Source organism: Pseudorca crassidens, chromosome 1, assembly GCF_039906515.1.
Source record: "Pseudorca crassidens isolate mPseCra1 chromosome 1, mPseCra1.hap1, whole genome shotgun sequence".
NCBI lineage: Eukaryota > Metazoa > Chordata > Mammalia > Artiodactyla > Delphinidae > Pseudorca > Pseudorca crassidens.
In genome coordinates this window covers 190,208,226-191,277,322 of record NC_090296.1, presented here as the reverse complement: position 1 = coordinate 191,277,322, position 1,069,097 = coordinate 190,208,226, and the positions used below count along the sequence as shown (strand labels likewise).

Sequence of the window (1,069,097 nt, the reverse complement as noted above, 5' to 3'; positions counted from 1 at the left end):
GCTCTGGGTATCCAGTGTTGCACCTTCCTGTTCTATGATGGAGGATGGGCATGGGGACCCAGGGGGAGCCCAGGGAGGGAGCGGTGAAGTGGAGGGGCGGCCAGCCCAGGAATGGAGAGGAGACCCCTTGTTTCCTGAGTCCACCCTCTCCTCTCACAAGGAGTCATTTATTGAGCGTCTGCTGTATGCTAGCCGGCATGAAGGCTGAACGTGAGTAGGGTACAGTCCCCATTCTGAAGCTTATGCCCCTTCGAGGCCCTTCGAGTAAACAAGTGTCCCCAACATGAGAGGAACCTCCCATATGTTGACCTTGACAGACGTGGATACAGAAAATGTTGTAGGAGCCGCAGAAGAGCAATTTATGGTTTTCTAAGAGAGTATGAGGGAAGGTCAAATCCAGGTGTCACAAGAAAGTACCACGGTCTTGTCTGTGTCACCATAGAGACACACCTGTAGGCTCACACACACGTTTCTGTAGGAGCAAAACGCAGTGATCCAAAGCCATTGGCCAATTCCCGGGCCTCCGTGCTTCCTTTCCCCAGCTTGAAACTAACCGTTGGACTCATTCTTACTGGCTGACAGCACGAACCAGGAGGTATTTGGAGATCTCTGCCTTCAGTAGAAGGTGTGAGCATGCATGTGCGTGTGTATGTGAGAGATGAAATGCACATTGGATGTCGCTTTGGCATTTTGGGGAAACTCGAGTGGGCAGCAGAGTGCGGTTAGGAGCCCAGGTTCTTGTTCAAATCTCAGCCCCACCACTTTTCTAGCTTTGCAGTCCTGGGAAAACAAGTTCTCTGGCCTCAGTTTCCTCCTCTGAAAAATGGGCATAATGAACATATCTGCCTCACTGAGTTGTTGCATGAGTTACAGGAGTCGACACATGTGAAGCCCGTAATAAACATTAGCGGCTGTTATGGTTGCTGCCCTGTTCTTTGTGTCTGTTGTCTCCAGCTTGTATTTATGAGCCCGTGCGGGCTCTGTCAGCAGAGGCCTGTGTGGGCCGGAATGGCTTCAGGACCGTGCTGCTCACAGAACGAACGCCCAGTGCCCGGGCAATCCTGGTACGAGACCCTCTGCCTCATGCTGTGACTTAAAGCCACAACACCTACCTCTCCCGAATTCCTCTTCCAAAAGCCTATAGCATTAATCTTTAAAATCCTGACCACAGTTTACCTCCATGAAAGTTCCAACGTGCCGTCACCTGGGGAGAGAGAACAGTTACCCTCTGCTGCCTGGCACAGACACCTTGATGCACCCCCAAGCACTGGGAACAGCCAGGACGGTCCCTTTGGGCTGGGGAAGAAAGGAGACAGGCCGGGCCTGAGCAGGGGGGCTTGCGGAAGCTGAGCAGGAACCCCGAGGATCTGGGAGAAGGAGGGCGGTCGTGATGGATGGCGCTGGGGCAAAGGCGTACAGGGCTTGGGGGTTTGTGTTTGGGGCATATTGCTGGTGCATAATAGGTGCTCAATAAATATTTGCCATTGAAAGATGGGGCCTGGAAAGAGGCAGCGTGGGCACTGGCAGGCGTGGGCTGTCTCCAGGGTGCCCAGGGCTGGCCCAGCTCAGCAGACATCGGGGGGCCAGGAAGGGAGGCGCGTGGGAGGGGTTGCCGGCCCATTCGAAGGCCCAGGGACTCCTCTGTCCCTGCTACCCCTTCTCACCACGGAAGGACCCTGATTCAGAGGCTTCTAGGAAGCAAGGCTTCCCTGCGGAGCATCTTCAGTGATGAGGCAAGGCAGCCACGAGAAACCTCTTTGCAAGAGGAAGGTTGGTGACCTCAGGTTTCTGGATTTGATCCTTTCTGCTAGGCTGTTTTAATCTGCAGAATTAAGTGGTCATGAGGCTTAAATAAAATAATAAAAATCAGGCCCTAGCTTAGGGCGCAGTCTCTATAGATACCCTTCCCGGAGGGGGCCGGTTGCCATTGTTACTGCCCTCAAAGTGGTGCGAGATGCTGCCATCTAGTGTGCATCAGGAGGAGAACTTTAAAATTTTAATTAGAATTGGAATTAATTAATGAATCTACTATTATTTTTATTATTATTTCCTCTGTAGGCCTTAGAATTCTTTTTCAGAATATTCATCTTCTGTTCTTGATCTTAGGTGAACTAATGTAAATCAAACACGTCCATTTGTTATGCTGGCCTCCTGCACACAGAGTAAACAGTCCTCTCTTCTGGTCCCAGAGCTGCCTCTCCCTGTGGGGCAGTGGACGAGTCCCTGAGCCTCCGGATGTGCTGTGTTTCTTATCCATAAAATGGGCTAACTGGACTTTTCCCGTCCACAACTGAGTGTGAGAAGCCCAATTTCACCCGTTCATTCATTCATCCGGCCAATCCGGGGTGGAGTCTGCTGAGTACCAGCCCGGGACCCCCCTTGAGTAAGGAGGGTGCAGGGCTGCCCTCCGGGAGCCGGTGTTCCAGGGAGGAAATAGATTCACACACAAAATGAACAAACCATGGAACCATTTCTCACGCAGACTCTCTTCCTCCATTCTTTGCTTCCAATCTTTTTCCTTTCCTAATACTAAAATTCTTTCCTGACACACAACTCTGAACATCACCGCCTTGCTCAGAAACTGTCTCCCTTGTCAATATAATAGAGTCCCGTTTCTCTCTCCTGGAAGTCTCTCCATCCTGGCCGCTCCATCGGGCTACTTCCAGTGTTTTGAACCCATAGCAGGTGAATTTTGCCAGGTGTCAGGTGTTCTGCTAAGTGCTTTATCTGTTAATCTTCACCACAACCCAAGAGCTACGTCCTATCATCACCCTCTGCTTATCTGTGGGGAAACTGAGGCGGAGAGAAGCCAAGGAACTCATCTGAGGCTACACAGCTAGTAAACAGAGGTCCCTGGAGCTCAGACCCAGGTTCCCGTGATGGCAAAGCCTGTGCCCTTAGCCTCTGTGTCACGCTGCCACCTAGCTTCCTGCTTCTGCAACTCTGCTCTCCCCACATCCGGTGTACTGGCCATCTGGTGAAATCTCACCAGTTACTCGTGGTTCAGCTCAAAAATCCTGACCACCAGGCTGCCCCTCACATCCATGGCCCTGCTTGGCTCCCCCCAGCCCTAGAAGGGTCCCTACCTGGGTCAGGCTCTGTCACGCACGATGGAGCTTGTACTCGTTTGCCTCGACACATTACAAGGATCTCATCAACGTCTGCGGCGGCCTGAACTAAACACAGTTTTGCTGAATTGCAGTAAATGAACAGCACGGGAGAAAGTGCCCCGTACACTGTAAAACACCAGAGAAACGGAAGTCAGCAGAGGCTTTTAACATTTCTTTATAAAATGTAAACCGATATGGAATATGAAATGTTCATTTGTGCCTGAGCGTGTCTTGGTTTTGAGTTTAGGCCACTTTCTATTACAATTCAGGATTGCTTCTGCCATTTGAACCGGGGGTCACTACACCGGAAAGTGTTTGCGTTACTGAGAAAGAGACTTGAAACTATCCCTGCGCAGACCTTGCACGAAGGCAAGCTTGACCCTCCTGACAGAACTTTAAGTAGCTTCAGTGCAGTGGCTCCAATTAGGGGAAAATCTCACCAGGTAATGGATGGGACCCTGGCCTAGGATCGGGCACTTGGTTCTGTCTGGGCCTCTGCCCCTCACTGGCTGTACCTTATTAAACTTCTCAGTGCAAAAAGGGAGCTCCCCAAATAATTTCTGAGGTCTCTTCCAATCCTAGGGTTCTTAGATCTTCGCTCTGAAGCCGCATTTCTTGGAGTCACTTAATTGATTTTGGAAAAGCAGTTTCCTTGCCTATAAATTGGAGCTGGCCTAAATTATCGGAAAATTGTGGACATTGCAGAGAAATATGTATGGAAATTGCCCTTGCAATTAAAAATCTAATAAATGGAGGGAAGAAGAAATGAGCACAGCGTGTTGTCAGAGGTAAGTTTAAAAGGACGGCTCCCTGTGGCGGCCAATTTTCTCTTTTTAGAAGATGAGTTAAGTACATGAAACCTGGAATATCTTTTTCTTTGGAGTGACAAGCTGAGATTTACATAGTCTGTGACATTAGAAACTACGTCCCTGTTCTGTAAGTAAGATTGTCTTCCCCTTTCTCTGGTTGTCACGTTCTCTCATTTCTGGGCGGATCTGTCTGATCTTCCTGAATAATAGTTCCAGACTCAAAAACTAGCAAGCTTAACACCTTTTGTGGCTGCTACTGAAAATTGCTTTATATGAAATAATTTGGAATCAGGGAGAAAAATATAACATTAAAAAAACCAAAATTTTCTTAAATAATATAATATGCTTAATTAAATAGTGATCAAAGAAATCTTAAAAGTCCAGGCATAGATAGCCTCAAAGGCAAGTTTTATCAGATAGTTAAATTTTTAACTAAATCAATTTTACACAAACTATTCCTGAGCACAGCAAAAAAGCAAACGCTCTCCAACTCAATTTATGAGGTTTCCAAAATCTTGGTAATGAAAAAAGGACAAGTAGGAAACAGGAAAATTACTGGCCAATAACACTTACGATCATCGATGCAAAAATTCTATACAACATATTGGCAAACTAAATCCAGCAACATATTAAAAGGATAATACATCATAACCAATTTTGTTTATTCCAGGAATGCAAGGCTAGTTTGACTACAAACATTAATTAAAGTAATTTTCTAAATTATCATATAAAGGGAGAAAAATCATAGCCAAGGAAAAAGGGTCAGTCTAGGAAGCTTAGCCCTACCAGATATCAAGGCATAGTATAATACTCTAATAATTAAGATTGTGTGGTATAGATGTAGAAATAAAAAATTAAACAATGGAACAGAATGTGGTCCAAAAACCAGATCTACACAGATATTATCATTGGGTATACAACACAGGTGACATTGCAAATCTGTGAGGGGAGAACTGACATTTTAATAAATGTAACTGAAATGATGATTTATCCAGATGGGGAAAAAATGGATTCTACATCACACCATACAAAAAAATTAATTCCAGGTGGATTAAAGGACCTAAATATGAAAGCAAAGGTATAAAGCATTTATAAAAGAATATTTTGAGGACTTTGGAATAATGAAACATTTCTTAAGACAAAAATTGTAAGAAAGATATTAGCAAAATAATAATTGACAAAGGACTCACATCCAGAATATATAGAGAAAACTTATCAGTTAATAAGACAAAGAACCCAATAGAAAATTGGGTTATAAGATGTCGACAAATATTGCACAAAAGAAGGAATACTCAATGGCCAAAAAAAGTGTGAAGGATGGTCAGCCTCATTAGTAATTATAGAAATGCAAATTAAAGCCAAAAATTTAAAATTTTTAAACAACTGACAATTTCATGTGTTGGAAAGAATGTGGAACAATTAGAACTACTGGGCGTGGGAATAAATATTGCTGCCGCACTTCGGGAAACACCTGTATGGACATTGCATTAGTTTTCTAATGCTGTGTAACAAAAATCACTACAAATGTAGCAGCTTAAAATATCACACACTTATTAGTACACAGTTGTATAGGCCAGAAGTCAGATGGGCTTGACTGGGTTCCCTGCTTAACTCTCACAAGGCCAAAGTCAAGGTGTCAATATATATATTCTTTTTCAGATTCTTTTCCCTTACAGGTTATTACAAAGTATTGAGTACAGTCACCTGTGCTATGCGGTAGGTCCTTGTTGGTTATCCATTTTATATATGCTAGTGTGTGTATGTTAATCCCATACTCCTCATTTATCCCTCCCCCCTCCCACTTTACCCTTTGGTAACCGTAAGTTTGTTTTCTATGTCTGTGGGTCTATTTCTGTTTTGTAAATAAGTTCATTTGTATCTTTGTTTTAGATTCCATGTATAAGTGATATCATATGGTACTTATCTTTGGTTTACTTCGCTTAGTATGATAATCTCTAGGTCCATCTGTGTTGCTGCAAATGGCAAGATTTCATTCTTTTTTATAGCTCAATAATATTCCACTGTGTGTATATATACCATGTCTTCTTTACCCATTCATCTTGTAATGGACATTTAGGTTGCTTCCATGTCTTGGCTATTGTAAATAGTGCTGCTATGTACATTGGGGTGCGTGTATCTTTTCGAATTAACCTGGATCACGGTTGCATGAGTATTTGCTTTATAATTATTTACAACACAGACATGTTTTATATACTCTTATATAGTATGAAATATCTCACAATCCATTTTTTCAATGGCAACATTTTAATTAAACCTTATGATTGGTGTTGTAAAAAAGCCCTGGTCATCTAGGAAGTGGACACCAGCATGTCTGGGAAGAAGCAGGAAACCAGGGGCTTTCACAATATGAAGGTCTTGAAAGAAAGGATCTCTAATTTCATCTCCGAGCAGCCTCCCGCTGCCCTGCAATAATATCTTGCCTATCAACCAGCCCTTCCCGTGGGTTCTAGCAACTGCCAATATGCATTGGAGTGAATACAACTTGACTGTTCGGAGGGACAAAGGTGAGATAATTAGGGTGCGTTCACATGGCAGCAAAGGAGTTTAGATGAGATTTGCTTTACCTGTTGGTTGTTTAAATCAATAGCACTGGCCACCATTGTAATAAAGCTGTCAAATGTGTATTGGCCTTACCGTGTTTGTCAGTGCAAACCCCAGACCCTGAGGCCTCATCTTCATCTCCTTTTCCTGGCCCCTTATCGGCAAGCTGAGGGAGTACAGCATCTGTTTGTAGGAAATTTCATTTGGAATTCTCTTTAAAAACCAGATCCCTATAAAAACGGAACAAAGGGAGGTCTTAAGGGGAGGAGAGCTCATGCGTAATAAATTGTCCTTCACCTTTGCTTTGTAATTTCTTTTGGCCCTAAGCTCTATTTTCACGTCTGCTTTAAATGATGCAGAGGTGTCTGCCGACGAGGGCTATGGGGGCACTGGAGCGCGAGGCCCTTGAAAAAGCTGGACTCTCCCCTGTTCTTGGAGGAAGAGGCACTTTGGGATGCTCCTACTAGAAATTTGGAAGGAGGGCCTTCAGTGTACAGCTTGGGGAGGCAAAATCCACGCAGCAGTGTCTTAATTCAAGCAGTTTCTTCTACTGATATAAAGGGTTTTACCATTATTTGAACAGGATGGATGTGTTTCTTTGAAAAGAGCACCATGTAAGGGAAGGAATAAATACTGAGTAAGTAAAATTTGAATTCATTCTAACGACGACTTTATCAGCTCTTTCCCTCCAGACACTGGCCATGCCCCGTGTTACTCTGTAGCCCCAGTGCCTGGTGTGGTGCCTGGAGCTGCTGGTGGGCACTCACTGACTCACAGTGAATGAATGAATGAATGAGGTGAACGTTGGGTCCAGCATCCAGGCTTTGATTAGTACTCTTCCCTGACCACACTTTCAGGATCCCTGTATCAAGAGACTTTCCCCCTAGCTTGTTATTCTCTGAATTTTGAATGGAAAAGCAGTCACAGTTTTCTACTGCACCAATCACTAAAGTCATCAGTAACCTGAGGCTGAGCTTCTGGTATTAAGATCTTAAAGACTCAAGACTCTGTTTGTATTTCATTTCATATCTGAAATGAAAAGTTGTGCTAATTCGTGTAGAATAGCACATCACATATCTTTTCCCGTAAAATGAGGTTATCAAACGAAATGTAAACATAACGGAGGAGCTTAGACGGCCTATCAAGGTAATTTAAAGAGATATCCTGTACTATTAGGCTGCAAAGCCTTGGATCCCTTCCTTGATGGTTGTCAAAGCCAATTCCTATGTCCTGAGAATAAAAGAAAAGAAGCATCTGTCCATGGAGGTCACTCATCATGTTTCCCAGCCATAAATTTCTGTGATACAGAACCATAAGAGTAGGAATTTAAGCCAATGTGTAGTTAGTGAGAAACAGTTTTTCTTTTTGTTAGGCTGTATATGAAGCTGAGGGATTCTGAAACTGGTCTGCCTGCACTGCAGGCACACAGGTCTGGAGGTCAAGCACAGATGCCCTCCTTAGAAGCACAGAACAAGGGCCTGCTCAGGGTTGTCGCTCTTCTCGGGTTGCCCGAGAAGCTCCCTGGCCCCTCAAACATCAAAGTGCCCAGGAACCTGTGCTCCCCCTCCCATCAGACCAGGAGCCAAGAGCATCAGTGAGTAAACTTCCTAGAGTGTATAGGAGATGGTCTCTGCTTCCTCCCTCCCTCCCTCCCTTCCCTTCTTTCTTTCTTCCCTCCCTTCTTTCTTCCTTCCTTCCCTTCTTTCTTCCTTCCTTCCTTTTCTTTCTTTCCTTCCTTCCTTCCTTTCTTTCCCTTTCTTTGGTTCTTCCTTCCTTCCCTTTCTTTCCTTCCTTCCTTTCTTTCCCTTTCTTTGGTTCTTCCTTCCTTCCCTTTCTTTCCTTCCTTCCTTTCTTTCTCTTTCTTTCCTTCCTTCCTTTCTCTCTCTCTCTTTCTTTCTCTTTCTTTCTTTCTCTCTCTCTCTCTCTCTCTCTTTCCTTCTCATGCTCTTCTTTTGATTTATAACAAGAGCATTGTGGCTGAATTTTCACACTTGATTCTACAAGCATTTGATTAAAACCCCACCACAGTCTAGAACATCAACACTCATCTTCTGGATGACATGTGCCAGTCAACTGTTCCCCTTTTTAGCATAAAAGAGGCTTCTAGCCCCCAGAGGGGCAGGAACACACAGAGTGAACACGACCATGAAAGTGCGTTCCAAGCTCGAGTGAAAGGCTCTGGAGTGTCGGCTGGGGGAATTCATGGTTTTCTAGGTAAGCAGACATAGCGTCAAATCCTGCTTCATTTACACATTTCCTCAGCAAATATTTGAATGCGTCCTGTTGGCCAGGTTCTCTTCTAGGCATCCACGGTATATCAGTAGACAGACAAATTCCCCATTTTCACACAGCTTGCAGACTCGCAGAGGGTGCATGTAAACAGACAATGCAACTAAATTACCATATTTTGTTGATTTGGGGAAGTACAGAGTTGCACATCAGCTGCTCTGAAGTTGGGAGGCCTTCCTTCTACCATCACGGGCATCTTACAGTTGCTGTTGGCCAGTAAGCTGCCTCTAAGCATTTGTCCTCGCCCCGTGAATGGGCAAACCTGACCACAGCTGTGTAATAGAGGTGGAGCCGGAGCGCAGTTGCTCTCGCGAGACCCAGAGTGCGGCGGTCGGAGGTCCCGCCCCGCCAAAGGCCCGCCTGGCGGCCGTGGTCCTCGTGGCGGAGAGCACGGGGAGAGGAGGGTTCGCAGCCTTCTCCCCGGGGCCCTCCAGGCCCTCCCGCCTCGGGCCAGCGGGTGAGCTGGGGCACCCGGGGACAGGCTGGGGGCTGTCCCGCAGAGCCCCAGAGCCCTCGCCACGGCCGCCCCCAGGCCTTGAAGCAGCAGCGAGCCTCTCCCCCAGCCCCACCTCTGCGACCTGATGGCGGCGGCGGCGGCCTCCACGGGTCGTGGTCCACGGAGGCCTCAGCAGCTGGAGTATATGGACACTGCCAGTAAGGTAACAGCTTCAACCAGCTTCAGTCTCTCCATTCACGTTTCAGAAATTGGTCCAGCTTAGATCAGTTGTCTACCCCTAGGGGGTGGCCAGGCGTCAGGGTTAAGTTGCAGGGACGTTACACGTCATGACCTCAGGTTCACCTCTGTGTTTGGGGCTCTTCTCAAAGAAGGACAATTGTCGTGAGCTGGGGATTAACCTGATTGGTATTTGCTACAACACGTATTTCTATGGCTCCTATACAAAGGATTCTCTCCAGTTTAAATGAAAAGCTTGAGGGCCAGCCGGCTCCCCCCTCAGCGATAATGGCTGCGCAGGGTCTGGGGCCCTGGCCCTGAGGGTGCCGCCAGCTGAGAGCTGCCTCTTCAGCCGGCCTGGGCACTGGAGGGAAGACCTAGACAGGGTGCTGGACGAGCGCTCCGGGGCAGGGTCCCCGGCCCGACCTGAGACCCTCTCCTCTTAGCCAGGACCTGGACCTCGGAGGGGGAAAGTTGAGCCGTGGGGCCTTGCCCTTTCTTGTGAGAACGGAGAATAACATTTGTTTTGGTGGAGGTTTACAGGAACATCGTGACCTGACCGTGACCTGACCTCAAGAACAAAGGCTCTGAAACCAAGAAGTTAGCAACAACTCACCACACCCTTCCCTCACCTTTCCTATAAAAGGGCTTTGCTGAAAGCTTTCGGGGAGTTGGGGGTTTTTAACGCATGAGCCACTTGTCTCCTTGCATGGCCCTGCATTAAACCTTGCTCTGCTCCAAACTCTTGACAGTTTGGTATTGTTTGGCCTCCCCGTGCGTGGGGCATATGGACTAGTGTTTGATAACAGCTGTTCGTAATATTGTTGCTACTTCAATCTGGTCATGCACATTGTTGGTACTCTATGCATAGGATTTTATTTGCTACTTAAAATGTCTTTAGAAAGATTCTATGGTGATTCGGCATTGAAACAAAAAGTTATGTACACAAAAAGTCACGGGAACCAAGAAGCAAATATTCATTCTTGGAAGAATGACCGCAATTCCGTATTTTCTTATAAACAACCAGCAGTGTTTTGACACCTTAAGAAAGGAAGATACCTCGAAGTAGATGTAGCCATATCAAGTTTTATTAGCGAGCTGTACTTGCAGATGGATTGCCTATCACATGCCAAGGGTTTTGACCAGAGGCTGAAGACACCGCTTAAAACTTTTGAATTACACAAAGAAACCTGAGCAGTGTGGCCTAAAATTAAGGCCTGGACTTGGCTGGCACGTCTTCTCATTTAGTGACACACTGCCTAACGGTGTGTCTTAAAATTCTTGCTGCCTTCGATGAAATGTGATGCTTTGAGTGTAAGAAGTGTTGTGCAGGAGAATAACACAGGAAGGTGCCATTGTAAATGGCATGGATTCGGAAGTGCTTGCTGAGAAGGTGACATTGGAGCCAAGACCTGGAGGAGGTCAAGGAAAAGCCATGCTTCCTTTCAGGGGAAGAGTGTTTGGAGAAGAATGACTAAAAAAATAAAGACTTAAGGGCATACTCCAGCCAAATACAAAATAACTTAAAGCTCTCGCTGGGGGATGTACGTTCCAGGAAGACAGAGACTGTGAGCTTGTGGCTGTTCGATCTCCCTGCAGGTCAATATTTGTGGATTAAGTGAATGAACTCAGAAAAGGGAAAGGAACGCTATAGTGAGTGATGAAACATTAGCACTTGAAGTTACATTTAAATAATTGCTGTTAATGTAGTCATGAGGTTTAATACTGTTATGGTCTGAATGTTTGTGTTCCTCTCAAATTCATATGATGGAATCCTAACCCCCAAGGTGATGGTATTAGGAGGTGGGGTCTTTGGGGGTGATTAGGTCATGAGGGTGGAGCCCTCATGAATGGGATTAGTGTGCTTATAAAAGAGACCCCACAGAGCTCCCTAGCTTCTTCTGCCATGTGAGGATAAAAGAAGTCCGTGACCCAGAAGAGGGCCTTCATCTGCTCATGCTGGCTCCCTGATCTTGGACTTTCAGCTTCCAGAACTGTGAGAAATAAATTTCTGTTGTTTATCTCTCTTGCCACCCAGTCTGTGGCATCTTGTTACAGCAGACCCAACAGACTAAGACAAACACATTTTTAAAGGATTTAAAAAACTAAACAGTGTATGTCCCTAGAGAACTGCAAATTAAAACAACAGCTAGATACCATTATACACCATTAGAATGGCAAAAATGCCAGATACTGAGGATCCCACGTGCTGATGATCACGTGGAGCAGAAGAAACTCTCGTCCGTCGCTGGTGGGAATGCAAAACGGTGCGGCCGCTTTGGAAGTTCAGCAGCTTCTTACAAAACTAAACATCATCTTACCATGCAATCTAGCAGTTGCACTCCTTGGCATGTATCCAAATGAATTGAAATTTTATGTCCACACATCCTCAGGAAAACCTGCACATGGATGTTTATGGCAGCTTTATTTACAATTGCCAAAACTTGGAGGTAACCAAGATGCCCTTCAGTAGGTGAATGGAGAATAAACTGTGGTACATCCAGACAATGGAATATTATTTAGCACTAAAAGAAAGAATGACATGGAGGAAGCTTAGATGCATATTACTAAGTGAAGGAAGCCAATATGAAAAAAGCTACATACTGTATAATTCTAACTGTGTGACATCCTGGAAAAGACAAAACTATGGAGACAGGAAAGGATCAGTGGCTGCAGGGATTGGGGAAGAGGGGGATGAATAGCGGGAGCCCAGAGGATTTTTAAGGCAGTGAGACTGTGCTGTGTGACGTTACAATGGTGATACATGTCATTATATGTTTGTGAAAACCCACAGAATGTACAATACCAACACCAAGAGTGAACCTTAATGTAAACTGTGATTTGGGATGATAATGATGTGTCAGGTTCATTGACTGTATCAAATGTACTGCTCTGGTGCGGGGTTTTATAGTGGGAGAGGCTGTGTGTGCATGGAGGTGGGAGCAAAGGATATATGGGAACTCTACTTTCTGCTCAAAAGTACGGAAAGTGAACCTAAAAGTGCTCTAAAAAAATAAAGTCTATTAGAAGTAAAAAAAGCGCTCACGATAATATTTATAATCTTGGAACTAAAATTCAACGTTATTTCAACAAAGCTTAAGGGCAAGGGGTCGTTAAGAAGAGGGCATACAGGAAGTTGTCAACATATCATCTTGTTTGACTTGGAGGAGAGGGAGGTTAAAATACTATTTAATTATTGATGTTGCTAGAAAATGTGGTTCAATTGAGTTAGCTAAAAATGGAAGCAAAACTCTGGTAGACTAGAAATAGAATGTAGAGCTTCAAAGAGTGTAGAAAAGGACAAAGAAAATTTAATGAACCTAGTATATGATAGGAAAGGAAAAGAAAAAACATTGAGATAATATAAATAGAAAATATAAATGGAATGGGCAAGCATAATATCTTCACCTACCAGGTGAAGCACAAACCCCCCTGCTAAGGGACAGGCTGATGCTGGGTGTGGGCAGGGGGGAGAAGGGGACGACAGGGGACTTCCCTTAGGGCTCCCTCCAGCGAGGTGGGTGCTGGCAGGGGATGCTCCGGTGGCAAGCCTCCTTCTCCTAAGGGAGCTTGCGGGCAGTAGAGAAGGGAGTTTGCAAATCCTGGTTCATCCCATCCCAGCCACCCATCTACTTGTGAGATCTTCTGGGTGTTTCTACTGGTGGGAATCGGGCAGGAGCTAACCCAGAAAGCAAAGCCATTATCAGTGACCTCTCTCTCTTCTTGAAGCTGGGGCACACGCCGGTTACCCTGATCCACATTCTCTTGCTCTCTGGTCCCCGCCATCGACATGAGGAGACAGTCAGGCACATCCTCCCGTGACCTGGTGAGTAGTCCCCGCTGTGTGAGGCTGAGGGAGCGGACCAGCCCCCATGCAGTTATGGTGGTTTTTGTCTTTATCCCTTGTTATGCATCCCTTTGGGACATTCTTGTCTAAGGCAGCTCGGAGCTCGAGAATTTTTACCAGACTCTGCGGGGGGAGTGCAGCCATGTCTCCCTTTGCAGGTGCTGAGTCACAGGCCAATCAGCCCTGATCCATTTAGCTGTCCATCCTGCCCCATCTGCATCACACTGTCCACAGAGTTTCCATCTTCTCACTTTGCTATTTCCCAGCACTCTTTTCTTGGCTAATTTTTTTGTGCTTTGGTTAGTTCCGTGGAGGTTTGAGAGGCAGGGGATGTAAATGACAATCTGAAGATGCAAGTTGCAATTCCAAAAGGATACCTTGTTATAATAAGCTTAGCTCTGCTTACTTTGAGGGTGAGACACTCATGTGGGTGTACCGAGTCAGTCACAATATGTTTGCTAAGAAACAAAGCCCGTCCTTATGAGCACAGCAAGCATATTTCCCCCAGGGCCTTTGTATTCTCCCCGCTGCTGTGCTGGCCCTTCCTCCAGTTGCTCATGTAGTTTATCCATCTTCACTCAGTTTTCTGCTCTGATGTCCCCTCCTCAAGGTACCTTCACCCTCTCTTCTTCTCCTTTTTTTTTTTTTTTTTTTTTTTTTTGCGGTACGCTGACCTCTCACTGTTGTGGCCTCTCCCGTTGCGGAGCACAGACTCCGGACGCGCAGGCTCAGAGGCCATGGCCCACGGGCCCAGCCGCTCCGCGGCACGTGGGATCCCCCCGGACCAGGGCACGAACCCGCGTCCCCTGCATCGGCAGGCGGACTCCCAACCACTGTGCCACCAGGGAAGTCCTACCCTCTCTTCTTTTTAAAAATTTTTTTTTATTTTTACATCTTTATTGGAGTATAATTGCTTTACAATGGTGTGTTAGTTTCTGCTTTATAACAAAGTGAATCAGTTATACATATACATATATCCCCATATCTCCTCCCTCCTGCATCTCCCTGCCTCCCACCCTCCCCACCCTCTCTTCTTTCCTTGCTTTTTTTTTTTTTTTAGCACGTATCACTCCTTGATATTGTATTATGTATTTATAGAACAGTGGCACACAGGAACATCTGTCCATATTTGTGAACGTGAGGATGTGTGACAGTGGAGAAGGGTGGCTAGTCCAGCTGGGGTAGCTGAACCACGGTCCTCGCGGTTTTTCTGTAATGTCAGATTCACAATACAACTAACTTTATAGTTTCAGGGTTTTTTTTGCTCCTAGATAAAAAAATATATATATATATATCTTGCATTTAATTGCATGGTAATATATTGACATTCTGGTTAACAAATCCGCCTCTGTGATATTGAGGTACGGAGCCTGGAGATGTAACCATGTCAGAGGTCTAAACCTGCTGCCTGTCGTCTTGGCGGCTGGGGTGTCCCTCTGAGTATAACCTTTGGCTTGAGAGCACGTAACTCGGATCTGCCAGGCTGGACAATCCTTCAGAAATAATAAGGCAGTTCAGCAGTTCCCAGTGGCTGTGTCTGGTTGCTTCTGTCCTCAGCTGACATCGTTTTATTGATACCAGCAATCACTCCCCACCTTTCTATTATTTTGTAGTGTGATTAATGGTAAGCTGGTTGAAAGGAGCTTTACAACAGTAAACAATGATTTAAGTCGTGCTTTGATCACCTCCAGCTGCCTGTTCAAGTAGAGACTAATTGTTCAAGGTGGAAACTCATTGCTAGATGTAGAACTTAAGTACCAAGAGGGGTTAGAGTGGGTCAGAAGGTTCTGAGGAGGACTGAGTTTACCTCACACTGAGGGCTGACCTTCCGAAACAACGTTTGGGCAAAGACAAGGGTTAGTCATCTCGTTAGCAAAGTTCAGGTGCTACTGGTACTAAATGTCCTCCAGGAGAGACACATGAGCCAGGAAAAATAAAAGTTACCAGGAAGGAAGGAGGGAACAGAGGAGGCAGAGACGAGGGGGAAAAACAAAATTGTTTTTGTTGGGAAGCAATAGAATATCATGGTGGTAGAATTTGCTCTCTGATGTCGGTTTAAGGTCTTCTATCCGAAACAGTTATTAATAGGGCAAGAAATCGGTTCTCACTTTTCCACTGAATTCTGGAGATCATAATACAGAAGTCAACGGAAGTGCTTTGATGTTGCCAAAATTGCTTTGGACACCATAAGCTCTGGAAGCAGCATTTCAGGGCACGGATGTTATCCAGTTGTAAAGTGAAGCTGGTGACAGATGGAATGAACATCCTGATTGCTGCTCCCAGAATTCCTCCTTTTTAAATTAGTAATTCAGGGCCTTGAGTTACTGTCAGGAAGCCAGAATCTGCCCTTGCCCCCAGAACGACTCTCAGGGTGTTTGACTGACCTCATGACACCCAAGGGAGCAGAATGTGGATGTGGATTCAGACTGGCTCAAAGGGAACGTTTTGGTGAAAGCTCTGTTACAGGAAGATCCCTTCTCTCTTTGGAACATTCCATAATTCCCTCTTGGTTTACTGCCCCCTGTGGCATCAAACCCAGATGTGATGTTAAGTGATGGGATATATCAGGTGGGATGAGAAGAATCCCCAATACAAGTTTTGCCTCCAGTTCAGCCTTAAAGGTGCCTTATGTTCTGGTTCATGCTCATCATATTCAGACAGGTAACATTCTGCCATTATCCCAGGAAACTTTTCAGACTTCACTTAACGTGTTGGCAAAAGAGATATCCCTTGAATCCTACCCCCCGGGTGCAGGGGCAATATCTCAGGCAAATAACACAACTGCGTAAATTCTAACAAGAGAGTAGGTCATCAGCAAGGGGGCTTGATTCATGGTAAAAACATGAAGAAGGCATAGCGTTAAAAATATGGGCTTGGGAATCTGAAAAATCCAAGATCCCCGAATTGGTATTGAATGAACTTCGGCTAATTACCTAGCTTCTGGGAGCCTCAGTTTCTCCATCTGTGAGATGGGGAGCCTCTCTCATATGGCTTCTTAGTACCTGGCCACACATATTCTAAATGCACAGTGAACAATTGCCGTTGCACAATTACTACTGTTATCATTAATTCTAGAGGAAAACGGGAAGAAATTTCAGCCAAGACAAAACTAACTCCAGATCTTCTCTGGCCAGTCGAATTCCCCAAAATCAATTCCAGGACATGGAAGCAACCTACATGTCCATGGACAGATGAATGGATAAAGAAGACGTGGCACATGTATACAATGGAATATTACTCAGCCATAAAAAGGAATGAAACAGTTATTTGTAGTGAGGTGGATGGACCTAGAGTCTGTCATACAGAGTGAAGTAAGTCAGAAAGAGAAAAACAAATACCGTATGCTAACACATATGTATGGAATCTAAAAAAAAAAAAAAAAAGTCCTGATGAACCTAGTTGCAGGGCAGGAATAAAGAGGTAGACATAGAGAATGGACTTCATGACATGGGGTGGGAGGGCAAAGCTGGGGTGAAGTGAGAGTAGCATCGACATATATACACTACAGAATGTAAAATAGTTGGCTGGTGGGAAGCAGCCGCATAGCACAGGGAGATCAGCTCAGTGCTGTGTGACCACCTAGAGGGCTGGGTTAGGGAGGGTGGGAGGGAGGCTCAAGAGGGAGGGGATATGGGGACACATGTATGCATATGGCTGATTCACTCTGTTGTACAACAGAAACTAACACGGTATTGTGAAGCAATTATACTCCAGTAAAGATCTATTAAAAAAAAAAGAATCCCTCAAGAGTGTGTAATTGCCATCAATACCACCTGGACTGTGGTGCCCGTCCAGTCCATCTTCTGTGTAACCTCCAGTTACTATTTAAAAAGTGAACATCTTAACGTGTTACTTCCTGCCCCCTCCTCCAGAATCCTGAGAAAAGGCCTCTATAATCTCCTCATTGAGGCCCCTGAGGGCAGCCTGCCTTGGTCCCCCCATAATTCCATGGGGGGGATTATGAATTATGATTATGTATCGGACTCTCCTTGGATTCTGATCAGATGGACCCATTTGTAGTAGTGCTTGCAGATGCTAGGCTTCCCTCTTCCTCCTCTTGTCAGTTTGGGCGCCGCTACTCATCCTTAAGACTCAACCCGAATCGGTCTCCTCTGTGAATCCTGGGCATAAATCCAGCTGGTCACCCCCTCCATTGTGCTGGACCCTGGGCATAGGTAGCTCTCTGGTTGCGCGTATGCCATGGGGTAGTGGGTGGTTGTTTACCTGCCTCCTTCCCCTACTGGACTGTGAGTTTCTGAGGGGTTCAGACCTTGTCTTGGTGGCCTCTGTGCAGGACCCAGGGCCTGATAGTGGAAGGTGCTCAGCCAGTTAGTTAAATGAATCGATGAATGACAGTCGATCTCATTGATTGTCATAGGATACAATCCTTCCCATCATGCCCTGTAGGAAACCTAACTTCAGCAAGACCTGGGCATGCCCCCTGCTTTCCAGCCCCAGATCCTTGGGCCTGTCATATTCCTAGGTCTGGAGTATGTCCCCTCCCTGTCGAACTCCTATCCTTCTTTGAAGTCCTACCTAGAAGTTCTCCATTTTCAAATATTGTTCAGTCCCAGTTATAGTGTGTCTGCTTCCCTTGATTATCTTTAAGTCCCTGAGCACGGGGACTGTATCTTTCATCTTTGTAGTTTGGTGCCTAGTCACGTGCCTGGAACATGGGATTTATTCCATAAATGTTGTGTATATAAATGGAAGATACACACTTAATATCCTCACTGTCACTCGGGACTTATTTACTACTGGTATTTTAGTTACCTTTTCATATTATAGAATTCTTTTTTTTTAATTGGAGTATAATTGCTTTACAATGGTGTGTTAGTTTCAGCTTCACAACAAAATGAATCAGTTATATATATACATATGTTCCCATATCTCTTCCTGTTTGCATCTCCCTCCCTCCCACCCTCCCTATCCCACCCCTCCAGGCAGTCACAAAGCACCGAGCTGATCTCCCTGTGCTATGCGGCTGCGTCCCACTAGCTATCTACGTTACGTTTGGTAGTGTATATGTGTCCATGCCTCTCTCTCGCTTTGTCACAGTTTACCCTTACCCCTCCCCATATCCTCAAGTCCATTCTCTAGTAAGTCTGTGTCTTTATTCCTGTTTTACCCCTAGGTTCTTCATGACATTTTCTTTTCTTAAATTCCATATATGTTAGCATACGGTATTTGTCTCTTTCTTTCTGACTTACTTCACTCTGTATGACAGACTCTAGGTCTATCCACCTCATTACAAATAGCTCAATTTCGTTTCTTTTTATGGCTGAGTAATATTCCATTGTATATATGTGCCACATCTTCTTTATCCATTCTTCCGATGATGGACACTTAGGTTGTTTCCATCTCTGGGCTATTGTAAATAGAGCTGCAATTAACATTTTGGTACATGATTCTTTTTGAATTATGGTTTTCTCAGGGTATATGCCCAGTAGTGGGATTGCTGGGTCATATTGTAGTTCTATTTGTAGTTTTTTAAGGAACCTCCATACTGTTCTCCACAGTGGCTGTATCAATTCACATTCCCACCAACAGTGTAAGAGGGTTCCCTTTTCTCCACACCCTCTCCAGCATTTATTGTTTCTAGATTTTTTGATGATGGCCATTCTGACTGGTGTGAGATGATATCTCATTGTAGTTTTGATTTGCATTTCTCTAGTGATTAGTGATGTTGAGCATTCTTTCATGTGTTTGTTGGCAGTCTGTATATCTTCTTTGGAGAAATGTCTATTTAGGTCTTCTGCCCACTTTTGGATTGGGTTGTTTGTTTTTTTGTTATTAAGCTGCATGAGCTGCTTATAAATTTTGGAGATTAATTCTTTGTCAGTTACTTCATTTGCAAATATTTTCTCCCATTTGAGGGCTGTCTTTTGGTCTTGTTTATGGTTTCCTTTGCTGTGCAAAAGCTTTGAAGTTTCATTAGGTCCCATTTGTTTATTTTTGTTTTTATTTCCATTTCTCTAGGAGGTGGGTCAAAAAAGACCTTGCTGTGATTTATGTCATAGAGTGTCCTGCCTATGTTTTCCTCTAAGAGTTTGATAGTTTCTGGCCTTACATTTAGGTCTTTAATCCATTTTGAGCTTATTTTTGTGTATGGTGTTAGGGAGTGATCTAATCTCATACTTTTACATGTACCTGTCCAGTTTTCCCAGCACCACTTATTCAAGAGGCTGTCCTTTCTCCACTGTACATTCCTGCCTCCTTTATCAAAGATAAGGTGACCATATGTGCGTGGGTTTATCTCTGGGCTTTCTACCCTGTTCCATTGATCTATATTTCTGTTTTTGTGCCAGTACCATACTGTCTTGATTACTGTAGCTTTGTAGTATAGTCTGAAGTCAGGAAGCCTGATTCCTCCAGCTCCGTTTTTCGTTCTCAAGATTGCTTTGGCTATTCGGGGTCTTTTGTGTTTCCATACAAATTGTGAAATTTTTTGTTCTACTTCTGTGAAAACTGCCAGTGGTAGTTTGATAGGAATTGCATTGAATCTGTAGATTGCTTTGGGTAGTAGAGTCATTTTCACAATGTTGATTCTTCCAATCCGAGAACATGGTATATCTCTCCATCTATTTGTATCATCTTTAATTTCTTTCATCAGTGTCTTATAATTTTCTGCATATAGGTCTTTTGTCTCCTTAGGTAGGTTTATTCCTAGATATTTTATTCTTTTTGTTGCAGTGGTAAATGGGAGTGTTTTCTTGATGTCACTTTCAGATTTTTCATCCTTAGTGTATAGGAATGCCAGAGATTTCTGTGCATTAATTTTGTATCCTGCTACTTTACCAAATTCATTGATGACCTCTAGTAGTTTTCTGGTAGCATCTTTAGGGTTCTCTATGTATAGGATCATGTCATCTGCAAATAGTGACAGCTTTACTTCTTCTTTTCCGATTTGGATTCCTTTTATTTCCTTTTCTTCTCTGATTGCTGTGGCTAAAACTTCCAAAACTATGTTGAATAAGAGTGGTGAGAGTGGGCAACCTTGTCTTATTCCTGATCTTAGTGGAAATGCTTTCAGTTTTTCACCATTGAGGACAATGTTGGCTGTGGGTTTGTCATATATGGCCTTTATCATGTTGAGGAAAGTTCCCTCTATGCCTACTTTCTGGAGGGTTTTTATCATAAATGGGTGTTGAATTTTGTCAAAAGCTTTCTCTGCATCTATTGAGATGATCATATGGTTTTTCTCCTTCAATTTGTTAATATGATGTATCACGTTGATTGATTTGCATATATTGAAGAATCCTTGCATTCCTGGAATAAACCCCACTTGATCATGGTGTATGATCCGTTTAATGTGCTGTTGGATTCTGTTTGCTAGTATTTTGTTGAGGAGTTTTGCGTCTATGTTCATCAGTGATATTGGCCTGTAGTTTTCTTTCTTTGTGACATCCTTGTCTGGTTTTGGTATCAGGGTGATGGTGGCCTCGTAGAATGAGTTGGGGAGTGTTCCTCCCTCTGCTATATTTTGGAAGAGTTTGAGAAGGATAGGTGCTAGCTCTTCTCTAAATGTTTGATGGAATTTGCCTGTGAAGCCATCTGGTCCTGGGCTTTTGTTTGTTCGAAGATTTTTAATCACAGTTTCAATTCCAGTGCTTGTGATTGGTCTGTTCATATTTTCTATTTCTTCCTGATTCAGTCTTGGCAGGTTGTGCCTTTCTAAGAATTTGTCCATTTCTTCCAGGTTGTCCATTTTATTGGCATAGAGTTGCTTGTAGTAATCTCTCATGATCTTTGGTATTTCTGCAGTGTCAGTTGTTACTTCTCCTTTTTCATTTCTAATTCTATTGATTTGAGTCTTCTCCCTTTTTTTCTTGCTGAGTCTGGCTAATGGTTTATCAATTTTGTTTATCTTCTCAAAGAACCAGCTTTTAGTTTTATTGATCTTTGCTGTTGTTTCCTTCATTTCTTTTTCATTTATTTCTGATCTGATTTTTATGATTTCTTTTCTTCTGCTAACATTGGGGGTTTTTTTGTTCTTCTTTCTCCAGTTGCTTTAGGTGCAAGGTTAGGTTGTTTATTCGAGATGTTTCCTGTTTCTTAAGGTAGGATTATATTGCTATAAACTTCCCTCTTAGAACTGCTTTTGCTGCATCCCATAGATTTTGGGTCATCGTGTCTCCATTGTCATTTGTTTCTAGGTATTTTTTGATTTCCTCTTTGATTTCTTCAGTGATCGCTTCGTTATTAAGTAGTGTGTTGTTTAGCCTCCATGTGTTTGTATTTTTTACAGATCTTTTCCTGTAATTGATATCTAGTCTCATAGCGTTGTGGTCAGAAAAGATACTTGATACAATTTCAATTTTCTTAAATTTACCAAGGCTTGATTTGTGACCCAAGATATGATCTATCCTGGAGAATGTTCCATGAGCACTAGAGAAAAATGTGTATTCTGTTGTTTTTGGATGGAATGTCCTATAAATATCAATTAAGTCCATCTTGTTTAATGTATCATTTAAAGCTTGGGTTTCCTTATTTATTTTCATTTTGGATGATCTGTCCATTGGTGAAAGTGGGGTGTTAAAGTCCCCTACTATGAATGTGTTACTGTCGATTTCCCCTTTTATGGCTGTTAGTATTTGCCTTATGTATTGAGGTGCTCCTGTGTTGGGTGCATAAATATTTACAATTGTTATATTTTCTTCTTGGATCGATCCCTTGATCATTATGTAGTGTCCTTCTTTGTCTCTTGTAATAGTCTTTATTTTAGAGTCTATTTTGTCTGATATGAGAATTGCTACTCCAGCTTTCTTTTGGTTTCCATTTGCATGAAATATCTTTTTCCATCCCCTTACTTTCAGTCTGTATGTGTCTCTAGGTCTGAAGTGGGTCTCTTGTAGAGAGCAAACATATGCATCTTGTTTTTGTATCCATTCAGCCAATCTGTGTCTTTTGGTGGGAGCATTTAGTCCATTTACGTTTAAGGTAATTATCGATACGTATGTTCCTATTCCCATTTTCTTAATTGTTTTGGGTTCGTTATTGTAGGTCTTTATCTTCTCTTGTGTTTCTTGCCTAGAGAAGTTCCTTTAGCAGTTGTTGTAGAGCTGGTTTGGTGGTGCTGAACTCTCTCAGCTTTTGCTTGTCTGTAAAGGTTTTAATTTCTCCATCAAATCTGAATGAGATCCTTGCTGGGTAGAGTAATCTTGGTTGCAGGTTTTTCTCCTTCATCACTTTCAGTATGTCCTGCCACTCCCTTCTGGCTTGCAGAGTTTCTGCTGAGAGATCAGCTGTTAACCTTATGGGGATTCCCTTGTGTGTTATTTGTTGTTTTTCCCTTGCTGCTTTTAATATGCTTTCTTTGTATTTAATTTTTGATAGTTTGATTAATATGTGTCTTGGCGTATTTCTCCTTGGATTTTTCCTGTCTGGGACTCTCTGTGCTTCCTGGACTTGATTAACTATTTCCTTTCCCATATTAGGGAAGTTTTCAACTATAATCTCTTCAAATATTTTCTCAGTCCCTTTCTTTTTCTCTTCTTCTTCTGGAACCCCTATAATTCGAATGTTGGTGCGTTTAATGTTGTCCCACAGGTCTCTGAGACTGTCCTCAGTTCTTTTCATTCTTTTTTCTTTATTCTGCTCTGCATTAGTTATTTCCACTATTTTATCTTCCAGGTCACTTATCCGTTCTTCTGCCTCAGTTATTCTGCTATTGATCCCATCTAGAGTATTTTTCATTTCATTTGTTATATTGTTCATCATTGTTTGTTTCATCTTTAGTTCTTTTAGGTGCTTGTTAAATGTTTCTTGCATTTTGTCTATTTTATTTCCAAGATTTTGGATCATCTTTACTATCATTATTCTGAATTCTTTTTCAGGTAGACTGCCTATTTCTTCTTCATTTGTTAGGTCTGGTGGGTTTTTATCTTGCTCCTTCATCTGCCGTGTGTTTTTCTGTCTTCTCATTTTGCTTATCTTACTGTGTTTGGGGTCTCCTTTTCGCAGGCTGCAGGTTTGTAATTCCTGTTGTTTTTGGTGTCTGTCCCCAGTAGCTAAGGTTGGTTCAGTGGGTTGTGTAGGCTTCCTGGTGGAGGGGACTAGTGGCTGTGTTCTGGTGGATGAGGCTGGATCTTGTCTTTCTGGTGGGCAGGTCTACGTCTGGTGGTGTGTTTTGGGGTGTCTGTTGACTTATTATGATTTTAGGCAGCCTCTCTGCTAATGAGTGGGGTTGTGTTCCTGTCTTGCTAGTTGTTTGGCATAGGATGTCCAGCACTGTAGCTTGCTGGTCGTTGAGTGAAGCTGGGTGCTGGTGTTGAGATGGAGATCTCTGGGAGATTTTCGCCGTTGGGTATTATGTGCAGCTGGGAGGTCTCTTGTGGACCAGTGTCCTGAAGTTGGCTCTCCCACCTCAAAGGCACAGCACTAACTCCTGGCTGCAGCACCAAGAGCCTTTCATCCACGTGGCATAGTGAGGAGAATGTAAAAGCATCTGATTCTAGGAGGCTGCATGATGCTGGAGACGCTGCCTGGGACACCACCCGTGGCGGAGATGGAGGAAGGGGGAGCTGGGAATGTTTTTAATCTAGAATTCTTGAAATTACTTTTAGTACCTATCCCAGGCCTGAAGATTTAATGGGCCCCTAATAAATATTTTTCGGTTACTTAGGGCTTTCCTTAATATTGTATGTTACAGCTTATATTTTGCCATTCTCTTAAAGTTATCCTCGAGGTGAAAGACAAATACTTTAAACATTCAAATCGCGGTTTTCGCAGAAACAGTATTGTAATAACCGTAGATAAATACATAGGTGAATGGATCATGTTGCTGTGTGGTAGAAAAGTAGCCCAACACTAGAGGTCCCTCTCTCCATAGGCGCTACTGGCTCTGCCCAGTATCCTTGCCAGCCTCAGTGGCTTCTTACTTGGAACAAAAAGTGAGGAGCAAAGGAAATTTGAACCAGTGAATTCTTTGTGGCATCACGAATTAGATCTTATATATCAGTCCTGCATTGCTGAGGTGCTGGGAGAGCCACAAGAAAAATGCTATTTCCTCCCCCCAAATCCTAGCCCCAGTTTAATTTTATTCTATTTATATCTGGCTCTTGAATTAGCCATGTGCCTTTATTCAAATCTTTCTATCTCAACCCCATCTGGGAAGCAATCTGGGTTCGGTTGCTAGTTTTTCACTGAAATAACACTGTGAAATATAAGCAAGGACCGGGGTCCCCCTGTCCCTCATAGGGGCGTGTCAAATAACAAAACTTAAAAGGTGTAGTGGGCAGTTTCATGGCCTTTATTTGAGGGAAACAGTCCATGGATTGGGGGAGTACAGTGCCTCCCAAGCAGTGGAGCCCTCTTCCCAAGGGGTTTTATAGAGGGTTAGAAGAGGCAAATGAAAACAGGGCATGCTTGCTAGGAGGCCAAGGAGTTCCTTTTAAGGCCAGCAGGTCCTGTTTTCTAGGGTAAGGGGAGCTCGCCAAAGCTGAGTTGGGATGATTGTGATTGGTGTGTGTTAGGTTTACTCAACAGGTGCTTCTGTAAGTGCAGGCTGACTTGGGTTTAGATTTGTGATGTGGGCCAAACCTCTGGGGTGGCCTCCATTTACTGAGTCCCAATATACGAATTAGCCTTGTCAGTTACCCCCTTTTGTACAACTGAGAGTATCGATCAGCATTTAAGGTATCGGACTTCCCTGGTGGCGCAGTGGTTGAGAGTCCGCCTGCCGATGCAGGGGACACGGGTTCGTGCCCCGGTCCGGGAAGATCCCACATGTCACGGAGCGGCTGAGCCCGTGAGCCATGGCCGCTGAGCCTGCGCGTCTGGAGCCTGTGCTCCGCAACGGGAGAGGCCGCAACGGTGAGAGGCCCGCGTACCACACACACACAAAAATAAATAAATAAAATTTAAGGTATTAGAGAAACAGAAACAGACTCAACAACATAGCGAACAGACTGGTGGTTGCCCAGGGGGAGGGGTCTGGGGGAGCGATGGAGTGGGAGTTTGGGGTGAGCAGATGTAAGCTAGTATATATTGGATGGATAAACAACGAGGTCCTACTGTATAGCACAGGGAACTGTATTCAGTATCCTATGATAAACCATAAAGGAAAAGAATATATAAAAAAAGGAATATATATGTATAATGGAGTCAGTTTACTGTACAGCAGAAATGAACACAAAGTTGTAAATCAAGTCTACTTCAATAAAAAAAACTTAAGGTTTCAGCACCACTCCAAGTCTCTGCTTCTTGTTGATGTTGGAATCACTTGGGTCTCTAGCTGGGCTCATAGGTTAGGGTGTGGAGGTCTTGGTTCCTTAGTTGGCTGTCTTCAGTGCCACAATAGAAGAGAAATTCACAAATTCACCCAAGCAAACATAAAGAGAAAAAAGGGGATACAAAGCAGAAGTCTCACGGAATATTTTATCTCTCATCTTTGTTTGAAAAATGGAAGGAAGGAAATTTTAAGGAGCTATAATGAAATGGGTTAACCTACAAAGTAGGAAACAAACAAAAAATAAGCAGTATTTCGACTGCAACCCACTCAGACCAGCAGGGCCAGAAAGGCTTTGTTGCTGCTACAAGACAGCCAGTACCTGAATATACAAACCCTTTAAACTTTGTTATTAAGGTATAATAGACGTATAACGTTGTATTACTTTAATGTGTACAGCATAATGATTCAAGATCTGTATATATTGTGAAACTCTTTTCAAACTAGTGTTTTCATTTTCTTCAGATAAGTACTCAGAAGTGGAATTACTGGATCATATGGTAGTCTTATTTTTTGAGTAACTTCTATCCTATTTTCCAAAGTGGTTGCACTAATTTACATTCCCACCAATATTGCACAAAAGTTCCTTTTTCTCCACATTCCTGCGGCACTTGTTATTTCTTGTCTTTTGGATAATAGCCATTCTAACCGGTGTGAAGTGATTACTCATTGTGGTTTTGATTTGAGTTTCCCTGATGGTTAATGGTGTTGAGCACCTGTTCATGTACCTGTTGGCCATTTGTATGCCTTCTTTGAAAAATGTCTATTCAGATCCTCTGCCTATTTTTAACTCAGATTGTTTGGGGTTTTTTTGCTATTGCATTGTATGAGTTCTTTATATATTTTGGATATTAACCCCTTATCAGATCTGTGACTTGCAAATATTTTCTCTCATCCAGTAGGTTGGGAACCCTTACTTTCATATGCACTTCTTGAACGAACCATTTTGTCTAATTGCAATGTCCCCCATAATGGCCATTGTAATTCTAGGTTGTATGAGTAAGATTTTGCCATTTTTGTGGATATCTACGAAAATGCTTCCGGGACCACAGTTCTTAGACACGCAATGAGCAGCTGTGCGGACAGGCGATGTGCTCACTTCTTTGAAACTTGAGGCTCTTGTTTCTCTAGCTAAGCCTTGGGTCTCTTGGAGCCAAATCAATACCCAGGAGGGATGTGCTGCCAGGTCGGGATTTTATGGTGTTTTAAAGTGTACCTTGTTGCAGGGAAGTTTCCTTGAGATTGGCAGGTGACCTAGTGTCAATCTCCCCTGTTCAATGATCAACTTGTCCGAACACGGCCAGGGCTTTTAGAGCTTTTACGTGCTCAACTCGCGCCCGCTGATTTTTTGGATTTGGCTTCCAAGACTCCCATTAGCAATAGCTCTATAATTCCTTTCATGAGAAGATGTCTGTGTTATGCCTGATGCCCTAATGGCCTTTAATAGCCTGACTTGTGCCTACTTAGATCTCGATATGCTGTTGGTCAGAAAAGTTCGAATTTCTCGGCTTAATTTATTTCCCCAAGTCCCCCAGTGGTTTATGCTGTACCTTGAGGCTGTGTGAGTTCCCCAGTGGCTGCATCTTGCTTTCCCAGCTTGAGGAGTATCCATTTTTTTCCCTTGTTGATATAATCCTCCCTAATTCGACCAGACTCACTGGTCCTGGCTGGCTGTGCACAGTTCCTGGGACCTGTCAGGACCTTCTAGAGGTATTGACTTTGTAGGTGAGGTCGGTCATACACCCGGATGCTGTAGCCCACTAAGTCTCACCTGGAAAAGACTACAGTCTCTCACACCTCAATTTTCCCAACTCGAAGAGCTCAGAATGCAAAATAAACAGAGCTCCATCCGAGAGAGGCTTAGCGGAGATCACAGCAAGCAGCCTACGAGCTGGAGAAGCAGGAAGGCTCGGCGGGTACTTCCCCTTCATCTAGGAGCCACCCCAGGATCTTCAGCAGCTGTCTTCGGGACACATCTTGTCACCCAAACTGTCAAATGACAAAACCAAAACAGTTTAGTAGTGAGTTTGATGTCCTTTATTCAAGGGAAGACAATCCCTGGATTGGGGAGTACAGGGCCTTCGGAGCAGTGGAGCCCTCCTCCCGAGGGATTTTGGGCAGAAACCACTTTTATAGTGTGTTAGAAGGGGCAACATGGAAACAGGGGGTGCTTGGCTAGCCTATTGTAGGTCCTGTTTCCTACAGTAAGGGGAGCTCGCTAAAGCTGAGCCGGAACATTGTGATTGGTGTGTGTTAACGTTTCCTCGACAGGTGTTTCCATAAGTGCAGGCTGACTTGGGTTTAGATTTGTGATGTGGGCCGGCCCACTGGTGTGGCCTCCAGTTTGTGGGTCCCCGGATAGGAATTAACTTTCTCAGGCATGGTGGGTGTGGGAATAAACTCAAGGGTTACCAGGGTCTTGTAGCTCCGGCTGTGCCTTACCTGGGTCAGGGCTCCTTTCAGCCGTGAAGCACCTTCATAATTCACATGCAGCCAGCAGGTGCCAGAGAGGAGAACCTCGGTAGGTATGCTCTTTCCCCCAAGGGTCAATTACTCATAAGAAAAGAAATCAACTGAGGAGCGTGCTTTTGAGATGAGAAACACATTTTAACTTATGTTAGAAAATACAGACTAGAAAGATGACTTTCAAGGAAATAAGGTAATAAAGGTTCAGCTCTGGGCCATGGTGCTGAAGGAGTAGTGAAGAAGCCTGGCCTCCTTGTTGCTAAAGCAAATGTAACTTTTTCAGAACTGATCTGTTACGAACTCCCAACGGCAACATTGCAGGTTGCAGGAAAGGCTGACCCCTTCTCTGTCTGGTCCACAAGGGGCCTCCAACTCTGTCCCCTGTGGGCACTGGCCCCTGGACATTTTATGTCCCAGGGATGCACAGTAGGCGGCATGGGCCACCCTATAGAGCATAAAAATGGGGAAGAGGCTGGTGATGGGCCTAGAAGGGGGCTCTGGGCAACTTGACGGTGGCATTCTGGGGTCCAGAAGTGGGGCCATGAGCCCTGGTTATTGAGGGAGGAGAACCCCTCGGCTCTGTGAACGCCTCAGTCTGTGTCAGGGGCTCAGCTCAGGGCCCAGGGCAGCGACACTGGTTGCCCAGATATGAGTGGTACTGGGTGATCTCAAGGTCGCCGTCCTTCGTTCCTTGGTCTTCTGGTTCCATGTTCGATGCTCCCTGATCTAGAGCCTTTCCAACTCAGGACCAGGGAGTATCCCATGAGTAATGTAACCAAAAATTGCTTTTCCTACATCCAGTGGCTCAGTCCTTGAGGATTTTTGCCAAATCCAGTGGCTTTGGACTTGGCAAAAAAATGTCTGCAGCAAAGGAAATTTGAACCAGCAAATGTTTGGTCAAGGCAGGCTTTCTTCTGATAGTGTTGGGACCTGTTTGGAAGCTGTAAAAAAAGTTATACAAGTTATCAGCGCAATTCTGCATACATCACTGGTGCCGTGACTTGCTGCAAAGTGATTTTTGCCTAGTTTCTAAATGGATTACACCAAGAGATGAGATCAGCACATCTGGGGCCTGTGCTGAGAGTCTCCAAGGGGGTTTTGGAACCATAACGCCAAACTCCATTTGCTGGGTGTGTGAAGAGCCAAAGATCAAAGAGTTGGGGTGGGATGCTATGGATATTTCTGATGCCTCGGTTTCAAAAGCCCACATCAGATTATAGACATGTTCCTTTGCCACCCTGGAGCTCTGCTTGGGGTTTTGGCAGAGCCTCTTAGCTGGCTGTGACCCGGCCACAAATGGGGACGAAGTTAATGGGTTTCACATGTTATCGGCAACTCTGGGCCCACCTACAGTAGTGAAATAACTCAGGAGATGCCTTTGCTGACTCCTGACTGCTTTTATTTTTCCCACAGAGAGACACAACTCAGAGGCCTCTGAGATTTCCAAATCAATGAGCAGAACACCTGTGACTTGCTAATGGCTTGAAACGTTGGGGGAGAAAAGCTCAAAACCTGACAGTGGCATTCTGGTTAATTTAGGGAGAGGCCACCTTGGACCCAGGATGAGCTGAATTTTCCCAGCTTCTTGTCCCTTGTTTGGTTATGAACACGTACAATCTCCTATGAGGTGCACAGATTCCAAAATGGAATCCAGTTAGCCTTTAGCCTTCCCCTTTCCAGCTGGGAGGCCGGAAAGCACATTGGTTTCACCTAATTCTACAGTTGTCATGATGCTTATAGATGGTAGCACATTGAGGACCTCATCTTCATTGTGTTTTTATAGGCTGGCAGTTAACGTCTCCATTTTCCTGCAGCCTGGAAGGCTGGAATCTCAAGGCAGGGTTCTCCCTCACAGCTTCCCTTGCTTCTGAGCTGCATTGTGTGTTTGTTCTGCAGGTGCCCGGAAAATCCCCCCAATTCTCCCCTCAGTGGGATCACAGCCACACAATAATTAAGCTTCAGTAAGAAGAATGTTGCAAAACAGTGCCATCACTTTTCTATATGAGATGCATTTCTTTGGAAGGTGTAGAGCCTCTATTGCCAGTAATTTAAAAATACGTATTTCTGGGAGATTGGGGGTATTCTGGTTATCAATTGCCATGTAGTAAATTACCCCCAAATTTAGTGGCTTTAAACAGTGATGTCCATTTATCGTCATTTTATTGGTTTGCTAGGGCTGCTCTAACAAAGTACCACAGACTGGAGGCTTAATCAACAGAAATTTATTGTCTCCCAGTTCTGGAGGCTGGAAGTTCAAGGTCAAGGTGTGAGCAGGGTTGGTTTTTTTCTGAGGCCTCTCCTTGGCATGTATTGATAGATGCTGTCTTCTCCCTGTGTCTTCACATGGTCTTCCCTCTGTGTGTGTCTCTGTCCTCATTTCCTCTTCTTATAAGGATACCAGCCAGATTGGATTAGGGCCCATCCTAATGACCTCATTTTAACTTAATTACCCCTTTAAAAGCCTCTTCTCTAAATACAGTCATATTCTGAGGAAGTGAGGCTTTGAGGGGACACAATTGAGCCTGTAACAGTCACAAATCTACAATTTGTAGAGGTCAGCAGAGATGACTCATCTCTGCTCCACATCTGGGACCTCAGCAGGGATGATAAAGCGGCTGGGAGCTGGAGAAACTGGTTCCCTGCCCCCTCCTCCGACATCTCTCCCTCTCTCTCCATTGTCTCTCTCCCCATGTGCCCTCTCGAGCATTGGCCGCTTCAGAGTAGCCTGACTTCTTACATACCTGCTGAGTCAGAGATCTCAGAAACTTAGGCAGAAGAAGCCACAAGGCCTTTTACAGCCCATCCTCAGAAGTCATCGCTGTCAATCCTTCTTCACTCAGTGGGCCCCCCAAGGCCACCCCCAATTCAACATGGGAATAGTTGAACCAATGTGTCAGTATCGGGAGGTTAGTAGCATTGGGGCCCCACCTTGGAGGCTGGGTACCGCAGGTGAGAACATGGGCCTGACACGCAGAGCTGGAAGGAGGATGCATTTGTATGTGGTGCTTTCTAATTACAAGACGTTCTGCGATACAGAATCGTAAGGTCGTGGTGGTTCCTCTCTCATGTGTCTCCTCCTCCATCTCTCTTCCTCCGGGAATGCTCTCCTCACCATCAGGATTTCCTGGCTCTGAGAGAAGGGTCACAATGAGGAGCATGCACTGCTACAGACTGAATGTTTGTGTCCCTCCCCAGTTCCTATGTAGAAACCTAACCCCCAAGGTGATGGTGTTGGGAGGTGGGGCCTTTGGGAGGTGATTAGGTCATGAGGGTGGAGCCCCCATGAATGGGATTAGTGCCCTTATGTGAGGACAGTGAGAAGATAGCTATGAACCTGGAAGAGGGCCCTCACCAAACACTGAATCTGCTGGCACCTTGATCTTGCACATCCAGTCTCCAGAACTGTGAGAAATAACTTTCTGTTGTTTATAAACCACTCAGTCTATAGTATTCTGTTATAGCATCTGGAACAGACTAACACATGCGCCAGTGTCCTTAAAGCAACATCGACACCAAGGTGACCAGGACAGGGGAATAGAGAATTTAGAGCAGTGGTACCAGAGTGTGGGATCCTGCCAGTATTTGTTACTAGTCCTGGATGAGCTAAGAGATTGAGTTCAAAAACTTCCTGCAATTGTACAGAGTCATTTAAGTCTATTGAATCTAATATTTTAAAATGTGGGTTTGTTTTTATATGAATTTGGTTTATTTCATTTTTCAGTAATTTATTTTATTGCCTTGTCGCATCAGCCTGCAATGGGCAGCAGTTAGAAACTATGGGTCCGTCACAGGCGAGAGCTTGGGAAGCACTGATTTAGGAATCTAAGAGTTCACATCCTAGAAGCAGAGAGGAGAATGGCGGTTACAGGGGCTGTGGGGGAAGGAGAAGTGGGGAGGTGTGGGTGGAAGGGTATGAAGTCTTGCTTATAAGCATGTTCCAGGATGAGTAAGTCCTGGGGCTTCTCTGGCGGTCCAGTGGTTAAGAGTCCGAGCTCTCAACGTAGGGGGCATGGGTTCGATCCCTGGTTGGGGAACTAAGCCTGGGAGTCCCCATCTTTCTCATGGCCTCTTGCTGTGTTGATTGTACCCTTTCTTCTCCAGGCTCTACCGTCCAGTTCTCCACTGCCTACTGGCCTTTCCCAGCCTCACCCTGATGATTCTCAGCGCAGCCTGTGAGTCTCACTCCTGTGACTGGCTCTGGGTGCCCTGATTTCTTGGTGCTGCTCTATCTCCTTCAGTCAGTTCTGCCAGCATCTCGAGAACAACTGTCTCAAGCCAGGCACAGTGCTGGGGACCAGGGATGCATGGATGGTTTCTGTCTTTGGGACGCTCAGGGTCCAAGACCCATAAACAGAGTCTCAAGATTAGTAAAATGCTTTGGAGGACAGGAAGGGAATGGGGGGAAGTTCCAGATCTACGGGGATCTATGTGTGGGGTTAGCCTGGCAAAGACATAGGGAAGGACTTGCTGGCACAAGGCAGAGCTCTCACTGAGGCGACGGGGTGGTGGATACACAGGAGGTCATAGCAGTTGGGGTTCTGGGGTGAGAGGTGCAGGTGTGAGGTTCTGAGACTCAAGGGGGCCAAGAGGGGCCTGGGGAGCAGCGAGGGCTGTCCCAGGACTCGGGAGCCAAGGAAGGGCTTTCAGAAGGGATAGAGGCTGTTAGTTTTGCTTTTTTTATACCTATTGCTCTGGGGGTTGAATCGAGGGATTTGAAGGGGTGGCTTTGGAGCAGGGAAATCTGTCGGGAGATTCTTGGGAAAGTCCAGATGAGCATGAATCTCAACTAGGGCAGTGGTCATAGCAATGGGGAGAAGGGAATTATTGTTGTTATTATTTTTTTAGCATCTTTATTGGAGTATAATTGCTTCACAATGTTATGTCAGTGTCTGCTGTTTCACAAAGTGAATCAGCTATATGTATACATATATCTCCACATCCCCTCCCTCTTGTGTCTCCCTCCCACCCTCCCTATCCCACCCCTCTAGGTGGTCACAAAACACCGAGCTGATCTCCCTGTGCTATGCGGCTGCTTCCCAATAGCTAGCTATTTTACGTTTGGTAGTGTATATATGTCCATGCCACTCTCTCACTTCCTCCCAGCCCACCCTTCCCCCTCCCCATGTCCTCAAGTCCAGTCTCTACGTCTGCGTCTTTATTCCTGTCCTACCCCTAGGTTCTTCAGAACCATTTTTTCTTTTCTTTTTTTTTTTAAAATTCCATATATACGTGTTAGCATACGGTATTTGTTTTTCTCTTTTTGACTTACTTCACTCTGTATGACAAACTCTAGGTCCATCCACCTCACTACAGATAACTCAATTTCATTTCTTTTTATGGCTGAGTAATATTCCTTTGTATATACGTGCCACATCTGTCGATGGACACTTAGGTTGCTTCCATGTCCTGGCTATTGTAAATAGTTCTGCAATGAACATTGTGGTACATGACTCTTTTAATTATGGTATTCTCAGGGTGTATGCCCAGTAGTGGGATTGCTGGGTCATATAGTAGTTCTAATTTTTGTTTTTTAAGGAACCTCCATACTGTGCTCCATAGTGGCTGTATCAATTTACATTCCTACCAACAGTACAAGAGGGTTCCCTTTTCTCGACACACTCTCCAGCATTTATTATTTGTAGATTTTTTGATGATGGCCATTCTGACTAGTGTGAGGTGATACCTCATTGTAGTTTTTTTTTTATATAAATTTATTTATTTTTGGCTGTGTTGGGTCTTCGTTGCTGCACACAGGCTTTCTCTAGTTGCAGCAAGTGGGGGCTACTCTTCGTTGCGGTGCACGGGCTTCTCATTGTGGTGGTTCCTCTTGTGGAGCACGGGCTCTAGGTGCGCGGGCTCAGTAGTTGTGGCTCGCAGACTGTAGAGCACAGGCTCAGTAGTTGTGGCGCATGGGCTTAGTTGCTCCGCAGCATGTGGGATCTTCCTGGACCAGGGATCAAACCGTGTTCCCTGCATTGGCAGGCAGATTCTTAACCACTGTGCCACCAGGGAAGTCCCCACATTGTAGTTTTTATTTGCATTTCTCTAATGATTAGTGATGTTGAGCATCCTTGCATGTGTTTGTTGGCAATCTGTACATCTTCTTTGGAGAAATGTCTGTTTAGATCTTCTGCCCATTCTTGGATTGGGTTGTTTGTTTTTTTGATATTGAGCTGCATGAGCTGCTTGTATGTTTTAGAGATTAATCCTTTGTCTGTTGCTTCAGAATGTTTTCTCCCATTCTGAGGGTTGTCTTTTCGTCTTGTTTATGGTTTCCTTTGCTGTGCAAAAGCTTTTAAGCTCCATTAGGTCCCATTTGTTTATTTTTGGTTTTATTTCCATTTCTCTAGGAGGTGGGTCAAAAAGGATCTTGCTGTGATGTATGTCATAGAGTGTTCTGCCTGTGTTTTCCTTTAAGAGTTTGATCGTGTCTGGCCTTACATTTAGGTCTTTAATCCATTTTGAGTTTATTTTTGTGTATGATGTTAGGGAGTGTTCTAATTTCATTCTTTTACATGTTGCTGTCCAGTTTTCCCAGCACAACTTATTGAAAGGATGCTCAACATCACTAATCATTAGAGAAATGCAAATCAAAACTACAATGAGATATCATCTCACACCAGTCAGAATGGCCATCATCAGAAAATCTGCAAACAATTAATTCTGGAGAGGGTGTGGAGAAAAGGAAACCCTCTTGCACTGCTGGTGGGAATGTAAATTGATACAGCCACTATGGCGAACAGTATGGAGGTTTCTCAAAAAACTAAAAACAGAACTACCATACGACCCAGCTATCCCACTACTGGGCATATACCCTGAGAAAACCATGATTCAAAAAGAATCTTGTACCACAATGTTCATTGCAGCACTATTTACAATAGCCAGGACATGGAAGCAACCTAAGTGTCCAATGACAGATGAATGGATAAAGATGTGGCACGTATATACAATGGAATATTACTCAGCCATAAGAAGAAACGAAACTGAGTTATTTGTAGTGAGGTGGATGGAGGGGAAGGGTAAGCTGGGACAAAGTGAGAGAGTGGAATGGACATATATACGCCACCAAATGTAAAATAGATAGCTAGTGGGAAGCAGCTGCATAGCACAGGGAGATCAGCTCGGTGCTTTGTGACTACGTAGAGGGGTGGGATAAGGAGGGTGGGAGGGAGACGCAAGAGGGAGGGGATGTGGGGATATATGTATACATATAGCTGATTCACTTTGTTATATAGCAGAAACACAACATTGTAAAGCAATTATACTCCAATAAAGATGTTTAAAAAAAAAAAAAGAAGTTGCACTCCTAAAGTCTTAGGTACTAAGGAGATTGAGGGCAATTACAGCATCTGTTGAGCTCCAGTTTTTCATAGCCAAGCACTGGGTCATGTGTAGCCATGAACTCCATGGGAGATAAGCACAGATTATGAGCCTGGTGATCAGACCTGGCTTCCCCATTAGTTGCTGTGTGATCTAGAACAAATTACTTAACCTCTCTGGTCATTCTTCCCTTTAAAGTAGAATTAGTGCAGCTCCTGAGGCCATGTGAATTGGGGTATCACATCTGAATTGGGGGAATCGCTATCTAAATTGGAATATTTTTGTTCTTTATCCCTTCAGTCGGGGGAACAAGTCTGGGGCAGAGCTGCTTTCCTTAATATTCGTTCCCTGTTACTGTCTGGAGCCCTGCACTTTCTTGTTTTGAAAACAGACACCTCTTATAATAACATGCGAAGCATTTTTGTCTTTAAATATTTTGCCTTCACGTTTCCTCTGAATGACATGAGGGATCTCTATGGTTTTGGTTCTTCATCTGATCTGTATGTAAAGAAGAGTCCCCCAAACCAAATGTCTGTCTGAATGTGTTAAGATGCAGGAGCCCTCAAAGAGGAAATAGAATCTTCTATGACCAATGTTTTCGAGTTAAGAGTTAAGGTTCTAGAAGAAGCTCATGTATCTCCAGTTTTCCCTGGTTGTGTTCTCCCTGGTCTTGTACATAGGTTATGGGACTGTGTTGGGGTCAGTCTTAAAACCATGAGGGCATTATGAAATGAGAGTGGGGTTTGCTTTACATGGACAAGTCTTGATCGGAATGTCCCTATGAACATAAATATCCACAGTGTGGTTTCCATGATGTCCAGCTGTCATTACATCAACAGAATTTTCCCTGGAACATTTGAGGCCAGATTGGTTTCAATCTTTAAATTACCCCAGGTCCCCAAAAGTCTCCAGTTATAGAGGTAAGAGTCCTGATGCTTTAACAATGACCATTTGGCAAGCTTTTCAGGGGGATTAAGTGAAGCTTATTACATTTCTGTAAAGGGCTTGGTAGCTGGTAAGTGATAAACAAAAGTTCCCTTTATGGGCTTATGATAATTTATGGTTTTAAAGTAATTTCTTTAAAAAATAAAAAATTTAAAGTAGTCATTCCGCTTCCCTAGCAAGTTCAGAGGGTTTATTTCAGGTTTAGGCACAGTATGTAACTCTATATAAAAGATGAATCAATGAACTACGGTTTAGCAGGGGGTCAGGCCGACACAGTCACCCCAAAGGTATTTGAAAACTGACTTATGAAAAATCCTTAACATGATTACAGTATTTTTTTAGTTGGATGGAGAACAAGTCACAAGAAAGTGTGTAAAATGTTTCCCGGAGAAGCAATAAAATCCATAGGGAAGGGTGTCAAGAGGCTTTTCTTTGTCCTGCCAATGAACAAGAATAAACACTAGGGTCTTCCCTGAATCCAAAGAATAGCTTTTGGAAAATAAAGATTTATTATCTGGGTATAAATGGTGATGAATCACTTGGCGATACGTGCTTTCTGGCACAACGTGTCAAAAGTAACGAGCCGTAGTCTGTTCCAGAGTTCATCTGGCTGTAAGCGTTCTTGATAAAATATGGAATAGAGTGGAACACAATTTGTCTGAGTCTCTGCACAACTCTCTCCCAATTACTGTGCTTCTGTCCCTGTCACCAGTGAAAATAAATGGGCTGATAATTACAGCCCCAGATACATTCTCATCGCTTGCACTTCCCTGGGCCTTGCCAGGCGGTGTGTCTAATGGGGTCACATTATGAGTTATAACTCACATTTTATTGTCTCCTACCGATGTCCCCTTGGCCCTCTGCTCCCCACTGACCTCCATCTCAGTGTGAAGTTCTTGCCATGCGTCTCAGGAGCTCCCTGGGGGACACCTCACTTGCCCTTAAATAAATCTGCTCCTTGGGGTACTGTTTCTGACGTGGGCATGCAGCATCCTCCTGGGCACATTTGATGTCCCACTGTTTTTGCTGGACTTTATGGACTTTTTTCACTGATACCATCACCTATTTCTCTGAACACCACCCCTAGTTCACAGGGGCCAAAGTTTCTGGGTGCCAAAGCTCTGTGATGGTCTATGCAAGAGGGGGAGAAACCAAGAGCTCTTCCTTTGTTACTCTGTTGCGTGTGTTGTGCATGTGTGTGTGCAATCTGTAATGCTTACACCAGGGAGCTTTACAAAATGAAACAGCCTATCTAATTTTACTGGCAGCCTTCTCTCTCCCCAAGACCCACCTAAGAACCTTGTGTGCTTCCATCCCTGCTCTCCGTGCCTGGTTCCTTCTCCCCGCCAGAATGAATTCTCTCCCAGGAGATGCCCACCTCCCCGTGCAAATAATGAGTCTGTCCCACCAGTTATCCAGACAAGTTCAACAAACATAAGTCCCAGCTGAAGCTCCAGCTGGGACCTGAGTTACATTTTCTTTGAGTGAAATATTTGTAGTCCTTATGCAAAGGTTTTCATGGTTACCCATGAGCCCCCTTCTTGGAAGGTGGAGAAATGATATTGGCTGTCTGGAAACTGGGGCACTGGGGCACTTCTCCTGGCTGGCTCCCAGGCCGTGTTAATGATTTGTGTGAGACCTTGACCTTGGCTGTGTTGCTTGATCTGTCCAATAGTCAGCTGAACCCACCAATGCTGTTCTGTCTCCAGCTGGCTGTGTTACAAGTGCTGTCTGTGTCCTAGGAAAGCCGCTGGGAAAGACCACAGATATAATGTCCCTGCAGGCAGTTCTGGGGAAATGTGAGGACGGAATGCCTCCTTGACATATTCTGATTTATATTGCTCTTTAACTGAAGTACAATTGATTTACAATGTTGTGTTAATTACTGCTGTACAGCAAAGCGATTCAGTTATACCTACATATACATACATTCTTTTTTTAAATATGGTTTCCCATTATGGTTTATCATAGGATATTTTATGTAGTTCTCTGTGCTATACAGTAGGACCTTGTTGTTTATCCATTACAAATGTAATAGTTTACATCTGCTAACCCCAAACTCCCACTCCATCCCTCCCCCACCCTCCTCCCCCTTGGCAACCACAAGTCTGTTCTCTATGTCCATGATTCTGTTTCAGTTTCATAGATAGTTTCATTTGTGTCATGTTTAGATTCTACAAATAAGTGATATTTGGTATTTGTCTTTCTCTTTCTGACTTACTTCACTTAGTATGATAATCTCTAGTTGCATCCATGTTGCTGCAATACATTGCTTTTTAATCAATATTTTTAACATATCTAACTTCAGGAAGTAGTCTTTCTAAAAAATATATGGGTAGGGAAGTTGATTAAAAAAAGTACAGGAAGTTAAAAGACTCCCATGCCAGACGAGCCATGCCAAAGTATCTTTCTTACAATCTTCAGTGATCCTTCCTGGAAATGAACTTGAAGCAGAGATTGAAAATGCAGAAGACATTAGCACCTGGGCAGACCGATGCCTGTTTCCCTCTCAGGTCTGGGCAGCGTTCCGGGGTGTCAGCACGCACTCACTGTCTCCATCCAGGATGACGTCGTGTCATACCATTGGTTTTCACGAGCCATGAAGGACACGAGCCCAGGTCACAGATGGCTGGTCCCAGCGAGTCATGCTTCCACTTCCAAGATCTTGCTCCGTGAGGATGATTGATGGGTGCTCAGGGAAGTCTGCACTTCACCTTTCCAGAGGTTACCATGGAACTGGCTAAACCAAGCCTAGATAAAAAAAAAATCACATGAACCATGTTATAATAGCAATAACAGGGATTTCAGAAAAGAAGTACCCAGAATCCCAATATGCCAATAAGTAACTATCATATATTTTTTTCTGGGTTTACTTATAGTACAAGAGGTAAAATAGTATAAGGAAAAGGATGTTTGAGACTTTGAGTGAATGAACGCACTAAATTGACTAGTTAAACAGTAACTAGAGCTACTTTGGTTGAAAAGCTATAGTTGATATTGGATACCCCTATTTATTCAAAATAATTTAAAAAAAGGAATGAGAGAAGTCTATATTATTTTCACATACCCTTAGTTCCCTTTTGCCTAAGAGGAAGAGATATCTTAACTCCTTTTATTTTTAAAGGAAAAGAATCAGTTTATTGCTTAAGAACTCAAAAAAAAAAAAAAAAAAAAGCAATATACACTTACAGTAAAAATCCGCAAAAATAAGAAAGTAAGAATCACTTGCAATTCCACCCCCAGGGATGAAAGTTATATTCTGTTTGTTTGTTTATTTTAAAATTTTTTTATTTTTTGCTTTTTTTTATTGAAGTGTAGTTGATTTACAATGTCATGTTAGTTTCAGGTGTACAGCACAGTGATTCAGTTATAGATATACATATATTCTTTTGCAGATTCTTTTCCATTACAGGTTATTAAAAAATATTGAGTATAGTTCCCTGTGCTCTACAGTAGGTCCTTGTTGGTTTCTTTTTATCTTTTTATAGTGTCTTCTCTGTGCCCGTGTACTCTAAAAACTAAATTTGATCATGCTCTACTGACAATATTTATTTCTGCTCTCTTCACTTGATATTACTTCCATAGCATTTCCTCAGTGCCATTAAATATTATTTGAGGGCATCATTTTATTATTATTTTTATCATTATTGTGTTTTTATTGAGGATTAATTGATGTACAATATTATGTAAGTTTCAAGTGTACAGCATAGTGGGTCACAATTTTTAAATTGTGTTTAAAGTTTTAAACGTTTATAGTTATTATAAAACATTGGCTATATTTCCCTGTGTTGTACAATATATCCTTGTGGCTTATTTATTTTATACATAGTAGTTTGTACCTCTTAATCTGCTACCCTTCTCTTGCCCCTCCTCCCTCCCCCCTTCCCTCTCCCCACTGGTAACCACTAGTGTGTTCTCTATCTCCGTGAGTTTGTTTCTTTTTTGTTACAGAGGGCTTCATTTTAGATGGCTGTAGAACAGTTCATCACAGATAAAGATTCTCTTATAGCTGAACATTTGATTCCAGTGTTTAGCACCAATGTCACTGCAATGAACAAGTTCGTACATTGATCTTTGCTTGAGTTTCAGATAAATTCCTTAGGGAAGATGCTTAGAAGACATCCTGCTGTGAGCTTGAAAGCTGACATTCTTTGTGGTTTTTAAACTTTTACAATTCTTTTTATTGTCATTTTGGTGGTTATCTTAAGTTTTACCACATAATCCTTGACTTTTCAAAGCCTAGTTAATTGTTGGTACTTTTAGCTCTTTTTGAATAAAACAAGGTCCTTATAACACTTTCCTAAATTCATATGCCATCCTTGTTGTATACAAAACATATTTTTTTGCTTTTAAATTGTCAAAGCATTCATATTTACTCACATATTTACCCTTTTCAGTGCACAATGATTCTTCCTACGACTATGACTTTATGTGGGATAATTTTTCTGCTGTCTGAAGAACTCCCTTAAGTATTTCTTGCAGGGTAAGTCTGCTGGTGATAAATTCTCTGCTTTTGTTTGCTTGAAAATACCTTTATCTCAGCTTAATTCTTTTTTTTTTGCGGTATGCGGGCCTCTCACCGTTGTGGCCTCTCCCGTTGCGGAGCGCAGCCTCCGGACGCGCAGGCTCAGCGGCCATGGCTCACGGGCCCAGCCGCTCCGCGGCACATGGGATCTTCCCGGACCGGGGCACGAACCCGCGTCCCCGGCATTGGCAGGCGGACTCTCAACCACTGCGCCACCAGGGAAGCCCTCAGCTTAATTCTCGATGGATACTGTCACTGGATATAGTTGGCAGTTACTTCATTCCCTTGTTTCCTGTCTTCCATTTTCTTCTATCAGTCAGTCTGAAAACAATTGCTCCTTTAAAGATAAGTTGTCTGTTTTGGGGCAGATTTTAAGATTTAAATTTGTCTTTCTTTTTTTTTAAGTATTAGTTTTACTAATATGTGTCCAGGTGAGGATTTCTTCTTGCGAATCCTGTTTGGAATTTGTAGGGCTTGACTTTATGGCTTGATATCTTTTATTCATTTTGGGCAGTATTTAATCAAAGATTTCTTCTCTCCATTTTCTTTCCAGTCTCATTCTGTGGCTCCAGTTACACTGTGTCAGACCGTCACCCAGCACCCTTTATGTTTTCTACCTTCTTTTCTACATTTTCTATCCTACTTCTTCTGTGGTTCATTCTGGATCTTTTATTCTTAGCTATATTTTATTCATCAAGTCTTCCTTTACCTATCTAATCTGCTGTTAAACCCATACTTCAAGTTATTTATTTCATTTTTTATATTTTTTCAGTTCTAGAATTTTAATTTGTTCCTTTTCTCATTTCAAATAGTTTCACCCTCTTTGCTGAAATTCTCAATCTTGTTGTTTATCTCCCTGAAAATTTTTATCATAAAGTCCGTGTCTGATAAATACAATATCTAGAATCCTGTAGGTCTGTTTCTCTCCTATTTCTGCTCAGTTTCATTCATGTGACCTTATATACTTCATGTACAAGGTTATTTTTGATTTTGAATTTACAGAATTACTTGTAGAAATGATATTAGACCAAGAAAAAATTTATTTTATTGAAGTCTAATTGATTTACCATGTCGTGTTAATTTCTACTGTACAGCAAAGTGATTCAGTTATACATATATATATATAAATATATACATTCTTTTTCATATTCTTTTCCATTATGGTTTATCACAGGATATTGAATATATTTCCCTATGTAGGACCTTGTTGTTTATCCATTCTATGTAATAGTCTGCATCTGCTAATCCCAAACTCCCAATCCATCCCTTCCCCACCCTCCCTCCACTTTGGCAGCCACAAGTCTGTTCTCTATGCCTGTGAGTTTCTGTTTCATAGATAAGTTCATTTGTGTCATATTTTAGGTTCCATATATAAGTGATATCATATGGTATTTGTCTTTCTCTGACTTACTTCACTTAGTATGATAATCTCTTGTTGCATCCATGGTGCTGCAAATGGTGTTACTCCATTGTTTTTTATGGCTGAGTAATATTCCATTTTATATATGTACCATATCTTCTTTATCCATTCATCTGTTGATGGAATATCTAGGTTGTTCCCATGTCTTGGCTATTGTGAATAGTGCTGCAATGAACATAGGGGTGCATGTATCTTTTTGAATTATAGTTTTCTCCGGATATATGCCCAGGAGTGGGATTGCAGGATCATATGGTAGTTGTATTTTTAGTGTTTTTGGGAACCTCCATACTGCTCTCCATAGTGGCTGCACCAATTTACATTCAAGCCAACAGTGTAGGAGGGTTCCCTTTTCTCCACACCCTCTCCAGCATTTGTTATTTGTAGAATTTTTAATGATGGCCTTTTTTTTTTTTTGCGGTACGCGGGCCTCTCACTGCTGTGGCCTCTCCCGTTGTGGAGCACAGGCTCCGGACGTGCAGGCTCAGCGGCCATGGCTCACGGGCCTAGCCGCTCCGCGGCATGTGGGATCTTCCCGGACCGGGGCACGAACCCGCATCCCCTGCATCGGCAGGCGGACTCTCAACCACTGCGCCACCAGGGAAGCCCTCATTGTAGTTTTGATTTGCATTCAAGAATGATTTTCTTTTCCTTTGCCAGTAGCTTGGGTGGCACTAACCATTTGAGATTTCCTTGATACAGTTTGAGGGACTGAGGTCATTCAGAGGTGCAGGAGGACCTGTATACCTCCTGATCACCCCTCTCCTAGGACACAGCTCTGTAAAGTCTTAATCTAAAGAAAGGGCGGGCATTCTCTGGAACTTTTTCCTGGTCGGAGTCTGGACCATAAACCTTTTTCTTGGTCAAAAGCAGCATTCGGTCTCTCAGCTGTGGCCGTAGAAGTTGCCAGGCACTTCTAGGGGAAAGCAGTCCTCAGTACCAGCTCATCTCTCCTCGCCCAGCTCTTGACCCAGTAACTCTTCTCTATCTTGTTAGCTGTCTTTTCTCCCATCATGGCCAGGGGAAGAGCTGGGAGTGCCTGCTGCAGATGGGTCCTTCTACCTCCTCTTGAGTCCAGGAGCGGCACCTGGGGAGGACGCCACAGACAAGCCAAAGGCACCGTCATTACTCCAGCACCAAGACACGAAATCCATTGCATTGTCTGCTGGAAATAATTTATCAGCTTATACCTTGAATTTCAAGGGTTTTTTTCTGCCTTAAGATGAAACCTAGTGAGATACCATGCTTGATGGCGCTGTTTTGGTGCTTCTGCGTCTGTCAGCTCTGCTTTAAGTCGTGTGCGAAATTTCTCGTAGGGCTCAGTCCTTTTCCAGCCTCACATTTATTTAGGAAAGAATACCAGGTAACAGCCCTGGCTAACAAAAAGCAGAAAGTGTGAGGCCAAAACCACAGCTCCCATTCTGAAAGCCAGTCATCACCCCAGCTGATCTCAGTTCTGATGTGTTTCAACTCCTCAAAATACCACTGCTTTATTTTCCTTCATGCCCATCAGGCAAGCCTGACCTTCAGATGGTCAGGAAACAGCATGCTCTCAGGGAAGGAAGGATGTGAGCGCAGGTCTGCTTGTGGCTTTTCATCTCTGAGGGCAGCTCAGCACACTCCTCAGAAAACCACGCTGGTGAGATCTCAGCCAGGGCTTCACAAAGTTTACAAGTGTTACGGCCCTAGAGACCAGGACTGCCCGCGATTCTGGGGAGGGTGCAGTGTGACTTCTTGTCTCACTTGTGCTTGATGAAATATCAGGTTGTCAATGCGAATGAAAAGAAGAGAAGCAGGTCTTTGCCCTTAAGGCCTTCCGTTGATTGGATGAAGCCTGCCATATCATGGAGAATAATTTGCTGATTCTTATCTGTTCCTTCTTTGGCAATATGGAGTTAGGATGGAGTTTTTCTTTAGTTGCATAGTTTGTGAAAGCTGCATTTTGATATCACAAATTCATTTTTCACTTCGGGCCAACTCTTTACACCCACAAAGCCAGCAATTTTCTTTTAACATTTTGGATATTGGAATAGGAAGGAAATATATTCTGGAGGCAGTTCTCTTTCATCATCAGGCTATGCAGACCGAATAAATGTGGCCCCAAAGGCAGCAGATCATAATCATGCCAAGGAAATAATCCATTCTATTAAAAAGACCTGGGCCATAAATAAACCAACACGGCTCCTGTTGCCTTACAGGTTCGTTTTCAATCTGAGACTCACAAATGTGGATGGAAACTCAGGCCGTGGTGAGTGCTCACGATCGTTTGATGAGGGATTTTTATTAAGTCTTCTAAATTTTAAATAGTGATCTGTGAGGGGAATACAATGATGATACTCTGAGCTAGTTCCCATGGATATGATCATTCTGGCATATGGGGACGTTTTCTGGTGATGTTTTTCTTCTGCATGTCTCATTAATTTTCTTTCTTTCATTTTCCTTTTTTTTTTTTAAATGAAGCTTATTTTAGTTTAAATGACGTGCTCCCTTGGAAAGAGCATGTGCAAATTATCTTTTGTTGGAAATGAAAGGGCACATTATGAATGCTTTTCCTCTGTAGGGTTTCGAAGAATGCATTTGTGCTTCTGGACAGAGAAATAATTAGCTCTGAACTAACTACACAGTGAAGATTTAAATGTAATTTTCATGGCAGGGGTCCGTCAGGTACCTTACCTTCCCGACCCAGGTGAGGCAGGGCTGCCTGGCTTCCTTCTCTCTCGAGGTGCCATGTATTGCCATGGAACACACATAGAATTCTAAGAAGGTGTCCAATTTGGGGTCACGGTGGCAGTTATCAAATGGACAGTGACCTTATTATTTGATTCTTCCACTCATTTGGGATCCAGTTTTGGAACTAACGACCATAAATACCCTCATGTACCATATCTTAGGAGGACTGGTGACATTAGATGCCTCTGTATTGCATTCAGCATTCATTCAACAAACATTTGTCTCGTGCCCACCTTGTGCCCCTCGTGGTGCAAGGGCTGAAGGTGCAATGCTTAAAGGAAGGTTTTCTTAAACATCTGTGGATTTAAAAGCTTGGGGTGTATTTTTTGAATGGCTCTATTAGACTGAGCCTTGTCAAAACAGTCCTGGGAGTCCAGATGGCAGAGAGGTCCCTGTGTTAGTCAGCTTGGGCTGCTACGACAAAATCCATACACTGCGGGGCTTAAACAATGGACACTTACCATTTATTTCTCACGGTTCTGGAGGCTGGAAGTCCAAGATCACATGCCAGCAGATTTGGTTCTCGGCGAGGGCTCGATTCTCAGCTTGTAGACGGTTGCCATCTTGCTGTGAGCTCATGTCGCCTCTTCTTTGTGTGTGAGGAGACAGAGAGAGAAATCTCTTTTGCCTCTTCTTCAGATAAGGGCACTCGTCCCGTCATGGGGGCCCCACCCTCATGACCTCATCTAAACCTGTTTTCTCCCGAAGGCCTTGTTTCCATAACACCATCATGTTGTGGGTTAAAGCTTCAACATATGAATTTGAGGGGACACAAGCATTCAGTCCATAACAGTCCCCGTTGGAGAGGGAATCAACCCAGGAGATGCCTCTCAAACAGAGATGTGTTCCATCCCTGCCTGAGCTGGAAGGAAACTCAGGAACAGAGGGAGAATCGCTCTGTGGGGAAACACCTTCCTCTCTCTATCCCTCAGACCCTGCCCACCCTGCCCTGGGCATGCCTGCCAACAACTTCAATCCAAAGATGGGGAGATTATTCTGGGCCATATTCCCAGGCCGAGGCCAGCTGATGGCTAAGTGTTCTCTCCCCGTGTTTAATTGGGTGTATTGGGCCACTCTGTACTCTGAGGTCACACACGTCAGCTACTCACTAACTTCCCCACACTTCTGCTTCATGCCAGCTCATCCCAGCTCGTCTTTGTGGGTAAATCCTTTCACTTCTCTTTCTCCTTCAGCTCTGTTTCCAAAAGGAGAGAGTTATTCTGTTACGTTAGGACGAAGAAGCCCTTGCAGAAACGTGCAGCTCTCCGACCCTGCAGCAGGAACTGCTGGTCCTCGCGGGTCTGGAGCCCACCCTCCAGTGCTGTCCCTCCTGGTGCCCGTCTCCTGGCTGTAGTCTGGCAGCTTCTCCCTCGAGTCTCCCTGAGTCCTGAATGCGGCCGTGGCCACGTGACTGGTGCCCTTCAGAAAAGCAATGGAATCTGTGCTCTCTTGCTCCTTTCCCAGGAGGCTTCCAAAGAGCATTTCAATATGAATGGGAACCGTCAGACCAAGTAGTTCCAGATGTTCGCCTGCATCAGGGTGCACTCCGATTTAAAAGCCCTGTGCGCACGATTTCATTCCCTTCTGCTTACCTCTCTAGTCCTCATTGGCAAAGAGAGACTCGGTGGCTGGAGGGCTTCCCGGGATGCCTGGCGTTCCAGGGTCCAGCCCTCATCACTGTTCCTTGTCTCTCCCAGCGCGGCCCAGGCAGAGGCCGTGGCATTTCTTTCTTTCTTTCTTTTTCTTTTTCTTTTTTTTTTACTAAACATGTGCTATATAATCCCTTTTTTGTAGGGGAAAAAACAAGGCATAAATTCACATGAATAGAAAAAAAATCTGAAAGGATATATACACAAAGAAGTAGAGCTGTTTTGGGGAGACGATGAAATCATGTCTACTTATGTAAGCTTCATGCACCTTTGCATTTTTAAAAAAATTTTATTTTATTTTTTTATACAGCAGGTTCTTATTAGTTATCCATTTTATACATATTAGTGTATACATGTCAATCCCAATCTCCCAATTCACCACACCAGCACCCCCCTGCCGCTTTCTCCCCTTGGTGTCCGTATGTTTGTTCTCTACATCTGTGTCTCAATTTCTGCCTTGCAAACCAGTTCATCTGTACCATTTTTCTAGGTTCCACATATGTGCGTTAATATACATTTGTTTTTCTCTTTCTGACTTACTTCACTCTGTATGACAGTCTCTAGATTCATCCACGTCTCTACAAATGACCCAATTTCGTTCCTTTTTATGGCTGAGTAATATTCCATTGTAGATATGTACCACATCTTCTTTATCCATTCGTCTGTTGATGGGCATTTAGGTTGCTTCCATGACCTGGCTATTGTAAATAGTGCTGCAATGAACATTGGGGTGCATGTGTCTTTTTGAATTATGGTTTTCTTAGGGTATATGCCCAGGAGTGGGATTGATGGGTCATATGGTAATTCTATTTTTAGTGTTTTAAGGAACCTCCATACTGTTCTCCACAGTGGCTGTATTAATTTCCATTCCCACCAGCAGTGCAAGAGGGTTCCCTTTTCTCCACACCCTCTCCGGCAGGCCGTGGCATTTCTTACATGATGGATTTCCAAAGCACATGCCTTGTCCAAGGTCATCAGTAGAGGCTGTGGCAGAGCCTGGTCAGGGGAGCTCAGTGCCTTGATTTTAATTTCACTTCTTTTCACTTCATGACACAGAAAGTTGCTCTGGATAGCAGGAGCCACACTGGGCTGATGACCAGAGGTCTGCCTGCCTGTCCTAGCTCAGTTGCCACTAACCCACTGTGGGTCTGGGGCAGCTTCTCTGGGCCTGTGTTCCCTTTAGAACTGTGATGGTCAGCGGGGCATTGGTGTTCCCTTCCCTGCCTCCCAAGACCCTGCCCTTTTCCCACTGGCTGCAGAACCCTCTAGAAAACTGCTCCCAATGACTGGATTTGCTTACAGAGCCAGATCCTGTTTGTCCTGCCTCTCCTCATATAAGACAAGGGATAAAATATATCACTGGCTTTCCAACAATTTTTATAGCAGGATTCTTCCTTCAGATGATATCATACATGTATAAACACAGAGACACATTCACACACAGACACACAGAGACACACACAAAACACACGCACACACAAGTGCACATACACTACGCAAGCATGGATAGACACTCATGCCTGCATGCACACACATACACAGAAATGCATATACACACATACGTACATAAACATGCACACACAGGTATACGTAAATCTAATGACATGTTGTATATAAAATTATTCTGAAAACGTAAAGGGATAGCTATGGAAGCTATTCCCGGTTATTATGATCCCTTCCTGATTCCCCAGATAAGTGAAGCAGAAACAAGGGAAGTGAAATTAGGAGTTTGGGAGTAACATACACACTACTATCTATGAAATAGATGACCAACAAGGACTTACTGTGTAGCACAGGCAACTCAATATTTTGTAATAATCTATTAGGGAAAAGGATCTGAAGAATATATGTATATAGAACTGAATCACTGTGCTGTGCACCTGAAACTGACACAATGTAAATCGACTATACTTCAATTTAAAGAAAATAAGTAAACAGGTGTGTTTATCATGTGTGTTTGTGTGTTTGCATATGTGTGTGTACGTTTGTTGTGTTTGTATGCACTGTGTGTGTTTATACATGTATGTTTGTTGTGTGTTATATGTCTGTCTTGTGTATATGTTTGCATATGTGTCTGTATTGGAGGTGGGGTGTCGTAAATTGAGCAGGGAAGGCAACCAGCACGAGTAGGGAATTTAAAGGCAGAAGAGAGAGGTGAACTTCCCCAGTGAGGCAGCTTCTGAGGCTGGAACCGACTTAAAAGACGTCAAAATCCTTTCCTATCTCAGGGTTTGAACCGCCGCCCAGATGGTGCCTTCAGCCTGATCCAAACCAGACAGGTGCCCTCCTGCTTCTCATCCTCCCTCTGCTCTCCCCACCACTCCTCTCTCTGCGGCATCCTCTCTCCTGCCCAGGTCACGACTGCATTTCTTTGTCAGTAGTGGTGGCTTTAAAGCCAGCTCCTGCCACGCGTCCCTGCCCCCGTGCCCAGCCTCGCTGTCCTATTTCACTTGTAGGGAAGGGGGAGCTTCGTTCATCCCAGCAGCCCGCTGCGGGTCATGGGCCAGCAGCACCAGACGCCCTTCTTTCTGTGGCTCTGGAGCCACCACTCAAAACTCACGACGTGGGAGCAAGCGGTCGGCCACAGGGCAGTGCAAGAAAATGAGCACATCCAGCATCCTCAGAGGAAAGCATCCAGAAGTGGGAGGACACCTGCTTCCGCCCCACCGCACGAAAGGACACAGAGGGCGTGGTGCTCTGATGTCCCTTCCTTCATTTTAACGGGAGGATTGGCTCTGAGAGGGGCTAGGGCTCAGGTGTCAATTCGGGGAGTGGGTCAGCACCACTGCTTCTTCAGCACTCACTCATTCGCTCGTTTGTTTATTGGTGGTGGATGGTCACTGAGAGCCTGCCATGCGCCAGGCACTGTTCTAGGTGGTCAGAACCCCCGGACTCTCCCCTGACTCAGCCTCTGGCCTTGGAGAAAGTGACTGCGTGTTTGGGACCCACAAAACACCGTACCATTTGGGGTCCAGACTGATATAGGAGAGCCCCCGCTTACCTCTCCCCCTCCCTCTCAGCTGCCTTCAGGGTCAGGAGAAGTGTCTGGGTTGCCAGGGCTTCAGGGGTGGTGCCCAGTACCCCCTTGTCAGGGACGGGGCTGGACTGACTGTCCCCAGATCCTCGGTTCCTGCCAGAATCATTCAACTTCCGTTTTATTTGTTAACAATTTGCAAGACTTTGTTGTGCAAAGAGTTTTACGTTTTGTTTTTAAGATCGAAAACCCATTATTCTGCTTACCTTCAGATTTGGAAGGAGGCTTGCAGTTTTCTAACCCTGAGGCAAAGTCTAATCATGGCAACTCACCTTGTTTCTTGTTTTAAATTTTACTTACTTATTTTCTTTAAATTGAAGTGTAGTCGATTTACAATGTGTTAGTTTCAGGTGCACAGCACAGTGATTCAGTTTTATATATATATATTCTTCAGATCCTTTTCCCTAATAGATTATTACAAAATATTGAGTTGCCTGTGCTACACAGTAAGTCCTTGTTGGTTATCTATTTCATAGATAGTAGTGTGTATGTTACTCCCAAACTCCTAATTTCACTTCCCTTGTTTCTGCCTCACTTATCTGGGGAATCAGGAAGGGATCATAATAACCGGGAATAGCTTCCATAGCTATCCCTTTATGTTTTCAAAATAATTTTATATACAACATGTCATTAGATTTACATTTCCTCTCTCTCACGGTTGTAGTCACAATGGACAAAACAAGGATTGCATTTTCTGGAAGAAAGAAGGAAGGGTGCAGAGCACCTCTAAATGATTGGCTTCTCTGTAATGACAGGTCGGCTGCAAAGACATATTTTTTCTATAGCACAATCACATTATTTTAAAAAGTCTGTATGGATTTGGGTCTTCAACGTATGAATAATTAAACAGGATGATCAAATAAATATTACAGCAATCTCCCTGTCCCTTCTTCCTTTCCACATGGGCACTTGAGTGGTCCATGCTGTTGACATGGCTGACACATCTGTTTACCACTGAGAAATAAACTGCTTTTCTAACCCAAAGGGACAACCAAACAGTGTCCACTCTTACAAAAAGATGTAAAATGTATACTTTGATTAAAAGAAATTGTTAACCAGGGGATATAGTGGGCTTTTCTACTGACTGCAACCAGTAGCCCTCAAGCAAAGGTTGAGACCATGAGAAATTAAAAGTGGTCCACAGAAAATTTAGCCCCAAGCCTCACAGCACTTTGTAACACAATGTTCTGAAGGTATGTTCTGTACAGAAGCGAAACTTTTTTGATGAATCTGAGTTCCGTGGAGATTTATTTCCTCCATTTTAAAGAATATATTTGCTTGCTAATTTAAAAATTATTATGATGTTCAGATATAAGAAAAGATTGATATCATGTGTCTGTGGTTAAGGTATGAAGGATAAGTGATGAGCACATACTCATCCTCCAGTGTAAGAAACTACAAGGATTTTATGATCGTATTCCTCGCCTTTAGCCCCCAGGGATAAATGCTATTCGATTTTTGTGCTCATCCTTCCCTCGCTTTTTATTATAGTTTTACTACGTAAGTATAAATCTTTAGACTAGATGGCTTCGTTTTTGTGTTTTTGACCATTAATGAATAGTATCCTGCTGTTTTTCTTCTTCTGTGACTAACTTTTTGGTGTTCCGTGTTTCACAGATGCATTCTTAGAAAAATCTATTAGGATATGTGACTATATTGGTTAATTTTTAAAATCTTTTCTAAAATTGAAGTATAGTTGATTTACAACTTTGTGTTAATTTCTGCTGTACAGCGAAGTGACTCAGTTATACATACATATACATTCATTTTATATTCTGTTCCATTATGATTTATCATAGGATATTGGATATAGTTCCCTGGGCTATACAGTAGCACCTTGTTGTTCATCCATTCTGTACATAATAGTTTGCATCTGCTAATCCCCAACTCCCAATCCATCCCTCCCCTCCCCCTCCCCTTGGCAACCACAAGTCTGTTCTCTGTGTCTGTGAATCTGTTTCTGTTTTGTAGATAAGTTCATTTGTATCAGATTTCAGATTCCAAATATAAGTGATATCATATGGTATTTGTCTCTCTCTTTCTGACTTACTTCACATAGTATGATAATCTCTAGGTGCATCCATGTTGCTGCAAATGGCACAATTTCATTCTTTTTTATGGCTGAGTAGTGTTTCATTGTGGTATATATACCACATCATCTCTAGATTATTTATATCATCTAATCAATATAAATATTATGTAAATAGTTGCCAGTGCCCAGCAAATTCAAACTTCGCTTTTTGGAACTTTCTGGAATTTTAATTTTTCAAATATTTTTGATCTGCAGTTTGTTGAATCCACAGATGTAGAACCCATGGATACAGAGGGCCAAATTTATTCAGTCTTCCCATCTATGAAATAGCATATCTCTTCATTACTTGGATTTTCTTTAATTTTTCTCAACAGAGTTTTTCAGTTTTCAGTGTATTTCACTTCCCAACTGTTTGTTGTATATATAGAGAAATGGAATGGATTTTTGTTGTTGATCTTGTATTTTGCAACCTTATAAATTCCCTTATGAGTTCTAGTAGGTTTTTGGTGTATTCTTTAGAAGTAGATCATGCATTTGTGAAAAAAATCAGTTTTCTTTCTTTTTTCCCAACTCAGTCCCTTTTTTCCTTGCCTTATTATACTGGCTAGGCACAATATTGAATAGAAGTGGTGAGGATGGACATTCTTGCTTTATTCCTAAATGAACGTATTCCTTCTTTCATAACTGTGTATGATGCTAGCTGCGGATTTTTAGTAGATGCAAGGCATTTTCTTCTAGTCACAATTGGCAGAAAGTTTCTTTTTAATCATGAATAGGTGTTGAATTTTGTCCAGTGCTTGTTCTGCGTTACTTTGAGGTGATCATATGGCTTTTCCTTTTAAACTCGTTACGTTGATTACCAGTCTTGAATTCCTGGAATGTATCTCACCTGTTCATGATGTATTATCCTTGTATACTGATGGATTTTGTTTGCTAAAATTTTGTTAAGGATTCTTGCAACTATGTTGTGTTAGTTTCCTGTTCCAGCTGTAACAAGTCACCATACATTTCATGGCTTAAAACACAAATGTATCTTCTTACAGTTCTGGAGGTCAGAAGTCCAAAAGCCATTTCACTGGGGTAAAGTCAGTGTGTTGGCGGGGCTGGTTCCTTTCGGAGCCTCTGAAGGGAGAACCCACTTCCTTGATTTTTTTCAGCTTCTTGTGGTCCCTTCCTCCATCTTCAAAGCATCACTCTGATCTCTGCTTCTGTCATCACATCGCCATGTTCTCTAATTCTGACTTCTCCTGCCTGCATCCCTCTTATAAGGACAATTGTGACTGCATCGGGCCAACTGGATAATCTGGGATAATCTCTCATCTCAAGATCCTTCATTTAATCACATCTGCAAAATCCTTTTTCCCATGTGAGGTAACATTCAAGGTTCTGGGGGTTAGGACATGGACATATTTGGTAGGGGGACGTTATTCTGCCTACCACATATATTCATGAGAGTATCTAGTTATATTTGGGAGGAAAGTTTTATATAATTTTGGGATCATGGTAATGCTGACCTCGTAAATTAGTTGAGAAGTGCTCTCTCTTCTTCTGTTTTCTGTTAAGTGTGTGGGTTGATCTGGTATAATTTCTTCTTTTAGCACTTAGTAGAATTTATCTACTAAGTAGAATTAGTAGAATTCTACTAATTATCTACTTAGTAGAATTTATCTACTATCTACTAAGTACATGGGAAGCCGTGTACTCCTCAGCAAATTCTTTCCCAAATCTCTTCTAAGTCAGGCCCTCTTGTTAAACTTTCTGAAACACCCTATACCTTTTCCTTGGAGCACTCAGCACAATTTATAATGATACATGTATCTGTGTGATTACTTGGTTCACGTCTGTCTCTCTACCAGGGTATAAGCAGGGCAGACGCCTGTCTCTTTCACTGCTGAGTTCCCAGAATCTACCACTGAACTTGGCACATGCTAGTTACTCAATACATAGTTTTTGAATGCATGAATGAATGATTGAATGCATTCCTGTTCCACGAGACTTCACTGTAGTCTTATATTCCCTCTCCCTGCTTTTCTTTAAAAAATAAGGATGCTTACTTTTATTTATTTATTTTAATAGTTGTCAATGACCTTTTCCACTTTATTGAGGTATAATTGACAAAATTGTAAGCATTTTTGGATTAAGCTAGCTCATGCTGGTTTCTCTTTCTAGTAACTGAAACTGTCTTAGAAATGGTCAGGTGAAGGCTAGCGCTTTGTGGAAGAGTGAGGCTGATTTCCAGGTTAAGTCTAGGTAATGAGAAAGCTCCAGGAGCCTGAGGATGGTGGAAAAATACAGTGGTAGGAAGAAGCCAAGTGTTAGGGGCTGGAGGTTTGGGTCCCCCAGAATCCATAGGTCAGAGCCCTAACCTCCAGATGTGACGGTATTTGGAGGTGGCACCTTTGGGAGGTGATTAGGGTGAGATGAAGTCATGAGGGTGGGACCCCCTGATGGGTTAGCATTGAGGAAAGGCCACGTGAGGATGTGGTAGCTGCCCACAAGCCCGCGAAGGAGCCCTCACCAAGAACTGAATCTGCTAGTACCTTGATCTTGGATTTCCCAGCCTCCAGCTGTGAGAAATAAAGGTCTGTTTTTAAGCCACACAGGCTGTGGTCTTTGTTATGGTTGCCCAGGGCTGACAAAGACAGCAAGTCATATGCTGTCTACTCCGTTTACTCCACTCAAGCCTGCCCAGTCTAGTGTCCACCCTGCAGCTGCTCTGCTGGGCATGCAGATGACAGGGCCAATGAAAGGATGCCTCCAGCATGAAGGAGTGGACCTGCAGCAAGCAGTCTGCAGCTTGACTTCCTTTAGACAGTCCCACCTCTTCACCTTTGCTTCTGTAGGTCCCTGCATGCTGCACTCCCTCACCCTAACTTTTCTCCTTCCTTCCCAAAGACACAGGTACGTACATACACAGACCCACAAGTGAAAACACCCACACATCTCCAACCTCGCAAACACACCTTCAAACACAATAAATCGCATGGTCATGAAGAAAGTCTCTTTCATTTATATCACCTAAATTTATTCAAATATGAAGAAAGAAGAATCTTTTACTTAGAAATAAGAAGAAATAAGAACTTTTACTTCCAACTTAATGTTTCCTTTGTGGAAATTCGTAGATATCCCAGAAATGGCTCTAACCGCGTCTGACTTAGAGGGATTCATAGGATGACTTCAGTCTAAGTAGAATGTGTCCACGGTGCCTGCAGCCAGACTTGCCTGATTGATCGCTGTTGCTCTGAGATCAGTCATCAACTACCAAATCTTGAAAATTTGCATGGAATCAAAAAATCTCTGGAGAAGAAAGTCGAAGAAAATAAATGTGTCCTTGGATGGCCTTTGCTCACTCAATCGGACAAGTGTAGATTATGTCATTTGAAATACTTTCCAGTCTGCTAGGAAGTGTTCCCACATGGAGCCTGTGAAGGGAATTAAGCCTTCGTATTTTTAGACAACGCTCTGCTGTGTTTGAAATGCCATAGATTTGAAATGAAAGGTTATGACGTCATCTGATCCACTGTGCCACGACAGGCTTCTTTCTTTCAAGTCCATCATTCAGCCTGCAGTGTTTGGATCTTTTACTGCCTGCAATTGCTTACACATAGCAAATTTGTACAATGCCAGGGTCAAGTTCAATTCATCTTTACATCTGTAGTACCCAGCTTGCTAAAGATGCCTTGGGATGCTTTATCCACCTTTGCTGAATGGAATTAAGCTGATATTTCAGGTAAAGCCAAGTCTTCGGCATATTGGATGCTTTTTAGAGTGCTTATCGAATTAACATTTTTTATCTGCAGTATATGAAGCACTGGTTTCTTATTTTTTCATACTTTTTTGATATGCACATAGAAACAGATTCATCCATCTTCACAAATAAGATAAAACACTAAAATCTTTTTTTAATTTAAAAAATTGTTTTATTTTTATTTTTGGCTGCGTTGGGTCTTTGTTGTGGCATGTAGGCTCTTCGTTGTGGCACATGGGCTTCTCTCTAGTTGTGGCGTGCGGGTTTTCTCCCTCTAGTTGTGGCGAGTGGGCTCCAGAGTGCGTGGGCTCAGTAGTCACGGCGCGTGGGCTTAGTTGCCCCACGGCATGTGGGATCTTAGTTCCCCGACCAGTGATTGAACCCGCGTCCCCTGCATTGCAAGGCGGATTCTTTACCACTGGACCACCAGGGAAGTCCATAAAAATTTTTTTAAAGAAGAAGTAAACTATTATAAAATTCTACCAGCAAAAAAAATAAAACACATGATACAATGGAATGCTTAATAACAGACCTTGTGCTGATTCACTAAAAAAATAGAATCAACTCTATTTTAAAAATGAGAGAGAACTGTGTGCCTTTATGGACTCTGTAAAACGGACTCTGTCTTGTCTCGTTTTTCTAAAAGCAAGTCTTAATAGACACCATAGGCAAACAAACAAAAAAGACTAATGAGAAACTGAAAACTACTGAACTTATAAAATGCTCTTTGTAATATAATATGAACAAATCTTACACAAGAATTAGAAAAGATATAATGGGCTCCTCATAAAAGGAAAGATTGAAATAACCAAGGGATTTTAATTTTGTGCCTCACATGCTCAGAATTTTATCCACAGGGGAAAAAAAGATATTTCTTTCGAAAATAAATACATAAACGTGTGCCCCATACAGAGTATTTTTTAAAGAAATGCTATGGGCAACGCCTGCGTTTAGGTACTATGATTCTTGAAGCCTAATCTTTAACAGGCTTGTGGAAAGAGGACTTCTGTGCCCAAGTCGTTACTTAGCATATTTATTCCTCTCTGGAAACTGTGAAAGAAGAGGTGGAAATCTTTATTAGGCCACACTGAATAAGGCAGATGGTAAAATTACAGATTGCAAAAGCACATAGGAAATCTCCTGGAGCTATTCCACATTCCTCTAAAATCTTCCTTGGTGTAAGAAGACATACAGATGGCCACCAGGCACATGAAAAGATGCTCAACATTGCTAATTATTAGAGAAATGCAAATCAAAACTACAGTGAGGTACCACCTCATACCAGTCAGAACGGCCATCATTAAAAAGTCGACATATAACAAATGCTGGAGAGGCTGGGGAGAAACAGGAAGCCCTCCTACAGGGTTGGTGGGAACGTAAGTTGGTGCAGGCACTATGGAAAACAGTATGGAGGTTCCTCAGAAAACTGAAAATAGAACTACCATATGATCCAGCAATCCCACTGCTGGGCATATATCCAGACAAAACTAAAATTCTAAACAATACTTGCACCCCTGTGATCATAGCAGCACTATTCACAATAGCCAAGACATGGAAACAACCAAATGTCCATCGACAGATGAATGGATAAAGAAGATGTGGTACATATATATGCAATGCCATAAAAAAATGAAATAATGCCACTTGCAGCAACATGGATGCAACTAGAGATTATCATACTAAGTGAAGTGAGTCAAAGAGAGAAAGACAAATACCATATGGTATAACTTATATGTGGAATCTAAAGCATGACACAAATGAACTTATCTATGCAACAGAAACAGAACTACAGACATAGAGAACAGACTTATGGTTGCCAAGGGGGAGGGGGCTGAGGGAGGGATGGAGTGGGAGGTTGGGGTGAGCAGATGTAAGCTTTTATGTACATTAATAGAATGGGTAAACATACTGTATAGCACAGAGAACTATATTCAATATCCTATGATAAACCATAATGGAAAAGAATATAAAAAAAGTATATATATATGTAAAACTTTGCTCTACAGCAGTAACTAACACAACATTGTAAATCAACTATACTTCAATTAGACTAAATTAAATAAATAAATAAATAAATAAATCCTTGGTATAACAACACCTTCCTTGGTGGTGGTATAAAATGGTGCCATTAGTTTCAGAGAGAATTCTGTTCTCTGCATCAACAGCTGCATCAGAGCCCCTGGAGGACACAGCACAGAGGCCGCAAGAACCATTGCCTCACCCCTCTCCTGCAATCTCTGAACTCTTCTTTGTTCTTTGAAACTTTGCTGGTTCAGTCTAAAGTCAGCCTTTTCACTCTTGCTGTGATGCCATTTGAAATTTTTGTTGATCTCTGATCCTGTCCTTGGTTTTAGTTAACAGTGCTTGGGAAATCCCGATCGTTAAATCATTATCTCATTTCCTAACTAATCTGAGTTCACACTGATTATTCTGCCATCATCTTGTTTTTCTTTACAATAAGAAATGTGAAGGGAGGAAATGCCCCAGGGCATTGCCACGCAGGGCTGGCTTTATGGGCCATACTCTCTCGATGCTTTTTTTAATGCCATTTTTGCCATCTTGACACTCTTAATACTTCCTGGGCAAGGGGCCGCATCCTCATTTTGCACTGAGCTCTTCAAATTATAGAGCTGGTCCTGTGGCCACTGCTCTGGTCTGTTTCTCAGACAAGCAGAAAGCTGGAATTGGATGAAGTTGTGCAAAATACTAAAGAAGACTGCCTCGATGTGGCTGAGGACACAGTGTGGGTTTTTGCTGTGCTTGTTCATATTTGTTGAACGTAGCATCTCTGGGGAATCCAGATTCTTCCTGGAAAATGGTAGTGGGGGTCTCTCTAGCTGCAGGCTATTATTCCTTAAGCTGTCCCTGAAGCCTAGTATGCGTTCCTGGCAGCCTGAGAGGAAAAAATAAAAAGAGAGATGCAAATGAAAACAGGGCAGTGTAGGAGGCAGCCTGGTGGTGTTCATGTTGCCACACTTTTCCCAAACATTTGGCTACCCCAGAGCACAGGATGTAGCCAAGTATTTTAACCTACTTTGTGTTAAATTCTGATCTATCCAAGTAAATGCAATCCATATGTTTCTGAATCATTTTTGTCTGACTCACCAAAATATTCTTAAAGGCCTTTTGAGGTCTAGAAAAATGTCAGAAGCTCATAGAAGTTTTCTAGGCTTCTTTTTGCTAAAATTAAAAATAGAAGTTTGAGGACTGTTCCAAATATTTGAAAACAAGAAGGTGTAGAATGCAGGTTGGAACTCAAAATGTGGCCAAGTGTTTGCAGTTAACCAGGGTATCTGACTTCATGCTCCACTGCTGTCTTCTCCAGCACAAACTCTTGTCATTTTCTGCACAAACACGGCAGCTCTTTGGAGCCCTCACTGACTTGTGCTTTGGGTAAACCAAGATGAACCAGAGACTTAGGAAACAAACTTATGGTTACCAAAGGGGAAAGGTGGTGGGGGGAGGGATAAATTGGGAGTTTGGGATTGACATATACACACTACTATATTTAAAATAGATAACCAACAAGGACCTCCTGTATAGCGCAGGGAACTCTACTCAATATTCTGTAATAACCTAAATGGGAAAAGAATTTTAAAAAGAGTAGATATATGTATACGTACAACCGATTCACTTTGTAGTACACCTGAAACTAACACAGCATTGCATTTCAACTATCTTCCAATATAAAATAAAAATTAGAAAAGATGAACCAAGTCCCCTCCTTCAAGACTGCCTTCTGTCACAAAGCCTAGTCCTCAGTGGTGCACCTAAACAGAGAGAATGGTTTACAGTCTCTGATATAAGATGACAGGCAGTAATCGTTCCATTCCTGCCCCTGGAGTTTTGGTGACCGTGGGTGGGTCTTCATCCTGCTAGTACCGTGATTCCTGGGATCAGGCTTAAAGGGCCCTCTGTGCCACCCAGACTACCGTTTGCTCTTTGCTTCTCACTGTGGTTCCCATGGTGTACCTACCTGACCCACAGGGGACTTTTATTTACCAAAGGTAGAGTCAAACTCTATGCTATTTAAACAAGGTCCTACTGTATAGCACAGGGGACTATATTCAATACCCTGTAATAAACCGTAATGGAAAAGAATATGAAAAAGAATATATATATATATATATATATACACATAGTATATATGTATATGTATACATATATATGTATGTATAACTGAACCGCTTTGCTGTACAGCAGAAATTAACACAACATTGTAAAGCAGCTATACGTCAATAAAATAAATTAAAAAAAAGAAAACCCTCTGTGCTGTTTAACTCAGGTGCCATAGATAGCATGACATTGCCCAGCTATTGTAACATAGTAATGATAGTTTGATAATTTTCCTTTGAAACCATGGTGTGGGTGCAACACATCCAAGAATAAGTTTACAGATATGTTTCACACGTGTTTATATCCCCTCATACTTCTTAGCAGAGTCTCTTGCCGCTGAAAAAAATCTCTCAGTATGTATTTCTGGTATGAATATAAGACTTGAGTGAATACAGTAAGTGGAAGCACAGATAGATTTTTTAGTGATGATTTCTAAGTGTACACCAGAAAAATTTTCAATACTCTTTTCCAGTCCTCAACACTATTGCAAAATTTTCTGATAAACAGAAATAGATCAAGTAATCGAGGAGTATCTAAAATCATATTTTAAAATTTCCTCCGGAAAGGAAGCTCCAGGAAAACAGGGATATTTGTCTGTTTTGATTACTGATGTGTTCCAGGAGTTCAGAATAGTGCCTGGCATATGTGGGTTCTCAAGAAAAGTTTGTTGAATGACTATTAGGAATGAATGGTGGACATTTCTAGAAGCCATGGCTCCTCACTAAAAATGAAGGGTATGATTTGCCACCTACCTTAATCCCCTCTTGCCCTCATCCCAATTAAAAAAAGATATCCTCAAAAAAGAAAAAATCTCCCTCTGTTGCAGACCACTATAAGTAGGTCAAGTGAGGTCTCCAGACCTGCATATAGTAGTTTTGGAAAACATTACAGTTAATAATGAAACATAATTACTTGAATTCTTAATTATTTATAGGAAAATACAGTCAAGAAGGGATTGAGGCTTTGGGAATGTATTTTATTTTCCAACAGAGCCCAAATTATTTTTTACTGATACATTTCCATTCTTGTCTGAAACGGTTTATTTTATATTTTATACAGAGACATTTGCCGTGGTGTCTGAAGCAACACACGTACATTGTCATGTAATTGATATGGCCGTGGGGATAAGAGTTCTTTCACAATCTTTTGACTGGATCTCCATTATTAGCCTTTTCATTTTTTTCCCCCCAAAAAGGAAGTTTTAAAATTCAGAACAGAATCACAGGAGTGTCAAGAGCTCAACTGGATTTCCCCCCTACATTCTTACTGGTTTTATTAAAATAAATTTCACATCATCTAAGTGTGACCTTTGTCCCTAAAATATGATCATGGGGGGTTGCATTTCAGGAGACAGAGCAACAGAGACCCAGAATTTAGGGCAGGGAACGGAAAGATGTTGTTTAATGGGGACAGGGGGACATTTGAGAAGATGGCAAAAGTCCTGGAGAGGGAGAGTGATGGCTGCCCAGCAATGTGAATGGACCTCATGCTGCTAAGCGTACATGACCTGTACACCGAAAAATCATTAAAATGGGAAACTTTATGTTATGGGTATTTTACCATGGTTAAGGAAAAAAGGAGCGAAAAACAAGGAACAGAGAGGATGATTTAACTTCAGTTAGAGGGAGAGCTCCCTGACTTTTTCACCTCTCTGGGCCAGATAATTCTCTTGTTTTCTCCGTTCTGCTTTCCTAGATTCTCCACACAAGCCTCCCTTGTAAGCCTCCTCTGCAAGGCTGTCTTCTCATTTTTGTGACCAAACTGAAAACATAGGGAGGGCAGGGCCTGGGTCTGTCTTGTTCACTATTGTGCCTCTAGAGAACAGTGCCAAGCAGGACCGAGAACATAGCCGACACTCAGGAAACAAGGCTTGAAGGAAGGAATGCGGGAGGGCCCTTCCTTCCTCGTGCTGCCAGAAACCACCAGGTAGGGGCAGCACTGTGGTAATGAACACCACCTTGACGTGTGTGGAGGTGGGGCTGAGGGCCTTTCCCCGGGGGCAGGTCCAGCCTGGGACATACAACGATGGAATGATTTGGTGGAATGATGTCTGTTTTCCATGTTGTCAACCTCCAAGAATTAAAATGCTACCCTAAACATCATTAACCTTCTTTAATTACTTGCTATGTATTTATTATATATTTACCTGTCTGAATTATTCTTTAATCCATCATTCATTCAATAACTATTTATTAAGTGCTTACCATTCTCAATCCCTCTTGTAGGCACTGAGTGAAAAGACAGAACGGAAGTCCTGGCCCTCATGGAGTGTACGTTCTAGCGAGGGGACAGACAAATACATGAGTGAACAAATAGGATCGTAAATGGTAATAAAAGCTGTGGAGAAGAACGGATGAGAGAGGAGGACAAGCAGTGATGATTTCATGAAGGTCAGTTTCGAGGTTTTGTCTTGCTCTTTCGTTTGGGACACATTCCCCTGTTTCTTCACTTTCCTTGACCCTCTGTGTTGGCTTCTTTGCATTAAACGAGGCACCTCCCTGGTCTGGAAGGAGTGGCCTTGCGGAGGAGATGAACCTTATTGTTCAGAGCTGCCCTGGCTCTTGGTCGTGTCTCAGAACTTCGTGCTTGTCCAGGCGGCCTATGTTATTCTCAGTGGTTCCCAGTGGTTAAGGGTGTGGCAAGACCTGTCCAGGGAGGATCTGAGTCAGAACCCAGATTCAGGCTGATCGAAGCCACACCCTCAGGCAGCAGCTTTTAAAGTACGCAAATATATACAGTCTGGAGGGACCACGGGTGTAAGCCCCAGTGGCCCCCAGAGCCAGGTGATCTGGAGGTGTCCAGTGGGCGGCAGCCACAAAAATCGGGGCCCCAGAGGAAAGTACAAGTTGCTTTCCAGGAGGAGGTGGTGAGCTGCCGTGAAGCAGGGGGACAGTGCAAGGATGGTGCCTGCAGGGAGCTCCTCAGCAGGCCCCTCAGGCAGATGCTTGAAGATAAGTAAATCAGCCTGTTTCACAGCAATTCTGGGCACCTCTCAGCTGGACCCTGGAGCAGGTGAGTCAGTGCGTGTTACGCTTTAAGAACCATTTCTCAGTTTGCTGTAGCTTGGTGGGTCTTGCGGAGAGGAGCCCCACTGGCTTTCAATGATAGGTGTTTTGGGAGCTTATCTTTCAGATGCAGGTCTTAGGAGTTGGGGTGCCTGGTATGGGGTTCAAACCCTTTGCTCCTCAGGGAGAAGCTCAGGGTTTTGAGTTCCCTCCCAGTTGTGGGTCTGCACCAGGTGTGGGGTTTAGGGTACAGTTGTATCTCAGCCCCTCCTACCTGCATCCAAGTGGGTTTTTGGTCTCGTTTGCCTGAGGTGTAGGAGTCACTCAGCTAGTCTGGGGGTTTTTCAGAGGAAATTGTTGGTAGGGAGCTGTGGATTCCGTGCGTCTGTGGGAGGATGTGCATTCAGGATCCTCCTACGTGACCAACTTGATCGAGACCCAGACCGTGATCAGTGCACAGCCGAGGTCACTGTTTTCAATCAGCTGGTCAGCCTCACTGAGAAGCCAGTGTCTTCACACAGCCTTGAAGATGATCCTTGATAATCACCCCTGTGATTACCTGGGAGAAGAACACCCTAGGAAGTAGAGGGAAGAACAAAGGCACAAATCTTGATTTTAAAATATGTTTTTATCTGAACCACTGTTTTTAAGGACTTCATGCTACAAAGCAGTACTTGCTTTTATTTGTCCAGGGACTATATAGCATCTTCTAACTAGACCCTAGCACAGTGAGTGATCAAAATATTAGCTTTCAACTATGCTCTTAGCTTTGATATTACAGGATGTGATATAAAAGTGTGTTCACCCTCATTTTTGTCTTTCTGAGGTCATGAACTTTCATAACATCTTCTCCTAGCCCTCGTCTTCAGGCTGAGGTCCAGTTTTCTTCTGAGTGTCTGTCATGTGCCCTTCATCAAAGGCCAACCCTACTATGTGCCTGTTGATTTTTGTTGTCATTACCCACTTTCAGGATTTTGTGCAGGACTAGGAGCGTAATATCTTATGCTTCTTATTCAGTCCTCACAGTGATGGCGCCAACAGCATCATGTTTGCTTTCTGAGATACTGCGTATCATTGAGTTGAATGCTTCGGGAAGAAATACAAATAATTCTGCTCTTCTTATTTATTAGCCACTGTCTTCATCAGGAATTGTCTCATTGCAATGAATGGAAACCAATTTAGCAATGTCTACATCAGTGGTTCAACCATGGGCAACATTCTCCTCCACCCTGGGGGCATTTGGAAATAGTGGAGGGTGTTTTTAGTTGTCACAGTGACCGGAGAGGTGCTCTGTCATTCAGTACCCAGGGGCCAGGGATGCTAAACATCCTGCAGTCTGAAGGATAGTCTTGAACAATAAAGAATTGTTCCATTAAAAATGTTATTAGAGTTCTGTTGAGAAACCCCAATCTGTGAAAGAGTCTGGGGTTTGCCAGAACCCAAGTAAAACTGGGCCTCCCTCTGTCCAGTCTCAGAACAGGGTCTCATGTTAGTCTCTTTCCTCAGAAAGCCTAGGAAAGTAAAACCTTTACAAAAACAACTTGAAGAGTTGCAGAGGAGAATTCCATTTGAACTAACAGCAAAACTTTGTAAAATCATTCCCAGTATCTCATTCAGTATCCCACCTGCCTTCAATCTTATTTTATTCTCTCAACATATCTACAACTTCTCCCCAAAGCAGTTTGTCCTTGAGTGTTTGTCCTCTCCTGTCCTCTACCTTGAGCAGCTCTGTTCTTTCCTAATACCAACTGAGTCTAGTTTTTCTAGCTAATTCAATTCTGTACCAGCTGTATGTACTAGTTGTATGAATGTGTGTGTGTGTGTAACCATGAGGCTGCAAATTCTTCTATTCATCACTTTTACAATGACAGATCTAAGGATGGGATTGGCTGTGACCACAGGTATTCTTTTAAAACCCAATGGCCAGAAGCTGTGTATCACAGGAACTAGGAAGCTGCAAGGTGTCAGTTGTTTCTGTACCACTCTTCCTGGATCCACCCATATCTTCTTCCCTCTGCATTTTCCTATATTCCCTACTTGGCTAACCTGCTTTCTTACTCACCTCCTAGTTTCTGCTCTCCATCACTGCAGTAGATCAGATGTGTTCCCACAAAATTCATATGTTGAAAACCTAACCCCCCAGTGTGATGGGATTAGGAGGTGAGGCTTTTGAGAGGTGATTAGGTCATGAGGGTGGAGCCCTCATGAATAGGATTAGTACCCTTATAAAAGTGGCTGGAGAAAGTTCCCTTGTCCCTTCTGCCATGTGAGGACACAGCAAGAAGACAGCCATCTGTGAACCAGGAGGTGGGCCCTCCCAGACACCAAATCTGCCAGCACCTTGATCTTGGATTTCCCAGCCTTCAGAACTGTGAGAAATGACCCAGTTTATAAACCACCCAGTCTATGATATTCTGTTATAGCAGTTCAAATGGCCAAAGATGATAAATTTGCCCAGTATCTGGCTTTTGCCTGCCATGTGGATCTAACTATACATGAACCTTCAGCTCCAACACCATCTGCCTGATTCAGAGTCTGTTTCTCAGTTCCAGATTTCTGCCTGGGAGGAGTGACAGCCCAGTTGAGAGCAGGTTCTGCCTCCCCCAATCCCTGCATTTGTAGTGGATAGTTGTCCCTTCTGAGCTGTGGGTGAGGCAGATTCCTTAAGAAGGGACTGTTGATGGGGAATAAATAATGAATATCTTTGGTACAGCAACACAAGTCCATGTAGTTCATGGTGACACTTAATCAATATCAGGAAATTCCAGCTTTAGGTTAAGATGATATCTTGAGTTCATTATTCCTCTAAAGGAACTACACTAATCCTGCTAGCAGATTAGTGCAGAGAAGCCTACCCCAATATGCTGCATTCATTTCTGGACCTTTGTGATCATAGAGCAAGTTCAAAGCTGAGATGCAGTCTAGTTTTTCCTAGTTTTCACCCAGCTTGGTCAAAATATTAATGCTTAACTTAATGTCAAGGGTTGTCTTATCATAAACTCTAAGAAAATTTTGGGGATGGTGCAGACTCGTAAAATGAAGATGAGCCAACTTTACTTTGTGGTGGTGCCTTAACTCTGGGGTATTGGCGATATTAGTTTTATTAGCATCAAAGCCATTAATTAATATTTATTGAGAGCAAATGAGGTATACTCGGGCTTCCCTGGTGGCACAGTGGTTGAGAGTCCGCCTGCCAATGCAGGGGACACGGGTTTGTGCCCCGGTCCGGGAGGATCCCACATGCCGCGGAGTGGCTGGGCCCGTGAGCCATGGCTGCTGAGCCTGCGCATCCAGAGCCCGTGCTCCGCAATGGGAGAGGCCACAGCAGTGAGAGGCCCGCGTACCGCAAAAAAAAAACCAAAACAAAACAAAAACAGGTATACTCAATATGGCACGATGTAAAAAACAAAGTTCTTTGCTTCTAATATTTGTTGAATGTTCATCATATGAGACAATAGTCACTTCCATCGTTGAATTGGGAAATGAAAGCAAAACCATTTTTATGTAGATGAAAAGTTAAAGAAAAAAATCTATTTCTGTAGTTATTCTCTTAAATCAAGTTGGAGACTTCAGAAGTGCTGCTCATAAAATAAAACTTATATTTCATTGAAATATAGAAAGATGGAATTGACAGTGACCTTGGACCTAATCATAGTGTCTTGTTTTTAGAGAGGAAGTTGAAGCCTAACGAAGGGGCTGAGTGACCAGTTCAAAGGTCACATGGCTAACGGGGTCTCTTTCCCTAAGAGCACACTCCCTTGGTGACTCTGGTGTGAGGTGGTTAGATGCTCTTTAGGTAGAGTAGAAAGTTGCGTGGAAAGAGGACCCAACAATATTGCAAACTGGGGAGATTGCTTCCACATTATTTTTGGTGCTTCCTCCATTAGATGTCTTAAGAGTCCAAAAAACACTGGGCTAATGAGCAACTTTATATTTTAAAAATCGTATTCTAGTTTGTCTAAATGGGTTTGAAAATTTATGTACTTAAGTTCTTTTAGGTTTTTATTTTGAACCTTCAATTTCTGTTTTTTTTTTTCCCAGAAACATAAAACAAAGTCAAGCAGTTATCTAGGAATTATAAATTATTTAAGCAGGAGCTAGTGTGAAATAGGAGGAATATGTAAATACGAATCAAATCACAGACAAACAGGCTCAGGAATAAAGAATCCCCCAAAAACAAAGGTAGAGAAAGGGCCTTCTGAGTGGAGAACAAAACAGATTTTCTATAGATCAGAAACTTCATTCTATAGTCATCTATCTTTTTTAAAAAATTGAGGCTATCATAGATACAGTAAAGTGTAACACTGATCTTAAGTGTTCATCTGGATAAATTTGTAATATATAAAAATATTTTTATGTATATGTACATATTACACATATTTTACATATATGTACATATTTACACATATATGTATATATTTTACATACACACATATCTCCATGTAACCACCACCGAGATCAATACCCCCAACATCCCACGAGATATGCCTTTCCAGTATATACTTCATCCCTGCAAAGGTAACTGCTGTCTGACTGCCAACGTCATTGAAGCATTAAATTTCTTATCTAAAACGAATTAAAGTTTTAAACCAGCAATGTTCCATAATTTATTTGCTGTTCATTAATTTTAATAAATATTTAATGACCACTCTATAATGAGTTTGCACAGGCACTGGAGTCTCAGTGATGAGTCAAAACCATTTCTCAGTATTATAGGTGGTGCTAGGATCAGTCTTACTCTATTTTGAAAGTCTTTTTCTCCTTAATTTTGTTCTAATGGTGTATCTTTATGGAATGTATTACATATACGAACTTGTATTATCCTTTGTAGATTTAATATTGGGTTTGAACCTTTAATACACTTTATTGGGAAGTGGAACAGGTTTGCCTTTGAACACAGAACGACTATGTCAACATCAGGATGCAACTGTTTCTTACATAACCTATTGGGAACTCTGGCTGTCAGGACCAAGCAGCCGTAGCCGTAGCGCCGTTATCAACAAGGGGCAGTACATCCTAGTGAAGGCAAAGTGCCCAGATGGGATAAAGCATGTGATCTTGTTGTGGGTTCTGCCCTGAGTCACTGTGGTGAAGAAGGAGAGGGACCAGGCTGATGGTAGGAAGAGGTAGATGGAACGTCCCAGGGGAACACTGCATGGACAGCACTTGGCTGTATGTGGAAATAAATCTCCACACGTCATTTTATTTTTTGAAATATATTAGTTTTACTGTAAGGACAAAATGGGCAGGTGAATCTTGACTGTTACATCAGAAGTGTACCTGCAGTCCCCATATTAAATGATGACTGGATTCTTACTGAGTGCATTTCTCCAGAAAGGAAGACACTCCAAATGTAACTATTTTTTTTAATATTCTTGTTAATTTATTATTAACAGAGAAGTACATTGGATTGATCATGTTCCTTTTTTTTTATTCTTAGGTGGTTTTTATTTTTATTTTTTTAACATCTTTATTGGAGTGTAATTGCCTTACAATGGTGTGTTAGTTTCTGCTGTATAACAAAGTGAATCAGCTCTACATATACATATATCCCCATATCTCCTCCCACCCTCCCTATCCCACCCCTCTAGGTGGTCACAAAGCACCGAGCTGATCTCCCTGTGCTATGCGGCTGCTTCCCACTAGCTATCTATTTACATTTGGTAGTGTATATATGTCCATGCCACTCTCTCATTTTGTTCCAGCTTACACTTCCCCCTCCCCGTGTCCTCAAGTCCATTCTCTATGTCTGCGTCTTTATTCCTGTCCTGCCCCTAGGTTCTTCAGAACCTTTTTTTTTTTTTTAGATTCCATATATATGTGTTAGCATATGGTATTTTTTTTTCTCTTTCTGACTTACTTCACTCTGTGTGACAGACGCTAGGTCCATCCACCTCACTACAAATAACTCAATTTCGTTTCATTTTATGGCTGAGTAATATTCCATGGTATATATGTGCCACATCTTCTTTATCCATTCATCTGTCATTGGACACTTAGGTTGCTTCCATGTCCTGGCTATTGTAAATAGAGCTGCAATGAACATTGTGGTACATGACTCTTTTTGAATTATGGTTTTCTCGGGGTATATGCCCAGTAGTGGGATTGCTGGGTCGTATGGTAGTTCTATTTGTAGTTTTTTAAGGAACCTCCATAGTGTTCTCCATAGTGGCTGTACCAATTTCCATTCCCACCAACAGTGCAAGAGGGTTCCCTTTTCTCCACACCCTCTCCAGCATTTATTGTTTGTAGATTTTTTGATGATGGCCATTCCTACCGGTGTGAGGTGATACCTCATGGTGGTTTTGATTTGCATTTCTCTAATGATTAGTGATGTTGAGCATCCTTTCATGTGTTTGTTGGCAATCTGTATATCTTCTTTACTCCAAAGGTAACTATTAATTACAGGTACTATTCTGGGCAGGTGTTCCTGGATATCTCAGCCCTATCATAGACAGTCAGCTCTGTTAGCACTGAATTTAGATGTTTTTAGAAAGTAGAAAAACACATTTTCAGTTTTTTGTTATATGAAAAGAAAAAGAGATGTCTACTTCCATTCTTTCTGAAGAAAACAATGAGCACAGCTGAAGACAAACTCATTTGTCTCCATGGTAAATGGCTTCTGGAAAGTGGGAGTTGATGCATAAAGCTGTACGGGATCTCCGAAAGTGATCAACAGACTTGCCATTTATCATTTACCAAAAAGACTTGGGAAGGAAATAGTGGAGGAATTCACAGACTAATGTTCCAAGGAGCTGTTGAGAGTTTGCTGTGTCTCTTTTTTTTCTTGGAGCGAATGGGAGGCTGCCCAGATGAACGTTTATTCCAGACAGTTAATAGAGGGAGTCATGATTGACCTGTTTTCATGTTATCCTTTCTTGGTTTGACATAGAAAATCTCCTGGAATTGGGCTAATTTACAAATGAAGGGGTTTATTTTCCCTTTGGTTTGTGGACATAATTGTCCCCATTAACTTTAATGGGACTTCTGGGGCCCTTTCTGAAGGGAGAAGGATGGCTTAGCGTGCAGAGCTGGTTCTCGGCTATTAAGTCCACAGGGAAGAAGTGCAGGGTGCATTTCCACACCCGAAGTCTCCACTGTGAAGAAAACAGAAGCTGTTTGAAAGCATTCACATTTTGCTCTATCGATGCCTTAAAAAGAAATAAAATGAAAGCCCGATGTGCACAAGAACAATTTATGTGGCCATTGGAAAGATTAAGGATCATCTTAAAAACACCACGCACATTTCGTCGTGAGTAATGGGGATGCATGTAGCCATAAATGCGCACCAACGATGGGGAGCCCAGCTTCTGCATCTTGTAGCCAATGTAAGGCCATATCCAAAAGGTCAGGTTGACCGATAAAAACTTCCATAAAACTCAGAGAGTGGCAATCTAATCTGCTGAGAAGTGAATATGAGATATTATCAGGGAAGTAGTTCACAGTGAGGGTCTCTGTTTTTCTCTTTTGAAGAATATACATCAAAAGTGCTCTATGCATCTGGACAAGATAATGGAGTTTCATTTAATTATGAAATTGGCTTTATTAATGATGTAGGCATCACGTGACATTGTGTACTATGTGAAAATGACAAAGGGCTCAGGGAGAAGAGAACTCTCCTTGGCTTTTAATTCATTTCTGCAAATGTTAATCGTCTTGTTCATTGCCAGGCCAGGTTAGACACTCAATAGCTTTTGTTTAACGAAACAATGAGTGATTGGGTGCTTACGACGTGCAGTGCACTATCCTAATCAGGACAGTCAAGTGTGATCCTTGCTTTCAAGAAAACACAGTCTAATAGATACACATATACAACTAGAGTGTCCTTTTTCCATCTCTACTGTTTTAAATCCAAATACAAAGCATATTATCCTAAGTGCAGTATTTTAAAGAAGAATTGATTAGATATAATGGGAGAATGCAGAAGGGAGTGATGAATTCTGTCTGAAGGTGATCTGGGGAGTCTTCCCAGAGGAAATACCAATTGACTTAAGACATCTTGTGATAGGGAGGAAAAGGAAAACATGAGCAGAGGATCAGAGACGAGAAGATGCACATCCTTTTCAGAATATAGCAAATAGTCTAAGCTTTGTGGGCACAGCTAATTGGGTCTGTGTGGGGGAACAAGGGTAGGTAGAGGCAGGTGGAGGATGGTAGAGGCATAAGTTCCAATCAAATTGCAAAGGATCTTGAATATCACATGAAGGACTATGGCTGTTTTTCTCTTTTTTAAATGATGGAATAATTGATATTTTTTAAAGGAAATAAGGTGATGTCAGGATTTAATCTGAGTTTTAGAAGGATGACTCTAACATCAGTGTAGAGAACATGTTGAGAGGGGAAAAACAAGACTGTAGACAATAATGTTCATTATAGTGGCAATTATAATAACTTTGGTGATGATGAGGATGATTTGAACAAGAGTAGGATTATTGGCAACAGGGATGGGAAAGTATTCTGCCCAACTATTCATCCACCCTTATACCCATCCATCCATCCATCCATCCATCCATCCATCCATCCATCCATCCATCCATCCATCCATCCACCTACCTATCTATCCATCCATCCACCTATCCATCCATTCATCCATCCATCCATCCATCCATGCATGCATGCATCCATCCATCCATTTGCTCGATCAACAGGTATTTATGAAGTGCTATAGCCAATACCAATGCTTCCTAAACAGCCATTTTCTCTCCTTCATTTTCCCAGCCAAACTTGCTTTCTTTCTGATATTGGGTGACCATGTACTTTTAGAGAGGCTGAGCTTTTTCTCAGTTCCAGGCAGTTGATCTCAATGAGTCTAAATGATTCATTCATTCATTCAGTGTTTATTGGGTACCTTTTAGGGTACACGCACCGTTTTCAGAACTGGGGCTACAGGAGTGAGATGGATAATTATGATTCCTACCTCCAGTTAAGATGCTCGCACTCTGTCGTTGGAGATATTTACCTTGACTAGATAGACTGCATCAGAATTCACTTGTTATGTTCATCCATACCTTAAGCTTTTCTCCTGAGTGCATATTTGCAGTTAGGCAGGACCGTAGTGACCATTTCTGGCCAATGCGCTGTGGATGGAACTTCACTTCTGGACAAGTGTTTTCCTCTTCAGTTATTCTGAATGAATAGACCCCATGCTCTTGTTGGTACAGGTATAAGAATCACTGTTAGCTGGGATCTCTGAGTCTGCATGGAAGACAAGTGTCCTGGAGGGTCACCATTACCTGAGCAGATTTTGCTTGAAAGAGCAATAAGCCTTTGTTTACAAATAATTAAGATTTGGGGAGTTGATTGTTACTGTAACATAACCTAGCCTAATCTGACTAATAGGGTGATTAATGCTGGCATTCAGGTGTGAGCTGAGTGCCATAGGAGCCCCAGGAAGGGAGTAACTCACTGTCTGAGGGAGTCAAAAGGAGAACTTTGGAGGTGATAACTTAATCTGGATCAGGAAAAATGACCAGGAGTTAGCTAGGCAGATAGGCAAGTGAGAGACTCCCATGTAGTGGAAACATCCTGGGCAACGGCTTGGGGACTTGAAATAGATGTTGGGAGAACCATGCATGGATTTCTTTAGCTGCATGTAGAGTGCGTGGCTGGGAGAATGGCCTCTGTCAGCCCAGGAGTTCAGTTCATTACCACCCAGCGCCTTCCCAGCAGCTGAGTATAGATGGTGGAAGACAGCAAGAGTCCCGAGTAAAAGGAGCTAATCAAATGTCAGAGCTTAATCATGAAAATTAGGAGTAGAATTAAGGCTTTCCTTTCCACTTCAGATTTTCAGCCTTTGCTGTCACTGAATACCATTAAATGAAGTGATACAACCTATTAGGGTCTTTCAGACAGTTCTCTCTGGACTCATGGAGATCTCTTTAGGGAGATTAAACTTTGGAACCAATGGTGTAAATAGGAATTATCCAGGCAGAATTAACAAGAGTAGGTGGATGCCATTTGAGTTGTATATATTTATAGTCTATAAAAGGAAACCTAAAAATACCCTTAGAACAGTGATATGTTCTGTGGCAGATTTAGTTCTATAGAAAGGGACAATTACACCATTCACCAAGCATAATTATTTTTAAAATGTCTTCTCTAGGCCTCACAAACTTTATAATAAAGAAGTACATGCTGTCATGCAAATTGTTAGATGTCTCAAGGAAATGAATTGGCTAGAAAGTACTCTTTAGTCACTTTGCAAAACTAAGGAGAACTTTGCTCTTCCATCTTTTATTTTTCATGGTATTGATTAATTTATTTTTGAGTTGACCACAAGCTAGATGTAATCTAAAAAGTAATATACAAATGCAACAAATTGGGTTATCCCTCTTTTTTTTTCCTCATAAAAAACAAACCATCAAACATGGGAACTAATAAGTGATTTCCCAACACTCAAGATTACAAACTTTTGTACTTGAAAGCAGGAATGTGCTGGTAGTTTTTATATTTCTCCCAGAGCCTAGTGCAAGCCAGTAAAATAAGTTAATTTATTTAATCCCAACAAATATTCACCAGTGCCTCCTCTGAGCCGTGCAGTGTTCTAAGTGCTGGGGGTACATACAATGGTCAATAAACTGGACAGAAATGGTGCCTTAAGAAACTTGCAATTGAGTGGGGGGAAAGAGATGAAACATAAATGTAAATAATGTGGCTATAAAAATGTAAATAATGTCAGATGGTGGTGAGGGCTATGGAAAACCATACATCAGGGAAGGGGTAGGGTTTACTGGGGGTTGTTTGCTGTTATATGCAGAGCGGTTGGGGAGGCTTCACCTTGATAAGGTGACATTTGTACAGAGACTTGAAGAAAATGAGCTAAAGACCATGTGGATGTCTGGGGAAAGAGACACTCAGGCAGAAGGAGCAGTTGTGCAGAGACCTTGAGATGGCATGTGCTTGGCATGTTGTAGCAACAGCGAGGAGGCCAGGGGGATGGGAGTGGAGTGAGCAAGTGGCAGAATAATGGGATATAAGATCAGAGCGGTCTTGGGATCAGATCCTATAGGGCTTGTAAGTCTCTCTAGGAACTTTGGTTTTTATGCTGAGTGTTAAGGGGAGCCACTGAAGGCTTCAAGAGGGGTGTGTGCTCTGGCTCTTATGGGCTGAAATGTGTCCCCCTGAAATTCACAAGTTGAAGTCCAAACCCCCAGTACCTCAGAATGTGACTCTATTTGGAGATGGGGCCTTTAAGACCAAATTTAGGTAAAATTGGGTCATATGGGTGGACCCTAATCTAATAGGACCGGTGCCCTTATAACAGGAGGGGATTAGGACACAGACATGCGCAGAGGGAAAACGATGTGAAGACACAGGAAGAAGACAGCCACCCACAGGCCAAGGAGAGAAGCTTCAGGAGGAGCCAACCCTGCCCACACCTTGATCTTGGAGTTCTGGCCTCCAAAACTGTGAAGAAATAAATATCTGTGTTTAAGCCCCCCAGACACTTGTACTTTGTTATGGCAGCCCGAGCAGACTAAGGCACTGACCTTCCTTTTCAAACAAAGTCATTCTAACCTCTGCGTGAGTGCAGAATGTAATGGGCAGGGCAAAAGCTGGAAGAACAGGTAGATGCTATTTTGATTATCAGGTGAGATTTGCTGGTGCTTGGTTCTGAGAGGTAGAAGTGGAAGAGGTATGAGGTGGTTAGATTTGGGATCTATTTTGAAGGTAGAACAGATGGAATTTGCTCTTGGCTGAGGTACTGGATGTGAGACCAAGAGAGGACACAGGATGGTCTCTAAGGTTTGGGGTGTGAGCAATTAGGAAAACGACATTACTGTTTTCTGAGATGGGAAGGACAGGGCGAGGAGTGGGTTGCGAGGGCAGTGTGGGAATCAGGACTAAGGTCTGGTTGCGTGACTCTGACATGCCTGTTAGAGACCCAGTAAATGCATTGCCAGTGCCAGGTGATAGGAAATAGAGTTTCAAGAGCCTTTGTCTACCGAGTACCCAGTAGGCAACTGTACAGTGCCCATTGGATAAGTGAATGGATGAAACTGAAGATGAGGATTCTAGCTTTGCTCTTTTTTGGTCTTTGGAAAAGCACTTTATCTCCCTCTTTGCATCTGAAAACAATTTAAATCCTACTGCAAAATTATCTTGCTTCAAGCTATATTTTTACAAATTATGATGTGATGGCAGCTCAGGGGTTCATGTTGTAAAAATATGTTGCATTACTGTTTTGAGGGAATTTTCCAAATGTAGTAAAATAGGACACATAATTTGAATAACAAAACATTGGATGTCCTATCATTTCTGGAACATGGTCCTTCTCTCCCACTAAGCTTTTAGTTCATCTTGTCCCCTTGGGTCTGTCCACATCAGAGCCTCCAAGGGAAGTACCCTTCAAGTGTTACCCTGTGCTGACAAGGCTAACGGTGGCCACTTACATGACTCTGCCCATAACATTGTGAAAATTTGCTTCAAAATAATGCATAGTGTCCTCTAAAGGAGTTAGAACAGGCTAGAGAAATTTCAAAATTCTACCCAGCTGACACACTGTGACACAAATATTTTATGGATGAATTTTTTTCCAGCTGTGATTTTTTTCCCTTGAAACTATTTGAATACCATTTAAAACTTACAGAAAACTTTCAAGAATAGTGCAGGAAACTCCTGAATACCCTTTACCCAGAATCACCAATTATTTACCTTTTATCCTCCTCTCTTTCTTTGTACACACATACACACATTTTTTTTCTGAATTATATGAAAGTTGGAGACATCATCCCCTTTTAAATACTTTGTCATGCATTTCCTTAAAATATAAATATTCTGTTATAAAATCATACTATCATGATCAAAATCAAGACATTTACCGTTAATAAAATGCTGTTATTAAGTCTACAGTCTGTATTTAGTTTTTTCATAGATGACAATAATGTCCTTTCTAGCCATTTCTTATCATTTTTTTTAAATTGAAGTATAATTGACTTACAGTGTTGTATTAGTTTTAGGCATGCAGCAAAGTGATTCAGTTATACATACATATATATTTATTTTTTTCAGATTCTTTTCCCTTATAGGTTATTACAAAATACTGAGTATAGTTCCCTGTGCTATACAGTAGGTCCCTGTTGGTTATCTATTTTATGTATATAATGGGTATATGTTAACACCAAACTCCTAATTTATCTCTCCCCCCTTCCCCCTTTGGTAACCATAAGTTTGTTTTCTGTGTCTGTGGGTTTTCTGATCATTTTTAATCTGATGATCCAAGATCACAGATTACCTTTGTTCTAGCTTGTTTTCCTTTAATCTAGTTTCTCAGCCTGCCTTTATGTTCTTGATCTTGACATTTTTGAAAAGTAGAGGCCATTTATTTTGTAGAATGGCTTTCTATTTGACTTGTCTGCTATTTCCTCGTAACTAGATTCGGGTTCTGCATTTGGCAGGAATAACATGGAAGTACTGTGTCCTTCTTGGTGCATTGTATCAGGAGGCAGAGGTCTGTTTGTTTTAATTTTGGTGATGGTGACTTTGCTCACTTGGTAAGCATAGCATTTCCCAGGTGTCTTCCTTGTAAAGGTACTATTGCGCCCTTTGTAGTGTCTAAGAGATTTGTAGGGAGATACCGTGAGACATGTAAATATCCTGCTTCTCATTAAGCTTTCCCCTGCTGGTTTTAGTATCCCTCCATGAGTTTCTGTCTCTAGGTTGAATGACTTTTATTGGTTGTCTTTGATGAGTTTCTGTCTCCTGATTGATTAAAGTGTATGACATCTCTTGAACTCAACATTTGCAGGATTATTTCTTCCTAGATCTGTGTGTAGAGCTCAATGAATCATAACTGAAGTACATGTGTAATCACAGCCTTCATTACTTATAAAGTCCATGATTAATTAAAATATCTGACAAGGTGTCATAAAATGAATGGACCCCCTGGGAAGCCAAAGGGGTCTGTTGCAAGCCTTATTTAAAATTTGAAGACCATCTTACAGCGTTGACAGTTCTGTATATGTAGAATGTGTATGACCTACATACACTTCTGGATGGTATAAAAGAAGTTATTGAAAGAAGTTATAAAATCCATTCCTGATATGGGTTTGCTTTGTTTTCTTTGCTCTTTTCCACTCAATAGTAGAATGAGCAATATTCCATTTAAGTTTTAGTAAATTGAAGTGCTGCATAGCTAAATGTAAAAATGCCACTTTCTAAGCAATTTTAAGAAACTTTATTTCTTATGACAACACAGAAATTACATAAATGCTGTCACCGCCCACATGCATATATGATGCCCTTTTCCTCCTCTTCCCGTTACATAAGTTTTATATTATAGGGAGCACACATTGCACTTTTTTTCCTCCTTGGTTTTTTTCCTAAATAACAACTATGCCATACCATGAAAACCAAATTGAGGCGCAAATTATTTATGTGTTTAAATGATAATTCCGGCAAAACAGTGAAGATTATTGACCCAAGTATATTGGATCAATTCACAAACAATCTCTTATAAGTAATAAAATTACTTTGTAAATATTCAACAAAATGAAAAAAAAAACTCAGTTCTTAGTTCTCCTGTGTGTCTCCCTGGCTTCCAGGTTACCACGTTTTATCAGGCGGCTGTAACATTTCATGTTAATTCTGCCCTAGCATGGGGCCAAGTGATTGGAGCTCTCCTGGCCTTGGCCATCTAGGATCTGTTCACCAAGGGCTGGCCCTACCCCCAGCCTCTGTCCAGCCCACCTAGGCGCCCACACAGACTCGGGCTTGCGTGAGAGGTCTGAGGAAAGGAAAGAACAGAGCAGGGACTCACCTACCTGGGTGGTGAGTACAGAGCCACGGAATGCTCTCACCGTGCTGTCTGCCCGGGCTTTTTGCAGGACCACAGGCTGAGTGAGGCAGAACCGGGTTTTTGTTTGCATGCTGTCGCGGGGTTTGTAAGCCAGTGTCGAGCGTCACTTCCAGCGAGGAACGTCAGAGACTGAGAATTTTTAATGTGCTCTTCTATTGCAAGACTGAACTCACAGTCTGTTAGCAGACAGCAAGAGACAAGTTATTAGACTCTGATCTTTGTTGTATGCATTTAAAATGGGAACTCCTGGGTTACAGTTGGATTATAGTGGAAAGGATGGGGGATGCAGAAACAGACCAGAGTAGGGGAGCGTTTCATTATGAGGACGGCCCAGAGTTAAATCCTTTCGTAGGATGTGAGATCCAGTAAATGTTCAAGGGGAGTGCAGACACACAGACCTTCAGACCTTGTTCTCGGGCTGGGATTATCATTTTAAGGAACCTGTAGCTTCCTTAATGCGGACTGAATGTCATGGTACCACAAACGGCTTCCTTCCCGGTGTGTTCTGAGCTTACCGCGCTTTAATGTGTAGGAGCAGCAAATCCAGCACCACATGAGTGAAATAATTCTTTTATAATATTTGGCCAAAGGCCGGGATGTTGAATAGTCCATACGATGTATATGCTCTCTTGACGTATGTGTTTATCTACTTGGTAACATGTACAGCAGTGTTCTTAAAGCATTCAAATATTCACTGCTCTTTAGAGGAACGAAGAGTTGAGTCACGCAATAATTTCTTTATGCAAAATCAAGCAAAGCTCTGTAGATTCAAAGTGAGATCCTTGCCCTCTTTGGGAGATCGCTCACGGAGCCAGCAGTGTCTGGCTGCCTGTGTCGGTTGCCTCCACCGATACTGTTCCCCTTCAATGCCTGTTTATTGAACTAGTGGGCTAATAGGTCACCGTTTTGTTAAGTGGAAGGGTTTATGGGCAGCTGGATGGTCAATAACATTGACCATTCATAAATCAAATGATTAAGTCAAAGGAAGCCACACAAGGTAAGCTGACAGTCGCATAGAAAGTAACTTCCCACAGACACTTAACTGTACCATTTATTTTGCTAGACTCCAGGCTATTCTGGGATTAGTTTGGAGTGGTAGCTTTGGATTTTGGAATGTGGAGTAATACACATCACAGCTGTAACTGGGCATTTGTGTTGGTTCTGCCACTAGAGTGACATGGGGCTGTCACATTTAGTGAGCTGGTCATTCCCCAAGGGTACTCCACAGGGTACTTCTGAAGTTGCCAGGACTCAGACAGGAAAACCGAAACCACTACCGTACACCTTACGTTCCTACAGAGTTTTAGAAGTTTTAAAGAAGAGTTCTTAGACTTCCCTGGTGGCGCAGTGGTTAAGAACCCAAGACACAGGTTCGAGCCCTGGTCTCAGAAGATCCCACATGCCGTGGAGCAACTAAGCCCACGAGCCACAACTGCTGAGCCCATCTGCCGCAACTACTGAGCCCATCTGCTGCAACTACTGAAGCCTGTGCATCTAGAGCCCGTGCTCCGCAACAGGAGAAGCCACCACCCACGTGGAGAAGCCCATGCACCACAACGAAGAGTAGCCTCTGCTCACTGCCACTAGAGAAAGCCCACGTGCAGCGATGAAGGCCTATTGCAACCAAAAATAAATAAATAAATTTATTAAAAAAAAAAAAAAGAAGAGTTCTCTGCTGGCCGTATCTGCTGGGGAGGGCAGGAATGTTCTCACAGTCTTTTCTCACCTTCTCTCCATGGCAAGACCAAGGGCAAGGAAGCAAAAAAACCATTACTGAACAGAGGGAATCGTTGCTGTCAGTGGGGCTTGGAGAACACAGGCCTTTAATTGTAGCAAAAGGAACATCACTCCATACGCTCTTGATAAAAACTGATTGTGTCTCAGAATTCCCCGGTAAAGGATGTCTGAGGGAGACTCAGAAGCCAGTAGCAGTTCACCTGCCAATAGATTTAACAATGAAGTTATTAATTCACATCAAATAACATATAGTTTAGAATAGAACATCGCTGAAAACAATCACAAACATCTATCTTCCCCCAAATTTAGATAGCATATAAGCTATCATAAAATTATCTACAATTTTCTTACTATGGTCCAGTAAAATTTAAAAATCGAAACAAACAAGAATATTTTTTTTAATTGTCCATAATCCCATGACTCAGAAAAAAATCATTGGTTGTTGTTCTTTATGGTTTTATTTCCAAGGACATCTGTGTTTCTCTGACGCAGGCTAGCAACCGTGTGAGCCGTGTGATTCTGCTTTGGCTAATTTCTCTTGCTAGTAAGGAGCTATCCAGATTTCTAGTTACTTCCAGTGATCTGCCTGCTGAGGGCGGCTCAATGGAAGGTGGGAGGATGGTACCATTTTTGGCCAAATGGTAGGAAAGAAAATGAGAATAATAAAGGTATTGGTACTTAAAGATGATCCCTTTCAGCCAGAGATAAACTGCTGCCTATAATATGACACAACAAACCTAGGACAAAGCTAGAACACAACCAGGGCCCGAGACTTTATATCCTTCATTGTTTGTTCTTCATCCTCTTGGCCGACACCGGGAATTCTGGCAATGGCGGACGTGTTCTTCAACTTGGCTCAGTCTCTGTCTTCATCTCAACTCAAAGCAGTAACTTTCTTGCTTCCTATCCTGGTCCTCAGAGGAATGGATTTTCTGCATGGGAGCATTTCCACTTAAGTCTTTGGTGGTTTTTTTTTTTTTTTTTTTTTTTTTGCGGTACGCGGGTCTCTCACTGTTAAGGCCTCTCCCGTTGCAGAGCACAGGCTCCGGACGCGCAGGCCCAGCGGCCATGGCTCACGGGCCCAGCCGCTCCGCGGCATGTGGGATCCTCCCGGACCGGGGCACGAACCCGCGTCCCCTGCATCGGCAGGCGGACTCCCAACCACTGCGCCACCAGGGAAGCCCGAGTCTTTGGTGTTTTAAGCAGAGTTTTAGTTGAAAATGTAGTCTGTGTTTGTATTTTGGCATTTAGTGTTCAATTCAGCTTAATTCTCATAATAACAAATGAGCGGCAGAGGGGTCATTTGAGAGGACAAGACTAAAGGGGCAGGTAGAAAAGAGACCATCACCCACTGGAGGTCAGGTGGCCATAGACAGGGTGAAGGGCAAGCAGGTGAGAGGCATTCATAGGGATGGTGTGAGGGTAGAAGTCAAGGACATGCAGAAATAAGAGGGATCAAGAAGCTCAGTGAAAGGGTCTGGGCTCAAGAGAATCCGGGTCCAGACATTTCTTCCATCTAATTTTGTAATTTAAAAATCGTGGTAGGGGGCTTCACTGGTGGCGCAGTGGTTGAGAGTCCGCCTGCCGCTGCAGGGGACGCGGGTTCGTGCCCCGGTCCGGGAGGATCCCACATGCCGCGGAGCGGCTGGGCCCGTGAGCCATGGCCGCTGAGTCTGTGCATCCGGAGCCTGTGCTTCGCAACGGGAGAGACCACAACAGTGAGAGGCCTGCGTACCGCAAAAAAAAAAAAAATTCATGGTAGGGTGTGGGAATGCCCTGGCGGTCCAGTGGTTAGGACTCAGTGCTTTCACTGCTGGGGACCCAGGTTCAACCCCTGGTCCGGGAACTGAGATCTTAAAAGCCTCATGGTGCGGCCAAAACCAACAACAACAACAACAACAACAACAACAACAACAAATAGCGATACGGTATTGATTTTTATTGAAATGTAACTTCTTCTTTTTTGAGGCTATTGAAACACACCTAGGACTGACCGTTGTCATCATTTCCCCGGTCAATTAACCTTTATAATGAACAAATCTAAACTTCGTATGATATTTGTAGTCTTCAAGCTTGTTCCTTGAGGTGTAAGTATATTTAATAATATTCTAATTTTATAATAATCCACAGAAATAGGCTGACACTTTAGAATTCAGCATGACTGTGTCAAGAGTGGAAAATATGTTTTCGGTTAAGTTAAGAAGAAAAAGGAGTTCATGGTCAAATGAGTGTTCAAATATAAATAAGAGTTAGAATGAAGAAAAACTCCAGAGAGGGGTATAAAATGTACTGTGTTGGCAGTGGTGCTAATTATGACTTTGACGGCCAGGAAAAATATTATAGTGTTTCCCATGCCATCCAGAGGCTAATATCACAATTTATGGAGCATATAAAATGTTGTATTTAAACTCCTGGGAAGTTTTAAAGCTGTATATACCAAGATAATACTTGAGAAAACAAAGAATCTTGTGTTTTAATTCTACGAGACACTATAAAAGTTGTTAATGTGAAAGAGTTCACGGCTCCTGTCGGTCCCCTTTGCCTCAGCTTCTCCTCCAACCCCGCTTCTTCTGAAGTAAAAAAGGACAAAAGCCACATGCACAGATTCTGGGAAGAGACAATTTCCCAGAGGTGGAGGGAGTTAGGTGATGTGGATGGAGCATCAACAGGTGTGGGAGGCAAAGACAGGACCAGAAATGGGTGGTTTGGGGGATGAGGTTAGAGGGCAGAAGAGTGAGCGAGCCCTGGGGGTGGAGGAGGCAGAGAAGTCTAAAGGAGAGAAGAGCCAAGCAAGAGCTGCAGGGGTTTTTCTGACCTTCCTTAAATGTCTGAGAGAGAAATGAGGATGTTAATTCCCATCTGGGCCATTCTTCTTTGACTGGGACCCTGATCCACCATGGTGTAGTGAGGGTCAGGGCCATATAAGGACTGTTAGATCCGAGGGACAGGAGACCAGCGCCACCCTAACTAGGCCCACGTTGGAGGACAGAAGCCCGCTGGTTCCAATGTATGTTGTCTTATTTAACCCTCATAACAACAGGCATTCCTGGGCCTTTTGAACTGGTGAGGGAAACTGTTCATTTCAGTCACAGGGTTCTTCTTCTTCTTCTTTTAAACGCTTTGGAAACTCTCTCAACGGGAAATGTTCTCTCCAAGCCCAGAATTGTTAATCTGTTTGCAGGCTGACTTTGTGCCTTATTCCAAGAAGAGAACATTGACAGTAAATTCAGTGTCCCCTTAAATTACCCCTTTATTTAAACCTTTAAATGTGTTTCATTTGTTATCGTTGTTTGTTGTTCTTTTTAAGCCAGGATGCTTACCCATCCTTACACCATCTATATTTGGGCATCCATGAGACAAAGAGCTGAAATCAATGCTGGCTATGGCTTTCTCAATTAGTTCACGGGTTCCAAGGGTCCCTATGTGCCCTAAGCATTGTACGCTAACTCGATAATAATGACTTACACACATATGTAATGTTCACCGACTTTACTGTAAGAAATAAGATACAAACTTGTTTATAAACATTATTAAATTTGTAGTAGCTTTTGCTTCATTCAATGTGTATTAAGAGTATAGTGATTGTCATGACCTTGTTTTGAAAAGCACAAAGGGATTCTAATGTTGAAAAAAGATGGAAGTCAGTGGGGCAGAAAATGTGATTCAGAATAGCACCTAGCTCTCCAGACCCTCCATCACTTTATTTGGTTCCTGACAGAACTTGTTCCCCTTACGGGAACCAGCAAGAAGACCATGGAATCAAATGACTTGGGTATGAATTCCAGCCCTGTTCCTCCATTCCTAGCTATGTAACCCTGGCCAAGTTCCATGGCTTCTGCTTGCCTCAATTTTCTCATCTGTACTATGGGGACAATAATAGGGCTACTTACAGTGTTTACCATAAAGACTAGAATACAATTAATATCCAACAAATAATGGCTATTGTTTTTAAAAGTTAACAGTAACTGCAACTTTTCTTTAAGAGGCCAAGGCTGTGCAATTTCAGTTTGATTGGACAGAACCCCTGTTTATGGTGAGTGTGCTTTGCCTGACCTCTGTAATGGGGAATTCCATATGTAGAAAAGCCTGCCTTCCCACGAAGGATAAGATGATAAAATGATCCCCAGGAAATGAGGCTGATGAAAATGTTCAGTTTTGCTAAAAATAGAATTACCATATGTTCCAGCAGTCCCACTCCTGGGAATATACCTGGACAAAACTATAATTCAAAAAGATACATGCACCCCTATGTTCATAGCAGCACTGTTCACAATAGCCAAGACATGGAAACAACCTAAATGTCCATCAATAGATGAATGGATAAAGAAGATGTGATACATATAGACAATGCAATACTCCTCAGCCATAAAAAAGAACAAATAATGCCATTTGCAGCAACATGGATGCAACTAGAGGTTATCATACTAAGTGAAGTAAGTCAGAAAAAGACAAATATCATATAATATCAATTATATGTGGAATCTAAAATATGGCACAGATGAACTTATCTATGAAACAGAAACAGAACTACAGACATAGAGAACAGACTTGTGGTTGCCAAGGGGGAGGGGGGAGGGGGAGGGATGGATGGACTGGGAGTTTGGGGTTGGTAGATGCAAACTATTACATTTGTAATGGATAAGAAACAAGGTCCTAATGTATAGCACAGAGAACTATATTCAGTATCTTGTGATAAACCATAATAGAAAAGGATATCAACAAAGAATATATATATGTGTATAACTGAGTCACTGCTGTGCAGCAGAAATTAACACAACACTGTAAATCAACTATGCTTCAATTAAAACAAAAGAAAATGTTTAGTTTTGTTCAGAATGAACAAACTCGGCACGTGTTTAGTAGTTCCTTTTATTTAGATTAAAGGGAAAATAAAGAAGCCGAAGGCTTCCAGGTAAACCTGCCTGACAGCCTGGGACCACTGACCAAGGGTGTCTGCCGAGCATCCAGGCTCCCCCTGGGCTGCCTGCCTGCGTGCTTCGACCTTGACGGCAGCTTCTGGAAGACAACCTGGCAGCCTTACAGTCCATTAAGACAGCAGATGCAAGCACACTCGGAAGCCAACTGCTGAAATCAGGTTAATGTCAGCCCCGTTCTGTGGCTGCCCGCTCACAGCCAATGCCAACTCAACCCAGAACTCTCAAGGTTAGGTCATAGTAAAGCTCCTGCTAATGGACATTTCTCAGTAGGATCTGTGCTAAATAAATGCAGAACTGGGCGGCTGTACGGCTTCTGTTTGGAATAGAAGTTGCCAGCGTATCATTAGGAGATGGGAGTGTGGTCGCGCATAGAAAATAGGAGACAAATGCACAGAAGCAGAGTCGTGTGAACACAAAAGTATCTGAGACTGGATCTGTGTTCATTTCCTAGAAGATGAAATTGTTTCAGTGGACTTAATTGGGTTATGTGGTTGAAATTTTTATGAAACAGTAAGGTTTACTTGTATCTTGCCATTGCGACAGTAGTGTGGGTCCGTGGGGAGAAACAGGAAGGGAGAGTTGAGTAGTTCAAGGATCATTTGTCTTTATCTTTTTTCTCTGCACTCTCTTTTGCTTACTTCCTTACTCAAGTTTGTACTTACACTGAGAAAATCTGCTGTGAGGTTTTCCTCTTGTGATTCAGAGTCAAAATGATTTGAACTTAAATTTTGGGAAGAGGAAAGAATTTGAAGGCCGCCATCTTTATGGTAACAGTACCATTGCCCCTGAGGGGAAATGCCTTTCTGTTAGTCTGAAAGGAAAAATGATGTGCTTTTTCTCCCTCACCATTGCCTTTCTGGTGATTGTGTTCCTCTGATGGGCTGATCCTCTGTTCACCCTCTGCTGTTTTCCTTGGTGGTGCCCCTACTTCTCTCTTTTCTTTGCCCCAGCACCCAGTTCAGTGTAGCCCCACAACGGCCGTGTGCGCCTGCTCTAGACTGGGCACATAGCTAAGCATTGGGGTAAATGAGATAAATAACTCTGATCCTTGCCCATGAAGGGTCCATAGTTCTAGTGGTATAGGAGTTGCCTGCCCCTGGCAGGAAAAGGCACAGCAAAATGAGTGGGGGGAATCCCAAGCAAATGCTCTTTTCTCTGCAGTTCTTGCCTAGAACGTGCCCTAGGTTCATTTGGGTGCACGGCTGGGAATGAAGGTGAATAGAAGCTGGCTTAACTGGGCATTTCCGGAGGGATGGTTTAAGTAGCAGTGCTGCCGATAGTTAAGTGCATGGGCATTGGAATTAGACAGGGCTGGCTTGGAATTCTGGCTTTGCCATGAACCACTGTGTGACCTTGAAAAGTGTACTAACCTCTCTGAACATCAACTTCTGTATATGCCAGAATGGGATAATAATGAGTTCACAGGGCTGTTGAACGACATATTATAAGAAGTGCAAAGTGGGTAGCACACAGCAGGGGCTTAATAAGTGGTAACTGCTATTATTTTCTAGTTGTTTATGTTTGTGGATGAGTTCGGGAATGTCTCTGTGAAGGGTAGGACTGCAGTATTGGGAGGATAGGATAGCCAGAGCAGGCGACACGTGAGCTGTGAGTGCCTGGGAGTCAAGGTGGGTCTGAGGAGGTGGGGGCAGGGCCGACCTCTTAGCTTTGGCAGCAGTTGGGTTTCCTCCGGTGGAAAGGAAATGGCCGCTTCAGCCAGCCAGGTAGCCACGCTCCTACTGTCAGGGAGCCTTTTAAACGGAGCCTTGCGAGTGTGTGCCGTGCAGCCTACGGTAGTAAGATTCATGCTTCTTCGCTGGGAATCTTCCACCAGACAGCATTTTAAATCTCCTATTTGGTGCACAGAACTGAGGTTCAGGACATATGTATTTCCAAGTGTCATTTTTAATTTAATGCATGATTGAACATATTACCACTGGCACAGCTAAATAGTTAAACTAGAATCCATCAATTTGTCCTGCACCGTTGACACGCAAGGTAATGCTATGGTTAAATTAAATTTAAATATAAGGAGAGGCAGCTTGGCTTCCTGGCAGCCCTGGGGCCTGCTTTGTCAGTGAGGCCTGGCTGCAGGAGGAGAAGGACATTTTAAAATACGAGGTGCATCGCTCCCCTCCCCTCCGTATGGCTTGGGGAATGTGCTGATTCTCTTGTGTTTCTGGTTATTCTCCCTGACTGAGTGACAGAGCAGACCAGGTGTCCGGATTCTGGCAGGAAGGCACTGTGCAAATGTAAAAGCAAATCACTGTTAATGGGAAAAACCTGGTTTGCCAATCATAACATTTCAGAACGAGAACAGATTCAGGAGACCCCAGAATGTCAGAGTTGGGGAGACCGGCCAGAACTTCCATCTAGCTCAGAGGGGCCGGGAAGCCTCCCAGGGACATCTGAGTTGAGAACCGATCCCTCCAACTCAAAGCAAATGTTCTCTTCTCTGCATTTTACTTCTCTCTATGCGAAGACGTGGCCAAGCGTGCCCCGCTGCTCCTTTCTGTGAGAGCCTGGGCAAGTGCGCGAACCATTTGGAGCTCCATTTGCTTGTCTGTAAAATGGGCATAAAATCACTAGCTGTCTCATAGACACATATAGATTGGAGTATAGTTGATTTACAGTTACTTTTATTATTGACTCGACATTTTCTCTGAACTGTTTCTCTAGCAGTGGGGATGCTCAGGCCCCCGAGTGTGTCCTCTGTAGCCTGGTCCTCTCGTGTCCCCTTGTGGAAGGACCTGAGATGCCCTGTGCATCAGTCTCCTGGGGCTGCTGTAAGGAGCTACTGAAAGGTTGGTGGGTTAAAACCATAGACATTATTCTCACATAGCTCTGGAGGCCGGAAGTCCAAAGTCAAGGGCTCGGCCGGGCCGGGCTCCCTCTGAAGGCTTTGGGGGAGGACCCTTCCTCACCGTTTCCAGCTTCAGGAGGTTCCCAGAAATCCTTGGCGCATGCCTGCAGCACTCCAGTCTCTGCCTGTGTCTTCACATGGCCGCCTTCTCTTCTCCATGTGTCTGTCATCTTATAAGGACATGCATCGTTGGACTTAGGACCTACCTGGGTAACCCAGGATCTCATTTCATCCCTGATCTCATTGTGAGATCCTTACCTTATCTGCAAATAGGGCCATGTTCACATTCACAGTTGCAGAACATGGCCATACATTTTGGGGGGCCACCACTCACCTCATCTAGCTATTGTTGGGGTGAGGCCTGGGTATTAAAGGAATTAGGAGGAATTAAACTAGAAGGAATTAAACCCATAGACTTGGCTTTGGTTGAACGTTGTACTAACCCACCATGGTCTCTAGTACTTAGAGAGTTGGAAATGGTAGAAGGAGAGAAATCTGACTGGAAAGACATCATTCAACTGATCAAAATGAAACATGAATTTTGACTGTAAATAAGGTGGGCCCTCATTCATTCATTCATTCAGTTCATTCATTCATTCAACAAATATGGATTGAGCACCTACTCTGCCCCTGGCACTACTGTGTGCTACATACCAGAGAAAGAACGAAGAAAAAGACACTGTTTCTATCCTTATGGAGCCAATAGTGTGGGGAGGAACAGACAGGGAAAAATTTTTAAATTATAAAACAATATAGTGAATCCAAAGCTTGAGCATTCTCAAAGTATTTTGAGTGCAGGGAGGAAGCCTGCAGCCCCGTGTGGAGTGTGGTACAGGAAAGAGAGGGGCTGAGTGGTGTGTCAATTCAGGTTTACTGAGGGAGGTGACAGTCACTCAAATCTGACACAAAGTATGTCCATGGTGGAGAGGGTAGGAAGAGGGCAGAGGCTTAGCAGGCACAGGGAACTGACTGCATGAGCAAGGGCACTGGGGCGTGTCAACCAATGTAAAGACCTGAAGCTAATACAGGCTTCTTATGTCGCAGAGAGGGAGGTGGGCGTGCTTGATGAGTCTATAGCTGTAGGCAGATGATGGAGAGCCTCTCTGTGCTAAGTATAGAGCACAGCTCTTGTCCTGCAGGGTATCCTTGAGAGGTCTTCAGAATTATAAGCATTGTAGAGTCAGATTTGCTCTGTGGAGGATGCTCTCGGCTATGTAGACGAGATTTGAGGGAGAGGGAAGGAATGGGGACAGGAGACCATTTAAGGAGGAGTTTGCAGAAACTCACTCAAGACATGATAAAAGCCTGAATTTAGTTACTGAATACTGTGAGAGTACAGGAGAGAGAAAAATTGCCCTCCAGAACCCCAGATTGGATGACTGGGAGAACAGCGATGGTACCAAATGAGTGAGGGGCATAGGGAAGCAGATTTTGAAGAGGAGAGCCTGATTTCTGCTGTGGGTGTCCACATGTAGGACATCCAGGTAGAGGAACCGGGTGGAGACACCAGTTTGGGGCTTGGGGAGAGGGCTAAGCTGGTGATAGGGATTTGAGAGTTATCAGCATCCGTATCAGCTTCCTAGAGCTGCTCAACAAAGGACCACAAACCACCAAGAGGTCACAAACCACAGTGACTTAAAACCACTGAAATTTGTTCTCTCACAGTTCTGGAGGCAGAAGCCCCCAATCAAGGAATCAGCTAGGTTGGTTCCTACCGGAAGTTCCAGGGAGAAGCTGGTCCCTGCTTCTGTGATAGCTTCTGGCGGTTGCTGGCAATCCTTGGCATCCCTCGGCTTGTAGACTCATCCCTCCGACCTCTGCCTCCATCTTTACATGGACTTCTCCCTTCTGCCTGTCTCTGTGCTTCGTCTTCTTTTATAAGGACACCAGTCATATTGGATTTAGGGGCCACCCTACTCACTATGACCTTATCTTTACTAATTAAATCTGCAAAGATGCTATGTTCAAATAAGCTCACATTCTGAGGTTCCAGGAAGGATGTGAATTTGGGGGCACACTGTTCAACCCAGTGAAGCATCTATGTGGTATTTAAAACAAGGGAGTAGATGAGGTCATTCAAAGACACAGGTAGAAAGTTGAGGACAAAACACATACTTTTGAGGGCAATGTGGACAGAGGAACCCGAGGATGAGAGAAAGAGAGCTGGAGGACAGAACTGGGAGAGGATGCATGACAGGGGCCAAATGGAAAGTATCAAGAGGACGATGGGAGTAGATGTTTATTAGTGGACAGGGCTGTCATCTGGAATTGACACTAAGGGGAAAGGAAACTGGCCAAGAGTAAAAGACCCATGGCCAAAGCTGAGGACCCTTTCCAGGTGTAGACCATGACTCTGCAGACGCGCTGTTCAACCTTCCCTATCGTGGGCTTTCCCCATTTGAGTTCAGGAGCCGAGAAGGGGCTGAGACCAGGGATGCAAGGATGAGGGTTTGGTGGGTAAATGGGCAAGAGGGACTGGGTGTAAAAGAATTAAGTCAAAGAGAGGAGAGGAGCTCAGGTAATCGGCCATGGAGCTGGGGGGAAGAAGACCAGGAGGCTCTGATTGGTGGGGAGAGAAAGGTAGCGATTGATCAGATGACGAAGTGCAGCAAATAGTGCCTGAATATGGGGTGTCAAACAGTGATTAACAAGGACTTACATTTTCTCATTTCAAACGAGATAACTTCACATTTCATGAATTCTCCGTCAGCTTCACTTTGGTGAAAGGGAAGCACGTAAGCTGGGTGAAGGTGTTAGGGTGAAGGGATGCAGCTAAATGGAAGCTTAGCAGCATAAGGAAGCTGTGTGAGTCCCCAAGGATTACTGATGGCTGGGGAAGCTTCTCCTGGGACGGAGCTGATGTATCCAGAGTCACACAGGTGATCAGTGGCAGAGCAGGGTCTCCGTTAATATCAATCATCCTGACTCACACGGACCATCCATTCCCAAACTTGATGACTGTTTCTTCTCAGTACACCTGCCACCATCCCTCCTTTTCCACCACTTCCACCTTAGCTCGCAGCCACATCACCTGGGCTAGACTTCACTGGGAAAGGTGTAGGTGTTGTTCACACTTCAATCCCCTCTCTCCCCGATCGTGTTTCATAAGTCATAGAATGATGGCGTTTCCAGAGAAGAATAATGAGACTTTCAACGGGTTAGAATGTTTCTATAGATACTATACCTTTCCCCTGTTACAGTGTGCTTCATTACTGATTTTCTTTCACTCGTTTGCCTGGTGCCAGGAAGTATAAACAGAGCAGCTTCTCATTACATACCTTACAGAGAGAAGGGAAGTGTCACAGAGAAAGGAACCTAGAAACCACTCTGATCACACTCTTGTGGACCAGATCCCCTGCTTCTTCTCTCCAGCTGTACTTGTCGTACACGTTTCAGCCCCCACTCCTGTCCTGTATCCTTTGTGAATTCTTCCTTCACTATTTCAGGCCTCCATCAGCTTTTTTTTTTTCTTCTGACTTCTTTTGGCTTTTGTTAACTGTACTGTTCATGAGGCATATTTTATAGAATCCTTTGCATTAGTTATTTTTTTGTATTTCTTTTCCTCCCGGCTAGATTGAAGAACTCTTGCGGGAGCCAACTTGGCATGGCGGTCATCTTCAAGAAAGAGTAAGAAAACCTGAGTACACACCTAGTTTCATAAGTTACTGACTCTGTGATTTTGTTGTTTACTCAGTGGTTGTGAGATGTACCCTGGTCTCTCCCAGCTTCATCACGAGCCTCCTGAGATCAGGTGAGGTAGCCCACGAGAACGTGCTGCTCCGGTAACGTGCCTGCACATGCTAGGGGCTCAGTGCGTAACTAACGCTTTATTCAGAAAGCCCCCTTGAATCATCGCAAAATAAGTGACATCCAGGGGTGAGGGGCCGCTTCTGTTTCCTACGTGGCTCAGAACACAGTGGCTGCTTAAGTGCAGTTGTGGCCAGAATATATCCACAGAGATGGTCTGCTTAAAAATTTTAAAAGGAAATTGTGTGTTTCCTTACTGATTTTTTTTTTGCCCGTTTCTTGCGTGCTGCCAGGTGCTACACACAGAGCAACCTCTATTTACATACCTCATCTAGAGAAGGGAAGTTTCAGTTACGTGTTTTTTGTTGTTGTTGTTATACATTCTTTTTAAAATATTCTTTTCTATTATGGTTTATCCCAGGAGACTGGATATAGTTTCCTGTGCTCTACAGTAGGACCTTGTTGTTTATCCATTCTAAATGTAATAGTTTGTATTTACCAACCCCAAATTCCCAGTCAGTTATGTGTTTTCATAAAAATGAACCAGAAGTTTAACAGGGTCCCTGTAGGATGTTTCAAGTCCAAGTTCCTTCTGGACTGTCCCGCAGGAGGGTCCAGTATTGGGGTTGTGTAGGAAATGCTGCTTCATTCCCTAGTTTCTGCATTGTTTGGATTTGCATCTTTCGTTGCTTTTGAAGCCCAGACTTAATGGGTAGGGGAGAAAGAAAGGTAAGGTCCATCTACATCAGTGACATCAGACACAGCTGGATGGCCAGCCCTGCCAGGTCCACTCAGCCTGCTGCCTGCACGGTCAGAGCAGGGGAGGTAGCTGGCCAGCCGCTGGTGAGACCTTATCAGCTGTGCAGCTGTGGGCCCTGGCACGTCCCTGCTTGGGCTTGGTGGTGGCCTGCCAGCGGCTGACCCGCTTGTGATTAGGCTGGAATGCCCAGCAGATGGGGCAGGTTTAAGCCACGCTGCTCTGGTCAGGAGCAGCCGTTTTTATCACTGTCCTGTTGAAGGAGATCGAGGTGCTCAGGTGATTCCTTAATTCCTTTGGCCCCTGGCCTTTAAAACGACGATCAGATTTTACGAGCTCTTGGACACTTTTCTTTTTATAGTCCCAATTTCCCCAAGCCTATGCCATTGATGCCAGCAGTTCTGGGACAGATCGTGCTGTGATTAGAATCCAAGGTACTTTTGAAGCTGACCTTCATTCCCTGTTGTTCTTAGATGATGCCAGAACTTGGAGCGTTCTGCATCTTAAAGGGAATTTCGAAGCTGAGATAAATACTAAAATTGTGAGTTGGGGTGCTGGGGGAAAGGGGTGCTGGACAAGTCAACAAGAAGGTAGAAGAGTATAGGGGTCTCCTGAAATGTCATGTCAAGGTCACCAGGATATCCATTCATGGCCACCAAGTCAATGAGTCCTGGAATTGGAGACCATCAGAGAATCATTCTTTTGACTTAAACCTGTCCTTTTATTGAAGAGCAAGTTCTCCTGGGAGGGGTGGCCAATTCATCTGTTTGCAGACCTGTCCACTTAAATGTACATGTGTTTATCAGATCATTTGCTGAGATTAGATTTTGTTGGAAGGGTGCAGGATGGAGAGGGAGGACAATGGAAATCTGAGTGGGGTGAGGAATCAGGAGGGGGGCCACAGGTAAGAGAGGGTAGAGGGAGTGAGGCTACCTTCCTGTATTTTCCTAGGCTTGGCACCATTGAGGAAGAGAGTGATGGAATATCAGGGTGTCTTGGATGACAGTGACAGTGAGAAAGAAGGCATGGTTAGAATTCTGCTCTCCTAGAGGGAGACGGGGCAATCCAGCCGATAGCTTAAAATACAGCAGAGTGTTACTTAGGGTCCAGGGGCTTTGTCTTATATATAATTTTTTTCTGAGTGTAAAACACAGCCTGATACTTTTTAATAGATTCTCCCTCTCTTTACTTCCCCTGACCCCCACCCAACACAGCATTTCATAGACCACTGCTGGAAGCTTAGTCCCCTTCCTTGGCTCTCTTGATGTCATATTGGAAGTAGGACAAGGGCTTTCCCACAAGGTCATGCTACGAGGGCTGATTAGTGGAAAATACGTTACATTTATATTTAAAATAACAGGTATGGACTGTTCTATAGCCCTTGGGTTGTAAATATTATCATGTCTCTTTTATTTCCCCAAATTAAATTAAAACTAGCCTGTGAGAATAAAATATGGTAAACCTAAAATTACATTTTTGCAGTCTTGGTTAAAACTGAAAGAAATAAGGTTATGGTGGTTTTGATGGGGTCAAACCTTGAAGTAGAATAAACTTTGCTGATAAAACTAGTTCAAGAATTCCAAACGCAGGGCTGAACAATTCTGTAACTCAGCAAGATGAGAAAGATTAAGTTAGGCAGGCTTGTACTTGGTGGTTCATAAAATACAATGGACCAATGACCCTCAGCCCAAGGAAGGAACCTCATCTTTTAAATTTCTACATGCTCTGACTCTTGTAGATACAAAGGTGATTCTTCCTAACTTTTGATTAATGAAGGCCATAGAATCCTTTGGATGAGATCTGGCCTCTCCTTTAGAGATTATTTTTGGATAATTATCACCCAAGATTGGAACCTATAATCATTGGTCTCTGTTAACTTCAATGTTTGTTTAAAAGTAGTTATTAAAACTGTATATTCCCTTAAACTTATCAACCATGTTATGGGAAACTGAATTTACTCCCTAATAACTAAATTTCTGTCTCTGATTTTACTGGCCATAATAATATAAACTAGGTAAGTTTCTCTGTTCAGAAAAATATTTCAGAATCCAGAATTTCTTCCTTTAGAGTCAGCATTACAAGTAAAACAAGATTTTGTTTATGTCCAAACCCATAAATTCTCGTTATTTCATAGCTCACCCTCCTCCCCAAGATAGGGAGAAGTCTAGTCTTTCTTGGGATCTATCCTCTAAGAAATAGGACAATAGAACCCCGGAGAGTTACAAGGGCTAAAGTGAGGCCTTTCAAACCCTGTTCTTAAGCCTGCATGAGAGTCCTGTACTTCCAGGATGCACTCAGCCATCAGAGCCCTAGACACTGATACCTGGTTCTACGTCTGCCATTGAGCAGACGTGGGGGACTGAGAAAATTCAAATACTCCCTCTTAAATCAGACACCAGAGCCTCACTGAACTCAATGAGATTAATGTGTGTGGATGGGTCAGTTGTCCATCTGCATCCAACTAGGACTCTGATTTTACCTAAATTCAAGTAGAAAGTCAAGGTTATATAATGAATATAGGGCACTCATTACAATCACCTAACATGTTCAGGGCAACCATGTTCCAGACTTTTAGCATCAAAATAGCCTGTAAATAGTGTGTATGTGTGTTGGGGTGAAGTGAGTGAAGGTTCCTTCCAGGATTCGTGTGTCCTTAGAGCTCAATGCCATTTACACACTGCACTGCACATTCTGAATTCTTGAATAATACCCAGTAGGCTTCTTAAACCCACAAGTGATCATTGTTAGAAGTGATACCTTCATTCTCCCAAGGTATCCAGTTCAGCAAACCAATTATATCAAGACAATTTTTGCTTATTTTGAGCTGCTGAACTCTACTAAACTGGAGAAATATGCATTTGACAACCATTGAAGTTGAGTTTTTGGGCTCATTACCTTCACCTGAGGCTTCTCGTTGGACTTTTTCAAGGTCATTGACCCCATCCAGTCCAACCAAGTTCTGCTTACATTTTTGGGACCTCATGGTATATGACCAGGGGTGTGTATCATATCTCTTTACACTAAACGCTCCCCTATTTGAAAGAATCTCATAACCTCTCCTCTGTCATGAAATGCTGTTGATTAATTGATTCTATTCATTTATTCATTCAGTTCTTTTATTTAATAAATAATGCCTGCACTATTCTTGACCATTAGTCCAGAGTTAGGCGACATATACTTTTTCAGCTCTAGGGATAAAACAGCAAGAAAAATGGGCATGTTTTCAACTGTCACAGACAGAGCTCACAGTCTAGCAGGAAAGACAGACATTAAGCATATAATGACGACTAATTAAATGTATGATTATAGGTAGGTGAAATGCTGTAAAGGAGAATTGGGCCATGGGAACATTTAACAGGGAGACCTAAAGGTCGGGGAAGTCAGGGAAGGTTTCTTTGAGGAAGTTGAAGCTGAAATAGGATGGAAGCATTTATATATCAGTGTGTATGTAGCATGGACGCTATTTTTACTGGGTTTTAAGATGTGCCTGGTACCCTGAGTCCCTGTTACTGTGCTCTAGTGGCTGAGTTGGCCGTAAAGCTGTTTCACTTGTCTCTGCATTTCTGGAGGCAGTGATTCAATGGGCCATGCATGAAACTATGAGGCCTGTGCCCAGGTCAGGGGCTAGAAGTAACCCTAAAGGTTTCCTTCAACGTTGAGTCATGGCCGTTATGAGTATCCCTGAGTATTCTGAGTTTCAGGATAGTCAGTGAATTAATTAAGAGCCTTCTTTTCTAGCCTAGTACTAATGATTAGGGTAATTCGGGTTTCTACTCCACTATCAGTCCAAAGGGGAAGATCGAGTGTTTGTCTCATCAACGATGGCTTCTAGTCAATGGCTCCCTCTTCCCAGCCCAGCCAAGGATTCTTGGGGTCTCCTCCATCTACTTCTGAGTGGCTCTGAGAATCCTATCCTGGCTGTCCCAGAATGATCATTTCGTTTTGCTCACTCTGTGGTTTCTTAACTGTGCCAATACCTTTGCTAGAGTGCCGGGTGGGGCCTCTGACTCTTTGGACATTAACCTGGATCTAGGTTCTCTTGTTTTGTTGAAACAAGGTGGCCGTGTGCTTTGGGTTACTGAGAGCATCCAAACTTGTCATCTGCTTTTCCTTGAGTCAAGGTTAGGGTTCAGGTTTGCCACCATCAACACACTGCTTCTCCAGAAATTGTACAAGGCCCCTGAAAGAAAAAGAGAGAATTAAGAGGCAATATAAATGATCACACCCAGCGCGGCCTTCCTGTGGTCCCCTTTCCCACTCCAGCTGCCCCAACACACTTTTTTTTTTAACTTTTTATTTTATATTGGCGTATAGTTGATTAACAATGTTGTGTTAGTTTCAGGTGTACAGCAAAGGGATTCAGTTATACATATACATGTATCTATTCTTTTTCAAATTCTTTTCCCATTCAGGTTGTTACATAATATTGAGCAGAGTTCCGTGTGCTCTACAGTAGGTCCTTGTTGGTTATCTCTTTTAAATATAGCAGTGTGTACATATCAATCCCAAACTCCCTAACTGTCCCTTCCCCCCAACCCTTCCCCCCTGGTAATCATAAGCTCATTCTCTAAGTCTGCCCTAACATACTCCTTGGGTGGCAGTGTGGACCCTTTAGCTTTGAGAAAGAGGTTTTGACCCAAATGAAAGGACCTCATGTCTCTGAACTCAGTGCAGGTAATTTGAGGGAGGGTGAGTCCGATCTATGACACACAAGTTTAAAATTTCCAAAGCTGTGTGTGGGAGCGGCTGTTATAAATCCTGTTATCTGTTGATGGGATCTGAGCCTGTAACACCCACATGCTGCTTTGAAATTTTCCTCCATCTGTTCATCTCTGCAAAGCTTATTTATTTATTTAGGACAAGAGAAGTGGCCTAGTAATGTCCCCAGCTGAACAATTGGGATGGTTGCTGTGAGGAGAAAAGAGATAAACTGTTCGCCGGGGGCTTCCTGATATGTGTCTTCTTAGGCCCCCTCCTCTGGTGTCTTCAGGTGAGAAGGTTCTGGTAGACGTGGACTAGATTCACAGTTGATTAGTGGTAGGAGTCACCATGCGCGACTGGTCTGTCCTCAGCATGGGGACTCCTACAGACTAACAGTGGGGTGTCAACAGGGGCCACTGGCAAGCGAGGTAAGTGGCCTTCAGATCACAATACTGCGTAGACTGAAAAGTGATGGGCAGGGGCTCTCCACTGGGCTGTGGCAAGTAAGATCAAATAAACACTTAGAGACTCAGCTGTGACTTCACCCAACTTAGACCTACTTCAGGGAGGAGTTTCATCCTTAATTCGCCCTTGGGAAATTTCCCCATAATTTTTTTTTTTTAATTCAACTTCTGGAGTTTTCCTCTTATCTCCTTTTTTGGTTATGAGTCAAGTACATCCCGAGGCTTCCTTTCCCAGAAGCACTTCCCTCTCCTTTGATGCCAGGTGCGGTTTTGGTCCTGATTCCCATTCAGGCTTTTTGACCCATGTCTGCTGTGGATAAAATGAGGCCAGAGCTCTCCGAGCCCTGACCCTTTCCCTCTCCTCTCCGCCACGCTTGGCCACAATTCTACAGACCTGGCTTTCTTTCCAGAAGAAGTTGGAGCACTAAGTCTTGCGGTTATTTCACAATCATAAAGCACTTCTTGGCTGTTTATTTCCTCTAGCAGATATTTACTGAGTGTCCAATATGAACCAAGCACCTGGGGATACAGAACTGAGAATATAGCCAGGGCTTTTGTTCCCAAGGAGCTTACAGCTGAGCGGAAGAGACCTATATTAAACAGGAAAGTATACCCACGCTCTGTGATTTCCATTGTGGAAAGTGTTGTGAAGACGCGTGAAGGGAAAGTTATCAGAACTAGGGGCCGAATGAGATGAGGGCTTCCCAGAGAAAGCGACTTTTCTGGCTCCAAAGTTGTTACTTCTCCATTTGCGTTATGTTTAGATTCCACTTCTGTTCAGGGCCTGATTGAGATAAAACAACGCTTGTCGCTGTTAAAAATGAATTTGCTTGGGTATTTTTCTCTATCCCTGTTCCCTGTGGTGCTTGATTACTGAGACCATGAAACTACAAAACATCCAAAAATAGATTATTTTTTAACATCATTTTTACAGAGTCTGAGCAACTCATTTGGAAAGTGCTAGATTTGTAGCCCTGCACATAGTCTTTTCTATGATGGGGATGAAGCCCCTGGGAAGGGAGTGGAATAGGTAGAAAGGTAGGAAAGACTTTGCTGACAGTTAAGACTCCAAGCAGCCAGCAGAGGTACCTTTCTCTGCTGTCCCTTTAGGTAATTCCAGCTGCCCTATGGGGGGAGGGGGGAGGGGCTGATGGATCGATAAAAGAGAATGTGTGATAGTAACTGGCTAGGGGATATGCCACGAAAATCTCTGAGATCGGCTCCTTGGAAACCCCAGGCCTAGATGACTGTTTTCCCAAGACTTCATGAAAAGTCCTGGATAGGAGATGAGGTCCCCGTTTTGACCACTTGGGATGAGCCCAAGAAGCTGAATTTCCATCGAGTTCCCAGGTGATGCCGATTTTACTGAACCTACCAACTAACTCCATAATCACTCCCCTGGTTTCTCTTCCTGGTCCCTCTCTGCTTCCCTCAAATGCCTCATTTCTCCTACGGACACTGATGTTCACCCACACTTCTCACACTGTTTCTCCTTTCTGTAATTCTTCCAACCCTGACACCAGCTCAGCGCACACTTTGGTCATTTTCAAAATGAGTGAAACAAAGAAAAGATATTCTTTTTGCTTTGCCACTAACACAGATATTACATCTGTGGCTTAGGGGAGCACACAGGGCCACCCCGTGTCTAGAAAACATACCCTTTCTTCTGTGTCTTCCATTGTCTCTGTTAAGAGTGCTTCAGCCTTAGAGTTTTTCATTGCTGCATCTGCTTTCTTTCTTACTAATAGTTTCAAGCTAAAGCAAACTGGTTACAAAACAAAATTGCATGTCTCCGTGGGCACACATTTATAATGAAGTTTCATTACAGAGAATTCCACTTTAGGGAACCATTTTTGGATTTATTTGACAATGAATTTGGAGAACTCAGAAGAGGATTTAGAAGCAATGATTTATGCATTGTAGTTTGGTTACATAGCTGGATTACAGTACTGATGATGTCACACAATGCTCTGTGTTAATTTTTACATTACTGGTAACCACATTAAAGAAAGTAAAAAAGAAATGGATAAAGTTAATTTTAATAGTATATTTAACTTTATCTAAAATGTTATCATTTCTACATGTAATCAATATAGAATTACTGATATTTACATTTTTTTGTACTAAGTCTTTGAAATCCAGTGTGCCTTTCATATTGATAGCACATTTCAATCGGGACCAGTCACATTTCAAGCACTCCGTTGTCATGTGTGGTTAGTGGTTTCTGAATCAGTGGAGGGATAGTACTGTTCTCCATTTCCTCTTGGGCTGCCTGGGTTTATATACAGTCAGCCCGCTGTATCCCAGGGTTTCGCCTCAGCAGATTCAACCAAGCGAGGATCAAATCTGCAGACGTGAAACCCGCAGGTGCGGAGTGCAAACTGTACACACCATTTTATATGAGACTTGAGCATGCATTGAGTTTGGTATCCATGGGGGTCCTGGAGCCAATCCCCTGCAGATACCAGGGGATGACTGTAATGCCATTTAAAAATTAGAAGTCTTTCACTATTGTTTAGCCCAAATCCCTATTTTATAGGTAAGAGATTTGAGTCCACTTGAGGTAAATTGACCTGCCGAGGGTTCGTGGCGAGCTGAGGACTGTGGGCTCTGAGCTCGCACCCCCTTCCTCCCTGGTCCTGGCTCTTTGCAGATCCTACTCCAGCCCCGGGGCGTGGTGACTCATGACACTTGTCTAGACAGGAACACGCCAGACTTTGCAAATGGTGTATCCTGCTCTCTGCCTCTGGCTTGGGATAGGATCAGTGTCATATCTTTCTCTTGACAGAGTCACTTGCTCATTCAATTTACTTGACTGCGCGCTATATTCTAGAGACTAGGAATGCAGACACACCCTGGAGAAACTCCTTCTGTGGGGGACCGAGGCTGTTACAGCATCAGTTGCAGCATTAGAAGACCCTGTGTTAAAGGGCTCGACATAACTGTGTGGAAGTTTCAGAAAGCTCTGAGACCATCAAGGAGAGGATGGATGAAGACACGTTCTGTAAAATCATGAGTGTGGAGGACAGTCTAACAGAATGGACAGATGCCACTGATACCTAGGCCGAAATTTAGACCTTTGCTCATTCATGCAGGATGTGTTTATTAAGCTTGTATTAGGCACTGGGAAATATAGAGACAACCTAGACACATGGTTTGCAAATCAGAGAAGGTTACTATCTCGTGGGAGAGACATACCAAAATCAATATGTTAAAATGAATAAGTTACAAACTATGAAAAGGGGATAAGAAAAAGCATGGTGACACAGTGAATGAGGGAATGGGGGAAAGCTTTTTGACATTGGTGGGAGGGAGAACACCCCGATCTGAGATTTTTTTTTTTTTGCGGTACGCAGGCCTCTCACTGTTGCGGCCTCTCCCGTTGCGGAGCACAGGCTCCGGACGCGCAGGCTCAGCGGCCATGGCTCACGGGCCCAGCCGCTCCGTGGCACGTGGGATCTTCCCGGACTGGGGCACGAACCCGTGTCCCCTGCATCGGCAGGCAGACTCTCAACCACTGCGACACCAGGGAAGCCCCCCGATCTTAGATTTGTGTTAGAGTGAGACTAGTGTTTTATAAGCATAATTGGGACACCCCAAAATATATAATGGCTCAAAGACAAGTTTTTTTCTCACTCACATGAAATCCAAAATGAATATTCCTCATCAGCAGGTGGCTCTTTTCCAGGCAGTGATTCAGGGAGCCTGGCCCCTTCCATGCTGTGGCTCCTCAGTATTCAATATGTAAATTTCACAGTCACCATGCTCTTCTGCATCATGGTTTTTTCAGCAGAGGGTAGCAAGCCTGTGAGTGATGCATGTTATTTTTGTTCACCATCACTTGACATATATGACTGCAAGGGAGGCTGGGAAGTAAGGTACAGCTGTGTTCCCAGGAGGAAGGGGAAACAGGTTGGTGACCATCTAGCTAGTTTCCGCCATAGATTCAAAGGATTTATCCCTGCAGAGAAAAGAGGGAAGAATATTCTTGACAGAGGAAAAGATACACACAAGTCTCTGAGGCAAGAAAGAGCTTGGCACATTTGAGGAACTGAAATAAGAATAGGGTGGCTGAAGCATGGTGAGTGGGGCTGGAGCAAATTGAGAGAGTGGTGAAGAAATGGGTAGGGGTCTGATTAGGAGAGGGGTTTGGGGTTTGAATTATTTTTGTTGTGGTCAAATACACATAACGTCAGATTTACCATTTTAACCATTTGTAAGTATATAGTTCAGTGGCATTCAGTACATTCACATTGTTCTGCAACCATCACCACTCACCATTTCCAGAACTTTTTCATCATCCCCAACTGATACTCTGTACCCAGTTCCCCCTCCCCCCAGCCTTTGGCAAACACTAGTTTACTCTCTGTCTCTATGAATTTGACTACTTTAGGCACCGTGTGTAAAGAGCAGTCATACAGTATTTGTCCTTTTGTGTCTGGCTTATTGTACCTAGCCTAATGTCTTCAGGGTTCATCCATGTTGTAGCACATATCAGAATTTCATTCTTTTTTTTAAAGACTAAATAATATTCCATGGCACGCATATAGCATATTTTTTTAAAATAGATCTTTATTGGAGTATAATTGCTTCCCAATACTGGGTTAGTTTCTGTTGCACAACAAAGCGAAACAGCCATATGCATACACATGTCCCCATATCCCCTCCCTCTTGAGCCTCCCTCCCACCCTCCCTATCCCACCCCTCTAGGTCATCGCAAAGGACCGAGCTGATCTCCCGGTGCTATGCGGCTGCTTCCCACTAGCTATCTGTTTTACATTTGGTAGTGGATATATGTCTGTGCCACTCTCTCACTTCACCCCAGCTTACCTTTCACCCTGCCCATGTCCTCAAGTCCATTTTCTATGTCTGCATCTTTATTCCTGCCCTGCAACTAGGTTCATTGGTACCTGTTTTTTTTTAGATTCCATATGTATGTGTTAGCATATGGTATTTGTTTTTCTCTTTCTTTCTTCACTCTGTATGACAGACTCTAGGTCCATCCACCTCACGACAAATAACTCAATTTCATTTCCTTTTATGGCTGAGTAATAGTCCTTTGTATATATGTGCCACTTCTTCTTTATCTATTCATCTGTCGATGGACATTTAGGTTGATTCCATGTCCTGACTATTGTAAATAGTGCTGCAGTGAACATTGTGGTACATGAATCTTTTTGAATTATGATTTTCTCAGGGTATATGCCCAGTGGTGGGATTGCTGGGTCATATGGTAGTTCTATTTTTAGTTTTTTAAGGAACCTCCATACTGTTTTCCATAGTGGTTGTATCAACTTACATTCCCATCAACAGTGCAGGAGGGTTCCCTTTTCACCACATCCTCTCCAGCATTTATTGTTTCTAACTTTTTTGGTTATGGCCATTCTGACTGGCATGAGGTGATATCCCATCGTAGTTTTGATTTGCATTTCTCTAATAATTAGTGATGTTGAGCATGTTTTCATGTGCTTCTTGACCATTTGTATGTCTTCCTTGCTGAAATGTCTATTTAGGTCTTCTGCCCATTTTTGAACTGGATTGTTTGTTTTTTTGATATTGAGCTCCATGAGCTTTTTGTATATTTGAGATTAATGCTTTGTCTGTTGTTTCATTTGCAAATATTTTCTCCCATTCTGAGGGTTGTCTTTTTGTCTTGTTTATGGTTTCCTTTGCTGTGCAAAAGCTTTTAAGTTTAATTAAGTCCCATTTGTTTTATTTTTGTTTTTATTTCCATTTCTCTAGGAGGTGGGTCAAAAAAGATCTTGCTGTGGTTTATGTCAAAGAGTGTTCTTCCTATGTTTTCCTCTAAGAGTTTTATAGTGTCTGGTCTTACATTTAAGTCTTTAATCCATTTGGAGTTTATTTTGTGTATGGTGTTAGGTAGTGTTCTAATTTCATTCTTTTACATGTAGCTGTCCAGTTTTTCCCAGCACATTTTGTTTATCCATTCATTTTCCATCAATGGACTTTTGGTTTGTTTCCACCTTTCAGCTATTGTGAATGATGCTGCTTTGAACCCTGGTGTACAGATATCTGTTTGAGTCCCTGCTTTCAGTTCTTTAGGGTACATACCAAGAAGAAGAATTGCCAGTTAATATGGTAAATCTATATTTAACTTTGAGGAACCGCCATAGTGTTTTCTGTCATGGCTGCACCATTTTACATTCCCAGCAGCAATGTATAAAGGGTCCATTTTCTCTACATTCTCCCCAACACATAATTTTTTTAAAATAATAACCACAGTAATGGGTGTGAAGTGGTGTCTCACTATGGTTTTGATTTGCATCCCCCTAACGATTAGTGATATTGAGCCTCTTTTCATGTGCTTATTGGCCATTTGTAAATCTTCTTTGGAGAAATGTCTATTTAAATTCTATGCCCATTTTTAAATTGGGTTGTTTGGTTTTTGTCGTTGTTGTTGATGGGGTTAGGATTTTATTCACAGTGCTGAGGAAAGGCATCGTGGCACTCAAGCAGGGAGTGACATTTTAGGAAGAACCTGTGCCTTTTTCTGAGGGATTGTGTGATATTCTCCAGCAACTCTGCTTGCTGAGTCCAGAAGCATTGTGGGTGGATACAGATGACATCACTAACCACAAGAGTCTTTGTTCACTATGAGCTAAAAATGTAGTGTAATATTATTTAGGGCAGAAGGCTTGGGTTCTGTTTTTCCTTCCACAAACTTCAGCAATGTCCTGTATGTCTATGCTGCTCCCGTAGTGTCCCATATTTTCCATAAACTGGGGCTGAGGTGTGGGGGGCAGGCACAGACAGCTCTGAGCCTGTGAAAGGTGATTCACTCTCCAAGGCCTGTTTAGTCCTGCAGGTTTTTTTTTTAATTCAAGTATAGTTGATTTACAATGTTTCAGATATACAGCAAAGTGATTCAGTTACATATATATATATATATATGTTATATATATAAACACATATATGTTATATATATAACATATATTTATATGTTTTATAGAAAACATACACGTTGTATATGTTATATATAAAACACACGTTATATGTAAAACGTGTTATATATTAAACATATGTGTTATATATAACACATGCTACATATAACATATATGCCATATATGTTATACATATAAAACATAGACGCCATATATACTCTTTTTCAGATTATTTTCCATTATAGATTATTACAAGATATTGAATATAGTTCCCTGCACTATAGTATAGGTCCTTGTTTATCTGTTTTATATATAGTAGTGTGCATGTGTTAATCCCAAACTCCTAATTTATCCCTTCCCCTAGTTCTTAACTAAAGGGAAACCCAGTTAGTTCAGGCCCTGATCTTGGGTGCTGCGATTATGGCAGAGACACCTGTTCCTCGGGGAGCTGGTGACGTTGCTAATTCACCTCACACCAGCCCAACGGGAACAGCAGAATCTGAGTAAGAGATCAGTGATGGGGAAGTGATAGGGTTTCTGCCGTCCTGGGAACCAGTTCCCCTCACCCCTGAGGTTTCTGGTTTTATACAGCCCAATACATTCACGTCAGAGCTCGATATTAGACTTAACAGAGCACTTGACAGTTTTACCAGCTTTTCATACTTTGTTCTTCCCGTATGTTCTTGTTTACTCACTAAGGCAGTGGTCCTCAAACTTGAGTGCATTAGAATCACCTGGAGGGCCTGTTCAGCTACAGAATGCCGGGCCCAATCTCCCCAGCCTTCTGACTCAGTAGGTCTGGGGTAGCTCAAGAATGTGCTTTCCCCACAAGTTCCCAGAGCTTGCTTGCTGCCGCCGATCTGAGCCCCCTCTTTGAGAGCCTCACGTGAACACACTCAGCCTGGCTTTGTGGGGTTGTAGAGCAGCCGATTTGGAGTCTTCAAATTGCTGTGATTGCAGCTGCTGTTTACCACGGCCTGGAGATAGGCTGCTGCCTCCTCTGGGGAGGTTTCCTTCTGCCCTACAGTATGCAGGGTGTGTGTGTGTGTGTGTGTGTGTGTATGCGCGCGCGCGCGCGTGCGTGTGTGTGTGTGTGTGTGTGTGTGTGTGTGAACACAGACATCCCAGCCCATGGGATTCTTCGAAGTCCACTGTTTTTCTGTGCAGACACTGTAAGTAGAAAGCCCCAGGCCCTGATACGGCTGGGAGAAAATCACTCACTCTTTTTCTGCTGTTTGTTTCACGTGATGAAAAGGAATACTGCTATTGTGTCTATTGCTCAGGAGCACATGAACATTTATTAACACCCATGAAAACGTTCGATCTCATTCAGACAATTCATTAAAAAAGTATTAATCGAACATCCAATTTATGATACGTTTGTTCTACATGCTGGAGATACAGCAGTGAACACAACAAAATAAGTACCCGATCAAGTGGCAGGGATACAAAATAAACAAATAGAAAGGTAAGTAGGTTGTACGTCCAATGGCAGTAGCTGCTGTGGGTAAACAGGGTAGAGTGTGGAAGACAGGGTGAGGCGGGAATGGAAGCATTTGCCCTTTATGTGTGTGTGCATGCGTGTGCGCATACGTGCACACGCATGCACACAGTGGTCAGGAGGCGTCTCTGAGAAGGTGGCATTTGGGCATAGATGTTGAGGAAGTGAGGGAGTGAGCCACATGGAAATCCGGAAGAAAAGTGTGCTAAGCAGAGGGAACAGCATGTGCAAAGACCCTGAGGCGAGAGCACCCTTGGCATTTCAGGGAACAGCCAAGAAGCTAGGGTGGCTGGTGCAGAACCACGTAAAAGAGGAGAGGGTAAGAGGAAAAGTCAGAGAGAGAGCCAGGACCAGCTTGCATAGGACCTTGTAAACTACTCTAAAGATTCGGTGAATTGGGCGCATCATCATCGGAGGGTTTTGAGCAGAGGAAGGGTACGGTGGGATTTACATGTTAAAAGGCTCTTCCTGGCCGTCAGTGGAACGTGCACTGTAGGGGAGTTATGGGCAGGGGCAGCGGAAAGACCAGTTAGGATGCAGATTCAATAACCAACACAAGTCTTTTTTTTTTTAACACCTTTATTGGAGTATAATTGCTTTACAAGGTTGTGTTAGTTTCTGCTTTATAACAAAGTGAATCAGCTGTGCATATACATATATCCCCATATCCCCTCCCTCTTGCATCTCCCTCCCACCCTCCCTACCCCACCCCACCCCACCCCACCCCTCTAGGCAGTCACAAAGCACCGAGCTGATCTCCCTGTGCTATGCAGCTGTTTCCCACTAGCTATCTATTTTACGTTTGGTAGTGTATATATGTCCATGCCACTCTCTCACTTCGTCCCAGCTTCCCCTTCCCCCTCCCCGTGTCCTCAGGTCCATTCTCTATGTCTAAGTCTTTATTCCTGTAACCAGGACAAGTCTTAATGGTTGAGGGGATCAGGTTGCAGAGGTGAAGGTGATGACGAGTGGTGGGGTTTTGAAGGAAGAGCCAACAGGATTTACTCATTTAGTTGGGAGGTGGGAGAGGGAGGATCCAGGATGACTCCAGGTTCTTTGGCAACTGGAATAACAGTTGCCAGTAATTAACTGAGCCGGGGAAATCTGCACGAGAAGCACGCCTGTGGCCTATCTAGCTGAGCACCCAGGAGAAAAGGAAAATGGAACAATGAAAGGAAAACAATATAAAATATAAAGGGAAATCACCCAGATCCTACCGCCTCAGCAGAGCTGGTGTTTTTATTTTTTTGTGATTCTTTCCATTTCCTATTCCTGTTCATTCCTAGTTTGCACATAGGGGTGGTTAACATTATTTAGCAGTTAATATATGACAGTCACTGTAATAAGCCTTTCTCATGCATTATCACATCAGATCCTCCCAACAGCCCAGAATAAAGATCACAAAAACTTAGACTGGTTGAGTAACACGCAGCTAGTAAGCAGAACTTACTGGAACTAGAATCTCACCCAGGACTGTTTGACTTCAAAAATCCAAGTTATTCCCTACTGTGCTGCATTTCTTTATTATGTACATATATGTAAAACCCAGAGAACCCTAAGTCTTACGTCTTTTGGAGCCATCCTTTCCTTTCTCTGGTACTGATGGAATTCCTCACCTTCCACAAGAGTCTTTTCAGGGATCACTTTCCTTGGAATGTCTGAAATAAAGCGGAGATCTCCAGGGATAAACGTGTAATCTGCTGTGAGGCTTATTGACTTGTTACAACAGAGGAGAGCATTCCGGGGGAAACAGGGTGTCTCATCACACAAAGGAGGTGATGAGGTTATCACAGGACTGGGGGAGATGATGGGATTTAGCTCAAATTCAAATAAATCAATGTGATGGGTTTGAAGCAAAGTAGAGCTGTGTGTAAAGGAATTAACATCAGCCTGGGCCAAGGGGCGGACTCAAGTTTCCTTGGAAATGACAGGGTTAAGAGAAACGTGGGCGGTTGTATCCAAAGCCCCTTATTTGAGGCTCTGCACCTGGGTGGGAAATCCGGGCTTCTTCGTCTGCGTCCAAGATGGCTGGGATCTCCCAGGTAGGAGAGAGGGGTTCCATTCTTATGGAAATGATTTCGAACAGGAAAGTTTCTGGAAGCTTATAATTTTAGAGAATAAGGTTTCTAATGGCTATGTCTTTTTGCTCATTAACAAAAGTGGTTTTTCCCAGATTCTCAGAAGGGAGCTGGCTTTGCCGCTCCTTGCCCTTGTTCCTGGGGCTCCTGTATTTTCTTGCCAACCAGGATCGCCCTGCTGTGGTCCTGTGTCTCTCCATCCCATAAGTTCCACTCTCATTGGCTGCTGATGCGTGTCTGTGTGTTAGGGGTCATGGTGTGGGATTACGGGACCATGAAATGACGCTGCCAGATTGCACTACCACGATGACTGTCTTAGAAATCGTTTCCTGCCTCAAGGAAACTGTCCACTGGCAAGTCTCGCCTACTACCCTTTTCTTAGGCTTCTCTGCTCTCCGTGGGTTTCTGCGTCTCCGAGCTTTCCTCTTCTCTCCTGTTCTGAGGCTTCCACTGTTCTGCTCAACACAGTATCCCCAAATACGCCGCGCTCTCTTATGCAAAGCAGTTCTACCCTGTCTTTCCCTTTTCCTTCCAAATCCTGGCCTGGTGGCTGATGGTGGAAAACTTTAGCCAAACAACTTTCAAAGGTAAAGCGACTCCCCAGGATGGTGGCACCAGAGCCCAGCTGCAGGGGCTCAAGAGAGCCCAGGAGATGCAAGGAAGGGAGGCTCCCGGGGGCTCATCCACATAGAAAGTTCATGCCATGAAGATGCAAACGCAGGTGCAGCCTGGTTTATTTAAAATGCAGGGGCTTTTCTCCGCGTTGCAGTAACATTACGTTAACGAGATTCACCTGCTTTAGAATCGGTGTGCCCAGAACGAGGGGCCGGTGTCCTGTACCTTGAAGACAGACTTAGGAGAAGCGAACTGGAAGGAGATGGCTTGAGCAACGGTGTTACCCACGGTGGGCAGGAGCCGGGACCTCTCTCGGGCACATGCTTTAGGTAATTGAAGAGCTCCAGCTGGGCAGCAGAGCAAGGAAACCAGTTCTGAGTCATTTCGCAGAGCAGCGGCTTATTTCCTGGATACAATGTTGATTGCTTACTGCCAGGCACCACGCAAGGCTTATAGGTGGAAGGTGAATCGCATGTAGACTTGTCCTCAAGGAGCATAACCCAGTAGGAGACACGGAGAGAAAATAAACGATTTAAATAAAACGCACAACGAAAGCAATGGGAAAAGAACTTCAGTAACATGATACCCAGGAATAACTAGACATCAGAAAAGGAAGGGAGCTTAGTCTGGATTAAACAGTCGGTACAATTAGGAGATGAAGTTTGGGCTGAGGCTTTATGGATAAAAAGGGGGCAGTGTGGGAGGGAACAGAAAGTGCGAATGGCCCATGTGCCTGGGGTGGGAGATTCAAGTGGGCAATTGGCTGGCAACCAGGCTGGATAAATGGGCAGGAGCTGCTGGTGGAAGTGTTTGCGTGGCTGAAGAGCCGGCAATTGTGGGGAAGCCATTAAGACTCCCTGAGCTGCCCTCCTTGAAGACGGGATGTCTCTGGTCCCCCTTTCATATGCACGGTACTTCACTCAATGCATGTAAACAGAGGTGAGTGAGGGCATCCCATTTGCCCTTTAGGAAGGACATCCGGATGCATGCAGATGAAATACCAGAGGCAGGGAGGCCAGTTATGAGGGTTTGGATGTGATGTGGACAGTCCATCCCCTGGGAGAGCCTGAACTGAGGCAGCTGTGGGAGGATTAGAGGGGAGCAGAAAATCACATCCCAAGGAAGCCTGGAGGGTGGCTGGGAGCGACCACTAGAGAATCTTGTGAGGTAACCAGGGTCTCACTGAGGACAAGAGCCGAGTGGAGGAAGAGACCTAAGCTCTGTAAAGTTTGGGAGCAAATGCCACGACCCTAGGGAGCCCCTGGAAGACACTCACCACTACCCAGGTCACAGCTGGTTCAGGCACACGGGAGAGACCATTTTAGGGTTGCTTTCTGTTTTTTGGGGGCTTGTGTCTATGACTTGGTAGGTGGACTGGGTGGGTTATTTCACCCTCATTTCACATTTCTACTTCACCTGCAAAGTGGCTCTGCCCCTCAGGGTGTGACTGATGCTCTCCCTTATGCTGCCTGGGGCCGTGAGGGGTGTTCAGTGGTATGTAATTAATAACTGCTAACAGCTCTATTATAATGTACGTTCAAGAGTAAGCTGTCGCATTTATCTTCACCACATGAGTAAGAAGCATCAGTTGATGAGCTATTAGAGGAATTTGCTGGAAGAAGTGCCCATGATATAGTGTGAGGATGAAGAACAAAGGAAGACCTGGCTTCTTTTAAGGTGACATCGCTGATCCAACAAGTATTAACTGAGGACCTACTATGTGCCAGGAACTGTACTAGGCACCGGGGATAGAGCCTAGTAAATGAAGGAAGCAAGACCCCTTCTGATAGAGCTGAGCTTGGTGGGGGAGGCAGGCAATTAACAAGTAACAGACAAGGTAATCAGATGGTGGTTCAGTGCAATGAAGAGAGGGAATTCCTGTGACTGAACTCAGTCAGGTTGGGGTGCTCGTGGCTCAAGAATCCGATACTGAGAGACAAGAGTTGGGTAAAAGGAAAGGAAAGATAGCTTTATTGAGGAACCGGCAATGCTGGGGAGAAGGCAGACTCATGTCCCAAAGAACCAACTCCCCCTTGTGGACCCGGGAGCAAGAGCTTTTAAAGGGGAGTTTCAAGGGTATGTGGGGAGGGGCGTCCGTGCAGAGCAGCGCAGGCCGCCGTGACCGTCGTCTTGATACTGGCCATCGGTGGTCTCACCAGCGTCATCTTGATCATTTTAAGTAGAGTTAGTCTTCAGTTCCGGGGTCGGTTTGTTCCCATTTCCCTGAGGGCAGTTCTTGGAACTGTGGCAGCCTTTGTCTCAGCTGCAGTCTGCTCATCGTGTAGTGAGCTTCTTGCACCTGGTCAGCATTTCAGGATCTACAAAATAGCTCGAAGGATATGGCTCAGAATATTATCCGCAGCCCTTGAGGAGGAACTACAGGTCCTTGACTTTGTTTAACGGCTAAACTATTATCGTTTTGTCTTGTTGGACGGTTTTCCTTTGCATTTTCTCATTTCTCTGCTTAAATTCGTTCTTTGGCTGAAGTTTTCCTTCAGACAAGAGGCAGGGGGAGGACGTGGTTGGGAAGCGGGGTCTGTCCTGAGAAAGTCCCGTAGGGCCCTGCTCCGTTACGTTAACATGGCAACATGATGGAGTGTGTAAGACAGGTTGGTCAGGGCAGGCGAGGCTGAGGCCGGAGGGTGAGCTGCAGTCAGCTGGTGGAGAACAAGTGGTAGCCAGACGGGGGACACTGGAAATCCAGAGAGCCTGGGTGGAGGATGGGCTTGTGCTGGAGCAGAGCAGAAGGGGAGGATAAACTGGGGGTGGGGGCCGTGAGCAGGGGGGCTGCAGATCCCAGAGCCCTTAATGTGGTCACGAATGTTCACTTTGTTCTCAGAGCAGCTGGAGGCTGCAGAAGGGGTTAAGTGGAGGAGAGACTGGTTTGCACTGCGGGAATGTCGCCCCACCACTGGAGGGAGGAGGAAGTGGAGAAGGGTAGGGGTGAAAGCAGGCAGCCCAGCTGGGAAGCCGCAGCGGCTTTCAGTAGCTGTAAACACGGGGAGCATAGGGCGAGGCTGGGAGATATTCTTGAGGCAAAGTTGATGGGCTTGGCGTGTGATCCAGTCTGTGGTTTGAGGGAAAGAGGGATCCAGAAACACCTCTGCAGTTGGACTCGAGCTCTTTGGGTGGAGAATGGGCATCATTTACTACCATAAAGCATCCAGGTAAGGCCAATATGCCATGCTGCACACCTGGGGTCTGAGATACCCCTTGGCCATCCAGATGGAGACATCTAGAAGGCAGAGCTGAGCTCTGAGTCCATTGCCCAGAAGCCAGGCGTGGGATGGAGATTTGAGAGTCACCCATCTATAGATGGTTTCATCCAGACTGTAAGACAGGATAAGCCCACGTGTAGAGGCTGGGAGAGGAGGTTCCAGCCAAGGAAATGGCGGAGGAGCAGCAGGTCGGGTAGAAGGGAAATCTGGGGCAGACAGCACCCAAACAGGTGAGAAGGAGAGACTTCCGGAAGGAGGCACATCAAATGCTGCTGACCCGACAAGTCTGCGGAACTGAGAGCAGTGGATGAACAACCCGGGGCAGCTGGTGACCTTGACTTAGTAACACACTTGAGCCATGGCACCAGTGTTTTAAGATAGCAGGAGATGGCTGAACTGAAAACTTTTATTACATCTCAACTTAATAAGGGCCCTCCAGTCTCCCTGGGCCCCAGATCAGGTTGATACAAACAGTTAAGTAACAGTGATCATGGTAAGAGCTGAGGATGGCTAGTTGTTTGTATTGTCAGGAAACAGCCGCAGGCTTTTATCCTCAAATCCATCCTTTCTTTAAACAAGTGTCAGAGCAGAAACAGCAAAATCTGACTTCAGAATGGGTTCCAGAGACTCACTGCCACATGTTCCTCCAAAAAAAAACAGTCCAGGGGACTTCTCTGGTGGTGCAGTGGTTAAGAATCCACCTGCCAGTGCAGGGGACATGGGTTCGAGCCCTGGTCTGGGAAGATCCCCCATGCTGTGGAGCAACTAAGCCCGTACACCACAACTACTGAGCCTGCGCTCTAGAGCCTGCAAACCACAACTACTGAAGCCCACACGCCTAGAACCTGTGCTCTGCAACAGGAGAAGCCACCGCAGTGAGAAGCCCGTGCACCACAACTGAGAGTATCCCCCGCTCGTTGCAACTAGAGGAAGCCCGCATGCAGCAACGAAGACCCAACGCAGCCAAAAACAAACCAGTCCAGATCTGACTCAGAGCTCACGTAACTGCCTTCTTGCAGTGGCCTCTTTCCATGTTCCTGACTGCCTTGGCGTACAGGCTGCTTTGGCCTTGATGAGACATAGAAGTTTTGAGAAGAAACGAGAGCACAGAAGGTGTGACCTCCCCGGGTCTCAGGGCCACCATGGGAGGAAGAAGGACTGGAGCGGAGGGCTTTGGACCCCCAGCCTTGCGTTCTTCCTACTCTAGCCGGGGACCCTGAAAACTGCTTGTTGGTACTTCCTTTACCCACGTCATCTTAGGGGCTTCCCAGTCATGTTAACAGCCGTTGTCATCTTCTCCCCTTTCCTACAACCTACAAGCCCCGAAGAGAAAATGTACCTAGGGCTAGAGAGAGAGTTTATTACCTTATGGCCTTCTACTTTCTAGAAAGACCATGCAGGGATCAGCCTCAAAGACGCAAAATAAAAACAGTTATCTATATGTGTGTGTGCGTGGACTCTCTCTCTCTACATATATATATATGTAAAATATATACACACACATATCTTTGTGTGTATATAAATATATATGTAAATATATTTTATATAAAATTTTAAAATATATTTCATTATATATATCTTTTTTTTATCTTGTGATAAAATTAAAGTATCAGCCATTAGGTCCCTATAGGAATGAAATATTTGAATGTGACTGTCCTTTGGCCTTGATGTCCAATACAAACTCACTAGAACAGGATGGCTTTGGTGGAAGAGGAACAGTGTCCTCTGCTCTTTGTTCAGGAAGGTCACAGCCCTCGAGCGGTGGTGGCCAGGTGCTCAGGTCACTCTTGGCCGACGCGCCTCAGGATGCCCAGTCCGAGGGATCCGAGCCCATCTCCGGCGCGTGGTTCATCTCCATAACTACTACACGTCACGGGGCCCCATGCTGGCTGTGCTGGCCTGGCGGAGACCGCTGAGAATGCTTTCATGCTGTCACTCCCTGAGGCTGGCTGGGAGCAGATGATGTAGGTGGGCCCTGGACATCAGGGGACGCTCTCTGCCCAAAATGAGCCCCCTCACCGTGGCATGAAACACCCTTTCTGTTAAAGACCAGCAAATCAATTCCTTAATGTGTTTATATTGAAGTATAGTTGCCTTACACTATTAGTTCCAGGTGTACAGAATAGTGATTCAATATTTTTGTAGATTATACTCCATTTAAAGTTATTATATTAGCTGTAATGCCTGAATTATACACTATCCTTGTAGCTTATTTATTTTATACATAGTAGTTAGTACCTCTTAATCCCCCACCCCTATCTTGCCCCTCCTCTCTTCCCTCTCCCCGCTGGTAACCACTAGTTTGTTCTCTATATCTGTGAGTCTGTTTCTGTTTTGTTATATTCATTCATTTGTTTGATTCTGTATATGTGATCACATATTACAGTATTTGTCTTTCTCCATCAGACTTATTTCACTAAGCATAATACCCTCCAGGTCCATCCATGTTGTTGCAAATCTGTATCCTTTTTTATGGCTGAGTAGTATTCCATTGTGTGTGTGTGTGTGTGTGTGTGTGTGTGTATCATCTTCTTTATCCATTCATCATTGATGGACCCTTAGGTTGCTTCCATATCTTGGCTATTGTAAATAATGCTCCTATGGACACTGGGGTGCATGTATCTTTTTGAATTACCATTTTTGTTTTTTTCTTTTTTTATGTATACCCAGGAGTGGAGTTGCCAGATCCATTTTAAGTTTTCTGAGGAATGTCCATACTGTTGTCTATAGTTGCTGCAGTAATTTCCATTCCCACTGACAGTGCAGGAGGGTTCCCTTTTCTCCACACCCTCTCCAGCACTTGTTGTTTGTGGTCTTTTTGATGATGGCCATTCTGACCGGTGTGAGGTGATATCTCATCACGGTCATTTCTAAAAGTGCTGGGCAGGGAGGGGGCAGTTTCTAGACAATCTTCTTTTCTTCTGTGCCCAGGGAGATGAGGTCACTTAGGGGGAATGCATCTCCTCTTTCCTGTGTTTATTCACCTGACAAATATTTGAGGGAGTACTGTGTGTCAGGCACTGTTTAGATGTGGGGATATAATGGTAAACAAAACAGATTGAAGCCCTCAGTCTCACAGAGCTTATATTCTAGCATGGGGCAGGGGGAAATAATGAAGAAATAAATGAGTAGAATGAATTGTGTATGTAGTTGGTGGTAAGTACTTTGAAGGAGGATAAAGCAGAGCGTGGCAAGGTATTCCAGAGGGAGGGGGATTAATGATGCCCTTTTAAGTAGGATGGTCAGGAAAGGCCACCAGGAAGGAGGGAGGTTATGCAGCTATGGGGGCTGGGAGGTATTCCAGGTAGAAGGAACAGCAAGGGCAGAAGTCGGGAGGTAGGATTCTGACGGTGATCGAGGAGCAGCAAGGAGGCCCAGCGGCTGGAGTGGAGGAGGTGGGGAGAGTGGAGGGGAAGTGGTTAGAGGCTGGAGGGCAGCAGCTCACGCACAGCCCTCTGCTCTGAAAGCAGTGGGCACCATTGCAGGCTTTTAAGCTGAGGAGCTGCATGGTCACGCTTACAGCAAAAGTATCACTCTGGCCACCGCGTTCAGGATAGATGGAAGCGTAAACCGTAGGTCAGCTGGGAGGCTCTGGCCACAGCCCAGGTGGGAGATGACAGTGGGGACCCTTCAAAGGGAGGTCTGTACCAGGGGTGGTTCAGGGACCCTGAAGACAAGAGCTACTTTCTCCATAACTTGGTCTGTTGTGGAGTCTGCCCCAAATCCCCCTGGCAGACACACGTGACTCCAGAATCACTGATAAGCCCACTGGAGGGGCGTCCACTCGCCCTGCTGTCCCAGGCCCCAGGGTTTGGACCGTGTGTCCCCACTGTCACGCGTGTCCTGGCCCAGCCGCAAATTGTGCTGGGGCGCGGGGCACCTCATCACCCCCTGCGCAAGCAGGACGGTTGAAGGCTCGTTGGTGGCGGGGCTGAAGGCACCGACACTCCTCACGTCTTCCTCGTCCTCTACGCCTGTTCAGGTCTGGTCTCTGTGACCTTGGACATGCTGCTAAGTGTATAATCTCCCTGAAGACCAGCTTTTGTTGGGGGGCGGGGCATGTTTGAGCTCTGACTTCTGTGTTTATTCAGACAGGAGGCAGGAACCCTGAGTTCTTGGAAGGGCATCTGTTAGACGGATGCAGATGGATATGGCCACGGCCTGGCCCTGGCACGTTTGCTATCCAGAAAGGCAGCTCCTGCCTCTCCCTACCCGTGGACAGGAAACCACAGATGGCCGGGCAGTTTGATGTGCTGCGATGTTTTCAAAGCTCCCAGAGTGGCGTGTGCGGCCACACTGCTTGCTTCCAGGAGAGTGCCTCCAGTGCAGGGCATTTGTCATTTGTCTACAGCTCCATCAAAAGCTTTGTAGTAGCACAAACCCCCGACAGAAATGGCCTTTCTCTAAATGCCAAGAAAATCACTGGGTTCAGATGCACTGTGTCTGTAAAAAGAGCTAAGCCAGAGTGATTTTTCACACCTAGTGCTTCCCCTGGTTCACTGTGAACGTGACAAAACATTCCAGTGTTACTGAGATCATTTGCCCTATTTTCATGGTCTATTTCCTTAGAAAAGATGATTCTTCGTTCCTCTTTTAAAATTTTTATTATTAGTTATTTTGAAAAGATGATTTTGTTTTTCAATGTGCAAAAGATACCCTTCTTCAGACTTGGCTTTTTTAGGTTTTAAGTTTAGGAATGCCATGCCATAATAGGTACAAAATGACAAATACATTGGCCTCTTCATGCGGAATTCCCACTTTTGGAATTTGTAAGTTCACTGCCCTGTATATGAAATAACATCTCAGCATTGTTTGTAAGCACAAAGAGAAAACTCGTTAAAAAAACAATGCCACACCTTCACGGTGGGACCCTATGCCATATAAAGAGGGACCAGGATGTGCTCTTTTTATCAACATGGTAAGGTTTCTAGATATGTGATTCAGTGGACGAGAGAAAGAAGCCAAACAGCATTAACTTCTGCATAAGAAATGGAGGAAAGTAACATATATTTATATTTGCTTACATATCATAAAGAAACACTGGAAAGGAAAAGAAATTGATGGAAATTATTCCTTCAGGGCAAGAGGAATGAAGTGGATGAAGAAGTGATGCAGGAGCCTTCAGTGTATTTTTCTTTTTTTTTTTTGGCCTCGCCATGCGGCATGTGGGATCTTAGTTTCCCGACCAGGGATTGAACATGTGCTTCCTGCAGTGGGAGCGTGGAGTCTTAACCACTGGACCGCCAGGGAAGTCCCCTCAGTGTATTTCTTTATTAGAGTCACTCAAATGTTTTTTCCCTGCAATTTTTTTTTTTCAATAAAGACAGACACACCCGACTACGTCCAGGCCCCAGTGCCTCGTCGCTTGACTTCTGACAGTGGTGCAGGGAAGTGCAAAGAGTTTTGATAATCATGTAATTTTTGAACACCAGCCAGTGAAAGGCAGGGGTTGAGAGGGGGCTCCAGGGGGAGGGACTAAGACCCAGGACCTGCCTGGAGGTACTTGCAGCCTAGTGGAGGGGGCAGGTGAGTAAACAGCTGGTGATAACACATTGCACTGAGAGCCAGGTGAGAGGAAAGGACAGGATGCAGTGGTGCTGGGAGGGGAAGGAGAGGGTCATAGAGCTCCCACAGGGGATGGAGCTGGAAAGAGAAACAGAGAGGCTCAGCCCAGCAGAGAGAAGAGGACTGAGTATGGAGGTTTGGTGTGCTTGGGAAATGCAGGTAGTTCAACACAGCTGAAATGGAGGGGGTGTGTGTTGACAGGGGATTGATGGGAGGTCAAAGGCAGGAGAGAAGTGACCTAATCTTAAAGGTCCTTATTTGTCATCCTATGAGAGATGGTGCTTGTTGTACTACCAACACCCTTCCTCCCTTTATCCAATCTGCCATTTGTGGTTGGCATGTGAGCTCTTGGAATTGAGACTACATTACCCAGCCTCCTTTGCGAATGGGTATGGCCGTGTGACTAAGTCCTGGCCAATGGGATATAAATGGAAGTGATATGTGCAACTTCCAGGAAGTGCCTTTCAAGGGAAGGAGTGTGCCTTTTTTCCTTTTCCCCTTCCTCCTGGAATGCAGATGTGATGCCTAGAGCTGGAGCAGCCATTTTGGCCCCAATGGAAGACACTTGTAGAGATGAGTAGAGCACTGAGACTTAAGTACCTACATTTATATAAGAGAGAAATAAACTTGTGGCCTAGTTTAAGCCACTATAAAAGTTTTCTTTTACTTGTAGCTAAATCCAATACTAATTAACCTGGGTTTTAAATTTCTACTACATGTATTCCTCAGTAGTTTAGGATTATGTTTCCAATGTATCCCACTTCCCTTTAATAGCTTTATCTCAAGCTAGGAACCCTGAGTTCAGCCTGCGAATATTTTTGGTCTGCACAATGTCTTTGAGTGAACATCTCTTTATTCTTTCTACCCGTTCAGCGTGTGTTTTTTGAATCATTGAAAACCCACGTCCTTCTAGCTTGCTGTCGCCTGTTTAAGTTAAGTCAGTGTTGCAGAGTGGCTGAAAGGGTGGGCTGTGACACCGAATTGCTGGCATTCAAATCCTGCCTCTGTCACCTACCAGCTGTGTGACTTCAGATAAATTACTTGTTCTCAATAAATCCCAGTTTCCTCCTCTTTAGAATGAGGAAACAGATAATCCTTCCTTCATAGCCTTAAGAGGATCAACTGATAAAATGCAGGAGGAGCAACTAGCACAGGGCCCGGTGCTTCTAACTGCCCGATATATACTACCTGCTAGTACGTTTAGGGTCTCCCATTCTTGAGAATCTTCAAGCACATTTCACACAGTCTCATCAACATACCCAAAACTCCCAAAAGTTATATGAGTAAATTAGATTCACCCCTTCTATTTATAGGTACAAAGAGGTGAAATTGTCTTTTCTGCAGAGCATGGACAAAGTAGAATCCAGATCTACTCATGTTCACAGATTAAAGTTAATACGCTTGAAAAGAGTTCTGTTAGTTCAGAGATTTATAAAGGAAAGAGTCTGGCATTATTTCCTTGTCCATTTTAATCTAAATGCTAACATGTAGGCATCCTAGTGCTTGCCTCTTCCCTCTTGCATTTATGTTCCCATCTTCCTCTTTCCATCTGGCTCCCCTGGATGACAGAAGCCTCACAGGAGGGGAGGGACGTCCTTTCCCCCCAGTCATCACCACCAGACACTGAGCTCCCATTCTGTGCCTCTTCTTACCTGCCACCCCCAAAACTTGTGCAATAAATGGGAAAAATTACTCCTTCGGGCATCTGCTCTCATATGCAGGAAGAATGAGGTGAGTATAAAGTATTCAATGTGGAATTACAGGGCTGCTCCTATGGGGATGTATCTCACAGCTGACAGGCAGGGCACAAGATGGCCCTCGAATTTGCATGTTGGATTTTGCATATATTGCCTGTGAATTTAGGAAGACTCTCTGATGCAGGCTGTGTTCTGCAGAGAGACTGCCTGGATTCAAATTGTGGCTCGGCCACTTTCTACCTGTGTAGATTTGGGCAAGTTCCCTAACCTCATCTGCAAGTGCGGACAGCAACCCAGCCCTGCCATAGGAGATGCAGAGATAGGAGAGTACCATACATGGAGCTCGCATGACGTAGCACCTGGCCCCGCGGAACACATGACGAGTGTCTGCTGGGTTGATGAAATGATGTTTCTCAAGGAGGGTTAAAGTTTCCTCCTCCCTGAGAACTTGTCTCTCATTTGACTCTTAGCTGTAACTCACTGGGTTTCTTTATAGGCAAAAGTCTTTCTTCTCAACTAGATTATAGGCTCTCTAGCTTCTTTCTCTTTCTTTTCAGGAATCCTTTGCCAAGTCTAGCGTGCACCTGTATCAGCTTTTGCTGCGTAACAAACTACCTTAAAACTTACTGACTTGAAATAATAATCATTTATGTAGCTCATCATTTTGTAGGTTGGCAACTTGGGCTGGGCTTAGCTGGACAGTTCTGGTCTCATCTGGGCTCACTCATGTGTCTGTGGTCAGCTGGAGGGCCAGTTAGGGGCGGGCTGGTCTGTCACAGGCCCACCTTGGATGGCTGGGTGCTGGGGCCTCTTTCCGCATTGCCTCTGATGCTCTAGCAAGGTAGCTTGAGTGTGTTAACAGCTTGGCTCCAGGGCCCAAGAGCACCATAGAGACATAAGCATTCTACAAGACCTTCCTACTGTCCTAGTAGCGAAGTCCAGCGATCCATGTTTCAAAATCCCAGGGGGTACCACTTCATTTTTTTGTTATGAATGCACTCTGTTAATTGTGCAGTGCACGGCCTATGCAACCATGTGTGCCAGTGCTGAGACCCCAAGCAGAATCTCTCTCTGGTGGATGGGAAGGGTTTCCAGCTCTACTGGGGTGCTAGGGCACTGTGTGGTCCAGAGGGAGGGGGAGAGGGGGCACAGCTGTATATTCTTCCATGTTTTTGGAGGGGGTTCACCTCGGCCTCACCTTCGTTTGTAAATGAAGCAGCTTGCACCAGAGTCCCTCAAGTAAGTTTTCTTCCAGCTCTAACTTACGTAGAGGTTCACAAAATACAGTGTTAATGATACCAGTTAACACCATTCTAGCTGAGGGGAAGGAATGGCAAGGGAACTAGCATTTATCTAAAGTCTCTTAAGTGCCAGGCACTTTATATATATGTTGTCTCGTGTAATTCTCACACCAGTGATGAGGATGGTTAGCCCCGTTTCTGTAGAAGCAGAAACTGGAATTCAGAGAGGATAAGTAACTTGCCCGAGGTCACACAATGATACACAGTGGGGCTGGCATTTGAACTCTGGTCGGCCTGGCCCCAAAGCCCTTTACCCTCTGCTGTGCTACAGCAGAACCTGGGAGAATAGCAGACAACTTGTCTGTAACACTCGCCCCCAGTGTTCCACTGACGGTCACCTGTTGCCGGCATCAGACCTGGCAGGGGAATAGGGGCCTTGGCAGGTGACAGGGCGCTCCGAATGGCATCATGAGTGAGGAGATAGAGCAGCTGATCCCCTAGGCCGGAGGGCAGGTCATTGGCTGACTGCCGACTTTGGGGAAAATCAACTGTTTACCGGAGATAATCAAACAAGGAATCTTCCAGCATCAAGGTACATGAGTTTTGGCAGGGAAAGATTTGATGACTTAATGGTGAGCATCGGAAGCTAAGTTGAAAGCGGCAGATCGCTCCATCTATACCTAAGATGGTAGGCTGAGCTATTAAACTGGAGTGCCCGCGAGCCTGGAGGCAGTGTTATTTAAGTTGGATGGGATAGAGGCTGCTCGGTCCCAGAGGGCGGCTTCTTTTGCTCTTTAGGGTCTGGGATGTGCTCGGCCTCTTCGGGGCAGCGGCCTGGCTGCAGGTGTGGCACCTCTCGAAGGCTCAGTTGACTGGAAGCAGCTGTCAGCGCTGCTGGACGTGTCTTGTGGCTTCAGAAGGGGACGTGGGAGAAGCTCACAGCTGAGCGTCCCAGTCCCTCATCTGCCTCTGGGCTCTCTGCAGCCAACGCCTTACCGGAATTGAGGACGAGAGCTTGGCTAATTTGCAGATAACTGTGCGTTTCGACCACGGCTGCCGACGCACCCATCTGGGCTTGGTGCCGGGCTGTGAAGGTGAATTAACGTCTCCTTCTCCTGGCCTCACCTGTGGTTACAGGCGGAGGGCAAGCAGGCAACTTCAGTGTGACACGCTGAGTGATCGGAGAGCGCGACATGGGCAGCCATGGATGGGGGCATGGGGGTCCAAATGTGTATTGGCCTGGCAGGTGTCCTGAGGAAGCTCCCGTCCCAGGTCGGACAGGGGGAGGTGATGCTGATGGAGCCCTGGATGCCAGTGGGTGGCTACCTCCTCAGGGGCCATAGAGGCCCCTAGCAGGATGCCATCGTTGTCGTCAGGCTGGTCATCTCCCTTGCCACTGTCCAGCCCCACTCCAGCTGAGGAGGCCGTGTGGGGAGAGGGACCTCAGGAGGGTCAGGCGGGGCTACTTGGTGGTCATACAACAGTACCTCTTTACCAACTGGACAGTCTGGGTGGGCTGTGCGTTCATCTTTTCACCGCGTTGCAGCTGGACCTGTGTGTACAGGGTCCATGTCACACAGGAAGAGCACCTAGGGCATGGGGAAAGGCTTCCTGGAAGAGGAACATGAAAGGAAAAGGCGAGATGAGGACTCCAGGAAGAGCGAGTGGTTTATAGAGCCACACAGTTGGGCGGGGCTTGAATTAATGGCAGAAGTAGAATGAGGTGACAGGGCTGAAGACACGAGGGGGGAATCTTGAGTGCCCTTCTCGGCAGCTTAGAATACTTTCTGTTGGTGACGACATGTTGTTTAAGGGATTTAAGGGGCCATTAGTAATGATGATAATAGCTATTTAATGAGTACTTACTATGTGCTATATTTATAGAATATGCTAAGTGCTTTACAGACTTAATTCTGGAATTCCTAACCTTAAGAGTTAGGAATTACTGTCCTCCATTTTACAAAAGAGGAAACCAACGTATAAGTTGACTTTGCACAGCTTGCACACCCAGTGCCACTTGCAACATGGATGGCGAATTGAACGTGGACAAGATTGTAAGCCCTTTTCCACTGAGCCTTGTACGTGGCATATAGTGGGAACCCACAAGGAATTCATTAAATAAAGAAATGATCGGAGGCGGGGTGGGGCTGGGGAGTGAGGAGACTACCGTGCTCGTGCATGGGCGGGAAGGCGTCCTGAGCTAGAAGATGGTCTCATGCGTCTGGAATGGTTTGAAAGGAATGGAAGAGGTAAATGTCTCACGCGTAACTGAGTGGTTTGTGAGAGACCTGTTCTGGGCACAGCCAGGGTCGAGTGGGACAGCCAGGGGAGAAATGTCTGTTGGGTGTGTGTGTCCAAAGCTCGTGGGGAGGTTGAGGCAGCAGATATAGACTTGGGGTCCGAAGATACAAAGTTAAAACTCTGTGAGTGTCCACGGAAGGCCAGGAAGATGGGAGGGGAACCAGGGGAGAGGGTGAGAAGGAGCCTGGGGACTGGGGGGACAGACCATGGGTGTGAGAGGCCACCCTTTGTTGCCATGGAAAGGATAGGGATTCCCATGTGTTGTGCTACCCGCGTGCGAGACCCACACTGGCCCTGCTGTGGCCTCTGCAGGCTCTGCTAGGCTCTTGGTGGCCCCAGGGGAAAGGTACTGGGTGTTGAAGGAGAAGCAGGAAAGTAGAAAGGATGCAGAACTGTTTTTAAGCATCTCATTTGGAAGCCACGTGTGGGTGACTCTGATGTATACGGCAGTTCCCGAGGGTCTCTGTAGTGTGGTGTTACTACCATGTCTCAGATCTTTTACAGTTTAGCACGCTAAGATTTAAGTGTAAATATTTAAGTGTAATTGTAGCCTTTGTGTGTGTGGGGGCGTGGATCTTAAAATGTAACAGTAGTGTATTTGTCATGTTCTCTTAACATTACGGGAGGTGCTAGCAATCTCCCTTCCACAAGGGTGCTCTCTAAATCGCATCCTACTTGGCTGCTTTCTCTTGACTTCATATTTGCACCTGATGATACAGAAAAAGAGCAGGGGCTGAAAACACCTAATGTGCCTTGTGGTTAAGACTTGGGTTCAAAGCCTGCCTGTCACTTTCTATCATTGTGACCCTGGGCAAATTGTTTAACCTCTCTACCCTATCTCCTCATCTACACGACGGATGGGTATAATAATAGCAATAGCTGGCGTGGCTAAGCAGAAGGCATTTCACACGAATTTCCTAGTGAGTCTTTGCAACAACCCAGGAATGTTTATTATGTTTTTGGATTGAAAAACAGAGTCATTTGGGTGATGGAAATGTTATTATTTTAAATAAATTAATAAGTGGCTATTTAAAAAATCTCAGTTTTAAGTTCTCTTATGGAAAATATAAATAGATAAAATCCACATAAATGAAAACTCCCTGGGGCCCTCAATCAATCAATCAATTAATTAATTAATTATGGCTGCATTGGGTCTTCGTTGCTGTGAGTGGACTTTCTCTAGTTGTGGCGAGCGGGGACTACTCTTTGTTGCAGGGCATGGGCTTCTCATTGCAGTGGCTTCTCTTGTTGCGGAGCACGGGCTCTAGGCATGCAGGCTTCAGTGTTTGTGGCGCGCAGGCTTCAGTAGTTGTGGCGCGTGGGCTCAGTAGTTGTGGCGCACGGGCTTAGTTGCTCTGCAGCATGTGGGATCTTCCCGGACCAGAACTCGAATCCATGTCCCCTGCATTGGCAGGCGGATTTTTAACAACTGCGCCACCAGGGAAGCCCCGCTATTCTACCTGTTAAGAAGGCAGACGTCCCCTAGCGTCTAGTACAGGACGTGCGCATAACCAATGAGGCTCTGGTCCCTAGCCACCCTGTAATCCCAAATGCCTGTACCATCCTCAGTTCAGTTCCTCCTAGCACCCAGGTCTTCATAGTCCTCGATCTAAAAGGTGCTTTCCTCACTATCCTTCTCTCCCGAGGTTCTCAAGGCATATTTGCTCTTACGTGGATGGACCCTGACACCCACCACTCTCAACATCTCACCAGGACCTCCCTCCCCCAGCGATTTAGGGATAGCCCGCACCTCTTGGGTCAAGCCCTAGCCTCTGATTTATCCACCCTGTCACTTCCGGGCAGCACTCTTATTCAATAGGCTGATGACCTCCTCCCGGCAGCCCGGACCACAAAGCCTCCCTTCCCCAAACCATAGCCCCCGTCACTGACTTGGCTCTACGAGGCTACTGAGTCTCTCCTTCCAAAGCACAGATTAATCAGGTCACAGCCAAATGTCTAGGATTTGTCTTGTCCCCAGGACAGTGAACAATCACTACTCAGCACAAAGAGCTTATAGCCGTTCTCCTTCCGCCCCATAACAAAAAGGAATTAAGGGCCTTGCTGGGCCTCACTGGTTCCTTTTGCATCTGGATCCCCACTATGACCTTACAGCAAAACCTCTGTATGTGGCCCTCTGAGGACCCAAAGACGAGCCCCTGGAATGGAACTCCTCTCTCCAGTCAGCCTTTGCCTCACTCCTGACAGCCCTCACCTCTGCCCCTGCCCTGGCCCTCCCAAACTTAGATAAGCCCCTCTTACTGTACACCCATGAATGAAGAGGGATCGCCCTGGGGGTCTTGAGACAAAAATACCACCCAGCTTTCACCTCTCAAATTACCCAACAGGTGTCTCAAGCTTTCGATGTTAAATACAAACTACATACAGCCTGACATCCGCAATTGCAGGTAAAATGGAAAAGGCTCACTCTTCTCTCAAAAAGACAACTCACCACATTTGCCTTTGAACCCAGTCAGAGCTGGCTAGAGCTCCTTCCCTATGCCCTTTTCCGACTCCAGGCTGCTCTGATGGCCCCTCATACCTCAGTCCCTTTGAACTCATATACTCTTCTTATTCCCTTTTCTACCGTGAAACCTCCTCCTCTGGGCTCTTACCTCCAAGCCTTAGAACTAACTTGCAACCTTTTACGGACCCATACTAATAGGTACCTACCCCAGCTTCAGGACTTGCCCATCTACAATCCTACAACCTGGGGAATGTGTCCTATTAAAGGACCTCACCTAACAGAACCAATAGTGTGTATCTGTATCTCTCTCTCCCCCCTGTTCCCGCCCCATAGATAGATAGGTAGAGAGAGAGATGTATGGATATACAGATATAGATATGTAGGAGGAGATTTCTTATAGGAATTGTCTCATATGATTATGAAGGTTGAGAGTTTCCATGATCTGCCATCTGTAAGCTGGAGATCCAGGAAAGCCAGTGGCATAATTCAGTGCGAGTCTGAAAGCCTGAGAACCAGGAGCTCTGATGTCCGAGGGCAGGAGAAGATAGATGTCCCACCTCAAGAAAAGAAAGGGAGAGAGAGAGAGAGAGAGAATCAATGAATTTGCCCTTCCTTCACCTTTTTGTTCTATTCACACACTCAGTAGATTGGATGAAGCCCACTCAGGCATGCTGGGGAGGGTGGTCTTTCCTCAGTCCGCCAATTCAAATGCTCATTTCTTCTAAAAACATCCTTACAGACACACCCAGAAATAATGTTTTGCCAGCTATCTGCCTTTGCTTTTTCTGGCCTTTTGTATTTTCTTATGAATTTTAGGATCAGTTTGTCAATTTCTTAAAAAAAAAATTCTGACATTTTGATTGGGATTGCATTAAACTCATATATTAGGAGAACATTTAATTATAATATCACATCCTGCAGTCCTTGTACATAGCATATCCCTTGATTCATTTGCTTTTTCTTTATTTTCTCTATGTAGTGTGTTTTTAGTTTGCATTATAGAGTTCTTGTATACCATAGTGGTTATTGAAGCTCTGAGATGTTTCAAAGGCAACAAAAGGATAAATTGAGAAGGCTAGACACATTCTATTGAGTGAAAGTTGAAATATTTTTCAATTAACTCAGCAACCACCAAACTACACAGCCATCACCACAGCAAGAATCTGGAATGAACTTCAGTCCTCCTTTCCAAAGGAAAAAGAAGACTGCTGTGGTTGAATTGTGTCTCCCTCCCCCCTCCCCCAAAAGATATCTTGAAGTCCAAGCCCCCTTTGCTTGGATGCAGGAGAGTCTGAGAAATACAGTTTTTGACATTTGAGTCTCAGGAATGGGTGTTGAGTGAGCCAGCTCGCAGCACTGAACACGAGGTGGAAGGGTGTTTCTTTACTGCTTGGCTTGTGTCAGGAAGAGAAAGTCCTCCAGGTCAGTTTAGAGGGTCTTCCCGTCTCTGAACTTCTCCATAGTGTCTTCTTTTGGCATACTGTTCAGTTCTACCTATGTCTCACTCCTTGACCCCTAGTCATCTTGGGTTTTGAGATTTAACTCTTTCCTTCATGAAGGTAACATTAGCACCGGTTTCAAAAGCTCTGACAAGTCACAGCATCTATTTCCCAGTCCATAGGAAAAACTACCAGACAGTTGGTTAGTCTGCCTTTCTAACACGTTTGAGGCAGAAGGTGATTCTCGAAACCTCTAAGCCCCTCCTCCCTTTGCTATCACTTTTGTTCTCACAGTTCTATTCCTGGGACAGGCTGCAGTTCTGTCCAACGACAGCACCGCATGGCATCCTGCCTCTTAGTCTACCTCTGATCGGCAGCGCAGCCTTCTCTCCCCTGGTGCAGCTGACTGTCGGGCGCTTTTGAAATAGGATCAACAACACATGCTGCTAACTGGCACCAGTGCGCACTCACACATATGTAATGTGTGTGGTCTAGCCACTCTCTTCCACTATGGCAACCGGGGCAGAAGCCTTCCGAGATTGCCCTGGCACAACCCACAGCAGCCAATGGCGTGTGGATGGGCTCTGGCAACGGCACCTGTGTGATCTGGTGAGGAAGAGTGTGACGTTGCCATGGTGCCCAGACCCAGGCGCCATCTTGTCCCTTCTTCAAGTGTGAGAATGACAGTTGAGCTGATTGCACTTGTATTGCTTGGGTGGGAGGTAAAGAGCGGGGCTTTTCATGGGCTCCCGTGACGGTTGGCTCCACATTCTCCTGAAAAGCAGGCTGCACTGAAAGCTGCCCTCTGGTCTTTCCTGAGCTCTTTGACAGACATAAACTTGCTGCTGCAGCTGCTCAGATCATTTTTAATCTTGGGCAAAGGAGAGGCTGGCTCTTGTACTTGACAACAGGATGTGATTGGTTGAGTCGGGCTGGCTCTCGCTTCCTTGATTCCTCGACTTGAATTCATTTTTACTATGTGTATCAGGCAGGGTCCAGGCAGGAAACAGATGGACTCCTCTAACTGGTGAGTTAATTAAAGCGATTTTTATAAAGTGGAGGCGAGTGGTATAGGGGTCCCAACAAGGAATTGTTAAGCATCTTTTGGTGAGATGAAGGGGCCAGAGGAGGGAGCAGTGCTGCGAGCTCTGGGGAGAGGGATTGTAAGGTGAGGCTGCCTGGCTGGAGCTGTGACCTTCAGTTCAGAGAAGCAACCACCCCGTGGCACCCAGCAGGGAGGGGCTGGGGGAAAACACCCTAACCTCAAATTCTTCCTGCCCCCCAACCTCTTCCCCTCATTGAGCCAACCCAGCCAGAAACCGCAGGGCAAGGGGCTCACATACAGCCTACATAGGTCAGCCTCCTGGGGTTCAATGAAGGGTACAAAGTGGAAGTGGAAAAATAAGTAGAAAATCACCAACAGCTACGCTGGAACGTACTAGAATGAATTCCCCCCCCCACTACGCTTGGGCACAAGAAATGTCTCATTGCTTTATTTTTCTAAACTGAGATAAAAATGGCTCAAGATGCCGTTATTGTCATAGATCACAAGTGAATATGATCACTAGGAAGCACCCCTGTATGACACTGGGTGAGGAAATACCCTGGCTCTTATGTGGCTGTGGGAGAAATTAGAAGGGGCTTTTCCTTAGCTCCAGGGGCCCCTTTCTGTAGCAGACACCTGTGTTTTTGCCGGTTTGTTCCTTTGTTTCAGCAAACAGCCTCTCGTGTTCATTTGGGAAATCACTCCCCCTTAGTTGTGTGCACACTACCTGGGGGGATTGTGAGCGAAGTGCCCTGCCCTTCCTTGGCCAAGGGGGCAAGGCAGCCACCCCACCAAGCCAGTCACCCTCGATTTTGAATTGAGTGTGATTTTGAAAGTTTGAATTGAAGCTGAGTACTTGATACCTGGACAGAAAATAGTTGAAACCAAATTACCCCAACAGTGGAACCCCGAGGAGAGTGGACATCACTGGTTACCTTGATACCCTGAACTTCCCTGATTTCTGTCCTTTTGGAGACCTTGGTTTTCAGTTTTCTCTTTGGTTCTGTGAGACGCCCTTTTTAATCACTGCCATTGCTTTTTTTGCTTACAACCACAGCATCCTTATAGCTACACAATTGTTGCCATGGCAATGCCTGCTACATTGGTACCTTTGCTGCCCTGGTCCCTGATCTCCCAGCTGCACTGGGAGAGCTGCAGAGAGCTCTTTGCTAAGGTCTTCTCCCAACCACAGGCTTGGCCAGAAGGGACCCTTGTCACAGCTTGTAAAGCTGCAGGCTTGGTGTCCAGCCTGTCATTCTGTCTCCAAGGAGCTGCCTGGGGACAGAGGGCATGTCCCTACCACTTGTACAAAGAACTGTCCCTGCACGTCCTGTTCGCCTCGTTCATTCCTGAGGAGTCAAGACTGGGTTGGGCCAGTTCCCTCTCTTCCAGTCCTCAGCACTCTCCTCTTTTGGACAAGTGACCTCTCTTATCTTGGTAGCCCACAATTTTAAAAATAAAATCTAACTCCTCCCAGGCAAGATAAGTTTTGATTTCTAGAGTTCAGAGGCCTTGGACTATCTTCTTAAATGGTGGAGGGCTGGGAAAATACATTATTTTGTTGTGAGAAAACTTCAGTACAAAACCAAAACAAAACAATACAAAAAAAAAGTTCACTTCTCAAATAGCTTATCCTGTAATATTACTTTCTATATCTTTTGACAGAATGAATCTAAGCCTACAATGTGAGTATCTGGGGGATCTTCTCTCTTTCTCTCTCCTCAAATATAATTGTCATGAGTATAATTTACTACTAAACTATAAGGGATTTCTGTGTTTGCAAGTAAATTATATTTATCCATAATTGAATATATGCCATTATATATAAACAGTATCTCTTCTGAAACTGCTGGAAAAATGAATGAAATAATACCTACAATAAATGAATCCCTACTGATTCACTGGCACTGATCTTTAATGATCTTAGTCAACATAATTAAGACTAAAACTCACTGTTTGGCCCTGACTTCCCTCACTGTATCCCTTTGTCATCACTCACTCATGCATCAAGGCTCATCACTCTTCCCTCCACAACCCTTCCTGTAAGCCTCTGTCTTTGGTGGGTAATCTCCCTCTGGTAAACCTTTTGTCCTTCCATGTCTAAGTCATATCTCACCACCTGTAAGAAAATTTCCAAAATTGATTGGAATTTTGCCTTTATATAATATGAACATATAATATAAATTCAAATACATGTTCACTCTCTTATGCTTGTATGTATTTATATCTATCTCTCTACCCATCCGTCCATCATCTCTGTGCTTATATAAGCAGAGATTTTGTTCGTGTATTAAAACTTAATTATGGGGCTTCCCTGGTGGCGCAGTGGTTGAGAGTCTGCCTGCCGATGCAGAGGATGCGGGTTCGTGCCCCAGTCTGGGAGGATCCCACATGCCACGGAGCAGCTGGGCCTGTGAGCCATGGCCTCTGAGCCTGCGCATCCAGAGCCTGTGCTCCGCAATGGGAGAGGCCACAACAGTGAGAGACCCGCGTACCGCAAAAAACAAAAACAAAAATAAAAAAAAAGCAAAAAAACTTAATTATGAACAAGAACCCATTTATATATAAAGTAGAAGAAGCAAATGGGGGAAAAACTCTTCTTTGGCTTGAATATGTCAATTTGCATTTATTGAGGTTCAGACAAATAGAAATAATTTTCTCTAATTTGCTTCTTGAAGAAAATGAATTTAAACCATCTATAATAACTTAATGGTAACAGATTAGGACTCTGTACTGACATGGGAGTCATGAGAGTACAAAAGGGCACAATGCTAAAGGTAATAAAGTAGGGGCGGAGTCAAGATGGCGGTGTGGGAAGACGCAGAGTTAGCGTCTCCCAACAGCTAGGGTGCCTGCCGGCTGCTGGTGGGGGACTCTGACCCCCAGGGAGAGGAGAGGAACCCCAGAGTGAACCAGTAGGATATAGGGGGACTGAGGGGGGAGGAGAAGTGGAGGCCAGACAAGATTGGTGCCCCTGAGGCTGGGGAGACCAGGAGAGGCAGGTGGGAGGGACACTCCGGGAAGAGCAGGAGAGGAGTGGAGGGCGATCCCCTGGCCCACGTGGGCCAGGGAGCCTGCTGAGCTCCCAAGCCAGTTCCCCCGCCCTCCAAACCCCCTTCTAGGCCGCATGGGTCCTTGAGGGCATAGGAGGGAGGCTGGGGAGATCAGGAGAGGCAGGCAGGGGGCCCTGCGGGAGGAGCAGGAGAGGAACAGAGGGCGTTTGCCTCGCCCACTCGAGCCCAGGAAGCCTGCTGGGCTCCCAGGTGAGGTCCCCTGCCCTCTGAGACCAGGGATGGGGGGCACGTCTGGGCCCATTCTGTACCTTGAGCCTAAGCCCCATCCCCCAGAGGCCCCAGGGCCTTTTCCAGCCCTGTGGGTCCTGAGGATTGGCCCCACCCACTGCCCAAACCTCACCCTTGCTTAGGTCCCACCCTCCACAGCCAAGGCCTTCCTTTTTTTTTCTTTCTTTTCCCTCCTCCTCTTACTATTGTGGTACTGATGTACCTTCCAGTTGTTGATTCATCTACATTTTTATCTTTACATTCTTTCTAACATATCTGTTAGTTTCCTAGTCTAATTTTATTTTTTACTTCGTTTTCTTTTATTTTCTTTGCCACCCCACGCGGCTTGCGGGATCTTGATTCGTGAGCCCGGGGTCAGGCGGAGGCTCCTGTGGTGGGAGCTCCAAGTCTGAACCACTGGACTAACAGAGAACCTCAGACCCCAGGGAATATTCATGGAAGTGAGGTCTCACAGAGTTCCTCATCTCAGCACCAAGACCAAGCTCTACCCAATAGCCTACAAACTGCAGTGTTAGAAACCTCAGGCTAAACAACCAGTAAAACAGGAACTCAATCCCACTTATTAAAAAAAAAAATGAGATGTCAGAAAAATAAGTCACAGGGGAAGGAGCAAGGTAAAAACCTACAAGACCAAATAAATGAAGAGGAAGTAGGCAGTCTACCTGAAAAATAATTCAGAGTAATGATAGTAAAGATGATCCAGAATCTTGGAAATAGAATGGAAGTGCGGATTGAGAAAATACAAGAAATTTTTAACAAAGATCTGGAGGAACTAAAGAACACACAAACAGAGATGAACAGCACAATAACTGAAATGAAAAATACACTAGAAGGAATCAATAACAGAATAATGGAGGCAGAAGAACGAATAGGTGAGCTGGAAGACAGAATGGTGGAAATAACTGCCAAGGAGCAGAATAAAGAAAAAAGAATGAAAAGAATTGAGGACAATCTCAGAGACCTCTGGGACAACACTAAGCACACCAACATTCGAATTATAGGGGTTCCAGAAGAAGAAGAGAAAAAGAAAGGGTCTGAGAAAATATTTGAACAGATTATAGTTGAAAACTTCCCTAACAGGGAAAGGAAATAGTCACCCAAGTCCAGGAAGCACAGGGAGTCCCATACAGGATAAACCCTAGGAGAAACACATCAAGACACATATTAATCAAACTAACAAAAATTAAATTCAAAGAAAAAATATTAAAAGCAGCAATGGAAAAACAAAAAATAACATACAAAGGAATCCCCATGAGGTTATCAGCTGATTTTTCAGCAGAAACTCTGCAGCCAGAAGGCAGTGGCAGGATATACTTAAAGTGATGAAAGGGGAAAAACCTGCAACCAAGGTTACTCTACCCAGCAAGGATCTCATTCAGATTTGATGGAGAACTCAAAAGCTTTTCAGACAAACAAAAGCTAAGAGAATTCAGCACCAAACCAGCTCTACAACAAATGCTAAAGAAACTTCTCTAAGCGGGAAACACAGGAGAAGAAAAAGACCCACAAAAACAAACCCAAAACAATTAAGAAAATGGTAATAGGAACATACATAACAATAATAACCTTGAATGTAAATGGATTAAATGCCCCAACCAAAAGACACACACTGGCTGAATGGATACAAAAACAAGACCCAAATATATGCTGTCTACAAGAGACCCACTTCAGATCTAGAGACATATATGGACTGAAAGTGAAGGGATGGAAAAAGATATTCCATGCAAATGGAAATCAAAAGAAAGCTGGAGTACCAATACTCATATCAGATAAAATACACTTTAAAGTAAAGACTGTTACAAGAGAAAAGGAGGGACATACATAATGATCAAAGGATCAATCCAAGAAGAAGATATAACAATTATAAATGTTTATGCACACAACACAGGAGCACCTCAATACATAAGGCAAATGCTAACCACCATGAAAGGAGAAATCAACAGTAACACGATAATAGTAGGGGACTTTAACACCCCACTTACACCATGGACAGATCATCCAAACAGAAAATAAATAAGGAAACACAAGCTTTAAATGACACAATATATCAGATAGATCTAATTGATATTTATAGCCTATTCCACCCAAAAGTGGCTGAATATACCTTCTTCTCAAGTGTACATGGAACATTCTCCAGGATAGATCACATCTTGGATCACAAATCAAGCCTCGGAAACTTTAAGAAAACTGAAATCATATCAAGCATCTTTTCTGACTACAGTACTGTGAGATTGGAAATCAATTACAGGAAAAAAACTGTAAGAACCACAAATACATGGAGGCTAAACAGTGTGTTACTAAATAACCAAGAGATCACTCAAGAAATCAAAGAAGAAATTTAAAAATACATAGAAACAAATGACAGTGAAAACGCAAAGACCCAAAACCTATGAGACGCAGCAAAAGCAGTTCTATGAGGGAAGTTTATAGCAATTCAATCTCACCTCAAGAAACAAGAAACATCTCAAATAATCTAACCCTACACTTAAAACAACTAGAGAAAGAAGAACAAAGAAAACCCAAAGTTTTATCCAGTAGAAGGATAGAAATCATAAAGATCAGGGCAGAAATAAATAGAAATGAAGAAAACAGTAGCAAAGATCAATAAAACTAAAAGCTGGTTCTTTGAGAAGATAAACAAAATTGATAAACCCTTAGCCAGACTCATCAATAAAAAAAGGCAGAGGATGCAAATCAATAAAATTAGAAATGAAAAACAAGAAATCACAACTGACACTGCAGAAATACAAAGGATTATAAGAGACTACAAACAACTGTATGCCAATAAAATGGACAACCATGAAGAAATGGATAAATTCTTGGAAAGGCACAATTTTTCAAGACTGAACCAGGAAGAATTAGAAAATTTAAACAGACCTATCACAAATAATGAAATTGAAACTGTAATTAAAAATCTTCCAACAGAAGTCCAGGACCAGATGGCTTCACAGGTGAATTCTATCAAACATTTAGAGAACAGCTAACACTGATCATTCTCAAACTCTTCCAAAAAATTGCAGTGGGAGAAACACTTCCATATTCATTCTACGAAGCCACCATCACCGTGATAGCAAAACCAGAAAAAGATATCACAAGAAAAGAAAATTATAGACTAATATCACTGATGAGCATAGATGCAAAAATCCTGAACAAAATACTAGCAAACAGAATCCAACGGCACGTTAAAAGGATCATACACCATGATCAAGTGGGATTTATCCCAGGGATGCAAGGATTCTTCAAGATATGCAAATCAGTCAATGTGATACACCACGTGAACAAATTAAGGAATAAAAACCATATGATCATCTCAATAGGTGCAGAAAAAGCCTTTGACAAAATTCAACACCCATTTGTGATAAAAACTCTCCAGAAAATGGGTATAGAGGGAACCTACCTCAACATAATAAAGGCCATATATGACAAAGCCACTACAAGCATCATACTCAATGGTGAAAAACTGAAAGCATTTCCACTAGGATCAGGAACAAGACAAGTATATCCACTCTCACCACTCTTATTCAGCATAGTTTGGGAAGTCCTAGCCACAGCAGTCAGAGAAGAAAAAGAAATAAAAAGAATACCAATTGGAAAAGAAGAAGTAAAACTGTCACTATTTGCCGATGACATGATACTATATATAGAAAATCCTGAAGATGCCACCAGAAAGCTACTAGAACTAATCAGTGAATTTGGTAAGGTTGCAGGATACAAAGTTAATGCACAGAAATCTCTTGCTTTCCTATACACGAACAATGAAAAATCAGAAAGAGAAATTAAGGAAACACTCCCATTTACCATTGCAACAAAAAGAATAAAATGTCTAGGAATAAACCTGCCTAAGGAGGCAAAAGACTTGTACTCAGAGAAGTATACAACACTGATGAAAGAAATCAAAGATGACATAAACAGATGGAGAAATATACCATGTTATTGGATTAGAAGAATCAATATTGTGACAATGACTATACTACCCAAAGCAATCTACAGGTTCACTGCAATCCCTATCAAACTAACAGTGGCAGTCTTCACAGAATTAGAACAAAAAATCTTACAATTCATACGGAAACACAAAAGACCCTGAATAGCCAAAGCAATCTGGAGAAAGAAAAGCGGAGTTGGAGGAATTAGGCTCCCTGACTTCAAACTATACCAAAAAGCTACAGTAATCAAGACAATATGGTACTGGCACAAAAACAGAAATATAGATCAATGGTACAGGATAGAATGCCCAGAGGTAAACCCACGCACATATGGGCAGCTAATTTATGACAGAGGAGGCAAGAACATACAATGGAGAAGAGAGAGCCTCTTCAATAAGTGGTGCTGGGGAAACTGAACAGCTACATATAAAAGAATGAAATTAGAACACTCCCTAACACCATACACAAAAGTAAACTCCAAATGGATTAAAGACTTAAATGTAAGACCAGACACTATAAAACTTTTAGAGGAAAAACACTCTTTGACATAAACCACAGCAAGATCTTTTTTGACCCACCTCCTAGAGAAATGGAAATAAGAGCAAAAATAAACAAATGGGACTTAATTAAACTTAAAAGCTTTTGCACAGCAAAGGAAACCATAAACAAGACAAAAAGACAGCCCTCAGAATGGGAGAAAATATTTGCAAATGAAACAACGGACAAAGGATTAATCTGCAAAGTATACAAAAAGCTCATGGTACTCAATATCAAAAAAACAAACAATCCAGTTAAAAAATGGGCAGAAGACCTAAACAGACATTTCACCAAGGAAGACATACAGATGGCCAACAGGCACATGAAAAGATGCTCAACATCACTAATGATTAGAGAAATGCAAATCAAAACTATGATGAGGTATCACCTCATACCAGTCAGAATGGCCATCATCAAAAAAGCTAGAAACAATAAATGCTGGAAAGGGTGTGATGAAAACGGAACCCTCCTACACTGTTGGTGGGAATGTAAATTGATACAACCGCTATGGAAAACAGTATGGAGGTTCCTTAAAAAACTAAAAATAAATAAAAAATAAAAATAAAAATAAACTACCATATGACCCAGCAGTCCCACTCCTGGGATATACCCTGAGAAAACCATAAATCAAAAAGAGACATACACCACAATGTTCATTGCATCACTATTTACAATAGCCAGGCCATGGAAACAACCTAAATGCCCATTGACAGACAGATGGATACAAAAGATGTGGTATGTAGATACAATGGAATACTACTCAGCCATGAAAAGAAACGAGATTGAGTTATTTGTAGTGAGGTGGTTGGACTTAGAGTCTGTCATGCAGACTGAAGTAAGTCAGAAAGAGAAAAACAAATACCATATGCTAATGCATATATATGGAATCAAAAAAAAAAAAGAGGTACTGATGAACCTAGTTTCAGGGCAGGAACAAAGAGGTAGACATAGAGAATGGACTTGATGACATGGGTTGGGAGGGCAAAGCTGGGGCGAAGTGAGAGTAGCATCGACATATATACACTACCGAATGTAAAATAGTTGGCTGGTGGGAAGCAGCAGCATATCACAGGGAGATAAGCTCAGTGCTTTGCAATGACCTAGAAGGGTGGGATAGCGAAGTTTGGAGGGAGACTCAAGAGGGAGGGGTTATGGGGACGTGTGTATGCATATGGCTGATTCACTTTGTTGTGCAACAGAAACTAACACGGTATTGTGAAGCAATTATACTCCAATAAAGATCTCTTACAAAAATAATGGTAGACAAAGTTGATCTACAAGGGCTTATTGTCTAAAAAAGTTAACTATCTAAAAATAAACAATTAGTAATAATTTTGGTAGTCTGGAAGATGAAAATTTTTATGAATTACTGAAAATTCAAGTTACTGTTGGGAGAAGACAAAGAATACTGCACTGTGATTTACGATTATGAATCATAAAATGTCAAATTTCAGTGTAAAAGAGAAAATTCTTTATTGTTTATATTTTATGTGCCAGGGAGCAAAGAGTGATTTCAGTTCCTTGGTGGTTTACGTCCCTCAAGTACCCTTCAAAGAATGCTTACAAGTTTACGCATGTCTGCAGAAGCTGATGAGTCCCACAAGAAAAGACTTCTAGGTACAAAAAGTTTTTCTTTACTATACTCAGGTGTCACACAGATTGGAATTCTATTAGAGACAATTCGTTTGTATGATATGTTGGCCATATTTTCATGATTTAAATAAATTTTGCAAACTTTTATTGAGCATCACCATCTTCAGGGACCTGCAGAAGAACATAAAGGGGCTGAAGACTTGGTTCTGCCAAAGGATATATAGGTTGGTGGGCTCCCTAGGCATGATATGTGGTAAAACAGGAAATGTGCTCCAAGAGGATATAAACACAGTGGTGAAGGAGGGAGCTTGAGGGAGGAGTGAGGGGTTCCCATGGAAAGAGGTGTTCAGGGGTCCTGAAGCTGATGGTCCTTAAGCCTGCGTGGGGACTTGGAGAACAATGGAGTCCCAGGACCAGAGAGTCACTAGAGCACTGGGGACACAGACTCAAGCAGACTTTGCTTAGGATTGGCTCTGTCTACAAAATCACTAATGGAATTCGAACTCGCTAGGAACACATCCCCTGACATTTGAAAGCTGGCCTTCCAGGTGGATTTCTATGGACTCTCACTATGTATTTTGAGCCTCTGAGTCCAGAAGTAGAGGTGTCAGCAGGCAGTCTGACTTGTTGAGTTGGAGTTTGCTCTAATGCCTCCATCTTGTTCCAGGTCCCCGCTCCTTCCTTTTAGAACCTTTTTGAATTCTGTCTGAGTGCACTCTTGCTGCCCCGCCTCTTAGTCTTGTCCCCATTTTATTCAATAAGATGTCAATGCACTGACTACCTAAGGACCCGGGAAAGTTAACAGCATCCCAGATTGATTTCATTTCATCTCATTGGTCCCAACCGCTTTACAGATACTCCAATGACTTTTACCTCCTGCCCACTATATATGCCCCTAGAATTTCCCTGTCTCTATAGGAATCCATGCCAACAAAAAGGGGTGAATCAGAAAGGAAACATCAATTATATTACATTTCTGATAAGCTCATTGCCCAAAGTCTACCAGGCCATCACTTGTTCTGGTCCTTCGGGCTGTAGACCTTCAGGCCAGTGTTTCTTTTTATACTTGTGTTAAGGAGTTAGGTTTGGATAGGAAGGAGTCTGAAGTACAGCACTGGTTGTGCAGCAGCAAAAAGGATGCTGCCTGAGTTTCCACACTACCGGCCAAGATTGATGACTCAGCAGTACTGATGCCTGCCTTCCATTCAAGGTCGTAACAAGGGATTTGTCCTGGGCAGAGAGCCAGTACACCACCTGACTGGCAGATGCCTTTGCCCAGAGCTCTTAGGTTCTCTTCCCACGCAGAGGGGCCCTAGTGCTCCTGGGAAGAAGCAGTCCTGTGACCCAGTATGTAAATGAACTCCTCGCAATGGATTTTGGGGACTTGGCAGTGCTGCCCTTTTGCAGGTTCTAAAAGAAGGGCTAATCTTCCTTACAAAACTCTTTTAGAAATTGTGCCAGCCTGGGAATGGCACTATAGGGCCCTAATGAGCAGATAACTGGGACATCAGGAGACCTGCCTGGTCACTTTGATGTAAAATGAGAGAGGTGGATAGATGTTACGTATAATTAGTCTTTGTCTTAATCACATTCCAGCCACATAATCAAAACCTAGTCCCAGCAGCAGCTACAGATGAAATGGACAAAACTTTAGTAATTAAGGTAGACTTCCCAAACGTTTATATATATATTCTCTCATTCTGTGTGAACGCGTGGTGCATAGGAGCATTAATATTTAACATAACTGCATGGTTGAGACCATTTCACAATATGTGGCTGGAGGAGTCTGAAATTACCCTCTACTTATTGACTTTTTGGGCATTTGGTATTAATTATTTTATGTTGAACATTCTAGGCATTTTTTTTCAGGGACTAATTAGGTTGTATTTCTGTTTCCATTTGGGAAACCTCAGAAGGGGAGGGAGGCTTACCTCTGTACATTGTGTAATTAATTCTTTTTTAGCTCTTATTCTAGCAAAAGTAAGGAATGAACATATCTCTATGGCTTTCTCATTCTAGCCTGAACTGTCTTTTGTTCTTGTGTTGGGCCCAGCTCAGGGGCTCCTAGGTCCCTCCTGTTAGCAACGAAGAGAAAGAATGAGGTGCTGGCTGCCAGCATCTGGTTTCATTCTAAAGTAGAAACAATATTTAAATTACATGTTAATGCTGGCCCTGCCCATATGCAGCCCTGGGAGAAATCATTACTAAGACAGGAATTAATGTGATGAAAGAACAAGTGATAAACATGGAAATAAAGTAGTTAATGTCAGCTATTTCATAAGATAGTGTAATAATATTTAGCAGAGACATTGCATTTTCTCTCCTACATTATTTATATTTTTAGGTTAATTTCCTTCTGGTTTCTATATTACATGACTTGTATAATTTTGTTTTTAAAAATACTCTGGAATGGAAAACTTTCCTACATTGCATATGGTGAATTTAACTACTTTATCCTTTAATATCTTTAGTATTCTTAAGTAGACTTCTTCCTGAGAAGGTGATTAGAAATACTTAGTACATTCCTATGAAATGCTAATATTGTTCTCTTTTTTACATTAGTAAATATTTGAAGTATAAAACCATTTTTAAAAATAGCGTGTTAGTGGTGGATTTGCTCATGGTCATAGAAGCTGCACCTTTGGAAATAATTCCTGAGATTCATTCCCAAACCCCCTTGCTCTCTCTCTCGTATTAAAACACAACGCTAGGGAGTGTTTGGTCTCCAGTCTCCTGTGAGGGAAAAGTTGGAAGTCAACCCTGAAAGGTACATCATGCAGGGGTTTGTCTACTCAACTTCACAGCAATGCTGAATTTATAAACCCCAAATTTTCTTTGCTCCCAGCTCTTTGCTTGACTTTTCCATCTTGACAGTAGCTCAGGGTGAGGAGTAAAGAATGATGACTTTCAAGTTGTGAGTTGTACGTCTTCAACTTGTTGACCTGATAGGGCCCAATCCTGTTAGTTCCTATGGGATGACAATGAATTGATCATTTATTGTCCAGTTGCAGGAATTTTTCCTTCTGCCTGATGCTCTGATTTCAGTTGTACAGTTAGGGCTGAAACTCTCTGATCTTTGTGGTCGTTGCTTGGCTGGCTGACGCCTGTGTTCTAGGGTGATCTTTGGTTTGACACAACTGGATAGCACAGTTTGCTGTTTGTAGAAGTATGCATTCCTTTAAACAAATATAGTGCACAAAAATCAAGATTTGAAGAATCCACTGGTAGTATACTTTACAAAGAGATTATTAGTTTTGAAAAAATTTTTATCATAGCACTCAACTTTTACAAAGTGGGATCTATCCATATCTGTTCTTTATCTAACATTCCATTTGTCAATTAGAAGCAGTGTTGCTACCTTATTTGTTTGGATTTTTGTAAAGATAGGCTACTTTCACAAATATAAGCATCAGGGAATATTAAGACAATCATCTAGCTAATTCAAGCCAAAATTACTTTGACATCATCATAAAATTATAGGAAGAGTATACCTGAATCCATATTATCACTTATCTTGAATTTTCACATATAGCTTTGGAACTTTTTTCCATCATCAATTATGAAAATAAATCACATAATAATTAATATTTTTGGCCAAGTTTCAGCCATGTTCACAGTTCTATTTTTTTAAATAAACTTAAAAAAATTTTAGACCAGAGTTATATTTGTAGAAAAATTGAGAAGATAGCACAGAGAATTCTCTTTTATAGTCCACACACAGTTTATTCTATTATTAATGTCTTATAATGTATATGTATGGTACATTTGCCAAAATTAATGAATCAATATTGATATATAATTATCATATCAATAATAAGATAAAGTCCATACGTCATTCAGATTTTCTTAGTTTTTACCAAATGTCCCTTTTCTGTTTTAGGCTCCCGTCCAGGATAGCACATTTTACTTAGTTGCCATGTCTCCTTAGGGTCCCCTTGGCTCTGACAGATTTTTTAGACTTTTCTTATTTTTGATGACTTGAACATTTTTAAGGCACACTGGTTCAGTATCTTGTAAATGTCCCTCAATTAGGGTTTGTTTGGTGCTTTTCTCATGGGTAGACTGGAGTTAGGGGTTCTGGGGAGAAAGATGTAAGTAGAAATAATCTACCACTCTCATCACAGCGTGTCAAGGGTACATACTGTCAGCATAGCTCATCACTGTTGACATTGACCTTGATCACCTGGCTGAGGTGTAGTGTTTGTCAGGTAGAACACTCTTTTAATAGGCAGATTCCCACTGCATATTTAAGAGATGATGAAGAAATTTCTTCATGTGCCACCTGTTAGGACATAGCTTTTAACTGGAAGAAATTACACCCATAATGTTAATTTTGGGCAGTGAGAGATTGCATGGATATGGAATGAATCAAAACTACCTATAATTGACCAAACAGTTAGATTTCTGATAAAGTTAAAATTTCATTTGATGATTAAATATTTGCAAGTATGAATAAAACACAAAATTGCTTTTAAGTATTCTGAATCCTCTGCTGTAGTAAACACCAGACTTTTTACTATCAAAAGACAAAGGTTAATTGTAATTTATTCATTAAAATGTTTGAATACTTCTCTGTGCTGGTATCACAGATAGATATGTTAGAATTAAAACCTATCTTTTACTTCTTCTTACCTGTGGGCCTTTTATTTGTAGGAAACAGTAAAGATTAGGGAAACAGCTAGACGTTGGTGAATGAGTTAGGTCATTAAGGAGATTAAAAGAAATTACAACTCGTGGGCTATGTAATATGACTATGAAACATTGTCTGCATAAAAGTAGTTGTTGATAACTGGAACTCTCGTCAACTAACCCAGACACAGTCATTAATCAATATTATATACACAAACAAAGAAGACATATTCACAGGGGTCAATTTGAAATATGTCAGTGAAGCATTTTCACTTCATCTTGCTTAGTTTCTTGCTGGCCAAATCATTAGAATTTCCTCTTTTTTGCTGTCTAGTGGATCAGCTATTGGTCTGTATCCATGAGAAGGCAAAATGCCCAGTTGAGCAATATTTCCAGTACTTTTAGGAATATCCCTGGAGATTAATTTTATTTGACCATTTAAGGGAGACATGTTTAGTGAAATACATTAACACTCTGTAGGATGACACAGTATATAAAATTACACCTGCCTGGTGAGATGTTTAATAAAATTGAGCACCAGTTCTCAAACCTATGAAAAGAAGGAACAAAATATTGTTCTTTAACATGATAAGAAGTTCTACTTAATATCATAGGTAAAAATCATGCTGAATTTACATATATTCAGAGTTATTCACCCTCAACCTGCTACAAAACAATTTCATCCACTACAGTACAATTCAATACAATTATGTACTGAGCACCTACTTTCTAATGCTCAGGATACAGTAAAGAGCAAAACAGGCTTGCTCTCTACAGCTTACATTTTAGTTTAGGGGTGTATGGGAGGGAGATAGGTAGGGAGATGAGAAATAAATACATGTTTGCAATGTCACATGGTGAAAAGTGCAGTGGAAAAAAATAAAGCAGGGAAGGCTTAGGAAGCCCAGGGGAAGAGGATGTAATTTAAAACAGGGGAGTCAGGAGAGACATCACTGAGAATCTAGCACTTGAGCAAACTCCTGGAGGAGGTAACAGGAAGAGCTATCCCCATACCCGGGGAAGAACTTTCCAGGCATCCCCAGTAGCAGGTGCAAAGGCTCTGAGGCAGGAACATATCTGATATGTTCAAGCAATAGTGGAGTCTCCGTAGCTGGAAAGAGTTCCTCATTAAGTTGCAGAGAGAGAGGAGGTAGATCATTTGGGGCTTTGCAGGGAACTTTCAGCACTTTGGAAGATTTTTGAGCAGAAATATGACAATACCTGACCTAAGTGCGCAGAAATTATTCTAGCTTCTCTTTTGGATTGTGCTAAGGAGGCCATTGCAATAATGCCCGTGAGAGAGCCGGGTTGCTGATGCGGAGGAGTGGAAATGGTAGGAAGGAGTGGGATTCTGAGGGGTTTTGAAGGTAGAGTCAGCAAGTTTTGCTGACAGTTAAAGGTGGATGTGAGTTTCTTCTCAGCATTGGCAGTAGGCAGGATGGAGTGGCTCTCACAGTGACTATTTTATAGAGGTTTCTATTTTCTTGTCCACATAATAACGTGCAAAAAAGAAATGAGCTTTAAAAGGAAGTCCAGGGCTTCCCTGGTGGTGCAGTGGTTGAGAGTCCGCCTGCCGATGCAGGGGACACGGGTTCGTGCCCCAGTCCGGGAGGATCCCACGTGCCGTGGAGCGGCTGGGCCCATGAGCTATGGCCGCTGAGCCTGCGCGTCTGGAGCCTGTGCTCCACAACAGGAGAGGCCACAGCAGTGAGAGGCCCGTGTACCGCAAAAAAATAAAAAATAATAAAAAAAATTTAAAAATTTAAAAAAGGAAGTCCATTAGAAAACTATGATTATATACCTACAAGAGCTAAAGTAATCAAGCAAAGCTATTAGAGATAATAGAACAGTGGAGAAAAACTGCTGGTCAAAAGATAGGATCACACGAATAAGTCCTATACTCAAATGCCTTTATTATAATAAGAAAAGGCTTCCAATTTATGATAGCCACAAAATTGGATTATATTACACTTGTATGACGGTATATAACACATATCAAAAAATCTACAAAATTTTCATGGTGAAAAGAAGGACTGAATACATAGAGAAATATGTCCTTTTTCTGGATAAGAAGATCGAATGGAAGCGACAATTATTTTCTGTTTAATTTGTAGTTTTAAGACAACTTCAGTTGAAATACCAGTGATGTCACTGGTGTTTTGTTAAAGAATTCAAAATAATTGGTTCTGTAGTCCACTTGGAAAGACAGACAAAAATATGAAAGTGTTAATGAAGAACTAATAATTGTGGAATAGACTGTTTAAAAAACAACTGAGCCAGTGTAGCCCTGGATTAGAAGGAAAAATATAGACCGTTGAAATAAAATAGGGCTTGCATAAATATTTTTTAGTATGTATGAAAAGATAATCTATGGCAAGTGAGTATAATAGAATTATACAGAGCATAATTATTTTATACATGCTTCTAGAATAATTTGATTTCAATGCGGCAAAAAGCAAATTCACCTGAAAGAATTAAAATAGGAAATTAAGTCATATGCAAAGAGTTTATTTAAGCAAAGACAGAAACCATTTTAGATGATTAGAGAAGTTATGAAGAAAAAATGGGCAAAGGTTTTAAAATAAAATTCAAACATCCGTACAATTAAAATAAAACAAAGATAAAATAGCAGCAAAATAAAGAAAATATTTTTAAGTTCTTGCAGGAAGTCCAGGTGTCACATGGGCAGTGTTGTTAAATGTTCTTTAGGGCTTCTGATGTCTTACAAATATATTTATGCAGCAGATAGAAATTCAATAGATAAAATATATAAAGAGCTTATAAAATCTCTAAGACTACCACCAAATCTCCCACAGACAAGCATATATGTCTACATCTATTTACAAATATTGTGTAAGCAAATAAGTCACACAAAAGAAAAACTTCTTAACCTCATTTATAAGAAGGTAAATAGAAATTAAACTAGTTCCAGAGTAAATTACACACCTATTAAATAAGTCAACATCAGAGGAAGTGCTGATGAATCCTGAAGGTGCTGCGTGCAGTAGAGATGACACTATAAATTGATTCAGTTCTTCAACAGGGCAATATTTTAGGCACCTTTTGTATGAAAATAATCTGAAGGAAAACAAATGTTATCTGTACAAAGGTGAATTATAGTGGTATTACCTGGGATAGTTACAGCAATAACTAGAAACCAAATAACTGTTCAGCACTTGAGAATAGTGAAGTAACCTGTAGTTTAATAATCCGATGCAAGGCTGTTTATTATGAGCTTAAGGTGGGGAATTAGAAAAATAATTATCAGATAAGGATTATAGGGAGAAATAGCAAAAGACAAAATTTTGATCATGATCCACATATCACAGAATGTTTACCTGTGGTTAAAGGTGAGAGATGTTATCAAGAAAGGTAGTTGAGACTAGATGAAAGAACTTGGGATGTAATTTGTGTAACGTTTTAAAAAATCAGCATTAAAGAATTAACGTGAACATCTACATATAGCAATGCATTAATGGGAGGTATTTGGGTGTTACAAGAAATGTATTGATTTGCCCATTTCCTATGCTTTGTCTTCCTTAAGCAGTATTGCTCATTGCATTTTGGAACTGGGGTGGCAAAAACACCAAGACTGTCGGCACCTTCATTCTGTGGACCCTTGGGGAGGGGAGTCCTGGAGTAGGTGGGGCTGGGGGAGTTGACCCAGGCCTCTGTGCTGCATGGAAGACACATGACCTAGGGTTGGGGACAGAGTTGGAGTCTCTTGTGGAACTGGAATGCTGGGCAGAGGACAAAGGCAGAGCCAGCCACGTGGATCCAGCCAGCCCAGCAAGGATGTGGCAGATGAAGGCTGTGCGTACATCTTGGCACAGTATCGGATGCCACTGGGCTCCTTGCTCTGGTTGAGAGCTAAGAAGGACTGTGTTTGCTGGTGAGAGGCATTTGTAACCCCCCTGGATGGCCCAGGGAGGCCAGAGGTGGGGCTACCATCCGCAGTTGTGCTTCAGAGGAGCAGGTAGAGACCTGGTGTTTGAGCCTGGATCTGGGCTACAGCAGGACAGGGTAGGTTCTGGGCCGGGGTCTCTGAAAAACATTACAGAGAGTGTCCAAGAGAAGCATGCCCTCATGTAGGCCTTGTAGTGGGTGGTCATCCACTCTGGAACCCTGTGCATTCATGTTAGGCAACAGCTCTGAGTGAGGGGCCTGGCATGGGGGGGCGGGGTGGGGAGAGAGGACGTGTGAACCATCCAGGGACCAGCGTCTCCCAGGGCATTTTATCCTGGTGAAGCAGAAACATGAGGACTGTCTACTGAGATCAAGACCATGGAGTGAAGGTGCTTCAAGCTCTCCTTGGCAGATTAAAATATCTGTTTCCACTCTTCCTTCACATTTTCTCGACATTTCTGTGCATTTCCACCTTTCTCTTCATCTCATGGGAAGACGCAGCCCTCTTTCCGGTGAAAAGTAACCCCTCTGTCTGGGATCCATTCTCCCTTGATTCCTTTGGCATTTATAGCACCCTTTGTCTTTTCGTCTTGCTGGCTTCTTTTTATGTGCCTTAAGACACAGCCGGGGCTCTTCTGCTTTCCATAGCCACAAACAAACAGCATTGTCTTCTCTTGATCCTACTAGCTCCTCAATCTGTGCCTTCCTTCTTATTTAGGTATTAAATGATTTCTAAAAACATCATTATTTTACGTATTGAAAATATAACGTAAGGACAATTCGAAAAGTTTTAAACAGGAAAAAAACCAATCATACCATTCTAACAACTAACTTAATTCTGGGGGTAATTATCATATCATCACATTCCTTAAAAAACAACTTTATTGAGGTAAAATTAACATGCAGTAACCTCCTGCAGATATTTGAAGTACACAGTTTGAAAAGTTCTGACACATTTCTACATCCATGAAGCCACCACCCTAATGAAGATAATGACATACTCATCACCCCCCAAAGTTCCTCCTGCCCCATGGTAATCCCTCCCTCCTGCCTACCCCTTGTTAGGCATCCACTCCTTCCCACCCCATCCCTATTCCCCAGGCAACTAGTGATCTGCTTTCTGTCACTATACATTAAATTTTCCGATCCATGAGGCCAGTATATCTCTCCATTTATTGTCTTTAATTACTTTCAGCAATGTTTTATAGTTTTCAGTGTAAAGACATTTCACATCTTTGTCAGATTTATCCCTAAGTATGTCATGTTGTCTGATGCAATTATAAATTCTATTTTTAATTTAAATTTCCTATTGTTCATAGTTGGTGTTAGAAATACAATTGATTTTTGAATATATCTTGTACCCTTCAACTTTGCTAAACTAGCTTATTAATTCTAGTAGGTTTAGTGTGTGTGTGTGTGTGTGTGTGTGTGTGTGTGTAAATTCCATAGGATTTTCTACATGAGAGATCAAGTTGTTTGTGACTAAAGATCATTTTATTTTTTCTTTTCCAAATGGAAGATGTTTTCCTTCCTTTTCTGATCTTATTGCGCTGTCTGGTATCTCTAGTTTGATGTTGAAGAGAAGTCCAGAGAGTAGACAACCCTGCCCTGTTTTTGATCTTAGGGGGAAAGCATTTGGTCATTCTCACTAAATATGATAATAGCTGTAATTTGTTGTAGATGCTTTATGTCAGGTTGAGAAAGTTCCCTTCTATTCCTGAATTTTTAAAAAAATCAGGAATAGATTTTGAATTTTGTCAATTGCTTTTTTATACATCTGTTGAGCTGATTTTATGGTTTTTCTTTTTTAGTTTTTTATTATGATGAATTATACTGGTTGTTTTCAGAATGTTAAATCAACTTTGTATTCTTGGGATAAGCCTTGGCTGGTCATAATGTACTATCTTTTTAATATATTGTTAAGTTCTATTTTCTATAATTTTGTTTAGTTTGCATCCTTGTTCATGAGGGATAATTAATTTTTAGTTTTCCTTTCTTATATTGTCTTTGTCTGATTTTGATATCAAGGTAATGCAGGCCTTATAAAATGAGTTCAGAAATATTTCCTCCTCTTCCATGTTCTCAAAGAATTTATGTAGAATTGTTTCTTCCTTAAATATTTGCTATAATCAGTGAAGCCATCTGGGCCTGAATTTTTTTTGGGGGGGGGTGGGTAGTTTTACTTCTTTCTTTCCAATCTGTTTGCCTTTCATTTACTTTGTATTTCAGAAAAAGTCTATATTTTGCTTTTGTTTTTTTAAGTTACTTTTGTTGGATTAAAGAATCATTGAATGATGGTTTTTCCTTTAAATTTTTTAAAGGATGTTGCTCCACTGTCTTCTCGCTTATGTTATCAGTATTTCTGATAAGAAATCTAATGTTACCTTTACATTTGTTCTTCTGTGTGTAATATATGATTGTTTCCCTCTGGTAGCTTTCAAAATAGTTTCCTTATCACTGATATTGTGCAATTGGATTATGATGTGCCTTGGTGTAGTTTTCTTCTTGCTTCTTATGCTTAGGGTTTGTTCAGCATGTAATATGGGGAAGTTCTGGCTGTTATTTCTTCAAATATATTTTCTGTGTCTCCCTTTCTTCAGGGATACAAATTACACGCACATTAGGCTGCTTGAAGGTACCCCACAACGCACAGATACTCATTCTGTTTTGTTTAAAAATTTTTTTAAATTTCTGCCTTTCAATTAGAATAGTTTTTAATCTCTGAAAGTGCAAATTGGTTCTTTTTTATACCTTCCATGTCTCTACTTAACTTTTTGATCATATTTAATAAAATTATAATAACTCTTTTCATGTTCTTTTCTGCTAACTCTAACACCTGTGTTAGTTCTGGATGATTTTGATTGATTTGCCTGTTATTAAATGGTCCTATTTTACTGCTTCTTTCCATACCTGGTAACTTTTATTAGATGCCAGACATGGTAAATTTTACCTTTTTGGGTGCTGAATATTTTTGTATTTCTATAAATGCTCTTTAGCTTTGTTTTGGAACACAGTTAACTTACTTGGAAGTAGTTTGCTGCTTTCATGTCTTGCTGTTCCGATTTGCTAGGCAGCCTCAGGGGAGTGATCAATCTATGGCCAATTATTCGTCACTACTGAGGCAAGAACTTTCTGAGTGTCCTACCTAATGCACCATGAATTATGAGGCTTTCCTGGCTGGATGTGTGAACAGGTACTATTCCTGGCCCTGTGTGAGCACTGGTCACCAATCTTTCTAATCCTTTTAGGTGGTTCCTTCCCCAGTTTCTGATAGTTTCCTCTCAGTGGTCAGTGTTCAACTGAATACTCAAAGGGACCCTTCTATAGATCTCTGAACTTCTCTCTCTCTGTACCTTTCTCATCTCCGGTACTCTGCCCTGTGAACTCTATCCATCCTGGTGTCCCCTGACTCTCAGCTTCGTCTCCTAAATTTGGGGAATCTGCTTGATGCCACTTGGGATCCCCTCTCTGTTCTGTGGCCTGGAAACACTCTTAATTCAATAATTTGGGACAATTAGAAGGTGTATTGTAGATCATTGTCCTTTGTTGTCCTGCGCCCAGTATCTTGAAAAGTATTGGTTCATATAGATTGTCCGTTTTTTTGTTTGTTGTAGGTGGGACGGTAAACTTGTTGCCTGTTACTCCATCTTGGCTGAAAGCAGAAGTTCATTCATATCCTCTTAAAATACAACTATTTACATGGTTCAGTTAGACTATATGTATTATTTTATGGTCATATAAACATTATATCTCAGACAGACAGTTTTCCTATTTCTAAATAGTTTTCATAATTGCCCTTTTAGTAGCTGCAAAATATTCCACCATGTGCCAAATTTATTTGAGAGCATTTTATACATGAAAGAATGATTGATTCCAAAAAAGAATCTCAGATGGCTTACTGACAAAGAAAAGCCTACTAAATAAGAGTAATACATTATGAATTAAAAGGAAAAACAAGGCTGAGAAAAACCAAGGGAGTGATAATGTCAACTATGATAATATCTGCTCTAATTGAAAGTAAAATGAGGCTTTGCATATTCTGGCAGCCAAATGTGCCAACTGTGATTAGTCCCATTATTTTCATTATCCGAATGTAAAGGAGTCGTAAGAGGAGCTAACACTTACTGAATGCCTACTATGTGCTGCTTAACCTAAGGTATAATAATATTTGATTTGATTTTCACCTCAGTCTCCTGCTACCCACTGGGGTCACAGAGCAAATGACAGGATAGCTTTCTGATTTCCAAGAGTAAAATGGCACAGCAGGGATTCTGAGGCTAAAGCCATGGGTCACACAGGCTGACTCAGGAGGCACAGACATTCTCCTTGTACTAAATTCCAAGAGAAATTTCTCACATGGGGCAATTTTTACAGGCAGCAGTGAGTGACCCAAACATCAGAGTCTACCCAGCAGTTTCATACTAAATACAGAAGAGGTTGTTATTGGCTATTTTTTTCGCAACAGCTTTTCATTGGTGTGACATTGAACTGTCCTTCAACTGAGGAGCTTTTAGGAGGAGCTACACGGAAAGGAATTATGTAGCTTTCGTGGTATGTAACATTAGCCAAGGATGGGACTTAGTTACTTAGAGGACAGGATTACTGTTCTCCACACGTCCTAGTTCTGTGATCTTGATTGCTCTTGGATAAGGTTTTGAAAAGACCTAGATAGCTCATATCTCACTATTTGTTTGTTTGTCTGTTTGTTTGTTAAGTGTCTGTTTTACACTAATTGACTCCTCTTCCTTACAGATTGCCCCACAATCCTTCCACTTTGATTTCTAGGTCTATAGCGCTACTAAGAGCTCTGGGCATCTTTGTTGAGGGACCATTGTCACTGGACTTCTGGGATTCTCTCCCTCCTCCTCTGTCAGACTGCTAGTTTTCCTCACAAACTCCCCACATTCTCCCCAACCCTTCCCGGGTGTTGTCTTTGGCCCTTTCTTCTTGTATTTAACATGTCAGCATCTTCCATTGGTGCCCAGTTGAATATTATTGAGCACCTACTGCTCTGAGCTTGATGGTCAGAGCTATAGGATTTCACAGAGAGGAATGGTACCTAGTTCTGACATCTGGTTATCCTAGTAGGATATCCTCCTAGTAGGAGGATAATAAAAGAAAGTGAATGACTGTCATAAAAAACAGTATCTTAAAAGTTGTACAGACAAAGCAAATTTGAATGCCCAAATGGAAAAATTAGGAAATATTGCATGGAGGATATAACTTTTGACATTGAAAGTTTTGTAAACACACACACTTCCACCACACTCAGTTTATGTACCTCCCAGCCTTGCTTGGTCCAGCCATGGCCTCCGGGATTTAGCTGTGTGCTCAGTGGGGAGCCCAGCTGCTGTCACTGTCCCTTCCCTCCTTCTAGCACTGCCGGCCATCCCAGCCTCCTTCAGGGTGTGGGCCAGGCTGTGGGCCAGCTTCCATCACATGCACTGAGGAAGGACCTTCAGCAGTTCCAGTGCCCGTGTCCCATCTGACTGATCCACAAAGGCTGAGGGTGTCCCTCTGTTTCTGGGCTCAGATGCCATGCCCTTCTGTTCACAGCTACCTGGAGGAGCTGGTCGGGTAACTCTGAAATGTAAGGGAGCTCATGACCTGTGGAGTCCCTTTGGCCAACCAGAGTCAGCTGATGGGCAGGAGCAGGCAGGTGACCCCCCCCCCCCACTTCCTCTCTTTGATGTCCTATCCCAGGGAATAAAGTTCCTTGCCTGTCTGGACACCCTTCCTCACCACCGAGCATCTATACTGTGACCAGCTGCGTAGGTACCACCTGGTACCCACTCTCATCCCCTCCCATCTCCTTCACTCTTGCTGCTCTGAGATGACACCTCCCAATGATGTCTTCATGTGTGCGATCTGCTGCAGGCTCTGTTCTCTAGATTCTTTCTTCTGGGGCAAAGATTCAGGGTGAGGCTTTGCAAACAAAGTACAGAGAGAGGAAGGCAGGTGTGCCAAGGTCCAGCATTGGTAGCTGACATGGAATCTCTCACCTCAGTGTGTTTTAGGCTTCTCGACATCCGGAGCTTCTTGGGCTGGGCCCTGTTCGGGGTACACCCTCCCTCTGCCCACATCCTCCAGTTGCAACAGCACCGATATTCACTTTTTCATTATGCTTTCTGTATTTTCCAAATACTTAGTCCATGTGGAATCATAAACGAGGAGTCATAAAAAAGAGGTTCTGTTTATTCCTTAAATTCCAGCTCAAAAACGAAGACATTCTTAAAGCTGAAAGTAAACTCTCTCTGCTCTGTGCTGCCTGAACGGTTTTTAGGTCACGTTATAGCATTTATCACATAATGTCTTGTACCATAAATGATTCTTGGGTATCATCACATCTGCCAGATAAAAAGCGCCTTGAGGGGAGAGATTATGACTGAGTTTTGCACCTTCTACAAAGCCTATCATAGAACACAGCACACAGTAGGCACTCAGCAAAGATCAGTTGAATACACTTAGCAACCTATCCGCGAGGTTAAGATAACCCTGTAGATACGTTCCTTAAATCATTACTATTATTATGGTTAATTTTGAATTTTTTCATGAAACCCACCAGCAAATCTAGAATGTTCTGACAGCTTGGTGCAAAGCCACACTCACGTGACTCAGATCATGCTGTGAATTTCCAAGCACCTGACAGTGGGGAGTGATTCTCAGAAGTTCCTGAGGTCAAGGGCATTAAAGTCCAATCCAACAACATGGAAGGGAGTTTTGACCCATTGGGCCACCATAGGATAAACAATGAGAGAAGAAACTTTTCATTCACTCAATATTTTTGAGCACTTACTTTATGCCAAGCACTGTGATGATCAAATAAATTGCTTTTAAAAGTATAAATTATATAGGGGTAACAGCTATACCCATCCGTAGGAACTTTTAAAAGTTATTAATTTCTTACCCCCAGTTTTTATTTAGAAAATTGTTTTCCATGTTCCTATACTTCATACTGTGTAGTTAATTCTGAGGAGTTTATGGAGTCATTACAGCAGGTGAGTAAAGGGAGAAATCAGAAAAGGACATGAGAAACTGTTACCAGAAGTATTAGTAATTGCTATTTTTAGTTGAAAAAGTGGACTCCATAATAAGATATAAGCTTGGCAGTGCTCATAAAAAAAGATGCTTTAATTTTCTTAAATCTTTGACTCTGGGAAGCCTTTGGAGCCACTCGTTATATAACAAGACTGGGCAGACTTCCTTTTTTTTTTTCCTTTGACATCTTCCCAGGAAAATGCTGCATGATATGATTTTCAAAGCTAATTTCCTTTTTTGCTTGTCTTAAGCAGTGTCCCTTGCTACAAATTAGCCTCCCATGCCTCCCTAAGCTAGAGAGTCTCCTTCAAAATTCCTAACAGGCAGCCTGGTGGAGAGATGGGAGGGAAGGGAAGGGAGGGAGCAGGGCGGGAGGGAGGGAGGGAGAGAGAGGTAGAGGGTGTCTGTCTGCCGTGTACATGTGGTGCAGGCAGGGAGATCAGAATGCTCACAGAACAGGCAGTGTAATTACATGGTCCTTGGAAGTATGTTAGCCCCACGGGGAACTCGGCTTGCCCTTTTACTTAGGGAGGAAAAGTAGATTTGGGGATGGTGGAAGGGGTCAGTTCATAACTGAGTTCCTGCTCGGTAATGATGAGGGCATCTGCGGATCTCCAGTGACTGCCTGATGCTCGTGGCCAGGCTCCACTCTCTTGCTCCCAGATACTTGATTTTGCAAGAGGAACACACCTTTCTGCAGGAAAGAAGATACTGACCAGATTGCGAGCGGTAGGTTGATATCCAGCGTGTTTATGCAGCAGAATTGCTGAGAGAGGCAGAGAACGCGGGGCGTGGGTGGGGTGTTATTCGGGCTGATTGATTTATCTCCAATAGGAAATGATTTGTTTTAATTGTCAGTTAAAAGAAGAGTTGCTGCCTAGGCTAAGGTATCAGTTAAGCATCCTGTGTTCTAAGCTTTTATGTTTGTGTTTCGTGGGGCTTCTGTGCTTGTACAGCTTAAGGAAGCTAGGCAGGGCTCACCTTTAAATAACCTGCAGCTTCCTCTTTTTCCTTTTTTATTTCTCTCTCCCTAAGCACCATTCCCACCCCTTCTTGCCAACATCCCCCTGACCTCCCCTGCCAGCCCCTGTGAGATGCGGCCGCTCCGCATCCCGAGCCCTTTGCACCCTGAGTCTGGATTTCTGGCCGTTTTGCTGCAGGTTCCTGTGGACGCTCTGCAGTCACCCAGGGCCCAGGCGGACTGACTGTGCAGGAGGCTTGTGCGTGGGAATCGGAGACCATGGCAGTGCAGCTGGTGCCAGACTCCGCGCTCAGCCTGCTGATGGTGAGTGCTTGCGAGGTGGAGCCCACACCCCGCACACCGTGGTCTGCTGCTGCTGCTGCTTCAGTGGCTGCAGGCGCGTTCAGACTCGCTCTGCTTTATCCCACATGCTCTTCTGAGATGATTTCTGGGGTAAGAGTCTCAGCCATGACAAAGCATTCCCAGGGAAAAGAAGCGTTAGATTCGCCGTTTTAGAAACTTGTTGCTTAATGCTATTTTGAGAGATGTGCTGGCAAACAGGTGCTGAGAGCCCCTGGAAATAGATTCCCACCAACGCCTCCCCCCGGCTCTCTGCATCCTTCCCCCCTGCCCCACCCGCGCCTCTTTGTATCTCAATCGGGGTAATCATGTTTGTTTACATCTTCTGTGGCAACTGTGGAATTTTTTTGCCCGCAGGGTGATGGAATAGGCTCTTCTTTCTGGGTACCCGTGTGTCTGCTTAGATTTCCCCGCAGAAGCAGCCCAGGGGGTTGGCTGTGGCCTTTTGTGGCACTTGGGCTGCAGAGCTGGAGAACGCTTATCTCCCAACCACCATTGCTGGGGAGACCCTGGCAGGCCTCGTGTGGATCACTGACCTACTTTGAGCTGCTCTGTGGTTTCCCTCATGTTAAGAAGGCCTCCTCTCTTAGTATATTTAAGCAGACAAGGTCAGTGGCATCACCTTGTTTGAACCCAGTCGACCTTTTGCTTGACCCTAGGTTCAGGGTTTGCTTTTGCTGTCCTGTTGCTACACCCTCATCCCCACCGAGTAGCCCACATGCCCTCAGAGATGCTGGCGGAGGCAGCTTGTTGTGTGAATGGGTGTCACAGTGACCCAGGAGATCTTACACACAAATCATAAGTACTCCTGCTGTGTCTGTTGACCTCTGTTTTCCCACTAAGAAGGGGAGATGCTGCTTTTTGAGACCTCGGGAGTTTATTAAGTTCGCTGGGAAGAGAAGCCAGCTGGGATCCTGTCTCCTGCATGGTGAGCCAGGTCAAGCTAAGAGACAGATACCTTGGTTCTGTGTTACCCCGGGTGTGGTTTCGGCCACAGAGGTATTTGAAATGATTGAGATCTCACAGGTCTCTGCTGACTTCCGATGTCACTGGGAGAGAAGGATGGGAAAGAATGAAATTTGTTTTCTGGGGAAATTACCCTTTATACATCTTCCGTCCCTCATGAATTCGTTGTCTGGTAATGCTTTAGCCTCCATTGTCTGCCTGTGGCCACATAAGTGGATGGTAGGAGTATTGGTGACTGTAGCAGGCACGGAAGTGGCAATAACTGTGAGGACCAGGGGACTCCCAGGAAACTGGGAGTCTGGGTTATGTGTGAAAAAAAATAGAGATGTGTACACTCACATGCAGGTATGCACGTGTGTATTATCTAATACTGTTTAATAATACAGAAATAAATCCTGCGTTACGCTAAGGCAGAGAAGAAACATGTTCTTGAAAAATGGCCTGCTTGCCTCCAGGTTTCTGCTCTGAATTCTCCCCCGTGCTTCTGAGCACTTGGACTTGTGTCTGTTTTACTGGGATCCCTAAGGCTACATCCTCGGTGCCCAAGCAGCTCAACATCCTGGTCCAGCTGCTCCGGCCACATACACACCCAGGTTCTACTGTTCCTGGGGCTCCCAAGTATTATGGTTGCCACCCTGGAGGTCTCTGCAGCCCAGACTTTATCCTCTGTTTGTCAGCAGCCTCTGCCCTCAGATCTCTCCCCAGCGCTCACCTCCTGCCCGGATTAAAGGATTGTGTGCACGTCTTGCTCGGAAGCAGGGGGAAATAGCTCTTGACACTGTGATGGACCATTAGATTAGAGAACCCTGGAGCATTGTGTGTAATTGGGGTCAATGCCTGTTTTCTGGTTCACATGTGGTTTGCGGGAATTTTCTGCTACGGACTTCATTGCTTTTTTCATTTTTAAAGGGTGAAACTTAAAGTAATTGCGTCCCTGACCAACTACATGATGAGTCTCAAAATTTATAAGCAAGTCCAGGAGGAAAGAAAGGAGGAAAAGAGGCCATTTAACAGAGTTGCTTTGGCTGTGAGTTCAGGAAGGAAGCTGTAAATCTCATTATTTATTAGCTAATCAATCAGCCAATCAGTTCTCAGTATTTATGGAGCGCTCACTGACTGAGGGAAGCAGCATGGTGTAAGACCAAGAGCGCGAGCCCGAAAAAATACCCAGTTTGGAGGAAGGTCAGTATCAGGGTGCCTGACTGCAATTCTGGTTCTGTGCCATGGAGTCATTGGGCTGCAGGGAAGGCCAGGCAGGGGGATACAGCCATGTCCCTTGCTTTTGAATAAGGAGACAGCCAGAGGTTATATTCAGTGTAGACTCTAAATGGTTCAGGGCAGAAGATGTTTACTTGGTTGTGGAAATGGCAGCAGAGTCCAGAGTTGGAGAGCCCTGTGTTCTGTTCCTAGCTCTGCCACTCACTGGGGGATCCTGGGTATGTCACATCCTCTGTTCCTTAGCCATTTGCTAACTGAGGGGGTCATACTCATCACTAGAGTCCTCTTCAGCTCTGTTAAGCATGATTTGAGACCTCTAGGGATGATATCTAGAACAGAGCTCCTAAGGCTGTATTCGGCATTGTGTCTTATTTGCATCCTTAGCACATGAACGGTGGTGCTTTTGGAAATGTGTTTCCATCCATGAGGCTTTTATGCCAAGGCAAGTATGTTTCATCGTATTTGCTGGAATGGGTGATCATTAGGGTTCATTCCCACTCTGCTATCAAGAGTCCTACCCCACAGGAGCTTCATTTGTACTATTGAACAAGAGCAGGTGACTTTTGAGAAATACCTAAGGTGCCTTTGCAGCCTGGTGCTGGTTTGGGGCATCTGGGAGGGGTCCTGGGTTGTGAGCATGCTCTGACTCTTTATGGTGGGGGGATTTCACTGATGCTTTCAGTGGGGAGCTGCCATGGGGGCTCTGAGCATCCATGTAACATGGAGCCCCTCAAACAACCAAAGAAGTGTGGTCTCGGAGAGGATGAGTGCCGGTGGTGGAGACAGCCTCCCATGGTGTGGAAAAGCCCATCTTTGCAGAAGCCTTGGGAAGCAAGAAAAGATAATGCTGTGTTCACCACACTGTTGGGAGCCTTCAGCCTGACGTGACTAATGGTAGAGCAGGGAGCTCTTGGCTGTCTGTCATTTTCTGAAGTCATGTGAGTTTGGAGGACACTGCAAGGACTGGAAAGTACTAGAGCCAGGGATTCGTTGATTATTTCTTAGTGACAGGATAGAGGTTCGTAACCAAGGGCATACCGAGGTGGTATTATGACATTTTGCCTCTTAGATTCTGAAAGCTCAGACGCTGATTAAAATGGTTTTAAATGTCAGTTAGCTGGCTAGGTAACAATGCACATTATGCTTATCTACAAACAAAATTTCTTTATATACATTATCTCACTTAATCCCTTCAACAATCCTATTTTTAAGACAAAAAAATTGATAATCAGAATTAGGGAAACTGTCAGTGGTCACACATCAGAATTTGATGGTGCAAAGTCTCAAAAATGGGGTCCTCAGACTCTCAAGCCTCTGATACTATATCACAGCTTGAGAACTTGGCTACTAGGATCTTCTAACGCTTTGGATCAGGCCCTCAGGGGGGGCCTTACCTCAGAGCCCTTCTGCATTTTCCATGTTTCTAGGTGGGTAACCCTGTCTTCTTGGTTATCGTTATTCTTTTCCATGCAGAAATGTAAAATCAAAAATTGATACCACAAGTATGGCTCAAGACACGTGGTTTGACTCTAGCCAGATGAAGTATCTTTATATCCATAAGAGACTTGCCATGTTTTCAAGGTCCCATTCTTTGGACTCTGTTTCTAGGAAATTGCCAAGAGTCATGTTTTACAATAGGAAAATTAATATGTAAATACGCTAACTCATAAGTCAGAGAAATTAGTAGGTGGTTATTCACAGTGAATGAAGGGTGTGAATTAGACTATCCTGAAAGTTCTTTCCATTCCAAGAAAAATTGGTTCCATATTTCTGGGATTTTCTCTAATAGAGTCACTCCTTGATCTGTTTTGAATAGATTCCAGTTGATAACCTGCTGTCCTGTAACTTTATCTCTCTCATTTCATTTCATTTCATTATAGATTCTTCTATCATCAGCCACTTTCCTCATTTGGACACTTTCCTTTTTAATTATCCAACAAATATTTGCTGAGTATCTACTCTGTACAAGAAGAATATAAGGGGGTCACTGGCTTTAGTGGACTTACAGTCTAATTGGAGAAACAAGATAGAGACACATGGAGACTATGTTAGGAATTCACAGGACAGCTTCAGAGAATCACAGAAGAACTGTAATAATACAGTGCATACCATCACCAGGCGAGCCCTGGGGTGTGCTGAGTTCAGAAGTCCTGGTGTGCACTGATTGTTAGAATGGAGGAACTGGCAAAGCTAGGCAATATGTTGAGGAATGGATGTGTTAAGAGAGCAGATTTGAGGTGAGGAGAGTGATTGAATTACAACAAAGTCTAGATTGTGTTTGCGAGATGGAAAAGTCATCTGGTTTAGATAGAGTGGCTGTAGGTAACACAGGGTTACATGGTCAGAAGGGCAGGCTGGGGTGTGACCAAGGTTCTCGTTCTATTACTATAACCCAATTTTCATCTAAATTCGACAAGTGACAGATCTCTATTCAGAATTTCTGATAAGACCACAGATTTTTCTCCAGATCCCCATTGGCAAAGGGCATAGAATAAAATTCAGTTCTGTCTTGAGGAATCTTGCTCTTGAGTTAAGAATAATAATCCTTATGTTTTTTCAAAGTGCTTTTGCATCTGTTGTCTTTCCAGATGTCCACTGCAAGCCGAGTGGGACAGGCACTCTTTCTTTTATATAATGAAGCTGAGACTCAGAGAAGTTAAATGACTTGCCCAAGGTGAAATTGAGATATTACCCAGGTTTCCATGATGGCTAACTCATAAGTTTGAAAATGTGATATTGACAACCTTTATGGAAATTCAGAGAATATTGCAGAGTGTAGCCATCTAAAATACTGTACATGGTGTGGGACCATCTAAACATGGGGCTTGGGACAGGGACCCTGGATGTTCTGGTCTACAGGGGTGACTGGTTCTTAATATCATTTATCTTTCTGGTTTAGTTAAAGTAGAATAATTATTCAGAAGTCTCTGGGAAATCTCATGTCATTGTTACAACAAAGGCAGTAGCTAAAATCCTTCTTACACGCAATTATCTAGTTTCTAAGGTGCAATTTTCTATGGGTAAATCTGAAATCTTGATATCAACAGTTTTTGTCATTAGTGTTTAATGTATAAATTTATCCGTCTCAGAGGGTGAAATTTGAAATCAATGACAGTCACATCACCTCTCTTAGATCATTTTTTTTTGCTAAATATATTTTTATTTCATTTTATGTCAAATCTGTCTCTCTGATTGAGGCAGAGACCTACTCAAACTAGCATTAATGAAGAGAGAAAGGTATTGACCGATGTAATTGGGAAGTCCAAGAAATGACACAGCTTCAGAAAAAGCTGGATTGAGGACTTTGAGTGACTGCACCAAGACCCTGTTTCTCTGCCTCTCCCTGTGTCTTGATTCTAGTTTGCTCTCTGTCAACTTCAGGCTCTGACAGATTCTTCCCCCAGCAGCTCTGGGGTTACTTGTCCTTAGAGTTAGTGAACCCACATAAATGAGCAAGACTTTGCTTACAAGTTCCTTTCTTACCATCTGTTTGGCCCTGTTGGATAATAGCCTTGTCCCAGGCAAATCACTGGGTCCAGGGGTGGGTTCTTTGACTAAGCCGGTTGGCTTTTGTTTCTGGACTTGAGGTGAGGAAGGAGGTGGGTCAATTGGCTGATAACTCCATCTGAATCACATGGAATGGGAAGGGCAGGTTCCAAAAGGAAAAGGACCTCCAGAAGAGGGGAAGGGATATAGCAAGGCGAAAACAATAGAGGTCCCTTACGGTGGTCATTGCACCTAGTTCACCATTATGGGGCTCCTACAGAACTAGTCAGGAAGGTAAAGCATCAGTGAACCCTAAACCATAGGTTCAGTTTCCCTCAAAATAAAGATAAATGGGAAAGCCCAATTGTCTAAATAGTTTATGTTAGGTTGAACTAGTCCTCCCATCTCTAAAGTGGGATAATAATAGCTACTACATAAGATTTGGAATAATTCAATGAGATGTGCCTGTAAAGTACTTAGCACTCTTCCTGGACCAAAGCCAATTCATAGTAAGTACAGTCGTACCTCGGTACCCCTGGGAGGTTGGTTCCAGGACCCCCATGGATACCAAAGTCCTCAAGTTCCTCATATAAAATGGCATAGTATTTTAATATAACCTACACACATCCTCCCATACACTTTAAATCATCCCTGGATTACTTGTAATACCTAATACAATGTACATGCTACGTAAAGAGTTGTTATACTGTACCATTTAGGGAATAATGACAAGAATAAAGTCTGTACAGGTTCAGTACAGGCACAACCATCATAGGCCTAACTACTTATACATGTCAGCAACAATGTAATATTATTAGGGACTGCTTTCATTTAATGACCTGAAAGAGAAATACATAGAATAAAACACAGAATATTTAAAATACAAGTACAAATAGAAAATATAATTATAACTAGAAAAATATAAATTTAAATAGAAAATATAAATTTATTCTCTCTCTCCCTCTCTCTCTCTCACACACATACACACACACACACGCGCGCACACACACACACACACACACACACAAAAAAAACCCTGGTTTTTCTCTCTTGGTGACCCTCATGTGATGATGGTGATGGTTGCTGTATGACGCCTACAGTGTGGATGTGATGAGGTGACAGGGCATGTGGGCTCTAGGTAAGTGGTGAGACATCAGGCTAACTTGAACCTTCTCACAGGACGTCAGAAGGATCATCTGTCAATATGTAGGAAGAACTGGGTTCCGACTGTAGAAACTGATGCTTTGGAGGAGGTCAGTGATGTAGCATCAGGATCTGTGGAGGTTGAGGGCTCAGGATCTTCAAGTGTCGAAGGTTGAGGCTTCTAGGTCGCAGATGCTTTAGTTAGAAGCATTGTTACAGGAAGCTGGTTCTTCTTTTTCTTTGAATCAGCAAACACATCTTGTGGTGGTTGTAGGCATTTTGTTATCCCTCTGGTGGCACACAAGCCTCCTTCCATGGAAGGATCGTGCTCAAGAATCATAACCTTTAACATTTGTGCATGTTGAAAGCCTGCTTCAAGATTTTCAAGTGTCCAAATTGATGGCTCTGCCTCCTATAATTTTCTGCATCACCATCATCTTCATTATCATCTGCAGAGAATTTCAGCGTTGGTAAGGGTTTCTCTATGCTTTTCTACACGTTCTTCAACATCATCCTCAATCATGTCAGAGAGTTCTTTCCCACCAATTTCCCTTGCAGCATTCAAGGTGTTCCTGACTTTTTTATCAAGAGCAGGGACGCTCCTGAAATCACTGACTACCTCAGTCCATAAAGGCTTCTAACGTGCATTGAGCGTCTCCACTTGATGGCATCCACAGCCTCTGTAATTGTGAGGTGCTGCCGCCGATCCATGATGCTGCTGTCAGGTTGGCATCAAGGGCAGCACAAATCCTCCTGAAGGTGAGGGGGTGTAAGTCACCTTTGTGCGCTCGATGATGCCTTGATCACGGGGCTGCAGCAGTGATGTAGTGTAGGAGATGGGAACGTCACTTCCACATCCTTGGCGGCAAAGTAGAGAGATTGGAGGTGGCTGGGAGCATTGTCAGTTACAAGGAGGACCGTGAATGGCAGCTCCTTCTTTCCAAGGTATTTCTTCACTTCAGGAATGAAGCGCTGGTGGAATCATTCCAAGAACAAGATGGCCATTACCCAAGCCTTCTTGTTGTGGTGCCAGAACAAGGGCAGGAAGTTTTCATTTTTGTTCTTAAGAGCCTGGGGATTGTTTGTTCATTTGCTCATGTGACCTGCTGTGTCATCACACGGCACCAGAGTAAGAAGATCTTTCCAGGCTTGGAGCCCCAGGGCTTGCTTGGCACTGGCACTCAGGGATGTAGATATGACTGGGCATCTTCCTCCAGAACAAGCCCGCATCATCACAGCTGAAGGCTTGCTCTGGAAGGTAGCCTTTCTTCTGTGAGTTTCTTGAGCTCTTCTGGGAGCTCTGATGCTGCCTCGGAATCAGGCGATGTGGATTCTCCCGTGATCTTTAAGTTCTTGAGGCTGTAGCACTATACATAGCTATATGTATATAGCTATCTCTCACTGAGTCTAAACTTCTTCCTCTTCTCGACCCTCTCACAGTAGTGCTCATACAAGCTAAGTGCATTTTCACACATAATTTTGCCATCAACAGGGATAGGCTTCTGTGACATGTCCTCTAGCCACACACTTAATGCATTCTCAGTTTTGTAAGCACTTTGTCACTAACCAGAGAGACCCCGTTTGTTGTTGGAGGAGCACAAACTCTTCCATGAACTTCAGATTCTTCCTGGTTTATTGCTTGAATGTTGGATTTGAACTCACTGACTCTGGCCCTTTGGCAAGTGACACGACACTTTTCAAAAGATCTATGATTTTAACTTTCCTATCAAGAAATAGCCCTTCATGCTCTCTCTTAGCCTTTGAGGGATGGCTTTGACCACTTAATTGCTTTGTAGGAGCCATCTTTTCACAGAAAGAAAGGGTGCACACGGCACAAGCAATGAACAGATAAGACAGGAGGTTAAACATGGTTCACCCAGCAGTGCTGTGGAGTGACTGAGGACCTGAGAAGCTGGAGGCTACAGCAGGGCGTGCCTACACATCACTTCATATGCGCGGATTCAGCAGAGTGCTCAGCACACAGCTAATTTAAGCTCCACTTTTTGGAACTTTCTGGAATTCTTTTTCCGAGTATTTTTGATGTGTGGTTGGTTGAATTTGCAGATGCAGAATCCATGGATGTGGAGGGCCAACTGCATTAACAGTTGCTTGCTTTCTCTTAAAATGATATGAAACGACCATCCATCTGAACTCATCTCATTGGGTTTCCTGTATGAACCAGAGTCAACCTAAAAGAAAACGTTGCCCAGTTCTCTCTTTCTGCAGCCCAGTCTCTGGACGATCAGTGACCACTTTTGGACAGTCAGCCAATGGTTTTAGAAAAACAGATGCTCCGAGAGTCAGGTGAACCATTCCAGTCGTGAGCACATTTAAATTTGCATTCCTGTCTTGAATAGCTAACAAAATTTCCTTACCCTCTGAGGGGAGATGACTAAAATATGGGCTGCAATATGTTCTCTCTGGCACATGCAAAATGCACGCCATCCAGGCCTGGTACACTTGACTAGACAGCTATTAGTGCATCTCTGCTAAAAATTAACCGTGTGGCTGCTTTGCAAAGTTTAATAGCGGCGTGGAGAGCGTATACTCCTGGTGCAGGTAGCAGTTTCTCATTGACTTCTCTGCCAAAATAGGAAATTGGGCCATATGATATGTAGTCTGGTCGTAATCAAAGGTCCTGGAAACATGCTGCACTAAGACCATGTGGTACATACTGAGTGAGACACAATTCCAATGTCAAGGTAACATTAACCTGCATCTCAGTGATGAGTGCTCTCTATAACCTTGGCTATTGAAATCTTAGTCTCACCATCTGGACCTGGAGACCTAATTTTCCTGAGCAGTAGATGCACTTCCTGTCCCCAACAACGTCACGCACACCCGTGATTTTAACTTTCGTCTTACATTCTCCACTCTCTGATTATGTCTGTGGCTCAGGCTTGCCCCAAGCTCCTGATGATGACCAATCTAAATGCTTATCGATTTATCCTCCTGCTTATCCCACACGTACCTCAGACTCAGCACACCCCAAAGAGGTCTTAACGTTCTCCTCATTAGTCTGCATGTCTTAGCGTCATTGGTGAAAACATCATTTTCCCTGTCATCCCAGAATTCACCTTCAACTATTTCTTCTCCCTCATCCGCCTTGACCAGTTATCACCGGGTCCTGGTGCTTCTGCTTCCTCCTCTTCTCCCTCATCTGGCCCCTCCTCCCCGACCCCTGCCATCATTCAAGTCTATAATCTCACGCACCTGGGCTACATGAAGAGCCACCTGCCTGGTCTTCTTCCTTCTATGTGGTCTTCTGTACATTTTCCAGAGTGATAGTTATAAAAGGAAGGTCTACTTTCTAGACCTAAGATCCTCTGGTTACACCTGATTACACATGGAATAAGGCTCAAGCTTTTTAATATAACATATATCGCTTCTAGCTCTGGCCTCTGCCCGCCTGCCTGGCCTCATGTCCCACTGTTCCCTCCACCAGCCCTCAAAATTCCTATTCTAGCGCTTGTACGATTCCTACCCCTCACCCCTCACAAATGCCGTGACGGCTCAAGCCCATGCACTATTGGATGTGCTCTTTCCACTATCTGGATTATCATTCTTTAAGTTCCTCCTTTATTTCATTCATTCATGTATATTTCATGCATATATTTTTGTCTGTCTCACTTATTGGTAACACTGCTTTATGATATTTGACTTTTATATCTACTTTCCTTAATAAAATGTGAGCACATCAAAAATAGAGAGTATGTGCCGTCCATTCATTCAGCAGATATTTACTGAGTGTCTACTATCTTCTGGACACTGTTTTAATGTAAAGGATGCAACAGGGAACAAGCTGGATGAGGCTTCTGCTGTGCTTGAGCTCACGTTCTCTGGGGCAGAGATTGAATATTAGTAGAAATATCCAAGAGTCATAAGTGCCCTGTCAGGAATTTAAGACAATAGTGGGGACACAGTCCTCTAGCTTTAGCGCGGGGGACCAAGGAGGCCTCCTCTGAGGAGGTGGCATTTAGGCTGAAGGGTGATTGGTAAGAAGGAGACCTATGGCCTGGGCTTTCTAACCAGGGAAAACGCTGTAGGACCGGAAGGAGTTTAGCAAGCCTCAGCTCCTGGCACTGCACTCAGTAGATTGGGTAGATTGAGGTCTGGCTTGAGCATTTCCAAGCTTTTGCACTGGACCAGGCTCTGGGAGGAATTTGAGGTAAGTCCAGCACATGGCCCTTACCCAGAGCTTCAATCTCATGAGAGAAATAGAATTGCAGACAATGTCGAGGTACCACTGCATGAAAGGAAATGGCCCTGCATTAATGGGTGTGGTACCAACAATGTGCAGGAAGGAGTTCAGAGGAGTGGTGGTGGTTGTGCGGGCAGGGGGGATGGGAGGGAGGCTTAGAGACCTAGCTAAGACAGTCTGCAGGATAAAAGGACATCAACCCATTTCAAAGGGTGCATTTCCCCCAGTTTTATTGAGATATAATTGATACATAACACTGTGTAAGTTTAAACTGTACAACATGTTGATTTGATACAGTTATATATTGAAAAATGATTACCACCATAGCATTTGCTAACACCTCCATCATGTCATATAATTACCAACTCTTTTTTTTTAATTTTGTGGTGAGAATATCTAAAATCTACTCCCTAGCTGCTTTCAAGTGTGTAATACCTTATTAACTATATTCACCATGCTGTACATTAGATCCCTGGAATTGATTTATCTCCTAACCGGAAGTTTGTACCCTTCAACCAACATCTCCCCTTTTCCCTCACTCCCCAGCCCCTGGTAACGACCATTCTACTCTCTGTTTCTGTGAGTTTTGCTCTTTTAGATTCCATATATCAGTGAGGTAACACAGTATGTCTTTCTCTGTCTGGCTTATCTCACTTGGCACAATGCCTTCAAGGTCCATCCATGTTGTTGCAAGTGGCAGGCTTTCCTTCTTTTTTATGACTAACTAATATTCCACTGTATATATATTCCACATCTTCTTTCTCCATTCATCTGTTGATGGGCACTTAGGTTGTTTCCATGTCTTGGCTATTGTAAATAGTGCTGCTGTGAACATGGGGGTGCAGATATCTCTATGATATCCTGGTTTCATTTCCTTTGGATAAATACCCAGGAGTGGGATTGGGGTGTGTTTATTTTTGATGGGAGAGGGAAGAGAGGAAGTGTTTTCCCAGCCAAAGGAACAAAGTGATAAGGGAGATTCAGGAGGAAATGATTATGAACAGCTGAGCGTAGAGAGGGGACGAGGGCAGAGGCGGGGCTGTGAAGGAGGGATTGGTCGGGAGCGTATGGGGCTAAATGAAGGGCAGGATCTGGAGGAGGAAAGCTGGCGGAGCAAGCCGCGACCAGATGAAGGAGGAGGCTGCAGATGCTTCTGTGAGCACCTGGAGGGGAGCCAGGGGCACTGAAGGGGAGCTTGTCTTGAGTGAGGACTGACTTAGTGGGTGTGGCGGTGGAGGTGGCATGCAGGCTGCACTGGGGGGACGGAAGGGAGAACACCAGGTCAGAGTCACTTGCACACTTTCGGGTGGGAGGTGAAGAGGCAGCGTAGTGGTGGCTGTGAGCGAGGATCAAAGTGGATGAATTCAAGGAGCGTTCTGAAGGCAGAAGCGTCAGAAGGATATGACGGATTGACAACAGGGGACCGTGCACAGGGAGGAATCAGTCAGGACTGCAGCAAGTTGGCTATTGGAGCTGCAGAGAGTGGTGACAGACAGGAACAACTTCAGGGTGGGAAATACAATTTGAAGGAGAATGGGCTGCCATTCACATAGGATCCTGAGTGGAAGGGGCTGAGGCAATAACAGGATTTCCTAGAAGAGATGTTTGATGGGCAGTTGAGATGCTGGTCCCTTTAGGTCCATGATTAGATTTGGAGAGCCAGAACCGGAAGTTAGTCCAGAAACTCAGGAATCCTGAAGAAAGATCATAGGGAGAAAAGAACAGGAGGCCAAGCCTGCGAAAGGGGAATTCCAACAGCTGTGGTTAGAAAGAGTTCACAGTAGCTTGGTACACAAGGCCACATTTGGACCAGATCAATGTCACCTTGACTGTGGAATTAATTTTCCTTACGTTAAATGCACCGCATGGCCTCGCTGGAGCAGCCGCGGAGCTCTTTTGCTAGACGTTGGTTACAGATTGCTGTAGTGCACGGCTGAGCTAGGAGTGTACATAAGGAAACTATTACTGAGCTTCACAAAGCAGCTGGAGTTATCTATCCTGTGTGTGTGTGTGTGCGTTCCAGGTAGTACTACTGCATAGCAGCTGTCCCACACTTCGTGACTTAACACAACTGTTTTATTGTGCTCACTAATTCTGTGGGTCAGGAGTTCCAGCAGGTGACAGTGGGAATGGGTGTCTCTGCTCTACAGTGTCTGGAGCCTCAGCTGGGTAGGGTCAAAATCTGGGCTCACTGGACAGCCGGACACTGGCATCTCCTGGAGGTGTCTCCACTCACATGCCGAGGTGGTGGTGTGCTGTCAGCTGGACCACAGCTGGTTCTGTTGACCACAGTGCTTCTCCAGGGCCTCTCCCTATGGCTTGGGCTTTCTCACAGCATGGCTGCCTCAAGGTATTACACTGCTTCCGTGATGGCTTAGGGCCCCAAACCGAGTATCTGCGCTAACAAGGCAGAGCTGTATGACCTTTGGTGACCCGGCCTCAGCAGTCACGCAGACTTGCTTCTGGTCTCCAACAAGTCACTGAGGCTGGACTCAAAGGGAGAGGATTAGCCCTCACCTCTCGATGCAAACACGTCAACATATTTGAAGATGTGTTTAAAACCACCACAGTATGTATTCATTCTTTGTAACCTAATTTCATGGTCCTTGAGGGTCTTTTACTTGTTGAATTACTCACAACTTGTCTATGGGACTTTGCTCAGTGGAAGCATTCCATAAATATTCATTGATGGAATGGTAGGTTGATATCTGAAGAAGCCAATTTTTATTTATTTTTTCCATATTAGCAAAGAGTTGCATTAGAGTTTTCAGGTTTTCATCCAAACTCCAAATATCATGTGTTTAGTGCTTCTATGTTATACCTTCAGAGAATGTCCAGAGAATGTATGAGTCATGAAGAATGGCGTGACCTGCCAGATCTGTGACCTCTAAGGTTCCCGGGTTTAGTTCCCCCTGATGATTGGGAGCTAATAAAGCAATAGTGTTGCTTCCTTTACATGCTTGGTATTTGGACTCCTGATTTGTTTCATGTCTTTATTGCCCATGTGTCAGGGTAAAAGATGGGACATAGCTTGGTGTTAGGACTGAAATGCTTTTTTTTTCCCTCTTGAGGTACGTGAGCAAAATTGAGCTGTAATGAACACGGCTGAACACGGAGGTCATTTCCCAGGGATTAATGACAGGGAGGATGTGTTCATGGCCTGAGGCTTAGTCTTCGGTCATTAACCTAGCTGCTCATTAATATTGTCGAGGAATGCTTTATGTTGGGCCATTACAACCACTACCATATGCTGCTACAATCGGGGACATGAACATTACCCATGTCAACAACTATTTGTTTCCTCTCCATTCCCCACGATTACTGAGCCAGGCAGCCCTTTAATACACACTCCGAAGGCATGAAGCGCCAAGGGCAGGAAAAGTGGAAACTTCCCTTCCCTCCTCTTCCCTTCTCCCTCCTCCCTTACCCTTCTTCCCTTCTCTTTTCTTTAAAAAAAAACATAGGGGGTAGCACTCAGACATACATTGTGGTAAAGCACTAGGATATGGGAATAGATTTATTAATCTGGTCCCTGCTCTCAAGAAGTTTAGCATTTCCATTGGAAAGGTCAAAAAACAAAGAATTTCAACACAGCGAGTTAACGTTATGCCAAAGAAATCGTCAACATCTGTAGAACACAGGAGCATAGAGCAGCAACCTCCAAAGGGCGCTGATGTTTCAGGTGAGTTTTGAAGGATCAGGGTTGGGAGGTGGGGAGTTCCAGGTGTAGGGAAGAGTAGACACAGATGCAAGTGAAAAAGTTGTATGTTTCAGCAACCATGTGACATTTGGGTATGGGAAAAGCAAGAGGGAATGGCAGAGGTGAGGCCAAAATCCTGGCTAGGGGCACACACAGACTGTTTTCTGAACAAGTGGTAAGGAGTTTGAACTTGAAGCTTACTAACGTCAAGTCATTAATGATTTTAAGCAGGGGATGATGTGCCCAGAGCTGAGATGCAGAGCTATCACTCAGGAAGTAGTACGGAGAATGGATAGAAAGGAGGAGTGACCTGAGGGGAGGGAGGCAAGAAGACACGGAGATCATTCTGTTGACAAGTTAGCTGGACTAATGCCGGGCCAGTGGGGATGGAGGAGAGGAATGGACTCGTGAGCCACTGCCGTGGGAGACAGAGGTGGGTGGTTCGTCATGACTCCTGTTAATAAATAAACTAAATGCCTGCTCCAAGTAGCTTGAAAACGGAAACTTCCTGAGTTCATATATCAAGTCCAAAGGCAAAGCCATTGCCAGGCTCTGGTCCCACCCACTCGCACCCACTTTGATCTCTTAGCTCTGCTCTGGTCTGTGGGCTCTGCCTACAGTCTGGCTTCCCTCACATGGTCACAAGGTGGCTGCCGGCAGCACCTGTTCAAGCCCAGGTGGAGGGAGGAAACATCTCTCCTCAAAATAGGAACGATAAATTCTTCCTTTCTTTTTGAGAGTGTCTGCTCGGACCATCCGCCCTCCCCAGGGGAACGTCAAGCACCAATTGCCTTAAGCCTGGGATTCTGAACCGGCCACTAGCCCAGAGGCACGGAGTCACCCTGCTCGGCTCGGATGTATCAGTATTTACTGCTGCAGCTGGGAATGGGGTCAGTTTCCCCTGTCTCACATAAAAGGGAGGGAAGAAGGTAGGTGTGGTTGCTGCAGAGACAACCAACAGTATCTGTGACTGGAGCACAGAAAAGGACACTGAAACCACCAGGGAAAAAGCTGGAAGAAGAGGGAGGTCGGTATGTGGACTGTAAGTTTTTTGAGAGCAGGACCTATGTCTCATTCACTTTTGATTCTTTAGCTCTTAGCTCAGTGCCTGGCACATAGTAAGTGCTCAGTAAACATTTTTTGAGTGAGTAAAGGCATCTAGGGAGAGGCAGTACCTGAGCTTGAAGATACAGACCATGAAATGAAATAGACTAAGGGTTTCAAGCAAAGTGAAACAGAATTGGGGAAAGTAAAGAATCTTACAGTTGCATGATACCTTTCAGAGAAGTCAAGGAGTTCAGAATCACTGGCACAAATGTCCAAGGCAGGGAGAGGCCAAGGGTGAGGCTCGAGAGGTAAGGAAGGACCATACTCTGCTGAGGAGCTTGGGTAATGACTTATAGAGAATGGAAGACACTTGAAAACTTTTAGGCAAGAGAATGAAATCATCCCATCTGCATTTGTATAGATCACTCTGCTAAGGGAGTGTGGCAAACTGCTGTAGGACCACGAGAAAGACGTGATGAGGTGAAATCAGCAGTTGATTAGCTCTTGCTTGGATATGCTAGGCAGAGGGAAGAGTCAAGGACGACCTCAGGTCTTTATGTTGGGTGAGGGGGCAGGTGGAGATCACAGGGAGAAACCGATTTTAAAGGACTCATGATACCTTCTTTTTGGACAGGTTCATTTCAGGAGCCAGTGAAACATTCTAGGGGAGGTGTTTAGCTCTGGTCAGATGTTATGCGTGTGAAGTTGGGGAAGAGTTCTGGTTAAGACATGTATATTCAGAGTCATCAGTATTCAGGGGATGGTTAGAACAACACAGACCACCCGTGGGGGTATAGACTGGGTGGAGCTGTGAGCCCTGGGTGAGGCACTGAAAGGGTAGCGAGTGGAAGGAAAGCCCATAAAAGAGGCAAAGAAAGAAAGTCAGGGAGGTGGAAGGAGGTCCAAGAGCATATACTGTCTTGGATGACCAGAGACTGGAGGGTTCCAAAAAAGACCGAGGTGTGATGATCAAGATTGTAAAGTGCAGCAGAGACTAAGGAAAATAAACACTGAAACATTGGATTTGCCAATCACGATGGCAGTGGTGACCTTATGGTGAGATGCTTCATGTATGTGGTAAAATCAGAAGCCAGTTGACAAATGAATGAAGAGGAAATAGGAGGTGGGGAGAAGAGATGGTAGCCTGAGGAGTGGGAGGAAACAAGGGAGGTGTTTCAGAGACGGGGAATCACAAGCACTGTTATAGACTCAAGGAGAGAGGCTCAGAGAGACTGCAAGGTTAAAAGTGTAAGGGCTTTGGGGGGAATGTTGGCAATGCTTGCCCTCACAGTTCCAAGATGGCTGCAGCTCCAACCATCACGTCCCTCACTCCTGTGTCCAAAAGCAAAAATAAGAGGGAAAAAAGAGAGCTCTCCCTGTGTCTCTTAATTTCTATCAAGGAGGAAAATCTCTCCCCAAATCTCCCCTTATTTTCCTTGGTCAGAACAGAGTCATTTATGTGACATGTTGCAGATTGGTTCACTCGGCCCCCTCTCATAGCCCTTCCCCTGAATGCCCTCTTAAACTATTGGCTGGGGATCTGAAACATGCATTTCCCAGCCTCCCTTGCAGCTGGGGTTCTGCAAGTGATCTGGCTTCCACCAAGCTAGCTCTCTGGCACCAGACTTGGAGAAGCGAAGTGAACGAGTAGAACTGGCTGTTGCAGATTTTCTTGCAAGCAAGATGGCAGAGTGTTAGGTTCTTTGGGACCAGCCGTTGTGGAGGTGCTGGTGTCCAGTCTCTGATGTCAGAAGTGGTGGCTGAGTGACACTCTGGGGTCTGGAGGTATGCTTTGGCACTACTCTTGGCTTGGTGGTGAATGACCTTGATCATCTGGTTTTCCCATATATTCTTTTTTTTTTGCAGTATGCGGGCCTCTCACTGTTGTGGTCTCTCCTGTTGAGGAGCACAGGCTCCGGACGCGCAGGCTCAGCGGCCATGGCTCATGGGCCTAGCCGCTCCGTGGCATGTTGGATCCTCCCGGACCGGGGCACGAACACGCGTCCCCTGTATCGGCAGGCAGACTCTCAACCACTGCGCCACCAGGGAAGCCCCCATATATTCTTAAACTACCTAATACCCTGTAATAATTTCCTGTCTGCTTACACTAATTAGAGTGGACTTTGTTGTCTGCAACAAAGAACCTTGAACAGCACGCAAGACTGCTCCAGCTGTAAGGGAGGCTGGGAAAGAGAATCACTGACTTTTCTAGGCTCTTCCAGTAGAGATGAAGGTTCAGGGTAATGGCTGTTTTGTAGGGAACCAAAAGGATCTGCCATAGATAAGCATGGACCTAGATAGGTCTGCAAATAGAACAGACTAGGTGAGTGTTTATTTGGTAAATGATGTTTTTAGGGGACCATCAAAATATTTAAAGTATAACCATCATTCTGTGACAGTGGCTTATGTGAAAGGGCTATTAGTACAAAAGCTAAACCTATTTCATCTCTGTTGTCATTGCTGACAACAGCCTTTGAAACACTATTCAGGCCACCATCCAAATTTGAGGGATGACAGTTACAAAATAGAATCTAGGGATGGGAAGGGAGGAGGGAAGAAAGATTGTCTTTTTAATAAATATTATAATTTTAATTATGATTATGTAGACAAGCAGACAATATGATTTTTGAAACTCTTGGTAGATATTTAGCCATTTGAATCTTAGATCCAAATCCTTTTGACTACTAATACCATTTTTTGCAAATTAAAGTTTTTGGCTAGTTTTTAAAAATACAAATACCTTTACATGATATATGTAGCTGTTGTATATATATATTTTTTACCCTCTGGAAAAAAATACATATAACCTCCCATCCTAGTTCCTTAATCCTTTAGATTATTGTGTATCCTTCCAGAAATTGTCTATACATATGCAACATCTTTCCTTGTCAGTCCCTATAGCGCTACCTCATTCTTTTTAAAGAATATATATTGGTAATATTATATTGTGTAAATGACTCATAATTTATTTAAACAGTCCATTACTGATGGACATTAGGCTATTTTCAATATTCTATAATTACAAACAACCCTACAGTGAAGATTCACGTGCATCCATCTTTGCAGATGGCTTGAATATGCTGCAGGACAAATTCCTAGATGTGGAATGCTGAATCAAGGGTATATCATTCAAAATATTTACGGATGTGGTCATATTGCTGTCTTCAAAAAGGCACCGTGCAAATTTGTGTTTTAAAATTACACGTTCAAAGCTCTAGGTTTATAAGAACCCATTCCTGGGACTTCCCTGGTGGCACAGTGGTTAAGAATCCGCCTGCCAGTGCAGGGGACATGGGTTTGATCCCTGGTCTGGGAAGATCCCACATGCCGTGGAGCATGAAAGCCCATGCGCCGCAACTACTGAGCCTATGCTCTAGAGCCCACAAGCCACAACTGCTGAGACTGCATGCCACAACTACTGAAGCCCATTTGCCCTAGAGCCCTCATGCCACAACTGCTGAGTCCACACACCACAACTGCTGAAGCCTGCATGCTCTAGGGCCCACGTTCCACAACTACTGAGCCTGCATGCTGCAACTACTGAAGCCTGTGTGCCTAGAGCCTGTGCTCTGCAGCAAGAGAAGCCACCACAGTGAGAAGCCCGCGCACCGCAACGAAGAGAGCTCCTGCTCGCCACAACTAGAGAAAGCCCTTGCGAAGCCCCCCAAAAAAAAAAAAAAAAAAAGAATCCATTCCTATCTGTTGGTACAGAATAGAGGGACTACAGGAAAAGTGGGCTATTCTCCAAAGGGTATTTAGAATCTTACTGTATAAACAATTACTGCATTAAATGTCTATAAAATTCAAGTGGCAAATGAGCAGTGAATATCAATTACACATCTGTTCCATCTCAAAGGCGAATGGCCTTTTAATTTTATATCCCAAGTATTATACTCAAATTTCATCTCTTCCTCAGATTGCTCCTCTCTCTTCTTTTTTCACTGAGAAAATGGTTTATTGCATTTTTCACGTATTAAATTAATTTTAACAGAAAGCACAATGGAGCTTTCCTACACATTTTAGTAAGCACATATCTTGGATTGGGATTTAATCCATTAACATATATAGGGTCCCAGTAATTAAACACTGAGGAGTGCCATTCAAGAAAAGTTATAAGGTCCCTACCTTCAGTGATCTTACAGTCTGGGTTGAGAAATCGACATATAAAATGTAAATGATTAAAGGCCAAATACAAAGTAGTATCTAAGTGCTATAATGTGTAATTTAACTATTCATACTTAGCAATGCAAAGAAGGAAGAGGTTGCTTTGCGTGGGGGCCATTAGGGATTCTATGAGACAGATGGGTGTTGGTTTGGTTTTGAGGGGTTGGAGGGGAAATGGAAAAGCTCTCCCCAAAGAAATGGGGAGCAGGGTGTGGTTGCCATGAGCCAGTGGAACTGAATGAGGTCTGGGTTTGGGTGGATGAAGTGGGATGTCGTAACAAAAGGCCATGCTTATTGGTAGGAATATATAGGAAATAATAGAAACTGAGTGTGATCCACTGGAAGGAGCCTTTGGGAGAAAGTTGTGTAGTGTGTGCAGAATGGTCCCCGAGAAACAAAGTGGCTGGTGGTCTGGGCCCTCACACTCAGCCACTTGAATCTGAAGTGGACCCTTCTTAGTGTCCCACATATAAATGCCATCCTTCTTTGTTCCAGCACTTGGTGAATTTATCTAAATTTGTCCAACAGCCTTTAGAGAATGAGAGAGCTGTTTTCCAGGACCTGATGTTCAAGAAAAGATTAAAGACAGGGACCAGTGGTGGGAGGAGAAGATGGAAGCTGGGCAGTGTTCCAGGCATTCAGCTAAAAAGGGGCTGAGCTGGTGGTGCACGGGTGGGAGATGGGCAGTGCGGGTGGAACTCAGAGGAAGAGCAAAGCCAGAAGCCACTGGCCTTGGTGCCACATGCAGGTAAGGGGCGAGTCTGTTCAATAGCCCAGTAAGTATCTACTGCTGGTCTACTGTGTTGAAACCCCATGCTAGATGCTAGAGGGCAGTAAAAGCTGACCAAGAGAGCTCGAAGGAGCTATACATTGTGTGCATAGAGAAAGAAACAGGCCAAATAAGGTGAGAATGCAGGAGAGGTATCAACAAAACGCTGCAGAGATTCAAGGAAGAAAAGATCCCAGGTGGCTAGGGGTCAGGGGGACATCCGAGGTGGCGGCCCTTGAGGACACATTGGAATTCAGCTTGTAAAGTTGAAGAGGGTCTGGGAGAGCAGGTGCCCAGAAGAAATGAGCAAGAACAAAGGAAAGCACGCGAAACAGTGGTGCACCCTGCCACTGATGCACTGGAAGAGTAACCAGTCGTTCTGGGGGGTTACACAGATGGAGGATGGGGGCGCAGGCAAGGGAGGGCTAGGGAATCAGGCCAGAAAGGGATCTTCTTTCAAGCTCTGAATTTGAGGCTGAGGAGTTTCTTTTGAATTAGGTAATGAGGATCCACTACAGATTTGTGAGCAGGGACGGGTGGGGATGTGTTCACGGGGAGGGGCCATGGTGGCGAGCGGATGAATTGGGAATGGTCACAGGAGTTCTGGAGGACATGGGTAGCCTGAGTGGTGAAAGTGGTATCCCCCCAGTTGGACAGGGAGTCAGGAACAAGGACCAGAGTGGTTGGAGTCTGAAATGCCCACTCAGCCAATCCCTAGTGACAGTAGACCTTGGGCCACCTTGGAGGTTCTCAGAACTTTAGATAACCCAAGAACCACCTTGGAAGTTTGTTCCAAATTCAAGTTCCAGAGCCACAACCTCCAAGACTAATTCTCTACTTCTGGCATGGCTCCATGAATGAGTGGTTTGTAAAAAGCACTCCAGATGATTCTGTTTCAGGTGGCCCGAGAAGCACACGTTGAGAACTTCTCTGCTCCCTAAATGTTTATCTGTGAACTGACTGTGGTTTCAGTGCAGGCTTGCATAAAGCATTTTCCCCACCAAGGAAGAAGGGGATGGAAGGAAAGGAAAATGTCAAAGAGGAAATACCACTGAATCCTTGAATAGCTCTTCAGGTACATTAAAAAAGTTGGCATCTGCTCATTGAATTTTCACAGTTCTTCCCAATATTAGCTGACTTATAGATGATGTCTTATAAGATGATTAATCAAAGGGTGATTTGATAGCTTGCGTTTTCAGTTTCTGTGAAAATGATTTGTCTGGTTCCTTCAATCCCAACCTGATTTTGTCAGTACCGTGTAATTATGGGGTGGTGGTTTTTTGCCTGTCTCTGCGGGGAAGACACCAGCCTATCAAGGTGGTATTTCATAACAATGGCAGCGATGGTCATGAACATGCTTCCCATCAGTGCTTGAACCTTTTTAAAGAGCGTGCTTATCTTTCAACCTGAAAACAGACTTAAAAGAGGCACAGTAACTACTCAGAGATGAAAGATATTTGCAGGGAGAGAAAAACCTTTGAATTTATAAAAGAGGTAGCTATTTCATACGAAAGCCGAGCTATATTTCTCCCTCAATCTGCTCCTGCATAATTTTATCCGACTTTTCTAATTATGGTAACAGAACAAGAAAAATCCAGACTGCTGTTCACATTCTCACTACTTTCCTCAAGGGAAAAAAAAAAAAATTGGTAGTCAGTATCTATGCCAAAGAAAGGGAAACAAAGACAGCGTGTAAATTTTCTTTGTGTGAGTTATCCTTGGCATGTTTCTCCCTCTTCTCTTCCCAAAGTCATTTAAAAGAGTGTCACTTAAGACCAATTAAAAGGATTTGGATGAGAAACTTAGAGTTTACAGTTGGTACCAATCAATAGTACAGTTTGTCCATCAGTAGACTCTGAAATGCTCTTCAAAAATGACTACATTTAACTGTGGCTAAATGATTAGAAAGTGAAATTTCATTGAGCAAGGTCTCCTTTGTTTGAAAGACTGAGCTTCAGAGCACTGAAAATCAGTTTCTTTTTGTTTGTTTTTTTGTGTCAAAGGCTTTCGATTGGGTAAGGAGAAACTGATGTATCTTAGATACTTTCCAACACAAAGGTTTTGCCACTGACTCTTCAATACATGCCTTGTGATGAATCCTGTGGAGAAAGGAAGTGAGAAACTGGGAATCAGGACCCCAGTAAAGACTAGGAACCAGGACTAGAGTCGGTTCTAAGATGAAGGCAAATATGTCTTTCTCACCCAGAGAGTATGTTTAAACTTAAAGCTCTGTTAAGACTAATTCCTTTTCTTCTCTGGAGTTTGGGAAGGCAAATAAATGTTGCTAAACAAAAATTGTCCATGGAATCTTCCCCCTGTTTTCTCCTCGTTTCTGAAAGAACCTCAGTGGAGTTGATGATCCCTGTCACAAAAGATGTCTCTCTGGGCAGGGAATACTTTTGTTTCTTCCCTTTTGGTTTTCTTCTGCAGTTACCTGAACAGCGTAGCTGGTGAGAGAGGTGTTTTCTCACCCTCAACAGGAGGGACAGTGGGTAGGTTAGTAGTTCTGGCTCTGGAAGATGTGGAATTAAAAGGAGAAGAAACAGGTTTAGCCTTTGCATTTCAAGATAATCTTTTAAAAGCATTGTGTAAATGTCACTACTGGCAACCTCAAACCAGACCAAGTAGAACGTGTCATGTGATCATGTTCTTTTTCTTTTCATGACTCATTTTTGGGGAGAGTGATTTATCAGTTGGGGACATTCTCCTTGATTAGTATTGATATATGTATTAGTCAGTATATTGGGCTGTCATAACAAAGTACCACAGACTGGGTGGCTTAAACAACAGACATGTATTTCTCACAGTTCTGGAGGCCAGGCATTCAGGATCAAGGTGCTGTCCAGTTGGATTTCTGGTGTAAGCTCTCTTCTGAGCTTGTGGATGGTGTTACCAAACCAAACTTGGGTCTGCTCGCCCACATGCAGTAAAGCCAGTCTACTGACACCGGGTTATGGTGAAGGAAGGTACAGCGTTTATTGCAGGGCACCAAGCAAGGAGAACAAACAGGCAGCTCGTGCTCCAAAGATCCGAACTCCCCGATGGCTTTCAGAGAAGGGGTTTTAAAGGCAGCGTGAGGGAGGGCTGTAGGGTGCGGGATCAGCTCATGCACAGTTCTCAGATTGGTTGGCATCAAGGTGAAGTTTCAAGTAGTCTAGGGTCTGTGTTCTTGCAGTCAGCAGTTTTCATCTGGTGGAGGTCTGCTTCCTGTAAAAACAACTTAGGAATGTGTGTCAGGCCTTTATCTCTATCTTTCAGGGAAATGGGAGTTCGGTGATTCTGTGCTGTGGCAGAATTATAGTCTAAACTGTTACCAGTTCTCCAGCCCAACAGCTATTCTTTGTTTCTACATCTTCACATCCCTAATCATTAACTCTTGAGTCAGCCTTTTGAGACTCAAGGGAGGCCTGGGAGACTAAAGCAAAAGCCTTTTACTTCAAAGGACAGGTACACAGGGCCTTGTATACGGCTTCATTGGCAGCCTTCTCACTGGGCCCTCCCACGCCAAAGGGAGCAAGAGAGTTCTTAGTGTCTCCTCCTCTTATAAGTACACCAATCCCCTCGGATTAGGGCCCTGCCATTATGACCCCATTTCACCTCGATTACTTCCATAAAGGCCCTATTTCCAAATATTGTCACATCGGGGGTTAAGGCTTCAACATATAAAATTTGGAGGAACACAAGCATTCAGTCCATTAAAACTGGTTGACATAGCTTCATGCAAAGCCTAGCCCTTTCTGGGGTGTTGCTTTTCCCTTCTAATTGTCTCGGATTCATCCTTGGCTTTAAGTTAATAGCTTTATTAATGTGTGTTTTGTTTCTAGTGGCAAACACAAACGCAAATGTGTTATCAAAGAGAAGTATCGGAAGTCAGAAACTGAGAATCAAAGAGAATTGATAAACAGTATTCATGGCTGATAAGTGTGACTAGATCCCTAAGATAGCAGAAGTATTTGACTTTTATCAACACTGCTGCTTTTCAGCTCTTGCATTTCCCTGGCTCCTATACTAATCACGGGAGTAGAGTCTTTTTGGAGGCTAAAAACAAATTTTTATAGGCTCTTGATTTTGCTAAATGTGATCAGATATTGTCCCTGGTCCCCCCGTCCCCCTCCTCACCATGCCCCCCACCAAAGTTTCAGATGTATAAAGTCATAGCTTTTGAATGATGGACAAGCCATTTTACCCTTTTCAAGAGCTGGAGAAATTTAAAATAAAAATTTTAACCACTGCACCTGAAACAGGACGCTTCACTGAATATTTACTAAGCGGTTACATCTGCATTCCTTCTTCTTATTTTTTGTAGCATATGCATCTCCCTCAGAGGGGCATTATGGACCTACATCAAAATATCAGAACGGACTCCCTTAATTCTTTTCCATGGAGAAAATGAGCAGATGTCTGGTGGGGAGTCTCTGTACCTCTCTATCCACATCCTGAAATTCAGAATTGCTTGGGTATTACTGCTGCCTGCTGTTATGACATCCATAACCTTGAAATGGAACATTGGATCTTTCTAATGGCATCTCAGTTTGTTCAGCTGTTCACTACATTCTCAGTATTAACTAGCTACTATTTTGGCTGCAACTTAGAGCAGTCTCCTGGCCTCTCTTGGGTAAACGTTTGCTTTCCCACCAGGATGGTACTGATGACCTCTCAGTGTTGGGAGAGGATATTTCTCAACTCCTTCCCCTCATTTCCGTTTTGAACTTGGCTCATTTTAATTTTCACTCTCCTACTTGAAACGTGTATATAATTCCCTTCAGGAAAAAAAATTATGTTTTTCATACAACAGTTGCTTTCTGTGATCTCACTCTCGGTATAATGGTTATGAACCAGATATTTGTGAAGGCGCAGCTAACCACCAAGGGGAACCAATAGAGAAAACATCTGGTACACAAGATTGCCACGATTATGAGCTGTATTATCTTATTACTAGCATTAAACTCTATGAAGATGTTTCCTTGGATTGACATGTTTGTGGGTTCTAATACATGTTATACTGTGCTGGAGACTCAAGTATTTTTAATGGGAAAAGGTACAAACCATATTACTTAAAATGCTTTTTTTCAGCAATTTCCCATGTGCAGTATGCTATTTTGAAGTATTTTATAATTTGAGGTGAGTTTATAGGACATATGACTCTCCTTGAGGCACATGCATATCTGGGGAAAATGTGAATAATAGAACCTGGCAGAAAGGTTAAAGACAAAACACAGAGTCTCTTGAGCATTTTCACAGACGTAAAAATCTTTCCCTAACTTTTATCACACCAACCAAGAACAGGTATATGCTCTTAACAAGTGTTGGTGGCTGAAAGAAGGATAATATCATCCGTATTGATCTGGGTTCCCCTGAGGCCAGGATTTGAGCACAGGTTGTTTATTTAGGATGTGATCCAAGGAAATGCTTGTAGGGAAGTAGGGATGTGGGTCAGGGAAAGAAAGGAAACCAGAATAGGAGGCATCATCAAACTAGTTTCCGCTGTGGGCATGAGTCACTCAATCCGGAAACTCTTGGAGAAGTGGAGAGATGCCTCAGACTTACCCCGGCACAGGGGAGAGGCAGCGGGGGTGTTTATCCACCAGCCCTCCATCTGCCACTTGCTGCAGACTGCTCTGGGGCCATTCATTCTCCATCACTCCTGATTTGGCACTTCCCATATGCTCTGAGATGAAAGAGGATTCTCCCACTGCCAGGCAAAAAGTCCTCAGGCAGAGTTTTTAAGCAGTGATTGAGGAAGGGATCTGAGGGGGCATGGGGAGTGCCCACCATAGTGTCAGTGGACAGAACAGCCACTCTGGCTTAGCTGGAATCGACATGATTCAAGCAGTCTTCCATCTAACTGTAAACTAAGACTGCCACCCATGAGTAGTAAATAATGAGATGCTATCTATAAATGCTGAGAGTGAGAGGATCTATTTTTATTAAACCTATTGCTCTCAACATCACTGATCAATAGGGAAATGCAAATCCAAACCACAATGAGATATGGCCTCATATACATTAAGGTGGCTACTATCAAGAAAGAAAGAAAGAAACCGGGAAAATAACAAGCATTGGTGAGAATGTGGAGGAATTGGAACCTTTGTGCACTGTTGATGGGAGTGCAAAATGCTGCAGCTGCTGTGGAAAATAGTATGGCAGCTCCTCAAAAAATTGAAAATAGAATTACCATATGATCCGGCAATTCTGTTTCTAAACATATACCCAGAAGAATTGAAAGCAAGGTCTCAAGGAGTTATTCGTTCACCTATGTTCATAGCAGCTTATCTGTAATAGCCAAAAGGTGGAAGCAACTCGTGTCCATTGACAGAATAATGGATAAACAATGTGGTATATCTGTAGAATGGAATATTATTCCACTTTAAAAATGAAGCACATTCAGACACACGCTACAACATGGATGAAACTTGGAGACGTTACGCTAAAGGAAATAAGCCAGTCACAAAGGGGCAGATGTTGTATGATTCTACATATAGAATCATGTGTAGAATGATTATGTGTATCGAGAGTAGTTAAGTTGCACAGAGAAAGTAGAATGATGGGGGTCAGAGGTCGGGGAGAGGGAATGAGGAAAGAAAAAAAAATCTGCTCCTGCAACTTTGTTCTTCTACTTCTTTTTACTTTTAAGTCTTAGATCCCTTCCTTCTGGCTGCAGATGCTGCCTGTGTCAGCCCTTGTCTCCACTCCCCAGCTCAGCACAGCTGAGTTCACTGACTGCCCACGTGTGCAACCTCAGACCTGCCCGAGAGTCCTGACCATCTGGAGAAGAGCTCGATGGATTTCAGTGCTTTCTCCTTCTGTCCAGTGGGTCCTGGATAGATGCACACTTCCCAGCCCAAGGACCTAGTAGCCAAGTTGCAGTTACCAAGCACCCACTTGGGGCTCTTCTCCAAATAATGTGTGTGCTGCCAGGCCCTAGTGTCCACAGTCCACCAACGAGCAGCATTAGCGTCACCAGGGGACTTGTTAGAAATGCAGAATCTGGGGTCTCACCCTGACCTACGGAATCACAATCTGCATTTTGACAAGAAGCCCCAGTATCCTTTGCACATTAATATTGGAGAAGCAGTTGGATAAACTCCAGAGCAACGTTTCTCACCCTGGATGTACATTAAAATCATGGATATGATTATGGATAAGCTTTTTAAAAATTGCCAATACTCTGAAATTCTAATTGCGTTGCCTTGGGATAGAGCGTAATAATTGTTCAGTCATTTACTGAACAATTATTATGTGCCAAGCACTGTTCTAAGAAGTTCATATGTGTTAACTAATTTAAGCCTCACAAAACCCCTGTAAGGCAGGCCCTATTATTATCACCATTATGCATTGAAAGCACAGAGAAGGTCAGTAACTTGCTCAAGGTCACACAGCTGGTCCATGGCAGAGTTGGAATCTGGAGTCTGACTCCAAAGCTCACGTGCTTCACCATTCTGCTATTTTTGAATAAAGTTCTTAATGCAAAGTGAGAAGGCCTCCGTGAATACAGGAGGGCAGGGCAGATCGAACTTACATTGTGTCAGTTCAAGGCAGAATGCAATCCATGCAGGGCAGATTGCACTGTGAAGCTCACTCGCTGAATTCAGCTTGACTCTGCATAACATACGAGTTTGATTTTTTAACACTTACAAGTTGCCCCTTACCCCCACCCGCAGGCCAGCCAGTTCAGCCTCTGGTGGTCAGAATTTATCATTGCCCTAGAACTGGCTTCAGGCAAGTTGGAAGAAAGAAGAATTCTGGAGAAAACCAACATGTAAAGAGCGGACTAAAGGGGATGAAAAAGGCAGGAAGGGACTTTGGAAGAAAGACCATCTGACGCACTATGTAAAAATCAAAGCTTTCCCACTTCAGTGAGGTCTGTTCCATAGCCACCTGGACTTGCAGGCCACAGTTTCTCAGTTCTTTTTCCCACATCCATTTGGAAAACTCCCCTGGGAATTATTCTCCTCTCTCAAGCCTTTTCTAACTGGCTTCCTTGGGTCAGTTGATGCCCTGCAGTCATGACTCGCTGAGTTCCTTCAACCTGTACCCAGTCATTCAGGGTCTACCTGTTTCTTCTCCAGGCAATCTCCCTTTGCCTTTTTAAAAGCACAGGCTCAATTCCCCGTTCTTGAATCTCATTACCAATTTTACTCTCTGTAGATCTTTTCTGATTCATTATAAATTTAGCATTTCTAAAGCCTACCATGACATTGGAAAACATGTTTTCTTATAGGAAAATAAGAACTACACATAGTGTGTGGTTGTATTCATAGGTCTTGAAAGAAGATAATGTAAAAAAACCCAAAAAACCAAAAACCCCAGCAGCATTCACTAGGCACTGAGTGTTTTTTTGTAACAGCCAATATTCAGTCAATTGAGTAAAAGAGTGAGGCTTGGGGATTTATACAAAAAACGATTTTGCTATTAAGAGCAAATTGGCCCAGTGCTGAAAGTAAAATGTCCTGCCCTCTGCCCAGGAGACTTTTCCTCTTTTAGCACCTGAGATGGGAACAGTTCCCACAGGAGACCATTCCATTCCACCAATTCCAAGTTTGAGGGGTTCCCCAAACCACCTTTAGTTTCGATAATTCTCTAGAAGGACTCACAGAACTCACTGAAAGCTGTTATATTTACAGTTATGGCTTATTACAGTGAAAGGATTCAGATTAAAACCAGCCAAGGGAAGAAGCACTAAGGGCAGAGTCCAGGAAAGTTATTAGATGTGGAGCTTCCATTGTCCTTTTTTTTCCAGCTTTAATGAGATATAATAGATATATAACATTGTGTAAGTTCAAAGTGTACAGTGTGTTGCTTTGATACATGTATATAAGTTGCAAATTATTACCAACATAGCATTAGTTAACACTTCCATCCTGTCACATAATTACACTTTGTATGTGTGTGGTGGTAAATTCAACATCTGCACTCTCAGTAACATTCAAGTATATAATACAATATTATTAGCTATAGTCACCATGCTGAACATTAGATCTCCAGAACTTGTTAATCTTATAACTGGAAACTTATACCCTTTGATCAGTATCTCCCCATTTCCACCCACCTCCCAAACCCTTGTAACCACCAATCTACTCTCTGTTTCTATGAGTTCAGCTCTTTTATGATTTCACGTATAAGTGATACCGTATAGTATTTGTCTTTCTCTGTCTGACTTATTTCACATAGCATAGTGCCCTCGAGATTCTTCCAAGTTGTCACAAATGGTAGGATTTCCTTCTTTCTCATGGCCGAATAATATTCCATTGTATGTATACATATACCACATCTTTTTTATCCATTCATCCATTGATGGATTGATGGACACTTAGGTTGCCTCCACTGTCTTGGCCATTGTGAATAATGCTGCAGTGAACATGGAGATGCAGATATCTCTATGGGAACCTGATTTCACTTCCTTTGGATATGTACTCAGAAGTGGGATTGTTGGATAATATTCCATTGTGCTTTCTGTGGAGTTGGGGCGCACGTTACTTTCCTGGTATAGACGTTTGGCAACCTGCGCGGAGTACTGCCAACCAGGAAAGCTCACCCAAGCCTTTGGTGTCCAGAATTTTCACTGAGGTTCAATCGTATACCTCCCACATGGCTGACATTCAGTCTCCAAGCCTTCCAGAGGTAGAATTAATGCAATGTGGTCCAAAGCCCCCATCATAAATCATACTGTTAGACTGTCCAGTGACCAAAGCCCCCAGGCAAACTAAGACACTCCTATCAAGCATCATGTTCTGAGGGCCCAGAGATCACCTCCCAGTATCTGAGGCAAAGGTGAGACCTCTTTGGGTAAAAATTCTTCAGTACACAGCCCCCTCACCTCCTCCCTAAGGCCTCAGTCTTACTGCCCTTTCTTTAGGGAAGCTTTTCTTTTACCTCAGGGCTGTCCTTTTGTGGCCTCATACACACCACATTCTTTTCCTTCATAATATTTCACCCCATCTTACATCAGTGATTTCAGTAAGTATCACATGAATCTCTGTTTCCCTTATTGGATTATGCATCTTGTGACGGCATTGAGCCTGCCTCGGTCACCCACACAGGCCCAGATTTTAGCACAGTGCTGGACTCATAAAATTACCTAAGAAACAAATAAGTAGAGATCAGGGCCTGGAATTTAAAAAAAAAAATACTTGGAGACAGGCTAACCACTTATGTGATCTTGGACAGGTGAATGAAAGACAATGTTTATATAGCGCTTGACTCAGGGACTGGCACGGTGGTACTTGGGTTAATCCTCCACGTCTCCAAGCCTGTTGTCTTTTGTGTAATTGAGAATTGACTCTGGGGTAGAATTCAGCAGTTCAGTGTCACAAATGAGAGACTTGGGGATGATCCAAATGCTGGAGAGACATGGAAGGACCTTGAATTTTGTGCTTTGCTAAAGAAATGCATCCCACTTGGAAAGAGGGAAACCAGAGCTTTTATACATTCACCAACCTTGTCAAGTAGATCTTTCTGGATTACATCACACAGGGTGGGTATCTAGCTAGGTTACTTTTTGAATTCTGGGGCACAGTTTGTTCCTTGGGAGATCCTTCTAGAACCTTCCCTCTGTGCTTCCACTTTCTTGCCTTCCTCTCGGCCATGCTTCCTTGTGCTGTCCTGAGCAGAAAGTCCACCCATTCTGTGGTGGCTTTGCTTTCTTTCTCCTCCGCACCCACAGCCTCCTCCCGCCTTGGCCTCAGCTTAGCCAAACCACACATACTGAATTCTTCCAGTCTTTCCTGACAGATCAGTCCTTCTCATACCTTAATTATACACGTGACTCTCCTCCGAATTCCCTTCAGGCTATTGGCTCTTTTCTGGCCGTTGACGTGTCTTGTCTAAAGCAGCTCGTGCCGTTCTCGGGAGGTGGACATTGGTGCTTATGGCCAGGACCCCGCAAGGACAGATGAGGGGGTGACCTGCAGGAGTGGAGGTTAGGGCGACTCTCACCTTAAATTCTGGCTCTCACACTTAATAGCTGTGTGACACGAGGCAATACTCAACCTCTTCAGCCACCTCGCTTGAAAAATGGGGTGAAAATAATACTTATATTGACTGGATTCTTATAAATACCAAGTGAAGTTCTGGGCCATAACAAGAACTTCTTCATAGGGGCCTTTATTATTATTGGCAGCCGTCAGCTTGCCCTCCCTCCTCCCCACGGCTCACTACCCATTAGCTTCTCCACTGGCCAGCCATATGCCTACAAATCAGTGTAGTCCTTCAGGGTAAGGTTCTGCTGCTAAAAGGTCATGGTTAGAATGCACCTGGAGGAAGGCATAAGCAGAGAAGAGGAGGCGATTCCTTTCCATGGAAACTTTGGCGGGAAGTTGTCTATCAGAACAGAATGGATTACAGGTTCCTTAGCTTAGGAGTTTTGTCACCTTGTGTCTGGACTACAGAAATCGCTTCTGGACAGATGTCCTTGTTTCTACAAGGCTGAACAAATGTCTGGTGTCCCAAGACTATCCCAGTTTAAGCACTGAAAGTCCTACCACCCCGGAGACTGGGCAAATGGGAACAGTAGGTCATCCTACAGAGAATATGCCCCTTTTCCCCAATACCTTAGATAATTCCCTCCTAAAACTGATCTCGGCACACCCCCTTATCATCCAAACACCCCAGGCTTCCCCTTGTTCAGTCGGGCAGTTGTAGCCTTTCCCAGTATGGTCCCAGCTTGCTTCCCAGCCTCATGCGAATGTCCTCACGCCCACAAATAACACAAATACAGCCAATCAGAGAATAGTTGATCCCCAGTTTATGAGTGGTTCCAATAATGTCCTTAAACCTGGTGTACTTCCCCAATTTATGTTCCTTGTCTGATTCATGTAGGCATTTGAGCTTGGCAGTTATGATATAGCGCAGGGGTTAGCCTTCCTTCTCTTAACCCACCTGCTCCTATCCTCTACTACCTGAAGGTAAGAAAACACAGATGGCAAACAAACAAAATCAGGAAATCAAAGCATGAAATAAAATGAGAACTTTAGTAAAAAAAAAAAAAAAAAAAAATAGAAACCATAAAAATGGACCAAACAGAAATATTGTGTCCCACAGAGCCTAAAATATTTAGGTCTTTGTGGGACATAAGTTTACTGTTGCAGCAACTCTATTCTGTCTTGGTGGCGTGACAGCAGTCTTAGCTAATACGTGAATGAGTGACTGTGCCTGTGTTTTAATAAAACTTTATTTATAAAAGCAGGCATTGGGTTGGGCTTGGCCCTTGGTGCCTACTAGCTCCTGATGCAGTTTCTCTCTCTCGCATTTGAGAGATGAGGAAACCAGAGAGATAACATCCGTTACTAGTTTGTAGCAGAATTGACATTAAGATCTCAGCGTTTTAGATCTCAAGAGCCCAACACAAATACTTCTACTTCGTGTCATCATTCATCCACTACTGGTCAGCCTCCCTCCTGGGCTGTAATCCTGCCCTGCTGGACGCAGTGATATGATTGGAGCTGTAGGAATAAGGGTGGAAGGTACAGGTGGTGGAGCTTGTTCAAGCCTATGGTAAGGTGATCCTTCTCCCCTGGTGGTCTATAACAGCTTGACATGCATGCACCTTAGGAGTGGTGTATCCTTCACTACATTCTTCACTCTTGCTCTGAGTATGATTTCTTAAAATGGAAGTCTGAATGATTTGCATAGTCTTCTTTATGTCCTCTTTTCTAAGGAAGAAAATTTAGAAAAATAGCATCTGAAAAGAGCCTGTGGAGAGCTGGGGTTCTCTGGATCTGGCGGAACTGTAGCTGGTGGAGTTAAGGGGGAGATGACAACTAGGTTTCCTCTTGTGGGATATTTCTGTTCAGTTGTTCCAGGATGCCTGCAGCTCTGTGATAAGAAGAACTATGGAGTATTCAGGCTCAGAGAGAGAGAGAGAGACAGAGAGCTCTGTGGTTGACCAATTACGTCTGCCCGTGGCGCAGAAATAAGGAAGGGGTACGTATTTCCACCATTACTTTTAGGATAGGCAGATAATTGGGAAGACAAAGTTGCATTAGCCTTCTTCTCCCTTGCTATTCCTCTCTGGGACAGTCATGAAGACAAAGCTGTTTGGCATTAGGCATTTGGTCTCTCTTCTTCTCATGTGGTCTCCACATTAGCATTTTATGTTAATGAGCAGCTAGAGCTACTAACCCATTTGGCTGGTATGTCTGCGATCCTCTGAATGTTACAGGTGAGGTAGGGAGATGGATCTTGCTGATACCTGAGGGCAGCTGGAGGTTGATAGCAAATGCTTGGGGAGCAGAAAAGTGGCTTCTGGATGGCCTAAGCCTGACAAGGCAAGGGCAGGAAGGCCTTTCTGAGAAGATGGCAGACAGGATGCGGGGAAGCAGAGAGTTCCTGTCGCAGGTCAAAGGACATGCTGCACCCACATCTTGGAGCAGGAGACTAAGTAAGATCGGTTCTTTCTCTTGAGCACCAGCCCCTAGTTTTCAGTCTGCGTGTTCCTGCCTGTGAGTAGCCTTGTCAGGTCAGGCCAGAATTTTATTGCTTTGGCCGAAGGTCTTCACAGGAAATATCCTCACCCAGCAAGTGTTTATGACTTTGTGTACATCACCGGGTCCTTGGCTTCATTTTTCTTCTGGTGGGAGCAGGCTGTGAGTTATGACTACAGTAGTTGCCCTGTCATGCCAGGTGACTCACTTTTGCATTTTATCTTATAGCCATAAAGACACTTCTTGTTAAGTAATTAAAAAGATAGAAACAGTCATTGGGAAGAAATTTTCTTAGCGAAGTGCTTAGGCAAAGAGAACTGTATCATGCCTCACCATTTCCAAAAGGATTGTTTTTTCATTATGTTTATTTCAGACAGGTTTAGGCTGCTGCATCCTATTTTTTGAAACTATTTTTGAGATAATAGAGCTTTTTAAAAGCTTATGCTATTGGATTTATGTAATTTTAGTATTTGCAGAAGGTTTTGACATTAAGCAGTAAATTTTATTCTTTAAAATGCGTATTAAACTAAAATTTCTGTATTTCCTGCCCACCCCCCTCTCCCAGACTTCTTGTAAGGGAAGGCTGTCCATCCATAGCCCCTGACGCAGCCTTATTTTATATGCTGTACCCCCTCCCCATCTCCTGTCACCCAGGCACATTGGACAAGGGGTAGCCCAGAATTTAGACAGTGCCTTTGACATATGACCCTGATGGGCCTCCCACAAAATGTGATCTGGGTGCAGCAGATTCCTTCGTCTGGAACTGGGAAGAATGGAGAGACTGAGGCAGCAGAAACTGACCTAGAAAGTTCAAGAAATATATGGGGTCAGAGAAGCTACAATGGGCTTATTCTTTGTACCTCGAAAAGCAAGACAGAAATGAAGTTAGTCTTTATTTTCCTCTTGATGTATGGTTTCTGAATCACTTGACTTTTTAGCAAATTAGAGCTTCCCAGTGAATTAGATCTTTGGTGGAAGTTAGTGTTTTGGCAGCTGTGGTAAATCCTAGAGTAGACGAGGGCATCTAGTCTAGGGAGATGTGGCCTAAAGCCATCTCAATGGGCTCAGCCCTTCAGGTGACCTGGAAGGGTCACATCATGTTGATGTGGGGCTCTCATCATCTCTTCCGCTCCATGTAAACTTGTCCCAAAGCCCAAGTTTATAGAGGCCGACCCTCCTCGGAATCACTACTTTAAGGAGGGAGAGAATTAATCTCATTATAGGCAGACCTTGGAGATACTAGTGTTTGGTTCCGAACCACCGCAATAAAGTGAATATCGCAATAAAACAAGTCTCAGGAATTTTGTTTGTTTCCCAGTACATGTAAAAGTTATGTTTACACTGTACTGTAGTCTATTAAGTGTGCACTAGCATTAAGTCTAAAACAAAGTATGTACCTTAATTTAAAAATACGTTATTGCTAGAAAATGCTCACCATCATCTGAGCCTTCAGGGAGTAGTAACAGTAACATCAAAGATCTCTGATTACAGATCACCCTAACAGGTATAATCATAATGAAAAAGTTTGAAATATTACGAGAATTATCAAAATGTGACTCAGAGACGCGAAGTGAGCAAATGGTGCCTGTAGACTTGCTTGATGCAGGGTTGCCGCAAATGTACACAATTTGTAAAAATTGCAGTACCTGCAAAGCGCAGTAAAGCAAAGTGCAACAAAACAAGGTCTGCCAGTACTAAAAATGCTTTGTCTTTGTCTGACTCTAGTTTCCCCATTTGCAAAAAGTGGAGACCCCGGTTTACCCCATCCCCATGCTGCTAGGGTAGATAGAGAATTAATGTGAGACCCTGAAGTAGATGTGCTGAGTGATGCAGAGGGCAGATGCTATGCAAATGAGGGACAGAATAATAGCCGAGCTCAGCACACCTGAGCCCATCGTAACCTTTGTGTGGCCTTCTTGGAAATAAGATGGGAGCTGATATTTAATCAAGCCTGTGTTTTTTAGAAGAGTGTGGTGGGGAATCGTGCCAAGCAGATTGAGGCTTCGGTGACCTTTCTTTGCCATTACAAATAGTGTCAGTAGGTTAACGCGATGCAGGATGTGCTCACTGTGGTAGAGAAAAAACCTTTATGCCTTTATTAGGCTTTTTTTGGAAAGATACTAAAGGCCTCCATTTCACTGGTTTGTCCATTTGAATCTGCCTGAATTTGGGGCCAGGTTTCACTATGGTTGAAGGGACCGCAGTCATCATGCCTCTACCAAGGGTCACTGAGCTGCGGATTGCGGTACTTGGCGGGAATACTGCATTTACTGCAGAGCCACAGGCAAGGCCTTATTATTTTATCTGGAGGACACCTAATACTTGTACTTGTCCCTTTTTTATTAGTCCACGCCATTTGAACTTCTGGTCCTCAAGGTCCTGACTTTCAGCATCACGGATGGGTTAAAGCAAAGATTGCCTGTTTTTAAATTAAAATATAGGAGATAGGTCATACATACGCAAGAATATATAAAAATGTATGTCCATTCTAAAGAAGCAGAATGAAATACACATCAGTGTATAATTCAGTCTGAATGGGTAACAGAATACCAACAGCACTTAGAAGTCCTGGGTCCCCTCCCTTCTGCACCCTCTCCCACCCCATGTGGAGGTACCAACCTGCATTTGACGTTAATTGTTCCATTGCTTTTCTCGGTGGTTGCACTGTGTCACTATCCCCAAACAATACATTTATTTTTGCCTGTTTTTGAATGTTATAGAGATGAAGTTATCCTGTATGTATTCTTCTCTGGATTTCTTCTTTAACTTGACAGCATCTTTGAGATTCCTTCACGCGGATATAATGTTTAATTATGAATATGCCATCATTTATTTATTCATTAGACTGTTGATGAGCATCTGGATTGTTTCTAGATTTTTGCTAGGATGGCAGTGCTGCGTGAACATTCTTTTTTTTTTTTTTTTTGGTGGTACGCGGGCCTCTCACTGTTGTGGCCTCTCCCGTTGCGGAGCACAGGCTCCGGACGCGCAGGCTCAGCGGCCATGGCTCAGGGGCCCAGCCGCTCCGCGGCATGTGGGATCCTCCCGGACCGGGGCACGAACCCGCGTCCCCCGCATCGGCAGGCGGACTCTCAACCACTGCGCCACCAGGGAAGCCCTGCGTGAACATTCTTGAATGTGTTTCCTGGTGCACACGCTCGAGAGTTTCTCAAGGGTTTATACCAAAGAATGGAATTGCTGGGGCTTAGAGTAAACACAACATGTGTAATGCAAAATGTTTTCAATAAAGTTGCACTAATTTAACCTCTGACCTCTAATGCCATGGGCAAGCATTACCTGGCCTATCTACATCTTCATGAAAACTTATCATTGCCAACCTGATACTGTGAAATGATAATCTAACTCTAAGCATGAAATGATTTTTGTTATTGCCCCAGTTTGTGAAATAGGGCACTTTTGTTCCCTGGACATTTGAGTTTCCTCTTCTATAAAATTCCTGTTCTTTCACACATTTTTCTATCAACTGTTTGTCTTTTTCTTATTAATTTTTAGCAGTTTGTTATAAGTTCATAATGCTTATCCTTTGTCAGTTGTAAGTGTTGTAATATCTACATTTGGTGGCTTATATTCTCACTCTTCTTAAGATAATAGCTTTTCGTGAGCAGAAATTCTTGACTCTAATGTAGTCAAACTTATGAATCTTTTCTCTGTGGATTACACATTTGTGTGTTTAAGAAATTCTACCTGGAGGTCATAAAGATACCTTTACTTCTTCTAAAGTTTTATCATTTTCCCTGTGGAGTTTAATAAAATCTACTGGGACTTACGTTTGTGTAGGTAAGAAGGAAGATATGCAATCGAATTTTTTTCACTGAATTGTCTGTCCTTTTCCCACTCGTCTCCAGTGCTCTTCCGTGATAAGTAAAATCTCCATATGTACATGGGCATTTCTGCCCATGGGCATATTTCTGAGCATTCTGTTCTGTTCAGTTGGCCTGTTTCTCACACCCTGTGCCAACATCAGGAAGTACTGTTTGAGTGTAGAAGATCACAATCCAGTTTTTTCACTTTATTTCTCTTCCCAACTTGCTGTGAATAAATCTCACGCTCCTGAAGTGTCAGTTGTCTACAATGGAGTCCAAACCCAGTTTCACTGCGAGTAATAGACACCTTCTATTGAGTCCCTCGGCGCCAGGCATTGTGCTGGGCATTTTGCGTCTATCTCACACATTGTAGAACCCAAGACACTGTGAGGTAGCTATCATTATTTCCATTTGACAGACGAGGAAACTGAGTTTAAAAGCAATGGAGTAGCTTGCCCAGGATCCTACAAGATGGAAACACGCAAGGCCATCCTCCTTCAATGCCACAGTGCTGCTTCCTTCCGATAACTCAGGTATTTTTAATACATGGTGATGGCTTACTTGGACTGAGCAAAGTTTAAATTCCCAGCATGAAATTGCATATTCCCTCTTGTATGATAAATGGCAGTTTAATTGGAGCAAATCGATCCCCCCTTCTCCCATCCCCTCAACTCTAGGCAAACTACACTGGTGCATCCCAAGAGGCCTGGAGGCTTACTTTAAAGTAAGATTTTGCAATTTCTCTTTGGGAGGAATGAAGCATCCTCCTGCTTCGCTCTAGGGAAATTGGACCATGAGCTTTGTGATGAATGCCCCGCTCTTAGCCACCTCTTTAAATATTTTAGCCATAGTCACATCTCTTGAAAAAAATAATGGTGAGGATGAAGAGGCTCCTGAGGGGGTGGTTGGCATACGTCTTTCTTCTCAGGGCTGGTGTCTTTTCATCCCCATGTTTTTCCCTTGGAGAAAATCGCAGAAAACTGCAATTTATCATACAAGAGGGAATATGCATACAAGAGGGAATATGCAATTTCATGCTGGGAATTTAAACTTTGCTCAGTCCACGTAAGCCATCACCACGTATTAAAAATACCTGAATTATCGGAAGGAAGCAGCACTGTGGCATTGAAGGAGGATGGTCTTGCGTGTTTCATCTAGAGCATCAGTTTCCTTTGAAAATGGAGGATAAACACCCTGCTTCTCCACAGGAGTCCAGGGACGATTCTGTAGTTAGTTTGTAAGGCACTTTGAGGTTCTTGGATAAGAGTTGTTTTGTCATTTCTGACATTAAGGAATTATTGTCTTAACATCCTCTTTTTCTGAAACCTGGTATTTACCGTTTATTTTCCATTTGCCTGTTTTTTTGCAAAAGAGACCTCAAGAGCTGGCTGAGAGGAAAGCCTTAAGAAGGTTGAGAATACTTCTTTAATTGGGGGGGGCGGTGATGTGTAACAAGAAAGGAATATGGGCACTGGTGAAGAGGCACCTTGTTTCTTCACTGGTAAAAGGACAAATGTCTTTATGATAGGAACTGTCTTATTTATAAGAGTTGTCGGTATCTACCAGTACTGTTGAGCCTTAGAGGGTGTTTGGTGAGGTATCCTGCCCCCTCTGACTGATATCTCACTCCCTGGATCCTAAGGGTCTTCTGATCCTTTGTAATCTCTTTTACAATGTTTATATGTCTGAGAGAAAGATACTGAAGGTGTTACTACTGGTATCTTAATCAATTTATTCAGTTGCTTTAAAAACGTATTCAGTAAGTATGAAAACCAACACTAAGGTCAGGGGATATAAAAAGAAAGGAAATAGAGCCTTCTCCCTGTAGGACCTTGCAGGCTGGGGCAGTATACATAAGAAAGCTTTGTGTGTAACACACACACACACACACACACACACACACACACACACACACACACACACTTTCTATAGAAGCTCAGAAGTGGGGCATCCTGATTCTGATGCCTGCCCTGCAGCAGGAGTGACCTGATGGCCATCTGAGAGCATGAATGTGTCATAGACGGGGCATATCAGAGAATAAGATGGTGACAGGAAGAGAAATTGGGACACTGGTAGGTGAAGCTAGAAGATAAACTTTGCCTGCTTTGCAATTTTATTAAAGATTGACCCTAACAGTACGGAATCCCAAAAGCAGCTTGAAACACACTCTTTGTGAGAACGGAAATGTGCTGTTTCTGTTGCTTCCCGTGCGGGCAACTACATTCCTGTCCCAGAAAGTCCTTGGCGAACGTCCCCATGTGGACGTGGTCTCCTCCCACCCCCTCCCAGCCTCCAAACCAATCTGATTTTTTGAAGGGTTACTTGTTTAGGTTTCATTTGTACAGAGCAGATCGAGGGCTCTCCGTCCTCCCCATGCTGGGGAAGGACGGTGCCTTCCCTTTGCAACAATGAAAGTGGCTTCTGCCTTCGAGGCAGGCATGCACCTGGCCTTGTGCTGGGAAACACAGCTGCTTGACTGCGGGGGGTTATTAGAGACTCAGCCTCACTGGGGAACTGGGAGGTATGTTTCTCTTCTCGTAGCTCTTTCCCCATCATAACAATTTCAGTTTTACTGGCACATTTTTCCTCAAGCCATTACTTAAGAGAGCAGCATGAATATGAATAATGGAATTTGAGCAGAAAACTTCCAACGGCAAGAGGCTGAGCCGCCAAGGCTCGTTCAGCCTGGAGACTTGACCACATGGCTAAAGAGCACAGGGGTCTGGGCCCGCCCATGCTTTCATTTAAGAGACGGGAGCTAGTTGAGCGAGAATAGACTCCAAAGCTATCATATCCTGTCTTTCTCTTTTTGACTGTGTTTCTAAAAGAACGAAGAAATATCTAGCGAGGATCTGCAATTCCTTTTCTCAGGCAGCCAAGTACAAATCCATTTGCTCAGTCCAAGAGGAACTGGGGCTTAGCTGAGAATGCCAAAGCTGTGCAAAGCAAAATAGGAAGGGCAATTTCTGATTTTAAATTAGCACCATCATGCATGAGGAGAATTCTAATGGTCCACATGTTGTGTTCCACGGCTGTGATATTTTAGGAACTTTAAAGTTCTCGCACAGATCCGCCGTTTTGCGTTCTTGAATAAATATGTAGGAAACTAGTATTTCCCAACCCAGGCTGTTCAGACCAGAACATCATCACCACCATTTGATTAGTTTACTGGCGCTTGAGGCCAGTGGAGCTTCTGATCTATTGACTGCCAGTCAGCTGGCACTGATCCATGATCTTAAACCTTGAGACGAGAGAGTCATTACTTTTGAGGGGAAGCTGGTGTTGGGCTCACGAGAAGAGCCAGGGAGCAGGTAGTTATTGTGCGTATTCAGTGCCATGTCCTATGGTGGGTGCTTCACAGGTAGTACTTTCTATAATCCTCGCAACAGCCTCGAGATGTATTATGATCCCATTTTACAGGTGGTCAGATAAGTTGAGTAACTTGCTTACGTCTCACAGAAAGCGTGTCTGTGAGGGGACAGACCAGAGTCACTCTGAAGCTGCCCTCTTTCCACTACACCAAGGCAGTGATGGGAACAGCAGTGTCGGCTAGGATTCTACATCCCATGCGCTACAGGGGTGGGTGCTGTCTAACGTGGAATTTTGTAAAACTCCATTTGAGTTAAAGGGAGAATCAATCTCGAAGCCTCCGATGTTCCCTTCAGTTGAACCTCAGAATTCAGACTAGTGTTTTCCACCCGTGTCTTTTCTCATGTCTAGGATATTGGTAGCTGCAGGAGTCTACAGGTTGTAGCCCCAGTGGGACATTGAACCCTACAATGGGCTTTGTGAAGACAGGAATTGGGCCCAGACCCAAGAACGTAAATATGGAAATTAGGCACGTGAGCTGGGGGAGTCCTGCTGGAGGGATTCGCTTTGGGGGTCCATAGTATGCTTTGCTCATCACCCCAAATCTGATCCTTCACTGTAGCCTTACTGGGAAGTGGCATCGCTCATTGTAATGTAAGAAGTCAAATGAACGTTAGACTTTGCAATACTTAAACATATTAAACCCTGCTTTATAGTACCTCAACTATTCAGATTATTAGGAATTTTAAGTCAGCACATTCAAAGTATTCATTAAGTAAACAATTACTGTGTACCTTCCATATCTCAAGCCCCATGTTGGACCTGGGTATCAAATATTTCCTAAGGGCAGTCCTCACTCTTGAGTACCATCTAGGGGAGCTCCATAGTAGTGCAGAGGAGAACGCAGCTCCCTTCTGCTGTGGATGTAAGAGAAGGCTCCCCAGAGGAAGATACTTTTGAGGAGGGCCTTGAAGGATGAATAGGAGTTTTCTAGGAAGAGAAGGCAGGAATGAGGACTGGAGATATATTACCACCACACAAACATCTAGAATAAGTACTGCAGAAGTGCGTATAGCACAGCACAAGTTTTGCCGTCACTACACATATTTTATTGCCAATGTGTTTAGCTCTGCAACAGTATTTTATAATTGTTTTTTTTTGTTGCTGTATATTTCGGTTGCCACCATCACTATCTAAAAGTGTGATTTGGCATACGTACATTAAGTTCAAGTAAGTAGAATTTATTCAGTGGTGATATGACAATTTGGAGCACCTTAGGAAGGTATACAATATTAGCAACCCGATATTTTTTGAGTACCTACTTTACGTCAACCTCTGTGGTACTGGTTACCCATGTAACCTCATTTAACTTTTACAACAATCGTATGAGTTGAGTATTTTTGTTCATATTTAACAGTTGAGATAACAAAGACTCAGAGAAGTATAATAGTATATTTGGACCGTTTAGGTTTAGATAACAACTCCTTACTTACTAGTTTTTGTTTGACCATGAACCACTTACTTAACCCCTCCAACCAGGCAAACTTGGCCCAGTATAGGTGCTCAGTGAAGTATAACTATTTTTAGTTATTTTTCCAGAGGTTAAGAAACTTGCCCAGAATTAATCACTATTCTATCTGATTCCAACACATGTACTTGCGTGTTTTAAAATTAGAGCTCAGATTCCATGACCTACAAGGATTATTCACGAGATAAGCAAAGTTGTCGAAACAACATGTATTACAAATAAATAGTTGAAGGTGAACACTACACACAATGAAAGGAATTCTTGTAATTATGAGACAGTGGGTAAATGGATGTGAACCCAAGAGAAAATAAATATTCAAGAGTTTTGAATGCCAATACATGGGCCAAATCTGAAATCTAAAAATCTTCCATTCTTGAATTTATTTCTTAGTCTATCTGGTTGGTTAAGGGTTTTATTATTTTTCAGTCTTTTCATCTTTACCATGGATATCGAAATATATAGGGTAAAGCAATGATATAAGTCTGTAATTAGGTGTGTTAAATATTTTATATCCAGCCTTATTTCTTTTCAGTTATCAACTTTTCGACCATTACCGATTCGAACTCTGCTGCTTTAACAATTGCAAATTTTGGCAGTGGTCATTCTGATTTAAAGCCGTTCGAACCCTGAAATCTTGCTAAATTAAAGTCAGCTCCTGCTAGGAATCCGAATCTGAAGATGGGAGATTTAGCTGAGAATCACGATTGGAGGAGAGCTTGTGAATGACGTTTAGCAAGTACTGCTCTCTGCAGACGCTGCTGTTTGATAATCCCTTCCTGTTTGTGAGTTGGAGCTTCATGCTCTTGCCTGGAGCTCACAAGAGACAGTAATGTCCTTGGAGGACACAACTCTAAGTGTACAGCGGCAGTGCTATCTGGACTTTGGCTTTCACAATCCTTTCTGGAGGGATGCATTTTGGTGTTAGGGCAAACCTCAAGCAACTGCTTTTTCTGGTTGTAGCTTAGGTGTAAGCAATGTTTCCTGACCCAACGGTCCAAGGAAGGGAAGGGAAGGAGGACCCCTTCCAGCCTGTCTGATAAGATCTCTCTGAGAGCAGGAGAGAGAAGGGAGGAGGTTGTGTGTATAAATTTTTGCTTGGAGGACCCTGATTTCAAATTCTCACCACAGCTAAATGATTGATAATTGATGAGCAAACTTGTACGTATCTCTTTCCAGATGGGTTCTCATCAAAGCTCTATCTTTCCAGTTACAAAGTTCATATATGACCTGGAGTCTGAGCTCTGTTGATTCTCAGTTCCTTTATATAGTTTATTTCTGCTTTTTTTTCTTTCCTGGAAGCTTCCTGCACTTTTAGCTCCATTGAACTCCATTTAGCATTGGGAGTAACTAAAGAGCATCTCTTTGGAAGCCTGTGACAGAACTGTGTTAGAATGCATTCGTTTCCCCGTCTCTCCTACCTTTGTTTAATCTGCTGAGCTGTTGCTGCCTCCTCACAGCTAAAGCAAAGGTGATTACTCATTTTATTAGAGTGTTTGCCTGGAGACTTCTGAGCCTTCTGGAAGGAGAGATGAATCACAGTTGCTAGTTTATCTTGTCTGTAAGCAAGAGAGTTGACTTAGCAAGCTATGAGCTTCTTGGGATCACGGTTTAGAGCAAGCCCCTACCTTTAAAAAGGGCACTTGCCAGCCCCTCATAAATGCCTTCACACATATTTAATTTATTGACTAGCTTGTTCCTACATGTCTCTGTATGAGTCTACTATGTCTGGGTTAAAATCAAGTCAGAAGAGGTTATCATGGCTCAGAACAGGCATGGTTAAGAGTAGATTAAAATGGAGAGTTCGCATTTAATGGGTACAGAGTTTCCACTGGGGAAGATGAGAAAGTTCTGGGGATGGATGGTGGCGATGGTTGTATGACATTGTGAATGTCCTTAATGCCACTGAGATGTAGACTTAGAAGTGATTTAAATGGAAAATTTCATGTTATGTATATTTTACCATAGACTGGGTGATATTCAAACAACAGAAATTCATGGTCTCACAGTCCTGGAGGCTAGAAGCCTAAGATCAAGCAGAGGTGGTTTCTTCTGAAGCCTCTCTCCTTTGCTTGTAGGTGGCCGTCTTCCCCAGGCATCTTCACATGGGCATCCCTCTGTGTGTGTCTATGTTCTAATCTCCTCTTCTTAAAAGGTCACCAGTTGTATTGGAATAGGGCCCATCCTGGTGACCTCATCTTAACTTACCTACCTCTTTAAAGGCCGTGTCTCCAAATACCATCACATTCTGAAGTCCTGGGAGTGAGGACTTCCACATATGAATTTGAGGGAACACAATTCAGCCCGTAAGAAAAATAAAATTTTAGAAAGTAGTTTGGACTTGGTTATCAGCAGGAGTTCAAAACTTGCAATTTCTAACTCAGTAGATCTCAAATGAGGCGTGAGAATGGCCTGCAAGTTCTCCACAATTCACACACCTTCCAGAGTCTTAATATATGGGCCTAGATCTTTTGAAACACCTCCCTGGGAGCACAGTCTGGCAGGAAAGGAGGAGAGAATGGATCCACTTACTTTCACAGCTAAATCTAGAGCTGTTGGAAAAGGATTCTTTTTTTTAATTTAAAAATTGATTTGGGTAAATTTAGATGATATTATTTATACATCCAAGTCACTTACATGGTGGGCTTGACCGTGGTAGGTCTGAGACGTAAGCAGTCTCATAATGTGCATGGCCCAGGTCAGGCTGGAATAAAGCCAACCCATCAGGAGGGGGAGTCGTCATGATGCTTTTCCACCAGGTTGGGCTACAGGGAGCGTAGACAGCTCCCTCCCTTCCCCCTCTGCTTTGTCCCAGCACCACATTGCACTCCCCAATCCCAGGCAGTGTTGTCCTTAAAAAATAAATGACCAGTTATGTCCCCAGAGGGTCAGATTCTACTGAAGATAGGTAAAGAGCTGTCAGGAGCCCGGGGTGGTCTGCTCACTCTACCACCAATTAACATGGTGAACATGGGCTCCAGTTTCCTCATCTGTAAAGTGTGGGACACACACTGGATGGCAAGAATGTGTCGTGGTTCCTCACGTGGGCTTGAGTCAGGCAGACCTGGGTTGGAAGATTGTGTCGTCTTGAACAAGTGACTTCATTTTTGACCCTCAGTTTCTTCAAAATGGGGGAGATAATGGCACTCTGTTTCTTGTAGGTCGTGAGGATCAAGGAGATAATGCACATAAACTCTAGCATCTAGTAAACTCCCACATCTTATCATCATCACCACCATTACCATCTACCATTCCAAACTCAGAACAGCCTGGTTCTGTGATTCTAAATCACAGTGAAGGAGATTCAATTTGACTAGATGAGTAACTGTCTCTTTCTTTTTTTGGAATTGAAGTATAGTTGATATACAGTATCATGTTAGTTTCAGGTGTACAGCACAGTGATTCAGTCATATATATGGGATTGGCCAGAAAGTTCATTCGGGAACTTCAGATTCTCTTCCCCCAAAGGCCATCAGAAAATGTTGAGTATAGTTCCCTGTGCTATATAGTAGATCCTTGTTGGTTGTTTATTTTATATATAGCAGTATGTATATGTTAATCCCAACCTCCTAATTTATCCTATCCCTTACCCCTGTTTCCCCTTTGGTAACCATACGTTTGTTCTCTATGTCTGTGAGTCTCTTTCTGTTTTGGAAATAAGTTCATTTGTGTCCTTTCTTTCCTTTCCTTTCCTTTCCTTTCCCTTCCTTCCTTCCTTCCTTCCTTCCTTCCTTCCTTCCTTCCTTCCTTCCTTCCTTCCTCCCTCCCTCCCTCCCTCCCTCCCTCCCTCCCTCCCTCCCTCCTTTCTTTCTTTCTTTCTTTCTTTCTTTCTTTCTTTCTTTCTTTCTTTCTTTCTTTCTTTCTTTCCCTCCCTCTCTTCCTTCCTCCCTTCCTTCCTTCCTTCTTTCCTTCCTCTCTTCCTTCCTCCCTTCCTTCCTTCCTTCCTTCCTCCCTCCCTCCCTCCCTTCCTTCCTTCCTTCCTTCCTTCCTTTCTCTCTTTCCTTTCTCTCTTTCTTTCTTTTCATATAAGCAATATCATAAGATACTTATCCTTATCTGGCTTACTTCATTTTGTATGATAATCTCTAGGTCCCTCCATGTTGCTTCAGATGGCATTATTTCATTCTTTTTATGGCTGAGTAGTATTCCATTGTATATATATACCATATCTTCTTTATCCGTTCATCTGTCGATGGACATTTAGGTTGCTTCCATGTCTTGGCTATTGTAAATAATGCTGCTATGAACATTGGGGTGCCTGTATCTTTTCGAATTGTGATTTTTTTCTGGGTATGTGCCCAGGACTGAGATTGCAGGATCATAAGGTAACTCTGTTTTTAGTTTTTTAAGGAACTTCCATACTGTGTCCCATAGTGGCTGCACCAATTTACATTCTCACCAACAGTGTAGGAGGGTTCCCTTTTCTCCACACCCTCTCCAGCATTTATTGTTTGTAGACTTTTTGATGATGGCCATTCTGGCTGGTGTGAGGTGATACCTCATTGCAGTTTTGATTTGCATTTCTCTAATAATTAGCGATGTTGAGCATCTTTTCATGTGCTTTTTGGCCATCCATATGTCTTCTTTGGAGAAAAGTCTATTTAGATCTTCTGCCCAGTTTTTGATTGGGTTGCTTGTTTTTTGATGTTGAGCTGTATGAGCTGTTTATATATTTTGAAAGAAGTGTGAAGAACGTTATGAGCAGTCAATTCAGATTCTTGACCTGAGTTTATAAAAGCTGAAAAACCCCACTTCCTCAAGGAAATAGTTTACTTTGATAGTGGCTTTGGGTTTATGCTTTCTAAACACCCACAGATCAATGCCAGACAATCAATGGCCCAGGCCAGGTGCTCAGCACACCCTGAAATGGCTCGGACCCTGCGAGATGCCCATGTCTCCCCCACCTGATGCACCAAGTAAACCAAAGTACAGAGACGAAGGGGAGAGTTCCACCAGCACAGCTGAGGTTAACGAGAGAAAAGAAATCCATGCATTTCATCCTGAGAACACAGAATTAAATGCAAAATAGCAGAAAATAAAGATTGCCCCCCGCTGTCCTTGCTACAGGTCTCCTTTGTAACATTTGTCAGACAGGATGAAATTGATGGCTTTACTGGGCCAGGTGCAGAGCTCCGCGGTCGAGCTGCAGACTACACAGTCACGTGGTCACCTGGAAAACACATGACCCCCATCAAACTCCAGGCCTGGGGCCAGGCGGGATTCTTTCCCCCATCTCATATGTGAAACATCTCAAAGTATGCCGCTTTTTTGTGCCTTCATTTACGTTCCTAAGAAAATGGAGTCTGGCCCTACTTACTTATTTCAACGAAAGCTTATAAGGATAAACATGTTCAAAGCTGTTTAGCAGCTAAGATGCAGACTTGTATGAATGTGGGGAGATGGTTGAATTTTCACGTTGAATATGGTGACCTTAGATAAATGTTTTCCAGCTGACCCTTGAATAAAGTGGGTTTAAACTGCACTGGGTTCACTTTTACGTGGGTAGTTTTCAGTAGTAAATGTTGTAGAACTACACGATTCGCAGATGGTTCAATCCACAGATGTGGAGGAATCATGGACATGGAGGGCTGACTGTATATGTGGATTAACCCCCTGCACTGTTCTGGGGTCAACTGTATTGGAAAAAAAATTACTAATTGATTTAAAGCCATATTCCGAGCCTTAGTCTCATAGCCCACTGGGGAAGATGGAGACCCCCTGGGTGTTGGGGACAGTAGAGTGGGGAAGAAATTAAACCTTGATTTGGAAATGATTTGTGAGTTAGAGGAATGGGGTAAACTGGAGAGGAAATCTAGAAATAAGTTAATGTAGCCCTCACTGGTTAAGTCCCTACAAACAGAGTTTCAAGCAAGGACCACTTTTCATCTTTATCCCTTAGACTGAACATCCTGAAACTAGGAACCCAACAGAGTTGATTTCCTTTCAGGGGATCCAAAATTTCAAATTCTTAGAGCATCCTAACTGATTTGAAATTTAGGGCTCCAGGCTGTCAAAGAGGTCCCTTCAGTTAGAACACCAGAAAAAGTGATTGACAGGACCCAGGGTCCTGTTGCTGGGAGCTGAGTTGGCGGGCAGGTCAGATGTCGGCTGAGGGACCTGGGCTGGGGGAATTGGGTGCCATTCAAAACCTATCACGTCATGATGTGTTCCCTTGGTGTTGAACTTAACTGCAATGTTCGTGGTTCAGAGCTCCGGCCATTGGGAGGAAATGACCTTGAGAAGTCAGCGAATGCCAGGGCTCCCCTAGCCCTAGGTCCTGTTGGGCTGGAGCCCCTTCCCTGGCAGGCGAAGAGCTTATGGATCAACAGAGAGCATCCTCAGTAGGCAGCTTGACACAGGGGGAGGAGGGGCTGGAAAGGGAGACCGAGTGGAAAGTATAGTAAAAACGTGTAGAAAGGACTCCTTGCCTCCTTGTTTGCTGAGAGGATTCTCTCCATCTCTAAACCGGATTTCTCCATCCTTCCTCATGCTCAGACGTAGATTCAGACCTTCCTCCCTAATGACTGTGAGGGCTTCTCCTGAGAACCTCATCTGGCTGGGGATGGCGGGACACTGGGCCTTTGACACCACCCACAAATGTGAGAAACGTGGGCTGGGAAGCATGGAGGAGGCAGACACACCGCTGATCACATTGGAATGAAAGGCAAGGCTTAAAACCACAGAGAAACACAAAATAAATGGAAAGCAAAGAAAACCCTCTGGCTTGGGTGGCTCTGGTGAGGTGAGGATTCTAGCATTTTCCTCCTGCCTGTGGGGGCGGGGGGGCTGTGATAAGGGGCCAGCTTTCCTCACACAATTTCCAATTTCCCTGGGCAGGAATGGAAGCCAAAGGTAGCGGGCCAAAGTGGCAAGTTGGACCTTGAAAATGGGGACACGGAGTTCCTGAGCTGAGAGGCCAGAAGCCGGGGCCTTCCAATAAGGGATTCTGGAGGGAGCTCTCTCCATGAATGGGTTTCCCAAGAGGTGGGGAGGAAAGCAAAAGAAGGTTGTGAGGTTTGCTCCAAGTGGCTTTTTGTGGGGGTCTTAGGAAGCCTCCTTAGGGGAAGTATTCAAGTTGAGCCACGTTGGGCCAGATTGTGAAGCTGGGTGATTTTGAACTTGCACTCTGCTCTCGGAAGCACACAGAGCACTCAGAGGGCAGTGTTTTAGGCAGCGTTTCACGGTCATGACACTGAGGCATGAATTTTAGAGCCAGAAAGGTCCTTACAGATTAACATAAAATACTGTTTTCTGCTGGGAAAAAAAAATTCCTTAGAGGTCATTTGACTTGGTCAATGTCAAACACTGGCAGACCAAGGCCAGATTCTCAGTCTCCTGATGCACTCTGATGTTTTGTGTTTTTAAAGACCAGGGATGGACTCCTGATGGAAAAGGCTTCAGTTTTTACCTAAATACAGAGATGTTTGCATTTAACCACCTTTATCATCTCATGGCAGTCTGGTTGTATATAAGACAAGGCAAAACTTCAAAACACACAGAAACAGCTTAAGTATTATCTGAAAGTGTAAATTGGCTTGATTCTCTGCTCTTGGACATTTTTCTTTGTGTTTCCTTTCTATATTCCCCTTCTTTGGGTTGCCTGACATCTTTGAATAGGTTCAGCATGTTCAAACGGCCACTAACCAGGTGGCTGATGATGGAAATACCACTTGTGTTTGAATATTTTGGCTAAAAAGAAAGGCAGTATTGCTGTACACACTTCCTGATATTTTGTCTGTCTATGCCATAAGACATTGTACATTTTTAATACTCACCTTATAAAGCTTAGGTGGGTTTTATTTTCTTTAATCTTATTGGGAGAGGTTGAGACTTTGGCAATCACCATTAAGTGTCATTCAGTTAGTCTCAGTGCTATGAACATAAGTCTGGGAGGTCAGTGATGCATGCAAGGTTTTCTTGACAGTCTCCATGTGCCCAGGATGGGACAGAGAGCCTGACACCCAGGAAATCAGACCATCCCCTCATGGAGACAAGGTGGAACTGCCTGGCACTGGCCAGAAGCTGGAGTCAGAAGTGGATTTTGAAGGGTTGACCAGAGCAGGAAGTGTCCTACCAGTGACTGTGGGAAACAGGAAAACCAAGACTAAAGCTTAAGGGAGAGAAGGATGTCAACTTGGAAACTGAAATTCCAGTGCCAAGACCAAAGGTGAGGGGTAGGAACCCGTTTGGGATTCAGCTGCCAAACTGAATCTTGATATCCAGAGATTTTAATCAAAGGACCCAAAGTCCCATCCGCATTCATCCAGAGGACATGGAGTCCTACTTCAAATAAGAATCCTGGAGTCAACTCGGACCACCCAGAGCCCCAGGCTGAAGGTCTGTAGAGATTAGGTCCCACCAAGACTCTTGCCACATCTGTGTCTAGTGTTTGGATCTGGAAGATCTATGAAAAGGTTACAATTCACTTCTACCTTGACTCTAAGCCCTATTTTATTTATTTTTATTTTTTGGCCACACCTCATGGCTTGAGGGACCTTATTTCCCCGACCAGGGATTGAACCCAGGCCAAGGCAGTGAAAGTGCCGGGTCCTAACCACTGGACTGCCATGGAACTCCCTAAGCTCTGTTTTAATTTGAAAAGGTGAACAGGGAAGATTGCTAATTTCATTCACTCAAAAAAAAAAAAATTGCCATCTCTGTGAGCTGATAGGTTTAATATCACTTATATCAACATTTCATTTGCAAAACAAGTTTTCTTGAATATTGTTGTGAGCCAGTGTTATGACTAAGAAATGACAATTGAGTACTTGAACACAGATCAGGTGAATAACAGGGAATCTTATTTTTTAAATTTATTTATTTATTTTTGGCTGCATTGGGTCTTCATTGCTGCACGCAGGCTTTCTCTAGTTGTGGCGAGCGGGGCTACTCCTCGTTGTGGTGTAAGGGCTTCTCACCGAGGTGGCTTCTCTTGTTGCGGAGCATGGGCTCTAGGTGCGCAGGCTTCAGTAGTTGTGGCACACGGGCTAAGTAGCTGTGTCTTGTGGGCTCTAGAGCACAGGATCACTGGATGTGGTGCACGGGCTTAGTTGCTCTGCAGCATATGGGATCTTCCCAGACCAGGACTCGAACCTGTGTCCCCCACACTGACAGATGCTTAAGAACTGCACCACCAGGGAAGTCGCTATAGCAGGGAATCCTTAACTGGCATTTCTCCATCTGGCTGTGTAACTTCAAATCACCATAGCTCGCTATGGTGGCAAAATTGGTTACTTCCTTGCCCCCAGGAGAGGTGTGTTTTAAAAAAAAATAATAGGATTAGGAAACTTGCACAAGCCTCTTAGATACCCTCACCCACCAGAGGGCAGACAGCAGAAACAAGAAGAACTACAATCCTGCAGCCTGTGGAACAAAAACCACATTCACAGAAAGATAGACAAGATGAAAAGGCAGAGGGCTATGTAACACAGAAGGAACAAGATAAAACCCCAGAAAAAAAAACTAAATGAAGTGGAGATAGGCAACCTTCTAGAAAAAGAATTCAGAATAATGATAGTGAAGATGATCCAGAACCTCAGAAAAAGAGTGGAGGCAAAGATCGAGAAGATGCAAGAGATGTTTAACAAATATCTAGAAGAATTAAAGAAAAAACAAAGAGATGAACAACACAATAACTGAAATGAAAAATACACTAGAAGGAATGAATAACAGAATAACTGAGTCAGAAGAGTGGATAAGTGACCTGGAAGACAGAATGGTGGAATTCACTGGTACGGAACAGAATAAAGAAAAAAGAATGAAAAGAAATGAAGACAGCCTAAGAGACCTCTGGGACAATATTAAATGCAACAACATTCGCATTATAGGGGTCCTAGAAGGAGAAGAGAGAGAGAAAGGACCCGAGAAAATATTTGAAGAGATTATAGTCGAAAACTTCCTTAACATGGGAAAGGAAGTAGCCACCCAAATCCAGGAAGCACAGAGAGTCCCATACAGGATAAACTCAAGGAGAAACACGCTGAGACACATAGTAATCAAATTGGCAAAAATTAAAGACAAAGTAAAATTATTGAAAGCAGCAAGGGAAAAATGACAAATAACATACAAGGGAACTCCCATAAAGTTAACAGCTGATTTCTCAGCAGAAACTCTACAACCAGAAGGGAGTGGCATGATATACTTAAAGTGATGAAAGGGAAGAACCTACAACCAAGATTACTCAACCCAGCAAGGATCTCAGTCAGATTCAATGGAGAAATCAAAACCTTTACAGAAAAGCAAAAGCTAAGAGAATTCAGCACCACCAAACCAGCTTTAAAACAAGTGCTAAAGGAACTTCTCTAAGTGGGAAACACAAGAGAAGAAAAGGGCCTACAGGAACAAACCCAAAACAATTAAGAAAATGGTAATAGGAACATACATATCGATAATTACCTTAAACGTGAATGTATTAAATGCTCCAACCAAAAGACACAGTCTTGCTGAATGCATACAAAAACAAGACCCATATATATGCTGCCTACAAGAGACCCACTTCAGACCTAGGGACACATTCAGACTGAAAGTGAGGGGATGGAAAAAGATATTCCATGCAAATGGAAATCAAAAGAAAGCTGGAGTAGCAATACTCATATCAGATAAAGTAGACTTTAAAATAAAGAATGTTACAAGAGACAAGGAAGGACACTACATAATGATCAAGGGATCGATCCAAGAAGAAGATACAACAATCATAAATATATATGCACCCAACATAGGAGCACCTCAGTACATAAGGCAACTGCTAACAGCTATAAAAGAGGAAATCGACAGTAACACAAAAATAGTGGGAGACTTTAACACCTCACTTACACCAATGGACAGATCATCCAAACAGAAAATTAATAAGTAAACACAAGCTTTAAAAGTGCACAATAGACCAGGTAGATTTAATTGATATTTATAGGACATTGCATCCAAAAACAGCAGATTACACTTTCTTTTCAAGTGCACACAGAACATTCTCCAGGATAGATCACATCGTGGGTCACAAATCAAACCAGTAAATTTAAGAAAATTGAAATCAGATCAAGCATCTTTTCTGACCACAACGCTATGAGATTAGAAATCAATTACAGGGAAAAAACGTAAAAAACACAAACACATGGGGGCTAAACAATACGTTACTAAATAACCAAGAGATCACTGAAGAAATCAAAGAGGAAGTCAAAAAATACCTAGAGACACATGACAATGAAAACACGACGATCCAAAACCTATGCGATGCAACAAAAGCAGATCTAAGAGGGAAGTTTATAGCAATACAAGCCTACCTCAAGAAACAAGAAAAATCGCAAATAAACAATCTAACCTTACATCTAAAGGAACTAGAGGAAGAAGAACAAACAAAACCCAAAGTTAGCAGAAGGAAAGAAATCATAAAGATCAGAGCAGAAATAAATGAAATAGAAACAAAGAAAACAGCAGAGATCAATAAAACTAAAAGCTGGTTCTTTGAGAAGATAAACCAAATTGATAAAACATTAGCCAGACTCATCAAGAAAAAGAGGGAGAAGACTCAAATCAATAAAATTAGAAATGAAAAAGGAGAAGTTACAACAGACATTGCAGAAATACAAAGCATCCTAAGAGACTACTACAAGCAACTCTATGCCAATAAAATGGACAACCTGGAAGAAATGGACAAATTCTTAGAAAGGTATAACCTTCTAAGAGTGAACCAGGAAGATATAGAAAATATGAACAGACCAATCACAATTAGTGAAATTGAAACTGTGATTAAAAATCTTCCAACAAACAAAAGTCCAGGACCAGATGGCTCCACAGGTGAATTCTATCAAACATTTAGAGAAGAGCTAACACCCGTCCTTCTCAAACTCTTCCAAAAACTTGCAGAGGAAAGAACACTCCCAAACTCATTCTATGAGGCCACCATCACCCTGATACCAAAACCAGACAAAGTTACTACAAAAAAAGAAAATAACCAACCAATATCACTGATGAATACAGATGCAAAAATCCTCAACAAAATACTAGCAAACAGAATCCAACAACGCATTAAAAGGATCATACACCATGATCAAGTGGGATTTATCTCAGGGATGCAAGGATTCTTCAATACGCAAATCAATCAGTGTGATACACCATATTAACAACTTGAAGAATAAAAACCATATGATCATCTCAATACATGCAGAAAAAGCTTTTGAGAAATTCAACACCCATTTATGATAAAAACTCTCCAGAAAGTGGGCATAGAGGGAACGTACCTCAACATAATAAAGGCCATATATGACAAACCCACAGCAAACATCATTCTCAGTGGTGAAAAACTGAAAGCATTTCCTCTAAGATCAGGAACAAGACAAGGGTTCCACTCTCGCCACTATTATTCAACATAGTTTTGGAAGTCCTAGCCACGGCAATCAGAGAAGAAAAAGAAATAAAAGGAATACAAATTGGAAAAGAAGAAGTAAAACTCTCACTGTTTTCAGATGACACAATACTATACATAGAGAATCCTAAAGACGCCACCAGAAAATGACTAGAGCTAATCAACGAATTTGGTGAAGTTTCAGGATACAAAATTAATGCACAGAAATCTCTTGCATTCCTATACACTAATGATGAAAAATCTGAAAGAGAAATTAAGGAAACACTCCCATTTACCACTGCAACAAAAAGAGTAAAATACCTAGGAATAAACGTACCTAGGGAGACAAAAGACCTGTATGCAGAAAACTATAAGACCCTTAGAAAGAAATTAAAGATGATGTCAACAGATGGAGAGATATACCTACCATGTTCTTGGATTGGAAGAATCAATATTGTGAAAATGACTATACTACCGAAATCAATCTAAAGATTCAATGCAATCCCTATCAAATTACCAATGGCATTTTTTACAGAACTAGAACAAAAAAATCTTAAAATTTGTATGGAGACACAAAAGACCCCGAATAGCCAAGGAAGTCTTGAGGGAAAAAAATGGAGCTGGAGGAATCACAGTCCCTGACTTCAGACTATACTACAAAGCTACAGCAATCAAGACAATATGGTACTGGCACAAAAACAGAAATATATATCAATGGAACAGGATGGAAAGCCCAGAGATAAACCCACGCACCTATGGTCAACTAATCTATGACAAAGGAGGCAAGGATATACAATGGAGAAAAGACAGTCTCTTCAATTAGTGGTGTTGGAAAAACTGGACAGCTAGCTACATGTAAAAGAATAAAATTAGAACACTCCCTAACACCATACACAAAAATAAACTCAAAATGGATTAGAGACCTAAATGTAAGACCAGACACTATAAAACTCTTAGAGGAAAACATAGGAGAAACACTCTTTTGACCTAAATCACAACAAGAGCTTTTTTGATCCACCTCCTAGAGTAATGGAAATAAAAACAAAACTAAAAAAATGGTACCTAATGAAACTTAAAAGCTTTGGCAAAGCAAAGGAGACTACAAGCAAGGTGAAAAGACAACACTCAGAATGCGAGAAAATGTTTGCAAATGAATCAACGGACAAAGGATTAATCTCCAAAATATATAAACAGCTCATGCAGCTCAATATTAAAAGAACAACCCAATCCAAAAATGGGCAGAAGACCTAAATAGACACTTCTCCAGAGAAGACATGCAGATGGCCAAGAAGCACATGAAAAGCTGCTCAACATCACTAATTATTAGAGAAATGCAAATCGAAACTACCATGAGGTATCACCTCACACCAGTTAGAATGGGCATCATCAGAAAATCTACAAACAACAAATGCTGGAGAGGGTGTGGAGAAAAGGGAACCCTCTTGCACTGTTGGTGGGAATGTAAATTGATACAGCCACTATGGAGAACAGTATGGAGGTTCCTTAAAAAACAAAAAAGAGAATTACCATATGACCCAGCAATCCCACTACTGGGCATATACCCAGAGAAAACCATAATTCAAAAAGACATATGCACCCCAATGTTCATTGCAGAACTATTCACAATAGCCAGGTCATGGAAGCAACCTAAATGCCCATCGACAGATGAAAGGATAAAGAAGATGCAGTACATATATACAATGGAATATTACTCAGCCATAAAAAGGAACGAAATTGGGTCATTTGTAGAGACGTGGATGAATCTAGTGACTCTTACAGCGTGAAGTAAGTCAGAAAGAGAAAAACAGATACTGCATATTAACGCATATTTGTGGAACATACAAAAATGGTACAAATGAACCGGTTTGCAGGGCAGAAATTGAGACACAGATGTAGAGAACAAACATATGGACACCAAGGGCGGAAAGCAGCAGCTGGTGGAGGTGGTGGTGTGATGAATTGGGAGATTGGGATTGACATGTATACACTGATGTGTATTAAATGGATGACTAATAAGAACCTGCTGTATAAAGGAATAAATAAAAAAGAAACCTGGGACAAAAAGAAAAATAATAGGAAGGTGTTTCAGTGCCTGAGATGACTAGTTGAGTAAAATATTTGCCAGTTAAATTAATTAATATATTAACTTCAAACATAACTGAGAAGTTGGCATTCAAGCCACTTTTTTTTTTTATAAAGTTTTTTTTTTCCCCCCTGCGGTACACGGGCCTCTCACTGCTGTGGCCTCTCCCGCTGCAGAGCACAGGCTCTGGACGTGCAGGCCCAGCGGCCACGGCTCACGGGCCTCGCCGCTCTGCGGCATGTGGGATCCTCCCAGACTGGGGCATGAACCCGTGTCCCCTGCATCAGCAGGTGGACTCTCAACCACTGTACCACCAGGGAAACCCTCAAGCCGCTTTTGAAGGTGTAAGCTTTGAGTGAGTCCACATTGTCAACCATCCCAAAGCTAAATCCTTCATGGAAAGACAAATGAGGTGGCTTCTAAGTGTCAGTCCCTGAGATTGCCATGACGTTAATGGAACTTAGTTGTTTTAGGAAACCTTGAGAGACTGTCTTAGAGAAAATGAACCTGCCCTCAGAAAATTCCAGAGCTGCAACATGGCAGAACAGCAGTGGAGGTGTTAGGAAGAAGGTGCCTTGGATAGCTTAGCTGCAGATCACTTTTATTTCTACTTCCATCCATTCATCTTTCACGATATGAAGGCAAAGGAAGTCAGTGAAAGGAATGAAGGTGATGGAGTGGCAAAGACAGTTAGCCCTGAGCAAAGGTCCCATGTGCTCCCCTCAATTTTCCAGCATCCTTTGAAAGCAAGGTCGGATCATGTGACTATTTCTGGCCAATGGCCTGGGAGAGGAAGTGATACTTGTCCCTTTTCAGCTGAGGCACTTAAGAGTAGGTACACCTTCTCCATCTCTTTACTTCTGCCTACAGCAACTTGGCTGTAGGAAACCATGCTTTTCTGATGGCGTAGCAACAGGGTCGGGGAAGGTTACCTGAACTGCATAGGGCTTTGCATGAGAAAAACAAAAATCAAAAAATATTATTTTATCAGATTTTTTTAGACATCAAGAGTTGTTAGGGTCAGTCTCTAGAGTTATCTGAGACGTTGTGTCCCGGGCTTAAGTCCTCAGATTTGTCCATGGAATAAAACATAACTCTCAAGTAAAAAAATGAAAATCAGGATTTGTTTGTTCCTGTACGATAGCCTGTCCTAACCTGATCAGTATGATAGGTTTCTTTATGATTTTTATGACAAGTGATTGGGTAAAGTAACAAACAAAATAATACATTATTAATTAATTAATGTAAAAGTTAATTATAAATGTACTTATTAAGCTAATTATTAAGTAACAGCCATAAGAGTTCCACTGAAAAGATTATAGAAATGCCATGATATTGGTCAATTCCAGGCCACAGTGGGTTAATTTTACCCCTGCTAACCACTTATAAAGTACGTTTTAAGAAATGTAGATTAAGTCACAGAACATCAAGAAAATGCCTCTCTCACGAGTTCCCTGGTGGCCTAGTGGTTAGGATTCTGGGCTTTCACTGCCATGGCCTGTATTCAATCCCTGGTCGGGGAACTGAGATCTTGCAAGCCCCGCAGTGAGGAAGGAAAGAAGGAAGGGAGGGAGGGAGGGAGGAAATGCCTCACTGTCTTCTTAGTTAGGTTAAATTTTTTTTTTACCAGGTGCTGATTATTTAAATAAAAAACGATTTAATGCAAAGATATCCCGAACCCAATATTGTAAGATGTTCTTAAGAGTAAACAAGAAGGTTGTAACTGAGCACAGCTATATTCTTTTTTTTTTACATCTTTATTGGAGTATAATTGCTTTACTATGGTGTGTTAGTTTCTGCTTTATAACAAAGTGAATCAGCTATACATATACATATATCCCCATATCTCCTCCCTCTCATGTCTCCCTCCCACCCTCCCTATGCCACCCCTCTAGGTGGTCACAAAGCACCGAGCTGATCTCCCTGTGCTATGCGGCTGCTTCCCACTAGCTATCTATTTTACATTTGGTAGTATACATAAGGCCATGCCACTCTCTCACTTTGTCCCAGCTTACCCTTCCCCCTCCCTGCATCCTCAAGTCCATTCTCTAGGTCTGCATCTTTATTCCTGTCCTGCCCTTAGGTTTTTCAGAACCATTTTTGTTTTTTTAGATTCCATATATATGTGTTAGCATAAAGTATTTGTTTTTCTCTTTCTGACTTACTTCACTCTGTATGACAGACTCTAGGTCCATCCACCTCACTACAAATAACTCAGTTTAGTTTCTTTTTATGGTGGAGTAATATTCCATTGTATGTATGTATCACATCTTCTTTATCCATTCATCTGTCGATGGACACTTAGGTTGCTTCCATGTCCTGGCTATTGTAAATAGAGCTGCAATGAACATTGTGGTACATGACTCTTTTTTTTTTAATAAATTTATTTTATTTATTTATTATTTTTGGCTGCATTGGGTCTTTGTTGCTGTGCCTGGGCCTTCTCTAGTTGTGGCGAGCAAGGGCTACTCTTCATTGCAGTGTGCGGGCTCCTCACTGCAGTGGCTTCTCTTGTTGTGGAGCATGGGCTCTAGGCACGTGGGCTTCCGTACTTGTGGCACGCAGGCTTCAGTAGGTGTGGCTCTTGGGCTCTAGAGCGCAGGCTCAGTAGTTGCAGTGCATGGCCTTAGTTGCTCTGCAGCATGTGGGATCTTCCTGGACCAGGGCTCGAACCCATGTCCCCTGCATTGGCAGGCAGATTCTTAACCACTGTGTCACCAGGGAAGCCCTACATGACTCTTTTTGAATTATGGTTTTCTCAGGGTATATGCCCAGTAGTGGGATTGCTGGGTCATATGGTAGCTCTATTTTTAGTTTTTTAAGGAAGCTCTATACTCTCCTCCATAGTGACTGTATCAATTTACATTCCCACCAACAGTGTAAGAGGGTTCCCTTTTATCCACACCCTCTCCAGCATTTAATGTTTGTAGATTTTTTGGTGATGGCCATTCTGACTGGTGTGGTGATACCTCATTGTAGCTTTGATTTGCATTTCTCTAATGATTAGTGATGTTGAACATTCATTCATGTGTTTGTTGGCAATCTGTATATCTTCTTTGGAGAAATGTCTATTTAGGTTTTCTGCCCATTTTTGGATTGGGCTGTTTGTTTTTTTGATATTGAGTTGCACGAGCTGCTTGTAAATTTTGGAGGTTAATTCTTTGTCAGTTGCTTCATTTGCAAATATTTTCTCCCATTCTGAGAGTTGTCATTTTGTCTGTTTATGGTTTCCTTTGCTGTGCAAAAGCTTTGAAGTTTCATTAGGTCCCATTTGTTTATTTTTGTTTTTATTTCCATTTCTCTAGGAGGTGGGTCAAAAAGGATCTTGCTGTGATTTATGTTGTAGAGTGTTCTGCCTATGTTTTCCTCTAAGAGTTTGATAGCGTCTGGCCTTACATTTAGGTCTTTAATCCATTTTGAGTTTATCTTTGTGTGTGGTTTTAGGGAGTGTTTTCATTTCATTCTTTTACATGTAGCTGTCCAGTTTTCCCAGCACCACTTATTGAAGAGGCTGTCTTTTCTCCATTGTATATTCTTGCCTCCTTCATCAAAGATAAGGTGACCATATGTGCATGGGTTTGTCTCTGGGCTTTCTATCCTGTTCCATTGATCTGTATTTCTGTTTCTGTGCCAGTACCATACTTTCTTCATTACTGTAGCTTTATAGTATAGTCTGAAGTCTGGGACCTTGATTCCTCCAGCTCCCTTTTTCTTTCTCAAGATTGCTTTGGCTATTTGGGGCTTTTGTGTTTCCACACAAATTGTGAAGTTTTTTGTTCTAGTTCTGTGGAAAATGCCATTGGTAGTTTGATGGGATTGCATTGAATTTGTAGATTGCTTTGGGTAGTATAGTCATTTTCACAATGTTGATTCTTCCAATCCAGAACAGGGTCTATGTCTCCATCTCTTTGTATCATCTTTGATTTCTTTCATCAGTGTCTTATAGTGTTCTGCATATGGGTCTTTTGTCTCCTTAGGTACGTTTATTCCTAGGTATTTTACTCTTTTTGTTGCAGTGGTAAATGGGAGTGTTTCCTTAATTTCACTTTCAGATTTTTCATCATTAGTATATAGAAATGCCAGAGATTTCTGTGCATTAATTTTGTATCCTGCTACTTTACCAAATTCATTGATTAGCTCCAGTAGTTTTCTGGTAGCATCTTTAGGATTCTCTATGTATAGTATCATGTCATCTGCAAACAGTGACAGCTTTACTTCTTGTTTTCTGATTTGGATTCCTTTTATTTCTTTTTCTTCTCTGATTGCTGTGGCTAAAAATTCCAAAACTATGTTGAATAATAGTGGTGAGAGTGGGCAACCTTGTCTTGTTTCTGATCTTAGTGGAAGTGGTTTCAGTTTTTCACCATTGAGAACAATGTTGGCTGGAGCACAGCTGCATTCTGACGGTTTTCATAATGGCATGTGCCAGAAGGAACTTTGAGAGTTTGCTCTATAAATGAGCCAAAATACTAATGGGTTCTCTAGTGTCATTATGCTGCAGGCAAAATTGCTTCTGCAGGGGGTGGGAGGGATTTCCCTTTAAAGGGGATGAATGGGTAAAGGATTCTTCAGATCATGGACCATTTTAGTAGCCAGGTTAATAGTTCCCAAAAGATGTCCTCATCTTAATCCCCAGAACCTGTTAATATGTTACCTTACATGACAAAAGGGATTTAGCAAATGTGATAAAGTTAATGACCTTGAGATAGGGAGACTATCCTGGCTTGTCCAGGTGGACCCAGTCTAATCACATGCGTCTGTAGAAGCAGAGAACTTTTCCCAGCTGGGGTCAGAAAGAGAGATGTGACAACGGGAGCAAGTCAGAGAGATGCTTCTTTGCTGGCTTTGAAGATGCAAGAAGGACCACGAGCCAAGGAATGTGGGCAGCCTCAAGAAAGTGGTAAAGGCAAGGAGACAGATTCTCCCCTAGAGACTTCAGAAAGGAATGCGTCCCTGCTGACACCTTGATTTTAGCTCGGTGAGACTCATGTCATTAAATATAAGATAATACATTTGGGTTGTTTCAGCTGCTACATTTGGAGTAGTTTGTCACAGCATCAATAGCAGACAACCACGGCAGATTCTAAGGCCACTTGTAAAAGCTATGATGTAGTTGCCATTTCAAGCCTCTTCTTTGTTGGGCTTATGAACAGTGTGGTATTTAGTGAGAGTACCCACCTGGCCCGCACTCTTTTCAGTCACCACCCCTTCCCATGGCCTTGCCCAACCAGTGCATCCACAGAGCTGTTGTAGTATGACTTTATGGTTCAGGATGGTTTCTCTCTAAACACAGAGAGAAATCGAAATGTATCTCAGGTTTCCCCTCTCTTACTCCCAATTACTTTACCCAAACCTCAAGTAGTTGTGACACTGGCTGCCTGTCCTTGGCTTTTATCCCAAGGGATATGCTTAGTGGACAACTGTTACCCAATGGTTGCTTCCAGTGTGAGACTATTTTTTTTTTTAATGCCATTGCTAGTTGATTCGGAGCATTTTTAAATTGAGGATGAGCACAAAATATGTAGGAACTCTGAACAGTTAGCCTTGGCTCTCTGGATGGTTTGACGTGGCAGGGAATGCTGACTTGCTTTTGTTGGCTGTTGGCTTAGCTTGGACAAAGCATTGTCTCTGACTGTCTCACGCATGCACATGAATTGCAGATGAAGAGCCACCAAGCTTTGTATTTCCACAGGGATATCATGTCGATTTCATAATGCATCAGATATTTCAGACCTTCAGTGGCTTTCTCCAAATACTAGTTAATCTGCACTAGTTTGTTGGAGCCCTTGGCAGGTAGGTAGCACATGAAGAACTATAGCAATTTATTTGCTATATTTTTTTATGAAGATGAATGAAAAAGTAAATGAATTGAGGGAGTCTTACAGAATATTGCATTTGCAGTGTTTAGGCCTATTTTCAGAAAATAAATAGACCTAGGGCTGAAGGATTATGGATGAAGAGGGTCCAAGGTGTTCATTGATTAGATGAAGACATCTATACAGAGAATTCATGTTCAATTTTCTGTCGTGTGTATTATCGTGGGCAGTACAAGTGACCTATAGCATTGGAAGAAAGTGCCTTTTGGTACATAATGTATTTGTTGAAAAGTTATCACTTGTTTCGTGTCTACAGCTATGCCATGATTTGACAGTTGTGTTTCATACTTGAAACAAATACACACACACACACACACACACCCCTACACACAGGTTATCCCACTAATAAATGGCTAAATCTGAGCTAGACACTTGAAATATGTGTCCTCTATTTTAAATTAGATTGCATTTTAATGTTTGTAAATCAGTTATTTAGAATCTAGGATGCATCATTTCCTATAAAATAATCCTACAGTGATGAGGTATATGGGGCCTAGGTCACAAACATCTATTTATGTCATAATAAAGCTAAGTGGTGTTTGCCAGGATGCACAACTAGTAGATCGAAGAGCCAGGACTCAAATCTGAATTCAGAAAATGTGTTCATCTGCTTCTATTAACTTATGCTAACATGTACATGATTTATAAACATTTAACCTAGAGTACTTAGAGTTTTAAAAGAGGTTATTTGTTCACTTAAATGAATTCTTAATTGGCTGAATTGCAGACACTGAAAGAAAATGAACAGTCATCTATTCAGGAAATAAAAATGTATATTTTGGCCAGGGAGGCCATATCAAGTGGCTTATGAGTAAGAGGAGGGCCTTGAAATTTGACAAAGCCATAATGTCTATTGCTTGACATTGGGCAAGTTACGTAACGGGCCTCTTGTTTCCTCATCTTTAAAATGGGTCAATAGCACCCACTTCCCATACTGTAATGAGATGATATATGAAGATACAACTTTAAGCTATGTGTGTTTTCCCTGGTTTCTCCTCTTCCTTCTTTTAAACCTCCAGACATGTGTTCACAAGAAGTACAGTACACACAGACCTAATTTGTCTGAAAGAAACATGTGATATATAAAATAATAATTTAAAAAATCCCAAGGTCTTGATCTCTTACCTTTTCTAACCTTTCTTTCTTTTCTTCAGCCATAGACTTGATTTGTAGAACTGGAGCCAATTATGTTTTCTCTATGTGCTTTTGTTCTGCATCTATCTGCCTGCCTCAGGCCTTGCGTCTCTCAAATAAAACATGTTTTGTCAATACACAGTGCTAGCAACACTGAAACTTAAATGCTGCTTAGGAATTCTGAAGAAAAAAATAGCTTTGTTCTTGACTATTTCCATGACACAGTGTGGGAATTCATTATATTTAATGGTAGCTCAATGATCTAAACTGTGTGTGGACTACAGCATGAACATTTATACCCATCTCTTCACCCTAAAATTCTTAGTGTCCTCCAGAGAGTAGTAAAAGGATATAATTTATAATGGTATAATTAACTTTTTTTTTTTTTTTTGCGGTACACGGGCCTCTCACTGCTGTGGCCCCTCCTGTTGCGGAGCACAGGCTCTGGACACGCAGGTTCAGTGGCCATGGCTCACGGGCCCAGCTGCTCCGCGGCATGTGGGATCCTCCTGGACCGGGTCATGGACCCGTGTCCCCTGAGTTGGCAGGTGGACTCTCAACCACTGTGCCACCAGGGAAGCCCTATAATTAACTTTTGACTATATTTGCAATTACATTTCTTGGAGTCTCTTCATAAGAAAGAAAATAAAGGGAGTTAAACTAATGTATACTCTCAAGTATGAAAATATATTTGTTCTCGTTCCTCATTTTTTCTCTATTTATGAATGTATTATCTTTATGTCATTAATGTCTGGGGGAACATTTTTCAAACAGCTTTTTCTGCTTTCTGCTTTATTGAGTGTTTGTGTGAAACAATCCTGCATAGCCTTACGCACACACACCCCACCCTGGGAGTTTCAAGCATCAAATGAAGCAGAAATGGGCTCATTTAATTCATTGGTTCAATGGCATTTTACCAGAAAATATTATTAATAATCTTAAGGCACCTCCCCAAAGTTATTCAAATTTGGAGAGAAACTCCTTGAGGGATAAGGGATAAGCAGTAGTTTTCAACCGGGGGCTATCTTATACCCCCAAGACCCACCCACTAGGAGACATTTGACAACGTCTGGAGAGATTTTTGTCTGTCACAGCTAGGGAGAATGGGTTACTGGCATCTAGTCCGTAGAGACCAGGGGTCTGCCAAATGTCCTGCAGTGTACAGGAGAGCCTCCAAGTACATAGAATTAACCAGCCCCAAATGTCAATAGTACCAAGCTTGAGAAACCTGCTCATGGCTTGCAGCCAATTCAGCTCACTGGTCACCATGACTCAGCAGTTTTTATGTTGTCTATCTTAAGTTTATCTTCTTTGTTTCCAAGTCTGAAGACTTGTGCTGGGGCAAGAGGGGATTTGGGGGCAAGATGCTGAGCTACTCTACATACTTCTTTATTTTCAAAGTACATCACAACCTCCTCTCCAAGTCTTCTTCCAGCAAATGGCTGCTCTTATCCCATTTCACATCCAGATCATTCTTTCTCAATTAGTACATGTTATAAGGTCCATTTTTCATCATGTTCACCTTTTTTTTTAGACTGAATAAATCCTGTTGAAATAATAGGGAGAGACAGACATGGCACACTTTGACAGTCCATTGTTGTAGTGGTTTTGGGGGCAAGTAGAGATGATGTCTTTGCTTCCACATGAGTTGGGGGGGCGGTGATGGGGCAGCACCAGGTGGGATTTATGATGAACGGTTGCTTCTTTCTCCTTGGTTGCTCTGGCAACCAGCAGCACACACATGTGAAGTCACAGTCCCAACCTATCTGGAGGGCACTGATTTGGGATTTTAATATGCAGATATGAAATATCTCTACTTCCTAGAATTCCATTGCTACATCCCATCACGTAGAACAATTCCTAAATCCTTGTCGTGTACCTAACGGGCCATTCCATTTTAATCCTGGTAGGATTATTAGAAATCACTATAGAAATAATCAGTTTTGATTTTCTACCCTCGGAATACATTGAATCTTTAAAAAATTATATTCTGTTGTTTCTAGCTGTATAATTTTATGTATCAATATATGAGTCCTTGTTCTAAAGTTTATATGATTTACTTAAAATTTTTTCATCTAAGTTGATGGGAATGTAAATTGATACAGCCACTGTGGAGAACAGTATGGAGGTTCCCTGAAAAACTAAAACTAGAACTACCATACGACCCAGCAATCCCACTACTGGGCATATACCCTGAAAAAACCATAATTCAAAAAAGAGTCATGTACCACAATGTTCATTGCAGCTCTATTTACAATAGCCAGGACATGGAAGCAACCTACGTGTCCATCGACAGATGAATTGATAAAGAAGATGTGGCACATATATACAATGGAATATTACTCCGCCATAAAAAGAAACTAAACTGAGTTATTTGTAGTGAGGTGGGTGGACCTAGAGTCTGTCATACAGAGTGAACTCAGAAAGAGAAAAACAAATACCGTATGCTAACACATATATATGGAATCTAAAAAAAAAAAAAAAAGTTTCTGAAAAACCTAAGGGCAGGACAGGAATAAGATGAAGATGTAGAGAATGGACTTGAGGACATGGGGAGGGGGAAGGGTAAGCTGGGACAAAGTGAGACAGTGGCATGGGCATACATACACTACCAAATGTAAAATAGCTAGTGGGAAGCAGCAGCATAGCACAGGGAGATCAGCTCGGTGCTTTGTGTCCACCTAGAGGGGTGGGAGGGAGACGCAAGAGGGAGGGGATATGAGGATATATGTATATGTATAGCTGATTCACTTTGTTATAAAGCAGAAACTAACACACCATTGTAAAGCGATTATACTCCAATAAAGATGTTAAAAAAAATAAAGAAGTAATGGGTTTTCCTGAATATTGTATACATCCAAAAACATCTGCCAAATCCCTATGGAAACTTTTAGGTTAAAAAGAAAAATTGCTGTGGTCTTACAGATATAACCAAGGAGAAAATACCATCTTTTCATTTTAATCAAGCATAACCTTAAACTAAGGGCATTGAATGAGAGATTTTTTAAAAGGACAATAACATTAACATATTTTGTTATAATTGTGTAACACTTTAAAATTTAGAAATCATAATAGTTTACATTTATTTGGGGAATATTATAGATCAGGCATGCAAAGTATTTTGTATGGATTATTTCATTTTATCCTCACCACCATCCCATGAAACACTGCCACTCTTACTCTTCTTCAGAAATGAAGAAACCAAGGACCTGGAGATGTTTGTGTCTCGTCAAAGTAATAAGTGGTTGAGCCACGATTGGAACCCAGACCCATGGGATCAGATGGTGGGTTCTTATCCACATGCTTTCACGGGCACCATCATGCTGATTAGAAAGGGGACAGCATCAGGAACAGCCACTCCAACTCCCACAAAATATGTAGGTTGACTGCCTTCATTCATTCATCTCTCTGTTTTCTCCTTGACATATATCCATCCCATCTCTGCTACCCGTAAACTTGGCATCCATGCTTGATGCCACAGGGCAGTGATGGCTATGTAAGTTGGCACCTTTGATCCCTGGACCTTTAAGTCTAACCCTGCACCCTTCTGATTCCCTCTAGTGCTGTCTCATTATTGCTCCCAGATTAGCCAGAGACATGATATGATGGTTTAGACCCACAGTGCCCCTCCAGCTGTCTATGCTCAGCATCTCATAGCAGTGAGCCAGCTGGAGGTGGGCTGTGAGCTTGATGTTTCTTTAGGGCTTGAGCTTAACTCCATAACTTAATTTTCTTTGATCGGAAAATTAATATTTTAAATTACCAGGTAATTTTCTTAACTTCTATCTCCTGAACCTTTGACAAGAGTGAACACCCTAGAAAATCACACATGGTTCACCAGCGGTTTCCTGCTGCCGGACACAAGGAATCATGCCTCCTACAGATGTCTGCTGTGGTTTGGGAAACAAGGGGAGGGGTATCTCTTTGCTCCAACTGTTAGCACAAGGGGCTGTGGGAAAAGTTCAGAACCAGTAATGGACAAAAGGGTCTTTTCTTTTCCAATACTTGGGATAATGTTTAGGGATTACAATATTAAGTGATTAGTTCATTCCTATGTCAATGAAATCTAGAGGAAGCAAAAGTTGAGGGCAGGGAAAATATGGAACAATGGGTTATTTTAATTAAATATTCCATAGGAATTCCCTGTATTCAGGCTAAGTAATATTACAACAAAGGGGGCATCCACATTATTTTTTTTTAAACTAAGTTAGCACTGAGCACAGGGCATGGTATAGCATTTGAAATATGGAAGACATTCAATAAATATCTGTTGATTAAATTAATAATTCATTGTTGACTATGAATCGGTCATCAGCAAGAGTCTGGCAATACCTCAGCTATGAAACAGTAACTTTGAGGGTAATGATAATAAATTCCTTACTTTAAAAGGGAATTAGTCGGCCATTACGTGACACAGAGATCCAGCCCGTATATTTTCTACCATCTTTCGGGATGATCTTGGAGAGTCAGCCGTGAGCAGTGGCTTGAAGTGAGGTCTTAGTTCCCAGCCCAGGAATTGAACCTGGGTAGCTTGGATGAAAACCAGGAATCCGAGCCGCTAGTCTACCAGGGGCTAGAGACTAGAAGCAAAACGCCCCTGGCCCTTGCCCCCACTGAAAAATGCATTTCTCAAGGAGACAAAAACTGTAAAAACAGGTACAAAGTTCATTATTAGAGACACAGCTCCATAAGTGGGAGAGCACACCAAGAAGCAGTTTGTTAAGACCGAAGCAAGGCAGAGATGCACACCTGGAGAAAAAGGTGTGGCATCCTCCCTGTTGCGGAGGAGCTCAATAATGAGGCAGTTAAGTCATTTTTATGGGGCAGTTCTTCTGGGTCTTTGTTTACCTTTGGCCAATTATCTGGTTTCTTTTTCCACACGTGACCTGCCCTAGGACCCTCCCCAATATGCGTGCGCAACTTTTTTCCAAGATGGATTCCAGCCCAGAGGCCTATAGGGTGGCCTTAACATCACATACTATGGGGTGGTGCCCCCTCCTTTTTGACCCCCAAGGAGACTTTCTGCGCATGTGCAATGTCTCCCTTTACCCAAGGATGGGAGATAGGTGACCTCTTGATCTTCTCCTCAAACAGGGTTTAGCCCCTCTCTGTCCCTGCCATTACTGTTATGTTCAAGCGTACACAGGAGGCAAAGTCCAGCTGTTTACCCTGTTCCTGTGGTTATTTCCATCTCGAAGTGCAAAGAGGAGGCTGGTTGTAATAAATATCCAGCCTAGAGCCCACCTGCCTCCTTCCTCAGGAAATGTAAACAGGAGGCTAGTGGTAAATGCCTAGCCTAGAGCCCATCTATCTCCTGCTTCAGGGATACTTGTATCAGTGGAAGGTGGGATAAAAGAAAAGACAGGAAAATGCATCTCAGAGACTTGTGCTGTTTTTTTAACATCTTTATTGGAGTATAATTGCTTTACAATGGTGTGGTAGTTTCTGCTTCATAACAAAGTGAATCAGCTATACACATACATGTATCCCCATATCCCTCTTGCGTCTCCCTCCCACTTGTGCTTTCCTTTATGGAGAGAGAAGGGCTGCAGTGTGCCTAGAGACTCCAGGAAGTAGCTTCATCTCTGCTCAGTTACTCCATCTCTGAACTGGGCATAATCATAATTACCAGCTTCATGGGAGGGCTGTGTGGATTAATGAGCTCATCTCATGAAGTGCTGGGCAGGTGGAAAGGTCTTGAGCGGTGCTATGATTGCGCTTATTAGTTTTCGTAGACACTCCGGGAGAGAATCTTTAGCAAGGGGATGTGCAGTTAACGCTGCAGCTCTTTATGGGGAGTGTGGGGATGCTTGTGCAGGGAAGAAGAGCCTGCTGCTGCTCTGCCCAGTCTCTTCCCTTGGGTACCGCTGACTGCTTATGCCCCAGCTCCATTCTACGCCCACGTGCCTTCTCTGGATCGCCTCTCCTGGCAACTGAACTGTCTGCTGGAATGTCTTAATTAGGTTTGGGACTTGCTTATTGTCTTAGTCCATTCAGACTGCTATAAAAAAATGCCAGAGGCTGGGTGGCTTATAAACAGCAGACATTTATTTCTCACGGTCTGGAGGCTGGGAAGTCCAAGATCAAGGTGCCGGCAGATTTGTGGTCTGATGAAAGCCTGTTTCCTGGTTCACAGATGTCTGTCTTCTCGTTGAGTCCTCACAAGGCAGAAATGACCAGGAAGCTCTCTGGGGTCTCTTTTCTAAGGGCACTAATCCCATTCATGAAGGCTTCACCCTCATGACCTAATCACTTCCCAAAGGCCCCACCTCCTACTGCCATCATATTGTAGGTTAAGTTTCAACCCATGAATTTTGTGGGGATGTGAACCTTCAGTCTACAGCTCTGATCAAGGGCAGGCATGAGTCACAATGGAAATTAAGTGCCTTATAGCTCTTTTGATGATGCCAAGAGCTCCTTGAACATTGTCCCTGCTCTGCCCACACCTCAACCCCAGAGTGCTAAGGAGTTTAGGGGGCCTTGTCTGGGATCTAAAGACCCCACCACTGACGTTGCCACCTCTGTGACAGTCCCTACAGCATCTTCCTGGGGCAGCGGCCCATGGCATATGATACACTGACAGATTCAGGAAACTCAGTCACCTGTGGGCAGGGGTGACTTTCCTGTGAAGGAGATTTACAGGGAACAACCTGGATATTTTGAGATTCCAAAGCACATGGGATGGATCCACTATTAATATTTGTTTAAAAAAAGAAAGTTTATGAAACCAAGGGAAAAAATGGAACATTTTGGCAGTTCTTATTAGCAAGCTTGTTCAGCAGCTTTACGAGTGATTTATGTGGCCAGCCCTCACCTCCTCCTGAATTAGCTGAAGGCAAGGCCATGGGCTCAGTTTCTGAGCCAGGGCCTCAGCTCTATCAAAAAGAGCTTCGCTCGGATGGAGCTGGTGAGGAAGGCCCCGTGCTGGGCTATCAGGCTGTCGTGCCAGCTCCTGAGAGGGGGTATCAGTGTCCTGCTTCCTTGAATTAAGTCGGTTCAAACTTTATGGCTCTGTCTCCTTAAACACTGCCATCAGAAAATAGCACACGAGTCCCCTCCAGGCCATTTGTCCTGAAAGGCAATTTCTGAGCGAGGATCGGGCAGGGATCCAGGCCAAGGGGATGCTGTACCGGTTTATTTACCCCCTTTGCCAGCCCTGACTGACAGAACGAGAACAGCGTGGACTGGATTTGCTGGCTTTGCCCTCCGGGTTCCCTGAGGAATTAGAGAGCTATTCAGCGTGCTGAGTCGTTCAATTCACTTGTAAAAGAAAATGTTCTTGAGGAGGGGATGCCCTTCACCAGGGTGCTTAACACACCTGAGGTCTGAGGCCCCAGGACAACCACCCTGGGGTTTGTGATGTGCTTTCTGTCTCCCCGCACCCGCCCCCCCCCCCCCCGCCCCCGCCCCGGCACTGGAGCATTATCATTTGTCTCTCACTCCCTCAGGGATGGGAAAGAGGCTCATTCTAAATGCCTTCTGCTGCTCACCACCCAGAAACCTTTTGTGTGTTTGTGAATCACCAGCTGTGACAAGGGTCTGAGTCTGCAGGACGAGGCGAGGGCAAGTCAGCCCTCGGAGGAAAGACACTCAGCCCTTGCCCCTTTCTGCCTGCTCCACCGTCACCATGCCAACAGCACTGTGTACACTTGCATTCCAGGGCCTTCCGGATGAGCCTCATTACACAAAATATCATCACGAATATGTACATATAATCATTACCAAGAATTTGCACGGGGCCAGGCGCTGACACGCATGACAACCGCATGCTGTATTTTAAGCGGGTATTTTAAGCCCATTTTATAGAACCAGGATTCAAAGGAGGTGATAACTTGCCCTAGTTGGTGTTAGGGACCAAGAGAGGAGATAAGCAGTCTACGTAGGTGATGGGAAGCAATGTCGCAGCCCAGTTTTCGTGTAGATATTTGCAGAAAAGCACAGACTGATATATGACATCTGTTTGCATTTTGTGGATTTGCCACAAGAAGATGGGTTTTCCCCAAGGCTCTTTCTACCTGTGAATCAAAGATTATTCTTCAAGTTTTGGAAGTGTAAGGTGGAAGGAGTATGTTGAGGAATGAAAAAAGAGGTGGAGAGACAGAGAAGTCAAGATCGGGGGACGGGGGAGATGAAGGGTGTGTGTGTGTATGTGTGTGACACTGTGAATAGCTGCCTCCCACCAGCCCCTGGTTGGTTAACAACCTCCCTTGGAACCAGTGCCTAGGGTGGAGTCTCTCAGTTACTTTGCTTTGGACACAAGTGGATTCAAAAGAACTTTGTAATTTTTTTAAATAAATTTATTATTTTTGGCTGCGTTGGGTCTTCGTTGCTGGGCACGGGCTTTCTCTAGTTGCGGGGAGCGGTGGCTACTCTTCATTGCGGTGCGCGGGCTTCTCATTGCGGTGGCTTCTCTTGTTGCGGAGCACGGGCTCTAGGCACGTGGGCTCAGTAGTTGTGAATTGTGGGCTCAGTAGTTGTGGCTCATGGGCTCTAGAGCGCAGGCTCAGTAGTTGTGGCTCACGGGCTTACTTGCTCCGCGGCACGTGGGATCTTCCCGGACCAGGGCTCGAACCCGTGTCCCTTGCATTGGCAGGCAGATTCTTAACCTCTACGCCACCAGGGAAGCCCAAGAACTTAGTAATTTTAAAAGATCTTTATTAACTACATTAATGTCGAAAAAATATCCTTCCTAGCTCTCTCCTTCAGGCTATAGAAGAAGGGACTAAGGTACAGAGAAGTTAAACGATTTACCCAAGGCCACCAAATAACCATTGTCAGAGCTGGGACGAGAGCCAGGTCTTCTCGCACGGTGCCTGAAGCCTCCCTCCCTGGGGCCGACATGCACCAGGTTGAAATAGCGCAGGGCGGCGCTGCCACGGCATCCGCCTTGGAAGGGAAAGCGTTTGGAAAAGGCAGCTGTTGGAAAGCAGCTTCTCTGACAGCTGTTTCAATGGTGGAAGAAGCAGCTTTGATTTGGGTCCTTTCAAGGGAAGAGCTGGGCATTAGGGCTGTTGGTGAGGAGGTCACCTTTCAGTTCATGACCACCTGGATGGCGAGATAACAGGGACATAGTGACAACCAGTTTTGCAACAGAATCCATTCTGGGCACCAACTCTGATGTTCAGAAAAAGAAATCGCTGGAAAAAGATTTGTTCTAAAGTGACTGCAGAACGTCAGGCATTTTGTGATGCCTTGGGGATGTCTGCTCTCTTTGAGCCTTTTGTTTCTTTTTATTTTCCTTCTTCTTCTAAAAGCGGAGCTACTGCATGGAGAATAATACTTAAAAAGAAATACCCCCTCCCCATCCCTGTGATGTAGGACTCCTTGGTGGCAGAGCTAATGACGACTTGGAAGTGAGGCCACATGGGTTTGAATCCTATAGTTAACCTTTACTCACCTTCTTCACCTCACTTTCCTCATCTGTAAAATGGGGATTAGAACAGTACCTACCCCATAGGATTGTTCATAAAGATCGAATAGGCCAACATTCATAAAACATTCAAAACTACCTGGCATGTGACATTAAGTCTGTATATACATTTGTTAAATAAATAAAAACAATTAACTACCAGCCAAGCAGAATACAGAAGTGGTGTTACGGGTCAACTGCGGGTGAGGGCTTCATTCAGTTATGGCTCAGCCCCAGGTTCACTTAGATACATGGAATGTGGTCCATGTGTTGGCAAATGCCACAGCCATGAAGGTAAATTCACTCTTTTGCCATCTTGGATGAGTGATCCAAACAGCACGGCACTCATCAGCCTTGGATCACTAAGTACAGGTCCCTTCTTTATTTTTTAATTTAATTTTTATTTTTATTTATTTATTTGTTTTTGGCTATGTTGGGTCTTTGTTGCCGCTCGCGGGTTTTCTCTAGTTGCGGCGAGTGGGGGCTACTCTTGGTTGCGGTGTGCGGGCTTCTCATTGCAGTGGCTTCTCTTGTTGCAGAGCACAGGCTCTAGACGCGCGGGCTTCAGTACTTGTGGCTCGAGGGCTCTAGAGCGCAGGCTCAGTAGTTGTGATGCACGGGCTTAGTTTGCTCCAAGGCATGCAGGATCTCCCCAGACCAGGGCTCGAACCCGTGTCCCCTGCACTGGCACGCGGGTTCTTAACCACTGTGCTACCAGGGAAAACCTAGGTTCCTTCTTTTTGATACTCACAGTACGAAGGCATGAGTTCTCACTATATTCATAGCTAGAATCAGCCCCCCTCAATCACACTGCCCAGTTGTTCCTGGGGTCCCCCGAAGAGGTGCCCCACGTGCTCTCATTTTACACGTGGTCCCCTGTCAGTGCCCCCTCCTCCCACATGCCCAAGACTGTTGACCCCAGAGCTGCTTGGAGCAGCCTCATCCCTGCCCCTGCCCTTCATGGGGAGGCAATGTCCACGTCAAGATAAGTCAGTCCACATGACGCAAATCAGGCCTGACATGCGGTAAGTGCTCAGTAAATGCACACTGTTATTACTAAGACTGTTTTCTCTGGATGCCTCCTGGACCTCTAGTTCCCCAAGTGCTGTAGCCTGGTTAGTTGCCCTGCAGATGTAGGGAGACTGGATGCTTCCTGCTCAGAAACATTTTATTTTCTGGGTGCTGCTGTGCCTACCATTTTATAACATTTTTCTTAAGTATTCCGGTCAGTTTCTGGCCCATGCTCCTCGCGTGAATCCCATGAAGGCTCTCCTGAAAGTCTTTTGTAGCTCTCCCTTTTCTAATCGTGTGGGCTCACACTCAACCCAAGAGGTCAGATCGTAAGAACAACCAACATTTATTGAACTGTTGCTACATGCCAGGCACTCTTTTATGCGCCAGGTAATGGTGATATCGTTTAATCCTCTCAATAACCCTGTCAGGTTGGAATTATTAGGAATCATTTTATACATGTTGAAGCTGAAGCCCAGAGAGCATACCTTGCCCAGGGTTACCCAGCTAAGAAATGGCAGAGTGAGATTTCAAACCAGTGATCTCTTTCTGGATCCCAGCTCCTAACCAGTTCACCACAGTGATGGAGAACAGAGCTCGTTACCCTAATCATACTCTGACCCTCCTTTATTTCCAACCTTGCCCAGTGGTACCAAAATCCCTTCTTTACTCCTCGGTTGCAATAGGAATCTTTCCCCATATCTCAAACTGATGTAAACGTTTCCTGGGATGCACTGGGGTGGAGGAGTTTCCTAAACCTTTGAAGCATCAGCTACACATCAAAGCTGTCTGTTAATAAGGGCTGCTCTCCTGAAGCACAAATAACTGATTCATATGGCAGTGGTCTTAACCCCAGAACCCAGAATGGGCTTATTCATTATCCTTAAAGACTCTGTCCATTGTCCCATATGTGTCACTATGCTCATTTAATAACGCAGTTGTAATGCTTACTGTGTAACTACTATGTATCTAATAGAAACGCTTGCTAAAGTTCTCTTCTCCTCTTTTCGATATCTGTTCTTTCATTTATTGGTTTCTGCGGCTGCCCAAGTAGATGAGAGCAGTCAGGCTAGCTTCATTAAAATGTGGTCCAGAGAATTCTTCACATTTAGTTTCTTCATTCATTTATTCATTCATCAAATATGTATTTAGCCCACCACATGTAAAGAATTCATAAACAAGTGTAAAAGCAAATGTAAGGGGGATAATATTCCCGATATTAAGCCAGTATGATTTGATGCCCCCTTAAATCGTGAATCCATGCAGCCTCTACCTGCAAGACTGACTCATGAGGCATATTGCCCTGAGGAAGGAAAGATTGGACACTTTCTGGAACAAAGAGACCAGGGACCATGTTGATGGTGCAAGACCAGACTCCAGCCTCTCAGTCTCATGTGTTCACTGCCCAGATAACCATCTTGTATTAAAATTCCCTCCAAGGGGTTAGGCATAAAGCTTTTAGAGATCATCTACTTCAACACACTCCTTTTCCCAGTGAGAAAACTGACTTAGAGAAGTGAGTGACGTACTCAGAGAAGTTAGTGGCAGAGCCAAAATTGACCCTAATGCTCTTCTTGGAATCTAGCAATCCTGAACTTTATAGCACCGTATCTTCTTTGTTACTGGGGGAAATATCTAGGTTTTCACCCATATTCATGTTTTATTTTTAATTCATTTTTATGGTCAGGGAAAGAGTTTGTCCTGACAAAATCCATGTTTCATCTTTGCTGACAGAGTTTCTCTTAAGAACAAAGGCGGAGGTTGTGAGCCTGGCTGTGAACGTGTCATCTGGTCTGCCCCTTGTCATCTGGTAGCTAGCGGTGGCCAATTTGAAATGGTTAAGATCAGCATGTGCCTTGAATGGTGATCATTCTGGCTTCAGTTCTAATCTTCACAGTGATTTGGCACTGTCATTAAGATGTCAGGCCATGAAAGAAAACACTCTTTACTTGTGATTGAATGAGTATTTGGGACAACTGGTAACCCTCTGATTGGATCAGTATGTGAACCTTGAGCCCCAGAGGACTTTTCATGTTTTCTCTGTGTTGTTGCAGCTGTTTGGGGCTTGACCCATTGACACAGTCACTGTTTGGTTTCCATATCTTCAGACTGGACAGTTTCCCTCTGCTAGATGGTTTGGACTGTGGGGACTAAAACTTCTTTATTGGTTTACTTGAGGATAAACAGATCCCCATCTAAAACTCGGATTACTGTGAAAGTAACTGAGAATCCACATGGTATAGAAGGAAGAGAGGGCAATGGATGGAAGTTGGATCATGGCGGGCTGGAGTCCAGGTCTTTCCATGACCTGATGAGCCTCTACGACATGTCACTTCATGCATTGCACTTTGTTCCCCTTTCTTCATGATGTCAGTGATATCCTGCCCTGTGAGTCTGGGTTAGCTGCCAACCAGATGAGGCATGGATTGTTTTTCTCCATCTCTGGACCTTATCAATGGCTTAGAGATCCTTAGAGATTTTTTTTTTCTTGAGAATCTAGTATTAATTTCCTCTAAGTATTGTTAGGAAGAGGTAGAGGCATATATGAGAGAATAAGCTGGAACCATGTGTGATTGGGAGATGCTAATGAGACATTGTGGTATGCATCCAGTGAGCCCTCCGGAAGCTGATTTCATGGTGACAGTGTCATGCTACCCCTCCCCCACTGTGGAAAACCCGTAGTCAATAGGTAGGAGACCTACAAGATACATCCAACTCTTTGTGCTTGTACATTTGCCAAATGAAGCTAATTCAAAGATTTTCCTTTTTAAGAATAGTTTCTCGGATGAAAGAATTTATGGTCACTATTAAAAATGTGAAAAGAGGAAATTATAGAGGAGAAAATTAAGATGACTTCATATTGCAACATCTAGAGATATGAAGATTTTAATATTGGCAAATGGCTTCTCTGAAACGTTTTCCAGTTGCGTTACCGTTGCTGGAATGTGAATGCCCATTTCACTGCATCGAAGCCACATTCATTATTAAAATTGAAAAGAAATGCCACTTTTATCAATGAGAACTGGGAGGCAAAGCATTGTTTTAAATAATATTTTTGTTAATATAATTATTGAAAAATATATATTTTTAGTTGTGAATTTTTTTTTGACTATTTTTAAAATTTGTTTATGCATTCTTATTGAATTTTAAGGCCATATTGTATGTTTGGTACATTAACCATGACACGTCATTGTTATAAATATTTCCCCATACATTTTTTATGATTCCATTCTTTTTGTTACAGGGTTATTGAGGTATGATTAATGTATAATACCTGCACATATTTAAAGTGTACATTTTTCGATACTTTTTTTTTCGGTACGCGGGCCTCTCACTGTTGTGGCCTCTCCCATTGCGGAGCACAGGCTCCGGACGCGCAGGCTCAGCGGCCATGGCTCACGGGCCCAGCCGCTCTGCGGCATGTGGGATCCTCCTGGACCGGGGCACGAACCCACGTCCCCTGCATTGGCAGGCGGACTCTCAACCACTGCGCCACCAGGGAAGCCCTATCGCCATTCTTATAGCTTCTTTGGTGAAGTGTCTGTTAAAATCATTTGTCCATTTCTTATTTATCTTATTATTGAATTTTGAGAGTCAACGTATGTTTTAGATAAAACCCCTTTGTCATATATATGCCTTGAAAATATTTTCTCCCAGTATGTGACTTGCCTTCTATTTTGTAACATGTTTTTTAAGAGTATAAGTTTCAAGGCTTCCCTGGTGGCGCAGTGGTTGAGAGTCCGCCTGCCGATGCAGGGGACACGGGTTCGTGCCCCGGTCCGGGAAGATCCCACATGCTGCGGAGCGACTGGGCCCGTGGGCCATGGTTGCTGAGCCTGTGCGTCCGGAGCCTGTGCTCTGCAACGGGAGAGGCCACAACAGCGAGAGGCCCGCGCACCGCAAAAAAAAAAAAAAAAAAAAAAAAAAAATATAAGTGTTAAATTTTGATGAAGTCAAATTTATTGATTTCTTTTTTTTTAAATTAATTAATTTATTTTTTCTGTGTTGGGTCTTCGTTTCTGTACGAGGGCTTTCTCTAGTTGTGGCAAGCAGGGGCCACTCTTCATCACGGTGCACTGGCCTCTCACTATCGTGGCCTCTCTTGTTGCGGAGCACAGGCTCCAGACGCACAGGCTCAGTAGTTGTGGCTCACGGGCCTAGTTGCTCCGCGGCATGTGGGATCCTCCCAGACCAGGGCTCGAACCCGTGTCCCCTGCATTACCAGGCAGATTCTCAACCACTGCGCCACCAGGGAAGCCCTGATTTCTTTTTTTTTTAAATAGTCTTTGCTTTTTGTATCCTATTTTTAGAAATCTTTTCCAAACCCAAGATCACTAAGATTTTCCCCTATGTTTTATTCTAAATGTATTGTAGAAAGTGATCCAGTTTTAGTCAACTTTTGTATCTAGTGTGAAGTAAGGATCAAGGTTTATTTATTTTTCCATATGGCTATTCAAGATTTCCAGCGCCATTTGTTGAAAGGATTTCCTTTTCCCACTGAATTTTTTATTAGTGTCCTAGGGCTGACATAAATTACTACAAATGGGGTGGCTTAAAATCCAGAAATTAATTTTCTTCTAGTTCTGGAAGATAGAAGTTCAAAATCAGGTGTTGGTAGAACCACACTCTCTCTAGAGAGTCTAAGGGTGAATCCTTCCTTGCCTCTTCCCAGCTTCTGGTGGTTGTTGGCAATCCTTAGCACTCCTAGGCTTACAGCCACTCCAACTACTGCTTCTGTCTTCACATGACAATCTTTCCTCTATATGTGTGTCTCTGCTTTCTCTTCCTATAAGGACACCAGTCATACTGGGTGTAAGGACCACCCTACTCCATATGAACTCAACCAATTACATCTGCAAAGACCCTATTCCCGATTAAGTTCACGTTCTGAGGTTCTGGGTGGACATGAATTTAACCCAGTATAAATTACTTGGGCACCTTTGCTGGAAATCAATTAACCATATATGTGACTTATACTCTTTGATTTGGGTCATTGCTTTTATGCTTCGAAAGTCATTTCTCATCCTGAGATCAGTTTAAATATTAACCTCTGTTTTATTCCAATTTCTTAAATGATTTAACTTTTAAAAATTTGAAGTAAATTTTGGAGTATGGTTACACTGTAAGGTTATTTTTTTCTCCAAAATAACCAATTTCTTTTTTCCTGCCTAGTGCCTAGTATTTATTTAATGTTTTAAATTCTAAAGATATATACATGATACTTTATATAAATGTCTGTATATGATTACATATACTTTTTTAAAAGAGCCGTTTTCCATTTGTGGGATAATTCATCTCTTGCCCTTTTGCTGCTTCCTTTAAGTTCTTATAAGCGTATACATTAAGACCAATTTAATGACCATTTTGTTCTATTACTGTTTTTGAGATTTGTACCAGTACTACACTCTAATAATCACTGTAACGTTATAATTGGCTTTAACAGTTATCAGGGAAAAGCTATTACTTTCATTTTGTTTTCCTGCTTATTTGTCAGAATGAACTTTAAAATAACTTGGTCAAAATTGTTTAAATCCATTGTAATTTCTACTCAACTAGCATTGTACCAATGCATAATTTTGTGGAAGACTGCCACATTTTCAATTTTAGTCACACCATAGAGGTATCTGTTTATGCCCTCTTTTATGTAAGTTTTTTATATCTTTCATTAAAGCTTTATAGTTTTCATCACATGGGTTTCTATTACACATTTCTTATTAGCATCATTCCTAGATTTTTCTACTTATTGCTTTCTGTCATAAACAGAGTCTTTCTTTTCCCTATTATATCTTTTAACCAGTTTCGGCTAGTGTATAGGAATGTAAATGTCTTGGTATATTTATATTTTATCTGGTCACTTAAACTACCTTTATTAATTCTATCATTTTCAAAATTGCTCTTCTCTCCTTCTGGCAGCCAAACTGTAAACTGCTTACTTATTTATTTTGTGTCCCTTTCATGATTGTTTTCTGGTGTCCGGACTCATCACCTTCTCAGATCTGCAGTTTAGGGCAGGTTTGTGTCTTCAGCTCATAACCAAATTCCCAGCGTCCGGTGGGTGCTGTTCTGCTCGTCTGATTATCTCTTGCCTTCACTGCTTTGTTTTCTGAAATTCTCAACATTGTGGGGCATTAAAATGTACAATTCCCAGTGAGCAGTGCCACCAGGGCTCTTCTTTGGTCCCGTCTACGTTTCCTTTTGGAGGTCATACTTTGGCACAGTGTCCCCTGCCATTTCCTATCCTGGGTCATAGCCTGCTTGTTTCCTGAGAACTGCTCTGTCCGGTCGGGTGGAGGAACTGGTGTGGGTCGTAGCGTGTTGGAATTCTTTGCCAAACTGTTGTTGAAATGTTAGGATAGTTTTCTTAAATTCTTAGAAGAGATGCTTACTATTTATCTTGAATGCGTCATGCTGTCATGCTCTGTAGAAATGATTAATAATGACACCAACTCAGTTACTTAGTCTTCAGTGGAACTAACCTTGATCAGAGCAAGGATGAAGGCAACATAAAATTCTTAGCTTGAGCAAAATCTTTGCTCTAATAAAAGAAAAGATACTCATGTCTTTTAGAGATGAATATATCTACTCCTGGTTCTTGAATGTTGTCAAAGCAATCTATTTGATTCAGAACTATTTAGATTTATATTTGGCTTTAATACAAATTATGGAGAGTAAAAGATTATAACCTATTGAATAAAGTAAGAATCCATGAGTCTACACTGATATAAATAGATAAATAAATAAATAAATAAAGGAAAGCTCTTCCTTAAAGTAGAATGTCAACTAATAAATGCAAAATAAATTATGGAATTAGGAAAACACCATTTTCCAACTAGCGTAGTGATAATTGGTTTTAGCGTAGTGGGTCAAAGTTTGAGGAATAAAAGGGTATTTACATAGTCTCCAAGTATATCCCCACAAGCTACTTTTTGTTGCAAAGAGAAAATAGTAACATTACAGTGTAGATACATGGCAGACACCACCTGAACAAATGATCAAAGGAAACATTGCCAGAAATGGCACGAATGGACCGCCTGTGCAACCTGACACCATGCTCTGAGAACTTCCCATTACTTCCAGAGTATTCCTGCATAAAGGCATAACTGGGATCTGATTATGAGGAAGCATTGGACAAACCCAAAGTGAGGAATACTCTCCAAAATAACTAGCTTGTATTCTTCAAAAATATCAATATCGTAAAGTACAATGACAAATAAAAGAGCCAAGAATTGTTGTGGATTAGAGACATGACATCTGAATGCAGCATGTGATGCTGGATTTTCTTTTGCTGTAAAGGGCATTATTGGGACAAATGACAAAAAAAAACTCAATAGTATTTGTAGGTTAGATGCTAATGCATCAAAGTTCATTTCTTGATTTTGATGATTTTCTGTGGTTATGTGAGAAGAGCAAGTAGAAAAATGTTAACATCTGACAAATCTAGAAGAAGAGTGTCTGGTCATTCTTCTTTCTCTCCTTGAAATTTTTTTGTAAATCTGAAGTTTTGTCAAAATGAAATATAAGCAAATACAGATTTTAAGTTAAAAACACAAAGTATGATAGTGATGTCTCATTTTGTACTATGTTTTAATTGTCATAATAACAAGCACTTACATAACACTCTTTGGCACATATTTTATATATATATATATATATATATATATATATATATATATACACTCATTTAGTCTTTTTCCTGTGAGCCAGGTGGTGGTGTTATTCCCATTTTCAGACCCGGAAATTAAGGGACAGTGGGGTTAAATAATTTGCCTGTATTCATATGCTAGTAAAGGGAGGACATAGGATATGAACTCCCAGGAATCTGGATCCAGAATCCATGTAAGGGCCGAATGAATCACGTAGACTTCTTATTTCAACACTCATTAATACCTAGAACCCCTTTTTGGAAATTTCTTTTTGGAGTCTGTAATAGTTATCTGCTTCTGTACAGTGCGTTACCCCCAAACTTAGTGGCTTGAAATAATAGACACTTAATATCTCACAGTTTCTGATGGTTAGGAGTCTGGGTGCAGCTCAGCTGGGTGTCTCGTCCAGGATCTCTCAAAAGGTTGCAGTGAAGCTGTTGGCTGGGGATGTGCTCTCATCTGAAGGCTTGCCTGGTGGATTTGCTTCCAAGCTCACTCATTTGGTTGTCAGGAGCCCTGGGTCCTGTACCACATGGCCCTCGCACGAAGCTGCCTTGTGACAAGGCAGCTGGATTCCCCCAGGGCGAGCAAAGAGAAAGAGAGAGAGAATGCCTGAGACAGAAGCCACAGTCTTCTTGTAGTTGGATCTCAGAAGTGACATCCCATGCTATATTCTATTCATTAGAAACCAGTCAAGAAGATCATCTCACTCAGAAAGAGAGGGGATTTCACATTTCACTAGGGAGTAAATGCCAGGAGGTGGGGATCACTGGGGGCTGTCTTAGGGGGGCCACTTACCACAGAGTTTATGTATCAGTTGTGTACACGTTTTCGTATTTATTCTCGTTGGGTAGAATGATCTCTTGAAAGAGGCCAGTTTTTGAATGTAGCTAGAAACCACATGGCAGGGGAATGGAATAGTAACTTACTAAGAGATAACCTTGCTTGTCCTGGCAGTGAGTACAATTTGGCTTCCTATTACCTTTTTCAATCCTGTACCATTAGCCCTCTGGGTACTGGAAATTCCTCCCAGTACCGGCAAGTAACCGGCTGTGACTTTGGGGCCTCCCCCAGAGACTGTCCATTCCCTTTCTGCTCATTGCATCCGTGTCTTCATCGGCCTGGCTATGCTGGATTAGTGGACTCCCTGAGGGTAGAGAATGTGTCATTTTTGCCAAATCTGTTACTTCCCACCTAGCACAAACCCTGGGCCAGGAACTGGGTTAAAAGAGCACTAGCTTCTTCCCTAGGAGAGCTTGACTGATTTTTGGCCGTAGCAGAGCGTCTGACATATGCCATGTGCTTTGCACACTTGGTTGGTTCTGTAAGACAGGCTATTATACCTGTGCAGTTGTAATGGGGAGACCAAACCGATTTTGAACTCGATAACTTCCCAGGATTACAGCCTTAATCTTTTCCCCTTAATTGGAAAATCCTTTTGCAGGGCAGCACCTCTGTGAAAGTAATCCAGGCAACAGTTTGTAAAACAAGACATCATTTCCACCCAGTTCTGTCTCCTGCCATTCCACGTGGCCTGTTTCCTCTTTCTTGACCCCCAAATTCTCACTGTTGGAGTTATGTTTTGGGGATAGGCATGACTGTTTGGAAGGGGGAAACAAAAATAAAAATGAGAAAATAACCACCTCATTTAATTCCATCTCCCAATATTAACTAAGTTAACCTGTTGTGCTTCCTCCTAGTCTTTATATATATAGGCTTTTATTTAAAAAAATAATAAGGTAGAGAATTCCCTGGCGGTCCAGTGATTAGGAGTCCACGCTTTCACTGCCGAGGGCCTGGGTTCAGTCCCTGGTTGGGGAACTAAGATCCCACAAGCTGCGAGGCCAAATAATAATAATAGTAGAGCTAGAAGCATATTACCCCACCTCTCATTTTTCCCACTTACTATTTCGTGAATGTTAAATACGGCTGCTTACCATTCCAATGTGAGTATATAGTTAGTTTAGCACGTCTCTCATTGTGGATGCTTAGTTTGTTTCCAAGTTTTTGCCCTTAAAATAATGCTATCATGAATATCCTTGGGCTGAATAATCATGTACATTTCTAATGGGTTCCTTCTGATAAATTCCTGTTAGTGATATTATTGGGTCAGAGGAAGGAATGAGAATTACCTTGGATTCTGAGAGCATCAGGGAAGCTCTAGAAAGGGAATTGGCTGCAGAAAGTGGACATGAGGTCAAGGGCCACACGGGGGGAGCACGGGCAGTGGTGTTGGCAGTTCAGCACTTGGCCCTGCTGAACGGCAGTCAAACACTAGCTTTTAGCAAAGTTGCTTCAACTTCTGAACCTCAGTTTTGATCGGTAAAAGGGGGTGAACGATCTCACGTAAATCAGAACATAGGTCCAAAGACTTTTGCCAAAATCATCCCTTAGGAAAGAAGGCATGTCTGAAAATTCAGACCCTTGTAAAGTGTCTCAAATTTTGGGATGCTGTCTCACTGACTTTAACTGGGAAAAAAAAAGGATTGTTTAAAGAAAATACATTGGCCTGAAATAACTTCAATCAGTGCTTGTTTGGTATATGCTGACAGAGGTTTTTTGACAGAATCAGTCAACAGAAGGGAGGCAAATGACTTGAACACAGATTTAGCAATTATTTCTGGGAATCCGACCTCATGAGTTGCGAATATCGGATGCCATTGTAAACAGACCTTCTGAAGATTCCCTTCAAAGGTAACAGTGGTTACACTGTGGTGCTCGCAAATATACACCTATAGTTTCAATACATAGAACCGCTGTCCTGATGTTGTATTAGTGGGTATTCGTGGCTTGGGATAAACTTGCCAGTGACAGCGTGCTGTATCTCAAACAACTGAGATGGAAATGAAGATGACGTGTCCTGGAAAAAATGAATTGACTCAAAAACTGACTCTGGAGATAATGAACATGCAATGAATAAAATTATGTAATGATATGTCAGACTGGAAAAAGGCAATATTTCTCCATTAATATATAATTTAAATAGTATGTGGTTATAAATATGTATGTGCAACCAAATTAATAAATTAAATTTTGTAAGTCGTATTTACTTTAGCTACGGCCCTAAGAGTTTATATAATTGACTGGATAAAAAATTGGTGTTAGGGAAAAAAAAATTGGTGTTAGGGCTTCCCTGGTGGCTCAGTGGTTCAGAATCCGCCTGCCAATGCAGGGGCCCCAGGTTCAAGCCCTGGTCCGGGAAGATCCCACATGCCGCGGAGCAACTAAGCCCGTGTGCCGCAACTACTGAGCCTGTGCTCTAGAGCCCGTGAGCCACAACTACTGAGCCTGCGCTCTAGAGCCCTCATGCCACAACTACTGAGCCCACGTGTCTAGAGCCTGTGCTCCACAAGAGAAGCCACCGCAATGAGAAGCCCACGCACCGCAAGAAAGAGTAGCCCCCGCTCGCCACAACTAGGGAAAGCCTACGTGCAGCAACGAAGACCCAACACAGCCAAAAATAAATAAATTAATTAATTTAAAAAAATTGGTGTTGGAAGGATCTTCTCACTGAGTAAGATGGGTCTCCTTATATTTGGGGAGACGTATTAGTTATCAAACTCCTGATGTTGTGTGAGAATAAAAATGTGATGCTTATCAGATGCTCAGCCCTCTGCCTGGTGCACAGCAAATGCTCCACTCGCTCTGGCTCTCGTCACGGGGCGTCAGATGGCAGATGCTGACTCTGGATGAGCACCCATGGGGGCTGGGGGAGGCAGGAGGGCTCTAGGACAGAGGAACATAAGGCAAACTTACTTATTCTATCACGTGGCTTAGGAAGGGATTTGACCATGTACGGTAGCTTGTTTCCAAAAGCAATTTTTTTTAAGTCTTAGAAATAATGTTTTGGGTGGGGCCCCAGCTGAGCTTTCTGGCTCTTGTATGACGCGTGGAAGCACTTTACAAATTACAACCAAGCTATTTCATATCCTCACAACACATAGAAGCGTGGAGTGGCGGCTGGGCTTTAGTTCCCGGTTGAGACTTCATGGTGCCGTGCAGGTCCCATGCTCCGTGCAGCTCTCCATCCCCTGTCCTTCCCTTCATTTGAACCTCCATCAGTGAGGCTCGTTCCCAAGCCACTTGCAAGGAAGAGGATAGATGTGTCTTCATACCAGCTTCCTCTGCCAGCCTGTGACATATGGATGCTTGGGCCGCTCTTCCGAACACTGGCTAGAGAGAGAGACAGACAGAGAGAGGTACAGAGAGAGAGAGAGGGAGACGGACAGAGAGTGAGAGAAACAGAGATAGACAAAGAGAGAGATAGAGAGAGAGAAAGAGAGACAGAGACAGAGAGACAGAGATAGAGAAAACAGAAAGATAAAGAGACAGAGACACAGAGAGAGAGACAAAGAGACAGAGAGAGAAACAGAGAGAGAGGCAGAGAGGGCTGCCTGCATGGTAAGCTAGCTAGTTAGCAGAAAAAGGAAGTGGGAATAATTTTAGCATGATCGTGTTCTTCCTGACATGTGCTCCAGCTGCGTTTTCATTTGTCGTGTTTTGGGGACTGTGTAATGTCTCTACCCCAGGGCCTGAGGCCTGAACCTGTGCCTCCAGGAGCAAGCGCTCAGCAGTGGGACCACTGGGGAGATAACTGACCATCTTTCTGAGGCTGTCTCTGGCCACATAGGTAGCAAACCCAACTTCCCCTGGGAAGAAGGCAGGGTTCCTCTGGAGATGCCATCCGGTCTCCCACTAGTCTCTTGGGGTCACTGGGCCCCCTGTGTGGCCAGCAGTGTATACATATGGATGCCAGAGGAGACCCGCTGTTTTTATCCCACCCCACCTTGTGCTGGTTTACACACTGAAAGAGCTGCTCACATAGCTGCGGAGAACTGCCATCATCCTTTGATCATTTGGAAAAGCCTCCTTTGAAGAAAAATGGTCTAGGGCTTCACGCACCCGTAAAGGCTACGCAGTCCATGCAGCTTTGCCTGTGGGCCTACGGCCTCCTCCCTTTCCATGTCCCTGGACTGGTCACCCTCACCCCCTTCTGCTGCTGGACACATGAGCTTTCCTTTCCCACAAATCTTTAGTCTTTCACTGTCTCCACGTGTTCTCCCTTCTCTGTTTCCCTTGAAGAGAGTCCTTACCTCCCTCTCTTCCTTTTTGGCACCATACCTTCCTTTGGCAATGGTGCTAAACATTTCTGCCTAGTGGACCTGGTGTTTTGTCAAAATAACGTAGTTTCTCACAGCTCATTCTATCAGTGGGATAAAGGCTGTGTGTGTGTGTGTGTGTGTGTGTGTGTGTGTGTTTTCTTAGTTGTTTTTGAACCAGCACTCCTTAGGCCTGTGTATTTGAAAAGTACTTTCCTGATAAGAGTAACATCAGGTCTTGTGTTTGGCTGTGATATGTTTCTTCTTGATAAATTGACTTTGACTTCATTTCTCTGTAATCCTCCTAAATCAAAGACCTAGATTTTTAATCAGACCTGAGAAAACTTTGGTGGTTCAACCAGAAACCACGTACTGGCCAACTGGAAGGTTCCTCCTGAGCCTGGGACCACGTCGGTGTTTAGGGGGTAGAGAGTGGGTCTGGGGGAGTCCCTTGCAGGGGTAGGTCAGCAGCCCTTGAAGCCTTCCTTTGGGTCAGTTCCAGGATGATTACAGCAAAGGCCTATGAGAGTTGGGGTTCTCAGTGGACGACGTGCTGCTATGTCCTCATGGCAAAGCAGCTTTAATTGTCCAGCATCAGTAGCTAATGAAGGTTTTCAGAGTTGCCCTGGCAGTTGGCAACCAGGAGAGGCTAGAGCTGCCATAACAGAGAACCACAGACTAAGAGGCTTACACAACAGAAGTTTTTTTTGTGGTTCTGGAGGCTGGAAGTCCAAGATCAAGGTGTCAGCAGGGTTGGTTTCTTCTGAGGCCTCTCTCCTTGGCTTGTAGACGGCCGCCTTCTCCCAGTGTTTTCACGTGGTCTTCCCTCTGCATGTGTCTGGGTCCAGATTTCCTCATCTTGTAAGGACACCAGTCATATAGGACTGCTGCTCCCCCTAACGACCTTATTTAACTTAATTACCTCTGTAAAGACCCAGTCTCCAAATAGAGCCACATTCTGAGGTTATGGTTTCAACATAGGCATTTAAGGGGGATGCAGATAGGCCCCAAGTAGCTTCTGGAGAGCACTTTGCTCTCCTCTGATGCTGTATATGTACTGTATATGTTCCTCTCTAACTTACTCCCTGGGTGTTTTATAAGTAGGAGCTCATTTTCTCCACACGTGCATCCCTTGGGTAGGTATTAATTTCTTCACCATCTCACGAGGAAACAGTAAAGGGAGGACGACCTGCCGATACCTCAGGGCTGGTCATCGGCCCGTGGACCAGAGGCTGGACTCCAGCACCACACTCCCCTCCCTGTAGTGGTCACCCCAGTTCCTCAGCCCACACCCCTCCCCCAGCACCACTCATCGTGACCTCAGAGCCTGAGAAAGGCTCCTCAGGACACCAGGTGAACTCTGCCATGCTGTGTCTGTGAGCAGACTCGTCGGAAGAGTGAACATCAGGGTTTTGTCACCTCATTGTACAGCTTGGGCTGCAGGATGTTGAGCCTTTTGTGGGAGATTCTATATTCAAGGGATCCAAGGGCACCGAAGGGCTCTGCTTTCCAAAGAAGACTGTTCTCCCAGAACGGTGGTGCTTATTTAGAGGCAAATCAAGTGAGGCAAAGAAACCATTGCTTTATCTTGAGGATAAACAGCATAGCCCTTTAGAGGTGACAGGTAATAACTCATAGTGGTCTTTAATGGTCAAACTAGACATGAATGTTAAAGGGAATATTATATTACAGTGGAAAGCGAACAGATCCTGGGGTTTTAGCTGTAAGGACTACCTTACTGGGTATGATGTTTTGGCCTCAACTGCTTCATCTGGAAAATGGGTATATAATATCTCCTTACGGGGTCACAGATTACAGGCACACCTTGTTTTATTGCACGTTGCTTTACTGCGCTAAACAGGTACTGCGTTTTTTACAAATTGAAGGTTTGTGGCAACCTCACATTGAGCACATCTATCGGCGCCGTTTTTCCAATAGTGTCTGCTCGCTCCGTGTCTCTATGTCACGTTTATGGTAATTCTCACAATATTTCAGATATTTTCATTCTGATGATATTTGTCATGGTGATCTGTGATCATTGACCTTTGATGTTACTACTACAACTTGCTGAAGACTCAGATGATGCTTAGCATTTTTTAGGCACAGAGTATTTTTCAATTAAAGGATGTACTTTTTTTAAAAACATAATGTTATTGCACACTTAGTAGACTACACTCTAGTGTAAACATAGCTTTTCTGTTTGCTGGGAAAACAAAAAACTCATGTGATGTGCTTCATTGCACTATTTACTTGACCGAGGTGGTCTGGAACTGAACCTGCAATATCTCTAAGGTCTACTTGTATATATGTAAGGTACCCAGTTCAGTATCTCAGTTGTGTTTTTCATTTTGTTGCAAAAAATAGGCAAGGCTAAATAAACTGCAGTAAAAATTCACCCGCAATCTTAGTGGTATATCACTACCAATATTTATGTCTAGTATAGTGTGTCTACGCCTGACCCTTCACTCTGATAGAAAAGCCACCATCTCAAGCACTGCCAGCCACCAGCCATCTCTGGAGAATCTCGTACCAGCAATTAAATGCTTCAGTTTGGGAGTGACCCCTGTTGCTGCTCAGAGCTCGTTAGCTGGACCCGGTCTCGTGGCTCCACCTAAGCGCTAGGGGGCCCTGTGTGCAAACCTTCCAGCACCTGCCAGGAGGAGCAGGTGAATAGCAGTAAGGACACTTCCTCTACAGAGTAGGTGTTGAGTGCGTGGTACCAACATTCTTATGATGGGTCCTGCCTTTACTGAAAACCATTGCTCCATTTGCTCTCTTTCCAGCAAGACTTAATGAATCCTGATTAAATAGTGGACTAGTAGATTTAGCTGCACGTCCTCTTACCCCCTCACCCTTGGGGAAAGTAGTCTGTGAATATCCCGAAGTCAATTGTTATTCTCTGAGCTGTCGCAGTAGAGCTGTGTAGTTCACTTATAAAAAGAAGGCATTTTGACCATACGCTGAAAAGATTTTATGAGTGTGTGAGTGACAGTGTGTGTTTGTGTGTCTCGGGCAGAGAATGAGACTCAGAGGGAGTCATTTTTATTTGACTCGCACAGCTGAGGGCCACGCTGCTTTTTAGCACTGACCTGGCTGTGGCTACATTGCAGCCCAGTACTGACTTCTCCCCTGTACTTTCTGAAAAACTGTAGTAAAATGTACATGATATAAAATTTACCATTTTAACCAGTTTTAAGTATTTAGTGGCATGCATACATTCACATTATCGTGCATGTATTGTGCATCCCCACCAGAACTTTTTTCATCTTCTCAAATGGAAACTCCACACCCACCAAACAATAACTCTCCATTCCCCCTCCATCTCCTGACAACCACTGTTCTACCTTCTGTCTCTGAATTTGACTACTCTCGCATAAATGGAATCACACAGTGTTTGTCCCTTTGTAACTGGCTTATTTCACTTAGTCACAGTGCCTTCAAGTTTCATCCGTATTATATCATGTGTCCAGATTTCCTTCCTTTTTAAGGCTGAATAATATTCCATTATATGTATAGACCACATGTGGTTTATCCATTCATCTGCCAGTAGACACTTGGGTTGCTTCCACTTTTTGACTATTGTAAATAATGCTGCTGTGAACATGTGTGTGCAAACATCTGTTTGAGGCCCTGCTTTCAATTTTGGGGGGGGATCTATACCCAGAAGTGGAAGTACTGGATTTTATGGTAATTCTATTTTTAATTTTTTGAGGAACCGCCATATTGTTTTCCATAGTGATTGCACCAATTTCCATTGCCACCATCAGAGTACCTTTTACTCTTTACTCCCTGGTTGGCGTCCCCTTGGAGAACTTGGGAGTATTAGTTGCTTGTTTCACATTCTGGTACAAAGGACAGGGTCCCTCCTGCATCCCATCTATCATGACTTCATCTGGCATTTATTGCCTCCTTATCCTTGTTTTACTTCGTAATTCTGCTCAGAGGTCGTGTACTAGAGGCGTAGGTTATACTTTCAATCCTGACAAAGAACATGTGAACGGGGAAGTTATCCTTTGTATGTTTCATTGGACTTTTGTCATTTTTTATTACCATTACTATACCTGCTATACCTGTGGGCTATCTGTCACTGAATTTCTCCAATATTCTTAGTAACAATGTGTAAGAAATACCCACAAAGTCTCATATAGAAATGCAGCCTCTTAGAGATTTGTGGGGATAAAGTTAATTTGAGGAGTGCATTTGATGTTTAGTTAGCATCTGACTTTTAGGTGTGCTAGGCATAATCTGGCTACATGCTACCGTATCAAAATACAAAACAAAACAAAACTTGGGGAATCTAGCTAAACCTGTGGATGTTATCCTTCTCCATCCCCTCTCTCTATGACTCTGGATCGTAATAAATATCCCATCAGTAGCATCTGTCCTCATTTTCTCAATATAATCTACACTCTTTTACTTTGAAATGATGACTTTCCCCATATCTACTTAGGTCCCCAAGCCTGAAAGGATTTTAATTTCCCAGGCTTGAGAGCTTAGCCTGTGAGGAGAGGTACAAATAAATGCTTTGGGGAGCCATATAGAGAAAACAGCCCCAAGTTCTCTGCTACTCACTCCTGCAGCCTGGCTGTTCTCCATCAGCTTTGTCTGAGCAAACAGCACTCCCCTCCCACCTGGGTGCTTAGCTTTCCAAGAAAAGCAGGTTGGCGGTGATACTAGCTTAGGAAAACAGAAGATATCCGAGCTGTGGCCTGGTTCTTCCTACATGGCCAGGAAATCCCTACCAGCATGCTCCTGGAGTCCTCGGGAAGCCATCTTCCTTTACTTCCAGGCAGAGATGCACATGCAGAGGACAGTTCTGTTATTTTATCTTATTTTATTTTTGTCATCTCCGTTCCTGACACCACCTATGTATAATTCTCAATTGACTTTTTTTTTTTAACAAGGAAAAAGCAATTCCCTCCAATACTTTATAGGAGGGGATTAGAGTCACTGTGACATTCCAGGCTGGCTAATAACTAATTTGAATGTAAATTATACAGACTCTGAACACAAGTTTGTGAACTCACAGGTGTCCTTCAAACCATTGTATTTCCATATTCTGCTCTTTATGGAAGACTTTTTTTTTTTTAAACAAGAGTTAAAAATAAACTCATAATTGAAATCTATTTTATGCTAAATAGGAATCTCAATTACTGTTGAATAATCAGCCTCACCTGATGGTCTGAGGTTATCCTCAAAATGCTGACAATAGCAAAAAGGTTCTAGTAGCTGTTTCAAATAACAGGTTCAGAAGGTTTCAGCTGAGTCACTATTGGGTAGTTTAATATAAAGAGCCCAGGTCAGAGCCAAGCTTGTTTAGTATACATTCTTTTTTTCTCTAAATGGGGACTGACGGGCTGTTTTCTAAATATGGTGACATGAAATGACATTTTACGCTAGCTAGCTATTTTATTATAGGCTATTTTTCACACAGGCTATTTTATAGGACTGTTTTATTATATACCTTGAAAGCACTGCATTTTGGTAGAAGATATTCTCTTCTCATTAAACGAGCAGAAACCTGTGTAGACTGAATTAATAGCCAACAGAACTGGGGTGACTTGCTTCTTCATTTGCAAAATGCTGAGCCATTAAGAGGATCAATCAGTAGGGGGTGGTGTAATCCACAAACACAGACATTTTCCCCGTGGTTCCGTTCATGCATCTGAATGCAAAATTTTTCAGGATTGTTTTTTTTTTGAAGTGCATTAAGGAAAAAGGCATCCCAGCAGGGGCTTAATAAAGGACTTTGTTTCTCCTTTTTCCAAACTTTTTATATTCATACCAGGCTTTCTAGTTTGGAAACCATTTTGAAGTCAACGTTGTGAATATTAAACAGGGAAGGGAATGAGGCCAAGCTGTTACCTCATAAAAATCAGATACTAACCCTTCCCCACTCCCTGGGTGGAAAGTGGGATATGCTCAGAATGACCGTTTTGATCTTGTTAAGTGGGCAAATGTAGTAATAACGATTAAATCTCATGCAAGCACAAGGCAGGTTATAACTGCAGTGGATTTGTGAGGGGGTCCTAATCTCCAGAGCACAAACTTGAACCTCCATCTGGAGACCAAGGTGGTCCTGTTGAACTGAATTAAACTAAACATTGCTGGTGTTGCCCCTAACAACAGTTGCTAGGCGACCTTTGCCAGCATGTGGAGGGGTGGGAATCACTGCACGTCTCGGCACTGTTTATCATCATACACCAGCGGTCTTGTTTTGGGAAGGGCCTGACACATATATTGAGTGGGCCACGTGATAGAAATGTCACACACACACTGGGAAAGGGAGGCATTTGGGAACGGTCTGAGAAATCAGAAATAGTTGTCATGCAGCCGGTATGGCATCCCTGCCTGTGTGATCTCTGACTAAAACTTCCAACATGGGCTTCAGTTGATTGACAGCGTTGAATTCAGTGTGTGACCATCCTACTCTGTTGGGGAGGCTGGGAAGAGAAGGGAAGATGGAACAAGTAAAGATGAAGATGTCATTGCTCCATCAGTATTGGGATGGCAACTCTGGTACCAATCTACGTGGTACCCTGTGTTACAATATAGACCAAGTGAGCACACGTTGAAAGCATTCTCTCAATCAGTACATGATTTGATTTACAGATCGCCAAATATCTCATGATGATATTCACTTCCTGAGGAGCGAAGGGTCCTAATACAGAAGTCTATTTACTCTTTTAAAGGGGTTACATCTATTGCCACAGAAAATGTCGCCACCATTCATTGAACAGATTAGCTCAACACAAGCAGAGCCTAAGTGACTGTTTCCAAAAATCACACTGCTCTTTGGGCTGAGCAAAGGCTTGGAGGGGCGTCTTTTCTTTTTTATTCTCCTATTCTCTTTCCACGTGGCCAACCTGTGCAGTCTCAGCAGCTGGGCTGAGGTGCCTGTGGTTTGAGTAGTTAGATTGTAAATCGGTAGAAACCTATCTGACCCCGCCCTGCCTTTACAGGTTCTAAAGGAGCAATTCTCTACAAGACTTTCTTTTAAAAACCAATTAAAAAGCTATTTTTAATTAGAGCAAATGAAAGCAGTTCATAAATTTATTAATCCCTGGAGCATCATACAAACTAAACGACATCCCTACTTCAGAGATTTCAACTCTTAAATGATCCAGCTCTGTTACCACAAAGGCAGCGAGCGTCTCCAGGACATTTTTCTATGAATGTGCCAGATAATTAAAATGACAGTAGCTCCAGGGTGAAATGTCATACCTGCCTTCCCATGTTCTCAATATTAGAATTGCATTTAGAAGACACTTTTATAGGTCACCAGGCAGGAAGGGTAGAAATAAATAAATGGAAAAAAAAGTGCATCTTGGTCAAAAAAGAAGGGGGGGCTGAAATAGATATTTAAAAGGTCCTTTGGAGAAGTGATGGATCAGAGGACACTATTATTTCCCTAAGGAAGAAATAAAGTGGGTGATGATCTGATTTCTGGAAAGTCACGACTCAGGACTCTGGCTCTGAGATCAGGTCTGGATTCATTTACTGTCACCAACACTTGCTGATGACCCACATCGGGCAAGTTATTTTATCTGGATAAGCTCCTGATTCTCCTATGAATTTCAGTTAGTAAATACATCTTACGTACACGCAATATATAACTACAAGATTTGATGACACATAATATGTCAGGCGCTTAGGATTGTGCCTGGCACGTGGTAAGCTTGCAACAGATGTTAGGGTGGTGGTTGCCTTATTTTCGCCGTAGATCGCTGAGAAAGTTGTTCTTAGACAGGATTCCTAGAGGGAGCAGTGAGTGTTATTTGAACGTGGGTAGCGGCACTTGCAGGTTGGAAGCGTCCTGTCAGTAGCATGGACCTATGGCGGAATCCTGGAATGACATGAGTAGAGTAGGAACAGATGCTACCGAAAGCAGGTGAGGATCAAGGTGACACCTGCCCACCTCTAGAAGATGTCAGAGGGCCGTCCTTGGCTGATAACGTTAAGCAGCCTCACCGTGGTGGGCACTCACAGACCCAGAGTAAATAACGGGTTCCCAGAGGGACCTTAAGTGGTCAACATAATGAATAGCATTTGTGTTGAACTTCACAGTTGCTCACATTATCCTATTTGACCCTAGCAGCAGCCAAGTGACGTAAATAGGGCTGGGATTCTTTCCTTCCTCTCTGCCTCTGTCTGTTTCTCAATAGAAGAGACAGTGATGGTCAAAATCTGTGACTTGCCCTGATTAAATGAATCAGCCTAAGAAACAGAAGACACAGGGACCTAGCACGTGTGTTCTGCCCCCAAACCCCACACACTAGAGCCTTGGCTTACTGTGACAGTGCTTGGTGTGCCCATGTCATATCACCGTGTCCCATTAGGCTTCAGTGCAGCTGAGGGGACAGCACTTACATGTGGTCAGGGACCCACCCGGACCACAGAGCCTTGGTTTCTGTCTATCTCCCCTTCCAGGATTTTCCCAGAAGACTCCAGATCCTGAAGTAGGAAAGTTTAATGCCCTTGGAGACAATCCTCAACCAATGGCGGGGTTAGGGGGGTGGGATGGAGTTGGCGGATAAATGCGCCAGCTTCTGGTCCCTCAGAGGACAGTTTGGGGGGACATTCTGCAAGGCTTCTTAGGGATTCCCAGTGAAACTGGGCCCCCTCCCCCTTGTCCTGGCAGTAATCAGCTCAATAATGAGCCTTTTCTGACTTCCCTTCCTTGGTCTCACTTTGCTGCCCTCTCACTGCTAATGCTCGGGATTTCCTCTCCCATAAACTATGCACATCCTGCATTCAGGGAAACCCAAAGGAAGGCAACAAACCCTTAACAAGGAAGCTCTAAAAGTGACATAAAGCTGTTCTAATCAGGAAGGACAAAGGCCATATTTAATATTCCAGTTTAATAATTCAAAGGTACTCATTTGGTAAATGTTGGAAATTTAAAAAAATATTCCACTTGGATTCAGAATTCAACAGGGCAAAAGAAAAACTTTTCCCCATGTGTTGTTTTTTTTTTAAAAATTTATTTATTTAAATTTGCAGTTGCGCTGGGTCTTCGTTGCTGCACACGGACTTTCTCTAGCTGCGGTGAGCGGGGGCTACTCTTTGTGGTGGTGCACTGGCTTCTCATTGCGGTGGCTTCTCTTGTTGAGGAGCACGGGCCCTAGGCACGCGGCTTCAGTAGTTGCAGTGTTGTTAAATGGGTTTGTCTTCTGTGGAGCCCAGTGGACTGTGTCCTTGTGGTTTGCTGTCCCTTAACCAAGGTGCTGCCCAGATGCACAGAGCTGGAGCACAGCTGAGGGCCTTTGCTGCCTGCATGCAGTCTGGTTCCCTTTGCTGGATTCACGCAGAAATGTAGAGGGTCCTCTGTCCGCCCGCCTTGGAAATCCCGCCACAGAGCTCTGTGTGGGAGGCCAGCCAGGGCCAGTGGTGGATCGAGGAGAGCTGAGCGCTCCGATCCGGTCACCTCCCCCCACTTGGGCTCCTGATCGTCACTCGTGGGATGCGCGTGGGATGTAGGGCAGAGCTCTGGGTGTGAGTTCACGCGCTCACTCCTGCCTCCTATAAAAGTCACTTGCTGCTCTCTCTGGCCTGTGGCTCCTCATTTGGAGAGAAAGAAAAGGGAGCAAAGCTAATGAAGTTGTGTGTATGTAACTTATGGAGTTGTTGTAGGCACAGAGGTGGAGATACACGTGAAAGCGCTTAGAATACCAAAGGGAACAAAGCAAGTGTTAGCTCTTGATTTTTAGGAGGTGAGAAGGGGACAGGAGAGAGAGAAGAGAAAAGGTAACAAGGACCGTGCTTAGTAAGTTCCATCCCCTCGGGCTCCTCCCTCTGCCTGACCACGCCTCCCCTTCCCCTGCAGCCCCCTCTTTGCCTGGCTCACTCCTCTCTGCCTTCCGGTCTCAGCTTAAAGGTCACTTCCTCCAGGAAGCCCGCTCTGACTGCCCCTCCACTAAGTCTCTGACAGGTGCTTCTGTGCCCTTGTGTCAACCTGAACTTGACCAGTCAGAGCCCTTCCTTCATTGCCTGTGGTTTGTCTGCATCCCCTACAGCCCCATGATGACAGCGCCTCAACACTGGAGCATATCAGTACCTTACCCAGCAGGCCCAAAATGGGGGATAAAGGACTAATATGAGCACAGATGTGTTCTCTTAATCACTCCATGGCTGAGATTTTGGCGACCCAATATTCTTGGTCTGAATCATCTTAACCTTGTTACTAATCAATTACTGTAGTTACTAAAATACCAGAAAGGACAAACCATTGGGTGGGATATTTTTCAGTAGAACAAATCATTGACTTATGTGTAGACATTAGAGTTGCTTTATTCAAGTTCAGAATTAGGAGTTCCAGCTTTTCCTGAAGGTGAAGGAAGCCCTGAATGCTGCACTTTGGAGATCTGATCTACGTAAACACTGTCTACTGAAAACTTGTCGATATACAAAGTAAACACCATCAACCACTCACCTTATCAATATACTACGTCGTAAACTTTAAAAAATAGGTTCCCACTCCACCTGATTTCATTTAGTGGGAAGAATATTTTTATTTACTGAGTGCTGAAGGCACAGTAAGCATGTGAAAATGAAAGATAGACATATCATTTATATATATATATATATGCACCCAAATTCCTTGGGAAATTTCAGCACATTGTACATAAGATGCATCTTTTTAAAACTTAAAATTTAAATGTCAGAAATATTACTGCTCTGTACTTAGTGCCTAAATCTTTTTACACACATTTTACAGATTTTCTTTATAGCAAATCATGCTCAGTGAAGTTACAGTTTAGTAGTCAATCTCTGTAGTGATTTAACACACGTATGTTTTCTTGTGACTTTCATGTTTGTAGCTCATCTTAACCTAATAACTATGAAACTACTACTAATGGTGCAATGATAGCTATTGATCTTTCCTGCCCAATTAAGTAACAAAGAATAGAAAGGCGTGATGAGAGTTTGATGCAGTTGATGTCAAATTATGATCAGTTCATATCACGAAAGGCTGTAAGGGCTCCAAGGGCTAAACGGGGCATAGTGCAGCCCCTATGTTCACTGCAGCACATTCACAATGGCCAGGATGCAGAGACAGCCTAAGTGCCCATTGATAGATGAATGGATAAAGAGAGTGTGGTATATTCGTACGGTGGAATATCACTGACACTTAAAGAAAGAAGGAAATTCTGCAATATGCAGTAACATGGACTTCAAGGACATTACTGAGGGAAATAAACCAGTCACAGAAAGACAGTATTGCATGATTCCACTTACATGGGGTATTGAAAATAGTCAAATTCGTAGAATCTAATAGTGGAATGGTAGTTGCCAGGTGTCAGAGGGTGGAGAAATGGGGAGCTACTAATTACTAGCATAGTTTCAGTCAAGTAAGATGAATAAGCTCCAGAGATCAGCTGTGTAATATGGTGCCTGTGGTCTACAATAACATACACTTAAACATGTGATGAGGGAGGGTAGGTCTCATGTTAAGTGTTCTTACCCCTATAAAAGAAAATTTAAAAACACAGAAAACATAACAAAACAAAACCACCTTATGGTGGGCTCCCAGTACAAGTATTTTGATAGTGCTTGGGATTTGTAATTTGCTGTGGTCATTCTTCATTTTTCTTACCAAGGCAGAGGAGTAGGTTTAGAAGAATGAGGGAGGTGTCCAATCAAGGTCTCTGTATTGATTTAAGATACCTGTTAGACATGGCAACGGTGACTAGACACCGAGCTGGAGCCCAGCACTTGCAGGAAGTCTAGGATGGAGAAATAAATGTGGGCAACATCCAATTGCCCATGCCATTCAGAGCATGAGCTGGGTGCAGTCATCTAAGGAGTGTAGCTAGTGAAAGAAGGAGGCTCAGCCAGACACTGCAGAGTTCAGCAGTTAGCCAGGTTCTCCTGGGGCATTCTGCCCACCTCGACAGTTCTGCTCAGCGGGAGAACCCCAGGGAAGAAAGAGCCCAGCTGTCCCCAGGCACAGTAACCTCAGTGCTGAGAGGGTAGTTGCCAAGCACCAGCCAGACACAGTACTTATGCTGCTATAAGAGCCTGTATTCCAGAGCTCCCCCCAGGACCAGCATTGATGGTACTCCCTCAATTCCCCCACCTCCCGCATTTGCTCCTGGAAATAGAGGTCTTGGAAACACTCCACACCTACCTTGCTTCTGTTTCATCTCTATCAATATACCCTGGCCACCACAGGAGTCAGGGGCAGGGGAATTTCTCTTCTCTGCCTTCACCCCAAACCCCTCTACTGCCTAGTTGCTTTGCTTCCACTTGGAATCCCCGGGTTCCGGCCTAGTACTGGAAGTCAGACGACCAGCTTGTTCCTGGTCCTCCCTTTTATAGCATGGACCACATTTTTATGTCTTCGGGTTATGGAATTTTGCTTCTACATCCTGCAGAGACAGCAAATGAGCCAGCTAGGTGTCGGCCCTTCTCTTACCACCATCTTCTTTGGAGAAGTCATTTTTCCTGTTTGAATAAGAATAAATCATTGACATATAAATAAATCAATCTCTTGTGGGCACTGTATGCACAGTATCTCTAATTCTCACAGTGATTCCTGAAGTATAGGCTTTATTATCTGTTCTTCACAGATGAGTAGACTGAGACCCCAAACCCCTAAGTCATTTGACCAAGGTCACACAAGACGAAGGCGGATTTCCCTTGAAGCCTTGTTAAATATCACCTGTTCTTAATGTTTGCCTCTTGGGTTGTTCATTCGTTTATTTATTGGTTGGCCACCATCTGAACTCCCTGCCTGTTTAAGGGCGTCTCGCACCCGATATGTAGGACAGGGTCCCACTGCCCAGGATGGAATCCAAGCAGTTGGCTCTCTGAGCCTGGTTCTCTGACTGTGCAGAGACAATGCACCAGTGCAGGGGCAGTTACAGAGTGTTAGAGGGATTCCCAGTTTTAGTGGCAGCATCAAACACCCAGTGGTATGGGGCCAGCAGTCCCAACCGACTGACAGTGGGGGACCTCGGCTATCTCCTCTGCTACCTAGACCCCTGGCTCTTCTTCATTCTCTCACTCTAGTTCTCTAGTCTCCCTCTCAGTTCAAGTGTGCTTCTCTTCATCCTTCCAGTGATGCCTCTTCTGCTTGAATCAGCAGAACTGCTTTCTTGGATTACAACCAAGAGCTGTCATCCAATGCTGCTGAGGAATCCAGACCATATTCTACGAATGGGGTATTTTACCCGACAAAAGATGCCCCCCTAAAGAGCTATAAACAGGACAAGGCTGAAGAATGGAATGGGACCAAGGGAAAGGGTTTTACTTTGCTCTTCTTTACCATCGGATTGAAGGCAAGTGTGGCAAAAAGAGCATCCCTTTTAGGAAATCCTAAAGAACGTGAAAGAAAGACTCAGAGACTCTATGGGGAACAGTCACGGCTGAGACTTGATGGAGTTCTTTCTGTTTCGCCCTCTTCCTGGACCAGTGAATTCTTGTTACGGGGTTTGTTGAGACTCAGATACACTCTCTTTTGCCCTGGGTTGTTACATCCTTCACTGTCAAAGGCTGAACTTTCTGTCTGATTCTTAGCAGAGTCCTAGGTGAATATAATTCAGTATGAGGGTTAGGATCTGCGCCTATTCTATACAGTCCTTACAAGGTCATCCTAATTATTTCCTTTGCCTGGTAGACGGCACAACCAGCAAATAGTCCCGAGCACAGAAGTGACCCTTCTGCACTCTGGGATTCTCTCTTCATTTCTGTGAGCTCTACAACAACACAGCAGTCTTGGGCTGGCTGGAGAGTTGTTGGAAAGAAGCTCCCCTATAGGACACATGGCAGTGGCTGATTCTGTAATACATGTGTTAACAGGCATAACAAACATCCCATAAAAAAAGCCCATTGAAGCAGCAAAGGGACGGTTGTCATCACTAGTCTGGAAGATGTATTATAGTGTGGCACAGGAAGTAACTCTGAAGTAGAGCACTTCTAGCAATGCACTGTGGGTATGGGTATGTGTGGGAAGATGGCATTGCTGCCAAAAGGCTGCTGAGGCTGCCCAGAAAGCCCTCCCATCGAAGACATCACTGTGGTGAGCAGGTGACTACAGGTGGACTAACTGCTAACTGGAAGAGAGCTATACCTTCCACTTCTGCATGTGTCTATACAGGAGCAAATAAGAAAAGTAACAAGAGCTGCAAAAGTACAATTGATAAAGATAAATGCTTTAAAGCCCGAGCGTGGGGCAAGTTTAGAGCAACGCTCCATGAATCCTTCATGAGTCACAGAAGTGATTGATCTAACGTAGAGCCCCAAAGGGCTGTTAGTAGATGTGGGACCGTGAAGGTTGCAGAATTTGATCAGAAATGAGAAGATCTGAAAGCCTAGCATAGAGACATTTCCCCAGCTGTTCATGGCTAAAAGTTTCCGCCATCTTAATAAGGAAGAATTGGTCTTTGGCATCAAGCTCACACTATAATTATTGACTTCTGTTTCCAGAACAAGACCAGGTCCCTTTTGATTGTGGTCCATAGCCCACATTCATAACCCAGAGCCACATAAGACCTGCTCTGGCATTGAACACGTCTTCAGAACGCCTGAACCCAGCCCCGTGGGACACCATTCTGGGGCAAGAAGTCTGAACATCCCTGTGTAAGATGGGCTGGTTGCTGCCTATGAGAAATACCCTCATGGCCAATTCACATCAACCCTGGGGTCCCTCTGAGGTGGTCCAGAGGACCAGTGATAAGAACTTTATGTGCGCACAAAGGGAAAACAGATCAGTGGGAGAGGCTGCTTCAGAACTTAAGGACTTCTCACCAGGGACTGATGTAAACCAATGGTAACACAGGGTTGGAGTAGTTGATTCAACCAGTGCTGATTTTTTCCCATTCCCTGAAGTCCTAGTGAATAAGTAATCAAAATGCTAGACGCTTATCTTCAGAGATGCTGTGTCAAGGGTTGAGGCAAAAAGGATGCCTTTCATTTATGTGCTCGCCTGGTCCACAGCTCTGTAAGAGTGCCTAGTCTTCTGGGCTTAGTCTCGGGAGGGAAGACAGTAGCTTTCTGTGCTTGGGATTTCTTTCCTCCCCCTTCGTCTTGGCGCAAGAGCAAAGAAGACATGTTTGAATTCTCAACAGTGGCAAGACACTGCCCATTTAGAACCTTCTCCCCATGGCACATTGACTTCTTATTTCAGACTCGCTTTCAGAAAGCACTTTCCAGCTGCTGAATGTTGAATTAGAACCTGAAACGGATTCTGATCCTGACTTCAGTTCTCCGCACTGCGAAAGGCAATCAACTGCGTGGCTCTGTGGCTTAATTGTGGCTGCTTCTGCCTCTCCTGGCTCCCTGTGCGGAGTCCGTTCTTTTGTAAGGAAGCAAAGCAAGCAGGTTTCTTTCGGCTCGCCTGTCTTTATTCTTTTTTAGTCTGTTTCTATTCTTGTGAATTTGCAAAGCTCTTACATTCTACACTGAACTGAATAGGGTCACAGAAATGCCCAGAATGGTTGTGTTTTGTGGTGGGGTGGGGGGATGGGACACCATGAAATCAGATGGTTTTGAGGACATATTTTTATGCCTCGGTGGAGGCTGAAGAACTAATAATATCAATAATGACCATTTAATGAGTACTTACGCTCATCGTCCCAATTACCTTTATGTACATTACCTTTAATTCACAGTGCTCCTGTGAGGTAGGTATTATCCCCATTTTACAGATAAGGAAACTGAGTTTCAGAGGGGTTAAGAAAATGGCAGAGGGTCACATAGCTATTATGTGTCAGAACTGGGTTGGAATATAGATCGGTCTGATTTTCATAAAGTCTGAATTTTTTTTTTCTACTCTCCCACTCTGTCCAACTAAAAATTACCGTGCAGGCTTAGGAGTGCCAGGGATCACTCTTACGAGTAGCAATAAGCAGCCACAACAAAAACAAACAACAGTAATAACAGCTAGTGTTCACTGAGCACCTACCGGACGCCGGGTTTGTCTGCATCATCTTCGTAACCCTCACAATAACGTTGTGACTTAGATGCCATCTTTCTTCCTATTTTGCCAACAAGGCAGCTGAGACCTAGGGTGGCTAAAGAACTTGCTCAGGCTCCCACAACTTGGACATGATAGGGCAGAGCTTTATACCCAGGTCTGCAGTATCCAGACTCCAAGCTCTTAACCATTTCTCAGTGACAGTGAACAAAAGTGTCCGTAAGTCTGGTATCAAGTAGGTGGAAGGAGAGGGTCCCACATTTCTCATCTCTGGAATGAGAAACTGTCATGAGCCTTCTTTAGATTGCAAAGGAGAAGTACACGCCTTTGCTTGTGTTTCATTCAGGGATGTGTGCACAGTGCTGTCATTAGAAAGATGGGCGGTGATTGTATTTACAAGAAGCTCTCTGAGCAGTTGAGACTTAAAAGTTCTCTGACCGTTAGATTAGCCCGTCTCTGTAGACAGGGGTGGAATGAAGCAAATTGGATTTTTCACCAATTCCCAAAGGGCATGAACTCAACTTTTATAGTTCATAGGACAATTCAAGTTTTGATCTGAGGCCAAGTGACCCCATGTAGAGAGGACAGGCTGGCTAGATGGTATGAACGTTCAGCTCTGTTTCAATGTGGGAGCTCTGGGGAGTCTGAATTTTAGTTTTATGTTTTGTATAGAACTTGTTGACATTAAAATGCTTGGTTTTTGAAATAAAAATACGTGTGTGTTTGTGTATTTGTGATATACTATGACAGCCTTGTGTAATTGGCCTTAAGAGAAAAACAGGATCTCCAAATACATTTTACAAGCTTCAAAGTGTCTGTGGTTGCCATTTTCCCATACCTAATTTTAGTCTTAAAAAATGGCACTTAAAGCAGTGCAATATATTGAGTAGCACAAGTTTAAATGATGGTGTAGACATGCACAAAAGCCCCTGCAACATGTCTACTCATGTCACCAAGTTGGCTTTAAATTAATTTTGTGTCTATGCTTATGCAATGGGTCTTCACTTTTTAAAAAAAAATATATATATATATATATTTATTTATTTGGTTGCGCCGGGTCTTAGTTGCAGCAGGTGGGCTCCTTAGTTGTGGCTCCAGGGCTCCTCCTTAGTTGGCATGTGAACTCTTAGTTGCGGCATGCATGTGGGATCTAGTTCCCTGACCAGGGATCGAACCCGGGCCCCCTGCATTGGGAGCACAGAGTCTTATCCACTGCGCCACCAGGGAAGTTCCCGAGTCTTTACCTTATTACCTCTATGAAAACCTCTTTTTCTGAATATGATTTTAAATTTCGAACTATGTTAGGCAAACGATGACAAAAGAATCTTATCCTGGATATGATTCCATTCCACCCTCCCATCATTAAAAATGTCCACTTTTATCACAAAAACACTTCTCTAGTGTTGGTGATGGAGAAGGGGAACAGGGTAAGGAAAATATACATGAACAGTTAATCCCAGCAGTGCCTATATCGAGCTGTAGGGTGTATTCTTGTGCTTGTATTACACGGTGGTTCAGCTGATACTGTGGGAATACTTAACATTTGAAACTAAATCACAAGGCAGTCTTGGGCAGTCTGATGCAAGAGCTCTAGAAAATGGACTTTCACATCCCACTTTATGCCTTTGAACTGTGAGGGCTTGATCATAATTTTTCTCAATGTAAGAAATTAATTGGATGTATTTCTCAGTGACTATAAAAAACCCAAACAGAAATCAGTGATTTGTATTGATCCAGACCCTAATTTGCTTTAACTCAGTTACTCCAGATATATGAATCCTCTGTCAGCTCTATCACATATTGACTCAAATTTATTGTTTGTTTCCTTTATGTCAAAAGTCTGCATCTTACAAACTTCAGCTATTATCACCCTCTTGTTTCCAAACCCCACTCTCTCAAACAAACCTCATTCTGTATTTTTGGACCATAGCTATTTACTTTCTCCTAAGAAAGGAGAGTTAGGAAAATACCATTTTCATCTACAAAATGAGACATTTGTAAACTGGTGTATGGGTAGCTGACTGCATAATTAATCATCCAGATCTGTGCACTTGTGAGAGTGAATGGGAATGCTGTTAAAATTATGCCTGAACAATAATTTGATGATCCCAATCAGAGGGAGACATGGTCACTGACAATTTGTGAAAGTGTTATCAGTGTGTACTCTCTGTGAGTATACAAATAGGATTTGAATTTTGCAACTAAAACTATAGTAGATCTTCCAACATCGTTACCTACTTTGAATCTAGATTGATTAACATTTGATTTTGTTAAGATTTCTGGTCAGAAAGCTTTGTTAGAAAAATTAGTTATGAAGTTATTATTTTCAAAAAATATCTAACGATGCTCTTTAACACCTGGGACGAGCCAGGAACGACTGCTGGCTGCTAGGGATGCGGTTGAGTGCCAAGTAGATACAGTCCAACCCGTTGTGAAGCTCACAATTCCAGTGGAGAAGGTAGATGACCAAGTGGACCATTTCAGTATTTTATGATGAGTAAAGAAGGGATGCCATGAAAATACAAAACGATGACACTTCTCACAGCCTGGGTGCAAGTGATACCCAAGCTGGGCACTGAAGGATGTGTAGAAGTTGCAAGGGTGAAGAGCTTAGCAACAGTGTTCCAGGCTGAGGGAAGAGCATGTTCAATGACAGAGGCAGGTAGGCGGGTAGAAGTAGTGATGGGAATTGTAGCATGTCTATTCCGATTGTTCTGTTTTCTCAGAGAAATGTGAAGGAAAGTCATCATCTGAAAATGAAGACTGAAAAATACTGTAAGCATTGTTGGCAAAAAAAACACACCAAAAAAACCTAAAGTCTGACATACCAAAAAATGGAGTTGTCAACCATGTGAAACAACAGAAACTTGCATACACTACTGGGCATGAAAATGAGTAGACCCATTTGGAAAAGAGCATGACAATATTCAGTAAAAGCAAAGATGTTCATATGCTGTGACCCAGCAATGCCATTCCTAGTTATTTATCCTATAGAAATGTGTGCACAGGCGATCGTGGCCCCTGTACAAGAATAATTACGGCATGACTGCTCTTATGGTAGGGAGTAAAGTTATAAAAAAAAAACAATAGCCAATCATCAACATAATGGTTACTATTAGGAGGAAGGAAGGGGGCTGTGATCATGAATGAACATATACTAAAAGGTTCTGAAGTACTAACAGTGTCCTATTTCTTAATCTGGATGATTTGCTAAACTGTAAATATATGGTTTTTTTGCACTTTTATAAACTGTTCAATTCCAACATTAAAAAGTATTTTTAATCCCTTAAAAAAAAGAAAAAAAGAGACGGAGAACGTGGTCCCTTCAGAAAAGTGGAAGTAGGTCACCTTTGCTGGATGTGCAGCCCTGGGTGGGTTGTGGTCGAGCACTGTGGCTCAGTATGCGGACCCACATCCTGAAAGGTCTTCAGGGCTGCGATGAGGACTTCTGATTTCATTTCGAGGGGAAGGGGGCCCCAGTGAAGTGCTTTAAAGGCAATAGCAAGTGAGTCCTCTGGGTCGAGGTGTGAAGAGTAGATGAAGGGTCTGGGGTGGGGGGTCACAGGAAGGAAATAACAGAGGCCTAGAAAGGGCAGTCACTGTGATAAAGAGACCCTCGGGGTGGAGTCAGTGGACTGGACAAGGGCTTTGATGTGTGGGCTGAGGGAGACCAGGGAATTAAGGATGTTCTCACGGGTTAAACTGTGCTCCTCCCAAATTTATATGTTGAAAACCTAACCCCTAGTGTCCTTCTGAAAAAGGCACATTGGGACACAGACATAGACGGTGAAAAGACCATGGGAAGACACACAGGGAAAAGACAGTTATTCTAAAAGCCAAGGAGAGAGGCCTCCCTCTCTACGATGTTCCTTGCTTCCATAGATGATCCAGTCCATAGGAGCAAAGACGTGGTTTGTCTTTTTGTTTTTGAAGTATAGTTAATTTACAATGTTGTGTTAGTTTCTGGTGTACTGGTTACAGCAAAGTGATTCAGTTCATACATAATATATATTCTTTTCCATTATAGTTTAGTACAAGTGGTTTGTCTTTGACATATGAATATCCTCCCTCAGATTAAACACTTGTCTTGCTGCCGTAAGAACCGGTCACTTTCTTTGAAATAATTCTGTGTCTCGCCGCTTTCACCCATTACGTGCTGATTTTAAAGTTTCGTTTCTCTCATTTCCACATTCTTGGCTATGGGGGCTGGAGATCAGGATTGGGGATGAGGTCTCACTATAGTTCTCATGCCAATTTCTTTTATTTAAAAAAAATTTATTTATTTATGGCTGCGTTTTTGGTCTTCGTTGCTGTGCGTGGGCTTTCTCTAGTTGCGGCGAGCAGGGGCTACTCTTCCTTGCGGTGCGCGGGTTTCTCATCACGGTGGCTTCTCTTGTTGCAGAGCACGGGCTCTAGGCACGTGGGCTCAGTAGTTTTGGTCCGCGAGCTCTAGAGCACAGGCTCAGTAGTTGTGGCTCACGGGCTTAGTTGCTCTGCAGCATGTGGGATCTTCCCAGACCAGGGCTTGAACCCACGTCCCCTGCATTGGCAGGCGGATTCTTAACCACTGTGCCACCAGGGAAGTCCTCCAATTCCTTAAATAGGTATAAATATAATATTTTTAAAGCAATGATTTTAGTAATGGTTATTTCAGGCTCAGTGTTTCGCAGCAAAGTTTTTAAGATGTTCATTTGTAAAATACTGTTAACTTACTCTCACCTGGTGTATACTCAACCTTTCACTCATCCCACTATTTCTCACATGAATGCCAGGTCTCTGGAGTCAGGTGACTCTCTTACCCTGGAGACTCTTGCTTTTAGAACTTTTTATAATTCAGATGACATGGGATCATAATGGAAAAAGCAGGGCACATGTATTTCAGGTTTGCTGGTTCATTCCTTTGAGACTCTAGGACAGTTTCCTTTTCCGTTTACTCTGTGAGGCATGGTTTCCTGTGGGGCTGCTCTCCATCAGTGACAAGTTGGGCTTACAAGTAAAGTTGATAAAACTTCCAGCCTCTCTCCCTGTAGCTGCAGGCCAGCGGAGTTAAGTTAATCAGGTCTCTTCCCCCTTAACATGCCTGTCATCAAAAGTCATATGCTCTCGGGAGATAAATACGAGTCTCTTTTAAGCTTCCTCTTTCATCTTTTGCTGCTTCTGGATAGTGACGGGGGCGGGCCCTTGAATGGCTGAAGCCGGCAGTTGGGATTTTATCCACGTAGGCTTGCTTGCAAGTTGCTGGTATGTTGAAGTTCTTTGCAGGAAAAATATTTCAAAATGTGGTCAAGGTGCCACCTTCACAGTCAAGAACGCTTCCCTTAAAATATGTCAACTAGCATTTTAACTGACTAAACCCCAGATCTTTCCTCCTGGTCTAAGGAGCAGAAGTGAGGGAAGAAAAAACAAGTAAACACAGCTCCGCTCTCAAAGGGCCTCTATCTGCTGGGGAGACCGCACGTACACAAGTGACAGTCACACAGTGGCAGGTGTCCCAAAGGAGCCACACAACGTTGCAGAAGGATAAGAATAGGCAGCTCTGCAGGTGTGTGCCCCGCCGTGAGAAATAAAGACCTTGATTCATAAGACACTCCTCAGAAACGGAGCTATTTTTATGGAGTTGGCTTTCTGCACACTTTTGGGGGGGGCAGGAATTTGAAAGGGAGGGGCTTGTTTTTCCCATCAGAGGGAGCAGGGCAGCCCTGTCCTGGGAGTGAAATGTGCAGGACCTCTTCCCCAAGCAGAGCAATGCACTGTAAATGTCACCTCGGCACAAAGCCCCCAGGGCAAAGCTCCTTGCTGCAAACGACCAGCTTTAGAGAGAAGTTCCCGAAAATCTTTTCAGCTAGCCTGGCTCTTGTCAACACTTCTCCAAGAACCCCTAAGAAAATAATCGGAGCCACCGAAACCGGAGTCTGACACCTTCCAGAGAGCAGCTCTTCCCAGAGAGAAGCATGGATGTGTCCCCCAGCCTAGGTTTGGGGAAGGAAGGAGGAGGGAGTGTGTCTCCCTGGTATGGATGGAGAAAGGGTGGTGCAAGGGTGAGGGTGTCATGCTGGCCTTGCTGAGCAGGTGTGCCTGATCCCCCAAGAAATGTGGACCATAGAGATCTTCCTCTCAGGGGAAGTGAAAATCACTAGACCAGTGGCTCTCACTAGTTTATTAATTCCAGGGCCCCATGGCGATCACCACTAGCGGGAAGCATCACCTGAAAGCAGCAAGAAAACAATAAATACTATTTCTCTCCTCAAGATGCGTTCACTCCAGTGATCTCCTGGACTTGCCTATTCAAGGCTGTGGTCCAATTCTACAGCGAGTGGGGGAGGGGTGGGAGTAGCACAGGTTGGATGGAAAGGGGTCCCACGTGATGAGAATCATATTTTGAATGTCATTTTAAGAAGTAGCTTCCAATTTCTAAGTATCTGTTCCTACTGCTGGTTTAGAATATCCAGTTACAGATGGCTCAGTTTCTGTGTCTCTATCTCTGTCTCTCTTCAAAGCAGATACTCATATCTTCTGCTCTCAAAGGATGGTTCTGATTATTCAACAACTGGATAACCTCATGTACCTCTTTTATTCATGCTCCATGATGGGCACAAGCTGGGCTAGGTATTTTGCAGACCAGGGAGCACCAAGCAAACCTATGTTCTCTAAATAATGAGAACTTTTGCTAAGTGAGGATTCCTAAGGTCTGCTGATAAGTATTCTGCACTGCCAGTAAAGAACCCAAACACACAGGAGTTTCAGATGACTTCACAGCTGATTTATATGCACTAAGAATAATTTGCATCATGTAATTTTCCTTGCCAGATTGATTCTCATTTGAATATCGAAAGATATATCATTTAAAAATAATTTCATACTTCACTGCTGAACTAAAATTGAGACATTGGACACATACGGCATGTGTGTGTGCTTGTGGGCAAGAGAACAATCACCTTCTCTCTTAGGAAGGCAGGGACAGCAAAACCCACAAGAAGTAATGAACCAGCTTTCAGAGAAGCAACCGTCGTTTTTTAAGCCTGTTCTCTAGAAAAGTATACCAGGCCCTAACTACTCAATAGTCAGCCGCGTCCCACCAGTAACACGGGGGAGTTTAGAAACAAAATCATTGGCATGAAAACTCTGCCAGTTGAGAAATACAGATTCAGGGAGAGTGCTGCGTTAATCTTCAAGGTAACGATCTGAGAGCTGCAGCACACTGATTTGGGTTTGAAGAAAGGAAGGTACTGTGATCCACCTCCCCAGATCACGCCATCCAGGGCTGGCCCCGGCACACTGGGGTCAGAGAGCCCATCCTTGGTACCTGCCCCACACAGCACCTTCTCTGGGGCATCTCACCACATCCCCAGGCCTCCTTTTCCATGTTGCTCCAGACTCTGATATGAGGCCTCCACTGTCGCCAAAACTCCCTGCTTGGCGTCCCTCCTGAAAGCCCTCCACCCCTGTAGATGCAGCAGTTTGCCCCAACCTGCGTAGGGCAGGCCCTCAGTCAAGTTCTGGCATTAGTACTCACCTAGTCAAGAGGGTTTAAGGCCCCTCGGGTCAGTAGGGCAGCACCCACGGCACTGGACCAGCCCTGCCTCTGCTCTGCCCACCCAGGATCCTTGATCAGCGCCTTGCTTCCCTTTGCCTAAATCTTGCCACCAGTGGCTGCATGATCCCCTTTATTCTTCAGGACTTCTTTCCTCAGTCAGCGTGGTAGGATTCCTGCCCCGTATACCTGCCTCGATGAGCTGCGCCCCGCCCCAGAGGTGCAGACCCTCTCCACCCCCGCCAGGCAGCTCCTCCAACCCCTCTGCCTGCTTCCTGAGTGCCAAGGCTGCCAAGCAGCCCACTCAGAACCTCTGTCATCCGGCTGGTCCAACGCGGGAGGACCTTGTGTTCTGACACTCCCTTCTTCACTGATTTCAGTCACTTGATTTATTTATTTATTTTAAACATCTTTTTTGGAGTATTATTGCTTTACAATGGTGTGTCCGTTTCTGCTTTATAACAAAGTGAGTCAGCTATACATATACATATATCCCCATATCCCCTCCCTCTTGCGTCTCCCTCCCACCCTCCCTATCCCACCCCTCTAGGTGGTCACAAAGCACCGAGCCGATCTCCCTGTGCTATGCGGCTGCTTCCCACTAGCTATCTGTTTTACATTTGGTAGTGTCTGTATGCCCTTAAAAGTGACTTACTGCAGAATCAGAATGCTTTCAGGCAGTTCAAGTGAATTTTCTCTAACTGGTGAGGTTTCAGAGAGCACAGCAGTGATGAGAGGACTTTCAGGCCATATAGCTCACACATACCAAACAAATTCAATGATTGGCTGAAAGGCTGGAGGTAGGGATGGGCTCTGATGACCCCCCTTTGGCGCGTGGGGTGGGGTGTGGCACAGGGCACTGTGATTGTCGATTTCCAGGAAGGATTTCTAATTGCCCTGTCCAGTTAACAGAGGTGAAAGGATTCATGTTTATTTTTGAATGGCATGACAAATTAGTAACATTATAAATAATACAAGTAAAGTTACAATTGCTTTCTGGGATGAGGTGGTATAAACGGGGCGTTTGAGGCTTGATTTGATGGAGTTAATTCACATTGACCTGGTGTTGGGGGGTGTCTTTGGAGGAAGATGATAAGTTGCAGTTGGTCAATGTTGGCCAGTTTGGGCCCCTGAAGGACAAGAGTAAACCAGTGTTAATCACTAGAACCTAAGTTCTGACAGCAGAGGAAAATGCAGATCCTGGACATTCAGGGCCAGTGGACAGCGTGGCTTAAAAACCAGCCTCTTGCTGCAGATAGTATCTGTGATGAGATTCATAATAAATCATGTAAAATTCATCCTAGGAATCTCCACTTTCCTTTCTTGTCTTGAAATAAAGGGAAAATACTTTTATCCCTCTTGACGGCTGGTACTTCCGAGCTTCAGGAAACACTCATGTGATTCATCTTAAAAACCCAGGCCCTGACCCAGACCCGATTCCCTCCTCCCCAGAGTCAGGTTTTGTTCCTGGACTGAGTCTGGACCGTGGACATCCACAAGCACCGGCCTGCCTTCCCTCAGCCCCTCAGAAGCTCTCAGGACCCCTGTCTGAAGGTATTCCATCCAGCTTAGTTGTCTCTGTTTGCTCCTCCATTCTTGAAAAACAAAGCAATAAACATAGGTATTGGAGACAGGATCGCACGGGACAACACAACTCAGTCAAGAGAGCAAGAGTTTGTAACCTGAGACTTGATGGACTCCCAGGTCCATCACTGCCTCATTCTGTCATCTCAGAAAGATGTTTTTCTGAGCCACAGTTTCCTCATTGGATAGAAACAGTAATATCCCACTAAAAATAAGAATAGTAATATCCATGTTGCAAATTCATGGTGGGGTTAGCATATGCTGACGTGCAGTAGGTGCTCGGTAAATATTTGCGGAATGTGGTGGATTAGCCAGTTTCGCACACGTCGGTCCTGATGTAGGTTCCAGGACATCCGGGTCCTCGTCAAAAGCATCTCACAGAGATGACAGGGGCTGTTCTTGAAGAATCCAGAGACTCAAGGTGCCCACGGTCACAAAGAGAACTCACACCAGTGCTCAGACAATGCAAAGTAGGAACACTGGCTTTTGAGATTGTCCTCACTATTCTGTTCCAAGTTCTTTTTGTCACACAGACTGAGCCCTGCTTATCTGACTTACTCTTGCTTATTCTTTGGCTTCCTCTCACCTCCTATTTTCCTGGCCCTTCCCTTTCCTCCTCTTCTTTCTTTCATGAGCAACTCCATAGCTAAGATCCATCTTGGTCCAGCCTTATGACCTACCACAATTTAGGTGAATTGCATGAGATGGCATGAGAGTACATACAAAAGAGCTTTGTAAACTCTCAAATGTTATACAAATGTAAAGGGCGATGATGGTGGTGGTGGAAGTGGTGCTTTGTCATTTTGACTGAAGCCCAGCGGTTTAACCCTAGGGGTGGTAACTCAGAAGTTTTGGGTTCTGATTTGGGTCAGTTAACGAGCATTTAGACAACTATGCCTACTTGGTGAAAGAAGATCTGTATGTCTGATCTTTAGGAAAATCTTCAACTTTATTTCACGCCAATTTAAACCAACTAAGTTGTCATGGAATTGGGGAAATGATTGGATATGGATTGCAAAAGAAAAGGAGAGAGTAGAGATAAATGATGACAATTTTGGAGAAGACCCTGCTAGCCTAAAAAGCACCTTTGTGAGAATTTCCATAGGTGGTCCTTCTTGGAAGGACCTACATGGATAGAGCCTTCTTGGAGGGCTCTAGATGGATAGAGCCCTGTCCCAGGAGCGGGGGCCCAGACCGTAGAGAGCTGGATGTGACCAGGTGCTCCCGTGCAGGCCACCACCTGTCAACCCTGCTGGGTGGTCCAGAGTGGGAACCATGGGTCCGCTAAGGACCAATGCTTAGGATTATTCCCTTTGACATCTTTTACGTTGTCTACAGGGTAGGGTGCATATTCATTTTGAAAACTTATTCTGTATAGTAAAATGTTTAAACAAAAAGATGAGTGCATCAGGTGTAATGACAGAAAAGTGAGGAAGTGAAGGTAACACTTAGGAAACCCTGTGGACAGATTTTGGGGAAGAGTTCCTAGCACGTTCCTGTGTCCTTGGCAGACAATTATGTTTCAGGCACAGAGTCGACACTCAGGAAATGGATGTGAAATAACTAAAGAAAGGGTAGGAACATGGGAAAAGGGGGAACATGTAGAAGGAGGTTCTGGATACACAGAGTTTAGGGAATTGGTCCTTTTCTGTGGGATCTGTCATTTCACCAAGGAGGAAGGCTTGCTGGTGATTTGGTAGTTGGTACAAGACTGATAATTTACAGACTCTTTAAAGAACTTGAAATATCCTTTTCCCACGACCAAAGGTATTTTTGAAAAGCCAGAAGTCTGTTTTCCTTTCGAGCAAAACCAGGTCGTATCCCTACTTGGGATGTGGGGTGGGTGTGATTCCTGTCATTTTACCTCGAGAAGATAAAGAAACCAAGAAGGAGCCTGAAAATGTTGGGGTGTTTATGAAGAGAGGGGAGAAAATCAAATGGAGTTTGATGATGTTCGAAGTCGATTTCATCGTGAATGGTAACAATGGGGTAAATACTTGTTCAGCAAATCTCAGAATTCTGGAGGGAACTCGGAATAACCACAGTTTATGCGAAGCTGGTGGGTTTCCTAAGCCTAAACACAGAGTTCGTGTCCCAAAGCAGCAGAATGTGGCCTTAGATACCACTGTCAGAAGAAGGTTGAACTTCTTTTCCCAATGGGTAATGCAATGTTAGCAAAAAGAGTTTTAAAAAGAAGAAAATGAAATGACCTGCTCAGGATGGTAAAGGCCTTCAAGCTAAGGGTGCAAGGCAGCCAGGAGGCATGGAAAGTAGCCACTGAGACTCCCATGACTAAATTCTTAAATAGTGGGAAACGGTGAATTTCACAGTAGGCTTTCCTTGTTCTTTGGCAAAACTTGGTGAATTTACCGACCGATTGGTTAATACAGACTTTCACTCATGTGTTTGTACTATTCTTTCAAGCTTTCCACCAAGCTCTTTAAATAGAACCTCTAAGAAAAGCTTTCAACATGAGTGGGACAAACAGCTGGACACCTTGACCTAGTATTCTATAGGGAACTGTGTTATTACACTCGGTTTTATTAAATTTGCTTTTCTTCCCACTTACTAATGCTCTTTTCCTCTAAAAGAGGGGAAAAAAAGTCTGAAGTCACACCTGTTACTTTCAGTTTTTGAAGTTAAAAAACTTACAGTAAAAAAGAAAGCCATGCTTTCATGCTTTGGCTAAGATAAAGCATTCAGTAGTCTTATTAATGATATTCTGGTGTTATATTAACTTTTCAACCATACCTTGCAATTCAAGTAGCAGACGGCAAAAACAAAAAACAAAAACAAATTGCACATACTATTACATTTTTTATGAGTAAGAAATATTGGTCCCTTTCAAATCTGAGTAGTTCATATTGATGGCTTTAATTATTTGAGGGGCTGGCTTGTGTTTCACTTAAGTATGCAGATGGAATTTAAAATAACTTTTGAACCCCTGGAATGTATTTATTTTCCCTGGCTTTTCCATTAAAGTCAAGACAAAGGCTTCTGGAGCTGATGGCATCTACCTTCTTCCTGCTTCGCTGGCTGCTATTGTGTCATTTCAACAGTCCAACTGTTGGCATTTGAAAATTCTCACATTCTTTTATCTGAAATCTAATCTAATGAAGTGACCTGGTTCATCATTGCTTGCTCTAATTCAGCCACAATAATAAACTGCAAAAAATTGGGATAATGTGCTTTTTATTATATACCTATTAGCTTTACTGGTGTGATTCTGCCTTGCAAATTATGATATTTGAGTATAACTTAGCAAGGGGCTGTTACTTCGATGATTTGTTTACATTTACGCACAATACAAAGAAGACTTTTAAAAATCACAGCTGGTTTCCTTCCTTTCTGTTTTCCCCAGAATGCTTCACTTGGTTGTGTCCATGATGACAGTGGAGTTCTAGACACAGGGGAAATATGTCAGATACAAGGTTATCTGTGGACAGTGGGACTCTGAACATCAAAAGTCATTGTTTCAATTGAGAATCTAGAGAGACCCTGCCTACAAGAAACTCACAAATTTTAGAGAAATATGATAGAAATAGATATGTGTGGAAATAATGATGCTGTATAAGATAATGTATATTAAGTACTAAGTTACAAAAATTTTGAGCTCGAAAGAGGCAGGTTAATAGAGCTTTTGAGCTGGCAGGACATTTAGACTCGTCTAGTTCCACTCCTTTATTTTCCAGAGATAAAACTGAGGTCCGGGAAAGTCAAATGATTTGTCTAGGGTCACTCCAGTGTACACTCGGCAGAAGCACAGCTAGAGCAACGTCTGCCAGCTCCCAGCCCAAAACTTTGGGTCCCATCACTGTCTCCCCTCATCTCCACAAGGACAACTAAGGAAGCCTTCATAGCACACATGGGATTGGAGTTGGGCTTTGAAGATCTAAGTTCAGAGCCTCTAGGTAGAGTTGTGCAGGTTGGACTCTGCACAACTCTGTATGTGCCCCCATAGATGCTAATGGCCACCTCCCGGAGGGGAAGACAGTCTAAAAAAGGACAGGATTTATACAGGCAGAGAAGACGAAAATTCTTCTAGCATCTCTCCCTTGGCAACTGTAACACACTGTGTCCTTCATTCAAATGGCATCAAGACAGCTACAGTCTTCAAATGTTGAAATGCCACCTCTGGTTCTTCTGTTCCTTGGGTGTTTCTGGTTGAGTCGACCACCTGAGCCCAGGGCAACGCTGAGAGATGATCTGGTCATATCAACAGGACCTCCCTTTAGGACTGGTCCTTGGAAGTGCTAAAAGCTTGGCTAGGGCCTGAACACTGGCTCCACTGCTTACTGTCTGAGTGGGTAAGTTACTTAACCTCTCTCACTTCAAAGATAATGATAGCACCTACCTCATAGGGTTGTTGTGAAAATTAAGTGAGATCATGCTTATAAAACAATTACCAGGGCATCTGGTCTATAGTCCCTTCCAGCTGCTTAGTCCATTACATGTCTTAGTCCATTCCAGCTGCTGTAACAAAAAATACCATGGACTGGGTGGCTTAAATAACAAACATTTGCTTTTCACAGTTTGGAGGCTGGGAAGTCCTAGATCAAGGTGTCAGTAGACTCAATGTCTGGTTCATAGATGACTGTTGTCTCCCTGGATCCTGACATGCTGAAGGGAGAATGGAGCTCTGAGGGGATCCCTTTATAAGGGCACTAATCCCATCATGAAGGCCCCACCCTTATGACTTAATCACCTCCCAAAAGCACCACCTCCAAGTACCATCACATGGGGGATTAGGTTTCAACATATGAACTTGGGGGGAACACAAACATTCAGTCCACAGCAGTAAGTGTGAAATAACTATTCACTACTTGAACCACGAGCGTTCTGATCCATATCACTTATATGCAGATCTAAACAATAATACAAACGAATGTGTATAGCAAAATAGGAACAGGCTTATAGATACAGAAAACAAACTAGTGGTTATCAGGCGGGGGGACAAGTTAGGGGTATGGGATTAAGAAGTACAAATTACTATGTATAAAATAGATAAGCAACAAGGATATATTGTACAGCACAGGGAATTAAAGCTGTTCTCTTCTAATAACTTTTAATGGAGTATAATCTGTAAAAATACTGAATCACTGTGCTGTACACCTGAAACTAATATAATATTGTAAATCAACTATACTTCGATACCAAAAAAAAAAAAAGACAATTACAGCCTTCAAATGTTGAAATACCTTCTTGAAAAACAGCTCACCATGGTGCCGACGTGAGCCATCCATCACAAAATCACAAAGAGTCGTTCTCCTGCTCTTCTCCTCTGCTTTCAAGGCATCTCCTCTGCTTTTAAGGTTATAGATCATTTCTTTGCCTGGTGTTCTGTGTCCACAGGAGAAGAGCTGGCTGAGCTTGTGGCTGGCTTCACCGGGACTAAATGATTTTCGGTATCAGGAGTGCAGATCTTCCATTAAGGAGGAAATAAGATCACTGGACGCTAGGAGCTCAGGGCAGACATCTGATCCAGCCCCGTCTTCTCTGATAAGGTGGCAGGGGTGGGGGTGGGGACAATTAGGTGAAGCTGGAGGGACAGCTGGGGCTGTTCCGCCTCTCACTAGAAGCAGGCGATCTTTGGAGGCAAAGGGTAATGATGTGCCGTCTCTTATTCTCCCAAAGACTGTCTTCCCAGGGCGGCTGATACAAAGGCCTCAGTGCCTCTGAATGCTGGTGTGGACGCTGCTGAGCAGCCTTGTTAGTGGGGGGTCCCACAGGGAAGGCATCAGAGGGGGTTACAGCAGAGAGGGCCACCCCTTTCTCCTACTAGGAGAGGACGCCAACTTGGAGCTGTCCTGGGGCACTTCTTCAGCCCAAACAATGACTCATTGTCTCAAAGCATCAAAGAGGGGATGTCTGTTCATACCCTAGGTATCCTTTCGGAGCTTGAATCTGCTTCGTCGTATCACGCGGGTTCCCACTAAAGAGAGATGAAGAAAATCCAGCAGCCTGTTTCCCCGTGCTAAGGCATCTCTGAGACAGTCAGGGCTTTCAAGCACTTTATATTGAAATACCTCTTATGGCAGCCCGTCTACAACTCCCATTAGGAAATTGGATTATAATGTGTTGTAATGTATGACAGTTTTCCAAGTCACTTAATTTGACTCATTCTTGTGATTCTCACTTAAATGTTAGATCCCAGCTTCCAATACTTGGTGGTCTCAGGAATGTCAAAATGCATTCTATCCCAGGCTGGCCCACACCAGACACTCCTTTGTCCTTTGCTCTCTTGGGGACAGCGGGTAAAGCTTCGGGGGACCCAAGATAAGTAAAATACAGTTTTTGCCCCCTGAAGATCTTAGCATGGCAGAGGCGGGGAGGGAAATTGAAGAGAAATAGTAAGTGGCCCTTTACAAACAATATGTACAATTTGGTCTGATTCCTACCACAGCGCTGTAGAAATATCTAGGAACCTCACTTTCCTTGTCTGTGAAATGGAGACGGATCTCTTAAACATTTCAGTTCCCCTCCCTGGCTTTTCAGCATCATAAATAATACCGTGATGAACATCCCTGGGCAGAGACCTTTGTGGCACTATCCAGTTTTCTAAGCCAGCTCTCCAGAAGTAGAGGTGTGTTAATTAGGTCAAAGGTTTTGAATGACTTTAAAGCCATTGATTGGGCTGGATGAAATTGCTTCCCAGAAATCTTGTATTATTTTGCGTTTCAATCAGTGGAACATGAGCCTGTTGATCTCATCTCCAGTGTTTTATGTAATTTTTCAAAAATATATTTTGTTTCTCTTTTTAAAGGTTGACCTTTGAACTAGCTTTTCAATATGGAACATTTGGGTCTACAAATAGGAGACAGAGAAAAGAAATTAAGATTAAAAGGAGCAACAGAGCATAAAGTAGATGAATATATGTATTAAAATTCAAAGCACAGGCCTCTAGTGTGGAAAAGACAGCGGCAATAGTTTTTTAAAAATACTGTAAGTAGTGGGTCCGTCTTTTCATCTTTTTGTTCCAATTTAAGTGCTGGCTGGTAGTCAGCGTGTGGTTGGGATGGGCGGAAGAAATGAGAGCTCTTGTGTCGAGAAGGTTCTGAAAACCTCATGTGCCCCTGTGGTCATGTGAGAGTCTGTTAGGTTATTCTGAATATTTAGCTTTGAAAATAACCAACCAATTATTATCTATTAGCAGCGGCTGGACCTGATGCCTATCAAATGGGGAGGCCGACTGGGTCCCTGACTCGAGGCCTGGCCCCTGGGTGGGTCAGCCAAGAGCCAGCTTTTATCTGTCTGAACCCACTCGCTGCAGAATCTACCATAAATCTCAGGAAGAAATAAGAGCCTCAAGAAGTGACAAGTTCTGGGGACAGTCATTGTTCTTGTTTAGTAAGTGTACAGAAAGTCCTAACAATCTAGACCAGACCAGACCCTTCCGTCCCCCAGGGAAACAGGCTGGAGGCCTGGCTGCCCCCAAATAGTCTCTGTTTGTCCTTATGCTGTTTATCCTTGGCATGATCTTTGCTGTATTTCAACATTTCAAAGAGCGGAAGTGTGACCCCCTCCAACTGCTAGGCGCTAGTTGGTGCTTGTGCCCTTTCCAGGGTGAAAGGCCTGCGTGCGTATCATCTGGGAAGGTCAGGCAGGGCTGAGGAAGTTCATGGACTTGAGTGAAGTATCCCCAGCATCCTATACTTACAGTGATGAGAAGGGTGATTGGAATCGGCTCACACGATAAGGAGGCTGAGAAGTTCTCATGTCGAAAACTTGGCCTGTTTGCACCAGTGCTGAATCGAATCTCACAGACAGAGTTTGGGGTGAAGTAGAAAAGACTAGTTTTATTGCTTTGCCAGGCAAAGGGGGACACAGCAGGCTTGTGCCTTCAAAAACTGTGTGTCCCAACCGCATTTATAGCAGTGGTTCAAGGGCGGATTGCTGATAAGGATCAGGGTGTATGCTGGGACTGTAGTCCTTTAACCTGGCCTCAGGTGGTCTTCTGGGGAGCTTCTGTGATTCTCGAGGTTGTCAGACTGTGACCTCTCTGGAATAAACAATGCTTCATCAAGTAGTTAACATCTTCCATTTGTTGGGGCTGTTTTAGCTCTGCCTGAAGGGTTCAAAGATATTGTCATGTGTATCCCTTGAGGCGGAGCCAAGACCCTGCCCCAAGGCTGCACTATTGTTTCTTGACGGCTCCTCCCTTGTCTCTGCATCCCCTCCCTTCCCTGATTAGCAACTGTTTGAACCTGCTCCTTGGAACTTGGAAAAGGTCTTGGAAGCTGAAGCCTATTTCCTACAAACAAGAAACTGGGGACAGAAAGGCTTCTGTGCCCAGGAGCCCCCACAGGGTCCTGCCCGGTGTCAGTCCCACCATCTGGCATCCACAAGCTGGGGAACCAGGAAAGGCAGTAGTATGATGCAGTCTGAGTCCAAAGGCCTGAGAACCAGTTGAGCCTATGGCGTAAATCCCAGGCCAAGGGCAGGAGAAGATGAGATCTGTCCCAGCTCAGGATTAAAGGGGTGAATTCCTCCTTCCTCCACTTGTGCTCTGTTGAGGCCCTCGATGGGCTGGATGGCGCCCACTCACTTGGGGGCGGGTCATCCACTTTACTGAGTCTCCATTCAACCGTTAATCTCATTGGGAAACACCCTCACAGACACACCTGGAACTAATCTGGGCATCCCGTGATCCAGCTGACGCACAAAATCGACAATGACCTTGGGAGGCTGCTTTAAAGATTAGGACATCTTCTGAGTCCCAAATAAAGCAGAGGCCTCATAGCCTACAAGAATGAACAGTTTCTAAACCTGAGTCACCTAGGCCCCGGGGAGTTCCTGGCATCTGAGTCCACATTAGTAGTAATATCAGGAACTCAACCAAGCAACAGGGAAGGTAGGTTCTCAGAGTGTCAGAAAGCTTACAGCAATATAAACCAGCTGCGTAGTGGAAGCTGAGTTCTGTAATCCTTCCATTGCCTGGAGAACTTTCTGCAGAGATGGAAAGGTCCTATGTCTACACTGGCCAATATGGCAACCACTAGCCATGTGTGGTTGGGTACTTGAAATGTGGCCCGTGCAACTGAGCAATTGAATGTGTAATGGTATTTTATTATAATTCATTTTAAAGTAAATGGTCCCCTGTGGCTGTTGGCTGCTACATTGGCTAGCACAGAGGTTTCAAACCATAAAAAAGCTTTTTAGGTTTATGGCTAACAATGTGGAAAGCCCAAATCCTGGTTTAGGTAAACTTTTGATTTATACAAAGAAGTAAAGTGTTACTGTTATCGAAAGTGGAGTCTGGCTGCTCGCAGCTCTAAAGCCAATAAAGAAGCGAGGTTGGTGGAAAGGAAAGTTTGCTTTATTTCGGAGGCCAGCAACCAGGGGTGGGGAGGGCAGACTCCTGTCAAAGTGAACCAGGAGGGAAGGGGGCAGGACACAACCTCTGAAAGAATGACATAGCCCAAGGACATGACATAAACTGATTAGAGCCAAATGGGTCCAAGATGGCAGACAAGTCGAATTCCACTAAACCTTGAGCCTCAGTATATGCTCACTGTAACACAACAGCAAGCTAAATGACACACCCGCAGGTACCATGACAGTTCCAAGGCCAACCAAAAGGATCAAAAAGTGGACAATGGCCCAGTTCCTGGAAATCCCCACCCCTTCCCAGAATAGCTGGAATACTCCTCTCACTCATTAGCCTATGAAATTACCCACCCCAATAAAAACTAACAACCCCATACCCTGGTGCTTTTCTCATCTTCTGATATGGCCCACACTCTGTCTGTGGAGTGTGTTTCTCTCTAAATAAATGCACTTCTTACCTATCACTTTGTCTCTCACCAAATTCTTTCTGCAATGGGACATCAAGAACCTGAACTTCATTAAGTCCTGAAACCAGGTGTGTGATCACAGTTGGAAGACCATGGGTTTTGACCGAGTTCGAGTCCCCGCACGTGGGTTCAGGTCCCAATCTGAGGTGCACAGTTTCACAAAGGCCAACTCCCCCACTGACGTTCAGTGGGCAAAAGCTTTTATAGGCGGAGAGAGAGGGCTACATGCAGAAACAGCACAGTCAGCTCTGACCGTCATCTTGGAATTGGTCATGGGGTGGTCTAATCAGCATCATCTTGATTGCTTTAAGTACAGCATCATCTTGATTGCTTTAAGTACAGTTAGTCTTCAGTTCCAGGGTCATTTTTTTCCCACTTCCTTGAGGCCAGCTCTCAGAATTGTGGCAACTTATGTCATGGCTACAGTCTGCTCATCATGTAGTTAACTTCTTCCACCTGGTGAGGGTTTCAGTATCTATAAGACAGCTCACAGGGGATATGGCTCAGAATATTATCTATAGCCCTTGAGGAGGAACTAAAGGTCCTTGACTTTGCTAACTGACCAAACTGTTATTATTTTGCCCTGTTTGACTGCTTTTCTTTGCTTCTGCATTTTCTCACTTCTCTGATTAAACTTATTCTATGGCTAAAGTTTTTCTACAGACGAGAGGCAGGCAGAGGACATGGCGGGGAAGGACCATAGGGTCCTGCTCTGTTTCATTACCATTTAATCAATAAAGAAAAATGAGGCAGCAGAACTTGCGTAAAGAGCAGCTGAGGCAGAGGAATGTACTGGAGCTTGGAGAGAATGGTAATGAATTTTTTGAAATGCAACCAAGTTGGGTTTGCTTGCCAGGTGTGCTTTGCTGGGGGCATTTATTCCTTTTCTTTCCTTTCTGGTTGCAGAGTTATTTTCGTGGTTCGGTGTTTTGTGTTCAGTAGGCTTGGTTTTTCACACAGCTGGGGGATCTCGGCGTGAAAGCTCTCTGCCTAATCTTCCCGATTTCTCCCTGCTCAGTCCCGCTGCACAGATGGGAGTGTGATGCTTTCATATTTCTCCAAAGGCACTGATCAAGTATGACAGTTTCTATGATGTGCCCACTTAGAAAAATAAACAAAATGCAACTTTATTCCATAAAGTATAAGCTTTGTGGAATAAAGAGTCTTGGTGAAAGGAATGTCATAGACCCAAGTGTTGCCATGTCGTTCTTGTTCCTTGGTGGAGTGGGTCCTAGTCGACTCATTTTACAGTTGTGAGAAAAAGAATTGACGTTGACTCTGGCAATCCACCTCGACTTGAGATAGCTCAGTCTGTTGTGAGTTTCCACTCTCACGTAAAGCCTCATTATACTAATGAATAATTATTTATGGATGGATATAGTGATATCTTTCAGTAAGTTTCCCTTTCTTCTTTTCAGCCATTTTTCAATGCCAAAGGCACCTGGTGAAATAAGAAAATTGATTATCCAAAGAAAAAACTAGCTTTCCCATCGCTTACAAAAGGCCTCGTCTCTCCACTTTGTTTTTAATGGTAATTTATTTATTTTTTGAGGTATAATTGACATAAACCTTATATGAGTTTCAGGTATACAACATAATAATTTGATACTTGTGTCTACTCTTAATGATCGCCATAATAAGTCTAGCTAACATCCATCCATCGTTGTTACAAAAATTTTTTTCCTTGTGATGAGGACTTTTAAGATCTACTTTCTTAGCAACTTTCAAATATATAATACAGCCTTATTAACTGTAGTCACCATGCTGCACGTTACATCCCATGACATTTATTTTAATACTGAGTTTCCAACTTTTGACCCCCTTTACCCATTTCATCCACCCCCCGACCCCTGACCCCAGCAGCCACCAATGTGTTCTCTGTATCTATGAGCTCCTTTGTTTGTTTGGTAGTTTTTTGAGATCATATAGTATCCGTCTGACTTACTTCACTTAGCATAATGCCCTCAAGGCCCATCCATGTTGTGTGATTTCCTTCCTTTTTCGTGTCTGAGTAATATTGCATTGTATGTATAGACCACATCTTCTTTATCCATTCACCTATTGACGGACACTTAAGTTGCTCTCGTATCTTTCCCATTTCCTGCAAAAGAATTTGTCAATCTATGTCTACTCTCAATACATGCAGAAATGGAAAAAAAGGGGAAATTGCAAAGATTTCTAATGATGATGGCACAGAGCCAGATGACAAGATGCAAACAAGACAGGTGAGGCCCATGTGTCCATGGAAAGTATTTACTGATTCAGAAACCAAATGATCAGGACTGTAGGGAACTAAGAGTAAATGTAGTTGAGTTACTATCTGTTCTATACGTTTGATATTTTCTAGAATATAGTATTAGGTCAACTATTTATTGGATTCCCCCTCTCATGAGTGTGACGTTGCAAAAACATTTTCTGTTAACTATAGGAAGATGACCTGTGTAATAATTAGACTCAGCCCATCTCTACCCAATTTTGAGATGGAAAATGAGAAAATAGTATCAGTTGTCAACTTCTTCTACATGATATCAAATATTCAAGTAACTGAGTATTTAATTTATTTTAAAAATGTATAGGTGCTACAATAAACATTTAAATTAAAGAAGTGAAGAAAATGAAGCAAAAGGAAAATAAGAAAGACAGCCAGTAGATGCTGAGTGTGCCACCACATCTCTGTGTTCCGTGGAGCATGGGTACCAATCTGGTTCTAAATAACCTAGCAGCCCCTGCTTCCACTTGTGTCACCATCTCAGCTCTTATGTTTGGGAACATACTTTGAAAACCTAGCAATTCCAGGACACTGTTCAGGTACATTTCCTAATAGGATGCACTTTGCTGGATGAAAGTGAGGGTTGAGAAGCCACCAAAATTGGCCTGGTCTGTCCTATAGACTCCTGACTCCCCAAAGAGCCCAGTGTCAGAAATAGCGGGATACAGGTGGAGCTGGCGTGACACACGGTTGGGAATGAAGAAGTAGGACTTTTCTGTCTCTTCGGAATGGCTTGGGGATATTTGTTTCTCAAGCTTGCATCTGCAGTGTTCTCATTTTCTAGGGTTAATAAGCTGTAGACACTTAGGCATTAGCGTGAAGTTGGCATTTTAACATGAAGTGTACATGTATGTTTGTGTGTATCACAAATAACTTCAAAGCAATATTATGGTCTAAGACAGTTGTAGTAGTAGTAGTAGTAATAATAAAGTGTAAACCGTGCCATAACTAGGGTGACTTATATATCCTATTTGACCTGAATAGTTTCAGTTTATGTCTTTTGCTCCAACATTATTAGAGTCTCCTTCACTCTTAAAAGTTATCATAACACAATAGCCATAATACCATAAATGGGGCCCCAATATGTTGGTTCTACCAAATACGAAGTTCCTTATTGGTGAGGTTAATGAATTAAACAGTTGAGCTTCTGGGTTGGACTTTTTGGTCGCAGCCTTGTTGTGGCGCCACCTGGTGGCAGCTTTCTGAGCTAACTTAAATATCCATAGGGACAATTCTGGGTATTGTGACTGGGTGAGACTTGGAGGACAGTAGCAGCAATTCTAGGATTCTCCCAATTAGTTGGTTTCCAGTTCATGGCGATTGGGCTGGCCAACTGCTAGGAACTCATCCGTTCATCCTAGACAGGGTTGCCTGCCTTCTCCTGCCTGGCCTAGGCTTCCCTTTGACAGCATCCTTCCCCATGACAAAAGCTTTGCCCACCCCATGTAGAGAACTAGGACTGGACACAGACGTGGGGGGCAAATCACTTTATATACGAATCACTTTATATTTGATTTCGAGTTATCACATTTAGCATTGGTAATCACAATAATAGTTAACATTTATTGAGAGATGTTTGTGGGCCATCAGTTTACATTGAGAAAGGCATTTCTAATCAGACACCAAATAAACATAAGCCTAAGTACCCTGTAGACTCTGCTGTGATGCACACCCTCCAGTGAACCCCACTGAAGTCATGTCTCTCCATATCTGTGAAGTATGTAGAAATATTATTTAACTTTGTGCTTGACTGTTTGTTCTTGTATAGAAGTAGAGCCTTCTGATTTTAAATTGAATTTTAGCCTTTGATTTGAAGCTTTCATGTTCTTCATGTGCCCCAAAGCCATTTGATAATAGGGATATCTTAATGTTTTACAACGTCTCTGAACTCTTACAGGTTGAGCTACTGTGTCTCTGGCTGAAGGTCAGCCTAGTTAAAGACGCTGGGATTCATCCTTGTAGGGTAGGTCAACTCTGAGTAGCTCACAGTTGAATTGATCTTAATTTCTGGTCTCACTCAGCCCCAGACACCCCTGGTACACCCCTGGTTTCTACTAATGAGATTCCTGCCATGTTCCCCTGTGACCGCACACATGCAGGGGTGTGTATGTGTGTTTGTGTGCATGTGCATGTGTGCGTTTGCAGTTATACTGGAAAGGTTTTTTTTAAAATTTAATTTTATTTATTTTCTATACACCACATTATTATTATCTATTTATACATATTAGTGTATACATGTCAATCCCAATCTCCCAATTCATTCCCCCTGCCACTTTCCCCCTTTGGTGTCCATACATTTGTTCTCTATATCTGTGTCTCTATTTCTGCCTTGCAAACTGGTTCGTCTGCACTATTTTTCTAGATTCCACATATATGCATTAATATACGATATTTGTTCTTCTCTTTCTTACTTACCTCATGCTGTATGACAGTCTCTAGATTCATCCACGTCTCTACAAATGACCCAGTTTTGTTCCTATTTATGGCTGAGTAATATTCCATTGTATCTACATACCACATCCTCTTTATCCATTCGTCTGTCAGTGGGCATTTAGGTTGCTTCCATGACCTGGCTATTGTAAATAGTGCTGCAATGAACATTGGGGTGCATTTGTCTTTTTGACTTACAGTTTTCTCTGGGTGTATGCCCAGCAGTGCGACTGCTGGGTCATATGGTAATTCTATTTTTAGTTGTTTAAGGAACCTCCATACTGTTCTCCATAGTGGCTATATCAATTTACATTCCCACCAGCAGTGCAAGAGGGTTCCCTTTTCTCCACACCCTCTCCAGCATTTGTTGTTTGTAGATTTTCTGATGATGCCCATACTAACCGGTGTGAGGTGATACCTCATTGTAGTTTTCACTTGCATTTCTCTAATAATTAATGATTTTGAGCAGCTTTTCATATGCCTCTTGGCCATCTGTATGTATTCTTGGAGAGATGTCCATTTAGGTCTTCTGCCCATTTTTGGATTGGGTTGTTTGTTTTTTTAATATTGAGCTGCATGAGCTGTTTATATATTTTGGAGATTAATCCTTTGTCTGTTGATTAGTTTGCAAATATTTTCTCCCATTCTGAGGTTTGTCTTTTCGTTTTGTTTATAGTTTCCTTAGCTGTGCAAAAGCTTTTAAGTTTCATTAGGTCCCATTTGTTTATTTATTTTTTATTTCCATTACTCTAGGAGGTGGGTCAAAAAAGATCTTGCTGTGATTTATGTCAAAGAGTGTTCTTCCTATGTTTTCCTCTAAGAGTTTTATAGTTTCCAGTCTATAACATTTAGGTCTCTAATACATTTTGAATTTATTTTTGTGTATGATGTTAGGGAGTGTTCTAATTTCATTCTTTTACATGTAGCTGTCCAGTTTTCCCAGCACCACTTATTGAAGATACTGTCTTTTCTCCACTGTATATCCTTGCCTCCTTTGTCATAGATTAGTTGACCATAGGTGCGTGGGTTTATCTCTGGGCTTTCTATCCTGTTCCATTGATCTATATTTCTGTTTTTGTGCCAGTACCATACTGTCTTGATTAATGTAGCTTTGCAGTATAGTCTGAAGTCAGAGAATCTGATCCCTCCAGCTCTGTTTTGTTCCCTCAAAGACTGCTTTGGCTATTCGGGGTCTTTTGTGTCTCCATACAAATTTTAAGATTTTTTGTACAAGTTCTGTAAAAGATGCCACTGGTAATCTGATAGGGATTGCATTGTATCTGTAGATTGCTTTGAGTAGTATAGTCATCTTCACAATATTGATTCTTCCAATCCAGGAACATGGTATATCTCTCCATCTGTTTGTGTGATCTTTGATTTCTTTCAACAGTGTCTTACAGCTTTCTGAGTACAGGTTTTTACCTCCTTAGGTAGATTTATTCCTAGGTATTTTATTCTTTTTCTTGCAGTGATGAGTGGGATTAATTTCTCTTTCTGATCTTTCATTGTTAGTGTATAGGAATGCAAGAGATTTCTGTGCATTAATTTTGTATCCTGCAACTTTACCAAATTCATTGATTAGCTCTAGTAGTTTTCTGGTGGCATCTTTAGGATTCTCTATGTATAGTATCATGTCATCTGCAAACAGTGAAAGTTTTATTCTTCTTTTCTGATTTGGATTCCTTTTATTTCTTTTTCTTCTCTGATCGCCATGGCTAGGACTTCCAAAACTATGTTGAATAATAGTGGTGAGAGTGGACATTCTAGTCTTGTTCCTGATCTTAGAGGAAATGCTTTCAGTTGTTCACCATTGAGAACAATGTTTGCTGTGGGTCTGTCATATATAGCCTTTATTATGTTGAGGTATGTTCCCTCTATGCCCACTTTCTGGAGAGTTTTTATCATAAATGGGTGTTGAATTTTGCGAAAGCTTTTTCTGCATCTATTGAGATGATCATATGGTTTTTATTCTTCAATTTGTTAATATGGTGTCTCACATAGATTGATTTGCATATATTGAAGAATCCTTGCATCCCTGGGATAAATCCCATTTGACCATGGTGTATGATCCTTTTAATGTGTTGTTGAATTCTGTGTGCTAGTATTTTGGTGAGGATTTTTGCATCTGTATTCATCAGTGGTATTGGTCTGCAATTTTCTTTTTTTGTAGTATCTCTGTCTGGTTTTGGTATCAGGGCGATGTTGGTCTCATAGAATGAGTTTGGGGGTGTTCCTTCCTCTGCAATTTTTTGGAAGAGTTTGAGAAGGATGGGTGTTAGCTCTTCTCAAAATGTTTGATAGAATTCACCTGTGAAGCCATCTGGTCCTGGACTTTTGTTTGTTGGAAGATTTTTAATCACAGTTTCAATTTCACTAATTGTGATTGGTCTGTTCATATTTTCTATATCTTCCTGGTTCACTCTTGGAAGGTTATACCTTTCTAAGAGTTTGTCCATTTCTTCTAGGTTGTCCATTTTATTGACATACAGTTGCTTGTAGTAGTCTCTTAGGATGCTTTGTATTTCTGTGGTGTCCATTGTAACCTCTTTTTCATTTCTAATTTTATTGATTTGAGTCCTCTCCCTCTTTTTCTGGATGAGTCTGGCTAAAGGTTTATCAATTTTTTTTTATCTTCTCAAAGAACCAGCTTTTAGTTTTATTGATCTCTGCTGTTTTCTTTGTTTCTATTTCATTTGTTTCTGCTCTGATCTTTATGATTTCTTTCCTTCTGCTAACTTTGGGTTTTGTTTGTTCTTCTTTCTGTACTTCCTTTAGGTGTAAGGTTAGATTGTTTATTTGATTTTTATTGTTTCTTGAGGTAGCATTGTATTGCTATAAACTTCCCTCTTAGAATTAGGTTTTGGGCCATCGTGTTTTCATTTTCATTTTTCTCTAGGTATTTTTTGATTTCCTCTTTGATTTCTTCAGTGATCTCTTGGTTATTTAGTAATGTATTGTTTAGCCTCCAATGTGTTTGTGATTTTTTTACATTTTTTTCCCTGTAATTGATTTCTAATCTCATAGCATTGTGGTTGGAAAAGCTGCTTGATCTGATTTCAATTTTCTTAAATTTACTGAGGCTTGATTTGTGAACCAAGATATGTTCTATGCTGGAGACTATTCCATGTGCACTTGAGAAGAAAGTGTAATCTGCTGTTTTTGGATGGAATGTCCTATAAATATCAATTAAATCTATCTGGTCTATTGTGTCATTTAAAACTTGTGTTTCCTTATTAATTTTCTGTTTGGATGATCTGTCCATTGGTGTAAGTGAGGTGTTAAAGTCCCCCACTATTATTGTGTTACTGTCAATTTCCTCTTCTCTAGCTGTTAGCAGTTGCCTTATGTATTGAGGTGCTCCTATGTTGGGTGCATATATATTTATAATTGTTGTATCTTCTTTTTGGATTGATCCCTTGATCATTATGTAGTGTCCTTCCTTGTCTCTTGTAACATTCTTTATTTTAAAGTGTATCTTATCTGATATGAACATTGCTACTCCAGCTTTCTTTTGATTTCCATTTGCATGGAATATCTTTTCCATCCCCTCACTTTCAGTCTGTATGTGTCCCTAGGTCTAAAGTGTGTCTCTTGTAGATAGCATATATATGGGTCTTGTTTTTGTATCCATTCAGCGAGCCTGTGTCTTTTGGTTGGAGCATTTAATCCATTCACGTTTAAGGTAATTATCGACGTGTATGTTCCTATTACCATTTTCTTAATTGTTACGTGTTTGTTTTGTAGTTCCTTTTCTTCTCTTGTGTTTCCCACTTAGAGAAGTTTCTTTAGCATTTGTTGTAGAGCTGGTTTGGTGGTGCTGAATTCTCTTAGCTTTTGCTTGTCTGTAAAGTTTTTGATTTCTCCATCGAATCTGAATGAGATCCTTGCCAGGTAGAGTAATCTTGGTTGTAGGTTCTTCCCTTTCATCACTTTAAATATATTGTACCACTACCTTCTGGCTTGTAGAGTTTCTGCTGAGAAATCAGCTGTTAACCTTAATGGGAGTTCCCTTGAATGTTGTTTGTCATTTTCCCCTTGTTGCTTTCAGTCATTTTTCTTTGTCTTTAATTTTTGGCAGTTTGATTATTGTGTGTCTCGGCATGTTTCTCCTTGGGTTTATCCTGCCTGGGATGCTCTGTGCTTCCTGGACTTGGGTAGCTATTTCCTTTGCCACATTAGGGAAGTTTTTGACTATAATCTCTTCAAATATTTTCTCACATCCTTTCTCTCTCTCTTCTCCTTCTGGGACCCCTATAGCGCGAATGTTGTTGCATTTAATATTGTCCCAGAGGTCTCTTAGGCTGTCTTCATTTCTTTTCATTCTTTTTTGCTTTATTCTGTTCTATGGCAGTGAATTCCACTATTGTGTCTTCCAGGTCACTTATCCGTTCTTCTGTCTCAGTTATTCTGCTATTGATTCCTTCTAGTGTAGTTTTCATTTCAGTTATTGTATTGTTCATCTCTGTTTGTGTGTTCTTTAATTCTTCTAGGTCTTTGTTAAACATTTCTTGCATCTTCTTGATCTTTGCCTCCATTCTTTTTCCAAGGTTCTGGATCATCTTCACTATCATCATTCTGAATTCTTTTTCTGGAAGGTTGCCTATCTCCACTCCATTTAGTTGTTTTTCTGGGGTTTTATCTTTTTCCTTCATCTGGTACATAGCCCTCTGCCTTTTCATTTTGTCTCTCTGTGAATGTGGTTCTCATTCCACAGGCTGCAGCATTGTAGTTCTTGCTCCTGCTCTCTGCCCTCTGGTGGATGAGGCTATCTAAGAGGCTTGTGCAGGTTTCCTGATGGGAGGGACTGGTGGTGGGTAGAGCTGGGTGTTGCTCTGGTGGGCAGAGCCCCGTAAAACTTTAATGTGCTTGTCTGTTGATGGGTGGGGCTGGGTTCCCTCCCTGTTGGTTGTTTGGCCTGAGGCGACCCGGCACTGGAGCCTACCTGGCTCTTTGGTGGGGCAAATGGTGGACTCTGGGGGGCTCACGCCAAGGAGTACTTCCCAGAACTTCTGCTGCCAGTGTCCTTGTCCCCATGGTGAGCCACAGCCACCCCCCGCCTCTGCAGGAGATCCTTCAACACTAGCAGGTAGGTCTGGTTCAGTCTCTTATGGGGTCACTGCGCCTTCCCCTGGGTCCTGATGTGTACACTACTTTGTGTGTGCCCTCCAAGAGTGGAGTCTCTCTTTCCTCCAGTCCTGTTGAAGTCCTGCAAGCAAGTCCCGCTAGCCTTCAAAGTCTGATTCTCTAAGAATTCCTTCTCCCATTGTCGGACCCCCAGGTTGAGAAGCCTGACGTGGGGCTCAGAACCTTCACTCCAGTGGGTGGACTTCTGTGGTATGTGTTCTCCAGTTTGTGAGTCACCCACCCAGCAGTTATGGGATTTGATTTTATTGTGATTGCACCCCTCCTACCATTTCATTGTGGCTTCTCCTTTGTCTTTGGATGTGGGGTATCTTTTTTGGTGAGTTCCAGTGTCTTCCTGTCGATGATTGTCCAGCAGTTAGTTGTATACTGGAAAGGTTTTAAGATGGGAGGCAGAATATGTTTTTGCAGTTCCTAGCCATTGTAACTGATTTGCCTTCCCTGAGAAAAGTCTTTGTTGCATCTCTATTTCTATTGATCTTTCACAACAAGCTAGTAAAGAGACATGATCGCTGGTTTCTGAATATATCGCATGAAATATTTCAGTGTTGTGAAGTGGTAAAGAACAACTTGACTCAGATTCTTAGTTCGTGTATGGTCGGTGTGGGCACAGGAAAGTATGGTGGTGTGTACAGTAGCCTTCTTCCTCTGTGAACCTCTCCTGGGCTGTACGTATGCTGAAGATTTTAATGGACCTAATCCAACTTGCAGCTATTAATTTCCTAATGGCTTATACCCTCAGAAAAGGAGCTGGTTTCACTCTGGTCTTTTCTAAGTGTTACCACCTCCTTGCCTGGCAGTCATGTAAGGAGTTGAATGGACCCAGCTTGACTCTTCCTGTAGCAGGGACACCTGGAGATCTCTCCTCCAGAAGAGTCAGAGTTGATGCTCAAAGCTGAGCAAGTTTATTTATTATCTGAGGTGAGAATGGAGTAAATGGGGAACCTTAGGGAAATGATTTTTACAGGTAGTTTTCAGCCTGTAACTGCAGCCCTGTGTGTCTCTGCTATTTCCTGATGGCACCTGAGTTTTAATGCAGAGAAACACAGGGGAGACATTTTACTTTGTGAGAAAGATTTACTCTCTCACACAGATATGCTTCTCTCCTAGGTATGTTTTCTTTTAAAGTTTTGCTGAAATCCTGAGCCAGATTTTAGAGGTTCGGTTTCTAGTTCTTGTTCCGTTTCTAACTTACTGGATTACGATAGGCAGTATCCTGAACGCCTCTGGGCATTTCCATTCAAACAAAAATAAAAATTAGGACATCTAGACGCCATAAAAAGGATTGTCAGGGGAATACGGTAAATTATTTTTGACACTGTAGAAGAAAGAAATAACATATACTACTCCTAAAAATTCTTATTGTTCTATTTAAACCTGCCCTGAGAATAAGAATTGCTCTTTAATTTTTAAGGAAGGAAGGGAAAATAAGCAGAGAGACAATTACTTAATGCTTTGACCAGCCTGAAGTGAAAAAGGGGACATTCCTCTCCAAAACCAGGATGCGGTTCATAATTTTCATCTAATGGTCTCTGTGAAATCAGATGAGGCATTTTTTTAAAGGACATTTGAAATATAAATATGAATAACATTTTTTCAGAGCAAACGGAAGCTTTTAAATTTTAAGTAGATAAGGAGGGGGATCATGAAATGTGAGATTTCATAAATTTCATCGTCTTAGCATTTCAGAAATTAAAAGTTCTCAAAGGTAAGAATGCTCCTTGTTTTTTTTTAACCACGAACCTCCTCAATGCCTAGCCCAGTGGTGTGAAGAAAGGCCGTGGTGTGTGTGGTTGATGAGTGAATATAGGAATGTATATGTGGATGAACTAATGAAGAAACAGGTGACTATTCTGGCATCTCCTTGGTGGTTTGTTTCTGCCGGTTTTAGTTATAGAATGTTCATTGTAGGAAACTTGGAAAATGGAGATAAATACAAAAATGAAAATAATAATCACAGGGGTCCCATTATAAAGATTTGGGCATATTTCCTTCTGTGTTTCATGCATGCAGACTGCACATTGATGGGTTTATATATAATTATATATTCATTTTTATAACTCGACATCATAATATATAGTTGTGATTAACTATGTCTCCAATTAGTATTCTATTGTGAATATTTTCACAAATAAAATGTGGTTAAAAATATGATTGGATGTACCTTGAGAGAATTAAATTGTCTTGCAGATTGGAGATATAAGTTTTACTATGAAATAATTCTGTAATGAGTTCCGTATGTATAAACAGTTATGCCATCTTAAGACGACTTCCTTAGGATAATTTCTGGATATAGAGGGAAGGTCATTCTTCAAGCTCTTGATGTGCTTTGCTGTGTGTTTTTTAACATTTTCTATTTCTCCTTTTGCCTAGTCATGCCCTCTGCCTACAGGTGCCTGTTTTATTGGGGAAGGTGAAGCTTGTCTCTCCCGTAAGGAAGTGCACACACCCAGTCCCCTGCTGGGGGATAGGTGAGGGCAGAGAGCAGCTTTAGACATCTAAATGCAATCTTATGGGGCTCTCAGTCTTTTCCAGCTTAAATCCAGATGTTGGTGCAGCTGCTGTGGAAAACAATTTGATGTTTCCTTAAATAGTTAAATACAGAATTATCATATGGCCCAGCAATTCTACTCCCAGGTACAGACCCCAAAGAATTGAAAGCGGGGACTCAAACAAATTACATGCACACCCACATTCAGAGCAGCATTATTCCCAACAGCCAGAAGGTGGAAACAACTCAATTACCCATCAACTGCTGATTGCATAAACAAGTCACCTGATGGATATTATTCAGTCATAAAAAGGAATAAGGTCCTGACCCAGGCTACAACACAGATGAACCTCAGCCAGAACAGGTGAATCTGTAGAGACAGATCACAGTTCGGTCGTTGCCAGGGGCTGGGGAGAGGGAGGAATCGGCAGCAGCCGCTTAATGGGTACCCCTTTCCTTTTGGGGTGATGAAAATATTCACCATATTTTTGAGGTTATGAAAATATTCCCCTTTTCCTTCTGGGGTGATAAAAATATTTACCTATTCCTTTTGAGGTGATGAAAATATTTTGAAACTAAGTAGTGGTAGTGGTTGTACAACATTGTGAATGTACTAAATGCCACTGAATTGTTCACTTTAAAAGGGTTAATTTTATGTTGTGTGAATTTCACCTCAATTTAAAAAAAAAAAGAAAATCCTTATATTCATGTGAGACTCAAACTCTATCATAGGTCCAAGGTGCAGCCTACAGCATATAGGACATACCTAGGTGAACGTGAGTCAGTCTAGCAGCAGACTGTGAGGTTTGGGGATGTGGCAGGGATGGACATGGTGTGAGGATGGCTGAGTGAGTGAAATGGGAGTGATGGTTCCTTTGTGGATAATGGGAGAGGGTCATCTCATATAAGTATCTATACATGCATATGTAATTTTTAGTTTATTGCTAATGTGCTATGCTTGGGATAACTGATTAGCAACAAGGTCTCTTTTTATTCCTCCTCTTTATTCTTTTTATTCCTCTTTTAAACCTCTGTTTATTCCATGGTATTTGGTTTTTTCCTGTGAATCTTTTTGGCCTTTGTAAAGACTTTAATTGTTGCTAAAGAGGCAAACTAGAAGCATAGAGATCTAAGTGGCAATTTCCGACAAGCAGTTCCCCCGTGTAATAGTGTCTCAGCAAAGACCACTCGGTTCCGGCTTCGTCTTCTCTTATTCTTGCCCTGCGTAGAGCTGCCCTTTGAGGTTATCCGCTCTTGCCTTTCCCTGTACTGTCTCCGCCCTGTGTCTCCAGATTCCGCCTGTTTTGAAAAATCCAAACCACATCTCCCAAGTGCGGTGACTTCTTTCCCTGCCCCCCACCCTCATTCTCCTCTTTAACTGCCTCTCCACTCTCTGCATTCTTACAGGACTCTGGTCTCTACTGTATCATCTTGCTGGCTTCACAGACCATCTTTTATTAATTATGAATGATTTCTGGTCTCTTCTCTACCCCCCAAATTTGTAAGTTCCTTGAAGATTCATCTGGATCTGGTTCTGTATTCATTCCTATGGTTTTTCATTCACTGGGCAACTTTTTTTTATTGCACACTTGGTGTGTGATAAGACACTGTAGGAATAAAAAGCAAGGCAGTATGACGTTTTCACCTTACGGATGTTTCATTTCTAATTGATGAGACAAGGTCTTCAGACCTGAAACAGTTAAGTACAAGTGTCACCAAAGGCTCTCCCATTGCCTCCACAGCACAATTCTCATTGCAAGGCACATCCCTGGGTGCAGTGTTCCTGGTGGACTGATGATTAATTAAGAGGCAACCTAACAGGAAAAAGCAAAGTAGAGTAAAGGTAGAGTTCATTGGCGTACAGACAATCAAAATGTGTTTAAAAGTCATCTGAAGTAAGAGAGTGTTCTTCACCAGATCATGATTACCAGAAATCTCATTCAAACATGAAACAAAATTAGCCATGGTTGGCCCAGAGTGGAATTTCTGAACAGGGTATTTAACTTGACCTAGATATTGACAAGGATAACAGTGCAGTCCTTGATGTTGAAGTCAGCAAACACAGGCTGTTATTCTTTATTTTTTTGTGGCATGACTCTCTGTGCAAATATATTTGGTGCACATTGCTGTGTACACAGCCCTGACACTGCAGCCCACTGTGGGTGATTAGAGATGTAATAGCAAATAAATACATCATCCTCTGGTAGATTCTGGTGACCTCTGGAAGAAAACGTTGACTCAAGAGTGCTTAAAAACTTCTTCAAGGAATTCATTATTTTTTATTTTTATTTATTTATTTTTTTAAATTTATTTATTCATTTATTTATTTTTGGCTGTGTTGGGTCTTCGTTTCTGTGCGAGGGCTTTCTCTAGTTGTGGCAAGCAGGGGCCACTCTTCATCGCGGTGCGCGGGCCTCTCACTGTCGCGGCCTCTCTTGCTGCGGAGCACAGGCTCCAGACGCACAGAGCTCAGTATTTGTGGCTCACGGGCCCAGTTGCTCTGTGGCACGTGGGATCTTCCCAGACCAGGGCTCGAACCCGTGTCCCCTGCATTGGCAGGCAGACTCTCAACCACTGCGCCACCAGGGAAGCCCAATTCATTATTTTTTAAATTCAGTTATGTAGAGGCAGAGATGTCAGTTCCTGGAAATTCACAGACAAATAAAAGTCACACATTGGTAGTGCCTTACCCACCTGTGTGCTTGAGTTTACTGTCTGACACTGTGGAGAGAACAAGAAGGCACTTTTCTGGAGAGGTTTAGAGAGGGGAAGAAAATAAATAAGTCCAAGAGATCCTGAAACTCTCTTAAGGAAAGAGGTTCAAAGGAGAAATCATTTACATAAACCAGAAGGTTTGAAGAGGCTGATCTGGATGAAGAAGAAGAATGTGGAGGAGACCTTGTCGCACAACCGTGTCCTCAACACTTTTCTTTGAACAGCACTTGTGTTTCCTATGTATTCAGATTTTCCCGTTTTTTTCTTTTACACCAACTAAGTTATTAGAGTTGTTATTTTTAACAGCTGATCAGTCTCTTTCAACATCTTTCAAATAAGTTCAACAACGTGTGTGTGTGTGTGTGAGTGTGTGTGTGTGTGTGTGTGTGTGTGTGTGTGTGTTTATTTCCAGAACGGTGGTGCGTAGTGTTAAACGAAATCCTTTTAGCAATTCTCATGGAGAAAAAAAGTGGAAATGACATACCTATTATTCCAGATCCCAAAGAAAGATTTTCATACAAAGCCTGGAAATGTAAGTTGGGATCACCTTGGATGATAAGGTGATGGTAACTTCAGAGATAAAGAATCACCAGGGAAGCAGTTATGCACCTTTGACCAGGACTCAGAACTGTTGATTATTAGCAACTAAGGCTTGAAGTGTGATCAGTTAAGACCAGTGGGAATTGAGGCCTGGATGATGTTTCAACTAGGGATATGAAACATATAACTAAGGATATCCTGGTGAAGAGGAGATCCACAGCCAGTGAGAAAATAATTTTAATTATAGAATAAAGAGAAAATAGGAAGCAGGAATGAAGCGACATCTAGGAAATAAGTATATAAAGAGCTGCAATCGTGCATGAGATAAAGCGTTTACCAGGAGGAAAAAAAAAAACAAAAACCCAGCCAGTTGAATTGAAAACTCCCATCTAAATATGAAAGCAGGGAATATATTCTGAAGCTGGAAATATTCATCAGTGTGTTAAATGTCACACGTTCTAAAAATATGAGATAGATTTCAACAGCCCTATAGTTAAAGACTGATGATTGGAATTTTGCTTTTATGATGCCACCGCAATTCAGATGGTTCTTAGGTCTCCATAGCAACAGCCTGATGCTACTTTTTGTTCTTCTGAGTAGTCACATGATGCCTGATGCGCTGCATGGGAAACAGAAAAGCAGTTGATTGTATTTCCTAATTAGTGACACAGAACCATCATGAAGGACCTTTATTAGGTTTGGGTCCAGGCCTTGTAAACTCGAGCCATCCCGTGACAATCTTTCTAATAAGAGCTGGTACTTAAACTGGGTGTCAACCTTTGCTTTGATGAACCACAGCTCTATATCAACAACATTGTAGTTTTATGAATTGTGTGTCCATCTAGATAAAATTCCCTTAAGCAGATGACCCCTTCCACTTGTGATGCCCAATTTTCTTACAAGTTGCCACCAATATATGAGCTATATGAGTGGTGGTCATTAGCCATGAAAAGTCTCCCATTTTCACTCTAGGATGAGCAACAGAGTAGCCTCCTAGGACAGAGTCATACTGGTGTGTCATGAAACAGTGGACACTATAATGGTCTGTACCTCAGTTTTCCTATCTGTGAAAGGGGGGTGATGATCAAAGCCTTTTTCTTACAGAGTGATGTCTGCAAAACATTTAGACAAGTTTTGTCAAACGTTGTTTCAGAAAGTGATGTAATTGTCAAGAGAACCCCAACTGCCCAAGGTTTCAACTGCTTGAGAGGTGTCAGGGTGCTACCTGGCTTAAGCTAGCGTCAGAACACCGTGAAGCTTGCAAGCATAAGGAAGACAGATAGAAATCTCTCCCGAGCTCTCCTTAAATTTATAAGGGATTTCTTACTGAGGCCGACGTACATTCCCAACACTTTCACCATCATTCTCATTAATGAGTATCTGGCTGAGTTAAGATCCGTCTAAACTCACCTTGACATTGGCTGTTTTTCAGTGGGAGTCGGAAGTTTATGGGCTCCAGTCCTAAGCAGTGACACCAACATTTGGTATCCTGCCCAGATCAGTTCACTCCTTTATGTCATTCTTCCTTTGTATGAGAAGACATTTATGCAAGAACAAAGACTGTTACCTTGTGTACAGGAGGTAACCAATAAATACTTGTTCTCCTTCCTCTTCTTATTCCTTTCTCCATCTAAAATTCTTACATTTCTGGAATTTTGCTATGGCGGGGGAAGAGGTGAGCCAGTGATGTAAGTGTGTCTGGAGCTAAGGATAACTTGTAGTGATGCTACAGCAGCAGCAGCAGTGCAAGGTATTAAGGTCTTATTCTCTATAGGACACTATAGTCTCGAGATAGAAATACAAAGAGCTATGAGAGTGTTAAAATGCAGTTGAAGGTTAAAAGATAACAACCACAAAGGTAGCCTAAGCTAAATGTCAAATAGGCAGTATAGCTAAGGGGGGAGCTGGTTTGCTGAGGGAAAACTCCCTGAAGGAAGAGGAGTGGCTGTGGACTTTGAAGAGGGCTAGTATTTACTGAGTGCTGATCAAGTAAAGGGCCCTTTGCCTGCTTTATCTCATTGATTAAGGGGGAGATTCTTGATAAGGGGATAGCAGTGGGAAAGTGGGAATGATTGAATAATGCATTTCGCAGGAGGGGAGGTAAACAGGAAAGAGGATGGTAGGTGACCCTAAAAGCCAAGTTAAGGAGTCTGAACTACGCTGTCATGTAATGGGGAGCTGTGGTACATTTTTTAGTGGAGAATATGCTGTGTACCCAACTGTACGATTTAAGAAACGCACACTGGTGAAGTCAACCAGGAGGCCACTGGAACAGCCCAGGCATTAGGTCTTGGGACCTGGGCATAGGAGGAGAGGTAGAGAGCAAGGAGGAGTATAAGGCTGACTGGAAGAGTTACTACCATCAGTGACAGCATTTGGAGGTCTGGGGAGGGAGCTCATTTGGGAGAAAGAAGGTTGGAGTTGAGTTTTGGATGTATTAAATTTGAGGGGACTCCAAGTAGGTGGAGATATCTTTCCTGTAAGATATTAGAGATGGGGAATTTGCACTGTGGGGTCTGCTGGGATGCACCCCCTCACCTTCCTCATGGGGAACTGGGAAGGCCACAGCCTCACAGCCCATAAGCCTAATGGACCATCGTATCCTCTCTTTTTAGCGAGTAGCAGGGATTGGCCACCATTAGAAACTACCTTCTGCCTGGGCATCCTGTAATTCTGCCTAATTAATGGGGGCAGAATGGTACCCAGCTTTTATTTTCTGGCCAGTGCCCTAGGGGAATGTGAACCATCTATTTCTGTTAGTTCCGTCTCTCTTTGTGTTATCTTTCTTTGTATTGCTTTCTTTTCTCCTAGCAAATTATGGACTCAAATAAAAACCAAATTCTCTGAGTCTATTTCTAACACCCCAGGACATGTCATTCAGCAGCTGTTCATTGGGTCCCTCCTCTGTGACAGACCTGTGTCCTCCCTATCAATTCTTCCCACAAGACCTGGCTGTCCGTTTCCCTCTGTACATTGGAGGATCAGTGGAGAAATGCCTTGGATACAGGTCAAAGCAAATGTCCATGCAGAGTTTCCAAGTCATTCCACCAGCATTCCACCAGCAGGGCATATATAGAAGACAGTGTGTTGGAGAAGAAAGAACATTGAGTTAGGAGGGCTGAGGACTCAACGTAATCTTAGGAAATTCACCGAGCTCCCTGGGACTCAGTTTACCTGTCTGTGAAGTGAGTGGATAGACTAGTTGATATAAAATTCAACTCTAATATACTGAGCTTTTATATCATGGAGTAAGGCTTATTCTGCCTTTGAGAAGTAGCATCACTATATTTCTAGACTAGAGGCTGTTTCTTATTATAAATTATTCTTGAAAGGTACAACTTTGCCCAGGGCCACCTTGAGCAGTCAAAAACCACAGTCTCTCCTGCTGAATCCCCTGGTCAGAAATCTGGAGCTCAGTCCAACAGCTGCAGCCTCAGAGGCTGAAAAACCCTCTCCTCTCTCGGGAGGGTATGAATATAATTAAGAGGGAAGAAGATGCACTGTCTATACCTGTGGATCACATGTGGGTGACATTGAATATCAGAGCAGCAGAGTCCCCAGACCATCATGTTTCCTTTGCTCAGCTATGTGGATCCCAGCTCATACCCTTACCTACTGCACTGCTCCACTGACCATGCGCTCTGTGCAGCTGGTCCTCTGGACCTGCTCCTGTCTTTACGTTTGACCCATAATGATTCTGCTCTGACTGCACTCTTGCCTGCTGTTATGTATTTGTTTTCTTTTCTTATTTGGAGCCATTGCTAAGCCTATCTCTGCCCCACTGCTGTTACCATTCTCTCCCACTCTTTACAGAACCTGGCCACTGCTGCTTCTGCTGGGTCCAGCCCAGCTCAGCCCCACACCTTCTAGGTCTAGTGTGGATTATTCTTCCCTGTGGCTTTGGCTGGTACCAGCCTTCTCTACTGCTGCCGCCGTCAGGTCCCTCTAGAACTGCCGAAGATGCCCATCCCTGAGGCTGCTACCGCTGCCACTGCTCTCCTGTAGCTGCTAGAGATTCTCCACCTTGGCCACCAGCTCCTGAGGCTGCTGCCACTCATACCCAGGTTCAGTTCTGGTTCCTGCTCTGCCACCACCATGGCCACCCTATCACCTCTTCCGCTGAGAACATCACCTGTAGATACTACAACGTCGGTGCCATGGCTGCTCTGACCAGCCCCACCTCCAGTGCTAACTGCTGTCTCTACAGCTTTGTAACCATGGGTACAGTCCCTTTTCATGCATTGTGTCTGTTTTCTTTTTCCTACTATAATATGTCGTTGTGATTCTAGTGGTCTAGTTCTCTTGTTTTTTGGACTTAGCCTAAGTCCCCAAGAAGATCAGGAAAGTGGCACCACGTGGCAAGACTTACCAGGGCTTTGGAGTCTGCCTCTGCTGCTGTGTTCTGACCTTCAGTACCTCTCCTTCCTCTTAGGGCGGTACCTCTGACCCCAAGAATACCCTACAGCTGTTGAAGTTAAGTCACAGATATCTCTCCTGGGGATGTTTTGGACTAAATGAAAATAATGAAAAGAATCCATCTCTAAATCCTTCTCCTAAGGTCTCCCAGAAAGCAAGAGCCTTATGCAGATGGTGTCTCTGGGCTTCTTGAAACAGACATGCAGATTAGACCCCGCAGTGGCTTCGGGCTATGCCATATTAGATACATAATAGGAAAAGTGGGGTGGAAGGTTATTTCTGAGCTACACGTCTGGGAAAAATTTGTCTAGACACAGACTCTGGCAAAGAAAGATCAAGATGTGCGATGGCCTTGGGTTGGTTTAACAGAGAAAAGGTAAGCGATATCAAGGCCTAGCGACCCAGATTCAAAGCGTTCCTTTCTCCTGGGCATTGTTTTCTTTCATTCCAAGCTCTCTGGTTGTGTAAGTGTCTAAACATATTCAGACATGAAAGGGAGACACCCTAAACTACGTTAGTGGTCATGTTTGTTTATGCACCATTGTTCCCGCAGAGTTGCATCTTGGCGATCCCCGCCTAAGGATACGGTAAGGAAATCCAGCGTTTCCATAAAAAAAAAAAAAAAAGAAAAAGAAAAAAGAAATACCACTTAATTCCCCAAACTTCTCTCTTTTCATTTCTGACACATAGCCCCTGTGCCATACATCTGGGCTCCATTGAAACAAAGCTTCAGGAGGTTTATTTCATAGAGAGGTGAGAAAGGAGTTATGTCTTGCCCAGCCTGGGCATGTGCGTCTGCAAATAGTCAGGCTGCCCCTCGGGAGATGGGCATGATGCCTTGCATAGGGAACTTTAATCTTCGTTGAGCAAATAAATTCACGTAAATTGGAAAGAAAATACCATTTATTTAGGAAGGTTTGGGAACACTTGAGAACTAGTAATTTTCCCATTTAATAGAATAGAAAGTTGGCTAAGAGAAGCAAGGTAAATACCAAGATTATTCAACAAGTTAGATATAGAACATGAGTTCAGGTATAAGAACTTTGATGATCTGGTTTTAAAAGGTCCAGTCCCTTTCCCCAGACCATGACCAGGTGGTCATTCCATGATCATAGCAAAGTTTTAAAACAATACCTATTTTTTATAGCTGTGTTCCATATCATAACTTCTCTCAATGCTTATGATTAATTACCATTATGTTTAAAGGCAGTACTCTTCACATTCAGAGTTTGGTTTCTCGGGGTCAGGCTGAGGTTCTGAATCAGAAAAATCACGTTTTATTAGAATTGAGGTAGAAATACTCCTCTTGTCTGATTAAAATGCCAATGGCTTTGTGACCTCAGGCACTAGTGCCTCTTTTTCTGTTTATGAAAGAAAGTCACTAGTTTTGCTTTTAAAGCACATAGTTAGATCTCAAGGTTCAGATACAGCTTGTGAACCAGAGTTTCCAGGTTTCCAGGTTTTGGGATAAAAGATGCCCATCAATATCTATCATTAATTCCATGAGTTTGACACAGTAAGAAATTGAATTAAGCAATTATTTTCCTTTGTGCCTCAGGTCAAAACTGGCCAAAAGAATTTAAGTTGCAGGATTGATTTGAAAAACTCCTCAGAGCTATGAAAATAATGCACATTGAGGCACATTTGGTGTTTGAAAGGTCACGTTCTCAGCATAATTCCATTATTAGGTAATCTCACTACTGGTAATTAAAGAGACCATCAAGTAGTGTGCAGGTATGCACACTTCAACTTGTGTTAAATAACTTAAAAGAATCAGCACTCAGGAAATAAAAGAATTTCCTGCAGAATGTGAAGTAAATTAATATGCAAATTTTCAAGAAAACACTGATGGTATAAAGTGAATTATGCCTATTATTTCATTTGTGCGTGGTGTCTAGATTTTTTCAAATACTGTGAGGTGTAAATTAAGTTTTAAATTAGGGAAAATCATATAACCTGGAGATCACTTGTCAGCACTCTGTACACCTTGGTGTTCTTACCTTTATCCTCAAGCATCATGTTATTTTCTGCCTCTGTATTTCATTTTCATGTGTTATTCTTTCTGCCCGAAATCCTCTCTTCAGTTTGACCCTTCTCTGTGCCCATCCCACCATCTTGACAACTGTAAGCCCCACATAGTGGCCTTGAAGCCACGAAAATAGCCCCCTCTGTGAAGCCTCCATCCACAGTGCCATGTGAATCAGTACTTGTCCCGCCTTTGGTTCCACTTTAATTGTCCAACCCCGTTCTGCTAGTTCTCCCTCAGTATAATCATCTCCAATCCCTGGAATTCTTCAAGAGCCATGACCAGTCTTCATTACTTTGGTAACCTCAGAGCAGAGCCTCTGGCTGGGCTTAGCATACAGTAGGTTCTTCCTATCAACAGAATGTTTGTGTCTCCCAAAATTCATATGTTGAAACCTAATCGCCAACATGATGGTATTAGGAGATGGGGCCTCTGGGAGGTGACTAGGTCATGAGGGTGGAGCCCCCATGAATGGTGTTAGTGCCCTTAGAAAAGGGACTCCACAGAGCTGCCTTGTCCCTTCCTCCATGTGAGGACACAGCGAAAAGACAACAGTCTGTGAACTGTGAAGTGGGCCCTCACCAGACAGTGAACCTGGTGGCACTTTGATCTTGGCCTCCTCAGCTTCCAGAACTGTAAGAAGTAAATTTCTATTGTTTATATGCCACCCTGTCTATGGTATTTCTATTATAGCAGGCTGAATGCACTAAGACATTTCTTAACACATACATGTGGCTTGAAAGAACCATGCAGCATCTCGGTGTGCAGCTTAGATGAGCTCAGTCATTCATGAGGTGCTTTTAGGATGAGGATGGGGGCTCTCTTTCATACCCCCAGAATGTGTGGTGGGCACATTAGAGAAAAAAGTTCTTGTTCTGTTTACACAGCTCGAGGGTTCAAAAGTCTCCAAAGCAGAAACTGCTAGGATTCCCGTCTCTGCACATCACCGTCATTTTTGTCCCATCCATGTCCAGGTTTTGATTTTTGAAAGTGATTTGTCTAAGGCCTGACCTTCCTGAACATTTTGAGAGAAAGATCAAGAAAAAGTGTTTCCTCTACATAATATCCTTCAGCACAATGACTTATTTGGAGCATTGAAATAAGGACCCCAACAGAAACAGGAGGCCTTAAAAATGCTAACAGATGCCTTCTTTGCAGGAGGAGAGTGGGGAGGGGTAAAGGAACATCCAACTGCTTCCCCCTCCTCGGGGATCAGAAGGAAAGCAAGTACCAGCAGCTTCCTCGGTGCCTTGCGCGCAGAACCCCCTTCAGCTTCTCCCTATCTGTGCCCCCAGAGGCCTCCTAAGCCAGCACAGGAGTAATGTTCTGAGGCCACAGCGGCTGTTGGTTTCCTCCCTCTTGACAAAAGCACTTAAACCAACAACCTTAAGGAAAAGAAAGAGAAATGTAAATACCTCTTTTTTTTTTTTTGCGGTACGCGGGCCTCGCACTGTTGTGGCCTCTCCCGTTGCGGAGCACAGGCTCCGGATGCGCAGGCTCAGCGGCCATGGCTCACGGGCCCAGCTGCTCCGCGGCATGTGGGATCTTCCCGGACCGGGGAACGAACCCGCGTCCCCTGCATCGGCAGGCAGACTCTCAACCACTGCGCCACCAGGGAAGCCCTGTAAATACGTCTTTTCAAACACCTTGCAAAGTAATGTCATTCTGTTCTTTTTCCTTTTGTAAAACAGACGGGATAGGTAGAAACCCATTTCCAGTTTAAGTTTGCCTGAGGATGAACAAAAGCGGTTTTCTTTTTCCCACCGTGTGGCACTTTTTCAGAAAGACAAGAACTGCTGAAGGAAGATGTCTCCCAGGGCTAGATTCCAATTAACTGCTGTACTGATTGCTGGTAACTTTTGGCAATTGCTGTTCTTTAGAAAGTGGGACAGAGCATCTGAAAGATCGTAAAGATGAGACGACTGATCAACCAAGACTTACAGCCTAACACCCACCTTCCCACAGGCCTCTGCAATTTTAGAATGAAAATAGTAAAGGAGAAAAGCATTGAGAATGAAATGCTGTCAGTCTTGTGCTTGATACTCAGTAACACAAGCTCACTAGTGTGTGTCTTGAAGCTCAGATACTGATCCAGAGGTCTGGAAAATACTTGAATGACCATCACGTCCATCGCTCTACATGACTTGTTTTCGGAACTGTGTAGAGTAGGAACATTTGAAGTTGGAAATCCTGTGTCTAGTTCTGGTTCTACTGTTTAGAAACTGTGATCTTGGATAAGTTATTGTATCCGTTAGCTGCCTAACAAACACACTGCCTGGGATCAGCAGACTAGACGGGGTATGCCCTTCCCATGGACATTGTCAATCTTCTATTTGTACCACGTTTGTTAACATCCCACCAGCCCAAAGCAGTCACATAGCCACAGCCAGAGGAAGTGAGAGAGCATGGCAAAATCTGAGTGGCGGACGGCATGGATAACAACATGCATGAATAATTAAGTCTAAATGATGCAATCTACCATGATACTTAATTCTCCATTCTCTCATCTGCTAAATGGGGATAATAATGTACCATTGAAGACAAAATGAGATGGCACTTAAAAGTACTCAGCTCAAAGCCAGGACAAAACTTATAGTCGGTAAATGTTACTTTCTTCCTATTAGCCCCTCCAACTTTTCGAAATGGAAATTAATACCTACCACACCACGCAGGATTATCGTAAGGTTCTAAAAAGGTGATGCGTGTGAAAGCGCTTGGGAAGAACGTCAATCAGTATATAATTTTTGTATTGTGATAACTTACAGAATGTTTCTCCTTACCGGATACAAACATAAATTCAAGCATTTGGATGTTAATTCACAATTTTCATTGAGCCGTTTGGTTCAGCATGTAGCAAGTGGAACTTTTCTCTGTGATATGTTTTGATATTTACATTATAAAGCAAAGTAAATACGTGTGGCCCAAGATCAAGGGCAGAGGCAGCGGAAAGTAGATGTGGGAGGGAAATTTATGGCATGAGTTAAAGTAAGTCCCAGAGTGTTGCCCGAGAGATCTGGAACCCATCCGAGAATAAGGTCTTTTCTATGCTTTATCGCCCGAAAGCCTAAGTCTTAATGAGGAGGTTTCCCAATAAGAAGTAAGGAGTGATGGGTCACAGAGGGAAAACCCTAATGGTTGTCAGGTCACAGTCCTCTTATCTTAATAAGTCGAAACTGTTTATGAAGCTGGGCAATACCGTCCTCAGATAATGAGCCTTAAATGTGCAACTGGCTGTGGTCCCCAGAGACTACAAGGGGCCTAAAGAAATTAACCTTGAAAATGGAGAAATGTGGGGAAGAAAGGGTCGGCATATTAATGCAAGAGAGATGGGAAATCCGAGCCATGACCGAGACCTGTCTAATGGCCTTTGTGACATTTCCAAGTGCTCCTGGCCTAGAGAGGTTTATTATGAAGTTCTTGCTTCTTTTTTTTTAAGGTCAAAATGGGGAAGAAGGATGACCAAAAGGAGAAAGGTATTTGCTAAGAGAGGTTCCTTGGTGCAGGCATGTTCCCTCCAAGGTCAGAAGCCCCTACCACGCAGTGGAAATTCCGTGAGGCAGACTTGAGCCAAGACTCCCTTTCCCTGTGATGCAAACTTAATTGATACTTTACTGGTTTCTGTATATTTGATATCCATTGACTTTTTCTTCCAAGGCTGCGTTGATCCCAGATGCTAACTCCTGCCCTTTTTGAAGCGGAAGGGTCTCTTTGAGACCATGAAATTGTAAGCGGAGAGTGCCTCGACCTAAGGAAATCTAGGGGGAGAAATGTGAATGATGGTTCCCACTTTTGCATATTTTGGCCACACTCACCATCCTTAAGGGCGTCAGGAGAACTAACGAGCTGGTCGTTATTGTCAACTGACGTGGCACATCTGTTGCCCAGGTTAGAATATTTCCTAAAAGCTCCCCCACCACTACCCGCCCCTTCCCATCCCCCGAATAAATCTAACAAAGTTAGATATAAGAGATGGATTGGTCAGTCCTTAAAGGACTTGGAAATGACAGGCAGTAAATGGGCTGGTATGGTCCATCTCACAAGTAACTCGCTTTCTTTAATAAACACCAGACTTGCGCTTGGTGAGTATCTTACACGGTAACTGGCTTGAGGTGGATGGCCAGTGAATATTGTTTTCATGAACAAATAAGTGAATGAGGTACTAAAGTTCACACAGTAGCCTAAAATCGTACGGTTTCAAATGCCTAATTTGCAGTCAGTAGCTAATAAAGAACGGACCGTGAACTCATTTTATATGTCTTATGTTGGTGGAGGAGATGGGAAGGAAACAGTGTTCCTACTAACGGTGGCCTCATTGAGCTAAATGGAGATCCATCGTGTAGGCACATTACTTAACCAAAGCGTCTGCAAAATTGCAATAAGCATAGGACCTACCTCACAGGGTAGCTGAGGGCGTAGTGTGAGCTAATGCATGAAAGTCGCTCGGTCCAGAACCTAGTACAAGACAAGTGGTTGAGAGCCATCATCATTTGCATCTTTACCATCACCGTCAGCATCACCTCAGGATCCTAATTTGGTCCAGGTCCTACCAGTGTTCAAAGGTTTAGGTTAGTCAGGGACCTCGCAGCCTGATCTCGGGTGGCCTCGGTCTGCAGCGGTGGCTTGAAGCGGGTTTTGGTTCCCGGCCAGAGATTGAGGTCGGGTCGTGGTGGTGACAGCGCCAAATCCTAGCCACTAGACCAGTGGTCAGTGACAAGGCCCTGGCCCTACGGCTTTGCGGAAAAAGAATTCCCGCAAAGACGGAAAGTAGTGAAACAAGTGAAGTATTCATTAGGAGAGAAAAGGGTACAGTATGTGTGGGCAGGCACATGGGTGGGCTCAGAGAGAGAGTCGCGCCCTCGTGGTAGTTTGAATCACTTAATAGGGGGCATTTCTTCCGGGTTTCCTTTGGCCAATCATTTTGATTTGCTTGGTTCAAAGTTTGTATTTGGTATATCCAGGATCTTCCCATGAGTGTACACGCATCTCTTAGCCAAGGTGGATTCTACCTAAGAGGCCTATGGGTGGACTTAGCCACTTAGCATCACTCCCCTTTTGACCTCCAAGGAGCCTTTCTGCACATGTGTAGTCGGGGAATATGAGAATGAGGAATATGTGGTCTCTTACCTTCTATCTGGGCAGAGCTCAGCCTCCTCTCTCAATTGTCCTGTTATTCTCGTCTCGGAGTATCGGTCCACAGGACACACACTCCAGCCGTTTGCCCCAGGGGTCCATCTGTATCCTGCCTCAAGGCTACTGTGAACATGGTGAGCAACCCCAGACTCCAGGAGCTGGAGGTCTGGAGTGTGAATGACCAGAAATGTTACACTTTCCTCCTTTGCTGTGATGATACAGGAGATTCCAAATTCCTTCCTCAAGCTTCTTCCTCTGGCTCAGGAAGGCTGTTCTGGTTCCAAAAACTATGCTTGGAGTTGGTCAGAAACCAACTAGCCTCAAACACATAATCAGTCTAATTTTTTTCTAACCTGACACAGTCCTGCTCTGTTCTACCACCTTAGCCCTTTGGGAGATTTAGGGTCAAAGAGATTAACAAGAAGCAGGAGGTTATCAGTTGTGCCAAAGACAAAAAAAGGTCAAGGAGAAAGCTTGAGAAAAGGGATTCCAATAGGTCCTCTTGGTGAGAGGGGCTCCACGACTAGGAAGGGGCCAAGACCAGGACAGAATCCTTCAGAAAAGCGTTGTGGGAAGTAAAAGGTACACGATGGATGTCCCTTGTCCAGGTGGTTGAGGAATCAAACAGGATGAAAACTAAATGGAATGAGTGACGTGTCAAAAATGAGTGGAAGTGCTTCCCTGGTGGCGCAGTGGTTGGGAGTCCACCTGCCGATGCAGGGGACACGGGTTCGTGCCCCGGTCCGGGAGGATCCCACGTGCCGCGGAGCGGCTGGGCCCGTGAGCCATGGCCGCTGAGCCTGCGCGTCCGGAGCCTGTGCTCCACAACAGTGAGAGGCCCGCGTACTGCAAAAAAAAAAAAAAATGAGTGGAAGAGCAAATCTGTTTTAATGTCCAGGGCTAGGAAGTAGGGCAGATGAACATTGCTATCTTGAAAAAAACAAGAGTGATTTTCTCCCTCACTCCCCTGCAAAAAAATAAAGCCCTTGATGGGATAAAGGAAGGGTTTGGGGAAGAGGGAATATAATTAAAGATGGAAGTGGAAGAATGGCATTCTTGTGGAACAAATCAGTTTTTAGTTGCCTCAGAAAGTGAATAATGGGTATCCTGCTAGCAGGAGGGTCTCAAAGAGAGTGGAGTCGTAGTGGAAGGGGAATCTCATGGTAAGGTTTACAATCTTACAGAGAAACACAAGAACATGGGTAGAGGTTGATGTAAAAACTGAGGTGACAAGGACTTTCTCTACACTGTTCTCCACTGTATCACCTGAAACTAGAACAGACCCCAGCCCGTAGTAGGTATATTACAACTCTTTGTTGAATAACTGAATAAATAAAAGATTAAGAGACTCCCAGAACTGGTATACTGAATACGAAAAAGTCATGGTTAAGCTAATAACTAGAGAAACAAGGTCCAGAGTCCCCCAGAAATGGCAAAGATCAAAGCAGAGTGTTGCACTCAGTATGCTGGGGTTGTTGAAGTTTTGTCAGGATGCTAAGACTCCGGCCAAAGGATGGACGTACCTGGTTGAATGAGAATGAGGTTGCAGTTGTGCACCTGAGATGTAGTAGGGAAAGGTGAAGAGGAGAAGACTGGGGATCAGCTAAGGAGAGGAATCAGGAGGTGATAGAGTTGGCGTAGATCCTGGGGTTCTTTAGAATGCAGGTGTATGAACTGGAGGAGAAAACATGGGTTCACCAAGGATGAAGAACACAAATGAAGGAAGAGGCTGGGTGAGACGACCAACCTCTGACACCATCTGGAGGTCAGCATGCAGGTCGCCCCATCTTGGCGATGTATCAAGAGTCAGGCATAAAAGCAGCAGATAGACAAGTTCCATCCAAGGGACAGGGGGCATGAGCCTTAAATATCGTTGATGAGGTCACATACAGTCTGTGTGTGTCACGTGTGTATATGATGTCGAGATTTCGAATTATTTCCACAAAGAGAATTTCTCAAGCATGAAAAAGTTGCAGAAAACCTCATCTTTTTCAATTTCATTGTGCCCTGACCCAAATCTTGGCAATATTTTTTCACTGTCTACTTTTTACAAGGGACCAACAAGGCTGAATGAAACACTCAATCCCGGTTTATGTGGAGTCCTGGACCACACACACACACACACACACACACACACACACACAATATTTCATGCTCAGCTGTTCAGGAACCGAGTCCATAAATCTGCTTTTGAAACTTTTCCTAAGAAGAGGCTTTGCCTGTATGCTTGTACACATCTGGTCAAACAGCGAGAAAACCCAGTTAACTATCCAGATGTTATGTCAACACTGGGCTGAAAAATGGGAACCTGGAAATATCCAAATGGTGAGATTTCTTTTTCGGCTTTCTGCACACCAGCCAGAAAGCCAGCTGAGTAATGGTGGCACCTGGATGCAAGGCTGTCAGGGTCTGTTCCTTAAAAGAGGAATGAATGAATGAATAGCTCCAGCAGTGCCTTGGGCTGTCAGCTCTAGAGAGAGCGGCCGTGGAGCCGGGGGTTGCCCGGGCACAGCTCAGCCCCCCTTGCCTCCTGTCCTGGGTGAGCTGCCCCTGTGCTTTGGTGCAGATCACTTTTCCTGGCTCAAATGCAGTACCTCAGACAGGAATCGTTTGTCAAGTGAGGCTGGTACACAGAGAGCTGTAGGCAGATTATGGAAAGAGAGAGGGAGGAGAGAGAGGGAGGGGAGAGAGAGTGCGGGAGAGAGAGAAAGAGCGAGGGAAGAGGGTGAGGAGAGGGGCAGGCTTCTTCAGGAACAGTGCTTTCCCCCAGGCACTGGGAATTCAAGTTAGACAGGGTGGCAGTTCCCTGCCACCACCGGGAAAAGGGGAGTGACCAGCAAACTCCTGGCATGGCTCTTTTCGTGTGGGATGCTTAAGGGCTGCGAGCAGAGAGAGTAACTTGGGGGCAAGGGAAGCTGGCATGAGGATTCCGCCAAAATGGAAGGGCTCCTGTCTCCGATGAGGACGAAGGTAAGGAGGCTGGATCTCAATTCCTTTTGATTGCGCTTGGAGGCACAGAAAAGGCCGCTGAGGTGCCCGAAGCCTCGGTGAATGGGAGGCTCGCAGAGCTTTTGTCTTGTTTCAGAACTAGGCTGGCGAATGCAACTGGATCTCTCAAAGAATAGGCTCGCCTCAAAGGCAGCCTGATCAGTGGGAAGGGGAAAGCAGGGGGGAGAAAACCATCTGTCAGTGTGGACAATGGATGCGAATCTTAGTAAATGAGTTCTCTCGGTGACTAGACAGCCATATTTTAGCAGGATTTCCAGTCACTCTTCCTTGGAGGCTGTGCAGCCCTCAGAGCTGTTCATTGCAGGAAGTACCGATTTCTATATTGCTGTTTAGCAGGAGAAGTAACACGTTTTAAAGGAGAGAGTGCCCAGCTCCCACTCGAAATATCCTCTTTCCTCCCCCTCTTCTCTAGAGCAAGAGGGCAAGGGAATTCTCAGTGGAAAGTAGGTTAATGCATTCTGGAAGCCAGCGTGTTCTCAGAGAACTGCCAGCCTCGCGGAGAAGAGTCCAGTGCACTGGACTAGCCTGCCGCCTAGAACTCGGTCCTGTAACATTTAGAGACGCCCGTGGGAGACAGCTCACCGGTCTCCCGGAGGGTCTGGGAACTTGTTCTCCCGGCTGGAGTTTTTCACTTGAAAAAGGGAATGCCCTGAAGATGGGGCATTAAAAGCTCAGGTGATGATGAGTCGATTTGATATCTAGTGTATCCACGTATAACTCTAAATAGGTGTGCCAAAAGTTCTAAATCGTGCTGGAAATACTACCTTTCCAAAAAATTAGAGGGAAGTTGGCTCCAAAACCACACAGCAGAGTTGAAGCCGAAAGATTAACGCTTTGATTTACCTCATCTCTTTGATGCTCCATTTAGTGATTCCAACACAAATGGACTCTTTTGTCATTGAACATTTTTTTTTCCCCTGCTAGTTAATGAGCATGACCACAATGCTTTAAGAGGATGTTAGAACTAGAATCTTAAGCATGAAAGCCTCCCATCCTTCCGGAGAATTCCCCATTTCCCCGTCGTGTTCCCCCGTCATTTGACAGTCATTCATTAGAAGGATTGCCCCAAATGAGTTGGTTACCAAAGTTTCTAATCACAGCCTCAGCTGATCTCCTGCAAGATCCCCTCTGTGACCCGTTTGCTCTCTTGGAGCACATAGCTGACATCGTTCTGGTTGCAGGCAGCGTACCTCAGTCCAGGGTGCTGTGGAAACATCGTTTCCCGTGTTGTCCAGCACTGCAAAGAGAATGGCATTGGATTCCTGTGTCTCTTTACTGACTGGGTGGGGTGTGACTGCTTCAGAGGATGGCATGCAAATCTGTTCGTTTGGCCAGCTTTTGAAATTGCTGCCCCTGACCCTCTACCGTGGTCCTGTGCACGGTCAGGCTCCCATCGGAGCTATGAATCTGCACTCAAAACCTTAATGCGAGTACAACTCTCATAGACTTGGAGGGGAGTTCCCAATGCAGATGAGTCAGAGCCTCAACACTGCGTCAGTCACACTGGGGGCTGATGAAAATGGGAGAAATGGATGTCAGTGGGTCAGACTACTCGTATATTATGTTTATCAGTTTAATTCACATCATGGCTTGTTCCTTAACCATTATATCACACAACGAATATTGAAACTGCTGGGTGGCGGTGGGCGGGGGTGGGGGGGGAGACTCCCGCTGGAGTTCAAACGTAGAGTCTCTACATAGCAAACCGACTGTTACTCCAACCCACTAATTTTTAGGTTTCATGAGATTTGTGTGTGTGGATGAAATTGCTCCTTGAATTCTTTTTAAGGCTCTTTCTTTCTGACTCTGGAAATCGACAGGTCCATATTGGAGATACAAATTACATTTGAATTTGGTAACTTCCAGTATCATCATGACTTAGGGGACAAGACTTCACTGTGTAGAAGTCAAAGGGATATCCCTTTGATGGGTCTCAGCTTTGGTTCCTTAATTGCCCTGTCTGTGTTGTTGAAATTACCCAGCGATTTTTAAAGGTATATCCAAAGACTTAGATCAGCGGCAGTGCGTTGATCTTAAATTTTGATCCACGTTGTGTCTCATTAAACCTATTCTGGAATATTTTCCCCCTTTCATAAGGATTTAGCTGGAAGTTTCAGATTATCACGATGGGTTGCACTGAGCAAGCCTCCTAGCGCTAAATTTTGATGTGTTATGGTTACTTAATAACTTACTGACAGTTTAAAGCAAGTGTTGAGGTAAATTGGACATCAGGCACTAATTTCATTATGCCGTGTAATAGACTTAACCAGTCTAAATCATGGGTGCTTAATGCATTTTTATCTTGGGATTTGCATAATTGGCACATAAATATGCATGAGATGAACTGGAAGTGGCAAAAGGAGGTGGGCGAAATGTTCACGAGTGTTCAAATTAAGGCATTTGCAAGGAGGGCACCTGAGCACGAGTGCCTCCTGGGTGGTGGCCACACTTGACATACCTGGAAACAGACAGGGTGGCAGCTGGCCTCCCCACGTCACAGTCAGTGTGTCGTCAGTGATGCGGGCACTTAAGGGCAGCTTTTGGCTTGTGGCTGGATTCACTTGAGTGCACTACTTATTCTTCCTCTTATATATAATGCAATCTCAGAGCGTCTCCAGGCTGATGGATATCCTTGTGACTGGCCTCCTGGCGGGCCACGACACAGGCCTCAGAATTCCAACCATAACAAATGATGTTTGCAGAGGCTGGGGGAAGAAAAAGAAAGAGGGGCACCGATTGAGTCATTTCTCCTAGAAGGGTCAAGGGAAGAATTTTATAATTAATCTTCTTTCTGCACTTTTTAAAAGTGTCCTTTTTAATTTGATTTTTAATCTCCCAGTTTTCATAATTCTCGTTAATCCTCTGTGCACTGCCTCCAGTGAATGAAGCTGGCAGAAAAATTCCTCTCACTTTCAGCTTCTTGTGATTCCGGCTTGCCAGTGCCTGCTACAAAATTCGCAAGAGGAGAGGAGAGAGGAAGAGAAAGGGGAGGGAAGGGGAGAGGAAGGAGGGAAAGGAAGATGGCTTGGTTAAAGGTCCATCTTTTGGTTTTTCCTTTCCGTTTTACTGAAATGTAACTGACATACCGCGACGCTGTATACATTTAAGGTGTGGAGCGTAATGACTTGACATATGTATGTATTTCAAAATGATCATCACAATAAGTTTATTTAACATCCAGCCCCTCATATAGTTAGCAAAAAATGTTTTTCTTTGTGATGAAAACTTTTAGGATTTACACTCTTAGCAACTTTCAAATATAACATCCTGCAGTGTTCACTGTTCTCACCATGCTGTACGTTACATCCCTAGTACTTAGTGATCTTATGACCAGAAGTTTGTACCTTTTGACCACCTTCCTGCAATCCCCCCTCCCCCATTCCCCACCTCTGGTGACCACAAATATGATCTCTTTTTCTGTGAGTTTTTTTTTTTAATTCCACATATGAGGGAGATCATACAACATTCATCTTTCTCTGTCCGACTTATCACACTTAGCATGATGCCCTCAGGTTCCATCCATGTTGTCACAAACGGCAGGATTTCCTTCTTTTTTATGGCTGGTTAGTATTTCATTTTCTGTGCGTATATATATAAAACAATTTCTTCATCCATTTACCCACTGGTAGACAGTTTGGTTGCTTCCATGTCTTGGCCCTTGTAAATAAGGCTGCAATGAACAAGGGGTGCAGATATCTTTTTGAGTTAGTGATTTCATTTCCTTTGGGTAAATACCCAGAAGTGGAATTTCTGGATTATATGGTAGTTCTAGTTTTCATTTATTGAGACATGGGAGGTCCATCTTTTATATCCAGCATCACAGATATGTTTTATCAAGCACTTGCACGGTAAATGGATTGAAATGAACTTCTCTACAAAGGATGGAGTGTTAACTTTTAAAAAGTTTAGTTTGACAGCTTGGTAACCCTTCTGTGTGCTAACTTGGGTTTTTAGAATACCGTGATAACTCTTGCCTTTATTATCTCCTCTCCATTTATAATTAGCTAACTCCCCAGAGAAGGTGCTATTTATGTCTGATTCCCTAATTTCTGCCTCAAAGATATTGTGTCATTTACTGCACTTCAGTTACTTTTTTTGAAGGAGCGACTTCTGATCTGTGGCATGAGGTAGATATCTAAGGGCAGTCATTCTGAAAGGATGAGGGCATTTATGAAAGGGATACTGAGGAGAAATGTAAGCTGAGCTGATAAAGTGTAAGCAACTGAAATGAACACAAGAATTGTGCCTGGCTCTTGTGCACCCAGGGTAAGTACCCCACGCAGCAGCTGCTGTTAGTTCAAGGACAGTCCTTCTCCACCACACTGCACTTTTGGAAGCACATTAGATACAGATGTAAGATGTGAACATCCTAAAATTACAGGCAATACAGAGAGCAAAAGAAAGACTCAAACGAGTACAAAGGCTCTCTGGCTCTTTAGACCAATTATCATAGAGTATAGGAAACCCTTAAAGTCACTTAGAATTGTGCTAAGGCCGCTTGAGGCTTTGCCAGGACTCCATGGAGGAGAGTGTCTGAAATGACTCCACCTGCTTGATGCAGAGATTCTGATAAAATATTGCAATCTCCCGGTTAAAGAACTCTCTGAACTGGAAGTCAGTACAGACTAAAGAATGGTGTAGTCTGAGTTGGGAAGACTAAGGGGGGACTTGACGATCACTTTCAAACACATTAAATACATACAAGATTATTCACCAGCTGGTGACAGGCTATACTTTATCTTAATGGAGACTTGAATAAGAGGAAAACTACTGGAGCTGAAACATGGCAGCTGTAGATTAAATTCAAGGCAATGTTTCTTGACATCAAAATGTTTTCCTGAGAAAGGTTTATACAGTTTCTAATCTAGAGGCTTCTAAGACAGGTAAGGATGATCCTACCTGTGAAGCCAGGAGGAGACTTTGAGACACGCCCTGTTTTTATGATGCTGTGAATATTCACCGTAAAGCCAATAAAACCAGAAATAGGCTTGTGTATGAGGCGTGCGTCAGATTCCTTTACAAAGAGCTACTGTAGTGCAGTTATTGAATCCCTCAACTCAGTTGGATGCGAGCAAGAAACAACTTTATTCTTTTTTCAAACAACCTCTTTCAAGGAATCTGTGAATTGTGGAGAGGAAGTTGGGGACCATAGGACAATTCTTCTGGTTAATGAGAGGAGACGCACGAGTCACCATAGCCTCTCCTCGTCAGACTGCGGACTGCTTTGAGCTCCTGTAAAACTTGTGGTTCAAACTCTAGCTCTGCCACTGACGAGCGTGTAATTTCCTGAGCCTAGTTTTCTCATGCATAAAATGCATACAGTGATGGGACGAGTACCGTAGATTGTTGTGAGAAGTAAATAAGATAACTGCTTTAGGGTCTTGGCATGCCATCATAAATGTTAGCTATTACTAGTATCAGTGTGTGAACAAATATTTAAATGAATATATACAGAAATGCAAGTCATGTGACAAGGGTTTGGAATGAATGGTCATCGTCATGAGTACAAGTAGGAAAGGCAGACCATCAATCTTCGAGCTAAAACACAGAAGGAAAGCCCCTCCCACCGGCAAGACACCTGTCAAGTCAGGGCCTTGCCTGTCGAGGTGCAGCTCCAAGAGCTCAGCATAAAGCAGGTGACTTTGGAGCGTAAATCAGCTCTCATTACTGTCAGGCCTTTCACGCAAAATAATTATGATAGGGAGATGGTTTAGAAGAAAAGACTGTAGATGCAGCTTAAGCGGAAAGGTTTCCTCTCCAGGACCTCGAGAAAATCCCTTTTCTGCCCCAGGTTTTGGTTTTGTCATCTCTTCACTGACACCTTCATAAAAGGACAGGCTATCTTTAGATCTTGTAAAGTTGAACGTGCATTATCGTATGTGATCTTTACTGCAGTGGTTACAAGCCCCCTGGGAGGAGAGAGCTGGGAATGGGCAGAGGGGTGCATCTGCTGGGTCTCCCCAGACAGAACAGCTCTCCTGTTTCCCAACAGTGTGGGCTTGGTGCCTGGAGACCAGACCTGGGCAAATGCAGGACCCGAGGCTTGTTCCACCTTCCATGCCCCAGAAGGTAGGCCAGGAACAGACCGCGAAACAGCCTGGCTACTGTTGGGCTTTCAAAACCATGGTTGGTCCTTTTTCATCGTGTACCAACAAAGTTCTTGTTGGCCCAGGAGATTTTATGAAGTCACAGAGGAGGCCACCTGGATGGCCCTGTGGAATGAGAAAAGGCCTGGGCCACTGGCTTCATCAGATGAGATAACAGGGCCCCAGGTGGCCACTCCCAGGGGCTGGTAAGCCAAGCTCCACTTGTATTGAATACTTGGGAAAAAGAAGACAGATGAGGGCCCTCAAGCTCCTGACCTCATGCCATATAATTAAACTGGAATATGAGTGTGGTGGGTAAATGTTAACATGATTGAGGGAAGGGAGGGTGTAAGATGAGGATTTTTAAGCATTTCTGATAACAAAAAAAAAATAGGGAGTTGATTTATTTGTGGTAATTCTGTTAATTTTCTGGTCAGATCTGTTTGGTACATTGTCAGCAGGAGAAGGGTTCTCTTCACAGCAAAGCTGCTGAGCAGGAGAAAGGAACCTGGCAGTTCTTCTGTCTCATTTACCTGCCCATCCAGCAAGGATTGAATACGTGCTTGGATCGAGTGTCAGGGAGTAAACTCATTTCCTTCTGTCAGAAGGGGACGGGTTAAAGGGCCACAAGCCAGACAAAGCAACCCAACCCCTTTCCTTGGAAACCATCTGAGCACACACTCTAGAAGCTGGAAGCAGGAGCAAATGCTCTTTCCAAAGGGCACATTCCTTTTCACCAAGTGCGATGCTTTTTAATACGAGTGGATGATAGCAGTTGGATAAATTAACTCCACGTTGGTATTCAAAGGGAATTTCGTTAATGGTAATAACTGAGTGTCTTCAAAGGGATAAAGATGCCTCAGGGAGGATCCTACCGAATCCTGGAAGGTTTCCTTTGTCTTAGGTGAAGAGCGTGAACTCCAACGTGTTTTCTAAACGGGGAAGCTGAAACGTAGTCATTTCCCTTAAGATTTCCAAGTCAGACACTGTATTTAGCGCTGGAGAAACCAGTTTAGAAAACACAAGGTAGGATACTATGAAATTTGATAAAGACCAAAGTCCTTACTTAAACAATTTGTTTTGAGAACTAGAATAGCCCTAAGTTCATACATGAACTTTCTATTATTCTTCTGTCTCTACAGATGTTTGGTGGGAAATTCATAGTGTGTGTGTGTGTGTGTGTGTGTGTGTGTGTGTGTTGTTGTCATTCACTTTCAAAATTGATGCTTCTGAAAATGATTCCAATGCCAGTGTACGTGGTAGAAATGGAGTAGGATTTAGATATCTTCCTAAAGGCTATAAAACAACTTCTAATTTATTTTACAGGTTAAGTAAATCATGGCTAGCTCTTGGGTAGGGCTCTTGGGCATGTCTATCATGGATAGATTGGAAGGATATTAACATTTACTCTCAGTTACTTTGTTTTCAATATTAGGGATGAAAGCATAGTACGTGCCTATGTTATGCTGTAGTATACGACAAGGAGTGAAGGGTATGCAAGTTCTCTAACTTGGTGCTGGCCAATAGAAATATAATTTGAGCTACAGGTGTAATTTTAAAGTTTCTAGTAGACATATTAAAAAACACACACACACACAGCTATAAGTAATTTTAATGATGTCTTTTATTTAGCAAAATATATCTAATATATTATCCTCTCCCCATGTAATCAGTATCAACATTGTGAGTGAGATATTTTACATTCTTTTTCGTACTGTCTTCAAAATCTGGTGTGCATTTAATGCTTACAGTATGTCTTGACCCAGACTGGCCACACTTCAAGGGCTCAATAGGCACACGTGGTTGGTGGCCACTGTGCTAGGTTCTATGGCATCTCTAACTGATTTATTGGTACAGCTACAGCTGGGATTGGTCTATACTGGTAAATTGCAGTTGCTATTCTAACAGGTTATTTTGACAATGTCGGCCCTCCCCAGTGCTGCTTTGTCATTGGGATTTTGACACAGCCCGGGAGCTCTGGTACAAACATATTTGGTGGGATGAATGCCCAGAGTGCTTTGACCTCTCCAGTGAAGGCTAATGGCCACACACAAAGAATGAATGAGCTCAGTGCCCTCATTGTGCAAGAGGGACGGGGGTCAGGTCAGAGGGGACATGTGGACACCAGGGAACAGAGCAGTTCTAAATGGTTCACGGGGTTGTTTTCCACACTTTCCTCCCAGTCAATTTAACATTAATCTTGAGTTTCTCTCTCTCTCTTTTTTTTTTTTTTTTGCCATTCCAAGTGTTGTTTCAGGTCTTTGCCTTTGGTTTAATCGCATTCCTGTAAGGATTTTCTGTAGCTGGTTACTGCAGACACCAAGGCACTCTGTGTAGAGGTAGTGTCAGCTGGGGGGACAATTTCCTCCACCATGTCCCCAAACAACGGAATCCAGGTTCTTGGCCTTGCTGATGCTGACTGTGTGGGGCCTCCAGAATCCCTACCCCCAGCCCCCAACTCCCTCTCAGGGTTCATGGCTACACATCCAAATAGTTGTTTGTTTCTGTTGTTGTTGTTTTCATCACCCGCTGGATATCCTGGAGACATTTTTAACAATATAAAAGCATAACCTCATCATTACCCCTCAAGCTTCTCCTCCTTCTGTGTCCCCATCTCACTAAGTGGAAGCCCCCTCTGTCCAGGCTCAAGCGGAAGACCTGGTCTTTATACCCTCTCCTTCCCCGCTGACTCTTCTCATCCCATCCGTTTCCACGTCGTGGTGTCTCATCTCTGCACTCTATCTTGTGTCTTTTCTTTCCTCTTTATCCACGTGGTCACAGTTGTAGTGCGAGTGGCCATCTTTTGACTGAATTCTTGCTAGAGTCTCCTCGCTGGGCTTCTGGCCTCCAAGACTCACTCCTTCTTCTCCGTCAATTTATTCCTGATAGAGCCACTGTTCTTAAACACAAACCCAATTTTGTCATTTTTCTTCTCAAAATTCTTCTCTAGCTGCTCCCATCGCCTACAAAGAAAATTATCCCCCCTAGTGTGACATTCAGGTAATTGTTACCGACCAAGGTCCTTGGCCTCCTTAATCAATAGAAATTGATAAGAGGCCAGACAAGAAATTCAGGCAAGGCTTTATTGGGCCTCTGCTGCAGCAGGGGGGAGTGAGAACCAGTAGCAGGTTCCCTTGGTCGCTTGGTCGCTTGCTCGCTCCCTGAGGGGGGTGGCGAGCTTGTTCCTTACATGGGGTGAAGGTAGGGGTGTGCCCAGGAGTCGGGCCACAGGGGTGGCTTAGGTCGTTTTCCCACCCCTTTGGTGGTGTTGAGTGCAGAGGGGGCGTGCGCACTACCCTGCTTTTGCTCCCAGCTCTTCAGAAGTAGCAGTTGGGTTTTTGGTCTTTTTGTATCTTGTTGTCCATAATTTGCCCCAACTGTGGGTGCATGCAGTTATTTTTAGTCCCTTATGGTTCCTTTGTACTTTGTTGCTCAAGGAGACGTTTGTCCAGGTGCAAGCACTGAAACAAAACGTCCCGGGTCTCAGGTCTCAGCATGTCTCACAATCAGGCCCCTCCCTACCTGTTCCGTGTCTTCTGTTGCCACTGCCCCCTGGGATGTTCTACTGTAGCATTACTGACGCTTCACCCAAATCCATCGTTTCCCTGTCCTCTGTGCCTTTGCACACGTTGAGTCTCGTGCCTAGATTCAGCTCTCCTCCTTGTCTGCCTAAAAATTCTGTAGGTCTCCCCCAAATAACTCAAGTGTCCCTTCTTCCATGAATCCTTCCCTGAACCGAGGTCAGAGTTAGGTCTCCTTTTCCCACGTCTCCACTGTTGCACCCATACACCACCCCACCCCTGCCCCGTACACATCACACTAAGGTGTTCAACAGCTCACTGTGGAAAAAGGCAAAACCGCCGTCTAAGGGTTAAGCTCTCAGGCTTGTCCCACATGGGTAGTAAGTTTGGCCAGATGCAGGATTAGCATTTCATTCATTCGGTATCTACCTCATGTCCTGTGCGTGCTGTTCCTTGGATGGCTCACATTCACCTACAGATGTGTGGGTGCCCGATGCAAAAGCCAGGGTGTCTCCACCGCAGCAGGAATAACGGGGCTCAGCTGCAGCAGGAGCTGTGTCAGTGCTGGTGTTGGCCACGCTCCAGTACAATGGCGCCAACGATGCCATCTGCTGAGTTCCACCCACTGTGATTAGCACATGATTAGGTGTTTTCATTCCCATTTTAAATCTGAGGAAACTGAGGCTTGAGAAAGTCAAGTAACTTTCCCAAGACCCCACAACCATGACGGGGATAGAGCCAGGATCTGACCCCTTAGTTGGCCTCAGATCCCACATTCCTTCCACCATACCACATCTGTGATGTGGTTGGTGGTGTTATGAATATGATATACGGGTGATCTAGTTCCTCAGAAAGAAGAGTAAAGGATGAGCCAGATTACAGTAGGTCCTGGGCTCCACTTGGGCACAGAGACAGACCAGGAGCCATGGAGAAGACTTAAAGGCTCTCCATGTAAGGTCGGTTCCTACAGCATCAGAGCAAACACTGTGGATGCTGTCTTATTAGGTCGATCTGATACACGGGACCTCCTTCGAGGAGAACAGGGGTGTTGCTTTGCCACTTGGTTTTAGAGTCAGTTCACTGCAGCTTTCAGAGCTGAACCCCAGGGCTCCCAAGGGGTGGTGAGTTTTGTCCGTGAAAATACACACGTTCCTTTGTTCTGCTCCCAGGAGCTTCACCTCTACTAAACAAATGAACCAACCACAGCAACACAACCAGCTGCTTTGGCATGAGTGCATTTGCTCTAAGAAAACATGTATCCAGATTGCTGTAAACGACCTTTTGCCTTACAGGCTAATGTTTTCACGGGGTGAGTCTTGATGGACTAATGAGCCTCTTTGATGGACCCAGTGAGATCATCGGGCAAGGCTTGTGCTCAGGTGTACAAGCTGTGGTCCAGGAACATCTAGGAGTCTATGAAAGCTTCAAAGGTTTCCATTGAAGTATTTTCCAAGCAGAGTTGAGTTTTATGTAAGATGACAGATTTGCTAAAATGCCTTATTTATCATGACTTATTTCAGGTATACAAAAACACATAAAGAGTGTAGACCTATATAACTACATGTGCGTCACCCAGATTAAGAAATAGAACATTGCTAACAGGGCATCATCCCTCTCTTTACCTTCCCAGACGTGACGTCCATTTTATAACTTTATTTATATTTTTACTACCAATGTTTATAATAGAAGGTCAGTGATACTGTATGTGTATTTTAGTGCTTTCCAGAAATTGTGCCTAAGTAAATGAACCTTCTGTGACTTGTTCTCTCCACTCAACAGTTTGTGTGTGCACGTCACCAACATGGATGTGTACAGCTGTAGGTCAGTCATTTTCCCTCCTGAAGGGATTGCTAGAGAACAGCAGTGCATGAACCTACCACAAGTCCTATATCCATTTTCTTTCTTTTTTTTAGTCATTGCAAACAATATTGCCCTGTCCATCCTTATATATGTCTCCTTGAACTCATAGGGGAAAGTTTCCCCAGTGTCTACACCGGGAGGAGAATATCTGGGCTGGGAGGTATGAACATCCTAACATTTACTAAACTGCTCTGCAAAGACAGTGACCATCAAAACACATTTTGTTTCCCTGTATTACACCTCTCTCTTCACTGTGTTCTTTGTTAGGCATATCTGTGTACAATTAAGGATGACGCCAAGAATAGAAACAGCATAAATGTTTCTGTCTATATACACAACATTTATTATACTTGTTGCATTATGTCTTGAGGATGAAAGTAAGAGATATTTTATTACTTCCCTCCAAAACCTCCATCTGCTGTCATTCTACTCTAACATGTACATTCTCTCCTTTTTACAAAATTTTATTTATTTATTTTTTAAATTGAAGTATAGGTGATTTACAGTGTCATGTTTGTGTCAGCTGTACAGCACAGTGATTCGGTTATACATATATAAAAATATATTCTTTTCCCTTATAGGTTATTACAAAATATTGAGTATAGTTCCCTATGCTATACAGTAGGTCCTTGTTGGTCATCTATTTTATGTATAGTAGTGTGTATATGTTAATCACATCCTCCTAATTTATCCCTCCCCCTCCTCTTTTCCCTTTGGTAACTATAAGGTTTTTTTCTATGTCTGTGGATCTATTTCTATTTTGTAAGTAAGTTCATTTATATCTTTTTCTTTTTAGATTCCACATATAAGTGATATCATATGGTATTTGTCTTTCTCTGTCTGACTTACTTCACTTAGTGTGATAATCTCTAGGTCCATCCGTGTTGCTGCAAATGGCATTATCTCATTCTTTTTTATGGCTGAGTAATATTCCATTGTATATATGTATCACATCTTCTTTGTCCATTCATCTATTGATGGACATTTAAGTTGCTTCCAACTCGCATGTACTTTCAATGTCATCATCCCAATATCCCAGTGCCCTCCCTACTGTGCATTGCATTATATATATGGCATTAATATATGTCACTAATGTATGTATATGTGTATTTATGGCATTAACCAGTATGCCCTGATCTGGGGTGACTTGATTTTACTGGGGTTTTTTATATGTGCTCCTTTGCTCTGTCCTTTACATAAGAGGGCACATATAGAAAAAGAAATTTTCTTTACACAAAATTCGTAAAACTATAATGAAACCTGCTAGACTGGTACTAAAGCCAAGCCCACCTCCTTTAAGGCTGTCCAAGGAGGGTGAATCTCCACATGGAAAGAGATGGCAGCTAATCCTCCAAGCTTTTCTTCCTTTTTCTGGAGGCCCAGCTTTCCAGAGGAATTGCTCAGTATTTATTGCCACGACTACTAGGCTGGCCTCAGAGAGACCATTGCCAGTTCTTCTTCTCAGGGGGCCTCTGAGCATTTTTATTTTACATTTCAACCCAATAATCTTCAAAACACAAATAGTAGGAGAGGACTGTGAACTATCTGATGACTGCCTCATCTGATGACTGCCCCAAGCACAGGCCCACGATTGTACCATCCACCATATTTCTTTCAGGCTAATGAGGAAAGAGCAGAGATTTACTTAGTAACAAATGACGTGGTTCTGCCACATGCAGGGCCAAGGGCATCACCCTGTATCATTAAAGGTTTTGCAGAGGTTTGAGCAGGAAAAGAATGAGAGGAGAATTGACTTCTCAGACCACACGTGGTAATCTCGGCACGCCACACTCGAAAGAACCCACCGTGTGTGGGTCAAACGTATTCATGCTGAGAGCCGCAATTTCGTTTCAGCCAAAAAATATCATCAGTTTAAATCAACGACGTTAATTTGAATTTTATTGATTTTACACATATATGTGTGTATTTAATTTATAAATTTGACCTTATAGTTATGTAAGAACTCTAAGCATAAAGAGATATCTTTTTTTAATGGTTGCACACATTTAAGTAAGTAAAATTATTTAAAAAAGAAGTGAAGTCGGCCCCGGAAGTCTGGGAGTAGGTTGTCCTTGAAAGGGGTTCACACATTTCTGAAGAGAAATCCAACCTCTTGGTATAGCTGAGACCCAGATGGAACATTTCCCCATGACTCTGTCGTCTCTGTTGGGAGGAGTTAAGTCACTCGTTTGCAGTCCTTGGGAGGCTCCTGTTTGTCCCCTTCTTTGGCGGAGGCCTTCCTTCTTCATCACCTGCGGTTCCTGCAAAGCTGCCGGAGGCTCTCAGAATCCATGTCCTGGAGCTTGAGGTCAAGAGAGAGACAGAACCTCCCTGCCCAACCTCTCTGGGACCACTTCCTGTCTGTTACTTCCTGTTTCAGTTGGGTCCAGCCAAGTGTTTCAAACCCAGATCATTTAGGACAGGGAATTGCTTACCCAGCTGTTGGAAGAGGTGAGAAGCTGAGCAGGGGATGGTGAAGGGACAGCAGGAAGCCACTGTCTCCCCCACAAGGCTGTAGGGACATGGAGGAAGCGAGGTCACCTGAGTGCACCACGCTGAGCCAGCTGTCAGGAGTTAGGGTCCCAGCGGAGGCTGCCTGGGAGGAGCCAGGTTCATGGAGGGAGAGACACAGCCAAGGAGAGGCAGCCCTAGAAGCTCAGAGAGAAAGGCCTCTCCCTCCAGTCTTCCCTCACCACTTCCCATTGACAAAGCCAACAGCCAGTGAGCCTGGGAATGCACTTCCCTGTGACCCAGTGCAAGGGAAGAGGGAAACAGGCATACGAAGGCATGGCTGTTGAGTTGTATTTTTTGTACGACGACCTCTTCTTCTCTCAGATAACTGACACTGGGAATGACCCTTTATGAGTGACACCCCCTTTGACACATTGGTATGGCCTCACTCCATGTTGGGAACGGTAAATAGGATTCCTATTTTGTACCATTGTCGTTGGTTGCTGTGGCTGCCTGGGTCCCCGTGTTGATGCTCCTGTGACTCTATCTGAGCATGTGCAGTTGGGAAAAGAGTGAGTGATTGATTAATCATGCCTGTCATGAGTGCAGAAGGTGAGTTTCAGCACTCATGTTTGGTATATACCATCTCTACCTTCTGGCTTTATCCAAAAAGTCATTTAGGAGACAACAGATAAAACTTAGCATCTATATGTAACATATTTGAATCTTAGCCTGTCTACAAGGCGTAGGTGCACAAGAGTGTCCATTGCTTTATTTTCTCAAATTGAATTAATTTGAATCTGAGTTTTCACCCCTCTAGATGGGCAGGGATTACTCTCATCACTCTTGTTACGTGGTGTGTGGAAAATGGAAGAAGACCTCTTTCCTCCAGTCCATCACGCTCACCACTGACTGCTCACTATCCAGCCTCCATGACGCAAGTTGGGTAGCTCTCTGCTTCCCTGCCTTGCGTGGGACCCAGGCGTCTTTGCCAAGGTCTGGAACCCTAGTGCCCAGGGTCCAGCATTCCCAGGAGCCCCTTGCTGCCATCTCCCCCTTGGATCTTGCCTTCTTCCTGGGGCTCCACCAGAGAGTGGGGTAAAGATCTCCACTCTCACAGAACATGGAACCACCTGACCTCTATCTGCATCGCAGGCTGGGGGAGTCTCTCTTCTCTACATTCTTAAGTCCGAGATGCTCAACAAAGGGCGTCCAGAAGGAAGACATTTGTCCCCAGGTATCCCCTTTCGTCAGTGCAACCAAGATGCCGGCCAGATATTTTTATTTCCATTTCACTGGCTGAGTTGCTCTCTTTAGACGTCTCTGATGGGAACACATGGATATATCTGGTTTGGCTACATATCTATTTATTTTTTGGCAAATTCTGGTGTATTAAGAGAAGGCATGAATGCATTACATTGTCTTCTCTTTGTGTTGCCCAGAGCCCCATTCTCTCTCTCTTCTCTCCCTGGGAATCTTGGCAACAGCTTTTCAACGAGCTGGGTTTTAGGAAACTAGAAACTGGGGTAGAACGTGTCCTGCAAGCAACTTCTTCCTTTGGGCTGGGGTGGAAACTTTCCTGAAGTGAGAGGCACAGGAGTCTGCTGCCTTTCTAAAACAAAGGAAAGAAAAATATAAGGAGAAAAGAAATTAATTAAACATCTCCAAAAGTAACCTACAGCATTTCTAAGAAGCATACCCTGGAGGTGGGAGGGAGGGAGGGAGGGAGAAAGGGTTACAGGGAGGATGGGCTGCTCTCCTTGTAGAAGATTTTCTTCCTCTAATCAGACATTCATCCTCCTACAAAGGGCAGAAACCCTCCCAGGCACAGGGGATGTGCCAGCAAATAAACTACCGGAACCACCTCAAGGGGCTTCTGACTGGGAGGTCAAGGTGTTTCAATAACCTTGGTCTTCACCTCTGACCAGCGCGTGAAATCCCTAGGCTATCACTAAGGTGTGATTATAAACTGAGATTGCTTTAGAAAAACCCTGTAGTTGGCAATTACAAGGTCTTTCTGTGAATGAGTATGAAATCGGTGGAGTAATTTATAGAGTAATTTTTAAAAGTACTGATGTATTTGCACCTTGTTTCTTTAGCTAAAGCTTCCTGGGAGAGGAGCTGGGGAGGAAAATGGAGATGTGTAGTTTGGGGTTCCTGGCTGTGAGCGTGTCTCCTAGGAAACCACGTGTGATGGAGTGCGGTAGGGTCTCCAAAACGGGAGAGGAGGAGTGAGAAATATGAAGGCGAATATGCACAGGGAAAGGAAAAAATAAATCATTGGCTGAGCCCCACAGTCTTTAATTCATAAAGAAAATACTCTATTTTTAGTGAAACCTTTTGGAACTGCTGATAAGGTCGAGGTGGGTATAGGGTGGGAGAAGTCAAAACGGGTCTATTGGTTGGACTAGAATGCAATCTAATCTCATTAATATGCAAAAAATTAAGCAATGTACAAGTGAAATAACGGCATCATCTCTACTTTGGCGTCCCAGCATAAATAAAAATAACAATCTAATTATCCTCTGAGAATGAAGCTGATACTACTTACTCCCTGCCAGCAAGTCATAGGCGTTGGTTTCTTTTGACCAGTGGAGGCCAGGTATGAAATTTATGAAATGCCCATGCTCCTTCATCTCCTTCCTTTTATGACCAAAGCATCAACCTAGATCCTAAGTGAAAGAGCGCTGGCTAGGATGGGGATGCCACGTGGGGACAAGAAGCGTATGAGTTAACCCCCTGTCCTCCAGCCTCCCTGAGGATGGGAAGTGGAGCTGGCTACACGTTTAAGGTGATGGGGGGATATTTAAAAGGCATTTACTTCAAACCCACTGGATATTTCTATGCCTCTAATATCGATATAATTAATACTGAAGTACAGTATTAAGCACATTATGGCAGGAATCCATTGCATGATGAATGTTGTCATTTCTTTTTCTTCCCCCATGCTGTGCGTTACATACCTCGGGCTTATTTATTTTATGACTGGGAGTTTGTGCATTTGCACCCCCTTCACCCAATCTACCTGCTGCCCCATCGCCACCTCTGGCAACTACCGATCCGTTCTCTGTATCTCTGAGTTTAGTTTTTGTTTGTTTGTTTGTTTTTATTTTGTTTTGTTAGATTCCACATATAAGTGAGATATATGGTATTTGTCTTTCTCTATCCGACTTATTTCACTTAGCATAAATGCCCTCGAGGTCCATCCATGTTGTCACAAATGGCAAGATTTCTTTCTTTTTTTATGGCTGAATCATATTCCGTTGTATGTGTGTATACATACATACATACACACACACATGCACACACACACATTTTCTTTATCCATTCATCCACTGATGGACATACAGGTTGTTTCCGTATTTTAGCAATGTTTCCAAATCTTAAGGTGATGGGAATATTTAAAAGACATTTACATCAAATTCACTAGATATGTCTATGCCTCTAATACTATTAATATTGAAATATTAAGCATATTATGGGAAGCAGTTGCCTGATGAGTACTGTAATTTATTTTTCAATTGAAATTCTTCTATGACACGTGTTTTCTGTGAAAGCAATGGACCCGGAAAGAGTACAGCTTCACTGTAAACAGTACAGCTCAGTAAGTTTTAAGAACTTGGCATTGAGTTGATCATGATGTTTGTGGGTTCTTAGAATCACCCGTATCAATGTTCTGTCATTTCTGTGCTTTGGTGTGAGAATTAGGTTTATTTTCAGTGATGTGTATACACGTATTATACCTCGTTTATAATTACTAGTGTGTGGACGTTTGCATATATCTGGGTCTGTATGTTGGAGGTAAAATCTCAGTATAAACCTTTAATCATCTAAGAAATACATTAACACGATGAGGTCTTGCCCCAGATTTTAACGTTAAACATTCCTGGTTCTGCAGCTCCTCAAAGAAACAGGGGGAAAGGTTTTTTTCATTGTTTCTTTTAAAAGAGGAAGGGGTTTCCTCTGGATTTTAGAACACTTTGAGAACGTCTTTGCTCATTCATTGTTTGCAAAGGAGAGTTCCTGGTTGAGGACATGGTCAACTCATGGCCATGAGTTCTGGTCAAGTGTGTTGAAAAATGGATGAAAAGAATAAAACAGTCATGATATGTAAAATTCCTGGAGCTCATTAACCTGGAAATGGAAAAAGGGCAGTTAAAACATTTTATTTCCTTTCCATATCTGTCTACATCTCATGGACTCCAGAATGGTAAATAGGGCATGTTCACTCTTCAAGTGCGTGGTAGGACTGAGTCTTCCCCAAGACCTCGGTAACACTGTAGCATAGCGGGGTACTTATTAGCAGAGGGTGTACCTCTTAAGGGAATGAGGACGGCCAACATTACTGAGAGTGTTCTTAAGAAATTAATGGAATTAAATGATCCTCAAACACCTTGAGATAGGAAGAATTTCAACCATTTACTCCTTTACAGATAAGGAAACTGAGGCACAGAAACATTAAGTAATTGTTCCAAGATCACATAGTAAGTGAAGGAGCCAGGATTTGAACCCAGGCAGTGTGGGTCCAGAGCCTACATCCTTAGCAAATCTCTATGGCACCTCTGGTCTGGAGTTGTGGCTTGGCCCCAGCATCTAGAGCCAATTGGCTCCCATTAGGAACATAATGGACACCCATCAGGTCTGGCTCTGGACCTTCTCACCCCCACCTGTCCTTCAGACTCTCACCTGATTTGGCTCATAAGCCATGCATTAGCTGCAGGTTGGCATGAGGAAAGGAACATTTGTATCTTTTCCAAAAGCTACTGTGTCCTAGGGCTCCGAAATCTGTAAAATCCAGCCCATCTCTCAGTGAGCTGCCTGTCTGGCATTTTGTTTATTTATTTATAATTTACACTTAGTGTCTAAAAAGGAGTTGAAGCAGCATAATAAATATATATTCATGTGCTTATTAAATGAAAATAGAAAATTGCAAACCTAAAGAGGAAATGAAGCAAATAGATGATGATATTTACTATAATTAAGCATTGCTGTCATTTGCCCCGACTGATCACATATAAAACCGCACATTTATTTTCAATCCATCAATCAACTCATTTGTACTGGGAACCTGCCTCGTGCCCAGCAAGTGGGTGCTCTCGGTGAGACAGAGATGTTGAAGACGTGGCTAGATACTGACACTGAACCTCAGGGAAAGTCTGGCACACGTGCACCAAGAGATGAGAATGAGATCACATCTCATGCCGTGCCATGGTGTGTCAGAAATGGTGTCAGGAGGGGCTCTGCGAAGTGAAAAACCAGCCAGGTGTGGGAGAGTTCATCCCTAGATTTTCAGGATTCCAGCAGGTTTCAGTTACCTCATCATATACTGATAATGGCCATGATAAGAGTCAATAGCTGGAAGATGAGTAGGGAGCTGCTCAAAATGGTAAACACCTCTTTGCTATCTACTGCGTTGTGTCCCGTTGTGTTGAATTGTATCACATTGTACTACTATTGGACCCACAGATCTTCAGAGGTAATGCCTGGCCTGCTTACCTCCTACACTATGTAGGAATCATTTCCTTCCTGTATCATTTCTGTCCCATGATCATCCAACTGCCACATCCGACATAGTGGAGGAATGATGACAAAGAGAAGCGCTAACGTTTATCGAGCACTTTCCGTGAGCCAGCTTTTAAGCGTTCCCCACGTAGAACTCACTGAATCCTTACACTAGCTTTATGAGGTAGGGCCTGTTACCAGCCCCTTTACAGAGAGGAGGACGTTGAGATGCAGACGTGTTTAGTCATTTGCTTAAGGCCACAGGGCCGGCAGACAGCAGAGCTCTTAACCACTAAGCCTTCTGAGCTGATGATTTCATTTCCAGATTGTATTGTTAGGAAAATGTTCTAAGGTTTATCTGAAATCTACCTTCGCCTGCCGAGATCCAGTGATCCTATTTTATCCTATCAGAGTATAGAATAAGCTGGTTCCTCTTCCAAAGGAAAATGTTCCCAAACCGTTGTCAGGGAGCCTGCTCCATACTTCTAAGGAAGGCAAACACGCCTCCAGTTTTTTTAGGAGTTTTTTGTTTTTGGATCAGTTTCTGTCTCTCAGGCAACGTAGTGAGAGATTGAGAGCCTGTCTTCTGGGCCCAGGCAATGTAAGTTCAAGTCCCCATCCTGCCAGCCATTAGCTTTGTGACCCTAGACATGATGCTTAACCTCTCAGTGACTCAATTTCCTCAGCTAGTAATAGTAACTATAATTTTTGAAGATATAATTACTAAACTAATAATAAAATCAGCGAAAAAGCCTTGTCATAATGTTTAAATTGTTTGTGTGTATAACACAGGGCCTAGCACAGGGCAGGTAGGTCTTATGATTGCTGGAACCCGCCTCCTGAACCTGGGGAAAAACGTCTTAAGAGCAGCCCTCAGAACTGGACACAGATAGGATGAGACGCTGAGCGTCTCAATGACCTGGGTGTGGAACTCATTTTTTAAATCGGTGAGCGTTGGTTAATTGTATATATTATCTCGATATGGGGAAGAGAAGGAGTGTGATCTGGGGGAGGTTTAGTAAGTGACTCTTCCAAAGTCACTCGGTAAATCAGTGGCAGAATTAGGATTACAAGTCCAGTTTCCTGTGGCTTTCTTGCTCACTTAGCAGTTTCCCTCTGTGGCTGTCGCCCACCTTATGTGTGCTGTTTATGCTGCTTCCACTTGTCCTTGTGTGTGTGTGTTTGCTTTGTCTTTCTGTTTCAGTGTAAGTTTACTTCTGTTCACGGTAACACTATTCTCCAGGTCACCCCAGAAATGAACCTTGAAGTGACCTTGGATTCCTTTCTCTTCTTTGCCACCTACATCTCATCAACCACCGACAATCTCTCCAGGCCTCAGTAAAACGAAGGAGCAACATTAGATGGTTTCAAAACATCTTTCAGTTCTAAGAGTTTGTCTTGCTAAAGCTGGACAGTAGTTAAAGCAGTAAAAACAGATTTTCACCAGAACTACTGCAATAGAGGAAAAGAGACCTAGGGGAAATGGAATAGGGCCACATTCTGAATACAGCATGGACAAGTGGGGATTTATAGCCAAGGAGCAGAGGGATCCGTGGATAGAAAATTACTAAGAGGAGACTTCAGGGGTAAGGGATGATTCTGGCTAAAACAACTTGATAGGATTCTTGCTGAAGGAAGGCCTGGGTGATCAGACATCGCCTGAGGGATCTGAACAGATATTGACATGATCAGATGTCAAGCGTGGGTATTCTAAACCAACTTGACAGGATTCTTGCTACAGTTGGGTGATGCAGGCCCCACAAGGACACAAGGACGGACACTGAATGTCAAGGCCTGGAGGATTTAGAGGAGCCTGACTAGTGAAGGGGAGAGTCTGTCTCGGTTTCCACGTCTTTGCCTCAACCCCATGATTGCCATCTCCAGAATTTCTCTTAAACCCACATCCTTCTCTGCAGTGTCCCATTCATCAGGCTTCATCACCCAACCCCAGAACCAAGCAGGGTATGAAACAGGTTAGGGTTTTCTCATTCCAAAGCTACTCCCCGCTCGACCCAAGGCTTGAGAGGTTGTCCCCTGTCTTTCAGGCTCAGAGGTGGCCATTTCGTCTATCAGAATAAATTCCCATATGGCACCCTGGCATGATAATACCCTTGTGAGTAACGCGAATTGTGCTGAGACAATTACCAAACATGATAAAGCCGCCGACAGCAGATAGAAAAATGCTGTAAAGACACATTTACTGCCAGTGGGATGGTTTAGAGCACAAACCCATCAGAGTTTTGTGCTTTTCAATTTGGGCAATGTAAATTGTGTGTGATGCCGACGAAAAATAATTATTTCTACTATTTGAAAGTTTCACCTAACACACCAGAGATTAAAAAGTAAAAAGGAGGACTTCCCTGGTGGCGCAGTGGTTAAGAACCCGCCCACCAATGCAGGGGACATGGGTTCAAGCCCTGGTCCGGGAAAATCCCACATGCTGCGGAGCAACTAAGCCTGTGTGCCACAACTACTGAGCCTGCACTCTAGAGCCCGCGAGCCACAACTACTGAGCCCACGCGCCACAAATACTGAAGCTCATGTGCCTAGAGCCCGTGCTCCGCAACAAGAGAAGCCACCGCAGTGAGAAGCCCGCACACTGCAACGAAGAGTAGCCCCCGGTCGCTGCAACTAGAGAAAGCCCGTGCGCAGCAACAAAGACCCAATGCAACCAAAAATAAAAAATAATAAATAAAAAAAATTTTTTTAAGTAAAAAGGAGGAAGAGAAATAAGAAAGAATTCTGTTGAGTTATTAGACTCTTGTTTTCCCTCCTCCCCTCTCCCCAACCCTGAGAACCAGTTCCCAGGGGAGTTTCTGTCCTTGTTCTCTGAAGGCGCTAGTGACCGTGTGACCGAGTGCTGTCACTCCCAGGAGTAATGCTGATTTGCATTTACACAACCTAAAGTGAAATGAATGAACTTCCAGGGAAGAAATTTTGAATATCAGCCAGCCGGTGGGGAGGAATTGGGGACCCTCAAATCCTCCCCAGTAGCTTATAGGCGTCTGCGCTTCCACTACCATGTTACCCACACTTCCACATCTTTTCAGTGTTCACGCTTTACTCCACCTCTTCCACACTCTCACCCTTTGTCCTCACTTAGTGAAAAGGGTACAGACACTCTACCTTGTGTTCCATTTTTATTGCACTAACAGCATGTACTTTGGCAGCCAGAAATGGCAGGAAGATCCAAGCTCAGATGTCTAGGAGGCTCAGGCTTTAATTCCACCCGTTAAAATACTCTCTGGCTTTAAGCACTTCTCCGTACCCTGTTCTCATTTCCTCTCATCTGGAAGGGAGGGTGTTGGGTTATATTATTGCTCAGAGGCTCTTCCAGGTTGGAAAGCCCCGACGCTAGTCATGATTACCAGTGCTGGTTTTGGAGAGCTTGTTGGACGCGGACTCTTCCAATCCACGTCCTAGAGCCTGGTTTCCAGTTAAGGGTGCACATCTCAGTGTTACTGCTTCTCTTAATTCTCTTAGGGTGTGGGATGGGTTTTTGACAGTATTTGTACTGGAAGAAGCAATCAACATGAGATTACAGCTTCTGAAGGGTCAGCATTTTACTAGGTCGTATCTTCTACTTAAATTGCTTGACAGTTTCCCTTAATATCAGAGAGTACCCTTTACTTAGAAAACCCACACTCAACAGTTTAGAGGAGGTCACCAGATCATGTGTATAAATGTTGCCCTCGTCTTGAATGACCATTATGGCATGACAGAGAGGAAGCATACTGAAGGGATTAATGGTGAGAAAGCTGGAACTTTCTGACAAAAACATCTTTCCTGTTAGTAGCACCTTTGTTTAAAAAACTCCTTTTCCATTCCTTATAATATCTATTATTGATCTTAATAAAAGACAGTCACCCAACTGTGTTTTTATCATAAAACTTCCTTTGTGACGGCTGAGCCATCAGAGCAAATGTGCATTCTGTGATGTTTAAAGGGAAATGAGCTCTTTCAGTCAACCAACCTTTGCTGAATATTCCATCACTGTGCCAGGCATCAGAGGATCCAAAGACACAAGAAGCTGGTAATGCTGGGAAATCACACACACACACACACACACACACTCAAACCCCAAACTCGAAACCAGAAAGGCCGCGTGGCGAGAAGTACTGGAGGGAAGAAAGTGGAAGCAACCAACCTGGATGTGAAAGTATCGAGGGAGGAAGCATTTCATCTTGTCTGGGGGTGGGGAGTGGGGAGGCCTGGGGTGATCCTCAAGGGAGGTGTTACAGGAATGGTAACCTCTAAGGTGAACTTTAAGGAGAAGTAGGATTTCAGTAGGTGGAGGGGCTGGAGATGGAGTTGTCGAGGAAGGCGTTATGGGCAAGAGGAACGGCTCCCGTATTAGTCAGGGTTCTCCAGGGAAATAAAACCAATAGGATGTGTGTGTACGTGTGCACATACACACACACACACACACACACACACACTCTCTTTATATATATGTAAAGAGATGTATTATGAGGAATTGGCTCATGTGATTATGGAAGACAAGTCCCAAGATCTGTAGGGTGTGCCAGTGAGCTCTAGACTGGAGAGCCATACAGCTCCAGTCCAAAGACCGGCAGGCGTGAGACTCAGAGAGAGCCAGTGTTTCAGTTGTAGTCTGAAGGCAGGAAGAAAGCTGATGTCCCAATTTGAAGGCAGTCAACCAGGAATAATTCCCTCTTACTCGGGGCAGGGTCAGCCCTTTGTTCTATCCAGGCCTTCAACTGATTGGACGAGGCCTGGCCGCATGGGGAGGGCAATCTGCTTTACTCGGTGTACCCATTTAAATGTTAATCTCATCCAAAAACACTCTCACAGTCACACCCAGAATAACGTTTGACCAAATATCTGGGTACCCTGTGGACCAGTAGTCAAGGTGACACTTAAAATTAATGGTCACAACCTGGGCAAAGGCAGAGCAGAGGGTAGATGCTCTGTGTGTTTCAGGATGAGTCCCCGACATGAGAATGGGCAGGAGGTGATGAGCGATGAGGCTGAATAGGTTGTACAAGGTCCCATGGTGAAGAGGCTTAGGTGCCCTGCTCTCTGGACCTCTTTTACTTACTTGTAAAATGTGATAAAAACGCTTCCCTCACAGTTGCTGTGAGATTTAAGTGCAATTCCTGCAGCGGCTTCTGCGGTGGCTGGCATATTCTGGGAGCTCAAAAACGCTCATACCTTCCCTTGCATCTTCTGAGTGGGGACTTGTCACGTCTCCTTGTCTACCTATTCCTGGGTACAGGCTCCTGATAAAATATCAGATCGTCACTGTCTAAGCTCAGAAAACGTGTCCAATCTTCATCTCCTCGAAATCTTCCCTCTCTCTGGAGTGTCTTCTTACCAGTGCCTGTCTCTGCCCACCAAGGCTAGCACCTTTGAACAGATGCCCTTTGGGACAGACTGCCACATCCTCCCTTTGTGGCTGAGTCTCTTCTGTCCTTGGGGGTGTGCTGGCCAGTCACTTGCCGTTTTGTGTTTCAGTATTTTAACAAGTAGAGGTTGTATTAGGTGAATATCATGGATGCTCTTAAATAGGTTAAAATTACTAGGCCTCCAACTTTCTACTGGTGCTCCCTTGTCCCAGCAGCATTAGGAAGGTAATAAAGCAGGTTGGATTTACTTATTTTGCTATCACTGTCATCAAGCATTTACTGCATTACCAGAACTAGATCATTATCTTAGGGAGAAAGATGAGCCACTTACAAGGCTGTAGAGAGTCTTTTGCACGAGACACTGTTGGCTTCAGCTGCTTTGTTCTGCCCACCATGTTGTGAAATCCTGGAGAACAAAGGAACATCTTGGGTACCTTGGTGTTGCCAACACTGAACACTGGGCTAGGCATGTAGAAAGTTTGTGAATGAATAAACAAGCCTATTCTTTGTGTTTTTTTTTTTTTTTGGTTAATCATTTCATTTCACTAAGATGATAAACACAGGAAAAGATAATTTAGGAGAGAAGAAGTGGATTCGTTTGGGGATGTGTTGAGATTGACAGGTGTCTATGTGTAATCTTAACTGCTGATCTTGTCCAGACTATTATTTCTTACCCATAATCTTACTGTACCTTCACCACATCAATTTCCTCCAGATCTTTTCTTCATACAGAAGTCAGCCTGATGTTTATAAAAGCAATTCCAAATATATTCCTCTGCTTGATACTTGATAGCTTTTTTATTGAAGTCTAGTTGATTTACAATGTTCTGTTGATTTTTGCTGTACCGCAAAGTGATTCAGTTACACATATGTATACTTTCTTTTTTTAAAATATTATTTTCCATTATGGCTTATCATAGGGTACTGGATATAGTTCTCTGTGCTATACGGGAGGACCTTGTTGTTTATCCATTCTATATATAATAGTTTGCATCTGTTAATCCCAAACTCCCAATCCATCCCTCCCCCAACCCCCTTCCCCTTGTCAATCGCAAGTCTGTTCTCTATGTCCATGAGTCTGTTTCTTAAACAAGCTTATTCTTGATCCCTTTAGCATCCAGAGCTAGTTGAAAACTCAGTGACCCACTTTCCCTTCCTATTCAGTGAGTATGTTGGTCACATTTTGGTCTCTCGGCTTACCTGCCGGGGTGCTGAAGTGCTCTTTCTGCCTAACAATAACTCATATTGGGAAGAGGCTTCTCACACCTGCTGACTGGCTGGGTGAGTGCAGAACAACTCTGTTCAAAAATTTTGGTGTGCCCAGCCCCGAAATGCTCCCCAGGGCAAAAGGACTTGGGGCTTAAATAATCCCATAAGAGAAGGAAAAGAGGCAGGAATGAAGTAGGTTCAGATAGGGTGAAAACAAAATTAGAGAACAGAGAAAGGAGGGCAGCAGAACACTCTTTCATATTCAGAGGTGGAGAAAATATATAAGCAGTCGTCAGCTAACGAGAAGAGAGATGATCAGGGGTAGGCGAGGAAGCTGGGGCGGGGGACGGGGAGAGCTGGGGACCACATCTTGGAGCTGTTTCTATGCAGTGAGAGTAGGTTTTCCTGGGCTACGTGGCACGAATTCTTATCATGTCTCCCTACTCATCTCCACTCAACTTCAATCACTTCACTCGTATTAGGCAAACAACTTCTTAACGTCAAAATCAGTGTGTGCTGATGGCTCTGGAGGTGCAGGGGAAAATTCAAAGGGTGGGAGTTTCAGTGGGAGAGGAAGAAAGAGAGAAAGATGCCAAACCAACTCAAAGGTTCCGTTCAGTCAAACCCAACACCTTTTTGTCACTTGTCGTTGCTTCAAAACACACACGTTCCCAGGTAGAATTAAAAGCCCGGCTCAGATAGCCGGATGTGCGTGCAGATAGACTGCAAATCTGGTTTCACAGTCACGGTGCCTCTTTCCATTGGGGAAGGGGCATTATTCCTATAGAGGAAGATGATTTTTCATGAATTCAGGGTCAAGTTATACTCGTTCCCTTCCAGTGGAAGAAAAACAAAGCAGAAGTCGTGAGACCCTCCTTATAGGAGTCACCTAAGGAAAATTCCTCCGTGTGTGCTGGCTTTCAGGAGGTCAGAATAGCAAGACCCTTGGAGGCTTCACCTGGTGAATAGCATGGCTCTCGTTGAGTTGGAATCCTCGGCAAGTGCTGAATCAAGGTGGGAATGACATCACGGGGATGTCACCTTTAGGGAGGGGGATAAGATAGGTGCACGCACGGGAACGTCACTGCAATTTGACATTGCTTCCTGGCAGTGCTCTTACACGTCTGCAGAATGCATGAAACTAATTATGAACACTTAAAACCTGTGCTTCCTAGAGATTAGTTAACAAGATGATAAGAAAACTTTGAGCAACCTGGCTAGAAAGGGCAGTGAAAGGCCCAGGGCTGCCCTTGATGAAGATGGGAAGCCAAGTTAGGGAGGACTCAATGCTCTCAATGGGTTGAGCATTGAGAATTCACCTCTTGACCGTGCGCCTCTGAGCACTTGAAAAAGTGAATCAGAAAGCTGAATCCTCAGTTCAGTACTGCTCTTGTACTGAGCACTTGCCTTCTTATTTAAACTTTTTTTCTATGGAAATAGAAGGGCAGGTTACCTGTGCAGCCTCTAGTCCTAAAACAAAATAGTGCCTCAAAAACTCTTTGATTTCCCGTCTATGGCACTGTCAAGGGCATTGTATTCTGAGCCTTGATGAGAGGGTTTGTGACCGTGTGTTTCTAAACTTAGTCGAGTCCTCAGTAATCCTTCTCTTTGTTAAAATCTCCCTTGTCAGCAGCCAGACGGGTAGTGAATATTTTCCCCCGTTACCTTAGTCTCCATCACTCTCTCCACCTCGTTCATCTTTCCACCTCTCTGATTGTCCTTCCATTCATCCATCCACCACCCATCTATGTGTGCTTTCCAAAGCTCATTGAAATCAAAAAAGAGTTCAAGACATCTTGCAGAAGACATGCTTTCTAGCAGAAAAGTAACAAAGAGAAATACAAAGGAAAAATGGTCACAGGAAACCGAAGACTGTTAGTCTTCATTTACTGGAAGTCTTGTAGAAATTATCAAATGGTAAATTACCACCGTGGCTCTAAATTTGCTAGTGGTCACAGCAAGTAGAAGAAATCAGCCTGTCCCAAGACTCACAGGTCGTATCAGATGCTAAAGAGAAACAGGTCCTTCAAACCTCACCTCGTCTTCCCCTCTCTCTGCCCATCACCACGTGCTCCTAACAGACTATTTTCCCATCTGAATTTACCTTGTATGGGACTAACTTTTAATACTAGAGGTGGAGAAAGAGGGAGGCCCTTTGTCCACTAAATGATGGGCTTTTTTCAGAGAATACAGCATCACAAGATATGGGCGGTAAGTAAGCATGATTTAAAGCCAACTCCATTCTCCAAGCAGGGAAGAAAGGTCCTAGCCGAGCAGGGGAGGAAAGGATTGTGGGCCCACCTCTCTGCATGGGATGCAGCACACAGGAGGGAGCGAATGTTTGGGAGTGGATCCCCAGAAGAGCTGTGTCCTTACTCCTCCAGCAGGAGAAGGACCAGGACATCTGCCAGCTGGGCCTCGGCAGCCACTGGATGGGGTCCTGCTGGCTCAGGCGGTCCCCCAGCCATGGCTACCACACTCTCCCTACATGGTCCATGGTCCTGTTGCCTGTTGGGATGGCCAAGCGTCTAGAGACCATGCTGCCCGGGCAGGAGGGACCCACAAATGCTTTGAAAATATATGGCCAAACGCCCGCCTCACTTTTACATTCTCCAACATTGCTTTAGCACCTAAAATCAAACTCAGTTATTCACTCAATCTTCACATGCCATCTTTATCATTAAAGCCTAGAGGCTTTCACAAAGTGCGGTTTGCTTGGCCCCAAATAGCCATGTCCCTAAGACCCCTTAGCAAGGTATGATCCTTTCCTGCTAATTTGACATCCATCGATTCTATCATAGACTGGATTGAAATCACTTGTTCCTTCCACAGCCAAACTTTTGAACCAAATCTTTGAAAGTTTGGTCAGAATTCACTTACTCAGATTTCGCTGAGATTTTCCCTCCTTCTTATTCTGATCTTGCTGATGAGGACACAGCAAGATAAAATAGGACTAGCTGTTCGTAAATTAAATAATCGGGACTGCTGCCGTGTCTTTAGAATTCTAATGGTACAAGAAAATACAGTTGCTGTCAAGGACCTACTGTAGAGCACAGGGAACTATATTCAATATCTTGCTCTAACCTATAGATGGATTATTCTATTGATATTCTTGCTGTAACCTATAGATGGATTCTTATTCTATGGATAAGAATCTGAAAAAGAATATTTTATATATATATATATATATATATATATAACTGAATCACTTTGCTGTACACCTAAAACACTGTAAATCAACTATACTTCAATTTTAAAAAAAGAGAAAAAAGAAAATACAGTTGTTGAATCTATTGAAAACCATGATAGGGGCTCAACCCCTGTTCAGCAGGTCACAGTGAGGCCAGACCACACCTGTGTCAGAGTAAGACTCGTTTCCCTCCACCCATGATGTGACTCACAGAGGCAGGACTGGGCTGGTGACACATGTCTCTGGTGGTTTCCCATGATGGCCATGGTGTGTCCTGGTCCTGCCATGTGCAAAGAAAACTCCAACATCAAATGGAAGGTTTTAAATGAGAGGAAGGGGGGATGGTGGAAAATACTCAAGACCCAGCTGTCCTACTCAACTCGGGCTGTTATCACACATTATCATAGACCCAGTGGCTTCAACAAGAAACATTTATTTCTCACAGTTCTGGAGGCTGGGAGGTCCAAGATCGAGGTGCGGGCAGGTTCAGTCCCCTTATGGGTTTGCACATGGTTGCTTTCTTACTATGTCCTCACGTGGCCTTTCCTTGGTGTGTGCATGCAGGGAAGAAGAGACAGAGACAGACAGAGATCTTTTGTGTCTCTTCCTCTTTTTATAAGGATGTTATTCCCATCATGGGGACCCCTCATGACCTAATCTAACCCTAACCATTTCCCAGAGGCCCCATCTCCAAATCCCATCACATTGGGGATGAGGGCTTCAACACAGGAATTTGAGGAGGACGCAGACATTCAGTCCATAGCACCAGCTGTCCCTGTCTTCATCCTCCTTTCGCGTTCCAGAAGGTTCCGCGAACCCCCCAAACTCCCAGGTGCCTATGGGGTAGCTCGTAGGAAGCAGGGTTCAGTGTGGCTGGTGACAGTCAAAGACATTAGGAGGTGAAAGCTTCCTGCCGTCTGCTCCTGCAAGCCCTTGACAACCTCCCCATCCTCAGCACACATGCTCTCCTCTCCTTTTCCTTCAATATTTCTCCGTCTGGTTGGTTGGCAACTTAGAAAGGCAAGCGTGACTCCCTGGGAACTCCCGCCTGATCATGTATGTGTACGTCTTCTGCCCCATTGGTCAGGGATAAGACATTGGAGATTGCCTGTATGCCTGCAGGTCAGAGGGTGACTGCCAGCAGAGCAGGGGCTTGGGATGGGAGTACAGAGGTGGGGTGTTTTGATCAAGAGTGAAGAGGTAATTATCGTGGTCACAGCAACAGGACAGAGGTCCATGATTTCAGCAGCCCAGCTCCCAGCCCTGACAGCGTGGTGCAGTCCTTGCAGGAAAGGAAGAACGGGGCTCCCTGGGTCGGCAACGTGCAGAAAATGATCCCATCCATCTAGGGGCACTGTGTCTTGTGTGTCTGTCTCTCCTGAGCCAAGATCTTAAAATGTATTTTCGTCTATGCCCAGATTTCTTGTGATGTCCTGGCAAGTGGGTCAGAAGCTTCAGATGAAAGCCTCAGGCATTTGATACAGGAGCCGAAGGAGCCACACAGCTGAGCCACAGACACTTAACGAAGTCACTCTGTTTTGTTCGTGGGTTGGATCTTTGTCTTTTCCAACAATCTCCAGGATAGTCACACTTAACTGGATTTCACCATCAAGCCTGAGTATTGAAGCAGGTGTCCCAGGACAGACACCCAGATAGAAGAGGCAGCAGGGTGGCAGGAGAGCAGTAGCTCGGATGAACTAACTAAGCATCTAGAAGCTTCCCTTTCCTTCTCCCGCCTCCCGCCTCCTATCCACTGTCGGGGTCCCTCAGCGCTTCCACATCACCTTACCCTCCCCTCTCTCTGGTGGTTTTGCCAGTCCTGGTGTTTCGTGTATGGCATAATTAGAGGAGAGATTTGTGAACTCTGCAATTCATTGTTTCCTTTGTTCTAGCAAAAGTATAATTTGGGGATTTGTGTGGTTCAACTCCGTACTACAAACGCTGCAGTTCGGTGCTCGTGGTGTAACAGGCCAATTATAGGGGAGCTGTGGAGAAAGTATGCGAGAATTTAACACTGTCTGGTGCAGCTAACCTTTTCCGAAAGAAAAACAGACTCGTACCTCTCCAGGTAACAGACATACAAACCAAAGATGCTAGGTTCCACCTGGGCACGTTAACCTCAGACCGAAGCTTGAGCTCCAATCTGGGATCTAGCTGGGATGTCCTGCTGGACAGTTTAGGAGATGCGGAGGCTAATCTCAGGCTAAATAAATTTCGAAGCCTCCTGGGAGCCTGGTGTTAGGAGTTTTGAGATCAGTATATAAAGCTTTATTTCCTATGTCAGTAAATGTACACACGTCTACAGATGGATGCGTGCAGGTATGTTGCAATGCTAATGCCTAAGTGGTGTAGCTTATATACAAATGTTTAGGTGTGTGATCATCACATTGTTTTTCAAACGTGAATGAGAAACTACAGTATGAGTCCTGTGTTAGGTGTCACTTAGCAGTGTTATCAAACATTGCAATAAACCCTAAGGCGAAAACGTAAGAACATTGACAGTGGCAAGTGAAACAGACAAAGGTTTCCAGTTTGGTGGAGGACAAAGGTCTCTGAATATAGTAGAGACAAGAATGGGAGACATGTGGGCGTGGGGGGTGGGGCAGAAGGAAGTGTCGTAACAGCAAAGGGAGGCGTGCTCCCTCCATCTGTGACTGTTGCCTGGGGCTCGGGAAAGGAAATCTTGGGTGGGGAGGAAGCATGGTGGGTTCACAAGGCAAGGAAACAGCCTGAGTCCAACGGTAGGACCACAGCCCATGGAGGCTGGCAAGGAGGACAACCCCGGGGAACCAGGAGAACAGAGGGGGCATGCTGCAACATGGAAGGAGCTGGAAGGATCGTCTACCCAAAGCTTCAGCTAAGTGCCCGCAAGATAGAAAATCTGGCAGTGTGTGGGCAAAGAGGATTGACAACTTCAAAGGTCAACCACTGACTTCTTGTTGCTTCATGTTAGTTAAAACTGTTAAGGGCTTCCCTGGTGGCACAGTGGTTGAGAGTCCGCCTGCCGATGCAGGGGAGACGGGTTCGTGCCCCGGTCCGGGAAGATCCCACATGCCGCGGAGCGGCTGGGCCCATGAGCCATGGCCACTGAGCCTGCGCGTCCAGAGCCTGTGCTCTGCAACGGGAGAGGCCACAGCAGTGACAGGCCCGCGTACTGCAAAAAACAAAACAAACAAAAGAAAACCCTGTTAATATCACCCAACAGTAAGACTTCCTGTCTCGTATTTCAGATATTTCCCAGCAACCCTGAAAGATGAGGGAAAAGGAGCCGGTCAGCTCAGCAGTGGCACACAGGACGAATTACCTAGGGCAATGCATGCGTGGCCCCACTGGCAGATGGCGTAGAAGGGACCCTTCCTCCCAGGTTGGTGGTCTGCGGGTGGATGCCTCTGTTTCCAGGGGCTGGCCTCCTGCCCAGCAGGTGGGCTGCCTGGGAACTCTCTTTCCTAGCAGGGAGCTACCTAAAGTCAGTGCTAATTCCACTGTGGTATTGACCCTCTCTGCAATCTCGAGCTGGTTTTTAAATTGCTGATTCCAAATTGCTTCTACTGTTCACATATATCTAGGAGTAATAATGGTATTTTTATAAATTATGGGTGATTTTTAATCAGTTAGCAACCCTGAGACTCTTAGAGGAACTGTTTTTGTTTGGTCTTTTCCTGATTTAAGTCAAATGATCAAAGGGAAAAATGTCTCTGTGCTTTGGTTCCTTGAATTATTAACTAGATAGACTGTAATAAGATGCTTCACTCCCATTCACAGTGGTGGAAAAGAGAGAAAGGTTAAAGGCTATTGGGGTGAGGCTGCTATCAATGGAAAGGTCCATGCATATAAGGAAAAGCAGGGGTTTGAAGAGGAGGTAGGGGCAGGAAGCATGTTATTTGGGTGATAACGCCCGTACTGTGGATATTCAAACTTGCAAAGGAAGCTTATTTTCTCAGCTAGAAAATAAGCAGTGTACCTTCCATTCACGTACCGGGCACTTTGGGTGATGATGATGACAACGATGGTGATGGTGATGACGGTGATAATGATGGTGATGGTGATGGTGATGATGGTAGCAATTGATATGCATATACAGGCAGACCTCACTTTATTGTGCTTCGCTTTATTGCATTTTTTTTTTTTTTTACAAATCAAAGGTTTGAGGCAACCCTGCATCGAGCAAGTCTGTCGGCGCCATTTTTCTAAGAGCATTTGTTCACTTTGTGTCTCTGTGTCTTGGTAATTCTCGCAATATTTCAAACTTTTTCATTATTATTGTATCTGTTGATCTGTGATCTTTGATGTCACTACTACAACTCACTGAAGGCTCAGATGATGGTTAACATTTTTTAGCAAGAAAGGGTTTTTTAACTAAGGTACATACATTGTTTCTTTAGACATGACGCTATTGCACAGTAGAGTGTAGACATAACTTTTATATGCACTGGGAAGCCAAAAAGTTGTGTGACTCGCTTTATTGCAGTGATCTGGAACCAAACCTGCAATATCGGAGTCAGCATGCCTGTGGTGCTTTACAGTCTACAAAGTTATCACAGGCTTTTTCTCATCACACAGCTAGGACACCCATCTGCGTAATGTATGGGACACTGAGTCAGGAGGCAGAAAACCTTAGACCCTAGATTTGCTCAGCTACCATATTCAAAGCCAGGTACCAACCAGCACAGTTATTTTATTTTTACAGGGAAAACATACCAAAATTTGCATGAGATTTGAGTGCCTAGGATTCTTGGAATATAATGATTGTGCAAATGGTGTTTGCCCTCAATAGTGTCACATTCGAGTAGAGGGAAGAATCACATGTGCCTATCACTCTCCAAGAAGCAAAAGATAAGAAGTGATAGAAAAAGTGGTCCAGCATTTAAAAGTGAGCTCAGAGGAAGTGAGATGGCCGGGGGTCATTGAAGAAGGCTTTCTGGAGATGGAATTTGAATTGGTGTTTGGAGGATGGGTTGGATTTCAGTAGGAGGTGGACCAAAGTTATTTTGGGGAGAGAAAATGTCTTGAGCGATGACATAGAAGAGATAAATGTGAACATGTCGAGGGAGTAATGAGTGATCCACTTGGGATACAGCAGAGGACACAGGAAAGAGGGTTCTGAGTTAAAAGACTGAAAAGGTAGGTAACTGGTCCAATTGTGAAGGGTCTTAGAGGCAGAGACGGATACTGTCATCATCTCATTACACAGGTGAGGAAATTGTGGCACAGAGAGGACGGGATCTTGGTGGTCTCGCTCCAGAAGCCGTCCTCTTAGATAGCGCATGACAGGGCTTCTAGTCGGGATGCTCTAAAACCCGCTGCATCTTCAGCTTCCCCGGAGTGTGGTGAGGCCTCCCCTCTGCCTCACAGGGCAGTGGGATCAACGTCACTTATTGTACTTTGGGCTGCAAGCAACAGACCCCAACTCAAACCAATCAAAGGGAAATGGATGACCTCACAGAGCACACGTCCCGAGGTCAGGCAAGAGCCATTGCTGGTCAATGCAGCAGCTGAGCAGGGACATCCAGAACATGCTGGTCCCCGCCCCTCTGGCTCCAGCCTGTGGGTCAGCTTCCACCAATGGCTGAGCTCTCTCCACCCCCTGCCTACTTACCTCCCGAGTCTCGGCTCAATTGCCGCCTCTCCAGGGCAGGCTCTCTGACTCCCTCACGCCGTCCCTTCACTTCCAGGGCTCCTGCAGTGCACGTGGGTCTCCTCCTCAAAGCAGGGCTGCACTTGCTCTTGTTATGTGACCCTGTCATTAGTGGCAGCCCTTCCTGTTAGACTCCAAGCTCGGTGAGGGAAGGGACTCTGTGCATGTTTTGTTCACTCTCGGGTTCCTAGTGCCTGCCACTCAAATACTTGTCAAGTGAATAAATGATAGCTCTGCCTGGGACCTGGGAACCCAAGGACTACAATAAATATGTAATATGGCAAATTACTAATTTTGATTTATTCTTCCATAATGCCTTTCCCCTGAGGCAAATTACTATTGCTTTCTTCCCCAAGAAGCACTTTCCTTTTTCTCCTTCCTATGAAACCCACTTCTATTTTGATAGCACACAGTGCCCTATTCCAGGAGGAGATTCTGCTGATTCTGCCACCCTGGGGTATTTCTCTGGCAACTGCTATAGGCCCAGGAGTGACCCATGTCCTAAGCTGCCCAGACTGAAGGAAAGGACATATTTTTGGAGGTAAACGAGGCTGCCTGTTGGCTCAGCTGATGCTGGTGGTCATTTTGTGGCCAAGGTAGTGCTAGTGGAGTTGGAAAAAAAATGGAGAGAAATTTAGTAGGTAAAAATGAACAGGATTTGGTGAAATTTGGGGACATAAGGAGTGAGGGAGAAGGTGGTCTTAAAGACCCCTCATTTTCTGGCTTGGACCACTGGGTGATAAATAAGGGTTCCAGTCACTGGCTTGGACCACTAGGTGGATGAATGGAGATTCCAATCACTGGGAGAGAAAATACTGGATAAAAAAAGACTCATCCAGGCCAGATTTTCGTGCACTGCTCCGTAATCGGGTCCATAAATTAAAGTAAGTCCTAATTCATCTCCTCCTCTGGTTTGCTTCCGTTGTACCGTGTCTGGCCCCCTGTTGACCTATTTATTACAGTTCTCCTTGTATCAGACTTATTTACTAATGTTTGCATTTCTTCCTTGGACCAGCCTGAGAGCTTCGAGATAACAGGAGACGTGCATTCCCTCGTGTGTGTGTGTGTGTGTGTGTGTGTGTGTGTGTGTGTGTGTGTGTGTGTGTGAGAGAGACGCGTTCCCCACAGCAGATGATTGCTTTGTCCACAGTCAGTGGTAGATAAGTATTTGCTTGATAGAGCTGGGCCGTAGCTTTGCGAGGGTCAGACAGCCACGCTTTGGTGGACGAGCTGCATTCTAACCTTGGAGCTGACAGAACGCCCGCCTCATCATCTCCCCTCACTCCTGACTGTGCCTTTAGCTGTTGCGTTTTTGAAGAGTTCATCCTGCAAGCTTCTCCGAAGTGCACATGGACCTTTGCCAGCCTCGGGCTGTTGGCAGGGTGGCCATGTTTTTGAACGTCCTGGAAGGAAGCTCGCCGCCCTTTTGTCTTTGGAAGGTAGAGGTACAGGCCCCTCCCTGTTCTTATGAGTAAGTTTGCAATTATTTTGGCAGATCTAAAATAATATTTCAAAGGCAGTGGAGAAGCATCTGGGGGACATTACTTATAATTGCTTAATATTATTATCACATTTGCTTACAAGAAAAGAGCGGCAACCTGCCATCCATCAAGGGAGGGCATATTCACAGGCGCGGATCACGGTGCTTGCTTTGGAATGTCATGGCAACCGTCCCACAGTCCGGACTCGATGACTTCCTGCTGCATTCTCGGTCGTAGCTGAGTTGCTTCATTAACTTTACTTTCTTTAACCTCATTTGTAAAAGGAAGCTGGAAAACAGCCCTACACGGGGCTTCGTGATCCTCTGCTCTGAAAAACTGATGTTACAAAACGAAGTAGAATCTCTCCTTTCTACCTTCTCCGAACACAGTCTGTAATTGTACTCAGAGGCTCATGGGTCCTGCTGTAGCCACCAAGGAGGGACTCACCCAGAGGGGAAAGGAAATTACACACTATCCAAACCTGTCTTTTTACAGGTGAGAAGAATGGTATCAGGAAAGGTGCACTCCCAGCAGTGGATAGAGTCCTGTGTGGTGGTCAGGCACCCTTGGGTTAAAGTCCCGGCTCCATCACTTACTACCTAGTTAGTTCCTTACCTCTGCCAGAGCCTCATTTTTCTCCTCTGTGAAATGGGGGATTGTAACACCTGCCTGGGAGCACCTATTGTGAGAATCCCAGATCAAGCAACCATCATGCTACCTGGCACAGAGCAAGGGTTTGGTACCTGGGTACTGAAATTATTCTGTCTATAGTCACAAAAGGAGGTGGCGGGAAAGCTGGAACTCAGCTTCTCATGTCTCCTGAGTCTGGCCTGATTCGACCACACCACTCTGCTTGAGTCAGGAGGCCTTGGAGTCGGGGCGCTGACAGTATCTGCTCATCAAGAGTTTCCCTTATTTCGAACCCAGAGACTAGTGCTGTCCAGTTGCAGGGGATCCCGGTGTGGGTGGGTAAGCTTTTGGTCGAATGCTTGCCCTAAGCCCCGCTCTCTATAGCATCATACAGAACCCTCTGCATTCTCCTAGGGGACGTGGGGAGAATACGTGGCTGTACAGGGAGTTGCCAGTAACATGGCCAGTCCCAGTCTGAAAGACTCGGGGGCTGCCTACACAAAGAAGACGACCAGTCCACTCAGATCCAAGTGACCACTGGGCACAGAGGTGAGGACAGCAAGCTACTCAAAGGAGTCACAACGATGGTGGATGTTCACACTTCAACATCGACTCCAAGACAGCATAGTAGCCTCTCTCCTAGGACTGGAGCCAAGCACATCAGAGGTCTTGAAGGTTCTGAGAGGGAAATGGGATTTCTAGGAGACAGAAGGCTTTTCTGTTGAAGAAAGGCTGTATGTGGAGTGTGATTAAGAAAATAGGCCCAGGGTCCCTTCACAGCCAGAAGGAAAGATGGGGGATCCCGGTGGGGTGGCCCTAGACCTAGAGAGGAGCCTGACCCTTCCGGTTTTCTTATGCAGGGAGAGGATAGGGGGCCCTCCAGTCCTGTGCGTTTTGCCTTTGTTTTCACAAAGTTATCCTTCCAGTTGGTAAGAGAAATGGAACTGGAGACAGTTGCTAGAAGGTTAGGCCGGAGACCCAAAGATGCTGGCAAGAAGGAAAACTTCCGGAGCAGAGGTGGAATGGGGGGGCACCCCGGTAACACGCTGGTGTGAAGCTGCCGGCTCTCAGCCTATGGGGAACGTGACCACAGAGTCGATCCAGCTGATTGCCCACCTCGGCGTGGCGGGGCCATGAGAGCTTTGATCTGCCTGAGGTCAGGTTTGTGAGTAATTTCAGCAGCAGGTACCTTTTGGGCCATGCAATGCTCTATGTTCACTTTCCCATTTAATCCTCACTACATCCCTATGAAGCAAGTACTTTGATTCCCCTTTAACAGATGGAGACAACGAGGCTTAGAGAGGTTAAGTAATTTGCCTGGGGACAGCGTTGGTAGGTAGATGAGCGGGATTAGAACCCAGCTTTCTCGCCCTCCGATGCACACACTCGCAGGCTTTAATCGTGTAGCAGTAGAGCCGTTCTGTGCCAGGCACACGCTTTCTCTGTGTTAACGTAACGCTGACATCCACCTTGTAAGGTCAGTACTGCGGCTAACCTCGTCTCCATTTAACTGATGGGGAAACTGAGGCACCAGGAGGCTAAGTGATTAGCTCCAGGTTGCACAGCTAGCGGGTGGCAGGGCCGGGGGAAGAGCCAGCTGGAACGGGTCCCACATGCTCTCCGTTAGCTGTGAAGCTAGTGGCTCTCGATGTCTGGTCCCCGGAACCGCGGCACAGACATCACTCAGAACTTGTTAGAAATGCAGATTCTCAGGCCTCACCCCAGAATCAAGGCCCCCAGCCATCTGGCCCTGCCCACTCACACCTGCAGCTGGTTTCGCTCCAGTTCACAGGTGATGGTCGCTTAAATTCTTGCTCCTCCAAGCGTGGTCTGTGAACAAGTCATGTTCACATCAGCTGCGGGGGCTAGTTAGCACTGCAGGGCTCCACCCAGTTCTCCTGAATCAGAAGCTGCGTTTTAACAAGATCCCCAGGTGATTTATATGCAAGGTAAAGGTTGAGAGGCACTGACCTATAACAGATGAGGTCACGCCCGCAAGACCACCCTCTGATCTTGCTGCTTTGGAGACAAGGAAGAGAGGGGAGCTGGAGGGACAGCAGCCAGGAGACGTGGTCCTTGCCTAGGATACTTGTGTGCTGTTAAGGTAGCAGTAGCTGCTGTAGCAAGTAGATGAAGTTTCCGTGAATTTACAATAAGTATTTCTCATTTGTGTAGAATCTAATCAGAGGGGAGGGCTCTGCTCCCAGTAAACTGGAAGTGAAGCCCATGACTTCCGCTAGAACTCCGTGGCTACCTCTAAGCGTAAGGGAAGGTGGAAGACGTGGTCAGGCTGTGTGCTCAGGAAGAAGCTTTAGTGAATAGCCAGCAGTCCCCACCCTAGTTCAAAGGGAACTTTTAGCTCTCAACTGTTCATTTATTCATTCAGTGAATGAATAAATGCATGAATGGTACTGAATAATGAATACAATTCATGTATGCACCATTCACTCATTTATTGATTCAACAAACATGTGTTAATGTCTGGTATATGGAGGGACCTAGAGTAACAGGGGAATGGAACCGTTCCTTCTTGCCGAGAACTCAGCATCCAAAGGGGAAGATGAGCAGCCCAGTGACTGGAGACCGTGGACATGAGTAAGCAGGAGTGCTCTGGGAACCCAGAGACTATGGGCACAGGCAGGGATATCAGGGAAGGCTTCCTGGAGGAAGTGACACTGAACTGAGTTTAGACATATGGAAAGATAAACAAGGCAAAGAGTGAAGTCTGAAGACCCAAGACTGCAGTGCAAGCAGCCTGTGCGGAGTCGTGGAGGAGCTCAAGTTTGGGAAACTGAGATGTTGGTCGGCTGGATGATGGTTTCGGGGAAGGATGAGGGATCTAGGGGAAGACAATTCAGAAGGGCTGAGTGGCCTTTCTCCTGGAAGGTGGGAAAAGGTGTACCTGCGATCTGGCCCGGGCTGGCAGGAAAAGATGCCAAAGGTTCTGACCACACACTTGCATGTCACTCTCATGCCTAGTCACCTGGAAAACACACACACACACACAAATGAGCTTCCTCCCTAAAATGCCCCTTTATAACTCTGCAAGAATGGAGGTACAAACTGCTTTAAATTACCGCATATTTTATAGTCCTGGCACAGCTGTCACCTCTCTCACCCTGGGGAACTCATTACTGAAGGAGGGACATGCAGATTTCACCTGTTCCCTTGGTCTTGGGTAGTCCTGGGTTTTCAGAACAGCCAGAAACCATATCTCCACCAAACTGTCAGCCCCAAATATGTCCTTCAGCAGGTCTGTGGGACAGGATACAAAGCTCTGTCTGTCATAATTAGGGAATGATTAATAACTCAATCAGAACAAAGAGCAGCCCACAGGATGTTACCCCCTCTCACTTGTTGGACTCTAGACCCCCATTAATCACGGGACGTGCCGAATGCAGAAGAGACAGGTTGATTTGAAGCTTAGCGTTGGGGTAGCCTCACCATCGCTCCCTGATCTTCTTGAAAAACGCTGCCAGTACATCACAGCGAACATCACCGTCAGCCTCTCTTCCTCGGTTCCCAGCCTCTATATCTGATGAACTGCTTGGGCAGAGAAACGTCATTTCTGCACATCGAGGATGCTTGCTCCATCCTACCTTCTCCCACCGGGGGTCCTCGGAGCTGCTCCACAGCAAATGCACAGGCGAGGAAGCTCCCTGAGGTTCAGTTGCACCCCAGCGACCCCGAGCTCTGCTCTCGCCGCCATGCTGTCTCCCACAGAACGCAGGCTCCTCACCCCTGGCCTTCTCTTCCTCTCCTCAGGATGCTCCTGAGAGATTCTTCTCTTGCAGCTCTTGGTTCACAGAAGCCTGTAGCCCCAGTGTCTGCAGGGGTGAGAATGAGTCATCCTCCACGTCTGTCGCCCCTCTGAACTTGGGCACTCGCCTGGTTTGCCCTGGCGGCTGGCAGGCGACAACCCCTGCATCCCTCAGCCCTGCTCCTGGCCACCTTCCTGGGCTGCACACTCAGGTGGAAACCAATTCCTTCTCCAACAAAAGACTGCTGGGTCAACTGGGAACCTTTGTCCCTCGCTGTAGAAACACATCTGGCTGATTATGAAGGAAGGAAATTGGTTAAAAGGGAGACCACTCAGGAGGTTACAGAATTTCCACGAGAGCCAGAGAATTGCTGGGATTCGGGGTGAGATGGCTCACCCAGGGGCTCCCCTGAGGACACCATCACCTCCACGCCATGCCCGGATGCTGCAGCTCGCACCCCTGGACACCAGACACCCTCACTAGGATGGCTGCTGCCACCGCTGGCCTGAGGCCACATGCCCTCCCACGGCTGCTGCCATTGGAGATGCCTCTTGCTGCCCAGGACTCCTTGACACCAGCCTGTGACTCCAAGTGTAAGGCCAATGCATACGCCCAGGTCCCATGCCCACACCCTACCTCCAGGGAGGCTGGGAGAACGAGTAAGCGCCAAACATTTTCAGCTTCCTTGGCAGGAAATCGTCTCTAGGCCACCAAGTCTCATCCGGTGGGCATGCCCCAAACAGGAAGGAGGTTCACTGTTGGCTGCTTCTGGGTCGTGCCCCTGTGGGACGAAGTGAGGGTTAAATACATCAACGCTGGGTGGCTCGTAATATTATTTATAACAGGTGGTTAACACTTTCAGACACTGATTTGTGGGTTCACTCTCCATCCTTCCTGCCACTTCCCCAGAGTCTTTGCTTGTAAACATCTGCTGTCTGTCTCCCCACCTAATAAGGGCTTGTCACCTCTGACATGCTGAGTCTTCAGGGGAGGAAGGCCATGGGAGTTTTGCTTCTGTTTGGCTAGTGATAGAGGCCGTTTCAATTAAATTTCTATCTGTAATGTCCCTACCTTTTCAGTTTGAGGCCAAAAATGGACTCTGTCGCTCTCAAGATCTCCAATTGCTGTGTCTTTAACATTGGCCACGTAGACTACATTTACGGCCAAAAATTTCAGGGATGCTTGTGAAAATTCAGATTCCAAGGCCCCGGCTCCAGAGATTATGGGGCCTTGGGTGTTTGATAAAACTGGCCCAGAGGTTTGAAGTTTACATTCTTTGGCAATTTCACAGTGTCTCTGGACATCAGCATTTCCCAGGTGCTGTAGTCACTGCTTGAATATTTAGGGCATCCAACCTCACCCCAGGCTCTCAACAGGCTCACACACCTGTAGCCAAGGAAATACATCGCAGCCATCCTAGGCTTCCAGGTTGTGCTGCATGTGCTCCCATGAGTCACCAGGATGCTCTGGGAGTGAGTCAAGGTCTCCGCTCCATCAGTAGATGCCCAGGCGGTGCTATTCACATTGAGACGGGAGCCAGCTCCCTCCACCCTCCCTCTCCCAGGGACCCGGCCTCCCTTGCTTGGTGTTAACTTCAGTAGATCACGCTGGCCTCTTCATGGAGCCTCCTTTCCCGGCCCCACTGGGTGAAAGAAAAGAGTGTTCATTGCCTGCTGCCTAGGGGCACAGGGATCAGTGAAGTAGGCTGCTGAATTCTCAGAGTCTCAGAGACCCAAAGCCACTGTGACCCCCTTGGCAATACAGTAATTCCCCATCAGCTTCTAGAAAATAGGACTCCTGCTTCCTTAGAGCTAGAGGGCAGTGGCTCCAATGATAAGGAGGCCAGCTGACTGTCACTTTCACAATGAATGAAGGCTCATCTTTATAGTTAGGGCTACCTCCTTAGCTTAGTAAGGGACTCTCGTTCATTCATTCATTCATTCATTTACTCATTCAGCAAATATGACTTGAGTGACTGCTACCCGTGAGGCCGTGTTCACGCCCTGCCTTGTGATGAACTCAGGCCTTCTCCTGGGTCAGTGGAAAGGAGCTGGTGTGAATCTGGGCCTTGCAAGAAGCAGACACCAGGTCAAGGTTACACATGCAAAGATTTTATTAGGGGAAATGCCTACATGAAAGGCAATGGGGAAGAGCTGGGAAAAGCTGGGTGAGCCCTCAGAAGGCAATGCAAGTCTGACCTGGAGTGAAGGGGAGAGGGAGTGCTATGATCTGAAGGTTTGTGTCCCCTCCAGATTCATAGGTTGAAATCCTTACCCCCAAGGACAATGGTACTAGGAGGTGGGGCCTTTGGAGGTGCTTAAGTCATGAGGGTGGGGCCCTTCTGGATGGGGTTAGTGCCCTTGTAAGAAAGGCTCCAGAGAGATCCCTCACTACCTTCTGCCATGTGAAGACATAGCAAAATATCTGTGACCCAGAAAAGGGCCCTCAACCAGCCATGCCAGCACGCTGATCTTGGACTTTCAGCCTCCAAAACCATGAGACATAAATTTCTGTTGATTATAAGCCACCCAGTCTGCGGTGTTTCTTATAGCAGCCCAAACAGACTAAGACAGGTGGAGCAGTTTGGGTGAAAGCGTCCCAAACCACTGTGCTTGTACCACTGGGGAGTACTTGAGCCTAAACTGGCCAACAGATGAGTCCAGTGTCTCCCAGGAATGGGCCGCCTTAGCGTCTCTACTGCACTTGGTCGTAGGTGGGGAGCAGCCCTTGGGTGGCGATGCCTCAGGGCCAAAACAGAGATGGATTTCAGCACACAGCAGAGGGCTCTGGATCAGTTATGCTCTCTGCTCTAGGAGGTCTGCCAGGCGCATTCCCGTGGTGGCCACAGAGCCATGCTTTTCACCAAAACCAGAAAGGAAGCGTGAGTGAATTTTGGCATGAAGTCAGACCTATGGTAAGAGGAAGTTGCATCCATCTTCCCAACATGCTTAGGCTTGCTTGGATGATAACCATTTCCTATCTTCTAAAGACAAGGAGTAATTTATGGCGGGTGACTATAGATTTTGCCAGGTGCTGGTCTGAGTTCTCTCTTATTTATGGGAGAAGGGGGGATGGGCAAATGTTATGAGATGGCCCTTGTTTACTTCTTGTTTAAAACCTGCTGTAAATGGGGGTTTTGCATGGTAAGGAAGCTGAGTTCAAGGATTAGCCCCCCCAGGGCTCCTTTCTGCTTCAAGATCCTGCAATCAGAAGCCCTCTTTCACCCCTTCTGCCACTTTGTACATCAGGGCTTCTTTATTTGCAATGTCAGGGCTCAGTAAATCCCAGGATAAGCAGGTATTGCAGTAATTCTCAATATCCTCTTTCAGCTGAGCTAGAAAACACAAGAGGCCTAACACTTAAGTCTGTTCAACCCACCACTTCCAACGGGTTCAATTTAATCCTAACAGGGGAAGAAACATGCAAAAACCACCCACCAGTGTGCATTCTTCACCTGAATCCGAGGTGAAAAATCAAGCTGTCATGGCAGCTTTTGGGTTTTCCCGACAGATGCTACACACGTTTCCAGAGTGAAACATGTTCCTGTTTTCCTGTGTCAGCTCTGGTTCCTAATAGGACAGAGCAATGAGGCAGGGCATGAAATTTTCATAACCAAGCCCTCCATTTACATGCAGGAAAGCTGAGATAGCCTGGGGAGGAAAACAACTATCATGCTGAGATCTGAAGTGTTTCTGAATATTGGTGCTGTTTTCCCCGGTGCTTTGAAATTGATAAGCATGGATGACATTTACAAAATATTTCTTCATCTTTCACTCAAAGATATTTATTAAGTATCTATTATGGGCAAGGGTTTTTTTTTGTTTTGTTTTGTTTTGTTTTGTTTTTAGAGATACAGCCAGAGATACTAATAGAGAAGGAGGTGGGGTTCAGGGGAGTTAAATGGAGTTTTCCATCCATTTCTATGCATGAGGTAGAGGAGAGTATAATCATATAAGCAATACCTTAGTCTGTGGTAGAAAGACTGTAAGACTAGGAATCGTCTGTCTAGGTGAAAGAGTAATTATCTATGATTTTTCTTATGTAATCTGTGATTCCATGAGAACTATGGGATAAGCTACAATTAGCCCAAGCACTGATGGGTTGGGACCTTTGCATATGTAATGATCAAGGAATAACCAGATATGCCTGGACCTCCATGCACTGGGCTATGCCGTGGCCGCTCACACATGTGGTTACTGTACACCTGCAATGCACCTGGTAAGAACTGAGGTGCTCTAAGTATAAACGACACACTGGATCTCCACGATGGGGCTGCTCTATAGTGTAAGCTTCTCGGGGACGAGTTCTCCTACTGTACCCTTAGAACACAGCCCAATCCCTGGAATGTACAAAGTGGTCTAAGATGTTTTCCAGGTAGGTGAGAGCGTAAGTTCAGCACTTCAGCACTGTTGGTGGTAGGAAGGTGACTGTTTATTGTCTCACCCTGCACCCACTCCTAGTAGTCCATTCACTTTCCTTCCAGTTCTTTCGTACCTTCTGATCAGTCCATTTGGAACTTGCTCGAAGGCATCCAGATGGCCATCACAGGTCCTGAAGCATACCTCCTTGTGCTAATCCTGGCAGCTTAAATGGGGGTTTTGCAAGCTCAGTTAACTACCAGTGGATCTGTGGGGTTCAGAAACTCTCTGAAGGGGGCTTAACTGTCCATACTCAGATTTCCCTTCATGCTTTTTACCTCTTACATTTTTCCAAACATTTTAGTTGATCCAAAAGAAGTGTGTGGCCATCCTTCCTGTTACCTGATGGTTCCGTGGCCACCATCCCTTCCTGGAACCATTCCTCTGACTGCTCTTTCATCATCAGGTTTCCATTGGTCCTTTCTTTGTGCTCTTTGTGGGTCTGCCCCTCGTAAACTACAGGCTATAAATGCTTGAGAACTAAAGAAGCAAGAATGGGCTTTTTAGAATTGTGTCTACAAATAAGAAAAAATCTGTTTCAAGTGAGGGCTTGAAGAGCCATCCTGTAAATGACATTGACTTTGGAACACAGACTTGCGCTATTTCTGTTGGCTGTTCCGAGGACTTCTGCTCATCACTGGTCCTGGGCAACATTTCAGGTGAGGGGTGTTATTAGGGAAGTAAGCTCTGAAAAGTGAAGTTAGGTTGTATCTAGGATGTTGCTGTGTTTGGAAGGTTAGAAGCCAGTGGAGTGAGGTTAAGACAGTGTTTGGCCGAAGCATTCAGATCTACCCAACCACACTTCCAGATGACTATTTCTAAGAAAACATATGCACAGAGAACCAAGAACGGTGAAGGTATATCTCCCTGCTAGCTGGGCTGTGGTCTCCTGCACCACGGTGGAGCTCCAAATGCCCTCAGAGGACTGTCTTACTCAAGCCAGGCTACTGTGAGCGGAGAAGAACCAAAGCAGCCTTTTTTTTTTTTTTTTTTCCAATTGAAGTATAGTTAATTTACAATGTTGTGTTAGTTTCAGGTGAACAGCAAAGTGATTCAGTTGTATATATATATATGTATTCTTTTTCAGTTTCTTTTCCATTATAGGCTGTTACAAGATATTGAGTATAGTTCCCTGTGCTATGCAGTAGGTCCTTGTTTCTTATCTATTTTATATATAGTAGTTTGTTAATTGGGATCTGTTAATCCCAAGCTCCTAATTTATCCCTCCCCCCACTTTCACCTATGGTAACCATAAGTTTTTTCTCCATGTCTGTGAGTCTATTTCTGTTTCGTAAACAAGTTCATTTGTATCATAGTTTAGATTCCACATATAAGCGATGTCATATGATATTTGTCTTTTTCTGACTTACTTCACTTAGTATGATAATCTCTAGGTCCATCCTTTTTGTTGCAGATGGCATTATTTCATTCTTCTATGATGGCTGAGTAGTATTCCACTGTATGTATGTACCATATCTTCTTTATCCATTCGTCTGTTGTTGCACATTTATGCTGCAAAGCCGTCTTAAATGATGCTCTCTCAGAGCCCAACCTGTGTCTCAGAAGGTAGGACCCAGTGGGTGGCAGGCCAGAGCTTGCCCACAGAGAGGAGAACCCAAGGAAAAGAATGAGGGAGAATGGGGAACAGATCTCCCCAAGTCTGGGAGAGCTTGCCCAAGCCACCCTCCCTAAATCTTTTTGGAGCACAGAGAAGGCAAGGGGCAGGGGTGACCTTTCAGAGAAGCCTCGGGGGTGGAGGGGGAGACTAAATTCCAAAGCAAGCCATACCCAAGCATGTTAAGCCTTTGAAAGAGCCGCTGAGACGTAGCCCAGTCCATGCACTGGAGTCTGGCCAGCACACATCAGCTCTCAGTGTCCTTGGAGACAGGATGGGTTGGGGTAGTGTGAGTTGTAGAAGAACAGACCTTCTTGACCCTTGACCCTGGAGGTCAAGAGGTCTGATTTCCAGACTATCCAAGTAGGAAACGTAGTGTTTGCTCCATAATAGAAACCTGAAGAAGGAGAAAAACATATGCATACATATGTACACATATACGCACATTTCTAATTAGAGCTTCACTAGTTAGTCTTTGATGCGGATAATTGAAGAGACGAACAACAAATGATTTCTGAAAATGGGTTTGTTATTTATAGTTGCCTTTTTTTTCAGAGGAACGTTTTATCCAATAACGGTGATGACAAATGAAATGAAAATCCATTATCTCACAGCATTCTTTGAGCTGGTTTTCCCTTAAAGAATGCAGAGTGTAGAGTCACTAAAGAAGCTTTTAAGGATGCGTCTGTACGAGACACACCAGCTCCTGTCCCCTGCCCGCACCAAGTCGTTCAAGCTGGCCTCTTGTGTGTATTTCCCAATTAGCACACACTTAAACAGCCACTATTTAATAGCCTTTTTGTATGTCTCCTTAATTATAATAATTATATCCATTGAGTGAGGATGGAGATGGAAGCATAGAATGGCATGTCCTTTTGAATTTGGAAGAAATAAAGTTTAATCATTACCTTCTCATAATCCTGACCTAAAGCGTGCAGATGGGGAGGTCCCAGGGGAGCTATTGTGAGCTCTTCAGAGCCTCCTTCTTTTGAAATCAATTGAGAGAAAATGCAGAGCTGGCCACATCCAGACCCTGGCAAAGCATTCTTCACAGCTCTGTCTTCCTCTCTCTTCTCTGCACTGATCCATCGCACTAACCCATTCAAGAGGGCTCCCCCTCCACAAGCTAATCACCTCCCAGAAGCCCTACTTGGGAGTGAGGATTTAGTATATGATTTTAGGGGGAAGCAAACGTTCAGACTGTAGCGTATACTATTCATTTTTCACATGTGTTTATCTCATCTCTCAAGGAGATTTCAGGTTTCTCAGTACAGGATCATGCCTTATTCTTTTCAGTACCTGACATAATGCTTTGCCTGAGCTAGGTATGGCCAATACATGTTTCTTCTATGGATGAACCAATTAATGAATGGATTGATTTTATTAAAATTCAGTCTTAATGATGTCTATACTCTGATCTTTCCCACAGTAGCGATCTTTTCCCAACCGTAGCATTTCAAGCTTAGAAATCCCTCCAGGCAAGAGACAGCAATGCTGCCTATGCAACCCTTTCTTGAAGGGAGGGCTGCGGAGGGGAGAGTGATCCGTGAACTCGACATCTGTGCACTTTACAACCATCCAACAAAACCATGAGCTTGATCACAGCTTCTGGTATTAACCCAGCATTGTTTTTTTTTAGATGTTGGGGGTGGGAGTTTATTAATTTATTTATTTTTGCCGTGTTGTGTCTTCGTTTCTGTGCGAGGGCTTTCTCTAGTTGTGGCAAGTGGGGGCCACTCTTCATCGCGGTGCGCGGGCCTCTCACTATCGCGGCCTCTCTTGCTGTGGAGCACAGGCTCCAGACGCGCAGGCTCAGTAGTTGTGGCTCACGGGCCTGGTTGCTCCGCGGCATGTGGGATCCTCCCAGACCAGGGCCCGAACCCGTGTCCCCTGCAGCAGGCAGATTCTCAACCCCTGCGCCACCAGGGAAGCCCCAACCCAGCATTCTTGATGGATCCAAGCCTCAGGGAAACCCAAGGCATAAAGCCCTGTGGTTTTACAAAGCAGGAGTAAGTAAGAGTTCAGACATGGCCTGTGCACTTGAAGGACATTACACTGAGTGAAATAAGCCAGTCACAAAAGGACAATTACTGTATGTTCCACTTCTGTGAGTACCTGGAATAGTCACATGCATAGAGACAGAAAGCGGAGTAGTGGTTGCCAGGGGCTGAGGGAGGGGCACGGGGAGTTGTTTAATGGCTACAGAGTTTCCGTTTTGCGAGATGACAAGCGTTCTGGAGATGGTTTGCACAACAGTGTGAATGGACTTCCCGCCACTGAACTGTACATTTTTAAATGGTTAAGGTGGCACATTTTATGTTGGGTGTATTTTATCACAATTTTTTTAAATTTAAATGACCACTAAAAAGAAAATGATAACTGCTCATGAGAGAATTCTTACAAGTGTGTTTGGCAGATTAAAATCATTTCAACAATGGCAAAACAAATTCTTACTGATTTTCAGCATAACAAAAGGATTCACAGCTATTTCTCAAAATGAGGGAGAAGCCTGACTGAGGGTAGTTCAGGTGGCTAGATGGCCCCTTCCCTGGAAGGTCTTCCAGTCTTGTCTTTTTTAAAAAATAGATACACGTCTCAGTTCTCTAGAATGTGCATTTCTGCATCATCTTCTTGAATCATAAAAAAGAAGAAAGCCTTACAGATCACTTTACAATTTATAAAACTGTTCATATTCCTGTTTTCAAAGATGAGAATGGCACAGGTGTCTTCAGCACCGCATTTCCATGTTTGATCATGAGCGAGAGGGTGTTTTCTTTCTTTCAAATGAATTCTTTCCATTCTTTTTACAAACCAATGTCTTTTTATTTGGTCTTCTAAATTAAACTGAAAGATCTTAGCAGTCTTTTCATGCAATCCCTCTTATACTTACATAGTTGAAAGCAGTGTTTGTGTGTGCATAACTTTTTTTTTTAACCATATCCACTTTTGATAAGATTTTCAGTACTTTGGGGGTGAAACATTTAGGAATAGAGGAGAGACCATTTGTAACATGTAGAAATAGTGAAGACTTTTAGACACCTACATGGAGCAGTTCATGACCATTGTTGACGAATTTTGCTACAAGTTTTTCCGGCAGCTTAGACACAAAGGTAAACACATCCGATTATGTGTTTTGTTTTCTACCAGTAGAATATGTTCAAAATTAAGTGGACTTGAATACCGTAATGGGACACCTCCTTTTACTTTCTTTAGAAAAAGTATATATAATTCTGTTTACTTTTCCTTCTAACACTAATTTTCCATTTTTTTGGTCAAGTTCTCTCTTTGTAGTTCTTTCCATTTCTCTGTAACTTCCATAACACAGTGAACCAAACTGGACCTTATGCTCTACTGGAGAGCTGACTGGATGAGAATAAATGAATGAGTCTTTCTCAGCCTGTGCAGGGTATAATATCTCACTCATTGCTACAGCCTCCAGGGCTTTTTCTGAGATGCTTTGACTAAGCCAACATTTTCCCAGCACATGTGTCGATCATGAATGCCTACTCTTCTGGAGGCTGTGAAACTTGAAGTACCTTGCACTTGGTGGGAATGTAAATTGGTGCAGCCACTATGGAAAAGTATGGGGATTCCTCCAAAAGTTAAAAATAGAACTACCATACAATCCAGCAATCCCACTCCTGGGTATATAGCCTAAGAAGATGAAATCACTATCTCGAATAGATATCTGCACTCCCATTTTCATTGCAGCATTAATCACAGTAGCCATGACATGAAACAACCTAAGTGTCCATCAACGGTTGGATGGATGGACAATTATATATATACATAAATATAATGGGGGCTTCCCTGGTGGCGCAGTGGTTGAGAGTCCACCTGCCAATGCAGGGAACGCGGGTTCGTGCCCCGGTCGGGGAAGATCCCACATGCCACGGAGCGGCTGGGCCCGTGAGCCATGGCCGCTGAGCCTGTGTGTCCGGAGCCTGTGCTCCACAACGGGAGAGGCCACAACGGTGAGAGGCCCGCGTACCGCAAAAAAAAAAATATATATATATATATATATATATATATATATATAAAATGGAATATTATTCAGGCATGAGAAAGAAGGAGATTCTTCTGTTTTCAACAACAAGAATGGACCTTCAGGGTATTTTGCTAAGTAAAATAAGTCAGAGAAAGACAAATACTGTGTGATCTCACTTCTATGTGGACTCTAAGAAGGTCAAACTCATAGAAACAGAGTAGATTGGTGGTTGCCAGGTACGAGGGGTGGGAGAAATGGGGAGATGTTGGTCGAAGGATACAAACTTCCAGTTATAAGATGAATAAGTACTAGGGATCTAATATACAGCGTGGTGAGTATAGTTAACAATACTGTATTATACATTTGAACGTTGCTATGAGAATAGAATTCAATGTTCTCTCCATAACAACTACAAAATGGTAATTATACAAGGTCAAGGGTTATGCACTAACTTTAGTGGAGTAAACATTTCACAATGCATGTGCATATCAAATCATCACACTGTACACCTTAAACATACACAGTGCTGTAGGTCAATTATATCTCAACAAAGCTGAAGAACAAACTTTCTAAGGCCCAAAGAAAAGAGGAAACCATGAAAACACATTTAGCTCTTAATACAACCCATTGCTTACAGGTCAGGCTCCGTGCCAGGGACGCAGTTGTAGGTAAGTGGGACATTCAAGCTGAGATTGTAAGGATGGCGGGGGCTTTGGGGAGGAGTCCACCAGAGTGACAGGAGGGCACCCCGTGCCCAGAAGTCCTGCCTGTGATGGGGAAGAGTTTGGTGTAACTGAAGTTGGTCCATGAAACACTGAGAGTCCTGGATCTTTCCTCCTCAGATGTCATCTAAGGACACAGTTCTCGCCCTGCCCCACAGCACATGCAAGTAGGAACCTTTCAGATGTTTCTGTTTGGGGGCTTCCCTGGTGGCGCAGTGGTTGAGAGTCCGCCTGCCGATGCAGGGGACGCGGGTTCGTGCCCCGGTCCGGGAAGATCCCACATGCCGCGGAGCGGCTGGGCCCGTGAGCCATGGCCGCTGAGCCTGCGCATCCGGAGCCTGTGCTCCGCAACGGGAGAGGCCACAACAGTGAGAGGCCCGCGTACCGCAAAAAAAACAAAAACTAAAACAAAGGTTGCTGTTTGGAGAGGATTATGTGAGGTACTTTTGGTTTTCCCTTACAGGAGAGGAGCAGACAGTAGGAGCCGTAGGATTGAGCTGAAGCACATGAAATTGCCGGCTTCGCGGGTCAGCAGTGGTTGACCACAGGCAGTGTTACACGTTCCAGCCTCATCACTCTGAGGCTTGGGACTGGCCCATGGAGACAAGAGTGGGCAGGAAATGTCTCTCGGCTTTATGCCTCCCTCACCTTTCTGCAGAGGCCAGGGTGTTGTTACAGCACAGACTTGGTGTCAGGGGGCGGGGGAGGGAGGGAGGGAGGGAGGGAGGGAAGAAGATAGATAGATAGATAGATACATAGATACATAGATAGATGGATGGATGGGTGGATCTGGGTGACCTTCCGACTAACCATTTCAATAAAAATTCTGGCAGTGGGCAAAGTAAGGCACCCCCTTGCAGAGCTCTGCCTTCATTTAGCAATTATGTACTAACTGGAACCTGATATTTGAAAGACGCTAATTATATCAATTAGGTTTACATTCAGCTGTTTATAATTTTAGAAACTAAGGCTTACCAGGGTTACTAACAGTGGCCTAAACAGGATGGATATTTATTGCTCTCTCATGAACAAAACCATCCCCAGGTAGTCAATCCAGGATGGGTGTGGAGGCTCTGTGGTCAGCAGGGACCCAGGCTTCTTGAGTTTTTGTGCTCCATCGTCCTTAATATATCACCTCATGCCCCCAAATGGCTGCTTAAGAGAAAAACACCACATCTGTATTCCAGACTGCAGTGAGGCAGAAGGGGGAGAGGCTCTGTCCTCCTGGTTAAGGAGACTGCTATTAACGTCCCCCTAGGCAAAGCATAGTCACAGAACACATCTGCCTGAGAACGCACTTGTATACCCTTTTAGGTGGGCTCATTGCTGATCTGATTAAAACGCATGTTTTGTTACGTGGAGCAGAGGATAGAAAAGCATGTCAGGGTTGACACCGCAGGCTCTGTTACTTTTTTTTTTTTTTTTTTTTTTTTTTTTGCGGTACGCGGCCCTCTTACTGTCGTGGCCTCTCCCGTTGCGGAGCACAGCCTCGGGACACACAGGCTCAGCGGCCATGGCTCATGGGCCCAGCCGCTCCGCGGCATGTGGGATCTTCCCGGACCGGGGCACAAACCGTGTCCCCTGCATCGGCAGGCGGTCTCTCAACCACTGCGCCACCAGGGAAGCCCCCGACTATTTTTTAAACACTCCTGATTTTTTATAGCCTGGGTTTAGAATTTCAGAGAAAAAAAAGCTTCAGGAAGTAGCTGTGACAAGTTGCCCTGCGTGAAACCTCCCGTGCATATAATCACTGCACCAGATATAATTTGGGAGCTAATTTCATATTTCCTGGATATCATATTGGAAAATTGAGCTGTCAGATCTATTTAAGGGCTACATGCCAAATGAGAACACCCAAGTCCTGCTCTTTTCAAGCATACATTTCTGCAAGACCTTTTTTTTCTCTCCTCAAGACAACAATAACATTGTACTAGGAGCCAAATCCATCTAATTAAGGAATTTTGAAGTTCAGATATTTGCTGCATATAAAATGTAGAAAACTTACAGGAGACAATATATAGCTGAGGGAAATCTCTGAAGTATCTTTTCCCATGTAAAGTCCCTTACGTTTCAAAGCTTTTAAAATTGTGGATTGTAATACAGAGGGCTGATGTCTTATGCATTATGTGAGGTTCAGTTGGGTCTTGATAATCCATGGTCAGGTTGCCCTGCCACACCTGTGTCATCACAAGCTTGGTGAATAAGAGATAAGCAGGGCATTATTCAGTCTGTCTCTTGAGAGAGGTTAAGCTACATGCTGTGAATGTATACTGCTGAAGCCTTCCTGCTGGTGTGGGACTGTAGGGACTGTCAGTTATCAAAGAATCTTCTGGTCACTGGACAACCCCATCTGCATTCTCTTCCCGTAGCTTCTTCTGAACTCTTTTGCATCTTGTGTTTTTTCAGAATATGCTTAACTGGGAGGGAATCTGCATCTTCTATGCCCTAAAAGTGCGGTAGTCCACAGGTTGGCCTGAAATCCACTGAAAGCTGCTTCATTTTCTCACTTGGTTTCTAGAAATGGTTGAGAGATGATGGTCCTTAAACATCTGGTGGGAGATATGCTCAAAATTAGATGCGACGACCTTGACAGGAAATGCAGAAATGAAGGGGGTGGGGGAGGAAGAGAAGGAAGAGAGTGTAGTTCTGGAATTTGCTCCGTGAGTGCTTTGTGGGCATTATTCACGAAGAGAGACGTGTTGTGTTGTGTTGTGTTGTGTTAGCATGGAGGCCAGGCTCAACGCTGGAAGGCAGAAGTTCTCAAGCACAAAGATGGCGGCCACACAGACCAGATCCAAATACGAGTAGGACGTGAAGCGGGTAGAATGGATATTGGTTTCCTCTTCGTCTCCTTGTGTTTGCTCTTCACCTGACGTTCCTTTCTACTTTGATTCCCAGCGTCAGTTTTCTCCTCTCTTCTCTTGCCTCAAAAGAGTCTGTTACAACTAATTTACACCTAAATTGTTATAAAGTATAATGAATTCCATTGGAATTTCAGCCAATGATGAGTAGCTGAGAAAGGATCTTTTGAGCAGCAGATCACAAAGGTCTTTTTTACCTATTCGTAAGCCTATCTGTATGGCAGGTAACTTTTCCTTTTATCATAGATTTGTCTTTTTTCATTGATTTTATTTATTTACTTTTAAGTGAAGTAGAGTTAATGTACAATGTTGTGTTAGTTTCAGGTATATAGCAAAGTGATTCTGTTTATATATATATATGTGTGTATGTGTGTATATATATATATATATATATATATATTCTTTTTCAGATTCTTTTCCCTTATAGGTTATTAGAAAATATTGAATATAGGTCCCTGTGCTATACAGTAGGTCCTTGTTGGTTATCTATTTCATATATCGACAAGTAACTCTTGTCAGAAAACAGCCTGGGAAGTGTCTTAGCAAAGTCAACTCTCTATAGATTGCAAGTCAGTTCCACTAGTTTCATTGCCCCCAGTGTAGTACAGGAAGTTCTAGGTGATCCTGTAATCTTCATGAGATATAGAATTGACAAAAGGATTACAAAATCACGGGTGAGAAGCTATCTAATTTCACTGAGCTATCACCTAGCCCAGCGGTTTATCAAACTTTTTGGTCTTAAGTGAAATATTTTTAAGTAGAAACAGTATGGGATTCTTAACACGTAAAACGTTGAATGGATAAAGCAGAGCTGTTTTGGGGTAAACCTGGATGGGCATCAGGAAAGAAGGATGGGTGAGGGGGAGAGAAAGCCAGAGGCTCTTGCAGGGACCTCTGGGGTTTGGAGCCTAGAGTCTAAACATCATGGCAGCATCTAACCCACACGTCGCAAAGATGCAGAAACCTGAGTTCTGAGATGCCAAAAGACTTGCTCACAGAGTTACACAGCCAGGAGGGGCCGAGTTAAACCAGACCCAACACTCTAAACTTCTAGTTCAGAGGTTTCCCATAACAGTGAGCAAATGACTGATTTTCCCTTCGATGTTTATTTTTTCCGATTATTTGAAAACCTAGAAAGTGTAGGGAGTGTAAGGGAAAAAATGAAATCCACCTGAAATCCCATCAGTCAAAAAAATGTACATGCTATATTTCCAGTATAATCTTAACTTCAACAATCTTAGACAGATTTGACTTTTCTCAGGTTGATTCAAATGTGTGGTTGATTCTGAGACCCAGTGAATATGGAGAATCAAACGTCCCAGGCCCTAGATCATAACTGTGTATGGAAAGATGGAGCTGTTTCATTTATTCAGATTTTTAGGAAGGAGACATCTATGGTGGAATAGTCTTTTTGAAATTGTTCTTCCTAGGGACTTCCCTGGCGGTCCAGTGGTTAAGACTTCTCCTTCCAATGCAGGGGCTGCAGGTTTGATCCCTGGTCAGGGAGCTAAGATCCCACATGCCTGGGGCCAAAAAACCAAAACATAAAACAGAAGCAATATTGTAACAAATTCAATAAAGACTTTTAAAATGGTCCACATCAAAAAAAAAGAAAAGAAAAGAAAAGAAATTGTCCTAAAACCTCCCTAACTAGTTATCCCAGCACCCAAACCTAACCTATCCTTGCCGAGAATGATAGACTAATTTAAAAATATTTGCATAAGGGCATTTTTCTAGGCGTTGTTCCCAAGTGTCTGAGTGTATCAAGCTCTGGCTGCAGCTGAATGTTTCAAATGAATTCTTTGAAGCTCCAGCACAGATGCTACTTCAAAGAAGAAAGCGATAGGAAAGGAAATGCTTCTTTTACCACATGCGTTAAGTGATTTTAAATTCATAGGTTCAGGTGAATCACAATGAGAGTGGAAATGAAGATGACATAAATCGTAGGGCATCCCACATGGAGCAACTGGCTTTGCTGGGCTGATTGTAAAACAAGGACGGGCTGAGCCAGAAAAATGCGGCACATTTGGGGTAAAAACCAGAGATCTGCGCTGCACCTGAGAGTTTGCGTAAATGTCAGGAACAGGGAATTGAGGGGAGAGTCGGTCAGTGGAAGGGGGGGAGCGGGGGAGGCTGCTTACCCGAATGCCAGGTTGCCTTGGTTCAAATCAGGCTCTGTCACTTGAAACTGATTTAATCTTTCTGACCATTGACATCCCCATCTATAAAGAGGGGAACTAAAAGTGGTACCAATCTTTTAAGATTTAATAAGCCACTATACATACATCATGTAAAGCGGAGTCTGATATATCATGTTCAATGAATATTAGCTATTTTGATTATAATTATGCAACTTTCTGATTTGTACCCTCTTTCACCGCCCATCTCTCTTCTAACTCTGCCCTGGAAATTTAGACTAGAGTGACTATTTTCCTGGATGCGTCTGGAAGACCAAAAGAAAGATGAACCATAGTTATGGGTTTGGCGCTTAAGCCAAAAGTCAGGCCTGAATGTGACAGTGACGGAGTATGCAGGTCAGTTCCGTAGAGTGAGCCCTGTATGCCTGGGTACCCCCAGGGTGCCCTGTATGCAGAGTTGCCTACATTTCTGTGAAGTCAACTCCCTATCTCTAGGGGGATTTGGGAATCACAGAATCTCCAAATTGCTGAGACACAGATGGAAGAGAGGGCACAGAATTTCCTGAGGCAGATAAAATTAGCTTCCATTTACTGAATGCTGTGTGCTGGGCACTATGCTAAGCGGAATGTATCTCTTCTTCCCTTTGATGCTCTCAGCGCTGCACGTTTTCAGATGAACAGATAAGGGTTGGCAAAGTCACACAACCAGCCCAAGGTCACACAGCTGGTAGGTGGCAGAGCTGGGATTCCAGCTGAAGTCCAGTCAACCCCAAAGCTCAGATTCATGCCCACTGTGCCATACTGCCCGCCAGAAGGCAAGGCAGACTGGGGCCGTAGCATGAACAAAAGTCTTGGTCCTTTCAACACTGAACAGTGGGGTTCGCGTGACTGTGAGGCATATAAAAAGGACGTGAGGCTGGATCATGGGCCCTTAAGTGCCATATTCAGAAGTATTTTCTTTACCAGTCAAGTGAAAGGAGTCACTGAGAGCTTTGGATATTGGAGAGAATCATCTGACTTGCACTTTAAGAACATGAACGCTATTGGCAACTTATGGGGATGGATTTGTTGGAGAAGAGACAGGAGTCAGGGTGGCCAGTTTGAAGACTGTGACAACAGTCCACTGAGAGCTTCCTAGGCTAGGAAAATGGGAATAGAAAAGAAATTGTATATATATATTTAAATAAAGATCTAAGACATCATCTAACCATAAGTGTAACAATTAAGGATGCTGACTCTGGAACCCAGTAGTCCAAAGTCTGAATCTCAGTTCTGTCACATATTAATTGTTTAACCTTAGACAGTCAACTTCCTCCTTTGTAAGACAGAGAAAATGTTTGTCTTACTTAGTTACAGCTGCTATAACAAAATACCATAGACTGGGGCGGGGCATGTAAACATCAGACATTTATTTCTCACAGTTCTGGAGGCTGGAAGTTCAAGATCAAGGTGCAATTATGACTGGGTTCCGGTGAGAGCCCTCTTCTGGGTTACAGACTGCCAGCTTCTCGTTGTAACCTCACATGGCAGAAAGAGGGCATGAGAACTCTCTGGGGTCCCTTTTATAAGGGCCCTAATCCCATTCATGAGGGCTCCACCCTCATGACCTAATCTCCTCCCAAATGTCCTCCCTCCTACTACCATCACACTGGGGATTAGGATTTCAACATATGAATTTTCTGAGTACACACAAGCTTTCAATCCACTGCAGTGATGTTATTTGAAAGGGTATTGTGAAAATTAGGATCTCAAAAGATGAATCACTTAAAAACAATTATAATACAGTTGCCTAGCACATGGTTAGTGCTCAAAAAATAATAGCTACTTTATTATCATTATCATAATTATTAATATTCCTTACTGCCTTAGTCCTTCCTATCAACCAGAGAACAAAAGTCTGCAGAGAAACAGAATTAATGAATTTTTAAAATTTCATTATGATCTCATTTAAACAATTTAAATTTTTCGAAAATTATATTTCTCATGTTTCCTTCGGACCAGTAGGGTTGAGAATCTGTGGTGTGTAGCATGGTGTCTTCCACAAATAGACATTTGTTGTTGTTGTTCTTTAGTGAATGAAGAAAATGCAGTCCATCTAAACAAGCCGTCTTGTTAACGCCCGCCATCGGATGGGTGGGGAATTATGCGTTGCCGTCGTGTTTCTTTTTCATTGCCTTTTTGCCTCAGACCCCCCTGGGTCCCCAACTCCTGGACAGCAGAGTCCAGGTTGGCCTGACTCTTTTCATGGCCAAGCAGAGTGAACCCCAGGCAAAATTAGTTGCTTAAAATTTGCTTTGTCTCTGTGAATTATCTGTTGTAAATTAGGAGGGAAATATCTAATAACTAAAAACGTACATATTTTCAAAGTTGGGTTAAGGAGTCATTTTTTTGCAGAGTTGCCTACATTTCTGTGAAGTCAACTCCCCATCTCTAGGGGGATTTGGGAATCACAGAATCTCCAAATTGTTGCCAGGGAAAGTACTAATTAAGAATGCTTGGCACTATTTTTTTCCCCAAGAACAGGATGGTGAGGGTTATTTTTACAACCTCTCTCAGTTGGGCACAGCTAATCCAAATTCATAGCATACTGGAGTGTTCTAGTTTTTCATTTTTACTCCTCAAATCTTCATGTTGTTCTACTGGTTTTATTGACCCTTGGAGAGCGAGTCCCCTGTCAGTCTCACATTGGTTCCCTTTGGACTTGCCCTGGGGTGGGGACACCAACCTCTGGATGAAGCACAGTGTAATTAAACTCTGGAGAAGCTGGACGTTGTTTGGAAAGCGTGTTAGCTGTGCTTACATATATGCCACATCATCGTATGTGGGCTAACACCTTTACATGTGGTCTTTGTTTCGTTCCTTCGTATTGCATAAGGATTTGATCCACCACGTAAGATAGGAACAATGATTCTGGAGCAATGGATCCAGTGAACAGCACTGGCGCACTGGCTGCACAGTGCTAAAGCTGAGATGACGTTTAGAAGTACATACGTAAAATGATTCAAGCCGAGTGATCCCCTGCGATATGCTTAGACTCTTTATGCATTGCTCTATTAATAGCTCAGGTCCCCAAGGATAGAGCAAGCATTTGAATTCAATTGACAACTGTAAATTACAATACAAATAGCATCAAATCAGTGAATGACCCAGTGCTAAAATACCGATAATAATATCACCATTTTTGCAACGTGGCAAATCTGTTCTGAGTGTGAAAGTGATGGCTAGCAGGAAACACACACAGTTACAGAGTCTTTTAACATGGAACTAGTTACTCTGGAGGATACCTGGGGGAGAGATGTCATGAGTTGAATGGTCCATGGCCTCTTGAGTGAAAAAAACAAATCTTAGAGTTTCATTTTGGTCTCATTTAATTATTAAAATCAGTGGATTCTTTTTCTTTAGTTTCTGAGCCAAACGGCCTCACCATTTCCTTAATGATCAGAGTCATTAAAACTCACCCTTCAGAGACAATGTACAATAAGAGACTGGATGTCGTCAGTTTCTTAGTGTTCACGTAGCATATACACACGCACACGCATGCACTCGCACACCTATACTACCATGTACGTGTGTGCGCATGCGTGCATACACACACACACTCCAATGGCAATAGCCACTGCACATCTTATTTGCACACGTATCTTTACCTGAACCTGAGCAATCCACTTCTCCAGCGTGTTCTCAGAACCTGGGCAGGCCTGAGAATCTGGGCAGGGCTGAGGGCTCTCATGATCCCAGTAGAGAGAGAGGTAAGGTGGATTCTGAAGCAGATGGAGAAGATCGAGCCACACAGCAGCGCTCACAGAGACAGTACCCCGCGGCCACCTCCCTCCTGCAGTTCTGTGTGTGGAGTGATGGAGGAGCAACGTGCTTTCGGTGCCCGGTGACCCTGGAAGTGAGCAGCAGAGTTACCCTGGCCTGCTCTGGATTTGGGAGGTTGCAGCCTTTAAATTCACGCTGCAGGGAGATTGGCAAAGGCAGCCGGGGCTTAGGAAAGCTGCACAGTATTGCATTTCCGTTGCGATTACATTTCCCTCACTTCTGTGATCGTCCCGTTACCGTAGTTTTCATGCCTCCGATGCACAGACTCTGGAGCTTCGGCACCAGCTGCTTCATTCTAAACACCTTTTTTCTCTACCGAGCGCTTAACATCTGTATATTGGGCCATGCGACATGTGGCCCTGCCTTTGGGGTCAACCAAGGGGCGGGCAAAGGAACAGACTGATTCTGTCCAGCCGGGCTGTCCTGATCAGCAGCCCCATGCTGTCACGAAGTGCTGACCTCAACCTGCTCTTCCCAGAAGGCTCCACCGGACAGCGGCTTCGTCTGTGTGCTCTGCTCCAGTGGCTTGAATTTCATTATCTCCTCCGTGGCCCTTTTGGCAAGAGCTTCTACCTTCCCGCTCTGAGCACCTGCTATTTGCCTTTTTTTTTTTTTGTCTATAAGTTGAGCTTTATTTTGAGTTCACATGATCCCCAAGGCAGCTTTTTTTTTCTTTCTTTTTTTTTTTTTCTGTGGTACGCGGGCATCTCACTGTTGTGGCCTCTCCCACTTCGGAGCACAGGCTCCGGACGCGCAGGCTCAGCGGCCATGGCTCACGGGCCCAGCCGCTCCGCGGCATGTGGGATCTTCCCGGACTGGGGCACGAACCCGTGTCCCCTGCATCGGCAGGCGGACTCTCAACCACTGCGCCACCTGGGAAGCCCAACTTTTTTTTTTTTTTTTAACATCTATATTGGAGTATAATTGCTTTACAATGGTATGTTAGTTTCTGCTGTACAACAAAGTGAATCAGTTATACATATATCCCCATATCTCTTCCCTCTTGGCGTCTCCCTTCCTCCCACCCTCCCTATCCCACCTCTCTAGGTGGTCTGTTTGCCTTTTAAAAAGCATTTCCTTTCCAGCTCTGGTTTCTTTTCCAAGTAAATTCACTAGGTGGCAGCGAACAGTGAGGGAAAGAAGGCTGCTTTTGAAAGGGTTTCCAGGGTAAGTGCGGCTGAACAGTCTAGGATATCTATGAGCCGTGGGCTCCGACATCAATTACAAATAGAGACCAGCCTGCACTTTTAAGGGAACACCTCGTATTTTACTAAGTGATGAAATGCAAGATTCATTGTCAGACCTCCTCTTAGCGCTCTGCTAATTTCTGTTCAGGCTGTATTCTTAATATTGTTGAAACTGACAGCATTTATTCATCACCTATAAACGTATTACCTTTCCAGAAATCAGTGATTACAAGCAGGTCCTCCTCATGCAGTCAAAACTTCCGTGTGTGTGTGTGTGTGAAGGTGTGCGTGCTTGCTTTAAAGGGCAGGAGAGTCTCACGATTCCTTGGAAGATTTAGGTGGTGCTGTCCTTTGATTAATTTCTCTACGCTAAGCATCACCTCCCTTGTACCCTATTAGATTTAGGCTCACAGTTTTCGCAGCAGCTGAAGCCTGGAATCTTATATTGCCTCTGCCTTGGGAAGACTCTAAAACTTCAAGTTTATGAAAGGACACTAAAATCTTAGTGCCTATGCTCTCAATTAGTTTATTGATATGCTGCCTGGTTTTTAAACCTAAATGCACTGTGTTAAGAGGGGAAGAAAACAGTTATAAATCAACCAGAAAGGCAGTTTCCATAAACTACTTAGTCTTGCCTGTGGCCAGAGAGGTTGACCTCACTGGGATCAGGAGTGCAGACACTGTCGTGTCACAGCCTTTGCACCCCCTGGTCTTTACCCACGGCCCTACCCTGGCCCTGGCCTGGGGAACTTAACAGAAGTGAGGCGGGAAGCTCTGTTTCTAGCCAAACATTCTTGGGCCAACAGCATCATTGCAAGCAGCCGTGTTGCTGCTGTAACCCTGATCTCAGAGTCCAGCTTTCATGACTAGGCTTCTCCCAACTTTTAGATCCTTCTCTCCATCCAGGTCTCTGCCCTGGTCTTGGTAACCAGTCCACTCCCTCTATTCCTGCCTTGCTCTTGCCAGACACCTTCCGAGACTTTTACATCTGAGCCTGGTCTCAGGACCCCACTGTCTGATGCAGACCGTCCCCCCCATCCAGTGTCTCTGATCGCTGGATATTGCTAATTTCTGGGTCCCTGAGAGTGTCCTCCACGGAGCTGTTTGGATGCCACGTGATTCCCCTTGGACCCCCTCCCACGAGATCACCATGAAAAACTCCAGCTTTGCTGTTGCCTGCACTTGATGAACTCTAGGGAGGGTTACTATGTGCAGGGCTCCGAGCTGGGTACTGGAGATACAGTGGAAATCAGACATGGTCCCTGTCATCAGAGAGCTTACACCCACCTCCAGATCTGCGTTCTGCCTCGGCACCTTTGCCCAAAGCCAGTGGCCGGGTCTGTTCCTGTGCTAGGCCACGGTCGATCCCAGTGTGGTCGATCCCGGTGTCCCCGGTCCTATTGCTGCAAAGTGGGGTACGGCTGGCTGTGCCTGAGGCCATCAAAGTCCTGCTCAGCCTCAGGTAAAACTCCTTCGGTCACTGTCCTCCAGCACGTTGGGGCTGTGGTTAATCAGCGTGCAGGGAACCGGAGAGCTGAGTAGTCACCTAATCACTGTCTTCCTGGGTCAGGCGTCCGCACCAGCAAGTGCAGCACAGAGCAGACATGAGGAACCTTCCTGGCTTGGGGTGTGAAGCCCTGGACCACTCACATTCTGCCTGATTAACTCGCTGTAAGAGAGATGAATGTGTCAGGAGTGTAAGATCACCCCGGCCTTGGGTTTAACCGCACAGGTCATCAGGAGATCCCGAGGGGGCACTGGGCTGAAAATAAGCCATCCCTTGCTAAGGCGACAGAGTTGACTGAGGTCAAGTTTCGATATGTAGTGGGCAGTTGTATGACAGTATGACGGTGGACCTTCTAGAAAAGCTGTGCTTGGGATACTTTGTTAATTATCTTCTAAGTGAGTAGCGTGAGTTGTTAATAACACCGGCAATTCCAGCTGGGGACTTAAAGATACACATAATAAATCTTAGTGATGTACTAGCTGGATACGCATAGTAAATCTTAGTGATGTACTAGCTGGAAAGCAAATAAGTAAAGCCAAGCTCCTCTCTGGTGCACCCATTGGAATGAGGCAAGCATGATAGAAAGATACACTCACAGGGAAACTAAGATTGGAAAAATCAGTTCAGTCAGTTCTTAGAAAAAAGAAATCATTACGCACATGGTGCAGTTTTGCCATGCAGCTCTTTTCTCTTGCAGTTATGGGAGTGTTTTGTTTTGGTTTGTTTTGAATGCTGTGTGGAGCTGCCTTGTCTACCGTGTACATACACATATATATACACACACACACCACCTGACTACTTTTTAACGCATTTTTAAAATATTAGATGACTTCCTTAAGAAGTTAAGTATACAAGGAAGTCCCTTTTAGGAGTCTGAACATTCTTTCTTGCAGCCTCGTGTATGCCTTACAGTGCTAAGAGGTTTGGTGTCATTTCGTGGTTTGCTGGTCTACACTGTCAGGATTCAAGGGCGGTGACTTCAGTGTTGGTTTGGGTGCTTAATCTGGGTGCTTCTCTTTAACGAGAACTGAAGCTCAAGAATTTATACCAGTGACAAAAAGATGTATTGCAAAGTCCTGAACCCATGATAACAAAGTACCCCTGATGCAGTTCATAAAGTTAGAGGGACTTCCCTGGTGGTCCAGTTAAGACTCCACGCTTCCAATGCAGGGGGAACAGGTTCGATCCCCGGTCAGGGAACTAAGATCCCATATGCCGTGTGGTGTAGCCAAAAAAAAAATTTTTTTAAGTTAGAAATAGAGAAAGAATTACAAATAGTACCCAGGCCCCGTTGCAGTCTGGTTCCCTCCTCCTTGGCCCACTGATAAAGGCTTTAGCACAGAGGGGCCGGCTGGGGCGATGCATGCTGACTTGAGCCCGCACGCTGGTCTGCTTGGCCCGATTCTGCATATCCTGCCCCTGCCTCGTGCGCGTCCCTGCAAGGCGGCCCCTTCCTGATGTGATGACCGCTATCATGCAGATTGTAGAGTGTCTTTGGGCTCTCTCACTGGAGCTCCCCAGCGTGCAGTGCAAAATGTCCCACTCGCGCTTGTAGTACTCTCGCTACTTCCCTTCCTGTTTCCAGTTCCCATCTGTCAGATCTGGGCAGCGCAGAGCTATGAGAGGATTAACTCTTGTGCACTCTGTGAATGTACCAAATATTCTCTCCTGTGTGGTGAGGAATGCACAGCTCTCCAGGATTTCAGAGAAGAGTAAGAATATCTTCTAAACCGAACGCTACCTTGCAGTCCCGACTCCTGTTACTCAGAAAGCTTTTCCTTTACAGTTATTTCTAGGTCCCTGCTATAAATATCCTCCCAGCAGCCATCTGCCCCTGAGGCAGAGTTTTACAGTTTTATGCTGGCTGTTTGGGTTACACAGTCACAGGACCGCCAGCCATTCTAGAGCCATTTCAACTATTCCTCTCTCTCTCTCTCCTAGAGAATATCGTCCCTGCTCTGTTAGGAGAGGGCAAGATTTATTTTTGTTGCCTGAAAAATCCGTGCAGTTTATACAAAGCAATCAGCAGGCGGTCAGCTCATGTGGTTTAATCCATGAACCCACGAAGAGGAGGGAGGAAATGAAACAAGGTCTGGAAATTACCTCGACATCTGGGCTGTGAGCTTCTGCTCTGTGGTGCTAGGCCAGGCCCCTCCAATCAGTCCAAACCGTGGGTGAGGGCACCTCTCAACGGGGCAGGGAGAGGTTTTCCCACAAGAAAAATTTCCAGTAAAACTAGAGCTTTCTTTTTTTTTTAAAAGCTTGAGAGGGTATCCTGTTTTACAATTCACAACAAATAGGTGTTTTGAGGCCAAGACCCTAAAGAGATACACCACCGCAAAAGCAGCCACTGAAAGGGGCATGTTTGGAAACTTCCTGAAAACATAGAATGGGTTGGCCCTGTTCCCAGTGGGCTGTGTGAAAGGTGGGGGAACGGGTCTTTGTTTTCCCTGTAACAGGTGACAGTTCAGAGTTGGACCAGCCCATATCCTCTCTGGGAACCGTGCTGATACGTGCACGCAGGGGCTGCTTGGCCGGGTCCCTGGAGGGAAAGAATGGATCATGGGTGGGAAGTAAGCCAAGGGCAGCCACACCATTCACTGTGCTCTCCCCGTGGAAACAACTTCCAGGGACCCCTCGCCAGGGGCTGGTGGGAACATAGGTAAAGTCAGGAGTAGACTTTGTGACTGGTAAAATCAGCTGGGAAAGTAAATGGACTCCAAGCGCTGGGGACATTCCAGGAAAGAGGCTTTGAAGTGGCGGTGACCAGAAGTTGGCTGAAAAAGCCCCACTGGCTCCCTCATAAATGAGGACTCATCTTACAGGCCTTTCCCGACACCTCCAACCGCTGCCCCCCAACCCTTGCTTCTCCTCATCCCAGACAAGCCGGCAGTTGCTGGGTCATGGTGGTGGCAGAGCTAGGGATCTCCTGGAGTCAGACAGAAGAACAAGAATGGGTCTGCTCCATGTTTCTTTATGCTGTGGTGGTCACCCATAATTCTAAGAAAACATATAGTGTATAAATAAAATCTCCAGGAGACATACACACGACTCATCGTCAGGGTAGGTTTTCTCGGCAACATTAAACTCTACTCTGGTCAAGGAGGGCCACAAACTTTGCCCCAAAAATGACCCTGAAAAAAATGGTAAATCCATGAAATCAATGTTGGAAACGGCCTTTGAGCTGAGATGAGGGAGTTTATGATAAAATACTTTCTAATCAAACTTGATTCTCCCACATTCTATCGATGGGAAATAGACCTGTCTCACTCACAGAAGGTAAGATGTAAAGCATGACAAAGTACATTATGGAGAATTTCTTAGCATAAGTACTTTCCAACCCTTGTTTAGAATCCATGAACATGGATGCAACTCTTTTATGTTGGCAGACTTGGTGTTCATCTTAGTGAATTTGAGCCACTGTCAGAAGCTGAATTATCCAAGGTTAATCAAGTGTTCAGTCTACTAAGCAGAAAAGCAGGCTGGTGCATTTGGAAGGTTTCTTGTCCGAATGGTGGAAACCAAACTGAGACTTTCGTTTAGACTTAGTTACATAGTAATTAAATTTAATCAGTATATCCCATTCCCCAGCCTACCTAATTAGTTTTACTTCTTTGGCGATACATAGAAATGCATGTCATTTCCATTTATTTTACACTCACAACTGACTACAGAAATATATATCTAAGGTGGAAGCACGTGCCTTTATATATATGCTGGAGGGTTCTTGAAAGATCGAGGCACAAAAGGCTTACTGCCAATCCCATTAAAGCTGAAGGCAGAGGATTTTGCATAAGAAGAGAAAAAGTGGTTGCAGTGCTCCTCAAAGTGATGCACTGCATGCCTGCTGCCGTCCAAAAGGTGCTGATACTCAGAGCTGTGACATGAATGCACGATTCCTGCCGCTGAGATGAGCAGGTAATGCGCTGCCCTCCAAGGTCATGAGTCACATTTGGGACCAGGCGATGGTCCATCCCCCAAATCGTGACTACACCCATTTCACAGAGAGGAGGTTTCAGCAGAACAGTGAGCACGTATGAATAGCTAGGACGATTGCAGCAGCCCACAGGCCTCCTCTCTGAGCTCCACAGGCTGAGCTCTCGCTGGCATGTCGCGGTACCCAACGTATGAGGCAGGCAGCCTCTTTGCTCGGCATCCCCAAGGGCACTGAGTTGAAAGGCAAGCTCTCTGGATATGAGATTCTGAGACCTGTTTAATCTCTCTGTGGCAGAAAGAATTTTTGTTAAGGGGGAATGTTCCCTGCAAACTGTCAGAGCCTCACCCAGGCGTTGTCAAGCCACAGTACCAAGACTGGTGATTGGAGAAAATAAGAATGCCTGAAAGCTACCCTTAGGTTAGTACTTACTGGAACCCACACGAGGGGCTGTGTCCTTTATAGACACCGTCTCGTGTAAACCCACAACCCTGGGGGGGTGGAGATTCACATCAACATTTACAGATGAGAAAACTGAGGCTTAGAGGGAATAACCCCCCAGCAAATAGGAGTTAGGATTGAGCCACTTCTTGCCGCTTCCAGTATCCAGGCGCTGGCCTGTAATGGCACAGGGCAGCCTACCTCGCAAGGCTTTCAGAGCACGGGAGGAAAGCTTCTTGATTTACAAACAGAAGGAAGAGTGATTCCCTTAATAAAAATTAGGAGAATTTATTCTGGCATTTAGCAAGGAGGTGTTTCGAAATGGACCTAAGATTCTGTTTTTATTCAGGTATGGTAAGGCCAACAGAGCAGGAGATAATTGCCATGGAAAAGAAATTGTTACTCAGAGTTCCCAAGGGGAGGGGGCATGGCGTGCCACGCAGGGTCACATGGGGAAGCACCAGGGTCGTCGGGAGGCAGAAGGAGCAAGGGAAAGGCATGCGTAAAAGCCTTTATTGTGGTTTTCCAGGGGAAAGAATGGGCGAGGATAGGTGAGCAGCTGGGCAGGCTTACAACTGAATACTTTGATTCACGTTGGCAGACTCTGGGATAGAGACGTGGTCTCTAGCTGTCCTGTATCTGGGCCTGGGGTGAGTTAGGGCAGGGGGATACCGTCCCCTGCAGGAGACTGACAAAAGGAGGTAGGTCGGGGTATGGACCCGGAATTGGTTGGTTTGCATACCAAGGTGTGTTGGCAGGCAAAGTGTTTGCTGCCTCTAGGAATTACAGGAGCCCCACCCCTTACCCCATTCATGGTTTTGCTTTCCATGGTTTCAGTTGCCTACAGTCAACCTTGGTCCAAAAATATTAAATGGAAAATTCCAGGGATACATAATTTGTAAGTTTTAAGTTTCGAGCCATTCTGAGTAGCGTGATGAAATCCTGTGCTGTCCTGCCCAGGACGTGAGTCGCCGTTTCGTCCAGTCATACCCCGTAGTCACTTGGTAACCATCTCAGTTATCAGATCGACTGTCCCGTTATCACAGTGCTCGTGCTCAAGTCACCCGTATTTTACTTAATAACAGCCCTAAGGCACAAGAGGAGTGATGCTGGCCATTTAGATATGCCAGAAAGGAGCTGCAGAGAGGCTTCCTTTAAGTGGAAAGGTAAAAGTTCTCGACTTCATAAGGACAGGGGAAAATTGTACGCGGAGGTTGCTGGGATCTAAGGTAAGAACAAATGTCCTATCCGTGAAGTTGTGAAGAAGGAAAAAGAAGTTCATGCTAGTTTTGCTGCTGTTCTTCAAACTACGAAAGCTACAGCCACCGTGGGTGGTGTGTGCTTAGTTAAGATGGAAAAGGCGTTAAATTTGTACAATAAGATATTTTGAGAGAGGTTGAGAGAAACAGACCACATTCACATAAATTTTATTACAGTATCTTGTTATAATTATCCTGTTTTATTATTAGTTATTACTGTTGATCTCTTACTGTGTCTGATTTATAAGTTAAACTTTATCATAAGTGTGTATGTATAGGAAAAAACATAGTATATATAGGTTCAGTACTAACTGCAGTTTGCAGCATCCACTGGGGGCCTTGGAACGTATCCCCTGCAGATGGGGGTGGGGGGTAGGACAGCAATTAATCCTGGGAGAAGCGTCTGTCCTCCAGTCCACAAGGCTCCAAGATTTCGAAGCATCATAAAATATAGAAAATAAAAACTATGATTAGTTCAAGAGAGCACCTAAAAAACCCTCTGTGCATGTGCCTTTTTGACTTTTCCCCATGGCAACATGAGCAGCAGTCATGGCTACAAACATTTTATGGGACAGTGTTGCTGTTTTCAGAGCACACTGCCTATGGACTGACTGCTTACAAGTCTAAGAGGACTGAAACATGGGCTTGTTTGCTATTTTTCTCTGGGTGTAACTTCTCATAAATGAGTCTTTATTAGCTCGGGCGCTTGACTCATGGAAATATTTCTTTAGAAATATGATCATCTGCTTCTTTAACAACCAAAGTTTTCATTCCCTGGAGTTTCAGTGGGACAAAGGTGGGGACGAGGTGCCTAACAAAAGTATGGATGTCGTTATAAGCTTTGTAGGATGCTCATACCAAGTTTTGCTGTTTTATTTATGTCTTTTGCCATTAGCTGCCTTCTTTGCTACCCAAAATGAAGGAACTGTGGCTAAGAGAGGAATCTACTCTAAAATCTACTCTAAATGTCTCCTTATCCATTGGTGGGCACTAGAAGGGTGGTTAGAGACACTGTCCAATTCCTCTGTCAATTCACAGCTTAGCTCTGCCCTTAGGTGTGTCCCCAGACTGAAGCCATGCCTGATAGGGTCACCTTTGCCAGCCTTCCCTCCACCTGGAAGCACCTGAGGATCCAGTTCCTTTTACGCTCAGACAAAACTGAGTGGAGACAATAACAGTGCATTACACTCCACCCTCCCTCTTCACCCTTCCATCTGCAGAGGCTGATGGCTAAGAGCAGAGGCTCTGCAGCACGACACGTGGGTTTCTCTTCTGGCTCCGTACCTGACCAACTTAGTGACCAGGGCTGGTCACCGAACCTCTCTGTGCTTCAGGGTTTTGCCCCCTAATCTCTAGAATGCAGTGATGATAATAGAAGCTATATCACAGCATTGGTGAGAGGATGAAATGTCTGTTACAGGGACAGAGGAAGGGCTCGTAAATGTCAGCTGTTATTAATGATCTTTGGAACAGCATTTGTCCAAGTGGGGCCTGTGGTCCATCTGCACCAAAATAACCTATGCTGCTGTGGCCAAGTGTCCTACAGAATCCAAGTCTCTAGGGGAGGTTCCAGGATTCGGTTCCCCAGCCCGTTCTTAGACATACACAGCCCACTAACGTGTGAGAACCACACCTTAAAACTGAAGGCTGAAAGTGGTTGGGATAGAGGCTTTTCAGGCAGGCAGATCTGACTTCAAATTTCGCCTCACCTCTTAGAGGCGTCTGTGTGACGCAGAACAAGGTACGTCGCCTCACCTCTTAGATGGGTCTGTGTGACGCGGAACAAGGTACGTCGCCTCACCTCTTAGATGCGTCTGTGTGACGCGGAACAAGGTACGTCGCCTCACCTCTTAGATGGGTCTGTGTGACGCGGAACAAGGTACTTCGCCTCACCTCTTAGATGGGTCTGTGTGACGCGGAACAAGGTACGTCGCCTCACCTCTTAGATGGGTCTGTGTGACGCAGAACAAGGTACGTCGCCTCACCTCTTAGATGCGTCTGTGTGACGCGGAACAAGGTACGTCGCCTCACCTCTTAGATGCGTCTGTGTGACGCGGAACAAGGTACGTCGCCTCACCTCTTAGGTGCGTCTGTGTGACGCGGCACAAGGCACTTCGCCTCACCTCTTAGATGGGTCTGTGTGATGCAGAACAAGGTACTTCGCCTCACCTCTTAGATGCGTCTGTGTGACGCTGAACAAGGTACGTCGCCTCACCTCTTAGATGCGTCTGTGTGACGCAGAACAAGGTACTTCGCCTCACCTCTTAGATGCGTCTGTGTGACGCAGAACAAGGACTGGATTTCTAGTCTCCGGCAGCCGCTGTTTCAATGCATTGAGATATTAACATCTGTTTTGTTCAACAAATATTTATTAGTGGTGCTATGTATATGACACGTGCTTGGTGCGGGGGATATAAGAGTGAACATTCTTGAAAAATCTATTTGTTTAGATCATTGTCAGACCTTTGCAGGGCACTATAGATAATTCCCAATCAAGCCCACCCAATTTAATGATTATTTATCATGGTCATTGGTAGGTCTGAAAATGCCATGGAAGAGATGATCTGCAGAGTCAGCTATGGGCTACAAAGCCATTCCCTTTACATGTTGACAGTGTCCATGAAGACCAATCACGAATCAGACGCACCTGAGTTTCAGATGCCTCCTCTTCACCTGGCCCCACCTCACCACAGCTTGGTTGCAGGGAAATGCCAGAGCAGTGGGTCATTGGTTGTACCACTCAGCCCAAGAGATAGCATTACATGGAGGAAGGAGTAAAAGGACTTAAAATAACTAAGTCAGGGCTTCCCTGGTGGCGCAGTGGTTAAGAGTCCTTCTGCCGATGCGGGGGACACGGGTTCGTGCCCCGGTCCGGGAAGATCCCACATGCCGCGGAGCGGCTGGGCCCGTGAGCCATGGCCGCTGAGCCTGCACGTCCGGAGCCTGTGCTCCGCAACGGGAGAGGCCGCAACAGTGAGAGGCCCGCGTACCGCAAAATAAATAAATAAATAAATAAATAAATAAAATAACTAAGCCAGTTCTGTCACCAAGTAGCTGGTGACCTTGGACACAGTACCACAAACTCCATGAACTGCAGAACCCTCTCCTGCAGAACAAGGATGCTGGACTCGAAGCACTCTACAGTTTCCTCCAACTTTATCAGCCCATGGGAGATCTATTCCAAATGCAATTAGGAGTTCTAGGCTCTCCTTGGGTAAGCAGTTTTCGGGACCCCCATACCCAGCCCTGTCTCCCACCCTGCACATCTGTGGGGCTTCCAGCCACTCTTGGCAAGGGAAGGTTGGGTCCTGTGCGAAGCCTCTTGCATTGGTTGGCAACACAGGTGGCGCCTCCTTTGCAGAATCCAAGCCTGGAATATTAACGAAAACATCCTAGGTGGTGTCTGTGTTTTTAACAATGAGTGGGAAATCTTTGAAGAGTATGGTTTGAATTAAGGCAGATAAACCTTAGTAAAGACTACATGTTGAATGGTCTAGGGCAGTGCAAGAGCATGACTAGAGCCAGATGACCAGATTGGAGGGCTGAATTTTCACAGGAGGAATCCGCTGTGTCACCTCCTGCAAGTTCCCCGTCCACTCTGAGCCCAAGGAGAGTGACACTTGCCTCCTAAGAGTGCTGTGGGCATCAGAAACAATAATGCATGTCTAGTGCTTGGCATAGATCCTTACGTCGTCGAAGACACTCGGTATGTGACGCTTATCATCGTCGTCATCACCATCATCATTATATTATTATTACAACATGATCGCACTTTCACATTTTCCAGGACATAAAGCTTGCTGCTGAACTTGCACTTACTTTATCCTCCATCACCCCTACAGGGTATGCACGGCTGGTACTATTTTAGATGACAAGTCACCCGCTGGGTCAGCCATGATTCCCACCCAGTTCTTCTTCAGAGAGTCTCAGTTGAAGGTGGTTTTCCTGTCTCCTCTTCCATCTGAGCGATCCAGCGAGGTGCTTACAAGACCCCCAGTGCAGGCACCCGGACCCTGGCAGAGGCAGCCGGGCACACTGGCCTTCATCCGGTCACCTAACGTAAACCGACACATGTCTCTCCACCTAGTTTTTGTTTCGTTTTGGGCCCTTTCATCTTCACATGTGCAGGAGGAAGCTGATACCAGAAATATCACTTCAGCACAGACCAGAAATCGACTGCTGTGGTTTTACAAGTCATGGGGAGTTTATTAAAAACTAAATTGATAGCTAGAAAGGACTCTGACTAGAAGAAGCCCATAAACTTAATGGTACTTATTAATTTATGGGCTATTATTCCAAAATGAGTCATCTCTCTGGAAAAGCATCGAGAGCTGTGATTTGGTTAGGACGATGCTTGCCATCTCCCCTTACAGAGGTGACGACTACTCACCAACATCTGAGCTGGGCTAGACGCCCAGCTTCACCCTCCCCACTTCAGGCCGCGTGCCCTTCTCTCTGACTTGACGCATTTGTATATCTCGTTGAGATCAGTGTCTTAGTCCGATGACACGAGCCTGGCGGGTGATGGGGAGGCAGTAGATGAGCCTTAGTGAGACCCCGACTGGGTGCTGGTCTCCAGGATTCTTCTCCCAGCTCAGCCTCTTTCTGGCATGCCGGGGCTCCTCTCAGGCTGCAGTTTCCTCATCTGCAAAGTGAGGGGCTAGCATCCCTAGCTTCCATTGTCCCTTTCCTAATTGCCAGCCGTGCTCAGCATCCAAAGGCCTCTGGCCCAGCAAAGTCCTGGGAAACTATCCCCAGCCCAGGAGGGGCTCGCCGTCTCATCTTAGCCTGGGCACTCACATGGCACAAAGAAAGAGAGGCCCCAGCAAAGAACATGCCCTGCTTGTCAATTCACTGATCCCCATGAATCCAGTGACTGAGAGTCCAAGGTGCTGGAGGGCTTACATCGTGGGTGGGGTCTCCCTTCCTAGACTAATGCGTGCACAGGACCCAGTTCCCATGTCCGCGCTGGGAAAATATGGAGGAAAGGATAGAATATCATCACAGCCTTCAGCTGGTGGGTAAGAAGCAACGTGGGGAAGCAGCAGCGGAAGTGGATGTTTGGAAGTCCGTCTCTATAGGACGCTCCAGGCGGAGTGGGGGAGGAGTAATCAAGCGACCCGACACTAGAATCACACAGCCTTGCTGAGCGCCAAAGGTGTTCGAGGCACTAAAGGACACATAGGATCATCTACACGGCCTGTTACTCTCTGGCCAGTGATCTGTTGTCTAAAACACTGTAGGTTTCACCTATTTCATTGAACACCATTGCTCTATAGACTTGATTATCTCAAAATTAGTGCTAGATGTCGAAGAAAGATGGAATCAGAAACCATCATTTTCATTAATGGAAATATTAGGAAACACTTTTATTGTTTTTATCTCATTTACTTTGTTTACGTGTTTTTTTTTTCTTTCTTTTTTTCTTTTTTTTTTTTTGCTGTATGCGGGCCTCTCATTGTTGTGGCCTGTCCCGTTGCAGAGCACAGGCTCCGGACCTGCAGGCTCAGCGGCCATGGCTCACAGGCTTAGTTGCCCCGCGGCATGTGGGATCTTCCTGGACCGGGGCACGAACCCGTGTCCCCTGCATCGGCAGGCGGACTCTCAACCACTGTGCCACCAGGGCAGCCCTGTTTACATTTTTGAGATATATAAATATACCTAACATGTATTGCCACTTACTCAATGCTGGCCCCTGTTTTAAGTGCTTTCTGTGGCATCACATGTTTAATCTTCACGTTGACCTCGTAAGGCATTTGCTGTTATTATCCCCAGTATTTAGACAGGGGAAGGGAAGCTGGGGTTTACATATGCAGGTGGCAAGTGGAAGCGTTGGAATTTGACTACTTGCAGGATCTACTATTAACCTCTCTGCTACTCTGGGTCCTTTCCCTCTGTGCTGCTGCACTTGACTGCTGGGGTCAGGGAGAAGGAAAAGGAGGGACCCTGGACCCTCTAAGATGACCAAACCTGGGTTGTCCCAGTCTCTAAGGGAAATCCTTCAAGACCTGGGGTTATTACTGTTTCCCTCTTCTAGTGAGGAATTCTTAGGACTCATCCAGAACATGGAGCCTTAAAGCAAATGGCCAGTTGGAAGGGGCTGCATAGGATGCACCCATTCCCACAGAGAGGGATGACAGCCCAGGACAGCAGGAGGTTGAGTGGTGCAACCGGAAATGTAGGTTTGGAGCCAGAAGACCTGGGCTTGAACTTCACTGTCTTTGGGGAACTCTCATAACTTCTCTGAGCATCAGTTCCTTTGTCCATCATCTAGAGGTCATAACCCCTACCATGCCCAAACCCAGAGAGTTGTTGTGAAGGTCACATGGAAAACAGATGTCAGACACTATAAAGTGCAACATGTCTCAGAGACTGCCTCACACACAGTAGGTGCTCAGTGCATGACTGAGGCAGCTTTATTCCGTGTGCCCGTGTATCTTGTAGACGGGGAGAAAGGTGGCTTTCCTCATGTGCCGCTCAAAGTGAATCTGTTGCCCCAGACATAGTCTGGCCCCGACTAAATGAAAGATGCGTGTAAGATTTTTTTTTTTTTTTTTCTTTGCAGTACGCGGGCCTCTCACTGTTGTGGCCTCTCCCGTTGCGGAGCACAGGCTCCGGGCGCGCAGGCTCAGCGGCCATGGCTCACGGGCCCAGCCGCTCCGCGGCATGTGGGATCTTCCCGGACCGGGGCACGAACCCGTGTCCCCTGCATCTGCAGGTGGACTCTCAACCACTGCGCCACCAGGGAAGCCCCGCGTGTAAGATTTGACACACAGTAGGAAGCCTTCCTGAGCGTCAGGGTTTTAAAGCCTGGAGTGCATCCTCACAGGAGTATCAAGGTCCTTCTTACCCCTGTTAGGTTTGGTTTCAGGGTAATCTTGCCGGGAGACACAGACAAACCAGAGACACCCTACAGGTCCTTCCTTCCCTTTGGACTCTAAAGGAACGGACCTGAGAATATTACAACCAGGGCTGTTGTTCCTTTAGCGTCCAGCGAAGTAGACTATAGAAGATGAACCTCTGGCTTGTATTTATTACATTTGTGTTTATTATGATTATTCATTCTTGGGAATGGTCCTTTGCAATGGGATGCTGTCTGCCTCAGAAATCTAATGACAAGGGTCATTAATCCCTGAAGCCAGGGTGATCGTCAGGTGGACTGAGGCTGAAATGATTCACCATCATGTAATGTTTTGCACAACTGGGTTCATTTTATAAGACCCTTTCTCATCTTCTTCTTTCCCTACCACATGCCCTACTCACATGTGGGTGAGGGCGCCGGCACGTGCACACGCCACGTAGCACACACACCACCTAGCCACAGGCAACAGGAATGTTCGAGATGGACGTGGAGCCTATGAAAATGGGTCTACTCCTGAGTGTCCCAGGGGACGCCATCTCTGATTTAATTACGTAACCCTCTTAGCATTAGACATAAAACCTCAGTCCAAACAGGTCTGCTTCATCTTGTGTTTGCTTCTAAAAAAATGAATGCATTTATTAAACCTTAAGAGATGGTTGCTCCAAATGCATCACTCCCGACAAGCTTCCATGTTGTAAAGGGCATCTCAGAATTGACAAGAGTGACCTCCTGAGACAAGGGCAGCAAAAAGGCTTCCCACTCGGTTGGAAATGGATACAGAAATTGACATTTTGCCAGTACTAATGACAGTGACTGCAAATGCTTAGGGCCCACTTACGAAGCATCCTCCTGTGCATTATCCCCTTTGAGCCTCGTAACAGCCCTGAGAGATCATGGAGGAGGCATTGTCATTCCTCTTCTTACTCTCACTCGAGGATGAGAAAGCCAAAGCCCTGAGGTTCCATGGGCATCTGGCAGCGAGGAAGGGCCGGCATTCCCGGTGACTGGGTCCAAATCTTCCATCCCAGTGAGAACAGCTTTTGGTGCAAAAGCAATTTGGGGCCCAGAGGACAGTTCTTATAGCGTCTATTTCTTGTCTCGTACATGGTCCTCAGTCCCAAGCAGCATTTTTAGTCCCTTGCGATACCTACCCAGGTACCGTGGCAGAACCTGGGATCCCTGGAGTCTCCTCGCTTCTCTAAGTGTTTGAGCGACACTGAGCTGGCCCTGAGGGAAACTGCTAGAAAGTACTCCTAGACCCAGGCCCTCTGTTAAGAGGATCGAAGTGCAAAACTCCAAGAGCTGTCTTCTCCACAAGCCTCTGGACTCTGCCCTCTCCTTCATGTTCACGCACTGCATCTCGTATACATCCTCTCTCAGCGCCTGTATCTCTTCCTCTGTTGCTCTCCCCTCTGTCTCTCCTGCTTGCTGCTCCTTGAGGACAAGAATGACACTTCATTCAGCCTCATATGCTACGGCAAGTTGTCCCATTCGGGGAATATGTGTGGAATGAACATATGAAGACGTTAATTAAATAATTCATGACTAGGAAGAAATCCAGACAAGTGTAGGAAAAGGCAAATTAGTGGATTGTATCTATCTTGTTCCTTCCCCACCCCCAAATGAATAGTAATAGATTTAATAACTATACACACTTTAGCTTCTTAAGGTGATGGTTTTAGCCCAGGCCTAGAAATGACAAAGTAGACCCAAGCACACTCTGTTCTCTTGCTGTGCTCACAAACTCCCCAGTCCTCGTGAGCACACAGATAACCCGAGAGACACCAGTAGGAATTCACAGACAGGCCCTCGTGACACAGCTGCGGGCTGCTGGGTGCGACCCATGCTGGGTGGATGAATAGGTAAAGGGCTGCATGGGGGGCTGGCCTCATAGCACTGAGGCTGGTTTTTCAGAGGCTCGGGAGTGGCAGACAGACCCAAGACTGGGTAGCCATCCAGCTAAAGTCAATTCTTCCGGCAAATATTTGTACCTTCCTGTGATTAAAGGTAGGCGGTATATTACAAGCTCATTTTTAGGTAAAGTATACTTTGCCACTGTTGGTTTCGAGAAGCAACATGGTCTACCAGAAGGAGCAATGGAGCTGGATGCAGGTAGATGGGAGTTCCAGTTCTGTCTCTGTTCTTAGTGCCTGAGAAAGCTACATCAACGCTTCAGACCTTGATTCCTTGACGTGGAAAATAGAATGAATGGTAGGTAATGCATAGTGTTGTTCTGATGATTGAATATGATAAGGGAGGGAATGTATTTACTATGTACCTGGATTGACTAGTTTCCAAGGAGTTATTTCCTCCTTGCCCTGCCTCTCCTTTTCCCATTATAGTAAAGTAATCAGATGAACAGGATTTCACCAGGACATAAAGTGCTTACTGGAGAGAGAAAAAAAAAATTTTTTTTAAGAGATGTAGGTCATTGATTATTTGTATGCAAATGTGAGTATAATTTAAAATAAGCCAGATCTAATCATTGCTGACGATCTTGCAGAGCCTTTCCCTCACAGTGCTCTACAGGCCAGAAGTTGGCTTGAGCTAGTGTAGCTTTTTTCTTTAATTATTTTTATTATTTTTTAAAATAAATTTATTTATTTTATTTTTGGCTGTGTTGGGTCTTCGCTGCTGCGCGCGGGCTTTCTCTAGTTGCAGCGAGCGGGGGCTACTCTTCATTGCAGTGTGCGGGCTTCTCATTGTGGTGGGTTTTCATTGTGGAGCATTGGCTCTAGGCGCGCGGGCTTCAGTAGTTGCGGCACGCGGGTTCAGTAGTTGTGGCTCACGGGCTTAGCTGCTCCACGGCATGTGGAATCTTCCTGGACCAGGGATCAAACCCACGTCCCCTGCATTGGCAGGCGGATTCTCAACCACTGTGCCACCAGGGAAGCCCCCTTTTTTCTTTAATTATTAAGGGCATCTTTCTTTGACTATACTCTATGGAATATGTAGACTGTCAGCTAGTCCTGGGTAATCCCCATGTCTGTAGTGTTTGCTGTGTTATAAGCTTCTGAAGGACGTAGATTAAACCATCTAAGAGTAAGTCCCCTGAAGTCAAGACCTGAAGGCTCTTTTTCAAATGGGAGTTATGCCTCCTGTTACCCAGTCGCGCATGCTTTGCAGGTGTTTACCTGTGTTATCATCTTTAAAACCCGTCTTACCCCTGTGTGAGTCTCTTTCTCTCCTCCAGTGGAGTCCCCTCCATTCCAGCTGTGCATAACCATAAGCAGGCAGATGGACCGCAGGTCAGTCCAACTCCGTCCTGGATGAGACATTTCCTCTTCTATGTGTTCATGAGGTATGAACTCTAAATGCATTCCTCCCCAGGGGCGTTGTACCTGGACACAGAAATGCTTTCGCACAGCAGTTCATAGCATTCACAGTAGCTGTGATTGTCTTCTCAACTGCTGACTTTGATCACTGGTGCTTTTCTCAACTGTGTGTATCCGTTTCAGACATGAAACAGCTGATAATGCATCTTGTTGAAGACCCAGGTCTTGAAATCAATATTTACACTGCCTGACTCTCATCCTTAGCTTCTGGACAAGTGGAAGAGTGGAGAACAGAGCCCAGGTTGAGGGGCAGTTGACGCACCCTTGAGATGTTCATCCTCCCTCCCCCTTCCACTGCTTCCGATTTTGCTCTGTGCACTTCTGAGACCCCATTCCATAACCTGCACCCTTACAATTCACCTTGACTACCCTTCTGATTGCCACCTAAGTACTTTGTTGGTGCCATGGTACCACCTACACAAAAGGAGATTTTGGTGACTCAGTTCATGCAGGGCAACTTCCAATCTTCCAATACCTGAGTTATCAGGAATTTCAACCCGACCACTTGGGTGACAGATGACTGCCCATGAAAAGGGCAGACTCTTTCCCCTGAACTGCCCCTCGCTCCATCCCCTCCCCCTATAGCAGTCCTTGGGCAAGCTAAGACACCCCCAACCTCATCAGCCATCCTCTGAGATCTTTCCCACCATGGATCCCAGCCAGGTAGTATCTGACCACAGATCCCAGTCATGTTTTGGTTTTGGAGGGTATATTCAAGGTCCTATGTGTTTAGTTTCAACCACACAACCAACCATCCAAAGATGATGGGCAAGTTAAGTGAGTCACCTGGGAACTTGAGGAATGTTAACATTTCTTGCAGACAGCCCAATGGATCTAGTTCTTCATGACCTAAAACACCTCCTTTCATACAAAGATGCTTCCAAGTTTCCCATCCCATCAATCTCCTCGCAACCCTTCCCTCAGCTCCACCAACATCCCAGCATGCAGGTCACCCTCACTCCCCACCTACTAAAGGAATTGTAAGAAGTCCATCAATCAGCAAGATCCCCAGAGACAGCATGTAAATAGAAGACACTGCCTGGCACTAACATCTGAGCCAAGAGACAGGGACCCCCTGTTTTGCCTGGAAAGCTGGTATGGGTGCAGGTAAGACTTACTCTATCTAGAGTAAGTCTTGTCCTTGATCCTTTTCTCTTTTTCTAATACTAAGTTATTTTTCTTTCATCCTTTTTTTTGGCCCTTTCTCTCTCTTTCCCTTCGTATAAATTATAAATGCATATATATTTTTTTCTAGCAATCAGTATCCCTAACTATAATTTCCCAAGACTTGCATTGAAGAAACCAACCACATAACTGGGAAGCGTGTGGGGTTAAGGGAAAGTAGAAAGTTATTTTCCAGAAGCATTTTTATTACTTTTATGACTCAAATATCTCCATCTCACCTCATTTTCCTTTAAGGCTAACTATGTAGCAAACTGAGATGCACAGATAGGGATCTCCGGGGGGAATGTGTACAGACAAAAGGCTTGTTAGCATAGTTTCCTCTCTTCTAAAAAAAAAAAATCCTCCCCTTTCCCAAAATAACTGATAAATGATCCTTGGTGGTAGTGGTTTGTGGTGCTGCTTCTATGTAGTCAGACGCCTACTGGGCATCTCGCTGAAAATTAGAGCTTCGCAGCTGTGGACAGCAAATGTGGATGCCCGCTCATTGGGTAACACCACTGAGGTTCGGCGAGCACTAGGCTTTAGAAAACCAGTTGAAGCCAGCTCACAGAATTTAAAATATTTTAGATTTTGCAATTGCCAAAGAACGCTTACAACTTTGAAGAGTGAGGGTTATGTGAACCCTACATTGGGCCCCAAAGTTGCATAGCCACAGTTGTTATTTTTGGCTTATTCTTCCTCGTGTCTCCTTCACTTGGCACTTTGAGGACATTATCCTGGGGAAGTAAAAACTTGTGACTTCCCAAGACCCTACTTGTGCCTGAACTCAGCCCCAGCATCTCCTTGACGCCACATTGCTTTGCCTCTTCTTAACCACTTGGTCATCGAACTCTCACTGTGCAGCTGACCTCAGCTAGAGATCCAGAAGCAGTCCCGTTAAACACTCGTCATGGAAGATGAACGGTCAATTGACTTGAACCTTCCCAAGAGAATTTTTATTTTAAAGAGGACATTGTTAGCATGAATCAATGTCGAATAGGTGGAATTTCAGGTAGAAACGTCAACATTTATTGAAGGTTTGTTAAACATTGGTCACAGATCTTTGGGCTTTATGGCAAAACCACAAAATTAAGAGAAGCAGCCTTGTGATACTACAGGGAAAGAAATACTTTCCCAGCGCCTCTTTCTTTCACTCTCCCTCTACCCCCGCTGCCAGCTCCCACGCATCCAAGTGTCCACCGCACTGTCACCATCACCCCGTGTCCCCATCGAGTCAGTGTCCTTCATTCAGTGATTGCCTTGGAGAAGATGCCCGGTAAGCACATATCTTTCTGCACATGTGTCTGGTCATCTTCTCTGCCCCATTACCACCCATATCTTAAGCCACCAAGAGCACCCAAGTCCTATCTACTCACCTCCTAAGAACAGAGTTTAGGGACAATAATAATTCAGAAGTTGAGTTTTCTTCCTATACTGTCTCCTTCTCTTGCGCTCCTAGTTTAAAAATGTTTTCCAATCCAAAGTAGGTCTTTTATTCTCCTAAATTAATTCTTTACATAAAGTATTTTCAGATGTTAAGAAAATTTCAGGATCATTTCCAAAGAAGTTTTTTTCTTTACATTTTTAAACGTAATTCATTGCAAACCAAAGGTTTCTCCTGTGTTTTGGGAACGGAGGCATGATGTATGAAGGGTAAGCTTAACTTTAAGCTGAAAAATCAGGATTTACGCAGTGGCCATTGTTGACATGAACTCCGTTTAAAAGTCATCTGCATTAAGTAGACTTCATCCCCAGCTAGGTCAAGATGCCAGCCTGATTTAATTTTGAATCTCTTGGAGAACTGGTTGCCTTTCTGAATGTGGCATGGAATTTGGGGGGACGGGGATTATATCAGCCTTGGATTTATGTTTGCTCTTGACAGGCTTCTGAGAAAGTGTGATCTAAACGCCCTCACAGGTGGAATGGCCATAAGGAGCAACAGAAAGGCAACTCAAGAAAATGAGGAGGGTACCAGTAGTCAGGGATCTGGGCTCTTTCCCTGGTGGGGGGTGTTTGCCTTGGCACATCAGTGACCTCAGTTTATGACTTTTCCCTAGAGAATAATTACTTTTATTTCCCTAGAGAATAATTACTTTTCCCTAGAGAATAAAGGTTCACCAGTATGGATCTTATCTTGCAACTTTTCGATTCTCTTTGATTCGATTCATCAATCTTGATCTGAAATCCTTGCATCTCCTTTTAAGAAACTAAGGAAACTACCTTTGGCAATGACTCTGTCAACTCAGTGATCTTGAAACATAACCTCCTCCGGGACCCTGCTGACCAGTGGTGCTCTGAGCTGCCATGTTTGCAGAAACCATGTCTGCATCCGTTTGCTGTTGCATCCCCAGCACCTAGCACTGTCTAGTACACAGCAGACATTCAATAGATAGTTGTCGAATGAATGAATGAACCAAGATAGAGCATTAAAACATGGGTAACAGTCCAAAGGAGCTCCAGAGCCCTGAGACAGGTGAGTGGTCTGGTGCTTCTGAAGCCCCCAGATGGACAGCGTTGCATTATCAGGTCCATTCTTGCTGAGATGGAAGACTAACTTCTCCTGTTTCTGCCTCTTTTCAGTGCTTTACTCTCCTCGACCGTTTTACTTTCATCCAATTCTTCTCCAGTGGGCTGCCCTGTTATACTGCTAATAAAGTGTTGGTAGAAGAAGGATACTGGGGGAACAAACAAGTAAAATAAAAGAGTAAGGGTGAGGAATGTAGTGTGTAGTTGTCTTTTTTTGGAAGTATAGTTGATTTACTGTGCAGTAGTTGTCCTTTATGACTCTCACTTCTTTGAACTGTAACTCCATTACAAGATGAAGGATCTTATCTTCCAAATTTCCAGGATGACTGCTTGGGGAGGAGGTGGGGGAAAGAGGGTAGAGTAGATGCTGGATGGCACCCCACAGGGGTCTCCCCAGGAAAGAGCACGGGATGGGGTGTAGCACTGTGCTCAGAAGGATACAGGGAGGGAGGTGGTTGGCAGTGTGAGGACAGAAGGAAAGAAGCGGAGCAAGAATTTCATTAAGTTCTGGTCACTGTGAGATTTGAGGGGAGGGAAGGTAAATGCACTGTGTTGCTCCGTGTGAGCCATCCCTGCAAGATCACCCCCAGTGAAGACCTTTTGTTCTTCAAGGCTGATGGCTGTTGATTTGTGTTAGACCAGCCCTAGAGGCCGCCCAATGCTCCTTGATTCATATTACTCTCAAAATAGCCAAAGACAGACAGCAAATGTTTGAAAGGAACATTAAGGGCCAGGAGAATCTTCTATAAAAGCTGTAGTTCCCAAATATTTGGTTTCATGAGCCACGAAAATATTAAAAATCTCTTTGAACCTAAGCTTAACATTTTGCCTTGGGAATCCACTGGGGCAGAGAGCTGTGGGGACCACCCTACATTAACACCATCATAATAGTAAGTGAAACACCAAAACATTGGAAAATATACACTTTTTTTTTCAATTTTTTTTAACATCTTTATTGGAGTATAATTGCTTTACAATGGTGTATTAGTTTCTGCTGTATAACAAAGTGAGTCAGCTATACATATACATATATCCCCATATCTCCTCCCTCTTGCGTCTCCCTCCCGCCCTCCCTATCCCACCCCTCTAGATGGTCACAGTACACTTTTAAAATAAAGTACAGTCTTTAAAGTTGAATCCATCTGGCTTTATGGAAACTCCCTTACAATTTTTCTTATTTTTCACACTTCGTCATGGACCAATACAAAATTCTTCATGAGTCCCCAGACCAGTGTTTATGCACAGCTGTCCTGGAGGCTCCAGGGCAAACAGGCTGGACTCAGATGAAACTCATGAACCCTCTCCCAAGAAAATATGCAGATACACACAAGCTTTTGCAAAGAACTTCAGGAAGTTCATCTCTAAGATAAGCACTTGTGCTGCAGAGAACCGTTATATGGATAGAGATCAGTCATTTAAATTCATCATACCATGGCCAGTCGTCTTTGCAATCTTATCTTAATTTTATAGCTGTGCATACCAAGGCATGGCAGTTCAGTAACTTACAGTCTATCACCATGTGAATTAGTGGCCGACGGAGGAATACAATTCACATGATCTAAGGTTCAACATGGACTTAGCCAAACTACTTAACACTCCGAGAATATAACGTAGAGGGCAAATGATATTTCCCCAACAATACTGAAAAGTAAATCAGCAAATCCACTTTCTCCCTACCCTGGAGGCAGGAGTGGGGATTGGGAATGGGGGAAGGTGGGGGTGATTGGAAACAGAACAACACTACAGAAAGAACAAAAGCGATGCCCTTGGACATGAGAAAATAAAATAACCGCAAATCATTCAGGATATTTTTAAGAGAAAGAGAAAACTGGTTAGATAAGACAGCTTCCTTCATCTCACTTAGCCTAGGGGGGAAAAAAAACAGGAAGCAATTCCAATTAACCCTAATAAAGCTAACATCCTAATATGTGGGTAGTTCAGCTGCTACCCAGCAGTGTATGATAATAGATGTGTGAGAACTTCAAACTCACACATACGTAAGTGATATCATACAAACATAATGAACAAAATACAGTAATAGAGACATTTACTAGATTATAATTAATCAAAGCTTTATTGAGCTTGAATTTTTCTGTACCGCATTTGAATGATAAAATCACAGGGAAACAAATAAGTAGTGGGGATCTGGTCTATATTATCCATTCTTGATCACAGCCAGTTCAGCCTCCCAGATGTTTCCTTCAGGCATGTGGTATAATTACCTCTTAGTGGAGTCATCAGGGAAATGGCATCCTGTTTCTTTCATTGACATCAGCCGAGCCCGGGGGCCTGGGGCTGCAAAAGGCTGACTTTATAACATTCCCCACAATTCCTGCTAAGGCGACAGTGACTTCATACCTGACTCCGCTCGGGCATACTTAGGCTGCGAAAGATGATCCTAGAAAGCACATGGCTTCATTTATTGAAATGAACTTCTAGTGGTAGGATGTCAGATGGAGTAACGCTGGATGGAAGAGATATTTGGAGTGGAAAGAAACTTGCCCAGCGCAAGTCTTGCTCTGCTCATTCTTCTATTTGATCCCTAGAATCAGCCCTGCTCCTGCGGCTGCTATTCCTGCCCATGAGATGACTCCATTTGCATATATATACAGATGGGTGTGTGTGCATGCCACCCACTCCTCCCCACTTCACGTTTCCACTGCTTTTGTTTCCTGGAAGTCACAGGATTCTTATCCCAGTATGACTATGTTAGCAGGGAGAATTAGGGGCTAGGACTCTGATCACCTCTAAACCATACCATGGAGAAGAGGGTACTGTGACATTCTTCATGCTTTATTCAGTCCCCGGGTCTGTGAGCCAGGAGGTGAGGCATCCAAAAAAGAAGGGACCCACTGTGTTCCTCTTCTTTCGTGGGGGCGGGGCTTCTTTGTTTCATCAAGTTAAGCAATGTTAGGCCACTGTTGATTTAACTTTAGTTCCAACAGCTTTTCCAATAGAAATTTCTCCCGGATTCTGTGATTTGATGTTTTAATGTTGGATACTGGAGTGAGTTCTTAGCATCTTCTGTGACTTAGGTATTTCAGTGGGAATTTGGAGAGGTTGCATTAAGGCCTCCCCTCATAGGCTACTGCAAACAAGAACTAGAAAAACAGAGTTGGACTGAATGAGACTAGTCTCCCATTCTCCATCTGTCTCCTCCTATTACTGGCAGAATAAAATATCAGAGATGGGTGTGAACAAAGATCCCATAAGCCACCAACAGGGATTTATAATACTCTACCATTCAAATTAGAAAGCCCTGGGAAAATGCTTAAAAATGACAAGTCATTCGATAAGTGCTTGGTAACATTATTATAGTATATTATTATCACTACAGTTTTGCACGCTAAAATTGCCTCTGTTGTTGTTTGAATGACCAGTCACTTCCTCAGTGTTCAAAATAAGCGTAGTATTCTGATCGCTGAAATTCACCAGGAGCTCCACGGTAACGGGCACCAGCAAAGTGCCCTTAAAATTTCATGCAGAAGAAATCATAATTTCCCGAGAATAAGCATTTATTGTTTTCCAAAAGCTGAAGGGAAGCCTTCCCCACTGGTGGCCATGGCAATGCAGGGTGGAGGAATTAGCGACTTGGATGGTCACTTTCACATGGCGCCCTTTTACAACAAGGAATATTTCTGAGGCTGCTGGAAGTGGTCATAACGACGTGTTATTTAAAAGCACTATGGAAGGAAAAGTGAAACTGTGAACACATGCATTCTTTCTGTGAGGCTGCAGTTAGGGAAAACACAAATATAAAAATAGACTATTTTTAGGACCTCAATATCTCCGGCTCTATGAATGCTTCTGAGTCATATGTTATGAGGACACACTTGGCTACTGTTGGGCTGCAGCTCCCATCCAGCTGGGGGGCAGGATTAAGCGGCATTCCATTGTTGGGCGCTTTCCAGAGAAATTGCTAGTGCGCTCCTGATTGCAAAATCTTTACTCATGGTATTGACCTAAGTAGCAGGAAGAATATGACTCAATTTTTCAAATCCCTGGTAGATGTACGGCTGCTCTTAAGATTTTGAACCATTCAGTTGGCCTCAGAAGTCTCAGGGAAGCTGTAAAATGTCTATTTTCAGATCCTTAAGGTTTAGTGCACTTAAAACTCATGGGGCAATTTTTTAATGAGATGTATATAGCAAGTAGACTTAATTCTCATGTTTTGACTCTCATGTTACTGAGGCAGATAGGAAATTGTAAGGAGTTCGGAATGCATCAGGAGGAGAGCGCATATCAGATGGGCATTAGCTAAATCCACGTGCACGATTGTGTGGTTTAAAGCCATGATGCCCCATCCATCCTAGTTTGATTGGATAATGGCCAGATAGTTATTAAGAAATAACTGCATGCCCAGCAATGGTTTGAACCTTGTGGGGTTTCAACAGAACAATAACAAGTTTATCACTAAATTAAGGACATGCAATTAAAGCTTGTGACATAAGACATTTTTTTTTTTTTAAGAGGAAAGGAAAAAAAGGAGAAAGAATTTTGGCTTTATCTTTAATGTGGGGTATGTTACTTGAACTCTCTGAGCCTTTGTTTCCATATATGTTAAAATCTCCAGAGATAATAAAACCAACCTAATAGTGTAGTTGAGAGAATAATATATTAAATGTAAATGGCATAGCAAATATTTGGCTCATCTTGATGAGGCAAATCAGGGCTGAAATTAAAAGAAGCATCTGGATCTTGCCTCTGCTTTGAAGAGTTGGAGACTGACTTTTATTAATGTCCAGGAGTAATTCAGGCTGGAAAGATGGACACAAGGTAACCATGGCATCCAGAAGACTGAAGTGGGTACCAAGATGCTAGAAATTTTGATTTATTTTTATCATTTGAGATTTATTACTTCGACTAGAAATATTTTTGTCTGCAAAATAACTACATTCTCTCCTTATGTATAAAGCTCCTAAAATAGTGTCTGGCTCATATTAAGTACTTAATAAATAATCACTAAAATGTAAGTTGTATGATTAGAGTTAACATGAAAAACACTGTCAAAAAAACAGGAAAATAGCCAGGACATGGAAGCAACCTAAATTTCCGTCAACAGATGAATGGATAAAGAAGATGTGGCACGTGTATACGATGGAATATTACTCAGCCATAAAAAGAAATGGAATTGAGTTATTTGTAGTGAGGTGGACGGACCTAGAATCTGAGTGAAGTAAGTCAGAAAGAGGAAAACAGATACCATATGCTAACACATATATATGGAATCTAAAAATGTGGTACTGATGAACCTAGTGGCAGGGCAGGAATAAAGACACAGATGTAGAGAATGGACTTGAGGGTACGGGGTGGGGTGGGGGGGAAGCCGGGATGAAGTGAGAGAGTAGCACTGACATATACACACTACCAAATGTAAAATGGACGGCTAGTGGGAAGCTGCTGCGTAGCACAGGGAGATCAGCTCGGTGCTTTGTGACCTAGAGGGGTGGGATAGGGAGGGTGGGAGGGAGGGGATATGGGGATATATGTATACATGTAGCTGATTCACTTTGTTGTACTTTGTTGTACAGCAGAAACTAACACAACATTGTAAAGCATCTTTACTCCAATAAAGATGTGGAAAAAAACAAACAAACAGGAAATATGCAACGTCTGTAGGATCAGCACATTGTGTCCCTGGAGACAAAACCACTGGGAATTAAAACAAGGGAGTTGGAGAAATAAAATGAGTGCCAGCAGAGTGGATTAGTGGACACTATAGTATGCCCACCCACCACCCATGTAACCAACACCTCCTCTGAATATTACCCTGATTTTGTTCAATACCCACCACTCAGATAAAGCCAACCCGCCCCCAGTTCTAATGGTCAACCCCGTTGGGCTAGGACAACACCATCCTTACTGTAGCTATTAGTTCCAGTCCAGCAGTGGGAATGTGGTCAACGAGATGAAAGGGAAGTCTGTTGGGAGGCGGCTGGCAGAGCTACAGGAAGGGATGCCTCTCTTCTCTCTCTGGACAGTGTCTGGGCTGGATGTGACACATAATTCAGTCATAGCAGATAGTTTCCAAGAAACCCCACCTCTAGCTTTTACATTATTCTTGGTTTTAAGGTAATAGCACTGGGACTCCAGAGGAGACAGGAGCTAATACCGGCCCCCTGCTTTCATTTACACACAAACATTAGATTCCACAATGACGTTCACAAAACATAACTAGATTTGGACCAGGTTTGCTCCCTCTTTCAGTCCTGATAAGATTTACAAAAAGCTCTTTGCTTTTTGATTTTTTTTTAGTTGTTTTTAACCAAAATTATTGGATAAAGTAGATGTGCTTTGCATTTTGTATTCTGTTATATCTCAATTCATCATTATTGCCTTGACTACAAGAAACATTTTTAGTTTGACCACAGCATTTTTTCCCTGCTTCCACCCACCTTCTAAACCAAGGGTAGATATTATATGTGATTATGGCAGCCTGAAATGCCACTTTGGGCCTCTCAGTGCTTCATTTCCCATTTGGATCTGTGGTTTAGCTGGTGGGTGTGTGTAAACATGTACAGCCAGTCTGCTCTCTGGAGACCCTACAATTGCAGGGTTCTCTGTGGCATGTTCCTTCACCAAAGGGCTTCATGGGGACTTCAAAGACCGCCATGCTGGGATGTGTACAGTGTTCCCACCAGCCGACCCCCTTCCGGTCAAATAAGCTGCTGAGAAATGACCATGAGAATCCAGTCCCTGCTCACCTAGATGAGGTTCTCAGTCAACAGCGAATGTCTGTATTTATCCTTTTTGTGAAACTTAGTTAATTTTTTCTCTAGTTTCTACCACACTATAGTAAATGGAAAGACCTGGATTTGAATAGTAACATGATGTTAAAAAGATACCTTTCATATTTCTTCTCCCTCAGACTCTTCCACCCTCTGCCAGTCTTACTGATCCAGACTAGACAATGTACCTAAAAGACAAATGAAGGAAAGATTCTAGAAGGAGAACTGAACATTTTGAAAGCATGCATTTCAAATTGCGTATATCCAACTACATTCTGTCCTTGAAAAAAGCAAAAGATATGTAAGTTTAAACTTCAGATTGACCCAAAACCAGTGAATTCAACATGATGGATAAATTCATTATGAAAATAGCCAACATCTCCTCTGCTTTCTCATCTCTGAGGGCAGAAAGAAGGAAAGGAAGCTGGCATTTGGGAACGTGGTATATTTGGTAAGAGGAATCTCTGCCCACCACCATCTCCTTCAACCAAGCCTGAGTTTTTCTAATCATTTCTCTCCAGTTTCACCTCTTGAAGGAACCAGAAATAGACACACATCTATGGTGGGTTCTATTTAAGACCTTAGTGAAGGTGAATTAATTGATTCCTTTGTAGGCAACTAGATATTACTTCTCTGATCAAAACTGTTATTTCTGTATAAGTTTGACTGTTATTCTTTAATCACGTTCACCAACACAGACAAACTAAGTTTGGTTTCTAGAGACTGTGATGCGTCCAATGAGTGTCAAGAGGATAAACAAACACACTAGACGGGAAAGGGGTCTTTTGGTTTCAAAACTGGCTGAGCCCACCTTGACTTCTGTCTTGCTGGATTTGTGTTTCCCTCTCTTTGAAATGTCTTGAGTTGAAGCAATAATGCAAAATAGCCACAGAACCTGATGTTTATTATTTTCTTGTATTTGTCAACATGACATATTCTCATAAATCCAGCTCTAGAGTAAAGATAACGTGTGAGGAAGATGCTATATTCAGATTGTGCTGAATAAGACATTTTCTCTCTCTTATTGCTTTCATCTAATTAAGAATGTTGCTGTATTTACTGGGATTTGAAAAGTAAGGTACCAGTGTGTTCTCTGCCTGTGTTGCCTCAACGGAGAGGCAAATAAATAACCGAGTCTAGGGTCTGTATTGACAATATTACATGACGAAACTTCACTGATTGCAAAGCTCTTTGAGGCCTCGTTCCCCAAGCCTGGCTGAAAATTCTTGCATTCTTATTGTCGGCTGCTTTTTAGATATGACAAGCCCAAAGAAGTCCAGAATATGTCAGCCCACTTACTGAGGCTTCAAGGTTTTGTGGCAGAAAGTCTGCCAGGCCTGGCAGGGCTAAATATAACCATAGAAAAACTCACTAAGGTAGACGTCGGCAACAATGATTTTTTTCAAAATATCCCATAAGCAATACTTTTTCTTTTTCTTTTGAATATATTGGTATGAGGGGCAGAAAGCAAAAACTGTCGCACGACTGCTTTTCTCTCACTAGAAGAGACAAAGACGCAACAGAGAGCTGAGCTCTGCATTTGAAACGCCTTAGTATCTGCACGTGAATGAACCGGAGCAGATGGTGGGGGAAGGCCTTCCCCGGGCTGTGGGTTCGGATAGGATGGAGGATGCGTGAGTGGCAGGTTAGGTGGCCAATAGCAAAGCAGTGACGCCACGCACACCACGGCGGGTACGGAGATGGGGCAAATGGGGCCGAGACTGGTCCTAAAGAAATACTGGGGGAAAAAAATCTTTAAAAAAAAAAAATTATTTTCAATTGAGAAAAGCTCAGGAGGTTGGTATGTTAAAACTGAAAAGAGCAAATATGTTTAAAATGAAGGCAGGCATAATTTAGTCGTTTTAATCCTTCAGTTGTTTCAGAAGTTCTGTGAGAAAAACAAATCTGGGGACCCTTCAGTGCCTGCTGTGTGCGCAGTTCCCTGATTTTAGGTTTTGAGTATGGATGCGTGTGTGTGTGTGTGTGTAGCTTGAACAGTGTAGGGGTGGAGGGTACAGGGAAGTCAGGAAAGGAGATGCAACCCTTACTTGCTATTCCTGAGGAGCTTACTGTCTGCATGGGAACACAGATCATTACAGACATGGAGGCGAACATGGCATCTGGGAGGAACGGATCCATTAATGCATGCTCCTATAAAGGAACCTGATACCCTAACCTCCTTGAAGCTTCCTTGGAAGAACACAGAGTATTAATTACTTTATTAACCAAGTGACTGTGTTTCAGTTTCTGGGGACAAGGACCAGATAACACTTGGGTGGTTACAGGTGGGGTTTTCTCTGGGGTGAATCAGTGCTCTCTCCAGCCATCTTCCTGAGAGGAGGCTAAAATCAAAGCCCCAGCGAAGTGGATTTGAGATGGGGGTTGGGAATAAATACTCCCTCTCTTAGGATCCGAGAAGACAGTTTTTCTGAAACTGAGGCCTGGAGAGACCTGGGCATGGGGTGATGCTGGGTAGCCTGGGCTCACTCCTTGGACACTGTCCAGGTTCTATGTGGGATGCTGGCTGTGTACCAGATGGTAGGGTGGGACTGTGCCTATAGGGCAATTTCCATTTTTCTTTGCACTCTTGTTGAATGTTCAGTAAGGCCTATAAAAGTTGCAGCCTGGTCTCAGTCGTGGTTTGGGAAATTAGGCTTAGGACAGAGTTGTGCAGGGAAGAAAGAAAGAGCAGTGTCCCCAGTCCCAAAACCAGAATTGGAGTCTCAGGGTCTGGGCTAGGAGAGGCAATGTCTCCAGGGTCACCAGCAATGGAGGAGGTGGCAGGGACATAACTATAGATGAAGGGCTAGAACCAAGCACCCAGAGCTGTTTGTTCCAGAACATACTGAAGACAGGGCCTCAGAAAATGCTCAGAAATAGCAGGGGTCCTTTTGATGGAGGTGGGCTGGTACCATAGTAATCTGGGTATAAAAAGTGTAACCTTGTCTAGAAGGCAAAGGTGGGTGACTCCTAGGCTATAGGGGTGAAAAATCAACAACTGCAACCAAGTACTCAGAGTTACAGACTGAATGCTTATGTCCCCAAAATTCATGTGTTGAAACCCCACCCCCAATATGATGGTATTAGAAGGTGTGGCCTTGGGAGGTGATTGGGATTAGATGAGGTCATGAGGATGGGGCCCTCATGATGGGATTAGTGCTCTAATAGGAGCCAAGAGCTTGCTTGCCCTCTCTACTCTCTGCTGTGGGCAGATATAAGGAGAAGGCAGCCTCTGTAACTTGCAAGAGGGTCTTCATTAGAACCCAGTCAGGCTGGCACCTGATCTCCGACTTCCCCCCTCCAAAACCGTGAGAAATAAATCTCTGTTGTTTATAAGCCACCCAGTCTATGGTATTTTTGTTACAGCAGCGCAAAGAGACTAAGGCACTCAGGGAACCTAGAAGAAAGGGGTTGGCTGAGTTGGGTGAGAATAGAGAGTTAAGAGTCACAGGAAAGGTGTATTTGAAGTGAAGTTCTAGGGAAGTGGGGACTCGGAAAGGAAAGCATCCCAACTTCCAGCTGGGGAAAACTGCAGGCTGGCCTGCCGATATCAGAGCCCTACGATTGATGAGATTTTCCGGTTGCACACGGTGCTTCCTGCAGACGCTGTGCCCAAGAGCCTCACATTCTTTGTTTTGTTTGGCCCTGCTGCGCAGCTCGCGGGGTCTTAGTTCCCCAACCAGGGGTTGGACCCGCACCTTCGGCCCTGAGAGCGCAGAGTCCTAACCACTGGACCGCCAGGGAACTCCCTAGATCCACACGTCTTGAAAGGTGTTAACTTGTGCAGGAGCAGAATTACTCATGGAGATGTGACCCTCCTTTGGCACAGCCAATCAGCCATGCTCTGCCATCACTTAACTTCTCTTAAGCCTTTGTTGCATCATCCAGAAAAGGGAGGATAATAACAGTAATCACCTCACAGGGAGCTTGTGGGAATTAAATGAGTTGATTCACACAGACCTCTCAGGACAGCTGCTCCTGGCACAAGGGAGAGGCCAGTAAGTGAGACCTGTTTCTGCCTAATGTGACTTTGCTCTCTGTTCTGACTGCTTTACATGGATTAACTCAATCTTCACAACAACTCTGGGAGATAAATACCATTAGCCCCATTTTACAGGTGGGAAAACTGAGGCCAAGAGACGTTAAAAGAATTGCCTAACACCAGTGTGTGTGTTGTAAGTGATGGAGCCGAGCCTACACTCACACAATGACTTTTTTGCCTCCACATATAGGTGCTCAATAAATACTTCTTGATATGAAAAGATGGGCTGGATGGAGGTGTGGTAAGCATGCTGGGGAGGGCAACTGTGAAAGCATGGTCAATTCATGAAAGCAAGATTTTCCCTCATGTTTAAAAAAATCTTTACAGAGTAAGGCCCAACTTTTTTTTTTTTTTTTATAAATTTATTTTATTTAGTTATTTTTGGCTGTGTTGGGTCTTCGTTGCTGTGCACAGGCTTTCTCTAGTTGCGGTGAGCGGGGGCTACTCTTTGTTGCGGTGTGCCAGCTCTCATTGCAATGGCTTCTTTCATTGCGGAGCACGGGCTCTAGGCTGTATGGGCTTCAGTAGTTGTGGCTCGCGGGCTCTAGAGTGCAGGCTCAGTAGTTATGGCGCATGGGCTTAGTTGCTCTGCAGCATGTGGAATCTTCCTGGACCAGGGCTCAAACCCATGTCCCCTGCATTGGCAGGCGGGTTCTTAACCACTGCGCCACCAGGGAAGCCCCAAAGGCCCAAATTTTAAAAACAGATAAAATCCAATAGCCCCTAAGGACATTTAAGAGAAGAGATTTACTGTAGACCACTGTGAATTATGAGGAGGGGAAGGACACAGTTTGGCTGACCCCTTTCCTGATATGCCAACAACCAAACTGGGGGCGGGAGGGGGTAAGGAGATGGGGGTGGATTCCAGGGGGGTTTTTGTTTTTTTTTTAAGATTTTATTTATTATTTATGTATTTATTTTATTTATTTTTGGCTGCATTGGATCTTAGTTGTGGTACGTGGGATCTTTCATTGCAGTGCACGGGCTCTTCGTTGTGGTGTTCGGGCTTCTCTCTAGTTGTGGTGCTCAGTTTCCAGAGCACGTGTGATCTGTAGTTGGCAGCACGCGGGCTCTCTCTAGTTGAGGCGCGCAAGCTCAGTAGTTGTGGCGTGCAGGCTTAGTTGCCCCACAGTATGTGGGACCTTCGTTCCCTGACCAGGGATCGAACCCACGTCCCCTGTATTGGAAGGTGGATTCTTTACCACTGGACTACCAGGGAAGTCCCTGGATTCCAGTTTTAAAAGGCCATGGTTTACCTTTGGTTCTTAAAGTTGTGGAATGCTTGCCAGCATCTTTCTTCAACTTCCTGTTCTCAGCCTGTTTTGAAGGCTCCGTCTAGTGTGAAACTGTCTGCTTCACCATGAATTCCTTATTTATATTGACCATTATCTCCTCACCCCCCAAGTTCCCAATGCACATTCGTAATTCTAATGATCTTAATTGCTCTGTTTACAATCCTTGTAAACTTGTTTATTTGAAAAAAGGTAGGAGAAAGGTCTCAGGTACAAATTAAACCAGCACATCCATAGGTGAGGAATGCAGCAGTGGACAAATCCAACACTTATCTCCCAGAGTGACTGGCTTCTCAGCTTTTTTCCACATGACTCTATGAGCCCTCGGTTGGTCCTGAACACAAAATCCTAGTGGCCATGGTCATTTCATGCATCCTTTTTGAACTACAAGGGGGTTTCTCCACATTCTGCAATAAGAGATGTTGTCGTTAAAGACCAACTTTTAGTTTGTCGTTAAAGAGCAAACTTTAGGAATTGGAGGTCAGTTAGTGAGTGGCAGTCTCCAGGGCTAGAAGGAAAGAAATAGATTTGTCTTAATAACAACCAGGGAGAGCCCATTCTATTTCCAAAAATCACTATTGTTTTTATTACTGTAAAATGCTGCCCTATGTAATAGTGGGGAAGCTTACAAAAATCCGTCATACAAAATGAGGGATTATACTCGTAAGGGGAAAACAAAGTGAATCAGGCATTCTCAAAGCTCACTGACCAGAATTTCCAAAGTTCCTGCTTCTCCATCCAGATCCATTCCAGGCCCAGAAGTTGTGTGCTCTGGCGTGAGTATCCATGGGGACCATTCTGGGTTCTGTAGCTGGATGGGACTTCAGAGCACTGGCGTCCATCCTAGTAATATCTTGGTTGACTGGTTCACTCTTCAGCCTTATCCAGGGTCTTTGGTTACTGGCCCATCCCCATTCCCACGTTCCTCCTCTCCCTCCTTCCGCATAAGAAGTCTACACCCCTTCCCCATTATCTTGGGATTTTACTGACTAACAAAGCAGAAATAATGTCTAATGTTTACTGAGTGACCGTGTGCTAGGCTGTGTGCTCAACCCCTTATACATTGTTCACTGAGTGGTCAGAACCTGTCTCTGAGGTGGACACTGTCGTTACCCCTTGGTGGAGGAGGAAGCCAAGACTTGACCTCAGTAGTCTATCTCGGGCCCCACGGTGGCGAAGCAGCAAAGCCATGATTCTCTGTCCTGTCTAACTGCAAGGCTTCTTTCTATTCCATGCCAGTACCTCGCTACTCATTGGTATTCAAACCCCAAGGAGTCACATTCTCCCACACTTCTTGGACTTGGAAATCCCTCAAAGGGGACTATTTCTAGGATGGAAAGTACTTCTCATCCTAAAGTTTCCCTTTTCATGTTACAGTCAGTTTTGCTTCCTGGATTATTCAGCACTAGTACAAGGGGGTTCTCATTTGGGTTTTCAGAACACAGATAGGAGAGAAACCAACAGGAATATTTAAATTATCTTCCTGTCAACTGAGATAGGAAACAGCTGCTGAGCATTTGAGATTGTATCAATGAAAGATTGGAGAGAGTTTATATCAACCTCCTTGACCCTTCGGCCTCTGAAATGAATAAAACCGACTGTGCTCTGGTTTGAAAAACTGAAATGAACCCAGTGGCTTCTTTTTCTTCTTTCCTTTCTTCCTTCCTTCCTCTTTCTTTCCCTTGCTTGTTTTTGTCTTCTTTTGTTGTTGATAATGTTCTTCTGTTTGGGATCTTGAGAGCCTGGTTGATAAGCTGGTAAAACCTTGGCCCTTCTACCTAGAATCGGGCACCTGTATTTATTTACACAAATTTTGTCTGTGGTCTTTGAAGTTGCTCAGTCCTCTTGAAGACAAGGGTCACAAGGTAAGAATCCCTATAAACACAATCGACATTGAATCGACAGTTTGTAAGAGGAGATGCAGCAAAGCCATCAGAGGGTCACGCTCAGGCCTGGGCAGTGGGTCCGGTGTGACTCTAGCTTTAAGGCTCTCTTCTTTCTCTCCCAGCCTTTTGCAAATGCAGCACCACCTCAGACCTGGGTTGCAGAGAACAACCTGTCACTTTGTCCTGGATGGATGGGGTATCAAGCTCTGGGCCACTTTCCAGTGTGGTCTACAGTGTGCTAGGCCTGGACCTTTTGCCTCTCACAGGCACACTTAGCTGGCACTCCAGAAATTTCCACAAAGGCCAATTCCTACAGAGTTCCATAAGGGAAGACATTCCCATCAGGGGACGAGAGGAGGAAGCAGAGAGTGTCCGTGGACTACACCCTGGGAGACGGGCATTTGAAGAACTTTCTTGCCACAGCCTGGAGCCCAGCGCTTCAAGACTGTGGTATTGTTCAGGGGCTTCACTGCGAGGTGCTGGTCTACTACAGCCAAAGCACATCGGAATCAGTGGGCAACCTTTGCTCCCAAGTAACCAAGGAGATGTTCTTCACATCTTTTCCACCAGGCAAGGACAACAATAAAAGCGAAACTCCAAAGGATAAAGAAGTTCAAACAAAACAGTATGCATCAGTATATTTCCACCATGAAGAATCTATTCTTTCCTCAACAAACCTGTTTAATGGAATTAATATTTTAACACAAGAGCCATCACAATTCTGTTCAGATGAGGACGTCACTCTGCCTCACAGACAATTCTGTTCAGATGAGGACGTCACTCTGCCTCACAGAGGGCCATTCCACAATATCCTGAGAGTGACATTGGAGTTGGAAGCCCACCACTGCATCTCCTGACGAATCAGAAGGAATTTGGTTTGCACGGTCTCAGGACAGAACTGTACGGTTTATGAGTCTCTCTCTTCTCCAGATAATCTCCAGTGACCAGCCCTGATGACCATGCTTAATAATAGAAGCAGTTACCACTCGGTGGGAACTTTACGTCCCCACATTTGGATCAGTTTGGATTATCCTCATTAGAGCAGCCAGAAAATCACTCCCTTAACCAGTCTTTGGGCTGCTGCATGGCACATCCAGGCGGGATACCGAATGCCTGACCATCAAAGCATGATAGCTGTGAGCACCAAAGGCCTGGTCGTCACGCTGAGTAAGCAAATGATTTCCTTTATTGAGTCACGAACCAGAAAGTCTGGAGCCAGGAATCTCATGAAAGAAACAGCAAAGTTGAATATGACCTCCACCTTAGCATTAACAGATAGTAAAATAATTCTGCCTTTGTCTGTTTTCTGGCCACACCATGTGGCTTGTGGGATCTTAGTTCCCCGACCAGGGATTGAACCCAGGCCCACGGCAGTGGAAAGCACGGAGTCCTAACCACTGGACAGCCAGGGAAGTTACAGTTCTGCCTTTTGTTTTCTTAAAATGTGGTCAAATTAGGCCCCGTGGACTCAGCTGATCTGGAAAAAGGAGTTTTTCCAAAAAAGTTATAGAACAGTTTTGCATGTTGCCGTGTGTCTTTCTATTCTATTTTTGAAGATTCCTACGAGATAATATAGAAAAGGAAAATCGTGGCCTCTCTTGTGACGTCAATAAGCTTTCGCCTCCAGGCTTTATGCAGAAAAAAGTGTCTCAGTTCCTAATCACTGTAGTCACTTTAGTGCAGCGGGGATTGTAAAGTTCGATTGTGTCTTAATTTTCATTGCTGTGTTTTATTCCCTTATATGATTACACAATAGGAACATACTCCGTATTTATCTGTTATACCTCTGACGGGCATTCGGATTGTTTTTATTTTGGAGCTTCCATGAATAACGCTGCTATGAAAATCCCTGGGCATGTCCTCTGGTGCTTATATGTACACTTATTTGGGGGGAACTTATTTTTATGGGAAACTTACTTTGTGGGGTGGTACATGCCTAGATGTAAAACTTATTTGCAAATGTTTCCTAACTTTAAATCTTGTTAAATCAGATAACTCAAGGATGAAGATTATAATGTGTTTCCCTTTTGGTGCAGAAAACAAATTCATTTATAAACAGACGAAAATAATTTCAATTAGTCAGAATTTCAATGACAGAAAGTTAATCTGTAACTAAAATGTCGAACTATTGGAAGTACCACAGCAAAGCAAGGCTTTTCAGAGAACATCATCAGAAAGGCTTTTTTGAAAAGCGTCACCAGGAAGCCAAGTTAGCCTCCTTGAAAAGCAGCTCTGAAGAATTCAAAGGACAGAAAGAGCTCTGTTTTATTTGGAGAAAGCAGAAGGGTTCCAATTGCCCCGTTTCAGCATGAAAACTAAAAACAAAACGAAAAGAAGCGACTGGAACTCCACATACTTTATGACTTTTTCAAAGCCCTCCTAGTTGCTGTTTCCAAAACTGCATTAGGGTCAGATAAGTCATTTTGCTTTCTCACAAGGGAGTCCTATAATTCCTTTAATTAAGAGGTAGTAAAATAGCTATCCCACTCTGAAGGCCTGGCACATGTTACTTCACGGCCCCAAGAAATATATTTCTGCAGGCTTGTGGGTCAGACACCTGGCCATTGCATCTCTTCACCCCCCGCCTCTTCTGGTCCAGCCACCTTCCCATCAGTGTCTCCTTTAAAGGAAGACCTGTGTGAGTGAGCACTGAACTACTGTGACGACTGCAGGCCAGAACTCTCTCCTTATGCCCTCAGTGCCTGTGAAGGATGCATTTCAGAGCAGGTCAGGGAGATGCCTGAGCTGATCCAAGGCCTCTGAGGAGTCCGTAGTTCTGTTAAGAAAGGATGGAAATGAGAGCACTGCACCTGGAGATGTTACGTCTGGATCCGGGTCCCTGGGTCCAAGATGGCCGCCAGCAGACAGGCCAAATGAGGCCATAGTCCCCGGGGCCTGTTCTCTCATCTCCAAAACACAGTCAGTCTCAGATGAATCTTACACTCCTCCCAGTTTTAAGAATTGCATCACTCTGTGTTTTTTGCTCCAACATTAATGTCAACTGAATTTCTTTAGTACCATTATTGAATCTCTCCATTACACAATGGAGATGCTATTAAGATTATCTTGTACATGAATACCAGACATTTTCCAATGAACCCCACCATCACCACCACCACACACTTTTTAACCAGCTTTGCTTCCTCATAAGAACTCTCTGTTTCGTCCAACAGAAGAATGATTTTCCCTCCGTGACAGGGAACAAGTGATGGTTCACAAAACTAGAATGTTGAACACACACAAGCCCAGTGTAGTGGTTACATCAGTGAATCTGGAGCCAGAAGGCTTGGGCTCATATTCTGACTCCACCATTGGACTGGCTGTGTGACTGTTAGCAAGTGTCTCTCTGTTCCTGAGTTTTCCCACCTGGAAAATGGGGGTGGAAAAATGATAACCACCTCGTAGGGCTATAGTGAGGATTAGATAAGTTCATATTTGTAAGGCAGTCAGAACAATGCCTGGCACAGGGTTGAGATCAGATGGAAGATAGACAGGTAGATAGGTAGATAGATAGATAAATGGATGGATAGATAGATGTTAGATAAATGATGGATGGATGGATGGATGGATGGGAGAAAGAGGAATGAAGGAAGGAAGGAAGAGAGGGAGGGAAGGAGGAGGAAGGAAGGGAGAGAGAGAAGGAAAGAAAGATAGAAAATGGATGGATAGATAATAGATAAATGATGGATGGATGGATGAATGGGAGAAAGAAGGAAAGATCAATCGATAGATAATAAATGGATCTATGATGGATAAATGATGGATAGATGTATGTATATATGTACGGATGGATGGATGGATGGATGGAAGAAAAGAAAGAGAGGATAGCTTGATCGATCGATAGATAGATAAGCAAGTAAACAGCAATAAGATCTTACTCAGAAACTAGAAATACAAATTCTTAGATGTGAAAGACCTGCCTCACCCGTAGTATATATAACATCTACCCCTTTGTGAGCAAAAAGGGATATTATTAAATAGCAATACAAGTAAGTTGTCTAAGTACAGGTCATGTTCTATAAAATAGTCTTCTAACCATTCATGAGTCTAAGCGTTTCCAGCCACAGGATTAATAGCTTGGTGCTTGCAGCACATGAAAAAATCACTACAACCTCAATGCAAATCCAATAGAAAACAACGAGCTCAGTAAATATTTAATATGTTTAATTAAGTTAAATTAATTAAATTAATTAGTTTGTTGGCTGCCTATCTATAATGATTTTTTTACATGTCCATGAAATAACTGGTGTCTACACTGTCCCTTTGAAAAATGCTCAAGAAATGGTGTCCTGAAGATCAATATTATTATCGTTTTGTCCAAACACAGCTAGTGACCTTGAAAGTAAGTGGAAACCTCAACAGAGATGAGCAACAGTAGAAAATAGAGGCCCATCGTAAATTCAGTGAGGCAGTAGGATCAACTTTACTGACGGAAGTCAGTGGTCACGAATCTTTGATCAACAAAGTCACCGGGGAATCTATAGCTGTACCTAGAGGAGTTGACATTCTCGTATATCGTGGCACATAGGGGAAGTTCTGAGGACCTTTATTGCCTACACTGCTGATCCTTTATGAGATTAGCTTCTGAGTCTGGTAGATTTGAAATGGAGTAGTTGACAAATGTTATCAATTTTATACAGTCCGCATCTGATCAAGTGTCATGGTCCAAAGTCTTTCAAGATTTAACCTTTTCATTGCTTTGATCTCTCTTCTCAAGGGCAAAGGGAAACTTTACGAAAGAATGAATTACCCTTTGCTCTTGCTTAGTGTTGTTTTAATTTCCAGTCATCCTAACAGGTGCATTTTGGAGTAGGTGATACAGAGATGCACAAGGGAGCGATTAATAAAGATTCTCTTAAATTGCCTTTAAGTGTGGACTTCAGTGGGTACATGGGTCTAACATCTTGCTGCTAATCATTAGTTTATGCCCATTACCAGAATGTTCATGAGACACAGCTGGACCCATCTGTTTTGTTTTGTTTTTTTGCGGTACGCGGGCCTCTCACTGTTGTGGCCTCTCCCGTTGCGGAGCACAGGCTCCAGACGCGCAGGCCCAGCGGCCATGACTCACAGGCCCAGCCGCTCCGCGGCATGTGGGATCCTCCCAGACCGGGGCACGAACCCGTGTCCCCTGCATCGGCAGGCGGACTCTCAACCACTGTGCCACCAGGGAAGCCCAGCTGGACCCACCTGGATCAATGAAGACTTGGTTTAAAAAAATGGAATTCATGTTAGGGAATTTTTGTGAACCACTATTTTCAATTAATAAAGGAGATTATAAATTGAAATAAAAACGAGATGCCATTTTTTACTCATCATATTGCCAAGAGTCAACAAATTAACTGTCCCACCGTGTGACTGACAGTGTCGGGAATCAGGCACTCTCTATTTTCTGGGGGGTATAAATTGGCACAAACTCTATGGAGGGTAAAATTTTTTTTAATGTACGTGACTTTTGAGTCAGCAATTCCACGTCTAGAAGTCTACACCCCAAAATGCATTTTCATGTTGTGTTAGTGACACGTTCGAATTCCCATCAATAGGGTGCAGATTAATGAAATATTCCAGACAGTAAGGTACTATTTGCAGTTGTAAACACTTGTGATATATCTTCTATATATTGATACATATAACATACACAAGTGGTAATATTTTATGCCTGAGTCTGATTAGAACATCTCCAGACACAGTAAAGGTGCTTGCCTTTAGCACGAACTGAGTGGCTGTAGGTCAGAGATATAAAACAGAGAAACTTTTTCACCTGTTCTCTTGTTCATTTTTAATTTTGTATCATCTGCATATGTTACCATTCAAAAACCATTAACAAAAGGAGTTTCAAAAAAGGGGGACTCAGGGCTTCCCTAGTGGCGCAGTGGTTGAGAGTCCGCCTGTCGATGCAGGGGACTCGGGTTCGTGCCCCGGTCCGGGAAGATCCCACATGCCGCGGAGCGGCTGGGCCCGTGAGCCATGGCCACTGAGCCTGCATGTCCGGAGCCTGTGCTCCGCAATGGGAGAGGCCACAGCAGTGAGAGGCCCACGTACCGCAAAAAAAAAAAAAAGAAAGAAGAAAGACGGACTCAGTCTTGTGCCTAAGAATCAGTTGTTCATTCGCAAGCACATGCGTAGGGAAGAGATTCCATCGTGTTGAGGAGTAACGCCCAGAGAGCGCTGATGTTTCCAGAACACACCTGGAAGGACTTGGGTTGACCAAGAAGCAAAATAAGATCACTACACTCCCTCTTGGTCTGGCTTTGTCCTTTCTCCGCGCTTCTAAAGCTGAAGGCAGTGTGTTTATTTCAGCTTCGCTCTTCCGCCTGGCTGATGTTCTCTTCCGTGGGTTGGCATTGAACTTGTGGGAGAGAAGAAACACATGGGGAGGAAGGTGGAGGATGTTTGCAGCGATTCACCTGTGAACTGTTTCTGCGTATCTTTAGTCTGTGTTTTAGTAGCAGGGTGACGATGCATTAAAAACCAGAGATATAATCGCAGATGTTAGAGCTGAATTGTAGCTTACGATCCGCTGGCTCCAGGCACCAATGCCTGCCTGTGATAAACTCCTCACCAGTCAGCAGCACAGAAAATACAGACAACAGAGGGAGTTCTCCATCCGACTACATGCCATCCACTTTAAATTCTGAGATGATCTCTCTCCTATTTTTAAATTTTATTTATTTAAATTTTTTTTTTTTTTTGGCTGCGTTGGGTCTTTGTTGCTGCGCACGGGCTTTCTCTAATTGCGGCGAGCCGGAGCTACTCTTCGTTGCGGTGCGCGGGCTTCTCATTGTGGTGGCTTCTCTTGTGGCAGAGCACAGGTTCTAGGCACATGGGCTTCAGTAGTTGCAGCACGTGGGCTCAGTAGTTGTGGCACGCAGGCTCAGTAGTTGTGGAGCACGGGCTTAGTTGCTCTGCGGCATGTGGGATCTTCCCGGACCAGCGCTTGAACCCGTGTCCCCTGTATTGGCAGGCAGATTCTTAACCACTGCTCCACCAGGGAAGCCCCCTCTCCTATTTTTGGTGTGTGTTAAAATGTCTTTCCTTTAATAAAATCCTGACGATGGCAGATGGTGATGGCCTTGTTTTGTTATTTGTTCTTGTTAATGCCCCAACTTAGCGTATAAGATATTGGCAACCCTTGCTTGGCCCTCCCAATATTTAATTCGATGTACAGATTGGAGTGTTCCGTGATACCCACCGTCTGGGATCCCTCGTCTAGGCTCAGCCCGGATTTAGACACATGCAGAAACTGAGCCCAAAGAGGCTGTGAGCCTCAGGCCACAGATGAGGGGACCCCAGTGTCAATCCTGCCTCAGCTGTACTAGAACAGCCTCCTTGCAGGGTGAGAGGGAGCACAGACCTCACCGGTAGCCTCATGGAAACCTAGTTATGGCAAATCCTGGCCGTTGTGAAGCCATCCATGGGCTAGAGCTCCCAGATCACTCCCTCTCCATCTTCAGCCAAAGGTCCTTCTGTAAAAAGGGGGAGAAGCGATATTAGCCCTTTAGGTCAGGCCTCAGTGAAAATGTAAGGGCCTGGCCTCTGGAGCAAGGCTGCCAGTGTGGATGAATTCAGGCCATCTCACGCCCTTCTCTCTTCGGGGTTAGCACTTGAGCTAAACTTGAACAGGGATATGTCAACTGCGTGAGGAACTCAGATTGTTTATTGATTAGGGCTGTGAGTTATGGGACCCACCCAAAGCCCAAGATCTGACCATCCTTTCCCCCCAGCCCCCGAGTACTTATGAAAATATTTGTCTTGTTGTCTTGTGGAAGCTTCATTTTTCTCAGTGATGGGATTATATCAGTCTCATAAGCCGTAAGAGCTAAGAATCATCCTCCCATTGCCATTTTTCAGCCAGCTGTACCCAGAGTGCTCTTCCAAGTTCTGGGGGTCAGGTGTGGAAAACGCAGGGCTCTGCCGGCTGAAAGATGGAGAAAGCGAAGAGTCAGTCTCTGGACGCTGACCTGACCACCTGTGAACTCTTTTTTTTTTTTTTTAGTTCAAGTATAGTTGATATACAGTGTTGTGTTAGTTTCGGGTGTACAGCAATGTGATTCAGTTATACATATAGATATATCTATTCTTTTTCAGATTCTTTTCCCTATAGGTTATTTAAAAATACTGAGTAGAGTTCCCTGTGCTATACAGTAGGTCCTTGTTGATTATCTGTTTTACGTATAGTAGTTTATATATGTTAATTCCAAACTCCTAATTTATCCTCCCCCCCCTTCCCATTTGGTAACCATAAGTTTGTTTTCTATGTCTGTGGATCTATTTCTATTTTGTGTATAAGTTCATTTGTATTTTTTTTAGATCCCACATATAAGTGACATCATACGGTATTTGTCTTTCTCTGTCTGGCTTACTTAGTATGATAATCTCTAGGTCCATCCTTGTTGCTGCAAGTGGCATCACTTCCTCCTTTTTATGGCTGAGTAGTATTCCACTGTATATATACACAACTTCTTCTTTATCCATTCATTTGTCAATGGATATTTAGCTTGCTTCCATGTCTTGGCTATTGTAAATAGTGCTGCAGTGAACATTGGGGTGCATGCATCTTTTCAAATTAGAGTTTTCTCCGGATATATGCCCAGGATCACCTGGTGACTCTATTTTTAGTTTTTTAAGGAACCTCCATACTGTTCTCCATAGTGGTCATATCAATTTATATTCCCACCAACAGTGTAGGAGGGTTCCTTTTTCTCCACACCCTCTCCAGAGTTTATTGTTTGTAGACTTTTTAATAATGGCCATTCTGACCAGTGTGAGGTGATACTTCATTGTAAACTCTTAAGAGAGCTACACTCACAGGAGGCCAGCCTGCCACAGCTGTAACAGCCGTTTGGACTCTATAACAAAATACCCTAGGACCGGGTGGCTTTTAAGCAAGAGAAATTTGTTTCTCACAGTTTTGAAAGCTGGAAAGTCCAAGGTCAAGGTGCCGGCAGATTCAGGGTCTGATGAGAACCTGTTTCCTGGTTCATAGTCCTATCACTTCCCGGTTTGTAGATGACTGTCTTCTAGCTGTAACCTCACGTGGCAGAAGGAAGGGGCAAGGGAGCTCTCTGGGTTTCTTTTCTAAGGGCACTAATCCCATTCACAAGGTCTCCCCACCATGACCTAGTCACTTCCCAGAGCCCCCAGCTCCAAATACCATCACGCTGGGGATTAGGTCTTCTAATTATGAATTTGGTGGGGACACAAACATTCAGTCCATAGCAAGTAGTAACCAACCCATAGTTCACATGCCCACAGCATCTCATCTTAGACTAGCTCAAAGTGCTTTATCGGGTTCATGTTCAAAACAACCCTGGAAGGCATGGAAATCTTCAACTCCTGTGCCACTTGAACAGATGAGAAAGAGTTATCAAAAGTGTCTGTAAAATATTTGGGAGGATCTGGTAAGGATCTGTGCTTCCACAGCCTGCATTTGAACTCCAGAAATCAAGGTGCCCTGGAAGGTGCAGGTGGGGGAGCTGGGGTGATGATCCTTGGTGAATTCCCAAGGTACCCTGCTGGGGGTGAGCTCAGAAGCTCTACATGCCTCTTTTACTCCAAATAGTAGAGCAAGTGACAGGTGTCGAGACTGAAAGAAATCAGACGAGTTATTTATGCGTCCTCTCCATCATCAGCCCAGAGCACCACTGCATGTGCCTGACACGAATTGCACAGCCTGTTAGTTTTGAAAGTCTTGAAATGCACCCTTGTGGATGGGCAGGGGATGCAGGTGGGAGAGGCAAGGCCAGAGTGTCGCGGAGGGGGGACAGATGTGGAGGAATAGAGCCTTTGTACTTGTCAGAGAGGCTGTCAAAATCGAAAAGACGTGGTGAGTAGGGAAGACAAGGTTGCTTGTGTAAGCCCTGTGACACAAACATGGGAGGAACTAGGCAGACACTGCGAGCATGGTCTGCTAATAGATACCACCGCCTGGAGCCACGGCAGTGCCAGCCTGCCAGGGGCTCTATACAGGCAAACCTTTTTTTTTTTTTTTAATAGATCTTTATTGGAGTGTTCGTCCTCCGAGAGACAGCTCAAGCAGACAGGCGAGCCTTTATTACTAGACCCAGACAGGCAACTGTCTGTAGGGCCATCAAAAGAGCCTGTTCTACTTAAACATGCATATCCTTAAAAACCCTCTCTTTCTAGCAGAAGCTTGACAGACAAGTATATCAATAGGATAGTGATGTCAGTTGCTTTTACATGTATCTTTGGGAGTTTTTTGCACTATAAACTGGGCTTATGGGATATAACTGAGTGATCAAAATAAGAGCCAGTGGTTTTGCTTTTTTTTAAAAAAAAATCTCAGTAAATATTTCATCACTTTCAAATCACTGCTCACATTCACCAATTGAGGCACTAAAAGGGTTAACTAGATTATCTTAGTGACCAATTCTGATCACCTGCACGGTGGTCGAATCCATTGCTTTGTAGTTGACCTTCAAAGTGTTTTGTTGAGTAGAAATTCACTGCAGTAGAGTGAACAGAGAGAACTTTCCAGGAAAACATCTTTGCATATTCAATTACTTACTGCACTGGGTTTGCACACCATCGTACTTAATAGAGATTGTTTGATATGACTTGAACCATGATCTCTTTGCACTGAGGACCTCACCTGTGCAGAGTGTTCACACTCTAGAAGTGGATGATTTGTTTTCAGGGCTGCAGAATAACATAGTTCTCTCTAGAAGACTGGTTTGCCCACAGCTTACCTAGGGAGGATGGAAGGGAGACTGGCTTCATGTCCGTACAGGGAATCTAGCCAATCCCTGCCTTCCAAAGATTTCCCTTTCATCTGCATCCTATCAGCAAAATATCGAGGCTGCTGGAGGAGGTTTTTCATGGACTTGGGAGAAGGAAATGGTCAATGAGGTTGAAACAGAATGAAACTCGAAATTTAAAAACATACCCACAAAGGTTATTTGAATGTGCAGAGCAAATTCTAGCCATTGCCTACCATATCAGGTGTGTTGCTGATTAATTGTCCTTAGTTCCAGCACGGTGGTGAGTGTCAGGTCCTTCTTAGGTGGCCACTAAGTTTTGATCAATAGTTGGAAGTGTATTTTTTTTTTCTAAATGAGATGTGTACCATCAAAGTGATGTCTGTGCGATGGTGTCAGGATTCTGTGCTGCCGATATTGAGATGTTGGCTGCTGCCTTCTCAAACCCAGTGGTCTCTGGGCTCAGACCCCTAGGATCCATCAGTGCCCCCAGCCATGCCCTTGCCACTTACTGCTGCAAATCCCATCCTCAGGAGGCATGCTCTATACCTGACTCACTCTCATTCATTTCCCATGGGGTGGGAGTAATGTCCTTCCTTTTTTTACCAATGAGCCCTCTCATCGCCTAAGTCCCAGAGTGAGTGCTTCCCAATAAGGAAGTACGCTTTTCTTTCATATTCTCAATAAAAGGTATAAAATTCCACCAGCGCCTCTTGCCAAGTCTTCCCTAGACTGTAAGTCTTGAAGAAAGGGCCGTGTCTTGACCTTCTGATTAGCAGCAATAGGACTCATCCCAATATCTGGCCCAGTTGCTAAGTAAATATTTGTCAAAAGGATGTGTGAATGAATGAACAAATGAATGTTCACATTTTATATAAGCATCAATAAAATGTCTCCACAGTTACCAAAAATGTTTGTCAATTAGAATATATTTACTAAAAAAAACTTCCGCATTCAATCTGCCCAAGCCGTCCTTTACCATATGCTCATATATCGATAAGCACTGATGCCAGCGAGTTTGCCTTATGATCCATCTTCAGCAATTTCCCTGCCTTAGGACTAGTGTGGTCCTGCTGCCTCCAGGGTACCCAGCTTTCTCCCCATGGTTCATATCACCCACTAATAGCTGAACTCACACCAAATGCCTCTTGTGGGTGGCATCCAATCCACTACCTATTTCCTCATTCTCTCTTCATACTAGCTCTCTTCTGGGCAGTGTTTCCCCTTTGGAAACTGTTAAGGTGACTTTGTTTCTAAAAAGTAGGATGTTCTTGATACATCCTCCTGAGAGCTCTAGCTCAAGAATGGTAACTACTCACACTGCCCCAATTATGCATGGTCTCCTGTCCTGAGCTTTGCTGTTTATAGTCTAAGAGGAGCCATGCCTTGGACTGACTGTAAAACCGTGTAAAGTCATTGCTGGGACTGGGAGACTGGCTGCCTTAAATGAAAAATATTAACTGTTCTGCATTGGCTCATCCCTTGTCCATCCCAGGAAGAGGATTAATGAAATACACCAGTATATCTTCTTTGAAATTCCAGATTTTTGAAATACCTTGTCCAAACTGAACGCTTAAGGCAAGGGGCTCAAGAAAACCTGATGTTGAAAGCTCTCCTGAGAGTCTCAGGAGACCAGAACAGCATTGCAACTGTGTATACATCTCTCCTCTCCAGCAGTCTCCTGGTTATGGCCAATTGTTTACCCATCGCTCTCTTACCTGGTAAGAGAAGGTACCTGGCGTTTTGAGTTCCTTCAGGGCAGCTATAGTTTTAACAAAAGACGGCAACTACATGGCAAGACATCAGCTAGTGCTGAGTCTTGGTGCCTGACGTCGTTTGCTCTGGTCCTCGCCTCCGCTGCAGACATGGGAAACACATTAGCTAATAGGGAGGTCTGTGAATGTGAGTTTGCCCATCAGGGAAATATATTTTCTGTACACTCTTGGCTATAGGAGCCATTCATCACCACAGTGCCGCCCCCTCCCTGGTGCCTCTGCCTAACAAGAGTTGCTTGTCATGAAACCCACTCTAATTCCCCTATTAGAGGCTCGAAAATGGAATCGAAGCCATAATTCAAGGAACATTTATATACAATTTATGACCGACTTGTCTACTCTGAGAGACTCCAAATCTGCCCTATGAATAATATGAGGCTTTGTATCGGTTTATTCTTGGTCCTTTATTTTATGCTTGCTTTGTTTAAATATTATATGCCGAGTGAAGTGGGTCTGCATCTCCTCTGGGAAAATGAAAATTCATGGGAAGATACTAAATTGGAGAGTATCAGCTGTTCCCACTTTAAAGAGCTCTGACAAAAAGGGGTGGGGGGAGTTTTATTATAGTCCAGAGGGTTTCATATTTCTGTTTCCTTCTCCGTACCGTGTGGGCCACCTTCTTCCTTGGCATAAGTATTGACTGTTAAGTGGTCATAGCCTGTTTGGAGTCAGAGGCTAGAATTTGCGTAGATTATTCAGTTCAGCAATTATTTAGGGAACAGGACAGAACTCACTTAGTAGACCAAGACGGTTTCTGTTAGAACACTCACAGGAAGGATGGCCACCGTAGGCTTGACAACCAAGCATTCCTGAGAGATTGACTCAGGCCTGAAAACTTGTCCAAAGTAGTGGTCTTTCTTAAGATGTCAGCTTTCAGCCTTAAAAGGGAAGGATGTTCTGACAAAGGCTACAACCTAGATGGACTTTGAAAGCATGATGCTAAGTGAGAGAAGCCAGACACAAAAGGACAAATATCGCATGATTCCTCTTATATGAGGTATCAAGGATCGTCAAACCCAGAGAGACAGAAAGTAGCATGGTGGTTGCCAGGGGCTGGGGTCAGGGGGGTGGGGAGTTGTTTAATGGGCGTAGAGATTGAGTTCTACAAGATGAAGAGAGTTCTGGAGGTTGGTTACACAACAACGTGAATGTACTTAACATTCCAAACGACACACTTCAACACAGGGAAGATGGTCAGTTTCATGCTGTGTGAATTTTACCACAATTAAAACCTTTTAAGTCAAAAAAAGAAGAAGAAGACAACGCTGCAGCAAACTTCAGAAGCAGAAAAGGAGAAATGGCCTTTGCAAGATTGGATTGTCTTTCACTGGCAGAAGCTTGAGGAGTTGACACAGAGATTCAATTTTTTTCCTTGAAGTTTATCTACTCTTGAAGAGGAGGGGGCGGGGAGGACGCAGGACGGGGGAGAGTCTAAGGAGCTAATAATATTCTGAGGAAAAATTTCGTTTCCTTGTTTTTCACAAGACTATGTGCTTTTCTGTCATCGTGTACAGAACAAGGTCTGATGGGTGTCTCACAAAGAACCATTGATGGCGTGTCTGTGTGAATTGCCCTAGCATTGGTCACAGCCAACTTCTGTAGGACCCACTGCCCCCATTCTACAATACGCTCCAGTGTGTTTGGCCGTTCATGAAAGGTCACAAACGAACTGAGAAATGGGCTGGAGTCAAAAACATGTGGCCCTATAAATATCAGTCAGACGGTTTAGTCCATTTTTTCCCACTCTCCCTACTCACCCCATCTTGCTTTCTCTCTCTCTTTCACCCACTGCCAGGGCTTCCCTGTGTTTCTTACTGCACCTCGGACCGTGAAGTTACCAAGAGCCAGGCAGTAGCTGGATTCTTCAGCTGGTGACATCACTTTGTGCCCAGTCTGGTCCCACAGCATCCTTAATACAGCTTCTTTTTTTTTTTTTTTTTTTCAATCCTTTAATATTTCTGGCTACGAAGCTCCAGCCGGACAGTCTGCAATGCTCTGTTCTCTTTTGAGGGTTTCCGCCTCCCATTAGCAGCGATTCTGCCTTGTGACTAAATTTGTCTCCGCGTGTTCTGAGCGGAGGAGTTTGCAAGTTTGGGCCGTCAGTGGGGCCTCCTCGCCCATCGGATCATTCGTTATGACTTTAGCTGCCAAACTGGAGGACTTTGAGGTGACGCTGGAACACCTGCTCATGGATGTGTTTGTAAGTAAAGGCAGACCCTCTTCTGCCACCCTCAGAGTCTTCCTGTCCCCATCACTGAGTCTGATTCTCTTCCACAATCATCCAATGCTCACCATGCTGTTAATTTCTTCCTCATGGGCCTTTGGGGGGAGAAAACCGTAAGTGCCTGAGCTGTGTGGATTGGTCTATACAGATTACATAGCAGAGAGGCAGCTTTTTAAACCAAGTAACGTGCAGAAGTCGAATGAATGGGGTGAAGAAATAGAAAACATTTGCCAGAAGAGACCAAAGCAGTTTCAGAAGGCATTGCCTAGGAGAATCAGATTCATTTGTAAAGTGAAGTCATCGCTCCTGAAAAACGGGAGAGGGTATACTGAAAAGTCTGTGCTTTTCCAATGGAGAAGGCGGAAGACAGGGTAGAGTGAGAACTCCCCTCTCCAGCGCCTGGATCCCTGCCTCTTCCGTAGGTGTTAGGTTACCAAGACTTCCTCAGGAGTTGATTTTATGGGGTGAGGCTGTTCCAGTGACTCTCTTTTAAAGAAAAGGCAGCTGACAAGGACACTTCTGTGCCTGTGATGAGCTCAGAAACACAACCTTCGAAAACCCCTGGCGTTCATAGCAACCCAAACAGCACTGCTACCTCCGCGCCGACCACAATCTTTCTCAGTCTTCTCTGGAGGTTTTCTGTCTGTGATAGGTCTGTCTGTTTTGTGTTCTTGGCGGGAGCTTAGGGAACTCCAGACTGTGTGAAACATGCAGGTGGTAACCCAGCTGGGAGGTGTTCTCCTTCCAAGAACAACACCGGCTCTGCCCTGGGAAAGGCAGCTGGGGTAACATTTTGAGGACAGGCTAGTCTGCCTGTTGAATCTGGAAAAGGCTTTTAGAGGGTTGGCTCTTGCTATACTATGCATCACTGAGGCCCTTTCAGGAACCTTTCGGGGAATGGTGTGTTTTGGCAGACGTGAAAGTCTGGGGTTTTTTTCTTTATTAATTTATAATTTGTCTTCAAATTGAGGCAACATGATGCTGGCAGGATTCCCAGAGGGAATCAGCCTTTCCAGGGCTGGGTACCAGGATCTCAGTGACTCGCGGCCGTTCTGACTGTAGGCTCGGGAAGTTATGCCTTAAGAAAGAAAGCTGTCAAGAATGGAGAGGGTCCTTCTGGGTTTCCAGTGATGGGAGATCCACGGCCGGCATCCTTCCTTTACCTGAAGTATAAATAGAGACTGAACAGCAGAATGGGGAGTTTCTTTGATAGCTGAGAGCCTCTGCCTGCCGTGGTAGGGGCTGGTGGTGGGTGGCAGTGGCTCTGGGGTCTCGTGGCGGGGGTGTCTGTGGCATACCAAAGGGTTGGGTGAGTTTGGTTTGGAGGGGAGGAAATTAATCCAGAAGCTGTTTTATTTAAACACCACAAAGTCATTAATGCGTTGCCCTTCTCTCCCTAACTGCCCCCATCCCTGTGCTCTTTCCCCAATACTTCCAGCTCCATAATCTTGTTTGGAGGCTGCTGGAGGGGACGGCAGTCATACACTCCCTCCTTTTCGGTAAACACAGCCCATAATTTCATGGCACCGGTTTAGGTCCTTACTACCTCTCACTTGGACTAACCATCTAATATTCCCCTGCGTCCAGCGAATCTCCTCCAATTCATCCTACCATCATCATCTCCAGATCAACCTCCCCACACTATTTTTTTAATTTATACAAAATACTTTTAGACTAGGTGTTAGATTCACAGCAAAATGGAACAGAAAGTATGAAGATTTCCCATATCCCCCCGTTCCCGCACACTCTCTGTGGATATCCCTTACAAGAGTGGTACATTTGTTACAACTGATGGACGTACACTGACACATCCTTATCACAAAAAGGCAGTATTTTACATTAGGGTTCATTCTTGGTGTGGTTTGGACAAATGTATAATTACATGTATTCACCACCGCTGTCTCACACAAGATAGTTTCACTGCCCTAAAAATCCTCTGTGCTCCATCTGTTATCCATCACGCTCCCCTAACGCCTGGCAACCACTAATCTTTTTACTGACTCCATAGTTTTGCCTTTGCCAGAGTGTCATGTAGTTGGAATCATACAGTATGTATCCTTTTCAGATTGGCATCTTTCACTTAGCAATATGATTTTAAGTTTCCTCCATTTCTTTTCACGGCTTGATAGCTCATTTCTTTTCAGTGCTGAATAATATTCCATTGTATGGATGTACCGCAGTTTATTTATTCATTCACCTACTGAAAAACAACTTGTTTGCTTCCAAGTTTTGGCAATTATGAATAAACTTCTGTAAAAATCCATCTGCAGGCTTTTGTGTGGACATAAGTTTCAATACATTTCAGGAAATACCAAGGAGGTTGACTGCTGGATTGTATGGTAAGAGTATATTTAGTTTTGCAAAACACGGCCAAATTACCTTCCAAAATTGTTGCGCCATTTGGCATTCCCATTGAATGAGAGCTCCTGTTACCTCACATCCTCACCAACATTGGGTGCTATCAATGTTTTGGATTTTGGCCATTCTAATAGGTATGTAGTGGTATCTCATCATTGTCTTAATTTGCATTTCTTTAAAGATATATGATTTTGAACATCTTTTCATGTGCTCACTTGACATCTGCATATCTTCTTTTTTTTTAACATCTTTATTGGAGTATAATTGCTTTACAATGTTGTGTTAGTTTCTGCTGTATAACAAAGTGAATCAGCTATATGTATACATCTGTCCCCATATCCCCTCCCTCTTCTGTCTCTCTCCAACCCTCCCTATCCCACCCCTCTAGGTGATCACAAATCACTTAGTTGATCTCTCTGTGCTATGCAGCTTCTTCCCACTAGCTATCTATTTTACATTTGGTAGTGTATATATGTCAATGCTACTCTCTCACTTCGTCCCAGCTTACCCTTCCCCACCCCTGTGTCCTCAAGTCCATTCTGTATGTCTGTATCTTTATTCTGTCCTGCCCATAGGTTCATCAGAACCATTTTTTTTTTAGATTCCATATATATGTGTTAGCATACAGTATTTGTTTTTCTCTATCTGACTTACTTCACTCTGTATGACAGACTCTAGGTCCATCCATCTCACTACAAATAACTCAATTTCGTTTCTTTTCATGGATGAGTAATATTCCATTGTGTATATGTGCCACATCTTCTTTATCCATTCATCTGTCGATGGACACTTAGGTTGCTTCCATGTCCTGGCTATTGTAAATAGTGCTGCAGTGAACATTGTGGTACATGACTCTTTTTGAGTTATGGTTTTCTCAGGGTATATGCCCAGTAGCGGGATGGCTGGGTCATATGGTAGTTCCATTTTTAGTTTTTTAGGGAACCTCCATACTGTTCTCCATAGTGGCTGTATCAATTTACATTCCCACCAACAGTGCAAGAGGGTTCCCTTTTCTCCACACCCTCTCCAGCATTATTGTTCGTAGATTTTTTTAATGATGGCCATTCTGACTGGTGTGAGGTGATACCTCATTGTAGTTTTGATTTGCATTTCTCTAATGATTAGTGGTGTTGAGCATCCTTTCATGGGCTTGTTGGCAATCTCTGTATCTTCTTTGGAGGAATGTCTATTTAGGTCTTCTGCCCATTTTTGGATTAGGTTGTTTGCTTTTTTGATATTGAGCTGCATGAGCTGCTTGTATAATTTGGAGATTAATCCTTTGTCAGTTGCTTCATTTGCAAATACTTTCTCCTGTTCTGAGGGTTGTCTTTTCATCTTCTTTATGGTTTCCTTTGCTGTGCAAAAGCTTTGAAGTTTCATTAGGTCCCATTTGTTTATTTTTGTTTTTATTTCCATTTCTCTAGGAGGTGGGTCAAAAAGGATCTTGCTCTGATTTATATCATAGAGTTTTCTGCCTATGTTTTCCTCTATGAGTTTGATAGTGTCTGGCCTTACATATAGGTCTCTAATCTATTTTGAGTTTATTTTTGTGTATGGTGTTAGGAAGTGTTCTGATTTCATTCTTTTACATGTAGCTGTCCAGTTTTCCCAGCACCACTTATTGAAGAGGCTGTCTTTTCTCCACTGTATATTCTTGCTTCCTTTATCAAAGATAAGGTGACCATATGTGCATGGGTTTATCTCGGGGCTTTCTATCCTGTTCCATTGATCTGTATTTCTGTTTTTGTGCCAGTACCATACTTTCTTGATTACTGTAGCTTTGTAGTATAGTCTGAAGTCAGGGAGCCTGATTCCTCCAGCTCCGTTTTTTTTCAAGATTACTTTGGGTCTTTGGGGTCTTTTGTGTTTCCATACAAATTGTGAAATTTTTTGTTCTAGTTCTGTGAAAAATACCATTGGTAGTTTGATAGGGATTGCATTGAATCTGTAGATTACTTTGGGTAGTATAGTCATTTTCACAGTGTTGATTCTTCCAATCCAAGTACATAGCATATCTCTCCCTCTGTTCGTATCGTCTTTAATTTCTTTCATCAGTGTCTTCTAGTTTTCCTCATACAGGACTTTTGTCTCCTTAGATAGGTTTATTCCTAGGTATTTTATTCTTTTTGTTGCAGTGGTAAATGAGAGTGTTTCCTTAATTTCTCTTTCAGATTTTTTGTCGTTAGTGTATGGGAATGCAAGAGATTTCTGTGCATTAATTTTGTATCCTGCTATTTTACCAAATTCATTAATTAGCTCTAGTAGTTTTCTGGTAGCATCTTTAGGATTCTCTATGTATAGCATCATGTCATCTGCAAACAGTGTCAGTTTTACTTCTTCTTTTCCAAATTGGATTCCTTTTATTTCTTTTTCTTCTCTGATTGCCATGGCTAGAACTTCCAAAACTACGTTGAATAACAGTGGTGAGAGTGGGCAACCTTGTCTTGTTCCTGATCTTAGTGGAAATGGTCTCAGTTTTTCACCGTTGAGGACGATGTTGGCTCTGGGTTTGTCATATATGACCTTTATTCTGTTGAGGTAAGTTTCCTCTATTCCTACTCTCTGGAGAGTTTTTATCATAAATGGGTGCTGAAGTTTGTCAGTAGCTTTTTATGCATCTATTGAGATTATCATATGGTTTTTCTCCTTCAGTTTGTTAATATGGTGTATCACATTGATTGATTTGCGTATATATATATATATTTTTTTTTTTTGCTTTTTATTTCTAGCATTTTCATTTTATTCTCATAGTTTCCAGCTCACTCCCAAAATTATCCATCTGACTGTGCATTTTCCTCCAAAATCTTTAACATTTAAGTTATTGTAAATATTCTGTCTGATAGCTCCAACTTCTTTGTCATATCTGAGTCTATTTTTCTTGCCCTCTTTGCCTCTTGACATTGTGTCTTTTTTCCTTGCATCTCCATGTGCCTTATATATATATATTTTCATTTTAACATCTTTATTGGAGTATAATTGCTTTACAATGATATGTTAGTTTCAGCTTCACAACAAAATGAATCAGTTATATATATACATATGTTCCCATATCTCTTCCCACTTGCGTCTCCCTCCCTCTCACCCTCCCTATCCCACCCCTCCAGGCGGTCACAAAGCACCGAGCTGATCTCCCTGTGCTATGCGGCTGCTTCCCACTAGCTATCTACTTTACGTTTGGTAGTGTATATATGTCCATGCCTCTCTCTCGCTTTGTCACAGTTTACCCTTCCCCCTCCCCATATCCTCAAGTCCATTCTCTAGTAAGTCTGTGTCTTTATTCCTGTTTCACCCCTAGGTTCTTCATGACATTTTTTTTTCTTAAATTCCATATATATGTGTTAGCATACGGTATTTGTCTCTCTCTTTCTGACTTACTTCACTCTGTATGACAGACTCTAGGTCTATCCACCTCATTACAAATAGCTCAATTTCGTTTCTTTTTATGGCTGAGTAATATTCCATTGTATATATGTGCCACATCTTCTTTATCCATTCATCCGATGTTGGACACTTAGGTTGTTTCCATCTCCAGGCTATTGTAAATAGAGCTGCAATGAACATTTTGGTACATGACTCTTTTTGAATTATGGTTTTCTCAGGGTATATGCCCAGTAGTGGGATTGCTGGGTCATATGGTAGTTCTATTTGTAGTTTTTTAAGGAACCTCCATACTGTTCTCCACAGTGGCTGTATCAATTTACATTCCCACCAACAGTGTAAGAGGGTTCCCTTTTCTCCACACCGTTTCCAGCATTTATTGTTTCTATATTTTTTGATGATGGCCATTCTGACTGGTGTGAGATGATATCTCATTGTAGTTTTGATTTGCATTACTCTAATGATTAGTGATGTTGAGCATTCTTTCATGTGTTTGTTGGCAGTCTGTATATCTTCTTTGGAGAAATGTCTGTTTAGGTCTTCTGCCCATTTTTGGATTGGGTTGTTTTTTTGTTATTAAGCTGCATGAGCTGCTTATAAATTTTGGAGATTAATCCTTTGTCAGTTGCTTCATTTGCAAATATTTTCTCCCATTCTGAGGGTTGTCTTTTGGTCTTGTTTATGGTTTCCTTTGCTGCGCAAAAAGCTTTTAAGTTTCATTAGGTCCCATTTTTTTGTTTTTATTTCCATTTCTCTAGGAGGTGGGTCAAAAAGGACCTTGCTGTGATTTATGTCATAGAGTGTCCTGCCTATGTTTTCCTCTATGAGTTTGATAGTTTCTGGCCTTACATTTAGGTCTTTAATCCATTTTGAGCTTATTTTTGTGTATGGTGTTAGGGAGTGATCTAATCTCATACTTTTACATGTAGCTGTCCAGTTTTCCCAGCACCGCTTATTGAAGAGGCTGTCCTTTCTCCACTGTACATTCCTGCCTCCTTTATCAAAGATAAGGTGACCATATGTGTGTGGGTTTATCTCTGGGCTTTCTATCCTGTTCCATTGATCTATCTTTCTGTTTTTGTGCCAGTACCATACTTTCTTGATTACTGTAGCTTTGTAGTATAGTCTGAAGTCAGGAAGCCTGATTCCTCCAGCTCCGTTTTTTGTTCTCAAGATTGCTTTGGCTATTCAGGGTCTCTTGTGTTTCCATACAAATTGTGAAATTTTTTGTTCTAGTTCTGTGAAAAATGCCAGTGGTAGTTTGATAGGGATTGCATTGAATCTGTAGATTGCTTTGGGTAGTAGAGTCATTTTCACAATGTTGATTCTTCCAATCCAAGAACATGGTATATCTCTCCATCTATTTGTATCCCCTTTAATTTCTTTCATCAGTGTCTTATAATTTTCTGCATACAGGTCTTTTGTCTCCTTAGGTAGGTTTATTCCTAGATATTTTATTCTTTTTGTTGCAATGGTAAATGGGAGCGTTTCCTTGATTTCACTTTCAGATTTTTCATCCTTAGTGTATAGGAATGCCAGAGATTTCTGTGCATTAATTTTGTATCCTGCTACTTTACCAAATTCATTGATGACCTCTAGTAGTGTTCTGGTAGCATCTTTAGGATTTTCTATGTATAGTATCATGTCATCTGCAAATAGTGACAGCTTTACTTCTTCTTTTCCCATTTGGATTCCTTTTATTTCCTTTTCTTCTCTGATTGCTGTGGCTAAAACTTCCAAAACTATGTTGAATAATAGTGGTGAGAGTGGGCAACCTTGTCTTGTTCCTGATCTTAGTGGAAATGCTTTCAGTGTTTCACCATTGAGGATGATGTTGGCTGTGGGTTTGTCATATATGGGCTTTATTATGTTGAGGAAAGTTCCCTCTATGCCTACTTTCTGGAGGGTTTTTATCATAAATGGGTGTTGAATTTTGTCAAAAGCTTTTTCTGCATCTATTGAGATGATCATATGGATCATATGGTTTTTCTCCTTCAATTTGTTAATATGATGTATCACGTTGATTGATTTGCGTATATTGAAGAATCCTTGCATTCCTGGAATAAACCCCACTTGATCATGGTGTATGATCTGTTTAATGTGCTGTTGGATTCTGTTTGCTAGTATTTTGTTGAGGATTTTTGCATCTATGTTCATCAGTGATATTGGCCTGTAGTTTTCTTTCTTTGTGACATCCTTGTCTGGTTTTGGTATCAGGGTGATGGTGGCCTCGTAGAATGAGTTGGGGAGTGTTCCTCCCTCTGCTATATTTTGGAAGAGTTTGAGAAGGGTAGGTGATAGCTCTTCTCTACATGTTTGATGGAATTCACCTGTGAAGCCATCTGGTCCTGGGCTTTTGTTTGTTCGAAGATTTTTAATCACAGTTTCAATTTCAGTGCTTGTGATTGGTCTGTTCATATTTTCTATTTCTTCCTGATTCAGTCATGGCAGGTTGTGCCTTTCTAAGAATTTGTCCATTTCTTCCAGGTTGTCCATTTTATTGGCATAGAGTTGCTTGTAGTAATCTCTCATGATCTTTTGTATTTCTTCAGTGTCAGTTGTTACTTCTCCTTTTTCATTTCTAATTCTATTGATTTCAGTCTTCTCCCTTTTTTTCTTGATGAGTCTGGCTAATGGTTTATTAATTTTGTTTATCCTTTCAAAGAACCAGCTTTTAGTTTTATTGATCTTTGCTATCGTTTCCTTCATTTCTTTTTCATTTATTTCTGATCTGATTTTTATGATTTCTTTCCTTCTGCTAACTTCGGGGGTTTTTTGTTCTTCTTTCTCTAATTGCTTTAGGTGCAAGGTTAGGTTGTTTATTCGAGATGTTTCCTGTTTCTTAAGGTAGGATTGTATTGCTATAAACTTCCCTCTTAGAACTGCTTTTGCTGCATCCCATAGATTTTGGGTCGTTGTGTCTCCATTGTCATTTGTTTCTAGATATTTTTTGATTTCCTCTTTGATTTCTTCAGTGATCACTTCGTTATTAAGGAGTGTATTGTTTAGCCTCCATGTGTTTGTATTTTTTACAGATCTTTTCCTGTCATTGATATCTAGTCTCATAGCGTTGTGGTTGGAAAAGATACTTGATACAATTTCAATTTTCTTAAATTTCCCAAGGCTTGATTTGTGACCCAAGATATGATCTATCCTGGAGAATGTTCCATGAGCACTTGAGAAGCATGTGTATTCTGTTGTTTTGAATAGAATGTCCTATAAATATCAATTAAGTCCACCTTGTTTAATGTGTCATTTAAAGCTTGTGTTTCCTTATTTATTTTGTTTGTATGATCTGTCCATTGGTGAAATTGGGGTGTTAAAGTCCCCCACTATTATTGTGTTACTGTCGATTTCCCCTTTAACCACTGTTAGCATTTGACTTATATATTGAGGTGCTCCTATGTTGGGTGTATAAATACTTACAATTGTTATATCCTCTTCTTGGATTGATCCCTTGATCATTATGTACTATCCTTCTTTGTCTCTTATGATAGTCTTTATTTCAAACTCTATTTTGCACAGGGAGATCAGCTCGGTGCTTTGTGACCAGCTTGAAGGGTGAGATATGGAGGGTGGGAGGGAGGGAGACAGAAGAGGGAAGAGATATGGGGTTATATGTATATGTATAACTGATTCACTTTGTTATAAAGCAGAAACTAACACACTATTGTAAAGCAATTATGCTCCAATAAAAATGTTAAGAAAAAAAAAAACTCCATTTTATCTGATATGAGTATTGCTACTCCAGCTTTCTTTTGATTTCCATTTGCATGGAATATCTTTTTCCATCCCCTCACTTTCAGTCTGTATGTGTCCCTAGGTCTGAAGTGGGTCTCTTGTAGACAGCATGTATATGGTTCTTATTTTTGTATCCATTCTGTCAGTCTTTGTCGTTTGGTTGGAGCATTTAATCCATTTACATTTAAAGTAATTATCGATATGTATGTTCTTATTACCATTTTCTTAATTGTTTTGTGTTTGTTTTTGTAGGTCTTTTCCTTCTCTTGTGTTTCCTGCCTAGAGAAGTTCCTTTAGCATTTGTTGTAGAGCTGGTTAGGTGGTGCTGAATTCTCTTAACTTTTGCTTGTCTGTAAAGGTTTTAATTTCTCCATCAAATCTGAATGAGATCCTTACTTGGTAATCTTTGTTGTAGGTTTTTCCCTTTCATCACTTTAAATATGTCCTGCCACTCCATTCTGGCTTGCAGAGTTTCTGCTGAAAGATGAGCTGTTAAATTTATGGGGATTCCCTTGTGTGTTATTTGTTGTTTTTCCCTTGCTGCTTTTAATATGTTTTCTTTGTATTTAATTTTTGATAGTTTGATTAATATGTGGTTTGGCATGTTTCTCCTTGGATTTATCCTGTGTTGGACTGTCTGCACTTCCTGGACTTGATTGACTATTTCCTTTCCCATATTAGGGAAGTTTTCCACTATAATCTCTTCAAATATTTTCTCAGACCCTTTCTTTTTCTCTTCTTCTTCTGGGACCCCTATAATTTGAATGTTGGTGCATTTAATGTTGTCCCAGAGGCCTCTGAGACTGTCCTCAATTCTTTTCCTTCTTTTCTCTTTATTCTGCTCTGTGGTAGTTATTTCCACTCACTTATCTGTTCTTCTGCCTCAGTTATTCTGCTATTGAATCCTTCTAGAGAATTTTTAATTTCATCTATTATATTGTTCATCATTGTTTGTTTGCTCTTTAGTTCTTCTAGGTCCTTGTTAAACATTTCTTGTATTTTCTCCATTCTGTTTCCAAGGTTTTGGATCATCTTTACCATCATTCCTCTGAATCATTTTTCAAGTAGACTGCCTATTCCCTCTTCATTTGTTTGGTCTGGTGGGTTTTTATCTTGCTCCTTCATCTGCTGTGTGTTTTTCTGTCTTCTAATTTTGCTTAACTTACCGCATTTGGGGTCTCCTTTTTGCAGGCTGCAGGTTCGTAGTTCCCGTTGTTTTTGGTGTCTGCCCCCAGTGGGTAAGGTTTGTTCAGTGGGTTGTGTAGGCTTCCTGGTGGAGGGGACTAGTGCCTGTGTTCAGGTGGATGAGGCTGGATCTTGTCTTTCTGGTGGGCAGGGCTGCATCCGGTGGTGTGTTTTGGGGTGTCTGTGACTTTATTATGATTTTAGGCAGCCTCCCTGCTAATGGGTGGGGTTGTGTTCCTGTCTTGCTAGTTGTTTGGCACGGGGCGTCCAGCACTGGAGCTGCTGGCTGTTGGGTGGAGCTGAGTCTCAGCATGGAGACGGAGATCTCTGGGAGAGCTCTTGCTGTTCGATATTATGTGGGGTCAGGAGGTTTGTGGTAGCCCGATGTCCTGAACTCAGCTCTCCCACCTCAGAGGCTCAGGCCTGACACCAGGCCAGAGCACCAAGCCCCTGTCAGCCACACAGCCAGGTATGTGGGGATTTTCTTGCCTTTTGGGAAGTCTGAAGTCTTCTGCCAGCGTTCAGTAGGTGTTCTGTAGGAGTAGTTCTACATGAAGATGTATTTTTGACGTATTTGTGGGGAGGAAGGTGATCTCCACGTCTTACTCCTCCTCCATCTTGAAGGTCCCCCTGCAATAGGAGACTCCACTGGAGACACCAACCTCCATCCGCAAGAGCTAGAGGTGCAGAGGCATTGTTTTCGGAGGGTTTGCAGCTTGCTTTTTTTTTTTTCTTTTCCCTTGTGCCTCGTCTAGTTTCACTTGTTCACAGGGTGCTTCACGCAGAGGCCTCACACGTGGCACGTCAGATCAGAGTGCCCGGTGAGAAATGGCTGTGCTGACACTTCTGTATATCTTCTTTGGTGAGGTGTCTGCTCAGGTCCTTTGCCCATCATTCTTTTATATATAAATTTATTTATTTATTTATTCATGTATTTATTTTTGGCTGTGTTGGGTCTTTGTTGCTGCGCACAGGCTTTCTCTAGTTGTGGTGAGCGGGGTCTGCTTTTCGTTGCAGTGCAAGGGCTTCTCACTGCGGTGGCTTCTCTTGTTGCGGAGCACGGGCTCTAGGTGCACGGGCTTCAGTAGTTATGGCACGCGGGCTCAGTAGTTGTGGCTCACAGACTCTAGAGCACAGGCTCGGTAGTTGTGGTGCATGGGCTTAGCTGCTTCAAGACATGTTGGATCCTCTCGGACCAGGGCTCAAACCCATGTTCCCTGCACCGGCCGACGGATTCTTAACCACTGCGCCACCGGGGAAGTCCCCTTTGTCCATCTTAAATCTGGCTGTTTGTTTTCTTATTGTTGAGTTTTAAGAGTTCTTTGTATATTTTGATACCAGTCATTTGTCAGATATGTCTTTTACAAATATTTTTTCCCAGTCTGTGAAGTTTCTTCTCATTCTCTTAATATTATGTTTTGCAAAGCAGAAGTTTTTCACTTTAATGAAGTCCAGCTTACCAACTCTTTCTTTCATGGATCTTACCTTGGTGTTATATCTAAAAAGGTATTACCATATCCAGGGTCATCTAGGTTTTCTCCTATATTATCTTCTTGGAGTTTTATAGTTTCATGTTTTACATCTAAGTCCGTAATCCATCTTGAGTTAATTTTTGTGAAGAGTATAAGGTCTGTGCCTAGATTCATTTTCTTGCATGTGGATATCCAGTTGTTCCAACACCACTTGTTGAAAAGATTGCCTTTGCTCCATTCTATTACCTTTGCTCCTTTACCAAAGAACAGTTGGCTTTATTTACGTAGGTCTATTTCTGGGCTGTCTATTCTGTTACATTGTTCTATTTATCTATTCTTGTACCAATGCCATACAGCCCTAATTAGTGTAATTTTCTAGTAAGTCTTGAAGTTAGGTAGTGTCAGCTCTCTGACTCTGTTTTTTTTCCACCAACTAATCTGGGTCTTTTGCCTCTCCATATAAATTTCACAATCAGTTTGTTGATATCCATAAAATAACTTGCTGGGATTTTGATTGAGATTATATTAAACATATAGATCAAGTTGCGAAGAACTGACATTTTGACAATATTGAGCCTTCCTATCCATGAACATGGAATATTTCTCCATTTATTTCTTTCTTCTTTGCTACCTCTCATGAGAGTTTTCTCATTTCACTCATATAGATCTTGTACATATTTTGTTACAATTATACCTAAATTTTTCATCTTGGGGGGTGCTAATGTAAATGGTAATGTATTTTTAATTTTAAATTCCACTTTTCCATTGCTGGTATATAGGAAAGCAATTGACTTTTGTATATTAACTTTGTATCTTTTAACCTTCCTATAATTACTTATTAGTTCCAGGAGTATTTTTGTCTGTTCTTTCAGATGTTCTACATGGACAATCATGTCATTTGTGAACAAAGATAGATTTATTTCTTCTTTCCAAATCTATATAACTTTTACTTCTTTTTCTTGTCTTACTGTATTAGCCAGGACTTTTTCAGTAAGATGTTGAAAGGAATGATGAGAAGGACAACCTTGGCTTGTTCCTGGTCTTACTGGGAAAACTTCAAGTTTCTCACCACTAAGTATGATGTTAGTTGTAGGTTTTTGAGGGTATTCTTTATCAAGTTAAGGAAGTTTACCTCTAGTCCTAGTTTACTGACAGTTTTTATCATGAATGGGTGTTGGATTTTGTCAAAATCCTTCTCTGCATATACTGATACGATCATGTGATTTTTCTTCTCTAGCTTTTTGATATGATGAAATACATTAGTTAATTTTTGAATGTTGAAACAGCCTTGTATACCTGGGATAAATGCCACTTGGGCATGGTATATAATTCTTTTTATACCTGTTGTATTCAATTTGGTAATACTTTGTTGAGTATTTTTATATTTATGTTCATGAGAGATATCAGCCTGTAGTTTTCTTTTCTAGCAATATCTTTGTCTGGTTTTGCTATTAGAGCAATGATGGTTTCATAGAATGATTTAGGAAGTCTTCTATCTGCTTCCATCTTCTGGAAAAGATTGTAGAGAATTGGTGTACTTTCTTCTATAAATGTTTGGTAGAATTCACCAGTGAATCCATCTACCCTCTGGCTTCTCTCAAGTTTTTTCTTTATCATACATGCACCCCTATGTTCATACCAGCACTATTTACAATAGCCAAGACATGGAAGCAACCTAAATGTCCATTAACAGACGAATGGATAAAGAAGATGTGGTACATATATACAATAGAATACTACTCAGCCATAAAAAAGAATGAAATTATGCCATTTGTAGCAACATGGATGGACCTAGAGATTATCATAAGTGAAGTAAACCAGAAAGAGAAAAACAAATATCATGTGATATCACTTATATGTGGAATCTAAAATATGACACAAATGAACTTATCTGTGAAACAGAAACAGACTCAGGAGACATAGAGAACAGATTTGTGGTTGCCAAGGGGGAGGGAGGGTGGGAGAGGGAAGGACTGGGAATTTGGGATTATCAGATGCAAACTATTATATATAGGATGGATAAACAGCAAGGTCCTACTGTAGAGCACAGGGAACTATATTCAATATCCTGTAATTAAACCATAATGGAAAAGAATATTTTTTTAAAAAAAGATATTTATCTTTGATCTTCTGAAGTTTGACTCTGATACGCCTAGGTGTAGTTTGGTTTCTTGTGGGGTGTGTGATTGTGTGTGTGGTTTTGTGGTGGGGGGGTTGGTTTGGGGGTTTTTTAGGTAAGGGGGGGATTTATGTGGTTTGGTATTCTCTGAGCTGTCTAGATCTGTGATTTTGTGACTGACACTGAATTGGGGGAAATTCTCAGTCGTTATTTCTTCACACGTTGCTTCTGGGTTTTTTCCTCTCTTTCTTCTCCTATTCCCATTATGCATATGTTTCACATTTTGTAGTTGTCCCACAGTTCTTGGGTATTCTATTCTGTTTTTGGGGGTTTTTTTCCAGTCTTTTTTCTCTTTGCTTTTCAGTTTTAGGAGTTTCTGTTGTCATATCCTCAAGCTCAGAGATTCTTTCCTCAGCAGTGTCCAGGCTACTGCTGAAACCATCAAAGGCAATTCTTCATTGCTGTCACAGTGTTTTAGATCCCTAGAGTTTCTTTTTGATTCTTTCTTAGAATTTCCATCTCTCTGTTTTTGTTATCTGTCTGTTCCTTTATATAGTCAGCTTTTTCCATTAAGGCCCTTAGGATAAAAATCACTGTTTTTGTTGTGGTTGTTATTGTTTGTCTGTTTGTTAGTTCCTGGTCTGATTTAATGCCAACATTCCTGCCCTAGCTGACTCTGGCTCTGATGCTTGTTCAGTCTCTTCAAACTGTTTCTCGCCTCTGAGGATGCCTTGTAACTCCATGGTGGACATGATGTACTGTGTAAAGAGACCTGTGGGGAATAGGCTTTCAGTAACGTGGTGGTGAGACCAGCGATGGGGCATTCTATACTCCTACATGAGGTCTCAGTCTTTTAGGAGCCTGTGCCCTTGGACTGTGAACTTCACAGTACTTCTCAGGGATTTTCCCTCCTTTAGGTGAGACAGGATGGGTGGAGAAGGAAGCTGGAGTTGGCATCTCCCTTCCCCCAAGTAGGTTACACTCTGATACAACCTCAACTGTTTAGGCTCTGGTGAAATATTTTCTTCTGCTTAAGAACAGAATGCTCTGATGTGTCCCCACATACACATCCCTAAAGAATACTGAGAATGAGTTTCAACATCACACGGACTTGAGGTCTCAACCCCAGGTTGGCAGGCACTTAATCTTTCTGAGCTCTGATTTCCTTGTCAATAAAGTGTAGGTAATGCTACCCAGGTTACAGGATCACAGTGAAGTTTAGAGAGATCATTTAGAGCAAGTGCCCAGGGCCATGCCTGATGCAGAGGAGGCACTGGGCAAGTCAGTCTTCTTCTTCCCTATGGCTTCCCCTGGAAAAGGCATTGATTGGCTTTAAGTCCCTAACCATAACAAGTAATTTCCCATTTCTTCGCCCTTAAAGCTCTCTCTCACTCTCACCACCTAACCTTCCCCTTTGAATGATCAGGGATTTGGGTTCTGTCAAGGCACAGCACTGGCTCCCTGCCTCAACCAGATCTGCCTGTGGCCGTTTCTCCCGCCTGCCTCCAAAGTGGCAGGAGGTACCCGGTCCTGAACTCATGCAGCAGCCGGCAGGGGCACTGGGCACGGGCTGCGCTTGGCTTCTGCTCTCCAGCTGGGCTCTTCTGGTGGGGCCATTTAGCAAGGGAACCTGGGTCTCCACCTCCCAGAAGAGAGCCAGGGAGTGTTGGACATCCCATAGGGCTTAGGAGGATAAAAACCCATGTAAGAATGAGGGGACGTGACATCTACAGACCAGTGTCCCCCCTCTCCGCCTTCCTAGGGACTACAGGCATTCTCACGTGCGTCTGATTGTCTAGAAAGAATATTTGCTTTCGAGTGCCATTAGCCTTGGGTTTCCTCCATAGCTCATTAGACTGTCATCTCACTATCTCAAGAACAGCTGTTTCCATATTGACACTTCCTTTCCAGGATTATGAAGGGCCGCTGGGGGTTTCGTGGGAACGCAAGGCTTCTGCAAGATGAGATAAAAGGAACACATCAGGCCTGGTGTTTTGTAATTAGTTGTCACCAGTCTGGGGCCCTTGTAGCTGAGATGCTGCCGGGTTCACAAGAGAAAATAACACACACACGTGTGTGTACATGTGTTCGTGCACACACACGAACACACACAACACCACACTGAAGTAAAGAGCTCAAAAGGTGACATCGGGACTTCCCTGGCGGTCCAGGGGTTAAGACTCGGCCCTTCCACTGCAGGGGGCACCGTTTTGATCCCTGGTCAGGGAACTAAGATTCCACATGCCACGTGGCGTAGACAAAAAAAAAAAAAAGAAGGTGTGATCAGTCAAAAGCATGAATGACCCTTCAGGACTGGTTCCAGAACTGATGGCAGTGCCCTTGCTGATGTATTTGTCTTTCTCCTTTTGTCTGTCTAGCCTCATCTTTTTTCAAAGGATTTAAGGTGCTCCTTTCCGAGGTATAGTTTAAAGGCTAGGCGTTCAGCAGCTATTTCAATAGCAGGTCTGTGGACGGAGAGCCCTGTAACATACACTGAAGGAAAAGAAACCAGACGAAACGAAGCAGGTCTCCTGAAACCTTTACTTGTTGGATTAAGTAACCCAGTATCTGGACTCAGATCTGTCCATTCAGAAAGAGGCCAGGCAACCCAGGTCTCCTTCCACAGCCTGGTGTCTGCTCTCTGCATTCCATGCACACCTTCTCAAGGCCGTCGGTGCCCTTCTAATTGCCACCCATTGCTCCCAGGGCTTCATCTGGCTCAAACTGCCTTGAACATTGCTCCTTCTCTTTACAATTTCTCGTTTTTATCAAAATCATATGTGTATGTGGCAATTTTCATAACATTTTAAAGTTGAAGAGTACTAGAAAACTTATAAAGTACTAGAAAACAAAAACTTATAAAGAGTACTAGAAAACTTTCAAGTTGAAGAGTACTAGAAAACTTATAAAGAAAATTATAAAGTACTAGAAAACTTATAAACTTATAAAGAGTACTAGAAAACTTTAAAGTTGAAGAGTACTAGAAAACTTACAAAGAAAACTTACAAAGTAACTAAAAACTTATAAAACTTCAACATTTTAAAGTTGAAGAGTACTAGAAAACTTACAAAGAAAAACACTAGCCTCCACTTCCCTTCTTTCCATCTCTTGAGTCCCTCCCCAGGGGCAGTCATAGACTTTCAACTGTTGCTTCAGATTTCTCAGTCATCTGTTTATACTGTGGTTTCTTTCTTTTTTTTTTTTTAATAAATTTATTTATTTATTTCTGGCTGCATTGGGTCTTCGTTTCTGCACACAGGCTTCTCACTGCGGTGGCTTCTCTTGTTGCGGAGCGCGGGCTCTAGGCTCACGGGCTTCAGTTGTTGCGGCACATGGGCTCAGTAGTTGTGGCGCGCAGGCTCTAGAGTACAGGCTCAGTATTTGTGGTGCACGGGCTTAGTCGTTCCAAGGCATGTGGGATCTTCCCAGACCAGAGCTCGAACCCATGTCCCCTGCATTGGTAGGGGGATTCTTAACCATCGCACCACCAAGGAAGTCCCTATACTGTGATTTCTTAATTACTCAATTTTTGGTATTTTATGCTGCCACCCTGAAAGATGAGGCTTAAAATTTACTTCCATTGTACTCCACATCCCTACCGGCACACACATATCTCTTCTCTACTATCTTTTCAATATATCTGTATCACAGTTTAAATCAAAATTCAGTTTTATTGTGACTACCAAGATATTGTTTACAGCTGAGGACAGTTGTATAGTATCATTGTATATCCTGGATTTTCCAACTTTATGTTTTTCCAGGAATTAACAGTTGCCTTGTTTCATTGTTTGCTTACTTAATATTCTGTTCTACCCATCAAGCATTTTTCTCTACGATCTTCAGTAGAGCTGTGTCTCTCCTCTCAATTTGGGAAACTCATTAGACCCTCAACCTATTCCTTTTTTCTTTCTTTTTTTGAGGCATCCTTCCTGGAGCCCTCCATCCTCCCGCACCAACTGGACTAGCTCTGTACGTCTCTTGTACCACTGTCTTCTTGAGGCTCCTTTTTTCCAATACTCTGGGAGCTCCCTTTGCACCAGTCCCGTAATCTGCTCTCCTTTTCTTGGAACTCATGTTCCCCTCTTTGTAGGTTTAGCTTTCTTTTGCTGGAGATTGTCTTCCAGTAAGGTCCTAAGAAAAGATGCCTGAGAAGTAAATTTTTGTGTTCTTGAATGTCTGCCCTCACACTTGACTAATAACTTGTCTAGTGGTTATTTGTCTGCTCTTGAAATCCAGACCTACATGTCCAGGCTTGACTCCCTTCTTCAGTTCCAGGTCAAAATGTTCAGGCACCAGAAATTCTGTCCATCCAGAGCTACACGTTATCATCTCTCCAAACCTCCCCCTTCTCCTGTGTACTTATCTTAACTGAATAGGACCATCCTTCCTCTAGTCCCTCAGTAAACAGGAACACTGTTCTTCCTTCCAGCATTTATAACTCGCCAACATCTTGTATTCAACCTCTCACCACCATCCTAGTTCTGGACTTAATCATCACTCGTTTGGACAATTGCAGTGACATTGTAACTGCTCTTCTTGTCTCTATACGCCTTGGTTCTCCATTCTACACTTCATCCTTTATCACTCAAGTTCAAAATATTCAGGAAGATAGTATCACTTCCTTTCAAAACGTAACTTTTAATGAATCCCTCTTGCAAATAGAATAAGATCTGAAATATATTCTCCTGTAGTATGAAAGTCAGAGTCTGGTCTCATTGTCATTTCTGACCATCCTCGTTGTTACACATGTGATTCCACTGCCTCATTCAAGTTTCACAGTAGTCTTCTTACCTGTATTCATGCTACCGAGGTTTAAAGTTCAAATAGATACCCCAAGCAAACAGTAACAGAATCCCTTACCCATCCTAATTTACATCTAAGGATTTGCCCATTGAAGGAATTTTGGCCATGATCTGATATTGGGAAACCCTTTGGCATTTTGACTTATGGGACCCCTCTAGGGCACACTTAAGATAAGGCATATTCCTACTATAGGAGACTCCTGGACACCCATCTTCCTAGCAGATTCAAATGCCTTCTTTCCTCTCCTTGGGAAAATACAGACCGTGTGGCTCATTCCAGAGACCCCTGGGCAAATGGGCAGTTACCCTTGTAAATGACATGTTCCTGGGCACAGGAAAGAAAGCAATCTGATGGCCAGAATGAAAACCACCCTTTTTTGCAGCATCAGAGGGATCAGTTAAACCAAGATGAACCGTTCTCCTATTGAAGAAAATTACATGTTAAATTTCTCCTCCTGGAAAAAGGAAGCATGGAAATTAGAAGCAGATTTAAGAGTTGGTCATTTACCACCCAATGCTTAACTGAAATTTGAGAGCTAAAAAAAAAAAAAAAAATCAAAAGTCAACATCCATTGACTGTTTGGAAGTGTACTACATATATATATTAAGCTAATCCTGGGTAGTCAATACCACAGATAAGGACATTATTTATTTGTCCATTCTAGGTGCAATTACACAGTTTAACCAGTGCAAACAGCACTTCATAAATATAGCAAATCAATGCTAGTTATCAAAATCCATCCACAACCGATAGCACATGAAAGAGGGCTTTGCAAATGGCCTCGAAAGCCAATCTACACTGCCAGCCCCACACAGGTCAGGCTATTTACTGCTTAATCACACAGGCATCCCAGCAATCTTATTGATTCCTCAGGACCTGGCCACGACATCACTCCTAATAGCACATGCGATAAGCCATTACCACCATGCAGAAGAGCCGTCATCCCAGGCTGCAGCCATTGGTTGCCTGGCTTAGCCTCATGCTGGGAAGGGCAAGTGAAGCTCTGATGGGGGCAAATCATACCCAGGCCACATGTGAAGAACCTTCCTAAGGAGCAGGAAGATCCATCAGCTGCTTGCCATCAGGAGGTCTGCCTGTTCCCTCTTTCCATGGGTGAATAGTTGAATTATCCTGCCACCATGCTGATTAACCTGTTACTTGATGTCCGTGAAGCAAGGCTTGCTAAGACAGAATATGGACGGATCTACCTCATAGGCCATTAATATTTTCCACTTGACATTCTCTTTGGCTTGATCATTGCCATAAAGATTGAAGGAGATTCTTGGATGCCTGGTTAGTACACAAGGTTTCCATCAGCACAGGCTACATCTTCTTCCCTATCCTGGAAGAGGGTGAGATCTGGTTTCCTTTGTGATGGGATGTGTGTTTTTGAGTTGATGGGGATAGAGGGTCTTATTCTGGGCTAAATTCTCTACTCAAATGAAACATCCTCAAGAGGGAGTTTTCAAAGGTCCGAGAAGAAGCCTCTTTACCCCTCCCCCCCAAAAAAAACGGGGCCTAGCTGCATGACCTTTAGGGAATTCAGACGGATGAAACATGGCCATCATAGCAGGCTATGTATGAAGAGGGGGAGAGGTAGATGGTGAGGTCCAGGAAGGCTGTTGTGGTGACAGAGTTAACAGGAAAACTCTGTGTGTGTGTGTGTGTGTGATTTACAAAGAACTTTCACAAACATGATTTCATTTCCTCCTGTGGGGTAGGCAGGTGTGCAGTAACCTTCCAGGTGCCAACTCAGGTATAAGGCCAGTGTCCTTTCACTTCCCCATCGCAGAGAGGAGCTGAGTTTCAGGAACAAAAAAGTCTTCCAATAAGCAAAAGTTCTCTTGTGTCCTCAGTTCTTGGCCCAGCACCTGATACACACAGTAGCCATCTAGGAGGGGGTAACAGTTCACGGACTGTGAGGCCGCTTACAGGGGACCTCGGACAGGTGACTTCAAGGCTCCCTGCCTCGGTTTCTTCATCCAGGGAAAACAAGGTTATCTATTTGATAAGGTATTGTGAGAATTAAACGAATGACCGTACTTTTAAAAACCTTCAGAAGAGCGCCTGTAATAGAATGTGCTGGGTAAGGGGGTTGCCATTATGTCATTAGACACTCAGTCAAATAATTGTTGAATGAAGGATGTGCAGCCCAGGCAATGAAAAGAAATGACAACATTGGTTTAGACAAGGACAAGGCCAGTGTGGAGCGTGGTATGGAATACAAGACCACAGACAGCATCATCTCAGAACCAAATAGTAAACTCACTCTCATCCACCAAACCTTTTCCCAGCAAGGATAACTGGGGGTCACACTGAAGGCTTCAGATTAAGCTTCATTTATTTTCTTTGCCAGGCTGGTCATGGAGGAGAACTGTTCAATGAAGCCCAGGACAGGGCCCAACTAGGCAAAGGAAGCTTGAAACAGAGAGAGAGAGAGAAATGGGGAAGGAAAAATTCGTCTGCCTACCCAGGCTCCCTACAGTGCTACCTACTGTTTCTTCCAAATGCCGTAGCAGGAGGGAATGTCTGTCCAAAGATGGTTAATACCAACCGTGCATAGCATCAGTGCAAACCTTAGTTCCAACCAAGAGAAACCTAACGTGTCCTGCACGGGGACCTGTCAGTAATCCCGTGGGGCCTGGGCACGTGAGGTCTGGTGACTCCACGTTCTGTTCTGAGGGATATTGGGTTTCGTGTTTGGCCTAAATTCCAGCCATTTTCAAACAGAAAATTATGGCTGTCAGCAGTATTTCTGTTTGCATAGCCTCCGTCACAGCTTACTCTAATAAGACGTGACATGAATCACGCAGGTTAGCCGAGTTAGGAGCTAATGGAAATGGTGCTGGAATGTTGAAGAAAGACAGAGCTTCCCTCCCTCCTGCTGGAGGAATTTTCCAAATTGGTTAGGAATGTGTTGTCTTCGCGTGTGTGTTTGGGTCAATCTCTGCCTGTTTACTCTCTCATCCGTTTTACATGACAGTCGTTAAAAACTCCAAATGTCATTCAAGGCTCCAGCTCAGGGCTGGTGTGGGGTGATGCCGGGTGTGGGGAAGGTAGGAGAGGTCAGGGCAGGAAAGTCTCTCTCTGGGACTGGCAGGTATTTAAACCCAATCTTGTCCTTGCAGGGTTCCTGTGGGTTCTTTGAAGACCCTGCCCTGACCCCTTTCTCACTGCTGGGGATTTCTCACTGGGGTTCCCGGGCACAGGTGATACCTCTTAACATCCTCGAACCCAGTACCAGTGTGTCGGGGGTTAGTGGTCCCCACACCGACGGTTCTCCAGCACCAGCCGGCTGTCTTACAGTTCAGCTCAGTTCTGACACTGTCTACCCGAAGATGGCATTGGATCCCACAGGTTGAGGGCTCAGTCCTACAAGACCTCCCTGCCCCGACTTCAGACGCCAGCTGTAAGTCCAGGTCATCACCTGAGCTTCTGACCAGATGGCTACAAATCAGACCCCCTTTGGGGGCTTTGATTCCTTTGCTAGAGTAACTCCCAGAACTCAGAAACATTTTAGTTACTAAATTACCAGTTGATTATTAATGGATATAACTCAGGAACAGCCAGATGGAAGAGAAGCATAGAGCAAGGTGTGAGTGCACCAGGCTCCCCCAAATCTCCAACCCAGAAGCTCTCCAACCCCCAGACTCTTGGGATCCTTAGGGAGGCTTCATTACATCATTGATTACATCATTGGTTACATCATCAGCCACTGGAGACTGATTCAACCTCCAGCCCCTCTCCCCTCCCCAGAGGTCAGTGGGGTAGGACTGAAAGTTCCAGCCTTCCAATCACAGGCTTGGTTCCTCTGAACCAAGCCCCATCCTTAGGTGTCCTAGGGACTTGCTAAAAGTCACCCGTGAACATAACAAAAGGCACCTGTTAGGAAATTCCAAGGGTTTTAAGAGCTCTGTGCCGGGAAAGCAGGCTAAGACCAAATGCATATTTTTGATTATAGATCACAATATTCTACTCTCTCCCAGCTGGCCATGTAAAGTCTTCGCCCCCAGCCTCTGTCAGCCACCCTCCACACAGCACACTGAGCACCTAGGATGAACCAAGGCGATGGGATGGGATGGGACTTAACCTCCCCTCTCTTTGCTGCCAGCGGCGGCTCCACTGGGTCCCTTTCCCCGTATCCCTCCCTGCGGGCGCCTCACAGCCCCTCTCCCCGGGCCTGAGGTGAGGGGCCAGTGGCCCCCCCTTCTGCCTCTTCCCCCTGCCCGGACAGCCTGCAGGGCGAGGTCACCTGAGGGCTTCACACCCTCCCTCGCAAGCCCTGGAGCAGGGGTAGGCGAAGCTGGCCCCTGCTGCCTTGAAACCGCCAATAAAACCGAGAAAGAGCCCTTTCACATCCTGCCTAACTGACAAGAGATAGTGGCTCGAGATGGACTTTAGGGGAAGCATCTCATCTGTCCGCTTTCTGTTGTCTTCGTTTCCCCAATATAAGCCATATTCCGCCTCTCACCAGAGAAAGAGTGAAAATGAACAGAAAGGCCAGAGATGACGTTCTTCAGACTGATTCTGTCCTTCTTTCCCGAAGGGCGCTTCAGCTCAGCCTCCCAACACTTCTCAGCTCTCTGCCCTTTGACCCTGACCCCAGGCTCACAGGGACCTCAGGCTGCCCTCTGACCCTGGAGCTTCATTATGGCAGCCCTCCCCCTCTCCTTCAGCGTGCCCTCAGTCACCTCCCCCAGCCGGCACCTCTGTGTCCTTTGACCCCTTCTCACGTTCTGCCGAATGAACAAAATCAAGCAGTGCGAGTGAGCTGACTGGTGCGGGTGAGTTACAGTCTGCGGTGAGACAGGCGTCCACGTGGACCCGCCAAGGGCCGAAAAGATTAGCCTCCCCGATGGTCGCTGCGGGCCCTGGGCCAGCAGCTGGAATGAGCATTTGGTTCTGGTAGGTCAGGCTCACTCTGGGCAGGAGGGTGCAATGACCGGTCCCCATTTCTGTTGCCAGCGTCCTCCCAGGAGGTCACCCGCCTTCCCCAGGGCTGCCTAGCAGGCGCCAGCACAGTCAGCCGTCCGACATGGGAGTCAGTGCTCGCACCGTGCACACGTCACCCCGTGGAACCTTCCCTCTCCTTCCCACCAGCACTGGCGTCAGCAGAGGCTTTGCCCCTGACCGGCCATCATCCCCAGCCCCCTCTTTCCCCTCCTGCTATCCCTGACCATTTGACTGGATACGGCTTGCTTTGGTGTGTGAAGACCATTGATTTTCCTGAAGCACGGCTCCATCGACTCCTATGCATTTTCATTCCAGGGTTCGAATGTGAACACTTTCACCGAGACTGGAAGGAAATATTCAAAACGAACAAATACAAAGCTTCACCAGGGACTTCCCTGGCAGTCCATTGGTTAAAGACTTCGCCTTCCAATGCAGGGGGTGTGGGTTCGATCCCCAGTTGGGGAGCTAAGATGCCGCGTGTCTTGTGGCCAAAAAACCGAAACGTAAAACAGAAGCAATATTGTAACAAATTCAATGAAGACTTTAAAAATGGTCCACGTTAAAAAAAAAATCTTTAAAGAAAAAGCTCCACCAGCCTTGAGTGGGTGCTGGCCTGCCAGAGTCATCAGAAGCAGCAGCTTCAGGGACTCTAGAAAGAGGTGCGTCTTCCCCACGTCATCTCCCAGCAGCCTTCATTGACACCCCGACCCGGCAGCATCCTCCCGGCCTGTCCCGTGCCCATTAGGCTATTCCCTTGATGCACAGGGAACCCTGTCATCCACCACCCTGGTAAAAACATGCTCTCTTTAAGTAATACACTCCCTCGCTGCTATCCCCAGGGGATTGGTTCCAGGACCCCTGCCGATGCCAACACCTGTGGTTGCTCATGTCCCTGATAGTTGGCCCTCCGTATCTTCAGGTTCCACGTCTGCAGGTTCCCCCAACAACGGATCAGAACCTCTATCCATGGTTGGTTGAATCTGTGGATGCAGAACCCACGGGTGGAGAGGACTGGCCGCCCTCCACTCCGAAGGCTTAGCTCCAGGGACATCAAAGCGGCGGTTCCGGAGGCTCTAGCAGCTGCTCAATATAACGCCATTTCCTGTATTGCAGTTCTCTCTTTTTCAAAGACAGTGGTCTTTCCATTTCCCTGATGGGCCCCATGGATACATCTCCTTTCTAAATTTCCAAAGTGCTGTCATCTGATAAAGTCCTCAGTGGCAGGTGAGAGTACAAGGGACCGAGTCAGGCCCCGAGGTCACCCAGATTGACTTTGGCTTTCGTCTTAGCTCTGACAGTTCTAACTGTGCTACCTTGGTCAACTTACTAACCCTCTCCGGGCCCCGGTTTCATCACTTGTAAAACATGGATAATGGAACTCAATTCCGCCATGGAGTCAGCCCTCGGTGACCTTCCGCCATGTTGCCTGGCAACTGCTGGGTACTCAGTAAGCCTAAGTTACCCTCGCCTCTCCTAAAGTGGTCATATCCGCTTAGGTATGGGTGCATGTCCCCTCCCAAGAAACATATTTGTATTGTAACAGTGTAACAATGGTCTTCTGGAAATAGTTTAGACTCAATAATCAATTTAAAATGTGTAAATCTCAAACACCCACAGCAAGACCATCAGAAAGATTGTTTTGCACAAGCTGAACTTTGAGAGCCTTCAAACCTCTCTGAGGAGGTGTCCACCTACTCTATGGGGACTGGGGAGGGCTCTCTATTAGCTGGGAGGAGGCGCCAGTGCTGATATGAGAAATGATCCTGGTCTCCACACCCCCAGGGTAGGGAATGGGGGTAGAATGAGTGGGGCTCAAATGTGTGGGAGTCTGGCCAACGGTTATTTTTGTTTCCATTAACATTCTCTTCTATATGTATTTTAACTCTAATCAAAGGCATATGTTTTTGTTTTATTTGCACTTAGTTCATCAAAGTGTCCCTTATGATCTGAACTATGCCACGAAGCCTTGAGCTCTTCAGCGAAACACTCATTAATACCCCTGGGAAACAGGAAGTTGCATTTAGTCAAATATAAATAAATCCAGCTCCCAGGGGCTTTGCCCTGGCCTGGGTCAGGAAAGAGACGGTGACTTCTCAGTTGATCTGACCCACGGCCCCCTCTCGAACTGCACTTGCAAACAGAATCCCAGAGCTTTGGACAGATAAGGGTTTAGAAAATGTGCCTATCCTTTGTTCAAAACCATTATGGAATCGAACGGGGTTTTATAAAGGAAAGAGAGTCTATCGATCTGGCCAAGCTATTGGGTAGCATTCCAGACGTATTTCCACGGGGCAGTGCAGAAAGGAAGTGAGAAAGAGGAAGCAGGGTCTGCGAGCCTAAGCCACCTCGCCAAAGACTCTGCAGGTCATGCTGGAGAAATTTCCATCTTCCCCTGTCTCCCCCCTTCCCTCTCACCCTTTCACAACTCTCAACGGCACATATGGAACCCATTACGAACAAAGCCCGATTGTTGTATATTTGGAATTTCCCACATCAACTTGATGCTTTCTTTAACTGCCTCTTAATGTGTGTCTGAGTTGGGTGCCCAGACCCACGTCTCCATCCTCCCACCCCACCGCAAGGAGCACCCCGCTTCTAAGCGTCTTTTTCCTGATTCATTTTCGAGCAGTGTAGAATTCCACTTTTTTTCCTCTGCCCCCCCCGCCAACGCCCACTTCCCATCAGACTCTTAGAATAAACAGAACTTTCTTTTCCGTCGTTTTCAATAAACGGGTCTGTAGAGAATAAATAAAAGCTGGTTCCCAAAGCCTAAGAGTGATATTAGGCAAACACCCAAAAGCATGGGATTTTTTTACAAAGGAAATGGCATCCCTTTCATAAAACCCCAGAACAGAGCAAAGCCGCGGAGGCAGAAATACGTTAAAAAGAAAAAAACTAAACTACCTCCAACCCTGGAAGCCCCTTACTTGTTTTCTCTTTTGAGTAATTTTCTCTGCTGTAGAAACAAGCAGATTTAGGGAGGAGTAGAGATGGGAGCAGTTGCACAAGTGAGCGATATATCGGAAACAAAACCTTACAGGACACTTAAATTTTTAGAGCATGTGTACCAGCAGTCTGAGAAGCTTGTCCAGTGTGGAATTATACCATCTGATTAGAGAAGGATAGACAAATGCGATGGGTGAATCTGAGCATAGACAGTCCTTTTCAGAGCCTTGTAAAATCAAACATAATTTCTTCGTGTTTACTGGCACGCATAAAAATCAGTGCTCTGTAACGCAAACATTTACATGAGGAGATGCCAAATGCAAGTCTGTCTGGTGTATTTGATTTGATTCATCTGAACCATGGGATACAAACATTTTCTCCCTTCTTCCCTCACGCTTCCTCTTTGTCGACGCCATTCATGTATATAACTAACTGTATGCCTACATTTATTTTCTATCCGTTGGAAAGCAGGAAGGAAAAAATATGCCTGTCTGATGCTCAGGGTCATACTTATAATTTATGACTGCGAAGAGCGTTTCCCCACCAAGTCCCCACTGTGTTATGTCACTGCCCTTCAAATATTTTTCCTGTGTCCAGAAGAGAGTGAAATCAGAATGCAGGATTGCACATTAATCTCTACACCAGATGGTGATATTCCAAATAGTCTTTTTAAGGTGAGCATGTGACCTACTGTATGGCCAAGGGGCTTTGGAGTCACGTGATGGAATGAATAATACGTCTGATAGGGCTTCGATTAGACAACTGACCTGGTTACCGTCTGCAGCCACGAGAAGCAAAGTTGACATTTCTGGATCACTCTCCCCAGAAGCGTCATTTGCCCACCCCTAGGACGTGCAGACTCACCGAGGGACTGACTGACAGGCAGGGGCAGACAGGAGGAAGCTGGGCTGCGCTGCGGGAGACGCGCTGAAGTTGCAGAACTTGGGCTCTTTTTCTTCTTTCCCCATCCCCCCACCTCCTGACACACCACATCTTGGCTCATCGGTCGGAAGAAAAAAAACTCTTTCAGTTATTTGATATTTGGGAAACCTCCAGGAGTTTCCCAGTTTTGAGGACGCCTCCGTCTCTCCCTTGGCTGGGAACACGCGCGCGCGTGCACACACACACACACACACACACTCACCCACGGCTCTACACCATGGTGGTTCAGGCTGCAGTGGCTCCGAATAGATCCCAGAGACTTTTACTGAAAATTCCTTATGGATCTCTGAGAAGACGCAGCGTGGAGAGGGTAAGCGACGTGGCGGGCTGTTTGTTCTTCCCCCGAGCAATTGCTCCAAAGAAAGGGAGAGGTTTCTTTTCGTCGTACGTAGCATCCCTTCTGGTAGTCATGTTTTCCTGAAAAATTCAAATTCCTGCGACTGGAGAATACTATGGCATATGTAATTTTTTTTTCTTTGTAGATAATGATGAGAAATTTGAAACAAATGTTGGTCGGCTGTGCATGGGGGTTGGGACTGTTAGAGATGAAACATAAGAGAAAAGATTGGGGTAGGGACTCTGCCCTCTGGAAAGAGCATGGACGATGAGAGTGCTCGCTGAGAAAAGCTTTGGGCTGCAAAACCTGTTTTCCTCTCCGTTTAGTGAAACGGATTCACTGGTGCAGCAGGGCTGCCAATTTCCTTTCCTCTGCTGAGTAACAGTGTCTGCAAAGGAGATGATGATGACAAGGGGCTGTGACGCTTTGAGGGTTTCAATGATGCACCTGGTTGATTAAAATCCCCTCTGTTGTTTAGTTGTGGTTGTACTGTTTCAAATACCTTGCTGTCATTTGGGGTTTTTTACCATCATGGATTGTGGCTCTCTGTTCATTTTCTGAAAACATACTTACTTTACGGTAGCACCTGGCAGAGAAGATGCTGTAAACCAATAACAGGGATTTGTCCTCCTCCAGAGTGACTAATGTAGTTTGGGGGATGACGGTAGTTAATGCCAATCTGATCGTCCTCAGGACGTTGGGCTCATTCACGTGGGGACAGCGCCTGTACTCACGCAGGGGTGGAATGGTTTGCGGGTCTCAGAAACCCCCAAAGCCCCTGTTTGCATGGTGGCGGATCCCTCTGTGGGCTGTGGATGTCTGCTTAGACATTTTAGGTTAAGGTGTAATCTAAAATCAATAAGGCAGAGAGCCTCACAAACCTGCTGTCCTGATAGATGAGCGACCTGCCGCGTCTTATAAAGGGGAAGGCATTTAATTCAAGCGACTCTTTCTGGTTTGTATACTGACTACTCGGTGATTTTTAAATTTACGGAGAACGTGAGTCAAGCTTTAAAACCACGAGGGACTTTAAAACTATCGAGATTTCCAGGTGGGGTTGACCTCCTGACGTCTGATGAGTTACATTTTGTTCTGCCATTTGAGTAGTAATGGAAGAAACTTCTCTTCCTATTCTGGCCGTGTGTAGGTCTTTCTTCTGAGACATATTTCTTGGGCTCCATGTCAGGGTCATCAGCTTAAATGTATTCAGGGCCTAACGCGTGCTCCCTTTTATACCAAGAGTTTTACAGTATAGGACCAACTGTTAGAGGAAAATTTGCAAATCGATCATTATATTTACAAATGTAGCTTATCTTGAATGTGATTTTAGGTTCCAGTGAAATTTTTTTTTCCTGTATGGTAACTAAGTTTATATAATACGTTCTGTTCACAAAAACTCCCTTGGAAATGTGAGTTGCCCGTACTGGAGTTGCACCACGTGACAAAACTAAGGAGAGAATTACCCTGCACATTTGCACAAATAGTCCAGAGTAACCTATTTAACCATTAGAATCTCCAGATGGCTGTTTCATGAATCATGTATGTTTCATAAATCCAGATGTATTCACGTACCATTTCCGTTATTCGTTTAAGAAGAACTGACAGTATATGAACACAGTGTCAGATACAGAACCTGTCTGTTGTTGTATGTGCTGGTGTATACTGACATTCAAGACACAGACCTATGTCCTGTCCTTGGGCACACACCAGTGTCTTAGGAGTCTGATCTGAAAAAGTCTAGGCCCTTAAGAGAAGCACGTCCATCGCTGGAGCATCAGATGTCCTGTTAATCTTCATTGCCAGCTGTGAAGTGGTGGGGCTGAGACAGCATCACTCACAAGAAGAGCCCCCTTGCGTTCCTACGAGGCTACCCTCTCAGCCTCCACCATGGGGAAGAGTGAGACTAATTGGAACATGTGACGTCATGTCGATTTCAATTGGATATTTTGTGCCATTGCTGGTTTTATGACAACTTTCACAATCAGCGTCATCTATTTATATAAAAGGGGGGGCAGGAAAGGTGAGAAATGTCATCTGCTTTCAGGGCAGACACTGAGAAGCAGCATTCTTTTCTTAGGACTCCCTGAATTAAAAGCAGCAACAGTTTTCTCAGTTATGTCTGCAGCCTAGAGTGCGCCAGACATCCGAGTGATTCCTATGGTCTCATGATATTTAATGATGGTAAGACCTTGCATTTCTATAACACCTTCGCCCCAATGCACTTTCTTATCTGTTACCTCCCTTTACGATCGTGAGCTGCTAATGAGACACAGAGAATGGGGATTATTACCCTTGTCCTGTATGAACAGGGAAACCAGGGCATGTGGAGGTTTAATCTTCTGTCTGGGGACATACAGTCAAGGACAGAGCAGGACCTCAAACTAGGGACCTGGTATCTTACATCCCTGCCATTGAGCCAGTGTTTCATCACCTTTGCTCCCTGAGGGAGCTTCAACATTGCAGCCTGGCCCTGAGAAATGGGTTATAGCCAACCTGTCACTAGTACTTCACAGGAAAGGAAACTTACCAAAGGCAGAGATGCTGACAACCAAAGAGAAGAACTCATGACCTAGCGCACTGACAGTCATGGGCCCTTACGTGTCCAGGATTAAGCAATGGCTTCTGTTTTCCAACTGCCTGGAAGTTGAGTAGAAAAAACAGAAATGCACCTTTCTAACTCTGCTGCTTAGACAGCCGTCAAATCCTGATTACAACATACTCAGGCTGGTTGACCAAGCCTGGTTCTTGTTCATATGTTTTCACAGACAACCATCAACCAACCCATCACCATACTAGGCACGGCAGAAAAAGAAATCTAAGATGCTGTGTTTGGAGATAGGAGATCTGAGGTTTATATAAATGAAACTGTTATAAGTCAATACAATAGGGCTCTAATCCAGCTCCAGAATAAGTAATGAAGGTGATTCAGGTGCAACAGGAGGCAGCCAAGTGGGGTGGAAAGGGTGGGGCTTGCAGCCACACTGTCCCAAGAAACAAGAGCCTCACTGCCCACTAATTGTGTGACTTTGGCAGTGACTCGGGCTTTCTCAGCCTGGTTTATTCATCTGCACTATCCATCCTTGAGGACGGTTATTAAGGCTTAGAGGTGATGTGTGTAAGGCCCTACCATGATACATGGCGTGCAGAAAGAAGGTAATCATTAATGACAGGCATATTTTTAAAATTTATTTTATTGAAGTATAGTTGATTTACAGTGTTGTGTTCCTTTCGACTGTACAGCAAAGTGACTCAGTTATATATTTTTATATATATAACTTTTTATATTAAAAATAGATATTTTTTCATATTCTTTTCCATTATGGTTTATCACAGGGTATTGAATATAGTTCCCTGTGCTATACAGTAGGACCTTGTTGTTTATCCATTTTCTATATAAGGGTTTGCGTCTGCTAATCCCAAACTCCCAATCCATCCCTCTCCCACCCCACCCCTTGGCAACCACAAGTCTGTCCTCTAAGTCTGTGTATCTGTTTCTGTTTCGTAGATAGGTTCATTTGTGTCATATTTTAGATTCCACGTATAAGTGATATTATATGGTATTTGTCTGTCTTTTTCTGACTTACTTCACTTAGTGTGATAATCTCTAGGTCCATCCATGTTCCTACAAATGGCATTATTTCATTCTTTTTTATGGCTGAGTAGTATTCCATTGTATATATGTACCACATCTTCTTTACCCATTCATCTGTCGATGGACATTTAAGTTGTTTCCATGTCTTGACTATTGTAAATAGTGCTATGAACATAGGGGTGCACGTATCTTTTCAAATTATAGTTTTGTCCAGATAAATGCCCAGGAGTGGAATAGCTGGATCATATGGTAGTTCTATTTTTAATTTTTTGAGGAACTTCCACACTGTTTCTCATAGTGGCTGCACCAATTTCCATTTGATAGGCATATTTTTGAAGTTTGACTTTGAGTAGAGGAACACTTGGCTTGTATTTTTAATAACCAGTAGCCTTTTACATACATTCTTAGTCACACTTACTGTCACCCAAAGATGTCCTTTAAGGGATATTCACCCAATAAAGCCAAGACAGAAGTATTTCCTGGTGACAACATCCCTTGAACCCCCAATTTTATGTAAGACATAAAAAATAGAGTGTTTCAAATTCATTGTACACCAGTGCCAAGTAAGTAAGCTTACTCAAGCCCAGGTACTTCAGTAGGGTCTTTTCCTTCTCGAGCTGGTAAGGTAAAAATGAACTTCAGGGAAAATTCTGAGAATGTAAGAACATAACATATAAATGAGTTAAGGAGAGAGCAAAGGTGGACCTTTTAGGGGGGAGTTTGCTTTGGAGATGGGGAGAATGTTGTATTGAGTTTCTATGACCCTACAATATGAGGAAATTGTTTCACATTGGAGATTACCGTTATAGGTCAAAAACCTGGGAGTAAGCGGGCCAAGCTGTATGTGGCCCAGCACACACTGTTTTAGTGTGTGTGTTTATTAAGGATGCCCACCTCCCCACTGATTTATCCTCTCTGTCATCCAGACCCACGTATCCTGGGTCCGGACGACCCAGGGTGGACCAGACGTCTCTCTTCTCTTGAGGCTCTCAATCCCTCATATTCAGCATGTTCAAGGTGGAATTCATGCTCTTACCCACAGTCCTGCTCCAATTCCTTCCACACCACCAGCCGTCTAAGCACCCACGTGAGAACCCAGGCCTCTTCCCTGCCTCTTCCCTTTCCCTGGGGTCCGCCATCTAATCATGTCTAACTCCTCCTTCCCATTTCTTGGTTCAGGCCTCCATCATCTTCCACTTGTCTACTTAAAATCCCTGCCTCAAGATAAGTACAAATGTCTAAACATAATTATAAGGCCCTCCGTAATCAGGATGCTGCTACCCTCTCCAGCTGGTCTCTCCCCATCCTTTCCCCTGGGTATCGTACACTCCAACCATACTGAACACATCTGCAGTTCCTCCAAACTACCGTGCTCTCCCTTGCCACAGGGCCTTTGCTTGTGCTTCTGTAGGCTTGACACACACTGCATGCTCCCTCCGCCTTCTTGACTTCCGATTCCCACACTTCAGCCTAAAGATAACATCCTGTCGGAAGCCTTTCCGGGTACCCACCCCCTCCCCAAGTATGAATAACGGCTCTTCCTTCCTTCAGGCTCTCAGAGCTCTCTGTGTCTCCCTTACAATAACACAAATGACACTGCACTGAATCTGCCTGCTGCCTGTTTCCTCCACACCCATGATGACAAGCTCCTTGAGGGCGGGGAACACATTTCGGCCCCTGGTTCCTAGCAGGAGGGCGAAACATTCGTTAGATGAGAGAATGATTGAAATCTGAAAGTTGCTAGAAACTTCCCTCAGGGAGAAAATCTGGGAAGAGGATCAGAATGAAAACATAAACAGGAACAGCCTCACATCTTATGTTAAATGACCACCAGCCCCAGTTTCGCTGGTGGAAAATGTGTCCACACTTACATGTTAATACAGACTGAGGAGACGAATGCTTTTCTCCTGTTTATTCTGAAATCTGAGACATATCTTGAAGGGGAACAATGTGTGTATGTGAACAAGGAATCAGATTCATTATATGTCTCTTCACAGAGTAATAGGAATTGGACACTTTTCTTGAAAAAAATAAATAAGAAAGCATTCTCTTTTACCACAGTTATTTAAATATCTAAGTAAAAGGGGTTTTTGTTTTGGTTTGGTTTGGGTTTTTTTTGTCCTGGAAAGACTGCATTGGTGTGGTATTTCTGGAGCAGTATTTTTAACACAGTGTAAATTAAACCTTTTTGCACCCACATTATTCATTATTTGACGTGTTATTCCAGGTTGACGTGTGGCCTGTCTATTATTTTGCAAACCGTTACATTATCACAGCTGCTAAGCTGCATAACTTAGAAATTCAGAATACAACAGAGTCTCTGTCGTGGAGTGTGTGGTGCTTACATTCTGATGTATTCATGCAGGGAAGTGTGAGACTTTAGCAAAAACACATACAGCAGACGGCTTTTAGCGGATGTGTATTACCATGGAAAGCAGACAGCCCAGAAACGGTTCAGACAGATCAGTGTATTTATCCACACATACTATTATCCAGCCCCCTCATCCTGCATAGGTTTTATCCTTTCTATAAATATACACCTCTCTGGAGGAGAAAGAACACGCACTATCTCAGGGACTCCGATTCTCGGGTTCACGGGCTGCATTGAAGGCCGTGTTCTCCACATTGATTAGTCCCGTGTGATTTTAAGTGACCCCCAGATCGGTGCACCAACCTTTATTTTATTTCTCACAGCAGCTCATGTCAAGTTAAACCAATGCCTTCTCATCCTGGCCAGAATGAGATGGCATAATGGAAAGGCTGTCCCTCTACTGGGTACCACTCCAGGGTTCTCATTCCTCAGGCTGGTGGGGAAAGCAGGACTGGAAATCTCTCTTGAAATGGTCAAGACTCCCAGGAACCTCACCATCCTGCCCCGAACTGCAGCTCTCAAGCTCAGCATGAAACTAGGTGATGGCTTCCCTCTTTAGACTACTCATCCCCAGGTCCTGAATCCTTCTTAGGACTCTCTTTAATGTCTTGGGTCAGATGACATCACTCATCCTACAGCAGTGCTTCTCAACCTTGGCTTCACTCTGGAAGCACCTGGGAAGCTTTAAAAATCCCAACACCCAAGCTGTACCCCAGACCAATGAATGTCAGCATGTCTGGAGAAGGGACCCAGGCATCATCAGTAGTTAAGCGCCCACTGATTCTACTGTGTGGCCACATTGACAACCACTGCCCCAAGGGGAGACTATTGCCAAGATGGATTGTCTGGGCAAGATGCTAGCTTAAAGAAATTAGCTAGTTCCTGTGCTTTCTGGTGTCTTCACATAAAAAGGAAATAAAGGAGTCAGTTGTGTTGGATTTTTAGTCAAGAGTGTCATTCTCAATAGGAAAAAAAAAAACTTCATCTTTTGAAAGTGTGTTCATATACCTGGGACATCCTATGAAGTGTCCAACACTTTGAGGTCACTTTCTGGATAGTTGAACACAGCCTTCTGAAGTCATAGTGGCTAGTACCATACAGGACTTCCTTTTAGATAATTTGAGATCAGAAACACCCAGTCCAGCAAAGTTCTTGTCCACTGGAGCAGGGACAAAGCCCCTTCCGGGTGTATTTCAACCCACCATCTTGCAGCCACGTTCATAAAATCAATCCTGTATTCGCAGGACCCTCTCTGTAGGTATTTTGAAAGCAGATCTCTTATAAATTGCTCTAGCAGAGTGAATGCCATCCACCTGTGTGATATAAGAGTTTCTTTGAACACATAGTTGAAAACAATCCACTTTTATTTCTACTGATTTATCAATGCGCCTCTGAGAACGATAGCATCTTATGTGTAGGAAGCAAATTAGGAGAAACCCTGCCATGCGGGGGGATCTGTGTTTCCTAATCTGGGAGTGGATGAATCACATCTGTGGATTTTTCATTCTTTTTTCTTTTCCCTTCCTGGTCACTCAATTACTAACTGCTTCAAAGGACTTGATCAGTTTTTCTACTAAGTCCCAGAGCCTAGGGCCATGCCTGGTACAGCGTGATTATACATTTATTAAATGAATGTGAATAGATGAATGAAAAGAGTGTTTTTATGGTCATAAACTCAAACAGAATTGTCACTCAAAGAATAGGGTTGCAGGGTGCCTGCATTTCTTATGCCGATAAATACTTGTGTCACCATCAGTTCTAACAAAGTGACTCAGTTTAGGATGCTAGGTCTTCTTGGCAGAGAACTTGCTCATGAAAAACTTCTTGTGCTACTCAATACTCAGTAATGACCTATATGAGAAAAGAATCTAAAAAAGAGTGGGAAAAAGAAAGAAAAACTTCTTGAAATCTTCTACACAATTAACCCTTCTGAGTAGGTGGGCAGCCGTTTTCCTTCCCAATCAGAATCTGTGTGTATATTTCAAGATAGTCCATAAATACGCCCCTGATCATTTTCCTCCACTGCCTGCTGAGTTTTCTCAAACGTGCCAAGGTCACATTTCCACATGGATAGGTTGCTTCCAAACGGTTCTTCCCGTCCCTCTATTGGAACATTAATCAGGAAAGCCAATGAGGCTTTTAAAAGTATATTAATCATTTCTAGAAAACATGGTTCAACTTCAATTAAAAAAAATCAGTCTCAGAAGATAAATACCCCAGAGGATCTAATATCTAGGACCCAGCACTCTGGTTGTTAATTCTACAGATTTTTATTTAGTACCTACTACATGCCAGGCAGTGTTGTAGGCCCAGGGGCTGTAACAGAATCTCTGCTTTCATGCTGCGGCGGGCCTCCCTTTTACGCTGGCGTGGAGCCTGCAGATACAGGAGGTTGAGGTACTGTGTACCGTGCCACCTTATAGAGGAGACTTGAGCATCCGTGGATCTGGGTCTCTGCGAGGGTCTTGAAACTAATCCCCCGCAGATACCCAGGGATGACTGTAATTGGGGCTAAGGCCTTTAGGGAAATACACAGCAGGATAAGGAGGGAGGAGAGGAGGGTGGGCTGCATTTTCTCCGATGTGGCTCTCTGTTAAAGTGGTGTCGGAGGTGAGGCTTGAAGAAGTAAAAGGGAGCAGGGCATATGCGGCCATCTGGGGGGAGAACACGCCGGGCAGAGGACGCTTCACATGCACGGGTGTGAGGCAAGAGCACACCTGATGGATCTGAGGAGTAAAGGGGGGCGGGCCGGGGGTAAGCGGCGAGGAGCCGCGGACAGGGAAGCGTTAGGGGCCCGTGTGACAGAGGGCTGCTCAGGCCATGATAAGGGCTTCGGGGTTTTACTCTGAGCAGGACAGAAGGAGATGAGTGGTTTGGGGAAAGAAGGATGATCTCAGCTGACATGTGTTAAAGGAGTCCCTGCAGCTACTAGGCTGATAGGCAACGAGGCATGGAAGCAGGCGACTCATTAGGTCATGAGTGTAAGAATCCTGATGAGAAGTGCTAACTCTGGAGGTGGTGAGAAATGAATGGATCCTGGATTGGTCTGCCGTGTAGAATTGACAGGATTGGCCGATGGATTGGGTGATAGGGAAAGAGGAACCAAGAAGAGGAATCCCCATCTTGAGCAGCTGGAGAGTGGAGTTGCCGCTGAGATGGGGAGCACTGCAGGACCTGCTTGGGGGGATGACAGCAGGGCCGGGGAGATGAGGGGTTCCGCTTGGATGTGTTAAACTTGAGATGATAGTTAAAAACGCAAACGGAGGATGTTAAAAACACGTTTGGTGTTTAGGCAAGAGTCTGGACTGGAGATATAAATGTGGACGGTAATCCGGGGGATGACAGAGCTGACTTATCCCAGGCTCTGAAGAGCTGACCGTGTACATCTCTTCCTAACGCCACATGCAGTGACCACATGTGGGCAGGTTGAAATGTGCCGTGATGGGAGAATTTACACCGTGGAAACTGGCAAACATTACAAATCAGGGCTTTTTTTTTCTGGGGAGTCAATGGTTGAACATTTTCTGGTATACCCTTGGAGGATAGTGTTAATAGCCACAAGACTAGGTGATGTTACCTGGCTGGTGGCACAAAGAAATATCACAGGGCTGGACCCAAGTTTAGAGATCATTTCCAGGAGGAGGAACCAGCAAAGAAAGACAAATAAGTGCGTCCAGTGAGGTGCAAAGAGAATTGAAGAGAAATTCTCAGAAGGGAATGTTGGACTGTCCAATGCTGCTGGTGATCAAGTGCGATACGGACTAAGAAATCATCTGATTGCTGTGTCATGAAAGAGCTTGTGTGCAAGCTGTGTGCGTCAGAATCACCCGGGATCACTTTGTCATAAAGTGGAAACTAACACACCATTGTAAAGCAATTATATGCCGATAAAGACGTTAAAAAAATAAGAAGAATCACCCGTGTGTTCTCTAAACCCATAGATGCACGGTCTCTCCCCAGACATACTGAATCTGAACCTCTGAGGGTTATAACGTGGACTAAAATTTGAGAATGGTACCGGAAGTATAGCTTTCCAGAAAAGAAAAAAAAAAAAAGGCACCAGTGAGGTAGAGAAAAGAGCACAGCATAGGGAGGGGGAAATAATGGAGACAGGAAAAGGAAGAAACTCTCAGGACGATTCTTACTCAACCTGAGGTCAGTCCTGGAACAAGCAAGTAGACACCAGGATAAGGAATAATGGGTGACAGTTATGACAGCCAAGGCCAGTAGCAAATCTTCTTCCCTACAGCATCCTAGAAACTCAGTGCTCCTGTTTTAAACAGCCCTCAACTTAAACCACTGTGTCAGAAAAGTAAAACTGCAATCAGTCCCTTAGAGCTAGTCCAGGGGAAAGAAAAAGGCAAGAGAGAAGATGAAAGACAGACTTCAACATCTTACGTTGATCACCTGCGTCAAAAGCCAGTACCCCACCTCTCCGCGTTAGCTTTCCTGAGATCTCTCTGAAGAAAACCTCTTTTCTTTTGCTTTGTTTTGTTCTGTTTCGCTTCTGAAAATATTTTAAAAATGGGTTGCTGCTATCGTGTGTCAGAGCTTCATAACCCACCCGAGTCCCAGAATAGATTTAGAAAGTATAATTTAGGGCTGAGCCAGCTACGAAATGCCTGAAACGAGCAGGTCCTGGTTTGAACCCTGAATGTTGGGGTTTAGACCTGGTCTGTAAAAGCAAATGGATTTGGATCGAACTGCAAGAAATCACATCTTTGACATCAGGTTCTGAATCATTGGGTTTTCGTGGTGTTTCTTACAGAAGAAAATCTTGGTCTTATCTGCCAGTTGGGCTGAAGGACGGTAACAGCCTTTAGTAATGGGAACATAGCCCTTTATGTGGATCCCGTCAATCAAAGGGTTTCCACCTGGGACAACTGAGAATATCCACCCAGTCAGCACTTGCATAGCTCCCCTCCCCACCCCCTTTCATCTTCCTTTTAGGAACGTCAAATTCGGACTAGTGAAAGGGAAGCTTTAAAAAGAGTCCCTCCCGCGATTCCAGGCTGATGTTGGGGAATTAGGCTATTTCATTTTCCAAGCAGAATCAGGTGTGTCTGGGTATGGACGAGCTCAGAGCCCAGTGCCCCGAGAAAGCTCTTCATCTCCTCACCTGCACTGCCGTGTTGCACCGCCAGGTCCATCCACGTAGGCAGCAATGCGGGCGCCAGGTTTTACAATCCTTCTCGTTAAAATGTCAACCTAAGGGAAGAATGAGGAAGGGGAACACCCCCCCACCCAATGCTGCTGGGTCCCAGCTTTGGGTTTTCAAGCATCAGAGCATTTAGGGAGAGGGGCTACAACAGAAAGAAAAAACTCCTCTGGAAACACACAAGGGGTACTCGTTGATTCGAAATCAGCAGCATAGAATGATATGCTCACACCAGGGCCCCCGGATGGCAGCTCTGTCCTCCTCCTGAGGGCCTCTCCCAGGGAACAGGAGCCAGGGTCCCCAGGCCACACACCATCCCATTCCATCACCTGGGGGCAGGGGGGCGGGGCGTGGTGAATACCAAAATCCTGCAGCATTTGGCTTGGCCAGAGTCCTTTTTTTTTTTTATGTTTATTTTATGTATTTATTTTTGTCTGCGTTGGGTCTTTATTGCTGCACACGGGCTTCCTCTAATTGCGGTGAGCAAAGGCTGCTCTTCGTTGTGGTGTGCGGGCTTCTCATTGCAGTGGCTTCTCTTGTTGCGGAGCACAGGCTCTAGGCACGTGGGCTTCAGTAGTTGTGGCTTGTGGGCTTCAGTAGTTGTGGCATGCGGGCTCAGCAGTTGTGGCTCACGGGCTCTAGAGTGCAGGCTCGGTAGTTGTGGCACACGGGCTTAGTTGCTCCGCGGCATGTGGGATCTTCCCGGACCAGGGCTCGAACCCATGTCCCCTGCATTGGCAGGCGGATTCTTAACCACTGCGCCACCAGGGAAGCCCCAGAGTCCGTTCTTAATCATCTTAATAGTCCTTATTTCTAGCACAATCCCTGGACGTGTGTTTTGAGGTTCCCTCTGAAGAGCCCAACAGCAAATAAAGGCTCTTCGGGACTCTGTGACTTCCTCTTTCCTTCAGTCAAATGGCCTTAAGGTGGCATGAGAGAAACACGTATCACGTGTCTTAGAATAGGGCCTGTGCAGGGCAACACTCTTCTTTCTCCTTCCGAGACTCACCCATCAGAAATTGGCTGTTTTCAAGAGTTAATATCCATCTCCTGTGGTACCCTTAGGACCTCATCCTTCATCTTGATCCTGGGCTGCCTCTATTCATGCTCGTCATCCTTATAAAATCGGGCCCTACACAGGCATTATAACTCAGATGACTACAGGAGTCAAGCAGGTCAAATACATGGAGGTCAGGAAGGAAAGCTGTACCTTGCAAACTGGAGGTCTCGTATCTTAGCAAATGAACACCTACTACTCAGCTTCACCACGGGGAAACTGGGGCTGGTGTTCGTGGATCTTCTGATTTTTCAAAGGGACATCTTTACGCAATTTTCTTATAAGTAAGAAAATATATATATGTGTGTGTGAGAAAGAGATGAAATATCTCAATTTTTATATGCTGGCAACAAATCCAAGCTTAAAGAAAAACACCGCATGCCAAAGAAAGCATGTTTACAGGCTACATTTGGCCCACAAGATGCCAGTGTTCAACTTCTACAATGAAATGAGCACGGTTCCACCCCAAATATCTATGTATTCTCTCTTCCCAGTCTTGACTATCATAAAAGGGAGACATCGCGATACAAAAATGAATCTTGTTGCAGATCCTCAGGCCCTCCAGCTGGCATCCTAATCCTACTGCTAAATCAGAATTTTAAAGAAAACTCTTCTGATGGATCAAATGCAAATTTTAAAGTACATTGAAGTAAATTGAATGCATGTCCTCCAGCTATAGGGAATAGGAAGACAGCATCCTGTTTGCTGAGTGCGTGGCTTTGTTACCCAGGAAGAGGAACAGCACTGAAGAAGTTACTGAACCTACGATCTAACTGTGACCTGATAGGGCATCTAAGTGCCAGCACATTCTTTTGCTTTTGGCAAATGTTCTCCGGGATCAAACAGTTTCATCCAATGAAGCAATTGCTCCATCACCTCGAGGTTTACTTTGCTACTAACACATATTTACAGACCAGCAGTGTGTGGTCTTACCCCAAACCAGACATTGCACAAGAGCCAAAATGAGGTTCTTTTATGATCCAGGTGTTTGGCCGGTAACAACGGAACTAAAATTTTTTTCATTTTCAATCATCTCTTTCATGCTCGATGGAGGAGAATTCTGGGGTCTCGGCCAAGTCCTTGAGCAAGAGCTTGAATGGATTCACAGTTCCTTTTCTGATGAAGGCATTGGCTCGACCCACAGGAATTCTTGATCTTACCAGGATGTCAAGGTAGAGTGGTGCTCCAATGGGGGGACGATACAAGGCATGCTTCTCAACTATCCCTTCTGAGTGGCAGCTCTCACTTGGACCCACAGCAGAGATGTCTCTCTTTAGTTTTAATCTCAGAATATCTTCATTTCTACCTCTTGCTGGAGGAGGCCACTGTGAAACGCCTGCCCTCCAGCACTTAACCAGAGCCTGCCTAGGGACATCTGACACCTAAGAGAAGCAGATCGAGGGATGTGGTAGCTATTCATTACCAATCCTTTTTACTTTATTCTTATGAAGTTAAATAATCAAATATCAATATTCCTGGACCATATGTTCTCAGCTGCCGGCTGAGATTCTTTTATTGAGTTAAGATTTAACTCGTCCTTATTGAAGGCTGATATCCTTCTCTTCAATCATGCAGCACCCCATTCTGGGCCTGAACTCGGGCCAAGAGAGCTAGGACTTGGGCGGGCCATGGAGTGGGGTGGGCAGGATTTATAGAATATAAAACCAAGGCAAGGAATGAGAGTTTGCCGGTGGCAGGAATCCCTAAAACAAGCCCCATGGATAGGTTAATGGGTCCTGAGTGCGAAAGGGTTGGCTTCAGCTGGAGAAATCTGGAATGACATGGTCGATGGAGACCAGAGAAATTAGAGGAGAAGAAGTAGGTTCAGAGCAAAGGTAGGAGGAAGAGTCTGGAGGAATCTCTGATCCGCTTACAGAGCCGAGGGCAATGTCTGGGCACAGCCCGGGCTGTGGACAGGCAGAGAGTGGGTAAGGTACCACCCTGCTTAGAAAGCCAACAGAAGAAACGTCGGTAAAAATGCTTCTGAGGCTTTTTCAAAATGACAGAAATAATGTTCCTTGTGCTTTTCAGTATTCCTTCTATAAAGTCCATCCTGTTCATTCCTTTTGGAGCTAATAAGACGTATGTGATTCTTCTCTATTACCTTTTTTACCTTTGCCGCCAGGAAACTCAGAGCTAAAGTTGGGGCCCAACTTGCTTGTTCTAGCTGCCTTTTCACATTATCTCATCCTTTTAACTCAGTTTTGTCCTTTTCTTTTTTTCTATCTCACAGTGTCCTTAATTTCCTAGTTTACCCTTCTATTCCGTATATACGGTTGACTCTTGAACAATCCAGGGGTTAGGGGAGCCAATTCTTGGCACAGTGGAAAATCCACGTGTAATTTATAGTTAGTCATCCAGATCTGCGGTTCCTTTCTATTCACAATTCCTCCACATCTAAGATTCCACATCTGTGGATTCCGTCATCCGCAGGTTGTGTAGTACCGTAATATGACTACTGAAAAAAGTCCACATATAAGGGGGCCCACACAGTCCAAACCGTGTTGTGAAAGGGTCTGCTGTCTATTTATGTGCATTTATTTTGCTCCCTGCCAAGCAGCGTGGAGTCCTGTAACTTTCTCTTCTGTTTGGGTTAGATTCCGTAAGGGAAACCAACACAGTGGGAAGAGAGTCGACTGGGAGTAAAAGTAGAACAAAGCATCCTGCTTCCCTTCTCTTGGCAGGGCTAATGGTCCCAACAGGTGTGTCCAAAATGCTGCCAGGTAAGCCGAGCCCTGGGAACTACGTGCTCCGAACAAGGCAGTGCTTTTTCCCAGAAGGAAATGAATTCGTTTGGAATGTCTGGTCCTGAAAAACAGAGCCCTTCCATTGTGTGCTGTGTGGACTCAGCAACTTAGTGCAGCTCCTTGGTGGCAGCTGGAGGGATGCTCTGGGGAAGATCAGAGAATACACTCTAGACGGTATCCCCAGGGGAGGAGCAGAGGTGCACATCCTCATTCTGAATCTCCGTGTCTGACGCCCACCTTCCATACAGGCTGCAGCTCTGCCTGAGGATGGTTCTTCTGTAGAGTCCTAACTTGTGCTGAGGGCCGAAAAGAGAGGTGTTTCTGCTTTTAAGTTCCCACCGGGACGCTGGAAGCCTCCGTTTTGTCCTTTTCACCCTCCGCTTCTTTTTTCTCTTCCTTTCTAAATTTTGCTGTCAGCGTGCTCTGCTGTAAATGATCAGATGCACAAATAACAATAGCTTCCTGGGAAAGCTTTGCTGCTGCAGGTGCTGGGTCAGTGCCAAGCAGAGGAGGAAACCCCAGAACACAGTTTCAGGGAAACCGCAGCATTCAGATCGCAGTTTCGGGAGAATTGTTTGATTTCCATGAGGGACGCTGGCTCAGTATCCGCCGTGAAACCTGGCTCCAATATCTCCTCTTTGGGTGGTGGGGGGACTTGCGCCCCACCCCACCCCCGATACCTTGGCTTTCTTGTTTTATTTGTTTAATGTTTAAGAACAGTTCATTACCAGAATCTAGTCTCTGATCTTGGCGTTCCTGGGAACAAAGATGAAAACAAAAGCTGGGAGGCGATGAGGCTTCAGTGGTCAGGTTTACTCCGAGAGGAAGAAGTAACACATCCCAAATGCTGGCTCCGGTACTCAGCAGCTTTTTGAGAATTTCTGACCTTGAAATATAAGATGTCACTGTCCTGGGGCTTGTCCACCTTGCCGGGCTATCAGAATGCCCACTGCTCAGCTGACTGTCAAGGAAGCAAGATATCGCTCCCTGATGGCTAAGACATCCGGCCAAGAAGCTCTGGCAAAGGAAGGTCTCCTGAGCGCACTTCCTTCCATCCTGCAGTCAATTAACGGGGTCAGCCGGGGTCAAGGAGCAAATATCAAGTGACACATTTTCTTCCCCCCTTCCCTAGTGCGTCCCCCAACTCGGCCCCCAGGGAGAGAGGGGGCAGAAATGCAGGGACTAGATGGTCGCACCAGGCCAGGCCCCTCAGAAAGGAGAGGAAAGCATCCTCCTGCGGTTTTTCAGGCCCCATGTCCTCTTCTCCCCTCTCTTCCCTCTGCAGATTGATCTCAGGTCTTCGAGAAAATGACCAGGAGCCAATTCAGACAGAAAGGAAGTTGCTGAAACCCACAAGATCTTGACCAGATAGACAACAATGTACATTTATTCAATGAGCTCCTACTTTGTGCCTTACAGATAATTTCTCCTTTAACCCCCAAACAGTCCCATGAGGCAGGCTTCCGTGTGCATCCCCACTTTACAGAGGAGGGAGACAGAACAGAGAGAGATGAAATCATTTGCCCAGGGTCCCACAACCGCCAGCACTGGCAGGTCCGGGGTTTGAATCCAGGCAGAGACCTCTCCGGAGGGAATCTGATTGGGGTCTAATCTGGAAGGAGGGCCCGAGCTTCAGAGAAGAGTGTCCTCGAGGAAGGAATGAGGGTTGCTAGATTCGGCAAATGAGAATACAGATGCTCAGTTACATTTGAGTTTCAGATAAACAGCAAACAAATAGTGCTTTAGTGGTGGGTCTGTCTCACGTTGTTTATCTGAAATTCAAATTCAGCTGGGTGTCCTGTATTTTGTCTGGTAGCTCTGACTATAGGGCCACTTTTGTTTCTCTCTTTGCCTTGTCTTTCTCGCATATTAAGTATGCTATCAGCCTGCTCTCTTTGATTTTTCCTATGTCCTTTGGTGCTTCTGCACATAATCTTGCTTCAGAATCACTTGTTAGCAGTGACCTAATACTGCCTGAGTATCCGTAACATGCCAGGGCTTAGATGTTGTTCAGGAAGTGCTGGCCTGTGTCTTCTGGGACAGTAGGTGTTAGGATACAAACATTAGGCATCCTTGCTTCCCCCAAAGAAGTAGAAGTAACTGCTGGTGCAGGTGGGAGGTGCCACTAGGGGGCCGAGAAGCCTTAGATAACTCACCCCTGACTCAGCCAGAGGAGTTCCGCTTCTAAGATATTTGTGTTTCCACCCACAGTTTCATTTGGGCAAAGATGTCCAGTTATAGAAGATCACTCTTCTAGGCTGTTCTGCTCTAAAGCAGCACTGCTCCAGCATCAATGGACAAAGGGATCATCTGGGGATCTTGTCAAAGGCAGATTCTGATTCAGCAGCTCCGGGGTAGGGTCTGGGAGCCTGCATTTCTAATAGGCTTCCAAATAGTGCAGATGCACTAACATGTCCACAGAGGACATTTTCAGTACCTCGTGTCCTAACTGATGTACATGGACATAGATTTATTTCCCCATCTTTGTTTCACATGTCATCTATCTGTCCTCTGTCAATCCGTGTCTGTCTATCCATCTATCAATCTATCATCTTTACCATGACTATTTTATACAAATGTTTGGTCAAGATCAGTGTGAATGTCACTAACCCATTTTTTTTTCTATTATACCATTTACTGATGATGGAATTACACTGGAAATCAATCCCAACAAAAGAGCCTTCTTGAATAGAGTCATTTTCTAAGTGAAACATTGCTTTGAAACGTAACGTGTAAGAGACTCAACTGTGTCATCAGGGAAGCCCTTGGTTTTGTGTAGACACCTCAGCTGGGTCTCTCACAGGTTTTACTCCATAGCACATCCATGAATTGGTGTGTGTGTGTAATACCCGTATCTGTGAATGAGGAACCGTATTTTAGACGGGCTTCTTGGAATAGATTTTCTCATATTGAGATGCAGGAAAGAAAGGAGTTATCTTTGGTCAGTGGGTTAGTGACATTCACACCGATCTTGCCCACTCAGTGAGCAATGAAATCCGCATGGTGCCAGCGGGTCGTAAGAGCAAAAGAAAGGGGCACAGCACATTGAGATGTTCCTTTCTGAAAAGTATTCCTTCCTGGGATACTGTGGGTTCTTAAATATCTAATCCACTCGGAAATAGCCCCTCCCGCCTTGATGTCCAATCAAGGTCAGAGAGTCCACTATGAGAATTTTACATTTGCCAAATGTGGAAGTCCAACGGACCTGAAACAATTCTGGGGCTTCAAAAGTCTTTAACCCCTGCATGACCAAATGGGAATCTTTATGGGTTATGCATAATCCTAAGAAGTCCTCTGCACAGATTAAGGGCAGATCATGGTTCATATATATGAAGGAGATCATTTCCATTTCCCTCTCAGTTTTCGTACAAATATTAAATAAAATAATTAGGCCTGAGACACCAGCCCTGGCCTGTTGTCCGATCAGATGTTTTTTTCCACTTTCTATCGCATCTCAGATGTACATGTTTCTGTTAGATGTATTGCTCTTCCTTTTAAAAAATAAAATGAAGTGTTTATTTTTCGGCCACGGATGATATCAAGTGCTCCTGCCTTGGAGTGATTTAATGTTTTTTCCCTCTTCCTTTGCAGCTGTGACCTAGTTAATTGTAGGTGGGGAGCAAACTCTGAAATCGTTCGACTTTCTGCTTTGTTTGGAAATCCTGCTCCATGAAATTGTAGGATGTCCTCCTTAATAACAGGAAGTCAGGTCTCCAGATCCGCACCATTTGTGTCCTTTGTGCATTGAGATAAAGAAGAGTGTTTCGCCTGCAGTTTCCTCGTGGTTAAGGGAGAGGGGAGAGGGGAGATAGAGACATGAAAATGACCCAGAGATGAGTCACTCATTTCTAAAACAAGAGCCTAAACGCCCTTTGTTGAGGGCAGATTGTAACCTCCGAAATGTTCTGCCCTCCCGGCCACAGAGACAAAGGAGTAAGTGATTCAGGCTCTCGGTTTGGCTGCCTTTAGGGAACTCGAGTCCTGAAATATCACATCAGTGAGAAACCGTTTTAATTTAGAAATAAACGTGCATTACTAAGAGTCAGGCTTTTCAAGTCAACGAGCAGGTCCTTGTGGTGGGAAGAAAACTTGGATGCCTTTTAACAAAATATTTCTTTTAACTACTGAATTATCTTTCGGGGGGTCGGTGGGGGGGGCAGTGGTGGGCAAGGAATCATTGGGTGGAAGGTCCTTAAGTGTTGATTTTCCATTCCCCAAATGGGGAAAAGTTCATTTACTAGCCCCTACCATGACGCTCAGAGGTAAGTGGCAGTTCTTCTGAAAAGAATGTCCAAGAATGAAATTGTAAACAGTAAAAACCGTGACTGACTCATTTCCATTTCTCCCCATCACCCTAAATCCAAGAATCAAGGGGTGTCATGGGCCTCGATCAGTGGCTCTCGGAAAGTGTAATCCCAGGGCTAGAGTTTCGGTCTCACCTGGGAACATGTTAGCAATTCAAATCCCCGGGGCCCTACACCTGATCTACTGAGTCAAAAACTCTGGGGTGAAGCCTGGAGGTCTGTGTTTGAACACATCCTCCAGATATTTTAATGCAAGCTAAAGCGTGAGAACACTGACCTGAGCCCTTAGGTAACATTATGAGTGAAAGGAGCTCATCTTCAAGACACAGGGAACTCAGTGTTGGTCTGTGGCCATGGTTCTTTTCTATGGCTGTACGTTAGAATGACTAGGATATTTTTTTAAGAGTAGTAATACCGACTCCCTCCCCCAGACTCATAAAGTCAGAATCTCTAGGGATGGGGCCCAGGTAAATGCATTTCATAAAAGCTTCCCGGCTGACTCTAATGGGCCAGCTAGGGTTGGCAACCAGTGGTCCATGGAGGGACCAGGTAAGGGAGGGTTGCTAACTTGGCTGAAATGCTGATGCCTGGGGAGAGGGAGGCTGCAGTCCATAGGGCAGGATCCAGGCAGGCCCTGCAGACTTGACATTCCAGGCAAGGGAGATGTCCAAAGCCAGTGGTGGCGTCCCTGTGAACGGTGGCCACAGTGGGGCTGGGGGAGTTGCATTTGGAGCCACTTGGTGGTTGTCAGACCCCACCTTGCTAGACCTTCCAGGTACAAATGTGAAAGCTGCCAACACCCCGTTCCTAAATCAGCACAGGTCAAGTCTGGCCAAGTTCCAGGAGGCTAATCACACGAGCAGGAAGCATCTACCGGCTCTGAAGCCTGGTACCCAATGGCTTAGGTGGTGCCCGGGACCCTCAAGTCCCCGGGTTGGAGTTGTTACCCCCTAAACCCAAGCCAAACCGGTGGCCTTGTGCCCGTGACCCTGCTCTGCAACTGCTTTCCCTCGGAAGCTGGAGCCTGAGGTGCTGCCGTCTTGCTAACCCTGCTCTAGCTGGGGCCCCTACTTCAGATCAGAAAGGATCCCAGTCCGTCTCCTGCATCTGTCCACATCCTGATGCTGAGTCTAACTCAAACCCACCACCAGAAGCCAGCCTATGTTCAGGGTAATTTCAATGGGGTCACAGCCTGCATCAGCCTGAAGCTAAAATACCCTAGGCCAGTGCGATCTGCTCAGAGGGCACCGCCCATTCCCAACTTCCTTTTCTTGCCTTTGGCCTTCAGTGGAGGAACTAGCCCACCTCATGGCTAAGGTCCCTTGGGTCACGATGAGCAGAGTGGTCCACGCTGAGGGTCCAGGAGGAGGCAACTGTGAGGGCCACGCCAGGTGCCACCTGCACTGGGCTTCAGAGCCAGACTCTGGTTCCAGCCTGGGAATGAGAATGCAAATCAAACAGACGTAGTAAAGGTCAGGGCAGCTGAGGCAGGTGCATGCAAAGTAGCACAGGTTCACCTGAGGGCCACCTGGGCAGAGCCCGTTTACATAAACAAGTCCTGGAGGTCAGCAGTTGTGTGTCTGCCTGCAGGGAAGGTCCCAGGCTGTCTCAGGAGCAACCCAGGAACAGGACAGAGCAGAAGCAGTGGGTGAAAAAGATTACTATCTAGGGGTATGTCAGTTCCTTCAAAAATTAAACATAGAATCATCAGAAGATCCAGCCTTCCATTTCTGGCTATAGACCCAAAAGAAATGAAAACAGAGACTCAGCTATTTGTACACCGATGTTCATAGCAGCATTGTTTTTTATTTATTTTTTTATTGCGGTATAGTTAATTTACAATGCTGTAATAGTTTCAAGTGTACCGCAAAGTGATTCGGTTTCATATATATATATATGTGTGTATATATGTGTGTATATATATGTATATATATGTATATGTATGTATGTACATGTATGTATTCTTTTTCAGATTCTTTTCCATTATAGATTATTATAAGATATTGAATATAGTTCCCTGTGCTATACAGTAGGTCCTTGTTATTTGCCTATTTTATGTATAGTAGTGTGTATATGTTAATCCCAAAGTCCTAATTTATCTCTCACCCAGCCCCCTGTTATCCCCTTTGGTAACTATAATTTTGTTTTCTATGTCAATTTCTCTTTTGAAAATAAGTTCATTTGTATCACTTTTTTAGGTTCCACATATAAGAGATATCATACGGTGTTTGTCTTTGACTTACTTCACTTAATATGAGAATCTCTAGATCTATCCATGTTGCTGAAAATGGCATTATTTCATTCTTTTTTATGGCTGAGTAGTATTCCATTGTGTGTGTGTGTGCGTGTGTGTGTGTATATATATACATATATACATATGTATATATACATATATGTGTGTATATATACATACACATATACATGTATGTACATATATACATGTATATATGTATATACATATATATGTATATACATATATACATGTATATATATGATATGTATATATATACACACACACACACACACACACACGCGCGCGCGCGCGCGCACACACACCACATCTTCTCTATCCATTCATCCGTCAGTGGACATTTAGGTTGCTTCCATGTCATAGCAGCATTATTCACAAAAGCCACAAGGTAGAAGCAACCCAAGTGTCCATCAACAGATGAAAGGGTAAACAAAATGTGGTATACACATGCAGTGGAACATTATTCACCCTTAAAAAGGAAGCAAATTCTAACATAGGTTACAACATGGATGAACCTTGAAAACATTATGCTAAATGAAATAAGCCCAGTCACGAAAGAACAAATACAATGTGATTCCGCTTGCATGAGGTACCTCGAACAGGCAAATTCAGAGAGACAGAAAGTAGAATCGTGGTTGCCAGGTGCTGGGGGGAATTGTACGATAGGCGTAGAACTTCAGTTTTGCATTCTAAAGATGGATGGTGGTGATGATTGCACAACAGTGTGAATGTACTTAATACCATTGAGCTGTATGTATACTTAAAAGTGGTCAAAATGGTAAATTTTATGTTTATGTATATTTTACCACAGTTTTTTTTTAAAAAAGATCAACATCTGAAACCCACAGGGTTGGAGGGTATGAAACCCAACAGGTAAATACTTCCACACCTCACAAAGGAAATGGGGAGGGGTTGTCATCCTGGCTTGGGCTCTGAACACACATTCAGTTTCATAAAATCCCTGCCGCATAGGCTGCTCTGTTTTTCACATTTTGAAATGCAGCCCGAGTTTTGGTGGAGAAGGTAGAGTATTCCCTCGAGACAGTGCCTCAGGCCACTTAATCGAGGCCAAACTCATGAAGGAGATCTCAGACCTGCCCATTACCCGTGCTTAATTAACAAGAAGCCTGCTCCCAGCTGTGGTACAATGAGGGCGTCTTCCTGGGTTTATTAAGAGACAGGAACAGAAGGCACTTAGCTCCTAAGTGTCTCCTTACAGCCAAATCTTAAATCATCACCTTTGTTTCTGCATCAAGGGGGAAATAACCAGTCCCCTGATCCAATTTCCTTTCTCTCTCGCAGAAATTTACCTCAAATTATGCCACATAGAGACTTCATTTGAAAAAAGGGAAGAATTCATTTTACCTTTCGTAACAAATCAAACAATAAAGTCTCAGCTAGTTTTCCTTATAGGTTTTCAGATGCTTTCATGGCCTGGGTGGGTATAATTACATTTTTCCACTTGCATCATTAAAGGACATTACATTTCTTTCCATCTCCTGTTTCCGTGGCCCTCCTTCCTGTGCAATTTTAGGGTTGCCAATTGAGGGAAAGGACCTCTTGCAAATTAGGAGACACAGTGAGCCTTGGGTTAAGTAAATGTTTCACTTACATGGGCCGCTTGGCCTCTGTCAGAAATTGGGAAGACATAGGAGAGATCTAAATGAGAGGACATTTAGATGGCTGATAAGGGTACCTGCTGGAGCCTTACTTCCTCCTTGTCTGTGCACTTGTATTTTGGCAGGTCCCAACTCAGCTGCTTTTACCTGCAGTTCATTAGGCCCCTCTAGGAGCTTGACCACTGCTGTAAAGGGAAGGATGTGAAATTCCCTGGCACAGGCAGATGGAGGAGGGTTCAGCCAGCCATGCTTTCCCTCCAACCTTGCATCCAGCCGTGAACCCCTGGCTTGTCTTTCCTTATATCTTTTGGTCTGTTTGCTCTCAGCCCACCTAGTTTCCGGCCTTCTGGTTGACCTGAACTCTAAATTCATTGTTCACAGATATTTTGACTGCCCGCTTGGAGTTCACTGATTTACCTTGACCTTTAAACTCTGGGTGACTCTGGATATCTGTGACCACTGACATGATTTCCTAGCCATAATTTGCCTAGATCTCCAGCCCCAATATAGTTCTTGGTTTTCCACCTCTGTTGCTAAACCCTAAGCTATCTCTATTATCCTTGGTCAGCCATGATTCAGAACAGACCACGCTACCCATAATCAGGCTAATTTAAATGGTTCCAAAAAGCAGCACTCCAAATATTTTTATCCATAAGAGATCTTCATGAGAATGTACAGTATTAAACTCTTCAGTGGTAGTTTAGGTAACTCACTACATTAACAAGCTTATCCTAAAACAGGCCTAATTTTGTATATATCAAAGGATTTGCTTCTTGGTTCGCCTTGAATTTGTAATACAAACGTCCAGTTCATGGACTGTTCCAGTCCCCTTTGACAAACTCAACTAAAGAACTCATGGTTGCTTTTGGTTTTGTTTTATGTGTTTTGGGGTTTTCTGTCATTACTATGGAGATTGTTTCATGAGAGGAATTTTATTAACTCTCGAAAATGTGATGGACTAGAATAAAACAGATTTATCGACACAACCATGTTGGAATACAGCCTGTGGAACCAGGCATAGCTGCAGGACTTCTGGACTTGGTGGTACTAAGGGTGAAGAGCTCTGGGGTGGGCCAATGTGATGGTCAGGAGATAGTCTCCCAGCTGGGTTCTTCGGATGGCAGACATCCTTTATTTCTCCACTTGCTTTTTCCCCTTGGGAAAAGCATTCCAAGAAAGCAAGGGGAAAATGTAGCATTAGAGAATGGCTTCCCAAAGTCATTATCTCACCAAAATGGCATCTGACCTACAAAAGTGGCATTGACCACACGTCCATTAGCAAGGCCATTCCATCCCCATTCAGCAAGCCTCCAGCATTGCCATTGTCATAGTGCGTCATGTCTTCACAGCCAAGTAAGAAGGGGGATGTAGGGCTAATCCTGCATGTCTGCTCTTTGAGAAACCAAAGCAAGAAGAACGGAAACCCCTATTACAGATCTTAAACTATTCCAGGGTAGACTTTATGAAGACATGTCACCCGAGAGCAGCAGGAAAAGCCACAAGCCTATGCTTTTCTATAAAGTACACATTTTCATTCATTCTTTGTCATTACATTTCTATTAAGCTCAAGACGCTGAGGATTTAAAAAAAAAAAAAAGTAGGTTTGCTACGTTAGAAGGAATTTTAGAGAAATGAGTAACAAATTTCTTCAAACCTTCTAGTATGTTACGAACAACAGAAGACGTAAGAACATCAGACCTGCAGTTGGGGCAAGGGTTAAAAGGAATTTAAGCTATAGGTAAAAAAAGTAAGTGTTCCCCTCCTGATTCACCTCTTACCAATTCTACTTGCCTTCCTTTATGTCTGGAGGAGAAACATTAACTTCTTCCTCACTGAGTTATCCTTAAACCTTCTCACAGCTTCTAGACACAAGTCTTCTAATATCTTGGTTCCCACTTGGAGGGAAAGTTATCTCTCAACAGCTCTCCTCTGAGCAGTTAATTCATCTTAATCTCCCTCCATGAGAAGGAAAAAAAGATGGTTCTCAACGGAGGGCAGGTCCTCCTCCCACCTTTACAACTTCACTCCCGACAGGCCCCAGACCGTTGCCCTTCCAAGCGCTCACAACCCCGAAACAAAACAAGGCATCTATTTTTTTTCATATAAGGCCATGATCGCATAAACACAGGCTTGCAAAATATATGCTCAAAAATCATCCTTGGCCACTGAGTCCCATGGAAACCAAGTAACAGGAGATTAAGAAAGAGAAGAGCTGGGGGGGATTTACTTTCTCTTCAGGGTCTGGACTGATTTGATTCAGGCAGCCCTGATTTTATTTCTACTGGGGCCTGGCATGTATATGAGAACTGACTTTCATAACCAGGGTAATTGATAGGATGACATCACTCTTATGGCCCTAGGATCCCTTGTATAATGGTTTGTAGCACTTGCGGGAAATATTTCTAAACATAGCTCTTGGCGTGCAGCTCTGGAGCACTTAAGCCAGAGGGCAGCTCCTGCCTCTCTGCTACTTTCCCAGGGACCCAAAATATTTTTATGTGCACAGCCGAGCATTTTTTAAAAATTATTCTCCTACCCCCAGATGATCAGAGTGCGCTCCCCAGCATTTATATCAACGGGTCTTTTGGGATCCCAGGTTGAGGAATGATGACGCACTGATGACTCTTTGTCAGAGCTGGGATGTTTTCCAGACCCAAATATGGGATTCAGTGAGCTAGTGAGCAGTTCTGAAATGCCTCGGGATTTCAAGAGATTGTTTGGGTTTGGGTTTTGCATGTCTCCCACTCACTTCACCAGACAAGTGCTATTTCTAAATATCCTTTTCCCAAAGAGCTGGCACTGGGATTATAAAGTGACAAATGGGAACTTGCAAAAGCGTTTGGACTTTTGATCCCGATGGTGGGCGTGAGGGTGTCAGAAGGAGAGGAGGGGGAGGGGAAATTCTGGGCTCTTCTGTGCCTTCTGCCTCTGCTTCCCCAAAGTCCATCTGCATGCTTGGGGCTAAGTCAGGGAAGACAGCAGGCCAGCCCTCGAAAGGCAGCACTGCCTGCTGGCCACTCATGCCCCACTCTACCCAAAGCCATATCTTAGAACCCAACCAGGAAAGTAAGATCGCTACCACTTCATAACCACTAGGATGGTTATAATCAAAAGGACAGACACTAACAAGGTTGACAAGGATATGGAGAAATTAAAATCCTCAGACACTGCTGGTGGGAATGTAAAATGGTGCGGCAGCTTGGGAAGACAGCTTGACAATTCCTCAAAAGGTTAAACATGGAGCTATCATGTGATCCAGCAATGCCACTTCTAGGTAGCTCTCCAAGAGAGATGGAAAATATACCTCCACACAAAAACTTGTACATGAATGTCCATAGCAGCATTATTCCTAATAGCCCCAAAGAATAAACAACCCAAATGCCCACCAATGGATGAATGGTTAAACAAAATGTGCTATCTCTACACAATGGAATTTTATTCAGTAAGAGAAAGACATGAAGTGCTGATACAGGCTACAACATGAATGAACCTTGAGAACATGATGCTCTGTAAGAAGAGCCAGGCACAGAGATCACATTTATGTAAAACGTCCAGCATAGGCAAATCTATAGAGACAGAAGGTAAATTAGTGTTTGCGGGTGGCTGGAGGAAGGAGGGAGAAAGACGGGTAGCTGAGAGGTATGTGGTTTCATCTTGGGGTGATGAAAATGTTCTAAAATGAGGTCGTGGTCATGGTTGTACGACCCAGTGAATACACTAAAATCCATTAAATTGTATACTGTAAATGGGTAAAGTGTATGGTATATAGATTATATCTCAATCATGTGTTCTTTATTAAAGAATACTAACAAAGAACGATGGGCCACCTTCATTTAACAAGTAAAGTTTCCAGTTCTGCCCAAACTGGCATTTTTGGTTACACAAGGAGATTGAATAACAAAAGCATTCAGTGGATGGAAAGAACTCTATGTGCAATAGACTTCAACCCAAGTTTGATCCTGTGTTGGAAGTCATGGCGGGGAGGGGATATAGAATTAAAACGTGAGTTAGTAGCTAAGGCTGGAAAGGTCTGTGACTCAGAAATGTTAACTGTACACAAAACCCAAAAGAAATCTGCTTTCTACAAAACCTAAAGATAGGGTTGACAGGTGTTTCTGAGCACACCCCTGCTTTTCCGCTCACTGTTGTGGATTCGTTTGTTTTCCGGCAGCTTCTCAGGCTCACTTTGGAATACATTGCCTGTTTATCCTCTAGGTCTTCCAGAAGAACAGCTGTGGCTTCTAGTAGGCCTTAATTCTGGCTGAAACGTCTTGGCATTGGGTCTCAACTGGACCGGGCCTTGATGTTGGAGAAAGTGCCCTTTCCCTTCAGGTTCTATCAGCAAAGGATAACATAACACAGGGGTCCCCAACCCCCGGGCCGCAGACCACTACTGGTCCGCAGCCTGTTAGGAACCGGGCCGCACAGCAGGAGGGGAGCGGCCATGGAGGAGCGAAGCTTCATCTCCCGCCCCCCATCGCTCCCCATTGCTCCCATTACCGCCTGAACCGTCCCCCGCCTTCTGTGGAAAAATTGTCTTCCACGAAACTGGTCCCTGGCGCCAGAAGGTTTGGGGACTGCTGACATAACGCATCTAAGAGAATCTTTTAAAAAATGCTATTTATGCCTCGCAGTAGCTGAATTTAACCTGACATAGAGTATGGGAGTTCTCCAGTCAATCTTATGGCTGACATTTTCTAAAATAGATGTCAGTAAATAATCAGTGAATAATTAAGATGGGTTAATTAGATTGCCTTTCTGAACACATTTCTTTGGTCGCTCTAAATAGACTTCTCCGCGTGTGTGCCATTTCCTGTCTTTGTGTATTTGCTAATTTTGTTCTTAATGACACTATGCATTACTTCCAACTTAAGAGTGTTTCCAAGTTCTTCTCAAAGCAGTAATTATGTCTGAAAACATCCCTGGAGTCAACCAAAGGCATTTATTGCTTTTTTAAAAATTCCTCTGTCTTTACAAAAACAGTGAGGAAAGTCTGGGAGCAGGGATGAAAAATCCAAAGGCACGGAGCTGGAGGGAGCTGGACCAAGGGTAGAGCAGCTGAGAGAGGGGGGCCCAGGTCGGGCCCCACCAAGCCTCCCCCCCCCCCCCGCTCCCCGTGCCCTACGAGGCCCCACCCACCTCTCCTGCCTTTGACCTGGGCATGAACTCCTGGATTCACCAGGCTTGCCTCTCCCCAGGGTTAGCACCTGATTTAGAGCCCCCAGCCTCGGTTCCCTTCCCAAACGTGGAACCACAGAACCAGGACTTCAGTTCTCCCTGTGATGTCCCCCCCCCCAACCCAGGGCAAACGGTAGGCAAACAGGCAGCAGCTGACCCAGTCCTGCCAACTAACTCAGCACTTAAGACTCTTCACCCCAAACATTAGCAAAAACGTTCCTGAAAGCAGGGGAGATGCAGGGTGGATCTGGACGATGTCTCCTGGGCATCTCACGGTACTCCTCTCCCTATAGATACCCAGCAGGTCACCGATTCATTACTCCTTAGGTTTAGTGATCAACTGTCTAAATGGTAAATCACCTAGAAAACCCCAATTTTCTATTATTTTTGAGGAAAGAATAAAGAAAATGATTTAAAGGAGTTGGGAGTCAGTAAGACAAATCCAGGTCATTTGTTGGCCTGGTGAGCCCTGGTATCATGTCCCAACACCATCGCAATATTCACATGGCCTGGACAGGTCGCTCTGATTTCCTTCTCTGCAACCTGAAGGTGCACACACAGAGACACATGTACACACAGATGCACACACAGACACACAGAGATACACACATCTGTATCTAACTGCTTGAGCATCATAAATCCCTTTAAAAGCACAGGGCATCACGGTCAATGGTAGCAGTGCTGTTTGCATGCATAGCCTCAGATGCCATCGGGGAAGCTGCCCTGTGAAAGTCTGAATTAGTAACCGAAGGTCTAGGGCAGAAACAGACATGACTGAAGAGACGGGGCCAGCAAAACTGGGGAGCATCCTCCACATGCACTTGGGCGTGACCCGTCCCTGTCACCTGTGCCTCCACGGGCTCGAAGACATCTGTTGACACGAGCAGGCTCAGACTGCAGGCTCCAGAGCCAGCCTCCGCAGAGGGCATGGCTGTCCCCATGTGCGGTAAAGCCCTCAGGGCAGTCTGAGTAGGTCTTGCTCTTCTCAGGAGTTAATATGTTTATATTCAGGCGTGTTTTAGAAAAGCTTTATGATGGCACATTTAGACTTCAGAGATTCCCAGACCATAAGCTAAATATATATTTAACTTTTTTTTTTAAGTTTTAAAGTCACATTATTTAATCATAGATTAAAGCAGTGGCTTTAAAATTATCCCTATCCATCCCATAATTACATGCTCTGGATAAGAGCCTGGTTCACAGCCAAAATCCCCAGAGGATGGAGAGTGTGAGCTTGGGGACATAGACAATGCTAACTATGATACAGCCTGCCTTTGTTTTTTCTTGAAAATACCAAGGCAGTTAGCTAATGTTAATGGAACAATCACTGTCCATATACTATTTGTTTTTTTAATTTACCTTTCTTCCTTTCTTTCTTTTTTTTTTTTTTTTTGCGGTACGGCGGGCCTCTCAGTGTTGGCCTCTCCCGTTGCGGAGCACAGGCTCCGGACGCGCAGGCTCAGCGGCCATGGCTCACGGGCCCCGCCGCTCCGCGGCATGTGGGATCTTCCTGGACCGGAGCATGAACCCGTGTCCCCTGCATCGGCAGGCGGACTCTCAACTGCTGCGCCACCAGGGAAGCCCACCTTTCTTCCTTTCTTTATTTTTCTTTCTTTCTTTCTTCTTTAGTAAAACTATCTCTGCTGATGTCTTTGTAGAAAGACAAGATTCCTTCGTAACCCCCGCTGCCTTTTATTACGGGGTGTGTGAAAATGAAGGAATAATACACAGGAATGAAATCATGCAGTTTTACCTGGAGCCATGACTCAGGGAAAAATGATAAAACTCATCCAAGAAGAGTTTAAATGAAAATGGTCTTCACATACTCATTACATGAATGGATACGTGGATCCACAGCAAAAGGAAAAAAAGGGATTCTAAGAAGGTGACTTAGAGAAACACAGATTTGGAAATGATCTCAAGAGTTTTATACTATCAGTGATAGATAATATCCTCGAATTACCTGATCATGGGAAACGCTCCAAAAAATTAAACTAGTGTACATGCCACACCCTGCGTTATCCACTTTAAGAATATCCCCTGATAGGGACTTCCCTGGCGGTCCAGTGGTTAAGACTTTGCCTTCCAATGGAGGGGGTGTGGGTTCGACCGCTGGTCGGGGAGCTAAGATCCCACATGCGTCGTGGCCAAAAAAAGTCAAAACGTAAAGCAGAAGCGATATTGTAACAAATTCAATAAAGACTTTAAAAATGGTCCACATCAAAATAATCTTTAAAAAAAGAAAAAAAGAATATCCCCTGACTTAACCCTCACAACAGCCCTGTGAGGTTGGTATGATTTCCATCACTATGGATAAAGAACTACTAAGTCGGAGAAGTTAATTTGTCTGACCTCACGCAGTAAGTGGTAGGGCCGAATTCAAACTGTCATGTCTGACGTCAGGACATTCTAGAAGGTAGTGAGTTATGAGTTCTGTTCTACTAGTTTCCTGACGACATTAAAGGTTAGAGTTGAAGAGACAAGATAATCAATCAATCAATCAATATAAAGAATGTGCCGAAGGCAGATATGCCTCAGTGACTACCATGCCCTCAAATGATGTTGAGACTTAAACACGCCCTTCTCTTTACTGTACAGCTTGCGTTATGATGGAATCTTCTCCCACCTCTTCCCTCCTCTTCTGACTTGGGCATCTTGTCTTTTGGTCTATAAGCTATTGAATTAGGAAGCAGATGCCCTTCTGAAACATGGTTTAAAATAATCAAAATAATCATAATAAATAAAATAATAATAACAATAATCAAAAATAATCAAAACTCAAAATAACTTGATTGACATCTCAAATAGCTGTACCTCGTTTAACTGGAGGTCCTTCCTTGGATTAAGTTCGCCACAGGGCTTATCTAATACGTGATAAACTCACAGAGCATTTATAGACAATGACCCTTCGTGGGGAAAAGGATGTAGGCTACGTTTACCCCCTTTAACTGCTTCCCTCCAGACTCGCAGATGTGGATATCACATCTAATAGATAAGTTTTCTTACTGCCCTTTTCTTCCTAACCTAAACTTGGGAGGTTCCCAAAGTAAATGCCTGTCTTTTTACAAATTGCCCACAGAAATAGCAGTTTTTCCCAGTGTTGATTTAAAAAAAAACAAAAACCCCACCCAAACTGGCCTTTTGGCTTGCGGTGCAGAAACTCCGGTTCTCAAAGTTTTAAAGAGTTAAGAGCCTAGATGGAATGCCTTGGGAATGTTGGCAGAGAGGCTGAAACTCCATCCCCTTTGTTTCTCACCCTGGATGGAATCCCGGAACCAGGAGCGCACAGTGATGACTCCGGGTTCACGTTCTTCTTTAAATTCTGTTCTGATCTGCGCCGAAAGTCGGCTGGGGGTCCACCGAGGTCCACCGAGTGCCTGTCCACAGTGGGGGAGGCTTATCTTTACCTAGTCCCTGGGGACTTCCCAGAGGCAGCGAGAAAACATTTGCATTTAAGAGCCGTTTGCTCATCCTTGAAGGAAAACAGTCCCAGAAGATTAATGAGGGTGGTGGGGAGGGAAGCTGGGGGTGAGGATGAAGGACCAGGAGAAGGCAGAGTTATTTGGGTTGCATTTTCCCGGCCTGATGACATCTCAGTGACATTTGAACTTGGCGTTAGGAAAAGAACACAGCCCTGCGTGTGGGTCCTGGGACCAGAGGGGCAGAGGCGGGGCCTGGGCTGGCATGGCTGCGGGGCCGCAGGGCTCCGAGGAACTGCTGAGTGGCTGGGACCGGCTGGTATGGGGCCTGACTTGCCGGGTGCTGAGGACGTGCCGAGGGGGGAACCTGCGCGTCCTGCAGCTGATGCTGAAACCATGGTGCATCTCCAGGGCTGTCTACCAGGTGGGACCCGATGCTCCTCTTCTGTTTCTTTGCAGCATGAGAAACCCATAGGGGATGGTGGGGAAGGGTCGTCAGCTGTTGTCACTTGTGTAGTATGTCCAGTAAATAAAGGGAGGGGTTCGCTTCAGCTGCCGTCTCCTAGGTGCCAGGCGCTGGGAGAGGCGTGTCGTAAGCAGGATCGAACTCAGTTTCCAAACAGCCTGATAAACTAGGCATTTATGGCACCTTTTGGAGATGAGGTTATTGAAAGTCAGGGAGGGACGTAAGTTGTTCAGAGTTACCCAGCTGGTAACTGGCAGAGCCCTGTGATTTCCACGCAAGCGAACTATGAGGAGGCCCTTTCCACAAGTTCATGCCCCTCTCACAGGAGATGCTGTTTTCTCAGAGAGAGAGAGTGTGTGCGTGTGTGTGCGTGTGTGTGTGTGTGTGTGTGTGTGGCCCATCCTCACCTCCCTCCCCTCTGGTGGTTCCCCTAGTCAGACATCCCCACACAAAATGTGAGAAAGAGGGAAAGTTTTCCGCAGGAGGGCGGCCCTTCTGAATCAGTTGGCTGGGGATGCAGAGCTCTTAAAAAGGGAGAGACAAGAGAGTCTGCTTTCCCATCCAGACTGGTGGCATGAAGCCAGGTCCCTGCCGGCCACGGGCGTTTCAGTCCTGACAGCCCAGCCTTACCGAGGACGGTGAAGGCAGAGGAGCAGAGGGGTAGCTGTGCCCCTGCCTGGTTCTTGAAGGAAGGTGTCGCTAGCTCTTCCTTCATTGATGCTTTCTTATAACGCAGTTTATTTCGCTCATTTAACTTGAGTGGCTTGGGTCCTCTCTCTTTGCTTCCAAAACTGCTTTAAAGCAAGCAGGCACAGCTGGCCTTTGTAGTTTGAGGCATCATTTGGTGGTGTAGAATCCCTTAATGAACCGCAATGGCTGAACAAGCCGGGACCGTGTAGCCACCCTTCCCCCCAAGCCCTCCTCATGGAATGTCCAGACTTGCATTGAAGGGACGGCTCCTTGGAAAACACACCCAGGAGCCCCTGAGTTGATTTTACAGAGGGGCAGAGTCCTCCCAGAGCCCCCATTCCTTCTTCTGCCCACGGGCAGGTGGGATGAAGACTTTTCAAGTGGCTTGCAGGAAGGGTTGTTTTTATTTTTTTTTCAGAATTCTTTGTGTCTGAAGGGCTCATACCCATGGTTTTACTGTAAACAGCAACTATGTCTGTAATAGATCATATATAAAAGAAACTTGAGAGAAGTCTTCTCAAATTTGACAACAATCTGGAAAGTCTACACAATATTTCCCAGGACGAATTGTGAATCTGAAAGACTTCTGGAAAAAAATCTCCCAGATGGGAGATTCAAGCAGTAACTAACATGGTTAGTTGGTCCATTTTTTTTTTTTTTTTTTTTGAAGCCTTGGTTTTAGAGTCAATTCTCCAACAGCTTGGTGTTTGGGGGTAATTCCTGAGTCCATATGAGTCTGTCTTATTTGTTGCTGATTACGAATGAGTTTGGGGGTCCTGGCTTCTTACATCTGTCTCCCACTTTCTTTTTATCTCCTATTTGTCCTCTCTTATGTTTCATCAAGTTACATAAAAATCAAGATTCGAAATCAAGCGAGCAGGGTGGCCTAGCCCCACCGCAGGGGGACTTTTTTAGGGACCTCCCTTCATGTTACAAGTGTGTTGAAGAGAACACTGGATTATTGGACACCAGGCCTGGAAAACATTTTCCTCCTGCTTCAACCTCAACTCGATGCATCAGACACTTACTGAATGACAGTTGTGTGCCTGGCCCTTGGTAGGCAATTGGGACTCAAAGGCTAATCACACCTCATGCTTGACCATGGTTGTCTCTGGCCAAGCTGCACTGGTCAGCCAAGCCAGGGTGGCCAGAGGGCCAATGCCTGTGACCCACACAGCCTGTCTGCAGCCAGCAGTTAATTCCCACAGGTGGGTCTGGAAAGCATTTGTGGAGGGGAAAGTCAGGACGGCAGGTCTAAACTAGTTCACTGACCTAAGAGGCCAGGTTGACCAGTTAGCTGTCTGCAGAGCCGGGCTAAGGGGCTTGGAGAAGGCAGGGAAGCTGAAAGCAAAAGGCAGCTGCACTGGGCCTGGGTGAACTGAAGGAGTCCCAGATGAGACTTACCGTCTCCTGGGCAGCTTTACCTGCTCCCAGACCTTTTACCTGCCAGATGGGTAGGTTTTCCACACCAAGCAATTCTGACACTAAGTGCCTGGAGTTAGCACAAGTTCAGGTTAAGGGCTCAGGTTAAGGACTTCACCCACACTTCAGACACCAACCAAGCAGGGTTGGTTTAATGGGACACGTACAAAATACCAGCCCGTCCTCACAGGAGGCTCACAGCCTCCTGGGGAAGAGTCAAGAAAACAAATCGAGTTTTCAAGGGAGAAACTAATTTTGCTCAGGGAAGACTTTTCAGAAAGTCTTTTATTCTCTCAGAGCCTTTGTTTTCTCAATTATAGAGTATAGCTTCATAGCAGTATAAGGGATAAATCAGGGCATATTTGTGAAAGTGTGCTGTAAATATAATACTAAAGTATATACAAATGGGAAATGTTATTGTTGTTTTATTGAAGTATTGTTGCTGTACAATATTATATAAATTACAGGTGATATAGTGATTCATAATTTTTAAAGGTTATATTCCATTTATAGTTATTATAAAATATTGGCTATATTTCCTGTGTTGTACGATACATCCTTGAAGCTTATTTTATACCTGATAGTTTGTACCTGTTACTCCCCCACCCCTATATTGCCCCTCCCCCTTCCTTCTCCCCACTGGTAACCATTTGGTTGTTCTCTATATCTGTGAGTCTGCTTCTTTTTTGTTATATTCAGTAGTTTGTTGTGTTTTTTAGATTCTACATATAAGTGATCATGCAGTATTGGCCTTTTCCTGTCTGACTTATTTCACTTAGCATAATGCCCTTTAAGTCCATCCACATTGTTGCAAATGGCATTATTTCATTCTTTTTTTGTCTGAGTAGTAGTCCATTGTATATACGTACCACATCTTCTTTATCCATTCATCTGTTGATGGACACTTAGGTTGCTTCCATATCTTGGCAATTGTAAATAATGTTGCTATGAACATTGGGGTGCACGTATCTTTTTGAATTAGTGTTTTGTTTTGTTTTGTTTTTTGGATATATACCGAGGAGTGGAATTGCCGGGTCATATGGTAATTCTATTTTTAGTTTTTTGAGAAACTTCCATATTGTTTTCCACAGTGGCTGCACCAATTTACATTCCCACCAGCAGTGTACGAGGGTTCCCTTTTCTCTACATCTTCTCCAATGTTTGTTATTTGTGTTCTTTTTTGATGATAGTTGCTTTTAAATCTTGGCTACTGTAAACAGTGCTGCTATGAACATTGGGGTGCGTTATCTTTTCACGAGAGCGTTTTCATTTTCTTCGAATATATACACAGGATTGGAATTGCTGGATCATATCGTAGTTCTATTTTTAGCTTTTTATTATTTTTTTTAATGTACTGTATTCTTACCGCTTTTTATCTTGGGAAAAGTTCATCAAAGTGCCTTTATTTACTAGTGGTAAGGTGATTAATGGCCGTTTTTATGTATTTCGTTTAGGCAATTGTCTAAGGAAAAACCCTCTGTTTTCCTTTACTCTCACTCTGCTTTATACTCACAGTGCTTCTGACGCCAGATGGGTAGGTTTTCCACACCAAGCAATTCCGACACTAACTGCCTGGAGTTAGCACGAGTTCAGGTTAAGGGCTCAGGTTAAGGACTTCCCCCACACTTCAGACACCAGTCACAAGTCTCCAGTTTACCCACAACTTCTGGCTGACTTGGCTACAAATTGGAGGTTCCCACGATCCCCTCCTTGGATTTGATCATTTGCTAGAACAGCTCACAGAACTCAGGGAAACACATTTATCAGTTTATTACATGATAAAGGAGATGAGAAAGGATACAGATGAACAGCCAGATGAAGAGATTCAGAGGGCAAAGGTCTGGGAAGGTCCTGAGTGCAGGGGCTTCCGTCCCCATGGAATTGGCAGGCACCATTATCCCAGCACGTGGATATGTTCACCAACCCAGAAGCTTTTTGAACCCCATATTTTGGGGATTTTTGTGGACGCTCCATCACATAGGCATGATCAGTCTTTAACTCAGTCTCCAGCACCTCTCCTCTTCCCAGAGGATGGGGGTGGGGCTGAAAGTTCCAAGTTTCTAGTCATGGCTTGATCTTTCTGGTGACCAGTCCCCATTCTGAAGCCATCCAGGAGCCCAGCAAGAGTCACCTCATTAGAACAAAAGACATTCCTGTCATCCAGGAAATTCTAAGGCATTTAGGAGCTCTGTGTCAGGAACCAGAGTCAAAGACCAAACAGTAGAACCAAAGATGCCCCTAGTGCTCTTAGGAAATTATAAGAGTTTGAGGAGCTCTGTGCCAGAAACGGGGGACAGAGAACCATATATATTTTTTTCTATTATTTCATAGCAATGTTTTCATGGTTTACAGTTTCTCCATTGGCTGAAGTGATGGCTGTCAGTCCCTGGCTGGACTTTTGATTCAATTGGGGAGCTTTTAAAGCAACCCATGCCCAGGTCTGACTCCTAGGGATTCTGATTTAATTGATCTGGTGTCTACATATGTATGTTTCTAAAGCTTTCTAGGTGATTCTATTGTGCAGTCCAGCTGGAGAGCCTCTGAGCTGAAGGAGGCTTATTCCACTGTCAGATAGTAAGCAGATGCTTACAAAAACCCCAAGAGGCCACGTCTGAGTCACTGTGGGGGCTACTTTAAAAATATATATATATATACATATATATATGTATATATTTTAACATCTTTATTGGAGTATAATTGCTTTACATTGTTGTGTTAGTTTCTGCTGTATAACAAAGTGAATCGGCTATACATATACATATATCCCCATATCTCCTCCCTCTTGCATCTCCCTCCCACCCTCCCTATCCCTCCCCTCTAGATGGTCACAAAGCACTGAGCTGATCTCCCTGTGCCATGCAGCTGCTTCCCACTCGCTATCTATTTTACATTTGGTAGTGTATATATGTCCATGCCACTCTCTCACTTGGTCCCAGCTTACCCTACCCCTTCCCCGTGTCCTCAAGTCCATTCTCTACATCTGTGTCTTTATTGCTGTCCTGCCCCTAGGTTCTTCAGAACCATTTTTTTTTTTTAGATTCCATATATGTATGTGTTAGCGTACGGTATTTGTCTTTCTCTTTCTGACTTACTTCATGCGATTCATGAGATTAGTAGGAAGCGCTAATAGAGGGCAAAAGGGATTATGTGACATCTAAGAATGAGGGTCAGAAATAATGGTTTGACGAGGTTATCATGAGGATTAACTCAGTTCAAAAGAAACCCATGGCTTGGCACATAAGAAGCACTCAGTAAGTGTTAGTGGCTTTCATTATTACAAGAATAAACGTGATCACCCATGGTCAAAACTGTGAAAAGGGTATGATTTGACCCTTAGTGCAGCAGTGGCTTTCTCTAGAGCAGGACTCAAGTGTGGCTCTGGAGGGAAACCTTCCTCATTTCCAGATCCCCATCCCAGTCTCAAAACAATGGCTGTAGCTCTGCTGGAGCATGTCAGGCAACGCAGGTCTCTTCTCTGCAGGGACTTTTGTCTTCCCGAAGTGACTCTTCCTCAGGACTTCTTTCTCACAAGGGTTAATCATGGAGCCTGAATGTTATATAATTGGGGGTGAGGATGTTTTAAAAGAAAAATAATAGAAAATTATACAAACTTAGGTGTGGAAGGAAAATCACAACATGTTACAAACAGAAGAAAGGTGACAAATACCATAAGCATCATGAAGTCCAAAATAGTAACAGATTTATTAATTAACTGCCAAATACATCTCTATTATACATTTTTTCCTACGTACTTCAGCTGCCTACTCTTCCGTCTGTTCTTCACGAGGCAATGACTTTGTAATATTTTCTGTAACGAGGGAAGAGAAGGAGAAGTTGGTCTTTCCTCTAACATGGCTGATCAAAATCTGTGTTTTTATTACTGTTAGTTGAGAAAGGTCTTGTTCAGATTCACAACTTGTCTTTGGAAATACTGGGCACATTTGTAGGATTGTCAAATTTGGAAATCCTTCTCTCAAGTTTCTTCTATGCATGGTCTATTATCAAACATACTGTTTATAGTAAAACTACAATAAACGAGAGCTCTAAACAAAGGAATTCTGGAAAAATTCAGTTATGTTCTGTTTCCTTTGATAAAGAAAAAATTACATGATGCCTTTACAATTGCCTTTTTATATTATGTACACTCCTGACAGAGACAACACTTTCACTTTTGACTGGGGGCTATGAGAACCAAACTCTCTACTTATAATTTTCCTGGTCTGTTGAATGGAAGATTTTTCCACAGACTAGGTTCTGGCTCCCTGCATTTATATATACATACTTTTTATTGAAATATAATTGATTTACAATGTTGTGTTAGTTTCAGTTGTACAGCAAAGTGATTCAGTTATACACATATATACAAATATATATTCTTTTCAATATTCTCTTCCGTTATAGGTTATTACAAGATACTGAGTATAGTTCCCTGTGCTATGCAGTAGGTCCTTATTGGTTACCTATTTTATATCTAGTAGTGTGTATATTTCAGTCCCAAACTCCTAATTTATCCCTACCCCCCTTCCCTTTTGGTAACCATAAATTTGTTTTCTATGTCTGTGAGTCTATTTCTGTTTTGCAAATAAGTTCATTAGTATCATATTTTTTTAGAGTCCATATATAAGCAATATCATATGATATTTGTCTTTCTCTGTCTGGCTTCCTTCACTTAGTATGATAATCTCTAGGTCCATCCATGCTGCTGCATATTGGCTCCTTGCATTATAAACCTGCTTTCTCCTATGTGGAGGCCACACACTTCCATAGCCAGGTGCTGTAAGATGTAGTAATATCTGGGTAAGACCCCAGGCCCTGTACCTTCATGGACAACAGAAGGTAAGTCAGCACTTAAGGGTGAGGAGTAAGGCTGGAAACCATTCCTTCAATGGTATCATCCATTTCCATATGTTCATAGATAGGTGGAAATGACTGTGAACTTCATATATATATATATCCCTCTAAACCCAAACTACATGTATCCCAACTCAACTTTCCCTGAGCTCAATTCCAAAAAATACCTGTGGCCATTCCAGTGCTACGTGATCAAGATGGGAAGCTTAACAGAGGGTAGGTCAGTGCAGAAAGAGACAGTAGTCATAACTGACGGCAATTAAAATAGCTCCCTTATGCAAATAGGGCTACGTACATATATTACTAGGTATCATCCCAAAGACCTGGAAAAGACCCCAAGAAGTGACGGGCCCTGAAGTTTAAGCTTCATTCGCATCATGAGGAATCTACCTTTGTATCCTACCACCCCACCCCTTATCACCAGTATGAACTATGGGAAAATTAAGATAAATAAGACCAGTAACCTGAATTATCACTGTGCCATGAATTGCTTCTGGCCCCAAAGATGGAGACCACATATGTAAGGCATATGGAGCCTGTTTTAGATTATTTCTTTTTTCAGTTGGATGTCATTCATTTTTTCAATTTTTTCATTTTTGGTCTATTTGTAGAAACAGTACCCTTCATGAGAGTTGTCAACTTTCTTTCTGTTTTTTATTTTCTGAAACCTGCTGAACAAAGCCCAAAGAGGAAACTTACCTGCTCTTCCTGACTTTAAGATATAAGCTGTAGGGAAGAAACTAGGAGTGGGAAATTGTCCCAGTGTACGTTCCCATCTTCTTCCAAGAAGTGTGGTTTCTTACATGGTTTTAAAAATCATCCGTGGTCCACCCATCACTGCTTCTTCTAGAAGAAAATACAGACCAGTGGCTAGAGTGACAACCAAGTGTCAGGAATTTGGGAAGAGTCCTTTTTTAAATTATATAGAGTGGTTCTGACCCAATGTTCTGACACTGACTATCTGTGGCCCACAGAACCAGGCCTACATTGACCTGTATGTACTGCATTTCCCACAAACGCTGCCAGAAAACAAAAACAAAAACAAAAAAACGACAGTAGGTGAGCCAACAGAGGAGGTTGCTTTATCACCCCAGGATGGGGTTTATAGTCACAGAGAATGAGTCGTGCATTTACTTCTTAGTAGGAATTGTGTTTCTGAAACTGAGAGCTTCTAGAAATAGGAATCATTTTGAAACTGCAACTTTATCAACTGTCTGCATGATGACTTATAATGATATCAGTGGTAAATTCTCCTAATGATGAACAATTCCTCTAAAAGGGGATTGGGTTTGCAATGATTCATTTGCATCTTCTAAAGCAACTAATACAACCAGCCTGGGACCGATGGATGATGCCTGATTTCAAAAAACATTCCCACATGTGCAAAGCTGGGCTTTGATGCTCAATTTGCTATTTTTGCTGTTCCTCTTTCATCATTTCATTCCGGCAATGTATGTTTTCCAAGGGCTGTGCTTTTCATATTATTTAGTGCCCACATATGGTACGGGGCTGAGCCTTTTCTCTGATGATCTGTAACATGTGTTATGGTTATAGCGGAAAAAAAATAGACTTGCACCAAGAAGAACAATTAGCAAATTTATCCCGTTCCTTTCTACCTTTTGTCAAGTTTGTGCATTTGTTTGCTTCAACCTTTTCTGCCACCCATTATGGCTGTTGGTGCCTGTCAGTAAAGGATGATGTGTTTGCGTTTCTGCAGATGTGCTTGAATGTTACACACCCTGTGTTTGCAACAGCATTTTCTTACATTGACAAAGAATCACGTCTTTGCAATAGGACCATTCAGAACTCTTGAGTTTGAAAAACTCATTCTTGAATTTTCTAACAACATATTTACAAACAAAGCAGGAGCTCAGTCTTTACTTTGTTCAGAAAATATTTTTGAGTCTGACATGGGGTATGTTTTCATCCTTCTTGAAAGCACTTTCCTTGGTTCCAGTGAGAAAATAATACTTTCAAGGTTTAAAATTAGCTGTCAGTCACTACATCAAGCAACTCACTTCGGGCCAGTCCCTCCCAACATATGCTGATTTACTATGAAAGCATCGTGGAAGTCAGCTCAGAAGTTTTTCTTTTGACCAATATCACACACTACCTCTGAATACTGAGGGCTTCTAAACTTCTACTCAGGTGGGGCTTGGAGACAGTAATCCCATCAGAAGGAGAGTAGCCAGTTTTTTGGTTAAATTGTATGTTTGTTTAGGGGTCTTTTGGGCTGGGGCTGATGGAGACTGGGGGATCTAATTTCTCTGCCATTGCCTAGAAATGATTATTTAACTAAATGGTAGGTCTTCGCCTAATCTCCTCAGAATGCCCTATTCTTCACAAAGTGGTGTCTTTTCAAAATCCCATCAATTGAGAGACAATTTTTCACACTTTCTAACTTCAAGAAAAGCATACCTGCATCTTTTTATAGTTTACAGAGTACTGTCAAGTGCATTCTGTTATTTTTGACTCTTGACACCAGAGAGAGGGGTTATAAATGAGAGTACCACCTCAAGGCTCGGAGAAGGTAGTGGCTGGCCTCTTGTCAGGTAGGACTTCTGCATCTATGTTATCAACATTTGTTCTGGGGTGCTGATCACCTATGCAAGTGTCAGCTGATTGTAAGGCACCTCTTTCTACAGAGTGATTTGGGAGAAGATGGGCAGTAGTAGCTACAGAAATCAAATATTCTAAATTATATTTTGTAGCTATACTAATAAATCGGGGTACGACATATTTCTACCTCAGTTTCCTCACTAAATGAAGATTCATTCATTCATTCGTTCACTCAGGTGTTTGTTCATTCATCTAACAAATAATTAAAGAACACCTGCTAAGTGCCAGCTATTGTGCTGAGTTCTAGAGATAGGATGGTGAACAAAACCAAACATGATTCCATATTTGTATAGAGATTATGTTCCACTGGTAGAGTTCTGACAATCATTCACTCAACAGTGCTAACATAATAATTATGCAGACTCACGGGAAATTAAAACTGGAAGTCAGTGCTTTGAGGACAAGGTACCCAATAGCCTAAGAGGGTTTAACAGGAGAACTTACTTGTTCTGAGACATCAGGGAAGGCTTCCTGAGAAGGCAACAGATGAGCAGAAATCTTAAAGACAAGTGAGGGTTAACTAGACAAAGGGGATGGGCAGAAGTAACACAATGTACCAGCCCAAAGCTGCTGCAGAAAAAAGGAAGACAATTAGACTGAATTTGTTAGGCTAACAGTCATGCATCCTTATGTAATAAGTGTAATGTGATTTATATCATTTGCAGTAATGGTGACCATAGCATCACTGGTCGCTCTTCACGAGCCTTGTCCTAACCTAGCACTGGACCTTCTGAAAACAGCTGGCCTGTTCTGGAAGCCTCACCCTCCAGCCTCAGCTGGAAATTTCCTTTATTCTCAAGGGTATGAGCTCATCCCCACACCAGATGGGTTCCTAATAAATGATGATTGTGCAATCTGATTATTTTCACGTCATGCTAACCTTCTTTGGAAGATGGAAGCAGGGCCTGGGGTCTCTTTATCATCTTCCTAAGTTGGAGGAGAATCTCCTTATTATGGTTGCACACCCTGTATTTTGAGAGAAAACTTACATTGTAGAACTAGGTGGCAGTTCGGCCCTAAGCGTCCACTAACAATAACGTTTTAACTGTGGACAGTCGATTCGTTTTTCTCAAAGTGTGCATGAATTAAAGTAAGTTGGGCTTCTGCAGTAGATACCTTGGGAATCTCAGTGACTTATCACAACAGCAATTCTCTCTTAGTTCTCACTCATAATAAGTCCAACATGTTCTGGTTGCTAGACGGCCTTCCCCAGGATCGTTCAGGGTCAACTTGTGACTCATCCCTCCTCTAGGGTCTCAGTGACCTATTTATTTAGTAAAGAGGAACATGGAAGGGAAGCACCCCTGAGAGTTTTTCTAGGTCAGACCTAGAAATAGAACTCTTCCCTTATACTCACATCCCATTGGCCAGAAGGTGGTCACATGGCCAACCCCCAACCGTTAGGGATGCTGGGAAGATCCTGTGGATGGGCAGCTGGTCTGCCTATCACAAAGGGTTTGGGGCTTGTGCCCTGAGTCAGTGAATTCAGTATAAAATCCCAGTCCCCAGACCAAATCTTCTTATCCGGAAACAGAAATAACTCTATTTACCACTTACGGTCATCTTTAGGATTGAATGAGGCATTATATATAAAATACTTAGACCAGGCCTGATAAATAGTACCAGCACAATAGATGTTAAGCCATTATTATTAATTTATTCATTGGCTACAAAATAAAAACAAATTTAAAGGTACCAGAGCCTTTCGTATCCTCTCCTCTGAGAAATGAATGGGGATATAAAACAATATTCTTTAACTTCTGAAAGAAGAAAAAAATACTCAGTTTCCAAATTTGTACAAGAGTATTCTTCATGAGCGTCCTTTAAGTTTCTAGGGGAAATTTAAGGAAGTCTTTTGACCGGCAATTGTGTCAGGAAATAAACAAGCTATGACCCAAGATCTAAGTAGGCAATTTTGGTGTCTTAGGTAGTGGTGGCCTCTGGAGACCTAGTGCTGAATGAAAGTCCCAAGATTGGTGGTTCCTAGAAATCTGAAGGGCCCTCTGTTCTCTCCTCCCTGTGGAGCCAGGATCCAAGTGTGGGGACTGCCTCTCCCACACCAGGCAGCTTTGTTGGTGCTTCCCTGGGCGAGCATTTGGTTTCCCTGTTTCAGGGTGGCCACTGAGGCTTTTGCACAGTGTCTGCTGGTCTGGGCCAGATAGCCTGCAGTTTGCTTTCTCTCTTGGCCAAGCCCAGAGCACAGGGCACGCCCCGCCCCCCAGCATTTTTGGAGCAAGAGGATGTGCTTGTTGCTCTTCAGCCCTGGGCGCCAAATTGCAGCTGACACCTCGTTTGAGGGCTGTGATCCAGGCTTGGCAGTGGAAGGGCACAAGTGCCAGCCCTCACTGTATGCTCAGAGGCAGGCATGGAGGACCCCCATGAGGCGGGTTTGACCTCCTTTAACACCTGAGGTTATGTTTCGTTTCCTCCCGTGCCCATGAAGCCATAGCTAAACGCTTGCAAAAAAATTGGCTCAGCTGTGTGTCACAACCTGGCCTTCCTCTAAAAGGTCTCTGCAGGGTATTGAGATCAAATCCTAAAAAGAAAAAAATCCCAGCTTTTGAGGAATGCGGATAGACATTATCTGATTACCAAGGAGGGGGTTGCGGAGAAGAGACTGTGAGAATTCCAGCCCATGCTGTCTAATAAAATTCCCTTATTTAAGCCACTTAGTAGAATGAAATACTTGAAGTGCTGGGGAATCTTGTTAACTTAGTCAAGAGTAATCTCTTCTCTTCTGTTGAGGCTACATCTCAACCACCCAAGGAAACTATGTGTCTAGACTGGTGATAACTATAAAAGTAAAATAAGTTGAAGGTGTTTGTTGAGTTCTGTTCCAAGCGCTTTACATATACATTAATTTTCTCCATGATCCTACAATGATTATCCCACTTTATAGGTAAGAAAGGGGAGGTTAGGTCACCCAGTTCAAGGTCACACAGTTCGTAAGAAACAATCAGAGGCCAGATGTTTAGTGATTGTAGAAAACCCCTATTCACATACTACAGCATTAATCGTCTACCACCAGGAGGTCCCTCCTGTTGCCACTCTTGGTTCCTACAGCCATTTGAGTGATGAGTTTCAGGTCAGCGTGGCATTGGCATATGTGGTAATCCTTGAGATACAGTCCTTGGGTGGCCTGTCTCTTCTAAAACTCCCTACCGGCAGTTTCCTTGTTGTGTTCAGGATTGAAGGATAAAAACAGAGCTCTTTCCCATTGCCTGAAATCTAGTGAAATACACAACCATTTCTGCCTTTCAGCCTAGATTCTATTACTTTGGTCTAAGTTAGAGGTTCTTTTTTTTTTTTTCTGGCTGCGTTGGGTCTTCGTTGTTGTGTGTGGGCTTTCTCTAGTTGCGGCGAGCAAGGGCTACACTTTCATTGTGGAGCACGACCTCTAGGAGCATGGGCTGCAGCATGCGGGGCTCAGTAGTTGCGGCACATGGGCTCAGTAGTTGTGGTGCACGGGCTTAGTTGCTCCTCGGCATGTGGATCTTCCCAGACCAGGGATTGAACCTGTGTCCCCTGCTTTGGCAGGTGGATTCTCAACCACTGCGCCACCAGGGAAGTCCTAGAGATTCTTGATAATAATAGCTGACATTTATTTAAGGCTCCATATATGTGCCTTTCACATGTATATATTTAATCTTCAAGGCAACAATATGAGAGGGTTCCATGATTGTCCACGTTTATACCCGAGGAAACTGAGTCGCCAGGAGCTTAATGTCACTCACCCAAGGTCAAACAGCTGGTGAACTGTTGAGCCAAGATTCAAGCCCAGTCAGTTTGACTTCAGAGTTCAGAGTTTGAAGTACAAGGCACTGGGGAGGTCCCATATGAGAAACCGCTAACTGCAAAGCTGTTTCCATGGAATCCTTGCGTTATCTCCTTGCTTCTGTTTCAGTTTCACGGTCACCCGTCTACAGCCACGTTAACCATAAGTGGAAATGTCCCTGCCTTGTTTCATTGTTGTTTTAGTCAGTCATCACATAGTTCCTGCTTGGGGCAGGGTAGCATGGCACTGATGGAACCCTGTAGCTCTAGGGCTGAATCTCAGTTCCAACATGTAATAGCTGTGCGATCGTTATCTTGTTACTGAGGTGCAGTTTCCTCCACTGTAAAATGGGGATAAATAAGACCTCAAAATTGTGTCGTCATGAGTGAGATATTGACATAAAGCTCTTAGCATCAATCTGGTGGGCAGGAAGCATTCAATAAAAGGTGGCCATTGCCGTTGTTAACATTGCTGTTTTACATTTCAATCAACAAACATTGACTCAGTCCCGTGCCAGTCAGTGTGCTAATACTGAGAGAAAAACAAAAGGCTAGGTTAAGGTATTTGCTACAAGTTTCAAAGCAGCCAGGTAAATCAGTCAGGTAAGTAGTAAAAAGATAACTAGGGATGTGTGGCAGTAGGCGATAGATGCCAAGTGAGAAGTTCAGACAACAAATCCTGTTAGATTTCAGAGAAAGAAGGGACCAGGGCTCAGAGCCGGATTCAGGGAGGAAGACAAAGACCAGACAGGATTTAGCAAGGCTATAGGTGAAGGGAAGGTTCCCAGATAGAAAAATCATTGCAAGTATGGGAAAAGGTGTGAGAGAAACAACGTCGGATGTATTCACGGTTTCCATATATGATCCACTTTCTAAGTGGGGCTTATAGTACAGAGGGAGAGAGGGAGAGCTGGGGGCCAAAGAGACACAAGGACCAGAACAGGACTGAATGGAAGGGGGAACTGAAAGCAGGAAAAAACTAGTGATTTGCTCAACCCCATGAATTACTATCACAGCTAGAAATAACACCAAGGATTCCCAATTTCCAGCTAGATTCTGAATGTGGGACACCGTGCTCTCCCCAGCAAAGGAGGGTTTACACTCCCTCCTGTTTCTTTAGACTCTGCTTATGATAAAGTAGAAGCCAAAGAGAAGTGGAAAGATTAATAAACAGCAACAGTCAGGCAGTAGAGCCTCTCAGAAGTACCTGCCTATTCGTTGAATCTTTACCCTTCAAGACACACTTCCCTTCCCACCCGCATCTGTACAGAGGCAGAGAACAACCTCCGGAGAGAGCGCCGATCTTGTTATTCACCGACCGTTTGGGTTACCCTGTGGTTCAGGGCCTACTGATGCTCTCCATGACTTTCTTAGCCAGTTGTTTAACAAGAATGTTCTGGAGAAGACACTCAGTTCTCAGGAACTGAGGAAGTACCCGGTGTGGCGGCTGGAGGGAGGCTCAGAGCTGAATGCGGAACTCGTTGTGAACCTGTTTTCAAAAATGCTGCAGATCTCCTGCTTCTGCCCCTCCCAGGCGCTTGCTGAGGGCCAAGACTCGGAAGGAGTCCGTTCGTTTTGTTTTTCTCCTCCAACCCTGTACTGTTCTCCAAATCATTATTGATGCTCAGGAAAGCACGTCAATTCATTTGACTCTTAAAACTCACCGCTCAATCCATTTTCTGTGCCACTGAGAAAAATACACAGCCATACAGCCACGATTATTTTCTTAGTTTTTCAGCTAGTAGGTTTTTCTTCCCAGTTTTCTTGAGATATAACTGGCGTATAGCAGTTTAAGACATATAGCCTAATGATTTGACTTACACATATTGTTAAGTGATTACCACAATAAGTTTCGTGAACATCCATCGTCTTGAATAGATACCTCCCCAAAAGAAAAAAACTCTTTTTCCCTTGTGATGAGAACTCTTGGGGTTTACTCTTTTAACAGCTTTCATCACCATACAGCAGTGTTAACTACAGTCGTCACGCTGTGCATTAAATTACACCCCTAGTATTATTTATCTTGTAACTGAAGTTTGTACCTTTTGACCGCCTGCATCCAGTTCCTCCCAGCTCCCAGCCCTGGCTCTGGAAACCACAAATATGATCTCTTTTTCTATGAGTTTGTGGGGGTGTTTTTGTTGTGTTTTTTAGATTCCACACATAAGAGACATCATACATTATTTGTCTTTCTCTGTCTGACACCCTCAAGGTCCACCCACGTTGTCACAAATGGCTGGATTTCCTTCTTTTTATGGGTGAATAAGATTCCATTGTGTATTTACACCACAAGTTCTCTATGTATCCATCACTACAGAAACTTAGTTTGTTTCCATGTCTTAGCTATTGTAAATAATGCTGCAGTAAATATAGGAGAGCCACTTGTAATTTGAGATTAGCATCGTGGCGTGTCTGAGATGAGCAGGGACTTCGGTGTCACACTGATACAGGTCCAGATTACCTGTCTCCATCAAATACAGGTCCATCATCCCTAATGTTTTCCCACGGATGAGGATGACATTCCCCACCCCCAAACGTGGCTAGCGGAAGCCCTTCGTTTGTACTCTTTTTCTCCTTCTTCTCTCACCCCTTCTCTCACCCATGAACTTGGCAGGCTCCTTAGTTGTGATGAGCTTCGGTTTCCTCTTCTGTAGAATGGGGGTGCAAATCAATTTCTTGTTAAGATTGTTTTGAGGATAAGACAGCCTACCTAAAGCACTCAGCGTATTGTATACACACACGAGATGCTCAGTAAAGGGTAGTCATTCTGTTATTAATCCTTCATTTGTCACTAAAGCACTCATGGAAGTCCAGCTTTGCTAGGAAGGCCCTTCGCAGCAGCTATAGAGATAAGTGTGAAAAGGCTTAAAATAAAAACCACCTTGACAATTTTCACATGCATTACCAATTTCAAACCAAGAGTGGGAGAGCGTGAAAACTATAGAAATATACTTTTGACGAACTGCGTTATATATAAGAACCGTGTTCTTCTCCCAGCACTGATTACTAATCAATACCCACCTTCCCCCCAGTTGTGCCTTTCTGGAAGGCTGGGTATCTCCACGTATGGAGCACGGTTTTTCTGTAGGGCCTTTAATACGCGAGAAATTCTAAAACAAAGTAGACCTCAGCAGGGCACTGGGTCCATGTCGGCAAGTAAGCCTGCCGTCAGGCAACACCGCTGCTGTTACAATGTGTTTTTGTTTTTGTTTTTTACAATGTGTTTTTAATTAAGGAAGGAATTGTCATGCCAGACTTCAAGGGTTAGCTCCTAGCCCCACATGAAAGCCCATGGGCTAATAGTACCACTCATCTGGGAACAGAGGTGCCTGGAGCCAGAGAGAGCTTTCTCCACCCCTGAGGTATTTCAGCCTCACCAGCCACCAGATTCTTCTTCGTGCGTTTACACCTCAGGAGCTTGGGTCAGAAGAATGATTAAATAGCATTTAGGAGCAGAATTATTCCAATTGGGTAGAATGGCAGCCTTACACAACTGAGTATGACGTATGCTTTGCTGAGATCCTATGACGTTTGAAAAATGGAGCCAGTCCAAGAAAGAAAGTCACGTCGATGGCTAAAAGAATCAAAGTCAAGGTCCTTTATTAGGAGAAAATGCGAATTGCTTTTAAAGACAATGTGCTGATTATTTCTAGCCTACCTGCGACCTGAACGATCACCAATTAAAAGCGTAACAACAGAGTCAAGAGAGCGTGGAGACCCTGCATTTCACACAGGCGCTCTGGGCGGGTTTGGTGTGGGGTTTCTGACCCCAGTGTGCGGGTCTGTGATATACTCCAGGTGTGACGTTGGAGGAGCTTGGCTGATGACCCCAGCCAATCACACAGGCTGCCAGCAGGAGGGGATGGGGGTGTCCTGCCATGGGACCGTGACACCTGTGTCTGGGCAAGCTCTGAGGGCGCAGGGACCGCGATGCTCACTTGGAGTCGCCTTCCCATTACCTGAACAGCCAGAGCCACTGGGCACCGTAGGAAACTGATCAGAAAGAGGTCGCTCCTTTTGTTTATTTCTGTACAAACATAGCCCAGCCCAGAGAAGAGCAGTGAGGACTTGGTGGAGAAGTGAAGACTGCACACATCTGGGTCTGTTTCTGCGCCGACCTCCTAGCACAGCGCTAGGTCATTCATTTTTGCTCCCGATTTGTTTTTTGTAAAGGAAGAATGAGGATGGGCAGCTGCCCTGTGGTGATTCTTTGCAAAGTGAACTTCTTGTCTGATTATGCTAGGCTGAGTTCTGAGGTTTTACAAAGGGTAAAAATAGTTGATCCTGCCAGGGTAGTGACGATACGTAGTTCTTTCATTTCTTTGAGGAAACATGCCGCAGCTCACTTTAGAATAAAAAGGGAAATGTTGCACATGTTATAGGAAAATGTTCACAAGGTAATGTTATGTGGGAACAAAAACAGGATATACAACTCTTCAGGCACAGAAATTCCCGTTTCCCAAAGAGAACATCTCTATGGAAAAGTCAGGTGAAAAACGCTGTTATCGCAAAATTGGGATATCCGTACTTCCGATATGTCAGGTACGAGGCGATGTGTTCTCAGCCATAATTTTATCTTCATGTAATTCAGTCCTCACCACAGTGCTGCTAGGCAGTGGCTCTTACCATCATCTTCATTTTTTTTTTAAGGATATTCTTTTCTAAAAAATTAATTTATTTATTTTGGGCTGTGTTGGGTCTTCGTTTCTGTGCGAGGGCTTTCTCTAGTTGTGGCAAGCGGGGGCCACTCTTCGTCACGATGCGCGGGCCTCTCAGTATCGCGGCCTCTCTTGTTGCGGAGCACAGGCTCCAGACGCGCAGGCTCAGTAGTTGTGGCTCACGGGCCTAGTTGCTCCGCGGCATGTGGGATCTTCCCAGACCAGGGCTCGAACCCGTGTCCCCTGCATTAGCAGGCAGATTCTCAACCACTGTGCCGCCAGGGAAGCCCCCACCATCTTCATTTTACGTATGAAGACACCAAAGCTTTAAAGTTTATGTAATTTGCGAGGGTCCCTCTGTAAGAAGTAATAGAACCAAATTTGAACCATGGCAGATGTTCCTGGAATTCACGCTCTTAAGCCACCATGCTGTAATATAACAGTTATTTCTGGGTAGTGGAATTACAGATACATTTTTACTTCCTTCCACTTTTCTGTGTTTTCCAATTCTTTTTTTTTTTTTTTTTTTTTTTTACGGAGAGCACGTATTACCTGAAAAATCAGAAAACAAACAGCATAAGAAGAGGGGTGGGTAACTATATACGTTGTGGGGAAAAAAAAAATCTTGCTTCGTCTAAGAGATGTTAAATTAAGCCAGATTTAATTGGTTCTAAAGTGAGCCATTTCTAATTTAAGATGAAAATGTTAAAGAACATCTTAACTCCAAAACATGGAAAAGCAAAGAGAACAGCTATTCTCACCTATCACTTATCTGTAACATTTTAGGTCATAGTACCTGACCACCCCTAATGTTTTCCCACAGATGAGGATGACATTGCCCACCCCCAAACGTGGCTAGCGGAAGCCCTTCGTTTGTCCTCTTTTTCTCCTTCTTCTCTCACCCCTTTCAGAAGGACCTCGCCTCTATAAACTCTCCTCTGCTTCTTTCATCTTCAGTGTTTCCTGAACACTGGTTTGGCTTCCTCCTGGTTCACACTCAAACTGAGATCTCCCCATCTAACCTCAGAAGTACATCCTCTCAAGCCGCTAGGATTCCAAGATAGCACACGAACTCTGTCCTCCCTCCTCTGCCAGCCATCAGGTGGCGCTCACTGTTCCTCGAGTCCCCTGCATCCTCGCCAACCACTTCTTAAGCCCTTGTGATCTTGGCCTCTGCCCCTCCTGTCCCGTTTCTCGCAAACATCACCCCTGGCCACCTGTTGCATCCAATGCCAGGTTCCCATCCTCCTTAATGTGTCTGTGGCTTTCATCCCCTTTTCCCTGGAGGCACTCAGCACCCTTGGCTTCCATCCTGTGCTATCCTCCTCTTCCTTCTCAGCTTGCATTGCCAGTTTCTCTTGCTGCTCATTCCATCTAATGGATAAACCAAAGATCAATTCTCAAGCTTGTTTTATTCTCTCACTTTGAATCTCAGTCTTTTTTTAGTGCTGCGTGTTCATGGCATAGTTTCTTCTTGACTCTCAAGGATATATATGGGAAGCTTGCATGCTATTGGGCGAGAAAGATGGTAACTAAACAAATAAGCAGGATAAGGTCATCAGGAAGGACTTCCTGACCTGGCATCTGAGCTGAGACCCAAATGATGAAAAAGAACCAGGCAAGCAAAGAACAGAGGGCAGAGGGCAGGGCAAGTGCAAAAGTCCTGAGGCAGAAACAAACTTGACCTGTTCTAGGAAGAGAAAGAAGACAGGATGGCTAGGGTACGGTGAGCAAAGGACAGAGCAGAAGAAAGGTCGGATGGAAGGGTAGACTCCTCCATGAAATATTAAATTTCGGCATCCCTAGGTTGCTTTATTTTTGTTATCATTATGCCTTCAAACAGCATTGTTTACAGAATGTCTCACATCTTACAGGAGGCATCTCAAGTGAGAAGGTCAGATCTTACTTATTTTTCTAGCGTCTCTGCCACTAGATCAGCACAGTACTAAATTAGTTGAATTTCAGTGAAGGAGATAAGAGAAGACAGAAATGAAATCTGCTCAGATGCAGACTTTCCCCAAGTTAAAACCAGTCTTTGAGTCACTAATCTAGACGATGCCAGAAATAACATCACACTGAAGCATCAGTAAAATTCAGCCAGAACAGCTAAGGCAAGCGTGCCCCCTTTTTGTTGCGTCCTCCTGGCTGGCAATTCAGCATCCCCCAGAGCCACTCATCTGGGGCAGGATTTTAGGGTGTGTGCCTGTTTTTCATCTCCATAGAACCAGCTGTGGGTGGAGGAGAATTCCTCACATAGGATCAGGTCACACTGCATTAACCCAGGAGACTCTTTCCTGGGGAAATCGGCTACATGTTGCGAAGTCAGTAACACTGCTAATTAAAGAAACATTTTCTGAGATTCTGTGATCCGTCATAAGAAGTATTGACTCTTGATGACATGGAAAATGACTAGCATCTCATTTCGTGCGTTCCAAAGAGAAAGATACACAGATGTGAATGTCTGTTCTCCCCCCACCCCATCGCTTCTGAAAGAAGACGCTGAGAAATCTCAGTGGCGTAGGGTGCAGCTTGGAGTTGGAAAACCGAGTATAAAGGGAAAACACTCACGTTGCCCCTCTACTCTCAGTACTCTGCTACGAGACTGCTTCACTCCTGACTCCAGAAGTGTGGGTTTTCCACACACCAGGCAATTCTGTGAGACCAGCTGGATGTCCCTCAATTTAACGCAATTCTGAGATTGAGAAGCTACCTGGAGATAGCATCAGATCCCACAGGTTAAGAGTTCAGTCCCACAGGACTCCCCCGCAACCCTTTTCAGATGCAAGTGCGGGTTGTCACCTGTGCATTGACCTACTGGAGGTCAGAGGTTCCCACCACCCCCTCCTCAAGTTCTGTTAATTTGCTAGAGTGGCTTACAGAACTCAGGAAAGCAGTTCACTTGCTAGATAACTGGTTGATCATAAAAGGATATAACTCAGGAACAGCCAGGTGGAAGATATGCATAGGGCAAGGTATGTGGGAAGGCGGGAAAACTTTCCATGCGCTCTCTGGGCACCACGCTCCCAGCACCTCCCCGTGTTTACCAACCCGGACGCTGTCTGAACCCCGTGCTTTGGTATTTTTATGGAGGCTTCAATAAGTAGGCATCGTTGATTCAATCATTGGCCATTGGTGATTGATTCAACCTCCAGCCCCTCTGCCCTTCCTGGAGGTCGCAACCCTCTAATCACACAGTGGTTTCCCCTGGCAACCAGCCCCCCCCACCCCCGTCCTTAGGGACTTTCCGAAAGTCACTCCATTAACATAAACTCAGATGTGGCTGAAGGGGCTTGTTATGAATAGCAAAAGACACCTTATCACTGAGGATATCCGAGGGTTTTAGGAGCTCTGTGCCAGGAACAGGGTTGAAGACCAAATATAGATTTCTGATAAATCACAGTATCACACCTAGGTTCAGTTATCGGAGTGGTAGCAGTTATTAACTGTCACCCACTCTGGAACTCAGTGTCCTTGTCTACAAAAGTAAGGATTTATAAAATCTACCCAGTAGAGTTGAGTGAAGATCACTGGTTTGTGAAATTGCTTTGTGAATCATAAAATGTCTTACAAAATTTAAGTATGTTTGAAGCTTTTGAAAAATCTTGGCAGTATCGATTCTGGTCTACATTGTGTTCCTTTTGATGAAATCTGGCCCCGGACATGAGCTGCTAGGACCCATGCTGTATTTCCCAAATCAGGGTGGTGAGTACAAAAAGAAAAGTCCCCTTGAAGTCATGTATTAATTCATGTGTGAATTAATTACACTAACTTGCTGTGTAAGTAAGCAAAGCTCTATCTAGAAAAAGTAAATTCTAGAAAATGCAAGCAGAAAACCTCTCATTTAGAACATGACGAAAGTTCCTCTCACAAAGCCCCCCTTAACAGGGTCAACAACTTCTTTACCCTGGATGTCATCATTCACCAGAACGGCGCAGTTTTTGCCAAAGATCAACTAGCACTGACACACTGGAATCACCCCCAATGCATAGTTTATCGTAGGGTTCACTCCTGGTGTTATACGTGCTATGGGTTTAGGCAAACGTGTAATGATGTGTAGCCATCATTATAATATCATAAGAGTATTTTCAATGCCCTAAATCTATGCTCTGCCTATTCATCCCCACCCCCACCCAAAGAACCCGATCTTTTTATTGTCCCATAGTTTGGCTTTTGCTGGTTGTTTTCCTATAATCATTATAGGCTGTCCATGCTGATACTGGGCGGGAGAGGGGAAAGAAACCAAAATGATCTCTCTTTTTTTGTCTGTTTTTTTCCTAATTGAAGTGTAGTTGATTTACAATGTCATGTTCGTTTCATGTGTACAGCACAGTGATTCAGTTATTCTTTTTTAGATTCTTTTCCCTTATAGGTTACTACAAAATACTGAGTGTAGTTCCCTGTGCTATACAATAGGTCCTTGTTGGTTATCTATTACCTATTTTATATACAGTATTGTGCATATGTTAGTCCCAACCTCCTAATGTATCCCTCCTACCAACCCCCTTTCCCCTTTGGTAACCGTATGTTTGTTTTCTATGTCTGTGAGTTTCTTTCTGTTTTGGAAATAAGTTCATTTGTATCTTTTTTTAAAAAGATACATGCTGATTTTTAACTGATCACTTTATAGCTCAGCCAGGAGAAGGGTAGTAAAAGTAAAGAAGTGCAAGTTGGAGGATGTAAAAGAAAAGATGAGAAAAAAGACTGGATTCTATTCCCATGGTAAAGTTCCATTAAAAAGTGAGTCAGCGGCCTCTAGAGTCTGTGGAGGGACCCAGGGGAGATGGAATGCATTCCCTGAATAAAAGACACATTTATGTGACTTTGGGGAAATGAGGGAAACAGACAAGTGACTGTTACACCAGAGCACCTGGAATCTTTGCAAAGATGAGAAAAATTTTCCCCTGTCCTAAGACACCTCTGGCATCAGCTGGCTTCTGAGAAGGAAGAGGTAGAGCAGGGGATTCTGGGTAACCAGCGCATCTCAGCTTCCTGGTTCCAGCCTTAGACCTTCAACCCATCAAACGTGTTCCTTGAGCTCAGGGAAGGACTTGCCTGAAAAGTCCAGCTGAGTTTGTTCTTCTAGCTCTGAGCTTCAGGAAGCATCCACGTGTGCCTCTGATTTCACTGGCTATCCCAGCCTCCTCATGGCCAGGCATGCTGGGTCAGGTTAGGGCTACCACCAAACAGAGTTAAAAGCAGATCAGATCCCTTCCTTTGCCCGTTTGGATCCCAACTCATCGTTGTGGGACCCAAAATTATTCCACACCTGGGCAGTGCTATTTTTACGTCCCTAAACCACTTGGTGTATCGCTCTGAGAGTGGGGAAGGCAAAGCCTAAGGATGTGCGAATAACGCTCGGGCTCTGATTTATGGCTCTGGTTTCAGCCAAAGGAACGTAAAACTGATGCATCTAACCTGGCCTGGTCTGGCTTCTTCCTCGCAGACTGGAGAAGTCAGCAAAAAAATGGACTTAGTTGCTGCTGATAACGGGATAAGGAGAGGGAAGCAGCAGCTAAATGCATAGACCCATGCACTGTTTAACTGTGGAGGTGGCAGGATTTCTAGGGCTGACCCTGGATATATAATAGAGCACGCTTTATTGAACTACTTGTCACATCGAGCATGAAAATTCTCCCAGCCCAGTTTATATAACGTACTCTTCCAGAGGCGGAAACCGGTTTGAATTTGAACCTCCCCAGAGCCCTGCCTGGCAGACTTGCAGACAGCGGTGCCCATGAGACATCCCAAACTTTACAACTACATATTTAAGCATTTATGAGACTTGAACTGTGTTCCATTAAAATGAAAAAAAAAAAAAGGAGAGAGAGAGGCAAAGGAAAAAAAAAAATCCCGAGACTTCCAGCGAGGGTAATTAGCCCCAAATGTTTCATAAAGGATTTGATAGCGTTCTGGTTTTAAGTTCCTTTCCCAGGTCTGTTGTAGGAGGGAAAGGAAAGAAAGGAACTTATGAAAAATTCACCATTGCTTTAAAAAAAAAAAAAGAAGCTTGTAGGACCAAACCAAGCGGCCAGACCCATATTTAGGAGGGACCTAACCACACAGACCTCAATCCCAAGGTAACAGATTACAATTTTACTGATCAGAAAATATTTAAAACCTGGACTTGGCAGTTTTCATCTGCCACACCCAGGAAACATCTTTTTTTTTTTTTAATCCCCTTGTGTATTTACTCTACATCTTGCCTGTTGGGTCTGGGCTTGGCTTCGCCCAGCTTCCCTCCAGCTCAGGTATATTTCGCAGCTGTTACTCTTACAGCACCGATGCTGGTAGAGAGGCATGAAGGGACTGTAATAACAGAGATGCTCCAGTAGAGTCAGTGCTGATCCCTGGCCAGGCGACATCACCTAAACGTGGCTCCACCTCCCTCAATGAGGGCCACACCACAGGACTGTCCCCAGCAGCCTGGCTCTCGCAAAGACTCCATGTTCCTGATTGGAGGGCTAAGGGTCTCTCTCTTCATGTTGCTGTGGGTACAGGCAGAGAGGTCACAGCACCAGGAGGTATTTATCAAGCCTTCCCATGTCACAAAAGAAGCTTCCAGAACAGTCAGCAGCTGAGACAGCACTGGTCTCCAAAAATCACTACGAACTTATAAACAGGGGAGTTTTCTGTCCAATGGCAGGGAAAACACCTTGAAGGTTAAGCAGATCAAAGAGTGGTGTGCTCTGTCACACACTGCTAATGGGTGTGTGGTTCCCCAGCTCATAAAAGAGCCTCACGAAATAAGCAGACCTCCCGGATGGTTTCAATATTCACCTGCTGCGGAAGGGGGTCCTAGACAGATGGCCTCTCCTGGTTTCTCCAAGTCTTTCATTCTGTTGCCTCAACATGGAAGAAACACAGAAAGTTCTTCCTGATGTCCCAGTGATACATGACCTTATCCCTTTCACGGCCACGTGAGTTTGCCTGCCTTCCCACCTTACTTAGCAGGATCCCTGCTCCAGGCCCCTCTGAGTCAGACTTTCAACAGCAGTTTAACCCACAAACATCAACCTACTGCCATATCAGGTATTTGGAAAGGCATAATAGCTATTCGGCTTTGGTATGATTTAAAAAGAATAAAAATTATTGGCTTTATGATTACACCAAAAACATTACTTTGGGATTTAGGTCTGTTTTTCATCACATTATCTGTTTTGATCAAGAGTTGGAGTTGGCTTTTGTGTCCTCATGCTGGACGTTTTGCCATGTGAAAAAGCTCAGTTCTTTGCAAATTCACAAAATGAAATATATAACCCATAGTTTTAGGATGACTTAACAGTGTTTTATAATTCACGAAATACCCCCTCCCCAACTCTGTGTAAGATCAGACATTTTATGACAGAAACCACAATATATCTGCTTCTCTCAAGGCAAATAAAAGCGAAAGATACATCTTTTTTTTTTTAACCCATTCATTTTATATGGGAAGAAGTTTTTCTGTTTTTGCAGAAAATTCAGGGACCTCTGTAAAATTCATCCACATTTTTTCTAAGCATCACAGTCAGAAAAAATCAAGCCGCATGTCTTAGCCATTTCAGGTTGTTGTAACAAAACACCGGAGACTTAATAACAATAGAAATTTATTTCTCACGGTCTGGGAAGTCCAAGATCAAGGTGCAAGCAGACTCGGGGTCTTGTGAGCCCCCGTTCCTGGTTCATAGATGGTCATCTTCTTGCTGCGTCCTCACATGGTGGAAGGGGCAAGGGAGTTCTCTGGGGTCTCTTTTAGGAGGGCACTAATCCCATTCACGAGGGCTCCACCCAAAAGCCCCACCTCCAAATACCATCACATTGGGATTAGGTTTCAAGATATGAATGGAGGGAGGGGAGCACAAACGTGCAGTCTGTAGTGCTGTAATGTCCTGTACACTGTTCCAGTCATGGAAACCCAGGTGTGCCTTCAACCATCCTCCCTCCTTCCCTGGTGAAGCCTAGGTAGCCTGCAGGGAGCCCCTGATCTCTTTCAGATGCCTTCAAGGTGGACGTGACTTTCAGACTTGAAGGCATCCTGGGTTCACAGAGTTCAGCCTCAGCAAGTCCGCTCTCCTGTGAAGGGCACAGGGACACAGCATTGCAGTGAGACAGCATTGGAGAAGCCAAGATAGCACGATAGCACTGGGGGGTGGCGGTGAAAGGGAGAGCTCATTAGTGCCTTTAATGAGCCTTCCCTGGTTTCATTTGTGGCTGAGTCAGAACCTTTCTGAGTCATTTACCCTGTCACAGAGCAGTTTTCAGAGCAGGTAACCATCCTCAGAAAGGCTAGGACTCCTCCATCCCAGAGAGACTGCAGTGAAAATGTACCACCGCCCAGAACGGAGGTCGCTGCGCTGGCCTGGGGCACCTGCCTTTGGCGCCTGCCCCTCAAACTCACCTGAACGAGGGGCTACGGGTACGAGCTGGGTGTGCTGGCCCCTAACCTGCATGTCCAGTGATCCCTCCAGTCTCTACTAATAGGCTTGGAACAGGGTCTAGTGTCCTCAGGGACCCCCTGGGGAGCAAGCTAGAGTCACCGCTCCAGGAGACCTCAAGCCTCTTCTGGGATCACCCTTTGCCACTTGGTTCTCCTCCTGTGGGCACCGCCCAGAAGCAGGGAGATTCTGTACCGGGGCAAGATTGATCCTACTGAGATTGCAGGAGAGGTTCTCTCCGTCCCAGGGGCATTCATGAGTTTGCGGCCGCCTTCTCTGAAAGCGCAAGCACAAATCCTAACTCCAGTTCTACCAGCCTGAGCCTCTAGGTAGCAGAAAAGTTCCCCTAGGTCACCTGCCACCTGAGATTCGTCCCTCACCTTTTAATTTAGTTCAGTTTACTTTCACTTTGTTTTTCTTGTTTTTTATTGAAGTATAGTTGATGTACAATGTCGTGTTAATTTCAGGTGTATAGCAGAGTGATCCAGTTACATATCTACATATATGTGTGTGTGTATACATATATTCTTTTTCAGATTCTTTTCCATTATAGATTATTACAAGATACTGAGTATTGTTCCCTGTGCTATACAGTAGGGCCTTGCTGTTTACCTATTTTATATGTAGTAGTGTGTATATGTCACTTTGTTTTTCTGAGCCTTCGTATGAGTGTGCCCTGTTTTGGGAAAGCAGGGCTGTGCGTTTTCTCTTCCACTGGCACTTTGAACTGAATTTAATTGGACTCTTTCAACACATGGTCCTTGGACACTGGAATGTTGAATTCTTGGTGTCTTTCTCCATCCTCCTCATGGGTTCACTAGAAGCCACCCATCCCACTTTCTTACTTTGTTGTCAGTGGCACCGTAGAGAACTGGTCCTATCCTGGCCTCTGACTGGTGGTGTCATCACTGACACACTAACAACTCTGGCCTACAGCTTACTGGAGGGTAGGACTGAGCAGCCCTAAGGACACTGCTGGGCTGCAACTTTCCACGAGCCTGTGGGTAAGACAACAGGGTCAGGTTGTCTGGCGAGGCAAAATGGATAAGCCCCATCTTGTAGCTGTTTTCCTAGGGCATCAACCAGACCCTTCCCCTGGCAGTGTTCTCTTCCCAACACTATCCACATCACCCCCCATTCCTCGATCCCTTCAGAATCCACCAGGTTAAGAGAATTAACAGGGTGTGAAGAAGCAGAGATGGAGCCCTTTCTGCTCCAGACTCATAACCTCGAGATTGAGAAAGAGAAGTCTTCCCAGGGTAATAGATGGACATGATGCAGAAATCTAATTTTGACACGAGGACATAGTTTTATTTTAATGGAACAAGAAATTACATATATGGCATCCTATGAAATGTAAACGTGCCTGACTTTTTTATATGAAATCAGCACAACGTTGAAGGATGTCCTTTCTTGGAAGTAGACCAGGAGTAATCCTACATTCTTGCCCCTCCCAACTACAGCGGTCTCATACTCATAAGTGGACACTAGGGAAGGATACAGGGCTGGCTTTGGCCACAGGCCTTAAAGAAACTGGCTGCCCATGGGACGAGTCAACCCAGGATCTTGACATCAGATGACACGGCTCTGCCTGAAACAGTGTCAGACCCACAGGGAAGGAAGGATATTGCTCCTAACTCCTTCAGGCTCACCAAGCAAAACAAGGGCGGCAGTAACAGTTCTCTCTTTCTAACCATAGGACCACATGGCTTGTGGTACAGGACTTCAACAAGTATCGAGTTGTTTTCCGGTATTTATTTCTATCAAAGAGCTGCACTGTTGCTTTGCCAACGCATTGGACGTGAATACCTTGGTGAGCCTTACAAGAGTGGATCCCACTGAAGTTTTACAAAGTATTCCAACGGCCTGTTAGGACATGGAACCTTATTTTCCAACCTTGGTGATGAGATGGGAAAATCTTTTTGCTGCCAGGAAGGGAAATCTGTTTTAACGTAGGCTCTGTACCGACTCCCCTCGTGGCCATCTTGTTGAAAAGACATGTAACACGTTTAGAAGTTGTCGGGCAAGACACTCTGCAGCACGGTAGATCGTTATTGTTCTTGGCTCCAGAAACTCACTGGAAGGTTTTGTTCCATTCTATATTTAGTCACGCCTGCTATGAAGTTAAGAATACTTTTATATCGTTGACATTTGACACATAGACATTTTTCTGGAGGGACGAAAACATTCAAGTTCTCTTGTTAATGTTGGGAAAGTCCAATCCACCCCCCACCACCAAATGTGGCAGTTTCTAAGGTCAGAGCCAGGGACTAACCAGCCAGAAGTTTCTATTGCAGATAAATCCCACACGTTCTGCCAGGGAAGTATGTCGAGAGGCTGACAGTGAAGCTGGCCAAGCCAAAATGTTTCCTGAAAAATTAGAATTCCCAAATAATGAACTGTAACTTTTACCTGATGAAAAATAGAGGCAAATTGGGCTAGTAATCCGACAAGAAAATAAGGACTAGGTCCAAAGTATAACGAAAGTCATGTGGGTAAGAATTTTCAAAACCTCAAATGATCTCCAGGCTGGTTTGTGTCTCTCATCTCACTCTGCATTGATTAATCCCGCAAGACTGTGAAACATTTAAACTGCACAGTCAATACCGGAGTTGAATTTCCTGCAGCTGTTTCAGGGGGTCTCTCCTTCCCATGTAGCCCCACTTCCTCCAAATCCAGGATTTGCCAACCCGGACACTGTGGACATTTCAGTCCAAACCATTCTCTGTAGCAGGCGCCGTCCTGTGCATTTTAAGGTCTTTAGCAGCGTCACTGGTCCCTACCCACAGATGTCAGTAGTAGCTCTCAAGCTGTAGCAATCAGAAATGTCTCCAGGGCTTCCCCGGTGGCGCAGTGGTTAAGAATCCGCCTGCCAATGCAGGGGACACGGGTTTGAGCCCTGGCCCGGGAAGATCCCACATGCCGCGGAGCAACTGAGCCCGTGCGCCACAACTACTGAGCCTGCGCTCTAGAGCCCACGAGCCACAACTACCGAAGCCCACACGCCTAGAGCCCGTGCTCTGCAACAAGAGAAGTCACCGTAGTGAGAAGCCCGCACACCACAACTAACAGTAGACCCCGCTCACCACAACTAGAGAAAGCCCACGCGCAGCAACGAACACCCAATGCAGCCAAAAATAAATAAATAAAATAAATAAATTTATTAAAAAAAAAAAAACACCACAACAGGAGTGATTCTGAACACCAGAAAAACTTTCTCATATTGAGGGTCATTAATTATGACATATATCCGATAGCAGGACTCTTTGAAGGTCTTTAAAAATTCTATTAGAAGACTAGTAGGTAGTGGATGGTTTAGGTCAGGGCACATAAATAGAATAGAATTTCCTTAAAGTCCTTTTTCAAACCTCCTGTTTACTTTCTTTTGTATGCAACAGAAAAGATGTGAGTATACAAGAATACAAAGGAAAAGTAGATTATTTTGCAAGAGGTTTTTTCCTTCCTTAACTGAAGAACTAGGCATTCAAAAAAAAAAAAAAAAAGACACCAAGAGTATGCTTAAATGAGAAACAGTGGAGAAAGAAATGGAGAGATTAGTGGATCATTCATAACAGAATATAATGGTTACAATTAAGAGATTTGCCTGCTGGTAAATGTTTCAGAACACACGTGTTACCAACTGCCCCTCCATCCCCTTCACTGGAAATGGATTTACAGATTGAAGAGCTTTTTAAATTTTAATTTTAAGTCCCCGTTCTTTTATTTAGATTTTATTAATCTTCACCATAAATATTAATTTATGAGCACCGATGCCCCAAGGGCCTCAGCGTAGCCTCTCACAAATGATAATGAAGATCACTACTGCAGTTCACAAATAGCAGCGTGTGAAAGAACCTGACAGTTTGCTGCTCAATTTGAAGTAGGGCTAAAGCAAAAAGACAGCCGTCCTTCTCCACTACCACATTTAAAGTAACGCCGCCCGAAGTGTCCACATTTAAAGTAACGGCGCCCGAAGTGTAAGTAGGATGCTTTGAGAGGCTTGTCACTGGGTTGCAGTGGGAGGGATTTTGGCTTCCACTGTTGAAGGAGTTCTTAGCTATCAGCACAGAAACCTCAAGTTGTCTTTCCGTTTATCTGCTAACTATTGTTTCACCTCCCCTTTCTGCTTCACTAAGTACATTCTCCATAGGGTCAATTATTCCAGATCTTGCTGGAAGCACCTCTGTCATCAGGAGTCCCTTAACGATTCACCTGAGCTTTGCTATTAGCAAAATGAGAGCTCCTGTTTCCTCTCTCCAAAGAGGCATAGCTTCTGGGGATGGCAAGCATTTCATGCTTTCCAGGGATAAAGGGGGTTACCCGCCAAAAGGATTGCAAAAATGTCACCCCCGGAGGCCTTTTTCAACCTCTCGTTTGCTGTCGGGAGGCTTTCCATCTTGCTGAGGAGCGAAGGCTCCCTGGGCTAGCCCAGCCAAGGTCGCTGCCGCTGCCTGTCTAGCCACTGGCAGAAGAGGCTTCAGCTGCATTTATTAAATGGATCAGAGGCAGCACAAAGAAATGTCAAAACAATTTATTTAAGGGGAAAAGCTTAGTTAACACACGAGTCTACGGCATGAGTGATGAAAGCGTAACAACAGAATGTGTTTTTCTTTTTTATCAAAGTCGAACATAGACTGGTAGATCTTTAGGACTCAAAGCAACCTGGGCATCCTTGGTTCTCCGCCTCAGTGACAATGAAGGGCCGTTCTCACCCCACCCACAGTAAGAGACTGGGTCCAGTAACCCAGTGGGGTGCTCAGATTCTAGCCCTGGGCCATTCTTGCCTCTCCACCACCCCTTGGTGATTTAAAACTGTGACTCTACTATCCAACCTGACACAGGCTGAAGCTCTTGACTTTCCCCTAAGCTCATATGCTGATCCCTCCAGGAAGCTTTCCTGGATGTCCATGTCTGTCTTACGGTTATTTGTGAACCAGCAGGTCAGGGTAGGAATTATATCCATTTCCTTATATCTTGTTTGCAATGTCTGACTGACCCCCTGGCTTGGAAAAAGGAGAATCTATAGAACCTCTTTTTGTACAAACACATCTTCCTTTATTTATGCAAATCTTGCTGGGGGGTGGGGGGAACGGTCAAAGGGAGCAGAGGAGAGAGGGGCGTCCTGGACAGGACAAGCTGGTGCAGGGCACTTGGACTTGAGGGGCAGACAGACTGTGATCAAGTCCGTTTTTCCACTTAAAAGATGCGTATCTTCAGGGAATTCGTGTGACTTCCTAAGCCTCCATTTCCAGTCTGTAAGAAGGAAGGGAACCTAAGGGACCGTGTCTGGTGCGAGATGGCAACAGGGTGACAAAGTGCAAAGAGCCCAGCGTAGCCCCGAGCACATGGGATTGCTCAGGTCAGGACTCCCAGTGGCTGTTCTCTACCGATGGTATTTGCTTCACTTCCCCTCTGAAAAACTCATACCAGAGATGATCCACTTGTTTTGACCCTTTTCCTGAAACATAGGCACACTTTATATAAAGATATTCTCACAACCCATTGCACGCATATCATCCGGGGACTTTCTGGAATACCATCCATCCGTGGGTATCATTTCCAGAATGAGGGCTGCTGTTCTAGTCTTAAATCTACATAGTTCTTGTCATAACTTGATATCGAATTTTTAAAAATTTTTTTAGAATTAATTTATTTTTGTTACTTACTATTATTATTTTTTTGGCTGCGTTGGGTCTTCGTTGCTGCATGCAGGCTTTCTCTAGTTGCAGCGGGTGTGGGCCACTCTTTGTTGCAGTACATGGGCTTCTCACTGCGGTGGCTTCTCTTGTTGCGGAGCACGGGCTTTAGGGGCGTGGGCTTCAGTAGTTGTGGTGCGCGGGCTCAGTAGTTATGGCGCCTGGGCTCAGCAGTTGTGGCTCACAGGCTCTAGAGCACAGGCTCAGTAGTTGTGGCTCATGGGCTTAGTTGCTCCGCGGCATGTGGGTTCTTCCCAGACCAGGACTCGAACCCATGTCCCCTTCATTGGCAGGCGGATTCTTAACCACTGGACCACCAGGGAAGTCCCCGAATTTTTTACAAGGTAATTATCATGTGGTCCATTTTTAGTTTCTCTGCAAGAAAGCCAAAATACTACTTAGCATCCTAGTCTAATGCTGTACTAGTCTAATGCTGTACATGTAAAAACATTCTGCAAGTGACTGACAGAAAAGAGACAGATCATTTTATTTCAGCAGATGTGTAGAGACAAAGCTTATACTCTGAGGAAGCATCAATATTTACTAACCAGATGTAACTGGGATTATCTGCAAAGTTTGTTTTCCTCTGTGCTTTGGTTAATGAATATGAAAGGATAGTCAACTTCTCCAATTTTAAAAAGCTTTTTTTTTAATTGAAGTATAGTTGATTTACAATGTTGTGTTAATTTCAGGTGTACAACAAAGTGATTCAGTCATATACATATACATATATATATATATTCTTTTTCATATTCTTTTCCCTTAAAGGTTATCACAAGATATTGAGTATAGTTCCCTGTGCTATACAGTAGGACCTTGTTGGTTATCTATTTTATATGCAGTAGTGTGAACATGTTAATCTCAAACTCCTAACTTATCCCTCCCCTCCCTTTCCCCTTTGGTAAGCATCAGTTTGTTTTCTATGTATGTGAATCTGTTCCTGTTTTTGAAATAAGTTCATTTGTATCATTTTTTCAGATTCTACATATAAGCTATATCATATGATATTTGTCTTTGTCTGACTTCATTTAGTATGATAATCTCTAGGTCCATCCATTTTGCTGCAAAGGGCATTATGTCATTCTTTTTTATGGCTGAGTAGTATTCCATTGTATACATATACCAGATCTTCTTTATCCGTTCATCTGTCAACAGACATTTAGGTTGCTTCCACGTCTTGGCTATTGTAAGTAGTGCTACAACAAACATTATGGGTTTCTCCAGATATATGCCCAGGAGTGGGATTGCAGGATCATATGGTAGCTCTAGTTTTAGTTTTTTAAGGAATCTCCATACTGTTTTCCATAGTGGCTGCACCAATTTACATTCCCACCAGCAGTGTAGAAGGGTTCCCTTTTCTCCACACCCTCTCCAGCATTTACTATTTGTGACTTTTTAATGGATGGCAAGGACACTTTGAGAACCCTGTTTTTGCAGCTCTGAAAGTAAGCCTGTCTCTCCAGCAATTAAATGAATAAAGTGGATCCCCAGATATTTGTTGGGGGAAGGATTCCAACTTTTCTCCAAATTCTGATGTCCACGTGTTGAAACGAATAGCTCCCTCCGTCCTGCTGACCAGCACAATCGGAGGCTGGCTTGTCTACTTACTAGGATCTGTTCCTTGTTCTCTCAGTCCTTTGATTTGGGTATAAGAAATCAGATTAATGCATCCCTAAAACTGAACTCCTTTTAGCTCTCTTCAAGACCTCCTTCCATATTTTTCACCACCCCGGATGCTGTCATCATCAATGTTTTTTAGGCATAGAACTCATATATTTTTTCCAAAGTGTGAAAATTTAATTAACCCCGCATACAGGTGCTTGCCAAGTCCTGTAGTGCTTTCTTGGCTCACGCCTTTTAGATATTCATTCATAACAGTTTTGATGTTACTTTACAACCTTGGGTGATGCCGGCTCTTGCTGTTTTCTGCATAACAGTTATTGAGCTGTCAAGGATGCTATATTTCCCCACACACTTACATGGGTGATGTTTCTATATTTTGTTCCCAGAGTTCAGCTCTCCTGATGGTTCACAGAAGTGAGTTTCTCATCCACGTCTGTCTCACCACCTGCCTCCCCATCATCTGTTGCCCGTGTCCCTGGGGATGCCAGGTCCTTTCTTTCTTTGCCCCGAGTTCCCCCCGGAAAGAAAAGCGGGAGGTAGGCAACACGCATTGGCCATGATCATCTAAAACATCAACAAAAACAATGAAACTTCTCCTTACCTTGAAAAACTGAAAAGGAACCTTTTTTTTTTTTTTTTTCTGAAAGGGAAACTTTTAAACATAGACAAATCCAACCTTTTAAAACATCCTGTTCCCCTACTGCTGTATTGATTCCTATTGTCTGTATTGATTCCTTCCTGTCATGTTTGGAGTGTGACTTCTGTCTTGTATATAATTTAGAAACCATTCACTCTTCTAAAGGCAGGCAGAAGTGTTCTTTTTTTTTTAAATTTTTTAATTTTTATTTATTTATTTATTTTGGACTGTGTTGGGTCTTCGTTTCTGTGCAAGGGCTTTCTCTAGTTGCGGCAAGCGGGGGCCACTCTTCATCGCGGTGCACGGGCCGCTCGCTATCGCGGCCTCTCCCGTTGCGGAGCACAGGCTCCAGACGCGCAGGCTCAGTAGTTGTGGCTCACGGGCCCAGTTGCTCCGCGGCATGTGGGATCTTCCCAGACCAGGGCTCGAACCCGTGTCCCCTGCATTGGCAGGCAGATCTTCAACCACTGTACCACCAGGGAAGCCCCAGAAGTGTTCTTTTAATTACAGTGGATAAAATCAATTACTTGAGTATTCACATGCCTAGATATTGCAGTGTGTTATCCACTATCATTTTATATGTGTTCGTAATTTCTTCAGATAAACTGAAAGTTCTTTGAGAATGTCCCTTCTGAAAATACACGATGGGCTTGGATGAGTATAAGTTCAAGATGAGCCAAGGGTGTTGCCAGCGGTTAAGGGAGCCCATGCAACCTTAAACCTCATTCATGGAATCATGGGACCAGAGAGTGCGAGAAATTAATCAGACTGGCCGGCCCTCCCCATCCGGAGTGCGGTGTAGCCTCTGCTGAGTCACCATCTAAACAGAACTTTGAGAACCTGTAGTTTGCTTAGAAGAGGTTTTCAGGTGATGAAGAGTCTGGAAACCATGTCTTTTGAGCAACAGAAAAAAAAAATGGAGATGTTTAACTTAAAGAAGAAAAGACATAGGAAGGACATGGTTGATTTGTCATCAGTTAAAATTAATGCATTCATTCAATTTTCATTAAACAAACATTTGTGGAGCACCTTCTGTGTACCAGGGGAGGGACACCACAGGCAAAAGAGAGGGGAGTTAGTTGTGGGAGAACCAGGAGAAAAGGTTTTCCGAGGGGACCGTATGGTTTGGTTAGGATCTGCTTCTCAACAGTTCTGTGGGCAAAAGAGGCTGTTTGCGTTATTGTTTCGTAATTCTGTATCCTTTCGTTCCTTTGTAACTGCTTTTTTTTTTCTTTCTCAAAAACAGACAATTATGCTCGAGTGGGAGATGCGTGGTGATTGGGGGTGGTGGGGGTTGAGGGGCGAGCAGCCAGCACACGGGGGTCAGGCAAGTCCATTCTGAGGAATAACGCGGTGAAGGCTCTGAAATGGGAGGTGGGATTCATCAGTCAGCAGGTCCTGGGGGTGCAGAAATGCATCAAGGCTGGACGGAGACTGGATTTGGTCAGCCCTGCCTGGAGCCATCCCAGCCCTGAAGGAGGGAGTGCAGTGGCCTGAGCCTTGGTGGGGGCATCAAGTGACCTGCATCCTGGACCTCCCTTGGTTTCAGTTTAGCTGTGGGACCTTGAGCAACGGCCCAGGCTCTCCAGGGTCTCCTCTTTCCTGGCCGCATATTGAAAGACTGAATTATCTCAAAACTTCTCTCCCCCCTTGACTTCTACACAGCTGCATCACGCTTTGGGTCTAAGATTAAAATGTTAGAAAGACTTCCCAGGACCAGTATCATTTAGGCAAAGACTAAACCTGCTAGGCTCTGGGATTCAATGGTAATTAAAGGGCCCGTTTACCTTATTATTCTTAACTCTGCCCTGTGATGTTCCATAATTAAGTGTTCTCTCCCTCCGGCCACATTTTTCCCTAAAGCTGACATCCCTTTATCTGTCTCTTCCCCCCCCCCGCCCCCACCCTTTGGGGACTATCTAGCAGGGAGGCTCTGCTTCTGACCGGATTTTACAGTTGATTAGAGAGAATCCTCTTGTACCCCATAGGAACAAACCGTGCCTCCCTGCAAAACTATCCAGAAGCTGTTTACCAGCCTCCACGGGCCGCAACTGGCCTCTGGAGCCGATGGCGTCCTCCCTGATTCCTTGGAAGGCTCACACAGGACAGGAAACTCCTGTGGCTTATCTAGCGAGACCAGCATTATCAAACACTCAGCGGGGAAGTTGGGTGGTGGCAGGAACTACCCTCTGCTCACTCAACACCTCTCTGTTAGAGGTTCTCAGCCGCACAAGGTTCTCAGCCAACCGCACAAGCCACCATATCCAGAGAGCTGCCTTTGATCACAGCAGCCTGCCATGAGTGACAGAGGCCGCGTCGAATCTGCCCCGTGAAGTTAGCCATTGGGATTTTAGCCAGAAGTGCTCCCACCACGCATAGCTCTGCGCCCCCGTAAGATCATCTCTGCCTTCTGACTAAGTTTGAAATTCCACATCATTACACGCAACTCTTCTTGATGGAAATTCAAAGTCTTTTTCTTGGAGAAAAAGGTTAATTCTCACACTCTGTCCTGGCCCAGAATAATAATTATTATAATCATTTTGGCTAATATTTATTGCATGCTGATTATGTACCAGGCTCTGGTCTGTGTGATTTTCATAGAGTATCTCATTTAATCTCCACAACAACCTTATAAGGCAGTTGTGGTCCCCATTTAAGAGATGAGCTAACTGAGGCACTAACCGAAGGTTTAATTTAATTCGCCCTGTCAAAGAGCTGGGAAGTAGCACGGCCAGGACCCAGACCCCCAGAGGCTGACCCCAGATCTTGCCTCTTTACCACTGCACTTACTGTCATTTTGCCGGCTGAGAATTTAAATACCAAAGATTGTAAAAAGTGGGCATAAGTTCACATTTGGGACAATATCAGAAACTAGACCTCCAGCTTCGGGAGCTCTTGTCTCCTCCCCTCTTTTTATTCCGGTGGTAGAATTAGGCTACGTGCCGTGTGTTCCTGCAGTTCAGGGTTCTCCTTCCATGGATGACCTTGTTTGTCATCTTCAGAAACTGGCTTTCCCTCTGGAAGCAACAACACTTCCCTGCTCTGGATCTGACCATTGGAAGCCTTAAAGGTGCATCACTCTTGTGAACAGGAAACCCAAGACACGGGCAGGCTTGATGCCAAGGGGGCTGCACCTGGAGCTCAGGAAGGTCCTCAGCAAGACTTCGTCCTGGAGAACATATAAGGAAGTCTTCCAGACTGCCTCCTAATTATCCCATATGGAAAGGAATGGGCTGGACAAACTGTGAACCATGGAGCTGTCACCGTTACTATAGGACGAGGAAAATTGACATTTTGTACGTCAAGCAGTAACTTAATTTAAAAATAAAAAATTGCCGCAGGCTGCCATCCCACAAATAATGTGTAGCTTGCTGGGCAAGCCAAACACTTCTACAAATAATTAGGAAATAAAACGTGAGGCTAACAGGATGGCTTGGCACAGGAAGAAAAGGATATCAAGCATGTCCAGTTAATTTCAGGTCAATTTCTAATACACGACCAAATGCTCAATCATATTTGGAGCGAACTGGAGGCGTGACTACATAAAAACTCCACGTAACACTATTCCAAGTAGGCCTCCTGCTTCGCGTTATTCTGTTACACATATCCGTTAAGGTAGAAGGAAGAGGGAAGGGAATTGGAGAAAGTGCCCCGTAATTTACACCCCCTGGGCCTTCTGAGTGTGCACTTGGTCCTCTAGCCCTGGGGTGGACTGAGCAGTGATGGGCCATTCCCAGAAGTTCCCATCCCTTGCCCCGCCACACTGCCACACATCCTCTGGGCAGCCTCCAGCCAGCCTCAGAGCTCGTGTGAAATCACACAATGGGCTATTAAAGAAAATACATAATCTCCACTTATCACTGAATAGAAAATGAAGTGAAATGGAGCCACTAAAGTAAAAAACCCACCTGCTAGTCTTCTAGAAAGAGTCTTAATCTTTTAATTCCACAGGTTAAACAAAAAAAATGCCTTAGATCATTTGCCTCAACCCAAGACACAAATGCCTATCCAAATACTTGCAAATAGTTGGATTTTCATTGACTCAAATTCACAGTTCAGGATTTTTTTTTTTTTTTTAAGTAGAAGAGGAAAACAGGCTCAGTTGTGAAATTAGCTAAAGATGTGTTAAGTAGAACCATCCTTTTTCTTCTGGCTGAATTTCTACTTTTTAAAATAGATCACTGAGTGATCATTTTGAATCCCAAACGCAATTCAGTTGAATTGTGAAAATGGACTCTCAAAATGATACTAGGAAAAAAAATCAGTTTCACTTCTTAGGATCTCCAGCTTAATGTACGTGTTCCAAAAAACTTAAACTTCTTGGACTTCTAATGCTGCCAACTACTTTAGAATTTAAAGATCAAATTGTGTTCACTTTTCATATGTTGTTATGAAATTACAGCCCCTCTTCTGTGCTGACCGTCTCTCCACATACACAGAATTCATAGAGTCTTTGCATTCATGGTCATGTTAGCTTCACTTTTAAGAGCCAGCCTAATGGAAATAACTAGACTCTTTTCCTGATCCTTTCCTGCTACCGAGGGTATTCCTTGGCTTTTTTTTTTTTGCGGTACGCGGGCCTCTCACTGTTGTGGCCTCTCCCGTTGCGGAGCACAGGCTCCGGACGCGCAGGCTCAGCAGCCATGGCTCACAGGCCCAGCCGCTCCGTGGCATGTGGGATCCTCCCGGACCGGGGCACGAACCCGTGTCCCCTGCATCGGCAGGCGGACTCTCAACCACTGCGCCACCAGGGAAGCCCTGAAATTCAGATTTTTTACTTCTTCAGTGGTGTGAGAAAAATCGGATACCCGTATATGATTCAGGATGCTGTACAAATCAGTCTTCAAGCAGAAATTCATGGGCAGACATGAATTTAGGTTAAGTCTAGTGCTTTGGTCTGAATGTTTCTGTTCCCTCAGTATTCATATGTCAAAACCTAACCCCCAATGTGATGGTGTTAGGAAGTGAGGCCTCTGGGGGGTGCTTAGGTCACAAGGGGGAAGCCCCCATGAATAGGATTAGTGCCCTTATAAAAGGGAACCCAGAGAGATCCCGAGCCATTCCACCATGTGAGAACACAGAGGGAAGTTGGCAACCTGTAACCCAGAAGTTTCTCACAAGTTCCCAACAATGCTGGCACCCTGATCTGGGACTTCCAGCCTCCAGAACTCTGAGAAAGGTCTTTCTGTTTTTTACAAGCTACCCAGTCCATGGTACTTGTTATGTAGCATCCTGAACGGACTAAGACATTTAGGTTCTAGGAAACATTTCCATTATTATGGAATTGGTCTTTCTAAATAGATGATTTTACATGCTAGGGGAGAGAAGAATGAATGAATGACCTTGGGCTTCATTCTAAATAGAAATCATAAATAGAGATTTATTTTGAACTCTTTGGACTGGAAAGAACTTAACCAGGCTATCTTCTTTGGAAAGGTGGGGGACTCGATAAGTAGGAATAAACATAGAAATTCCCGAGTGACCCTGCAGTGACTATTTATTTCTCTGTTCTGAAAGTATCAGCTGCTCAGTGGTGCCTCTGGATGTCTTTCTTCCCTTTATTCTGTGTATCCTTTACATTCTCACCTCAAGCCCATTTTTCTTATTTGTCTATGTAAGGAAATTGTCTAAGTCGAGGAGGACACATGAAAGATCAGCGTATTCAGGGAGCTCTGAGTGAGGAAGCGTCCTCTCTTACTGCTCCAGTCAAAACTGTTTCAACAGCAACTGGGGGCCACAAAGGAAATATTGTGCTTTACGCTGGTGTTTGGAGGAGGTGGCATTAAGAAGCCTGCAAATGAAAGCCAAGTTTCTGACCTTTACCTTTGGCTTCTAAATTGCTGGCTGGTCATTGGCACTGCTGTTATTTTTTACTATAGACAGGAGCTGCTTTGGGTATTGCCTTGCCCTTAATCAATACCCACTCCAAAAGAGAACAGCCTGTTAGATCATCTTTAGCCTGCCTTCCCCTGCACCTTAAGGGGTCCAGGCAGGATTATTCCCTACATCTCAAGTATTCCCTACATCTCAGACCAGCCTGACTGCAAATGACTCCAACAAGGAGGCTTTCACCAGCTCTCTGGGGATATGTATTCACAGGTTGGGAAATGTTTCCAGATACCCAGCTTGCTTTCTCTGCTCTTCCATTTCTTCACGTAGCTCTCAGTTAATGTCCAATACACCAAAGCAGAAACAGGTCAAAGCTGAATATATTCTTTCGCTCTGGTCTTCAGATCTCTGTAGCCAAGAATTTCTTTTTTGAACCAGATGCCTAAAAGGAAGAAGTGCAAAGTTGATTTCCTTGAGCAGCAAATTTTTACCACGTACCATATTCAATCAGTCAAATACATTTACTGATTGGTAACATGAGATTACCTAAATAAAAACCCTTTATACTAAAACAGACAGACAAACAAAAAAAAAACAAACAAATAACAAACACCTTACACTACAATGGAAAATTTCATAGTGTTACACTAAAAATGGGTTTTAATGAAGAGAGAAAGGGTGAGATTAAAAAGCACTGACATCCCCCTCTTGCCAAAATTAACTTTCTTAGGGAAATGGTCTAAATAAACAGGAGCTGTAAGTGGGAAGTGATCAGATCAGCGAGGCTGAATTTTTTTTTAACATCTTTATTGGAGTATAATTGCTTTACAATGTGTTAGTTTCTGCTGTATAACAAAGTGAATCAGCTATATGCATACGTATATCCCCATATCCCCTCCCTCTTGCGTCTCCCTCCCACCCTCCCTATGCCACCCCTCTAGGTGGTCACAAAGCACCGAGCTGATCTCCCTGTGCTATATCCTGAGAAAACCATAATTCAAAAAGAGTCATATAGCACACTGTCCATTGCGAGGATGAATTTTTTACACAAAAATAAACATGCAAGTGCTTTCGGCTGACTAAAAAACTGCGATTAGAGGAACTCCTTCATATGATGTCTGCATCTCTCTCTCTCAGCCCAGTGGTCAAGTTCAAGCCCCATCCTTGGTACAGTGATTGAATCTAAATCCTGACCAGTGATGTGACCAGTCCCAGCCATCCGAGTGGTCTCTCCAAGTGACTGCAGGGTCTCTCCAGTGGTGTCACAGACAGACATGCAGTCAACATTCAATGAAGAAACACTCCAATCAGATTCTCTATGAAGTCCTTCTTTCAACAGATGGCTGTGATATGCCAAACACTCCTCTAAATACTGGGCATAAAGCAGAGACCAAAACACACCCAACCCCACTGTCATGGGAGTCCCTTTGCGTGGAACAGGGTAGGCAGAAAATAAACAAACCTGTACCGTGTCCAGTGATGGGCAATGCCATAAAGAAAAGTGAGGCAGTCTAGGAGGACAAAGCGGGGTAGCAGGGGAAAGGATGTGGTTTAGATTGGACGATCAGTATGGCTTCCCTTTGAGAGAAGTCCTTTATAAACCACGAGACTCTATCTGGGGAAAGAGAGTTCCAGGAAGAGGGAGCAGTAAATGCAGTGGTCTGGAGGAGGGAGCATGGCTTGTCCAGGGACTGGAATAAAGGGAGGGAGAGAGAAGGAAAGTGGGAAGACATGAGTGGGAGTTGGGAAAAGGTATTCCAAATAATGTTGATTTCTTTTCTGGGCTGGGGTATACACTTTAGGTTTTACTCTGAATTAGATGGGAGGTATTGGAGGAATTTGAGCTGAGGCATAATGTGCTCTGGCTTATGATTTTAAAGAATTGTTCCAACTGCTGCTTGGACAATAGGCTCCCGGAGGCCAGGTTCTAAAGTCCACTTTGTTTAATCATCCCCTGACCGTCCAGCACAGAAAGCATGTCCATGAGACTTGCAAACAGTACAAGATAGGGAAAATAATAGAATCAAGATCTTAAAACGTTTCTTCTTAACTTTTAAAACCCAGCTCAGTAGCAGCCTGTCTCGGCCCCATACCCCTAGCCCCAACGCCCCGTCCTGATGGGTAGATTCTCTCGGGGGACATTCCCTTAACCCTGCACCCACGTCAGTCATCACGTTCTGGGATTTGCAGGTTTAGCCCTCTCTCTCCCCTTCAACACTGAGCCATCCTTGAAAACAGGATGGTGCCTTAGTCACCTTCCAAGGTAGGGATTTAGTAAAATTTCTTTGGATCAGTGAATTCTTTAGCAGTCTGTAAGGACGGATCTGAACCAATGAGATGAAATACATTAAAAATCAACTGCTTATGCATACGATAGATAAGGCTGACCTTGTTACGAAAGTTCAGGTGAAAGAAAAATCTGATTTTTAGCAGACCTTGAACTCAGTATGAGGTATCCATGTGATAGAGCTGCCTTAAAAAAAAAAAAAAGTTGGTGACGTCTTGTGGTCTAAGCAGGTTAGCCATTTGCTGCTCAGAACAAAAGCTCTGTATGGGACACATGATGCTGTACTTTTCACCTGGTTTGGATTTGCGTATATAGTGGTGTCTATATGGGTATGTGTGTGCACGTGTGAGCTGAAACAGCGTTATCTTTTCTTTCATCAGAATAAGAGCCCGGCCGGCAGAGCCTTCATCTGAAATTGTGATGCCAGTAGTTTGGAAGCAGAAAAGTGCACACTCAGGAACACCTGTCTGGTGGCTGGGTGTGTTGCGTCCTTGGCCTTTTAACTTGGCCTCGGATTTTGTAAACACCGGAAGAAAGCTGTACGTGTGCATGTACACTACAGTATCCCCTGAGACGAACAGGGAGGCCTGATTTACTTAAGTACCCCCTTCGAGGGAACGTGTGTGCAAGTTTATAAAATTCAAAGAGATGGACTTTTTTTATATAAAATTGCCCTTGGAAAGCCTAGCTCCCATAGACCTCCCACTCTAGAGTCTTCTACTACATGATTTCTTCTGTGTCCAAGTGTGTTCCTTGTTATTTCTTTCAAGAAAATACATGATGACCCTGGGTTATCATTATGGATGGAGTACATTTTTTTTCATCCCATTTTCTCAGTTCTTACAAGTATAATTTAACTAAAGAATGAACTCCTCACAGTTGGTTATAATACTGAATAGCAAATCAAGCCTGCTGTTTGAATATAGTCTATTTATTGCTGAAAGTTACTGTAGTCTGAAGAAGTCATAAATAGACAGGCATGGCAGAAATAGTTGACATGCTTCATTGTAATGATTCAGTTCTACTGACCATATCCTAGAGAGAGAGGGAAAAAAATGACAAAGCACTGCACTTGTCGGTTTCCAAATCATTTTTAAATGGCATCATCTGATTCTAATTGTGTCTCATATTTTGGCTTTTTCTAGTCAGAAGCAGTGTGATCTTGTCATTAGAATAATAAAACAAGAATTGTACCTACTACTCTGAGTCAAGCTGGGAGGAGGATGAGAGCTTTTTATTTTTAGAGTAGACTCCACTTACCTTATAGATAGAACTCAATCTTCTCTAAATCCCGCAAAATAAACAACCTTGTTCTAACTTCTATGTGACTTTGACAAGTCACTTAACCTCTCTGGGTTCCACTTTCTTCTATAAAATAAAGGGGTTGGACCACATATTCTCAAACAAATTTTCTGGCTCTCTAAATGCCTTTAATTGCTGTTATAATACGTGCACTGACTTTGACCTTAAAGATCACTGTCCATCTGCTTACTTTCATAGTTCCTTAACTTTTTATTCTTCACTGCGTATGTCAACATCAGGGGTAGACGGATAGACAGATGGACAGATGAATTGCCGTATCTTAGTTCAGGCTGCTATAAAAAAATATATATATATATACCATAGACGAGGTGGATTAAACAGCAGACATTCATTTCTTACAGTTCTGGAGGCTGGGAAATCCAAGATCAAGGTGCCGGCAGACTTGTTGTCTGGAGAGGGCTCTCTTACTGGCTTGTAGACGGCCACCTCCTCACTGTGTCCTCACATGGCAGAAAGGAAGCTCTGGTGTCTCTTCCTCTTCTTGTAAGGACACTAATCCGAATCTCATGACCTCATTCAGCCCTAATCACCTCCCAAAAGTCCCACCTCCTAATACCATCACACTGAGGGTTAAAGCTCCAATATATGGATTTGATGGGGGACACAATTCAGTCTATAGCATCCACCATACAAAATTTCTAAATTCTTAACATATAAGGAGGCGAAGCTTGCTAGAGAAACAATGTGGAATGATGTAAGGGCACTGGAACCCCACAGTTTGAATTTCATTTCGGCTCTCACTAGCTCTGTGACTCTTCATTATCTGTGAAATGGGGATTACAAGGGTTACGTGAATTAAGATAAATAGAGTGCTTGGCATGGTGCCTGCCCACAGTAAGAAGTTATTATATGTTTGTTATTATTCTGCTGTTGAAGCACCTGTACTGAACTGATCCCATTCTAAGAGCTGCAGAAGAATTTTTAAAAGAAAAAGAAAATGATGCATTAAATATAAAAGTTGGCTCTCAGGTCCTAATAAACATAATATGTGTAAAATAATAGTGAAGGGCAGTTGCCTAAAACAGAATGCTCCCATGGGAGAACGAGTGTTTAATTTCTGACTTCCTAGTACTGTCAGGGAAATATTCTTAGATACAGTGGTTTTCCAATACACATCCATCCACAGTATTAAAATTCAAGTTCTGATAGTATGTCCAAATTTGGATGCAACCAAAGGGTATATTGTACTGTAGGTTCTTACATCCTAGAAAGGATTCCTATAAATCACCTTGAAAGTCTGAATTCTGGACAAACTAGGTCAATATACTAAATAATTGGGTCTAAATAACTGGGTAGATGTAAGTAAGGGCAGGTGGGATGTGAGGGAGGCGATGCAGGTGTTCAGTTAAAGAACCTCATCATGACATTGAGAACAGTATTGCCGTGTTGTCTGGAATGGGTAACATTGTGTCAGTAGCTACGTAGTTTTGCTCCCACCGAAGTAGTGCCTGGGTGTTAGAGGAATGCTAAAACGCCTGACTTCATTTTTCTTCATCTAACTGGTTTCAGAAAGATTTGCTGTGACTCTGGAATTGCTTTACACTTGAAGGCTTTCTCCCATTGATGTAAACTCTTTACCAATTTAAAAACCCTGCTCCCTTTCTGATAGGAGAGATTTGGGTCTATGGGGGGAGAGGTTCTGGAGTTATCAGGGACCTCTTTGATGGTCAGATGTTCATGTAGGGGCATAATTTCAATCCAAAGTTTTAAAGAATTACTTAGGATTTCGAAATAGGTATTCTTCCACTTAATTGCTACTTCTGCATTTATTGGCACTTTTGATTGTATATGTATATATGTCATTGGAAGCATTTTCTACACTCTTAACTCCAGCAATAATGTGTTATTCTTTGAGATACGCATACCACCAACATATTTCTGAAGGTCTCTAGCTCTTTCTGAGTTTTCTTTCCTTCTCCATGCTTCCTTTCAAACTGTTTACACTGTTACTGTGCAGAAGTAAAGTGGGGCACATAATTGGAAAATACTGGCATCTAGTTGCTTATTAACCCATTAGTACAATGATGAATGAGCCACTTCCTAAGTAAAACGATACCCAACTGCAGTATAAACAGAGTACCAGACAACTGGCTCATTTAAAAGTCATCACGTTAGAACAGGGATTTCCTTTTTAACCTTTTCCACTAAGGGAAAAGGTTTTTTTTTTGCACATCAACCTTATTCATTAATGTGATCTTGTAAACCCACTCATCTAACAAGGATGGACCTAGAGATTATACTAAGTGAAGCAAGTCAGGCAGAGAAAGACAAATATCTTATGATATCACTCGTATGTGGAATCTAAAAAATGATACAAATGAACTTATTTACAAAACAGAAATAGACTCACAGACACAGAAAACAATCTTATGGTTACCAAAGGGGAAAGGGGGGTGGGAGGGATAAATTAGGAGTTTGGGATTAACAGATACACACTACCATATATACAACAGATAAGCAACAAGGTCCTACTGTATAGCACAGGAGACTATATTCAATATCTTGTAATAACCTATAATGTGAAAGAATCCGAAAAAGAATATATATACACACACACATATATATATAACTGAATCACTTTGCTGTACACATGAAACTAACACAACATTGTAAATCAACTATACTTTAATTTAAAAAAAAAACAAACAAACACTCAAAACTTTCTCCTGCTTCTGTTAAGTCAAACTTCAACAGCCTTCATAATGGAGGTTGGCAGTAAGCTGAACTGAAGTTCAAGTTTTGCTTTGCTTGGAAATTTTTATTTCCTTTTTATCGTAAAATAGGTATTAACTTTTGCATTAAAAATGAGTGAGGAGGGGCCTTCCCTGGTGGAGCAGTGGTTAAGAATCTGCCTGCCAGTGCAGGGGACACATGTTCGAGCCCTGGTCCGGGAAGAACCCACATGCCGCGGAGCAACTAAGCCCGTGCTCCACAACTACTGAGCCTACGCTCTAGAGCCTGTGAGCCACAACTACTGAGCCCACGCACCACAACTACTGAAGCCCGCGCGCCTAGAGCCCATGCTCCGCAGCAAAAGAAGCCACTGCAATGAGAAGCCTGCACACCATAACAAAGAGTAGTCTCCGCTCAACACAACTAGAGAAAGCCCATGCACAGCAACGAAGACCCAACTCAGCCAAAAATAAAATAAATACATTTATAAAATATATATATATTAAGAAAAGTGAGTAAGAGGGGACTTCCCTGCCGGTCCAGTGGTTAAGACTTCACCTTCCATTGCACAGGGGGCGGGTTTGATCCCTGGTCAGGGGGCTAAGATCCTGCATACCTCGGGGCCAGAAAGCCAAAACATAATACAGAAACAATATAGTAACAAATTCAATGAAGACTTTAAAAATGGTCCACATCAAAGAACCTAAAAAAAAAATGAGTGAGAGAGGCAGAGGTTTTTAAAGAACGTCATATATTCCTATGTGTACATAGAAAAGAATGTTAGTCAATATCTAATATCATAAAAATAAATTCTACCTAAATTTTTGTGTAGAAAATCCCACATATCTATAGTAATTGCAAACATTTTCAAAGCAAGTGTGGAAGAAACAAAGGAGTACAGTATCTCCCCCTCAGCATCCAACCAGATGCCACTTTGGAAATTATGAGAAACCTCCTAAATCTAAAAAGAAGCCACCAAAAGCAAGATATCTATAAATGAGCTGTAAAGATACCAAATAGAATGGACCCTGGGTATTAGGGGGACATTTGTCATTTAAATATGTATTTGAATTTTTTTTTTACAAAGTCCATTTTGCTTTGTTTTGCAATATTCTTGATTGACATTCATGCCTCACACTTGGCATGGTTCCTTCATTACCTAGCCCAGAGCACTGCACATAGTAGACACTCAATAAACATCAGCTAAGTGAATGAATAAATAGATGAATAAACCACTTTCAAAACCTCCTTCCAAAACGGTGTTCCTAAATCGATGAGTTTGTGACTGCTTATTCACAGTCTTAGAGCTGGGGGCTAGGAGGGGATCACTGAGACTAGAAATATCATTTGACATTTATTCATTCAACAAGAATTTACTGAGCCTAGTGGGTGTCAGGTACTGTTCAAGGCTCTGAGATACAACACAGAACAAAATGGATGAAAACCATGCCATCATGGAAATCATCGAAGATGGGGAAACAGACAATGGACAAGTCATCAAACATATGTTAGGAAGTGATAAGCACAAAGGAGAAAAACAGATCAGTAATGGGGGGGAGAATGTGTTGTGGGCAATTTTAGATCAAGGATCTCCTTTTTAAATTTTTATTAGAGTATAGTTGATTTACAGTGTTGTGTTAGGTTCAGGTGTACAGCAAAGTGAATCAGTTATACATATATGTATGTATGTCTATTCTTTTTCAGATTCTTTTCCCAATAGGCCATTACAGAGAATTGAGTAGAGTTCCCTGTGCTGTACAGTAGGTCCTTATTAGTTATCTATTTTATACAGAGTAGCGTGTATATGTCAGTCCCAATCTCCCAACTTATCCCCCTGCCCTTACCCCCTGGTAACCGTCAAGTCTGCTTTCTACATCTGTGACTCTATTTCTGTTTTGTAAATTTTTAATAGCAGATGAGGTGAATTCTCCCCACTGGAGAGTCTGTGGACGAAAGTAACAGTAACCACTTTCCGTAGAGAGTGCTTTAGAGTTTACTGTGCTCTCTCCCATGTTTTTCTTGATTTATCCCCCATTTTATTGATGATAAAACTGAGGGTCAGAAGCTGATGAAACAGTGAGCAGTGGCGCCTGGTGCTGGCCCGGATCTCCTGTCCCCTCTGCCTGGTGATACGCAGTGTCCGTCTGTGTTGCTCCTGCCGACAGGGGAATTAAGGAAGACTGTGATGCTGTGTCTGTGCTCTGCTCAGAGTTGCTGACTCATGAAGTTTGATATTTACATAAGTTTGATATTTACAGTTTCTGGGTTTGGGGTTTCTTTTCTTCCCTAAGGGGATTAAAAGTACAGTGCATGCTTATTATTTTTTAAAAAAAATCTGCACAGTATTAAGATACAAAAAAAAGAGGGGAATTGGGTAAAATTGAAGGATTTCCCAACAATCTGGACATAACCCCCCTCATCCATCCTGTACTTATAAATCTTTTTTGTTTGTTTGTTTGCTTTTGCGGTACGCGGGCCTCTCACTGTTGTGGCCTCTCCCGTTGCGGGGCACAGGCTCCGGGCGCGCAGGCTCAGCGGCCATGGCTCACGGGCCCAGCCGCTCCGCGGCATGTGGGATCTTCCCGGACCAGGGCACGAACCCGTGTCCCCTGCATCGGCAGGCGGACTCTCAGCCACTGCGCCACCAGGGAAGCCCTGTACTTATAAATCTTGAATTATGCCCTAGCTAGGAGCTGCCGCATTGGTGCTGCACACATTTGTCATCTGGGCCATCGCCTGACTTGTTATTCATCAAACTCAAGCCACTTCTTGGTGATGAGAGTCTTTATCAGATAGTATGACTTATCCCTGCTATACTGAATTTTTACAAATTTCATTTATAATTTCAATTAAGCTTTGAGAGCCAAAACTTCAGTAGACCCTCAGAGATGATTCTTTTCCCATTTAGAATTATCCAAGTATAAAATCTCAAAGCAAATTTGTCATACACAGAGCTTTCATTTTAAATGTGCTCAACCACTATTTAGGTAAAATCCTAAGATCGTGGCCTGTTTTTTGGAAAATGAGTAGAATGTTTTTCTTCATCCCCTAAAAACAAGCGAATGAATAAAAAAGCAGTAATCAACAAATGTTTACTGAAACCCTGGCATCATTTTAGTAAGGTGCTGACTCGTAACTAGAGAAAAATATAGATGTGAGAAGCAGATGGAGAGGTTTCAATTCCAGTTCCACTTCTCACTGACTAACCTTGGGCAAGTTAGCCTCTGAGCCTCAGGTTCTTCTTCTGTAAAGTGGGCATAACACCTGCTCTGAAATGTCACAATAGGGACTAAGTGAAATACAGACTGTTATGTGTCTGGCACATAAGTAGAGAGTCAATAAATGGCATGATAGTGGGGCTACTGAGTGCCAATTATACACCTGTTGGCCTTCCCTCTAGGGCAATGAAGACCTTGACTTGGACTACGAACCCCCAAAGCCAGAGTGGGTAGACAGGGCTGAAACCCAAGAGCAGCCAAAGGAGTCAGAGGAGCAGTGAGGTCCAGGAGCTGGACGAAGGCAGCCCCAAGAAGTGAGGAACAATCCAGAAAACCCCAGAGAGGAGGCAGAAAGCAAAACCAGAGCAAAGAGTCTGCAGCAGGTTGGAGTGTGTGGTTCAGATGACAGAGCTGAGAGGGGTTCCCTGAAATTGTCCACAGGGGAGAGGGGATAAGATGAAACCTGCTAGAGGATTCCAAGCCAAGCCAGGTCAGGCAGCCATGGAGGATGAGGGGCTCAACAAATGAAAAGCAGGCTTCTATCTTGGAGAGATTTTGCAATTCTAACTGACCTGCAGTCAGCACCATTCCAGATAGCGTTTACTTCTCAAAGTCAAGGCTTCAGGGGTGCTTAAATTCAGACAATGTTACATTTGTTCTCTAAATACAAATTACTAGTGTTGGGAAGCCACAGTGCCTGAGCCAGCCAGTCAGCTGGAACTCTTTGTTGGTGGTACTTGCTCCCCAACTCTGAGAGTCAGGAGAACCTCAGGGTCGGGAGTCCATCTGCCCACCCTGGGAGGGGTTCCCACCCCTGCAGGATCGCAGGTGGTGCCCGGCCTCTGCAGGGACACTCCTGGTGACGGGACACCCACCCACTGTATCACAGGGAAGCCACCCCATTGGTTAGCACATCTGAATTACACAGTCACGGTAAAGCCTGCACTCTTAAAGCCCCCTCCACCCCGGCAGGGGTCCTAGTGTCTTGCACCAGCACTTAACACACTGAATCTCCCCAAGATCAACTCTCCAGGTAGCTGGCTCCCACCCTCCCTCCACCAGAGCTGTTCTTTCAGGGACTAAACACCACTGTTCCCTTCAGTCACTGAAGTTGGCCCTGAAAGTTCCCCATCCTTAATTACACTCATCTTGACAGAGTTAAATTTGCAAGCATTCATCTTAAAATGTAGCCCATGAAATTACACACAGTAATTCTCATATGTTCTGAATTGGTCCTGTGAACGCCCTTGTCAAGAACACTGTGATTTATTTTGTCTACTAACTTTGCACTAGATTTCGAGCCCACCCCATGACACTCCAGGTTCCTAATTAAGCATGTTGTCAATAAAATTAGGATTTTAAAAATATTAATTGCTGCTTTTCATCCTAAGTTTATGCAGCTAGTTTGGTTAAACCCACGATTCCCACTGTTAATTCCATCATTCTCTCTTCTCAGACCTTTTTGAATCTTGCTTTTTATCTCTCTTTTTTAAGTGTTTGTCATTTTGAAAAATTGATAAGAATTCTTCATAATTTCAGCCAAGGGATTACTAAAAATAGTTATCTGTACATAACCAGGAACAAGGCTCTCTGCTACACAACCAGAGACGAATGAAACTCTTATTAGACTACGACTATTACTCTTCTTAATAATATTGAATGCCATTGATTATTGATATTAATCAACAATATTAATTGGGCATACTGTTGATAATGGTATTACTGTCAGTACTTATTACAGGCATATTGAATACAGTTACTTAGTATCTACTATATGATTTCATTACTTGACGTTCTTTGTGTATGGTTATTTTATAAGTTATGAACCTACCCATGGTAAGGATATACCCCTATATGTTTTGTTTTGTTTTCATTTTTATTTTATTTTGCTTTCAATTTTTATTTTATATTGGGTCATAATTGGTTAACAATGTTGTTAGTTTCAGGTATACAGCAAGGTGATTGAGTTATATACATATATCTATTCTTGTTCAAATTCTTTTCCCATTTAGGTTATTACAGAATATTGAGCAGAGTTCCCTCTGCTGTACAGTAGGTCCTTGTTGGGTGTGTGTACTTGTCAATCCCAAACTCCCAATCTATCCCTCCCCCCAGTATACCCCTATTTGAATGTTTCCAGACCTCACGTTACAATTCTAGAATTCAAGTACATACGAGAAACTTTGTAAAACGTTCCACTGAAACTGAAGTATATACTCTGCTGATCAGCCCTAGCGAAACGGAAACGAGGCTAGGGCTTAACGCCAGCTCCTGATGCCCTTACAGATGGATGTGTCCACTGGCGCCTTCCCCTTTTTGGGCACAGCAAGGGCCACAGCTGAGTCGCTCGATAGGTCCTGCATCTTGCCCATGGCCATCCCCTTCCCAGGATGCAAAGATGCCCCAAGGCGGTGGAGAGGTGTTGGGTCTACAGCCTCATCTCCCTTCAGACTTCTTCACCCGCTCGTGACAGTCGCCTTTTGGAGGCTCTGCCCCCTCTCCCTGCAATCGGCTTCCACAGCATCTACCTCCCTCCCCGGCCACAGACTGTTCGCATCTTATAGACTCTGGACTTATTTACTTATCCGTTTGTTGCCTGGCTCTCCTGCAGGAATGTCAGCTTCATGAGTGCAGGGACAGGGACTCTGGGGGTGGGGGTGGGGGGTCTCTTTTGTTCACTAACTATCTCCTTAGGACTAAAAATAGCACCTGGCCTGTTGTAGGATCTCAACAGATGTTTATTAGATGAATGAATGGGGATCATGTCCTGGAGAGGATTTATCTAGAGCTCTACTTAAATGTCTCCCGAATTCTTGTTATGATTATAGGGTCCTCCGGCACCAAGGACCCTAACGGCAGAGAAGAGCAAAGACATGTTGCAGAGCCTGGGCACAGTGGCCCTAATGAAAGCAGAATGCTTATGATCCCCGTACCACATGGTTCACCCATTACAGTGTACGGTTCAGTGATTTTCAACAAATTCACAGAGTAATGCAACCACCCGGACAATGAGTTTTAGAACATTTTCCTCATTCCCCGAAAGAAATCCTGTACCCCTTAACCATCACCCCCCCACACACGCCACAACTGTCCCATCCCCTCAACCCTAGGCAACCACTAATTTACTTTCTCTATAGATAGACTTGTCTATTCCAGGTAGTTCATGTCAATGGAATCAGATGCTGCATGGTCCTTTGTAACTGACTTCTTTCACTTAGCACAGTGGGTTCAAGGTTTATCCGTGTTGTAACTTGTTTCAGGACGTAACTCCTTTTGATAGCTGAATGATACTCCATTGTATGCATACACCACATTCTGTTTATCCATTCATCAGTTGATGGACACTTTGGTTGCTTCTACTTTTGCCTCTTATGCCTAACGTTGCTATGAAAATTCATGTACAAGTTTGTCTGATGTATGTTTTCATTTCTCTTGGGTATATTCCTAAAATTTGGGGGAACTTCTCTTTTCCAAAACAGCAGCACCATTTTGCGTTCCCACCAGCAGTGTGTGAGGGTTCCAGTTTCTCCCCAACCTCACCAACACCTGTTTCGGTAGGCTGCCTCTTCTTAGTCTCGTTGTTTATCATACATTCCTTGTCAACTTTGCATTATTTTTGTAACATCAAAGGTTCCTTTGTTGAATGTCAGTTCGTTACTATGAGGAAAAGTAAAGCGAAACCCCAAAGTGAAAGGATTTGGACTGTGCCTATTCATTTTGGAAAACGGAGCTGCGTTCAAGAAAACTGAAGAAAGCTAAAAATGTCTGTTTCCGTGTCCAGAGAGTTTCTCTTCTCTGTTTTGGTGCTTCAGTATTTTGAGGACTCAGACATCCATAAATATGTCGGTAGGAAGAGCCACATTTCTCTCCCTGCTTTCATGCTCCACCAGCATAATCGCTAGAGGTTCCCAGGGATGCGACCAAACTGTGGAGCATTTTTAGACTTCTGCAGATGGAAATGTCAAAAATGCTTCCTCTTGCATATGGTGAACGGGGAGGGTCTCTGGTCCGTTAACCAATCTCTTTTCAATCCTCAGGGACCTCAGACTTTCAGTGAAGTAAGATGACTGAGGGTGCTTTTCTTTAGGGGTTTTCATAATATGAACGAACTTAGAGTTACATAAGACTGTTGCCCATCAACTCCTTGCATTCATTTCCGGAACCTTCTTTTTATGGAAGTGCTCATCCATTTTCAGAAAAAATATTCATAGCTTTGCTTACCACTGTTTAACTGTGAAAGGTCAGCCTTGAAAAAAACGTTGTGAGCTATTCTTCAACATTAGTAACTTTGTTTGTTTGGATTTTTAAATTTTTGAAAAAATTTTAAATTTTTTATACAGTTTTTAAAGGTTACCCTCCATTTACATTTATTACAAAATATTGGCTATATTCCCCGTGTTGTACAATACATCCTTGAGCCCATCTTACACCCAGTAGTCCGTGCCTCCAACTTTCCCCACCCTCATATTGCCCCCTCCACCACTGGTAACCACTAGTTTGTTCTCTGTATCTGTGAGTCTGCTTCTTTTTTGTTATATTCACTAGTTTGTTGTAGTTTTAGATTCCACAAATAGGTGATATCATGCAGTATTTGTCTTTCTCTGTCTAACTTATTTTACTTAGCATGATGCCCTTCAAGTCCATCCATGTTGCTGCAAATGGCAAAATTTCGTCCTTTTTTATGACTGAGTACCACATCTTCTGTATCCATTCATCTGTTGATTGACACTTAGGTTGCTTCTGTGTCTTGGCAACAGTAAGTAATGCTGCTATGAATATTGGGGTACATGTATCTTTTCAAATGAGTGTTTTGTTTTTTGCGGACATACACTCAAACGAGGAATTGCTGGGTCATACGATAGTTCTATTGTTCGTTTTTTGAGACACCTCCGTACTGTTTTCCACAGTGGCTGCACCAACTTACATTCCCACCAGCGATGTATAAGGATTCCCTTTAAAGGTTGTAGTCGTGGGGGGCGGGGGGTATTTGTTTGTTTGTCTGTTTTTATTTGCTTTCCATGAAGAAAACTAACAATTCATCTCTGAGTTTGAAAATTCCAGCTGGCCGTTTTCTCTGGCTGAGGGAAAAGATATGCTTAGAATGCTATTTTTCAAAAAGTCCAATTTCAGAGGCACTTTTCTTACAATTTCCTTAAAATGACAAGTTTTCAAACTACTAGATTTTTGCCTTGAAACTCCCAGAGGCTTAAGAGTCGAGTGTTCCTGGTGAATGCCGCAGTGACTGCTGGTGCAGACCCAGGGCAGCATGGTGTGACGCAGCTGTGTGTCCGTCACAGACGGGTACCAAGCTGGGTACGTGATCGTTCACTGGTTCCAGCGGCTGCCATGCTTAATGAAACATTCACAGATCTTGCTGAAAAAAAATTATGTTATTTGGCCATCAAGCCCTTTGCAAATTAAGATGTATTTACCCATTTCATCAGCATAAATATAGCAAAAGGAAAGAAACTGAAGAAATTAACAGCTCTGCTTTCTGTAGGGTGAGGAACCAAGTGAGCCTGTGCATCAGTAACCATTGCTGTGTCACAAATCATTGCAAAATGTAGCGGCTTCAAACAACCTGCCTTTAGTCAGCCTGTGATCGTGTACGTCAGCAATCTGGGCTGGGCTCAGAAGGGCAGTTCTTGCGGTCTTCCTCATGCATCTGTGCTCAGTGGCCAATCAAGCAGGCAGCTTCGCCGATCTCAGCTGAGCTCTCTCACCTCTTTAGGAATTCATCTGGGACAACTCAGCTGACTCAGCTTTGATCCACTAGGTCTCATGTCTTCCAGGCTTGTTCCTAGGACAGGAAGGCAGTGTTCCCAGAGATCAAGTACAAGCACGAAAGACCTTTTGAGGGCTAATTTCTGAACAGGCACATTGTTGCTTCTGCATTTTACTGGCCAAGGCCAGTCAGAAGCACAGTCCAAATTCAAGAGGAAGGAAAACAGACTTCACCTCTACACATCCCTTCACAATCATTATAAGGAGCCTAGATTCAGGGAGGGATTGTGGCCATTTTTGCAAAAGATCACAACCTATTTTATGACTGTTCAAGAATGTATTAAGAGCACATTAAAATGTATCATTTCGTTATATTCTTTGATCACACAGCCTTTTCTTTTTTCTTTTGGGCCATGCTGTGTGGCTTGCGAGATATGAGTTCCCCGAGCAGGGACTGAACCTGGTCCCTGGCAGTGAAAGCACCAAGTCCTAACCACTGGACCACCAGGGAACTCCCAACACACAGCTTTTAAAACTTATAACTTAAGTTCTTCTTTTGGACATTAAAGAGATTGACCATATCTGTAACAAAGGACTGTGTCAAATTTCCTCTTTTGATATGGGTTTCAAGTTTCTGAAAATTCTGAATCTGATCCCAAAGAACATTCCATGCAATTTTTGTGGAGGTTTTCATTTTATGGCTCTCAGATAAAACTTCCTCCTTTTTAGTTGAAAAAATAATAAGGTGGCTTTTCTTCAAAATGTGTATAATGACCTTTTCGGTGTCACTGAAACAGTAATGGGTTGGAGCAATTTTTGTTTGTTTTCTTACACAAGAGGTACCGTGGCTTAGGAATGCATCTGTAATAATTAACTCATATTTTAAATAAGCACTGAAAAACATCTGAAACCTTTTCGATTAACAGTTACTGTTTTTTATGAATTCATTGATTGTAATTCACTAGTGCGTATCATATGTTTTCATGCTGGTTTCAACTATTGCTACAAAAATTTTAAATTAGTGTATTTCTAAAGGGAGGGAAAGAAAGAAGAAAGGAAGGAAGGAAGGAAAGAGAGAAAGAGGGAGAGAGGGAGGGAGGGAGGGAAAGAAAGAAGGAAGGAAGGAAGGAAGGAAAGAGAGAAAGAGGGAGAGAGGGAGGGAGAGAGGGAAAGAAAGAAGGAAGGAAGGAAGAGAAGATAGTGGGGAAATGGGGACTTCTACACATCGCTGATGGGAATGGAAATTAGTTCAACCACTTTGAATAGCAATGAGAAATAGCTAGTAAACATAGACATCCTACAAAAAACAATTCCATTTCCAAGTGTTTATCTTACTGAAATTCTCAGACATATACTCAGGAGACGTACACAAAGATAGTCTCTGCATTATTTCATTCAGCAAATATTTATTGAACACGTACTATGCCTCACATACTATTTCAGGTATTATGGATATAGCAGGGGACACAACAAGCAAAAATCTTGCCTTCAAAGAGCTTAGGAAGGATGACGGAAAATAAGCAAAATAAATTAGGAAAATATATGGCAGGTAAATTCGTGATAAGTGTTATGAGGGGAAATAAAACAGAGAAAAAGAACAGGAAGTGTTGGGAAGGGGTTAAAAACTTGAAGAGGACAGGAATGGCCTCATTGAGCACGTGACAATTGGGGTTGCTAGTTTAGCAAATAAAAATACAAGACACCCCCCTAAATTTGAACTTCAGATCATCAGTGAATTTTCTAAGTATAAGCCTATCCCATACAGTATTTGGGACATGCTTACATTACACATTTATTCATCGTTTATCTGAAATTCAGATTTAACTGAACATCCTACATTTTCTCTGGCCATCCTAGTGACAATTGAGTAAAAACCTGAAGGAATAAGGAAGCAAATTAAGCAGACATTATAAGAATGTTCTTGAATGAAGGAATAACTGAGAAGTAAACATGGCAGGCAGGGGAAAGAGTAAGAGCAAAGGCCCTGTGGCCAACTGTATTTGTGAAAACTTAGAAGTCACTAATCCCTCAGAAGGAGAAAGATAAATGACCTGTGGGCTATTTGCACAGTGGATTCAAATGGATGGACTAGGTCTAAATGTGTCAACACGGACAAGTCTCAAAAACATTCTATTGAATGAAAAATAAATTGTGAAAAGATAGACCTGTTCTGGTGCATTTGTGTAAGGTTTAAAAGCACACATAATAGTATATATTTACAGTACGTATATGTATGCATATATAATAGTATATGCTTATGGCTATGTTTGTATGTAGTCAAAGGATAAAACAAACATGGGAATATGGGAATGATATTCAGAAACTTCAGAAGAGTCTCAGCCTCTGGGGAGGGAAGGAGAAAGGACGAGAGCTCGCGCTCTCTCTCTCTCTCTCTCCCCCCCTTTCTGTCTCTTGTCTCTCTGTCTCTGTTTCTCTCTTTCAATAAAAACAGTCTACCATTTGCAACATCATGGATGGACCTTGAGGACATTATGGTCAGTGAGATAAGTCAGACAGAGAAAGACAAATACTATATAATATCCCTTATACGTGGAATCTAAAAGAGCTGAACTCCTAGGAATAGAAACAGAGAGTAGAATAGTGGTTACCAGGGACTGGGGGATGGGAGAATTGGGGAGATTTTTTTTAAGGGTACAGACTCACAACTAGAGTATGAATTAGTCCCGGAGAGCTAATGCACGCCATAGTGATTACAGCCAACGACACTGTACTCTAAACTTCAAAGTTGCTAAGAGACTAGATCTCATTTATTCTCAGCACAAAAAAGAAATAATCATGTAATGTGATAGCAGTATTACAGCAGGAGCCAAATTGTAAAGTATATAGGTACCAAATCAGCACCTTGTGTTCTGTAAACACACACAATGTTATATGTCAATTATATCTCAATTAAAATAAAGTCTAGAGCAAATAAGGCAAAATGTTCAGTCTTAATGGTATTCAGCAGTCTATTTTCTGTACTTTTCTGAATGCTTAGGTTTCATTTTTTAAACTATTTTTTAAAGAGGCCCATCAAAATTTAACAAGAAAAGAATTTTAGGTACTTTTGTATTATGAGGGACTCACTACAGTGGTAAGGAACTTAGGAGTGTGTACATATCTGGTCTTGTGACTGCCCTGCATACATACTGGGAGGGGACAGTGTTGGTGAGCAGTGCTCAGGAAAGGCTACCTGTTTTAATTCTGAACGTCCCACAAATTCACAGGGAGCCCTTGGGCAGGCCACGAACTCCTTATTGCCCATTTCCGCATCTGTCCAGCAGAGGTGCTTACACAAGCCTTCAGGCCTCAGAGCGCTTCTATGAACAATGCTTACGGACACAGCTGGACAGGCACTGTAAGTGTCCGAGGAATGAAGGGTTAGGGCATTTAGTTTTGTCTAATCTGCGATCCACCTTGGTTTTCCCATTGAACTGGAGATTGAACAGACTTTAAAAAGTCAGGCTTATTTTCTAGTTCTCTCCAATGTGCCCTCAGTAGCTGAATGAAGTTGTAGGCGTCCTAAATGGACCTGAATCCCCTTTTAAGTTAATCGCAGATGATCAGGGTGAACGCTCCCTACAAGGACAGGGCACGCGGGACACTCAGAAGAAAGGGATGGAATTCAGGACACTATTCTTTAGGGTCAGGGTATTTCCTATGATTTATTTACAGGAATTACGTCACCTGGCATCTCATTAAAGCTCACAACACTTGGGTACAGGGCTTAAACCAAATATCAACATCTAACACAGCAGGCAAGGGGGTATTGTACGTGGACAAAAGCTGCCAGATTTCATGCCCTTAGTTGACACAGGTAATGCAAATAAGAATATTAATAGCATGTGTTTTATTAAGCATGTGTTCTGTGCCAAAAACTATCCGTTTTGCAATGCAATCCTCATAGCAACCCTCAGGAAACCGAGGCTGAAAGAAGTGTAGAACCCATTAGCCTAAGGTTGCTAGTATGACTAGTACAACTAGTAAGTGGTTGACCTGTGGTTCAAACCCAGGAAGTCCAGTGCCATAGCCTGCACTCCTAACCCCTTTGCTATGTCTCTCAGTGTCTTGGGGCAGGAAAGTGCATCCTAATACTGGTTTCAGCCTGCTGTGTAGACAGATAAGGAAGGTCCTGCCTGAAGACTTCGGTTGACCTGTTCAAAGCTGTACAGGGACGAGGAACAGAATCAGAGGCGCTAACAGAGAAAGCAGAGAGCAGAGAGCATCTGCCAGATAACTGTTGGCAAAAGTACACACCAGGGGTTATGCCGGGGTTAGCCAGCTCGGGGCAGCGCCGAGTCAGCTACGTCCTGTCACTGGACTTGCCGGTGGGGACTACCTCCTGGTGTCTGCAGAGCACTGCTTGGGTGGGGATGATTTTGATGACCAGAGGCAGCTCGGGGCAGGGATCGGCAAACCCGTCACCTAGATCCTATCATCTTTGGTGTTTCCTGCTTTCCATCCCTTCCGGGAGCTCCCTTGCCATCCATCCACTCCACCAGAAAGCAATCCTGAGACTTCTCGCTGTGAGCCCTTGGTTGACCAACTTCTGCTTTTGCTCAAAATTAAGCCTCGCATTTTGGAGGCTTAAAAAAAAAAAACTACATTAAAACCCTTTGTTGGAATGCTTTACACTTTCCACAGAACAGAAACTAAAATAACCTGTTACACAATTAGTCACAAATACAGTCCTCTAGTTTTGGAGGAATTGAATACAGACTCGGATTCAAATCTGCCTCTTTCTGGGGATGGACTTTCGGCAAGTTACTTAATGTTTCTGAGCCTCAGTTTCTGGATCTATAAATGGAAATTAATAATACCTACTTGCAGCGTTGCTGCAGGAATTAAAGATGATTCACGTCATGTGCCTGGTGCCACTCAATAAATACTAGCCATTATCATCATCATCCTATCCCAGTTTAGGTTAGAACCCATTTCCAAGGGAATTTTCTTTGCAAATAGCACAGAAGTCATCCTCTGAAGAGTCTAAAGATACTTTCCTTTCTCTCCGCTGTATCCCCTCTTCTACTGAGGACTCAAGATCAAAACTGTCCTCAAGCATCCTCACCTCTGCTTAGGATCAGCTATTCAGACCAGTGTTTATTTGCTATATTTTGCACTTTGAGACAGTGAAAAAGAGGGTGAAATCCAAGAAAAGACCTGTGAAGATCTTCCCAAGACCCCATTAGAGAAGAATATAAAATATGAATATAAGAACATACGCCAAGAAAGAACCTTATGTTTCTGAAAGCCAACACCAAAACGATTTAGAGTTTACTAGGTAGAGACTGAGGGGAAAGATGGAAAAACATCCATTTCAAGATAGAAATTACAGCTGCGGGATTATTAAGTGTCTTTATCAGGCCTCCACAAACGCCTTTAGAAATCTGCAGAACGCACTGCAGAAGGTTCCACACCACTGGCGGTGCACGCACCACGGGACTCGCCCCGGCTCAGTTATGAGCGACAGAGCTGATTGATAGCTTCAGATTGACTATAATTTAGGCCGCCTTTATTAAAACAATTATACGGAATTGCATATAAACACCGGTCAAATGCTGTTTCCTACCATCACAGACGCTTCTCCTGTTTTTTATTAGCTGAATGGATTTCACTCTAAAAGTTTATTGAGTAGTGATCATAACGCTTGGCCAAGAGAAAGTGATAAAGCAGCATTAAATATACTGTGTACAGATGAACAAACTTCGAGGACTTCGAATAAAATCAAAGCAAAAACAAAGCACCACCACGGTTCCTGCCTTGGAGGAAACTGAGTGAGGCATATAGACAAATGCAGAAATGGTTACAATAAAGTGCTACAGATGGGTAGAGAGATGCATGGGCTATTTCAGAGCAGGAGAGGGTTGTAACCAGGTTGTAGGCAACAGGGGGACGGGGACCACGTCAGAGTCTGTTCCCTGCCATGTCTCAGCCCCAACCAGTGCCTACTGGAGAATATCCAAGGATTTTTGGCTTTATCCCGGGTAGAAGAGGAGATTTTTTTTTGTCAGAATGGAACAACATGGTCATATTCATTTTTGATATGGAGGCAACCAGTTATGAAGGGTTTCCATCAGAATTAAATTCTTAAAACCACAATTCCACAGGCAAGAATGTTTATTCCCTCATTTAATTCATCCTTCAATGAATACTCATTGAACGTCTCATATGTGCCAGGGACTATTCTAGGCTCAAGAGAGTCAGCAAAAAAGAAAACAGACATAAATCCCTGCTCTCCTGGGAGAGACAGATAATGAACAAAACATACAAACAAATAAGTTGTATAGTCTGTTGGAAGGTGATAAGGGAAACCGAGAAAAATAAACCAGAGAAGGGATGAGGGTGAGGAGCAGAAGCAGGAGGGCAAGTGGGAGGAGTTGCTTTTTTAAGAAAGATGGTCATAGGGCTTCCCTTTTAAGAAAGATGGTCATAGGGCTTCCCTCCTCCCTGGGAGGAGTTGCTTTTTTAAGAAAGATGGTCATAGGGCTTCCCTTGCCTTCCCTTGCCTTCCCTGAGAGTCCGCCTGCCGATGCAGGGGACTCGGGTTCGTGCCCCGGTCCGGGAAGATCCCACATGCCGCGGAGCGGCTGGGCCTGTGAGCCGTGGCCGCTGATCCTGCGCGTCCGGAGCCTGTGCTCTGCAACGGGAGAGGCCACAACAGTGAGAGGCCCGTGTACTGCAAAAAAAAAAAAAAAAATGGCCATAGATCACAGTGAATTTGGCATTTGAAGAATTGAGTGACAGCTATGAAAAAGAAACAAAACTTGCTACCATTTGTTGCTACTGGAGGAAAAAAAAAGGTCAGAAAGGATCTCTCTAAGAAGGTGATATTTTAGCAGGGACCTGAAAAAGGTTTGGGCTTGATTGGGCTGATATCTGGAGAGGTGCATTCCAGGCACAGGGAGGTGCAAAGGTCCTGGGCTAGAGAGAGTCTGATGAGTCTGGACAATGGCAGGGAGGCCAGGGTGCCAGGAACAGAGCGAAGACCTCTGGCAGAATAGAGATGCTCGGAGACCGGCAGCATCAGCATCCCAGGAACTTATTAGAAATGCAGATTCTTGCACCGCAGCCCAGACTTATGAATCAGAAACTCTGGGGGGCCTGGGGGAGGTGAGACCCATTGATCTGTTTTTGTTTGCTTGTTTGTTTTTTTGCGGTACGCGCGGGCCTCTCACTGTTGTGGCCTCTCCCGTTGCGGAGCACAGGCTCCGGACGCGCAGGCTCAGCGGCCATGGCTCACAGGCCCAGCCGCTCCATGGCATGTGGGATCTTCCCGGACCAGGGCACGAACCCGTGTCCCCTGCATCGGCAGGCAGACTGTCAGCCACTGCGCCACCAGGGAAGCCCCAGTGATCTGTTTTGACAAGCCTTCCAGGTGATTCCGATGCTGGCTTAAGTCGGCCTGAGAGCTAGGTCCTGAGCCCTCTTTTCCCCTGACAGTATCTTTCCTGGACAACCTCGTCAATTTCCATAGGTTTAAGTGCCCTCTATGTACAGGCGTCGCCAACCTTTTTTCTTTTCACCCAGATATCTCTTTCTGAGCTAATCTTGCATATCCAGTCCGTATCTCAGCAAACAGCCTAACCAACTGCCTATTTGAGTCAGAACCTTAGAAACTTGCTTCACTGAACCCACCTTATTTATAAGGTGAGTTATAGCAGATTCTTTGCCATTATGATTTGGGGTGGGTTGATCTTTATTTGGTGGCAGGAAAAATGTCATCACATCACAAGTCATCACTCGATGACAGTTTTCAGCCCCATCTCAACTCCAGGAAACTGACTTGCCTTTTCTCCCTGGAGCACAGGTGCCTCTGTTCTCTTAAATCCTGGGGGCCTTCCTCCTAAACTGGCTCATGGTTCCAATACATTCTTATTGCTTGCTTGAGAGATTGAGTAATTGATGTCACCTGCACAGAAGCCTTCTCTCTATTATAAGTTCCAGCCGAAAAAGGAATGCTTGCTGAAACTTTTTTTCTATTCAATTTCACAAATATTTCTGTTTTAACTCCCTTTCCTAACGAGGTGATGGGCCCACGAATAAAGAATGAGTATTGAGTCCCAGCTGATAGGCACTGTGTCAGGTAATAAGGGATGCAGTACCTCCAAATACTAGACCAATGGACGGTGAGTTGAGTGGAGGGTTAATAATCTCAACTCGGAACTCAGACTGCCCAAGTTTGATAACTGGCTGTTGCCTACTTTTCATCTGTAGGACCTGAGGTGGGTTATAAACCCTCTCCCTGACATATTCCCTTCCTTCCAAATGGGGCTAATAATAGCACCAACCTCCCAGGGCTGTTGAGAAGATTAAATGAGTTATTGCATATAAAGTACATAAGCAGTATCTGGCAGCTGGTAGGTGCCAAGTAAGTCTTAAGTACGGTTAATATATATTTCAAGGCAAATAAACGGAAAGGGTTTGGTGAAAGTGTTAACCTGTGTCCTTGAGTGTACTTCTAATGTACACCGATTTTATAGTATGGCTCTCACTGTAATACAGCTACTCCCAGGGGCTCCAAATGACATTAATTAGCTTGTGATGTTTTGATTGATTCTTGTTTGTGGTTCACAATTACTTGCCCTGGGTTTTTACTGCCCTGAGTTGAGACAGTCTAAATCAGGATCCCCAACCAGGAAAAAATAATAAGCAACAATTTCACGTAATGAGAACATAACAAGATTATAAAACATAGCTATTAAAAAATGACATTGCTATTTAAAAAAATAACAAACTAAAACACAGTTATTAGATGCTTTCTTCGTATACCCCAGGGACCGCGGTCTTAAGTGCTTGCTGTCTGGCCAGGAGAGGAGATGGAATTCTTTCTTTTTGATTGAAGTGGCTCAGGATTGGCCTTTAATTGACCTGGGAGTGAGGAGAGAAAAGGACTGGGTATAAAAATATAATAGGGTTCACTTAAAACCAGTCAAGGACTTTAACCTGCCCCCAAGGAGTCTTACTCTATCCTCAAAATCTGGTGAAAGTAGAAGGAAAAGATGACAGTATTATTTTCCGGAAACATATGAACGGAATGTAAATCAATGTCTGTTTGGTGCAGCTTAGAAACGAATGTACCAGTACAACATACTATCACCTCCTATAGATGCTACCCAACTCCAACTGTGGCTCAATCCGTAATTAATAGTGTATATAAAATAAGTGCGTGGCCATGCTCGCCGTGATTGCCAATGTATTTCATTTGTATTAGTATGAGGTAGTCAAGCTTGCGAGATAAGAGCTCAGGGTCACAAAAGGATGACTCTGGGTTCAAATCTGATGAACAGAGTCCCCTCAGTTCGTTACTTCACCTTTTTAGACCCCAGGTTCCTCCTCCATAGAAGAGAGAGAAAAAATAACTTCCACCTCATAGGAATCTTGTGATGATCAATGAATGTTTTGGAAAGTTCTTAGCACTGTGTCTGGCACAGAATATGTACTCGTAATAATGTTAGTTATCAACTGTCATCAGTTGTGTGGTTTTAAAAATATTTAATATGTGTTGAATCCATGGTCTTCATAAGGCTAGAGAGAGAGAGATGATTCTCAGGCCAGTTTGAAAGGTGAAGAAACGGGCACCAAAAAATGAAGAGACTTGTTCAAGGTCACACTGCACCTTCAGAGCAGGATTCCAGGGCTGTCCCATGTTATTGGTTCTTAGCAAAGGATTGTGTAGCCCAGACTCAGATCCAGCCCACGCTGGGGTCTGTCCTCAGCGGGGCAGATCCACAAAGGAATGAGTGGGTCATCCTTCTCCAGCAGCAGTGGTTCTCTGGCTAAGACCCAAGCTGAGGCATCTTCTCCTAAGTGCTCCGTGTACTGCCCCGAGCTTGTTAGGAAAGCTGTGACTGCAGACCCCAGAGTTAAGAACCAGATACTTTCTATCAGTGAAGTGGGTCTAATTTTTGCTCTGCAACTTTGGGTGTAAAACAGTCACATTAGTTTACTCCTCTAAACCCAGTTCAATCTATGTCCTCACTCACCAAGGTGGCAGAAATTCACTCATTCTTCCCTCTCCACCAACTCACATTCTATCAATACGTCATGACAGGAAAAGGGTCTCTTGTCATTGATCCAGCATAGATGCCACTGAGATGCTCACGTACCCAAGAACTTGAGGTCCATTTTAAAGCCAAAGACGCCATCCCTCCTGGCAGAACCCCAAGATCCTTTGCTGTGCCTAAGACACACCTCTTGGCGTTTGGTACCTTCCTCCATTGTCCTCAGGCTGCCCCGGCAGATGACCGGCGCCCTCTTGAGGCGCTCTGTAGACATGGAGGATGGGTCTCTCCAATTGCAGGTGGCCCCCCTTTCCTTCCTCCGGGGGTGCTACTGCCTCTCTCCATGCTTTTCTCCATTCCCCATTTTTCAAACTTCAGAGCACCTCTCCTCTCTTGGAGACTTTAGCTCCTTTCAGTACAAAGCTCCCTAACTCTTTGTGAGAACCCGAGGTAATCAGGTCTCAAAGTCCTGCTTGCCCTCTGGAAGAACCAAAGGAAAAGTATGTCTCCTTCTTTCTGAATCTTCTCCAGCGGTAAAAGCAAAACACAAAGGCATATGTCCAGAAACCAGCCTTCCACGTTTCTTTTTTCAGTTAGATTTTTCAAAAAGCATCACACTCGAGCTGAAAATGGAAACATGCTCTATTCTTTCATCACAACTACATGCTAGGGCTGACCGATGGTCCAACACTTTGCAAAGAGCCTTTGATTCTTTATGTCTTTGCAAGAAACTGCCTGAATTGTCAGTGGTAGAATTGGCCTCTTCGGAAAACAGACCATTACAGAATTCTGACTGGCAAAGCTTGTCATCCATGAACTCCAAGGATCACTGCTGGTGAAACAGAGAATATATTTCCTTCATATTTTCATTAACTTCCAGATGATTTAAGTTTGAATTTTTATCTCATTCATCAAGCTTTACCATGACCTATTTCTCTCAGTACTTAAATTCTTCAAATGTAGTTTTTCTTCCCTAAATTTGTATCCATTCTCAGTTTGGGCTCCAAACACAAAAGGCTTAGGGGGTAAAGAGAGCCTGTGTCGGGGACTAGCCCAGGCCATGGGGACAGAGTGACAATAAAACACGTAAAGGCCCTCACATGTATACGCTTATATTGCCAGGTCCTGTTCTAAGTTTTTCACATATACTGATTCATTTAATCCTTATAACAACGCTATGAGGTAGGTAGTATTACGATCCCCATTTCATAGGTGAGAAAACTGAGGCGCAGAGAGGTTAAGATACTTGCCCAAGGTTGTACAGTGAGGAGGTGGCTGAGGCAAGAGCCAGGCTCTGGAAGTCTGACATCAGTCTGTGACTTTCACACGCAGCTGTGAATACCGATCATAGTTAAGAAGGAAATAAACAGGCTAATGATACAAAGAGCAGCTGGGGAGGTCACTTCCCACGTGCTGATCAGGGAAGGTTACTTAGGAGGCAGGGTTTGAGCTGAAACCTGAAGGATGGCAAGGAGCCAGCTATACAAAGAGTGGGCGAGGCGAGGGCGGGCGGTGAGCATTCCAGGCAGGAGAAACAAGACACGCAAAAGCCAAGGGAAGGAAAGAGTCATTCATGGGCAGAGAAGTGGCCTGGTGGCAAATCATAGAGAGGGACTCGGAGAATAACACGTGATGACGATGGGGAGGGTGCTTCAGGAGCAGTGAGAAGCCCGGATAGTTGTAAGCAGAGATGTGACATGATTCGAGTGGCTTCTGCAGTCATGGGCTGCTGGGGGACAAGGGGACCAGTGAGAACACAGGGGACCTGGAATAGGGTTATGGAGCTGAAGGGACTGGTGGCCGCAGACAAGGCTGGATGGATAAGGAGGACCTGATGCTCGGGACATCCCAGCCATCTAAAGAAGCGAGGACTTTATGCCTAAGAGCCAGGGAAACCTTGAATGGGTTTAAGCAAAGAAATCCTATGATCAGGTGTGAGTTTCAGGAGAGTGACTCCAGGTGGTGTGGTGACTGCATTTGAGAGACAAGACTGGGGTCCAGTCAGGAGGTTGCTAGAGACATGGCGGTGAAAGGTGATGTACACTGACCGAGGCTAGGAACAGGGCCTACTCATGCAACAAAGATTAAGCAATGGGCACCAGGCACTGTCGGAGCAAGTCAGACAAGGGGCTGCTCCCAAGGAACTTTCCACATCTATTTATGAGGATAGGCTTGGTGATAATTTGACAGTGAGGAATGAGTCAAAGGAAGGAGATGAAAGATCTCTCTATCCCTGTGGGGAGAGGAAGGATGCCGTTTCGTAAGACAGAGAACCTGGAAAGGGGCTTTACCAGTTGGTCAGCTTGATTCAGGACATACTGAGAATTCCAGCGGCCAAGGTGGAAAGGCAGGAGGTGATGTAGATGGAATCCAAAGACTATTCTAAGGATGCAAACTATCGGAAGAGAAAGGTTTGAACATTTCCTCGATCACTACCTGTTGGGTGTTGCAGTCAAAACAAAGCAGCACTGGAAATAATCTGCTTCCAAAGAAATAATAATCCCTGTAAAGGCCTCAGAACGCGAGGAGATGGGCTTCAATTGCAACATGAAAGAACCGGGCTTGGCATGAGAACAATCCTCAAGGACTTCAAAAATACAGAAACCTCCCATTCAGCTTCCCATTCCTCAGATTCAGATAATCAAGTCCCCCAGCCAGGAGCATGTGATCACCACCGTCTGAAATAAGGTGGGTAGTCCTCACAGGCGTTCATCTTTTCCTCCAACACTGACTTGGAGGAAAAGTTAGATGTTTCCCTTCTGTGGATTGTGAGGCCTCTTGAACTGTCAAAAATGTTCACCAGAGATCATCAGAGAACACACAGGTTGTGTCTGGAAAGATCAGTTGGAAGACAGGATGTGTGAGATTTCTTTTTATTATAAAGTTTGTAAGTTTTCACTCCTGCCAATGTCCTGGAAATAATGGTATCAGTATACCTGGGTCTCCTTCAAACTATGGTAAAAGGGGAAACAGTCCCTCCCTTGAAGGATGGATGGATGGATGGACGGATGGGTGGATGGACGGGTGGATGGATGGACGGGTGGGTGGATGGACGGGTGGATGGGTGGATGGACGGGTGGATGGGTGGATGGACGGGTGGATGGACGGGTGGATGGGTGGATGGACGGGTGGATGGATGGATGGACGGGTGGGTGGATGGACGGGTGGATGGGTGGATGGACGGGTGGATGGACGGGTGGATGGATATTGGCGATTCAAGTGACGAGTGAGTTCTAGGGAAAGATTTTACCTCTGAGACAAGCTGGCTTTTCCACCTTCGCTAAGCGGCTGCTCCCGCCTGCTTCTCCCTTTATTTCATCACCCGTGTTTTGACAATTCATGAAAAAGGAGGAAAAAAAGTGTCTAAGGCAAATTGAGCTCCTGAAGTAATAAACATTTAGACATACAATGTGAATTGAGTTATTGTTCTCCTCGGGATAGTCTCCCAGTGTGTTTCTCTTTTTTGGAAAGAGAACGTGTCAGGCCGTCTTCCTCCCCCAGGCTCTGGAAATGGGAGTCTCCCCTCCGCAGTAATTGTTGCGAATCCTGACAATAGCCCCACGACTGGGTTATCTCACAGGAACTTCCATTTCCAAAGAGTTGAGGGGAGATTAATGCAAGAAAACTGGACTAGATCGAGGGATAAGAGCTGCACCTTCCGCCAAGTTCAGCCAAGGTAGCCTCTTCCTCCGGCTCCCAGGGTGGGAGGGGGCCTCCCGCGGCGGGTTTCGGTGGGTTTGTCGGGGACGGCGCCGGGTGCGCGGGCGGTCCTCGGGCTCCGACTCCCCGCTCCTCTCTCGCACGCCTCTGGCTCCGCGCAGCCTCTGCGGCTCGGCGGCTGATTCGGGACCTAACTTGGTCCAGATTGCGTGTGCGGCGGAGCGGGAACCGGGGGCTCGCGGGCTGCGCAGGGGCCGGGCCGGGCCGGCGCGTTCATTGTTGTCCGGGGGCTAGGCCGGCTCTCGGGGGTGCCCCGCGGCGCGCGCGGGTGGCGGCGGCGCGCTCGGCCGCGCGGGACTCGCCGGAGCCGGCCTAGCCCCCGGCCGCCGGCGGCCCCGAGCGCGCTCGCCGTGCCCGGGGGCGCCGCGCGGGGCCGACCGCGATGCGGAGGGCCGGGCGCGGCGGCACGGTGTTCGGCGCGCGGGCGAGGGGCGGGCCGGCGGCGGTGCGCCCTGGCGCGCGGCCAGGCTCGGCGTGAGCGGCGCGAGCGGGCGATGGGCTGACTGGGGACCCGCAGGGGCGGTGGGGCGGCGGCGGCGGGGGCGCGCGGGGACCGGCGGGGCGGCTGCGGGCGCCGCGCGGCGGAGGCGGAGGCGGAGGCGCCGGGCGCGGATGCCGCCGGCTAGGCCCCGGGCCTGCGCACCCGGGGCGCATGGGACGCCCGTTTCGGTGGATCCGCCGCTGCAAACCTGAAGTTCCTCGGCTCTCTGGGAAGCACCACGAATAAAAGGTAATGTGTCTTTGTTTCCCAGCCGCGACTGCGGGCAGGCGGTGGATTCTGCAGCACTTCTGGGTCCGTTTCTGGGCCGGTGAGAGGGACATGACACTTCTGCTTTACTGAGGACGTAGAGCATTTAATGCCGCAGATGTGACATTGTTCCAGTGCACACCCCACGTGCGGCACAGACTCTACTCCCTCGTGCTGCCCCCTCTCCCCACACCCACTTTCTTTGGCATCTCGACCTCACACTGGCTAGGTCTACCCGGGGAGAAAGGAAAGGACCTTGCTGCGGGCAGACCCGGGCGTGATTTTGTTCTTTTTTTTCTAACCGTTTTTCTGGAAGTGACAGGGAAGTCCTGTTCTTTGGGTGGGTTCAGGAGGCAGGCTGCAGATCGCCGGCTGCCTAGGACTGCTAAAATGGATTGCTCTTTCACACTCCAAATGGCTGCAGCAAGTTTAATGCAGGGAGACCGCGGGAGGAGGAGAGGAGGGAACCCCCTTCAGGACGAACCCCCCAAACGCAGGGCTTCTGTCTTGCAGGCAACTGCCCAAACGTGGGCGCATATTGCGTTTAGAAAAGATGAACCGGTCCTGTACTTTGAAAGCCGTGTGGGCTGCCCGTGTGTAGTCGGGAACTCGGTGCCTTTCTCCAGTACCTCGTTAGGAGAGTAACTGCTCAGTAGATTCAGGCAAATTCTGCGAAATTTCCAAGGGATGGCTGTTCTAATAATAGGTCTGGCGGTGGCTTCTTAATAGACACACTCATTCTGAATGGTGCAGCCATGCCAGTCCCCCCCGGAAGCTCTGCTTGCTGAGAAGGGCGATCCCCAGACCTCACCGTGGATGGAGGAGGCTTTCTCCCCTATGAATGGAACATCCCAGTAGACGTTGTTACCGCTGTTCTGGCTTCTCTCAGTTTGAATCCTCACAGCCTCTGATGAAAGGGATTCTCAGAACACCTAAGCCAACCACATTTCTAAATCCGAGCTCTTCGGTGGGGATGGCTTATTCAGTGTTGGAGTAGCCCCAGCTGTATTTAGACACCTGGTCAGGCTGATTTGATCTGCATTTACCTGAGTGGGTTTTCAACAGCTTCTCACATACCCCTAGCACCTCGGCACTGTAAGTCTGGTCCTTTTCTGAAAGCATGACTGTGATGTTCGGGAAAGCACCAGTCCAAGAGCCAGGGGCAGACTTATGACTTCATCCAGGGAAGCCACCGCTGACCCTGGGGGAAGTGTCTCAGGAGTTGGATGCAAAATCTATTCCTTACACTTAGTAGAACTTAGCTCTGTGTGCCATTTTTCCAATGTGCAACAAAGTGGGAGGTTGATGGGGGGTGGGGGGGGGATGGGAGGACACCTTTCATTGTTTTGTTTCTGGTTTTTAAATTACTTCAAGTTCATTCCTAGCGTCTGGCCTCCTTTTGGAGTCTGACTTGGACACGGTGGGAAGACTAAACCTTCAGATCAGCAGAAATCTGATTTTGATTCTCAACGTGTTCATCTCTTGCAACCTAGAGGGTTAGAGGATGGGCCTCTTCTGTTGGCTGAGGGGTCCCTTCTGCTGTGAATGAAATCTGGGTTTATTTAAGGTACACCAGGAATGGGAGGGTCCCGCAGCAGATAGACTTGAAGCTCTTTGGTCCCAGAGGTTAAATAGCTGCAGTTAATTTGATTGGAAGCAATATTTGGACTTGCTGTGAAATCAACACTATATTGTCCTGCTAGTGAATACAGTGTTGCCTCCAAATAACTTGGAAAAAAGTGATGCTTGATGTGAACTGTGCGGGTAGCAGTAACCTTTTAGAAAAAGCAACAACAACAACGTTAAACTCTTCTTGTGTTAAAAGGGAATAGTGTTAGTTGAAATGAGGATCAGAAAATCCCTCCACCCACTTAAAAATTTTTTTTTCTTGAAATATAGTTGATTTACAATGTCATGTTAGTTTCAGTCATGTTAGTGTACAGAAAAGTGATTAATACCTATGTGTGTATACATATATACACATATATATTCATTTTTAGATTCTTTTCCATTATAGGTTATTACAGGATATTGAATATAGTTCCCTGTGCTATACAGTAGGTCCGTGATGATTATCTGTTTCATACGTAGTAGTGTGTATCTGTTAACCCCAAACTCCTAATTTATTCCTTCCCCGCCTTTCCCCTTTGGTAACCATAAGTTTGTTTTCTCTGTTTGTGAGTCTGTTTCTGTTTTGTAAATAAGTTCACTTGTATCTTTTTTTTTTTTTTTTTTAGATTCTGCATATAAGTGAATCATATGATATTTGTTTTCCTCTGTCTGACTTACTTCACTTAGTATGATAATCTTCAGGTCCATCCATGTGGCTGCAGATGGCATTATTTCATTCTTTTTAATAGCTGAGTAATATTCCATTGTATATATGTACCACATCTTCTTTGTCCATTCATCTGTCAATGGACATTTAGGTTGCTTCCATGTCTTGGCTATTGTAAACAGCGCTGTAATGAACACTGTGGTGCATGTATCCTTTCGAACCATGTTTTTCTCCAGATATGTGCCCAGGAGGGGGATTGCTGGGTCATATGGTAGCTCTATTTTTAGTTTTTTAAGGAACCTCCATACTGTTCTCTATAGTGGCTGCACCAGTTTACGTTCCCACGAACAGTGCAGGAGGGTTCCTTTTCTCCACACCCTCTCCAGCATTTGTTATTTGTAGACTCTGACGATGGCCATTCTGACTGGTGTGAGGTGATACCTCATTGTAGTTTTGATTTGCATTTCTTTAATAATTAGCGTTGTTGAGCATCTTTTCATGTGCCTTTTGGCCATCTGTATGTCTTCTTTGGAGAAATGTCTGTTTAGATCTTCTGCCCGTTTTTTGATTCCTCCACCCGCTTTTATTCTGACCAAGTGTGATCTGCCACTGTTGTTGGTAATATTCTTTCTGGCACTTGAACTAATTTTATTAATGAGACTTGTTATTTATGGCCTAGGGCCTCTTTGTAATTTGTAGACATTGTTGCCAAGTCCCCTGACAGCCTAGCAGGTGGTAAGTGCTATTAGCATTATCTTGTCATGGGAGAAACCGAAACCCCTTGAGGTTCAGTGAGTCACTGACTTTATAATCCATGAGATCTGCCTCCCAGATGTGGGTGGTGCTCAGCCGTATTGTAATGGCCCAGTTACAGTCTGAGGTCAAAGAATAAACCAAGAATGAGTCCTTGGGACTTCCCTGGCCGTCCAGTGGTTAAGACTTCCTGCTTCACTGCCCCAGGGGCACGGGTTCGATCCCTGGTTGGGGCGCTAAGATCCTGCATGCTACACGGCGCGGCAAAAAAAAACAGAAAAAGAATGAATCTTTGCTTGTGTTCTGGAACTTGGCAAAAGGCTCTGTGGACTAGTGAGAATGCCAGAGTTGTAAAAGAAAGGGGTCCTTGAGTCAGCCTCGATGAGCTGATGAGAAAGTGTGATCGATTTGTGATGGGAGAGGCAGTGATGAGATGAAAGGTCCAGGAAATTGAGGGGACCTGTCAGGGTACCTTTATATTTAGTTAATGTGGGGTTGAGTGTGACTGCCTCCAAAGAAGATCATGACTGACTTTACTGCATAAATATACCACTCGTGCTCACGTTATTAATGCTAGTGTGTGTGTATAAGTAAAAGACCTAGAGTTTTATTCGTTTGTCGTATACTTATCAGTTATAAGAGTTGCATTTAGCCTGACACACTGAATGACTGAAAATACGATGGGGCACATTCAGAGCTCAAGCTTTGTTCTGAGAAATTTTTGCATATGTCAGTACTTTTTTTAAAAAAAAGGAACAGTGTAGCTTCTGGAGAATTTCCATTTAAACTAGGTAAAGTGAGAAAGACATGCTAACAGTTAAAATAGGTTTTGAAGTTAGTTTAAACCACATTCTACACAGTATCAGAAAGTATGAGTCTAGATTCACCAATGGCTTTCATTCCTGTCTTTTATTTATTTATTTATTTATCTTATTTATTTTTGGATATCAGCTGATGTGTCAGTAACCTTTGTGGCAGAAATTCTCTATTTGGGTTTATTCATTGTGAAAAATTCCAGCATCTCTATTAGAAAGGATCTCTGAGACCTCATGGGGAGAGAAGCCATGGGATAAAGATCTTCGATCTAAATTTCAAAAACTACATTCCTCTTGAGTTCCCTGGACACTGGTTATCCGTTCTCTCCATCTTGTCCATTTCTGATTCTTTGACGTCCATTGCTCTCTGAATAGGTAGTTAAAGGAACAAAAGTAGATATTGGATGTCTCCTAAAAGGTAGGAGTTGATGGGAGAAAAGGAATTGAAAGGATCATTCCATCAGTTATGTAAGATACATAGATGCTTGAACTTTTCCTACCATAAGCAAAATCGAAGACTTAAAGAATCTGGGAAAAAGTGGCCACTAAAAGATGAACCTGTTGGGGAAGGATGAGATTTGAGTATTTTATCTTATGCTGTTTATTCTAGCCGTAATCAGACTGAAGTGTATTGGCCGTATTTTCCATTTTTGTTTTTGCTTTTTCCAGGACATTTAATCTCAAGAGCTGGTACAATAGCTCTTGGAACTCTGGGCTCCAGGGTCACCACTGCACACAAAGCCTGCTGGTTTTGCTACTCTCTTTTGCAAGTTTTCCGAATCAGCATAAATCCAGCTTATCAGAAATTCTCTCCACAGCACTTTCCTTTTGGTTCCCTAAATCCATCAGCTGCCACTCTTTCCCCTATCCTGTGGGATCAGCATGTCTCTCTCTTATAAGGAATAATTTAGACACACCCTTACTTTCGAGGCTACCAGCTCTACCATTAGCCGCATTATCCTAAAAGTATCTATCCTTATGCCTCTCTTACTTGCTCAGAAGATGATCAGAGCTCTTGCTACCATTTAGTGAGTTGCATTAATGCTTATTTTGGGTGCTGTTGAGTGAGTATGTGTGTTTGTGGGCGGAGGGTGTGTGTTCAATTCTTAACTTTATCAGTAGAAATTAGGTATTTTTTTCCCCAAAAGAGAAACACTTTTCTCCTTGAAGATGGAAATTACTGCTCATAATAAAGGCCATGATTGTTGGAAGGGATTGAAGGGATCTGGTTCAGTTCAGTGATCTTATGAATACCAAATAATCAAGAAAAAATGGGCTTGTAGGTTCCGTTTGAACTGAATGGGTAACCCCTCTGTAGATGATCGAGCATCTCTAACGCCAGTTCGGAGATGGAGCTGATAGGAGCCGACTTGTTACAAAGCCTGATCTCCATCGTATGTGGTGGTTTCTGGTTTTCTGTTTTAAAACTGAAGCTCTGGCCATTCCTTGATGTAGTGCAAGAAGACGTGAGTTGTGGGTCGTCAAGAACATTTGCACACCTACATCCTTCTCCCCAAACTCTGACTACCTCCACACGCGCCATCGTATTAGTGATTATTTGCCGATCCGTAGTTACTGCGCACTTTCTGTTCACCGAAGGCTCACTACCTTTACCCCCTGCTCATGGTGGGCACTCAATAGATCCTATCTGAATAAGAAAAATCACCGAGTGACTCTTCACACCAACCGCAACGCTGATATATTTCAGCATCTTCAGAAACCTGGAAAACCCAGTGGTCTAAAGAAAAATGTCCTCTTAGGTCCTTCTGTATCTAACTTTTTTTGTAAGTCTGTTCTGTGGTGTGGCCCCTCATTCCCCTTTAGCAATACCTTGCCTGTCTTGGTACTCATGCAAAATACCAAACTTTTTGACGATAGTTTTCACTCCGAATTAGCCAAAAGCTATCCTCTCAACCTTGGGCTCTAACTCCACAATTTCCATCAGAGCTAGCCTGTTCTTCTGGTGATACAGGCTTCTTTGCAGGGCTTTTGCCTTTCTTTGTCCTTGCTGTACGAGGAATGCATGAAAAACATGGCACGTGATGGGGAATTAGATTGATAATGCATGACAACAAATGGAAATAATAATCGGAGAATTGCCAGGCTGTGCCACTCATAACCATAAAATGCACGATTATGCTCTCCCCACATGCCTGTGAAAAGGTGTATAGTTGGGACAAACCCAAACTAGGAAACCCTAATAGAGTGGAGCCACCTGGTGCTGGGCAACACACCTACAAACAGTGGGTAGTGCACTGCGGGCTCACCGATTTCTCTGCTGCCTCCGGTTACCCCCAAGAGGCATTGGATACTTATTTCTCTGTTGCTCAGAGAGAGAGAGCAGAAAAGAGGGGAGGGTGGTGAGGATAAGAACGATGGGAGCGGAGCACAATGCAGGGCAGTGTTCTGCCTTCTCAATCCCCTTTTATTGGGGTGGTTGAGTGTTTTGTAACAGAGTAACTACAGAGTGACCAGTAGCACAGATGTAGCCGGCAGGTCTTGGCAGGAGAGCAGAGACCACGGATAAGAGCAAAGCATCAAGGGCTGCAGTCACACTAAATGTTGAGTAGAGACTGTGGACCACGCACATACGAAATTTGGGGATTCTCCGTCAAGTTAGACATCTCGGATGGAATTTTTGGAGTAAAAGAGGGCACAGAGATCATTTTTACAAATGAGGAGATGCTCACAGATGTTCAGGGACCTCGCCGGGGTCCCCGTTGCAGGGCCAAGACTAGAGTCCCTGACCACGTGGTTTGGCGCACAGAGCGGGTAGGGCTGTGGTGTCATGTCCCCCGGGCTTGGACTTCTGGCTCTGCCCCTTCCTGGCTGTGAGGCCTTGGGTAAATTACTGGATCTCTCTGAGCCTCGGTTTTCTTATTTATCAGAAAAGTTTTATTCAGTGGAGCCAATGAGATGATATCCGTGAAGCACCCAGCACAAAAAAAATAAGGGAGCCTCTTCTAGAATCAGAAATTTTGTCTTTGCACTCTCCCCTCCGGGCTTGGCTTGCTTATGTCCCTGGAAGACCCAACAGTACTAACTGCAGGAGGTTTAAAACACAAGGGGTGTAAGAAGGCCACTGGCCGTGGAGGTGGAGGTATTGCTGAAATAATGCCACCTCCTTACCTACGATCCTGGAGTGAATTTTATAAATAGAAAGTAGCGTAAGAAAAAAAACCAAAAAACATTAGCTCTGATACTCCGTAAATGTCACCGAGCCTTCCAGAAAGGATTCTGCAGGTAAAGACATCACCCTAGTGATCCTTTCCTTATTGGGACGGAGGAGGCTTACCAAGAATGGGGGGCATCCTGCTGCGTCGGTGAGTCTTGAGTGAGCCCGTGAACATTAAACTGGGGAGGATTGGTTGGGGGAGGGGAAGGAAGAGAAGAAGTATGATTTTGCCTTTGCACTGATGGATTCTATCACCCTACCTTTCTGAAATTCTTCAGTTTTCAGGATTGATCAGAAAGCTCTTAGGGCTTTTATTTTGAAAAAATCCTCCAGTAGAAACAAGGGTATGTCAGTCAATGCTTACGCCATCCTTTTTCTTTTAAGTGAGGTATAGTTCATTTAAAATATTGTGTTTCAGGTGTACAGCAAAGTGATTCAGTTATATATGTATTTTTTCAGATGATTTTCTAATATAGGTTATTATAAGGTACTGAATATTATTCCCTTTATTATATAGTAAATCCTTGCTGCTTATCTATTTTATGTAGAGTAGTTTGTTAATTACATATTCCTAATTTGTCCCTCCCGCCTCCCTTTCCCCTTTGGTAACCATAAGTTTGTTTTCTACGTCTGTGAGCCGTTTCAGTTTCATAAATAGATTTATTTGTATTATTTTTTAGATTCCACATCAGTGATAGCATATAATATTTGTCTTTGTCTGACTTACTTCACTTAGTATGATAATCTCTAGGTCCATCCATGTTGCTGCAAATGGCATTATTTCATTCTTTTTTATAGCTGAGTAATATTCCATTTTATATATATATATATATATATATATATATATATATATACACACACACACACACACCACATCTTCTTTATCCATTCATCTGTCAGTGGACATTTAGGTTGCTTCCATGTCCTGCCTATTGTAAATAGTGCTGCAGTGAACACTGGGGTGCATGTATACTTTTGAATGAAGTTTTTCTCCAGATATATGCCCAGGAGTGGGATTGCTGGGTCATATGGTAGTTTTTTAAGGGACCTTAGTACTGTTCTCCATAGCAGCTGTACCAATTTACATTCCCACCAACAGTGTAGGAGGGTTCCCTTTTCTCCACACCCTCTCCAGCATTTATTGTTTGTAGATTTTTTTATAATGGCCATTCTGACTGGTGTGAGGTGATATCTCATTGTAGTTTTTGGGGTTTTTTTTAAATAAGTTTATTTATTTTGCTTATTTTATTTTTGGGTGAGTTGGGTCTTTGTTGCTGCGCGTGGGCTTTCTCTAGTTGTGGCGAGCGGAGGCTACTCTCCGTTGTGGTACATGGGCTTCTCATTGCAGTGGCTTCTCTTGTTGCAGAGCATGGGCTCTAGGCACACGGGCTTCAGTAGTTGTGGCACGTGGGCTCAGTAGTTGTGGCTCACAGACTCTAGAGCGCAGGCTCAGTAGTTGCGGCACACGGGCTTAGTTGCTCCGCGGCATGTGGGATTTTCCTGGGCTAGGGCTCGAACCCGTGTCCCCTGCATTGGCAGGCGGATTCTTAACCACTGCACCACCAGGCAAGTCCCCTCATTGTGGTTTTGATTTCTCTCATAATCAGCGATGTGGAGCATCTTTTCATGTGCCTGTTTATGCCATCTATTTCTTAACAACAAAGGCAACAATCCAATCAGTATATAAAATCTTTGGTTATTTTCCATTCATGGTCAACAATTAGAAAAATTTTCACCTCCAATTTTCTTATTTATATTTCACCCAAGTACTTAACGCACCGAGTGAATGGAAGAAATAAGCCTAGAACCTGAGTGTACCAGATGTTTGTGTGCGTTTTATTAATTGCACGCACCATCTGACCGCTCTGAAAATACTGGGAGAGTTTCCTCACAGTAGGAGAAATCAACATGCCAATTTGCAGAATATTCATCAAAAATTATCTAAGCACGTAATAACCTTCAAAGTGTTAAATAAATTAGAATGAGAGATGGTCCATCTTCTGGAGACGGATTAAACAGGCACACACACGGGCAGCAGAATAAAAGCACTAAACAAATGTAAAAACAGCAAAGTATTTATAGAACATAATAGCCACATCCAGAACAAGGATATATTTTAGGTGGATCTTCAGGGACAGCTTATAGGCTTCGTTTGCCTAGACAGGGTGGAGTGTGTCTGTCATTTTATGCAGAAATTGTAAACTGGTATTTGTTTGTGGTTCCATCTTTATTGTGGAATATGTGGTTTCGCTCGCGCACGACAGTTTAGTTTCCCTGCCCTCCTGTTCCTAAGGTTATAACTTTATCAGTGCAGATTTTGTGCCCTTTAGATACAGATATCTTGGAAAGATACAAATATATCTTGATAATAATATCCAAGGATAATATCCCAAACTACAGTCCTTTGGTTGTTTTAAAGGACTAAGTTCTTTTTGTCTTGCCGGTAGGACTGATCACACTCCTAAAGAACGAACAAAACCAAACTGAAAAAAATCTAAAAACTATAAATTTTGTACTGTGACTTTGGGTGTTATATTGGAAATAGAAAACAGTTAATGTGTGAGCATCCGTGCTTCTTGTTTGTGGAAAGGTGAGTGCGGGGAAGCTCGTGTTACTGCAGCTTTCTCTGTTGCCTAGAAGGTGATGATGAAATAGCACAGCATTTGCCTGCCCTTTCCCATCAGACCCTCCCTGGTGAGACTGCCAGTCAGACTGGCTTTGAAACAGCTGAGTCTTTGTTTGGCTAGTTATCAATGTTCAGTAAATACAAGTCCCCAAAGGAACCTCATTCTGCTAGTAGTCCAGGGTCAGCCAATGCTTTGCTGAGTTTCCCTTTGTTTTTACTAGTTCCACCTGTGGTTTTTTGATTACCCTGTTCCTCTTCCTCCTAAGGCTTAAAAATCATTGTCCTGTGATAAATGACTCACAGTGTCTCCTCCCTCTTCCTCTTTGCTACATTACTAGCATCAAACTCTTCTGGCCTTTTACCATCAATTTCTCCAAAGCCTTATTACTATGTTTTCTTCCCAAGTTCTTTTGGGGTGAGGTGCTGACTGCCACTGCCATGGTTCAAGGTTTCCTCTTTCTTTTCTGAGTTATTGTAAAATGATCACCACTTATCCCTTTACCACCATCCTACCGCACACACACACACCCGCAAGCACGCACACAGGCATCCCCTCTCTCTACCTCTCCTTGCCGCCCCGCTTCATTCCCTGGAGACCACAGCCCTTAACATGGAATAAAAGGCCTCACCACAACCTGGTAGCTTCTGATTTCTTAAACTTCTTCTCTCACACTCTCCTTCATACACTGTCTTGGTCTGTTCAGGCAACCGTAACAAAATACTTGGTGACTTATAAATAACAGACGTTTATTTCTCACTCTTCCGGGGGCTGGGGAGTCAAGACACCAGCAGATTTGGTATCTTCTGAGGACCCGCTTCCTGGTTCATGAATGGTGCCTTCTCACTGTGTCTCCAAACAGTGAGATGGGGTAACGGAGCTCTCTGGAGCCCCTTTTCTAAGGGCACTAATCCCACTCATGTGGGCTCCACCCTCATGACCTCATCACCTCCCGAATATCCCACCTCCTGATACCATCATATTGGGAGTTAGGATTTAGCATATGGATTCTGGGGGGGACACAGATACTCAGTCTGTTGTGCATACACCACCACACACTCTTGCCTTTCCCCATGCACATTTGACCTTTGCTGGACGTCAGCTTCTTGCAAATACTCACCCTTCAGATTAAGAGGCCCGTCCTGTCCCTTGTCTGCCGGCACCCCTGCTCGTTCTTCAGTTCCAGCCTGCAGAGTTACCTCCTCCTGTCCCTCCAAGTGGAGCGAGTCATCCTCCTCTGTTCTCCCACAGGAATCTCACCAGGTTGCTGTTCCAGTTTGATCTCAAATTCGAATGACCCGTTAATGTGTATGTCTCTCACTGTAGCTTCTAAGGAAAGGAGCATGTCTTTATTTTTTTAATTTAATTATAGTTGATTGCAATATTGTATTAGTTTCTGGTGTACAGCAAAGCGATTCAGATATGTATATATGCATATACACATTTTTTTTCTGATTCTTTTCCATGATAGGTCATTATAAGATATTGAATATATATATTGAATATAGTTCCCAACAAGTAAGACCTTGTTGTTTATCTCTTTTATGTTTACTAGTTTGTATCTGTTAATCCCAATCTCCTAATTTATCCCCCCTCCCTTTCCCCTTTGGTAACCGTAAGTTTGTTTTCTTTGTCTTTGAGTCTGTTTCTATTTTGTAAATAAGTTCATTTGTATCATCTTTTTTAAGATTCCACATAGAAGTGATATCGTAAGGTATTTGTCTTTCTCTGTCTGGCTTGCTTCACTTAGTATGATAATCTCTAGGTCCATCCATGTTGCTGCCAATGGCATTATTTCATTCCTTTTCGTGGCTGAGTAATATTCCACTTTATATATATATATACCACATCTTCTTTATCCATTCATCTGTCAGTGGACATTCGGGTTGCTTCCAGTTGGTGAGTCAGCTATGGTAAATAGCGCTGCTATGAACATTGGACATTTGGGTTGCTTCCATGTCTTGGCTATTGTAAATAGTGCTAATATGAACATCGAGGTGCACGTATCTTTTCGAATTAGAGTTTTCCCCGGATACATGCCCGGGAGTGGGATTGCAGGATCATATAGTAGTTCTATTTTTAGCTCCGTACTGTTCTCCATAGGGGGTGCACTTAGTTTTCTGATCTGAAGCACCTTATATTATGCTCGGCATCTGGTTGGTGCTCAGAAACATGAATGAGTGATTATTTGTCACATATCGTGGTGTCTCATTTCTTTCCCTGCTTGCATGTAGCTGGAACTGTTTTGTTTTTTTTTTTTCCTGCTTGAGCCTGTGTCCTTACCTGTCTGTCAGCCCTTCTCTGTCTGCACGTGTCTGTGTCAAAGAGTAAACAGTAAGACAGCAAGGATGGTGCAGCACAGCTAGCATCCTTTATACGAGGGTGAGCCTTGCACCCCAGCTGGCAGAATGGCAGAGCGTGCCTGCGCATGCAGTTCCTTCATTTATTCCTTCCTTCAGTCAGTTGGTGAGTCAGCCAGTCATTCTGACTCATGCACTTACTCATGTGCCTCTTCTGTCCCAGGAATGTGTCAGCAAACAAAACAAACCAAACTTCTTGCCCTCATGGAGCTTGTACTCTACGAGGAAGAGTCAGGCAAGACACATAATAAATAAGTAAATTATATAGTGTGCTAGAAGGTTGTAATTGCTGTAAGAAAAATAAAGCAGAGGCTGGGAAGTATGGCAAGGTTGCTATTTTAAATTCAGGAGTCGGAGGAGACGTTATGAAAAGGTGATATGTGAGCAAAGCTTTGAAGGAAGTGAAGAGGTGAGTCATGTGGGTGTCTGGGGGGAACATTCCAGACAGAGGAAGGAGCTCATCACAGGCCCCAGGCAGAAGAGTGACCTGTAGGGAACAGCAAGGAGATGAGGGCGGAACAGCAGAGTGAGTGAGGGGTTATAAAGGTAGGAATCACGCGGGGCCTTGAAGGCTTCTGCACTGGGGGAAATGGGACTTACTACTGGAGACTGTGGACATGGGCGGCACCCTGATCCCACTTGGGCTGCACAGGGACGGTTTGGGTGCTGTGTGGGGACCAGACTGCAAGACAGGCAGAGGGAAGGGCAGGGGTGCCACTTGACTGGCCATTGCAGGCATGGGGCAAGCGATAAAGTGAAGGTGATGAAAAGGGTCCAGGGTCTGGATACTTTGAGATTTTCTGGTGAGTTGGGAGTGGGATGTGAGAGGACAGAACGTGATGATGCAGAGCTGGAATGGCTGTTAGCTGAGAGGTGAGAGCTGCGGGTGGAGATGGTTTGCAGAAGAAGGTAGGTCAGTAATTCTCTTTGAGTTTGACATATTTAACAGCTATCCAGAAGGAGATGCTGAATGGGCAGCTTTACGTATGTCATATACAGGCCTGGGGAAGGAGAAATTCCAGGCAGAGACACGAAGTGGGACTCAGCCAGGTAGAGTTGATATTTAAAGACTTTGTGGCTCAGTCCTGGATATGGCAACATCTGAGAAACACCGTAAATCCAATTCACACTTCAAATTTTAAAAATATAAGATATAGAAAATGAAGTAATTTCTCCTCAAAGTGTGAAGAATCTCTGAGATTCTCCATACATTGCACTCTTCGGTCACTTATTCACTCAACGAACATTCCTTAGGTGCCAAGTGTATGGTGTGTGTACACCAGACGTGGCTATAACAACATTCAGGAAAGTAACAGCAACAACAAAAACAAATTGGACCTTTCAGATCATCCTGATGGTCTGTCCCTTTTTTGATGCGTGAAAGGAGTGACTCTCATATTTTAAATGGATTTAGTGATGTATCATTGACACACAATGAGCAGCACGTGTTTAAAGTGTACCATTTGATGAGCTTTGACATATATCCACACCTGTGAAACCGTCACCACAGTCAAGAACTGTAACTCCGTATTTTCAATCAATCATACTTCCCAAGAGTTTTGTGTGTTTCATGCTCCACGCTGGACACTATGAAGGATATAAGATGAAATCCCTGCCTCATGTATTTGTTCATATTTAAGATTCTGCCTTTCCCTAAAAAGTGATCTCATCACACACTCATTTCCAGGTCTTTTCTCCAGCGTGTGCTGAAAATACACTCAAGTTCGGTTCCAAAGGCTTTGGAATGACACGTGTAAACCATTTGACACCCGCGTTCCTGGTTAAATCAGGAAAGAGGAAAGATCAGGAACCCTGCCATCTTTTAATCAGTTCCGATACAAGCAGAAACTTCTCTCGTTCCTTCTTGTGTGGAAACAGCCCAAACAGTAGGCTCTGTTTCCTCCTTTTTTCCTTTGTGTAGGCAACAGAATAATTACCTCCTGCCGAAAGCTTGGAGAAATCGTTCTGTGTCCAATTAGAATTTTTGGTTTGACTAACAGATCCAGGATCATGTCTTTATTTCTGTAACTGCTCTCAGTGAGATGCACCCTGGATGTTTTTAGATCTCCCGTTTGCCGTGGCCATTGCACGTTACAGCACTGCGTTACACCCAGTGACAGCCTTGCCACCGAGAGGCATCCTGGGGTGAAAAGGAGGGGGGGAGCCTTCCTTTGGTTTTGGAATCCTCTCCCTCCCCCCCGCATTTCCCTTCCTTTCCTAGTCTGATGCCCCACCCCTATTTGTAAATGGTGCTGGGAAACAAGGGGTCCCGTCCTGTCCATGACGCTGCCACAGCAGAAGCAGGAGACCTGGGAGCAGGTCTTCAGGAAGCCTCTGCGGTGGCGCCCCGGGCAGCCGGCCAGCGTTGAAACCTCAAAGATGAATGGAGGGTGAGATCTGCCAGCACAGCTCGTGCAAGAGTGAGCAGTCCCTGCCAGCGACACTCCAGCCGAATCCTTTCCAGAGAACTCGGTTATGTAAACATCCAGGCGGCAGCCTCCAGCCCAGACGGACTGCCCTGCGCCGACGTCTAAGGTAGCTGTGAAAATTTCCCTCAGTCCAGGTTCCCAAGCGCTCCCTGGAGAGCTTTTTTATTAGGGGCCTTGGGCTGGGGAGGGTCAAGGGCTCGCTCCTGCCTCCTGGAGCTGGGACCATCCTGCAGGGCTGTGGCTTTCCAGATCAAGGGCACCCATGTGCCCCAGGTCTGCTGTGCTGTGATGCCATTGGAAACACGATCTGATTTAAGCGTGAGTCTTAGAAGGATCAGCTCTTGGACTGGAGCACTTCCTTCCAAGCCTGGAAGATGTGGCATCTGCGCACTGGGCCCCTGGACTCAGGCACGAGTGGCATGTGGCCGCTTTGTATCTCATGCAGGTTCTGTGAAAGCAGGTGGCCTGGGGACCAATCCACCGTCTTAGGCATCTGTTCTGTCCCACCTTGTTTCAGAGTCACCAAGACCCAAGGATGGAACTCCAGGAGCTTGTGGATGTCTAAAATACTCTTTTCTGCCCCTCACATCCCTTGGGGTAGTGGAGAGTTTGACTGTATAATACACAAAGGGGGTTGTTTGTGGGAGGGACAGCCCAGTCCCAAATTCTCTTATCTGTGTGGCAAGGCTCCCCAGCTATCACTGATGGCAGACTGTTGATAATTCTGCTCATGTGCCATGTCATCACACAGATGATATAAACCACAAAGAATGCATGTGTTTCTGAGCCTGGGTTTAAGGGTATGTTTCTACAGAATAGGCAAATTAAAACATAGCTCACTAAATGCAAATCAAGTTCTATAGTACCTATAGTTTGGAATGACCCTTGAAATGATATATAAGGATATATGTTCTTTGAATGCATATTTATTAGTGCATGTACAAATATTTACTGAGTGCCTGTTATGACAGTCATGTCATTCTATTTCAATCATATATATATATATATACACACACACACACACATATATATATATAATTTAAGGTCAACAAAATAATTTACAATAAAAATGTGGTAACCTGTTGCTTAATAAGACCCATGGCTATAAATAGTGTTGTCTCATCCCACTGAGCACAACATAAGCAAAAACAAAAAATTAATTTAAAATGACAGATTGAATCAGACACTGGAATAAAACAGGCAGATTCATATTACCAAGAAAATGCCATTGGTTCTTGGTTGTCTATTACATGAAGAGCAAACCAACTACAGAAACATAACCACCCCACACAGCATTGCAGTTTCCTGTGTGTGTGTGTTTTTTCTTTTAACTTTTATTGGAGTAGAGTTGGTTTACAGTGTTGTGTTAGTTTCAGGTGTACAGCAAAGTGAATCAGTTATACACATACGTATATCCACTCTTTTTTAGATTCTTTTTCCATATAGGCCATTACGGAGTGTTGAGTAGAGTTCCCTGTGCTGTACAGTAGGTCCTTATTAGTTATCTATTTTATATATAGTAGTGTGTATATGTCAATCCCAATCTCCGATTCATCCCTCCCCCACCTTTACCCCCTGGCAACCATAAGTTTTTTTTCTACATCTGTAACTCTATTTCTGTTTTGTAGATAAGTTCATTTGTACCCTTTTTTTAGATTCCACATATAAGTGATATCATATGATATTTGTCTTTCTCTGACTTACTTCACTCAGTACAACAATCTCTGGGTCCATCCATGCTGCTGCAAATGGCATTATTTCATTTTTTATGGCTGAGTAATATTCCATTGTATATATGTACCACATCTTCTTTATCCATTCCTCTGTTGATGGACATTTAGGTTGCTTCCATGTCCTGGCTATTGTAAATAGTGCTGCAATGAGCATTGTGTTTTTAAATAGATAACTTTTTTTTAAAATAAATTTATTTATTTATTTATTTATTCATTTGCCTGTGTTGAGTCTTTGTTGCTGCACGCAGGCTTTCTCTAGTTGTGGCGAGCGGGGGCTACTCTTCATTGGCTTCTCATTGCGGTGGCTTCTCTTGTTGCGGAGCACAGGCTCTAGGCACACAGGCTTCAGTAGTTGTGGCATGCAGGCTCAGTAGTTGTGGCTTACGGGCTGTAGAGCACAGGCTCAGTAGTTGTGGCTCACGGGCTTAGTTGCTTCGCGCCATGCGGGATCTTCCCGGACCAGGGATCAAACCCGTGTCCCCTGCATTGGCAGGCGGATTCTTAACCACTGCACCACCAGGGAAGTCCCTAAATAGAGGACTTTTGATTGCACATTTATACAAAGGAAATTGGTAAGGGAAAAAGAAGAATAATATGTTTGTGCCTACCATCTGTAGTGTGATTTTCTTAAAGTCTTCTGAAGCAGTCAGTGGATGTGGTAACTATTTGTTTCATCAAAGTACGTGTAATACTGTAGCAGGAAGCATTATAAGTAAATACATGAGTTATTAGAATGAATCTATTTTGGGGGGAATTCTTGTTTATAGGTGTGCACGTATGTCCATGGCTCATACCTTAGAATGTGTCCATCCACCTTCTCCCAGAGTCCAGTAAACCTTTCTACAGCATCGCAGGCTGACAGTCTCTGGCCCTTCCTGATTACTTGCAGTGGTGGGAGGGCAACTTGTTCCATCTTGAACAGTGGTGCTTGTTAGAAAGTTCTCCCTTCTATTGAAATCTGATGTGTCTTTTGAAACTTCTACTCATAGATTCCATTTCTGCCAGCCAAAGCAAAGTTCTCCCTTCTCATTCAGTTATCAAACCTAATCATCACATTAGCCTTAGATCATCAAATTAGCAAGTCCCCACGTCCAGGCCTTCCCAGGACAGTCCAGTTTATACCTAGTGCCCCCGTGGAATCCACGATAGCCTCCCTTTTCACTCGCAAAGGTGTCTTGCATGAGGGATAGATTACAGGGTCCCTATCACTGAAGCCAGCATGCAGCTTTTCCGTCAGCCCTGAGAAGACATGGTTTCCATATCTTTACCCAGTCTGATTACCCTTCTTTGATCTTACCCCACTTTCTTTCATGTCCTACCTAAAATATGGTACCCAGAATTAAACACAAATTTCTAGAAATAGTTTGATCGTAGTAGAGTGTAGGAGACCTCTTGATTTCATTATTCACGATGCTGTACTTCTAACACGTGAACTAAGAACAGGACCTGGAACCATAAGCAGTATGACCCCCAGCTTGTAGACGTGGAAGCTACAATCTAAACAAGCCTCTTGTCATCTGCACATTCGGTCAGCACACTTTCTGTGTCTGGTTACAAATCGCTGGGGGGTAATATGGATACTGAGGGCTTATGTTTAGTATCTCTTTATAATTTCCCAACTGCTTGTGTGTTTTCTAAGGCAGTGAGCCTCAACACCTGCAATTAGAACCCTCTTTCCAGGTTCCCCTCATTTTTACACCAGTTAGGATTAAATTGATTTGGAAACGTTGTCCAGTGGATACTTAACTATTTCATCAACGATTTAGCCATCCTCAGACCACTGATATACGTTGTTCCTTCTACCCGTTGTCATAAGTAGGGTTCTCCAGCTGTATTTCTCATTGCTCCACACCAACCCACCACCCTGTGCCCCAGCTCTACTGCCTGACTGATGTTTCCAGAACATGCCACGTTCTCTCCCATCCAGCTCTTCTTACGTCAGCTTGTCTCTGCCGGATGTCCTGTCTTCAGGTATCACTTCCTCACCTGAGCACTCACCCATCCTCCAGGTATGAGTGAGGGTCTCCCCGACCCTCTGCCTCATTGCATCTTATACTCACCCCACGGTCACACAGATTACACTGTAATCTCCTGTTAACTTGGGTATTTCTTCTGTTGGACATAGAAGCTCGTTAAGTATAGGAACAAAATTGTGTTCATCATTATCTATCTAATCAAATGCTAGGCACATACCTATGTACCATAAACATTTGCAGAATGAATACACACTATGTATAATCCTTTAAACCCATTTCTGTTATTTCATGAGGGGCGGTCACTAGATTACTCTCTGAATTACTAGAAAGATGGATAGATCTTTTCTAGAGGAGAAATGACTGTCAAAGAAGATGACCTTTTTAGCCATTTGCATCTTAGTTTTATTTCCTGTAGGCTGTTAGTAGTCTTCTACTTAACTTGTAGTCATCTACGAATTAAAGAATTTTAGCTTTAACATAGTAACCCTTCATTATAGTTGTTTTCCTTCTCCCCCCCACCTTTGCATTTGCTTTTTCTTTTTGCTGACGGTGATTTATGGAGTAAAATTATTTAAAAATGTAATCAGATGTATACATTTTTCCCTTTTGGCTCATCCATTGCTTTCATGCTTAGAAAGACCTGATAAACCTTCTGTTTTTAATATTTAACTGTATGAACCACCTGAGATTTTTTCCAGGGAAAGAGGTGCAGTTAGTTTATATTCTTTTAGTCGTTAGTCCTACTGTTTCCCTTCTTGGTTGAGAAGATTAAACTGAGTGGTCCAGCAGCTCATCTTTTAACAAAAATCCATTAGCACCAAACAATGGAAACTCCTTTCCTTGCTCTTCTTGCTTGGAACGTATCGTTTTCTGTTTTTTTGTTTTTTGCTTTTTTTCTTTGCGGCACGCGGGCCTCTCACTGTTGTGCCTTCTCCCGTTGCGGAGCACAGGCTCCGGACGCGCAGGCTCAGCGGCCATGGCTCACGGGCCCAGCCGCTCCGCGACACGTGGGATCCTCCCGGACCAGGGCACGAACCCACGTCCCCTGCATCGGCAGGCGGACTCTCAACCACTGCGCCACCAGGGAAGCCCTGGAACGTATCTTTAAAGGCTCTTTCATTGTCCTTAGTCTTTCCTTATTTTAAATCTCAAGTTTCAGTGCCACCTCTGTTCCTCTAAACTTGTGACACTTTCTCATCTATGTGTCGACACAGAATACGTATAATGTACTCTATGCCCCCGACACGTTGTATATATTATACTACAATCTGGTCACCTTTGGGAATCCTCTGTGCAGATACTTTGTGTTCTTTGGATGTCACGGTCTTCACTTTCTCATTCAATTTTATTTTTATTATGCTATTTTTATCTTTAAAGTTTATGTGTTAAAGTTTTGATCTCATACAAAAAATATTCTTTTCGATCCACAGAGTCAACCGTATCTTTTTTTTGGACTTTTCCTTTTCCTTTGGAAAAAGCATCTCCATTCCAACCAAAACTCTGTCACTGAGATACTGAAGCCAGAGCTCCATGTGCCAAAGCCCAGGTGTCATTTTCTTTCTTCTTTCCTCCCTTCAAGGAGAACAGCGGGATGTTGGATGGTTTAGAAGGGTTCTTGCTGCTTCTTTGTATGTTTTGTTTCTTCGGAGTTTATACCTTCTCAGCCAGCCTTGAAGGATCTCTGCACAGACACCTGTGTTGTGAACAGTTTTCAGTAAGAGTAACACCCTGAATCTGCCCAGAGAAACAGGCGAGGCCTCCCTGCCAGCAAGAGGCCTTCATCTCCTCCTCCAGTAACAGACTGTGTATGTGGCCTGGCGGTTCTTGTGGTCTGCACCACTGTCATCTTACGCGTGATGCTGACACCCCTAAACCTCCGTTCCTCGTCCGGCTCCGGCGTGCCTTCCATCAGCTCTCTATGGATGCTGGCAGGGGGCGTGGGATGACGAGCAGCCATGGCTGTTTGGGGGAGGGCTGGACCTCCAGGTGCTCTGTCTGGGGGGAGTAGGCCTTTTACCCAGGGCCACGGCCCCGTGGACTCTGCTCTGTGAAGACCTGGTACCTGCTCAGCGCTGGGGACAGCCACCCAGATGTTGCCCGCCCAGGCCATTGTCCTCTCCCATCCGGCCACAGCGGCAGACAGCCTGGCATGAGTGGCCGAAAGCTGCAGCCTCACCCAGGCCGTCCTGCAGGTGCGGAGGTGGGGGAGTGGCAGCAGCTGATGAAAACCGGGTTCCACCCTGCCGGGCGGGACACGTAGTCTCTCGTCTTCCTGACGCTGCTGCTCAGGGGAGCGTCACCTTCCCTGACTAGAGACTCTTTTTTTTTTTTAGTTGCAGCAGTTGGGCTCAGTAGTTGTGGCGCATTGGCTCTAGGAGGTGCGGGCTTCAGTAGTTGCGGCACGCAGGTTCAGTAGTTGTGGCTCGCAGGCTCTAGAGCGCAGGCTGAGTAGTTGTGGCGCATGGGCTTAGTTGCTCCACAGCATGTGGGATCTTCCCGGACCAGGACTCGAACCCATGTCCCCTGCATTGGCAGGTAGATTCTCAACCACTGAGCCACCAGGGAAGCCCCCTGACTAGAGACTTCTAAAGGTGATATTGAGCCTACTCCGTGCCGCGCACACTCTACGTGTGTTAACTTAGTTATTCGTTTCAGCAGCCCCACGAGGTTGGCACGATGATGGTCTCCATTTCACAGACTGGGGAGTGAGGCACAAATTGGTAAAGTGCTTGTGGGGGATTACACCCAGCTCGCCCCCAGTGAAGCTGGGATAAGACACGAACCCAGGTGGTCAGGCCCCAGAGCCCTCCTTCCATCCTCTGTAAACCCCGGTGCAGTGACCTGGGGACAACAGGAGGAAAGGCTACAGGCCTGGCATTGTAGCTGCCGGCCAGGGGTGGGAAAATCCCCCCACGGGGAGGAGAAAGCATGTGTATCAGCACAGCTGAGTCTGCAAGAATGAGTGAAAGTCATGTCCATCTTCCCCTCTAGCCAGTGACCTCTGAGAATCAAGATGGTGCTTCCTTTGGTCACTGCTGTGTCTCCAGCCCCTGACTTGGTGGTGGCCTGTTGCAGGCAGGCAGGGATGGTCCTTTGTATACATGAAGGAAGAGAAAGTGTTTCCAGGCAAAAGAGACAGCATGGGCCAGGCCGTGAGGTAAGGGTGGCCCTCAGGGAAACAGAACTTAGAAGTCCGGGGCAGGTGAGTCCTGGACTTGGGCTGGTCTTGGAATTGCAGGGGTGGAGCCGGGGGGAGGAGAGTATTTGAAAAAACCAGATGTGGTGAGGTGAGGCCAGATCTCAGAGGGCTCCTTATCCAGCGTTCAGATACTCATCTCTCACAATGGTAGCCACAGTGCTAGTCAACGAGGGATGCTTTATAACCACGTCAGGAATCTCCTCCTCAGGCCGTTATTCCCTGAGGCCTTCCGTCCAGATCTGCTCAGGATTCTGCTGGCTAGACATTCCCACCTTCTGTTTCCAGCCGGGCTCTATCCAGGCTTCCCCTCGCTGCTCGAAACCCCGAACTCCCCTTCACCTATGAGAAAGCTCTATTCCCTTTGCCCATCCTTCTCCAAATAATAATAACAACAATCATGGAGCGTCAGGTAGCATGGAGTCTCCTTGGATCTTCAGAGACTTTAGTTCTTCTGGTTGCAGAACCAAGGTTTTGTGGGACCCTAGGCCTGGGTAGAAAGCAAAAGCTTGCCTGTAGATGTGCTGTGAATGAGGTGAATCTGGGTTAATATGTGTATTTTGGGTAGAATAATGGATGGAGATCTTGCTAATAGACTCAAAACGGTGGTCAAGAAGCTCCTGTCTTCGGAAGATGCTCTGGCGGTGGCAGGAGAAAGGACAATCAGGTTATCGTTCTTTCAGTGTCCAGATGGTCACAATGTAATTCAGAAAGCTCTGCTGCCTTCCAGGGGCTGGAGGCCTCACCTGCACTTCCGTTAACTTCCGTTAATGGAACTGCAGTGGCTTCACTGCTCTGTGGTCGCCAAGGTGGTGTCCGTGGTGCATAACCAGGGCCCCTGCATGTGGCTCTCGCAGTGTCCCTTTCCTCCTGACCATTTAATCAGAGGGTTGGCTCTCAGATGGGGGAGAGCCATCATCTGTCACACTCTGGCCCTGGGCTGAAATTCCCCACTTGGGCCTTGACCTTCTGTATCTGAGACACACCTGTCCGACTCCATGTCTATAGCTTGTCCTCAGATTGCAGTGTCTTGTTGGAAGGGGAAAAGAGTCCCCTCTTCCCCACATCCCACAGAGGAGCTCTGGGTAGGAGTTCCTCTCCACTGGGGTCACACGAGCCCATCAGTGGAGCTCCCTGGCTGTCCTCTCCTCCGACCTATTTGAGCCTATCCCTTTCTTCTCAACTTTAGGCCCAGAGACCAATTATTAATGTTTTTTTACCCTCTCCCCTGCAGTCCCATCTGGAGAGGATTGAAATGATGGTCCAGTAGGACTTGTGGCTTGACCACACACAGCAGTAGTCTGCAGGGTGGCAGAGGCAGGGACTAAAACGGTCCACCTGTTACCGGGTCCAAGCTCATTCTGCTTGCTGCATGACAGGCCAGTAAGTCAAGAGATGAGTTGTTGGGGCAACGGAGAGCGGCTTTATTCAGAAAGCCATCAGGTCGAGAAGATGATGCACTCGTGTCCCAAAGAACCAGCTTGCCCAGGTTAGAATTCAGGCTTCTTTTATACTAAAAGGGGAAAGGGTGTGGTTGGTTGTTGCAGACTTCTTGTTGTCGGAATCCTTTATTCTTGCAGCTGTCCCCATAGGTCTGGTCACAGTGTTCCTATAAACCTCCAACAAGACAAATGTTATTATGACCCAGCAATCCCACTCCTGGGCATATACCGAGAGAAAACCATAATTCAAAAAGACACATGCCCCCCAATGTTGACAGCAGCACTATTTACAATAGCCAGGGCATGGAAGCAACCTAAATGCCCATCGACAGACGAATGGATAAAGACGGTGTGGTAATATATACAATGGAATATTACTCGGCCATAAAAAGGAACGAAATTGGGTCATTTGTAGAGACGTGGATGGATCTAGAGACTGTCATACAGAGTGAAGTAAGTCAGAAAGAGAAAAACAAATATCGTATATTAATGCATATATGTGGAACCTAGAAAAATGGTACAGATGAACTGGTTTGCAGGGCAGAAATAGAGACACAGATGTAGAGAACAAACGTATGGACACCAGGGGGGAAAGCAGGGCGGGGGATGGGGGGTGGTGGGATGAACTGAGAGATTGGGATTGACATGTATACACTAATATATATAAAATAGATAACTAATAAGAACCTGCTGTATAAAAAAATAAAATAAAATTCAAAAAATAATGCAATTAATGGATTTGGAAAAAAAGACATGTTATTTTCTGTTCTGTAACTTTTTATCTCTTATGAGTGGAAAAGTTATACCTTTAAAGGTCAGAGCCTTGAGAATGGGGTATCCTGTGCACTGCAGGCTGTAGGCAACATTCCTTCAGTGATTAACTTTCAGGAAAAAAAACAATAGGATACGAAGCTTAAAGAAAAAGAGACAGATCCCATATGGAGTCAGATTTGATCTTCCCTGTGACACACCTGCCCACACGGCCCTCTGCTGTCCCCAAGCCCTTAGTACCCACACAACACCACGACTCCTCTTCTTGTGTCACCAGAGAAAACCCAGTTTCCTTTCGCTGGAGGCAGAGACCCGGGCAGCAGCCACCACGGTCTGGTTTCCAAAGATCCTCCAGTGAGACACTGGCCGCACTCATGACCTCATCAAGTGCACACTTGCAGAGCGTCAGGCTTTGAAGAATGCAAGGCTGTTTCCATTCTTTTTTTTTTTTTTTAATATTTATTCATTTAGTTATTTATTTGCTTGTGCCAGGTCTCATTTGCAGCAGGCGGGCTCCTTAGTTGTGGCATGCGAACTCTTAGTTGCGGCATGCACGTGGGATCTAGTTCCCTAACCTGGGATCAAACCCGGGCCCCCTGCATTGGGAGCACGGAGTCTTATCCACTGCGCCACCAGGGAAGTCCCTTCAGTTCTTATATTACGTTCCATTGCCATGTAAATTTGTTTATAATAGGGCCACGCACTTAATCACTTTCATCTGGGTTTTATCAGTTCTGACTGTTCAGCAGCCAAGAACCTCAAGAACATGCCTGTGTGTGTCCTTCTGAACCCAGGAGACTCATAATGAAGACAGAGGTGAAATAACTTGCCAGAGGTCATGGAGCAAAGCTGGGATCAAGTCATTCTCTCTGAATCAGACTTCTGCTGTCTAACACTTGATATCTCCTTTCTTTCCATGAGCATCTTTATTTTAATATGATGTCACTTAGAGACCAAAAAAAGGTAACAAGCTTGAGATAAATCAGACAGAGGGAAAAACCATAGTAAAAATGGACAATATACCTTTAACTTTTTTTAAAGGTTATAAGCAGAGGCCCCTCATGCACTTTTTTTTTTTTAACATCTTTACTGGAGTATAATTGCTTTACAATGGTATGTTAGTTTCTGCTGTATAACAGAGTGAATCAGCTATATATATACATATATCCCCTTATCCCCTCCCTGTTGACCCTCATGCACTTTTATTATAATGTTTGAAATATACATTATAATAACTTATTATATCTGGTATGTCCGTGGTACAGGTTAGGTGTGAGCAGCAGATGGATGAATATTTTTAACAGCTTTTAATTTGCCTGAAATCCTTTCTATCTGTGTAGTCATTTACTGTGGGGTTGACTTTCTTGAGGCCACTGTGAATGTGTGGCATTTATTCGTCCCCTGGATGTGACAGCTTCATAATTACTGCGATTCTGGTATCCTGTGACTTTCTGGTACTTAGGTGAGTCCTTGGGTCCTCATTTATCTGCAGAGGAAACTGAAGTGGAGAGAGGGATGTGACACATTGAGGTGACCCAAACAGCAGAAGCCCCAGCAGTGAGTTTCCCTGGGAACTTGTAGTCATGTCTCTGGAATTTCCTTCCGAGCCACAGAATGGCCTGGGTCAGAGGGCGGATTGTGAGGTGCTGCTGTCATACTTCTGGCATCCCCGGGACACTCCGTGGCTTCATGGACCGTGCTCACAGGACGTGCTCTAAGACTTACGTCTCTAGGTTTGGGCCTTGGCTTGGACACTTCAGAAATCGGAATTTTCTCTTTGATGATAACGTTTTAAAGGGTCAGATTTCGGGTTGTTTGGGGGAGTACTGACAACTCTCCAAAGTGTGTTTTGGAAATGTGAATTCTTGGTTTTGTGCAATTCCAATGAGTCTTTAATATTTCTTATTTTATTGTCCATGAGGTATTATCTCTAAAGTGAATCTGAATCACAGCTTGGTAACTTGTGCAGAGCTATGAACAAGTAGGCACGTGGTAACTAGGAACCTGGCTCTCCTTCCCTCCCTACCCTCACCTCAGCCCCCAGTGTCTTAGTGATAACAGTTCCAGTATAAATTAGTCTCAGGAAGTATTATGGTAACATGCGTTAATTGAATGTACTTCAGTTTTTATTGTTTGAAGTCGTATGTTTTTCTAAGTTTATTACCTGTTACCCTGTTGTCATTTGCACAATTGCATTAGTTTTCTCTGAAAATATTATGAACAGGGGAACTAGGGTTATTTCTTCAGAGTACTTCCTCTTCATGTATATACCATAGTAGATAACACATTTGACAAGGGGCAAGAAAAAGGGGAGAGCGGACATCCAAGAAGTGACTCAAAGAGGGAGAGAGAGGAGGGGGTGATGTGTAGAGAAAAAGGTGATAACGAGAAGCATATTGGAATGGGGTTTACTTAGTTTTGAATTTGAAGAGAAAACATTCCTAATAAAACATATTTTCACATGCTGAACCCTGTACCCCTCCATGTAAAGCTCTTCAGAATCGCCCTTTGGGGGAGTTTGCCATTGCTAGTTAGGTAGTTATTTGTTTTTCGGTGATGCCCTGCAGAGGGGACTCCTCTGTCATACTTGGACAGAACCCCCTTCCGCCGTCAGGAATATGTTAGGCTCTGGTAGATGGAGGCCCTCAAACACCCCGCCTTTCAGATCCTGTGCTCCCTGAATCCTTTCTGGTCTCAGTCGGTCTCCCATGAATTCCTCCTGCAGGGAGAGAAGGTGTGAGACTTCCGGTCTTGAGGTTTCTAACATCTGTGACAATCATAATTCTCATTTGTAAATTAATTCGTTTGATTTGATATGTTAAAATATAGGCAATCTAAGAAGAATTTTCTGAGAACGAAGCTTCTCGAGCTCCATTTCCTATGGCTGACCTCAAAGTGTCCTTCATTTTTCTAGATTAAGTTTCTTTTCTACATTTCTTAACTGAAGAAGAAAAAAGATGTGAAGTCATATTTGGGTAGGGGTGGGGATGGGGACCACCCATAAGCCTATTAACCTAGCACATCAACTGTCTTATTTTTGCCTCTTCGTTCCCGTACATGTTCATGACAATTTTATTGGCTGCCTTTATAGTGCACGTCTCATATTCTACTGTGTTCCCTTAAGCTCGTGTTACAAAGGCATTTCCATGTTTAAATGTAGTTTTCGTGATTCGGTGTGTGTCTTAACAGCAAAGTTGGATAAATGGGGTGGACGCCTCACTTTCAAAATAACACTTTTCTGTGTATCCTTTGGGGTCACAGTGCACTTGGCGGGCTTCTGCTTGGTATGGAATTGTATCGTAACAAGTCGATTTATGGCTGGAGCGGTAGCCAGCTGACATCTGCAAGAAGCCTTGTTCTCCAAAAGCATTTCCTTTGAGGGTGATGCCAGCCCTTCAGTTGTGCCTGAGCAGCTGAAAACAAGAACAAGGAAAGGAGTATTTGTTTACAATTGTTCGTATTCAAAAGAAAATTTCACTGTGCCCTGGAAGCCAGACAGAGCTACAGATGTCCAACCACTCTTTCTCCGTACACACCCAGGACGGCAACCTTCTTCTGAACTGATGACGAGAACAGGCTGCTCCGATCTCCCATCCGTGTAGAACAATAGACAGGTCTCCCTTTTGAGAAAAAAAGCCACAGCTGTGCTGTCAAAAGAAAGTTGTGCTTTCAAAGACATGATGATTCAGAGTTGAGTCTCGGTTCAGACTCACTTCTCTGTGCTGACTTTTCTCGGGGACGGTTTGCCTTCCAAAAGGGAGGCAGCTTGTAAATTTCCTATTAGACTAGGGAGTGTGCTTATAAATTCCTCAGGGCTTAGTAATGAGATTTTGTTGAAGAGAAGAATGAATTGGAAGCTCTTTGGGTAGATCTTAACATCTGGATGCATAGCTACTTCTTTAAACTGCTGAGCAGATGAGGTGAGATCAAGGGAATGGGAATTGTATGTTTCAGATGAAAATGAGAATCTCACGATACACTTTTAGGTATGGGTATGAACTCGGGGTCACGTCACACTTGGCATGCTTGGAAATATTTTGAGAAAATGATAGGCTACCTCTTCTTTATGACTGTTATTAGAACTTTATTTGATACAGTAATGTCTTGGATACCAATTTTCCTTGGTTTTTGTACAGCTTATTAGAACGTGAATAAGTAACTCAAGAACATGAACATGTTTATACCCTTAACCTTTGACAGTAAAAGGAAGTTCAAAACTTTGTGCTTTAAATATGCACAGGACAAGCAGAATTGCTTTCTAAAACTTCCTTAAAATTGTCCCCACCCTTCAGAGAATTTTCTCAAATTCTTAATAAGTGTTTTTGAAGGAATTCCAAAATAATATGCCAGATGGTTGTAGCACTCTCCTTTCTAGAACTCCCTCTCTGTTGATCTTGAGTTCTTCCTAATGAGAACTCAAGTGCTGAATATCTAAAATGTTATCCAGAGTACTTGTGCAGTTGCTGTCAGCTGCCCTATTGAAACTTGAACATTTTGGGTACCCTTTTCTTTCTTTTTTTTTTTTTTTTTTGGCTGCGTTGGGTCTTCGTTGCTGCGCGTGGGCTTTCTTTAGTTGCGGTGAGTGGGGGCTACTCGTCGTTGCAGTGCACGGGCTTCTCATTGCGGGGGCTTCTCTTGTTGCGGAGCATGGGGTCTAGGCGCTCGGGCTTCAGTAGTTGTGGCACGCGGGCTGCAGTAGTTGTGGCTCGCGGGCTCTAGAGCACAGGCTCAGTAGTTGTGGCGCATGGGCTTAGTTGCTCTGCGGCATGTGGGATTTTCCTGGACCAGGGCTCGAACCCGTGTCGCCTGCATTGGCAGACGGCCTGCCTGGGTGCACCCAGACGGAAGCCCTGGGTGCACTTTTTTGGTGAAAGAAAAATTTATACATTTTGGTATGGAAGCATATATTTTTGTGTAATTTATAATTATAGTAGTTTTCTTTGAACTTAGAGGGGTGAATGATTGAGATGAAGCCAATGGATTTTTTTTTTCCAGCAAAGTTTTTTATTTATTTTGTAAAAGTTGTTTTCTTTTTTTAAATTGAGATATAGTTGACTTATAAGATTATATTAAGGCATGCAACATAATGATTCTATATCTGTATATATCGTGACATGATCACCACAGTAAGTCTAGCTAACATCTGTCCCCATATATGTTACAAGATTTTTTTCTTGTGATGAGAACTTTTAATATCTGCTGTCTTAGCAACTCTCAAATATATGACACAGTATTATTCATTGTAGTTAGCATGCTGTACGATACATTCCCAAGTCTTATTTATTTTAACTGGAAGCTTGTACTTTTTGACCGCCTTCCCCAGTTCACACCCGCCCCCCATGTCCATCCCCTGTCTTTGGCAACCACCAGCATGTTCTCTGTATCTAGGGGCTCATGGTTTTTTGGTTTTGTTGTTTGTTTGTTTGTTTTAGATTCCACATATAAGTGAGATCATACAGTATTTGTCTTCTTCTGTCTGACTTATTTCACTGAGCATAATGCCCTCCAAGTCCATCCATGTTGTCACCAATAGCAAGATTTCCTCTTTTTTACAGCTGAATCATATTCTTATGAATCACTGTGAGTGATAATATGACTTGATGGAAGCATGAATAATAATATGACTTCGTTGCCTTCTTCAGGGGAAGGAGAAAGAATTCTCTCGTAGGAGGACACAGCAGCTTTGCACGTGCTGATGGTCAGGGAATGAGCCGGGTTGGGCAACAAGAGAAGAGGCCACCTTCTGCGTGTTTCCTGGAGAAGGCGCTTCCAGGAAGGGACTCTGATGCCCATGTCGTGAGGCAGGGCCGGAATCAGCCCATGTGCATCCTTCCTTTGGATCTGCATGAAGTGGCTGGTAGCTGGGGAAGAAGAAGGTGGCTTCAGTGGGGGCTACCGTCATATAAAAATCCAAGGACCGAAAGGAGTGCTTGGGTCTTCCGGTCCTGGCAGCTGTACCGGGGCAGCTCATGAGCACCAGTTGTTATATTTTCAGGAATTCTGTGCTCCACTTCTAAAACATAGGCATTATTAACACTAAATTATATAAACTTACAGTTAACTAAATTATATTAAAAGCAAGGGTAATAAATACTATAATAACTACATAAATCAATCCGCTTCCTAATTATTTTACAGTCCTTTGCTAGCATCTACACTCTTGAGGTAGTGTGTATCGGTTTTTGTTTTGTTTTGTTTTTAACTTACTAGATTACTGGTTTATTATAAAAGAACAGAACTCAGGAACAGCCAGGTAGAAGAGATGCCTAGGGAAGGTATGGGGAAGGGGCATGCCCTCTCCCAGCGGCATTCTATGTGCAGGTGGCATGTGTTATATCTGTCTGTTAGAAACACTCAGTGTTGTCCTGACAGTAGCTTGAAATCGGAGATGGTGAAGATACTTGGAGCGGCAAGACACCTTTTGGTTGGAGTGGTGGCCAGCTGTGACAGCTACCAGAAGGCTTGCTCTTTAGAGGATTTCCTTTGAGGGTGATACCAGGGCTCCAGCCAATGCTACAGAGTAAAACTCTCTCCTTCCAGAAAGCCAACTGTTAAACACTCACCAGCACCCGCATTGGGCCTGCCCACTCGCTTTTGTGTCTGAGATTGGGGTGCAGAGATGAACAGAGGCTTGTTCAAAGTCCTGCAGCCAATAATCAGCGGGGCTAAGATTTGACTCGGGTCTTCCAGTTCCTGCCAAGATGCTCTTCCTATTACACAGATATGTAAGTGGTGAAAGGTACAAGGGTCGGGGTCAAGTTCAGCTGTGAGCACTTATCTCCAGGGTTCCTGTAACATAAGTGAAAGCTCTGTACGGAGTAGAGTCATAAATGAGGAGAGGGGATGAGTAACACAGAAATCAAATGCAGTTGGCAGCGGGGTGGTCATCTGCTCCCTTTCATCAGTTAGGGGGATAAGTCGAGAGATGCAGAGACCAGGTACTGAACTGTGTCCCTAATGCACGGTGATAAAATTATTGAATGGAAGAATGACTCAAGAATGAAGAACACTCGTCACCACCTGATATTATGGTATAGACGCATTTGCTAGTTTATTTTACATCTCCCCTGTTAGAATGTAAGCTCCATGAGGGCAGGGACCTAGTCTTGTGTGCTGCTATACACCCAGCTCTCAGAACAGTGCTTGGCACACAGAATATGCTCAATAAATACTGTTGAATGAATGAATGACCTAATCCTGCCGCATCTTGGCCTCATATGGCTCCAACTCCCAGGGGAAGCTTTGCCCAGAGGAACGTGCCTGGTGACATCAGCATTGGGGACGCTCTAACCTGTGAAAGGCTGCTAGGCTCTTGGTGACCGTCATTTGTCTTTTTTCTTAGATGACGGAAGGCCGTCGATGTCAAGTACATCTTCTTGATGACCGGAAGCTGGAACTCCTAGTACAGGTAAATGACTTTTGGCCAACTTTCTAAGTCTCTTCTGTGACTGATGCAGTTCAGACTTTGATTCAGCTGAAGGGTGGGTGAGAATATAAACTGTGTTAAAACCTCTGTTAAAATCTGCGAGTGAGGACCGGGGCACACGGTGGTATCTGTGTGTGTGTGTGAGTGCTATTTTTGCTCATTCTGTGTCTTTGTGCGCCACGCCTAAGGCATTCGAGGCCAGATGTAGATCTAACCTATTGTTACAAACCTCTAGAAAAGGAAATTCCACAACTGCCATTAACTAATCTTTCTACGTGGAAGGAGTTAACTATAATATAACCTAGAGAACTCTTGCTACAATTAAGACTGATTTTGTCATCTTCCTGGCTCAGAGGGGATAGAAAACAGTTCGTTGTTTTCAAGTTACGCCTTCATAGATGTGAAGAAAGAAAAACAATCTCCTGGCTCTGTCTTCCCTCTAAGGGCTCAGTAACCCCCGATCCCCTCCCATAGGTCATCACTGCCATCGCTGTTGACCATCTATACGTCAGTTAACGCACAGGAGATCAATCCATTTATCCCCAAACTAAGAACATATCAGTGGCAGAGAAGTCAGAGCAGGAATTAGAATCATAGACCCTGGTTTTGTTCAGCTTCAAAAAATATGTATCATTGTTTTCCTCAAAGCCCTAAAGAATGACGTTGCCAAACTTGATTTAAAGAACTTCTCTCTAAATCTGTTGCTTGCTTCCAGCTTTTCTAACTCGATTTGCTTGATATTCTCCAATGTCTATAAAAATTCTCAGGGCAGTGCCCCTCATCCTCCCTCATATTTTGCCCTGAAGGAGCTACAGTACATCAGGAGGTTGAAATGATGCCCAGACACTCAGATCTCTTACTTGTACTTGCTGCTGGGACTTGAAAATGTTCAAACTGCCAACTTAAAGAGTGAATACTTTTAATAAGATTTCAATTATAAAGGTATTACAAATGCAGTGTAGGGAAGAGAGAAACCGTGGGAAGAAGCTCAAAACCATAACATACTAGTTTGACTACTATTCTCACTTTAGCAGATTTCTTTCCAGCTTTTTTTCATCTTTGTATTTCTTACATGGTTGTAATCATAATGTGTGACTAATTCTCTGTATTTTTTTTTCACTTAACGTCTTTCATCAGCCTTTTCCAAGTTACTGTAAGTTGTCATCTTTGTTCATAGCTGCATAAATTCCAGAAATGGATATTCCGTTAGTATCAAATCATTTACCCGTTTGGGTCCATTGAAGGTTTCTTTACAATTTTTCCACGATTACAAGTAAATGCTGTGATTAATTTATCTACCTGTGTAGGGTTCTTTCACATTTTGGATTACGTCCTTGTTAGATTAGATTCAGAGGATCACATTCATATTAAGAGTTAAAACTTCCGGCTTGGATTTGGAGGGTGGGGCAGTGGACAGGACTGCAAAGTGAGCAAGGTCTCTTCAGTTAGCAGCGTCACTAACTAACAAAGCATTTGGAGCTTTAAATTGTTAAGAAGCATCTTCAGATGCTTAGAGGTGAGTGGTCTGGTGTGTTTTAGTTGCTTTTTTTATACCAACTCTTAGAAAGCAGCCGCTCTCTTAAACAGGAAATAAGACCTCAAGTGGCAGTGAAATGACAATCTGTCGGCCAGCCTGCCCTGGGAAAGTATGATTGGGGGCATCTGAAGTGGACTCGAGTCACAGAAAAGAGATGTAATTACTGATGTGCAGCAGTTTTGGAAAGGTCATCCTCAACCCTTGACCGTCAAGAAAATGTTGAATTAGGCTAAACAAGAGAAGTTCATACTCTTCCCATCCCTTTTTAGAACATGCTTCAAATGTTATTCCCTCTTCCTAGAACACTCCTTCCCATACCCTCACCTCTGTCCCTGGATGGTTTCTGTTAAACTTTCAGTTCACAGCTTAGCAGACACTTCCACCCCCAAGGCTTTCCCCGGCCCCCCTGCCCCTCCCAGGTCTGGGTCTTACTGTTACCAAACCAGACTTGGGTCTACTGTCCTGCATGCAGTAAAGCTGGCTGCTGATACCAAGTTGTGGTGAAGGGAAGTGCAACATTTATTGCAGGCACCAAGCAAGGAGTTTGGGAAGCTAATCTTCACAAGGCCTGAACTCCCAACGGCTTTCAGGGAACGCTTTTTAAAGACAGGATGAGGAAGAGGGTTGCGGGGGGTGTGATCAGCTCATGGACATTCTTCTGATTGGTTGGTGGAGAGGTAGTCGGGAGTCAACATCATCAATCTTCTGCTTCCAACCAGTCTGGGGTCTGCGTGCCTGTGGTCAGCGTACACTTAACTTCTTCCACCTGGTGAGGGGCTTAGTACCTCCAAAACAGCTCAAAGGATATGGTTCAGAATATTATCTGTGACCCTTGAGTCCTTGATTTTGTTTAATGGCTAAACGATTATTATTTTCTCTGGCTTGACTGTTTTCCTTTGTTTTTGCATTTTCTCACTTCTCTGATTAAATTTGCTCTTTGGAACTTGGGGAAGGCGTAGGAGGCTAAAGTTCTTCTATAAACAAGAGGCAGGCAGAGGCCATGGGGTGTCTGTCCGGGAAGGCCCCTGGGGTCCTGCTCAGTGACATTAGCTGTCACCCTTCCCCCTGAGGTTTCCCTCTTGCTGTCACAACTCATCACAACTCACTGCCATTGCCTGTTTACTTCTCAGCGTTTCCCAGAGCCACCAGCAATTTGAGGGCTGGGTCTGTGTCACGATCACTGTGTGTCCCCAGCACTCAGCCCAGTGCCTGGCACATAGGTCACTAAATAAATCCTTGTGGAATGAAAGAATGGGCAAATCCTAAGATACCGTGGAAGTACCTCCCCAAAGGACCAATTGCTCTACAGAGAACCAAAAAAAAAAGAAAAAAGAAAACATGGAAGCAGCCTAATTGTCCATCGATGGAGGAATGGATAAAAAAAAGATGTGGTGCATATATACAATGGAATACTACTCGACCATAAAAAAGAACAAAATAATGCCATTTGCAGCGACATGGATGGACCTAGAGATTGTCACACTGAGTGAAGTAAGTCAGACAGAGAAAGACAAATATATGACATTGCTTGTATGTGGAATCTAAAAAACTGGTACAAATGAACTTATTTACGAAACAGAAATAGAGTCACAGATGTAGAAAACAAATGTATGGTTACCAAGGGTGAAAGGGAGGTGAGGAGGGATAAATTGGGAGATTGGGATTGACATATACACACTACTATATATAAAATAGGTAACTAATAAGGACCTACTGTAACTAGACAACCACAGAGATTATTTCCTGCACCGGTGCAGACCTGGCCACTCTGAATGGAAGCATTTCCCTTCTCTGGGTTACAGAGCACAATGGCGATAATCCCAACATCGAAGGCTTATTATAAAGCCGTTTGAGATTACGTAGTGGAATCTGCACGTCCAAATTCCTGTTGACCTTGAGTAAATCCCCCATTACCTGTACAGGGGAAAGAGCAAAGGTCAGGAGTGCACGTACGGGAATTTGATATTTGAAAGGCTTATCCCTAAATCCACAGGCAGGTCCCTGACACCATGACATTACCATGGAACTCCCTAAGTCCTTAAATTGCACTTAAGGACAGCTGGAACGATGCTATGACACAAGGATGTCATTCGGTAACAAGTCAAGCCTTCAGCTTTGCTCATCCGTTTGGACTTCGTTCAGCTGCATCACACTCCCATCCAACCCGGAGACAATGGCATTTGCGCTGTTGCCCAAAACTGTTTCAATCAATTAGAAGTGTACTCGAAAAAGCCCGCATCAAAATGAGAGAGGCCGCCATCATGTACGTCTCTCAATCAGCCTCTTCTTGACGCTTCCATAACCAGACAAGAGGGCGTCATGCATGTTTTGTATTAAACTGAACTCCTCACGCCTGCTCTGCGTACAGTTATTCCTTTAAAATGACTTTCTTCACTTTTTTTCTGACCTGAATGCGTGTTTAAGGGAGCATTTTGGAAGCAAAGAAAGGGAAATGTGCTTTAGCCTTAGTAAGAGTCATTGCATTAAGATGGAGAAGAATTTCCTGACAGTGAGGGTCGGTCGGTGGAGAACTGGAAGCCATAAACGGGAAGATTCTGGGCCCTTTCTCTTGGGTTTTTTAAAAATAGAATAAATTTTCGCTAGATTGGAATGCCTGAGGTGTGGTCCTTCCTTATTAGGGTCTCTTGAGGCTTATGATACTACATGAGATCCTGTCCTCCAGGAAGAAAGGCCAGTGCAAGAAAAACAGACCTGTTTTTTAAAGCCCTTTCCCAGCACTTTAGATGAGTGGGTATTATGCTCTGTTGGCAGAATTTCTTCCCTTTGATGATAGAGCAAATCAGAGTCCTCTCCATCCCCGCAGCTCTGCCACAGTGGGAGCTGTGATGTGGGGCAGATCCTAGGATTACCGTGTCTCTCTAACCCCATCTCTAAGTGGCCATCGGCAGCACATTGATAACTGTCTACTTCATTAAAATAGAGGAACAAAGTGTCCTGTGATTCTGAGAAACGGAACAAACTTCAACAAGTCAGTGTTTTTCAAGAGAATTAAAGAGAGTAGCTAAACTATTGTTCTCAGTTACATGGTGTCCCTAATCTTGAGAAAACCAGTGGGACGGAAACATCAGGAGAGATTTAAAGCTACACTGCAGAGTACATTGGAGCCCTTGAAATGTGGCCAGTCCCAGTCAAGATGGGCTGTGAGTGTGAAATATGCACCAGATTTTGAAGCTTCATATTTTTTTAAATAAAAGGAAAATATCTTATTAATGATTTTTATATCGATGATTCCATGTTGAAATGATAATATTTGGGGTGAGGTGAAAGAAAATACATAATTAAAATTAATCTCACCTATTTCTTGTTCCTCGTTTCATTTGGCTACTAAAAACGTTACAATTTCCTATTGGCCTCCCATGATATTTCTGTTGGACAGTGATCTTTTTTTTTTTTTTTTTAAATCTTCATTGGAGTATAATTGCTTCACAATACTGTGTCAGTTTCTGTTGTACAACAAAGTGAATCAACCATATGCATACATATATCCCCATATCCCCTCCCTCTTGCGTCTCCCTCCCACCCTCCCTATCCCACCCCTCTAGGTGGTCACAAAGCACCGAGCTGATCTCCCTGTGCTATGCGGCTGCTTCCCACTAGCTATCTATTTTACATTTGGTAGTGTATATATGTCCATGCCACTCTCTCACTTCGTTCCAGTTAACCATTTCCCCTCTCCATGTCCTCAAGTCCATTCTCTGTGTCTTCGTCTTTATTCCTGCCCTGACATTAGGTTCATCAGTACCATTTTTGTTTTTTTAGGATTCCATATATATGCATTAGCATACGGTATTTGTTTTTCTTTCTGACTTACTTCACTCTGTATGACAGACTCTAGGTCCATCCACCTCACTACAAATAACTCAATTTCATTTCTTTTTATGGCTGAGTAATATTCCATTGTATATATGTGCCACATCTTTATCCATTCATCTGTCAGTGGACATTTAGGTTGGTTCCATGTCCTGGCTATTGTAAATAGTGCTGCAGTGAACATTGTGGTACATGTCTCTTTTTGAATTACGGTTTTCTCAGGGTATGTGCCCAGTAGTGGGATTGCTGGGTCGTATGGTAGTTCTATTTTTAGTTTTTTAAGGAACCTCCATACTGTTCTCCATAGTGGTTGTATCAATTTACATTCCCACCAACAGTGCAGGAGGGTTCCCTTTTCACCACACCCTTTCCAACATTTATTGTTTCTAGATTTTTTGATAATGGCCGTTCTGACCGGTGTGAGGTAATACCTCATCGTAGTCGTGATTTGTATTTCTCTAATAATTAGTGATGTTGAGCATCTTTTCATGTGCCTCTTGGCCATCTGTATGTCTTCTTTGGTGAAATTTCTATTTAGCTCTTCCACCTATTTTTTAATTGGATTATTTGTTTTTTTGATATTGAGCTCCATGAGCTGTTTGTATATTTTGGAGATTAATCCTTTGTCCGTTGTTTCATTTGCAAATATTTTCCCCCATTCTGAGGGTTGTCTTTTCATCTTGTTTATGGTTTCCTTTGCTGTGCAAAAGCTTTTAAGTTTCAGTTGTTCAGGTTTTAAGGTCCTATTTGTTTATTTTTATTTTCATTACTCTAGGAGGTGGGTCAAAAAAGATCTTGCTGTGGCTTATGTCAAAACATAGGATTGGTTTTCCTATGTTTTCCTCTAAGAGTTTTATAGTGTCTGGTCTTACATTTAGGTCTTTAATCCATTTTTAGTTTATTTTTGTGTATGGTGTTAGGGAGTGTTCTAATTTCATTCTTTTACATGTAGCTGTCCAGTTTTCGCAGCACCACTTATTGAAGAGGCTGTCTCTTCTCCATTGTATGGTCTTGCGTCCTTTGTCGTAAATTAGGTGCCCATATGTGTGTGGGTTTATCTCTGGGCTTTCTATCCCGTTGCATTGATCAATATTTCTGTTTTTGTGCCAGTACCTTACTGTCTTGATTACTGTAGCTTTGTAGTGCAGTTTGAAGTTGGGGAGCCTGATTCCTCCAGCTCCATTTTTCTTTCTCAAGATTGCTTTAGCTATTCGGGGTCTTTTGGGTTTCCATAAAAATTGTGAAATTTTTTGTTCTAATCCTGTGAAGAATGCCACTGGTAGTTTGATAGGAATTGCATTGAATCTGTAGATTGCTTTGGGTAGTATAGTCATTGTCACAATATTGATTCTTCCAATCCAAGAACATGGTATATTTCTCCATCTGTTTATGTCATCTTTGATTTCTTTCATCAGTGTTTTATAGTTTTCTGAGTACAAGTCTTTTGCCTCCTTTGGTAGGTTTATTCCTAGGTATTTTATTCTTTTTGTTGCAATGGTAAGTGGGATTGTTTCCTTAATTTCTCTTTCTGATTTTTCGTTGTTAGAATATAGGAATGCCAGAGATTTCTGTGCATTAATTTTGTATCCTGCAACCTTACCGAATTCATTGTTTGGTTCTAGTAGTTTTCTGGTAGCATCTTTAGGATTTTCTATATATAGTATAATGCCATCTGCAAACAGTGAAATTTTTACTTCTTCTTTTCCAATTTGTATTTCTTTTCCTTCTCTGATTTCCATGGCTAGGACTTCCAAAATTATGTTGAATAAGAGTGGCAAGAGTGGCCATCCTTATCTTTTTCCTGATCTTAGAGGAAATACTTTCAGTTTTTCACCATTGAGTATGATGTTGGCTGTGGGTTTGTCATATATGGCCTTTATTATGTTGAGGTAGTTTCCCTTTATGCCCATTTTCTGGAGAGTTTTTATCATAAGTGATTGTTGAATTTTGTCGAAAGCTTTTTCTGCACTTATTGAGATGATCATATGGTTTTTCTCCTTCAATTTGTTAATATGGTGTATCACATTGATTGATTTGCGTATATTGACGAATCCTTGCATCCCTGGGATAAATCCCACTTGATCATGGTGTATGATCCTTTTAATGTGCTGTTGGATTCTGTTTGCTAGTATTTTTTGTTCAGGATTTTTGCATCTATGTTCATCAGTGATATTGGTCTATAATTTTCTTTTTTTGTGATATCTTTTTCTGATTTTGGTATCAGGGTGATGGTGACTTCATAGAGTGAATTTAGGAGTGTTTCCCCCTCTGCAGTTTTTTGGAAGAGTTTGAGAAGGATTGGTGTTAGCTCTTCACTAAATGTTTGATAGTATTCGCCTGTGAAGCCATCTGGTCCTGGACTTTTGTTTGTTGGAAGATTTTTAATTGCAGTTTCAATTTCATTACCTGTGATAGGTCTGTTTATATTTTCTAATTCTTCCTGGTTCAGTCTTAGAAAAGTGTACGTATCCAAGAATTTTTCCATTTCTTCGTGGTTGTCCATTTTATTGACATATATTGTTTGTAGTAGTCTCTTATAATCCTTTGTATTTCTGTGGTGTCAGTTGTGATTTCTCCTTTTTCATTTCTAATTTTATTGATTTGCGTCCTCTCCCTTTTTTTCTTGATGAGTCTGGCTAAGGGTTTATCAATTTTGTTTATCTTCTCAAAGAACCAGCTTTTAGTTTTATTGATCTTTGCTATGGTTTTCTTTGTTTCTATTTCATTTATATCTGCTCTGATCTTTATGATTTCTTTCCTTCTACTGACTTTGGGTTTTCTCTATTCTTCTTTCTCTAGTTGCTTTAGGTGTAGGGTTAGATTGGTTATTTGAGATATTTCTTGTTTCTTGAGGTGAGATTGAATTGCTATAAACTTCCCTCTTAGAACTGCTTTTGCTGCGTCCCATAGATTTTGGGTCATCGTGTTTTCATTGTCATTTGTTTCTGTGTACTTTTTATTTCTTCTTTGATTTCTTCAGTGATCTCTTGGTTATTTAGTAGCACACTGTTTAGCCTCCATGTATTTGTGTTTTTTACAGGTTTTTTCCTCTAATTGATTTCCAATCTCATAGCATTGTGGTCAGAAAAGATGCTTGATACAATTTCAATTTTCTTAAATTTTCCCAGGCTTGATTTGTGACCCAAGATGTGATCTGTCCTAGAGAATGTTCCACATGCACTTGAGAAGAAAGTGCATTCTGCCACTTTCGGGTGGAATGTTCTATAAATGTCAATTAAAACTATTTGGTCTGTTGTGTCATTTAAAGTTTGTGTTTCCTTATTTATTTTCTGTTTGGATGATCTGTCCATTGGTGTAAGTGGCGTGTTAAATTCCCCTACTATATTATTGTGTTACTGTTGATTTCCCCTTTCATGGTTGTTAGCATTTGCCTTATGTATTGAGGTGCTCCTACATTGCATGCGTAAACATTTATAATTATTATATCTTCTTGGATTGATCTCTTGATCATTATGTAGTGTCCTTCCTTGTCTCTTGTAACAGTCTTTATTTTAAAGTCTATTTTATCTGATATGAGTATTGCTACTCCAGCTTTCTTTTGATTTCCATTTGCATGGAATATCTTTTTCCATTCCCTCACTTTCAGTCTCTGTGTGTTCCTAGGTCTGAAGTGGGTCTCTTGTAGACAGCATATATATGGGTCTTGTTTTTGTATCCATTCAGCCAGGCTGTGTCTTTTGGTTGGGGCATTTAATCCATTTACATTCAAGGTTATTATTGCTATGTATGTTCCTATTACCATTTTCTTAATTGTTTTTGGTTTGTTTTTGTGGGTCTTCTTCTTCTCTTGTGTTTCCCACCTAAAGAAGTGTCTTTAGCATTTGCTGTAAAGCTGGTTTGGTGGTGCTGAATTCCCTTAGCTTTTGCTTGTCTGTAAAGCTTTTGATTTCTCCATCGAATCTGAGTGAGATCCTTGCTGGCTAGAGTAATGTTGGTTGTAGGTTTTTCTCTTTCATCACTTTAAGTATATCCTGCCGCTCCCTCTGGTCTGCAGTTTCTGCTGAAAAGTCAGCTGATAACCTTATGGGGATTCCTTTTTACGTATTTTTTGTTTTTCTCTTGCTGCTTTTAGTATTTTTTCTTTGAATTTAATTTTTATTAGTTTGATTAATATGTGTCTTCATGTGTTTCTCCTAGGGTTTACCCTGTATGGGACTCTCTGTTTTTCCTGGACTTGGATGACTTTTTCCTGGACTTGGATGACTATTTCCTTTCCCATGTTAGGGAAGTTTTCCACTATAATCTCTTCAAATATTTTCTCAGACCCTTTCTTTTTCTCTTCTTCTTCTGGGACCCCTATAATACGGATGTTGGTACGTTTAGTGTTGTCTCAGACGTCTCTGAGATTGTCTTCAATTCTTTTCATTCTTTTATCTTTATTCTGTTCCTCGGTAGTTATTGCCACCATTTTGTCTTCCAGCTCACTTATTTGTTCTTCTGCCTCAGTTATTCTGTTATTGATTCCTTCTAGTATATTTCTCATTTCAGTTATTTTGTTGTTCATCTCTGTTTGTTCTTTAGTTCTTCTAGATATTTGTTAAACATTTCTTGTATTTTCTCATTCTGTTTCTGAGATTCTGGATCATCTTTACTATCATTACTCTAAATTCTTTTTCAGGTAGATTGCCTATTTCCTCTTCATTTATTTGATCTTGTAGGATTTTATGTTGCTCCTTCATCTGACATATTTTTTTGCTGTCTCCTTTTTTTTTTTTTTTTTTTTTGATGAGTGGGATTGTATTCCTGTCTTACTGGTTGTTTGGCCTGAGACTTCCAACACTGGAGTTTGTAGGCTGTTGGGTAGAGCTAGGTCGTGGTGCCGAGATGAGGACCTCCGGGAGACCTCACTCTGATGAATGTTCCCTGGGGTCTGAGGTTCTCTGTTAGTCCAGTGGTTCGGACTCAGAGCTCCCACCGCAGGAGCTTTGGCCTGACCCCTGGCTCGTGAAACAGGATCCCGCCAGCCACAGAGGGCAGCAAAAAAATAAAATAAAAAAAAAAGAACAATAACAAAGTAGAAAATAAAATTAGACTAGGAAACTAACAGATATGTTAGAAAGAATATAAGAATCAACAACCGGAAGGTAAAACAGAACCATAATAGTTAAAAAAACAAAGGTGGAAAAGACCGTGGCTGTGGAGGGCGGGGCCTAAGCAGGGGTGGTGGGTGGGGCCTATGCTTACAACCCACAGGACTGGAAAAGGCCCTGGGCGGGTGTGGAGGGTGGAGCTTAGGCTCAATGGACCAGAGGGGCCCCGGCTTGCCTCCTGCCTCTGGTCTCAGAGGGCAGGAAAGGCCCTCCACTCCTCTCCCCCTCCTCCTGTCCTGGAGGGCCCCTCCCAACTGCCTCTCCTGCTCTCCTCCACCCCCCCACCCCCACCTCCCTCCTATGTCCCCAGGTCCCATGTGGCCTGTGGGGGGACAGGGTTGGAGGGCAGGACACCCAGCCTGGGAGCCCAGCAGTCTTCCCCGGCCTGAGTGGGTGGGGCAAACGCCCTCTGCTTCTCTCCTGGAGGGCCCCTCCCACCTGCCCCTCCTGTTCTCCCCCGGCCTCCTGCCTATGCCCCCAGGACCACTGCAGCCCAGAGGGGACCACTGAGGGCCTAGGACCTGGCCCGAGAGCCAGGCAGACTTCCCCGGCCGATTGGGTAGGGGATACGCTGGGTGCACTCTCCCCTGATCTGAGCCCCTGAGGGTCTTTCCAGCCTTGGGAACCCCTCCCCCCTCTCAGCCACCCCTCAGGGGCTCTGGTCCTGTCCGGCCTCCACTTCTCCTCCCCGCTCAGTCCCCCCATGTCCTGCAGCTTCGCTTGGGGCTTCCTCCCATCTCCTTGGGTGTCGAGGTCCCCCACCAGCGTCTGGCAGGTGCCCTAGTTGTAGGGAGACCTGAACTCCATGTCTTCCCACACCACCATCTTGACTCCTCCCCATTTCTCCAGTTTTTCAGCAATCTTTGAAGGATTAAGAGTAGATCATTTAAGTAAAAGAAAAAATTATGACCCTAATAGACTTAAGGTTATCCAGATTTCCTACTGGATGTCCTCCACAATAATGCTGGGACTTTACAGTTCTTCACAGTAGAGTTTCTCTGGAGCGTATCTCATTTAATCTCCACATTAACTGTGTAAAGAAGATGCTAACTCAGGTGAGGAAACAGAAATTCAGAAAGGTCGATTAACTTGCTCAAGGTCACAGAGTAGTGTATGCAGCTGGAACATTGATCCTCTGATGTCTCAGCCTGTTCTCTTTCACTGCACAAGTAAGAAGTATATACGATAAATATCTGAGATGTGAGGTAGTTCGTGTATAATGTGGCTGCCATGTTGGCCCCAACACCAGCTTCATAAATTACTGGAATTAAAGACTTAAAACCTCATCTCAGGTCGAGAACTGAAGACAGGCTTCCCTGGGTCATTTCGTCTGTTTGAACTCAGTTTCTAATCGATATAGTGAAGATGTACAGATTTGACACATGACGAAGAGTTTCTGCATCGTGTTGAAGCCTGAGGGTATCAGGTGTGGAAGACACTTAGGCAGCAGCAGATTAAATAATTCTTGCCTTGTCATCACTTTTCTCTGCCTGACAAAGATGCTAGTGATACTGGCTTAAAGGTTAAGTAAGTTAATATGAGCTCTGAATAAAGCAGCACTGAAGGCAGAGTAAATATTCTTACCTATAATGGGCTTAAAAAATACAAGCTGGATATGACTTTTTTAGAAAACCTGGAGCTCTGTTAGTGCTGCGTGGAATAAGTGAACAGCCCTGGGTTCTCTGCATGGGCACACATACCCACATACACAGGCAGATACGCTCACCCCCCCATCCTCAGCTACTTCCGTGGTTTATCACGTTCTTCTGTAAAAATACAAAGGATTGTTCTCTACCAAGGAAGCCAGGAATTCCCCCAGAACACACTTTGCCAAGAGAAGAAATATACAGAGTTGATTCTGTATCTTCTCCACCGAGAAGGGTGGTCTGCTCCACCCGCTGGCCCATCTGCTGAAGCGTGAGCTGCCTCGGCCATCTGCTCCTGTCTGGTCTGAAGTCACCAGGAGGTACAGCCTCAGCCAGTGGTGGGAAGCCCTGTGCAGAAGCTGGGAGCAGACCGAGGGCCCGGGGTGTGATGAACCTTTTGTCCGGGACCTCCCAGGCCACCAGCCCACCTCATAAAACGAGCCAGAGGGGGAGTCAAGCAGCACTGCTTTGGGCTGACCTCAGACGTCACCGTGATCGCCGTCACCATTTGTCAAGCTTCTCGCTGCAAAGCTGGGCACTCCCCCAAATGAGCCAGACAGATGTCTTTCCAGCCCCTGGGGGTGGCTGATAATATGTAATCTTAAAGGCACATGGTGAAGCAAATAGATGTTAAAGTATAGATTGAGGTGGCGAACATAATGGTACGGAATGGTCACTCTGCATGGAATCAAAAGCTCATTTAGTGGCTTGGAGAAATAAGAAATAGTCCTTAAAGTACACCCTTGGGAGCCACAAGCAGCTCACGAGTTTCCGCCTTTGGCAAGAAGAGGGCGGGACCTGTACCTCCTCCCTTCTGCATCAAGGACCTTTCTGGAAAAGTTGGTGAACTCTGCTGTGCTTGACAACAAAGGAGAATCCCAGTCTCCTGGCGGGGCTGTGACAGAGGAGGGTCAGGATACGGCAGATTGATGCAGTCATCCAGGGACCCCACCCAGACACGCATCCCAACATACGTGCGCACACAGCTCCAGGAGCAGACAGCTCAGCCGGCCACAGGGCGAGGAGGGGAAGCCATCTCCCAGGCAGTTGGGGTCCAGGCTCTGGTTGCCTAGCGGTATCCCCTTCTTTGCCCCCCTCCCCTACCTTACCCTCCTTCCATGCCCACCCCTCCGTTTCTGTGCCCCGTTCTCCCTTGATGTTAATTTTAACCAGCCTTTAAATGTACTGCTTGGAACGATTGAAACGGCCAATATTTGGCTGACTTTGTTATGCCGAAAGGACAGCTTTATGGGATTGTGTGGAGGACGAGAAAGGAACTTTTAAGAGAGGAAGACAGTGCATCTCCTCCCCTCCCAGGAGCGAGCCTCTGGAAAGTTGACATTGTGGCTTTGTTTTGTGTGTGTGTGTTACTGCTGAGTTATTTGTTTCTTTGATCCCTTTACAAACTCGTTTCCACCAACTCTCTAAGGTAGCACCAGGCAGTGTTGGCAGAAAGGAGCCTTGGGAGACGGGTGGCAACTGTGGGCTGCTGGTTTAGCGTCTCTGCTCAAGAGGGATGAGAAAGCGAGTGATAAAGACGAGCTTAACGCACGGTGCAGGTCAGCAAAATGTGAATAATTGTGTTTATAAAACCCACGCACATGCGTACCCACTGCCCTCACCCTCACCCCATCCCCCAAGAGAGTGTGGAGATGGAGAGAGGGCTGGCCACCTGGGAAGGGTGACTTCACGGGAATCGGGGCGTTAACAAATCTGGGTGTTGTTTTGTTTTTCCGCCGCTAACTCACAGATTGACTTTTGGCACATGGCTCATTTCAAGTACTTGCGCATTTGGTGAATCTCTATTATTCATCTTTCCCTATGCTACGCAGATCTCAGCGTGCCTCCCTCTGGGGCAGGAGGTCACGTCTAGAGGTGAGAAATGATTATTCGGGCTGTACGACTTTTTACACATCCAGGGGTGGGTGTTCTTAATTCTAAAACGGGCTGCATGTTCTCACGACTTGCTCCCCAGTGACTGCGACAGCCCCCCTTTCTCTGTGCAGTGATACCAAGGGCACCCTGTCCTCCATAATAAGGAGAGGGTGCAGGAGGATTCGGGGGACAGAGCTATGCATTCTGGCAGCCTTTGCTGCAACTTGTCCCATCTGGCCCAGAGATGGACGGAAGGGAGGGAGATGGGGGAAGCGATCGCCTCTCCTGGGAAACACGGTGTGATCCGTATCAGAGGTGGTGGAGAAGGAATCGGAGGTCTGGGGACATATCAGCTGCTCTGTGCTTTCCCCTGCCTCTTCCGCCGCTGTGGCCCTGCCTCAGAGCCCTTGAATCTCTCTGCTGTCCAGTTTCCTCACTTGCCCAGCAAAGACCTAACAATTTAGCTGTCAAACAACACAGAAGATTTCCAAGTCTTTCCAAAGCCCCCATCTCACACCTCAGCCACCTCCTAGGTACAGGCAGACTGCGGAGATATTGCAGGTTTTGTTCCAGGGACTGCAAGAAAGCAAGTTGCACAGTGTTTCGTCTTTCTCTGTCTGACTTATTGCACTATGCATAGTACCCTCCAGGTCCATCCGTGTTGTTGCAAAAATTTTTTCATTCTTTTTTATGGCTGAGTAATATTACTTTGTGTGTATGTGTGTGTGTGTGTGTGTGTGTGTGTGTCATGACTTCTTTTTTTAAAATTTATCTTATTGAAGTATAGTTGATTTACAATGTGTTAATTTCTACTGTACAGCAAAGTGATTCAGTTATGCATAGATATATATTCTTTTCCATTATGGTTTATTACAGGTTACTGAATATAGTTCTCTGTGCTGTACAGTAGGACCTTGTTGTCTATCCATTCTCTATATAAATGCTTACATCTACTAACCCCAAACTCCCACTCCATCCCTCCACCACACCCTCTCCCCCTTGACAACCACAAGTCTGTTGTCTATGTCTGTGAGTCTGTTTCTGTTTCATAGATAAGTTCATTTGTATCATATTTTAGATTTCACACGTAAGTGATATCATACGGTATTTGTCTTTCTCTGTCTGACTTATTTCACTAAGCATAATACTCTCCAGGTCCATCCATGTTGTTGCAGATGGCAGAATTTCATTCTTTTTATGGCTGAGTAATATTCCTCTGTGTGTGTGTGTGTGTGTGTGTGTGTGTGTGTGTGTCGTGATTTTTTTATCCATTCATCTGTTGATGGTCACTTGAGTTGCTTCCATTATCTTGGCAATTGTAAATAATGCTGCTATGAACACTGGGGTGCATATATCTTTTCAACTTAGTGATTTCATTTTCTTCAGATACATACCCCGGAGTGGGACTGCTGGATCCTATGGTAGCTCCATTTTTAGTTTTTTGAGGAACCTCTATACTGTTCTCCACAGTGACTGCACCAAATGGCGTTCCCACCAGCAGTGGTACCAGGGTTCACTCTTCTCCACACCCTCGCCAACATTTATCATTTGTTGTCTTTTTGATGATAGCCCCTCTATAAAAACATCGAATCACTATGTTGTATGCCTGAAACTAATATAATATTATAAATCAGCTATACTTCAGTTTTAAAAATTACATTTACACTAGTCTATTGTGTACAATAGCATTGTCTAAAAAAATGATGTACGTAGTTTCATTTAAAAACACTTTACTGCAAATACAACACTGTAAAGCAACTATACTTCAATAAAAAAATACCTTATTGCTAAAAAATGCTAACCCTCACCTGAGCCTTCAACAAGTCATAATCTCTGCTGGTGGAAAGGTCTTGCTGACTGATCAAGGTGGTGGTAGCTGCAGACCAGCTGTGGCCATTTCTTAAAATAAGACAGCAGTGAATCTTGTCACATCAGTTAGTTGGCTCTTCCTTCACGAGCTGTTTCTCTGGAGCATACAATGCTGTTTGATGGCATGTCACCCACAGTAGCACTTCGTCCAAAATTGGAGGCAGTCTTCTCAAACCCTGCCGCTGCTTTATCAACTAGGCTTACGTCATATTCTAAATCCTTTACTGTCATCTCGACCACCTTCACAGCATCTTCACCAGGAGTAGCTTCCATCTTAAGAAACCACTTTCTTTGCTCATCCATAAGAAGCACCTCCTCATCCATTAAAGTTTTATCACGAGATTGCAGCAATTCAGTCACATCTTCAGGCTCCACTTCTTTTTTTTTTCTTTTTTTGCGGTACGCGGGCCTCTCACTGCTGTGGCCTCTCCCGTTGCGGAGCACAGGCTCAGCGGCCGTGGCTCACGGGCGCAGCTGCTCCGCGGCATGTGGGATCTTCCCAGACCGGGGCACGAACCCGTGTCCCCTGCATCGGCAGGCAGACTCTCAACCACTGCGCCACTAGGGAAGCCCCCAGGCTCCACTTCTAATTCTAGTTCTCTTGGGGTTTCCACCATATCTGCACTTACAAGAGTGACGTCAAAGATAAATACAATGAATAATGAAAAGTTTTGAAATATCATGAGAATTACCAAAATGCGACATGGAGACATGAAGTGAGCGAATACTGTTGGAAAAATGGGTCTGATAGAGTTGCTCAATTCAGGGTTGCCACAGACCTTCAGTTTGTAAAAAACAAAACAAAACAAAAACAGAATATCTGCAAAGTGCAATAAACTGATGTGCAGTGAAACAAGTTTTGCTCTGTGTGGAAGTGGTCATCTAAGTGGCAGCTCCAGCTCCACAGACCAGCCCCAGCACCTTCCATGCTCCTCTTGAAATCCAGGTCATCTTTTCCTTGCACCTGCTTTAAAGGTGAGCCCACCGTTCTCCAAGGCAACCAAGCTTAGGAACCCAGCCTCCTTTTTTGCCTTATTCCTCAACGCTTTTCCTTTCCTGAAGTCTTGCCACGTTTTTCCCTCTTAAGGAAATACCTTCCTTCTCCAGTTCTGCCGTCACCCTTGTGGATTTGCCATCGCCAGCATGCTCCTTGTCACCCTCTGTTTGCTCTGGTCCTGTCGTAGCCTCCTTGCTCACCTCCGTAATTCCATCCCAGTTTGTCCTGCACATCACACCCAGGTTATTCTTTCTGAACTACTGCTTTGTAACATATCTCTGCCCAGAAGCCTTCAGTCGTCCATCCTGTTTGAATTCTTCTGTCGGACTCTTACTTCCCTGCATAACCTGACTTTGTCAAGAGCAGTGTATTAAAGAGATGAAGGGTGTCATTTTGCCCCAAACTGCCTCTTCCACTGGGTGTGCCCTGTGGTGTCGTAGGTGCTACCCTTAGGCCAGCAGAGCTGGGGTCCTAAACTTTACCATCGCAGGCAGTTGTATGTATAGTGATGGACAGGCGCAGCCACGTGACCTGAGTCTAGTCTTTTAGACCAATGGTTCTCAAGCTGCTTTTAGTTCCAAAATCCTTTGTCCAAATTCATCCAAATGGAGGAAGTCTGAACCTCTCCGGCTTGTTCCTTACGCCTGATAAGGATTCCCCTGAGGGGGTCTCCGCAGACCCCTTGGGGTTTGGAAATCAGTATTCTAGATAGAAACCAGCAGATGGAAAATATAAGTGACCTTTGCTTTATGCAAATGAACACGTTCCTGAACAGTTCAATCTTTAATCGCGTAAGCCAATTTTTAAATGCTTTGGGAAATTTTATAGCTTAGAGATTCATCATCACATGAGCTAACTGAGTACTTCTTTCTGTACCAGACTGTTCTAAGTGTTTCCTATAAGCTGAATCATCAGATGATAATTAGCTCCATTATTCTTCCCATGGTTCAGATGAGGAAATTTCGGCACAGAGCAGTTAAGTAATTTATTCAGGGTGGCACAGCAGGGAAAGAGTAGATATCTGATTCAAAATCAGGCCGTCTGGCTCTGAGGAAGGGCCGCTTGTCACCAGTACACTGAACGTACGGGCTCTGGGGCCAGATGGCCTGGCTTCAAAACCTGGCTGGAATTCAAAACAGTCAAGGTGCCGAAGTTACCGGCTTAACAGTCAGTAGCTCCATCACGTTGGTCAATCGTCCAGCCTCTTTAAGCTTCAGTTTCCTTAATAGTAACCTGGGAATCATAACTGCCTCCAGTCCTCCTGCTATAATTTCGTCTGTAAATTGATACTAGAACCCGTCTCATAGAGTTGTGATTAGGATTCAATGAATTAGAACATGTAACATGCTCAGAAGACTTCCTGGCACATCACGGGCCATCAGATGCCCAGGCTGGACCACTTAGTAACTGTGGTAACCCGGGCAAGCCACTTGCTTTGCCACCTTTCTGTAAAATGGGTATGTTAACTACCTCGGCCTTTGGGGAAATGCTACGTAATTTGTGGTGTTATTATGCCTAGGAAGTAATTGGTCTTCCTTATGACTCTGTACAAGGCTTTATGGAGTATTTCTAGAGTTCAGTGCAAATTCACTTGACAAGTGATGGGGTTGAGTGTTGATCAAAAATGTCTTAATTGCTTAACCTTTTAGGCTTCCCAGCACATTGTCCCCCGATCTTTTTATGAACACTGGTTATCACTTCTAATCCTTCCAATGTCATATACAGCTCATATGACAAGGTCGTAGAGGACAGGCAGGATATCAGTGGACATGTAACCATGCCGAGTACTGACAAGCATCTAGCTGAGTGAATTCAGTTGTGACTTCCAATTATGTCAAAGCATGCTAATCACTCGTCGTTCTGGGGGATAAAATAGGAAAAAAATGATTTTGATGGTTGCAGCCTGGTGTCTTATAAATGTCCCTATCCATAATACTTTACATTTAAAATGATCTTGAAGCATAATTATATATGAACGGCTGTGACATGTGGGAGTGTAAAAACCGAAGGCATACGCTACGCCTCATGAGCAAGTTAGTGATTGGTCTCCCAGCTCATGATTCACAACCTCAAGTTTCCACACGTTCGCGCATTAACAGTTATTTCCCACTGAGGGCTGTATCCTCCCCGGAGAGTGCGGTGCACTTGCCAGATTTTGTAGCCCAGAGTGGGATGGACATTTTTGGGCATTCAAATGCGTTCTTTGCGACTCTGCAAGGCCCAGAAGAACATGTGCAGAAGTAGGCCTGGTGGAATCCCAGCCATCTGAGATCATTCCCAGGAGAACTGCCTGGCTCTGGAAACGCCTAGCTGCCAGTTCAAAACTGGTCGCAACCTTTTTCTTGGGGGGAAGATTTTAAAATCTCACGCGGAGTCCTTTGCCAGTGGCTTGGATCAGTACAGTGATTCTTTTTTTAATCTTTATTTTATATTAGAGCATAGTTGATTAACAACATTATGTTAGTTTCAGGTGTACAGCAGAGTGACTCAGTTATACATATAATATGTATCTATTCTTTTTCAAATTCTTTTCCCATTTAGGTTATTACAGAGGATTGAGCAGAATTCCCTGTGCGCTACAGTAGGTCCTTGTTTGTTATCTGTTTTAAATCCAGCAGTGTGTACATGTCAATCCCAAATTCCCAGTCTAACTACAATGATTCTTCCATTTTAAACTGTTGATCTCAGGATGCATTACGAGATTAAAGCTCGTCATATGTCGCTATTATAAAAATCTTTTATTAGCTTTCCTTACTTTTGTAATAGAGCCAGTGATTTTTAAAATAGCAGAAGGAGTATCAGTAGACTCATACAAAGGTATGTTGGACTTTAATAATCCTCCAGGTGACCCCAGTTCTCCATTTCATTTAACAACATATCTGTGACAGAGTCAGAGAGGTGTGGGTACATCACTGCCTTCTCACCTGCCTTTCGGAGATTAGTAAAATGATACATGAACTAATGAATACTGTGATATCGAAACGCCTGCACCATTCAGTTGGCTTTGTCACACACACGCGCGCGCGCACACACACACACACACACACACACACACAGTGTATGTATCTTAGGGCGTAGCACTTCCATGGAACCCTGAGTTCAACAAGCAGTGCTCTCACCAGATTGTATTCATAAGAACAAAAACAATCATCTTTCTGTTCCGCTTCACTTTGCCCTCAATGAGATTAAGTGCAGTTCCTTCTCCGGAAGTTCTCAGGCTCCCTGACTCAAGTGGTCGTGAGCCGGCTGCAGCAACTCCAAGTGCCACGTCTTCACGCAGCCACGGTCCAAAGCAGGAAGGGAGCTTCTCCTCTTGTAACTCTTGTATCGTGGAGGAAGAGCCTCCCCTGTCCCCTACTTCCCTACCCACCCCAGACTTTAGTTGGTTCACATTCCCGTATCTGAACCAGTCCCCTGACAAAGGGACTAGAAATGATGGGATGGGCTTAAACCAGCGCTTCTCAAACTGTTGTCCTCGATGGGCAGCACTGGCATCACTTGGCAGCATGTTAGAAATGCAGACTCTCCAGCTCCACTCAGGATGCACTGAATCAGAGACTCTGGGAGTGGGGTCCAGTGATGGAGCCAGAATCTGGTTCCATGCAGCCAGCCTCTGGAGCCTGCGTGCTCACCCGGCACACTGTATATTAAGGCAGTAAGAATCTAACGTAGAAGAAAGTCCAGATCTGTACACCTTTCTGGAGCTTCCCTCTGGGGCTCACAGTTAGGGCCAGTGTGATGCTGTGTTTCCCAGACTTTGGGATTTAAGGGACTATAAAATATAAAGATGAAAGTAGGGCTGGAATGTTTTCTCTTTTTGCCAAGTAAGGGTATTAAAAAATATTGCTGACTACGTTAACATTCATTTATTTAATAAAAAAGAAAAACATACCAAAAAGGATATAAAAGCAGAATAAAGAGCAGTCTTTTAAGTAGGATGCATTTCGCTTTATGAAACGTTTACATACATTAATCTTATTTTCCTTGTTTCACCACTGACCCTTGGTGAAATGGACCAGGATCAGTGATGAAACAAGGAAGATAAGATTAATGTATGTAAGCATTTGGACCAGGGCTCCAGGAGCCATCGATGTGATAAAGCTTGTACTTTGGATAAAGTCAGATCCCGGTTTGAGTCCTGACTCCCTCTTCCCATGTGGATGGTGTGTGGGCTTGGGAAACATTTACCTGTATGAACCTCAGCTTTCTTGTTGCTAAGATGGGAATTGTAATAACTACTTTGCAGGATTGTGATGAGAATTAGAGATAATGAAACCAGGGCTTCCCTGGCACTACAGTGGTTAAGACTCCGTGCTCCCACTGCAGGGGGCACGGGTTCGATCCCTGGTCAGGGAACTAGGATTTTGCATGCCACACGACACTGCCAAAAAAAATTAATTAATTAATTAAAAAGAAAGAAAGGACGAAACCAAGCACCCTAGTCACGGGTGTCCCATAAATGGTGGTTGCTTTCGTCCAAAAGTTGACTCCACGCTCTTGAACGAATGAACGAATGAATGAATAGCTTTCAAAGCAAACACTTCTCGATTCTTTAATTTAGGACCTCTGTCCTCATTTAATTATTGTGACCAAGGGGCAACTAAATTCTTTTTCAATGAATCCAAACGTAGGGACTAGATATACTAAAAAAGAGAGAGGAACATAGGAGTGGGGACAGGCTCACTAAATTATTATTGGATAATCATTTTCATTCCTAAAATCCAACCAACCTTGAGCTTGGTTGTTCTTTAGCCTCTAAACACCTCTGCCTTCAAGCGCTCAGCTGCGTAATAATAGCCGATCTGTGACTGACCAAGCCTCAGGTTGTGACATTCACAAGGCAACACAGGGTCACATGGCGAGGGAGTGGATGGATGGGAGGAAGGAGGCTGCAACAGTGCAGTGCGTTTCTGGCACCAACCACTGGGAGTTAGTGCAGACTCCACCCGTCCCCAACCAGACCACCCGCCCTTCAGAGACCCGCCACAAGCCCAGGGGGTCCACAGGCCCCCTGCACTTCTGACCAGCTGGCTGTAAATGTGGGGCTTCCCGTCAACCTCCGAGGTTCAGCAATTCACCAGCATGACTCATGAAACTCAGGAAAGCATGATACTTAGGATTATAGAGTTTTATTATAAGGGATACAAATCAGGAGCCGCCAATGAAGAGTCACATGGGATGAGGTCTGGGGGGTCCCGTATGCAGAATTTCTGTGCCCTCTCCCTGTGGAATCAGGACGCATCACTCTCTCAGGGCAACCACGTGTTCACCTAGCAGGAAGCTCCACTGAGCGTCACTGTCCAGAGTTTTATTGGGGTTTCACTACAGAGGCCTGATATTTCTTCATTTTTTATTGAGATATGATTAACGTATAACATTGTTTAAGTTTAAGGTGTACAGTGTGTTGATTTGATACATTTGTGTATTGCAATATGGGTACCATGAACGATCTGGTCTCTTAGCAACTTTGAAGTTTATAGTACAGTATCGTTGACTGTAATCTCTATGCTGTGCATTAGATCTCCAGGACTGATTGGGATGGCCAAAAAGCTTCTTCGGTTTTTAAGTAAAAATAAAAGACACATTTTTCATTTTCACCAAGAACTTTATTGAACAACGTATTCACCCTTTTGCTCCACTACCTTCTGCCATTTTTCGGGCAACTTCATAATGCCATCTTCCCAAAACCTTTTATCTTTTTGAGCAAAGAACTGTTCCAGGTGCCTTCTACAGTCTTTCAGGGAACTGAAATTTTTTCCGTTAAGAGAATTTTGTAAAGACCAAAGTAAATGGAAATCTGAAGTTGCAACGTCTGGTGAATACGGCGGACAAATTAGAACTTCCCAGCCAAGCTGTAACAGTTTTTGCCTGGTCATCAAAGAAACAGGTGGTCTTGCATTGTCCTGATGGAAGATTATGCGTTTTCTGTTGACTAATTCCAGACGCTTTTCGTCAAGTGCTGCTTTCAGTTGGTCTAATTGGGAGCAGTACTTGTTGAAATTAATCATTTGATTTTCCGGAAGGAGCTCATAATAGAGGACTCCCTTCCAATTCCACCGTATATACAACATCACCTTCTTTGGCTGAAGACCGGCCTTTGGTGTGGTTGGTGGTGATTCATTTCGCTTGCCCCACGATCTCTTCTGTTCCACATTATTGTACAGTATCCACTCTTCATCGCCCATCACAATTTGTTTTAAAAACAGAACATTTTCGTTACATTTCAGTAAAGAATCGCATGCAGAAATATGGTCAAGAAGGTTTTTTTTTGATTAACTTATGTGGAACCCAAACATCAAAGCGATTCACATAACCAGCTGGTGCAAGTGATTTTCCATGCTTGATTTGGATATGTTGAGTATGTCGGCTGTCTCCCGCATGGTATAACGTTGATTGTTCTCAATTAACGTCTCAGTTTGATCGCTATCAACTTCGACTGGTCTACCCGACCATGGAGCATCGTACAGCGGGAAAACTCCAGCCCGAAACTTCACAAACCACTTTTGACACGTTCGATCAGTCACAGCACCTTCTCCATACACTGCACAAATCTTTTTTTGTGTTTCAGTTGCATTTTTGCCTCTCTTGAAATAATAAAACATAATATGCCGATAATGTTGCTTTTTTCTTCCATCTGCAATATTAAGATGGCTACACAAAGATTCACCAATTTTGATAAGTTTTTTTAAATGCACGCTGATATGACAGCTGTCACAGTACAGTCTAACAAAACTGTTTCGAACGAGGTTAAAGACAACTAAGTGCTACTAGAGCCATCGTACCGAAAAACCTGAACGAACTTTTTGGCCAGCCCAATACTTATCTACTAGTTGCAGTTTGTACCTTTAAACATAACATCTCCCCAATTCCTCCACCCCCAGCGCCTGGTAACCACTATTCTACTATTTCTATGAGTTCAGCTTTTTTAGATTCCACGTGTAAGTGAGATTATGCAGTATTTGTCTTTCTCTGTCTAGCTTATCTCACTTAGCATAATACCCTCAAGGTCCATCCATGCCATTGCAAATGCAAGATCTCATTCTTTTTTTACAGCTGAATAATATTCCATCGTGTGTGTATGTGTGTGTGTGTGTGTGTGTGTGTGTGTGTGTGTTTGAATATCACATCTTTATCCACTCATCTGTTGGCAGACACTTAAATTGTTTCCACGTCTTGGCTGTTGTAATACTGAAGTGAACATGGGAGTGCAGTTATCTCCTGAGATCCTGTTTTCATTTCCTTTGTATATACACCCAGAATTGGGATTGCTGGATCATATGGTAGTTGTATTTTTATTTTTTGTTGGAACCTCCATACTGTTTTCCATAGTGGCTGAATCAATTTACATTCCCACCAACAGTTACGTAAGCATGATTGAATTGTTGGTCATGAGACTGAACCTAATCCTCAGCCCCTGTCCCCTCCCTGGAGTTTGGGAGGTTGGGCTGGTGACCAGCCCAGTCCTCTAATGACAAGGTTGGTCTTTCTGGTGACCAGCCCCTACCCAAGACCTCTCAGTAGCACAAACTCAGGTGAATGGCGATTCATGATTCCAAGGGGCTCATGAATATCAAAGATACTCCATTACTGGGGAAATCCCAAGGATTTAGAGTCTCCCTCCCAGGAGCCAGGGACAAAAGCCAATCAGATTCTTTATTGTGCAACAATAGCTAATGATGCAGGCATCCAAGATCTGAAGGCTTGGCCTGAGATTGTTGAAACAAGACCAGAGTTAGTACATGAACTCTCTACTGCCCCCAAGCATGAACTTTGACACCAGACCACTTTTTAACTGTGTGACTCAGTCAGTTTGGGCTGCCATAATGAAGTACCACAGACTGGGTAGCTTAAACAACAGAAATTAATTCTCTCACAGTTCTAGAGGCTGGAAGTCCAAAATGAAGATGTTGGCAGGTTTCATTTCTCCTGACGTCTCTCTCCTTGGCTTGCAGATGGCCGCCTTCTTGCTGTCCTCACATGGTCTTTTCCTGTACACACATCCCTGGTGCGTGTCCCTCTTCTTAAAAGGTCACCAGTCCTATTGGATTAGGGTCCCACCCTTATGATCTCACTCAAATTTAATTACCTCTTTAAAGACCCTATCTCCAAACACAGCCACACTGGAGGTGAGGGCTTCAGCATATGCATTTGTGGGGGAGCAGGGGGACACAGCTCAGTCCATAAGAGTAATCTTGAGCTAATGACCACTTTAAGTCTTAGCATCTAAATCTGCCTTTTTTTGTTTTCAAGAAAATAAGTAAAAGAAAATAAAAGCGGATGACGATCCGTCCTTCGAAGGGCGGTTGTGAGGCAGAAAGGTGTGCAGAGCTGCTCACCACTGGCGTCCTAGGGAACGTGGGCCTCACACCATCATTGTTATAGGGTTGCCCTGGCATGCTGCCTGGGGGGAGTCTCTGGTTTCTCCCCCCTGGGGAGTGGGTGTGTCATGGGGCTGCTTCTCTCGGTTCCGGCTCTGAAGGCCGCTGTTGCCCTCACACTCAGTGCTTTCCAGAGGGAGTCAGAGCTGGGTAAGCACATGCCAACTCAGACCCAAGTCAGCGCTCTGGTGGTAGGTGTCCACTACTTCCTCATCTCAGTCACCGTGAAACATGGGCGTCAGCTGGTAAGGCTCCTTCCTCTCCTGATCCAGGCAACTGTGTGCATTGAGCAGTGATGTGAGTCTGGGTTGGATGACCACCGAAGCAGCCATCTTTGACATGACCACAGGGCATTCTGGAAAAGTACATGAGGCTTAATCTGAAATTCTCAGTGTTCAGCAACCTCAGTGTCCATCGACAGATGAATGGATAAAGAAGATGGGGTGGGTGTGTGTGTGTGTGTGTGTGTGTGTGTGTGTATGCCCTGGAATATTACTCATCCATAAAAAAGAGTGAAATAATGCCATTTGCAGCAACACGGATGAACCTGGAGATTATCATTCTAAGCAAAGTAAGAAAGAAAAAGGCAAATACCGTATGATGTCATTTATATGTGGAATCTAAAATAAGACACAAATGAACTTATCTGTGAAACAGAAACGGACTCACAGACATAGAGAACAGACTTGTGGTTGCCAAGGGGCGGGGGTGGTGAGGGAGGGATGGATTGGGAGTTTGGGATTAGCAGGTGCTAACTATTACATAGAGAATGGATACACAACAAGGTCCTACTGTATAGCACACGGAACTATATTCAGTATCCTTGATAAACCATAATGGAAAAGAATATGAAAACTATAGATATGTTATACACATGTATATGTATAACTGAATCACTTTTCTGTACTGTGGAAATTAATACAACATTGTAAATCAACTATACTTCAGTAAAATGAATTTTTTTTTAAAGTTCTCTGTGTTCAAAAAGCTTAAAGAAGAAAGAAAAGAGAGAAGAATGCTCATTGTGTCCTAAAGCCAAATGAACCAGGACCTCAATGAAAACCTCTACAGCATTTCTCAGAGTCATCATAGTGGGCATTTCATGGCAGGAATCCTATTCGCTGAGATGATTACCGAGGAGGGTCATTCAAAAAGTATTTCCTCATAAATATAATTTCCTTCATCTTCTGTTCAGTTAGATGACTAAATACTTTACCATTTTGAGGTGACCTCCTGAAAATGTCTTCAGAAATGGCTATTTTTCCAGCCAGGCCCTAAAGTTATGTCCGTCATTGTGTTTATCTTATTCTTCATCAGCTGGCTTTTCTTCAATGTCATGGTCACGGTCAGTATTTTTAGACCAGATAATAATGGGAAATAGGCAATGTCCCCACCTCCCGGGAGCTTACAATCTAAAGAATATCATGCCAGTGCAGTCAGATACATAGAAAACGATTCAGAGGGTAAGCAATGCATTAAACCAAGGAGTGCATCAGGAAGAAATGAATTTCCGAAAGGAGACCGTAAATGGAGCACGGGAATTCAGAGTCTCTTTCCCATGACGTTTGGAATAGAGGAATGACTACAGAAGAAAAGTTATGCCATGTCTTTCACAGGAGGGATGATTTCTGAGGGAGTTAAGCCTGCTTTGCTTCTCCACCCTCTTCAAAGGTGTTCACTGGGTAGGTTACCATGGAGGACAGAGACAGATTCCTGGCTGTTCTCATGTTGTCAGAACATGAAACAGAAGGAAGAGAGGGAGGGAGTGAACGGAAGATGCCCAGGGGTTGGGTGTAAGCGGAGTCATGTGGATTGACGGTCACCTTGCAGAAGAGGAGTGGAATCGGGCTTTGACGAGAAGGAAGCAGGAGGGCACGTAAGCAGCTCACTTTTGAGGTTCTTGTCGGTGAGTGCAGGGTTATACCATCAGAGTCGGAGCCCAGGCTGAGCATCTATATGATGCCAGCACAGAGGCAAGATTAGCTTTGAAGAATCATATTGCCCAAGAGGATAAAAACTCAAAAGCTGCTCGTTCCAGCAGACTGTGGCTGAAAATATGACCCTCTGATCCTTTGTAACAGTTGTATGTTCCCCACCGCCGACTTTCTGTGATCCGTGGAAGGCTCTAAACAGTTTCATTGAACAAGGTCAGGAGTCTTGGCTGGAATTCTTGACTTCCTGGCCCGTGTCATGGGAGAAGCGGTGATTCAGAACCCAGCTGGGACTCCAGAACCTGAGTGTCGGGGCCCTTGAACCTTGCTGGCCTCGGCCCAGTGTGCTTTGAGAGAAGTTTCCACCTTAGTGACCATATTCAGGGAGAGAGAAAGGAGGCAGTTTGGTTGGTTTAAACTTGTATTTCTAATTTGGGATGGTTTTCTCAAAAAGTCACCCTTCTAAGGAAACCATTTTCTGAACCAGCATTCCCCAAAACGTGCTCCCTGGAATACGAAGCCCAGAAGGTTCTCCATGAGGGGAGGGTCCTGTGTCAAGGAAGTTTGGGAAATGCCTCATAGTACCTTTCCATCTGAGATATGGGCACATTTGCCTGTTTAAACCATTGAGGAAGCCTGCAGTGAAGGCACCTGGTCAGCTAGTCTTCCAAGGCCTCCCTCCCCATGAAAATCCCTCCGTCTTAGACCGTAAACTCCTTTTGGGTGGTCCAGCTTAGTGAGGGCCAGAGGGACCAGGGTCTGCATCACAACACTCTGCAAAATGCTACATCAGGCTCCACGTCCAGACGCGTCCTGTCTCAACCCCACTGGGGCCCAGTGGATCAGCTCTGAGCAAGCCACTCAGCCTCTCTGTGCCTCAGTTTTCCTGACAAAAAGTACTGATGTCTGTACCACCTCTTTTTCCTTCTCGGGAAAGCTACCAAGATCATGACAAGATGACAAGAATGTTTTGAGTGCTTTAGGAACCTGGTGCCACCACAGTGTTGGATGAATGTCCCAAGAGTTTCTTCCGAGAAAGAATGATGTCCGTTCCTTAAAGACAAAATTCCGTGCTGAGCTACGTAATGCCAGGCCCATCGTAGGTGCTCTCTAGATATTTGTTGAATCAGTGAATAAAAATAATAAGGATATATAAAGAGTATGTAACTGTATATAAAAAAGTACCTAAAAATATATAACAATCATGAATATTCACATGCCATGCACACTTCTAAATATATTTGTATGTTTTGGCCGATTTTCATGACAACTCTGGGAGAAACTGTTCTTATCTCCACCCTACGGTTGAGGAAGCAAGTCACAGACTTGAATAAATTGCCGAAGTTTGCACAGCTCCAGGAGTGAAGGAACTGGGCTCAGACCCCAGTTTGCCTGATATCAGAGCCCTCTCTTAACCATCCTGTATGCTGTCATGCTGAATGGAGGTATTTTGAAAAGGAAAGAAAAACATGTGCAGCAGTACGGATGGACCTAGAGATGATCGCACTGAGTGAAGTAGGTCAGACAGAGGAAGACCAACGTCATATGATATCCCTTACGTGTAGAATCTAAAAAATGATACAAATGAACTTATTTAAAAACACAGAAACAGACTCACAGACTTAGGGTTACCAAAGGGGAAAGGTTGGGGGAGGGAGAAATTAGGAGTTTGGGATTAACATATATGCACTACTACATGTAAAATAGATAATCAACTACTGTATAGCACAGGGAACTCTACTCAATATTCTGTAATAACCTATATGAGAAAAGAATCTGAAAAAGAATAGATATATGTATCTCTGAATCACTTTGCTGTATACATGAAACTAACACAGTATTGTAAATCAACTATACTCTCATATAAAGTAAAAATTAAACTTAAAAGAAGGAAAGAAAAGTATATTTCTTTCTAGTCCGCTGTGATGACGTCTGTCTCAGGCCCTCCTTTGGCAGCCGGACTTTTTGGTCTTAGGCAGATGGTGGTGTGGTGATCACTTGTCTATGTACATGGGCTTCACAGGGAAGGATCCGATTGGGTGTCCCTTTGCCCAAATGGGACTAAGGAAGAAACTCACCAGAGAAAAATTCCAGAGGTAAGAGTGAGATCTGTATAGTCAAGAGGAGAAATGTTAGACCTATTGGCTTAAAAAGCCACTTGGGGCTTCCCTGGTGGCTCAGTGGTTGGGAGTCCGCCTGCTGATGCAGGGGACAGGGGTTCATGCCCCGGTCCGGGAAGATCCCACATGGGCCTCATTCCTTTTTCCATTGATGTCCTTTGTAACCCTGAAGACTATTCTCTGGATGAGAAATTTCAGGCACGTCAATTTAGTCTTCCATATGCCCTGATGGATGACGTCGATCTGTTCAAAAGCTTTCTAATGTCAGGCTTTCAAATCCTGGTTGTCTGTGACGATTCAAACATTAATGCTTAGAGGAGCTCAGAGGAGGCTTGGGGGTAAGGAGTTTGATTCCTCCCCATTTTTTTCCTCCTGGAGAAGAGGACAGGGGATTGAGCTCATGTGTGCAGGCAGAGTTATATTTTAGGGAAGACTAAACTAATTTGTGTCCAGAGACTGGTTTCTTAAGAGAACTGGCTCTCCTCCCACAATACTTGGTATTTTTCAGACCAGCTTACGTGTCCTCAGGGAAGAGAACATCTTTCCTCGTTATGTGTGTCCACTGCAGGCTTGGCTTCTGAACGCACTTCTGTGTGTGACCAGAGCGTCTGTCTAAAAACTCCCTGGGGGCCGGCGCTGGGGGGAGGGACTGGCTTTTACATACTTTTCACTGTGGATGCCTTTTACTGTTTGAATCATGTGCCATCTTTCTTTTGAAAAGAAAAAAAGTTTCTAAGTATCTTTAACAGCTTTATTGAGACATAATTGACATACATCAAACTGCATATATTTAAAGTGTACAGTTTGATCGTTTTGGTGTGTGCATGCATCTGTAAAACCATCAAAAAGTCTAGCTAGGTCTGTAAGCACAGCCAACAAGTGCATCTTTCCTGAGCCCACCAGAGACCCCCAGATACTCAGTGTCCCTTCCTGATGAAGCTGTTGTTGGTCATGAGACTGCATAATGTGGACCCTGGGTGGCCCGGCCATCAGCTCGTCACGCGATGCTCTTGGGCTCTCTGAAAACCACGTAAGGAATTTTAAGTGTTCTGTAAAAAGCAAAGGCAAGCAGTTTTTTTTTTTACTTCTCCACGTCTTTACCCCAGACTCTAAGCTGGGGTATTCTGGGTCATGAGTGCAACACAGGATGCTGTCCTGGCCTTGGCAAGCTGGTGGGGACTGGAAACTGGGCGCACTAATTTCTAGGGCACACTCAGCATGGGTGGAGGGTTTCACTTCTTCATCTGCTCCAAGGCAGGAAGACTGGGCAGAAAGAGTCTCAGGAACGGGGCATGTCAACAGGAACTGAACCTGCCACAAATGCTGAAGGAGGGCACCAGTGGCGAGGGGTAGGAAGTGTATCAGGCCTTCAACTCCTGAGAAAGTTCCCTGTCATCTTCCCAGTGTGTAGACAAGAAACGAAAACAAGTAAAGATGGCCAGGGTTCTGTTACTTTTAAAATGTTGAGTTATGAAAGTTTCATTTCAGACATGCCCCTCTTACTTATGCCTCTGACTTTCACACAAAGGCAATTATTTGCAGTCCAAATGCAAAAGGTCATGCCCCAAGCTTAGGGTCATGGGCATCTTTCCTCATGGTTGAGTGCAGTACATGAACAGGCCATATAGCTTTGCTTATGGTCGAGAGCTTTGTAAACAAACTTAATCCAAATGATGTATCTAACCTGGCCCAATTCCCAGCATGCCATGTGCCCTTCCCGTTCTGTGTCATGCTGTGTCCTGGCTCCGCGGAGGTTCTAAGTTTGACTGTTCCTGTGGCTTGCTGTTCAATGTCACGGTTGTGATTTATTCAGAAAGAAACGGGTAGGGCTTCCCTGGTGGCGCGGTGGTTGGGAATCCACCTGACAAAGCAGGGGACACGGGTTCGAGCCCTGATCCGGGAAGATCCCACATGCCGCAGAGCAACTGGGCCCTTGTGCCACAACTACTGAGCCCTCACGCCACAACTACTGAAGCCTGTGCGCCTGGAGCCCGTGCTCCGCAACAAGAGAAGCCACCGCAATGAGAAGGCCATGCACCGCAGTGAAGAATAGCCCCCGCTCACCACAACTAGAGAAAGCCTGCGCACAGCAATGAGGACCCAACGCAGCCAAAAATAAATAATAATAAATAAATACTAAAAAAATATTTTAAAAAGCAACGGGTAAAGATAAGTAGAGAGGCAGACCTTTTGCACAGTCCTGTGTTGATTAAAAATGAACTGTAAATGGCATCTGTAACGCGTGGAGAACAGAGTGTGCTGCTTTGAGTGACACATAGAGGACACACACCCCAGTTCAGGCCACGAGGACCTGAGCAGCATCTCAAATCACTAAGAGTTTCCTTTCAGGACTTCTCTTTTGAAATAGAATGATTTTTAAGTTCCATAGTTTTCAGATTCAGTTTAAACAGTATGAAATGTGTGTATCCCTTGTTGGAAAAGTTATGGTGGGGCTACAAACAAAGATACTCTTAAGGTTGGATTCTTAGGGAATTAGTGTGTTTTCTGTACAACTAGACTTTCACGTTTATTGTCTTTGTATCTTAACATTTTTAATATGTTGTATTCACGAAACACCGGAGTGAAAGATCAGGCAATAGAAATGGGATAAATGATAGAATTCTGAGTTAAAGGTGTTAAAGGTGTTAAAGGGCCGTAAGTTTATGTACTTCTTCTCCTTCCCTCTTTTGAGGCCATACCCACTCAATTTTGAAAATAACCCTTGCCTTCACAATATACTTGATGCCTTGTTTCACGGGGCTAGAGTTTCAGTTTTGCAAAATGAAAAGAGTTCTAGGGATCGGTTGCATAACAAAGCGAATGTCCTCAATGCTATGGAACTATATACTTAAAAATGGTTAAGATGGCAAATTTTGTATTATGTATGTTTTACCACAATTTAAAAAAAACCTGTCCTTGATACCTTGCCACCTTCTCGGAAAGCATGTTGGTGATCAAAACCTTCTTTAAAAAAAGAAATTTGATTGAAGTATAGTTGATTTACAATGTTGTTAATTTCTGCTTTACAACACAGTGACTAAGTTTTATATATATATATATATATATATATATTCTTTTCCGTATTCTTTTCCTTCATGGTTTATCACAAGATATTGAATATAGTTCCCTGTGCTCTACAGTAGGACCTTGAAAAACCTTCTTAGTGAGGGAATTCTTAATGTCTTTGCTAATTCTCTCCTCATAGAATTTCACATCATAGCCTCTTTAGGAGAAAGAAAAAAAGAGGAGCTTAACACCACCTGTACAACACGCTTTCCCAAGCACAGATGGGATTAAAGAGTAACCCTGCTTAGCGTTCTCTGACCCACTGGATCCTCAGGAGGAAGGGAGGAGGGGAGAGTTCTTCAGAGGCTCTGAGACCCCATGGTGAGGGTTCAGACCATCTTTGCTTAGACCTGCCCCCCGAAAGAGGCCAGCGTTAGCCCGCTGCCCTGAGGGTGCTCCCTGGAGAAAGATGGGAAACACAGATGACAGCACTGCCACTCCTGCAACTGAACAATTCCCGGGAAAGGAAAGTAGCCAGGAGAAGCTTCCAGAAGCGGGGAGGTCCCTGCAGCTAGGGTCAGAGGCTGCTCCCTTTTTTTTTTGCCTCTTCCGCCCACACTCACTGTCCCTCCGGGAAGCACAGAAGGTTCCTGGACAGACCTGCTCAGGGTGGTGCCCTCTGGCGTTTCGGGAATGTTCTGCTCCCGGCTGCATGTTGAGACCTTGGCTGTAGGATACCACCCAGCCTACTGATCACCCAGGCAGAATGCCGGGACGTTTAGGTAGCCTAAAGGGCATGCAGTTACAGTTTCTCTTCCGAATGGAAGTAGAGATGTTTAAACATTTCCCGTGGACAGGCAGTGATAGCTCTCTGCGCTTAAGGCAACTCAGCAGGCGGTCCACCCCCACTTTAAATGCGGACTCTCCCCCTTGCTAGCTCTGTGATCTGGGGTGATCTGTCTAGCCTTGGTCTCTCCAGACATATGGGATGGGGGGGGGCGCTTTACCTTTTTCTTCAGTTCCTGACTGTAATGGTCACATCTGATCACATAACCCCCCTTAGCCTGGAGAATCAAATCCCAACTTTGTGACGAGGCCCAAAGATCTATTATCTTCCTTCAAGGTCCATCCTCTGTGGGTCTTACACACCTTCAGATGTGTTACCATTCGTCCACGTTTGATTGAGTCATGCCAGGCCCTGCTTCTTTTATAACCCTTTCATATTGTATTACATGCAGTGGGTTGGTTTGGGGGTTTTGTTTAATTCTTTCTTCCCCACAAGCAGCATCAGAAGCGGGGAGTTACGGTCTCATGGTTCAATGCAGAGGGTCTAGAGTCAGACCGCCTGAGTTTGAAGCCCAGCTATGGCACGTAATAGCTGTGTGACCTTTCCTGTAGGAATAATGTTAACAATAATACTTGCTTCATAAGGTTGTTGAGAAGATTAGCTGCAATGATGTGTATATTACTGAACACCTGACTAGATGCCAGGCACCGTTCTAAGGCTTTACCTGTTCTAAGGATTCTAATCCCCACAACACGTGGATGAGATACTGTTTTTTTATTGAGAGGTTCATTTAGCTTGCCTGAGACCCCGTAGATGGTGAATGGCTTCTGAATCAGGGCTCTGAAGCCCGTGGCGTGAGGCAGGTGAACGATGTGTAGTTGTGGCTGCTTCGCTGTGAGCTCCTTCAGGTCGGGGACTGTGGCTTCCCATCGTGGACCCTCACACCTTGCACACTGCCCAGCACACGATGGGTGCTCCACAAATTCTGCACGGCATCCAGGGGAAACATCTATGGGAAGGCGGCCTATAAACTAAAAGTTGTTGGAATTCTGATAACATCACAAAGAATCTCACCCCCAACACACTACTGCTTCCTTCAGAGCAGCTCAGTCCCAGCTGCACGTTAGAATCGATGATTCCTGGGCCTCCCCACCCCCTCAGATCAATTAAGCCCCACCTCTTTAGGGTGGGACCCAGGCGGCAGTGGCTTCTTTGACTTCCCAGGTGGTCCTCACATGCCGCCAGGGCTGGTTATCGCTAACGTAGAACATCCCAGCTGACATTTCCGCGCAGACCTCCCGCTTCCCATTCTAGAACCTCTCGTTTGGAGGAATGCATTTTTAGAGTACAGTGGAGAGTCCTTGATTTCACTGTTGCTGTTGGTTCAGCAGGAGGACACTTCAATCAAGCAGTTCGAAAAGTCAGCCTAGAATGTATCTTGTAAGAGATGCTAAAGGACAGTACAGTTGGCCCTCCCTATCCGTGGTTCTGCATCCGCGGATTCAACCAACCACGGGTTGTAAATATAGTACATGGTCCTGGCTGTTGGCTCCACAGATGCGGAACCCACGGATCCGTAGGACCGACTAAGGGACTTGAGCATCCACAGATTTCGGTCTCCTCAGGGGGTCCTGGAACTGATCCCCTGCAGATACAGAGGGCCGACTGTAGTCAGTGTATGCAACAAACGCATCATTAGGTTCCATCTCCAGGGACCCAAACGGGGCAACTTGGTCCTCCTGATCTAATGTATCACCACAGCCCACCTCACACGCATTAGAGTGGGTTTAATTTTTGCTTTTGCTCTGTTTTATTTTTCCCTCCACTCTCTGACTAAGAAAGTGAAAGCCCTGAAGATGAAGTACCGAGAGATCTTTCTCTGGCTCTGCTAAAACGGTCCTGAGGGGTTGGGCTTGATGAGTTCTGATGGACGGATGAATCAACCCGGATCGAGGCTCATCCCAGAGTAACTCAGCCCCGCCCCCAGTGAAGGCCAGATGTTCCCCAGGGATGACGCCTCACAGGAAGTCCTCCCCAAGGAAGGCAACCTGAGACGAGGATGTTGATGGAGGTGTGGGTGTGGAGGGGGAGTTGCAGAGAAAGTGGGGAAGAAATTAACTAGCATGAAGTAATAATCATACGTCAAAAACTGAATTACAGGGGCTTCCCTGGTGGTGCAGTGGTTAAGAATCCGCCTGCCAATGCAGGGGACACGGGTTCGAGCCCTGGTCCGGGAAGATCCCACATGCCGCGGAGCAACTAAGCCCGCGAGCCACAACTACTGAGCCTGTGCTCTAGAGCCCACGAACCACAACTGCGAGGCCGCGTGTCTACTGAAGCCCGCAGCCTAGAGCCCGTGCTCCGCAACAAGAGAAGCCACCGCAGTGAGAAGCCCGCGCACCACAACGAAGAGTAGCCCCCGCTCACCGCAACTAGAGAAAGCCCGCGCGCAGCAACGAAGACCCAACACAGCCGAAAATAAATAAAATAAGAATAAATTAAAAAAAAACTGAATTACATTTTACACATACTCTCTTATTTCATTTTCAAGACATTCATAAGGTCAGTGGAATTACACCCATTTTACAGAAAAAGACTGATTTCTCTGAGAAATTAAGCTCCTTGGCCATGACCCCACAGCAGTTTGTGAGCCATGGTCCAATCCAGGTCTCTGACTTCAAAGCCTTCATGTTTCCTGACGATGATTCTGGGTTCTCAAGGCCACAGTTAGAAGCCCAGGCCTCCAGAGGGCAGCCTGTGAAGTTGACCTCATCCAGAGAAGCACTACTTGGGGACCAGAAAACTTTGGCCTGAAAACGCAGCAGACTGGAAGTGAGGGTCCCACCTCTCTCTCTCTGCCTCTTTGTCCAACTGAGAAGTGTCTCGTGGGAAGACTTAGGCCTGGTGTAATTTTTAAAATCAGAAGTTACGATACTGAGCACACATGTGTGCGGTAGACACACACACACACACTCTCTCTCTGGATGACACTGAACATGAACGTAGAGGGTCAGACTTTCCTTTTAGCCTCTTATGGAGGGTTCAGTGGCCGTGCTGGGGTTGCATTCACGTGGAGCCTCGTGCTGGCTCTGTGGAGGTGAGCATAGGTGAAACGGAGCGGTAGGAAGTTGGCTACATCTCCCAACTTCTCTGCACCTAGAACCAAGAACCCCGTGGCCAGGAGAGTCAGTACAAGAACAAGGGTCTCTGCTCTTGGCCCAGGGCTCTTCCTACTACACCCTGACTTTGGCGAAGCTCTGCGAGGGAATCCGTCTTATTTTCATTTTTTTTTTCCCCTGCTCATTGTAATGTTACTGCCGTCTTGAATCCTTGTCTTCTTCGATAGGAAGCCTTCAGAGAGGCCTGGCAAGGCAGCAGCACAGAACAAAATCTCTTTTGTGCCTGTGACCTGGGCCAGAGTCTGACCCTTTGTCGCACAAGTGGAGGAAAGGGGGACCAGGAGTGGCAGCTCCCTCCCCAAAGGACACCCTGCCTAGCAACCAGTGACACCACTGCCACAGGGTCACAGCCTGCGATGATTTCTCTCTCCAGATTGACACGCTATTAAGAATGTAAAGCGTATTGACCCGACTCTACAAAGGGAAATGGAGGGCCTTAAGAGGGAGAGTGGGTGAAGGGAGTCTGCAAAGGCCCCAGGTCAAGCCCCCAGATGAGTCATCGCTTGACGCCATCCCCAGCCACGCTCGGGCGGGGCGCTGAGGGTCTTCGGCGCTGCGTGTGAGTCATCTCCCTGCAAGTCTAACAATTCAGTGTCGCACAGGGCCCTGCCAGGCCCCGGATTTATTTTGATGAAATGGTTTTTGACTCGAAGAGACAGGGAGGTGACAAGGGCAAAGCCTGGGATGCACACCTTTGTCCTGGCTTTCCTTTATCCCCACTGATAGGCCCCCCCCACTTCCTCAGTTGGGGCTCACAGGATAACACACCGAGAGAAGACATGAGCCCCCAGCCAGACCCTCCTCTGGAAGAGTGTCACTGAGCACGTACAGAGATCCCGGCAGCTGAGGATGGCTCCCTGACGCCTCCTGAGACAGACGTCCTTGCCGGCTTTGGAAGACACTTGAATCTGGTGGGACCTAGAAAGAGGAGAGACGAGCTCACTCAAGGCCCGTGTGAAGACTGAGAAGGACCTGGACCTGGGAACGGAACGCAGGGGGAACACTGGTGTTTATCAGGATAAAGGCATCCCTTGCTCCGATCATTCCTCCCCCTCACTATTCACTGATTGATGGATGGATTCATCCATCCACTCATTCACTGATCAACCCGGACCATCATTGAACACTGACCATCTGGGTCAGGATCTGTGGAAACAAAGATACAGGCGATGCTGTACCTGCTTTCCAGACATGGTCATTCTTGAAGAGGAATAAACTCTGAGCACAGATGCGTATGTCATGGGACCAGAGCATCTGGGGAGGCTGATGGATCCCGTGTGCGTGACTCACGTGGCGCTGCTGGGGCAGCCGGGGTGGGAACCGGAGAGAGGGTGTGAGGTCAAGGCAGCTCTCTCTGCAGAGGGGCTACGTGCGGGGTCTTGAATTAAAAAGGTAGTTGGGGGCTTCCCTGGTGGTGCAGTGGTTGAGAGTCCGCCTGCCGATGCAGGGGACACGGGTTCGTACCCCGGTCCGAGAAGATCCCACATGCCGCGGAGCGGCTGGGCCCCTGAGCCATGGCCGCTGAGCCTGCGCGTCTGGAGCCTGTGCTCCTCAACGGGAGAGGCCACAGCAGTGAGAGGCCCGCGTACCGCCAAAAAAAAAAAAAAAAGGTAGTTGGGCATACTTCCCTGGGGGTCCAGTGGTTAAGACTCCACTCTTTCACTGCAGAGGGCACAGGTTGGATCCCTGGTCGGGGAGCTAAGATCCCACATGCCACACCTAGCAGCCAAAGCAAAAAAGGTAGTTGGGGGCAGCAGAGAAAGGAAGGGACCCAGAGGCCACAGGAACAGATGTGCAGCGGAAGAGCCCAGCAGTAAGGAAAAGCACAGGGCCCCCAGACACAGGCGGGAGCTCCCTCCCACTCTCCCACCCACCCGCCTGGCTTGGGGGTCTCCTCAGGGTGGGCTTGCAGACCTGCCCAAGAGGAGATGCAGATCCAGACCATTCCCCACCTCCTGGCCGCCTGTACCGGCACCTCCACTTCATCCCGCCCGGGTCCGAGGGCACTTGACTGAGCTCACCAGGCTTCGCTTTTTCCCAGCGTGATGTTTTGGATGTTGCCTCTCACCTTGACAGTCTGCAAGGAGGCCGGTGCGCTTCACCAGAATTGGGACTGACTGCCTGTTTCTTCTGTGGCTTGGCTTCAGAATCAAGACAAGACGTCAGTGCCAAGCTGCCCAATGGCTGACGTGAGCATGTGTTAAGAACCTAATAAAATAGCGCCTCCAAAATTTCTGGCCAAATTCGCCTGTGTAAATAAATCTAACATAAGGCCTCTCCCAGAATATCCCAACGGGCTTCAGGAGACAGCTTTAAAACCTGCTCCAGGCAGAGAGGGTGGTGCATAGGGGCGAAACTACGAAACGGTTCGTGGGAGCTGCATTTCTGTCCTTCCCAGGGACCATGTTGAAGACATGCTCTCTGCTGTCCCTCACGTGTGGAACCAAACGATAAACTCCTTCTTGGATGTACTCCCAGGAAAAGGCTTGCCTGCGCGTGTTAACTCAGCCTGTGTCTTGGGTCGGTGGACAAAGACAGTGTAACCTGGTCAGCAACAGGAACTCGTTTATTTCATGTGTTTGAGCCTCTTCAATGGACTCTGTCTTATTTCGTGTTTTAATCCCCCTATTACATACCATTTAAAATTTTGTAAGCCTCCTCCGAACCATCTGGAAATAGGGGCGGGGGGGGTGAATGTAGGCAAATAATAAAATAATATTTTCGATCTGAGAATGAGGGTATCACAAGCGCACAGTTTTTCTTTGGACCCCGCGGCACATCATCTGTTCTCATCCACTTAATTAGCGCGGCACATGGGAGGGGCTGCAGTGCTTTCTGCCTTGTTGTCTGACTTCAGTGAAATGGCTCTTCAGGAATAAATATTTCTCAGACAAAAGTTGACCTCCCCTCCTTCATTTCCTGGGACACCAGTGCCTGTGCACTTTCTCATCTCTCTCCCACCCCGGCAAGAGTGCCTTTTTAATTATATTGAAAATGACATCATCTTCGGGCAGAGCGCACTGTCTCTCTCTAGCATGTACCTGCCAACAATTTGCAAGAGTGATGGGGGAAGGGTCCGCAGGGAGGAGACTTGGGGAACTTCCAAACATCAGAAAGCCAGCGCCGTGTCTCCATACATCCCTGGAGCAGGAGAGAGACTTGTTTCTCTCCTGGCCAGTAAACGTCATTTTAACCCTAAAGAAGCAGGAGGCAGGGACCGATATGAGGAAGTAAATCACTCGAGTGAATGGAGGCGAGCATCACTGAGCAGACACTGGGAGCAGAGACGGGGTGCTATTTAGGGAATGTCTACCCAAACAAGTTCACTTCCAAGGGAAGTTGTCTGCTTTCTGTTCTCCTTACTGCCTAGCGATGATTTATTCATGGTTCCTGGGATAAAGGATATGACAGTTCACTCAGAAGAGGATTTAGGTTGCAATCAGAGCAGGTCCTTGTCAGAGTGATGAGAGGATAAGTCATTTGTGTGGGGAGTTACTGACAGAAGGAGAAAAGGGGCATCTGCCTTTATTCAGCATCTTTCGTGCACCCGGTACTTTATAAATGATCATGTATTGACTCCTCACAGCAACCCATGAAGTAGATGTTATTGTCCCAGTGTTTCTAAGTGAAAATAAATGCTTTATTTATACATGGAGTAGAATTGGGTTTCCAAGCCCTGTGGTCTGACTACAAATCCACTGCCCCGATTGCATGAAAGGGGTGCTTACGTTTTAAGTTCCATCACAGCATATATAGATGGATCAATCACAGCCATATATATATATATATATATTTTTTTTTTTTAATCCCTCACAAGTCCCCACTCTCCCCATCCTCATACTAGAAGGCAAGCTTTCTATTTCCAGTATGTGGGTGAGGAAGCCACATTCTTTGAACATCAGCCATGCCCTTGGCAAAGGATAGTAGGTGCCACCCTTCTGTATATTACATGAAAGGTAGCAGTCAGCCTACCTGTCCCGGAAAATGGCTCCACCCTAACGCTTCCTCTCTGCCCTATTGCCACATCATCCCTTTACTATTGAAACTCCTAAGAGCTCCTAGCTACCGCTGGCTACACAACTGATTGGAATGGTTGAGCCTTGCCTTAGACTCCATGGCTTCCTATGGACCACACAGAGCTAATTTCAAAACTCCGACGTCCTGTGCTCTGGAATGATGCCCTTCTTCACTCTTCCCTGAACATCAGAAAAAGGGAGTACTTCAGTGTGCCATGTCGTGAAGACCTCAAGTTGGAATTGGTCTGGGTTCCATTTGTCCCACTGGAAGGGTGACCAATTGGCCAGTTTGATCCTGGGGAACTTCCTCCAGGATTCACCTCCCAGTGAATGTACGGGTGGTTTACATCCAAAATAGTAATTTACTACTCACTGTAGAACAAGATAGGGTCATAACCCAGAATGCAGGGCAGGCTTTGAGTTAAAGAAAAAAATAATAGAAGGGGTAAACACGACGACTGGGGACGATGAATCCCAAGAACCTTAGCATCCCCCATTTTCTTCCAGTGTCTCCGAATTGGGGCTGCAGACTTGTCAGCCTGACCTTGGTAAAGGCAAGTTGAGTACTGCACATCTTTTTGTGTTTTCGCCTCACTGAAACCGTTATCATTTCATGAATGCAGAGAGGCCGCCGAGGGGAGCCTGGATGAGCAGTTCTTGTGACATTGCCCCGAGCAGGCTGGAGTCTGGGGGTTACTATGTTAATCAGCAGGCGCTCCCTAATGAACACCTGCCCACCTGCCCAGAGTCCCAAGGGGAGCAGATCCTGAATAAAGCAGGCTCCCCAGCCAGCTGGCAGAAGCACTTTGCATTTCTGGAGGAGTAATAATTATGTGCGCCTGTCAAAGCCTTCCCATTGGGTATCATTCAAATGCATGGATGAGGAAGGCTCGGCTTCCCAGTCTGATTTCAACCCCAACTTTCCCCCATGCTGGGACCAGGGTGAATCTTAGCAAAATGTGGAAGAAACCATGTGGAAATAAGAGGATGAGAACAAGGGAATAAATTAGTATCACATAGAGAATAATATATAGGAATAGTATAAAGCGTGGGGACAAGCAACTTGGAAACAAGCAGGGTTAGTCCCTGATGCTGGGTTAAAGGGCAGAGTCTGTTGAAAGGAATACAGACACAACACATCTTTTCCTGTGTGTACAAGTAACTTTCCCAAAGTATATGTCACAGCTTCCTTCGTGGGTGCCTGGAGGTATGTGACCCCATTGAAACCCAGGGGCTCTTTTGCATCTGGGCATATGGCATCTGGACCCATCCTTCTCCACCGGGTACCGCAATCTCTGCCTAGCAGCTCTGTGCTTCCAACCAGCCTTGAGAGGGCGTGTGGGTTTCAGCTTTCCTGCTAGGCTGGTGTAACAATCAAACAATGACCCTTCAGTCTAGAACCATCTACCAATCAAAAAAACCTGTGTGTCGGGCACTGTGCTCGGGGGCTGGGCTATAGATATTGATCAAACCTGATCCCTGCCCTCCGGGAACATATTGTCTGGCAGAATTCTATTGCGCTTCGAAAAAACAGCTTCAGACCCCTCCTGTCTGTGCTGTTTGCGACTTGCTGGATCTGTACCCCGCATTTAAAACCAAAGCTGTAGAGTCAGTCCAGACTCAAGCCCCTCGTCTGCCCTGTGCGCTTGGGGGGTTGTGACCTTGAGCACAGTAACTGCTCTAAGCCCCAGTGTCCTCATCGGTACAACGTTGCAGGGCTGCTTTGCTTTGAAGATGAAATAAGATCGTGTAAGTGAAGCATGGAGCCCAGAACCTGGCAGGGGGAGGCCTGTAGGATGTGATGGTGCTGGGGCCAGGGGGGCAGCAGCAGCAGCAGGACGGGAAGCTGGGGAGGAGCCAGGAAACCTGGTCCTTAACATGGTGTGTGCAGTGAATGCTTTTTGCCTGCCAGGACCCACATGTGATTGATGCCCTTTGGTTTTCTTTCCTTCCTGTTTCAGATCGTTGCAGCCTTTTCTGAAACCGCCTACTTAAGTGGACCAGCAAAGGACTGGTCAGGCGCTTGGGTCCCATCCCCACACATGCTGGTCACTAAGGTGACCTCCCTTGTCCGTGGACAGGCTTCTCGACCCCTTGAACCTTAGTTTCCTGCCCTGTCAGTTAAGTGGGTTGGGTAACCAGTCTCTCCGGCCCTTTATATAATCCAGCGTCCCTGGGTGACTTACACCCACCTGACTGTTGAGTTAAATCTGCGGGTTACTAGCTGTGTGCCTTTGGCAAGTTACTGCTTTCTCTGTGCTTCGGCTCCTTCTGTATCCAATGGGGGTAGTCCTGGCATCTGCCTGCTGGGTAAGGATTGACTCAGTTCTGCGCTGGGACAGAGGCTGCACCCAGTAAATGGAAACCGTTGGTATTGGCTGTGTCTGGAGCCAGCTTTGCTGAGATGCTCTGCTGCTGGTCCCTCCTGAGCCGGAGGTAAAGCATTCGTCTTCTGTCCACTAAGGAGCTGGGGTTCGTACTGGATGGGGACCTCCCAGCTGGAGAGATGCTCCCTCTGGCAGGACCCGCTGAGCTGTACACGCCCCCCACCCCTGCCTATCCCAGGCGCCTGGGAGCCCAGAAGAGCAAATAACCCTACGTAAAGGAAGCAGTGCCCCCTTTGCCCCCAGCCACGGAGCCCAGGGGCTGCTCAGACGGGGTAGGAAGGAAGCCAGCCTCCCCAGCTAATCAACCGGCGCGTCAAGGGGGTGACGGGGAGGGGGAGCTCGGCCAGACCCGCGTCTGTGTGCGCGATGACCTCACGCTTTCTCGCGATCACCGGCGCCCCCTCCCCAGGACGAACGAACAGCCAATGAGCGCTCGGCTGCTTAATGCCGAGCCCCCAGGGGGAGGGGGAGGGGAGGGGGAAGCGGGGTGGGGGGAGGGAGGGCGGGAGCCAGGCTCCCAGCTGCTCTGGGAAACACAATAACAGGCAGGGCTTCAAAGAGGCCGCAGGCTCAGGCATCGTTGATTCCGAGCTGCCCGTCTTCACCCCCCTCTCTCCTTCTCTCTCGGTTTTCAGAAAGGTTGGAGAGAAAGGGCACACTGACCACGCTTTCTTCCCCACTCTCAGCACTGGACTCCCTGCCACCTCCACTGACGCGGCCACTCCTCCGGGGCCGGGAATCACCCTTTCCTGGGATGGGGCTGGCGGTGCCGTCGGAGCGGGAGGGTGTGGCCCAGCTGCGGAGCTGTCCCCGGCAGCCTGGCGGTCACTGTGGGCACTGCAGCCAGAAGCGAATCGTCCAGATCCGCCTTGGGGAGGAGGGAGCGGTGAGAGGGTCAGTCTTTCGGCCGTGATTCCTCCCAGAGCACAGATGGGAGCCGTGTGATGTTTTAATTTTTTTAATGCAATTAATTCAGAAGTGGCCATTCCATTGATTTTGAATCTGTGAGCTGCCCCCAAGGGAGTGGCGGATGACAGAAGAGGGCTTGAGGGGAGAAGTCGCTGAGTTGAAGCCCACGCTGCCAGTGACTGACCCAGCGTCAGTTCTGATACAAAGGCTGCTCCACCTGGACTTCTGTGTGTGGCTTCCTTGCCCAGAAAGTCAATGGCATTATAAAGTACTAGTAAAGGGCTTTCTGCTGCGATCCCATTTTATGTCTCAAACAACCAGCAAATTTGGGGTTTCCTGCTATTAGGACCTGCTAGGCACTGCGGGGCTTCTGCCTGAGGGCATGTATTCGTGTCCTGAGGCTGCCGTAACAAACCACTACAAACTTGGGGGCTTAAAATAACAAAAACATATTCTCTCACAGTTCTGGAAGGCAGAAGTCAAAATCATGCTGTCAGCAGAGCCAAGCTTCCTCTGGAAGCTGGAGAGGAAAATCCATTCTTTGCCTCTTCTGGTTTCTGGTGGCTGCCAGCCTGCCCTGACATGCAGCTTCATCGCTCCAATCTCTGCTTCTGTCTTCACACGGTCCTCTAGTGTGTGTCTGTCTCTGTCAAAACTCCCTCAGTCTCTCTCTTAGAAGGACCCATGTGATTGCACTTGAGATCCACCTGGATACTGCAGGAGACCCTTTTCCTCTCAAGGGTCTAGAGATTGGTTGCACAACAATGTGAATATACTTAACAATATTGAACTGTATACTGAAAAGTGCTTAAGATGGCCAATTTTATGTTATGTATGTTTTACCATACTTGTAAAAATGTTTTAATTAAAATAAATTTATCACAACACAAGAGCATGCATGCCAAGCGTGAACCAAGTCCCTGTGGTAAATGCTATAGGAGTTCAGAGGAGAAAGAGACTGTTTGGAGGTAGGATGATCAGGGACGGCTTCCTGGAAGAAGTGGACCTTGAGCAAGATAAAATTCAAATGGCGGGGGAGAGGATGTTGTGGGCAAAGTTTTGGAAATAGAAACGAGATTCGTGTTTTCTTCACTCTGATACAAAGAGATTGGAGAGAAAGGAGTACTTTTGGAGGGAATCGGGCAAAAGTGAGGTTGGATAGGAACTAGATTCAAAGAGTGGCCTTAGGGCTTCCCTGGTGGCGCAGTGGTTGAGAGTCTGCCTGCCGAGGCAGAGAACACGGGTTCGTGCCCCAGTCCGGGAGGATCCCGCATGCCGCGGAGCAGCTGCGCCTGTGAGCCATGGCCGCTGAGCCTGCGCGTCCGGAGCCTGTGCTCCGCAACAGGAGAGGCCACAACAGTGAGAGGCCCACATACCGCAAAAAAAAAAAAAAAAAAAGAGTGGCCTTAAATACCAGACTGACATATATAACTTGATACCATTTAGGAGATTATTATAATAATTCATAGGTGAGATAATGAGGGTCTGAAATAATAATGAACACATAGAACATTCGCTTTGTGCCAGACACTTGCTCTAAGCACCTTATGCAGGTCAATATTAATTCATTAAATCCTCATAGCCGCCCTGTGATGTAGCATGGTCATCATCCCCATTTTGCAGCTGAGGAAACTGAGGTACAGAGAGGTCAAGTGACTTGCCAGAGATTATATAAGAAAGATGGCTATGTTAACTGACAGATTTAAGAGATCCAGGGAGGATCCAGAATGGTTGCAAAGTTTTCTAGAATGAGTGACTAGACCCTTGAGAAGGTTGGGAAGGTTTTAGAGAAGGAAGAAACTACATTTAATAATAAGTTTAATGAATAAAGAATGAAATTTAAGGCAGGAGTTCGATTCATCCATCTAGTTCATCACTTTATAGAGGAGAACACTGGGGTGCTGAGGCTCTGAGAACTTACAGTTTGTCCAAGAGCATCTCTCTGGGATGGACCCATGTTAAATGGAAAGTAGAATATGTGAGTGATAATAAAAATATTCTGTGGGAAACTGGAGAGGAGCTTGGGTACCACCTGGTCAGCACGTGGCTCTCCCCAGACTGCCTGGACAGCTCACGAGTTCACCAGAAAGATCATCGGCGAAGGGATGTGCCCAGAGCGCTGTACAGCCGTACATTCGTGTGAAGTGTTCTTTTGATCATTACAATCCAATCAGGTCCCACCTCGGAAGGCAGCATAGATGGGGCCCGTTCCAGAACCCTGTACATGCTGGTATGTGCATGGCTTCCCACTGGAACAGTTCAGGACCCTTGGGAACTTAGATCTGTGTGGTAGAGTCAGACGTTTATAGATTCTAGTTGTCAGATATAAGGAGGAATAAAAGCTTAGAAGGGCACATTGGAAAAAGAATCTGAGATAGAAAAAGAAAAGCTATTGAGTGAACAAAGTTCATTACAGGCTGAGAGAAAGTCAGTCTTAAATGTCTTGACCTCGGAGGGCCGGGGTGGCACCAATGACCCAGCACAGGCTGTTTCTAACCCAAGACGCACAGGGCTTGCCTTGCCCACATTGGCACTGAGGCCCCGGCCCGGTTTGTCCTGTAGAACTTGACTGGGCTACAGGCTGCCTTTCTGGCCTCACTCCCGGCCCGATCCTGCAAAGCTCCACAAATGTTTACAACAAAGTAATTGGCAAATTGTAATCAGCAGATTCTGTAAACATGCCTTCAAAGTACATAACAGCATAAAGCTTTCTACCCAGCAGCCTTCACCAAATGAGTTTAAGAAATGTAGTTCATTAATCACCATCGCGTCAAGGTGGGATATTGTCTTAGTTTGCAAGATCAGGAAATCACAGGCTGATGCCTTAAATGGTTTTAAACCTACCATACAGGGAATTAAAGTTTTGGTGCCTGAACCAATCAGGATAGATTAGGTTATGCCGTGATGACAAACAACCACCCATGTCAAGGTTACCTAGCAACGAGGTTTATTTCTCACTCATGCTACACGTCCATCAGGTGGATGGGAGAGCTCGCTCTCATTAATGGAGCAGCCACTTGCTGGGGCACTGCCAGCCACCATGACAGCGGAAGAAAGAGTGTACCTTTTGATGGGACTTAATATTCAGGAGTTCTAACCTCAACATCTTCTGGCATCTGTTACCTCCCCCTTCAGTGCCTTTATTTCCCCATGTATATATTGTGGGTAATTAATGTAGGCTTTTCTTTATTGAGAGTGGTGCATAGGATCTATAATTACTGTTGTATGAAGTAATGGGACTAACCTTTTTTTTATTTTTTGACCAAAGATATGCATCCAAGTGGATCCTGTCCTTGAAGAGTTAGGTTGAGATGATAAAGTTTATTTGAGGATGCTGCTATCGCTCAGATCCTTTTAGCTGCGTTCAGTGTATGCGTCCCCAAGAACATTTGGTTTTTTACTGTAGAAATTCCAATGTAAAAAGGATTGCGGTGACAGACTAAATCATAGGGATGTGTCACCACGGAGAAGCCAAAAGTCAGTGTCAACAAGGCTCCTAAGGTGACATCCATTATTCTGGTGAATTTTTCAACATGTCAGGTCAGTCCCCTAGCTCTGCAGTGCAGAAACCCGATTGTTCATCCTCGGGGGAAGACTCCCATTAACCAAGTTCAAAGTACCTGATGTATAAATCAGTATTGATGTATAAAATGTCAGTGTTCTGGTTTCAAGTGAGCAATATAACCCTCACCCAGATAGGGCCCTCAGGGCTCATGATCCTTGACCTCTCACCCAGGAAGTAGAGTTAGTAGAGGTGGGGTGGCATGTGACCTGTGAGGCCAGTCTGACTTCATCTGGAAGCCTGGCTTTGCTGTGAGACAGCCTGCCTGATGTCTCCAAGTCTCAGCATCATCACTGGCAGAGGGATGAGTCTCTTATTTTGGAAGATAATGCAGTCACATAGGAGCTGCTCAGCAGCTTATGTAGGACGTGGCAATAATAACCTCAGTAAGTTCTTTGGAAGGTATGAGATTGGAGGAAGGGGAGTTAAATAGGTAATATGAGTGTTTCAGATGACTGGCTAAGGTCATGCCTCCTCATGCCTCCATGTCTGCCAGAGAGGAAGCCTTACCACTGGGACTCAAATATTTAAGGCCTATTGGCTAAGACTGCAGTTGTTTCCCCAGCTCATTTCCTTTTCCCAGACTCCCCTCCATCCGCCACCCCACACCCACTGGCCATTCACCCAGCCCCTTCTATGGAACAATTACTATATTTAGTCATGTGATAGATATACTATTATTCCGACCCTAACAGTAATTCTTTTCTCTTTCTGGGTAAATTTATGTATCGCTGGTCAGTTCCATTGGGATGTTGTCTTTCAAGTTTAACTCTCAAAGAGAAGGAAATCTTATTCTGTCATTTCCAAGTTTAGGCTGGAAACCTCACCATCTACCCTAAGAACCCACAAATAACGACTTTATAATCATACCTCATTTTATAAAACCAGCTTGATCCAATGTGCTCCTGACCTCCACCACCTCTGTCACCATTCATCAGACTTGACTTCACATGACTTGTGAAAAAATCAAGTCCGTTCTGAGTACAAGAAGACTTAGCACTAGTGAGGATGCTTTTATACATGTGATACAAGCTTCAAAGGCAAACCCCAAAGATTATCAAAATGTTTAAAGAAATAGCAGATTATGGAAATGCTGTGACTGCTGTGAAAGGAACGCAGACATTTGGACGGATGAGTTACAGGACATCACAGTGTAGAAATCAGCCACGTTACCTCACATTTGGTCACAAGCTCTACATCAAATGCTTCGTATCTGGGCAGCCGGGTACCTTATGGGGATGGAGGTGATGTCAGCAACACGACCACAGCAAACAGTCTGAGGCTTCAAGGGCCCCCTCACCTTGGACTGATACTTTGTCATTTATCAGTGATGCTCTGAGATATGCCACATTTATTCCCCTGCCTTCCCCTGTGTTATTTATGAAGGAGGGTCTTACATACAGTCTTGAATTCCCTAACGGTTACTTTTTCACTTTTTCACATTTTAGTGTGAACGGGAGTATAGAATATTAGATGACATTGATTTATCAAGATGGATTTTCCTGTTGATTTAATCATGTCTTCTAGGGGGAGGAAGCTCTGCCCTCGCTTCAAACCCACTCCCATCATTTCTGGCAGTTTTCATTGGTAAATTGATGGTGATTGAGGCCCGGAGGCTGCCATCCTGGGAGCTCAGGATGAGGCAGCAAAGAGGGAACCATCTGCTTTGGCTTTTTAAAATGAACACTAGCTCTTACTCTATGCCCTGATGAAAGTTGAAGGTCCTATTGACACGTACTATGTGCTCTGCATTTTTGTATCTCCTGTAGGATTGGCTAGTGCCCTACACACATTAGACAGTAAATGTTTGTTGAATTAAAAGGAAGTACACCCGTCTTAGTCTGCCTGGGCTGCCATTACAAAATACCACAGACTGGGGGGCTTAAACAAAAGACGCTGATCTGGGGGACTTCCCTGGCTGTCCAATGTTTAGGACTCCGTGCCTCCACTGCAGGGGGCATGGGTTCAGTCTCTGGTCAGGGAACTAAGATCCCACGTGCCGTGCAGTGCAACCAAAAAAAAAAAAAGAAGACACTGATTTTCTCACAGTTCTGGAGGCTGAAAGTTCGAGGTCTGGGTGCCAGCCTGGTCGGGCTCTATGAGGGCTCTCTTCCTGACTTGTAGTTGGCAGCCTTCTCACTGTGTCCTCACCTGGTGGAGAGAAAAAGCAAGCAAGCTCTCTGGGATCTCTTCTTATAAGGACACTAATCCCATCCTGAGGGCCTGCCCACATGACCTCGTGTAACCCTAATTACCTCTCAAAGGCCCCACCCTCCAAATACCATCACATTGGAGGTTAGGGCTTCAACACGTGAATTTGGGAGGAGGGGACACAGTATAGTCCATAGTGGCACCAAAAAAAAGTGAATTAAGAAACTAAAATGTGATGTAACTCTCTCTCTCTTTTTTTTTTTTTTGCCACCTTCACCCATTTCACCCACCCCTACCCCCTCCTCTGGCAACCACCAGTTTGTTCTCTGTGTCTATGAGGTATTTTTTAATTTTATTTTTTAGATTCCACATATAAGTAAGACCATACAGTGTTTGTCTTTCTCTGTCTGACTTATTTCACTTAGCAAAGTACCCGCAAGGTCTATCCATGTTGTTGTGAATGATAAGATTTCCTTCTTTTTTATGGCTGAATAGTATTCCATTGTGTATGTATACCACATCTTCTTTATCCGTTCATCCATTGATGGACACTTAGATTGCTCCCACGTCTAGACTTTTGTAAACAGTGCTGCAGTGAGTATGGGGGTGCACTTCTTTTCAAGTTAGTGTTTTTTTTGTTTGTTTTCGTTTTTTATTTTTGGCTGCATTGGGTCTTTGTTGCTCTGCGTGTGCTTTTCTCTAGTTGCGGCGAGCGGGGGCTACTCTTTGTTGCTATGCGCGGGCTTCTCATTGCGGTGGCTTCTCTTGTTGCGGAGCACGGGCTCTAGGTGCACGGGCTTCAGTAGTTGTGGCTCGTGGGTTCTACAGTGCAGGCTCAGTAGTTGTGGCTCGTGGGCTCTAGAGCACAGGCTCAGTAGTTGTGGCTCATGGGCTCTAGGCGCATGGGCTCAGTAGTTGTGGCACACAGGCTTAGTTGCTTTGCAGCATGTGGGATCTTCCCAGACCAGGGCTTGAACCCGTGTCCCCTGCATTGGCAGGCGGATTCTTGACCACCGCACCACCAGGGAAGCCCCCGAGTTAGTGTTTTTATTTCTTTCGTATAAATACCCAGAAATGGAATTGCTGGATCATATGGTAGTTCTAAAACAGTCATATAACTCTTGATTTATTGTCTTATCCCCCTTCTTAATAGAGAAAAGCAACAGAGTAACGAGCAGAACAGGAAATATACTCAGGAAGGGTATCCTAATGTGCATCAATGCACATACATGTACACACACACACATTTTCTCTTCTTGAATCTGTTTCTGCTCTGAGCTTGGAGTATGCGTGGAACAGAACAGTCACCGTTAAGGCAGTGCATCGCAAATACCTGAACCGGGAGGCAATTTAGAAATAACTGTTCCCTTTTGGCCCCGTGTCTCCATCATCAGCCTTTCCCTCCTCCCTGACCTCTGAGCCTGGTGGTCTGTGGTCATCTCAACAGTGATAGACCACAGTGATTGATGTATTGACAATACAAACAGCCACAGTGATTTCACATCTAAGGCTCTGGCACACTCCTTTGGATTGGCAGAAAATTTTAGGAAAGAGTTCATGATAAAAACATTCTTGGGTAAAACTGTTCTCCTTTGGAAAGGCAAAATTTCAGTTTATTCTTAAATACTATTCCCAAGGCCCTTTGGCCTTAATGTTAACATTTCTTGCAGGGAGGTACTTCTGTTCTTTGGATTTTAAATTATGGGAGCATAGGGCTTCCCTGGTGGCGCAGTGGTTGGGAGTCCGCCTGACGATGCAGGGGACGCGGGTTCATACCCCGGTCCGGGAGGATCCCACATGCCGCAGAGTGGCTGGGCCCGTGAGCCATGGCCGCTGAGCCTGCGCATCCAGAGCCTGTGCTCCGCAACGGGAGAGGCTGCAACAGTGAGAGGCCCGCGTACCGCAAAAAAAAATAAAAATAAATAAATAAATAAATAAATTATGGGAGCGTAGAGAGTGGTCGAGGGCAGTCTCTGGAGCCAGGACTCAAATCACAGCCCCAACACTTACACAGAGATGCTCAATTTTGGGGCACCTGTTTCCTCCCCATACAATGGAGTTAATAATAGAACCATCTCACAGGGTTGTGATGAGGGTTAAAGAAGCTGGTGTTTGTAAAGTGCTTGGAACAGGGCCTGGCACATAGCAAATACTATATAAGTGCATGTGAAATATATATATAATCATATTCTACAACATATTAATTATAGTATTAATATAGTGTTATATAACATGTGTTATACAATATATATCTGATATACATCATAACATATATTTACTACATATGTATGTGTACATATATATTTTTAATAAGACCTCTTCCTGTCAGTTCACTGAAGAACGTTCTCCTGTGTGGGGAAGGAAGCCACGGGGTTTGCCAGCTGTGGTGGTGAGCAAGTACCATTTGCTGATAGAACAAACTACCAGGAAACAAGGCCGAAGGTCTCAGTCCGTTGAGGACCCTGTCCTCACTGTCTACTCCTTTGGGTTTTATCAAAATCATTTGTATGGATGTTCTTGAGCTTTGGGACATTCCTTCCAAAAAATTCTGTAAACCTGAGAGTGCATGTTTTAGGAAAAGTAATCGCTCATCACTTACCCTTTTTCCATTTTGTTCTCCCTCCAGCCCAAGCTTTTGGCCAAGGAGCTGCTTGACCTCGTGGCATCTCACTTCAACCTGAAGGAGAAGGAATACTTTGGAATCGCCTTCACAGATGAGACGTAAGTGCCCCATGTGCTTGGAGAACCTGAAGGGAAAATACGGAACCTGAAGTCGTAGCGTCTCAGCTGTCCACGGTGAAGGCAGCTGCAGGCCACTTGGGTCTTGTGGTTCAGGGTCAGTACAAGTTCATCATCTGAATTTCAAAGGCCTTGTGATCATGCCTGGAACGGCCAAAGGATATAATTAGGGTGATGCTCATATTATGAAATTATGAGGTAAACCAGTTCTTATAATCAAGCCAATACGCGTTCAGACCCGAAATGTTTATTTTTTAAAAAGTGGATTTGTCTGGGTTTGTTTTCTATTAGAGTTAAATGAAAACTTCTGGAAATGAAACATTTCTCTCCAGTGTTGGAATAACAATAACAGGAAGTCAATGCAATGATAAGTTCAAAATGAAAAGTATCTGTGCAGTTTCACTGTCAACGCTGAAATAGAATATAAAATTCGAAAATTCAGATTGTTCATCTGTTGAGAAGTACATTTGCGTTCAGTGATCTTTCCGTTTGGCTCTATACAGCGGTGTTTTGCAACACAAGGAAGGAATATCTTTACTAAAATTTCAATTTCCTTCTTAATAAACTGTTTGCAGTTTATTAAAAGACTGCAGTGAACACCTGCACAGATTCCTGGATAAAAATAAGCTGTTTTGGGCTTCCCTGGTGGCGCAGTGGTTGAGAGTCCGCCTGCCGATGCACGAGACATGGTTTCATGCCCCGGTCCGGGAAGATCCCACATGCCGCGGAGCGGCTGGGCCCGTGAGCCATGGCCGCTGAGCCTGCACGTGCGGAGCCTGTGCTCCTCAACGGGAGAGGCCACAACAGTGAGAGACCCACGTACCACAAAAAAAAAAAAAAAAAAAAAAAACTGTTCTAAGCAAATGTTTCACAATTTTCTTTCCTCTGTGTGTACACATACACACGCATGCACACACACTCCTCCAAATCCTTCGAGTTACAGAGGTGACTTCCTACAGTACTAACAGATCAGGCTTCGGTTAGCGGCTGGACAAGACAGCTCAGGGAGGCTGTGCCCCATCAGTCAGATGGAACCATCAAGGCAGGATGGGCTCAGAGCAAGGACAGGGGCATCCACGTTGGTCGGTAGGAGAGATGATCAGGTGTACCTGCATGAAGACCCTCCGGGAGCTGCACGTGGACAGGGTGGCCGTAGCATTTATGATCTAGATCGGGACCCTGTGAGTAAAAGGGGGTGTAAATCAGTACTGTCGTGGGCAAACTGGACAGGTGGTCACCCTCTAAATTAGCAACCTTTCAGGTGATGGTGTGATCGGGGAGCAGCGTTGGGAGCAGTCACACCTGCCTCAAGAAAGCCAGGAGGGCGACTTCCTTGGCGGTCCAGCGGTTAAGACTCCGCGCTTGCACTGCAGGGGGCGCTGGTTCGATCCCTGGTCAGGGAACTAAGATCCCGCATGCCATGTAGTGCAGCCCCAAACAAATTAAATTAAAAAAAAAAAAGAAAGCTGGAAGGAACAGGTTACTCCCCAACCCTGGAGCCTCAGGGAACGGAGCCAGAAGGAAGGCAGGAGTGGTTGCTTCTGGTGTAGAAGGTTCTCTGTGCCTGTGGGTGGGATCAAGTAACCGGGTCTGTGAACCGGAGGGCTGGGATGGGAAGAAGCCGGCAGAGTAATTTTAAGACATGCTTTAAGACAAACATGCGTCGAGAGTAACTACTTCCGCAAAGGCAGATGTTTTCTACCCTTTCTCCTGAGAATCGCTGTAAACTCCCCCGATTGCCACTCAGATGTGTTTTCACTAATTAGAAAGAAACCACAGTTTCAATTCATCACATGGTTCACATTTCCCAAGCACGTTTCCTCTTCTGAAAGAGCCAGTGAACTCGAGAGGAGTCCCAACTAGACTTCGCTTTTGAATAAACAAGCGTCAGAGAATGAGCTTGTTGTCCTGGGCCAAGGAGCAAGGAGTACGCTTGCTGAAGGTCTTAGACCACAGCCCTGATGGTACCAGCCAGAAGGAAGTGAACGTCAGGGAGAAAGTGGCTCTTCTCCCGGGAGAGACGCAAGCAGGAAAACCACACAGCCCCATCCGCCTGTCCCATGGAATGGAGCCTGACCGCTCCGGGTCTTTCTTGGCGCTTCTGGTTCCCTGGGCCGGCAGGGAAGGCTTGTGTGTGTCCGGGGTGGAGGGCAGAGAGAGAGAGTCCAGGCTGGAGGAAAGGGTCCCTTCCCCCTGGCCTGGTGGAACTGGCAGCTGGAGGACCCTCTGGGGGGCAGTGATGAAGAGATTATGAACCATCTTCTGGCACCGTCCAGGGGAAGAGTGGCCACCGCCAACCTCTTCACCCCGAGCCTGGGCGGGAGCGTTCCTCTGGGGACTGTAGGAGCGGCAGGCGGCCAGCCGAGATCAGTGGACAGGGCTTTGCAGCTGGCAGACGGTTCCTGGAAAAGAGGTGGCAGATGGGCCTGACTCACCGGGAAATGGTGAGTGTCAGGGACCCCGAGGAAATCAGGAACCGGGCCTCCAAGGGACTAGGATAAGGAGACAGAACAAAGAGGAGAGGGCGGTGGCGGTGACTCAGGACGTGGTCAGTCATGGGCTGACAACACCTGGGGCCAGAGGCGTTGGCTATTGGCCTCTTTGGTCATCTGACCTTTTCTCCTTTTCCTGCTGGGAAAGGAATGAATGAAAGCTGTCACCACAGAACGGTGCCTGTGCAGGGGGCAGGCTTGGTCTAGGGTGGTGATCACAGGGCATTAACCGCTAGGCTTGCCCTGTGGCCCCGTCCCCCAGCCCTCACACTGGGCACCACTAGTCACCAACACAAGATCATTTAATAACTGTGTTTTCAAATTGTGCATGTGTATTGTGTTGTGTGTGTGTGCACGCGCACGTGTGATTTCTGCAGGTGCTACGCTGCGTATTTTATAATAAAATGAGTGGAACTTTCATCCTTTATTGCGACCCATGGTGTAGTCCATGCATTTGCCTTTTTTCCCAGTGCAAATCAAAACAAGACTAACTTAGAAAGTGCTATAAACTATAAAATACTGCACCAGTGTTAGGTATTCCCAGCAGTGTTATCATTCTTAATAGTAGAATATATGGCACGTAGGCCATATGTGTCATAGGTCAGTGAGTCTTTCAATATGAACTGCTGTTGATGACATTTTGTAGGATCTGGACGGGCCTGGAGAAAAGAAATATAGAGCAGAATGTAGACAAAATTGGAAGATTCTCTAAGTATGGGTGTCCTCACCCCTAAGTTGTGTTCATTAATAGTGTGTCCAAGGCCACAATGCAAGACTCAGTGCTCAGAGATGTTTCCTATTGTTAGTTAATCAACAATTGTGTGGGATTAATACTAGCTCCGCCTTCTCTTTCTTAATTCAATTTTTAAAACTTTTTATTTTGAAATAATTAGATTTGCAGAACAAAGAGAGTTCTCCTATACCCCTCACCCAGCTTCCCCAATGTTAATATCCTACACACCATGTGATAATTATCAAAACGAAGAAATTAACATTGGTACTATATTAATACCTGAACTACAGACTTGATTCAAATTTCATCAGTTTCCCATGAATGTCTTTTTCTATTCCTGGATTCAAGTGCGTTTAGCCCCTTTTATTTTTAATAATTCTGCACAAATAAAGAGAGATATACAGGCAGACCTCATTTTATTACGCTTTCCTTTATTGTACTTCACAGATACCGTGTATTTTACAAATTGAAGGTCTGTGGCAACCCTGCATCGAGCAAGTCTGTCGGTGCCATTTTTCTAACATCATTTGCTCATTTCGTGTCTCTGTGTCACGTTTTGGTAATTCTCACAATACTTCGAACTTTTTCATTATTACTGTATTTGTTATGGTTTTCTGTGATCAGTGATCTTTGGTGTCACTTTTGCAAAAAGATTACAACTTGCGGAAGGCTCAGATGATAGTTAGCACTTTTTAGCCGTAAAGTATATTTAATTAAGGTAGGTACCTTTGTTTTTTTAGACATAATGCTATTGCACACTTAATAGACTACAGTATAGTGTAAACATAACTTTTATGTGCACTAGGAGACCAAAAACTTAGTGTGAGTCACTTTATTGCAACATTCACTTTATTTCGGTGGTCTGGAAGCAAACCCCCAATATCTCTGAGGTGTGTCTGTAGATGATTATCTGTGAATATCTGAATTGTGGCGATACATGCAAACAATGATGTTTTGGTGGTCTTTAAAACATTCTAAGGCCAAGTAAAGAGCCTAGTAAAAATTTGTTCTTAAAATAATTATTAACGTTTTGCTACAGACATGACCCTCAACCTTGACTCTGCATTGAAGTCGCCTAGGACACCTTATAAAATGCCGGTGTCTGGGCCCTGCCCTCAGAAATTCTGATTTAATTGGTCTGAGTGTGGCCTGAGCATCAAGATTTTTGAAAGCTCCCCAAATGATTCTCAAATGCAGCCAAGTTTGAAAACCCCTGTTCTAGAGAAAGGGTAATGTTGGTGTAAATTACCTCTGCTCCCTCCCTCCAGATGCAGGAAGAGAAGCTGAGTTCACTGGAACTTTAAATGTTTGGGACCCATCAGGACACACACCAGGAACCTGCAAAGTTATAAACCCTCCCCCACTCCAGACTCTGGAAACCTGTTTGCAGACCAACTCAGAAGTTCAGATTTAGTGTTTCCTTGAGTGCAAATAGAGTAATCAAGATTTTCATTTATCAAACACTGGTGTCCATCATTTAAGGAAAGTTATTTTTTCATGTTATTTTCGAAACATTTCCACTGCTGTTTCAACCACCAAGTTGATTTTTTTTTTCAGAACTCATGGTTCTGATTGTACAATTTAAATCCATACAGCCCTATTCTTGGTTATATGATCTAGTCTCAGTCATAATTTTTATTTCCTCTGTTTTGGTGTCTTTACAAAAAACTATATTGAGGTGTAATTGACATACTAAGCTACACATATTTAAAGTGTGCAATTCAAGGAGTTGAGATCTAGACAAACACCTGTAACACCCAAGTTTTTAATTTTTAAAATTAAAAAAAAAATTTTGACAGAGACTCCCATCATCAAAAGCAATAACTAAACAACTTTTAGACTCTTCAGCAGAAGTTGTCAAACACACCCCAAGCTGAGGTCATGATTATGTAAAATATTTAAATTTGAATCTCTTCTTGTAAATGTTAAGGATTGTTTGTCAAATGCTGTAAATGAGTATCCATGTAAAAATACTTTAAGAAGTACTTAGGAAGTTGAGGGAAAAGGTTAAGAAACTCAGTTAGCCATTATTGCACATTTTCAAAGCCACATACAGCTAGAATGTATTTTCACATACCAATTAAGAAAATGAGCAGTTCTTAACCTCTTACTTAATCACAGACCCCTGTGAAATTTCAGTTACATTCCCTCACCTCCACAAATGTTTACACACAAAATAATTAGTGCTTAAGTTTTAGGGGGTTCACAGATACTCTGAAGACAGAATCTAAGTTTAAGAACCAGTTAAGGCTTTTTTTTTAACAACATGCTGTGTCTCAATTAACTGGATAGGTACTGTTTAAGGGGTGATTTATCTGGATAATTGAGGTCCAAAATGCCCCCAACACACTGGAAATACATCCGTAGACCCAATGACAGGACAATGGGGAGAGTCCTCTGTCCCCCAGTGTCCTTGGGCCCTGCATCCCAGGACTGGCATTGACTGAGACATCTGAAAAGGGTCTAGTTGATGAGCATTTCCCAGTCACAAGCTGATGTACAATTTAAAAAAAAGTAGAAAAGCAATTTTCCAATTGCAGAAGAAACCTCCACAAGATGCAGCCCTGGGAATGTCATTTATTTAGAAATAGGTTTGGGATTTCCGTTCATTTAATGCCCTGTACCACGAGACTAAGGAGAAAATCAATGGCTACAACCTCGGTGCCCGGGTTGTAATAGCTGCTTCTGGGAACGCAGCATTCAGCGTTCGTTACCCCCTCGGAGGCAGCCTGCGTAGACCCTCGGATGCTGCGGAAAACAACAGAAACTTCTGTTCAGTAACTGGAAAGGGGCTTTAGCAGAACTCTTCCTGTGTGCAGCTAAGAGAAATAAAAGAGAATGAGGCAACCAGAGGGGGCCTTAGAGATCCTGGCTTTCTCCTGACCTTTTCCTTTCCAAAGCGAGTGGCACGGGGGCACTCGGATCCTGGACGAGGTGAATTCTCATCGAACATGGAGACTGTTTAGTTAAGGCAGGAGCGGTGTCTATACGCGGAGGGCAGTCATGGCACCAACAGCAATATTGATCTGTGGGGCTTATCTGAGGCCAGTGTATTCACTTCTTAGCAAATGTTTATTTAGCATCCACTGTTAAGCCTGGAGATACAGAAGTAGCTGGCCTTTGACCTCTTGGAGAGCTTGTATTTTTAGTTTAGGAGGTAAATATCAAGATAGAGTGTAGAAGGTACTAGAAAAGAAAATTGGGGCTAGCAAACAATTCCTCCATATAATAAAAAATTAAAGACATAAATTCAGATGGACAAAAGAGCCCATGATTTAGTCATCCGGGCTCCCCAGTACATTCCTTACCTTTATCTGTGTGCGTGCATCACTCTTGCAGACTCTCTCTCTCTCCCTCATACACTCAACATATCAATACTTGAAAGCCATTATTTGAGGGATTCTAGCTAAATCAGTATCCCTGAGCTGTCCTTGCTGAGCACACGTACTTCTGATTCACAGACACCGAAGAGCAAAATCTTCTTCCTTTTGAAGAACTCCCCACCCCTCTCTCCATCCAGTGACATCTGTAAGAATTTCATCCTCTCGTTTAAACTTTCTTTGGAAGCTCATTCCATACGAATCAGCTGTCTACAATAAAAACCTCTCAAGGCACAGAGTCTCGTTCTCCCCTGGGGCCCAAAAAGTGATGGGTTCAGATAGACTTATCACACACCTCCACCCTCCAGTGACTTTCTGCAAAGAAAGCTGTCCTTAAGGCCATCTCTACTGAAGGTGCCAATGCTTGGACCAAAAATCTATTTGTATTATATGTTAGAAGCTAAAAGCCATCTGTTAAATAAATGCATCCAGTTTCTGTTGCCTGGAAGCAACCTGCGTATTTATTACTGACCTAACGGTTTGACCTATTGCCACCATAAACCAAATGGGGGGTGTTATCTGCTCAGCTTTAAAGACAGTTAGCAGTCAAGCAATAACAAAAATACCCTGAGGGTCTGCTGGGACTTTTTTTTTTTTTTTTTTTTTGCTTTGTTATCGGCAAATGCAGTGATGTGCATTCTCAAATGAAAAATCAATGAGATAATGAAATCCAAGCTATCGAGGATCTCTTAGTTAAACTGTATAGAGAAAATGCTTCTTTTACTCTTTGCTTCCCATCCCATCCTAGCTTAAAGGAAAAAAAGAAAAGAAAAGAGGTTTGAGGAAGAGACCTGATGTCAGGCACGTGAGGTGTTACATATGAAAGAAAAAAATCCCAGACAGCGAGGAATCCTTGATACCGTTGGGTGTAGGAAATGTGACTTTGAACCCAACGCAATCCGCAGAAAATATTTTAACAAGTGGAAAGTGGTGGCCTCAGAACTGGGGTTTTTAATCCATCTCTTAGCTTTTGCCTCAATATTGGGCAGTTATCCTAAGGGACCTGGGGTGGGTCACTGGTCCTTCAGTCTTTCCCTTTGTAGCACCTTCAGTGGAGAGATGTTTGTACAGGCACATAAAGTGGAAGGAGTGACTTCCTTCCACCTGAGGGTCCCGGGAAGAAGCCCACCTCCCCGCAGATATTGGAACCCTGCCTGTGCGCGTGTGTGTGTGTGTGTGTGTGTGTGTGTGTGTGTGTGATGCCATCCCACACAGAACTGGGGTTGAGGAATCCAAGTAGGGTACATGGGGGAAGGAAATTCATTTTTCTTCCAAAGCCAACTATTCGGTTTAGGGGAAGTTCTGGCCTCCTTGTTCTTTCTGGTTTTTGACCATTTTCTTACTTTCTAGTCGTTTCATGGCCTGATCAGTGCTAAACTAATATATGGCTGGGAACCAAGGAGTTCATCCCTAGAGTGCTGTTCTTTTAAAAAGTTTAGCGTAGGGAATGAAATTACCTAGGGAGGGGGGATCCACGTGCCTATTTGTCCTCTGACAACGTGGATGAAGAAGATGGGCAGTGAGCAAACCCAGTAGAGTGGTATCCAAGTGATGTGCATGTCTGTGTCTCTTCAAGCAAAAGGTCCCCATTTTCAGGCTCTCCACCAAGTGAATTATGGCCCCCAGAAGCCAAGTCAAACCCCCAGTGGTCTGAGTGGCCAGAAATGCTGTGCCCTTGGGGTGGGGTGAGGATTTCTCAAGCCTGGCCCATTGACTGATCTTGAGAGCACAGGTAAAGCATTCCATCTCTCGGTTCCTCCTTATTCCTTGAGTTTGGGACCAGCGGAAAACCACTGTGCACCATTCTAGTCTGTCTCTCTTGAGAGGATCCTTAAGAGGTTATCTCACCAGACTCTTTATCAAGAATTATTGCAAGGCAAAAGATGAAAATTTAAATCTGCATGGTCATTGAATGGATTTCTCTTCCGAGTTTTTGCATATTCTGTATTTATTTGGCATCATTCATTACACGGCCAAACTAACAGCCAAAGTTGTTTCCATCCCCCCCCCCCCCCCCCCCGTGACCCTGAGGCCACACTCTGAATCACTTCTTTTTGTAACTCTCACATTCAGGCCACACTCTGAATCACTTCTTTTTGTAACTCTCACATCCCAAGCCCACATTCTCCCTGTCCTTAATCACTTCTTTTTGTAACTCTCACATCCCAAGCCCACATTCTCCCTGTCCTTAATCACCCCTGGCCAGTTACCAGAGAACCAGGGACAGCTCTTATGCCTCAGGGTCCACCAGGATTGTTCAAACTAGCCAATCCTAAACTGTTCCCCCTGCCTTTTCCACAAAAACCCTAAAAAAGCCTCTGGCCTATGTCTTCCCCATATTCCTTTCTGCCTTATGACCAACACTGTGCTTCTCCTCATGGCCCTGCATGCTGTAGGTGCCTCTCATTTCCAGGAAGCTGTGAGGAACATTAAACTTTCCCTTCAGTGGCATTGACCTCTCTGTGTTGCCACTCAGTCCCTTTTATAAATTAAGATCAGGGCACAAATCATCTGCTTTTGGAGGTAGTCATCCGATCAATGAGCAAGTACTTTTGAGTCCATAGTATTTGCCAAGTGCTGGGCTAAGATCTGGGGATGATTTTTTTTTTTTTTAATGTTGAAAACTTACAACTTAGTTGGAGAGACAGGTCATGTTTTTTAAATAACTAATTGCACAAGGCAGTGCTAAATGCCTTGCAGATGACACAAACCAGAAGCTCTGGAGTTGTTTGAAAGAAACCCCAGACGTAGGCAGTCAAGGAAGACTTCACTAAAAGTAAGGCTTGAATTCAGCCTGGAACAATGGCTATCATTCAGATAAAGAGGCTGGAGACACTGTTCCAATGAGGAGAAACCGCATGATCAAAGTCCTGGGGTGAGTGTGCATGTGGCGTGTTTGCAAGAGGCTGAGCACAGAGAGAGAATCCTAGGAGATCTGGGACATTTTCAGAGGCTGGAAAGGAGGGGCTGTGGCTTATTACTCCCCGATAATGAGGTCTGTTTCTCTTACCTTCCAATCAATCAAAAATGCACATGCTGTTACCTTATAGGGTAGATCTCTCTGTGTTTTCCAGATATAAAAAGTCTGTTGGGGAAAAGTGTGTACACAGAATGAGTCCCGTAGACTTGGGGAAGTGCCGCAGCAGAGGTGTGCCTGGGATGGGTGCCGTGTGAGTCCAGAGGAGGACCCACAGCCCAGGCTGGTGTGTGGTGTGAGGTAGGGGTGTCGGGGAAGGTTTTCTGGAGGAGACATAGGAGAGCTGGGTCTTGAAGGATGGGCCAGACTCCGCTGTGCCGTGAAGGAGAGGAAAGGCATTCTAGACAGAGGGTACGGCATGAGCTAAGGTGCAGAGGTTTGAAACAACATGAGCCCCGAGGGGCACTGTCAGCATTCAGGACGAGAATTTATCCCGCCTTTCTGGAAGATGTTGGCCCAGTCGTTTTGCTTAGAAGACTTCTTTTTTCATTCTTTTTTTACCCTTACTGTACTCAGAGAAGAGTCGCCAAGCATGAAACATAAAGTTAATAGGAAACCATTCTTGTCTAGGTGAAAATTCTTGGAGGAGAAAGAGGCCAGGTTCCTCAGGCAGACACTCTTCCAAAGCAGCTCTCCTCCTCAACCCTGGAGCCACAGGTGTGGGCTTCATTGGAGAAGGGATTTGCTTTTTTGTGCAAAAGGTGCAGTTTGAATGGCATCTCAGAATGGAGATGGAAGCCTCTAGAATGTTCTCTAGCTTTCATTTTTTGGAGGCTTCGAGGAGCAAACGTTTTAATACAGTGGTGCCACAGCTTTTGTTTAGAAAGTGCCAGCCTTTCACACAGGTTTATACGTTATAAACATCAGTGTCGCTCAGCATCAGGCCCTGAGGAAGTGTTGTGCAGTTGTGTCTGTTCAGCATGAGCTCATTACTAAGGCAAGGCGGTTACAGGACTCTGAGGCCTCCAGGATGATGGACCGAGATTGGGGAAGGAGAGGAGAGGAGAAGGACAAGGGTAGATTCCTCTGCTCGTACTTGTTCTGTGATCCTGCCTCGCCCTTCAAAGACCAACCTCCTCAACTTGACTCCAAGGCCTTGGTCACCACTCTCCAGCCTCATCCCTTTCTACTCTCATGACACCAAGGTTTCTTCCCACCCCAGGGCGTTTGCACATGCTGGCCTCTCTACTTGGCAAGTGGTTTCCCCTTCCTCTTTGCTTTCCTCTTGTCATTCTTCAAATCTCAATCAAACACCAAGCAGTACTTCTCAGGTCTCAGGACTAGATCAGGTTCTTACAGGTTCTCATAACTCATCGTCCTAATACTATTAGTAATTACATAATTGTGGAAATAGTTGCTGAGTGTCTGTCTCCTAACAAGAATATAAGCATCAGGGGAATAGGGACTGTGTTGATTTCACTTATTGCTACATCTCCAGGCCCTTATTTGAAGAAGGTGGTCAATTAATGTTTATGGAAGGAGGCAGGGAGAGAGGGAGGGAAGGGAGAAATAAATGCAGAAGTGACCCCATTTATATGTCATCAGATATTTCCGTGGTTCACTTTTGAACAGCTTTAATGAGGTAAAGTTGACATGCAATAAACTACACAAAGTGTACAATTTCATAAGTATTGACATACGTCTACACCCATGAAACCGTCACCGCCATCAAGATAATGAACATCTCCATCACAACTAAAAGTTTCCTCGTCCTCCCTGTGTTTCCCCCCATCACCCACCCCCAGGCAGCCACCCGTCTGCTTTCTGTCACTGCAGATGAGTTTGTACTTTCTAAAGTTTTCTATAAATGGAATCATACAGTCTGTACTCTCTATTGTCGGGCTTCTTTCACTCAGCATAATTATTTTGAGATTCATCTTTGTTGCTGTGTGTATTAATAGCTGATTGTTTTTATGACTGGGTAGTATTCCATTCTATAACTATATCATAATTGGTCCATTCCCCCGTCGGTGAAAATTGGGGTTGTTTCACGTTTGGAGCTATTACAAATAAAGTGAACATCTGTGTGTAAAAGTCTTTGCGTGGACACCTTTCGTTTCTCTTGGGTAAATACCTAGGAGTGGAGTGGCTGGGTGGTATGGTCGGTGTACATTTCATTTTTAAAGAAACTGTCTCTGATTCACTTTGCACCCCATCTGCTTCCAGCAAGATGTTGTGAAGATTGCTAACATGTTTCTGTAGTGTGTTTGGAGGCCTTCAGGAGAAAAGGCAGTCAGGAGTGTGGTGGTTAGGGAATTCAGGAGAAGAAAGAGAGTATGATTGCCTTTTCACTTTAGTGCCATTGAGGAAATGGACTGGGGGTCTCAAACCCCCGACTTTGACTGTCATGCAGTATCTCCCGCTGACGCAGTATTCCCCTGATAATTCCCTTGGGTTCTGCAAATACTGAGCACTTAAGAGTGAGGCAGAGGGCCACGTTTATCTGTGGTCACGCATGTTTTGCAGCACATATACCTTTGTCCCAAGAAACTCCAGCAAAACCCAAAGCCCTAACCCACTGGTCTCTCTTTTCCTCAGGGGACACTTAAACTGGCTTCAACTAGATCGAAGAGTCTTGGAACACGACTTCCCCAAAAAGTCGGGACCAGTGGTTTTATACTTTTGTGTCAGGTATGTACATTGGGTATCCATCCTTTCGTTTTTTTTTTTCCCCCCTCCTTTGTCAGAAAAGTCTGGGAGGGTAGAGCGATCAAAGAAAAGGGAAGTCAAGTTTGTCTTGGTTCATTGCCAGGAATAGAGGTTGTGGTATAGCTTCATTCCCAGCAGATGTAAACACAGGGCGTGAGTGTGTAAGGCATGTCGGCGTGTGTGCGTGGACACATGTGTTTGTGCTCTGACAATAGGATGCTTGTGTGGAATGAAAATAAAACCCTTTTTTTTTTTGCTTTTCTGCGGGGGAAGGAGGGCATATATCTCAAAGGAAACTAAGTCTCTGAGAATAACACAAATCCGTGGTTTCTTTTGGTGGCCTTCGAAGCTACGTAGCAAAAGTCTGCGTGTTCTTTCCTTCCGTCACAAGTGCTGCTTGGTCTCTTGAAACTTGCCTGTTTTATCCCAGGTAGGAATAGTTGAAACCCAGCAGCAAATCACAGATTAACGCGTTTCCCACTAAGGGAGGCTATGGTGTAATAATATATCAGAAACAATAGTCATCTTCTGTTCGTTAACGTACTGTAAGAAGTTTTATTTCGTGACTGTATGATTCTTATAGTTAATATTTGCAATAGTCTTATGAAGTCAACCAGGCTGACCACTTGGGTTTGCGAAAGGTTGTGTGAAGCCAGAGGGGGATCATGTCATGGGTTCAAGGGCAAAGTACAAATCATGCGTAACAAAGCCAGAATCTGAGCCCCCAGATCTAGCGGCTCCCTGAGCGCCCAGTCTGTGGAGCCACCAGGCTGTTTCTGTCTACACAGCTGCAGAGGTACTTGGGTTCAGATGTCTCAGCCTTCCACTGGACACTAACCCTTCCACTCAGTGCATAGACCCAGCACTTTTTAAACATGTGAACAGAAATTCAAGAGCAGGACACCAATGCTTCACAATTCAGTTCCTCCTAAAAAGGACAGCCAAGAATACAGTTTTAAGTGTAGCTGTCCTGATACGGCGAAAGACAAAAATCAGAGGTAAAGGGTCCCTTTCACAGGCGGGAGTATGTGTCGTTATCTCAGCTGGCTGAGTACATTTAAACTTGCATTTAATCCCTTTTTGATTTAACAGCTGCAAACATATCAGAGCTAATCGTCGCCATTTCCATCCCTGATGGGCATGATTTCAGTGTCATCTTCTCTTTAATGGCGACTACGTTTTCTCAGATAAATGGAAAAGTCATCCTATACAGCAAAGAGGAACGGTGGCACCAGGAGGGGTGGTGGCATCAGGGGAGACTCGGTTGCATTTAGGCAGGTCATTAACCCGCAGTGGGAGATGGGTGCGTACACTTGCCATGGATCAGGCCCCCCTCCTTCGTGATGCTTTTTGCGAACGTTAGCCAAGAAGAGAAAACACTGGGCTGGTTGCATATTAGCTGTTTTTCTTCAAGTGTCTGTTATGAGTTGAGTTATGTGTGGGTTTGGGGAACGAGCCTTGGAGAAAAGCTTGGAACGCTGTGAGATTGCTGGGTTGAAGTGTTTGTGGCCGATGTTCTGCGTGCAGATGGGTCCACATCACTGCAAGCCAACGTCTCTCCGTGGAACCAGATACACAGAGAACTGCCAAGGTAGAACCAGCCTAACAGTAGAACTGGGGACGGGGTGACTGAAGACCCAGGGACCTGCATTTTCCTAGTTAGCCAAAGCAGGCACCTCCCCAAATGCTCATTAGGAAAAACTCTCCGAATTCACATTTAGGGATGGACATCTCACAGAAATACAAGGCAGAGCTTTCTCTAGCTCATCCTGCAAGCGGATCTTTCTGGAGAGCCCCACGTTTCTATTTCCATTGACCTCTTGGCCACCTGCGTACATCAAACTCAACAGGTCCAAAGCCAAATTCATCATCTTCCCAGCCACCCCCCACCTCCCCAAACGTGTAGTACCGTCAAATCTGACGTCATTATCCATTCAGTTATATAGGCTTAAATCCTAAAATCTGTCCCCCTTTCCTGTCCCTCACATTCTTACGGGCATTAATTCTCTGCTGCTACTTACGAAATCTCTCTCTGCCCTGCCCCCTCCTCTTCATTACATGAACTCAGGCCCTCATCTTCTGTCACCTGAATTTTCATGACCGCCTCCCGGCGTGGGTGTCTCCCTGGCACTGGCCACGGAAGATCCTGGTTCCCGGAACCCCTGCTCTCCCGAGTCCCCACTTTGCAGCCGGCTGAACAGCATGGTATCAAAATACGGATAATTTGTCTTCTCCCAGAGAGGAAGCAGGTTCTCCCACAGGGGTGAATTCCGCACTTGTACCTTGGTTTTCAGCCTGGGAAGACTTCCCAATTTATAACTCGGTGCCTTTCTCAGGATGCCTATAGGCTGTTTTCTACAACGGAGTGGTATGAGATTATCTTCATAAAAGACCCAGACCCTGGAATATGCTGGAGTCTCCAAAAGAGCTTCTGACCAGCTGGGCTCTTTCCCTGTGCGTACACGCTGACCTTTCTAAACAAGAACCCAGCTGTCCATCACCCGTGCATCCCTGAAGCCCCTCTCCAGCCCCTCATTGCCTTTCTTCTTACCTTTAAACATCTATATGTTACATCTATATAACACGTGTACAGTTATATAGGAGAATAAAAGCAAAGTGGAACCACCTGATAAAAGAGACCATGGAAAAGGTCAGCAGCCTTAAGCCAAGGTTTAAGAATCCATGGAGTGGACGGACGTCTTAACCCTGTGTCACTGGGGGTCTGCGTTTGGGCTACCACCCAGCATAGCTTGTTAATTGGCATTTATATATTCTTTCGCTGCGATGCATATTCAAAACATCTGTGAGAGTGAGGGCAGAATTATGGCTTCCATTCAACCAATTAGGAAAAATAAGGCCCCAATATATTAAATAACGTGAATTGGAACTCACAGAAGTTTGCTTCATCCTCGAAGCCAGGAAATGAGCATTTCCTCCTGGGAGGGTGTGAAGCTGGCTGCAGGACAGTCTCGGAATGACAGGATGGAGGGCTAAGAACCTGCCTTCGCTGACCCGTTATTTACCCTCGAAGGGACTTGGTCCCTGCAATTCTCATCAGTCAGATGACCAGGCATGGTCACAGTGGCCTCAGGGTCTTAATAATTACCGAAAAAGGAAAAAGGTCAGAGAAGAGGGGGAACTGTCCATTATTACGGATGAATTATCTTCACAACAATCCTTGAAACAGGTATTATTTTTCCTAATCAAGATAAGGAGATGGGAGCCCAAGATGTTTAGGTAGATTCTGCCCCCAGGCGTGGCTGGTAAGTTATTGTATCTGTTCAGCCAGATCTGACCCCAATGGTGGGGCCCTACCCCTTATACCATGCAGCCTCCATCTCACAAGTGAAAAGTGACATCAAGATTGCTAACCAGGGCTTCCCTGGAGGCGCAGTGGTTGAGAGTCCACCTGCCTATGAGGGGACACGGGTTCGTGCCCCGGTCCAGGAAGATCCCACATGCCGCAGAGCGGCTGGGCCCGTGAGCCGTGGCCGCTGAGCCTGAGCGTCCGGAGCCTGTGCTTCGCAACGGGAGAGGCCACAACGGTGAGAGGCCCGCGTACCGCAAAAAAAAAACACAAAAATTGCTAACCAGAGAGCCTGCCGTTGCTGCCTGTGCAGTAGGGCCAGAGGACCCGAGTTGAGATCGCTGCCCTTGGCCCATCTTGGCTCCACGCTTGGCCACATCTGCAGCAGCAGCGTCCATCTGCAAAGGACAGATGCCCCCATGTCTGGGCAAGAGGTGTCGTGGAGAGCAGCCCTCCCAGGCCTGACCTTGCTCCTCTGGAGCTACCCAACTCAGCACCATGACAGAGCGCCCCCTGCGGGGGACAAAGCAACCTGTAGTCCCAAAGCTTGGCGACCCTATTGGAAAGCACCTTGGTGGAGGAAGGGGCATCCTCAGTGGCAAAGCAGGCTTTCCAGAAGCTGAGATGCGTGCTGTTAGTCCCACCTGAGAAAGACTTGCCATCTCCTGACAAGGGGGACGTCCAGTGGGGAAGCGTTCTGCCCTGCCCTGTGCTCTCTCCTCTTCTACAAAGTACACGCCTCGGTCCCACCAGCCCCTTTTTGTCACCCTGAGCTGCGTCACTGCTGCCTTAAGAGCCAAAAGCCACTCTCATTTCAACTGTGAGGTGTCAACAGCTTTCTCACTTGCGAACGCCATGCTACGTACTCACCATTATCGATGGATTCGGTTGTTGATTCATGGACATTCATCGGCACTTGCTACGTTGTAGGTACCATTTGAAGAGGTAGGAAGAGAAAAGTGAACGGGTGAACATGCACCATCCCCAGCTTCCAGGGTCTCTGTCACACACACACACACACACACACACACACACACACACCCCTCCCTCATCCGATCTTCCGAGGCTGGTGGGTCCACCTGCCCTCCAGTTCCAGCCCCTCCCACCACCTCAGGGAGCTCACTCCCTCTAGTTTTCCCTCTCTTTTCCTCTATCTTAAGCTGCTTCTCCACTGACCCCTCCCCTCCACGCCCCTCCATGATGCTCCCACCCTCAGAAAAGAAACTACCCTCCCTGACTTGTCTCCTCCTACAGCTACCACCCCTGTTCCCCCTTCTGTTCACAGCAAAGGTTCAGAAGGATGGACTTGCTGCCCCCTTTCCCATGTCCCATTGATCCCTCAGTCTCTGGGGGTCCAGCTTCTGGTCCCATCACCCCCATGGTCACTGGAGGTCTCTGGGCACCAAATTCCACAGGCGCTTCTCTGCCCTCCCCTGTCTGAATCAAATAATGTCATCATCTTTCTGCCCCCAGCTCGCTCTTCTTTCCCTGACACCTCCTTATCTCTGCGATGGACACCACCACCCATGCAGCCCCTCAAGCCAGGAACTTGAAAGTCGCCTTTGACGTCATCTGCTGTCTCCCACCTGCTCCCTTCTCTGGCCTCTTATTCATGAATTCCTCTTGTTTTCATGTCTTTAAGAGCTCCATCCCTTCCTGTCCATACACACCCTCCCTGGCTATAATTAGGACCTTCATAAGCCTCTCCTGGTCCTGAAAATCTCCTTGTTCATCTCTGCTTCTTGTCTTGGCCCCTTCCATTCTATCCTATGTGTTGCACTGAGCACCTTTCTAGAATTCTTATCTGATCCCCCACTCATGGTGTTCCTGGCTTTCCATTAGCATGCTAAGGCCGCCCTCCTCATGTCCCTTGTGACCTGACTTGTGCATGACCACCCAGCCTCGTCTCTCCCCCATTCCTGCCCCCTCACACACATCCATTACAAGCAGCCCAGCGATCAGTGTGTGACCAAGATCGAAGTCAACGACGAGACCCTTGTTTAATGCTGAGAGGCAAGCTCCCGACACTGAGAACAGCGACCCTCTGGTAGTGTCCACCAGGCAAGCTTAAGAAATAGGTCGAGAAAACATAGAAGGAAAATATGCCCACCCACCCAAGGGAGCCCCTCTGTCCTTTTTTTTTTTTGTAGATACAAGTGTATGCTCAGGATGATTCCTCCACGTCTGGGCTGTTCCTTTCGTTGTGTATTCTCCATCCATGTCCTCGGAGCTCTGGTCATCGACACTGTTTGTAGGAAAATAAATAGAGATTAGATGTGTCTCCTCAAACTTAGAGTTTCACAAACAATAAACAAAAGTGAGCTACAGAAAAGAAAAGAAGGAGAGAGGAGATGCCCAGAAGCTTTGATCCGGGAGAGGGGATTTTGCAGTTGAGTTCGCGACCCGACTGTTGGTGTCTTTGCTCGCTCATTAAGACAGCCAGCGCTGTTTCCTGTCACTCACGGTAACAGGGATGGCATGGATCTGAAACGAGGCGCCTGCCAACCAGAACTTGCTGGATCTCAACTGGGTGTCCCAGTTAGGATTTTCAGCGCTGTTGAAATTCTCAACATCAGAGAGATTTGGCCGCAGAAACTCACAGCAGTGTTAATTATCCTTCTCATTGCGATCGCTCCTTTTTGCTACCAAAAGCAGACCTTCCAAATGTGACATTTGTGTTCATTACAAAATGAAATCACTGGGCCATTTAATTAACACTTGCTGTAAATAGTCAGTGATTCCCAAGTGCCAAGGGGTGGATGTGAGAGGGCGGGGGAGAGAGGGGGCCCAGGGGGGGAAACCTAGCTGACGTCATCTTGCTGGATGGTGTTCAATCTCCACCCCCTGAGGCTTCTACACGTTAAAGGGGACCAGACTCCCCAAGGCTTCAGAGCCTTCAGTATTTAACATGCTCAGACATGCACTAGCATAGCACATGTTTATGCCTACTTAGACCTTCTGCTAATATATCCTCAGGTTAGCATCACCTGGGTCAGGTTGGGTGTGGCATCAGTCACGGTACTGAGCCAGGTTTGCCCTTGGCCTAGAGCACCGTTTCCTTTGACTCAAAAAGAAGCCCTAAGGGACTTCCCTGGTGGTCCAGTGGTTAAGATTCCGTGCTCCCAATGCAGGGGACCCAGGTTCGATCCCTGGTCATGGAACTAGATCCCACATGCCACAACTAAGAGCCCGCATGCTGCAACTCAAAGAACCCGCATGCCACAACTAAAGATCCCACGTGCCACAACTAAAGATCCCACATGCCTCAACTAAAGGTCCTTCATGCCACAACTAAGACCCAGCACAGCCAAATAAATAAATATTTAAAAAAAGAAGAAGAAGCCCTAAGATTCAGTTCTACTGGGAATTCCCTGGCAGTCCAGTGGTTAGGGTTTCACGCTTTCACTGCTCAGGGACCGGGTTCAATCCCTGTTCAGGTAACTAAGATCCCACAAGCTGTGCGGTGTGGCCAATAAAAGAAAGATTCAGTCCTACTAAATATGCTGAAGAGCCTGTTTTAAATTGGAGGTTTTATTAGTGTTCAGGCACTTGGGGCCAACAGATCAGGAGATGACTGCCATTGAAAAGAGAGATTGCTACTCGGTTCCCAAGAGGAGGGGGTACCCCATGCCAGGCAGGGCCACATGGGGAAGCACCAGGCTTGGCCAGGAGGCAGAGGGAGCTGGGGACCTGTGGGCACCAGCGTTTATTGTGATTTCTGCAGGAAAGAATGGGTGAGGCAGGGTAAGCAGGTTTACGATTGGCTAGCTTGAATAATTTCAGCAGGCTTTGGGGCATGTTATAACTGTCCCAGGTTATCCAGTTGCTGGCCCTGGGATGATTAAGGCAGGTGCATAGCAGCCTGGAATGTGAAATCCCCATAGGGGAGGCGAGGAAGTGTATGTGGGCGCTGGATTGGCTGGTCTGCCTGCAAAAGGTATGCTCACAGGTGAACCCTTTACCATCTTTAGGAATTGGCTAAGCCTGGGAGGGGCTGTCCCTCCAGGGTCAGCAAGGTCCCAGACGTCAAAGCATCCAAAACGCATAGTTCATACAGAATCAGACTTGGAATTGTCCACACAGACCCTCTGAAGCTACGAGACATCATTCATTTCCTTAGGTTTACCCAGAGACCTGGAATTTTCTTTGTGAACCCGGTCTTTGAGGAAGCCCTCTGCGCTGGTAGGTAAGCAAATGCAACATCGCCACCTACTGCCCAAAAGGAGGACCTTTGATCAGGCTCTCAGGAAAATCCAAAGGAACAGAACTGGCATCAAGACTTTGAACACACACCGTCAACCTTCCCCGTTTCCCTAGAAGTGTCTTCTCCGGTAGAGTGCGCTGGGCCTCGGTGTGGGATTGAGATGGCTGAGGTCTGTTTTTCTCTGGGCACTTTTGACTCACTAGCTTCCTAGCGCAGAAGGAAAGTTCGGGATGAATTAAATATACAGGGTTGGGCTTCCCTGGTGGCGCAGCGGTTGAGAGTCCGCCTGCCAATGCAGGGGACGCGGGTTCGAGCCCCGGTCCAGGAAGATCCCACATGCCGCGGAGTGGCTGGGCCCGTGAGCCATGGCCGCAGAGCCTGCGCGTCCGGAGCCTGTGCTCCACAGCGGGAGAGGCTGCAACAGTGAGAGGCCCGCGTACTGCAAAAAAAAAAATACATATATATATATATATATATCTCCAGGGTTACAGAACAATAATATGACAGGCCTGGAACTCACAGGGTTTCCCAGGCTGTTTCTTGGTGATAAAGGTTAACAGGAAACTGCTTTCCAGTTTCTTTCAAAAGGAGGTGATTTTTTTTCCCGTCCATCTCAGAATATGCTTGTTATTTCCTCCACCTTCCTGTCTCTTGTGCAGCCAGGGAACAAATACTATCTCAAAAGGCATAGAATTTGCCATCTCATTTCAGTTTTCCATTATTAGAGAGTTGGAAAGGGAAGTGTTACTTTTTTTTCTTAATATGCTGTTGAGGAGAAAATGGGGGGCCGGGGGGCAGAATGTCTTCGCTCCTTAATTCTCAAGAATTAAAGCAAATGGGATCAAGATGTACGGCACTGTTTTGAAAAAATTAAGTTATTTCAGACCCAACAGCTTTCGACTCAGAATTATTATTCCAGAGCCAAGGTCACTGACTGGCAAACTCTAGAAGCCTTCTTCTGGCTCTAGGACTGAAAGTCATCAGCAGCCCTGCGTGGGCAGCTTTCCATGTTCACGGTGAAAGAAGGGGCAGAGGGACAGGGGCTGGGTGTGGAGTATAAGACCCCCAATCATAAATGGGCTGGGAAATCATTTATTATTTTTTCTCCCTCCTGCACTGTCTTCATCGCCCATTTCACTGTGCAGTAAGAACTCCCACCAACGGTGTGTGGAGAGGAGAACAGTTGAAAGCATCTTTCATTCGTAGAACCTTAAGTGTTGGTGCCAGGCTCTGGATTAGTGCTGGGTATGCAAAAATGAATGAGATTTGGTCCCAGGCCTCAAGGAGTTAGCAGCCTACTAAGAAGGCATCTCAGGGAACAGAAAATCACGGCACCATGGGGCCATACAGTAAGCAGAGGTCGTCACCGGAGCCCAGGAGAGGAGGTCTGCTGTGGGGACCGTCCGCAGAGTCAGCGAAAACTTGTGGTGACCCTGAGTGAGTCTGAAGGGAGCAGGGGTGAGCTGGGGTGTGCAGGAGGATGGCTCTGGAAGTGAGAGGAATAGCTCGGACACAGGCACAGAAGCAGGATTGATCTGTAATAGGCCACGCCTGCAGGTCGCCCAGCTGAGCTGGCTTTGCTCTGACCCACCCGGAGCCCCATCCCGAGCCTCTGTCACCCTCTCCCCCTCCCCTCCTCTGCTTCCTTTCCCTTCCCTTCCATCTGTCTGCCTTCCTTCCCTCCTTCTGGTTTTGCTATTCTGACTACCCCTTGCCAGAAAGTTTACAACGGATATAGACTTTTTAATTACATCAAATGTAACTTACCGTCAGTTCTCCATATCCACGGATCAGATGTGAAACCCGCGGATATGTACCGACTGTACTGCACCATTTTATTTACTTTTTAAAATTTCGTTTGTTTGTTTTAGTTTATTTATTTTTGGCTGCGTTGGGTCTTCGTTGCTGTGCGCGGGCTTTCTCTAGTTGTGGCGAGCGGGGGCTACTCTTCATTGCGGTGCGCGGGCTTCTCACTGCGGTGGCTTCTCTTGTTGCGGAGCACAGGCTCTAGGCCTGCGGGCTTCAGTAGTTGTAGCATGTGGGCTCAGTAGTTGTGGCTCGCGGGCTCTAGAGCGCAAGCTCAGTAGTTGTGGCACACGGGCTTAGTTGCTCCATGGCATGTGGGATCTTCCAGGACCAGGGCTCGAACCTGTGTACCCTGCATCGGCAGGTGGATTCTTAACCCTGCGCCACCAGGGAAGCCCTACTGCACCATTTTATATCAGGGGCTTGAGCATCTGAGGATTTTGATATCCTGGGGGAGAGGTGGGTCCTGGAACCAATCCCCTGTGGATACCAAGGGAAAACTGTGTTTTGCTTTGAGACGTAGAATTTGCTTCTATATTTCAAGTCTCCGTTACTAGGGGAGTGAAGGTAGTACAGCTTTACAGTTCCTCTGAGACCACTCAGGCCCTTTATGGAGACCTCCATGACCTAGAATACTTGCTCCAAAAGCCGGAGGCAGGTGCCTGTTTTTTTTTTTCTTTTTCTTTTTTCTTTTTTTTTTTCTTTTTTTGGTAGGGAAGGGGGTGGTGGTAGAGATCAACCAGCCACCTCATTCCCAGGCTTTGCATGAATAAAGACTATATCGTAATTTCCAAAAATTTTGTAGACCGTCCATGATGGTAATTGTCAGACTAGTATCCGTGGATTGAAAATATCTACTAATCTCTGAAGATGACTCTGGATTCAATTACAAATTTAAATGAATCTGTGTTGTATTCATCACGACAGCCTCTGCACACGTCTGTAAAATGGTCAAAGATGTTGTTTACTTAGTCTGTAGACAAGAGGCTGCAAACTGGGGGGCCACGGGCTCGCCCAAGCCTACACACACATTTTGTTTGCCTTACAGTGTTGGTGTGTTGGTTTTGCTGTCGGCGTTGTTGTTTTAATCTGAATTAGGTTCCAGTATTTGAAAGCAGCAGACTTCTTAGGTGGGGAACTGCTGACCACGTCCTGCTGTCTTTTACAGACTGGCAAGCGGGAGCCCAGCAGGGTTATGGGACTTGCCCTGAATCACACAGCTCTGGGCCCAGATCACTGGGTTCTCGGCTTCCTCCCCAGGATTCTTTCCATCCCATCTTAACGCTGTTCTGGACGATCATAGCACTTGTTTCTTCTCATTTCACCTCCTGCCCCCTCTTGGGGCCCCCAGTTTCCACGAGGCAGGTACCCAGTGCCCTCCAGGTGTTGCCACCCCACTCAGAACCTCTTCCCCTCCAAGGCTCTGCGTGCCAATCATTTCCTTCTCCCCTCTCATCACAGCTCCCTCAGTGCAGCTGAGCCTTAGACAAGTACAAGTGCCTTCCCTAATTCAGGAATTGAATAAACTCCAGAGTCGATGTGTAAAGGATCATTGAATTAAACTTAAATAATTTCAGCATGTGTTGTCTTGACAAAAATCCATAAGTTTCATCTGGATAAAAAATCCAATTCTCATTTGGCTTCATGTGCATGAATATCACGGCTTTAAGAACGCCAGCCACAGCTCTCTGGACGTGCAGACGTCAAACCCCACCTTGCCATCGTCACGAAGACCTGTTGTAACCATCTCAAGGAGAAATAGGGCCCTTCTTTCGATTAAGCAGAAGAAATTATCTTCTAAAACTCCAGCTCAACAGTGATGAGGACAAAAAGTAATGCAATGGAAACAAATGACATTATAAAAAAATTGGAAAGCAGGTAATGAAAAAGGAAGTCAATGGTCAAGTTCAAGTGTACTCTTAGAGGTTGATGGCAGGCCGGCTCTTTGCTATGAGAAGGGCTGTCAGTCATGATGGTCCTAACCCACGGTAAACGAACTTGAAAAGCACTGTTTTCTCTCAAAAAGGAATCGTGGAAGCAATAGATGATGCCGTTTTCTTTTGTTCCTGTTGGATTGGGCGTCCGTATCCTCAAGTCAAATCATGTAACTCGGAGAACACATGATTTTCTGCCTGATTGGTTGATGCTTCTGTGGTTCACTGGCAGTTTTTCTCTTCCAGGTTCTATATAGAGAGCATCTCATACCTAAAGGATAATGCCACCATAGAGCTCTTCTTCCTGAACGCCAAGTCCTGTATCTACAAGGTAAGAACTTCCTCTTCCTGTTCAGAGTTTTCCGTTGAAATCTGAAAGTCTCCTTTGAAGCTGGGAATCCCAACTTGCTGCCCCTAATGCAATTTTATTGATTAGTAGAAGTAAGTTATAAATTAATGACTATAAATAAATGAGAACTCCGTGGAGCTAAAGCTATCAGGTGTTCATACGTGACTACTTCCAATCCCATCACTGTGTTTTAGCTCCTTGGAGGTGTTCCTTAGCTTGACTTTAGGGGTCTCCTGAACTTGGCAACTGTGGCCAAAAGAGGGAAACCCAGACGAATGTGACAAATGCACTAGGTCTCACAATTATAAATGAACCTCTTATAACCAAATGCATGTATATTTGATCATTTTTGGATGTTCTGGAAGTATCTCTCAAAAGGATGCTCTTGGCACTTTGGGTGAGACAATTTTTTATTTTTTTTATTGAAGTATAGTTGATTTACAATGTGTTAATTTTTGCTGTACAGCAAAGTGATTCAGTTATATATATATATATATATATATATACATTCTTTTTCATATTCTCTTCCATGATGGTGTATCACAGGATATTGAATACAGTTCCCTGTGCTGTACAGTAGGACCTTGTTGTTTATCCATCCTATAGATACTCGTTTGCATCTGCTCATCCCAAGCTCTTACTCCACCCCTCCCCTACCCCCCACCCCCTTGGCAACCACAAGTCTGTTCTCTATGGGGTGGGACAGTTTTTTTACTGTGATAAAAGTTACCATGGTCTCCATTGGTAAGTGTACAGTTCAGTGGCATTAAGTACGTTTACCTTGTTTTACAGCCATCATCACATCCATCCACAGAACTCTTCATCATACAGAACTGAAACTCTGTACCCCTTAAACAGTAACTCCCCACCGCCAGCCCCTGGCAACCTCCATTCTATTTTCTGTCTTTATAAACTTGACTACTCTGGGTACCTCACGTGAGTGGAATCACGCAGTATTTGTCCTGTTGTGATTGGCTTATTTGACTTAGCATAATGTCCTCGAGGTCCATCCATGTTGTAGCAGATATCAGAAGTTCCTTCCTTTTTATGGCTAATATTCCATTGTATGCAGTTACTACGTCTTGTTTATTCACCCACCAGTCCATGGACCCTTGCGTAGCTTCCACCTTTTGGCTGTAGTGAATAATGCTGCTGTGAACGTGGGTTTATAAATATCTGTTCAAGTCCCTGCCTTCAGTTGTTTTGGGTGAATACCCAGAAATGGAATTGCTGGATCATATCATAATTCTATTTTTCATTCTTTGAGGAGCTGCCATACTGCTTTCCATAACGACTGCACCATTTTATATTCCCACCAACAGTGTGTGAAGATTCCATTCTGCACATCCTTACCCACACTTGTTATTTTCTGGGGTTGTTTTTTTTTTAATAACAACCAGCCTAGGAATTCCCTGGCGGTCCAGCGGTTAGGACTCTGCGCTTTCCTTGCTGAGGGCACTGGTTCAATCCCTGGTCGGGGAATTATGATCCTGCGAGTTGCACCGTGCAGCCAAAAAACAAACAAATAAATAGTAGCCACCCTAGTGGTATTAGGTGGTACCTCACTATGGTTTGGGTTTGCTTTTCCCTGACGATTAGCGACGTTGAGCATCTTTTCGTATGCTCTCTGGCCATTTGTACATCTTCTTCACGGACACGTCTATTCAAGCGACAGTTCTTAATTGAGTGGGACAGTCCCTTGCATCCAGTTCCCCCATATGCTTGTAGTGTTTCCTTTCACTGGATAACCCAAAACGCCCACAGAATCCAGCACACACCCCGTCCCGGGGGAGAGGGGCTTGCGGAATACCGCTCCCCGCCCTGGGTTGAGAATCATAACTAACAGAATGTATTTAAAGTGAACGCCCACTCTGCACCCACGCTCCAGCACGCCCCCTTCTGTCTCAGGAGTGCAGCCTGAGGTCAGCTCATTAATGACCAGGGAGAAGGACAGCTGGTACTTAACGCCCATGGCGCCGTGGTGGGCTTGGTGCCGAGCGCCTTCTGTAGGTTGTGTGGCTGCATCTTTGCACCATCTCTGAGATGAAGACTCTTCTTTATCTTAGTTTTCCCCGTGAAACAGATGAGGCACAGGGTGGTTATGAGATTCACCCGGGGTTGCATATCCACTGAATGGCAGAGTCAGTCAGGGCTGAAGTTGGCAGCCTGATTCCAGATCACAGATCCCACCCGCTGGGCTGCACTGTGCCCTGGAGGGCAGACTCTCCTTAGAGAACTTCAAAGCCGAGTACACCTGTTGTAACATGGTCAATGGCTGTATTCAGAGGAGATCCCGCTGCCTGTATTTTCCTGTTTAACTAAACCTAGTTTGGAGGGATTGCAACACCTGACCACACATTAAAGCGCACACACAGGTGAAGCGGTCTGTCGGCCATCACTTCTCCTTCTGGAAGTTCTTCAGCACATCACTGCACAGAATAGCTCCACTGAATGCAAATGTTCAGAATCGTGGAGGGCGTGGTAGTGATCAGATTCAGTTCTGTGAAAGAACCTCGCTTGGTGACAACTGCTGAACCAAGACTTAACCTGGGCGCAAGCCCAAGAGTGCTCAGACTACAGTATTTGGGGCTTTTGCTGAATGGAAGAACAAAGACGCTGCATGTAGTTCCAGGGACTTGCAAATTTCTTCCTCTCTCTAAACCCTCATTTTCTCATTATAAAGTGGAAATAATAATACCGGTCTTACGTACCTCGTAGGTGGCAAGCGTCTCTGATGGTGTTTGTTTAATCCATGTGAAAGCACTTTGGAAGAATTCAGGAATAAAAACTGAGGACTGTCCACCAGGGGGCAGACTTGGGCAGTAGATGCCTGGGAAGTCGCTGACTGGGATGAAATCGCCCTCAACCCCAGCAAGTAAAAAGTTGCCCCAAACTGTGCTTATACAGACCCCTGGGTTAAGGGAGCAGACATGGTTTCTCTCGGAGTTGTTCGGTTCAGTCTAGTCACAGATGCTGAGCTGAAGGTGAAGATTTCAGTGCTTCTGAACATAATGATCACAGAGGACTCTGGGATGAATGGGAAATTGTAAAAAAGAAATCCCCAGAACTAAAGAGGTGATGCATTCGGAGCCAGCCACATTTAGGGTCCAGGTGCCCACAGCCATCAGCCTGCCTGCTGACCTGGGTGGTGTGTGCCCTTCTAGAACCCCAGCTGTCTCTTCTCAGCATCTGTCCTGGAGCTTAGTGACTTGCGTCAGTGAGCCCGAGTTGGCTCTTCTGAAGGTTAGGTAGGGGACAGAATCGCGTCACAAGGCCACCCGTCTCCTTCCCATCATCAAAAATAATGTTTTCATCTGCATAAGTTGACACTTAGAGTCTATAAAAATTTTTTCACTTGTCTTACATTTTTTGAGGCTCATGAGTGGGATGGAATCGTCAGCTGTACTGAGGGAGGAAACCGATGCTGGAGAGATTTAGTAACTTAGCGAAAGACAAGGAACCAGAAGTGGTGGAACAGGCTTGGCACAGTTGTAAATGTGTAAAGATGGCGGAAGGCCCGGGAGCAGAATGACTGTGATTAGGGGTTTAGACTCCGTGGCTCACAGACTTGGGTTCCCTTCCTACCTCTGCCTCTTAGCGACTGCAATAAATGTGGACACCTTCTGTGACGTCTCCAAGCTTAATTTTCTTCTTTGGTTGAACAAGGATATTAAAAGACCCAACCCACCACCTTCTTGGGGAGATTAAGCGAGATAGACATGAAGGTAGTTAGCACCCCACCAGGCACGTTATTAGCTCCCGCTGAGATAGAATTGCTCACTTGGAATCAGATCTGAGCTCACCTTGGCTGCGATTTTCTGCGTGCTGCCCACACTGCCCTCTGGCGCTTTGGAGGCCTTGATGGACCTGAGAGTGGTTCCAGACATGTAACCGGTAGGTGATGCTGATACCAGCTGACCCAGCGCCCTCCCTGTGTCTTGGGGAGCGATTCCTACAACGTACTAGAATCTAAGTTGTTCAGATACCATAAGCTGTTTATTCCTGCTTCCTCCAAGTCCTTATTTCATTCGCTTTTTTAACGCGTTCACATTTATTTTTATCTAAGTAATATATGCCGTGGTTTAGAAGCCACATGGTTCTAGGAGGCTGTTTATGAAAAAGAGCCCCCCTCCCCCCTCCCGCCCCCCGCCCCCGCAACTCCTGCCGCTTCCAACAATTTTAGCTGTTTCTTCTGGTATTTGCCTCTCTCTGTTTGTAAATAAGGGGCACAGGGTGTTATTCCTTGATTTATCCATCTTTGATGTACTGAATTCCTCGTAAGGCAGGTGAGGATTGAGGTCTCCTATGCAACCACCCACACTTTCCTTTTCCCGTTTTCCCAGTATGGTGATAGCACAGTTCTGGGCCAAAGCCATACCCATCAGCATTACATTATTATGACTAATCCAAGTAGCATCCTAAGGTTGTGATTCCGTTTTTAGACAACCAGTTATTTTACCTAAAGGTAATAATAATTGCCTTGCTGTTACTTGTTTTAGTTTCTATGTATCCATCATTTTTTTTTTCCAGAAGCTACAGATTCCCAAATGTCTACCGACGTTAATTTGCATCTGCATCAGATAATTCATCCATTCCTCTCTTTAGCTTGGGTTTTGTTGCTGCTGCCTTTGTTGTTTTTCCAGGCACCTCCCTTTTAGAGTCCTCTGTCCTTCTGTTCCTGTCTGGACATGGCCTCATTCATAGCCCTCAGCCCAAGATGCCCCTTTCCTGTCCCGTCTTCCCTTCACCCCAGCTCTGGACTGGGTGCTCTGCTTCCTGGATCCCGAGTCTTCCTGTGTTTTGTTTTACAACATTGTTTCACTGGAGAACATCCTGCAGTAACCCAGAGAAAGTGTATGTGAGAAGTACAATGTTTGGGTCCTTGCATATCTGCAAAAGCCTTTGCTCTACTTTTATATCTGGTTAATGGTTTGACTGGATGTGGAGATACAGAATGACTTCTCTCGGAATATCAAAGGTGCTGCCTCAGAGTCTTTGAGAGTTGCTTGCTCTGGTGAAGTCTGCAGTCCATACGCTGTATGTGGATTCCCCCCACCTCCATGACCACCCACGGGATCTCTTAGGATTTCTTCTTTATTCCTCTTCATCTGAAGTTGCAGGATGGCGCGCCCTAAAGTAGGTCTTTGTAAGCCCACTGTGGTGTGTATTCAGCGAGCACTTTTAGTCTGGACATTCGTATTCTTCAGTTCTGGGAGGTTTTTCGTATTGTTTCTTTAGTGATGTGTCTCTGTTTCCTCTGTGCTCTCCTTCTGGAGCTCCTGTTAATCTGATGCCGGGCACAGCCTCCTGCTTTGATACCTGGTTTCTCCTATTTTCCATCTTTGTCATTTTGTTCTACTTTCTAGAAGATTTCCTCAATAGTATCTTGAATCTCCTCTATTGATTTTTTAACCTTTGCCATCATGTTTTGAATTTCCCAGACTTCCTTCATATTATCTGATTTTTCTTTATATACATGTAATCCTGTTATTGTCTTTGAGCCTGATATCCTCTTATCACTCCAACAATATTAATTATCATGCACGTTCTGTTTCCTTTGTGTTTCTTTCCAGTTCTTTTTTTTTTCTCTTTATTTATTTTGGTCTCTGTCTTTCATGTAGGAGGCTTTCCATCCATATTTAAGAGTGAGGCACTCAAAAGCTCCCAGTGCCCAGGTGGGGATGGTCCTCTGTGGCTGTCCCTGTGGAGTGTCCCAGTGGCAAGCTGTTTCTTTCAGTGGGAACCCTAAGTATCAGTGCTTTGTGTCTTTTCTCATGGCTCTTCATTGTCTCCAGAGGATGTAATGTCTTACTTCCCTCCTGGGATGTCTCCTCCCGCTTCAGGGTCTTGGGGACGGAGTGACCTCCATTAGGGTGTAGGCCCCCTTTTGAATCCCTGAGCTCTCGGTCTGCTTCATCCTAGCTTCCTACGCATCATCTTCTCCAGAGACCAGACCTCTGATCTCTTCAACAGCACAAAAGCGAGGAAAGGTGTTTTGCTCTGTTCATTTGTTTTGTCATTTTCCCCAAACCACGAATGCCAGCTCTCACTTTCCACTCTTCACCAGGAGACAGAAAGCAGAACTGCAGTGGATTTCTCTCTCACTTCTCCTTGCTTTACGATCCCCCTATTTTCTACCAAAAGAGCAGGAAATTACAGTCATCATCTGTACAAGATGCAGAAAGTTAGAATCTGGTCAGGAACGAGCGGGGCTCTACTCGTCTCCTTTCAGTGAAGTAGGAAGACGTGTCAAAAGGGGTCATCGGGACTTCCCTGGTGGCGCAGAGGTTGAGAGTCCGCCTGCCTATGCGGGGGACGTGGGTTCGTGCCCCGGTTCGGGAAGATTCCACATGCCGCAGAGTGGCTGGGCCCGTGAGCCATGGCCGCTGAGCCTGCGCGTCCGGAGCCTGTGCTCTGAAACGGGAGAGGCCACAACAGTGAGGGGCCCAAGTACTGCAAAAAAAAAAAAATCAGGGCTTCCCTGGTGGCACAGTGGTCGAGAGTCCGCCTGCCGATACAGGGGACGCGGGTTCGTGCCCCGGTCCGGGAAGATCCCACATGCCGCGGAGCGGCTGGACCCGTGAGCCGTAGCCGCTGAGCCTGCGCGTCTGGAGCCTGTGCTCCGCAACGGGAGAGGCCACAGCGGTGAGAGGCCCACGTACCACAAAAAAAAAAAAAAAAGAGGTCATCAACACCCGACATGGCCACTTCCTTCACCAGCATTTCTGTTGTGTTTCGACTCATTCAGGGGACAGGGGGTGATGGAAAGGAAACTTATGACCAAGAGATGGACGAAACTCATTGAGAAATGTGTCTAGTTCCGAGGAAAACTCCCATGGGAAGTGAGCCTAGGATGATGTGTGCTTCCTAGGAAGTGACCCAGGAGAGCAGAGCTCTCCTGCCAAGTTTTCCATCTGGTCGTCTCTCTCTTGGGATGTGGCTTCCTCTGTCAACTGGAGAAGGCCCATCAGTCAGCCCCGTGGGGGGCAGTGGACTTGCTACACTAGAGGGAGTGCTGGGGTGGACGTGGACTCTAATCTCAGCACTTTCACCACCTTCAGGATTGAATCCTGCCTGCTCGGAGTTCTCCAATGGCAAAGTGAGCTTGCTGTCAAAATTAGTCACCACAGTAATTTTCAAAAGCCCTTCAGACAACATGTGCTAGGTCATAAAATGTCAAAATGTTTTTTTTAATTTTTAAAAAGAAGGATTCCCTTAGATGATAGATCTTAAAGTTATAAGGGAAATATAGAATTCTGAAATCCAGCTTCCTGTCATCTTCAGAGGCATACCTTCCGAGAGATAAGAAAAGAGGCTCCCGGAACTTCCCTGGTGGCTCAGTGGTTAAGAATCCACCTGCCAATGCAGCGGACACGGGTTCGAGCCCTGGTCCGGGACAATCCCACATGCTGCAGAGCAACTAAGCCCGCACACCACAACTACTGAAGCCCCTGCGCCTAGAGCCCATGCTCCACAACAAGAGAAGCCACCACAATGAGAAGTCCGCGCACCGCAACGAAGAGTGGCGCCGCAACTAGAGGAAGCCCGCGCACAGCCACAAAGACCCAATGCAGCCATAAATGAATGAATGAATGAATGAAAGAAAAGAGGCCCCTACACTGAAGGACCTTCCACTGCTATTCAGTTCCTAAGAGGAGCAATTTGATCCTTAGATGATTTAAGTTGGGTGAAGTGAGGGACTGGTCAACATAACTAGCTGCCCTGTTATGAATCTCATGTTTGAACAGAAGGGGTTGACCATCCACTCTTTATATGCATCCATCACATTTACATGCTTGATCTCAGAATTTATCTTGTCCGAAATGATAACCAAAGAAGCAGGGCCCGTGGCCACCATCTGAAGACGCACAGAAGTATGTCTCCTGGTTTGGAGGAGAAGTTGGCACCAGCATTCTTCTGAGTGAATTTTGATGATCACCTTCCACTGACCTCTCACTAAACAAGGCGCATGGTCAATGCTCAGTAAATTGTTTTTAATGGCTTCGTTTCCAATCCCAGGATGAGAGGCCCGCGTACCACAAAAAAAAAAAGATACATGGACTTCCCTGGTGGCACAGTGGTTAGGAATATGCCTGCCAGTGCAGGGGACACAAGTTCGAGCCCTATTCTAGGAAGATCCCACATGCTGCAGAGCAACTAAGCCTGTGAGCCACAACTACTGAGCCTGCGCTCTAGAGCCCCCAAGCCACAACTACTACAGCCTGTGCGCCTAGAGCCCATGCTCCACAACAAGAGAAGCCACCTCAATGAGAAGCCTGTGCACTGCAACGAAGAGTAGCCCCCGCTCGCCGCAACTAGAGAGAGCCTGTGTGCAGCAGTGAAGACCCAACGCAGCCAAAAAAAAAAAAAAAGATACATGCACCCCTATGTTCATTACAGCACTATGTACAATAGCCAAGACATGGAAGCAACCTAAATGTCCATCAACAGATGAATGGATAAAGAAGATGTGGTACATGTATACAATGGAATATTACTCAGCCATAAAAAAGAATGAAATAATGCCATGTGCAGCAACATGGATGGACCTAGAGATTATCATACTAAGTGAAACAAGTCGGACAAATACGAATACCATATGATATCACTTATCCGTGGAATCTAAAATAATGATACAAACGAACTTATTTGCAAAACAGAAATAAAGTCACATACGTAGAAAATAAACTTATGGTTACTCGGGGGGAAAAAAGGGGAGAGGGATAAATTGGGAGATTGGGATTGACATATACACACCACTATATATAAAATAGATAAGCAACAAGGACCTCCTGTATAGCACAGGGAACTCTATTCAATACTCTGTAATGAGCTATATGGGAAAAGATTCTAAAAAAGAGTGGATATATGTATAACTGTTCTGTACAGCAGAAGTTAACACAACATTGTAAATTCTTATAGTCCAATAAGAAGTTTTTTAAAAAATAAAATAAAATGTAAAAAAAATTAAAAAGATTCCAATAAATGCTAAAAAAAATGCTGAAGAACAGACAAAATTGTGGAGTTCAGATGATTCAGAAATGCCAGTAAGTGAAAATAAATAATGCAGACCCGATATTTGTAGTGAGTCTCAGAGTTTCCAAATCACCTCTACATTTCCGCCTCACCAGACTCAATACAATAATTGGAAAAGAAACTGTTCTCCCCATTCTACTGACGAGGAAGATGAAACTCAAAGAGGTCCAGGGATGTATTTATTCAATGCCCCAGAATAGAAATAGTCTTAAAGAGATGGCAAGAAACCATCCTCTTCGGGCGTTTTGCGGGTACAAAGAAAGATGGTTACAGTGGGTGAGGATTTACCAGAAAAACCATGGGGCAGCCCTGCAGGTCGTTCTGCTTGGACTTGGCAAAGGTCATTCTCACTGAAATCTTTTCAGCCTACCATGTGGTTGCTCATCATCTTTTCTGTTATAAAGCTCTCACGAATCTTCCATGAGAGCTGGAATTTCTGACCGAGGAGGAAGGCTTTTCATTAAAATTCTCTGTTGAGTCTGAATATCACCACCAGGGCCCTTGGAGCAAGGGGGTCGTGACGAGTTCCTCCAGCTCTCAGGACTTTTGGAGACCGTCCTTACACCTGTCACTGGGGATTCTCATGGGGCTCTCTCTTTGGAACGCTCAGAGACCCTCAGAATGGAAATCTTTTTGGGCATATTGTTAACCGTGAGGCTGCTGATAGATGACCTCAGGCCTCCTCATTCGGCAACTTGTAGAACAATGCAGAATGCCATCCTCCACAGCCCTGTCTGAACACACACACACACACATACACACACACGCGCACCCTGCAGAGAGTCACGTTTTGTCTGTCCATACCGCATGGCAAAAGATCACAGAAAGCGGCACACGTGGTTCAGTAGTAAGTAAGACAGATGTCCAAAGGACACGTGACCTCCGTGACATCACTGACCCTCCCATCAGCATCCCCCTGTTAGCAGTGAGTCTCAGGAGGAAATGACTCCATGCCCACCAGGCCACCCTAGATTCCCAAGGAAGCCTCCAGCTCGGCAGACAACCCTGCTGACACCCCTCCTCACATGGCTCTCAGGGCACTGGGGGCACAGAGGAGTGTCCCCCGTCCAGCCTGTGGGCGATGCCGGTGGGAAACACCCGTACATCTTCCTTGAAGGGCCTTCTGATCCCCATCTTTCTGCATTTCCCCCTCGGTTGGGGGAAAACCCATTGCCCCAGGAAAGTGTGGGATTTTTGCACGAACTCTTCGTGATCGGTTTATTTGCTCTGCTTGAGCAGAAACACTTGAAAAGAGCCACCTCTGCATTTGAGAGAAGCCAGATGAGAAAAAGGTGCAGTGATCTTTGGAATGTTATATGGTAGGCGGATCCCTGGAAACATCTGTCCGCTTCTCCCCACGGGGGCTCAGCTCTCAGGGTTTGAGGTACAACGGGAGGTGTGTGGTGTGGGCAGGAAATCTAGAACTCTGTTCCATCGCAGGGGATAAAATCACCTGGGAGGACAAGGTATAAACGGGGGAAGGTACTATAAACAGGAGACATCAGGGAATCAGGCAGCGGCTGCGAGGTAGGAAAGCGTGTTCTTCGGCATTAGGGAGCATCTCTTCCCCCACCCCCATCCCCGTTCCTAGATTGGGTCTTATAAACACCATTTAGACTCTGTACTGATTCCTCTGAGGACAGATGATGCCATGATTCTTGAACTCAATAAATACTAAATGGAAACAGTGAGAAGGAATACCTCAGCTCTCTTTCCCGTCACATTTTGCAAGAGTGGGGACGTCTGGGCCACCTCATTCTTCAATCCTTTTCCCTCTTACCGGTCACGTTCTGGCTCTCATTGTTTTTAATATCTTCACTGGGAGATGGTCAAGGTCAGAGAAAGTGGAAATTCACCCCAGTTAGAGGCACTAGTTCCCGCTTACCCTGAGGACACATATGGCCGGTGAGAGAGAACTCGTATAAATCAGGTTCGATGTTTAAATGGGCATCTTTGGTAGCTTGATTCTGAATAATGGTACGTACATTACAGTTAACGCTGCCATGCGATTAGCGTCTCACAGTCTCTCCTGGAACTGCAGAATGGACTGTGTAAAATCAAATCAAATAGAAAACGACCGCCCTCCGCCTTCCCCACTCCTGCCCTCTTTCCCAAAGATATTGATGTTTCCCTTTAGCAGATGAGTCAAGTAATGAACTAAAAACAATGTTCGCACTTAACAGGGTTGTTCCCCATGGTTGGCTTTGAGTTGGCCTCTCCTGGGATGTTAAGTATTAGCCACCGTTGACCGTTGCCTGCAACCTCGGCGTAAATGTTTGACGGAGTACGCTGACAAGTACACACCAGCGACTTTCAGGAAGTCGACTGGTGGGAATGGAAGGGCACACAGTGCGAGTAGAAGTGATCCACTGTGGAAACCCTGTACGGTGTTTCTGTTAAATCATTTGTCCACTGTTAAATGATTTACATTCTGATGGGACCTGGTAATCCCAGGACTGCAATTCCAAGCATTCCTCCACACTCCAGCACTGACAGTCTGTATCAATTACAGTGTCCGTAAAGCTCCTTCAGCCAGTTAAACATAAAGAATTGTTGTCCCCCATCCTTCCATGTCTCTCGTTAGTTCTCTTAGCCCACCTCCAAGGTGGTTCGGTAGCAAACATTATTATCCATATTTGAAACTCCTAAGCTCGAAAGAGCCTGCAGGATATCCTTCCCTTGAAATACACAGGCTTGCTTCAATGCATTGTTCTGAATCACAGGGGCCACTTCTGGAGCGCACAAAAATAATTAGAAAATCTGTGAATCAGAGTTTGGTTTATACTTCGAAAAAAAAAGTAACCCTTGTTTTAGCTAACTTTGATGCTACCTGTGGTCCTGAGACCATATTGTCTGAGACTGTGACCTGATTGGTTTGGGGGAGAGCATGCCCTCCAGAAGGTCAGATGCTGGACAAGAACTTGGGGGTGCTTCCCAACCCCATCACAGCCACTAAAGCCTTGTGACTCTGGGGGAGTCCCTTGATGGTTTTTGGTTTCTGTTCTCAATGAAAGCGGGTGGCTGGGCTAGCTGAGGTCTAAGTCGGTGCTTGCGCTAGTTCTTTGTGCTCCAGTCACTCACTGTAGGATCTAGGGGTATTAAGGAGAGAAAAGAAAGGTAGGCATTTCTACTTGTACTTGATAACAGAAGTACAACGTCAGTTAATTTGGTTATTATTCTTGCGTGCTGGTGGACTCCAGGCTTTCCTTTGTCTCTAAGATCTGAACTGTATGTCAAATACAGTGTTGTGCACTTAAAATCTTGTTAGGAGGGTAGATCTCACATTAAGTGTTCTTACCTCCCCCCGAGAAGAACACACAGAGTGACACAAGGAAACTTTTGGAGGTGATGGGTGTTTATTACCTTGAACATGGTGATGGTATCACAGGTGTTTGCATATGTCTGAAGTAACACATTATTTATACTAAGTGTGCAATTTCTTTCTGTATCTATTATACCTCAGTCAAGCTGTTAGATACAAGGAGATATGGACTATATACATTTTGAAATATATATACATAGGATTTTTTTAAAAACCTAAGAGAGGCTTATGTCCTTTTAAGACCATGTCCATAGATCACGATTAAATATTTGGGGGAAGAACTAGAGAACAGAGTTTTGTTTTGTTTTGCTTTTTAACATCTCTATTGGAGTATAATTGCTTTACAATGGTGTGTTAGTTTCTGCTTTATAACAAAGTGAATCAGTTATACGTATACATATGTTCCCATATCTCTTCCCTCTTGCGTCTCCCTCCCTCCCACCCTCCCTATCCCACCCCTCTAGGTGGTCACAGAGCACCGAGCTGATCTTGATCTCCCTGTGCTATGCGGCTGCTTCCCACTAGCTATCTATTTTACGTTTGGTAGTGTATATATGTCCATGCCACTCTCTCACTTTGTCACAGCTTACCCTTCCCCCCCCCATATCCTCAAGTCCATTCTCTAGTAGGTCTGTGTCTTTATTCCTGTCTTAACCCTAGGTTCTTCATGACATTTTTTTTTCTTAGATTCCATATATATGTGTTAGCATACGATATTTGTCTCTCTCTTTCTGACTTACTTCACTCTGTATGACAGACTCTAGGTCCATCCACCTCACTACAAATAACTCAATTTAGTTTCTTTTCATGGATGAGTAATATTCCATTGTATATATGTGCCACATCTTCTTTATCCATTCATCTGTTGATGGACACTTAGGTTGCTTCCATGTCCTGGCTATTGTAAATAGAGCTGCAGTGAACATTGTGGTACCTGACTCTTTTTGAATTATGGTTTTCTCAGGGTATATGCCCAGTAGTGGGATTGCTGGGTCGTATGGTAGTTCTATTTGTAGTTTTTTAAGGAACCTCCATACTGTTCTCCAGTGTGGCTGTACCAATTTACATTCCCACCAACAGTGCAGGAGGGTTCCCTTTTCTCCACACCCTCTCCAGCATTTATTGTTTCTAGATTTTTTGATGATGGCCATTCTGACAGGTGTGAGATGATATCTCATTGTAGTTTTGATTTGCATTTCTCTAATGATTAATGATGTTGAGCATCCTTTCATGTGTTTGTTGGCAGTCAGTCTGTGGAACAGAGCATTTTTAAACTTGGATTCTCTAACAGTGCGGACCAGTAGAACTTTCTACAATGAGCGCAGTGCCCTGCATGTGCTCTGACATCATGGTAGCCAACAGCTGCCTCGAAGTATTGAGTACATGAAAGAGATGTGGCTGGTGCAAACTGGGGAATTCTATTTTTCATTTTATTTAATTTTAAGAGAGTCACAATCCCACTGTAACCTTTTCTTCAGTAAAGCCTTATTCCTGGTTCCTAAGTAGAGTTTAGAAAGAAAAATGCATGTGGTTATCAAGTAACCTTACTCTGCTGATTAATCAGGTTGACAGATTTGTAAAAAGCCGGGGACTGGCCCATCCCTTAATTTCTCATGTAGACAAAGATGGAGCCCTGGAGGCAACTGTGTAGACCCAGGACGACTGGATTCATTCTAAGAGCTGTAAAAAGCATGTCAGGGAGCATTCGGGTCCAAGTAATTCAGAGAAGATATTCTATGAGTGCTTGAGATTTTAGGGAACACCTTAGGAAAGAAATACCCATCCTCTTTGGGGAGAGATCCTAAAGAAATCATCATTAAAGGACCAAACTTATCTTCCTTGGTTTTCCTTTCAGGAGCTGATTGACGTTGACAGTGAAGTGGTGTTTGAATTAGCCTCGTATATTTTACAGGTAAGTCGTCTCCCCCTCGTCTTTGTATGCCAGGGCCACACACAGAAGAAGGAGGAATAAGACTTACCATGTGTGGCACTTGCTATATCCACTAGCTCTTTGACTTCTTAGTTATTTTTAGCCACAAGCAGGAAAGAGCTACTGGGGAAGCTATACCATGGCCGCAAATAGAGTCTTCTCTATTCTCTGTCCTTCTCTAAAATGTTAAGACTGTATTTCTCTGCAAAGGAAAATTGTGTGTATAACCTAAGATTGGGGGAAACTGAGACCATCCAGTGACCCCCTTTTCTTCAGGTCACTGGAGAAAGCCAAGTAAAAAGCAGGAATTAATTGCCAGGAGAATCACTGTCATGAAAGACAAGGAAAAGATCCTTAGCTTATGTGAAAAAGAGGCCTACTGAGTATTAGAAACACTGGCAAGATGAGCTAAAATGATGTCATTAATTTATTCCTTCAGCAGGACTTAGTGAGCAACTACTATGTTCCAGGCGTTATGCTAATGCATTACAGATTCCATGGTCCCTGCCTCCAAAAGCCCACAATACAAGATAAAACAACAAATAACACAAGACATGGACACATAGACAGTGCTATCCAGACAGACATCCAGGTTCAGAATCTTTAAACTGAAAAAGTTAGATCAGGGCTTAGAAATGGAAACTTTCCCTTTGTCCTTATGAATCACTTTCTTTGTATATAACTTTCTGAAGTTTAATTGTCTCATATTCAAGTGGTAAATACACGTGTCCTTCCTTAATTATATTACTATAACTGGTAGGACGAAACAGCAGTCAGTCGGACTGGTTCAGTAAAGGACTTCATTACAATGTATTTTAAAATCTGTAACGTGGGATCAGAACGTGTCACTGATGTTGAATTTTCTTCCTCTACAGGAGGCAAAGGGAGACTTTTCTAGGTGAGTTTACGAGAGTTTTTGGCTTAACAATGTATTCTGTTGCATCTCTATTTAAAGAAACTATTCTGTCTTTTCTTCGTAGGAGAGCAATTTATTAATATTATATCTTAATGTTGAAATCCAGTTCCCAACTTGTCAACGGAAATAGATACATCAGGCAGAGAAAGCCCAGTGATAGGAGGATATTCTGCACCAAACGAAAGTTACTAAGAGGCTGAGGTTAGAACCCGCTGTCACACATGGCCATTGTATTGAGGTGTGTCAGGTCGCCCAGGGGTCTTCGTGGAGCCTTGAATTATCACTGTGGTATGAACTATAGTGATAGAGAGAACCCCATGGACGCAAACATCTTTTTTTTCCTCTGTTTTAGTTCCAACCCTGAAGGTACAAAATCCTAGCCCGCAGGAAGATGTCTTTCGTGACAGTGTTACAATATAAATATCCCACTTCTACTGTCTTCCCTTTTCCAGATGTTATGTTAGGGAGAGAACATAAACAGACTTAACCACGGGGGAAATGTGCCCTGCTTTAATAACCCTGTAGATCCACAGACTTCAACCTCGTCTTTCATTTCATTAAGCGCGGCCCGTTGACCAGTAGGGCTGAAGTGCCAGTCTCTCCTGATCATTACTGGAGACAGAGTAGGGGTTGTAGCCATCCACCAACAGGACTGTCTGCTCAAAGACAGACGTCATTCCTGGGATTCTGTTTTATTGAACTCCCCCGAGGGAAGTCCAGTATAGCTCATTCTTTAGAATCAAGGTCTAGAGATATGAAGACTCAACCACATGTACAAGAACAGCATCAGGGCGTGGGATCCTGGCCCATCATTAGGAAATTAGCAAACTTGGTATGAAAGAGAAATGCAGGTTATACCTCTGCTCCGTGAAGGAACTTGGGTGTTTTCTCCTGCTTTGGGGGATCTGATGCCGCCTAAACTACTTCACCTGGTGGTCTCCCTCTACTTGTCCAGCTTCTCAACTTCATGCTGACTGGTTTTTCAGGTCTTAGCTGCCTTCTCTCTGCTCGCCATGCATTTCTAAGGCTTTCTAGCAAAGGCAGAGGTATATTTTCTCACTCAGATATCTCAGCAAAACCAAAAAAATTCTTTGACAATCTAAAACAAGGGTCAGCAAACACTTTCTGTAAAGAACCAGACAGTAAATACTTGGGTTTTGCAGGCCACGCAGTCTCTGTTGCAACTACTCACCCCTCCCTTTCTAAGTGCAAAAGCAGCCAGAGACAGTAGGTAAGCAAATGAGTATGTCGGTGTTCCAATAAAACTTTATTTATAAATTCAGAAATTTGAATATCATATACATTTTCATGTACCACAAAATATTCTTCTTTTGATTTTTTTTTCCCCAACCGTTTAAGACTTTTTTCTTAAGATTTTTTTCCCAACCATGCTTAGCTCACAGGCCACATAAAAACAAGCAGGGTTGGCCAGTGGGTTGTAGTGGGACGACCCCTGATCCTAAAATATAGTCCCTTCAGCTCAGTTTGATTATTTGTAGAAGGAGACCTCCAGGCCCCTTTTATTTAGGTTTCCCAAGTTCTTGCTATGAAACAGAGGTAGTCCTTTTTCTGGGGGGGCGATGATGGTTTATTTATAGCCTTAGCAGGAGACCTTGTAGGTGGCCAGTAACTGTTGACCGAATGGATTAGTGCAACATTTTCAGGATCTAGAAACTATACTTTGTTCTGTTTTTTCTTTGTTAGTTTTTTATGCCTTTCATTTGGTATTGGACTTGAGGCTCTTGGTAAGTGCAGGTTCATATCTATTTACAAAAGGCTCTAAAGTCCCATGAAAAAATGGTTTAATAACCACAGATCCAGTGGATTCCATTGTCCGGTCCACTTACTCTGAAGATACTTTTCCCTGCCTTCACTTTCACGGGCTCTGAACTCTGCTGTAAATATTATTTATTTCTGAGAGTCCCCTGACAGGATGGAATGTGAGCTGAGAACAGCGTCATCTGGCCCCGCAGATCCTGGGAACGTGGGGCTACAGGGATGGTCAGTGGGGAGGAAGGGCAGGCCTGGCCTCCAGTAACTCATGGCCCCCTCAGGAGCTTGTGGAATCCCAGCTTGTTGGCTGCAGAGAAACAAAGGATCCTGGTTTGGCTTCATTTGTCAAAGTGTTCCGTCGCAGTTTGTTTATAACAGCAGCTGTCTGGGGTGAGAAATAGCCTTCAGGGGAGGGGAGAGGTCAGACACCTTATCCAAAAGGTCAGTTTATCTCCCAGCGTAAAACTCACGTCACAGAAGTTGGGATTCCCTGATAAACACCGTTCTCTGTACAAGCCCACGGTTCGCATGCTTGAGTGGCCCGGAGTTTCGGAACAAGAGAAGTAATCCTTGATTTTCACCTCTTCCCATCCACATCTGGGAAAATCCCCATGACATTTGGTTTGGTGACCAAACATCAGGCATTTTAGATGTCCCATCCTCATAGTTTAGTATTGTAGAAAGTTGTTTTTGCTCTATCAATGAATGCCGGACTCTATAACCTTAATCGTATTTAACTGAATGGCTTTGACTTATAAACACACCCTGTAAACACAGTACATTTTCCTGAGCAGCATTCGTAACAGGAGATGTCAACTTAGAGCACCGGGGAAGCGTTTTATACAGCACGTGGTCCAGGACTTAATTCTGAGATCTTCTAGAACCTAGAGGATCCAATAACCTTTGAAATTAATGGTCGCACACAAAAGGCAAAGTAACTCTTTCATAGCCTGATGATCCTGAATTTCTGCCTTCCTAAAAAGCTACTTTGCCCAGGATGCTATTATCCTGTATGTTTGCATTTCAGTGAATAGACGCAGATTACATTGATGTGGAATGAGTATTAAAAATCTCTATATTATGGGAATTCCCTGGCGGTCCAGTGCTTAGGACTCAGCACTTTCACTGCTGTGGCCCGGGTTCAATCCCTGGTCAGGGAACTAAGATCCCGCAAGCCACTCAGTTGGGCCAAAAAAAATCTACATCTTAGGGGAGCAAGTTCCTTGATGTACAAGAGGAAAAGGGTTCTTTTCACAAAAGGGAGAAGTCGAAAGTGCTGATATTACTTTAATAGAACGAGAGCTATGTAAGGTCAACCCAGAGCCATAACTGCTGTTTCTCATGAAACTCACAAGCTGTTCTGTTTCTCCTTTTGGACTCTTTTGTGCTCAGCAGACCCCTGAAGGCTTATTCTTACGTAACCCCCTTTTCTTTCCAGTGAATGGAAATGTTCACTTCCTTGTCTTATTGAGCTTGAAGGATTATTCTCATGTAACCCCCTTTTCTTTCCAGTGAATGGAAATGTTCACTTCCTTGTCTTACTGAGCTTGACAATGAAATCTTGGGTTCAGTGTTGCTGAAAGAAAATGAGTGAGGTATAGATAGGAAGTATTGTCCATGATAGGAAGAAATATATGTCACCCATGTTCATATTCTAGCATAGACAAATTTGTAAGATATCGTGAAAGGTTGAGGAAATCGTTTTATCTAAAAATATTTTTTCCCTTGTATTGTTTTCCTTAGCAAAGCATGTAGTGATCGTATTTCATTTCCTGGTACATATGTATGTAAAAAAAAAATGAATGTCCATCAACAATGAGGAAATCAGTGGAGTTGGCATTTCTGTTTAAAACAATTGAATAGCCTAAGAACTGTTCATCATGGCAGCTATATAAGCAAATATTAGGTTGAAAAGGGTCAAAACAGTTCTAAAAACAAAAAGTTCTCCTTTGATAATCACTCCTGAGCATTAGTCAGCTAATACACATTTTCTAGGATTTTATACATACTTTATTCATCATAAACTCTGCAGTGGTTTAAGTGCCGAGCACTGATTTTTCTTATTAAAAAAAAAATTCCTTGTAAAATAGATAGCTAGTGGGAAGCAGCTGCATAGCACAGGGAGATCAGCTCGGTGCTTTGTGTCCACCTAGAGGGGTGGGAGAAGGAGGGTGGGAGGGACACGCAAGAGGGAGGAGATATGGGGATATATGTATACATATAGCTTATTCACTTTTGTTATATGGCAGAAACTAACACAACATTGTAGAGCAATTATACTCCAATAAAGATGTCAAAAAAAATTCTTTCAAACATTCAGTTACCATAGAAAAATAATACTCTTGTCTTTAAAAAGGTCAATTCAGGGAACACCTAATTTAGTCAACTGAACAGGACATTCAAACTGTATGGTCACATTCTAATTTAATGTAATAGAAGACTTATTAATACACTGCACTGAGCAAGGTATTATTTAAAGAATTTGATTTTTTTGCTTTTTTTCCCTAAGGGGACCTTAACTGAAAACCCTAGTGGCTAATCTTCATACTCTGATTTTGAGAATAGCCTCACTTTTTACTTTCTGTCAGCCTTTCTGAAAGGGGGCCACCAAAAAAAAAAAAAAGGAGGGAAAATAATCATTTTAACAACATTTTACCAAATCGGTGAATTGATTAAAAATAGTTTATGCTGAGACACATAAATACATTCCCAAATCATACTGCCTTTGATATAAAGAATCATCCGCAGATTAACAGGGACTAGTAAAAAAACATCTGTTCTGTAGAATTTTTTGCTAACAAGATTTATTGAAACCAGACCGGTAAAGCTTGGTTACCCCAGGCCGTCTGTTGGGACCTGGAAATATCTTTGTTCCAGAAAACCAGATATATTGATGCTGATCATTAAAAGACTTATAAGGACCAGTAAGCAAACAGCACCTGAAAAGGGCTGATATTAAGGAAATCCCATGTAAAGTTCTGTGGGTCACATTTTGCTTACCTGTTAGGCAAAGTTCATCATGTGCTTTAGAGGTGATGGGAGGCTGCCCTCCATCTGCAGGTTGTCTATTCCAAGGAAACACAGCAACCAACGTCAAAAAAGCAACGCTGTGATTGAATACAGAGGGGTCAGTTTCTGTGACGTCCGTACAAAGTTAAAGGCTGGTGCCAGTGGGAGAATATCTGCTTATCAGAGTTCCAGGGTTAGTAAGGGTCTTACTGTGACCCTGATTTATCAACCTACAGGGTTCCAATTCTGCTTCTTAATAATAATAATAATAATGCTTTAGAAATAGAGCAACACGTTACTCCATCAATAGAAATGAGTAGCAGGGAAATTGAGTTTTACCTCCATTTTAGAAAAGGAGTTGGAGTATTTATTTGTCCTGAAAAATTCCTTTCAGCTTCCTCGGACTGCCTGGTCTTAGGTCTCTAGAAGAGCAGCTAGAAGCAAAAAAAAAAAAAAAAAAAGTGAAGACTTTTTAATATTTCCTCTTCTGTAAACCATGGAACCATGTGTTCACTAAGCCAGAAAGATAAAATGAAATTTCTGTGGGAAAAACAAAAGTACCCTCTTGATTTTTTTGTTCTTTGTATGAAATCTCGTCTGCCTTTCTTAAGAGCATTTGTGAATTACTGCAAGTGAAACTTGGTTTCCTGGTATCTGAAAATTCCCTATTTGTAGGCTTTTGTTGTTTTGTTTTTTTGTCAGACTAGATGATGCCTTTTAGGCAGTCATAGGTTAAAGGAAGAATTTTAGAAGATCAACAGGAAAAGAAGATAAAGGGCTGATTTTCTTCTAAAAGACTTTTTTTGGTAACATAAACATTTGTACAGATTACTGTCTTTAAAAAGATGACATTATTTTCTTGCCCTGCTAAGAGACAGCGTTGAAAGTTGATTAATCTCAGGCAGTGGTCTATAAATCACAATTCTGGGCTTCCCTGGTGGCACAGTGGTTGGGAGTCCGCCTGCCGACGCAGGGGACACGGGTTCGTGCCCCGGTCCGGGAAGATCCCACATGCTGCGGAGCGGCTGGGCCCGTGAGCTATGGCCACTGAGCCTGCGCGTCCGGAGCCTGTGCTCCGCAACAGGAGAGGCCACAGCAGTGAGAGGCCCGCGTATCGCAAAAAAAAAAAAAAAAAAAATCACAATTCTGAATCTACTAACATCATTACTTTGCACTCACCTAAATGGTTTTACTACTGCAAGTCATAGCGAGCTCAGTGTTAAAGCAGTATGAGAGCATTTGATCATTTGCGGTATATTTTCCTACAATGTTTTAATTGGCCTCTTGAAAGAAAACAGCTGATGGGGTTATATACTAAGAGAAATCGATTTGCTGAGACTTTGAGATAATTAGTAAAAAAAAAAAAATACTCAGACAGCTGTGTTTGGAAGAGTCAACATTTGGAATACAACTTACATAACCTAATAGTACCTTTAATACCCAAACTTGCAAATTTCCCTATTGGAAAATGACTAGAAAAAAAGTCATCTGTTAAGCTTGAAATACATGCAGCCCAAAGGAGAGTTTTTGTGGGAAGAACTTAAAGTTATATAATTCTTGTATGTTATTTTATTAAAAAAAAAAAAGAGAGAGAGAGAGAGAGAGAATGGGGTGTGTGATATTTTCCCATGACTTCTAAAGGACTTAGAAGGAGAAGCAGCTGGAATCTTTCATGCCAGCAAGACCTTTTGAAAGGAACAGAATCTGAAATTTTGAAACAAAATGTTCAAGTGGAAATGTTATTACAGAAAGCTTTGTTTTGTGCACAAAAGTCCATTTTACTGAGCTTTTCAAGTGTGTAATTCACAGTTTCCAAGCATAGAAAAGTATTCAGATAGGGTATTTTGCAGGAGAATATTCTTCCAATCCTATGGGAATTGTTTAGATATACCGTAAAGGAGGCAATTTTGTATTATGACAGCGTGTCTCATTTGCTAAATATTTCTTTAATATCAATATCATATTTTGAGTTGACCTTGGTAATAACAAAAAGGTTCACGGCTATGACATTATGTCAGTTTTTCAGAATTAAGATTTTGACTCAAAAGGATAACATAGAAAATTAAACAGCTTTTAGAGTAGAATTATTGTCTCAAATTGTAGGCTTATAAAAAATTTGTTTTGAATTTTTACAAGTTTACAACTATGTTAGAAACGCAAAAAATGTTTTCTGTCATCCTAGAAAACCAAACTCACTAATCAAGAAAGAAATCTTTACTTAGATAAATTACCATCAGAAATAAAGGCACATAATTCATGAATGTTGGTAACTTTGCCCCTCCGTACAGGTGGCAAATTAGTGTGGCATATTTATCCACGATACATGCCCAGAATCCAGAATCCTCTGCTGGAAGAATCTCAGAGGGACCCGCAGGTGCCTCCCTGGTGTCTGCAAATGGTCACACAACTACAAGAGAACCCTCACAAGCATCGTCCTCAGCCACCAGTTCTGTGAGCCTCCCTGTACCCCTGAAGGAGAGTATGTGGTAGGGAGGAGATAGCCAAGTGTCCCCATTTTCTTTGCTAGAACATGAAGTTCAACTTGGTTAAAAAAAAAAAAAAGAAGGGAAGGGAAGGAGAGAAATTGTTTCCTGCATGGTTATTAAGATAAGCAAAGAAGAGAAAATTTACAACTGTCCTTATCCATCTGTCTCAGAGTTTTCTACATGTATTGTACCATTGAATAAAGTAATACAGATCCACAATGCATCTCTGAAACTTTAGGGTCCAGTGTTTCTGAACCCAGAACTTTGTGGGTTTTAGATGGGTAACGCGGAGTATACCGTAACACCCACGGCAGCGTCTGAGGCAGCTCCTGGAATCCAGTCTGTTCACGCTTCTGCACCAGAATGTGGATATTCACACCAAGTGGAAGAGAGAGAGAAAGGTCGAACATTAGGTTCACCACCAAGTGGGTGAGAAGGCTTTATATCTTAGAGATTTTCAGATTTTTGGAATTGCGGGTAATGAGGACCCGTAATACTCTTTTTAACTTAGGAAATCCCTCTCTCCGGAGAACTTGACCTTCATGATACACTCATGAAATACGGAGGAGTTAGTAGGATACTAACATGATGTTACTGTCTCTGAGTTTTGTGTTAGTCCTTTTTTGTGACACTAGTGTAACTTTCTGGCTTTAGTGCTCTAGTGTTTTAGTACCAGGACACCTCAAAACCACTGGTTTCAGGAAGAATTCTTCCACACGAAGCCAGTTCTGTCTGCCCCAGGTTTGTCCTGCAAGTTATGGACATCTCATTTAACCCAAAGGGAATCTTCTGAAAAAGCGTTTTGTCATTTTTTAAAGGAAAACAAGCACCTTGTGGATTTTGCTAATCGTCCTGTCAAATTTCATCTTTGCTTTCTTCACTCTGTTGTGTCTTGGTTAAATTTGTTCTTGCTGTTATTTGTGACGGATCCCCTCGTTGATGCATATTGCTCGAAACCTTAGTTTTCCACAGTAGATCATTCAAACTTCCCATGTTTTATGAGCAGGGTAGACAGTAGAACCACGATCCATCATCTTAAAAACAAAAAACAAAGCAAAAAGAACCCAAGTCAAAGACTTAACGTGTCATTGAGAGACCAAGTTTTTGCTGGCAGCATTAATCACTACCTAAAAGTTGTGAATAAAATCTGGTTAATATTAAAAATAAGAAGACTTCAGTTTTACTCTCAGTTTAGCAAGTGATTTTCCTAGAGACCTTTTTTCTTTTGCTAGAAATGGAAACTGACCGCTGTTTGGAACAAGGAACTGTTTTAGGGTATTTCATAAGTTGGCATTTATCATTTGTCCTGACTCTGGGGGAAACGTCCAAGTAGAAAATCTTGAGAGAGGAAGCTGGGAACTTCTAGCACATTCTTTCAGTTTCAGCTTCCCAAGTCTCTGGAGATAGAGTGACCAGGTCTCCCATTAAGGCAGCGTTGTGATTTGCAGCCAGGGTATGGCCAGATCATCTGACAGGGCTGGCCCCCTCTAAGTCATTACAGATGTTTACAGACAGCAGAAAGGCAAATAGGACATTTCTACATAGTTGTCCTTTGGGGCGGCTTAAGAGCCCTGGATCCCTTCCAGACTGTAATGGATTTGGATGGGCTTCACGCCTTCGTGATTTCTTGTTGTGTTTGTCTGTGTCACCTGGCCCTGGGGGAGCGCTAAAAAAAAAGCCACTGCAGCTCCAGCCAGGAAGTCAGACCTGGGACTCTCATCGGGGATGCTTGTTTGCCAACAAATGAGTGTTTAGTGGGTAAGACAATCTCTTCCTCCTTTAGTTCCGTCCTTCCCCAAATATACTTTAGATGTGATGAGTGGGAGTTAAACCCACACTCGTGCTTCAGGTTAATTGTCTTTCTCACAGTTCCATTCGATAAATGTTCAACCTGTAAGGTGCCACCCTAGGCACCGATGAGTCCGTGACACAAATCCCTGTTCTCAGGGAGCTTATAGTTAATAAACAGGGAAGATAAGACCCAGAAACTCATCACTGTAGGCTCTTGGGTGTTCGGGGACCTGAGTATTCCTTTATGCCTTAATAACATGCAAGTAAACATTCCAAACTCTGCTTGGGAATTGAATTTTCCTAAACACAAGGAGATGACCTGTGTGAAAAGCTCCAGTGCTGACCCTTGCCTCCTGGCTAAACTTGAACTCTACCAGCCTGGCATGGAAGGTCCTCAAAATCCTATGCCTCGTCTGCCATTTATTTGGTCTGCTTAACCCTTCCATACCACCCGTTCTAATTGATCTCTTCAGTTCCTGGCCTCCATACTCTACTGTATTCCACTGAGAAGAAAAATAAGATTCCTGTCCTTTTCTCCATGTGGGCCCTGCCCCAAAGTCTGCTTTCACGACAGAGCCCACAGGGGCCTTCCTTTCCTCCAGACTTTAGTCTGTTGTTTGAATGGACATGATCCAGTACTGCCCATGTAGTCAGTTCTCTTTTTATTCGCACCTCTCACTCCCCGCACTGAATTGTGAGCACCTTTTGAATGAGGACTATGGCTTATCCTTTTTTTATGTCTCCCTATAGCAGGGCCTCCATAAATACGTTCAACTTATTGATAATTAATCAATAAACCCTTGCCACCTACGTGACAACCATTCAAGGACTTAGATTTATTGATTTCGGGCTTCCCTGGTGGCGCAGTGGTTGGGAGTCCGCCTGCCGATGCAGGGGACACGGGTTCGTGCCCCGGTCCGGGAGGATCCCACAGGCCGCGGAGCGGCTGGGCCCGTGAGCCATGGCCGCTGAGCCTGCGCGTCCGGAGCCTGTGCTCCGCAACGGGAGAGGCCACAGCAGTGAGAGGCCCGCGTACCACACAAAAAAAATAAAATAAAATAGATTTATTGATTTCAACAGTTACAAGTTGAGATTTTCCTTCTGGCTGGTTGTCCAAAGCCAAGATTCACAAACTTCACTGTCACTGTTTCTTAGTCCACTTGAAAAATGCCCTTTCTGGGAGCAGCTATAAGGTCACATCCGTGTGTTTCTTGGTCACCAGGTACATGAACTTGAAGTATGGAAATGGTTTTGCCCACTGGCACTTGGCATCCTAAGGGTAGCCGCTGGTTCCTAGCTGGAGACAGTGTTTCCGGCTGGGCGGGGGCCCACAGAAAGGCATGTGACTGTGGTGCTCCCTCCTTCCTTTGTATTGACCTGTGAGCTCCTGTCTCGTTGCTTTCTAGATGCTACTGCCCGAGGTCCTGGTGGTCAGCGTCTGCCTTGATTTGCATGAGCAGAACGGACGCTGCTCCCATAACCTGGGTTAGAACGGTGTGTAAATGCGGGCCTCACAGCAAGGGCCGTGAGGCGCCCTGGTGGACCAGCACAGGGAGGCGCCTTTACACATCCCCAGAGGATTCTGCTGGCTGGCTCTGGAGGTAGACATTGGGGGCCAACACCCAGATGTCCCTGTCCCAGCAGGGGTGCGGGTCTGCTGAGCGCCCACACGGGCGTCAAGCTTCTGAAGCCCCCTGGTTAAATTAGGGGAATTTAAAGTATCTCCCAAACCTGAGATCATGCGAGTCTGAAGGGAAGGAAGAATTTCTGGTCCAGGGACCGGACGCGAAAGACCTCCTCCTAGCGCCTGATAATCCACTTAACACTTTCTGAGTTGTTTCTGGATCATGTCAAAAGCAAATGACAGATGAACTTATATACAAAACAGAAATAGACCCAGACAGAGAAAAAAAAGTTATGGTTACCAAAGGGGAAAGGGGGGCGGATAAATTAGGAGCTGGGGATTAACGGATACACACTACTATATACGAAATAGATAACCAACAAGGACCTACTGTATAAGCACAAGGAACTCTACTCAATAGTTTGCAATAACCTATAAGGGAAAAGAATGTGGGAAAATATATATATATATATATATGTAACTGAATCACTTTGCTGTACACCTGAAACTAACACAACATTGTAAATCAACTATACTTCAATCAAAACAATTTTTTTAAAAAGCAAATGCTATGCATTTGTCATATTTTGGACAACAGTTTCTAGCATGTGCTCAATCCAGGCAAAGAAAACTGGCCTGTGGGTTAGTGAGGGAAACAGCTTAAGGAGAAAAATAGTCGAGCTGTCCATTCTCAAAGCCCACGGCGGGGCCCTCAAGACCTCCCTAAGGTCCCCCCATGGGGAAACTGGTGACCCTTCTGCCCACATTCCTGCTGCCCGGGGACACTCATCGGTGCCCCTTTGGCATGCAGGGCTTGAAAAGAACCCACAGGCATCTGAGACGGCTCTGCCCGGCCCTGCCCTCTACAAGGAAAGGCCGCTGGGCTCTGTGTGCTGTGTGTTCTTTTGCATCTCTGCTAAGTAAATAAGTACAAAGAAAGCACCGCTTTTCACTAAAGGGGAACAGATGCGGGGTCTGAGGACAAGGCTGCGCCGGGTCGCCTCGCGTGGTGCTGTGGTTTTCTCCAAGGCTGAGCATGTTTCTGCCATGCTCCCTGTCTGCCCTGTCTTCCAGCAATGAAGTGGTGAGGACGGACTTGAAGAAACTACCAGCACTTCCCACGCAGGCTCTGAAGGAGCACCCCTCCCTGGCTTACTGGTAAGCCCCCTTTCCCTGCATGCCCCAGGCATCCCCCCCTCCAGGAGGGAGCCCCTTCTAGGGACGCAGGGGGCTCCTGGCGACTGTCCACCCTCCCCGCCACCACGGGTCCGCCTGGACCCCAATCAGACAGCGACTGCAAACTGTATCGAGTGGCTTGAGTCTTCATGAAACTGTTTTCTGCATTTATTTAAATAACACGAAATGTGTGAGACCTCTTTTCCCTATTTTCTTTCTTTAAAAAACAAAAAAACCTTCTAAAATTTCCCTCTAGATGGTTTGCCTCCTTGCAGAGTCTTTCCTGAGCTGCTAGAGTTTCGCTTTGGAATCCTTGTCATTTGATGACAGGATGTGTGGGGTTTTGAGGTGTGGGAGGAGGACAGGGTTTTTTTCTTTGCAGAAGAGAGAGATTGATTCTTTTACTTTCCCACAATGTTTAATATCTCCTGATTTAGCTTCCGTGTAACATGACACCATAGTTGATCTGTCAGGCCCTGAATTACTGACTCTGAATGAATCGGGTACTTGAACGGCTCCCAGGTTGTGGTTCGGGTCACAGTGGAAAGGGGTTTGCATTGCCGGGCAGTGTGTTGAAGTACTGCTGGGCTAGCGAGCCCTGACCACTGTCCTTTGAAAGCAAAATGCCGCTCCCCCAGTCATCCTTCTGACTCCTTGACAAAAAGCACTGTGACGGCTTTTATTTAAAAAACAGTAGTAAGATAAAACAAAAATCGCAGAACAAGTCAATCTTATTGAATTATAACATATGACTTTTAAGCACTTCTGTAATATGCTTTATGAAGTTGCTAGTTTACTAACAATTCATCCTGTCCAGACACCTTTCCGGTCGACAGACTAGTTGTTCAGTCATCCGGGTGGCTTTAAGGGATTCCTTTGGCTGGGATGGGGTGCGTCTTGCTGCAGAGGGCATTAGCAGGATGAAACTCCAGTACCTAAATCATTTCTTGCCAAGAGACCAAGTGGTGATGGGGCAGCTGGACGGGAAACAAAAGAGCTGAACCCTGAGGCTGAGAGCTCCCACCCGTGTGCTGGCATCCCCAGTTTCATCTCTCTGAACAGTTTTGTTGCCATTCTTTTTTTTGGTTACACAGGTGTCCATAAATAGTGGCTTTAGATCCTTCTAATTTGCCCCCAAAGAACAAAATTGGTTTAACGTGCAAACACTTTGCACGTGTCAATTTCCAGACTTCCAACCTGGCAGCGTGCACATACGAACACCCTCAGATGGCACTCCTGTTGCCTTGTTCGTGGAACCCAATTGCCCTCTCCCCAATTCCTTATGCTCCCTGGGCCTTACCTTCTCTATCCTCCCAGCGGTTCATTTTCAGGAAACCAATGGTGAGGGAGATGCAAGGAAGTAACTTGAGAAGCTGGTAGATCTTACCTTGTGAAATGTATTTGCCAGCGGGGGCTGTAATGTTGCTGGGTTGTCTGGAATCAGAGTTGCTTTCAGCCTAATCCCTCCCTCAATTATCGCATGTGTTTGTTTCCAAACGTTTTTTACACCCTGTGCTCATTTCAGAGCTATGAACACCTCCTTGCCTCTCCTCTTTCTCCCTCTGGATTTTGTTCTGTTACCTCCACAGTCTGCTCTGTATGCAAACATTATCACCAACACAGAAACTCCTTCCTTCGTGCTTATGCTTTCTCTTTTGTCGTCATGAACAGCTTCATCCTCATCTACATCCGTAGCTGTCCTGTCAGAACAGCCCTCTATCTCTGTGACCAGGCCAGCGCTTTCCCCGGGCCTCATTTAGACCCAGAGGTGCCCATGTCACTGTCTAAATGCACTGGGAAGATGGCAGGACCGAGGGAGGGATGGTTTTGAAGCTGGTACCCTCAGCTGCTCTACAGCTCAGCTTATGCACAAACAAGCCAGTAGCATGAACCATTCTGATGATGCATTGCTTAAAAAAAAAAGTACACACACACACACACACACACACACACACTCACAGATGCAGTGGCCAAAAGAAGCCACTGGGAGCCCATCCACCACTAGTCAGGGAAGGCATTACAGCCTAGTGAGCAAAAGCGGTGGGTTTTAGAATCCCAGCCAAGCCTCTGAACTGTGGGGTCATGATAGGCCAGGACGCTCATGTGACTTCTCTGCTGCCTCGATTTCCCATCTCTAAAATGGGACTAACCATATCAACCAAATTCAGACTGTAATTAAGAGAGGAAATAAAAAGGCACAGAGTGCAATTAGGAAGTAGGGGAACGGTGCATAGTAATGCTGAGTCATCACATCATAATCCTTTCTGCTCATTTCCCCCAAGCGTTCAACAAGCTTGGACTTCTCACCCCACGTGATTTCTCTATCGGGGAGGCATCCGAGGCACAAAGTGCCCAGGGCCACAGAACAAGGCAGCATCAGGGCCCCGACCTGGATTCTCTTGAGCACCTCTACTGCAAACGCGGGACCACTTGTACCGCCCATACAAGCTGTGAAGGGACATCTTCCCCTCACGGGCCGACGGCTCCTCCGAGACAGGGAGCCCTGTGGCCATCGCCTTGTTTCAGGGCTCCTTGTCTGCAGAGATGGACCAGCCATCCCATGCCTGGGGCGCGGTCAGCCTCGGTCATTTGCCTTTTTCCTTCATGGAACGCCATGTCCTCCAAATGTGTTTTGGGCTCCCGTTTCCTCTGCCTCATGGGTCTCTGAGGATAATCCCGTCTAGTCCGCCCCAAGCATCTGGCGTAGTTGGTGCATGTGAGTCATCTGTCAAAGCCTGGAGAGGGGCGGGAACAGGGCTAGGGCTGGGGTGGGTCTCAGGCGGCTCTTGTCACACGCCAGCCTATGGAGTTTCCACTGGGGCAGAAGAGGTGGGAAAAGCCGAGGAAGAAGGAAGATACTGTGGCCTCGCGGTGGGTCTCAGACAGCAGGAGAAACCAGGCGAGGCAGGGCGACCGATCCCCACAGCTGTCAGGCACGGTGAGACCCCCAGGCTCGGACCAGTCCGTTTGTGAACAGCTGAACAGCGGCCAGCAGGTGTCGCTGACACGGCTGGTGTTCGTCCCCGCGCCGTGCGCACGTTCACAGCCACAGCACTGTGTTAAGTTCCGTCTTCCCTCCTCAGCCCAGGGAGCCAGGGACCCTCTTTGCAGCTCTGTACCAAGGAAGCAGACCTGTAGCTATGCTGCATGGCTGGACCCCGGACCTAGAAGTCCACCTCCCCAGATGCCACGTCGTGTGGCAACCCAGCTGTTGATTCAGTGGCTGTCTGGGGAGGAAGCTGGAAGGGTAACCCCAGAACGGCCTGACACGACTCTGATGCTCTGGGAGGCTGGTGTCGCCCCCAGAGAGGACGCTTCTGGAGACTCCTCTGTCAGGAGAGGGCTTTGTCCCCCTCCGCATAGAACTTCCGTGGTGTGTGGGAGCCAAGGAGAAACCCGGCTGCGGCTGCCCCTTTCTGAACAGAGGTGCCCGGACCCCATAGACACGACCCTCAACTAGACCAAGGCCCCTCCTAGGCAGCCGTCCCCCATCCGGGGCATTAGAGAAGACACTTTCCTGTGAGGGGCCGGCCTTACGTGCGTCAGATTTCAGAATACTCAAGTGAAGGGAGATTCACAGAAGCTTGGGAGAGTAACTAGAAGGTAACTAAATGACCCCCAAGTACTAGATGATGAACACATAGAATGTGTGACACCCCCCAGAAGTGGCCTCGCTGACAAAGAAAGAGGGGGGTGAAAGAAGGCTTTCGATCAGTTCCGGGGTACTAAATGAATAATAGCTCGTAAAGGTCAACTAAGGAGGTCTCGAGTGTTCGTCCCTGGGGTCGCCTCCTTGTCATGGAGTCCACGGGCCAGCGGGGAGGAACGTGAGGCCGAGGCGTGAGGTGGAAGGCCGTGCGGCCCGGTCCCAGAGGCCAGGCCTTTGGCCTTGATCCCTCAGCAGGTGGGATGTGATTCCCAAGGTTGCTCCTGAGCTTCCAAAGGCCGCGGGGCTCGGGCTCGCTTCCCAGAGGGGCCCCTGCCGCCGTCCGCCCCGTCGCAGGAGGGTGTGGCCTGCATTGCCCCTCAAGGAGCGAGCTGGCCTCTTGCTGTGTTAGAACTGAGGTTTCAGAAGGTACCGGGGTGCCCCTCTCATTTCTGCCTCCTTCTTATCTCGCCAGCGCGCCTCTGGGCCTTTTGTTGCTTCACTGTCTGTGTTAACCGGCCCCAGATTCCAGAACTTTCCCCTCCTCCTTGGACGCCCTCAAGCCTGCCTGCTAACTCGGGGTGGGGAGGCCGTGGGTATCCTGTCAGAGTCCACGTCTGCCCGCCCCACCCCGGAGGCCCCGTGCCGACGGGATGCAAGAGAGGAGGAAGGGGAGAGGGACCCGAGGGAGGTCAGCCGGAGCGTCCACGCGCACCTCCGGCCAGTAGCCCTCTTCCTGTCTCCTGTCCCGTGTCCCTGCCTGTTGGCCCACATGCTCCCCACTTCATCCTCTGCTCCCACAGTCTCATTTCTTACGAGGAGCCAACCCCCAAAGCCCGGGCTTTCCTTTTACTGATGATAAGCCCAAGACAAAGAGAATGCGAGTCCTCTGAGGAGGAAGCAGAAGCTTTGGGTACATCCTTAGCCCTAGGCATCTCACTTGGGCTGCATTCGGACATGCTGCTTTCAGGACAGATCATTTTTCCAGGAGCTCTTGGCTCCTTGCAGCTTCTCATGAGGATGCTGGAGCTCACAGATCTCTCCGTGAGCGGGGAGCGGGGCCGTCGCCCTGGGGACTGAGACAGAGACTCCTTTCCTCTCGTTCTAGCGAGGACCGGGTCATCGAGCACTACAAGAAACTGAACGGCCAGACCAGAGGCCAAGCCATCGTCAAGTAAGTGCCCCCCCAACCCACAGTGCTGCTGAGGCCGTATGTGTGTGTTCACATAGTGTATGTCAGGGCTGTTCAGTTCTGCTGGGAGAGACGTAGCTCTGGGGGCAGGTGGTTCCATGTATCTTTCACGTAAATGATTACTCTGAGAACTTTATCACGTGCACACACACACCAATATGTGTACGATTCCACTTCTGCCGAATAACCAGGTGTGTGTGTTGTGTTGTCTTCCCAGCTACATGAGCATCGTGGAGTCTCTCCCAACCTACGGGGTTCACTATTACGCAGTGAAGGTAAGTGAACTCATTTGGTGAAAGTTGCCACCATGCCCTAAAAAAAAAGTTCTCATTTTTTTTTCTTTTTAATCTTACTGAAGATTTTTGGGGGAGTGGGGAGGACTTGGACAGGAAGATCGCATGCTAGGGAGCGTTGGGACAATGGAACTCCCCCCCCTACCCCAGTGTAGTGAGACTTGATTTGGGTTCTCTGCAAAACTCACTTGCCTTTTTGTGGAGTGGGTGTGGTAAATGCCTACTTCTTCATTCTCAGAAGAATCCTGGAGATCGGGACTGCAGAGCCTCTCAGGAAAATTCCATCTAAGCACAAAGAACAAAAACTTTAAGCAGAATCAACAGTGTTTTTCTTGGTGGTCAAATGCCACGTAGGCAACTTAATAGGAGAAGTGGGACTATAGGGGCTGACAAATCAACAGGCTCTGTCTTCTTAAAGAAGGAGTAAGTCCAACGTAACACAGGCCCCCTTCTAAATTCTCTTGCGTTTTATCCATAATGTCCCAGACTGGGATCTCCTCTTCGAAATAATAGGTAATGATGTCCTCACGCACCCTCTTCTATCCTGAGAAAGGATAACTTCCTTTTCTTCGTTTACCCCAATGTGAAGTTTATCAAAGTCATTGCCCAAAGTCCAGACAAAAAGAGCAGAAAACACTTCTGAACTCAAGACAGTCCCACCAACCAACCCGAGATTCCATGCTCTTCCACCAGTTTCCTACCCCGTGTTTCCACCCAACTATATATATATTTTTTTTAAATATTTTCAGGTGGAGTTTTATTTATTTATTTTCTTTTTAATTTATTTAGTTTTGGCTGCGTTGGGTCTTCGTTTCTGCGCGTGGGCTTTCTCTAGTTGCGGCGAGCGGGGGCTACTCTTCGTTGCGGTGCGCAGGCTTCTCATTGCGGTGGCTTCTCTTGTTGCAGAGCACGGGCTCTAGGCGCGCAGGCTTCAGTAGTTGTGGCGCACGGGCTCAGTAGTTGTGGCGCACGGGCTTAGTTGCTCTGCGGCATGTGGGATCTTCCCGGACCAGGGCTCGAACCCGTGTCCCCCGCGTTGGCAGACGGATTATTAACCGCTGTGCCACCAGGGAAGCCCCCGACTATATCTTTAATTCCTTTAGACCAGAACACAACACCGTGTTTCATTCATTGTTGTGTCGCCCACGGCAGTTTGCACGGCACTTTGCGCGTCCTTGGTACGCATTTTAACGTAATGGCCCGTATCTTCCTCTAAACTGCAGCCTTTTGATGGCAAAGACTGTTGCACCCTGTTATATTTCCCCAGAACCCAGTGGAGTGCCTGGCACTTAGTAGATACCCAGTAAATATTTACCAAGTACCATTATTGAGAATTGAATTGAGTAGTTGGATGTACACATTTCCGCGATGGGAACAAGTGTCAGAATGATATTTGTGGAGCTCCGTTATGAGGCATGTACGGGGACTCCAGTCCCACCCAGCAGCTCAGCCCAAGATCTCTCAGAGCCTGCAGTGGTTCAGTTCTTCCTGATGTCCTTCCAGCACGCTTCCCACCAATGGAAACTATTCATCCCTCTTCAGCATGACGCACAGACCTCCTAGAAGCATCGCAGCCATCCCTGCCCTGCTTAAGCCTAAGCTATCGTCTGTCATGAGAAGTGTGACCTGGCCTCCTGGGCTATCTTCTGTCCCACATGAGAAGGATGGATCCTCTAAAAAGACTTACCCCCCCCCCCAGTACAGCTGGCTGTGTCCTGGGATGTGGCCACTGAAGCCAGTGGGCAGTCAGCTCCCCAAAAGGAAATGGAATTGATCATGAAAAGAGGCTCAAAATCCCCCTTTCTGGCTGCCAGGGTTCAACTCTTACACTGCTAGTGAGAGTTTGGAGCCCGTGTCCATTCTGCCATCTTGCTACCAAAAAGGAAACAGAAGGGTCCAGCAGTAGTCCTGACATTATTACAAGAGGCGTGTCACAGAAATCAAACTGTGAGTCTTTCCCTGAGTTGTGGAGATATTCGACGGTGATGTTTAGCAAAGGGGTCTGCATTCGGGAATGGGAGCCAGGAACGCGAGAATCCCCGACTCCATTCCATTCTCTGATTGGCTGTTTGTTCTTAGCTTGACCTCACCTCCGTCGCTCATAATTAAAGTAGAGATTATGAGGGCTTCCCTGGTGGCGCAGTGGTTGAGAGTCCGCCTGCCGATGCAGGGGACACGGGTTCGTGCCCCGGTCCGGGAAGATCCCACGTGCCGTGGAGCGGCTGGGCCCGTGAGCCATGGCCGCTGAGCCTGCGCGTCCGGAGCCTGTGCTCCGCAACGGGAGAGGCCACAGCGGTGAGAGGTCCGCGTACCGCAAAAAAAAAAAGATTATGAAATTGGCTTCTCCAGCTACCCCACGGAAGTTTTCTAGATGCTGGAAGACTGTTGAGATGGCTTGAGACAGCCAGATGGGAAGGCTTTGAGATAAAACCTCATCTGGTCTTTTACTTGCTTAAACCTGCGTTCCATTTCCTCCTCAGCCCTAAAACTTGACAGAAGGGCAACCTCTGATATGCATGCTTTCTGCCTTCCAATCAAACCTTAGAAATAGACTCCTTTGCAGCTTGTTAGAGGCCAGAAGCAGACCTTGTGATTTTCCAAGTGCCAAGTGTGCCTGTGTGTTTGGCTTTTGGATTCTCCAGACGTGAGTGATTGCTCTCCTATCTATTTGGAGAAAGAGCCTAATTAACTATATGGAGACTCACTGTTTGGTGGCCTTGTAAATTTCACAATGCCGCATCTCACGGTGCGATGAGAGCTCTTACCTCGACAAACTGCAATTGCAGTCGCCTTCATCTCTCCTCTTGTCCTGTTCTCTGAAACCATTGCAGTCACCCGGGCGCTTTCCAGAGACAGGGGTTTTATACCTTTAAAGAAATTCAGAAACTTTCCTAAAAATTCAAAATGTATTTCTTCTGCCCTTTACCTTGGTGCTTACCTTGAACTAACTCTTGCCCCACATATATTTGGAAATGCTGAAGCCAACTGTGAGTTTTCAAGACACCCACCATGGGGTATGTTAGATCATTCACGCATGTGGCAATTAGGACAAATCCAGGGAAAGGCTGATATGCCCCCTGCCAATGCCTAGCATTTGGGAGCGTCTAATTAACAGTCTTGAATGAAGATTTACAACTTACAATCTGGGGAGCCAGAGGTCTCTGTTAGAGGAATAAAGATGGTGTTGGTGTTTTTAATTCAGTCCCCAGAGTGTCTAAGCTTCGATTTTGCTACCCCAGTCCTGCCAGATAGCCACGGTCTTCATGGGGTGAACAGGACGCACACCTTATGAGCACCTGCCTACCCTGCACTGCCATTGGCCTGCTGGGGGGAAGGGGAGGGTCTTGAGTAGAGTAGGACGCAACCTTTGCATGATTCCTTTGTCTATTAAATTAGAGGAGTCCTTGATAAGAACCTGCTGTATAGCACAGGGAACTCTGCTCAATCCTCTGTAATGGCCCGTATGGGAAAAGAAGCTACCAAAAAAAAAAAGTGGATATATGTATATGTATAACTGATTCACTTTGCTGTACCCCGAAAACTAACACAACATTGTCAATCAACTGTACTCCAATAAAACTTTTAAAATAAATAAATTTATTCAGATAGGGGAAAACAGTGATATAGAAAACGAGCTAGTTTTGAGAGCATTTCCACTGTTCTGGTAGGAATAAAATAAATACGCGTGTATGAGCTACAAAATTTAAAAATAAAATAAAATTAGAGGAGTCTTGAATGCGTATTACTAAGTGAAAGAAGCCAATCTGGAAAGGCTGCGTATTGGATATTCCAACTATATGACATCCTGGAAAAGGCGAAAGTGGTTGCCAGAAGCTGGGATGTATAGGCAGAGCACAGAGGGTTTTTAGAGCCATGAAAATACTCTGTGTGACACTACGTGTGTGATGGATACGTGCCCTTATACGTTTGTCCAAACGCATAGAATGTACACCAGCAAGAGTGGACCCTAAGGTAAACTATGGACTTTGGGTGGTTAGGACGGGTGAGCGTAGGTTCCTCATTGGCAACACAGGTACCACTCTGGTGCAGGATGTTCTTCACGGGGGAGGCTACACATGTGTAGGGATGGGGGTACATGGGAAACTCCTGTACCTTCCTCTCAATTCTGCTGTGAACCTGAAAGTGCTCTAAAAAAAATAAAATGTTTTAAGACAAAATTTTCAGAGGAGTCAGCTTCCATAGTCTCTATGGTTCCTTCCAGCTCTGACAGTCGATGACAGTTTCTCGGCCCAGAAGGTCGTTCTGTCAGAATGTTCAGCATCTCTCAGATTTTCCCTGTTGGTAGGTGAGGGGCCCAGCTCTGAAAACCTAAAGTCTTAGAAGGAGAACAAAGAACAAGGCGTCCGCTTCTTACTCAGAAACGGGGAAAGGACCCCAGCTGGTTAGGAGCAGAGCTGGGTCCCCAACCCAGGGCACTTACTAAGTCACTTTACTGAGCATGCTTTGATGACAGGGCACACCCGTTAAGGTAAGGCACAGCGAGGTGGGCTCCGTCCACTTCAAGGAATTTGCATTTCCCTTTGTCTTCAGGTGAACCAGGAGATCGCTTGGTTCCGTTCTCTCTTGTCTGGTCCCATGCTTACCCGTACTCCTTTTGATGTTCTAGGACAAGCAGGGGATACCGTGGTGGCTAGGACTGAGCTACAAAGGCATCTTCCAGTATGACTACCACGATAAAGTCAAGCCCAGGAAGGTAAGCGTGCTCTCCTTTGTGGGAGGATGGCACTCAGGTGGAGGGAGACACAGGCAGAGAAGTGACGAAAAATGTTACCCCGTGCAGCCTCAGGGCCTCTGGGCCCCCCGGTCTCCTGCTCATTTTGGGTATATGCAAACTCCTCCACAGTCATCCAGCCTGTGTTCCCTGGGGAAGTATTTTTCCTCCCCATCACTAAGGAAATGGAAGCTGTTAAAATTATTTAAGGTAAGAAGACTAGATCAGCTCACCCAGGGCAGATGGACCAGAGGGCTTTGAGAGGCTGTCCTGTTCCTTCATTTCCTGGGGTGCTGTGGGCTTGAGAACATGGGGGAGCATGTCTCTTGTATCCCAAGGCTAATCTGAGTTTTCCCAAAGGTTTGTTTTTGTTTTTCTGTTTCTTGTTTTTTGGACGAGGGGAACTAAAAGAATAGGCCAAAAAGAGGCCGAATCCAGTAGATATTTTCTGGCATATTAGAAGTGATCAGAAATCTGGAAGAAATAAGGTCATTTGCCAAAAAAGAAAGGGAAGCAGAAAGGAGTCTGCAAACTCACAGTGAAGCCAAAACAGAATGTTTGAAGAGGACACAGGGCTTGAATTTTCTCTGTTTTCGTTTCCACACATTTTTTAGACCAGAACAAATTGAAAAATTATAATGGAAAAATATCTCTGAGGTGAGAGCTGTCATTCAACTCCTCCGGCAGAGAAAAATGGGGAGACGGTATGTGGTTCAGACCCTGAAATACATATTAAAAGTTTATCAAAACCACACTTGCTTTCGGAGGGAGAGAGCAATATAGGTTCATTATGTTATTGCATAATGCCTTCCAAGCTTCTTTATCCACGAACAGGATTGAAATCCACACTACATATCCGAGCTTATTGTAGTCTATCCAGTTAACATCTGCCTTCAGCCAGTTTCTTTAGTAAATTGATAGAAAAAAAAAATGGCCCTGTGTCGAGGAGGATTTTCACTCAGTTGATCAGTCAGTTAAGTTCTGTGAGAAGATCTTGAGCATATGATGGAGGGATTCTTCCTTGGGGACAGTTCAGTAGGAATCTGGCTGTTTCGGGGACCATTGTTTCGTGACTGTTTCCAAAACCCCTCCAGTTTCCTGCTGTAGGACGTGATTCGGACTCTGCGTTCTTATTTTCTCCCTCTTTGTTTTTCTCAGTCACTGGGTCTGTACTTCTTCCACGCTCTCTGCCTCTTTCCCTTATGACCTTTGTAAGTTTCTGTGCTTTTTCTTCTCTCTTGACTCCTTCCTTCTTCTTACATCCACTGTCCCCTCTCCAACTTGCTTGGCCATTTTTTTCTGCTGCAAGAGCCAAGGATACTCCTGGATCGTTTAACCCAGTCCTGGTTACAATGTATCCAGCTCTTGGTTGCCCACACTGGTGGAGACCAAGGCCAGCTTGGACGATTGGGGTCTACAGTGGAGTTCATTAAAATCCCACAGTTGAATTCTTCTCTCCCTCTGAATGTTTTTGAAAAATGTGCTTACACGTATCGGTATGTGTTCAGTTTCATTTGTTAATATGTTTAAGCTCGCTTTGTTTCTCTAATTGAGGTGCTAATGAAGATTTTAGAGGTAATGAGGTAGCGCTTGATGTATGTGATCTATGCAAAACGCAGGGTGTGACACAGCGCAAGGGCTTAATAAATGGTAACTATTCTTGTCAGTCTCCAAAACGGACTTCAAAATATGGAGAAGTAGGAAGTGCAACATGTGACTAATCAGCCTTTGAATAAGAGAATTGACTCTCATTGGTTGAATTTATGCAGGTCAGTGGATTAAAAATGTTAAAAGGTCAACACACTTATTCCGATATTGCCTCTATTCAAACTGAGTTGCTCTTTAAAATAACGCACGCTTCTGTGGCCTCTAAGGAAGTAGTTGGGATTCTCAAGTCTATTGCTAATTGAGAGACAACCAAGCCATCAGAATCATTAGTCATTCATTCGAAAATGTTTATTGCATACCTGTTATATGCAAGGCAGACCACCAGGTGCTGAGATAATTAAGACACACATCAGGTCTTCAGGACCTGCACGGGGTATCAGGGACAGGGGTGTGGTGATTGCATCTTACAGATAAGAGAGGCCTGTGTGAGGGTTGGTGGTGAATTAAAGGAGAGGGTCATCAGCTGGGCTTAAGGAGAAACGTCTTCACAGACAGCAAAGTAGGAGCTGAGTGTTAAAGGTGGACAGAGGTTTTGCAGATGGACTAACGGGGTGAGGGTGCACACAGGTGCGCACGCAGGCACCGTGAAGGAGAACAGCGTGGCGTGATGGAGAAGCACATAGCATCGCTGGGGCTGGACGTCCTGGGAGAGGAGCCAGAGAGCAGGCTGATGGGGCCCCAGCAAACAGAATCCTCAGGGTTTGCTATGAGGATTTCATCTTCGAGACAGAGGCGCGACCACATCAGACCTTCGTAGTCGGAGAAACATCGTTCTGGTACCTGGCGGAGGATGAGTGGAGTGATACAGGGCAAGACTTGCAAACCGGGACATCGTTACATTAGTGTAGGCCAGAGCTGGTGGCGTGGCTCGGGGGTGGCTGTCCGTACCGGGGATAGAGAAGGGGACTTGGAAGTGAGATGTCTAGAAGGTGATGTGACTGAACAATGGTGGGAAGCGACAGGGTGGAAGTTGGAGCAGCAGGAGAATCTACAACAACTTCCTGATGGACCAAAGCCTGGGATATAAGAGAAGGGGAGAGAAGTTCAGTTTAGGACATGCCGAGTTTTGGGCTGATGGGACGTCCAGGGAGTGGTGGCAAATAGGCAGTGGGTATTCAGTTGGAGCTCGACAGTATCAAGAATTTCGAACCAGAGACTGAACAGAGAGAGGAACGGGAGAGGCACTCGGCACACTGGAAAAATTACAGTAGCTGTGAGTGGATTTCAGTTCCCCATCGTGACATTCCCTGTGAGGCAGAAGGGCAGGGCTGGGACCGGGACACCCTGACCCTTCTGTAACTTGGGGAGCCGTCTTTAGGAAGTGAATGTGCAATCTACATATAAAATTAAGAACGGGGGCTTCCCTGGTGGCGCAGTGGTTGGGAGTCCGCCTGCCGATGCAGGGGACACGGGTTCGTGCCCCGGTCCGGGAGGATCCCACATGCCGCAGAGCGGCTGGGCCCGTGAGCCATGGCCGCTGAGCCTGCGCGTCCGGAGCCTGTGCGCCGCAACGGGAGAGGCCACGACAGTGAGAGGCCCGCGTACCGCAAAAAAAAAAAAAAAATTAAGAACGGGCCTTTGAAAAGCCTATGACGGGAATTCCCTGGAGGTCCAGTGGTTAGGACATACAGCTCTCACTGCCGAGGGCTGGGGTTCAATCCCTGGTCGGGGAACTAAGATCCCACAAGCCGCCTGGCGCAGAATAAAGGAAGGAAGGAAGGACAGAGGGAGGGGAGGGGAGGGGAGGGACCCACGAGGGGAAGAGACCCAAAGTTTCATTAGCCCAAGGGGTATCCACCTCTGCTGAGACCTGCCATGGGCCCTAAAGACTTAATCTGAACCGTAGGTAAGGGGTCCCAGCTGCAGGGGGAAGGATGCAGTGCGTCTGTTCTTTCTGCTCACAGCCAGTGTCATCACCTTCATAAAAAGGCCGTCCCTGTTTCGTGTAAGGCACCTGTGAGTCCCTGAGTGCACAGGGCACGCTCCCTGGCTCCGGACCTGTGAACCTAAAGAGACGCAGGCACATGGTAGTGACCACTGGTGCACATCCACATACGAGTGCCCCAGTCTGTCTTCAGCTAAAAATCAGAAACTCACGTGAAACTGTCAGGATGAAGAGATGCCCCAGTCTCCCCTGGTCCCACCCTCCTCCATCTCTGACCCGGCCGCTGACCGTTTAGAAAGCCTCGCAGCTGATTCCGACGTGCGGCCAGAGTTGAGAACCACCGCCGCGGGCCTCCTTTCCGAACTCGGACTCGGGGAGGGTCAGCCAGGCGCAGCAGGTGTGTCCGGCAGGGCCTCTGCACTCCAGGAGTTGGACACAGGGCTGAGGTCCGGGCCGGCCCCCAGTGATGGGTGACCCTCCAGGCGACACCACACCCTTGCAAAAGGGGCCAGGCAGAGCCTGGCACCCGGAGCCCCGGCAATGCTCGGGAAACTGGGAGTGGCGCCCAGTGCTGGGCACCTGAAGGCCCTTTTGTAGCAACAGCTGCACCTCCAGCCCGGGCACAGGCCTCCCTGACACTCTGACCCAGTTACAGCAGCTGTGTCACATGGTACCGCCATGCTAAGAGCCAGCATTCAAGTAGAGGCGGGGGGGTGAGCTGCTCCCTTGCCGCCGGGGGGCCTGGAGGTATGGTCTGGCCTCCACAGCTGCAAGAGCATCAGCAAATAAGGCACACAGCAAGCGGCACTCAGCAGCCTCCTATGAGAATGCACTCAAGTTCTTCCACGTGAAAAGGAGGGGTGGGTAGCTGCAGACTGTCCAGAAATGGGCGGCGCCGTCGCTGTTCCAAGTTCCCCGGTTGGGGTGCAGTTTGCCACTCTGGTGGCAGAGTCTACCCTAAATTGCTTAATCCTCACTCTGAAGCCCTGGGGGCTTTGGGGGAGATGGAGTAAAGCACAGGGTCCCTCACCCGTGGACTAGGGAGAACATTCTAGGCCCCTCCCCATCACGCACCCCTATCTGCTACCTGGATCTTCTAAACCGATGCCTGGCCTTGCAGAAGCATAGCCCAAAAAGGCAAGCTGCTGATGTTAGAGAAAAAAACAAAAAAAACCAGCTTCTTTGCTCTCAGGGCACGTGTGTCAGGAACAGCGAGACACGTGTGGACACTCAAAGAGGGTGTTTTGGCTTTTGTGTATGTTCAGAAGCTCAAGGCCAATTTCAGAAGTATTTCGGAATGATGTGTGCAAGAATAGCCCCCCAAATCCCTAAAAATCCCACACATAGGGCTAAAAACAGTTAAAATATACAGTACGTGCACATACACCAGGATAGTGGCCCTTGCTTGTGTAGATGAGCTCTTTTAAAAGATCAGACAGAATCCCAAACAGTGTCCAAGGACAGATTGCAGAATTTTTATAAGTTATTAACTCTCCTCCTATCAACTCTCACTAAATCCTCCTATTTCCCTCCTTCACCCAGTGATGGTTTCCCTCTCACTCTGCCTGCCTCCCCACTTCTGCTCTCTTGTTCCTACTAAAATACTGATCACACTGCAAAACATGCCTCTCTTCTTCCCCATGACTCTGGGGTGATAATTTTAGGCACCGTTTGTGAGTGAGGTATCAAGAGTACAGGAATGGCGGTATTTACATGTCTAACTGTCTGGGTTTAACAATGGTGAGAAACGTGCAAAGAGGGTCACAGTGGTGAAAAGAAGAAAGAAAAACCTTGCAGCTACATAGATGATCTTACCCTGTTTTCACCTGGGTATCACATTCCCTTTTAGCGTGTGTTTGCGTGTGTAGGAACGGAGCTCTTCGCAGGTGAGAGGTCCTTTGTCCTGTTGGCTTCAGGGAATCATGAAACGTTGTCAGACCAGCATGTGGGAACTTGAAGTAAATCCCAAGCTTCGTCTTAGGTTGCATTTATGGCCAAGGAAAGACACCCACGCATCAAAGCAGAGCAAATGCCAGCTACATAAAGTGACCGTCCGTGGGGACGCCGCGGATCAGCTGCGCCATCGGTCTCAGATCGTTGTGTTAGTACAAGCAAGAGTGTTTCTTCTTCCCCGAGAACATTTGAGTGAAAATCAAATGATATGTACTGAAAAGGCGTTGCTTATTAACTCCTGCAGAACCGGGATCAGGTGGGGCAGAGATAGATAAAGCGGGAGGTAATCGATCACAAAGGGCTCCCTCTTTTAGAGGAGGACCTTGCATTCCTTAGATCAGAGCCTGGGAACGTCCGAAAGCTCTGATCTCTGGGACAATCTGCCTCTTCTTTGTGGCACCAGGAGCAAAGACTTTGGGCGATTAGCCTCTCCCACACTCAAGACTCAACCCCCAGCAGTGCCAAGCTGAGCGGCTTTCTCTGTCCGCCTGCTGAAATTTGCACTTTCCAGACCTGTGGCCAGACCAGCCATCGAATCATGAGAAAACATTATCATTTACAACAGAAAACGCTTTCCGAATGGGGTGCCAGGAAGAGTTAGGATAAAGATCCGTCCTGCAGGCTGTGTCAGAGAATGTACGCATTCAAGAACGAACGGTGTGAAACACGTAACTCCAAAAAAACCTCCCTAGAAGGCGTATTGAATATCTGTAAATCATCATCTACAGCTGCAGCCCATTCGCCAGCCTATATTTAATGAAATCTCTCCATGGGGGGGAAGGATGGCAGTGCTGGTCTTTGTTACGTATTCAGCAGACAGCATTTACTTATTTATTTGATGTGCAATTAGGAGTGCTTTTATGTTCACTTAGGTGCGCAATTACGAGCACAGAGGGCTCCCCTCTGAGACATTAGGAGAAGGAACCAGAGTAGATGGTCGCCCCTTTCCCCAGAGCAGCCAATGTAGCTTCCTGTGGTTCCTAAGAGTATTTCAGAATTGGGGGCATTAGCTCAGAGAATTGATGCATTCCTGTCACCTCCCCAGATTAGTAAAGATTTTTGAACTGGATGAGATGATGAAACAGGAAGAGAAAATAATATTTACAGGAAATACTCCATTAACTGTGAACCGACTCCCAGCGCAGTCAGCCTGCTGAATTATTCAGCGTGATAAGCACGCCATTAAGTGCTTTGCCAACTTATTTTTCAGCTTCTGTTTGGATGCACTTGACTCATCCTCGGGCTGCTGAGCCCTCTGCCTCGGCAGGCCCTGGGCGGGTGCCTCCCTCATTCCGTTATCTGTATTCCCCTGGGAAACCGCACCCTGGGCTCTCCGGGGAGGAAGGGCTCCATGGACTACTTTTAGCATTTTGCAGCCTTTGCTTTTTCATCGTCAGATCAAAGGGCTTCTCTGTTGCCTCCTTCAGACCTCACTCAGCGCTGAGCGGACCGGGAAGGGTTCCATGCCTGTGGGTGACAGGCCCTGGCCATGGGTCACCAAGGGGAACCAGCCTCAAAGCTGAGGGGCAGGCCTGCCGGAGGGATGCTAGGGTGCAGGGTGGAGGGGTGCAGAGAGAGTCGCCAGCGTCTGCCATCTTAAAATAACTCCCCAAGAAAGAAAAAAGCAGCTGTATTCTAGGAAGACTGAGACGCTCTTCTCAAAGCATCAGTAGACAATAGACATCCTCTTCTCAAAGCGCATGTATTAGGCATGGCTGAGTTCTCTCTCTTTGGAACAGGAATCCCAGTGTCTCCTCTTATCCAAGAATTGCAGTCCCCTGAAAGCACTGAGCTAGGGCTTTAGAACTCCAGTAGAAGGTGTTGAATGTGAAATCCTCTCCAATAAAACGGACCCCATAGGAGAGTTACCAAGTGCCTATCTTAAGCCAGGCCCTGCTTGTGGCCCTGCAGGTGTTACAGTGAACAAAAGAGACGGGTCCCTGCCCTCAAAGACCTTAGAGTCTAGTGGGAAAGACGGTCAAACGATAGCATTAGGTAAATCTATAATGCAGAGTGTCAGAGTATTGAATTCTACGAAGATAACCAATCAGTAAGGAAGAGGGGGATGGTCAGGGGTGGTCTTGCCAAGGAGGTGACTTTAAGGGATTCCGAGTGTTGCATCCCCTGGGAAGCAGTTAGGGATTCTCGCAAGGAAGTGTATTGGGAAGTGGTCTGGAATTAACAGCAGTGAGCAGAGGGAGAAGCTGAGCTGTGATACAACCTTAGGGAAAGCTGTGAAGCTGTAACAATGGGCGGTCAATCATCAGACCCATCGCCTTAGCCCAGCATCAACCAATTATTAGATACAGGTGAGCCACAGGCGTGGGGCTGTGACCTTGGGCAAGACGGCTCTCCACAGCTGAGGGCAATTCCCTGAGAGAGGATAAATCCTTCAGTTCTGAAGGAGAGGCTGGTCGATGCAGTAGCTTTTCCTGCAGTGGTTCCCCCCAGTGTGGCCCTCGGACCAGCAGCCGCTACGTGGTCTGGGAGCACGTTAGATCTGCAAACTCCAGGTCCATACCTGAGACGTCCAGACTCAGAAATTCAGAGGCCGGGACTCGGCAATGTGTGTTTTCACAAGCCCTTGAGGTGATTTGAAGACAGGCTGCAGAGTTCGAGGATCACTGCTCCACACACAGGTAACGGGAACTTTCTTTGTGATCCTACTTTGTTGTTTTGTTGTTAAGATAGTGCAGTCTGAGTTAAAATCAAATTCCTTCTTGTAACAGTTAAGCCTTTAAAAAAAGATGTTTTACAAGCCAGTGGCCTGCATACCCACTTAAAGGCCCAAAATAAATCTCAAAATCTCAACCAAGGAGGAACTTGAGGGCTATTCACTCACTCCCAGGGTGTTCAGAGTTGTGATAAACAACTTATTTAGCCTCTCTGGGCCTCTGTTTTTATGTCTGTGAAATGGAGACTCTAAAACACGAGAAATAGTCTAATTATCTTCATCTTGAACACGTTTGCATCTCAAAGAGTTGCCTGTTCCCCAAGATAAAAGCGCTGTTGCCCTTGACATAGCAAATATCGCTGCAGTCTCTTTTATGCTGAACACCCGAGGCAGGACCACCACAAAGAGCAAACAGCATCCCTTTGTTAAGAGGATTGATTTTTTTCCTTGGCCACTGGATCTGGGAACCCAGGGTCCCTTGGTTCCCACAGGTTCTTCTGGAGGCCGTTTCCAAGCCTGGTTCTGAGTAAGCCAGCCCTCCAAGGACACCAGCTTGTATCCTTGTTGAAACTGTCTCCATAATACTCGTGCTGGTGTCAGACTGGCCCTTTCGAAAATGATGCCTGTGAGCAGAAAATAGAAGCATGTCTCCATCCAGGTGGATAATCCTTAGAAGCTATAACGTGAGAGTCATTTCTCTGGGGAGGTACGAGAGGAGAGAAATGCATTTTTCCCTTTAAGAGGCAGGTCCAGCTCTCTCCTGGGCTGACATGTTTGGAGGTAGCTCTTAGAGGGGGTACACTATACTCTGAAGAATTCACCCAAATGTTCTCTGCTTGCAAGGGTTCATCTCCAGACTGGCATCACCCTTTGGATGCTCTGTTCCTGTGCCCACCTCCTACTGTTCTATCTGGTGGGAAGATATCTGGCCTGGTGGTCAAGACCCCTCAGTTTTAGCTCCAGGTCTGCAAGCTGAGTCGCATCGCTGGGTCTGTTTCCTCATCAACAAGGCAATGATACAGGTGCTGGGGAATCTTGAGGTTGAGAGAAGCAGGAAAGGAGAAACAGGGGAGGGGAATGAAGCAAGGGGCAAGCTCATTGTAAAGCCAGAAGGGAGTCCTTCCTAAAAGGAAGAGTGAAAAGCAACACTTTCCCAGAAGAAAATGGTAGAGGGAGAAAATGCGAGTTTCTAAGTGGGTAAACCCCTGTCTGTCTTTGACTGTTGTTCGCGTCAGCCAAAGTGGCAGCTAGATCTGAGCAGACAACCAAAAATAGTTTCCAGGGCCTTCCGTGGTGGCGCAGTGGCTGAGAGTCCGCCTGCCGTTGCAGGGGACGCGGGTTCATGCCCTGGTCTGGGAAGATCCCACATGCCGCGGAGCGGCTGGGCCCGTGAGCCATGGCCGCTGAGCCTGCGCGTCCGGAGCCTGTGCTCCGCAACGGGAGAGGCCACAGCAGTGAGAGGCCTGCGTACCACAAAAAAACAAAAACAAAAATAGTTTCCAGCCCCGCCCCCCCAGCTGAGGCCTCTGTCGCTTGTGTGGGGTGTGAGGTGTCCCGGGGCTCGTCCTCGTGTGGACAGCCCTAGGATGGCCATCTGAACAGCCACGTTGACTGGGGGGAGGGTAGGGGTCAAACTCAACAGTCTGTATTTATCACATGCAAATAAACACCCAGTCAGCCAGGCCAGCACCCGCCTTGAGACTGACGAGCTTCTAAATAACTCGCAGAAACAGACTCCCGCTCCTTGGGGCGCCCCATCGACCCTGGGTGCAATCTGAAGATTCAAATCAAAACCCAGCACTGTTGCTGGATCCCAGTCCTGAGTAGAGGCGCCTCCAGTATCCTCGCCCACTCCAGTGAGCCCTGGGCCAGTAGTAGCTTAAGCGTTGATGGGTTTTCTCTGGCTTAAAAACCAAAGACTTGGCCAGGTTAACAAGAACATCGACCACCTGGGACTCAAAAAGGCCCATTTCTTGTATCTCCCACTGTTCTTTTAAAAGCGTTCTTCCCTAGATGGAAATGCAGGCAGCCCGTAACTTCTCTGATCACTCCCAGGTAATACAGAGTCATGCAGTCACTTTAAGCAGCAAAGTTAATTTTATTAAGAAATGAGTGTCCGGTCCTTGATAACAACCAAAATTCCAAACTTGGTCTAAAGGTAAATCCTGCCCCCTCTCGCAGCTGGACTGCCTCTCTCTCCCCGTCAGCTCCTCTGAGGGCAGCTAGCAGCCCACTTCTCGTGACTTAGATGTCAACAGGAGCCAGGGGCAGTCTTAGGTGGCCCTTAACTTCAGGAGACACCTGTCAAGCTCTGCAGGCGACCTTAGCGAACCTTTTCTCACTCGGTTTGCAGAAAGCATCCTTCAAGTCCCCCCCTCTGGCTCTGGGAAGCTGACAGCACACCTCTCTCCCTCTCAAATTCTCCCTCAGTTTCCACCTTGCTAAACACTTCATATCCCAATGGAGGGTGAGAGGTTTCAGAGTCACGTAAACAGTAATGCTTTTTAAATGTAAAAAAAAAAAGTCTAATTGTGAAAGTATGCATAACGTAAAATTTACCATTGGAACCACTGGTAAGTGGTTAAGTCTTAGGTACATTCCCACTGTTGTGCAACCCATCTCCAGAACGTTTTCTTTGTGCAAAACTGAAGCTGTCTCCGTGAAACAATGATTCCCCAGCCTTAGCGCCTGGCAACCAGCATTCTACTTCCCTCTCTATGGATTTGATTCCTCTAGGGATCTCATATAACTGGAATCATAGACTATATTTATTTTTGTGACCATAGGGTTTTAATATCCAAACCAGGACACTTGAGAATGGAAGAGGGCACTGGTTAATGATGACACCCCAGCGTCAGGCAAACCCGGGCTGCCCCAAGCAAACCAGGGCACATGGTGGCCTCTCGAACCAGGGTGGTGACCCGTGAAATGGGCTCTTGGCCCTTTTGTTTGTTTGGTTCTTGCCTGTCTTACTGGGTGGTCTGCTCACTGCTCACTTTAATGAGATTGATCACCGTGAAGTCGCGGCCAGTACGTCACCATCATATCCTGTGGCTCTGGCTCTGCAGTGGTGGCATCACCCACCGATGGCATAACTCCTGACCAACTGTGCTGAGTTAAGAACTGGGGCAACCCCAGAGATCCCGGCACCCAGGTCCTTCTGGCATTCGCAACAGGTGTTTCTGATGCTTCATGGGGATTTGAAAGATTCCTCGCCAATCCTGAGAACCTTCCTGGAAAGCGTACACTGGCACTGAGGGTGGTCCGTGGGTGGACCCAGAGCAGACCCAGCCTCCTTGTGATGGGTGCCCCTGTTCTGGCCTTTTACTAGGAGGTCAAAGAGCCAGGGGAGCTCCAGATGCCCGTCTCTCCAGGCCTCCCGGACCATAAACCAGCCCCCAGCCCTGTCTGTAACAAGGGTCAGGAACCACAGCTGAGTGAATGGCCCATGCACGGGCGTGCACACGTAGATATCTTTACTGATACATATTGAGCTGATGCTTGGAGCTGTGAGGGTTGAAAAACCATCTGAAACCCGGTCCCTGGCCAGGTTGCTCACATGGTGGTGGTGGAGAACACCCCCCGCCCACAGAGGTGCCTCGGCCATGACAGCCCAAAGCGGTCAGTTGGCTCCAACAGAGCCCACCCCAGGGGACCCGGGAGGAGAGGTCTATAGGAGGACCATGCGACCGGGGCAGTGGGGGGCTGCTTATGGAGAAGGGGCAGCCCTGGGGTTAGGGGGCTTTAGCCTGGACTGCTGGCTCCTTTTAAGTAGTTAGTTTTACTGCGTTTTAACCAAAGAGCATCTTCTGATTTATGGTTAATGCAGAGGAGGATTTTTACCAGTCAAAACAGTGGAAAGGCCTCAAGGGAGCTCTTGACTACTCCCCACTTCTCCCCAAGCCCCACGCACCTACTTTCCTCTCTGGTCTTGCCTATTCCAGACATTTCGTGTAAATGGAATCATGGAATTTGTGGCCTTTTGTGCTCGGCTTCTTCGATTTAGAATAATGTATTCAAGGTTCATCCACGTTGTGGCATGAATCAGACCTTCATTCCTCTTTAAGGCTAAATAAGATTCCATCATTCCCTGGTAACGTCAGCGTTTTCTGCACTAACATAGCAAGCACACACGCCACACAGACACACACACAAATGGTGCTTTGGGTTTTTGCACTTCTTGTGTTCCCTCACGTGAGTGTACGGCTCTGCCCCAGTTTCCTTCTGGTATCCACTCAGCTGTCACGTCAGTGAAGGCTCCCCGACCGCTTGATAAACAGTGACAGCCCCTGTCCTAGCCTCCCCAGCACCTGCTACCCTCTGACTTCCTCGCTGTCCAGTTCTCTTATTTGCCCCCCTGTCCCCTCCCAAAAACGTGCAGAGGCTTCTGTTTCTTCTCTAGCGCACGCCTGCTGGCAGTGCAGTGCCTGACCCGTGGTGGATGATAAATACTGGTTAAATGAGCAAAAGCAGCAGAGCAGAATATCTACTCGCTTGTTGGAAGCTCCCACTAATTTTGAGGTCATCTCCCTGTATATGTGTGTAGTGGCCTCAGAGATGGGATAGTGTAGCTCCTATAAGGAAGGTTGAAGAAAGCTCCACGTGAAAGGCCAGACGTCTGTAAAGAAGGGGAGGGAGGAGGGAGGCATGAGAGCTTCTTACGGCTTAGATTTGTTGATTGGGGGGGGGGAAAGCATAAAATTTCCCTACCAATCCATCTAGACTGTCTCTTGATTTTATTTTTTGTCTCTTGGAGCGGAAGTACCCAAATTGCTACTAGTAACTATATGTGGAAAATGAACTGCAGGAGGACACAGACCATTGCACTATTCTAGTTCATCTGGACGCCTTTTCTTACTTAGAAGCAGGAAATGTTAGGCTGAGAAACCCTGCTTGTTGCATCCAGTAACCTTTGCTTTGTCTCAGGGAATCTCGGCTTGTTTCTGCTGAGCCATACGATACTGACGGAGCTCTGTGAGATTTTTTTTTTTTTTTTTTTAATGAGCATGGTTCAGAGGGGAAACCCGGGCTGAACTGATCTTTCCGAAGTGTGAACCTATTTAATACTAAACCCTAGCACAGCCAGAACGGTGTCAAGCTCTCACTCCCAGCACCTGCAGGTAGGGCTGGGGGGACTCTACCAGGAGGGTCCTGCTCCGATCATGCCTGTCAAAGAGCCCTAAGCCAGTCGAGGCAGTTTCTCAGCAGAATGGGCATGCAGAGTCACTCCAGGTCTGTACTAGGATTTCAGCTCGAGCCCCTGAGCTCCTGGAGACCGTAACTTCCCCCATTCACTTTGGAGGAGAGTTGAATTCAGACAGAACTACCAGAAGAAGGAAGGGCTGCGGTTCCTGGGTTGCAGCTCTTGGGCTGGCCTCACTGCCACTTCCTTGTTGCCATAGCCTGTGCAGTTTAGAAAGGTATTAACAAGATGTGCAGGTTCAGGGGCTGGTGGTTCCTCATGGCACGGAAGTTACCTGAATTTTGAGCACCTAGGGGTTCAAATACCATCTCCCACCATTTATCATCTGTGTGACTTGGAGAAAGTAACTTAACCTCTCTGAACTTTGGTTTCCATAATCCCTACCTCAAAGAGCTTTTCGTTCATTCACTTATTCACTCAACAATTACTGAATGTCTAATATGCCCCAGGCATTGTGCTAGGTGCCAGGAAAATACCCTCAACAAGCCTAGAGTCAGATAGGAAAGATAACTGAGTAAAAAGGACGTTTGTGACACAGGATGCGAATTGCTCGGCAGAGGGTAGTACGTGAATCTCTGGGAAAAGTAGCCCAGGTTAGGGCTGTTAAGTCGGAGGGGTGGGGGATGGGGACAGCAGTCATGAAAGGAAAGTGGTTTAGGGCAGGCTGCTGGGAAGTATCCAGTTCCTCCTCTGCCCCCACCCCTTCTCCCCCCAATTCACACTTCCCCACGTTGGCCTGCCCACTTCAGGATTCCTCTAGGAAAATGGAACAAGGGCAGAGCTTGAAATAGGAGCAGTCCTCCTGGGAAGACAGAAATTCTAGAATTTCTGTCCTTATCTCTAAGAAAACATCCCCTCATGTTTCTTCTTTCTGGGAAGGCTAAATTGTGGAGCAGATACAGAACTGCTTAGTAAGAGGAACCCGAGAGAGAGATGACCGAAGTCAACCAGGGTGCCAGCTGCAGAGATGGCGGCTTGACACCGGCCTCCCTGCCCCTGCTGGCTGCGGCCACCATCACAGAGCAGCCAGCTAGAGCGCACGTGGTCTCAGCAGCAGTGTGGCTCGCAAAGCAAGCCTCCCGGCCCTGGCCCCGTGCCTCTCCGTCCTCCACACCCCCTGAGACACTTTCCAACCAGGAGAGCCTGGAGTTCACACCTGCTGTCTCCGCAGCAGTGGTCTGCCCCTCTCCTGGTACCCACAGCAACCAGGATCTGCAAGGCCTTCCCCTCCCCAGGAGGATGAGCCAACCCTGGAAGCACTGGGTAGTTTAAAGCACACAAGCTGCTCTTAAATAATTATTCCCGTAGAGCCCTTGCTAGTTGACTAATTTTTTTTTGACTTCTGTTTCCCAGATAACACAGTGTAAGAGTATTGTCATTTCTTTTTTTTTTAAGCTTGATTAAGCAGGAGTTTCGTTATGATTGTTTACCTTTATTTATGTAGAGCTCATTGCCAACACATTCTTCCGCTTTCTACCCCATCTCTCACGGATTCAGCCAGCCCCCATCAGGGTCTCACTGTGATGCCGCACCTCTGGGCAGGGCCACCAGGTGTAAGACAACTGATAACTGCCAACTCCTCTCCCCCCCCCCCAAAAAAATATAGAAAAATACAGGTTTCCCCAAAGTCCTCCAAAGTAGTCAAAACGAAAACCCTTCGAGCAATCCAAGAAGAGATCTTTGCCATTGCAAGTGGAATGGCCCATCATAATTCCCCACCCGAGACGGACCAACTGCTTCTCAGATTAATTCCTTCTCTGAAGTATCCCAGTCACTGAAGTCTTCACAGGTGTGATTAGCCTTGAAGTTTTTTTTTTAAGGGAAGGCTGGAGCCCAGAGAAGTGAAGCCACACCAAACTGGGCCACCATGCTCATTGCGAGAAAAACCAAAGCTGAACTCAGGTAACGTGCATCCCTGGCCAGCTTCTCCCTTTGGATACTAACCCGCATCCAACCCCCAGAGGCACACGGAGGAGGGAAGAAATTCCATCAGGAGGCCAAGGATAAGAAAGGAAAAACACTTTCAGCTTCTCTTGAAAGATTTTACATTTGCCAAAGCTTTATGGTCAGGTCCTTCCCAGAGAAAAGCCAAAATACACACAAGAAAATGATAGAGAGAGATACCCCCCTAGGGAGAAAATTAAAAGGAAATTGCGTCCACTGGGGACAAATAAAATGGCCTGTTTTCTCCGTAGGCCTGTTAAATATCTGTGGTCTTCTTTCCCTCTGTCTTCCCCTAGTAACAACTCTGAAGCCAAAGGAAGCTAAAAGGTTTTTGATGGGTTAAAAAGAGGCCATCCATTAAAGGGTCAAGGCCCAGCGCTCTGGGCATCTGTCACGGAGTTAACCAATCAATTGAGAGCTCCTGTGGTCTGACACTGAGGGATAGGCAGCCGGCCGGAAGAACATCTTGATTCCATTAGGTCTGGCTGTGCAGAAAAATTAGCTATTGTTTTCTTTGCTGGGTTATGTGGCCCTCTTGGAAGAAAATGGAAGCCAGGGAGCCCTCCTTCAACGCAGGTCCTGAGGACAGTGTTAGGATCACTTTGTGAGCTAATAATCTTTGGACGTGGATTGCCTGTCTTGGAGGCTCTGCTTTGGATCCCAGTCTGGCCCATTCAGTGCACTGCTGAGCTGTATCATAGGAGAGTAGTTTCCTCTCAGGGTGAAGGTTGCGAGATTAAAAGTCACAGCAGGGGAAATTCCCTGGTGGTCCAGTGGTTAGGACTCCGCGCTTCCACCACAGGGGGCACTGGTTTGATCCCTTGTCAGGGCACTAAGTTCCCACAAGGCGAGTGGCCAAAAAACGTCATAGCAGGAAAGTGGTCCAAACTGACTCTGGTCAAAGGTGTGGTGGACCCAGGAATTGACCGGATAAGGATTGGAAGCAAAGAATCCGAAGAGAATACGTCAAACACCAACTCCAGTGGATGAAGAAGCTGGGTTAGGCTTACACTTGCATCGTGAAAAACCCAAGGAACAAAAACCATTTTTTAAAATGCCCATGGAACCATATTAGCCATCTTTAAAAAAAAAAAAAAATGCACAAACCTGTACTTCGGGCTACGTGTTCAAAGGAATCCGAACTCTTTTACGTGTAGAGTAGCATGTGAATGATGGCTGACTTGAGTGCTAACTACATACTGGGCTCCACTTGAAGCACTTCGTATGTATGAGTTCATCAATACAGCAGCCCTGTGAAAGTAAAACTGGTGTTGTTTGGAGTTGTATTGCGAAGACGAGAAAAGAAAGACACAGAGAAATTTCATTGCCAAGGATACACAGCCAGTAAGCGGTAGACCATGTGACTTGGAAAACCATGCTTTTAGTCAGGAGAACAGTCTGCTCCTTTATCTGCGGGTTCCACATCTGTGGATTCAACCAACTGCAAATCGAAAATATTCAGAAATAATTTTTAAATTCCAGAAAGTTCCAAAACGCAAAACTTGAATTTGCTGCGTGCCAGCAACTGTTTACATAGCATTTACATTGCGTTTGGTGTTGTAAGTGACCTAGGGATGATTTAAAGTGTACGGGGGGATGCGTGTGGGGTATATGCAAACACCACTCCGTTTTACATAAGGAACTTGTGCATCCTCAGATTTCAGTATTCGAGGAAGGTTCTGGAACCAAGCTCCTGAGGATACCCTGGGACAACGGTATTCTGTATTGTCTCCGATAAGTAGGAAATGTTTAACACAAGCTACTTTATTTTTAAATTCCAAAGAGTAGCAGGGTGGCATTCCAAGGATTTACAATGCTGACCTTCAACCCATGCTTAGGATGCAGGAATGCCCACACACATGCCCCTCCTTTTGCGGAAAAGGAAGCCAAGGTAAAGAGCGACTTACAAAGTCAGGACTATCACCGAGGCCTCCTGATTTCCAAGTCAGGGTTCTCATCCCCAAAAACGATGAACCGAAACCCAGGAGACTCTCAGCGATGGTCATGAATATTGATTCTGAAACAGAAGCACGAGACTTATCTTCATAAGCTGGTGGGGTGCCTCCCTGGAGTTTTAAAAGCCTGATACAGAAACCAGAGATGGTTTTAAACTCCATCATGAAGTTAGTTCCTATATCATGGATACAGTCTGCTCTGTGTATGTCGCATCCTCCCAACTAGGTTGTAGGCGCCTTACACATATAAACATATGTGAGGCGTCATGCCCTTCCTCTGTCCTATTAGCATAGGTTTATGCAAAGTAGACGTCACAACTTGAATATTTGGAAGAGGAATGGGGATTGGTTGTTACCTAAACCCCCAGGGCCTTGTTTCTCTCTTGTTTGAGCATAAGGTAAAATGTATTGAATATCCAGGCAACCGATATAAAAACCTCTGACATATGCTGTTAACCCACTAAAAACAGCGCCGCTTCTGTTGTTCCCTAGAACTAGTTCTTGCGTGACCGTAAAGCCTCATCAGGGGACACCTGATAAAATTCTCTGACCGTGCAGGCTTGGGGTTTCTGTGTTGTGCTCCCATTTTAATTCAAGTCCATCCTGTTGGGGTTGAGTGATTCCTTTTGTCCTGTATCCCTCACGATGTGTGGCAGTTCATTTTTATTTGCCGAATTGCATAAATCCACCTGGAGATGAGTGAGTGACAGCCCTACTTCCAGAGGGTGAACAGAGCAGAAATGAAATCAGGAAGTGGGTTTTTTTAGTCGGTGTGTTTCATCCTGAGTTCGGAGGTTATTCCTGGCTGTGAGTCCGATTCTTCTTACAAGAGAACTCCTTGCTAGTGTTTGGAAGGCAGACAGCCAAGAGCCTTTGGAGAAGTGATCCCTTAAACATCGGCTCGAAACAACTCTGTTCTTGTTCATCGTCGGGTCCTCCTGGTGTGTTAGAAAGAGCCCAGGACAGAAGTCCCAAGAGGGGGCCCGGCACCAGCTACTTATTTAACCTCCGCCCCCCACCCCGGGCTTGCTTTACCTGTGGGAGGTGGGGACTGGCCAGATGGCCGCCAGGATTCAGTATAATGGTCCCTCTAGAAGCAGCAGGAAGTTACTCAGAGAGGGGTCATTAAGAGGCTTGGTGACTCAGCCTCAGAGACAGGAGGAAGACGAGGCTCCCCCAAGTCCTGGTCAAGAATCAGAGCCACTAGAGCGGGCTTCCTCTCAAGCCTTTATTTCCGCCTCGCTCCGAGAGCTCACCCGTTGCCCCACGTGCTGTGCTAGCGCCCAGTAAACACTGGCTGTGGAGGAAGTGTCAGGGATCCAAGGCCCCTCTGCCTGTCCCCGCTGTGCCCTCACCCGCTCAGAAAGAACAGGACATGAGTCCTCCTTGGCCCTGACCTTCAGTGTACACAGGATGTGGGAATCTGGCAGACCAGCTAATAGGATCCAGTAACCTGGCCCTGCTCATTAAGTGTTTTTAGTGCGTCCTGCTGCACTCAGGGCTCAAAGGCTCTATTTATTAGCCAGTCTTGTCTGCTTTCCATGGATAAATATCTCCCATCTCGTCTTTTATACGTTATGACATCAGGGCCCGGAAAGGGGAAGTGGAGGGCCTGTGATCGCTTGGGAATCACACATCTGGGTCAGAAGCCACGAATCCACGTCCAGGACCAGCCATGGTCCCAACCGTGGCGACAGGCGCGCTCTCGAAAACGCTTCTGGATGGTTTCTCTCTGTTTCTGTTTTCCAGGCAAGGCCAAGTTATTAAGGCTGTTCTTAATCATGATTCTTGTTGTTTGTCAGTCCCTGATGGAAAGCTACGGGTACTGAGGCATCTCTGTATGGAAAACCAGAAGAACCCAGGTCTCTAAGACAAGAAAGGAGTGATACGTATTATCTGTTACAGCCTGTAAAGGAAAGAAAATCCAGTGTGTAGGACAGAAAAGATGTGGCTTTGTACTTCCTACCTAGAGTCACATTGCTGCTTGTTTGTAAAAATCATTCCACTCATAAAGTTAACCATCCTTTAGTGAGTAAGAGCTGTTCCCACTAACTGGGGGACCTATGGGGAAAGGAGCATAGTTAGAGGTTAGAGTAATGGGCCAGGTGCCCTTGATTCCTATTTCTGGTTCCTTCACTGACTTGCTGTGTGGCCTTAGGCATTTTCCTCTAATTTCTCTGGGCGTCGTTTTCCCCAAAAAGAAAATTTCCCACTTGGTCTTCTTGGGGGAGGATACTAAAAGATCAAAGAAGAGACATTTTTTTTTTTTTTTTTTGCGGTACGCGGGCCTCTCACTGCTGTGGCCTCTCCCATTGCGGAGCACAGGCTCCGGGCGCACAGGCTCAGTGGCCGTGGCTCACGGGCCCAGCCGCTCCGCGGCATGTGGGATCCTCCCGGACCGGGGCACGAACCTGTGTCCCCTGCATCGGCAGGCGGACTCTCAACCACTGCGCCACCAGGGAAGCCCGAGACATCTGCTTTTTAAAGATGCCCAGATGAAGTGCATGAGAAAGGCCTTTTTCATAGGTATTAATAAGCCCTTTGATTACTGCTAGACCGTGTGTTTAAGCTTTTAGGTACCTCCTTGGGCAGAACTGGCCATAGAAATTAGGCAAAATCCTAAGGGCTCTAGCCCAGTTGTAACCATCATTGTGTGTCCGGTGAGTCTTTATGGGGTGTCTTTAGCTGGTGGCCGGGTTATGATGGCTGTACTGAGCCCGGGAGGCTCCCCCGAAGTGACACAGACGATCAGGGGCCATCCCCAGAGCAGCACATCGGAGCCCAGTGTACCCTGATCATAAAGGGAGGTCCGGTCAGGCGTCTGCTCTATATCTGCTTGTCAGCGTCAGAGGGGAGAGTTTGGTAGGTAGGGTCCCTGTGCCCACCATCAGCCCAGCTTGGTGCATGGGGGCATCCAGCTGCCTTCTTCCCCCTGTTCCCCAGCACCTCCTGTCTCCCCTAAGTGGGGGGCAAAGGACAAGGCCATTGTTCCCTCATGAGCACCTCCTTTTGGGTTCCTGGGACCTTCCTGTCCTGGAAAACTGCCTTCCTTCCCTCCCTCCCTTCCCAATATTTCATTTGGGGAAAAAAAAAAAAAAAAGATCCCTGCCTAGAGCAAACATGAGGCAAAGCCACTGCTCTACCCCCTGCTGGAAATGTCTACAGACAGTACATCCTCCTGGGGAGATGCCAGGAGCCAGGCCGTCAGGGTTCAGTGCCGAGAGCAGGGATCTGGGCGGTGGCAGCAGGCGGAAGGGCCACAGCAGAGACCACATGGGTTTGTTTCGGCCCTTGGCAGACTTGAGGCTCTCCACACCAGCAGCATGGGGGAGCATTTCCGGGGAAGCCCCCCGGCGTGTATTCTGTTTTGCAAAAAGTCGGGGAGGGAGGAGTTGCCAGGGAACCAACCCCCTGAGTGTTGGGCTTTGGGGTTTTTCACCGGGGTGGGGGGTGGGGGGTGGGGCTTCCAACCCAAGGCCCAAGAGAGGTGCTCACAAGCACAACCACAAAGAGAAAGCTTGTGGAGGTCTGCCCATCAGATGCACCTTCCCCCAAGTGCTGCCCAGCCCAGGACAGTGCCCATGGCATTAGCACCGATCAGGACCAGTGACATAATCTGCAGGACCGGGACAGAATGAAAATGCAGGGCCCGTTGATCAGTCTTATTGAGAATTTCAAGATGGAGACAGCAGAACGTTAAAACTGAGCACAGGCCCCTCAGTTCACACACCGGTGAAGCGGGTCCTGGCCAGGTCTCTGCCTTACCTGGGCAGGTGGGTGCAGCACAGGGGCTGCGGGTCTGGCTCAGGGACGAGCCATCTACCGCTCACCCCTCTCTTCAGAGGAAAGGGAGTGTGGGGGTCAGGGCACTAAGTCTGTACACTTCCTTGAAGATTTCCAGGATACAGATCATCAACCTTTATTGTCTTAAACCCTGACAACAGGGCTTGAGTTTAAAAAACAAAAAAAAAAACTTAAGAATTACTTCAGTTGTTCTGGAGTTAATCTCCTTTATTCGCCAGGATTTGGGAGAGGTAAGAACAACTAGGAATTGCACTGAGATCTGAGTTCACTGAGCATTTACTTTGTACAGGTACCATGCCCAGGATCTGTTGCCTCTACCTTAGAGGAGCATTATTGCCATTTTACGGATGGGAAAACTGAGGCTAAAGGAAATGGTGTCACTTGCCTAAGGTCACACAGTTTGGATATAGGGGAGTCAGGATTCAAATGGATGCAGAGTCCAGAGCATGTGTCTGGCCACGTTGTTCTGTGTACTACTTCCAGGTTATAAGTTAAGGAGCTGTGAGTTCCAGTGCTTTTGTGTCTGTAGCTAAGTTCAGGTGAACCATCTGTATATATCTAACAATAGGGGGGTCAGAGAGGAAATTTTCACATTTCACTGAGGGATTTAGCAGAGCAGAGCATCAGATAAGGGCATAAGACTCAGACCTGGGACTCAAGTAACCGACTACACAGGTGGCATTTCATCTGTGATCTGACACAAGGCTATCTGAGCTCATGTAGGACTTGCTTTCCTTGGAACTGACCTGAAAGGAGAAAAAGAAGTACAGTTTTCCTTGGACTTCAGATCAAAATGTACTCTGAGCTGGGAACAAAAAAGGTAGCTCTGGAATCAGAAAAAAACCATGTCCTCCTCCCTATTAGTCAGACAAAATAATTGTAAGATTCTGCAGAGCAGGTTGTGAGAAGCATGCAGCCATTCTAGAAACAGTTTTTATTCCAGCCCAGTTCGACAAAGGGGTGAAGTCCTCTGGCCAAGCCCCGAGGAGCCGTGTCCTGGGTAGAGCAGGGCCGGGTGGATGGGACACAGAAATTGTCGTCTTGAAGGAGAAAATGTGAGCAGATCAGAGAGAGTCAGGGGCCCCAGCTGAGAGGATGCCGGGTCTAGGATGAGACCCTAAAAAGCGTTTGCCTTAATTGAGTGGGTGAAGAAAGGGGGGATCAGGGGAGGAATCAGCCTCTCCCAGGATGAAACTCTGACCCTTCTTTGGGCTCAATAAACTCAAATTCTCAGTCTACAGAAGGGGCTACAGTACGCATCAAATATAAATATGAATGTTACGGGCATAACTTGAACCTCTTCTGACATTTCTCGGAGAGTTTAAATAACTTCCTTTTTCATCCAATGAAAGGACCCCCTTCCAGAGTAATGCTGCAGCCTTGATTACTCCCAAACCTCTTAGTTAACAGGCTCCCTCGTCCCAGGAGGAATGTCCACCAGGGCCAGAGGGGCCCATCAGGCAGTGCCAGGAACTCTGTTTAGCTCCCACTGTTCAGAACTGCCTTCATTTCACTCTCTGCCTCCCTGAGCGCAGCGAGCTCCGGGGTGCAGCGCGTCCTACCGGCCCCAGGACTCCTGGCATTCTTTGTGCTGCAGAAAGAAGCCGGGCTTGACGGGCTCACATTATCATCTTGAGTTGCCTGCCCCCAAATAGAGTGCTAGCCGCCCCCCACCCTTCTCGGGGAAGCTTCCCCAGCCGCCCCAGATCACCAGGGCGAGTTGGGCTCTTACACATTCATGGGCAGGAAGTAGAGTCCCGAGGGGAGGCTGGGAATGTGACCGCCTTCCCAGTTCGGCACTGGAGGCAGGAAGCTCGGTTCAGCACCGCAGGCAGATGGCTACTGCTCCCTCCCTGTGTCAGCCCGCCCTCCTCTCCCCCCACCTCCCCCTCTCCTTGGAGGGAAAAGTCTGCAGAGCTGGGAACTGTCTTGGAGAATTCAACAAAGGCCAAGCAGAGCCGGGGAACCACTTGAAAAGAACTTGTTTTGTTCCCGTTGAGAAGCCTGCAGGAAAATCCACGGCCACATTGCTGGGGTTTTGAACTGAAGAGCAGCGTGTGCGTGTGTGTATGTGTGTGTGTGTGTGTGTCGAGCAAGAGGCACGGGAGGTGCAAACAACTGTACTGTTTGAGCTTTGATAAGGAAACTGCGAGCTGTAAGCTCAGCGGCAGACGGAGGACTACAGCCGTGACCCGCCCACTCCTGAACTTGAACTGCATTGTTTTCTGTCCAGATATTCCAATGGAGGCAGTTGGAAAACCTGTATTTCAGAGAGAAGAAGTTTTCTGTGGAAGTTCATGACCCACGCAGGTAAGCTAGACAAGCCCTTTTCTTCTGGGAGCGTGTGGCCTCGCCGGCATGTTACTTACATTACTGTTTCTGTGCTGTCACTGTTCATGTTCATTTGCGGGGGGAGGAAGAGGGCGGTTGATTGGGAGAATAGAGTTCAAATAAGACAGTAGAGCTTTGTTTGGTTCTATGTGTTGGGAAATACAGTGGGTTTGTGTGTGTGTGTGTGTGTGCGCGCGCGTGTGTGTGAAATTAGCAGTTCCACGGTCATCTCATCTGGCTACACGTATTACTTGCTCGGACGTGTGGAATTGTCTTACAAGCCAGGGCATTTTAGGAAAGATTTGTAGCACTTCAGAACCATCCCCAAATTAAAGTGAGCCGTGGTCTGAGTCCTTCTAGAAAGTTTTTGCCAGAGAAGAGCCTGAAGGATGGCTTGTCAGAGCTTCTGAGAACGTTTCAGGTTGAAGAGTGAGCACAGAAGGAACCTACAGCTGAAAGAGTTGTGCTAAGTTGTTTCATTCCATGAGCTGTAATTTTAGGGTGTTCGCCGTGGTGGGTAGATGTGAAAGAAATACAAGGCTTTTTCTCTCCACCTCACATTGTATCCCAGGGAGCGCTCATGTCAAAGTCAATGCTCTCCAAGTCCAACGCCAAACAATAGGGTCCCATTTTGGAATGCAGCAAGCCCTGCGTGGAAGGTTCTCGGGGCAGCATGTACCGTGGCTTTTCCTCCCTTTGTCTGCTAGTCCTAGAGTTACAGGCAGCCCAGAAGCGGCAGCAAAATTCCCTAAAAACAGACCTAATGCTCGAGAATAAATCGCTTTCAATAGGTCCAAAAGCAGACTTAGAACAAGAAGGTAGCCCTGGGAAGACAGTGAAAAGATCAGGCCCTGTGGAGGAGTAGATGTGGATGTTGGGTGCTGTCCATACCCCAGCCCTGGTTCGGGAAAGAGGGGTTTTGGCATCAGTTCCTCACACACATGGCTTCTGGGCGCTCAGACAAGCTGAGGTGCCTCCCAGAAAGCTCTCAGCGTGAGAATAAGATTTTGCCCCATCAGAGGGTGAGGCTTGTGCGGTGATGTCCGTTCCTGCGGTCAGTGATAACCCAGGAGGACTGCTGTGCCGTTTGCCTGGCCACGTAATCTGCTTGAAACAGAACTCCCGTGTAGGGTGAGAACTCCCCCCGACACCCCATGGTTACCGTGCAGCAGGCAGGCGGAGAACGTCTTAGAGACTCGTGTCTCGTCAGGTGATGATAGAGAGCGTTGGCAGTATAACAGCCTGTGCAGCGTTTTTCAGGGTCCTGTGATGAAGGGGCTCAGGATCCAGAGACCCTGTCTCTGCAGAGCAGGAATGCATTGATTCAGGCCAGGCAGGGGGGCAAGAGATGCTGAAAGTAATGTCCCAGAATGAATGTTGCCACAATGGGTCAGATGCAGAAAGCAGATGATTGACAAAATAAAGACTGGAGATTGGATGGTCTAAGGGGCTGAGCGTAGGACTGGAGACAGACTCTCCGGGCCTGTGCTCTGTTGGGAATTCTGCTAATGCAGAGGTACCTTGGACGCATCCTTGAGTGAGTGGGCGGCGGGTGTGTGTGTGTGTACTCGTCGTGTTCTTTCTGTGTCGGGGTCTATTGTCCTATTCGTGATGTAATTCTAAATTCCCTTCCCTTTCCCAAGACCCAGGGATATTGGAAGGAGTCCAAACCTCATGTTACTATCATGTGGGCTTTTAGCCTATTAAATGAAAGTGGTCAGTCTCACATTTGCTGAGTAGCTCCTATGTCCAGGCACAGTTACGTGTCCTGGGGTATAGAAGGAAGCCCTGAAAGAACTTACAGCACAATTGGAGAGACAGAAGAAGGAACTTGATGTTTATTGTTTACTGTGCACAGTCCCTGTTCTAAACACTTGGACAGTTATCTCATTGGGTCCTCGCTATAACCCCAGAAAATAGGTACTAGTATTCCTGTTCTACTGGGGAAACAGGCACAGAAGAAGCAGAGTAACCGGCTGCAGGTTACAAAAAGCTAGTTAAGGGGTAAAGACAGGATATGAGCCCAGGGAGTCTGGCTCCAGAGCTTATGTGACTTACCGCCATGCTGTACACAGACAGTGGGTACCAAGCACCAGATAGCACAGCCTGTAAGTGCTGGTCTGGGGAGGCTTCTTGAGAAGGAGAAATCTTAGCTAAGGATGTAAAGCTCAAGGTGGGCCCTCAGGGGATACAGAGGTCGGGCAGGTGGGCCTAAGAGAGAAGTGCAGGCGCCAGAGGCTGTCTGAGCACAGAACGTGAGCACGTCCCCTCGGAAAGCAGTCCTCCGTCAGCCTAGAGACACGCAGGGAGAGGAAAGGGGAGACGAGGAGAGGCCAGAGACGTGGCTTCCTTGATGGCAGCGGTGGAGACCCAGGATGACAATGCCTTTAAAGGCACCTTTTCCAAATGCTCAACAGGGCAGGCAGAGGGGATTGTTCCAGGTTAGCTACTTAGTTTAGTGGCCAAGCCCGTGTCTCCTGGGGGGTTGGAGCCCCGCCTGGCGCTGCAGTAAGCACTCCTCTACGGCCTCCTGGCCCTGCTCCAGTTAAACATGTCGTCCTGCTGCTGTTGCCTTGTTTATTTGAACACAGAAGAGTCATCTAATCAACTGTACTGTGTTGGGATGGTTCAGGGGTCATCCCCTCCCCCAAACCAGGAAGGAAGCCAGGAGCAAAGTTACAGGATGGCAAGTGTGGTGCAGAATCGTGTCCTGAAGATGGACGTCCTGGGACACGGCGAGGACAGGGCATGGCTCGGCTGTCCCAGAAGATGCTTCCAGATTTGCTCTCCTGGACCGGTGTCCTAATGGATACCCAGCGTTGTTTCTGCGGTTCTCTGGGCTTGGCGAAGCAGCAGGAGTCGGTGGGGTGGGAAGAGCCTGAAGCAAACAGTGTAGAGAAGAGAGAGATTCATAATCGGGCAGGAGAAACACTCTGAGACCATCTGATTTAGGTGCTCCTGGGAACTCCCAGACCAGCCAGCCTCTTCCCTCCCCTCCCCCACCTTACCTGAAAAATACCCCTAGCCTGGCACTGCTCTCACTACCGCCCCTGAAATACATTTCAAGTTACTTTTCCTTTCCAATTCACCTTTTCTGGGAGAAAAAAAAATGAGTTTACTCCCAGGATCAGCCATTGCCATGGAGGCCAGAGTGAGTATTCAGATGAGTTTCTTTTTACGCGTGCAGAGACCATGGGGGTTTCCTTCTTACTCTCTTGCCGGCTCCTTTTCCATTATTTTCAATTGTGTGTTCCTTTGCGAGCTGGCATTTTCTCTTAACTTTAGTTATAACCAAAGGGAAGAAGAACACTCTGCTTAGAATCAGTAGTATTAACTAACCACCAGATTTGAATTCCTCCTTAGAAGTGGATCTGGAGAACACCTACTGTTAAATCTTGAGCCCCCGGGGGAAGGTGATCGGAGCAGCTTCTAATCTCCTTCAAGGGAAAACTTGCCATGAAAATAATATGATTATTCACAAGTCCTGACTACCCCAAGGTTCATCTAAATGAGATAGCTCAATCTTGAACACACATTGTTCTTCTGATGTGCACATAAGATACCCCCAACCTCACCCCACTGTCCCATCGCCTTGCCCTACACACGCACACACACGCACATGCACACACATGTATGGCAACACATTCTCAGATTTCACTTGCAAAGTCATGTACCCATCCTATAAAGTATACTTCACTGAGAACATAATCATATAACTCTTTTTCCCCTTGATTCCATTAATGTGATGAATTATGTTGGGACCATTCTTTCCCACCTTCGGTTTAAAGTCCGACTGCCTCTCTGCTCTGTGCATACGTCCTCCACATCTCCTGCAGATGTGTATGTGGACGTGGGTAGTGGGTCGGCATTGGCCGGGCTCATTTCTTTCTGCCTCTCCTCTCCTGATTCTTTATACCCCACCCGCCCTCTGAATATATTTGAAATTGATAACCAACTTGCCAGGAAGATTGCGTGCGAGTAATGTAAGCCGTTCTGATTGCCTTAGATGCTGTGGCAATTAGAAGAGAATTTACTCGTCCTTCACCGTAGGCAGCTTTGCCTGGTTAATAAAGGACATTGTCAAAGGCTCTTCCTGTCTCTGAAGTTTGTCTTGGCCCAGTGCCAGGAGCTGAAGATCAGAAAAGACCATCCTGTGACCTAGAATGACCTGTCTTATTCCAGACAAGGCAGAGGCTTGGCCAAATTCTGAACCCTAAGGAGCCAGTAAATTAAAAGATTAGCATGGTTCACGGTAGCCAAGATATGGAAACAACCTAAGTGTCCACTGATGGATGAACACATAAAGAAATTGTGGTGTATATTCACAACGGAATATCATTCAACCTTAAAAAAAAAAACATCCTGCCGTTTACGACGACATGGATGGACCTGGAGGGTATTATGAAGTGAGATAAAGCAGACACAGAAAGACAAGAACTGCATGATCTTACTTATAGGTGGAATCTAAAAGAGTCACGGAGGCAGAGAGTAGAACAGTCGTTCCCAGGGACGCGGAAGTAGGGGAAATGGAGAGAGGTGCTTGTCGAAGGGTATACAAAGTGGTAGTTCTATAGGATGAATAAGCCTAGAGATGTAATGTACAGCCTGGTGACTGTCGTGAATAACACTGTATTATATACTGGAAATCGGCTAAGAGTGGATTTCAGGTGCTTGCATCACACACACACACACACACACACACACACACACATGCACACACGATGGTACCTATGTGAGGAGAGGAAATGTTCTTTAGTTTGACTGCCGTGATCACTTCACTGTGTATGTGTATCAGTACGTCAGATCATCACGTTCTGTACCTTAGATAGAATCAACGTTTATTTAGAGAATAAAATGAAAAGATGGCCTTTGCCAGCCAGTTTCGTGTGTGCGTGCACGCGTGCTCATCTGTCACCTTTATGCCGGAGCTCTTAGGACCCAGTGGGTTCTCGGTAAAAGCTGTTGACTGAGTATCCTAGGCCCTCGTTGTAAACGTGTCTGACCCTTCTGATTCTTGCTCTCCCAGGGCTTCAGTGACAAGGAGGACGTTTGGACACAGCGGCATCGCAGTGCACACGTGGTACGCGTGTCCGGCACTGATCAAGTCCATCTGGGCTATGGCCATTAGCCAACACCAGTTCTATCTGGACAGAAAGCAGAGTAAGGTAAGTCCCTTTCCTGGGACTGGGAGGGCCTATGACAAGACCAGACCTTTCACTGAGCTGTGAGCAGACGAGGGCCGTTGTCTGGATCTCGTAGCTGGGGGATTAGGAGTTGGATGGCTGGAGAGGCCCTGCATCCCTTGCTCTGAGATGTGCACAGGTGAGACTGGCCTTTTAGGACTATAGGAGGCAGCTCCTGAGATCAGCTCTTGAAGAGAACAACGTGTCCTTGGCAACTTGGTCAACCACGGTCAGAGCCACTCAGACCATTTGCTGCAGCCAAATAGGGCCCTCTTGAGGAATTCCCCCGTGCTTTTGAACCTCAGGAATCTCTCCTGGAAGTAAGCAGTCCTTCTGGGTGTGTAAAAAGTGGCATATTGGGTTTTTTTGGGGGTTTTTTGTGGTATGCAGGCCTCTCAGTGCTGTGGCCTCTCCCGTTGCGGAGCACAGGCTCCGGACGCGCAGGCTCAGCGGCCATGGCTCATGGGCCCAGCCGCTCTGCGGCATGTGGGATCCTCCCAGACCGGGGCTCTCAACCACTGCGCCACCAGGGAAACCCTGTTTTCCTTTTGAGGAAAAAAAAAAAAAAAGGAACCATTTGCAACTAATAGACACCACCTACCGGTTGAGGATAATTGCTGTGAAAACCCTCCAGGCTTTTCCAACTGCCAACTCCATTTCTTAATTGCAAAACCGGAAACATAATAAAAAAAAAAAAAGGCAACAAGTCTGTTTCCCTAAGGTAGACCTGGAGCCTCAGGCCATAGTAAACAGTCATCCTCCAAGGGAGGTTTGACCCAGCCCCAGTTCAGACACACACACGGGGCGTGGTGGTGGTGGGGAAAATGACGTCTCCTTGGTTCGCACACAGCTCATATCAACCCTCTGCCCCCTGTTCCTCCAGCCTTGTCTGCCGTGCTTCCCTTGCCTTCCCCGCACAAGCCACGCCCATTCATTACCCCTCAGGTGAAGAGCCGTATCAAGATGGGCTCTGCATCTTTCTCAGGCTCCTGCTGGCTTGGGACAGGTGGGGAGTGGAATACAGAACTTCAGAGGGAGATCGACCTTGGCCCCCGGTCTAGTCAGGACCACCACCTGGGGGAGGTTTTATCCCATCCCGTGCGTCCTAGAGAGAGGAGGAAGTGGCAGGACCCTGGGCTTTCTGGGCCCAAGACTTATTGGATTGGTGCCCTTTTGGATCCTGTGGCTTCCTGTTTTGCCTTATATTCCTTCTGAGTGGAGTTGCTCCTTCCCTGGCTTGGGGGGAGGATTGGGAGGAGAGAGTTGGGATTGAGCGGGAGGTAAGAGAAAGATAGTAAGAAAATAGGACAGGAATCAAACGATCCCTCAAGTCATGATTCAGTTTCAGTCACAGCCTTTCCCACGTAGGAGTCACGTTCTCCTTCATAACACATTTTCTTTTCTCCTAAGTCTTCTTCCTCCCCCCGTTTGGTCATTTTCGGGGGGTGGATGGGCACAGGGTGGAATATTTTTGTTGCCAGGAATAATGAGAGTATTCTGCATCACTCCTGGTGATGGTGGGCATTGGCACAGGAACCTGAGGCCCGATTCGATCCAAAGAAACGAGGCCAGAACCTTTTGACTCATGCTTTAGATTGAGACAGTGGGTGGGTGTCAGTGTTTTGCCCTCCAGTGGCAGGAGTTGGAGGTCAAAACCTGAGACCATTGATTCTGTCCTCCGTGTTGTTTGGCAGTGCGTGACGAGGGGTAGAGAGTCTGACAGCCCTCCTGAACCCCACTGCCAATTCCTCTTGCGGGCAGACACTACACACACTGATTTTGAACGGGGAAGAGAAAAAGCCTGTCTCAGCCTAAGGGTGGTATGTTAGCTGTTAGAACTCTTCCTCCCTCTGCTGGCTTTTCACATTAGAGGATCTGTGGGGTGAGGCAGGAGGCCCATCCTTAGGGCTCCGCAGCCCTGTTCTCAGAGATGGTCTTCCTGTGCAGCTGGAGAAGCCTTATTCAGCAGGCTTACAGGTCAACCCATGGATGTAACGAGGAAACCTCAAAAAGTAACTGTCATAGATCACTTATTAACAAGAAGTATCTCTCAAGAGACCAGACCAAATGCTCGCAGCAATAGGGAGCTTTCAGCTCAGCCACCCCTGGGGGACTGAAGGACATGCACCTACCCCCAGGAGCAGGAGAATTTGCCCCAGATAAGCTCTGGATACTCACAGTGCCCGGAGCCCATGTATTTCTTTTCTTTTTTTTTAAGAAGATGTTGGGGGTAGGAGTTTGGTAATTTATTTTTATTTATTTTTGCTGTGTTGGGTCTTCGTTTCTGTGCGAGGGCTTTCTCTAGTTTTGGCAAGCGGGGGCCACTCTTCATCGTGGTGCACGGGCCTCTGACTATCGCGGCCCGTCTTGTTGCGGAGCACAGGCTCCGGACGCACAGGCTCAGTAGTTGTGGCTCACGGGCCTAGTTGCTCCGCGGCATGTGGGATCCTCCCAGACCGGGGCTCGAACCCGTGTCCCCTGCATTAGCAGGCAGATTCCCAACCACTGCGCCACCAGGGAATCCCGCCCATGTATTTCTTATTGGAATCAGTTGCTCAGCCTGCGGTGACTGGTGAGGAACGGGTTCCCCCATGGGGAGGTCCAAGGACTCTGCCTTCTGGTTCTGTGACCCCGGGCAAGTCTTTCCTCGCTCCTGTTTGCTTTGCACAGTTAGAGCACAGCAAAGGAAATTCCTGACCAGAATCACTGATCAGTCCAGTGACACAGTGTTGGTGAAGTTGCTTTAGGAGATGTGTGCTATCTCTCACTATTATCATTACTAATGCAACATACCGTTCCCTGGCCGACACCTGTGTGTAAAGTTTAAATTCTCTAAAAGTTCCCCCCAATTAAATCAGAGATGATAAAATTCACCTTAGGAGTAGTGTTACAACACCTTTCATTTCTGGAATGTTCTTCAGACAACAGTGATGTGACCCATCTCCAGTGGGCAGGATGGTTCAGGGTGAGTGATGGCTGGCAGGCCTGGAATGGAGTGTTTCCAAATATTTCTGAACAGCCCGTGTTGGCTGGCATACTGGCCATTGCTTCACACTCTACTGTATCAGGCCGTGTCAACCATTCCTTTCTCTGAAGTGCTTCAGCAAAGCCCAGGCCTCCCGAGGGGTGCTCATGAACCCCAGAAACAAGCGCAATCTAGTGGTTGGAGCCAGCGGGGGTGGGTAGCTGAGAAGCCTAGTGCTCTTCCCCTGGCGCTTGGGCATTTTCTTCTTTCAGGGTCCTAGTGTAAATCACTTAGAAAACCTGTCTCTCTGTCTCTCTGTCTCTCTGTCTCTCTGTCTCTCTGTCTCTCTCTCTCTCTCTCTCTCTGTCTCTCTCGCTCTCTCTCTCGCTCTCTCACACACACACGCCCGCCTGCCCTCCCACCCTCCATCACCAAAGACAGGGCAGAAAGAGGCTGTATTGGTCCCTTTCTGGCAGCTCATTCAGAATGAGAGGCTGTGCTGGCATCAGTCACATTTGGTAAATTATATCCGCTGACCCCAAAGATCAGAAATGTTGTCAGCTAGATCCTGCCAACGTATGTACCCCAGAGCCAAGGAATATCTTGCAGAGTTCGGAGGAAAATACTTGAGAGCTTAAATTGTTGAGTTACTGTTCCTCTGAATTCAGATAGAGAACTTGAGTTGGGCCCCAGTCCAAACATCTTTCCTTCTTCTTAATCTTTTTTTTTTTTTTCCTGATCCAGTTTGCTATTCTTCATTCCATCTAGATCAAAAGCCAAGTGAAAGCATGTCAGGGCCAATTAAACCTTGCTTACAGAATACCCATAATAATACTTAGAACAGCAAGACCCTCAGAGCAAAACATCCAAAGCTTTGGAGGCTCTTTTGCTTGGGCACAAAGACTTGACTTTATAGGGAGAGAATCTCGCCATCAATTCATCTCTTAGTGCTCTCTCCCCACCTTATCTGTTCAGTCACTGTGATATTTCCATTCTAGAGAGAAGCCAGTAATTTCCTAAAGCTTCTAAGAATCTAGTCTCCCTTGGGAAGTGTGTCTGTTGTCCTTTTTCTGTATTTTGTTTCCTGCCTCCGAGATTGGTGTGGCGGGGCTGGAGGTGGGGTGGGGACAGGTCTTCCTTGAGATTAATGAGATCCCCCCAAATCTCCAGTTGAGTCATTCATTGACCCTCACCTAGCAAATTCCTGCCAGGCCCTGATTTATACCCTATTCCTATTCCAGTGTCACTGGCCTTGATGTCTAGCATCTGATTTCGTCCTGATATCACACCTCCGTGGTGTGGGTTTTAACAGCTCCATTTGACAAACGAGGATCTCAGTATCAGAGAGGTTGAAAATCAAGGTCAAACTGTGATTCTCTGGGAAGCGCCAAGATTTCAGTCCAGATCTTTCTGATTTCAGAGCCCAGGTCCTTCACCAGGCTGCAGTGGTCTGTGTCTTCATGAGTTATTCTTGCAGAACTGCAAGCGTGGGCTTCTGTTGGTAGAGCCTGGGCCTTGGTAGAAGAACAGTGTTGAAAGAGAGGAAGCGATGGGTTGTGCTTTGCTCAGAGGATAAAACTCAGCCAGGTGGATGCAACTGATACGCTGTGTCGAAGTGAAGCAGAGGCGCTCCTGCCTTCTGCTACAAGCCAGAAAACCCTGCGAGGAGCTGGCAGCTGGGATTGTGTTATGAGCAAGGAAGCCCTCACCCCAGGAAGGCAGCCTAGTTCTGAATGCAGGGACAGAAGTTGAGGTCAGAGAGGAGACATCAGGCAAGGAAGGACCAGTGAGATAGAAGAGGGTGAGAACGAAAATGGGTCAGACCCAGTGAACAAAACAAGCAGAAAGTCTCAGCATTTCCTCTGCCCCTCAGACTCTCATCTCATTCACGTGAGGAAAGTACTTGGCGGTCAGAAGTCATGGTCTTTCACCAATTCTGGCATCAACACGGAGGCCAGAGGAAGGGCAAGGCCTCTGGGTTCAGACAGACCCTGCTGGACCGCTGCGTGCCCGTCCTCCGTGGCTTCTCCTGTGTGGCGGACAGACCTAGTCTCACACCAGTGAACACGCATCCAAACCTCAGTTGGGACCCTCCGCTGGCTCCATGCGTGCACCCCTGCCTAATCACCAGTGGCCACAGAAAGATCAGCACATGGGGCTTCCCTGGTGGCGCAGTGGTTGAGAGTCCGCCTGCCAATGCAGGGGACACGGGTTCGTGCCCCGGTCCGGGAGGATCCCACATACCGCGGAGCGGCTGGGCCCGTGAGCCATGGCCGCTGAGCCTGCGCGTCCGGAGCCTGTGCTCCGCAACGGGAGAGGCCACAGCAGTGAGAGGCCCGCGTACCGCAAAAAAAAAAAAAAAAAAATCAGCACACGTACAGGTTATACTAGGATTTATAGTTGTTTTCCAAAAGTCCGCAGTGCAGCGGAAGCCACTTCCTGAAGCATTGTCACAAATTGATTTCTTGAAAACGGAAAAAAAAAAAAAAAGTCCAACACGTGCGGGGCACACGCAAACCCACCTCTACCTCCCAAGGTGGGAACTAGAGCAGAAAGCTTCACTGCAAACAGTTGATTTTAGGAACGTAATCATGAATGCAGAGTCCTTTTCTAATTGCTCTAACTTGCTGTTACCGTTCGACAAAGTGGGCCAGTTAATTTGTAGCATAAATGGAGTGGACTTTTAACCGTAATCTGAAGACTTCGGCTCCTATGTTTAGGTACCAAGATAGAAGCGAAGCACCGTGTCAGGTGCCCCCTTGGTGGGAACCGAGCGTCCAGATGAGCATTTGTTGCAGAAGCCCTTACATACCACGCTTGCAGGCTGACAGTGTGATCGCTTCCCAACCCTCTAAGTTTTCACGGCTCCGTGGCTAATCATTTAAGAGTTTAAACCACCTTAGAATTTACTGGAACTTCATAAATTTGCTTCAGACATCCTTTAAATCATTCACAAAGCTGAAAGTTATTTTTTTCCTCCTTTTAAGCACAAAATCACAGTAGCAAGTAAAATTGCTACTATTCATTGAGAGCTATGTAGGAGGCGGGGGGAGGGGAGGGGAGGGAACTGGGGGTGGAGGGATGCCTTCACTTGCCTTACTTCTTTTGACCCTAACAAAACCTTGAGCGGTAGGTGGTGCTTTCCCTGTGTTATGCTTGTGAGTCATGAGGCTTCCGTGAGGTTAAGTCCTTCCCCAAATCAGGACTCCACCGAGGCCTAGCTGACTCGGAAGTCCACACTTGTAAGCCCTGTACATGCAGCCTGTGGGATGACAGGCTTCGAAAATTCCTCGCGGTGTGACCTCTGGAGCCTTATCTGCTCCCACCTGGGAAGCCTGAGGGGATGAGCGATGGGCCCTGGGGACACAGACAGAAAAATGAGGCAGTTCGCTGGCCGTGAGGCCGTTTGCTAGATCTCGGAAAGACAGGCGGGCGGGCGAGCGATGCTGTCCGGAGGGGAGCGGCCCCCGTCTAACCTGCCCACGGTGGTCCTTCTAGTCGAAGATCCATGCCGCCCGCAGCCTGAGCGAAATCGCCATCGACCTGACGGAGACGGGGACGCTGAAGACGTCGAAGCTGGCCAGCATGGGCAGCAAGGGCAAGATCATCAGCGGCAGCAGCGGCAGCCTGCTGTCCTCAGGTGGGTGGCGGCCCCCGGGGGCTGGGGCGCTCCGAGGGGGCAGGGCGGAGCCGCTGGCTCTCTCGTCCTGAGCAAGGTTTGCGGCCCAGCGGGGGTCCGAGGAAACGGCCGAGAGTATCACCGCGTGGAAGCAAGGGCGGGGAGAAGCGGCAGTAGAACCTCCCGGTGTGGGAAGGCCACCTAAGTGCCTTCGAGCGGCCTCCAGAGCCTTCCCAGGGCTGGTGGCTGAGCGGCAGGAATGCCGGCTCCAAGGACGCAGGGCGGGCGCGGGCTGCCCGTGTGCCACTCGAGGAGGAGGGGCTGAAGGTCAGGCTCACGGTGCTTGCTGAGTGACCTACATTCTGCTCCCAGGGGGGCTTCTCGAGGCTTTCCAAAGTACAGAACACCCTTGATCGTTTGGAAAGGAGAGACCTGTCGCAGAGTGCGCTTTGAAAGGGAGGCTCGGGGGATCTGGTTGCCGTCTGTTTCTGTGGGGGGCCTGGGCCAGTCATTTGTCTTGAGGTGTTGGGAGGGGCAGAAATGCCCCGAGGTTTGAGATGGGGCTGGACTTCAGGAGGAGGGATGCCATTGGCTGGAGTGACAGGAAGGGGGGCAGTTTTGAGTTGGGCAGGGAGCGAGAGGGAGGCAAAAATTGTCTGGCAATGTGAGAAAAGTATAACGCAGTTCACTCCCCAGGCCACGTGGTCAAGGCCTGATTATTCTTGGAGCCAGTACACATCTCCTTGCCTCGGAGCCAGAGAGTAAAGCAGGAAGTCTGCCCTACCTCATCTTCTCGGGTCAGCTCTGTACACGTGGTGACTGCAGACGGTAACAAAATAAAATAAAGGAAAAAGACAGGAGGCGGGGAAAGCCGAAAGCTGCCTAGTTAGCTTCTGGGCTGGTGGAGTCCAGTCACAGCCAGGGAAAACCTTCAGACCTGAAGGGCGAGGGTGAAGATGGACAGGCCTTTCTAAGGTCCTGGGAGGACCCAGGTCATGTGTGCACGGGCCAGGCGTTTTATAAAACCTGTGAACGTAATACATTTTGCATTCTTTTTCTTAAATGGAGCCACCAAAATTATGTAGGTTTCAGGCTCCACAAAGTCGTTTCTGCCTCTGCCAGGTCACCGTTAAGGTTCACCGTAAACCTCTCGCTGTCCTGGGTCCTTAAAAAGTTTCCATCGATACAGTGGGCCAAGTGATCATTGTTTCTGAGGCTTAGAGGTTTACAGTGAAGACGGTGGACGGTGCTGTAGTAAAGAGAACGCCATACAAAGTCCAAGACCCCTGCCTCGAATTCCAGCCACCTGCAGAATGATGAAGGGCAGGGCCAGAGTCAGCCCTGTGATTGTCCCCTAGACATCCCTATCCCCCATTAAAGCCCAGAGTCTCAGATCGGAGCCTGGATTTAATCTGTCCACTGTCCTCCTAATCCAGCCACAGATGAGCCCGCCTCTTCCTTCAGCCTCAGTGAGCGGTGCATCCCTGCTGTGGTTTCATATCCCCTTGGAAATCTACGTTCGTTCTGAATGTGGCATGTTATACCCAAGAGAATAGATTCTTCCAGCTCAGGGGTTCCCTGCCCTCCAAGTGCATCGGAACCCCTTGGAGGGTTCGTTCAAACGCAGATAGCTGGGCTCCGGCCCCGGAGTATCTGATCTGTAGGTCTGGGGTAAGCCTGGGAATTAGCATTTCTAGCAAGTTCTGACAAGCTCTCCGGTGATGTTGATGCTGGTCTGGGGACCACACTTTGAGAGCCACTCTTCTTGCGAGGAACCTCGGTCTCCCCACTTTTACACCTGTGTCCTGGTCCATCTGCTCGGGCCCTTTGTCTCTGGCAGCCGCCAAGGGTACAAACGTAATAGCAGGTAGAGCGGAGGTGGTGAACAGGAGCCCCAAAGCGTCTAACATGGAGCTGACATCATTCAACCATCAGAAATGAGATCCAGGGACTTCCCTGGCGGCCCAGTGGTTAAGACTCTGCACTTCCACTGCAGGGAGTGCGGGTTCCATCCCTGGTGCAGCAACTGGGATCCCCAGTTTTTTTGGCAGCACGGCCAAAAAAAAGAAATTGAGATACCAAGATCCAGGCATCTTCAAGACTGGATAGTAATTCCTCTTCGTTACCGCCAACAGCTTGACGTTAATAATCAATCCCATGGGCTAGGAGATGAATCAAAAGAAAACTTTCCTGCTGAATCCACTCCCACACCTGATATATGCATCTTTATCTCAGGATATTAGAGCAGTTTTTTCATGTCTGATAACTTAGTGACGAGGACCCCGGGCAAAGCTGTTTGGGCATCGATGCAGGTAGCCGAGGCCCCCTGCCTGCCCCACTTCCGCGGTGGCCCCATCCTTAGGACCGAGACCCTCAGCCTTTTGCCTGCCCACCTTCTGCTGCTCAGCTAAGCAAGAGGAAAGCTGGGCAGACGGGGAAGGAGGTGGAGAGGTGTGAGCCGTGACCAGGCCAGGGAGCATTTCGAACTCAGCCCAGCCCTGCAAGTTAGATGCTGAAGAATGGTCCTTAACTGCTGAGGCGCCATGGGGAGGTCTCCCCCCCTCTGGCTTAGGAAAGGCCACGGGTCAGTGGAAGGAGAGACCTTGCACAGGAAGTGTTCCATCAGTCAACTCGGGGAACTTCTAGGACCTGCCGATCTGGCCATCACTGCCACCAGGTCTGTGATTGCTGCCCCTCTGACTTTTCATGTGCAGGAGAAGATGCCTTCACCTGAGGCCTCGCAGTCCCACCTGGACGGGACGGGACGGTTTCCCATCCCCCACCAGACGGAAATCTAGGCTAGCCCCCCACCCATGCTTTTCATCCTTTAGTGCGTCCTGCCTGACTACGTGTGGAGAAGGCCTCTTAGTAATGGGCTCCCACAGAAGGAGAGGGCGTCGCTCTTTCGGGATGGCCTTGGTTTAAGCACTCTTTTTATGACACTTTCCAGACCCTGTGGTCTACCTCTCACTCAGGAAATAGGATACAAATAACCTAGTATCTTATTGGATCAATTATTGTCTCTCCTTCATCTACTGCCTCGTGCTAAGAAAAGATGGTGTCTGATAAATAGTCCTGGAAAGCATTTTGAGAAACTGATCATCACTTGAGAATTCTTTTTGCTACTTCTAGCCCTGTGCCTATCACTCAGTAGGTGTTCAATACACGATTTTTTAAATTTTTTACATGATTTCCCCATGACTCATTTATTTACTGACTGGAAATTTGTACCTTTTGACTCGCTTTACCTATTCCACCCACCCTCACCCCTTGTCTCTGACACCCGCCAGTCTGTTCTTTTTATCTATGAGCTCAGGGTTTTTTGGTTTTAGTTCGTTTGTTTTTAGAGTCTATGTATCAGTGAGATCAAATGGTATTTGTCTTTCTCTGATATACCTCACTTAGCATAATGCCCTTGGGGTCCATTTATATCGCAAATGGCAAGATTTCATTCTTTTTGTTACGGCTGAATAATATTCCGTTGTGTGTGTGTTATAGTTACAATTTCTTTATGCATTCATCCACTGGTGGACACTTAGATTGTTTCCATGTCATGGCTATTGTGAATAATGCTGCTGTGAACATGAGGGTGCAGATATCTTTTCCAGTTACTGTTTCATTTCTTCAGATAAATACCCAGAAGTGAAATTGCTGGGTCATATGGTAGCTCTATTATTAGTTTTTTGAGGAACCTCCAGACTGTTTGACATAGTGACTGCACCAACTCGCATTCCCACCAACAGGGTATGAGGGTTCCCTTTTTTCCACATCCTCGCCAACAGTTGTTATGTTCTTTTTGATGATGGCCATTCTAACAGATGTGAGGTGATTTCCCATTGTGGCTTTGATTTGCATTTCCCTGATGATTAATGATGTTGGGTATCTTTTCATGTACCTGTTGGCCATTTGTATGTCTTCTTGGGAAAATGTTCACATCCTCTGCCCGTTTTTTAATTGGATTTGTTTTTTGTTGTTGAGTTGTATAAGTTCTTTATATTTTTTGGATATTGGTGCTTTATCAGATATACGGTTTGCGAATATCTTCTCCCATTCAGTAGGTTGCCTTTTCTTTTTGTTGATGGTTTCCTTTGTTGTGCAGAAGCTTTTTAGTTTGCTGTAGTCCCATTTGCTTATTTTTACTTTTGGTGCCTCTACTTGTGGTGTCAGATTTTAAAAAATCATCACCAAGACTGATGTCAGTGATACACGATTGTTAAATTTTGAAGGACACTAGTAAGAATCCTGCATGTGCTGCATTTTAAGAACCTTCTACATTCCCAGAGTGTGTGCTATCTCGGTCCTTGCCAAGATCGCTCATAAACCTGCCACTAACATTTTCCCTCAAATTGTACTGTATGGCTTTTGTCATGATGGTATCAGACCTTCAAAGGTTAATCTTGTCAGATCAGGCCCCTCCTGCAAATGCCGTCCTTCCTCATTATCTTTCCTTTATCCTTCCACCCTTGTCTGTACCCAAATTGCGCCGTAACTGAGCCGTGTAACCACACTGTGATATTGCTACCGTATAAACATTTTTTCTAGCTCCCGAACTTTGCTAGGGGCTATGCATAGCATTTTAAAAGTTACAGCTTCTCTCCTCAAAGAGTTTGCCTACTATTTATTGATGTAAAACAGAGATAAAATATTTCCAACTCTTAGTAACTTGGAAGGTGATTTTCCTATTTAACAAGGGTACATCATTACGAAATAGTGGACTTCAGTCATTTTAAAGCTATCTGAGGTCTCAGATGCTAAAGAAAAGAAGAAATGTTATTGATATCATTAAAGAAGTCAGAAGTCCACACTTATTAATGACCTGAGCCAGGGGCTAACATCTCAGAAAGAAAAGGTCTGCAGAGTTGAAATGATCTACTAAGGCTCGGGGCCAAGACCCTCTGAGTTCTTTGGCGGTAACACCCGGGGCTGTCCCGTGGGAGACCTGTAGTCTTACTAGAGACCCTTAGAGGGGCTGAGCCTTCTAAGCTGTGTCAGATTAAAAGGGATCAAGCCCTCACCTCCCAAAATTGCACTGCATGAGATTCAGACCCTAGGAAGGTTATGGAACCCGCGTCCCAAATCCATTCGTGAAGGGGCTCCGGCGGGCAGGCTTTGAAAGGAGGTGAGGACCCTTGTCCCAGAGCATCCCCTGGAGGAAGGGACGTTGAGGCAGCTCAGGGCGCAGCCCCCGTTCCAGGCCGGCAGAGCCCCACCCCCGCCCCCATCTTGGTCTCCTCACAAGCTCTGCACCTCTGGGTAACCAGCCAGCCTGTTGCCTGACCACTGCGGGGTGGGAGAGGCGGGGTGGTGACAAGCAGGGGACGTTGTAGTCACTGCGCCCTAGGAGAGCCTCCAGATTTTCCAGGGTTCAGATAGAGTTTGAGAGGACAACTGTGAATTCAAAACATTTGGTGATGGTGATGTTTTCAGAATTCAGAAAAAGCATCCGAAATCCTTTTTGTGGGAACTTTAAAGGGTTTATTCCTCTCTTCCTTACCCCCATTTCTTGAACTCTCAGCAACAGATGGGAAAGGGAAAAAACTGGAATGACAAAAGAAAAAACCAAACAACTGCATGCTGAACACGCATGGCCTTTCCATAGCTCCTCTGAAAGCGAGAAAAAGTGTAGGATTGTCCCAGCATTGCTTCTGGAATTTGCCATCCCAGAACAGTTCTGGTTTCAGTAGGAGGGTAGGGGCTCAGGGAGGTGTGTTTCTGCTCTCAGTCGATTTAAAGAAAAACGGCACAGACTTGCTTAGAAGACACCCTGTGTTATGCAGGCCCATGTGGGTTGTGCGTTAACTGCCCCCAAACGAAAAAATGTTACTGCACATCCTTTCTTAGAGGAATAGAACAATGAGACTGACGCTGGCTTTTTGAGTGGAAATACAGGGCCAGAAGCCACCCGCTGTCTCCAGAAACAAAATGGCATGTCGTGCCTATAAATAGGAATTGGGCTGTGGGATTAATGATACGGCAGTTGAGTCATCTTCATTGTCAAGAGCAGGATTGCAAAGAATGTGGTGATGGATATTTGGTTAAAAAAAACGAAATATAACAAAACCCTGCAGTCTGCTGGGATCCCCCAGCTCTGTCTGACCCTTTCCGCTCTGGAGAAAAACATGTTGTACTGAGTGTAGGGCCTGCTCTGCCTGGGACCCATCCATGTCCATGACTCAACTCTTCACACGTTCGCCCTCTCTGAATGCCAGCACTTCCTGCCATTGTTGGGCAGTTTATTAATAACTAACATAATAATGAGGGTGCCAGCTGTCTGCCGTCTCCCCTTCCAGAGAACTGATCTGATAGGGGTCTGCCAGCTTCATGGTCAGGGCTGTATTCAGCGTAAAATACACGGCCTGAAGTTGGTACCAATCCCATGATGTTTGGGGGCTTTTTTCTTCTTCTTTTCATCTTCATCCTTTTTTTCTTTTTTTTTAAATATAGATTTTATTCCTACAGTTCCAATTTATTTCCTTTATGTTTGGCAGTTACTTTATGTCAATGTTTTTTTAACTGGGGTATAGTTGTTTTACAATGTTGTATTAGTTTCTACTGTACAGCAAAGTGGAGTTCCCTGTGCTATACAGCAGCTTCTCATTAGTTACCTGTTTTATACATATTAGTGTATACATGTCAATCCCAATCTCCCAATTCATCCCACCACTCCCACCACCACTTTCCCCCCTTGGTGTCCATACGTTTGTTCTCTACATCTGTGCCTCCACTTCTGCCCTGCAAACCGGTTCATCTGTACCATTTTTCTAGATCCCACATATATGAGTTAATATACGATATTTGTTTTTCTCTTTCTGACTTACTTCACTCTGTATGACAGTCTCTGGATCCATCCACGTCTCTACAAATGACCCAATTCCGTTCCTTTTTATGGCTGAGTGAGATTCCATTGTATATGTGTACCACTTCTTTTTTATCCATTCGTCTGTCGATGGAACTTGGTCAGTTTTTTGCGGCCCAGCATGTGTGATCTTAGTTCCCCAAGCAGGGATCGAACCCACGCCCCCTGCATTAGAGGCATGGAGTCTTAACCACTGGACCGCCAGGGGAGTGCCGTTTTCATCCTTCTTTTTGGCTCTCCTTCTACCTCTTCCCTCTGTTTCTCTCCAGCCTTTTAAAGGTTCCTTTATCCACTGCCTGTCTCTTCTTAAGTCTAACGATGCCCAGCATTCCAGGGACCGTTAGTGTTGGTCCCAGGCTCAGTGCCCTGCAGATGGGCTTAGCCAGCAGCGCTGCCAGAGGGCTCGCCTTCTGCCAGGGTGTGTTTATACGGGACTGTGTAACTGGTGAGGGCTGCGAAATCTCTTTCTGTGGAACGGATGTTTCTGGCCGTGGCTTGAGCAGGACGGGCCTGAGTCAAAATTGTGAGAAGACAGCACGGTTGTCCCTTTCTGCTCTCTCACTGGGGGTAAAAAAAAAAAAAAAAAAAAAAAAACCTAATAAACCGTTTATACTGATATAGTTACACCCTCCCGTGTAAAGGAATATTTGCCTGCTAAAGAAAACCGGGGCAGAATGATAATCTGTAACCTAAGTGAACGACTTTGATGGAATTTTAAGAACTGAAAAAGAAATATCACCATCCCCTCCCATAGCTTTTGCTCTCTTCCCATTTATGGAGACCAGCCTTCTCAATATTACAGTCGAATCACAGAATCTTGGAGCCAGAAGGATAAGCCCCCCTATTTCACAATATAAGGAATGGAAACCGTATAAATTAACTCATAACAGTAGTTTCAACTAGGTAGTTTACCAGATGCTGCTAATTTTTTAAGTCATTGGCTCACTTCTCTCCCTCCCTCCCTCTCCCCCAACCCCGAACATTGCTCTCTTTAATTATCTTTGTACCCTTCACCCTTTGGTGAAAGCGCCACTGAGCACTTTTTCTTTTTTTTTCTGAGTCCCAGAGACTCTTCCCTGCCACCACATGGTGTTTATTTTCAAATTGCTCCCATTTCACTGCTCTTATACATGCACCGTTTTATTTTTAAAATACCCGACCCTAATGAAAAGTTCTCCAGGCGTGCACTTTTCATGTGAAAAACTCACATTTCATTCCCTGAGACGCTCTCCAGAGATCACACACAGTTATCCTGAAATCTGCCAGGTGGCTTTATTTCCCATGTTCTCTTAGGACATCTTTTCTGTAAGGAATTCATAATTGAGGATTTGTAAGGCAAATAAATATCTCTTCATCATAAAGGGTTCAGACCTTTTCCTTGTATTTATTCCTGGGGTGTCTGCCAAAACTTTTCCTTACAGCTTTTGTAGATCTGCTGGGAATATGCCTACCTTCTTTTTTTTTTTTTTTCATAAAAGTCTAAACAGACAGATTGTCATTTCCTTCCCTTACTTTTAGGACAACAGATTTCTTTCTTCTTTGGGGTACTGTTTGTTTCAAATTTCCCCTGCTTTCAGAGAGGAAAGAAAGAACCCCTTCTGTCTCCTGAGATCAGCGGGGCTGGTCATCAGAATTCCATCTGTGTAAAAACAGATGAGCCCCGGTTCCCGACAATATTCTGTTTAAGAGGATGCGTTCTCATATCCGGTGCAGGGTAGCCCAGAGTCTTTTGAAAGATTGGAGCATATTCTCCGTCTCAGCCCGATGAGGACATCCTTCCCCATGTCTGCCGGCTGGGAGGGGAGTTGCTGTTTGTGTGGGCCGGCCCTCCCCACGCATCCTGTCCCAGGGCACCAGCTGCCCACCCGGGGACACCTGGAGTTCCCTAGCTGGAGCACGAGAAAGTCCGAGAGGCGGTTTCTCCAGAGGTGGCAGGAATATCTCCGTCCAACAACATCCCTAGCATCCGGGAGTTCACTCGGGAGATTTCCAAAGACCCCCTGAAAGTGCCTTTCTGATCTTCAGTGCATCAGACACTCCAGGCTGTGTTTGGATTGGAATTGTCTTCTTTGGGGTCAGACCTTTTTCTCCTCCTCTCAGCCAGCTGAGGAGTGACCTATTTCTATAAAGGATGTGGATTGAAAAATGATCATCAGATCGCCAAAAGCAAAAGGCAAGTTCAATCAGGGCTCATTCAGAGAGATGTTGACTGAGCAGTAAGCAGGATGAAAAGCTTTCCAGAGAGCTCATCTGATGCTGACCCTCCCGGCACTGGACCACTCAGCCGCCGACCTCATCAGCCCCGCAGGTTCATTGCCTAATTGGCCTGGGATGCGGCAGCTGCCGCCTCTGCCCGTCAAGTGCGCGGCTCACGTCCTCCTTCCTCCCACTGGACAGCTTTTCACGGCCGGACGCGAGGCTCTCTGAGGGCTGGACCCACGTCCAGTTCCCTGTCTCCCCCGCCCCACCTTGCACACAGAAGGTGCTTCAGAGACTTCTCTGGCTTCCTTGGCGCATTTGAAGGACCTGTGGGCCCCTCCTTTCTGCCTACGTGTTCCTCCGCGCGGTCCCGCAGAAAGGGTCTAGGCTGGAGAGGCAGGTAGGCTGGCACACGAACCGTGTTGATTACAGCCAGACCCAGTTCCTGCCCTCATGGTGCTTCCATTCTAGGGAAGCAGCAGACCAAAGCGCCAAGTTGGAATCCCAGCTGTGCCTCCTAACATCCCAATGACCTCTTCTATGAAAATGGGGACAGTGTTTCCGTGAGGATGAAATGAAGTAGAACGTGTGGGAAGCTCCTATCGGGAGTTCTGTAAAAATCCCCTCCCTTCCCTTCTCCCGAGTTCCCTGCCTGTGCACCTTCCCCCAGCCTTCCAGCCTCTTGCCTGTTCACTGTTCTTCCTCTTTTACATCATGAGGCTCCCCAGAATTGGGGTACCAGCTCCTAACAAAGGCCAGGGGACACTCCTGAATACAAACAACCACAAATACTCATGTAGTGCCTATTACGTGCTGTTCTAAGCATCTTGCAAGCCAGTGCAAATCAATTTCATTTGATTCTCCCAACTTTTGAAGAAGTCCTGCTTTTTAAATTTGTTTATTTATTTGTTTATTTTTGGCTGTGTTGGGTCTTCGTTGCTGCGCGTGGGCTTTCTCTAGTTGCGGCGAGCGGGGGCTACTCTTCGTTGCGGTGCGCGGGCTTCTCATTGCGGTGGCTTCTTTTGTAGCGGAGCACGGGCTCTAGGTGCGCGAGCTTCGGTAGTTGCAGCCCGTGGGCTCAGTAGTTGTGGCTCACGGGCTGTAGAGCGCAGGCTCAGTAGTTGTGGCACATGGGCTTAGTTGCTCCGCAGCATGTGGGAGCTTCCCGGACCAGGGCTCGAACCCGTGTCCCCTGCATTGGCAGGTGGATTCTGAACCACCAGGGAAACCTAGAAGTCCTGTTTTCATTCCCATATGAGAAGGAAGATAACAGATTTAGAGCGGTCATGTGACATTGCCGAGTCCTCACAGCTAGTATGGCACAGAGCTGGACACAAGCCCTGACTTGTTAGCTCTAAACTACTAGATGGTAGACTTCTGTCTCCGGAAGCTGCCAGACCAGTTGACATTTCCCGAGGTGTATTCGCATCACTCTTTCCTACAAACTTGGTGCTACTTGGAAGTTTGACCACCACCAACAACAAAGTGTTTATTCGCTACTTAGATCTTTCAGAAGCATTCAGATCACTCCTGTTTTTCCTTGGGTTCGTGCACCAGTTGATTATGCTTGGACAGTCCTTTCTGACTAGCGCTTGGCTACTGCTCTGTCACTCTCTACGTTTTGAAGTCTCACTCTTCTGGCTCCGGTAGAGAGCGTCCATCCGTCTAGTACTTCATTAATCCCGAACAAAGCTCAGATTAAACTCTTACTTAGTATTCAGGTTTACAGATAATTTGCTTTGGCCTGTTGATAAGATCAGAGGTCAGAGGTCAGTCCTTTAGGTGCCGGTCGATAAGTAGACATTTCCTTTTGATTTGAAGCAAACTATAGCCATAGCTGGGAGAAGGACCAGAGTTGGAGCGATGCTTGTCTGTTCTGGAGGTGGAGATGGGAAAGAAAAGAGGAGAAAGATGGTGCCGTATGTAAGGGTCCTTTTGTAAAAATTGCAAAAATGGCTACTAGAGGTGAGAGGGAACTGCCTCAGTAAGCTGTTTATTTCAGTACTAGATTCTTCGAGTTTGGAGGAATCTTGGGGGTTAGTTAATTGGTCATTTTCTAGTTGGGGACATCATGGCTCTGAGAGGTCAACAACCCGAGATCTGACACTAACACTAACTAACAGCTGACGTGTTGGAAATCCAGGTGTCTTTTATCCTTCACTGCTCCTCTAAAAGATAGCGGATTTCCATCTTGTTAATTTCTAAGGGGCTAAACGTATAACCTTGGAGTGGGGTTGCCTGTGAAAAGGCACGTGTGTGTTCACGTAACCGGAAATGGACAAATCATCGTAACTGAGAGCTTCTATACCATTCATCAAGTGTAGGTGCTGACTGGAAATTATTTCTGTGTCTAGAATCATTTTAGATGTGCTCACAAACCTTTAGTTTGCAAGACTCTCGTTGCCCTGCGCCCCTAAGGCTCTTCTGACGGCGTTTCTCCCTGGATTCATTCTGTTCTGTCACTTGAGAGGATGAAGAGTGACTCTCTGCCTCTCTGGCTGGCCTTCCTTTTAGATGTCACGCGTGCCATTCAGGGGACGTCTAGAGGGTGAGAACATCAGCATCTCGGAGCGCTTGGGGCTCCTCCTTCTGATGCTCTTGAGTTTCCGTCAGTGCTTTGTGCTGTTGGTGTTGTCATCTTGTCCCTGGGCACTCAGCTGCCGCCCCCCAGGGTTGCCACGTTGGCCTGGTTGCAGGTAACACCCCAACGGCTTCAGATCCGACAAGCTCCAAGAGAGAGCAGCTCTAAGAACTCGGCACGCTTGCCCAGACGGTGCATTTCCTTTACAGAAACAGAGGCACCGGGAACCTCTTTTTCAAATGCATTGTGACCAGAACCCCACGGCAGAGCTGTCCTAGCTTGAGGGTGGAGTGGGGGGCCCAGAACCTGCCGAACCCCTCGACTCCGTCCCAGCCTCATCCACAGGCGCACCAAAGGCATAAATGCAAACCCAGGAGCTCAAGAAACGAAATTTGAAAACAGTGCCTAGACCTCTGTCGCTCCTTCTAAAGATGAGCTTTGGAGCCCGAGTGGTAGCTGCGTTGCACAGAGCTTCTCTTCTTTGGCAAATGGCCCCTTGGGTAATGGCGAGGAAGTCATTCCAGTCATTTCTCTCTTTCTAATTCTAGCCGGTATGTCCCCGTGTGGGTGTGCACACTCATCCAGTTAAGTCTACCCTAGATACGGGGGGTTTACCTGTCCCAGGCACAAGCTAAATGCCGAATGTGCGTGATCTCATTAGTCTTTACAGCACATGCCGCGGAGCGGCTGGGCCCATGAGCCATGGCCGCTGAGCCTGCGCATCCGGAGCCTGTGCTCCGCGACGGGAGAGGCCACAACAGTGAGAGGCCCGCGTACCGCAAAGGAATAAAGGTGTGAAGCAGAGCCAGCCAGCATTAGTGGTGCCAGATACGGAGAAGGCCTCTTGAGCCGTCACTCTGTCTTATATATGGGTTTGGTATTTAGGCTAATTATTATAAGTAATCATAATTTAGGGAGTGCTAATGAGCTCAAGACCAAAGCTTAACTAATCCATAACTAGAGATCAGATCATCCAAAAATTCTGGGCTTTACCACCCAGAGTTTAATGTTGTGATTTTTGCCATTCTGGAATAGAGTTCATTCTTAGATTTGACTTCATAAATCACCATCTCCTATTGAGAGGTTAGGCAGGGGTGAGAAGGAAAACAATGAATTTTTCATTTGTGCTAGAAATCCTTTCATCTTCTTGGACCCAAGTTTCCCCAGGTCTGTTTTTCAAATCTAAAGTCTGACTTCCTTCCAGTATTATTTTACCTTCTTATTAATCCTTTAGATGATGGAATAATAGAGCGTAGCTCGTTAAATTTTCCTGCGTCTTCACCTGTGACTGTGACTCAGGGAACAAGATTAAGATTCAGAATGATTTAGCTGTGTTACCTTAGATGAATGTGGACTGGAGATAGTTCAGGACTAATAAGCTCAGGGTAATTGACATGGGGGTAGATAACCTGAAGCATTTCAAAAAGGGGAGCCTGCAATTATGTCCAACCACGTGTCACATGAGTATGACACCATGTGGATTTAGTATGAGAACCATGAGGTAATGGAGGCTTCGTGAGGGTCAAGCTCTCGTTTGAGTTTGCTGTTGAATTTGGAAACACGTGATTGAAGCAGGACGAAATCCAGAAAAGCGCTACAAAAATGATTAAAAGTTTGGAAGGTCGACTCTATAAAGAAACAACCTACAGGTACTAGATTTCTTTACGGAGATGAGATACAACTTAATTATAGCATCCACCCATACGATTGACAACATTTATTCATTTATTCAAGCTAATATTTATTAGCTACTGTGGAGGCATAAAGATGGTACATTCCCACAGTGATGGAGATCCTCTATTTCAAGCTAGAACGAGTCAAAATGTATTGTACGTAAACACTGAGAATTCTTGAAGATTAGGGTTATAAGAACTTAGGTGCCTGGTAATTGAGGGAATATGGGGATTCCTGCTCAGAGCCTAAATAAGAGTCAAATCTTATATTGATGGGGATGATTTGCTGTATTTTTTTTATATTATCTATTTGACTGCACCAGGTCTTAGTTGTGGCATGCGGGAACTCTGTTGCCACCTGGGGGATCTTTGTTGCAGCACGCGGGCTCTTTAGTTGTGGCATGCGGGATCTAGTTCCCTGACCAGGGATCGAACCCCGGCCCCCTACGTTGGGAAGGTGGAGTCTTAACTTCCCTGGAGCACCAGGGAAGTCCCCATCACAGAGTTTTTGATACCAAAGCATAGAAGTCCTTTCTAGTCTTGTGATTCTGAGACGCCTTCTTTAACCACTGGAAGAAACAGAACAGTCGACTCTGGGAATTCTGACTGGATCATTGTCAAATCTGTCATTCATTCCCTGAATTGTGCCGAAATGTCTCCTAAGGAAATACCGTTCCTACCCCTCCCTCCAACAAATCCCGCTAGAATTTTTACTGGTGTTGCAATGATTCTCTGATTTAGTTCCTGAAGAATTGACATCATGACAACGTCTGGCTTCCAATCCATGACCAGACTACCTCTCTGTCTTGCTTGAGGTCTTTCGTTTTTCTCAGCCGAGCATTATACTTTCCATTGTAGAGATCTTGTCCATCTTCCATTAGATGAATACCTAAGTATTCGCTGTCGTTTGATGCTGTTGCAGATGGCGTGATGTGAGCCCTTGAAGGCACACCCAATAACGCCCATCCATTTCTAAGACTCCCGCTCTCCACGGACACGAGAAGCAAGCACTAGTCGGCTTTTCCTTTCTCAGGGAGCCAAGGCGCCTTGTCTAGCCATCCAGGTAGAAAAGGCATCATAGCTTCACTGCAGGAAACCTATTTCAGAATGTAAACATTGCAGCCCAGAAATGATTCTCTGGTCTACCCTAAATCTCTCCAGTTGGCATTTCAGCGTATTTTCCTTTTGTTTGGTTTACAGTTTGCCTTCCACAAAGGTTTCCTATCTAGCAGTCTGCTATTTGAATCATCAAGCAGATCGTTCTGTGCTGCATATAAAAATATGTATAACTTTTATTAGGAGGGAATGTGCTCATGATACAGTCTCGAGTTCAAAAACTACAATACAAATGTAATGTTATTTTTAAAATATATGTGCTTAGGTAAAAGGGCTAAAAGAAGATGCAAGACAGTGGTTGTCTCTGGGTGACTAGCTTATGGATTCTTTTCATACGTGTCTACATTTTCAAAATTTTTATGACAAACATGCGTTATCTTTGTACTAAGCAAAAATAAGCGTTTTTAAATAGGAAAGGTTAAAACTTTGTATTAAAATGGCTGGCTTAAACTTGACTTTCCCCTTCATTGTATAAAAAGTCTATTAAAATTTGCTAGTGAAATTAAAATGGGTGTGTGACATATCTTAAGCTAATCAAAGAAGAGGCGTGTAAATTTCCCCGCCTGTCCTTCTGACCAGCTGTAAATTACCCAAGTGCTGAGAATCCGCTCCTCACGCTTGGAGCTCGGAGCACCTGTTTTATTTCACACTCTCTTGATTCCTGGGGTAAATCCCACAGTCACAGCGTGGGCTCCGGTTCAGTTCCTTTGTGGTCCAGATGTGCGTCCCCTCGTCAGCTGGCCTAGTAACCCCACTGTTAATTGACAGGTTCTCAGGAATCAGATAGCTCGCAGTCGGCCAAGAAAGACATGCTGGCAGCCTTGAAATCCAGGCAGGAAGCTCTGGAGGAGACGCTTCGCCAGCGGCTGGAAGAGCTGAAGAGACTCTGCCTCCGAGAAGCCGTAAGCATCACTGGTTCGTCCTGTGGGACTCTGTGTTGTCTGCGCCCTCGTCTGTCCTCACGTATTTATAAAAGGCAAGGGTAGGCGTCATAAAGGGCATAAGAGGGGAGTCAGCCCTCTTCTGTTGACGACCCCCAGCCCCCGGGATAAGCCCCGTCAGAAACGGGAGTCTTGGACCATAATGAAAACACTCTGACGGCAGTGAAAGTGGGTCCTGGCAGAATCCCAAAAGGGACCCCCCTAGGGGCCAAATGACAAGTAGTAATAACCGTCATAATAACAATTGTAAACAGCAACATTTGCATGGTGCCCCGTAGTTTATAAAGCATTTCCTCATATGGTAGTTCCCACGCTGGATGGAATGCTTTGCCAGCTTCCTAAGATCTTGTGCCCGAGTTTATCCTTGTGGTGGCTTTTGTTTCTCTTGAGTGTATTTCAGATTTATCTCTGGAAATCATAGTGAGGAGTACCTTTGGGGATCAACAAGGAAGTCAGGATTTCACTTGATATAAAATCCCCTTCAAAACTCATGATCTGGTGAATGTTTCACTTTTTTTTTTTGGTAGCTGATGCATTTTTTCCTTTAGCTGTTGTTTGTTTGTTTGTTTTGTTCTTACAGTAGGTCCTTCTTGCTTTTCTGTTTAAATATAGCAGTGTGTATATTTCAATCCAAACTTCCAATCTGTCCCCCCAACCTTTCCCCCCGGTAACCATAAGTCCATTCTCTAAGTCTGTGTGTCTGTTTCTGTTTTGTAAATAAGTTCATTTGTATTATATTTTTTAGATTCCTCATATAAGCAATATATGATATTTGTCTTTCTCTGCCTGACTTATTTCACTCAGTATGACGATCTCCAGGTCCATCCATGTTGCTGCAAATGGCATTATTTCATGCTTTTTAATGGCTGAGTAATAGTCCATTGTATATATGTACCACATCTTCTTTATCCGTTCATCTGTTGGTGGGCATTTAGGTTGCTTCTGTGTCCTGGCTATTGTAGATAATGCTGCAGTGAACATTGGGGTGCATGTATACTTTTGAACCAAGTTTTTCTCCAGATATATGCCCAGGAGTGGGATTGCTAGATTGTATGGTAATTCTATTTTTGTTTTTTTAAGGAACCTTAGTACTGTTCTCCATAGTAGCTGTACCAATTTACATTCCCACCAACAGTAGGAATTACATGCTTCACACCCTCTCCAGCATTTATTGTTTGTAGATTTTTTGATGATGGCCATCCTGACTGGTGTGAGGCGATATCTCATTGTAGTTTTTTTTTTAATATAAATTTATTTATTTATTTATTTATTTTTGGCTGTGTTGGGTCTTCATTGCTGCTTGAGGGCTTTCTCTAGTTGCAGCGAGCGGGGGCTACTCTTCGTTGCGGTGCTCGTGCTTCTCATTGCGGTGGTTTCTTTTGTTGTGGAGCACAGGCTCTAGGCGCGTGGGCTTCAGTAGTTGTGGCATGTGGGCCCAGTAGTTGTGGCTCATGGGCCCTAGAGCTCACAGGCTTCAGTAGTTGTGGCTCACGGGCCCTAGAGCTCACAGGCTTCAGTAGTTTTGGCTCACGGGCCCTAGAGCTCACAGGCTTCAGTAGTTGTGGTGCACGGGCTTAGTTGCTCCGCGGCACGTGGGATTGTCCCAGACCAGGGATCGAACCCGTGTCCCCTGTATTGGCAGGCAGATTCTTAACCACTGCACCACCAGGGAAGTCCCTCTCGTAGTTCTGATTTGCATTTCTCTCTGCGATGTTGAGTGTCTTTTCATGTGCTTTTTGGCCATCTGTATGTCTTCTTTGGAGAAATGTCTGTTTAGGTGTTCTGCCCATTTTTTGACTGGATCGTTTGTTTTTTGGATATTGGGCCACATGAGCTATTTGTAAATGAAATCCTAGCCTAGTCATCTAAAAAAATCTTTTAATTTTAGGCAAAGCAATGCTTCCTCAAGTGTATATATACACAAGGCTCGTGTCTCATTGGGATTTAGAGACTGTGGCAGGTCACTGTCTCTATTTATTTGAGCATCTGTTTCCACCACCTTCTGCTTATTCCACAACTCCTTGTTATCATGTTTGAAGACTTGATTTTTTAATGCATCTCGCATTATTGTGCGTATGTGTGTATGCACACACGTGTGCATGTGCTTGCACACACACACCATGGGGTGGGAGCCCTCAGGAGAGAGAGTGTTCTGTATATAACATTACAAGGAGCTCTGTTGGTCAACGGTTCAGAAAGGGAAGCGGAAAGAGGTTCCCAGACTAAGTTGAAGAGCCCTGCTCCCCTCCCCCCAGTCCTAATGCCTTGCCCCAGGAAGGATGAAACAAGGGGCCACAGAATGAGACCATATTACAGTTCGGTTTGGCTTAATTATGCTCTGGATTGATTCAAACCGGAGCCGCTCAAAGCAGACCCACATTAGCGCAAATCCTTTGCAAATCTTGGGGAAGCAGTTGTCCCGGCTGGGGGATGTGCCCTGAGATACTGTTAATATCAGCAGTCTTTTTGTAAAGAATGCGCTGGAAGGATTGAGAAAACATGGGTGTGGGTGCCTGCATTTAATAATTTGTCAAGCCTTGCTGTGTTTTTAATAAAGGCAGCATCCCTAAACAGCAGGGATTCAGCATCAGAAAACCGGCGAATCATGTCCGGGCAAGGTTAACACGTCTAGTGAAGGTCTCTGTGCCTCTCGTAAAAATAAAAGCAAAATAGCGCAAACAAAGCTCCTGGACACAGAAAACAGAACTTGAGCAGCAGAAGGAACTTCACGAGAAGCCGGCCACATGCTCCTGACTCCTCTGAGGTTAGGGGACAGGAGAACTTCTGTCCTGACTCTGTCCTGCTCTTTCTGTGTCACACACACCCCCCTCAGCTAAGGGTATCCAGCAGTACTTTTTGTCCCCTGGGGTGTGGGGCAGCCAGAAGGAGGTGCTGTGGGAGCGTCTGGCAAAATATAACCAACATAAGAAGAGAAAGGGAACCAGGCCGAGCCCTCCCCAAGAGTGTGTTAAATTCCTCCTTCCCCAGGCGGCTCTCGTTACACATGATGTCAGATTAAATATGGAGAATCAAGGCCTGGACTCAAATACCTCCAAGCAGATGGTGGAAAATCAGTAGCTTCATTTTTGAAAAAGATACTTTGTTTTAAAACCACAGACTTTTTTCTTCTTCTTCTTCTTTAAAGTTTTATTTCATTATTCTAGGGAGGTCTGGTACTCTTGCTGGGACAATACAGATTCTCAATTTGCAGTAATTACTAATGCAGCTGTTCAGTATTTCTTTTACGTTGTAGTAGCTTAAATTCACAAACTTAGAGACAGCCTTTAAATTTTTCATAGATTTTAAAAAATTTTTATTTTATATTAGACTATAGTTGATTTGCAATGTTGTGTTAGAAAACCACAGGCTCTTTGGAGTTATAAATCAGTGGCCATTTTAACAACTTTCCCCTCCTTTTTATAAGCTTCAAAGTAAAAAAGAAAGTCCTAATAGTATAAAATCCTCAGTATGTTATTTATAGGCAGACTTTTAGGGAAGCAAATAAAATGTTGCAGAATAAACACACAACTACTTGGGAGACATTCGAGCCGCGTTTAGAAAAAGAAGAAAAAAAACAGGGAAGAAAACTGCAGAGCATTCCATACTCAAAGAGTTGGCCACTGTGCTCTGAAGTGCTTACAGTGAGGAATAAAAAGTCCAAGAGGTCTTTTTCCAGTGGCCTGAACGCAGGAGGAAAGAGGCCCAGGATCGCAGCGAGTGGGTGTGCTGGTACATGCCGGGTGTACCCCCCCGACACACACATGCCCCAGTGTGTACAGACACACACGCCAATGTGTACACACAGCAGTGGCACAGGGAAGCCATGTCAGTCCTCCTGTTAGAAGGTCAGACTGCCCGTGGAATCTGATGATCAGGGCTTTCCTGCCCTTACGAGGCTGCCCGGCACAGAAGCTGCTTTCTGCATGGGCGATGGATGTTCCCGAGAAGAGCCTGCCTTGGGTCTTTGTGCAACATCTGTGTTGATTTGGGACTAGAGACCAGGGCTGAGCTCTGCCTGGAAGGGCCACCGGTCCCTTGGAGGCAGGCAGTGGGTCTCCCAGGGTTTTCTGGTCCCTGGAAGTGACTCCTTGCATTGGACGCCTGGGCTCTACCACATGGATTAGCTGCTGACTCAGATTTTATCTCTACTGAGCCCAGACATAAGCTGCTCATATAAAGCCTAATTCTAACGCTGAATCATCCCACAGACCTTTCAGCAACTGCCCGGGACCATCGTCACCACGGTGGTCTGTCAACTAAATTCACTGCCGTTATACTCAAAACAGTTAGATTCCCAGAGCCCCAAACGCACATACAGCAGATTTTTTTTAAGTGGCCTTGTCAGTAATATGGATTATATTTTGTTTCGACTGAAACTCGTATTTGTACACATTTCATGTCTCTTCAACTCAGCCTGTTCCCTGAGCATCTGGCCAGAGTAGAATAATTATTACTCATTCTCAGTTTCTAGATTATATTATAAGGCCCTTTTCTGGAATTTGCCATATAGATACCACGCTTCCTAAGAAAACTCATTTGAAAGACCCATTTTAAACTCAGATATTTGGTGCAGTGAAATAAGCACAGAGTTTGGAGCCGGAAAGACCAGAGATCTCGCGTTGCCTCTGCTCTTACTGGCTGTGTGGCCTCGACAGGTTCGTGGTGGACATGCCAGACACGTGTGAAATTAACAAGTGAATGAAATTTGGGTTTTTATGATGAAAATCAGTAGCGATTTTATTTACCCGACAGGAATTTACTTTGGGGAGAATCTTTTCCAAGTGCCTCTGTTCTGGAAAGGAAGGACTATATTCTCCTACGTTTTTGGAGAAATGAAATTGTATTGCGTAAGATTATGGTTTCGAATCTGTGCATTGAATCTGTGCTTTGCAGTGTGTGTGTATGTCCTAGAAGCCAGTCGTGTGCCCCACTCTGACTCCTTGTCCCCTCGCGCTGCCACACTTCCGCAGGAGCTGACGGGAAAACTGCCCGTGGAGTATCCCCTGGATCCAGGAGAGGAACCACCCATTGTTCGAAGAAGAATCGGGACAGCCTTCAAACTGGATGAGCAGAAAATCCTGCCCAAAGGAGAGGTACGTGCTTCTCTCTGTGGCTGGGTTCTCTTACACCCGCCTCACTTTCCCGTTTGTGAGGGTGCCTCGGGATTCTATAAGGATGTTTCGGGGTTCTGCGAGGATGTTTTGGGGTTCTGTGAGGATGTTTCGGGATGCTACGAGGGTGTTTCGGGGTCCTACGAGGATGTTTCGGGATTCTACAAGGATGTTTCGGGATCCTACGAGGATGTTTCGGGATTCTGTGAGGATGTTTCGGGGTTCTACGAGGGTGTTTCGGGGTTCTACGAGGATGTTTCGGGGTTCTACGAGGATGTTTCGGGATTCTACGAGGATGTTTCGGGATTCTATGAGGATGTTTCAGGGTTCTATGAGGATGTTTCCATTCTACCGGATGCCATTTCCTCTCTCCTCCTGAGTTGCTCTCCTTTTACCTTAAGTTCGCTGCTTGGTCAGTATGCGGCTCCCATTGGTTGGATTGGCCACCTTGCGTTAATGTGTGAGCATTTTGATTTCTGTGGCGGCTGTGTGTCAACGTCAACAGGCCTGTCGCAAGCAGCAAAGTTAATGGGAGAAGAGTCCATAACACTCACGTGTTCTTCTCCCAGCTCTTTGTCACTGAGAGCCAAGCGTACTGTCTGATCTATGACAGAAAACGACCAAAGAAGAAAGAACACTGAGGGCACGCCAGCAGGTGCAGAGATGCCGCTGGCTGGGGAAAGACAGTCGGGCCTGGCCTCGGTGGTCCTAACCCCACCCGGCTGCTAACATCACTGCCAAAGCCTGAGCAAGATGCTGCGCCTTCCCAAAGCACCCCTCACTTTACCCTCTTTGGACTAAACCTCGGTGGGGGCTGGGACTGGAGAGTTCCGATCTGGGGGCAGGCGAGCCTTGGGTCTCCAGCTGGTTAATAAGTGATCCAGTCTCAAACCAAGAGAAATTCAAGGCCAGGCACACCTCAGGCCCTGGGGGCACGTCCAGGAAATGTCTTTCCAAATTTATTCTGAATACAGTTACTCATTACAATGCTATCGAACAGAGGGCTGAAAAGGGCAGGAATCGAAGCCAGTGGAGACAGGAATTCTGTGCGTACTTAGTCTTTTTATAAAGTGAGAGGAACCGATGTTCTCACATGACACGTGCAGTGGGTGGTGAGCATGCGGCTGCGTTGAGAGGGGAACACATGTGCCCTGGAGACAGCGGAAGGGGTGGCTCGGTCTCCTGAGATCTGTGATAGCAGGTCCCCATCTCCGGGTGCCGGGAGCTCTGTTGGACGCGCCAGAATGCTTCACCCAGCTCTGGAGGCGCTTTTCTCCTCTTCTGTAAAATGAAGTTCGGAACCCTCATTTCTTTGGCTGTCGCTGGGATTAAGAGAGCCAGTGGTCGGAAAATATTCAACTCGGCGCTGACACCTGCTGGACGCTCAGTAAACATGAGGAGGCGTTGGAGAAGGCGTGCTGGGCTGGGGCTGGGCCTGGGACTTTACCGGGGTCAGACTGGGGTGCAGGCCGGTGGGACTTAGGAAACCATCTGGTGGAGTGTTTTTCAAACCCAGCTGTCATCCGAATTGCCTGGAAGCTTCCAGTCCTCTTGTGCTGGGCAGACACCTGCACTAAAGGATCCGGGGGAGAACCCCCATGTATGAGCGCCACCCGCCTGCACCCCGTGTTCTTCCCAAGGTCCCATCACACCTACTCGTGGTGCCTCCGCCTCCTTCACACTTTATAGTAAAAGATGACCTACGCTCCCTGAGAATCCCGCTGCATCCCTGTCTCCTCACCTGTCTCTCAGACACCGCTGGGAAATGCCTTTCTCCTCGGGATGCCCTTGACGTCCTTGTTCACACGGCAGGCAGCCATCTGCGCAGCTGGGCTGCCAGCCTCGTCCTTGGCTCGGTTTAAGTAGCAATCGTGTGTCCTGGGCTCCCACAGAACCCCGGGTCGGCGTCTTGGGCCAGGGCTGCCCTGACAGCCCGCGAGCAGCTGCGAGGCTTTGTCCTTGGTGACTTGTGTGTCTCAAGGCCCCGGGCAGGAGTCCACCTCGCCACTCTTCTCCAGGGAAGAAACGCAGCGGGCATTTGCGGGAACTGGGGAGTTTATTAGACCCTTAATGTTAATAATGGTTCCTTTAATGCTCACCCCCCGCTCTCACCCCTAGGCCCCCTCCCTTCAGTGCTCAGGAGGAGGTGAAGTCCACCTCAGAGTTTTGTACCTGACGGAGGCACCCAGCCTGGCACGTGGGGCTGAGAGGCGAGGCTGTTGTATCGGCCTGTAATTCGGAAGGTCTCTTGGCCCCAGCGAACTTGGTGATCTGCTCCTCCGCGGTTAAATCCGCTCCTTTCGTGCTTTAGCCAGACCGTGGATCCCCCCAGAGCAAGATGCGTGCCTGGGCTCCCCTGGCCTCGCTGGTCGGTGTTTGAAAAAGGCACCAGCTGAGCCGCAGAGAAGCCACAGCTAATACGCTGGCGCTGCTTTCATCCTTTGGGTCCACCAGGCATCTTCTGGCAGCGACAGCTGCATTTCTGCCGGGTCCAAAACTCCCTTTGAGGGAACGTTCATCCATGGGCTCCTTTCTGCCAAAGTGAGGGGTAGAGGAGGGAGGGAGGCACACAGGAGAGGAGGGAGTGCCTAAGAGTGGTCCAAGGAGCAGGGGACCCGGCTCCACCACCGGCCGTCCACACTTGGGGCGCGGCCGCTGGTCACCAGTGGAAGTTTTACGTAGAGGCAGGCGTGAGCAGACAGCCGGAGCTTGCGAAAAGAGCTTCCAGAGGACGCGTGAGTGAGTGCGGGCAAGGCCCAGCATGAAGGGCTGAAAATGCGAGAGGCAGGGCTTCCCTGGTGGCTCAGTGGTTGAGAGTCCGCCTGCTGATGCAGGGGACACGGGTTCGTGCCCCGGCCCGGGAGGATCCCACGTGCCGCGGAGCGGCTGGGCCTGTGAGCCATGGCCGCTGAGCCTGCGCGTCCGGAGCCTGTGCTCCGCAACGGGAGAGGCCACATCAGTGAGAGGCCCGCGTACCGCAAAAAAAAAAAAAAAATGCGAGAGGCAGAGGGTGTGTGTGCAGGGGGGCACCCATGGGAGCCCCCTGTTAGCAAACCCACAGCAAAGCGCGACAGAGGCCACTCTGAAAATAGCGCTGCCCCCTCTGCCCCAAATGGGAAGGAAACACCAACCCAGTGGGCTCTGGATCTCCAGGAAGGCTGAGTCTTTGAGAGCCTTGCTGGAGACCTTGGAAATGAACCCTAGTGACCCCCAGGCCTGCAACAAGGAAGCTCCCCGCTTCTCAGGGACGGTGCGTGTCTCCAGGATGGAACAGGGGCCGAGGGTCTCAAAAGTGGGCGTGTCCAGGGCCCAGGCTGCCGCGGACCGGAGGGGCGGGCCGCTGCGGGGCGGGGCCGGGTTGGCCTCCAGGGACGGAGGCTCGCTGGCCTGGCGCGGGGCAGGAAGACGGGTGTCACCCCGCTCGGCATCCCCCTACGTGTGGTCTGCTTCTCACAGGAGGCCGAGCTGGAACGCCTGGAGCGGGAGTTTGCCATTCAGTCCCAGATTACGGAGGCTGCCCGCCGCCTGGCCAGTGACCCTAACGTCAGCAAAAAACTGAAGAAGCAGAGGAAGACCTCTTACCTGAATGCACTGAAGAAGCTGCAGGAGATTGAAAGCGCAATCAACGAGAACCGCGTCAAGTCTGGGAAGAAACCCACCCAGCGGGCCTCGCTGATCATCGAAGGTCAGTGCCAAGCCCACTCCCCACTGTGGGTGCCGCCCTCCCTCCACCGACCCTCAGAGGACTGGGTCTTCGTCCAAGGCATGAACCGAAAGCCCAGCCCCCTGAGCGACCTTGCAAGCTGCTTAACTACCCTGTGCCTTAATTTTTCCATCCATAAAATGAAACTAGAAAGAAGGGATGACACAAATCAAATGATCATTGTTCCTCTTGATGGCCTCTTGGGAGAACACTCCTCTCAACCCTCACCGGGAGCTGAGTCCGGGGCCAGCCCAGGCTCCCAGGTCCTCAGAGACCTGGTCACCCTACCCAGGTCTGGAAGGAAAGGTGGGTGGCTCAGGTACCCTGAGGCCAGCATCCCCGCAGCCCTCCTCTGTCTCCAGGGGCTCCTGTCCCAATGCTTAAGCTAGGGAGGACTGGACTGCCCCCCTCTGGTGGTCTAGAGCCCCAAGCTCTGATCAGAAGGGTTTAGGAGTGGGTGGGGATTATATTCGGTGAACACGAGTAGGAAATACCCCAGAAATCACCACCAACCGTCAAGTCTCTCCAACTGTTATGATCCTTTTTTTTTTTTAAGTCAGCAAATTCTTCTTCTTTTAATAGAAGTATAGTTGTGTTGTATCACGCTGTGTTAGTTTCAGGTGTACAGCAAAGTGATTCCCAAGAGAATAGATACGTGTATTCTTTTTCAGGTGCTTATGGGTTCTAAGCTTATAGGTTATTACAGGATAATTTAATATAGTTCCCTGAATACAGCTTATTGTTTACCAAATTCTTTAAAATATATATCAAGTCTTCTTTCATAGTTTATACACATTTAAAATATTTTTTGCTCCAGGAAGACAGAAAGTAGAAGAGAGGTTAGCAGGGGGTGCTGGGAGAGGGGAACAGGGAGTTACTGCTTCATGGGGACAGAGTTTCAGTTTGGGAAGATGACAGAAGTTCTGGAGGTGGATGGAGGTGACGGCTGTGATGGAGGCACAACGATGTGAATGTACTTAATGCCACCGAACTGTACAGTAAAAATGGCTAAAATGGTCAATTGTACATTATGTGTATTTTACCACCGTTACATATATTGATATATTTTGCTGCAACCTAAAAATGTGGGCATCCTGGGGGAGGGATGATTTACTGGTGACTCCAAGATGCTAGTCAAGGTCGTGTCTCCTAATTGTTCACAGTTCATCAAGTGATATGAATAAGGCGAATTCCTAGTTAAAAGTGAGAGGGATCATAAAAAAAAATCCTTCTGCTCTAGGTAATTTGGAATAACTATCCTTCCCCACCTCGCCCCTTTGTCACTGGCCAAGACTTTGTCACTTTCCCTAACAGAGCTGCATTCAGCCAGCCCTCCTCTGTCTAATGCCTCTTGGGACCTCCTTCTGCCCCCTTGAAGGGACTTGGGGGGGGGGGTGGTCCCAGCCCTGTGGAAACGTCAGCAAGGCTGACAGAGCCTGGGAAGGGCACCGGAGGGACGGAGGTCCTGCTGGTCGACCACAAAAGAGCGTGGTTTGCCGGCCATTCGGTGAGGACGGCCGGCAGAGTCTGTTTGTAAATCGCTATCTGACCAGCTTGGTCCCATCTATGCCCGCAGCCATTCGTTTTTAACCGCTCAAGGATGTACCTTCCCCATTTTGCTGCCTCCTTGAAATAACGTTTCGTCACACGACGCGCCCACTTCAATTGGAGGAGTGATTCGTGTTCTTCCTCGCCTTAGCCTGGTTTGTTATTTGAAGAGAGAAAACATCAAGCTTGGAATCTAGAGACCCGGCACTTTTTGCTGACTTAGGAGAGCAGCGCAGCCTCAGACAAACCACGCCTCCCTAGACATCCCTCAGTTTCCCCAGCTGTTACAGGGGGGAGGATTCCCTTTGTGTCTCCATCTGGGTGTGTTCTCATGGTTAATTGCATAGTGTCTATGAGAATAGGCTTTGGAGAGAGAAGCTGTATTTATTTAGAAGCTTGTTTTCTCTGCTGATTCAAGAAGTTTATTGAGAAGCCATTTACTGCCACAGGAGCCAAGCCAAGCTCCTCGCCCTAGTTCCGCTCCTGTAGAACAAACGGCAGTTCACCTCCTCGGGCTGAGTCAGAACACGCCCTGAGATGGGCTGGGGCGATGACGTGGCTCGGCCAGGCCAGGTGGCCTTTATATTGGATATGAAACTGCTGAGCGTTGTCGCCAATGAAACAAAGACCGGGCACATTGCAGTGTCAGGGATGGGGGGTGAGTCATGACCCACCACAGGGACTGTCAAAAGAAATGCCCAACAGCATTTTGATTGTGTTTCATGGTTATTTTTTCTGAGAGAGGAGGGTATGGGATGGCGGGAAACCCACTCTTTTCACAGATAGGGCTGTGTCTAAGGGATGTGCTCACCTCATAGACTTTTGCTTTTTGTCTTCTCAGATGGAAATATTGCCAGTGAAGACAGTTCCCTGTCAGATGCCCTAGTTCTAGAAGATGGTAGGTTGTCTGTTTCCTGCTTGAGAACTCGGAACTGGGATTAAGCTGTGTGTAGTCTGGGACAGCCCAGTGGAAAGCCAGGAGCCAGACCAACACGGTGCCGGGTTCCCTGTGATTCTTTCATTTCCCATTGGTCGTCTGTTTGGCTGAGAGAGGGTGGGAGCTACAGAAACGCACGTCTGTTGGAATTTTGTTATGTCCTGTGGCCCGGAGGTAAGATTTAAGGTGATCGTGAATGGTGTTCTACATTTTTAGTGGCCAAAACCACAGTTTAACCCGAACAGACAATTTAAACACCACGCGTAGTTTCCTTCAGAGTATTTATAATTTCTGGAGGAAAGAGGTGGCCATTGGTTTGGGTCACAAAGATTGAAACCTGCTAGCAGAGCCTGGGGGCAGGCAGAAGCAAACACGCCTCCGCACCTTCCCGAGAAACAGTGAAAGTGAAGGGGAGATGTCCCTTGAGACGCCTGCTCAGGCCTAGGAAACTGTCTTCTTATCTCCCATTGACCTCTAAAACCCTAGTGATTCTCAGAATCTTTTCCTGGGAAATTCTTACAAAAACAGACGTGACCCGTCCCCTCCCCCCCAGCCCATCACCACCACCACACATCGGGGAAGAAGGGATTCCAAACCCAGAAGCATCTCTGAGAAGGTTCCCATGGATTTAAACCCAACCTGGGGAGGTCAAGGCATTAATGACGTGGAGATCTATTGAGTGGCAGTTACGTTTTTTGCCCTTTAGGGAAACCTCAGGCGGGCAGTGTGAGTGGCGATTCAGACAGAGAACATGAAAGATCTGCGTGGCTCCTAGCCATCATAATAACTGCAAGGATAATAATCACTGACGTTGATGTGGGGAACGGCTGGCGGGGTATTTACCCAGTTGTCTCGGCCCCGCTATTTGCCATCAGATTGTCATGTTTTAATTCATTACACTGGTGGGAGGAAAGGACAGGCCTGCAGGGGAGCAGGGGGCATGATTTGAATATCAGAGATCCAGCCTGTGGCCTCTGTGGACCCCAGTCTCTGCAGGGGAGGAAACGGGAGCGTTTGAGGGAGACTCCTCTGTAACGGGGGAGGTATAGATTGTCATTAGCTGAGGTCGATGCATCGCCTGTGATCAGTTTCCTCCCCATGTGTCAGACCCCCGACCTCCCAAGGGGCATTGTTGCTTCACATGGGCCCCAACTCCCATCGCAGGCTTGCTCCTGCCAGGGGCTCTTTCCTTACTGATCTGAGGGTAAAAGAGTGAAACTGTAGCACGTGCCCGCTGACGGCTGATGTCTGGGCAGAGTTGGGGTAGGGCGGCGGCATCCGGGGGGTAGGCGGGAAGGATGACCCTTGCTCACTTCCTCTCTTTCCTCTTTGTGCAGAAGACTCTCAGGTCACCAGCACACTGTCCCCCTTACAGTCCCCTCACAAAGGGCTCCCTCCTCGGCCACCGTCGCACAACCGGCCGCCCCCTCCGCAGTCCCTGGAGGGACTCAGGCAGATGCACTATCACCGCAACGACTATGACAAGTCGCCCATAAAGCCCAAAATGTGGAGCGAGTCCTCATTAGATGAGCCTTACGAGAAGGTCAAGAAGCGTTCCTCCCACAGTCACTCCAGGTGAGCTGGGCCGGGAAGGCCACACGAGGCCACTGTCCACGCTTGGACAGACTCCCAGGGCTGTCCTAAGTAGCATCCGCAAGCCACCGATCCCCACCGCCCTGGGTGCGCCTCCCTGGCGCTGCCTTTCAGCAGGGCTGCGCCACAGCGCCCTCTGCTGCTGACATGCTCGAGGTGCAGATTCGTCCTTCCCAGGGAAACGGGGGTCTGGGCTCCCAATCCACGCGTTGAATGTCGTTAGATTCCATGGGAATTAATGAATTAGGAAATCTTAGGCAGCAGTACTCCGAAGTGGCAAATGAGAGAGTCCACTCGTTAAGAATTCCAGAGTGGCTCAGAATCCTGAGCTATCAGCCAAGAGAATTCTGGAGCCGGACAGCTGTAACCTTAGCTGTGTATCAGCAGCTCATTACTCAGCTGACGTGGGAGAGAGGGGTTTGCGAAGGCGTTTTTGGACTGCTGCTCTGTTCTTCTCCTTTCCTTTCATTATGTCCTATGAAGCTCCCAGTGGGTACCCAGACAGGTAAATATCTGTCTCTTAGAAAACAGAAACTGTGGTTCAGGGGAGGGGCTTCGCAGAACAGTCACACTGCCTGTCCCGGAGAAGGCTGGTGAGGGTCTTCATCGCACATGGCTCTGGGCGTCAGGGAAAAGGACTCACCCACTTCTGGGGGAGTCCCGGGCAAGCTTCCCGACACCGAGATTGAAGGCCCAAGGCCATACATAGTCAGCGACCCGCGAGAAGGTGCAGCTCTGTCTGGCAGTGACCAGCGTGGCCTCCTCTGCTTTGCAGTAGCCACAAGCGCTTCCCCAGCACGGGGAGCTGCGCTGAAGCGGGAGGGGGAGGCAGCTCCCTGCAGACCAGCCCCATCCGCAGCCTCCCGCCCTGGAACTCGCAGTGCAGCATGCCGTCCACACCCGACCTCCGAGTCCGGAGTCCCCACTACGTGCATTCCACGAGGTGAGTCCACCCATCTCCCTCCCTAGACCACACCTGCCTTTGTAGAATTTTGGCATTGTTGGACCCACGCTGGCCCAGATAAGCCGAGAGCTGGAGTCAGGACTGAACCAGCGAGGTAGGTTCTTCTTTAAGCGAAGCAGAATCAAGAACTGAGCTGGCAGCCGGAAGCCCGTGGGAGCCAAGAGACACGTTATATCCCACTGTCCACGCCCAGTGGGTACCGGGAGTCGGACGGATAATCCCCTGGAGACAGTGGGCATGGAAGGAGCTTTCCTAAGCCACAGAAGTGGAGGCCGGAATGGCTCCCCAGGTTAGCAGGGAAGAGCACCAGGGCCAGAACAACCTCGCCCTGGTGGGGTGATCTTTACTGGACAGTCCTCATGTATCCTGGACTTCCTTGAATGCCCCAAGGTGTAAATTCATTCAAGAGCAAAAGGAACAGGCAAACGTGAGGCTTCGGTGAATCACACCTTCCTCTCGTAAAAAGAGGCAAAACCAAAGCCATCACTCCATTTTCTCTAAAACTTTAAAGTCCGTAGGGACTGCAGCTCAAAGGACAGATGGTGTGATCTTCTGTAAGTGGTGAACCATTTATGTAGGGTACGACTGAGCTCTCCAGGCAAGAGTCTCTTGTCCATTCATTCTCTCATTCACTCATTCATGCAACAGATATTTATCAAGTGCCTATATGTACCAGGTACTATTCTTGGGCATAGAGCCGTGGACAAAACAGACCACGCCGTGCCCTCATCAGACTGACGTTTTAGTAGGAAGAGAGTCACAGTAAAGAAATAAGTCAGTGGTGATAAGAACTGAGAAGGAAAATGAACAGGGCAAGTGAGTGAAGGGAGAGACCATTTAAAGGAGAGCATCGGCGAAGGCTTATCTAATAGGGTGACATTTGAGCAGAGACCTGGATGGAGGGGGGGTGGCAAGCTCTAAGGATATTCAGGGAACAGCAGGGTCCAGGCCCCAGACACAGGCCTGCACTCAGCATGTTCCAGGAGGCCGGTGTGGCCAGAACAAAGTGATGGAGCGGGGTGGGACCAGAGAGGAAACTGAGGCCCGAGTCAAGGAGGGCCACACAGTGGGGACTTCGCAGTCTACCCTGAGTGACAGCCCTGGGAATCGCCTCTTCCTGTACTTGGTCAACCCAGCCACGGTGAATTTCTGTGGAGTCCTTGTACTCTGCCCCCTGCCATACTGATGGACATTTATCGTGTGGCTGCAATGAGCAGAATGGATTGTAAACAGAAGTGGAGAGGTAAGTATTTGCATCCGTCATTTTTAAGGGTTCCATGTGCCACCAACCTTCCGTTTTAGACAAGTGTTCATGGGGAAATGGAAATCTGTCCAGTACTCGTAATAGTACTGGGTGGAACCATGATTGCTTCTGCCGGGCTGTTTCTTGACCTACAAAAATGGGCATTTCATCTGGCTTAACATAATACCAGAACGGGGATGATCTTGGTTCGCTGTGTCTATAGAACCTCTTTCCACCTTTAAAAGAAAAAAAAAAAAAAAAACACCTGGCTATTGGCATGCTTTTTTCAGAAGCCCTTAGGTGGGCACTTTGTCCCCATCGCCCATTCGGAATCGCAAATCACGGCGGAGGCCCGGCTCTCCTCCGGGGATCAGCGTCCGCTCCCGGCTGGTCTTCACCTGAGAGGGGTGGGAAGCACCTGGATCCCCAGGGTCCCCGCCCTTAGACTCGCTCTCCTAGATGCGCGTTTGCGGGAGGCTCTGGGCCTCGCGGCCTCGCGCTCTTTCCGAGTCCGACGATCGGAGCATCGCAGAGCCGCCAGCCCCTCCCCCAGGCGACCCCAGACCCAGCGCGCCGTGGTCTCCCCGCAGGTCGGTGGACCTCAGCCCCACGCGGCTGCACAGCCTCGCCCTGCACTTTCGGCACCGGAGCTCCAGCTTGGAGTCCCAGGGCAAGCTCCTGGGCTCGGAGAACGACACGGGGAGCCCCGACTTCTACACGCCACGGACTCGCAGCAGCAACGGCTCGGACCCCATGGACGACTGCTCGTCGTGCACCAGCCACTCGAGCTCGGAGCACTACTACCCGGCGCAGATGAATGCCAACTACTCCACGCTGGCCGAGGACTCGCCGTCCAAGGCGCGCGCGCGGCAGCGGCAGCGGCAACGGGCGGCGGGCGCGCTGGGCGCGGCGAACTCGGGCAGCATGCCCAACCTGGCGGCGCGCGGCGGCGGCCACGGCCACGGCGTCTACCTGCACAGCCAGAGCCAGCCCAGCTCGCAGTACCGCATCAAGGAGTACCCGCTGTACGTGGAGGGCGGCGCCACGCCCGTGGTGGTGCGCAGCCTGGAGAGCGACCAGGAGGGCCACTACAGCGTCAAGGCGCAGTTCAAGACCTCCAACTCGTACACGGCCGGCGGCCTGTTCCGGGAGAGCTGGCGCGGCGGCGACGAGGGCGACGCGGGCCGCCTGACGCCGTCGCGCTCGCAGATCCTGCGGACTCCGTCGCTGGGCCGCGACGGCGGCGCCCACGACAAGGGCGCGGGCCGCGCCGCCGTCTCGGACGAGCTGCGCCAGTGGTACCAGCGCTCGAGCGCCTCGCACAAGGAGCACAGCCGCCTGTCGCACGCCAGCTCCGCCTCCTCGGACGGCGCCTCCCAGTACAGCGCCTCCTCCCAGAGCACCTTCGTGGCGCACAGCAGGGTCACCAGGATGCCCCAGATGTGCAAGGCCACGTCAGGTGAGGAGGGGCGGACGGCTCGGCGCGCACCTGGTCGGTATGGAGGTGAACTGGTGGGGATTGAAGGTTTTCTTAGAGCAGGCAGGAAGAAGAGATGGTTAATTCTAGAAACCTAGCTGTCAGGTGTGTGAGACCTTCCTTCCCCTCCTTCCTCACCCCTCCCACTCGAGCCTAGGTTTTGCCGCGTGAGGAAGACCTGGGAAGGGGCGGGGCAGCGCATCCTAAGCCCCGCCCCAGCCCAGCGGACTGCGCGCACCGCCGTCTCCCATATCAGCTTCCTGAGTAGGGGTGCAAACCATCCCCGCAGCCACTTGTCCTTGTAAGGACGGAGATCCAAGCAGTGGGTGAAGTCCGTGTCTTTCAGGGTTTATCCAGTCAAAGGTGAGCCTTTACCCTGGTGAAGGGGGCGACAGTAGTAGGTGAGAGGCAGCAGTGGGTTAGAGACCTGAGCGGTACCCTTGCAGGGGAGAGGAACACTTGAAGCCCTGAGATTTGGCCAGTGTCTCCCCCAGGTGGCGCAGACCGGCTACAGAATGAAGTGGCGAGCTCTGCCTGTGACTTCCCCTGGTGACTTTCCGGAAAACTCGAGACTGCTCCTCGAGATCTCGTTTCACTGATGTTATGTTCTGACCAAAGTAATGTTTGTAAAGTGCTTCTGATGCCCCGTTGTTACATCTTAAAGTTTTCATCATCAGAGGGTTACCGCATATCCTTGTACTCAGGGCGTCGAGCAGTACCGAATCAAGTGAAACATGGAAGAAACCCGTTCTCTCCCTTAAGTTAATCCCCTTCCCACTCCGTCTCCAGGAAAGAATAACGATGATAAAAAAAAAAAGTGTCCGGCAGTCTCCACGTCCCTGCCGAGTTTTCAGCTCCAGCAGACGCTAACTCATTTATATATCTTAACACCCACAAAGAGGGGAGATTGTGCGGCGATGAGACTTGATCGGAGCGCCTTTCTAGTTGGTAGATGGGATGCTTGCCCGATCATGAATCGCCTGATAAAAGCCAATTAAAAAGAGACTGCATCACACTGACTGTAGGAAAGTAAGTGGGAGAGGATTCTGAGACATAATGAAAAATGATTTTTAAAGTATCAGGATAAAATGAGAGCAGCAAATGGAAGGAAGTCCAAGTCAGGATTTGACTTGCGACTGGAAAGAAGGTTAAGGGCGGGCAGAAATCCAGGGAAGGGAGAGTGATCTTATAGACAGAAAATGGGGCGGGGGGCGGGTTCCTCTTTGGGGGACTGAAGGAGATTCTTGGGGCCTGGGGAGAACAGGGCGAAAAGGAAGGACCGGCCGGCTGCCCGGGTGTGCCAGCTCACAGGGCTTCTGCAACTTCTCCCCAGATTCCCAGTGACTCGTTTATTATGTCATTGCCAAATGTCAAGTTGCAGAGACAGGAATAAATATGGTTCACGCAAGCGTGAGAGAACCGTGGACTTCAAGGTCCGAGAACCTTCTCCAGATTCCTCTGTCATCTGTAAAATCAGCCCAGTGAATTATGCCATCAGCTTCCTAGGAGGATTTTGAGAATAATGAATGTATTATGTATATCATTTAAAGACCATGGTCCCCTGTAACCCTATTAGGAGAAGCTGAGGTTGGACAGGTCAGGAGTATTTATGTTCTGTTGCAACTGTAGCACTTGTCTAGTAGATCTGCTTTACCTTAAGAGATTCGGTAAATCTTTTGGAACGTATTTTAGACTAAGCATCCTAATGAAAAAGATTGCATTCCCAAGGAAGCAGAGGGACGCATTTAAGTAGGATTTACTTCCTACTGAGTTTTCCCAACTAAATAAATCCTGCCCACATCAGTAAGCTCCACGTGGTCGGGTTTGGATGAGCTTTGAAAAGCCCTGCCCCATTGGAAGGGTCCTGACATGGTAAATGACAAGCCTAAAACGGCAGAGACCACAAGCTCAGACAACCTTTCTGGAGGTTCTCTGTTCGTAATAAAGAACAGTTTTAACATTGGGGCCGTATCTGGAAACGCCCTGTGCAGAGAAACAGGTCCTCCCTGTGCTAGGCCAGCCCAGGCCCCCCTCCGAGGACAGTGGGGACTGTCGCCATCCCTGTGGCCACTTCCCAGTGGCAAAGCGGGGACCTAGGACCCCAAGCGAGCTTGACTCAGAATGGAGCTGCACAGCTGGGGGGAGAAAACGTCATTGGCCAAAGGTGGGGAGAGGAGAGGGGTGGACGTTTTCCCACGGGACCCTGCCACGGGGCCACAGGCAGCATCTCTGGAAAGAAGCTCCTTTACTGCCCCGTGTCTGACCTGTGTCTCTTCTGCGCCACCTACACGCAGCTGCCTTACCTCAAAGCCAGAGAAGCTCAACGCCGTCCAGTGAAGTTGGAGCGACGCCCCCCGGCAGCCCTCACCACATCCTAACCTGGCGGACCGGGTGAGTTCCCCCTTCAGACCTCCGACCCTCCCTTCCTGGTTAGCAGTGATCCTCCGCGTTCTTCGTCAGTTAGAGCATAGCAGGTGTAAGATCCTAGTGACAGAGGGTTTATCGGCAGGAGAGTGAGGTACTGGGAAAGCGGGAACGACGTACAGCGCTGGGAACTTCTTCCTCTCCCGAGAAGCCCCAGGCACTGCTGTTACCTTCCACCCCCTCCTTTCCGGCGCCGTCCCTTTATTTGGGTGAATTCTCTCTACTCTCCTTCAAAGTTGGTGATGGTCCTGAAAATGTGGAGGGAGCCCAGTGAGCTTCTCTGGCCAGAATTCCAGACAGCACTGGACTTGGGTTGCGATCACCCCAGGCCAGCCAAAGAGAGATTCAGGAACCCACCCACACCCACCCCCGGCCTGAGCCCCAGCCTGCTGCTCTGCGTGCTTGGCAGTGTGTCCACTGTCTTGGTGTCAGGATGCTTCTTAAGGAAGGAAAAGCAGAAGGCTCAGATTCTGTCTCAGTCCCGGCCAAGCCCTTGTTCAGAACAATCGGGTACCTTGAGACCCTGAAGAGGTGGCCCACAGTAAATGAGGAAACCAAAACTCGGCTCCTCTTTCAGCTTTAAATGTAGGCAGAGACCACCACATAGCACAGTAAACCTCATGGACACTTAGGCTGTTTTCATGTACAGAAGAGTCCGGCAGATACACGCGACCTGCCTCCCGCTCCCCTCACCATCCCTGCCTCTTCCGTTGCTCCTAAGACGTGGACTCTAAGTGGATGTTCCATTCTATCGTTATCCATTGGCTAAAGGAATGAGGTCCCTTTATCCAGCTTTAGTCAGCTTCTCATTTGCTGGGGCATCCGTGGGGATGTCTGGGAAACTCTGACAGCTGTGAGTTACGCCAGAGGGAAACTACAGGACCCGAACCGGCCCCTCCTTTCAGGCTCTGTTCTCGGCAGACACGTTTTGTTGCTGCAGATTTATCTCTAGCGATTTTAAACCAGGCTTTAATTCAGCCTTAGTATTTGACAGAAGGGGAGCTCGCATTTATTGAGTGATTGCTGTGTACTCAAAGGCTGGAAGCTTCTGCTAACATAGCTGAGCTCATATAATCCTCACTGCAATCCTGCAAGGGAAGTGCCCAGATTTTTTTAGTTTTATAGATGAGGCTCAGAGAAAATCAGTGTCTTCCCAATGTCGCACAGCTGGACGGTGCTGGACTTTCAGCCCTGCACTCCGTGGGCCCACCCCGAAGCCTCGTCTTTTTCCACCCAGCCAGTGGTTCTTAAAACGTGGTACCCCAGACCAGCAACATAAACATCTCCTGGGGTCCTGTTAGAAATGCACCTGTCGGACCCATCCGTGACCCACTGAATCAGAAACTCGGGGTGGCGCCCGGCGGTCTGTGTGTTAGCGCCCTCCAGGGGATGCTGGTGCACTTAGGTTTGACGACCCATCACCGACCCACCGCACGCTGCCCCTTACGCTCTTGAGTTAACAGACCCTGCGGTCCCAACTGCCGGTGTTCTGTGTCCACTCCCACTGCCTGGTCTGTTGGGCAGCAGGTACCCCTGTCCTTATTACACACTCTTCTAACACTACCTTACGTACCATCCACACCCCAGCTCTAGCTCGTGTGGTCAGGCAGCTGCTGCAGGGCTTAGGGCCCAAGAGTTTCAAGAAGACAGATTCATAAAAAGAATGACAGGTCTTCTGTGTCTATGGTACCTCCACTGGCTAACCCATGTCACCCCGGATAAGGACCTTCAGATTTCAGGCTGTCTTTCTGGCTCCTCCAAATTTTCTGGATCACACCCATGCCCACCTGATCTCCATACATGACTGTTACTTGACGGACAGCAGGCTTTGGAACTTATGAGCACCCCTCACCTGCCTTTCCCCTGGAGTGGATCTGGGAACATGTCCATGTTTGATCACACACAGCTAGTGAGGATTCGAGACCAATTTGAAACAAAAAGGAATTCTGTTCCTTAAACTCTTTTATCAGATTGAGTTGAATTATCATTAACGAACAATACCTGTTCTCTGTGATGTGATAATAAGAGATGGGTCAAAAGTGCCAAAGCCTGGCTGCCTTCCTAACGAAACTAAAGCGGTCTGTGACGCCCGCGAGGGGGCTGAAAGCTACGCACGGCCTGTGTTATGTGTCACTAGCGCTTGGGTGCATAGTCAGCTGGGCCTTCCAGTGCATTAATAAGCTACTCATCGTGTCTGTGTCAGCTCCTCTCTTTAACCTGACCTCTCTTCTCTTCCTTCTGCTTTCCTTTGTTCAGAGAAGCAACAGAAAACTCGCCCATTATGGATGGGTCTGAGTCTCCAACTCACCAAAGTACTGATGAATAGAGGTATCGTAAGGGCATGTTTCGTTCTTACAGCCTTCCCCCTTCACTGTTCATGAGTCTGTGATCTCAGATGTGCTGCATCTGTGTTGCCTTTGGCCGTATGTATCATAATTTCCAGAAGGAAACATCTGAGTGGTGTGGAAGCCGTTATTTTCATGTCTTATTTCTAGATACATGTGGAAGTCGATGTTTATATGTATGTTTTTACATCAGGTGTGTGTGTGTTAGATATCCCCACTGCTACTTCCCAGAAAAGACCACAGAGTATGTTTTAGACTTTCCCAGGTTCTTCGTACATGCAGATACTGGTAGAAGCTTTTACGGGTACTTGTAGTACTCAACGTTGGTTGAAAAGAACAGCAGCACGCAGTTTGTATCTCAAGGCGCCAAGGGCAGGCTGAGCTCATCCAGAACCACCTGGTCACCCACGATGTCATCCCAGTGTTCTTGAGTGACGGCTGTGCACTCTACCAAGTGCCGTAGGGCCCTGCTTTCCAAACTGTGATCCACCGACGAGCGGCATCCTCCTCATCACCCAGGAGCCTGTTAGGAGGTAGACTCCTGGACATACTGAATTCGAATCTGCATTTTAACAGGGTCCCTGGGTGAATCAAATGCACGCTGGAATTTGCAAAGCCCTGCTACAGCGGGCATAGAAACACGAACACCTGGTCTGGTTCCTGTCCTCAGGGGGAGACAAGGTATTGAAATTAAGAGCATTTCAAGGGTTAACTAAAAAAGATACCATTCAGAAGTGGCTAAAAAAAAAAAGTGGTAAGTTTATTCAATCAAAAAATGATTCTTGCAGCACTTATGTATTAAATACCCTGAGACTTTAAACAAAATGCTAAAAGGTTTCCAAGGGGAGAGGGATCCCTTCCAAGGCCCGGGGTGCGAGGAGGGGGTCTCGAAGGGTGGAGGCCAGTTCAAGGGCGAAAGCAGCACAGATGCAGAAACAAGCAGGGGTGTCTGGGGAACAGCAGAGTGTCATTTTGCTGTAGAGAAAGAGCGAGACTTCAGCCTGAAAAGTAGGGTAGGACAAGATCCTGACCCAAAGTGGGGAGACGTGGAACAATTTTTACTGCAAGTGCCCTGAGCTGGCAGATGGGGGATTCGGAAAACAGGGGCTGAGCCTTTGAGAGGAAGGTGGTGTTAAAAGAATTCGACTGAGTATATTTGAAAGAGCTTACTGGCTTTATTTCAGTGATTCATGAATCAGGCAGATAGAAAGGAGCTGTACAAAACGAAAGACATGCAGGCAGAAAGGAGCGGGAACGAGGAAGTTACACCAGCTGAAAAAGCGGGTTGGTTGTAGCCCAGTCGCTCTCCGTTAGGGGACGGCAGGGGTCTGTCGGGCAGACGTGCTGATCCGGCGAGTCCCGATTTGACTGGTTAAAGACTCCTTTCTGGGGGAGCTGAAACTATAAAGTTAAGTCTTGGTTTGGTGATATGGAACCTAGCCTAAGTGACTTCATTTTGAGTCTGCTGTCTTGTTTTTAACAATTACCCCCTTTTCATCAGACTCTGAGCCTAATTAAGAGAAGTGATCAAAGTTTAAGGCATTAGCGCTACTCCCAGCTGTGGCTTTGGAGTTCTTACCGGGGTTTTTTTGCTGAATCTCTGTGTGGTCTTCACAGGTCACGGCACTGGGTTCATGGTCTTTCAGTCGGTCATTCTCTTCGTTCCTTTTCAGATGTTCTGTTCTGAGGGAGATCATTTGCTTGGTAGCCAGTGGCTGCAAAGTTGCATTTAAAGCTTTTGCGAGAATACAGCACACTAAGGCGACTGCTGTAGTATTATAGGCAGAATAATCCCCAAAGAAAGATCCCGTGGGCTGGTTTGTTGGCCTAAGAGAGTGACTGGTTTGTTCAGTAGTCTCACCTTCCCCAGCAGTGTTGATCCAGGTGCAGCAGGCGGTGCTGGTCACAGCACAGGCGTCTCCTTGTTCAGCTGAAGGATAATCAACCAGAGGCTTCTCTTATTTTCAAGAACAACTCTGGCCAGAGAGTCTAGGGATTTTCATTGGGCAGCTGTTGCTTTACCAGCAGATTCTGGAACCTTCAAGAGGTAAGGAGAGATTCCTGGTCGTGGCCTCATTTGCATCAGCTCCTGGCCGGCTGAGTGGGGCTGTACCAAAGGAAGCAGATTTTGAACCACTGAATGCTTCCTGGTAATTCACGTTTCCATCTGTGGCTCGGGCCCCAAAAGGTGACAGCCATGGAGGCCAGTACACCTGAAGGGTCTGTAGACAGCACAGGTGGTTTTATTCTCTTTCCCTTGCCTCGCGTCCCTTTCTTTGTACAGAGCCTGGATGCAGGGTTCCCTGGGGTGTTAACCAGAGACAAGGAAGTAGATCCCCAGGGTTAGGGAGTGGGACACAACAGAAAGGTGGGCTGGCTGTTTGGTCCAGAGAAACGGAGGCATTGGAAATCAGGGAGCAGTCTGTGATGGACAGAACAGTGTAATCACTGGCATCGTGATAATTCAGAGTCTTTGAGGTTAGATTTAGCCCGCTTTGCAATGGCCTTAGATATGTGAACAGTGGCATTATCTTTCCAGGCCAGAGCAAAGCAAAAAAGATGGACAGCAAGAATCATAAAAACCTTCACAGCGTGAGAATTAGGAAAAGGACGGTCAGAGAGGGAAGGCAGAATGGAAAGGCAGACACGCTCTTGGTCTGACATGTTGGGAGGAAGCAGTCTGTCTGTCTGTCTGTCTCGATGGTGGCTGGTCGGTTTGATTGGTTTGAGGGCTGCAGCTTTTTTGCACGGGACCGGAAGTCAGGTGGAGCCTTCATCAGGTGTGAAATACGTACCCAAGGTTTGGCCCCTTGTGATGTGGCAGCCATGTGGTGGTCAAGAGTTCTTGGTAGGTTCCTTGCCATGAATCTCACTTTTGCAAAAGCGTCAGAGTAAAATAATAACTGTCTGTCAATGACAAAAGAACTTAAAAATGCCCAGTGCTAAAGATCTGATGAGAGTTCATTATAATGGAATTGACAAGGAAATTTGGTTATTTCTGTGATTGACAGACAATATTTTAAGATAACCAGAATTATGACTGATAACCTTATACCAAGACATATCAGATTTCTAGGAATTTCACACAATTTCTAGAACACTTAATTATATTAATAATTAAGTGTTATTAAAATACAAATAACCCAAGAAGATTTATCATCACTTAGTTGGCAACGCTTCCCATGTAACTGAACAATAAACCTAAGCAGTGTAACATCTTCAGAAGGTAGGAGACAAATCCTCTGAAATCTGATTTAGAACATGGGGGCACAAATGTACTACGGTGTACAAGGCATTTGTGTCAGACAGGGCAAGGAGAGTTATGATCGGAGAAAGGTAAAAATAAGGCACTGAGAGACCGGGCTGCAAAAGTTTTAACACTGTAGCTGACATCGAAGGGACTTCAGCTGTTGCTTAAGGTGGCACCAAGGATGATAGAAGGAAAATCAGGTTACAGGAAGGACCGGGGAGTCTCCAACCTTACAGACAGATCGGCGTTTTAAATGACAAATACAGCGTCTGAAAGGTTACCTCGCTTGGCAATTGCCTGGAAGACACGGGCAACCCGGAGAGAAAACAGATAAGTGGAGGAGTCTGGTTAACTTCCCCTATCATGATTTCCACAGTAAAGAGAACAGTGGCGGAAATCAAGTTAAGTTACACAGGCCTGGCCCGTTGTCTTGGGATAGCTGTCTATCTATGTCCGAGGTTGTCTGCTTCTGGTGCCGGGAGATCTTAAGTGTGAGATCACCTGTGGCTTTGCTGGTTCATTCTGGTCCTGTTACTCCTTTCAGGTGGGCCGGATGCCTTCAAATTTAGCTGTGCAGGAACTGGCGAGCAGTACCAGAAAAGATCCTTTCCAAGGAGGGAAGCAGGAGTCCTTTAGTTGGGGTCTTTTCCAGTGGCTGTATTCTCCAGGAAGTAGGTCATGAGGGGTGTCAGTGTCAGGCTGTAATACGCTTTTTAACCTGTAGGAGGAATAGAGAATAGATGACTAGCCATTTTTTTAATAGGTCCTGTTGGGCAATTTGAGGGTCACAGTATGGAGACTGAAGCAGATGCATGGGTCTGCCAGGTACTGTTTCCTCGGGAGTGAGCTTAGGTTTTTCAAAAGGCAAGGACCTTAGATGCAAAAGGACCAGTGACAGCACCTTGGTCAAAGTCTCAGGAAATTTTCCTAATTGGGTTTTAATGATGTCATTAGTCTTTTCTCCGAGTCCTGAATGCAGCCTGTATAGCCTAAGAAGGACTCTCCAGGGTTCTCGGATTACCTGGCCAGTAAAATGAGTTCCTCAGTCACTATGCAGAAATGATGGGGGTGCCCCATATAGGGATGACGTTTTGAAGTAATTTCTTTGCTACAAAAGAGGCAGTTGCTTATCAACAGGAAAAAACTTCTACCCAGTGAGAAATTTGTTCCTGTGTTCTTAACAATTCTGTTTAGATTAGTCATGAAAATTTCTCGAGGCATTAAACAGCTAGCCAACATCTTAAGTTCTCTTCCTTGGTGACAAATTTTGTAATAGAGATTAACGTGAACTTATTTGACTAATAAACGCAGGTAGAATAAAAGTTGTACATATGCACTATATTTAACATACCTACTTTAATTAAACCAACAAACTTAAGTTAGCTTTTGTTTACTAAAGATTTTTCCTAGATCATGCGAACTTGAAAAACGTTTGGGTTAAGTTTCTGTATTTCAGAGTTTTAGAATACTTAATCGCTTATTTTGCTTTAAGCCAATTAAATATGCTCTTTTGCAAATTAATTTTGGCAATACCAGAGGTAGAAAAACATTACAAACATACAATGTACATAGATAAACATACAGACAGATGCAGAGATCGTAAAGCTTTTGTTTTAAAATTTTACCTATGAGACAGGTACAATAATGCAAAACTTACTAGTTTATAGAAGAACACTTTTATCCAAATCCTGTTTCTGGAAGTTGGAGTAAGGCAGGGTTACCTGCTCAGATGGCTAACGCTTTTCATTACTATTTGTGGAGAAGACACTTAAGGTTTTTCATTCACCTAAGCTCCAAATAGCCTTCCCCATCTTTTTTTCCTTCTGGTGAGAATTACCTGCCTGAAGTAATTACCTGCCTGAAGTTTGTGTTTCTAAGAGCTGGCCTAGGTAAGAATTCTCGGAGGAGACCAGGTGGAACATTCACAACTCAAAGGCACAGGAGAAAAAATGGAACTTCGTCCAGGAAGGACTTTTCTTTCTTAAATCCAGGTATTTAACAATGTCTGCAAGCCTGTTGAGATGAAGAAGGGATGTCTGGGGATTGACAGAAAGGACAGGTGAGCTTTGAACTGCCTCTAGAGCTGCATCTCTGTGCTTGTAAAGACTAGGTCTGTAAGACAAGGACAGTCGGGGAATTGGGTTGCAACGTGAATGACATCGTAGCCCATCCAACTACATTATCTTCTATTTGCTTCTTTAGATCAGAGAGAAGATCTTCAACTAAGATGGAATTCAAGAGATTCCTATGCTCTAGATTTAGAGCTTTGTCTTTGGAATGTTTTTCTTTCCCTCTGGGTACATAGCTTCATTTTGACTTAGGGGACAAAGCCTTTAAAAAGTTCCTAACGGGCTCTGTATATCAGCGTCCAGCAGTTTGGCCAACTTCTGACCATAGAGCTACTTAAACAATCCTTTTAAATATCTTGTCAGGGGGACAAACAGTAAATATTCCTGGCCATATTGAAAGACCTGGATGCAAGAGTCATTCCCAATGAGGGTGCAAAGGACACCACTCTCCCAAGCTCCAGAGCCACTCCCAAAGAAGGAAAGACTTAGTTCCCCTGAGGGCTGGCACTAAGCCACCAATGTAAGGTGCAACTTACATTTCTGTTATATCTGCCCAACCTGACGGTCGCCGAGCCAAGTTCTCAGGACACAAAACAAGAAGGCAACAGCTGTCCCTGGGAGAGAACAGATCAACCAATGGGTCTGGATTTGGAAAGGAAGGGACATGAACGATTTACCTTTCTCTCTCAACTGGGCACTGCAAACAGAGATTCAGGAGAGCTGACTCTGGTCAGAATTCTCACCCCTTCCAGCTTCTGCCAGATTTACCAGGATCCCATCTGCAGGCTCTGGAACAACTGGGGTTTAGAGAGTATAGCTCCACTAATCTACCAGAATTTGGCAAGGTTTTCCATTAATTTTAGTTTCCCCTTGGCTGTTGAAGGGAATAACTGGTAGCAGTTACAGGAGAATCCATGGAGTCCCATCAACCCTGGGAGAGCCCAAATGGGGGTCCTTCTTTGAGGGCAGATATGGGGTGTTCGTAAGGCCACCAACTTGATGACCTTGTTTACAGTCACGCAGTCTCTTCAAAGTGGGGAGACAGTGCAGACGGAGGAGAGTATAATGAGGCAAGGTGGAGAGAGGGGAGAGTAGGAGTTAACATCAGTCTTACAGTCTTATTTTGGGCATCTCTTGTATCTTTGTTTTATTATCCTTTTGCAATGAATCTTTCAGTGAAGCTATTTGGGAAGTTTGAAGCTTTCTGGAGGCTTCCTCACGCCAGTTAAAATAGGTATCCCATTCCACTTGTTTGATTTGGGAGCCTTTGCTTTCAGGTGCACTTCTAAAGTGAACAATCTTGGCTAACTGGAACATTCCTCATGGTGACCATTGCCATTTTAGTTTGTCTTCAGTAAGATTGGTCCTTGTGTATGCAGACAGACCAAAAAAATTTTTAACACAGAAGTGCTGTGGGTGGTTCCTAAGGCCGGGGTGGGGGGCACCCTTAAAGCATTTAGATGAGTGGGATCCCATTTGCGGAGTTTTTCCTAGAATGAAGAAAATATTCTCTATAGCCTAAGGCGTGAGCTTAGGGCTGGGACTTGGGTTTTGTTTGACAGTTTACCTTTCACAGGATACTTCTTTGTCCTGGTGGACAGCTTTGCCCGTGACCAGGGGTCTCATTACATGGACTTTTCCTGCAGGTGGCCAGTGACCTGTTGTGACCCTTGCTTGGCTGTGACCACCCTATCCTTACCCGGGAGCCTTGGGCTTTGGAGACAGTTGTCTCTCGTTAGGTGTTTGACCCATGCCCTCCAATTTTTGTTTTAGTTTTGCTCTCAGGAAAACTACACGTTTGAATGTGAACCAAGTGCATTCTAATTCAGAAACCAAAAGGGTACTCACCAGAAGGACAATGTGTCCTTGCCCAAGTCCTGAATCAAGTCGGACAGACCAACCACAAGGAGGGAGCCTGAAATCAGAAGTCGCCTTCGGATCCCATGGCTGCCACCCCTGTCCAAAAAACAAGTTCAAGTTTAAAGATCTTGTTGGCTTCATTCATCAAGTTGCAACCCAGTTCCTTATGGAATTAGAAACTGTCCTTGTCTTACAAACCTAGTCCTTACAAGAACAGAAATGCAGCTCTAGAAGCAATTCAAAGCCTACCTATCCTTTTTCTTATCAATCCCCAAACATCCCTTCTTCACCTCAAAAGGCTTGCAGACATTGTAAAAGACTGGATTTAGGAAAGTAAAGTCCTTCTTGGAGGAACTCCCATTCTTTTCCTGTGCTTTTGAGTTGTGAATATTCCACCTGGTCTCCTCCAGGAACTCTTACCTAGGCCAGCTCTTAGAAACGCACACTTCAGGGAGATAATTCTTACCAGAAGGAAAAAAGAAAAGCAAGGCTCTTTGGAACTTAGGTGAATGAAAAACCTTAAGTGTCTTCTCCACACTGAGCATGTAACCTTCATTGAGTCCAGCTTCCAGAAACAGGATTTGGATTCTACTGTTCTTTTACAAACTAGCGGGTTTTGCATGGTCGCACCGGCCTCGTGGCTGTGGGCAGCACGGAGCTTGCGTGCTCTCTCCATCTCTGCCTCTACTTCCTGTTCCTGGCGGTCACATCCTCGGGAGGAAGTGGACAGCCCTGTAGTGTGAAAGCTGCTTGGCCTTGCTCGGGCATTTGCCCATCTCTGACCAGTGACGGGTTAGAGGACTCTAACTGGCCCCGCCCTGGGCCACTTGGCCACCCTCAGTGAGGGTAGGGCAGACACCCTGGTGGAAACCACCACCAGGACGACGCGGAGTTAGGGAGGGACTGTCCCCCAATGAACAGCGTATGTCCACCGTGGGATCCAACCACCTTTTGCCACGAAAAGACTCTCAATCCCTCAGGCACGATGGCACAGGTCAGTTTTATCAGGGTGGAGAGAGAGTTTGCAGGGTGGGTAGGACGGAATCAGCTACTTACCACCGGAAGACAGTGACAGACGGGCAGGGCCAGTTCCGGAATTAGGGCCTCGATGTTACTTTGCTTCTGAAGCCACCTTTAAGTGTATTAACCCCAGTATATATTTCAGGGGTTCCAGGCACAGGACTCTCTTTAAAGGCCATGGTATGCTCACAGAGGCCTTGGGTTTTCCAGTGTTGATGGGTTTTTTAAAAGCCAGATGAGAAACCTTCACGAAATCCAGAATGCCTTCATCCACTTGTTCCTAGAGAAATCAGCGAATCAAACAGAAAAATGGCGATGATGGCTTATTCTCAGTCATAAACTGGTTCACGAGGTTGTCCTGAAGACGCTCTTGAAACCTGCTTTCCTTTGAGTCTCTTCCTGCCACCCGTCCCCAGCCATAACCGTAGCACAGGGCATGGGGAGATCAGCGGCAGGGGAGGAAATCATCTTCTGACATTTATGGAAAGTCCTGATGCTGTTTCCAGATAGGTATTTCTACCCCCAAAACGGCGTGTGCTCTGGGGAGGCCAAACTTGAAAACCCAGCTTGAACAAACCCACACCTACTGACTCAGAGGCACAGACCCGTGTCCCTCACAGGAATGCTATTCCAAAAACCGAAGGCTGTGGTTAAAGGCCTACAGGTTTCATCCCTTTAGGAATCAGCACCAATGAACACTCAGAAGTTAATAGGAGTAGAAGCTCAAAACAAAGGAAGAGCACAGGTGGTAATCCAGGCCTCTCTGCAGCTGTTCCTGCACAGGGCCCCGAGGTCAGCCCTGCCCATGTCGGGCTGCGTGCGGCCCGCAGGGCAGGGAGAGGAAGGTAGGACCCCATCTCCTCAGGCCGCATGGCTGATTAACCAGCGTCTGGGCACCTCCTGGGCAAATTCCAGCCCATTCCTAGATTCAGTGAGATAAAGTGTGATCTTTAGCCCTCAAAGAGCTAGTTCAGGATCAGTGGGGAGGGGCCGTTTTCCCTAATAATGATGCCTAGTAACGATCATGGGCATCAGCATATCCATGTGATTGCTTCTTGATATGCAAAGACCACAGCTGACCCTTGAACAACACAGATTGGAGCTGCACAGGTCCACTTATACTCAGGTTTTTCCCAACAAATACAGTCGGCTGGCCCTCCGATCCACTGATGAGGACCCCACCGATACGAAGGGCCAACTGTACTGCACCAGTTTGTATCAGGGACTTGCTCATCCTCGGACTTTGGTATCCAGGGGGGGCTCTTGGACCCAATTCCCTGCAGATACCAAGGGACGACTGTGCCCAACCTGCGTCGTGACGCACAGCTGCAAGTCTGTTTTTTACAAAGTCTTTTCTATACACTTTTCTATATACTTTCAATACTTTTTTTGATAATCACACAACAATACATGTTATTTCAAATAAACAGCACTAAGACTCCATTCAAAATATCACCTCAGTTTCCCTACAGGGAAACCTGCCATTTCGCATGTGCTTCCAGGACAGAATAAAAATCTGGTGGACGCTGGTTACACCTGGGATCTCAGGGAGGCCAAAGCAAGCAAGTGTTCTGAGAAAACAAAGAATCCTGAGGCCTCCAGCCGGAGGGGTTCTGGGCCTTGGCCGCATGGGAGAGTCATGTGGGGGGATCTGAAAGCTCCGGACACTCAAGCACAGCCCAGACCAATTAAACCTGCATCTCCACGGTGGGTGTTTTGGGGGTTCCCGGGTGAGTCCCACATGCAGCCGAGCCCGAGGACCACTGCATTAAGTGTTAGCTCCGTTTCCCTCCACACACGTACAAGGCTTAGGTCCCCTGGGTGTGAATGTTCTCCAGTCTGCGCGAGCCTGCTGTGCGCTCAGCACTGCCGCAGGCCTGGTTCCTTATGAACGGGGAAGACGAGTGATCATTATCGGCCCCTATGGACACGTACTTCTGAACGCAGACTGCCAAGTGACGTTCCCCCCTAACTGTCTCCTCTCGCCCTTGGACTCCCTGCAGGAGCTACAATGATAGCTGTTTCCTGGATCCCTCCCTCTATCCAGAACTAGCTGATGTCCAGTGGTACGGGCAAGAAAAAGCCAAGCCCGGGACCCTCGTGTGAGCCAGCCGGCCTCAATCTGGCCGCCTCGACGCCATTCTGAGATCACCTCACTGCCTCTCATTTGCCTTACCCAGACGCAGTGTCACCTGCACCAGCTTCGGCCCTCAGCACTTTTCTTCTCCTGTCTCCGCGTCCCCCTCACCCTCCAAAAACCTGACTGGGGAGACATTCTGGAAGGTTCCGGTCCCACTGTGTGTCCCCTGGCTCCCTTGCCCAGAGAGCCAGGCACCAATCCTCAATGGCACCTTGGTGGCTCCCCCCTGCCGTGACAGCCCCCTGGCCAGGAACCATCAGGGAAGCTGGCTGGCCTGGACTCCTGTGGACTAGTGGCATTGGTGGAAACCAGGAGAGGGGACTTAAGTACAGGGTGATCCAGAAAGACTGTGAAAGCTGGGGCCCACCTGGAGGCCCACCAAGCACTCGGTGAAGACCATGCCCCGTGGGAGTATTCAGCGGACAGCTGAAATACTTCCTGGGAGGAGTGACTGTTGCGGGAGCAGGAAGAACAGAAACAGAAGCTGGACACATCAGAGATGCATCCACGGATCACAGTCAGTTATGCTGCCAAAGATTTTAAAAAATTAAAAACTAAAAACACACAAAAAATTAAGAGGGGCCAAGAGGAAGACGTTCTTTCTGCAATGAAATCTCTTTTAAATCCTCAACTGCTACTGCATCCCACACGTGAAAGTCAACCATCTGTAACGTGTGCCCCTCACCCCTCCCTTAACATTCCACCTCCCTCTCCATCGAGAGCCTGAAAACTAACCCAATGTGATGGTCACGTCGGGGGACCCCTGGCTGGCATTGCTGACTTGGATCTCCATGAGTCTGGACCCCAAGGAGAACAGACCCACGGGGAGTAGCGGAGTGTCCACTTAGCCCCAGCCTGCATGGGGGGTTCAGCCCAAGACACAAAGCTGCTTTCCTTTGGGGATTTGTAGGAAACGTAAGGTGATGGTTGCCAAAAGTGGTTCTCTCTCATTAAAACAACCAGTAAAAGTGTATCCTGTTTTTTTCTCACAAGGTGTTTCATTTGATCTTTTATGGGAAGCCAAGGGAAAAAGCACATTGCGATCCATTCAAGTGTTTAACTGTCATAGCCCATTTTCTGTTTGTTAGCACTTGTGTGACAAAGAGTTCAGATCCAATGGCGCCCGGTTACCAACGTGTCACTTCTTGCAAGAACCCAACTATGCCCTTAGGTAGGAAGACTGTACTCACATGTCTACTAGCTGGCAGGCAGAGCAGGGTTGAAAAAAATGTATCAGCTCCCAGGGGGCCCATATGCCTACGACATCAGCTACCTTGATGTGTCCCGATGGTCTGCAGGGACCAAAAAAGGAAGAGAGAAGAAAGGTGTGTGGGAGCTGCACGTTTACATGTGTTTTGAGCTATGCTTAACACACAACTGGAAAGCCATCAATCTTCAAAGGCCTCAAAAATACTTTTATAATACCAACAAGTGCACACTCGTAGTTGGGTTATTTCAAATGGCACAAACACGGTCTCCACAGAGGTGGGATGCTGTGCTTATTGGCGCAAGTGGCGGGGCGGGGGGGAAATTTCTTTTCTCACTTGTAATGACTTCCTACTGGAAAGGCAGTGGACAGCCAGAGACAGGAGCTGGGGTGGGGTAGATTTGTGGGCAAGCAGAGTTGAAGTTAGCTTTAGCGTAACAAGAAAAAGCTTTGTTTTTTATGTATATGTAATCCAAGAATAAACAATAGACTCTACCAGACCCAGAGGGTAAGAATGGACACTTACCATTGGTTAAAATGAAATATCAGTAAATACCCACGGTGCTCCCCCTGCTGCAGCTTGAAGAGCACTGTGGGATTCCTCCGGGGGCTCACAGCAGGCTGGGGCCAGGCTGGACGGTTCAGGGCCGGGGTTCCCTGGCTCTGTGCACGGCTGGGTTGGTGATATCAGCTTGCGGAAGGGATTAATATTCACAGATCGCTTTAGGGGTAAACCCTGCAGGGTAAATAAAATTGGTTATGATGATATTAAACGATTCTGGGGATTGACACGGGGAGGGGTGTTGCTCTTATTTTGATGGTCAGAGCTACAAACAGCAGGTTTTTCTTTCCCCATTCGGAAACATTCTGTATTGGGCCAGATTCTTTCTCCCAAAAGAAGATGCATGAATAATCAAACTGAACTCTGTCCCAGAGGAAAAGTCAAAAGGGAAATAGATGAGGTGACAAGGTTACATACTGCGGATGATACAACAGGGATAGTAGTTTGAAATCAAGTCGGAAGTCAGTCGGATAAATTTTTAGCCCAGTTGGGTTACAAAGACTGAGAGACGAAAATTCTTTCTAAACACTTGGGTGTGGGATTCGGGGGGCAGAAAGGAAAGGAGGCAGGATAGCGGGGCAGAATTACAGTTCAGGCAAACAGTATGATGGTCTGGTAGTAAAGACGGAGATTGAGTAAAACAGGTTTTACTGTTGAGCTGCGTTCAGTTCCTACAGGATGTACATAAAAATGCTGGTCCTTTGAGACTGACGTGGTTAATGATCAGTGTGGTGGGAAATGATATAGTTACTGTACACAAGCACTGGCAAGCTCCTTATATACCCCTATTTCTTTAAAGCAAATTAAGATGAAATATGAAACCCCTGGTCTGATATAAAGCCCCTATAGGAGTCTGGATACGTATAAGAAACTGCCTGTTTAGCCAGAAGGCTGGTGAAAACACCTACGTCAGACTTTGTTGTGAGACAGGTGGGTTTTTTTAATTTGATCATATGCAGGTGAGTGTTGAAACCGTTCAAATTCCAAGTTGTTTTCATTCGGTATTAGTTTAGTTCTACATATAGCAAACCCCATCCAGGTGCTATCAGATGACCAGTTACTGCTTAATTAACTAGGTGTAAAGTTTTACATATACATTAATGTCAATAGTTTATTACAAGTCGTGTAAAATGGACTCTAGTTTAATAATGGGGAAGAAAGGATTAGGTTGCTCCTGAAACTGATTTGTAGAGCATGTAAAATGACTTTACTGGATTCTGTTCAACTGTAATCAATGACAAAGATGTATGTTGTAGACAAAGTTGCAGAATTAAAAAGAAATCTGCTTTTAATTTATTCTTTTTGTATTAAGAATTTGTATAGTACCTTTACATTTTGCAAAACAGTGTTGTCAACACTTATTAAAGCATTTTCAAAATGAAAAGATCTCAGTTGCCTCTTGGACATTCTGTTTGTTTCTAAGTGATAAACACGCATACTCCAGGGATCTCTCATTCAGTTGCCTGTGCCCCATCGGGCTCCTTTTTTAAAGTCAGTCTATATAGACGATATTCTCAGTGGCTTACTCCATCATGTAGACAAGCTTGGTTTGTTTAGTAGAGGCTAATTCCCTCTTATTCTAGTTTCCTTTTTTAATTATACAAATATATTGTTACGTATTCCTCCTACTACAAAAAGGATTTGAGATGAGAGGTCAGCCCTTGTTAGGATGCTATTTTAGTATCTGTATCACTGCTCATGACCAATAGTTACCTGTGTGCAGTATGTGCTAGGCTGGGTACTGTTCCCACAGGACAGTGCCACGTGGAAGAAACACCGAGGGCATCTGGGCTCTGGAGGTCGTTGTCCTCAGTCTCTGTCCCCTGTGGTCCCTGGTTCTGTGTAGGACAAAAAGGGCCAACTGTGGAGACAGGCAGGAAGCTCAGGCTCTTTACTACCACTGCTGTTCGTACCACAGCTCAAACTCTTGTCACCCACCCTCCAAATCCTATCACCAAAGCAACAGCCCGCTGGGCCTGCAGGTACCAAAAGCCCACACTGGTGGGCAAATCGGGGACGGGCTTACTTTAGCGGAGCTTTTGCTGCAACTACATCCCTGGCCCCTAACCCACACTGCATCTCTTCACTAGCATGAAACTAGAAATCTGGCAGCCAAGAGCATCCCGGGATGGAAAGCCTTGCTGAAGCATTTGCCACCAGTGTGGGTTAACCCCTGCCAAAAATGGAAACAAGCCATTGAGAACCTGAAGCACATCTCGAAGCAGGCCCATCAGGACAGCATCTCATACTTCCTAAGCCTGTCCTTGGCAAAGCAGCGAGGGCCTCTGTACCGAGGTGATCAACACTGATTGCAAACAAATAGGATCTTCTGTTAAGCCTTTTCCATGTAAATATGTCGCCGCTCAGGAAAGAAATCTATATCCTTTTAAGCTCTATCACGTGAAAGCAGCTGGCCCACAGGACGCTGGGACATTCCCGTTTCTTTCCCACTCCCTCCTACCTTTCACCACCCACACACACACACACACACACACGCACGCACACACACGAGCACTCCCCTTACGTTGTGTCAACAAGGCAATTCCAAACAGTCATTATTTTGGTTATTAGGGAACACAGTAAATACCTGATTGCCGTAGAAAGCACGAGAAACAGCCAGGCCTCTCCTTACTTACTCCCAGAATACCAGTTCAAAAAGGCTCAGACACAAAATTCTCTCTAAAAAGAGGAATATCAGAGAGCCCCTGATGTGGGCTAGCAAGCAGGCAGGGGCCCACTGTTGAAGCCAGTCATTCACTCCATATTGTGTGATGGGTCCAGGTCCTCAAAACCTTACATTCTCGTGGACTAAACAAACAGGCACACGACCACGACATAAGGGGAAATGAGGTCACCAGCATTAAACGGATAGAAGGAAGAGAGTAAAATGAGCCCCATGGATAAGAGGTCAGCAAGTGTGTAAATGGGATCCCTCACTCATCTCTCATTCAAGGAGCTGCCTAGTCAGAGATGGCAGAGAAAAGGTGAAAGGACGTGCAGTGGTATAACCTCTCTGCCTTGCACAAAATCACACCCCCAGCACAGTCACTGTCTGTTCAGGTAACAGCTGGAGGACCTGGGCTGCAATTCAGGAGTATAAACAGTGAGCAGGTTAGCCGATAGGGCCCGTGTGCGTGCAATTGCACCAAGATTTTTTTTTTAAATCAGAAAACCCCATTTTTCTGTCCATACATTTTTATCCCCACAGAAGAGTAGGTTCCTTTTGTTCTTCACTCATTCATCCATTTTCTATCAAACCCCCTCCAATCATGCTTCCATTCCTCCCACTCTACCAAAACCTCTCTTGTCAAGGTCAAGGATGCCTCCCCACAAGGCCAAATCCGATGGTTAATCCTCTGTTCGCGTGCTATGTGACTTACCAGTAGCAATGGGCACAGCTGGTCCCTGTCACGTCCTTCATGGAAACACTCTTGCCACTGGAATCCAGGACAGCGTGTCCTCCAGGTTTTCCTCCTTATCACAGTCAGGGCTCCTCCTGCCAATCTCCTTGAGGGTTTTCTTCATCTGCCCGAGGTCTGGGTGCCAGAGTGCCCCAGAGCTCAGTTCAAGGCCTCCTCTTTACCATCCACAGTCACTTCCTGTAGCTCTCATCTTGTCCATGGTTCTAAGTGTCTTATGCTGAGGACACCTGTGTTTCTCCCAGTACCCTGACCTCAGCTCTAAAACTGGTACAATCCTCCAGCCCACTCAACAGCTCCACAGGGATGTCTAATGTGCTTACACATCCAGACTGAATCTCTGACGTTCCCTCCAAACCTGCTCCATTAATGACCTTCCTCAGCTGAGTCAGAGGCAACTCCAGTCTTCCAGGGCTCAGGCCAAAACCCTCGGAATCAACCATGATGACTTTCTTTCTCATCTCATGGTCAACCACATGGATGTGAAATCCCTGCCCTTAGAAGATATATATCCTCCTGGGAGTAGAAGGGGGCGGGGGAGAGTGAAAGCAAATTAACATGGCACACTAGAAGACGCGTCATGAGGACAGCATTGGGTAAGCAAGGTCGGTCAGCGGAAGAGCTAGCCCATGACAGGAGGAGCAACCCCTTCTCCTCCAAGTAAGGTAAGAACAGGTGGTGAGTGTGGGAAACAGACCTGAAGCTTTGCCTCCATACTCAACCCGGTGTGAGAAAAGACAGGTGAGGCCATCCTCCAGGTGAGACAGGAAAGGAGGGCAGGGTCGGGCTGGAGCAGAGTCACAGGTGAGAACAGCCCCGAGGGGAGAGGAGGTGGAGAACGCCCTCCAGGCATCACTTGGGGCCCAGGTGACACCCGATGCTTGGCATGTGAACTCCCTCCAGTGGCACCTGCTAGTGGGCGCGGGAGGGGACAGATGGAACGTGCCAGGCCCAGGCTGTGTAGTGCAGTGTGGCCGGAGGGCAACAGGGCAGGAGAGTAGACGGTCCTGGTGATTAAGTGAAGTGGTGACAATGGGATCTAGATGGACTACACAGCAAAGCAAAGCCAAGAAGGTGATGATGCAGTAGCAGAGAGCAGAAGACTGAGTGGACAGAAGGTCTTGAAGAGACTGAGGAAGAGCAGAGTGGGAATGAAGGAGACAGGACTGCACGACCGGACAGGAGGTGAGATACCCGTTTCTCCATCGTCTTAGTTCTCCACGCTTGGGGTGAATCCCAGGATTTAGGAGCAAAGGCCACACGTGCCAGTGGGAAGCCAATCTGAGCTGGGGGTGCCGGGAGAGGACCCGGCCTCATTCCCCCTCACGCAGGAACTGCAAATCCGGCTGCCTGTTCAATCAGGAGGCCAAGACCATGCCAGTTATTTTAACAGAAAGGGTTGAATATCAAGGGTTGTTAACAGGATACTGAAGAGGTGACAGAGATGATAACCAAGGGAAGCAGCCAGCACCCTCAGGGCTGGGGAACAGAGAAGGGACTTTGAAAACCTAGAAGCAGAGCTGGGAGTCAAACCTCTGAGGCGTGGACACCGCGCAGCTGGTACCGGTGCCTCGGGACTTGGCAGGACCTCACGGAGCCGGGATACAAATGTCTGAAAGGGGCACCGGGCTGACGGCGCTGCAATTTTCGAGGCAAAGCTGGTTCTATGAAAGTGTGGCAATCCTGCAGGCCAGGACCACCTCCTCCAGGAATGAACTGTCACTGCTGGGCTGCGACCCGCAGCTGGGCCACCACCGTCAGGGACAGGAAGCAAACATCGAGGAACAGGCCCCTTCTTCCCTCCTCGGGGTTCCCATCTCCCTTGTGGCCCACCATCGGTAGAACCCAACAGAAAGCCAGTCACCAAAGGAGAAAGGTGGTTAGCAGGGTCTCATCCCGAAGCAGGGTGTGGCAGGTGCCACGGGAGAGGCAAGCACAATTTTTTATAATTTTGCAAAAAACACATGTACCCTTTCAGCCCACGTTAGCATAATGTGAGTTACTGTTCTAGAAGGGACCGTGGTGATAACAGGTAGAAGCATATCAAGATACTTTCCCCCGGGACTTCCCGGGTGGCGCAGTGGTTAAGAATCCACCTGCCGATGCAGGGGACACGGGTTCCAGCTCTGGTCCGGGAAGATCCCACATGCCGCGGAGCAACTAAGCCCGTGCACCACAACTACTGAGCCTGCGCTCTAGAGCCCACGAGCCACAACTACTGAGCCCGTGTGCACAACTACTGAAGCCCATGTGCCTAGAACCCGTGCTCTGCAACGAAAAGACACCGCAATGAGAAGCCCGCACACCACAACGAGAAGCCGCCCCCGCTCGCCACAACTAGAGAAAGCCCACACGCAGCAACGAAGACCCAACGCAGCCAAAAACAAATTAATTAATTTTGAAAAAAAGATACTTTCCCCCCAAATGAAAGCACAATCGTGCATTTTCTCAAACACCTTTCCCATCCGTAGAGGTATTCAGGAGTGTACTCCTCTCAGTCATTTCTAAGGCTAATGGAGATGTGGCAGCAACACGAGAGAACAAGAGCTAGATGCCTCTGTCCAACGGAGTGACAAGAATCTCCACCACAGGCCAGACCTCTGTCTGCTCTGAAGCCTGGCTGTCTCTGAACTGCCTTTAACGTCCGTTTGGTTCATGGCTTTTCTGCAGTTGAAATGACCTGGTGCCGATATCCAGAGCTCATTCCCGTTAACAGTTACACTTACGTGTATCATACATAGTAGGACGTGGACGTGGCAGAGTCAGGTCTTGCTCCCGTTGGGGCAGACGGGACCTCAGGGCACCGGGACACACTTGCTACACGCCTCAATGGTTCTGAAAGCTGAGACATCTGAGTAACGCGTATATTGCTTAGGGACTGAATTCTGCAGAGTATATGGAAACACAACGGCAGGAGCTTACCCAATACTGTCCTCACAGAACGTGAGTCCCAGAGGAAGGCAGCTGTGATGGTTAATTTTATGGGTCAACTTGACTGCGAGTCGGGTGCCCAGATGTCTGGTTAAACGTTACTCTGGGTGTATCTGTGAGGGTGTTTGTGGAGGAGATGAACATCTGAATCGGTGGACTGAGTAAAAGATTGCTCTCCAGTGTGGACGGGCCTCATCCAATCTGTCGAGGGCCTGAACAGAACAAGAGGTGGGGTAAGGGAGAAGCTGCTCTCTCTGCCTGACCGTGGAGCTGGAACGCTGGTCCTCTCCCTCCCTCAAAGTGGGACTTCCCATAGGCTCTCCTGGATCTCCAGCCTTTGGTTTCAGACTGGAATTTACACCACTGGCTCTCCTGTTTGCAGACAACAGATCATGGGACTTCTCAGCCTCCATAATCAAAGGAATCAATTCCATATATACAATTTCCTTGTAGGTCTGTTTCTCTGGAGAACCCTGACTAATACAGTGGTTCAAGGTTTGCACAACGATGCCCACGATGCCATTAAAGAACTGACTCCACCATCTCTAGCATGGGTCTCCCACCATCAAGACTGCAGGATGGCTGCAAAGCACTGAAGCATCATGACCACTTTTTAGGAAAGAAGAGAGAAAGGGCGACATTTTTGTTAACTAAGTCTATACTAAGTCTCTCTCTTTTTTTTTTTCTTTTTTAGAAAAGCAACAGGTTTCCTGGAAGTCCCACCCAAAAGACTTCTATCCATATTTATTGGCAGAACCTGTCACAAAACCAACTCTAACTTTAAAGGGTCCCAGGAGAGCAAGTAGCTTTTACTGTGCTCACTGCAGCTCTGCACAAAGTAGGGCTCTGTTGGCAAAGGAGGAGAATGAAAACAGGGTAAGCAGCTGGCAGTGTCCACACCATACATATACGGCCCATAAACTTGCAGACCTAAAGAAGAAAAATACAAACCAAGTCTTAATGAAACAGTAATCTCATAAAACTATACAGTTTGACAAAAGTACAAAAACTCACACGACTTCCTCTTCTCTCAAATCCCACACTCAGGCATGCCACTATGAAAAGGTTATGTTATTTAAGATTCACATGATTTTTTATAAAATCTATCTGGCAAAGATAGCTGACAAAGGTTATGCCTGAGCTAGTTACAAGATTATTTCCCCTATGCATAGAAAACCCTGCATAAAGGCAAGCCACAGGGTGAGAGTATTTGTATTATATATATCTAACATAGGACTCATAGCCAGACTATATAAAGAACTATTGTATCTACGTACCACATCCTCTTTTTCCATTTGTCTGTCGATGGGCATTTAGGTTGCTTCCATGACCTGGCTATTGTAAATACTGCTGCAGTGAACATTGGGGTGCATGTGTCTTTTTGAATTATGGTTTCCTCTGGGTATATGCCCAGTAGTGGGATTGCTGGGTCATATGGTAATTCTATTTTTAGTTTCTTAAGGAACCTCCATACTGTTCTCCATAGTGGCTGTATCAATATACATTCCCACCAACAGTGCAAGAGGGTTCCCTTTTCTCCACACCCTCTCCAGCATTCATTGTTTGTAGACTTTCTGATGATTCCCATTCTAACTGGTGTGAGGTGACACCTCATGGTAGTTTTGATTTGCAGTTCTCTAATAATTAGTGATGTTGAGCAGCTTTTCATGTGCTTCTTGGCCATGTGTATGTCTTCTTTGGAGAAATGTCTATTTAGGTCTTCTGCCCATTTTTTGCTTGGGTTGTTTTTTTGATATTGAGCTGCATGAGCTGCTTGTATATATTTTGGAGATTAATCCTTTGTCAGTTGCTTCGTTTGCAAATATTTTCTCCCACTCTGAGGGTTGTCTTTGCGTCTTGTTTACGGTTTCCTTTGCTGTGCAAAAGCTTTTAAGTTTCATTAGGCCCCATTTGTTTACTTTTGTTTTTATTTCCATTACTCTAGGAGGTGGATCAAAAAAGATCTTGCCGTGATTTATGTCAAAGAGTGTTCTTCCTATGTTTTCCTCTAGGAGTTTTATAGTGTCCAGTCTAATACATTTTGAGTTTATTTTTGTGCATGGTGTTAGGGAATGTTCTAATTTCATTCTTTTACATGTAGCTGTCCAGTTTTCCCAACACCACTTACTGAAGAGACTGTCTTTTCTCCATTGTATATTCTTGCCTCCTTTGTCATAGATTAGTTGACCGTAGGTGCATGGGTTTATCTCTGGGCTTTCTATCCTGTTCCATTGATCTTTGTAGAGACGTGGATGGACCTAGAGACTGTCATACAGAGTGAAGTCAGACAGAAAGAGAAAAAAAAATATCATATATTAAAGCATATATGTGGAACCTAGAAAAATGGTACAGATGAACTGGTTTGCAGGGCAGAAATTGAGACACAGATGTAGAGAACAAACGTATGGACACCAAGGGGGGAAAGTGGCGGGGCAGGCCGGGTTGTTGGTGGTGGGATGAATTGGGAGATTGGGATTGACATGTATACACTAATATGTATAAAATAGATAATAAGAACCTGCTAGATAAAAAACAAATAAAATAAAATTCAAAAAGAAAACAGGGGCTCCCCTGGTGGCGCAGTGGTTGAGAGTCCGCCTGCCAATGCAGGGGACATGGGTTCGTGCCCCGGTCCAGGAAGATCCCACATGCCGCGGAGCAGCTAGGCCTGTGAGCCATGGCCGCTAAGCCTGCACGTCCGGAGCCTGTGCTCCGCAACGGGAGAGGCCACAACAGTGACAGGCCCGCGTACTGCAAAAAGAAAAGAAAACAGAAAAAAAAGAAAACAAAACAAGCCAACTAACTCATCCAGGGAATGACTACTAATGGGTACCAGGTTTCTCTTTGGGGTGATGAAAATGTCCTGATGAAAATCAGGACCATGGCTCTGACTAGAATGAGGCGCGAAGAGATTTCTGGGGCATTAATAACATTATCTTTCCTGACTTGGATGCTAGTTACTTTGGGAGATGTTCACTTTGAAAAAAGTTATGATATGGTACTCTTCTGATTTATGCACTTTTCTGTATATGTTACATTTCAATAAAAAAATTTACAATAAAGGAAATGTAATCTAGCCCTCTCAGGAAATAATCTTCAAAGGGCTAAACAAACCTTCAATGGGTAACTGATTAATAATACCTGACTCCTGCTATCTCTGCCCCAACCTTAACTCATGCTTTTAAACAACCTCTTACTTACTTTACAGTATCTTATTTATTCTTGCTGTACACAGAGTACAGCCAGCCCAAGGTTGTACCTATCTTTACTGCCAAATTTCTTACAGAAGGATTATATGAGGCTTGTCCTGGTGCTTCTTCTATGGACAAGTCTCCCCATTTGAATAAGAATTATTACTTCCAAAGTATTTAACATTTGAAGTACTCGAGGTTTTATCATCTGCTAAATTTCACATTAACCTTGAGAGCTAAGTGTTCTCTCTCTTTGTATTAAAACAATAAAAAAGAAGTAGAGTCCTGTTGCCCTGAATTTATCCACCAGGTCATTTCATTCCATAACTGATAACTCCTTTTAATCTGTGGTTTTCAAACTGCTGGTCACAACGTATTAATGAGCTGTGGGCCACTTTAGAGGGTCACAACCAGCATGTTTTTTTTTTAAATAAGAAACACAACAGAAAACATAAAAACGTACCGCACACAGTATGGTCAGTGCTTCTGTTACATATGCACATACGCAAGGAATACTGGGTGTCCACACACTTGTTACTGTTGTCTGTGAGTTGTGGTCAAAACGTTTCAAAGCTACAACTTTAATCCTCCCACTTCACAGGACGGCAGAATCTCGAAACCAGGCTCCGACGACAACACTCATGGTTTATGGTGTCTCCTAAGCCTCAGGGGAAGGGCAGTTGGAGAGCAAAGGCAATTTGGTTTCGGCAAGTTGTAAAATCTGGGCGTGCAGAGGGCAAGGAGAGCCACGTACGCCAGTGACTGGACTGTGGTGGCAGGAAGCTCGGTGACTGCATGTGTGATCACCAACGACGCTCAGGAAGCAGCTCAAACCTTCTCAGCTGCCGTCCGTGGTCCAAGCAGTGTGTTCACCTTGAATGCTGCGAGAAGGCTGACGATTATTTCAAAGCTGGTGCTTAAGGACAGAGAGGACAGACTAAACAAAAGGAAGTGGCCTAGTTAAACAGAGTAACCATTACCATCAACACAAGGAGCAGTCTGGACAAGCTGCGTAAGAGTTTGTGGAAAAATAATAACCAATGCTTTCACGATAAACTGTTCTGGTAAATGTAAAAAACACTTTTTCTAAATGAGCGCGGTCCCAGAATCCTGAATGGGCTCGGCGCACACCACAGCTGCCGCCGCCCACGCTGCACTCCCCCAGTTGGTCCACACCACCAGAACTTATTTTTCAATTTCAAAAGATTTTAAGGTTACTGTTAACCATTCCAGGACTACTGCGTAGTTAAAACTCAGCCAATCCAACTGCAGAGTGTGTGATGAAAACCAGTTGCCGTGATGGTGTTCCCACAGCGACCCTCCAGGGACTGGAGCTGGCTCCTGACTCTCGACAGCTGGCAACTCTTACATACACCTGCCATGAGAAGGTGCTTTCAGCTGAAGCCTCCCAATGTGACTCCATACTATGAATTTCTATGGGACAGACATTCTTCCAGGGGCTCCAGGGGCTCCACACACAAGGGCGGGAGGAGGGAGGCATGACCCACCAAGTTACGCTCTTTGAGATATTTGCACAAAGGAAATGGCCGCAGCTCAACCCGAGCTCCCCTTTCACTGAATCTGCCCCACTTAGCTCTACTACCCTTCTAGGTCCAGAAGCACTAAAGGGGGTTATTGCAGGGCTGCAAAGGAGCCAGTGATAGGAATCCCCCAAGTTCAAAGCTACCAAACACTTTCTTTCATATAAAAAGACAATTGTATTTCTACAGTATTTACTGGTGTCAGATCCCGGGACAATCTAAAGGGCTAGACTGGGTCAGGAGACCACCAGAAGGAAACACTTAACGTTAAGAAGTCACACCGCTATCAACCCGATTTTCTATTCCTCCAAGTTCTTCCTTAGAGTTTAGAGTCGCAGCACACCCTAAATGCTGCTGCTAGTGGCAGCTGCCTTCCTGGCTCTGGTCTCTCGGGACTCCTCCTCCTTCCTACAGGACCAGGACCATCCCTCCTCTCTCCCCGCTGTGTGTCAATTGTCTCTGGCCTCAGCCTTCTTTTCCTAGTTTTCCCCAAAGGCTAGAACCACAGCCGTGACCTCCAGACTGCCGCAGCCCCGTGCTGCGGTGCTGAAAAATACTGCTCGGTCTTTGTAGCTGGCAAGAACCCTCCTAAGAAAAGCAGTATTTACTTCTGGGGGGAAACCAGTGTTTCACTAAATATGAATCCAGAAAGACTCCTTTGGAAAGGAGTCTGAGCAGGTGGGAGATAGAAAGGGAAAAATATACTTAGTTCAGGACTGTGACTGATTTTAAAAGACAGGCCTTTATTGTTTTAGAAATAGCTAAAGAATAGAAATATGCAGCATCTGGTGAACTAAAATTTTCATGATTTGGAGACTGTGAGAGGTCATTTTTTAACACACCCCCATGACATCTGCAATCCTCTGAATATCTTTCACTTCAGGGAAACGGAAGACTTTTCCACAAGATCTGCGTCTTTCAACCTAAGCCCAGAATGACCGACATTCACAGCACTGCAGAATACAGTACAACTCTTTTTTCCAACCATCTACCCACACTGATCAGTTTTAGAAGATACTGGTGTCACATGACGCAGTTTCTTCTTTGTGGTGGAATATTAACTAACAGCAAATGGGAAGACAACACAAAATTAGCTGACTACCATGCTGACTGGGAATTAAAAAAGAAGTGACCTGGGGGAGTGTTCGTTCAACAATATTTATAAACAAGTCCTATACAACAAGACTACATAAGAGAAGTCTAGACTGTCGTCATCTCTTATGAACGTCTGTCTCTTATTTGCTCTAGTAAGCTCTCTTCGGTTGTAATAAGAAACGGTCTCTAAAGTAGGCAAGGAACCCTGATTCAATTTAGGACAGCAGGCCTCTGCCACCATCGCACCCATGACCAGCGGACACGATCCGTCAGGCACAGCCACAGACCCCACAAGTGGCCAGAACTGGCCTTCGAGGCTTCCCAAGAGGGGCCAGGAGAAGTGACTGTGAGCCCACCTGCACCCGCGCAGCTGACTCCAGCCCCACCGCATTCTCGATCCTTCTAAACTCAGAACTGGCTCAAAGTGTAGCAGCTATAGAGCCTGGACACAGTAAATGCTTAATAGATGCTCCTACGAGCACTGCCGACGCTGCTAGCACGCTGCTGCCACCACCACTGTTCTCGTCACGTGAGCCCACAATGACCCTGACGGCAGGTTGGGGAAAGCTACTTTGTCTTCACTCTAACAACAAGGACACAACTGCTGTTTACTGAGCTCTTACTTGCCAGGCAGCGTGCTAAGCGTTTTCTTTTACGTAAATACAACAGTGATGCCATGAGGTACGTACAAGTATCACCACCTTTTGCAGATAAGGAAGCTGAGGCTTAGAGGGCTGAAGTGACTTGCTCACGGTCGTACATACATACTCACACCCTTACGCGACAGGTGGGGAGCTGCAGCATGAGGTGAGTTAGTTCTGACTTTGGAGCCCCACTCCTACCTCTAGCCGGCAGTGCCAATCCACCTGCTCAGGCAACTTTCTGTTTCCCCACCTGCCTCTATCCATTGAGTCCTCTCAACCTCTAAGGTGCAGTGATTCGCCACAATTATCTGGGGGTGACACTGTGCAAGATTCAAAAGAAGTCCTCGTTTGTGCAAAATCAGACCCAGGACCTACTGTCTCGGGCAGCGGCCAAGAGTCCTGGCAACTTCCTCTTCTGCTGGGCGGGATGGAGCTGGGATAGCTGTCCACCACTGGTCTCGGGAGGATGACGCTCACGGGCAGTCCTATTCTAGGAAGAACCAGCAGCAGCGAAACATCCCCGTTCTTGGCTTGACAATCCATTTCCCCACCTTGAACCTTGATGCACTGGGGTTACTGTATTTGAACTTCTGTTGGTTCAAATCTTTGTGTTCCAAACTTCTATTTCCTGTTAATTGTATCTGTCCCGAGAGATGACCAATACTAAAATTTACACAATTTAAAAGATAAAAGCAAGCTTTGAAATGCAAGAAAAATAACACGTAACAGTAGTAATATTTACATTCAAATCTATTGCAAGATGGCAAAAGTTCAGCAACATTTAAGGACTATCAAGTTTCATTAAATGGTTCCATGTTTTTGTTGAAAAATGTAAAAATATTTTTCTATAAACACTTCATAAGAGGCAACGTGAAAATTACCATATTTTACAGAAATAATTAAGTCCATCCTCAAATGTTCCTTTTTAATCCTCTAACTGCAACTTTCAGGTCTAGAGGGGAAAAGTTATTTTAAACCCTGTCCTGTGACTGTTGTCTACACATTTAAATTATGGGGAAAAGTCTTTAGAACTTAATTTTTCGACTATTTAAAATAAAAGCAAGACACAAAAATCACTTGGCAGTCAGATGGAACATGAGAGCCAACACAGTTCTTAAAACCAAGAGTTGCATTAGGCAGAACTCAGAGACCAGAAATTCCTTTTTCTTCCTCCCTCGTGCTGTTGGCAATTCCACAAGTCCACGCCAGGCTTCCTTAAGTTTCTTGTGATATTCACGGGCCGCACACAGATCTCATAGTGCATTGTACTCCACACATTTTGATGGATCTGTAGGAAAGTGCTTCTGGCAAATGGTCATTAACCTCTTCAATCCCTAAGAAAATAAAAATAAATAATGGTTGGTTATGATATGGTTAAACTATTCTCGATCGCCCTCTATACTCACTCCAGTTTACCAACGTCCCCGCTAAAATGCAGCAGTCCCCTGCAACACCACTCAGATGTACACTGAGAGAAAGATTTAATCGTGTGCACTCAGAGAAAGGTACAAGATGGTCATAGCTTGTTCACAAAAACAATAACATCAAAAGTACCAGAAACAACCCAAATGTCCATCATAGGAGAATATGTGAATAAGCTTTAGTATGCTCACAAATGGAACATACCACATCAGTAAAAAAGAATTACCTAGAGCTACAATTTAGCCTTTCTCCACCAGGTTCCAATAGAGAATTAAGCCCTGCTGGCTAGCCTAAAGCATCCATTATATGTAATGAGACAGCTCCTCTCCGATGTACCCTAAAAGGGTGCTACATGTGTCCCATCCTTGGGAGAAATGAGAAAATGGGCACTCAAATCATCTTCTGTGTTCTACAGTCCAGATGAGAAACTCTGGTTGAGAACAATGGATATACATGAATCTTAGAACGTTAAATGTAAAAAGCAAGTGGCAAGGGGCTTCCCTGATGGTGCAGTGGTTAAGAATCCGCCTGTCAATGCAGGGGACACGGGTTCAAGCCCTGGTCCAGGAAGATCCCACACGCCGCGTAGCAACTAAGCCCATGCACCACAACTACTGAACCTGCGCTCTAGAGCCCACGAGCCACAACTACTGAAGCCCGTGCACCTAGAGTCTGTGCTCTGCAACAAGAGAAGCCACCGCAGTGAGAAGCCCGCACACGGCCAACGGAGAGCTGCCCCCGCTCGCAGCAACTAGAGAAAGCCCACGGGCAGCAACGAAGACTCAACGCAGCCAAAAAAAAAAAGCAAGTGGCAAAATGCTATGTACAGTATTACACCATTTAAAACTTTTTTTATTATATATAATTTTTACAGGTTACTTTCCATTTACAGTTATTACAAAATATTGGCTGTCTTCCCCGTGTTGTACAGTACATCCCTGAGCCTGTCTTACACCCAACAGTTTGTACCTCCCCCTCCCCTATATTACCTTTCTCCCCCCGCCTCCCAACTGGTAACCACTGGTTTGTTCCCTGTGTCTGTGAGTCTGCTTCTTTTTGTTATGTTCACTAGTCTGCTGCATCTTTTAGACTTCACATGTCAGTGACGTCACTGTCTCTCTCTGACTTGTTTCACTTGGGCATAACGCCCACAAAGTCTGTCCCTGCGGCTGCAAAGGGCAAAGTTTCACTCTTCATGGCTGAGCAGTACTCCACTGTGTATATGGACCACCTCTTCTATCCATTCGTCTACTGATGGACACTTAGGCTGTTTCTATGTCTTGGCTACTGTAAATAGTTCTGCTATGATCATTAGGGTACATGTATCTTTTTAAATTAGTGTTTTGGGGTTTTTCTGGATATATACTCAGGAGTAGAATTGCGGGGTCATATGGTAGTTCTATTTTTAGTTTTTTAAGACACCTCCTTAATGCTCTCCAGAGGCTGCACCAATTCACATTCCCACCAACAGTGTACAACAGTTCCCTTTTCTCCTCATCCCTGCCAGCATGTTATCTATAGACTTTTTAATGATGGCCATTCTGACAGGTGTGAGGTGGTATCTCATTGTTGTTTTGATTTGCATTTCCCTGATGATTAGCCACGTTGAGCATATTTTCATGTGCCTGTTGGCCATCTGCATTTCCTCTTTGGAAAAATGCCAATTCAGTTCTTCTGCCCTTTTTTTTTGTGGTATGCGGGCCTCTCACTGTTGTGGCCTCTCCCGTTGCGGAGCACAGGCTCCAGACGTGCAGGCTCAGCGGCCATGGCTCACGGGCCCAGCTGCTCCGCGGCATGTGGGATCTTCCCGGACTGGGGCACGAACCCATGTCCCCTGCATCGGCAGGCGGACTCTCAACCACTGCACCACCAGGGAAGCCCTGCCCATTTTTTAAGTGGGCTATTTGTCGAGCTGTAATGGGCTGTTTATATACGTTGGGTATGAATCCTTTATTAGTCATATCATTTGCAAATATTCTCTCTCATTCAGTAGGTTGTCTTTTAGTTTTGACAATGGTTTCCTTTACTCTACAAAAACTTATAAGTTTAATTAGATCCCATTTGTTTATTTTTGTTTTGTTTCCATTACTCTAAGACAGAGTCAAAAAATATTGCTTCAATTTATGTCAAAGAGTGTTTTGCCTGTTTTCCGCTAGGAGTTTTACAGTATTTGGTCTTACACTTAGGTCTTTAATCCATTTTGAATTTAAGTCTTGTATATGGTGTTAGAGAATGTTCTAATTTCATTCTTTCACATGTAGCTGTTCAGTTTTCCCAGCACCACTTATTGAAGAGACTGTCTTTTCTGCACTGTATATTCTTGCTTCCTTTGTCCTCAATTAATTGACCATAAGCCATGGGTTTATTTCTGGGTTTTCTATCCTGTTCCATTGATCTATGTGTCTGTTTTTGTGCCAGTATCATAATGTTCTGATGAAAGTCAGGGAGCATAATTCCTCCAGCTCTGTTCTTTCTCAAGATCGTTTTGGCCATTTGGGGTCTTGTGTGTTTCCATACAGATTTTAAGATTAGTTGTTCTAGTTCCGTGAAAAATGCCAGTGGTAGTTTGATAGGGATTGCATTGAATCTGTAGATTGCCTTGGGTACTATGGTCATTTTAACAATATTGATTCTTCTACTATTATACCATTTTAATACAACTCAGAAACAACTTAAAAATAATATATTGCTAAGAAATACACACATAACATGGTGGAATTATTTTTGAAAAAGCAAGGAAATGACAAATTGTGGATAATGGTTACTTCTGGGGTACAGGAGGAAAATACAGATTCTATGATCTTCAGAAAGTTCTAGTTCTTAAGCTGGGATTAAGGCCTTTACACATTTATCTTATTCTTTGCTTCATAACTTACATATCACATGTGTTCTTTTTTACGTACCAAATATTACACAATAAAAAAATTGTACTATAATCATAAAAAATAGCACAAGCACGACCTGGCCAGTTCTGCAGAATGTAGTCTTAGCACTACTACACCGCCTTCGTTCTGTACCTTTGGCATCTGTTACCATGGCCTTCGGTTCTTTATAGACAAATGCAATACACAAATTCCCATGATGTCACAAATTTCTATCTCTTCTACAAATTTCTATCTCTTCTACAATTTGGCCAGTTCTCATCCAGTCTATAACTTCATAGTGATATTTTTAACTGATGATAAGAACTGTCACAATTAAGAAAGATTCAATCAGTCCCTTTCAACTCATCCTTCAGTCTGTAATCTTTTAAAATCTTTAGTGGGCATTTTATTTTCAGTTATTCTTCTTAGCTTTCTCATCCACCAGCAAGCAAACATGCCGCTAAGTCATTATCCAAGTTCACAAACAGGCCAGGGACAAGGGCAGAAACCTGCGATGTGCCACTATAGATCTCTCCAGAACAATTCTGCAAGTTTTACAACTAGCATTGAATCCTATTTACTCTTTTATCTACCAGCCTACAAATGTCCTTGTTTACAAGGAGACACTTTGTCAGATGTCTTACTGAAATCTAGACATCTATAGCAATATTGATAAGTTATTAAAAACGACAACCAGTAACAGCAGCACTTAATTTTAATGATCTCCAAAGCAATTTTTGGCACAAATTATTTTAAGGTTTCTCACCTTGCATTCACAAAAACTGAAACGACCCAGTTCCTAACACAGTAAGAACAATGAAATGCCATCAGAGGCCAAAGGTTGATTATGTTCAGGTCTATATTAGATATGAAAAAATATATAGCACACTACCTGGTACTTAACTAGTATTCCCCCCAAATTCATTTTCTTTCCTAAAAATGATACAATGAAATATCATGTGCTCTTAAAAGAAGAAAGAGTTTCATGACCCAGTGGGAAAAGCAGAGTATGTTGCTGGAATTATACAATCTAGTAACAGAAAAGTGCATCTAGAAGTCCGAGCAGGAAGGGTAAACCCCCTCAAAATACATACTAATGTTAACAGGTAGCGAAAACATCACCAAAGATCTAGAACTCTTACTCTGTAATTACCTTCATATTCAAACAACACTTAAGCTAAGTAAAATCACCAAAAACAAAACAAAACAATGAGGTAAAAAGCCTGCCAAAGCTCTTTGGTCCCATAGTAAGCAGATAACACAAACAAATTACTTCTACGAAGTGAGCTATAATCTAAGAGATTCAACATCAGAGAAACACGATTTTCAAACATTTCACGTCAAGTCCTTTGTGGGTTCAAAGACTGTCCATATTATGCTATTTTAAGGAGTGGGAGTGTGGAGGGAGGTTATCCTTCAGCTGGTCTCCACGAAGGAAGACTTTCGCCGGCAAGTGCGAAGGAAGCCCGGGAGCCTGCTGTGCTCCTCGTTCTGCTGGCGCTGTTGCTGCTAGCTGCGCCTAATCGGGTGTTGCTTTAGGACAAAGACCCTTCCCTCTCACAGTCCAGCTTCTCCTGCTGTGAATTCTAATCCTGTGGCTACAGAACTGGAGCTGCAGCCATGGAAATGTCTGTGATATCATTAAAAGGATCCTAAGTCTCCTGAAGGAAGAGGTGAGAAGAGAGGCAAAGCTAGGAAAGGGAACAGTCCAATGAAAGACTAAACAGCTTTAATCTGCAGCAAAACACAGCAAGAATTATTATGAGCCAATGAAAGGCAAACAGATGCTAAGACGCTGGGGGTCATTTTCCTTACACTGTAGGAATTAGAATTTTAGGTGTTTGTGCCTTATTGAAGGTATCTGTGATGCTTATTTACACTCACTGAACAGATTCTACGCTTAAAAAATGAATATTAAGAGTACCCTGTCTGGGGCTTCCCTGGTGGTGCAGTAGTTGAGAGTCCGCCTGCCGATGCAGGGGACACGGGTTCGTGCCCCGGTCCGGGAAGATCCCACATGCCGCGGAGTGGCTGGGCCCGTGAGCCATGGCCGCTGAGCCTGTGCGTCCGGAGCCTGTGCTCCGCAACGGGAGAGGCCACAGCAGTGACAGGGCCCGCGTACCGCAAAAAAAAAAAAAAAAAAAAAAAAGAGTACCCTGTCTGAAATCTTAGCTGTCAAACAGTTGTGAAACTCAACAGTCTCCATCATAAATAGTTACCATGGAACGTTACAGTAAATTTTTGCCATAAGGACTGACGGCACCCAGCACGGAGTTTTAAAGGGGCATAACCTGATGATAACATATGAGTATTTTCCAAATGGAGACAAATCTTTTCAGTTAGGTCCCTCAGGATTTTAGTTTCAAATTGCTTGGGGATGCTTAAACCAGTAAGACAAGGAGCTGCTTAGCTTAGCTTATTGCAAATAGCTTTTTAAAAACAAGTAGTATTTTTAAATATAATTTTCACTTTTATAAAAGCAATACATTTATTTAATAAATCCTTATTCAGTGCCTACTACGTGCCAAGCACTGCTCTAGGCTCTGAGAATAGAGCAGGGGAAAAAAAGAGAAAAAATCCTCACCCTCATTGAGAATATACTCTAATAAAGGAAGACAGACGAGAAACAAAATATGTAAAATGGACAAGAAACAAAATGAATATGTAAATATCTAATGTGTTGGATGGTGGCAAGTGCTATGGAGAAGGTCAGGCAGGCAAGAGGCGTGTGTGGATGTGGGAAGTGACCGGAAGGGCTCTGGCTCTCCCTGAACTAGGGAGCCACTGTAGGGCTCTGAGCAAGAGAGCATCACAGTCTGGTTTGTATTTTAACTGGATCCCTCTGGGTGCCACACAGACTGAACAGAAGAGGGGCAAGGAAAAAAGCACAGAGAGGAGACCCTGCAGTCATCCAGAGAAGACAGGCAGGGGCCAGACCCAGACGGTGGCAGTGCAGGTGGTAAGAAGGGATCACCCCAGATGTAAGCTGAACATGGGACAATCACGGTTTGCTGACAGGACATGGGCTGAGACAGAGAGAAAAGCCAAGGGTAATCCCATGTTTTGTGTGCATGTTATTGTATATATTTTTAAAATTACACAGTTCTTCTATCAAATAATAGCAGTCCCCTGCCTCACCCTTTCCAATCCCTAATTCCATCACCCCAAAGGCAACCACTCCAAATCTCTTAGGCGTTTCTTCTGGTATTTACTGCCATATTTCTAGATACTACACGCTGACAGTGCTTGATTTTTTTCCAGTTTTTATTTTTCTACCTCCTATGAAAGGTGAAGATTTCATCTCTTACACTACGTGCATTGGCCCCACCTATGCACACACGCGCCTTTCTCTCCCTCTCCTCCCCCAAGTCACAGTCCTCAGTGAGCACGATGTTTAGGATATACCTCATAATGTCTACACAAATATTGTCCAAAACAGAGCCAATATCCTTTTTCTTAGGTATTCTTCCCCATCTTTTTGCTTTTCTGCGTAGATATCAATTCATTCTCCAACAGTGAGACTACTCTCAATATGACCAAACACATCAGGTAGTACAGCTGTTCCATTTTTTTCCTGGAGCCCTCTGTCTTATCTGTTCCAATCTAGATCAGCTGAATTCCAGACCTCCTTGTACTGCTACAATCCTGGAGCATCCCTTCACCTTCAACCTGGGAATTCCTTTTGCCCTGCTCCTGTGCTGGATCTTGTTTTCTGGATCTTTGTTTGCTTCCCTCATTTTGGTGGAGCACATCCTCAAGTATTAGCTATATAACATAGTGGAGTTAAGACTATACAAGTTCAAATCCCAATTCCACCACTTACTAGCTGTGTGACCCTGGGAAATTACTTTTCCATGCCTAAGTTTCCCCACTTGTAAAACAAAGAAATCACAGTATCATCCTCTTACTACATATGTGAGAGAGAGAAGAGTGAGAGAGAATATATATGTGCTAAATTGCTGCAGTGAGCACACAGTAAACACCATGTAAGTGTTAGCTACAATAATAATGATTCTAGAGAATGGGTATGTGACACAAGATGGGTCACACTTTTGAGACTTTTCCTGTCTGAAAATATCTTTAACCTATACTCACACTTGACTGTTCATGTGGGAATAGAATTCTGAGTTGGAGACTTTTTCCCTTACTAATACAAAGGCATTGCTCCACTGTCTTCCAGCGTCCAGAACCGTTAATGAGAAGTATGAGGGCATTTTAATTCCTGAGTCTTCATAAGTGACCTGTTTCTTTTCTCCAGAAGCACTGAAAATCTCTTTATCCTTGGCCTCCAATATTTGATTATATTGAGCCTTGATGTGAGATCCTTCCTATTCATTTGCTATGAATTCAGTGAGCTCTTTTTTCATTCTAGAAATGCATGTCCTTCAGCTCTGGGAATTCTTCCTGCATTAATTATTTCCTACCCTCCAATTTCTCTTTTCTTTTTCCTGGAATTTGAATAGTTGCAGACCTTATAGATTGACTCTTTTGTTCTCGTATCTTTCATAGTTCTGAGATTTCCTCAACTTTATCTTATAACCCTTTTATCTAATTTTTAAATTTCTGCTATAATGTTTAACTTCTGAAAGCTTGTTTTAATTCTTTTTTTGTAGCTATTGTTATTTCATAGTTACAACCTTATCTAAGGATATTAATTTTTTAATCAAAGGGTTTTTTTCTGTTCCCTATGCTATAATTCAGTTTCTCTCAACTCCTTTTTTTCCATGTGTTTTTTGGTCTCTGTCTTTCATGTTGGAAACTTTCCCTGAATGTCTGATGATCCTAGGTGAACATGCATATTTATGAGTAAGGCAATAAGGAGCTAAAGGACACTCACCGAATGGGCAGGGCTCATCAATGGAACTTCATTTTAGGACAATATGGCAGCAAGTTAGTTTTTTCATTAGCAGAATACTAATTGTTAGTAACTGTGCATCTTTTCTCTTGGGTCAGTTCACAGAGAAGAACCCTCCTGTCTCCTGAGGTGGGATAACAGCCTGGCTGCCAGCATCAGAGGGACCAGTGGAGAAAAGGAACCAGAGGTCCCATCTGTCAACACACAGACCCTCACTTGAGTTGCCTGTTTTGAGTAGGGCATCTCACCCTGCCTGAGGCTACAAATCCCTCAGAAAGTTAACCTGTTTTCTGCTATAAGGGAGAAAGGCAGGAGGGCCCACTTGCACAGGGTAGAAGGAATCTCTGGACTACTTATCCTAATTCTCAACCACTCCTTCATTTTCAGTCCCATCCCATGGTCCAGTCTTTTTTTTAAGATTTTTTTGATGTGGACCATTTTTTAAAGTCTTTATTGAATTTATTACAATACTGCTTCTGTTTTATGTTTTGGATTTTTTGGCCACGAGGCATGTGGAATCTTAACTCCCAAACCAGGGATCAAATCTGCACCCCCCTGCATTAGAAGGTGGAATCTTACTGGACTGCCAGGGAAGTCCCTGGTCCAGTCTTTTAGAAGTACCTAAAAGTCCCACGTCCTGAGCCTTTCCAGATTCTACAGAGTCCTCATTAATGGCTCCTTAATGACTTTCTCCCCATACAATATTTAACTAAAACTGATTTTTTTTAAATCAATACTGTTTCTAGGAAAACATTCTGCATTTAAAAGTCTAACTGATGAACTGTACACTTAAAAATGGTTAAGATGGTAGAGCTGAATAAAGATTTTCTTTAAATGGTTAAGATGGTAAAATTTATGCCATATATATTTCACCACAATTTTTAAATAACCTAACTGCAAGCATTACAGCATATTCTAGATAAGGCATAAAAATATCAATTATATATACAGTTTGGTGTATCACAGTATGTGATATAGGATACAAATCCTGAATAGAGTTGTTTATATCCAGATAAATCAATGAACCATTAAAACAATCAACCTGCATCAACTCAAAAAAACAGCAATTTTTTATCATTGCAGAAAGCAAATGCTTTTTAAAACCAAACCAGGGCTTCCCTGGTGGCACAGTGGTTGAGAATCTGCCTGCCAATGCGGAGGACACGGGTTCGAGCCCTGGTCTGGGAGGATCCCACATGCTGTGGAGCAGCTGGGCCCGTGAGCCACAACTACTGAGCCTGCGCGTCTGGAGCCTGTGCTCCGCAACAAGAGAGGCCACGACAGTGAGAGGTCCGCGCAAAAAAAAAAAAAAAAAACCAAATTACAATCATACCCTTTTAGCTAGATTCGCCTTTTATTTTATAAACTATCATTAGTTAATAGCACTTGAGGGAGACTTTTTTTGTTTTTAAGTAATCTCCTTACTGAAGTATACGGAAGACATTTTATCAATTATTTCTGTTCCTGTCACTAGTGTACCCTGTAAGAACAAAGTCTTGAAAACGAAAGCACAGATGCGTTTAGTGGTGCAGCCTAGGAACATGAAGAACAGGGATAAGTTGAGAACATTTTCCATGCAGCTATTTAAATTCCATCAACAAACTGCCAAGGTTCCAATAAAGGAACGAATTACCATGAGATATTTAAGTTACTAATTAATCCTAACTTCAGACTAAAGGAATACATATTTGACTCGAAATGTGATTTTCAAAAAATGTGTACTTAATGATGAAAAGTTAATTTCTACAATAGCAACTAACATTCACAGCCATGCATAAAAAGGCCAAGCCTTTAAGAACTGCCCACAGGAATTCTTTTCTTACAAGTATATGATTAACATTGAGTTGATCTGAATTACTCATTCTAGACTTTTTAATACCCGATCTGGATCTAGCTACTTGGGATGATGGCAGATGAAGGCCATCTCATGCTGCTTCTAATGAAGAGTCCCAATGCAAGTATTAAATGTATTGAAGTATTCAGGATCTGTAGGACTTAGTGGAAAATTAAAGAAAAAATAGTTTGGGACTAAATCTTCTTCTGGAGTGTATGGTAAGAAATAGAGAGGTGCTCTCAATTTTTACTTCTCTGAATGTTTGATATATAAAAGAACATTATTTCCAGTTCAAAGGTTCATCACTTCACAGAAAGGAACAAATTACAAGTGATTATTCCATTTTGAAAACAGCACTCACGTACTTAACGAAGTTAGGTAAAAATGTATGGCAAATGGCCGATCTGAGCGAAGATTTTATTTGCCTGGCAAGGCCTTCACGCTGCACGGTGATTTGACTTTTCTTTTTAAGCATGTGGTTGAGAAATACAGAGTTAACACCCCAAGTTAAACGTCTATTTAGCTGCCAGCTAAAAAGCAACATGGCACAGTTTAGACCAGCATTCCCCACAGTGTGCTTCTACCCAATGGCGTTCTGTAATGTTAAAAGGTAATGTATGTGAAAGAGAAATGATAGCACTATTTTTCTCTAAAAATTTCTTTTAATATGCCAGGAAGTTATTAAATGGGTAAACAGTTTGTTACCAAGACAACTTGCCTTTAAGAAATGGTTTATCAGAGCCAAGAATGCCAGGAGGTAGCATAAGGCCGCTTGACCCACAAATGTGTGACACACAATCTGATGCATAGGGAGTGTTTACCAGCTAACCATGACATGTGCATACAACACATGGATCACGTTGTGATCACTCACTGCAGTAATGTTTCTGTTATACCATTTTCAGCAATTCACGAACGTATTATAAATTTACAAATGTTCCATGAACAACTAAATTTGACAAATTCTAGTACAGGTGAAATATGCCGAAATCTGAAATGCAGATATAAATATCAGACATAAGATGCTGGAATGATGTTTTTAACCAGGGAGTTTACAAACTTAAGGTCATTGAACACAACTTGCCAGAGAAGATTATGGGACATTTTGCCTTTTGGAACAGTGAACGCTTGAGGAAAATTATTTGGAATGAATATTACTCCTTAATCTTCTAATCCCCAAAGAAACCTGTGTTGTAACACAGCACACAGACAGACTAATCTATAGGAATCAGGGAGGGTATCCACAGGAAACAAAGGGCATACTCAAACTGGGTAATTTGACGGTAGCAGTCCCAAGGACTTTACAAAGGCGTGGGCAAGACCGGGACCCGTGAGCTGACAACACTGCAAAGCTGTGGCTAGCCTGTTTTCTAAGGGGGCAAGGGAGAAGACTGGTTACCAGAAACCCAGAGAGGGTAACTAACAGTATGGAGATGGCTGTGGCCTTGGGTGGAAGGGTGTACTGACTCTACAGGGAGGAAGCCAGGGAAATAAATACCCCAAACTCGTTCTTCTCCCACCTACAGAATGCCTTCCGGTCCCTCTCATCGCCTGCCCCGTTCAGAAGTCAGAGGGCAAGAGAGCCTGTCCATGTTGTTCATGAAAGCCAGGTTTCCAGGGCACAGAACACGGTGAGGAAGGCTGGAGTGGATCTGGAGGGCAAATCACCACGTGATGTCCATTTCAGCTTTTCTTCCTGCTCTTCTTTACCAACAAGTAAAGAACACCCAAGATATGAACCTTTTCAAGAGATGTCTTGAAATGACTGAATTATAAAGACTCTAAATAATCAAGAACTGCCTTTAATCTGTGCAGAAGAAGCTTTATCCAAATCTGGGCCAAAGGCTACATCTGCATCGGCAGACCGACCAAAGTCCTTGAAGTTCCTACCAACAATTTCCATCTCGCCCTAGATTTGAGGCTACCAATAAGCTATACAACTTCTCTTGGATCTACATGGTGAGCAAACCCTCCCTGTGGTGTGTTTAATTTTTGTGAGAAAGAGAACACTTCAAACAACCTTCACAGTTTAAATTCTATAGAGGTTTGCATAAAACCCAAAGATGAAATCATGTTACAGTGAAGAGCCCGCTGAATTGTTTTTACCATATTTCAGAAAACAGTTACTTCTCACCAATATTTCTACATAAAAGAAAATAATTACATATTGCAAGGTTTCATTTAAATGATGTCCAAGAACTGGCAAAATTAACCAATAATGACACATGTCAAAACCATGGTTATTTCTGATGGGAGGAGGAATTAGGCTGGGAAAAAGAATGAGGGAAACTTCAGGGGTGCTGCTTGAAATCTCCTACGATCCAGACCTCATTTTATGTCTTGATAAATATCACATATATATGAAGAATCACTGAGCTGTACAATTAAGATTCGTACACTTTACAGGCTCCACTGTTTACTAAGGTTCATTATATCTCAATTTAAAAAGAAAAATTTTATTCAACATAGTTTTGGAAGTTTTAGCCACAGCAATCAGAGAAGAAAAAGAAATAAAAGGAATCCAAACTGGAAAAGAAGAAGTAAAACTGTCACTGTTTCCAGATGACATGATACTATACACAGAGAATCCTAAAGATGCTACCAGAAAACTACTAGAGCTAATCAATGAATCTGGTAAAGTAGCATGATACAAAATTAATGCACAGAAATCTCTTGCATTCCTATACACTAATGATGAAAAATCTGAAAGAAAAGTTAGGGAAACACTCCCATTTACCATTGCAACAAAAAGAATAAAATACCTAGGAATAAACCTACCTAAGGAGACAAAAGACCTGTATGCAGAAAACTATAAGACACTGATGAAAGAAATTAAAGATGATGCAAATAGATGGAGAGATATACCATGTTCCTGGATTGGAAGAATCAACATTGTGAAAATGACTATACTACCCAAAGCAATCTACAGATTCAGTGCAATCCCTATCAAACTACCACTGGCATTTTTCACAGAACTAGAACAAAAAATTTCAAAATTTGTATGGAAACATAAAAGACCCCGAATAGCCAAAGCAATCTTGAGAAAGAAAAACGGAGCTGGAGGAATCAGGCTTCTGGACTTCAGACTATATTACAAAGCTGCAGTAATCAAGAAAGTATGGTACTGGCACAAAAACAGAAATATAGATCAATGGAACAGGACAGAAAGCCCAAAGATAAACCCACACACATATGGTCACCTTATCTTTGATAAAGGAGGCAAGAATATACAATGGAGAAAAGACAGCCTCTTCAATAAGTGGTGCTGGGAAAACTGGACAGCTACATGTAAAAGAATGAAATTAGAACACTCCCTAACACCATACACAAAAATAAACTCAAAATGGATTAAAGACCTAAACGTAAGGCCAGACACTATAAAACTTAGAGGAAAACGTATGCAGAATGCTCTATGACATAAACCACAGCAAGATCCTTTTTGACCCACCTCCTAGAGTAATGGAAATAAAAACAAATGGGACCTAATGAAACTTAAAAGCTTTTGCACAGCAAAGGAAACTATAAACAAGACCAAAAGACAACCCTCAGGACGGGAGAAAATATTTGCAAATGAAGCAACTGACAAAGGATTAATCTCCAAAATATACAAGCAGCTCATGCAGCTCAATATCAAAAAAGCAAACAACTCAATCCAAAAATGGGCAGAAGACCTAAATAGACATTTCTCCAAAGAAGATATACAGATTGCCAACGAACACATGAAAGGATGCTAAACATCACTAATCATTAGAGAAATGGAAACCAAAACTACAATGAGATATCACCTCACACCGGTCAGAATGGCCATCATCAAAAAATCTACAAACAATAAATGCTGGAGAGGGTGTGGAGAAAAGGGAACCCTCTTGCACTGTTGGTGGGAATGTAAATTGATACAGCCACTATGGAGAACAGTATGGAGATTCCTTAAAAAACTAAAAATAGAACTACCAAATGACCCAGCTATCCTACTACTGGGCATATACCCTGAGAAAACCATAATTCAAAAAGAGTCATGTACCAAAATGTTCACTGCAGCCCTATTTACAATAGCCAGGAGATGGAAGCAACCTAAGTGTCCATCGACAGATGAATGGATAAAGAAGATGTGGCACATATATACAATGGAATATTACTCAGCCATAAAAAGAAACGAAATTGAGTTATTTGTAGTGAGGTGGATGGACCTAGAGTCTGTCATACAGAGTGAAGTAAGTCAGAAAGAGAAAAATAAATACCGTATGCTAACACATATATTTGGAATCAAAAAAAAAATGGTTCTGAAGAATGTAGGGGCAGGAAAGGAATAAAGACACAGAAAAACACAGACGTAGAGAATGGACTTGAGGACACGGGGAGGGGAAGAGTAAGCTGGGAAGAAGTGAGAGAGTGGCATGGACATATATACACTACCAAATGTAAAACAGACAGCTAGTGGGAAGCAGCCGCATAGCACAGTGAGATCAGCTTGGTGCTTTGTGTCCCCCCTAGAGGGGTGGGATAGGGAGGGTGGGAGGGAGACGCAAGTGGAAGGAGATATGGGGATATATGTATACATATAGCTGATTCACTTTGCTGTACAGCAGAAACTAATACACCATTGTAAAGCAATTATACTCCAATAAAGATGTTAAAAAAATTAAAAGAAGAAAAAGAAAAATTACCCTATTAAATGACTTTCACTATTACCTCCTCAGCAAATATCTTAACGTAGAAAAGGTTTGGGTTTATACATTTACCAGGGGTCAGCAAACTACGGCCCACGGGCCACTCGCCCCTTTTATAAATGGAGTTTTCCTGGAACACGGCCACTGGCTGCTTTCACTGCAGGGTTGAAGAGCTGTAGCAGAGACCTATGAAGCCCAAACCCTAAAATATTTACTACCTGATCCTTTAAGTGTGTCACTTCCTGACTTAAACTTCAAATAATATATTTAAACTGTCTCTTTGTAGGAATAATTCAACTCAACCTCACCCAAATACCAAAATAAGAGGAGAAAGATTTGAAAGACAGCTTAGGAAATCACTCAGTTAATTGTAATCAAGAATTTCGTAAAATGCTAACATGGGGGTGGCTTCATTGTGCCTTGAGCTGTACTATGGGTTTATTTTAAGACAGATCAAAAACTGGTACTTTATTTGGCCTCACACAATGCTAATTTTTTTGTTTCTGTTATTGCCAATATTTTAAAAATAGGAGCATACGCTTTTTTAAAAAATTAAGGATTCTAGTATCTCACTAAAAAATAAAGGAAGATGGAACAACACTAGAGCCATACTCCTACAAGGCAACAATGAGCTGAAGTGACTCCCGTAACGCTGGAGGCTAAGACTCAGCTGACACTTCACACTGTGCTTGCGCTATCCACTTTTTAAAGTTTTTATTTTATACTGGAGTACAGCTGAACTAACACAACATTGGTAATCAACTGTCCACCGTTCTTATCAGAGTTGAGAGGAAAATGAAAATACTACTTCCATCTGTGGCTACATGAAAAGTAGGAAAAGAAAAGAGAGACCGAGGGTCAGAGGCTTCTTAACACTCAGCTCACCTGTTACCCAACTATCCTGGGTATGTGAGTTTGCAACCTCAGGTTTAAGCGATGGCCTCTAGGGAAAATGGCAGAGAAGTACCAGAGAAATCAACAGACCAGAAAGGGCAAGTTAACTGGATGCTTGCACATATCAAGTGGTAGGGATCTCCCCCATATCTTCTAAAGCAGCCTTACTCCTATTTTGGGGCAATTTTGCCTGTTAAAAAGCTTCTTTGGGGCTTCACTGGTGGCACAGTGGTTGAGAGTCCGCCTGCCGATGCAGGGGACACGGGTTTGTGCCCCGGTCCGGGAAGATCCCACATGCCGTGGAGTGGCTGGGCCCGTGAGCCATGGCCACTGAGCCTGTGCGTCCGGAGCCTGTGCTCCGCAACGGGAGAGGCCGCCAACAGTGAGAGGCCCGCGTACTGCAAAAAAAAAAAAAAAAAAGCTTCTTTGTACTATTTTTGCAACCTCTTACCAGTCTCTCATTGTTTCAAAACAAAAAGATTAAAAAAAGAAAGAATCCTTTCCTTACACTGATTAGAAATATGCCTTCATTCCTATACCTTACCTGGTCCTTAACTGTATGGGACAAGTTTAATCCCTCTTCCACTGGAAAGTTCTCTCATTATCTATAGTTACCCAGACCCCCACCAAGAGTCTCCTTTCTCAAGGACTAGAAAGAAAAAAAAGCAAGACTTGCACCTCTCGTCCTCTGGAGTATTCATTCATTCGACAAATATTTACTGAGCACCCACCATGAGTACTATTCCAGACTCTGCGGATATGACAGTGAACTATGCTCTTGCCTTGTGGAACTTATACTAAATTATTACATCTAATAATGTAGCATAAGCTATCATTAGGCTTTCCAGTAGCCATACTGTACTACTGTTATTGTACTTAAATTCCCTAATTCTTCCTCATATACAGTGCTCAAACTGTACGCTCAAGTCTAACTTGACTTGTTAGAAGTCTAACTGAGTTATTAGACTTCCAAATTTCTTTATGGTCATCATTGCTAAATATTATATTTTTAGAATCTGCTTTTTTCTTCAGTCTGTCAAGAACTTCTGGAATGCAAATTTCTTCTCCACCTGAACACACACCCTATTCCTTCTGTTTCTTACTGTCTGTAAATCTGATACATATACCTCTCAGTACAGTCATCCAAATTGGTCATTAAAATTGTTGAACAGGACAGTACTGAGGTCACTAAGTGCCCCATGGCATGTCCCTAGCATGCACCCAAACAGACACGGATCCATTATTTAGTATGCATGGCTTCTCTCACTCAACAAGCTGAGTCCACCTGATCATTTGACCATATTTACATCTGTACACAAGAATATTATTGGATTTAGGTCAAACACCTTCCTAAAGTTCAGATACAGTATGTTTGCCAATTTTCTCTAATCATCTTGGGGAAAAGGGGGGAAAAACATTTTAAGGGGAAGAGAAGAGTTAAAAAGGAAGAACAATGGAGGGAGGATAGGTCACTGTATAGCTTCCAAAATGAACCAGAAGTCTTTAAAATACTAGGCATATTTTTAAAAAGAAAACTCAGTTTATAAAATGATGGTAATCATACCATTGTCTAAAGAAGATGCTGTCTTTAAGACAATTTATCTAATTATATGAACTCTTATACACACTATAGCTTTGGCCATGGTATAGCAGAACACAATTAGCAAATTTAATCACTGGTAACTGTTTTCTATTGTTAAAGCCAAGCCACTTTTTTCCCCAACTAAAAGCTTTTTGCCTTCGATATGGTCAATGGTGGTTATTAAGAAAATGGAGGGGCTTCCCTGATGGCGCAGTGGTTGAGAGTCCGCCTGCCGATGCAGGGGACACGGGTTCGTGCCCCAGTCTGGGGGGATCCCACGTGCCGCGGAGCGGCTGGGCCCGTGAGCCATGGCCGCTGAGCCTGTGTGGCCCGCATACCGCAAAAAAAAACAAAAAAAAGAAAATGGAAATGTTTTGAATTTCCACAAGTATATTTGAACTCTGTAAGTTCTACAGTTCACATTAGGGGGTCAGGTTGAAATCATATTTTAAAATGCTAATATATATGAATAAGGTACAAAGCATGACACAAAATAACCTTTAGCACTTGGAATTGAAATGAAATAAAAAGATAATCCATGAACATGATAGTGACTGTTGTCTGGCACAAATTCTGAAAGCACTTTCGGCATTTTAAGTGAATCTTACACTTTAAGTAAACTTTCAGAGTTTCATCTTCAAGCTTTAGAGTTAATATCCAGCAAAAGTCATTATACAGACACAACCTGGGGTTTTTGACACCTTGGCAAAAGCTAGATTACAGTTGAGGGTTTTTTCCCACTAAAAAGAAAAGATTCACCCAACAGCAGTGTAACCAGGTTTATGTGAGGCATGTATAACTTTAAGAAAATAAACTATAAATATTTTAAATCTGTGTACCGAAGTGTTGTTACAAATTATTTAAAAATATTTACTAGCTAAATTTTTACCGTTTATACCTTTTTAGCCTAGATGTTAATCTACCTTGAAAGTAACAAAATGTGAATTATTGCAAAATACTCTAAATTCGTCATTCTTTAGTAAACTCCCAAAGCGAACAGCAATAGTTTTATTTCACTACTCAGGTAATTAAAGCACAACATTTCACCCTGTCTTACATCATATATGAAACCTAAAAGGTTTCTATTTTATAGTACAGTGGAAGGTGTCTTAAATACAAGTACTATTTACATAAGGAGTGGACTTGCATCCTATCATGCTATACCCAATCACTATAATTCTCCTCCTCTCAAAACTTAGCTTGAGAACCGGGGAATGTTAACCTCCAGAGCACTTTTCCCTCCAAACTGCTTACCTGAATATACTTCCGCTGTGTCTCATCATTTAAAACATGTGCAACGTGCTTGGAAAAAATCTTTTCCCTACCGGTTCTGGCATGGATGCCAACCATAGTGACACCAATGGGCCAAGGGGCATTTCCAATGGCCATCTGAAGATAAGCATCATTAGCCTAAAAAGAGAGTTGAAGAAGAGATCAGGAAAGGAGAAATAGTCTGCTGGTCCAAATTTTCATTTAGTATTTCACAGCCCTTCGTGATGAAATTTTCATCCATCTCTTGGGCGTGTTGAAAATATTATCATTCCCATTATCCAAACAAAAGAAATTAAAATATGGGGTGACTGACTGCTTACCCAGGACCACATATGTCTGTGGAAAAACAGAAACCAACGCTAACCCAGGGATTAAAAAGACAAAACATTCCTTTGCAGCCTTGGTGCACTGGAAGTTAATACATTTCAGATCTGGAATTACCAGGCAGGTAATTTGATGCACTGACAAAAACTCTAGTCTGAGTTTCCGTTAGACCTAGTCTTCTCCCTAGGTGGTCACAGAGAAGACAGAGGCTAACTAGTTTTTCATAATCCAACCTGAAACTACAACTACTCCCTGCACAGCACTGCAGACCTCTGAAAGCAGTGTGGGCTCTGTGTGCTGGGACCATCACATCGGGTCCATAGCAGATGTGTAAACAGAGATTAAATACTGGCCCTCGAGCCAAATAGCTAAAGGATGAGATCACTTCACTTTGGCCCCCCAAACCTCCCACCTGCCAAGAACCTTAAAAGCGACAAAATGAGAAGAGAGAAAGCAATGAAGAAAAATGGCTCTTTTTCTAAACCAAGCCTGGCTACCTGGGCTGGGGTGGGGGACAAAACAGAAAGCAAGTAAACTCTCAAAGACCCCAACGGTTTCAGAGAGGCTTACACAGCCAGGCCTCAAAGAGATCTTCATTTAAAAATCAAACAACTATGAGACTGATATACTGAATTTTAAAACGGCATATACACATTTTTTTAAATCCCTGATACTCGTGTGTGTAAAGTTTAATATTGGATATTAACTGATAAAATTTCCAATATTCAGTTTCCCCACATTTCCAAAGAAGAGTGTCCTAATATTAAGTTTTAGTTCTTTCTGTACTTTATATAAAATAAACTTTCACCAGCTTCTCATATACGAGAATGAGAAAAGTATCAAGAGGGAAGGCATCGCCTCTAGCAGGCAAGTGCTGTGAGTTCCTTCTGCACTGATGGTGACCTTATCCATCCATCCCAATGCAATCATCCCTGCTAAGCTCCAGGCAACAGAAACTATCCAAAAATAAAACTCATAGCTATAAAGCAGAAACACTTTCTCTGACTAACCAACAGGCTCTCATCTAGAGGGACTAAAAACACTACTTTAGCCCATTAGCATGAGGCTCTCATCAAGGAGACCTCCAGTCACACAGGATCACCCACAGTCCCTTCTGAGGACAGACACTCAGAGCACAGGAATAAGCAACGCATGCCCACTTTTCTGGCAGAGCCCCATCGAGGCTCTGGAACTGTCACTGGAGATGCTGCACGGAACCCTCCACTCCTCTCTTGGGAGGCACAGCCGCTGGAAGCCTCCCTCCTCAAACTCGGCTGATGGCCCACGAGCAGGGGTGCACTTCCAATCCCATTAGTGGTGCAAGAGGCCCTTCTCTTCTTGTTCGCCACACGGACTGATGGCCTTCCACCTCCTTTCGAAACTCTACCCAGGAAGCACATGGACCCCAGAGCTCTGTCCTCTGCCACCTGGTCCCAGAGTCCACTCAGGAATAAAGACACTGCAGCAGGGGAAGTCTCCCCTCCTGGGCTTTGCTATTGTTGCAGTACTGAAATGGGAGAGAGAAATTCTGGCAGCCTTACTTGGAACATTTTCTCAGAGAAAACAGCATAAAGGGCAGTTAAATTCCACTGTATCATTAGTACGATGGTTCAGCTATATTATGGATTAAGTAGGTTTTTATAGCTGGCCTGGGAAACTAATCTACGTAACATTGCTTCTACGGGAAAATTTGTTCCAAGCCATAATCAACAATCTAAAAACTTTGAAATTCAATCCCATTCATGAAATGAACGGCTGCCTATATCCAGTTTGTGAAGAATCTTTACACCTTCCTTAAAAATGACTAAAAATTACAGTGCAGTCTTAAACTTTATTATTCATGCCTAACAATAAAGCTAATATATTAGAAATGAAAGTTTTTTTACTACTAATTCATTTCACATTTATTCTTAAATCTTCTATTAAAATACTCCCACACGAGATGAACATATTATGTACACAACCTACGTATGCTCATAAACATAATTCTGATGCACAGCATGGTAATGTACCTTCACATATTCCCTCTGCAACATGAATTTAATGATATCTGTTATGGATTCTTTAATATCAGCAGGAAGATTCTGGAAAAGAAAAAAAAGCATAACTAAATTTTGGAAGCTACAGTGTTACAAACTGCATTTATTCTAACTTTATATATTCTATTTTTTAAAAATCAGTTAACAAAAGCATTTTTCGTGAAACCTCACCCTTTTCCGTAGCTTTCTGAAAAGGGGTCTGAGATAGGACTCGGTCTGTTTCTGAGTAGCACTGTTGAGTTTACCCTGTACACTGCGCTTCACATAATCCTCTCTGGCATTCAGCTCCTTAGCCCAAACACCAAGAAGAAACTGTGGGAAAAAAGGGTAAATTTAGACTACAATGCCACCCAGTGGTTCTGTAAGCTTAAAAGTTCTCTGATGCACAAAATGGTATACACTCATCCTTAGAGTAAATGTCTTGACTGATTAAAACATCAACCAATATGTAACTAATGAACTATCTCTGCTTACTGCGTCATGTATGTTTTAATGCAGTACCTTTGGCAAGTCACAGACTTCCCTATTCTACACCTCTCCCAGCTCAGATGCGATCCATTTCCCCTGAAAGAGCTATCAAATTTCACTGGCAACTGCTTGACAGAAATAAACTTTTATTTGTATTTCTATTACATAAAATTCAACCTACCTAGACTCATCAGCCATAATGCCATATGTGCTGTGATATTTAATCAATCTTCCAGGGATGATGTTGTAGTATTTGGACTTTCTACTTTTGCAGTAGAGACCACAATTCAATTAAAAATTCCCTCTAAAGTGCCTGACCAAAGGAGAAGGAAGGAAAAAAACGAACGAAAATAAAAGAAACTATGACCAGCCCCCACCCTGCCCCAGAAAACTACCCAGGTGCCCCCTGAGTTAAATGCACAAAGAGCATCCTTCCCAGAGGCAGGTAAACACTGAGGGCTGAGGAAGCCATACTCCCCTAGCGGTGTTACCTATGCATGTCCTACATAGGGAGAGGCTGTCACTCAAAGAGGAAATTCTAGTTCATGCTAGATCCCACCACGCCCTAGCTAATTCCATGCCAAATCCTCAACAGATTGAGAATCTTGATGACTAATTATGTTGTATTTAAACTGTAAACACAAGTAAAAGCATTTCTTGCATTTATATCTCTTGTTCTGAACACAAATAATGTGTGAATAAATGTTAAAAGGAATTTGGGATTTGCACATACGCTACCTAAACCACTGAAAGAGGAATTCCGGGAAGGATGAATGAGCTAAATCGCAAGTCTCTGAAAGGCTGCTCGAGTGTTTGCCTTTTTCCCTGTCAACGTCTTCCAACCTCCTTCCCTTCCTTAGTGTCATCATCTCTCAGAAAAGCTTCTCCTTATTGCACTCCTTCCCAGAGTGTTTAAAAACAAATTTTTAATCCTTAGAACTTCTTGTTCATTCCACTGCTATGATTCTTTTCGGTGTATTTACATTAATAAGTCAGCTTTACAAGTGCTATGAAGAAAGTAAATATACATTTTCTTTGTTTAACCTCTATATCCAAGCACATAGCAATATCATAAACACCGTACGTGCAGAAATGTTTAGTGAGGATTTCCCTTTCCAGTCTGTAACTCTTAAACAATTCAAAAATGAAAACCCCAAAAAACAGAAAGTAAGACCAGTTCTTAACTAAAGAAAACATGTCCTCCTTTCCTAGCCAAAAAGTACATACCTTCAGGAATTTGGTAATGATGTCCATGTCTTTATGATCATCACCTTTTCCTAAAGACTCTCCCAGTGCCTGAAGAAAAAGAGTGCTTCTGTTCATTAGTCAAGAGCAACAGCGGAATACATACATTAGCAACACCAGACTGAACATGGCTCTTTATTACATATACGTATGGTCCAATTTTGATTTAAAACCCTGATGGAATTTCTAGATAGATTTAAAAAAAAAGACAATTGGCCATTTTAAATTTAGAGAGCATGTTATCTTTTATGACTCAAAGAGGGAGTAAAGGGAATGACTGCTAATGAACATGAACAAGGTTTATTTTTAGGGGAACAAAATGCTCTTAACTTGGATTGTGATGATGGTTGTAGCAACCTGTGAATATACTAAAAACCACTGAATTGTACACATTAAATGGATAAATTGTATAGTATGTGACTATCTCCAAAGCTGTTTGAAACGAAGGAAAAAAGAAAAAAATGTCCAGAACTGGTTGCTCACACCAATTATTGCAGTAAAATTTAGGGGGTCGAGGTATAATTAAAAGGACATCTTCCTTAACTACAGTCTCACTCACAGCATGCAATGTGGGTTAAGAGCCAGGAACGAAAGGTGACAGAAAAAATAACTATGTTTTATTAACCATTAAGAACTTTAAGTCATTATTTTTGCTCATGCTAGATATTTAGATAATACAACTTTTAAATAAGATTACATATATCACTCCACATTCAACACACTGGCAAAAATAAGAAAGCAAGATACTGCCAGGTGTTGGCAGGGATGCAGGGATACAAGACACTCACACACTGCTGGTGGAGGGTGGAGACTGGCAAACCCATTACAGAGAGCAATTTGGCAGTACTCAGACAAGTTAAACATATATCAGAAGCAATCCTGCTTCTGCTCCAGAGGGGTCATGTGCAAGACTGTCACAAAGCTGTCTGTGGTAACAGGGAGCTGGGAGCAATCTCACTGTCTGTCATTATGGCGAACAAAAAGTAAAAGGCAGTGAATGCCACAGTGTATGAAATGCTAAGTTAAAATCAAAGGTTTAGATGTACCTAAGGCATCAAGGATGGAACTTAACATAGTTCTAAGTGGGAAAAAAGTGAACAGAATGAAGAATTTCACAGTAAAATATCATTTACGTGTATACCAAAACACATGCCGACAAACACTACTGGTTCTACAAGACCATCAACAAATCAAAGGATACACATCAAACACATCAGAACGAATACTTTTGAAGGCAGGAAGTAGGCGAATGTGTACAGAAAACGAGAAAAAGCGAGTGAATAAACGCAAGGCACGAAACAGAAGAAGGGCCTTTGTAGTGACCAAAGACGCCAGCGCGCTGTACACTGAAGAGTCTGAGGAGCTCAACCATCTGCCGCAGGGAATGAAAGGCATGACGGGGAATCAGGGAAGGTGGCGGAGGGATCACCTCTAACTCTTCAATTGTGGTGTTTTCTTCATGAACTTTCAAATCATTCTGGGTGTCTTCCTCTCCAGGTTCTTGGCCACCCACAATTTCATTCAGGTACTGCTGATCAATCTTATCCAAAGCTGCCTTCAGATCATTCCTCAATCCCTGAGGAAAGGTAAAAAGTTACACCTGGTATGAAATTTCACTGATGTTTCACTTCTGACTTTTTCTCTAATAATGAGTATAATCCACTTTTTTCTCCACAAAGAAACTCAAACAATATTTCAATTTATCATACAGCTGTCACCACCGTCCATGCAAAGTCAATTCTTATGAACATATTTAAATTTAAAAGAATGTACACACAATAGGTAATCTGATGGTCAGAAAAATAAAACATATGAGTGACAAATCCAAATAAGAATAGGCGTTAATGCTGTAATTTTCTAATGAGGCCCTAGTGAAAGTGACCAGGTCTCCACTGGTCCCCAACCCATTCTCCTGGTTCATTGAAAATGTCTAACAACTGCAACTATTGATACTTTGAACTCCCAAAACATTTGGAAATGTCAACAGTATAAAACCAGGGATATCCTAGGATATCCTAGGATTTCACTATGTTTCTAACAAACCAGCAAATTCCACATTCTATTCACTTCCAGTTTGTGACCACTTGGTAAAACTGGAAGCCTTAAAGCTAGACCCTCGGCATATACCACATTCAAAAATTAACTCAAAATGGATCAAAGACCCAAATGTAAGAGCTAAAACTATAAAACTCTTAGAGTTACCTAACAAAACAGAAAACAACCTGATTTAAAATGGGCAAAGGACTTCAACAGATGACATACAAACGGCCAGTACATAAATGAAAAGATGCTCAACATCACTAGTCCTTAAGGAAATGCAAATCAAACCACAGAGAGATGCCACTTCACAGCCATTAGGATGAATATTATCAACAGAAAACAGAAACTAACAACTTGGCTAGGATATGAAGAAACAGACCCTAGTGCACTGCTGGAAATGTGAAATGGTACAGCTGCTGTGGCAAATGGTACGGCAATATCTGAAAAAGTTAAACATACCCACACCAAGATACATTATAACGTCCAAAGTTAAAGACAACTCCTACAACACAACACAGGCGGAGCAGTCTTTGACATAAATCTTAGCAATACTCTCTTTAATCAGTCTTTAAGGCAAAAGAAAGAAAAGCAAAACCAAACAAATGGGACGTGATTACACTTGAAAGCTTTTGCACAGCAAGGAAACCATCAACACAAAAAGACAACCTACTGAATGGGAGAAAATATTTATAAATGATGTGACCCACAAGGGGTTAATATCCAAAATATACAAACAGCTCATACAACTCAATATCAAAAAACAACCCAATCCAAACATGGTCAGAAGACCTGAACAGACATTTCTCCAAAGAAGACATGCAGATGGCTAACAGGCACATGAAAAGATGCTCCACATCACTAATTATTAGAGAAATGCAAATCAAAACCACAATGAGGTATCACCTCACACCTGTCAGAATGGCCATCATCGAAAAGTCTACAAAACAAAAGTTGCAGAGGATGTGGAGAAAAGGGAACCCTCATACACTGTCGGTAGGAATGAAAATTGAGAGAGCCACTATGGAAAACAGTATTCAGGTTCCTTAAACTAAAAATAGAACTACCATATGATCCAGCAATCCCACTCCTGGGTATATACCCAGAAAAAGTGAAAATACTAAATTCGAAAAGATACATGCACCCCAATGGTCACAGCAGCACTATTTATGATAGCCAAGACATGGAAGCAACCCAAGTGCCCAACAGGTGACTGGATTAAGAAGATGTGACACACACACACACACACACACACACACACACACACACACACACACACAGGAATATTACTCAGCCATAAAAAAAGAATGAAATTCTGCCATTTGCAACAACATGGATGGACCTGGAGAGTATTATGCTTAGTGAAATAAGCCAGACAGAGAAAGACAAATACTGTATGATATCACCCATATGTAGAAACTAAAAAATAATACAAATGAAAGTATATGCAAAACAGAAACAGACAGATATCGAAAACAAACTTGTGGTTACCAAGGGGGGAAGGAAAGGAGAGAGGGACAAATTAGGGGTATGGGAGTAACAGATACAAACTATTATATTTAAAATAGATAAGCAACAAGGATATACTGTATCGCACAGGGAATTATACCCAATATCTTGTAATAACCTATAATGGAATGTAATCTGCAAAAACCTGAATCACTATGCTCTATACCCGAAATTAACACAATACTGTAAAACAACTATACTTCAATTAAAAAAAAAAAAGTTAAAGAAGGAGAGCATCTTAAAAGCAGCAAGAGAAAAACAGCTTGTTTTGTACAAGGGAACCCCGCTCCCCCATAAGACTATCAGGAGACTTTTTTCAGCAGAAACTTTGCAGACCAGGAGGGAGTGGCACAATATATTCAAAGTGCTAAAAGAACAAACTTCCAAGAACACTCTACCCAGCAAAGTTATCATTCAGAATTGAAGAAGCAACAGTTTCCAGAGAAGCAAAAGCTAAAGGAGTTCATCATCACTAAACCAGCCTTATAAGAAATGTTAAAGGGACTTCTTTAAGCTGGCAAGAAACGGCACTAATTAATAACAAGAAAACATATGAAAGTACGTATCTCACTGGTAAAGGTAAATATATAGTAAAAGTAGTGAACCACTCATAAAGCTAGTATGAAGATTAAAAGACAAAAGTAGTAAAAACAACTCTACAACAATTAGTTAAGGGCTACACAAGACAAAAAGATGTAAAATGTGGTATCAGAAAAATAAAACGTGGAGGGAGGGGAGTAAAAATGTAGAGCTTCAGAATGTGTTCAAATTTATGAACTTTTAGACTGCTCCAGTTATTTCTAAAATAAATAAATCACAGGGATATAATGTACAGCATAGTGACTAAAGGTAATAATACTGTATTGCATATTTCAAAGTTACTGAGAGTAGATCTCTAAAAAAAAAGTCCTCATCACAAGAAAAAAAAATTTTGTTGTAACTCTGTATGGTGATGAATATTAACTAGATTATTGTGGTGATCATATAAAATCATTATGCTGTACACCTGAAATTAATGTTATATGTCAATTATACCCCACTTTTTAAAAAGTACATAAGAAACTCTAGTATTTGGGACAGGCTTAAATAAGATTAGAATACAGCAGGTTGTAATAAATTAATATTAAAAGCTAGGAGATTTTTCAAGTAATGAAATGAGCAGTAGAAAAATTAAATCAGGTAACAAAAATTGCATAGTTCACATTAGCATTTTAAACTATCTTTTGATAAGGAAAATGACTCAAGAGCTAGAAGAGAAACAAATATCGGTGAAATGAAGCATTACAAAACCACTTACTCTTTCCAAGAATTTAAGTTAGGAAAGTTCAGATAGGACTGAAAATAAAGAAAAACAAATTGATGTGCACATTAATAATATAAATGAAGAAAAATTTTTAAATTCATTATGCTTTAAAAAAAAGTTAGGTTTTCCCTGGTGGCGCAGTGGTTGAGAGTCCGCCTGCCGATGCAGGGGACACGGGTTTGTGCCCTGGTCTGGGAGGATCCCACATGCGGCGGAGCGGCTGGGCCCATAAGCCATGGCCACTGGGCCTGCGCATCCGGAGCCTGTGCTCCGCGGCAGGAGAGGCCACAGAGGTGGGAGGCCCGTGTACCGCAAAAAAAAAAAAAAAAAAAAAAAAGTTAGACACAGAATCACCGTATGATCTAGCAATTCCACTTCTGGGAATATATGCAAAAGAAGTGAAAGCAGGGACTCAAACAGATATTTATATACTTGTGTCCATAGCAGGATTATTCACAATAGCCAAAAGGTAGAAGCAACCTACATGTCCATCGAGGGTGAATGGATAAACAAAATGGGGTCCATATATACAATGGAGTATTACTCAGCCTTAAAAAGGCAGGAAATGCTGACACCTGCTACAAAGCAGCTGCACCTTTAAGGCAGCATTCTAAGTTAGAAGGCCAGTCCAAGGAGCCTTCAGATGACCTCAGCCACAGCCCTCACCTGACTGTATCACATGCAAGACCCCAAGCAAAAAACTGCCCAGCTTACTTAGCCCAATCGAACCACAGAACTGTGAGGGAGAATGATAAATTACCTTAGGTTACTAGGTTTCGGGGTGGTTTGTTACCATCATAGATGACTGAGAAAGATTTTATAATAATGAATTGTTTTAAGCTGTAAGTTTTGGGGTGGATTGTTACACAGCCACAGATAACCACACCTGTCTCTCACTGAAAGAACAAGTTAATAAGGCCACAGAAGATCTGAACACCATCACTGTAACTGCCATTTATCCAAAGCATAAACATACTCTTTTCAAGAGTCCATGGAATATTCGCCAAGACAGACCATAAGCTGAGCCATAAAACAAGATTAGAGTCCTAAAAGTAAAGCTAAAATTATTAAAGTTTTAGAAGAAAATACCATCTCTTTAAGACCTTAGGGTAAGCAAAGATTTCTTAAGCAAAACACCAAAAGCAATAACCATAAAGCGAACTTCATCAAAATTTGGAAGTCCTGCCCATGGAAAGGCACCATTAAGAGAACAGGTAAGGCCTAGACTAGGAAAGAAGAGACACAAAACATGAATCTGTATATCTGACAAAGACTCCAGAATACACATAAAGAACGCCTATAACTCAAAAATAAAAAGACAAACAACCCAACTGAAACATGAACAAAAGACACACTGCATAGAGAAAGATATGGCCAATAAGTCTATGAAAAGATGCTCATAATCTTTAGTTATCAGGGAACTGTGAATAGAACCACAATGAGATACTACCACAATACAAGAGAATGGTTAAAATTTAAAAGACTAACAATAACAAACGCTGATGAGACACTGGAAATATTTGGCATTTCCTAAAAAGCTGAACACACATTTACTCTTACTATACAGCAATTCCACTTCTAAGTATTTACCAGAGAGATAAAAACATATTTACCCAAAAGGAATAACACAGATCCAAAAAAGATCTGTGTAAGAATGTTCACAGCAGTTTTATTAATAGCAGCCCAAAGCTAGAAACATATTCTGATATATTCATACAGCTGAATATCATCAGCAATGTAAAGGAACAAACTACCAACATCCACAATAACATGGACGAATCTACAAAATATCACACTGAGCAAAAGACGCCAGACACACATCCTCTAAATTCACTGGTGGGGATAGAATTTAACAAGGTGGCTGCCCAGGAGTAGAGGAAGAAGAACCCGGGGACTGGCCAAGGAGGAGTGCTGGGGAACTTCCATGTGTGTGTGATGAAAATACTCTATATCTTCATAAGGGTAGTGGCCACACACTTGTATGTATTTGTCAAAATGCACTAAACTGCATGCCCAAGATGTGTGCTTTTTAAAAGAAAATTAAAGAAAACCTGGGACTTCCCTGGTGGTCCAGGGGTTAAGAATCCGCCTTCCAATGCAGGGGACACAGGTTTGATCCCTGGCAGGGGAACTAAGATTCCCACATGCCGTGGGGCGACTAAGCCCGCACGCCGCAACTACTGAGCCCGCGCACCACAACTAGATCTCGAGTGCCACAAGTAAGACCTGATGAGGCCAAAAACAAATAAATAAATACTGAAAAATAATAAGTAAAAAAAAATAAACTCACGCACACACAAAATTTAAAAAAAAAAAGAAAACTTACATTCAGCAGCAGTAATCTGGCAACTTTATTTTTACTTTTTTCTCTATAGTAATGCAATTAGTTGAACTCTGTCGAAGTCCATACTATTCTCATTTATATGGTACAACGACATTCTTCTACCTTTGTTCTGACTTCTTACCTTGTTAACTTCTGGTGTGAGGATCTCTATTTTTCTTAAACGTTGAAAAGCATCATAATCAGTTTCTCCAAAGAGTCTGATTGGTTCTCCTCTTTCTCTTAATCTCCTGATAACCTATTTTAAAAAATATATCAAACAACAATAGTAATTCCCTATGTCATTAGTAATAGTAATTCCTATTTTAGGAGACCAAACACTTATTTTGGTAAGTGAAAAGTAGATGCAGAAAGTAAGTTATATTTCTTTTTCTTTAGTTTCCACTAACAGATATACTGAATTATTGTCACACCTTAAATAACCCTAATGGTTTAGGTCATTTGGCGAGTGTTTCAGAAAGGACCAATCTGTGTAGTAGAATACATAAGAAAAACATTACGATGGGAGCGAGTGATAACATTTATAAAGAGAAAAAAATAAAATAAAACCAAGCCTGGAGTCAGAGATAAGTCAATGACCATAGATAGCCATGAGTCGGCACTGCAGTACTACATTAAAACCAAAAACTAGTCCCTCAGAAGAGAAAGTGAGTTACAACTGGAGGGAGGGGGACGTGCAGGGCTTTTGAGGGCCTGATAATACTCCTCCTTGACTTCGGCCATCGTTATACGAGTGTTTGTTTTGTAATTATCCACTATGTCGCACATGTTTTACACACTCTTTGTATACATGTGGTATTTCATAAAAAGGACAAACAAGAATTATAATTAAGAAAATAAGTTATAATTTTAAAAATACCAAGAACTTTATCTGGGAACATAAATAGTATCACACTTAGAAACCACTGGGCTCCCACTGGATTAAATGAAACTCGGTATTAAAAAAACTTAAGAGGTCGTCTAGTGCTATCTCCAATCCATGCAGAAATGACCTCAAAAACACCTTCGTCTGGTCCCTGTCTGACAAATGACAAAAATCACACCTCTTCATGAAACAGCCCATCCCATTTTTGGACAGATATGTTATGCTTCTCAAAATAAATGAAAAGCTACCTCTCTCAATTATCTCAGTTCTTCTTTATGAAACGACAGAGAATATTCAGTGCTTTTTCAAAATTAGAACTGTGGTCAATGGATCTTTTTAAAAATCTCAAATATTCTTCGTTTCAGGCCAAGTATTCAAAAGTCCTTCATCTAATTTTCACACACAGCTTCTGGAGTCAGCCCTCCTTTCCTCTGAGAGTTTCCTTTTGCTCAAAGTTAATTTCGTTGTGTACCTTGTGTACAGTCTGAATTCTTTTTTCACAGGAATATCTTTAAAATTTTGTTGTTGGTGTATTGCTGAAGGAAAATAATAGTTGATATTGACCAGGGTATGGGCAAATACTATAGCTGAGAGTATGAACTGCTATAACAAGTCTGCAGGGCTCTCTGGTAATATGTATCCAAAGCCTTAGGCATGTATATAGTCTTTAGTCCTTAGAACAGACTCCAGAAATCATGTTTCTTGAAAGTTTTCAAAGCAAAGTAATCATATATTATTACACATGCAATGACATCTGTATGAGGGTGTTCATCTTAGTATGATCTAAAATAGGGAAATGCTGAGGCAACCTAAATGACCATTAGCACAGAATTGATTTTAAAAATAATAAAGTAGTTTTTAAAATATTATGGGAAATTATGCAGTCATAAAGGATCATACTGTATTTTGGATCATCTCTGTATTTTGACTTAGATGTATTAAGAGGAAGTTACAAAACACTAACTTTCTTTCTTTTAATACATAATTTATATTATTTTAAATAATTTAGACAACTTATCAAGTATAATTATTTAGAATATATGCATTTAATTATACTTAGAATGTGTTTAGTTTTTAAAGTTCAGAATGATACATTCTTTAAAAACAACTTAAGACATAAGATATTAGACAACAGTACCTAGAAAAGCAGAGATTAATTTAGAACCTCATAAAGAAAATTGAACTAGAATACTGTGCAGCTGGCCAGTTAAGTCATTTTATACGGGAGATAATGACAAAAGTTATTGGAAAGAACTAAATGCAAATGCTGTGGAGTTTTTTTCCCACAAAACATTCATATAAAAACTTACCTCTTGCCTAGAAAGAGTCATGGGTAATTTTTCTTCTGCCAGTTCAAGTTCTAATACTGGATTCGATGAAGTTAATGGTTTCTCGTCCTCCTCTTTTGGCTGTATCTACATTAATAGCCAAAAGAAACGAAATTCTCCTTTTAAAATATAACATGGTTTAACATTTATCATTCTATACGTTAGGTATTCACCGAAATTAAACATGTTTTAAATATTGAAGGTTTTCTAAATGTTCCTCTGAGCAAAGAGCTCATAATCGATGTACATGCTTGTGAGAGCTCAGGGACACCCAAGCAGAGACCATGCACCCAGGAGACAGCATTCTTGCTACAGAAGTATAATGGTTTCCACAATCAAAAACTTTAAAAGGCTGAAATTTAGACTCATTTTCTCCCTAGACTCCATGATTTTTACTTTCTTCTTAGAAACAATCAGCTTGCTTCTCCTCTTTGAGAAAATCATCTTACAGGGTTATTTGATCCTTGCTCTGGGTTTAAAATGAAGACCAAAGAAAGGAACTGCTCTCTAACAAAAACCTGTGAAGCCTCAAGCTCCAGCTCTTTCCTCTCCTGATTTTCCTCTCCTGATATTTGAAAGGTGTTTTTCCAAGTGCACAGGACTCACTGCTGGACATGCAGAAAACTTTCCGATGCTACACAGAACTTGCCCACAAACTGAGCTGTGAATCTTGTGGGAAAATAATGAAAACCAGCACCTCTCTACTCATAGTACAGAAAGAACAGAGTGGACATTCTTGCTCATATGAACCTGCAGAGAAAAAAATTTCTTTATATATTTTCTTGAGTCTGCTGCCCAAGTCACAGTTTACGAAAATTGAGTTCAGCAATTTATAAGCCCCACTGTGTGGTCTGTAAAAAAGATACTGAAACATGGTTTTCCATCTGAACCATAAGACAAATCTAAGATGCCAAAAGAAGATCAAAAAACAAAAAAGATCAACATTAAGGAAAAACTCACATTCAGTTAAGAAAGGCTATATGGTTAATATGATATAATTTATGATTCTATAGATTAAAGATTTTGTTAATCGGTGTTAACAGTGGTAACAGAAAATTTAGGTAAAAAAACTAAACTTTCATATTTTCACAGACCAAATTAGCATCAAGCCTTTAAAAAAAACGGTAACTGGTTTTTATAAAAGAATAAAAGCAACACATGCTGTATTTTCATTACTACCAAGAAGGAAATACTAAAAGGCTTTATATCGAAAACCCTGTGCTTTCTTTTTAAGCATAAAAACAGATATTGCTCCCAAAATCTCAGGATAAAAAGCATTTTCAATTATAGAATGGCAGTGAATAACTTTAAGGAAAAGATCTAACACATTCTGTCAGCTGGACTCAAGGTTACAAGCAGCACCTTTACAGTAATGATTTTGCTTCACTGCTTTCCTCTATATAAGCAAGAAAGTACTGCCATTATCACGGAAGCAATCTAAACAAAGCAAAATCGTCACTGTTTAAATTATTTTCCTACCTTATCAAAAAGTTGAAAACAATCAAATTCAGGGATCTGGGAAAGCAACAAGTCAGCAGACTAAAACGCATGGTTAAGTGATTCTTATTCTAGTTCAAGTGTGAGTTTAGATAATGCTGGGCAAACAAAAGATGAGAATTCTTCTTTCTGAATATCTATCTATTCGATGGTTATTTACATAAAACGTATCTTAATTTCCTCAACTAGAAGCAAATGAAATCAATGTACCTATGGAAAATATCAAAATATAAACTTTCATATTTTAGAAACCTATCAGAAATACATTTTCAACACTTGCCCTCTCCCAAAAGTACCAAAAGAAAGCAAACGCATATACATACCATTTGCATTCCTCATGCTTCTTTCTAGAAATGCTCTGCCAGATAAAATTAATTTCCAGAACTTTCTCCATTACGTGCACAAGAGTATTATTTTATATTGATGTTTCACAAGCAAAAAATCGATTTCAAATTTATGATTTGTCAAAATTATTTCAATAGAACCTCTGAACTTTGTTTAAAAAATTATTCAACTAGATTTAGCCTTCTTCTAAAATAATTTAAACACAACTTCACCTCGTTACCTTTAACCCCTCCCAATAAAAACCCCAATACTTTATTAACTGGTAATCTCAAAGATAATTTTAGTCATGCTTCTAAAGTATACAAAGTCTTCCAGATAACTCATTTATTTCTAACAAATATTTCAAGATCACATTTTCTATCCAATAGACTAAGCAGTGTTTGAAATGTGATACCTTATTACACAAAATAACACTGTATCTCAGGCAGAGGTACTTAGGGCCAAAAGGGATTATTAACATTGCAAACGTAAAAACAATGGCTTAAAATATTCAGGAGAAAGCAGGGAAAATACCACTGCTAATGCCACTGTTGTTGAATGAATAAAATCTTTTGAATCCTTTAAAACTGGACTTTTATTGGGAGAGGTGAGGAGAGGAGTGGTGGTGATGGTGATGAAAATGAGGCAGTATCAGATCCAGGACTTAATTAAAAAGAAAAAAAATCAAGCTTTGATCTCAAGCCACTTCATGCTGTCCACAAAAAGCCAAACCATTCCAAGCCAAAAGTCATGCATGTATTTTCCTGAATTCAAGATTAAAAAAAAAGAAAAAGGAAAGAAAAACAAAAACTCATACCTCTCCAGATGGCTTCTCATTTATAGGCTAATGTATAACATTAATAAATTGAACAGAGATCAATCGTTTTGACACTTTAACAACAGCTGTATAAATTTAAACTCAGAAACATCAATTTAACATAAAAGCAGGCATTCATACCTTGTAGCCACATCTTTCAAAATATGCTTCCTCTTCTTTTTTTGCAAGTTCACTACGCTTGAAATATTTTTTATTTTCCTATTGAAGAAAGAAGTAAGTTAATGTCTTTGGGTAAAATTTCACGTCCCTTGGTCAACAACCTTGCCAGTTTTTCAAGAACTGTAAAGTTTTTTCGTTCACGGAGATTATACTGATTTCCTGAACACACCACCTGTGCTCAGCCCCTGTTCTAAACATGAGGTATTTCTCTTGCAGCATCAGTTTGACGGACATATCCAACAGCACAAAGAAGAAACCACCCACATTTTCCAAATGTTCACATTGTTTTTATTTAGTTTCTCAGTGTCTGAATTCAATTTCTACAAATGGATTCATTACGAACCACGTAAAATGAGACACTCTAATTATTTTCTCCTAACAGAACCAACCAAACCAAAATTATGGTAGCTTCAGCTGACATGTTAAATCTCATTACGAACAGAGCTCCAAGGGTGTGTCCAAATTCTTTTTTGTCATCTGGAATCTTACTGTAATGATCAACTGTATTAGTATTAAACAAGTTTTTATAATAATCGAGACAGAATGGTTTTGGAGAGTCTCTTTAGTAAAAAGATGGTTCAAAGGTATTTGTTTTAATATGACATGCTGTTAAGAGACAAAGTCTAAATCTAGTGTGGCAGGTGGGAAAAAAAGGTTAGTTCTTTCCATGCCATGCATAAAATTATCCTGTTAAAAATGCAGTTCCCTGATCATTTTGTAATGTATAAAACTATCAAATCACTATGTTGAACACCTCAACGAATGAAATATTTTACATCAATTATAATGTAAAAAACACAGTCCCTAATTTGTAGGCTTGCTACTATCTGCTTCTTAGATATTATGTCATTGATAACTTAGCTCAAATAAAGATACTGCCCTACTTTACCAGTAGTAACCGAAACAGTACCTCAATAATACCTCCACACATGTAGTTAGCACCTCACAGTTCCAAAGCTCACTCACTCAGACAGTGATCATCAATGGATGCTAAAACCATGACAAGAAAGTGTGATGATGAACAACGGAAAGATAAGGCTGCCGCACTTGAACCCACTGCTCAAGTTTGGCATCAATGCCACGTACGTCCTATGTGAAACACATCGGAAGTACACAGCAGACCACTTAGAAGTGTTCTCCCTAAAAATCTAAATCGGAATCTAATCAAACAATTAACTTCTAGCTTCCTAGAAATGTAAGGAATAGAGCAAGAAGCTCAAAACACCACTGGGAAGCAATCAAACACGAGCACATTTTACAAAACTAGCCCCAGTTTCTCCAACAAGTTGATGCATAAAAAGAAGTGGGGGACCTGGAAAATGTTTGCAATGAAAAGAAACTAAGAGTCATAATAAACAAATGTAATGAGTGGACTTTGTGTGGATTTGATTTGAATAAACCAACGGTAAAAACATATATATGTATTTATTTTAATTCAATTGGGGATACTCAAATGCGAGAGGAGTATTTGATGGTATTAACGACCCAATTTTAATTTTGTTGGTGGTGATCTTAATTCTATAAAAACATGGTCTTATTTTCTAGAGTTATGTGTGTTGAGGAAAGACAGGAATTCATTATACAACTCTATTGGTGTGTATGTTTAAAACTAACAGCTCATAACAGTTTTTTTAAGTTCATTCATTAACTCAATAAATATTTACTGACTTTTCTGCTGTACCCCAAGCACAGCTTTACAGGTATAAAGATGAAGATGTTACCCAGCGTACAGAACTGATGGTATCACCTGAACATCAAAACTACTCTAAGAAATGTGGGCGCAAATACTAATCCCACTGTGGAGGTGAGAAACCTGAGAGTTAGAAAGTTCAGGTGACTTTCCCAGAACTCAGTGAGCCTCATGGGTTAACAGAAGCAGGATTAAGAACGCTGGTCCTTAAATCCTTTGTGCTGATCTCGTATTCAAGTTACACTTCTTCACTCCCAAAACTCATTTCAGCATCATAAATTGTTCCTTTTGACTATGTAGCATGTACTGGTCATATTTCAAATAAGTGCGTTGACAAACGTACTGGCGGCCTCTCAGAATGAGCTGATACATAGGAAGAAAGTAAAAGGACTCTCCAGGCCAGAGACCATGGTCCAACCTTTAACTATGGTATCTTTTACTACCGTCTCTCAATTCCATTGAACACACCTAACAAAACCTTACGCTTTGAACATCAATTCTCAAAATGTGGACTTCTGGGGGGTCCCTAAGACCTTTTCAGAGGTTCCACTAGGTAAAATTTATTTTCATAATAATACTAAGATATATGTGCCCACCCCTTTTTCACTGTGCTCAGACCTGCACTGATGGTACAAAAGCAATGGTGACGAAAACTACTGGAACCTTAGCATAAATGAAGGCTAAGTTTATGTACCAGTGGTCATTGTATTCTTCACCACCATGCACTTGCAGGAAAATAAAAAAGCCAGTTTCTCTTAAGAATATCTTGATAACGTACAATTTTACTAAATCTCATCCCTGGAGCACATGGCCTTTTAATATTTGGTATGACGAAATGAAATGAAATATATGAAGCACTTCCACTATATAATGGCGTAGGACAGTCCTCTCAAAGAAAAGCAAACTGGTTGATTATTCAGACCTGCATATCTGGCAAACAGTTTCTCAAAACTGAACAAAGCAAACCTGTCACCTAAAGGAAAACAATGATAGTATTTGTTGCCTATGATAAAATTCCACCTGTCAAGCGAAAATCAGAAGGGTAGAAAAGTGGTATCCCTCACTGTGAACTGGATGGCTTCCCAATACTTAAAGGCTTTTCTGATGAAATCAGTGGTGACATTAACAAATGTAATTTTTTAAATATTGTCTAATGAAACACATCAACATTTAGAAGATCTGCATAACTCAGCAAAGTAGAAAAAACTCATGATGTTAACAAAGGCAAGAGTTCACAAAATCATGCACAGGCAAAAGATCTATGACCAGGATAAATCAGAATATATCTAGAGCAGAACAGGTCAATGGATTTTAGTACACGAAAAGTCTATTGATATGTGTCAGAATCTAAGCTCTTAGCTAATCTTTAAGAAACTTACCACTTACCCAGTTTTGGTGTAGTATCAAAGAAAAACGTCCACAATTACTGAAAAGGCTATTAAAATACTCCCTTTTCCAACTACCTCTGTTTCAGGATGAATTTTCTTCACGTACTTGAACAAAAAGAACATATTGCAACAGGTTGAAAAAAGAAACAGGAGAATTCAACTGTCTTCTTATATACCAGAGATTAAAGAGATTTGCAAAACGTAAAACATGCCATTCTTCTCACTAAATTTCATTTGTTTTGGAAAACAGAGTTTTCGTAAAAATGTATTATTTACGCTAACATGATGGATTTTTTACTGTACTTGTACAGAGAATATAAATATACATTTTCAATATCCCAGTTTTAATTTCTAATAGAGTAATTATCAATAAATACATTCTACATAAACAAAGCTCTCTGGAGCTATCAGTAATTAAGAATGTAAAGGGGTCCTGAGACCGACAAGTGTTCTGTCCTACAGGAGGCCACTTGCTGGCACTGTCCACGCCTGCACCTAGCTCTTAAATGCTGGGAAACCACTTGCGTCCCAATGCTGCCCACTGATCCTGAAGTATTTACCCATCTTTCTCACCTATTGTCCACACTGATCATTATTCATTCTCCATTCTCTCAAACCTCTAAGCCCTTTACTTCTCCACTTATTTCCAGCAAATGACTAAGTCACTCTACAGAGAAAAGGGAAGCCAGCAAACAAGAACTCCGAATTCCTCCCAGCACCAATCCCTTCTGCATCTCAGAATGGAAGAGGAAACCCTCGCCCTGTCTAAGGCCAACCCCTTCCAGCTGTCTTCCAGATCTCAATTTCTCCTGCCTTTCTCATAGTCAGTTATCTATTTTCTGCATCTTCACCTTTTCCTCCTCTACTGGCACAAATGATCATCACTTACATATGTTCAAGACTCTGCAACCTTAAAGGAAAAATTCGTTACTCTGTGCTGGGTATCATGCTAAGTACCAATTACAGCAGGACAATAAAACATTTCTCTATTCGGTCTCCATTTCCTCACCTCCAGTTCTCTTTGCAGCTGCCCAACAACTGGGAGTCCATTCTTAATGCTCCAATGAAAAATCCCCTGAGGTCATAACTAACTTCCAAGGTGCAAAACTAAAGGATCTTCAAGTCAACTGCTAATTCCCTCCTTCTTCAATTGCTTTCTTCCCTTGGCTGTCAGACAACTTTCTTGTATCTTCCTTACCTACTGGTTTGTTCAGATTTTCTATTTCTTGTTTTTTTGTCACTTATTTCACTTTGATTTTCCAATTTATTAGAACATTTAGAACAATTAGAACATTAGAACAAATAAACAATTTATTAATGCACTATTTGCCCTAATTATTGTTTTATTATTTACTGTTTTCCAGTAACTTTCATATTGGTTACTATAGTTCTTTATTGTTTCAATTTCAGGGTTTCCTCGGTTTCTGTTAAAGGAGGGTTTTTTTTTTTAATTAAGTGGTTTCTATATTTTTATAAATGAAAAAAGCAAGTGCAGAAGAGTGAATCTAGTATGCTACCGTTTGTATTCAAAAAGGAGAAAAGATATTTGCTTCTTCACATTTGCTTTTATATGCATGAAATAACTCTAGGAGACCCCAAAATTGATAATGTTAGCTGCTTTGGAGGAGGTGAACTGTACAGCTGAGGGACATGGGTAAAAAGGAAACTTTTTATTGTACACCCTTTAGTATGTTTTGAATTTTGAATCATTTGAATGCATTACCTATTAACAATACATTTAATTTTTGAAAATTAATTTGCTTTTCATTTTAAAGAGTCCTAGTGAGAAAAATATAAACATTTTGCTTCATACTATGTGACCCCTCACTTCAAGGCAACAAAAGGTTGTCAAAAACAAAAGGGTGGGGCTTCCCTGGTGGCGCAGTGGTTTAGAGTCCACCTGCCGATGCAGGGGACACGGGTTCGTGCCCCGGTCCAGGAAGATCCCACATGCCGCGGAGCGGATGGGCCCGTGAGCCATGGCCGCTCAGCCTGCGCGTCCGGAGTCTGTGCTCCGCAACGGGAGAGGCCATAACAGTGAGAGGCCCACGTACCGCAAAAAAAAAAAAAAAAGGTTCCCTACCATGTTTCAGACGTCACTCTGCACACTTTTGTTTAGAAACAAGAGCAGTTTATATAAGAAAAGCAAGTTAAGCAGTGACTTCTAATTATAAAACATTATTTTATAAAGCACACTGAAAACATACTTTGAAATACAAAGTATGGTGGATACATTCATGACAGAATTGAAATTGTAGGATGTAAGCATTAATAATACACCCCCCTTTATAGGTAAGTCAGGCAGGGTAGAGAACTTGCCCAAAGTTAAAGAGCTCTCTAGTAATGGAGCCCCAATGAGACTTTAGTACTTGTTTACTCATTTCACAAATTTAGTTTCCTTTCTGGCTATACTCAAAGATTTTGAACTCTAAGTTTGCTGAATTAACGACAGAATATAACAGAACCCTACAAACACAAGTCTGAAAGTGGCTGGTAAGGATTTTAAGACACCATGTGAACTGACAGTACATTTATTTGGGCTCTCTCCTAAAGCACCTGACCTTTCCTTTGGGCCTCTCACTCCTGCAGATTTTAGAAATGAGTTGAAAAGGGTATAAAGAGCACTTCTCCTTTTAAAGACAGAAACTAATTCCTGTGTGGTGCTTCATACATGTTATTCTTGGACTTTGTCCAAGCTGTACTGTCTGGATTATAAACTGAGATTTGCGGGTCTAAAGAGTACAAGTCTTTCTACCACATCACCGGAAACGTCGGCCCACACTAATAAGGGAGAGTCAAAATTTAAAAACCACAGGCAACATGACTGTCACCATTTCATTAATTAGAATCATCATTCCTTCAATCAGATTAAGGTTTTTAGTGTTTATATAAATGAAACACAAACATCATCAAGAGTTCTACAAAAAGACACTGGAGAGCTAACAAATACACAGCCTGGACATCCAAAGCAGAGCAATACGTGTGAGATCACGAACCACAGGGCAGGGTCCGTTTCTGGCTGAAGAATGCAAATAAGCCTTAAAGAGCCTGAGGTAATAAACCTAATGGTTGGGCACTCAAACACAATTTAAAGAGACACAATGATTTTCAAAGTGAAAGAACTGTCAACTGTCAAGGGATCCTGTTAGCTAGGCAGTATGTATTCTCAATGATGCCATCCAAAATAGAAAACTATACCAAAATCTCCCCTGCACAGGTGAATTCTATGTACTTCATAATCATATATATTTATATCATTACATATAAAATTATGTAAAAATGTATGAAAGAAATAACACCAATCTTACAAAGTCTTTAAGAAAATAAAGTTAAACAGACACTTACTGTATGATCCAACCACTCCACTCCTAGGCATTTACTCAAGAGAATGAAAGTATATGTCCATACAGAAACCTGTACACCAATGTTCACAGCAGCTTTATCATAATAGCCAAAAAAATGGAAATAATCTGAATGCTCATCAACAGGCTAATGAATAAACAAATGGAGGTATAGCCATACAATGGTGGAATACCGCTCAGTAACAAAAATAATGAAGTCTTGATACAGACAAATGCATAAATGAATCTCAAAATTATTAGGCTGGGGGCTTCCCTGGTGGCGCAGTGGTTGAGAGTCCGCCTGCCGATGCAGGGGACGCGGGTTCATGCCCCGGTCCGGGAGGATCCCGCGTGCCGCGGAGCGGCTGGGCCCGTGAGCCGTGGCCGCTGAGCCTGCACGTCCGGAGCCTGTGCTCCGCGACGGGAGAGGCCACAACAGTGAGAGGCCTGCGTACCGCAAAAAAAAATTATTAGGCTGATTGAAAGAAAGCAGGTAAGAGAGGAACATACTGAAAAATTCTGTTTACATAAAACTCTACAAAATGCAAACTAATGTAAAGTAACAGAAGGCAGACGGGCGGTAGCCTGTGGACAGGGTGGGCAGGGCACAGGCGGGGCAGGAAAGCAGGATCACAAAGGGGCACAAGGAAACACTGGGGTGAGATGAACATGTTCACTCTCTTCACTGTGGTGACAGCATCCGGGTGTGAACATGGCAAAACTCACCGAACTGTACACTTTAAATATGTGCGGTTTACTGTGTGTCAATTACACCTCAATACAGCTGCTTAAAAAATAAATAGCACAATATGGAAGCAACCTAAGTGTCCATCAACAAATGAATGGATAAAGAAGATGTGGTATATATACACAATGAAATACTACTCAGCCATAAAAAAGAATAAAATTTTGCCATTTGCAGCAACATGGATGGACTTGGAGGGCATTTGCTAAGTGAAACAGACAAAGACAACTACCGTATGATATCACTTGTATGTGGAATCTAAAAAGTACAACAAACTAGTGAATATTTTAAAAAAAACAGACTCACAGATATAATAGAGAACAAACTAGTGGTTACCAGTGGAGAGAGGAGAAGGGGGAGGGCAATATAGTGGGAGGGGAGTAAGAGGTACAAACTATTAGGTATAAAATAAGCTACAAGGATGTATTGTACAACACAGGGAATAGAGCCATTACTTTATAATAACTATAAATGGAATACAGCCTTCAAAAATTGTGAATCACTGTACTGTATACCTGTAACTTATATAATATTGTACAGCAACTATACTTCAATAAAAATAAAATTAAATTAAATAGTGGTAGCATTTACACTCCTGACATTACAACTCACCAGAATGCGACAGCAATCGAGACAGTGTGGCACAGGCATAAGGATCAACAAACAGATTAGGACAAGGGAGCAGAGCACCCAGAACGGAGCCACAGTTAAACTATTACTGATTTTTGATGATGCCAAAAGCAACCAAAGGGAAAAGAAAAATATTTTCAATAAATGGTGCTGGAACAAATGGATAATCACATGGAAAACAATAAAACACACCCCTACCTCCCATCATACAAAGAAACTGATTCAAAAAAAATTTTAACTGTTTTTTATAAAACATGAAACCATAAAGCTTTTAGCTCTTATAATAAGAGTATCTTGGGCTTCTCTGGTGGTGCAGTGGTTAAGAATCCGCCTGCCAATGCAGGAGATATGGGTTCGATCCCTGGTCCGGGAAGATCCCACGTACCGCGGAGCAACTAAGCCTGTGCATCACAACTACTGAGCCTGTGCTCTAGAGCCTGCGAGCCACAACTACTGAGCCTGCACTCTAGAGCCCATGAGCCACAACTACTGAGCCTGCGCTCTAGAGCCCACGAGCCACAACTACTGAAGCCCGCGTGCCACAAATACTGAAGCCCGCGCACCTAGAGCCCGTGCTCCACAACGAGAAGCCACCGCAATGAGAAGCCCAAGCACCGCAACAAAGAGTAGCCCCCGCTCGCCACAACTAGAGAAAAGCCTGCGGGCAGCAACGAAGACCCAAAGCAGCCAATAATTAATTAATTAGTTAATTTAAAAAAAGAATATCTTACTCTCCTGAGTAAATGTCTAGGAGTGGAATAGCTCGTTCATGTAGCAGGCCTATGTTTTCTTTTTAAGACATTACCAAACTGTTTTCCAACAGGTTATACTATTTTATATGCCTAGATAGGATACGGTCAACAATCACCATGAAAAATTGCTAAGTTGGCTTATTACATACACCAGAATGGCTGAAATTAAAGACTGACAACACAAACTGTTGACACAATGTAAAGATCTGAACCCTTTTACTTTGCTAGTGAAGGTGTGACACGGTCCAACCACTTTGGAAAAAGGTCTGGTGGATTTCTATAAAACTAAACCCATAATGTACACCATGACATAGCAATTCCACTCCCTAGCATTTTCCTAAGAGCAATGAAAACACGAGACTTGCACAAAAGGGTCCACAGCAGATTTACTCATAATTGCTAAATCCTGGAAACAGCCCAGCTGCCCATTATCAGAAGAACAGATTAACAAACTGGGTCTATTTGTATAACGGAATACTTCTCAGCAATAAAAGGAGTAAACAACTGATACATGCAACAACATGAATAAAATTCAAAACATTATTCTCATTAAACAAAGTGGGTCATATAAGAGTACACAGTATGATCCCATTTACGTGAAGTTATAGGGCTGGCAAAACCAAGGGACAGTGGAAAGAAATCAGTACAGCAGTTTATTCTTGGGGGAGGGACTGACTGGAAGGTGGAAGGAGGGTAGTATCTGTATCTTGATACAGACTGGGATACACAGGCATATGCATTTGTCACAATTCACTGAATGGTAGGTACACTTATGATTTGTGTATTTCTTCAAACATAAAATTTTGCTGACATACCAAAGAAAGTATAAACAAACACTGAACACTAGTCAATGATATACCCGCCAAATTATATTTTGAAAATTGTTACATTACATTTTAGGGGTAAAGTGTATCAATATCTGTAAATTAATCTGAAATGCATAAAGATCAGTACATTGTCTTCATGACCCTGTCTGCAGCTGGAAAACATTTGTCTATGGATTTGCTGTTCCAGAAGAGCCGCCTCACCTCTGGCCATTTCAAGTGGTTTCCCAGCCTTTTATGGTTCATCTGTGAGATGTGAAACAGTAATGACTTAGCTTGTGAGTGCCTCTCGTCAAATTGTGGAGAAGCAGCCTTCCACTACTCTAAAATGTTCTGCCTGTTTTACTATTCTGAGGTAAAAGTACTTTCTGCATTGCTAGATGGATTGATGAATGGATATACAATGATGGAGAGATGGACAGTTACATGATAAAACAAATATATTAAAATATTAATCGCAGGTTTAATCGCAATATCTAGATGGTAGGCGTATTGGTGTTCACTGTATAATTCTTTTGAGTTTTCGGTACATTTAAATTTTTTCACAGTGAAATGCTGAGGAAAATAAATCTTCTTTGCAGATGTCACAACATGGTATCAACATGACAAACTCCCTACCACACTGTTTTCTGACTATACCAAAAAAACATGAAAGGCTCCTAAATGACCACTAAAGAAAGAGGCACTGGAGAGGATTACAGAAGACCGTGCAAGCAAAGCAAGGAACAAGTGTGAAGAAAGGCAAGTTCAAAGGCCTGAATAAATGAAACAGGTTTAGAACTGGAACAGCTGATTGGTGGTAGGGATAAATGGGCACAGAGATTTTCACCAGCCCAGAAATGACTGGTTCTTGACCTTTTTGTCAAAGATCGCTTTATTTTTTTTTATAAATTTATTTATTTTTGGCTGCGTTGGGTCTTCATTGCTGCGCGCCAGCTTTCTCTAGTTGCAGTGAGAGGGGGCTACTCCTCATTGCGGTGCGCGGGCTTCTCACTGCAGTGGCCTCTCTTGTTGCGGAGCACGGGCTCTAGGCACGCGGGCTTCAGTAGTTGTGGCGCGCGGGCTCAGTAGTTGTGACGTGCAGGCTCTAGAGCGCAGGCTCAGTAGCTGCGGCACACGGGCTTAGTTGCTCCACGGCATGTAGGATCTTCCCGGACGAGGGCTCGAACCCGTGTCCCCTTCACTGGCCAGTGGATTCTTAACCACTGTGCCACCAGGGGAGCCCCAAACATCCCTTTAATAATATCATCAACAGGAGGAGGGGAAGAGGGGTCACATGTATACATACATGCTAAATTTTTTATAATATTTCAAGAAACTGATGGATACTCTGAAGTCCATCCAAAGGCTCCACTTAAGAACCCGTTACAGGTGGCAACTGAAATCTAGAGGTGAATATGAAATTAATGTAAGAGAATTTTCCGTGTGAAGAGAAAGTAGCCTAGGCCTGAACTTTAAGGAAAACCAACATTTAAGGGATAAAAACTAAACAATAAAAAAACAAAAAAAGAAGCAGCCTGTAAAGGAGATCAGGAATAAGCAGCCTGAGAAGAAGGAAAAACAGGACGCTGTGGGGTAAGAGACGTCAAGGGAAGACTGAATAAAGTGGACCAGGGCTTCCCTGGTGGCGCAGTGGTTGACAGTCCGCCTGCCGATGCAGAGGACACGGGTTCGTGCCCCGGTTCGGGAAGATCCCACATGCTGCAGAGCGGCTAGGCCTGTGAGCCACGGCCGCTGAGCCTGCGCGTCCAGAGCCTGTGCTCCGCAACGGGAGAGGCCACAGCAGTGAGAGGCCCGCGTACCGCAAAAAAAAAAAAAAAAAAAAAAAAGAAAGTGGACTAGCCGAGTGCAAATGCTGCTGAGGTTAAGAAAGCATGGAAATCACTGCGGCCCCTGATTAGGCTGGATTCAGTGCAACTGTCAGGTAGAAATCAGGTTAAGGAGTGAGTAGGAAATAAGAAGCTTGGCTGTAAAGAAAAAGGACAGCTGTGTTTTAAAAAAAAAAAAAAAAAAAAGATGGGAGAGATGTGTATGTCTCAGTGCTGCTGGAGATAAGCCAGTAGAGACTGAAGACACAGAAAGAAAGGAGACAAGTGCTATTCAGATTCTGATGATGCTACAAAAGATGAGAGCTGGGCTCCAACATGTAAGTGGTAGGTTTGACCCAACATACAGCCAATATCTCATCCACTTTAACAGGGGAAAGGTGAGGAATTTCTTGCCTGATGGCTTCTCTTTTCTCTGTAAAACTGAAAGTAGGTTCCTTAAAGAAAAGGACCAAGCATTACTTTTTTAAAAAAATCCTGTGGCACACAGTGTAGTATCTTGAATATAGGAAATATTCAAAAAATTTTGGAGAAAAAAACAAAGCTAAAATTCTACACAAAGTCCATGCTCAAAACTGCAACTAATAAAACTGCTAATTAAGCCCCACTGAGTCGTGCAGTAGCCTGGCTTTCCACATAAATGAGGCTTTGCAGTTCAATGAAGACTCACCAACACCGGGGCGCCAAAGCGCTGGCATTCTAGCAATACAGACACCGCACTTACCTCCAAGCAGTTACATCACGTAGAGCACTTAGCACAGGTGACAGGTTAACAAAGGGGCTCTCACAAGCTGAGTGTTTACTATCCAACTCTCAGACTAACAATAAAAAGCTGGGACACCATGCTATCGATAGGATGGATAAACAACAAGGTCCTACTGTATAGCACAGGGAACTATATTCAACACCCTGTGATAAACCATAATGAAAAAGAATATATATGTATAACTGAATCACTTTGCTGTAGAAATCACAGCAGAAATTAAACACTACATTGCAAATCAACTATAGTTCAATAAAGCTTAAAAAAAAAAAAAAGCTGGGACATCACTACAAATGACCAAAGAGGAGGTGGCGCTTCTGGAAAAACAATACAACAGAAACAGGTGTTCCCCGGCCACAGAAAAGGATAATGAAAAGGATTCACTGACCCCCAACCAGAATTGTTTTTAAAAATGAAACAGGATGGATTAAAACAGTGAAACACATGATAGAATCACATGTAGTTAAGACAAGAAATGTTGCATGAAACTTTTTTCATACGTATCTGATGAAAATACAGATTTATTTCTTACTGTGGCTAGGGCAGTGAAAAAAAAGATGGCTTCATCATCCGTGGAAAGAGCATCCTAACTGCCCTATGCACCAAACAGAGCTGTTGTAAAGCTCAAATGAGAAGGCATACTAGGGTGCTTTTCACATGTTAATTTAATTTTAAGTAATTTAATCGTTAGGTCAACCCTATCAAAACTAGTTCTATGTTCACAGGGTGGAGATAAACAAACAGCCTGTCTGTAGTGGTGAAGAGAGCAAGCTTTAGAGTGGGAGAGATGGATTCAAATTCAGACTCTATCTCTTGCTAGCTGTGCGATTCTGTAAATCTTTTAGCTTCAATTTCCTCATCTATAAATGGGAGTAGCAGTAATTTTATGGGACTGCTGTACAAATTATATGAGGTATGAGATATGAAGCATTCTGCATAATGCTTTGCAGATTACTATTAATATTACCAGAACTATGACTTTCAGTATTTTAATCCCCATTTCATGTATTTCCTTTGCTGGTATTAATTGGGAAATCAATCTTACCTTCTGGCCAGGGTTATCTGAGTAATTAAATCTACTATTAAATTACAAAATGAAAGACATCCCAGAAAAACACTTTATATGTGATGATAAATTAAGAACAATTATGTAGAATCAGTGTTTTTGTAATTGATCATTTTTAAAGGCTGGTCTATATCCATGACAAAGAACGTGATTATGCTAACAGCACTGTAAGCCCTGAGAGTGAGCTGAGCTCTTCGTGATTCAATTCTCCCTCTAAAGCACTTTAAATTTCAACACCTGGCTCTAACACCCACTATGCATTTCAACATCTAAATTAGCTTTTTCAAATACTCCGAAACCACTCATCAAAAGAAAAAGGCCCCTGAGTTACAGATGAAAATATCAAGTTACAGCTATGGACAAGCTCTCTCCCCAGCTTCCCGCGCATTTGCTAAATAACATTCTATTTAATTAGCTCCACTTTGTTAATTGTTTTTAAAGTTTCAATGATTATGAAAGCTGCCATCTGCCAAGCTAACAATCCCAACTTACTTGCACCACACCATAAACATCAATCATACACGACATCCAAAGACCTAAGTCAGACTGTTCTCAAAGTGTGGTCCACAAGATCCCTGGAGTCCTTGAGACTCTTTGAGAGGGTCCGTGAGGTCAGAACTATTTTCAGTACTAAGGTATTATTTGCCTGTTCACTCTGTTCCCACTTATACGAAGGGTGAAAAGCAATGCTTCACAAGAATCAAGACAATAGCACTAAACTACCAGCTGTCACTGATTCTTCAATGCTCAGCACTAATGGGGGAGGGGGGCCGTTTCACTTAACTATCTCCTTGATGAAATAGTAAAATTATTAACTTTATTAAGTCTTGGTCCTGGACCACATCTTTGTAATATCCTGTGTGACAAAACAGGAAGTATACATAAAACACAAAGCCTTCCTAAAACGACAGAAGTGAACGGCCAGAAAAACTGGGGCACGTCCTTAGAATACCGGCAGATGGGAACGGGGATAAGGGACAGGTGAGGCGGCGGGTAGGGGAAATCGCCAAAATCTCGGGTTTTCCTGCAATTCCTACACCTCCATCCCAAAGGCTCCCAAGTGATTGCCAAGGGCACAGCGGTCTAGAGGGAGCCGCTCCGGGGTAGCGGAGGGGCTCTGGCTAAACCCAATCCGGCAAGGACCCTTTCAGTACCGTTCCCCTCCCCCAGACTCCCCTCCCCCACGCAAACGCTCAGCTCCTCCGTCGCCAACGCCCCACGACCCCAAGAATCCTCACCACCAACAGGTTCCTGTCCTCCACCAGCTGCCGCTTCCGGAGGATCTCCGATTTCAGAACGTCCATCTCGCTGCCCGGGTTGAAGCTCGAGTTTTCTTCTTCTCTCTCCGGCTCCCGGAACCAAGCCTTTTCATCCAGCCAGCCGCCGAGAACCCACTACACATAGCGAGCCCAAATACCGAAGGGCAACAACTGACAGAGCCGCTTCCGGCGGAAGCTGAGGTGAGCGAGAGGAAAGAGCGCCCCAGGACGCCTGTTGTTGACGAAGCCGCTGAGGCTTAGCGCCCCTGGCGGCGCCCTCCGGCAGCGCGCTTGTAGTTTCCCATCCGTAGATACGTGAACAAACGTGGGCTGAAACACGAGTCTTCTAAATCGATGCTGCATTGTTTAATAAGTTATATACCTATGTCAACTATACTTCAATTTTAAAAGGAGAAAAAAGTTATTATACCTACTTGTACCTGCTAGGTCAGGTGCAAAAGCTTCTTAGCAAAACACCTCAATTATGTTCATTAATGCCAGATCTTTACTTATTATACGAGAAGTCCACGTCGGAGTTCCTGAAGTTACCTGCTTGCCAAAATCAATGTGCTGGAGTGAGAAAACCCTGGACAATAATACTAGCTCAAAAGTATAGTGTTCATTGCTAGCCTGTGAAACTTCCAGTAAACTTAGGCAATTACATCCATTTAAGTCATTTCAGAAGTAGAGTTGTCTCTCCTCCCTGAGTTCTAGATTGCTTACATATCTTGGTGATAATTGAACATTTACTCCAGGAAACTGAGATGATCTCTTTGGTCACGTGTTCAGCAATCAAGATTTTCAGTGAGATGATTGGAGATGTAATCAGAGATTTTCATTTTTTAAGTCCAACCCAAGAAGCAATATTAAATTGGGGAAAAAATTATATCAGAGATTTTAATTTTTAAAAAACCTAAAAACTGGGGCTTCCCTGGTGGCACAGCGGTTAAGAATCCGCCTGCCAGTGCAGGGGACACCAGTTCAAGCCCTGGTCCGGGAAAATCACACATGCTGCAGAGCAACAAATCCTGTGCGCCACAACTACTGAGCCTGTGCTCTAGAGCCCATGAGGCACAACTACTGAAGCCCACAGGCCTAGAGCCTGTGCTCCGCAACAAGAGAAGCCACTACAATGAGAAGCCCGCGCACCGCAATGAAGAGTAGCCCCCCTCCCCCTCACAGCAGCTAGAGAAAGCCCGCGCGCAGCAGCTAAGACCCAACGCAGCCAAAAATAAACAAATAAATAAATAAATTTATTTTTTAAAAAGACCTAAAAACTGTTTACAATGCATTTATTTTTGGTTCTATGCCATTGAAGCTGTTTTTAAATTTCTAGTTCAGTCATTACTGAACAATATTTGACATGTTACTTTTCCCCACCCAAAAAGGAAAGATATTATTCAGTTCAGTCGGTTCGTAACGGGTGACATGGTTTAGCAAAATAAAAGAGGTTTGTTTCGATTTACAAAGTATTTTTATTGTATACGTGTGCATTGGGTTATATTTCATCTGAAAGATATCTGACTTTTGCCAGAAATAAATTAACATAGGAAGTTAATTCACTCTTTGAGCTAAGATGCTTTGCTAATTTTTAGGGCTTTTGAAAGCTTTTACCGAAAAAAAAAAACAAACTCCTTCAACGAATAAACATGGTAACATTCTTACATGGATTTCTGTTTCCTGAGTCACCTATAATTCAATAAGCAAATAACAATTTATTAGCTTTTTCCTGATTTAGGGTTTAGAAATTATGACACAAAAACCTGAAGAGTTGACGCAGGTGATTGTAACAGTAATGGAAGTTTACAGAGAAGAAGGAACAGCTGGCCGGATGGGAGATAATTCATGTAAACCAGGGAAGATAGTCACTTCTGTAAAAAGGCTCCTTTTAAATTTCAGACGTTCATTGATTTTGATGTTTATGTAAACATGCGCTTTAAATCCTGATAAGGGCCTGAAATGGAAGAATAGGAGAGTTGTGTGCTTGAACAAGAAAACTGATAAGGAAGCTTTTCAATATAAAAGGGGAAAAAAGATGACCAAGTGAGCTTAGAAACACTCAATCCTGATTCTAAGGACTCGTATTCGTTTTTCAAATATGCAACCCCTTCCATCACAACAGTTATGTAAAAAGGGATATGTCGGAAACAATCCAAATGTCGTAAATGGGGGAATGGTTAGGTAAGTCATAGTTCAGACGTACAATTGAATAGTATGTTCAAAAAAAATTCAGTGATATGAGAATGCTCATGACATAATGTTTAATAAAAAAGTAGGATAACAAAACTAGAAAAATAGCATACAGTCTCCATTTGGTAAGAAAAGCATATAAACCTAGAAAAATGATTGGAAGGAAACACATCCAAATATCAGATTGTTACCTGTCAATGGAAACCCTGGTGATTCTTCTTCTTTATACTATAATTGTACAAATTCCATAATTTGGAAAAAAAATCCAGAGAGCAGTCATTTTCTGTTTTATTTAATTATTATTGAAATTCTTTATAAAATTTCAGCACTACTACTTTAGAAATTATGTATGATACATTTTAAATAACGCCAGTAAAGGAAAACAAAGGATCAGACAAAAGAGAATTTGTTTCAACCTTCATACTTATTCAATCAATATTTAAATGTCTTCTATGAGCTCTGTAGTATATTAAGTTCTGTGGCTTAAACCAAATACAATATATAATCCCTACCCTTGACGACGTTACCAGCTAAAAGTTAAATTATAAAAGATAAATACAATTTAGTAGCATGTATGGGGCTATTTAAGGTATTCACAGGAATTAAAAGAAGAAATAGTAAAAATCAATATATATATATGATTGATGAGATTATTCTTCTGTTGAAATAGCCCATCCTAAGAGAGTATCTGTCATTTCTGGAGAATGGAGGAAATACCAAATTTACTCAGGACCATCTGGGTTTGTTTTGTTGCTGTCCTAAAGGATAGAATGTCACTTCTTTTTTGAAAGCTCTACAATCTCATATAGGGAGTACCCTGGTGGTCCAGTGGTTAGGACTTGGCACTTTCACTGCCAGGGCCAGGGTTCAACCCCTGGTCATGGAACTAAGATCCTGCAAGCCAAGCAGTGTGGCCAAAAACAAATGAAAAAAAAAATTTTTTTTTTTAAATCTCATACAGCAGCCCTCTGTCTTCAACATGCCTCTGAATAACCCAGAGGAGTTTTTGAAACCCGGTCTGGGGGTCTCCATCCCCCAGAAAAGGTCAGTGGAGGAGCCCAAGAATTTGCTTTTTGAACAAGTTCCCAAGTGAGGCGTTTGCTGTGGATCCAGGGACCACACTTTGAGAACTACTGATCTAATATATTATTTTGGAATCTCGGGCGGCAGATGAGTCAGAACGTAGGTTTGCACGAAGTCCTGATAAACAGGACGGGGCAGGAAGCTGTGTCAGTGTCTGCAGCACTGTTACGGGGTCTCTCAGGGTGCCTGCCCGCTCACAGTGGTGCTTCTACAAATTTCCTAAATAGAAGATGCAGGCTCCATTTGGATCCAGCCATATTCACAGGCCTGCTTTTGTGTGGTCACACCGTGGGCTGGTAGCTGACCTCATCCGGGCCAGAGTCTGTGCCCTAGAAAATTGACACTGGAATTGAGTCAGTCTTTGCAAGTGCAGAAGGTGTGACCTGGAGAGTGGTGGAAACCGTTCCAGTGGCATGCTTGAGCCAGACCAGTCCATTCTGACCTGCAAGAGCCCACTGCTCTATTTTTAAGAATTTTGGAGTCAGCTGTTAAGCATAGCCACGGTTAAAAGTTAAATGTTTATTAACAATTAAATACATTATGTTATAAACAATGGTAATAAATACACAGAATCTATTACTTACTAATTATATTACTGCATCTTACTATTATTTATGCTCTTGGAGTTAGTTATGACTGTTGCACCGTTGTGGTAGAAATATAATATAACGTTGAATATATACAACTGCATGTCTTTCCCTGACGCCACAGTTGAGGACCTCATGTTGGTAGCTTGAAATTAGCCATAATGGGAATATTTACACCACAGAAATTGGCAAATGCTACCAATCTGGACTTGATTTATTGTTTTGTTGATTGTCTAAGCTTTAAAAAATTATGGGGAAAACGTTAAAAATGTTAATAAATGTTTCTCAACCTTGGGCCAGATAATTCTTTTCTGGAGTAGAAATGTTGCTAACCCTACCCAGTAGATGCTGGTAACACCCCTTCTATAGTTGTGACAACCAAAAATGTCTCTGGACACTGCCAAATGTCCCCTGACAGGCAAAATCTCTCCCCATTTGAGAACCACTGATAAAAATGAAATTGAAAGCATCGTGTCTATAGCCATTACATAGTAAAGAAGACGAAGATCTGAGGAGATATTCTTCCAGGATTTGAAAACTATTATGTGATTCAACAAAGTCTCTTACATCACTGACAAACATGTGAGGTTCTGACGTGCATCTTTGTTGTTTCACTTTTGTTTTATTCATTAATTTAAATAAGGATTCATGTCAAAGCTGGACGCATTCATCAATTATTACTATAGGTTGGCTGGGAACACAAGAGTTCTAAAAAAATCAATGAAAGCATTCTATGAGAATCAATTGGCTATATGGAATCTACAATAAAGAGTACAGTATCATTCATTACTGCCTATAAATTGTCCTCCATATCCTGTATAGCAGTAAAAATTATATGAATATCTGTGCCTACTTCTTTTCCTTCAGGGGCCAGTTTTTAAACATTTACCAGCACAGCACTGGCCATTACCCACTTCCCATGTGGGCTTTGCTAAACTATTCAGCAGAGAAAGTTTGAATATCAAGGACAAGAAGTAAAACAGGTTTGCAAGAAGAATCATGACTGACAGACAATGGGGAGGCTTCGGCCTCTGGATTTCCAGTTCTCTACTTTGGTCTTCCAGGAGTCTAGCTTCCACCTCCATGCCAAAAACACTACTGAATTTACCTTTTTAAGGTGTACTTTTTTCACATTTTACTGTTTCTGAATTCAGGATGCATTTCACAACAAACATGTTTGTAGTGAGTGCTGTGGGACTCTGCACAGACGCTCTGTTCAGGGCCAAGGCACCCATCCCCCATCTGCCAGGAGCTGGGGACACACAGCTGCCTCCCTCACGGGTACAGACCCAGGGCGCAGGGACCTGCCTCAGCCAAGGTTACAGCCCCTCCCAAGGGGGTGCCCACCACCAGTGACCGACTGGAGATGTCAAGGCCCAGCCCCATTGCCTCAACTTAGGGCAACTCTAAAGGGTCATTTTAGCTCCCAGCCCCCCAAGGACGACAGCAGATCTCAGTTGACACTTCCTTGCAGTCCAGCTTCTCCCTCTGCCAAATCCTACCTTCCTCACTTCCTTACAAATGCATCTCCAAGATCGGTCTCTAGGAAACCACAAACACGCATATGCAAAGAGAAGAAATGCTTTGACCGGTAGACACAGGTACTGCGGTTCAGTTGTTAGGAGACTATTAAATCGGCATGCTAGTTTTTACATCAGTCATTTCTGTGAATAACGTTGGCCAGTTACTCCAGAGCTGGTGACACTAGCGAAACTGAATTTAAGGATGCTCAAAGTTGAGAAGCAGAGCTTGGATCCTGGTAGGTTTGTGAACAGCAGTGACCCTGGTTGAGAGACCAGCGGACAATCCCCACTGACATCTCTTTCTCTTGGACTTTCCCAGTGATGAGAGGGACAGACCATATACCACATCAGTCCCCTTTCCTTCTTCCTTGACATTTCTTGTCTGCTCTGGTCATCCCTTCCATTCTCTTTGTCTCAAAGCTTTCATACTGTTTTATTAGTGGGGTATGTAAAATGAATGGAATAAAGAGTGAGTCCAGCGCCATTTGCAACAACATGGATGGACGTAAAGGGTATTGTGCTTAATGAAATAAGACAGAGAAAGACAAACACTGTATGTTTTCACTTATATGTGGAATCTGAAAACTAAAACAAACAAATGAATATGACAAAAACAGGAACAGACTCACAGACACAGAGAACAAACCAGTGGGGAGAGGGAAAGGGGGAGGGGCAAGATGGGGAAGGGGATTAAGAGGTACAAACTAAAAGGTATAAAATAAATTTACAGGGATATATTGTACAGCATAGGGAATATAGCTGATATGTTATAATAACTTTAAATGGAGTATAATCTATAAAAATATTGAATCACTATGTTGTATGCCTGAAACTAACATATTATTGTAAACCAATTATACTTCAATTTTTTAAAATAAATAATAAATTGATTAAAATTTTTTAAATAATTAATTAAAAGAGTGAGTCAGGAGAAAAAAAAATCAAGGTTAGGAATAAGAATGGAAAAATAACCAAGGATAAAAAAAAGCATTTAAGGAAATATGAGAAATCCTACCTGCAACTCAATGGAAATAAATTTGAAACCCCAAAACATATGAATGATTTCCTAACAGAAATTTAAGCTACCAAAATTGTTCAACAAAATGTAGAAAACTGAAATAAGCAATAACAGCAGCAAGATAGAAAAGGTGATTGTAGATCTCCCATTTTAAAAGGCACCAGATTCAGATGTTTTCACTGCTGAGATCCACATAATCTTTAAAGAACAGATAACCCAAACTTTCTGGGCTCAGAAACCCTTTCTATTCATAAAAATTCTTAGAGATTTCAGAAAGGCTTTGTTTATGTGAATTATAACCATCAATATTTATCATACTAAAAATTAAAACAAAGTATCTTAAGTTATTAATTCATTTTAAAATAACAATAGCAAACACATTACAACTTCATAGAAATAACATATTTTCGTGGAAACATGACGTTTTCAAAAACTTTAGGGAGAAGAGTGGTATTCATTTACATGATTGCAAATCTATTTAATGTCTAGCCTAAATAAAAGAAATCCAGATTCTCACATCTGCTTCTGCATTCAATCTGCTGTAATATGTTATTTTGTTTAAAGTATCTGAAAAAGGGAATTCCCTGGCGGTCCAGTGGTTAGGATTCCGCACTTCTACTGCAGGGGTCACAGGTTCGATCCTTAGTCGGGGAACTAAGATCCCACAAACCTCACGGCGCGGCCAAAAAAAAAAAAAAAAAGTTTAAAGTATGTTAAAAACATCTAGCTTCACACAGCTATGGAGCTGGAAAAGACGAGTATCTTAATCAGATAGTTGTCGGCTTTCTTCTTTGATACTATATCCAAACACGACAAACGGTAGCTTTGTAAAAGTTAGTTGCAGTGTGGAATCTGAAATCGTATCGATAAACTTTTCCTACTCTGTTACATTAAAATCCATCAGTCTATCTTGAACTTTATTTGTTATGTTTAAAAAATTTTTATTGAAAAAAAAATTTTTATTGGAGTATAGTTGATTTACAATGTTGTGTTAGTTTCAGGTATATCTTGAACTTTAAATGTATCTTTACTTGTGCATGATTTTGTAACATCATGCATTGGTCATTTGGAAAATATTAGTTCACTGATTTATGAAGGTCTTCCAAACATTGACATACTATATTACATAATATTTTTAAAATCACATTTATTAATATCACCCCTTCCGTCTCCTTAGAAAAGCCTTTTATTGTTGGTGGGAATGTAAATTGGTGCAGCCACTATGGAACAGAATGGAGCTTCCTCAAAAAACTAAAAATAGAGTTGCCATATGACCCATCAATCCCACTCCTGGGCATATATCCAGACAAAACTATAATTCAAAAAGATACATGCACCCCAGTGTTCATAGCGGCACTATTCACAATAGCCAAGACATAGAAAAAACCTAAATTTCTATCCACAGATGAATGGATAAAGAAGATGTGGTATAGATATAGACATAGACTTAGACATAGATTGATATATATATATATATTTATATATATACACACACACACACAATGGAATACTACTCAGCCATTAAAAAGAATGAAATAATGCCATTTGCAGCACCATGGATGGACCTAGATAATCTAGAGATTATCATACTAAGTGAGGTAAGTCAGTAAAAGAAAGACAAATACAATATGATATCACTTATACGTGGAATCTAAAATACGACACAAATGAACGTATCCATGAAACAGAAACAGACTCACAGACATAGAAACAGACTTGTGATTGCCAAGGGCTGGGGGAGGGAAGGATTGGGAGTTTGGGATTAGTAGATGCAAACTATTATATATAGGATGAATAAACAACAAGGTCCTACTGTATAGCACAGGGAATACTATTCAATACCCTGTGATAAACCATAATGGAAAAGAATATGAAAAAGAATACATATATGTATAACTGAGTCACTTTGCTGTACAGCAAAAATTAATACAACATTGTAAATCAACTACACTTTAATAAAAAATTTTAAAAGTCTTTTAATTATAGGGGAGATATTAAGCTCATGGTGTCAGATACAATTTGCTAATTGTAAAATGCTAGTTTTTACTGAACTCTCATATTTTATCACTAGCAACAAATATTGTCAATTGCTTCCTTTAAGTGGCAGGCTCACTTTGTTCTTTTGCAAGAAAATATCTCCCAATACCCAAGTCTGAATAACCATATTCTGTCTATTGGTTATTCTTTTAAGTAAAAGTAATATCCCACCAAAAAAAAAAAAAAAATGAAGCTAGTTCAGCTTGCAGTTCAAACACCACACATGCTTTTCCTAAAGCTCACCATCAGACTTTGGGAAACCAAAGAGGTGAGCCCTAGCCCTGGGCTACTACCTGGAGGTAGTTTCCAAGATGCAGCACAAAGGCAAGCAGAACCCAGTTGTCTCACTGACTTGAGGAAAAGAGTTCTGGGAGTCTAAGGAAGCTACATTTGTAGGGCAGAATCCCAGGGAGAAGAGACGTATTGAGGGGGAGATCTCAAGAGATCTGCAGAGGGGGCCCTTCAAATCATTGGCTGAATCCTAATCTGCATATGTTTAGATGAAACTCCCAAGGCTGCTGAAGAACCACCATAAAGCAGAGGCCACACTACGTGCAGAACTCACAGAGGGATAGGCATACACGAGGCATAGAATAGAGTCTTCAGAAAGGAATCACCTACGTAGTGATGCTCTAAATGATCTTAGATTTCAGGCTGCTCTGACTCACCCTTTTGAGCCGGCCTCAAAAGGGTCAATCAGATTCCAACTAACTGAACTGTGTGTCAGGTCAAAGGCCAATATTTCTGAAGGAGTACAACAAAATCCAGCACCTAACAATATAAAAATCCAGTGTCATGAAATGCAAACAAAATTTTCAGGCATGCAGTAGATATAATCCACAACCAAGAGGAAAATCCATCAATAGAAATAAACCTAGAAATGACAGAGATGATGAAATAGGAAAGTTTCTAAACCAGCTATTATAAATATGCCCCAGATGCTCAAAAATGTAGAGGAAAACAAACATAATGGAGAGAGAAATGGAAGAAAATTCATTATATAAAGAGGAACAAAGAAAAGATTGACTACAGACTTCCTATTAGAAATGATGCAAGCCAGGAGACTTTTTTTTTTTTTTTTGCAAATAAAATTGAGAGAGTAAATCAGCAAACTGCACTATAAGAAATGTTAAAGAAAGTTCTTCAGCTGGAAGAAAAATGATACAAAAGGAAAAAGAAGAGTGTGGAAATGATAAACATGTACACAATATATAAAAGATTTTTTCTACTTTTTAGTCTCTTAAAAGAAATTAACTATGTTTTTAAGAAAGGTAATTTACTATTTAATTAATAATTGCATTAAATGTAAATTGCCTAAATAGCACAATTGAAAAGCAGAGATTATCACACTAGATTTTTTAAAAAACTGTATATGTCTACAAGGATCCCACTTTAAGTTAAAAAAAAATAAGTTAAAAGTAAAAGGATGGGAAATGATATATGCATGCAGCCATTAATAAAAAGAAATTGGGAGCAGCTATATTAATATCAAAGAAAGTAAATTTCAGAATAAGGAATATTACTAGGGAAAAAGAGGCATATTTCAAAATGATAAAGTTGTCAATGTATCAAGAGACATAACAGTCCTAAATGTGTATGGACCTAATAACACAGTGTCAAAATACATGAAGCAAAAACTGTTAGAACTGAAAGGAGAAGTAAGCAAGTCACAATTATAGGTAGAGATTTCCACACACCACTATCAGCAAATTGGTGGAATAAGTAGACAGAAAATCAATAAGGATAGATCACTGTCATCTAACCTGACTTAATTAAAATTTATATAACACTCCACCCAAACTTCAGAATGCACACACACTGTTTTAAAGTGCATTTGGAACATGCACTAAGACAGATCACATTCTGGGACATTAAACAAGTCCCAGTAAATTCAAAAGAATTAAAACCATACAATGTATATTCTCCGAAAACAAATAAACTAAGCTACAAATCCATAACAGAAAAATATCTAGAAAAATCCTCAAATATTGGAAACTAAACAACACACTTAAAAATAACCCATAGGATCAAAGAATGAATCACAAGGGAAATTAGAAAGTATTTTGAACTGAATGAAAATGAAAACGCAGGGTATAAAAATTTGTGGGATGGAAACAGAACTGTCCAGGCCCTGATAGAGTCATTGAAGAAATTACCAAATATTTAAAGTAGCATTAACACATCTTTTGGACAATTGCTTCCAGAAAATGGAAAAGGAGGGAATACTTCCCAACTTATTTTATGAGGCCAGCGTTCCCCTGATACCAAAACCAGACAAAGACAATACAGAAAAAGAAAACTACTAACCAATACCTCTTATGAACTTAGACACAAAATTCCTTAATATTTAGCAAAATATTTAGCAAATTGAATCCAACAACGTATAAAAAGAATTATATACCATAATAAAGTGGAATGCAAGGATCCTTCAACATCTAAAAATCAATGAATGCAGTCTACCATATTAGGCTAAAGAAGAAAAGGCATATGGCTACCTTAATTGACAGAGAAAAAACATTTGACAAAATCCAACATCCACAGCAAGACAACAAACTAGGAAAGAGCATTTACAGAAAACCTACAGCTAATATCATATTGAATGGTTCCCCATTGGCTTGGATAAACAACCCGAATGTATATCAACTAATAAATGAATAAACAAATTGTGGTATAACCTTTTCAAAGGAATAATAACTATTCTGCAATAAAAAAGAATGAACAGCTGAGACATGCAACAACACGAAAAAGTCTCAAAACATTGTGCTAGGGCTTCCCTGGTGGCGCGGTTGTTGAGAATGCGCCTGCCGATGCAGGGGACACGGGTTTGTGCCCCGGTCCGGGAAGATCCCACATGCCGCGGAGTGGCTGGGCCCGTGAGCCATGGCCACTGAGCCTGTGCATCTGGAGCCTGTGGTCCACAACGGGAGAGGCCACAACGGGAGAGGCCTGCATACCACACACACACAAAAAAAAACATTGTGCTAAGTGAAATATTCCAAACACAAAATACCATATACTGTATGATTCCATTTTTATGAATTCTTTAAAAATTAAAACTATAGTGATCGAAGGCAGATTAGTGATTGCCAGAAGCAGAGGTTGGGCTAGCAATTGACTCCAAAGGGGCAGGAAGGAGCTTTTGGGGGGGGGCAGGGAATGGAACTATTTCTATATTACGAAGTGGTTCAATATATCATGAAGTGGTTACAAAAAAAAAAAAAAAAGACACTTCTAGACACTCCCTAAACTTCCTATCATCTCATATATTCCATAGTCCTCCAACTGCATCCGTTCCTTATCACCCCTACCACTCTCTTCTTCGTGCTAACCACCACACCCAAAATATACACACTCCACTAGTTTCGGGGGGAGGGCACCATTTGTGACCGCAGCTGCTACAGTTCATAGCACCCAAAAGGAGGGACAAAACATTGCAAGTTGGCAGTAGCAATGATCATGAGAAAGCTGGCATGAACAGCCCCCAAGTGTTAGAAAAATCTATCAAAACACAATTATATGCTCTATTTCATCCATCTTGAGATGCTCTTTTTTTTTTTCCACATTTTAACTTCTCTGACACAGGGATGCATCTTTCGGTTGATGACATCATGCAATTGTCATTGGCTACGTTTTTCTTTTCCTTAGCGATACATGGTACACCTTAGAACTGACGGCAACCCCGGAGTCAATAAACTGCAGGATGGCTGGACAGAGGATACACAGGCTATTGCTGTGGCTTACAGGGGTAAGACAGCAGAGATGGGAGCAAAGTCTGAATCTAGAGGACTGGAACCCTTGCCCTGGGCCAGAGTCTCCCTGTTATGTTTGAAATTAACAGCCCTGTCCCCACCTATTCCTGTCCCTGGTTAAAGCTGAGGAGGTACCCTGGCAAGTCGTGCCAACAGACTCTGTAGCAAGAAGTCACTAAGAGGGCTTCCCTGGTGGCACAGTGGTTGAGAGTCCGCCTGCCGATGCAGGGGACACGGGTTCGTGCCCCGGTCCGGGAAGATCCCACGTGCCGCGGAACGGCTAGGCCCGTGAGCCATGGCCACTGAGCCTGCGGGTCCGGAGGCTGTGCTCCGCAAAGGGAAGAGGCCACAACAGCGAGAGGCCCGCGTACCGAAAAAAAAAAAAAAAAAAAAAGGAAGAAGTCAGTAAGAGAAATTGCTGGAAGAGACAGTGCTAGGGAAAGGTAACAAGAGCAGGCTCCATCTCCGGCAGATGGCGCCACAGAGAAGACACATAGATGGGTTTGGGCCTGGCTTGCTGGAGTTAGAGCATGGTTGGCCAACTGCACTATGAAATTAGGTGACTAAGGAACGGGCCACAGTGCTACTTGTGGACTAGAGGACAGGACCTCTCCACTATAATGACTTATCTTTCTGAACGTCAGTTTCTTCAACTGTAAAATGAGGGGTAATAATAGTACCAACCTAAAAGAATGAGTACATTGATTAAAAAGACATATAAAGGGACTTCCCTGGTGGTGCAGTGGTTAAGAATCCACCTGCCAATGCAGGGGACACGGGTTCGAGCCCTGGTCTGGGAAGACCCCACATGACACAGAGCAACTAAGCCCGTGCGCCACAACTACTGAGCCTGAGCTCTAGAGCCTGCAAGTCACAACTACTGAGCCCACGTGCCACAACTACTGAAGTCCGTGCGCCTAGAGCCCGTGCTCTGCAACAAGAGAAGCCACCGCAATGAGAAGCCCGAGCACTGCAACGAAGGGTAGTCCCCACTCACCGCAACTAGAGAAAGCCCACGCGCAGCAACAAAGACCCAACGCAGCCAAAAATTAATAAATTAATTAATTTTGAAAAAAGACATATAAAAAACATATGTGATGCCGCGGAGCGGCTGCGCCCGTGAGCCATGTCCTCTGAGCCTGTGCGTCCGGAGCCTGTTGCTTTGCAACAGGAGAGGCCACAACAGTGAAAGGCCCGCGTACCGCAAAAAAAAAAAAAAAAAAAAAAAAAAAAACATATGTGAGGACTAAAAACAGTGCCTGCCATATGGTAAGTATTCAATAATTTTATGTATCATCATAGTCATTTCCATAAATATTTAAAAATACATCCAATTCATTCATTCACTCATTCTTTCAACAAACATACTTAGCAGTTATGATGCTAGGAGCTGAATAGTTTATTGTATTTTGTTACTGTTCTTTACGCCTTTTTAATCTGCTTAGAAATTGCCTGTAGCAAATGCCAGGTCCTCATAAGTCTAACTTACCCTCCTCAATATATTTTATTTCTGTTCCATCATCCTGCCAGTTAAGCAATTAGTTGAAAATACAGCCAGAGTTTTTACTCTTTATATTAAAACCAATACTATTGACTCATCACAGGACGTCCCTGCTGTTAGCATGCCAACAATGATATAGAAAAACCCAAAAGGCTGAAAAAAAGAGAAATAGAAAGTGGCTTTGTCACTTAAGGAGCTGTGATTGTAAGACAGTCATTTGCAAAATGAAGACAATACTACACTGGCACAGATTTTTGAGAGAAACAAATGAAATTTTGAACTTCCCTGGTGGTGCAGTGGTTAAGAATCTGCCTGTCAATGCAGGGGACACGGGTTTGATCCCTGGTCCAGGAAGATCCCACATGCTGCAGAGCAACTAAGCCCGTGTGCCACAATTACTGAGCCTGTGCTCTAGAGCTGGTGTGCCGCAACTACTGAACCCACGTGCTGCAACTACTGAAGCCCGCGTGCTTAGAGCCCGTGCTCCTCAACAAAAGAAGCCACCGCAATGAGAAGCCCGTGCATAGCAAGGAAGGGTAACCTCCACTCTCCACAGCTAGAGAAAGTCCACACGCAGCAACGAAGACCCAATGCAGCCAAAAAATATATATATATATATATAAAGTTTCTAGACTTAAAATAAATTGTGATAAATCTGCTTTAAAAAAAAGAAACAAATGAAATTTTATATGTGAAAATGCATAAATTTATTATTATGAGTAGACCCTACTCATAATAGGTTTTGTTATCAAAAATAACATACTACTCCAAAACTAATATGTCAATTACACCTCAATTTTTTAAAATTAGAAATTATTTTCTTTTGATTGATAAAGATTTTTAGCAATAAATATATTTATATAGTAATTTCCTACTGAAGAATTCATGAATTTAGGTCTCAGAATTCCTAAGAGAGCTAAGAGACAGAACTTAATATGTTACTCTGAGGTTATATACCATTTTTTATTGTATTGAAGAAAGGAAATTATCCAAGATTTATTAATGGGCACTAGTGCTAGATCTATAATTTGTACTTCCTACTTCCCAAATTTGCATTTCTCCCCTTGATTCTAAGACCCTTAGCCTTTCAAAAGGAAAAACATACTTTTAGACCAGAGGTTTCTCAACCCTGGCTGCTCAGTAGAATCATCTGGGAGCTTTTGAAAAATACTCATGCTCAGGCCTTATCCCAGACCAGTTACATCAGAATCTCTGAGTGCGGAGTCTGGACATTTGTCATTCTAAAAGCTTCCCAGGTGATTCTAATGTGATCCAATGTTGAGAATCACTAGTAGTGAATTAAGTGTCAGTGACGCAATGTAAAAATCACACACGTGCAACAATACACTTTCTGATGTCAGCTTCTCACCTGACATGGTTTTGTTGAGCATGACCTGCACACAAGGCACAGCACTGAGTGTTGACTGTCATGGCATCCCCATCACCCTTTTTTTGTATCCCCATCACCCTTTACTTATACTTGTTGAGGTTAATAGTCCACCTTACTGTACAGATATTTGTGTACGTATTTAAGCCAACTTTTAGAATATACCTTTCTTGAAGACAAGAACTATGACAGTGCCCTTTAATGGCAGAACTTCACTAATTGTTTTAGTTGCCCACCTTATAATTTCACCGTAGAATGGCCCTGTATCCCATCTCCCCAGCTTTCACTCCCGCCTTGCACCTCCCCTCTGACTAATACACCTATTTTCTTTTCCTATTTTCAGCTTTCACATCCACACACTTAATTTCGTTTTCATAGAATTCCATTCACCATTCATACTCATTCTTCCAAATGTTTCCCCCCACCCCAAAATCACCAGAATGGCTTTACAATTCTTCCTCTCCCTCCATGGTTCTTCCCTTACAGTTTCACCTTTTTCCACTTCCTGCTGACTCTTTGCCTCATTCCCTCTCCCTACCACTTAACCGCCTTTCTTCTAAGTTCCCCACAAGGGGTATTAGCCCTATTCAAAAGTCTTAGTTGCCTGAGGGACAGAGCTGGGCTGTTCCGGAGCATCACTTCTGGCCAGTGTTGGCGAGGCATTCCATGAGAGCTCGACCTTGAAACAAAAGAAAGGGTAGCAGTGGGGAAGACCAGATCACCCATTCATGCATACTGGATAGGCAAGGTGGGGGACAAGCAGTGGGTGAGGGTATGGGCCATTGTTGAAACGCCAAGTGGAAGAGGTAAGCCAAGAAGAATAGCCAGCAAGTTCATGGATCCAGCCAAGAGGAGATAGGTTAGAGTCAGGGACAGATAGAGAGGAAACATAGGTAACGAAGTGCAGAGATCAGAGTTCGTGAGCCAGTTAATGAATGGACTATTTACACCTTCGAGTGTGAACAGCACTCCACACCTCTTTCTGCTGTACCCTGTCAGTCTTATGGCCCTTAGATGCTTTCTCACTCGGCTCGTTATAGACCTTCTTCCTCAGTGTTACCACATTGGGACTTGGTGGCATAAGAGGTGAAAATTGCTATGAAGCTATAGTCCTTAGACGGTAGACAGATACGTTATTCTTATATGTGATTCCTATCAACAGGGGGAATAAGGAGGTAATGCCAGGAATTATGGGGGCTGGGCTGAACCAGGCAGAAGTGCTGACCCAGAGAAGTGGAAGCAGAGGTAATCTTAGGGGTAAATGCACGTTACTGTTGTGAAGAGAAATCGAAAGTCCATGCTGAAAGGACAGCATCAAGCATGAGATTGGAGGGACAAGTATAAAGCCATAAATAGGAGGAGGGGCAAGGGATCAAGAGCCAGAGGGATCAGAAATATGTTCATGAAGCCGAGTGCAATCATGAAATCAACATTCATCGGCCCAGCCTGTGCACAATGTATCAGCACAGGCATTCGTGAGGATTGGACTCGTGTGCTAGGGGTAGCTAGCCAGCTTACGGACACAGGGTCAGATTAATTTCCTCCAATAGGTCCATCCTACCAGGCAGGATAGGCCCAGAGCTGCCCATCTGGGTTTTCTTGATGGAGGTTGGAGCTGCTGTCTTGGGTGTGTGTGAGTAGCCCGTGGCCATCCTTCAGTCTGTGCCCCTCCCACGGGACCAGCGTTGGAACAGGTCTCGAAGGCTGTGGCTACATCAACCTCACTAATCATTTATCTGGGCCTCAGGTAAGGTTGCTGGGGTGAGTCTTTAGAGCGTGTAATAGAGGACAGGTGCTAAAACGTGTGGACTAGCAGGTACAGGGGGAACTGAAAACGGAAGGCAATCGGAGCTATGAACTTTGTAATTCCGAACTTTGTAACAGACTCCCCGGCAAGTACAGACGGGGAGGACGGTGGAAGGAGAGCCAGGAGATCTCCCATCGGAATCATTCCCCTTGCTATCTGCTGCTTATTGACCATGGCCTTGGATTGTAGTGTCCCTTATAATGCTGAGGGAGTCCTACTGGTGTTTCTGAGCAGTCTGAGCTCCTGTACAGAATTGACCAGGAGCTGGGCTCACAGAGGTTCTGGCTGATACCAGGAAGAGGTGGTAGTAAAACCATAAATACCACAAAAGGGTGTATTCAGGGGACATGAGTTCAGAGAGCCGTTGTTTCTGGACTACTCGCTTATCTTGTTCATCTTTGCCGTCATTAAGGTGCACAAAGAGTGCCACTTTCCAAGCTCCTCTGAAAATTGTTGTCCACGATAAATCCTGCAGCTGCATAAGAATATCTGGGTGCTGAAGATGGTGAGTTCCAAACTGTCCCAGGAGAGTCATTAATGCAGACAATGTTTCAGACTAAATCACAAGACATAGGGTCCTTGAGCACAGTCCTGCCCTGTCCTCCCCCAAATGGGGGGTAGAGGATCCACTTGGGGGTCCTCTACCCTCAGCATAACTTGGTGACAGTAAGTGACAGCTCTATCAGAAGCTCTTCCTTGGCCTTGTTACAACCATCCTCCAATCCCATAAGGTGAATAACATCACCACCTGGGCAGACAGAGACACGGCATGATCAAGTGACTCGCCCGGTCACATAGCTCTGAGCAGAGGACCCAGAACTTGAACCCAGGTTGGCCTTGTTTCAAAGTCCATGGTCTTACCAACTAAGTTAGCACTGCCTCAAGGTAGAGGACAGTACTGGGGGACAATAAAGCACAGCTGAAGGCCACGTCAGTCAGATGACGGTCAGGGCTTGTTGATTTCAACATTAGTTCCCATCACAGCCAAAAGGGAAGGGAAAGTGAGTACAAATTATGGGCACCTGGTGTTCCAGAAAGGCACTGGAGCCCAGCTATGCTAGAATCCATCTAAATCCAATGTGGAGGTTTTCAGTGAGTCTTTGCTGGGCTGCCTAGAAAAAGATGTTTTCGCTGTTGTTGCTTGTTTGTTTTTATTTCTTTTTATCAAGGGCCAAACCTGCTTCTGATGGTGAATTGATGACACTCTCAAAATGCCTATGTTTATACTCACTCAAGGCTCATTCTAGGGCCTAGGTAACATCGGGACAGCAATAAATTAATCAAAAGAATCATTTAAATCAAAGAAAGAGTCTAAATAGGAAGAATTACAGTATCTTTAAAACAAACACAACCATATTATAGAAATTTGGAAAATAGAGAAAATAAAATCACATGTAATTCCAACTCTATTACACAATCACTGTTACCATTTGATACAATTTATATACATATTTTATACGCATATTTATAGACTTGTAATAATTCTGTGCATATTATTTCATATCTTCTTAAAACAATATTATATCATATGCACTTTTCCATCTAGAGTAATAATCTTCATAAGTTTACCTAGTTATATAATATTTCATTAAGTGGGCTATAACTAAAATTAATTTAAATCATTCCTCTGCTGTTGGATATTTAGGTCATTGCAAGTTTTTGCTATTATAAATTATTCTGCAGTGAACATCTTTATGCAAATGGCATTTTATTTGCATAAAATATTTTAGATTCATTACTTCTTTTTTTGCGGTACGCGGGCCTCTCACTGTTGTGGCGTCTCCCATTGCGGAGCACAGGCTCCAGACGCGCAGGCTCAGCGGCCATGGCTCACGGGCCCAGCCGCTCCGCGGCATGTGGGATCTTCCCGGACCGGGGCATGAACCCGTGTCCCCTGCATCGGCAGACAGGCTCTCAACCACGGCGCCACCAGGGAAGGCCTAGATTCATTACTTTTTATATTTCCTACCACTCTAGGCCAGATCTTAAGCACCACACAGCTCCATTAATGAATTCATGTGCTAGCCAGTGTACCCAGCTTCTGATCTACTCTGCATAACACTAAGAGGTTAATCATCCTAAAATGCTACTTTCATCATGTCACTTTCTTACTTAAGATATCCTTCCCTGCCTGCCCTCCACCACGTGGTCTAATTGGACTATTCTATTATAACCTTTACAGACCAAATTGGAAGTAGATTGGGGCCCCAATGGCTAATCAGCAGGACCCAGGAAATAAACTGGAGCCAGTGGGACTAGATTTAGAATACACCAAGCCAGGAACAGTGTCGGGTCCCAAGATGTGTGTCACAGTGTCTCTGGAGCAAGAAATTCTTGGGTCCAGTTCAAGTTGGATCCACCCAGGAGGGCTCATCCGGTAAGGAAGGGCCTAGCCTTAATGCTTACTGAGCAGTGGTAATGCACGTGGTCAGGATGGACCGGAAATCAGAGTCCACGGGAAGTTGATCCAGTGGATGGAGCAGTGTCACCCACACTGGGCGCAGAAGCCAGCAAAAGCTAGACAGGGCATCAGAGCCCAGTAGCTCTAGGTCTGTGTCATGGTTCCAGAACTACCAATTACTAGAGTGCAAACAAGGAGCAGGACAGAAGCCCGGCAGTATGACCTAGGATTGCGTGGGGAGCAACAGGAAGGGCTGTACCTACAAGCAGCAGGCAGGCTTGTAAGCAATCAGGTTTTCCGGGAGTCACTACATTAGATGTGTGGTTGACAGCGGCAGACGACACCTGGAACTGGTGGGCCCCGGTTCTTAATCAATTACCCATAGACAGAGAAAACCTATGACTCAGAGACTGTGAAGACTTAGCCTGTGGGTGCGGGCACCCACTATCTGTAGGTGGCAGAGACTGACATCCAGAAAGATCCTCCACCAAAGACAAAATAAGGAAAACACACGTCTACGTGTGTATAATAAAATGCACATGTCTGCAGCAGCCCACCAGCCTCTCGGCGCTCCTTTTTCTCTTTGGTTAGAAGACATTATATGGTTAAAAAGATATATAATGCCCTATCAGTTTCACATAAACAACACTCTAGTGTAAATCATCTATTTCTCCACAAATTAGGAATTAGCCGAAAGCTGATTTAGGTTGAGGGCAGAAAGAAGGCAAGAGAAATTCGGAGCAGGTAGTGCACTATTAGCCATTGTATTAGTCAGGGTTCTCCAGAGAAACAGAACCAATAGGCCATATATATATATATATATATATATATATATATATATATATATATATATATATATATATGGAGAAAGAGAGAGAGAAATTTATTTTAAGGAATTTTAAGGAATTGGCGCATGCAGTTGTGGGAACCGGCAACTCCAAACTCTGCAGGTGGGCCATGGGCCAGCAGGCTGGACCCAGGGAAGAGGTGATGCTGCAGTCTTGTGTCCCAAGAAATCCTGGAGATAGAATTCCTCCCTCTTTGGGGAACCTCAGTCATTTTCTCTTAAGGCCTTCATCTGATTGGATGACCATCCTCAAACCTCGTTATGGAGGGTAATCCGCATTACTCAAAGTCTACTGATTTAAATGGTTGGTCATATTGAAAAAGCAACATCTAAACTGGTTTTTGACCAAACAACTGGGTACCGCAGCCTAGCCAAGTTGACACACAAAAATAACCATCACAGCCATGAAGCAAATCGGGGTCGCTGAACCCCTGGGCTTGGGAGAGAGATAAAGACAAATGTATCTTCTCCCACCTCTTCCTAGATGGTGTGACCAAACCCAAATTTCTCATTCTTATGTTTAAGAACTTAGTCCTCATGGTGCCTGAACACAAGCCTTCACTCGAGTCAGGTCAGCTCTGCCTCTTTCCCATTCACTAGCGTTCACTCGCGGCCACCCCTGATGCTGTGAATCTCAAACCTCTCTGCCTGTCCAGTCCTCCCAACTCCCTCAAGAACGAGCTCCCAACGATACTTCTCTACCAAGATCTCTTTGGCATGTGGGCTCACACCTGTGGTGGCACTGTCCTTCTGACCAGCTCGTAAAGGAAAGATACAACGCGGCATCAAAAAAAGCCACCGTTAGAGGAATGAAACCTGGAACTAGGATTCTTCCCTCTGCATGTTAGTCAACCTGAAAGACCAGCCATTCGAAGGAACGCGTTTGAGAGCCATTCTCCACCTACTCATGAAGCTCGAGAACACGGCGGGGACTCTTCAAGGTCAGCAACACTTTTTCACAGCTGAGTCCTGGTTCCTTTAAACTTTCCCGTATTGCATCATATATTTAGTTGACTGTAGCCAAATTAAGCACAGATGATAATAGAGAGTTGATTTTTTATTTTTGAGATAAAATTTACATGCAGCTAAATGTATAGATTTTAAGTGTACAATTAAATGAGATTTGATTCATGTATACACGTGTGTAAACACCACCCTGGTCAAGATAAAGACATTTCACTACAATGCTTTCCTCATGGAATTGACTTTTTAAATTTCTTCTATTTTTCTTTAGTTTTTAAATTAATAGAATTTATTCTTTAAGAGCAGTTTTAGGCTACAGAAAAATGAGCAGACAGTGCAGAGTTCCCATGTACCCCGTTAATCCTCCAACCAAGCTTTCCTTACTCTCAGCATCTTGCATTAGTATGGCACGTTCGTTACAATCGATGAGCCTATATTGATACATTATGACTAACTAAAGTTAACCTTCTGGGTAGACTTTGTGTTGTACATTCTACGGGTTTTGACAAATGTATAATGACGTGTATACACAATTACAGCATCATACACAATAATTTCACTGCCCTAAAAATCCCTTGGGCTTCACCGATTCATCCCTCTCTCCCTCCCCTAACCCCTGGAAACCACTGGTCTTATTATTGTTTCCGTAATTTTGCCTTTTCCACAATGTCATACTGTTGAAATCATACAGGGTGCATTTTTCTGATTGGCTTCTTTCACTTAGCAATATGAAGTTAAGTTTCCTCTATGTTTTTTCGTTGGCTTAATAGCTCATTTCTTTTCATCACTGAATAATATTCCATAGTATGAATGTAGCACAGCCTGTTTATCCATTCACTGACTGAAGAGCTTCCAGGTTTTGACAATTATGAATAAAGCTGCTGAAAACATTTGTGGGCAGGTTTTCATAAGGACATTAAGTTTTCAACTCATTCGGGTAAATACCAAGGAGCATGACTGCTGGATCATATGGTAAGATTATGTTTGGGTTTATAAAAACAAACAAATAAGAAAAACTACTAAAGTGTCTTCCAAAGTGGCTGTATTCTCACCAACAATGAATTAGTTACTGTTGCTCTGCACCCTCACTAGCATCTGGTGTATCAGTGTTTTGGATTTTAGCCATTCTAATAGGTACGTAGTGATATTTTATTGTTGTTTTAATCTGTGATTCCTTAATAACGTATGATGTTGAGCACCTTTTCATATAATTATTTGCCACTTGTATATCTTCTTTGGTGAGGTGTCTGTTCAGATCTTTTTCCCATTAAAACAAATTGAATTGTTTTCTTATGGTTGAGTTTTAAAAGTTCTTTATATCTTGTGAATATCAGTCCTTTAACAGATATGTGTTTTGCGAAGATTTTCTCCAACTTGTGGCCATTTCTTTCTCTGAACGGTGTCCCTTGCAGAAGTTTTAAAAATTTTAATGAAGTCCAACTTATCAATTTTTTCTTTCATGGATCACGTTTTAGTCTTTTTTTGTCTTTTTTTTTGGCCACACCACATGGCACGAGGGATTTTAGTTCCCTGTTCATCTGTCGATGGAAACTTAGGTTGCTTCCATGCCCTGGCTATTGTAAATAGTACTGCAGTGAACACTGAGGTGCACGTGTCTTTTTGAATTACGGTTTTCTCAGGGTATATGCCCAATAGTTGGATTGCTGGGTCATACGGTTAAATACCTTACTTTTAAATGCAAAAGGACAGCCCATGATCACTGGGCAATTGAGGAACACCTCCAGTGTTGTTCTTTTTCAAGATTGCTTTGGATATTTTAGGTCTTTTGCCCTTCTACATAAGTGTTCTGATTTTTTCCGCCATAGATCTGTTTTGTCTGTTCTAAAACCTCATATAAATGGAATCAAATCGTATGTATTCCAGCTTTGTTCACTCAGCATACTGCCTGTGAAATTCACCCACAATGCTGCATGTACAAGTAGTACATTCCTTTTGATTACTGAGCAGTATTACACTGTATATCATAATTTTTAATACATCTTCCTACAGATAGATTTTTTTTTTCTCCAGAGTTGGGCTGTTATGAAGAGAGCTGCCACAAATATTCTCATCCAAGTCTTTGAGTGGATATACAGTTTCGTCTCTCTTGGGTATATACCTAGGAGAGAAATTATCAAACCTTTTCCAAAGTGATTTTATAATTTTACATTTTACTCTCAGCAATTTCTGAGGGCTCTGGTTGCTTCACACCCTCCTCTCAACATTTTCCGTCATCAATTTTTTTAAAATATATTTTAGCCATTAGAATGGTATCTCACAGGTTTTATTTTGTTTTCAGAAGTGCGTATTTACTTATTTTGGAAACAATCTCCAACTTAAGAAAAGTTGCAGGTAAAGTACAAAGTACATTAGCCCACTTGAACCAGTTGAGAGTAGTTGCCAGTATCATGTTCTTTACTCCCAAACAGTATTTTGTACAGAAAAGGATATCTTCCCGCTTAATCACACCTTCGTCAAAATCAGCAAGTTTGCATTATTACATTACTACTATTTAATCCTTTTATCCCATTTAAATTTTACCAATTGTCCCAATAACATTCACATACGTACATTGCATTTGTTTGTCACATCTCTTGAGTGTCCTTCAGACTAGAACAGTTCCTCAGTCTTTCCTTGATTTTCGTGACCTTGACAATTCTGAAGATTACAGAATAGTTATTCTGTAGAACGTCCCTCAGTTAGATTCAGCTAATGAATCCTTGACAGGAGGATTGCAGAAGTGATGTTGTGTGTGTTTTTCTCATTGCATCCCGTCAGGTGGCTTTGACTTCCATTTGTCCCATTACTAGAGATGCTATCTCTGCTCATCTGATTAAGATGATGTCTGCCACGCTTCTCCACTGTAAAGTTACTTTTTCCCTTTGTAATTAATAAGTGCTTTATGAGTAGGTAATTTCAGACTATGTAAATATCTGTTCCTCATCTAACTTTCAACTCATTCACATATTTATTTATTTCAAATGTGGATTTATGGATTCTTGTTTTATTCAATGGCTTCTAATTCATTACTATTATTTATTTTGATGCCATACTGTCCCAGATTTTGCCAGTGGGAGCCCATCCAAGCTGGATTCTCTGTCCTTTGACGGATCACCACCATTCTTTGGAGATTTACTTATTTTCTGGCACAAAATGTTCCAGGCTTATTTTGTACATTCCCTACCCCAGTCCTCAGATCATTCATGTAGTCAAAAAGCCTTGATTCTTTTGGTTGAGAATGTTTTTCAGAAGTCAAGATTAGGCCTTTATATGGGCTCATTGCCATTAGGATGTTGACGCTTTTGAGCCTTGTCTGTGATCAGAGCTAGAAATTATATGGGTGCGTGTGTCTACGGATATATATATCCACATATATACATATATTCATGGACATATATACAGGTATATATGTACATACATACACATATTACATCTGTATTTATGTGTTTACTTATGTATATTGAAAGCCATTGATTCACATGAATTCCAATACTACTGGTTCATTCTAGTTTCCTGCTCTTATATTTGTAAACTCCCTTTTCTGACCATAAGAAACATAATACCCACTATCATTAATATACTTTCTGCTATTTGTTTTCTATTTGTCGTATTCATTCTCTGTTCCTCTGTACCTCTTTTCCTGCCTTCTTTTGGGTTATCTGCACATTTTATAGTATTCTACTTTGATTTCTCTGATGGCTTTTTAGCTATATAGCTTACATTATTTCTAGTACTTGCTCTAAAGATTTCAGTATACGTCTTCAACTTGTCACAATCTACTTAGGGTTTATATTGTACTACTTTACATAAAATGTAGCAGACAACACAGTTATAATTTGCAGTATGCAGTCATATGACTTTTCAAGAAGTTAAGAAAACAAAAGAAAATATGTACATACCCTTATATTTACCCAAATACTTACCATTTCCTGTGCTCTTTATTGCATCCACTGAATCCAAGTTACCATCTGGTGTCATTCCCCTTCCACCTGAAAAATTCCCTTTAGTACTGCCATAAGAAATACTAAATATACAAGTCTGCTGGGGATACATAGTCTCAACTTTTATCTGAAAATATCTTTTTTTTTTTTTTTTTTTTGCTGCACCGCGTGGCACGTGGGATCTTAGTTCCCCAACCAGGGATCGAACCCACTCCCCCTGCATTAGAAGTTCAGAGTCTTAATCACTGGACCGCCAGGGAAGTCCCAATCTGAAAATATCCTTATTTGCCTTCGTTTTTTGAAAGATAACTTTGCTACACATAAAATTCTGGGTTAACAGTTTTATTTATTTCAGTACTTAAGGACATTATTCAATTGCTGTCAAGGGTTGGGCTCCCTGGGAGACAGACTCTGAAATGGAGCTTATCCAGCAGTTTGTTTACTAAGGAGTTTCCTTGGTATCAAAAGCTTGCAAAGGGGAAGGAAGCAAGAGTAGCGAAAAGGAAAAGTTGGGCTGTGATGCACGCCCTGTAACAGCCTCAGCTGACCCTCTGGGGGAGATCTGGAGCAGGGATGGCTCTTTGGATTGTCTTGTATTTCACCAAGATGGTCAGTTCTTTATACTCCTGCATTGATCAGTCACTGGCTGAAGGCATTCCAGGAGGGGACATGACCTTGAGCGAGGCAGTTCTCTACAGCTGAGGCAAAGCCTGAAAGAGGCTGACAACAGAAGGCTGTCTGCTAACAGCGCTCCTCGCAGCTGGGGCAACAAGGTTTTCACTGAGGGAATCTGGGTGTGCATCACGTTCTTCTGGCCTCCATTGTTTCCGATGAGAAGTCTGCCATCATTTGTATTATTGTTTCTCTTTATGTAACGTATAGGTTTTATTTTCTCCTGGCTCCTTTCTCTTCAGATTTCAGCAGTGTGTCATGGGTCTAGTGTAGTTTTCTTTGTATTTCTTCTGCTTGTGGTTCACTGATCTCCTTGGATCCATAAGTTAGTGTTTCTAAAGTTGGAGGTTTTCAGCCATGATTTCTTGAAATATTTTTTCTTCCCTCTTCTCTTTTACTCCATCTGGCACTCTCGTTACATGGATTTGACTGCTTGGTATTGTCCTACAGCTCTCTGAGGATCTATTTATTTTTCTTCTATACTTCCTCTCCTTTTTCTTGAATTTGGACAATTAGTCTTCAGAGAGTTCATTTTTAATATCTTCACCCAGATTTTATCATTGTCATCTGTGGGAAACCAACCAGGCTAATCCCCCACTACCAGGAGCCGAATTTCCCAGTATTACTATTTTGCTCCATGCTGGAATCACACCCCCTTCCCCATCCCAGTTTTCTTTGTTAGTAGAACAGAAATTGTATTAAAATGTCCATCCTCCTCCCATGTATCTCTGGGGGCAAATCCTGATTTGTCTATGCCAGTGCTGTAATTCATTTCCCCTGCTTCAATGATATGTTTAGGAAGGGTCATCTCTCAGTCAGGAAACTAGAAGCTACTCTTTGCAGGCTAGATATAAAGGGTTCTAATACAGGGAACTGGTGGTTTACCCAGAAAAAAGGCCTAAGGGAGCGGTGGTCAGATAAATCACAACTGACCTTCTCAACTTGAAGCACTCACAACTCACCTTGAGGTTTCTCCGAGTATCACATCCGCTCACCGTTCTGGCTAAAACAGACGGAGCATAATGGCCTCTCCGTCGCTCTGACTCAAGGGTGCCTCCTGTCCACATGCTCTAGTCTGGAACCATACGCTCAAGGGGATTCTAGCAAATGTCGCTCCTGCCTTCTCCTCTTCAGAGCAAAGGAGACCTTAGAAGGGGTGGTGACAAGGCCAAGTCAACAACGGGTAATCCAGCACGTGTGCCAAATCAGCGGCGGCGCGGGAGGCGAAGGGAGCTGGAGAGCTTCTGATAAAGATTTATTTGCTGATAAACTAAAGAAAACGAAGACTCACAGTAAGAACAGTCTCTCTTCGTTTTCCACTGGATTTTTTTCCCATGTGACTCTTGGAACCAAAGACTCGATCTTATGATCATGAGAGGAGCCAGTTGAGATGCAGGCAGACAGCATCTGTGTGAAGCTTGTCCAATCTGAATTTCTTTTATGTGAGAATAAATGTTATTATTTAAGTCATGTTCAATTGTTTTTTTTCTGTTAATTGTAACAGATGTAACACATTACTTAGATCATGGAGGTAAATCCCAGAAGAAAGCATTTACAGGAGTGAAAATGGGAGCCTTGATAGAACAAGACCAGGGGTAATGAGATGTGGTACAGAGCACATTGGTTTTTATTCTATGCCCTATGCTATTTCACATCACAAAGAGGATATGTGTACTTGGACAAAAAATTGAATTAGAAAAGGGACAGTCTGACATCTCATATCCATCTCCACATTGTGCTTTTCTCGATTTACTCTGATCTATAGAACAAAAAGAAGCGGCAGCTAAATGCAACCGTTCATCCTTGCTCTTATTTCAGGCGATCATCAATTCCAGCTGCCCGCTGAGGAGCTTCCTAAGTGAGTTCCATTCTCATCCCCCTTGATCCACTACCTGTCACCAAAATCATCATTCCTCGGGGCAAATATGATCACATCCCTCTCCTGCTTAAAATCCTTAATCGAGGGACTTCCCTGGTGGTCCAGTGGGTAAGACTCTGCGCTCCCAATGCAGGTGGCGGGGGTTCGATCCCTGGTCAGGGAACTAGATCCCGCATGCATGCCACAACTAAGAGTCTGCATGCCACAACTAAGAGCCCGCATGCCGCAACTAAGACCTGGTGCAGCCTAAATAAATAATAAATAAATATTTTTAAAAATCCTGCTCTCACTAGGGTTGTCGCAAGGGGCTCTGAGGAAAGCCAGTTTGGGGGGTGTCTTGCTCTCGCTGAGGGGGCACCTCGGGAATGATGGAGGAAGGAGATAATCGCAGCACCAACCTGCCGGCCGCGGGGACTGCAAGTCTGGAAGAGCAGCTGCAAGGATGGGGAGAAGCGATGCTGATGGCAGATAAAGTCCTCCGATGGGAAAAGGCCTGGTTTCCACCTGCCATCATGGGTGTGGTTTCTTTGGAGTTTCTGCCTATCTACTATCTAGATCCATCCGTTCTGTCAGGTGTTTCCTGTTTTGTTATGTTTCTGTGCTTGGCTGACTACCTTGTTCCCATTCTAGCGCCTAGAATTTTTGGCTCCAATAAATGGACCACTGAGCAACAGCAGAGATCCCATGAAATCTGCAGCAATCTAGTAAAAACGACGCAGAGCTGTGGGCTGCTGGAAACGCCTCTTTACGCTAAAGGAAGAAAAGCCTAAAATGTACTTCATGACCGTGATCATTTCTCTTGCTGTGGTTGCTTGGGTGGGACAGCAAGTCCACAACCTCTTTCTCACACACCTGAGAGTGACTTTCTTACTCTTGCTTCCTGGACTAAACCAACATGGAATCATTTTGAAGTACATTGGAATGGCCAAAAGAGAGATAAACAAGCTTCTCAAACAAAAAGAAAAGAAAAATGAATAATGCATCTGCTTTATCCAGTGTGATTAACGGCATATACGTGGTCCTTGGGGACAGTGTCTGTTATGCTGTCTGGATACTAAAACGTTACAGAAGTAGCTCTTTGCTGTCCCTCATTCTGCCCTTAGTTAGTAGAAATTCCGACTTGCCAAGTAAGGCTGTATGCCCAGTGTCTTCATGGGTATGTTCTCATCAGCTGGCCTTATATGGACAACTCATTCATCATTACCACCTGTCTTGGTTTTTCTCACCCAGGGTTAATTGAACTCTTATTTTTAAAATAATACAGTGGTGAACGTCACCCTTTAGCACAGTTAACAGTGGCTTGGGATAACCGTTCAAGTTGATCTTTGCTTTAGCTGGATACAAGAGAGTGGTCTGTGACTACAGGAAGCTGGTTCTACTGTCTGCTTCCACAGTCTGCTTAAACAACTGTCTGGCTTCATGAATATACAAACCAAGTTTACCACTTCTGATGAAGAGACCGATTAAGATTCACTCCTCATTCTGTCTTGATACCGTGGGAGAAGAATCCTCGTGGAATAAAATGAACCTAATTCCATGGCCTAGTATGTGTTGGCTTCTCCCTTGTGCAGAATTTAGCAATTTGTTGGAAACATTGATCCTTCCTCCCAAATGGGGAATCTGACAGGCTTAGAACTCTTGTTCCCTTGCACTTAAACTTGAACTTAGTACATCCTTAAAGACTTTTTACTAGCAGGCTTACACGAGATGGTATTTAGGATTTTTAGCATACTTTTAATTTCAGATTTTCAGCTAACTGAAACTAAAGTACATAATAAGTTAAGAGTCATGTCTATGGCCTTCACTCCAAGACCAGCCAATACAGAACAAAACTCATCCCGTGTTTAGTTCAGTAGAAAATCCTACTAGTTTTTCAAGACCAGAAAAAGCCTTTAAAGGTAAGCCTCAAGATTCTCATTTTATGGTAACACTGGCCGCTTTTGTCCCCATGGATGGAGTCGTTGAAATCTGTAAGAATGAACCTCCGAGGGCTGGAAGCGTGACATACTTGGGAGCAATTCTTAAACTGATGAACTAGCTGTAATATAGTTTTGTGAATTGATTGCACGGATGTTGTAAAATCTGGACCTTGTGGTATATCTGTTCCTAGATAAGTGCTGTTTTCTCCCCTTCAATATTGCTGTAAACAGTGGCACCCAGGGAGCATATGTTTGACTTTTCTTTTTTAATGTTTCATATACAAACTACCATGATTTACATGTGTCTCCTCCCTGTAAATAAACTTGTCTTCCTATCTGGATTTTTGTGTGTATGTGTGCTCTACCAATTAACTACTTCTGCAGTTTTAATCCTGTATTATTTCTTCTACTTTGTTTTGTGTAAAAGGGGAAAAATAAAAAAGCTGGAATCCCCCCACCCCCCCAAAAAAAATCCTTAATCCGGATAACCAGCAAGGACCTACTGTATAGCACAGGGAACTCTGCTCAATGTTATGTGGCAGCCTGGATGGGAGGGGAGTCTGGGGGAGAATGGATACATGTATGTGTAGGGCTGAGTCGCTTTGCTGTGCACCTGAAACGATCACAACATTGTTAATCCGCTATACTCCAATATAAAATTAAAAGTTACAAAAAATCCTTAATCGGACTCACACTGTCTCTACCAGATGAAGTCCGAATTCTATAATACGGCATCCAAGACTCTTCATGATTTGGCCCCTAACACTCTCATGTACATACTCCAGTTATTCTGAAAATTTTACTTTTCTTCACACACGCCATGTTCTCTCAGACTTGCATTCCTTTGCACACACTGGTTCTTTGGTTTGGAAGGTCCTTCCTAACTAACTCCTTTTACAGCTACCTCTTGTGTGAAGATTTCTTAGCACTACCTTCCCCCCCAGTCCTTCTGCAATCTTTTCTTCCCAGTCTGTCATGAATACCTATAGCCTCCATCAGCACCAGTTAGATTACAGATCAAAAGTCACTTACTGGGAAGTCTGAAATCCAGAAAAATCTATGAAAATGAAAATATTTTTTGGTAACTCATTGGATGGCAAAAACTGAACTATTTGTATTTATAACCTCAATGGATTCTAATTTTGTTGCAGAAATATTAATGAGTTTCATTAGAGTGAAGCCTCAGACCCTACTGGCGCTCCTATGTAACACGTAGCATATATACCTGAGGCCCATTCCAAAAATGGCTACTGCAATAGTTCTCGTGCCACAAGTTCTAGAACTTTCACTACTCATCAAGAGGTGAGTTCTATTTCCTCTCCCCTTGAAAATGAGAGTAATATTAATATGGACTTGATGAGTAAAAGCAGTGAATGACACCCATTGACTTCCAAGGCAGAGTCATCAGAGATGATATGCCTTCTGCCAGTTCTCCTCTCTCTCAGAATTCTTCCCTTGGAACCCAGCCACCATATCATGAGGAAGCCCAGCCACATGGTAAGACCACTTGCCCACAGCCCCAGCTAAGGTCTCAACCACCAGCCAGCATCAACTGGCAGATGTGTGAGTGAGTGATGCCTTCGGATGTTGACTGCCCTTGGCATTCAGGTGCCCCAACTGTTGGCCGAATGGAACAAAGACAAGGTGGTACCACCACGCCCTGCACAAAATGCAGATATTTGAGAAAAATAAACATTTTTGTTGCTTTAGGGCACTAAGTTTTGGGGTAATTGTTCCGCAGCCGTAGTCACTGGAATCCCATCTTCACAAAAATGTGAAATATTCTTAATTCCAAAACCCATCAAAGGTTTCAGATGTGTATACTCTAACTGTGCATTTATATATCAATTTTCCAATGGAATTACAAGTTTCTAAGAACAAGAACTAAGTCTTTTTATCTTAGTATTCTCAAAACCAATGTCTAAGATTAGGTAGGTCCACGAGGCATGTTTATTGAACGAATTTTGAATGAATGGGTCAATAAACAAATGAATAAACACAGTCCCAAACAAACAGTTATTTTAAAATAGTTTTGTGGGGGACTATACTTTCATTTAACTCAATCCATTGCTCAAAAATCATTTAGAATGACTTATTTTTATAATTATTTTCAGTTGAGGAGCTATACAAAAAGTCTCATTAATGTTGCTACTTTGTTTTTATCCAAAAGTGTTACCTGTTATGATTACATACTTTACCCATCACAGTATGTTCCAAATTGTCTTTGGCTGTTTCCAAAAGTCAAATGCGTCTTTAAGGATGAAGATTTTCCATTACTGAGAACAATCAAAATAATTCGACGTAAACTCTGAAGGTAATTCCAAAACAGAGACCCCAGTGTTTTTGAACAAGGCAATGTTCAAATGCAACGCCATGATGCATAAATGCAAAGATTTCAACATCCACGTCGACAACTTCGGGGAAAAAATTCCATTAATTTGGAGTGTAGGTTCTACTTTGCATGACAAAAATGTTTATCTCATGGTCACACATCATGTCACACATATATTTGTCTATATGAGGGGAAAGGGAGGAAAGGAGGTAAAGAGGAAATCCACAGTGTCATGAAGACATGAAAAGATGATGTCAATTTATTTTTTTAATGTTCCTGTTGAGAACAACTGTTTCAGTGCTCCCAGGGAATCTTATAAAGATGGAACAGACGAGGCACTAGTTTTACAGTTTTGCTGCCCAACATCTGTTTGATCAGAGTTTGGTGGATTCTTACTGCCCCGCTTTTCCCCCTCTTCACTTTGTATGAACAGCATAAGCTAGGTTGTATGTAGGTGTACCCGAGGATAATTCACATCCCAAGGAAACATCACTGTGACAGCAAAAGGTCATTAGATAAATATAAATATTAACCACAGTGTCTCAGAAAATGCCAAAAGGGGACAGATCTTACCAACCCCAGCAAAATTTCTTGAAAATCCTCTTTCTTTCTTTCTCCTCTCTGAAATCTTCACAGGAACAGTGCCTCCAGACTCCCTTCTTTCTCTACATTTCCCCTCCAAACTCCCCTCTCCCCCTCTGTCTCATATCCCCCCCCTCCAGACACACACACACACACACACACAAACACACACACATCGCCTTCTTCCTTTTCTGCATTACCGCTCTCATCTTCTGAACCTGTTCCTTTCTCCTTTTGTCACTTTCTGAGATCGGTGGAACTGTCCTCAGCTGCATTTAATTCCCTCCCTCTCCCATGAACCTGGTGCAGGGCAACCCGGGACCAGAGACACAGTGCCGGTGAAGACAGGATTCTCCTTGCCAAGGTGAGAAGCGGGAGAGGCTGTGAATCCTCAAGTATTTTTTTCTCTTGTCATACCAACAACTTACAGGCAGAATTACGTTTCACTACACAGCATCATGGGCAACCTTAACCAGATATACTGTTAGGACATCATCAGGTACAACATGGCCCGGCTATAGCGCCCAGGTGAACAATTGAGGGAACATACTCACTGATAAATATTGCTGCAGTCCTGCTGGAAGCTGGTTAAATTGGTATTGATTTCAATGGCTGGGTAAAGCAGTCCTACGAGGAGGTTTCTCACATCTGGGGCTACCTCATTCCTGAGGACCTCTTCCTTTTCCGGGTACCTCAGCACCACTTTTCTAGGCCTAAGATGGTGTTTAAAGCTCCGGAAAGTCCCAAGAGCCCTCCTACATCCCCATCCCCTCCCCTTCTCTCTGGCCTCTGAACCCTGGGTGAAGTTCTGGAGATTAAAGGGTAGGGAAGCTGCCGGAACGGAAATTCCTGTTAATGATAGGGTTGCCAAATAAAATATAGGCCACCCAGTTAAATGTGAATTTCACGTAAAGAATGAATGATTTTAAAAATAAACTATAAGTCTATCCCGTCAATATTGGGGGCATACTAAGAAATTATTCATTCTTTATGTGAAATTCAGATTTAACTGGGTGCTTCTGTTTGATTGTTTGCTGCTACCTAGCTCTGGTAACCCTAATTTATGATAACCAACCACGAGTGAAAACCTTAGGCTTCAAAGTGGTAATTCCTAGGCATACACTGCCTCTTGAGTTGCCCACAAGAAAATATACCTGAAACATCAAAATATCAAAAAAGCAGTCTCTGAAAACGTCAAGATCAGACAGAGGGAGTCTGCAGCATTAAGATGCTTAAGTAGCTGGAAATGTTTTATTGGTGTCCTACAGACAGAGACCAAGTCAGCTGGTCCTTCGAATATATGGTGTGGTAGCCACATGAAAATGTACTTGTCAGCAAGTACAGATGAGCTCAAAGTCTCTTCTCAGTTCCAGGAAAGGGAGCTGGGAATTTCAAAGCAAAGAGCTTATAGGAATGTTTCAAAATCGGAAGGAAATCTCCATTGCCAAACTGACATGAGGCAGATCAAAGATACTACGATGAAATAGAACTACACCGACCCGGAAAACTTAAAGACGGTTGAGGGGAGCCATCGGCCAAAGTGTTCAAAAAACCCATGATTTTTTTCTCCTTGAAAAACACTAATACAATTGAGTAGAAAAGTGAAAATTTGGAGTGATAAAATACAGTCTAATCTGGCTAATTCGCACTTTCTTATCTTCAATCCTGATCATTCTCATAAAAGAAGAAAAAAAAAGACATTTCACCCTAATTCTTCAGAAAATGAAACTACTGCAGTCTCACTTCATAGGGCTAAATCATTATTTTAGAAGCAAATATGGAATATATTTTTACATAGTTACACACTATTTCAGTTAAATTAGTAAAAATTATTAGAATTGTATGATGTATCTATATAGATTATTGATTACTAATAATCAAATTATAAAACCAAAAGAATCACCAAATTACCCAAGTTTCATAGCAGATATCTAATTTATTTGTTTTGCTTTGCTGTTTTAAAAACTATTGCTACATTACCTCCACTAGATACAGATCTCATCAAAGCATTCTTGAGCAAAGGTTTTTAACGACAGGTCTTCCCTGGTGGCGCAGTGGTTGAGAGTCCACCTGCCGATGCAGGGGATGCGGGTCCGTGCCCCGGTCCAGGAAGATCCCACATTGCCACGGAGCGGCTGGGCCCGTGAGCCATGGCCGCTGAGCCTGCGCGTCTGGAGCCTGTGCTCCGCAACGGGAGAGGCCACATCAGTGAGAGGCCCGCGTACCGCAAAAAAAAAAAAAAAAAGAAAAAGAAAAAAAAAAAGGTTTTAACTACAAAGGATTTCACAGGTGAAATGAGCCTGTTTGGTCCCCCAGCAAGGATGGAACAGAGCCCGTACAAGATTAGGGGCAGCAGTAGCTATGGAAAGCAATGAGTGCGAAGCAGCTTCCTGCTCGTACAACTATCCCCTGTTGCCTGAATAGGATGGGGGCTCCCAGGTGAGTTTGAGTCAATGGTAAGATTCAGCCTGAGCAAAAGCAGAGCTTCCCTGAGAACAGATCAGGGAACTAGGAAGAGGCTTCAGAGTGAAGGCACAGGCAGTAACAGATGACAGTGCTGTTTATGTCTCCTCCGAAGAAGTCCAAAAACGACTTCGCACGTTCAGCGCTCCGTTTGAAAGGATGCTATTCTGCTGAAATATGACTTCAGAGTCATGATGGTTAATTTTATGTGTCAACTTGACTAGGCCATCGGGTCCCCAGATTGAACGTTATTTCTGGGTATATCTGTGGGAGTGTTTCTGGATGAGACTAGAAGTTGAATCAGTGGACTCAGTAAAGTAGATCCCCCTCCCCAGTGTGGGTGGGCATCATCCAATCCATTAAGGGCATCGGTAGAACCTTGAATAGAAAAAGGCAGAGGACGGAGAAATTTGCCCCTTTTGCTTGCTACCTGCCTGCTTGAGACGGGACACTGACCTTCTCCTGACCTTGGACTGGGATTTGCACCATCAGTTCCTATGGCTCTCAGGCCCTCAGACTCAGACTGGAATTACACCACCAACTTTCCTGGGTCTCCAGCTTGCAGATGCATTCCATGGGACTTCCCAGCCTTCGTAATCACACGTGCCAATTCCTCACATAAATCTCTTTATCTGTATGTCTACTGTTAACCGAAAACAATAAAGCGGCCAATTATTTTACCAGGAAAATGGGTTTATACTGGGGCAGCAAAGAGTTGCCATTCACGGTACGCAACTATAGCGAACCACCTGCAAGTCTGGTAATACACAGGAGAGGAAACTTTATAGAGGAGAAGGGAGAGTTGGGCGGGGCTCTTACAAGCAAAGAGTCCATTGGAGGAAACTGGGAGTTGGAAGTATAGTGGCTTTTCATTGGCTGAGTTGTAACAGTCTCTAATTGGCTGAGCTGTTGCCAGACAGAGAGAAAATTTTTCTTCCTCCTACTGGCCGTATTGAAGCAGTGTCACTTCGTGCTGGAGATACAAAGTAGGTCTCTTACTATTGGCATCTGTATTGACCTCAGGCGGTATGTGTGTGATCACTGTTCTGCCTCCCAACTCCATTTCAGTGAAGTTCCCTTCATTAATTTTCACAGTATGTATATGTATTCTATATGTATATGTATATCTATATAGCTATAGCTCTTCTATTGGTTCTGTTTCTCTGGAGAAGCCTAAAACAAGTCCATTAAGCATCACAGAGGGAAATGAACCCATACTCGCCAACCTGGAGGCCTCCTCCGGCACGTCCTCTCTCCCATCCACAATCACTCACCATCTGAATTCCATTTCCTATGTTTCATTCAGCGTTTTAGAAGTGACGGCCCTGTAAAAACAGCAGCTCTTTCTCATTTTAGCAGCTAACCAAACTGTAAACTCACCGAAGGCAGGAGAAGTCTCTCAGATCTGTATTTCCTAGGGGCCTAAAACCTAGAAGCAAGTGCTTTGCGCATAGATAGGGGTTTCAGTGAATTAATGAGTGTAATCTCCGAATTGCTAACATTTGCAAACAGTAATTAGCATTGTATTATTAATCTCCAAAACCAAACAAGACTGAATCACAGAGACCAATCTGCCTTCACAGTTCTCACCCAGACTCCTTCAGAAAAAGACCGAAGCACTCTGCCAGGGGAGTGGAGAACAGACTGCAGCCTCCGGAGGTATGGCTGTGGCTTTACCAAACTTTGACCAGCATTAAATTAGCCAACAGAAAATGAATGAAAGTCCTGTCAGCATGTTACACACATCGGGGAAAAGAACATAAGAAATCGTATTAACAAAATACGCCTCTCTTTCTATAGAATTTGTTCCTTTGATCTTTATCCCAAACCTTCTTTGACATAATTAACTAAAGACTGAAAACCGAAGATGTGAAACACACAAAAGCCCATTAGATTACATAGCCCACGTTATTGGGCCCCATGTACAATTAAGTGTTCTTTATGGAAATATTTTCTAGAACTTTGTCTAATCCATTTCCAGTAGACTTGCTCTAAATGTTTCAAAGTCTTCTTCTGAAGAACTTATTCCAGTTAGGCACATCTTTGATACCTGACTGTTATTCTGAGATTTCTGTTTCAATTTGTCTCATTTCATTTTTGCCCCATTACTCCTACTTAGACCCTTTCCCCGTCACCATATTGTAGATAGTTTTCATATTCCCTTTTAGGCATAATTTAACCATGCTTCACACATTAACTTGAGTAGACTGTATATGGTATAAATTACAGAGAACAGCGATGTGTGAAGACATACTGTGAATAAATTAAAGCATTAATTTCAGACATATCAAACTAACACTTTTCAAATTTGTGGTTCCTATAATTTTCAGACCTGTTTCTGAGGTCTTTGGAATGGGGGAATTGAATGGAAAATTAGTCTAAAACTTCTACTTTTATTTCATAGGATGGAGACCGGCCATTTCCATGAATATTTAAAAGAGGAAGAATTTTAAAAGGTGAATTTAACACAGAGGACCTACTCAGATTTAAGGAGATGTTGACATTCAGACATACAGGTGAGAAAGACTGTTTAGCAACTCACCAGACGTAATCACCACCAATCTAGCAGTGAAGAGAATTAATGCTATTGCCAATCAGGAGAGGACTTTACGGCCCTCTGAGTATTTGTGCAACTTGGTACAATGAGTCTGAGTTGACTGAAGAAGAGAACATGTTTATAATATGAAGGGAAGATTTAAAAATGAGAACCTAACTCAAATTTAACCGAAATCTCTAGGTGGAAATGAAAATATTCCCAGCACAGGCTCTCCTGGGATCCTGGGGTTTCTGGTTTCCACAACCGATACAGAATCACAGGCTATACATGGAACTGGCACCAAAACACACACACACACACACACACACACACACACACACTTCTTTTTAGGTAGTGAGACTTGAGAAGAAGGATCAAGTTCATTCTTGTTCGCAGTTTTATTACTCTTCATAGTGTTTATCACTTATGCCATGCCTGACACAGAGTAGAAGTTAATAAATGTTGGTTGAACAAATTCATTTATTTGGCACTGATTTCTCTAGTTAAGGAATCAAATAGAAAGATACCATGCGTACTTCTCTGCTAACCCTCCCCCCGCAAACCAATATAGAATGGGAAAAAGTTCTTTAATTTCCTAAAGGTAGGCTTTGAGATAGTATTAGTCCTCAGAATATAACTGGGAAGCATCTAACATCTCACCATCTAATGAAGGTCCTAAAGATGACGCTCATGAAGGCAGAGGCAGTGTCCCATTTTTCTCTTGATATCAGCTCATGACATGGGCATGGGATGAGGTAATAAATGAGAGCCAGTTGGAACAGCTGACCTACACTGTGTTAGCCCCCTATCTGAGCGCTTACATGCTTTCTTTTTGGCTGCACTGGGTCTTAGTTGCGGCATGCAGGATCTTCACTGTGGCATGCGGGATTTTCTTAGTTGCGGCATGAGGATTCTTAGTTGCAGCATGCGGACTCTTAGTTGCGGCATGCATGCGGGATCTAGTTCCCCAACCAGGGATCAAACCCAGGCCCCCTGCTTTGGGAGCACGGAGTTTTACCTACTGGACCACTAGGGAAGTCCCCGTGAGCACTTACATGCTTTAATCCATTTACTTTTTACAATAATTCTGCGTGGGGGTATAGTTCTTACCCACAGTTTCCAGTTCTTACCATAAGGCATTCTAAGAGGATTAGTATCAATAAGTAACTGCCAGTTATCAATGTATTGTCTCTCAGCTCCAAACCCACCCTTCTGTGAGCGGGAGGCAGGCGGAATGTGAGGCTGTCAACAGAGGGCGCCAGAGAGACACTGCAAGGCCACAGCCCCAGGAAGACGCTCCATGGCAGGTATTCAGGTGGGAGCCCGGTGGCTAGCTTGGAGGAGTCCAGCTGCACTTCGGGCCACAGTGTCCTCACTGGGAGCTGTTTCTGCAGACCAGCTCTGGTCCCACCTTCGGGAACGTCTCTCCCCACTAGCAGGCTACGTGTTCACGAGGTAGCCACAGCTTCTCGGAAGGGGAGTGACTCTCAGCCTTGGGGTTGGGGGTGGCTTAGGGGGATGGAGGTGGAGGTGGGAGTGGGCCCCTCCCTTCATCCTAAGTCCCTTTATTGTCTCCTTTCCTTCAGCCAAGACGCAGTGGCTGCAACCTCTGTACCCCTTGGATGCTTTTTATCCCGTTTAGGAGCTAAGCTCCTTCTACTGGTTAGGAGTTCTTCATATTAAATTGTCCCGATATAGTGCTGGGAGGATGCTGTATTATATCACACCCCGAACTGACCAAGATGGTGCCACTAGGAAGCAATCAACCTGGACTTCAAAGCCAGGAGGTCTGATACCAGAGGACACGCTCCAAACTTCAATGCTATGTTGTCTCAAACATTTGGGAGAAAATCCAGGTTAACTTCCCCTATGGCCTGGGCACCACTAATGCCGCAGGAAGAATTTACTTATTACCTAGGAATTTCATTCAATGGCAAAGATGAGAATTGTGATACAAGTACGGCACAGACTAAAACCATGACCGTGGATTTCAATATTTCAAATCACTTTCACATGCAGGATTTTACCCAAACAACTTTGTAGAGGGAATAAGCCATGTGTTATTATTCCTGTAGATATAGAAACTGAGGCCTGGAGACACTAAAAATTTACATGGGTAGTTGTACTAAGGTCTCCCAACTCCCTGCCAGAACTTTGTCTATAATATCACCGTCTTGTCTTGAAGTTTAGTTGCTCTGGAGTCAATCTGACAAGGAGACCAAAAAGACCCACGTCCTAATTCTTGGAGCCTCTGCGTATGACCTTATATGGAAAAAGGGTCTTTGCAGATGTGGTTGAGGATCCTGAGGCACAGAGATTATCCTGGAGAATCAGGGCGGCTCTAAATGCCATCATAAGAGTCCTTATAAGAGACAGGCAGAGGGCTTCCCTGGTGGCGCAGTGGCTGAGAATCCGCCTGCCAATGCAGGGGACACGGGTTCGAGCCCTGGTCCGGGAAGATCCCACATGCCGTGGAGCAACTAAGCCCGTGCACCACAGCTACTGAGCCTGCACTCTAGAGCCCGCGAGCCACAACTACTGAGCCCGCGTGCTGCAACTACTGAACCCCGCGCGCCTAGAGCCCGTGCTCTAGCAACAAGAGAAGCCACTGCAATGAGAAGTCCGCGAACCACAACGAAGAGTAGCCCCCCGATCACCACAACTAGAGAAAGCCCGCGCGCAGAAACGAAGACCCAACGCAGCTAAAAATAAAATAAAATAATAAATAAATTTATTTAAAAAACAGAGAGACAGGCAGAGTGAGACTTCACACACACAGAGAAGGTGTCATGAAGACAGAGGCAGAGACTGCAGGGATGCGGCCACAAGTGAAGGAATGCCTGCAGCCTCCAGAAGCTTGGCCTCCAGAAAGAGGCCAAGAAAAGTTCCCCTCCAGAGCCTCTGGAGGGAGCACAGCCCTGCTGCCACCTGAATTTTGGCCCAGTGGGATGGATTTCTGACTTCCGGCCCCCAGAACTGTGAGGGGCCACCAAGTTTGTGGTAATTTGTTACAGCAGCCTCAGGAAACTAATAGATTGACAAATTCAAGTTTAAAAGAAAAGCATGCATATAGAAAATAATTTCTTTTTCTTTTCTTTTTTTTTTTTGGCCGTGCCACGCAGCTTGCAGGATCTTAGTTCCCCAACCTGGGATCGAACCCACACCCTCAGCAGTGAAAGTATGCAGTCCTTACCACTGGACCACGGGGGAATTCCCTAGAAAATAATTTCTTAATGTGATATAAAAAGATCTATACGGTTGATCCTTGAGCAACACTGATTTTAACAGCACGGCTCCACTTATACTGTACTTGGATTTTTTCCAGTAATAAGTGTTACAGTACTGCATGACCCGCAGTTGGTTAAATCCTCGGTTGCAGAACCTCTGATGTAGAGGAAACACAGATAAGGAGGAACTGCATATACAGAAAGCAGACTATAAGTTACATTCAGATTTTTGACTGCGCCAAGGGTCAGCGCCCCTAACCCCTGAGCTGTTCAAGGGTCAACTGTAAACCTACTTTCATTAAATTTCAGAATGTTAAGAACATTCAGAATGAAAATACAAGCTACAGATTAGAAGACATTTGTAATATAAATATTCTACAAAGGATTTATATCCAGAAGCTAGAAAGAACTCCTTCAAATTAATGAAAAAGACCAACAACTCAAAAAGTTTTAAACGGCCAAAAGTCTTGAACAGGCCCATCACAGAAAAGGATATCCAAGCGACCGACAAGCACATGAAAATGTGCTTAATGTCACTGCAAGTTAAAATCCCAATGAGAGGGCTTCCCTGGTGGCGCAGTGGTTGAGAATCCGCCTGCCGATGCAGGGGACACGGGTTCGTGCCCCGGTCCGGGAAGATCCCACATGCCGTGGAGCGGCTGGGCCTGTGAGCCATGGCCACTGAACCTGCACGTCCGGAGCCTGTGCTCCGCAACGGGAGAGGCCACAACAGTGAGAGGCCCGCATACCGCAAAAAAAAAAAAAAAAAACCAATGAGACAATGGTATACCACAACACCCTGATAATACCAAGTGTTGGTGAAGATAAGGGACAGCTAGCACTCTCATACACTGCTGGTGAGAGTGCAAATTGGTACAACTACTTAGGAAAACTATTTTACAGTACCTACTAAAGGCAAACATATACATACACACACACACACACATAATTCAGAAATTCCACTCATGAACATATACACAAGATAACATGTGCTTATATCCACCAAAAGACACAAACTGAAATGTACAAGAATATCCATCAAGAGTAGAATGGATAAAACTTTGCAGTATGTTTATATAATGAACTAATATAGAGCAAAGAAAAAGAATGAACTCATACTGTACCCAACAACAGAAGTGAACCTTGCAGACCTAATGTTGAACAAAAGAAGCCTGACACAAGATGGTACACACTGTACGATGCCATTTTTTTTTTTTTTGGCAGTACACGGGCCTCTCACTGTTGTGGCCTCTCCCATTGCGGAGCACAGGCTCCAGACGCGCAGGCTCAGCGGCCACGGCTCACGGGCCCAGCCGCTCCGCGGCATGTGGGATCTTCGCGGACCGAGGCACGAACCCGTGTCCCCTGCATCGGCAGGCGGACTCCCAACCACTGCGCCACCAGGGAAACCCTGTATGATACCATTTTTATGAAGTTCAAGAACACGTGAAACCAAGCTCTAGTGATAGAGGTTAGACTTGCGGCGTCCTTGTAAGGGGTATCTGCTGGGAGGGGAGCAGCTCCCACAGGGGAGCTGACCGGTGTGCTGGAAGTGTTCTAGATCTTAACCTGGAGGGAGGGCAGTTATACGGATGTAGACGGAGGCAAAAGAAATTGATTGAGGTGTACACTTAAGAGGCATGTTCTTTACTGTATATAAGTTAGATCTTAATAAAAAAAGAACATTAAATTTTTATCTTAAAGAAATGGCAGAAAGGTAGTAAGGTTAACGTATCACATTTAAGACTCAGGAAACCGGTATGGCATTCGAGTTTCACTAAAAAATGGTCTTATGAAAACTGATTGTCCTCATTTGCAAAATTGGAATATTAATATCTACCAACCTCCTATAGCAATTAAGAGCATTAGATAATGTGTAAGTATTCTTGAGTTCCTATAAGAGAAGCCTCATATAAATATAAGGTAACATTTTGGGTGACACATTCCAAGATCTCATTTTCACCTAAGTAATCTCTTACAGATATTACCTCCTGTCTTTTAAGTTACAGTCGCTAAACTCATAAAGTAAATGAAAGTGGAAACTTGAGTTATGCCAGCAACAAATTGATAAACTGAGGCTCCAGGAGGGCCGCCTCTTATTCTTTCTATGACCCTTCTGAAGGGCGATCATCATAAAATGAAAAGTTAATACTTATTAAATCTTCCTGAAGGATTCAGAATCTACTTACAGGATTTTCAATTCCAGAGACTCCAGTCAAAGATTTATAAACAGCCTCGAGCCCTAATACCATCCTGCTTATCTGCTTCTTTGTGAGGGTTAAACAATAACCAGGTGTAGTCATATCTATGTACACAGCATGGTTGAAATCATGTAATTCCTCTGCATCTGAGCCGCCTCATGTGGTAGCACTGGCCGTATGTAGCTGTCAAGCACTTGAATTTGGCTAATCTGAATTGGTTTGTCCTCTAAGTGTAAAATACACACCCTTTTCAAGAGAGTGTACACAGAAAAAGAATGTAAACTATCTCATTGATATGTTTATATTGATTACATGTCAAAATGATAGTATGTCTAATATACTGGGTTAAATAAGATATATTATTCAAATAAATTTAACCTGTTTATTTTTACTTTTTAAAAATGTGGCTACTACAAAACTTTAAATTCCATTTATGGCTTGCATTATATTGCTATTGGACAGCAGGGCTGTGAATAAAGATGGAGATCTTCATAATGCTATTCCTCTCAGGACAGAGTTTTCAGAAATGGAGTTTTAAAAATTAGGGTTAAGATTGCTTAAATGTTCTCTGGCCAAATTACCTGTCTTATGTCAGAGATTAAAACCTACATTTAATCCTTATAATCAACTGAGTTTTAGAATGGTCATATGATAAGATATTTGGCCTACCTGAAGTCATGGAATATTTGACCAGTTTTCCCTGAGCTTTAATCATATGTAAACCTGCGGTTCTAAAACCTTTGGGGAAACTTGAACTACTGAAACAGAGACGTGACCTTAGTACGTCTCCTACAGGACTATCCAGAACACCCCGACACAAAAAGTATATTCAATTAACCAGAAACAATACTGCTACAAACTGAACTGTGTCCCCTGTCCCCGAACTCTTATGTTGAAGCCCTAGCCCACAAATGTGATGGTATTGAGAGGTGGGGCCTTTGGGAGGTAATTAGATTTGGATGAGGTCATGAGGGTGGAAAAAAGTCAAGGAGAACGATCATTATTTTAAAACATTATCACAATGAAACATTTTTTCTTAACTGTATCAAAATTATTTTCTTAAGCAAATGGAATTCATATTCCCACTTGAACTGAAAATGCTAAGTTTTTAATATCCCCCTAGGGATGTGCTTCCTGGTGTGTCACCTTCAATGATTTTATCATAGCTTGAGCATAATAAAAATCTCATTGTATGCTCCAAGGCATGAACGATCCTAAATGTTCCTCCATCAGTACAGTGCTCAGCCTTGTGGCTTCTGGAATAACATTTTTGTTTGTTTGTTTTTATTTATTTTATTTGTTTATCTTTGGCTGCGTTGGGTCTTTGTTGCTGTGTGCCAGCTTTCTCTAGTTGCAGTGAGCGGGGGCTACTCCTCGTTGCGGTGCGTGGGCTTCTCATTGCGGGGGCTTCTCTTGTTGCGGAGCACGGGATCTAGACACGCGGGCTTCAGTAGTTGTAGTGCGCGGGCTCAGTAGTTGTGGCTCGCGGGCTCTAGAGCGCGGGCTCAGTAGCTGTGGCACACGGGCTTAGTTGCTCCACGGCATGTGGGATCTTCCCGGACCAGGGCTCGAACCCGTGTCCCCTGCATTGGCAGGTGGATTATTAACCACTGTGCCACCAGGGAATTCCTGGAATAACCTTTTTAAAGGCATTACAAAAAAAGAAAGAAAGGGTCCCAGCCCAGGGAGCAGCCTCATATGCTTTGTTTCTTTAGAAATCTTCAAAACATCTTTAGGTGTTTGGTTTTAAAGAAAGAGGGGGAAAAATGGTAGAGAACCAAATAGGGTAGTTGATCAACCCTTGTTATCACGTTAATCCCTTCTGCCACCTTTTAGAACTCCAAAAAATCTATACAAAATTTTGTCCTGCACATATTTTCTTGGAAAAGGCCCTGAGCTCTGAACATAATCTCCAAGGAGACAGTGACCAAAAAAGTAAAGAACCTCTTATTTAAGGGTTTGCTTTAGCGCACTCGGTGAATGGTCCTCTCTCTCACCTCCATGCCAGGTATAACCAGCCTCCCCACTTGCCACATACAGGCCACCTAACATAAGACCTCAGAAGGCATACCAGGCTCTGCTTCCACTCGTTGCCGGGTTACCTTGTTCCTTGATTTAATTTCCTGGTGTGTATATGTTTACTCAGGTTGCTGTCTCCTCATTTGAACGAGACTCGCAGTGGAACCTGTTACCACACTTATCAACATACCCTTTCCCCTTATTCCTCTCTACTCCTTTGAGGCCACCTGAACTTGTCACAGTGCTGGATGGGTTGTCCATCTCTTTACTCTCTTTGTGTTCTGGTCTAGAGATGATCAGTTTGGTGGCGGTACTCTTAAGCTTGTCAGATCACATTTCTGTCCCGCCAGTCCCAGGTGGTATAGAATTCTCTTCCATTCCCACAATAAAGTTGTTGTGAGAAAGCAATGGTGTGCTCTTAGCTCCCTAGAAAAGAATATTGTATAAAACTAATACAAGCTTTCGGTTTCCTCCAATTATTCTGGCATTGTCACACCAGAAGGCAGAGCTCTCTGCACCTGCCTTGGCCATTTCTTCCCTAAGAGTCAGCAGAGCGCTCGGGCACCCCCTGACGTCGCACCGCTCACCCCTTCCGCCCTCCCCAAAGCCCCCATTTCAAGTTCTCTCCTTGAACATAACTCCCGATCTTCCTACAACCCTCCTCGTATTGGGGTAAAGAACTGAAGCTCACTCTTTTCCATACTCGGCTCATCAGTCAATTCTAAAATCTCTTTTCCTTGCAGAGCGCAGATGGGTAAGTTTTTGGGTTTCGGTTGATTTTTTTTTTCCCCCTAAAACTTGCCTGAAACCAGTGAGTCTGGCCCTCGCACACCCGGAATCCCAAGGCGAGGGGTGGGCTGGCCAGGAGGGTCCCCGACACCCAGGGCTGTTGAGAACGAGATCGGCCCCGGGGAGCGGCGAGGAGACGCAGGCGAGCTCGGGGCCCGGAGCCGGGCCCCCCGGGCAGCCGCGCCCCGACTCGCCGACCCCCGCGGCGCCGGCGTCCGGACCCCCGCGCCGGGCAGGGCCCTCGGTCCTGGGGGGACCGGAGGGCCGGCCGGCCGGGCCGAAAGCGCCGCGCCGCGGCCTCCGGCTCCTCCTCGAGGCCAGGCCGGCGGCAGCCGCGCTCCGCCAGCAGGTGGCCCCGGGGTCCCGGCGGCGCCGCCTCCTCCCGGCGCCCCTCCTCCCGCGGGGGCGGTCAGCGCCCCGACCCGGCTGGCACCCCGCCGCCGCCGCCGCCCTCAGCCCGCCCGCCGCGTCCCCGGGGCCGCGCTCGCCGCTGCCGCTGCCGCTGCCGCCGCCGCCGCCGCCGCCGCCGCTGCGTCCGGAGCTGCGCCCAGGCCGACCCGCGGCGAGCGCCCAGGGCGCCGGCAGCCCCGGCCCGCCCTCCCCGCCCCCAACTACTCGCTCCCCAACGGAAAGTTCGGCTCCGGCGGCTTCTCGCCCGGCAGCGGGGATGAGCCGGGGTCGGGGGGCGCGCTGAGCGGCGGCCAGGAGGGGGCAACTTCTCCCGGGAGAGCGCCTCCCGCCGGGCCCCGCCGGCCGCAGCCCCCGGCGGGCTCGAGTGGTTTTTCCCTTGCCTGTGCCTCCCCCCTGCGGATCCAAGAGACGGACCTAGGTCCCCGCGCTCCCGCTGCCGGGTGACAAGAGCCAGCGCCGCCGCCGCCGCCTCGGCCGCCGCTCCCTCCGTCCCTCCGCCCGGCCGGCTGGCCGCTCCCGGCCGCAGCCCCTGCCCTGCCCGCCCGCCTGCCCGCCGCACCATGGAGTTCTCGGAGAGGAAGCGGAGCAGGAAATCCCAGAGCTTCAAACTGGTGAGCCGAGGTAAGCGGCTGGCCGGGCCGGGCCGGGCGGGGGGCGTGCGGGCGGCGGAGCGAGGACTTGGCGCCGCGTAAACAGCCCCCGGCCCCTTGCCCGTCGCCCGGGCCGCGCAGCCAACTCCCGCGGGGCCGGGGCTCCCGGGACCCCCCGGTCCCCTCCCGAGGTGGGGCTGCGGCCGCCGGGCGGCGAGGAAAGTTGTGCCGGGGGGAGGCAGGATGTGATTCCGCGTAAACAAGTCGGAGGGCACATCAGGAAATTAGCAAACAATGACACTTGGGGCGCGGAGAGCCTTCTTTGGTATTCCACTCTTGCGGCTCGGCGGCGGGGTGGGGGAGGACGCCTCTCCATCAGGCGGTGCGAACACCAACCCGGACCAGTGCTTGTGGTGGGTTGGGGGTCGGTGTGTTTTCCAACCCCCAAAGAGGAGGAAGAAAGGTGCTGGTGGCGTTTGGAAGATGGAGAAAGACGCTCATTAGGTGTCCAAGCCCAAATAAGAATTGTTGACATTCAGCGTCTTTTCTGGGTACGTTATTTGGCCTGGAAAGGTGTTTTGGAATAGATCACTTATCCATCAGGTAAGTATTATTAAAAAAAAAAAAAAATCCAGCCGACCCCTGACGATTTAACAGGTGTACACCGCAGTCTCTGGGCTTGGATTTATTTCATCAGGCGAGGGGAAAGTTGAATAGTCCTGCCTGTGGTCAGTGACTTGTTAAGAGTCTCTGTTTTTCCTGATGTGACTTCGAAAAACGATGAGAACTTAAGGGCAGATGTAAAAAAAAAAATCGAAATGCATTGTGTTACCTTAGAGGCAGGTGACTTTTTTCTCCCCATCATGTCACAAGTCCCAATATTGAGTTTAGAATGCTCCTGTTTAAGTATTGCCTTTGAATCAGCTTGAAGTCAGAACCAAACCAGAGAACCTGTCCACTTTGGTCCTCTGTTGTTTTATCTAGCATGGGCATCAGAGCAGAGAGCAAGGCGATTGTGTTACCAACCTGGAGAAGTCCCATGTAAGCTGATGAATATTAGAGGGCGATTGCAATTTCCAGCTAAGCTGAGCTAACTATGATGCAGATTCAGTAAAGCCTGCTTTGGGTTACTCTGAAAATGGTTTGATTATAGACATTTTGGAGCTCTACTCCTGTTTCCTCCTGTTGAGTTCGGATACTGTTTAATGAAAAAAGCCTGAAGTAGTTTTACGTATTCAAAATATTTGGCTTTTCCTTGTCTCTACGTACATTTTGTTCCCCCAGCAGTGTTGATTGCTCAGTCATTTGTACTTTAAAAGTCCTTCCATATTTGACTGGCCTGTTGGTCTATCTGATTCATTCTGGAATGTAGGCTGCTTTCTTATTTATGACCTCAGGAAACCTACTACTTTATCTTAAAAGTGAGAGGAGTTTTGTAGACCTTGTCCTGGGAGGTCTAAGGCCCCAAAAAGGGAATCGCTGTTAACAAGGGACCTCGTCTAGTTTCTTACCTAAGCGATCCTACTTTTTAGAAACAGACAACTGCCAAAGCACAGTAGCCTCTATAGAGAAGCTTGTAAAATACTGTGTCTTAAAGTTTGACTGACATAGCAAGTTTGTTTTTTTCCTTTTTTAAAAAAAAATTATGGGTCTGATTTTTCTCTCTGCTCTGCAGGTGCATTTTTAGAACGTAAACGGTTGCATATTAAAGTGCAGTAGCTGAACGCAAGACTCACTTTCTTATCCAAATTATACTATACTTGACATAACAACTCAGTATTTTTCATGTGTGCTTGCCTGTAAGCTGCTCAAAGCCTGGGGTTTTTCTGGGTAAACTGAGAGTACCAGGTAACTCGAAAGCATACTATTCATCTCCTCATGAAAATGGGTTGTAGAGATAAATTTGGCATCTTCCCCTGGCCTCTGATTGGGCAAGCTTCTTTCTATTCCTTGTAAACATACTTGTCATTTGGAAGAAAAGAAGCCTCGTATGTAATTGGCATCCGTGGGCCAAATTTCCTGCGAAAACTGTGTGATCAAGCAGAAACATTTTCGAAAGTCAAAGTAATAATGTCAAGTCTGTGTACTTCTCCAGAGTAAGCGAAGTTGTAGGGATGACCATGACTACAAATTCTGTGATTAACTGAGTTCTCGAAAATTATATTTATAAATTAAAGTATAGCTTATACCTACTATATATAATGAGATGCTAGCCTTTCTTGCTGATTCACATCTTGTAGGTCATTAGAATTCTAATTTTTCGTTGTCTTCTTACCCCAGATTATCACCATGAGGTCTGTAAGATCTCAGAATTCAGCACCGATGTTAATGGGAAGGCCAAAGAGACACAACCCATTTTTTTAGGTAGGTTCTCATGTCAATGAATTTCTCAGCAAGACAGCATGGCCATTTGCAATTAGAGAGAAGGAAAAAAAAAAAAGAAAAAGATTGTGCCAGAATGGGAAACGTCTGCCATTGCTTAATGTCTGACATTCTTTTCAAGACCTTTTATTTTACGGATTGCCAATATATCCCTTATTAACATTGCTAAAAGTTGTGATTTCAGACATAAATGTTTATTAGTGTCTACACACAGTGCTAATTATCACTCACACCCAGAGCCAGGTGCTGACCGTGCAGTTCTGTGGCTCTGCGTTCGCCCCATTTACATTGCATATTCACTGGCATGCTTCACCGGCAGTAGTTTGTGTAATTGGGGTATTACATCTTTGACATCTGGGTAACAGAAATTCAATTTCCAAGAAGCTGCTATTTGTTTGGTTCTGCCTCTGCCTTGGGTGGGACAGAGGATTAATATGCTGTCTGACGATAATGTCCCTTCACCTCTGTGGCCTGGTTGCTAATCCTGCCACGACAAAATTAAATTAACTCTCCAGCCAAAAAGCGGAAGGAAGAGAAAAGTGTGATTGTCCGCCGAACCACCTCTCGATAGGACTAGCGATCACGGAGCCGCTTCTCATCTGTCTGGCTTTGTTTTCATTTCACACCAGCATCGGTGGTCAGAGAGAAGAGCCACACTTTGCTCTCCCCACCCTCCTTCCCAGCTCACCCCAGGGCCAAGCAGAGCCAAGCAGCATCTTGGAGGCCATCCGACAAGAGTAGCTGCGTGATGGATAAGTAGGTCCCCCAAGACGATGCCCCTCTCTCCAAGTGTGGTTTTTGGTGCACATACTGTACCTGAGGGGCCTTGCCTGTGCAGTTTGTTTTTTGCAGACCATGAGCCCCAAATTAAACGATTTAGGGTTTTGCCACGAAGAATGAAGTACCCGTGAGGTTGGAGTGGAGGGTACATCATGGCGCTTGGCCTTCACCTTGCCCATCCCCAATACCTCCTCGAGCCCCAGGGGCAGGGTGAGAGCCGGGTGCCGCACACGAGGAAACAACACGGGAGACGGTCCTGGCAAGAGCCATTGAAAGCAAGGGCCAGAATGGCCGTATCTCTGGGGAGAGTTGATAGGTCTTAAGGAAGCAGGATGTGTGCTCAGACCCAATGTACTGCCAGTTAAAACAACGAGGAAGCCAGGCAGTGGGGCGTTCTCACTCTTTTGCTTTGAGGAAGAGAAAGGGTGGGTTGCAAAGGACCAAGAAGTCAAACAGATAATGAGTAGAGGTAAAAGAGGAGGGAAATAATGGCATTTCTTCCACAAGTGAGCACCAGAGGCACGCGAATCTTTCCATCCGGGCAGAGAGCATGACTGAGGCCAGCACTGTTCTTAACACCTGTTTACTGTTCAGAGGTCTAGAACCCAAAACGTTCACAGTCAAGCGAAACGCTAAGACCCAGCAGGAGCATATTCCTGGATTGTACTCTCTTCAGTTCCTTCAGCTTACTCAGAATCCTGTATTTTCAGTTCCCTAAACTCAATCGGTTGGAAATTCTATATATCAAAGCACCACCCGATCTAACCATTTGAAATGAAGAACTTGCCTATTAGTAGAAAAACGTACATTTAACATAAAAAAGAACATCACATCCTTGGTTTCGTTCATCTCCAACAAAGCAGGCTTTCCCCCCCTTTCTGCTCCCTACTTGAAAAATGGTGAGGGCGCTCTACAGTAGGTGGATTCTGGGTACGAGAGAGTGAAGGATGCAGAGCGGGAAGATGCTAGCGCTCGGAATTCGGTAAAAGGTAAACTCTCCACGGGGCAGGGCTGGCTTCGTTTTTCCTAGCTCGAGTCCAGGAAGATAAGAGAACATCAGTGAAAGGCCAGGCTTGGGATAAGTTTCTCAGTTGTTGGTCAGGGAGGCCTTTGACATCAAGAGACAAAAGATGGACCAGCATAAAATGCCTGGGTTATTCTCAGTCTTCTGCTCATTCTGGGAAAAGTGTGATATGGTTCCCAAAGAACATTTCTCTTTTGTGATCTTCAGGTCAGTTTGGAAAAGAAAAAAAGTGGAAGAGCAAACGATGACACAAACCTGATATCTAGAGTAATTGAGAATAGTTACTGATAGCATGTGAGAATCAGAATTCTGTTGTTGACAGTGTAATACAGTGGACTTTTATTTAGCTAATAGTTCTTATTCACAAATGTAAATCATGTTTGTTTCGTAAATGGCTTGAGTCTACCCATAATATTACTCATTATGGCGTAGAATTCTGCGTGAGGTCCGTGACATCCAAGGGAGTCTGTTAGCAAAATAGCAGAACTGTTTCACCTATAACGCATTCCTCACACATGGCCCTCGGGATGCTGTACGGGATTTTCTGTGTTCACACGTACATATGTGTCATCTTGGATACTATCTGCGCCTATAAGATTACAGTTCATGTCTCAGGGGAAGAGAACGCTCCAGAATCTGGCAGAGGTTCCCACCTCAAATCCGTTTCCTAGAATATTTTCAGGCTGTTGATTCAGGCAGCACATCCAGCGAGGTAGGATAGCTCAATGGTGTGAATGGCTTGCCTGAGCGCTTTGGGCGTTCCTCACACATTTTTAACTTGATAACGGGATCCGAAGAGGTTACTTTACCCTGCGGCCATTGGCTTTGTCAGGTTGGCCGTGATGGGCCACTATAAAGATGGGGTCACTATTTTGGAGAAAAACAACTTAATTCGTTTTGATCAATTCAACAGGTGTTTTTCTGAGAATACATGACGAACTCAGCACTTTTCTAGAGTGGCAGTGGGGTCAGGGGAAACCAAAGAAGTGGATAGGACAGGGACCCTGCTCTCAAGGATTAAAATCCAGTTGGGGTGATAGGACAAATTCAGGACACAGCGAAGGAGCGAAATTCGGTCACCCGTAACAGCTGCGGTTGTCTGAGTGCTTGCTCTGTGTCCGGCATTGAGTCCAGTACTTGACGTGAAGGATCTCATTTACTCCTCAGAGCAAATCTGTGAGCGTTATCGCCATCCCTGTTTTGTAGATGAGACTGAGAGGTGTCAGGTGGGCTGCCACGGGTCTCCCAAGGGACAAGCGCCACAGCCGGGACCCCACGCAGGTCCCCCTGAGCTGGAAACACCCCACAGCACGCACAGCGTGTGTGCATGATAAATTGCAGACGTGAACCTTCAGGGCGATGAGCAAAAGCAGAGCTGGGAGGGAAGGGTCACAGTCAGGGTCGGGTGGAAAGCTCTGGAAGGGGGAGATCTCGAACCAGGGGAGGATTTGGGTAGGCAGAGGGGAGTTGGAGAAGATTCCAGGTGGGAGGGGTGATGTGAGTCTCGGTAGAGAGCCGAGCATCGCTGTCATCGGACTTTAAGGGCCAGGTGCACTTTGTCGTTTGGACAGTGCGGGCCCATCTGTCGTCCCACGACTTTACGGTGGACCCGTGCGGTAGCCTGGGCGGTGTTGTTATTCCCATTCCCCAGAGGAAGAAACTGAAGCTCAAGTGACTTGCTCCTAAGGAGCAGAACCTGGAGTAAACCCAGGTCTCCTATCCAAAGATCTTTTGCCTCCGCCTGGTTGAGCCAGGCAAATCCCAGGGATCATCGGAGAGGCCTCAGCCGGCAGCAGGGCACTTTTAGGAAGTATTTTAATGCGACAATGAACTTACTCTTCATAACTATAATACAAACATTCCATCAAATCTTTTATATTTGGATTTTGTTCTAGATTTACTATTGTAATAGATAAATAGGAAACATGTCTGTTTTTCAGGTGTCTGGTCCATTTATTCATTCAGATATTTCTTGCACTCCAAATACGCGTCGGGCCCTGGTCTAGCTAGTTGTTCTTTTTAATATAAAGTCTGTGACACAACTTTCAGAAGCTGAAGCTCAGGGTGCGGCCGCCAAGCCAAGCGAGCAGGGTGTAGGTCTCTGATACTTTGAATCTCTCTTCAATGGCTTTCTTGATGACAGCGGCCTCTACCAGGGTCCCCAGAGTCTCGAAATTCTCTTTGGGTTGGAAATGCAGCCAACAAGAGTAGGTGTCATTCATCGAGTTTGCTGTGTGTCGGGTACCATGCTAAGAGCTTTGGTTTTTTTGGCCGCACTGCACGGCTTGCAGGATCTTAGTTCCCTGGTCAGGGATTGAACCTGGGACCACGGCGGCAGTGAAAGCACCGAGTCCTAACTACTGGACCTCCCCGGGAGTCCCCATGCTAAGAACTTTGTTACCCCATTATTTGTCCCATAAAAGATATGATTATTTCCACTTCACAGATGAGGAATTTGAGGATTTCACAAAGCAACTCAGTGACAGAACCAGGATACAAACCAGGGTCTGTCTGTCTCCAAAACCATGCCCTTAAGCACGGGAAAGGCTCGTTCAAATGAACTCCTGGCTGGGACCCCAATATGTACAGAAGTGGAAGGGGAGTGGGGCAGCCAGGAGCAGGCGGAAGAAGCCCAGAGCACCTTGTCCCATGTCCTGCCCTCCTCTGCCAGCCTCTGCAGAACTGTCAGGGTGCCCTCACCACTGTGTAACAGCCTCTCGTCCAGACGGTTTCCGAGAATTCCTGCGGCGCTGAAAGTGTACCTGGTTCTACCGTGGGTCCAAAAATGGCTTCAAAAACAAGAGCAAGCAAAGTCCGATTTGAGAGCCTCTTGAGGAGACCTAAACACTGATGACTTCTTTCAGTGTAAGTGCACATAAGTACCTGTGCTTCTGCAGCTGTGGGTGCAGACTTAGTTGTCCTTGGAGAGCACTTACTTTATTGCCTGAAGTTCTGGAGCATTTGCTGCTAGGCCTGTCTCATACTTCCATTAATCACTGAGTTCATATCATAACCACACCATGAGGTAGGTGTTATGTCCCTTAGACAAATGGGAAGCTGAGCTCAGAGATGACAGTGACCTGCCTGAGGTCACACAGGAATTAGTAGCTGGCCCCGCTTTAAATCGGGTGCTTTGACATCTAGTTCTGTCCTCTTTTCCTTAAGCCAGAGCGGCCTGTCCTCCCCGTCCCCTTCTGCCCACACGAGCTGATCTTAGTATGTAATTCATTATTCTCTCCCCTGCTCAGAGACTTAAGTGCCTTCTCGTGGATTCTAGGGTCAAGGTGAAATCCCTTAACTGAGTCTTGAGTATCCACAGTCTGTCCCTAAACTGCATCACCATCTTCGACTTTGATGTAACTTACCTCCCTGGAACCCAATTGCCCACCCCCAGCAAAGTAGGACTTCCAGGTGAGAAAGGGGGCCCCACCACAGGTAGAAGGAAAGGGGGGCGGCCAGAGGCTTGGGCGCGGGGAAGCCCGGGACCCATTTAGGAAGAGAGGAACTAAGGTTTGTTTAACATCCACCAAGGTCAGAAAACCCCAGCTTGAATCTCAGGTTAACAGCTCAGCACACCTCGGACAAGACTCTGGAGGGTTTCCTTTATCTTCCATAATGCAATACTGGTGGTGGTCCTGAGCCCCTCATCAGATGCCCTGACAGCACGCAGGACGTCCTATACGGTGAAACACTTTTTCAAACTAGAAAATGCTGTATTCTTATGTTTATCCCCTTCTCCCTTCTCCTCTGACTTAGAGGTTATGCTTTCTTCTTGGACACCTCAGCACTGAACAGGAACACCGCTCTCCCACAGCACTTACCATGGACTGCCTAGTAGTTCCTCATTTTTGTACGTGCCTTTGCTGTGCTCCAGGTCACCCCAAACACTTCCCACGTTGAATTGTGGTCGTTTTTGCCCCATCTCTCCTCATGTACATTGGAGGATCACAGAGCAAGTGGGACCTGGATTCTGTCTTGAATCCTTTAGACCACTTAGCACAGCATTTTGTTGGATCACAGTAGGTACCCAAATTATTGGTACTCAAATCTGCGTTATCTCATTGCATGAGTATACTGGATACGGTTGCGTAGGACTCTGAAGATTTGCTTTAAAATATTCTACCGTGGGCTTCCCTGGTGGCGCAGTGGTTAAGAATCCGCCTGCCAATGCAGGGGACAGGGGTTCAATCCCTGGTCCGGGAAGATCCCACATGACGAGGAGCAACTAAGCCCATGCGCCACAACTACTGAGCCTGCGCTCTAGAGCCTGCGAGCCACAACTACTGAGCCCCCGTGCCTCAACTACTGAAGCCCGCATGCCTAGAGCTGGTGTTCCGCAACAAGAGAAGCCACTGCAATGAGAAGCCCGTGCACCACAGCAAAGAGTAGCCCCCACTCAACGCAACTAGAGAATGCCCGTGCACAGCAACAAAGACCCAACTCAGCCAAAAATAAATAAATAAATAAATAAAATATACTACCGTCTTGAGATTTTAGAGACAGTTAGCGAACCAAAGATATGCCTCATTTAACTGAAGAAGCTTTGGTCATGTACTAAGCTAGCGTAGAAATTGGGGATTTCTGTTGTTGATGGGTAAGAGACAACTCGAAATATAATATTTTTTTCAAATCTAGAAAAGACCAAAAAGGAGAGGAGCTCGCATATGAAAGCAGCGGCATGTTGCAAACCCAAACTGAAAAATAACATATGTTCTGCTGGCTCCGTACTCCGCTGTGATTTTGGGACACCTTTATAAAGGGGCTGAGGACTGTCCTGTCCTGTTTGTAAGCCCATGTTTAGAACTGATTGTCTGGTTCTCCACCTGCAGTAAGTTTACCTACCTGGATTTAAGAAAATCCATGCATTAAGTAGCAGCAGACCTTGGTGAATGGCCCGTTTGGGAACCCTGCCCCAGCCCCATCACACAACTGCACGCACCTGTCTTTCTGTTTCTCGTAAGAGCTCGGTGTGGGTCAGCAACCGCCGTATAAGTGAAACGTGTGATGCGTTGTGAGAGTTGGCTTTTCCAGTAACGATCACGACCGCATCGCTGAAACAAAGAAATCTTCATGAGGGACAGAATCTAAGAAGATGTCTTAACAGTTTAGCTTCCCTGGTTCCCATGGGAATATGGATGTTTCCTTTTGGAGGAAAAGAGCCCGGCCATCCATAAGGTGAAAGAAAGACTCCGGAACAGTGGGTTTTGCATCTCAAAGTTGAAAATAGATCTAGGACGTTTATGCAACAAGTCTGTTATTCTTGAAAGTAACAGATTCTTGGAGAGAACACTACCTGGGAAGGAATATTAGTGCAGTAGCAGGATGCATGCCGGGACCTATGGTGACTGAGGCAGGGGGCGCATGGAGGGCCCCTGGAGAGTCGCCCCCTTGCCTGAACCTCTGGTTGTCTGTGGCTTTCAGATTAGGACCCAGATGACAGATAAGACCCTGCACGAGCTGCCACCTGCCTGCCTCAAGCTTATTCCTGACACTGCCCTTCCCACCAAACCACTTCCCATTCCTGCAGCGGCCTCACTTCCCCTCTTTACCTCTTCGCTTTGGTGGCTGCACGGACCACCTCCTCTGCTGGCAACCCCGCACCTGCACCATGCTCCCTTCGCTTTGCTTGGCTGTCTTATCCCTAAAGGCTCCAAGTTGACTTCCTCCAGGCAGTCTTCTCTGATTTCCCCCTCCCCTCTCCTTCCACAGCATCTCTACCAAAGCGAAGGCACTGCCAGTTTACTTCTGTCTCGCCCCCCCGGGTTGCAAACTCCCTCACGGTCATCTCTGTGTCCCCAACGCCCAGCACCACACTGGTCACATCACAAACATCCAAGGATGCTTGACGAGTGTGCCAGGAGCCCGATTTCAAATTAAAAATAAAGTAGCGAGATCAGCCATCTTGAAGCTTTATCATTCACCTCTTTTACCTCCCAGCTCCCATCCTGGCTGCACAAGGTGAAAATCTACACATCCTCCTTAGTAGCTACCTGGACCTCACATGGCAGGAGTAACATACACCAACACTGACAATGGAACAGTTACTTTTCATTACACATTTTTTTCCCCTTTCTTACTAGGTTAACAGCAGGCCCCCTTTTATTTCTTTCTTTATTTTTGGCCGAGCCACATGACTTGTGGGATCTTAGTTCCTGGACCAGGGATCGAACCTGCGTCCCCTGCAGTGGAAGTGAGGAGTCTTAACCACTGGACCACCAGGGAAGTCCCCAGGCCCCCCTTTTAAAGTTGAACTTGGGAATAGGACGCCCTTGTGTGTATCCCAGCCCCCGCCCCCAGGGCCTCGCAGGCTTAAGCTGCACGGTGTGAAGGTGCCCCTGGGATACTGCAGTGCCGTGGGCTTGGCATCTGCTCTGCTGCTCCCAGCCTACAACCACCTCTACTAACTGCCTTGCCCATGAGATCCTCTGTTGACCCCTTGAGTCTCAGCTTGAATTCCTGCAGGGCGAGACTTCAAGCTTCCTGTGTTCCCAGTGCACGATACCTGGCACCAAGTAGGCTCTCGATCGCTAATTTTGGATAAATGAATGAGGACCCTGTTAAGACATGTTAAAACGTAGTTTGCCGCCAGTTATTAGCTGATCCGAGTGGGACAGTGTGTTGAGCCGAGACGGTTTTCTTGGGCAGGACTGTCCTGTGCGTGGAAGGAGGTCTAGGTCTCACCCTCTGAATGTTGGCGGGTCGGGAGCGTCTCACCCAGTCATTGTGATGATCAGGACTGGCCCCAGCACATGCGGGCCAGAGCGCGGTCCTTAGCAGGCCAGGGGTGTGGGGTCCTTCAGCTTTGAGTGGAGAAAAACTACTGCATTGCCATGGACTGGATGCCCTTCCCTCGCCGTTCTCTCTCAGATGCCCGTATGAAGGGGGATAACAAATGACAGAGGCTATGATGGACCAATTCAGCTGCATCACCATCCCAAGAAGAGAGAGATCAAAGGGCACATTCCGTTCAAGGTCAGGTTACTGTGCTTCCTTTCCGCACAAAGGACAGCTTATTGCCGGCATATTTGATCATATATTTTAAAACCATTAAGAAGTTTAGACAGATTTTCTTTCGAGATTCCAGACAATCAGTATCCTTGTAAATAAGAATCCATAAGATGGTTTTCTTGGTGTTGTATTTTTTTCCGAGCGTGTACAAATATATACTGTGGTATTTGAATTCCAAGGGTTTTACAACATTTTTTTTTTTAACTTGGAAATCAAATTTTATATCTGAAAGGTTAATGGAGAAAACTGATTATTGCTATCTGGTAACCAAATGTGTGATGAGACGTTTGTCTCTGTAATTAACAGCAAGGGACTTTTATAGTTTCAGAAAATGGAATGCTACATAGAGTATTCTGTGAGCATTTGTTTGGACGAGGTGTCCAAAACAGAGATGTTTATGGATGATATAAAGTTGAACTGAAATGTAATGCAGGTGTCTGCTGTGCATCTCACAGAATTTCTCATTGTCGAAATGGAAGCCAGAAGATTAATAACTTGACTTTGTCATGATAAAATAAGTAATGTGTTCTTGGAACAGTGGTATGTAAGTTACTCCGTAATTCCAAGAATTTTATTCTGTTCCAGGAATAATATCCTGAACAATCTATTTTTATAGAAAAAGTTGATGCAACATAATAGCCTACGAAGTTGCTTGTATGGCTAAAGGAATTATATCTCAAACGTGACTTGACACCCACACATAAAGTATAAAGAACCCCACGGAAACGCAAGGTTAAGGCACATCTTTTTTTTTTTTTTTTTTTTTTTTTTGCGGTACGCGGGCCTCTCAGTGCTGTGGCCTCTCCCGTTGCGGAGCACAGGCTCCGGACGCGCAGGCTCAGCGGCCATGGCTCACGGGCCCAGCCGCTCCGCGGCATGTGGGATCTCCCCGGACCGGGGCACGAACCCGCGTCCCCTGCATCGGCAGGCGGACGGACTCTCAACCACTGCGCCACCAGGGAAGCCCTAAGGCACATCTTGAAAGGAAGAAGTCAGGAGGTGCAAAAGTAAAGGTTCTTCTGTGAACATTAACTCACCCTCCTCACACGTATATAATTTTTTCAATTACCAGCAAGACTTTAATGGGCACCTTAATAAGCATCGTGTGAAATACGGCGGAGCAGCGCTTACTGCGGGAATGGGGGCTCCAGAGAGCCCTGTGAGCTGTTTAACTCCGCCCTGAAAGCCGGAGCAGTGCAGCCGTGAGGGGCCCAGACCTAATCCATCTTCCTCTGGTTCCCTTTGGTCATTTTGGGTAACTCAGTCTTATCCTTTGTGAAATGGGGGAAACGGTGCCCTGTCTGTCGTCTTCGATAAACTAGGAAGGCGCTGAGGATGAGACGCGTTCCCTTGGGAGAGCTTGCCTAAAAGACACGATTGACTCTAGGCACCAAGTGGCCTCATCTTGCAAACCCCACACCCCACGGAAACAGGGAGAACTTCCGTCACAGATGTTGGTTGACGCCTTGTACATCAGTAGTGTTTTGGGGTTTCTTTTTCCGCAGCTTTCCTCAACAGTAGCGTCCCAGCATAGCTGATACTAGAATTAACCCATTCCTGTATCCATTGGTAGGTCTTTATTGAGCAGCCCCTGGTGCCAGGCTAGGAGATTTGACAGCCCACTAGGGTGTGACAGGAACACAGAACCAGGGGACCTCACCTGGGGAGTTAAGGGATGTGACCCTTGAGAAGAGGACATTTAAGCAGAGAAAGACCTGAAGAGTAAGTATGGGGATGGGGCCGAGGCTGTGAGTCGGCCAGGAAATGACAGGGCCCCCAGAGCCGAAGACCTTCCTTAGAGCTGACGCAGGGAGCCCTCTGGCCGTCCAGGACAGTCGCTAACGGGATTCGGATTTAATTGTCCTGAAGCGAGGCCTGGGCGCTGGTATTCTGTCACAGTTGTCCAGGTGATTCTACTGTGTGTCAAGACCCCAGAGCCGCCATCTAGAACAAGGCGAGACGTGGCAGTAGCCAAGGCTGGACGGGCCCCCAGCGCGAGCGCTGGCCCCCATCCCCAGGTGGCCGGCATCCCACCGAGGCAGGCCACGACGTGATGCGGTTTGCATTTCTGAAAGATCACCCTGGCTTCAGGATGGACGTGTCTGGGCGGGGAGCAGTGCTGAGGGCTTTTGGCCGTAGCCCCATCAGGTGGTAATGGGAGGCGAGTGGAAGGACTGAAGAGCAATCTAGAAGTTATAATAAGCAGGACTCGGTGATTAATTGGCTGCGAGAGGGGAGGGATGGGAAATGAGGCCCAGGTTTCTGGCTTGGACAGCGGGTTGGTGCTATTTATTAAGGCTCGGGGATCGTCATCATAAAATACATTTTTGGATGTGATTTTAAGGTTGCTCTTGAAATGTGCAAGTGGAGCCGTCCAGTGGGCAATTGGATATGTGGCCTGGAGCCCCGAAGTGGGATCGGGGCTCCCGCAGACAGATGGTTGCTGGAACCAGAGAGAGGCTGGGGGATCCAGGAAGTGTGTGGAAAGGCCCCGGGGAAACTTGGCATTTAAGGCAGTGGCCGTGACCTGTAAGTGCGTGGTCAAGTCAATTTAGCAGATTGTCACCAACAGGAACAAGAAGAAGAAGAGAGATAGAAAATATCAGAGTGTCTTGCGTGCAGGAAGGATACATTTGTGAAACTTTGGTTTTCTTGCTGTGAGTCACAATCAAAAAAGTTTGGAAGCCTCTGATTGAAGTTGCGGTTGCCTCACCCCTGGAGATTTCCCCTTGGCCTCACGCAGGGAAGGTGACCACTGCCAACCTCCAGGTGCCTTTGGGCCCAAAGTCATCAGAGTTTCTTGAGATTCTTGGAAGAGAAAGGTGCTGTGAATGTGATCCGTTTTCATCATCATTAACATTATTTACATTGAAGATGAAACTGTATGACAGCATGTGTATTTAAGTTGGAATATTTTTAAAACTTTAAATGACTGAAGAAATATAATACCGCCAGTCCATAATCTTGTTCATCCTTAACTGACCCACGGTGTAAATATGTGAATTAACATCTCAGTCAGGAGGGGGGATGTGTACTTCTGTACTAGCATTCTTTTTGAGTTTTCTGTACAGTAGAGCAGAGGGTCAAGATTTCAGATAATATTGAAAAGGACTGTCTCTTTCCAGACAGTGAATTATGCACATTCTCTGTCCTATTGAATGAAGGCAAGATTTTGGTTATGCTACTCTAGGAAAATGGAAGCAGCCTTTGGTCTACAATCTTGTTATGTTTTTCCTGTGTGTACTGTCAGCCTTCGAAGACTTTTGCTTTATGTTTCACAGAACCATGAACACAAAAAAATTCGTATTCTCCTTTTTTCCAAGTTAAAATATTTGGCTTTTGTAGAACCAACAGGACTCACATGAACCATGTTTTGAATTTATAGGACACGTCTGAGCCGTCTTCTTTTAGTTTGAAACAGTACAAGTCAGTTGGACTCCATAAACATAGCTTGGTCCAAAGGTTTCATTGTTTCCACCATGTGTATTAAGATAAGTAGGGGGTTAAGGTGCTGACTAGTTCAAACAGCGCCCAGCGCAGGTCACAACAGCTTCCTGGATGCCACACAGAGGGACTGTTTTGTGGATGGAGCCCTTCCTGCCATCCAGCTAGTTCGTTTCCCGAGCGTCTTAATAGAGCAGTGAGGCTCATGGACCTTGGAGTGTGGTGGGTCTCTAATTTCTAAACTCAAAGCCTCTGTTTTCTCCTGGGTAAGATGTATTCATAACATCCGAACCTCTTAGCTTTGTGATCAGGACTAAGTGTAGGCAGCATGCTCGCCAGAGGGCCTGGTGCATACTAAGTGCTCCATAAATGGTAGCTTTAACACTTTTCCCCCGAAGTACGTCCAAATTCCTTTAAAAAATACGTGGCTTGGGCTTCCCTGGTGGTGCAGTGGTTGAGAATCTGCCAGCCAATGCAGGGGACACGGGTTCGAGCCCTGGTCTGGGAAGGTCCCACATGCCGCGGAGCAACTAGGCCCGTGAGCCACAACTACTGAGCCTGCGCGTCTGGAGCTTGTGCTCCGCAACAAGAGAGGCCGCGACAGTGAGAGGCCTGCGCACCGCGATGGAGAGTGGCCCCCGCTCGCCGCAACTAGAGAAAGCCCTCGCACAGAAACGAAGACCCAACACAGCCAAAAATAAATAATTAATTAACTAAATTAAAAAAAATACATGGCTTGTAATGAGCTCCAAAAGAAAGTCATCTTAGGCCTATATCCCAGGGGTTGCAAAATATGCCCCACCCCGGGCCCTCCTTCCTTGACCTTCTTTTGCTGCCGTCTCTGGCCACCTACTTCCCCTTCCTGCCCAGCTTCATCTTTCCTGGGTGACTTAGAGAAGATTTTTTTATGTCCAAAGCTGCCTCTACCAGTTGCCTTATACCCAGCTTTACATTCCCACAGGGAGAAGATGGTACATAATTCTTCCAGATTATTTTTTTCTTACAAAAAAGTAATACATATTCATTCCAAAACCACTTTGAAAGTTTTAACGTATAAAGTTGAAAACAAGGTATAAAGTAAAAAATCATGTCCCAGTCACACTCTCCAGCAATAACCACTGTTTTTTTTTTTTTGGTTGCACCGGGTCTGAGCTGCAGCAGTAGGCAGGCTCCTTATTTGCGGCTCCAGGGCTCCTTTAGTTGCGGCTCGCCAGCTCCTTAGTTGCGGCACACGGGCTTCTTAGTTGTGGCATGTGAACTCTTAGTTGCGGCATGCATGTGGGATTTAGTTCCCTGACCAGGGATCAAACCCTGCATTGGGAGCGCAGAGTATTATCCACTGCGGCACCAGGGAAGTCCTGAGAACCACTGTTAACAACATGTGTGTGTAAAAAGTACACGTGTGTGTGTTATAAAAAGGAAAATTGAATCATCCTGTATAACGTTTTGTAACTTTTGTTTTGCTTAACCAAATCTCCATCTGTTCCACACAGGTTGAGTGTCTAGTTTGAGCCAAGTAGTTAGGCCCTGATTATCCAGTGGTGGAGGAAGTAATCATGGTCTCAGACGTCGTGGAGTTTCTGGTTCATCCTTCACTTACTTCCAAATGACTATAAAACGTCCACTTCATTCTTTACAGACATGTAAAGATATACTGTAATCTCATTGTACTGATATGCCCTAATTCACTTATCTAACGCTCACTGATCGATGTCTGGGTGGTTCCCAGTGTCTCCCTAGCAAAATGATGCTACTGTGAATGTCCTTGTACTTGTGTCATGGGTACTTGTCTGAACGTTTCTGTAGGATAAATGCCTGTGAATGGAATTGCCGAATTCCCTCCAAAAAGATCCCCCAACAACAGCCTGTGAGAGGGGACCGTAATCCTACACCTTCACCCAAAATGGGCTTTATGAATCTATAGTTTTTGCCAAATTAATAGATAAAGAATTTCACATTATTTAACTTCCATTACATTAATAATTAGGGACCTTAAGAGATTTGAACTATTTATTTCTCGTGTGAATTGCACGTTCACGTCCTGTGCCCATTTTCCATTGTCCGTACGTGTCCTTTTCTTCATTGACTTATAAGACCTCTCCCGTGTATTTGGGAGTTTAGCTCTTTGGCTTGAGTATTCCTGAACATTACTTGAAGTGGTGGCTTCTGACCTACCCACTTAATGTGGCTGGAATTACAGTCCATGTCTGATGAAGCAACGTTGTATTGGGAGGCCATGTTGTATTTACTGTAAAATCAAAGTTTTCCATGTTACAAGAACACTTGGGGGAGAGGGAAGTAGATAAACTCTCTGAACTGGTTGGGTAGCTATAGCGGTATCATCGCACTCTCTTCTTCTCATAGAAGTTTATTCTCCTCTGTAGATGTTCTTTGAGGGACACGTTTGAGAAGCAGTGTGACAGTCCATTTTGATTCATTTCCTGGCATTTCTCTGCTCCCCTGGCCCTTCTTGCCCGTCTTAAGCCCTTCTTGCCCTTTCTGCTTTGAAGGCCTGTTTTCCAGCCTGGACCCATGGCATTCTGTCTTGGGACCTGTCCTGGCGTCACCTCCTCAGCCTTGATTAAAAAGAGCTCTGGCCTCCAGCCCTGGTGCGCCTGCCCACGTGTTAGGAGAGAGGCCCTGGGTCCTTAGAATCATTGTGCATCCATTTGGGTCCCGTGCTAGGCTGTAAACTCCTGCAGGGGAGAGACCGTATCTTGTATTTTTTTTCTTTTTCTCTCTCTGCTCCCACAGTATCTCATATTTAGTAGTAGTACAGTAAATGTTTATTGAGTGGATGAACGAAACTGCTATTATCTAAATAGATTTGAAAGGAACCTCGTTGTCCTTTCAGTGAAAACGCCATGTACGTGCTGAGCGGCTTAATTATTTTCCACCTAAAACTTCAGCTGAACAGGAGGGAGGGTCCTCCAGCACGTGGCAGCACGCAGGCGGGTTAACGCCTCCTGTTCAGAGCTTTTGTCAGTGGCGTTTAGACCCCGTTGTGTCCTAGAATGGACTCCAAAGGCTGTTTCAGGACTGCGGGTTCCGGCACGTTCTCTTCAGTAGAGCTCGCTTCCTCTTTATTTTGGGGGGTTCCACTTCAGATTGCTGGGGAGGGAAGGGCTCAGTTGGTAACCACCGCTCTGTTCTGTAGGGCTTCTCAGACCGTTCTTGCCGAGTTACAACCCCAGGCTTGCGTGTCCCTGGTAAACATGGCTGTGGTCCCTGGGGACGGCCAGTTGTGACCCTGCTGGCATCTGCAAGCCAACACGGGTTTGGAGTGAGGATGCCAACCCCAGGTCTGCTCAGAGCGCAGAGTGTGCCCCAGATGCCTGCCTCTTTGGCTCACCTGTCAAGCCATGTGGTGAAGAGAGCCGTGGCCTGGGCCTGATGGACCCTGCCTCCTCTTTCCTGCTGTTTCTCTCACTGTTGTCATTTGACAGGTTGTAGTTCAGCCTTTTCTGCAACATGGCTCCATGCCAACTTCTACTCGTGTTTGAGAAGAGTTATTTGCAGCGTTCAGTATAAATCCTGGTCATCTTAGTATTTCTCACTGATAAACTCAGCGTTTTTCTATTTAACATATCGTTACCTGGAAAATGCAAGGAGTTTTAAAGCTTTTTTTTTTTTGAAACGTATATCCACAGTGACACACAGCCATCACCACTGTTTCCAGAACTTCTTCAACATCCCAAACAGAAAGAGTTCTTACTGTCACTCCTGCACATCTTCTGAGATGCCCCTCCTCTGTTTCTAGAACTGGAAGGGTCAGCTCTTTAGACCATAATGTCGCCCAGCCTCCTCCCTGGAAGCTACAATTTGAGTCTACTTTTTCCTCGTGGATAAAGAACAATGTCGGGCTTCCCTGGTGGCGCAGTGGTTGAGAGTCCGCCTGCCGATGCAGGGGACGCGGGTTCGTGCCCCGGTCCGGGAGGATCCCACATGCCGCGGAGCGGCTGGGCCCGTGAGCCATGGCCGCTGAGCCTGCGCGTCCGGAGCCTGTGCTCCGCAGCGGGAGAGGCCACGGCAGTGAGAGGCCCCTGTACCGCAAAAAAAAAACAAAAACAAAACCAAAAAGAACAATGTCAGTAATAACTCGTAGTGTATTTGAAGATAATTAAGTCACTCAATAGCCATTTATCTCTCAGAGAAACTACCTGACTTCTTTAACCTTTCCTTGTTCCTTTCATCTTTTTCGTTGACTTTTGCACGCTCTCCTCAAGTTTCTCAACAGGCTCTTTAAAAGAGCGCAAAACCTGGACATGATGGGAGTTCCCTGGTGGCCTAGTGGTTAGGATTCCAGGCTTTCACTGCCGTGGCCCGGATTCAATCCCTGGTCAGGGAACTGAGATCCCACAAGCCCCGAGGCCCCAAAAAACCAACCAACCAACAAACAAACCAAAAACTGGACATGATACCATAGTAGGAGTCGACCCATACTGGATGCAGTGGTGACTGTCCCTCCGTGCTTTAAGTGCCTGTTGGGCCTTTGGTAGAGGTGAGTTACCCAGTGGCACCCTGGGGATGGACTTGACGGTGGGTCAGGGCACGTGAGGAGCTGGAGATGACGCGGTTCTGACCGCTGTGACTGCTGCCTGCCACGGGGACGGGGAGTCCAGGAGGCATAGATGGCCTCACTTCCCCAGCTTGGACACAAATGAGGTGATAGCTCTTTTAATGTTGAAATGAGGGTTTTGAGCTCTCTGCGTCGTTGTTAGATTAATAGGAAATCTGGTATCTCCGAATACAATGACCTTCCACCCCCTGAATTGTTGGTGAACCCCAGGGGCTGACTTAGTCTAGAAGGCCAGCTACCACTAGTAGTAATATTCGCTGCTGCTACTACGGGAATAGTTCAGGAGCATTGCTTCATCGTCAGCTTCATGTACATTTCCAACTGCCTGCCGATTACCTAAGCTGCCTTTGTCAAAACTAGCCTCATCGTATCGCCACTTTGCTGCACCCTTCTAATTCTCTGACTGGTGTTAGCATCCATCCAGTCCCCCAAACTAGAAACCTTGGAGTTATCTTTAATTGATCCTCCTTCACATCCCGCCCCCATCCCCACATCCAGTGAATCACCAAGTCTCTCTGGGGAACCTTCTTAAATGTCTCTCTTTCCGTCTTATCTCTCCAGTCCCATCCCCCAGTACTGGTACAGACTGGCACGGTCACTCACATAGCCTTTAGCAACAACCCGCTGGCTGGTTTCCCCTGCCCACACCACTTTCACCATAGTTTTGCCAGATTTGTCTTTCTAAAGGAAAGGTCTGGTTATTTACCATCCTTATGTTAAAACAGGTAATGAATTTTAAACTACCCAGAGATAACTACCCAGTTATCTCCAGCGCAAAATTTTTCTTCCATAACCTGGTACCTTACTGGGATGACCTCACTGTACATCTCCACTTCATCACCTGCCACTTCTCTTTATGAGCCTTAAACTCCCGGCACACAGACCCAGCACACAGACTGCTGTTCAGGAAGAAGGGTGGGAGGTGATACAGCTGTGGCATCAACTCAGACAACAGTGAGCTTCTGTCTGGGGCCAGAAGAGTGATGTTTGCGGCGGGGGGGGGGGGGGGGGGGGGCACCGTCCCCAGCCCTGAGGGAATGGGAGGTGAATAATTTTCATGAGGGGCTGCAGGGAGGCAGGGACCTCAGAGAAGAGCTGATTTTTATCTCTAGCAAGGAAGCAGAGGCATCTGCAGATCGTGGGGCAATCTGCTACCTGGAGTTCCGGGGGCACAGAGTTAAAAGAGGCGTAGGGCCAGCAGGCTGGGGAGAATCAGGACCATTTCTTAGAACAACAAACCAGTATAAAGGGATTTGGGTAGAAGATGTTGAGAGGTTTGGAGGGGGAGTACCTTTCAATTTGGACAAGACGATTTTTGTATCTCTGGGGCCCAGGAGATGCTTGATAAATATTTATGGAATGATTTATTTCTGGTACTTTTTCAGTCCATCCTATTAATATATTGTTTGTGTATAACCTTAGGATCACATTTAATTCTACCGGACTTCACTCTGCTTTTGATAGAACATTTCTTTCATTTACTTAAGAAAGGTATACGGAATGCCTACTGCATGTCAACACCGGTTAATTTTTAGGGCCAAGATATGGTGACTGCTCCTCGTGAAAAGAAGGCACATAGAAACGGACACACAATGTTTACGCACGTCAGCTCACTCTGTGTTTGGGCATTACCGTCTTTTTTTCCTTTAATACCCCAAACCGTGAATAATCGTGTTCTGCGTAGTATATCTTTCTCTCCTGGCCAAGTTAAAGGAGATCCTGTATGGTGACTTGTGTGTTGCAAGACTCTGTATGTATTATATAAATTCTTTACGTAAAGGAAAGTGATCTTGTAGAGTCTTGAGGTTTAGCAAAGGGTAGAATCCAGCCTACTATCTTGTAGACCTTGTCCAAAGGAGTCTAGTCAGTAAGCGCTCAAAACGTTTTTCATTTAAGGCTGTTTTACCTATAAGGCAGCCACATAGCATGGACCCATGTCAGTAAGATTTCTTACTGTTTTGTCTTTTCTAAAAAGATGCAGCCCCTTGCGGGTAAACATCAGTAAAGGCATAGGTTTGGAAAGGAATCAGGAAAGTGCACAGGTTTCCTTAGGGAATCCTGCTTCTTTAGAGCTTCCTTTTCCTGACATTTATACGTGGAGAAGACATTGCCTTAAAACTGGAAAGACAAAGAGAGGTCAACTAGTGCTTCGCATCTCAATCTCTTAATACTTCCTGCCCTTTTTTGTTTTTGTTTTGGAATCAGAGAACTCAGCTTCACTGTGACAGTCAGAATAAGCCCACTTTTTCTTTCTTTCTTTCTTTTTTTCTTTGCGGTACGCGGGCCTCTCACTGTTGCAGCCTCTCCCGTTGCGGAGCACAGGCTCCGGACGCACAGGCTCAGCGGCCATGGCTCACGGGCCCAGCCGCTCCGCGGCATGCGGGATCCTCCCGGACCGGGGCACGAACCCGTGTCCCCTGCATCGGCAGGCGGACTCTCAACCACTGCGCCACCAGGGAAGCCCAAGCCCACTTTTTCTGAGAAGGACTTTTAGAGGCGTTCGGTGCCCTGTGAACATCTTGGTAACGGAAAAACCTGCATCCCTCCTAGACTGCCCTGTGTCTCCCTAGGTTATGCCCAGCAAGGTCTGGTTCAGAATTCATTTTACGGTTCAGGAAGCTGAAGTAGAGAAAGGCAGGTGACTTGTCTTGTATCAAGTAGCAGGTCAGCGCAGTTGGGAAGCGAGTCCAGGTCTGGGGAGCACCAGCCCCGGCCTGTCCCCTGACCCACACACCTGCGTCTGTGGTCTGAGCCTCTGCGGTGCCCCTGCTTGCCTGCAGTCCGCACCCATTCCATCCCAGTGCGTGCAGGCAGCTCGGCTTTTTCTGTTGTCCACACCTTCAGTCTTCAAGTCTCCCCGGCCCCCGGCCCTCTGCTCCATCCCTCCCAAATGTGCTTGTGCGAGGATACTCTCCCCCTCTCTGCAGAGAGCATCATCTCATCGCCAGCCAGCCTGTGATCCGGTTCCAGGAGCTCTTTCCCCAGGCGGTATGGTCAGGGCTGCTCCCGACTTCTCTGGCTAAAGGAAGGACAGTTCAGTTACCCATTGTCCCCTGGGGACGCCCAGCGTGTGTTCTCTAAGAAGCTCCCCGCAACCAGCCCGTTTCCAGCCTTCCCCACATCTCTCAACTTTCCTCTCCTTGACTTGGGCAGTTGTTGCACTCTTCTACGTTCCGTGCTTTCGGATGCCCCGCAGTCAGACGGACCGTGCGCTGTCTTCTCAGGACGTCAGCCAGCTCCGCTGCCCTCCTTCACAGACCCGTTTCCTTCCTCCTCGGTCCCAGGTCCTGATCTGTTGTTGTGGTTTGCTTTTAGTTTTGATTTTAGAAGAAGCGTTTCTAAACGTCAGCCCACAGCCAGGATCCCCCTTGATGCTTGCGCCTTCCTTCCTCCACCGAGGAACCTGGACTTCCACGTGAAAAGACCAAGTGTGCAGAATTCACACTGTAGCTTCAGTCTTGTAATTTTCAGAGCTACAACTTCTAGGGCTGTGAAACTAAGGTCATGACAAAGCAGATTTGCTCTTAGAAAGTTCCAGGATCCTCATGACTTCTTTCCCCGCCCAAGACAGCACTTTATCATAGAATTCAGTCCCCGCAGCAGAGGTGGAGCCTTTGGAAAGAGAGCATCCCTTTTGCTGTGATGTGTCACGGTTCATGTGCTGCAGGCACTGACCCAGGAGCCAGGCCGTGCGCCTGTCTTCATCTGGCTTGGCCGGTGCAGCTCTCGCCAGGGATCCAGGAGGGAGGGCAGTGGCAGCCACCGGCCAGTGCCAGCTAAGATCAGCGTGCTGCAGGTGGACGCATGTGCAACGTCCTTGATCTAAAAGACCGAGAACAAAAACCCTGCAGGCAGGAAGCTCCTTCTTGCCGAAACTGCGCTGCTGACCTAGCCAGGAAGGTTTAGCTTTGGATGCTGAAACTAACACCAACCACACTGGCATACAGATTTATCTTTCAGAATTCCTCTGGGACCTCTTCCAGACACACCCTGTTCCCCAGACATCTTGAGAAACTTGTAAATTCTGCTGACTCTGCATGACTTAAATTGTGCTTGGTCATTCATTCTCATAAAATCTGGAACGTGATTTATTGTTTCTATATTGTCATTGTCGCAGGTGTTTGAAGTGAAAAGAGTTTTATTACAAATTAAAATATTTCTCCTCTCAAGCACATGCCCACACAGAGCAGAACTGTCAATTTGGAAACCTGTGTTCCTTCTGTGTTTGCTCATGTTAGATGGTGGACAGTTAATATTTTTATTATTTTAAAAATTGAAGATACTTATTTGAAAACAGTATATAAAAGTTGCCTTATATTCAGTAATGTCTTCATATATTAATTAGCTAAATATCTAACTAGACAACACAAAATACCTACATTCATTGTGCAGTTAGTGCTACAGAGAAACCTGGCTGATATGATGCTGGGTGCGTTAAAACGTGATTGTATTAAATGTGCCAGATTTATCTGCAAGAGCTGTGTTTTTCCTAATAGATACCTTCTGTGGGCCTTTTCCTTTTCTTGTAGTTGAAATCGCAGGCATTTAGTAGAGTGACTGTATGAGTGTGTATACATACCCTGGCATTAGACTTTTATTTTAACACCCAGATTAGAGAGAGAGAAAAAAACTACTTCTCTTAATCTTTGTAAAGATCTTGGCTGATGACAATTTAAGAGGATAGTATGTTTGAAATAGCTCCTAATACATCTAGGCATCCTCTAGTGTTATTATTTATAGAAAATATTTTATAGCTGTATAATTTGAATCATGTTTAAGTAATATTTATTAAGTACCCTCAGTGCAATACAGATACTTTGGTTCAAAAAAGAAAAAAAAAATCCTGTGAGGAAGGAAGATTCTTAAAAGAGAGGCTTGCATCTGGAGTCAGTAATCATTCCCATTTCCAAAGAAGGAAGAAGGGGTGGCCTTTGTTTTGTTTTGGTTTTGGTTTGGTTTGGTGGTGGATTATTTTTTCTTTCGCTAATTTACAGTGATATCTCTGGCCCCATTTCCATTAGGAGACGAAAGCATGGAAATTAAAAAACAAATTACAGGAATGAGAAGATTACTGAATGACAGCGCTGGGAGGATCTACCAGCGTGTGGGCAAGGAGGGGGAGAAGTTGAAAGAAGAACCCCAGGAGCTGGATTCGATGTGGCCTCCGCGTTTGAACCCTGTGGAGGCCCTTCCGAGCCTGCACCCGTCTTCCCGGGGTGCGTGGAACGAGCTACCAGCCCAGAGCGGGCGGTTCTCAGGGCAGTATGGTACCCGCTCCAGAACCTTCCAGAGCCAGTCCCACGCCGCCGGGAGCTCCAATGGTATGGCTGTCATCAGATGCCCACAACACTTCCGGGGCCGTTGCCCCAACGTGTTTTCTGTCTAAATATTCAGCATGTTCTTTGAGTTCAACCTATTAAACCCTCCCTTAATAGCCCACCCGCCTTAGCTGAGTTATCTTAAAAGACCGGGAAGACATAAAGGAAGAAGTTGAAGAGCATCAAAAACCAGAATTGAGACGCAGGAAAACCTGGGGGTTCTCCATTAGAAGGGCTGGTTTCTTGGTAGAGATTTTAGCCCTTTAAGAGGTTTAAAGCCATCATTTGCAGAGATAACGATACTATTGTCACAAAAGACTGAACAGTTAGGGCAGAAAGAGCTCCTCCCGCTCTGTCATTTAAAGAAGCTTCCTGGTCACGCAGTGTATTAATACGTCCCCTGGCCTAGGCTTGTGCTTTCTTCATTATCGGAAGACTCAGATAAAGGCAGGACTGATGACCCCGCCCCCAGGTGACACCTTCACTTCAACCTCACATTCAAGCTACTGAACCTGTTGAGCCATATTTTACAACCTGCTTCATTCAGGTTGAAAATTATTCCTTTAAAGTAAAATTTCCTTAATTTAAATTCCTAATTTTTTTTTAGTAATTTTTATTGGAGTCTAGGTGATTTATAATGTTGTGTTAGTTTCAGGTGTACAGCAAAGCGAATCAGCTATACACATACATATATCCACTCTGTTTTAGTTTCTTTTCCCATATAGGTCACCACAGAGTATTGAGTAGAGTTCCCTGTGCTAGACAGTAGGTTCTTATTAGTTATCTATTTTAAATTCCTAATTGTTAAGAAAAAAAAATCAAATGGCAAACTTTTTTTCAAAGCATAAGGAAAAACTTGATGATTTCTCCATTCACGTTAATTTTCCCTCCAGTGACATGAGATGTTACTCGTTCTATAAATTATGTACAGATGTGCAGAACTGTAGTTTTCACAGAGAACAAGAAGGAAGGAAGAATGCGTTTTCAGTTTCCTTGAAAAGTTAAGGATTTTTTTTTTTCCCCATACATCATCCTTCAAGAAAAAGAGAACTACTGTGATTTTATTTTTCTTTTTAAACACAATTTGCAAGAACCAGTTCAGAGGTATGAAGAGCCATTCTGAGCCACTGCTGATGAGACAGGGAGGGACCCCAAAAGATGTATGGGTGTCTTCTCTCTCTCTTAATTTTACATAAGCCAATATCAGATTCACATGCTGGCATGCTTCCAGGTTAGAAGGAGATGGCTCTTTTAAGGCTCCTTCATAAAAATAAAAGGGCAGTTCTCTTTAAAATTAGAAAATGATTTATAACAAGCTGAAAAGGGTTGGTTTTGTCCTCTAAAAATGATAAAGATAGACTTGGAATAGTGACTAGGAATATTCTACAACGTCCTCCTAACTCTACTGCCATGGGAGAAACGATGAGAGAACTAAAATAGCCTTAGGTATGTATGAAGTTAGTAAGCCCCGCATCAATGAGCGTCGGGTGAACAATGTTCTGTTTTCCAGGATACAACAAGGATAGTGGATTTACTTTGGAAAATATTAGTAATGGTAAAAGTTGAAAACATGAATTCCCCCATATTCGTTTAAAAATAGATCTTTTTGTGTTGATTGCTTGCATAGTTTCGATAGGAATGCATCTGGCGTCTCGTTGGAATTATCTGCACTTTTAAAGTTGTAACATCTCAATGTGCTACAACTCTGAATGTAAATAATTACGCTGTTCCAAAGATTAAGTATATCCACAAATAATGCATATTGCGGGATGTAAATTACATTTAATGTATACTAAAAGATATCACTGGACCAAAACCTTAGAACTTCCCTCTTCCACCTGTGAAAAAACCGAAGCGATAGCAGTCTCTTACCCTGCTCCACTTAAAGGTAGCAGGGTTGGATACTGAGACTGGGAGAACTGCGCTGAAAGCGTGTTTTTCCAAATGTCCCGTTTTATTACAGGGATAATAGGAAGATATTTGTTTACATGTAAGGGAAACAGGATAGTTTCATGAAGGAAAAGATACTAAATTTAAACAGTGGGAAAGAGACTAAAGTGAAATTAAAGAAATGGGAACGGAAAAAAGATGTAGAAGGATCTCCTTTATGTAGCTGGAGAAAATCTAACACCCCAGCACCCTCTAAACCCTCAAGCTCAAATGGATCCTCCCAGACCCTCCTGCCCCCGCTTTCTCCATCCCAGACATACCACACCCAGAGTGAAAGTTTAATGTGTTGACCGTTCTTAACTTCTGGAATAACATGATTAATGATAAAACTATTTTTTAAACAGACACATTTAATTCTTAATATGAACCCTCAGGACATATCCAACTACCAGGTTTTGTTTTTGTTTTTTTTGGTAACACTGTTCTCAGAGCTAGTTTTTTGTGCAATAGCATGAGCGTGTTTCTAGTGAATTTTTCTGGAATTGTTTTCTGAGATGAACTGGGGTGTCAGTAGGGAGGCCTGCCGTGACAGTGAATTGTGTGTGTCCGTTCACGCAGGCTCTGCCACCCGAGACACAGCACGCACCTGACAGTAGAGAAGCCTGGATAATTAGACGAAGTCAGACCCCAAAATTTAGGCTGTCCAAATTACTGGGTACATCTTCCTCAGGCACGACTTCACAGTTAACTGCACGGGCTTCAGAAGCCTGTCACGGTCCCTTCCTTCTTTTTTGGTTGTTTATAATCTTGCTGTTGCTTGGCGTCCGTCATTCTTTTCTTTCGTGCTCAGGAGAACTTCCAGTGGTGAATTCGTCAGTTGGATCAAACTGCTGTACTTGTAACTGCCAGTCGACGTTGCAGGCCATTCTCCAGGAGCTCAAGGCCATGCGGAAACTGATGCAGATTCAGGCAGGTACGGAGATCAGGCCTCGGATGGAGGCCTCGGGTTTTGAATGCATACGTGACATCTCCAGTCAGGATGTTCATGGTGCTTTGATTACTCTCTGCTTCCCTCCTTGCTATCTTTTTTTTTTTTTAGTTTTTTTAAAAAACATTTTTACTGGAGTATACTGGATGACATGCTTCTTCAATTAGCCATTTTCTCCACTTTTTCTACAACCCATCTTCCCATTAGCAACTCTAACAAATGCTTTATGGCTGGTACATGTGCTCCGGATACTTCACCCCGACTCCCCACACTTCACAAATGTCAGCTAATTAAACTTTGAAACAATTATACCCGAAAGTGGGCAGAGCTGCTCAGGCTCATTTTCCTAATGGGAATCAACAAGGAGGTTCACGTCAGGGAAGGAGGTGAGAACGGCTCATCTTCCCTCCTGAGGGGCTCGGTTTGGGGGCTGCATGCATCTCACACACTCCCACTCCTGCACAAGTTCCACACACACACGCGCGCGCGCGCCCCCTGCACTGGGCTCCGTGTGACAGGTGGGGAGCGACGCATTTTTGTGCACACGAAGGAGCCCTTAGGAAGCGTGGGCTCCGCCGGTGAAGATTCCAGAGCATCAGCTGACAAGAAACGTTGGCCCTCGGGCCCTGCCTGTGGCTTTTCTCCTTAACATTCAGGTCAGAGAAACTCAGAGACACCTCCTGTTTTGTCTTTTTATTTACACGACACTTTTTTTGTTCTCGCCCCTGTTGGACAAGTTGAAGAACAGAAGAGCAGTGAACTTGCAGTTTGGGGTCAGAGTCCCAGTTTCTCCTGTCCTAGCTTGTTTAACTTCTCTGAACCTCAGATTTCTCATCTGTAACTGGAGTATTAATATCTAACTCACAGGGTTGTTGTGAAAATGGAATGAGATAGTAAATGGAAATGAACTCTGTAAGGCATGATCCGAGCCTCAGCTATTTCGTTAGCGTTTGTTATGAAGACCTGTAGCATTTCATAGAGGTCTAGAAGTCTAGGTCCTTATTATAGTGGATGTGTTTTCTAGTCTCCACAATTAGGGGAGAACAAAAGGACATTTGTGTGACAGGTACAGAAAGTAACAAATCATTTTATTAAGCCCTCCCCCTTGTCAGGAAAAGCTGCTCCTTGAGCAGGAAGATAGCACTGTCTTTTATGACTATCCTCCCTAACCCCCTTTTCTCTGTAAAGGTATTCAGAAAGGTCACTGCTCAGAAACTGTACCTGGTGCCGTTTAGTGCATTCTAGTAAAATTTTAATATTCAATGATGTGGTTTGATGTAAAAAGCTTCATACTAAAACATATCAGTCACCCAAGATCACATGAAAGTAAAATGGGCAAAAGGCTTTCTGAGAAGCGACATCTAATTTTATGTGCTGGATTTGGTCTTATCCCAAAGGGAAAAAAAAATAAGCATTTTGGTCAGGCCAGTAAGCATTTAACTCACCTTGTTCCACCAGGATAATCTGTGTTCTTATTAACCTGGTAAAGGCTAACATCTGCTAAATGAGGAGCTCAGAAAGAAAGGTTACTTCATCCGGTACAGATTCTTTCCTCAATGGAAGAATTTGTTAGCACTTAAGAAAATGTGCGTAGGAAACTGTAATGATTTATTTTGTTACTTAAGCTCCTTACTCCTGAAATGGCAAACTACAAATTGCAACCCTTTAAATCCTTGACTGAAGCCTTTTTAGGATCTATTAAGTAAATGCCGCTATGTCACCCTGTTTTCTTTTCTGAACCTCTGCAGATTAGGGTGGTAAGCGACTCCAAAGCTGTAGGAGAACCCAAAGGATAAACTGAATAAATTACTCTCCTTTCCTTAAACTTAAGAATTTGTGTTGAGTGCGTAGATTTACTTAAGGTTTATTGCCTATAAAACGTAGATTTAAATTCTATTTAGAAAGTTTCACCTTTACTTCAGGGAGAAAGCCAGGATTAAGATCAAGCGATAAGATCTGGATACAACAGACTACGGCTCGCTCTGTCCAGACTTGCGGAAGGAGAAAAACTTAGACAGTACCTGTGTTCTTTAAACTTAAATCATTTTGCTTTTAATTTTGGAAAGTGAGGCTGGAGTCCTAGACCGTAGATAATTGCTTCGGTTGTCCATCTGACTTTCGGGATGGAGACCCAGCCACCTCGGGTGAAAATCTGGACCAAACAGAGAAAAGTTCCTGTCCGGCTTGCATAGTAGGATCACTTGAGGAGCTTTAAAAAAATCCTGATGCCCAGGCATCACCCCTGGAAATTCCAATTCAAATTAATCTGGGGTGAGGCTGAGGCACTGGCTTTTTTTTTTTTTTTTTTAAAGCTCCAGGGTGATTCTAACATGTAGCCGAGGTCGAGAACCGGTGAGCTAGACTAATTACTGCATGGGCGGTCCAGAAACTTCTCTGCTCATTTTACAGTGCAAGAAGTTTGTTTCTAATACTTATTTATAAATTTCTGTCCAGCCTAGAGATGCAGATATCAAGTTCAGACTACAAATATTCTTTATTTCCAACCTGATAGGAAAGGATCCATATGGTGTGCACGTAAAGATCTTTAGATTTTCATTTGGCTTATTTTTAGAGGTGTACTTCTGTAAAAAAAAAAAAAAAAAAGCAGCTATGTCCTGTGGTTGTATTTATCAAACCATATCAACACATGAAGATTTAAGTAGTAATGCCATATTTTCCTACTAAACTTTGCATCAGAGTATTTTTATTTATTTATTTATGTATTTGGCTGCGTTGGGTCTTCGTTGCTGCGCGCGAGCTTTCTCTAGCTGCGGTGAGCGAGGGCTACTCTTCGTTGCGGTGCGCGTGCCTCTCATTGCAGTGGCTTCTCTTGTTGCGGAGCACGGGGTCTAGGTGCGCGGGCTTCAGTAGTTGCGGCACGCAGGCCCTGCAGCTCGAGGGCTTCAGTAGTTGCAGCACTCGGGCTTCAGTAGTTGTGGCTCGCGGGCTCTAGAGCGCAGGCTCAGTAGTTGTAGCACACGGGCTTAGTTGCTCCGTGGCATGGGGGATCTTCCCAGACCAGGGCTCGAACCTGTGTCCCCTGCATTGGCAGGTGGATTCCTAACCACTGTGCCACCAGGGAAGCTCCCAGAGTATTTTTAAATGGTTAATAAACGTTACTTCTCGAAGGGCATCAATGAGAACTGTAATTAGCATCCTTGGTTCCCTTAAGTACCTAGGCAGCATCAGCACCCAGTTCTTGCTGGGTGCTTTTCGTCTTTGGAACTCAGACTGTTTCTGGGTCTTACTGATTGGCTCTCCTCGTACAGAATTATAGCCTTCCTCTTTTTCAGCTACATGAAACTGAGGCAGAGAGGAGCAGCCTGGTCAGAACCCAGGAGAGCAGTGTGTGGAGATAGTTGGTGTGTGAGGCCGGAGTAACTGGACCTGAAGTTGACCAGCAGGCCTGGTCCACATGCTTACTGGTCATTCCTGAATGACGCTTTTGATCAGCTTTGCCCCAGTGACCGTCCTTGCTCAGCCTTTGTCAGTTTTGGCACCTGCAGGTTGCTGGCTACTGATCAGTTTAACCTCAAGTGACAACTGGAATATTCCTGAGACTGGCTTGCCAGAAAGCATGAACGTCCACACCGCAATTTAATTTCCGGAGTTCTCAGTTATACAAGAGTGTCATGGGATGCGTAAAGTCATGCTTCAGTGTTTTTTCAGAGCTCATCATCCCTTCCTCCTGTCGATTACCCACCAGCATTTGGAGCAGAGTATTCTCTTGGGTTTTTCTGCCTGTAGACCTTTAAGGCTGCATTTGGTTATCTTCAGGTCCAGCGTGAGGTTGATTTCAGCGTGCCTCGTCCTTGAGTGAACCCACTTCAGCCTCAGTTTATGAAGCAAGTACATACTCCTGAGTTAGAGACAAGTGCCTGTACCATGTTTTTGTTTGTTGTTCACAGTTGGAACCCAGAACAGACAACAACCCCCAATTTCCCTTATCTGCTCCCAGCGAACTGCCGTCTCGCGCAAGAGAAATAAAAAGAAAAAAGTGCCCCTGAAGACTGTGGAATCTCTCACTGTGAAACAGAAGCCCAGTGCGTCAGAAGCCGAGAAGAAGGCGGTGGCGGCCCCCGAGAATCCCAGTCTCCCCTCGGCCGAGCACACCTCCCCCAGGGAGAACCACATCCTAGGATTTGGCATCGTACTCGAATCACCAGCCTCTGATGTAAGTTGATGTTTTCTGGCTGCTGACGCTAATGTGTAACTTTGCCCTTAACTAGTTCTGCCCAAGAAAACCAGGGAAACTTGCAGAATACACGTGGGAAAGAGGAAAGGAAAACTCTTAGTAATTCCCTTGCCCAGGATTTTCTCTTCTGAAAATCTTAGGCCTTATTTCCTTAAACATGCTTGCATTCTCTCCGAAAGGAGAGGGATGATGAAGTTCTGCTCACTAATTTCATTAACATTTTTAACTTTGAAGCAGCCGTTTTCAATTTCCTCAGCGCAGTGAGCTAAAAGAACATAATTGAATCCTTTCTAGATGGGCATAAATGAACAGAACCCTACAGGTAAGGTCACACCTTTCTAGAAACACAAACTAATAATAAAAGAAAGAGCAGTGGTGCTACTTCTGTTTTATAGATGCAAGCCACACTGCTAAGTAAGTCGCAGTGCCGTGCCACTGAGTCTGTGTAATGATAGGTTAACAGTCTGCAAAGGTTTTTCTATTTAAATATCATCGCTAGAAGGTCGTCGCAGCCCAAGATGCTGAATGACATCTGAGACATTCGTCTGACTTACCATTTTGTAGTCACACGGCCATAAACGAACTTCTTCAGTAATGTGCTCTATCGGCCACGGCGTACCCTCCTTGCAGTACCTTGATCTGAGTACACTGATGCCGTGAACCCCAACTCGTTGGGAGAGTTCCTAAAATAAACAAGGATGGGTGAGCCATTATTACCAGATGGCATAGGATGAGAATCCCGCTGAGAACGCCCACAGGCCTATATAGGATGAGAGTTTGGCCCCACCTCTTCCACTTTAAATAAGAAATAAATTGCTATTTTCAATCAGCTGTTCCTTTCAAGCTGCAGAAAGACGGTCTGCTAGCACAGGTCTTTATAAAAGGGAGGCAACAAAAAGAATCATCTCGTGACTTGGTTAGACTAGAAAATCATTTGACCTTTTATCCAGTTCTTGGCGTGAGGGGTTCCTGTTTATTTGTTTCTTTACCCACGAACACACACACAATTGTTAAGAAGTTCTTCTAGACTAAAAACTTAGTTTTAAAAAATCATTAATGACGACAGCATTCTACCCTGGACCAGCTGGCTCATTTGATCCTACCCCATTGTTACTGCAGCCGAGGCCCTGGTTTCAAAGCCCACGTGGACCACACGTTTGGAAGCAGAGGTAAATGATTCCACAACACAAAGTACATTCAGTCTGAAGCAGTTTTCATAATACTTTTACATTTTTCTTGAATTTTTTAGGCCTTCTTTTCTGTGATAGGCATTAATGTATCAGGAGCAGTCATCTGAGTTGTGAAAATCGTCTCCTGCGTGAGTCGATCTAATGCGAATAACTGAACTTGCTCCTTTTTAAAAAATTTTTAAGGTCTAAATGTACTTCAGAGATAACTTGAGAAAGGTCTGTAAAAGGCTTTATGTACATTAGTGAAATAGAATAGAATTTTTCTTATCTTTACCAATACCAGTATCGTAATTTGAATACCAAAAAATAATTTGCTTTTTATTCGTGATGATTTTTGCTAACAAGAGGTATTAAATTTAATAAAGCACGTTCAGAATTGTCCACGTAAACTCAGTTAGGGGCTGACTGTCTTTGACTGGAGAATAACATGCTTCTAAAGAAAAGCAAAAGCGTACACAGATATTATCTTTACATCATCCAACTGATATGCCCTTTGATTCATCTATTCCACGGAAATTGTCACTGCACCTAGAGGACCACACAGTGAGTCCCGTCATCAGAAACTGTGTCCCCGGATAGTCTTGATGGCATGAATGAGGCTGGCCCTTTAGGCGATGAGACCATCAGTGCTAAGGCATCTACATTGAGGTGCCCTTCTAGTCTTCTATTATTTCTTAGCCGTGAGCGTTTTAAACTTTGGTGCAAGTCCAGAGGAGAAAACAGAAAATAGATCATAATCTTGTAGGAATTATTCTATAAAATCAATTGGAGAAAAGGTAATATAACTGGATTATATATAAGAAGATGGGCATTGTGTATCTGAAGATGGGCTCTGAAAAGTACCCAGTGTTGGGACGATTAAGTCCAAAGTTATAGGACTGGGCGTGTGGTCCATTGTAGTTGGAGCAGCTCTGTGGCCTGCACTGATAGCAGATGATGATATAAACATGGGATCGAGTCAGACAGTGAAAGCCCTGATGTGTCCTGCCGAGGCCCTTGGGCCTTTTTTATCTTGTGGGCACTAGGGAGCCATTGCAGATTTCAAGTAGAGGAATAATCATACCTGTGTTTAGAATGGAATCTGGAACAGCACTGTGGATGATTGATGAATATAGAAAAGAGACTAGAGGCAAAGAGAGCAGGAAGAAGGTAATTCCAGGCGGCCAGGCAAGAGATGGGGAGCGTCTGTACGTGAGCAGTGAGCCTGCAGGGACAGAGAAATGAGAGGCCCCCGGGGGTGCCCACACAGAGGACCTGGTGGCTCAGGAGAAGTAAGCCCCACATTTCTATCCCGGAAAACGAGGTTGGTCACTAGATGCTACTGATTTCCTTAACTGAGACAGGGAGGACGGAGCAGAAGCAGGCCTTCAGTGCTGGATGGGAAGTAAAAAGAAGCCGAGTGTCCTCAAAAGGTCATTAGACGTTTGGAGCACAGGAGAAAGATGAGAGCGGGAAGCAATGAAAAAAGGACACATAAAACCTGTGCTTTATTGTTTTTTAAATGTAAAAAAAAAAAAAAAACTACTGTAAATTGTTTAACGTTCACAATGCATTATCTTTTTTTGCTGTGACTTTTAGAGTCACCCAAATACAAATTTGTGTATCTAGGCACAGGCACGAACGTGAGGGGCTGTAGATCACTGCAGGTGGACTGCCAACCCTCTGACCCCTGACGGGTATCCCTGCTCAGTGCAGAGAAACAGGGAGCCCTAATCAAAACCAGCTACAGCCCAGCACCTCGGAGTGCTGTCAGCACTAAATGACCTGGAGCCCATAGGGAAATCCTCCTGCGGTGCCTGGCACATAAAAGGTACTCAGCATATGGCCAAACGTCTCCGTTTGTGTTAAGCACAATATACAAAATCACCTTTTAAAACTCTGGGTCTAGGACTTGGCATTAATCAGAACGCTCTCCTCAATTTAACTCCTATTTTCTTGTTCTTTCCCTGTTATTCCTCACTGTGCACACATCCCCCCGCCCAAAGCACCAATATGATTTCAACAATCCTTTATAGGACTTGCTATACCAGTTTGTAATTATTTACGTGATTTCCTCTCCTTCGCCCTTGGCTTCTCAAGGGCAGGGAATAAATTTTAAAATAATAATAATAATAGCATTAATAGTAGCAGTAGCAGTAGCGTTTGTCTGCTATCCTCTGCCAGATAATTTTTCAAATTTCATCCTTACTCTTCGAGGTACTAGTATTATCCTCAATTTATAGATGAGGAGACGGTGGCATAAAGGCCTTAAGCAGCCTGCTCAAGCCCACAAAGCCAGAAGGGTGGAGCTGGTTCCCAGACCAGGGCTGAGTGTGCCCTCACCCACTGAGTGCCAGACTTGGGCCCCTGCTCTAGCCCTGTTCTTGAACGTGACCACCGCTCACTAACTGTTGATGAGACGATTGTGACACAAAGGAGACCTGGAAGGTTAGACTACGGCTGTGTGTGCTGTTTACTTGGAAGTCTCTGGGGGAGACCTTCATGGTTAAGGGTGCAGCCTCTGAGGTCAGGATGCCCAGGCTACAAGCCCGGCTGCGTGACCCCGAGCAAGTGCACCCACCCTCGCCTCCCTCAGTTTTCTCTCCATAAAATGGGAATGATGGTAGTGCTAACCTCAGAGACGGGGCTGGCTGGAAGAGTTAAATGAAGACATCTATGTAAAGCACTTAGAATATAGTACCTGGTATGTTTTAAGCACTCAGTAAATACTGGGTCTTTTTTAAACCTTAGCAGTCCTAGCTAAGTACCTTTATAGGGGTAAATATACATGTTTGTTAAGTAAACTTATGTGTACATAGACAGGAACAAATACACAGGAGCTAATAGTGTTTTTAAAAAGAGAGTGGCCAGAAATCCTGCCCCTCTTTGGGGGCCGGATTACTTGACCCATTTTAAGTTAGCACATTAAATAAAATTGAAACCTGAACGACACAGAAGCAAAAGCAGAAACCCCAAACCAAATTTCATATTTAAACACAATATTTAATTCTTTCTTTAGGAGTTCCCAACCCAGGATTCTGCCAGTACTCAGACCAGACAGTTGGGAATATTTTACAGTCACTGTTTCTCCCTACCTGGTTGGATTTATTGGTTTTTCAGGGCAGATACACGTGGCTTCGGTTTATTTCCTTGTTGTTGCTTCTTGTTGGGCTTGCTCTTTGGCCACCGTGAAACACTAACATCAGTTTTTTAAAAATATTTCAAAATGTTTTTTAAAAAACAGAGGAAGTGTTTTTCTATTTGGTGTCATTACAATGAATACCTTCCAGTAATCCTAGGCAACACAGAAGTTATCAGAAGATACAGCTGTGGATACTCATCAAATTAAGATCATTTTGTTAATGTGTATGTCATTCTTAAAATAAATAATTTAAAATGCATTGGTGCTTTCCACATAAATAGCTCCTGAATTCAGAATCTGTTTTCTTAATTTCGTCTTAGCCCAATAAATAAAGTAATCCACTGGGACCTGGTAAAGCAAATCAATCAAGCAAGTGATTTTTTAATTTATTCATCGACACACTGAAGTTAAGGCAGTCATATGCTTGAGAGTTTAAGTTCTAGTGCAGACTGCCTGGGTTCACATCCTTGCTTCACCACTTATTAGCCGGATAACCTTAAACAAGTTACCTAATCTCTCTAAACCTTAGTTTTTGCATCTGCAGACTGGGGATCACGAAAGTGGCCGCTTCATAGGATGATGAGAATTAAATTAGAAAACCCACGTAATGCGCGTTAGCCTAGGGCTTGGACTATAGTAAGTAGCGAAGACACGCTAATCGTAGCGCCATTTTCCAGGGCTACTGAAATGAAGGAGTCCTCGCCCTTCAAGTATACCATATGAGGAAAACACATAAACAGTCATCACAGGGTAGTAGGACGTAAGGCTAGCAGGCTGTCAAGGCGGAGCCGGCCTCTGCCCAGAGGGTTAAGGACTGGCTCTCAGTGGTGGACATCTTCTCCGAGGAGCAGTTTCACTGGAGTTGTGATGCAAGCAGCTAGACTGCAGTGGCTGAAGTCTTATGTGTTAAACATTCTGGCTCAAATAGCTTGAGCATAAATCAAGCCCAAGTCCTCAGTCATTAATTTACCACCTGAGAAAGGACGATGCTGAAAACATCCCTGAATGACTTGACAGTGTCTCATTATGCAAGTGCATGGAGGCGTGTTCAAGGAGCCAAACTGTATTGTCTTTTTAAAAATTCATTAATTCGTTAATTAATTAATTTTCTTTTATTTTTTTGGCCATGCCACGAGGCTTGCGGGATCTTAGTTCCCCGACCAGGACCAAACCCAGGGCCCCGGCAGTGAAAGCACCGAGTCCTAACCATGGACCGCGAGGGAACTCCCCCCTGTGAAATTCTTAGTTCTACCAAAATTTTGTCGAATAAAAATCCATAGTTGACTTAATAATCCAGAATTGACTCTTTAATGACTTCCTGTAACTATCATCCTATTCAACGTCCAGTATGTGCTAGTCTAGAGATTACGCCTACTTTTGGATGGAACTCTTGCCTGAGCATTTTTTACTTGCCTTTTTACAAAATGGGTCCACCCACCATGGGGCCTCTGCCCCCTCGATGCAGTGGTTCTCGGTTCTGCCACGTCCCCAGGCCGCGCTGTTTTGAGCTGTGCCAGCTGGACCAGCGAGAGCAGGCCCGCCTTCCAATCCAGTGGGTTCTTGGGGCCGCCCAGCTTATTGGCCATGATCTTGGAGTGTCATTTAATAAACAGTAATGGTAATACTTGCTAAATCTACCTGGAGCAGACCTGAGTTACAGGGAACAATTTCAGTTTTTCTCAAACAGAAGCAGATTGCATTTGCGAGCAAAATACAATCAATTATGAAGGGGTTTTGTGTGTTTTTTTTATTTCATAAACTAAAGCTCATTTTTGTAGAAGTACGTCTAGTACACTGCTAAATAAATACTGTGAGAAAAAAGGATCATTGTGTATGATAATACTATGAACAGAAAGGTTGAATTTATAGCTTTTAAACATTCTTAAAAATTTTGTTATGTGTTTTCAGTCCAAATCCTGCCTTTTCATCCATAGTTTCCTTGTAGGTTTCAGTCTTGAGCCAGTCTGAAACTTGACTAGGTGGCAAGTCAAGTGTAAGAACTATTGTGTATAATTCACCAGTTTGCAATTAAAAACCTGGGGCTAATGCCCAATATGAACATTCACGCACTTCCTTTTACTCTTTTAACCAATGACCACATGTAGCTTTTTACGTGTCTTACTGTAATTTGCTACTGACAATACCTTATATAAAACAGCCAATATCAGAAATATTCCCTGTGTGATTAATTTGTTATGATTGCCTTAAAATAGTTTTACATTTTTTCTTTAGATTATATAGAGGAGTCACATGATATGTTCAGAGAGACTTAGGGGAAAATCTTTTAGTCTACCAGGTGTTATGGGATCCCCCCAGCCAAACTAGACCTTGACCCCAACTACTTCTAAGCAAAGGGAGACCACAGTTGAAATGCAGAGAGAAGCAAGATGGTTAGTGTGTCCACAGGCCTGGGTCCAAGAACATTTTCAAGAGTCCTCATGACTACATGCAGTTTTTGCCTCCCGAACTTCACTGGGTGTAAGATGAAACACCACTGGGTAGGAAAATTCAACATTTGGTGCATAACTGTGCTAAGTGGCTGAGGTACTGAAACTCGGCAAGACATACATGGAAATCCAAACTTATAGCGGGAACTCAGACTCTTAACTCTTAAAATGGTGACTCCAACTGTCGTAAATCCTGCCCCATACTTTGGATGTCATCATTTAAAGATCATATTACTTCAGTAATCAATAGAATCTGTAAATTAGTGTATTAGCTGTCTGTCCTCACTCGAGTATCAAATAGTAATTCTGTCAAAGGAAGTGTAGCTTTTAAAACGATACTCATTTGGAATAGTGGTGGTTTCTATCATAGCCATCGTCAGTAAGCAGAGAGATCTCGCTTCGACCAGACAGTAAACAAAAAGAAGAGATTCAAGCATACAATTAAAGAGTTTTAACCTGTTTTTAAATATAAGTGCAAAGTTGTGGATCATTACACGGCTGTAATCCACCTGCCATTATATTTCTAAAGTGGGAGAAATAAAAAGGTTTCAGAGTAAAAATTTGAGATTAATCAACCTTGTATCTTTTCTTCATGTCTCAGGACGTAAAGCTCCCCTCTTTTTTTTTTTTTTAAAGGAATTGGTTCGTTGCGTTGTGGCCCCTTAGTGCACACCGACAACCAGCTAAGAAACTTGCATGAAAGAAAGCGTGCGAGGAGCAGGGAGGGGCAGAGACCAGTCACCTTGGCCTCTGCTGCTGGCCTCCACCTAATAAAACTGACTCCTTTGTAAGGGACGCATAGCTGGGCCAGTTCATGTTCCTTGATCTGGAAGGAGCGCTCCAAAATAACAACAACCGTCTGGCAGTAGAAAGTGGAACACGAAGCATCGACAGCTTCTGCATCGGGAGAGCATCTCAGAAATCAAAATGCTACTCTGACCCCATAGGCAGTCTCTCGGCTCCACAGAGACCTCCAGAGACTTAGTTTTAGGGGTTGCAGCAGATGCCAGAAACAGCGACTGCATCTCTCTCCTAAATCCTACCTCCAGGGCCCTGATAAAATGCTATCCTGGCCTCCTAACCAAAACCCCTTCCCCCCTCACCAGCCAAACGCTGCCTAATGGTCTGTACCCCTCTTGTAGCGCTTATCGTTCTCCACTTTGTATGCTGGGGGTTTGTGAACGTGTCTCGTCTAGTGAGCCCGACCTTAAACTCCTTCCACACAGAGGATGCTGAGTAAATATCGATTGATTGAGCCAGGGCAGTGTTCTCTAGGTAGCCTGCTCCCTGAGCTAGCGTGGGCCCTGCGGGGAGAAGACTGGCGTGCCGGACCCGGGCAGGGCAGACTCCACACATGCTTCCTTTATGTGGGGATAAAAGACCTCGAAATCAATACTAGTCATTTTGAATGAATTCTTACATAGTGTTTTGTTGATGCTGAGAAAAATCTATCAGGCGCTAGTTGGGTGTTTGGCACTCTGAATGCAAAAGACAGTACACCTTCTGATGAGAAACACAAACTCCCAACTAAATAAATGCAGTGTGAAAAGTGCCAGAAACGTAGTTCGTAGAAAATACTCTGCATATGTGAAGAAAGAAGTGGCTAGTTCTGCCTGGTGGCTAGTTTAGGTCAGAGTCTCTCAAACCGGGTCCAAGTCCTACAAGATGGCTGAATTTTAAACACCTGATTGGGGGTACCAGAATCCAGCAGAGATACCTGAACGAGAGAAGATGGTATCTTTCCCTTTTCTCTCTTGCAAATTTAAGGGCTACTGTACCCCCCAGCCCGGGTCCTCAAATAGCTGTGAGTTGCTGTTTCTATAAAGTAGGCTGCGTTCCTTTTTTTTTTTTTTGTTAATGGAGTGCTTAGCAAAAATCTGTGGTCAGTTCATTTAGCATAAAAGGTCTAAAGTCAGCCATAGGATGTGAAAAATCAAATTCTGATTATAAATGAGACGTCATCTTCGATTCTGATGGTAGAATTCTCTCAATCCTAACATGGCTACATCGAATCATTCAGCCAACGTGCATTGAGTGCCGAGTGTACAGCTTCTGTCCCAGGAGTTGGGGGCACAGAAGGTCAGCCTCTGCAGACCTTCACCAGCACTGAGGTGCGAAAGTCAGGAAACCATCCGGCAGCACTGTGTTCATAGTGATATTTACCAAGCATTCAGAGCCAAAAAGCCAAATGGCAAAGTAGAGCGGAGAAGTGAGATGACTTTCTGGAAAATCCAGTTGAGAACTCCCTTTGGGAGCAACAGGGCCCCAAGTTGTCCCCACGTCATCTGATTCATTTAAGCCCTTCTCTGAGCCCTTTACTCTGACCGCAGCACAAACAAAAATAATTCCTGCTCCCTAGGAGAAAAACTAGTCCCAAATCCTCACACTTCTAATATGACTTAGAAAATCTAAAGTAGTATCAGCTTTGCAAAGTTTTAAACATGGTATCTAAGAAAAAGCTTTTATGATACATCCTAAGTGAAGATTCCTTCTGACTTTTTTTCTAACAAAAGTTTACCAACTGCACTTCTTCACCTTAACGTTATTATTTTAAAGTCCTCGTGTTACAGTCAACAGTAAATGACTTAGTAGTTGAGATAATGACTGATGAACTTTTATCTATTGAACAAGAATTTACTGAGTGCCTACAATGTGCCAGGCCCTAGAGATAACAAAGACTGAGTTCCAGGCAACAGGAGGGGCCGTGATCTAATCAATAATTATAATACGGTCTAGTAAACACAGTCATATAAGTATGTCAAATAAATAGCAGTGACAAAGCATGCAGAACCGCCTCCTCGGGAAAGAAACAGTTAGGAAAGGCTTTGAAAAGGCAATGGTGTGAGCTGGGTTGAAAGATGGGAAGGTGGGTTGTAAACGTCCATGGCATGTACATAGAGAATGTACTGTCAGTGTCTGAGCTTATGTGGGAGAGTCCAAGTTGAAAGGGCCCTTATCGGCCTTCTGATCCAGCATCCCAGTCAGGAAACCCCCAGCAGGGAAACACTGTGATTGGCACACTGGTTTTCCATTGGTGCTCTGGGATAGAGCTTCAGATTTTCCTCCCAAAAGCAGGGATCAGGGCACCTGCTCAGCATTGTTGTTGATGTATCAGTTGACCTAAGTTTTCACTGGAGGAAAAAAAGCTCCACAGCTTAAAACCGCTGGCCTAGTGCCAAGAGCATGGGACCTAGAGGGTAGCCTCGTGTTTGTGTCCTTAGGCAACTGAGGTCAAATTATTTAACGCAGGAGAAAGTGATCTGTAAATAGTAAGGCACTGAGTACGTCTAAATTAGTTCTAAGTCATTTTTATTGTGATCTCTTTGGGCCTGTGTTCCCTCCTTTACAAAACGAAGACGTTTCACCCCAAAGTCTCAAGTCCCCTGCGTAGCTCTAGAGTTAAATGCTTTGGGAATTATCCAGCTTTCTCTTAACTTTCTCTAAGGCCGAGAATGCTTTTCCGGCGTGCTCCTTTCCACTGCTTTTGACGAGACTTAATATTGGAATTAGAGCATCTCATTTGGTGAACTGTCACTAGTAATTGGTTTTGTAAGTCGCAAACACTGTCACACAAAGCCGAGGCTGTGTGCTTTGCAGAGTATATGGCCATTGCAAGAGCTAGTGATGTTTTTTTGTTGCACGTATGCCCAAAGTTGGTTGCTTCCAATCTTGCTTTTAATGACGTATTTATGTTCTTTTGGTAGCCAGAAGTGCAACTTGCTGAAGGCTTCGATGTGTTTATGCCTAAATCTCAGCTGGACTCTATACTGTCAAACTACACTCGCTCAGGAAGCCTTCTGTTTAGAAAACTGGTGTGTGCATTTTTTGATGACAAGACTTTGGCTAACTCCTTACCCAATGGGAAGAGGAAAAGAGGACTCAATGACAACCGGAAAGGACTAGACCAAAATATTGTGGGTGCAATAAAAGGTTGGTCTGCATCATTTCATTTTACGGGGTCTTTGTTAAGCTTTGCCTTCATTCCATAAAGATGCAGCTTAAAGTGTAGTAAATGAACTAGAGGCGAATTTAACTTGCCGCTGGCCATCTGCCCACCGGCCTGGCTTTTGGGTGTGAGCTCCCTAACTCTCCGCCCCAAATACCACTAGAAATTGCTATTTCAAGGTGATGTTAATTTGTTAAAATCAGAATTTAAGAGCCAGTCTGATGTGCTGCAGAACTGAAAAGTTGTTCCTTAACTAACTTTGAAAATGAAAGTATTTTTTCCTTTCAGTCATTTCTAAGAACTTCATCAAAACAGGATTTCTACTTAGATTTTTGTTGTAAGAATAAAGCCGTGATGCTCTTTTGAAAAGAAGGTAGAAGAGTTCTCTCCAAAGTTCAGAAGTTGCTTTACTAGGTCACTGCTTTTAAATATACTTTAAATGGAAGCGATCCCACTGTGAAGCCAGACCCTACTCTGCTCCTTCTGGTTTTGTGACATGGAGTCGTGCCAGTTACATGCAAACAAGTCCCTGGGTCTCCCCATTAACACGTGTGAAGGCGTGTCTGAATCCCACTGCGTTACGATAGCCACGCAGGCGCACGTATGTGTAGATCCTCATTTACAACCAGGTCCACATCCTAGATGTACTGCATATTTTAAATTTAATTTTCCTTCTCATTTATTTCTTACTTTTAAAATGTCCTTGGGACTTCCCTGGTGGTCCAGTTGGTAAGACTCTGCGCTCCCAACGCAGGGGGCCCAGGTTCGATCCCTGGTCAGGGAACTAGATCCCACATAATGCAACTAAAAAAAAAAAAAAGATCCTGCATGCCGCAACTAAGACCCGGCACACAGCAAAAATAAATAAATAAATAAAATAAAATGCCCTTACTTAGGACTCTGATAAATGTAATTTTAGGTAACAGAAGTATTTAGATGTGACTTTCAGAAAGAATGTAAATGAATTTGCAAATATAAATACAACTGCCATGAAAATGAAATTTCGGATCAGGCCTCAGTTACACCAGAATCACCGCTCGGGATGTCTCTCCCCGGCCAGGGTTGCCGTGTCGTCTGGCTGTGGACTGACAGACAGAGCGCTGCCGCCCAACCCCTGGCCCCCCCACCGTGCAAAATGAGTAAACGAATTCAACAGCACTTAGAGGGTACTTGGAATCCCACAATTAACTTTGCAAAATAATACGATTTTTAAATGGAGTTAGCAAGTACCAGGCAGCCTTTGTTCACGGCCAGAAGGACATGAGCCTTCATTAACAGAAAACTTCTCATCCTCCAACAGAGTTTTTTCACTTAAAGTGACAGCTGAGCTGTATTAAGTAAGCTACAGAGATATCACAATCTGTGCCATTTCTGAAAAGAATGATTCAGCCTGAAGCGACACTAAAAACAAGATTACAGAATTTGACAAAGAGTCAATGATGTAACTAGGACTTGCTGAAGTGAAGAAGGGTCCCATTTGGATTTAATATGTGTGGCTGGGATTTCTGGCAACATGAAGGGCAAGGCTGCCGATGCTTTTCATGCTGAAGCTTTTAAACATGCTGAAATGTAGCCAGGGATTGTTTTCATTTTCTTTTTTTCCAGGGCAGTATATTAACAGTATGAAAGGGTTTGGAAATTAGGGAATCATGAATGGCTGTGTTCCATCTTAATGACAGAAGAGTTACCCTAATCATAGATGATAATGAAATATATCATTACAAGCAGACTGATACGGGTTTTATGCTACCAGTTTCAATCTAGACTGGACATCGTACAGTAGTTTGAAAAAGTATATGAGAAATAGAAAACATCCCTTGATCATCTTCACAGCCCTCCTCTTTAGCTAGAAATAAAAATGGCAACGAGGGCTCTTCTGCCCCTAATGCATAATAAAGCAGGTTATTCAAACCAAAGAACTTACACTTTTCATACTCTCCTTTTATTGTTGAATTAAACCTGGCATTAAAAAATTCTTTTAGAACAACAAAATAACTTTAAAACAGACAGAAATCCACCCATAAGGCACCAACAACCTAAGGCCACAGATATTGTATCTTCACTTGTTTACCTGCCGTGTTGATTCATAGAAGTATTTCAATTTTGACTTTTTTTCCTTGATTACAAAAATAACACATGCTTGTAAAAAATCCAAACCATAAAAAAGCATAGACAGCTGAAAGGCCTCCATCATCCCACGCTTCAGAGGGTACCGCGTACGTTCCTACAATCCTCATTCAGAGTATGAATGTGGCGTCAGGTGTGTCTCTCTTACGAAGACACCCTGTTCATACTGATCGGCCAACGTTCCTACCTGATTTATTCTGACAATTTCTTACAAGCGCCTCGAGAAGAAGCTTTGTCTTCCTATTTTTTATTACCTGTTGCACTTCACTGAGAGCTCTACACACAGTCAGGTTTCCATAAATACACATTGGGTGAGTGAACGGACATAGGTTTTTATTTTTCATCTTGACTTTGCCCTTAACTTATTGACATAATGGGCCTGGTACTAAACATCCATCCGCAGGTCTTCTCACACCTAACTTGGAAGGATTGATGTCAAAATGTTGCTGTAAATTTCTACCACTTAATAAAGTGCCGATGAAACAAACAAACAAAATGGAAACCAAAACTGAATATAAATTTGAATACAATTCTCTTAATTCCCTAATATTTTTTTTCTTTTCATGCCGTACTTTGACTCGCTAAACGTTTATTAACCCACACACTACACTATAAAGCGATTTTTGGAAGTAGCTATTCATTGAAGGTCTTTTTCTTTTCTTTAACAAGAGAAAAATCACACAAAATTTAATACCATGTACACATGGGAGAGACCCAGGAAATCTGAGCAACTCCTAATTGATGGTCTTATTGAATAATTATACCCAGTTTTTCATGCTATTATTAGAGTTAAAAAAAGAAATTTATTTCCCTAACCAAGTCTTTCGAATCTGAGTAATCTGGCAAAGCGATAAAATTGTTTCTTTCTACATAACAATGGCAAGAAGACTACTCACGTTACTACTGCTGTCTACCACATATTTTGAAAAGATTTTGCAAATACTAAATACTCAGTGTTTCTTCCTCCATCCTTTATGGGACAGTGCACCAATACTGTATTAATTTGAAAAGTTCTACAACCTAGGAATATACATAGACTGGTTGATTTTATGAAACCTTCAGTAAAAACAACAGTGGAGGCTGGATTTTGTTTCAAACAAAGTGATGAAGTTGGTTAAGACAAGAATGGGAAACAAGATAAGGAAAACCTGTAAAATGCTCATGAACAGGAACAGAAATGGACTTAAAAAGCAGAGTTTATCGTGGGATTGTTAACATATCTCTTCGTAGTTATAATCAATATTCCCCATAGTACAGTATCTTGAAAAATATGTACAAGCCTCTTTGTAGAGATCATGCTTTTCTTTTCTCAGCCTCATCTGTTTTATGATAGGTACCACTTATTGGTAATTCACTAAAAATTCATTTATAGGTATGACCCAAGGTGCTGATGATGAAAGGATCCTTAATTAGCAACTTTCACCTGAGCACTTTGAATTTAACTCTGGGAAGAAGCAACTTAGGATCTTATTAAGTGGAGTCTTAGGTTTTGGGGCTAAGGATAGTTCGGTATCCTAGATTTAATTTGGAAATGATTTTACAGCCAGGATGCAGAATGGAGGTCAGGACCCAGGTGTCCTCTCCTCCCTTTATGCTTTACCTGCCAAAGACCACCTAGTTCTTGGTGTCCTATGCCCAGGAGACCACACAGGGTGACCTAGTGAGAGTTATCCGATATTGACGTAATCATTGCACCTCTGAATGCTCTTCAGAAAGTGTAGCTGCAGTAAAGCCATTTTTAGAACCCGGGTTATGGTTTTTAATTCAGCTTCATAGTGATTAACGGAGAAAGTTTTATTACTATCAAACTACACTAGGTTTTTGAATCCTCTTGCATTCAAAGGAAACGACGTCTCCTTATCGAGTGCAAGAACCACTCTACTGCCCTTCGTTCACTCCATGTAGCACAAACTGCACTGCTGCTGTCGGGGAGCATCAGTGCTGCTGACCGGCCGGGATGGCCTGCGGGGATCAGAGCATCCCTGGGCGGGAGCCCTCCTTGGGTGGTGGTGCTCCAAACACTCGACTATGCTTCTGACACTTCATGTGACCTCACCCTTTCCTAGGCTCTGCTGAACAGACCACCAAAACCTCTCCTCCTGTTCCAGCAACTCTAGAGACACGTAGGGTCTATATTTGCCATTTTGGAACTCCTTTATTTTCCATTTTTATTGTATATCGTCACTCATTTCCTTGGATTTATTCCCAAAAAGTGAATAGCTGTTTTCTGTCTGATCTCACATAGACTTTAATATGTTTGGGAGTGGAATCTACATCTGATTTCTTATTTATTGATAGTAACTTCTGTGTGTTCTGAGAACTCCCTGTAAGGACAAGCCTGGCACATCAGCTTGGACTCGAATACCCCTACGATGTTGATGATTTTAGTTCCATTTATGGGAGAGGAAACTGAGGCTATGAGAAATTAAGTAAACTTAAAGGAAACAACTAGTAAGTGGGAGCGCCAAGATTTAACCCCAGGCCTCTCTCACTCCAGAGCCATTACTTCATACCTTCTACGAGGACTATATGAAAAGAAAGAAAGGGGTCTCAGCTTTAAATTTCTATCTTAAAATTTAGCACTTTGGATTCCTTATAAATTCCACTGGGAAGGTGGCCATACTAATGATCTTAAATGACCGCTCAGTTGTTGTGTTGTATTCAGAATGAATTTCTAGGTAAAGCTTAGCTGTCCTCCAGTTTATTTATTAGCTTCAAGGGCAGGTCTTCCTTTGAAGACAGTGAGAATCAGTCCCGTCGTAGTAGAGGGAAAGATAGAAGTGTGATCGCTTCCCTAGGGAAAGAGACTCTTCCGGTGCACAGGACCACAAAGAAAGCGTGTGCAGGTTGCCCTGCGTGAAGCAGTCTTCCAGCGTTGTATGTAAATTCAATTCTAGTTGAAGTGTTTGGCCATTGGAACCAGTTGATAAATGCTTTCATTCAAGAAATCCTTTTGGAAAATGAATATTCATTTGTTAACTAATCTGTTCAGATTTTTACACATCAGATCAGCTTAAAACAGGATAGACCTGCGTAATATATGACAACAAAATAATCTATAACGACTGTTTAATGACATCAGATTCCTAGCTTGTCTGTAACTATTACCTAGTTGTTGTCTGCATTCTCCCTCTTTTTATGGAGGCCCAGTGACAGGTGGGTGATGCTGAATGTCGGTCATTCCATACGCAGAGCCCTGTGTGTTCAGCCCCTTCCAAAGCTGGTCTCATATTTCAGTGTGCACCAGAATTACCTGAGGCATTGGTTCAAAATTCCCAGATTTCTGGGTCCCATCCTCGGAGATTAATTCAGTAGGTGTAAGGTAATCCCAGGAATCTGGATTTTGAACAGACCCCTGCAGGTGACTGGGGCAGGCTGTTTCCAGACCACCCTGGGAAGAGCAGTGCCATCCCAGCTCCGATGCCAACCGCCGGTTCGATCAGTCACGATCTGTACTGGCTGCACAGCCCTCCGGCACACGTTCGCCTTCCTCTGTTGCTAAGAGCACCCCCTTTTCTGTAGGCTGCCCTGCGTCTCTCCTGGAGCAAATGAGAAGATAACGCGTGTCAGCGGCTCTCATCCGATGACTCTCCGGGGCTTAAACTGATCCTTCCCCGTTGTGTTGTTACACAAGGGCCCTGGTTTCAGACGAGCCCGCAGTGCCTCCCAGGACTTGAGTGGTTAACTGCCTCGTGTACCAAAGTGGACGAAAGCACCGCCAGACTTCTGCGCGAGTCTAGCAGGTGGAGCAATAAACAGATGCGTACTTTTCCGTGAAGCTTTATCATCGCTACAGAAAATGTCATCTCCGTTCTTGGCAAGCACTCGGCCCGGCTCCCCGATGGCGTATTTGAAGCGCTGAGCCAGCCAACTTCCGCAGCAAACAGTGCGATACAGAAGACCCACTGGTCTTTGCCGCTTTTCCGAGACTGGAGAAGTCACGAGAGCACCAAAACGTTGGCGGTATTTTCATGGACCTCACAAACGCAGAAATCATCAGCAGGCATGGCGTTGCTGTTAACCACACTCGCGCTTACCACGCACCCGCTGTGAGGCAGGAACGGGTGACGGAGACTAGTGAGGCGTGGCCCCTGACCTTCAGGAGCGTGCCGTCCAGCGGAGTGACACACACGTACACGGTGAGCCAGGACCTAGAACCGTCTCCGAGGTAGAACAGAATAAACGCCAAGTGCCCATCATTCACGGAGGGAGAAAGCACAGAGGCTGGAAGTCCAGTAGGACAAGGGCTCACGGAACAGGTGACATCAGAACCAGACCTTGAAGGATGAGCAGTGTCCCAGATGCAAAGAGAATGGAAGAGGTTAACTTACAGAATAATTTCAATGCAGCTTCAGTGAAGGAAGACATTGGGTGAAAGCCTTTCGCCTCCAGAACTGTTTAAAGTCTATTCTAAGCGTTGGGCCTTGAGTCCTCACCAACCCGTTCACCTTTAAGCGTTTAACTTCATGTATATAAATGCCATTGCAATGGACTCAAACACAGTTTGCCCCAGGGGTTTTCAGCCGGGGCTGTGCTTCTTAAAGCTGCCTCGGCTCCATCCCAGACTTAATGAACCAGAATCCTTCGGGTTGAGGCCAGAGAGAGTGGCAAGACTGTCCCTGCTTTGTCACTGGTCTTCCGTAAGCTCGGAAAAGGAACCTCCCCTTCCTCAAAATGACAACTCTATCCGCATGAGGAGCAAAGGGGAACGTGGAGACGTTTGTTAAGAAAGAGTTTGTGGCTTTTGTTGACCTGTCTTCAGCCCATCACGCCACGGATGGCAACCCATCGTGGATTAACTCGCAGGGACTCAGTTCTAAGTCCCGGTGACTGAATTCTCACCCAGCCCGCATTTCATTACATAAACAGCCTCCTGTCAAAAGAGATGAGTTTCTGTCGCACAAGCAGGGCCACTATAGCATGACTGTGTTTTGCAATGTTGTGGACACCCTTCCCCTGGTGGACGTTGCCGATCTGTTTATTTATCATGACAGTTTTCTGGCAGAGGCAAGTCAGAGGTCCCAAGGAAGGGGCAGTGTTTTCTGTGTAGCCCATCTCTTTTTCCTTTAGACCCCTGAATTGTGTGGCCGATCTGAAACGCTCACCAGCGTCTTCAGGTAATGCCACATCTCTCCTCTTTTCTTTCCCACTGCTGGGAAGCAGAATTGGATAATGAGTCCAAAATTGGTCAAATTGCATAATTCCTCGTAGCTTTTCTCCTGGACCTGTCGTTGGTGCTAGTGATCTGACAATTATTTTAATTCATTTCCACGAAGAGTTATTGACTCTCTCATACAAGGTATGCTGCAGAAATCTGAGAGACTCGGGAATTGACATTTGCTTGGATCGCTGCCCTAGAGGGGTTTATGCAGCTGATCGTGGAATAGTTGCTGTCACCGTAGTACCAGGGACTGATGGTAAGCCCACAAAAAAAAACTAAGGATCTGTGTCAGCTTCCATTAAGAAAATGCCTCAAAATCCATAGACCTTTATTTCAAATTGAACTGAAAGCTGTCATCTATTGTGGCTGCCTTGAAGACATCTTTGTATAAGAGCAAGCCTGGCTGCATCTGTCCGGTTAAAAGCATCCTTAGAAGAGAGAGACGCTGCCTTTTGGAATGAGTCGGGTTTTCTCACCGACTGCTCCTTGAGTCAAGCCTTCTGTTACGCTGACTGTGTTTCCAGGTTCTTCTTTCTGGTGCTTCCGGCTCTCGGTTAGATTTTCACACCTCTCCATCATCAGCTCCTGGGATTTCTCAGAACCCTGGTGCCCCTGTATCCACCCTGTCCCTTTGATCACAGAGCACATCCAGTGTCGGTTATGTTATGTCCATGTCTCCCCCAACCTCTTCATCTCCCCCCGTGTGGAGGCAGCTTAGCCATCTACAACTACGTGCAGGCAAATCCTAAGTAGAAATGTGGACACAAGCCAGGAGCAAGAGAGACAGTTGACAGCAGCCACCAAGGCACGCAGGACATCCAGCCTAACCACCGGGCATGGGGGCCTGGCCTGGCCTCTTTCTAGAGTCAGCGGTGGTCCTTCTTACCCACACGTGCATCACCTGAAAGGTGGCCTGGGGCTTCTAACACTAACACCCCCTAGCAGACACATTTTTTTATACAAGCTATTTATTCATTCATTCATTCATTCATTCATTCCTTTACTGAGTGCCTCTGTTGTATACCAGGCTCTGGGTAGGATCCACTCCCTGTTCTCAGTGAGCTGAAAGTGTTAGTATGGGGAGTAACTGGTACAAGTAGAGAACAGAGGTCAGGGGAGATAGAAATGTAAATAGGTTATTGATGTAGCAGACACATTAATTTTCACAGAGGCATCAACATTCTCCGACTTTTCAAGTTTGAAAGTTCAGAATCACCGTCAATGCCTTTTTTTTTTTTTTTTCCCTTCTGCTACTAATCCCACTTCACGACCCGGTCCCGTCAGTTCTTTTCGTCCCTTCTCTCCCATTCACCGGCCTCTGGCTTCTCTGATACCATCCTAGTCAAGCTGTCCATCACCTTGTCCCTGAAGTTTGGCAGAAACACTCTTGAAATATCCTCCCTGATCCTCATTTCTTCTTCTGTAAGACAAGAGTTCATGACGTTTTTCCTACCGCTTCTTTGCCCATGAAATCAAGCGCAAACCCTGGCCTTACCCAGACTTCCCGTAGCTTGATTTTCCTCTCCTCCCAGCCACATTTCCCTGGGCTCCTACCCGGCGACGCAGCCCAGCACTGACACTGTTCCTCAAGCATCACATAGTCATTTTGGACTTTGAGTTGTGCTGTGTTCCCCAGGGCTACAGGCTCTTCCTCTCTTTGTAGACAGATCCAGCTCATTCTTCTTGGTCCGGCCCAAGTCTCATCATCTCTCCCATGAGACTTTTCTCCTGATGCCCGAGCCTCCATTGATTTCTCCTTTCTCTAATTCCTATGGCACGTGTTACCTTTAGACCGCTTAGCAATCCATCCTGACCCTTCGCTTTGCTACTCATGGTTTATGTGAAGGATGACTGTATCATTTACTGCCCAAACCGGGACTCTTTTGAGAGTGAAAATGGTGCTGTTAATCATTTCACCAGGAAAACAGACATTGTGAACTATCCTGGGCAAATCAGGATCTATGGCCATCCTACTTGTGTTTAGACATCTTATCTTTCCAACAAGACTGTTAAGTTCCTAGGGAGCAAATCTTACATGGGGAATATTTGCTTTGCATATTCCGTGGCATGTGAAACACAATTAACGATCAATAAATGCAGGAAGGAAAGAAAGAGGGATGGAGGGAATCAGGCAGTCAATTCATCCTCACTGAAAAAGGTGGTTTCTTAAAAATCAAAACACAACTCCAGGACTTCCCTGGTGGCGCAGTGGTTAAGAATCCGCCTGCCAGTGGAGGGGACACGGGTTCGAGCCCTGGTCCGGGAAGATCCCACATGCCGCGGAGCAGCTAAGCCAGTGCGCCATAACTACTGAGTCTGCGCTCTAGAGCCCGTGAGCCACAACTACTGAGCCCGCGCGCCTAGAGCCCATGCTCCGCAACAAGAGAAGCCACCGCAATGAGAAGCCCGCACACCGCAAGGAAGAGTAGCCCCTGCTCGCCGCAACTAGAGAAAACCCGTGTGCAGCAACGAAGACCCAACGCAGCCAAAAGAATAAATTACATAAATAAATGTATTAAAAAAAAAAAACCACAACTCCACCCGATTGGATGTATACAAGGCATGAATAACAGGATAAGCACACAACTTCTCCATGACCAGTTGGAAGAGGGCAGCTGAAATTCGAGAAGGCAGAATATAAGTTTGAAGATAGAAGAAAAACAGCAACAGACAAATCAAGTGGTGCAGAGCACTCAAGAAGGGTCTAAATCGTGTCAGTCAAAACCATCAAGGCGATCCTGAATATAAAACCTAATCTGTATCCCACGGGGGCTCTGAAAGCGTGGATTATTGTTAAATGTCAAAGAGCCGTCTCCACGACGCGCAATACAGGAAGTGTAGTTTCTCGCACTTTCATTCATGCCAGAGAGTAATCATCTCCAAAAGGTAAAGTATAATAAGTTTCTTGTGGGATTTTGATTTTAAATAAACCCCAAAATGGAATCCGTAAGCAGGCTATATCTGCCATTTTCTGTCTTTTCCATCTCAAGACTCCTTGCTATATCTGTACACTTATCCATCCCTGTGTTTTTCTAGCATCCATCCTGATGGCCTCAAAGAGAGTATCAAGGAGGCATCCTTCATGCCTCAAAGAGAGTATCAAGGAAAAGTTTGAGAACTTTTTAATTGTCCGCCTCAACATAAGCCCCAAACTTCCTTCAAGCTGATCTCAATTAGAAGGGAGTTGTCACCATTAAAAAAGAACAGGAAACAAAATCTGAGGCATCAGCCCTGTCCTAATGCCCAGCATCTTCACCCCAGTGTTCACTCTGTGACATCAGCCGCAGGTAGATGCAGGCAGGGATGGGGCAAGTGTGTTGCTCTGATGACCTGAGCCCCATGGGCAAGGCCCGCATCACCCCCACTGCTCTCCCGGCTCATCATTCTTATTCTTCCCACCTTGGCCACCTCTGAATTTAGGTGGTTGTGAGGGATAGGATGGTCCTTGAACTTCCCAAATGTGTCCTAACTCATTCTGGTCCTGTGGCTGTTACTGGCTAGTGGGCGAACTCAGGACCTCATGGAATGACTTCAAAAGTTCATGTGCCAAGAAACCCTAGCTTTAAGAACTCAGAGAAAAACTCAGCACTTTCTCCTCATGCATTTCTATAAAGAACAGATAAACGTAGAAGCATTCTATGAGGCTGTGCTTGGGCACTTGGCGGACACGTGCTTTTGTGCCACTGACCAACTGTCTGAACTGAGGATTCTCGACCTTTTAAATTTTCTTCCACTTGAGGCTCTCAGTTCCAGATCTATGAAATAAATGAGTTATACTATTTCCAAGATGCCTTCCAAGTAGAATTTCTATAAATCTATGATCTTGAAATATTTCTCTTTGCCAAAAAAAGGGGTAAAGAGTAAAATACCATTTTACCAAAGTTCGTTATCAACCAGATCTTAATATTTAGCAGATATAATACATCCCCTTAAAATACACCAAGCACGTGAAACAAACGTGTTGCAGCACTGCAAGCCGAAGGAAAGTGTTGTACTTCCCACTAGTTGTGTTGCAGACTAGGTCTGCTGAGGGCTTTCTTAAATAAAAGTAAATTAAAATTAACTTCGTTTAATGTAAGACACCATTAAAGGCACTTCCTCTTAGACAGAGACCCCATTGTAGCAAAAACTAAATAAAGGGAGACAGAGGATACTGTTCTCTTCCTCCAGACTACTCTGGCCTCAAATCTTTGAGAATCACTGTGATTCCACAAGATTGTTGAAACCTCCAAGTCCCAGCAAGTTTGGAGACAGTGAAAGGAGCATCGCGGGACGTAGGTTTACTCCCAACCCTGCCACGTAAGGTCTTGAAACATTACCTTCTCTTGAAAAAAAAGCGTGTGGCTTGGCTAATTTTTCAAGTCTCTTCCAGTTCAGAAGTACTATGGGTCAGTGAATTTTGTCCAAATTCTCATAATTAAATACGACTGGGAATCAGTTTTATGGATAACTAGATTGCTTTTCATTACAACAACCAACTGGAAGTTACAGCCCCGTGCAAGGATCAGCAGCAAGGGACGAAGTATTGGGTGGTTGTTACTGTAGCTATCACCCTGCTGGGACAGCCAATCGCCTTGCAGTCTCCTGCATATGCAGTTCAGTAGGATATTCCGATCTCATCAATAAACACATTATTGTTTGCATGACTGTATCTCCTTATCTTTACTTCTAATCTGGAGACTTCAGATTTAGGTGCATTCGTTGACGAACCACTGTAAGGCTTATTGTTAAATCAAACCTGAAATGAATTCCAGGACTCCGTGTATTTCAAGACCATTGGCTATTTACTGAAGAAACTCTTCCTTCAGTTCTTTCAAGTTAAGTCAAAGACCAGAGAAAAAGAGTTTCTCAGATTTATTCTTCCACAAACCATACATTCATGCTGCCTGTTATGTGCCAGCCATGAACGAGAGAGCTGTGATCTCTGCCCTTGTTGAGTTTATAGTCTAGGCGATCACTAGATGGTATTATTTAAAAACCACTGGTTAACGAACTCAGGGAGACCTTGCCTGAGAAGGTCGCATTTCAGCTGAGACCTACAGGGTGATGGATTCTTGCCTTCACCTGTTCCTCCCAGCAGGCCGATCACCGAGTCTTCCGGTTCTCTTTTAAGGAAAGCTTTTGGTGCTCATCCTGAGACAGTGTGTGTAAGGAGTGTGCTTGAGACAAGTCAGCATTGGCATTTCCATGCCCTCATCCTAGGAGACACTGTCTGATTTCTTCATAGACTGATTGAAGAACAGCGTTTGTCCCCCTTAGCAGTAAGTAGTCTTGAGGTCAGAAGTGGAAATAATGGTATTCATCTTCATCTTGAACGTGTTGAAGACATTTTCCGCGATTCCTTTTCTCTCCGTCTTACCACTGAGATTGAAAACAGATGTTACTTCATACCCTCCCCACCACCCCGCTCCTTTAGTTTAAGAATCAGAATGTTCCTCACCAGACTCTTTCTCCCCGCTGCTCCAGCGTAACGTGAAGTTGCTGTGAATCTTCCCTGTTCACGCTGTTTTTACTTTACTGCATAAGTGTGTATCCATACCTCACGTTTACTACCGTTTTGCGAATTTGTGAGTCTATATGTTATACACGGCCTCAGGCTCTACTTTCTGCAAGCTTGTGTCTTTGTTTCTCAAGTTTACTCATATCAGCACACTTATAAAACTAGTGCATTCATTTCAGCTGCTCACCACTGTGTAAATAAAGCGCTTTCTTTCCCCAGCCTTCTGCTAAGTTAGTTGGTTCTCCTTGCTCACGATTTTCCATGGAGGACGACGTGCAGTGGGCAGTGGAATTGAGTCTCGGGGTAGAAGCATCTTCAGCACCACTAGGTGTTACCAAATGGCTCTCTAAAGCCAACAGGATCACTTAGACATCCACCAGCAATGGATACGAAATCCCATTTTTCCTCATTCTTGCCAACATCTGGTGTTAACAAATTTTACTCTTTGCCAGTCTGATTGGTCCCAAATGACACCTCAGTGGTGGGTTCCCTGATAATTAACAAGGTTGAGCGTCATTTCATATTTATGACTATTTGGTTATTTTGCTCTGTGAATTTCCATCCTTTTCCTATGTTCCCATTAGTTTTTGTTTCCTTATTGACTTACATGCATTCTTTCCTCTGTTACAGGTATTAAAAATATTTTTTCTCACTTTCCGACCTGTAGAAACTTCGCCGGTGAAGTCCTTTATCATACCAAAGTTTAGGTTTAACAGTCAGATAGATTACTTTATGCTTTGTGCATTTCTTGTGCCCTTTTAAAGAAATTCTCCCTGCCCTGATTATGTAATGACATTCTCTTTTTCTTTTTCCAACAAAGTTTTAACGTTTTCTCTTTCATATTCAGGTCTTTTATCCACCTGGAATTTACTTTTGCCTAAAATGTGAGGGAGCGATTGAATGTGTTTTTCTCTATGGGTCGTTAGTCATTTTAACACCATACTTCTTTTTTTTTTTTTTAACGTGAATTGTAATTCCACCTCTTTCATAGGCTAAGCTCCCCTTTTCCATGTTTACACTTGGTCTTTTATCTGCCTCTGAGCCAGTATCACACCGTTTTCATTAGTTTGGCATCGCAGTAATTCTTAATATCCTACAGGTCATGCCCTCCCTTTCTTCCCCTCCACCCCCATCTTTCCTTTCACGTTTGGTTTCTTTTTCCTCAGGTACATACAGCCTTTAGTAATTCTTTGAATGCCGGTCTGTGTGACATAGTCTTTCAGTCTTTGTTCTGCAGATGTCCTTATTTCACCCTCACTATACACCCAAGCTACCGGAGTCCGTGTCCCTCTCCCTTCCATACCAAGGCCACCTGGGCCCCTTAATATGGGGGGACCATGATCTCACAGACCTGCCTGGGTCTCCCTCCCCCGTTGGCTGCCACACTTCTGCTTCGTGTGGTTCAAAGTAGAGCAGCATTCACAGCTCTCACATGGAAGCATTACCTGAGCTGTCAGTTTGCCTCTGGAGAATTCGGTCATTATTCCTTTACAGAATCTGTGTGCTCATATACAACGCTAAATTAAAACTTAATTAATTTATGTGGAAAATAATCCCTATTAGCTGTGCCATCTTGGGCCGGTCATTTAACCTGCCCGAACTTTGAGCTTGTCATCTGTCCAATGGGATCACAATACCTGTGCCACCGGGTTCTTGCCAAGATTAAATGAGATAGATAGATGGTACTTAGCACGTGGGAGGTTTCAAATCATAGCTTGGAAAGAGTCAAAGGGAAGAGGGAAATGTGGGAGGGGCACTGGCTTTTATCCTCACTTGATGGGAGGAGGTGGGCACAGCCCGAACGCTCGGGTTCCCTTTCTCACCCTTGACCCGGGCCCGCACAGCCTCAGGCAGTTTGGCAGATCTAACGAGGACCCCACTTTCAGTTCTGCTTGATGTTAAGTCTTGATTTCCGCTTGTCTGTCTGACCAGAGGTTAACACTGAGTCAACAAATCAGAAGCTGGGCTCTCACAGCTGGCCGGAGTTTTAACCCAGTTAGAGGATTTCACAGTGAAATTAAAACTCTATAAGTCTTCTCCTGCTTCTTAAATTGTCTGTGTGATCCAGTGGCTTTCTTTAAACATCCGTACCATATCCTGCTTTTCTCAGTGCAGAGAGCCAGAAAAAGCCTCATGAAGAGTCCTCTAGGAACTATCGTGTGAACAGACAGCTGTTTGGGGAATGCAGCCGATCTGCTCTGTTCCCAGCTCATCACATTCAGACACGCTACACACCGCCGTGTTCACTGACGCTTATATTAGATGCCACGTTCCCAGGGAAGGATCCACTCAGCCACCACTAGCTTATTCATTATTGATACACAGTTAAAGGGCATGGCTCGAATGAATGCAAGCATCTGAGAAAAGTCCTTATTCACGTACAGATCAAACTGAACATTTGTCATTTCCCTGGTGACCTCACATACTCTTTTGTGCCTTGGGACCTCAAAGTATGTAAGCAGAGTAGATGCTTCCACTGTTTTATTTAGTTTAATTGTTGGCCTTAATCCACTTGTTCGGATTATTCGGACGTGTTTAAAATTATCCCTTGCTTCCCCTTAATATATTAAAACAGGAGGAGAGGGAAATTTCTTTTTAGGACCTACTGCATTCTAAGGGTAAATGCAAACTGTTCTACTCTGATTCTTAATGACCCACTATTAACATAGTAGGAAACCCAGCTCATAAATGCAGTACCTCTTTTCACATCATTACTCCTAATGGAACTATTACCAGGATAATAGCTTGACCTTTAGCTATAGATTCACATAGCAAAAAATATGTTCTCCTTACCCGATACCTCTATCCACATAGCATATGGAGTGTTCTCAGATCAATACAATGACTGTCCTTTGGCCCTGTTCTCAGGACTCATCTGCGCATGTAACAGAAAGAATAGGATTTCGTCCTCTGTAGGTAGATTCTAGTTAAAAGTTTCTTTTAAGTTTGAGTGTAAGCCATGAACCAGAATGTCAATAATATGCCCGATGGAAATATCTGTTTGTAGAGGTATTTTTCGGAAAGCCCAATGCTTTGCAAGCAAAGGGAGACCCAGGAGGCAGAGATTTCCCTGGCTTCTTATGATTGAAACCAGATAACTTTTCACTGCAAGGAGAAAATAATAACCAGAAATTGTCACCTTTTGAACGAGCGGCAGAACACTTGAGCTTAAAATGGTGAGAAAGATCCGCTTGGAAGCCACCTACACAGTGGGAGACCTTCCCTCTGTTTCTCCTGGACCTAGTCGTTGACACACGTGGTTGCCGGGAATCACTTCGATGTTGGCATAATCCAAATCTGTGTTGTTAATTTCGAATCTCTGCCTCCTAATGTGGGCTAATTTGAATGCATGCATTTCCCAATCTAAGAAGAGAGGGGTTGCTATGGAAATTAATTACATAAATAACATTACAAGGAAGGAGGGAGAGGTTTACCTGCTAAGACGGTGTATTCAATCATTTCTGTGGTATACACTTTCCTATAATCGAATAGGGTGCCAAATACAAATATTGTCTTTTGTTCGTTAAAACACGATTTCAAGAACTTTTCGGCAGCCCTCTGATTAAGAAGTGTCACTGTGGGCATTTGAATGTAATAAAACCTTGTTTCTTTAAATATATGCTATTAAGACTTCCTACTAATTCAGATAGGCCTTTCTCCCCCAATTAGCCTAAATATCTGAGCTATTGTATTTACTTCCATTAGAAACAAAAGTAGAAAATATGTTTATTCTTCAAATGTTTATGGCGTTCTTAGTCTAGGGCACTGCAGTAGGTGCTTTTAGGGAGAGAAAATAAAGACCCCCGAAGACCCCTGTCTATAATCTGGTACAGGAGATTCAGAAGCACCCCTACCCCGGGGATGCTGTCCCCTCTGCATCTCTCCCAGGTGGAGACTGCTTACTCGCGTGCCCCATGTATCGTAGATTGGGCAGCCTGGTTGATATTCTCCCTGGACCTTAACCCTCCCTCCTCCTTATCTCTCCTCCTCTTCTCAGTTGGGGCTAGGATGGAGCCTTTCCATCAGCACACCTCTGCATCTTCCTTCCCCTCACTCCCAGGTCCTGCTGCCATCTTGGATAACTTCACCATCCACATGAGAGATCCCGTGACCCCCTAGCTAGAGTGTCCAGACCTCGTCCTCACTGGCTTTCATCTCCACTACACTTCAACCCCACACCGTTGACCACACGTCCTGCTCGCTGCCAACATTTGACGCTCCACCATTATATTCTCAGTTGCCCCTTTTCCCCGGCATCTCCTTGCCAACCCCACTGATATATCCATTCCCTGATCTCCATAGATTTGCCCGAGTCTAAGCCATTTTCTGGCTTCACGTGCTTCCCAGTTATGGGTGGAAAGGAAGGGTGGGTGAAGAAAGCTGTAATTTCATCCCAGGGGGCATCTTCACCACCACCTTCAATGCTTTATATCCTGTCCTTCTGCCAAACCTGTCCGGCGAACTCCTAACCCTACAGCAGCCCTCCCATCGGGTGTCTCCACCCCAGACGAGGAGCTGCCAGGTGCCCTGGAGAAAACACCCGCCCTATGGCCACTGCCGCCACAAGCACGCAGCCCCGCTCCTACTCGGCATCCTGCGCTCTCGTCTGCTGCCTTCCTGTTCCTGTTCTCCTCTGGGCACTTCCAGACGTTCCCGCATTCTCCACGCCCTTCACCACTGAGTTCATTGAGGCGTCAGGAGCGATGAGGACCCACCTTGATCCCTTCTAAGTCCACCCCTGTCTTCTCCTCCTCTGGGTTCAGAGGAGGAAGCTTTCCTCCTGGTCCCGGTCGAGGGTAACCCCCCATCCCTCTCCCGAATGCCGACCCTCCCCCAGTTCCTCTGGTACATGGTTCCTTAGACTGTCCCCCCATCCTCCCTGGATCCCCACTGGCCGCCTCCCCCGTCCCCATCCTTCCTCCCCCGCCCCTTCCTCCCCCCAAGCCCACCGCCAGGCCTGGCGTTTGGAGACTGTCATCTGTGGCCACCTTCCCCACGCCCTTGATGACGGCCTCCAGGGACTCTTTCCTCACCTCTTTCCTGGCCCTTCGTCTGCACTCGGGGCTGTGGGTCCCACCACTTGCGCCTGCAAGACCACGCTTCCGGCTCCTTCCTGGTCTCCCGTGCCTCAATCTCCTTTCAGACCCGGGGGTCCTCTCTGTGCTTGGCCAGTGCTCTGTCCACTCTGTCAATGTTTTTTCTCTTGTCGTTTTAATGACCACATATATGTTTGTGCCCCTCGAACCTGCATCTTCCTCCAGGACCCCTTCCCTGAACCAAAGGCTTCTGTGTTGAAATACCCACCAGCTGTCCCCAAGTGAGGACTCCGCAGACACCCCGAACTCAACGTGTTCCAAGCCACACCTGATGCATCTCGCAGCTCCCCTCACACACCTTCCTCCTGTATTCACCGGGTCATGCTAGTTCCTGATCTGTTCCCCGTCACCCCTTCATCTTCACTAGCGCTGGCCCCGATTCCCGCAATGGTGTCGATTCCTGAAGGGCATCCCGTGCTCCCACCCCCTCACGTCCACCCGCCCCTTGCTGCCCTGCATCTCTTCCTGCGCAATTGGATTGTTGATGTTTGTACACTCGGCCCCTCGGATCCACAGGCTCTGCACCTGTAGGTATAACCAGCTGCCAATCAAAAGTATTTGAAAAAGAATTCCAGGAAGTTCCCAAAAGCGACACTTCAATTTGCCAAGTGCAGGCACCTACTGACATAGCATCGACGTGGTATTAGGTATAATAAGTCATCCAGAAATGATTCAAAGTATACAGGAGGATGTGCATAGGTTGTATGCATATAATACACATTGTATATACGGAACTCGAGCATCCGTGGATTTTGGTACCATGGGGGCCCTGGGACCCATGCCCCACAGAGACCAGGGGACGACTGTTTATGACTTTTTTCCCTTCTTCCATATTACTATTTCCTTAGGATAAATTTCTAGGAATAGGATTACCAGTCCCAAGGAAGAACAGTTTCATGTCTCATTATATAGAACCATCTTATCTCCCAAAAGGGTTTTGCCAATTTATGCCAACAGTCATATTTGAATGCGCCAGATTCACAGAATTTTATCCATCTTAAGTATTAGCGTAATTGTTTTTCTAATTTAGTAGGTATAAAGTGTTTTGCAACTTGGGGGCTTACAAATTATTTGAACATGTTTTGCTAAGTGTACTTTTTCCATTTATCGGTGGAGGCTTGAAGTTGCTCTTTCATTTGGGATGAGCTCTTCCTATCGTGGTAGATTTAGTGCAACTAGCTCTGCTCATTCAAGTGAAATGTTTATTTTTTATTCAATAGAAATGTTACAGCTTTGTGTAGTTGAATCTGTCAACATTTTCCTCTGTCCTTTCTTTTTAAAAGAAACCTTCAAAATATTAAAATTATCAATGTTTTCAATACCAAGGAGGCAGTGCAACGTGACCGCATAGCAGGCCTTGACCTTGAGGGGAGCAGGTTGAAAAGTGCTCAGGAACGATATGTGAAGTAGAAATGGCAACCACAGCGCTGCGTGCACCATCACACGCTGTGCGGCTTTACTGAGACAACTGTCATAGCACGTGACTCCAGAGTTCCCTTTGTGCTTATTAGGGAGCTCTTTCCTAGGAGCTGCTAGCACAAGATGCAAGAGGTTGACTCAAAGTAGGATTGGAACTTTCACTAACACCCAACTGCACTGCCTCTATTTTGAGTGCCGATCGACTTAGCAGGAATCGCCACGAGACCATCATCTTTTTGCATAATTTTCTATTTGATTTTGAGTTAGCAGAAAAGTGAAGTATGTTGATACACTTGCAGAATTCTGTCATGGGGCCAATGGACCCTTAGGAAGCATTTTCTGCTCTGCCCGTAAGACACATACACATGGACGTGGAGCCATTAGAAAGAGTAGTTTCCGTAGAACTACTTAATATCTGTAACCAGTTTCATTTGGAAGCACAGGACATAGTATGTAGGATGGACCCTGCCAAGCTCCATCTTCACCAAAGGAACGCCATATGGATTTTGAGAATATCCACCGCAGAACTGACATCTTTTAGAAGTACACTCTTTTTTTTTTCCTTCTTGGGGTTATATTCCTTTTTCAGATCTGCATGTTTTCTTTGTTAAAATATTTAACAATATTTCACATTTTCTTTCAGTCTTCACAGAAAAATACTGCACTGCTAATCACGTGGATAAACTTCCCGGCCCAAGAGACTGGGTTCAGATTCTACAGGATCAAATCAAACTGGCCCGAAGAAGGTTAAAAAGAGGCTCAGGTATGAATCAGCTGCAAGAAAATAATTGCAGAAGTGCTTTGTCGAATTTTTAGATGATACAAAGTACAGTTCTTTGCTCTCGGCTACTTCATTGTCTTTTGTCTTTTAAAGGAGAAGCTTTATATAATGTGCTTTGGTTTTGTATCTGAAAAGCTTAGTCAAATGATTTTGAAATTCACCTTAAGATTAAACAGTGAAAGTTACGTCAGGCCATTTACTTTAAATAGTACAAATGAAAAAGATTGCTAATCTCGCTGGTGGTCTTATGTATGAAATGAGGTCTCTCTTTTGTGATTTGTTTCTACTGCCTATTGATTTTTATTTGTTTGGACCTCCATGACCTCATAAAAAGTACTAGTTGCTTAAGGTTAAAAAAAAAAAGAAGATTCTGTGGAAATATATTTAATTGCATGGAAAGGTGTTCTTACTGTACTAAGTGAATAAAATAAATTATAAATTAAAACACACACACACACACACACACACAATCATCATCTTACCAGAAAGACCATGTAAAATAGAAAGAGATTTTTAAGTCAGATATTTACTTATTTCTTTTTTTTCCTTCAATCTGGGCTTGGTGGTTCTGGGATCATTCTTCCAGGAAAGGTGAACACCAGTTGAATTATGACTATTTAGAGATGGTCATTTGAAATCTCGTTCTCCCCAAAGTGACGGTGGGACAATTTACCAATGAAGAATCCTTTTGAGGTCAGTTTTCTGCCATTATGTAGGAATAATCACCCCTAGGAGGCCACAAGCCTCTAGATATTATTTTTAAAAAACAAAACAAAAAACAACCGATCAAACCTCAGGCCCCCTGGCCTGCTAAGAGCCTTCTGTGCTTCTGTGGCTGTGGTGTGAGAGTTTGGGAGACAGGTTTTGCTTGAATGTCACACTCTGGGGGTCCATAGAACAGCAGTACAAACTTGTGAGACTGTCTGTAACACAGCCTCTTACTTGAACTTTCACTGTGAGTAGGAGTAACCGTGACCAAGCCTGCGGAAGAGCCCAGCCACCAGCCCCGGGGAGGAGAGCTCCGGGCTCAGGCTGGGAGTGCTCTTGACTCAACAAGACACAGAGCACCGAGGGACCGAGTGGTTTTTCCGGGTGAAAAACCTTACAGTTCTATAAAAGTAGCTAGCAAGACGCTACCCTATCCAGCTATAACTGGATGAGGTTTTTTTTATTAAAAATCTTCCCTCCCTCCTTTTTTAACCTTTTGACTTCTTTTACACTTAACTGATGCTCTTTTTATAAAGAGCAATGGACTACTAAGATTTTTCATTGGTAACCAAATGGATTATTGCATTAGGTAACAAGTCACATCAGAGTCAGTAGATCTGGTTTCCAAGGCTCACGTCCGCTCTTCACCAGCTCTGGACCTTGGACAAGTCACTCCATACTTCTCATCTCGGGTCCCCATCACAAACTGGACATAGACGTACAGCCTGTCTACGTACAGAGCTGTCCTGAGGCTCCAGACGCGGGTTGTACATGAACGTCTTTATCAGTGAAGCTAGCGTACCTCTCGGAAGATGTCTTTGCGCGCAGCCATGCTTGGCGGCATGGAGGTCACTGAGGCAGCCACACGTCGTGTCCTCGGTCAGGGGACCAGCCAGCCTGCTGTGCTGGGGCAGCCGCTTTGCTCCTGTTGTCCCGGCATGATTATCAGTGATGCCCCTTTCACTCTCAAAGGCTTTCAGTCTTGGGCAGTAAATCATGTGCTTATCCTCCCCCTGGGTCTCCCAGTTTTCACTGCTGTCTTCTGCACCCCCAAATCATCGCAAATCAACACAGCGTGGTGCAGTGGAGAGAACAGGTCTGCTTTCCTGGCTCTGATCTGCCATTTACAATTTCCTGGGAACCTGGACTAATTACTCAACCTCTCTGAGCCTCGGTTTCTCCATTTATATAACGAGGCTGATACCTACCTCCGGGTGTTTTCAGAGTTAAAATTAGATAATGTAAGTATTGCCACCGATAGACAGCTGACATGTAATAATGCTCAAGAAATGCCCACGACCTTATCGTCCTTCCCTTTGCTAACCAAAACCAAAACAAAGCAAACAAAGTTCCTTTCTCCTCTGACACTGTTGGTCAGATTTCTTCCAAAAGGGCCTTCATTCCCTGAGTCTGCCTCCCCACCCAGTTCACTTTAGAATCCAGGGCATTTTGCCCCTGACCTCACTCCTCTACGTACGTGAACCTTTGCTGCGTTTGCGTCCTCCGGATCATCAGATTTCACTTGTTTATATTAACACTCAGACTTGACCTCCATACTGATTGTTACCCTTTCAAATCACATCCTTCTTGAAACTGTCTTCCTCCAGGCTCTGTGATTTCATTCTCTTTGTTTCTCCTCCAATTTCCCTGTCAGTGCCTTGGGTCTCCTTCCCCACCTCTTTCTCCTCTGCCTGTCTCCTAAACCCGGGTCCTGGTTTCCATCTTTGGTGCTTCTTCTCGTTCTCGTTGTGCGTCCTCCCACGTGACTTGCACTGTCCCATCATCGGGGGCTCCCCAGTGTGCAGCTCCAGGCTCGGCCACGTCCTGGGACCCGAGCCTCCACTCCCTGAGCCTCTGCTAATGAGGTCCGGTCATGCCCCGCCCCAGATTAAATACTTCTGGCTTCCTGTCCGCCCAGATAAAAACCCTTCTACATACCCCCCAGCACAGCAACGGTCCTTCACCTCCTGCCATCGCCCGGTGCGCCCCTGGGCCACACCAGACCCCGCCCCGCCCCACCCCGTCTGAAATCGGCGGGCCTCCCACACCCAGGCTCCCCTCCGCCTGGAAGCACGCAGCATCTCAGAGGCGGCCTCGGCACTTTGATCTTCTGCCACCTGAATAGTGACAGGGACACACCCGTTTCCTCCCCGAGACCCTCAGGAGCAGAGGCTGCATGTTTCTGTCCTGAGCATTGAGAACACTGTGTGACACAGTGTGGACACGCCAGGATATCTGTTGAATGGACCAGCGAATGGGAATGAAGGGACAGCTGTCCACAGCAAAAAGGTCTCAGTTCATCGCGGTCACGTGAGATCCTGGAGAATATTCCAGCAGTTTCTGACTGGAGGTTCAGAGGCTTCCTCATCCCCCATCCCCAGAACCCGCGGGGTGGCCACGTGCTGGGTACGCCACTCGCCTGGCCATCCCTGGGTGCCCCGTCCTTCGTCCTCAGGCCCTTTCTCTCACTTCTCTGTCCCCGTCCTCTGAGGCCTCTTCACTCCTGATCGCCTCTTCTCCCAGCTCCCCCAAAGGTTCAGAGTCTCGGGTCAAGGCGCCCAGACCTCACTCTGGGTGGCTTCACTGAGAAACACCTGGGAAGATCACCCTCCTGCTGGCGGCTCTCTTATCTCTTCTTAGGCTAAAGGTCCCCTGCCTCTGCCTGGAGACACCTCACAAAGGCCCCTTTGTGACTCTGCCCCTTAGATTTCAGGCTCCAGGGAAAGCACTTTTTGCAATTGACAGGTGTTATAAAAGACAGCACCCCGCGAGTAACCCCTCATTAAGCAAGCACTGGTGTCCTGCTGGGTGCATCTCTCCTCAGCTTTACTTTCAAGTATAAGCTGAGCGGTGTCCTTGCTAGTTAAGTATTAAGTTGGTCTTATGTTGCCTAGGTTCTGCGTTAGCAACCCTGATGGTTCTGAGTATGTGAGAACTTGTACCTACCTGTTGCTTTTCAGAGCAAGTTGTCAAACCCAAAAAACAAAGACACTAAATACAGTATCAGAGAGATCTAAGATTTGTCATAGTGAAGAGACTGAAATGTAATACTCAGTCCAAAGGAAAGGCAAAGGGTCAGAGTGGCCAGGATCCATCCACCAGCTGCCCTGTGGTCCCCGCGCCTTGGCCCCAGCTGTGCCGCCAGCTTCTAGCAAATCTGCACTTGCTTCCTCCACCTAGGGCCTCTTCCTGCATCACAGGGGGTGGCAGCAGGACGTGGGAAATGCTTGGAGCTCCTTGGGAGCTTGAGGGAAAAGGACGGCATAAATTCAGGATCCGGATGTTACTGATTGAGGAGCTTTGGAGACAACCCAGAGGAAGCAGGAAGAGGGCTTGGTGTCCCAGAACCTGTGCCTCTAGCTGAGGAGAGTGAATAACAGTCTCTAAAGGAGCTGAAAAGTTTCCATTTGAAGAGTCACCTTTTTTTTTTTTTTTTTTTTTTTGCGGTACGCGGGCCTCTCACTGTTGTGGCCTCTCCCGTTGCGGAGCACAGGCTCCGGACGGATGCGCAGGCTCAGCGGCCATGGCTCACGGGCCCAGCCGCTCCGCGGCATGCGGGATCCTCCCAGACCGGGGCACGAACCCATGTCCCCTGCATTGGCAGGCGGACTCTCAACCACTGCGCCACCAGGGAAGCCCTGAAGAGTCACCTTTGAAGGTGGAAGACATACACGTAGGGAGCGGAGTGTTGGGCATATACTGAGTATATTGGAGAAGACTGTTCTCAGAGACACAGGAGCAGCTCTGCTGCCAGAGGCCACATGACTAGAAGAGCAAGTTCTGTTGCAATGTTGTTCCCCTTCTGTATGTATTTTATACATAAACACACCTTTTTTTTTTCTGTTGTCAGATGCTGAGACCAGTTATTATCGTAAGTTCTGGTCTCCACTCCCTTCCCCACAGCATACACATGCACACAGTGGGGACCTTCCTCCACATTCCTGTCTCTCTTTCCCCCAAATAGACTGGCCAGTGAGCACGTTTCTTAACCATCTCAGGGTTTGGATTAGTAATTCGTGTGCCTGTTGGTACAGAATGGGGTGCAGTCCCCCCCCGCCTCCTGTGGAGCGTCTCGCCCGCTCAGATGATCGGGTACCCTGTTCTGGAGTCATCTCATTTGATCGAGGATGCTTCCACTCTGACACTGGGTTTAGATTCTCTGCCTAGAGAGTTGTGGTTGGCACCTTGGCAGGTTTCCCCAGCCTGTCTAGCAGGTTCCATCAGCGTCTGAGAAGGGGAGGGTGGCTGAAGGACAAAGCTAACGCTGACACACAGACCACACAGGAGCAAGATGACAGCACACCCACGGTGACCTGCCAAATAGGCTTCGCCTCCCAATTGTGTCAAATCCTGTCCCACCTCTTTCTCCCCAAGCGGCACAGAAGTGGGATCCCCGCAAACCGGAACTGGAGCCGCACGCGTTACTGTCGTCATGCGGATGAGAACTGAGGGGCCGGGGTCGGTGCTATTGCTTGCTCTTTTTTTGTCTCCTTTTCGGTCTAAATGACAATATGGCATCTCATGGATATTCCACAGCTTCAGTCTTATTTATCATATCTGGCTCACTTCCTGGAATAAGGTACAGACTCTACCTGGGCAAGTAATCAATTCGCTGCTAAAGGCAGCCGGCGAAGCCTCCAGAAAAAGGAAGTGCCCGTCACAGGTCTGAAAGGTTGTTCTGCGAATCCAAACAGAGATTCATTTGGGGCTCTCACCACATGTAATACATTTTTTTTCGATAACTGGAATGATTCCTTTTCTGGTGTGCATTTTTATCATTTTCATTAGATTATTTCCTCAGTGCAAAACTCGCAATTTTTAAATTTGTGTTGGATCTAAGAATAAAGCTGTCACTGCTATTAAAATTTTATTGGACTTGCTTCATCTTTCCCGAATTTCACAACTTGCCTGTCACCAGAGAAGAAAGATTGTGAGCTTGTTGTTACAGACAGATGTTAGAATCACATTTAAGTTAACAGTCATGTTCTTAATCCACAACACTTGGCCCTGTTTGTGCAGCGGGCAGCTACTCATTTATACATAATCCTTTACAGATTTGGGGTTGTGTATGTTTGGTTCTTAGTAAAGCACATAATTGCACAGGCCTGTTTTTTTTTAAAGTGAGGAGAGCTGAATTACAAAGGGAAGATCGACTTACACCCAGAACTGATTTTTGTCAACACTAAATGAAAAGCTGCTTTTCATGGAAGGTAGAGAAAGTTACTAAAGTGTCAAATGAACTAAAGCTTGAAGTTTTACAATTGCAGCTTATAGTGATGCCTGTGATTTATATTTGGACTATACATAGCGAGCGAAGAGGTCAAGCCCCGGCATTAACCTGAGTCAAACCCTTGGTACGTCTTAACGTCTGTTTGTCTCCGTTGCCTCATTTCTTAAAATGGGCGTAAGATAGACCTGCCTTGTAGGGGTTGCCAAGGGTCAGCTGACACAACGCATATAATAACTGCTCAGGAGGTGGTATTCAGTAAATGGTGATGCCTATCATAGCTATTATTATTATTATTACTGAAGAATCTTTTAAATCTTCTGGTTCCTTTAGCCAAGATGCCTAGTCCAACTTTTTTTTCTCCAATGAATCACATCCTGGGATTGATGATAAATCCAGTATTGCATGTCCCGTGCATAACTGTTCTAAAGAATCTTATTTTATGTACTATATGTATCAGAATAGTGTACACTGCCATGTGATGTAAAAGAGAAAAATCGTCGGAAATAATGCAGCCAGCTATCTAAGTGTTACACCAACTGAAACAATAAATAAACCTTGAACCATGAAAATAAATAAATAAATCCCAATGAAAGAACTATGGTGTACTTCATCTTCCTATTCAAGTTCACTCAAGCCAATCAGAAGAGAATAATATCTTCTAAATATAAAAATAACATGTTTGTTATTTTTTAAATATATAAGAAAAATGTAAAAACTCAAAGAACAAAATTTTAAATACCCATAAGCTTTTCATCCAGAGAGAAACACTTAACGTTTTAGTATGTCCTGTGTTTTGTCCATAAACCTATTTATAGAATTCTAACCTTACCATTTATCCCATCACTTGACTGGAATGCTTTATGCAGTATTAAACATTCGTCTACAACATAATTTTTAGTGGTTGCTGCTTTGTTTTGAATTTTATTTTTTTTATACAGCAGGTTCTAATTAGTTATCTATTTTATGCATACTAGTGTATATATGTCAATCCCAATCTCCCAATTCGTACCGTTTGTTCTCTACATCTGTGTCTCTATTTCTGCCTTGCAAACCGGTTCATCTGTACCATTTTTCTAGATCCCACCTATATGCGTTAATATGCGATATCTGTTTTTCTCTTTCTGACTTACTTCACTCTGTATGACAGTCTCTAGGTCCATCCATGTCTCTACAAATAACCCAATTTCATTCCTTTTTATGCTGAGTAATATTCCATTGTATATATGTGCCACATCTTCTTTATCCATGCGTCTGTCAATGGGCATTTAGGTTGCTTCCGTGACCTGGCCATTGTAAATAGTGCTGCAGTGAACATTGGGGTGCATGTGTCTTTTTGAATTATGGTTTTCTCGGGGTGTATGCCCAGGAGTGGGATTGCTGGATCATGGCTGCTGCGTCTCTCCAGCCAAAACTTGTCTTGACTACTCCGTCTCGGTGTTTTTGTGGTGGATTTAGCAGGTGAGGGTCTTTCACCGCGGCCGTCGTGTGGCAGTCTGAGGGCAGGATGGTGGAGGGGTGAATGAACCAGGGGAAATCTCTGAACGTCTCCATCCATCTCTGAACCCTGATTGCGTTTAAAGCCATGGCAGTCAAAACAAGAACACACCATTAGTTTGCTTCCCAGCAACTCAGCATTACAACGTGTTACACGGGGCAGCCCTCACCTGACTGGCCTCACAGACACATGTGCAGGAAACTTCCAAGGGGGCGGCAGCCCTGGGACAGAGGGAGCAGGGCCAGAATTATCCCAGCAGCCGTGGAATGTTCTGGCCTGTCCACAGCACGTTGGGGAAACTGACAAGCCCAACACTTATCAGGAAACGTACGGGCACCTTCTTTTTTGTACTTGCTGGAAGGTTTTCTGTGACGGAAGGATCTACCTTTGGAAAACTCTTCAGGAGATTGAAATATATCAGAGATGAGCAAAGTTTTGCATTTTAAAGCACAGAAGGGACAAATCATTTGAAGAAATGCTTACTCCTTCTGATTTTATTCATGACTAAATTAATGCCGATTTCAGATTGAATTTCCAGTCATCTCCAAAGAAAGGTTCGTTCCCAAGCTGTCCTAAGCCTGCCCCACTAGAATGGTTCTGCGGACGACAAGTAAAATTCTACCATAGGAATTCCCTGACCTCCATGCCTTCGACGATCCCATTTAAACAATTCACGCCAGATTCTGGGTGGATACTTAAGCCTATATAAATAAGCGAAAGTGAACTGATAGAATAAGGTTCCTAAGATATAAAAAATGTTAATAGAGGAAAATGGATTTTATATCATTTTAAAAATATTTAAATCATGGTATTAAAATCTCTAATGTGAACTGGCTGAAGCTGAGAAGGGAAAAGAAAGGTGAAAACTATTATGTGCGCTGGAGCTTTTAAATTGTATTACCTTATTCGGCAGAATGAATGAGCTCCCTGAAACTAATGACATTTGTGTTTCATGTTTGTAACCAGCAGAGGCAGCTGACGGTGATGAACGGCTGGACTGCGTTTCTCTACCCCCAACAGGTAAAACACATTTCCCTTTTCATCACCTGCTGGAAAATACAGCCCGTGAGAATGTTTGCATTGAAAATGTTCTTAACATCAGAGAGGCAGGTGCTTGAGCAAACTGCTTCTGTAAGAGGCCCAACCCCTAGTAATCAGAGGAGCTCAATGCCCTGCATTCAGAGAGATTTTGCACGTTGCATATGAAAAGCTACCGTTTTTTCACATTCTGTTTCATCTGCCTGATAACCTCAGAACAGCAAGTCCTAAGAACTTAGTGTCACAACGTTTTGCCTCCCCAAGCCCTGGGACATTAAAAAAAATATTTTAACATGAAATGACATTTCTGTTTAGATCAGGGATCATCCATTTTATGATGAAATTCACATGCGCTCTGGCCTCACTCACCTCCCTCGCAAAAACCTTTGCGAGGCAGTGTCATCGCGCTTCCTATCATGGGCACCCGATGAATACTGTGTTTTAAGTGACGGATTGAATGTGCTCGATCCATCTAGCCTGGGTGGCACATTCCTCACGCTGTAACCCGATCAGCTGAATACACCATCTCACTGCCACACCTGCTGCAGGGTTAAGCCATAGACTTAATTCCGACTTCTTATTTGACTCTCAAGTAATCCTTCCGACCCCGGGCTCCTCCCTCTGCATCGGTTCTCACCCGAGAGCCCGAGGGACAGGTGTCTGATCAGTGAGCCATGTGACCAACCCTCAGTTGGTCTCAAGACTCTTTATTCACTTCCCTCAAAATACCTGAAGGTCTAACAACCAAACCCAGACACACCGCACCCCCCCCCCCCGCAAAAAAAAAACCCTGTAAATGAAAAAGCTCAACTCAGTGTTTTCTCTCCATTTGGGGTGGTAAGTTTTAAGTTAGGTCCAGCAAGGATGAGAGGAGTCGTGAGTCTGTGTAGGAACTCGGCGAGGCCCGTGTTCACAGACAGCACTTACCCTGAGTTCACGGTATAGCAGAAATGTACGTTAGCGAACTTCAGAGCAGCCAGAAAACTCGGACACGCAAATGATATGGTGCTTTCTCTGTCACTGAGTAGCTAAGCAACAGATCGATGGACAAATAATGAAATGACTGCAGAGGGCAAGAGCAACCGGCTTCTATCACGTTCTCACTGTATATAGTCATTATAGAAATTATAGAAAGGGGAGTTCTTGTTTGGCTATGTTTCCACACTTATGAACCAAGAGAACTGAAATGCATGATCTCTATTGTTCCTTCCCAACCTGTGCTCCTCTGAGTATCAGGACAACTCCTATCAACCTTGTTCTGACCACCCACTCCAGGTAGAGGCATGAAGCATTGCTACTAATGAGGAAACTGTGCCCTTTCGGGAGGCCCTCTGGAGGAACACCTTGCTGTTCTAGTTGTACTTTCCAGGGTTCCTCCCCCATCAGCCCCCATGACCCCAGGACATTTGCACTGCCCGTCCTGGCCACCATCTGACACAGTGGGCTTTTAAGAAGTATTATTATTGGAAAACCACTCCCTTGAAATAATACCTTTGCCTTTTCCTGTCTGAAGATGGAGGCAGAGAGATGTTTCAGATGAGAACATTGACATACAGGATGGTAGAACCACCTCATGGAAGTGAAAAGAATTTCCAGGAATCTGAGAAAGAAGGCGTGTTAGAGATCATCTAGTCCCGTCCCTTCTTTTTATCCAGTCCTTTTATTTTACAGGTAAAAAAGCCTGAGGCCCAGAAACACTAAATGACTTTCTCAAGGTCTCACAGCTGGTTGGTGGCCTGGCCGGAGCCCAGGCCTCTCAACTCCCAGCCAGTCCACCGCGTAGCTTTCTTACACCTTCTCTGCATGTTTCCTAAAGATCCTAAGAGGTGATGGATGTCCTAATCCCTCTAGGATTCCATCTCAGTGTCACCCCGTCTTCACAGTTAGAGTGTCTGGCGTAAGTCAGCCTGAAGTCCGCTGCAGCTTCAGCTCTCAGGTTCTTCCCAAGAAGACCCTACCCAAGGCCGTGAGGCCCTAAGGAGGAAAATAGTAGGACCCCTCCTGCAGTTTTTTTCACTAGACTCCTGATAGATATTTGATACAAATCACTAAACAGCATGATAAATAATACCACTTATCACCTGGAAAATGGGAAGAGACGTCACGGATTGGTGCCCAAATTTTGCAGTAATGGAATTAAACAATCTTGATTAGACTGGCATGTCTCTGGAGTGCCCCTCACATAAAAGCCCAGTCTGGGGCTTCTCTGAACACAGCACCACGACTTAGTCCTCCCCCCTTTTACGTGTCTCCTTAATGAGACCGTCCGAGGGATGAGCTCCACCTTTCTCGTCCATGCAGCTTCTTCCCTGGATTGGAGACTCACTGGCCAGACCTTCCTCATCTGGTCCGTCTGAGCTGGCAACCGTTGGTCCTTTTTAAAGATTTAACAGTGCCTTTATTACCTTATTAAGGTCTTTTTTCTCCTCCCAAATTCATGCGTGTTGGGAAGGGGTGGGACGGGGGAATAAATCCCCAAGTGTTTCGATGAACCAGAACCGACCAGGCCACGGTTACAGTCAGGTGTCAGATGACATTTATCTCAGTCCGTTAACACTTAAGCAAACTTCTGTTTGTCTAGCTTTAACAAAAATGGATACAGATTTTTCGAGTGGAAAAACACATTTTCTTAATTTCTTTTCCCTCGACCCTGTCAGTAAGCGTTTTTGAGCGATGCCAGGAGTCAGCACTGAGTTAGGTTCTGGTGAACAAATCCCACCCTCAGACCAGAGGCAGAGGCTACTACAGCCCAGGGGTGGAGACAGAGCTCTGATAAAGGAGAAAAACCACCATAAGGGAACAATTTTGGGGGGGAAAGAGTACAGAGAATAAAATCAAAACAGTACTGAAATTTAAAGGAGGCTTCTGGATTTGAAATAGAACAGTGCAGAGCGCACCTAGGCTTAGCATTTTTTGCTCATAAATTGGCCTTCTTTTGCACACATTTTAGAAATTAATACAGAAAAGTGTAAGGAAGAAAATGCAAATTACTTTTACCACCCAGAGACAACCATTATCGTTGGGTGTTTTTTCCCAGACTTTTCTCTATATTTTTTTAATTTATATAATGGAGGTCAAATCCATCCAATTTTGTTTCCTAAAGTTTTGTTCTGTTTGGTTTCACCACCTAACAAGCGTTTCCCATTTTATTACAAATCTCCACACACATTATTTTAATAGCTGCACTATATTCCATCTTACAGGCCATATTGTATTTTATTTAGCCATTTTCTACTCCTGGATGATAGATATGAACATACTCTAATAGGAACCCACATTCATGGGTTTTCCTGTAAAAATCATCATTACAGATTTCTAATGACTAAAATTACTCATTCGGCACACCTAAAGCCTTGGCTAAAAAATACTGATTTAGAGGTGAAACACAGACACCTTACCAATGAGGTCCTGCGCCTGGCCGTGTCATAGACAAGCGTACAACCCTTCCTTAGAGAAGCGGCCCCCCTTCACTTTCTTGTCTCTGTTGTAGGTCATATATTTGACACCAGGAGAGAAAACACGGAAGACACAGAGACAGCTTTCACTGCCTAGACTTCCCTTTAGCGACACTTCTTAGCGCACGCATCTCCTCCATTGGAATTTCCTCAAAGATCCACTAGCATTTCAGGTTACTGCAAAGTGTGGGCGTTCTGTGAAGCTGACCCGTCACGTTTGAATAGTTTTCATATTCTTTCTCTGTAATGTGTGATAATCAAGCCCCCAATTTGGTCTAAGATTTTTAAAAATCATCTTCAGAGTTGAATTCTCAGCCTTTAAATGTCCAGCATATCACTGGGTTGGTTCAATGTCCATGAAAAAGCAGCAGTTTTATTTTCCCTGTTTTTTTTCTTTTTCTTTTTCAGTGTGAATATGGTATAGAGTTTTGAAGCGTATTTATTTTAATGTAAATTGCTTAGTTGCAGTATAGAGGAGAATGGCTCTTTCCGGACCAAGGAAGCAGTGTTGAAGGCCAAACTTAATTAGAATCTTCAACAGCTTAGAAGATGGAAAAGTTGTTTTGGGAGACAGGACAGCTCTGATCTATTAGATGAAATCATTTGTGGCATCATTTTCTCCCCAGAATAATCATTTGTCACTGATAAGTGCAAACGATACGTAAATTCTTAGGAAAGAAAAATCTTTCACGTAGGCTGTGTCAACACAGTGACAAAATAACTAATTAAAAGGTGAGAAGCTCAAAGTAACCAGCTATCCACATGACACCTGACAACTATTTTAACAGATGGTTTTAGCTGAGTGGTCCAGGGTTGTGGCATCATGTGGCAACTGGCCACAAATGTACTTGATCTTATATACTTCACATGGCTCTGGTACACTTGCCCCCGCTTTATATAAAACCAACAAGTGAAAATGTGGATTCATTTTAAAGAAATATTTTGGGCATGTGGGTATTTGTTTCACAGAGATATTTGCCTCCAGATTCCTTTCTCTAGTAAGGTGGTGAATTCAAAATGCCTGTTTATTTGGAGGCATTGCATTTACACTTCGTTTATTGTATAAAGCAAATTACCGTGAAGTTTTGGCACTTGACCCAAAGGCCAAAAGTTGGCTTGAAAGAACTTTGGACAGTAGAAACACCAGACCCCCGGGGCGTGGGGAGGGGAAACGCTGTGCTACCATTTAACACACGTCCCTGGCACTTATTTTATCAAATCGGAGAGTGTAAGAGCTCAGAGTTACCGTTGGTCCCACTCCCTCGGTTTGTGGTGAGGCAACTAAGGAGGAATGAGGATCACGGATGCCCAGCGCCGGGCAACAAGCCATCAATGGGCTAGCCAAGCTGGGAACCTCAGTTCCTGACTACCCCATCCCAGGTACCTGTACCATCACGTCACTCGGGGCAGCTAACCCTGGGCTAGGAGGGGAGCTCTAGGGGGAGGCAGTACCCACTAAAGACCAGCTAATCAACCCAAGACCATAGGAGGCATTCCTGTGATGTGACAAAGCTGGTCTAGGCGTGGCTTATGGAATCAATCCACCTGCTAGACAGCTACATCTCATACACATGTGTCTTTTATCTTCTTTTCGGAGCCTCAAGGAAGGTTCAGATCAATGGTTTCCATCCCAGGTTTACCTAGCCTTTTCGATTTCAGGCCAGTTAGTAACCCCTTCCCTGACACCAGCCTCTCTGTTCGTCAAGGAGTCTAATGAAGTATTGTGAACCCAGGCTTTTGTTTTTCTGCAAGATATGTTGCAAAAGTTGTCTTCTGCCTCTCAGAAGGAAGCCTTTCTCAAGGGAATTGAAAAGATTAATTTCAACTCTGTTACAGTAAGATGAATACATTGCAAATAAAAGTAGAAACATTTACCTTACAGCTGTGGAATCTGTTAAATATACACCATGAACCTTCAAAGCACTTCCTGCCAAGACTGGGCGAGAGCTTGAATTTTTCACTACTTGAGGGGTGGGTGGGGATTGTTCGGCTCTCGGATATGTGCAATGGATTCACAGATTGGAAATACACAGCATAAAACTGCAACCGTAAAATCATATTTTATAAATTAAAACTGTGTTTACTTAACTGCGACTACTGTTCAGACTTTATTCAGAAATCCTTTTTATAGGTTTTCTTAGCAAAAAAAAAAAGAATTATTCCATACCTATGGATAAGGTCTCAATCTTCTGTATGTATGTTTTATTAATATGTAAATATTTAGATTTTTTTAAGATTACTATGTTCTTTAAAAAATATTCAACACAAGGCTAGTTGTGAAAATGGTGTATAACACGTGCTGTGATATCAATTTCCAAGACGCCCTTTATGTCTGTTCTGGAAGAATACAATAAATTACTTTAATTGAACGCGCCTGTCTCCTGCCTGTGTGCCAGCCCTCCTGCCTTTATGAAGTGGAGACAATGCCAGCCATTAATTAAAAGGTATTTATTAGTACTCTGGTGATCTTATGCAGAAGGTTTTCTCTCCGTATGAAGTTAATTTTAAAAATTAAACCAACGAACCAGATTGCCACCAGAAAGAGTGTCTTGGAATGCATTAAGTCACAGGCTCCGCCTGGAAGTTAGATCAGTGGCAGGTCCCACAGTAACACTTGAGAAGTAGTGATATGCTTGAAGCCTAATTTTAACTGAATTAAGCTTCACTTAAAAGGCTAAGCCCTGCTTCTATGGAAACAACACATCAGAAGGACAAATCAATCTTCTCTAACGCAAAGTGGCTGTTCAAACCTAATTGCTTTATTCTCCTCTCTGAACACAGGGGGGCGCTACTCCTCGTGGGGACTTGCCCCCTCCTGCCTCCAAAGGCACCCCGGGCTGGCCGGCCAGCTCTGTCGGGGCTTTGGCTCGGGGTCTGCGTCTTGGGCCCTCCTTCTGTGGAGGCATTGGCGCTGAGCCAGTCTACAGCTGGGGGGAGTGCAGTAGTCGCGGGTGAGAAAGCAGCCGGACTGCAGGAGAGAAGGTGACAGGGTGAACTGCTTGCAAAGAGAGAAAATCTAAACTACTGCCAGCTAGAGTCTTCCACGCACGCGCAGCCCTTGGAAGCTGGGGGCCTGGCACCAGCCTGCCCCTCCTGCTGTAATCCCCCCAGGGCTTGGTGCGGCCCTTGGTGCGGGGAAATTATTTGTATTATTGTATTATTGCCACATCACATGATTTGGCCCCAGGCCCCCGGGATGCCCTTGCTCCCACTCGCTGGCAAGGATCTGTGCCTTGTATGTCGCCTGGCTAACACCCTGAAGGGCTTTTCTCATCCAGTGGGAGGGGACCCAGTCTTACCCGCAGAAGGGGCACCATTTGCATTCTCGTAGAATAAGAGCGCACACACCTGCCTCAGTTGTTTCCCCTCCTACAGGCCCAGCCTTAAAACCAAGTGACAGGGGGACGGCGGGTGACTCATTTCCCAGCTGCACCCCGAGTCCAGCTCAAGCATTTACTGAACACCCACTGTCGGTAGATGCTGTGTTGGTTTAGCACAGCCGGGGTTGCGATGCAAGGGACGAGGGCTGACGCTGGGGAGGTCTGTCGGCCTGGTGCTATCCACGCCAGGCCTTATGGACCATCCCGAGAAGCTGGGAGCGCGTAGGGGCCGCTGAAGCATTCTGAGTAAGAGGTCCAATCAGAGTCATAGGCTCTCTTGATCGGTCTGGCTGAAGTCTGGGACGTTAACTGGAGGGGGCCCAGCCTAGAGCAGGGAGTCCCATTAAGAAGCCGAGGGAATAGCTAGAGATGAATGAAGAGGACCCAAGAGGACAAAGCCCCACGTGCTGAAGCACAGGAGGACCAACAAGACTTGGAGATGCACTAGCTCGGGGTGGAGGAGGGAGGAGGTGTGGAAGCCGACACCCAGGTCTCTGGCTGGAGAATCGTGCTGGTGTTATTGGCGCTCCCGAGACTGGGAAGACGGCAGGGAGGGGCGACTTGGAGAAAGATGACGGACAAGTTCAGGTGCACACGGGCTCCTCCATCCCTTCACCGAGTGGTCACTGAACATTCTGGGTCTGCCTGGTACTGTTCTCGGGTCCAGGTGCACAGCTGTGAGCCCCGGGGAAACACCAGCAACATAAGGCCTGTTGAGTTCCTGAACGAGAGGAGGGAACTGAAACTGGGTAGCTTTGTCCCAAGCTAGAGTCGATCAAGATTTGAAGCCCCATTCATTCTGCATAATTCAAATGTGAACTAAACGGCATCATCACAGAGCTCACACGTAGCCCCCAGTCTCCATCAAGCCACAGTCTTTTCGTCCCTTCGGGTCACTTACCACACTCTGAAATTGTCTTTTTTTTTTTTTTTCGGTACATGGGCCTCTCACTGTTGCGGCCTCTCCCGTTGCGGAGCACAGGCTCCGGACGCGCAGGCTCAGCGGCCATGGCTCACGGGCCCAGCCGCTCCGCGGCATGTGGGATCTTCCTGGACCGGGGCACGAACCCGTGTCCCCTGCATCGGCAGGCGGACTCTCAACCACTGCGCCACCAGGGAAGCCCCTCTTTGCTTATTTATGTGTTTACTATCTGGTTTTTCTCTGGAATCTAAGCATCGTGATGTCAGGGATCTTATCTTTAAGGCCACTTAAAGATTAAAGATGTTTCCTTGGGGAAAACATGTTTTTAGGAGCCCCGACTCCCCATCGTCCCCAGCAGAGGTGAACTAGGACAGACATTACCCTCTCCCTCTTCCGTGTCTCGTAGCCTTAGATCACGTGGACCTCCTTTGTCCCTATGTCGACACTCCTCAGAAATGTTGGCGAAACCGTGTCCATAAATCTGCCAGAGAGATACTGGGTGCATTCCATGAGAATCCGGTAACTCTAATGATTCGGAGCAAAGCTTTGAATTTACACAAACCAACTCCTTTTGCATTTTGTGACCTCTCAAAGCACGCTATTGATCATTTCCCCTAAAATATATATATATGTATGTTTATTATTTATTTCCGTTTTGTTATCAGTGAAATTAAACAAATGTCAAGAGTCCTAACGGAAAAGCCGAAGACCAATCTAGAAATGGCTCCCATGTGGGATAACCCACAGCACACTGTGCTTTACACACACTGATGTTCCAGACTCGACACTTAAGGGCCTTTTTAATTGCGTTTTACTTTTTTGCCACTTTTATCTGTTAATGCTGAGAAATTGAAGGACATTTTAAACCTAAACTTTGAAACTAAGCTCCTTCAGCTAATTCCTTTAAAACGCCTTCCAAAAATGAAGCTGATTGTGAGTGTGTTAGAAAGAAGAGCTGGGGCTTCCCTGGTGGCGCAGTGGTTGAGAGTCCGCCTGCCGATGCAAGGGACATGGGTTCGTGCCCCAGCCCGGGAAGATCCCACGTGCCACGGAGCGGCTGGGCCCGTGAGCCATGGCCGCTGAGCCTGCGCGTCTGGAGCCTGTGCTCCGCAACGGGAGAGGCCACAGCAGTGAGAGGCCCGCGTACCGCAAAAAAAAAAAAAAAAAGAGCTGATCGGAAACGAGCTCTCCTGAACTCCAGGTGTGCATACTCTCCACCAAGGTGTCACCCAGATTCAAAACGTGGAGGGCCCTGGATGTGAATATGGAGCAAAAACTCAATCTTACAAAGGAAATTCAAGCATCCTAAATTGGTTCAATGACGTGGTGGACCAACTGCACATTCCGGTAGAAGAACTCATAACAGCCTAGTAGTGGGTGGGTGGTCCAGGGCGGTGGCAGGCAGCTCTGCTCCATGTGGTCATCTGGAAACCCAGTTACATCCACCTTATGGTTCTGCCACCCCTGGGAGACATCCTCATCCATGTGGTTAAAGCTGGCTCACCAGCCTAAATCTATAATGAAGACTATGGGAAGGGGAATAAGAGTGGAGGGGAACTTCAAGAGAACTGAAAACATCTGAGCTCACAAAGACTTGTACACAAATGTTCAGAGCAGCCTTATTCATAGTAGCCAAAAGTTGGAAACTTGAGTGCCCATCAACTGATGAATGGATAAACAAAATGTGGTATATCCATGCAGTGGAATATTATTTGGCAATTAAAGAAAATGAAGTACTGATACATGCTAACATGGATGAACCTTGAGAACATTATGCTAAGTGAAAGAAACTAGATACAAAGGCCACATATACTATGATTCCATTTATATGAAACGTCCAGATTAGGCAAGTCCATAGAGACAGAAAGTAATTAGCAGTTGCCCAGGGCCGGGATGGGGAGCAGTAATGGGAAGTGACTGCTAATGGGTGCAGGGTTTCCCTTTGGAATGACAACTGTGTTCTAAAATCAGATAGTGGTGATGGCTGTGCAACTCTGAATATATTAAAAACCACTGACTTGTATAATTTAAAAGGGCAAGTTTTATAGTATGTGAATTATAGCTCAATAAAGCTGTTAAAAAATTATAGTTAAGTTGGACCCTCTTACCTTACTCTCTGTGTGACAATTAATTCCAGATATTTCAAGGATTTAAATAATAAAAATGCTAGAAACTAATAAAATTATATAAATTATATATTATATAAATTTTTATATTATATAATATATAAATTTTATATATTATATAAATTATATAAAAATACTAGAAATTTTGTAATTAATATTTATATAAGCTTGAGGAGAGAAAGGATTTCTCAAACGTGATGCCATAGGAAGAAATGATCAAGTAAAAATTAATTAAAAATTTTAAATCATACTTCAAAAGTTTTACAAAGGTAAACAGCAAGTGACAAAATGAGAAAAACATTTGCAGGATAAATCTTTTAAGAAAGAAGATACCTATCGTATATCCAACTCTTCTAAATCAAATGTCCAATAAACATTAAAATGCTAAAATTAAACCAAGAAATGCAAATTAAAACAGTAGTAAGAAAATTTCAGTTATTCAGTTGGAAAATATTGAAAGAAAGGTAGCACCAGTGTTTTTTTATGATGAAGGGAACTGTTAGTTACTACTAATAGGCATGTTAACTGGTACAATATTTCTGAGGGCAGTTTGCCAATAAATATTAAATTTGTTTAAACCTTTTGACCCAGCAACTTTACTTGAAGGAATTTATCTGGAAGAAATAAAGATTTGTCCAAAGATCAAGCTACAGGGTGTTCATCACCACATTGTTTAATATTTTTAAAAATTAAAATGATTTACATGTCAACAATAGTTTAAACCATAATACATCCTTAAATCAGAATACTGTACAAACATTTTCTGAATTAAGACTTAAATATAAGACACAACACCATAAAACTCCTAGAAGAGAACACAGGCAAAACATTCTCTGACATAAATCATACCAATGTTTTCTTAGGTCAGTCTCCCAAGGCAGTAGAAATAGAGGCGAAAATAAACAAATGGGACCTAATCAAACTTGCAAGCTTTTGCACAGCAAAAGGAACCATAAACAAAATGAAAAGACAACCTACGAAATGGGAGAAAATATTTGCAGATGATGTGACAAATGAGGGCTTAATTTGCAAAATACAACTCAACAACAAGAAAACAACCCAACTGAAAAATGGGAAGAAGACCTAAATAGACATTTCTCCAAAGACATACAGTTGGCCAACAGGCACATGAAAAGCTGCTCAACATCACTAATTATTAGAGAAATGCAAATCAAAACTACAATGAGGTACCACCTCACACCAGTCAGAATGGCCATCATTAACAAATCTACAAATAACAAATGCTGGAGAAGGTGTGGAGAAAAGGGAACCCTCCTATATGGTTGGTGGGAATGTAAATTGGTGCAGCCACTATGGGAAACAGTATGGAGGTTCCTCAAAAAACTAAAGAGTTGCCACATGATCCAGCAATCCCACTCCTGGGCATATATCCAGACAACACTATAACTCAAAAAGATACACGCACCCCTATGTTCATAGCAGCACTATTCACAAGAGCCAAGACATGGAAACAACCTAAACGTCCATCGGCAGATGAATGGGTAAAGAAGATGTGGTAATACATACAATGGAATACTACTCAGTCATAAAAAAGAATGAAATAATGCCATTTGCAGCAACATGGATGGACCTAGAGATTACCATACCAAGTCAGTCAAAAAGAGAAAGACAAATACCATATGATATCATTTATATGTGAAATCTAAAATATGATACAAATGAACTTATTTACAAATCAGAAGCAGAATCATGGACATAGAGAACAGACTTGTGGTTGCCAAGGGGGAGAGAGGTGGGGAAGGGATGGACTGGGAGTTTGGGATTAGCAGATGCAAACTATTATACGTAGAATGGATGAACAACAAGTCGAATTGTATAGCACAGGGAACTATATTCAATATCCTGTGATAAACCATAATGGAAAGAATATGGAAAAGAATACATATATATATATGTGTGTGTATAACTGAATCACTTTGCTGTACAGCAGAAATTAACACAACTATACTTCAAGAAAATAAAAAAAAAAGGATACCGCACAGCCATTTTCAGTGGTGTACACAGAGATCACCAGTCAATTGATTGAAAAAGGCAGGTCACAGAACAATAGGTACTTTAGGATCTTTTGGTTTTTTTTAATAATTGAACTCAAAAAAAAGTCTAAGAGGACATGCACCCAACTATTGATGGCTACATGTGAATAGTGAGATTATGGGTACTTTAAATTTTTCTTCCTGTTTTTTACCTCAATTAATTTTCCTGTAATGAATATGTGTTGCTTTTGCAATGAAAAGAGAAGTTATTTTTTAAACATTTTAGTAATGTAAAAAAATGTTTATAGCATGGAGAAATGTTCACAATATATTTGCTATTAAATAGCATGTTCAGCCTGATCATACTTTTTTTTTTTTTTTTTTGGCGGTACGCGGGCCTCTCACTTTTGTGGTCTCTCCCTTTGTGGCGCACAGGCTCCGGACACGCAGGCCCCTCTGATCATACTTTTTTAATTTCAGAAACTCATTTATTTTTATAAAGTTAGTTTAATGGGGCTTCCCTGGTGGCGCAGTGGTTGAGAGTCCGCCTGCCGATGGAGGGGACACGGGTCCGTGCCCCGGTCCGGGAGGATCCCACATGCCGCGGAGCGGCTGGGCCCGTGAGCCATGGCCGCTGAGCCTGCGCGTCCGGTGCCTGTGCTCCGCAAAGGGAGAGGCCACAACAGTGAGAGGCCCGCGTACCGCCAAAAAAAAAAAAAAAAAAAAAAGTTAGTTTAATGGTCATTGTGTGTAACTACAGACAAATTGCTGCATGTCCAGACTATACCGACATCAACAACCTCCTACACCTTTAAAAAGTTATAGACGATGTATCACCCATTGGCCTGATCACATTCAGTAAAAGAAATATTTATACACATGCACAGAAAAAAAGAATAGAAGTTGTTAAGAGTTGTTAGCTCTGGGTGGTAGAATAATATGTGATTTTAAAAAATTATTTGTGTAAGTTTTCTAAAATGAACACTTATCATTTTCTAAAATGAAAAAAAATAAAGGTAAAGGAAGAAAAGGCTCAGTGGTCTTTGTATTTGTATGTCATGCGCACTGTTTGGATACTGTTAGGAATGCCTGAAATATCGATGTAAAGTCTTGTAATACAGGCTTCCAAAGTATCATAAAAGCTCCAAAAACTTCAGCTTGTTACTCTAATAATATGTACATTTGAACTGATTTACAGGGCTCTGGAAGTTAATGCTTTACTTTGAAGGGGGAAAAATCATTCTGCAGCTTAACAGGAAAAGGATATCCTCTCTGCAGCTTGAAAGGAAACCAGAGCTGATGATTTATAAAAAATGTATTAGTTGCAAGATAAGAAACCCATCTGAGGTCTAAGTGCATTTGACACATCAGTTCAAAAAACAATTCCGCCAGGGCCTTTGGGATTTGGGGAGAATGGCTACCTAAGAAAAAGAAAACGGGTGGGTTCCTATAACAAATAAAACTGAGACACAGGCAGCAAGACTACGACAGTCTTCACTCACATGCTTATCCCTCTGCGCAAGGTGACAGGGACCTAACCGGAGACGTGCTTTGGAAAACAGATTGAAGGCTGTCAGGCCCACAGGTACTGCCCACTCTCTGTGAATACCAGCCGACACGTATTGGACACAGAGTCCAGGCCAGGCACTGTTCTAATGCTTTAAAGTCCAGTTTAATTCATGTAGTCCACAAAGCCATCCTGTGAAGGAACTACTGCGGTTATCCCAACTGAACAGATGAAAAACGTGAGGCTGTTTGTTCCAGTTCACTAAGGAGTCGTTTTTAGCCAAGACTTGAGTCCAGGGAGTGTGACTCCAGCTCGCATTCATCTAGACATTCAGTAAAGTGTTCAGAATAACCCCATTGAAAGTCCAGGCCTGTCTGAGTTGCCTTTACCATGCCCTTTATACTTTAGTTTGCACAAAAGCATTGAACCAGAAATGATAACACTGTCCTAAGTATTTTACAGATAAGAATTCAGTGGATCTCCGTTCTAAGTCTGGAAGTACTACTATTATCCTCCCCATTTTACAGATGCGGAGACTGGGTTACAGAGAGCTTAACTAACTTGCCCAAAGAGCGAATAAGTGGCAGAGCCAGGATTCAAACGCAGGCATTCTGACCTAGAGCCTATGCTTCTAATCTCTGTGCTACAGGACGTACGTCTGTGTACATGTCTTGGATGTTTGTTCTATGTCAGGCCTTGTTTTAAGTGTTTTCATTGAATCATCTCGTTGGAAATATCCCCAACACACTGTCAGAAAGAGCCGGGGAAGTAGCTAGTGTCTTAACCTGACAACAGGTTCTTTGTTAAAAGGTTTCCAAAAGCACATAGCAAAGTGGTCCACAGAGGGAGTTTTGTAATCAGAATGACCACGGTTTAAATACTGGCTCTACCATTTACTAAGCTCGGCGATCTTTTTATCCCTAATTTCCTCCCCTCTCCACTGTCCATCCGTCCACCAAAAGAATTAGAGGAGACAGACTGAAATGGAGGTCAGACTATCCCCAGCATAATGAAAGCCACTGAAAGCCCCTCACTTCGGTGGGGAGACATTTGCTGCAGGTGGCAGGGCTGGGGAAGCCGGAAGGGCGTGATGCCCCAAATCAATTGTTCTCGGAGTGTGATTCCCCAGACCGGCAGCATCAGCATCACCTGGGAACTTGTTAGAGCTGCAAAACCTCCAGCCCCGCCCCGGACCTGCTGACCTAGCAGCTCCTGGGTGAGGCCCGGTGCCTTTGAACACGGCCTACAGGCCAACCAGACGCACAGGAAAGTTTGGAAGCCACAGTCCTAGGAGACCTGGGCAGTATGGCAAGGCCCCAACCTCAGAGCACGACATGGATGACCAGTAACTTGTGACTACGGATAACAATGTGAATTCGCTCCCTTAGTGCGTCAGAGCAGATTCAAAGCTTTCCCTGTGATAGCATCACTGCCCCTTGCATTCTCATTGGAGAGAACGGGAAGGCATTACAGAAGCAACCGGAAGTGCCAGTTCCCCCAGTGACTGGTGGAGGCGGGACAAGCGTAGGGAAAAGTTCAGACCCAGCCCCCTCTTTTTTGGCTGCTGGATTGAGGCCCCTAGAGGGCAGGGACTAACCCCAGAACTCTCACCTCCTTGGGCCACATACTCAGCCGGTCACTACCTCCCAAGACCCTCTCGGCGGCTGTGTTCCTCCCCCCGGACCTCCCCTCCGTCCCTTCCATGGTTGCCCTAGACAGTCATGTTAGCCACTCAGCAGCCCTGACCGGCACTCCGCCCTCCAGGGTGACCCCAAGCCGCACAAACAGGATGTCCAGGAGGTGGGGAAGCACCAGCTGAGAAGAAACCAAACCCACAAATCCCAAGACACTCAGCAAACCGACAGCTATTTACCAGGCCCCTACCTCGGAGGGCCCTGCACCAGGAAAGGGGACTGAAAGTACCTAGCACCTGGTTACTGCTTTTAGGGGGTAGTTGAGGAGGCAGGACATCAACCCAGCACAACTGCAGAGGCAGGACAGGCTCCAGGGGCTCTGGATACGCAGTTCCTCTAACCACCAGTAGAAAATATTCGGGGAAAAAAAATTCCAGAAAGTTCCAAAAAGCAAAACTTGAATTTGCCCCATGCCTGGCAACTATTTACATTGTATTAGGTATTAATTGTATTAGATGAGGTATATGCAAATACTAGGACATTTTATATAGGGGACTTGAGCATCTGAGGATTTGGGTATCCGCGGGGGTCCTGGAACCAATCCCCTGGCTGACTGTATATATAGAGGCACGGGAGGAAATGAAGCTTGCAGCCAGGTGGTCAAAAACCTTGGAAACCAGAGTAAGGAATTCCAAATTGATTCCATAGGCCAGGGTTTCCCCAAAGTGTTAGTATATTTCTCAGAATATTCTCTTGGTAGAATTTTAACAGATGTTATGGGACTGAATGAGTTCTAGTACCAAATCCAATGTGGGGAGGGGATCCCACACCAACAAGCGATTCTCGGGACACCAGCTGGGTGTCCTACAATTCAGCTCCGTTCCCACAGTGCCTACCCAGACAGCATCAGATCCCACAGGCGAGGGACTCAGTCCTAGGTGACTACCACTCAGACTCCAGGCACGAGTCCAGGTTGCCATCTATGCTTCTGACCAACTGGCTATAAATCAGAGGTTGCTACAACCTTCTCAGGTTCGAGTACTTTGCTAGAGCAGCTCACAGAACTCAGAGAAACATTTTACTTACCGGATCACCAGTTTATTACGAGAGGCTGTAACTCAGGAACGGCCAGACGGAAGAGATGCACAGCACAGGGCAGTGGGAAGGGGCTGGGAGGTTCCATGTCCTCTCCAGGCACCACTGTTGCAGCAGCTCCATGTGTTCACCAACCCAGAAGCTCTCAGAACCCCATCCTTTTGATTTTTTACGGAGGCTTCCTTACGTAGGCATAAGTGATTGCATCATTGGCCATCAGCCCCTCTCCACTGGGTGAAGGGGTGGGACTCAAAGGTGCAACCCTCCAATCACAGGGTTGGCTGCGTGGCAACCAGCCCCCCCCCCATCCTCAGGTGCTTCCAAAAGTTACCTCATTAGCATAACAAGAGACACCTCTGAAGCTCTCACAAGCTCATAGGTCTTAGACATTCTGGATTGGACAGTTTCACAGGTATCTCACCTGCAGGACCTCTTCAATTGTGCATCTCTGGAGGTTGCGTTTTACAGACATTTCAATATAGAACCCTTTTTCAGAGGACTAATGCTCCATGTAACAAACTCAGTTTGTAGATTTCAGTTGGTGGGTTGGTGGGTCTGCTCCCGCTGTGATCTCCTCAGTAGCTTGTTGAGAATATGGCTTGGGAGATCTCACAGCTCCTCTGAAGCAGAAATACTGCCCCAGGTGAGTCCAATGTATCATCAAGCTTGGGAATGAGCGGTTTCCATTGTTGCAGCTGAATGCTATGGGCCAATGATGATGGGAAGGGACAGGTGGGAAGAAGAAGGAATAATAAGCATGGCTTAGACGTGGGGCCCGTGAGGGGATCTGGAGTGTCACCTACAAATTGGTACTTGCCATCTACCTCTACAAGGATTCAATTACGAGCCACTGCAGCTGCTGACCTCCAACACCCTCTGAAGGGAGCTCAGGGTGAAGATCAGAAATGAGGCACTCTGTGCTCTGGAGAAAACTGGCAGAACAGATCTTCAGATAGGTATTTTCAGGTGAAGATTTTCTGAGCCCAATTCTTGCATCTCCTCATATCTAGAAAAGCACTAAAATCCTTCATGGTGACGTCTGCACCTCATGACTAGCAGTAACCTTCACGAGACTAGCAGAAACCTTCTACAAAAAAAATGTGCTTGACTGCATGTACTCCCTTTACCAAAAACACATATATACTGACCTTCCCCCCCCAGCTCTTTGGAGCGGTTTCTCAGAGCTGTCTGAAATCCCGTCTCCCGGGCTATAGTTCTCATTTTGCCCCAAATAAAACGTAACTCACCATTCTCATGTTGTGCATTTTTTTCAGCCAAGAGGAGGCAGTGAGGGGATATGGGGGCCATGAGGGGATATGGAAACCCTGAGGGGGAGGAGAGGTACGCCGTCAGGAACAGAACAGAGATTGGAAGGAAAACCTCACTTCTTAGTAGAAACACTTGTGGATGGGCTCGTGGTTTACAAAGTGTCTTCCAAAATACCAGCTGACCTTCTTACAACCCCATGAGGTAGTTAGGAAAATGATCTCCATTTTTCTTGGTTTAAGGAAACCAAGACTAAGTGGATAGGCACTTGTTTTTCTTTACACTGTCCCATATCTGACTGCTCTCTTCACTCTGAGCAATTGCTAGTGTGACGCGGGACCATTAGCACGCCCGGCAGCAGCAGCAGGGATGCCTGTACCAGCAGCAGGCACCGGCCCAGACCTCGCTCGGGGGCCGACCTGGCTGTGGTCACTGCCGTGCAGCCCCCGGAATGCCATTTTCCTGCCCTTTTTCCAAATCTGGTTCCCCGGCCTTCCCCCCTGCCTATTGTGTGAGCTACCCCATCTCCCTCCATACCTACCTTTTCTAAGTTAGCCAGAGTAGGTTTCCAGGGCTTCTAAAAAGCTTGACTTGAATGAGAAAGGTCAAATGTGGGCATGAACGTCCACTTCAAAATTCAAATCTTCTGCTGTGCCTGGTTGGGGCATTGAAAAATATAATGAGTTCGAGTTTAGTCTTATGGTAATGTCAGTGATGAATGTTCAAGTGGGAATTTCCAGTAGGCATTTGGAGATGCAGGACTAGTGTATGGAATAGAGGTCAAGGTAGAAATATGGGTTTAGGGAACAATTCCACTGAAATCATGGATATGAATGAAATAGCTTGTAACAGGTCAATCTGTGACAGGAAGCAACTGAAAGCACTCTGGTGATCCAAGGCGAATAGATTTGCTTGAAAAGTCCTAAGAAGAGCTTTGGGAAGAGAAGAAGCACGGCTTGGCCGAGGAAAGTGGAAAGGCAAGACATTTGAGAGGACTCTGAGGTGGATGCCGCCTATGTTTAGAGAGGCAATTTCTTAATATCGAGGGGAAAAGTAACAGTAATACAAAAAAAAAAAAAAAACTTTCACTCAACAGTATGTTTGGTATGATCCCATTTTATTTTATTTTTTAAATGTATCTATTTGCAGCCGTCTGGAAGGATCTACATCAAAGCATTTGCAGTGGTTATCTCTGGATGCTACAATGACAATTTTTGTTTCCTTGTTTTCTTATTTTCCACATTAAGCATTCATTGATTTTTTTTTCCAGATACAATTCATAAAGCATAAAATTCACCATTTTAGAAGGTACAGTTCAGTGTCCTGAGAATATTCACAAAGTTGTATGACCATCATCACTCTCTAATTGCAGAAAATTTTCATCCTTCCAAAAAGAAACCCTGTGTCCATTAGCGGTCGCTCCCCATTCCTGCCCTCCCTCCCAGCCCTAGGCAACCACGAATTACTTTCTGTCTCTATAGAGCTGTTTATTCTGCATGTTCCGTATGAATGAAATCATGCTGTATGTAGCCTTTTGCGACTGGTTTCTTTCCATCAGCATCATGTTTTCAGGGTTTATCCATGTTGTAGCTTGTGTCCGTACCTCACTGTCCCTTGCTGCCAAATAAAATTCCCTGGCACGGCTGTCCCATATGTTGTTTATCCATTCATTAGTTGCTAGACACTTGAGCTGTGTCTTTCCACCTTTCCACTACGGCAAATAATCCTGCGGTGAACATTTATGAACCAGTTTTTGTATGAATGCATGTTTTCAATTCTCCTGAGTATATACCTAGGAGTGGAACTGCTGGGCCATATCTGTTTAACTTTTGAGGCACCACCAAAGAGTTTCCCAAAAGGTCTACACTCTTTAACATTCCCACCAGCAACGTAGGAATGTTCTGGTTACTCCACCTTCTCCCTATAACACCTGTTCGCTTGTTAGCATCACTTTTTAGAAAGGATGGAGAAAACGTGTGCTAAGGGGGCCCAAGACCCACCTTTCTTTTCAACAAACTTAATCCTTTTTGTGATTTTTCCACAGACGAAAGGTAAAGCAGGCAAGCATTCTTCTGTAAGGATGTGATAGAGAAGTTGGCATTTATTGGATTCTTATTGGCCTCTGGGAGGGTTAATGGCGAACTCTGTGCACGTATTATCCTATTGAATATTTACAGAAAACACTGAGTTTGGAACCTATTCTGGAGATGAAGAATGAGGTTTCGAGGTGAAGTGACTTGAGCGTAATGACACTGACCCAAATCCGAAATTCTTAACCATCCATTGTGACAGCTAAAAACCCGCCTCTCCTTCTGCTGAGTGTTTCTGGCTGTACACACCATGTGTCATTTCCATATTTTCCCAGGGAAAAAAAAAACCTTTCTCAAGATGATTTTTCACAAGTAAGTCAGGTACAATTTATCATACTCTTAATGCAAACATATTCTGGAGATGCAAAACCTATAGCATATGTATAAATAACTTGACTCAGCAGTGTAAACATTGATTCAATGCTTTTTAAAAAAATGAACAAGCGGGTCCCACCCCCGGCGCCCAGAACGGAGCCCGCGTTTCCGCAGAGCTGGAACTCCCGCAGCTCGGGGTCTCTTCCCTCCGCCGCCACGGAAGTGCCCCGGAGGCCGAGGGGAGGGCGGCCTCACTGAGGCTGCCGGCTCTGGAGGGGCCCCGGCGCCGGAAAAAAAAAAAAAAAGAACAACCTTGTTTCTCTGAGTGATGTGATACTTCTCTCCTGCTGGATATTTTATCGGCGCATTGGTGCCAATAGGAATGGGTTCTAAAACTGATTAGCCCAGAGAAAGACTAACCAAATAAATCTCAAGTTAGCCACGCTTTCAATTTTGTTTTGAAGTGAGTTTTTTTTTCCAGCTGTGCCTTATTTCCCAAAGAAAGCATGGTAGATTTTGTGTTCGAAAACACGTTCGCCTCTGTGACTTCCAATGACAGCAGAACCAATTCTGTTTTGTAACTGGCCAATGTCAGCTCCTGAGATAGACCCGTGGAAGAAGAGGGATGTGAATAAGATCTGAATAAAGCATATTATTAGATCTCAAAGAGAATCAATAGAATTTAATGTCGTTTTCCTTGCCTTGCGTCAATAAAGCAATGCTGTTAGGAAGGCGTTACAATCTTGTCTTGTCTTGTGGGTTTGAAAGCTTCTTTTGTTGTGGTGATGATGGTTGATTTGCCTGAGTCGCCTGTCCTAAGGACTGATTTGTTTGGTTTTGTAACGCATCACCCCTGCATCTGTAACTTAAGGCTCAGAACACCTAGGGAGATAAATAGATGTTATTTTCATTATCTGTGCTTTATAAATAAATTTTAACCTGGAAAGATGACATGGCCTAAGTCACACATTCAGCTGCATTTGGCAGGTTGATGCACAATTCTGGGCTGAACCTTAATCTGCTTAAAATCAGGAGAAATCTGGAAAACCACAGGCGCACCCATTATCTCTCTGCTGGTGAAATTGAGACCAGTTGGTTCAAGGGCTCTAACGGGCCGAATTGGCCCCAGAATTCATACGTTGAATCCATACACCCCCAGGACCTCAAAACGTGACTGTATGTGGAGATAGGGCCTTTAAAGAGGTAATTAATTTAAAGTGACATGATTAGGGCGGGCCCTAATCCAATGTGACTGGTGTCCTTATAAGAAGGGGAAATTGGGACACAAAACACGTACAGCGGGAAGACGATGTGAAGACACAGGGGGAAGACAGCCAACCACAGGCCAAGGAGAGAAGCCTGGAACAGACCCTGCTGTCACAGCCCTCAGCAGGAGCCAACTCTGCCCACACCTTGATCTCAGATTTCTAGCCACCAGATGTGAGACAAGAAATTTCTGTTGTTTAAGCGGCCTAGTCCGCAGGACTTGTTACAGCAGCCTGAGCAAACGAATACAGGGCCCTCTGCTGCCACTCTGCTGCTGATGAGTGTCAGGCCCCGGGGCTCGTGACATTCATCTCAATGCCCCAAGATCGTGCTTTGGAGGCTTACTGAGCGAAACCCAGAAACCACAGACATACCAGCTGTTTGGTGCTCACATGCGTCGTATTTATCTTAGGTACCATGGAGGTCAGTCTCCTCTCTGGTCAGAGCATCATCCCCCAGAAAATCTGAAGGCAGGATTTGAAATTTGAGCTATCTGGTCAACCGGTCTGAGGTTGAGCTGACATCCGACCTTTCTTGCTCCAGTGCTCTTGCTGGGGAAATTTTCTCCAGGGAAATCTTCATTCCTGTCTGGATTCCCAGAAGTTGTGCTGACTCAGACCCTCTTTTCGGACATCCTGTGATTTTTGTGAAAGACGACCCTTTGCTCTTGTCAAGGGCACGCCTCTCTCCCCTGGGGCAGAGTCCTACCTCTCCACTGGGGCCCTTCTTCAGAGGAAGGAGGAAGAGAGAGGGATGGGACACCGTGCCTAGTTCAGGCACGTCTCACTTAATCTTCACCTCCCTGAGGGGAAGCTCCCTGAGGGGAAGCTACCATCACCTCCATTTGCTAGATGGAGAAACTGAGGCACATACCAGTTAATCACTCACCCCAAATTCACACAGCTCACAAGTGGGAGAGGTAGATTTGCCTTCCGCTCTCTGACTCAGGCCTGTGCTTCTGCTACCTCAGAATGCCATTGAGAGAGAGGCAACCAGACTACCATCCTCCTTACAGACCCCACACATCCCAAGATAACAAAGGTGAAAAGGCCCAGTGAGGACCTTGCTGAGCTGGGGCTCGTGACATTTTGTCTCTGGAAGCTTCAGATAACACCTCTCCACGGCTGATGGCGTACTTTCTATGGAGCTCTAAACAGTGCCACTGAAAGGGTGGTCTGCAGCAGGAGGCCCTCAAAAGTTTGGTCCCTGCTCCAGAATGAGATGGAGACAGAAAGCAAGCAGGAGCATTCAGGGGCATTCATGCCAATTCAACAGCAATGCTAGGGCACGGGACCCCATCATAAAAAAAAAAATGAGCTTGTATTTCATACAATCATCTCATTTTTCTCAGCACACATCATACTTCATTGCAAATAACGAAACTGGTCCTTGGGACTTCCCTGGCGGTCCAGTGGTTAGGACTCGGCACTTTCACTGCCATGGCCCTGGGTTCAATCCCTGGTCGGGGAAGTAGGATTCTGAAAACTGAGGGGGGCGGCCAAAAGAAAAAAAAAAACTGGTTCCTTACCATGGACACTTTGAGAAGCACTGCTCAGAGGCCAGCATAAATGAATAGGGAGACAAAGAGATGATGGGGAGGCATGGAGCCCAGGTGTTATGGGCTGAATGTCTGTGTCCCCCCCCAAAATCCACATGTTGAAGCCCTGACCCCCAGTATGATGGTATAAGGGGGTGGGGCCTCTGGGTTGAAATTAGGTTTAGATGAGGTCATGAGGGTGAGGCCCCCATGATGGAATTGGTGCCCTTTTAAGAAGAAGAGACACCAGAGTGTTCTCTCTCCGCCCTGTGAGGACACAGCGAGAAGGTGGCCGTCTGCAAGCCAGGAGGAGAGGCCTTACCAGGAACCAAGTCTGCTGGCACCTTGATCTCAGACTACCAGCCTCCATAAGTGTGAGAAATAAATGTGTGTTGTTTAAGGCCCCCAGTCTGTGGTATTTTGCTATAGCAACCCGAACGGACAGACTCTGGCTCTGCTACTGACAACCCAAGGCCCTGTTGCTGAGGCTGAGCCTCCTGCCGTCTGGTGCTTCCTTTACTGGCAGCATTTCCTCCCTCGGGTCCTTAGCAAAACTGGCAGGGTTCCCATGACATGACATGACAAAGCCAGTTCCCCAGGACACAAACCTGTCCCTACAAGGTGCTGGGTTTGAAGGCAGGTCCTAGGACACATCACACGCCATCCCCTTCCTACTGCCTAACTTGGGGGCCACAACCTGCCCTCGTGCCATCCCTCAGGTCTCCATCTCAGGAAGGAAGGGCTGGGGGTCATAATCCCATCCCTCCCACAAAGCCAGTCCCACCTCGAGGTGGGATTCCTTTTGGAAACTCTCCTACCCCATTCTTAGCAACCTTAAATCTCCTTATAGCAATCATTTCCTCCTCTTCGGTATAAATGGTACGTTCCACGTTTCTGCATTTGTGAAATAAATTTGTATCAAGAATAAGACCATTTTGATATAACGCAACGTGCCTGAGACTGATTTTGTTGTTGTTTTAGAGAAAGGTCCAGATGCTTTAAAAGTTTATGAACAGCCACCCAGCTCTCGACAGCAAGCAGAAGCCTGCAGCTCCCATCACTCATTTCTCAATTATCCTGGGAGAAGTAGGTCAGGGATGAAAGCAGGCCCGGGAGGCTGGGGGTGTAGCAGGACAGCAGGAGACTGGCCCTGCTGTTAACGAGGGTGACCTTGGGTAAGTCTGTGACCCGCCCTGTACCTGGCTCCCCACAAGGGTTTGGAGCTCTGTGACCCCATCCTTCTTGATAAGGTCACTTTCTACAGTGGCCATCCTGTCCTTTAGATTAAACAAGAAGCCAAATGGCCTGAAATGAGCCTCCCTCCCCGCCCCCTTCCTTCCCCAGGCTGTCTTGTTAATAGGAAAGTAGCCAGAAGGGTAAGCAGCCGATAGAAGGAAGAGACCCCCCCCGGACGAACAGCCAGTCCTTCGAGGGAACCTCACCCCCGAGGGCCGGGGGGTCGGCAGCTTCAGCCTCCTGGGCTTTCCAGCAAAGTCTGTGCTTGTCTCTGTAGTTGCTGCTGCCCGCAAAGCTGGACCTGGCTTCTCTTTCCTGCCTAACAGACACCGTGGTTTCCATCAGCCTCAGGCCGCTCCCCCTCCTGGAGGCTCCTTCCTCCTTCCTCCCCTGCATCCTGCACACTCTCTTCCCACGGCCCCAGTTCTCCCGCCCCCGCCCTTCTCCCACCCCCGCCCTTCGACCCCTACCTAGCGCTTACAGCGTACAAAGCACGTGCATCCAATCCTCGCGATGCTGTTGATTTATCGGCTTCTGAACAAAAATCTCTGGGTCTGGGGAGCTGAGTGTAATTTTTGCCTCCGTTCCCCTGTCTACCCTGGGCCACCACAATCAGAGGGGGCTTGGGGACATCAGACACTGTAGGTACAGGCCGTTCTTCCTGTGAGCCCGGGGTGGAGAGCTCCCTTTTATAAACATGGAAAGTGAGGCTCACTTGGTTGCCTGGGCACAGATTGGATGCCCTGGGGTGTCCACTGGTTTTAAAAAAAAACAAGCACAGGCTGGTCACGTGCTGACTCAGGGCCAACACAGAGCCAGTAAGGGGCAGGGGCGGGCTCAGCCCTGGGTCTGTGTGATGCCACAGCCCCCTCTCCTCCACCAGACGTCCCACTCTGGCCTCTGCCCTTACCCCTCGGGGGTGTGGCCTCTAGGATGCCCGAGCAGCTCGGAAGGGTAGCAGACACAGAGCCTCTGGGATGCCCAGTGGAGAAGGAGGGTCCAGACGAGGAGAACCAGCTCTCCACCCGGAAGCCGCAGAAGGCCTGCCCTTCACCCACACAGCAGATCAGAGGCAGCTGCCGGGAGCCCAGGGTGGTCCCACCAGGAGGCGGGGGTGGGGATTGGGCTGGGTTGGGTTGGGACAGCTCAGTGACTAGGGACCCTGGATACTTGATGGGGCTGAGGACACTGACAGGTCCGTCCTGCCCCAAATGCCACTGGGGCCCCTGAAGAATCACGAGCCCCTTCAGCCAGCTTCTCCTTTTGCATTTGACCCCTCACTGCCATCTTGACACTGGCCCATAGGACACCGTCCAGCGCTTCTGGGGCCCATGGCCTGCTCTCAGGCTGCTGGAGAAGCAAGGCATTCAGAAGCCGGTGACCAGCCCTCCCTGCGCTCCGGGCTTTTAATCTCCTTAATTGAAATTGATTGGCCTCTTGGGAGGTAGCTCAGCATTGGCCCTGAGCTTCAGCAGGTGATCAACTCCTGCTTCGTTCTTTGAAAGACCAGTTCACACACCAGGGCATCTGATCTTCTCCCTGAATCCTGGGCCCCTTTCCTGACCAGGAGCAAAACCAGAAACAGGCACACTTAACAAAACAGCTCAGGAAATAAAAGCGCCCGATAAAAATAAGGGGAGAATATTCCAGTCCCATGGTGGCTTAGCATTATACAAAAGGCCAGTCAAAACCCCATTACCAAGGAAAGATGTAATCGCACGGGGACGGAGCTGCGGCAGCTCACAAGATAAACAGGCTGGGCTGGAGCATCTCGAGCACCCGGCTGCAGAAAAGATAAAAAGGGAAGAAAAGTGAAAGCCCATCTTAAGTTAAAAGCAAACCAAACATCGAGAGAACGGTTTGAGCGTCCGGATTCGCGTTCATCTAGACACGTAACAGTCCACTTCCCACCCCCAAGTGGCTGGGGCTGCTTTACAAACCGGTTTGGTCCGTCATACCTTCTAATAGGGCCCCTTCCTTACCAGGCTGATCACATATCCTGGAAACATCCCTCTGCGGGTTCCCCTGGGATGGGCTGCTGGGTCATTTCACCAACTGGGAGCTGGGTTTGAAAGGGCTGTGCTGGGGGACTCGGGCCACCTTATGGTTTCCCAGCCCTGGGCTCTGTCCCTGCACTGGCTGCACAGGGTGGCACCAGGACACAAGACTCACCTTAGAGGTAAGGAAACACAGGCCTGACGAGGTAGGTAATCATTGGGAGTGACAAACTCATCCTAAGACCATCTTGGTGCCTGGCCTTCTAAAGGTCAAGTTGAAGGGACCAGGATGTACCATCCCCAAATATGCCACTGTGGCGTAAGGATTATTTTAAACTGAAGGCAAGTGAGAATGAACAAGACACAGGATGAGTTCTTCCTCCCCTTTTCTGCCTAAAAGCAGGGCATAAAATTCCCTTGGTGAAGGCTTCCCCCTCTCCTGTACTAGAAAGAGGAGAGAGACTCTTATCACCAAGACAGAGTTGTCACTGATGAATCTGCAGAAACAGACCTTATTCAAATAACCCACAAGAATTCCCTGGCGGTCCAGTGGTTAGGGCTCCACGCTTCCACTGCAGGGGTCATGGGTTCGATCTATGGTCAGGGAACTAAGATCCCACAAGCCACTCGGGATGTCCAAACATTTTTAAAAAACAAAACAAACAAAAACCATTATCTTCCATTAGTTTCCTCCTTATATTTCCTAGTCACTTCTCCACAATGTATCATCTCTAGAAGCTTAAACCTCCTTTCCTTTGTTGAAGAAGATGAGATATAAATGCCCAAATTGAGTCTACCTCTTTGAGTTTCACTTTTTTTCTGTGAACTCTGTGCATGTAAAATATTAATCAAATTCATCTTCTTTTTCTCCTGTTAATCTGTCTTTTGCTGGTTAAATTCGCAGGCCCTCAGGTACTGAACATAAGAGAGTAGGGGAAAAGCTTTTCCTTCCCAATGAAGTCCAGAGATCCAGATTTTTAGAGCAGAGATCCAACTTGTTGGCTGCAGAAAACTCCATTTTTAAGTAAATTCAAGTTGAAAGTGGCTCTTAATCTCCTCTTTCTCTAGCAGCAGGAACATGACAGAAGGATGAAGCAGAGGGTGAGCTCTGCGAAAACAAGGGCCACATCTGTCTCAGTCATCATGGAGCTAGTGTCTAAGGGTCCCTAACATATAGTAGGCACTCAATAAACATGTGTTGAATAAGTGAATAAATCAATGAATAGAGGGATGGGTGGGTGTACATTGGATCAAATAGGGTTGGAACAACTGCACTATGCAGAAAGTACAATTGTAGCTTACTGAATACAGGCTCCCATAAAATACCACCAAGACAGCCTGTTGATAAAGCAAAGCTCCCAGCAGGAAGAGAGGTCACTACCTGGCAGTCTTGACAGCGTCTCTGAGTCAGGCCGGTGAAGTCAGGATATTCAGCTGGTCGAAGGTGGGTCTTTCAGTGTGGGAATCATAAGGACTGTGTTAAATCTCCTGATGTAATAGTTCAGGATTGTGGAAACAGCAAGGTGTGTTAACAGTCATTCGATATTATCTATTGAAAGGCTAAGCAGTTTTAAGTGGGTTTGGGGGAAGTTCCTAAAATAATAAAATTATTTGCAGCTTTTATCTTCCTGGGCAAGCGTTTCCACAATGCTCAAATCACATTGGTAAAGACAGCGGAATCAAGTCATGTTGGTGAAGACTGCAGGGTACAGGTCACATTAACGCAGACGTAAGTAAGCTCTGTGGACATGGATGCTTTCCTTGAGCCAGTGACCTTGAGTAAACCACTCTCCTTCTGCACTGTGACATATACAGAGAAGTCAAAACCATGTTTGCCCACAGGAGTACAGCAAACCTAAGTGGGCTCTAGGGTAGGTGTGGTGGCTAATTTCTGGTTAAATAGGGGTGACACATGCTAAACCATCCAAGGGAGAGGTGATTCAAGTATGCCTTAGACTTCAGTATCTGACAATAGCCCTGAAATAACTTACAGAGCCCAGTGCAAAATGAAAATGCAGTAAGCGGGGGCCGCTCTTCGTTGTGGTGCACAGGCTTCTCATTGCAGTGGCTTCTCTTGTTGCGGAGCACACGGGCTCTAGGCACGTGGGCTTCAGTAGTTGTGGCATGTGGGCTCAGTAGTTGTGACTCGCGGGCTCCAGAGTGCAGGCTCAGTAGTTGTGGCGCACGGGCTTAGTTGCTCCGCGGCACGTGGGATCTTCCCAGACCAGGGCTCGAACCCGTGTCCCCTGCACTGGCAGGCGGATTCTTAACCACTGCGCCACCAGGGAAGTCCCAAGAAATAATCTTAACGTAAAAGGATAAATATTGTATGATTCCACTTACATGAAATACCCAGAATAGTCACATTCATAGAGACAGAAAATGCCTTAGAGGTTATCAGGGGCTGAAGGGAGAGGGAAAGGGAGGGTGATCGCTTAATGGGTTTAGATGTTCTATTTGGAGTAAGGAAAAAGGTTTGGAAATAGATAGTGGTGATGGTTGTACTAAACTGTGACTGTAATTAATATCACTCAATAGTATACTTTTAAAATTTTTATTTATTTATTTTATTTAGTTTTGGCTGTGCTCAGTCTTCATTGTTGCACGTGGGCTTTCTCTAGTTGCAGTGAGCTGGGACTACTCTCTGTGGCAGTGCGCGGGCTTCTCATCGCAGGGGCTTCTCTTGTTGCGGAGCACGGGTTCTAGGTGCATAGGCTCCAGTAGTTGCAGCACGCAGGCTCAGTGGTTATGGCATGCTGGCCCTAGAACGCATGGGCTTCAGTAGTTGCGGCACGTGGGCTCAGTAGTTGTGGCTCACGGGCTCTAGGCGTGCGGGCTTCAGTAGTTGTGGCACACAGGCTCAGTAGTTGTGGTTTGTGGGCTCTAGAGTGCAGGCTCAGTAGTTGTGGTGCATGGGCTTAGCTGCTCCACGGCATGTGGGATCTTCCCTGACCAGGGCTCGAACCCATGTCCCTTGCATTGGCAGGCGGATTCTTAACCACTGGACTGCCAGGGAAGTCCCAATAGTATACTTTAAAATGACAAATTTTATGAAATGTGTGGGTGTGTTTTATTTCTAATTATCGTACAACACTGGGACATATATACTTTGCCACGGTAGAAAATTGATTAAATAAGATGGCAGCAGCAGAGCATTAGCCACGTGCAGGGCCCTTCTGAGCGCGGGGCTCTGTGGGAAGCCAGCTCTGCCTGAGGACAGAGACCCCCAAATGTAGGAGTCACGCCGCATTCTGGAGACTGAGCGCTGCCTCTGGGTCACTGAAGACCTCCTCAAAGTGCCCAGCCTCCAGAATCTTCTTGTGCTCAAACAAGGATGGTAAACACCGCAAGCCCTCATCTTCCTGCTACCCGCCACGCCCTCGCTGGCCTCCTAATATCACGTCCAGATGCAGAGCTCAGGAGACTTGCCAGTGTCAGCCCTGGAGGTGACAGTGCTCATGGGATGTTTTGCCTCCTCCTTCTGACCTCCGTTATGCTACTTTGACCCTGTGGTGCCGTTCACAGGGCAGACGTGCGCAGCCAGGGATAGAGAGGGAGCCACGGGGATTAGCAGGGATACAGAGGGAGCTGTAATCTAGCTGGTAATTAGGTGACCAGCCACCTCCCCCATTTCCCGGCATTCACTGAGCACACTCCCTCCATTCCTTCTGTTTTTGCCTCCATGCAGACTATATCCCTCACTTCTCTGGCTCTCACTCTGGATCCATTAGGTGGAACCTACTAGGGTTCCCCCGGGAGCGCTCTGGAGGGCTAAAGATGAGGGATGAGAGAGGGTGGTAGAGTGTGGCCAAGAAGGAGCTCTGGCTTGTCATCCGATTCAGTCAGAGTCTACAGATAACATAGATTAGGCACCAATGAGAGGTGAGAAGGTAATAAAAAGGTGAACCAGGCATGGCCCTAGCCCGGGAAACCTGATGAAAGATTGCCTGCCACCTTTGCCTCGCGTACCTTAGATGATCAGCCCTTAGTCTGGGGTTTACTGAGCAGAGACGATGCCCTTCTCGTGAGCCAAGCCAAGCACGGGTGCTCACGCGGTGAACTTTCCAAGCCCTGAGGCCACCTGTGGCTGCTTCTCTCATTGGTGGCCTCAAGCCGTTCCACCTCTGGGCATTCACTCAGTAGGAGGGTGGGAGCGCTGCTTGTTGGCCCAGGACAGACCCCAAACAAGACATTACACAGTAAAATTATATGAAGTAGTTCTCTAGCTCCGACCCTGTCTACCATTGTAGGACTCCCCGGCCACCCCGAGAGCCTCTGTCATCATTTCTGGGACATCTCATGGGGGGATCTCACGGGTATGTGTGTCCTCTCACAACCACGTGGCACACACTTCTTTCTCCAAGTCTAACTGTGGTTCCCTGCTAGGCTAGGCACTGCCCCAACCTCTCAAGGCCTGAAGGTCCCAGGAAGGTTCCTCCCCCCAGTCCTGTCTCCTGCCGCTCAGGGGTCTGCATTCAGGTTGAGGCTTCTCTTCAAGGCCCTGGACATCAAGACAGCCCACCTGCTAATGCCCGTTCTCCCTAAAGAAGAGAGAAGCCTGAATCACACGCCCCATCCTCCCCATGTTGGGCCATTGTGTACGTTTCTGAACACTCCTAATGCTGTGAGCATTCAGGAGGATGATGTGTGGCCCTGCTGTGCTAAAGCTTGCCCTTCAGCAAGAATATACAGTGGAAAAAACACAGTCACTTCAGCAAGTAGTGTTGGGGAAGCTGGACAGCTGCATGTAAATCAATAAAGTTGGAACAGTCCCCTCATACCATGCACAAAAATAAACTCAAAATGGCTTAAAGGGGCTTCCCTGGTGGCGCAGTGGTTGAGAGTCCGCCTGCCGATGCAGGGGACACGGATTCGTGCCCTGGTCCGGGAAGATCCCACATGCCGCAGAGCGGCTGGGCCTGTGAGCCATGGCCGCTGAGCCTGCGCGGGAGAGGCCACAACAGTGAAAGGCCCGCGGACAGGACACCATAAAACTCTTAGAAGAGAACATAGGCAAAACATTATCTGACATAAATTGTACCAGTGTTTTCTTAGGTCAGTCTCTCCCAAGGCCATAGATATAAAAACAAAAATAAACAAATGGGACCTATTCAAACTTACAAGCTTTTGTACAGCAAAGCAAACCATAAACAAAACAAAAAGACAACCTATGGAATGAGAGAAAATATTTGCAAATGATGCAACTGACAAGGGCTTAATATCCAAAATATGCAAACAGTTCATACAACTCAACAACAAACAAACAAACAACCCAATCAAAAAATGGGCAGAATTCCTAAACAGACATTTCTCCAAAGAAGACATACACATGGCCAACAGGCACATGAAAAGATGCTCCACATTGCTAATTATTCGAGAAATGCAAATCAAAACTATAATGAGGGCTTCCCTGGTGGCGCAGTGGTTGAGAGTCCGCCTGCCGATGCAGGGGACACGGGTTCGTGCCCCGGTCCGGGAAGATCCCACATGCTGCGGAGTGGCTGGGCCCGTGAGCCATGGCCGCTGAGCCTGCGCGTCCGGAGCCTGTGCTCCGCAACGGGAGAGGCCACGGCAGTGAGAGGCCCGCGTACCGCAAAAAAAAAAAAAAAAAAGTAAATGCTTTGCAAACCGCCAATCACAGTGCATGGGAGAAATTGTGTCCCTTTGATCAGCTTGGCTGGACTCTTGAGTCTGGGCATTCCTGGGGATCATATGCAGGAGAGGTAATCGCAGCCTTTCTGATCATATTCCTTAAGAAGCTGCCCAGAATGTCCCCTTCCTTGGGCAGGGTGGGATTAGGAGATGCTGGGAGACCATTGTAGTAAGACCCTCCCTGCTGAGACAGCTTTTATCAGTGGCAGAGTGTGAAGGAGGGAGCTATATGTGGCGACAGAGAGGATGGGGTTGGGGGGAGAGTCCTACTGAGGAATTTGATTAGAACAGCCCAGTGCTTACTGGGGGGAGAACAAGTGGGATACCCAACCAAGCTCAGGACAAACTTAGGTTGGCGAACTTGACCCTACTTTAGGGAGATTGGAAAGCTCTTAGGGATAGAATTCAGTGGAAACATTTGGTTTTTGATACAGAATCTTCCCACTTAAGTGAAGAGTAAATACCAAAGAAGAGACACGTGTCAGTCTGTGGAAACTGACCCATCAACCTGCTCTAGAGTAGCAAGCAGGGGCCTCAGAACAGGAAGACTTGTCACTTAGCACCACAGCCTCTGTCAGCAGGGCTATTGTCAATGAGAAGATCAGCTGGGGAACGGCTGGGATCCCTGTTCCTACCACACGCAGGGAGGACTGACCCAAGAGAGCAAAGGAGGAAGGGACAACACGGGGTGGTGGGAAGACGAAGGAGGAGCCTGAGGAAGGAGCCGCAGTATGCCGGCCCCTGAGAGAGACCATCACAGCATTCTAGAAACCAAAACAGCGCCCTCGCTCCATCTTTCTGCAAAGTCACCATTGAGCTCCTCCCAAACTGCTTCCTTCAAAAACTCACGGAACCCTGACTGTCCACAAAAATGTTCACCAACCCTGCCATAAGATCAGGCTATTAGGTACATCAAACTCACACCTGGAGCACAGATGCCCTCCTCCCCCTGGAACACACTCAGGAGGAAAAGGCACACATACCATCCCTTGATTTACATAAATGTCAGCCCATCACGCAGAGCAAACAAACCCTGGGCTCAATCAGAGGAAGGCAAAACCAAGGGAGCCCAGCCGTATGAATGGCCTGCTCGCCAAAGTTTAAGACGCCATGGACAAGCTTTCACAGGCTGTCCATTACTACAAGATCACTGCTGTGGCCTTGAGCCCCTACAGGGCTCTGCATGTCATATAGGCCATAAAATTAAGCCTTGGAATCCCACTACTGGGCATATACACTGAGAAAACCATAATTCAGAAAGATACATGTACCACAATGTTCACTGCAGCAGTATTTACAACGGCCAGGACATGGAAGCAACCTAAATGTCCATCGACAGATGAATGGATAAAGAAGATGTGGCACATATATACAATGGAATATTACTCAGCCATAAAAAGGAATGAAATTGAGTTATTTGTAATGAGGTGGATGGACCTAGAGTCTGTCATACAGAGTAAAGTCAGAAAGAGAAAAACAAATACCGTATGCTAACACATATATATGGAATCTAAAAAAAATGGTACTGACGAACCTAGTGGCAGGGCAGGAATAAAGACGCAGACATAGAGAATGGGCTTGAGGACACAGGGGGGAAGGAGAAGCTGGGATGAAGTGAGAGAGTGGCATGGACATATATCCACTACCAAATGTAAAATAGATAGCTAGTGGGAAGCAGCCGCATAGCACAGGGAGATCAGCTCGGTGCTTTGTGACCACCTAGAGGGGTGGGAAAGAGAGGGTGGGAGGGAGGCTCAAGAGGGAGGGCACATAAGGATATATGTATACGTATAGCTGATTCACTTTGCTGTACAGCAGAAACTAACACAACATTGTAAAGCAATTATACTCCAATAAAGATGTGAAAAAAAAATTAAGTCTTGGGATTATAATCTAACCCATACCTAAGGGCGGCACAAAGATCAGAAAAGCTACAGAGCTGTTCTTAGAACACTGGGTGATAAACAGCTTTCATCATCCAGAATTAACTGCCTGGAATGTGTCCCCAGCTCCCTGCATTTCTGACCCCTGGTTAATACCACCTTCTGCCTTTTTGCTCTCCCAGCCCTTCCACCAGTTTTATGACTCAATTCCCTATATTAAATCCCTCTCTGTTTGAAATGCCTAAAGTGATTTCTGGTTTTAATGGCCAAACATTTACCGATGAATCCTTCTTCAATATTCTTTCTCTTTTGGATGTTTGTGGACAGGCAGACCTCCTTTTATTGTGCTTCACTTCACTGTGCTTTGCAGATACTGCATTCTTTACAAACTGAAGGTCTGTGGCAACCCTGCATCGAGCAAGTCTATCGGTGCCATTTTCCCAACAGCGTTTGCTCGCTCTGTGTCTCTGAGTCACATTTTGGCGATTCTTGCAACATTTCAAACTTTTTCATTATTATTATATTTGTCATGCTGATCTGTGATCCGTGATCTGTGTTGTTACTACCACAGCTTGCTGAAGGCTCAGATGATGGTTAGTAACTTTGAGCAAGAGAGTGTTTTTTCATTAAGGTACGTACAGTATTTTTTTAGACACAATGCTATAGCACACTTAACAGACTACAGTAGCGTGTGAACATAACTTTTGCATGCACTGGGAAACCAAAAACTGTGTGCAACTCAATCTATTGATATTCGCTTTATTGCAGGGTTCTGGAACCAAACTCGCAACATTCCAAAGTACACCTGTAAACACCCAACTTTTCATGTTTGGGCGCTGTCCTTTGTCCTCACTTGGCTGAATTCTCTGACAAGTACTTTCTGCTTTTAATTTTTTCAGTTGTCAGTGTTTCTTCCCACCACCCTCTCAACATTCGCGCACTTTGCTGCTTGGCCCTAACTGGGCTCCTCTGCTTTTAGGCCAGTGTTGTATTAAACTGCAGAACAAACTTAAGCACTGGGCAGACCCAATCCCTCCCTCTGGGGACACCTGGGGGCTCCCCTGAACCTTTTATTCCACTGGGTCATTAATGAGAAAGGTCTGCCTCAGCAGGACCCTAACCCTGGCGATGGGAGCTATGCATAACTAATGAAGAGGAAAATTGGGCGCCTGGTCAGTCTCAACATATCCCTAATAATCTCTGCATTTCCCTGTATATCTTCCTTCCTTCCAACATGAGTGCTCCAAATCCACCTTATCCCACTAACGTTTTCAAGTCTATATTTTTCTTCCTTTCCTCCCCATCTTAGGGCGCTTGGCTTCATAACTGGTTACCCCAGCTTCTCAGTAACCCTGTGCACATTTTAAATACCACTTGCCTTGGTCTCCGGTTGTGGATCCTAAGACGTCAGTAGGTATCCAGCAACTGGGAGATTTAAGAGTAGGCACAGGGACCATTCTGAATTTTACTATCCTAATATTTACTCATCGTTACAGTAAAACCTTGGATAAACCAACAGGGATGGAGTTGTTCTAGACAGACACGTGTTTCACAGAACTGGAATTTACACACTCAGGCAATAAAATGCTGTTGACTTTTAAGTGTTCTGGGGAAAATATTTACGAAGCATTTTCAGGGAAGGAGCGTGACACAGTCTACGCTTCCTAGGTGATTCAGGACTCCCCCAGGTTCCTCCCCTGAGGGGCTAGCGCATGCTGTGACCTCTGCTTAGAACAGTCCTTCCCTGCCTTGGCCTATTTATTGTTTTTGTGTGTGTTTTTTTTTGCGGTACGCGGGCCTCTCACTGTTGTAGCCTCTCCCGTTGAGGAGCACAGGCTCCGGACGCGCAGGCTCAGCGGCCATGGCTCACGGGCCCAGCCGCTCCGCGGCACGTGGGATCTTCCCGGACCGGGGCACGAACCCGTGTCCCCTGCATCGGCAGGCGGACTCCCAACCACTGAACCACCAGGGAAGCCCCGTCTTGGCCTATTTAAATCCTCCTCATCCTTTGGCTGTCAGCTCCAAGACCATTTTCCTCAGGCACAACTATATCAATTTAGTAAAACGCGTCAAACTGTTCACTTAAAATGGGTGAATTCTGTGGCATGTAAACTGTACGTCAGTAAAGCCATGAAAAACAAAACACATTTTCAAGGAGGTGGAGCATACCAACCCTCCCCCCTAAAATGCAGCTGCTTTACAGTATGTAAAGGGGGAGGGAAAGACCTTCACATTGGAGAAACCTGATGCAAACTATGTCAGCCCGATGGTCAAGGGCAACATCAACAGTGATGTCATGTGGACAGGATGTATCCTTGATATGACATGATGGAAACGGCACTTTATCTCTGTCGTCTTCCTCCCAGAAACCATAACCCCAGTCTAATTATGAGGAAAACTCCAGTACAGGTGCAACCTACAATATACCTAACTAGCTGTCCTCAAAACTGTCAAGGTCATCAAAAACAATAAAAATCCAAGACACTGTCACAGCCAAGAGGAGCCTAAGTAGACATGATGATTACAGTGTGGGATCCTAGAACGAAAAAGAACATCAGGTACAAACTAAGGAAATCTGAACAAAGCATGGACTTCTGTTAATAATAATGTATCAGTATAGGCTCATTACTGGTGACAAATGTGCTACAGTAATATAAGATGTTCATAATGGGAGAAAACGGGTTTGGGATAGATGGGAACTCTCTGAACTACATTCACGATCTCTCTGCAAATCTCGAACTGTTGTAAAAAAATAAGGTTCATTTAAATCACATTAAAAAAAAATTTCCCCAGTTTCTCAAACCAAATCAAGTCCCCCCTCCCGTAGGTTCATATAGAAATGCAGACTATTGACTAAATGAATTAACCTATCACCATATGCTGTTATGTTTGTGTGTTTTACCCACTGTATCCTTGGTATAAGGTTAGAGCCTGGTTCTTGATAGGCATTTAGTAATAAACATATGGCAAGTGCAGTGTCAGAGAATGTTAGTGCCATGACATCAGAATTGTGTCTGTTGGGACTTCCCTGGTGGCACAGTGGTTAAGAAGCCACCTGTCAATGCAGGGGACACGGGTTCGAACCCTGATCTGGGAAGATCCCACATGCCGCAGAGCAACTAGCCCGTGCGCCACAACTACTGAGCCTGTGCTCTAGAGACTACGAGCCACAACTACTGAGCCCACATGCCACAACTACTGAAGCCCACGTGCCTAGAGCTCATGTTCCGCAACAAAGAGAAGCCACCGCAATGAGAAGCCCGCGCAACGCAACGAAAAGTATCCCCTGCTTGCTGCAACTAGAGAAAGCCCGCAGGCAGCAATGAAGACCCCATGCAGTCAAAAATTAATTAATCAATTAATTAATTTTAAAAAAAAGAATTGTGTCTGTTGTGTTCTCCACTGTATCCTCATCACCCAGAGGTGCCTGGCACATTGGAGACACTCAACAGTCTCGTTCCCAAGTTGAGCCAAGGAATCCTTTCCCCAGTGGTTTGTTTGAGTTTGGGATGAAGACAGGTTAGCTCAATCTGCCTGGTTTCTTCAATAAAGCCTATGGAAGTATTGATGGCAATAATGTTTCTCACCAGATGAACAAAAGGCACAGGGATCTGGGCTGTAACAAGAGGGAAGAGTGAAGTCAACACTCAGAGTGAAGGAAGGACAAGAGACTGAGCAAGTGGCCCCTGGGACTCCCCGCCAGGGCTGTCCTCTCTAGTTCCAGGCAATTCCTGGGATCTTCTGTGTCTGGGAGACCCTCCTGCTATGTGAAGTCCAATGACATTGACCATGAGATCCTGTTGCTTAGTTCAACTTCACTGAGACTTTATCTGTGTCATGTTTGACTGGCCTGTGTTTCTATTATGAAAGATGTTGAATCAAATTAATGTGGGAACTATCACCTGTGCTAAGAGGAAGAGAAGGAAAAAAAGACAATAGAGCAGAAATGGGGACCCTAAAGGGAAAGTAGAAGCTATAAAAAGGAAAGAAGAGAAAGAACTGGAAAGAAATGAAAACGGCCTGACAAGTACACAGAAACAAACACGGGTTTCAAAGTGTTGTGAATTCATGAGGGCTTAATTTCCAAAATATACAAACAGCTCATACAACTCAATAAGAAAAAAACAAACAACACAATCGAAAAATGGGCAGAAGGGCTTCCCTGGTGGCACAGTGGTTGAGAGTCCGCCTGCCGATGCAGGGCACACGGGTTCGTCTGGAGCCCGTGCTCTGCAACGGGAGAGGCCACAACAGTAAGAGGCCCGTGTACCGCAAAAAAAAAAAAAAAAAAGAAAAAGAAAAATGGGCAGAAGACCTAAGTAGACATTTCTCCAAAGAAGACATACAGATGGCCAATAGGCACATGAAAAGCTGCTCAATATTGCTAGTTATTAGAGAAACGCAAATCAAAACTACAATGAGGTATCACTTCACACTGGTCAGAATAGTCATCATTAAAAATAATAAATGCTGGAGAGAATGTGGAGAAAAGGGAACCCTCCTGCACTGTCGTTGGGAATGTAAATTGGTGCAGCCACTATGGAGAACAGTATGGAGGTTCCTCAAAAAACTAAAAGTAGAGTTACCATATGACCCAGTGATCCCACTGCTGGGCATATACCCTGAGAAAACCAGAATTCAAAAGGAGCCATGTACCAAAATGTTCATTGAAGCTCTATTTACAATAGCCAGGACATGGAACCAACCTAAGTGTCCACTGACAGATGAATGGATAAAGAAGATGTGGCACAGGGATTTCCCTGGTGGCGAAGTGGTTAAGAATCCGCCTGCCAATGCAGGGGACACGGGTTCGAGCCCTGGTCCGGGAAGATCCCACATGCTGCGGAGCAACTAAGCCCATGAGCCCCAACTACTGAGCCTGCGCTCTAGAGCCCACGAGCCAAAACTACTGAGCCCGCGTGCCTAGAGCCCGTGCTCCGCAACAAGAGAAGCCACCGCAATGAGAAGCCCGCGCACCACAACGAAGAGTAGCCCCTGCTCACCGCAACTAGAGAAAGCCCGCATGCAGCAACGAAGACCCAACACAGCCAAAAATAAATAAATAAAATAAAGAAATTTATAAAAATAAATAAATAAAATATCACCAAGTTACCTTTAAGAAACAACAACCCACGTAGCACAGGGAGATCAGCTCGGGGCTTTGTGTCCACCTAGAGGGGTGGGATAGGGAGGGAGGGAGGGAGACGCAAGAGGGAGGGGATATGGGGATATATGTATATGTATAGCTGATTCACTTTGTTACAAAGCAGAAACTAACACACCATTGTAAAGCGATTATACTCCAATAAAGATATTTTTTAAAAAAAGGATTCATTGAAGGATTCACGGCCAGCTTCATGGGGGTGTAGTCAGTGCCAACAGCCGTCCCCACCCAGGGTTGGCGGGGACCTCAGGGTGGCTCTCGGCCACCATGGTTCCAGGTACTGGGCACATCCCAGCACGGAGGCTGCGATCCCCCAGGGCGGCCGGTCCACTGGGGATTGGGGCACAGAACTGTAAGAAGGGGCATTTGGCTTCCCCCCATCTTCATTTAGCACCAGGTCTGGCAAATTATGTAGCTGGTCCCGCTTAAAGGTTTGCATTTTGAGCAGCCAGATTTTTAATGAGTGTCATTTACCAAAATGAGGAAGAGTAGGGTGGGGTAAGAAGTGCAATTTGGGACGTGTTTAATCTCGAGATGCCTGTGAAACATCTAATTGAAAAGACCAAGTGGGCAATTGCGTAGTCTACCTACAGCTCAGGAAAAGTATGAAGTTATAGATATAAAGCTGGAATTCATCAGCCTGTAGATAGTGTTTAAAACCATGAGAATGATGGTGCAGCTGTTGTGAAAAACAGTAGGATTGGTCCTAAAACCATTAAGCATAGAATTACCATAGAATCCAGCAATTCCACTTCTGGGTATGTACCCCATGAAAGCAGGGACCCCAACAGCTATTTGTACCCCCATGTTCACAGTAGCATTATTCACAGTAGCGGAAACGTGGAAACAACTCATATGTCCATTTATAGATGAATGAATAAACAGAACGTGGTGTAGACGTAGAAGTGATATTATTCAGCCTTAAAAAGGAAGGAAATTCTGACACAGGCTACAACATGGATGAATCTTGAGGTCATGACGCTAAGTAAAAGAAACCAGTCACAAAAGGACAATACTGTGTGATTCCAATTATATGGGGAACCTAGAACAGTCAAATTCATAGAACGAATGGTGGTTACCAGGGCCTGGGAGACGAGGGAGATGGGGAGTTACTGCTTAATGGGTGCAGTTTCAGTTTTGCAAGATGAAGGAGTTCTGGAGGTGGATGGTGGTGACTGCTGCACAATGTGAATGCCCTTAGTGCCACTGAACTGTGCACTTAGAAATGATTAAAATAGTACATTTTATGTTATGTACATTTTACCAGAATAAAAAAGAACTTATTATTATTTACTGAATGCTTTCTCTATGCCCAGCACTGATCTAAGTGCTTTCCTTGTTTAAAACTCATATAACCCTTCACAACAGTCTTTAAGGTAGGTCTGACATTATCTACCCCATTTTACAAACATGGAAACTAGTGACCAGAGATGTTAAGGAACAAACCTAAGCTCACACAGCTTCTAACTGGCTGGGGTAGGATTTAGACTCAAGCGGTCTGGTTCCAGAGCCTAAGCTTTATTTTTTATTTTTATTTTTTTTAACATACTGTACTACCTGCCAACAGAGATTATGTCATAAGCTATAAGAATACACGTTTCACAATAAAACACTCATTTTTAAAATGAAAGGCTGAATTTACAGCCCACAAGCAGCTAGGTCCTGGCCTTTCACCGTATTCCAACATCACTTCCCAGCATGGAGCCTGGCACTGCAGAAGTGAAGAGAAACCATCCAGGGACGATCACTGTATCATCTCTGAGGAAACTGTTCTATGACCAGAGATATGCCCAGGAAACACGTACCGGAGGGTCTCCTGCTGCATGTGAAAAGGCCGGGATCACCCATGGTCCCTTTCCTGGTCCTTAGGAGGATACAGTGTGGACTCCGCCAGCCCAGGAGGCCAGGTCAGGGCCCCAATCCCAGGACAGGTAGGCTTGGGGAGGAGATGTGCAGTTCCTGGCTTTGGAGACAGACAGTTACTGGGCTGTATTTAAGTTGCTTCATTATGTTATCAATTAAACCTCTCAAGCAGAAGCAGTACCAAAGCCGTGGAAACTCCAGGCCTGCAGCTGGGAAAACACGGTGGCTGGACCACGGTGTACAGAAGTTCTTATTCATGAAGCAAAGTTAGAGCTGGCTGGCAAAGGGAAGGTGCAAACCACTCGTGGGGATTCCCTCACTCAGAAACACATCCCAGACTGTCAGGAACCCAGGGGCCAGTGTCGGCGCTGGGCAGGCCTGGGTCACTGAAGTGGACAGAAAGCAGGAAGGGCCAAACAACAAGGATGCGAAGTGTCGTTTTGGCTCAAGTCCTGGGCGGTTGGGAGAGGGTGAGCGACCTTAGATTGACCTCGAGGCAGCATCCCCAGATCTGAATGCATCCTTTAGAGGCAGGGAGGCCCAGGCCCCAGAGCAGTGAGCAGGCAGCCCGCTTCCTAAACCCCCCTTCCAGGTGGCATTTAAGTTGACCCATCGCCGTTGCCTTTGAAGTATTCCTACCTCTCAGCACCCCCCTTTTTAAATTTACTTGTTTTTGTTTATTTATTTTTGGCTGCGTTGGGTCTTCATTGCCGTACCTGGGCTTTCTCTAGTTGCAGCGAGTGGGGGCTACTCTTCGTTGCGGTGCGTGGGCTTCCCATTGTGCGGGCTTCTCATTGCGGTGGCTTCTCGTTGCGGAACACGGGCTCTAGTCAGTAGCTGTGGCTCGCAGGCTCTAGAGCGCAGGCTCAGTAGTTGTGGCTCACGGGCCCAGCCGCTCCGCGGCCTGTGGGATCTTCCCGGACCAGGGCTCAAACCCATGTCCCCTGCATTGGCAGGCGGGTTCTTAACCACTGCGCCACCAGGGAAGCCCCTCAGGGCCCTTTCTGAGGTGGGAAGGACTCTGACCTCAGCTATGCGACCTGGGTCAGATGTTCTGGGTGAGCACGGCCAAGGCTCCTCCTGGTTAGGGGGCCCTGCCCTAGTGACATTCACACCAACAGAAAGAGAATGAAACAGGGTTCCTTTCTCTGGTCCCAACTTTGAGGAGGGCAACTTACTTTAAGTTCCAGTTTTAAAAAATCAGCACCTCCTTCCTTCATTACTAAATATTGGGTTGGCCAAAATGTTTGTTTGGGTTTTTCCATAGATGTTAAAGATGAAATTTTGGCCAACCCAATACAAGTTTTAAGCACATACTCATCTCCACGCACCACCCCAGCACACACCCATCTTCCTAACGCTAACTGCTCCATAACTATTGCTGTCTTGCGGTGTTTGGGATCCTCAACACTTGACATAAACACATTTAAATATATATGTATGTGTATTCGTCTGCTAGAGCTGCCATAACAATATACCACAGACTGAGGGGCTTAAACAATAGAAATGTATTTTCTCACAGTTCTGGAGGCTGGAAGTCCAAGTTCAAGGTGTGGGCAGGGTCAGTTACTGCAGAGGCCTCTCTCCTTGGCTTGTAGACAGCTGCCTTCTCTCTGTGTCCTCACATCGTCTTCCATCTGTATGAGTCTGTCTTGGTCTGTTTGGGCGGCTGTAACAAAATACCACAAACTAGGTGGTTTGTATATAGCAGAAATGCATTGCTCACAGTTCTGGAGGCTGGAAGTCCAAGATCAAGATGAGGATAGATTTGGTGTCTGGTGCGGCCCATTTCCTGGTTCATAGACAGCCATTTCCCTTGTGTCCTCACATGGTAGAAGGGGTGATGGAGCTCTCTGGGGTCTCTTTTATAAGGGCACTAATCCATTCATGAGGGCTCCACCCTCATGACCTAATCACCCCCAAAGACCCCACCTCCAAATACCATCTCATTGGGGGCTAGGATTTAGCATATGAATTTTGGGGGGACACAAACATTCAATCTATAGGTGTCTGAGTCCTAATCTCCTCTTCTTATAAGGACACCAGTTGTATTGGATTAGGGCCCATCCATATTTCCCAATTTTGCCTAAATTACCTCTTTAAAGGCCCTATCTCCAAATACAGTCACATTCTGAAATTTTGGGGGTTAGGGCTTCAATACATGAATTTGGAGGAGGGGGGGACACAATTCAGCCCATACAGTATGGAAGTGACCGAGGAGGTTCTGCTGAATCCAGCGTTAGCACAAGGCCCATCAAAGATGTTTTGTTTAACTTATCGGAAATAGCTAAAGTTATAGCAAGGAGGCAGAGAAACTATGTTTTGTTATCTTCATTTCCATTCTCACCACCTTTAAAGGAAATTTCAAAAACAACACCTATAGCAGTAAATCCCAGCACTCGTTAGCTATGGTTTCCTCCTAAATTTTGTTTTAATACTTCAGTTCTCTGATCCTTCCTCAAGGCAACGCAAATATCAAAAAACAACCCAACATGTTAGCCTCATCCCCAGGAAACGGCAACCCAGTAAGCAAAAGAACCCAGCCTCCCTGGGTCACTGGACTCACAACCAGAATTCCACCAAGCAGAAATAACAGGTGGCAACATTTAGTGCATTCCTTGTTTTCTGTTTTCCTTTTTCCTACCTATCAGTACCTTACGTTGCTGAGAACACAGTTCGTATTGAAATCAGTCTTGCTTTTTTCTGTTACACTTGATCAGACTCCTTTCCTAACATCGTTAAAAATTATTCATCGACGTGTTGAACGGCTGCATAATACTACGTGGTTTTTCATGATGTCATTTCCCTATTTCTAACTGTTGGAAGCAACATTTAGGTTGTTTCCAGTCTTTCTCAATTACAAATAATGATGACAAACGTCTTTGGTTTATATCCCAGCCTGTGTTTCTGAGCATTTCTTTAGGCTAGATTCCTATTAGTGAAATTACTCTATCTAATGTACATACACTTATTTTGAAGGCTTTGGGAACATAGGAAAAGAGCTGTCTTTTCAGATTCTGTGACTTCGTGGGTCAGGCCCTCCCCTGATGTTAATCCAGCATTTGGTCCTATGTTCTTACCAAGGTATCTTTGCCCTCTGCCACCTTTCCAGCCAAGCACAATTATTACTTCCAATAATTACAGGTTGCTGTGATAGGTACGAGGAATAAAAAGCACCACAGCTGCTCGTGGGGATAAAATGGTGAGGAGGGGTGTAGAAATGCTTGCATTTACAAAGCACTTTTCCTCCAAAGAGCGCAAAGGTTTTCCGAGACATGGTCTCGTTAATCTTAGGTCTGTTAGTTTCCCTTCTGATGCAGATCCAAACATAAACCTTATTTGTTGGCTTGCATTTAGGCACTCACTGTGCTCCAGTTTTCTTGATGTTCCCTAAAGTGACTTTTATATTTAGGACTTCTGTTCATGCAGATGACAAAAAAGCCCCAACTGGGTCTACTCATCGCTCACCCTTAAGACCCACAGGAGGAAAAGAGGAAGGACAATTGGTCTCATCTGAAGAATGAACAGAGAAGTTCAGTAGCCCAGAGAAGTTAAGTAACCCAGCACAGGGTGAAACGGGGATTCAGGGCAGAAGCCCTAAATGACAGCTGCACACAGGCAGGTTGCTTTCTTTCACAGTTGCTTGCTTACATCTTTTTGCACAAATACATGCACAATTTCTGACTTTGTAGACATTTTGAAATGAATCGTGGTAGATGGAATATTGGCTCCCCCAAAGATGTCCACCTCCTAGCCTCAGACCCTGTGAATACATTACCTTACGCGGCAAAAGGGACAGACTTTGCAGATGTGATTAAATTAAGGATCTTGAGATAGTGAGATTACCTTGGGTTATTATGTGCAATCACAAGAATCCTTACAAGAGGGAGGCAAAACTTTTGGGCATCAAAGGACGCTACCAAGAGAGTGAAACGACAGTGGGAGAAAATATCTGCAAATTGTATGTCTGATAAGGGATTAATATCCAGAATACATAAAGAACTCCTACAACTCAATGACAAAAGGACAAACAGCCCAACTAAAAATGGGCCAAAGATTTAGATAGACATTTCTCCTAAGAAGATATACAATTGGCCAACGAGCACATGAAAGGATGCTCAACATCATTCATCATTAAAGAAATCAAAACTACAACAAGAAACCACCTCACATGCATGAAGATAACTATAATCATAAAGACAGACAATAACAAATGTTGGTGAAGATGTGGAGAAATTGGAACCCATGCGCATTGCTGGTGGGAATGTAAAATGGTGCCGTTACCATGGAAAACAGTTTGGCAGCTCCTCCAAATCTAAACGTAGCATCTTCATATAATCCCACAATTCTGCTCTTAGGTACACAACTGAAAGAAGTGAAAACAGGAACTTAAACATACTCCAATGTTCATTGCAGCATTATTCACAATATGGAAAAAGTGGAAATAAGCCAAGTGTCCATCAACTGATGAACAGATAAACAAAATGTGGTGTATGCATTCAATGCAATATTATTCAGCCACAAAAGGAATGGAGTTCTAAAATATCCTACAACATGGATGAATATCGAAAACATTACATTAAGTGAGAAGGACAAATACAAAAGGATAAACGCTGCATGACTCCATTTACATGAAATATGTAGAATAGGCAACTCGTAGAAACAGCAAATGGACTCCAGCCGGCAGGAGGGAATGGGGAGTTATTGCTTAACACGTAAAGGGTTTCTGCTTGGGCGAGGAAGGGTTTTGGAAATAGTGGGACTGTTGTACTACATTGTGGTTGTAATTAATGCCACTGAATTGTACACTTAAAAAAAGGGTTAATGCCGAATTTTATGTTATATATATTTTACAACAATAAAAATAAAGAGGGAGGCAAGAGGGTCAAGGTCAGAGAAAAGAGATGCAAGGACGTAAGCAGAGATTGGAGTGATGTGCTTTGAAGACAAAGGAGTAGGGCCGGGAGCCAAGGAATGATGGCAGCCTCCAGAAAAAGGTAAGAAAACAGATTCTCTCTGGAGCTTCCAACGTCTTGATTTCAGCCTTCTAAAACCCTTACGGGACTTCTGACCTCCAGAATAGTAAAATAATAAATTGTGTTGCTTTAAGCCACTAGGTTTGTGGTAATTTGTTACAGCAGCAGTAGGAGACTAATCACGGATGTAAAACCTTATTATATTATTATAGTTCACTCACAGGATACATGGATTCAGTTTAGTTGATCCACGTGACTTTTAAAGTTCCACACCAAAGCACCCTACAGTTTGGGTAGAAGAGCTGATGAACCGGCCTGAAGGGCCCACTGAGTTTAACCAACGTGCGATAGATCAGACTGGGATTCTTCGAGAGACCCGGGCTCTCAGACCGTGGTCCCCTTTCCTGAAAAGATAAGCTGTGGAATGGATTCAATTAACGACATCCCAAAGAAAAATATTTCTACAGAAACAACCCTGAAAATTCATGCATATGTGAATTGTGTGATTTATGAAAATTCGAGCTGTGTGACCCAAGCGGGACTGGATTTAGAGACCAAATTCTGTGTTCACTGCTCCCACGTCTTCTTGCCCCTTCTTTACACTCCTGTAGCACCCGGCCTGGCCTCTTATCACGCTGTTCCCTTGAGGGCTGGGACCAGGTCTTCTTAAGCTTGGCGCCGAGAGAGCACAGAATTTACATTTTCATCCTTATCTCTTATTATGGAATGAAAAGCTTTCTTTTTGATAAACCACTAGGAGGGGAGATGAAGTTCTGGAGAGTATCCGAAAAGATCAGGAAAAACCAGCGTGTCCCAAGGACATCTACATCCTAGTAAGAGACACCTAGAGATATAATAGGATTAACTTCACAGCACCTACAGAACGGTCATACCCAGCCCTGCATCTCTCCACCCTCTCTCCTAACACCAGCATCTTGATTCCTAGGCATATCCTGGTGGTTTTTCTCTAAAAACACCAGCCTACAGTTGGTTCAATCCCTAAGATTCTCTGCGGAATTCCCAAGCTGCTTCTTATCCATTTATCACCCTTACATGACTTTGCTCCATGAACTTGATAATGGCTAATCAAGTCTCAGGCCAGCTCCATCACCTGAGCTCCAAGCCAGGGGCTGCGGATGTCTTTCACGTGGTGGCACCGGGTGGGTACAAAGGCTCTGCTGGCGGGGGTGTCACAGCCAGAGTTATGGACTCAACCATCGTCCCCAGGGACCTGTGGCTCATGGTGGAAGTAGTGGGTTTCTGCCAGTTGCCACGGTGCCCTTTAACTGCAGCGATGGACACAGAACCAAGGAGGAGGGGCAACCAGGTGGGACGGCAGATGCCCAGGGCTGCATTTAGGGCTCTGCCAACTCACTTCTTCCCAAGAGTGCCCTGATCAGTGTTTGGTTTCTTGCACTTTGCTTACAGGCTGAGGTAAATAAAGAAATGCCGGTAAATCCACCTGCCCTTTCTTTCTTCCTGTTCTCCCCAGAAAAATCACAAGTCATACACAGAAGATCAGTAAACAACAAAGACCTTTGTCAAAAAAGAGCAAGGGAGAAAGTGAACAGAAGGCTGATAATCTGTCACTGCCACTTAACAGAACATTTCTCCAAATCGCTTTTATTTTTTTCTAATTACAGAAGGAAGGCATGTTTATTGTAAACAATTTGGAAAATAGAGAAAAACACGAAGAAAAAAGGCAAATTATCTGTAATCTTAGCATCCTGAGATACCACTGTCCCTGCGCTAACACCGTCTATACTCTTACTCTGCCTTAATTTGGTTCAGAGTCCTGTTATATTATTATTACTATTACTGTTGTTGTGGTTGTTGCTTGTTGCCTGACTATCTCAGTAGAACATGAAGCCCATGAAGGCAGGGAATCTGCATCCCTGTGCACCAAGGACAGTGCTCAATAAATATTTGTTAAATGAGAAACAGTCGAAAAGACACGCGCATCCCAACTTTCACAGCAGCACTATTTACAATAGCCAGGACATGGAAGCGACCTAAGTATCCACCGACAGATGAATGGATAAAGAAGATGTGGTACATGGGACTTCCCTCGTGGTCCAATGGTAAAAAATCTGCCTTCTAATGCAGAGGACGTGGGTTCGATCCCTGGTCAGGGAACTAAGATCCCATGTGCCACGGGGCACCTAAGCCTGTGCGCCACAACTACTGAGCCCACCTCAACTAGAGAAGAGAAAACCCACATGCCACAACCAGAGAGAGGCCCGCAGGCCACAACGAGAGAAGCCCAAGTGCCACAACGAAGAGCCCATGCGCCACAACGAAAAAATCCCTCATGCCTCAAGGAAGATCCTGTGTGCCTGCAACTAAGACCCAACAGAGCCAAAATTAATTAATTGATTTAAAAAAAGAACCATGTTTATTAAAAAAAAAAGAAGATGTGGTACATATATACAATGGAATGTTACTCAGCCATAAAAAAGAACGAAAAAATGCCATTTGCAACAACATGCATGGACCTAGAGATTATCATACTAAGTGAAGTAAGTCAGAAAGAGAAAGACATATACCATATGATATCACTTATATGTAGAATCTAAAAAAATGGTACAAATGAACTTATTTATAAAACAGAAATGGACTCACAGATGTAGAAAACAAACATGGTTACTGGGGGGAAAGAGGGGGAGAGATAAATTGGGAGATTGGGATTGACATATACACACTATGATATATAAAATAGATAACTAATAAGGACCTACTGTATAGCACAGGGAACTCTAATCAATACTCTGTAATGGCCTATATGGGAAAAGAATCTAAAAAAGAATTGATGTATGTATATGCATAACTGATTCACTTTGCTGTATGGCAGAAACTAACACAACATTGTACATCAACTATACTCCAATAAAATTAATTTTTTTTTTTTTTTTTTTTTTTGCTGTACGCGGGCCTCTCACTGTTGTGGCCTCTCCCGTTGCGGAGCACAGGCTCCAGACGCGCAGGCCCAGCTGCCATGGCTCACGGGCCCAGCCGTTCCGCGGCATGTGGGATCTTCCCGGACCGGGGCACGAACCCGCGTCCCCTGCATCGGCAGGCAGACTCTCAACCACTGCACCACCAGGGAAGCTCCCTCCAATAAAATTAATTTTAAAAAAACAACAAAAAAGAAAAACAAATCAGCTTTTAATCTTTTTTTTCTAAAACACCTATATACATAAATTATGTTTATAAAGCATTATTTTTGTTAATTTTAAAAACCATTCTATTACCAAGAGCCCCAAAGAGAATATCTGAAATACTTATGGTCTGAAAAGTAGAGCCCGATGGACTCACCTACACATCCCTTCCTCTCGGGGGAGTTTCAGAGCAGCAGCTCTGGGGAACAGATGACATCACTGTTCCAGCCAGGGCTGACGGCCTTTGAAAGGTGCACTCAGCTCATGTGCTTTCCCCCTTAGCTTCATGCAGCTGCTGGTGTGCGCACGGATACACTTGAACAGGTGATCGGGTTGCCCAGGAGGTAAGGTTGAGCAGGCTGGACGCAATGGAAGGTCAAGGGCGTGAAGGCATCAAGGAGCAAGTGCAAAATTAAGGCATCTGAACAGGTGGTTACTGGACTCTCCAGCTCCCTCTATTCCTCATCCTCAGATCTGCTTTGCCTTAAAACGTCTGAGAGCATCTGAAGTGACCTATTTCAACACACCTTCGCTTTACGTCAACGTCTTCCTGACTCTCCACCTATTCTTCTCTTCTCAGGAGCAAACATCCTCCTTCCTTCCCCTGGTTCCTCCTTCCTGGTACTTGTGACCTTAATGATGTCCCCTCCCAGCATCGCTAGGATTCTGCTCCATGGTTATCTCCTCTCTCTACTCTTACCTTCAGTTTTTCCAGATACATTCATTCCTTCCTCTTTTTATGACTGTTCTCGAACTACCCAGTCCCCCAAATTATCCTCCTTCCCACTCATGCTACCCATCTCGTCTCTTCCCTCATCTTCATATCGATCTGATTGATAGAGAAGTTTACACCTGTTGTAAATATCTCCCCCCACTCACTCTTTCCTTAACTTCCTGTAATGTGGTTTCTACCTTGATTCCAGGACCGTCAGTGACCTTCCACCTGCTCTGTCTGAAAGCCTTCACTCACCTCATCCTCTCTGTAGCATCTTACACTGTCAACTATCACTGTCATCTGTACAACGACTGGCAAGCGTGGTCTCCTTCAAATTCCATGTTCACCTCTCTATGCACCCTCCTGATACAGCCTACACACTGATGACAAATTAATCTTTCTAAGGCATAATCTTTCTAAGGTGTTGTCTAAGATTAATTTCTTTCTATGGCTAAACCAGTAAATTAGAAAAAGTACTAAATATACTGGGTCAGGACTTGAGCAAGTCATTTAACAAGCCTCTCATCCTTGGACAGAAGGTTGAGTGATGTGGATATAACCCAGAAGCATTTTAGCAGAAGACCTCACGTCGATGCAAACAGAGCTGGTCCAGAGTGAAAGCTCAACGATGGGGCTCTACCAACCGTCAACTGTGGTGCAGTGGGCACGGCCACTTCCACTGTCAAGAGTGGTGAATCTGAATACAGTAAGTGCTAAGCAATGTCCTGCAAAGTGACTGCAATTTGTTGCCTCACTTATCCTGCTCCTTCTAAGTTTACCTTTAGTGTAGCGATGGCCAAGGCGAGGCACTGTGGAGGCATAATCCTGGTTTATCATGTCCTTAGACCCGAACCAACCCCGGGATACCAGTCTGTAATACCCAAGAAGGTCTCCAGCACCCAGGCCTCTTCACCAGCTCTCATTCTCCTGACTCAGTCCTTTCCTGTCCAGGATCTCGTCCTCTGTCTGCTCAAGAGCATCCTCTCAAAACCCTCCTGTCCTTCTCCCAAGGTGCATCCACTAGACACGGGCTCCCTTAGGACCAGATTCATGTTTACTTATCATTTTAATATCATTAGCGTGAGGAAGTGCCCCTCTTCCATTCTGTCCACCTGCATCTTGGCTGTCTCACTGTCTTCGAGACCAAAATGTCATCATGGCAGCCACCTTTGTTCTCCTAGCTGTTTCTGCACTATTTCTGCAGGCTGGTAACAGACCTTAACTTCATTTACTTAACGCATTCTGTTTCCACTAACCAACCCCTGAACTCCCCTTCTCCAAAGCAATACAGTTCTCCTACTCAATACTCTCCAACAAGATCATTAAGGACTTTTAGTGCAGGTAAAACTGGTCTATTTTGGCAAAGGGTATCCATTCGAATGTAAATGAGCAAGGAATAGGAAATCTATGACGGATCTAAAAATTATCAAAGTCAGACCTGCATCCATCATTAGAGGGAATACACCTGGGGACGGCAGTTTTTTTGTTTTTTAAAAAAGCTGTTTGTTTGGGTTTTTTAAGTCTTTACTGAATTTGTTACAATATTGCTTCTGTTCTATGTTTTGGTTTTTTGGTCCTGAGGCATGTGGGATCTTAGCTCCCTGACCAGGAATCGAACCCGCAGCCCCTGCATTGGAAGATGAAGTCTTAACCAATGGACCGCCAGGGAAGTCCTGGGACAGCAGTTTTAACCCCTCTTAATCACGTGGAATTTATGCACAAATGGACTTATGAACAGCTTGTTTGTAAGTAGAGGCATGTTGGTATGGTTCAGTGGATTAATAACTTGTTGAACAACTTTAACAAAAGATATGGGTTGGTAGACCCATGTCAATCTCTTTTCTTTTTTAAAAAACTTATAATTTTTAAAAAATTGAGGTATAGTTGATTTACAATATGATGTCAGTTTCAGGTGTACAACACAGAGATTCAAAAATGTTATAGCTTACATTCCATTTACAGTTCTTATAAAATATCGGCTATATTCCCTGTGCTGAACAATATATCCTTGTGGCTTATTTATTCTATACATAGTAGTTTGTACCTCTTAATCCCCTACACCTATCGTGACCCCCTCCATCCTTGTCCCCACTGATAACCATAGCTTGGGGCTGCATAGTCTGTAACCACTATATCTGTGAATGTTTCTTTTTTGTTATATTCACTAGTTTGTTTTACTTTTTAGATTCCACATATAAGTAATAACGTACAGTATTTGCCTTTCTCTGACGTTTCACTATGGATAATATTTTCTATGACCATCCACATTGCAGCAAATAGCAGAATTTCATTCTTTTTATGGCTGAGTAGTATTCCAGTGTGTGTGTGTGTGTGTGTGTGTGTGTGTGTGTACCACATCGTCTTTATCCATTCATCTGTTGATAGACACTTAGGTTGCTTCCATATCTTGGCAATTGCAATCCATGTCAATTTAAAATGAGGTCTCTATTGCTTGATCAGTCTTCATTTCTGCCCTTTTCATGCCTTTCCAATTTGTGAAGGGATAAGAAAATCAGTGCTGAAAAATAATTTTAAGAATAAGGGTTCTCATACTGATATAAAATGAACATGTGTCCATTAATTAACTCATTAACTAACCATGAAGGCAGTAAAACATTACAACTGGCTCCAAGGGGAATCCAAAGAAACGAAAAGTATAGAAGCAATCAGAAATGTTGAAATAATTTGCTAATCGCTGCAAGACTCGCAGCCTCTTTCACGGGGTGGAAGTCAATTGCAGGCCCACCAGACAAAATTCATTTTTCTCTTTCTGGACAAGAATTTTTTGCATCACTCCTATGTGTTTTCTACAATTTATATTTGCAAAACAGTTCTGTGAAAAACAATGAAAGACACAGACCCCCGTAAAGCCAGACAACCCAGAAGAATCTGCTCGATGATACCCAGCAATCCACTGAATGGAAACTCAGGAATCTTTTTGCCCATTTCAAGGCCTTTCACAATTTTTCCTGACAATAAGAGGAAACAATCATAAAGCAATCTGAGGTCTTTTGCAGGGACCAAGTACAAGGAGAGAATAGAAAAGCTTATAGCTTAGCAGTAGTGCCTTCGGGAATGGCTTAGGAGTTGAAATCAGTACTATGTTCATCAGTTCAGTGTGATGAGCGCCAGTATTATATTGAGTGTGACTCCCCAAAAAAATCTTAAATTATTTTTCCACTTCAGGCATCTTCTGTAGAATGAGAGGAGGGAAGGGTCTGCCCTGGTCAGCTGTGATCAGACAACCGGGTTCCATGCACCGCATTTATTTGTTTGTTTGTTTGTTTGTTTGTTTGGCTGTGTTGGGTCTTCGTTGCTGTGCGCGGGCTTTCTCTGGTTGAGGCCAGCGGAGGCTACTCTTCCTTGCGGTGAGCGGGCTTCTCGTTGCTGTGGCTTCTCTTGTTGCGGAGCATGGGCTCTAGGTGCGCGGGCTTCAGTGGTTGCGGCTTGCAGGTTCCAGAGCGCAGGCTCAATAGTTGTGTCACATGGGCTCAGTAGTTGTGGCTTGCGGGCTTAGTTGCTCTGAGGCATGTGGGATCTTCCCGGACCAGGGCTTGAACCCGTGTCCCCTGCATTGGCAGGCAGATTCTTAACCACAGAGCCACCAGGGAAGTCCTATGTACCACATTTTATAAGAACTGGAGACAGGCAGGCAGGTAAAGGAACGTGGAGTGGTGGAGGAAACCAAGAATATCCGGTCTAGAGAAGAAAAAGCTCAAATAGGAATGGGATAGCTGTCTTCAAAGTCCTACAGGACAAATGTGGAAGAAGGCTTAAGGAAAACATTCCTAAATTATAACCCAATGTACGGTGATGTTGACAACAGCAGCCAAGATTTATTGAGCTTTACTCTCTGGCAAATCCTGAGCTAAGCATTTTACAAGTGTCATCTCATTAAACCCTCACAACAAAGAGAATCTAGTGGCCAAGTCTAGACTTGACAGTCAGAGATGTCAAGCTTTGCATGGAACCAAAGGCCTTTAAGTTCCTTTGAGCCCAGAGATCACGCGGTTCTGTGTCCCTCTGCTGCTCAAAGACCTCCAATGGATCCCTACTGGCTACTATGTTAGGTACACATTTCTCAGCCTGCCAATAAAGGCTCTTCACGGGATGGCCCAAATCACTCTCTCTGGGTTTGTCACCTGAAAACTAACACCCAAAAAAGTACCAAATCCAGCCGTGTAAGGTTCTCAACCAACCCTTCTTCAACTTGACCACCTCTCCACATTCTATCCATGCTTTTCCATCTCCGATGTTACCTCCTTCTCAAAATCATTCTAGTACCTTCTTTCCCTCCTCTTCCACCCTCCTCCTCTCTCCAGTAGCATTTTGCACTCCTTCTGCCACATGCTGGCCACTGTCATAGTTACTAAGTCCTTGTTTAATCTCTTCTACCAGCTTACAAACTCCTTGAGGGGAGGGCTGTTGGCCAGATGTGTTGAGTGGCCAGAGAAGGAAGGTGGGACTTAGATGGGGAAGAAGAAGCTTGAGGAAACTTCCAAGGCAACAGGAAGAATCCCAGGTCCTTCACCAGGGGAGCAGTTTCTGGAATGCCTTCGTCACTTGTGCTCCTCTGAGCTATTCTCTTTCTTCTCACCTCTTAACAGAAGGGAGGATGCAGCTCTCTTTTTTTCTGGAGGCAGCCTGGCTTACCCACAGAGGATGGCATTCCCTGTGAGACGACAGGGCAGTGGGGGCTTCCTCCCTTCGGTACCCAGACCCCGACAGCAAGTCAACAAGTGTTTGATAAATGACTCATTTATTTATTGTAGTTGGTGTCAAGACTGGACAAGTACGTTTGGGTCCAGGTTATAGAAGGCCTTGAACATCAAGACAAGGGGAGCGCCTACGGATCCTTGACCCAGAAAGTGACTTCCTTACATGATTTTCTCTAGTTGTCTTGTATGTATTGATATTTTTTTCAAAAGTGTTTTGCAAATATGAATTATCAGGTCCAACAGGACAGTAGGAGGAGCCAGTACAAATAACCAGCAGGGATGGTCCCCAGGGGCTAAGGGCCCTTCCAAGACACATATAAGTACAAATTCCATGTGAATATTTTTACCTGGGCTGTTCCCTCCAAATATTTTTAACAGGGCCCAAACCCATTGTAGAGCACCTGTAAATTGTTTGTATAACATTAAAAGATATATTTATTGTCACTTATTTGATGAAGGCATTGAAACAATATAAATCCAACTTAGTGTTCTTGTATGTATTTTTTTAAGATTTTTTTTTTGATGTGGACTATTTTTAAAGCCTTTACTGAATTTGTTACAATATTGCTTCTGGTTTTTTTTAATATAAATTTTATTTACTTATTTATTTTTGGCTGCGTTGGGTCTTCGTTGCTGTGTGCGGGCTTTCTCTAGTTGCAGTGAGCAGGGGCTACTCTTTGTTGCGGTGTGCGGGCTTCTCATTGTGGTGTCTTCTCTTGTTGTAGAGCTCGGGCTCTAGGTGCATGGGCTTCAGTAGTTATGGCACGTGGGCTCAGTAGTTGCGGTTCATGGCCTCCAGAGCACAGGCTCAGTAGTTGTGGCACACGGACCTAGTTGCTCCGCAGCATGTGGGAATCTTCCCGGACCAGGGCTTGAACCCGTGTCCCGTGCATTGGCAGGCGGATTCTTAACCACTGCGCCACCAGGGAGGCCCTTGCTTCTGTTTCATGTTTTGGTTTTTTGGCCACGAGGCATGAGGGATCTTAGCCCCGCAACCAGGGATCCAACCCGCACCCCCTTCACTGGAAGGTGAAGTCTCAACCACTGGACCTCCAGGGAAGTCCCGTTCTTGTATGTATTTTTTTAAAAATACGCTCATACAATCCTTTTTTGACCTCTCATTCACCCACGTCTTGCTCTAGTTGCTCGAAAATGTTACCGCAGACATTTGATAGTTTTGTGTTTCCTCTGCTTTTTGTCATCTCCCACCTAGACCTAGAATATGCTTCGCCCCTCCTCCACAGACACAGAAACGTCCTTTGCCAATTTCCCTCTCCCCCAAATCCGTAAAAGCCTCTTGACATGTCTGCTTTTCTCTTGAGGATTTTCCCTCTTTCCTCCCTTAGCTGTTCCACTGCTCTGTTTCAACGAACTGTGACTTACCTGGGTCTGGGGCTCTCTGGTTCCTATTACGGAGGTCCGACTCTTTTCCTGTGGGAGGCTGCAGAGAAAGTGAACAGCCCAGTAAGCCATCAGGAATTTCTCGCTGATCAGTGGGTTGCCTGCACTTCGTACGTCTTTTTTCCAGAACTACGGAGCAACCACCTCCCCACCCAGGAGCTGGGTGGTCTCCCAGGACTCTGGCCATCCTGCCCAGTGGAAATAACATGAGGATGGTGTTCTGAGCCGCCACTTCATCGTCAACTTTCAAAACAACCCCCTCACGTGGGTTACTACCTCGATACCACGGATAGAGACGCAATGTGGAGAAACTGAATAATATCTCCCAAGTTACAGAGCTAGTGAGTGACAGAGCCAGGACTCAAATGCAGCCTTCCTGACCCAACACGTGTACCCTCCCCGCAAACTTCGTGTTTTGCACTGGGTTTAGAAGACTTACATTTTCTTTAACATGCTGCCCTAACACAAATTTCAAAAAGTAAAAACAAATCGCTCCATTAAAAAATTCACATCTCCTATTTGCAGCAACATGGACGGACCTAGAGATTATCATACTAAGTGAAGTAAGCCAGACAGAGAAAGACAAATATAACATGATATCGCTTATATGTGGAATTCAAAAAAATGATACAAATGAACTCATATACAAAACAGAAATAGACCCACAGTCATAGAAAGCAAACGTATGGTTACCATAAGGGGAAAGGGCAGGGAGGGATAAATTAGGAGTTTGGGATCAACATATACACACTATTATATATAAAATAGATAACCAACAAGTGTATATAGCAGAAGTGTGTATAGCACAGGGAACTGTACTCACTATTTTGTAATAACGACAAGGGAGAAGAATTTGAAAAAGAGCATACATATATTATTGAATATGTATATAACTGAATCACTTTGCTGTACACCTGAAACTAACTTGACATTGTAAATCAATTATACCTCAATAAAAAAGTAAAATAAAATAAATTCGCACCTGAACACTCTCGCACGATAATACTAACCCTCTTGTAAATGTATTTGCTTCGTCACCTGAACAAACATTCCTCATCAAAACTGCCCTTTGTCTGCTTCTCATTGTGAAATGCAGCAATTATATAAAACAAAGGATCAAAAGAAATGGATTAATTGCTTAGGGGATGCATTTGCCATATTTCCTATAGTCTTCTTTTCTCTTCTTTTTCCAGATTGTCTCCCTGTTTCTGTTTCTAGAGGTTTCCTTTTTAAAAAAAAAAATTGCCAAGATTTTAATGAACCCATTCACATTCATTCCCTGCCTCTTAACAGCTTCACCATCCTGGTCTCCTGTCTTTGGACGCTGGATAAGCCCACAACACGCTCACACATTGGAAATCACAGCCCCTTCCCTTAGACCACTGTCAAGTTTACAGCATCCTCAAATTTTGCTCAATTGAAGGGGGATGCATTTATGTCCTTCCCTGTTCTGTTCCCTGCGGTGACCTTCCATCTAGAACATAAATTCATTGTTTTCTTTTTTAAAATTTTCTCAAAGGGGTGCCAAGAAGTACAAAAAAATCATTTTAATTACTCAAACAAATTCGTAGACAATTTAAAAGGTGTAAGGGACTTTCCTGGTGGTGCAGTGGTTAAGAATCCACCTGCCGATGCAGGGGTCCCAGGTTCGATCCCTGGTCCGGGAAGATCCCACATGCCGCGGAGCAACTAAGCCTGTGCGCCACAACTACTGAGCATGCACTCTAGAGCCTGCGAGCCACAACTACTGAGCCTTCGTGCTGCAACTACTGAAGCCTGTGAGCCTAGAGCCCGTGCTCTGCAACAAGAGAAGCCACCAACTGCAATGAGAAACCTGCACACCGCTATGCAGAGTAGCCCCTGCTCGCCGCAACTAGAGAAAGCCCGCGCACAGCAATGAAGACCCAACACAGCCAAAAATAAATAAATTTTAAAAATAAATAAATAAAAATAAAAGGTGTAAAAGGGTATACGTCCTTGTCCCCATCCTTTGGTTTCCTACACACAGGCTACCACTCTCACCAGTTGGTTGCCATTTCAAACAAGAACGATCTGTGCTAATAGTTTCCTGCTCCCTGTGGCTTTAAGCTGCTTCAAAGAAAATTCACCCATTCAGTTCAGCCTACTTGAATCACTACTCGACCTTCAGTCTCGACTTAAGTGGCACCTCCTCCTGGAAGCCTCCTGTCCCTCCCAAGCCTGCGACACTAAGCCCTTACCCCATCGTCCATCAAGCTTACCAAGCAGGATGGAAATTGCCTGTTTCTTATCTCGGGGCAGGACCAGCACAGCACCTGGCACACAGATGTATTCAGGAAATATTTGCTTAATTAATGTAGTATCTGAATACCAATGTATATTGCAAACTATGCATGAAGTCCAGGGAATGCAAAGGCAAATAAACCAAGGTATCTACCTTGGCATCTTCATATAGTTTACCAAGAAAAAAAGAAACAGAAGCAGCAAGAGAAAGAGCCACTTTCATTAATCTTACTTTCAATCCAGGTTCATTTAGCAGCAGTATTTCTCATTTGTATCACCTGTTCTTCCTCTTACTGTTACTAAGTGTTCTGCAGTCACCCTTTATTGCCAGAATGAGTCCTAGGAACCCCATTAGTTTGTGTTGGCGAAAGCATCAAAGGCTGAATATTTCACCTTGCCTTGCTCGCCACTTTTCCTTTCTCCAAAGAGGCATCTGATTGACTCTCCAGCGCCAGCTATTGAGAATACTGGCAGGCAATTCGCTGGGGAGAGGGCACCATTTATTTTTATGACTTCAATCGAAAAGTTACATATAGTTTACAAATATACAGTCACCCCCCCCCCGCCCCCGGTATCAGCAGGAGACTGGTTCCAGGACCTCCGCAGATACCAAAATCCGAGGATGCTCAACTCCCTGATATAAAATGATAGCACAGTATTTGCCTATAACCTACCATACAATCCTTTGTCTACTTTAAACCATCCCTGGATTACTTATAATATTTAACACAATGTAAATTTTATGTAAATAGTTGTCAGTGCCCAGCAAATTCAAGTTTGGCTTTTCAGAACTTTCTTTTTTTTTTCCGAGTATTTTCAATCCGCGATTGGTTGAATCCGCGAATGCGGAACCTGTGGGTACAGAGGGCACACTGCAGTCTCGAAATATACTCAGAGGCAGCATGTGTTGCTGCCCTGGAGAGTCAGAGCAGAAAAGTGGTATTAAGGCTCAGCAGATCCGTCCAGGTCTTCTGCCAGCCTCCAGACCCAGCTCAGGATGGCAACAGCTCTGAGCTTCTGCTGTGTGACAGGACAGCGTCTCTGAGTCATCATCGTGGGGTTTGTGACATGTTAACTAAGCTAACAAATGCAAATGTCCAAGACAATATGTGACTTGTCCTGAAGGTTCAGTATTGCTAAGAGAGGAGAAGCAATTCCTGCATGATGATGACATCTTTGATACTTATCATTTTAAAATTATTTTAAAATTTAAAGCTATCTTACTACAAAATCCTACTTAAGTGAAATGGAGCATATGCTCTGTGCATCAGCCTTGGGCAAATCACCTCATCTCAACAGTATTTTTCTCCTGTCAGAAATGATGAGTTTGGGCTAAAAAGATTAGACTCTCAAGAGACAAAACAACCAAACGCGATGGGTGAAACTTAATTGGATTCTTCTTTAAAAAAACAAAAAAACAAGACCTTAATTATTGTTGGCATTGCTGATATTTAAATATGACTGCCTACTAGATATTATGGAATTATTATTTGTTTTCTTAGGTGTGAATTTTAAAAAAAGTTTTGGTGTGATAGAGTTTTCGTGGGCAGGCGAGAGTATGTTCTTACTAACAGGAAATGCATACTGAAGCATCATGATGTCTGCAAATGTTTAGGAAAAAGAATATTCAAGTTTGTGTACAGAAAGAGACTGAAAGGAAGAAATAGAGAAAATATACCATTTTCACAAAATGATTTTTGAATTCCCTTTTTGCAGTCATTTCAAATTTCCAAGAGTGCATCAAAACCCTATGACCAAATATATTGAAAATCATTTTTTTAAACCAACAGTCTAGCCAAACAAGAACACATTCTTTATGCTCTAATTTTGGTCTTTAAAAATCTAAATATTCTGTCCCATCTGCATCATTTTAACAAAGTTTCTAAACTTCTGAGTACACTAAAAATTATAACTTTTCAAGGGACCCTCCTACACTGGTGGGAATGTAAATTGGTGCAGCCACTATGGAGAACATTATGGAGGTTCCTCAAAAAACTAAAATTAGAGCTACCAGGGACTTCCATGGTGGTCCAGTGGTTGAGACTCTGTGCTCCCGATGCAGGGGGCTTGGGTTCGCTCCCTGGTCAGAGAACTAGATCCCACATGCATGCTGCAACCGAGAGCCCGAATGCTGCAACTAAAAGAGCCCACATGCCACAATGAAGATCCTGCATGTTGCAACTAAGACCTGGCACAGCCAAGTAAATAAAAAATAGAGCTACCATGTGATCCAGCAATCTCACTCCTGGGCGTATATCCGGAGAAAACCATCATTTGAAAAGATACATGCACCCCAATGTTCATAGCAGCACTGTTCACAATAGCCAGGACATGGAAACAACCTAAATGTCCCTCTACAGATGAATGGATAAAGAAGGTGGGGTGTATATATATACACACACAACGGACAATCACTCAGCCATAAAAAAGAATGAAATGATGCCATTTGCTTGGATGGACTTAAAGATTATCATACTAAGGGAAGTAAGTCAGAAAGAGAAAGACAAATACCATATGATCCCACTTATATGTGGAATCTAAAATATGACACAACTGAACTTATCTACGAAACAGAAACAGACTCACAGACATAGAGAACAGTCTTGTGGTCGCCAAGGGGGAGAGGGTGCGGTGGAGGGATGGATTGGGAGTTTGGGGTTAGCAGATGCAAACTATTACATAGAGAATGGATAGAAAACAAGGTCCTACTGTATAGCACAGGGAACTCTATTCAATATCCTGTGATAAAACATAATGGAAAAGAGTACGAAAAAGAATATATATGTATAACTGAATCACTTTGCTATACAGCAGAAATTAATACAACATTGTAAATCAACTATACTTGAAAAAATAAATTTTAAAAAATTATAACTTTTGAAAATTCTGTTCATTAGTTTTTTTTTTTTAATCTAATTATTTTTATATTTGGCTGCGTTGGGTCTTTTTTGCTGCACGCAGGCTTTCTCTAGTTGCGCTGAGCGGGGGTTACTCTTTGTTGTGGTGCGCAGGCTTCTCATAGCAACGGCTTCTCTTGCTGCAGAGCACGGGCTCTAGACGTGCGGGCTTCAGTAGTTGTGGCACGCGGGCTCAGTAGTTGTGGCTCACGGCCTCTAGAGCACAGGCTTGGTAGTTGTGGCGCACGGGCTTAGCTGCTCCACGGCATGTGGGATCCTCCCAGACCAGGGCTCGAACCCGTGTCTCCTGCATTGGCAGGTGGATTCTTAACCACTGCGCCACCAGGGAAGCCCCATTAGTTTTATTTATCCTAATTTTTACCAACATTTTGACTCCCTTCCCTTCCCTCAATGATCCTTCATGCTTCTGGCTTTCAACAGAACCTGTCTTGCCTTTCCCCTTTGGATTTTATTCTTGTATGTCTTCATTTTTTCTCTCATCTCCATCATTTACAGAGATTTCTTTCTTCCTTGCTGTCAATATTTTCCTGTAGATTTGTGTCCTATTCGGGGCAGTATTTTAGTTCTCTAATTTATCCTGCCTTCACTGCACTTTTTTTTTTTTTTTTTGCGGTACGCGGGCCTCTCACTGTTGTGGCCTCTCCCATTGCGGAGCACAGGCTCTGGACACACAGGCTCAGCAGCCATGGCTTACGAGCCTAGCCGCTCCGCGGCATGTGGGATCTTCCCGGACCAGGGCATGAACCTGTGTCCCCTGCATCGGAAGGCAGACTCTCAACCACTGCGCCACCAGGGAAGCCCCTCACCGCAATTATTACCTCTACATCTGTTTCATTATCTTCTATCATCCTCCATTCCCTGGAAAGGGGGAACCCTGGACATCCCCACGGATGCCCCACTCCTCTGTCTTCCTTTGTTACAAGCAGCCCTCTGAGTGCTTTTTCAAATCTGGCATGGTTTTATTTAAAATAGAAAAACTTGGGCTTCCCTGGTTGCACAGTGGTTAAGAATCCGCCTGCCATTGCAGGGGACACGGGTTCGAGCCCTGGTCCGGGAAGATCCCACATGCCACGGAGCAACTAAGCCCGTGCGCCACAACTACTGAGCCTGCGCTCTAGAGCCCGCGAGCCACAACTACTGAGCCTGAAGGCCACAACTACTGAGCCCACGTGCCACAACTACTGCGCCCGAGTGCCACAACTACTGAGCCCGCGAGCCACAACTACTGAGCCCGAGTGCCACAACTACTGAGCCCGTGCGCCTTGAGCCCATGCTCCGCAACAAGAGAAGCCACTGTAATGAGAAGCCCACGCACCTCAACGAAGAGTAGCCCCTGCTTGCCGCAACTAGAGAAGCCCGCATGCAGCAACAAAGACCCAATGCAGCCAAAAATAAATAACTAAATTAAAACAATGAAATAGAAAAACTTAAACTTTTTTAAAAGCTTGAAATGCCAAGGCAGTAGGAATTTTCTCTCCAAGAATGTAAAAACGGAGCCAGCCCAGAATCAGTCCTCCACCGTCAGATCTAGTCCGGTCTTTCGGGGGGAGTTTACTTGGTCCATTAGGTGCTCTGCGAGAAGAAAGCCGGCCCGCCTGCATCAGTGCACTTAGACTCTCATCCACACACGGTGGAGTTCACCCAAGTGACTGCTCCTCTCCCCTCCCCCACCCCCTCTGCCCCCACCCCGCCAGCCACTCCCAGAGCTTCCTGTCATTTCACCTTTTCTCTGGTTCACAGAACCCTTGAATGATAATCCTCTTTTATTTTCCTGAACTTCTGAACTCTTCTTGCTTGCGTCTTTTACCTCCGGTCTTTGGCAGGCAGCCTCGGATTCCTTTATCTGCCTTTGGACTGGCTTATTCTTTTTGCCCATGGAGAATAAGAAGGACTGGTTTCCACCGTCGTTTCTCGCTTTTGACCACAATGCCAGGCCATACTGCATTTTTTGTTTCCCCTGTTCTCTCCTTTGTTTTAGTTGACCTAACTTTTCCTTTCATGTCTGGACTCAGAACCCAGTGATCTTTTTTCCTTTTTCTCTGCTCTCTGGTCTCCACTGCGGGAGCTACCTCGATGTGCTTCCCCTACCCACCTCTTTTATTCTGATGCTGGGCAAACTGAATCGTCCATCAGTCCCACAGGTACCACCTCGTCGTGGAAGGAGTTCCCTGCAGTCTGCACACCTGAGCTGGTCAGTTTCAGGAGTCCTGTGTTCAAGGGCTCCTTCAACCTGTGTTTGCAGGTTTACTGCCCGGGTTCTTCATAATCATATAACCTTGCTCTGCTCTCAAAGGTGGAAGGATCATTCCATCATCTCTCTGCCACGTGCAACATTCCTCTGTCCACTCCCCAATCCGGCCCAGTATTTCACTTGGTATTTCATTGCTGTGTATTTCATTTCATTGTCCTGGCATATTTCATGGTCGTGGCTTATTAGCCATCTCAGACTAGCATCTTTTGTAACCACGTTATTTCTCGTTCTAGACGTAAAAGCATTTGTTTCTTGTCCTGCTTGGGGCTGTGCCTCTGGAAAATTAAATCACAGGCTCCCATATCAATCCCCAAATACTTTTTAAGATGTGTCATGTATTGTCTTCCTTTGAAGGCTTAGTACCACTTATTCTAGGGAACTAAATTTCACCAATGTGTCTCCTGGGATTACAGTCAAAGACTTTGTACTCTCAATTCTCTAAACAAAATTCCTGCCTTGGAATGTTGTTCAGATGACAGAACGCCCTTTCTGAATGACTGGGTGATCAGTTCCTCTCAAATCAGCCAACGACTTGTGTTAAGTCCTTTCTCCTCATGGAAAACAAGAAACTCAGTATCACTTCGTGCCTCTGACTCTTCTCAGTAAAGCAGTTTTTCGTCTCTTCTCCCAAGTCTCACCTTAACATCTGGCTGCTTCTATCGCTTTTCTAGTCTGGGTCTGGGACTAAAACTCATCAGAAGACAGCCGTTCTCTGCGAATTGCCGTTAGCATGCCATCAGCCAGTCGGTCAACAGGTATTTACCAAGCAATCCTGGTGGACAGTCACCACAAAAATAGCCGTGGAAGAATTCCACGATGCCAAGGCATTGAATCAAATTGCGAGGAGTCCCCTCACCTCTAACGGCAAAACCGCGGCACTCCTCTGGGTCATCTGCCCATCTTGCAGGACACATGGTGTCAGGGAGGAAAAACCTTTCCTCTGTCCTCTTAAACTCTGTCACTGGGGGCCTGCAAACTACACTAACAAAAGACAAAATAATTGGAGAAAAGGCATACAATTTTTAATAATATTTTACATGCATGGGGATTTATAGAAAAGAACTAAAACTCAGGACTTCTCTGCAGTCCCCATGCAGGGGGCCCGGGTTCGATCCCTGGTCAGGGAACTAGATGCTGCCTGTCTGCCGCAACTAAGACCAAGCGAAGCTAAAATAAATAATTATTAAAAAGAGAAGAACTAAAAACTCAAAGAGGTGATTAGACTCGGGGGCTTATAGATCATTTTAACAAAGGAAAGGGGGTTTGGGCTTCGAGGCACAATAAATGTGGGGAAGTGACTAGGATGTACATGGAAGAGCTAATGGCAGATAAGGGTTATTTCAGTAAAGTCTGTTTATGCAGACTCATCTCGGTGCCGATTCTCTTTCTCCGGTGATATGAGTCGTTCTCCTCCTCCGGGTACAGGAGAGAGGGACTCTTGTCACCAAGGGAAATTTATGCCCAGCTGTAGGTAGATAAGGGGAGGCCAGAGAATTCTTCCTGCATCTGTTGATTCTCAGTTGCCTTCAGCTCAAAATAATCCTTATGCCAAAGTGGCATATTTGGCGGGGGGGACCTCCTGATACCCTTCAATGGTTCCTCCAATAAGTGCAGCCGTGCTGACGTTTTCTGCTGGCGCCTTACAGAGAGCAGTGCTTTCCGATTAGCATTCCCATTTTTCAGTTGAATACACTGCAGCTTTGAGAGATGAATGCTTTTCCTTCTCTGATCCAATCTCCAAATGACTCGATTCAGTTACCTTGTGCAGTGCTGTAATCTCACTGTTCTTCCCTCTCCAGCTCATTCATGTAGCCGCCACTGAAACTGTTGGAAAAACAAAGTATATTCTGCTCCTTAACTTTCATAGTGGGGACCCCTTGGTTTCTTCCCCCTGATTTCTCCCACTATCCCCGAGCAGAAGAATGAAAGACACGGAAGCAAGGAGAGACCGAAAGGAAGCTCAACGTTTGCAGCCATAGTTAGAACCCACATCCTGTGCCCCAGATCTCTGTGCCCTGTGGTTCATCCACAAGCTTGCTCTTGTGACCATCTCCTGCTTTAGCCGCGAGAGTTCCACGGAATTCAAACCCTGTCCTCATTGCCTCCGGGGGTGCTCCTGAGCTCATGGTCCCCCTGATTCTTCCCAATTCTTCTCCCTAAACATTCCAATATCAAGAAATGTGAGTCCTTTGGGGCAGAAACAACGTAAGGACCTACAGAATCACAGCTTTTCGGAGTCCGAATAGCTCTAGGGCAGGGAGTGTTTTCCCCACTGGAAGAGCATGCAGGCTGTGAGTTTGATGATGGTGACAGGTTGGCGGACCAGCGGGGTGGGACATGCCTCCAGCCGGAATCAAGTCTGTTCAGAAGCTTCACTCATATTTATTTTCTTCTGCCACTAATCCTTCCTAGTGCCCAAATTTCATGATGTTATTTGAGTGGAATTAAATTGGAACAGCTTACATTATCTGATTAAGTAGAGTCAGCTTTGACCACAGTGATGAAGAGGTCCAATCCTGTTAGTGTAATATTCCGCCCTTCAGGCTGTGGTCACATAACCCTGGGAAGGGCTGGGAGAGACTGCTGGTTACTCGTTTATGGATATAGGTAATTAAGCTGAACTTTGTTTTAAAAAATTAGGAGGGCAACACAACGGAATATTATTCAGCTATGAAAAGGAATGAAGTACTGAGGCAACCTGCAAACGGATGAACCTCAAAATACTATGCTAGGGGGCTTCCCTGGTGGCGCAGTGGTTGAGAGTCCGCCTGCCGATGAAAGGGACGCGGGTTCGTGCCCCAGTCCGGGAAGATCCCACATGCCGCGGAGCGGCTAGGCCTGTGAGCCATGGCCGCTGAGCCTGCGCGTCCGGAGCCTGTGCTCCGCAACGGGAGAGGCCACAACAGTGAGAGGCCCGCGTACGGAAAAAAAAAAAAAAACCACAATGAGATAGGACTTCACATCCACACTTATGACCACGAGCATAAAGGCAGACGGTGACCAGCATTGCTGCAGATGTGGACAAGTGGCTCCCTCGGATATTGCTGGTGGAGTGTGAAACGGCGCAGCCAACTTGGAGAACAGTTGGCAGTCCCTCAAAAAGTTAACCATAGTTCCCACACGACCCAGCAATTCCACTCCAAAGGATATATCCAAAGGATATAATGAAAACATTTATATCCACACAAAAACCTGTACAGGAATGTTCACGACAGTATTATTCGTATTAGCCGCAAGGTGGAAACAACACAAATGTCCATCAACGGATGAGTGGATAAACCAAGGGAGGAACACAGAATATTCTTCAGCCATAAAAAGGAATGAAGTACTGATTCATGCTGCACCATAGACGAACCTTGAAAACGTTCTTCTAAGTGAAAGAAGCCAGACACAAAACTCGCATACTGTAGGATTCCTTTTATAGGAAATGTCCAGAAGAGGCCTATCTCTAGAGACAGAAGGTAGCTTAGCACTGGGGCTGAGGGGAATGACTGTTCAACACAGAGTTTCTTTTAGGGATGATGGAAATGTTCTGGAATTAGCGGTAATAGTCGCACACAGTTGGAATATACTAACAAAACACTTAAAAGGAGTGGATTTTATGATATATGTATGATAACAGCAACAACAACAAAAAAAACCCTGAAGCTAAGGTATAAATCACCTTCATCAGCTCCTGAGAGCAAACGTTAGCTGGGAGGATGAGGGTGAAGCAGCAGGAAGTTGCAGGCGCCCAGGCTGGAGGTGTAGACAGGCCCAGACAGGGGAATGGGCCCTCTGCCCTAAACTACACTCTGTCTTGGTCATTTTAGGTCATCTTTCCTGCCCATCTTTCCTCTCCCGCTGTAGAAGGAAAGCAACCTCAACCACGGGAGGGAAAGTAACCAAAATCGACATTCGTAGCCTTGGAAGTCATTTCGGGCACCAAAACACAGACAAGTGACTTTCAAAAAGTGCAACCAACAAAAAATGTATCTATTTTTCTCACAGCTAAGAAAGAGAAAGGATAATGACAAATCCTGGCTTCGGGAAACACTCACTTTGCCAAAAGATTATCGAAAGCATGTGGTCCCGGCTCAACTGCCTGTCTCTCCACACACGTCTCCAGATGATGGAGTGAGCTGGGTGTGTTTACATAAAACACGGTCCTTGGAGCCCAGCAGATGTTTGCTGCCTTCCAGGAGGGGCAATCGGATGGCCGCTTTGGTTTCGTGGCACTGCCCACTTGAGAAGGTAACTTGGGAGCTTAGTGCTGAAGGAGTGTCCTTGGGGGATCTACCAGCTGGGATCAGGTGTCTGAACCTGGACGGAATAATTACACACCCCCTTTCACGACAAAAGGAGATACCCATTCCGTAACCCGAGAGGGGGATTTGACTTTCAAATTGTTAACAGACCTTGGATCAAGCGAAAAGCTTGGGAGGGAAAAGCAAGCAGCCTTTGGATGAGTCCTGAGGTAGGCTGGATGTTCTCCTGAAAGACTCCTAGTCTCTGATTAAACTTCTGCCATCTTCCCTCCTACACTACGGTCCAGGGCAATCACTGAGAGTTTAGAGAAGGTCTTTAACTTATGGCTGCGGTTCATGGTACAATTATGCGGCACTGATAAAGAACCACGTGGATGAATACGCGGGATCATAAAACGTTTTTTTTTTTTAAGAGGCACGTGAGAGGAAGTATTTCACAACAGGTCAGGAGGGGACCAAATATTTCAAGTCTGTGGCTTCTTCTGTCTGGGGGAAGAGAGCTGGCCCAAAGATGAGACGAAGTCGGGGGAGTCAGGATGGGGAGTGAAGCTCGCAGACACAGTGAAAAGGTTGGGAGCACAAAAGTGGGATGAGATGGGGAACAAAAATTGCCTCTTGCTGAAGAGTTTGAGAAGGGGCTGCTGCTAACGTATGTGATTTGAAGATGTTTAAAAAATCACGCAACACCGTCCAGCCTCCACCTATAGACACCCAGAAGCAGAGGAGCACAAGATTAAAGGAGAATTCAGAGCGGTCAGTAAACACAAGACCATACCACCTCCTCATCTGGACCGTAGGTGCCTCTGCCCATCTCCGCCAGGGGTTTTAAGAAAAATGCTGAGATTGGTCAGTTTTTAACCCTAACTTAAGTTGTTGTCATTTAAGCCTTTTCTGGACAGTCTCTCTTCTAAGATCTTGGCTTTTAAGGTAACCTAAATGCGCCTTCTATTCTTTTCCATTATTTTCCCTGTAACTTCTTGGGGCCTTTTCAGGTTCTATTGGGGTTCCCTCCAAGCACGGATTCTCTGAGCCTGAGTCATACTATAACGTAACTGCTAGCTCCGTGTGGTCCCAGAGCACTTGAGACGTGACTAATCCCAACTGAGACGTGACTAATCCCAACTGAGAAGTGCGCTAGGTGTTAAAATACATGTCATCTATCAAAGACTGAGATAATTTAAATTCTTTTAAAATATTGGTTACAGGTTGAAATGGTACTATTTTGGGTAAATGGGGTTCAATAAAATATATTATTAAAATCGATTTCATCTGTTCCTTTTTTCCTTTTTTCACGTGGCTGCTAGAAAATTTTAAGTTGCACCTGCGGCTCATATGCCATTTCTATTGGACAGAGCTGCCTGGAGCTTTTAATCCATGGCAGCCCATGGTGAATCTCTAGGAGGAGACTGTAGTATGCAGGGTTTCCAAACACATATGACCACACAACCATTTTTCACATGGCTCTTGTTCTAGTTATATACTGATTCTCCTTCACAGGTCCCCCAAACATAATCATGTCCATTAATTCCCATGAGTGGCTTGGAATCCTGTTTAGTGAATGACAGTAGCTGCAGTGCTCAGCCCAGAAGTGCACCTCCCAAAGAAATTCATTTATGGGGACAGAAAAAGCAGTTGAGGCCTTTTGAGGATGTAGCGCGTGATCCTGACCGCTTTAACATGGTCAAGAGCGGCAGAGTAGGGCTTCCCTGGTGGCGCAGTGGTTGAGAGTACGCCTGCCAATGCAGGGAACGCGGGTTCGTGCCCCGGTCTGGGAGGATCCCACATGCCGCGGAGCGGCTGGGCCCATGAGCCATGGCCGCTGAGCCTGCGCGTCCGGAGCCTGTGCTCCGCAATGGGAGAGGCCATAACAGTGAGAGGCCCGCGTACCACAAAAAAAAAAAAAAAAAAAAGATCAGCAGAGTAACTTTTCTGTAGGTGTTTAACGTGAGGGTGGTTTTAACAAAACCAAAATGAAAATACATTTTATCATTTCACCATATCCCATAGAACCTGATATCTGGAAGGTACCCAATCCAATGCCTCACGTCATATTCTAGATTAGGGACCAAATATCCAGCCACTAATAATTTCCTGAAATATCTACTGAATGTCCACTATGTGCCAGGCTCTTGTTTCATGTTCACCAACAAGCTTACCCAGTTGGTACTATTATGACCTGTCCAATTTCATAGGTGCTGGGAAGATCAGAGAGGTTGGACCACCTCTCTGAGGTCACACAGCTGGAGGGAGGGGCTGGTATGCGTCTCCACTATGCTTTGCTGCCTCTGGGAAGTGGAGGGACTTGCAAATATAATACATCAGACCTAATATTTCAGCTCTTTCAGATAGTAATATACAGTGTTTGCAATAGACAAATGACTGCTTTAATATATTCAAAAGTAATATAATTGTTTTAAACAATTTTAGAGCATTAAAGTAACAAAATGGAAATGGAAACGGCCAGAAAAACCCTTGCTTTTCCACTTTTTCATACCTACAGGTGGAAGTTTGCTGTGATGTTTATTTTAGTTTACTTACATCTACATACTGGACATCCTTGTCTTTTGTGAATTTACATACCAGAGTTTCCGTTTGCAGAAATAGGAACAAGACTCCCTTGTGACAAGCTTTGAGCTTTTCAGATTTCAGGGCCAAGTCAGAGAGGGATTGGGACTATATTCAGCTGTGATTTCTACCCGGCACCCCCAGATCATTTAACGTTTTGAAAATGTTTGGCTATTAGTTAATTCCTACCTTTTTCAGGAGGTAAAGAAGGAAACGGAAGCACAGAACGGAGGGAAGCCTCCTTCCCTGGGCCAGAGCCGACTCCAGCAACAAGGATCCTGACTCAGAGCATGAGGTTATGCTGCCTCCTACCGGCCAGACTGAGACTGCGCAAAACACACTGGGAGGAAAATTGTAATTCAGCGCTTCTCAACTTAATTACTATAGACTCTTTCTAAAGGGAAAAATGTATATCTTAAATATACCTACAGTCCGTAGATTGAAAAAACACCACTCTAAATCCTGCAAATAAGGAAGTTCAAATAGAAACCAAACCTTAAATTCAAAGAGTTGCCTTCAGTTTCCACGGGAGATTCCTGCAAGGCAATTACCTTTGTTCTCAGGTTAGGTCCCTCCTGTAGTTCCTGCAAAGTCTGGTAGTAGGGCTTCCCTGGTGGCGCAGTGGTTGAGAGTCTGCCTGCCGATGCAGGGGACGCGGGTTCGTGCCCTGGTCCGGGAGGATCCCACATGCCGCGGAGCGGCTGGGCCCGTGAGCCATGGCCACGGAGCCTGCACATCCGGAGCCTGTGCTCTGCAATGGGAGAAGGCACAGCAGTGAGAGGCCCGCGTACCGCAGAAAAAGTCTGGCAGTAAGGATGACCTTGTATCAAAGGCATCTCTCTACTTAACTTTTGGTGCTGATTCTAACTCCATTCCTACAGAAACATACTCTTCCCTTGGTTTCTGTGAAACTGTACTTACCCCTCTTCTTTGCCATCTATGCCTTTCTGTCTCGTCTCCTCGAAAATGGAGAGGACATCTTTGCCCTGTTTCAGCCTCCCATCGTCTTACACTTTCTTGTAATGAGATCTCCTCACTCTGACAGCTTCCAGGCAGAACTTCTCCATCAACCCATCCCACTTCCAACGCCTTCACAGGCAGAATCAGTGTCTCTCTCCTCCAGGCAAACACATCACCCTGTCCTGAACTCTGTCGCCTTGCATAAACAAGGTATCTGGCTCCCCCTCTAGTCCTCCAGTAATTTGAGGACAGAAGACCACGTCTTAGACACTTTGGAACAATACCCTTATTGATATCACCTGAGCTTGAAAGTGTGCTCAGCATCCTTAAAGGAATCGTCTCGACTCAGATGTCTGAATAAGACAATAAGTTAAGTTCATGATTTAATAAGACAAATACATAAAACACTGTAATACAAAATGAAATGGGAGAGAGAAATGGCAGGTTACAGAAGCCGATAAAGCCTTGGACTAGGAGAGCACAAAGGAAGAAGCAATCGCCTTCAGCTAGAGAGGGAGGAAATGGCATTTGAGGCTGCTCTGAAATGGTAAGTACGTATGGGGGTTGAAGTGGGGAGAGTGGAGTTGTCATATATGAAAAGAGTCTACTCCAGACAGAAGAAATCCAAACAAAATAAAAGAAAATACAAGCCTCTGAGACAGGAAAGTGTGAATATCTTCTATGAGAAAGGAAAAGTGCTGTTTTTTCCAGAGTCTTCTTTCAGGAGGGAGAGAAAGAAAGGCACATGGGGTCAAGTCACTGAGGGTCTTAAATGTGAAACTAAGGAGAGGAGTCGGATATCTTGACCAGGCAGGAGCTGGGATGGAGTGTCCGTGGGCCCGTGGAGCACAGACACTCCGGTACCCAGGTATCCAACTGTGTCCAACTTGCCCTTGGGCGCTGTAGTACTTCTGGGAAAATGACTTGAACTCGGTCAGCCCCAGGAGTTTGGACGTACGTAGACAGAGGACCTGGTGTGAGCAGCTTCGAGGGAGGGTCCGTGGAGGCTGAGTCTGACTAGGAAACCAGGCAAGCCCCAAGGCTGAGCGTGGGGAGGGGACAGGGGAGGGAGTCCCAAGCGCCCCAGGGCAGCGGGCACCAGAACCGGGGTGGTGTATGCAACCGTGATGAAAGGGCATTTTCTTCACCTCTGGAACACTTTGGGACACCCCCTGCCTACCTCCACCTCAGATGGGGTGTACAAAGGAGATAGCATTCTCTTCTTTATATAAGAGCAATGATTTCCAAATTTGAGCGTGCACCAGCATCGCCTGGAGGGCTCGTGAAAGCACCCCATATGGGGCCGCACCCCATATGGGGCCCCACCCCCATAGCACCTGAGTTAACAGGTCTGGGGTGGTGCCCCCAAAGTTGCATTTCCAGTAAGTTCCGAGGCGAGGCTGATATTGCTAATCCAGGGGCCTCTCTCTGAAAACCGTTGTGCAAGAACATCCCTGGGAGGAAAATGCTAAGAGTAGCACCCATGCCTGTGCTGTTCATCATGGAGTTCCCAGCGCCTAGCAATGTGCCTGAGACATAAAAGGACCTCCAGAAATATAAGGCTAAGAGCTGGTCCTGAACAGATGCAAGGCCAGAGAGCACGTGACACATAAAAGCCCGATCACAGACGGAGAGACCGCCCCCGTCTTCAGACGGAACAATGTCGAGACGGGTGTAACACCTATTTTGTTTTAACATTTAATGAGTTTTCTTAGATTTTTTGTTTTTAATAAAATGTCACAGATAGAGTTCTACCACAGCTACAACCTCAGACTTTCCTCCTCTCCCTCCCAGCAGGTAAGCCTATCTTGCATTCAGTGATTCCTTCACATCTTTATGAATTGATCATATATATACATATTCAATATGTTTAATGCTTTATTTAGTTAGTTATGATTCTTTAATATTTTTAAATGTCATGAGCACATCATACAATGCATTTCATGGTGCGCCTAATTCTGTTCATTATGGGGGTTTTTTTCCCCTTAAATTGTGGTAAAATAGATATAACTTAAAATTTACCATTTTAAGTATACAGTTCAATGGCATTAACTACATTCATTTTGTTGTGCAAATATCACCAGCCCATCCATCTCTGGAACTTTTTCCTCTTCCTGAATTAAAACTCCATACCCATCAAACACTAATTCCCTTAACATCATGTTTTCACGGTCCTTCAACTGGATACATTGACTTGTTCTATCATTGTAACTGCTATAATAGCGTTCCAGTATAGGACTGTGCAACCTTTATTATCCCACCTCCTTTTTGATGGAAATTTAAATTATTTCCAACTTGCAGCTATTACAAATATCCTGATATATGACTCTTTCTTTGTACATACATCCCCCTAGGAGAGGAATTAATAAGAATCAGAGGATATATCCATCTTTACTAGAGAGCATTCAATCCATCCCCAAAATGGCTTTACTAATTTCTATTCCTGCCATTAGCATAAGACAACCCCAATTTCCCCACATTCCTGACAACGTTTAGTCTCACTGGACTTTTAATTTTTGCCAATCTGGTGGATATAAAATGGTGTCACATTTTCATTTGCATTCCTTCTTTTTTTAAGTGAAACCAAGCTACGCACGCAGTTTTTTAAAAATATTTATTTATTTTATTTTTTTGGCTGCGTCGCGTCTTAGTTTTGGCACTCAGGATTTTTCGTTGCGGCGCGCAGTCTCTTCGTTGCAGAGCCTGGGCTTCTCTCTAGTTGTGGCGCACAGGTTTTCTCTCTCTAGTTGTGGCGCACGGGTTCCAGGGAGCGTGGGACCTGTAGTTTGTGGCACGTGGGCTCTCTCTAGTCGAGGTGCCTGAGCTCAGTAGTTGTGGTGCGTGGGCTTAGTTGCCCCATAGCATGTGGGATCTTAGTTCCCCACAGGGATTGAACCCATGTCCCTTGAATTGGAAGGCGGATTCTTAACCACTGGACCACCAGGGAAGCCCTTCATTGGCATTCGCCTGATTTCTGGTTAGGTTGAACATCTTTTCACGTATTTATTAGCAACACAAATGTCCCCTTTTCTGAATTCCCTGTTCATACCTTTACCACTTTTTCTATTGGTTTGTTTTTTCTTGTTGATTCATAGGAGTTCTTTACATACTTTAGAAAGTGTTCCTTTGTTATTATGAGTTACAAATATCTACTCCCAGTCTGTGGCTTGCCTCTTGGTGTAAGTATCTTTTTTATTCCACATAAGTTTTAATTTCAATATAGCCAAATTTATCATTTTTTTTTTCTTTTTACTTGATGCTTTTAGCAACTTATTTAAGAGCACCTTCTTGTTCTGAGGACATAAAGAGAAACTCTTATAATTTCTTTGATAAGTGTTGATTTTTGTGTGTGTGAGTATGTGTGTGAAAGCATTAATTTATTAAATCTATGCATTTTAACATGCATTTTAATGTGTATGAGGGTTGGGACCACAGTGTGGAAGCAGAGACATCAGTTTGGGGACTGTCTTAGTTTGGGACGCTATAACAAAATACAATAGACTGGGTGGCTTAAACTACAAATATCTATTTCTCTCAGTTCTGGATGCTGGGAAGTCCAAGATCACAGTACTGGCAGATTCAGCATCTGGGGAGAACCCTCTTCCTACTTGTAGATGGCCACCTTCTTGCTGTATCTTCACATCACAGAGGGGGAAGGCTCTGGTCTCCTTCTCTTCTTATAAGGGGACTAATCCCATCATAGGGGCCCCACACACATGACCGAATCTAAACCTAATTACCTCCCAAAGTCCCCATCTCCCGATACCATCACATTGAGGGTTAGGGCTGCACCATATGAATTTTAGGGGGATACAAACATTCAGTCCATAGCAGAGGCCATTGCAAGTCATTCAGGCAACTGAAATATGAACTTAGGAAGAATCGGTGGAGGAAAATAATGAATGGATTTGGCAATATTCGGTAAAGTAGAATCAACAGGAAGCCAGACCCAGCAGAGGAAATCACCACCAACAGATTGTCAGGGGTGCACACCCATTTTAAATGAATCACAGAACCTCCAGGTAGAAAAGGATCTTAAGGCTCATCCAGTACAACCACCCACGTGTTGTTTGGACCCAGTCACCAAGCATGGAAATGGAAACATGTCTGCTCACTCTCTTTGAAGAAAACAGTACCACCGCAGCCAGGTAGACTGGCTCAGCTCAGAGAAACTCAAGCCAAGGAGGGCCAAACCTGAACCACATCCAAAACCAGACATGGTCCCTGCATTCCAGATGTGGGCGCCCTGAGAAACTTAAACTAAAACCGATTTCTGCCTCTGCCGTTATTTATTTATTATTCCTCACTTGTATCCTGTATGTCTAGTTTCGTGTCTGGAGGCCCCGAGGCCGGGTCCACCTCTGAGCCGTGTCCAGCGCAAGCCTCACACGTTGCAACACAGAGCGAGTGCCAGACAAGGACAGGAACCCTCGGGTGGGATGAACTCAATCTGTAATTCTCTTCCCAAGCAGCCTCACAGCAGAGGAGATAATTAAGAGAGATGGTGTATTTGGGAGCAAAGGGCGAAGTCAGCCACGGATTAAGTATGGGGAACAAAGAATGTGAATAAATAGCTGCTCCTCTGCTGGCAGAACAGTGAACTCTAGTCCACTTAGGGCTTGGTTCTGGAGCCAATTTTTGTTGAACCAATTGTGAGAGCAGGAAATAGACAGGAAGCCTGAATCTTATATCTGCACAGACATGTCATCTCTACCTGTGTTCTCTGCTTCTCCCCTTCCTCATTCTTCCTCTCTTTTCTCCTCCCCCACCAAATACTAGGGAGAATTGGGCTTCTAACACTCATCGTTCATTACAATATGACTTAGACACTAGGGGGCAGGGGAGAGCCAATTACATGTAATTCAGAAAAGCGGGAAGAAATGCACCCGAACCAAGTAACCAAGACCCTTCATTTATTATATTGCAGAACCAAGCCCTGAAGGGCAGGAGGCTGGAAATGGCTGGGATAGGATCTCTGGCTAGAAGGCAAGAGCAGCTTTCCTTAATGGAAGAGGGAATGGAATGGTGGAGGGAAAAACTGGAAAATGAATCCGGTGTGGATGGCTCTCAAGGTCTCAGGATTTAGGGGGAGCGGGGCGGGGGGGGGGCAGTAATCTATGCATTTTTGGAAATTATGTGCAAAACCTCACTCATTTTAATCAGTGGAGACAGGAAGAGAGAGGGAATGTGAAAATGCAGTTGAAGAAAATAAACTGGTTTTACTTCCCTCCGTATTATCTCTCATGTATCAGAGACAAAGGGAAAACTTAATTAATTTTGTAGCCTTTGCTACTCTCGGGGTGCAAACAATGAAATCTTCACTTTATAGCACCAAATTAATCACTTTTGTGCTTAAGAAAAATGGGATTCACCAGGGACAACACCACAGCATAGTGGGATCTTGTGGAATGTGGCTAAATTTTGGGTGGTGCAGAGCCAGAATTTCGGAGAGCATCATATTGTTAATTGTATTTCAGTGGAGAGTACCCTCCTCGGCCGATCACACTCAGAGCCATGCATGCGGGGTGCTGCAGGAAGTGGGTCTCAGGGGGAGCCCCAGGCTTGGTGGGGAGAGGGGAGACCCTCCAGGGGGCCTGCAGGGGACTTCTTAACTATGGGGTCTACTCCAACGAGCTTCCTTCCTTTTGAAATAACCGATTCACTTCAAACACCATGACTCGAATTTCTTGTGACCTTTTTTTCTTGCCAAAAAAGCTATGGTTTTTACCAAAGATTGTAAAAGACCACTGAAGAAAATAAATGATTATTGTAATGACTGTAGCATTAATGAACTAATGGAATAATAATGCACTCTCTATATTTCCAATTGCTCCTCTCAATTCAGATTCTGTTCTCCCCCAGCACTTGCCACCATATTACTCAGTTTGGGGGGGTCACAGACCCCTCCGGGGAGCTGATAAAAGCTAGAAACTCTCTTCCCAGAAATGCACAAGTAGGTACAATTTTGCACGTAATTTCAGAAGGTTCATAGATCTCCCCCTGCCCTTCCTCTCCAAAAAAAAAAAAAAAAGAAAAAAGAAATCGCTGAGACCTTGACTTAGCACTTGGTATTACAGCAATTCTCTTTCATTGATTGGGATCTTGACCTGTTCACGGAGTCCCAACACTGAGCACAGCGCCTGCAAACTAATAGCTGCTCAAAGATAAGGCTTATTGTTCACCTGACTTTTCAGGCAAGAAGGATGGAATGAGGGACTTCCCTGGTGTCCAGTGGCTAGAGCTCCACGCTCCCAATGCAGGGGGCTGGGTTTGATCCCTGGTCAGGGAACTAGATCCCGCATGCCACAACTAAAGATCCCACGTTGCAACTAAAAAGAAAAAAAAAGATCGCGCATGAGGTAATAAAGATCCCATGTGCCACAACTAAAAAAAAAAAAAAGAGATCCTGCATGCAGCAACAAAGATCCTTCACAGCCAAATAAATGTTAAAAAAAAAAAAAGAATGGTGAAATGAGAGAAATGACATTTAAAAACAGGGAGAAAGCATGTTTATGTCACTCAAGAAAAAAAAAACTGATTGGCCTTTAAGCTGTTACCATTTTTACTGGGATTTGGATCACTGGAAAATTTCATAGTGTGAAAAAAGAGCCAGTTTCTCTTATATAGACAGGGATCTTCAGCCTTAGCCCTTGAGAGAGTTAGATTGATCTAGAAAGATGTGTAGTTACTAGGGACTTCCTTGGTAGGACACGGGTTAAGAACCCACCTGCCAATTCAGGGGTCCCAGGTTCGAGCCCTGGTCCAGGAAGATCCCACATGCCACGGAGCAACTAAGCCCGTGCGCCACAACTACTGAGCCTGCGCCCTAGAGCCCGTGCGCCACAACTACTGAGCCTGTGTGACACAACTACTGAAGCCCGCGCGCTTAGAGCCCATGCTCTGCAACAAAAGAAGCCACTGCAATGAGAAGCTCGCGCACCGCAACAAAGAGTAGCTCCCGCTCACCACAACTAGAGAAAGCCCACAAGCTCGCGTGCAAAAAAAAAAAAAGAATAAGCCTAGATAGAGGCCTAGGGGAAAACAGAGAATGCCCCCAAAAGATCAGGATGCAGCTAAAATCTGCCTTAGGGATCTTGTTCCGTTCTAGAACCTGCCCACCAGGACGATGCTGCCTGTGAGGGGGTCGACAGTGAGTGGTTCCAGGCACAGGCGCTACTTTGCTTTCCCATGAGAGCTGCCAAGGCCCCATCTTTCCTTTCCAGCCTCTGAATTTATTACCTCCGGGACTCCTGCTTCTGGATCTGAATTTCTGCCCCCCTTCGCCCCCCACAGAAACCTACCTTCCGTCGGGGTTCTGACACTCGCCCCCAGGCCTTAAGCCCTGCTAGCAGACAGTTCTAGGGCTGCAAAGCCAGGCCTGCAGGGGGTGATGGGCGGTGCGGAAGGAACACTCCTGTACCCTGCTGGGGAGCAAGGGATGGCCTAGTGGATCCTAGTCTGTCCTGGGCTGAGAAAGAGGGAGAGGGGAGAGCAAGGTGTCCAGAAGGTGTCATCCTAATGGAACCGAACATTTGGAGTCCCTGCCTCGAGGTGGAGCGTAAGGGATAGTATCTCAGGCATCTGTGTGACCTCAACCCTGGTCCAGCAGACTGTGACCCTTCTGGTCAGCCCTCATTTGTGTGAGAGGACAGTGCAGTTGGACAACACCCCACTTGGGGGAGGGGGAAGGTAGCTGCAGGAGGGTAAACCATCCTGCGATTTGCGGGCAGAGCATGTCAAGTGCGTTCTCAGTCACTTGACAACTACTTAGTGAGTGCCTGCATCTTTGAGTGTGGACTTGGGAGACAGATGGCCCCGGTTCAAATCCAAGCCCTCCACTTTCTGCCACTGTGACTTTGGACAAGTTACTCACCGTCTCTGTGCCTCTATTTCCTCACCTGTAAATGGATAATAATGGTATCTACTTCATCCGGTTGTTATGAGGATTAAGTGAATTTGTCTATGCCGCGCTCTCAGAAGCCTGACTGGCGTGCACACAGCAAGCGATTTGAAGTGTTAACTGTTGTCACTGTGTTGAACCCACAGCCATGGTCCTTGCCTGCGTGGAACTGACAGCCCATGAGGAAAGCAGAACAAACACTGTACAATCCACCCACTAAACTTAGCTACCGGAGCATCCGTACCTGCTTCCTCTCCTGTCTCCATCCAGCTGCCAGAATGCCTCGCCTCTCCCCTCCTTCCAGGACCTTGTTCTACCAGCTACCCTTCCTCATTCCTACATCTTTAGTCTCCTTTGCTTTGCTTTACGCACCTGTTCAAAGCTTTTCAGGTTCTAAAAAACAACCCCCTTCTCCCCCTCAAGTAAATGTCTCTCTTCTTCTGCCCCTTCTACAGCATGCTTCTTAAAAGAGGCACAGTATAGACTCTTCAAAGACTCTTAAAAGAGTCTATACTCATTATCTGCACTTGCCGACCCACACGCACTCCTCGGCCCCCTACACCCCGTCTTCCACCTGCACTCAAGTACCCCAAGGCCACTAAATCCAATGATTTATTTTTGGCCCTTATGTCGATTTTCTGTAGCACGTGACAATGTTGACTCCTCCTACCTTCTTAGAATTTTCCTCCCCCAATTCCAGAGTAACTCTCTCCTGTCACTCCTACCACAGGCCAGAGAATGCCCGAGGCACTGGGAGGCAAAGGTATTCAGTCTCCCCAGGAGCTCGTGGCTTTTAGTGGGAGGGGGGAGCGGGGGCTGGGGAGGTGTGGAGGAGAGATTAGGTACATGGAATCATTGCAAATCAGGGGGATGAGTTCTACGATAAGGACCAAAGTAGGAAGGCGCAGCTGGTTCCCTCAGGGCACTCAGGGGAGAATCCATTTCCTCGCCTTTTCCAGCTTCTGGAAGCTGCTCACGTTGCTTGGTTTGTGGCCCCATATCACTGCGACCTCTGCTTCCTTTGTCACAACTCTTCAGGCTCTCTTGCCTCCCTTTTTTCCTGTATAAGGATCCTGGTGTTACATTGGTCCATCCAGATAACCCAGGAAAATCTCATCAAAAAAAAAATCCTTGGGGGCTTCCCTGGTGGCGCAGTGGTTGAGAGTCCCCCTGCCGATGCGGGGGACGCGGGTTCATGCCCCGGTCCGGGAAGATCCCACATGCCGCGGAGCGGCTGGTCCCGTGAGCCATGGCCGCTGAGCCTGCGCGTCCGGAGCCTGTGCTCCTCGGCGGGAGAGGCCGTGGCGGTTAGAGGCCCGCGTACCGCAAAAAAAAAAAAAAAAAAAAAAAAAAAAAATCAAATCCTTGGGCTTCCCTGGTGGCGCGGTGGTTGAGAGTCCGCCTGCCGATGCAGGGGACGCGGGTTCGTGCCCCGGTCCGGGAAGATCCCACATGCCGCAGGGCGGCTGGGCCCGTGAGCCATGGCCGCTGAGCCTACGCTCCGCAACGGGAGAGGCCGCAACAGTGAGAGGCCCGCATACTGTAAAAAACAAAACAAAACAAATCAAATCCTTAATGGGACTTGCCTGGTGGTCCAGTGGTTAAGACTCTGCGCTTCCACTGCAGGGGTCATGTGTTCGATCCCTGGTCAGGGAAGTAAGGTCCCGCATGCTGTGTGGCACGGCAAAAAAAAAAAAAAAAAATCCTTAACCACATCTGCAAAGTCCGTTTTGCCAGGTAAGGTAACACAGTCACAGGTGATTAGGATGTGAGTATCTCTGGGGACCACTCTGCTGTCTACCAGAGATGGAGTTCTCCCTGGAGCAGCCAGACAACTCTTCAGAGAGAAGACTCTTGGAGGGGAATTTTATAGGGTTAGTTCTTATTTGCCAGAAGGGGAGAAAAGGTGGTATAAGCAAAGGACTAGTGCCTGCCGAGAGGCTAAATGTAGAAAGAGAAGGTGAGCCTGGAGATCTGTAAGCATCCAGCATGGTTGCATGGCTGAAGTACAGGAAGAGGGTACCTTCTAGAGATCATATGAGAGAGGAAAAGTAGAAGCTGGATCGTGAAGTTTTTTGTTTTTAAACCAAATTGAGTCTGAAATGTATCTGAAATGCATTTACTTGGCCAATGCCATTACTTTAGACTGTGCTATTTTTTCTTTAAAACGTTCTTTAGGGACTTCCCTGGTGGTCCAGTGGGAAAGACTCCATGCTCCCAATGCAGGGGGCCCAGTTGGATCCCTGCTTGGGGAACTAGATCCCGCATGCATGCCGCAAGTAATAAGAGTCCGCATGCCTCAACTTAAAAAAGATCCTGCGTGCCGCAACTAAGACCGGGTGCAGCCCAAATAAATAAATAAACCTTGGGAATTATCCTTAAAAATAAATTAATTAATTAAATAAAGCAAATATTCTAAAAAAAAAACAACTTTAAGTTGACTCACTTTTTGTCCTAAATAATAATGCCCACAGAATCACAGGTTTTATATGTTAGTTATATCTTTCCAGTGTGTGTTAAGATGTGTATGTAACTATAAAATGTTCTTCCCTGTACACCCTAAAATCACGTACACCCATGAGTGAGTACCATACTTTGAGAAATGGAGCCAGAGGCATTGAAACCGCCTAAAGGTTTTGAGCAGGGAAAGAAAGAACATGATCAGGGTTGCCTTGGATCAATATCATTCCCGTAGCATTAATCACTTTGGACTGAACAGAGACCGGTGAAAATCACAGCAGAAAGCCCGTAAATTAGGAGACTTCCACAATAGTTGAGGGGAGAGATGAGACATGAACAGAGACAGGGACTGTGGGAGGGGAGTGGAGGGTTTGGATGTGAACAATATCAAGGCGGTAGAACTGACAGGTAACAGTGAAGACTGGAAATGGAAAGGGAGGAGCTGGGGATGACTACCAGGGTTCTAGCATGTGCAGTGCAGCAGATACCGGTCCATCCACCAAGATGGCAAATAGAGGGGGAGCTGATGGGCGGGCGAGGGGGGACAGGGTTGGAAGGAAAAGAATTGCTTTGGTCTGGAACATGCTCGATTTGAAGCGTCTGTGGAACACTCATGTAAGTACTTGAATGCCTGTGTCTGTGGCTCTGGGGACTGGGGCATCATAGAGAGCCGAGCTGTCCAGTAGAAATAGGCTGTGAGCAACCTATGTCATTTTAAATGGTCAGGTGGCCATATTAAAAAAAAAAGTAAAGAGATTAAATGATATATTTTATGTAACGCAACATATCCAAAATATTCTATTGCAAGATGAATCAATAGAAAAATCACAAAGATATTTTACATTCTTTTTTCATTTTAAGTATTCAAAATCCAGTGCATTTTTTACAGAGAGCACATCTCAGCTGGGACATTCCAGGCACTCGAAACGCACCACGGAGTGTTACCGTATTTATTGGACAGCACGGCTCTAGAAGCACTTGCTGCAGGCAGGCCAGGGTGATCAGATGTTTACCTGGGGGATGGTGGAGGCTGAGGACCCTGATCAGATACTGAGGGTGATCAGATTTGCTAAAACTGGATTTTACAAGGAAGGGCACAGATGGGTCTAGGAGAAGATTCAGGAGCCAGACTGAAGTTTGGCCAAGCACATCATCTTTGTCACAATCCCACCCATGACATCTGATCAATATAATCTTTGGAGTGGGGCTGGCAAATGCGTATTTTCAACAAGCTTCCACCAGGTAATGCAACCCAGGAGAACCGTCTTTCAGTTGGAGCCAGTAGCACCTGAGAACTCAGGGGAGATGGTTCACAACAGGATGGGGCTCTGATGAGCCGCCTGGGGAAGACTCACAGAAAGAAAAAAAGCTTATGGGGGGAAGCACAGAGAGAGAGGCTTGTGTTTAGGGCAAAGGAAGGGAAGGATGAGAGCGCTGGTGGAGTATCTGTCCCCAACACTGTAGCCTGGCTCCAGGCTACTCAAGGCATCGTGGCTTAGACCAGAGTCTACAAACTCCGCTCGGGAGAATCTGACTCAAGCTGTCCTGAAGCTGCCGGAGAGCTTCAACCCCAGGGCCTGGGGGAGGAAGGAGTGGGTTCTGAGGACGCTCGCCTCCCACACAAAGCAGGGATCAGCCTCTTGCTGGCCCAGACATTCAGTTTTGAAACTCCGCAGGGCTCTGTCCAAGGTCTCTTTCTTTTTCTTCCTCTGCTCTCACTCCTGGTTAATTTCACCCCTTTCCGGGGCTTCAAACTCCATTTATATGCTGATGGTGCCCACATTTGCATCTCAGACTCAGAGTCCACCCCTACTCCAAGGGCCAGACCTAGTTTTACCAATTGCCTTCTGCCTAGAGCATCTGGCGGGTGCCTGAAATTTAACATTTCCAAAGCTGAACTAACCCCCAAACCTGTTTGCTTGCTAGTAAGTTCCTGTTTCAACTAGTAGCCTCACTACTCACCCGGTTCCCCCCAAACTAGAAATCTGGGTGCCATCTTCCGCCTCTTCCGCCAACCATACGCGAAATCACCTGAAATTCCTTCCTTTGTCTGTATTCCTGCAACTTCAGTTCGGATACCCTCGACCCCATGCTTGACTAGTACAATTCCCTCCTCATTAGAGATGTGGCCCCACTCTCCCTTCTGGGAGAGGGCATCCTCCCAAATGCGGTACAGCCTTCTTTTACAAGCTAAACTTGTAAAACCCAAATCTGACAAACTCTGCTGACTACGGCATAAACAGCAAACTCCTCGGCATGAAACATGCATCCTCACAGAGGGCCCTACTCACCTCTGTTGTCACCTTCCCCCAATCCCCAAAATCTTTTTTTCTAGTTGTGACATTTGTTTGCTAAAAAATACACACAACATACCAAAATGCCCCAAACAACTCACAAAATCGATTTTAAAAGGGAGGAGATGAGGGGAGTTAAGATATCTGTATCCTCCTTCCCTGATCCCGAAGGTCTGGAGTGTTGCCTGGGGATTGCCTGTACCTGCGTTTCCCCAGGCGATTCGGAGGCAAATCTAGGTTTGTCAACCAGTGGGTTATGCCACTCTGACAAAAGTCCAACACATCAAAGAATCTAGGCTACTATGCTCTTTCCTAACTTCCTGTAGGGCTGCAGAGAAAAGACAGAGAGGAGCCTGCATCAGCCTGGACTGCATTCTAGACTGCATCACGATTGCATCCTCACCTAGATCAAAACCCTGGGGAACTGCCAAGCAGAAATTTTAAGAATGAAAAGGGCATCTGCGTAGCCTACAAACCTGACAACAGAACCTACAGCACCTTTCGGTTAAAAAACGCTCCTGCCCCAAAATACATTTGGAAAACGTCGAACCACTCTAGAAAACTTTGATCGGCATCCCCTCCCTCACTTCTCGGTTTTAAGGGGAGCCCTAAAAGACGCCATAGGAAAGCATTTTGCTTTATTTTATTCAGCAGTGCCTTAGAAAGTTGAAAACCTGAAAAAAGTAATCTCAGAAGCTGAATCGCTCCTATGGGTGTCCATTCAAACACAAACAGTATTAGACTGCCATGTTTACTTGAACCCGTGGAGAGAAAACAATGTAACTGAGGAACCTTAAGCTTTGACTTCCTACCAAGCACATGAAACGTTCAAGAAACTTTGCAGGACGTGTGCACGTGCACTAAGGCTCATATTAACTCCCGAGCCAGGCTGAACAATAGAGGGAGACTCGTTATTAACGAAACGCGCCGTCTGTGTTTCGAAGTCCTTCATCGCAGCAGAGGGGGCCTTTCCTCTGCTCCGATTCGATTTTCAAATTGTTTCCACGCTCATTGTCTGCCAGTAGGAACAACGGCAGCGCTTGGGGCGCTTGGGGGAGCAGGTACAGCGTCCCGCAGAGTGCAGCGCGGTTGAGCCCGGCCAGGTTTTGGGACATTCCCGGCTCTTCCAGCGGATCAAGGAAAAGGAGGTGGCCCGGGCGCCAAAGGCTGCTGCCAATGCAACTCGCAACTTTTGAAATCAATCCTTTTTGCATCATGCAACGGATGCCACCTCTCCTCTGGCTTGCAACCCCCCACCCCTCCCCCGAGACCAATCATTGCCGCGCTCGGGCCTGCACATCGCCTCCGCCCCCTTGCCGGGCCGCACGCAGCTACCGAGCCGCTCTGGCCGCGGCCCGCCGCCTCTTAAAGGGAGGGAGCCGGCCCTTAAAGGACCCTCGCGCGCGGCACACGGCGGCCCCGTTCCCGGCAGGGGCCCGCCGAGCCAGGCCGAGCCCCCGCGGCGCCCAGGCGCGGCCCGGGGCCCTCCCGCCCTCCGCGCCGCCGCCGGGAGCGGCCTTTTTATTCAGGCGACGCTTAAGGGAGCCCGGCAGCGCCCGGTGCATTGTGGGAGCGGCGGAGTCCCGTTCGCGGGAGGAGGCGGAGGGCGCAAAGCGAACCGGTAAGCGCCTGGCTCGGGGAGGGGGGGCGAGACACCAGGCTTAAAGGGGAATATTCGTCCGCAGGCCCAGGGCGGCCGTGCGGATCCCCTCGCGGGCCGCCTGGGCGCGCCGGGAGCCGTGCACGGTCGGCGCTCTGCAGCGCAGCCTGGAGAGGGGCCGAGCCAGGGCTTGGTGGGGCCGCTTTAAAAAAGAAGCACCGCCCGCGCCGCCGCCGCCGCCGCCGCGCGGGGCCGAGGAAGGAGGGAGGGAGAAGAGGGCGGGGGAGGAGTGGAGGGGGAGGGCGGCGACGCAGGGGTTAATTTTTTCGCCCGCCGACATTTTTGTGCGGCGGCGGCGGCGGCCCGCGCGCGCGGCGGGAGAGCCTAGCCTGGTGCCCGGGGCGCGGCGCGCGGCGCCTCCGGGCCCTCCCCGCCCCCCCGTCCGCGCGCGCCCTCCCTCCGGCCCCGCGGGCGCAGCCTGACCCCGGGCGTCCCGGCCTGGCCGGCCCGCGAGCCGGGGGACCCGCCGCGGCCGGTGGGCCGTGCGCGCCTCACTCCCGCCCCGCGGCCTGGGCCGCGCGGTTCCCGCCGCTGCCGCCGGGACAGAGAGCGGGCGGGCCGGCATGGCCCCGCTGGCCGCCCCGCTCCGCCTCCACCGGGCCGCGCCGCACAAAGAGCCTGGGCCCGGGTGGCCTTTAAAGGCGGCAGCCGGGGATTTAAGGTGTCCCCGAGCGCTGCCCTGCACGCACCGTCTGCCGCCCCGACGTGTGCTTCCCGAGGGGTGCGCCGCCCCTGCGCCCACGTCGCCGCGTCCCCTCTGTTTTTTATTTCCTAGGCTTGGGAACCTGGGGGGAGGTAGGTACCGGGCCGGGGCTGCCCTCTCTCCCACCCCCACTTACCGTGCTCCCTCGGCTCTGCGGCCAGCTTGGCGCCCTCGTTTGAAAAAATTAAAACGTGGCCGAGAAGGAAAGGGTTAACCGTTGTTTTTAAATATTCATGTCATTGTTTAAAGGTGTAAACAGGCGGCTTCGGGGTTGAAGTCGTCTGCGCGTTATGCCAGCCCCCCACCATTAATTACGCCTTTCCTCACGTCCCCCTCCACCCCCCCATTTTCTCATCCCGTCCAAAAAATGTAAGAATTTATGTTTTTTTAGGATTCGGATGCGATGTGTGTGATTTATGTCCCTCGTTCCATTTGGAATTTTAAAACTCCTGAGTGCCTTTTGGGCTTAAGGTGTTTTAAACTTTTTGCCCTTAAAAACCTAGGAAGATTTAAAAGGAAGTTAGACCCCTGAATTCCAAGGGCCCCTCCCCGCCTTTTTTTTTTTTCTTTCTTTCTTTTTTTTTTTTTTTTTTGGTTAGGGATTGGAGGTAGGAAAATAACTGGATGCCTCGTGAGTTGGATTTTTTTTTTTACCCCTGGTAGGAGTGAGGCGGTGTTAAGTGCGAGGCATTTGGTGAGGAAAGGACTGTTGTTTTTGTTCCAAACCCAAGTCAAACTGCTATTGGACTTTTCCTAACTCTAAAATGGCTTCAAAATTCCCAGCTCCATAACTTAGCTCTCCTGGCGCCCTCCTTTCGGACAGGTGGTTTTCTTGGAATGTTGGAAGGTTTACTCCTTTACGGTTGTAGATTTCAAACGGAAATCATTGCTCACCCCAAACATGGCTTTGTAAAGACAGTTTGGATTACTGCCCAAACTCAGGCTCTAGGAGATTTATTTTAAATGAGTGATGGGCTTCGCAGGGGATCGAAAACTCTATAAATGGGAATTATGTTCTTAATGATAAATTTTATAGGGGAAACTGACCCTAAAACTTGGGGTGTCTAATTCTATGCCCAGTAAAGTATCAGTCTGGAAGTTTTGTAAACCCCGGGAGCACGTGGAAGGTTTCCGTTTAGCCGCAAAGGCTTCAAGCTTAGAAAAGTTTGTTCCAGAAACTTCCAGCGATACCAAGTACCATAAATGCTTGTGATTTAGTACAGTTTATCACTTTAGGTCTGCAGTGAAACAGTAACGAGCAGTAGCATATTTTATCAATGATGTGTGTGTGTACTAGTTTGTTGGGCGGGGTGTTTGCTTTCTAGGAAATAGCACTGAATTAAAACATCAGAAAACTTTCCACTGCTCTCTTGTAGAAAATGAGCTTTGCTGTGTTAAACAGCCATTCCAGTTCTCAAGTTGTGTTCTTTAGAGAGGCTTCCTGTTAGTTTTGGATCATGTCGTGTACTTCTGGCTCAGAGTGAAAACCTGTTTTTCTAAAACTGAACTTAGCGTCGTAAAGAATTTCATCAAATGCATATCCACCGATGTCCTTTTCACCAAAAGTATCTGTTAAGCATATTATCTTTCTTTGTGAGATAGCAAAAGATGGTAAAAGGTCTTCCTGAAAAGTCACTTTAGCCAGGGCATTTAATATCTAAACCATAGTACTTCCTGGTTGATAGGTGAAGTGACTAGTTTTCCTGTAATGCTGCCGGCTAGAAGAACGTTTGGAACTTTTTACTCAAGATGGCACTGTGTCCTGTAAGTCAGCTGGCCCATAGTTCCGTCTTCCTTGCAGCCCCTCAGAGCCACCATTATAACAACACAGACATCAGATCTCCTTCCATAGAATATGTCTCTAATGGTACAGTCACCTTTTAAAATGACGACTTCTAGCTTATGCATCACTGTGACAAACTATTGTGGTCCCAGATGGCTGTTTCCCTGTGGTCTTGGTGATTGCAGCCCTTTTCATGTTTACTTTTCACTGTCATGTATTCACTCACTAGATTCTTGGCGGGTACTGGTAAGAACTCTTTAATGGTGTCTTTGTGTTTCGGTGCTACCCAGGTGGATCTGTAAAGAAACCAGCCGTGTAGGAGAGGGAGGGGAGGAACCCAGCGGTGAGGTGTGTGCGCCCGAGAACCATGTCTGCGCGGGAGTCCTTTAACCCGGAAAGTTATGAATTGGACAAGAGCTTCCGGTTAACCAGATTCACTGAACTGAAGGGCACCGGCTGCAAAGTGCCCCAAGATGTCCTGCAGAAATTGCTGGAATCCTTACAGGAGAACCACTTCCAAGAAGATGAGCAGTTTCTTGGAGCAGTTATGCCAAGGCTTGGTATGTGAACTGCTGTTTCTTTCATATTTCCCTGAGTAGAGCATCTTGGCTGCAATGTAGTCAGTGAGTCAAAAAACTAGATTTCTCCTCCCATGTTGCCTTTTTTTTTTTTTTAAAGTTTCTGCAAGAAGGATTCAAAGAGCAAAGCAATGGTAACTGTTACCTCATTGTAACTTATTTGGAGGAACGACTTGAAAAACATGAAGAAATATGCTCTAACCATTTTGAAACTGTTACTATGCGATTGAGACACTTGTATTACAGTAAGAGCATTTTTTATTAAATCAGAGTAGGAAAGGTGTCGTGCAGGACACCTTTAGAGAGCAGTGCCTGGGTTGGGGGGAACTCGGGGTTCCTGTGCAGCAGGCATTGCTTGAAAAGCTCCCATGGGGAGGAGGGAGACACAGCAGGTGAGAACACTGGACGGGGTCTGGACCCCAGGACGGCATCTGGACTTGACAGCCGTGTTTCCTTGACCCAGTTCCTGCTGCCATTAGTGGTTTGCCTTTTCTCAAACACAGAGCTCAGAAATTCTAGGCTACTGGGATGCTGTTTGTTAGCTTCTCTTGTGTGCTTTGTTAAGTACATGATGCAAGACTGTGATCACTTTGCCTTTTGGGTGTTTGACATGTATTCTAGGAGTTTGTGGGTGTTTTGTAGTTACGGTGTATGAGTTGATCAGCTTTCTTACATAAGGTTTTAACTGCATTTCTTTTATGGTCATGTTCTGTCTTACAACATTGGTTTTGAACCTAGGGTACTCCTTTCTTTCCTGATGTATAAAGCAGAGAAACGCAGAGTTGCTTTGGGTGGGAGAGGAGAATTCACACCCTGCACTCTTGGGGCCTGTAGGGCTTGCAGGAGCTCAGTTAGAAGATCATCCTCATCTAGCTGATGTCTCAGCGTGGAGAACTACCACAGGAATGAGGTGGAGTGGATGTCAGCTTGCTTGTCAAGAAATGAGAATATACTGAGAAAGCCCTTAGATGACTTTGTCGGGGCCGAATGGGCAGAGACAAATGCAGTCAAAACCTCATGGATAAAGGCATCATTCCCCTCTGTAACTGCCCCCGTTGACTTCTTGAGCACTCCATGGAGCTCAGGAAGGCCGGGTAACCTGTTCCCTGTCACTTGGTGGGGGTCAGGAACTGGCATCCACATCTTCCAATTCCTCCGCCCACCATACTGCTTATCGTCTGGTTTTTAAGTCCATACGTGTTCATGGGGAGAGGAGCCGCGTCAGCTGTAACTCAGCAGTGGCAAAAGGGGACAGATGTCGACAGCAAGGGTCCAGGCAGGAGAAAGAGAAATAAATGTTACTCTGTGCAAGTTCGTAACCCTCCTGAACCTCAGTTTTCCCATCTGTAAAATGGGGTAATAATACTGTTTGCAACTGTTGTGAGTAGAAGAAATTATCCGTGTGTGTATGTATATGCACCCTGTGCACCTGTACCCGTGTACATAATACTTGTGTGTGTATGTATAATGTTTATATAACGTATACACACAAGTCTGTTGACCTGTATTTAAAATGTTTTTTCTAAAAGAATGTCGTATTTCCTGGATTCTAAGGATGAACCGTAACAATTGTTAAATATACACTTTTATTAAATGTATTCTAACTAAAGAAATGTTAAGATAAGTGTGTCTTAGTACTTGGTACCTCTGTTGCCTGATGCCTAAGCTGCCGTGTGTTGATGGCTGCTGGCCGTGGGGGTAGAGTGATGATTTGGGTTGTTTTTTTTTTTTGATGGATAGTTTCAGTCTTGCTGAAACCTAGAATTCCCCGTCACCACCCACTGATGGTTACATACACCCTGCTCGGTCTGGTATTTGAGGCTCCCTCTACTCTGGCATTTACCTGCCCTCTGCCTGTACTGTCCCTCTCTCTCTCAACTTGATACCCTCGTTTGCAAGGCCCATGGCCTGTCCCATTCTCACCCTCTCTCTCTTCCTTTCTTGAAATTTGGTAGGTGATTTGTAGACCAGTCACTACAGACCAGTGCTGTCCCAAAGAAAGATGAGGTGAGCCACCTGTGTCATTTAAAATTTTCTAGTACAGATAGTTCCATTAAAAAAAAAAAAATAGAATCAGGGGAATTGAATTCTAATATATTTTATTTAATCCAGTATATAAAAACTATAATTTCAATACATAATTAATATAAAACATTGCTAACAAGACGTTGGTTTTTCTCGGTACTAAGTGTTTAAAAATCGAGTGTGTGCACTTGTAGCGCATGTCACTTTGGAATTGCCCCATCTCACATGCTCGGTAACCGCATGTGGCTGGTGGTTCCCATGTGGACAGCCCTTGACCCTCCTTCTAACACGGGTGGTGTCCTGGTGAAGAGAGAGGACTTGTAGGTGATGGAAGCTTCTTGTCAGCCCCAGGAGCGTGCTGGGGAGTCATGTTTCACACGCTCTGATGCTGGGTATCAAGAGAAATTAACTGCTTTACAAACCAAAAAGATTGAATTCCAGTTTAAGATTCCCACGTTACAAAACATTTAAAGCTAACTTTCAGCAACTCTTTTTAGTCTCTCTTTCAATAGTCCTATAGTTTATATGAAAATCTAAAAGAAAAACAGTATTTCTTCCCTCTTTTCCAAAGTGAATGGTAATAGACTTGGAACACCCAGTTGTTGGAAAGATCAGTTTGGGGGAGCAGTCGGTATGAGTTTAATTGTGGCTCTTGAGTGCTAGAGAGCCCCGCTAGAGGGCGCTTCTGCATACATGCGTCGCTGAGATGAATCATCACACGCTTTCTGATCACTGGTAATGAGCGTTCCATTGTTACAGATTTGTGAGGCTTGCCATTCTGAATCAAAGTCCTCCATTCCCTAACTGGATCTTCCACCAGGAGTTTCTGCTTTGCCATCTAGTGTAGTAATAAAACATCAGCCTGCCTACACAGAGTGATCTTTCACTAAACTTGATTTTATTTTAGTGTTAGTAAGAATGGATCAGGACTTGACATGGTGCTGGGGTAGTTGTGAAAGAAAGCCACACGTGGTCCTGTCTGAGTGACTCGGGTGTGACTTACTCCGTTTGAAATTCTGAATCGAGACGGTAAACATCTACCTGCTTCCTTTCGTACTTCATGGGATTTGTCCTTTGCTTTTGGCCATTGGGCTGCCAGGTTGAAATACTTCCTGAGGGCCAGAGGGCATCCTCTTGAGAGAGGTGAGTGTAGGAAAGCACTCCATTAGGCTTACCTGGTGAGAGGCCAGTCTGAATTTGAAAGGTTTGCATTACAGGTGATTTTTTTAAAAAAATGTAGCCTGCAGTAGCTAGTCTTGACTGTTTCTAAACTGATTTCAGGAAAAGGGAACTGTTTCTAATTAGCCCATCAGTTGTCTGTGTTATCTTTCTAAATGTTTAGAAACAATTTTTAATAAGTTGAAATATATCCCATAGGCTTGTTAAGCAAATTTTTCTTTCCCTGCTCATTAAGTTAGTAGAGGTGACATAAGTTTCTCATGAGTGGAATGCATGGAATTTTAAAGTTTCTTGGGAGCCACAGTGTTTATGTACATGCTTGATTGGAATCAATGAATACTTGTTCTAGCATTGTCCTTTTCTTTCTTTCTTCTTTCCTTCCTTCCTTCGTTTCTCTCTTTCTCTTTCTTTCTCCCTTCTTTCCTTTCTTATTTTTGTCATTTTTGACTAAAATGTAGTATAATAGCATTTTTTAAAATTTTTATTTATTTATTTATTTTTGGCTGCGTTGGGTCTTTGTTGCTGCGCACAGGCTTTCTCTAGTTGCGGCGAGCGGGGGCTACTCGTTGAGGTGCGTGGGCTTCTCATTGCAGTGGCTTCTCTTGTTGCGGAGCACGGGCTCTAGGTGCGCAGGCTTCAGTAGTTGTGGCATGTGGGCTCGGTAGTTGTGGCTCACGGGCTTTAGAGCGCAGGCTCAGTAGTTGTTGTGCACAGACTTAGTTGTTCTGCGGCATGTGGGATCTTCCCGGACCAGGGCTCGAACCCGTGTCCCCTGCATTGGTAGGCGGATTCTTAACCACTGCACCACCAGGGAAGCCCTATAATAGCATTTTATATGTGTAAAATATTTTACAGATTTTCTGTTGGAAAAACAGAATCATGCCCAAAGATATACTCCTAAGTAACTATGGAGAAGACAACCCAAGTTCCATTTGTGCTGTTCTCATCTTTACAGAAATTCTGTATGGTCCCAGTCACGTGATACAGTAACACAAAGGAAACTTTCTGTTCAAGGCATCGTTAAAGTCTAAAAATTGTACCATGTTGAAGTTGAGTCTTATGACTAACAAATTGTGTTCTCATTTTCTATCTTAAGCTGGTTTTGTTTCATGTTTATTGCAGTTATGCTTCTTGATAGGAAACACATTGCTTTGTTGGCGGTGAGCAGTGTTCCGTAAGCGTCTTATGCAAAACCCCTCCTATTCAGAACACTGCAGTACAAAATGACATGGCTCTTCCTGTTGACTTTTGGATGATGATGACCCCCATCTTTGCAGGCATCGGGATGGATACCTGTGTCATTCCTTTGAGGCACGGCGGTCTTTCCTTGGTTCAAACCACAGATTACATTTATCCCATCGTCGATGACCCTTACATGATGGTAAGTTTAACCGATGTGTTTTTACATCTGGAACTGCTTACTCTTTTGGTTTTGGGTGGTGGCTGGGGTTTTGTTATTCTTGTGTGGGTTTTTTTGTTTTCGTTCTACACAAATTGCTCTCATCCTACCCCTGCCCTGACTCCCGTGGTTGTAGATCTGATCTGGTCGATCCCTTGCTCACACTTGGCACCGTGCACGAGGTAGGCAGTTAAGGTGGATGGGGGGCGTCCCCTGCTGCTTTCGTACCTGCCTGTGTGTCTGTGCCAGAACACCTGTGGTCTGTTAAGCGTGTCTGTTGACTGATGTGTTTGTAGTTTTCTTCTTTATTTCCTTGTACTTTTCTTTCTGGGACATTTGTAAACGCCACACTCCTGTGTTTCACCATCCTCTGTAATAGGACTGATCCTAGATGTCTCTGTCCAGAAAGAAAGAGCTTAGCATCTCATCACCATTAAACCTGACCGTTGATCCTGAATCTGGTCATTCCCCCTCCCCGTGTCTTTTTTTTTTTTGTGGTACGCAGGCCTCTCACTGCTGTGGCCTCTCCCGTTGCGGAGCAAAGGCTCCGGACGCACAGGCCCAGCGGCCATGGCTCATGGGCCCGGCCGCTCCGCGGCATGTGGGATCTTCCCGAACCGGGGCACGAACCTGCGTCCCCTGCATCGGCAGGCGGACTCCCAACCACTGCGCCACCAGGGAAGCCCCTCTCCCCGTGTCTTATTCCACTGTGTGGCGTGTGCATCCGCCTGCTGATCACGCTCTGCCCCGACACCCCGTCCTGCTCATTGCAGGGTTGCTGCCAGCAGCCCCTCCTTTTTCCCAGCTGGACCCTCCACCCTGGCAGCTGGGAGGAGCCGATGAAGAGATTGGCAACATCCTATCATTAGAAAGTGCCGGAGGCCCTTCCTGTGCCAGGGGCACTGGGATCGAGCCCCACGTAGGGACTGAGGCCGGGAGGTCTGAAGGTGGGGACAAGCACGCATGCTCCCAGAAACCTGTTTCTCGCCTCTGGCGCAGCGGTCCTGAGAGCCGCGCACGCCACTCCCCCGGTGACCCACCTGTCCGGGGGCCCAGGGGGCTAGAACCGGAGTTCATCCTGTGCCAGCATCTCGTAGAAGGACCCGAGCGCCCACGCAGAAGGGGCAGCAGGTCGCTGCAGCCCGAGCCTGTGGTTGGCGCCTCCCAGCTGCTGACGGCGCCGCGCCCGTTACCTCGAGTGAGTCACAGGAGGTGATCAGGCTCCCTGCCGACCTGCCAGGCGGTCGTGAGACGGCATAGACGGGCAATGAAACGGCTGCTGGAAGTGATAGTAACTTGTGGTTTGATTACCCTTACGTCAGAAAGAAAAATTGGTCGTTTTCTCCTTTACTATCTAGAGAAGGGCAACTTTAAAAAATTTTTTAAATGTCTGTTGGCAGTAGAAGATCTTTATTACCACGTTTCTGTTGAGTACTGTTTCAGAGTTCCTCAATAAAACCTTATAGTTCACTGGGAAATGCTTCCCTTTGTCTTTAGAAAACAATCTGATTTCAGGCCTAGGTGTCGTTTATTTCTTCTGTCTTTTTGTTTCTCAACCGAGACGATTTTCCTGTTTATCTCGTACGAGAAGCTCCCAGATTTCTCCGTCTGGGTGTATAGAACCCGTCTTCTCTATGACCAACAAAGGGGGCATTTTTAAGGCTCTGCTCGGGAGAAGCGGCGGCTCCACATCTTCTCTAGCACCGTCGTTTCCCAGCACTTCCACTCCAGCTCCTCTGAAACCAAGCACTGCAAGCTTTTCCCCGACATCTCCCTGCTCCGTTCCGCACCCAAATAAATTGCAGACCTCTCCCTAAAGTTTAGAACGGGAAAGAACCTGGAGACGATGGGTGCTGCACGAGAAAGGAGAGGTGGTAACGGGAATGCCCAAGAGTGGTTCTGTGATGGAGGAAAGGCGGTGAGTCCGTGAAGCACAGAGCCGGGGACCACGTCCCGGCAAGCCCACTGTGGCACCTGCTCACGTCTCCCCTCTCTTCCAGGGCAGGATAGCCTGTGCCAACGTCCTCAGCGACCTCTACGCCATGGGGGTCACAGAATGCGACAACATGCTGATGCTCCTTGGAATCAGCAATAAGATGACCGACAGGGTAAGCAGGAGCCGGTCCGGCTGCATCCTCGGCCCCGGTTGTGGTCCTGTCACTTGTCTGGTTGGCCCTCCTTCCCCGCCGTGAAGTCAGGCTGTCCATGTCCCACCCGCCCTCTGCTTTTTGGCAGTTAGCAGCGAATTAGAATAGGCTGGCCTCTTCGTGTCTCCATCCCCACCCGCTGCTTCCGCTTCTCTCTCCTGGGCAAACTGAAGCCAGCGTGCGTGCGTGTGTTGTGGTGACGTTTAGGCCGCAGTAACAGCACCTCCAGGCCGGGCACCCGCCTCTTCGGTCACGGTTAGCTGGTGACGTGGATGGCGGTGGAGCTGGGGTGCCCTGTGCTCACCCGCTAGCATCTGTGGCCTCGCTGCCTGACCCCCTCCTTGGCCCAGAGGTGAACTCCTGTTTAGATTATTTTTGACAGGTAATTGGTTTCGTCCCCGCCAGAAGTTTGCCCTGCGCATAGAACTGAGCATTCAACAGGCCCTTCTCTGCCCTCACAGCGTGCTCTCGGGCCACTGCTTGTACACAGACACCCGGAGCCGGCGCGTGGGCACGCGTTAGCTGGTCACGGGATGGTTAAGGACCGTCCAGAGAGCTGGCTCAGGTACAGGGCAGCCCTGTGCACCCAGCCTGTTCCGGTGTTTGCTCCTCTGTCGTCTGGGCTACATTCGCTTTGTGACCTAGAGCCTCTTCTGACTTTTGATAAAAGGGCTATACCATGTGAACGGTTCCCTGCCCCTTCTGTAAACTCTCAGGGCTTCCTGTAACGGTTTTATGATCTTTTTATAACTACAGGGGTAGACGCTCTTCTCTGGGTTTTGAACTGAATGATGTGACTTTTAATTTGTGTCCTTTTAAACCGTAGGAAAGGGATAAAGTGATGCCCCTAATTATACAGGGTTTTAAAGATGCAGCAGAGGAAGCCGGAACATCTGTAACCGGCGGCCAAACAGTGCTAAATCCCTGGATTGTTCTAGGAGGTGTGGCTACAACTGTCTGCCAGCCCAACGAATTTATCATGTAAGTTGATTTTGGTTTCATGTCCCCTGGCCAGGTTCTCTCTCTCTCTCTCTCTCTCTCTCTCTTTCTCTCTTTCCTTTAAAAATATATTTATTGAGATATCCACAGCAGCCACTCCCAACTCCCTTCTCCCCCATCCCCTGGAAGCCACAGATCTACTTTCTGTCTCATGGATTTGCCTGTCTTAGACATTTCATATAAATAGAATCATGCAACATGTGATGTTTTATGTCTGGCTTCTTTCACTTAGCACGTTTTTAGGGTTCATCCATGTTGCATGTGTGTCACTACTTCATTCCTTTTTATGGGTGAATAACATTCCATTGTATGGACAGACCACAGTTTATTCATCCAGTCATAGATCATGGACCTTTGAGTTATTTCCACCTGTGGTGCGTGATGCTGCTGTAAACATTCGTGTGCAAGTTTTTTTGTGTGGATATACATTCCAATTCCCTGGGGTAGATACCTAAGAATTACTGAGTCACGTGGTAACTATTTAACTTGAGGAACAGACTAAGGCAGCTGCACCGTTTTACCTGCCCACAGCCATGGATGGGACCCTGCTGTCTCCACATCCTCTCACCAGGACTTGTTTTACTGTCTTTTTGGTAATAGCTGTCTAAGTGGGTATGAGGCGACATCTCACTGGGTTTTGATTGGCATTTCCCCGGTGGCCAGTTCTGTGAGCATCTTTTCTTGTGCCCTCTGGCCATTTCTAGATCCTTGGAGAAGTTTCTTAACAGAAGTTGGCCCTTTTCGTGTTTGATGTCTTATTCAGAAAAGCCACCTTGTCCTATTCTTAGAGGAAGCAAAAGCTCCGTTTGTTTTATCTGATTTTGTGAGCAGGCACTGTGTTCAGGACTCCAGGGGTGTGAAAGGCCCTGCAGTGCAGAACCCCTCACCTGCCCTCAGTCATTAGTGGCAAACACTTTGACCAGTCTCGGGTATTTTTAACCAAGTAACTCTTGACATTCAGATTATCTTCAGTTATGTTGACATTACACATAGTACTCCAATGCATAGATCATCTTGCATGTGTGACTCTTCGCAAGAAATTTTTCAGAATGGAATTGCTGGGTCCGTTGCCTGCGCACCATAATTCTGATCGATGTCTTCAGTTTGCCCTTCGTAGAGGCTCCACCAGCAATGGGTGAGAGTGCTGGGTTGCCCCATCCTAACTAGCACAGCCTGGTGACAGCCTCCTTGGTCTTTGCCTTACTCCTGAGAGTAAGGGTGAGTGTAATTTTCATGTATTCACGTCTTTGGTCCATTTTTTGACTGATGGGTGCGTCTGTGTTAAGGGTCTTGCCCTTTACCTACATCCAGGTTTTATTTTCCTATGTTTTATGTTGGTAGTTCTCAAACTTTCCACTTAGATGGGACAAGAGAACTTGCACCTGTCTCCCCCATTCCAGCTTTCCCATAGAAAAGGAACCCAGCTGTAGCCAAAAAACGAGAGAGGAAAAAACAATAAAACAGGCTTCAATGAATTTTTTGTCAACAACGTGTATGCTTACTTTGTAAAATAAGAATGCACCTATGCAGGTGATTATATTTTGTAAAAGACTGCCCACAAACTTAAAAATAACCCAGCAATTTTATCATACTTCACTTGCTGATACAGATTTGTAGGTTGCACATAACCAGTGACGCACAAGAGCACATCAGCTCTCAGGTGCAGTTGAGTCAGAATTGAAAGGCATTTATGTCTTAAGGTCCCGTTTTTGGAAAATGAGTTTCTGGTATATCCTCCCAGAATTAATATTTTTCAAAGCTAACAATGGATATAGATATTACAGGATGAGTCGAGGAGCTAGTTTTTGATTTTTAAGTCTGTGCCCCTGGCTTTTTAATCGACTTGTGTGAGTATTTGAGTTGTTCGCTGTCAGGGGACGGGATGGCTGTGTGGACAGCTCCTTGAACTTGGACAAGAAAGACATGAGTGCTAGACCCATGTCCTGGTCGTGAGGATACAAGTGAGATGGGAGTTTTGTCTGAGGGGGGACAGTCTTTCTGCTTTTAGGGCTGCGTTTTTTTAGTATTTGCCTTCTGTCTTTAAGACAGGGACCAACCAGGGACCCTGTGTACCAAGTAGGAAACTTATTGGTCATAACTCTGAGTTTGAAACATTGATGCTGAAATCACCAAAACATTAGACCCACAGATTCTAGCCAAATCCCACATCCTGAGAAATCCCACCTGCATCTCTATCATATAAGTGACTGTAAAAAAAAGAAAGAGAGAGGGAAAGAAAGAGAGGAGAGAGAGAGAGAGAGAAAGGAAGGAAGGAAAGGGAGGGAGGAAGGAAGAAGAAAGAAAAAAAACAACCGTTTTTGTTCCAGAAGTCTTGTTGCCTCAGAACCCTGGTGGGTCTGTGTTGAAAAGTACACAAGAGGGCTTCCCTGGTGGCGCAGTGGTTGAGAGTCCGCCTGCCGATGCAGGGGACGCGGGTTCGTGCCCCGGTCCGAGAAGATCCCACATGATGCAGAACGGCTGGGCCCGTGAGCCATGGCCGCTGAGCCTGCGCGTCCAGAGCCTGTGCTCCGCAACGGGAGAGGCCACAACAGTGAGAGGCCCGCGTACCGCAAAAAAAAAAAAAGAAAAAAGTACACAAGAGCATGGCTGAATCAGGGCCTGATGAGGCCTTTGAAGACTAAGCGATTTGCTTTTTTGGGAAACTGATAAGTCACTGGCCTAAGTGTTGTCAAAGTCCACGGCCTCCTCACTTTTCATTTAATGTTTTGTTTGTCAGTCATCCTAGTAGTAAACGGCAGAGCTCTAATACATGGCATTAGTTGGCTTAAATATAAGTGAGTGTTTGCAAACACACAAGTGGTTTTACCGGCCTTTTCTTTCTCCTGTTTAACCGACAATGATGAACTTATCTCCTCGGTTGATTTGACAAGGACCTGCCTGTGCTCTCTTCTTCAGGCCAGATAACGCAGTGCCAGGCGATGTGCTCGTGTTGACCAAGCCCTTGGGGACGCAGGTGGCTGTGGCCGTGCACCAGTGGCTGGACATTGTGAGTGACCTTCACCTTCCGGTGTCAGCAGTGTGGTTTCTAAAATAAGCTCTTCTAGTTTTAGTACCAGGAAGTGTGCTGTCCATCTAGGCCTTCAGAAATCCTGGGAATTGTCCCTATTCTTGTATTAGATCCAGTTTTCATGTATTGAATGCTTGAAGTAGGTAATCCCCTGCTCGGGCTTCAGAGATAATCCATAATGAGAATTCAGGGGACAGTGAGTGCAGTTTATCTGTTCATTTGGTGCTGAGATGGGTATGTCTTTCATACTTAAACATCACTAAAAAATAATACAGAGGAGGCAGTTCCCTGGCGGTCCAGTGGTTAGGACTCCGCACTTTCACTGCCGAGGGCCCAGGTTCAATCCCTGGTCGGGAACTAAGATCCCGTGAGCCGCGCAACGGAGCCAAAATAATAATAATACGGAGGAGAATATGTGCAAGGTTTGATATTTGAGTTTTAAGGCCAGGCTTATTGACAGTTTAAATTATTTTAGTCATGAGTTTTTTGGTCATTTCTGGTTGCTTGTTTTGTCTTTTTAAGCTAATTAGTAACTCAGAACATTTTGATAAATAATTAGGTCGTGGAGAAAGCATCTAGAATATGAAGATATTTATCCTGAGTCACTTTTCAAGTGAGCTATGATCAGTTGTTCTTCATTTAAGACTTTTCATTGCCATAACAACTCAAAAATTAATATGATTGTGGTATATTCTCACATATCTCAATGCTTTTAATTTCTACAACTGTCATCTGAAACCATCAGTCCTGAGAAACAATTGAAAATGAACAATTTTATGTTATTCGTCAACCAGGTATATCTTAGATTGACAAACAGAGCAGAGAAAATCTCTTAAGGAGGCCGCATTCTTTAGTTATTTTTCCCTTCTCATCCAGTGAGGATGGGGAGATTTCCCATCAGGTGTGATCACCTGTGAGTCAGACCATAGGGCTTTTATAGGCCAGTAATCCAGAGGTGCTTTCCAATAAGACTGCCCAGGTGAGGCAGAGGGGGTCCAGGAGGAGGGGCTCTGGGATCCTTCTGTTTGTCCCACCCCCAGCTTGACACTGCCTTTGCTTTTTTTTAACCAGTTTCTTAAAGATGCTCAGAATTGAAAAAAGCAAGTTTCAAAGGCAAAGTAACAGCACAATACCCTTTCATAAAGGTCGGAAGCAACCCAAGAGTATTGTTTGGGCATCTATACGTACGAGGATACTATTTTTTGAAACGCAGGGAAATGACAAGTGTAAAATTCAGAATCATTGTTACCTCTGGGGGAGAGATGGGGGCAGGGGGATAAGGGAGGGACGCAGACATAGACTTAAGTTACTTGTTGGGCAGTAGATGTTGGGTATTACCAAGAAAGGAACAAACGCACGAATGCTGGCTATTAAAATGGACCGTGATGACTGTGTGTCATGAACTCAGCATCGCGATGCCAGATCCTTTAAAACTCAGACTGAGGAGGAAGGGGGAAGACGGCAGTCTTTCAGAGGATGCTTTGTGGTCACCCATGCCGTCCTCGTAGCTGATACAGTTCAAGTTGTTTCCCATTCATTTGTCCCTCAAGAGGACTTGATCCCAGAATTCAGGGAAAGTCAGTAAGAGTATAAATTACATGAAAAATGAAAGCCATCCGCTTACTAGGGGAGATGGAGAAGAGAACCCAAGGACATTCAGAACTGTCTTGCTGGTTTCAAGTTTCTAGTACGCTGCAGTGTTTGACTACAGAGGTGTGGCTGAGGACAGAGAAGGTGCCAGATGATATATCTAACGGCCACTTAAAGCAGTAGTCACGGGGGGAAGAGTTAGAAAACTTAATATTGTGTGCAGAATTAGGGAAGCAGAACGCCCCAGAAGATGGCTAAGGAAAAAATACTCTTTCAGTGGTTAGAAGCAAAGACTGATCACACTTTTCTCTCTTTGCTCCCTCACCTGTGTTCCTATCATTAGCCTGAGAAATGGAATAAAATCAAGCTGGTGGTCACCCAGGAGGATGTGGAGCTGGCGTACCAGGAGGCGATGATGAACATGGCCAGGCTCAACAGGACAGGTGCGGCCAGGGCTCGCCACGCAGGGGTTGGCCAGCTTTCTGAGCAGGGCTGGGACGGGAGACACTTAGGGCTTTGTGGGCCACAGACAGTCTCAGTTGCATTGATTTTCTTTTCCCCCCATGACTCTTTTAACACGTTTCTTTAAAAAAAAAAAAACAGAAAACAAAAAACCAGAATACATTCTTAGCTGGAGGAACTGGCCATGGGCCAGGTTGGGCCAGTGACTGCAGAGCCCCCTCTGTCGGTGCCTGGAGCACCGGTGGGACTCCAGCTATGTCGTGTGTTCTTGACAGAAGCGTGGGGTAAATGTGACTCACCTTAGAGGAAGTAAACGGCTGGCCACTGGCCTGAACGTTGCGCTAGGTCAGGTGGTGAGGCCGTGAGCGTTTGTCCCCAGCCATTCCTCTCTGAGGTGTGCGTCTGGAGTTCTCCAGGGCACTGCGCCTGTGCCAGCATCTGTGTCCCCTCTGGCTTAGAATCGCTCACCGTGGGGACAGTGCCAGGCACCGGGGAGAAGCAGAGAAGCATGGATGAAGTCATCAGTTCACTTTATGAATCTGTGAAATGGAGAGCTAAGGTCACATTTTCTCTCTGTTGCTTCAAATTCTACATTCCTGTGATTATGGGCAGCACTGAATTCCTCTGCACCCCAATAAAAACAGAAGAGAAGTTTATATAGCATGTTTTCAGAAATACTTGACTGACATTAATTTCAAGTGTTAACCTTGTCATATTTTTAATTCCCAGATTTGTGTATATAAATGAGTAATGACACTCACGCCATGATTTTTTGACATTTCATTTCTAGTTCTAGCTTCTTAATACTGATTAGACAGTAATAATAATAATAGTGGTTACCACTGATTTGGTAGTTACTATGTACCAGGAACCTGACATATTTTCTCATTTAATTCTTCTGACAACCTTATCAAGGTAGCTACTATTATTCTCATTTCACAGGGAGGTTAAGTAACTTGCTCAAGGTCACAGCTAATCGATGGGGACCTAGGATTTGAAGCCAGATACGCTTTTAATGCTTTGAAACTACTGCTTATAATGCCTTTAAGTGTTATATTCTATCCTTTTCTTAATGATTTAGTAAGAAATCAAGGCCCTCTCCACAGTCTTTGTGCACAGTAATTGAACCAGTACTTTGTACTATGCTAAGAATCTTAAAAGTAGTTTAAAGTAAAACAGGAAAGTTCAGGAAAGAGCCAGAAGTCATCTTCTGGGAAGCAGCAAGGCTGCCAAGGGACTCACTTGATGCAGTTTAAGCATCTTACAGGTGATTTTTATTAGCGTTCATACCTGTATAGAAAGCACCAGGTATATTTTATAATTAAGAAGGAAGCCCGGGCTTCCCTGGTGGCGCAGTGGTTGGGAGTCCGCCTGCCGATGCAGGGGACACGGGTTCGTGCCCCGGTCCGGGAAGATCCCACATGCCGCGGAGCGGCTGGGCCCGTGAGCCATGGCCGCTAAGCCTGCGCATCCGGAGCCTGTGCTCCGCAACGGGAGAGACTACAGCAGTGAGAGGCCCGCGTACCGCAAAAAAAAAAAAAAGAAGGAAGCCCTTGTTGGGTGTCTTTGAAGTCCTAACCTCTGACCAGCCAGAGGAACCCTTTCTGGAAAAGCATCTGTGTGGGTCGCTCTGTACAGAGGATTTGGAAGCAAACCAGCATTTAGAATGTGAGCTCCAGGAGGGCAGGGAGCTCTCTTTTGTTCACTGCAGTGTCCACAGCACTTAGAAGAGTGAAGGACACACCACAGGGGTCATTAAATCTGGATGGAATGAGTGAACTCTGTGCTAGCCCTTCTTTTTGGTACTTCATGGACATCTTTTGAACAATCCTGTGAATTGGATCCTGTTTTTCCTCCTTTGTCTGAAAAGAAATACATGTAAGGAATACACGCAGCTTCTATTCTCAAACCCAAATCTGTCCAACTTTATAAAGGCCACTGTTTCTCCCACTTGTTCTATCTACATAAGCCTGTGATAGAAATTGGTACAGTTTTATTCTGGAAATATCAGTTTTCTTCCTCATCATTAATTGCATGTTGTATTTAAGGACCTGGGTTTGGGTTGTGTGGAATCCTATTTTGGAACTTTGAAGATACTTGGAAGACGAAGTTCTAGATGAAGTTCAAAAATCTTATCCTAAAAAAAGTCCCTGTTTATTTAGTTACTCAGGGTTCGCTGAGCCAGCAGTCAGAAATCTCATCCCTCCCATTCTACAACTTACCCCAAATGACTCTGAACCCAATATATGGAATACTTAAGCCATGAAGTCTTCAATTATTTAAAAAGAAGAAGAAATTTGACTGTTGAACAGGGGATCTCAAAAGATCTTCTCCGAAACTCTGATTTTAAAGTCACTTTAGAGTGTGAAAAGAGGGCTTCCCTGGTGTTGCAGTGCAGAACCCACCTGACAGTGCAGGGGACATGGGTTTGAGCCCTGGTCCGGGAAGGTCCCACATGCCGCAGAGCAACTAAGCCCGTGCGCCACAACTACTGAGCCTGAACTCTAGAGCCCACAAACCACAACTACTGAAGCCTGCACACCTACAGCCCGTGCTCCACAACAGGAGAAGCCACTGCAATGAGAAGCCCTCGCACCGCAACAAAGACCCAACGCGACCAAAAATAAATAAGTTAATTAATTAATTTTAAAAAATAAAAAAATAAAATGTGAAAAGAGATTTTTTTCCAACATCTGCCTTTCCCACCTTCTTTATTAAAAATTTTTATTAGATACTAAATTGATACAAAAGTTATTTTATAAAATATGTGCAGGGCTTAAGGAACAGCAGTACAGTACCCATGTGTCTACCATCTCATGTGAGAAAGAGAACCTGGCCTTACAAGCCCCAAGGGGCCCCTCCCACACCCAGCTCGGGGAAAGGGGCGACGCTGTTCTGAATCTAATGTTTATTCTCATGTGTTTTAAACTGTTTTTGCCACATAGCCTTGTCCCCTTGAGCAATAAGTTTTGCATTTTTTGCTTTACTAAATCATCCCTGTGTCATTTTATTTCCTTTTTGCTGTTTTGTACACTGTTCAATATTCCTGTCAATCCCTGGCGTGTGCAGCTGGATTTCATTGTTTTCACCACTGTATAATCTTCCACTCCATGACTGACTGCTGCTGAGAACTTCTGGTGCACATGTGTAGGAAAGAGGGCAGTACTGCCTCGGCTTTTCTAGAAGGTGCTAAATGATTCCCAGAGTGGTGGTATACCACAGTTTTTGAGAGTATGCTACATTTTAAAGATTCTTTAATATGTTTTCTCTTCCTGTTTATTTTCTATAGTTTTTCTACTGTAAAAAAAAAATCATGTTAACTATAGAAATGCTGTCAGAAAATGAAAAAAAGGAGAGAAAAAACATTGTTCATAATCCCACCAGCCAAAAACAGCTTCTGTTAATATTTTTATGTATTTTCCCAGGATTTCTTCCTTTGGTTGGTTGTCTGTTGTCTTATTGTTGACGTTGTAAACTAATGGTTAGCGTACATTTTACTTATATTTGGAATTTGCTTTTATTCATTTAATATCACTAAATTCTTTTTTCCATATTATATAATCCTAGTACACATAATGTTTAATGGCCAGATGTTCTACCTGAGTGATACACCATAACTAAATTACTTTTTGCCTACTTTTGAACAATTTATTTTGAGATCAAATTTTTTTATAATTTTTTTTCCTGCATTCCAGGAGTATTTCTTTGGCAATATTCAACATTAAGTTGAATTGTAATTATTTAATTCTGTGTTCTCAGATGTTCTCATCACTTACAACCAAGGCTTTTCATTCGTACTTCTCTTCCTGTGCCATTCAAAATGTCTAAGGAGGGCTTCCCTGGTGGCGCAGTGGCTGAGAGTCCGCCTGCCGATGCAGGGGACACGGGTTCGTGCCCCGGTCCGGGAAGATCCCACATGCTGCGGAGCGGCTGGGCCCGTGAGCCATGGCCACCGAGCCTGCGCGTCCAGAGCCTGTGCTCCGCAACAAGAGAGGCCACAACAGTGAGAGGCCCGCGTACTGCAAAAAAAAAAGTCTAAGGAGTCTTTTTCCTTTCTTTGGTCCTTCAAATTAAGTAGTTTAACAATAAGAAAGTAATTTGTAATGGATTTATTTTTACCCATGTGGGTTATTAGTTTGTTTATAATTTGAGCATTTAAGATTCCCCATCCTTAAGTTGTAGACATTATTGGTAGGGGTACAGTATGGCAGAACACTATGCAGGAGTGTTTGGTCATATCTAGCAAAATCCTGTGTACATTTATTTTGACCCAGAAGAAGTCCCACTTCTGTGCGTCTGTCCCAGAGCTACAGTGGCCAAAGTATGAAATGACATGTGTACAAGGCTATTCATTGAAGCACTGTTTATAACTGCAAAAGAAGGAAACAGTCCAAATGTCCATCACTAGGTGACTGATTGGATTATCTCATCTCTGTGCACAGAGGAATACTATACAGCCATAAAAAGGAACAAGAAAGCTTTATTACTAGGGAGCTATCTCTAGGATATGGCCAGATGAAAAAAGCATGTTCATAAATGAATATGAATTATGTTCATAAATGAATTAATTTGTATGTTCATAAATGTATGTTCATAAATGAATATGAATTAATAATATGTATTTTATACTTTCAAAAAGAAACAATGGAAAAAATAAATCATTAATAAAAATGGTTACATATAAGAGGGAATAGGGAGGAAGCAGACCCTCTCTGAACATGCTTTGTTTTGTAAGTTTGACTTGGAAATACATGTTTTGTATAGTTTTCTATACTTAAAAGTTAAAACAGCATATTTTACAAATCCGAACCAAATTTTTTTTTCTTACATCTTTACTGGAGTATAATTGCTTTACAATGGTGTGTTAGTTTCTGCTTTATAACAAAGTGAATCAGTTATACATATACATATGTTCCCATATATCTTCCCTCTTGCGTCTCCTTCCATCTCATCCTCCCTATCCCACCCCTCTAGGTGGTCACAAAGCACCGAGCTGATCTCCCTGTGCTATGCGGCTGCTTCCCACTAGCTATCTATTTTACGTTTGGTAGTGTATATATGTCCGTGCCACTCTCTCACTTTGTCACAGCTTACCTTTCCCCCTCCCCATATCCCCAAGTCCATTCTCTAGTAGGTCTGTGTCTTTATTCCGGTCTTAGGTTCTTCATGACATTTTTTTCCCTTAAATTCCATATATATGTGTTAGCACACGGTATTTGACTTTGTCTTTCTGACTTACTTCACTCTGTATGACAGACTCTAGGTCCATCCACCTCATTACAAATAGCTCAGTTTCGTTTCTTTTTATGGCTGAGTAATATTCCATTGTATATATGTGCCACATCTTCTTTATCAGATGGACAGTTAGGTTGTTTCCATCTCCGGGCTATTGTAAATAGAACTGCAATGAACATTTTGGTACATGACTCTTCGTGAATTATGGTCTTCTCAGGGTTCTTTGACCCACCTCCTAGAGAAATGGAAATAAAAACAAAAATAAACAAATGGGACCTAATGAAACTCCAAAGCTTTTGCACAGCAAAGGAAACCATAAACAAGACCAAAAGACAACCCTCAGAATGGGAGAAAATATTTGCAAATGAAGCAACTGACAAAGGATTAATCTCCGAAATTTATAAGCAGCTCATGCAGCTCAATAATAACAAACAACCCAATCCAAAAATGGGCAGAAGACCTAAATAGACATTTCTCCAAAGAAGATATACAGAGTGCCAACGAACCAAATTTTTTTAAGGTCGTTCAACATATTTCTAAGTTAGTGGCAAAATCACATGAAGAATTATTTCAAATCACTTTGAGCCTGGTAGTTTCAGGGCACATCCTCAGAACAAAAATCCACAAAAATATTTCATTGTCATCAGTGGGTTTGTGTTTGTGAGAATGTTGGCATAGTAAGATAAAGCAAATAAGTTAATGTAGTTAGGAACAAAGATTTTAAGAATAAGAGAGAAGTAAGATCAAAGAAGCTAAGTGAAATCTGTAATCTTTAATTCGAAATGATCAGTGTGAAGTCAAGATTTTCTATAAAAATGTTCATTTCCGTGCCTACTGAAAAGGCCTAGAAGTGGTGATAACCTGCAGGCCTGAAGTCCTAGTGCCCAGATTCTGTTCGGAAAGTTAATGCTCTCCACTAAAAAGGGCCAGGACTCCCTGGGGAAATGGCAGATTCCAGTTTGGGGACAGGAAGTACAGAAGCTAAGCCTGGACTTCCTGTGCCTGAAAGTGGTGGCACTGTCAGCGACTAGTGGGGTCGTGTCACTTCCCGACAGCTTGAAGGGGCTCCCACCCGTCACAGTGGGGGGGGGGTGCAGTTTGAGTATCAAAGACAAGAGTGACCGTATCAAGTATCTAAACAAATGATAATTAAAACTTTTCTGGTCACCTTTGGAAGTTGCTAGGGCACCAACTTGTTCTGAAATAAAAGGAATCAACCCCTTATTTTACCTGTTTTATATGGAGTGTATTTCAGGGAAACCATATTTTCTAAAAAATTCTTTATAGAGGTCACATCTAATAAACACAGGAAAAATGATGGAATTAACAAAGTTGCCATTTTTGCTGATCCCTTGATTTAATGAACCTCAACAGCAAACATCAGTGGCTGCTAAAACCTTTTGGTGAAAGGTTCTCGTTGAGATATTCCCCACCCCCATGAAGTATTCTTGCCAGCAAAAAATGAACCAGAGTCTCTTGGAGCCTTGGTCCTGAACACCAGTACAGGAAGTCAGGAAGATGGTAGAACATGTCAGCATCGGGGGAGATCACCACATCTATAATGCAGGAGATGCTACAGAAAACAATGGCTCAGTTTCCACGAGTAAATGACGTGGGGGGGAAAGGAGGGGAAACTGTTAAGAAGTTTAAGAGAGAACAATCAAATGTAGTATTAATTTTGTTGGTGTGATAATGATACTGTGGCTGTTAAAAGTTTTTTTATCTTTTAGAGGCACACACGGAAATATTGTATTTATAGGCGAAGTGATATGATTGGGGTTGGCTTTAAAGTTGCCCACGCCCCGGACCCTCCACATCCCCCAGCAAGTGGGCAGGAGTAGATGAGGCCCCAGAAGAAAGGTGGTGATGGTTGAAGCTGGGCATTGTTGGGTACGTGGGAGTTCGTTGTGGGCTGCTACTCTCTCTACTTTGTGTTTCGCTGAAATTTCCGTAGTAAAAATTAGCAACAGTAATTCCCCATACAGGGAAGAAGTGGTAATCAGTACCTCAAAAATTGAATCCCTCTTACTGACTGTAGGTTTCAGTGGGTCCTCTTATCTACTATGGTCCTCAAAGCTTGGGAAGAGCTGAAGTGCAGGTCTTGGCTTTGTTAAATGTCATCGGCTGCCCCACTGCACCAGGTGCGGGTGTGTTAATAGGATGGGCCGTCCTAGTTGCTTATCTAGCAGCATGGACTAGAAGGGTCGATTCTCCTCTCTGCATGTGTCGTTGAGATTGCACCCAAGTAAAAGAGATCTTGGTCTAAAGAGAGGAAATGGACCCCAAAAAGGCATTCACCCCAGAGTACTTCTGTAAACACAGGGCATATTTCATTCCAAAATCAGCCTTTCCGTTACTTTCCCCCCTAAAATGAAATACAGGAGTAATGCAATCCCAACTACAATTCTAGCAAGTTATTTTGTGAGTATCAGCAAACTCATTCTGAAGTTTATATGGAGAAGCAGCGGACCCAGAACAGCCAACACCGTGTTGAAGAAGAGCAGGTTGGAGGACTGACACTTCCCAACTTCAAGACTTCATATAAAGCTGCAGACATCAAGACAGTATGGCGTTAGTGAAAAAAGAGACAGATAGATCAATGGGACAGGATAGAGAGCCCAGAAGTAGGCCCGCATAAGTATAGTTGAACTGCTCTTTGACAAAGGAGCAAAGGTAATTTAATGGAGAAAGGATAATCTTTTCAACAGATGGTGCTGGAAAAACTACACATCCACAGGCAAAAAACGAATCTAGACACAGGTCTTAAGCCCTTCATAAAAATTAACTCAAAATGGATTGTAGACCTAAATGTAAAATGCAAGACTGGTAAACTCCTAGAAGACAACTTAGAAGAAAATTTAGGTGACCTTGAATTTGGTGATGACTACTGAGATAACACCAGAAGCACTATCCATAAAAGAAAAAATTGACAAGTTGGACTTGATTAATATAAAAAAACTCGGTGAAAGAGAGAGAGGATGAAAAGACAAGCCACAGACTAGGAGAAAATCTAAATCTTCACAAAACACGTCTGATGAAGGACCGATAATCCAGAATATACAACGAACTCTCAAGACCCGACAGTAAGAAAATCCAATCAAAAACGGGCCAAACATCTGAACAGACACCTCACCAGAGAAGGTACACAGATGGCAAATAATCATATGAAAAGATGCTCCACATCATACGTCACTAGGGAATTACAAATTAAAACAAGGTACTACCCCACGTCTACTAGAATGGCTAAAATCCAGAGCACCAAATGCTGGTGAGTATGTGGAACAATAACAACTCATTGATTGCTGGCGGGGATGCAGAATGGTACAGCCACCTTTGAAGAGAGGTTGGCAGTTTCTTACAAAACTAAATCTACTAGTAAGATCCAGCAGTTGTGCTCCTTGGTGTTTACCCAAATGAACTGAACACTTCTGTCCACCCAAAAACCTGCACATGGATGTCTGTTGCAGTTTTATTTATAATTGCCAAAACTTGGAAGCAACCAACAAGTCCTTCAGTAGGTGGTGAACAGATAAATAAACTGGTCCATCCAGACGGTGGTGTTGTTCAGTGCTAAAAAGAAGTGAGCTATCAAGCCATGAGAAGATACGGAGAAACCTAAAGTACACGTTACTAAAGTGAAAGAAATCAATCCGAAAAGACCAAATATAGTGATTCCAACTCCCTGACGTTCTGGAAAAGGCAAAACTATGGAGACAGTAAAAAGATCCGTGGTTTCCAGGGGTTGGAGGAATGGGTGAAAAGGTGGAACACGGAATTTCTAGGGAAGTGAAAGTACTCTGTACGATACTCTAATGATGGATACACGTGATCATACATTTGCCGACACCCGTAGACTGTACAACATCAAGTGAACCCCAGTGTAAACTGAACTGGAGTTAGTAATGACGTATCAATACTGATTCATCACAGCACCACACTGACGCTGGGTGTCAATGCAGGAGAAATGGGGTTGGGGGGCACCGTACGGCAACTTCCTGCACTTCTGCTCAATTTTCTCTAACCCTAAGACTACTCCAAAAGATAAAGTGTTTTATTGTTTTTAATTAAAAAATAAAAGAGATTAACCTTTTAGACATCAGGAAGGTACCTTGAATTTAGGTCAGACAGTCTTAAAAGATCTTGTTCTTTGATTTTAGGAGAGTTTAGACAGGTTTACTTTTGTTGAGATAGCATTTCCTCTCTACAGATATTTTAGTTTACTGGGAATTTACTGTTGGTTGAAGCTGCTGTTCTGAGCGGTTCAAACTGAACTAGGAAACCAACTTTCAGAATTTCACTCTAGGTTTTGTTGATTTCACTTCCATCGTATGGTGTTGCCAACCAATTAGGAGTTTTGAGATCAAAGCATATGTAAGATTTTGAGTTGAGGAAGGGTGTTTCCTTGGGGTCTCCATTCACGACACCAGATGATAAAGGCTCCTGTGTCCTCTGGCAGCGGCGGGACTCATGCACACGTTCAACGCCCACGCGGCCACCGACATCACGGGCTTTGGGATCCTGGGCCACGCACAGAACCTGGCCAAGCAGCAGAGGAATGAGGTGTCCTTTGTGATTCACAACCTCCCAGTCCTGGCCAAGATGGCAGCCGTGAGCAAGGCCTGCGGGAACATGTTTGGCCTCATGCACGGGACCTGCCCAGAGACATCAGGTACCAGGGCCGCAGGCCGGGTTGAGGGTTAAGCAGGGAGGTCAGTGGGATGTCCCCGAGGAGGAGGAAGCCAGGTCCAGGAGCTGGACACCCACCCCCCAACCCCACATGAGGTTTTGGCTGCAAGGGTTCTCAGCCCCCTGCAGCGTCTCCTGCCGTCCTGCCTGTGATGAGCAGTGTCATTTTCAGTCCAGTGTTTGTGTGTTTGGTGATGGAATGGGAGGGAAGGAGGGCGGATATGGGGAAAATAGGTCATTCAGTTTCCATTGACAACTCAGCATTTTAAATAACCCATGTATCCGTAGGTTACATTGAAGAGGCTGTATTTTTTCCTTGCAAAAATAAGTCTAAAATTGCTGTTTTGAGATGAAATAGTATACTATGTCTCCAAAGTACCTTTTTTTTTTTTTGTCCCGTTTTTTTCTCTCTTCTTTTTACCTGGATCTCTGTTTCATCTTTTCAGTCCCCCACCCCACCTCACCCCTCTTTTCTCCCCCTAGTTTCTTTTACTTCTTATTTTATTTTTTCTATAACTCAGTAGTTTCCCTACCCTGGTAAAACAGTTGAATCACCTGGGCATTAAGAAAAATACCCATGCCTAGACTGGACCCCTAGGAAACCTAATTAAGTCAGTCTGGGGTGGGCCTGGTCGTGAGAAGTTCTGACCCCCAGAGGCCAAGACCACAAAGCCCCAACCACGCACCAGCCCTTTAGGGGGGCCTGGGGTCTCTGGTGGGCCTCTCATGGCAGTGGAGAGGATCCTGCCACTTCCTGGCCTCGAAATAGATACGAAATCCATTTCCTAGAAGTAAGCTCCAGGAGGGCAACTGAACTGCTAGTAGAACAGCTCCTGCCGCCTGGAGGGCATGGAATCAGTTGGAACAAACTAACGAATATTCCCAACTAATGCAACCTGTCTCTATTCAAATATGAGAAGTTTCTCCTTTTTTGTAAAAGTGTAGTATATACTTTTGCCTGATTTGTGTTTCTTCTACTTACAAATGTATGAAATATTCTAGCCTAGCTACTCAAGTACCAATGAAGATTTCTTTTCATATATCTTGTATTTTTTCCATTTTGAAGATAATGACAGAACCAGTGACAGAACCCAGATACTTTGGGGCACGCACACTTTCTTCCTGACCTTAATTTTTAAATTTAAAAAGTATATATATACCAAAAGCCTTTTTTTTGTAAAATGAGGACTCCATGTAGAGAATCAAATAGAAAAGGAGTTCTCTTTTGTTTTTAAATAATCCTTTCAGCGCAGCCTGGAAAAGATAGCCTCCACGTATATCACTGAGCCTCAGACACCTCACTGCTACCTCCACAGCGTCAGACGATTCTCAGGTGGGGCGTTTTCATGATTTAAGTTCTGTCGTGTGTGTTCTGAAATACAGTAGGAGCTGACCAAGGAGCTGCGTAATGACTCTGCAGTGTGGAAGAGGTGAAGGCAGTGCAGCCGGCTTCTTCGTAGAATGTAGCTCAGTGCAGACATTTTCTAGAGGGATGGTGGCAGGGGAACTGCAGTTAACGGTCATCCTTTTCTCTTCTTTTCCCCTTTGCCAGGAGGCCTTCTAATCTGTTTACCGCGTGAGCAGGCAGCTCGGTTCTGCGCAGAGATAAAGTCCCCCAAATACGGGGAAGGCCACCAAGCGTGGATTATTGGGATCGTGGAGAAGGGTAACCGCACGGCCAGGATCATCGACAAACCCCGGATCATCGAGGTCGCGCCACAGGTGGCCACCCAGAATGTGAACCCCACACCTGGTGCCACCTCTTAATCTAGGCCGAGGCAGCTGTGTGGTTTTGTTTTTAAATAGCTCTATTTCCTTTATCATCGTTTCAATTAAAGACTATAAACAACAATGAAAAAAATCTCATTGTGTCTACACATCTGGTGACCTTAGGTCGATTTGTGAGTGGATGCAATTAATCAAATAAAATCCATTGCCTTTTTTTCCCGTTACATTAACTGAAGATGCACCTAATCTTGAGGCAGCTTCTGAGTTGAGAATTATATTGTTATCCAATACTGTTGATTCATTTTGAATCTTTAGACACTTATCTCTTGCCGAGTAGGCTCTTTTTAAAGGTGCTTTCACGTAGCACAGACATTACCCATTGTAGTGTCAAATAGCAGTTTGTGTCTTTTCATTTTGTGTATATTTATCATTATCGGTCTGACCCTTTTTGAAGTGTCTGGAATGGTATTCTGGAAAGACAGAATTGGTGAGTGAGTGACAAAATGGTATCCCAGTAGCGAGAGGGTTGCATGAGTCCTTTGAGTCTTCTAATTCCATAGCATCTCTTTGACCCAAGAGTGCATTCAGTTAAACCAGGCAAGTGCTTAACTCTGCATGGGAAGCACTTTGAAGACAAAAAAGAAATGTTACTTCTTTTATTTGTAGCCTTCCTAATACTTACAGTAATATTAACTGTTTTCTTTATCGATAGCAAAAAAGGACACTTTCTGCAATGTAATTAGATGTTCGATAGCGCAGCAAGGAATTGCCCTCCGAAAGGGGGTTCGTGTATAATACTCATTTACAAGTCAACATATAATTAGCAACACAAATAATTTTTAAATATAATCAAAAATAAAGACTGTTCTGTGGATAGCAGTGTTTAATACATTTTATATTTTGTATGGTGATTTCAGGCCTTTTGATTTCTTAAAATCAGCAGCTATTTAGCCTGATCCTTAGCATTATTTTGTCCTTTGCGCCAGTACTTTTCCGTGCACGCTTCCTGTGATCTGTGTGGAAACGCGTATCGCCAGCTGTGCAGCTCGGACTTCCAACTTGTTATTCAAATAAATATTTAATTTTTGTTATTGCTCTTGTATAATCAGATGCCCCTTTTAGTATTATTTTAGAAGCATCGGGAGGGTTTTGGCTAAAATACAGTTTATTGGGGGAAAACTAGATTTTAGTTTTATAAAACTTTTAAGTCTTTCACGGGACCTATATTTTCTTGAGGTAAATTTTGTAGTTCTAGAACAAATAGGCAATCTAAAAAGGTGTTTATCGGTGTTAACTTAAAAACAGAGGCTTCCGTATACTTTCCCCTATGGAATGAGTAGGAGGGGGCTCCTGTCCTCAAGCACAAGTGCACTGATGCCTCACGCGTCTGCGCTGGAAGCTTCTGAGCACTTCCTGCCTGCAGGCGCCGAAGCCGAGAGAACAGCCAGACTTCTTGCCAAAGGAAACCACCACCTGGGAGGCGAAGCCCTGGAAGAGGCTCCACCCTGGACGCGTCCTTCTTCAGGGGCCAAAGCGCAGCCTCTTCGCACGTGTTACTGGAACTCAAGCCATAAGTTCGGTGCGCGGGACCGAGGGGCTGCCGCAGAACTGAAATTAATTGGACGTTTTATAGGAATTGAAACCCATGTTGGTCCTCAAAAGCTACAAGCAGGTGGTCTGCAAAATAAAATGTGTTGGAAACCTGAGTAAGAGAAACATACTGTTGAGCTTTTTTTCTTTCTTTCTTTAAATACAGGCGTGACGGCTAAATCTGAACTCCTTTCAATGTTGATCATGTCTTGAATGCTGATGGTTTCCTTGGTGGCAGGTCTGCTGAGAGGAAGTGAGCCAGTTGAATGATGCACTTGAGGAAGTCATCTTCGCGAAGATTCATGTTTATAAGGAAAATGCTGGGTACTTAGAAGTCCGTGTAATCGAGTTGGAAGAACGGGGCTTTAAAGGGGTGTTTCTTAGAGAGCGAGTCCACGTCACACCTGCATCAGAA

At 44.6% G+C, this 1,069,097-nt stretch overlaps 4 protein-coding genes, 3 long non-coding RNA genes, 1 other non-coding gene and 1 pseudogene across 42 annotated transcripts; 5 read left to right on the top strand and 4 right to left on the bottom strand.

Annotated features, from left to right (window-relative positions):
* Positions 1-37,498: 37,498 nt before the first annotated feature.
* Positions 37,499-46,604, bottom strand: LOC137206457 (uncharacterized). Of its 2 annotated transcripts, none has more exons than XR_010934678.1 (3): positions 46,515-46,604; positions 45,384-45,511; positions 37,499-39,001 (listed from the first exon to the last, which is right to left on the bottom strand). It is a non-coding gene; the product is annotated as an uncharacterized lncRNA (long non-coding RNA). The 2 variants fall into 2 exon arrangements; XR_010934672.1 differs by lacking the exon at positions 46,515-46,604 and adding an exon at positions 46,032-46,473.
* A 105,302-nt stretch (positions 46,605-151,906) lies between these two features.
* Positions 151,907-797,990, top strand: FRMD4A (FERM domain containing 4A). Of its 8 annotated transcripts, none has more exons than XM_067703859.1 (24): positions 151,907-152,232; positions 152,664-152,788; positions 577,516-577,581; positions 629,518-629,612; positions 641,751-641,843; positions 653,359-653,443; positions 667,675-667,731; positions 668,625-668,647; positions 680,423-680,506; positions 685,279-685,344; positions 685,580-685,637; positions 690,283-690,369; positions 713,707-713,783; positions 718,831-718,969; positions 725,451-725,592; positions 740,765-740,898; positions 745,908-746,030; positions 749,505-749,733; positions 752,141-752,197; positions 753,574-753,811; positions 754,605-754,772; positions 756,627-757,495; positions 759,808-759,904; positions 772,485-773,591. In XM_067703859.1, the coding sequence occupies exons 2-24, from the start codon at positions 152,744-152,746 to the stop codon at positions 772,585-772,587; spliced, it is 3,135 nt and encodes a 1,044-aa protein (XP_067559960.1). In that variant the 5' UTR covers positions 151,907-152,232; positions 152,664-152,743; the 3' UTR covers positions 772,588-773,591. The 8 variants fall into 8 exon arrangements, with proteins under 8 accessions (XP_067559960.1, XP_067559956.1, XP_067559953.1 ...); XM_067703855.1 differs by lacking the exons at positions 151,907-152,232; positions 152,664-152,788 and adding exons at positions 444,209-444,528; positions 762,194-762,265; XM_067703852.1 differs by lacking the exons at positions 151,907-152,232; positions 152,664-152,788 and adding an exon at positions 444,219-444,528.
* Positions 763,022-784,380, bottom strand: LOC137205593 (uncharacterized). The gene is made up of 9 exons (XR_010934216.1): positions 782,018-784,380; positions 777,771-781,670; positions 776,104-776,228; positions 774,355-774,564; positions 773,812-773,913; positions 770,518-770,761; positions 769,450-769,557; positions 768,138-768,215; positions 763,022-766,250 (listed from the first exon to the last, which is right to left on the bottom strand). It is a non-coding gene; the product is annotated as an uncharacterized lncRNA (long non-coding RNA).
* On the bottom strand, positions 787,944-837,358 carry PRPF18 (pre-mRNA processing factor 18). Of its 2 annotated transcripts, XM_067703878.1 has the most exons (11): positions 837,142-837,358; positions 822,840-822,917; positions 822,699-822,725; positions 820,043-820,147; positions 817,992-818,105; positions 812,107-812,253; positions 810,660-810,728; positions 809,136-809,276; positions 808,938-809,009; positions 806,584-806,739; positions 787,944-788,545 (listed from the first exon to the last, which is right to left on the bottom strand). In XM_067703878.1, exons 1-11 carry the CDS (start codon positions 837,205-837,207, stop codon positions 788,465-788,467), a joined length of 1,056 nt encoding a protein of 351 aa, XP_067559979.1. In that variant the 5' UTR covers positions 837,208-837,358; the 3' UTR covers positions 787,944-788,464. The 2 variants fall into 2 exon arrangements, with proteins under 2 accessions (XP_067559979.1, XP_067559982.1); XM_067703881.1 differs by lacking the exon at positions 822,699-822,725.
* Positions 837,359-865,077: 27,719 nt separating this feature from the next.
* On the top strand, positions 865,078-865,746 carry LOC137206353 (ADP-ribosylation factor-like protein 6-interacting protein 1 pseudogene; annotated as a pseudogene).
* Positions 865,747-883,354: 17,608 nt separating this feature from the next.
* On the top strand, positions 883,355-960,232 carry BEND7 (BEN domain containing 7). 15 transcript variants are annotated; one of them, XM_067703760.1, is made up of 9 exons: positions 883,355-883,847; positions 886,097-886,180; positions 908,055-908,354; positions 911,092-911,214; positions 915,138-915,403; positions 925,887-926,112; positions 946,075-946,194; positions 954,615-954,665; positions 960,021-960,232. In XM_067703760.1, exons 1-9 carry the CDS (start codon positions 883,787-883,789, stop codon positions 960,047-960,049), a joined length of 1,260 nt encoding a protein of 419 aa, XP_067559861.1. In that variant the 5' UTR covers positions 883,355-883,786; the 3' UTR covers positions 960,050-960,232. The 15 variants fall into 15 exon arrangements, with proteins under 15 accessions (XP_067559861.1, XP_067559841.1, XP_067559850.1 ...); XM_067703740.1 differs by having other exon boundaries at positions 958,174-960,232; XM_067703749.1 differs by having other exon boundaries at positions 954,612-954,665.
* On the top strand, positions 926,840-926,912 carry TRNAG-CCC (transfer RNA glycine (anticodon CCC)). The gene has a single exon. It is a non-coding gene; the product is annotated as a tRNA-Gly (tRNA).
* Positions 960,233-996,534: 36,302 nt separating the features above from the next.
* Positions 996,535-1,025,025, bottom strand: LOC137206267 (uncharacterized). Its single transcript, XR_010934613.1, has 3 exons — positions 1,024,828-1,025,025; positions 1,010,016-1,010,073; positions 996,535-996,734 (listed from the first exon to the last, which is right to left on the bottom strand). It is a non-coding gene; the product is annotated as an uncharacterized lncRNA (long non-coding RNA).
* A 14,045-nt stretch (positions 1,025,026-1,039,070) lies between these two features.
* On the top strand, positions 1,039,071-1,068,808 carry SEPHS1 (selenophosphate synthetase 1). Of its 12 annotated transcripts, none has more exons than XM_067703639.1 (10): positions 1,039,071-1,039,511; positions 1,042,327-1,042,596; positions 1,047,096-1,047,199; positions 1,047,723-1,048,415; positions 1,049,218-1,049,325; positions 1,050,191-1,050,345; positions 1,053,280-1,053,370; positions 1,055,325-1,055,424; positions 1,065,135-1,065,347; positions 1,066,917-1,068,808. In XM_067703639.1, exons 2-10 carry the CDS (start codon positions 1,042,404-1,042,406, stop codon positions 1,067,129-1,067,131), a joined length of 1,872 nt encoding a protein of 623 aa, XP_067559740.1. In that variant the 5' UTR covers positions 1,039,071-1,039,511; positions 1,042,327-1,042,403; the 3' UTR covers positions 1,067,132-1,068,808. The 12 variants fall into 12 exon arrangements, with proteins under 12 accessions (XP_067559740.1, XP_067559720.1, XP_067559744.1 ...); XM_067703619.1 differs by lacking the exon at positions 1,039,071-1,039,511 and adding an exon at positions 1,039,966-1,040,345; XM_067703643.1 differs by lacking the exon at positions 1,039,071-1,039,511 and adding an exon at positions 1,040,629-1,042,017.
* Positions 1,068,809-1,069,097: the final 289 nt, after the last annotated feature.

Bases quoted from the DNA above. Each gene is read 5' to 3' on its own strand.
- SEPHS1 (XM_067703639.1), top strand. From the start codon at position 1,042,404: ATGTCTGCGCGGGAGTCCTTTAACCCGGAAAGTTATGAATTGGACAAG. The intron at 1,042,597-1,047,095 runs GTATGTGAACTG...CCATCTTTGCAG, and splicing joins AGCAGTTATGCCAAGGCTTG to GCATCGGGATGGATACCTGT. The intron at 1,053,371-1,055,324 runs GTGAGTGACCTT...TCCTATCATTAG, and splicing joins TGCACCAGTGGCTGGACATT to CCTGAGAAATGGAATAAAAT.
- BEND7 (XM_067703710.1), top strand. From the start codon at position 883,787: ATGGAGTTCTCGGAGAGGAAGCGGAGCAGGAAATCCCAGAGCTTCAAA. The intron at 915,404-925,886 runs GTAAGTTGATGT...TTCTTTTGGTAG, and splicing joins TCGAATCACCAGCCTCTGAT to CCAGAAGTGCAACTTGCTGA. The intron at 946,195-954,611 runs GTATGAATCAGC...GTTTGTAACCAG, and splicing joins AAGGTTAAAAAGAGGCTCAG to CAGAGGCAGCTGACGGTGAT.
- FRMD4A (XM_067703840.1), top strand. From the start codon at position 476,517: ATGGCTGCGGGGCCGCAGGGCTCCGAGGAACTGCTGAGTGGCTGGGAC. The intron at 629,613-641,750 runs GTAAGTGCCCCA...TCTTTTCCTCAG, and splicing joins ATCGCCTTCACAGATGAGAC to GGGACACTTAAACTGGCTTC. The intron at 725,593-740,764 runs GTGGGTGGCGGC...GTTAATTGACAG, and splicing joins CGGCAGCCTGCTGTCCTCAG to GTTCTCAGGAATCAGATAGC.
- PRPF18 (XM_067703878.1), bottom strand. From the start codon at position 837,207: ATGGACGTTCTGAAATCGGAGATCCTCCGGAAGCGGCAGCTGGTGGAG. The intron at 820,148-822,698 runs GTATGAGTTTTT...CTATTAATGTAG, and splicing joins ATGAGAAGCCATCTGGAGAG to ATACAGCCAAAAGAGGAGGA. The intron at 812,254-817,991 runs GTAAGAAGTCAG...ACCTTTCCTCAG, and splicing joins TCACACCAGAAGTTAACAAG to GGATTGAGGAATGATCTGAA.